Genomic DNA, 1,142,264 nt, shown 5'->3' with positions numbered 1-1,142,264 from the left:
AGAAAAATTGTATTAAAAAGTCTCATATTAACCACTTCAGCCCCGGAAGGATTTACCCCCTTCCTGACCAGAGCACATTTTACAATTTGGCACTGCGTCGCTTTAACCGCTAATTGCGCGGTCATGCAATGCTGTACCCAAACGAAATTTGCGTCTTTTTCTTCCCACAAATAGAGCTTTCTTTTGATGGTATTTGATCACCTCTGCCATTTTTATTTTTTGCGCTATAAACGGAAAAAGACCGAAAATTTTGAAAAAAAATGATATTTTCTACTTTTTGTTATAAAAATAATCCAATAAACTCAATTTTAGTCATACATTTAGGCCAAACTGTATTCGGCCACATGTCTTTGGTAAAAAAAATGTCAATAAGTGTATATTTATTGGTTTGCGCAAAAATTATAGCGTCTACAAGCTAGGGTACATTTTCTGGAATTTACACAGCTTTTAGTTTATGACTGCCTATGTCATTTCTTGAGGTGCTAAAATGGCAGGGCAGTACAAAACCCCCCCAAATGACCCCATTTTGGAAAGTAGACACCCCAAGGAAATTGCTGAGAGGCATGTTGAGCTCATTGAATATTATTTTTTTTGTCCCAAGTGATTGAATAATGACAAAAAAAAAAATTACAAAAAGTTGTCACTAAATGATATATTGCTCACACAGGCCATGGGCATATGTGGAATTGCACCCCAAAACACATTCAGCTGCTTCTCCTGAGTACGGGGATACCACATGTGTGGGACCTTTTGGGAGTCTAGCCGCGTACAGGGCCCCGAAAACCAATCACCGCCTTCAGGATTTCTAAGGGCGTAAATTTTTGATTTCACTCCTCACTACCTATCACAGTTTTGAAGGCCATAAAATGCCCAGATGGCACAACCCCCCCCCCCCCAAATGACCCCATTTTGGAAAGTAGACACCCCAAGCTATTTGCTGAGAGGCATGTTGAGTCCATGGAATATTTTATATTTTGACACAAGTTGCGGGAAAGTGACAAATTTTTTTTTTTTTTGCACAAAGTTGTCACTAAATGATATATTGCTCACACAGGCCATGGGAATATGTGGAATTGCACCCCAAAATACATTTAGCTGCTTCTCCTGAGTACGGGGATACCACATGTGTGGGACTTTTTGGGAGCCTAGCCGCGTACGGGGCCCCGAAAATCAATCTCTGCCTTCAGGATTTCTAAGGGTGTAAATTTTTGATTTCACTCTTCACTGCCTATCACAGTTTCGGAGGCCACGGAATGCCCAGGTGGCACAAACCCCCCCCCCAAAATGACCCCATTTTGGAAAGTAGACACCCCAAGCTATTTGCTGAGAGGCAGAGTATTTTGCAGCTCTCATTTGTTTTTGAAAATGAAGAAAGACGAGAAAAAACTTTTTTTTTTTTCTTTTTTCAATTTTCAAAACTTTGTGACAAAAAGTGAGGTTTGCAAAATACTCACTATACCTCTCAGCAAATAGCTTGGGCTGTCTACTTTCCAAAATAGGGTCATTTGGGGGGGGGTTGTGCCACCTGGGCATTCCATTGCCTCCGAAACTGTGATAGGCAGTGAAGAGTGAAATCAAAAATTTACGCCCTTAGAAAGCCTGAAGGCGGTGCTTGGTTTTCGGGGTCCCGTACGCGGCTAGGCTCCCAAAAAGTCTCACACATGTGGTATCCCCGTACTCAGGAGAAGCAACAGAATGTATTTTGGGGTGTAATTTCACATATTCCCATGGCATGTTTGAGCAATAAATCATTTAGTGACAACTTTGTGCAAAAAAAAAAAAAATTGTCTCTTTCCTGCAACTTGTGTCACAATATAAAATATTCCATGGACTCGACATGCCTCTCAGCAAATAGCTTGGGGTGTCTACTTTCCAAAATGGGGTCATTTGGGGGGGGGTTTGAACTGTCCTGGCATTTTCTGCACAACATTTAGAAGTTTATGTCACACATCACCCACTCTTCTAACCACTTGAAGACAAAGCCCTTTCTGACACTTTTTGTTTACATGAAAAAATTATTTTTTTTTGCAAGAAAATTACTTTGAACCCCCAAACATTATATATTTTTTTAAAGCAAATGCCCTACAGATTAAAATGGTGGGTGTTTCATTTTTTTTTTCACACAGTATTTGCACAGCGATTTTTCAAACGCATTTTTTGGGGAAAAAACACACTTTTTAAAATTTTAATGCACTAAAACACACTAGATTGCCCAAATGTTTGATGAAATAAAAAAGATGATCTTAGGCCGAGTACATGGATACCAAACATGACACGCTTTAAAATTGCGCACAAACGTGCAGTGGCAACAAAATAAATACATTTTTAAAAGCCTTTAAAAGCCTTTACAGGTTACCACTTTAGATTTACAGAGGAGGTCTACTGCTAAAATTACTGCCCTCGATCTGACTTTCGTGGTGATACCTCACATGCATGGTGCAATTGCTGTTTACATTTGACGCCAAACCAACGCTTGCGTTCGCCTTAGCGCAAAAGCAGGGGGGGACAGGGGTGCTTTTTTTTTTTTTTTTTTTTCTTTATTATTTTTTTGCTTTTTTATCTTATTTTTAAACTGTTCCTTTCATTTTTTTTTTTTAATCATTTTTATTGTTATCTCAGGGAATGTAAATATCCCCTATGGTAGCAATAGGTAGTGACAGGTACTCTTTTTTGAAAAAATTGGGGTCTATTAGACCTTAGATCTCTCCTCTGCCCTCAAAGCATCTGACCACACCAAGATCAGTGTGATAAAATGCTTTCCCAATTTCCCAATGGCGCTGTTTACATCCGGCGAAATCTAAGTCATGAAATGCTCGTAGCTTCCGGTTTCTTAGGCCATAGAGATGTTTGGAGCCACTCTGGTCTCTGATCAGCTCTATGGTCAGCTGGCTGAATCACCGGCTGCATTCTCATGTTCCCTGTTGAGACAGGAGAGCCAGAGAAAAACACGGAAGACGGTGGGGGGGGGCATTCCCTCCCATTGCTTGTAAAAGCAGTCTAGAGGCTAATTAGCCGCTAGGATTGCTTTTACATGAAAGCCGACCGCTGGCTGAAAAGAATTATACCAAGATGATACCTAAACCTGCAGGCATCATTCTGGTATAACCACTCAAAGTCGCGAATGGCGTACCTGAAGACATAAAAATGGTTAACAATAAAACACAGTAAACGGTAAAGTATAAAAAATTGCATACCTTAAAGGCAAACTTGATAAAACATAATAACAATAAAACATTGCAGAATAGAATACAGTAAAAAAGAGCAGAAAAATAGAGAGAGAATAGAGAGAGAGAGAACAATAAAACGAGGTGAAGGGTTAGTGTGTGGGTGTGGCGCTGTCCTAATTCATAGAATACTTGGTAGATCGTGTGTAGCCAAATCCCATATGTAAAGTCGCATATAAAGTATAGACCAAAATTGCAAATAAAAAATTAAACGAAAATAAAACCAAACATAAAACAGCAAAGTGACCCCCTTTGGAGTGTATAGGTGTGACGTTGTCCTAGTGGAGAAAAAAGTGGAGAAAATGGAAAAAAATGGAAACAATGGAAGAAATCGCATAAAGGATTGCTGCCTCCACAGATGTGATTTCCACCAAGGTGGAAAAAATAGAAGGTAAGTGAAGGGTTAGTGTGTGGGTGTGGCGCTGTCCTAATTCATAGAAATACTTGGTAAATCGTGTGTAGCCAAATCCCATATGTAAAGTCGCATATAAAGTATAGACCAAAATTGTAAATAAAAAATTCAACGAAAATAAAACCAAACATAAAACAGCAAAGTGACCCCCTTTGGAGTGTGTAGGTGTAACGTTGTCCTAGTTTAAAAAATACTTTATAAGTCGTGTGTAGCCAAATCCCACATGTAAAGTCGCATGTAAATTATAAACAAAATATAAACAAAATCGCATATAGCAAATTTAACGGCTAGGTTGGCCCCCTTTGAATTGGGGGAGGGGGAAGGGGAACAGGGGATGAAATAAAAAAATGACTTTAGCCAAAACTATTCCATCTGCATAAAAACCCCATATAGTGATTGATTTAAAAGTCTTTGACAAACATAACATTGCTGAATAATTACATAGGTTAAATCGTGACTAGTGCTCAGTGCAACTTAAGTGAAAAACTTGACATCTTTGTAAAACAAGGCAGGTATTTGTATTAATCTTGGTGACCAGGTGCTCGTGTCTTGTGATCATGCGGACACTCACCAGCTTCTTTAACCCCTGCGGGGGTAATGCGCAGTCACAGTGTATGCCACTGTGCGGCAATCCACAGGCTGTTTCTGGGTCACGGTGACGTTTTAGGCATAAGAGAAGAGAGAGGAGATTCCATAGCGTAAAACCATAAAACACTCTTTATTGAATGCAGATGACAGAATGGTACTCACATTTAAGCAGTTTATAATAGGCAACCAAATGTCATCAAAACAGGAGAGCGTCAGATTTAAGTTGGTGATCCTCTGGGAGATGATGCAAAAGCGTCAAAATAGGCCACGCCCTACGCGTTTCGTCATAGGGACGTCAACTGGAGCGTGCCCCCTTTGCGTCACCTCCCCTCCTTTTATACTGTGCGATGTGCTGCATGCCTGCACACCGGAAACCTCCGGTGGCCATTTTCCCTTAGGTTTTTGCGTGGCCATCTTGCATGTGGCTATTGCAGACCGGAGCCATGTGTATAAACCTTTAGTGGAATATCCCTAGTGTTGTAAAAACAGGAAACAAAGGGAAATCCGTGGCCATTTTGTGAGAGATTTTGCAGAGCGAAGCCCAATAGAGCAATTGATAGATATATGCTATTTTGCAGGCCGAAGTCCGCGGCCATTTTCTTGTAGGTTCTGCAAGATCTATGTAGGCTATAGGTTATTTAACATGCCTGAGTCCGCGGCCATTTTCTTGTAGAATGTGCGGGGTATGTTTGGATTATACGGTGACCCCGTACGAAAAAACTTCTCCGTTCGAGTATGTGTCACTCTGAGCCACAGATTTACTCTATCAAGATGGAAAATAAACCCGTAAAGAATCATCATAGGCAGGGGCAGTATTAATTATTCGCACAGTGTAATTAAGTATACCTGACGAATTATACATAGAAATATAAAATATAAAATTTAAAATACATATACATAGAAATGTTTAATATTTATTGCTCCAAAGTACTAAAAATAAATTGCATGTCGCTATGTACATGCAATATTGTAAAATAAAAAGTTAACTAAATATGAAAAAAATGTATAAAAATTTTTTTAATAAAATTAAAATAAAAATGATAAAAAGGGGGATAAAATAAGAGGGGTAGGAAGGAGACCGAGGGAAGATGGTGTTTGTGTCATCATGGAGCCTAAAATTAATGTCATACGTCAGGAACCTTTTTTATTTTTCACGTCAAAAAAGATTAAGCTTACTAATAGTGGTAGTTTACTGGTAGTACTAATAGTTAGTGAGAAAGCAATTTAGGTCGACATCTATATTCATTCCTGATGGTTGTAGTGTGTCTAGCTGGAAAATCCATCTAGTTTCGTTTTGCGACACTTTAATTTTCTTGTTGTCGCCCCTCCAGTGCCCTTTGATTTTATCAATAGCATAAAAAACAAGGCCTGAGGGGTCCCTGTTGTGGTGGTCTCTAAAGTGTCTTTCCCTTTGTTCTATTTCCTGTTTTTACAACACTAGGGATATTCCACTAAAGGTTTATACACATGGCTCCGGTCTGCAATAGCCACATGCAAGATGGCCGTGCAAAAACCTAAGGGAAAACGGCCGCAGGAGGTTTCCAGTGTGCAGGCATGCAGCACATCGCACAGTATAAAAGGAGGGGAGGTGACGCAAAGGGGGCACGCTCCAGTTGAAGTCCCTATGACGAAACGCGTAGGGGGTGGCCTAATTTGACGCTTTTGCATCATCTCCCAGAGGATCACCAACTTAAATCTGACGCTCTCCTGTTTTGATGACATTTGGTTGCCTATTATAAACTGCTTAAATGTGAGTACCATTCTGTCATCTGCATTCAATAAAGAGTGTTTTATGGTTTTACGCTATGGAATTTCCTCTCTCTTCTCTTATGCCTAAAACGTCACCGTGACCCAGAAACAGCCTGTGGATTGCCGCACAGTGGCATACACTGTGACTGCGCATTACCCATGCAGGGGTTAAAGAAGCTGCCTAAAACGTCACCGTGACCCAGAAACAGCCTGTGGATTGCCGCACAGTGGCATACATTGTGACTGCGCATTACCCCCGCAGGGGTTAAAGAAGCTGGTGAGTGTCCGCATGATCACAAGACACGAGCACCTGGTCACCAAGATTAATACAAATACCTGCCTTGTTTTACAAAGATGTCAAGTTTTTCACTTAAGTTGCACTGAGCACTAGTCACGATTTAACCTATGTAATTATTCAGCAATGTTATGTTTGTCAAAGACTTTTAACCACTTGACCACTGGGCACTTAAACCCCCTTAATAACCAGACCAATTTTCAGCTTTTGGTGCTCTCACATTTTGAATGACAATTACTCAGTCATGCAACACTGTATCTATATGAATTTTTTGTCCTTTTTTTCACACAAATAGAGCTTTCTTTTGGTGGTATTTAATCACCGCTGGGTTCTTTATTTTTTGCGCTATAAAAGAAAAAAGACCGAAAAATCTGTAAAAAAATAAATTTTTCTTCGTTTCTGTTATAAAATTTTGAAAATTAGTTGTTTTTCTTCATATATTTTGGCCAAAATTTATACCGCTACATATCTTTGGTAAAAATAACCCAAATTAGTGTATATTATTTGGTCTTTGTGAAAGTTATAGCGTCCACAAGCTATGGTACCAATATCTGAAAATTGATCACACCTGAAGTACTGACGGCCTATCTCATTTCTTGAGACCCTAACATGCCAGAAAAGTACAAATACCCCCCAAATGACCCCTTTTTGAAAAGAAGACATTCCAAGGTATTTAGAAAGATGCATGATGAGTTTTTTGAAGTTGTCATTTTTTCCCACAATTCTTTGCAAAATCAAGTTTTTTTTTTTTCTTTTTTTTTTTTTCACAAAATTGTCATATTAGCAGGTTATTTCTCACACACAGCATATGCATACCACAAATTACACCCCAAAACACATTCTGCTATTACTCCCGAGTATGGTGATACCACATGTGTGAGACTTTTACACAGCGTGGCCACATACAGAGGCCCAACATGCAGGGGAGCACCTTCAGGCGTTCTGGAGCACCCAGGCCAATTCTGACATTTCTCTCCTACATGTAAAAATCATCGTTTATTTGCTAGAAAATTACATAGAACCCCAAAACATTATATATGTTTTTTTAGCAAAGACCCTAGAGAATACAATAGCGGTCATTGCAACTTTTTATCTCGCACGATATTTGCGCAGCAATTTTTGGAACGCGTTTTTTTTTGGAAAAAAAACTGTTTTTTGCTTTAAAAAAAACAAAACAGTAAGGTTAGCCCAATGTTTTTGCATAATATGAAAGATGAAGTTACGCCGAGTTAATAGATACCTAACATGTCACCTTTCAAAATTGCACACGCTTGTGGAATGGCGCCAAACTTCACCACTTAAAAATCCCCATAGGCGACGCTTTAAAATTTTTTACTGGTTACAAATTTTGAGTTACAGAGGAGGTCTAGGGCCAAAATTATTGCTCTCGCTCTACCGATCGCAGCGATACCTCACATGTGTGGTTTGAACACCGTTTTCATATGTGGGTGGGACTTACGTATGCGTTCGCTTCTGCATGCGAGCACACGGACAGGGGCGCTTTAAAAAATTTTTATTTTTTTTTATTGTTCATTTTACTTTATTTATTTTAGTTTGACACTTTTTTCCAAAAAAAAAAAATTTTTGATCACTTTTATTCCTATTACAAGGAATGTAAACATCCCTTGTAATAGGAATATGGCATGACAGGTCCTCTTTACAGTGAGATATGGGGTCAATAAGACCCCACATCTCACCTCTAGGCTGTTCCTGAAAATAAAAAAAAAAAAAAAAAAAAAGATCCTGGCTTCGATCATAGCGGTGAGTCGGTAGAAGCACCGGAGGGCGGCGGGAGGGGGGGACGTCTCCTCTCGCCTCCCGTAAGAACGATCAAGCAGTGTAACAGCCGCTACGATCATTCTTATGGTGTAGGGAATCGCCGGCTGAAAAAGATGATATCTGAATGATGCCTGTAGCTGCACCCATCATTCAGATATCCCCGCACAAAGTCAAGGACGTCGTATGACGGAAGGCGGGAAGTGGTTAAAACGCTTTTTTTTTTTTTAACACAAAGTTGTCCATTTATACAATATTTCTAACACATAGCATGTATATACCAAAAATGACCCCCCAAAATAGATTCTCCTACTATTCCTGAGTACGGCGATACCACATGTGTGAGACTTCCACAGCCTGGCCACATACAGAGGCTGGGTACGGCTGAGCATGGCTGGGTATTGCAGAGTATCGCCGAGTATGACTGGGTATGGCAGAGTATGGCTGGGTATCACCGAGTATTGCAGAGTATGGCTGGGTATTGCAGAGTATGGCTGGGTATCACCGAGTATTGCAGAGTATGGCTGGGTATTGCAGAGTATGGCTGGGTATTGCAGAGTATGGCTGGGTATTGCAGAGTATGGCTGGGTATGGCAGAGTATGGCTGGGTATGGCAGAGTATTGCAGATTTTTGTGGGGTATTGCAGAGCATGGCTGGGTATGGCAGAGTATGGCTGGGTATCACTGAGTATTGCAGAGTATGGCTGGGTATCACTGAGTATTGCAGAGTATGGCTGGGTATTGCGGGATATTTCAGGGTATTTCAGGGTATTGCAGGGTATGGCAGAGCATTGCGGGGTATTGCAGGGTATGGCAGAGTATTGCGGGGTATTCCAGGGTATGGCAGAGTATTGCAGGGTATTGGCAGAGTATTGCGGGGTATTGGCAGAGTATTGCGGGGTATGGCAGAGTATTGCGGGGTATGGCAGAGTATTGCGGGGTATGGCAGAGTATTGCGGGGTATGGCAGAGTATTGCGGGGTATTTCAGGGTATTGCAGGGTATGGCAGAGTATTTCGGGGTATTGCAGGGTATGGCAGAGTATTTCGGGGTATTGCAGGGTATGGCAGAGTATTGTGGGGTATTCCAGGGTATGGCAGAGTATTCCAGGGTATGGCAGAGTATTGCGGGGTATTCCAGGGTATGGCAGAGTATTGCGGGGTATTGCAGGGTATGGCAGAGTATTGCGGGGTATTGCAGGGTATGGCAGAGTATTGCGGGGTATGGCAGAGTATTGCGGGGTATTGCAGGGTATGGCAGAGTATTGCGGGGTATTGCAGGGTATGGCAGAGTATTGCGGGGTATTGCAGGGTATGGCAGAGTATTGCGGGGTATTGCAGAGGGAATTGCAGAGTATTGCACAGCATTGCAGGGCATACAGAGTAGTAGGGATGGCTGAGCATGGATGGATGGATGGCTGGATGTCTCTGTGCAGCGCTGTGGGCACTACAGATGCAGCCCACAACGCTGCAGCCATCCATCCATCCGCCTCTTCGGTCACTGTGTACCGATCGGTACACAGGAGGGGAGGAGAGGAACCGGCGTCATCAGATGACGCCGGTTTGTTTACATGTGATCGCTCCGTCATTTGATGGAGCGATCACATGGTAAACGGCCGCGATCAGCGGCCATTTACCGGGATCTGTGATGCGCCGGGTCCTCTGGACCCGGCGATCACGGATGCTCTCGAGTGCGCGCCCTAGGGGGCGCGCGAGAGCAGAATTCTGGGAGGACGTCCCTGGACGTCCTCCCAGAGTTAAACAACCGCCCTGTAGCCGTCATTTGGCTATGGGCCGGTTGTTAAGTGGTTAAATCAATCACTATATGGGGTTTTTATGCGGATGGAATAGTTTTGGCTAAAGGCATTTTTTGATTTCATTCCCTGTTCCCCTTCCCCCTCCCCCAATTCAAAGGGGGCCAACCTAGCCGTTAAATTTGCTATATGCGATTTTGTTTATATTTTGTTTATAATTTACATGCGACTTTACATGTGGGATTTGGCTACACACGACTTATAAAGTATTTTTTAAACTAGGGCAACGTTACACCTACACACTCCAAAGGGGGTCACTTTGCTGTTTTATGTTTGGTTTTATTTTCGTTGAATTTTTTATTTACAATTTTGGTCTATACTTTATATGCGACTTTACATATGGGATTTGGCTACACACGATTTACCAAGTATTTCTATGAATTAGGACAGCGCCACACCCACACACTAACCCTTCACTAACAATAAAACGACAACTATTTTTTTTTTATTTTATATATATATATATATATATATATATATATATATATATATATATATATATATATTTTTTTTTTTTTTTACACTTTTTTTTGTAACTAACTTTTATAACTGTAACCGGTTCCAGGTTCGGGTCTCTCAAAATGCGATGGCATCTTGGGAGACCCTGTGAAAGTATGCCTAGTTTGTGCAATGCTGTACCCTACGCTAATACTCAACTAGTGCATGGTAGCGTTCAAAACATTCACCGATGCAAAAACCAGGATTGTCAGGACAGGAGGGAAAATAATAGCGGGTGTCGCGCCTATATCCGCGTTTGCTGCAGACACAACATCTTTTTTGGGGGGGTTCGTTGGGTAGGGGTACTCGGGAGGACATAAAGAAAATGCCTCTCATGCAGCCGACTGCATTTGGTTGGGGATGTGAATAGGGGAGGTACGGGCGCTGCAGAAGTGGTGGGTTCCCAATTAGGATTGGCGAATGCAGCAGGAAGGGCACTATGGGCACGACGGGCCTGTGTTTGTCTTCTTGGTGGCAGCGGGACACTACTTGTGCTTGCCACCTCACCAGCTTGAACTGCACTTATGGGACTCGCCATGTCACCAAGTGTTACTGCAGTGCTGGTTTGACTACGACCGGGGTGTACTAGGCCGCTGGTGCTTGCCAGTTCACCAAAATGCTACCAAAAAAACTGTTAGCGATTGCAGGGATCAGGCCTAACTCTGCGAACGCTGCAGTTATGTGTTTAGTGTTTTGTAAGTGACAGTGATCGATCGATACTGCACTTGGGTGGGCTGGGCTGGGCCGGGTGGAGGGGAAAAACGCAGGTGCTAGCAGGTATCTGGGCTGATCCCGCTAACACTGTGTTTTTGGGAACCCTAAACTGCTGGGGACACTAGTATAGATCTGATCGGATCAGATATTGATCCGATCAGATACTGCACCACTAAGGGAGGTGTACGGTGCGTGCGTGGGTGTTAGCGGCACTGGCACTAACCTGACGCTGCCTGGGGCTGGTGCTTGCCAGTTCACCAAAACGCTACCAAAAAAACTGTTAGCGATCGCAGGGATCAGGCCTGACTCTGCGAACGCTGCAGTTATGCGTTTAGTGTATTGTAAGTGACAGTGATCGATCGATACTGCACTTGGGTGGGCTGGGCTGGGCGGAGGGGCAAAACGCAGGTGCTAGCAGGTATCTGGGCTGATCCCGCTAACACTGCGTTTTTGGGAACCCTAAACTGCTGGGGACGCTAGTATAGATCTGATCAGATATTGATCCGTTCAGATACTATACCACTAAGGGAGGTGTACGGTGCGTGCGTGGGTGTTAGCGGTACTGGCGCTAACCTGATGCTGCCTGGGGCTGGTGCTTGCCAGTTCACCAAAACGCTACCAAAAAAACTGTTAGCGATCGCAGGGATCAGGCCTGACTCTGCGAACGCTGCAGTTATGCATTTAGTGTTTTGTAAGTGACAATGATCGATCGATACCGCACTTGGGTGGGCTGGGTCGGGCAGAGGGGCAAAACGCAGGTGCTAGCAGGTATCTGGGCTGATCCCGCTAACACTGCATTTTTGGGAACCCTAAACTGCTGGGGACGCTAGTATAGATCTGATCGGATCAGATATTGATCTGATCAGATACTACACCACTAAGGGAGGTGTATGCTGCGTGCATGGGTGTTAGCGGTACTGGCACTAATCTGATGCTGCCTGGGGCGACGCATATCACCGCCGGGCGATCAGGGGGCTAAACCTTTATTAGGTAATAAACGGCGGGTTCCCTGACACTATAAAAAATAAACGAACTAACCAGCGTCACCCGTAACAGTTATACGGTGATCAGTGATGAAAGGGTTAATTAGGGGGCAATCAAGGGGTTAAAACATTTATTAGGTAGTATATGGGGGTCCCTGGCGCTATAAAACGCTGACGGCGAACCTAAATATTTACCTCCCTAACTAGCGTCACCAGCGACACTAATACAGCGATCAGAAAAATGATCGCTTAGCGACACTGGCGACGGGGGGTGATCAAGGGGTTAAAACTTTATTGGGGGAGTTAGGGGGGTATCCTAGACCTAAAGGGGGCTAACCCTAACTGCCCTAACACACTAACTGTCACAAACTGACACCATGCAGTAATCAGAAAAAAAAAACTGCTTGGTGTCAGTGTGACGGGGGGAGGGGTGATCGGGGGGGGTTCGGGGGGTAATCAGGGGGGATCGGGGGTGTAATGTGTGCCTGGCATGTTCTGTGTGTGTGTGTGTTGTGCACTCACATTCCAGTCTTCTCTCCTCGGCGCCGGAACGGAAAATGCCGAGCCGAGGAGAGATGACATCATTTCCTCTGCCTCTGTGTACAATACAGAGGCAGGGAAATGATCCCATTGGCTGGGAGCGATCGCGAGGGGGGGGCCATGAATGGATGGCCTCCCCCTCACCTCCGATCGCCGGGGAAGATTTGCCAACCGCCGCAGGCACCGGGGGGGGGTCCGATCGGACCCCCCACCCGCAGGCAGGCAACGACGTACCTGTAAGTCCTTTTGCCTGCCCGTGCCATTCTGCCGACGTACATCATCGTGCGGCGGTCGGCAACTGGTTAATAATACAAAACATTGTAAGAATAGTACTATCAACATTGCACATTGTATAAATGATGTTTGTAAACATTGCATATTTGGCTGTTTGGCCATGAAGTGGTAATCCCCATCTACTTGCTGTTCCCTTGGGTCATGGATTTTGACAAGGAATACTGCAGAAGGGGATATCCTACGCGTTTAAAAAAATATTGTTATGAATCTTCTTCAGGGAATAATACCACTTCTGAAAAAACTGTTTAATTTAGTAAAACATTGATACAAAATCATATATGAGTATGCATCTACATTATCATTGACATGCACTTACAAAAAAATGTGTATGTTTAGCAGAAGCACTCCTCCAAAAGACATGGATGCCATATATCAGCCATTGAAGGCCTACCCCAAGTGGATACCAGGTGTCCACATCCAAAAACTGCCAGATATAACTGCCCTGGATGGCATGAAGGGGCACTGTGGGCTAGGGGAAAAAAAGCAAAAAAATTGATGATAAATCCCCAGGAAGAAAATAAGTGTTTTTTGTAATCCACTTGGGCTTTCTGTATGGACTCCCTGAGGACCTGATAATTGTTTTGTATGAAAACCAGTCTGTCCTGCAAGGCGGGTACAGTAGTTTCAGGCATAGTTTCAGGCAGGGCAGCAGGGTGGAATCCATAATTGGCCCAGAATGGGGACTGGTTCGTAGCTGAATGGACAGAGTTATTATAGGCAAATTCTGCCAGTGGGAGCAGGGATGCCCAGTCATCTTGGGAAAAAGCTGAAAAAGCAGCGGAGGTATTGCTCCAGGGTTTGATTTGTACGTTCCATTTGCCCATTACTTTGGGGATGATAGGCGGATGATAGGCAGTGTTCTACTTCCAAGGCTTTACAAAGGGCTTCTCCAAAACCTGGAGGTAAATTGCACCCCCTAGTCCGAAGCTATGTTCTTTGGGAGTCCGTGAAGTCTGATGGTCTCCTTGATAAAAGTATGAGGCGTTTCGGCCGCAGAGGGAGTACCAATCATTGGTATGAAGTGGGCCATCTTGGATAGTCGGTCAACCACAACCAGGATGGTCGTGAAGTTTTCATAGGGAGGAAGGTCAACAATAAAATCCATAGAGATCATCTCCCAGGGGCGATTAGGGATAGGCAAGGGTCTCAATAACCCCCAGGCTTTGGCTTTGTCGCCTTTGCTATGTAGACATGTCGTGCATGACTTGACGTAGGATCTGCAGTCCCGACGAGGTTAGGCCACCAAAAGGACCGCTGAATGAGCTCATTAGTCTTACGGGCCCCAAAGTGCCCTGCAAGTTGATGGCCGTGGAATGTCCTGAGAACCTGAGACCTTGCTTCCTGAGGTACGAAGATTTTGTCCTGGTGCCAAAGTAATATATCCAACCTCCTTAATAAGTCAATAAGCTTGTTCAATGGATGCTTTTTGGCTGGGTTGAATTAGCTAGAAATTTTGTGCAGATAAGATGGTGCTTGGAGGAGCACATTCAGTAGATTCAGGGAACATCCTGGGCAGGGCATCGGCTTTCCCGTTTTTGGAACCCGGGCGGTATGTTAGGTGGAAGTTAAATCTAGAAAAGAATAAGGCCCATCTGGCTTGTCGAGGTCTTAGGCTTTTTGCAGATTTTAGATATTCCAGATTTTTGTGATCGATCTGTGAAAATCATAATTGGGTGGTTAGCACCCTCCAGCAGGTGCCTCCATTCTTCGAGGGCAAATTTAATTGTCAGGAGTTCTCTGTCACCCACATCATAGTTTCTCTCAGCCTGACTTAGCTTCCTGGAGCAAAAGGCTACTAGATGAAGCAGGGCCTTTGGTCCCTGACGCTGAGAGAGCACGGCTCCCGTAGCTACTCCGGATGCCTCCACCTCGAGGAGAAAGGGAAGAACTGGGTCTGGGTGTTGCAACACGGGAGCAGAGGTGAAGAGGGCCTTCGGCTGTTCAAAGGCCATTTGAGAATCCTGGTTCCGGGAGAAGTATGAGTGTAGGCGAGTGAGCTGGGTGATCAGGGCAATGATAGTCGAGAAATTTCGAATGAATTTCCTATAAAAGTTAGCAAAGCCCACAAACCTCTGGACAGCTTTCCTATCAGGGGGTGCAGGCCATTCCAAGATTGCCAAGACCTACTGAGGATCCATGGAGATCCCCTCCGTGGAGATTATGAGTCCCAAGAACTGGATAGATTGTTTCTCGAACTCGAACTTCTCTGCTTTGCATATAAGCCATGGGTTCTTAAGGTCTTTAACACTTTTCTGACGTGCTCTCGATGAAGTTCAAGTGAAGCTGAGAAAATTAGTATGTTATCCAGATAGACGATTAAGAACAGGTCAAGGTATTCCCTGAAGATGTCATTCACAAAATGTTGGAATGTCGCGAAGGCGTTACATAGCCCGAATGGCATCACAAGGTACTCAAAGTGCCAAAAGCATGTTCGGAAGGCGGTCTTCCACTCATCACCTTCCCTAATACGAACCAGGTTGTAAGCCCCCCGTAAGTCCAACTTTGTGAAAACCTGGGCTGTTCTGAACCTTTGGAATAACTCAGCAACGAGAGGGAGTGGGTATCTGTTCTTGATGGTGATTTTATTAAGGTCCCAATAATCAATGCATGGTCTGAGAGAATGATCCTTCTTCTCAACGAAGAATATGCCAGCTCCAGCAGGCGAAGAGGAGGGCCTCCAGCTCCAGCTCGGATAAAGGAAAGATATACCCAAAGGGTACTTCTGCTCTGGGTAGCAACTCAATCGGGCAGTCGTAGGACCGATGTGGGGGCAGGACATCAGCCCCTTTCTTGTCAAAGACATCAAGCAAATCAAGGTAGGCCGAATGGACGGCATGACAGGGATCTGGGTGCAGGTTGAACTGGGAGACACACTGAAGTGTTGACAGGCGTGGGGATGCCACAGTGGTACAGACAGTAGGGAGATGAGAAGCTGATTTCTCTCTTGGGCCAGTCGATTTGCAGGTTGTAGGCCCACAGCCAGGGTATCCCTAGGGTGGCTGAGAACATTGGAGACCTGATGATGTCAAAGTGGAGTAATTCCTGATGGCCTGCATCTGTGGTGCAAGGACAGGGATAGTCTCCTGAGTGACAGGTCCAGAGCTGGGAGCAGTACCATCTGCTAAATGTACATCAAGATCCTTTGATCCTTTAGTTTAAGGGGTATGCGCAAGTTCTTGGCAAGGTTGATGTCCAAGACACAACTACAGGCTCCAGAGTCAACGATCGCCTGCAGCTTGACTTCCTTTCCAGCTACCTGCAGAGATATGGGGAGAATTGCATGAGTGGATATAGTCCCGGATAACTGGAGGTACGAGGGGCATGGAAGGCTGGATTTACTTGAGCGAACAGGACAAGTGCGAAGGTAGTGGCCCGAAGCTCCACAGTGGAGACACAAGTTAGCTTGTCATCTGCGTGCTCTCTCTTCAGAGGTTAAAGCAGTGTGGAGTAGGCCAATTTGCATGGGTTCCCCATCAGAAGTATTGATAGGCTGGGGAACAGAGACTGGGATTGTTGGTCCTGGAGACTTTGGCATTACCCATGTGGGTCGGAAGGTCTGGGTGCGTTCGGACCGTCGCTCCCGAGATTTTCTAATGATGTGGGAGCCTTGATCCTAGCTAACTTGTCCTTGTGAGTCTCGGATAAGTCCTGGCGGAACTGGAATTTCAGGGTGGCATCATTCCACCCAGTATCAGCTGACCACTTGTGAAACTTCATAATATAATCCGGCACCGGTTGTCTGCCTTGTACTAGGGCATGAAGGGCAGACTCGGCGGTAGCAGTCTGCTGTGGATCGTCATATAGAGTAGCCATTGCTTCGAAGAAGGTGGCAACTGCATCCGGTATTAAGTTCTTTTGCTCAAGGAGGTTATGAGCCCAGGACTGTGGCTCATCTCATAAGAGTGAGATGATGAAACTCACCTTGACGGTCTCAAGACAAAAAGTCCTTGGTTGCATGGCAAAGTAAAGTTCACAGGCGTTTTTGAAGGTCCTGAATTTCCGGCAGTCACCTGAAAAACGCTTAGGAGTGGGGACTCTGGGCTCCGGAGGAGGTAATCCCACAGCAGGTGTGGCTATGGCAGGAGAACTAGCCGTTGAAGCTGAGACAGTGGAGCTAGTAGCGTGGTTAGAATCCGCATGAGTCATGGAGGTAATGAGGGGGGAAGGCGTCCTTCCAGCTAAAAGTAGCCATCTTGTAAGCTCTGGACTGCTTGCGTAAGAGCCGTCATCTGCTGACATAGGGCCTCCAATGCGGAAGCACCTCCCTGGGCCTCAGACATCGTGGCTGGTTGATACTATCACATACCTGGTACTGGAGGCCAATGGAGAGAGAGGGCTTCCCTTGCGGCTAAGTTCCAGACCCCCCTGAGGGTGAAAACAGGAAAGGTCAGGCCCAAAGAAGCACGGGTCGCCTGCAGGACTGTATGCAGGAGGTTCCAGAGTACAGCTGGTATGCTGGCAAAGAATAAGCAGACAGGTGGCACCCGTGAGGTGTTGCAGGATTCGGATAATTCTGCGACTAGAGCGTGGTCAGAATGGGGATATAGGCCCATGTGACCTGCTGGTAGAGATAATGGGTCCTAAATTCCTTCTCCTGCCAGAGATGCTGGGTCCTAAAGTCCTTCTCCTGTCATAAGTGCTGATAGAGATGCTGGGTCCTAGACCCCTTCTCCTGCTGTTGGTTCCCTGACATCCACATGGAAAGGTTCCACAGGTCTTACAAGGGTCTCCCCTCGATTCCCCTTTGTATTCACTTTGAACAAGTTTTTCACCAATCAAGCCTGCCTTTTTTAATGTAATTTGTGGATTTCTGGTTACTAGACTCCCCAATGTGGGATCCTCAGTTAGAATTGACCAGTATTTTGTGAGAATGTTCCTAATTTTCTCATGTTCATTTGAATAACGTAGGATGATCCTTGTTGTATTAGTCTCCTCAATACTACTCTTTTTACCCTTTTTGTTCTTTTTATTGAAAATAAGATCATGTCTTTCAATGTTTTTGATGTGATTAAATGCTTTTTTAGGCTAGTTTTGGCATAGCCTCTAGCTAGGAGTCTAGTGGTAAGAGCATCGGCCTCCAATTGGAAGTCAATGTCTGTAGTACAGTTGCGTTTAATACATAAGTATTGACTGAAGGGTATAGATTTTTTCAAAGACGTGGGATGGAAACTGTCGGTGTACAACAGTGTGTTGCCAGCAGTGTCCTTCCTAAATAATTGATGTCTAAAAAATCAACCTTTTGCAAATCATACGTCATTGTAAAAAATAAATTTAAGTTATTTTGATTCATATGATTGAGACAGCTCACCAATTTGCTTTCAGGACCATCCCATATCAACAGCAAGTTGTCAATGTATCTTTGCCACATGACGATATGCTGTGTATATGTGGAATTCTCCTCACTGGCCAAAAATTCCCTCTCCCACTCCCCCAGGTACAGGTTGGCATAAGAGGGGGCACAACATGTCCCCATAGCCACACCCTATACCTGGAGGTAGTGGGAGATTTTGTATAGAAAAACAGTTTTGGACTCCTTAGACAGTGGGTTATGTATTTTGAATGAGGTGATTTATCGTTTTGGGTTTTTCTTAAATGACATTTTTTTATAGTGTTTGGTAGTTTATGACTACTGTTATATATTGTATATAAATGGCAGAGGCACTTTTATCCATTAAAGTATGGATGTTTTTCCCTTTCCAATGGGGGTTCCACTGGAATTTTGTTTATCTAGGTTCTGTTCTGATCCCCGGATGTTGTTTCCGTGGGACCGGATGCAGCGCGGTGTTGGTATAGGTGGAGGTTGCGTGGCCACGTCATTTCACGTATATTGCGTCCTTCCCCTCTTTCCTTTCTTTCTCTTTTTTCCCCCCTTTTTTCCTCCTTTACCCCCTCCTCCTTTTCTCCCCTCCCTTTTCTCCTTCTTCCCATCCCCCCCCCCTTTTCCTTTCCCTTTCCTTCTCCTTCTCTCTCTATTTCCTTTTTTGGTCTTCGTCATTTGGATTGTAATCCCCCCTCCCTATGATTCTCCTCCCCTGGTCCATAGACCTTCTAGACTTTTCTAATTTTTATGTTTAGATATTTTAAATATAGAAAAGTAGTTCTTCTATGTGTATAATTTTATAATTTGCTAAATTAAGAATGGGCTATCGATTGTCACAATTATTAGATTGTTGTTTCTTATTTTTTTTTATATAATCACTATATATATACATATATTGTTTTTCCTGTAATCACATTTATTTTTCTGATTATTATATATTATTATTAAAATTAAAAATATGTTTTGTAAATGCAACTGCGTTTCTGTGTCTTTGGCCACTCACCGCACCCTTAAGTGTTTTACCCAGCTGACCATCCTGCTTCTATGCTGTATTGTCTGCTTGAGCTACCTAGCGCATTTGGGTGACTGTATGGATGTCCAGGGTGTCCTTAATTTCAACTGGACACCCGATCCACTGCGCTCTATGTGCGTGTATCCTGGTCTGCTTGAATTCTCTCCTTTCACCTTGACTGGAGGAATTCCCCTCCCTCTACCACCAGAGGGAGCGCTACTCCCACCTATCCATCTGGACCTTAGGACCCGGTGGTAGTGGTTGAGTGAGCCTCTGCGACGAGGCCCGCACATGCGCGGCGCAGTCCTTACGTCCGCATCTGGTGTTCACACCGAATGGATGGTATTTAAAGCCGCTTCCAGCAGCATGGAGACGTTGCGGGAACCAGGGATACATGCATGTTTTTTCTTCCTATTCAGGTACTTGCAAACATTTTCAAATGGTGTTTTCTTTGTCTCTATATCAGTGATTATGATTCTTTGCTTATTGAAGGTAATTATCTTTGCTTGCTGACAGTTCACAGCAGGCTATATTTAAAATGGCTTTACTATGTTCACCAGATATATTCTATCTGACGGCATGAAGGTGTGTGGCCCCTGGCATTAGCCAGTTGCTGAATCTATTTTTGTAAGTGAACTTTACTTACCGCAGCAGATACAGCAGTGTAAAATTAACCAGCGGCAGGACAATTTTACTCTGAGATAATAAGTCTAACCGGTGTATGCCTAACATTTAGCTTAATTATGGGAAAAGGAGTGTGCAGTGTATTCAGCATGAAAACATGTTCACCTCATTTACTAAGATCAGTGAATATTCACTTTGCAAAGTAATCATTCACTTGGCTTTGTGACTACCATTACTTCATTAATTTAACACTACTCTCTCTTCCCATATTCCTTTTTTTATTAATTATATTGTTATTAAACCTCTTTCCATTTAAATGGAAGAAAGAAATGATCAGGATAAGAACTCTAATCCACAGTCAGGAGCTTCATACCGTTAATACGTAAACTGTAAACTGAAAATAAGACTGAGACTAATGAGATAGTCCACATAATGTTAATTAACAAACATTACATAGTTAAAATAAAATATCAGGCTGTAGAGTTTTTCATAACATCCTTTATAACTTGAACAGTATAATGTTTAATTAAAAAAGAATGAACCTTTTACAATATGTCCATGATCTGCATTTAAGCTTCAAACATTGTATTGTCACAGGAGACTGATCTAGACAAAGATAAGGTTTCAACGTGATTAGGAAAAGGGGATAGAAAGACATGAGTGAAAGACAAGAAGTAAGGTATTTTTGTGGCCTGTAAATAAAAAGGCTCTCCTATCTGAATACAGAAAAGAATCCCTCCACAAAAGATATAAATCAAAAAACCTAATTCTAAAGGTTCCTAAGGTCTACGGTGTAAGGCTCCATTCACACTAGCGCGTTTTTTGATGCATTTTGCATTTTGCAGAAATGCACGGGAATTTTTTAACATGGGTTCCTATGGAACATGTTCACATCAATGCCTTTTTGTTTCTCTGCATTTTTGGAAAGGGTCAGGGACTTTTTTTCATGCAAAATGCAGCGTTTTGCATGTAATAGAATTCAATGGACAAGCATCAAAAACGCAAGTGCAGCGTTTTTGCAGCGTTTTTGCAGCGTTTTTGATGCGTTTTTGATGCGTTTTTTGCCGTTGTTTTTTTTTTTTTTTTTTTTTTTTTTTTTAGACTGTAAAAAAAACTGTAAAAAAAAAAAAACGCAAAACGCAAATCGCGGCAAAAACACGGCAAAAACGCCACAAAAACGCTGCTCAAAAACGTGGCAAGCATGAAAAAAAAACCTCCAAAAACGCTCAAAAGCAACATGCATAGGTGTGAATCGAGCCTTAAAAGCATTCAACTGATTTTACGTTTGTTGTTTCCCAAATAATCTAAGGTACCCAAATCTTGTTAACCATTTCACGACTGCCCTTTAGTAGTTTTATTGCTACAGGGCGGGCCCTGTGCACAGGATCACGTATGTATATATATATGTGAGCCCGCACTTCTAGGCAGCAGGCGCGAATGCGAGCTTCCCGCTGTGATTATGCACAGTGAGAGCCGATCAGTGGGTACTGCTGACTCAATGTCTGCTGGCACCCACGATCATTCCTGAGCTGCTGATCGCTGCCATCACTAGTACATAAATAAATAAAAATTCCATAAATATATCCCGTTCCCTTAAAAAATATATAGGTTGCGCTAATCAATCATATTAAACCAATAAAAGTGATTCAAATTGGTTTGAAAACAGTCCACAAGTGATGTGATATATAATACTGATGTCATTCTGCACCATCCACCACCATAGTGATCGTTAAAACATCGGTGCCTCCACCAACAGCTGAATGGCTCGCTGTCAGAAACCATGAATCAGACGGAGACAGAAGTACAGTTAAATCACACTTGTTTAATAATAAAAGTAAATAGAACAAATGTAGCCAAAACATAGCCAAAGTTCGATAACTGAAACGGATAGTCAGACAAGCCAGAAAGTCAGAAAGCCAGAGATTAGCGTAGTGGAACAGCAAGCAGGATCTGGAGCCAAAAGGAATGTCATCCAAGCTAGTCTTTAACAGGAATACAGGAGATGTGATGTTGTCCAAGACGAAGGCAGAGATCATCTGGGCTGGACGGCTTAAGTAGACAGGACTGACGAGCAGGATATCATCAACACGTGAGTCACTGTGGAGAGATAGGAGCTGGCAATTAGCCGACAGCTGAGTGGCCAGCTCAGAGGAAGGAAAAGCTGAGCCCAGCCCTGACAGTGCCCCCTCCTCATCGACCCCTCTCCCTCGGAGGACCATCAGGCTTGAGGCGAAAACGTCTATGGAAATCACGGAGGAGGACAGGGGCATGTATGTCCAAGGATGACACCCAAGAGCGTTCCTTCAGCCCGTAACCTCTCCAATGCACCAGGTACTATATGAGCCCACGAAACCTATGAGAGTCAACACTGGACTGTACTTCACACTCCTCGTGGTTCTCAACCTGTACAGGGTGAGGACGTGGCACCGAGGTGGTAAAGCGGTTGCAGACCAAAGGTTTTAATAAGGAGACATGAAATACATTTGAGATATGCATATTAGAAGGAAGGTCTAATGTGCAAGCCACTGGGTTAATCCTGCGAAGAATACAGAAAGGCCCAATAAACCGAGGTGTGAACTTCAAAGAGGGAACACGAAGTTAGAGGTTACAAAATTACAGCCAGACCCTGTCCCCAACCTGTTTAGAAGGTGCAGGCAGGCGTCTGCGGTCAGCATGGAGTCTGTACCTATCATTAGCATGTCGCAAAACCTCCTGGACTTGTGCCCAAGTGGAACGAAGACCACAGAGATGCTCCTCTAACGCAGGAATACTCTGTGGAACAAATTAGTCAGGCAACATGGAGGGTTGGAAACCATAGTTCGCCATAAATGGGGACAATTGGGATGCAGAATTCAAGGAACTATTGTGAGCAAACTCCGCCCATGGTAAGAGGTCTGACCAGTTGTTATGATGGTCAGAAATATAGCAACGTAGGAATTGCTCCAAGGACTGATTGTCTCGTTCTGCGGCCCCATTAGACTGCGGGTGATATGCAGAGGAGAAAGCAAGCTGAATTCCCAACTGTGCACAAAAGGCTCGCCAGAACCGGCACACAAACTGACTACCCCTGTCAGAGACAATCACCTTGGGTAGCCCATGTAAGCGAAAAATCTCCAGAGCAAAAATGGAAGCCAGTTCCTTAGAAGTTGACAACTTCTTAAGTGGAATACAATGAGACATTTTCAAGAACCGGTCAACCACCATAAGGATAACTATGTTGCCCTAGGAGTTGGGTAACTCCACAATGAAATCCATAGACAGGAGGGTCCAGGGCCTCTCTCCATTGGGTATGGTAGGAGGCCCACTGGAAGGTGTTGTGAAGTCTTACTCTGAGCACACACGGAACAGGAAGCTACGAAGGCGGTTACATCAGCACGTAGACTAGGCCACCAGAATTGTTTGGAAATGGCCCAAAAGAGTTGATTCTTCCCAGGATGGCCAGCAGCCTTGGGAGAATGGTAAGTCTGGAGCACGGCAGTACGGAGATTTTCTGGGACAAAGCAGCGGTCACAAGGTTTCTCAGGAAGAGCATGGACCTGAGCAGCAAAAATGTTGTCACCCAAAGGAGAAGTGAGACTGGTGCGAACCGTAGCAAGAATACGATCAGGAGGAATCACAGGAACCAGAACCGACTCCATCTTGGAAGTGGAGGAAAATTGTTGTGACAAAGCGTCAGCCCTTACATTCTTAGTACCGGGTAAGAATGAGACAATGTAATTGAAACTTGACAAGAAAAGAGCCCATCATGCCCTTCTGGGAGAGAGCCATTTAGTCTTTTTAGACAAGAATGTGAGATTCTTATGGTCAGAATGAGAACCGGCACATTGGTACCTTCGAGGAGATGTCTTCATTCTTTCAGGACTAAAATGATCGCACTCCACAGGTGACAATTTCTTGGAAAAGTAGCCACAAGGATGCATAGCGCTCTCAGAGATAGGACGTTGAGACAGAAGAGCGCCAACTCCAGTCTCAGAAGCATCAACCTCAAGGATAAAAGGTAACGTAGGATCAGGATGTGCCAACACAGGACCAGAAACAAAGGCAGCCTTGAGACTCTCAAAGGCCTTAATGGACTCCGGAGACCAACTCTGTGGGTTACCGTCCTTTCTGGTCATATCAGTCAGGGGCTTGACCAGAGACGAGAAGTTACGAATAAACTTCTGATAATAGTTGGCAAAGCAGAGGAGGTAAACCCACGGGTTGGGGCCACTGTAGGATTGCTAAAAGTTTCTCTGGGTCCATCGAAAAACCAGCAGTGGAAATGATATAACCCAGTAATTTATAATTAAAATTAAAAATAAGAAAATATATAATGTTCATTATTGAGCACGACCTGCCAAAATGATAATCTGGAGGTCAGATAATGCACAATAAAGTGTTTACTGAAACAGAACTTCTACCAATTGTATGTGAAATTTAATAAAGTAGGACATAATCTAAGTGTCTACCAAGTGATCACTAGTATTACTTGTTGAATAATACGTGAAAATAACCAAATAAAACAAAAAAAGTTTTATCAAATATCAAATATAAGAAGTGTTCATGCAATTAGTGTTGCAAACCAAATGTGAAAACAAATATATACTCAAAAAGTGAAAAATAAAAGTCCGTGAGAAGTTCATGTGACATATATCTGCAACACTAGCCCATTGACTTGCATTGAAACTGAACATATGGGACTCCCGTGTCCGGGGCAAGCTTCAGTGTGGTATGGTGACCAGACTTCTGATGTAAATAAGGTCAGGAGAAAATACCCTTACCGGAATTGGTGGACTCAAACAGGCTTACAGAGGAACTAGAGATGATGGATGCAGCACTGTGTCTAAAGCCGGTGGAAAAACGGTGGGGACATTCGTCGGTCGACCTCATCTGATCCTACTGGCTTCCAATCTCCATGGTGCAGGACTAAATGGCCATCCAATACTCAATCCTCATAGAGAGAATGCGATCCTCAGGTTGAAAAAGAAAACTTCCACATAGTGTGAATCAGTTTTCAAAAAACTTTAATAAAAAAGTATTTGTAATAAAAAACACTCTGGCTCGTAGAGACAAACTAGAGACCAGGTACAAAGTGAATAAAATAAGCGCTTAAGTCGATCGTGGCAAGACAGGCATATCAAAACCGACGCGTTTCGTCCGCATGGACTTCAACTGGGGTATATGTCTGTCTGCCACAAATATGCCTATATATATATGAAATATAATGAGAGACCTAAAACAGCTGTTTGCACCATGTGAAGCGCTACTTCCGGGTACTCGGAAGATGGCGTCAGTGGGGTGATCAGCCAATCGTGATGGACGAGTATAGTGTAGGTAACCAAGCCTCAATTTGGTGTAGCCAATAGGGTGCCAGCGCAGCATGTCATGTCACGTCCGCCCCACGTCAGCGCCAGATGCCGGACATTACGCCAACCCAAAACACGGGTGAGGGTCGTCACAGCCCCACGTGATTCCCCCAACCACAAAGCCAATCACCAGCCGGACATCGCTGGAAACCTCCAGCCTATCTGAACCTACGTCCACCGCGTATGACGTCGATAACCATCCGTCAGCGCGGCTGCCGGAAATAGGAAGTATATCCAAAGACAGTGGAGCGCAAATGCGCTCCACGTCTCGGGATATGAAACGGGAAGTGGGCCCGAAATCATTGGAACGCAAATGCGTTCCACGCATCAGGATCAGTAATAACTACAACCGCTTTAAAACAATCCCAATGAGAATAATATGTATTTAAAATTCACATGACGCCAACAGTGTTAAAGGTACCTAACATCCTGAAAACATCAATCTTGGAATTTAAAAATTCGTATTTTTAAAAAAAATTAACAATAGAAATAATGAAGCTCACCATTTCTGTATAAAGAATAAAATAAAAATTGCACTATAAAGTATAATATAAATTATACATAGGGATACCTTTATCTACGGAACAGTCCAACTAAAGTTCGTTAATACCGAAGGGGTCTTTACCCTGTTGAAAGCAGACACTGAAATAGGTGGTCTGTTTTTAAGATTAAAGAATCTTATGGTGTCTGAACTTCATCTGGACTGGGACATAGCTTTTTTGGAACAGTATTCCAAGGAACATATGGTGCCCAGGGGACTGAGGTGGAATGTGCATCCACAACAAGGAGATTTGGAGTTAGAGCCGTGGTTTAGATACTTTAATGAAGCAGGAATTTCTCTCCTAAGCTTCCTGAAAAGAAACGAGCAAGAATGGCCATAGATAAAGAGATCAAGGAAGCTAGTCTCCCATAAATCCACCTCGGAATATGCCTCACATTCCACAGCTCTGAAAAATCATTTAGAGAAAGAAGAAAAAGATCAAAAAATAAAAAAAACAATAAAAGTATACTAGAGATGTCACTGACTACAGAAATGGATGTGTTTTTTCTTGGCAAAATAAGGATGAGGGGCCTGTTGTTTCAGATAGGGGTGCATGTGAAATGGACACATTGGAACAACAGAACCATCAATCCCAACAACCTCCATATTCTGTGAGTCGAGGAGGAGTAACAGATTATAGATCTGGGACCAATTACCAGCCCGCCCCGCCTAACACTCCCAAGCCCCACCGAAAAGGACCCCTCACTAATCCCAGAGATAGAGGAAAGGGTGTGAGGGGTAGGGGTAGAGGACAGAGAGACCAGTCATTTCATTATGACCATCATAGGTCTACACCGAGGAGAGAAAATTATCAGGATAGACATAATGAACAATATGAACATCACTATTTACAAAGAACGCCTATTAATACCTATAATAGATATTCACCTTTAAGGGAAGAAAGATCGCAAGATAATTACAACTCTCACCATACATACAGAGAGACAGATTCCAATTATTATAATAGATCACCTTTTAACTACAACCAACAACAACCGGGACCCTCCAATTTGGGGGGTTTTCCCAAAGAACCAGAGAGATACAAACGAGCTATAGAATCAAACGTGGGACCAGAGGGGGGAGGCGTGCCCGAAAAAAGAAAACGAACTTAAAAGACAGTGGGATTTTTAATCTCAGTAAAGTTAATCTTTCTGAGACGGAATTCTTGGTTTTTGAAAAGGGCCTTAAGTTCGCTCCTCCAAAAAAACTGAACAAATTCAGCACTTTTATAGACATACAAAAATATGTGCGGAAACTTAATGTGCAGAGATACATTATTTCGAATCCGAGTAGACCTAAGGTTGAAATGAGTTCACATATAGTACATTCGGGACTTTCAAACCCCTCACTTTTTAATCCACCTGGCCCCACCGCCCCTTCAATTAAGGTTTTCCGTGATCTTGTATTACAAGATTTGGATAAATTGCCAATTAAAAAAACTTTTAGTAATCCCAACATAAAAATCGGACTTAAACAATTATGTGAGCGGAAGGATTTAATTATCCGACCCGCTGATTAAGGGGAGGGATAGTCATTCTGGATAAAAATGATTATCATCTAGAAATGACTAGAATCTTGAGTGACACGGAAACATATTTAAGGATTTATAATAATCCTACAATTCCTTACAAGAAATCACTCACTGACCTGGTAGACACGGGATTCCAATTAGGGATTCTGGACAAAAAAGAAAAAACTATTTACTTCCTGTTGCCCCCAGGATCCCGGTAATGTACTATTTACCAAAAGTGCATAAAAGCGTCACCCATCCACCAGGCCGCCCCATCATCAGCGGCATTAATTCTATTACCTCTATATAGGGAAATATATAGATTTTTTCCTCCAACCCATTGTACAATCTGCACCTTCATATTTGAGAGACACTAAAGATACCATTTCTAAGTTAAATAGCATAACCTACAGTAAAGACTTGCTCTTAGTTACGGCTGACGTCACGTCGCTATATACTTGCATACCCCATAATCTAGGATTGGCGGCAGTTGAACTCTTTCTATCTAGAGAAGAGTCCATCCCAAGAACCCAACAAAGATTTATTATGGATCTGTTGAGGTTCGCCACCAAGCATAACTATTTTTGGTATAATGGGGACTTCTTCATCCAACGGAAGGGAGTGGCTATGGGCGCTAAGTTCTCCCCGAGCCTGGCGAACATTTTCATGGCCCGATGGGAGGAGGATGTCGTCTATGCCCTGGACCCCCCCGAGTTAGTCCTTTGGGCCAGGTACATAGGCGATGTCCTCCTCCTGTGGAGAGGCAGTGTAGAATCTTTACACTCTTTCCTTTCCACACTAAATGATAATGATATTGGGATCGAGTTGAAGTATGAAGTCAGTTCTTCTGTTATCCATTTTTTAGATTTAGAGATAACTGTGGTTGACGATCATTTAGAAACTAAAACGTTCTTCAAACCGACCGACCGGAATGGTTACATTCCGATCGACAGTTGCCATCATGCTACCTGGCTGAAATCTGTACCCCGTAGTCAGCTTACCAGGATTAGGCGCAACTGTAGCAACCTTTCTGATTATTTCCATCAGGCACAAATTTTGAGGTCTAGATGTGGCTAAAGGTTACAACTCTACGGATGTTGAAGAAGAAATTAGAAAAGTTTCTTTGATTGACAGAGAGGTGTTGTTAGCGGGACAACCCAAACGCACACAAGATAACAAACATAAGTGGTCCCTTCTAACAAATTTCTCTGTACAACATAAGCAAATCAAGGAAATTATATCAAGACACTGGAAGGTTTTAAAAAATGACCAAATATTAGGTCCTTTGCTTCCAGAACGGGGAGGGGTGATTTACAGAGGGGCCCCATCCATAAAGAGTCAGATTGCTCCTAACATCATTGACCCTCCCGTCACTCGACCTTTTTTCCACAATATGAAATTGAGATTCTTTCCTTGCCACCGATGCAATGTTTGTTTACATAATATCTGCGGACGAAAGAAAACTGAAACGTTTATCTCTACGTCTACAGGAAAAGAATATCAAATAAAACATTTCTTGACGTGTGAAACGAGATACGTGGTCTATTTGATCACATGCCCATGCGGGAAGCAGTACGTGGGCCGCACGATACGTACATTTTCCGTAAGAGCAAACGAGCATATAGCTAACATAAAAAAGGGACTTACAAACCATAGTGTCCCCAAACATTTTTTGCGGTGCCATAATCAGAATCCGACAGGGACTAGGTTCCAGGCCATTGATAAATTTATTCCACATTGGAGGGGCGAGTCTCTCAAGAGGGGGGTGTCAAAATTAGAGATGTTCTTGATACACCAATTAAAAAGCTACTCGCCATTTAGCCTCAATATTGATTGGGACATAAATGCATTTATTAACCAATCTTAATGTGTACGCGTGTTCTGTCCCTCTTTGCTTTTGGTTCTTTGATCTTTTTTTGATATTTGTTCTGATATTATACATCATTTTTATTTTTTGTTGGTTTGATAATTTAAAATTCATATCAGAGATTAGTTCATATCTTTATATGAATGTTTAGCTTCATAGGGTATCCTCTATAATTATTTACATCATTACTCATTTAATATATTTGAGTGAAGCTAATATTTTACTTTAGTTGGACTGTTCCGTAGATAAAGGTATCCCTATGTATAATTTATATTATACTTTATAGTGCAATTTTTATTTTATATTCTTTATACAGAAATGGTGAGCTTCATTATTTCTATTGTTAATTTTTTTTAAAAATACGAATTTTTAAATTCCAAGATTGATGTTTTCAGGATGTTAGGTACCTTTAACACTGTTGGCGTCATGTGAATTTTAAATACATATTATTCTCATTGGGATTGTTTTAAAGCGGTTGTAGTTATTACTGATCCTGATGCGTGGAACACATTTGCGTTCCAATGATTTCGGGCCCACTTCCCATCTCATATCCCGAGACGTGGATCGCATTTGCGCTCCACTGTCTTCGGATATACTTCCTATTTCCGGTAGCCACGCTGACGGATGGTTATCGACGTCATACACGGTGGACGTAGGTTCAGATAGGCTGGTGGTTTCCAGCGACGTCCTGCTGGTGATTGGCTTTGTGGTTGGGGGAATCATGTGGGGCTGTGACGACCCTCACCCGTGTTTTGGGTTGGCGTAATGTCCGGTGTCTGGCGCTGACGTGGGGTGGACGCGACATGACATGCTGCGCTGGCACCCTATTGGCTACACCAAATTGAGGCTTGGTTACCTACACTATACTCGTCCATCACCATTGGTTGATCACCCCACTGACGCCATCTTCCGAGTACCCGGAAGTAGCGCTTCACATGGTGCAAACAGCTGTTGTAGGTCTCTCATTATATTTCATATATATATATATATATATATATATATAGGCATATTTGTGGCGGACAGACATATACCCCAGTTGAAGTCCATGCGGACAAACGCGTCGGTTTTGATATGCCTGTCTTGCCACGATCGACTTAAGCGCTTATTTTATTCACTTTGTTCCTGGTCTCTAGTTTGTCTCTACGAGCCAGAGTGTTTTTTATTACAAATACTTTTTTATTAAAGTTTTTTGAAAACTGATTCACACTATGTGGAAGTTTTCTTTTTCAACCTGAGGATCGCATTCTCTCTATGAGGATTGAGTATTGGATGGCCATTTAGTCCTGCACCATGGAGATTGGAAGCCAGTAGGATCGGATGAGGTCGACCGACGAATGTCCCCACCGTTTTTCCACCGGCTTTAGACACAGTGCTGCATCCATCATCTCTAGTTCCTCTGTAAGCCTGTTTGACTCCCAAGCCGCTGGCTGGTGAGTCCACCAATTCCGGTAAGGGTATTTTCTCCTGACCTTATTTACATCAGAAGTCTGGTCACCATACCACACTGAAGCTTACCCCGGACACGGGAGTCCCATATGTTCAGTTTCAATGCAAGTCAATGGGCTAGTGTTGCAGATATATGTCACATGAACTTCTCACGGACTTTTATTTTTCACTTTTTGAGTATATATTTGTTTTCACATTTGGTTTGCAACACTAATTGCATGAACGATTCTTATATTTGATATTTGATAAAACTTTTTTTGTTTTATTTGGTTATTTTCACGTATTATTCAACACGTAATACTAGTGATCACTTGGTAGACACTTAGATTATGTTCTACTTTATTAAATTTCACATACAATTGGTAGAAGTTCTGTTTCAGTAAACACTTTATTGTGCAGTATCTGACCTCCAGATTATCATTTTGGCAGGTCGTGCTCAATAATGAACATTATATATTTTCTTAGCGCCGCATTTTAATTTTAATTATGGATTCACAATTGGTCTGATTGTTGTGTCCGCTGCTTCACATATTTAGGTTGGCGCAGTATTATTTTTAGATAAACCCAGTAATTTAACCTGTTCACAATGGAATTCGCACTTCTCCAAATTACAATAGAGATTGTTCTCTCTTAGTTTCTGAAGCACACGACAGACATCTGTGTGGTGGCTCCCCAGGGACTTGGAAAATATGAGGATATCGTAGAGATTATCCACCACACATAACTGCAACAAATCTAGGAGGACATTGTTAATAAATTCCTGGAAAACTGCTGGGCGTTACAAAGGCCAAAAGGCATTATAAGGTACTCATAATGGCCTCTTCTGATATTAAACGCAGTTTTCCACTTGTCGCCCTCCTTAATCCACACAAGATTGTATGCCCCCCTCAAATAAAGCTTTGTGAAAACCATCGTTCCCTTGAGGCAGTCAAATAGCTCCATAATCAATGGAATCGCATAGGCATTCTTAATCGTGAAATGATTGAGACCCCTATAATCAATACAAGGTCTCAGTTCACCACTCTTCCTCTTCACAAAGAAGAAACCAGCACCAGCAGGAGATGAGGATTTGTGGATGAAACCTCGAGAAAGTGTGTCTGCAACATACTCCTCCATGGTCTTATCCTCCAAGACCGACAAAGGGTAAACCCGGCCACGAGGGGGTATGGCACCAGGTTGAAAGTCAATTGTGCAATCATATGACAAGTGTGGAGGCAAACTACCAGCTTGACCTTTGTCAAAAACATCACTAAAATTGCGGTGCTCCTCTGGCAGGGAGGAGAGTGAAGAGGTTCACAGGACCTTGGCTACCTTCTGGAAGCATGTCTTACTGCATTGTGATGACCAGGAGAGAACCTCAGCATGGAGCCAATCAAAAGAGGGGTTGTGCCTCTGTAACCAAGGATAACCAATAACCAGCGGAAAGTTAGGTGAGGAAATAACTTGGAATTGGATTATCTAATGGTGAAGAGCCCCTACAGCCATGGACAACGGAACAGTCTCATGAGTCACATGGGCAGGCTGTAGAGGTCTCCTGTCAAGAGCCTCAATGGCAAGTGGAGTGTCACGCAGCTGCAGCAGAATCAAGTGCTTTGATACAAAGGCAGCATCAATAAACAGGCCTGCAGCCCCAGAGTCGATTAGAGCCTGTATCTCGACGGACGACTCAGCCCAAGAAAGGGTAACCGAAACCAGGGGCTTATCCTTCTGGATAACTGTGGACCAAATAACGCCACCTAAGGTCTGTCCGTTACAGGACCTCAAGGTTCAGGTGGACGGTTAGGACAAGGGTTCAAAAAGTGACCTGCCTGGCCATAATGAAGACACAATCTCTCCCTCCTCCTAAGGGTTCTCTCATCCACAGAGAGATGCGTGAAGCCCAAGTGCATGGGTTCACCTTCACTGACCAATTCAGTACCAGGAGGCATGGGAGGTGAGGGAGGCAAGGGTGGGACAGCAAAGCTCGGAGACAAATGTACAGGAGGCTTCCGCAAGTGCTCCTTAAAAGAGAGTCTTTCTCTGAGTCTGGAGTCAATGAGGATGGTAAACGTGATCAACTTCTCCAGCTCAGTGGGTATATCTCGGGCTGCTATCTCATCCTTGAGGGTATCCGAGAGACCATGAGAAAAGGCAGCCACAAGGGCCTCATTGTTCCAAGCAACCTCTGCTGCCAGAGTACGGAATTCAATGACGTAATCAGCAACAGTTCTCATACTCTGTTTGATGGACATGGGACACTTGGCAGCAGAAGCGGAGCATGCAGGAACGTCAAATACCCTTTTAAAAAAAAGCCACAAACTCAGGGTAACTCAAAACAACAGGGTTTGCCCAGGCCAAGGCTCTCTCAGAAATCAAAGATATCACGAAACCTACTTTGCTTCTGTCCATGGGAAACGCCTGGGGAAGCATCTCAAAGTACAACTCAACTTGGTTGAGAAACCCTCTGCATTGGACTGGATAGCACCCAAATCACTGGGGAAGCGGAGCGGAACCAGACATACCTCTTATAGAGGTAATACTCGAGGCGGGTGCCTGCACAGAGACCGGAGCAGCAGCAGGGACGGCTTGCAACACAGGTTGTACTGGAGCAGCCACAGTGGGAGATTCCAGGTGAGCCGTGCGACTCAGGATCATTTGTAACGCCATGGCAAATTGATCCATGTGGTGATCCTGCTCATCTAATCTGGAAAAAATATTACGAACAAGTGGATTAACTGCATCTTTTGAATTCATGGCCTTCGCCTACTGGCAGAAACCATGAATCAGACAGAGACAGAAGTACAGTTAAATCACACTTGTTTAATAATAAAAGTAAATAGAACAAACAATAGTCAGACAAGCCAGAATGTCAGGAAGCCAGAGATCAGTGTAGTGGAACAGCAAGCAGGATCTGGAGCCAAAAGGAATGTCAGCCAAGCAAGTCTTTAACAGGAACGCAGGAGATAGTCTCTGTGATCTTGACCAATGTGAAGGCAGAGATCATCTGGGCTGGACGGCTTAAGTAGGCAGGACTGACGAGCAAGATATCATCAACAGGTGAGTCACTGTGGAGAAATAGGAGCTGGCAATTAGCCGACAGCTGAGCGGCCAGCTCAGAGAAAGGAAGAGCTGAGCCCAGCCCTGACACTCGCTTACCAGCTCCAATTGATCCCTCACAAGGGATCGTATGTGCTTGTAGCTTTAGCCCAGCCAAGGCCTTTATCTGGATCCAGATGGTCTCCTGTACAGCATCACCTCTTGGCACCGTATTAAATGGAAGGATTTCTCCAAGAAACAGAATGCTCCACACAGTGTAAAATCCTTAAAGCGTTTATTTAAATGTAAAAAATGCACTTATAGCTGCCACTGATAACATGCACCTTTTGTTTCTAGTGTATCGGCCGGTACACAAAACAAACCCGTCCTTCTAGAGCATGTGTGGGATTGGTGACGTCAGCGCGTCACTCCTCCCTATGCATTTTGTCATAAGATGACATCGTCCAGGGGCACGGGTGGCACGCTGAGTCACCACACTTTATACACTGCACATGCAACCAAGCCTCGGTCTGAATCTATGCATATTGTACAGCACACAGATGGCCAAGCCTCAATCTGAGCCTCGGTCGGCCGTATTACAAATCATACCAAGCCCCATTATGGAATCCTATATCTGGAAAAGGCGAATTCAAGATACACATTAAATGTAATCAACAAACTCATAAGACAAATGGCAATTTGTCATATATATATAGTGTCTTTATTACACTTGGTTGAAACTAAATCCATTAACAAAAATTCCTCCACCAGGGGATCCTATTTCTGAGAGCTTATGTTAATTAACCACTTCCGGGCCGGCTCATGCCGATATACGTCGGCACTTTGAAGAGGGATATCGTTGTTATGGCAGCAGTTTCCTGCCATAACCCCAGTATCCTCTTCTTCAGTGAGCGGTCCGGTTTCCGATAAAAGTGGTCTCTGTGGCGGATTCGCCACAAGATCACTTTTATTGGCAGCAGGAGAGGGCCCCTCCTCCCGCCACTCTCTGGTGCCCTCCACCGCTTACCGGAGCCGTCGGTAGTGGCGGAGGCGATTGGGTCTGCTCCCCTGGCTTAGTATGGAGACATGTGAGGGGAAGATGGCCCCCACCTGTCTCCATGCTAATATGCTGGCAAGCAACATGCTAAAAAGAGGAGAGAGCAGAGAGATAACCTCATTGATCTGTTGCTGCTCCTTCACTGTCAATAATAGGCTGGAGGTAAGGAGGGGACAAAGCTGTGTTGCTTAAAGCGGTGGTAAGGCCACCTGAGTGATTTATACATACAGGTAAGCCTATAAGGCTTACCTGTAGGTGAAATGATTATCTCCTAAACATGCACCGTTTAGGATCTATTCAACCTGGGTGCAGCTGGTGTCACCGGCGCATGCTCTCTGAAGGTTCGGCATACCATGCCGTAACCAAGGGCTCCCGCTCGCTCCTGGGAGTGATGGCCACTCACACAGCCGCAGTCCGCGAACCCGGAGGGAAGAATGTGGGAATATGGAAACCCTCTTAGCAGTGACAGCACAGCAATGGAGGGCTTCGTTTTAAGATAATCATTTCATAGTATGAGATGCATACTAGCACATTATACTATTATTTTTCAGGGAAACGTTTTTGTTTTTTTATTGCAGCAGTTTACTACCACTTTAATAATGTTTTAATCATAGCGTACCAGCAAACTTCCAAAATCATTTCAGGGGCTGAAAGTTTCAAGGACATTAGGATCTCTTGATCACGTTCCTATGTCCAGCCATCCTCCAAATCAATTATAATGAAGTTCCTTTGACTCTGTTAGGATGTTGTTATTAAGTTTACATTATGGAAAATGCAGTAGGAAGAGTGCTGCTCCATGCATCCTTAAAATAACTAGGTATACTGATTCATCCAAGCTACTGTTTTGGGTGGTTTGACTCTTCTAATAAATATTTTACACTAAATATGAGAATTTAAAATGGTATGTTACTTTTCATGTTGTATCTTGTACGACAAAAAAATATGTTCCAGACACAATCTGCCTGCCTTATGCTCCAAGCTGCTCAGGCACTAAGACTATAATCCCTAATACTTGCCAGTCTCCTTATTTTTGATCACAATTTGGCAGAACGGTTGCCCAGACTGAGAAGTTAATGCTCAGAATAAGCACCAAAAAAGGACAATTTACAGTGAAAAAATGATTATGTTCAGAACTGGATGACCAAATGTTGACATGAATGTGCCTTTTTTAACAAAAGGGATTATTCTTACTTTTTTGGCAGAAGAATTGTTTATTACATATGTATTTAAAGCGATAATTCTTTGAAGACAAACAATTTATCTTTATGTATTTCAACTAATTGGATTTAAAGGAGAGCTACAGCTGGGATAAAAATCACTAGTAACTACAAATCCCAGCCAATGTTTTTTTTTAGATCGAGAGGGTAAGAATCTGTCTTTTCAGAAAAAAGTCAAGTTTTTCTTGCTTAAAAAGCATTATAAAAAATAGACCAGTCAGTGTTACATCTAGAATTGTTTTGGGATATAGTAATCCATAGTTTCATGCACAGTACTGCATACAGAACATGCATTTATGTAAGTTTTTTATGTTCTGAGATTGCCAATGGGGTAGATTTATTAAAACTGGAAAGTGCAGAATCTGGTGCAGCTCTGCATGGAAGCCAATCAGCGTACATTTTTTTTGTCAAAGCTTAAAGTGTTTGTTACCCTAAAAAAAAAAAAAAAAAAACAGATCTTGTTCCCCTAAAGCATGAATAACACCTGTGAAATTTGACCCCTTCTATCACCTAAAAAACCTGGCTGATCTTGCCTGGCTATGCCCTCCCCCTGTAAACTGACCATGGTTTATCATGGCTGCTGAGCCCTGACACTGTGGTCAGTTTACGTGCCTCCGTCATCCGCAGCTCTCCTCTTTGCTCTCCCCCATCCCCTCCCCCATCCTCTCCCCCCTCCCCTCCCTGCCTGTCAGCTCCATCCAGTCCCCAGCACTCCCCTCCTGCTGCTATCATAACTAAAATAACAATACACAATCACCTCTGTAAAATAACATTCTGTGCCCCTGTGTCTATGTTATATAAAAAAGCTGCCAAACTGTACCTTATATCAGAGCGTCTTCCAGTGCTCACGTGACTCCTCAGCTCTCTCTCCTCTCTCCTCCCCAGCTGATGTCAGCGGGAGTTCTAGGCCCTTCCCACTGTAGATGTCAGCCGGGGAGAGGAGAGAGCCGAGGAGTCACGTGAGTGCCTGAAGACGCTCTGATATAAGGTACAGATTGGCAGCTTTTTTATATAACACAGACACTGGGGCACATAATGTTATTTTACAGAGGGGATTGTATGTTTTTATTGTAGTTGCTTAACAACCACTTTAAATGAACAGGGTAAAGTTAGAAGCTGATTGGCTAGAATGCACAGCTACACCAGATTTTGCAACCTCCAGTTTTAGCAAATCAACCTCACTGTGTTGTTAATAAGCATGGTTTCCAATCATGTGATTTCCATAACTTTGAATCCTGATGATTTACATATCCAATACATGATCCAGCGCAGTGAGGGTGCTTTGCCACTGTACTTCTAAGCAGGGGCATAGCATGAAGGGGTGCAAGAGTCGCTATAGCAACCCCTCATTCAGCTCCAGGGGGTCCAAAGTTCCCTGCTATGAGCTGTCATCTTACATGCTGCATTTTACAATCACAAAATCCTGGAAACAGAATCCAGGTCCGGTCCGCTTTGTGTCTCCCAGGGCCCCAGCTGAGCTCTGCAATCCCCAGCTGAGCTTCTAGTTTGCCTTCTCCCCAGACCCCCAGACTACATCGCTCACCCGCCCTCATTGGCTAGAGGACAGAAGTCTGAGTTCCCGGCATCCTGGATTGTGAATTAGCAACCAAGATGCTTGCTGCTGGAAGTGTGCTCACACTGCTAACAATGGCAAGGGCCAGGGGACAGTGAGCTGCCACGGCCCACACAGACAAACAGTGAGGACAGGAGCGAGCCACCTGAGAGCTGGGAAAGGAGTTCAGTAACTCAGGTAAGAGACATGCTGCCGTTTGTGTGTTTCCTTAATGAGGGAACAGGCATAGCATACACACACTGCCCCCCCCCCCCCCCCCCCCACAGCACCTGTCCTGACTGCCAAAACTCAGACAATTAGAAAAGTTGAGGGAGGGTAACATGTCATTACTAGGATGATAGGAGGAGGGGGGGCATGTCATGTGTAATTATCAGGACAAGGGCACTTATCATTACCTGGAGGGGGGACATTTGTCATTCCTCGGAGGGGGACCACACAGGTCTGACAGCATTGTATTACATAGAAACACCTCTCACAGCATCTCCTCTTGATATCCAGTAATTCCTTCCAATAGATCTTTAGATATCTACCTCTCATCCACTCATCAATGGTCATACAATCCTCATGGTGTATAGTAGTCTAAAATAATTTTTTTTTTTTTTTTTCAGAATCAATAACTTACATATAAGTAGATGTAAAACAGCATAGGAAGATCACAATAGGGCACCACAAGCCTGAAGCTTCCAGTCTTTACCATACCATACCATACTACCAGAGGCTGCTCTTTAATTAGGCAAATTAGGCGGTCGCCTTAGGCCTCGCCCTCACAAGGGCCTCGCTGCCACCTTATTTCCTGACAGGACAGTGTGGTACTCGGGAGTGGAAGGAAATATTCCCCGGTCACGGTCAGTGTGCCCAAGCAAGCCGGCGGGGTGAGCGGGCAGGCGCCGCCTGTCTGAGCTGAGTCACCGCGGTCCGTGGACGAGGTAGAAGAACAACAACATTACATCATCTCAGCGAGTCGGCTACATCCAATAGCAGGCTCCACTGCCGCGGCGCCATCCTCCTAGCCTTCCCCCAAAGTCGACTCGGTGGCCCCAGTGCATGGCGGGAGTTGTAGTTCTCCACAGCACAGACACACAGACAGACTGGCCCTCTGGTGGCGCCGGTGCTCTGCAGAGACTACAACTCCCAGATTGCACTGCAGGGAACTCAAAGAGAACATCACATGCTGTGTCCCCACTGAGCGAGCCAGATGGATGAGCAAGGGTCTCTCCTATTGTGCAGCTGCAGTCCTGCTATATGATCAGCGTTGCACCGACCTGAAGCTTCTTCCATCTGCCACTCTCTGCTCTCTCCAGCACCCCCTCTGTGTCCTTCAGGCAGTGCTGCCTGCAGACAGATTATAGAGGTGGAGGCGGAGCTGCTGGCCACTGCTGAACCCAGGAGGGATGCAATGCACGCACACGCAGGAGAGAAGTTCGTTCTGCCATGTGGAGGGAGGTGAGCTGGCAGCTTTGTGCAGGGACCTGTGTGTAGTGACTTAAGATGGGGGAGGGGGTGGTGAGAGCAGTGTCTGCAACAGGCTGGGAGGCCAATTCTGGTGCTGTGCTGCTAACTTCAGTTGCTCTATGCATGCCACTGCAAAGTGGCCTCTGCAGTGATGTAGCAATAAATCAGGGCTCATTTACACCACATACACTTTTCTACCATGTGCACCTCTCTCATGTACATACTACCCCCACATACACTCCGCACCCCTCTCATGTACATACTACCCCCCACATACACTCCACACCCCTCTCATGTACATACTACCCCCCACATACACTCCACAACCCTCTCATGTCATACTACCCACCACACCCTCCTATTGCACCCTAATTTTTTCACAATTTGATAGGTTACTATCCATGTCGAAAGTGTAATGTTTGCATGCACAAAACTTGCGGCCGAAGAAAAACAGAAGCGTTTATGTCGACTACAATGTCTCTTGAATATCAAATGAAACATTTCACTACATGTGCTACTCGCTATATCGTTTATCTAATCACCTGCCCTTGTAAGAAGCAGTACGTAGGATGAACTATACGTACCTTCTAAACCAACATATAGCGAGTATTAAAAAAAGGCCGCATTAACCACAGTGTGCCCAGACACTACCTTCACCACCATAATAAAAACCCCACAGGCACCAACTTGCAAATCATCAGAAAAATTCATCCCCCACTGGAGGGGTGAATAGTGTCTGAGAGGAGTTTCTAATCTTGAGACTTTCTGGATACATCAATTAAAATCTTATTCACCTTATGGGTTGAACATAGATTGGGACATTAAAGTGGTTGTAAACCCACTATTTCATCTGCATAGAACAGGCAGCTGAACAGTTTCCTCACAATCCATCCTGCAATCTGTAATGATGTCACAAGCATGTCCAGTCCGTAGCATCTTTAACGGCATGCTACGTGTGCCGCTTCACTATCCACAGCATGCCAGCTTATTTCCTTTCACTCTGAACGGCACAGGAAAGGAAGCCTCGCGATTCTGTGCCCTCCTCCTCACCTTCCTGGATAGAGGCTTGGTTTACACGGGATCGCGATCGTGCATGCGCGATATTACCACAGGGAAGGAAAGGAAGGGAGGAAATGACGTCCACATAAGAGCCAGCAATCAATAGTAAAGATGGCGCTCCCTATTCCCGGAAGAAGAGAACATTTATAAAAGCAAAAAAGGTATTTCCAAACCTCGTTTTAGTGACATTTTCGCATGTAATGCCCCGTACACACGGTCGGACTTTGTTCGGACATTCCGACAACAAAATCCTCGGATTTTTTCCGACGGATTTTGGCTCAAACTTGTTTTGCCTACACACGGTCGCACAAAGTTGTCGGAATTTCCGATCGACAACCACGCGGTCACGTACACCACGTACGACGAGACTAGAAAAGGCCGGTTCAGAACCAAGCGCGGCACCCTTTGGGCTCCTTTTGCTAATCTTGTGTTAGTAAAAGTTTGGTGAGAGACGATTCATGCTTTTTCAGACTCGTGGCTTTCAGATCGTTTTCTGCCGTTCAGTTTGTGCTTGTGGGTTTGTATCTGCTCTTCAGTGCGTGCAAGCAAGTTCCGCGTGACTTTAGTCACTGTATTCTTGTTCGTTAGTTACTGGTTTTCAGGTCGCTCTTCACAGGCCTTGCTGTTCTTCAGTGCGTTCTGTTACTTCGTTCTGAGCAGCCGACCGTTTTCTAGCCATGTTTCGTATGCGTACTCCTCGTAGAGTTCGTGCTGTGCGGGGGCTTGGTGTTGGGGTCCTGACCTTGACACAAGTCCAGTCCATGAACAGGGTGGGGAGGAGTTCATGGACCAAGAATTGGTTGCTTCAGCGTGACCAGTTCTGTCATATGCCTTTGCTCCGTGAGATCCGTGAGAATAATCCTGATGATTTCAGGAACTTTCTCCGGATGACGGACCCCGTGTTTCACCGTCTGTTGGCTTCGCTGACCCCCTATATCAGCAGGCAGGATACCTGCATGAGGCAAGCCATCACTCCGGAGCAGAGGTTGGTCGCTACCTTGCGGTATTTGGCCACAGGGAGAAGCCTGCAGGACCTCAAGTTCTCGACAGGCATCTCCCCCCAGGCTCTGGGGATCATTATCCCAGAGACCTGTTCTGCCATCATCCAGGTCCTGCAGAAGGAGTATATGAAGGTAAGATTTTTATCCTTTTATATCACATTTTATGGTATTGAATGTTTGCTAATATATTGTATTTCTTTCCTCATTCCCTAATTACCATGATTGTAATATGCTGTGAATGTCCCCTTTGTTCTCATGCATGCTGGATTTTTATATAATTATTATTTTAGGTCCTTCATACATATTTGCCCTTCAATAACCTCCCCAGCATGGTGTCTCCTGGCCCTATATTCACCTCATGTAGTCACTTAACAATGTATTTTTTTCAGCTCCATAGTAGTGCTTTACCCCAAACACCCCCTAAAATGTTTGGAAATGTTATTTTTGATTTAAATTCAGGCAGAGGGCCAGAGGCTTTTTTTTGTGGTGTCCCCAAATTTTTTGTAACCCTCCCTCCCCCAACTGCTAAGTCAGCTGATCCCAATTCTCTATCTATCCTCAATCATCTATCTGCTGACTTTGCCAAACCCATACACACTATACCCATCTCTTTAGTGCTCAGATTTATGGATGAATTGCCCAAAGCATGTAGTGCAAGGGCCTGCCTGTATACTTTCCAATGGTACTGTTTAAAGTTCTTGTATCCTATTATGATCTTGATAGGTAATAGCAGAATGTCCAAATGTGCTCAAATGTGTACAATGTGTATTTATATCTTTGTATTATGACACTTCTTACCTGTCCAGTGGGCTGCCAATAGTGTAACTAAGGAGGGGTTGTTCCAAGTAATACCCATTATTTAGGCATTCATCTCTAAATGAAGTGAAGAGGGTTACCTGTCCAAGAGTTCCCCCCCTATAATGTTAGAAATGGCCCATGAGAGGGGGGGGAGGGGGAATATGATAGGTGTACCTTATACTTTGTTGTTGTTAAATTCCCCTTAATAAATGCTATCTGGAGGTTGCCCCATAATGTTTGCGTCTAATCTGCTTGCCATGTTTCTGTGAAAAAATAGTAATGTTTATTGTTTTTTCCTCAACAGTTTCCTTCCACGCCACAGGAATGGCAGACTGTGGCCTCCCACTTTGCCCAGCGGTGGGACTTTCCTAACTGCGGAGGGGCAATTGATGGGAAACACGTCCACATCGTCCCACCACCCAACTCGGGGTCGTACTATTATAATTACAAGGGGTTTAATAGTATAGTGATGTTGGCGGTGGTGTCGGCTAATTACGAGTTCTTGTATGTGGACGTGGGGAAGAATGGCCGGATGTCCGATGGTGGAGTGATCGCCCAGACGGAGTTCTACAGGCGTCTCCAGAATGGCAGCTTGGACTTGCCACCTCCAGAGGACAATGTTGAAGGTCTCCCATTTGTGTTCGTTGCTGATAAAGCGTTTGCGCTGGGGGACCACCTGATGCGGCCATTCCCGATGAGGACCCTCACCCCAGAACAGAGGGTTTTTAATTACCGGCTGGCCAGAGCCCGAAGAGTGGTGGAGAACACATTTGGAATCATGGCCAGCCGGTTCCGATTATTTCTGACACCCATCCATATGGCGGAGTATAAACTGAACCATATAATACTTGCCTGCTGTGTTCTCCATAATTTTCTACGAAAACATTCAGCCAACTATGCTGGCTCAGTTGGGCCTGAGGCCGGAATCCCAAATCCATCAACACTGACGGCGCTTGAAAGCGGCCGTCCTGGCTTGCCCTCCCTGAATGCCCGTGATGTCCGGTTACGATACCTGGAGTTCTTTGCGGGTAGGGGGGCTATCAATATGCCAGACAATCTGTGACACCTTTTTCAAATAAAAAACAACCAAAAGAAATTCTTTGTGGCCATTTACTGCTTGTGTTTGTTTTAGCTGACCCTGACAGAAATGTGTGGAGTGCAGAAAATGGCGTGATTGGGTAACCTTATAAAAAACACTGTTGGCTGGTACTTCCTAAATGCAAAAACACATTTCACTACAAGTGCACTTGCAACTGCACTGAACCTGCACTTGTAGTGCAAAGTGTATTTTCCCTTACGAAATAACCCCCATTTTTGCATAAAACAGCAATTACATCACCCCAAAAGTGTTGTAGTGTTGAGACAATAATCCACACATTCTTGAGTAAGGCACTTTTTTATACCTGCACAATCACATGTGCATTTACGAAAGGTTTTTAAAACAAACCAACATGTTTGTTGTATAACAATTTTTGCAGTAGCATTATCAAAACTCGAAATAACCATTTCAGGTAAAACAGGCCTGTGTAAAACCAACAAGAAAGCCAAAAAACTTGAACTTACAAAGTTCACAAGGTAAAACCTGAAGGCTATATCAGACATCAGTATTTAGGAACTGTGTTTGATATAGCGTTCAGATGGGGGGAAATCACCCCTGGAAAAGCCAAATTTGGAAGATGCACACCAATTTACGAATGTCAACATGTGCTATCTGCCATCACGGGGATCAAGGGACGTGTTTTGGGGGAGAAAGCCCTTCCTCACCGCTACTTTATAATTGAGGAAGGTGTTGCACCCACAAAACGCGTCCATTGATCTCCTGTGATGGCAGATAGCACATGTTGGCACACTGTGTGCATCCTCCAAATTTGGCTTTTCTAAACATTTTAAAAATTTTTTGGAAGGTTGGACCACAATAAAACAGGTGATTTTGTGGGGTTTAAATTCGCCCCAAAACATCAATGATGTTATTATTTTTTTTAATAACATCACTGATTTGTTTCTGGATGTTTTGCAATTGGAGATTACACCCCATGATCTCCCCGATCAGGATCTGGGCACTTTCTGAAGTAAAGCGTTCAGGATCCCTCACATCACGATCACCTAAAAAGAGATAAAGAACAAAAAAAGGTCTCAAAAATCTGCCACCATCCATCTCGTTTACCTGAGTCTGTGGTCGCAGACACTCACCTGTTGTGGTGCCAATCTCCACCACGTCTTCTTCTTCCTCCTGCTCTTCTTCTTCGTTTGGGGGTATTTCACCTTCTTCCATAGGTGGGGGGTCTGTGGTCTCCTCAGATGAGGGCTGTCCTCCGAGTCTTTTCTCCCCTATGTAAAACAAAAATGGTATAATTAGCACACAGATATTTGATGGCAGAACTAGAAATAGGAAACATTGCTTGGAAGTGGGGTACAATTGTCTATTTTAGCCGAGTTCCAAGATGTATATTTTTTTTATTGCCCTTTGTCAAGCTGCAATACTTTACCTGTTTGGTACAAGCTTCACAGATGGAGACCCCCCTATAGTATACACTGGAGCACCTGTGTGCCCCCCTAATAAAAATGGTGTTCTGGGGTCCCACACTAGTGCTCCAGTGTCCAGATGTGAAAACAGCTGCTCTGTGTCCTCTCCTTACACAGAATCTAGTTGTCATTTCATTCTAGTAACAAACCCATCTACACAAACAAATATTTGGCATCCAAGTAGGCCCCAAAAAATGTGTGAAAATGCATATGGCCTAAACAATGGTGTTCTAGAGGCCGAAATAAAAATGTTTGATACGAAAGAATAATGGGCCCATGAACATTAAAGTTGCCCTTTTAAACGTTACAATTAATAAAAGCATATGGAGCAGAAGGAACGTAATAAAGACAGAAAGAATAGGAACACAGCACAACTACTTACTTTTTTGCAGCACTCTCCGGATCTTTCGGTACTGCTCTGGCTCTCTCAACTTCAGGTCCGACCACCGCTTCCTGAGCTGATCTTTCGATCGTCGTACCCCGAAATTCCTCTCCAGACTCCGGACCACTTTACCAATGATTTTGGCCTTTCGGATGTTGGGGTGGGGGTAAGGCCCATATTTTCCGTCATAGTCGGACTTCCTCATGATGTCTACCATCTCCAACATCTCCCCAAACGACATATTTGTGGCCTTAAAACGTCTCCTTCTGGATCGGGACGTGCCTGGATCCGGGCTTTCCTCCTCCTCCTCCTCGTTGCTAGAATTAGCATGCACCTGCTGTAACTCTGCCATCATGCTCTTCACCCACTGCGCCGAATGAAAAGGGGCGGGGAATACACTAGAAAGAACGTCAGGGGCGGGCGGAGTTACACGCATGCGCAGTGTGTATAAAGCGTAACACGCGTGCGTATTACGTACGATCTGTGAGCGGAGGAAAGAGCATTGGACGCGCCGATCGTAAGAACGAAGGTAAGAGACAAACTTGTGCCTATACTGCTTCTAGATTGAGGCCTATATTGTAACAAGATTAGGAGAGTTTTGTGTGACATTAGGCTTTGTCTTGTGTTGTGTCTTGCAGTGAACATGGATATCTTAATGAAAGACAATGACTTCATGTCAGTATTCATAGATATGCTAAGTGAGCTGCCCTGTCTGTGGGAGATTAACCACCCCCATTACAAGAACCAAGCAAAGAGGAAGGCAGCACTGGAGCAATTGTGTGAAATTGTGAAGCAGGTGATCCCCACGGCAGACATCACCTATTTAAAGATTTTCATTGGTGGCCTGAGGAGCACATATCTGAGGGAGCGCAAGAAAGTCCTGGATTCACAGAGATCCGGAGCAGAAGATGACATCTATGTCCCCAGGATGTTGTACTATGACAGGCTGCACTTTCTGGCAGGCCAGACTGAACCCAGGCCATCCCTCTCCAGTCTTCCTTCCACGCTTCCTCCCCCCCCGGCTGAGGCTTCTGACGCCCAACCTGGGCCTTCCAGGCCGCATGTGGAGGAGCCCAGATTGAGCCAGGTATAGCATTCCTCTAAATATTTCTGCTTGTCCAATCAATGATGTTAACTAGATGTTAGTTGGGAGTACTAATTTAGGATTGTGATTGATGATGCAAAACATTACAACTATGTCCCTTTTTCATACACAGGGAAGTCTCAGCCAGGAGGTGGCCGGGCCGAGCCGGCTGGCTGATCTGCAGGTCCCTCCACCCCCCCTGAAAAGAGAAAGTGGCAGTAGGACGAGTGCCCTAGAGGAGGCGGCTATCAGATTCTTTTGGAGGGCTACAGAGGTCCTGGGAGCACCACACACCATGCAGGAGAACATTGCTGCATTCATAGCATATAAAATGCAGAGGATGGAGGAGGGCCAAAAAGCCATGTGTCAGGCCCTCATATCAGAGGCTCTGGAGAAAGGTATGAGGGGCCAAATTACACCTCACACACAGCTTTGGGATGGTCCTCCTCCTCCTCCTCTCTCTCCTCCAGGTCCTCCCAGTCCTCCTCCAGGTCCTCCCAGTCCTCCTCCAGGTCCCCCCAGTCCTCCTCCTCCTCCAGGTCCTACTCCTCCTCCTGCCACATCTCCAACTGCACAGCCACAGCCCGGAAGGAAGCGTGGAAGGAAGACCAGACAGTGATTGCCCTGGGTCCAGTCTGGTCGGCCAAAAAATGCAGCCTCTTGTGGTACCACAGCCTGGGGACACAGATGTCATCTGCTGCTATCCGAGTCTCTGTGAATCCCGGACCAGACTGCCCTCCCTTAGATATGGACTCCTCAGGCCACCAATTTTGATGTTGAAGAATTGATGTCTGCCGTGGGGGTCCCAGGCTTCACTAATTTCTGCTGTTGATCCAGTGTTGCCTTCCTCTTTGTTTGGTTCTGAATGAATGAATGAATGAATGATTTGTAAAGCGCTGCAATTGCGAACTGAATCGCCTCAAGGCGCTAGATGTATTCTCTGTAGCCAGCTTCTAGAAAAGGAAGGTCTTTAGTTTTTTCCTGAAGGCCTGGTGGTTTCCTTCCATGCGGAGGTTGGTTGGGAGAGCATTCCATAGTTGAGGTCCTTGGACTGCAAATCTACATTCTCCCTTTGCTTTGTAGTGGTATTTGGGAATGATGAGGAGGTTTTGGTTAGCTGATCGAAGACTGCGATTCGGTGTGTAGTGTTTTATTTTTTCCCGGAGATATTGCGGAGCGTTTCCTTGTATGCATTTATGGGTGAGGCAGAGGGTCTTGAATATGATCCGATTCTTCACAGTTAGCCAATGTAGGCTTTTTAGGGATGGGGAGATGGATTCCCAGGGCTTTTTTCCTGTTAACAGTCTTGCCGCCGTATTTTGGATGAGTTGCAAGCGCGCAAGCTGATATTGGGGTAGACCTACGTAGAGGGAATTTGCGTAGTCGAGTCGGGAATTGATGATTGTTCCCACAACTGCCGCTTTGTCCTCTTCTGGGATGAAGGGGATGAGTCTGCGAAGCAGGCGGAGGAGGTGGTGGGATCCGCTCACCACCGATCCTATTTGTGCATCCATTGTCATTCCTGAGTCAAAGATGACTCCGAGACTCTTGACTTTGGTGCTGGGGGAGATGGTCTGTCCGAGGATGGAGGGTGGTGTCCACGGAGTCTTAATTTTGGAATTTTTGTTGGCTTGCAGGAGAAGAAGTTCTGTTTTTGATCCGTTGAGTTTGAGGGAGCTAGTGGTCATCCAGTCATTGATTAAAGTGAGGCATTTCTGTAGTTGCTGATGATGATCTTTTTGTCCGTTAATGCGAAGGTAGAGTTGGGTGTCGTCTGCGTATGAGTGGAAGCAGAGGTCCGTTTTCCTGATGATATTGAGAAGCGGGCGGATGTAGATGTTAAATAGCACTGGTGACAGGGGTGAGCCCTGAGGGACTCCACAGGAGACTGCCCGAGATTCCGAGGTGAATGTTCCTAGTTTCACTGTCTGAGAGCGATTCTCTAAGAAGGATGTAAACCATTTTAGGGCAGAATCTGTGGCTCCTGCAACTTCTGAGAGGCGGACAAGTAAAGTATTGTGGTCCACTGTATCGAATGCTGCGCTGAGGTCTAACAGTACCAGGAGACTCGGTTCTCCGTCATCTGCTGCTTCGAGGGCGTCGTCCCATATTTTGAGAAGTGCTGTTTCTGTGCCATGGCCTGGGCGGAAGCCTGATTGCAGAGGGTCCAGGAGGTGGTGTGTCTCCAGGTGGTGTTGTAGCTGTTGTACTACTGCTTTCTCTATAATCTTGGAGATGGTGTTGAGGCTTGTTATTGGTCTGCGGCAGTTAGGGTCTTTAGGGTCGAGATTAGGTTTCTTTAGCAGGGGTTTGACGATGCCTTGCTTGATCCCTTAATAAAGGATTTTTGTTTTGAATTATACTCTCCTATGTGTTTTCCTTCAAAAATGACAGTTTGTTTGTGAGGATTCAGGTACATTTCAAATATACAATGTGAAATGAACAAGGGACACCAACAACAAAAAATCTCCTGGAGATTAAATAATAAAAGATAATAATGGTGTTGGGGTAACTTGACACACAAAACACACACAAAAATATTCTGGAGTAAAAATAAAAATAACATTGAACAAAGATCAGCCTTGGAAAAATCCAAACATTAAAGAAAAAAAAAGACTTAAAATCCAAAAAAAAAACATAAAAAATATAAAACTGTCAGATGTGACAACTAATAACAATATATTGAGGGAATCCCACTAAAAAAACACAAAGAAAAGTTTGTGAGAAGTGTGTGTGAATATGAGCATCAAAACTACTTAATTCTTGTCACATTATAAAGAAGAAGAGAGTGCGCTGTATTAAACCATTTTGAACATTGCAGCGTGACGAAAGTGCTGTATCCATTGCGAACGCTAAGTTTAGTATCTGAAAAATATTTTTAAATCTTGTGACGTGATAATGATGTATTGCAACCCACGTGAAGAATAAAAATGTGGCGCTATTCTAATCACTCTTTCCGTAATATTACCATTACAAGTGAATATCCTAAATTAATAACCCTTTTGTTCAAAGGGTGTGAATCAAACAAATAATTAGTGAAAAATAGTGATAATAAAAATCAGAAAATAAAAACAAAAAAACAAAAAATAAAAAACACCAAAACGCAATGAAGTGACTTCAGTGACTCAGTGATATTGCTGAAAATCGCAGATGTGTCAATTCTATAATCAAGTGTGCAGTTGATCAATAACACACTCAGCATGAACTTCGTGACTAAATAACATAAAAGGTCCAATAATAAGTGCACATATGTGAAATAAAGAAAGTCCGTGTTGAAGATGCACAATAAATAGTGTCACAGCAAATCTTGGAAGATCCTGCAGTAAACTTGAACTCTCCACCACACCTCTGTGTTCAGTGTTCCCTCTCCCAATAGACAGTCTCTTACCAACTCTGTATGCCTCCACTTTCGTATGAGGCTAGCAAGCATAAGAATATCCAGGCAATCAGAAGGGGTTAAATGTATTCCATTCAGGGACTCGTTCCATATGTAAATGAGAAAGAACTCCCAATAGTGTGATAACGTAGAAACTTTTAATATCCACACTACAAAATACACTACAAAGGGTACACTCACATTGTGTCAACTTTATAACAGCACATCAAAACACTCCACGGCACTCTGTGCACAGCAATCTCAACAAGGTAATCTGGATGGTCTATCCTAAGGTTTTCACATAGGGTGTGTGGTCACGGAGGACCTCAATGCCAACAGCGTGTGTAGGGGTCTATCTCACCCACTCCTCGCTCGCTCTTCCAATGACTCCTCCGTCTCCCTGACAAGTGAACCGCAGCCCCTTGTTCTCTTAAGCCACACAGTCTCTGGTGTTTATCCTTCTCTCGGCCTTGCCCCCGACATGTTTCGCTACAACTGTAGCTTATTCATGGGATAGGCCGCTCAGATTGTCAATCTACTTATATAACCTCCCTCCCCTCTGTCTAACTAAGGGGATCTCAGTGCGCATGCGCGTCCCGCGTGTCCCGCGCATGCGCAGTTAGAGTGTCCCCATAACGCGCAAACCACAGCTATATGCAGCTGTCTGTTTATCCTGTCATGTTATTCTCTGCAGCGGTTTCAAGTTATTGACATCCCACTGCTCAATATCTATGGATCTGGGCATCCTAAAGCCCAATGACAGTTTAAAAGTTATATTGAATGTCCTGGAATGTATTTCAGAGCGCTTTATGCGCTTAATACTTACACAAACTAAATAATATAGGAGTGCTTTAATTCCCTCTCCATTAACCCGAGGGATCCAGAGCTTCTCAAATTGTCAGCTAATACTCTCATTGGTCTGTAGCATTGAGTGTCCTCACTACCATACATCAAAAAGAGGTGTAAAACCATATATTAATAATCTGTAGCTCTAGAAATTAAAAAATATAAAAAATATATACATAATGCATAAAATTATATCAAATGGAAGAATAGGCTTGGCTAAATTCAAAATAAAATGAGATCAGACATATTGCATCTGATGTTACTACAACTGCCTCTATTAATATCAGTCATATGTAACCAATTTCAGGAATACTATTACAGTATTCAAAAAATTCTGCCTGAAACCATTGTATATCTATAGCTATATCACATATCATTATATTAGGATATCTATACTCCATATTCTCACATAGGTAATATATCCATTACTTCTAATTGGCATGGTCATAACTCGAAGTTATCATCTGATTATCTTCAAAGAATAATAAATCAGAGACATACATACAGTACGTGCAAAAATATATATAAAAAATATAAAAAATATATATATATATAAGGATAAAAAAAATTTATTATGTAAAAAACTGGACAATCTACTAACAGGCACCGCATTATCTTACTGTTAGGAAAGTTCTGTATTCATCTTATCACAAAATAACACTATTTATCCTGCAGGAAGTATGAATACAACTCTGGGGTGTATGGGGAAACAGTACCATTTTACCTGGAGGTAGGGATTAATGTACCAATCTTAAACCCGAGAGAATATGCCTACTCAGCTAAAAATCGTTGATGAAGCAATTGAGGTCTAGCTCAATGTTGAGCCCCCTCGGAGTGAGGCTTTTAAACAGGAATATCCATTCCGTTTCTCGGCGTGACAAATCCCTCACTCTGTTCGAGCCTCTCCAGGAGGGGTATACCACCTCTAAGCCACAGAATTGTAGCAAGGATGGGTCCCGTTGATGTTTCTCCCTAAAGTGCATAGACACGCTATGATACTTGTACCCATTTCTTATGTTGGTCAGATGCTCACTAATCCTAATCTTTAGTTGCCTTTTCGTTCTACCAACATAATACAAGCCACAGGGGCACCACATGAGATATACAACATGTGTGGTGGTGCACGTGCTAAATTCCTTGATCTCGAACCTATCCCCCTCTCTGTTGGTGACAGTGGTGACACCTCTATTCCTAACCTTTACTGTCTTACAACAGACACACTTCCCACAGCAGTAAAAGCCCTTAAAACCAAAGGACAAAGATCTTGAATTAGGTGGATCAAGGATCTTTTTCACTATTTGGTCTCCTATACTCGGGGCTCTTCTATATATAAACCTCGGCTGAGTTGACAAGATATCCCCCAGATATTTGTCTCTACATAGTATGTGCCAGTATTTTCTAAAGATATGCTCAATGTCCTTATACTGACAATGGAACCCGGATATAAAGCTTAATTGATGCCTGGTTTCCTCATTTTGTACTCCTTTTTCTTTCAGGCATTCCTCTCTAGGGATTTCAGCAACTTCCTCTATTATTTCAGCTAATACGTCTTCCTTATAGCCCTTCTGCATAAATTTTTCCTTCAGGATATCTGATTGAGTTAGGAAGTCTTCCTTCAACGTGCAATTCCGACGGATCCGCAGCAGTTGGCCCTTCGGTATGTTTTTTATCCATGATGGATGATGTCCACTAGCCACGGACAAATAACTGTTGCGGTCCGTCGGTTTGAAGTACACCTTGGTTTTCAGTGATCCATTCATTTTTTCTATAGTGACATCAAGAAAATTGATCGACTCCTCACTAACTTGGTATTCCAATTTAATGTTGTTTGTATTGTTGTTAAGGTGTTTCAAGAATACCTCCAACGATTCCTTCGTGCCCTGCCATATTAGCAAAATGTCATCAATGAACCTTCTGTAGAAGACCATTTCAGGTCTATTGATGTTAAAAATACGTCTGTCCTCCCATTCAGACATGAACAGGTTGGCGAGGCTGGGGGCGTATTTTGCCCCCATTGCCACGCCAACCTGCTGGGAATAGAAGTGTCCATCGAACCAGAAGTAGTTGTGGGACATGCAGAAATCTAGTGCATGTCCCACAAATTTCTTCTGTGCGAAAGGAATATCGTCCCGTTTGCTGAGCGCCCAATTGAGGGCCAGCGCTGCATCTTCATGCTGTATATTGGTATACAGCGACGCTACGTCGGCTGTCACCAAATAAGATGTCACTGTGGGGTCAAGCTTCACTGGTTCCAACAATCGTAGCAAGTCCGAGGTATCCTTCAGATATGCTTTCGTTGTCTTCACACTGGGTTGCAGGAACTTGTCTAAATATTCTCCCAGTCTCGCAGTAACAGAACCAATCCCGTTTACTATGGGTCGCGGAGGTGGATGTAGGGTGTTTTTATGCACTTTAGGTAGTGTATATATCACTGGTATGCGACTTGCGCTTGGAACTAAATACCTTTTTTCCTTAGGGTTCAGGGCCCTCATCCCAAATCCCCATTCTACAAGCGCAGCCAATTGTGTACTATATGAATCTGTGGGATCTGACTTCAATTTCATATAAGTATTTTGGTCACTCAGTAGTTCCACCAGTTGATCATGGTAAAATTTCTTATCCATGATTACCACACCACCACCCTTATCCGCTGGACGGATAATGATGTTTTTCCTATTTTCCAAGGATTCGATCCCCTCCTTAATGTAATAGGGATTCACCCCTTTTCTAACAGGTAATTCCTCGATATCTTTTAAGACGAGATTTTTAAATACCTCCACAAAGTGGTTGTTTTGAATCAAGGGGTTGAAGATGGACCTGTTCTTTAGGCCACTGTCTATATTAACCGGGGTCCGTGAAGCCCTCATACTTGCTTCCACTGGGTGACTCAGAAAATGCTTTTTTATGTTCAATGTCCGAATGAACTTGTGTGTGTCAATGTATACCTGGAATTTATTCATTTGTTTTTTAGGTGCACACTTTAGGCCTAAATTTAAGATGTTAATCTCCTTGTGGTCTAACGTCACCCCACTTATATTATAAATACCGGTATTCACATGTCCCTCGGCCGTTTTTTTGGGTTGCCTTGATCGGCCAGCCCTACATCCCCTCCTTCTCTTGGTGGGGGCCCTGCGTATGTGCCTTGCGTGTGGGGGGGTCCAAACTTTCCCCCCTTCTGGTATTGTGTTCGGGGGTGTCCCCTCGGTGTTCCCCGTTTCCCTCCCCTCCCCCGTTGTCCTAAAAAAGAATGGTTATATGGTGGTGGGTCATAGTAGCCCTCATCTTCCAACTCTGCATATCTATTATACAACGGGATTCCATTATTCCTATCCGAATAATGGTTCGGTGGGGGGTGTTGTCTCCACTGTTGATGTTCCTGTGGAGGATGATATCCTCTTGGTTCATCTCCTCTATATGGTGACTGATAATAGTAATCATCTCTTCTTTGTGGGGTGTTATTTCTGTGGGGTTTCGGTGTTTGATAATTGTACTCTCCCCTTCCCTGTCGTCCTGGTCTGGGTGAGTATCCATATCCTTCATTGTGATTGTTATTCCTCACCTGGTGGTCCCCTTTGTGGGTGGCACCACTAGGTCCTTGTTTGTTCTTTTTTAACAAAGCTTTTTGTCCGCCTTCCTTCTGTATAGGTTTAGATTGGGCCTTTCCCACAATGGGTTCTGTTTCCTGACTTGGATCCTCTGCAACGCCTTCCTGGTTGTCACTATTATTACTTTGCCAGGAGTAAATCTTGTTCGTCCTAAAATCATTCGAGTCCCTCGTGAATTTCTTCACCTTCTTTTTTTGTGTTTCACGATCCACCTTCTCTAATTTTATTTTCATTTTAGTGTTAAAATCTTTAATTTGGTTGGATTCCTTGATGGGTTCCAATTTCTCTTGCAACAACCTAATATTCTCATTAATCCTACCAAGTTTGATATGCTTTCTTTTTAAAACCAAGCTTTGTAGTTCCCTACCCGCTCTGTTAAAAAATGCCAGCCATTCTTCCATAAAATGCGAGTCATTAAGACCATCCTGTGGGGGTACTTCCCACCTAAGGCTCCTAAAAATTAAGTTTTCCTTCTGGTAGTGTTCAAAAGTGAACACATCCCACCACGCTTTTAATTGTTTCTCAAGGAGATTTTCCAATGATCTCAATGTTCCTGCAAAATCCTCCTCATCCACAGTCATAACTTGATTACTTGAGAAAACATGTTCAGGATTCATTTGTCTATTAGACAAATAATTAAAAGGGTCCATGGCAGCTAATGGATATCAAAATCAATAAATGAATAAACGGTCCTTCTATGTGTAACGTCCTACATACACACAATTAACCACCACTGCGCCTCGGAGCAAATCAATTAAATGGTGATAAACATCAATTGGTAAAGCCTATCTAAAGCTGCCACTTAGTGTATAATAGTGACCAAAATACTTATATGAAATTGAAGTCAGATCCCACAGATTCATATAGTACACAATTGGCTGCGCTTGTAGAATGGGGATTTGGGATGAGGGCCCTGAACCCTAAGGAAAAAAGGTATTTAGTTCCAAGCGCAAGTCGCATACCAGTGATATATACACTACCTAAAGTGCATAAAAACACCCTACATCCACCTCCGCGACCCATAGTAAACGGGATTGGTTCTGTTACTGCGAGACTGGGAGAATATTTAGACAAGTTCCTGCAACCCAGTGTGAAGACAACGAAAGCATATCTGAAGGATACCTCGGACTTGCTACGATTGTTGGAACCAGTGAAGCTTGACCCCACAGTGACATCTTATTTGGTGACAGCCGACGTAGCGTCGCTGTATACCAATATACAGCATGAAGATGCAGCGCTGGCCCTCAATTGGGCGCTCAGCAAACGGGACGATATTCCTTTCGCACAGAAGAAATTTGTGGGACATGCACTAGATTTCTGCATGTCCCACAACTACTTCTGGTTCGATGGACACTTCTATTCCCAGCAGGTTGGCGTGGCAATGGGGGCAAAATACGCCCCCAGCCTCGCCAACCTGTTCATGTCTGAATGGGAGGACAGACGTATTTTTAACATCAATAGACCTGAAATGGTCTTCTACAGAAGGTTCATTGATGACATTTTGCTAATATGGCAGGGCACGAAGGAATCGTTGGAGGTATTCTTGAAACACCTTAACAACAATACAAACAACATTAAATTGGAATACCAAGTTAGTGAGGAGTCGATCAATTTTCTTGATGTCACTATAGAAAAAATGAATGGATCACTGAAAACCAAGGTGTACTTCAAACCGACGGACCGCAACAGTTATTTGTCCGTGGCTAGTGGACATCATCCATCATGGATAAAAAACATACCGAAGGGCCAACTGCTGCGGATCCGTCGGAATTGCACGTTGAAGGAAGACTTCCTAACTCAATCAGATATCCTGAAGGAAAAATTTATGCAGAAGGGCTATAAGGAAGACGTATTAGCTGAAATAATAGAGGAAGTTGCTGAAATCCCTAGAGAGGAATGCCTGAAAGAAAAAGGAGTACAAAATGAGGAAACCAGGCATCAATTAAGCTTTATATCCGGGTTCCATTGTCAGTATAAGGACATTGAGCATATCTTTAGAAAATACTGGCACATACTATGTAGAGACAAATATCTGGGGGATATCTTGTCAACTCAGCCGAGGTTTATATATAGAAGAGCCCCGAGTATAGGAGACCAAATAGTGAAAAAGATCCTTGATCCACCTAATTCAAGATCTTTGTCCTTTGGTTTTAAGGGCTTTTACTGCTGTGGGAAGTGTGTCTGTTGTAAGACAGTAAAGGTTAGGAATAGAGGTGTCACCACTGTCACCAACAGAGAGGGGGATAGGTTCGAGATCAAGGAATTTAGCACGTGCACCACCACACATGTTGTATATCTCATGTGGTGCCCCTGTGGCTTGTATTATGTTGGTAGAACGAAAAGGCAACTAAAGATTAGGATTAGTGAGCATCTGACCAACATAAGAAATGGGTACAAGTATCATAGCGTGTCTATGCACTTTAGGGAGAAACATCAACGGGACCCATCCTTGCTACAATTCTGTGGCTTAGAGGTGGTATACCCCTCCTGGAGAGGCTCGAACAGAGTGAGGGATTTGTCACGCCGAGAAACGGAATGGATATTCCTGTTTAAAAGCCTCACTCCGAGGGGGCTCAACATTGAGCTAGACCTCAATTGCTTCATCAACGATTTTTAGCTGAGTAGGCATATTCTCTCGGGTTTAAGATTGGTACATTAATCCCTACCTCCAGGTAAAATGGTACTGTTTCCCCATACACCCCAGAGTTGTATTCATACTTCCTGCAGGATAAATAGTGTTATTTTGTGATAAGATGAATACAGAACTTTCCTAACAGTAAGATAATGCGGTGCCTGTTAGTAGATTGTCCAGTTTTTTACATAATAAATTTTTTTTATCCTTATATATATATATATTTTTTATATTTTTTTATTTCCAGAATCATGTTTATTGTCAGAAAAAATCAAGTTACACAGAATTTTAACAGAGTGAAAATACTTAAGATTATTTTGGTGTATAATAAGTGATACAATGAACATCTTATTCAGTATTACATAGCATGTTCAACTATGCTATTGATAAACAGAATTATGACATAACCGTGAATTCCTGTATATAGGTAGTAAACCTAGAAACATTAGGTCTGTGTCTGGAGTACGTCCCGTGACTATGTTTTATTTTGGGGACCCTGATAGGGTTTTTTTTTTTTTTTTTTTTTTTTTTTTTGATTTGTGTGGATATCCCGAGCCTTGTGCGATTAAATCAATCGGGGGACTTATAGGTTGTCGTTCAACTCAGGTCGGCCCCTCATGAATGGCGTGGGGAAAGACGCATGACCGTCCGGAGTGCGTGAAGATCTTTGTGGGGTCGTTCCATCGCGCGTTCAGATGTTAACAAGTAGTGTGGGGTCTTGGGGATGTTTTTGTGAATAATACTATTCTTTAGTGTAATGTGCCTTTGGGCGTGTTAACGTGTGTTAGGATTGCGGTCACCGGACCACTAGCAATCCCAACCTTAGTTGGGTAAGGAGGAAGGAGAATCCTATCAGGAGGGGCTGGGGTAAATATGAGGTTAGCAATCGTAGGTGGGAGAGGGAGGATTAGAGTGGATATGGGGTACCTATTGAGACTTTGTATTCTTCAAAAAGAGTCCCCAGTGGGTAGAGGGGAGTCGAGGTGTAGGGTGGAGTATAGTAGGGGGGGGGAGTATAGGCGAAAGAAGGGTAAGAAAAGAAACAGAGTATAGTGAGTACGGTAAAGTAAATCAAGTTAAGTAAAGTAGAGTAAAGTAAGTCCTCCTCCGACAGAGTCACAGAAGATAGTATAAGATCTTAGGACAAGAGTTCCTTGTATTCGGCTGTTGTTTGGAAATGTTGCCAGCTTGACCATATGGTTATGAATTTGGAGGAAGTATCTTTGGCTTGATGGATCAGTTCCTCCATTTCAGCTATTTTAGATATACGTTTGAGCCAATCTGCTGTGGTTGGGGGTTTAGAAGACTTCCATAGAATCGGGATGCACATTTTTGCCGCATTGATCATATGTAGTGCAAGAGAGCGGTGATAGTGTTTTTTTGGGATAGAGGAGTGGTGTAACAACATTTGGGCAGGGGTGAGTTCTATCTGATATGTGGTAATATCAGTGGTAATACGTTGTACTTCTTTCCAGAAGGGTTGAATGAGAGGGCATGACCACCATAAATGTACCATGGAACCCTCAGCCTCTGAACACCTCCAACAGGTGGAGGGGATAGAGGGGGATATTTTGTGGAGCTTAAGGGGGGTTTTGTACCATTTGGAAAAGATCTTGAATCCGTTTTCTTGCGCCGACACGTTAATCGAACCCTTGTGTATGTAAGTGTATATGTTTTCCCAATCTCGGTCGGATAGATCTAGTGTTAATTCCCTTTCCCAGCCGCGAGTTGCTATGTTGGATTTGGGAGTGTGGTCCGAGAAGAGGAGAGTATAGATTTCCGAGATCACATGTCTCTGTGGTTCAGTCTTGGAGCACAGAACTTCAAAAGGTGTAAGTTGCCTGGAGTACTCTGTATTTTTGGGGGGGTGATTAAGAAAGTGCCTTATTTGATTATATATCCAAGGCGGAAAGGGTTTACCAGACACGTGTGTGGGCAAGTTCGAAATAGCTAGGAAGTTTTTTCCGGAAAAAAAGTGAATTGCGCGTATATCGTCTTGGGGCCAGTATCCCGTAAGGAATGTAGTGGACATGCCTGGAGGGAAATCTGCATTGTTTCGGATTGGTGTCAGGGGGCTGGAGGCGGAGGAGATGTGATGTTTTTTGCACATTAGCTTAAATGAGTGAAGTGTGGATGAGATCAGTGGATGTTGTGAGCATGTCAAAGGAATCTGTTGTGGGGGAATCCAGGGTAGTATTTTAACAGGAATCGTTGAGAATTCATTTTCAATTTGTGTCCAGGCTTTAATGCTGGAGTGGACATTCCAGTCGACTATTCTGGACAGTTGGCATGCCTTGTGGTATTTGGCAATATCTGGGAGAGCTATTCCTCCTTTTGATTTGGGTAGAGAAAGTCTTTCAAAACTAAGCCTAGGACGGTTTTTTCCCCAAATAAAATCGTTGCACGCCCTCCGGTATGATGCAAAGAAGGCTTGCGGTAATCTTATTGGGACTGTTTGCAGTACATATAGTATTCTTGGAAGAATGTTCATTTTAATTATTGAAGTCCTCCCAAACCAGGAAAAGAGTCCCGTTGACCAGGACTTAAGGTCTTTTTGAATTTGTTGGAGGATCGGTATGTAGTTTTTGAGATATAGGTCAGAAAGGTGGATCGGTATGTGAATCCCTAGATAGGTAATCGCATCTCGGGTCCACTTGAAGGGGAAGTTAGATTTACAGGATTCTAAGGTCTCTTTCTGTAAGGAAACGTTCAAGGCTTCGGATTTTGTAAAATTGATTTGAAGGTTGGTCAGGAGGTTGAATGAATTAAGGTCCTTAAGTAAATTGGGTAGAGTAATATGGGGTTCCGTCAGAAACAAGAGAATGTCGTCTGCGAAAGCAGATAGCTTATATGTAGTGTCTGATATGGAGACTCCTTTGATGTCTGGATTAGAGCGAAGACGTTGAAGGAGTGGTTCTAAGGTAAGGATGAAAATTAATGGTGAAAGCGGGCATCCCTGACGTGTCCCATTTGACATGGAGAAGGCACTCGACAGGTGTCCGTTAACACGGACCTGTGCAGAGGGGGATGCATAGAGGGCCATTATGAATTGCAACATACGGTCTTGTATGCCTATCATCTTAAGTACTTCTGCCATATAGTCCCACGCCACCCTATCGAATGCCTTCTCCGCGTCAAGGGACAGGAAGAAGCCTTGCTGGTGGTTTGAAGTTAACCAATTGTGTATATTGATCGCCTTGGTTGTGTTGTCTCTAGCCTCCCTGCCAGGTATGAAACCCACCTGGTCAAGTGAGATGAGGTTAGGCAGGAGAGGTAGGAGACGATTAGCTAATATCTTGGCGAATATTTTGAGATCTACATTCAGTAGGGATATAGGGCGATAGTTCGACACCTTAGAAGTATCTTTATTGGGCTTAGGTATTACGGTTATATGAGCTGTTAGTAGGTCCCTAGGTGGAGGATTATCTGTGGACAGGGAATTGAAAGCAAGCAAGAAATGTGGTTTGAGGGTGTCAGTAAAGGTTTTGTAATATCCGGTCGTTAGACCGTCCGGACCGGGGCTCTTGCCAGTCTTCAATTGTTTTAGAACCACGTCCAATTCCACTGGGGAAATGGGTTGTTCCAGATCGATTGCTTCCGCAGTAGATATGTGCTTAGGACAATATTTCGTAAGAAAGTCTTGGATGGCCTTTGTTCTGTGGCTGTCTACCCTCTGTGTGTTGGGGGTATGCAGGTTGTACAGTTGGGAGTAATAGTGTACGAATTGCTCAGCTATCTGATCATTGGAAACTATTTTTTTCCCCGTATTGTCCATTATGGAGTGGATCGTTGTTTTAGCTTTTTTGGTCCGAAGAGCTCTTGCCAGGATTTTGCCCGATTTATTGCCATACTCATAGAATATTTTTTGGGAGAGTATATAATTGCGTTTTGTTTGTTTGTTGAGGGCCTCTAATAGGTCAGATCTAGCTTGGAGCAAAGCCGAGAGGGACAACGATGCTTGGGAGGATTTGTGTGCTTTTTCCAAAGATTGTATCCGGGAAGTCAGTGCATTTATGTGTCCTTGTCTTTCCTTCCTACGTTTAGCAGAAAGTGCGATTAGTTCTCCTCTAATGGTGCATTTATGTGCTTCCCATCGCATCATAGGTGAGATGTTGGGGGAGTCATTTTCCTTAAAGTAAAGCAAGAGGCGTTCTTGTATGGCTGTCAGTGTTACGGTATCTGTAAGGAGCGAGGGGTCCAGGCGCCAGATATGGGGTCGGGGAATAGTGTTTGAGAATGCTAGCGTCATGGATATTGGATGGTGGTCCGAGAGATACATGGGGTCTATGGATGTCGTCATTAGCATCGGCAGGTCTCTTTGCGAAAGGAATAGGTAGTCCAATCTAGAGTATCTGTTGTGGGGGGTTGAATAAAACGTGAAATCTTTCTCATTTGGGTGAAGTGTACGCCCAGAATCGTGTAGTGATAGTTCTGTCAGTTGTGTTTTAATAGCACGTAGCGCGCTATATGGAAGGCTGGAGGAGCCGGTCGAAGTATCATGTAAGGGGTTCAGGGGGACGTTGAAATCTCCTCCTAGTATAAGAAGGCCTTCTTGGAACCCACTGAGTTTTTGCAAGGTGGACTTGAAAAAGGGTACTTGTTTCGTGTTGGGAGCATATATGTTGGCCAGGGTTATTCGTTTTCCGTGGAGAGTGCCCTTGACAAAAAGGTATCGTGCTTCCGCGTCTATGCAGGTTTCAGTAATGTGAAACTGGCAATTTTTAGCGAAGAGGATGGAGACTCCTTTCGTTTTTGTGGAGTCATTAGTGGCGTGTATGCATGTTGGGAAGCGATAGTTGGAGAATTTGGGGGTGGAGGCTGTTTTAAAATGTGTCTCCTGGAGGAAGACAATGTCCGCTTTGTTTTTATGTAAGGAAAGTAGTAAATGGGAGCGTTTTTCGGGGATGTTAAGTCCCTGTATATTTAGGGATACTACTTTGATTGTTTTAATGTTGGCTGAAGGTGTTTGCGGCATTTTGATGGCGTGATCAAAATTTAGTGGCGCTGTTTAGGGAGGATAGGAGGGTTACGTATAGCTATGAGGCTCTGTCGGAGGAGGAGGAGGTAAGAAAGAGAAAGGGGAATAGAGTGGAATAACAAAGAGTTTACGGCTTACGAGGGGGGTTTAGATGACTTTTAGGGGTTGGAGAACGAGGCGGGGGGTCTACAACTACGAGACTTTTGTGTTTCAGTCCGAAGCGTATACGGGTGGGGATAGACTGGTAACTCGCGGGTAAGTGTGGTTGTTTCCGGCGATTAGCGAGAACCAGCTCGCTGATCCGTATAGAATGTGTACCTGCAGTTAGGTACAGCCGGAGTAAGTCAGTGGCTAGTAATGAAATCAGTTATGTAGATCTGCAGATGTGCTAGAGGGCGCCACTGAGTCGAGGATCGGCTGAGATCGGAAGGAAGAGGTGTGATTCGAAGAGGAGAGGCTACCCGCATGACAGAGAGGGTATGGGAGCTTATGGGGAAGGTTGAAGATTGTGAAGAATCAGCGTAAAGAAGAAACCTGGGGATTGTATGGATAGGTGGGAGGGTCCTGTAATATAGGGTTCGAAGTTGATAGTGTTATGAGGGAGGAACGCAAATTGTATGTAGGGAGAAAACTGTATGTCGGAGCAAGAGTACAGTCTGAGTTTTTCAATCCGAGCGTCCCTGGTTCGTGACAGTCTCCCTTCAGGAAGTTTTCTGGGTGAAAGTTAGACTAATAAGTGTCTTATAGGTAATGCATGGAGTTTAATTACCATGAGTGTGAGAGACTCCTAGACAATCCCTATGAATAACAAACGAATACTAGACACATGCTATACAAAATTCACAGCCGTTGAATCCCAAACACTTCTGTTGTCAGTCCTGGACTGACCTACATGGACTGAAGTGGCTACTATCCTATGTGCAGGGTGGTTATGTCTGGGTCCTATGCCTTATCTTAGCAAGGATGAGTATAGTATGGACCTTATCAGTGGTATGTTGCATTGATTTGCCGAGCAAACAACTGGAAGGTGTGAAACTTAAATTTGAAGCCCGTGGGAACAAGAGCTACACACCAAATGTGCCTTGGGACACACATGGGTGCTTAGTATCGACCAAAAGGATTGTGAGGCTGGGTGGAATCTAAACTACTACGTTAGTATGTGCATAAGAGGAGCTGGCAGAAACATCGTCTCCCGACCGCCCAGGTCAGCAGTGTGCGCAGCAAGGGAGTTACCCCAAACTGGAGGAGGTGAAATGTAACCATGTGACCAGCGAGCTCCCTAGCTATCTATGGAGAGAGTTGATTTGGGGTTGTGTTTCCCATTATATCGAGGTCATGTTTATAATGTTTTACTAAAACTAAAACTGGGGGTGATCGTGATGTCGGATTCGGGGATCGTAACCCTAATCATGCAGTATGTTATCATAATGTATGTGTTTTATGATGTATCTGAGGCAACTCCCATCGCCTGTGAGCGATGGATAAGTCAAGGCTATGCCATTCAATACACTTATGAGTCCATCTAATATGCAGTTCGGCACTAAGATTACACCCCTTACTTATATATATTGAGTTTTTCATTATTACAATATAGGTGGTGATGATCCGTAGGAATCGCGTCCCCCTTACTTATAGAGAGCAAGTGGGGCAGCCGGGTTAGTGTTTAACTTACGTGTGTCAGTGCGAAAGGCAATCCCGTTAACCACGAATTGTGTGTGGGGTATTTGCCTTGTGACATCTGAACATGCCCACACTGCATTGCTCTTAGACGTGTGCTCGGTACATCGGCATGTGTTAGAGCTATATGTGAAATCTTTTAATGTCTTCCCACAGGATCATCACTCCCATCAACAATGTCTAATTATGACAAGAGCAGGGTTATTAATAGACTGAGGGAAACAGAGGAAGATGAAAGTCTGATAACAGCGAGCAAGCTATAACTGATCGAATGAACTATAACTGATCGAATGAATAGGAGAGCTTAATGTCCTCCCCCTCCCTCAGTTTAAAGTGGGAGAGAGTGGGGTTTCAATACAAGAAAGGATACGTTGGCAGAGTGGTCTGGAGTGACAAAAATGACCCGGGCCGTGCGCAGTGAAATGTCATTTCTTGCTAGCTGTTGGTGTCCTTCTGCTGTGAAGAGATCGTTGATCCGCAGCTCTTGTTCCTGCACCCCATCTTCGTCTAGAGCGGAATCCTACTCATCAGTTGTATTGTGATGACCAGAGTAGAGTGGATAAGGTCGGTTGAAGGGTCTAGGGCTGAATGGTGACTAGAATCTAGTAGCCGGTGTTGATGAAGCTTGACGCAAACCAGGGAGAAACTGTAACAGAACTTCTTAAAACTTGAGAGACGTAGGGCAGTGAGAAAACCGATTCTCCACGCGTTGCACGTTCCGACGCTGCTGATCAGCGGTCTCGGCGTGCTCTCCTGGTCTGCGGGGTGTCCAGCGGGCTTGATCCTCTATCCATGCCTGGCGCTTGGTGACGCAGCCTGGTTTCGGAAGGGGATCGCTGCCTCCTATAACGGTGTGGCTGGGTGTCCATTGGTTCGTTGTCAGGCAGGTGCTTCCTGGCAGCCTGAGGGCGGAATTCCGCGTACCACTCGGGAACAGCCGTGAAAGGTAAATCTAGGGTGTCGCAGAAATAGTGCAGATCTTCTGGCACTCTGAGCAGTGCTGTGCGACCCTGATAGGAGGCCGATAAGCCGAAGGGGAACTTCCACCTGTATGGAATTTCCCTGGAACGTAGCACTTCCAGCAGGGGGCGCAGTTCTCTCCGACGTTGCAGTGTAATTGTGGAGAGGTCTTGAAAAAGGCGTATGTCTGCGCCATTGTGTGTTAGCTTTGTAGCTATGCGGGCCTTACGCAAAAGTTCTTCTTTTAGTTGATAGTCTATTACATGACATATTACATCCCTGGGTGGGTCTGCATCTCTCCCCCGTGGACGCAGGGCGCGGTGGATGCGTTCCATACCTATGGGGGTGGAGGGGGGTTTCTCCAGTAGGCCGTTGAAGAAGCAAGTGACCTCTGCTAACAGCCTATCTGCCTCGATTGATTCCGGCAGGCCTCTCACACGTAGGTTATGTCGTCTGCCACGGTTGTCCAAATCCTCCATGTGCCGATTTAGGTCCCGTAGCTGTAGGGTATGCGTATCTAGGACCTGACACGTACGGCGGAGCACAGTTGTATGGGTTGTAGTCGTCTTCTCCACTTCTTGGACTCTGCCCGCTATTGCTTGTATGTCAATCCTGAGATCCGAGATTGCTGCCGACAGGGCTGCCGTGAGGGTGTTTTTTATATCCAGCGCCACGGAGTGCAAGTCCTGGAGGCTAGGTTGTGAGTTCGGGGTGAGAATCACCGCTCCATTGTCTGGGGGCGGTATGGTCCCAGCCGTTGGGCCTGCTATCTGAGGAGAGCCTCGTGCGGGCGCCATGTTGCCAGAGTGGGAGCGGAACATTTCTGGTATAATTTGGTTGCTTCTGCCCGTCATGTCACGGGGGGACCTGGATCTGGAGGTGGAGGAGCTGCGGGATGAAGTCCCCATGTTTTCTTCGAGGTAGGGCGTATGAATAACCTCCGTTTTAGTCAGATTGTCCTCTCTGTCAGCGGGAGCAAAGGATTTAAGCTGCCATCTTCTCCCGAGGTCAGGCCACGCCCCCATTTTTTATATTTTTTATATATATTTTTGCACGTACTGTATGTATGTCTCTGATTTATTATTCTTTGAAGATAATCAGATGATAACTTCGAGTTATGACCATGCCAATTAGAAGTAATGGATATATTACCTATGTGAGAATATGGAGTATAGATATCCTAATATAATGATATGTGATATAGCTATAGATATACAATGGTTTCAGGCAGAATTTTTTGAATACTGTAATAGTATTCCTGAAATTGGTTACATATGACTGATATTAATAGAGGCAGTTGTAGTAACATCAGATGCAATATGTCTGATCTCATTTTATTTTGAATTTAGCCAAGCCTATTCTTCCATTTGATATAATTTTATGCATTATATATATATTTTTTATATTTTTTAATTTCTAGAGCTACAGATTATTAATATATGGTTTTACACCTCTTTTTGATGTATGGTAGTGAGGACACTCAATGCTACAGACCAATGAGAGTATTAGCTGACAATTTGAGAAGCTCTGGATCCCTCGGGTTAATGGAGAGGGAATTAAAGCACTCCTATATTATTTAGTTTGTGTCAGTATTAAGCGCATAAAGCGCTCTGAAATACATTCCAGGACATTCAATATAACTTTTAAACTGTCATTGGGCTTTAGGATGCCCAGATCCATAGATATTGAGCAGTGGGATGTCAATAACTTGAAACCGCTGCAGAGAATAACATGACAGGATAAACAGACAGCTGCATATAGCTGTGGTTTGCGCGTTATGGGGACACTCTAACTGCGCATGCGCGGGACACGCGGGACGCGCATGCGCACTGAGATCCCCTTAGTTAGACAGAGGGGAGGGAGGTTATATAAGTAGATTGACAATCTGAGCGGCCTATCCCATGAATAAGCTACAGTTGTAGCGAAACATGTCGGGGGCAAGGCCGAGAGAAGGATAAACACCAGAGACTGTGTGGCTTAAGAGAACAAGGGGCTGCGGTTCACTTGTCAGGGAGACGGAGGAGTCATTGGAAGAGCGAGCGAGGAGTGGGTGAGATAGACCCCTACACACGCTGTTGGCATTGAGGTCCTCCGTGACCACACACCCTATGTGAAAACCTTAGGATAGACCATCCAGATTACCTTGTTGAGATTGCTGTGCACAGAGTGCCGTGGAGTGTTTTGATGTGCTGTTATAAAGTTGACACAATGTGAGTGTACCCTTTGTAGTGTATTTTGTAGTGTGGATATTAAAAGTTTCTACGTTATCACACTATTGGGAGTTCTTTCTCATTTACATATGGAACGAGTCCCTGAATGGAATACATTTAACCCCTTCTGATTGCCTGGATATTCTTATGCTTGCTAGCCTCATACGAAAGTGGAGGCATACAGAGTTGGTAAGAGACTGTCTATTGGGAGAGGGAACACTGAACACAGAGGTGTGGTGGAGAGTTCAAGTTTACTGCAGGATCTTCCAAGATTTGCTGTGACACTATTTATTGTGCATCTTCAACACGGACTTTCTTTATTTCACATATGTGCACTTATTATTGGACCTTTTATGTTATTTAGTCACGAAGTTCATGCTGAGTGTGTTATTGATCAACTGCACACTTGATTATAGAATTGACACATCTGCGATTTTCAGCAATATCACTGAGTCACTGAAGTCACTTCATTGCGTTTTGGTGTTTTTTATTTTTTGTTTTTTTGTTTTTATTTTCTGATTTTTATTATCACTATTTTTCACTAATTATTTGTTTGATTCACACCCTTTGAACAAAAGGGTTATTAATTTAGGATATTCACTTGTAATGGTAATATTACGGAAAGAGTGATTAGAATAGCGCCACATTTTTATTCTTCACGTGGGTTGCAATACATCATTATCACGTCACAAGATTTAAAAATATTTTTCAGATACTATTATACACTAAGTGGCAGCTTTAGATAGGCTTTACCAATTGATGTTTATCACCATTTAATTGATTTGCTCCGAGGCGCAGTGGTGGTTAATTGTGTGTATGTAGGACGTTACACATAGAAGAACGCTAAGTTTACCAGAATGAGCTGACCCGTGTCGGAATTTCTTCTGAGCATGCGTGGCACTTTGTGCGTCGGAACAGGCCACACACGGTCGGAATTGACGCGATCGGATTTTGTTGTCGGAAAATTTTATCTCCTGCTGTCCAACTTTGTGTGTCGGAAAATCCGATGGAAAATGTCCGATGGCGCCCACACACGGTCGGAATTTCCGACAACACGCTCCAATCGGACATTGTCCATCGGAAAATCCGACCGTGTGTACGGGGCATTAGACTTCTATATACATTGCTGCATTATAATTTTTTTTTAAAAAAGAAAAAAATCTGGGGTTTACTTCCTCTTTAATGCCTTCATTAATCAAGCTTAAAAGGTTCTGCCAACTGTTCTTTCTATTCTAAGCTTTCTGGGTTATCAGTAGGGTTAGTAATTTATAATAGTACTTTGGTTCCTAGGTATGGACCTAATGGTACATTAAGAGACATGATGCCTACTCAACATCACTGTAAACACCTACATTTCCTCATTTTTTATTGTTTTTATTTGAGAAATTTGATTTCAGATTTTACATTTCTGTGGTATTTATTATATTTTATTTTCACTGCAAATCGAGCCTATGAAGTCTGAGGGGTGACTAAGACTGAGCACAGTGATATCTGGTGTATATGAGCCCTTTCGGACCTACACACAATGTGATGGGATATGACCCTTTTGGGTCTAGTTCCATTTGACCAGTTCGTCACATTACGATGAAGGCGTTTGTCATGCTCCCAGTCAGGTTAGCCACAGGTCACCTGACATACACCAGACTGATCATTGGTCCCCATTTGTGTACTCTGTATTGGTTCACGCATACCCGGGCTCCACCCCTGTGATTGGCTATCCACAGTGAGACATGGAAGACAAGCTGCCATTCCTTTCAGCCAGCACATACGGCGTGACTCGCGCATGACGTTCGGGTCACGTGTTGAGCACACCCATCTGGGATTGGCTGTCAAGAACGAGGCTTGGGACACTTGTCGTCCTTTTGTGCTCGCACACTTTTACACACATCCTGCCTCTGATTGGCTGGTGCCCACGAGTAGTGGGATCTCGCGCTGCCGATCCCGGATGTAGAAGCCACGCTGATCCCACATGCTGATGGTCTATCAAATTTATCAACTATGGTTTTACTATATATATCGCAGTGGTAGCTGGCATCCGTATGCCCCAGTTGAAGTCCGTGCAGACAAAACACATCGGCTTACCGCGCTTGTTAAGCTTTACCTACTGCACATTTTTATCTGTTTACATGACTACATTTTTATAGTACTCATCTGTCTGTATGTTGTATTTTTTATCTAAAAAAACTCTATCATTTTTGATCTATGCCACGTGGAGGCCCTTTTTTCTCTTTTTTATCCTAAACAACCTCTGCTCCTATTACTGCCCAGAGAAGTGTGGCTGGTGACTACTTGCATTCCTGATCTTTATATCCACTGGTCATCAGAGAAGGAATCGGAGTGTATCCCCCCTGGAGTCTGATCCATGCAAACCGTGCTTGCATCCATGCTTGTAAGATTCACCGCCGCTGGCGTGTGGATCCAGTACTCAGGGTAAGAGTTCCTGAATCCCCCTATCCCCAGACGGTGGAGGCACAATTGCTCTGGTTGTTATACATCTGAATGAAGCATTGCCATTCCGTTTGAGATTACATTGAGATTCCATCATGGTGTCCTATCTACATGGACTCATTGTTTTTTCTGTCTTCATTTGGTGGACTGATTTCTCTTTCCACACTGTATCACTTATTCACAAACATCTTTGTTTCTAATGAGAAACAGTATTTTTTGATGTACGTTTATGTATATGATAGTGACATTTTCATATGGGCTATATAATATTTCCCTGTACAATATTATTTTATGTCACCGTATTCAATAATTTTTATCTGTGTGCGTTTCCTGTTTTTGTGCACATATTTGCCACTAGTGACACGTCTTTGTATCATTTAGATCGCCTATCTTTTCACTTATACCTAGAACTCATATGATTTTTTTTTTGCATATTTTCATATGTACTTGGTACTAGTCACACATAACTGTGTTTCTAGATTGTTCACTTTTTATTTACACACTGAACTATATTTTTGTATATCTACTAATGGTTCTTTGATTGTTTAATTGCCTGCCTGGTATTACTTCCAGGTTGTCACGACAATTACTGCGCTACACATTTATGCACATACTGTACTCCTTTACAATTAGTCTTATTGTTGTGTTGGCAGCTCATTCTTTAGGTTGGCACAGTCATTTTTGTTTATATACATGTACATGCTACCCCCCACATACACTCCACACCCCTCTCATATACATACTACCCCCCACCATACACTCCACACCCCTCTCATATACAGTGGGGATGGAAAGTATTCAGACCCCCTTAAATTTTTCACTCTATGTTATATTGCAGCCATTTGCTAAAATCATTTAAGTTAATTTTTTTTCTCATTAATGTACACACAGCACCCCATATTGACAGAAAAACACAGAATTGTTGACATTTTTGCAGATTTATTAAAAAAGAAAAACTGAAATATCACATGGTCCTAAGTATTCGGACCCTTTCCTCAGTATTTAGTAGAAGCACCCTTTTGATCTAATACAGCCATGAGTCTTTTTGGGAAAGATGCAACAAGCTTTTCATACCTGGATTTGGGGATCCTCTGCCATTCCTACTTGCAGATCCTCTCCAGTTCTGTCAGGTTGGATGGTAAACATTGGTGGACAGCCATTTTTAGGTCTCTCCAGAGATGCTCAATTGGGTTTAAGTCGGGGCTCCAGCTGGGCCATTCAAGAACAGTCACGGAGTTGTTGTGAAGCCACTCCTTCGTTATTTTAGCTGTTTGCTTAGGGTCATTGTCTTGTTGGAAGGTAAACCCTCGGCCCAGTCTGAGGTCCTGAGCACTCTGGAGAAGGTTTTTGTCCAGGATATCCCTGTACTTGGCCGCATTCATCTTTCCCTTGATTGCAACCAGTCGTCCTGTCCCTGCAGCTGAAAAACACCCCCACAGCATGATGCTGCCACCACCATGCTTCACTGTTGGGACTGTATTGGACAGGTGATAAGCATTGCCTGGTTTTCTCCACACATAACGCTTAGAATTAAGGCCAAAAAGTTCTATCTTGGTCTCATCAGACCAGAGAATCTTATTTCTCACCATCTTGGAGTCCTTCAGGTGTTTTTTAGCAAACTCCATGTGGGCTTTCATGTGTCTTGCACTGAGGAGAGGCTTCCTTCGGGCCACTCTGCCATAAAGGCCCGACTGGTGGAGGGTTGCAGTGATGGTTGACTTTCTACAAATTTCTCCCATCTCCCGACTGCATCTCTGGAGCTCAGCCACAGTGATCTTTGGGTTCTTCTTCACCTCTCTCATCAAGGCTCTTCTCCCCCGATAGCTCAGTTTGGCCGGACAGCCAGCTCTAGGAAGGGTTCTGGTCATCCCAAACATCTTCCATTTAAGGATTATGGAGGCCACTGAGCTCTTAGGAACCTTAAGTGCAGCAGAAATTTTTTGTAACCTTGGCCAAATCTGTGAAAATTCTGTCTCTGAGCTCTTCAGGCAGTTCCTTTGACCTCATGATTCTCATTTGCTCTGACATGCACTGTGAGCTGTAAGGTCTTATATAGACAGGTGTGTGGCTTTCCTAATCAAGTCTAATCAGTGTAATCAAACACAGCTGGACGCAAATGAAGGTGTAGAACCATCTCAAGGATGATCAGAAGAAATGGACAGCATCTGAGTTAAATATATGTGTGTCACAGCAAAGGGTCTGAATACTTAGGACCATGTGATATTTCAGTTTTTCTTTTTTAATAAATCTGCAAAAATGTCAACAATTCTGTGTTTTTCTGTCAATATGGGGTGCTCTGTGTACATTAATGAGGAAAAAAAATGAACTTAAATGATTTTAGCAAATGGCTGCAATATAACAAAGAGTGAAAAATTTAAGGGGGTCTGAATACTTTTCATCTCCACTGTACATACTACCCCCCCACCATACACTCCACACCTCTTTCATATACATACTACCCCCCACATACACTCCACATCCCTCTCATGTACAAACTACCCACCACATACACTCCGCACCCCTCTCATGTCATACTACCCCCCCGCCATACATTCCGCACCCCTCTAATGTACATACTACCCATCACCATACACTTTGAACCCCTCTAATGTACATACTACCCACTGTCATACCTTCCACTTTCCTCTCCTACACGCCATTGTACAGTGCCATCATAATAGCATTATGGGCAAAGTAATGTACTGGGGCCCCTACTAGGGAGATGGTGACCTGTGGCATATAGTGACCGTGGCTCAATTATGCTACATATTGGGCATGGCTTTTTAGTCTGATTAGAAATTTTAGTCTGATTTTTTTATTCGTACAATGGTTTTATTGTTATTTAACTTTTTTTAATATAAAATTACATTTTTTATTGAGAGTTATTTGGCTTCTTTGGTGAGATATCAGGGCTCTAAACAGACCCCTGAAGTCTCACTTTTTAGACCGAGAAAGGGACTGAGTAAACACATTCCCAAACCCCTTTCTCTGCCGCCTCAGCTGCATTGCAGGTGAATGAACAGGAGATAGAGGCTCCTCTCCATTCATAAACCGAAGCCGAGTAAACACAGTCACACAGTCACTATGTTCATTTAGAAAAGGAAGGGGCTGGTAAATGACATATTTATCAGCCCCTTTTCCTGAAGATCTCCCACAGAAGTCAGCGGGAGAGAAGAGGAGGGAAGCCGGCAGCGCTGTGGGGGGGGACATAGTTATTTTTTATTGCTTGAATTATTTTTCTCATTATGAACATGAGTTCATAATGAGGGGCCTCATGTCTAAGTTTTGCCTAAAGCCTCACAAAGTCTAAAGCCGCCTCTGCATACTACACCATGAGGATTGTTCTTATTGCATATGACCATTGATGAGCGGATGAGAGGAGGATATCTAAAGATCTATTGGAAGTTATTACTGGATATCAAGTGCTGTGAGATCTCCCCTATCCTGTGCATGAGATCCAAGGAGTTGCTGTGAGGAGTGTTTTTTAATACAGGCACTGTCAGACCTTTTTGGTCTTCCATTAAAGCGGAATTCCTCCCAAAAGTGGAAGCTCCGCTTATCCCCCCCCCCCCATCTACTGCCACATTTGCCACCTTTTGGGAGCACATGCGCAGTAGGGAACTGGCTGTGAAGCCACAGGGTTTAACTGCCGGTTTCCCTTAGAAGCAGTAGCAACAGCAGCACCCGGGAGCCAATGGAAAAAATCTGCTGCCATTGCGGGACCCCAGATAAGTCTCCATATAATAAAAGTCAGCAACTACAGTATTTGTAGCTACTGACTTTTAATTTTTTCTGAAGGAGCCTGGAGCTTCACTTTAAGGTGAGCTGCTAGAAGACAGAGTGGATCTTGGATGGTGCTAGGGAGTTTGATCACAGTGCACCAAGGTTTTCTTTGCCAGAGCACCTGGAACATCACTGGACATTGTTTCTACACTTTTCTACCTGTATTATTGGACACTTCTTGCTAGTAAATTTGAACACTTTTAAGGAATATGTATCCTTAGATTTATTGACTTTCACCTCTATATGCAATTGTAAAAAAAATTTTTACAGTTTGCACATATTACACCCTTTATACATTTGGGATCTGGACAGGGCCGGATTAACATAGGTGTTCTGTCCACCAGATGTTTTATAGAGGTTATTTGCACCTGTGTTGTTAAATTTACATGCAAAATGTGTAATTTACTTAAGACAATCATATGTGGTGTGCAGGCTCCATCTAGCGTTCCTTTTTGGTATTGCTGCAGTTCTATTTAATTGTTTATTGTATGTGTAAATAAGAAAGTTGTCAGCAAGTAGGGAATTCTGGGTAGAATCTTAGCAGGAAGTGAACCATCCACCATTCTTTTAAACACATTGCAGGATACAAGTCATGTGTTTCGCAATCTATCGCCATCACTCCATAGAGAACTTAAAAAGTACGTTTTTACTATCACATCTTGTATTGTACATCGTTGTTTCTGCAATGTATGCTGTATTGTATGCGATATTGTACTTATTGATGTCTATTTCTGTTATTTTGTAGTTTCACCTGGCTTGTTCTAATAAAACTGAGATCAAAGAAATATGGTATCTACAGTTATTGGGATAAGAAGGTTTAGCTAGCTGTCCCAGAGACAGAACAGTGACATTTTTAAGCTGACCTCTGAAGGGAAGATAAGCCGACTTCGGAAGTCTGTACAGCCCGGGGTTATGCAGTATCCATACAGTCAGAAGCCTTAAAGATACAGGCCTGCAGCAGGCGAAGCAAGCAGCCACGCTACACAGAGACGTGCTCTGTCAAGCAGCAACGGCACTAGAATGGTCTCTATACAGCAAGACAGCTTCTTTCCCGCAGCCATGTCTCACAGTGGGATATCTTCTTACAAAACACGTTCACGAGCAAGCTCATCTAAGTCATCTGTCACAAATGCAGCAGCTATCGCCCGTTCAAAAGCCGAAGCAGCAAAAGCCAGGCCCGCATTTGCAGACCAAGAGTTGCAGGTGAAAAAAGAAAAGGCCCGCCTTGATACAGAAAAGGTGAGATGGGAACAATAGAGAGAGAAAGAAAGAGTATGCTTGGAGCAAGAAAGAGTACGCATGGAACAAGAGAGAGAGATGGAAAGAATAGGAAGAAGAGCTAGCCCAGCAGGAAGCATCTCTGAAATTGCAGCAAGCTATCTTAGAAGCTAACATGGAGAAGCTGGCAGTAGAAAGAGACGCTGCCGCCACCATTGCAGAAGCTTTAGAAGCAGCCATCTATGATGAACCAAGACTAGGCAGCAGCATACCAGGTCTAGAAGATGACCAACAAGATTTTTCGCAACGCACGTCAGATTATGTCTTTTTTAAACAAAACTTTTTTTTTATTTATTTCCGATGCAGAAAATGATCATACAAAGATCATACAGATTGTAGTAAGGATTAAAGAAATCAAAGTCCATCCAAATAGAATTATACAGTGCAAGTTTTCATACATCTGAATAAAAGTTTTTATACTGCATCTTTGTCCGCTATTGAATAATACATAACAGGTGTTTAACGTACCTAACATAAAACTGTAGGGTGTTATCCCCTCCCCTCTCCCCTTTCCCCCTCCCCCTCCATCTGCTGCACATTCTTCATACTAAATTCATAACAGTCTATCCATCACAAGCTGTGGGGAGGCAAGGGCTGGATCAGACAACCAGGGCTCCCAAACCTTTTCAAATTTCCAGCATTTCTATGATGGTATGCTAATTGTTCCCTAATCAGGAGTGAATTTACGTATGCAATCCATTGCTTCCCCGTTGGTACGGTGTGCGCCATCCAGTGTTGAGCAATAAGTTTCCTAGCCAGATACAATAGCCTGGTAAGCATAATGTACATTCCCCTCCGGTACATCTCCTCATCAATTGCGCCTAGTAAACATACCAGAGGAGTGGAGGGCACTGGCACCTGCGCCAACCGGGATACAATCTGTGTGACCTCATTCCAGTATCTATTAAGCTTTGGGCACCGCCAATGCATATGTATGAGGTCGCCCTGATGTATTTTACATTTTGGGCACAGGGGTGAATCTCTCAGGCCCCAAGCAAACAGTTTAGTTGGCGTCCAATGCAGAATAAACAGCTGCGACAACCTATGAGAAGCTGAAATGGATATATCAGGGATTGATTCCAGTGCCATATCCCATTGATCATCATCGATCTCTCCAATATCTATGACCCATTTAGCTCTGCATTTTAAGGAGGTATGGTCCTGATTGGAGGAGAGCAACACTGAGTATATTGTAGATATCAGTCCTTTTCTAACATTTGCATGCAACAGTTCCCTCAGAAGTGGGGATGACGTTACTGACATGGGGGTTACCTGACCCTGGGCCTGTAGGGCATGTCGGAGTTGTAGATACTGAAAAAAGCATCTATTGGGGAGTGCAAATTCTGAACATAATTGCGCAAAAGATTTTAATACATTTCCCACAGCTGTGAGAAAAACCAAATTCACTTATGCTTCCACAGGGTGAATCCCTCTAATTTATTAAGTTCTGGGTATCTTGGGTTATCCCATAAGGGGGTGCATTCCAAGGGGCCCACAACCTTCAGTGCCTCTCGAACACGTCAGATTATGTCTACCAGCACTGTGACCCAAGCAGCATCCCACAACAAGAAATTAAACATGATGTCAGTGAGTCACATCAAATAAAGCAGCAACAATACGACCTGAGACCCCAGTGCTACAAGCAAGAAAAATTTGACAGAGTTCCAGACTTTCCAGTTCCAACCAAACCTTCTACTCCACAAGGTACCCAGCCTTCATACAAGCATCAAACACCAGTCTTCACTCCAAAGGTGTATGCAACGAGCCGGTACGAACTGCCAACCTTAAGCAAGTTTGAACCCAGCGCGCCTAAAGAAGAGACTTTTACCGGGTATGCCTTTACACCGCACCACAATACACCAGCAGCCTACCCCAATGCCATTCAAGCTACTGTAGACTTTGCCAAGTTCCTGGCCAAGAGAGAGTTAGTTACCCAAGGACTTGTCAAATTTAGTGATTGCCCTCAACACTAAAGGGTGTGGCGATCCGCTTTCCAGAGTGTCATTCAAGGTCTAGATCTATCCTGCAGGGAACAGATAGAACTCCTCGTAAAGTGGCTTGGTAATGATTCTGCTGAACATGCTAAAAGGATCAGAGACATTAATATAAACCACCCTGAGATAGGCCTTACAAACATCTGGAACAGACTGGATAGATGTTATGGCTCACCGGAGGCTATAGAGAGTACACTGTTTAAAAGGATAGAAGACTTCCCAAAAATACCCAGCAGAGGTTACCAAAGACTCAGAGAATTCAGTGACCTGTGTATGGAGTTACAAGTGGCTAAAGCAGAAGGGGACTTACCTGGCCTTTCTTATCTTGACTCTGCTAGAGGTATTAAATCCTTAGCACAAAAACTTCCTTATGAGTTACACGAAAGATGGATTACTCATGGCTGTAACTACAAATGAAAACACAAATGAAAGATGACCCCAGCTTCATTTTTCCAATGTCTTATACCACTTCTTCTGGCCCTAAACAACTCAGAGCTCCAGTAGCAGTGCACAAAACTAACATTTCTTCCCACAGATTTGCAGAGTCTCAGCCAGAGGATCAAGACAGTGACCCTACTAAGTTCTGCCCTCTACATAAGATGCCACATCCTCTTCTGGAATGCAGAGCCCTCAGGACAAAGACCATCCAGGATCGCAAAGCTTTCCTCAAAGAGAACAACATCTGTTACAAGTGTTGCTCTTCGTCTACACATTTCGCCAAGGACTGTAAGGTCAGTGTCAAATGTACAGAATGTGACAGCACAGAGCACAACACAGCTCTACACCCAAGGCCTACTCCAAGGACTTTCCCACCTGTTCATAGGGACAATGAGCAAGGCAGAGAGACCAAAGACTCTAGCACAGATGCCATAGCAATCACTTCACAGTGTACTGATGTTTGCAAAGGAAGTACAGGTGGCAGATACTGCTCTAAAATCTGTCTCGTGAGAGTTTATCCGAAAGGACGCAGAGACAAAGCAGTCAAGCTCTATGTCATCTTGGATGATCAGAGTAATAAGTCACTAGCTAGATCTGTGTTTTTTGACATTCTAAACCTTAAAGGCCCCAGCAGTCCTTACTCCCTTAGGACTAGTACAGGTAAAGTGGAAACGGCGGGGAGAAGAGCTGACAGCCTACAAATTGAAAGTGTAGACAAGATATGGTGAGAAATACTCCTGCGCTTGTGAGGCCGTTTGCTGTAAGGAAAGGGTAGTATTGTAAAAAGTGGAAGGACTGGAGGAGATGATAGAGCGTGTCCCGCTGCCTTAACTGACCAGGGGTGGTCTGGAAAGGACTGTTTGGTAGGAGGTGGATGGAAGGCGCGTGATCAGACGCTTACATCAAGACATGTATGGTTTAATCATGTATAAGGAATACAAACATATAAATATTAAATCATACAAATACTACATTGCATAAAAACAGGTAACAAAATAGGCACTAAAAAGTTAAAATTGGGGTATGCCCATGTTGAGGCAGGTATTTAAAAAAGGCTGACTCGTTTCAAGGGTAACCTCTTCATCAGAGCCAGGAGAACAGGAGCACAGTCTGTATGGGCCGGTAGGCCGACATGTGTACATGGGAAGGAGTGGCTAGTAGGAGGGGATGTCCTGTGATAGATAATTGATTATTTCAAGTTCCAAGGGGACATAAGTGAATAATGTAAAAATGCACTGAGAAACATTGAGAGATATTGTCTCACCACATGGTGTAACCAGTTGTGCTTCTGTACAAAGGACATGCGCATGCATGTGAAGACAACTCTGCCAGCACGTGAATCGCTGTGTAGGAACACAAGTGTGGATGTATGCCGATGCTCACAGAAAGCACAACTGGGGGCACAGAGATGACCGTGCGGATGTGCAAAAAACATAGATATATTCATATACATAGAAATATATAAATACACATATAAATATACATATAAAAATAGAGCCCACCTATAAACACATATCATGTGCCTATGTTGAAGATGTGTCATAACAGTAGGTTGGGAATATACAGTTTGTGCAGCATGATGGCAGAGAGTGATGGAAGTGAATGCGTTGCAGGAATATAGTGGTACTGGTGGCCAAAAAGTAGAAGTGGCAGACAGGTAGACTAATGATGGATTGCACCTACCTACGAATGTAATAAGAATGTATATTAATTGTATTTTCCTTTGCGGTGGCATTTGGCTGTCAGATATGCCTGTAGTGAAAACAGAAGATGAGCAGGGGGAAACGGCGGAGTGTGACCTGAAAGGGGGCACTGGTGGATTAACAGGATAAGGGAGGTACAAAGTTGGTGGAGAGACCTTGTGGCTGACCTGTCTCCAGTGGGTATGTAGGAGCGGCTGCAGTCTGTAAAGGTCCTTCGGGGTGGAGAGCCGTGTAATCCTGGAAGTTGGAGGGGGGAGGAGGTGTCCTTGAGGTAGCTGTAGCAGTGGATGCCTGAACAAGATGCGTCTTGCTGCCTGGGATAGGCAAGTGTTATGATAAGGACGTGTTGGAGGGTTTAAAAGTCTCTGGGGGGCGGATCTAAGGGGGGGCTAGGAGTGAGTGTAGCCAGCGAGAGGGGGTGGGTGTGGCCCGCCATTGGAACGCACACCAGCGTGTGAGTGGGCGTGGTCATGCGTTCCAAGAGGCACTAACGTGACCCCTGGCAGCTCGTGGGGGACAGGGGAGGGTGGGCTGACAGGGAACTTCCCGTGCATGAGCCGAGTCGTCGTGATAGACGGCAGGCTCATGTGGCTCCCATCAGAGGTGTCACGTTAGTGCCTCTTGGAACGCACGACCACGCCCACTCACACGCTGGCGTGCGTTCCAAGGAAAATACAATTAATATACATTCTTATTACATTCGTAGGTAGGTGCGATCCCTCATTAGTCTACTTGTCTGCCACTTCAACTTTTTGGCCACCAGTACCACTATATTCCTGCAATGCATTCACTTCTGTCACTCTCTGCCATCATGCTGCACAAACTGTATATTCCCACCCTACTGTTATGACACATCTTCATATGTTTTTTGCACAACTGCACGGTCATCTCTGTGCCCCCAGTTGTGCTTTCTGTGAGCATCGGCATACATCCACACTTGTGTTACTACACAGCGATTCACGTGCTGGCAGAGTTGTCTTCACACACATGCTCATGTCCTTTGTACAGAAGCACAACTGGTTACACCATGTGGTGAGACAATATCTCTCAACGTTTCTTAGTGCATTTTTACATCATTCACTTATGTCCCCTTTTTTATATATATATATATATATATATATTTTTTTTTTTTTTATATATATTTATTTATATATCTTTATATATTTGAATTAGAATCTCATGTTCTGTGTTTCAATGTCTACTACCTATCATTAATTCCCTGTATTGATATGGTACCTTTTTTATTATTATTTTTTCTATTATTATTTTTCTATTAATTTAAGTCTATACATATGACCTTTTTTAATGCAATTTCCAATGTAAATTTATTTTACGTCTCCGGTCTGTAGTGTATGGTATATACTGTTCTGATCTATATCCCACCTAGAACACCTGGACGTGGACTGGTATGGAACTTGGAATAATCAATTATCCATCACAGGACATCCCCTCCTACTATCCACTCCTTCCCATGTACACATGTAGGCCTACCGGCCCATACAGGCTGTGCTCCTGTTCTCCTGGCTCTGATGAAGAGGTTCCCCTCGAAACGCGTCAGCCTTTTTTAAATACCTGCCTCAACATGGGCATACCCCAATTTTAACTTTTTAGTGCCAATTTTGTTACCTGTTTTTATGCAATGTAGTATTTGTATGATTCAATATTTATATGTTTGTATTCCTTATACATGATTAAACCATACATGTCTTGATGTAAGCGTCTGATCACGCGCCTTCCATCCACCTCCTACCAAACAGGCCTACAAATTGAATCTATGGATGGTAAGACATGCCTACCCTTACCGACCATAATAGAGTGCAACCAGATGCCAGACAACAGAACAGAGATTCCCACACCAGACACAGCAGCTCACCAGACTCACTTGAATCACATAGCACATCTCATACCAGAACTACATGATCAGGCTCAAATAATCTTACTCCTAGATAGAGATATCTTGCAAGTCCACAAAGTAAGAAAACTGATCAACGGTCCTCAAAACGCCCCATAGGCCCAAAAACTGGATCTCGGGTGGGTCATTATAGGTGATGTTTGCCTGGGAGGTGCACACAAACCGGCATCTGTTAATAACCTGCTCACTAGTACCCTCGAGAATGGTCGTCCTTCTCTTTTCCAACCCTGTCAAAATCACATCCTCATAAAGGAGCTACCACACAACAACCCTGTACCTCTTCCCTTCCTAAGTCCCCTCTGTGACAGCAATACATACGACCAAAATCAAAACGACCAAAGCGATTTAGGAAGCACAGTGTTCAGGAGAACAAAGGAAGACAACCAGGTAGCAATGTCCATTGAGGATAGGCTCTTCTTAGACGTTATGGAAAGGAGTATGGAGAAAGACGGGACTAATAGCTGGGTTGCACCTCTTCCCTTTAGACCACAAAGACGACATTTGCCTAATGCCGCGTACACACGAGCAGACTTTACGGCATACTTGGTCCGGCGGACCGGAGTCCGGCGGACAATTCGATCGTGTGTGGGCTCCAGCTGACTTTTTTTTTCCCAAAAGTTCGACGGACCTAGAAATGAAACATGTTTCAAATCTTTCCGACGGACTCGGCTTTCTAGCGTACAAACCGTTCGTCTGTGTGCTAGTCCGATGGACCAAAACTGACGCATGCTCTGAAGCAAGTACAACATGGAAGCGCTCGGTCTGGTAAAACTAGCCTTCGTATTGAAGCTAGCACATTCCTCTTCTGTGATCTTTTAATACAGCGCATTCTTTTTTGCTTTATAATGCGAGAAGAATGAAGTTGTTTTGCTGCTTATATTCACACAGAGTTCTCACAAACTACTTTCTTTATTATTTATCCTCATGTCATGACTAATATTATAGTTTTTAAAAGCCAGATCTCCAGAAATAATCTTGAAAATTATTTATTTGACTCATCTTTTGTACTTTTATATTTCATCAATATCTATTTTCCAATTAATAAATTCTCAAAAATCTATTGATTTATTTTTATGGAGTTTCAAGTTACCACAATAACCTTATTATTTTGTATTGTTAATGAACTTTAATGAGGTTGGTGTCCCTTGTTCATTTGACATAGGGGGGTTATTTTCAAAAGGCAAATTCATTTAGCACTACAAGTGCAAAGTGTACTTGAAATTGCACTGAAAGAGCACTTGGAAGTGCAGTCGCTGTGGATCCGAGGGGCATATGCAAGGAAACAAAAAATAAATCATTTTATCTTGCACATGATTGGATGATAAAATCAGCAGAGCTTCCCCTCATTTAAGATCTTCCCCTCAGATTTACAGTGACTGCACTTCCAACTAGTGCACTTGCAGTGCAATTTAGAAAGTTCCCTTTTGCACTTGTACTTTGCACTTGAATTGCAAAATGATTTTGCCTTTTGTAAATAACCCCCATAGTCCTTTTGACAGGTCCCTGCCTACTCACAAACAAAATGTCCTTTTTGAATAAGAACACGTAGTAAATAATTTAAGGTAGATAAAATATCCATTTATTCTGGGAAAAACATAAATGAGGAAGGCAACACTGGAGACACTTTTGGAATTTGTGAAGCCTTTTGTCCCCGAGGACACACATCAAGTCAGTGGAAAACAAAATTGGGATCTTGCGAATAGGGAGCACAATCTGCGTCTTCTGTCAGACCAGACTGAAGCCAGGCAATCATTTTCGACTCTTCCGTGGAGCCTTCCCTGCACGCTGCCCTGCAGCCTTCCCTCCACGCTTCTCTGCAGCCTTCCTTGGAGGCTGTGCCTCTGGTAGTGTACTTGTGGCAGGGGGAGGGGCTTCATCTGAAATATGGCTTGTTGGAGTAAGCTCCCCTCTCAACCCCTTCTGAAAGGCCTGAAAAATAATCCCCTCACAAAGGAGGCGTTGCCCCTTCTCAAGTTCCACCAACCTGGTGGCCATATAAGTTCCATAGGCCTCTTCAGCATGGGGGGGGGATTACTGAACATTTGGCTGGCTTCCCGAATGAGGGCTAGTGATTCCTCCCCTGTTCAGCTCATCTTCCTGGGCCTATTGGAGGTAATGCGGGGGGAGGCACCTGACATTCGGTGAGGCTTCTACTGGGTCCAGCCACCTCCTGCCTGCCACTGGGCACGGACTCCTCCTCTCTCCCACTGGGCAAGGCCTCCTCCTCTATACCACTGGGCACGGCTTCCTCCTAGCTGAGCTCATCCTGTGTATAAAAAAGGGACATAGTTGTAATTTTTGCTTCCTCCATCACACACAATTTTCTGCTCATGACTTGCAAATATAATTCTAAACAAATATAAAAGGCTATAATTTTTACCCCACCATTAATCTAGCTGTTCAACAATCTTTGAAGTACATTTTTGGCCACTACTGTCTAGTGATATGTATACATAATAATAGTGATTAAATCATTGCTTTTTAAGCAATTAAAACATTTTATAGTTTACATCATTAATATTTACACAATCCAAAATTCACAAAAAAAAATATACCTGGCTGAAGCTGGGCGCATCCACTTCATCAAGGATGAAAGGGCACAGTTCTTCCTGGGACGCCTCAGCTGGGGTGGAAGGAAGGGTGGAGGTGGAGGGAAGAGTCGAAAGTGATTGCCTTGCTTTTGTCTGGTCATCCTGAAATCTCAGTTTTGGGTAGTACCATAGCTTGGGGACATAAACCTTGTCTGCTGCTGCTCCAGATTTGAGGGAATCTTGGATCTTTCTGTGTTCCCACCTGTACATATTACGGAGGATCCCAATTTTATTTTCCACAAACTTAATGTCTGCCTGGGGGACTCAAGTCTTGACAAATTCCAGAAATCTCCTCAGTGTTGCCTTCCTTGCATGTCTAATGAAATACAATGGGTGCTTGACCTCCCACAGGTTTCTGTTCTCTTGATACAGATCAATAAAATGAGACAAAAATTCCTCCTCCTTAAAGGGATTCCTTTTTTGCTGAAATACAAGACACAAGATAACAACTGTAATGTCAGTCCAAACTCCCAGTATTATTTTTATCAGAAAATATGGTATATACAAACACACACACACACCAAACACATACACTAAACACACACCCACGTTTAAATCTTACCTTCGTTTATGACGCTCGCTACTTCCGTTCGGACATACGTAGGCCAGCGTAATAGCTTTATATACACTGCGCATATGACATGCTACGCCAGCGTTGTCCGCCCCTGACGTTCTTTTGGACGATTTTCCCCCGCCCCTTCACTCTTCGTTGCGCAGTGGGAGTATATAGAGAAAGATGGAGGAGAGATTATCTGGAACTAGCACGGAGGAAAGCCTGTAGCCACAACCATCCAGATCCAGGAGGAGATATAAGGCCACCAACATGGCCTTTGAAGAGATGGTGTCCATATTGAGAAGGGAGGACTATGATGCCAAAAAAAGGATCGTTCACCCGACCCAGTATGCGGAAGGACAAAATAATGTCCTCAGTTGTCACCACTATTGAAGAAAAATTTGGCATTAAACGGGCTAAAGAACAATTGAGGAAGCGGTGGTCTGACCTAAAAACTAGGGAGCCTGAACAATATTGGTGAATCAAGAAGGTGCTTAAAAAAAGTAAGTAAGTTGTGTGTTTCTATTGAGATACTTAACTTGCATGCTGATCCGTATGCTTTTCCTTTATACAGCATCGTTCGTAAAGACCGTTCTTTTCAAAATACATATGATAATAATAAAATGGCATTTGTTTTGCAAGAAATACGATGGTACAGGGTTGTACATACATTTAGGTCTGGATAATTTGTCGTATTAAAATAATTTTTGGATGTTGTGTAGATGTGTTTGAAACTAGAATGCTTATTAAAAAATGATTCAGTGTAATGTAAGGACAGGACACAGCAGCTGTTTCCACATCTGGACTCACGAGCACTAGTGTACTGTGTGACACCACAGAACATTTTGGAGGGTAATCCACACAGGGGCTCCAGGGGATACTTGAGGTGTCTCCATCTGTGAAACTTGCATCAAAATGTGAAGTTTTTGTCAGTTTTGTTCAAAGTGAATTTAAATCCTGTCTTCAAAAATATTTTTATAACAAACAGACAATTGTCCACCACTTCAAAGCAAGGTTTCATATTCCTATTTCTGGACTGAAATATCACTGTGTTTTAAGTATACCTTTTGTTTCATTCTCATAGGGGAGAAAAGACTCAAACAGCCCAAGGATCCCAGGACCCCCCCAAGTCACCAGCCTGAAGCAGGAATTACCCCAAGCCCCAGCCCAAGACCATGTCCACACGATGATCTTGAGGAAGGAAAGGTGGAGGAAGTGTACGAGATTTGCACCCCACCAAGTGAGTGACTGACACCCCGGGTTAAGGTAATCTATTTAGGCATGCATATTTCTTAACACATTTTTCTCCACAAATTTTAGGTCATGTTCTGGTTGTTGAAGGCCAAGCGGCAGAGCCAGTTAGCACAGACAGTGCACAAAGACTGATTGGGCAGATAATGGTGTGGAATGGCCAAATTGATCAAATGCTAGAACAAATTGACAGCATGAGAAATGGGCTGGACAGCATGCAACAGGAAATGAAGAACATGATTGATGTTTTGGGCAGAATCTAATCACTTTTTGCCTAAAAACAACAATCATGTTCTTCATTTCATTGTAAAATTTTAGAATTTTTAAATTTTTAAAGTTGTGAAATAGTAATATCAAAATTTAGCAGATGCACACGGTGTGTCATCATGTGCTATCTGCCATCAGGGTATCTCAATGTACTTGTTTTACGTTTGCAACCCCTTCCTCATAATAATGTTAGTTTGTGAGAGGAGAAAAGGGATTGCACACACAAAACACATCCATTGCTCCCCCATGATGGGAGATAGCACATGTTGACCTTAACCATTTGGACTCAATTTCTGTGCATCTGCTAGATTTTGCTTTTACATCGGTGACATCACCAGCACAGTTTTTGACATGTTGAACTTTGTAAGTTCCTGTTTTGTTTTTTTATTACGTGTGAAAAAACCCTGTTGGCAATCAAAAATTTGTCAAAAAAAATATTTTTGGATAAATATGCCTAAAATAACCCAAAAAAAATTATATTATTAAAAAACAAAAAAAAAATAAAGATTAAAAAAAATAAAAAAAAATAAAGAAACACGTTTTAAAAAAAATGCACCTTTCAATGTGTGCACAGTAAAATGTTTTTAATACTACAATGTGTGTGGCTTATTATTTATCAATAACAGTTTCTTAATTTTTTGGGTGTTTACAGTGACAAAGGGCCTTATTGACTAAAGGGAAATGCACTTGCCACTACAAGTGCACTAGGAGACAGCCAAAAATACATGCAAACAAGAAAAAAAACAAGAGATTTGATCCAAAATAATTTTTTTTTATTTTGTAAAAGTTTAAAGATGTTCTGGCATTGAAATGGCCCCCCAACCATTAAAATAATTGACATATCTCTCCCGCACTTGATGGGCGGTTTGGGGGGCCAAGCCAGTACGGCCAGTATCCAGGCCTGTGAGTGGAGATTCGCCACTAAGTCTGGCCTCAGGCCCAACAGAGGTTATATATGTTGAAGAATGTCTTCTCAAAAAATTATGGAGAATGCAGCAAGCCATTATGACATGATTGATTTCACATTCCGCCAGATTTATGGCCGAGAGGACCAAACGGAATCGGCTGGCCAGAATCCCGAAGGCATTCTCCACAACTCTTCTTGCTCTGGCCAGCCGGTAATTAAATACCCTCCTCTCAGGGGTGAGGAACCTTTGGGGGAACGGCCTCATCAAGTGCTCGCCAAGAGCAAACGCTTCATCTGCGATTAAAACTGAGGGGAGTCCATCAATGTTCTGGTCATCAGGTGAAATTCCAGGCCACCAGTCTGGAGACGCTGGCAAAACTCGGTCTGTGCAAAGACTCCTCCGTCCGACATCCGGCCGTTCTTCCCCTTGTCCATGAACATAAAATCCAATTGTGCCAAGACCACCGCCATCAATACTACACTATTAAACCCCTTATAGTTAAAGTAGTAAGACCCCGAATGGGGTGGTGGCACAATGCGGACATGCTTCCCATCAATCGCCCCGACACAGTTGGGAAAGTCCCAACGGTCAGTGAACTGGGAGGAAACAGTCTACCATTCCTGTGGGTTGGAAGGAAACTAAGTCAAACAAGAAAAAAAAATATATAAGTACTTTGAAACATAACTTTTCTAGCAGATTAAACAAAAATATTCTTGAACAACAGCAGTCTAACATTTTTTTAATGTATTATTTCTAAAAATCTAAAACATAAGGCCCACTTATAAGATTACTCACCCCCTCTGATGGACCATTGATCAATTTGTATGTGGGGGGGGTTCTAATTTAGTAGAAGACCACACATGACATTTGGAGACATTTGGGGGGGTGGGGGAGGGGTTCTTATTTAGTAGAAGACCACACATGACATTTGGAGACATTTGAGGGGGTGGGGGAGGGTAAAGCAGTACAAAGGAGCTGACAATATACATTGTTAAAGAAACTATAGGCTATAGGTATAAATGGGCCCAGGATTGCATGGTGGGGAGGTTAGTGAAGGTAAACATGCATGTAGGGCAAAAAATTAATTAGGAACAAAAAACATGCATGCATGAAGATAAAGGGGACATTCACAGCATATTCCAAGCATGGTAATTAGGTAACGAGGAAATTTAGACAATACATTAGCAAACATTAAATACATATTATGTAATGTTAAAGGATAAAAAACTTACCTTCATATAGTTGTAGCAATAACTCTCGGTGGAGCTGCTGGTTTAAGCGGGCTTGTTACCTTCACTCTCCTTCCCTCTGTTTCACCGACACCGGGTCTAGGGTTTCGTTGAGTTTACCTCTGGACGATACACGCACCAACACTTGAGTACGTTTTCAATGCTTTATTAAACAATTTACCAAGGAAGTAGCAGGAAAGAGGCAGAAAGGAAACTCCAGAAGAAACTCAAATATCTTCTTGTAAGATTCTTGACAAATGTCCTGGTAGAATTTGGATATTACAATAGAATGCACTCCCCTCATGGGACACACTCCTTGCACGCCTGGATAGGCCTCTCTCACTTGCCTAGCAGCCAGTACGTAGCAAAAACAAAAGTCTCTGCCACAGACTTGTTTGGGATAAACCTGCACGATCCTCTGCCACAGGATGTATTGGTTTTTCTGCAATGAACGTCAGTCACAGTGCCTGAACCTTTAAGCCAACCCGGCAACACTATGCTGTATAGTTACTTTAGGATACGTCCTCCAACCGAGTCACCAGGCCCCTCTCCAGACCAGCACGCTGCGTGATCCTTCCATGATGGGTCCTCCCCTGGGATCTCCTTGGTTATCCAGCTTCTTCACTCTGGATAGACAGCTCAGGACCATTCCTCGGCTGCTGTGGCAGGCCCCAGACAAGCTTCTGGGGACACCCCTGCGCCGCAGCGACGTGGGCCTCCGGAATGGAGGACCATGAGTTTGCTCTCTAACGCATACCTGTCGGCCAGGAGGGCCAGCAGGTGGCTGTAAAACGAACCCCATAATATGGCGTCCTTTCCATAAATACCCTCGCCCAGAATGCAACTCGGAGGACCACCTCCACCGAGTTGTCTCCGGGACAGAAGAGCATCCATATGCTTCGACACGTTGCCTTTCCAACACTGACCAGTGATAACAGCGGTCAGTATGGAAACACACACAACGTCAGCCAAGCTAGAACAGAGGCAAACCTAACCTTCCTAACGAACAAGTTACTAAATTTACCTAACATATGGTAGATCGCAAATCTACCAGCGCTACATAGTCCTTCTGCAGGACCTGAATTATGGCAGAACAAGTCTCTGGGATTATGATCCCCAGAGCCTGGGGGGAGATGCCTGTCGAGAACTTTAGGTCCTGAAGACTTTTCTCAGTTGCCAAGTAACGTAACGTGGCAACTAGCCTCTGCTCCACAGTGATGGCTTGCCTCATGCAGGTATCCTGCCTGCAGATATAAGGGGTCAGCATAGCCAGCAGACGTTGAAAAATGGGGTCCGTCATCCTGAGATAATTTCTGAAATCCTCAGGATTATTCTCACGGATCTCATGGAGCAAAGACATGTGCAAGAATTGGTCACGCTGGTGCAACCAATTCTTTGTCCATGAACTCCTCCTTGCCCTGTTCATGGACTGGACCCGGGTCAAAGTATTAACTCCAACGCCAAGTCCCCAAGCAGCACGAACTCGAGAACGAGTATGTCCATGCACCACGGCTTCAAAACGGTCGGCTGGTCAAACAAACAAACTTAGAACAAACGCACTGAAGAACAGCAAGGCCTATGAAGAGCAACCTGAAGATCAGGAACGAGCGGACCAGAACGGCATGCTAGGCAGGTTATGAACTGACCAACACGCACTGAAAACCAGATACAAACCTCACAAGCACAAACTGAACCGCAGAAAACTATCAAAATAAGCTGAAGTGTGAAAAGCGCGAATCGTTTCTAACCAAACTTCTACTAACACGAGATAAACACGAGATTAGCAGAAGGAGCCCAAAGGGTGGCATAATGGGGCTTGAACATCCTTTTTCTAGTCCCGTCGTACGTGCTGTTTGTCACCGCATTCAAAACCATGGGACTTTTGGAGTGATCATGTGTGTCCAAGTCCGTCCGTTTATAAGTCTGACGCACCTTCGTTACAAAGTCCATTGGAAAGATCGTCGGACCAAGTCTGCCGTAACATCCACTCATGTGTACGCGGCATAACAATAGAGAACTAGCATATAAACGTCTCACTTCCCTAAGACACAATCTTCAAAGGAAACCAGAGATGAAAGAACATTTCTTTTCCTTCATGGAGAAGATATTGCAGAATGGTCATGCTGGGATAGCCCCAAACCTCAAAGACTCAGAGGAATGTTGGTATTTACCCATATTTGGGGTCTATCACCCTAAGAAGCCAGGGCAGATTAGAGTGGTGTTCGATTCCAGCGTCAAAGATGAGGGTGTTTCTCTAAATGATGTCCTTCTCTCTGGCCCTGACCTTAACAACAGACTATTAGGAGTACTTCTTCGCTTTCGCAAAGATTCAGTCGCATTCATGGCAGACATACAGCAAATGTTCTATTGCTTTCTTGTTAAAGAAGAACACCGAAACTTTCTGAGGTTTATCTGGTTCAGGGACAACAACCCCTCAGGAGACATCACAGAATACCGCATGAGGGTGCACATATTTGGCAATAGTCCTTCCCCTGCAGTTGCTATATATGGCCTCCGACACTCTGCTAGAGTGGGAGAGTTAGAGTATGGGTCAGATGTCAGACAGTTTGTGGACAAGGATTTCTATGTAGATGATTGCTTGAAATCACTACCCACAAATGAAGCTGCAATCAGTCTCCTTAAAAGAACTCAGGTAATGCTTGTGTGTTCCAACTTAAGACTCGACAAGATTGTTTCCAACAGTAGAGATGTTTTAGAAACCTTTCCTGTCCAAGATCATTCTAACGAGTTAAAGGACTTAGATCTAGGCACAGACTCACTTCCCATGCAAAGCAGTCTTGGTTTGCTTGGGACTTAAGAGCTGACTCGTTTACTTTCCAATTAAACATAGAAGAAAAACCCTTTACCCGTAGAGGTGTCCTGTCTACCATAAACAGCCTGTATGATCCCTTAGGCTTTGAAGCACCTGTCACCATCCAGGGTAAGGCATTACTTAGAGACTTCACCTGTGAGTCACTAGATTGGGATCACCCTCTCACCACTGACAAGAAGAACCTATGGCTAGAGTGGAAGGACTCACTAACAGCTCTATCCAACCTTAAAATTCCATGACCATATGCTCCTCTGTCATCTGCTGACGTTCAGATGCAAAGACTTTGTGTGTTTTCGGATGCTTCTGTTAAAGCAATTGCTGCTGTAGCTTACCTGAAAACCATAGACACTAAAGGACAATTCCACATAGGGTTTGTAATGGGGAAAGCAAAACTTGCACCACTTCCAGAACACACCATACCCAGGCTGCAACTTTGTGTTGCAGTATTAGCCACAGAACTATCTGAATTCATTGCAATCAGAGGCCCAGTGAAACTCATTCGCTCTGACAGGGGGTCTAACTTTGTAGGAGCAGTAAAAGAACTTCAAATTCACTCTAACTTGGATGTTCTTAGAGTAGAAAGATACTCGAGTGAACAAGACTGCACATGGATCTTCAACCCACCTCACTCTTTTCACATGGGAGGTGTTTGGGAGAGGATGATAGGCATAGCCCGCAGAATTCTTGACTCTATCTTCCTGCAAGTAGGAATTGCAAGGCTTACTCACGAATGTTTAGTGACATTCATGGCAGAGAATACAGCTATCATTAACTCCAGACCTTTGACATCCATTTCAAGTGACTCTGAAGATCCAGTGGTCCTCACACCTGCCATGTTACTCACGCAAAAGACTAGTCTTGCCGGTGCTCCAGCTGGAGAGTTTTGTGAGAAGGACCTTTACAAACGTAAAGTAAGTAGAAAGTGACACACTGAAAAGCCTAATCTTAAACCTGGTGATGTTGTGCTCATGAAAGATTGCCAGGCACTAAGGAATATGTGGCCTTTAGGTTTGATCACCAAAGTACTGCCAAGCAAGGATAATTGTGTCCGTAAGGTCAAGGTCGAGGTCAAGATATTTTAACAGAATGAGGTTAATGTATTCTTGAGACCAGTGACCAAACGTATTCTGTTGCTTTCTATGGAGAATAGGGATGAGCCGAACACCCCCCTGTTCGGTTCGCACCAGAACATGCGAACAGGAAAAAAGTTCGTTCGAACATGCGAACACCGTTAAAGTCTATGGGACACGAACATGAATAATCAAAAGTGCTAATTTTCAAGGCTTATATGCAAGTTATTGTCATAAAAAGTGTTTGGGGACCTGGGTCCTGCCCCAGGGGACATGGATCAATGCAAAAAAAAGTTTTAAAAACGGCCGTTTTTTCAGGAGCAGTGATTTTAATAATGCTTAAAGTCAAACAATAAAAGTGTAATATCCCTTTAAATTTCGTACCTGGGGGGTGTCTATAGTGTGCCTGTAAAGGGGCGCATGTTTCCTGTGTTTAGAACAGTCTGACAGCAAAATGACATTTTGAAGGAAAAAACTCATTTAAAACTACCCGCGGCTATTGCATTGCCGACAATACACATAGAAGTTCATTGATAAAAACGGCATGGGAATTCCCCAAAGGGGAACCCCGAACCAAAATTAAAAAAAAAAAAATGACGTGGGGGTCCCCCTAAATTCCATACCAGGCCCTTCAGGTCTGGTATGGATATTAAGGGGAACCCCGGCCAAAATTAAAAAAAAAAATGACGTGGGGTTCCCCCTAAATTCCATACCAGACCCTTCAGGTCTGGTATGGATTTTAAGGGGAACCCCGCGCCAAAAAAAAAAAAAAAAACGGCGTGGGGTCCCCCCAAAAATCCATACCAGACCCTTATCCGAGCACGCAACCTGGCAGGCCGCAGGAAAAGAGGGGGGGACGAGAGTGCGGCCCCCCCTCCCTCCTGAACCGTACCAGGCCACATGCCCTCAACATTGGGAGGGTGCTTTGGGGTAGCCCCCCAAAACACCTTGTCCCCATGTTGATGAGGACAAGGGCCTCATCCCCACAACCCTGGCCGGTGGTTGTGGGGGTCTGCGGGCGGGGGGCTTATCGGAATCTGGAAGCCCCCTTTAACAAGGTGACCCCCAGATCCCGGCCCCCCCCCTGTGTGAAATGGTAAGGGGGTACATAAGTACCCCTACCATTTCACGAAAAAAGTGTCAAAAATGTTAAAAATGACAAGAGACAGTTTTTGACAATTCCTTTATTTAAATGCTTCTTCTTTCTTCTATCTTGCTTCATCTTCTGGTTCTTCTGGCTCTTCTGGTTCTTCCTCCGGCGTTCTCGTCCAGCATCTCCTCCGCGGCGTCTTCTGTCTTCTTCTCCTCGGGCCGCTCCGCACCCATGGCATGGGGGGGAGGCTCCCGCTCTTCTCTTCTTCTCTTCTTCTTTTCTTCTCTTCTTCTCTTCTTCTCTTCTTCTCTTCTTCTTCATTTTCTTCTCCGGGCCGCTCCGCAATCCATGCTGGCATGGAGGGAGGCTCCCGCTGTGTGACGGCGCTCCTCGTCTGACAGTTCTTAAATAACGGAGGGGGGCGGGGCCACCCGGTGACCCCGCCCCCCTCTGACGCACGGTGACTTGACGGGACTTCCCTGTGACGTCACGGGGAATGCCACAGGGAAGTCCCGTCAAGTCACCGTGCGTCAGAGGGGGGCGGGGTCACCGGGTGGCCCCGCCCCCCTCCGTTATTTAAGAACTGTCAGACGAGGAGCGCCGTCACACAGCGGGAGCCTCCCTCCATGCCAGCATGGATTGCGGAGCGGCCCGGAGAAGAAAATGAAGAAGAAGAGAAGAAGAGAAGAAAAGAAGAAAAGAAGAAAAGAAGAAGAGAAGAGCGGGAGCCTCCCCCCCATGCCATGGGTGCGGAGCGGCCCGAGGAGAAGAAGACAGAAGACGCCGCGGAGGAGATGCTGGACGAGAACGCCGGAGGAAGAACCAGAAGAACCAGAAGAGCCAGAAGAACCAGAAGATGAAGCAAGATAGAAGAAAGAAGAAGCATTTAAATAAAGGAATTGTCAAAAACTGTCTCTTGTCATTTTTAACATTTTTGACACTTTTTTCGTGAAATGGTAGGGGTACTTATGTACCCCCTTACCATTTCACACAGGGGGGGGGCCGGGATCTGGGGGTCACCTTGTTAAAGGGGGCTTCCAGATTCCGATAAGCCCCCCGCCCGCAAACCCTCACAACCACCGGCCAGGGTTGTGAGGATGAGGCCCTTGTCCTCATCAACATGGGGACAAGGTGTTTTGGGGGGCTACCCCAAAGCACCCTCCCAATGTTGAGGGCATGTGGCCTGGTACGGTTCAGGAGGGAGGGGGGGCCGCACTCTTGTCCCCCCCTCTTTTCCTGCGGCCTGCCAGGTTGCGTGCTCGGATAAGGGTCTGGTATGGATTTTTGGGGGGACCCCACGCCGTTTTTTTTTTTTTTTTTGGCGCGGGGTTCCCCTTAAAATCCATACCAGACCTGAAGGGTCTGGTATGGAATTTAGGGGGAACCCCACGTCATTTTTTTTTTTAAATTTTGGCCGGGGTTCCCCTTAATATCCATCCCAGACCTGAAGGGCCTGGTATGGAATTTAGGGGGACCCCCACGTCATTTTTTTTTTTTAATTTTGGTTCGGGGTTCCCCTTTGGGGAATTCCCATGCCGTTTTTATCAATGAACTTCTATGTGTATTGTCGGCAATGCAATAGCCGCGGGTAGTTTTAAATGAGTTTTTTCCTTCAAAATGTCATTTTGCTGTCAGACTGTTCTAAACACAGGAAACATGCGCCCCTTTACAGGCACACTATAGACACCCCCCAGGTACGAAATTTAAAGGGATATTACACTTTTATTGATTGACTTTAAGTATTATTAAAATCACTGCTCCTGAAAAAACGGCCGTTTTTAAAACTTTTTTTTGCATTGATCCATGTCCCCTGGGGCAGGACCCAGGTCCCCAAACACTTTTTATGACAATAACTTGCATATTAGCCTTTAAAATTAGCACTTTTGATTTCTCCCATAGACTTTTAAAGGGTGTTCCGCGGCATTCGAATTTGCCGCGAACACCCCAAATTGTTCGCTGTTCGGTGAACTTGCGAACAGCCAATGTTCGAGTCGAACATGAGTTCGACTCGAACTCGAAGCTCATCCCTAATGGAGAACTCTGTTAGTGACATCACTTGATGTCAGGCGGGGAGTGTTGTGTCCACCAGATGTTTTATACTGGTTATTTGGACCTGTGTTGTTATATTTACATGCAAAATGTGTAATTTACTTAAGACAATCATATGTGGTGTGCAGGCTCCATCTAGTGTTCCTTTTTGGTATTGCTGCAGTTCTATTTAATTGTTTATTGTATGTGTAAATAAGGAAGTTGTCAACAAGCAGGGAATTCTGGGTAGAATCTTAGCAGGAAGTGAACCATCCACCATTCTTTTCAACACATTGCAGGAAGCAAGTCATGTCTTTCGCAATCTATCGCCATCACTCCTTAGAGAACTTAAAAAGTACATTTTTACTATCACATCTTGTATGGTACATCATTGTTTCTGCAATATATGCTGTATTGTATGCGATATTGTACTTATTGAAGTCTATTTCTGTTATTTTGTAGTTTCACCTGGCTTGTTCTAATAAAACTGAGATCAAAGAAATTTGGTATCTACAGTTATTGGGATAAGAAGGTTTAGCTTGCTGTCCCAGAGACAGAACAATAGGGGCTATAGGAGCTGCAGCACCAGGCGCCTACCTTAAAATCGGCCCCTCCAGCCAGCAGTATAAGCCCGATTTTCTCCTGTCCATAAACGTCTATGGGACAGGAGAAGCTGTGTGTAAATGTAGGGGTGTCTGGCTGCATCTGTGTTGGCTCACTGTGGTTATTACAGTGTCACAGTCCACAGTCCCCCCCCTACACAAATGGCTCTGCCTTCCCCCTCCCCTCTCTCTGTGTGAAGTCCATGTAGTGAAGGGGCCGTGTGGGCGGGGAAATTGTGAACAGAGCAGCCGGCAGATACAAGGTGAACTGATAACATATCTGAGTGATGAGCTTCTGACCATCCAAGCGTGAGCTCAGTGACTGGACTCTTATCTCCCTTCTCTCCCCCTCTTTTTTTTTACTTTTTCCTTCAGCAAGAGTTGTTATAACTGCAGCCAATATGTTTAGACTTGGCTCCTTGTGCTTTTAGGTGGGTTCACACTGGTTTGCTGTGTTTTGGCCCATTGCTGGTATATCCGCAGTTTTCCTCCGTTTTACCCACAGTCCTATTGATTTCTATTAAGTTGCGTGTTTTTTCTGAAAGCCCACCAAAATTCCTGCATGCTGCATCTTTGGTGCACTGTCAGAAAATGTGGCAAAAACCTGCAACCTGATATAGATCAATGGGACTTCAGCTAAAACTGCAGATACACAAGCAGTGCAGCCAAAACTGCAGATACACAAGCAGTGCAGCCAAAACTGCAGCACACCAGTGTGAGCCCAAAGGCTTGTACACACCCCCCCCCATAGAACTTGGTCTGATCAATACTGCTGGCATTCATTTTACACACAGCCATACCATCCCAGCTCAAGAGGGGTGGGGGCTTCAGGGATTTGTTTGACTATGCAGGCCCTGTCCCTTCTACCTATCTGGGCAGAGTCTTGGAGGGAGTGGCAGGCTTCTGGTGGCAAGTGGCACACTGTATCTGGTGGCAGGCTGCTGGTGGCAAGTGGCACACTGTATCTGGTGGCAGGCTGCTGGTGGCAAGTGGCACACTGTATCTGGGGGCAGGCTGCTGGTTGCAAGTGGCACACTGTATCTGGTGGCAGGCTGCTGGTGGCAAGTGGCACACTGTATCTGGTGGCAGGCTGCTGGTGGCAAGTGGCACCCTATATGGTGGCAAGTGGCACACTGTATCTGGTGGCAGGCTGCTGGTGGCAAGCGGCACACTATATCTGGTGGCAGGCTGCTGGTGGCAAGTGGCACACTATCTGGTGACAGGCTGCTGTTGGCAAGTGGCATACTGTATCTGGTGGCAGGCTGCTAGTGGCAAGTGGCACACTGTATCTGGTGACAAGCCGCTGGTGGCAATTAGCACACTATCTGGTGGCAGGCTGCTGGTGGCAAGTGGCACATTGTATCTGGCAGGCTGCTGGTGGCACACTGTATCTGGTGGCAGGCTGCTGGTGGCAAGTGGCACACTGTATCTGGTGGCAGGCTGATGGTGGCAAGTGGTACATTGTATCTGGCAGGCTGCTGGTGGCAAGTGGCACACTATATCTGGTGGCAGGCTGCTGGTGGCAAGTGGCACATTGTATCTGGCAGGCTGCTGGTGGCAAGTGGCACACTGTTTCTGGTGGCAGGCTGCTGTTGGCACGTGGCACACTGTATCTGGTGGCAGGCTGCTAGTGGCAAGTGGCACACTGTATATGGTGGCAGGCTGCTGGTGGCAAGTGACACGCTGCATCTGGCAGCAGGCGGTGATGGTAAGTGACACGCTGCATCTGGCGGCAGGCAAACTGTGGAAAGCGATACGCTGCATCTGGCGGCAGGCTATGGATGGCAAGTGACACGCTGCATCTGGTGGCAAGTGACAAGCTCAGGTTCCCACTGATTATGAAATATGGTGAGTTGATCTATTTCACTATATATTACAAAGTAGTAATAGAAATAATAGAATTTGATCATCCTGACACCATATCAAGCATGGTGTCAGGATGATTTTAAGTGCTAACACCAGCCATTTGCCCGACAAATCACCCCTGCTGCCAATTTCCCCATCAACCCCGATACTACATCCCCCACTCTCATCTTTTTTTGGGAAGGGGGGGTGGTCCCTCCCTGAATGGCAGTTTGGAAATGTTGTCTCCCTATGTTGCTGCAGGTGAGAGACTGCATAGCAGGTGGTATTGGTGGTGTTGCTGCTGCTCAGAGACTGCACGGCTGGTATTGCTGTGGTTTTCCATTAACTATTTATTGATTAATTATTGAAACATTACATCACTTTTTTCCCTTGTTACAGCACTGTTGATCTGGGCCCCCAACCCAGGAGGGTTATTCATCCTTTTTATATGTTCAATCTTTGTGCTGTATGTATGTGTTTTTTTATTAATTCATCTTTTCTGCTGCTTTGCACTTATTTGATTTGATGCTATCACTAGCCACTTGGAGTATCCTGGCAGGAGGTAGTGGGGGGAGGGGTCCAGGTCAACTTTTACATTGGGGCCCACAAGCTACACCTATGGAAGTGAGATGGTTGGCAAGTGATTAAAAAGCTAAAAAGCCCTATGTAAACAAACCCTTTGCCCCCCTTCCCCCTCAAAAAAAATGTCACCCCTGGCTTTCAACATTTATGAGGTTCATTGGGAGCTCAAAACCCTGTGAGAATGCAATGGACTGGAGTGCATTCCCATAGGTCACCCATCGGAAGCCAGAACCAAGTTTTTGGGGTTTTTTTGGGGAGTTGAAGGGGTACATGGTTTGTTTATATATAGCCTTTTAAAGCCATTTGTGTTAGGAGGCAGGGGGCTGCCAAAAAAGACTTTGGGTTTGATTTACTAAAACTGGAGAGTACAAAATCTGGTGCAGCTCTGCATAGAAACCAATCAACTTCCAGGTTTTATTGTCAAAGCATAATTGAACAAGCTGAAGTTAGAGACTGATTGGCTACCATGCTCAGCTGCTTCAAATTTTGCACTCTCCAGTTTTAGTAAGTTAACTCCCTTGCGTTTGTCATTGAGGGTCTGCTTTAAAACAAAATAATTTTTGCTAACTGGTGATTGAGTATTGAAAGTGAGCACAGCTTCACTTTATGAATAAACATTGACGTTGCCAAGTGAACAGTCTCTAATGCTTTAATAAACTTCCCCAATGTGTTATTGTTAGGTCAACCAACACCTACTAATTCTGCAAAATTTGGTCTGGCTTCAATGAACTCTTGGAAGGGGTTAATAACTTATTCATAAATATATCAAAAAATAAATAAATAAATAAAATAAAAATAAAATTGATCAAAAACTTGTTTTAAATTCCATTTCAATACAAGCACTAACATAGGGAACAGCAAGCATGTTAAGTTGCGTCAAATTGTGTACAAATTAAGGTAAATACCACAATAATAACTCACACATCTATTTACTAAAAATACTATGTGGGTTTACTTTAACATAACCATACTTAATAAACTGTAAAATATAGAGGAATAAAGCTGTCTAAAACAAAACTTGTGCAGCTTTTTATGTACAGTACTAGATAATGCAGGAGCTATCAGTCATGCCTAATTTGTATCATTTTTCATTGTTCACGCCTTAATAGTGCTTTTATATTCAATTCCAAACCATCGCTCTCTATCAGCATCTAATAAAATCACAAATATTGTAGACACTTCTTCCTTATTAAATCACTGACTGCACAATACATTGCTCAGCTATCACTTATGCAGTTGTGTGTAATAACTGACAAATGAAAAATAATAGCTGTGATTTTGGTACTGCAAGGAACAGATGAATGGAGATGATAACTACGTAAGCCTAGAAATGAAAATACACACAATAAGTTGGGATTTATACAGCCAAGCAACCTATTGATCTTGGGCGGTTTTAGTTCCTAAGAGCTCTTTAATCATTGGTACAGTGGTCCCCAAACGGGATCTGCCACATTGAAAAGTCAAATGTTTATCACACATTATACATTATGAATAAAAGACAACATTATCACAAAATTAAGCTTAGCATTTGCTTATCTCTTTGCATGAGGGAAAAGAGCAGAGAAATGATGCTGAGTAACTCTTTCATGACCAGATGACATTAAACTCTTGATACCCAAGTCAAATTTAAAATGTATGTATAGCCAAAACCTTTTTCATGTTGCTTTGGATAGAGTAGGGCGAAACCCCTATTGGGTTTTTTTTTTTTTTGCTGTCTCAATGGTGTGAATTCCAACAACAGGAAATGGGAGGAAATCTCCCCAAAGCGGGGTTTATTCCTGTCATATTTGAGCCAATGGAGGAAGACTTGCACTATTTGTTTCTTCTGATGCACTTTGCCATAGATGTCATTAGTCATAGTCGTAGGTAGTTGAAAACTTTAGTGATGATCTGGTGTGCTTTCAAATCCTGTGTGGGTACCATCCTGATGAAGGTCTGGATATGAAAGTCCAGTGTTATTGATGACTGGCAGAACAGGAGATCTTAAAACAAATGACTCTTTCCTATTTTATCTAAAACAAAAAAAAATAAAATAAATTAAGAATTCTCAAAACACCTAGACAGGAAAACACATATTATACCTGTAGCACTGCCCCCTTGGGAACTGCTTGGATTTACCTGCTCATCTGCACCATCATGATCCTGGGAACATTCCAATCCACCTGACTCTCTGGGTTCAGACATCTTTGCACCACCTTCAAGTAATAAGTCAAACCACTCAATGAGTTTATATTCTTTTAACGTTTACTGAATAACTCAAGGAAGATTTTGTTGCACAATGGAGGTAATAGATCAATTAAACTTCGGATAAAAGTCCTAGTTCAGAAAAATTCCTCCACAATAATACAAGTTAAGAAAATCTGGAGATAACAGTATGTTAGATACATGTATGTATAATGGAGTACCACTTGAGCATGACCTGAAAGGATAAGCAAGAGTTGAGCATTAGTTCTGGCAAGACTTCCAAAGGGGAAACCCAGGCTGGCCTCTTCAACTTTTAATCCTAACGAGAGACCAATTAAACAAGAACGGTATTAGGGCTCTTTAAGTAGTAATGACAGTAATGTCCCAGATGCAGGCCTGATGGTCTTGGTCGGCAGTTGAATGGTTAATTGCATGACAAACCATAAGTTGTAACAGCCAGCAACTGACCCAAAGAAGGATCTTCTAACAGTAAATATATACATTGTCAGGTGAAGTCATATTGACAGGCCAGTAATAAGTGACAGGCCAGTAATAAGTCAGTGGCCCACCCAGTGTCAGGGGGTGGATCAAGGTCATCCTTTACTAAAGGTTCAAAAAAGGAGGCGAGTGCTTGACTAGAACTTTGATTGTCAGGGAGAAGTTTATCAGAATTCTCCCCAAAGGTATCATACATCAGTCTTTTTGGAGGGCATATTTTCTGTGTCAACCTGGAGTAGATATTTTCCAATTGTTCCGGTCCTCGATCTGTTCCCCAGAAACTACATCCAGATTCAGGTTCAGGCTCTGAGTCAGGCTCTGACTCAGGCCCTGGTTAAGACTCTGGTTCAGGCTCTGGTTAAGGAATGATCTCTCTCTCTGTTTCATTAGTAGGGGAAGTGTGAGTTACAATCACATCAGATACCTCATCGGATTCCAACTTGACTTCTTCATCTCCCCTTAGTGGGTGAAGATCTGGTACTTCAACTTCCTGCAGTAGGGGACGTGCCCTCCTTATAAAGGGTGTCCCCTGACTGTCTTCCTCACTGGTCCCAGGAATGATGGGATAGTATTGTCTTCAAAGGGGAAACCCACAACCAATCAAGAGTTAATTCTTCCCCATCTCTCTCCTCTTCAGGTGGTAGGGGTAGGCAGGTTTTGCCGGCCCTAGGCCTTAACGTGTGGGACTGATAAGTCTCTGAGCAAGAGAATGGGGGTCCTCGGCAGCCTCAGATATAGCCAGAAAATGGTTTAGATGCCAAGTCTTCAAAAGGCCAGTCTTTCCTTCAGGCCGAAACTGATACACAGGGAGCCCAGGTAATTGCTTACAGACAATGTAGGGTTGAGAGCGCCATCGATCAGCCAGCTTATGTTTCCCAGGCACCCCTAGATTGCACAACAACACTCGGTCTCCAGGTTGTAGATCCTGAATCCTTACTCTGAGATTAAAGTTTTTCTTGTTTCTCTGTTGTCTGATGGTAGAGGCCACTTTTGGATTCTTCTGAAGTCTGTCAACATACCCCCAATAGGAGGCCTGAGAGGTGTGATCTAATGTTCCAAAGGCCAGATACACTGGTAATTGAGCCTCTCTTCCGAACATTAATCTATAGGGGGAGTATCCAGTAGAATCATTTGAGGTGCTATTATAAGCATGAACCGCTGCAGCTATATGATCTCCTCAGTGCTGTTCCTTCTCAAGGGAAGGATTCCCAACATGTTCAGCAGGGTCCACTTGAAACGCTCAGGTTGTGGGTCCCCTTGAGGGTGGTAAGGAGTAGTCCTGGATTTCTTTATATTTAAGAGCTCACACAGTCCTCTGATTAGCTTGCTCTCAAAATCCTGACCTTGATCCAAATGTAGGCGCTGAGACAGTAGTGAACAAAAAACATTTCTACTAGAGTTTTTACTACTGTACTGGCTTGCTGGTCTCTAGTGGGGAAAGCTTGAGCATAATGGGTAAAATGGTCTGTCACAAACAGGACATTATTCTGTCCACTTAAGTCAGGTTCCAAGCACAAGAAATCAATGCACACGAACTCCAATGGTCCCTGGCTTTGAAGATGGCCCATTGGGGCTGCCCTTCCTGGCAAAGTCTTTCTCTGAATGCATCTGCTGCAAGAGTGACAGTAGCTTTCCACCTTAGTTCTCATGGATGGCCAATAAAATCAGTCTCTGACTAACTTGAAGGTTCTATTTGGGCCTACGTGGCCATGATCATTATGGAGAGCGGTCAACACTATTAGTCGGTGTTTCTCAGGGAGGAACAGTTGACGGATACCCTCTAGTTCCTCAGATGGACCTCTCTGGTATATGACTCCATCTTCCAACCACATTCGTTCCCATTCTCTATGGATGACTTTGGCTCCCTCAATGGGACTACTCAACAGTATCTGAGGGTTCTGGGTGGCTAACGATTTCATCACAAGATTCCCCAAGGGATCTTCACATTGGTCCTGTCTCATGTCCTCTCTTGTCAACTGAGGCAGTTCTTGGCTGTTGACCTGGGTCAAATCACAGTAATATCTTGGTACTCCTGCAGGGGTGATTCCCACAGCTTTGGCCCCTATATCCTCTCAGTGTTTATGCTCTACTCACTGACATACAGCCCATACTCCTTCCAAGGGTAAATTAACCCAACTCTTCTGGCCAGCATTGGTGAAGTGGGGCCTTCGGGAAAGAGCTTCAGTGTCTCAATTTCCCACTCCTGGTCAGTATTTCAAGCTAAACTGGAATTCAGACAGTGCAGCCAACCACCGATGCCTAGTGACATCCAACTTGGCAGTGAACAGTAGGTAAGTCAAGGGGTTTTTATCAGTCTTCACCACAAAGGTAGCCCCGTACAGATAATCAGGTAGTTTATTTACCACAGCTCACTTGAGGGGCAAGAACTCCAATTTGTGTACAGGATAGTTCTTCTCAGGGGGGCTGAGACTGCAACTCACATAGGCCACCGGGCGAAGTCTCCCCTCCGACTCTTGATACAACACTCCCCCAAGGCCATCTCTGCTGGCATTCATGTGCAATTCATAAGGTTTAGACGGATCAGCATAAGCCAGCACCGGTGCTTCAACAAGGCTCCCCTTGAGTCATTCAAAAGCCCTTTCACACTTCATCATCCATTGCTCTTGGATAGATTCCCAAGGCTTCCTGGGACCTCCCTTCTGGATTTTCTGCTAATCCCCTTCTGTTTGTTTCTGTAAAACAAAAAATAAAATAGGATAAGTGGTGCAGGTGGCTATATTGGACGTGAACAGGTAAATTATGGAGGGAAGAGATGTGGGGAGCCGACGTGCTAACCCAGCAATGTGGATGCCCCACCTAAATACAAATTTATATATATATATATATATATATATATATATATATAATTTTAAAGACACTAAAATCTAAAGAGACCCTGTCACCAGACAATTCATCACACAACAATCTCCCGTAAGATTTTACACCAATCAGCCATAACTATATGACCACTGACAGGACTCACTAAGAGCAGGCCCTAATTTTTCCTGAGGACTGAGAACCATCCCTGGATTTCTATCGATCACGCTGGTGAAGAGATCGCAGCAGTCACACCTACATGCGTATTGCCCCTTTGGGGTGATTGGATCTGTTTTTAAGAACACTTAACGCACTACTTATGGACTGCTACATGAACACACATATGTGATTCTTGTTTGTATATAATGTTTATGGACTTTCTAACTTGGCCGCAGAGTGCAGTTCTTTAAGCGGCTCAATCAAGCCGGCTACATATGGTGATTTATTTTTTTGGGTACTACTACTTATCGATTGTAGCTTTATTGGTATGTCTCTAGCATATGGGGTTATACCATTAGTTCACCACTAGGAGCATCACCATACAGCTATTACGTATTGCACTTTATCCAACTTTGTTTATCTGACACTAATTACATGTGCACATTACTTTGAGAGGCTGAACATTTTGGAAAGCTTAGTATCCACTTTATAACACATTTTACGTTTATATTACCAATGATTATCTAACACAAACGGAGTTTAATGGTAGCTGGGACTCTATATATATTCTTACTACACATTTATTAGATTAGTGTACACAGGTATTTGCAACATTGGTAACCAACTGTGGAGGGGGGATTTTATATATATATATATATATATATATATATATATATATATATATATATATATATATATATATATATATATATATATGCTAGTGGGTACTACTACTTATCGGTTGTAGCTTTATTGGTATGTCTCTAGCATATGGGTTTATACCATTAGTTCACCACTAGGAGCATCACCATACAGCTATTACGTATTGCACTTTATCCAACATTGTTTATCTGACACTGATTACATGTGCACATTACTTTGAGAGGCTGAACATTTTGGAAAGCTTAGTAGCCACTTTATGACACATTTTACGTTTATATTACCAATGGTTATCTAACACAATTATGTTACAGTTAACACAATTATGTTACAGTTACAAACACATTTATTAGATTAGTGTACACAGGTATTTGCAACATTGGTAACCAACTGTGGAGGGGGGATTTTATATATATATATATATATATATATATATATATATATATATATATATATATATATATATATATAAAATTTGTATTTAGGTGGGGCATCCACATTGCTGGGTTAGCACGTCGGCTCCCCACATCTCTTCCTTCCATAATTTACCTGTTCACGTCCAATATAACCACCTGCAGGGAGTGCCACTTATCCTATTTTATTTTCTGTATTCCGTCTGGAGAACCCCTAGGGGAGCTCCATTTAGGAAGGCAGCAGACCTACTCACTGCCCTAAGCGCAGTCATCACACATATTTTAGTTGTTTCTGTAAAAGTTTGTTCAATGGCCGGGCAATCTGTGTGAAGTTCTGCACCAATCTTCTATAGTAAGAGCAGAAACCCAAAAATTACCTCAGCTCAGTGATGGTGCTTGGGTGAGGCCAACAGCCTCCAACTTCTGAGGGTCAGTAGCTATTCCCTCGGCTGATACCACATGCCCCAGATATGTGACTGAAGTCTGGTAGAACTGACACTTCTCTAACGACAGCTTCAGCCCCTCTGTGTGTAATCGTTGAAAGACTTTCTCCAGCCGAGCCTCATGCTACTCCAACGTTCTGCCCAACACGATGATATCATGAAGGTACACTAGCACTTCTACAAAGTTCATATCACCCACAGTGTTCTCCATCACTCTCTGGAAAGAGGCCGGGGGCCCTGTTAATCCTTGTGGCATTTGGTAGAGTTGAAAAAACCCTAGAGGGCTGATGAAGGTCATCCACATACATGGGTACTTGGTAGTATCCACTCTTCAGATCCAGCACACTGAACCATTTGGCCCCTGATAAGCATTGCAGGGCCTCTTCTATGCGGGGGTTGTGTACTGTTCTGGAATGGTCAAGGTTCGGTAGTCAATACTGCCTCTATTCCAACTTCCTCCTCTGTTGAATCAGCTTCCTTCACCACATAGGGACCCGGCTGATCCCAGGACAGCTTAACCGTGGCTTTTAGGCAGGCTCTCTCCCCTGGCTGCAACACCCTTTCACAGGCATCCAATCGCCACAGTCTTCCCACTCCTTCCTCAGGAGATCCTTCTTCTTTTGCAACACTCTTTGGAAAGCCTGCCACAGCTGAGGATGGGTCTTTCCTACTGGGGCACCCTCCAAGGCCAGTGGAGTGAGTAGTCTCTGCACCAGATTGGTGTTGGTGCCTATCAACAAGGAATTTTGGCCTGCTCCAGGAGATCAGGGGCAGACAACTGCCAACGTATCAAAAGTCTCTGATTTTGCAGCCAAGGCAGGGTCAAATGTTATCTTGATGGGTATCCGTCATATGGACACTTCTGGGTCCCTATGCCCCAAATCTCTAACTCCGTGAGTTTGCATAAAGGGATGTGCCTTAAGTACTTGTGGTAAAAGTCTCAATACAGCAACGTCACCTGGGCTCCAGTATCCAGTAGAGCTTGAGTGTAAATACCATCTACTTGTATTGAGACTATAGGAGAGGGCCCTACTAAGTTATTTGGCAGGTTCCAAGCTGGTGACTCTATAGTTTGTGCTCTAATCAATCTCTTTGAAGGTAGTGGAGTTGGTCTAACTATTCACTCAGTAAGGTGTGCATTGATTTCTTGCCCCCTCTTTCCTTCCCTGAGGGTTTTGTTTCTTTTGGTTTTCTCTGTAACTGAGGGGAAAAGGCAACAGGTGGCTTGCGCCCTCTTTTCTTCTTAGATCTTCTCTTTGACTTTGGAGCGCATTTTTCTCTCGGGACTCTCAACTAGCTCCTTCACTGAGGTCCCCTGAAGTTTCCCACTGGCTTAGGGAAGCGTAACTTCTGTAAGTTATGCTTCCGTGGGTATTTGAGGGCTGATGCTGGTATTGGGACACTCAACCCGAAAGTGTCCACCTTCTCCACACCGGTAAGATCTCTTTTCTCACCCTTGGTAAAGTTTTAAATCCCCTTGACGAGTCCCTTGTTCTTGAACCTTTGCTTGGGTCTCCATCACTCGCATTAACCACTTGACGACCGCCTCACGCAGATTTACGTCGGCAAGGTGGCACGGACAGGCAAAATCACGTATATATACGTGATTTGCCTTCCGCGGGTGGGGGGTCCGATCGGACCCCCCCCGGTGCCCGAGGCGGTCGTCTTTGGTCCCACGGCGATCGGAGATGAGGGGGAGGCCATCCATTCGTGGCCCCCCCCCTCGCGATCGCCGCCGGCCAATCAGATAACTTCCTTTGCTGCTGTATGCTAAACAGCAGCAAAGGAAATTATGTCATCTCTCCTCGGCTCGGTATTCCGTTGCAGCGCCGAGGAGAGAAGACATCACTGTGAGTGCACTAACACTACACACACAGTAGAACATGCCAGGCACACAAAACACCCCGATCCCCCCCCCGATCGCCCCCCGATCCCCCCCCAATCACCCCTCCCTGTCACAAACTGACACCAGCAGTTTTTTGTTTTTTTTGTTTTTTTTTTCTGATCACTGCATTGGTGTCAGTTTGTGACAGTTACAGTGTTGGGACAGTGAATATTACCCCCCCTTTAGGTCTAGGATACCCCCCTAACCCCCCCTAATAAAGTTTTAACCCCTTGATCACCCCTGTCACCAGTGTCGCTAAGCGATCATTTTTCTGATCGCTGTATTAGTGTCGCTGGTGACGCTAGTTAGGGACGTAAATATTTAGGTTCGCCGTCAGCGTTTTATAGCGACAGGGACCCCCATATACTATCTAATAAATGTTTTAACCCCTTGATTGCCCCCTAGTTAACCCTTTCACCACTGATCACCGTATAAGTGTTACGGGTGACGCTGGTTAGTTTGTTTATTTTTTTTAGTGTGAGGGCACCCGCCGTTTATTACCGAATAAAGGTTTAGCCCCCTGATCGCCCGGCGGTGATATGCGTCGCCCCAGGCAGCGTCAGATTAGCGCCAGTACCGCTAACACCCACGCACGCAGCATACGCCTCCCTTAGTGGTATAGTATCTGATCGGATCAATATCTGATCCAATCAGATCTATACTAGCGTCCCCAGCAGTTTAGGGTTCCCAAAAACACAGTGTTAGCGGGATCAGCCCAGATACCTGCTAGCACCTGCGTTTTGCCCCTCCGCCCGGCCCAGCTCAGCCCACCCAAGTGCAGTATCGATCGATCACTGTCACTTACAAAACACTAAACGCATAACTGCAGCGTTCGCAGAGTCAGGCCTGATCCCTGCGATCGCTAACAGTTTTTTTGGTAGTATTTTGGTGAACTGGCAAGCACCAGCCCCAAGCAGCGTCAGATTAGCGCCAGTACCGCTAACACCCACGCATGCAGCATACGCCTCCCTTAGTGGTATAGTATCTGAACGGATCAATATCTGATCCGATCAGATCTATACTAGCGTCCCCAGCAGTTTAGGGTTCCCAAAAACGCAGTGTTAGCGGGATCAGCCCAGATACCTGCTAGCACCTGCGTTTTGCCCCTCCGCCCGGCCCAGCCCAGCCCACCCAAGTGCAGTATCGATCGATCACTGACACTTACAAAACACTAAATGCATAACTGCAGCGTTCGCAGAGTCAGGCCTGATCCCTGCGATCGCTAACAGTTTTTTTGGTAGTATTTTGGTGAACTGGCAAGCACCAGCCCCAAGCAGCGTCAGATTAGCGCCAGTACCGCTAACACCCACGCATGCAGCATACGCCTCCCTTAGTGGTATAGTATCTGAACGGATCAATATCTGATCCGATCAGATCTATACTAGCGTCCCCAGCAGTTTAAGGTTCCCAAAAACGCAGTGTTAGCGGGATCAGCCCAGATACCTGCTAGCACCTGCATTTTGCCCCTCCGCCCGGCCCAGCCCAGCCCACCCAAGTGCAGTATCGATCGATCACTGTCACTTACAAAACACTAAACTAAACTGCAGCGTTCGCAGAGTCAGGCCTGATCCCTGCGATCGCTAACAGTTTTTTTGGTAGCTTTTTATTGAACTGGCAAGCGCCAGCGGCCTAGTACACCCCGGTCGTAGTCAAACCAGCACTGCAGTAACACTTGGTGACGTGGCGAGTCCCATAAGTGCAGTTCAAGCTGGTGAGGTGGCAAGCACAAGTAGTGTCCCGCTGCCACCAAGAAGACAAACACAGGCCCGTCGTGCCCATAATGCCCTTCCTGCTGCATTCGCCAATCCTAATTGGGAACCCACCACTTCTGCAGCACCCGTACTTCCCCCATTCACATCCTCAACCAAATGCAGTCTGCTGCATGAGAGGCATTTTCTTTATGTCCTCCCGAGTACCCCTACCCAACGCCCCCCAAAAAAGATGTTGTGTCTGCAGCAAGCGCGGATATAGGCGTGACACCCGCTATTATTGTCCCTCCTGTCCTGACAATCCTGGTCTTTGCATTGGTGAATGTTTTGAACGCTACCATTCACTAGTTGAGTATTAGCGTAGGGTACAGCATTGCACAGACTAGGCACACTTTCACAGGGTCTCCCAAGATGCCATCGCATTTTGAGAGACCCGAACCTGGAACCGGTTACCGTTATAAAAGTTAGTTACAAAAAAAGTGTAAAAAAAAAAAAATATATATAAAATAAAAAAAAATAGTTGTCGTTTTATTGTTCTCTCTCTCTCTATTCTCTCTCTCTTGTTCTGCTCTTTTTTACTGTATTCTATTCTGCAATGTTTTATTGTTATTATGTTTTATCATGTTTGTTTTTCAGGTATGTAATTATTTATACTTTACCGTTTACTGTGCTATATTGTTAACCATTTTTTTGTCTTCAGGTACGCCATTCACGACTTTGAATGGTTATACCAGAATGATGCCTGCAGGTTTAGGTATCATCTTGGTATCATTCTTTTCAGCCAGCGGTCGGCTTTCATGTAAAAGCAATCCTAGCGGCTAATTAGTCTCTAGACTGCTTTTACAAGCCGTGGGAGGGAATGCCCCCCCCCCACCGTCTTCCGTGTTTTTCTCTGGCTCTCCTGTCTCAACAGGGAACCTGAGAATGCAGCCGGTGATTCAGCCAGCTGACCATAGAGCTGATCAGAGACCAGAGTGGCTCCAAACATCTCTATGGCCTAAGAAACCGGAAGCTACGAGCATTTTATGACTTAGATTTCGCCAGATGTAAATAGCGCCATTGGGAAATTGGGGAAGCATTTTATCACACCGATCTTGGTGTCATCAGATGCTTTGAGGGCAGAGGAGAGATCTAGGGTCTAATAGACCCCAATTTTTTCAAAAAAGAGTACCTGTCACTACCTATTGCTATCATAGGGGATATTTACATTCCCCGAGATAACAATAAAAATTATTTAAAAAAAAAAAAATGAAAGGAACAGTTTAAAAATAAGATAAAAAAGCAAAAAAATAATAAAGAAAAAAAAAAAAAAAAAAAAAAAGCACCCCTGTCGCCCCCTGCTCTCGCGCTAAGGCGAACGCAAGCGGCGGTCTGTCGTCAAATGTAAACAGCAATTGCACCATGCATGTGAGGTATCGCCGCGAAGGTCAGATCGAGGGCAGTAATTTTTGCAGTAGACCTCCTCTGTAAATCTAAAGTGGTAACCTGTAAAGGCTTTTAAAGGCTTTTAAAAATGTATTTATTTTGTTGCCACTGCACGTTTGTGCGCAATTTTAAAGCATGTCATGTTTGGTATCCATGTACTCGGCCTAAGATCATCTTTTTTATTTCATCAAACATTTGGGCAATATAGTGTGTTTTCGTGCATTAAAATTTTTGCGTTTGAAAAATCGCTGCGCAAATACTGTGTGAAAAAAAAAAATGAAACACCCACCATTTAAATCTGTAGGGCATTTGCTTTAAAAAAATATATAATATTTGGGGGTTCAAAGTAATTTTTTTGGAAAAAAAAATATCTTTTTCATGTAAACAAAAAGTGTCAGAAAGGGCTTTGTCTTCAAGTGGTTAGAAGAGTGAGTGATGTGTGACATAAGCTTCTAAATGTTGTGCATAAAATGCCAGGACAGTTCAAAACCCCCCCAAATGACCCCATTTTGGAAAGTAGACACCCCAAGCTATTTGCTGAGAGGCATGTCGAGTCCATGGAATATTTTATATTGCGACACAAGTTGCGGGAAAGAGACAAATTTTTTTTTTTTTTTTTTTTTTGCACAAAGTTGTCACTAAATGATATATTGCTCAAACATGCCATGGGAATATGTGAAATTACACCCCAAAATACATTCTGCTGCTTCTCCTGAGTACGGGGATACCACATGTGTGAGACTTTTTGGGAGCCTAGCCGCGTACGGGACCCTGAAAACCAAGCACCGCCTTCAGGCTTTCTAAGGGCGTGAATTTTTGATTTCACTCTTCACTGCCTATCACAGTTTCGGAGGCCATGGAAAGCCCAGGTGGCACAAAACCCCCCCAAATGACCCCATTTTGGAAAGTAGACACCCCAAGCTATTTGCTGAGAGGTATAGTGAGTATTTTGCAGACCTCACTTTTTGTCACAAAGTTTTGAAAATTGAAAAAAGAAAAAAAAAAGTTTTTTCTTGTCTTTCTTCATTTTTAAAAACAAATGAGAGCTGCAAAATACTCACCATGCCTCTCAGCAAATAGCTTGGGGTGTCTACTTTCCAAAATGGGGTCATTTGGGGGGGTTTTGTGCCACCTGGGCATTCCATGGCCTCCGAAACTGTGATAGGCAGTGAAGAGTGAAATCAAAAATTTTCACCCTTAGAAATCCTGAAGGCGGTGCTTGGTTTTCGGGGCCCCGTACGCGGCTAGGCTCCCAAAAAGTCCCACACATGTGGTATCCCCATACTCAGGAGAAGCAGCTAAATGTATTTTGGGGTGCAATTCCACATATGCCCATGGCCTGTGTGAGCAATATATCATTTAGTGACAACTTTGTGCAAAAAAAAAAAAAAAAAAAAGTGTCACTTTCCCGCAACTTGTGTCAAAATATAAAATATTCCATGGACTCAATATGCCTCTCAGCAAATAGCTTGGGGTGTCTACTTTCCAAAATGGGGTCATTTGGGGGGGTTTTGTGCCACCTGGGCATTCCATGGCCTCCGAAACTGTGATAGGCAGTGAAGAGTGAAATCAAAAATTTACACCCTTAGAAATCCTGAAGGCGGTGCTTGGTTTTCGGGGCCCCGTACGCGGCTAAGCTCCCAAAAAGTCCCACACATGTGGTATCCCCATACTCAGGAGAAGCAGCTAAATGTATTTTGGGGTGCAATTCCACATAGGCCCATGGCCTGTGTGAGCAATATATCATTTAGTGACAACTTTTTGTAAATATATATTTTTTTTTTTTGTCATTATTCAATCACTTGGGACAAAAAAAATAAATATTCAATGGGTTCAACATGCCTCTCAGAAATTTCCTTGGGGTGTCTACTTTCCAAAATGGGGTCATTTGGGGGGGGTTTGTACTGTCCTGCCATTTTAGCACCTCAAGAAATGACATAGGCAGTCATAAACTAAAAGCTGTGTAAATTACAGAAAATGTACCCTAGTTTGTAGACGCTATAACTTTTGCGCAAACCAATAAATATATGCTTATTGACATTTTTTTTACCAAAGACATGTGGCCGAATACATTTTGGCCTAAATGTATGACTAAAATTTAGTTTATTGGATTTTTTTTATAACAAAAAGTAGAAAATATCATTTTTTTTCAAAATTTTCGGTCTTTTTCTGTTTATAGCGCAAAAATTAAAACTGCAGAGGTGATCAAATACCATCAAAAGAAAGCTCTATTTGTGGGAAGAAAAGGACGCAAATTTCGTTTGGGTACAGCATTGCATGACCGCGCAATTAGCAGTTAAAGCGACGCAGTGCCAAATTGGAAAAAGACCTCTGGTCCTTAGGCAGCATAATGGTCCGGGGCTCAAGTGGTTAAAGCATGATACATCTGGGTTTTGGCCTGAGCTACCTGGGCCATCAGTTTGGTTGGCCTAAATTCGCTTTCTGGCTTATTAGTGTCAGGAATGGCCAGTCCCACCGGTTCAGACTCAGTTCGACTATCCTCATCCGAGAAACCCATCTCCGCATGAACAGCTCGAATTCCTCAATTGCCATTCTGAGGAACTACTAATCTCACAACTCCCTTTGGATCGGCTCACAGATATGATGTCAGTTAGTGATACTGGGCACTAGAGGGACAATACAGTACATATAAATGACAGGGAATTGCTATGCGTTGCAATTGTAGTCCACATTGCTACATACCCCTGCTTAATGTAGCTAAAAACTGCATTCCATAATTATGGGAACAGGAAACCCCACCTTCTTTGTCACTATGGTTGACAAAATTTGAGCAGACATCACCTTCTTCTGTCAATACAGAGAGGATCAGTTTAGGAAAAAATGTTACAACTTTTTTTCTAGCCCAGAATACTGATCACTTGTGTTCGTCCCAAAATGAGTCCACTTCAATGGCTTATACAACCCATGTCCTATTGAGGTGTGCAATTGGGTGACATTGGAAGTGCACCTTTCCCCTATTATCTAAAACCCCTTTGTCCCTATGTCCCCTCTCTGCCCTATAGCCCCCTTCTTCCCCCCTTCGTTTTTTTTCCTCACTTTCTCTTTTTTTCTTCTTTTCTTATATCCTTAGACAACCTACACTAATATAGTGCAGTCTCCCTACCTTCCCTAGTTTAGAGGTGGGCCCATTTATGCAAATACAGTGCATTAAAAAAAATCTACATTTTGTAATGTTACAACCAAAAACGTAAATGTGGTTGTGTATCCAAGATGGCAATGGGAGAGGATGCTCTGTCTGTAGTCCAGACCTCTTATCCTGCTCCAGATCCGATGCGGTGACACTCTTTCAGCCTGGACCTGGTCCCTCTACCTCAGAGCCGCACCTGGGACATGACCAGGGGTAAGTCACAGCCTTAGACCTGCCGCACAGCCTCGCTGGCGGAACCTTCGGATCCAGCGGGAGACGAGGAGGCTGGCACCATTACTACACACTTGGCCACTCAGATGGAGAGTCTGACTTCTCCCCCGGCTACAGCAGCTGACCTGGCCACGGTCATGCAGACTATTACAGCTTGCCAGACAACACTCACTGACAAAATAGACCACCTCCAGAAGAGCATAAAGTTCATCCTCAGGGACTTGGACTCCTTCCTTGGAGCAGCAGGTCTCTGCTGCAGAAGACACCTCTTAGCTATTATGGTAGGGACTTGCATACATATGGTGCAGACATGATACAAGAGATGGTCAAAGACTGCAGACATGATACAAGAGATGGTCAGAGACTGCAGACATGATACAAGAGATGGTCAGAGACTGAACACATGATACAAGAGATGGTCAGAGACTGAACACATGATACAAGAGATGGTCAGAGACTGCAGACATGATACAAGAGATGGTCAGAGACTGCAGACATAATACAAGAGATGGTCAGAGAATGAAGACATGATACAAGAGATGGTCAGAGACTGCAGACATGATACAAGAGATGGTCAGAGACTGTGCAGACATGATACAAGAGATGGTCAGAGACTGTGCAGACATGATACAAGAGATGGTCGGAGACTGCAGATATGATACAGGAGATAGTCAGAGACTGCGAACAAGATACAGGAGATGGCCAGAGACTGTAGACATGATACAGGAGAGGGCCAGAGACTGAAGACATAAAAACAGGAGACGGCCAGAGATTGCAGAGATAAAAACAGGAGACGGACATAGACTGGTAATGACAAGCTAACTCTCACATTGCTGCAGCAGCCACCAAACACTACAGCCACAGACAGCATCTCTTTGAGGGGGGGAGGTATGTGCTAGGGGATGCTTTGGGAGGGAAAAAGACTTGTGCTGGGGGGGTGAAGGGGGTGGATTTCAGCAGGAGGGGGTGGGGTCAGTGCGCAGAGCTCTGTATGTGTATGTCAGCCAGGGAGAGATGCCAGTTTGCAGCTGCCATATGAAGCGTTGCTCGCGGGAACCAAGATACCATACGAGCTTTCTGGGACTCTGGTTCGCCAGGACTTCAGATTGGGACATGGTACAAATTGGGTGACAACGGGCAACGAGCTACGGGCAAATTAGGCTTTTGCGAGGCCCCTGGGAGTGCGAACCCTTAGGCGACCGCCTAATTAGAGAGCCGCCTCTGGAGTTAGTGATGCCCACTCTCCCCAGGGCTCTTTGCATTAGCAGTTGAACCCTTGGCTATGCAGATATGGGCTGGATCTGACGTCAGGGGTATCCAGGTAGGGGTGATGGAGGAGAAAATATCCCTATATGCAGATGACAGAATCCTTTTTCTCAGTGACATCTCCTCCTCCCTGCCAGTAGCTTTGCAAATCATAGAGAAGTTTGGCACCCACTCAGGAATTAAGATAAACTGGAATAAGTTTTTTTTGTTTCCATTGCACCCTTCCCACCCTTGCCACCTCCACAAACACTCCTCTCTCCTGGGTTGATAAGTTTAAATATCTAGGGTTACATATAGGTGGCCCGATATCCAATGATTTGAATTTGCTCCCCCCGCTGAATTAGTTTTCACACAGGTGTATGGCCTGGAGATCATGTCCTCTAACTCCAGTAGGGAGAGTGAATCTAGTTAAGATGATCTTTCTCCCTAAGTTTCTTTATATTTTTAGGAATTGCCCAACTCTTCTCCCAGCATCTTTTTTTAATAAACTTAAGGCCATCATTACATCTTTTGTATGGTCAGGGAGAGTGCCTCTTAACCATTGACTACTTTGCAACTACTTATCACACAGGGTGGCCTATCACTCCCAAATTTCTTATGCCACCTTAATCAATTTTTTTTTTTGGGGGTGCGAGTCCCCACCCTGGTATTACGAGGTTGATGCGTACAACTATAGCTGTTTGGCACTGAGCTAGAGCAGTGTGTTGTTCCCCAACAACCTTTTCCCCCCACACTCCTCTGTGGGAGGAATCCGATCCTCTCACATATGCGTAGTGTCCCTGATCCTCCGTTATGGGCAAACAGGGGAATTGTAGATTTGAAGGAGGATGATGGGTTGGGTACCTTTTCGGTTCTCAAGGTCTCTCTTCATTTCCCCAATTGGATGTTTTTTAGATACTTGCAGGTACAATATGCTTGCCGCCAGCAGTTTCCTAACCCTCTTACCTTAGACCAAGTAGAGCGCTTATTGACCGCAAAAGTTCTAACTGCACCCCTGTCCTTGTTATATTTCCGCCTTTCACTGGCCTTCTCATCTAAATTGACCCAGGCATTCCTCATATGGCAGCAGGATATTCCTACCCTAACCGAGGAGGACTGGGAAGACTGTGTGTCTTCTTATAACACAACTATGATTTCTGCCAGAGATCGCTTTGTACAGCTGAAATTCTTACACAGGGCCTATTACACACCACAGAGATTAGTGGCCATCTATGCTGATGGGCCCTCGTCTTGTCCATGTTGCAGAGTGTTGAAGGCATCCTTTATACACATGGTTTGGTCCTGTTCCTCATTACAACGGTTTTGGGAGCAGGTGCTGAGTGATCTTATTCAAGTTACGGGCTCAACCCTCGAGTTAGACCCCAAGGGTTTACTGTTAAATATATATGATGATCCCGCTCTGGGAAGGTACACAAAGTTGTTTCTATCCTATGCCACATATTATGCACACACAGAGAAATTCTGCTCAGATAGAAGGCTACGACACTGCCCACGGCCTCGGCATGGCGGACTAAACTTAACTCTGTTTACCTCTGTACAATCTTACTTATGTTAATAGGAATTGCCTGAACAAATTCAACAAGATCTGGTCTGACTGGATAGGCTGGTCTGACTGCATAGAACCCCAGGGGGCTCTATGGCACTTGATGTCTCTCCACCCAGCCCCGGAGCGGACTAACGCTCCAATCCTTTTTCACACGTGTTACATCCAGTAGATCCCTACTTTTCTATGTCCTTTCCCATTCCCCCCCCATCCCCTCTTCCCCCCCTCCTCCCACTTTCTCTTCTTTCCCTCCCCTCCTCCCCTCTTATTTTTGCTTCTACCTTCCTTTCCTTTTTTTAGGGAGCCTTGGCCCTTCCGTTATACCATTCCTACCCTACTTTTTCCTCTCTTTTCCTCTGCCCCCCCCATCTCCCTTTCCACTTCCTGTGTGGGATTGAACTGATTGAATATGTACGGATTTACTGTATTAGCTATGACCTCCCTTCTGAATCTTTTATGCATTTGACTGTAGCTATATATTTTGTCTTTTATATGACGGCTGTCCTCCTTTATTGCTAATTCCGCAGTTGTTCTATATATATGTGTGTGTACAATTTCTTTGACATATTGGCTGTCTCTGTATATTGCTGATAACACAGTTGTTTAATAAAGTTCTCTCATTTGTAAAACATTTTGAAAACCATTTATCATTTTCTTTCCACTTCACAATTATGTGCAACTATGTGTTGGTCTATCACATAAAATCCCAATAAAATACATTTACGTTTTTGGTTGTAACATGATAAAATGTGGAAAATTTCAAGGGGTGTGAATACTTTTTCAAGGGGTGTGAATACTTTTTCAAGGCACTGTAGAGGAACATTGTTTACTGATTTTTAACCAAGTAATATTGTTTATCATATATGCAAAGAGTGACAGCTGTATAATGTTGCTTTTCAGATCTTTCAGTGCTTTTACTTCCTAAAATGTTCTAATACCTTTTGTTAAATTGGAAATTTTAAATACATTTTAATAAAACTTTGACTTTACATACACTTTAATAGTTTCAACATGCACTGATTACCTTAACAAATACATGATATATGAGGCCTTTATTTGATGCTCTATTTCAATACATTTCCCATTATTATAAAAACATTTTTGGTTATTTCCCTCTTAAAGCGTTTGTAAAGGTGTTTTTTTTTTTTTTTTAAAATAACAAACATGTTATACTTACCTTCACTGTGCAGCTCGTTCTGCACAGAGTGGCCCCGAACCTCGTCTTCTGGGGTCCCTCGGCGGCTGTTTCAGCTCCTCCCCGCAAGCATTCACCACCTTAATGCGAGCTCCCTCGCACGGTGGTGAGTGCTTGCGGGCGCGCTCCCGTGATACAGCAGGCGGCTATAGCCGCTCGCTGTATCACTCGGCCCCGCCCCCCGGCGCGCCGCGTCATCGGATGTGATTGACAGCAGCGCGAGCCAATGGCTGCGCTGCTTTCAATCCATCCACTGCAGCCAATCAGCGGCCAGGGTGAGCGGAGGAACAGATGTCGGGAACGCGAAGCTGACTTTCGAGGCGTCAGGTAAGTAAAACGGGGGGGCTGGGGGCGGCGGTTCTGTCAGAAGTTTTTTCACCTTAATGCATAGAATGCATTAAGGTGAAAAAATTTTTACCTTTACAACCCCTTTAACAAGTTTATTTTAAACCACTTTATTAAAATAATTCTTTGTTAATTTGTTTTTTCTACAAAATAATGCACAGTGGAAGATGGCAGGCTTGTTTTTACAGAATGCTCATGTGATGACTATGATTGGCTGTCAAGGCAATCATGGGGTCACTTTTAAGGTCTCCGTTGCATGTTGTATCCCCTACAACATTAGTAGACTAATAAGGATATAGCTATATACGCAGGATTCCTGTTTGGAAGAACCACTGCTACTCGGCAAGCCAAAACAGAAAAGGTAATAGGTCAGCTGACCACTTTTCAGTTCACTGGAGTTTTGACTTGTACAAATCAATTTGTTCATCTGTACTATAATCTCCCAAGCACAGTTGGCTACATGCTCATCATACTCTATGGCTTATTTGACAGAAAGCTGATTTAAATTTGAACTCAAGACAGATTTAAAAGACACAAATGAATGCAGTTCTGCATTTATTAAAACAATATTGAATGTGTTAGAAATTCTGTATTTAGCCCTACAGAACAGACAGACGGTGCACAGTCCACATGGGCAGCCAGAAAACTTTATTATAAAGAGGAAAGACATAGCGGGTTATTTACGAAAGGCAAATCCACTTTGAAGTGCACTGAATGTGCACTTGGAAGTGCAGTTGCTCTCAATCTAAGGGGTAGATCTGAAATTAGTGGAAGCTCTGCTGATTTTATCATCCAATCATGTGCAACCTAAAATGCTGTTTTTTATTTTCCTTGCATGTCCCCCTCGGATCTACAGCGACTTTACTTCCATGTGCACTTTTAGTGCACTTTCAAGTGCACTTGTAGTGCAAAGTGGATTTTCCTTTAGTAAATAACCCCCATAGAGTTTAACCATAGATGCATTCAAAAACATATAAACACTGCCATCTACTGGATGAAGAATATATCTGTAGTTGTACAAAAATACATTAACAATGTATTCCAACACCCCCACTCAACAACTACTCCTTATATTAGTCCCATTTCGGATCTCAGTTCTATAAATCTGTTTCTTGTAAGTGGATAATTATAACCAAACCCTTACACACACCTATGTGACAATGTGTATTAATCGTAATCCCAATTAGTGTTGCTGCTGAGATCTCTTAGCAATCCACCCACTCCAATGCACTACAATGATGCCACTTCAATGTGTGTAAAGTAAAATGTAGTTTTTACAGTGATGATCTATAACAATATAAATTAAGTTTCCTGTGATTTTACCATCATATAAATAAATGTGCAAAATAGTTTATGTGAGGACGAAGTTAAAAAAACAACGCAAAATTAAAAAATCAAGAGACAAAGAAACAAAGTGATAAGTCCACATGATATCTTTCACCAACTGTTCAATTTTCTATTGGTTGGCATATTTGAATCAAACACCATGGTTCTTCCAATCTCACATAGAATACGGTTCATTCTTTCTGCAACCCCTGGGTTGTATGGTACAGTAGTCCAGATAGCAAGCAATTTTGCTTCAAGTTTGAAAAGGATTTGCCAAGCTATTGCTAGACTTGCCAGGCTTCACAAGTTTGTTTCACAATTGCAGCAATTCCGCATTGCATGACTCCAGATCAACTTTCTACTGCAAGTTCTGGTTGTTATGTTGTGCAATAGTCATCCCACCACAGAGGCCTTGCCATAGACTTAAAACTGCAATTATCTGGACTTGGAAAAGTGTCAACTAGAACTTGTGCTTAAAGTGTTCTGCAAGTGTACAACTTGCCAGTGAAAATGTGCAGCAAGTTAACAGTCTTACAATTCAACACACTTATCCTTGCTATCTGGGAGTTTGAAATATTATGCAATGCTTTCTGAGAATCGCCTGTGTGTTACCACCTGTATATTCAGTTCCATTGTCTGTGTTATGTAACAGAAATAGGAGTTCATTTACTAAATGTAAGTCCAATTTGCACTTGGAATTGCAGCCGCTGTAGATTTGAGGGGGACATGCAAGGAAAATAAAAAACAGAATTTTTGCTTGCATATGATTGGATGATTAAATCAAAAAAGCTTCCCCTCATTTCAGATCTTTTCCTTAGATCTACAGCGACTGCACCATCCAAGTGCAAATCCACTGTGCACTTGTAGTGCACAGTGGATTTGCCTTTAGTAAATCAACCCCATAGTGTAGTATACCTGGAGTAATCATCTATAAAAGTGAGAAAATACTTCTTCTTTCCTGGAGTTGGACCGCAAAGATCCGAATTAATTAAGTCCAGAGGTTTCTTAGCTCTGCTGTAACTCTGCTTTGGAAAGGGTTTTCTTGTCAATTTTCCTTTTATACAGCTGGTGCATTTCATCGTTTGATCACATGGACTTATTTTAATTTATGTCAAGACTTCTGTGCCCAAGGCGTCTGTGCCATGTGTGGTTGCAGTTTGAATGTTATTCCCCTTGGCAGTATTAACTACCTCATTGCAATTCAGCTGATACAGTTCATCTGTAATTTCAGCCTTTGCAAGTAAGATATCCCTTTTGTGATGACACAACTGTCATCTTGAAAGGTCACTACATTGCCTTGTTTTATGAGCTTCTTCACTGAGAACATATTAGTTTCAAGAGTAGGGACAGAGAGAACATTTAATAGTTTTTTTTTTTTAATTTTTTATATATATCATCTTTTTATTTAATTTGAAGGTGCATAAACAAATATTGTCAATACCTTTTCGTTACAGATGAGCAAAGAACATAGATTTCAAATAGTAATATTCCAAGAATCGGTTTCCAATCTTAGACATATGGTAATTTTTAACATTTTGACATGGAAAAAAAAGAGAACGAATATAGATAATGACCCAAACATTCTGTGGGGTGTAGTTCATTATGTCAAGTTCTGTTAGTCTGTTTGGGTGTATAAAGGGTTATATAGTAACAGGTGTGCAAGAGAACATATATATGAATGCAGTAACTGGTTTTAACAACTCCAGGGAGGAGAAAAAAAAAGGATGGCTTCCCAGTGAGTGAGTGTTATCGTGCAAACGGGTATCTTTTTGGTGACATGCTGGGAAATAGGACAGTAAAGAAAACTGTCTTCTATTCCTTTTGATATCATCATTTGCCCATTAGCTGTGGTGATTATTTCTGTTGTACTCTGGTCAAGGTGAACAAAGAAATTTATGTCATGTGACTCGTAGCTGCTGAATCAACACAGCATGCCTGCAAAAACGAGGTGCAACATTTGGATTGAAAAACATATCATTATCTCAAGCAAAATCAACTTCTTCTTTCACACTTTTGGCATTATGGAGTTTTGTTTGTTTTTGCATTCTAGCTTTTCAGATTCTGCAATCTAGTTTTAAATGACTTTGTTTCTTGCACACAAAACATTCATGTGTTTCTTGTTGCATGTTACTGTATTTATTCCTATTTTACGTCTTTAACCACTTCAACCCCAGAAGATTTGGCTGCTGAATGACCGGGCCATTTTTTGCGATTTGACACTGCGTTGCTTTAACTGACATTTGCGTGGTCGCGCAACGCTGCACCCAAACAAAATTGACGTCCTTTTTTTCCCACAAATAGAGCTTTCTTTTGGTGGTATTTGATCACCTCTGCGATTTTTATTTTTTGCGCTATAAACAAAAAAAGAGCCACAATTTTGAAAAAAACACAATGGGGGTTATTTACGAAAGGCAAATCCACTTTGCACTGCAAGTGCACTTGCAGTGCACTTGGAAGTGCAGTCGCTCTAAATCTAAGGGGTAGATTTGAAATGAGTGGAAGCTCTGCTGATTTTATCATCCAATCATGTGCAAGCTAAAATGCTGTTTTTTATTTTCCTTGCATGTCCCCCTCGGATCTACAGTGACTTTACTTCCAAGTGCACTTTCAGTGCAAAGTAGATTTACCTTTAGTAAATAATCCCCAATACTGTGTACTTTTTGCTATAATAAATATCCCCATTTTTAAAAAAAAAAGCGAATTTTTTTATCAGTTTAGGTCGATATGTATTCTTCTACATAATTTTGGTAAAAAAAAATCGCAATGAGCTTATATTGATTGGTTTGCGCAAAAGTTATAGGGTCTACAAAATAAGGGATAGATTTATAGCATTTTTATTATTATTACTTTTTTACTAGTAATGGCAGCGATCTGCGATTTTTATGGGGACTGCAACATTATGGCGGACACATCAGACACTTTTGGGTCTATTGGCATTTATACAGCGATCAGTACTATAAAAATGCACTGGTTACTGTAAAAATGTCACTGGCAGGAAAGGGGTTAACACTAGGGGGCGATCAAGGGGTTAACTGTGTTCCCTTGTGTGTGTTTCTAACTGTAGGGGACTGACCTAGAGGAAATGACAGATCGTGGTTCCTAGCTATTAGGAACTCACGATCTGTCACTCCTCACAGAACAGAACAGGAATCTGGGTGTTTACACACACACGTCCCTGTTCTGCCTCTTGTGCCTATGATCGCTCATGGCCGGCGGTCATCGCAACCGTCGGCCACAAGCATCGGCACCCCCGCAGTGCAGCAGGTGCATGTGCGTGCGTGCCAGCGGGTGCGTGTGCGTGCGCGCCTGCTATCCCTATCCCGTGAGCCTTTGTATTGCTATAACAGTTTGTGGGATCGTGCCGACCTGCCTCAGTATAATGACGGCAGCTGGCTGGCAAGCGGTTAAAGCAGTCTCTGCGACAGAAGCACCATCACTATTAATGCTCTCTGTTTTATGCTTATGCCCTTAACATATTCCAATGTCAGTTCATTATCTGGACGTGCATCAAGTGCTGTGACAAGCGTTTCATAACATTCTGGTAAGCCACTGAGTAATAGTGCTCCGACATGAAAATATTTTATTTGTTCTTCTATACCTCTGAGGAAATCAACCATTTCCAAGTTGTGCCTTATGTAATCCCACATATCCTGGCCTTTCATCAGCTTGGTTTGGTAGAGCTTTCTTATCACATACCGTTTATTGCTGAGGTTAGCTCTTTTATGCACTTTTTGTAATTCTTCATGCATTTCTTTAGCAGTTTCACACTTACATATACGTACAATTTGATCATCTTCTATGCTAAGAGAGTTTGTGCTCTGAGCTTTCTAAACTTTCTCTATCCACTCATCTGAAAGGTGTTCTGGCCTGACTTCATTTATACATTTCCACATACCTTCTCTTATTTGCAGCTTTTTTATATTCAATTTCCAAGACTGGTAGTTCTGGTTTTTCAGATTTGCAAATGAAAACTTTGTTACAGCTTTGTTACTAGACAAAAAAAAACAATAATAATCTCCTGCGCTTGGGTGCTTAGTCTATAATTAAGTGGTGCGACCAACTCTTTAAAATAGAAGTAAACCCCCTATCGTTTTCAGCCAAGGAAGCTGCCATCTTTGCCTCTGTTTAATCTTCAACTGCCATGGTGCTGCACATGTGATCCGTTATGACACCAGCCATTGGATGGTTTGATAGTTTGGTTGAGAGCACAGCCAATGTGCAGTTAGCATTCCCGGCATGCCAGGAATGTAACTGTTTTTTGAAACTGTTAAATCGATGGGTTTACTTCCGCTTTAAATCTAGACCGTGCCTGCAGTCTTGCAGCCCTCCTCAGAACAATGGGTATTCTTGAAACTAAAAAAAAAAAAACAAAGAAGAAGGGTGCACCGACCTTGTGCATTACCAATTGTAGAATTTTATTAACAGCATAAAAACAATGTTTATACTCACAAACGAGCATGTAAAGGAGGCTTATCAATTGGTGAGACTGCGTCTCAAGACAGCTGCAACCCGGACCTGAGGTTCAGGGGATCAGATGATATCACAAATGGCTGACACGTTTCAGGGGCACACCCTTTTCCTCAGAGCCTAAGCGGTCAATAGCTCGTCTCTCCTAATCACCTCTATATGTGTCCACATGCCCACATGCACAAGGTCAGTGCGCCCTCCTTCTTTGTTTTTTGTTACAGCTTTGTTACTGCCATTTTCTTTTATATTCTGTTGCAGTCTTCTTTCTGTTGCTGTATCTTGCACTTACTGCAGCTGGATATGAGAGGGCACCTGGGTGGGTGTCTGGGCTATGCCTGAGCCCTTAGCCTGTTAGAAATTCTGTGTATAGCCCTACAGAACAGACAAATAGTGTAAGTCCACATGGGCTTTGCTGCTTAACTGCAGACAGGAAACTTTATTATACAGATAAAAGACATTTGAGTTTAACCATAGATGCAGCCACAAACGTATAAACACTGCCATCTACTGATTGAAGAATATATCTGTAGTTGTGCAAAAATACATGAACAATGTATTCCAAAAGAATGTATTTTTTGCAATGAGTGAAAGTACCTAAACCTAATTTTCAGTGCCTACAATACAGCAACTCCCAAATGGGGGGAACTGGGGGGCTGTGCAGCACGGGTTGCCAATCAGGAATGTCACTTGCAAATGCAATGAAAAGGAATGTTTGGAACTGAACTTTAACTGATTGATATGAATTTTAAATTGTGGAAGGAATTAGTAGCGCCCAAAAGCCAAATGTGGTAATGTAATCTTAATGTAAAGAGTGTCCATTGAGAACATGGAATCAAGGAACCAAGCAGTGCAAGTCAAAAGTTCTAATAAAGAATTGTAGAACTCCCTGGCAATATTAAATTAGCTTTTTATTTTCTTTGGAATAGTATTTCAGAATATCACAAAATGTTGAAATAAAACTAAAAGTATTTACTCAATGTCAAGTTATCATCAGGAGAACTGAATTACATGAAAAAGGTTTACAGTTAATATCTCTTTTAGATGAGTGTCCAATCACAAGAGTTTTAAGAAGGCAATTTGTCATTTTCTAAAGCAGCTATTTGTTAGAGTATCATATATCAAAGCCAACAGCTACTGAAAGTACAGGATAAGGAGTAAATTATATTTTATCACTAAAACTCCAGCCCCTATGGTAGTAGGGACAGTCAGTCTATATAACCTTTCTTAAGAAAACTCCTTTTCTTTAATAGCATATACTGTGTATATTTATGTATATATATATATTTTTCCCTTTTTTGGTGAATAAAGGCACAGAAGTAATACATGTTTTTACTTTGACACTTAACATTTACATAATGTAAATTCATTTACAACAATGCACAGATTTGAAGACATTAACTGTCAACGTTCATTGTATTTATGATCATAACAGCATGGATGGCTGTAATCAATCACCTAAACTAGAGCCTTCCAAAAACCATAAACCCAGGGTGCTGTTCTACAGAAACAGACTGTGGCTTAGAAGTAAACACTTTGGTTGTGGCCTCTGCAGCACCACTAATGGCTCTTCAATGTGATAGTCTCTCTAGCCAATAGTGAAGCCACTTCAAAATTGAATATAGTATTTTTTAAATTAATTTCTCAAGGTTTAGTTCATGTTGGCTTCAGTGTTTCTTTGCACCTATTACTGTTTTCTTGATACAAATGTATCATTCTACATCAAGGTCACTGACTTCTGTTTTCAGAGCTATTAAATATGTGATATAGCATTGCAATAAAACTGGTCGCTCTAGCACTCTGTAGGTTAGGCACTAGATAAACATCACTGTGTATGAAACCCAAACATCTTAGAATGCTGATGTATTCATACTTTAGACATTTTTTGACATGGTTGCAAAGACAATAAATCACTGCTCTAGACACTGTTTTCCTTTACAGGGAGAGAAGTATAATCAAGTTCATAAGCTCAGTTCTGGGAACAGGGGATACTGCAGTTCTTACTACAGCTAATTACTGTAGCTATGGAAGTGCTAAATTGTCCATTTGGTTTCAGGGTGATTAGTGCAGTCTATGGAGAGAAAGTCACAGAAACCCCTTCAATTAGGATTGCAACCCACTGAACTAATACTGCACAAAGCTACCTTATATGTCTGACACTGGAAGCTGCAGGTTGTCATAACCAAGGTCATTTTAAAGATTATCCTATAGCACTGCTTGTTACTGTATCCAGCACTTCCGTACTGTCTGAGCGGTTAAGTGTGTCAGCACACTCAACTGCTCAGATGACCAACTCATAACTCTATGGCGCCAACTCAAACACTTACCACATCCATACTACACAGCAGGTTGTACCTCTTCTAAAGAACCCCCCCTAGTCATTTGCAGCTTAAGCTGGATATCTGAACATGGGGAAAACCACCCCACACTCTACTATTCATGTCAAGGAGGTCAAGGAGAACCTTTCACTCTTTTAAACAAGACCCCATTATCACATTCAATGTACCTCACACATTACCCAGTTATGGCAGGTACAAGTCCCCTTAATATCAGAGAAGCCACAAAAACACAATAATTTTACTGTAATTTAGTAGGAATGTTACCACTGTTTCAATTAGCTTTTCTTATTTAGATAACTGACAGAAGAAACTACAGCACTGAGAGTTTCTAAGTGAATTATTGCTTTCCATGTTTACCAGCCCTTCAGGAAAGAACAGAATTAAACTGTTGTAAAACAATAATGACTTGCAAAGCAATACACATTTGTTTTCAGTAAGCATAAATTAAACCAGCATATTCAGTAAGCACCTATTGTTCAACTGATCTTTAATATGTAAAACAATTAGGGTTACCTATTTTGAGTTGCAAATTTACGGTAAATCCAAAGCAATCAACTAGCAATAAATTTGGATCTTCTGTCTGCTAGCTAGTCAGTATAAATGGTGGCAGCTATACAGACATTTTGCAGCTTTGAGTGTGGTAAAAACCATAATGACTGCATAGGAATCAGCTGCAATTTGGCCCTAAAGTATTAAATAGAAATGTAAAGAAAAAAATGAATAGCCCAGTTAAAAGGGTTGTAAACCATTGTGTTTTTTCACCTTAATGAAACCTATGCATTAAGGTGAAAAAACACCTGGCAGTGACCGGCCCCCCAGCCCCCCTGTTTTACTTACCTGTGCCCTGGAATTTCCCAGGGCGGAGACGCGCTCTTCCTCTGCCCAGGGTTTTCGGCTCTTGATTGGATAGATTAATAGCAGCGCAGCCACTGGCTCCCACTGCTGTCAATCAAATCCAATGATGCGGCGCCGGGGGAAAAGGGCCAAATCTGGCATTCTGCATCTATAAAAAGAAAAACTGCGCTGCAGAGCAAAAAAGGTCAAAGGTAAAAGCTGCACACAAAATACACCAATATCTGTGTATACCATGAAAAATAAAAAATAAATAAAGTGCGCTAATTATATGAAAATACACACATAGATGTGAATACATGTGGGTAGTGGTAAAAACCACAATCTACTGAGAGCAAGTAAATGACTCCATGAGTGGTAAAAATATATAAGTGCAAAACATAAAAACTCAAATAAAAAGAAGAAACAAAAAATGTGTACATGTGAAATACAATGATATTAATAGCGTGAAAATCTGAAAATCAAACAAACTCAGTCCATGGGTTCAAATATAAAAAGTTCATCAGTGAAAAAAAGCTTCCATCCACTATACAGCTCAGCAGCAACTAATCCCCCTATGAGTGGATTGACAAAGGAGAGAGATGTGCAGGATGAGGCAAATCCACTGGCGGTGACTCCAATAAGTGAGAAAGTGATAAAGGTGGACTCTTACCCTCCGTGTTGGACCCCCTCCTTGGCAGGGTCTATCAGGCATGCAGATTTTTGCCCTCTGCAGGGACCATGTAATGAGAAGATCTCCCCAGCAGCTGTTAGGAATGTTGTCTCCGATCCGGGCTGGTCCAAGTGAAATACCTTGGCTACAATAATGTAGCCAAGGTATTTGGCCTCCTACAATCCTATGGTACACTTTCTGGGGTTGGCAGTAAGTCCTGCTTTCCTAAGGGAATCTACTACTGTTTGCACCCAGGGCAAATGAGATTCTGAATCTAAGCTGTGGATGACTACATCTGTCCAAATAGGCGGCTGCGTATTGGAATGTGGTCTTAATGTCTTGTTCATCATTTTCTGGAATGAAGCAGGAGCACCATGCAAATCCAAAAGGCATTCGCTTATACAGAAATTACCCCACAGGGGTAGAAAGTGCCATCTTCTCTTTTGCAGATTCCATTAGGTGTATCTGCCAATACCCTTTAGTCAGATCTAAAGTAGTTATGTACTGGGCACTTCCCAATCTGTCAACAAGCTCATTGAACCGAGGCATTGGGTACGCATCGAATATGGACACGCTGTTCAACTTCCTGAAATCGTTACAAAACCTTATAGTTCCATCTGACTTTGGGACCAACACTTTGGGACTTGACCAGTCACTGTGGGCCTCCTCTATCACGTCCAACTCTAACATGTTCTTTATTTCATTTGCAACCTGCTTTCTGCCTAGCCTTGGATATTCTATAGGGCTTTAGATTTACGTGGACACCTGGTTCCATAATTATGTCATGCTGTATAACTGTGGTCAGTCCAGGTAGGTGAGAGAAAATGCATTTATTCTTACTCACAAACTCTTTAACCTCCTTTTGTTGGACCACTTACAAGCATTCAGTTATGGGTACCTCAAGTGTCACCGGGGCCATGTCCTTTTGGGGGGTTGGCACTGCCAGCAAAGTCTCTCTGTCCTTCCAAGGTTCCAAAAAATAAGGTGATATATTTGCTCTGGTTCCTTTTCCCTGGCTGGTAAACTTTGAAGTTTACTTCCCCTACTCTTTCCATGACTTCAAAGGGACATTGCCACTTTGCTAGGAATTGACTCTCAAATGTGGGGACTAGTACCAGCACTCTATCCCCAGGGTTGAAGGTCAGGATCTTGGGCCGCCTGTGCTTGCTCCATAGGTTCCTGTACAAGCGGCATGACAGACGCTGTTGTATCTTGCATCAGTGAGATATGCTGGATGACGCTCCTATAAGGCGTAGTCACTCCCTTCCATGTTTATTTTGCGACATATAGCAATCCTCTAGGATGTCTACCATACAGTAGCTCAAAAAGGGAGTAACCTATAGATACCTGAGATACCTCACGTATAGCAAACATGAGGTACGGCAGCAGAAAATCTCTCCCATCTTTGTCCACCACCTTTTTTAACATGTTTTTGAGCATCTTGTTAAATCTCTCCACAAGACCATCAGTTTGGGGATGGTAGACAGAGGTATGGAGATGGGAGATTTGGAACAACTTACACAGTTCTTTAGTGACTCTGGACATAAATGGTATGCTTTGATCCATTAATATGTCTTTTGGAATAACCGCATGACTAAATACCTGGACAAGCTTTTTGGCAATAGCCTTTGCTGAGGTATTACGCAAGGGAATGGCTTCAGGATACTGCGTGGCAGAAATCATACACACTTGTTTTTCCATGCATCCCTGATATGATGTAAACAATCATACCCAAATAATGCACGCCCTCCTTGAGTTCCTACCACTGCGCTTTAGGAAAATGTATGTCTCAACACTGTGTATAGTACAGTGTGTGCAAAGATTAAATGTGATGTGAAAGTCTGTAAAACTTCCAAAGCTGCCACTTTAAATGTATAAATAATTGGGTAAATTATATTAATTTGCACAAACAGAAAATTAATATAACCGGCGCTGGTATTAGTAATGTGACATTATGCAGTGACCAGGTGTATAACCAGTGTACTGAGTGATATCAACAAAACCAATAATTTATATCGCACAAAAGTAATCAGTTGTACATCAAATATGATCCCCCTAGATCACAAAATTAGATAGTAAAGTCCATCCATAAAAATGCATCCATAGAAATATCCCATGGGGCGTGGCTGTACGGCATCCATCAGTAGCAGCGTGTGACGGAGGACGCGCTGGATCGAATCTGAGAGTGTGAGCGGGGGAGCCAAGTTCGATTAGACGAGGTTCAGTGAGTGATGGTGAGAGCCTTATCTGCACACCTCGGGTCCGCCGTGACTATCATTACATCTGGTGTTGGGCGTTCATTTGGCTGTGTTGTTCTTGCTTGGCTTAAAGAGATTTTATGTGAGTGCAATGTATGAAGTTTACACAGTTTATTAAATTTGGTTTGACGTTACTACACTATCAGTGCATTTTTTTTATTCACATATGGAGTGAAATGGCACTTAGACGGATGGAATTTGGATTTCTCGCTTAAACCTGATTGCAAGGTTTACCATGCTTATGTGCCAAAACACGAGAGTGTGAGGCATATTTATCCAGTGAGTGTTGAATCTGAAGGGAGAGGAATCACTGGCACGTTTGATTTGGTGGACATTTAAGAAATCTGCACACTATTCACGGTGTCTTTTTATGGATATTTCTATGGATGCGTTTTTATGGATGGACTTTACTATCTAATTTTGTGACCTAGGGGGATCATATATGATGTACAACTGATTGCTTTTGTTTGATATAAATTATTGGTTTTGTTGATATCACTCAGTACACTGGTTATACACCTGGTCACTGCATAATGTCACATTACTAATACCAGCGCCGCTTATATTAATTTTCTGTTTGTGCAAATTAATATAATTTACCCAATCCCTGATATGATGCAGTACACGCCACATGTGCAAAAAGAGATATGCTTTTTTTTTAAATAAGCATTATCACATTGCGTTGTTTCAGCAATTAGGGAACAGTTAGCAGCAATATGACCTAACGCATTGCAATGATAACATTTTATGGGTTCTGTACCCAGTCCTCTAAATGGCCTCAGAGACCTTCACGACCTATTTTGGCAAGTCACCGGATCCTGAGTCCACAGTCTCATTATCTGTAGCAACAGACTTGTTTTTTTCACCCTTAGAGACATTGGGGTGGTACACAAATGGGCTCAAAAAGTCCTCAGCAGCAGTATATCTCTCCACCAGGTCCACCAGCTGGTTTGCAGTCTTAAGGCCCCATGGCTGACCAACTTCCTCAAAGTCTCAGGGTGCATGCGTAAATAGCGGTCCGTGAACACATGTTCCACAATCTTAGGGGCTGACAAAGTCTCTGGCTGCAGCCACTTCCTGGTGAGGTGTATCAAGTCAAACATCTGAGAGCAGGGTGGCTTGTCCATACAACAACCCATGCACCCGAACCACAATGGTGAAGCCCAGACGTTCAAGCATCTCAGCCTTCATCATCTCATAATCCTGGGCAGCATCTGGTTCCAGGTCATAATAGGCCTTTTGGGGTTCACCTGTCAGAAAAGGCACTAGCAGTCCTGCCTATTGCTCTTTTTGCTATCCTTCCCTAACAGCGACTCTTTCAAATGCTGTGAGGTAAGCTTCCACATCATCTGCAAATGTCATATTATGCAGGCAGTAGCTGGCAAGCACCATTTTGTGTTCCACAGGCAAAGGACCTGCAGACCTCTTCTTTAATTCCATCAGAGCCTTCGCAAACTGGTGATACATTTCCTGCTGCTGGCGATTGGTTTCCTGCTGGGCTGCAGTGGCCTGGCGATTTGCCTCCTGCTGTACTGCAGTGGCCTCTGCAAACTGGCAGATGATTTCCTGCTGGGCATCTGCAAACTGGCGATTGATTTCCTGCTGGGTTGCAGTTGTCTGGCCATTTGCCTCCTGCTGCTGGCGATTGGTTTCTTGCTGAGTTGCAGTAGCCTGCAGGAGGACTCACATCCTCCATCTTTCCACTTGCTCAGGAAGTTGCCTGCCCAAATCCACCATATGTGGAGGGGTTAACTCAAATGGGGATCACCTTCACCTGGGAAAAAGGTAGTCCAAAGAGCAGGTTTTCTTAATATCTGAATTGTAGCCAGTTTTATTTATAAAAGGTTGCATGTAAATCAAACAAAACAAACAGAAAACAAATCCTTGCCATCCAGGCACTAAGTAAACATTTTCAGGTTCCTAACTCACAGATGAAGGGCTTCTCCCAATCACTCACAAAACAAGTATAATGCAAACCTTTTCTTTCTCTTACAAAGCAAACTTCACATCAGTAGCTCTCTCAGGTTTTGGCTTGCTTAGTCCCAGGCCAAGAGCAATTCCTTGCTCGAGTCCTGCTTTATTTATACCACCTGCTGGTGGTCACAAGTGGACCGCAAAATTTGGTCCAGAACCAACCCTGCCAAGGTGGCTTGTAAACCCTGGACCGGATTCCACCTTAGTTCACTGCATATGAACGCATGAGAGGTGAAACCTAACGTACATCAATCACCTAGTGTTAGCGAAATTTGGCTGTATGCAAAGCACACAGCCAAATCTCCTGTTTCTAATCATAATAACAATTTCGTCTAATGATATAATACCATCTCACCTTTTGATCATATGTCTCTCCTCTGGTGTAGCTCATCCTCTGGTGTGTGTGGGTGTCTCACGCTCACAAAAAGAATCACATCCTCCTGCTTCCGGTTCCAAAAACACACTGCAGCCAGCCCCTCAGCTGTCTGAGTGAACTACTTTATTAGCATATCAATAGGAGGTCCCACAGCTCGAGGGTTCAGCCTCCAACAGCCAAACACACCTCTTACAAAGCTTGTGACCTCACAGGATGTAAGTGACCATATAAGAATTTAACAACAGAACACAAAACAACCAATTACTACAGGACATGATACAATATACTAAATGACGATGACTAAAGTTCCTTGTGCATGGGAGATTATCTGCAGGTGTACGTCATGGCACCCCAAACATGTTGATCAGGCATACCAGGGGTGACAAGAGCAAAACACCTCTAAACCGATAATGTCTTTGCAGAGTGAACGCATCCCCACCAGACGATCGTTCTGTGCATTGCACAGGGGCCCTTTTGCTGGCGGACATGTCCTCTCTCCGCAAGCACCTCTCTCCAAACACCAGGAAGTTTTCCACAACCTAACAGGTCTCAGCCAGCGTCGATCTGCCCCAGTCAGCTCTTTAGAGCGGGCTGTGGTTGAACACACACTGGGAGACTTATGACAACACATTAATATAAAATTTTCCACAACAGTCCCTCCTCTTGTCATATGATCCCATGTGTCCCTCGATGAATCCTGATCTTCTTCTTAGTCCATAAAAAGTAAAACACGGCTTGACATGTAGACTCTGTTGGAGATGACGTGGTGAGCTGTAGTAGTCGCCGGTCGGTCTGGGATCCTCTGTGTCTTGTATGTGGGTCGGACTTCGGGGCATCTCATCAGGGAAGATGTGGTCATCTGCTCAGGCTCTGGTCACGCGTCCAATCAGGCAACAGGAGCACCTCATCATGGCATATAGAAGGAATAGAGACAAAAACAACATGAGTATATATACCCCTACTTCCTTCACTATGATCCGCTGCAAGATAAAAATTAAATCTCCAACGATTCCCAAACCCTTAAAAAGGATTCCAACCTTCACTAGCTATAGCTCTGGCTTTGCCTTGTAGGGATCTAAACCTTATCCATATGGGCCTGAACTTTGTCACTACTATCCCCGATCCAGATATAACAATCTTTACTTATGAATTCCCAGAAACCCCCCTTGGACTGTGGGAACTTCCTTGTAGCTTCAACAGTTACATGAAACATCCCATCCTCTATGGATGGAAAATTGTTCAAGCGTTTCATAAGCTCAAGCCCCCACCGTGTACAAGCAATTCCCGTCCAGCTGTCCCTGCCATTCTTACCTTCTCTCGCGCCATCAGATCCTCACGATCGGCCGCAACATAAGATGCTGGGATGAGTTTCACCAGCACACATAAACCTCTTGCCTTACAGGAAATTACCTTATAAGCTGTAGATCCACATTAATACCAAACTACAGTTGTAGCACACTTGTGGGCTACCTAGTTATCCTGATACCAAAGCTGGCAAGAACCAGAGCTATTGTTAAAATTATAATTAATTTTACCCTCTAGAAATGTTTTGTTGTTAAGTTCTATTGACAGGTGTCTGTTTGGATTTTACTAGTCTGTCAAAACTCCTCACACCAATATGAACGTCACATATAGCATGTACCGCCGTCATCGCTGGGGCACTAATACCCGACCATGTGTCCTGTTCTCTTTCTTAGCTAGTTGGGATGCTTTTCATCGTTACCCTTGCCAAAATTTATTAAACAAAAAAAATAAATGAACAAAGATACTCCTCTACTCTTTTGTGGTTGATCCGCTTCTTGCAGTGTCTGGTGTGGTCTCATCCCTCAAGCTTCTTTACAATGACCCAGTCACCTGGTTGGAAAAAATGTAAACTGGTTATTGTGTCAGGGTCCAGGATGGACTTGTGAACCCTGTGGTGGACCTTTCGAAGTTCATGTTACAGTGATTGCGCCCACCCCATCAGCTGAGAATGTAGGTGACAGCTAATGAGGAAAGTACAATTCTGTTTTTGGTTGACCTTCAAACAAACCTCATATGACAATAACCCAGACATCGGGACTGTGGTCACTGCATAACCTGTGCGTGGCTTACCATCCGGGGTGTAATACCTGGAACTAGTGACAAAAAGGTTCTTAGCATCTGGGATGGGAGCCTCTTTCACCAGACTGCTGCTTGCTGCTTCAAATTCTATCAAAGAAAGACAGTCTTGGCACAAACTTGGTTAGAATTAGAGCGGTTAGTATTGTTGGTTTGAAAATGTGTTATTCTCACCACTCTCATCCCCCCTTTTCTTCCCTCCTCATTACAAACTGGAGGAAGACATGTAGGGTTTAGAATGGTGCAGAATAAAATAGTGAAATAGCCTATGATACTTTTACCTTCTTATACACCTGTACACACACTTCCAGAAACTCTTTGGACCTGAAAAGATACTTATAAACAAAAGTTATTACTCTATCCTTCAAAGAATTGTAAACAATACAACATTCATGTACATTGGTAAATTGTCACTGACATTCCACAAAACCGACAATAACCAAACCCTCTGTAAATCTTACTTTCACGTTTTTGTTTTTTTTTTTTCCTAAAATACAACAGCCGCGACACGCAAGAGGGCTGTCACGGGAGGTTCAAACATCTTGTTACCACATACAAACAATGAGACAAAGAAAAACATTTAGATACAAATGTGGGGGAGATATTTCATAGTTCCCAAAAACGTAAAAATAGAAACGACCAGATGGAATGCTGCCTTCACTCTTTTAGCGATAGAAAAAGAATACAATTTGAAAAGCACAAGAGCATTTCGAAATCTTTGCATGGACCAGCCACACAAAGTTCAAAAACAGGCCTGTGTATTTTTAATCACACAAATGTGTACTACACATCCATCAACTCACTCAACATTACAGATTTCTGAAGCCGCAGCTGAACTACTTCCAAGGTATTTTTATTCTGGGGTCTCATACCTCCAGACATCAAAAGTACCTTCCAAAGGAATACACCTTACTGTACCCTCTGACCATATCTGCCAATCTTTAAGGGGTCTCATGTCCGGAGCCCCAAACCAGATCTCGTGAGGTGCAGCTGTCTGACTGGTGTGGAGCCTCATTTTTTTCCTCCAACGCATGGACCAACATTACCCATGACGATTCAAATCGCTTATGACGGTCCCTGCGTCCAGGGCACCCTTGCACTAGTTTTCGGATCAGTACTGCATTATGTGCACATGCATGGGTAAATGTTGAGGCAAAAGAGCTGGAGGAAGTTGTTAATGGACTGCAAGTGACATCACCACACTTGCTTTCCATTGAGATCTACAAGCCCTCCAGATGCAGTGGCCGATGGGACTTAAGGATTTTTAATTTACAGATTGTTGTGAATAAATAACACAGCTTTAAAATGTAGTGTTGCTGGGTTGTAGCCAGCTTGAGCTTTGAATTGATCTGCTTTCCTTTGATCTCCCTAAGATCAAAGATATTGTATGCTTCTGCCTGCTTTGGCAAGTGTACCTGCCAATAGTGTGAGAAGATATAATAATTCTAAGTTATGAACTGTTATCGCTCCCAGGCCAACCACTAGGACGTTTATTGCCAGTGGTGAAAGGGGGGGATATAAGCAGTGGCATAGCATGGGTTGTCAGCATCCAGGGTAAGGCAAGTAATTTGCACCCCCTAACCTGTGGACTTTTAGCACCCAAGAATGGGGGCCCAGGTTCCTCCACTCACAGCCTCTGATTGGCTGCCTGCAGACTTTTATCATTGCTTAGATCTGAGATATCTCTTTGATTACAGTAGTCAAAGAGATATCTTTTCAGTATCAACCAATAATAAAAGGCTGCAGGCAGCCAATCAGAGGCTTAGGTTGCAAATAACAAGGAACACCTATATACAGCAGAGCAGGCAGCCAAAAATAAAGCAGACATAAGGGTTGTGCATATTATTTAGTGATAGATATACTACAGGAGACAGTCGAAAACTGCAGGCATACTATAGAAGATGGTCAGAGACTGCAGAGATTCTACAGTAGACACTAAGAGACTGCAAACATAGTACAGGAGATGGACAGAGACTGCAGACATACTACAGGAGATGGACAGAGATTGCAGAAATACTACAGGAGATGTTCAGAGACTGCAGACATACTACAGGAGATGTTCAGAGACTGCAGACATACTGCAGGAGATGGTCAGAGACTGCAGACATACTACAGGAGATGGTCAGAGACTGCAGACATACTACAGAAGATGCTCAGAGACTGCAGATATAATACATGAGATGTTCAGAGACTGCAGACATACTACAGGAGACGTTCAGAGACTGCAGACACACTACAGGAAATGGTCAGAGACTGCAGACATACTATAGGCAGGGAGTTTTTTCTCAGAGAATAAGTCCAGGACCTTAACCACACCACCATGGCCTAACAGTGGGAGAGCCTTAATGGGGCATTGTTAAATACTAGTGGTGCATTCTGCACAGAGTGCAGCGTTCAGGAGTGTAGTACATACAGAGTTCATGAGTGTACTGCATACAGAGTGCAAAGATCAGGAGTACCCTAAGTACAGAGTGTAAAGTTTAGGAGAGTGCTAGGTACAGAGTTCAGAGTGCACTTCATACAGAGTGAAGAGCTCAAGAGTGCACTGCAAACAGAGTTCAGGAGTGCACTGCGTACACCGCGCAGACTTTAGAGGTGCACTACGTACAGAGTAAAAAGATTAGGGGTGTGCTATATACAATGAGAAAAGATTAAGATTTTACTACGTACAGAGTGCAAAGTTCAGGAGAGGGCTAGGTACAGAGTGCAGGGTTCAGGAGTGCACTCTATACAGAGTGAGGAGCTCAAGGGTGCACAGAGTTCAGGAGTGTGCTATACAGATTGAGGAGAGTTTAGAAGTGCGCTACACAGAGCGAGCAGAGTTCAGAAGTGCACTCCGCAGAGTGAGCAGAGTTCAGAAGTGCACTATGCAGAGTGAACAGAGTTCAGAAGTGCGGTACGCAGAGTTCAGAAGTGCGCTCCGCAGAGTGAGCAGAGTTCAGAAGTGCACTGCGTAGAGAGTGCACTGCAGAGTTCATGAGTGTGCTGCGTACAGATTGCAGGGCTCAGGAATGCATGTCTCACAGGACAGTTTACAACCCCCTTCCACTAAGAGCTCTTCTCTCACCCCCACCTACAAAGTATCAGAGAGAGGGGCTGCTACAGAAGAGCAGCTACAACTTATAGTAGGAGTGCAATGTTAGGTGGGGATAGGTGGCATTAGTGCAAAAAGGGGGTATAGGCGATGATATTGGTGCCAAGTTAATGGGGCATTGGTGCTAAATGGGGAGGTGGCAATGTGCTAATTTCTAACTTGGGAGAGAGTTGGAACATTTGTACTAAGTGGGGGAAGGGGGGAATTGGTGCTAAGTGGGGGGAGTGGGGGGTGTTTGGGATAAGTGAGGGGAGAAGGGGACACCTTGGGATAAGTGGGGGATATTAGGGATACATGGGAGGATAGGAGAAACATTTGGGATAAGTGGTGGGACAGGAGGGACATTGGGGATAAGTGGGGGGGAACATTTGGGATAAGTGAGAGTAGAGAAAGGGCATTGGGGATAAGTGGGAGGTGAGGGGGGACATTTGGGATAAGTGGGGGGGAGAGGGGGGATATTTAGGATAAGTGGGATAATGGGGATAAGTGGGGGGACAGAAGGAACAATGGGGGACAGGAGGAACATTGGGGGGACAGGAGGGACATTGAGGATAAGTGGGAGGACAGAAGGAATATTGGGGGGACAGGAGGAACATTGGGAGGACAGGAAGAACATTGGGGATAAGTGGGGGGGGTAGGAGGGACATTGGGGATAAGCGGAGGGCAGGAGGAACATTGGGGGCCCAGGCGGGATAAGTGGGGCAACCGGAGGAACATTGAGAGGACAGGAGGAACATTGAGGATAATTGGGTGGGGAAGGAACATTGAGGGACAGGAGGAACATTGGGGATAAGTGGGTGGACAGGAGGAACATTGAGAGGACAGGAGGAACATTGGGAATAAGTGGGGGACAAAAGGAACATTAGGGGGCAAGGAGAAACATTGGGGGTTATTGGGGGGACAGGAGGGACATTGGAGGGACAGGAGGAACATTGGGGATAATTAGGGGGACAGGAGGGACATTGGGTATAAGTGGGGGGACAGGAGGAACATTGGGGGGACAGGAGGGACATTTCTGATAAGTGGGGGGGCAGGAGGAACATTGGGAGACAGGAGGAACATTGGGGGGACAGGAGGGACATTGGGGATAAGTGGGGGGACAGGAGGAACATTAGGGATAATTGGGGGGACAGGATGGACATTGGGTATAAGTGGGGGGAAAGGAGGGACATTGAGAATAAGTGGGTGACAGGAGCAACATTGGGTGACAGGAGGAACATTGAGGGGACAGGAGGAACATTGGGGGGACAGGAGGGACATTGGGGGGACAGAAGGAACATTGGGGGGACAGGAGGAACATTGAGGGGACAGGAGGGACATTGGGGGACAGGAGGGACATTGAGGAAAAGTAGAAGGACAGGAGGAACATTGCTTTCCCAGTCTGCTCCCTGGGAAGGCCTATTGACAGAAGAGAGACCTGGGTCTAAGACCTGCCTCAAAGCTTTTTTCTGCACTGACTGTAAGACGAATTTGTAGTGTAGTAGGCAGTGGCAGTGTAGACTTTGGCATTTTCAGTTACTTTCTGGTATCCTGTGCCCTAACCCCAACCCCCTCTTTGAGTTTAAAAAACCAAAAAGAAAGCGCCTCTTAGGTATAAAGGATTTATTCACATGCTAAAAACATAGTAAACACTTACATTGAGGTGGGTAATGTGCTGCTTCCATAAAGAACTTGTCCCGGTGTCTCTCAATAATTCCCAGTGATCAGGGAGAGCCTAGGTGGACGCCGTGCGGGTGGCCGCGGACCTCCGCTCTCCCTGATCACTGGGAATTATTGAGAGACACCGGGACAAGTTCTTTATGGAAGCAGCACATTACCCACCTCAATGTAAGTGTTTACTATGTTTTTAGCATGTGAATAAATCCTTTATACCTAAGAGGCGCTTTCTTTTTGGTTTTTTATGCATATATGGAGGATCGACTTCACTCAACAGGAAGCAGCCCTTGGTATCCTGGAGAAATAGATTTCCCTGATTTTTATTGATTCACGGATTACAGACTTTACTGTGGAATTATTTATTGACTATTTCTGTTATTTTATATTCACGGACTTTAGCGCGATTACATCATATGTTTTACCCTCTTTGAGTTTAGGATCCTATAATAAATTATAATAATAATATAATAAACTGTTATACAGTATCTCACAAAAGTGAGTACACCCCTGCCATTTTTGTAAATATTTTATAATATCTTTTCATGTGACAACACTGAAGAAATGACACTTTACTACAATGTAAAGTAGTGAGTGTACAGCTTGTATACCAGCGTAAATTTGCTGTCCCCTCAAAATAACTCAACACACAGCCATTAATGTCAAAACCGCTAGCAACCAAAGTGAGTACACCCCTAAGTGAAAATGTCCAAATTGGGTCCAATTAGCCATTTTCCCTCCCCAGCGTCATGTGACTCATTAGTGTTACAAGGTCTCAGGTGTGAATGGGGAGCAGGTTTGTTAAATTTGGTGTTATCGCTCTCACTCTTTCATACTGGTCACTGGAAGTTCAACATGGCACCTCAGGGCAAAAAACTCACTGAGGATATGAAAAAAAGAAATGTTGCCAAGACCATACAGCAGTTTAACAGTACAGGTTTCACTCAGAACAGGCCTCTCCATGGTTGACCAAAGTAGTTGAGTGCACGTGCTCAGCGACATATCCAGAGGTTGTCTTTGGAAAATAGATGTATGAGTGCTGCCAGCATTGCTGCAGAGGTTGAAGGGGTGGGGGGTCAGCTTGTCAGTGCTCAGACCACACGCCACACACTGCATCAAATTGGTCTGCATGGCTGTCGTCCCAGAAGGAAGCCTCTTCTAAAGATGATGCACAAGAAAGCCCCCAAACAGTTTACTGAAGACAAGCAGACTAAGGACATGGATTACTGGAACCATGTCCTGCGGTCTGATGAGACCAAGATAAACTTATTTGGTTCAGATGGTGTCAAGCGTGTGTGGCGGCAACCAGGTGAGGAGTACAAAGACAAATGTGTCTTGCCTATAGGCATGGTGGTGGGAGTGTCATGGTCTGGGGCTGCATGAGTGCTGCCGGCACTGTGGAGCTACAGTTTATTGAGGGAACCATGAATGCCAACATGTACTGTGACATACTGAAACAGAGCATGATCCCCTCCCTTCGGAGACAGGGCAGTATTCCAACATGATAACGACCCCAAACACATCTCCAAGATGACCACTGCCTTGCTAAAGAAGCTGAGGGTAAAGGTGATGGACTGACCAAGCATGTCTCCATACCTAAATCCTATTGCGCATCTGTGGGGCATCCTCAAATGGAAGGTGGAGGAGCGCAAGGTCTCTAACATCCACCATCTTTGTGATGTCGTCATGGAGGAGTGGAAGAGGAGTCCAGTGGTAACCTGTGAAGCTCTGGTGAACTCCATGCCCAAGAGGGTTAAGGCAGTGCTGGAAAATAATGGTGGCCATACAAAATATTTAAAAAAGTGTAAATAAACTAATGTGCAAACCAGTGTAGTGTATGTTCAATGAGTAGCTGCCAACATGAAATAGGTGTTCCCACACAGTAACAATATATAAAGCAAATAATGTGGCGTTTCCTCAATACAATAAATACATTAAAGTGCATAAACTAAAATAAATAAATATACGTGTATACAATATATTGCAAATGATCAAATGAAATGTCTGTGTACACAATTCCTATGAAATACGAAAGGTGCTCTGTGCAAAAAAAGCTTCTGCATAAACAATTCTAGTACAATATTAAAGTGCTCCGTGCAAAAGACTTCAGTGCAAAAATAGATGTGCCTATAGTGATGTCACCAACCAAAGTGCACACATAAGTAATATTCAAAAATTCTTTCAAAGTGAGGAACTTCCACCATCCATGATCATAGTGTGCCCCAGCCTCTCACTTCAGGGAAAGACCCCTACAGGTCTAGTCGCACTTCTAGTGTCACTCTTTAGGTGTCAGCAGCCGCAGACTCCTTCTCCTTAAAACACTCAGCAACCATCAGATTTAAAATGCCACTATTGAGCTTCACAAGTATCAGATAAGCGACCGGAAGTGACGTTACCTGGCTCCTCCCTCCCACACAAAATATTGACACTTTGGCCAAATTTGGACATTTTCCCTTAGGGATATACTCAGGTATATACCTGAGTATATACCCGGTGATTGGACAAATTGGGGTGTCATGTACGGTGGCAGGGGCTGGGTTGCTCTGAGAGTCCTGCCTCTGCCTCGCTGTGTGAGCCCTTGCCGTCGAATTCTTCTCCTCGGCGCCGGACTGGATTTTCCCTTTTCCCCATTGTGGCAGCCAGTCTGCCCTGCTCTACCTCACAAGGCAGCATATGTGATGAAATGACATCTTCGGGGATCTTCCTGACCAAGTGAAATGTGGTATGTGACACAGATGTACAGTACAGTCACACAGTGTACACTACTACACACATACACAGAGCATCACCATCTCCCCCACTAATCTCCAATGTCCCTCCTGTCTCCCCACTGTTCCTCCTGTCCCCCCCAATTATCCCCAATGTCCCTCCTGTCCCCCAAGTGTTCCCCCTGTCCCCCCAATGTCCCTCCTGTCCCCCCAATTAACCCCAATGTCCCTCCTGTCCTCCCAAATGTTCCTCCTGTCCCCCAAATGTTCCTCCTGTCCTCTCATTTATCCTCAATGTCCCTCCTGCCCCCCAATGTCCCTCCTGTCCCCCCAATGTTCCTCCTGTCTCCCCACTGTTCCTCCTGTCCCCCCAATTATCCCCAATGTCCCTCCTGTCCTCCCAAATGTTCCTCCTGTCCCCCAAATGTTCCTCCTGTCCCCCCCAATGTTCCTCCTGTCCCCCAAATGTTCTTCCTGTCCCCCCAATGTCCCGCCTGCCCCCCCAATTATCCCCAATGTCCCTCCTGTCCTCCCAAATGTTCCTCCTGTCCCCCCAATGTTCCTCCTGTCCTCCCACTAATCCTCAATGTCCTTCCTGTCCCCCAATGTCCCTCCTGTCCCCCCAATGTTCCTTCTGTCCCCCCAATGTCCCTCCGGTCCCCTCAATGTTCCTCCTGTCACCCAATGTTCCTCCTGTCACCCATTTATTCTCAATGTCACTCCTGTCCCCCCACTTATACCCAATGTCCATCCTGTCTCCCCAATTATCCCCAATGTTCCTCCGGTCCCCCCAATTATCCCCAATGTCCCTCCTGCCCCCCTAATGTTCCTCCTGTCCCCCCCACTTATCCACTTACCCCACTTATACCCAATGTCCCTCCTGTCCCCCCAATGTTCCTCCTGTCCCTCAATGTTCCTCCTGCCCCCCAATTATCAGCAATGTCCCTCCTGTCCCCCCAATGCTCCTCTTGTCCCCCCACTTATACCCAATGTCCCTCCTGTCCCACCAATTATCCCAAATGTTCCTCCTGTCCCGCCAATCCCCCCAATAACCCTCATTGCCCCTCCTGGCCCCCTAATGTTCCTCTTGTCCCCCCACTTATCCCCAATGTTCCTCCTGTCCTCTCAATGTTCCTCCTGTCCACCCACTTATCCCCAATGTCCCTCCTGTCCCTCAATGTTCCTCCTGTTCCTCAACGTTCCCCCCCCCCACTTAACCCCCATTGCCCCTCCTGGCCCCCTAATGTTCCTCTTGTCCCCCCACTTATCCCCAATGTTCCTCCTGTCCTCTCAATGTTCCTCCTGTCCACCCACTTATCCCCAATGTCCCTCCTGTCCTCTCAATGTTCCTCCTGTTGCCCCACTTATCCCGCCTGGGCCCCCAATGTTCCTCCTGCTCTCCGCTTATCCCCAATGTTTTTCCTGGCCCCCCACTTATCCCCAATGTTCCTCCTGTCCTCCCAATGTTCCTCCTGTCCTCCCACACTTATCCTCAATGTTCCTCCTGTCCCCCCAATGTTCCTACTGTCCCCAATGTTCCTTCTGTCCCCCCACTTATCCCCAATGTCCCTCCCATGCTCCCAATGTTCCTCATGCCCCCCCATTTATCCCCATTATCCCACTTATCCTAAATGTCCACCCTCTTCCCACACTTATCCTAAATGCCCCCCCCTCTCCTCCCACTTATCCCCAATGCCCCTCCTCTACTCTCACTTATCTCAAATGTTCCTCTCCCCCCCACTTATCCCCAATGTCCTTCCTGTCCCACCACTTATCCCAAATGTTTCTCCTATCATCCCATGTATCCCTATTATCCCCCACTTATCCCAAGGTGTCCCCCTCTTCCCCCCACTTATCCCAAACACCCCCCCACTCCCCCCACTTAGCACCAATTCCCCCCCACCCCCACTTAGCACCAATGTTCCAACTATCCCCCAAGTTAGAAATTAGCACATTGCCACCCCCCCATTTAGCACCAATGCCCCATTAACTTGGCACCAATATCATTGCCTATACCCCTTCTTTGCACTAATGCCCCCTATCCCCACCTAACATTGCACTCCCCACCTAAAATTGCACTCCTACTGTAAGTTGTAGCTGCTCTTCTGTAGCAGCCCCTCTCTCTGATACTTTGTAGGTGGGGAAGAGAGGATTTGGGGGTAAGAGAAGAGCTCTTACTGGAAGGGGGTTGTAAACTGTCCTGTGAGACATGCATTCCTGAGCCCTGCAATCTGTATGTAGCACACTCATGAACTCTGCAGTGCACTCTCTACGCAGTGCATTTCTGAACTCTACTCATTCTGCATAGCGCACTTCTGAACTCTGCGTAGCTCACTTCTGAACTCTGCTCACTCTGTGTAGCGCACTTATGAACTCTGCTCACTCTGTGTAGCACACTTATGAACTCTGCTCACTCTGCATAGCACACTCCCGAACTCTGTGCACTCTTGAACTCCTCACTCTGTATATAGTGCACTCCTGAACCCTGCACTTTTTGCTGTGGTACTGTTCTAAACACGAAAAAAATGTGCCACTTTGCAGGCATACTATATACACACCCCAGGCACAATATTTAAAGGAATATTTCATTTTTATTGTTTCACTTTAAGCATTAAAAAAATCACTGCTCCCGAAAAAACGGCCGTTTAAAAAAAAAAAAAATGTAATTGATACATGTCCCCTGGGGCAGGACCCAGGTCCCCAAACACTTTTTATGACAATAACTTGCATATAAGCCTTTAAAATTAACACTTTTGATTTTTCTTGTTAATGTCCCATAGACTTTAATGGTGTTCTGGCGGCTTTCGAATTTGCCCCGAACACTGCATATTGTTCTGTGTTCTAAGAACATCCGAACAACCAAAGTTCGGCCCGAACTTATGCTCGGGTCAAACCGTTCACTCATCCCTACTAGGGATGAGCTTGATGTTCGAGTCGAACGTAGGTTCGACTCAAACATCGGGTGTTCGCCGAACAGCGAATATTAGGGGGCGTTTGCATCAAACTCAAGCATCGTGGAATGCCCCATAATGCACTGCATGTCTGATTATTGGCCAAAGCATGCATCTGACCTGCATGCTTTGGCCAATCACAGCGTGCTCTGCTGTGAGAGCCATATTTGGCAAAAGGCAGGGTACCTTTGGCCAATCATGGCTCAGGGGGACTAAGTCCACGCCCCACGCTATATAAGGCTGCTTACATAGCAGCCATGGGTAGTGTGTAACTGTGGACAGAGATAGATTAAGCTAGATTAGGCAGGCAGGTTAGTGTGCAGGCAGTGTATTTAATATATATATATATATACAGTCTAGTATGTATATATATATATATATATATATATATATATATATATATATATATATATATATATACTCTGCATTTAGTGTAGACTAGATATTCAGTGTAGACTCTATATTCAGTCAGTGCAGGCAGTGTAGTATATATAACACAGTGTATTGAAGTGGTTAAGGGGAACCCCACGACAATTTTTTGGCTCTTCAGGTCTAGTATGGATTTTAAGGGGAACCCCATGCCAAAATGTAAAAAAAATGGTGTGGGGGTCCCCCCAAAATCCATACCAGAACCTTATGGCCTGGGGGTCCCCAAAAATCCATACCAGGCCCTTCAGGCTTTTTTTCTATTTTTCGGATCCCAGCCCCGTAATTGAGGATGGATGGACATCGTGGGACACTTTTTTTTTATATTAAAGGAATTGTCAAAAACTGTCTCCTGTCATTTTGACCTTTTTTGACATTTTATTTGGTGAATGGGTATGGAGACGCACCAATGCTTCAGAACGTGCCCATACGTACTTTTCAGCCCCTCATAACTCCTACTCAAGGATTGATATGATCTTGTCCGATCTCACTACTCTACAAAGGACTCTGGTAGTAAAAATCCACACTATAACTTGGTCGGACCATGTACCAGAGACAATCACAATAAATGAACAACACTCCTGCAACCCTACATATCTATAAGGGGAATAACGTGTCTTTACTTTCTAACCCTCACCACAAAGGGCAAATAGCTAAACTGCTTGATGAATACTTTTAACTTAATGACAATGCTGAAACCAATGTAATGTATTTATGGTGCGCTCATAAAGCCTATGGCAGAGGCTTGTTGATAAAGGCAGCAGCTAGGGAAAAGAGGCAGAAGGCAAAAAAAATTGCCACTCTCTTGTCCACCCTACAATCCCTAGAATTACAGAATAAACAAAACCCCTCCCCTACCATCACAAAGTCACTCTTAGATTACAGACAACAGCTTAGGCAGACCCTATTGGAAGAGCATACAAACTCTCTTAAACATTTTCAGGCTAATTATTATGCACACAGAAACAAAGCAGGCAAACTTTTGGCTAATTACTTTTGAAAAAAACAACAGTACTCTAGACTAACCTCTATGACTGACCCCCACACGGGAAAGACAGTTTTTCACCCAAACTAAATAGCCAATGCTTTTCAAAAGTATTATAGTGATTTATATAATTTAGCTTCGAACCCTAACACCCCACAACCTAAAGGCTTCACCATAAATTCCTTTTTGAACTCAGTAACGTTACCCAAGCTTACCACTGTAGCCATTGAATTTCTGAACTCACCGATTCTAGCCAAAGAAGTTCTAGACATAATTAAATCACTCCCCAAATCTAAATCCCCAGGGAGTGATGGCCTTTCAGCAGAATATTACCAGGCTTTTGCATCAACTCTTGCACCATATTTACAAAGACTTTTCACTTATGCTGCCTCAAATGCCTCTTTTCCCGAAGAGATGCTCCAAGCCACTGTCATAGCCTTGCCTAAACCAGGGAAGAGGCCGGATTGCCCTCAAAACTTTAGGCCAATTTCACTGCTCAATACTGACTTAAAAATCTATGCAAAGCTTATCGCCAATCGTTTAGCAATAATCAAACAACAACTGGTTAAAGCAGACCAGGTGAGCTTTGTTAAAGGCCGACAGGCGCCCGATGGCACTCGTAGACTATATAACCTCCTGCAGGTGGCAGAGGCTGGAGGGGCCCCCACTGTGGTACTGATGCTTGACGCTGAAAAAGCGTTTGACAGGGTACATTGGGGTTTCCTGAATGCGACTCTGTAGAAATTTGGTCTGAGCGGCACGATACTCACAGCAATTATGGCCCATTATACAAAGCCCACAGCAAGAGTATTTACCTCTAATGTCCTTTCTGACATGTTTCGCATAACTAATGGCACACGTCAGGGCTGTCCTCTCTCGCCACTGATTTTTACCTTAATAATGGAACCCCTGGCAGAGGCCACTCCCATAAAATTGGGTTGTTTGCCGATGATGTTGTTTTGACGTTAACTAGTCCGGCCTCTTCTCTGACGAAGGTACAATCGATTTTAAATGAATTTGGGGGGGCATCTTACTACAAACTGAACTCCAATAAGTCATCTATTCTGGCGATAGGGTTGACAAAGAAAATGAAAGAGCATCTTAAAGGAACCTTCCCGTTTCAATGGGTACCTCACAATTTAGCATACTTAGGAGTTACTCTATCATACCCAACAGCTTCCACATATGAAGCAAATTTCCCTAAACTGTTAGAGACAATTAAACAGGACCTGCAACATATATTGAAATTTAAAATGTCCTGGGTTGGGAGGATTGCAGGTCTCAAAATGACACTGCTACCTAAAATCATATATTACTTTAAAACCATACCAATCATTAAACCAGATCATTTCTTTAGAGAGGTAGAAAAACTTTTCAGGCGCTTCATTTGGGGAAAGAAGATGAACAAGATTTAATTTCCTTTAGTAATGAAGCATAAATTAAATGGTGGAGTAAACTTCCCTAATATTAAAAACTACTACTTGGCTGCTCGACTGGATCAAACTAAAGATTGGTTTGATAACAACTCTGATAAACTATGGGTCCAGATTGAGAAGTGTATAGTCGGTAATAGAAGCCTGATGGCCCTACTATTGTCAAGTCTGACCCATCTGAAGTCAATTCATAAGCCTTTCCCATCCATAGACGCCACACTACTAGCGTGGAACAACCTGCATGCTGTGGTACCTCAAGATACTAAAGATAAATGCACAAACTTTCCACTGCAGATATACGAACATGTTATACCGAATTTTAATGTTCAGCCATGGATAAGAGAAGAGATACAGACCTATAGAGAACTAGTTACCAAATACCCCAAACCCACTTCATTCCCCTATATCCAACCTACTTTCATAAAAACAACCCCAATATACACTATAATATCCACAGGCAAACATGGACACGCTTGAACTCTGACCGAGACAGCACAAAAGGACTGTCGTGGTTTTATGACAAGCTACAATATAGTGATGCTTTTCATAAATCCTCAAACATGCAAACCTGGGAAAGGCAGCTGGGTAATCTCTATACACAGAAGGATTGGCAAATGGCCATCCAATCCCACTTTCGATACTCCCACTGTGTAAACCACTGGGAATTGCTGCTGAAAATACTATATAGAATCTACTTAACTCCAGTAAGACTGGCACAGATTTACCCAGACTCCTCTCCCAATTGCTGGAGGGACTGCAGAGGAAGGGGATGCATCCTACATATACTATGGAGCTGCAAGGAAGTCAGAACTTTTTGGAAGGAGGTGTTTTCCCTAATCAATAAAGTTACGGGAGAAGCTATTATACCCTCGCCACAGTTGGCACTTCTAGGAATGCACTTAATCCCAAACAAATATAGATCTCTAATTACTCACATACTAATTGCAGCAAAACTAACCATAACTTCTAAATGGAAATCTAAAGAGACTCCTCTGTTGTCAGAAGTTATAAATAGAGTTAAAACACAATACACATATGAAAATGTTTTCGTCATAAAAAGCCATAATATCCCAAAATTTTATATATCCTGGGAATCATGGGTAGCGCAATATCCTACCAATTATGGATAGGTAAATTACTTGCATTATTAGATACACACATTTTTTTAGATGGTACATGTAACTTGTTAACGTTCTTTCTGTTAAACTGTTAAAGTGTTCTTTTTCTTAATTTTTGTATGAGCTTTGGGAGATATACCCAAATACATAATAGATCGATTAGGGAAATTATAACAATTAATTGAAATAGTAAGCAACAGTCATATGGAAGTGTGCATGACATTATTTGTCTGTGCGGGCCAGTGGTCTGTGGCACAGTTAGAACCCATTGGGGGTACCTGGATCACAGGTGCGACGCCATTACTTAAGATGGTCACAAGGTAAACGCGATCATTTGACTCAATTAAAGGAACAACTCCTTATTTTTCTTACTAACTTGATTTGGTACTGGATTCCCTGCTGATGAAGAGGTGCAACCTCTGCAGTATTGTATAACTCTCAGATGTACTATGTATTATTTTACTGTTGAATTTTCAATAAAAACTAATTGAAAAGAACTTAATTATATCATTATATCTCTCAAAGTAAAAAAACTGACACTTCCCCCTTTCTCCTAATACATTTTCTTTTGTGTATACACTGTCTGCAGCTCATGGGCAGTGCAGTGTACACTCTCAGGCCACTCTTGACATCTTCAAAGAAGAAAAGAACAAAACAACTCTTGTGGGCATGCACAGGAGTTAGATCATCCGTGGCCATTTTTACCCTTCCCCAAACTATCCAAAACAAAAAAACAGAAAAGAGAAAAAATATTCAGAACCAGAAGAAAGGGCTGGGAATACAGCAATAGTGATGACTGATCTGGGAGCATGGAGCTATAATTGTTAAAGGAGGGCAAACCCACTGATAAGTCTGCCAAAATGGGCAAAAATACTATGTACCCTTTATTTTATGGCAAGAACTGACACCACTCTACAGGCTACAGTTCCACTTTCATGTAGAAAATCAATGTAATATTTTAATCAGCTAAACAGGTAACTGCTCATGAGCCATCTTTACGCCCCACTGAACTAGAAGTAATAAGAATTTCTGATGATTTCAAGCATCGGATGAGTTTTTTGAAACAGCTGAAATATTGGAAACCTACTTACAAAAATAGATTTTCTTTCCCCAGCAGCTAAAGCGATGCAAGCCTAATGAGAAAGGCAGCCAACTTTCTTTTTTCATTCCTTAAAAAAATACAGTAAAATTTGCAGATTATTTGATACATAATCCATCAAAAAAAAAGAATGCTAATAGCAAATGATGAAAAGGCAGCATTGCCTCGCCAGCTTCTTCTTCCTGTCTGCCGCAGCTCGAGGAAAGGACATGAACTTTCTCATCAATCGTTAATAGTATAGAAATATCTCTGTCAGCAGCATTCTGAGCTATGTCTGCTCTAATTTATTGCTTGTGAGCTGTAAAAAAAACTGTGTTTTATGACCTACAATAATTGGAGCTGACACCGGTATAACATTAGCAGACAATGGGCTCTCTGACCTCTGTGTGATCAGGAATGACCTGATTTAATAACTCAAAAGGTTTGGAGAGACACCAATAATGACAAACTAACTGAATATTAACTACATACATTTTACTTGTTAAATTCACTTAGTCATGGTCTCAAACAAGATTCTGTAAGCAGCATGCTTAGCAACTTTGCTGGGCAAACAGCAACAATGAAGACAAGATAATAAAGAACAACGTCCTGAGGAAACTACAGATCCATGCCCCGTTATACTTTACAGTCGCATTTTTTTTTACTTTTTTGAAAAAAAGTTGCTTTGCTAGTTAAATATTTCTTAACTCATTTGCATGTGAGCGGGCCTACCAAAATCTGTTTATCTATGTGGCCAGAACTGTTATGCCCTGTACACACGGTCGGACATTGATCGGACATTCCGACAATAAAATCCATGGATTTTTTCAGACGGATGTTGGCTCGAACTTGTCTTGCATACACACGGTCACACAAAGTTGTCAGAAAATCCGATCGTTCTGAACGTGGTGACGTAAAACACGTACATCGGGACTATAAACGGGGCAGTAGCCAATAGCTTTCGTTTCTTAATTTATTCTGAGCATGCGTGGCACTTTGTGTGTCGGAATTTCCGACAACGGATTTTGTTGTCGGAAAATTTTATAGCAAGCTCTCAAACTTTGTGTGTCGGAAATTCCTATGGAAAATGTGTGATGGAGCCCACACACGGTCAGAATTTCCAACAACGAGGTCCTATCACACATTTTCCATCAGAAAATCCTATTGTGTGTACAAGGCATTACTCTGATTTGCATGTCAAAACAAAACAGCAATAAGGAAGAATTGTGAAAAAAAGATGATTACTTATATTTCCCAATGTATAATGTATTTCAAGCTGAGCTCCATTAATGTGCTCTCTTTCCCCGACCTTTAGGCCTCATGCACACTGATCGTTAAAAAAAACGTTATAAAAACGTCAGTATCTTTGCAGTGAGTTTTTCAATGATTTTTAACGTTTTTCAACATTTTTGCAATAGCGTTTTTTTTTTAAGCTTTTATCAGCGTTTATCAGCGTTTGAGCGTTTTTACAGCTGAAAAATGTCCTTCAGAACTAACTAGTTTTGGGTTTATTTTTACTGCTCAAAAATGTTACTGCCCAAAACTGCTGATAACAGCCTATGTGTCCATGGACACATAGGATAACATGATGGAGAGTTTAATCACTTAAAAAAAAAACGTCTACTGCCAAAAACAGCCGCTGTAAAAACGCCCAGTGTGCAAGAGGCCCAAGTCTAATTACCAGGTTAATAAAAGCTAAAGCTTTTTAAACACCCACTTTAGTCATCAGTGTCACCCATCAGTGCAGCCTCATCAGCGCACATCCATGAAGGAGAAAAATTACCTGTTTGCAAAATGTTATAACAAACTATGACATCTTTTTTCAAATTTACGGTCTTTTTTTCATTTATTTAGCAAGGAATTAAAAAAAACTGTGGCGATTAAATACCACCTAAAGAAAGATCTATTTGTGTGAAAAAATTATAAAAATGTAATTTGGGTACAGTGTTGCATGAATCAAAGTGTGACAGCACTGAAAGCTGAAAATTGGCCTGGGCAGGAAGGGGGTAAACGTGCCCAATAGGCAAGTGGTTGATACATACAGGTCATACACAGAAGGAGAAGGAAGTGAAGGGGTAATGTACAAGTCACATACAGTGGGAGGATGGAGATGATGGGGTAATGTTCCGAAGTGCAGCATAAGGAAGGTGAAAGGATTATTTTATAGACAGAATGGAGATGAGAAATGCAGGGGAGGAGGGAAGGTGAAAAGATTAAATACTTTCCACTACAGCCGCTGCTGCCGCAGCCACTATTCTGAGACTAATGAATGAATTAATTCATGAGTCATTCAATCATTAGTTTCTCCTTCCTACCCTTCCTCTATTGTAAGAGGAAGGGAAAGGCTTACAGAAATAAACACTACAGTGGTTACATTTGTAATCACTATGATTCGTCATCACAGCAATCTGATGGTACAGAGCCACTTGGCTGAGCTCTGTATACACTGGAGTAACCTTAAACAGCCAATCAGCCTTATAACTTTAATTTTCCGAACTGTATGGAAAAAAATAAAAGCTAGAAGCTACCTGGTCACTGTGGGCAGAGGAAGAAATTGTCTCAGACATTTTTTTATTAATTTCCCCTAGTGTCTGTGAACCAAATCACCCTTGGACAGCTTGGTCCACAGTCATTAATGGGCACACTTGCCATATGAGGGCTATTTTAAACCACTTAAGGACCAGGCCTATTTTTCAAACTTGTTTAAGTTAAAATCATTTTTTTTTTCTAGAAAATTACTTAGAACTCCAAAACATTATATTTCTTTTTTCAGACACCCTAGAGAATAAAATGGCAGTTGTTGCAATACTTTGTCATACTTTATTTGCGCAGCGGTCTTACAAACGCAATTTTTGGGGAAAAAAATACACTTTTTGAATTAAAAAATAAGAAAATAAGAAAACAGTAAAGTTAGCCCATTTTTTTTTTAGATTGTGAAAGATAATGTTACGCCGATTAAATTGATACCCAACATGTCATGCTTCAGAACTGTGCCCGCTCGGCAAACTTTGACACTTAAAAATCTCCATAGGCAACGTTTAAAAATTTCTACAGTTACCAGTTTTGAGTTACGAGGAGATCTTTTGCTAGAATTATTGCTCTCACTCTAATGATTGCGGTGATACCTCACATGTGTGGTTTGAACATGGCTTACATATGCGGGCGCGACTTACCTATGCGTTCGCTTCTGCGCGCGAGGACGGTGGGACGGGGCACTTTATTTTTTTTTTTTTACTTTTTATTTTTTTATTTTTACACTATCCCTTTAAAAAAAATTGAATCACTTTTATTCCTATTAAAGGAATGTAAACATCCATTGTAATAGGAAAAAAGCACAACAGGACCTTTTTAATGTGAAATCTGGGGTCAAAAAGACCTCAGATCTCACATTTACACTTAAATGCAATAAAAAAAGTCTTTCTTTTTCAATAAAAAAAAAAAATGTCCCTTTAAGGCCGTTGGGTGGAAGTGACGTTTGCCTGTCACTTCCGTCATCCAACGTCATTGAGTTGAGTGGGGGCCATCATTCCCTCAATCGGCTTAGTGCCTCTGAGGGGAAAGGATCGGATTGTCTCTGCCGCTATCGACAGCTCCGGTAAGCGGCAGAGTCGGAAAGTGGCGGGAGGGGGGCACCTCTCCCGCTGCTGATAAAAGTGATCTTGCGGTGTATCCGCCATGGAGACCACTTTTATCTGAAAGCAGACCGCCCACTGTTTAAGAAAATACCGGGGTTATGGCAGCTATCTGCTGTCATAACAACGGTATTCAGCACCAAAGTACCGACGTATAAAGACGGCGGGCGGTCCGGAAGTGGTTAAACTTTTTTTTATTATACCGTATACTAGAAATATTTTTTACTTAATTGCAAATTGAAGCCAGGGTGTTCTTTGCCCACCCACTGAATTAAGTAATTATCATCACAGAGACACTGTCACAAAAGTTTAGTGCAAGGTCTTTCAACATTTGCATCTTTTACTGGACAGACCTCTTTTCAGACTGTAATTAAATGCATTCAACTTTAATGGCCACAAACCAACCTTAATTTATGCAAGTAATTGCTATCTGTTTAACACAAATTAAATTATCTCCATATAACTAGATTCAATCTTTTATGAAAATATTCATTTAGAATAAGTAGTTAGGCAGCTACTCTCTTCTACAATGTAATAAGGAGATTCTTCCCGGGAAAAAATAAATAACATGACATAGTACCACTGGGAGTTTTCTTTAGTCTAGAGATGTATTCGGATTTGAAACACTTTAATTCTGAAAAGATGAAAGTTCTTCAGGATTCAGATTTTCGTATATCCACTCGCCCTAAGTGAACCCTACCCACTGCTCGTCTCTCTCTTGCATGCTGGTGGGTCAGTAACATGTCATAGATCATGGCCACTCACCTCCTTTAACTACCCAAAGATCTTAGACAGCTTCAGAGGATATAACACGCCTTGAGGCTGCATTAATAAAAGTGTTTCTCATGCTGAGGGTCAAGAGGAACAGGTTACACAAGAAGTAGCAGTAAACAGGGTCACTTATCCAGCGCTCAAGATAAAAAATATAAGCAGCTGCTATAATCAGATATAACATTTAAAAGAAGGCAAACAAGTTCCAAGAAAATAAGTCCTTTCCAGCTTAAGCAGCGCTCAAAAAAACCCACATATATAAATAAAATAAAAATCAATAGAAATGCATGTGAGAAGATAGCACTTTTAAAAATATAAAAATTGTGAGAGAAATTACCCAACATAGGGACTGTCACAATTGTTATATTTTTAAAAGTGATCTTTTCTCATATGCATTTCTTTTGATTTTTATTTTATTTAAATATTTTTTTTGAGCGCTGCTTAAGCTGGAAAGGACCTATTTTCTTGGAACTTTTTTGCCTTCTTTTAAAAGGAACAGGTTACAGTTTCCAGGAAGGCGTTAAGATTACATGTTTTCTCACATGCATGGATTCTGTGTATGATGTTCATGTATGGAGGAAGAGTAATACACAACAGAGTACACATTTTGGGTGTTTTTTTTCCCCTAGGTGGTATTATTTTAACATTGTTAAAGGATAGCTGTAATTTTGTACAGTTACTCTATTGCTCGCCCTAACATGTCACTCTTAAAGCATAACTCCATGCTTACCTTCACTTTAAATGGTTTGTTTGGAGCAAGCTTGCCCAAATTAACTTTCCTTCCTTATATATTTCCTTTATAAATATATGCACCCGCTGTCAGCGTTGTGTAAACTGTATGTAGCTTCAGCTATGTACAATATAAAGCACTGTGTTTCAGCAGCGGTTCAGGGACTTCCCATTTGCTGCTAGAACAAAATTGAGTCAGGCTAAGCGCTGCTCAGCCATTCACAGTTAGCCTTGTATTTTTATAAATTTTCTGATTGGCTGACGTTGAGGGGCAGGCATGTGACACCAGGATCCCCACCTTTTTACAGCACTGACATGCTTGGCCCAAATTAACTATTTAAAGTAAAATAAACTCGGAGTTCGGTTTTAATACTAAACTCACAGACAAAAAACTTTAATTTCAGTATATTCCTAAATAGCCACAAAGGATATAAATCCACATTGTGTGCATCAAATGCCTTTGCATTTGGTGTTACCATGTACAAGTAGCAGTGACACTATTATTGGGCTGCCATAGCATTTGTAGTGAGCAAATATATTGCAGCTTACCAATCCTTAGATGTGGTGGCTACATTCGTTTTTTTTGTTTTTTTCCCTGTATTTTCACTTGGTGAAGTAACAGAATAGAGTGGCTACACTTAGTCCTACACTGGATCTATGGAGAAGTAATGCGGCAACCCTTTGACAGCAGCTCTGTAAACCTGATCAGGGTAGTGTTAGTTGAACTAGTAGATTTAGATGGACTTTGCATAGGTGACTAACAAATTAAAGCATAGCTTCAGGTAACACTTTTCCTTTTTCATTCTTATTATTTTTACCATATAAAATTACAGAATTATATTTATCTTTTTTTTTTTACCTTTGATACCTCCCTATACTCTCAATTACAGATACATTATACAACAGACAAACAGGATAAGTTTACATATGGTCTTCTCACAGGACATGCTTTAAGCATCCTATTCTCTGACTCCTCCTAATTACCCTACTTTTCTCTTCTTTCCCATTATCTTCCTTTCCTGACTCCACTTCTCTTACACTTTTTCTTACATTCCCCACTGTTAGCTTACACTCTTATGCCCAGTACACATGGTTGGATTTTCCGACGGAAAATGTGCGATCGGAGCGTGTTGTCGGAAATTCCAACCGTGTGTGGGCTCCATCGGACTTTTTCCATTGGATTTTCCGACACACAAAGTTTGAGAGTAGGCTATAAAATTTTCCGACAACAAAATCCGATCGCGTCAATTCCAACCGTGTGTGGGCAATTCCGACGCACAAAGTGCCACGCATGCTCAGAAGAAATTCCGAGACGGAGCAGCTCGGTCTGGTAAAATTAGCGTTCGGAATGGATAGAGCACTTTCGTCACGCTGCAATGTTTAAAATTGTTTAAAACAGCGCACTCTCTTCTTCTTTATAATGCTAGAAGAATGAAGTAGTTTTGCTGCTCATATTCACACAGACTTCTCACAAACTTATTTCTTTATTATTTATCGTGATTCCCTCAATATATTTTGATTTGTCACATCTGACCAAAAATCTATTTTTTTTTTTGTTTTGTATTTTTTTCAAGGCTGATGTTTTTTTGTTTTGTTTTTTTTGTTGGGTTTGTATTTGTTTCAAGGCTGATGGGTTTTTTTTTGGGTTTGTATTTGTTTCAGGGCTGATGTTTTATTTTTATTATTTTTTTTTTTTTTTACTCCAGAATATTTTTGTGTGTGTTTTGTGTGTCAAGTTACCACAACACCATTATTATCTTGTATTATTTAATCTCAAGGAGATTGTTTGGTGTTGGTGTCCCTTGTTAATTTAACATTGGATTTTTGAAATGTACCTGCCTCCTCACAAAAAAATTGTCCTTTTTGAAGGGAAACACACATAGGCAAGTATAATTGAACCAAAAAAAAGAGGGAGGCAACGCTGGATAAACATCATAAATTGGCGAAGCCTTTGACCCCCAGGGCACACATCAATTTTTTACAGCAAAATTGGTGGCCTGAGGAGTCCATATCTAAGGGAGTACAGTCTGGTCCAGAAGTCCCAGAGATCCTGAAAGCAGCAGATGACATCTGCTGTGGTACTACAAGAGGCTGCATATTTTGCCAGACCAGACTGAACCCAGGGTCATCACTCTCTGGTCTTCCTTCCACGCTTCCTTCCCGGCTGTGGCTCTGGTGTTGGAGATGTGGCAGGAGGAGGAGTAGGACCTGGAGGAGGAGGAGTAGGACCTGGAGGAGGAGGAGGAGGACCATGGGTGAGGTGACAAATGTGGGTTGCACATGTTATTTGGCCCCTCAACCCCTTATTTAGAGCTTCCAAAATTAAGAACTCACATAGGAGTCATTGGCCCTCCTCCATCTGCATCATTTTGCAGGCAGTTATGGCAGTAAAGTCCTCCTCCACACTGTGGGGTGTTCTGAGGGCCTCAGTGGCCTTCCAAAAGAGGCCTATGGCAGCCTCCTCCAGGTTACTCCTCTTCCTGCCACTTTGTCTTTGAAGGCGGAGGGGAGGGACCTGGATATCAGGCAGCCTGCTTGGCCTGGCCACCTCCTGGCTGAGACTTCCCTGTGTATAAAAAAGGGACATCGTTTTAGTTTTTGCTTCATCAATCACAATCATAAATTAGTACTCCAAACTAACAATTAATTTAACATCATTGATTGTACAACCAGAAATATTTTGAAGAATGCTATACCTGGCTCAAGCTGGGCTCCTCCACATGTTGCTGCCTGGAAGGCCCAGGTTGGGCGTCAGAAGCCTCAGCTGGGGGGGAAGGAAGCGTGGAAGGAAGAGTGGAGAGCCTGGGTTCAGTCTGACCTGCCAGAAAATGCAGCCTGTCATAGTACCACAGCCTGGGGACATAAATGTCATCTGCTGCTGCTGATCTCTGGGAATCCTGGACCTTCTTGTGCTCCCTTAGATATGTGCTCCTCAGGCCACCAATTAGAACCTTCAAATAGGTGATGTCTGCCGTGGGGATCACCGGTTTCACAAATTGAAGCAAATTATCCAGCGCTGCCTTCCTCTTTGTTTGGTTCTTATATTCAGGGTGGTTTATCTGCCATAGACAAGGCAGCTCCCTGAACATATCTATGAAATTTGGCATAAAGTCATGATCCTTCAAGATATCCATTTTCACTGCAAGACACAACACAAGACAAACCCTAATGTCAGCTTAAAGTCTTCTAAACTTGTGCAAATACAGGCCTCAATCTAGAAGCAGTATAGGCCCAATGTTAAATCTTACCTTCGCTATCACGATCGGCGCCCCTGTCACTCCTTCCTCCGCTCACAGATCATAGTACTACACACACGTGTTACGCTTTATAGACACTGCATATGCGTGAAACTCCGCCCGCCCCTGACGTTTTTTATAGTCTATTCCCTGCCCCTTTTCGTTCGTCGCAGTGGGGGAAGAGCACGTGGCGGAGACAGAGCAGGTGTCTGATAATTACACCAACGAGGAGGAGGAGGAGGAAAGCCCAGAGGCAGAAACGTCCTGATCCAGAAGGAGACGATTTAAGGCCTTAAATAGGTCCTTTGGGGAGATGTTGGAGATGGTGGACATCCTGAAGAAGACTATGACGGGAAGTATGGACCTTACCCCAACCCCAATGTCAGAAAGGCCAAGATCATGGCGAAAGTGGTCAAGAGTCTGCACCGGAATTTCGGGGTACGGCAATCCAGGGATCAGCTCAGGAAGCGGTGGTCGGACCTCAAATTATGGGAGCACGATCAGTACAGAAGGATCAGGAGAGTGCTGCAAAAAAGTAAGTAGTTGCCCTGTGTTCCTATTCTTTATGTTTATTACATTCGTGCTGCTCCATGTGCTTTTCTTTACTGTTGTACAGTTTAAAATGGCAACTTTCATGTTCATGGGCACAATATTCGTTCGTATGAAACATTGTTCGTTCGGCCTAGAAAACACCATTGGTTTGGCCATATGCATTTGAATACATTTTTTATGGCCTACTTGTCTGAAAATAATTTGGTTGTGTAGATGGGTTTGCAACTAGAATGAAATGCAAACTAGATTCTGTGTAAGGAGAGGACACTCAGCAGCTGTTTACACATCTGGACACTGGAGCACTAGTGTGGGACACAAGAACACCCTTTTTATTAGGGGGCCCACACAGGTGCTCCAGTGTATACTATAGGGGTGTCTCCATCTGTGAAGCTTGTACAAAATAGGTAAGTATTCAAGCTTGACAAAGGACAAAAAAAATTCAACATCTTGGAACTCTGACCCCACTTCCAAGCAATGTTTCATATTCCCATTTCTGCCAACAAATATCTGTGTGCTAAGTATACCTATTTGTTTTTACATAGGGGATAAAAGACTCGGAGGACACCCCTCATCCGAGGAGACCACAGACCCCCCACCTCTGGAAGAAGGTGAAATCCCCCAAAGTCAACAGGAGGAGGAGGAGGAAGGAGACGTGGTGGAAATAGTCACCACAACAGGTGAGTGTCTGCGACCACAGGCTCAGGTAAGAGATGGATGCCGGCATATTTATAATACATGGTGTGTTTTTGTTTCTATCTTTTTAGGTGATCGTGATGTTGTGGATCCAGATCATTTCACCTCTGAAAGTGCACAGATCCTGATCGGGGAGATCATGGGGTGTAATAGGGACTTGGAAAACATCCAGAAAAACATCAGTGATGTTCAACAAAAAATGAAGAACATCATTGATGTTTTAGGGAGAGTTTAAAACCCATCCAAATCCCTTCGGTCTTTTGTGTTTTTTGTGATCTAAAAATTTCTACCATTTTTTGACATATTATAGAAAAGCCAAATTTTGAAGATGCACACAGTGTCAACATGTGCTATCTGCCATCACAGGAGATCAATGTACGTGTTTTGGGGGAGCAACCCCTTCCTCAATAATAAAGTAGCTGGGAGGAAGGGGTTGCACCCACAAAACACGTCCCTTGATCCCCCGTAAAGACAGCTAACACATGTTGACATTCGGCAATTTGTGTGCAATTTTCAAAATTTGGCTTTTCCAGGGGTGACTTCACCCCATCTGAACGCAACATCAAAAACAGTTTGTAAATACTCATGTCTGATATTGCCTTCAAGTTCTAACAAATGTGAACTTTGTAAGTTCAAGATTTGTGTCTTTCTTGTTGGTTTTAAACATGCCTGTTTTATCTTAAATGGACATTTCTACTTTTTCTAATGTGACCCAAAAAATTGTTATACAACAAACATGTTGGTTTGTTTTAAAAACCTTTTACAAATGTACATGTGATTGTGCTGGGATTAAAAAGATTGATAATCAAGAATGTGTGGATTATTGTTTCAATGCTCCATAACTTTTGTTGTGCTCTAATTGGTGTTTTCAGTGACAATGGGTGTTATTTCCTAAGGTAAAATCCACTTTGCACTACAAGTGCAGTTTCAACTGCACTTGTAGTGCAAAGTGTCTTTGCCTTTAGTAAATAACACCCAACAGTGCTTTGTAATGTTACCCAATCATGCCATTTTCAGGACTCACCACATTTCTGTCAGGGTCAGCTAAAAGAAACACAAGCAGTAAATGTCACCAAAGATTTTAGTAGTTAAAATTATTTTTTATTTGAAAAAGGTTTCAGACATTGTCTGGCATATTGATGGCCCCCCTACCCGCAAAGTATTCAAGGTATCTTAGACAGACCTCACGGGCACTCAGGGGGGGCAAGCCAGGACGGCCACTTTCAATCGCCGTCAGGGTTGGTTCATTTGGAATTCCGGCCTCAGGCCCAACTGAGCCAGCATAGTTGGCAGAATGTTGCCATAAAAAGTTGTGTAGAACACAGCACGCCAGGATGATATGATTCAGTTTGTACTCTGCCATGTGTGTGGGTGTAAGAAATAGGCAGAACCGGATGGCCATGATTCCAAACGTGTTCTCCACCACTCTTCTGGCTCTGGCCAGCCGGTAATTAAAAAACCTCTGGTCCGGGGTGAGGGTCCTCAAAGGGAATGGCCGCATAAGATGGTCCCCCAGCGCAAATGCTTCATCCGCAATGAAGACGAATGGGAGTCCTTCCACATTGTCTTCTGGAGGTGGCAAGTCCAAGCTGCCATTCTGGAGATGCCTGTAGAACTCCGTCTGGATGATGACTCCACCATCGGACATCCGGCCATTCTTCCCCACGTCCGCATACAGGAACTCATAAGTAGCCGACACCACTGCCAACATCACAATACTATTGAACCCCTTATAGTTGAAATAGTACGACCCCAAGTTGGGTGGTGGGACGATATGGACGTGTTTCCCATCAATTGCCCCTCCGCAGTTAGGAAAGTCCCACCGCTGGGCAAAGTGGGAGGCCACAGTCTGCCATTCCTGTGGGTTGGAAGGAAACTGTGGAGTCAAACAAGAAAAAAAATTTTTCTTTTTGCACATAAACAGGGAAAGCAGATTAGACACAAACATTCTTGGCCAACATCAAGATAACATTTATTTGAGGGAGTTTTTAAAGACCAAGGTCTAAGGTCCACCTATCAGATCCCCCCCTCTCATGGGCCATTTCTAACATTATAGGGGGGAGCTCTTGGTCAGGTAACCCTCTCCACTTCATTGACAGATGAATGCCTAAATAATGTGTATTACTTTGGCCAGCCCCTCCTTACTTACACTATTGACAGCCCACTGGACAGGTAAGAAGTGTCATAATACAAAGATATAAATACACACTGTACACATTTTAGCACATTTGGACATTCTGCTATTACCTATCAAGATAATAATAGTATACAAAAACTTTAAACATTACCATTTGAAAGTATTCAGGCAGGCCCTTGCACTACATGCTTTGGGGAATTCATCCATACATCTGACCACAAAAGAGATGGGTATAGTGGGTATGGGTTTGGCAAAGTCAGCAGATAGATGATTGAGGATAGATAGAGAATTGGTATCAGCTGACTTAGCAGTTGGGGGGAGGGAGGGTTCCAACTGATTTGGGGACCCCCCCAAAAACAACCTCTGGCACTCTGCCTGAATTTTAAGCACAAATGACATTTTAAAACATTTTAGGGGGTGTTTGGGGTAAAGCACTACTATGGAGCTGATAAAATGCATTGTTAAGTGACTATAGGGCCAGGAGAGCATGCTGGGGAGGTAAGTGAAGGCAAATATGTATGAAGGACAAAAAAAGTACATAAAATCCAGCATGAATGAGGACAAAGGGGACATTCACAGCATATTACAATCATATTAATTAGGGAATGAGGAAAGAAATACAATATATTATCAAACATTAAATACAATAAAATGTGATATTAAAGGATAAAAATCTTACTTTAATATACTCCTTCTGCAGGACCTGGATGATGGCAGAACAGGTCTCTGGGATAATGATCCCCAGAGCCTGGGGGGAGATGCCTGTCGAGAACTTGAGATCCTGCAGGCTTCTCCCCGTCACCAAGTACCGCAGGGTGGCGACTAGCATCTGCTACGGAGTGATGGCTTGCCTCATGCAGGTATCCTGCCTGTTAATATAAGGGGTCAGCAAAGCCAACAAATGGTGAAAAACGGGGTCCGTCATCCGGAGAAGGTTCCTGAAATCGTCAGGATTATTCTCACGGATCTCACGGAGCAAAGGCATATGACAGAACTGGTCACGCTGAAGCAACCAATTCTTGGTCCATGAACTCCTCCCCACCCTGTTCATGGACTGGACTTGTGTCAAGGAAAGGACCCCAACACCAAGCCCCCGCACAGCACGAACTCTACGAGGAGTACGTATACGCAACATGGCTAGAAAACGGTTGGCTGCTCACAACGAAGTAACAGAACGCACTGAAGAACAGCAAGGCCTGTGAAGAGGGACCTGAAAAACAGCAACGAGTGGACAAGATGGCACAGAAAACTCCAATATGAACTCACTGCACGCACTGAAGAGCAGATACAAACCCACAAGCACAAACTGAACAGCAGAAAACGATCTGAAAACCACGAGTCTGAAAAAGCACGAATCGTCTCTCACCAAACTTTTACTAACACGAGATTAGCAAAAGGAGCCCAAAGGGTGCCGCGCTTGTTTCAGACCTGCCCTTTTCTAGTCTCGTTGTACGTGGTGTACGTCACCGCGTTCTTGGCGATCGGAAATTCCGACAACTTTGTGCGACTGTGTGTATGCAAAACAAGTTTGAGCCAACATCCGTCGGAAAAAATCAATGGATTTTTTTGGTCAGAATGTCCAATCAATGTCCGATCGTGTGTACGGGGCATTAGGCTGAGTCATACTCATAGGCTCACAGTAGGGGTCCGGTACATCCCAGTTCACTGCTTCAGGTCCGATTTCGGTACAAATTGTTTGCTGAATTCAGACCTGAAATGGAACAGAAGATGCACAGGACTCCTGTGCAATTAGCTCCACAGTTGTCCTGGAGCTGTGTGAACTGGCTCCATTGAGAGCCGTTCACAGTCTCCAGACATGCGAATTGGGTGTGGGGAAAACCCACGTCCAATTCGCAATAGTGTAAACCCAGCCTTAAAGCAGCTACAGAAACAGTTTTTTGGGGATGAAGGTTTTAACTATAACAATAAAAGAGGACAAGGTAATCATCCCTGTCAATGTTAACTGGTTCCCAACCGGCTCACGTCTATTTAAGGGGGCAGAATGGCTCCCCTGCGTGAAACCCTGTACCCATACTGGGTTTCCTTTAAGACCTGACAGAGGGCACACGCACTGCACAGTGGTGGGACCCGATGCGCGTGGCCGGAGGTTGCAATTGCCAAGGGCCACGCACGATCGCGTGCATGAGCGCTAATCCCTGTGCTGTCAGAGAAGAGGAGACATGTCGTTTTTTCCTAAGTAGGAACGGCGATATGTCTCCTCTCCTACTCAGTCCTATACCCATACAGTTAGAACACACTGGGGGAACACACATTTAACCCCTTTATCGCCCCCTAGTGTTAACCCCTTCCCTGCCAGGGACATTTACACAGTAATCAGTGCATTTTTATAGCACTGATCGCTGTATAAATGTCAGTGGTCCCAAAAATGTGTCAAAAGTGTCCGATCTGTCTATCGAAATGTTGCAATACTTCTTAAAATTGCAGATCATCGCCATTACCAATAAAAAAAATAAAAATGCCATAAAAATGCTATAAATCTTTCCCATAGTTTGTAGACGCTATAACTTTTTCGCAAACCAATCAATATATGCTTATTGTGATTTTTTTTACCAAAAATATGTAGAAGACTATATATTGGCCTAAACTGATGAAGAAATTTGTTTTTTAAAAACATTTTTGGGGATATTTATTATAGCAAAAAGTAAAAAATATTGTTTTTTTTTCAAAATTGTCACTCTTTTTTGTTTATAGCGCAAAAAATAAAAACCACAGAGATGATCAAATAGCACCAAAAGAAAGCACTATTTGTGGGAAAAAAGGACACAAATTTCATTTGAATACAACATTGCATAACCGCGCAATTACCAGTTAAAGCAACGCAGTGCCAAATTGTAAAAAAGTGCTCTGGTCAGGAATGGGGTAAAACCTTCAGGGACTGAAGTGGTTGAAGTGATACTAATACTTCATGTTGTTGTTTTTTTTTTTTTGCAGAAGTGAATGTCATCAGGATTACTGGGCAGCAATTTAAGAATAAAATTACAGTGGATTATGTCAGAGAAATAAGGAACATTGCAGAGACAGTGAACATTATGAAAGCCTTTTTAGTAGGCTTAAATTGAAGAGCGAGAGACGAGGCTTTTTGGATCCAGAAAATAAAAATGTCAGAGCGTTATGTCAGAGACAAGAAACAGAAATATTGCAGAGACATGCTGCACATCATGTAAGCCTTTTTAGTTGGCAGCATTCGAATATGAATATACGGAGCATTTTTGATCCAGAATAAAATGACAGCAGATTATGTCAGCAGAAGCTTTACAGATACTTGCTGCATATCATATAAGCCTTTTCAGTAGGCTGTATTGAAAAGGGAGAAATGAGGCAGAAGTATTACATAGAAATGTTTCACATAAAGTAAGCCTTTTTCAGTAGGCCATATATGAAGGGGAAGGGATTGGGCATTTTGTGCCCAGAATTCAAACATTGTATTCTGTCAGAGACACATAACAGAAACATGACAAAGACAAGCTGCTTATTATGTAAACCATTTTAGTAGGCTGCATGTGAGGGATGATATTATGGGGCATTTTTTATCCAGAAAATAAAAAATGACAGTGTATTATGTCAGAGACATAAAGCAAAAATATTACAGAGACTCTACACTTCATGTAGGCCTTATTCAGTAGGCTGCATTTAAAGAAGGATTAACAAAGCATTTTTGATTTTGGCACAAAAATTGAAATGACAGTGTATTATGTCAGAGACAGAAAGCAGAAACGTTACAGAGCACATCATGTAAGCCTTTTATAGGCAGCATTTGAAGAACCAAGACATTTTAGAACCAGAGTATAAAATTACAGTGAGTATGTTAGAGATACAAAGCAGAAATATCACGGAGACATGTTGCATGTAATTTAAGCATGTAATTAAAAAAATGGGCTGTATTTGAAGAGGGAGAGATTAGATATTTTTGACCCAGAAATACAAATTATAATGATTGTATGTAAGAGGCACAAGTCAGAAATATTACAGACACACTGTACATTATGTATTTTTTTTAATAGGCTGCAAGTGTATCTAGAACAATAAGGGAGAACATGGAGTAATATGGGCAAGGGCAGCTTAAGTAATTGTCGGAATAAACAAAAAGAGTGCCAAGGGGAGGTTCAACAGAAAGCACAGTGTGCCAAGGAATACTGACTGTTCAAGAAGGAAGAAAATGGTGGCACAAGAACATCTGAACAGATTTGAATGTGGGGTGGCCTTGTACACATAAGCTATACCTGAAGAGAAAATTATAGCCTTAGGAGCTAGCCTTTATCTACCGTAAGCATGAAATTTCTTTGTTTTCAGCTAGCTTCATCTCAGTTTAAAAACTTGTACTGTACATGAAAAGTTCTTGCCTGTACCTTAAAACTTACTAATGTGATTAAATAATTAAATAATTACACAATTAAATAACACAAGCTAAAAAAGGTCAGATTGCTGTTGCGCCATATGGCCACAGATATTTGTGATTCAATGTTCCTAACACTTTACTGAGAACATTGCATCAGTCAATTCAATATTTACTCTTCAAAGAAGTTAATATATAATGACTCTATCACAGGCACACACAACAAGGTCAGTTCTGGAGAAGACAACTAGACTTACAAACATGTTTTTGAATCACTTTATTGTATTTTATTATTAACTTTTTTTTCAGGATTCAGCAAGCTTTTCCTGATATCTATACTGATTGAATTATTAATAAGAAGATTCAGCAGGGACCTACCAACTTATATCGTGTTAGTTTTTTTTTTATTTTGAAAAGGGCAACGTCTCTAAGCGCAGCCTGCCTGGTTTTTGTTTTTTATTCCCATTATATATCCTAAAATGTATAACTTGCATCATTCTTTACAGACAAGACACTTGCACAGTGCCTTAATTATAAGAAATGTATTTTTACGTTGTAGCTCACAGTCATGATCACAATTACATTTATTAATAGATATCCTAAATTTATAGAGTTTTATTACTAAAAAAAAATATCCAGTTTTACAAACAGCATAAAACTGAAAGGCATCATTAGTCTTTTTATTTCAGATAGGAAGCATAAATATGTCTGGTCTGCCAGTAAGGAGAATGGGGCATATTGTTCATGTTCCAAACCATGCTTTAGGAGCCAAAGGAAATGAAGAAGCAGTGAATGGAAAGTAATTTCAAGGCATTGTACTAAGGCATTGTTTAGAAGTCTGTGTAAATGACAGGGTTATTTTACTATTCAAGTCGTATCCCTTAGCCAGAGATATAGTTTAAGAATCTGTCTAAGGTTGTGATTTTTTTTGTGATATGTTTAAATTGTAATGTTTGTAGCAAAGAGCAACAATATTTTGGAGCCTATGTAGTCAATGCAAGCCTTGCCATTTGAACATTTAGAAATAATATTATATGTTTTTTATATAGTTAATGTTCATGTGTATGTAAACCTAAAAATTACATTTAATAGCTAACACCATCTTTTGCAGCAAGGTGTAAGGTGTAACATGTGTTGCTAAGCAAACCAGCCCCATTATGCCCTTGCTGTGTGCAGGGGTCCTTCTCCCCTGCAGATGCTGTCACTTTTGAAATCAGAGTGGCTGCGTGGTGAGGCTCTGCCCACACAGCTGCATCATTCATTCGTAGAGATCTGTGAACCAATGAACTACAAGTCCTATGTGCCACCACAGCAGATGAACTTAGTGTGTAGTGTGAGTGTGTAGATCAATGTTCTCGTAGTCCATTGACACTTCATTCAGCTCTGCAACTGAAAGTCCAACCTTGGTATGATTAGAGAGCTGAAGGAAGAATCTACTGGAGTCTGGCATTGCACCCACTGTTCACTAATTGTGGGTGCAAAACTTGAGTTTATATCTACTTTAATGAAAACAAAAAGACATAAAAAAACATTTACACTGGAATCGCACAGGAGCACGCTGTGTGATTCATGTGCGATTCAGTGCAATGTAATTTTCAGCCCATTCATTTGAATGTGCTGAGATTACACTGGATTGCACCAAAAGTAGTACATGTACTACTTTTAAAAACACACTGCAACCAGATTACAACGTACTGCGGTACCATGCAATCCAGTGCAGGCAAGCGCACTGTGTTTGCAATCTACATTTGGATTGTCGTTAGGAATCTATAGACACCGCAGCAGATCGCACACCCAGTGCATTTGGAAGACGTTGCAGGAATCGCGCATGCAGTGTGGGCTTCCCTGCATTCCCATTTTAAACTTAGGCTAGAGTAATTTATGAAGAACTGTTGTGGGGCTATTTTGCATATGTTAGTCTTAACACAACACCTCCTCACTGTGACTGCCCAACAGAGCACACACAGAAAAGCATGAAAAGGAAAGCACTATCCCTGCTCACACTGAGCAGATGAATAACTAAAGTAACATGGTAATGGGATACTCAAACTTTTTGATTTTGAATCAGATGTAATATCATAACATGCAGTATTCTGCCAGAATGTGAAGAAGATGTTGGCAAACAAATATTTTCCTGGCTATAATCCCTTGAGGTGCTGCAATGAAAACAGTGTACTGTAATATAATTAACATTAAGTGTTCCTTTTTTTTATAATAAAAGATCTGAAATCCCGTACAGTACACTATAAGAGAAATCTGGGGATAGCTAACAAGCCATTGCCTCAGCATAAAAGGACAGTTCAGTAATGGTGCCTACATATTTCTTTAATTGGCAGGCTTCCTCTTTATACTGCAACTGAAGAGGGCAAACACAAATAAAAGACTGCTCTCTAGTCTCCTGTGGATATGTAATCTGATAGCGCTCTCACATCCTAAAACTTCCCAAGAACAGATTGTCATATCCAAGAGTCTTCTTTGGAGTGTCAATCCCAGCCCAGGTATCTTCTTTGGAGTGTCAGTCCCAGCCCAGGTATCTTCTTTGGAGTGTCATTCCCAGCCCAGGTATCTTCTTTGGAGTGTCAGTCCCAGCCCAGGAATCTAGTTGAAAGCTATATTTGTGTGAAAAAAATCATATAAATGTAATTTGTGTACAGTGTTTCTTGACCACTCAATTGCCAATTAAGGCAGGGTTCACACTGAAGGTTCACAGCAGGGGTCCGGTGCATCCCTGTTCACCTTTTTAGGTCCAATTTCAGTTCAAATTTTTGGCTGAATTCAGACCTGAAATTGACCAGAAGACACACAGGACTCCTGTGCAATTCACACCAGAGCCACTCCGGATATGTGTGACCCAGCTCCATAGAGAGCTGGTCACAATCTCCTGACATACGAATTGGATGCAGTGAAACCTGCATCCAATTCACAATAGTGTGAACTCAGCCTAAAGTAAAGCAATGCTGAATATCAAAAATGCTCTGGTCATGAAAGGGGTAAGACCTTCCAGGGGTCAAGATGAAATCTAAGTGTCCCCTTATTCTTAGCATCTTAGCTAAGAGAACATACTGCTCAACAAATCAGTTCTGTTTTACTTGCTTTTGGCTCTGGAAATTTGCACTCTAATTTAGTGAAATATAACATCTGACATATAACACCACGTCCCTCTGTCTTACATTATGGGCTAGTAAAACATTTATATGGTGTACAGCATGTCCATTAATTTTTTTTCTGGCTCTTGACTGTGACATAATAAGCTGAGTTTATTTTTTTTTTTTTGCTTATGCTTTGCTTTTCTTATGCGTTGTCTTTTCCTCTAATGTAATTGCCAAGTACAAATGTTTGTATAATGTGCAGCAGGTCTATACAATATGAATGGCTGTTGTCTTTGCAATATCATACTCTGTATTTATTGAAAAAATATACTTTTTACTAAAGACCCTTGGATCGCTCTGCTCAACGAACCTGTGGAAAAGATCCACACAGACTTTAATAATGTTTTTGGAAGCTAAAATAGCTATCACTACTGCTTGGAAAAGACTTACTGTAGCTTTAATGAAGCAAAAGCTTGCTTGGATCATGCTACACAAAAAAAATGTTTGTATCCTACAGGATAAACAATCCCTAGTGCAATTTTGGTTCCCTAGTCGGGCCTTTATTCCCAATTTAATGTTTCTGTCTAGGTTCTATATGTGACAAGTTATCTTAAAGGATTTGATGTGGATACATGTATTCTTTTTTTCCATGTTCTCATGATAGATGTATAACCCTATTATTTGGTGCCATTGTGGCTCCTATACTTGTTATAGTTTATTTTTCATTATTATAGTTATCACCTGCCTGGGTTGTAGGATGGGCAGATGTAGTCATTCTTGACCCCTCCGCTGGGCCTACCATGTTGGCCTAATACAAGGCCCATCTGTTGTTTGGCCTCCTCTTAGAATATGGTCGAACATGTAGTACTACATGTGACTCTTCACAGTCAGTTTCTCATACCTACTTACGGACTTCTCATGGGATCTTGGCTGAGCCCCCTTCCTTCATTTATGTTATTGTCGCCATTTTCTTACATATTGACTATGATGACAGTTCCTTTTTTAACTTAATTTAGCTACTTTATAATGTTTTTTTATTGTTACTTGAGATCTTAATAAAAAGATTAATACAGAAAAAATGTATTTTATTTCTCCCTCTTACATTGTTGCCCAGAGCCTAATCAAACTGCCTACATATTCTCCAGTTAATGTGCCATATGTTTGGCTGCTGTCACTGAAACATGATACTGTAAGTTTTTAAGTTCACCTTAAAGCGGGGGTCCACCTATCTATCGTTTTTTTTTTTTTTTAATTTCATTCACAAACTTTTCTTCTCAGCATTACATACTCACATATTGTGTGTAATATGTCCGCCTGTGTCAGATTTCGTCGGAAAGAATAACTTATATTATTCACTGCAGGGGGTTTCCATCTTCATTGTGGGCATTTGAAGCCCACAAGCATTTATTTCCTGGATGCTGTGAATGCTGTGCTCCCAGCATTCACCGCTCGTTCCCGCACATGCTCAGTGGCATCCTGGGAAGCCTGAGACTAGCTCCCAGGATTCTGTGCGGAGTCTGGGAGAGGCTAGAAACACGCCTACTCCCACGGGAGGAGAACCAGGAAGTGCAAAGAAGAATAGAAAAATAGAAGGTAATTACGGCGATTTAAATTTTTTTAAACGGCATGTCAGCATCTAGGCAAGGAAGAGAATACATATTTCAAAATTTGGGTGGAACCCCGCTTTAACAACTGCTTCATCTCTGGAGTGTGTGTTTGTAGTTTTGAGGTGTTTTCATGAACCTAGTGTTTGACATTTTGTTAAACTTTGTACAGTGTGGTACTGAAAATAATATTACAAGCTACACTATGTGACTTGCTTTGCCACTGTTTGGCAAATTCTATAAAGTAAATAGTGTTAGCTTTATTTTTTTTCAAGTTATGGAATTTGCAACAGATTTTAGCTATTTTGCTTATACTACTGATGGCACTCATGGTCTATCACTGCTACACTAGTTGTCTTTAAAAAACTACCTAGTAAATATTTTTTTGAAGGAATATCAAAAATATTGGGTTGGTGCTGCTGTTTGTAAGCTAAAAAGCAATAAAAGGGTAAAATAAATCATTAGACGTGCATTTTAAGTGATGCCACAATACTGTGTCACTGGTGCTGTCCTTGAGAATTGCAATGTTCTGTGAAATCATGTACAGCTTTTAGACATCCCCTAGGCATGTAAGGATTTTTATATTTTCAATGTTGCCCTTTAAGCCACCTGAAAAGACCCTTTCCCCATTGATAAGTGATACCACTAACAAACATTGGTTTTCTTTGGTGCCCATCCCCCAGGCCACTGACAAGCTCCCCATGCCCTTTTTGGTAATGCTTTTGCATGTTATCCCAGAAACAGGACTGAATTCTTATATTTGGCTTCCATTGATTTCAATGTGGTTTGAATTTGGGATCTAATCTTGTTAACAAACCTGTGCGGGACTGAACGTGAGTTCATTCAGCATAGCATTAGCCCAGTGGAAACTTTAAAATCATTTTAAGGTCTTAAAGTAGAAGTATAGTCAAACCTTTTTTTTTTCATTTTGGAAAGAGTTAGGGAGTAGGAATGAGCCTGATGTTCGAGTGAAATGTAAGTTCGACTTGAGCATCAAGCGTTTGCCGAATTTAGAACATTATGGGGCATTCGCAGCAAAGTCGAGTGCCGCGGAACGGCCATAATGTACTGCGAGATCGCAGTGCATTGGCGTCCTATGATTGGCAAAAGCATGCAGCTGTCCTGCATGCTTTGGCCAATCACAGCGCGCTCTGCTGAGACAGCCATAAATGGCCAAAGGCAGGTGGCTTTTGGTCAATCATGGCTCAGGGGGCTAAATCCATGCCCCACACTATGTATGGCTACTTACATAGCATCCGTACATAGTGTAATGAATGAGAGCAGCAAAATGACATTTCTAAAGGAAAAAATGTAATTTAAAACTGTTTGCGGCTGTAATGTATTGCCAGATCCCAGCAATATAGATAAAAATCATTGAAAAAAATGGCGTGAGTCCCCCCCCCAGTCCATTACCAGGTCCTTTAGGTCTGGTATGGATATTAAGGGGAACTCCTCACCAAAAAAAAAAAAAACATGGTGTTGGGGTCCCTCCAAAATCTATACCAGACTCTTATCTGAGCATGCAACCCGGCAGGCTGCAGGAAAAAGAGGGGGGGATGGGAGAGTGCCCCCCGCCCCCTCCTGAACCGTACCAGGCCACATGCCCTCAACATGGGGAGGGTGCATTAATGGTTGTGGGGGTCTGCAGGCGGGGGGCTTATCGGAATCTGGAAGCCCCATTTAACAAGGGGGCCCCCAGATACCCTTACTCATTCACCAAAAAAGTGTCAAAAAAGTAAAAAGGACAGGAAACAGTTTTGGACAATTCCTTTATTAAAAAAAAGTGTCCTGCCATGTCCATCTATCTTCAATCACGATGCCGATGGTCCAGAGAAAAAAAATAAAATGGAAAACTCTGCCTCAATGGGAGGCGTCCCACCGACTGCAACCTTTTCGCAATAACAGCTCTTATATATCCAGGGGCGGGCCACCCGGTGACGTAAACGGTGACCCCGCTCTGCTCTGATGTCACGTGATGTCACAGAAGGGGGGGTCACCCAGTTATGTCACCAGGTGGCCCCACCCTTGGTTATATAAGAGATGTCATTGCGAAAAGGCTGCAGTCGCCTCCCATCGAGGTGGTCGTAGGAACTTTTTTTTTAATAAAAGAGTTGTCAAAAAATGTCTCCTGACATTTTTACTTTTTTGACACTTTTTTGGTGAATGAGTAGGTGTACAATGTAGTCAATACCCATTCACATAGGGGGGCGGTATCTGGGGGCCCCCTTGTTAAGGGGGGCTTCCAGATTCCGATAAGCCCCCCGCCCGCCTGACCCCCACAACCACTGGGCAAGGGTTGTGGGGATGAGGCCCTTGTCCCCATCAACATGGGGACAAGGTGTTTTGGGGGACCCCAAAGCACCCTCCCCCTGTTGAGGGCATGTGGTCTGGTACGGTTCAGGAGGGGGGGTGCTCTCTCATCCCCCTCTTTTCCTACGGCCTGCCAGGTTGCGTGCTTAGATACGAGTCTGGTATGGATTTTGGGGGGATCCCCCCGCCATTTTTTTTATTTTGGCATGGGGTTCCCCTTAAAATCCATACCAGACCTGAAGGGCCTGGTATGGATTTTAGGGGGAACCCCCACGCCATTTATTTATTTATTTTTTTGGCGCAGGGTTTCCCTTAATATACATACCAGACCTGAAGGGCCTGGTATGGATTTTAGGGGGGCCTCCACGCCATTTTGTTTTAGAATTTTGGCGCGGGGTTCCCTTTAATATGCATACCAGACCTGAAGGGCCTAGTATGGATTTTAGGGGGGACCCCCACGCCATTTTTTTTTTATTTTGGCGCAGGTGTTTTTTTTCAATGATTTTTATCTATATTGCCGGGATCCGACAATACATTACAGCCGCCAACAGTTTTAAATCACATTTTTTCCTTTAGAAATGTAATTTTACCGTGGTACTGTTATGAACATGGGAAAGATGGGCTACTTTACAGACAGACTAAAGAGACCCCCCCCCCCCCGGCACAATATTTAAAGGAATATTCAATTTTTTAAATTTTTTTTTAAGTACAGCCATATTCATTACATATTTACATAACACTTTACATTTAACATTTAACATAATACATTACATTCAACATTTTAAAATTCTTGGGATATAGTAACTAGACAAGAAAGATCTTATGCCTGGCTACATTTTATGCTTTTTCTTTTTCCTTTACTCTAGCTTTTTACCCTCCTGCCTTCCAGCTTTTACCATTCTTGCCAGAATTATACTCTGAGGGGGAGAGAGCGAGCCCCCAAAATAAGAAAAAGGAAGGAGAGAAAAAAACCCCTGTGTTAATATCTTACCCAAGTATTCCATTACTTTAATCAATTAATAACCCAACAGTGTTATTAACGTCACATTCTCTGGAGTATAATGTCTTCCCCTCCCTCCCTCCTCCCCAAGTGCCGCAGTCCCATTAACCCTAGTTTATTACAAAGATAAAAAAAGACCCGTGTTTATGTCTTACCCAAGTATACTTTAATCAATTAGTAACCCCACAGTGTTATTAACCTGACGTTGTATAGTGTATAATGTCTTCTCCATTTATATTGTTTCATTTTAAGCATTATTACAATCACTGCTCCTAAAAAAACTGCCATTTTTAAAACTTTTTTTTGCATTGATACATGTCCCCTGGGGCAGGACCCACATCTCCAAACACTTTTTTGGCAATAAGTTGCATATAAGCCTTTAAAGGTAGCACTTTTGCTTTTTCATGTTCGTGTCCCATAGACTTTAATGGTGTTCGCACAAATCTTTTGCCTATTCGCATGTTTTGCTGCGAACCAAACCGGGGGGGGGGTTGTTCGACTCATCCCTATTAGGGAGGGTTATAACCATTGCCAGATTTTCTTTCACCATCTGTGTCCCATTGCGGAGATTTCTCTTCACTTCCTGCCCCATAACCAATCAGGAAGTGAGAGGAAAGCCCTGAAAATTAAGGAGATTCCTTGGGGACCCCAGGTTACCAGAATTAGTTTCCCCATTGGAAGATTTCCCCTTTGTCAATTTTCTGGGGACAACCCAAAATTGGGGATTTTCTTTTTAATTCACTTTCAATGATAATGGCAAACAGGACAAACAGAGAGGCTGAATCCTTAACAGGGGCACAGACAGCATTAAAACTGGTAGGTGCCCTAACCCCTCTCTACCCTATACAATATTGCCTTTAGTTATACTTTAAAGGAACCTGTTCTAAAACCAACCCATTAGGTGACAGTAGGAAAATTACTGTTACAGTAGTGGTCTCAATGCCACTCTTTCAGACGGCTAAAAAAACATTGGTAGCACGCTTCTGGCTATGCCAAGGGGTGCTGGCCCCAGAAATAGGCAGGCAACATTAGGAAACCCCCTAGCAACCTCCAGAGGAACCCTGGTTGAAACTGGCTGCAATACAATATGCTAGGTCATGTTTCTGCGCAAAGGCCTGTACCAAAGTGCATAAGTGTGAGAGTCTGCCAGATACTGTATAAAATAGAATAAAAAATAAAATTAAAAAAATCTCCAACACAACTTTAAACTCCAGTGACTGATAATACAATATTCAAAGAGAACTGTGTCTTTTCAATACCAGACTCTGCAAACAAATTAAAAACGAACACACCTAATGGCACATCTTAATATTTTAATCCTTTTATTCATACCTAAAATGTGGTAAAAGATAAATTAAAAAAGTTAAAAAAAGATCAGGCCTTAATTAACCTACACGCGGTTCAGTCACCCAACATATATTTTTTATGTCTTTTGTCCCTCTCAAATATGTTTCATCACTAAGGTTATCAAAACATGATAGCCTATATTTTCCACATATTATATTCTCGGTCAAAGAGAAGAGATAACATTTGCTGGCACATATTAACTATGTAATTCTGGTGCATTTTGTGGTTAGAAACACTTGTTCAGAGAACTGAAATAATCCACAATTTGGCAGATGTATAGTCTTTTCACAAAATAATTAATTGTTTCATCCTTTTCCCTGGCAGCCTTTCTGATGGTGGAAGCTCATAAGGCCTTCAAAAAAAAAAACAGCCCATCCTCTGCCCAATGGTGTCCAAAGCCACGGGATGCCAACCAGTTGACCAGATATACAGTATCTCACAAAGGTGAGTACACCCCTCACATTTTTGTGAATATTTTCTTATATCTTTTCATGTGACAACACTGAAGAAATTACACTTTGCTACAATGTAAAGTAGTGAGCATACAGCTTGTACAACAGTGTAAATTTGCTGTCCCCTCAAAATAACTCAACACGCAGCCATTAATGTCTAAATGGCTGGCAACAAAAGTGAATACACCCCTAAATAAATGTCCAAATTGGGCCCAATTAGCCATTTTCCCTCCCTGGTGTCATGTGACTCGTTAGTGTTACAATGCCTCAGGTGTGAATAGGGAGCAGGTGTGTTAAATTTGGTGTTATCGCTCTCACTTTCTCATACTGGTCACTGGAAGTTCAACATGGCAGGCACCTCATGGTAAAGAACTCTCTGAGGATCTGAAAACAAAGAATTGGTGCTCTACATAAAGATGGCCTAGGCTATAAGAAGATTGCCAAGACCCTGAAACTAAGCTGCAGCACGGTGGCCAAGACCATGACGCGGTTTAACAGGACAGTTTCCACTCAGAACAGGCCTCGCCATGGACGACCTAAGAAGTTGAGTGGGTGTGCTCAGCGTCATATCCAGAGGTTGTCTTTGGGAAATAGAAGTATGAGTGCTGCCAGCATTGCTGCAGAGGTTGAAGGGGTGGGGGTCAGCCTGTCAGTGCTCAGAGCACACGCTGCATCAAATTGGTCTGCATGGCTGTCGTCCCAGAAGGAAGCCTCTTCTAAAGATAATGCACAAGAAAAACACGCAGTCTGCTGAAGAAAGCAGACTAAGGACATGGATTACTGCAACCATGACCTGTGGTCTGATGAGACCAAGATAAACTTATTTGGTTCAGATGGTGTCAAGAGTGTGTGGCGGCAACCAGGTGAGGAGTACAAAGACAAGTGTGTCTTGCCTACAGTCAAGAATGGTGGTGGGAGTGTCATGGTTTGCGGCTGCATGAGTGCTGCCGGCACTGGGGAGCTACAGTTCATTGAGGGAACTATGAATGCCAACATGTACTGTGACATACTGAAACAGAGCACGATCCCCTCCCTGCAGAGACTGTACCACAGGGCAGTATTCCAACATGGTAACGACCCCAAACACACCTCCAAAACGTCCACTGCTTTGCTTAAGAAGCTGAGGGTAAAGGTGATGAACTGGCCAAGCATGTCTCCAGACCTAAACTCTATTGAGCACCTGTGGAGCATCCTCAAACGAAAGGTGGAAGAGCGCAAGGTCTCTAACATCCACCAGCAACGTGATGTTGTTATGGAGAGTGGAAGAAGACTCCAGTGGCAACCTGTGAAGCTCTGGTGAACTCCATGCCCCAGAGGGTTAAGGCGGTGCTGGAAAATAATGGTGGCCACACAAAATATTGACACTTTGGGCCCAATTTGGACATTTTCACTTAGGGGTGTACTCACTTTTCTTGCCAGCGGTTTAGACAATAATAGCTGTGTGTTGAGTTGTTTTGAGGGGACTGCAAATTTGCACTGTTATACAAGCTGTGCACTCACTACTTTACATTGTAGCAAAGTGTAATTTCTTCAGTGTTGTCACATGAAAACATAATAAAATATTTACAAAAATGTGAGGGGTGTACTCCCTTTTGTGAGATACTGTATGCACATTGAGTGATTGAGCCATGTGTAGAATGATTTAGGCCTTATCTTTACCTTGTTTAATAATCTTTTAACAATATATATATATATATATAAATAAAAGTATTAAAATATGAAACTGTCATTAAGTCTTTTAGTGATTTTTTTCCCCCAAAATTTGGTTTTGAAATTAGTTTTTTTGAGATAGAGTAGTTCTGTTCAAAAATAATAATACTGAGATGTGGACCATTCCACTGAAAGAATAAGCCCACACATACTTTATTTGTATATACAGTAACTGATACCTTAAGGAAGATTGGGGCATTGTGTTAACGCATCCAAATAATCTTGCTCAACTTACTTTATTTCTTGATGTCATATATTGCTTATGCCCTTTTTTTTGGTGCGCTATTCTGTTGATTTTATGTTAATGTTTTGTGCTTAATGGGTGTTTTATGGGTGAGTGACAGAGCGAGACCCTGTCACTGTGAAAATGGAGGAGAATAAGACACAGGATTGCTATTAAGGTTTAATGTGAGATTCTGGACTATCATTTTTGAGTGGAGAAAGCTATGTTTTTGGCTTTCTTCGGATACTGTAGTTCTGAATTGGAACTTTCAATCCTATGTCTGGATTTTACTAGGTGCCTGCAACCTGTATGGATACACAAGTGTGCAGGTTTGTCATACACTCAAGTCTGAGGATATCTCAGAGCTCCCAGTTTTGAAACAGCTTCCAGTGTGGGAAACAGGCGGTCTTACCCAGGGTTCAGAGGAGCCCCAACATGGAGACAGGAGGTCTCACGCAGGGGTCAGAGGTGGCCGAACCAGCAGCCAGTAGACAGTGGTTCTTACCCAGGGGTCAAGGATGTCCCAGCCAGGAGGTCTCATTCCAGGAGTCGGGTGGGCTCCTATCTGGGTGTCAGGAGAACCCCTATCCAGAGGCACTGCGACTAAAGGCTAAGAGAGCCAAGGGAGAGCCAAGGGAACCAGCAGGGCTGGACAACACAGTCAGAGGGACTGGTAACAAAAGCAGCATTGCTGCCAACAAGGGGACAGGGTGGCTCGATATTACCATTGTGCATATCGATGTGGAAGAACCCCTGCATGGGCAACTGATCTGTATGCAAAATTTCAGTTTTGTTTAATAAAAGTGGGCTTCTATGCACTTAAATACAGTTTGGACTGGTGCAACTGATTGAAAAAGCACCTACCACTTGAGTATAATAGACCCAATACCACAGTGTCAAGATTTTATTATGGGCACAAAGCTATAAAACATTGTTGTTGTATTAGCAGTTTTTGCTCCACCCCTAATTTTGGTACCCATCATTAGGCAGAGCTAGAAGAGTAAGACTAAGGGGTTCATTTATGATAAACATTTGCATAATTGTTTTTTAAGCGAAACTGCATCTGTTCTTTAAATGTTTTAGTGATTTTTCATACAAAGTATAAAAAAGTAAATGATCTTAAGGTAATTTCTCTTCTGATCGCATGTTCTTAAGGTATTTTCTCTAAGGATTTAATGTTCTTCGAATATGTTGCATACAGCACTGCTTATATTTTACAAAGAAATTCATACAATAGCATGTATTATTATAACAAATTCTAATTGCATCCAAGTTGACATTTTTTTAAATGGAATTTGTCAAAGAAATATTACAATTCCCCCTGCTAAAACAACATAAATATCATAAAACAACATTTTGCACATATTAAAAACATTTGAAAGGATATAATTTGTGACTTTTGCATGAATGCTAATAAGGATGTAAGGATGGCCTTTAAGTAAACAGCAATGTAATGTGGGCTGTAGATATAATAATATTCACAGACCATAAAGTTATTTCAAGGGTTCCTATAGGGTAAAAAGTTTGAAAAAGTTTGTTTTCTAGTATTAACATTTGTGAGATCACACATGCTAGTATTTAGAATCTCAAATATGTTGTTGTAATATGTCTGACACAATAACTGAACACTATTTTGCTTTATTGGTTAGCTGAATTAGCACATTATGCTATAGCTCATTCTTCTTTTTGGCATGGAAATTGCTCTCTTTTGTGTATATGTGCACACCCCAGCAAAAAATATGTTGCAATTAGGACATTTTCCTATGCATATGTCATCTCTTCCTCCCACCAACATTGTAACACAGGTTCTTTTTTCTGGATTACATCGCTGGTTGAAGATACAGCTCTGTTCCTTCTCTTTGGGACTAGAGAAGAGAAACATTACAGCATTAATCCTTACGTAACACTGACCCAGTTTTTCAGTGCGTTGAACAGGATGTGCATACTCTAGAGGCAAAACAGAGCCTGCACTCTGAAAAAGCACTATTTTTTATCAGAAAACTTTTTTTTTTTTAACCAAGGCACACACATACGGTTATTAATGCCTTCAAATCAATGTCTGCCCACACTAAAAATAACATTACCAGACAAACTTGCATTAGTCATAAAAGCTGCTAATGATAACCTGGTCCAGTATACTGTACTATGATGAATTCAAATTTACCCCACTTCCTGTCATGGACCCACCCCTGAGGTAACATCATGTCAGCTTGGACTACTGATCCTAATGCCAGCATTACATGCACTCCATTTAATGCAGAATTAAGGACATCTCACTGAAGCTGAGATGGGGAGATCAGGAAATAAGGAAGGGCTTGTGATGTAACCAGATTGGCCAGAAGACCCTTGTAGAGGAGGGGGCTCAAGGAGGACCTCTACTGTTTAAAACCCTTTATGGGGATTTTACACCTGTTCCAAGGGAAAAAAAAGCATTTGTGTAACCCCCAACTGAATGGCAAGTGTATCATCAACAATACTTGTTTTATGTAAATAGTATAGTTTTCACTTTTTTCACCCATAGTTGCATCTAAGAGCTGCTGGTCTCCAGCATGTCATTTCTTGAGTACGAGTTTCCAAATGTTGATAACAGTGGACTATGCATGTACAATGTATGTTAAAACGTCCATTTCTAGTCTCCATGGGAAGCCCATTTGACAGAGTGGCAGTGCAGGAGCATAACTGAGAGGCGGGGACAGAGAGTGACCACCCTATAACAGGAAGTGCCTGAATAAGAACTTGTATGGCAGAGGTATATATTATACTGTGTTTGAAAAAAGCCAATGGCTGATACACTGAGGCACTGTCACAAGATCATACGTCCCCACATACCCTGAATCCCCCAGTGTTGTTGTTGACTGCTATGAAAGAAGGAGAAGGGGGTAGGTACATACCTTATTTTATACCCAGTGATGTGATTACTGTGTGTCTGTGCTTCTCTTTTCAATTCAGGCAGATCATGGCTGGTGGGAGACTCTGGCAGGTTGCTGTATGTTGTTTCCTGAAAACATAGCAGCCTCAGTACTCCACTCTATAGCAGTCAGCCTTGAAGCAAGCAAAAGGACTTGTTCTTACAAGCAGATATGCAAATATCAAAATGCCTTGATTGATCAATGTCAGTCTGGGAAAGAGGGCTTTTCTAAGCAGGTTGCAATTTCCACATGTTATCCTAGGGTCCTAGGGTAGCCTCCAGGATTACATAATTAAATCTATGAATAAAAGGGGATGGGGAGACTGGGGCAGTAAGGCTACATTCACAAAGCCACATGGGTGCAGATAGTTATCTTCATTTAGAGGCGTCTTAACACTGCCTCTGGCCACATATAAATTAGCTGATTAGCTGCAGTCAGTTTGTGTGTAGCCAAAACTCTGCAGAAATGCCCACCCTGGAAGCACACTGGCTGCATCTCAGGTCGTTTGGAATCTCTATGTCCATGTAACTGCTCAACTGAGTCGTTACATGCAAATAGTGACAGTGGTGGCCATTGATTTGCACAGAGTACAAATCTGACAGCCACCACTGACAGCTGCTGCTGTCTACACACAGTAAGGTTGATTTACTAAAACTGGAGAATGGAAAATCTTGTGCAGCTCTGCATAGAAACCAATTGACTTCAAGGTTGAACAAGCTGAAGGTAGGAGCTGATTGGCAACCATACACAGCTGCACCAGGTTTTGCACTCTCTAGTTTTAGTAAATCAACCCCAGTGTGTGCAGGCAGCAATTCGAATCTGGTGATTCTTGACGGTGGTCACACCTGCTTGTCCCTGTGCAGCCGTGTGAATGTAGCCAAGGCTGGGGAGGAAAGAACTAGATAATGATGATATTTTAAGCCTTATTACATACCACCAGTTTTTTTTTTCGTTCAACCCAGCGGGTTGAAAAAACCCTGACAGCTCATGTTGGAGCTGCTGTACTAACAATCCAATGTTAGTACAGCGATCTCCCCTGCTATTCTATTGTATTCTGACAGGGGAACAGCCCCCCCCCCCCCACACCAGAACTCTCCGGTCAATACTTTCAGCCATTAGCTGAGAGCACTAATTGGATGCAGATCGGCAGACCTTTTTTGGTCATGCCCCTTTGACAGAAGCCAGTCGAGTCGTTTCTATTGAACCGGCCAATGCCACCCGACATTCGGCCCGTGTACGCTAGGCTTTAGGGTAAATGCTTAAAAATAGATATGATTAGTGTGACTGGTGCATAAAAAGATGATTAATACCACCAACCAGGATCCATTAAAAGGTAAAATCAGTTTTGGCTTGACCATTCCATCCATACAAATGCTGGATTACTAAATATATTCAAATATAGTCTAGAGTTTTTTTTAATTTTACATATTAATGTATATGCATGCCTTCCTTTTAATACTTAGCATAAAAGCAAATAAAATGTAAATAAAGAGAGGCCCGGAGTAGAACCCCAAGGCAATAAACGGAGGGCCGGCATGACAGTGGTTAAAGGGGCTTGGGGTACAGGGAGTTAATAGCAATTGGGCTTTTCAGGTGTATTATTTAGGGCTGTTCAAAGTAGCATATGGGGGCTGGGTGGAGGTTTGTGGGGGAAGTGATTAGGGGACGAAAAAGGGGGGTCTCCAGTCGGAAGGAAGAAGAGTGTGGAACAACTTCCCACACGTTAGGGCTCCTGCAGTCGCTTTCCCTTTCAACTATGGGGGATTTGGAGACCCTGATACTCCAGCTATACATTCCCAGGTCAGTGGTCTACTTGTGGGAGCCGGGCAGGGGGGTGCTGTCCCTGCACCCCCTGCTTTGCACGTGCTCGGAGGTCTAGGCCTCCAGAGTGCCTCAGTCCGGGGGTGTCTCCCAGGGTCCAGCGCCACCTTAGGAGCCCCACAGAGTCTGCCTCTAGGGACCCTCCGGCCCCTGCCCCAAAGCAGTGGTGGTGGTGTGGCCTGGGAGGAATCCTCTTCCTCGGCGTGACTCCTGGGATGATGCTGCAGTGTCCCGTGCAGCTCATCCCTCTGCTGCTGATCAGGCTCCTGTTGTGGCACTCTGGAGTGGTTTCGTGGCCAGTGGGAGTGAGTATTCCTCAGGAACCAGCCTCTCACCTCAAGCAGCCGGGGTCCCTGTTTCTACAGTGCCGGTGGAGGGGCGGAGATCCAATGACAGCGTGACGGCTGGAAGAATGCATGGTCGGATGGTGACAGGAGCAGGGAGAGCGGCTTTGTCCCACTCGGCCGGGGGGAGAGCCCCGCTTGTCAGTGACAGGAACGGCCTGGGCCCTCACGGAACATGGCGGCTGATGATGCCACAGATGGGATGGCACTCAGCAGGCGCCAGGAGTAACGGGCAGGGGCAGCACAGTGGAGGAGAGTGGCGATGAGCAACGCGGTGATGGCTGGTGGAGATCCAATTCCATGGCAGCCTGGTAAGCGGCCTTTAGGCCTACCCTCTGTGTCTTCTGTGTGTGTGTCTGTTGCTGGGGGACCGGGTTCGGGGGTCTTTGAATGGTGTGGGGTCTGTGTTGTCAGGGGCTAGGGTTGCGGTAGATTCTGGTAGGTCAGTGCCGGGAGCGCAGGATCTGGCGCAGCAAATGTGAGGTGTATGTTTGTTTAAGGGGCCGCTAGGATCACAACTCAAGCAGGAAGTGCAAGAAAAAATTTGGAGGGGTGAGTACGTTGAAATTTTTTCCCTTCTTCCACTGGAAAAATTTCATCTGGATAGAGGTAAGTTGGATGACAGCAAGAAGGAGGAAGAAGAGAAGAGGCAATATAGGCTCATTCACCAATTGGCTTCAGGCCTTTGCAATTTTAGCCAGTGTTATAGGGGAAAGGGCTCCGGAGAACTGCTCTGCTCTATTTTGTTATTTGGATGCGATAGGGGAAGCTTATCGAGTCTACGGGGGGACTGGCGTGGCTCAGGTACGACAAGCATTTCCGTCAGCACAAGGCATTACATCCATCCTTGAGCTGGGACCACAAGGACCTTAGTCTTTGGATGTGGCTCATGACCTCGGCGCGGGCTGGGGACTTCATTTTTTTCAGTCAGGGGCCTGCAGAGCTTCTTCCTCTGGACAGTCAGCCAACAAAAGAAAGGGGTGTTGCTGGGCGTTTGAAAATGATGAGACTTGCAAGTTTGGAACGATGTGCAAATTTAAACATGAGTAGTCTGGCTGTGGGGGCTCCCACTCTTTTAAGGAACCCAACAAGTTTAGGTTGATTCATCATTTGTTGTATCCCAGAGGGGGTTCGGTGAATGAATTCATCGATCCTGGTTTGTGTTCTGTTTCCTACACCTCTTTTGACACGGCAGTGCGTTGGGTTCGTCTCTATGGTCGGGGGCTTTTTGGCAAAACGGAGGTTCCAGCTACGGTACTGAGTTTTGTTGGTATTTTGATTGACACTGTGGCCATGGAATGCCGCCTCCCGAAAGACAAGGTGATGGACTTGCAGGCGATGGTGGTTTCAGCGCGGGGGGCTGGCAGGTTGACCCTGTGTCAACTTCAGGTGCTTCTTGGGAAGCTCAACTTTGCTTGTCGGATCATGCCGATGGGGAAGGGCCAGGACGGAGCTGTCAGCACGGAGGAAAAGACAAGATTACTTACCACACCGCACGCCATATCAGGCTTTCGTTTTACATTGAGAAGCCTGTATTAGGATGGTGCACTCACGCACCTGTACAATGTGAGTACCCCATTGCGGGGAGAGTGTGTTTTTTATAATAAATCCTTTCATTCATGAACTGGAACGATGCCTATTGAATAATTGGAGGTCAGCACCTGCACAGTATCTTAGAGCCCAGGAGTGGCTCAAAAGCATGTTTTGACATAGTTTGATTACTGTGTCACACGCTCTGAGGTGAGCGCATATGCCTTTGGGGTTATCACAGGAGAGCACTGGAGCATGTTTTTGATCGTACTTTTTGGATGAAGCATGTTAGATGGCACCATTGATGGACACTGTTATATATGCACTTTAAATTCATCAACACTTATGAACTTTATTTATCAATTATTTGAAACAGTGAGCACTATCTCAGCCTGAGTTGACACTTGGATTTTAGTATTTTATATGCACGTCGCACTTTGTTTAAAAAAAAAAATTTATTGATTGTTGTTTATGAAATAATATTTCTATTGGTATATTTATATATATTTTTCTACACATTGATTCTTCACTTTTATCACCATAATTTATCTAGCGCAAACGCATTTATTTATTTATATGATTATATGCACGGTTATGAAACGTGGTCAGCGTTTGCAGCTGATTAGTACCATCTACCTATTTTTTGTAGGCATTGATTCATCTGTGGCTCGCAAGATCTCCCTATATTTCAGTTTTCACTTGTGGTTGTAAGTGGCAGGGTGCTATTTCATTGATCAATGTTTGCCTATGGGGTGCTCCATTTCTTGTTCATTGTTCGAAACCTTTAGTTCATTTTTTGAGTGCGTGGTTTGAGAGGTGCCTGGGCTTCCATCTGTCAATTACTATTTGGATAATTTTTTGTGTGTTGGGCCGGCCGCTTCTAATCGTTGTAGGGTTTTGTTGGCTATAATTTAGCACATGGCGGAGCACTTTGGCATTCCGCTGGCGGCGGACAAAACGGAGGGTCCAGCTACGGTACTGAGTTTTCTTGGTATTTTGATTGACACTGTGGCCATGGAATGCCACCTCCCGAAAGACAAGCTGATGGACTTGCAGGCGGTGGTGGTTTCAGCACGGGGGGCTGGCAGGTTGACCCTGTGTCAACTTCAGGTGCTTCTTGGGAAGCTCAACTTTGCTTGTCGGATCATGCGGCATTTGGTGTTAGCTTGTTTATGTTGCAATGCTTTTGTATATGCTGTTCATGTCCCGGGTTGCACTAATTCCTTAGCCGATGCTCTTTCTTGGTTTCAGTGGGACAAGTTTTGCTCGTTGGCTCCGGGAGTGGCGCAACTGGGAGTTCCTTGTCCAGCACAGCTGTGGCAGATTGCCTTGAAGTGACTGCGATGCTGATTCGGCGGTCGGTGGGTGAGGCTACCTGGTCGGTGTATTCGAAGGTTTGGGAGGAGTGGTTCGGCCTGGTCCGTGGTTTGGGTGGGGCGGTAGTTGAGGGTGATGACGGGTTCTTGGTGTTGTATTTCATAGGTCGGAATGTGGAGGAGGGAGTGTCGGTGTTGAATAGTAAGTTGGCGGGGTTCTCATTTTTGTTCAAGTTGTTGAGTCGTAGGGATTGTACAAAGGATTTTTTGGTTCAGCAAGCAGTAAAGGGCTACTGTAGGGGGTGTCGCCGGTGGATGGTCCGGTGTCTTTTGAGTTTGTTGGGTTTGTTGTTTCAAGTACTTCCCGATGTGTGTTTGTTGGCCTATGAGGCCCTGTTGTTTCAGAAGGCTTTTTCTTTGGCATTTTTTGGGACTCTGCACATAGGGGAATTGGTCTGTTCTTCTAGATGAGGGTCTGATGGTTTGCAGTTGGCTGATGTGCAATGTAGTGAAAATTAGGTGTTTTTTTGGATATGAAGATCCAAGACAGATAAGGTTGTTTCACGTTGTTTAGAGTTACGCTTGGTCGCGTTGGCCCCTTTTTATTGCATGTGGATGGTTCAGCTTTGTCTCGGTATCAGTTGATGGCGGTATTCAGGAGGTGTTTGGTTGTCTTGGTTTTTTGTCCGTCTGACTTTGCATCTCATTTCGTATTGGGGCTGCAACGGAAGCAGCGTGATGGGGGTTAAGTGAGGGGGCCTTGCGGCGCATTGGCAGGTGGGAATCTCGGCGTTATCGCCTGTATGTACATCCTCATTTGTTATGATTTATGTTAGTCTATGTGGGGTTTGTGCCTGTATGCTGTCCTGTTTGTCTCCTCTTGTTTTTTTCAGGGGGAGGCTGGCTTTGTGTTCTCGCTTCTATGTGTGTGGTGTTTTGTTGTTTTTTTCTTTACAGGGAAGGACTCCTGCTTGATTTGGATATTTCACGTTGTTTGGAGTTACGCTTGGTCGCGTTGGCCCCTTTTTTTTGCATGCAGATGGTTCGGCCTTGTCTCGGTATCAGTTGATGGCGGTGTTCAGGAGGTGTTTGGTTGTCTTGGGTTTTTGTCCGTCCGACTTTGCATCTCATTTCATATTGGGGATGCAATGGAAGTGACGCAATGGGGGTTACGTGAGGGGGCCTTGCGGCGCATTGGCAGGTGGGAATCTCGGCGTTATCACCTGTATGTACGTCCTCATTTGTTATGATTTATGTTAGTCTATGTGGGGTTTGTGCCTGTATGCTGTCCTGTTTGTCTCCTCTTGTTTTTTTCGGGGGGATGCTGGCTTTGTGTTCTCGCTTCTATGTGTGTGGTGTTTTGTTGTTTTTATTATACAGGGAAGGACTCCTGCTTGATTTGGATATTGGGCCACTTGTACATCCACTGGAGAGCAAGAAGAGCTGATGTACGGCCTGACGGACATCAATTGGGCATTCCTAGGGAGGAGGCGGTGGTTCGTTGGATCGGGATGCTCGGTCTATTGTGGAGTAGAGTGGTTCCTGAGGTTGAGCGTTATACTCAGCTTGATAGAGCCCCCTATGTGTTAGTGGTGCATGCTGGGGGAAAGATTTAGGGATACAGTCCATGAGGGAGCTCATCCGGGATGTTAAATATGACTTTCTTCGGCTTCGATTAGTTTACCCAGACTTGTTGATAGTATGTTGGATATGGTGGCCCGTACACAATGGAGGTGGGCTAGGTCAGTTATGGCTCTTAACAAGGCAAGGGTAAAAGTAAATCGGGAGGTGGCACAATTTCTGATGCGCAATAGGGGTTTGGCGGTACGCCATCACGAGTTGGATTTGAAAACCTTGGTGATATTTATGTGGGGACGCCATTCATTTGAATGCTCTTGGTTTTGATATGTGGTGTCTTGGTTTGGAGGAGGGTATCCAGAGGGCCCTGAGGGTGTGGAGGTCCGTTCAAACCTAAGGTGTCAGGTTTGCATGGTGGTGGCAGGGTGCAAAGTCCTTTTAGGTCATATGGGCACAAAAAAGGTATGGTGTAGGGACCCATCTGAGGTACGGCTCCCAGTTGGTGTATGTGTACCTGTGAGTTGTCCCTGAGTCTGTGTTTTTTGCAGCTGGAGGCCTTAGAAGTGACTAGCAGATACAGTTTTGGTTTTATGCCAACTGGGACCTTGGGCTCCTTTCTTTAGTAAACTGTATGTTAAGTTTTGATATTTTATTGATTTGTTAATTATTATTATTTACTCCAATTCTGCATAGTGTGGTCATTAGATGGAAGGGTAGGGTTATTGGTATAGCAAAAAAAAAAAAAAAATTAAATAAATACTGCGCTAAAAAAAACACATCGTATAAATCAAAGCTGCAACAAAAAACCATCAAATATCCCTATGGTGCAAGTAAACAAAATTAAAATAAGTTGCGCTAAAAATGAGCAATCACACTTAAAGCGGAGGTTCACACAAAAATTGAACCTCCGTTTTTCGGAACCCTCCCCCCCTCCGGTGTCACATTTGGCACCTTTCAGGGGAGAGGGGGGTGCAGACACCTGTCTAAGACAGGCATTTGCACCCACTTCCGGCATAGACTCCCACGGGAGTCTACGCCCCCTCCTGTCCCCACCGCGCTCGCTGTCTGCTGGGACACACACGGGTCCCAGAGACATCGGGGACCAGTTAGGAAGCGCAGCGCGACTCGCGCATGCGCAGTAGGGAGCCGAGAAGTGAAGCCGCAGCTCTTCACTTCCTGATTCCCTTACAGAGAATGGCGGCGGCAGCACCCGAGGACAGAGGGACGATTCGGTCTCAGATGTCGACATCGCTGGACCCTGGGACAGGTGAGTGTCCTTATTTTAAAAGTCAGCAGCTGCAGTATTTGTAGCTGCTGACTTTTACATTTTTTATTTTCGCGGGACTCCCTCTTTAAAGTGACACAAATAAAAATGACAAATATTCAATGGTGACCATTCAAACAAATGTCCATATGCACGATACAATAAAAAATTAAAAAAAAGAAAATGATAATGAAAAAACGAGTGCACAATATTGATGTATGGAGAGATGAATATAAATGAACAGCAAAGTCCACTGAGGGTATAAATTCTCCGATATCCGTCACCGTTCACTGAAGGTAAAATTGAATGGAAAGAGAGAGACGGATCTCAACCTGAAGAAAAAGCTCTATAGGTGGAAACCCTTACCAGAGCAGGTGGACCCCATCAAGAGCGGAGTCATAAATGCAGGCAGATTGGGCCCTCTGCCCTCTTCCAATAATGAACGGAGATTGCTTCAGCGAGGTGCGGAAAAAAGCCCGACAGATGGACGCTCTAATCTGGAAAGGAATGCACTCGGGCTCAGAGCCCCGAGTGTGAAAACAAAGGGACTCCAATCGTGAAGTAACGTTTAAAAGGAGAGCCTTTAATGCTAATAGAAAAAGGGGTAACACCCGCAATATGACATGTACAAAAGATATATTTAAAACAGCCGGCTAGCTAAAGACAAACAATCACCCGTGTGCCGAGGTCACATGTGGCGTGATGGCGTCAGTGGTGCAGTGAATGGTGACGGATATCGGAGAATTTATACCCTCAGTGGACTCATTTATATTCATCTCTCCATACATCTATCAATATTGTGCACTCGTTTTTTCATTATCATTCTATTTTTTTTTATTTTTTATTGTACCGTGCATATGAACATTTGTTTGAATGGTAACCATTGAATATTTGTCATTTTTACTTTGTGTCATTTTAAGTGTGATTGCTCATTTTTTAGCGCAACTTATTTTAATTTTGTTTATGGGTATAGCAGGTAACAAGCCATATTTAAAGAGGCCCGGAGTAGAACCCCAAGGCAATAAACGGAAGGCCGACATGACAGGGGTTAAAGGGGCTTGGGGTACAGGAAGTTAATAGCAATTGGGCGTTTCAGGTGCATAATTTAGGGCTGTTCAAAGTAGGATATGGGGGCTGGGTGGAGCTTTGGGGGGAAGTGATTAGGGAATGGAAAAGGGAGTGGTCTCCAGTCGGAATAAAGAAGAGCCTGGAACAACTTCCCGCCCTCCTGCCCTACATTTGTTGGCTATTTCGTGTTTTGGGACTTGAGTGTCCTAGAGAGCTGGTTGTGCAAGGTCCTTTTAGGTCATATTGGCACTAAAAAGGTATTGTGTGGGGACCCGTCTGAGGTACGGCTCCCAGTTGGTGTATGTGTACCTTCGAGTTGTCTCTGAGTCGGTAGTTTTTGCGGCTGAAGGCCTTAGAAGTGACTAGCAGGTACAGTTTTGGTTTTATGCCTATTGAGACCTTGGTCTCCTTTCTTTAGTAAACTGTATGTTATTTTTTTTATATGTTATTGATATGTTAATTATTTGATATTTATATTTTGGTTAATAAAATGGCTGCTATGGCCAATTTACTCCAATTTTGTGTGGTGTGGTCATTAGATGGAAGGGTGGGATTATTGGTATAGCAGGTAACAAGCCATATTTAATACCATAGTCATGCAGTAAAACATGTTACAAACTGCAAGGAAGCCAGAGCAGTCAGATCTGTCGAATACCTTATTATGACAGATGGAAAGGACCTAAAAAGATTTTAAAATAAAGTACTTAGCTGTCAGACCTGATAACTGTAAAGACGAACAAGAAACAAGTACATCTAGTTCACTGCGTCATTTGGTTACCGACAAGAACATTTCTGCTGGCCCTGAGAGTTCAATTTATACAGCATTTGAAATGCATAAAAATTGCTCCATCCAATAAAGCCAGAAATTTTTATTTATTCAATTTTTCTTTAGCTATAAACTATTTATCATCTTGTAAATGCACATCCAGGGAAATTATTGCTCAATTACAACCAACTGGAACCTTTTTCAATAATGTTCTGACAGTCATTGTGGTATTTTAATGTTTCCAGGCAGAAAATGGATCAGATAAAAAATGTTTCAGGCATTGTGTTTTCTAGCCAAAGAAAATAAAATGCTATTGTGTTATATACTGTTCCTGCAATATTTTATTTTTCAGCTTTCCTCTAAGATCTTTCAGAAGGATAAAAATAATGTTGTGTTCCTGGTTTTAGCAGATGCAAACACAATCAGTAAACTCTCATGAGCTTTACCTTGTAGATGATATCTCAAAAGTTGTTTTAATATCTTAAAATTTGCAGATTTCCTTGAAATAATACCTGGGGACAGTGCCAGCCCTACTATAGGTCCCGCTGGGTCCATTGGACCCTGGCAGAACATTGAGAGGGGCGGCAGAGGCGGCTCTTTAATTAGGCAAATTAAGCGGTCACCTTAGGCCTTGCGTTCACGTGGGCCACCTAATTTGCCTAATTGAAGAGCCCCCTCTCAGCTTCGGAAATTGACCACCTCGCTCATCCACCCAGCAAGGATAGAAATAGCAATAGCAGAGAATTGTGGAGCTTGGAGTATAAAGATACATCAATCTCCAATGCAATGAAACCCCTGAAAAATCAAGAAATGCTGTGCCATCAAATGAAATGTAGGGGATATTTAGGTACTCACCAAACCAGTGTAATGGCATATTCATACCAGTTGCAATAAGACTGTGTTGGGCAGCTATTCCAGCGCAAAACAAGAGAGGGCAAAATGCCTTGTATCCTACCTGCCTGGTTCACACCATTGCATTTTGGAGGAGTGCTGAAAACAGAAAAATACTGCACTACACCCAATAGAACTTAATTAAATGTCATTGTGTGACATTTCAATGAAGTTTGTTTAAAATAAAGTAAACAGTGTGATGTGCTGTGATTGGCGTATCAGCCTTGCTATCCTCCTATCACACACCAGCGGCTTTATGCTATCTCAATCGCTGGTGTGAACCAGCCTTAAATAGTTTTCAGGTCCCAGTCACACCATGTGCTGTTACATGTTTGCATTTTATCAGGAAAATAGGAACACACATGAATACATGTAAATGCACATAAACGTAACACAACGCACCTATCATCCACAACAATTGGCTCAGAGGAAACACACCATTTGGTAAGAAAAGACTATGCATAAAAATACACATAACATGCATGAAAACATAAAACATAAAAACGCACAGAAATGCTTTTGACTGCAAGCCATCAGAAAAGCATTTTTATAGCTCTTTTTTGTGCATTATAGTGTGCATTATACTGTAAAAGATACTCTTAATGTACAAAAGAATCACCAGGTATCCTCAGGACTGAGTTAATTTGAAAAAATATCAGAAAACAAAGCAGATCACCCATCTTAAAGCATATCTATAGTCCATTTATAATGTATATTCATTTCTTCATTGCAGTTTAACCGCATAATTCTGGAAGGATGTATAGGGGCGGGCAATGGCGCAATCTTACATACACAGTTACATAGATAATTTGCTTGAAAAAAGTCCATCCAGTTCAACCAACACCGAAAAAAAACACACACAAACAGAAAACCTCCATATACACAGTTGATCCAGAGGAAGGTAAAAAAAAAAACAATAAAGCATGATCCAATTTACTCCAGCAGGGGAAAAAATTCCTTCCTGATCCCCTGAGAGGCAATCAGATGTTCCCTGGATCAACTTTACCTATAAATATTAGTATCCAGTAAGAAGCTATTCCACATTTCGAGATTCAATCTCTTTTCCTCCAGGTGTAAAGAGTGCCCCCTTGTCCTCTGTGATGACTTTAAAGTAAATAACTCAACACCGAGTTCACTATATGGATCCCTTATGTATTTATACATGCTGATCATATCCCCCCTTAATCTCCCCTTCTCAAGATAAAATAAATTCAGTTCCTCCAATCTTTCCTCTTAGCTGAGCTCCTCTATGCCTCTTATCAGTTTGGTTGCCCTTCTCTGCACTTTCTCCAGTTCCCCAACATCCTCTTTGTGAACTGGTGCCCAAAACTGAACTGCATATTCCAGATGAGGTCTTACTAATGATTTGTACAGGGGCAAAATAATATCTCTCTCTATGGAGTCCATACCCAGTGGCGGCTGGTGCTCAAAAATTTTTTTGGGGGAGTAAACAAACTGAAAAATACTGAAACCCCCCCATCAATTGCAGCCTCACTGTGCCCATCAAACGCAGCCATGTGTGCCCATCAATTGCAGCCACTTGTGCCCATCATATGCAGCCATTGTGCCCATCAAACGCAGCCACTTGTGCCCATTAAATGTAGCCACCTGTGCCCATCAAACACATCCATTGGGCCTATCAAAATCAGCCACTGTGCCCATCAAATGCAACCACTTGTGCCCATCAAATGCAGGCACTTGTGCTCATCATATGCAGCCACCTGTGCCCATTAAATGAAGCCACTTGTGCCCATCAAATGAAGCCACTTGTGCCCATCAAATGCAGCCACTGTGCCCATCAAATGCAGCCACTTGTGCCCATCAGATGCAGCCATTGTGCCCATCAAATGCAGCCACTTGCCCTTCAAATGCAGCCACCTGTGCCCATCATATGCAGCCACCTGTGCCCATCATATGCAGCCACTTGCCCATCATATGCAGCCACTTGCCCATCAAATGCAGCCATGCCCATCAAATGCAGCCACGTGTGCCCATCATATGCAGCCACTTGTGCCCATCACATGCAGCCATTGTGCCCATCAAACGCAGTTACTTGTGTCCATTAAATGTAGCCACCTGTGCCCATCAAACGCAGCCACTTGTGGCCATCAAACGCAGCCATTGTGCCCATTAAACGCATCCATTGTGCCTATCAAAATCAGCCACTGTGCCCATCAAACGCAACCACTTGTGCCCATCAAATGCAGCCACCTGTGCCCATCAAATGAAGCCACTTGTGCCCATCAAATGCAGCCACTGTGCCCATCAAATGCAGCCACTTGTGTCCATCAAATGCAGCCATTGTGCCCATCAAATGCAGCCACTTGCCCATCAAATGCAGCCACCTTTGCCCATCATATGCAACCACCTGTGCCAATCATATGCAGCCACTTGCCCATCAAATATAGCCACTTGTGCCCATCAAATGCAGCCACTTGTGCCCATCAAATGCAGCCACTTGTGCCCATCAAATGCAGCCACTTGCCCATCAAATTCAGCCGCTTATGCCCATCAAACGCAGCCATTGTGCCCATCAAATGCAGCCACTTGGTATGTAAAAAATTAAGTATAGGGGGCATTATATATAAATAGTGCTGGTAAGCTAGTTAATAATTTTTGTACCAAACAATTAAAAAGTGTAAACTTGTAACTGTCTTCTAGAATATATATGAGTAATGAATCCAATCCCAAAAAAATGACAAGTGTAAACACATGAATATGTGAATGAGGAATCCACAATAAAGTCCATAACAAAACATAAATATGAAGAAGCTTCAATATTCTGAATGTAGCAGTGTCTTCCAACAAAGATTTATAATCCTCCACCAAACTTTTAGAGAGATACGAACACCAATATGTGAAGTAGATAAGTGATCTGCTTACCAGACGTGCCCATCAGTGACCAGGTACGCTTCCTGAAGACGTAAACAATGAAACGTACGTTGAGGCGGTACCTGGTCACGTTTTTTACTTACGTAATATCCGGTCTGGCTGGTTGTCGGTGTAAGCCGGTGGAACGCACGCCATCCACGGAGGCGAGACGGAGGTGACTCCACACAGCATTCCCCTGACAAGCCAGCAGCCCCAGTGCCGGGATAGGCACTTTTTTATACTTTGATTTTAATAATAAAAAAAAAACAGAATTATGCTATGGATGTTCTCTTGCTATCTCTGTATATCCTGCCTTTGCCATTGAGGAAGAAGGTACCTATCTTATCCATCCCATTTATGTGAGCAGGCACTATCCTGCACAATCGCAGCTTGACTATCTTTCCTAGGAAAGAAGTCAAATTGGTCTGGTAAGCAGATCACTTATCTACTTCACATATTGGTGTTTGTATCTCTCTAAAAGTTTGGTGGAGGATTATAAATCTTTGTTGGAAGACATTGCTACGTTCGGAATATTGAAGCTTCTTCATATTTATGTTTTGTTGTGGACTTTATTGTGGATTCCTCATTCACATATTTATGTGTTTACACTTGTCATTTTTTTGGGATTGTATTCATTACTCATATATATTCTAGAAGACAGTTACAAATTTACACTTTTTAATTGTTTGGTACAAAAATTATTAACTAGCTTACCAGCACTATTTATATATAGTGTCCCCTATACTTAATTTTTTACATACCATTAGGAGCACATCACTCTTTGAGAGGAGCAGCAATCTATTTATATATTTATACATATTTTTGTTAGTATTTTCTAATAGTATAGCGCTTAGTTTTGCACTTAAACCTCAAATGCAGCCACCTGTGCCCATCAAATGCAGCCACCTGTGCCCATCAAATGCGGCCACTTGTGCCCATCAAACGCAGCCACCTGTGCCCATCAAATGCAGCCACCTGTGCCCATCAAATGCAGTCACTTGTGCCCATCAAACGCAGCTACTTGTGCCCATGAAATGTAGCCACTTACCCATCAAATTCAGCCACTTGTGCCCATCAAATGCAGCCACTTGCCCATCAAATGCAGCCACTTGTGCCCATCAAATGCAGTCACTTGCCCATCAAATGCATGCTCACTGCAGCTGCGGCTGCGGCTCCGGCACCCTCCCGCATATCGCGGCTCCGGCTGAAGCTCCGTCAGATGTCATGCCTCCTGATTGGTGGGGAGGAAGGTTAGTGTGAAAATAGCGAAAATTAATTTGCTATGGTCACACACTTGGGTGGGATCAGGGCGCACTCTCTGGGCTCCGAGCCCACCCTATTTTGAAGCCTATTAGAGCCTTTGGCTCTAATCACATGCTTAAAAAAATACCACCCCCTCCCACCCCCACCATAGGAATCCATGCGTCCGTCTGTGCGCCCATAGAGCACGGGCTGCTACTTCCATACCTCTCTTAATACAAGAAATGACTTGTAACCCCCAAAACCCCCAGATCCTTCACCTCCATTGAGTCCCCCAGTTGTACTTCTCCTAGTATTTATCATGCATTTAGCCCCCCAAGTGCATAACTTTACATTTATAAATATTAAACCTCATTTGCCACATAGTTGCCCAATTAAAGAGTGCATTGAGGTTGGCTTGTAAGTTGGAGACATCCTGTAAGGACTTTATTTCACTGCATTGTTTGGTGTCATCTGCAAAGACTGACATGGTGCTTTTAATCCCAGACCCTATATTATCAATAAAGATATTAAAAAGTAAGGGTCCCAACACTGAACCTTGGGGTACACCACTAATAACCTTAGACCATTCAGAGTGGGAATCATTAACCACTACTCTCTGAATTCTGTCCTTTAGCCAGTTTTCTATCTATTTACAAACTGATTTTTCCAAGCTTGTAGATTTTACCTTACACATTAGCTTTGTGTGGCAGGGACGTGCAGTCAGGGGAGGATGGTGAGGCAGAGCCATGAACATAAAAAAACAAAAAACAATTGAGCTTTGAGGGTCATAGCTCGGAGACCTAGGGTCACAGAGACCCCAAATGGGATGCTAGGTAGCCGAAGTCCCACCCCACCACTGGTCAAAATGTGGGGCTCCTGGCACCTATGGTTCCGGAGATATGGGGCTCCTTGTGCAGCCTGTCAGAAGCTACATACAGCGCAGCCAGTTTAAATAAAAGCTGGCACACTCTGTTTGCAGCAGACTGAGAGGATGAGCTCACAGTCCCTCTCACTTCTTGTCATAGAAGGGGGCATGTGTCTAAAAGACACATGCTCCCTTCCAGCCCAGCCCTCTTAACTACATATATATATATATATATATATATATATATATATATATATATATATACATACATATATATATATATATTAGCAGACACCCTAGGGAATAAAATGGTGGTCATTGCAACTTTTTATATTTTATTTTTATGATATTTGCGCTGCAATTTTTCAAACTTTTTTTTGGGGGGGGGAAATCAGTTTCATGAATAAAAATATATATATATTGTTTCCAGCATCAACTAAAAGGGTGACTGAAAAAAATCTTAAATGGACAGCGTCTGTAAATATTTTTGTTAAATTAGTATAACTAGTAGAACTGCAATCGCCTATATAATGAGAATCTAATACGTAACTTGTGAATATGTAACCTGTGTGTGTCTAGCTCTAATACTAGCCAGTGCCTCATCTGCCACTGACCTCACCGCACGTCCCGGTGTGTGGGGAACTGTGTCAAACGCTTTTGTAAAATCCAAGTATACCACATCCACAGCCACCCCTCTATCAAAGGTTTTACTTACCTCCTCATAAAAAAAAAATCAGATTTGTCTGACAACTTCTGTCTTTTATGAATCCATGCTGACTTTTGCTTAAAATGTTTTTTCTAGCAAAAACTCATCTATGTGGTCTTTTATTAAACTCTCCAGTATCTTCCCAACTATAGAAGTTAAACTAACAGGTCTTTGCCTTTGTGGTTACTTGGTAAACCACAAAGGAACAGCAGATCACAGATTGGAGTACAGGGCCGCTGTGATTAGCCCTGTTACCATGTGATCGCTGTGACCAATCACAGTGATCACATTATTAGTAGTAAATAACAGTGTCAACAGTGTCAAAAATGATTGCTTATACAGCTATTGTGGCTGTATAAGCAATTACAGTGTAAAAATCACTCCCCTATAACTTTACAATGTCACCATGATGACACCGCACTGCTCTGGTGACAGTATGTAAAAAATATGTAAAAGAAATTGTAAAAGAAATCTAAAAATTTCATTTATATAGCAAAAAAAATGTAATTTGTAATTGTCATTAAAAATGGGACAGTGCTGAAATCTGGCAAATGGCCTGAGCAGGAAAGTGGATGAAAGTGTCTGGTCTTGAAGTGGCTAATTATTTCAAGCCTACAACCTGTTAACCTGAATAATCATGAAGTTACATAGTAGTTACATAGTAGGTGAGGTTGAAAAAAGACACAAATCCATCAAGTCCAACCTATGTGTGTGATTATATGTCAGTATTACATTGTATATCCCTGTATGTTGCGGTCGTTCAGGTGCTTATCTAATAGTTTCTTGAAACTATCAATGCCCCCCGCTGAGACCACCGCCTGTGGAAGGGAATTCCACATCCTTGCCGCTCTTACAGTAAAGAATCCTCTACGTAGTTTAAGGTTAAACCTCTTTTCTTCTAATTTTAATGAGTCTTGTTAATTTCCCTTCTGCAAAAAAGTTTTATCCCTATTGTGGGGTCACCAGTACGGTATTTGTATATTGAAATCATATCCCCTCTCAAGCGTCTCTTCTCCAGAGAGAATAAGTTCAGTGCTCGCAACCTTTCCTCATAACTAATATCCTCCAGACCCTTTATTAGCTTTGTTGCCCTTCTTTGTACTCGCTCCATTTCCAGTACATCCTTCCTGAGGACTGGTGCTCAGAACTGGACACCATACTCTAGGTGTAGCCAGACCAGAGTCTTGTAGAGTGGGAAAATTATTGTTTTATCTCTGGAGTTGATCCCCTTTTTAATGCATGCCAATATTCTGTTTGCTTTGTTAGCAGCAGCTTGCATGCCATTGCTGAGCTTATCATCTACTAGGACCCCCATGTCCTTTTCCATCCTAGATTGCCCCAGAGGTTCTCCCCCCAGTGTATAGTTTGTAAACTTACTTTGTGAAGATCCCCACACATTTACTCTTGAATTCTGTGACACATATTCATTATGCCCTATGAGTGGGCACTGCTGTGTCAGAGCCTGCCTTCTAAACTACAGAGGATATGATAGGAGGAGTCTCAGGAGGTGGAGTCAGTACAATGAATCACTGTTTACATGCAGCAAAGTACCATGGGATATGTAGTCCTTAGAAATTGAAAGTAAACAGCAGAGAAGAACCTGCAGAGCATGTAGGGAATCCAGGAAGTTGTGGAAAGAGATGGGCAACAGATAGGCAGAACAACATAAAGGGAGATTTTTCATGTAAGCTTATATTAGATTATCAAATATAACTTGTGTTTGTATTGCTATTACAATGCTGATGCTATAAAATGAAAGTTTATGCTATGCACGTAGAACTTATTTAAACACCACTATCACTTACATCCAGACTGTTGATATATGATACCACACAGTGATGCCAGCTGAAGCTGAGATATTTTACCTGATGGAATATCTAAAGTTGCTTCCTTTCTAGAAAATGGACTCTAATCCAGTATTTATGTTGCTTGGTCCCCTGGGTTCATTTAATTATGAAAGGTAAGAGAAAGTAAAGTTCTGGTGATACCACACACCCATTGGCCAGGGAGGTGTTGTATCTGAAGTAAAATCTGAGCACACACATTTAGGACCTTTCTGTATTGGGCTTCTCAGCTGTCCAACTACGCTTTTTGAGGAGAAGATGCACCTCTTTCTCTCAAACACTGAGCTCAGAACTACTGAATCAGGGGAGAGAAAGAGTATGTGAGGTGGCTTGAATGAGAGAAAAAGTTTGCTCCTGTAATGGAGGAGGTGAGGCGGAATGACTAGGCTTCACTTAGCAACAGGTGAGCAGCTCCGAAAGCAGATAGTGTTGAGGGCATGTGGTACATTTACCTAACATTCCTAACCAGTCAGGCTGCATGCTCAGACTGGTATGAATTTTTAGATGGAACTCACACTTTAATTTGTTTTTGTAAGGGGCCCCCTTAAAGTTCATACCAAGACCTAGACGGGGAAAGTGCAGCGACCGATCGACCGAGTGGGGGGTGGGTTACCCGACCGATCGCTTCCTGACCTGGGATTGACTGGGAGGAGAAGAAGCAAGAGAATAGCGAATATGAATATGAATTCGCTATTGTCACACAACTGGGTGTTGACAATGAGCACTGCGCCCCAAACCTGCCCTTTTTGAAGCCAATTGGAGCCTTGGATTCTAATCATGTGCTTCTAAAAAAAAAAAAAAACATTGGAATCCATGCGTCCGGTGCCCTGCATGTAAATTAGGGACAATGGGCCACCGCTGGTTAAGAACCTCTCTTACTCTATTCAAAATGGAAAAAAGTGTTTACTATAGTTCTACTTCAATGTACACAATACTCGCACAACTCTTTTTCAAACAGTTTTAAGTAGGAACTGAAGTAAAAAATACAAAAAAATTATTAAAGTTTTCCAGAACACAAACGCATTATAATTTTGTTTTGTTTTTTTCATGTAAAAGATGAAACTATATTGAGTAAATAGATTTCAAATAAACTGAGGCTTATAACTGTGCACAAAACAGCTAAAAATGTAGATACTCAAATAGGCAACACTTTCAAAACCATCACAGCTCATCAATTTAGAGTTACCATAAATAATATCCCTAGAGTTATTCTCCTCACTTGGCAAAGCCTATTATGTTTTATGTGATTTGACTATTTCAATACTGGACACTTTCACCACTAGGGATGGGCGAACGGTTCGGCCCGAGCATAAGTTTGGGCCGAACTTTGGTTGTTCGGATGTTCTGCGAACACTGAACAATATGTGGTGTTCGGGGCAAATTCGAAAGCCACCGGAACACCGTTAAAGTCTATGGGACACTAACATGAAAAATCAAATGTGCTCATTTTAAAGGCTTATATGCATGTTATTGTCATAAAAAGTGTTTGGGGACCTGGGTCCTGCCCAATGTATCAATGTATCAATGTATCAATGTAATTTTTTTTTTAAATGTTTTTTTCGGGAGCAGTGATTTTTAAAACTCATTGAAAAAAAGAGCATGGGAACCCCCCCCCCCCCCCCCATCCATTACCAGGCACTTTGGGTCTGGTATGAATATTAAGGGGAATCCCGAAACCAAAATGGAAAAAAAAATTGAGTGGGGGTCCCCCTAAAATCCATACCAGGCCCTTCGGGTCTGGTATGGAAATTAAGGGGAACCCTGCACCAATTTTTTTTTTTAGAAAATGACGTGGTGGTCCCCCCAAAATCCATACCAGACCCTTCAGGTCTGGTATGGATTTTAAGGGGAACCCTGCGCCGAAATTGAATAAAAAATGGCGTAGAGGTCCCCCCCCCAAAATCCACACCAGACCCTTATCCAAGCACACAACCTGGCAGGCCACAGGAAAAGAGGGGGTGGACGAGAGAGTGCCACCCTCCTGAACAGTACCAGGCCACATGCCCTCAACATGGGGAGGGTGCTTTAGGGGCAGCCCCCCAAAGCACCTTGTCCCCATGTTGATGGGGATAAGGGCCTCATCCCCACAACCCTTGCCCGGTGGTTGTGGGGGTCTGCGGGCGGGGGGCTTATCGGAATCTGGAAGCCCCCTTTAACAAGGGGACCCCCAGATCCCAGCCTCCCCCCTGTGTGAAATGCTAACGGGGTACAAATGTACCCCTACCATTTCACAAAAAAGTGTCAAAATGTTAAAAACGACAAAACACAGCTTGGGACAAGGCCTTTATTAAAAAATAAACAAAAAAAATGTTCCACAATGTCCATTCATCTTCTTCTATCATGCCACCTGAAACGAAAAAGAAAAAAAAAATCCGCGACCGACCCGCCTCCATGGGAGGCTCCCGCCGTCTGACGCTTCTTCGCTGTGACAGTTCTTATATGACTGAGGGCGGGGCCACCCTGTGACGTAAACGGGTTACCTCAACCCCCTCTGACGCACGGGGACTTCCCCGTGGCGTCAGAGGGGGTAAGGCAAGCCTCTTTCATCAGAAACATAATTATTTCTCTTTGTTTCAATCTATCGTCTATGATTCACTTAGTGTAATCTGAAAATCAGAAGCACATAATGATTTAGTTAGACCATATGTATGATATATATTAGGCATTTTATAGGTTCACATGAACAGCAGATATGAAACAACAGCAACAACAAGCATTATTCTTTTTTATACATATATTGATCAGATAGATAGATAGATAGAGTATATACAGTGGGGACGGAAAGTATTCAGACCCCCTTAAATGTTTCACTCTTTGTTATATTGCAGCCATTTGCTAAAATCATTTAAGTTCATTTTTTTCCTCATTAATGTACACACAGCACCCCATATTGACAGAAAAACACAGAATTGTTGACATTTTTGCAGATTTATTAAAAAGGAAAAACTGAAATATCACATGATCCTAAGTATTCAGACCCTTTGCTGTGACACTCATATATTTAACTCAGGTGCTGTCCATTTCTTCTGATCATCCTTGAGATGGTTCTACACCTTCATTTGAGTCCAGCTGTGTTTGATTATACTGATTGGACTTGCTTAGGAAAGCCACACACCTGTCTATATAAGACCTTACAGCTCACAGTGCATGTCAGAGCAAATGAGAATCATGAGGTCAAAGGACTGTGGCAAGACACAGATCTGGCCAAGGTTACAAAAAAATTTCTGCTGCACTTAAGGTTCTTAAGAGCACAATGGCCTCCATAATCCTTAAATGGAAGACGTTTAGGGCGACCAGAACCCTTCCTTCCGTCCGGCCAAACTGAGCTATCGGGGGAGTAGAACCTTGGTAAGAGAGGTAAAGAAGAACCCAAAGATCACTGTGGCTGAGCTCCAGAGATGCAGTCGGGAGATGGGAGAAATTTGTAGAAAGTCAACCATCACTGCATTCCTCCACCAGTCGGGGCTTTATGGCAGAGTGGCCCGACGGAAGCCTCTCCTCAGTGCAAGACACATGAAAGCCCGCATGGAGTTTGCTAAAAAACACCTGAAGGACTCCAAGATGGTGAAAAATAAGATTCTCTGGTCTGATGAGACCAAGATAGAACTTTTTGGCCTTAATTCTAAGCGATATGTGTGGAGAAAACCAGGCACTGCTCATCACCTGTCCAATACAGTCCCAACAGTGAAGCATGGTGGTGGCAGCATCATGTTGTGGGGGTGTTTTTCAGCTGCAGGGACAGGACGACTGGTTGCAACCGAGGGAAAGATGAATGCGGCCAAGTACAGGGACGAAAACCTTCTCCAGAGTGCTCAGGACCTCAGACTGGGCCGAAGGTTTACCTTCCAACAATACAATGACCCTAAGCACACAGCTAAAATAACAAAGGATTGGCTTCACAACAACTCCGTGACTGTTCTTGAATGGCCCAGACAAAGCCCTGACTTAAACCCAATTGAGCATCTCTGAAGAGACCTAAAAATGGCTGTCCACCAACTTTTACCATCCAACCTGACAGAACTGGAGAGGATCTGCAAGGAGGAATGGCAGAGGATCCCCAAATCCAGGTGTGAAAAACTTGTTGCATCTTTCCCAAAAAGACTCATGGCTGTATTAGATCAAAAGAGTGCTTCTACTAAATACTGAGCAAAGGGTCTGAATACTTAGGACCATGTGATATTTCAGTTTTTCTTTTTTAATAAATCTGCAAAAATGTCAACAATTCTGTGTTTTTCTGTTAATATGGGGTGCTGTGTGTACATTAATGAGGAAAAAAAATTAACTTAAATGATTTTAGCAAATGGCTGCAATATAACAAAGAGTGAAAAATTTAAGGGGGTCTGAATACTTCCCATCCCCACTGTATACATATATATGTGTTTCAGTCCAGCTTCCCTGGGAAGAGAAAGGTAGAAGTTTTGTAAATGAAAGTATCCCCAGCATCTCTGTTTTAAGGTCTTCTTCTACTGGTGCTGCAGACCATATACTGTACTTCCTATACATACACTTCCATCTAGTGGTTGAAGGGAACAGATACAACCATGTACGTAAGATGACTTGCAGGCATGACTTAGATCTGCCAAGAATTATGCACCCGTAATGTTTGTAACGTGTGTAGTGTCATTTTCTATCTGTAGCCTTTCGTTAGGCAAATGTACCATTCACTACATTTGATCATCAGAGAAAATAGCCATTAGAAAATTTGACCTAAAGAGTCAACCACTTGCCGACCGCCTCACGACGATATACGTCGGCAGAATGGCACAGGCAGGCAGAATCACGTACCTGTACGTGATCTGCCTCCCGCGGGCGGGGGGTCCGATCGCTGAAAGGCGCCCGAGGTGGTCGGCTTTGGTCTGGGAGCGATGAGAGGTGAGGGGGAGACCATCCGTTCGTGGCCCCCCCCCCTCGCGATTGCTCCCAGCCAATGAGAATCTTCCTTTGCTGCTGTATGCTAAACAGCAGCAAAGGAAATGATGTCATCTCTCCTCGGCTCGGTATTTTCCATTTCGGCGCCGAGGAGGGAAGACATCACTGTGAGTGTAAAACACACACACACTCAGTAGAACATGAGAGGCACACTTTACACCCCCGACCCCCCCCCCCCCGATCACCCCCCAATAACCCCTCCCCCAGTTTTTTTTTTTTCTGATTACTGCATGGTGTCAGTTTGTGACAGTTAGTGTGGTAGGGCAGTTAGGATTACCCCCCTTTAGGTCTAGGATACCCCCTAACCCCCCCTAATAAAGTTTTAACCCCTTGATCACCCGCCGTCGCCAGTGTCACTAAGCAATCATTTTTCTGATCGTTGTATTAGTGTCACTGGTGACGTTAGTAAGGGAGGTAAATACTTAGGTTCGCCGTCAGCGTTTTATAGAGTCAGGGACCCCCATATACTATCTAATAAATGTTTTAACCCCTTGATTGCCCCCTAGTTAACCCTTTCACCACTGATCACCGTATAAGTGTTACGGGTGATGCTGGTTAGTTCGTTTATTTTTTATAGTGTCAGGGCACCCGCCGTTTATTACCGAATAAAGGTTTAGCCCCCTGATCGCCCGGCGGTGATATGCGTCACCCCAGGCAGCGTCAGATTAGCGCCAGTACCGCTCCCTTAGTGGTATAGTATCTGAACGGATCAATATCTGATCCGAACAGATCTATACTAGTGTCCCCAGCAGTTTAGGGTTCCCAAAAACGCAGTGTTAGCGGGATCAGCCCAGATACCTGCTAGCACCTGTGTTTTGCCTCTCCGCCCGGCCCAGCCCAACCAAGTGCAGTATCGATCGATCACTGTCACTTACAAAACACTAAACGCATAACTGCAGCGTTCGCAGAGTCAGGCCTGATCCCTGCGATCGCTAACAGTTTTTTTGGTAGCATTTTGGTGAACTGGCAAGCACCAGCGGTCTAGTACACCCCGGTCGTAGTCAAACCAGCACTGCAGTAACACTTGGTGATGTGGCGAGTCCTATAAGTGCAGTTCAAGCTGGTGAGGTGGCAAGCACAAGTAGTGTCCCGCTGCCACCAAGAAGACGACCACAGGCCTGTCGTGCCCATAGTGCCCTTCCTGCTGCATTCACCAATCCTAATTGGGAACCCACCACTTCTGCAGCGCCCGTACTTCCCCCATTCACATCCCCAACCAAATGCAGTCGGCTGCATGAGAGGCATTTTTATGTCCTCCCGAGTACCCCTACCCAGCGATCCCCCCCAAAAAAGATGTTGTGTCTGCAGCAAGCTCATGTGCTATACAGAGCTTTAGGACGGACTGGATCCTTCCTTAAATTCCAGGAAGAGATCGTCAGAGCCCTTCTGTTTCCAGATAGTGCTCCTCCTCACCTTCCCGAACCAAATGCAGTAAGCCGGCTGCATGAGAGGCATTTTCTTTATGTCCTCCCGAGTACCCCTACCCAACGAACCCCCCCAAAAAAGATGTTGTGTCTGCAGCAAGCGTGGATATAGACGTGACAGCCGCTATTATTGTCCCTCCTGTCCTGACAATCCTGGTCTTTGCATTGGTGAATGTTTTGAACGCTACCATACACTAGTTGAGTATTAGCGCAGGGTACAGCATTGCACAGACTAGGCACACTTTCACAGGGTCTCCCAAGATGCCATCGCATTTTGAGAGACCCGAACCTGGAACCGGTTACAGTTATCAAAGTTAGTTACAAAAAAAAGTGTAAAAAAAAAATATATATATATAAAATAAAAAATAATAGTTGTCGTTTCATTGTTCTCTCTCTCTCTATTCTCTCTCTATTGTTCTGCTCTTTTTTACTGTATTCTATTCTGCAATGTTTTATTGTTATTATGTTTTATCATGTTTGCTTTTCAGGTATGCAATTTTTTATACTTTACCGTTTACTGTGCTTTATTGTTAACCATTTTTTTGTCTTCAGGTACGCCATTCACGACTTTGAGTGGACTTTGAGCACCCCTGTCCCCCCCTGCTCTCGCGCTAAGGCGAACGCAAGCGTCGGTCTGGCGTCAAATGTAAACAGCAATTGCACCATGCATGTGAGGTATCACTGAGAAGGTCAGATCGAGGGCAGTAATTTTAGCAGTAGATCTCCTCTGTAAATCTAAAGTGGTAACCTGTAAAGGATTTTAAAGGCTTTTAAAAATCTATTTATTTTGTTGCCACTGCACGTTGCGCAATTTTAAAGCATGTCATGTTTGGTATCCATGTACAATGGCAATATAGTGTGTTTTAGTGCATTAAAATTTAAAAAAGTGTGTTTTTTCCCCAAAGAATGCATTTGAAAAATCGCTGCGCAAATACTGTGTGAAAAAAAAAAAAAATGAAACACCCACCATTTTAATCTGTAGGGCATTTGCTTTAAAAAAATATATAATGTTTGGGGGTTCAAAGTAATTTTCTTGCAAAAAAAAAATTTTTTTCATGTAAACAAAAAGTGTCAGAAAGGGCTTTGTCTTCAAGTGGTTAGAAGAGTGGGTGATGTGTGACATAAGCTTCTAAATGTTGTGCATAAAATGCCAGGACAGTTCAAAACTCCCCAAAATGACCCCATTTTGGAAAGTAGACACCCCAAGCTATTTGCTGAGAGGCATGTCGAGTCCATGGAATGTTTTATATTGTGACACAAGTTGCGGGAAAAAGACAAATTATTTTTTTTTATTTTTTTTGCACAAAGTTGTCACTAAATGATATATTGCTCAAACATGCCATGGGAATATGTGAAATTACACCCCCAAATACATTCTGTTGCTTCTCTTGAGTACGGGGATACCACATGTGTGAGACTTTTTGGGAGCCTAGCCGCGTACGGGACCCCGAAAACCAAGCACCGCCTTCAGGCTTTCTAAGGGCTTAAATTTTTGATTTCACTCTTCACTGCCTATCACAGTTTTGGAGGCCACGGAATGCCCAGGTGGCACAAAACCCCCCCAAATGACCCTATTTTGGAAAGTAGACACCCCAAGCTATTTGCTGAGAGATATAGTGAGCATTTTGCAGACCTCAAATTTTGTCACAAAGTTTTGAAAATTGAAAAAAGAAAAAAAAAAAGTTTTTTTCTTGTCTTTCTTTAATTTCAAAAACAAATGAGAGCTGCAAAATACTCACCATGCCTCTCAGCAAATAGCTGCAAAATACTCACCATGCATCTCAGCAAATAGCTTGGGGTGTCTACTTTCTAAAATGGGGTCATTTGGGGGGGGGGGGGTTTGTGCCATTTGGGCATTCCATGGCCTCCGAAACTGTGATAGGTAGTGAGGAGTGAAATCAAAAATTTACACCCTTAGAAATTCTGAAGGCGGTGATTGGTTTTCGGGGCCCCGTACGCGGTTAGGCTCCCAAAAAGTCCCACACATGTGGTATCCCCATACTCAGGAGAAGCAGCTAAATGTATTTTGGGGTGCAATTCCACATATGCCCATGGCCTGTGTGAGCAATATATCATTTAGTGACAACTTTGTGCAAAAAAAAAAAATTGTCACTTTCCCGCAACTTGTGTCAAAATATTCCATGAACTCAACAGGCCTCTCAGCAAGTAGCTTGGGGTGTCTACTTTCCAAAATGGGGTCATTTGGGGGGGTTTGTGCCATCTGGGCATTTTATGGCCTTCAAAACTGTGATAGGTAGTGAGGAGTGAAATCAAAAATTTACGCCCTTAGAAATCCTGAAGGCGATGATTGGTTTTCGGGCCCCGTACGCGGCTAGGCTCCCAAAAAGTCCCACACATGTGGTATCCCCGTACTCAGGAGAAGCAGCTGAATGTATTTTGGGGTGCAATTCCACATATGCCCATGGCCTGTGTTAGCAATATATCATTTAGTGACAACTTTTTGTAATTTTTTTTTTTTTTTGTCATTATTCAATCACTTGGGACAAAAAAAATTAATATTCAATGGGCTCAACATGCCTCTCAGCAATTTCCTTGGGGTGTCTACTTTCCAAAATGGGGTCATTTGGGGGGGGGGTTGTACTGCCCTGCCATTTTAGCACCTCAAGAAATGACATAGGCAGTCATAAACTAAAAGCTGTGTAAATTCCAGAAAATGTACCCTAGCTTGTAGACGCTATAACTTTTGCGCAAACCAGGAAATATACGCTTATTGACAATTTTTTTTACCAAAGACATGTGGCCAAATACATTTTGGCTTAAATGTATGACTAAAATTGAGTTTATTGGATTTTTTTAAAAACAAAAAGTAGAAAATATAATTTTTTTTCAAAATTTTCGGTCTTTTTCCGTTTATAGCCCAAAAAATAAAAACGGCAGAGGTGATCAAATACCATCAAAAGAAAGCTCTATTTGTGGGAAGAAAGGACGCAAATTTCGTTTACAGCATTGCATGACCGCACAATTAGCAGTTAAAGCGACGCAGTGCCAAATTGTAAAAAGTGCTCTGGTCAGGAAGGGGGTAAATCCTTCCGTGGCTGAAGTGGTTAAAGAACATATGACCAATAGAGAAAATAGATTAACACAACAGGCTGAGAACATTCAACCAGAAGAGGTTTTCGGCCATACAAACCTCAAGCTGTAGTGTGAAGTGAAACATTTAGCAATGGTAGAATTACCACTGCTAAACGTGGCAGCTTCCTGCTTAGGGCCCCTGGTTGTTATGGAGCTGGGAGCCTCAGCTGACAACTGAATATGAGTCATAGGGGTGCTGAAATTAATCGTTGCATCGATGCATCGCGATTCGGGTGTCCCCGATGTGGCATCGATGCATAAAACCCCGAAAATCGATGTTTGGTGACGTCATTAGTAGCCCCGCCCCTCCCGGGAAAGCGCTCGAGAAAATTTTTAAACCGTCTTTATTTTAATAAATATATTACAAAGGATGGTGTGCCCCCGCTGTATGTGCTTTTTTAAAAAACAATGTCACTTCATACCGAACTTCGCCGGTATACGATCATGTGACTCCCGGCCCGCCCCGCCCCTCTCCGCTCTTTTCTTCGCTCTCCGCTTCCGCCTCCTGAGTCCTGACGTCAGCGGGGATTTCTCAGTCCCGCCCGCCTCTCTTCTGATACGATAACTATAGTCAGCGGGCGGGACTGAGAATTCCCCGCTGACGTCAGGACTCAGGAGACACGTGAGCGGAGAGCGGAGAGGGAAGAGGAGAGCGGAGAGGGGCGGGATGGCCGGGAGTCACATGATCGTATACCGGCAAAATTTGGTATGAAGTGACATCGTTTTTTAAAAGCACATACAGCGGGGGCACACCATCCTTTGTAATATATTTATTAAAAGAAAGTAATTGGGGGGGGGGTCAGTGATGGCTGCGTTTGGCGGGCACAGGTGGCTGCGTTTGGGCACAGGTGGCTGCATTTGGGCACAGGTGGCTGCGTTTGGCGGGCACAGGTGGCTGCGTTTTGGCACAGGTAGCTGCGTTTTGGCACAGGTGGCTGAGTTTGGCGGGCACAAGTGGCTGCGTTTGGGCACAAGTGGCTGAGTTTGGGCACAGGTGGCTGAGTTTGGCGGGCACAAGTGGCTGCGTTTTGGCACAGGTGGCTAAGTTTGGTGGGCACAAGTGGCTGCGTTTGGGCACAAGTGGCTGAGTTTTGGCACAGGTGGCTGCGTTTGGCACAGGTGGCTGAGTTTGGCGGGCACAAGTAGCTGCGTTTGGGCACAAGTGGCTGAGTTTGGGCACAGGTGGCTGAGTTTGGCGGGCACAAGTGGCTGCGTTTTGGCACAGGTGGCTAAGTTTGGTGGGCACAAGTGGCTGCGTTTGGGCACAAGTGGCTGAGTTTGGGCACAAGTGGCTGAGTTTGGGCACAGGTGGCTGAGTTTGGCTGGCACAAGTGGCTGAGTTTGGGCACAAGTGGCTGCGTTTTGGCACAGGTGGCTGAGTTTGGCGGGCACAAGTGGCTGCGTTTGGGCACAGTGGCTGCGTTTGGGCACAGGTGGCTGCATTTGATGGGCACAGGTGGCTGCGTTTGACGGGCACAAGTGGCTGCGTTTGACGGGCACAGATGGCTGCGTTTGACGGGGGAGGTTCAGTATTTTTCAGTTTGTTTGCGCCCCCCAAAAAAATTTTGAGCACCAGCCGCCACTGGTCAGCACAGAGACAGTACAGGGAACTTCACAGGGCTGTTTGTCATCTGTGGATTCTATCCCTTTTGACCTCCCAGCAGCAGTGTGTGTGAATGTCTGTACCCTGTAGTGCACCGGATTACTGCACTTTTTTAGGGAGTGAGGTTATTTTTAATTCAAAGCGGAGTTCCAGTCAATTTTTTGTTTATTAGAAGTCAGCAGCTACAAAAAAAGTGCATGTTCTGACTTTTAATAAAAAGACACTCACCTGTCCCACAATCCAGCGACGTGGCCACCCAAACCCTCCCTTCTCTCCCCCACCTGTCCACAGTGCTGGCAATACTACTGTGGGCATCCGGCTGTGACAGCTTGCAGCTTCACAGCCGGGTGCGCATGTCTCACTGCGCTGTCCTGCATAGCCGGGCAATCTTTTGGGAACTGTGATGTGTCCTAGAAGATTGCAGGGTGGAAGGGCCACCTAGGCGGCCCAAGCGGAAGTGGGAGCTCGTCGGTAATCGTGATGCATTGTGATGCATCGCGGAATCGAATCGAATCGTTGACCAGATAATCATAATCGAATCGAATCGTGAGACCAGTGAAGATGCGCAGCCCTAATGAGTCACTGGTTGTTGGGTAGCTGGTGGGTTCTGGCTCCCTAAAAACCAGGAGCCTATCGCAGGATGCTGTCACATTTAGCTAGAATATTAACACAACTGTCAAATGTTTCACTTAACACTGCAGCTGGAGGTCTGCTCAGCCAACTAGACAACTATTCTATCGGCCATTCACAAGGATATCTCCTAAGACTGTCTACATAGTGCAGAGCAGTGCCATCTTAATGGCATCACGGGCCCCTGGGCAAAGTAACGCACTGGGGCCCCTACCAGCCTGCATCAGGTGTCCCCATCACAGTCTCCATATGCAGTACATCAGGTGTCCCCATAACAGCGTCCCTTTGCATCAGGTTCCCCATCACAGTGCTCCCTTACATCAGGTTCCCCCATCCCAATGCCCATTTACATCAAGTGTGCCCATAACAGTGTCCCCATACATCAGGTGTCCCCATCAAAGTGTCCCCATACATCAGGTTCCTGCCTCACAGTACCCCCATAACAGCAGGATCTCCCATAACAGTGTCCCCATACATCAGGTTCTCCCATTATAGTACCCATATACATCAGGTTCCCCTTTCATAGTACCCCCATACATCAGAGTTGTGCCCCACCCCTTCACCCTTTTACTCACAGGTCACAGATGCTGTCCCTACCTATAATAAAAGCAGCTTCTTTTAACTCTCCCATGCTAATACTGAGGTGAGTGCACAGTCTCAGCGCTGGCTCTCTCGCTCTCTGCAAAAGGGAGTAGAAAGCTGAATCCTCTCTCCGGCAAAAGCCAGAGCTGCTCCTTCTGACAGGAGTGACATTGCAGTTACTTCTGTCAAAGAGAAGCAGCAGGAGTGGCCAAATCGCCAGTGCATCCACCCCAACACAGCAACCACCTCCCTAGTCCTGGCTCTGATCATGGGCCCCCTATGCACCTAGGGCACCTGGGCATTACTCAGGTGTACCCATTCATTAAGGCAGCCCTGGTGCAGAGGTCTCCTTCCTAATATTGCCCCTTGTAGTTGAATATTCTTAACCTAAAGTGTAAGGCTTTTTTCTCTATTGGTGGAATGTTCTTTAAAGTGGATGTAAACCCGAAATTTTTATTTTTTTATTTTTTTTATATCATGCTGTAGAGTGTAAGATTTCCTATCATTTGAGCCCAGTCTTGCCACACAGAGTTAATCCGTCTCTGAGCAATCCTCTTTTATTGTTCAGTGAGAAAAATCTTGACAAACTGAGAAAAACTTTGTTAAATCCTCCCCCTTGCTGTGAGTGACAGTCTAAGACACAGGCATTATTTTTTAATTCCCTCCCCCACTCCTTTCTTCAGCAGCTCTGCAAGTATTGGCTGTTCCACACCTCAGCGTGATTTGGCATGCTGAAGTCATGTGGTTACTTTCCTGTCTTTTCACTGGATGTTAGAGATCATAGCAGAAGTTCAGCAGAAGTTCAGTGTTAGAAATAAACAGGAGAAAATGCATATTGACAAGGAGTGTAGAGGTGGGCGGGGAGTCTACTGACATCACGACTCCACCCACCGAACTCCAGACAACAGACCCACCCACAGAATATGCAGTTTTTCGGGTCTAATAACAGACAGAGGAGAGACATTTGACAGGTAAAGATACATGCAGGAGGCATGTATATCCTTATAGATAACCCCTATGGCAGTAATTTAGAAAGGATGACATTGGGTTTACATCCACTTTAACTCTTATGGTCGAATGTTATAATGGCTATTTTCTCATAGGATCGAGTAATAAGGGAATGTTAAATTTGCTCGGAAAAGCAACAATTAGAGACTGACATTACAGACATATTGCTAACATTAAAGGTATTAATCATTACTTTTTGGCAAATGACAAATTTGCAAACCAATTTGTTTTATACATTGACCACTAAGAGTCCTTAGGATTGTTGTTCTTCTAAAATTGCATTTAGTTTTTTTGTTAAGTGAATAGTATACATACATGTACTTCTTTGTGAAGTTTTTATTTACTGTCATTGTAAAAATAGGCATTGCCTTCAAAACAGGAGTTCCCTGCTGATTGTCTGTGATCAGTCAAGTGACAATCCTATCATGGATTTACAATGCCTGTAAAGGGGTTGGTCAGGATGGTGGCAATATGGTAATGTTTCCATAACCAACGCATACGAATTGCATTACAATTGCTGATTTTCTAGAAGGCATATCAAGGATCACAATGCATGAAACGGTGATATGAAAGAGATAATCCAAATGATAGAGGACAGTGATTGGTAATACTGAATGGCAGAAAACTCAAAATGAACAGAACCATGGCTTTTGTGATTTGTTTTCAAGCATGAAGAAGCAGGAAAGCTGGGTTTTGATTACTGCTAAGAAGTGGATTAATTGGAAAACACAAATCCCAACGCTAAGCTCTTTAAACTGTGTGGCCAATGCATTAGAAATGACTTTAGTTCTGACACACCGGATCAAGGAGAATTTTTGTACAGAGTATTTACATAGTTTAGAGGACACCATTCAGAAAATGAATTTGCCATTTCATAGTCTTATGGTCAAGCCACAGTGGACACAAATTTTTTACCCTGTCACAATAAACCAGGTCAATAAATATCTACAGCAAAGTGGAATACATGAACTCAGAAGTGCTATTCAGCTTGTGTCAGTTTAATACTGTATGTGTAACAGATAGTTACATAGTTAGTCAGGTTGAAAAAAGAAACATCTACAGTCTTCCTTTTAAAGCAGTATTAAACCCAAAACTTTATTATATTGTAGCTTACCAATTCTTAGATGTGATGGTTGCATTAGTTTTCTTTTTTAAGACAATAGTCCATCCAGTTCAACCTGTGAAGATGTATATGTTTTAGTGTCTATGTGATTTCCCATATTTCTGTATGTTGTGTCCTTTAAGATGTACATCTAATGCCCTGTACACACGGTCGGATGTTCCGACGGAAAATGTGCGATCGGAGCTTGTTGTCGGAAATTCCGACTGTGTGGGCTCCATCGGACTTTTTCCATCTGATTTTCTGACACACAAAGTTTGAGAGCAGGCTATAAAATTTTTCAACAACAAAATCCGATCGCGTCAATTCCGATCGTGTGTACACAATTCCGACACACAAAGTGCCACGCATGCTCAGAATAAATTCTGAGACGGAACTGCTCGGTCTGGTAAAATTAGCGTTCGGAATGGATATAGCACTTTCGTCAGGCTGAAATGTTTTAACATGTTTAATGCAATGCACTCTCTTCTTCTTTATAATGCTAGAAGAATGAAGTTGTCTTGGCTGCTGATATTCACACAGACTTCTCACAAACGTCTTTCTTTATTATTTATCATGATTTCATCAATATATTTTGATTTGTTACATCTGACTAAAAAATTGTCATTTTTTGAATTTTTTTTTGTTTGTATTTTTTTAAAGCCTGATCTTGTTCTTTTTTTTTTTTTTTTTTTTTTTTTTAGACAGATTACAGATTAGTTTTGGGTGTGTTTTGTGTGTCAAGTTACCACAACACCATTTTTATCTTGTATTATTTATTTAATCTCAAGGAGATTGCTTGCTGTTGGTGTCTCTTGTTAATTTCACATTGTATTTTTGAAATGTACCTGCCTCCTCACAAACAAACTGACCTTTTATAAGAAAAACACACATAGACGAGTATAATTGAAACAAAAATTCCTTTATTAAGGGGTCATAACTAAACAAAGAGGGAGGCAACGCTGGATAAACTGCAGAAATTGGCGAAGGGCACACATCAATTATATTATTGCAAAATTGACAGCCTGAGGAGTCCTTATCTAAGGGAGTACAGTCTGGTCCAGAAGTCCAAGAGATCATGAACAGCAGCAGATGACATGTATTGTCCCCAGGCTGTGGTCATACCAGAGCCTGCATCTTTTGTCAGACCAGACTGAACCCAGGGCCATCACTCTCTGGTCTTCCTTACACGCTTCCTTCCACGCTGTGACTCTCGTGTTGGAGGTGTGGCAGGAGGAGGAGTAGGACCTGGAGGAGGAGGACCATGGGTGAGTTCACAAATGTGGCTTTCGCATGTGAGTTGGCCCCCCCGCCCCTTATGTAGAGCTTCTAAAATGACAAACTCACATAAGAGACGTTGGCCCTCCTCCATTTGCAGCATTTTGTATGCTGTTAGGTCAGCAAAATCCTCTTCAACACTGTGGGGTGTTCTGAAGGCCTCAGTAGCCTTCCAAAATAGGCCAATTGCAGCCTCCTCCAGGTTACTCCTCTTCCTGCCACTTTTTCTTTGAAGGCGGAGGGGAGGGACCTGGGTATCGGGCAGCCTACTTGGCCCGGCCACTTGCTGGCTGAGACTTCCCTGTGTATGAAAAAGGGACATCGTTTTAGTTTTTGGTTCGTCAATCACAATCATAAATTAGTACTCCAAACTATCACCCTCTGATTGGGCTTCCTCTACTGAGGAAGCCCAATCAGAGGGTGATACGCGTATAGAGGGAAGGAGCCGAGCCCGTGACATCACGCAGCCACCGTGGTGAGCAAGCGGACTTAACAGACTTTTTGTATATGCAAAGTTTTATTGGTTATCTTGTAAGTGTGTTTTTTTTGTGTTTTTTTTTGTTTTTGTTTTTTTTTATTGGGGTAATTTTAATAAATATGGAAATAGAGAGCACTATGTAGCCTTTGTTTGTGATTACATGATACTGGAGCCATGTATAGAGAGGGGTCACTGAGCGGTATCCCTGGAGTGGAGGAAGCAGAAAGTAGCGGACATCTATGCAGGAGAGATCGTTATCTTAATCCATTGGAATCACCCGGGAGGTTGCTGAGTTGAGAGAGCTGACACTGAGCAGCTGGTCTGATGTAGAAGAGAGAGTCTGTAGCAGAGTGAAGAGCCACTTGCTGTCTGAGACTTCCCTGTGTATGAAAAAGGGACATCATTTTAGTTTTTGGTTCATCAATCACAATCATAAATTAGTACTTCAAACTATCACCCTCTGATTGGGCTTCCTCTACTGAGGAAGCCCAATCAGAGGGTGATACGCGTATAGAGGGAAGGAGCCGAGCCCGTGACATCACGCAGCCACCGTGGTGAGCAAGCGGACTTAACAGACTTTTTGTATATGCAAAGTTTTATTGGTTATCTTGTAAGTGTGTTTTTTTTTTTTTTTTTTTATTGGGGTAATTTTAATAAATATGGAAATAGAGAGCACTATGTAGCCTTTGTTTGTGATTACATGATACTGGAGCCGTGTATAGAGAGGGGTCACTGAGCGGTATCCCTGGAGTGGAGGAAGCAGAAAGTAGCGGACATCTATGCAGGAGAGATCGTTATCTTAATCCATTGGAATCACCCGGGAGGTTGCTGAGTTGAGAGAGCTGACACTGAGCAGCTGGTCTGATGTGGAAGAGAGAGTCTGTAGCAGAGTGAACGTAAAGATTACCATCTGTGTTTATCTTGCTTTTTTTTTTTTTTGAGTGCTTCATAGATTTGGTTGTCTCTATATCACTGGAGTGCCCTGCTGGAGGGTCATCCAATCAGCAGTCAATCAGACAACGCTACAGTGATGGTGTTCAAGAACCATCAGGGAGTAACAAGAAATCTCGCTGCAGCAAGAGAGGCTGTATTCTGGGATGTATGACTACCCGTGTGGAGAGGATATGTCCATGAAGTCTTCTGGGACTCCTTTACCTCCAGGTTGCCAAGATCTCCCCTTTATTGCCGGTGGGCAATACAAGCTGGTTTGACCCTTACAGTGTATGCTGTTTTGGGTTCAAACCCTCCGATAAGCCTCCAATCGTACTGGCTGTGGGAACCTCACATGTTTATATATAGGACACTGTGGTGAATTGTATTCAGCTCTGCCAGCCATCAGAATTTTCTGTATATGATCGGCGGACAACCAGAAATCAGCTCTATATATCTCAGCTTATGTCATTTCGGGCGTGAACAGCTCAATTTGTTTTTACTTCGGTGACGGCACTTTCACTATTCTTACAGTTAGTGACCAGCATGGTCCTATTCACACATGGACTGTAATTATAATGATGGACGTTTTATGTTAATTTAAGACACGTTAAGCTTATTTGTTCATTTTCACATTTGTATATTTACTGTACATTCAGTAATTTTTTCACTTTTCAGCGCTACACTTTGTTTCACTGCGTGCTAATTACAACAATGAGGAGTCAGAAACGTCACGATCCCGGAAGAGACGATTTAAGGCATCGAAAATGTCCTTTGGGGAGATGTTGGAGATGGTGGACATACTGAAAAGGGCCGACTATGGACCGTACCCCAACCCCAATGTCAGAAAGGCCAATATCATGGCGAAAGTTGTGAAGAGCCTGCACAGAAATTTTGGGGTACGTCGATCCAAGGATCAACTGAGGAAGCGGTGGTCAGACCTTAAATTAAGGGAGCACGATCAGTATAGAAGGATCAGGAGAGTGCTGCAAAAAAGTAAGTAGTTGTCCTGTGTTCCTATTCTTGATTTTTCTAACGTTCGTGCTGCTCCATGTGCTTTTCCTAACTGTTGTACAGTTTAAAATGGCAACTTTCATGTTCATGGGCACATTATTCGTTCGTATGAAACATTGTTCGTTCGGCCTAGAAAACACCATGTTTTGGCCATATGCATTTCAATACATTTTTGCTAGCCTACTTCTCTTAAAATAATTTTGGTGTCTAGATGGGTTGGTAATTAGAATGAAATGCAAACTAGATTCTGTGTAAGGAGAGGACACTCAGCAGCTGTTTACACATCTGGACACTGGAGCACTATTGTGGGACACAAGAACACCCTTTTTATTAGGGGGCCCACACAGGTGCTCCAGTGTATACTATAGTGTCTCCATCTGTGAAGCTTGTACAAAACAGGTAAGTATTCAAGCTTGACAACGGAAAAAAATATTTCGTCATCTTGGAACTCTGACAAAACAGACAATTGTACCCCACTTCCAAGCAATGTTTCATATTTCTATTTCTGCCATCAAATATCTGTGTGCTAAGTATACCTATTTTTAACATAGGGGAGAAAAGACTCGGAGGACACCACTCAGCAGAGGAGACAACAGACCCCCCCGCCTCAGGAAGAAGGTGAAATCCCCCAAAGCCAAGCAGAGGAGGAGGAGGGAGACGTGGTGGAAAGTGTCACCACAACAGGTGAGTGTCTGCGACCACAGGCTCAGGTAAGAGATGGATGACGGCAGATTTATAATACATGGTGTGTGTTTTTTTTTTTTTTTTATATATTTTTAGGTGATCGTGATGTTGTGGATGAAGGTCATTTCACCAGTGAAAGTGTCCAGATCCTGATCGGGGAGATCATGGGGTGTAATAGGGACATGGAAAACATCAAGCAAAACATCAATGATGTTCAAAACAAAATGAAGAACATCATTGATGTTTTAGGGAGAGTTTAAAACACCTCGAAATCCCTAATGTAGTTTGCTTTGTTTCCCAAAAATTGGTTGCACCTTTTTTTTACATATTCTCGAAAAGCCAAATTTTGAAGATGCACTCAGTGTGTCAACATGTGCTATCTGCGATCACGGGAGATCAATGTAGGCGTTTTGTGGGTGCAACCCCTTCCTCAATAATAAAGTAGCTGTGAGGAAGGGTTTGCACCCCCAAAACACGTCCCTTGATCCCCCATGATGGCAGCTAGCACATGTTGACATTCGGCAATTTGTGTGCATCTTCAAAATTTGGCTTTTCCAGGGGTGACATCACCCCATCTGAACGCAATATCAAACACAGTTTGAAAATACTCCTGTCTGATATTGTCTTCAATTTCTTCCAAAGTTGAACTTTGTAAGTTCCAGATTTGTGTATTTATTGTTGGTTTGAAACATGCCTGTTTTACCTTAAAAGGACATTTCTACTCTTATTATTGTCACCTATAAATATTGTATACAACAAACATGTTGGTTGGTTTTAAAAAGATTTTATAAATGCACATGTGATTGTGCTTGGATTAAAAATATTGAGAATCAACAATGTGTGGCTTCTTCTTTCAAAGCTCCTAAACTTTTTTGGTGTGAAAATTGTTTTTTTCTGTGACAATGGGGGTTATTTCCTAAGGGCAAATCCACTTTGCACTACAAGTGCAGTTTCAGTGCAGTCTCAAGTGCACTTGTAGTGCAAAGTGTCTTTGCCTTTAGTAAATAACCCCCAACAGTGCTTGATAATTTTACACAATCATGCCATTTTCAGGACTGCTGAAATTTCAGTCATGGTCAGCTAAAAGAAACACAAGCAGTAAATGTAAGCAAATATTTTGGAAGTTAAAAAATTGTGTTTATTTTCAAAAAGGCTCAGACATTGTCTGGCATATTGATGGCCCCCCTACCCGCAAAGTATTTCATGTTTCTTAGACGGATCTCGCGGGCACTCAGGGGGGGCAACCCAAGACGGCCAGCTTCAAGCGCCGTCAGGGTTGGTTCATTTACATGAATTCCGGATTCAGGCCCAATTGAGCCAGCATAGTTCACAGAATTTCTCCTTAAAAAGTTGTGGAGAACACAGCAAGCCAGGATGATATGATTGAGTTTATACTCCTGCCATGTGTATGGGTGTAAGAAATAGGCGGAACCGACTGGCCATGATTCCAAACGTGTTCTCCTCCACTCTTCTGGCTCTGGCCAGCCGGTAATTAAAAACCCTCTGGTCCGGGGTGAGGGTCCTCATAGGGAATGGCCGCATAAGATGGTCCCCCAGCGCAAACGCTTGATCCGCAACGAAGACGAATGGGAATCCTTCCGCATTGTCTTCTGGAGGTGGCAAGTCAAAGCTGCCATTCTGGAGACGCCTATAGAACTCCGTCTGTGCGATAACTCCACCATCTGACATCTGGCCATTCTTCCCCATGTCCACATACAGGAACTCGTAAGTAGCCGACACCACTGCCAACATCACAATACTATTGAACCCCTTGTAGTTGTAATAGTATGACCCCAAGTTGGGTGGTGGGACAATGTGGATGTGTTTCCCATCAATTGTCCCTCCACAGTTAGGAAAGTCCCACCACTGGGCAAAGTGGGAGGCCACAGTTTGCCATTCCTGTGGGTTGAAAGGAAACTGTGGAGTCAAACAAGAATAAAAAATTATTCATTTTGCACATAAACATGGAAAGCAGATTAGACACAAACATTCTTGGCCAACATCAGTATAACTTTTTTTTTAGGGACTATTTAAAGACCAAGTTATAAGGTTCACCTATCAGATCCCCCCCCCCCCCCCCATGGGCCATTTTTGAAATTTTATGGGGGGAGATGTTTTGGACAGGTAACCCTCTCCATTTCATTGAGTGATGAATGCCTAAATAATGTGTATTACTTACACTATTGGCAGCCCACTGGACAGGTAAGAAGTGTCATAATACAAAAAGAGATAAATACACACTATGCACATTTTAGCACATTTTTACATTCTGCTATTACCTATCAAGATAATAATAGGATACAAAAACTTAAAACAGTACCATTTGAAAGTATTCAGGCAGGCACTTGCACTACATGCTTTGGGGAATTCATCCATAAATCTGACCACAAAAGAGGTGGGTATAGTGTGTATGGGTTTGGCAAAGTCAGCAGATAGAGGATTGGTATCAGCCGAGTTAGCAGTTGGGGGAGGGTTCCAAAAGATTTTGTGACCCCCAAAAAAAAGCCTCTGGCACTCTGCCTGAATTTACAGCACACATCACAATTTTCCACATTTTTGGGGGTATTTAGGGTAAAGCACTACTATGGAGCTGACAAAATACATTGTTAAGTGACTATACAAGGTGAATATAGGCCCAGGAGAGCATGCTGGGGAGGTAAGTGAAGGCAAATATGTATGAAGGGCGAAAATAAAATTACATAAAAATCCAGCATGCATGAGGACAAAGGGGACATTCACAGCATATTACAATCATGGTAATTTGGGAATGAGGAAAGAAATACAATATATTATCAAACATTAAATACAATAAGATGTTAAAGGATAAAAATTCTTAATATAGTCCTTCTGCAGGATGATGGCAGAACAGGTCTCCGGGATAATGATCCCCAGAGCCTGGGGGGAGATGCCTGTCGAGAACTTGAGGTCCTGCAGGCTTCTCCCCGTCGCCAAGTACAGCAGGGGGGCGACTAACCTCTGCTCCGGAGTGATGGCTTGCCTCATGCAGGTATCCTGCCTGCTGATATAGGGGGTTAGCAAAGCCAACAAACAGTGAAATACGGGGTCCGTCAAGTTCCTGAAATCGTCAGGATTATTCTCATGGATCTCACGGAGCAGAGGCATGTAACAGAACTGGAGCAACCAATTCTTGGTTCATGAACTCCTCCCCACCCTGTTCATGGACTGGGAATGTGTCAAAGTAAGGACCCCAACACCAAGCCCCCACACAGCACGAACTCTACGAGGAGTACGTACATGCAACATGGCTAGAAAACGGTCGGCTACTCAGAACGAAGTAACAAAACACACTGAAGAACAGCAAGGCCTGTGAAGAGCGACCTGAAAATCAGTAACGAACGAACAAGAACACAATGACAAAGTCAAGGGTAACTAGTTGCATGCACTGAAAACCAGATACAAACCCACAAGCACAAACTGAACAGCAGAAAACGATCTGAAAGCCATGAGTCTGAAAAAGCGCAAATCGTCTCTCACCAAACTTTTACTAACACGAGATTAGCAAAAGGAGCCCAAAGGGTGCCGCACTTGGTTCTGAACTGCCCTTTTATAGTCTCGTCGTATGTGGTGTACGTGACCGCGTTCTTGGTGATCGGAAATTCTGACAACTTTGTGCAACCGTGTGTAGACAAAACAAGTTTGAGCCAACATCCATCGGAAAAAATCCATGGATTTTATTGTCGGAATGTCCGATCAATGTTCGATTGTGTACAGGGCATAAGAGTCTTTTAAAAATATCCATACTCCCCGCAGCCTCCACCAATTGTGGGAGAGAGTTCCACATCCTTATTGCCCTAACAGTGAAGAACCTACTACGCAATTTAAGGTTAAACCGCTGCTAGTACTTTAAACCCCCCCCCCCTTTAGAATGACAATATTTCTCCTTGGTGCAGCTTAGGGGCACTTTAATACAAGAGGTTTATTACTGACCAGATCAACAGGTCAAAGGACTACATCTTTGAAATATTTTTTTTTTTCAAAGAATAAAACACAGTTGTAATGCTTGCACTTGTTTATTATTGGATGACACATTAATGGTCACAAGGTTGAACCTAAAGTGTTACTAAACCCACAACAGTAAAATCAGTCTGTATATGCAGTAAATCATGCTTGTTATACTCACTGTGGAATCTAAGGGGTTAATCCTCTGCATTCTGGAAAAAGTCTGCTTGATCCTGTCTTCTCTGTTCCTCCCCTTCTTCCACAGTCCCCAGTCCATCTCTAAAACATAGGCTAGGGGACAAGCTGCTTAGTTTGGAGTGTATTGCTAGAGAGTCTTTTTTTTTCTAGGGAGAGTGCATGTGATCAGCACAGGGCCAATCAGCACTGTCCAGATAGAGGGTCAGGGGTCCTGCAACCTTATAGGACAGTCAGAGGAGAATGAAAAGTCCCCCTACATATTTTAACCAGACACTGATAGAAGTCACAATATATATTATATTTACTAAAACTATTGCATTTCTATGTTCTGTTGGAGAGCAGATATAGTAAATGCAGGGTCCTGGGTTTAGTAACGCTTTAAAGTGGTTCTTCAGTTAGTTCTGAAAAAAGAAGGGGGACTTCCCCTTTTTTGTGGAGTTCTACTTCAAACTGTTAAGTTGTCCTAATGTGACTCTTTCATGAGACAAGCTTGTAGTCTACCATTGCTGGTCTCCTTTTGAAAATGGTAGTTGTCTGGCTGTGTCTGACTTAAAGTGTATCTAAACCCAAAAAATGTTAAATATTTTAGCCTACCAATTCTTAAATGTGGTGACTGCATTTTCTGTTTAGGTTTTTTTTCTTCTTTATTTTCACCTGGTGATCCACTCAGTAGCATGCTTTCTGTCCACAGGTGGCTCCTTTATCTAATGAGGAGCAATGGAGACACTCCTGGATAGCAGCATTCTCTGAAGAGGGCAGTGTTAGATGGAGTAGTAGATTCAGATGGACTTTACATAAGGCACTAAAAAAGGCAGAAGGGTACGTACAGGCAGATTAACGTACCAGTACATTGCCCTTTAAGAGGCGGCTTACGGGCGCGCTCGCGGGGGGGCTCCTTGACCCGTGATCGTCTCATAGTGAGGAAGAACGGGGAGATGCTAATGTTAACAAGCATCTCCCCATTCTGCCCAATGACACTCTCACTGATCACCGCTCCCTGTAATCGGGAGCGGTGATCAGTGTAGTGTCACACACAGCCCCTCCCCCCAAAGTTAGAATCACTCCCTAGGACACACTTAACCCCTACAGTGCCACCTAGTGGTTAACCCCTTCACTGCCAGTCACATTTACACAGTAATCAATGCATTTTTAATCGCTGTATAATGCGTTTTTTTCAAAATTGTCGCTATTTTTTTGTTTATAGCACAAAAAATAAAAGCCGCAGTGGTGATCAAATACCACCAAAAGAAAGCTATTTGTGGGAAAAAAATGACACCAATTTTGTCTGGGAGCCACGTCGCACGACCGCACAATTGTCAGTTAAAGCGACGCAATGCCGAATCGCAAAAAGTGCTCTGGTCTTTGGCCAGCCAAATGGTCCGGGGCCTAAGTGGTTAAGCACTTGCAGAAACATTTTCTTTTTCCTTTTGGTATAAAGGTTTTAACTATATGAATAAGCACTGACTATTGTAAGTGTAGCTCTACTCCTGCAGAAGCCGCTGAAAATTTGCCCAGGCTCTTTTGCATTGAATCCCCCCCAGCAGTGGCGGAAGGTGGAAATTGTTTGGGGGGGGGGGGGGGCGGTCAGTCAGACGGTCGGTGGGACAGTCAGTCGCACTTACCCCATCGCGGCCTCCTGTGCTCGGTGGCGGCCTCCAGTTCCCTTGCTCTCCTTGGGTCTCCACAGCAGCGGCTTCAGTTTCCTTCCTCCTTCTTGGCGGCCAATCGGGAGTCTTCTCTTTTTGGCCAATCAGAAAACAGCTCTCACACCCCCACTTCTCATTGGCCGAATTGAGGATCAGTGTTACAACAGCGAATTTTCATTCGCTGTTCTAACACATGGGTGAGTTCATGTGCCACGAGCCACCCTATTTTGAAGCCTTTTAGAGCCCATGGCTCTAATCGGGTGCTTCAAAAAAAACACCCCTGCCTCAGTCAGCTCTCTGTAGCTTTAGCATCCAGGCCCTCGGGTCCCTCACCTGAAGTGTTGCCCTGGAGGGCATCAGCCCTCCAGGCTTGACTGATCCTCTGCAGGAAAAGACCCAGAAGCTCAGGTTCTTGGTAGCCTTCAGGACCCTGCTCTCTGGGATTGGCCAGGGTTGCATAAATATTCATACTACATCTGCATAGCTCCTCACCTATGTTCCAGAGATTTCTACAGCTCTCTGGAAGGCAGAGGGAGCAGTCAGACTAGCAGCAACTGAAAACACTGAAGTGACCTAATTAATCAGCTGCACTGGTTACAGTGAGCACAACTAAATTTACCTAACGCAACAATTGAAGACACGGTGGGTACAGTGAGGTAAGCTATATTTACCTAACAAAAACACACTGAACACAGTGAGCCAGCACTAAATTTAACTAACCCTAGCACCTATCTAGGAGGGTGCTACATTAGCATACTTGTTATGCCGCGTACACACGATCGGAATTTCGGCCTGCAAAAGACAGATAAGAGTTTTTTTGTCGGAAAATGCGATCATGTGTATGCTCCATCAGACTTTTGCTGGCCGAATTCCAGCCAACAAAAGATTGAGAGCAGGTTCTCAATGTTCCTATCCGAAAATGCGATCATCTGTGGCAATTCCGACGCGCAAAATTCCTATGCATGCTCGGAAACAATTCGATGCATGCTCGGAAGCATTGAACTTCATTTTCTCAACTCGTCGTAGTGTTGTACGTCACCGCGTTCTTGACGGTCGTAAGTTCAGTGAACTTTTGTGTGACCGTGTGTATGCAAGGCAAACTTGAGCGGAATCCCGTCGGAAAAGCCAGCATATCTTTTTCCGACAAGAAGTCCGATCACGTGTAACCGGAATAAGTGTTAAATGATTTGTCTCAACCTTCTAATCTCCACTTTTGCTGCACAGCTTGGTCTGCTAAAAGGAGTTGAAAAATAACAGCAGGATCAACAGTTCCCACTATGCCTAGGAAACGAAAAAATAACAACAGGATCAACAGGTCCTGCTATGCCTAGGAAACGAAAAAATAACAGCAGGATCAACAGGTCCCGCTATGCTTAGTAGACTAAAAAATAACAGCAGGATCAACAGGTCCCGATATGCCTAGGAAACGAAAAAATAACAGCAGGATCAACAGGTCCCACTATGCCTAAGAAACGAAAAAGTAACAGCAGAATCAACAGGTCCCGCTATGTCTTGGAAACTAAAAAATAACAGCAGGATCAACAGGTCCCGCTATGCCTAGGAAACGAAAAATTAACAGCAGGATCAACAGGTCCCACCAGCTGTCAAATAACCCAAACAGTGGCTGCATCTGATTGGATACAGCTGCTTTTAAATGACAATTTGGCACCCAGCTTCTTCTGAGCTTCATACTGACAGGAAGTGCAGTAATGTCACTTGGGACATCCCTACACTACACTGGGAAGGCTTTTCACAAGATTGTGCCCGATAAACCAAAGAGAATTTGTGAGGTCATAAACTGAGGACCTGGCTTGCTATTGGCATTCCAATTCATCCCCAAGGTATTCAGTAGGGGTCAGGGTTGGGTTGATGTCCAAAGAATATTAACCCATAGTAACTAATAAAAGGTAAGATTACTTAAAGCAACTAATAAGGTTTTAAACGTAACTAAAAGTGTAATGTAAACTCAGATGGGTCACTATAGGTCACAGCACTTTGAAAACTGCTGTGTGCCTTATTATAGGTAGTAAGTAGGGATGAGCTTCGAGTTCGAGTCGAACTCATGTTCGACTCGAACATTGGCTGTTCGCAAGTTCGCCGAACAGCGAACAATTTGGGGTGTTCGCGGCAAATTCGAATGCCGCGGAACACCCTTTAAAAGTCTATGGGAGAAATCAAAAGTGCTAATTTTAAAGGCTAATATGCAAGTTATTGTCATAAAAAGTGTTTGGGGACCTGGGTCCTGCCCCAGGGGACATGGATCAATGCAAAAAAAAGTTTTAAAAACGGCCATTTTTTCAGGAGCAGTGATTTTAATAATGCTTAAAGTCAAACAATAAAAGTGTAATATCCCTTTAAATTTCGTACCTGGGGGGTGTCTATAGTATGCCTGTAAAGGGGCGCATGTTTCCTGTGTTTAGAACAGTCTGACAGCAAAATGACATTTTGAAGGAAAAAACTCATTTAAAACTACCCGCGGCTATTGCATTGCCGACAATACACATGGAAGTTCATTGATAAAAACGGCATGGGAATTCCCCAAAGGGGAACCCCGAACCAAAATTAAAAAAAAAAAATGACGTGGGAGTCCCCCTAAATTCCATACCAGGCCCTTCAGGTCTGGTATGGATATTAAGGGGAACCCCGGCCAAAATTTAAAAAAAAAAAATGACATGGGGTTCCCCCTAAATTCCATACCAGACCCTTCAGGTCTGGTATGGATTTTAAGGGGAACCCCGCGCCAAAAAAAAAAAAAAAAACGGCGTGGGGTCCCCCCAAAAATCCATACCAGACCCTTATCCGAGCACGCAACCTGGCAGGCCGCAGGAAAAGAGGGGGGGACGAGAGTGCGGCCCCCCCCTCCTGAACCGTACCAGGCCACATGCCCTCAACATTGGGAGGGTGCTTTGGGGTAGCCCCCCAAAACAGCTTGTCCCCATGTTGATGAGGACAAGGGCCTCATCCCCACAACCCTGGCCGGTGGTTGTGGGGGTCTGCGGGCGGGGGGCTTATCGGAATCTGGAAGCCCCCTTTAACAAGGTGACCCCCAGATCCCGGCCCCCCCCCGTGTGAAATGGTAAGGGGGTACTTGTACCCCTACCATTTCACTAAAAAACTGTCAAAAATGTTAAAAATGACAAGAGACAGTTTTTGACAATTCCTTTATTTAAATACTTCTTCTTTCTTCTATCTTCCTTCATCTTCTGGTTCTTCTGGTTCTTCTGGCTCTTCTGGTTCTTCCTCCGGCGTTCTCGTCCAGCATCTCCTCCGCGGCGTCTTCTATCTTCTTCTCCTCGGGCCGCTCCGCACCCATGGCATGGGGGGAGGCTCCCGCTCTTCTCTTCTTCTTCATCTTCTTCTCTTCTTCTTTTCTTCTCTTCTTCATTTTCTTCTCCGGGCCGCTCCTCACACGTGCTAGCATGGCGGGAGGCTCCCGCTGTGTGACGGCGCTCCTCGTCTGACAGTTCTTAAATAACGGGGGGCGGGGCCACCCGGTGACCCCGCCCCCCTCTGACGCACGGTGACTTGACGGGACTTCCCTGTGACGTCACCGTTATTTAAGAACTGTCAGACGAGGAGCGCCGTCACACAGCGGGAGCCTCCCTTCATGCCAGCATGGATGCGGAGCGGCCCGGAGAAGAAAATGAAGAAGAGAAGAAGAGAAGAAGAGAAGAAGAAGAAGAGAAGAGCGGGAGCCTCCCCCCCATGCCATGGGTGCGGAGCGGCCCGAGGAGAAGAAGATAGAAGACACCGCGGAGGAGATGCTGGACGCGAACGCCGGAGGAAGAACCAGAAGAGCCAGAAGAACCAGAAGATGAAGGAAGATAGAAGAAAGAAGAAGTATTTAAATAAAGGAATTGTCAAAAACTGTCTCTTGTCATTTTTAACATTTTTGACAGTTTTTTAGTGAAATGGTAGGGGTACTTTTGTACCCCCTTACCATTTCACACAGGGGGGGGGCCGGGATCTGGTGGTCCCCTTGTTAAAGGGGGCTTCCAGATTCCGATAAGCCCCCTGCCCGCAGACCCCCACAACCACCGGCCAGGGTTGTGGGGATGAGGCCCTTGTCCTCATCAACATGGGGACAAGGTGTTTTGGGGGGCTACCCCAAAGCACCCTCCCAATGTTGAGGGCATGTGGCCTGGTACGGTTCAGGAGGGGGGGGGCCGCACTCTCGTCCCCCCCTCTTTTCCTGCGGCCTGCCAGGTTGCGTGCTCGGATAAGGGTCTGGTATGGATTTTTGGGGGGACCCCACGTCATTTTTTTTTTTTAATTTTGGCCGGGGTTCCCCTTAATATCCATACCAGACCTGAAGGGCCTGGTATGGAATTTAGGGGGACTCCCACGTCATTTTTTTTTTTTAATTTTGGTTCGGGGTTCCCCTTTGGGGAATTCCCATGCCGTTTTTATCAATGAACTTCTATGTGTATTGTCGGCAATGCAATAGCCGCGGGTAGTTTTAAATGAGTTTTTTCCTTCAAAATGTCATTTTGCTGTCAGACTGTTCTAAACACAGGAAACATGCGCCCCTTTACAGACATACTATAGACACCCCCCAGGTACGAAATTTAAAGGGATATTACACTTTTATTGTTTGACTTTAAGCATTATTAAAATCACTGCTCCTGAAAAAACGGCCGTTTTTAAAACTTTTTTTTGCATTGATCCATGTCCCCTGGGGCAGGACCCAGGTCCCCAAACACTTTTTATGACAATAACTTGCATATTAGCCTTTAAAATTAGTAGTAAGTTGTTGGTATTAATGTATATCTGTTTTGTGGGCTTAACTTCAGAAGCAATGCAGTAAGCCATTTCTACCTTGCTTCCATGTTTCTATTGACAGTCAGATTATACTGAAAGGGAATCATTCACAGCATGAAGCAAAAGATTGATGTTCAGTGCACTGTGTTTTTCTCTATGTGAGGCTGCTGGTCTCTCTGTCCAACACCTTGTAGTAGTTAAAGGCAGTTATAGCAACATGGAAAAGTGAAAACTCCATCATTGGCAAGTATGATATCCAATATAAATCAGCAAGCATAGAATGTAATATCTATGTAAGAATGTTAGGTAAACAAAGCCTAAGGTTACTCATGTGGAGTCGTGACTAATCATAATAGTTCCATTTTTGAAATGGGATTTTTTCCTATTTCTGAGTGGGCGAACGATTCGGCCCGAGCCAGTTCAGGCCGAACTTTCATTGTTTGAGACGTTCGGCGAACATCCGAACCACTGGGTCTTTCGACCGTTTGTTCCCCCCGGACCCACCACAATGCATGGCGGCGCTGAACAGTGCATTGCAAGCCCTGATTGGCTGAAGCAGTGAAAGCTTCAGCCAATCAAGGCACAGAGCACTGTCAGAATTATGATTGGACACTGTCATCATGACTTTATCCAATCATGGCTCATTTCCGCCCCACAGTATATAAGTATTCTTTCAACGGCAGCCATTTTCAGTGTGATTTCGGCATGGAGAGAGATAGAACAGGGCTTTGTTCAGTGCTATTAGTTAGTTAGTGTGCTATACTCTGCTATTTTGCTTCAGTTGTCAGTGTAGAGTATTAGTTTAGTGTTAGTCTAGGGATAATGTGAGTGTAATGAGGAGGACCATCATTCAGCTTTGCATAGTGTGCAGCTAGAGTAGGGACAGCTCAGATAGTTTCACTGTAGTGTAGTGAGACCATGTCATTCATACATACATTAGTGTAGAGTAGGCACAGCTCATATAGTTTCAGTGTAGTGTAGTGAGACCGTGTCAGTAATCTTTGCATTAGTACACACACTTAGAGGTGCCTCTTTTCTCTTTTATACCCTGTAAAAAAAATGCTTTGATATACAAGTGCTTTGGATTACAAGCATGTTTCTGGAACGAATTATGCTTGCAAACCAAGGTTTTACTGTATATAGCTAGAGCAGGGACAGTTCAGATAGCGTCAGTGTAGTGATGGTTGACCATGGTCTATTTGATTGCGTTACTGCCAGTTTAGCACCATTTACTTCTGTGTGCGTTACTGCCAGTTTAATGCCACTTACTTCTGTGTGGGTTACCGCCAGTGGGTTACGCCATATAGTTTTGTGTGTGTTACTGCCAGTTTAACGCCATATAGTTCTGTGTGCATTACTGCCAGTTTAACGCTATGCAGTTTTGTGCGTTACTGCAAGTTTAACGCCATATAGTTTTGTGTGCATTACTGCAAGTTTAAATTAATTTACAGTGCCTTGCAAAAGTATTCACACCCCCCCCCCCTGGCTTTTTACCTATTTTGTTACATTACAGCCTTTAGTTCAATGTTTTTTTTTTTAATTAGAAAAATATTTACATAAAACTATTCTTCAGAAATAAAAAAATGATAATTGGCATGTGCGTGTATGTATTCACCCCCTTTGTTATGAAGCCCATTAAAAGCTCTGGTGCAACCAATTATCTTCAGAAGTCACATAATTAGTAAAATGATGTCCACCTGTGTGCAATCTAAGTGTCACATGATCTGTCATTACATATACACACCTTTTTGAAAGGCCCCAGAGGCTGCAACACTTAAGCAAGAGGCACCACTAACCAAACACTGCCATGGAGACCAAGGAACTCTCCAAACAAGTAAGGGACAATGTTGTTGAGAAGTACAAGTCAGGGTTAGGTTATAAAAAATATCCAAATCTTTGATGATCCCTAAGAGCACCATCAAATCTATCATAACCAAATGGAAAGAACATGGGACCACAGCAAGCCTGCTAAGAGATGGCCGCACACCAAAACTCCCGGACTGGGCAAGGAGAGCATTATTCAGAGTGGCAGCACAGAGACCTAAGGTAACCCTGGAGGAGCTGCAGAGTTCCACAGCAGAGACTTGAGTATCTTTACATAGGACGACAATAAGCCGTACACTCCACGGAGTTGGGATTTATGGCAGAGTGGCCAGAAGAAAGCCATTACTTTCAGCAAAAAACAAAATGGCACGTTTTGAGTTTGCGAAAAGGCATGTGGGAGACTCCCAAAATGTATGGAGGAAGGTGCTCTGGTCTGATGAGATTAACATTGAACTTTTTGGTCATCAAAGAAAATGCTTTGTCTGGCGCAAACCCAACACATCACCAAAGAACACCATCCCCACAGTGAAACATGGTGGTGGCAGCATCATGCTGTGGGGATGTTTTTCAGCAGTCGGGACTGGGAAACAGAGTTGAGGGAAAGATGTATGGTGCTAAATACTGGGATATTCTTGAGCAAAACCTGTACCACTCTGTGTGTAATTTGAGGCTAGGACGGAGGTTCACCTTCCAGCAGGGCTATGACCCCAAACATACTGCTAAAGCAACACTTGAGTGGTTTAAGGGGAAACATGTAAATGTGTTGGAATGGCCTAGTCAAAGCCCAGACCTCAATCCAATAGAAAATCTGTGGACAGACTTAAAGATTGCTGTTCACAAGCACAAACCATCCAACTTAAAGGAGCTGGAGCAGTTTTGCAAGGAGGAATGGGCAAAAATCCCAGTGGTAAGATGTGGCAAGCTCATAGACGTATCCAAAGCGACTTGGAGCTGTGATAGCCACAAAAGGTGGCTCTACAAAGTATTGACTTTAGGGGGTGAATAGATATGTACATTGACTTTTTCTGTTATTTTGTGCTATTTGTTGTTTGCTTCACAATAGAAAAAAAACTTTAAAGTTGTGGGCATGTTCTGTAAATTAAATGATGCAAATCTCCAAATAATCCATGTTAATTCCAGGTTGCGAGGCAAAAAAAACACCAAAAATGCCGGGGGGGTGAATACTTTTGCAAGGGCTAATAGCAAATAAATCTATGCTCTATAATGGAAAGGTCATGCAATCCCCATATAGTTTCATAGACAGAAGTGAACAAAAACATTAACTTGCAATAGTGAAAAAACAATAATGTGAAACAAAACATTTAATATGTATACATATGTGAATAGCTATCAGAGTCCATAAACAAATGTATATGACAACATGGTGACATGAAGTAAATGCTTGGTGCAGACACTTGTCAGTAGATAATCCACCACTAATATAAATAAGGCTTACCAGAAAAGTTGAACCCAAAGCGGCATGCGCCCAATGGGTCAGTAAAGCTTGTGGTGTAATACACCCAGGGGAATCTTTCATTGGCACATACAGGATCCAGTTGGGGGTAAAACTTGTATGGTCCTTGACAGCACTATTTCCAAGTGAATGCCCACCGGAGGGATGATGGCCAAAGGATAGATCTGAAAAATTCTCCCAAATGGTGTGTTTTATAGAAAGAAGAAGGAATAGGCCACATAGTGTGATTCCATTGCAATATGAAAACATTTATTGTATATAAAAAGGGAACACTCACATTTGGTGAAGATAAAAAGCGCTTTGTAATAAAAAGTATGGAATGTGACACAGTGGCATCAGCAGAGCCCGTACTGACGCGTTTAGTCTAATAAGACATCATCTGGACCCACAAATGGGCACTGACTGGCACCTCTATGGCACAATAAAAATTAGTGATGCTCAGCAATGCCACCCATCAGTGCCATCAGTGCCACCCATCAGTGTCCATCAGCGCCCACCTATCAGTGCCCATCCGTGCCACCTATCAGTGCCACCCATAAGTACCCATCAGTGCCGCCTATGAGTGCCTATCAGTGCCACCTATGAGTGCCCAGACCCCCCCTGTCAGGAGAGCCACCGATCAGCTCTCCTCTACTCGCGTCTGTCAGACGCGAGTGAGGAAAAGCCGATACCGGCTCTTCCTGTTTACATCGCGATCAGCCGTGATTGGACATGGCTGATCATGTGGTAAAGAGCCTCCCCCGGAGGCTCTTTATCAAGATCGGTGTAGCGGTGTGTCAGACTGACACACCACACCACCGATCTTCGCAATGCCCCCACAGGCGCACGGCGGCTGTTATCCTGCAGGGCGTCATATGATGCCCAGTCAGGATAACTGAACCACCGCCCGGCCGTCATTCTGCTATAGGCTGGGTGGGAAGTGGTTAAGTTAGATGCTGATTGGCTACCATGCACAGGTGCATCAGAATTTGCACTCTCCAGTTTTAGTAAAGCAACCCCTATGAGTAGTTAATAAAGTTTTCATCTTTTAACCACTTCAGTTCTCGTACCTGTATACCCCTTATGGACCAGAGCAATTTTTACATTTCTACTCTTGGTCCATAGGATACAAATATACTCCAATGCGGGACCATGGGCCCCAGCATTAATTATTACACTGGTCAGTGGGAGGGATTTTGGAGAGACTCAATGATACTGTAGCATCTAGTACCATCTTTAGTTAGGACACCCTTTCCCTAGATCTAGGGTTCAGAAATAATTGATTCTCTCATTGCTTGTTTTACTGTACAGTTTTGTATTTTATTATTGTTTATTGCTGTTGACATTTCGTTATAATTGCCTTGTTGGGCATGTAGCCAAATAAATCCAAAAGACCCATACATCAGTGGCTCCTCTGAGGGTAAGCACTGCATTTCTTTTTGCTTCCTGTCACGTTTCTAAGATTGGAAACAAATGAAAACTCTTCCAAGGGGGATATGGAAAGCAGTAAAATCCAACACAGGATCAAACCCTTTTCTATTCTATCCAAAACTAAAAAACAATGTAATTATATCTATTACCAAATACCTATAAGGCCTAAATGTGCATGTATCTGAAAAAAAAAATCTGACCCACTAGGAAAAATCCTAGTTGTGAAGTGGGTTAAAACACATCTTTGTGAGGGGGCGTGGCTTCGGCATGGCGGCGAGTGGACGCTAACACTAAGAGCTCCCGGCCAGCGGCACCCCTGCAGTATACCTCAGCCACATTACCCCGCATTGTCAGCACCTACCAGTACCTCTGACAGCCAGGGAATCGTACCGCCGCAACCAGACCTCCACCCGCGGCATGGATCGGTACCTAAAACCGATTAAACAGTCCGCCTCCACCCCGGCAGTATCAAAGATGGCGCCGGCCGGACACGCGGCAGGGGATTCACAGGGAGAGATGGCCACCCCTGAAGGCTTGCAGCAGCAGGGAGATGACTTCACGATGCCGCCCTACTCCCCGATCAGTGACTTATCCCCCTGCATACCACGATCACTGGCAGTATCGCCCGACCTGGAAGAGGATCTATTTAGCTCCAGACAGACATCTCCATGTCCCACCACATCCCACAATGCTCCTGGCCTCAGATCTGCACATACTCCAAGGCTACAAGACACAGTGAGTACCTCTGTCACACCTTCCCTGCAGGCAGAGCCTGCATTTCATGCTGATACTTCACACAAGTTATGGATACTCCTACAGCAGCTTCCCACAAGGGATGACTTTGAAACACTAGCCTCTAGAATGGAGATGGCCATGAGGGGAGAGATGCAAGCCATTAAACAGGAAGTCGCAGCCCTAGACACACGCGTAGCAGCAGTGGAGCAGGGAACAGGGTGCAATGTCCCAGAGTGTACAAGATGTGCAGTCCTCACATACGGAAATGAATGACCAATTTCTTCAGCTACAACTGCTAATTGATGATTTAGAAAACCGGAGTCGCAGACAGAACATACGCCTGAGGGGAGTCCCGGAGTCCATCCCACAATCTGAGCTCCGTGCGATGGTAATCTCTGTCTTTAACCGTTACTTAGACCGCCCGAGAGACACGGCTATTACCATAGACCGCATTCATAGGACCCTCGGCCCTAACCCTTACCCATCTGACAGACCAAGGGACGTCCTCTGCTGCCTGCACTCCTTTAACCTCAAGGAAGAAATCTTGAGACAGGCATGGCGGGTAGGCGTATTGGAGTTTGATGGGGCTGCCATCCACCTGCTTCCGGATATTTCTAGGAGAACCCTGTTGATGAGACGAACGCTCAAACCACTCTTGGACGGCATCAGTGAGAAAGGTCTGACATACAAATGGGGTCACCCGTTTCATCTGATTGTTCTTAAGGGTGCCAGCACTTTCACTCTACGTCACCCCTCAGAGCTCCCACATCTATTTACTTTTACCGAGATGAACCCAGTCAATGTACCAAACTGGCTCCTAGTGAACATTCAGTCTAACCCACAACGTCGGCCCTTGGATGGAAGACAACAAAGGGTCCGGACCGGACGACGTTCACAGAGAGGCCCTCCACAGGTTCCACAAGAACCAGTCTCTTGATTGCGAGGAACTTGGTATTCGGGTGTCCCCTCAGTTCTAATATGCGATCACTCCCCACCTTTTTGCACTTACTGGTGGGTATAGGGGGGAGTGTGGCGTTTTGTTCTTCTTTTGTTTTTTTTTTGTTTGTTTTTTTTGCCTTCCTTACCTTGTTTTTACACCACCAACGGATGGCCTAACCACCCCACAGTCAGTATTCCCGGAGCTCACTAGTTCCCCACAATGGCTTGGACCACTCCAGACATACCCGTTTACTCCAAACGAGCACCCCACAGGCTTCCCCAGATAAGCGGTGAACCCTATGTTGTCCCAAGATCAGGGGAAAAGCCCCATGGGGGGGAGCTGTTTTCCCCTTCCCCTCATCCCCCCCCCTTTTTTTTTTTTTTCCCCTCCCCCCTCTCGGTTTTTGTAGTTTTAACCTGAGTGCAACTGTCGGACCCATCATATGGAAGAAAGAGGGGACTCGAGGACTCTTCCAATTCTACGGGCAGTGGGGATTGTACTTAATTGAACAGTTATCTCACAGGAACCCACTCACCACTGATTGGTACTGTATTGTATTGATGTGTATCTGTTCTTACCCGATAGTGGGGGCTGGTTGGGGGACGGCGTCGGATCTTTGTTCCCACGCCGCCCCCGCTCACCTGCTTTACGGCCAGGTCAGAAAAGGGTACTTTATAACATTCAGGGGGAGCAGGGAAGAAGAAGAGGGGGGGGGGGAAGAAGGAGGGGGAAAGGAAGAAAAATTTTTTTTTTTTTTTGCTAAACTGGTCTCCCTAGCGGACCCAATGCCTGCACGCGAGTTCGCTGTTCCTGGAGACACTCCCCGAACTGTAGCAGGAGATTGCTCGGGTTTCAACCCGGGACGGCCTTGGAGGGTGGGCTTAGGGGTTAGATCCCCACTGGGACACCAAAGCTGAGGTCCTGGAACTAAATGCAGGGTAGAGCGGGAAGTAATTCAGGAGATGTAGCAATGTTAACCCGAATATCTCCCCATAAGCTATTTGATGTTCCCGGCCCAAATCTAGGGCAATAGGTATCCATGGATTGCATTTTTTTTCAGTAATCAATTAACGGTTGTTACATGTTGTATGTTTGGTTCTCGAATATTAATCTTAAGATGATAATTTCTTTTTGGGTTTTTTTTTACCTCTCATAATGGTGCTGATGTATCATTGATATACAAATGTTGCTGCAGGGGATCCAAAGGTTTGGGCTCTGCGCTTGACTGTGCCCTACCTCCCCCCACAGTAGGAATACTCTGCCCTGGTGGCAGTAGCCCTCCTTTAAGGAGAAACATCTTGGGTTAGTCCCCAAACTCTTTCTCCCCTTAATTTCTCTTCTCACCCCCCCCCCCTTTTTTTTTTTTGTTTTTTTCCTTTTTTTTTCTTTTTCTCTCTTTTTTCCTTCCTTCTCTTATCCTCCTCACTTCTATCTCCCTCTTCTCCATACCCTTCTTTCTCCCCCCTTTTTTTTTTTTTTTTCCTCTCGCCACCTAGAGAGCGGGCACTCTGCCAATATGGCTCTTAAGTTCCTTTCATGGAACATCAAAGGTTTGAACGCCCCTGAGAAGCGAACCAGCTGTCTGGCAGAGCTCTGGAGACTTAGAGCACACATAGTCTTCCTTCAAGAGACTCATTTCCGGACAGACAAGGTCCCGAGGCTTTCTAACAAGCACTTTCCGGTGGCCTATCATAGTCCATCTACCTCCTCTAAATTCAGAGGGACAAGTATTCTGCTATCTAAATCTCTACACTGGCAGTTCCTGGATGAAATCCGGGATGGGGAGGGCAGGTTCCTTCTCCTGAAGGGCAAAATTGATTCTCACACATTTACCCTTGCAAACTACTACTTACCTAACACGAACCAAGCTCAAGTTCTGGGGGCTTTCCTAGCAGCGTTGGAGCCTTTCCGCGAGGGTACGCTCGTACTGGGGGGAGACTTTAACCTCACCTTGGATCCCTCTAAGGATTCATCTGTCCAATCGTCCTCCCTACCACAGGGTGCAAGACGGGCACTGAAGGACCTGTTGCATGAACATCAATTGGTAGACATATGGAGAATTTTCCATCCCCAGGAACGAGATTTCTCCTTCTATTCTTCGACTCACAGATCCTACTCTAGGATCGATTTTTTTCTAAAACAACATTCTGCGATTTCCTTAGCCTCCAAAGCAGAGATAGGTCAGATAACACCATCCGATCATGCACCAGTCCTCCTAGAGCTAACTCTCCCACACTCACGCCCTAAAACACTATCTTGGCGTCTAAATGAAACACTTCTCAAGGACCCCGAAACAGCTGCAGAGATCAACAAAGAACTTTGCTCCTATTTTAAAAACAATACTGGCTCCGTGTCTAACCGTCTCTCAGTGTGGTCAGCACACAAATGTTACATTAGAGGGATCTTCATAAAACTTGGTCATGCGGCCAAGCAACGCCGTGCCAAAACTCTGACGGACCTCTTGACGAAACTTCACATTTTGGAGAGGCAACACAAGGTTCGAACTGATCGCACACTGGAAGCAGAACTGCTTCAGACTAGAGAGGTTATCAGAGAGCACTCGCTGTATAAGGCCAAACACGTCCTGCTTAAGGCGCACCGCTCCTTTTATGAGTGTGGAGATAAATGCGGGCGTTTGTTGGCAAATGCATTGAGGGCAAAACGCATGCAATCATACATACCAGCCCTCCTGACACCATCAGGGTCTAAGATTCACACTTCACCAGACCTAGTAGCGGCCTTTCGAGAATTTTATTCAAAGCTTTATAATTTGGAGGCGGCACAGGCCACTGGATCTTCGGCCCCTTCCCTATCAAATATACGAGAGTACCTTCAAGAGGCCAAACTTCCCTCTCTCATGGAAGCCGAACGGGAATTACTCTCCCAACCACTTAACGTAGAGGAGCTCGCAGACGCCATAGCAGACACACAGCCGGGGAAGGCCCCTGGGCCTGATGGCTTTACCCTACTATATTACAAGACATTTCAGACACAGCTAGCACCCCAATTCATCACAGCCTTCAATGCCATACTAGAAGGGCATAACGTCCCCCCTGACATGCTACAAGCCTCTCTCTCTGTACTCCCTAAGCCCGGAAAGGACCCATTGCTATGCTCCAGCTACAGGCCCATTTCTCTTCTAAATTGTGACATCAAGCTCCTCACAAAAATCATAGCCTCCAGATTCAATAGACTAATGCAACGCTTGGTAGCACCTGATCAGGTGGGTTTCATACAGACTTGTGAAGCAAGAGATAACACTATCCGGACAATAAATGTTATAGAGAAGGCGAAAAGATCAAACACACCTCTTTTACTCCTATCCACTGATGCAGAGAAGGCTTTCGATAGGGTGGACTGGAGGTTTCTCCGGGAAGCACTCTGCTCTTTTGGGATGTCGAAGCCCATCCTAGACTGGATCTCTGCCCTCTATTCTAATCCCACAGCCACGGTACGGGTGAATGGGTTAGAATCTGACATCTTTGCGATCTCCAACGGGACTAGGCTGGGATGCCCACTTCCCCCTTTACTATTTGTCCTTTCCCTAGAACCATTTCTTCGCCATGTGAAAGATAATCCTAATATCAGCGGGGTCTATTCTGACCACTATCAACACAAAGTAGCGGCATACGCTGACGATCTTTTATTTTATATCACCAAACCCATAACGTCCCTGCCTTCGTTGCTACAAGAGTTGAAACGATATGGCAATCTTTCTAACTTCAAAGTTAACCTTCAAAAGTCAGAAGCCCTGAATATTTCCATACCAGACAACACATTGTGGGGTTTGCGACCCTTTTTCCCGTTTAAGTGGGACACCCGTTCTATACAATACTTGGGTACCAGAATCCCTGCAAATCCAAAAGACATCTTTGCCCTGAATTTTCGTCCCTTCCTAGCGACGCTTAGTACAGACCTTACGAAATGGGATCCCCTTGCTCTATCTTGGTTTGGCCGGTGTAATGTACTGAAGATGAACGCAATGCCTCGGCTTCTATATTTGCTACAAGCCTTACCTGTCAAATTACCGCAAACTTTCTTTCACGAAGTTCGCTCAAGGTTTATTAAGTTCCTGTGGCGGGGCAGACACCCATGAATGGGTAGGGCGTTGCTGCTTAGGCCGAAGCTGAAGGGAGGCATTAGATTCCCAGACCCTGCTCTCTATTATACTGCAAAACACATGACCCGAGTAATTGACTGGTGCCGTCATGGGGGGGGAAACTCTGGGTAACGTTAGAACAGGAGATGGCCCGGGCCCCGTTGGCTGGTCTACCTTGGGCGGGTAAACATCTTGACCCCCACATAACCACTCACCCGCTGATTGGCCCTTCTTTGGTGGAAATGGATAGATTTTTTCGTCTTTCTTCCTTGCCCAGTTTCCCTTCTCCCATGACCCAAATCATAGGACATCCCAAATTACTCCCAGGCATGTCAGACCCAGCCTTTACTGGACAAGCCCCGAAAGGGCTCCTGCGTGCGTCTCAATTCCTGGGACCCACGGGTTGGATCCCTACAGGGTCCGTGACAACAGGACAGGCACCCATCACATTGGATAGTTGGAGAGCGGGGCAACTCTCCCACTTTCTCGGCTCGCTACCCAGATATAGGTTTTTTTCTAGACAACTTCATTCCTTTGAGGAAATATGTCTGGGTGATGGCCCAATTCGGGGTTCCCTTTCTAGATCTTACAAATCTTTGTTGGACATGCATGCTACCATAGACCCCCCCTTCCTAGCTAAGTGGGAAAGGGACCTTCAAATCACATTTACTACTCCGCAGAAGGAACGCATACTCTTCTTCGCTCATAAATCGTCACTCTGCAGCAAATATCAAGAAATCTCCTATAAGTTGACCACACGCTGGTACCGCACGCCGGCCGTATTGGCCAAAATATTTCCCAACCAATCTGATCGCTGCTGGCGATGTGAGCAACAAACTGGCACTATCCTACACATCTTCTGGGAGTGCCCCAAACTACAAACTTTCTGGCAACCGGTCCTCCGCTACATTCACAAATTCACAGATATTTCCTTAAACAATGACCCTGCTGCTGTGCTCCTCAACCTCACTCCCATGTCAGGAAAGCGATATCGTAAATCTCTTCTTAAACACCTACTCAGCGCTGCTAGAGCTTGCATCCCAAGTCAATGGAAGCAACAGTCTGCTCCGACTGTGGCCCAATGGTTCGCAAGGGTCAATGATATCGAACGAATGGAGGACCTCACTGCTACGATCCGGGACAAATCCGAGGAACATAAGACCAGGTGGTTTTATTGGACCCAGTTCCGCTTCTCAGAGGAATACCTCCGCGAGACATAGCCAGGTCGCGTTGAATACCAGAGGCTCTTGCTCCTATTCATGGCCGCTAGTTGGCCTAGGGAGTAGAGGGCGGTCCTTGCTCTCTAGGTGGACTTCTGACTCCCCCCCCACTCTTCTACTATACCACCCTCCTTCTTTCCCTCTTCTTCATTCCCCTTTCTCACTCTCTCTTCTTCCCTTTATTCTCCTTTACTCTTTTCCTCTATTTTAATCCCCAAAAAAAACTTGGTATGATTCGACCTCAGTCGGTCACCTAGCAGCACTCTTCCCCTATGTACAGATACTTAACTTCTCCTTGGATACTAGGGAGAATCCATAGAGCATTATAATTGTTCAGTTCTACTGTCAAGGCGAAGCCCTAGTCCTATACCCCCAGGGTATTCAAGTATTTTGTAGGCTTACTGAACTGTTTCTGTTATGTAATCTTGAGTTTACTTATCTTTTGTTCAGATAATACTACGGGATGTCCATGTGTAGGCTACTTTGTTTACACTACATATTCTGTGAAGTTATCGTTTCATTGTATGTCGCATACCATTAAATAAAAAATAAAAAAATAAAAAACACACATCTTTGTATTTTTTTTTTTTTAAATTTAAATTTTACCATAAAAGGGTAACTCCACTTTCGTGGGGAAAAAAATAGCAAATAAAAGAAAAAATAATATAGATTATACAATTGTGATACAAGTCATACTGTAACTGAATGTTATTAAAGATTATCTTTCCTTTTCAATCTACAGCCAATGTAATTTTCTATAAATGCAAAGCAATATGGCTACATGGAGTTGTTCTGTACACAGAATGTGTACTGACCACTCCCCAAAAACATCATTTCCTGCTTGTGTGATTGGCTCACTGATTTTCCCAGAAGTCTGCCTGAGATTCAAGTCAGGTTTCAGGCATCCCCTGTAAAAAAATGTCATTTTTGAGGAGATATTTTCAATAGGAACATGTCTGAAGGGATGCAGGCCCAGCAGCTTTCCTCATTAGTGCCCCACAGCTGCCACAGCTGACTGATAATAAAACCACTCCCATTAGACTCACTAAGCCAAGAGACACAGACAAACACACATGGATTTCTGCAGAATAACAAAAGGTAGGAATCTGGAACAAAGGTTGTTATAATCCTTGCAATGTATATCGATCATCCAGAGGGGAATATTTTTTTCTCAACAAAAGTGGAGTTACGCTTTAAAATTATAGACTGATCATTTCTTTGTCAGTGGTCAAACGTACAAAATCAGCAGGGGATCAAATACTTTTTCCCTCACTGTTTGTGCAGCTCTAACAGACAAAACAAAAAGAAAATATGTTAAATAAACGTGTGATATATATACAATCTAAATATTATTGATTAATACATACTGTATAGACTGAATAAAAATCCACTATTTAGCTACCAAATTACGGTTGTACTGATACCGGTATTAGTATCAGTGCCGATACTCATACGCGTGCAAATGCTTTCACACCCAAACCAATACCTTTGCAATGCGATTTGAGCCCATACAAAATGAATGTGCTCAAATCACACTGCAAAGTATCGCAGGTGACTTGAACAGGAATGAGGTCTGATTCCTGTCTGAATCACATGCGGTTTCCTGCACCGCTCCTGTGTGAACCCTGGCTTGTCATAGTAACTTGGGGTCACACAGACGCATGCGCATGTGATTCGAACAGGGAACATACCGCATTCCTGTTCAAGTTGCATGCAATTCTTTGCAGTGTGATTTGAGCCCATTGTTTTTGTATGGGGTCAAATCACACCTCTAAGGTATCGGTACTCGGTATCAGCAGGTACCTGACCAAAAGTAACAGTACTCGTACTCACCTGTGTGAACCCAGGCTTATAATAGTGACTTCAGCCTGGGTTCACTGGGCAGAATCAACTGGCAGCAACAAAGTTCAGCAACAAATAAGGTTGGTTAAAAGGCCTCTCACTGCTGATGTTACATAGGTGCCTTCCGATCAACAGTCCATCCACCAATGGACCCTGCTATATGGAGGTGGATGAGGCAGGTTGCACTACCTCTGTCAAAACTCAGCAGATGAGATCTAGACCTCATAGTCTCTTTGTCCCAGTGGAAAGGGTCTGTTGAAGGGACTGTTCCTGGTAAAACATCCCACTCCCTACCAAGCCCTGGGCTCCTCGCTGCTGGGTATCTAAAGGTGGGTAGAAAGCCCCAGACTATGTACCCTTAACTGGGAACATAGTACACAAGAGGGTTAGGCTATGTAGCATGTAGTGCCAGGCTAGCAGGTGAAGGCAGTGCTCAGCTTTCCCTGCTGCTTTTCTCTTACTATTTCTATCTGTCTGCAGACTCTCCTCAATCCTTGCTGCTTGATCCCCGCACTGCACACAACACTCCTACTTGCTTCAATTCCCACCAGCTCCTGCAGGTGCTGCCTTCTGTTCTTCTTGGGCTTCCCCCTCACAACCCTCTTCTGAATTCAGTGGACAAGGTCTAATTTTTCCTAGTAGACAGTCAGGGTCCTCCTACTACCTGCCACACTGTCCCATAACTCCCAACTGTCCCTGATTTTGAAGGACTGTCCCTTATTTGGAGCAATATCCCTCTGTCCCTCTTCCCCCCTCATTTGTCCCTCATTTTGGTCTGATCTCTATAGCTGTATATAAAATGCACTTTTATCTTTCAAAAAGTGTTTCCCAGTGCTAAGCCTTTCTTCCAAATTCTAAATTGCTGCATTTGTATATTTTAAAAGCCAATATAATGGAATAGTAGTAGTAAAAAAAGCCCTTGTGGATTTAATTAAGCTTTTTTTAATTCTCCTTTAAGGGGGTGTGGCAGGGGGCGTGTCCCATGCCTACATACATTTGCTGGTAGGTGTCCCTCATTCCCATCTCAAAATATTGGGAGGTATGCTGTCCTATTGTGGTGGGCAGGAGATGCAGGCTGCCAGCCAGGGCTATGCCTTTAAGAACACAGATATATGTCCTCAAGCTTACTTGCGGTTTTCTTTTTCCAAAGTGTAATTTAATTTCTGTCTTGAGAATATTAAATGACATGTCCAGGAATAGACAATAGGTGCATATTATCTGTGAAAACGTTGGCGCTGAATTGTGTCCCTCATTATTAAGTGAGAAAGATGGCAGATATGCATTATCTGGCCCTAGAGCCTTGAACCTACATTTGGCAGGGCTTCACTGGATCCACATTACTGCATTTTTAAAGTATCTTTTGGGCTTGTCACTGCATGTTAATCAACTATGTTTGTGTTGGCAGAGCATCTGACACAGAAGCCTCTATCAGTACCACTGAAATGGAAGTGTCTCTAACAGAGTATACAGTATATGTCTGTAATAGTATATTCTCTTTTTGTGTTTGTTACTTCAAGCTGGGCAGTGTATACATTTACTATAATATGGGTCAAATACAATGTTGGAATTATTGCTGTAGCTGTTTTTTTTTTTATATTACCTCTTAACATTTTAGGGGTGGATTTAAAGGCAAATAGACTATACACTTTGCAAGTGCAGTTGCTCCAGAGCTTAGTAAATTAGGTAAAGCTTTACTCTGCAAAGAATACCCAAAGCAGAGCTTTCCCTCATTTACTCAGAGGTGCAACTGTACTTGTAAAGTGCATAGTCTATTTGCCTTTAATAAATCTACTCCTGTATGTACTAGATGACAATTTATTGTTATATAGACCCTTTAAAACCATGGATTTATACAAGCATGTATTAGCTTAAAAAAAAGTTCAGCTTGAGTTATTCAGCTATATGAACAGAAATCACTCCCCCTCCCCTTTCCTCCTACCTGATGCCTTGATCTGCCATCGCTGTAATAGGTATCTGTTAGTGTAATAGGTCAAAGAGAGCGCCAGATGAAACCTTTTCAGGAGTCCAAAGTCTTTATTGGTCAACTGGTTACAACAAGCAGGGCAAAAGACAGCCAATGTCTTTTGGGGGGGCCACACAATCCCCCTTCAGCAGGACTGGAGGAACCGTTTAGCCTGTTCCCACCAGCCATATGCATATATGCGGCCTCTCGGCTGGTGGGCTTTAACACAACACGCAAATATGCACCCCAAATGTAAACAATTATGTGCCGAGAGAGCGTGGCTGTGCGTGCTTTCAACACAGGAAAAAATACGGGGTTGCGCTAATACCTGTGTACCTTAATATAAAATCTACAGTGAGAAGATATTTATGTAATGGTTATATATAAACCAAAGATAATGTGCAAACATTAAATAGTGATATGAAAAAGTCCCATCAAGTGAAACATCAAATATAATAACTAAGTGAGTCCAAATCACCAACAGAAACCAAAAAAGTCCAAGTGATGATTGGTATTAATCCGTGACAGCAAGGGAGGGTCCACCACCAGAAAATGGAAGGGGTTGCTCCTTACCAGATGGCCATGACCCCCCACCACAGAGGATCACAGCAAGCAGAAATCTTTAAAAACCAGAATTTAGGAACTGCCAACGATGTCCACCAGAGGTCCTCTCATCATCAGCCATACCAACGAACCCACGGCAAAGATACCATAAAACATAGAGGAAGCTCACATAGTGTAAAACTGAAGCAAAGAGAGGTTTAACTTCCAGCCTTTCAACACGGTTACTGGCGGGAACCAGAAAGGTCCCGATGCCAGTTTATGTTCAGGAGCTTTCCGATTATGTGATCGCTGTGACAGAATGCCTGGCATTTTGAACACTTAAAGGTGATTACATGGCCCCCAAAACACATTGGATGTCTTTTGCCCTTCTTGTCGTAACCAGTTGAATCGTAAGAACTTGACTCCTAAGGATTTCTCATTTAGCACTCTTTGACCTATCTCACCTATATTTATCAACTCAAACAATGCAAGCCAATTTGGCTCAAGTAATAAATTTTGATAACCTGTGAAAATTGCCCCCCTGCCACTGCCTCTTCAACTAAACCTCATTAAAACCTCCTCTAAATGAAGTAGTTTGACTACATTCCCTACTGCCATATTTAATGCAGTACTTACCAGTTTTCAGTTCCGAACATTGTCATATGTTGGGCAGTGGGCATGTCAAACACAAGTAAATACTAGGGTTGCACCAATACCACTTTCCCAAGATTGGGGACAGGTACCGATACTTTTTTTAAGTACTCGCCGATACAAATTACTGATACTTTTTTTAATGTCATGTGACAGTGGCACTAATATGCAGCAGTGATGGGCACAGATGAGGCGTGGACTGTGTCAGAAGTTTTTTATTTTATTTTTTGTACAATTTCATTTTTTACAATTAATTGTTTTATTATTTTTTTACTATATATATATATATATATATATATATATATATATATATATATATATATATATATTTTTTTTTTTTTTTACTATCTTTTGGTGGGGGGTGGGGGTGGACAGTCAGTGTCAGTGTTGTTTTTATTTTATTTTTTATTATTATTACAATTTTTTATTATTTTTACAATTTTACATTAAAATATTTATTACAATGTCTCCTTTTTTTATTTTTATATTTATTCAACCATGCTGGGGGGGGGGCTTTGGTGAGATGTCTAGGGTCTAAACAAACCCCTGCCATATCCCCTTTGAGACATGGAAAGGGACTGAGGATAGAGATTCCCCAGTCCCTTTCTTAGCAGCCTCAGCTGCACTGGAGATGAATGGACAGGAGACAGCGTCTCCTCTCTCCATTCATAAACTGAAGCATCGTAAACATATTTTATGATGCTCTATTATGAATGGACAGAGTCAGTGATCACTGACTCTGTCCATTCAGAAAAGGAAGGAGCCGGTAAATGACATATTTAACGTCTCCTTCCTCCACTCTCCATCCTGAAAGATCTGGGACAGGGAGTGCTGAGGAGGAGGATGGGGGGAGGGACATGAGGAGCACATGGAGGGGGACCGGAGGAGGATGAGGGGGGACCAGGGGAGCACACGGAGGGGGACCGGAGGAGGACCACACAGAGAGATTGGTGATTATAACTTCCCCTTCTGCCGCATCGATCATCCCTGAGTGTCCAGGTATCGGACTAAGCATCGGGAGCATTTGCACGAGTACAAGTACTCCTGCAAATACTCGGTATCAGCACTGATACTGATACTACTAGTATCAATATCGGTGCAACCCTAGTAAATACCAACTTTCAGAATTTATTTGCGTACAAGTTTCAAGAAATCTGCCGCAGCAGCAAGGAAGGGCTTCAGGACAGCACAAATAGACCACCTTTACAGGTTGTGCAAAGTGTTATAACTATAGTTCACATTGCCCTTAGTATTTTGCTTTATGCAATTTAGTTTACCTGCACTAACTAACCACATTTATAGGTATATAACACGTGCAGCACTCACAAACCCAAAAATAAAATGATAAAAATAAATACTGTATTTATTGGCGTATAACACTCACTTTTTCACCATGAAAATCGGGTGCAAATAGCGTGTGCGTGTTATACGCCAATACTTCAATGTCGGCTGCAATGGGCGGCGGGGGGGGGGGGGAAGTGCCGTCAGATTAAATACAGTGAGAATCTCCGGTTTACTTGGCAGCCTCTGTAATAGGAAATCAATAGATGGCAATGGCGAGGCTGCTGCATTGATGGCAATGGCAAGGCTGCTGCATTGATGGCGATGGCGAGGCTGCTGCATTGATGGCAATGGTGAGGCTGCTGCATTGATGGCAATGGTGAGGCTGCATTGATGTGGACTAATAAGGCTGCATTGATGGCACTTATGAGGCTGCAGATGGGCATTGATCAGGCTGCATTGATGGCAATGGTGAGGCTGCAGATGGGCACTGACCCTTATTTTGCTTCAAAGTTCCTTATTTAAAATTTAAGTTTTTTTCCTGAAACTTCCCTCTTAAAATGAATGTGCGTGTTATATGCCGATAAATACAGTAATAATGAAAAATATTCCTATGAATCACCAAGATCTTACCACAAATGTCTACCATCCAAGCCCACCCCTGCTTAGCTTTTTAAGATTGGGCACATTCAGGGTGGTGTGGTTGTAGGTCTTACATTCAATGTCTTTTGTTAAGAGCAATATGTGTAAAAAATGCTATGCATAAACTGTGATATTGTGGTAATATACAAAAACATACACTACCGTTCAAAAGTTTGGGGTCACATTGAAATGTCCTTATTTTTGAAGGAAAAGCACTGTACTTTTAAATGAAGCTAACTTTAAACTAGTCCTAACTTTAAACAAATATACTCTATACATTGCTAATGTGGTAAATGACTATTCTAACTGCAAATGTCTAGTTTTTGGTGCAATATCTACATAGGTGTATAGAGGCCCATTTCCAGCAACTATCACTCCAGTGTTCTAATGGTACAATGTGTTTGCTCATTGGCTCAGAAGGCTAATTGATGATTAGCAAACCCTTGTGCAATCATGTTCACACATCTAAAAACAGTCTAGCTCCTTCCAGAAGCTACAAAACTGACCTTCCTGTGAGCAGATTGAGTTTCTGGAGCATCACATTTGTGGGGTCAATTAAACGCTCAAAATGGCCAGAAAAAGAGAACTTTCATCTGAAACTCGACAGTCTATTCTTGTTCTTAGAAATGAAGGCTATTCCATGCGAGAAATTGCAAAGAAATTGAAGATTTCCTACAACGGTGTGTACTACTCCCTTCAGAGGACAGCACAAACAGGCTCTAATCAGAGTAGAAAAAGAAGTGGGAGGCCGCGTTGCACAACTAAGCAAGAAGATAAGCACATTAGAGTCTCTAGTTTGAGAAACAGACGCCTCACAGGTCCCCAACTGGCATCTTCATTAAATAGTACCCGCAAAACACCAGTGTCAACATCTACAGTGAAGAGGCGGCTGCGGGATTTTGGGCTTCAGGGCAGAGTGGCAAAGAAAAAGCCATATCTGAGACTGGCCAATAAAAGAAAAAGATTAAGATGGGCAAAAGAACACAGACATTGGACAGAGGAAGATTGGAAAAAAGTGTTGTGGACGGATGAATCCAAGTTTGAGGTGTTTGGATCACAAAGAAGAACGTTTGTGAGACGCAGAACAAATGAAAAGATGCTGGAAGAATGCCTGACGCCATCTGTTAAGCATGGTGGAGGTAATGTGATGGTCTGGGGTTGCTTTGGTGCTGGTAAGGTGGGAGCTTTGTACAGGGTAAAAGGGATTCTGAATAAGGAAGGCTATCACTCCATTTTGCAACGCCATGCCATACCCAGTGGACAGCGCTTGATTGGAGCCAATTTCATCCTACAACAGGACAATGACCCTAAACACACCTCCAAATTGTGCAAGAACTATTTACAGCAGAAGCAGGCAGCTGGTATTCTATCGGTAATGGAGTGGCCAGCACAGTCACCAGATCTGAACCCCATTGAGCTGTTGTGGGAGCAGCTTGACCGTATGGTACGCCAGAAGTGCCCATCCAACCAATCCAACTTGTGGGAGCTGCTTCTAGAAGCGTGGGGTGCAATTTCTCCAGCTTACCTCAATAAATTAACAGCTAGAATGCCAAAGGTGTGCAATGCTGTAATTGCTGCAAAAGGAGGATTCTTTGATGAAAGCAAAGTTTGATGTAAAAACAATGTTATTTCAAATACAAATCATTATTTCTAACCTTGTCAATGTCTTGACTCTATTTTCTATTCATTTCACAACGTATGGTGGTGAATAAGTGTGACTTTTCATGGAAAACACAAAATTGTTTGGGTGACCCCAAACTTTTGAACGGTAGTGTAAATCAACAAAGTGCTTAAATACAGGAATTTATATAGAGGCATAGACAACAAAAAATACACTAGGAGAGATTAAAAAAATCTTATCCTGTCCTACTTTTTGAGATGGGAATGAAGGACACCTATCAGCAAAAGTATGCAGGCATAGGACACACCCCTTGCCACACCCCTTAAAGGAGAATTGTACAAAAAACAAGATTGGTTGTGCTTTTTTTTTACCACTACTATTCCTTTGTATTGGCTTCTGGAATTTACAAATGCAGCAATTTAGAAATCAGATAAAAGGTTTAGCACTGGGAAACACTTTTTGCTAGATAAAAAGTGCATTTTATATACATCTATATGGATCAGACTAAAATGAGGAACAAATGAGGAGGAATGAGGGACAGAGGGACATTGCTCCAAATCAGGGACAGTCCCTCGAAATCAGAGACAGTTGGGAGCTATGTGAATGTGCCCAATCTTATCTGAACTTGAAAGCTAAGCAGGGTTGGGCCTGGTTACTACTTCATTGGGAGACATTTGGGTTAAGATCTTGGTGATTTAGGATTACAATTTACTCTTATCATTTTAGTTTTGGGTTTGTGAGTGGTGTACTTGGTGTATACCTATATCTGTTGTCCTATGTATCTGGGCATAGTGTCAGTATCTAATATATGCATAGATTCAGATAAGTGCAGATATTTCACTTCTATTTTTAACCACATTTATAGTATTATGGTAGGAAGTCAAAGTGATTTACAAATACCCACTGAAGTGAGCAGCCTCAGGTGATACACAGAGAATAAACAAATCCTCCTGAATAAGTTGTACCTGTTTATCTGTAGTCTTCTCTTCTCTACATTTGTTTAAAGTCCAAAATTGACACAACTTTCTGAGCTTCCAGAGACAGGGGGGAGGGATCATATTTCACACACACTGCACTGCTCACAAAGGAGAGCCAAGTGTAATCTAAGACCCGAATGGAGAGAAAGGACACCCCCCTCTACACAAGCACATAGGGAAAAATGCACAAATGAAGCTGTCAATCACAGCTTGTGTGCTGGAGCTCCCCTCCCCAGCCCCCCTCCAACACCTGTTCTGACTCCAAGAGATGGAAAGTCAGATGATGACTCATGCAGATAGCAGAAATAACATGCACTACTTTGAACTGAGGCAAACACACTATAAAAGAATATGCTTTGTTTATATTTCATGTAAGAGGTTTACAACCACTTTAAGTAGCTATAGTTCATATTATAGCATTTGTTATAGTATAAAGAAAGACATTAGGATAGAACTACTCTGGAGATTTTTTAGTAGGTCAATCATGCTACTGATAGCGCTTTTGTTTCACAGCTGCTTAAAGTGGTTGTAAACTCTCCCCCACAACTTTATCCCATGTAAATCAGCATAAAAAACCCTAATGAACACTGCTTGTAGATATCTCCTTACTTGCTTAGTATTGTTGTAATCCTTTTTGTTCTTTAGAATGACATCACTGGAGCATGCCCATATCTCCCCTGATTTACGGCACACTCTGTGTGCTTGTCCGTCTATTATCAGGACAACACTGAAATCCCAGGAGATCGCATAATCACTCAGAGCTTCCTACTACACCCCATGTGACCATGTGACATCACATGGAGTGTTATTAGCAAATAGATGTATCATTACACAGAGTGGTACTGTGGATACATAAACAGTAAAAAAGCGCTGTGCCCTAGAAATAGTTAATCGAAAAAGAAGGGAGGGACTTTGGACTTTTTAGGCACAGTGGCACAAAATTAGTTACAAAAAATATTTATTGAAAAAACATATAAAAAACACTGATTATAAAAGCCACAAAGGATCTATGTACATAAATGCTCAGTAAAGTTGCTGCTGTACAAAACCATACATATAGATAAAGATTCGGAAGTGTGGATATCCATCCAAGGTATACGAGGATCCGAGAGTATGGCTGGACAGTAGACCAACGATATAATAATTCAAATTGGGAATGTCCTCAACATGTTGCGCGTGCCTTCACGCTTCTTCAGGAGCATAAAAATGCATAAAAAATAAAATGGTTACTAGGTGGGAATTTTAGGTAGTTAGCTCAATAAAATTATAGCCAATGTTAATGATAATATATATAAGATTAAAGCACCCATGGTGAATCTTGATTGACGACTATCGCCTCCTAGTCTGCACTGTTTTAGTCTGACCATTACGGGTTTTAGAGCTGTACTGACTGATGCTATATTTTCTCTGTTGCTAGATTACTGCATATTAATTGTATGATTCTGTTTATTTCTGATAGCCACAATACTCTATGCTCCTGAAGAAGCGTGAAGGCATGCGCAGCATGTTGAGGACATTCCCAATTTGAATTATTATATCGTTGGTCTACTGTCCAGCCATACTCTCGGATTCTCGTATACCTTGGATGGATATCCACACTTCCGAGTCTTTTTCTATATGTATGGTTTTGTACAGCAGCAACTTTACTGAGCATTTATGTACATAGATCCTTTGTGGCTTTTATAATCAGTGTTTTTTATATGTTTTTTCAATAAATATTTTTTGTAACTAATTTTGTGTGACTGTGGCTAAAAAGTCCAAAGTTCCCTGCTGAAGCTGATAAGACTGACATAGGCAAACGCTAGATAATCGGCACAAGTAAATACTATGCAATAAAACAAGTCAGCTATGAGCAGGGAAGCAGGGTTGCCATAGAAATGTTGGATTGAGAAGGAGGCTTGGTTAACAGTACAGGAAGTGCTCAATGTAAGGGCAGAAATACACTCTACTGTGGACTCAGAAAACAATACTTAAGATGGCGCTGCCATACCCCTGGAAACAAGTTTTTTAAAGTTTCTTTAAACAGTAAGTAATATGCGATTTGTGCTGGATTACAGTGGCTATAGTTTGATAATTAGTTATTATAATGGACTAAATGAAAAGAAGCATGAGAGTGGGAGAGTTTACTTCCTTTTTAAAAATGTTAACATTTCTAGAAAAGCAAGCAAGGGAACAGCTTATTTTAATTTTGTCTTAAGACCTGACAAAGACTGTGCTGTACACCCATGTATTAGTCATCACACTGGCTATGCATTTAGGAAGTACCTGTCACATCACTACACAGATTATTTAATGCAACAACAAAAATAACATCGGAGCTCATTAAGTAAAACAACAGATTTTACTTATACTGAAATGGTAAATGTGCTTGTTGTTTTGATTAATTTTTACCCTAGATGCCAGTAATCCCATAAATAGACGACCTGACAGTAGCATTTAGCACTGACATAAGACAAATGATAACTCATAGCAAAAGAAAAATTAGTACTTTATTGCAGGAGTATTTAATTACCAGGAAAACAGAGGAGGGCAGCTGCTGCTATAGATTATGGGGAAGGAATTCTCCTTGGATCTGCTGGAAAGCAGAAACATTAAGGAGTTCAAAGAAGATATATGAATTTTCATTCCTACCAACAACACTGACTGTGCTCTTCCCATATAGCTATGCTGTTTTATGGCAGGGTTTAGTAAGAGCGTTAGGCTATTGCCATTATACGGTTAATGCACAGTGATTTTGTGTAAATGACAGCAGAGAGTTGCTGTGTAAATACAGTAGCTGTAATAGCTGCTGCTGTCAAAAACAGACTGACACTATGTTTATAAACACTGCTCAGACTTGCAATAGTTACAAAGTAACATTACTATTGTTGTGTCTAATCTGTTGTTTCATTCATCTGTAGATGGAGAGATGAGCTTCCATCTGCATACGACAGTCACGCACGACTTGGCAAATTGTCAGTTAAAGCAACGCAGTGCTGTATCGCAAAAAGGGCTTGGTCAAGAAGGGGGTAAATCCTTCCGGGGCTGAAGTGGTTAAAAGAAAGAAATGCTTGAACTATATCACTCTGTGTGTAACGCATCTATATAAAATATATGATTTTCACTTTTTGAATTTAATTACTGAAATAAATAAACTTTTTGATGATATTGAAATTTTATTAGATGCACCTGTATATAACATAAACAAAACAAGCAATGCATCAGTCCATAAAGTGTCCTTTGGTATGAATTTGCTTGCATATGCTCAATCTTTCATTAAAAACAGGCTTGTGTTCACACATCCAAACGACTGCTTCCTTAGTTAGTGTTCACTGTTCTGTCTCAAGGAGCAGAAAGCAAAACTTCCTTATCCCAATAACTGTAGATACCATATTTCTTTGATCTCAGTTTTATTAGAACAAGCCAGGTGAAACTACAAAATAACAGAAATAGACTTCAATAAGTGCAATATTGCATACAATAGAGCATACATTGCATAAACAACCATATACAGTAAAAGATGAGATAATAAAACTTACTTTTTAAGTTCTCTAAGGGGTGATGGCGATAGATAGAGAAATACATGACTTGCTTACTGCAATGTGTTGAAAAGAATGGTGGATGGTTGATTTCCTGTCTACCCAGAATGCCCTGCTTGCTGACAACTTCCTCAACTACACATACAAATAAACAGATAAACAGAGCTGCAGCAATACCAAAAAGGAACGCTAGATGGAGCCTGCACACCACATATGATTGTCTAAGTAAATTACACATTTTGCATGTAAATTTAACAACACAGGTACAAATAACCAGTATAAAACATCAGCAAGACATCTGGTGGACAGAACATCCACCACTATGTGTTCCAATCAACCCCATACATTAGTGATGATCCCCTCATCCAGTGTGTCCTCACCTGGGGGAAAAGACCAACCAATGGTCTAAATGTGCTTTTGTCCCTCTCTGGGGATCCGTTTTATGCTGTTTCACTCCTTTGCCGGTAATCTTGAGATTTTTGTCTATTAAAACATAAAATAAAATAAATACATTTTTTTTTCGAGACTATGTCACCAAAAGAAATGATTGTTTGTCCTAAATAAATATGTGTAACTTTGTTATTTTAAAGGAAAATAAATAAACGCACAAACTCACCTATATGGCTGAAGCATCAATATGATGCTGCAGCTGTCCCCCATCAGCTCTAACCCAGAGAACTGAGCAATCACATGACATCTGATTGCTCAGTTCTCAGTCTTCACTCAGCAGAATGCAGTGACTGTCAGACATAAGCTCTCTGCTTTGCCACTGAAGCACTCACTGGAACGCCGAGCTGTGGAGGGGGTGGGAGTAGTTGGCTCAGGGGTGCTCTGAGAGTCTAAGTCAGCTGGCGGTCAGGCATCTGGGTGGATCCCAACATTATTTTCAGGATGCCTGCAGAGTCTGCTTTGTGATATCAGCCGACAGTGGATTTTAGCCAGCTGTCGGCTGGATCTGGGTCACAGGAGTGCAGAAAAAAGGGCACTTTTAAAGTGTTGCTCAACTCCCTCCCATGTTTTTTCTTCTTTTTACCCGTATTCCTGAGTTTTCTTCAAAACACATGCTTACCCGCACAGCAAATCAAATGTTGTCCATCTGCAATCTGCTGTTTGGGTAACATACACTGAGTCCCACACATCTTAAACCTCTTCAGCTGGCTTTCTTATCCAGGTGCAGGCAGCCAGCTAATGATAGTGCACTAGGCCCACCCTCCAGCCTGTACCTGACCCCTCTGTGGTCCCTATACTGCAGCCTCCTGGAAGAGGTGAATAGAAGCGGGAGTGGGGCCCAAAAAAAATAACATACCCACAATTCTGCTTGGGTAGAAGGGGGTAAAAAAAGCAGAGCTAACCCCCTTTTTGTGAGTTAAAGTGGTTTTAATGCTGACATTGGATAAGACAAGGGCATAGCAAGGATAGATTATGAATGAATGGGGTAAATTAAAACTAAAAGATAGGGAGTGGCACTGTACTATAAAGAAGGAGTATCGGTATATATCGGTATGTGGTTATTCTCCTTTATAAAGTGGCAGGTGCATACATGCAATGATTAATCCACTAAAAAGTATAAGTTGGCAGGTGTTGTAGTAGAAAATATATTGAAGGTATATCAATGCAATAGTACTTAGTTATAAATATAAAGTGATAAGTGCTGCTAATTGGTGCAAAAGAGATTTGTAAACTGTATGCAAATATATTGGAAATATATTGAAAATATATCAATGCAATAATGTTCAATTATAAATATAAAGTGGTTAGTGCTAATTAGTGCAAAAGAGAATTGTAAACTATATGCAAATATGTTGGCACAATCACTATATTATATAAGTGAGAAAACAAAACCCCATAAAAAACTGAGTGACATGTGCTTGTAAATCTTCTATAGATTAGTACTTTAGTTTAAAGATCAAAGTGACAAGTGCATAATTATGCTAAATAGATGTCTTGATATTTAAACCACTGTGCAATACAATCAATGTGCAAAAAATCAGAAAAAGGGCTACCGGGAACTGGAAGGATATCGGCACCAGGGGAATAACATCTTACGCTCGTACCCCTGCAGGGGGAGAGCGCTCCGGTGAGTGCAATCACACAAGGGGGATATTGCCACTAATTGCTGCACATCTCCATACATATTCTACTATAAAGGAGATATATTTAATATATTGGAAGAAACACCATGTCACTTCTATGAAGATTTTGTTTTTGCACAATATATGCGTTTTGATCTGATACGCAGTCAATTGTTGAATTGTATTTTATTATATATATATATATTTTTTTTCTTTTTCTGATTTTTTGCACATTGATTGTATTGCACAGTGGTTTAAATACCAAGACATCTATTTAGCATAATTATGCACTTGTCACTTTGATCTTTAAACTAAAGTACAAATCTATAGAAGATTTACAAGCACATGTCACTCAGTTTTTTATGAGGTTTTGTTTTCTCACTTATATAGTATAGTGATTGTGCCAACATATTTGCATATAGTTTACAATTCTCTTTTGCACTAATTATCACTAACCACTTTATATTTGTAATTGAACATTATTGCATTGATATGTTTTCAATATATTTCCAATATATTTGCATACAGTTTACAAATCTCTTTTGCACCAATTAGCACTTATGTACGGATGAGCCGAACACCCCCCTGTTCGGTTCGCACCAGAACATGCGAACAGGAAAAAAGTTTGTTCGAACACGCGAACACCCTTAAAGTCTACGGGACACGAACATGAATAATCAAAAGTCCTAATTTTAAAGGCTTATATGCAAGTTATTGTCATAAAAAGTGCTTGGGGACCTGGGTCCTGCCCCAGGGGACATGGATCAATGCAAAAAAAAGTTTTAAAAACGGCCGTTTTTTCAGGAGCAGTGATTTTAATAATGCTTAAAGTCAAACAATAAAAGTGTAATATCCCTTTAAATTTCGTAGCTGGGGGGTGTCTATAGTATGCCTGTAAAGGGGCGCATGTTTCCCGTGTTTAGAACAGTCTGGCAGCAAAATGACATTTCGAAGGAAAAAAGTCACTCAAAACTACTCGCGGCTATTGCATTGCCGGTCCGACAATACACATAAAAGTTCATTGATAAAAACGGCATGGGAATTCCACACAGGGGAACCCCGAACCAAAATTTAAAAAAAAAATGATGTGGGGGTCCCCCTAAATTCCATACCAGGTCCTTCAGGTCTGGTATGGATATTAAGGGGAACCCCGTCCAAAATTTTTTAAAAAATGACGTGGGGGTCCCCTAAATTCCATACCAGACCCTTCAGGTCTGGTATGGATTTTAAGGGGAACCCCGCGCCAAAATAAAAAAAAAACGGCGTGGGGTCCCCCCAAAAATCCAGGAGGGGGGGTGCTCTCTCGTCCCCCCCTCTTTTCCTGTGGCCTGCCAGGTTGCGTGCTCGGATAAGGGTCTGGTATGGATTTTTGGGGGGAACCCACGCCATTTTTTAAAAAAATTTTGGCGCGGGGTTCCCCTTAAAATTCATACCAGACCTGAAGGGTCTGGTATGGAATTTAGGGGGTCCCCCACGTCATTTTTTTTTTTTAATTTTGGTTCGGGGTTCCCCTGTGAGGAATTCCCATGCCATTTTTATCAATGAACTTTTATGTGTATTGTCGGACCGGCAATGCAATAGCCGCGTTTTGAATGACTTTTTTCCTTTGAAATGTCATTTTGCTGTCAGACTGTTCTAAACACGGGAAACATGCGCCCCTTTACAGACATACTATAGACACCCCCCAGGTACAAAATTTAAAGGGATATTACACTTTTATTGTTTGACTTTAAGCATTATTAAAATCACTGCTCCTGAAAAAACGGCCGTTTTTAAAACTGTTTTTTGCATTGATCCATGTCCCCTAGGGCAGGACCCAGGTCCCCAAACACTTTTTATGACAATAACTTGCATATAAGCCTTTAAAATTAGCACTTTTGATTTCTCCCATAGACTTTTAAAGGGTGTTCCGCGGCATTCGAATTTGCCGCGAACACCCCAAATTGTTCGCTGTTCGGCAAACATGCGAACAGCCAATGTTCGAGTCGAACATGAGGTCGACTCGAACTCAAAGCTCATCCCTACACTTATCACTTTATATTTATAACTATAAGTACTATTGCATTGATATACCTTCAATATATTTTCTACTACAACACCTGCCAACTTATACTTTTTAGTGGATTAATCATTGCATGTATGCACCTGCCACTTTATAAAGGAGAATAACCATATACCGATATACATCGATACTCCTTCTTTATAGTACAGCGCCACTCCCTATCTTTTTAGTTTTAATTTGCCTTTTGGGGTTTCACTTAGGTGGTCCCTGTTAACATAGGGGGGCAGCAGTCGTTTAAATATCCTGAAGCGCAGATCCATTGATAAATAATTATGAATGAATGGGGTGTCTAGACCAATGGGCAGGGACTTTCTTGGGCCCTTGGCCTGCTGGGAGAGCCTATGTATTTGGGTGGAGTCGGGTGATCAGGGTTCTGTGCCACCTGGACGGCTGCTGGGTGGACATGTGTTATGTTGCCTCGGACTGCTAGGCCGTAAGCCTTAGGCCTATCCCAGGGATGTCTGGCTGACAGGCTGTCTGAGGGCCTATCCAGAAGTAGGAGGGCAGTGTAGGGTTGAGACTGCAGGCTTGTAGTCCAAGCAGAAGTAACGGTTCCGCCAGCCGGGGAACCCGTTGTGGTCGAAGGTAAAAGGGAAACTGTCGCCACTAAGGGACCATCCATCTTATTACCGGAGACCACTGCGAGTAAGCTGAGGCTAATACAAGAGCAGACATCTCGCCAGACAGGGACAGTGAAGAAGTGGGAAAACTTCAGCAAGTGCCAAGCCAGGGACCCAGCGGCACAGCAGAGGAGACGCTTGTGGAGCATCAGAGAGTTCCAAGCCAGGAAGTGTCCGCTGGGGTGACTCTTGAGGAGTATCTGTGAGTGTCAAGCTGGGGACCCAGCAGGGAAGCGGGGGTGATGCTTGAGAAAGATACTGAGTGCTAACATTGGAAGAGCTCAGGGGATCCAGTGTCTAGTGGATCTGAACTGTAGTGAGAGAGACTGGGAGCTCATTGAGTGAAGATCCACAGTGAGTGATTGTGGGGTAAGCTGAGAACTGTTCGCGTTGCAAATAGTTGGATACAATTACAGTTAGTAACTTCTACAAGATTGTTGCCATAGGAGACAGCGTCCTACCTATACAGAAGTGGTGTCCAGCTGGAGGCCTTCACCTGTATAGCTGTCTGCCTATAGAAGTCTCGGAGTCTGCCAATTAACATTGTATCTACCTAAGGGTGTCCTGGCCCTAACCCTTTCTCCCACAGTTCTGTTTGAGAGACAATAAATCTCTTTGCATCCAAAAAGTGTCTGGCACCCACGGTTTCATCTTGCATTACACCCACCATGCCTTGTAACCCACTCTACACAGAAGGGTATCAGCTGTCCCTGACTCTGGAGGTCACCATTAGGCCTAAAGGGGCCCATGATTTTGCTACACTCATATCAGAAATGTAAATAGCTCTGTAGGGGTGTACAGGTTAATAGATAAAAAGTGCATCTCTAAATATGATACCAATTGTAAACAAATATATACAAAGGTAAATGGTGATACTACCATATGCAAATAATAAAGTGCAATGTGTAAATAAGTAAATAAGTGCAATAAGTCCAAAGATGGAACCTTCTACGGGGAAAGAGACTATAAATGTAGAGTGGCCACCATGTGGTGGGACAGTCCAGGTATAATAAATAGAAAACAAAGTCTGTTCCAATAGTGGTTATAAAAGCCAATCCATGTCCACTAAAGGAGTCACCATGACATGTGCATCCACCACCCAGGAGAGAGAATAAACACTCTTACCAGAATGTATAGACTCAAATGAGTCAAACGAGCATAAAGATGGAAATGTCAGGATGATGGTCAAAGGAGTGATCTCTTTGTGTTTGAATGCATCACCAAATATGTTCAAGTGGACAAATTCTTTATCTTTTCCACCACTTCACCTATTAGAATGAGTTTCCCCATTAACTGCAGTGTGAGATAATGAAAATCATTTGACAACAGGAAGGTTAAAGTGATTTCAAAATGCAGCTGATTCTCCTATCTTGCCCGTAGAAAAGAATATTACAGCAATAGCAGCATGGGAACAGCTTTAATAGAGGTCTTGCACTTTTACTATAAGAAATTCTTCAATCACTCCTGTAATCAGTCATATTTCGGTTCCCGGGTGAATCGTCAGGAATGGGTTTGCAAATGTATTTTCAGCAAGCGGTCTGGTCAGTGGGGGATCTTTCTGCATTGCTAGTCTATATAATGTCAAAGAGTTGACTTCTCATTTTACAGTTTTTTTTTCTGATAACCCAACTAACAATAAACATTAAGCCTAAGCATTTCCAACTGAGCAAATAATGCATAGTCAAAGGGATAGGCTGAAATAATATGCAAAACTTGACTTTTTCTGTAAATGCAATCACTTAAAGTGTAGCTCCACTTTTGTTGAGAAAAAAACATTCCCCTCTGGGTGATCTACAGTATGTACATGCAGGGATTTTAACAAACTGTGTTGCAGATTCCTACCTTTTGTTTTCCTGAAGAAATCACTGTTTGTTCCTCTGTGCCCCTTTGCTGAGTGAGTCTAATGGGAGTGGTTTCATAATTACAGCTGTGCACCTGCAGGGCTCTAATGAGAAAACTGCTGGGCCTGTGTCCCTTTAGACATGATTTCCTGTTGGGAGTATCTCACCCAAATTTTTTTTTTTTTTGCAGAGGATGCCAAAAATCTGACTTGTATCTTATGCCACGTACACACGACCGGTTTTGCCATCGGAATAAACTCCGAAGGTTTCTCCAACGGAACTCCGACGGCATTGCATTCAAGCGGTCTTGCCTATACATGGTCAAACCAAAGTCCCACCAAAGTCCAGCCATCCAGAACGAGGTGACGTACAGCACGTATGACGGGACTACAAAAACGATGTTCAATGGCCAGTAGCCAATAGCTTCCGTCTCGTACTTGCTTCAAAGCATGCGTCGTTTTTAATCCGTCGGAACAGCATACAGATGAGCGGTTTTCCCAATAGGAATTGGTTCCGAAGGAATTATTTAGAACATGTTCTATTTCCAGGTCCGTCAGAATTTTCGAAAAAAAAAAGTCAGATGAGGCACACACACGATCGGAATATACGATGAAAAGCTTCCATGAGACTTTTTCTGACGGACATTCCGCTTGTGTGTACGCGGCTTTAGTGTAGACTTCTGGGAAAATCAGTGAGCCAATCACACAAGCAGGAAATTATGTTTCTGGGGGGTATTCTGTACACATTCTGTGTACAGAACACCTCCAGGTAGCCATATTGCATTTACAGAAAATTACAACGGCTGCAGATTGAAAAGGAAAGGCAATTTTTAATATCATTAAATTACAATATGACTTGTGTCGCAATTGTATATGCTATATTATTGTTTTTTTTATATGCTATTTTTTCCCCCATGAAAGTGGAGTTACCCTTTATATCTCATATAATCTTTAACATCTTAGTATTGATTTTTTTAATCTAGAATTTTTAATACAATAACACCTGGTAATCCTGCTAAAAAGGTCCTTATTCAAGCACTTCCTGTTATAGTATGACAACCCTCTGTCCCTGTCTCCCAGTTGCTTTTCTGCACATTAAATTATGCTGCTTCTGAAGTGAGTAATTATGGATAGGAAGTGGCTGAAAAGAGCAATAGAAAAAAAAAAGATGAAAAAAAGTGAAAAGAACATTTTCAAAAAGATAACAAAATTGCACATGTTTATAATACACAGTGCTTTAGCGAACTACTTTATATTGTTATAGTTTACATCTTTTTCAAACCAAGCCTCATATCACAATTGCAGTATATCAAAATGTTGGCATGTGAAGAATTTATAGTCCACATAAAAAGCCTTTTTATTAATCCACTGTGCTTCTTGTGCTTCTTTTTTATATTAAGAACCAACCTTTTAGATTTACACTTTAATGTCAAGCAATGTTTGTTATAGGGGGTTCTTGAACGCACTACAGAAAATAGAAGAATGGACTTATTAGGTGTCACAAGATGCACAATGTAAAAGTTTGGGATAATAAACACCTCATTGTAAAATTTTTACACTGCACAATCAATACCCCTCAACCATATGACAGTAACAAATATATTAAAAACTGTTCTAACATATTGGGAAGCTAATCCCCTATGACTATATACGTAAACACTGAAGGGTAAAGATTTCTCAATGCGTTTTGTGGGAATTTTAGACTTTCCTCAGGAGGAAAATCCAGGGGAAGAAGACTGTTTAGCTTCACCTAAAATAAGAAAACAACAAATCCAAGATAATAACATGTGTACATATTGGGGGAGATTTACTAAAGCTGGAGAGTGCAAAATCAGGCTCACTTCTGCATAGTAACCAGTCATCTTCTAACCCCAGCTTGTTCAAGCATCCCCCATGAGCAGGGCTATTCTGACTCCAACTGGTGTAATAGTGACGTATCCCTTGCTGAGACCTCTATGCCTGGCCTGTATAAGCAGATGTAATCACAGCGGACAGTCTTTATCAGATAGCTTGAACACCGTTTCTTCCATAAGTGTGGGTTTTATTGCAAGCAGCAGGTATAGCAGACAACAAAATCTGGCACATGATTGAAAGACGGTATCTGCAGGTCAAAACATGGTAATGTGTTCCGGAATGCGTGCAGATTGCATGAGACCTATACAGAAGTGGCCATCTCTGTTCTCCCAAGACAGTGAAGGAACAGGAAAAGGAAGTACATCATAATGTGGGAGGGGACACAGATAATAAACAGAAAAGGATAGTGCTACAACCAAAATAACAACGAGATGGCAGTATAATAACCAATTATATAAACATTAACATAACTATGCATAGCATTACATTTTACAGAACTAGTGTAACAGCACAGGGGCATTGGGGTGATTGGGACTTTCTTGAATAAACAGGATCAAAGCATATGGCTTTTGATTAGGTGCAGTTTTGTGATGATGTTCTTTTAAAATTTATGTATCAATAATATGTAAGAGGTGTGTTTATTCCCCCAAACTTTTACATTGTGTACCTTGGAAACTCCCCAAAGCATCTCAAAAGTAAATTTTTCTATACACTTTAATGTTATCCTCGTTTTTGGCAATGTTAAACACCATGAATTAAACTTTTGTGAGCTTTTTTATACTGCAGCATATTCATAAAATTATAGTCTAGGAAAACATACATTTTCACTTTATACTTTGTAAGGGAATTTGCCTCAGAGATTAGTGAATGACTTTTATCATCCAATAATGTAAAAGAAAAGATGCTGTTTTTTTATTTTCCTTTTAATTTCCATGTGATCGAGTATTATTTGCAAAGTGAAACTTCACCACTTTCACTAAGCTCTGGGACAACTTCCCTTGCAAAGTGCAATTTCCCTTGCAAAGTGAACGGTATATTTGCCTTAGTAAACTAACCCCAGTGTATGTTGCTGATTCCATAGATGCGTAAGACAGACCATTCAGGTACTATATGTCTGTGTCTTATTACTGCAATGATAACCTATGTGAGAATAGCACTGTAAAATCCATTGCCATGGCAATGCAATCTGTGCATTTCATAATACAGCTCAAGCAGATGAGGTTGTATTTACTCATCTCACAATACAATGTACAGTTCACACTGAGGGGGATGTTTTCTTTCCACAGCTTACAGTTCTCTCAATGGAAACTTGTATTGAATGAATTCATATTGTAATCATGAAATCCATTGTATGAGCTATGAGAGATGGTTATTTTTTTCTGTCTATTGTTTTTTTCTCCTCTTTTAGATTTCTTCTAGGCTCTTGAAAAGTTACTTGTATAAAGAAATAGTATGACATGTATTTTTACTAGTTTCTGTACAGTTTAGCTAGTTATTTTTTATTGCACAGTTGGATTTAGCATTCTGTGCAGAGTATCCCCCTCGCCCCCCCCCCCCCCCTTTCCCTTTTTTAAGAATAAAGTTTTATTCAATTTCAGGTATTAAGGTATTAAGGTACAGACATAGAAAAAAAGGAAACTTCATCTTGATAGTCCTAAGTTACATCCCAATACAGAGATTCAGCATGCTGAGTAATTCCACCATGAAATTAAACAATAGAAGTAGGAGGGCAAAACAATATACAGTAAAGAATAATCTAAATTTGTGTAAGTGCTAAAGTACAATTAGCATGTAATCCAGATCTGACCTTCATGATGAGTGGTATGAGGAGACTCGTGGTCCAGAATTTCTTGTTTAGGTTTGTCACAGAGGTCTCTTCATGGGTCATGGGTTATAGCCCACAATTAATGGAAAAGTGGTTGGGTATGATCCATCCCCATGAGTAGGGTTTCATAGCCTAGCGGGAATGCCCTTAGATAATCATTTGGGATAAAATGGAGAGTTGCATGAATGGGGGGGATAAACCTGATAATGAAGTAGACAACCCCCCCTCACCTTTTTTTAAACCTTTTTTAAAATTATTTTCTATTTTCCAGTGCCATGGATTATCCTTCAAGGTGAAAACCAGTTCAAAGAGGCTGAGTGTAAAACAAATATTTATTATAATTTATCTATATAAATGATAACACATACATTTATGTAATGCATTATTGTTAGTTCAGGGACCATTTTATAAATGAGAGTGGATATCACCATCTGCTCTATGCTATGCATCCAGCAGCCTGCACTTTATATCCCATGCATAAAATGTACTTTGAAACGTGAAGCGTGTGATACACCTTGAAGTTCTCTCTACTTAGTACAGTGGAGAGGGCTCTGTGATTGGAAGAGAGCCAGTCACGTGAAGTTGACAGGTCACATGACCCAGTTTTTTTTGTCTTTTTTTCCCACATAGCTGTTCATTCTTATCTTATTGCGCTCCACTGACTTTAACCCAGCAAATCGCAATGCACATTTTAAAGCACACCACTGTGCTTTTGATACTCATAGGTTTTCTGTTTTGTTAATAGACATATAAGCCACATGAACTTTGAAAGCAAAATTTAAGAAAATAAATATTTGATATAACAGGTCTGTGCAAGCACTGTTTCTACTTTGAAATAACACTCCCTGGACTCTAAACCTCTAAACTCATCAATCCAGTGTCGATTGAAGAATCCCCCCCCCCGAGTTAGCAGTACAGCTAGCATTCCTCAATGCCCAGCTCTGAAGATGACTCTGGAAATACTATTTTCCTATCCCTGGTTCAATATTATTCATTCGTCCATGACTTTGTAGCACACTACGCTTGGAAACGCTTTTCTGGTTAATGCAACGCATTTCTCTAGGAATAGTCCAGTTGCCTGGAAATCTCCCCCACCTCTGGTTCAACAGAATAGTGTCCTTGGAAATATCAGTTTCCCACTCATGGCTTATAACATTGTCCAACAAATGATATATGACCCTTTCCTGGCTAATCTCTTCCAGGGCTGCTTAATAACATAATCCTTCCCGGGCTTCCACTTTCTGCTTAAGAAAATAAAAAAATTAGGAAGTTATAAAGTGGTGAGCTTACAGTATTTAAAGCAGACATTAAGCTACAGTAACCAGAAGTAATTTCTTAGTTAATTTAATTAAGCTAAAACCTGATTGGTTATGTGAGTTACCACCCTCTGTTCAGTTTTGTTGCCTGTGCATTGGTAAAGCCCTCAGTTACATTAGCAATGTACATTTGATCTGCAGGAGATAATGGAACATTCAATAACTGCTATTTTGATTGATATGCCAATTTTACTCAATCAAGGGAAAGCCTTAAGAGGTTACCATAAATACTTTTTCCAAATATAACAGAAAATGTTTATATTCTTTACTTTAACATTACCAATACCCAATGCCTAATAAGATCTGATTGGAATCCCAAAATGGTGGCACTGAATTAGAGTGTATAAACCATTAACTTTACATAGACCTTCACAGAAGAGTCAGTTGTTTATAGGTGTACACAGGATTTAATGTATTAATAAAAAGTGGTTGAGAATGTTTGAAAGTGTTTTTTAAAAATGTATCTGTAGCCCAAAACTTCTTTTGTTTGTTTTTAGAATCAGGGAAGGTTAATTTTATTTTTTAAATAACAAGCGTGTTATACTTGCCTGCTCTGTGCAATAGTTTTGCAGCCCAGATCCTCCTTTCCTGGGGTTCCTCAATGGCAAACTTTGCTCCACCCCCCTGCCAAGTGCCACCATAGCAAGCCTCTTGCTATGGGAGCACTCGTGCGGGCTTGTTTCGGAGATGGCTCTGTGTCCCTTGCTCCCTCTTCACTGGCTGTGATTGTCGCTCATCCATGTCTTTATGGACCTTGCTTTGTGCACTGGTGCGCAGTTATTTTGGAACAGGAAGGTGCCATCCCCAAACTGTTCCCACAAAGTTGGGCGCATGAAATTGTCCAAAATGTCTTGGTATTCGGATGTCTTAAGAGTTCCCTTCGCTGGAACTAAGGGGCCAAGCTCAACCCCTGAAAAACAACCCCACACCATAATTCCCTCTCAGCCAAATGATTTGGACCAGCGCACAAAGCAAGGTCCATAAAGACATGGATAAGCAAGTTTGGGGTGGAAGAACTTGACTGGCTTGCACTGAGTCCTGACCTCAACCCGATAGAACACCTTTGGGATGAATTAGAGCAGAGACAGCAAGCCAGGCTTTCTTTCCAACATCAGTGCCTGACCTCACAAATACGCTTCTGCAACAATGGTCAAACATTCCCAAAGACACACTCCTAAACCTTGTAGACAGCCTTCCCAGAAGAGTTGAAGCTCTTATAGCTGCAAAGGGTGGGCCAACTCAATATTGAACCCTATGGACTAAGACTGGGATGCCATTAAAGTTCATGTTTGTGTAAAGGCAGGCATCACAATACTTTTGGTAATATAGTGTATATGGCCCAATGTAATCAGGTTAGAAATAGACTTCTGCTCAAAGAGAGAATATAAGCAGAAACCATAGCGCTTTCAATAAAATTAACAGTTTCTTTAAGTGAATTAATTTTATTAAGCCTTTATTAATAAGTGAATTTACTGCTCATAACGCTGAGTTTGAGCGGCGCTGATGTCAGATTTCTAAACATGTACCGTGACTCATCTCACTTCAGTGATGTCACTCAAGCTTTACAGTGCACATTATGTCTGTTGACATTGTCAAGACCTTTCATACTGACACCCAACATGAAAGTCCTGGGTGCTCATAAAGGACAGATGAGCCCTGGACACATGGCTGGGGGGAGTCATGTAGAAGTGATCCAGCAGCTGTTCAAGAACTGGCAGCCAACTTTTCAAAATTTGAAAAGCAGTGGCTGCTAGTGCAGTCATAAGTTTATTTACACCATGATACTGCCGCTCCATCATATGTATGAATGCAATAGTAAAAGGGTTAAAGTTTAAATAACTGCATTTGGTAATATCTCTTAAGTCTGTGTATTGTAACAGGGACTTAACTGAAAGTTATCCTATAGGAGGATGAGATTGAAAAAAGCCCCTGGACTCATAAAGAGTCATCCCTCGGGAGAGGAAAGCACCCTGTATTGGAAACCTTTGGGGAGTCATGGTGTTAAATACTGCCCTTCTCTGTGGGTCTTAAGAAGCTGTGCAGAGTTTGATTAGACTTAACTGCTTCCATATGTATTTTCTGTTCAGATTTCCAGCCCTGTTGAAGTTGTTATATTGGCTAGGTGGGATGGCCATCCCCTTTGTAAAGCACCAATCTACTAAAACCTCTAACAATAATCAGGATCAAGGTCACTATATTACAGTCATGCTCCAAGTCTGCAGGCAAATCCGAATGTAGCATTGTGAACCTCTTAAATGATGAAATCTTAACTTCTAACAAGATCAAGTTTACTTTTTTAAGGCAGTTGAGCTCCAAGTCTACAGATACATTAAGGCCTCTTTCACACGGACGATCCGTTCAGGTCCGCCTGTCAGTTTTTTAGGCGGACCTGAACGGACACTCCATGGAGGTCTATGGAGCGTCGGATGTCAGCGGTGACATGTCCGCTGACATCCGACCTGCTCCGATCTGAAAAAGTGTGACGGAGGAAAAACCTACTTTTCCATCCGTCTGCGGATCGGGTGATGACGGATTCTACGGTCTGTCGTCATTCGATCCCCCATAGGGGAGAGCTGCACTCTGACAGGTCACTGTGCAGCGACGGACCTGTCATCTGCCTGCTCAGCGGGGATCGACGGAGCGATCCCCCGCTGAGCAGAGCGGGCTCTGTACATAGACACGTCCATGTGAAGGAGCCCTAAAAGTGAACTGATGCTAAAACATGATCAAATAAAGCAGATAGCAAGGCTTCAAGAATATATACTGTTATGCATTGCAGGCTCTGCAATAGCTGAAAGTGAATGTAATTTAATTTTAAAAGGTGCAAAATACCACATGACTACTTCTCTCTCTATCTTAATCTCCTTTGCTGAATCTGTGGGCAGACAGCAGCAACAATGTCATGTATCGTATGACATTTCTCTCATATTAATGTAAATTAGTGAATTGCTCTTTAATAATAAAAATGAACCATTATATGTATGCATATTTATACTGTATTTAATCGTTCCTATTTTCTTGGCATACTTTTTTGGAAATTATTTTTATTGCTTTTGAATAAGAAAACAGAAACAAGTACAAAACAGTCCATACACTTGCCATACAAAACAACTTACAGTGTATAGAAAAGGTACAGAGCCAGTATAAAACTATTAATGCTCTAACACAATAGTGACTACCACAACCCGCTGAACCCACACATCCCATACTCCTACAAAAAATAGATAATAAAGGATACAGTCCCCAAGGTACAGGCGATTCCCAATACAAGATTTCGACCTATGCTGATGACTTCCTTTTCTCCCTAACTAACCCAGTGGTGTCCCTCCCAAACCTTCTTAAGTTTAATATGTATGGCATACTCTCTAATCTAAAAATCAATTTTGTTAAATCAGCAGCAATGGGTGTTAATGTGGCCCAGACTACCCTAAGCGCCTTACAAACACAGTTTAAATTCAAATGGTCGGATCGCACTCTCCAATATTTAGGGACCTTCATACCCGGGGACCTGACCCGCACCTTTGAACTTAATTTCCCACCCCTTCTAACCAGGACCCGAATACTGCTGGAAGGCTGGAATACAGGATTCCATTCATTGTTTGGAAGGTGTAATCTTCTTAAAATGTGTCCCACCTTTTTCTTCTTTTCTTCTTCCTTGGTTCTCAAATTTTAAAAGTTTCAGGGACTGGGCAGTTCAAAGATATTTCTTATTATGGAATAAAGGTGGGATATATTACCCAATGACAAATGAGACTGATGTTCTGCATCGGAACACGCATTTTATGATAATGACATAAGCATCATAGATACAACAGATATCTGCACCAATTGTTGGAAGCATTGTATGATGTTGTTGCGATAAGCTCACATGATGGTCTTATGTCACTGCTGTATTTGAACTGTACCTTCCCTGGAATTTCAAAATCAAAATTTGTATATTTAGAAAAAAAAAAGCAACACAGCTATGAAACCTTACATAGAGTACATAGAAATATGGTACCAGTAACCAGACAGCAGATACTTAAGGATAGAAGATCGGAGCATCATAAAAAATTGCATAGCCAATATTGCAAAAAAAGTGAGAGCAAGAGTCACTATGTGCTAACCGGGTGTCAGCAGGGAATCCCTAATTAAGTGTGGATTAAGTGTGAAGTACAGTGGAGCTGCCTACATGCATAGAACAATGAAACAGTAAGGAATGTCCTTTGTTCCCTGAGAGGAGCCAGGTCTTCCACCAGTCCTAGTAGACAGACTGAAATGGTCAATGGAATTCGAGGAGCCATTATATAATGAGGAGCCTGAGTAACCCCCCTGCCAAAATTCCTGAATAGCCAAGCATCACCAAAAAATATGCTTGAAATCAGCAGGGGAAGATTTGTAGTGCCAGCACTCCGCAGAGCCAGGATTATACATACTAGCCAACCTAACTGGTGTGCAATTAACTTTGTGTAATAGTTTAAATAAATAAGGCAATCCCTTGCTGGCACCAGATTTTTGAAGGGGTAATCCCACATGCCATCACAGTCATCACCTTATAAATTGGATATGACAGATAGCCACTGTTCTTTACATTTGTTCAGTGGTTTCAGTCTGACAGTGAATAACTCCTTGTATACCTCAGACAGTGTTTTCATGTCTGATTCCGAACACAGTAGCTGCTCAAAACAGAAGGGCCAAACCTTTAGGGTAACATTGCCAAACTGTGACACAAAAGTGTGCCGCAACTGCAGTTGATGGAAAAAGTACCAGTTCGGGAGTAGGCATTTGGATTTTAATTCATCAAAGTTAAGGAACCTACCTGCCTTGACTATGTCCTTATTGTTGTGCACCTTGTCCCATGCCTTAAGTGGCTAGGCCGCCTTGGCCTAAAGACTCTTGGAGTGCACATATTCCTGTTCTAGGATGGAACGAGGGCCAAAAAAAGGAGCTAAAAAAGATCATCGATTTTCTTAAAGTAGGACCAAGGGACCCATGCCTGAGAATTACGCAAAAAGTAAAGAAAAATAAAGTAAAGTAAAGATAAAAGGTTAAGTTCTAGGTAGTCTCCAACCTTAGCCGAAACTACCACTCCCAAATATGTAGTTCTGAAAACTCAGGGAATAGGAATATCAGGATCTGCCTGAGCACGGGCATCCAGATCATTGGGAAGGACACTGGACTTCACTCAATTCACCTTTTGACTCGAGTATGTGGCAGAATCTGGAAAACTGCTCGCAGGGAGGGTCCTGGACCTTTCAAAAAAAGGAGCAGAGTGTCTGCATAAAGGGCCATGCATTCATGGATGCCCCCCACCTCCAGGCTCCATTGCGAGCGCAAACAGGGAGAGAGAGTGAGGGCACCCCTGCCTGGTCCCCCTACCAAAGGAGAAAAAGGGGGAAACCACATTGCTCATCTTAAGGGCATCCTTTGAATGACAGTATAATAAAGAAATCAAGTACATGAACCTAGATCTGAACCCCATGCAACAAAGTACTGAGGCCATGTAGTTCCAATCTACAGAATCAAATTACTTTTTTTTTTTTTTCCATAATATTTTATTGGTAAATAAAATAAGGTTTTCATTGCATTTAAACAAGGTATCTGAGGCAATACAAAAGGTTTAACAGCAGTGATGATCAGAACTAGCAGGCAATAATGATTGCAAAGACTTTTCAGTTTAAGTCGATAGAGTGAACACATGTGAAGACATGAGGTATGGTTATGATTAATCTGCTAAATAACCATGCTTATCACAGTAACATTACTTCTGTCTGATACCAAAGTATGTTTGGGTGTGTTTCATGGATAGGGTTGGAGATTTGCTAGTTCATGAGGTAACAACCAACTTTGATTAATGAATTCCCTCTAAGACCCAAGCAGCTGAAGTTGGTTAAATATCGGTGTTTGATGAAATGGAGCTCTGTTGGATAGAGGGATTGGATTATGGTGTAAACCCAAGAAGAGAGGAGGGGAAAGGGACGAAGGGGAGAGGAGAGAGAAAAAAAGGGAGGGGGGAGTGGGTCGGGTTTGGGATACTTCCCAGTCTCTGCCACCATTCCCAAAGGATTGGAGTAATGTGGGTAAAGTAGCCTGGTCTGGAGATATTTGAGTGTTTGTTTAGATAAATTGAGAAGGGCCCTCCCTCAATCTTCCCTTGAAGATTTATGGAGGCCAGTTGTCTCATGTTTTGATGAGGTTAGCTTATGAAATGTAGTAGTAGAGTCATTAAGGGTTGCAATCATCTTGGGGTATGTGGTTCGTAGTAGTTTGGTTTGTCAATAGTTTGTACTTAGCTGTGGTGCGGAAGTGGGTCCAACAGTCCCATGTGTGTGAAAATTTGGTTGGACTATCTTTGGCTATGGAGATTAGTTCCTCCATTTCCGCAATTTTTTTCCACTCGTTTGAGCCATTCATGGACAGTCGAAACATGGTTTGTTCCCCAAGGAAGATTGATACACAGTTTGGCCGCATTTATTAGGGGTGGTATTAGTGTTTTGCGGTATTGTTGTGTTGGCATATCCGAGTGGTGAAGGAGGAACTGTGTTGGGGTGTGTTCTAGAGTGTATGTAGAGATCTGTGATGACAGTTCCCGGATTTGGGTCCAGAACGGCTGCATTAGGGGACAGGACCACCATATGTGCTCTAAAGTACCTGTTTCCCTGGAACATCTCCAGCATTTATCAGAAAGGGCAGGAATATATTTGTTGAGAATTACTGGGGTTCTGTACCAGCGCATTAGAATTTTATAATTATTTTCCTGGATCGAGACATTGAGAGAGCCTCTGTGTGTTATATTAGAAATGCGTTCCCATTCTGCCTCTGTCATTTCTATTTGTTGGTCTCTTTCCCAGCTTAAACATGCTTTGTTAGTTTTCATTGAGCTATCAGAGGAGAGTATGTTGTAAATGTTGAAGTTCATATGCTGCTGGGGTGCAGAGTGAGAGCATAGCTGTTCAAATGGTGTGAGCAAATGAGAGACGGAGAATACACGGTCAGCTTATTTTAGGAAATGTCTGATCTGGAAATATGTCCAGAGAGGAAAGGCATTATTGTCTGTGTTGTCTGGTAGGGAAGAACGCGCCAGAAGTATACCCAATCGGAAGAAGTGGTGGGCTAGAACCTCTGTGTGTTGCCAGGTGTCTGCCAAAAAGTTGGTGGACATACCAGGCGGGAATGCTGGATTAAGTTTTACAGATGTAAGGGGTCCAGGGTTAGAGGAGATGTGTAGCTTTCAGCAGGTTTCCTTGAAACAGCGGAGTGTCAGGGCAATGAGAGGGTGATTATTCAGATTCCTCGGGGTGTGCTTGGGTGAGGTCCAAGGCAAAGATCCCAGTGGTAGGGGGGAAATGTGTGTTCAAGAGTGACCCAGTCTTTGCATTGGCCATGTACTGACCAATCTACAATTCTAGAGAGGTGGCAAGCCCAATAGTATTTCTTGAAGTCTGGGAGACCAATGCCCCCCTTTGTTTTAGATTTCGTCAGTTGTTCATATGCTACCCTAGGTCTTTTCCGTCTCCATAGGAACCTAGTACACAGTCATTTGTATAATTGAAAGAAGGTAGGGGGGAGCTTAATGGGTATAGTTTGCAAGATATATAGAATGCGGGGAAGTATGTTCATCTTTAGAATTGCTGCCCTTCCAAACCAGGAAAAATGGGGTTTGTTCCACTTACTTAGGTCGTTGTGATGGTTTTTAGAATGGGTTGATACTTTTTGGAGAATATGTCTGAAAGGTTTGCTGTTAGGTGTATCCCAAGATATTTAATCTGATCATGTTTCTATTGAAAGGGGAAGTTGTTTTTACATTGTGTTACCATTTCCTGTGGGAGGGAAATATTCAGGGCCTGGGATTTTGCAAATTAATCTTGAAATTGGAAATACTATGAAAGAAATTTAATTACTTTAGAAGATTTGGGATCGATATGTGTGGTTCCTTCAGGAATAGTAATATGTCATCAGTGAAGGCAGCTATCTTATAGGTGCGAGCGGCAATGAGAAAGCCTTTGAAATTGTCATTGGATCTGAGACATTGGAGGAAGGGTTCAAGGGTTAGGATTAGGGATGAGCCGAACACCCCCCGGTTCGGTTCGCACCAGAACCCGCGAACGGACCGAAAGTTCGCACGAACGTTAGAACCCCATTGACGTCTATGGGACTCGAACGTTCGAAATCAAAAGTGCTCATTTTAAAGGCTAATTTGCATGGTATTGTCCTAAAAAGGGTTTGGGGACCCGGGTCCTACCCCAGGGGACATGTATCAATGCAAAAAAAACTTTTAAAAACGGCCGTTTTTTCGGGAGCAGTGATTTTAATGATGCTTAAAGTAAAAAAAAAAAAAAGTGAAATATTCCTTTAAATATCGTACCTGGGGGGTGTCTATAGTATGCCTGTAAAGTGACGCGTGTTTCCCATGTTTAGAACAGTCCCTGCACCAAATGTCATTTTTAAAGGAAAAAATCTCATTTAAAACTGCTTGCGGGTTTAATGTCATGTCGGGTCATGGCAATATGGATGAAAATCAGTGAGACAAACGGCATGGGTACCCCCCAGTCCATTACCAGGCCCTTTGGGTCTTGTATGGATATTAAGGGGAACCCCGCACCCAAATTAAAATAAGGAAAGGTGTGGGGCCACCAGGCCCTATATACTCTGAACAGCAGTATACAGGCGGTGCAAACAAGACAGGGACTGTAGGTTTGTTGTTAAGTAGAATCTGTTTGTAATTTTGAACATTTTTAACGTGTTTAGCTCCAGCCAAAAAATCTTTTCTAAGCTTTTTGGAAAACATAGGGAAGGGTTATCACCCCTGTGACATTTGTTTTGCTGTCTTTCCTCCTCTTCAGAAGATTTCACCTCACTTTTTTGTCCCAATGAAAAATGTTTTTTGAAAATTTGGGTTTTTTTGTGGAACAAGGATTGGAAAGCATCAGTGGAAAGGAGAAATTGTTTTCCCATATTAACTCTTACAGGAGAGAATTTCCCTTCCTAGGGGTAGATTTCATCTCACTTCCTGTTGTCTCCTTCCGTTTGCAAGTAGGAGTCGTTTGTAAGTTAGATGTTTGAAAGTAGGGTCCTGCCCTATATACTCAGCAGAAATTTGGGCCTTAGGTGTTGCTGTGGCCACAACACTGTAAGCCCTCACAGGGCCCTGCTGTGAAATATTAGATCAAGAATTGTAATTACATGCCCCTGTTGAACAGGAGCTGAAAAATTAGGCCTTAGGCACTGGTGCTGGTGCCACAACACTGCAACCCCTCACAGACACTCTAGTTGGAACGCAGGAACGAGCCCTGCTGCAAAGTATTGCTTCAAAAATTGTAATTACACGCCCCTGTTAGACAGGGGCAGAAAAATTGGGCCTTAGGCACTGGTGCTGGTGCCACAACACTGCAACCCCTCACAGACACTCTAGTTGGAACGCAGGAACGAGCCCTGCTGCAAAGTATTGCATCAATAATTGTAATTACATGCCCCTGTTAGACAGGGGCAGAAAAATTGGGCCTTAGGCACTGGTGCTGGTGCCACAACACTGCAACCCCTCACAGACACTCTAGTTGGAACGCAGGAACGAGCCCTGCTGCAAAGTATTGCATCAAAAATTGTAATTACACGCCCCTGTTAGACAGGGGCAGAAAAATTGGGCCTTAGGCACTGGTGCTGGTGCCACAACACTGCAACCCCTCACAGACACTCTAGTTGGAATGCAGGAACGAGCCCTGCTGCAAAGTATTACATCAAAAATTGTAATTACACGCCCCTGTTAAACAGGGGCTGAAAAATTGTGCCTTAGGCACTGGTGGTGGCGCCCAGAACCAAAAATGTTCTTACAAGCTATCAGCGTGATGATTGAGGAGGAAGAGGATAATTACTCAGGGATAGTCACTCAGCATCAGCATAGGCAGTCTTTGAAGGGATCTGAGATTTCAAAAAAAATTATTCGGTTACATCAGCATCAGGTGCTTGGTAGCTGGTGGTGATCCAAGACTCATTCATTTTTATGAAGGTCAGCCGATCGACCGAGTCGGTGGACAGACGCACCCTGTGATCGGTTACCACGCCTCCAGCAGCACTGAATGTGCGTTCCGAAAGAACGCTGGATGCAGGACAGGCCAGTAGCTCAATTGCATACTGTGCAAGCTCTGGCCAGTGATCCATCCTCAAGACCCAGTAACCCAGAGGATTTTCGGTGGGAAAGGTGTCCAAGTCAGATCTTGCCCCTAGGTATTCCTGCACCATGTAAAACAGACGCTGGCGATGGTTGCTGGAACTGATCATACCTTGGGGCTGCGGACCAAAAAATTGTCTGAACGCATCGGTCAGACGGCCACCTTCTCCACCGCTCCTTCTTTGACTGACCGAAGCCTCAGCAACACGTTGTCCAGAAACAGGAGTTTGTAACCTCCCAGTCTCTGGGAACGCGTTGCACAGACCTTTCTGCAAGGCCTCCCGAAGATGTTTCATCCTCTGCTCCCTCTGCGATGGCAAGATAAGGTCCGCAACCTTACCCTTGTAACGTGGATCAAGGAGGGTTGCCAGCCAGTATTGGTCCTTCTCCTTGATACCACGAATACGAGGATCCTTACGCAGGCTTTGCAGGATCAGGGAGGCCATGCAGCATAGGTTTGCTGAGGCATTCGGTCCGGAGTCCTCTGGGTCACTAAGAACGACATGGTCCGCAGCCACCTCCTCCCAGCCACGTACAAGTCCATGTGTTTCTTGGGACTGATCCCTTAAAGACTGCTGCTGATGCTGAGTGCCAGGCTCCACCTCCATACTGACACAATCTTCCTCCTCCTCCTCTTCCTCCTCGTCCTCTTCCTGTGTGATCGGCGGGCACGCAGGAACACTGTCTGGATAAAGGGGGCCTTGAGAGCTAAGGAAGTCCTCCTCTTCCTGCCTCTGTTCTGCCTCAAGTGCCCTGTCCATTATTCCACGCAGCGTGTGCTACAACAGGTGGACAAGGGGGACAGTGTCACTGATGCATGCACTGTCACTGCTCACCATCCTCGTGGCCTCCTCGAATGGTGACAGGACAGTGCATGCATCCCTGATCATGGCCCACTGGCGTGGGGAAAAAAAAACAAGCTCCCCTGACCCTGTCCTGGTGCCATAGTCGCACAGGTACTCATTGATGGCCCTCTGCTGCGTGTGCAGCCGCTGCAGCATGGCCAACGTTGAGTTCCACCTGGTGGGCATGTCACAGATTAGGCGGTTCTTGGGCAGGTTAAACTCCTTTTGGAGGTCCGTCAGCCGAGCACTGGCATTATATGACCGGCGGAAATGCACACAGACTTTCCTGGCCTGCCTCAGGACATCCTGTAAGCCCGGGTACCTGCCCAAGAACCGCTGCACCACCAAGTTAAGGACGTGAGCCAAACAGGGCACATGGGTCATTTGTCCCTGTCGGAGGGCAGAGAGGAGGTTGGTGCCATTGTCGCAAACCACCATTCCTGCCTTAAGTTGGCGTGGCGTCAACCACCTCTGAACCTGCCCCTGCAGAGCTGACAGAACCTCTGCCCCAGTGTGGCTCCTGTCCCCCAAGCACACCAGCTCAAGCACCGCATGGCATCTTTTGGCCTGCGTACTTGCGTAGCCCCTTGAACGCCTACAGAGCACCGCTGGTTCCGAGGAAGAGGCCATGGAGGAAGAAGAAGAGGAGGGGGTGGAGGAGAGAGGTGTGTCACAATCAGCATTTTGGAGGCGTGGTGGCGGAACAACCTCCAACACTACTGCACCTTGTCCTGCATCCTTCCCAGCTGCCAGCAGAGTCACCCAATGCGCCGTGAAACTTAGGTAACGTCCCTGTCCATGCCTGCTGGACCACGAGTCAGCGGTAATATGCACCTTACCGCTGACCGCCCTGTCCAGCGAGGCATGGACATTGCCTTCCACATGCCGGTAGAGAGCCGGAATCGCCTTCCGTGAGAAAAAGTGGCGTTTGGGTACCTGCCACTGAGGAACCGCACATTCCACAAACTCACGGAAGGGGGCAGAGTCTACTAACTGAAAAGGCAGCAGTTGAAGTGCTAGCAATTTTGCCAAGCTAGCATTCAACCGCTGGGCATGTGGATGGCTGGGAGCAAACTTCTTTCGGCGGTGCAGCAGCTGGGGCAGGGAAATTTGCCTGGTACAATCTGACGTCGGTGTACCAAAAGCAGATTGCCCACAAGTACTTGGCTGTGACACACCTAATTCTACACCTTCATTCCTCTCACTGCAGGTCTCAGAGAGGACTGAAGGTCTAGTGGGGTTGGAAATCTCAGCTGATGAGGAGCAAGGAGAGATCCTCTTTGTTCTTTGGTGTGGGTCTTTTAGATACGCTTGCCAACGAACTGCATGGCAGGTCAACATATGTCTGGTCAAGCATGTGGTACCCAAGCGGGAGATGTTTTGGCCACGCGAGATACGCTTGAGACATATGTTGCAAATAGCAGCGGTGCGATCTGATGCACTCGTCTCAAAAAAGGCCCACACCAAAGAACTTTTTGAATAACGCGCAGAGACTGCAGCGCCCTGCAAATGTGGAGCTTTGGGGTGTGATGCAGTCAATGTGCTGCCCTTAGGCTGGCCCCTGGAGGGCATCCTGCCTCGTTGGTGATGTGCCGCCGCCTCCTCCTCCTCCTCCTCCTCCTCTCTCCTATCAGGCACCCACGTTGAGTCAGTGACCTCATCATCCCCTCCCTCCTCATCACTGGAGCAAACCTGGCAGTATGCTGCAGCAGGGGGAGCATGACTGCCAGATTGCTGTCCTTCTTGGGCACCCCCTCTGTCCGTGCTCATGTTACTGCCTTCATCGAGCTCAGTATCGTCATCAGAGCCTTCCAAACGCTGGGCATCCTCCTGGAGCATGTACCCAACACTGTGGTCAAACAGTTCGAGGGAATCCTCATGAGGACAAGGACTAGGGAAGGAGTCACTGATGACATTGAGCTGAGGGAAGAGGCCGCTGCTTTGCCAGACAAAGCACCCTGGGCATGGGTGAGAGAGGATGAGGAGGATGAGGACGGCTTGGTCATCCACTCGACCAAGTCTTCCGCATGTTGCGGCTCAACACGGCCAGCTGCCGAAAAAAAGGCCAAGCGTGTCCCATGGCCACGTGCTGATGAGGATGCACCGTCTCCACGACCAGCACTAGACACAGAGCCTGCTTGCCCTCTCTTATTGGCTTGTGACTGTCTGCCTCTCCTTCTTGGCCTTCCAGACATACTAATGGCCTGTAGCTGCACTAAGCTGGGATAGAACACCTGTAATTTTCTTCAGGTAGCTTTATATACTGTAACCAGACAAGCCTGCCTGTCAGTAGGAAGATAACAGGAACGGATCTAGCTGAACACTGTGAGCAGGACGCACTGTACTAAATGTAAATAGTCTAGCTGCCTGACCGTGGTACTAATAGGATCAAATAGAACACCTGTAATTTTCTTCAGGTAGCTTTATATACTGTAACCAGACAAGCCTGCCTGTCAGTAGGAAGATAACAGGAACGGATCTAGCTGAACACTGTGAGCAGGACGCACTGTACTAAATGTAAATAGTCTAGCTGCCTGACCGTGGTACTAATAGGATCAAATAGAACACCTGTAATTTTCTTCAGGTAGCTTTATATACTGTAACCAGACAAGCCTGCCTGTCAGTAGGAATTTAACAGGAACGGATCTAGCTGAACACTGTGAGCAGGACGCACTGCACTAAATGTAAATAGTCTAGAAGATAACAGGAACGGATCTAGCTGAACACTGTGAGCAGGACGCACTGCACTAAATGTAAATAGTCTAGAAGATAACAGGAACGGATCTAGCTGAACACTGTGAGCAGGACGCACTGCACTAAATGTAAATAGTCTAGAAGATAACAGGAACGGATCTAGCTGAACACTGTGAGCAGGACGCACTGCACTAAATGTAAATAGTCTAGAAGATAACAGGAACGGATCTAGCTGAACACTGTGAGCAGGACGCACTGCACTAAATGTAAATAGCAGGAACGGATCTAGCTGAACACTGTGAGCAGGACGCACTGCACTAAATGTAAATAGTCTAGAAGATAACAGGAACGGATCTAGCTGAACACTGTGAGCAGGACGCACTGCACTAAATGTAAATAGCAGGAACGGCTCTAGCTGAACACTGTGAGCAGGACGCACTGCACTAAATGTAAATAGCAGGAACGGATCTAGCTGAACACTGTGAGCAGGACGCACTGCACTAAATGTAAATAGTCTAGAAGATAACAGGAACGGATCTAGCTGAACACTGTGAGCAGGACGCACTGCACTAAATGTAAATAGCAGGAACGGATCTAGCTGAACACTGTGAGCAGGACGCACTGCACTAAATGTAAATAGCAGGAACGGATCTAGCTGAACACTGTGAGCAGGACGCACTGCACTAAATGTAAATAGCAGGAACGGATCTAGCTGAACACTGTGAGCAGGACGCACTGCACTAAATGTAAATAACAGGAACGGATCTAGCTGAACACTGTGAGCAGGACGCACTGCACTAAATGTAAATAGCAGGAACGGATCTAGCTGAACACTGTGAGCAGGACGCACTGCACTAAATGTAAATAGTCTAGAAGATAACAGGAACGGATCTAGCTGAACACTGTGAGCAGGACGCACTGCACTAAATGTAAATAGCAGGAACGGATCTAGCTGAACACTGTGAGCAGAACGCACTGCATTAAATGTAAATAGTCTAGATAGAAGATAACAGGAACGGATCTAGCTAAACTGAATACAGTGTATATATATATATATGCAACACCTGGGATGCATATATATACACAATACACTGTAAGTGCAGCTAACTGACTGACTGTTCTGCCTAATCTATCTAACTCAAATCAAATGACACTGTCTCTCTCTCTCTCTATCTCTCAGCACACCGGAACACACACTACACAGGGCCGCCGTGCAGGCGGCCTTATATAGTGTGGGGTGTGTACTAAATCCCCTGAGCCATAATTGGCCAAAGCCACCCTGGCTTTGGCCAATTACAGCTCTCTCTACTGACGGCGCTGTGATTGGCCAAGCATGCGGGTCATAGTGCATGCTTGGCCAATCATCAGCCAGCAATGCACTGCGATGCCGCAGTGAATTATGGGCCGTGACGCGCCACACGAATTTAGCGCGAACGGCCCATAACGTTCGCAATTCGGCGAACGATCGAACAGCCGATGTTCGAGTCGAACATGGGTTCGACTCGAACACGAAGCTCATCCCTAGTTAGGATGAATAGAATTGGGGAAAGTGGGCATCCCTGTCTTTTCCCATAACTAATGGAGAAGGCGTTCGACAGGTGACGGTTTACACGAACTCTGGCGGTAGGAGCTTTATAAAGGGACATGATAGCATTTAACATCCGATCTTGGAGACCAATATGCCTCAGAAGTGCTCCCAGGTAGTCCCATGCAAGCCTGTTGAATGCCTTCTCTGCATCAAGTGATAGAAAGAATCCCTCCTGTTTGTGGGTTGTAATCCAATGGTGTATATTCAGGACTTTGATTGTATAATCCCTGGCTTCTCTTCCAGGTATGAAGCCAGCTTGGTCTCTCCCTATCAGTGAAGGCAGGAAAGGTAAAATATGGGAAGCTAAAATCTTGGCATACAGCTTTATATCGACATTTAATAAGGATATCGGCCTGTAATTACTTACTGATGTATGGTCTTTCTCTTCTTTTGGGATCACTGTAATGTGAGCTTCCAGTAATCTATGGAAGGGGAGAGAGGATGCTGTTAAGGAGTTAAAAGTCTTAATTATATGTGGGGCTAAGGTGTCTGTAAAGGCCTTGAAGTAGGCAGCTGTAAGCCCATTGGGCCCGGGTCTTTTACCATTTTTAAGCTGTTTGATTGCCGATTTGAGTTCTTCTTCCGAAATAGCGTTTTCTAACTGAATGGCATCCTCTTTATCTATGGGTTTGGGGCAGAATTTGTTGAGGAAAGACTCGATTGAGGTGTGTCAAGTTTCAGATCCACTATGGTTTGTTTAGTATAAACAAACTATGGTATGGTTAGTGAGATTAGGGGGCTTCCTTTGAGGATCTTTGATGGTGTGAATGTTTGCGTGTGCTTTCTTCGTCTGGAGGGCTTTAGCTAGATATTTTCCGCATTTGTTGCCAAATTCATAGAAGAGCTTTTGGTGTAGGACAAATTTGCGTTGTGTTTTACGGTTTAATTCTTCACGTAAAAGTTTCCTGTTTTGGGTAAGCATGTGATCAATTTGCTGTGCTTGTGATTGTTTGTGGGCAAGTTCAAGGTTTTTAATCTTGTCGAGTAGGTCTGTAAATGTTTGTTGCTGGGCCTTTGGAAGGGATGACTTAAGGGTGATGAGTTTCCCTCGAACGACACATTTATGGGCCTCCCATTGGGTAAGTGGGGCTGTGTCAGGTGTGTCGTTCTCTAGAAAAAAATGTGTGTATGCATCTACGGATGTCTTTGACGACTTCTTCTGAAGTAAGCAGTGCCAAGTCCAGTCGCCAAATGTTTTTGGAAATGTGTTTATCAGGGAACGTCAGGGTCATTGTAATTGGGTGGTGGTCTGATAGCAGCATTGGTTCAATGGTGGCGGTGGATAGAAAGGGTATATCTTTCTGGGATAGGAATAGATAATTGATTCTAGAGTATTTATTATGTGGGGCAGAAAAAAAAGTAAAGTCTTTTTCATCGGGGTGAAGGGTACGCCATGTGTCATGTAAAAGAAGATCTTGGATCTGTAGCTTGATTTGTCAGATGGCTTTGTATGGTAAATAAGCTGTACCAGTGGAGGTATCCAAGATTGGGAATAGGGCTACGTTGAAATCTCCTTCTAGGATGGTCAGTAAAGAGTGAAAGTCTGAGAGCAGTCGTGAGATGGATCTAAAGAAACTTACTTGTACAGTATTGGGGCTGTATATGTTGGCCAAGGTCACAGGTCGTCCCTGGAGTTGGCCCTTTAGGAACATGTATCTGCCTTCTGTGTCTATGAGTGAATCCATGGGTTGCCAGTCAAGGTTTTTTGAAATTAGAATTGAGACCCCTTTGGATTTCGCGATTGAGTTGGTGGCATGGTACACTATTGGGAACATTTGGTTCATAAGCTTGGGAATTTTGTTTGTGCGAAAATGCATTTCTTGTAGAAATACTACGTTTGCCTTCAGTTCATACATCATATCAAGGACTTGGCTACATTTTTCCGGGATGTTGAGACCCTTTGTTTTCAGTGAGACTACTTTAAGCGTGGAGGTTTTTTTGTGGTGCTTGTGTGTGCCATAGTGTGTTATTGTTAGGTCCTGGGGTTTTCAGAAGGATGCGAGGTGTTAGGCAGTTATCTTCTCATGTGTGAGCTGGAGAGATCTGAAGAAAAGCAGGTTCTGATTAGGGATGAGCCGAACACCCCCCTGTTCGGTTCGCACCAGAACATGCGAACAGGAAAAAAGTTCGTTCGAACACGCGAACACCGTTAAAGTCTATGGGACACGAACATGAATAATCAAAAGTGCTAATTTTAAAGGCTAATATGCAAGTTATTGTCATAAAAAGTGTTTAGGGACCTGGGTCCTGCCCCAGGGGACATGGATCAATGCAAAAAAAAGTTTTAAAAATGGCCATTTTTTCAGGAGCAGTGATTTTAATAATGCTTAAAGTCAAACAATAAAAGTGTAATATCCCTTTAAATTTCGTACCTGGGGGGTGTCTATAGTATGCCTGTAAAGGGGCGCATGTTTCCTGTGTTTAGAACAGTCTGACAGCAAAATGACATTTTGAAGGAAAAAACCCATTTAAAACTACCCGCGGCTATTGCATTGCCGACAATACACATAGAAGTTCATTGATAAAAACGGCATGGGAATTCCCCAAAGGGGAACCCCGAACCAAAATTAAAAAAAAAAAAATGACGTGGGAGTCCCCCTAAATTCCATACCAGGCCCTTCAGGTCTGGTATGGATATTAAGGGGAACCCCGGCCAAAATTAAAAAAAAAAAAATGACATGGGGTTCCCCCTAAATTCCATACCAGACCCTTCAGGTCTGGTATGGATTTTAAGGGGAACCCCGCACCAAAAAAAAAAAAAAAAAAAAAAAAACGGCGTGGTCCCCCCAAAAATCCATACCAGACCCTTATCCGAGCACGCAACCTGGCAGGCCGCAGGAAAAGAGGGGGGGACGAGAGTGCGGCCCCCCCTCCCTCCTGAACCGTACCAGGCCACATGCCCTCAACATTGGGAGGGTGCTTTGGGGTAGCCCCCCAAAACTCCTTGTCCCCATGTTGATGAGGACAAGGGCCTCATCCCCACAACCCTGGCCGGTGGTTGTGGGGGTCTGCGGGTGGGGGGCTTATCGGAATCTGGAAGCCCCCTTTAACAAGGGGACCCCCAGATCCCGCCCCCCCATGTGAAATGGTAAGGGGGTACAAAAGTACCCCTACCATTTCACTAAAAAACTGTCAAAAATGTTAAAAATGACAAGAGACAGTTTTTGACAATTCCTTTATTTAAATACTTCTTCTTTCTTCTATCTTCCTTCTTCTTCTGGTTCTTCTGGTTCTTCTGGCTCTTCTGGTTCTTCCTCCGGCGTTCTCGTCCAGCATCTCCTCCGCGGCGTCTTCTATCTTCTTCTCCTCGGGTCGCTCCGCACCCATGGCATGGGGGGAGGCTCCCGCTCTTCTCTTCTTCTTCATCTTCTTCTCTTCTTCCTTCTTTTCTTCTTCTCTTCTTCATTTTCTTCTCCGGGCCGCTCCGCATCCATGCTGGCATGGAGGGAGACTCCCGGTGTGTGACGGCGCTCCTCGTCTGACAGTTCTTAAATAACGGGGGGCGGGGCCACCTGGTGACCCCGCCCCCCCTCTGACGCACGGGACATGACGGGACTTCCCTGTGGCATTCCCCGTGACGTCACAGGGAAGTCCCGTCAAGTCACCGTGCGTCAGAGGGGGGCGGGGTCACCGGGTGGCCCCGCCCCCCGTTATTTAAGAACTGTCAGACGAGGAGCGCCATCACACAGCGGGAGCCTCCCTCCATGCTAGCATGTGTGAGGAGCGGCCCGGAGAAGAAAATGAAGAAGAGAAGAAAAGAAGAAGAGAAGAAGAGCGGGAGCCTCCCCCCCATGCCATGGGTGCGGAGCGGCCCGAGGAGAAGAAGATAGAAGACGCCGCGGAGGAGATGCTGGACGAGAACGCCGGAAGAAGAGCCAGAAGAACCAGAAGAACCAGAAGATGAAGGAAGATAGAAGAAAGAAGAAGTATTTAAATAAAGGAATTGTCAAAAACTGTCTCTTGTCATTTTTAACATTTTTGACAGTTTTTTAGTGAAATGGTAGGGGTACTTTTGTACCCCCTTACCATTTCACACAGGGGGGGGTGGGATCTGGGGGTCCCCTTGTTAAAGGGGGCTTCCAGATTCCGATAAGCCCCCCGCCCGCAGACCCCCACAACCACCGGCCAGGGTTGTGGGGATGAGGCCCTTGTCCTCATCAACATGGGGACAAGGTGTTTTGGGGGGCTACCCCAAAGCACCCTCCCAATGTTGAGGGCATGTGGCCTGGTACGGTTCAGGAGGGGGGGCCGCACTCTCGTCCCCCCCTCTTTTCCTGCGGCCTGCCAGGTTGCGTGCTCGGATAAGGGTCTGATATGGATTTTTGGGGGGACCCCACGCCGTTTTTTTTTTTTTTTTTTTGGCTGGGGTTCCCCTTAATATCCATATCAGACCTGAAGGGCCTGGTATGGAATTTAGGGGGACTCCCACGTCTTTTTTTTTTTTAAATTTTGGTTCGGGGTTCCCCTTTGGGGAATTCCCATGCCGTTTTTATCAATGAACTTCTATGTGTATTGTCGGCAATGCAATAGCCGCGGGTAGTTTTAAATGAGTTTTTTCCTTCAAAATGTCATTTTGCTGTCAGACTGTTCTAAACACAGGAAACATGCGCCCCTTTACAGGCATACTATAGACACCCCCCAGGTACGAAATTTAAAGGGATATTACACGTTTATTGTTTGACTTTAAGCATTATTAAAATCACTGCTCCTAAAAAAACGGCCGTTTTTAAAACTTTTTTTTGCATTGATCCATGTCCCCTGGGGCAGGACCTGGGTCCCCAAACACTTTTTATGACAATAACTTGCATATTAGCCTTAAAAATGAGCACTTTTGATTTCTCCCATAGACTTTTAAAGGGTGTTCCGCGGCATTCGAATTTGCCGCGAACACCCCAAATTGTTCGCTGTTCGGCGAACTTGCGAACAGCCAATGTTCGCGTTGAACATGAGTTCGACTCGAACTCGAAGCTCATCCCTAGTTCTGATGTAGTTTTGCTCTGGTAGAAATGTAGTGGTGGCGGAGACTGTGAGGTAGAGGAGGAAGGGAAAGGGGAGGAAGGAGAGAGAAAGGGCAGAAAGGGAGAGAGGGGACAAAAAAGAAAAGATAAAAGGGGGGGGAGGGATCAGGTGGGGAGAGGGGGATAAGGAGGACAGGGTAGGTGAACTGGGAGTTAGGAAAAAATGGGATAGGTGGCAGTCTGGAGTTAGGGAGGTATTAGACAGAATAGCTGTAGGTCTAAACTCAGGGGAGTCAAACATGAGGCACTTTCTTAAGGTCATTTAGCAAAATGTATTGAACAAACATTAACAGTTTTAGATTGTAAAACATAACATATTATATTATTATATAAACCACAACAGTAACACAGAGTCCTCTTTACCCGTAAGTATCTTTCGCTGTACCTCCAATTGAACTGAATGGAGATGGGAGAGACCTCCAACAGTGAAGCAATTCAACATTGTTTATAACATTCTACGTGAATGTTTATAATATAACTTTATTTGAGCCTGTATCAGAAAGCACCTTTTCTTGTGTATGTGTGGTTGGGCAGCAACTAGTTTATGGTCGATACTTTAGCAAATTCCAGTCCAGCTTGGGTTGGAATGGGGTCGTCACAGACCGTAATGTGGTTATCATCACAGAAGTTGCAAGGTGGGATACCCCTGTAACTCCTTGTGATGGAGTTGGTTAGGTACATGTAGCTAACCCATTATTGGAGTGCGATTGATTTGGGAGATTTCCAATCGATTGATTAACTAAATTTCTAAGATACAACAGGATAAGTGAGAAGGAGCCTTCTAATACACTTTAAACACTCTTATAACATCCTTTCTAAGTGAGGCCCGGTTCAGGGTAATTCTGTGAACAGAAAATCAAGGAGGTCTATGTGTGGAATACCATTGGGGATAAATCGGATTGGAGGGAGGGTAGGATAGGGTGGAGAAGGTTCGGGGGATTGAGGGGGGTAGGGGGGTGGGGTATGGGGAAGGGTAGAGAAGGGTGGAGGAAGGGATTAGGGAAGGGTGCAGAAAGGTATTTCGAGCGAGAGCACCACCCTTGAGGAGTTATATATATCTATATGAGTCACTTAGTCTCTTGGTTCAGTCTTAGGTGGTTTAATGGAGGGCATGTGGTTACCCCTATGAGAATGTCTTTTACCTTTGAGACCTCTGGCTCTTCTAGGATTCAGTCAAAACACAGGGGTCTCTCAAGGGGAACAACAGACTTAGGCCTCTTTCATACGTGCGGACTGTATGTCCATATTTCATCCATCCGTTTTCGGATGAAATACGGACATACATGCATCCCTATGGGATAGCGGGTGTCAGCGGATGAACATCCGCTGACACCCGATATCATCCGTCCCCGCTATCGTCCCATTCTGCAGACGGAGGAAAATCCTATTTTTCTATCTGTCTGCAGGGCGGATCGGATGAACACGGACAGACGGTCCGTGTTCATCCGATCCCCCATAGGGGAGATCTGATAGGGCAGTCCCTGCATGATGTGAAGGGACCGCCCTGTCATCCGCCGGCTCAGCGGGGATCAACGGAGAGATCTCCGCTGAGCAGCAGATGTTACAGGGCGGATCATCATGGATCCGTCCCGTATGAAAGGGGCCTTACAGTTCAGCTGGGGTTGTATCCACTCGTTATGGATCAGACTTCTAAGGAGTGCTAGGGTTAACATCAGTCAGGAACATCTAGGGCTGACAGTCACTGGGAAAAGAAAAGAAAAGTCATCTTTGATGTAGCCGTTTTATAAGCTTGTTGTCCCGAGTGCCACAAATGGGTGTCGTAGAAAGGTTCCTGTCTTGATGAGGTGCAGTCGGCGTTGAGATGCGTAGGAGGGTAGGGGTGGGATTGTTCAGTCGAATCTTTCATGTCGGGCTCTTCTGTGAGCCGGGGAGGCCATTGGGCTGTTGAGCACGGCATTCCGGGAGTCTGACATGTTGGATTCCCTTGGTGGGGTGGGTCTGTAGCGACTTATGTGGAAGTCATCGCAGATTGGAATAGCGTCAGTGGAAGCTGATCTTCTCATGCGTGGCGGGCGAAGGGTGTTGTACCATTCTGGGACGTCAATGCGTGGAAGATTCAGTGTTTCACAGAAAGCAGGTAGATCTTCCTGCAGGCGTAGGTTTGCTGTGCGGCCTTGAAAGGAAGCAGAGAGGCAGAAGGGAAATTTCCACTGGTCCCTTTGGTGTGCAGGAGGTCAAGGAGAGGGTGTAGATCTCTTCTATTTTGAAGGGTAATGGGTGAGAGTTCCTGGAACAACTTTATGTCAGCTCCTCGATAGAGTAGGGAGCGACAATCTCTAGCCCTATGGAGAATTTCCCCCTTTAGTTTAAAGTTGACGAGACAGCAAACAACATCTCTGGGGGGATCAGTATCCCTGCCTTTGGGTCTCAAGGCTTTGTGTAAGCGCTCAAAGTCAGTGGGCGTTTCAGGTTGTCTGTCTAGAAGATCGTCAAAGATGACAATAGTGGCCTTTGTAATTTGCGGGTTTTCAATGGATTCAGGGATGCCTCTTACCCGGATATTGTGGCGACGGCCACGGTTGTCCAGATCTTCCATGTGTCTCTGGATATCTCTGAGCTGTGTATTTTGGGAATGGGAGGAGGCCTGTAATTGCTGGATGGCAGTGTCATGGAGGTTTGTTACTTCCTCCAGATTGTCTATCCGCACTGCTATTGCCTGGACGTCTCTCCTAAGATCCGTGATGGCTGATGGTTGTGTGGCTTTAATGACTTCTGCCACAGAACGTAGGTCCTGCATGCATAGGGGCTGTGGGGCACAAGCTTCAGCTGCTGTGGGCTAGGGTTGTGTGTGGCTCCTGCCTAAGGGGCTGAGGCTGGAGGATCGTGTGGCGCTGGAGTAGGCCCGATTAGAAGCCGGGGCCTCACGTACCTGGGTCCGGAAGATGTCCGGTATATTGCGGCCGATTTGTGTCCCGGATCCTCTGGGAAAGCGGGACCTAGCTGGGGAGGGATCCCTGGAGTGTTTTCCCCATGTTCGGCAGCGGATGGCTCGGCTGGGCCTATTGTGAAATCTCCTGTGGACGGGAGCTCAGAAGTTAAGCGGCCATTCAGGTCCGGCACCAAACCACACCCCTTATTTTTTATTATTTAATGATTGCACTATCCGTGCATTCCGGTGGTGTGGTCAATCTGCAAGTGTGTAAATAATCTATGAATAATCTATGAAGATTTGTGAGGAATGAACCCGGTTTGGTCTATGTCAACTAGAGTGGAGATATCCTAGGATAGTCTAGTAGCCATTACCTCAGTCAAAGTTTTAAGATCCTGGTTAAGAAGGGCAATTGGCCTATAGGACAAACATTCCAAGGGATCCTTGCCAGGTTTAGGAAGGAGAATGACATGGGCCTCAAGCAGAGATTCTATTATCTAGGAAGTAGGGGAACAGAGATCGAAGCCTAGGCGCCAGAGTCCCAAGGTGGGTCTTGTACCATTCGGCTGGGAAGCCATCAGGACCAGGGGACTTATGGGGAGAAAATGCCTGTCTCAAGGTTTTTCTCTTTTGCAGCAGCCAAATTTATGGACTTACTTAACACTGGAAATTTTATTTTACACTTACTTAGCCTTCCTTTATTCTGTTTGTCTCTCAATTTTGACAATGCCAGCAGATTAGCCTGTGGAGATGTAAAAGGTTTAGATTTAACGTGGTTGTAAAGGCAGAAGGTTTTTTACCTTTATGCACTTTATGTGCAGCTTCCCCCCAACCCCCCATTATACTCACCTGAGCATGATCTCAATCCAGCAATATGCACAAAGAGCAGAACCCCTCTTGGTTCTCTCATTTCTTATTGGCTTAGAGACCATTGACCATTGGCTCCCACTGCTTTCAATCATAGCCAGTGAAAAGGGGGTCAGGGGGGCAGGGTAGAGCCATGCTCTGTGTGTCTTATGGACACACAGAGGCAGCTCAGGGGCGAGCCACACGAGTGTCCCCATAGCAAGCAGAGGGGGGAGAGGCCAGGGGACCTGCGAAGAGGAGGATCAGAGCTGCTCTGTGCAAAACCATTGCAAAAAGACGGTAAGTATCAAATGTTTGTCATTTTAAAAAAAAAAGAATGTTTAGAATCACTTTAAGGTGGCCAAAATAATATAATTCATTATTACCACTGTGATTATTTTTTACAGTAGCCATATACAGAATGGATGAGTAAAGCCTCACTGGTATAGAAATAATGTTAAGAAGGGTGTTAGCATGACTCTTTCAAAATACCCTGCAACCATAGGCGTAGCATAAGGGGTTGCAGGGGTCACAATCGCAACCCCGCCCCTAGCTCCAGGGGGCCCCTGCAGCCTCCCTGTCATATTATCATATCCTCCACAATGTCCAGCTTAGATCTGCCCTAGGGCCCCACAGCCATGCTCCAGTACTGGGCTTCCACTTTGCCTTCCACAGTCCACACCCCTCTGTTCTCATTGGCTTGGGAGAAGCTGTGAGCCATTTCCTGAATGGAGAGGAGCATGGGGTGAGAACAGCCCAGGATGGGGAAGTGTCTGTGTTGTGTGCTGGCAACATGGAATGGTAACCGAGCTCAGCAAGTTAAGAGGAGGAGAGTGCCATCCTGTAGCCACGATGGGATCAATGTCACTGGTGAGGTAAGACACTGCTTATTGTCTTCTAGTCACTAGCTGGGATTTTCTGTACCCCCCCCCATCTGGGGATGTCTGCTTACCCCACTTCCCTGACAACAGGGCAAAAGACACGCACCTCCGGGAGGTGACCTTCACCCAACACCTGCCAACACTGACATAGAAATCTTCAGAAATTGCTAAAACAAATCCCTTAATACCTACTGAGGGGTTGCAGGCTCCAGATTTCATGTCACATGGCTTTGCCCTCCCAGACCTAAGTTTTGCCCCCCCCCAAAGCCCCCTGACCCCCCCTTCTGCCCTGGATGTTATGCCCGCTGCTGAGCTTCTTTCCCATTACAGCACTCTATAATGTTCCTCCTCCACAGGGCTGAAATCACATTCCTTAACAACACAGCCAGTCAGCCATGATCTGCACAGGGTGTATTTGCCTACTGCAACTGCACTGCCGTTCCGACCAGGGGATTTTACAGGTCAGAATGTCAACATAAAAGCCAGATACACCCTGTGGCAGATAGACTGTGTGTAAGGGAATGTGATTTCAGCCCTGTGTATTGTGGGCGAGGGGGAGTTGTATGCAGTGCTGGAATGGGAAAGGAGCTCTGCCAAATGAGCTGCCAGGGGTCCCTGTCCTCTGATTCTCCAGGGGTGATCACTGTCCTCTAATGTAAGGAGGAACTCTGGGAACTCTAAACTCTTAAGCCACTTTGAGTATCTTGGCGTGCGGTGGGTGTATCTGCACACACGGTGGAAGTGGTGGGTGGTAGTGGGGGGGGGGGCAGGTCAACCTTTGCATCAGGGCTCACAAGCTTCAAGCTACGCTTCTGCCTGCAACTATAATACTTGAGGTGGAAAGCCTATCATCCCTAACCTCTTCCTTTGCATCATATAATTTTCTCTAAAGCTATAAGTAAACTTTAATGTCATTCATATACCAGATGGCTTATTCAGCAAGTCCCTTTTCTTTGGGTATGAACAGGCTGTACATATATTTGATGACAATAATATTAATAGAAATAATTGTAAACTAGTAAATTAGATTTAGTTGTTGCCAAATGTGTCCCTTTCCAAATTTAAATTGATTTAAAAACATGTCCATATTCACTGTGGAAGATGGTTATGCCCACTTGAAAAGAACTGATGTGTTAATTCCTTAAGGCTTGGTTAAACACTTACTGGTTTCCTCGCATACAATTCGCATTATAGGAGAGTATGACCGGCACTCAATGGAGCCAGTTCACACATCTCTGGGGTGGCCGTGGAGCACACAGCAAAAGCTGTGCATCTTTGGCTCAGTTTCAGGTCTGACTTCAGGCTAATTTCGGACCTAATTCTGACCTGAAAAGGTGAGCAGGGACGCATCGGACCCCCTGCTGTGCCCCGCAGCCCCACATAGTGTGAACCGAGCCTGAATGATAGTTCTAATCAAGACCAAGGTAACTTTCTTGGGGTGTGAAGATTGAAAGTGAGGAGATCTGTGCATGAATACAAATTCTTGGAAATGGTTGGAGAACAACAGCCTTTCTCAAGCATGGTGCTTTGGCATCCTGGGGTGTCATCTGGGTTCTTTAGGCATGCCATGACAAAATGTTTACAAATTGCATTGCCCAAACATTGTCAACAAGCCAATGGATGGATCAAGCCTTCCTTTTTAGTTAACCAAAGCCATGGGTTTTTATTGTGGAGCATTACAACCTTGGGCGCCATGCGGGCTAGCCCCCAATGTCCTAACAACCAATGATGTTAGCCCATCTCAATCAACACTGGGATCATGTTAGCTATGTGAGGAAGAGAAAGTGAAGGAGAAGATAAACGCTGGAATTTTAGCCAGTACCACTGTGTAAAGATATATTTGATTTGTGAAAATAAATTGTCTCTAATATTGGGTGTCCAATGTGTGTGGATGCTTCTGTGTAAAACTATTAGTTTCGTCTTTTACATTTTAGAATGGGGTGCATTGAGACTGTGCATAATTTTAAAGAGTGCCTTAACTGAAAAATGGCTGAGAAATACTGGCATATGACATAAAACAAAGCCAACATGTTTCAACAAATTGGAGCTTCCCCTCCTTCCGGGTTAACATTGGGGAAAGAACAAATAAAACTATTTAGGTGTATGCATCTTGCCCTTAGTGACCTTGCCAAACTATCTGTGAAACACATCCGTCATTCTCCATTATCGAAAGATGGATTGGAATCTCTATATGCAAGCAAAAATGTGGTGGCCCGTCCTGCAGACAAAGGGGGGGGGGGATAGTTGTTCTTGACAAGAGTCAATATGAGGAGGAGATGCATAGAATCTTAAGCGAACCAGGCACATATCAGACACTCCCTAATAACCCCACCAATGTATATAAAAAACAACTCCAGAAACTTATTTCTAAAGGTTATGATCTAAAAATTCTGAGCAAAAAAGAAAAAGCTTTCCTGATTCCCACGGCACCTAGAATTACAACAATATATTATCTGCCTAAAATCCACAAGAATCCTGTGTGTCCCCCCGGTAGACCTATTGTAAGTGGTATTAATTCCATTACGTCAAGAATAGGTAAATACATAGATTTTTACCTACAACCTTTGGTGAAAAAAACACCTTCCTATCTGAAAGACACCAGTTCCACCATTAGACTTCTTGAAAATATCAGTATACAAGAGGTTATATTATGGCCACCGCCGATGTGGCATCATTATACACCTGCATACCACACGAAAAAGGTATAGAAGCGGTTAAGCACTTTCTGAATCGTGAACAGTCCTTAGCATCATTTCAATTTGACTATGTGATTGAATTACTCGAGTTCGCAACCAAACACAATTATTTTTGGTTCAACCATGGCTACTACCTCCAACAACGGGGAGTAGCCATGGGGGCCAAGTTCGCACCTAGCCTTGCGAACTTGTTTATGGCCAAGTGGGAGGAGGATGTCGTCTATGCCCATGGCACCACATCGTTGGTTCTGTGGGCCAGGTATATAGACGACATCCTCCTCCTATGGAGTGGAACGTTGGATACACTTAAACGATTTTTTGAATATCTAAATTCTAATGATAGAGGTATTTCTCTATCATATGAAGCCAGTGAAACCAAAATTCACTTTCTAGATTTACAAATAGAAATAGTGGAGAAATAGTTCAGATTTAATACATATTTTAAGCCCACGGATCGTAATGGCTTCATCCCTGTAGACAGTTGTCACCACAGGTCCTGGCTTGGTGCAGTTCCGCAAAGCCAATTTCTTAGGCTTCGTAGGAACTGCACTGATACAGATGTTTTCATCATACAGGCAGGTGTCCTTAAAAACTTATCGTTAAAGGATATGCTAATGCCAGTTTAGATTTTGAGATCCAAAGGGCTATTAAAACTGACAGGAAGTCTTTGCTTGAGATAAAGCCAAAAAAAGAACCTGACGAAAAACTCAAATGGGCCATGCTGACATCTTTTTCAATACAGCATAAACAAATTAAAACATTATGAGGAAACATTGGGATGTTCTGAGACAAGACAACATTCTGGATACATTATTACCGGAAGAGGCTAAAGTTGTCTTCAGAGGAGCACCATCCTTACAAGGTCGGATAGCTCCTAATGTGATTAATCCACCTGCTCGCCCCTCCTTTTTGCATGATATGACAGGCTTTTATCCGTGCAGAAAGTGCGTTGTGTGCCAACATAACGCACTGGATAGACGTCAAGTGACAGAGTTTTCATCTACGATCACTGGGAAGAGGTACACTGTGAAACCATTCTGCACATGCAGCACAAGATACATAGTGTATCTCATTACTTGCCCATGTCATAAACAATACATAGGCCGCACTACTAGGACATTCTCTACGAGAGTAGGGGAACACATCGCTTTAATCAAAGGCAGGGATTCTAAACATACAGTGCCTAGGCATTACAATGAATTTCACAACAGTAATCCTGCAGGGTCTCAATTTATCATCATAGATAAATATGTTCCACCTTGGAGGGGGGGAGCCAGATTTAGAGGGGTTTCCTGTCTAGAAATGTTCTGGATACATGAATTGCAGACCTTTTTTTCCGCAAGGTATGAACATAGAGGTAGATATTAATGCCTTCATCAATGAGTCATAATTGGAAATTGCGGGGCATTATTTACATCTTGATTCTGTATTCCTATTTTCCATTACATTTTTTTCTATTTTTTAATTTTTTCAATTTCTTTTGAATTTTGTCAGTCTTATGTTTATATGGTATGTGATTTTATATATATATATATATATATATATATATATATATATATATATATATATATATGTTTTATAATGTTTGGCTGTCAGTCACGGTGACCTATGGAGAATCCATCTCCTAACTTTTTCTCACATTTATATTTTTTAATTTATTCTTATTCTTTTGTGTTTTGTCTATAATATGTAGACTGACCGAAGAAGTTACACATTAAATAGGAAATGATTTAGGTATGTCATAGTATATCCACTACGCCTTTAATTTTAACTTTTTATGGGCGTAATAGTGGTATATTATTCAACAGTTCCAAACACCCATACACTGCGTGCACTTTTCTTGTCATTTCCGGTTTATGGTATGGTATTCCTTTAGAAGTCCGCCCCTCCGTCCTCCCACGTATATTCTAAACATCACGTGATTCCTTCAGGGTGCTGGGTTACTAGCGTGGTGAAGACGTCATGACGTACGCATGCACAACACGTAGAGACGTGGAACGCACGCCGTCATTCAGTAGGAAGTTTACAACACATCCCAGATGCCATGACGTAAGGTCGCAAGGTTTGGTGGTGGAAGTACACCACCTTGCTAACAGGAATAAGTCCGACATAGGATACAACCATGAATATATGCTTTTCTTGCGTGAGAAATCTACATCCCGGATATCAACCATAAGGGGGATGCCAATTATATTTCTCATATACGTGGACTAGTACGATTTACCCCGGGGGGCTGGAACGCAAGATAGAGAGGCTTGGAATGCACGCGGGTCCGCCATTTTGGCTGACCCGGAAGTGCCGGATCAGAAATTCAAGGATCTGGATTCTTATCACAAGGGTCACAGTGCCTTTATTAAGGAGCTTGGCTGCAGTGGATAAGCACCCCAGACGAAGTCCTGTGTGACGAAACGCGTTGGGAGGACTCCACTGCCGCCATTATTTTACACACAAGCGCTTTTTTACTACTCAAATGTAAGTGTTTCTCTTTTAATAAAACGTATGTTGTTTACGGAATCACACTATATGGCCCCTTCTTTATCCTATATGGACTATGTTCGGGGACGTTTAAACATCTATATGGAGAAGACACTCCTGTGAAGACCCCTAGGACCTCATCCCCTGTTGGCTATCAGGGCTTCCCCTCTATTGCCGGTGGGCAGTATAAGCTTGTCTGACCTATACAGCATACGCTGTTTTGGGTCCCAACCTTCCGGTAAGCCACCATTCACTTGGATGGTGGTATCTGCACAATCCTTGATTCATATATATGACACTCTTGTGAAGGCCTCCAGGACTATATTTTCGGCCTACCATCACAGCCTTCCCACTATTGCCGGTGGGCAATATAGGCTTGTTTGACCCATATAGCATATGCTATTTTGGGTTCAAACTTTCTGGTACGCCTCCATTCATTTTTGGTGATGGTATTCTCACTGTTAAGTTGTTTATACACATGGTGACCACAACGGTTTCACAGAATAATGGACTATGATTCACTAATGTATATGATTGACATTTATACATATAAGAAAATTATTTTGTTATTCACTTTGTGTATAATTTTTAGCGCTACACTTTTTTATATTTATTGTCTACAGCAAAATTTCTATTTGCAGTGTCAGCTTTTTGCACAATTGAGTAAGCGCGAAGTTATTTTGTTTTTTCTATACAGGGTTAACATTGGGGAAAGAATAAATAAAACTATTTAGGTGTATGCATATACAATAAAGGTACATTTGAACGGAATTACCTGATCAAATTGGACTTCAAGGTGGAGCTGACTAGTTAGGTGAAACAACACAGTGGAACCTTGGATTATGAGCATAATTTGTTCCAGGAGAATGTTTGTAATCCAAAGCACTCGCATATCAAAGCGAGTTTCCCCATAGAAGTCAATGGAAACAAAGATCATTCCACATTGACTTCTATTGCATGCAATACCGCATGTGGCCAGAGGTGCAGAAACACTCAGGAACTGAGCATTTCCGAGTGTTTCTGAGTATTTCCAAGTGTTTCCGAGTATGTCCAAGCGGCTCCGAATGACTCAGAACGGCTCCAAGTGTCACCAGCGACCTCGCACCTCTGGCCAAATACAGTACTGCACACGACAGAGGCTTGAATCCTGCTCGTTTTGCGAGACAACCCTTGCAAACCGAGTCAAAATTAAAAAACAATAATAGCTGGTGTTGCAAATCTCTTATATTATTTAGAAAAAACAAAACAAACAAAAAAAAACAATAGCTATACATAGGAATTTACAATATGCACCTCATAAAAGTATTTACAGTGTGAATGTAGGTATTAAAAATTTGTAAAATGATCTGTACTTTTTATTCCAGTTTTTCTGTTTGCCATTGTCACTGCAGTCTGTGTTCTAATATAATAACGACTGTGGAGAAAGAGCATCTGGGTTAAAATGCAATGTGGGGGTGTAAAGGGTGGTAAGTGGGGTGGGCAAAAAATGGAGGTAGAGCAAATGGGGATAATAGTGGAAATAAACATGACAATGTCTAAGGCTTTCTTACAAGTTCACTACAAAGCTCACTTTCCTAGGGTGGTTAGTCACCAATTCTGCAAGCACAGCCAGGTGGGGTAAGGAGATACTTACCTACTACTTACCTCATACACAGTGTTTTCTAAACAATGGCCCTTTGTGTGTAATATCACTCAGATATTTGTGGTGGAATAGTGTACTGAGGGTATAAGGGTTTATCCAGGACCAGGTGGACATTTCTTACACAATTTAGATGGTTAGCGATAGGCATTTAAAGAGCAAGAAATTAGACATTTAGGCCTCATGCACACTGTGTGTCAAAATTGCCACTTTTGAGGAAGTTTGACTTTTTTTTCTGCCTCTAAACACCCTCCATGTTAGCCCCCAGTGTCCTTGCACACATAGGTATTTACAGGCATTTACATGCATTTAGAGGCAAAGAAAAAACATGAGTGTTCAGGAGAAGAGCATTCTGGTGGAAAAAAAAAACTGAACATGTGTAAGTAGTAGGGTTGCCACTTTTTCTTCAAGCCAAACCCGAACACTTTTGCGGTGCACAGCAATTTTTTTTTTTTTTTTTTTTAGTATATACACATATAGGATAAACAGACCTTGGACACCTTTGGGCGCTCCAAAGACAATAGTAATGCAACGCCTATAGTGCCCCCTCACCTCCTGTCAGGCCCTGTTCCGAGCTACATTCTTGTCTGAATAATGTGTCTGGGTTTCAGGGGGACTGAAACCTGAACACATGATTCAAAACCCAAACTGTCCGGGTGAATCCTGGACAACTGGCAACCCTAGTCTAAGGCCTAGGCGCATTTCAAAGGCCAGAATAAATTAATATTCTGGCCAATAAAATTAATAAATGCCCAAACACGTGACACACCTGAACGTGCCAAAGCGCATTTGCAAAACACGGCTTTAGGTGCATTTTTAGCACGGCTTTTCTCCTGCCAGAAGAAAAGGCATACAGAAGAGCTGGGCAAACGCTCAGTTTTTGAATGAAGCCTTATTGGAGTCACCAGCAGCTGTCCGTATTTGCAAACATGTACAGTAATGTACAGTTTCTATGAACACGGTGCAGTTCTATTGAGTGTACATTTTATGAGGGAGTATGTTATAAATGGATATGCTAATTTATTTGTTATATTTTATTAACCTTGACAATTCTCTGTTATTATCTGTTCCCAGGGAGATTTAGTAAATAATACACACTTTGTGCAGGATATCTGGAAACAAAGACACATCTCAGCAAAAGGGTTTAAAGATCAGCATATGCATAGAAAGCAGCAAAAACTGACAGCGCTCTAAGGATTACCTCCATGGCACTGTCAAGCTACCTTTTCTCTCTGTGTAGATATTGCTATGGTTACTATCAGTCAAACACTGCTGCCAGAACAAAATTTAAGACAAAAAGCGGTATGAAAAAAAAAATGGGAACAGCCTCCAAACTGGTATCCTGACACATTTTATTATGTTTGAATTAGCTGAATATAAATAGAGTCTTGTAGGTAAGACATGAACTCACAGCTCATGGACCAGTCTGCTAAAAATGAATTTTCACTGACGAGCCCATTTTTCAGTTACTGTAATACTTCATTTTACAGGAATGTTATACATCCTGGATTAACAAATATCTACAGTATATCCACTTTTTTTATCGCATACACTCTTTTGAAGTTTTCCATGAATTAAGGAGACATTATCCAGAGTGCAGATAAAAATGTGAAATAACATACGATTTCAAAGAGATAAAGGGAGCAAGCACCCTTCATGGATTTGCAGGCTATAATCAGGTTCCATACAGTAAATGCACCAGAATGTATCTATAAAGCAAGCAGTTATTAATGTCCAAGGAAAACCTAACATGAACATTATTAGGAATCATCGTTTCCAGCTTCTTCTCCATGGGACAGTGCAAGCCACCCCACAGCCTAAAGAAAGACAGCAGAGGTGCCCACAAAGTAAGAACAAGAAAGGTGGAAAGTGACAGACACCATGGAGAAATAGAACATAGATAAGTTTGAAAGTACAAGGGGAGGGGAGAGGAGGTTGAATATTTTTGGGGTATATCTGCATTTTACTTGTCCTTTCTTATATTGTCTTAAAATGAAACTAAAACTTCATTTTGGATGGAGTAAAAGGAGGGTTATAACTCCTGTTGGTTTCTTTTTTGCCATCTGTGTCCCATTAGGGAGATTTCCCTTCACTTCGTGTCCCAAAACAGGAAGTGAGAGGAAATCTAACCAAAGTGAGGGGATCTCCGAGTGTCACCGAAATCACTAGAACAAGTGCCCCCAATGGGAGATTTCCCCTCTATAATGTTATGGTGACAACCGAAAATTTGGAAACTGTAAACTGGACAAATAGAGAGGGTGAATCTCCCTAATGAGGGCACAGACAGCAATAAAAACCTGACCAATGTTCTACTCCCTCTCCATTCTATCTAAAAGTAAGAAAAAAGTTTTGCCTTTACTTATACTTTAATCCTCATCACTATTATGCCCCGTACACACAATCGGACTTTGTTCGGACATTCCGACAACAAAATCCTAGGATTTTTTCCGACGGATGTTAGCTCAAACTTGTCTTGCATACACACGGTCACACAAAGTTGTCGAAAAATCCAATCGTTCTGAACGCGGTGACATAAAACACGTACGTCGGGACTATAAACAGGGCAGTGGCCAATAGCTTTCATCTCTTTATTTATTCTGAGCATGCGTGGCACTTTGTCCGTCGGATTTGTGTACACACGATCGGAATTTCCGACAACGGATTTTGTTGTCGGAAAATTTTATATCCTGCTCTCAAACTTTGTGTGTCAGAAAATCCAATGGAAAATGTGTGATGGAGCCTACACACGGTCGGAATTTCCGACAACAAGGTCCTATCACACATTTTCCATCGGAAAATCCGACCGTGTGTACGGGGCATTAGTGTCAAGAAAACAGTTCAAGCCAAACAAAAGTTTGGCGAACACCAAAATTGTCAGGGCATTTGATTGTTTGTTCGATCCGCCGAATGCCCCACAATGCACTGCGTGCCACACAGTGCATTCTAGGCCCTGATTGGATGAAGCCATGAAGGGTTTGCTCTATCAGGACACAGAATAGTGTCAGAGCTATGATTGGGGAAAATAATGATGAGTGTACCTCACACTATAAAAAGTTCCTTCCCAGAGGAGCCATTTGCAGTGTAATGTTGAGAGTGTAGAGTGTTAGTGTAGTGTGAATATAGTGATAGTGCAGTGTCAGTGTATATAGTTACATAGTAGGTGTGGTTGAAAAAAGACACAAGTTCATCAAGTCCAACCTATGTGTGTGATTATATGTCAGTAGGGATGCACCAATGCCACTTTTTTGACACCGAGTATGAGTACCGATACTTGACATCATGTACTCGCCGATACCAATTACCGATACCTGATTTTGGTCACGTGACCATTTTTTTAAAAAAATAATGAAAAATTACACATTTTCACCATAATATGAGGAATTGAAATGCAGTCAAAAGACATTATGAAAGAAAACATGTTTATTTGCTGGTCACAAAGCTGTTAAAGCACAAATTGCACAGAACATGTTATATAAAAAATAATGTCAATGTCATCAATGACATGTACATTGCAAGTTCACAATGTTTAGGCATGAGGAGAAGCAAGAACAGTACAGTACCTCAGTCAACTCACAACATAAGACATTATTTATAAAATTTCAAAAACCAAAAAAAACACAACATGTGTTTGTTTCCAGTTCAACTTACACATGTGTAAGAGAAACACATTTCACAGACAGAACATTCCAGATGGCAAGGATGTGTTAGGTTGGCATGTAGGCTGCAGTAAGGCCTCTTGCACAGCTCAAAGCAGCTGCTTCTCCAGGTCCTCTTCCCCTCCATGTTAGCCTATTGCCCCGTACACACGGTCGGATTTTCTGATGGAAAATGTCCGATCGGAGCGTGTTGTCGGAAATTCCGACCGTGTGTGGGCTCCATCGGACATTTTCCATCGGATTTTCCGACACACAAAGTTGGAGAGCAGGAGATAAAATTTTCCGACAACAAAATCCGTTGTCGGAAATTCCGATCGTGTGTACACAAATCCGACGGACAAAGTGCCACGCATGCTCAGAATAAATAAAGAGATGAAAGCTATTGGCCACTGCCCCGTACATGTTTTACGTCACCGCGTTTAAAACGATCGGATTTTCCGACAACTTTGTGTGACTGTGTGTATGCAAGACAAGTTTGAGCCAACATCCGTCAGAAAAAATCCTAGGATTTTGTTGTCGGAATGTCCGAACAAAGTCCGACCGTGTGTATGGGGCATAAGTGTTCATTCATAGCCATTGGCCAAGGAACACTATGCGGTTTCAGAAGTTTAGTGGCAGGGCAGCTTACAGGCAGCACACAGAAAAAAAAATCCAAAGAAATTGGAAATGGAAATCTTTGGATTTTTTTTCTGCCTGTAAACTTTCCTGCCACTAAACTCCTGAAACTATTGTGCAATGGGCTGACATGGAGGGGAGGTGTTAACAGGCAGGAAAAAAGCTCAAACTCCTTGAGGAGCAAATACTTTTAGCTGCATTGTACAGGCATTATGCCTTGAAAATGAAAAGCTCAAATGTCACACAGAACATGAAATATCATCATTGTTGATGATGTCACGTATAAAACAAACATCACAAGTTCACGTCATCACATCAACCAACCCAAGTGCAATACAGTTAAATAATGTTAGGCCCGAGGAGGAGCAACTGAACAGTGCCTTAAAACTAACATTATTTGTAAACATTTTTTGAATAATAAAAAAAGTGCTAGCTTCTAGTTCAACTTCTTTTGAAACTCATGAAAAAACATTTTTCACAGAACAAAATTAGGGTCATTCCAGGATGGCAAGGCCAAGGAGCCAAGGACTTAGCAGCAGTAAGGCCACATGCACAATAAAGTTCAAAGTAGCTGTTCCTACAGGCGTTTGAGCTCCCTGTTTTTGAGCCTTTCGTTTGCCTGTAGTGTTAACTCTATGACGTTCCATATTAGGCTATGTGTGCCCCATGCATTGCACTTTGAATCACCTATAGTGTGCAATGTGCACACCATAGGTGATTCACTTTTTCACTTAAGGAAAAAGGTTGTGGCATGGAGTTAAAAAAGGTTTTTTTTTTTTTTAAAGGCCAACATGGAGGGGAGTTAACAGGCAGAGGAAACGCTAAAAAAAACACTCAAATGCCAGGCGGAGAAGTTGCTTTGAGCTGCAGCATGCAACTGTGCATGATGCTTTACAGTTGGACAGTAACAGGCAGTAGATTATTTTTCCAATTCAAACGCAAGTGGCAAATTTTTTTTAAGAAACAGAAGAATCTCTGCATGTTCAGTTGGAAGTCGGTTTCTGGTGTCAGTCAGAAGGTTTGACGCTGCACTGAACAATCTCTCACTTTCCACACTACTGCAAGGAGCTGAAAGATATTTTTGTGCCAATTGGGCTAGAGAGGGAAATCACAGTTTATTAACTGCCCAATACTCAAGAGGTTTGTCCGAACGAGGCACAGTGACCTCTCCAAGATATGACACATAATCACACACATAGGTTGGACTTGATGGACTTGTGTCTTTTTTCAACCTCACCTACTATGTAACTATGTAACTAATATGCTTCTAGTTGTATGGTAGCAGCTGTGGGAGCACTGTTCTCAAATGTAGATGAATAAGCAATTTCTTGAAAAACACTGTCCACAGTCACACCGGTACCTGGCTGTTGCTCAGTGCAAGGCCTTTTGGTAGCTGGTTTCTCAAACACCTCAGGTGTAGCTGCCTGTGCCTGTAGTACCTGTACAGAAGATATTTGTTGCCATGCAAGCAAAGCAAGAACTGTGGAAGCTTGCTGTGGGGGCACTGCTAGAAGAAAAGGTGACGGCGGGGCACACGGCAAAAACAGTTGTCTGGCCTGCTCTGTGCAAAACCATTACACAGAGGCAGAGCAGGTAAGTGTGTTTGTCATTATTGATTTTGTTTTGTGTTTTTTATGAAGGTGAGATTTACAGTGTTATCACTTGCATTACAAATTTTTTTTTTAATGCAAGCAAGTGATAATAACACTGTAAAATATCACCTTCACCCAAAAAACAAAATCATGTCATCAATATTAAAATAAAAGCAATGCAAAATAGCAGCCAGCAATAAATAATTGATTACCTTGGATCGAGTAAGGTAGCAATGCAGTAAAGTGGATTTTGCTCCATGTCAAAGAACCATTTCTGCAAAGCACCAAGCAATGTGTTCTTCATCGTTTTAACACCGTTGCCCTCATCCACTTCTTAGGTAATAATCGCTGTAGCACAGTCACTGCAGGAATTACATCCGAGGCAAAAGAATCTGAACAACTCACATGCCGAGTCAACTCTTCAAAGGGAGCCAGGATGTTGATCATCTTCTCCATGAGATTCCACTGATTTGCAGTGATCGTTGCAGGCAGCTCATGTTCTGACACATATACTCCAATGGCCCGTTTTTGCTCTATCAGAGACTGAAGCATGTAAAAAGTTCTGTTCCAGCGAGTCTGAACATCTTGTTGAAGTCTTTTAATGGGTTGACCAAGCTGGATCTGAATATCTTGCAGCCGAGAATATGCCAGGTTTGAATGTTTAAAGTGCCCCACTATTTTGCGCCCAACTCCCACAGCCTCCGTAATGCTGTGCTGTGATAAAAGCCCCTCTGAGACAGCCAGATGCAGTGTATGTGCCACACATGAAAGACTCTGAAGACCAGCATCTTGTACACCTTTTATCATATTTCTGCCATTATCACGGACTACCACATGGACAGAACTTTTGGGAATCACCCAAGTGTCAAGCATTTCTTCTAGTATGCTTCTTATAGCTTGGCCTGTGTGAGAGCCTTGAAATTTCTTTGCGCGCAGTATGACTTGGTGCAGAGTGAAATTGGCATCAATCCACTGTGCAGTTAAGCTAATTACAGACACGGAACTCACACTACTGCTCCAAATGTCCATGGTGAAACTGATAGCCTTTATGTCCTCCTGTAGCATGTTGGTAATGTGTTTTTTCACTGTCTTGTGTAATTGTGGCAACGTGACATCTGTGACATGACGGCGGCTGGAAATTTCGTACTTTGGCTCCAAAAAATTCATAAGTCGCCGAAAAACCACATTGTCAACTATGGATAATGGCTGATCATCAAGAACGATGAATTGGGTAACTACTTCTGAAATTTTTTTAGCCTTTGGGTTATCCATTGAAAATTTTTCACGTTTGCAAAGGGTTTGCTGCAGTGTCAGCTGCTGAGTGCAAGAGCTAGTGACAGCTGTAAATTCGCCATGCTCAGTCTTGTGTTTTTTTATATTATAAGAACTAACTTTTGAACCTCCTCTGGATATTTTGGCAGAACAGAGTTTGCAGTCTGCAATGCGTTTGTTGGTTTCATCAATTTAAAAAAACTTCCAGACAGCTGACATTTTGCTGGCAGTGGCATCCGTTTGCATTGCACTTAAAGCCAGAAATAAGTAAGTCTCTCCACCTTAAGGGAGAAAAAAATGAGCAAAATGGGGAAAACATTTTGAGGCCAAATGTTTTGTTTTCTGATTTTTTCACACATGATGATACCTACTATTTTTTAGAATAATGAAGCTGCTCTCAGCTGTTTGTTCCTGCTGCATCCAGCATCTTGGTATGGCCAAGTAAACCAGCGGGGATAATGACATCACTCTGTCGGGTATAATGGTCGGTATCTCTACAATACAAAAAGCAGAGATGGTCTCAGAAAGCCACATGCAGGAAAATGTTAGGCAACAGACAATGATGATTTATGTAACAGCAGCAGTCATTTGCCGCCATGTTGGACATGTTAGGCAACAGAGACAATGTGGGACAAAACTAACTTAACCACTTCCCGCCCGGCCTATAGCGGATTGACGTCCGGGAAGTGGTCCTAGTGGCGATCCCCGGTGGTCCAGTGTGGTGATCTGAGGGGGGGCTGCGCTGATAAACAATCAGCGCAGACCCCCCCGTCAGGAGAGTACCCGATCGGCTCTCCTCTACTCGCGTCTGACGTCCAGCAGGATAACATGCCGCCACGCGCCCACGGGGGCGTGCATCGTGGCGATCGGTGGAGTGGTGTGTCAGCCTGACACACCGCTCCACCGATCTTGGTAAAGAGCCTCCGGTGGAGGATGTTTACCAAGTGCTCATCTGTGCCCACCAATCAGTGCCCATCAGTGCCACCTATCAGTGCCACCCATAAGTACCCATGAGTGCCACCCATATGTACCAATCAATACCACCTACGAGTGCCCATCAGTGCCGCCTATGAGTGCCCATGGGTGCCACCTATGAGTGCCCATCAGTGCCGCATACCAGTGCCACCTATCAGTGCCCATCAGTGCCGCCTATCAGTGCCCATCATCCATGCCCATCAGTGCCACCTCATCGGTGCCCATCAGTGCCGCCATATCAGTGCCCATCATTGAAGAAGAAAACGTACTTATTTACAAAAAATTTTAACAGAAACAAAGAAAAACTTGTTTTTTTTCAAAATTTTCAGTCTTTTTTTATTTGTTGCGCAAAAAATAAAAACCACAGAGGTGATCAAATACCACCAAAAGAAAGCTCTATTTGTAGGAACAAAATGATAAAAAATTTGTTTGGGTACAGTGTAGCATGACCGCGCAATTGTCATTCAAATTGCGACAGCGCTAAAAGCTGAAAATTGGCCTGGGCGGGAAGGTGTCTAAGTGCCTGGTATTGAAGTGGAAGTATAACACAGGCCGGCCACCATGTTAGGCAAGAGAGAGACAATGTGGGACAAAACTAACTAATAAGTAAAACACAGGCCAGCCGCCATGTTAGGCAAGAGAGAGAGAGACAATGTGGGACAAAACTAACTAATAAGTAAAACACAGGCCAGCCGCCATGTTAGGCAAGAGAGAGAGAGACAATGTGGGACAAAACTAACTTAAGTATAACACAGGCCGGCCGCCATGTTAGACAAATGATTAAGTAAGCTAGTAGTACTGTACAGCAATCAGCGGCAGCGGGACACATAAGAAGAAAGCAAGCAACAGTTAGAAATAGAGAAGAGCACTCAAGGAGGACGCTCGCCATGTGGGGCAGCCATGTAGCAGGCGCTGCAGCAAAACACATGTCATGAGGGAAACAGCACTCACCGCCGCGTGGAGAGGCTGCAACCTCATCCGGTTCCTGAGCTCCGCCCAAGCTGACATCACTTCCGGTATCGGTTTCTGGTATCGGTGCATTTTCACGAGTATCGATACCCCCGAAAACACCAATTATCGGCACCGATATCGGTATCGGTGCATCCTTATATGTCAGTATTACATTGTATATATCCCTGTGTTTTGTAGTTGTTCAGGTGCTTATCTAATAGTTTTTTGAAATTATCTATGCTCCCCGCTGAAACCACCGCCTGTGGAAGGGAATTCCTCATCCTAACCGCTCTTATGCCACGTACACACAAGCGGATTTTTGGACCGGATTGGTCCGACGGAATGAATCCGGCGGACAATCTGACTGTGTGTGGGCTTCATCGGACCTTCAGCTGACTTTTTCTGTCGAAAATCTGACAAACTTTAGATTTGGAGCATGTTTCAAATCTTTCCGCCAGAACTCCGCCGGACCAGTTCCTATCGATAAATCCGCTCATCTGTATGCTGGTCCGATGGACAAAAAATGACGCATGCTCAGAAGTAAGTACGAGACGGAAGCACTCGTTTTTGTAAAACTAGTGTTTGTATTATAGCTAGCACATTGCTCACACTGCAAATTCTGTGATCGTTGAATGCAGCGCAGTATTGTCTTCTTTATAATGCTAGAAGGACGAAGTTGTTTTGCTGCTCATATTCACACAGAGTTCTCACAAACAGATTTATCTATTATTTCTCTTGATCTCATGAATGATATTGTATTTTTTAAAAGCCCGATCTCCATACTAATGTTTACACATTTTTTATTTTGAGACATCTTATTTTTTATTTCATCAAGATCTTTTTTTAGGATTTTATTTTCTAGTGATCCCCATATATATATATATATATATATATATATATATATATATATATATATATATATTTTTTTTTTTTTTTTTTTTGTGTGTCAAGTTACCACAATAAAGTTTTTTTTTTTGTTTGTTTTTTGTTTTTTTGGTGTAAAGTTACCACAATAACATTAGATATTATTCATTTTACACATTTTTTATTTTGAGACATCTTATTTTTTATTTCATCAAGATCTTTTTTAGGATTTTATTTTCTAGTGATCTCCATATATATATATATATATATATATATATATATATATATATATATATATATATATATATATATATATTTTTTTTTTTTTTTGTGTGTCAAGTTACCACAATAAAGTTTTTTTTTTTTGTTTGTTTTTTGTTTTTTTTGGTGTAAAGTTACCACAATAACATTAGATATTATTCATTTTACACATTTTTTATTTTGAGACATCTTATTTTTTATTTCATCAAGATCTTTTTTAGGATTTTATTTTCTAGTGATCTCCATATATATATATATATATATATATATATATATATATATATATATATATATATATTTTTTTTTTTTTTTTTTTTTTGTGTGTCAAGTTACCACAATAAAGTTTTTTTTTTTGTTTGTTTTTTGTTTTTTTTGGTGTAAAGTTACCACAATAACATTAGATATTATTCATTTTATTCATTTTTTGATTTTTTGGATCCTCAAGGAGGTTGGCGTCCCTTGTTAATTTGACATTGTCTTTTAAAAATGTATTTTAATAAAACACATAGGCAAGTATTTTCAGAAAATAAAATATCCATTTATTCTGGTTAACAAAATAAAGATGAAGGCAACGCTGGATAAACTTTTTTAATTTGTGAAGCCTTTTGGCCCCAGGGCACACATCAAGTTTGTGGAAAAGAAAATTGGGATCTTGAACAGTCAATATAATAGGGAGCACAATCTGGTCCAGGAAACCCAGAGATCAAGACCAGCAGCAGATGACATGTATGTCCCCAGGCTGTGGTACTACACCAGCCTGCGTCTTCTGTCAGACCATACTGAACCCAGGTCATCATGTTCTTCTCTTCGCTGCAGCCTTCCCTCCACGCTGCCCTGCACCCTTCCCTGCAGCCTTCCCTCCACGCTACCCTGCAGCCTTCCTTGGAGGCTGTGGCTCTGGTGGTGGACTTGTGGCAGTAGGACGAGGAGGAGGAGGGGTTGCTAATTTATTTGGCCTTGTGAAGGACATCAGAACAAAGTTTTTCACAGAGGAGGCGTTGGCCCTTCTTCACTTCGAGCAACCTGCTGGCTGGCTATATAGGAGCCATAGGCCTCTTCTGGTTCGGGGGGGCTCTTGAGGAAATTTGTAGCTTCTCTCATGAGGTGCAGTGATGCATCCTCTGTCACCGCAACCTTCCTGGGCCTTTTTGTCTGAAGGCAGAGGGGAGGCACCTGCGATTGGTTGAGGCTCCTATTGGGCCCAGCCACCTCCTGTCAGACACTGGGGCCGGCCTCCTCCTGGCTGACACTGGTCCCAGCCTCCTCCTGGCTGACACTTTCCAGACCCTCGTCCTGGCTGAGCTCATCCTGTGTCAAAAAAAAGGGACATAGTTTTATTTTTTCATCAATCACACAATTTTCAGCTCATGACTTGCAAATTCTATGTTAATACATATAAAAGAGTATCATTCTGACCCCAACATTTTTTCAAGCTGGTGACAAAACATTTTTGGCCACTACTGTCAATTGATATGTATACATCATTTTTTGTATAAAATCCTTAATAGGTAATCAATTAGAACATCTAGTTAAAATCATTAATATTAGGACACTAAATATGTCTAAAAATAATATACCTGGCTCCAGTTGTTTGCATCCGGTTCTTCCAGGATGATAGGCCCAGGTTGGTCCTCATCAGCCTCTGCTGGGGTGGAGGAAAGGGTGGAGGGAAGGGTCGAAAGAGATTCCCTGGCTTCAGTCTGGTTGTCAAGAAAACACAGGTTTTGTAAGTACCACAGCCTGGGTACATACACATCATCTGCTGATGCTCCTGATCTCAGGGAAGCCTGGATCTTGTTATGCACCCTCCTATACATATTCCTCAAGATCCCAATTTTCCTTTCCAAAATCTCCATGGTTGCTTCTGGGATGAAAGTCTGCACAAATGCCAGAAGTTTCTCCAGTGTTGCCTCCCTTATTGGTTTAATGTAATATTGAGGGTGTTTGACCTCCCACAGATTCCTTATCTCCCTGTACTTCTCAATAAATGATGTCAGAAATTCAGGGTCCATAAACTTATTATTCATTTGTGCTGTAAAAGACAATACACAAGACAAAAACACTAATGTTAGACTAAACTCTCATAATCTTATCCCAACATAGGCCTCAATCTTTAAGCAGTATAGGCCACTACAAAGTAAATAAAATTTACCTTAGTTTCGGATGCTATTAACTTCAGTTTCTCTTTCCTCCGCACACAGAATGTACGTACGGCACATGCGTGTTAGCTTTATATACACTGTGCTTGCGTGAAACTCTGCCCGCCCCTGACGTTCTTTTTCACGATTATTCCCCGCCCCTTCTCTCTATGGTGCGCAGTAGGAGCAACATAGCGGAGACACAGGTGGTTCATAATTTTACCACAAGCGAGGAGGAAAGCCCGGAGCCCGAAATGTCCCAATTCGGGAAGAAAAGATTTAAGGCCTCCAATATGGCCTTTGAAGAGATGGTGGAGATTAAAATTTTGCAGAGGAAAGATTATGATGGCAAGCATGGTGCTGGGTACACCCAGCCTAATTTACACAAGGCCAAAATCATGTCCAAAGTTGTGAAGACTCTGCAGCATAATTTTGGAGTACACCGCTCAAAAGACCAATTGAGGAAACGCTGGTCAGACCTAAAACTCAGGGAGCCGGATCAGTACAGAAGAATAAAAAAAGTGCTTAAAAAAAGTAAGTACTTGTTGTGTGTTCCCATTCTGATTAATAACTTGCATGCTGCTCCATGTGCTTTTCTTTACGGTTGTACAGTTTTAAATGGCTACTTTTATGATCTTGGACACACACATCGTTCGTAGGAAACATTGTTTGTAAAGATATACAATGTTTTTGCTAGATACAGGGTTAACTACATTTGGTCTTGCTAATTTGTCTTATTAAAGGAGGTTTAGGACATTGTTGTCTAGATTTTTTTTGAAACTAGAATGAATAGCAAACTTTATTCAGTGGAATGTAAGGAGAGGACACTTGGCAGCTGTTTACACATCTGGACTCAGGAGCACTGGTGTGGGACACCAGAATACATTTACGGTAACCCACACAGGTGCTATTCAAGCTTATTTAAAAGGGCATTTTAATTATGTCTTCAACTTGGATATCTGCCCAAACAGACAATTGTACACCACTTCAATACAATGTTTCATATTCCTATTTATGGACTCTAATATCTGTGTGCTAAGTATACCTTTTGTTTCAATCTCATAGGGGAGAAAAGACTCAGACAACTGGATCCCAGGGACCCCCCACCTCGCCTGCTGGATTGGGAAATAAGCCCGAGCCCCCCCCACGAGGATGTGGAGGAAGGAAAGGTGGAGGAAGTGGGCGACATGGGCACCCCACCAGGTGAGTGTCTGACACCCCAGCTTCAGATAATCTATGTATGTCTACATATTTCTAAATACATCTTTTTTCATCAATTTTAGGTGATGTGCTGGTTGTAGAAAGGGAAGCCGCGGAACCCTTTTCAACAGACAGCGCACAAAGGCTGATTGGCCAGCTCATGGCCTGGAATGGGCATCTTGATGTCACGCGCAATCAGTTGGACATCATGTGCAATCGGCTTGACATTATGCAACAGGAAATGAAGAACATGATCAATGTTTTGGGGAGAATTTAATCCCTTTCTCGATCATGTTCTTCATTTCCTTTTTATATGACCAGATTCTGGCCTTACATTTTTTTAACCATTGTGTACAATTTCCTAATCCAAATTTTGAAGATGCACACGGTGTGTCAACATGTGCTATCTGCCATCAGGGGATCTCAATGTACGCGTTTTGTGGGTGCAACCCCTTCCTCATAACGCTAGTAGGTGAGAGGAAGGGATTGCACACACAAAACACGTCCATCGATCCCCCATGATGGGAGATAGCACATGCTGACATTACCCATTTGTAAGACAAATTTGTGTGCATCTTCAAAATTTGGCTTTTACAGGGGTGACATCACCCCATCTGTTTTATATGTTTTAAAACATGCCTATTTGTTAATATTAAAAAAAAAAAATTCTAATAAAAAATAACAAAACAAAAATAATTTTAAAGAAAAAGAATATTATATATTTGTTAAAAAACTCAAAATTTATATTGTAAAAAAAAAATTGTTGTTTTTAAAAAAATCTAAACGCACATGTCAATGTGCACAGATTAAAAAAGTTAGCTAATCAACAATGTGTGGCTTCTTCTTTCAATGCTCAATACCAGTTTTGTAAGTATAATTTTGTGTTTACTGTGACAATGGGGCTTATTTACTAAAGGAAAATACACTTGACACTACAAGTGCACTAGGAGAACCTAGGAGACAGCCAAAAAAGAAAAATTTATCAGAGAATTTTTTTTTATTAATAAAAATGATAGATTGTCTGGCATTGCAATGGCCCCCCCTACCCGTAAAAAAATCAACATATCTATCCCGAACTTGACGGGCGCTTTGGGGGGCCAAGCCAGTACGGCCAGTATCCAGGCCCGTCAGAGGATTCTCTGTAAGTCTGGCCTCAGGCCCAAGTGATGCAAGATAATTGCTTGAATTTTTGCGTAAAAAATTGTGCAGGATGCAGCATGCTAGGACAATGTGATTAAGTTTGTAGTCCGCCATGTGGATTGCTGTCTGAAACAGGCAGACCCGGTTGCCCATTATCCCAAAAGCATTCTCTACAACTCTTCTCGCTCTGGTCAGCCAGTAATTAAAAACCCTCATCTCCGGGGTGAGGGTCCTTTGGGGAATGGCCTCATCAGCTGCTCGCCCAGACCGAAGGCTTCATCTGCAATGAAGACAAAGGGGAGTCCTTCCATGTTATCTGCATCAGGTGGCAATCCCAGGCCACCACTCTGGAGACGCTGGTAGAACTTTGTCTGGGCGAAGACTCCTCCATCCGGCATTCGGCCATTCTTCCCCACGTCCACATACAGAAATTCATATTGTGACAACACCACTGCCATTAACACGATACTATGAAACCCCTTATTGTTGAAATAGTATGACCCCGGATGGGGTGGTGGCACGATGTGGATGTGTTTCCCATCTATAGCCCCTCCACAATTGGGAAAGTCCCAAAGGGTGGCAAAATGGGATGCAACAGTCTGCTATTCCTGTGGCGTTGAAGGAAACTGGGGAGTCAAACAAGAAAAAAAATATATAAGTACTTTTGCACATAACATTGCAAGCACATTACACAAAAAACATTCTTGCCCAACATCAGTATAACATTAATTTTACGTATTATTTAAAGACTAAAAATATAAGGCCCACTTATTGATTCCTCACCCCCTCTGATGGCCCATTGATACAATTTAAGGGGGGGGGGGGGGTGGGGAGGGGAATATAAATCAATTTAAGGACACACAGACCATTTGGATACATTTTAGAGGGGGGGGATTATAAATCAATTTGAGGACACACAGACCATTTGGATACATTTGAGGGGGGGTTATAAATCAATTTAAAGACACACAGACCATTTGGATACATTTTAGAGGGGGAGGGAGGATTATAAATCAATTTAAGGACACACAGACCATTTGGATACATTTTAGAGGGGAGGGGTTATAAATCAATTTAAGGGCATACAGACCATTTGGACACATTTTAGATTAAAGCACTACAATGGAGCTGACAAAATACATTAAGTGACTAGACTAGTTGGATATAGCATAGCATATAACATAGCATGCTGGGGAGGTGAGTGAAGGCAAATATGCATACAGGACAAAAAAGGAGCAATAAAAGATTACAGCATGCATGAGGACAAAGGGGACATTCACAGCATATAGCAATCATGGTAATTAGGGATTGAGTAAAGAAATACATTAGCAAACATTAAATACAATAAAATGTGATGTTAAAGGATAAATCTTACCTTAATATAGTCCTTCTGCAGGACCTGTATGATGGCAGAACAGGTCTCTGGGATAATGATCCCCAGAGCCTGGGGGGAGATGCCTGTCGAGAACTTAAGGTCCTGCAGGCTTCTTCCAGTTGCCAAGTACCGCAACATGGCGACTAGCCTCTGCTCCGGAGTGATGACTTGCCTCATGCAGGTATCCTGCCTGCTGATATAAGGGTTCAGCAAAGACAACAAATGGTGAAAAACGGAGTCTGTCATCCTGAGAAAGTTCCTGAAATTCTCAGGGTTATTCTCACGGATCTCACAAAGCAAAGGCATGTGAGAGAATTGGTCACGCTGGAACAACCAATTCTTCGTCCATGCCCTGTTCATGGACTGGGCTTGGGCTGAAGAATGAACTACAGCACCAAGCACATACAAAGCACGAATTCTACAATGAGTACGTACACGCAACATGGTTTCAAAACGGTCGGCTGGTCAGAACGAACTTAACAGAATGTACTGAAGAACAGCAAGGCCTGTGAAGAGCGAGCTGAAAATCAGCAACGAGTGGACAATAACACACTGAATAAATCAATGCGAACTGACTACATGCACTGAAAAGCAGATACAAACCTTGCAAGCACAAACTGAACAACAGTTAAACGATCTGAAAAACACGAGTCTGAAAAGCGCGAATCGTCTCTCACCAATTTTCTACTAACACAAGATAAACACGAAATTAGCAGAAGGGGCCCAAAGGGTGGCACACTTCCTTTTTATAGGCTCGTCAGACCTGGTGTACGTCACCGCGTACTAGGCGGTCGGACTTTGGTGTGATCATGTGTAGGCAAGTCCGTTCATTCGAAAGTCCGTCGGAAGTCCATCAAAAGTCCATCAAAAGTTTGTCGAAAGTCCATTGGAAAGACCGTCGGACCTTTGATGCCGAAAAGTCCGCTCGTGTGTACGCGGCATTACAGTAAAGAACCCTCTACGCAGTTTAAGGTTAAACCGCATTTCTTAGAATTTTAGTGAATGGCAGCATGTCTCATTAAATTCCCTTACGCGGAAAAGTTTTATCTCTATTGTGGGGTCACCAGTAGGGATGAGCATGATGTTCGAATCGAACGTAAGTTTGACTCAAACATTGGGTGTCCACCGAACAGCGAACATTATACGGTGTTTGCGGCAAATTTGAAAGCCGCAGAACACCGTTAAAGTCTATGGGACATTAACATGAAAAAACAAAAGTGCTCATTCTAAAGGCTCATATGCAATTTATTGCAATAAAAAGTGTTAAGTCACGTACACACAAGCGGAATGTCCGACGGAAGCTTTTCATCGTCTATTCTGATCGTGTGTATGACTTTTTTTTTTTTCGAAAATTCTGACGGACCTAGAAATGGAACATGTTCTAAATATTTCCGACGGAACCAATTCCTATCGGGAAAACCGCTCATCTGTATGCTGTTCCGGCGGACCAAAAACGATGTTCTGAAGCATGTACGAGACGGAAGTTATTGGCTACTGGCTGTTGAACTTCCTTTTTCTAGTCTTGTCGTAAGTGTTGTACGTCACCGCGTTCTTGACGGTCGGACTTTGGTTTAGCCGTGTGTAGGCAAGACCGCTTGAATGGAATTCCATCGGAGTTCCGGCGGAGAAACCTTCAGAGTTTATTCCAACGGCAAAATCGGTCGCGTGTACGTGGCATAAGGGGACCTGGGTCCTACCCCAGGGGACATGTATCAATGCAAAAAAAGTTTTAAAAACGGAAGTTTTTTTCGGGAGCAGTGATTTTAATACTGCTTAAAGTGAAACAGCAAAAGTGTAATATTCCTTTAAATATCGTGCCTGGGGGGTGTCTATAGTATGCATGTAAAGTGGCGCAGTTTTCCCGTGTTTAGAATAGTACCACAGCAAAATGATATTTCTAAAGGAAAAAAAGTCATTTAAAACTGATTGCGGCTGCAATGAATTGTCGGATCTCGGCAATATAGATAAAACTCATTGAAAAAAACGGCATGAGTTTCCCCCCAGTCCATTACCAGGCCCTTTGGGTCTGGTATGAATATTAGGGGAACCCCGAACCAAAAATGTAAAAAAAAATTGTGTGGGGGTCCCCCCAAAATCCATACCAGCCCCTTCAGGTCTGGTATGGATTTTAAGGGGAACCCTGCGCCAAAATTTTAAAAATGTGTAAAAACCAATGAGGGGGGGTAGGATTGGGACTTTAATTGAGACCTGTGGATGTGAATGATAATATAAGTATATTGCATGAAAGAAATCTCAGTGTCACATTGCCCCTAGGGGCGGTACATGGTAGTGATATTGAGAGAGCATAATGAGGCAAAGTAATAAAGTAATAAAGCATTTATGATGTAAAAATACAATCATAAAAATTCAACATAAGTTTATATAATAATAATACATTTAATAATAAAAGAATAATAACTAGGACATGATTTGTGACAAACAGTAACATTCATGACAGCAATAGAATACAATTCAGACAGAAATGATGTTTACAAAATTTGCATAATTAGTACAAACAAAGAACATGATTGGTTGGGATTGGTTGGAACAAGCATAACTTGGCATCACTAGATGAACACTGTACGTGTTTCATGGCCTTGCGCCAATTATCAGGAGTTGGATGCATGCGTTGTACTATAAAGTAATGAAATATGGGATGATTTTAATGGTTAACTAGGTATTAGGCCCTGAAGACGAAAGATGGAAATAATTTCTTTGTTACTTACAGAGTGGCCCATAGATAAAAAACAGTTCCAGGGGTGGAGTTGTGCGGGTGTCTGGCAGAGGTGCTCTCAACCAGGGCTGAGGCGGGGAATACCCAGGTGGAGTCCAGAGAGGACACAGCCACAGGGGCAGGTCGACGGTCACTAGGTATGTGTAAAGGATGCATACTGGATGCAGGGTTAAAATTTTATATGATCTGTGTGACATTGGGGGGAAAAAAAGGGGATATTTAAGAAAAGGATGGAGGTGCAGGAGAGAAAAAAGGGTAGATGAGAGGATGGAAGAGTAAGAATGAGTGTGTGAAAGTAAGTATATGTTAAATAAATAAGTAAATTGAGTAAATGAATAAATAAAAAGTTTGGATAAGTATGTGATGTAAAAGGTGAGTGTACAAGTGTAATTGAATACAATTTTATATATGCCTATGAATAGGTGTAATTCTTAGGAATAGCCTAGTAATGGTGTGGGTAATGATAGTGGAAATAAATAAAAATGGATAAAAATAGTGATTGTAGGAATGAATGGAAAATATATATGTGTAGTTAAAAATAGAATAATTATGAATAAACAAGATGTGGATGTATTTACCTGTGAATGTGTACATGAATGTATGTTGAGTATGAGTGTATGTATGTGTGTGCGTTGTATTAAGATCTGTTTGTTTAAAGATGTATGTGATTAAATGTGAATGTGTGTGCGTGTGTGTAAGTCAGTGTAGGAGAAAGGATGAAGGAGAGGACGAGTGGAGAAATTACCTGTATTGATAGCTGTAAATAAAATAGTTTGCTCCTCGGATGAAATCAGGGCAAAATGAACCGTCGGTCTGCTCCCGGCTGGAGATCCCCTGGCTCTGGGTATGTGTTCCCGCCAGTCGTGAGTTTGTCATGTGGGAGGGATGGCAGGGCTCCACAGGTGTTGTTAGACACACTAACGGATGCCCGCCTCTCACCGCCAAGACGGATGGTGTTTACAACGTGTTCCCGTCCAACAGGTGTCCCTGACACCAGGGGCGGGGCACGTGCATATGACGCCGATGTGCCGAGATCAGCCTCTGCCCCCCCATTGGGTGTGGGGCGGGGGGAGAGAGAGCTGGGCACATCGCAGCCTCGGGAGAGAGAACAATGCCAAATTGGCCCCATCCCTCCACCCATGGGCTGGATGGGTGACAGGATGGAATAAAAATTGGGCATAAAAGAAAAAATCATTTAATATAAAGAAGGATCTCTAGAGTAGCCATTAAACTGAGGTTAAATGCTGATTAAAGTGGTAGTAGTTCAGAATGATGGTACATAACCGATCGGGTGGTGTATTGATAAGAGAATATGAATACATGTTCTAGGCGTAAATTGGATTTGATTAATGGGTTGGTAAAACCACTTAAAAAACCAATAATGGAGTACAAGGTGGGGCAGGTCGCTGGGGGAAGCGGGTGTCTACTACTCATAACTAAATTTACATAAGGGGTGTGACCTGTCTCAACCTGGAACTATACACCAACAAGCCTCCATCCCTGCGTATACATGTGTAACATTTTTTAAAAATGGCATAGGGGTCCCCCATACCAGCTTACCATACCACATGCCCTCAACATGGTAAGGGTGCTTTGGAGTAGCCCCCCAAAGCATCTTGTCCCCATGTTGATGGGGACAAGGGCCTCACCCCCCACAACCCTTGCCCAGTTGTGGGGGTCTGCAGGCGGGGGGTTTATCAGAATCTGGAAGCCCCCTTTAACAAGGGGACCCCCAGATCCCAGCCTCCCCGCTATGTGAATTGGTAACGGGTACATTGTACCCCTACCATTCCACAAAAAAAAGTGTCAAAAATAGTAAAAAGACAGGAGACACTTTAGGACAAGTCCTTTATTAAAAAATAAACAAATATAAATGTCCATGGGAGGCTCCCGCTGAGTGACGCTTCTTCTCTGTGACAGCTGTTATATAGCTGAGGGCGGGGCCACTCGGTGAAGTAAACCGGCTACCCAGCATTCCTCTGATGTCACGTGGCATCAGGGGGGGTGGGGATAAAAAAGTTTGGGGACCCGGGTACACCTCAGGAGACATTCATTGCATAAAAAAGTTTTTAAAACTGCCGTTTTTTCAGGAGCAGTGATTTTAAGAATGCTTAAAGTGAAATGATAAAAATGAAATTTTCCTTTAAATATCAGGCCTGGGGGGTCCCCTTAGTCTGCCTGTAAAGTAGCACATTTTCTCCATGTTTATAACAGTACCACAGCAAAATGACATTTCTAAAATAAAAAATTTCAATTAAAATTGCTCGCGGCTGTAATGTATTGCCGAATCCCGCAATATACATAAAAAATCAGTGAAAAAACGGCATGGGTTACCCCCCAGTCCATTACCAGGCCCTTCGGGTCTGGTATGGATATTAAGGGGAACCCTGCGCCAAAATTTTTAAAAAATGGGGTGGGGGTCCCTCCCAAAATCCATACCAGACCCTTATCCGAGCATGCAACCTGGCAGGCCGCAGGAAAAGGGGGGGCGAGAGAGTGCCCCCCTCCTGAACCATACCAGGCCACATGTCCTCAACATGGGGAGGGTGCTTTTGGGTAACCCAAAAAGCACCTTGTCCCCATCTTGATGGGGACAAGGGCCTCATCACCACAAGGCCCCCCAGATCCCGGCGCCCCTATGTGAATGGACAGACAGACAATTCCTTTATTAAAAAAAAGTGTCCCGCGATGTAAATCCATCATCAATGACGGCGCCGATGGTCCAGAGAAAAAAGAAAAATAAATGGAAAAACTCTCCTTCATGGGAGGCTTCCCCACCGACTGCTGTCTTTTTGCTTTGACAGCTGTTATATAGCCAAGGGCGGGGCCACCCGGTGATGTAAACGGGTGACCCCGCCCCCTCTGACGTCACATAATGGGGGGTCCTCTTGTTAAAGGGAGCTTCCAGATTCCGATAAGGCCCTGCAGGCCCGATAAGGCTCCGCAGGTCCCCACAACCAGGGTTTTTAGGGATGAGGCCCTTGTCCCCATCAACATGGGGGACAAGGTGCTTTGGGGGGGACCCCAAAGCAACCTCCCCATGTTGCGGGCATGTGGCCTGGTATGGTCCAGGAGGGGGGGTGCGCTTTTGTCCCCCCTTTTTTCTGCGACCTACCAGGTTGTAAGCTTGGATAAGGGCCTGGTACAGATTTTGGGGGGGACTCCCACACCATTTTTTTTTACATTTTGGTGTGGGGTTCCCCTTAAAATCCATACCAGACCTGAAGGGTCTGGTATGGATTTTGGAGGGACCCTCACGCCATTTTTTTTTTTTTTTTTGGCGCAGGGTTCCTCTTAACCACTTAACTTACTGCACGTGCAAACAGAGAAAACTACAGTTTTGTCTTTATGTGGAGACACAGAATGTCACCATCAAGAAAAGACTTGAATGCATCCTAAAAGCCCTCATTGTTTACATGAATGAAGAACCCTCTAAAATCGTAAAGGAGTACATGACACCACGAAATCTGGTTATACAAGAAAGAAATTTGTTGGGAGCCTTGGATACAGCATCCGGATTCTGTATTGGTCCATCGTGATACCTCACTTCACTGCCCGGTGGCAATACAAGCATTTCTGACTCAGGGGATATATGTCTCTGTGAGCCCAACGGTTCCGGTAAGCCTCCATCATTGTATACCATCTCCTCTCAACCTATGTGGCGTACAGATATCATCTACTTTGGACTTTTTATTAAATTTTCAGCTTTTATATAAATAGATACTTACCGATACTTTTTCCAGTACTATTTAGAACATATGGTGTTATGAACCAAATAGTTATATGCATATTTTCTTTGATCCTTTTTTGTTCATTGCCTCTTTTCAATTTAGCTATGGGGTGTACAGACACTACCATCGGATTCTGATTCTTTATTGGTCTTTAGATTTCTTTGAGGCGAATAGATATTCATTCAAATTCTTCGTGGCACCATTTTTTAAATCTATGGTGGTCTAAGTTGGATATTATGCTTCTTGTGATTCTTAACCTTTTTGCGATTTAATATTAGCGCTACACTATTTATACCCTTCCTCTTAACCACTTCAATACAGAGTGTTATATAAACTACACTGCCTGCATTGACTGAATATAGAGTCTACAGTGAATATCTAATCTACACTAAATGCAGAGTATATATATATATATATATATATATATATATATATATATATATACATATTGTGACAGTATGGATCCCTGTCCTAGTGATTGTCGGCCAGGATTCTCAAATAGGCAGGTTGAGAAGCTCCAGGAGGAAATTTGAATTTGGAGAAAACTGTTTTATCAGTTTCCTCTGTGGTTGGTAAAATCCAATTGGGGACCTGGAGCCTGGAGATTTCATAGCGATCTGGGTGGGATGGAATCTCCAATCCTGAGACCGGGTTTTGGGAACAGCCAGGAGTCTGGCTTGTTGATTGTGCAGGTGGGTCCTGGGCTTATGGAAAAAAAGGGGGAAAAGGGAGGGACAAAGATGTGTTCCCAGAAGGCAATAAACGGGAGATTCAACCACAGTATTAATGACAAATATATAAAGCTTTATTGGTGAAATACAAATCCCTAATTGTAATGCGTCAGTGCACTTTTACAGCATTATATTGTAGTGTGTCAGTGCACTTTTACTGCAGTATATTGAAGTGCGTCAGTGCACTTTTACAGCATTATATTATAATGTGTCAGTGCACTTTTACTGCAGTATATTGTAGTGTGCCAATGGAGTGTGTCTATATAGTGCAGTGTTTTACACCACATTACATAACATTTAGTGTTGTATACAGTGCTGTACACCCCCCCTTTTCTTTTTTTTTGGCTGCTGCATGTTACTTGTCAGCGGCAGTCCTCAAGTTAAGGAGCACCAAACACCACTTTCAATTGAATAAAGGGCATCCAATTACACATTTCCCCATCTCTATTACATTTTGGTAATAAGCCCCCCCATCATGTTTGAGAGGCAAACAAGGAGAGGCAGACATTCTAGTACCACTGTGAGGGGGCCAGCAGCGTCTGTGTCCACAGGTAAAGGTGGACGTGGTTTGTTCTCAGGCAAGGCACCATTTTCTCTGTTTAGTGATGTTGCCCGGGCTATCCAGCCACAGCATGCAAAGGAGGTCGTGGCCTGGCTTACTAAACCATCCTCATCCTCCCCATCCTCTATCACCCAAGCAGAGACTAGCGCGCAGTCCACCGCAGCAGCCAGAGTGGCTTATTCTGCCTCCCTGTCCACAGCTACTCCTGCCATAGCCCCAGCATTATGCATGAAGGAGTCAGCTGAATTATTTGAACACAGCATCAGCCACTTCCTTCTTGGGGATGCTTCTTGAGAATGCACAGCCATTACTTGATTCTGATGTTTGTTCTGAGGTAGAGGAAGGTGAGAACATGAGCCTGCAGATAGGTGAGAACACTTATAAACAACAAATTGGCAGTCATGTTTCCCCATGAACTTTGGCCTGAGTGTACTTTAATTTGACCTCTTCACATAAGGCTTGTTCACTGTGGTGCAACAGTTAGTTATTTCCATCCAAAGTTTGCCAAAGAGACACCAGAATTTATCCAAGAAATCTCTAATCTTTTTCCGAGTGCACTAAATTGTGGCCTCAACATACAGACCGGCTCCCTAAGCCATTGTTTACAAAGTAAAGAAAGCTTGCCAATTTCATTTTTTTTCTTGATAAATGTCATTTTTGCTGCAGCAGGTGCTATACACGGTACAGATGCGCCACTTTACAGGCAGACTAAGGGGAACCCCCCAGGCAGTATATTTAAAGGAATTTTTCATTTGTATTGTTTCACTTTAAGCATCATTAAATCACTGCTCATTTAAAAATGATCTTATTTACAAACTTTTTTTGCATTGATACATGTCCCCCAGGCAGGACCCAGCCCACCATACCCTTTGTATGCCCAATAACTTGCATATAAACCTTCAAAATGGGCACTTTTTTCCAGTTCGGGTCCTATAGACTTTAACAAGGTTCGTTGTTCGGCTCTGCACTTTTGCGATTTTTGAAAGTTCTGGTGCGAACCGAACAGGGGGGGTTCAGCCCATCTCTAATCACTATGTTTTACCTAGACCTGAATTAGAATTTACAAACTAATTGGATAGGTTCCCTCTATAGCTCTGATTGAAAAGAAGCGCTGTTGTGATCATTTATAAGAATAATAAGTGTTTAGTATATGGTTTCTATTTATCTAAGGTTCCCTGGTAAATTCCACAGGGGAAACTTTCATGTTTTTTTCCTTTTGAGATTTAACATCATTGTCTGGGCACATCATAGACCACAGTCACAATCACCCTATTTATAAGTGTGAAGAGTGTATATCAGGTGAATGTGGTAGTAAGCTCCCACACAGATACTCTTTAAAAACTTAAAAAGAGGCAAATACAGTATCTGCTGCTTAGTCTCTAACCAGCACATAGTTACCTTTCTGCTCTATTCAGTCACTAATAGCAAAATGATACTCATTACTTCCAGGTACAGATGAGCATATCTCACTCCATGTCACCCAAAAGGACAAAATTTAGGTGCCCCTTAGGTAGATTGGTAAAGTCTAACTAGACCGCTGTGAGTGAGGCAGGGACAAGGAGTTTGTTCTAGCTCCAAGCTGAAGCAATGTCAAAGGAAAATATCCTTAAACCGCAATTTATTGAGCAAACCCATGTGCATGGAGTGAGATGAATGGCAGCCTCTGCCTGGAATCCAGCTAGGCCACGCCCCAATCTCACTCCATATGACAGCTCTGGTTTTTGGTGAAAGGCTTAGCATTTCCACATGTTGATTTGCAGTCATCCCTGTGTAAGCTGTGACTGGAAATCTGAATTCAGCTGGAGAAGGTCTGTTTTTCCATGCTCCCAAAGAGTGATTGGATTAGTGAAGAAGTGAAAGAAAGTAAAGTATTTCTGAAGACATTCCAAAATGTTCACTATAATACTGTAATATTGCATAATAATAACATCCATTAAAAAAAAAGTTTTATACCTTTTAATATACATTTACATGACTACACAACCTCCGTTCCCATCCCTCTTCTCCATTGCAGGAGACTTGTCTTTATTCTCAGCAGCTGGAGTTTTGACAGCGCTCTTCTTGTTCAGAGCAGCTGCCAGTCAAAAGAGCAGGCCTGGTTGGGGACGTGGTGGCAAAGCTGTCTATGGAAGTACAGGTGTGCCAATTCTTTACCACTTTGTCCTATACCTCCAAACAGCAAATCCAGTGATGCAAACTGACTGTCAGATTAAAGAAGAAAAAGTGGGAAACTGGCAAGACCACTAACTGTTTTATAGCAAATGAGTAAGAATTAAAATACAATGTGAGCTACACAAGAATCTATGTTAAAGTGGTTGTTAAGCCACTTAATAAATTACATGCTATGACCTCTGTTAGAAAACATCCTATGAAAAACACAAGGGGAAAGGCGCCTCTGGGTGTCAATATAAAAACAGTTTATTAAAATCTAATGTTCAAAGAACAAAATGCATGTAGCAGGGTAAAGAAGTACATCCATCATGGGAACAGTCATCAGATCAGTCAAGATGCCTCTTCTAGCTTGCCGGCTGTGCTGTACACCGCTAGATAGTGGAGCCGGCCGCGGTGGAGATGAGACTCAAAGCGAGGCATGGAATGCAGATGGAGGGCAGGTGAGGAGAGGTGAGGTCACTGGTAAGTGACACGTTTCTTTAGCGTAAGGGCTGCGATGACACGGCAGCCGCTTTCCTTCATCAAGCTACGGATGGATAGTGGTGCTAACATAAAAAGGCCAGGGAAGGGGAGTGGCCAAGAGGAAGGCACTGTGATAGGTCAGACTCTGTGTGAACGCATGTGGAAGGTATTAGTAAAATGGTCATATACTAAGGAACTCTAAAAACCAGTGGTGTCACACCAGGGATCATGATAAAAATTGAGTGCTATAAAGAAGGAAATACACAACAGAATTGGACTCTATCAAGTATTTTCATAAGGTAAAGATTTGCAAATCTTGTTAAATCACAGATAAATTGTGATATTCTTGTAAACAGACCTAATTAATGATGTGAATTAAAATGAATGTTAATTAACATGCTTTGTAAGAGGAAAATGTCCCATGGGTGTATACATTACCAAAATAAATGCTAACATTGATTTAGCGTTTAACCTGTTTATTTTTTCAGCAAAATACTTACAGTCCATATTATGTGCTGAGATGTTCATTATCTTGATAGTGCTGGCATAAAATTATCATTTTTTAAAATCTGGAACCTGATAGAATATATTACATCACATATATATACATATGCACATATAATAAGAATCTCCCAACCACACATCAACATGGGGATGTTTTCATTTTATTGTAGCGCACCCCCTAAGGAGCGGCAAGTAATCTTGGATCCCCCACCCTGCACAGCCAGGCACACCGAATCTTCACAGGCATACTTGAGTCAGAAAACAGTCCGTGACTTTGTTTTGTTTGTTTTATTAAGGGTAATAACTTTGATAGGGATGGGAGGTTATGGAATGCCCATTTGACTTCAACAACAAACCTTAGGGACAACTCTTCCTATGTAAAATTTCTATATACAGCTCTATGTACAGCTTCACTTCTTCCTCCAGCACATGCTTGCAAAACCCAGCTGGAATACTGTGAATATCTGACAGTGTAGCAGAGTTTCAGTGTCCAGCTTGCATCACTCCTGTGGCTACCGATCCCAGCACCACCTCTTCAGGCATTGCCAACCCACCTGGCTGCAGCTGCCCCTTTCACTAGCCCTACAGGCTAACTTCTCCCCACAGTCCTCCAGACTGACACTCACCAGCCCACTCGACCGACTCTCAAGAGATCTCTTTAGATGTGCTGTGCTGACCTGCTCCTGCTGTCATCTCTCCTTGCTCCAGGAAGGGTTTCCTCTTTGTGTTTTGGCCAGATCCTTTCAGCATCCGAGCCTCAGCCCGAGGTCACCCCCCTACCAGACTAGAGGACACCCTCAAGGGCCACCAACAGCCTCCTCAGCACTCCATCTCCATCTTCCAATTTATTAAGTGGCTTAACAACTGCCCCTGCGGCATGGCCTACATCTATTTATGAGATAAGCTCCGTCCCCTGCTGGCCCATTGCTGGGGAATGGCCGAGGCCTCATAAATATGCATGGCAGCCCCTCCTTACTCCCACCCTCAAGCTCAGGAAGTTTCTACAAACCTTCAGACCAGGGGGAAGTGCCAGAGAGCTGCCAGATGCGTCATCCAGCCCTGAGTCACTAAACCCTGACCCAAATTCACCGCCCAGGCTCAGCCCTGAGCCAAAATAAATTTACCTACACTAACAATCTACACTAACAAACCTATCTGCTGTACATATAGCACACATGCTAGATGTTGCTACATTATTACCAGAAAGAGAGGGGAGTTTACCAAGACTGGAGTGGACAGAATCAGAGACCACTGTGCATGGCAACCGGACTTCTGGCTTTCACTTTCAAAGCTTAATTGAACCAGCTGACGTTGGAAGCTGTTTGGTTACTATGCATAGCTGCTCCAGATTCTGGCTGTTTCAGGTTTTAAAAAATCCCCCTACAATCTCTGACTCCAATGTCAACTGTCAGAGAAGGCATTCTGTACCAAGGAGAGAGCTTCCCTATCTCTATGGTATATTGAAGCCCGACTGAACTGAACTGAACAGAGAGAGTGAACCGACAACAGCTAGTAAGTCCTGGAGAAGTGACATCACACATAGGCTTCAATGGCCCATTCATTGACATTATCAGAGCTCTCTTCTCTCCCTTGCAACCAAGCTGGCTGATACATGGAACATGACTGTGTAAGCAGGTGGATGGTAAATGTTTTATGTTGGTTAAAAATGTTCCACTATTTTGTAGTTGATATATGTGGTTAGAATTACAGCAACCATGTAGCTCTGTTAAGTTGTGTTTTCCTTGCTGAGGTGGTGCTCCCTGGGAGGTAAGGTTATCTCTGCTGGCCAGGTTTTCCTGGACTTTTTGGGGAGTTGCCACTCTCTGCTGGGGAAAACATAAAAAAGGGTGGGAACCTCCTCTCATGAGCGCCACAGTTATTAAGACAGTTCCAGGTCTCCCCATCCAAGGAACAAGTATGCTGCTAAGAATGTGAACCACTGCTTTGTACTTAACCACCCCTTGTGGGAACCCAGTTGGGGTTCCAGGGATATGGATGCTTGACCAATGGACTTTATGGACTTTTTCACGATTTTGTGGTATAACTACAAGGGGCAATCAGGGACACCAGTGGCCTAACTAAGGGGCACTTAGAGGATTGTGTGGAAGAATGTGTATTGAAGACATCTTTGTTGAACTGTTCATTTATTACTCTTAACTACTTCAGTAAAGAATGGCTATTGTTATTTAACTTGGCCTGGACTGAAGTTACCTGAGAGGTGCATGCACACATGGCGTATACCAAGAACAGGGCTCATTAGGGGACAAGACAAGTTAGAAAAGATGCAATACAGTTTTCTTTTTTTTATTGAAAAGTATAAAGTGTACAAAGGTCCACAATAGACACATTCATGACTACATTGTTTGACATACTGTATGGAACAGTTGTAAGGCATATTACAAAAACCGTTGAATACAAAATACATACCAGTTAAAATTACGAGAGATGTTTCTACACTGCGATAGAATAGTCCTAGCTAACAAAGGAATCAGAAAAAAGCTGGAATAAATGACTAATAATCAGGAATAAGTATTGATCATCAATGAACACTCAAAAACTGAAAAAGCAGTCATGCATGAATTGTTAAATCAAAATACACACGGGGTAAGGGAAAGGGAGGAGCCTAGGAAAAGAAGAGGGCAAAAGAGAAAAAATAAGATGAAAAAAAAGAGAAAGATAAAGAAATAGAGAAAAAAAAAAAAGAGAGCCCGCAGCGGCTTCTCTTTGTGGAAGAAAATGGGAAATGTGATCAAAAAATGAAAAATAGCAATAAAACAGCAAATCCGTTATAATGACTCAGAACAGTGGGATGCTCAGATAAGAATAAATCCCGAACCTTCAAGGTGTACCAACCATCAATTGCTTAAATTCTAGACATGTGCAATTCATTTAGTTTCAAATTTGCTTTGTAACGAATTTAGACAAATTTGTTAATTTGGAAATATAGGAATTTCCGAATTTTCAAATTTTTCGGAATATTCGGAAAGTCTAAAATTTGGAAATTCTGAAATTCAAAATATTGGAAATTCGGAAATTCGGAAATTCAGATATTCGAAATTTAAAAATTCAGAAATTCGAAAATTCAGAAACTTGAAATTTAAAAATTCAGTAATTCGAAAATCCGAAAATCTGAAAATTTGGAAATCCAAAAATTAGAATGAAAATCCTAAAATTCAAAAGAACTAAAATCCGAAGATAAGAAAGAAGATCCTAAAATTCAAAAACCCAAAAATTCGAAAATCTGAAACAATAACTAACTAATAATACTTTAAGGCTCCATGCACACTAGGAGCAGAAAAAACATCAGCGTTTTAGCTTTAAAAACGTGGCATAAAAGACGCAAATTGAGAGCATATTGTACAAAGTTTAGGCAAGTCTATGAGAGTTTAAGAGCATTTTAGTTTATAGGTGTTTTTTGCACCACACTCCCCTCTGCCAAAGTTTTACTCCCAAATAAGTATTTCACAGCCTTTTTTTGCTGGGTGCCATTTTGGACAAAAAAGAGCAAAGGATATTGTGAGCAGAGATTCCTGAGCTATCAAGAGCCGCGCCACTCTACTCTTCAATTCTACTCTTCCAAATACTCAGGGTTCTCCAGTCACGCTATCTCCTCCCAGGATGAATGTTTTATAATTCTGTCTTTATAATCTGGGTGAGATTTATCCCTGAGGTTGGCATGTGCTTGCACAGCTGCAATCAACTGATGTTGTGTGACCTCCCTCCTGGTCATGTCTGAACGTGTGGCTCTCTCATGGGATGGAGACAATGGACAGGGTCAAAAGATACGAGTGGGAGATATAAGACTGTTCTATTGGCCACAGGAGAGCATGTGACTTCCTTTGTTGCCACATGACTCTCAGGCTTCTAGTGATTGAGACGTGATTCGTCTCTCGAGATCATGTGACTAGGTCAGCAGACATGTCACGTGATCATTTCCCTGTGGTTCTTCCTGTTTACTGCACAGATCCAATAAGAAGGATCCTGCAGTATGCAATACGATTGGCCATGCTAGGAATGATGCGGTCATGTGACCCACAGGGGGCTTTCATTAATAACCTGCATAATGTTTCCCGGGATACCCACATTTACAATCTGGATTTAGGCATTATGCATATGCTTTTATGACAAATGTACTGATGCATTGTAGAATTCTCTGAGTGGGCACAGATGATTACAGCACTGCGGAAATCATGATCATTTGGGTTCTCTCCCTATCATCTTGATTGTTATTATCTTTATTCTTATTAATTCCCCATTGGTCAAGGGATACGTTCCTTCCCTATTAGTGGGTGGCCTCATTGGACAGTCCCAGGCAGTCAGCTGATTCCACTTTGGCCTATCAGGAGTCGATTTGTCACATGACTCCATTGCTGGCGTTTGATTGGCCATATGATTGGCATAGTTTTTATATAATTTTTTTTATATAAATTTGTACAGTGTAGGAGAGGAGTTTGATGCCCCTGTTGAAGTCCATGTGGACGAAACGCGTCGGGTGAGCCTTACTCTTTCCTACACTTGATTTTATTGATTTTATTGTTTTACACGTGATCACGTTTTTATATCGTTTGTTGATTATTGGTTATATCCAATAAAATACGTAATTTGATCTGCACTATTGGCGTCCTATCTATCTTTTTGGGAACCATCCATACTCTGGAGACTTGTTTGTGGCGGAGAATTCCCCCTCGGCTTCTGAACGGACAGTCGTGACGTGGACCATAGAGGATAGATCCCCCTCGAGATCCGGGGTTTCCAGGACCAACCATCGTCCAACCATCATCCATTAAGGATCTCAGAGCCTGTTTGATTCGGTGTCACCGGCATCCAAATCCACTCCTGCTGGTAAGCGTATTCCATCTATTCATTTCCCATGATCGTACAACTCATGATATACAAGAGAAGATTTCTACATCAGACCAACATTCATATTTAGCCTATGTTTGGGACTCTCTTGTATCAGATTCATAGCCATACATTGGGACTTTACTATATCCCGTCTAATATTCAATTTTTTGGTATTATGCTTCATGTGTTTCAGCTATGTATATATTGGTAATGGTCACCATGTCTGATGTGCCTTTTACCATTCGTTATCATTTTTAGCGCTGCATTTCACTTTTACTAATGATGTACAGTGACAACACACCTTTTTTTTTTACTAAAAAAAGGTTGAAACTTAACGTTTAGAAGAGATAAGAGGAGTTTAGGAGAGACTGACATTTTTACAGCTCCTAAACTTCTCCAGAAAACGCGATAGAGAAGGAGTTTTTTCCTGCCTCTGAACGTCCCTGACAGAAAACACCTGTAGTAGTCATAATGTGCAAAGACACATAGAACACAATAGAAGAAACAGGTGAAAAAAACGTCAAAAGCCTGTAGAATCAACGTTTTTTAAGTCCAGTGTGCATGGAACCTAACTAATACTAACTATTAAATTATAGTTATTCAAATTTGAACGTAACGCATACGAATTTATCCAAAGTTACGAATTATCCGTATACGAATGCCGTATCTAATCGAACGGAATGTAACAAATTAATAATAATAAATAACAATAATAATAAAAACGTATTATTATTTATTATTATTTTGTTCCGTTCCATTTGCGCCATTCATTATTTTGGATAATTAGTAACTTCAGATAAATTTGTATTCGTTATGTTCACTAACAACCAAATTTGAAAGGAAATTCCAATACCTATAATTTAATAGTTAGTTATTATTAGTTAGTTAGCTAGTTTTTTGGATTTTTGTATCTTCGTTCTTTCTAGTTTTCGGGGTTTACCTTTCTTATTTTGGATTTTCAAATTTTGTGATTTTCGAATTTCTGAATTTTCGAATTTTTGAATTTTCGAATTCCGAATTTTCGAATGTACAAATTTCCGAATGTTCGAATTTCCGAAAAAAACAAAAAACGAATGAAATGAAAATGAACACGTTTTTTGGCAGTGCACATGCCTATTAAATTCCAGAGAGAATCACAATACAATTTTCTAATGTGCAGTGATGCACTTCGGAGGAGACTATATAGCCATTGCTAATGAGTACTAGTGCTGAGTGCATAAACAGCCAGCTGGTTGGAAAACGGTGGTGACTTGACAAAGGTGACATAAGGCCCTGGTAGTGAAGAAGCTTGTGTTCTTAGGCTCCTCAGGGGAACCCCCAGGAAGTAATGTGGGAGAGTAACGTAACACGTAGGACAGAAGCTGGGTGACATCATTTCCTGTGCGAGGCTGGGACCTCAAGTTGTGTTTTATGTGCTACAGAGTGCGATTTAGAGTCTTTTGACTCATTTGTCACACGTGAGCGCAATTTTATTTTATGTTCTTCTTATTTTACAATAAACATATTACACTAGGAGTGATTTATCTCTTTTTGAGAATATACCCAGTCTCGCGGTATTGGCGTATTAGAGCGTATTAGAGCCCCTTGTACCCATGAGAGATGGAGGAGACATGGTTGGAGGAGTAAAACAAGCATGATACGATGTATATGTTGTGTATAGGTCCATTTCCTAAGGTGAGCAAGCAATTCATGTGGTGGTGGCAGCACCGGTGTGTTCAAAAAGAAAATCACTGACAAATATTATTACTGCAAACTATGATTTTGAAGATTGTGGTGGCATTTGTGACTTTTTTCTGTTAAGAGTTTTAACACTTAAAAAGATTTTGGCACAATTAATTATGGGCTAAATGTGTTTTATATAAATATATATACATACAGTGCCTTGCAAACATATTCACCCCCCTTGGCATTTTTCATGTTTTGTTGCCTCACAACCTGGAATTAACATGGATTGTTTGAGGATTTGCATCATTTAATTTACAGAACATGTCCACAACTTTGAAGATGTTTTTTTTTTATTGTGAAGCGAACAACAAATAGGACAAAATAACAGAAAAAGTCAATGTGCATAATTATTCACCCCCCTAAAGTCAATACTTTGTAGAGCCACCTTTTGCGGCTATAACAGCTCCAAGTCGCTTTGGATAAGTCTTTATGAGCTTGCCACATCTTACCACTTGGATTTTTGCCCATTCCTCCTTGCAAAACTGCTCCAGCTCCTTCAAGTTGGATGGTTTGCGCTTGTGAACAGCAAGTCTGACCACAAATTTTCTATTGGATTGAGGTCTGGGCTTTGACTAGGCCATTCCAACACATTTACATGTTTCCTCTTAAACCACTCAAGTGTTGCTTTAGCAGTGTGTTTGGGGTCATTGTCCTGTTGGAAGGTGAACCTCCATTCTAGCCTCAAATCACTCACAGAGTGGTAAAGGTTTTGCTCAAGAATATCCCTGTATTTAGCACCATCCATCTCTCCCTCAACTCTGACCAGTATCCCAGTCTCGACTGTTGAATAACATGCCCACAGCATGATGCTGCCATCACCATGTTTCGCTGTGGGGATGGTGTTCTTTGGGTGATGTGATGTGTTGGGTTTGCGCCAGACATAGCGTTTTCTTTGATGGCCAAAAAGTTAAATTTTAGTCTCAGACCAGAGCACCTTCCTCCATACATTTTGGGAGTCTCCCACATGCCTTTTCGCAAACTCAAAACGCGCCATTTTGTTTTTTGCTTTAGAAAATGGCTTTCTGCTGGCCACTATTCCATAAAGCCCAACTCTATGGAGTGTACGACTTATTGACATCCTATGTGCAGATACTCCAGTTTCTGCTGTGGAACTCTGCAGCTCATCCAGTGTTACCTTAGGTCTCTGTGTTGACTCTCTGATGCCTCTAATGCCCACCTTACCCAATCCGTGAGTTTTGGTATGCGGCCGTCTCTTGGCAGGTTTGCTGTTGTGCCATGTTCCTTCCATTTGGTTATGATAGATTTAATGGTGCTGCTAGGGATCATCAAAGATTTTGATATTTTTTTATAACCCAACCCTGACTTGTGCTTCTCAACAACATTGTCCCTTACTTGTTTGGAGAGTTCCTTGGTTTTCATGGCAGTGTTTGGTTAGTGGTGCCTCTTGCTTAGGTCTTGCAGCCTCTGGGGCCTTTCAAAAAGGTGTGTGGATGTAATGACAGATCATGTGACACTTAAATTGCACACAGGTGGACATCATTTCACTAATTATGTGACTTCTGAAGGTAATTGGTTGCACCAGAGCTTTTTATGGGCTTCATAACAAAGGGGTGAATACATAACATATGCACATGCCAATTATCATTTTTTTATTTCTGAAAAATAGTTCTATGTATATATTTTTCTAATTTTACTTCACCAACTTAGACTATTGTGTTCTGATTCATCACATATAATTCAGATTTAAAAAAAAACACTGAACTAAAGGCTGTAATGTAACAAAATAGGTAAAAAGTCAAGGGGGTGAATACTTTGCAAGGCACTGTATATATATATATATATATATATATATTTTTTTTTTTTTTTACTGTATGTTAGCAGTGCAACACTATTTTTTGTGTATAAAAAAAGTACAATTTGCCCGCTCTGCATCAGTTACACCTATAACGTTTGCCCTGCTCTGCTAGCAGTTCTGTTCTATGTGTACAGACACAGAGTGGGTGAACTTTACACACAGTGTGCACTATTCCACCAACAAAAATACCCAAACTGTGCAGGGATAAAAAATATATAGAAGAATGTGACACATAGAGTGAGAAGCATGATGTGGAGGCAGCTGTTTGCCGTCACTGGCAACTCTGTCACCCTAGACTATGCAGAAATCACGCCCTGGCTCTATGTTAGCAATCTATCGCACAGAATATAAAAACGAAGGTGTAGCGCTTAAAATAATGAACAAACAATAAATTCCATCTAGGATAAAAGAAATGGGAAGACGATCGAATCAAAGATTTTCATCCAGAATCAAATAGAGCGGATAGAGTAGCCGCCACCAGCACCCAAATCAACTGACCCTTACCCTCAGTGTGTAGGGTACACACAATGTAAGTATTGATTAGTGGCCCCAACGGTCCCTCTGCATCGATCGATCCACTCCACTGACACTCTAGCCTATTCCTCTCCACACAGATCAAAGGAACCCAAATGCTGCTTCAATCCTTTAAAGCTTCACTGGATAACTCCAGCATCCACATGAATGTATGAAAAATAAGAAAGGCTCATTGTGCAGACATCCAGATAAAAGTATTATTATGTAAAAAAAATGTCTGGTGCACTCACGTTTTTGAAAGAACCACCAAGCATGTAGAAACACACAGTGTTTCAAACCGACAAGTTGGCCGCTGTGTCTATGGTCAACGTCCCAAGAAGATGGTGCCTTCAGGGTTACAACTGTGTTTCAGGGCATAGTGCTTGGAGAGGCTATGCTTGAGAAACCCTAACTCAATATTCGCAACATGTTCGTTCAACCTTGTCTGCAACATGCGTTTTGTGTGTCTAATGTATCGAAGGCCACAAGGGCACTGAACAATGTACACGACATATTTAGTAGAACACGCGATGAACGGTTTTATGGAAAAAATGTCCTGAGTCGACGCGGACTGAAACTACTCAGTTCTCCTATTCTTACTCGCGTTCAGTTTGCAGATGGGACACTTTCTACAAGGAAAATACCCCCCCCATGTTCTGAAAGAAAGCGAGTGGTTTTGGAGGGGCCAGCTGCAATTTCAAAGGGGGAACCCCTCTATATACCACCCAGGGTATATCAGGTAGATTAGACCCTAGGACCCTATCCCCTTTCAAAACATTTCAATGCTTTTTTATTATTTTCTTAATATCATAATGCTGATTGGAATATGTGGTAACGAGTGAGTATCTAAAATTTTCATCCACCTTTCTAGGCTTAGGTATCAAAAGATCTTCCCTATTTTTGTCCAGATCTAAATGTTCCTTCAAGCTCGTTGGGGTCATACCTTTTTTCCAGAAACCTTTTTCTGAGTATTGAGGATTCCCACACAAAATCCACCTGACTTGTGCAGTTTCTCCTTAACCTCAGAAATTGGCTCTTAGGGACCCCCATGGCGATGATAGATATATCACCCAGCACCCTAATGATTGGGCCCCCCAATACCAATCACAGGGTGGGTATTCTCCGAGGACCCCCTCTGGTAGAAATTGGTGGCAGCACCAGAATCATCCATCTGATTTTCAACTGGGGGGACTAGGTGAACAAGTTGGTGCTAATTATAAGAATCATTTTTTTTTCGAGGTTCAGGGCAACTAAAGGGATATAGAACCAAAAGGGGCACCAGAGGGGGGAGGAGGATCCGTGCCAAAGGACTCTGGCCTCCTTAATTTAAGTAAGGTTGATTTGTCAACAGAAGAGAAACATGTTTTGAATCATGGCCTGAAGTTTGCTCCTTCTAGAGCTTTAAATAAATTTGAAATATTTATTGACATTCAAAAATTTATTTGTAAGGTCAATATTCAGCGCTACATGATTGCGAATCCCTTTCACTCTAATATTCTGCTGATATGAGGAATTCTAATCTATCCTATGCGTCATTATTTAACACTCCTGGCCATTTGGCTCCCTCAATCTCTGTCTTTAGAGATTTGGTTAATAATGATTTACAGTTGTTGCAGGTTAAGAAAAATAGGAGGGAGTATACTTTTTAAAAAGATCTGGAGATTCTTAAAGAACGCAAAGATATCATTGTGCGCCCCGCCGATAAGGGGGGAGGGATTGTTATTTTAGATAAGGATGCTAACAAAAATGAAATGCTGAGGCTACTCTCTGATTGAGAGACCTACATATATCCGAAAATTTGGAAAATTCGAAAATGCGAAATTCGAAAAATTCGGAAATAAGAAATTCAAAAATTCTGAAATTTGGAAATTTGAAATTCCGCATTTTCGGATTTCCGAATTTCCGAACTTTTGAATTTCCGAATTTCCAAAAAAATCAAAAAAATGAATGAAACGAAAACAAACAAATTTTTTGTCAGTACACATCTACAATATATGTCAGACATCAGGTCAGGTTGAGGATAGCGTCACTTGGCACCACCTCCACTCATTACGCCACTCACCCACGTGGCTTCGTCAGGAAGTAACGGCAAATATTTACTTATTGAATTTAAGCAGCGCTAACACATTTTTATTTTTATAAATCAATATGATGTTTCACATGTTCCTGTAATGACAAAAGGGTGTCCACAGTTATTTTTTTACAGTGATAATGCATGCTCAGTTCAGCTGCAACATTGTCACCCTTTCCTGCACACCCTTATGTTAGTGTGACCAGATTTTCCTTGTTTCTGAGGAAAGTCCCTGATTTTAGGAGGTTGTTCCTGGAAAAAAGTATCACCAATTTTGCCCACATTTCTAAAATGATGTCCCTGGCTGGTGGGCTACAAAGTATTTTACCTAGCAACATTTATTTTATTGTCTGCTTTTTTTATTGTCTGTCTCCCAACCAAGAGCTGTCACCAGCTCTCACCCTGTTCTTATATGTGTGCACAACCTTGGACAAATTGTATCTGATCTCCACCACCACACCAGGCTTCAGGAGGCTTTTGGTGAATCTCTGGGCAGGTTCCGTCACATAGATCACTGGGGCAGGAAACAGGTACAACTGACAGCATGCTAGGTGAAGAGCTGAAGAGAGAGGAGGGGTCAGGAGAGAAAAAAGTGAGCTGAGGGAATTGGTGTTAAAATGCATGCTCTCATCTTATCCCTATATGTCAACCCGAGAGCTAGAGTCAGAGTCAATGGTCACTTGTCGAGCGCCTTCTCTATCTATGATGGAACGAGACAGGGCTGTCTCCTCTCCCCTCTACATCCTCGCACTGGAACCCCTCCTTCGTTGTATCACTGCACATGCAGATATTAAGGGGATACAGGTACATGGCTGAGAATATAAAATCACAGCCTTTGCAGACGTCAGTTCTTGAACAGTTCAAACTTATTTCAACCTTGAAAATCAAATATTCAAAGTCGTTTGTATTAAATGTCTCACTATCTCCAGACCTAATGTGACAATGCCAGTCAAATTTTCCCTTCCAATGGAAAGCAGATGCCATCACATATCTATGGGCATACAACTCCCTGTCAATCTAGGAATTTCTTGGCGAAACTGGAAAGCATACATCGTGATCTCCAGAGATGGGATGTGCCCTCCATATCTTGGTTTGGGCGAGCTTCCATACTAAAGATGACGATCCTCCCACACATACTATTCCAATCCGGCTGCCATCTTCATTTTTTGCGGGATATAGGACCATGTGTAGGTCCTTTTTATGGGGCAACAAACCTGCACAAATCAAGTGGGCTAAGTTAGTGTTGCCAAAGCCTAGTGGGGGATTGGTCTTCCGGACCTACAATGCTACTACTGGGCAGTTCACCTTGCTAGGGTGGTGGACTGGAGATTCCATGTGTGTTGTAAAGGTTGGGTTAGGCTTGAACATCTAGTCTCTGGTGCTGACCTACGCATAGTACCATGGTTCCAAAGAGAACACATGTCACCTTCTCTTTATGCTCACCCCCTAATTGGGGCTACTCTTCGTGCCTTCGACAGGGCATTTGCAACACAGGCACTTTCTTCCAAGGAATGCTCGATCACCCCAATTATGGGCAACCCTGCTTTTGCTCCAGGCCTATCCAGGAATTTCCTGGCAGCAGAATGGCCACATATGGAGATGCAGGCAAGACACTTCTTCTGGAGAGATCAGTTAAAAAACACAAGGAACTGGCTGATTTATCCAATACCAAGACGTTCCCTTTCTGGTCCTACCTTCAACATAAAAAAATCTAGAAGAACCAGCTCGTAGAAGGAGGTTTACTAGGGATCCTTTAGTCTTTGAGTCTCTTTGCTCTAGATCCTCTCCCCAAAGCCATGTGATCTCAGCTATCTATGCTTTGATGTTTGGGGAGCGGTACACCGCTTTTCATACTGACCATACTTTTTGGGAATTTGCACTGGAAACAGAAATAGACGATACCTGTTGGGATCGAATACATCTTTACCTTCATAAGGGCTCCCTAAATGTGGCCACGCAGGAAAGTGGCTACAAACTCAAAACTAGGTGATACAAAATGCCAGATATCCTGCATAAATTTGTATCGTAGGTATCTGACCGTTGTTGGAGATGTGGATTGGAGAAGGGCACATTTCTCCATATCTGGTGGAAGTGCTCCCTGATTCAGCCATATTGGCGAAAGATCCATGACACGACAACTTTGATCACTTTGCTCCCGCTGGAGTTCACACCGGCACAATATTTACTCCATCACTCATAAATTCCCAGAAAACGCTATTACAAGTCGGTAGCTATGCACATGATTAACGCTGCTAGGCTTTGTGTACCGGTTCATTGGAGGTCTACCTCTCCTCCTTCAATGAAGGAGTGGATCTCTCGTATCAACCACATAGCAGTGATGGAGGAGCTGATCTATACCACCCTCAACAAAATATCTGAATACTCAGCCATATGGGCAGCATGGAATACATACAGAGAATCTCAGACATACCAAGAGCTAATACAACATAGCAAGTGAAATGTCCCACGAGACGGGGATTCAGTTGCAACTGAACTTCGTTATCATCGTTCACTTGCCACAAGATAAGTACTTACATGATATAGACGGAGAGGGTAGTTGGTGGTGGTCCCACCCCCTCTTCTTTCAATATATTTTGGGTTCTTCCCCCCCCTTTTTTTTTTCTCCCCTTCTCCTCCTACCCTTGATAGCATAGCAGTTGTGAAAGGGAATAGTGGGATTTGAGACAAAATGCGTTGACTGTTTTTTTCTCCCACACCCTATATCAAGTGACCTAATCAATGGTGCTCCTATTTTCCTTGTTCTTATAAGCTAGGCATTTTATGGTTATTCTCTACAATAAATTCACATTTGTAGAATATTATTGAGAATAGCTAATCACATGTTTCAGGTGCAGGATGACTCCCTCTGGTCTTAATAACTAACTAGGCTTAAGGTGGAGTTGTTACTGTGTACTTTGTTTAGTTCTGTATTTGTATGTTTTGGCTTACATGCAGTGAGGTTTGTGGAATCATTTACTGTAATTTTGCATGAAAACCTTAAATAAAATCTTTATGAATCAAAAAAAAAGTGAGCTGGGCCTGAACATCGGATGGATGCTTTGGGTGCTTGTCTGGAGGATGGGGTACAGGCCAGTGAGATGTGGTATAGGATAGGGAGATGGGTTACAAAAGGGAGTGCTGGGACAGATCAGTTACAGGCTGTCAGTGAGACCTGCATGTTGATTGCTGGAGAGGGAAATATCCCTGGGGTTTCCTCACACTATGAGCTATGTGAAAAACAACATCTAGAGCCATATAGATGTTACATCCAGCACCACAGTGTCAAGGTACCTGAAATGCAGATGAGTCTGTGAGAATACTGCTGGTACCCCCTTATCAACAGCTCTAGCTGCCTGTGCTTGGAGGAAAGTCCAATTATTTGAGGGCATAGGGCAAGCCACTCTCAACTGGAGACAATTCAGAAAATGTGCCATTAATCATTACTCTCTGGGTGCAACCCTGTATCCCATTTTCTATCTAGGTACATACAACATAATTAATGCAAAAATACCTCAATTTGTAAATTAAGCATTTGTGGGGTATTGTTCAAATGTCTTACAAACTTCAAGCAGCAGAAGATCATTGTACTAAAAGTTAGAGTCCAAAAACTTTCATGCTTGAGATTGTACTAACTTCTTTGTGTACAGTGTGTTTGTTAAAAGCTACTAGAATAGCATTAGTTCTGAGTTTATTTCAATAGGATTGTAGCCGGGAGCGGACTATGGTTATCGGACTTTTGCAGACAAGTATATTACTATTCTAGATTGCTCCTATGTCCCCCTAGTGCTGGATCTGAACCACTGACATCATCTCCTGAGCAAAGAGAAAACTATTGAGGGAGAAGTAGTCCTCTGGATAGGCATCGCTGATTTTTCAGAACTGACTGTGAACTGCATCTCCCAGCAGACCATCTGCTCTGTTAGAGAATTGTGGGAGAGACTATATAGGGATCTGCCGACTAGGCCTACGCTCTCTTGCTTCCTGGATCTCATCGCATGAGCACCACTCTGCCCAGTGGTGTATTTAGGTTTTGTGCTGCCCTAGGCCTGACTAAACGCATGCACCCCCTAATTTAAATACGACCCACCCCATCCTGCCGAGGCCACACCCCTTCCTGTTTAAGACCCACCCTATCATCTGTAAACCACGCCCCTTCCTCTTTAGGCTTATTTGGCACCTTTCAGGGGGGAACGGGTACCTGTTTCTGACAGGTACCCTTCCCCACTTCCTGGAGACTGCGCTGTCCCCTCTGAAGATTGCCCCCCCTCCTCCTTCCTCCACTGGGCCATTCAGAAAGTGCAACGCGCTTCGCACATGTGCAGTAGAGAACCGGTCGGTTTCCCTTACCATGAATGATAGTGGTAAAACCCGAGAGCCAATCCGAAAATCAGCTGAGGTGTCGACATCGCTGGATCCCTGGACAGGTAAGTGTCCTAATATTAAACGTAAGCAGCTACAGTATTTGTAGCTGCTGAGTTTTAATGCTATCATGGGGGGGGTCTCACTGTGCCCCATCAAATGCAGCCACTGTGCCATCAAATGCAGCCACTGTGCCCCATCAAACGCAGCCACTGTGCCCATCAAACACAGCCACGGTGCCCATCAAACACAGCCACTGTGCCCATCAATTGCAGCCACTGTGCCCTCAAATGCAGCCACTGTACCCATCAAATGCTGCCACTGTGCTATCAAACGCAGCCACTGTGCCAAACGCAGCCACTGTGCCCATCAATTGCAGCCACTGTGCCCCATCAAACGCAGCCACTGTGCCCATCAAACGCAGCCACTGTGCCCATCAAACGCATCCACTGTGCCCATCAAACACATCCACTGTGCCATCAAATGTAGCCATTGTGCCATCAAACGCAGCCATTGTGCCATCAAACGCAGCCACTGTGCCCATCAAACGTAGCCACTGTGCCCATCAAATGCTAACACTGTGCCCATCAAATGCTAACACTGTGCCCATCAAATGCTGCCACTGTGCCCTCAAACGCAGCCACTGTGCCCATCAATTGCAGCCACTGTGCCCATCAATTGCTAATGCACTGTGCCATCAAATGTAGCCATTGTGCCATCAAACGCAGCCACTGTGCCCATCAAATGCTAACACTGTGCCCATCAAATGCTAACACTGTGCCCATCAAATGCTGCCACTGTGTCCATCAAACGTAGCCACTGTGCCCATTAAATGCTAACACTGTGCCCATCAAATGCTAACACTGTGCCCATCAAATGCTGCCACTGCCAGTGCCCATAACACTGATATAATTTATTTAATCATTATACCTTCTGTCCTGGGGGTTTCCCTCGTGCTCCTCTCTCTCCTCCATCTGACGTCACAGCCAGATCCCGCCCCAGGGCCGAGGAGAAGATTCACTGCAGGGGAGGGTAGGCGGAGCTTAAGGCTCCACCTGTCACCTGCTGCTTATGGGGGCACGAGTGACACACGCCGCCCCCCCCGCATGAGAAAACCCCCCACCCGTCTTGCCGATTCCCGGCTGCCGCCTCTCGCACACATGCAGCCCACGGCGGCCGGCTTTCTGTAGCGGTGCCGCGGTGTATGGGCGTGCTTGTCAGAGAGTAGGGGGGCGTGAAGTACACGCCCCCACCCTCTGCCAAGCACGCCCAAACACCGCGGCGCCGCTACAGAAAGCCGGCCGCCGTGGGCTGCATGTGTGCGGGAGGCGGCAGAGGGAGCCGGGAATCGGCAAGACGGGTGGGGGGCTTCCTCTCATGCGGGGGGCGGCCCTTTTTGCCGCCCCCCGCAAAGTGCCGCCCTAGGCCTAGGCCTTGTTGGCCTAGGCCAAAACACAGCCCTGACTCTGCCGCTGCGGCATATCACGCGACACATAGCCCGCGCTCCAGCTCCAGCGGGTCCAGCCGTTGTCCTCTGGCAGAAGGACGCCCTGCACCAGCGCTGAACACAGTGGAACCAGCCGGTTTGCTGAGTTAGCAGACTGACCACTGTCTCTGCTACACTTTTAACACTGTGCACATGTGACATTCACTTGGATTACAAACAGTATTGCTATTAACCAGGATTTGCTATCTTACATTGTTCATCATTATTTTGCTGCAGTCAGGAATCTTTGTTCTATGAGCTCCAACTTTGCCGGTGAAGACAATGCTTTTAGAACAGTATTGTTATTACTCTAAAAGGGGACACTTTACTGGTAACTATAGTATACTATCTCTCATTAAGATAAAAGGTATTATAGGCCGGCCCAGGGTTCTTCTTTAAAGTGGACACATATCCTTATATCCATTGATAGCTTTCTTACAATATATGTTGACTGTGTATATGGTTTTCATTCATATGTCATTACTAATTGTTATTACTGCAAGCATTATTTCAACCTAGTCTTGGCTGTAACCAGGATTTGGCTGAATAATCCTTGTTTTAAACCTCTCATCTTGAATAAGTAAAGTCAGAGAGAGTTGACACTATTCGCTTTGTGTTTGTGTGTCATTTAAAGGTATACACAACATGTCTGAACCCGGAGTGTTAGAGGGGCTGCAGAGTTCACAGGGTCATGGCAGCACAAGAGAACATGCATTACCAAGCAACCCCTGAGGGGGCAGTGCTACAGGATAATAGCAATTATTATGAAGGTTGAGGACAATTTTCATTATGTTAACCATTATGGCTTGTTCATCAGGTGTGTTGAGCTGTGTTGATTGAAAACAATTGTTTTCTATGTGTCCTGTTCACATTATACAAACAGATTGATGTGCATTGCATAAAAATGTAGTACGTTTGCTAGCACGTTGCAAGATGCTGCTGTACATAGAGTTAAATGAGAATGTGAAAATGTAAAAATGAAATAAAGTAAAAAAAAAAAAACAAGCACAATGATGTGTGGTGACTCATTGCAATGCTAATGCACGAAGCCTACTAGCGTGCGCATGTTATGCGCACCATAACATGAACCTACTGGTGTGAAAGGACCCTTGATATAAAAGTTCTAGTGTTTATTTATTATTATTATTATACAAGATTTATATAGTGCCAATAGTTTACGCAGCGCTTTACAATGTATAAGGGGGACAACACAATTACAGTACAGTTCAATACAAAAGGTACAGGGCCCTGCTCGTAGAGTTTACATTCTAAAGGGAGGAGGTGGTGGTACAAAAGGTAATAGCTGCAAAGAATGATTTGATGGGGGTGGCTCAGGGACAGTTATGTGGGTGTGGGATAGGCTTCCCTGAATAAATGAGTTTTCAGGGATCTCCTAAAGGTGGACAGGGTAGGGGCTGATCGGACATACTGGGGCAGGGAATTCCAGAGGATGGGAGAGGCTCTGGAGAAGTCTTGAAGGCGAGCATGGGAGGAGGTAACAAGGGAGCTAGAGAGCAGGAGGTCCTGGGAGGAGCGGAGGGGGCGATTTGGGCGATATCTGCAGATGAGGTTGGTGATGTAGATGGGGGCGATGTTGTGAATTTAGATCTATGTGCATGCATAGAGGTGCATTTTTGGAGTATTATGCAGGTGCGTTGCCATGTGTTAATGTTTGCTTCCCTTTGAGCATATACGTGCATTACTGATGTGGTGACGGGCGTTTCCAATGCGGTTTCAACTTTAGAATTTGAAGTCCATAGAGTTAAAGTGGTTGTAAACCCTTTACAACTAATTTTTATTACAGACAAGCCTATAATTAGGCTTACCTGTAGCTACACTGAATATCTCCTAAACCTGCACAGTTTAGGAGATATCCCTGTATTTGCATGTGCCAACGTCATCGGCACATGCGCACTTAAGCAAACTGAATCAATAGCATGTACGTGCCATTGCTTCAGTTAGACTGTGCCATTACCGGCGGCTCCCGCACGTCATCACAGCTCCGGCCAATCACAGTGCCGGAGCCGCGATACCCGGAAGTAACCCCCAGGAGTGATGTCAGCCGCCGGAGCAGTGAATGAGGTCTGCTGCGGGAGTTTTGATCTCAGGTAAGTAATTCATAATGAGCTAGTATGCTATGCATACTAGCTCATTATGCCTTTGTCTTGCAGGGTTTTTTTTTATTTTTTCTTAGGGCTTAAAACCACTTTAACAACCATTGACCAAGGCTGTTAAAATCTATTGCCAACACATTAAAATGCATGTTATATGCATTTTATTGCATTGCTATTGACTTCTATGGCCTCCCAAAACATTTAAACAAAGAAAAAAGAGACATGTCATATTTTTCAAATCACACTGCACTGCAACACAGAGATTAGAACATCACTATTCTTTTAATAGGAAAGTTGGGTGCATGCGTGTTGCATGTAAATTGCAAGAGTGTAAATGGGCCCTAAAGGCTTAGGTTTGACTTCACAGTCCTTTTAAGAATGAAGACCCCCTCTATAAAATACTTTAGTTTTGAAAAATGTGTGGGATGCCTGCTTTAGTCACTTCCTTTGGTTATTAAAACAGTGTAGTTAATTAAATATCTCCACATGGCACTCCAGAATCTGACAGAGGGAATATAATACTGTGCTGTGTCTTGACTATTACATTTAAATATTTTTGTACATAGTACATTTACCTAAAAATCATTTGTACAGCTTGGAGAAATAATTAACATATGGCTGGTATGTAGATACCCACATGAAAACACATACTCAGTAGTTAGTCAATGTATTTCGTTACACCTACTACATATTATACTGTACATTGTTTCATTAGGTAAACATACATGGTCAATAGGTTCTAGTGCTCTCTGGTCAAATATTTGGACAATGGAAAAATGTGTGATCTAACTGACTGTGAAATAATTGTTGCAGCCATATACTGTACAGTGATTGTAGCATCTCAAAAACTGATGACCTCCTGAGATTTTTATGCACTGGCATCATTGGAGTGCAAAAAAAAAAAAGATTCAGTAAATGATCAAAAAAGAATGGCCCAACACGATTAAGCTAATAGAATGTTAAAGGGCTCATGTCGATGGGCAATGTTTTCCTTCATTTGATGTGCTTTTGAAGCACACATCAGCAAATTCCTACCGTCTTATTCAAACTGTACATGACAGTTTGGAAGCTACGTTTGATCTGCCTTGGGTTTATTTCACCCTGAAAGGGTTAAAGTGTAAAGTGCTGGTGTTCTTACCCGATTGGCAGTTGACAGTCAGGTGGTAAGAAGATGCCGCGGAAACAGGAACTGTGGGACTACTGTGAATGCCATTGCTGTTTGACTGAGAGAGGAGATGTCTCAGTTAGGGGGTAATACAATCACCACAGCAGCTTGGTGCGTCAGGGGTTCCTTAGGTGTCTGTGGAAGAGTTGGGAGATTTATCAGACGGTACTCATCATGTGCTATGTAGCTTCATTTGAGTGATGTTTCTACAAGAGGTTCGGTTTCTTGGAGAAAGTAGAAAACACTCAGATAAATGTCCTAGAGTTGGTGAGGAATACATGGGGATAGAGATCGATTATAGTCAAATGCAGACACCCAAGGACCACCTCCTTATAGCATTTGCCAACAGTCTGTATGTTTATATTGTTATCTGTTTATGAATGGTTAGTTGATAAAACTGTGTCACACATTCATTAAACAGCGTAGATGCAGTTATTGTATTCTGCACCAGCAGCTGTCAGAATACCCGAACATTGGATGCATCTAACAATAGAGCACAGATGAGCAAAAAAATAACCTCCACTCGTTATAAACCAATACTCTATTGCTGACTCCCATGCCCAATAAAACATGGCAGCCAGTTGAAGACCAGACAATAGAGATCAAGGAGAACATCTGAACAAATAAAGTCAATGCCCCCTAAAGTTATATGGAGGAAACATATAAACATACAAAATAAATAAAAGTGTACATCTTGTGTTAAAACAAAAATACATTTTTTTTTAATTCTTTATTATTCAAATATTATTATAAGTTAAACACATTTTAATAAGTTATGCGTTAGCACATGAATTGGGAGAGCCTTTACAGAAGAAGCAAAAGGTTGTACAATAACAATATTGTTAAAAAATATGGACTAACCTAGCACAAGTCAACCTCCACTACCATTATGAAAGGCTTATCGCCATAAGAATCTATTGCTTAGCTTTTGACAAAAATTGGAATCGTTGGAAAGAGTAGTACAGGCGGTAAATCACAAATGGTGGTTAAGTGCTTTCCCCTCCTTTCCTTCTTTCTTCTTGTCCCCTCTCTCTCTCTCTCTCCCTCGCCTCTTCTCCCCCACCTCTTCTTACCCTTTCTTAAATCTATCTATGCCCCCAGTTACAAACAGTCGTTCTCTGTGTGCCCTGTGAGGCAAATAAATCTTCTGTTGTTTAACCTGTTTATCCACAATGCTGTACTAGATGTTATGTATACACCTTGTACCGAGGGTTTCTACTGTCCAAAGATTGTACTGCCCGACATCCCCCAGCACAGTGTTTTCCCAGTTGGAGTGCGGGGAGTGACTGGGCAGAGACATGTAACCTACTTAATATGTTACCTGGTATAATTCAAATAGTTCACTTTGTCTGTCTTCCATTAATGTGTTCATAACGTGCCAACAATTGTTCAATGTACTTTGTTTGCAAAATCTTCAATAAAAAGCATTGAAATTAAAAAAAAAAAAAATATGGACTAAAAATAAAAAATTAAAACTAATGAACAATAACTACTAGAGAGCAAAATTTAACTATTACTATTAAAGCTGTTTAAGTCCCACTCTATAGTGGGATTCGTAGTGGGGTTGTGGGTCATTCAATCACATTAATAAATAAAGGTCCCAAAATCCTATAATTTTTTTACATTTTCCAGTGTTTTTGAAAGTTTATTAACCAGAACATGGTGATTTGAAAAGGTGGTAATATATTGATCTGGGACATGTGTTGTGTGAAGGATTTTTTTTCAATAGAGTGTCAATTCTAGATATTTCATTAATAACCTCAATAACTATTCATGATAACCTTTTTTCCATAAACTGCTGCTTAAAGTGTACCTGAGTACCTGTCACAGTGTATCTGAGTACCCAAGTACTTGTCACAGTATATCTGAGTACCCGAGTACCTGAGTACCTGTCACAGCCCATCTGAGTACCCGAGTACCTGAGTACCTGTCACAGCCCATCTGAGTACCCGAGTACCTGTCACAGTATATTTGAGTACCTGAGTACCTGTCACAGCCCATCTGAGTACCCAAGTACTTGAGTACCTGTCAAGCCCATCTGAGTACCTGAGTCCCTAAGTACCTGTCACAGTATATCTGAGTACCCGAGTACCTGAGTACCTGTCACAGCCCATCTGAGTACCCGAGTACCTGAGTACCTGGCACAGTATTTCTGAGTACCCGAGTACCTGAGTACCTGTCACAGCCCATCTGAGTACCCGAGTACCTGAGTACCTGTCACAGTATATCTGAGTACCTGAGTACCTGTCACAGCCCATCTGAGTACCTGAGTACCTGTCACAGTATATCTGAGTACCCGAGTACCTGTCACATTTCATCTGAGTACCTAAGTACCTGAGTACCTGTTACAGTCCATCTGAGTACCCGAGAACCTGTTACAGCCCATCTGAGTACCCGAGTACCTGAGTACCTGTCACAGTTCATCTGAGTACCTGAGTACCTGTCACAGTCCATCTGAGTACCAGATTAACTGTCAGAGTTCATCTGAGTACCCAAGTACCTGAGTACCTGTCACAGTCTATCTGAGTTTCCGAGTACCTTTCACAGCCCATCTGAGTACATGAGTACCTGTCACAGCCCATCTGAGTACCTGTCACGGCCCATCTGAGTACCTGAGTACCTGTCACAGCCCATCAGAGTACCTGTCACTGCCCATCTAAGTACCTGTCAGCACCCATCAGAGTACCTGAGTACCAGTCACCAGCCCATCAGAGTACACGAGTACCTATCTGTAGCCCATCAGAGTACCCGAGTACCTGTCACCAGGCCATCAGAGTACCCAAGTACCTGTCACCAGGTCATCAGAGTACCCAAGTACCTGTCACCAGGCCATCAGAGTACCCGAGTACCTGTCACCAGGCCATCAGAGTACCCGAGCATCTATCTCCAGCCCATCAGAGTACCCGATTACCTGTCACCAGCCCATCAAAGTACCCAAGGACCTGTCACCAGCCCATCAGAGTACCCGAGTACCTATCTGCAGCCCATCAAAGTACCCGAGTACCTATGTCAAGCCTATGCCTCATAAAATATACGTTGGGGTGTTTTCTTTCCAAAATTGGGTTATTTTGTGGGTAATTCCACTGTCCTAGTGCTCAAGGACCTTCAAAAGTGTGATGGGTAGGAATGAAATGAGATGTGTAATTTATGCTCCTAGAATGCCTGAAGGTGCTACTTCAATGTTGGGCCTCTTTATGTGGCCAGGCTGTGTCAGGGCTGGCTCAGCCCTTCCTTCTCTGAGCTGGCCGCTCAGCTGTCAGCTAATTGCCAGCTCTCATCTCTCTCCACAGTTACCCAGATGTTCCTGATCCTGCTCATCTGACCTGCCTACTTAAAGCTGTTCAGCTCACTTCATCTCTGCCTTCGCCTTGGTCACATCACAAGAAACCATCTCCTGCATTCCTGTTTAAAGACTGGCTTTGCTGACATCCCTTCTGGCTCCTTATCCTGCTTGCTGTTGCTCTACTTGGATCCCTGACTTCTGGCCTGGCTGATTACCCGATCTGGTTACTGAACTCTGGCTTGGCCGATTACCCTATCTGGTTACTGAACTCTGGCTTGGCTGACTACCCGATCTGGTTACTGGACTCTGGCTATGCTTTGACTATGCTTACTCTATTTACCTTTTTATTTTTATTAATAAACAAGTGTGATTTTACTGTACTTCTGTCTTGGTCTGGTTCATGGTTTCTGACAAAAGTCTCATACATGCGGTAGCGCCATACTGGGGAAGAGTAGCAGAATGTGTTTTGAAGTGTAATTTTTGCTATGTACATGCTATGTGTTAGAAATATCTTATAAATTGACAACTTTGTGTAAAAAAAAAAAAAAAAAAAAAAAGATTTTCATTTTCTTTCCACGTTTTCTGAAGACTTGTGTAAAAAAATTAACCTTTCAAAACAATCATAATGCCTCATAGAATATACGTTGGGGTGTTTGTGTTCCAAAATTGGGTCATTTTGTGGGTAATTCCATTTTCCTGGTGCTCCAGGGCCTTCAAAAGTGTAATAGGTCGTTAGGAAATTAGAGGTGTAATTTATGCTCCTAGAACACCTGATGGTGCTCCCTGCATGTTGGGCCTCTGTATGTAGCCAGGCTGTGTAAAATTCTCATACATGTGGTATTGTCATACTCAGGATGAGTAGCAGAATGTGTTTTGGGGTGTCATTTTTGAGTTAGAAATATCATATAAACTGACCACTTTGTGTAAAAAAAATATGTTTTAATTTTATTTCCACATTTTCTGAAGACTTGTGGAAAAAAATGAACCATTCAAAAGACTCATTATGCCTCATAGACATTGGGGTGTTTGCTTTCCAAAATGGGGTCATTTTGTGGGTAATTCCACTGTCCTGGTGCTCCAGGGCCTTCACAAATGTAATAGATCGTTAGCAAATTAGAGGTGTAATGCATGTTGGACCTCTCTGTGTGGCCAGGCTGTGTAAAAGTCACACACATGTGGTATCACCATACTCAGGAGGAGTAGCAGAATGTATTTTGGGGTGTAATTGGAAGTATGCATATGCTGTGTGTGAGAAATAACTTGTTATTATGACAATTTTGTGAGAAAAAAAATTCTTAATTTTCCCAAGAATTGTGGGAAAAAAAATTACAACTTCAAAAAACTCACCATGCCTTATACTAATTACCTTTGACTGTCTACTTTTCAAAAAGGGGTCATTTGTACTTTCCTGACATTTCAGGGCCTCAAGAAATGAGATAGGCCGTCAGTGCATCAGGTGTGATCAGGTGTGATCAATTTTCAATGATTTGCACCATAGTTTGTAGACTCTATTTCTTTCACAGAGACCAATTAATATCCACTAATTTGGGTTATTTTTACCAAAGAGATGTAGCAGCATAAATTTTGAACAAAAATGACTTATTGGCAAAATTTTATCATAGAAACTAAAAAAAAAATGTGTTTTTTTTCAAAATTTTCGCTCTTTCTTCACTTGTGCATGTCGCAAAAAATAAAAAAACCCAGTGGTGATTAAATACCACCAAAAGAAAGATCTATTTGTTTGAAAAAAAGATAAAAAATTTTGTTTGAATACAGTGTTGCATGACTGAGTAATTGGCATTCAAAGTGTGAGAGCGCTGAAAGAAACTGAAAAATTGGTCTGGGAAGGAAGGGTGCATAAATGTCCTGTATTGAAGTGGTTAAAGCGGACCTTCAGCCTATTTTTAAAGTTCTTCTTGGTGCAATCCTGTGCCACTCCTGTAATACTATTGGATAGTAAAAAAAAAAAAAATTGGGTTTTCTACATACTTTTTTTTTTATATTCTCTTGCTGTACTTCCTGCTCCTAACGCCTAGGCGTATGACGATATTTGCTCCCAATGACTCCTGGGATATCATCGTCAGAGTCTTCAAAAAGTGTTTTTTTTTCCTCTCTTTAGAGCTCCGTGCTCCAGTGGGCAGAAGAGGAGGATGGAGAGGTGTGCCCATAGGCTGGGAATCTATGCTTTTAAAGAAGAAAAAGAAGAAATGGTGCAGAGGTCTGGTGGCATCATATCTGAAAAGTGTTAAGAGTCCTATGCTGGCTACTGCTGCTGAGATCGCTGTGGAAAGATTGATGACAGTTTAACTGTCGTTTTGCATTCTAGGAGTATATTCTTATGCACAAATGCTTTTGACCTTACTCTCTAAAAGTCATACCATCCGGTAGGGAGGTGGTGTGTTATTAGGTGGTGGAGCACTGAAGTTTATATGGTTCACTTTGAGGAATTTCTCCATACAGTTTTCATGTTTTTTGGACTATATTTCTTGTTTTTGATTATTGAATATTCATGAAAAGTAACATTATTTTATATACACTGTCACTTACTGTATGTGTTTACACAATTTTTGTAATTGTCTAAAAGATAGTGCAACCTATTTGCATTACAGTGAAAATTCTATTGCCTGTACTTGAATCATCATAGGACTTTACTTCTATGCTTGACTGCCTTTAAGTAATTGCACCCACACCAAATGCAGTTATTTACACCCAGGGCTATACAGAGGTAAAGTGGCTTTTTCAATTCATTCACAAGGTAGGAACAAGGTATACTGGTGCAATACAGTCCTGTCCCAAAATTATGGCAGTCCTAGTCCCAAACAAATGGATAGAGTCAACTGCTACAAAAAAGAAACTCACAGTTCGTAACTGGTTCTATCCAAGGTTAGTGACAGAGGAGGCTGCTGTGTTCCATTATTCCCCCAAATCATGGTTTTGGTTCTTCCCAGGCCATAGGTCTCACATCATGCGCTGTTCCTTGGAGGACTGCACTCTCTTCCATCTTGACTTCTTCTCCTGCTTCTCAACAGCAGTCTTTTGGCTTATAGATATCTACACAAGGAAGACTTTACAGGTTAATACTATGAATACTAGGCTTGCTATTGGTCCCGATACTGACCATTTGAATGAGTACTTGTACTTGTGCAAATGCTCCAACACCTAAAACGGATACCTTTGCAGTGCAATTTGAGCCCAAAGTTCTATGATTCCTGTCCAAATCATGTGGTTTTCTGCACCGCTCCTGTGTGAACCCAGGCTTGTCAAAGTGACTTCTGCCTGGGTTCACAGAGGAGCAGAGCGGGAAACCACATGTGATTCAGACCGGAATTGCACTGCATTCCTGTTTAAATCACATGCGATTCTTTGCAGTGTGATTTGAGCCCTTTCATTTTGTATGGGCTTAAATCGCACAGCACGGTATCAGTAATTGGTATCGGCCAGTACTTGAGCACAAGTATCAGTACTCATAGTCGTTCTTAAAAAACAGGTATCGGTGCATCCCTAATGAATACAATGGGGTTGATTTACTAAAATTGTTCAATGCAAAATCTGGTGCAGCTCTGCATAGAAACCAATCAGCTTTCTGTTTTTTTTTTTTTTTTAGAGCTTAATTGAACAAGCTGAACTTAAAAGCTGATTGGCTGCCATGCACAGCTACACCATAATTTGCACTCTCCAGTTTTAATAAATAAACTTGAGTATGTCAAATGCACATACTAAGCTTTTGGGAAGATAATTATTGAAATACATGGTCAGAAAACAGGGTCTATAAAGGGCATAAGCCCAGTTATGACTGCTACTTGGACTCTTAACATCGCATATAGTTTTGGTCTTCTACCTATAGAAGCGGTCACCAACCTTTTTGGCACCAGGGACCTGCTTTGTGGAAGAAAATTGTGCCAAGGCTCAAGGGGTTATGCTGCTTTTCGCGGGCAATTTATCGGGGCAATGGCTGGTGTTAGCGCTTCAATCATCACGACATCATGGTTGATATGGTGTCAAGATAATTGAAGCGCATTATTTCTATTATTACATTGTAATATAGCAAATCATAATAAGAATACTCACCATAATGCAGAATGTGCCACCAGATGCAGAGCATCACTTGCCACGTCGCCTGCCACCAGATGCAGAGTGTCACTTGCCACGTCGCCTGCCACCAGATGTGGATTATCACTTGCCATGTTGCCTGCCACCAGATGCAGATTGTCACTTGCCACGTTGCCTGCCACGAGATGCGTTTTGTCTCTTGCCATGTCGCCTGCCACCAGATGCATTTTGTCCCTTGCCACATCGCCTGCCATCAGATGTGTTTTGTCCCTTGCCACGTCGCATGCCACAAGATGCAAAGTGTCACTTGCCTCGTCGCCTGCTACAAGATGCAGATTGTCACTTGCCACATCGCCTGCCACCAGATGCAGTTTGTCACTTGCCACATCATCTGCCATCAGATGCAGCTTGTCATTTGCCACGTTGCCTGCCACCAGATGTGGATTGTCACCTGACACCACATGAAGATTGTCACTGCAGTGGTGGCAGCACAGGCATGTGCATTAGTTCAGAGGCAAGCCTGGACTAGTAAGTAGTGAGGGAGAACAGCGGTGAGAGATGATCTCATCTCTCTGTTTACCTGCCTCACCTCCAGCAGTGTAGCGGTGTTCTGCTGCGCTGTGTGGGCGGAAGAGCAGTGATGCGGGCGGGCGGCAAGAGATGATCACATCTTTCTGCTCCCCCGCCTCACCTCCAGCAATATAGCAGCTCCGTTGTGAGCACGGAAGAGCGGTGATGCAGGCAAGCAGTGAGAGATGATCTAATTTCTCTGCTCGCTTGCCTCATCTCTAACAGTGTAGCGGCCCCGCTGTGAGGGCGGAACAGTGGTGATGCGGGCGGGTGGTAAGAGATGTCATTTCTCTGCTCGCTCCGCTGCCACACGCCAGACAATGCAGCCTTGGCAGCCAGGCTGCAACAGGCCACGGCCCGGGGTTGATGACCACTGACCCAAAGGATCACCATTTCTTGCACTGGAAGTCTCTAGCTGCTATCACTTAAAGCATACACTTTTTCTTAATCAAGAATTTTCTAAAAAATGTAACATTATAAACATTATTATTTAAGGCTGGGTTCACTGTCACACTATTGTGAATTGGATGTGGGTTTTCCCCGCATCCAATTTGCATGTCAGGAGATTGTGGCCGGCTCTCTATGGAGCCAGTTCACACATCTCTGGAGCTGCTCTGGAACAAATTGCACAGGAGTCCTGTGCATCTTCGGGTTCATTTCAGGTCCGAATTCAGCCAAAAATTCGGGCTGAAATCAGACCAGAAACGGTGAACAGGGACGCACCGGACCCCCTGCTGTGAGCTGCTCCATGCGGCAGTGTGAATCCAGCCTAAGTGTGAAAAAAAATCCTACGTATTTGAAATGTGGGCCAAGCCAATTAGATGTTTGTTTTAATTAGCTTGGCAGGCCACAAATATCAATCTATTCCAGCAGATATTGAAGAGTTTTTGCAAGTTTCTATCCATTTATCGATTTATCTATCTCTCTGCTCGATGAGAAGCTTGTTTTGTTATGTAAAACATTGTATATAAGCCGCATCCTTAAGTTTCTACAAAGCCATTCTCGGTTTATACCCAACCAAGTGTTACCTAGCAACTAATCACTAAAATGTAAGCTTTGACTTACTAGAGGAAGCAAAGGGAACCTGAGCGCTTTAAACTACCCTTTCCTAAAATCGCCTTCCATTGCAGACTTCCCCTAAGGAGGCTGGTCGGAGCTGGATTACAGAATTTAGCATGCTTCTGAACAAAAAATATCTGCTTCTTATAAACAGCAATTACTTATTATGAATGTGCCAATAGCATCTCATTATCATAAACCGTCAATACGCACAGCCGTTATATAATTAGAATTTTATTCACAAGTGGCTTCTAAAAATAATGTGCAGCTTTTGACAAATGCTCATGCTGCATTTCTAGAATTTCTGTAAGACTGTCCTGCTGTGGATTATTTTCTGAGTCAACAAAATGCTCAGTAGCACAGAACATTAACTGCTGCAGTGATAAGAGATGATGAAAAATTCCTTTATCCAGTTTTTCTCAAGCTTCTCTTAGATGCTGCAACCAGAACACTTTCAGTCTCAGGTAGCAATGTTGTTACTCACAGCTATAATTTCTAAAATGTTACAGTTTAAAGGTAAATGCAAAAAAAAAAAAAAAAAAAAAACATATTAGCAGATACAGCACTCTTGAATGATTTGTAAAGCGAAAACAGCAATGATTTTATGTAAAGAGGTAATTAAAGGTTTTCAAATAGTTTTTAAAGGTACTCTTTCAGGTACAGAAAATAAGAAAATTTGAGATAGTCCATTTGCCTCCTAGTTTTTTGGTGAGCACCTGGCTGGGGACCAGGCTCCCAACCTCCTTATTTCTACAGAAAATAAGACATTTGACATATATAAAACTTTCCTGTACAGTTCATGGTTGTATGTTTCAATCTTAGACTAAAAAGGGCTAAAGTAACAATTGGCAGTATTGCTTGATGGGATAAGTGCCCCCCTGCCCCAAAGCACCCACCCCCCATGTTGAGTGCATGTGGCCTGGTACAGTTCAGGAGGGGGGGACACTCGCTTGTCCCCACCCCCTTTCCTGACCTGTCAATCTGTGTGCTCAGATAAGGGTCTGGTATTGATTTTGAGGGGATCTCCATGCCGTTTTTTAGGCGTGTTGGGTTCCCCTTAAAATCCATACCAGACCGAAGGGCCTGGTATGCTCTTGGAGGCGGAACCCATGCTATTTTGTAAAAAAATTTGGCGTGGAGTTCCCCTTCAAGATCATCAGAGCACAAGTCGTATGCCAAAGTCGAATCGGTTAAGACAGACGATCCGACTTCAGTGATATTCAATGGGCTGAAGTAGGATCAAAGTCGGATCAAAGTTGGACCAATTTGTGTCAGACCAGTTAAGACGGCTTCCATAGGGAAACGTTGATTTTCACATGTCATACGACATGAGCTCTCAATGTCGGAGCATTTGTCGTACCAGGCAGGCATCCCAATACTTTTAGGAAAAAAGCAGAAGAGAAGCACCTCCGGGTCAGAACCAGTTTAAAAGCTTTATTATACAAAACGAATTTATCCACTTACATGAAAGAAAGGCGAGTTGAGCACAGATTCCTCAGTTAGTGTTATCACTGCGTGTGTGCCTGTAAGTAAGCTCAAATCCAGGGGAGACTGGAAAGGCAGTCCCGTCCAGCAGGATGTGTGTATGCGGCGTCCCTGGGTTGAGACCGAAGCTTTGCTCGTGTGAGTGATGGAGCGCAGGTCTACAACGTAGCCTACTTCACTGGTGTTGCAACGACGTTTCGGCGCATGCGCACTGTATACCACAGGCACGCTCCTTTCTCAAGCATTAAGGGAGGAAGGCCTTATATGTGCCCAGTGTGCGGAGCCATCTAGTGGAGATTGTGTATAATTACAACAGAAACACTCCTCTAATGATGTCATGAACTGAAGAGACTATAGGGACAGTGAAGATGCCGAGGGCTATGGCAGTGTTGCCAACCCTACGAAGCAAAATTTACTGGCAGGATACCAAAATTTACAAACAGCACCAATTTTTTACTGGCGAATAATCATGAAATTTACTGGCAGCCGCATTTTTTTACTGGCATTGCAAAAAAGTACCTAAAATTGCAGTTTTCAGTGCTAAACAGTGCAAATATCAATATTTAAACTATGAATACATATCTAGTGCTATTAGCAATGTGTTTAAGTTAGGGTACTAGAACCCAGTCAGCACAGAGTTCCCCCTTACATCAGAGTCTGCAGGATTCCCCCTTACAGTGAAACAAAACTCTCATGTAAAGGGGAACGCTGCAAATCATGATCTAAGGTGGAACTCTGATGTAGAGGGGGGGCTCTGGTGACCAGAGACCACCTTATATCAGAGTCCACTGTGTTCCCTTTACATCAGAGTTCCCAATTACATCAGGGTCCGCAGATTGAGTTCCCCCTTGCACTGTAAGGGGGAATCCTGCTGACTGATGTAAAAGGGAATGCCAGGAACGCTGATGTGGGTGCACTCTGGTGACCAGAGACCACCTTCCGTAGAGTGAATAGAGTGAAGGTAAGGGGAGTTACTAATATAGGTGGAAACCTTTATATCAGTGCCCCCTTACATTATTGTATTCACTCCCCCCTTACATCAGTGATCCCCCCTCAGACTGGCCTGACAGCACTGTCACTGACCTCCTCTCAGTTGCACCGTGTAGGAATCAGTCAAAAGGCTCCAGCTTGGTGGCTCTGGGTGGGTTTTATCCTACAGGAGACGGTCAGATGCTGCGGATATACTACAGGAGACGGTCAGAGACTGCGGATATACTACAGGAGACGGTCAGAGACTGCGGATACACTACAGGAGACGGTCAGATGCTGCGGATATACTACAGGAGACGGTCAGATGCTGCGGATATACTACAGGAGACGGTCAGAGACTGCGGATATACTACAGGAGACGGTCAGAGGCTGCGGATATAATACAGGAGACGGTCAGAGGCTGCGGATATAATACAGGAGACGGTCAGAGGCTGCGGGTATAATACAGGAGACGGTCAGAGGCTGCGAATATAATACAGGAGACGGTCAGAGACTGCGGATATAATACAGGAGACGGTCAGAGACTGCGGATATAATACAGGAGACGGTCAGAGACTGCGGATATAATACAGGAGACGGTCAGAGACTGCGGATATAATACAGGAGACGGTCAGAGACTGCGGATATAATACAGGAGACGGTCAGAGACTGCGGATATAATACAGGAGACGGTCAGAGGCTGCGGATATAATACAGGAGACGGTCAGATGCTGCGGATATAATACAGGAGACGGTCAGAGACTGCGGATATAATACAGGAGACGGTCAGAGGCTGCGGATATAATACAGGAGACGGTCAGAGACTGCGGATATAATACAGGAGACGGTCAGAGACTGCGGATATAATACAGGAGACGGTCAGAGACTGCGGATATAATACATGAGAGGGTCAGATGCTGCGGATATAATACAGAAGACCAAATGTGCTCACTACTACTTATACAGATAAAAAATATAGGAATAAACACCTCAAGACCATCAAGCACAATACATAATCAATTGTATTATGAGCAAACAGTACACACACTATTACAGACACAATATACAGCAGCACTTTTCATCAGAAAATTAGCTAAATCATATTGCTGCTGCTGCCTCCCCTCCTGGCATGCTGGGATTTGTAGTGCCGGGGACACATGAGGTGGTAACTCTGGAGATGACTGCAGAGGCTGTGCCTGGGCTGGACTGGTGAGCAGTGCAGGTAATACTTAGAGATTGGGGGAGATCTCAGAAAAAATCCTCCCTAATCAGTTTTAGAAACAAAGCTCTAAAATATCTGACACAAAAAACGATCTACTGTACACAGCCCATTCTCTGCCCCCCTCCTCCTGCCCACTAAGACCACAAGGCAATAGGGAGACATTGATTTAGCTAATCAGTAGCTTACCCTCCTCTGCTAAGCCGAAGACACTACAGTCTGTCCTATTCAACTGCAGGCTGACTTCACCCCTCCCCCTCCCAGCATCTCCTGTGCAGAATCGAATAAGGCGCGCTGTGGAAGGAAGGGGGAGGGTACAGGACACACAAGTAAGCAGGCGCAGCAGTGAGCAGTGTCAGAGAGATCATCGGGAATGATCGGAGACTCTCGGCATGCTTCGGAACTGCGCATGCGCAGTTCCGAGCCGGCCCGGGACCGTCATATTTTACGGGCATGTTTTTTTTTTCACGGATTTCCACGGGCATGAAAAAATAGCCCCGTTTTTACGGGCTGCCCGTAAAAACACGGGCGGTTGGCAACACTGGGCTATGGACAGATGGAGGAATTTTTATGGAGTTAAAAAAAATTATTTGTAAAAAATATATATAAAATATATATATATATATATATATATATATATATATATATGGAAAAATATGGGAAAGGAATGTAATGATAATAATAATAAGGGGGGGGGGAGAAAAAAGGAGGAGGGAAAATGTTTATTACGGAAAAAAGGGGGGCGGAAAAATGGAGGCTCGGGAAAAGATAGTAAATAATTCTTATAAATTATTGTGCTTGTTTTTTCAAAAAACCAATAAGGAAATATGTTGTATAGGAATATGTATGTACACACTACCCTCTGCAAAGGAATTATATGTAGTCTACAATATATAAATATTGTTAAGCACAATGATAAAAACAATGAACAACATGATAAAATCAAAGCATATAAACCACTTTTGCAATGAAACAATGTAAAACATGATGAACATATATCCTGGCTCTGGCCAGGTGACAGAAATGTCTGGATGCGTATATTTCATCTCTAATCTCAATAGGAAATGAGACTGACTACACAGGAAAAAAAAGGGGGGGGGTGGAATAATCGAACTACAAAGAAAAGAAATCCAAAAGGATTAATTTGATGAGTGCTCATGACACAATCGTGGTCTCATTGATTCCCCTGGGGACATAGTGTCGAGGGAATATATCCAGTATGTTTCTCGCTCGCACAGCCTAAAAAACCTTTCTGCTACAGATAGGTTTTTGGGCATTTGTTCCAAAACCCACACTTTGGGGCCATGGGTGGAACCTTGCTGACATTTGGAGAAATGGCGGGGGACACTATGTTTATCTTTGCCTTCCTCGATCTTAATGCGATGTTCCCCAAACCTTTGTCTTAAAGGGCGAATGGTGCGGCTTACATATAGTAGCTGACAGGGACAATATAAGCAATAGACCACGAAATCAGATGAGCAATTATAAAACTCACTGATATCGTACGTCTTGCCTTTGGTGGAAAAATGTTTCTTACCATGCTCCACAAATTTGCAGGTTTTGCACAGAGCTTTTCTGCACTGAAACATACCATGCAATGGAAGTAGGCATAGACGTGGGCTAGGTGATATGAGTAGAGATTTAAGTTTGCTAGGGGCAAATTTGTTTTTGACATTCAGTGTTATAGGTGACGGTTGGAAATTTGGGCAATGAGGCCTTAAGATGGGGATCCTCCAGAAGTATTGGCCAATGCCTCCTGAGGATAGTTTCCATTCTCTTGTGATCCCAGTGGAACCTGGTAATGAAACGGACCGACTGATTGGTGGCTACTTGTTTCTTGGCCTGTATAGGGGTATCTGCTAAGTAGTGCCTATATGCATTTTGGATGAGAGATTCAGGATATCCCTTGTCTCTCAATTTGGCACTAAGCACATAGCTTTCTTAAACGTAATCTAGATGATTGGTACAATTACGTTTCAGACGACAGAATTGCCCTCTAGGAATATTATTTTTCCACTGGTGGTGGTGACAACTTATAATGCAGGAGTGAATTGCCAGCCGTGGGTTTGGAGTAATTTCTAGCATGTATGGTGTCACCCTCATGATAAAGCTCCAAATCCAAAAACGCCAACTTTTCTGCATTAGATACATGGGTGAAACTGAGGCCATGGGGATTATTATTACAATGTTGAACAAAATCCAGCGTGTCCTGAGGAGAACCACTCCAGATGATAATTATATCATCTATGTACCTACCATAGAATACAAGGTGCCTGGAGTGAGGGTTGTTGTCCCATATGGACTCATGTTCCCAAAGGCCCATGGCCAGATTTGCGTACGAGGGAGCAAAATTAGCCCCCATCGCAGTACCCTGTACTTGAACATAAAATTGGTCATCAAATGTGAAATAGTTGTGTTCAAGACAGAATTCGGCACAGTCCACAATGAACGTGGCCTGTCTATCATTCATAACCTGATCTTGAAATAAGAAGTGACGGAGGGCTTTAAGACCAAAAATGTGTGGAATAGATGTTTACAAGGAACTAACGTCCAAAGATAACCAAGTATAATCACTATTCCAAGTGTAGGGACTGAGCAACTCTAGAAGGTGAGTATCCCAATACTTTTGGTAATATAGTGTGTATATATATATATATATATATATAAAAATATATATACACATATATATATATATATATATATATATATATATATATATATATATATATATATATATATATATATATATATATATATAGTATAGTACACCCCTCACATTTTTGTAAATATTTTATTATATCTTTTCATGATGTGACAACACCGAAGAAATGACACTTTGCTATAATGTAAAGTAGTGAGTGTACAGCTTGTATAACAGTGTAAATTTGCTGTTCCCTGAAAATAACTCAACACAACCATTAATGTCTAAACCGCTGGCAACAAGAGTGAGTACACCTCTAAGTGAAAATGTCCAAATTGGGCCCAAAGTGTTAATATTTTACAGCACTGCCTTAACCCGCTTGGGCATGGAGTTCACCAGAACTTCACAGGTTGCCAGTGGAGTCCTCTTCCACTCCTCCATGATGACATCACGGAGAATCCATTTGAGGATGCCCCACAGATGCTCAATAGGGTTTAGGTCTGGAGAAAAAGCTTGGCAAGTCCATCACCTTTACCCTCAGCTTCTATAGCAAGGCAGTGGTCGTCTTGGAGGTGTGTTTGGGATCGTTATCATGTTGGAATACTGCCCTGCGGCCCAGTCTCCGAAGGGAGGGGATCATACTCTGCTTCAGTATGTCACAGCACATGTTGGCATTCATGGTTCCCTCAATGAACTGTAGCTCCCCAGTGCCGGCAGCACTCATGCAGCCCCAGACCATGACACTCCCACCAACATGCTTGCCCTGGTTAGCATCATACACACTTAACACCAACTAAACCAAATAAGTTTATCTTGGTCTCATCAGACCATAGGACATGGTTCCAGTAATCCATGTCCTTAGTCTGCTTGTCTTTTGCAAACTGTTTGCAGGCTTTCTTGTGCATCATCTTTAGAAGAATCTGTCCTATGAAACCGGTGTATGGTCTTGGCCACTGTTTTGCAGCTCAGTTTCAGGGTCTTGGCAACCTTCTTATAGCCTAGGCCATCTTTATGTAGAGCAATGACCAGTATGAGACAGTGAGAGTGATAACATCAAATTTAACACACCTGTTCCCCATTCATACCTGAAACCTTGTAACACTAACGAGTCACATGACACCGGGGAGGGAAAATGGCTAACTGGGCCAAATTTGGGCATTTACACTGTTATACAAGCTGTACACTCACTATTTTACATTGTAGCAAAGTGTAATTTCTTCAGTGTTGTCACATAAGATAAGATAATATATAATAAAATATTTACGTGCATATGTAAGTGCATCTTCCACCATGAACTATAAAAGATGTGCAGTTACCGGATAGATAGACTCCACATTTGGGATCTTTGTCATGCTGAAAGACCCAGCCACGTTTCATCTTCAATGCCCTTCCTGATGGGAGGAGGTTTGCACTCAAAATCTCACGATACATGTCCCCATTCATTCTTTCATGTACATGGATCAGTCGTCCTGTTCCCTTTGCAGAGACACAGCCCCAAAGCATGATGTTGCCACCCCCATGCTTCACAGTAGGTATGGTGTTCTTTGGTTGCAACGCAGCATTCTTTCTCCTCCAAACACGACGAGTTGTGTTTCTACCAAACAGTTCTACTTTGGTTTCATCTGACCATATGACATTCTCCCAATCCTCTTCTGGATCATCCAAATGCTCTCTAGCAAATCTCAGACAGGCCCGGACATGTACTGGCTTAAGCAGGGGGACACGTCTGGCACTGCAGGATCTGAGTCCCTGGCGGTGTAGTGTGTTACTGATGGTAGCCTTTGTTACGTTGGTCCCAGCTCTCTGCGGGTCATTCACTAGGTCCCCCCCGTGTGGTTCTGGGATTTTTGCTCACTGTTCTTGTAATCATTTTGATCCCTCGTGGAGAGCCCCAGATCGAGGGAAATTATCAGTGGTTTTGTATGTCTTCCATTGTCTAATTATTGCTCCCACAGTTGATTTCTTCACAGCAAGCTGCTTGCCTATTTCAGATTCAGTCTTCCCAGCCTGATGCAGGTCTACAATTTTGTTTCTGGTGTCCTTCAATAGCTCTTTGGTCTTCATCATAGTGGAGTTTGGAGTGTGACTGTTTGAGGTTGTGGACAGGTGTCTTTTATACTGATAACAAGTTCAAACAGGTGCCATTAATACAGGTAATGAGTGGAGGACAGAGGAGCCTCTTAAAGAAGAAGATGCAGGTCTGTGAGAGCCAGAAATCTTGCTTGTTTGTAGGTGACCAAGTACTTATTTTCCACCATAATTTGCAAATAAATCCTTTTAAAAATTAGACAATGTGATTGTCTGGATTTGTTTCCACATTTTGTCTCTCATAGTTGAGGTATACCTATGATGACAATTACCGGCCTCTCTCATCTTTTTAAGTGCACAATTGGTGGCTGACTAAATACTTTTTTGCCTCACTGTATTTATTACCTCCCATAAGGATCAATGTATTCCTCCAATAAAAGCCTTCATCCTATTTACTTTGCAGAAGGACGGAGTCATCTTTGTTAAGTCATCATCCAGGGTCATCATCTATAGTACTTCCTGGACTGAGGTGTTGGCTTAGAGATGACACAGCCATGTAAGGCTTGATTCACACTACTGCAATGCACTTTTAATGAACTTTGATGCAACTTTTGGTGTGGTTAGCATATTCTATGCAGCCAAATTCTACTGAAATCGCACCAAAGTAGAACAGGAACCTTTTCCAAAACCACACCACACAGAGTTGCATCGGTGCGAACAAGCACCATTAATAATAATGTGATGTTCCTTGTCATGGGATTCTGTGCGGCTCCAGTTGAATCAGAAATGGCACCAGTATGAACCAGCACCACATCCTCATACTTGTGCAGCTCTTGGCTGTGTTTACTAATCTCTGCAATAGATCAGCCCCTGATGCAGCCTATCAGCTTTCTGAATTGCTACAAAGTAAAAAATGTTTATGCCTGATCATTGGAGAAAAAGAAACCAAGGAAATGCTTCCTCCTGTCTGCAGCAGACAAATTAACTCAACTGGAGCTTATGAACAGCTTTTTAATAATAAAAGGTGGAGCTTGTTTTGGAAATTGATACTGTTGCTGTATATTGGGATATGCCGGATTGATTCGTATTGTAAGTGTACTGTCTGCCCTCATGTTGTAAAGCGATGCACAAACTGTTGGCCCTATATAAATCCTGTATAATAATAATAATAATAATATGCCAGGGATGTATTCATGTAGATATCTAAAGTTACTGAAAGGTAAGCAAATAAGTTGGGTAAATATGGTGGGAAAATAAATTAGCTGAAGTAAATGCCTCCCTGTAAAATAAAAAAATGTCCTTGTATGGTGCACAGTAGGGAGTGGGGCAATGATAGAAGCTTGTTTGTTTGTTCTTCCCAGATTCAAGTGGCTGAGTGCACTGGCCTAACATGTTACCCAGGATAATGTACGTGGACTCTTACTATGGGCATTATTTAGGCCCCTCCGCCCTCTACACACTCTGAAAATAGGTTCCTATCTTAAAGGCTTTCACAAAAGCTTTCCTAAAGCTTATATATGTAGAATGATAAAATTAAGGAAAAGAGGGCAGTAGGAAAGTATAAAAGAAAGAAAAGAATAGTGGCTGTGCATTTCAGTATCTTTTCAAATTGAACTGGTAGCAACAGTCTCTATTATTGTAAAGTAGAAAGTTCACAATCAGGGGTATTTAATAAAGCAATACATGTAATTACAGTAATTCTTGCTCCAAAAACAGGCAAGCTAATTGTCAGAAGCTGAAACTAACATATGTCTCTAAACATTGTCATGAAACCCTGTGCTGTCTTAATAAGCTTCTACATGCTCATTATATGGTCGTAAATAGGGGAGACTATGATTGCAAAAAAGATGTCGGGAATCAAAATGAAATAGTAAATGTATACAAATTTAGAAAAGGTCTAGTTGGTGTGAAGCATACTTGCACGCAAAATGAATACTGTCACCCAGCTGAACTTGCAAACCTAAATGCTGAGTAAGATAGGTGTGGGCAAGATAATGAAGTGGGCCTAAATGTTAATGAATTCCTAACTACTCAGTCTATTTACCTGGGGAGCTCCCTGAATCCAAGGACCAGAATATGAACAGGGATGCTCCCAATGTTAAAGCTGAAAGTCAGGTATAAGGAACTAGATTGTGAACAGGGATATTCCCATCATCAAAGCTGAAACTCATATGCACAGTATATTGTTCTATCTCTCTAATATAAAGAATGAAGTGTCTATAGCTTATCCAACTGTGGCAAGACAGCTGTAACTTACAGTCTCAGTAGAATTAGAAGACAGTGACTTGATCCAAATGACATCTTGCAGATCATAGAAAGCTTTAAACCAAAACTTGTGCAGATATTCACGGATGCCTAATTTTCAAAATGTGCACTGCGCTACTCAACAGTTTTAGGAAAAGCTGCAAGCACTGCAATCAGACAAACTGAGTGGATAGTGGGAATATTAAGTGCAGCGCTAATCCATATTGTGTGTATATTTAAAAAAATTGTGCAAGTATGCAAACAGTAGGTATAACACATTGACTGTGCAAAATAACATAAAGTGATACGTGCAAACAGCAATAAATGAGTATAAATACAATTCATAAACTGAAATCACTAAACAGTCCACATATGTGAAATGGCATTTTGAATAAATAATCCATGAGGGAACACACAAAAAAACAGAAAGGGATAAAGGAAGCTGCGCTAATAAATGGAAAGTCTATACAATTGCTTGTGGATAAATCAGTCAACAGATCAATCTAATGAATCAAACACCAGGGTGAACCAAATCAAATCAAACGTGCTGCCACCTTAAGAAAAACCTGCTTACCAGCTGGCAAGCCAAGTCGGGCAGATGGCTTATACCCAGCCAGGGCCTTTGCTTGTACAGAAGATCAGCTGATGGGCTAAAAGCTGGATGGTTAAATGGATGCTCAGAACCCTCCTGACATTGTAAGACCTTGGTTAGAGCCCCAGGGACCCAGCCATAAACAGAGGAAAGAAAACCATCCATAACGTAATATTGTCACTAATAAAAATTTAATGGATTTAAGTATTGCACTTACATAAAAAGGCTTAAAAAATCGCATATGAATAGCAGAGCCATCCGGCTGCAAACGATATCCCGTCCTCCTAACACGAAAGCGCGGTGACGTCAGCAAGTATCCTCCTCCAAAAAAACAATCCAAACAGGTGAAATTAAATCACAAGTGTTTAGGTACAAATCAATGTTGAAATTGAAGTTATATTCAACCTCTGATGGATAGGCCATCACCCAGTAAGGAAATCGCGATAGATTGTGAATCCACCACCGATGAAAAAAATTGGATACTCTTACCGGACTCAGTGGACCCAATGCCAGCGGCACAGAGTCAAACAGGCATAAAACTGGGAACGTGGTCACTCTTAGGAAACATCTGTGATGTCAGCTTCCATTCAACCTTATCACCGGACCCAATCATGGACTCCACCATTCATAAAAGAAAAAGGCCACCACATAGTGTAAAACCATCAACTAAGGCCCTGTACACACGAGCGGACTTTCCGGCAGACTACCTGAACGGATGGAATTGCCTACACACGACCAGACTTTCCGGCAGCCTAGGTCCGCCCGTCTTTCCGACGGACTTTCACCAGAGTTACGGCGGACTTACAGAATGAACGGACTTGCCCACACACCGACAAGTCCGTTCATTTTGAACGTGACTCGGGTACGACGGGACCAGAAAAGGAAGTCAATCTCGCCGCTTTTATTGGTGAGATTGACACCTTGCGACCCCCTTCATGGGGCATACCAGGCCCTTAGGTCTGGTATGGATTTTTAAGGGGAACCCCCTACGCCAAAAAATGGCGCGTGGTCCCCCCTAAAATCCATACCAGACCCCGATCCGAGCACGCAGCCCGGCCGGTCAGGAAAGGGGGTGGGGACGAGCGAGCAGCCCCCCTCTTGAACCGTACCAGGCCGCATGCCCTCAACATGGGTGGTGGGGTGTTTTGGGGGTGGGGGCGCCCTGTGGGGCCCCCCCTTACCACAAAGCACCTTGTCCAAATGTTGATGAGGACAAGGGACTCTTCCCAACAAACCTGGCCGTTGATTTTGGGGTTTGCGGGCGGGGGGCTTATCGGAATCCGGGAGCCCCCTATAATAAGAGGGCCCCCAGATCCCGGCCCCCACCCTGTGTGAATTAGTATGGTACCCCTACCCATTTACCTAGGGAAAAAGTGTCAATAATAAAACACACTACACAGATTTTTAAAGTAATTTATTAGACAGCTCCGGGGGGGTCTTCTTCCGGCTTCGGGGGTCTTCATCCGACTTCGGGGGTCCCTCCGGTTCCTCTTCTCTCTGCATCCGGTTGGTTCTTCTCCGCTCTCTTTGGCCTCTTCTCCCGGTGTTCGACCTCTGCTCCCTGTGTTCCAGTTCTTCTGCTGGCTCCTCCACTATCTTGTCCTCATCAACATGGGGACAAGGTGCTTTGTGGTGGGGGGGCCCCGCAGGGCGCCCCCTCCCCCAAAGCACCCACCCCCCCCATGTTGAGGGCATGCGGCCTTGTACGGTTCAGGAGAAGGGGGCCGCTCGGTATGGATTTTAGGGGGGACCCCACACCGTTTTTTTTTTTAGCGTAGGGGGTTCCCTTTAAAATCCATACCAGACCTAAGGGCCTGGTATGCCCCGCGCTCGCCGCAATAGGAAAATTTGGAAAGCCCGCTCGTGTGTACGCGGCATAAGGGTTTTATTGTAAAAGGTAGAACACTTACATCAATGATGATATAAACAGGTGAGATAAGGTATCTGATCATAAATACATCCAAAAAGCGCAGTAACATGGAGCTAGTTCAGTCTACCCGACCGGTTTCATTCAAGAGAACATCATCTGGGGCATGATGAACACTTGATAGCTCAAAAAAAATCATAGTACGTCTAGCTCCAGCAATTACATGTGCTCAGAACAGAAATTGAAATGAGGGCGGGACTAGCTACACAGAGAAGGGACAAAATTATTTAACCACTTCCTTCTCAAATGATATCCGCAGATGGGATCTCCCATCCTTGGCAGGCGTCATATGACATCCTCCGCTTCCCGTCAGTATCGGGATCACTGAGGAGCCGATGCACATGCCCGCGGGCCGCATCGTCCGCCAGGCACCCAAGATCTCTCCTGACAGAGCAGAAACATGGATGTGTGTGTGTAAACACACACATCCACGTTCTGTCAGGGGAGAGGAGACAGATCGTGTGTTCTACTTCCTAGTATATAGGAACACCGATTGGTCCCCCCCCCTCAGTCCCATCCCCCCACAGTTAGAGCACACAGCGAGGGAACACATTTAACCCCTTGATCGCCCCCTAGTGTTAACCCCTTCCTTGCCAGTGACATTAATACAGTAATCAGTGGCTATTTATAGCACTGATCGTTGTATAAATGTCAATGGTTTAAAAAAAGTGTCAAAAGTGTCTGATCTACTCGATCTGTCCGCTGCAATGTCGCAGTCCTGATAAAAATCGCAGATCGTCGCCATTACTAGTAAAAAAATAATAATAACAAAAATGCCATAAATCAATAACTTATTTTGTAGGCACTATAACTTTTGCGCAAACCAATCAATATACGCTTATTGCGATTTTTTTTTTTACCAAAAATATGTAGAAGAATACATATCGGCCTAAACTGAGGAAATAATATTTTTTTTTTGTTAAATTTGGGATATTTATTATAGCAAAAAGTAAAAAATGTGTTTTTTTCAAAATTGTTGCTCTTTTTTTGTTTATAGCGCAAAAAATTTAAATCACAGAGGTGATCAAATACCACAAAAAGAAAGTTCTATTTGTGGGAAAAAAGGATATAAATTTTATTGGGTACAGCATTGCACGAATGTGCAACTGTCAGTTAAAGCGACACAGTGCAGTATTGCAAAAAATGGCCCGGTCAGGAAAGGGGCAAATTCTTCTTCTGCTGAAGTGGATAAAGGCAAACAAAAAACATTGCTTGTGCTCATGAGACACCTCCCCCATTGGAGAGAAACTCATCAGACCATAATGCCATTCAATCTCATAACTGGCAATAAAGGCCTGTACAGTATATAATGGTCAAACAAGACCTTAAGACAAATCCCCTTTGACTCAATCCTGTCATATCAGACGATCACCTACACTTGTCACAAAGCAAACAGGAAGAATATTTGGGATGCCTTTTCAGAACAGATGCTGTTACTCCTGCCCACCAGAAGCCCATGACTGTGGTGTGAATGTATGAGCCTTATTGCCAATAGGCACATATGAAACCGATTTCAGTAGAAGTGCCAGACATTCATGCCAGAAGCAGACAAGGACACCTGAGAGACTCCAGGTAAAAGAGGTGGCCGAGGAGCAGGTCATACATTCATTAGGCAGCTGTGGAATGAGGAGCCTCAGGATCCGCTATTCCGCACATGCGCTGCAGCCTGCCTCTGTCTACTCTGCCTCCCAGCCTAGCGCTGTGTGCATGGGAAGGCGGACAAGTGGTTCACACTTGAGTCAGAGTTGATTTTTCCCAAGGTCCTGTTTGACCATTATATATAAGTCATGAGAGTAAATGGCAATATGTTTGGGTGAGTTTCTCTCTGGAGGGGGAGGTGTCTCATAAGCACAAGCAGTGGTTTTTGAAAATTCTTGGAGGATAATTCACAACACTATTGCACAGTGTAGGGACTTTATACGAACAGTTTTGTGATTAAGGTTTATGTGTCACAGTGCTACTTTGGAGCTGGAATTGTATATTTATTTGCCCTCTTATCTCTAGTGGATAGATACATCTATCAATTAATGACGTTTTGTATTTAAATGCAACTAGGGAAATATCCAAGCATAATCTGGTTTCAGCCTCTTGTGATTCCTTGTACAGCAGAAAACCAGATTAAGAGAGGGAGGGACAGCCCTAGGGACCAATCAGGTATCCTGTATACATATGTGGGGTGCCGATAATTTAACATTGTCACCGGCTGCAGATCACAACTGCAGTGCATTTTGGACACAGTGCGGGAAACGTGCACAGAACGTGGGTTTCCCGCACTGTGTTGTGGTGTGAACAGGCCCTTACTTCTGTATCTGTCATTTTCCAGTTGCTCAAGGTCCAGTAAATGCTCTGGCACTTGACTGTTAAATGACAGTGGTGGAACTTATTAAGAGGAAACATTTCATCCAGATAATCCTAGTATTATAAGGACATTCTAGGGTGCTGTTATAAATTTAGGGATTTTCAGTTATGCAGAAAAAGCCCAAGATTGTGGATTATGCCAGCCAAACTGTCCTTATTGTCTCTAGCAGTGATTTGTAGACAATACTGTTTTTTTTCCTGTTATCTTTCACAAGGGAGCATACAGAATTTTGGCTTGTAAATAAAAAAAAAAAACAGTGCAGCAGGGAGAGAAGAGATAGATATCCTGATTGGCCACAGCCATGGCTGGACAAGAGCAACGAACATGAACAGAGTAAGAGGGATGCACAGTCTGGTAAAAAGAAAGAGAACCCTGAGACCTGAGCTCAAGAGCATGCTACAGTCAGGGGTCTGCCATTTCAGGAGAGGTTGCACTGCAGAGAAAGGAGTAGAGAAAGTGCTTGGCAGGCTTTTTGACAGGCTGCAGTGAGTGTGCATGGCGGGCCCAGCCAACTCCATCCAACCTATGGGAGCAACATCAGGGAAAAGTCTACTGGCTGAAGGATAGCTACACAGCATCAGTGGTGAGAGGTCATCTTTACTTGTGCTAAGCTTGCTTTCTTTTGCTGTACTTTGCTCCTGCCAGGAGAATTTGCCCAGGACCCTTGGGAGGATTCCCTCAAAGCTTACAAATATTCTCATTTTGGGAGTGAGCACTGCAATGAGAGTTTAACAGCCTAATCACCAGCATTTGGCCTGATTGGGGACACTGTGAACAGTGCATGCTTATGATTGTATTGAGCAGGCGGAAACTGCGGCCACGAGAAATCTGCATTAAGGCAAACCATCTTTGCATTAAGGCAAAATGTAGAAGAGAACATAACTCTTGGTATAATTAATTCTTTGTGCACAACTCACTTCACAGGGACTTCACACCTGCTTAACTGTGCTAAACTTCCTCCACACAGTGCAGCAGCCTGTATCCTGTTCCTCCAGCCCAGCTTCCATGTGAGCTCACTCCCAGTGACACACATCAGACTTCTCACTGTATTAAGCATAAACTCTCTATATGTTTTTTAGCTTCTGTATCTCCAAGGATCCCCACTCTTCCTGTTCCCTGTGACATACGGGCTAGATAAATAGAGGCTCCATGCTGCGATATCAGTCCCGTGTATGGGGTACCAATCGCTAGGGAGGGGGTTAAGCTAAGAAACCCCCTCACTACCAGAGAACTCTGTCGTCCTTGCCAAGTCACACTAATTACCCGCCGGCTGGCAGCTATAGGACCCAACGCTCCTCTGGTTATTCATGACAACAGCAAAACAGTCTTACAAATCTCAGCTTCACCACTTGCTAACCCTTGATAGCTTATTTTCCTGAATTCCTCTTCATTCCCTGTTACAAGCCCTGCTTTTTTATACGCCTTACAAGCATCACTTTTTTTAAAGAACTCCAGACCAAGCACTTTTGGAACATTTACGTGAAACTTCTTGCAGATACAAAATTAATGAATACATTAATGTCTCTCGCAGATTCCTCCATACACAGCTCTAGTTCATCCTATCTCAGGGTGTGCAGTCCATGCCTCCAGATAAAGTAGTCAGCAAAGTCCGGCAGCCAACTTTCCAACACCCTGACTGGATGCCCCAAAAAGGGAGACCACATGCTCAGCACAGCTTTACACAATGCACCTCTCCTTCCTGTAATATCCCATGGGGAAGGCCCAGAGACCCAGATACGCTGCCTTCCCTTGTATTTATGGCCCACCACAAGGGAGCAGAACCATGAACACCAGGCAGTTGGAAGCCTTAAGCCCTTCCTAACTTGTGGGCAGCCTGTAACACCAGAATGTACTAACACATACTTTAATAAAAAAAAATAGTGCAAGTTTGAAGCATAAGGTAGTGTGCACCCCAAAAGTAGGCACCTGTCAATCAGCGACTCCACTGGGGATAGATATATATTTATTTATATAGCAAGGTTTATAAAGACACGAATGAGTGAGTTTGGGGTGGAGGAACTTGACTGACCTGCACAAAGTCCTGACCTCAACCCAATAGAACACCTTTGGGATGAATTAGAGTGCAGACCAGGCTTCCCTTTAACATCATTGCTTGACATTACAAATGCACTTCTGGAAGAATGGTCAAACATTCCCATAAACACGCTCCTAAACCTTGTGGACAGCCTTCCCAGAAGAGTTGAAGCTGCTATAGCTGCAAAGGGTGGGACAACTCAATATTGGACCCTAGACTGGGATGCCAATAAAGTTCATGTGCGTGTAAAGGCAGGTGCCCCCATACTTTTGGTAATAATATAGTGTGTGTGTATATATATATATATATATATATACAGTTTATATATATATAAACTGTATATATATATATATATATATATATATATATATATATATATATACAGTTTTTATATACATATATATATATATATATACAGTTTATATATATATATATATATATATATATATATATATATATATATACACAGTTGTGCTCAAAAGCTTGCATACCCTGGCAGAAATTGTGAAATTATGACTAATCATGCCTAAAAACTGTCTTTTATTCAAGGATAGTGATCACATGAAGCCATTTATTATCACATGGTTTTTTGTATCCTTTTAAAATCATAATGATAACAGAAATTACCCAAATGACCCTGATCAAAAGTTTACATACCCTGGAAGGTTTGGTCTTGGTACAGACACACAAGGTGGCACATACAGGTTAAAATGGCTATTAAAGGTTAATTTCCCACATTTGTGGCTTTTTAAATCGCAATTAGTGTCTGTGTATAAATAGTCAATGAGTTTGTTAGCTCTCACGTGGATGCACTAAACAGGCTAGATACTAAGCCATGAGGAGCAGAAAAGAACAGTCAAAAGACCTGCGTAACAAGGTAATGAAACTTTACAAAGATGGAAAGGGAAATAAAAAGATATCCAAAGCCTTGAATATGCCAGTCAGTACTGCTTAATTAAGAAGTGGAAAATTCGGGGGGTTTTTTGATTTGATTATAATATTCTACCTAAAGGCCCCAATTTAGCTTTTTGGTGGAGGCATACTGTGTAAGCCTTTCTGCTTTTGGTACCATAATTATGATTTTTATTTCTGTCTGCATTGCTGTTGAAGATTTTTTTGTATCCTGTCTAGTAAAGCTATTGTTAGCAGGATAGCCATAAAAACTTGATGTTAAAGTTCTAATGTATCCCCGCTCTATCCAAAACTAGAAAAGGAAATTTTGGATGAACATGCACCATCCCCAAACACCCCCCTGTCCCCTCAGTACTTATTTGCATGGATGTTGAGCTGTCAGTGCCCAGCTGGTGCAGCTGGTGCAGTGGTCCAATTATTTGAAATCCCCACTCTTTTGTGCCAGTTCTGATCAATCGGAATCACTGATCCTTCCCAGAAGCACTGTACAGAGAAGAGGGAGAACAGCAAGGATTTCAAATCCCTGGGCCACTGCACCAGCTGCATGATCACTGACAGTTCAGCAATCACAGAGGTAAGTACAGTAGAGACCAGAGGGTGGCGGGAGTGTACGGCATGGGTGCTCAACCTGCAGCCCTGGCCCTTGAGAATCATGCTTGTAGCTGTCAGTCTTGCAATGCGTCATGGGACTTGTAGTTCTGCAACAGCTGGAGGGCAACAGGTTGAGCACCCATGGTGTAGGTGTTAGTTCACCTTTGAATTTTTTCTCAAAAGGCAAACTAACACTTTAAGAGTATATTATATACAATATACGTCTTGACCAGACACTTTGGCAGTACATTTGGTGCAAGTCGCTATAGGTGCTTTGTGCACACTACTGAAATCGAGGTTTAGGCTTTTACTTCTGACCATTCTTTGTGATCATGCTCTCTGGTAGAGGTATTTGAATGTGTATTCTCCATTTGAGCACTGTCCTTTTATTCATCCCTTTTGTTTTTATGCTTTGCTTTAGCGTTACATTTGTCTCAGCTGATATTATTTCTTTTTCTTGTCTTGCAGCTCTCCTCCAGTTGACTACATCGCTCCCTCCCTGTCTCCCTTGCTCATGCACATTCTCCCCCTGCAGTAAGATAAGGAATGAGACACTCGACTCAACACAGGCTGCTGAAGCTGATTGAAAGGAACCAGTGCTAAGCAGAGTAACGGATCAGCATCTTAGCATCTCACTAGCATTTTCACCAGCCTTTGTGCTCCGAGAGCGAGAGAGCTGCAAGCCCAGACCTGCTAAAGGTAGGGAAATGATAGCAGACACCTGTATAAGATGATCATGTATTTTCACTGGCTGGGTAGTACTAGCAAGCATTACAGCCAATATCCTCACAGTACAGCATCCACTGTAACAGTTCATTAAGCTTTACACAGCAGGACCACCTGCAGAACCATCCATGGTGACCTTGCTCAGGAATTGTGGATGATGGGATACCTGTTGCCACTGGTTCTTAGGTTCTGATAGTTGTCCAGCTTGTTATAGTAACCGCAAACTGTCTCTGTGAATTGAATCTCGCCAACCTTTTAATCATAAAATTTGATTCAATAAAGCAGTACAAAATGATGAGTAAAAAAAAAAAACATAAAAATGAGTTTAGATAACCATAGCGACCAGTTATAAATCATCTCCTACATGATCTGCATGCACTAAACTAAAATCATTTATACTGTTTTACTGTATACGTCTTATAGTTAAAAGAAGCTACTTAACACTGCGGAATTCACAGTTATCACTTGTGTTTTATTATTGGATGAAATGATTGCATGTATTTAATATGAAGTCAGTCCTATAGGGTGCTTTTTTCTGTGCTATTTATTTTATCTGTACTGATGGTGCCAGTCGTACTTTATTATCCCTATACAGCAATCTGACAGCTGAAATTATCCTCGTTTTTCCCTATTTCCCATCTGTAACAATGTCCACCCTCTCACACTTGTAATGAGCATGTAACTGTCAATCAAGTGTCGTTACTAGGCAGCAAACTGTGTTGCAGAAGGGGAACAAATACGCTTTCGCTCTTAGGTTACAATAAATATTATCCTTTGATTTGGAATAAATATAATGTGTAAGATGTAAATATTTCTTATATATGGTAAATGTACAAAAAGTGATGAAAGAAAAAAAAAACATAATTTTAGGTGCTACAGCTGATTTTGTTTTTTTGGGCATTGTCTGTACTGATGGTAAATTATATGGGTCAAATGTGGATTGGTCTTTGAATAAAAGTATATATTCATAAGTTATACCTTTTACTGTTAGTTTTATTATATTATTAAAGGGTAACTCCAAATCCGTGAGGGAAAAAAATTGCAAATAAAGAAAATATAATATAACATATACAATTGTGATACAAGTCATATTGTAATCGAATGTTAATAAAGATTAGCTTTCCTTTTCAATCTACAGCCAATGTAATTTTCTTTAAATGCAAAGCAATATGGCTACATGGAGTTGTTCTGTACACAGAATGTGCACTGACGACTCCCCAGAAACATAATTTCTTGCTTGTGTGATTGGCTCACCACTTTTCCCAGAAGTCTGCCTAATGCCGCGTACACACGGTCGGAATTTCGGCCCGCAAAAGACCGATGAGAGCTTTTCCTTGGAAAATGCGACCATGTGTATGCTCCATCAGTCTTTTGCTGGCGGAATTCCAGCCAGCAAAAGATTGAGCACAATTTTTCGGTCAGGAAAAGTTCCTATCCAAAAATGCGATTGTCTGTGGCAATTCCGACGCGCAAAATCCCTACGCATGCTCGGAAACAATTCGACGCATGCTCGGAAGCATTGAACGTCATTTTCTCGGCTTGTCATAGTGTTGTATGTCACCGCGTTCTTGAAGGTCGTAAGCGAACTTTTGCGTGACCGTGTGCATGCAAGGCAAACTTAAGCGGAATCCCATCGGAAAAGCCGTCATATCTTTTTCTAACGAGAAAAACGATCGTGTGTACGCGGCATAAGACACAAGTCAGATTTCAGGCATTCCCTGCAACAAAAATATCATTTTTGGTGAGATATTTCCAATAGGAACACATCTAAAGGGATGCAGGCCCAGCAGCTTTCCTCATTAGTGCCCTGCAGTTGCCACAGCTGACTGATAATTATGAAACCACTCCCATTAGACCTACTCAGCCCAGAGGCACAGACAAACACACATGGATTTCTTCAGAATAACAAAAGGTAGGAATCTGCCTCAAAAGTTGTTATATTCCTTGCAATGTACATAGATATCCCAGGGGGGGAATGTTTTTTTCTCAACAAAAGTGGAGTTACGCTTTAACTATTTCATAAACATTTAATATGATGCAACCAATTCATTCCACTGATATCTTTAGCAGTACCATGTTGAGGACTCCGCCTGACTCAGTTCCCAATAACAACCATCAGAAACTTGCACTAGAAAAGTGTAGATTGAAAGTTGGTTGGTGCTGCTGTTGCCAAATGATTCACTTTAATAGTGTACCAAATTACCATCATATGATAAAAGGATGCTTCACAAACTACGTAAGAGGGTTTAGTTAGTCTTCCTCTTGATTCTTTCATGAGGTCACATTGAAGGATCCCCCAGTCTTAACCCCAATTTTTAAGTGTATTCAAAGCCAAAACTTTTTCTTATTTTTTGAAAGTCCGAGGAAGTGTTGAAAATGCGTGGGCACAGACAAAAAAAAAAGACAAGGGTTTTAACTATTAGTTACTAGGGATGAGCTGAACACAAGTTATTGCCATAAAAATTGTATGGGGACCTGGGTCCTGCCCCAGGGGACATGTATCAATGCAAAAAAAGTTTTAAAAATGGACATTTTTCAGGAGCAGTGATTTTAATAATGCTTAAAGTGAAACAATAAAAATGAAATATTCCTTTAAATATCATGCCTGGGGGGTCCCCTTTGTCTGCCTGTAAAGTAGCGCATTTTTCCCATGTTCATAACAGTCCCGCAGCAAAATTACATTTCTAAAGTAAAAAATTTCATTTAAAATTGCTTGCGGCTGTAATGTATTGTCGAATCCATGCAATATACATAAAAAATCATTGAAAACAATGGTGTGGGTCCCCCCCCCGTCCATTACCAGGCCCTTCTGGTCTGGTATATATATTAAGGGAAAGGCAGCGCCAAAATTTTAAAAAAAGTGGCATGGGGGTCCCCCCCAAAATCCATACCAGACCCTTATCCCAGCACGCAACCTGGCAGGCCGCAGGAAAAGGAGGGATGAGAGAGTGCCCCCCCCTTAACCATACCAGGCCACATGCCCTCAAGGTTCTTTGGGTCCCCCCCAAAGCACCTTGTCCCCATGTTGATGGGGACAAGGGCCTCATCCCCACAACCCTTGCCCAGTGGTTGTCCAACAAGAAAAACTCGCTGCTCCAGGTGAGATTAGATGCCTGATGATCTAGACATGTGCCCGCCTTGGCTCGCCTCCGCATGCAGTCATTAATAGAAGAAATGGCCGCACTCCGTACTGGATCAAAATTCTTTTTTGTTCAGAACATCCCAAGTTTTGACAAAAGACAGAAAGCTGGTAAATGCATTTCACACACTCCAAGTGCACTTAATCATTACTTGCCCAGTGGTTGTGAGGGTCTGCGGGTGGGAGGCTTATCAGGAATCTGGAAGCCCCCTTTAACAAGGGGGCCCCCAGATCCCAGCCTCCCCCCCCTCTGTGAATGGGTATGAGGTACCCATTCACCAAAAAAAGTGTTAAAAAAATGACAAAAAAGAAAGGAGACAGTTTTGGACAATTTCTTTATTAAAAATAATAATAATAAATAATAATAATAAATAATAATAATAGAAATTATTATTATAAAAAATAATATATTTTTTTTAATAAAGGAATTGTCAAAAAGTGTCTCCTGTCATTTTTACTTTTTTGACACTTCTTTTTGGTAAAAGGGTATGGGGTACAATGTACCCCATACCCATTCACATAGGGGGGGCTGGGATCTGGGGGCCCCCCTGTTAAAGGGGACTTCCAGATTCCAATAAGCCCTCACCCTTGTCCCATCAACATGGTGACAAGGTGCTTTGGGGTCAGACCCCAAAGCACCCTCCCCATGTTGAGGGCATGTGGCCTGGTACGGTTCAGGAGGAGGAAGTGTTCTTTCGCCTCCCCTTTTCCTGTGGCCTGCAAGGTTGCGTGCTTGGATAAGGGTCTGGTATGGATTTTGGGGGGGACCCATGCCATTTTTTTTATTTTAGCACGGGGTTCCCCCTAAAATCATACCAGACCTGAAGGGCCTGGTATGGATTTTTGGGGGGACCCCCACGCCATTTTTTTTAACATTTTGGTGCGGGGTTCCCTTTAAAAGCCATACCAGACCTGAAGGGCCTGGTATGGATTTTGGGGGTACCCTTACACCATTTTTAAAAAAATTTCGGTGCAGGGTTCCCCTTAACCACTTCAATACACTATATTATATATACTACACTGCCTGAATATAGATGATTCTACACTGAATATCTAATCTACACTAAATGCAGAGTATATACTAGGCTGTGTATATATATATATATATATATATATATATATATATAGATAGATATATATATATATATATATATATATATATATATATATCTATCTATATATATATAGATATATATCTATCTATATATATATAGATAGATATATATATATCAAATACACTGCCTGTACTGACCGAATATAGATTCTACACCGAATGTCTAAACTACGCTAAATGCAAAGTATATATATATATATATATATATATATATATATTAGACTGTATATACATATATATCAAAAACACTGCCTGCACACCACTAACTAAGCTGCCTAATCTCTCTTCATTGATTACACTATACGGCCGCCGTGTAAGCAGCAGCCTTATATAGTGTGGGGCGTGGACTTAGCCCCCTGAGCCATGATTGCCTTTGGCCAATTATGGCTCTCTCAGCAGAGCGCGCTGTGATTGGCCAAAGCATGCAGGTTGAATTTGCCACAAACGCCCCATGATGTTCTAAATTTGGCGAACACCCGATGTTTGAGTCGAACTTATGTTTGACTCTAACATCAGGCTCATCCCTATTAGTAACTTTGTTTAAAACAAAACAAATTGTCTTTAAATGTAATTTAAAGCTGAACCCTCCGGGAAAAGTAAAACAAAATTACCCTTGCAGTGGGGCTTCTACTACTTGAGTTAAATTCCTATCAAGGGAACGTAAAAAGCAACTATAACGACCTATTTCATCCTGCAGGACCAGCCCGTTTTTCTAATCTTTCATTCCCATAGACACAATCCTAAACCTTGTGGACAGCCTTCCCAGAAGAGTTGAAGCTGTTACAACTGCAAAGCGTGGACCAACTCAATATTAAACTCTACAAACTAAGACTGGGATGCCATTAAAGTTCATGTGCATGTAAAGGCAGATGCCTCAATACTTTTGGCAATATAGTGTATTTATGGAATTTTTTAAATTTATTTTTTTACCAGTAATGGCGGGAATCAGCGACTTATAGCAGGACTGCGATATTGCGGTAGACAAACCAGACACTATCTGACACTTTTGACACTTTTTTGGGAACCAGTGACACTAATACAGTGATCAGTGCTAAAAATATGCACTGTTACTGTACTAATGACACTGGCAGGGAAGGTTTTAACATCAGTGGAGATCAAAGGGTTAACTGTGTACCTAGGCAGTGTTTTAGTGTAGTGTGGGACAGTGGGAGGTGCTTTTCCTAGGGAAAGGCATGGATCCATGTCCCTGCTTTGCAGGAACACAGGATCCATGCCTTCCCTACTGACAGAATGGCAATATGCCTTGTTTACATATACACAGGCTACCGTTCTGCCTGTGTACCAAACGATCACAGAGTGCCGACGGACATTGAGTCCACGGGAACCGCTGACCAGCTTCTGCTGTGTAGGATAACAGCAGAGAGAGCCGGTGGCGGCACGGTCTTGCGCCCACTACCCGGAAGTGCCATATCACGTACAGTGCCTTCCTCAGGGGGATGCTGTGTCTTCCCCCTGAGGAAGACACATGATTCCCTGTGTCGGCATGTGTTGGGGAGGGGATAGGATAGTGTTGTTGGCAGCAGTGGCTTCCACGCTGCCTGCGGAGACCAGGAAGCGGAGCGGCAACCCATGGGCATACACAGACCTGTTTTTTGGAGATTGGTGCACTTAAGCAACTGATACATGTGAGTACCCCACTGTGGGGCTGTTTTTTTTTTTTAAAAAAGGATTTTGAGCGATATCACACTATCCAGTTTATTTTTTATGTTTCCATTACCATGAGGACATCTATTTAAAGGACCCGGGATTTCAGCTGATGTTCCCATAAGAGCCCAGGTGTGTCTCATAAGCGTGTGCAGACCAAACTTAACTGTGCGGTCACACGCTCTAAGGTAAGCGCAACCACATAAGGGGAGCACAAGAGTGTCATCACCCTATTTAAATTTTGGAGCACTTTTTTCACAAGGATTTTTACCTGCACGGACCCCATAGGGGAACTTATCACATTCAATCTTCATGGACTTTCACTATTGTGCATGATATATTTACATGACACAGTTATGTTTGAGCACTAGGGCACTTTATTGATATCATGTTATGTCATTCTTGATTGATTTATGATTGCACCATTACATACACATTTTTTTTAGCAAAATTATCCATATTGTATATAAGCATTTGCACTTTATTGTTGCATTCTGATTGAACATTTGTTTCATACAGTATTTAGTACTTTGTTAATATTGAGCGTGACAGTTTGTTGGTTATTTTTAGGTTTGCAGTTGTGCCATACTCTTTCCATTTTCAGATTATGGATTGAACAGTGCTCCGTGAGATGTTCAAAGCTTGGGATATTTTTTTTATAACCTAACCCAGCTTTACATAGTTACATAGTAGGTGAGGTTGAAAAAAAACACAAGTCTATCAAGTCCAACCTATGTGTTTAAACTTCTCCGCAACTTTATCCTTTACCTGTCTGGTGTGTTCCTTGGACTTCATGGTGCTGTTTGTTCACTATGGTTCTCTAATAAAGCTCTGAGGGCTTCACGGAACAGCTGTATTTATACTAAGTTGAAATTACACACAGGTGGACTCTGTTTACTAACTAGGTAACTTCTGAAGGCAATTGGTTCCACTAGATTTTAGTTAGGGGTATCAGAGTAAAAGGGGCTAAATACAAATGCACGTTACATTTTTCAAGTATTTATTTGTAAAAAAAAAAATTGAAAACCATTTATCATTGTCCTTCCACTTCACAATTATGTGCCACTTTGTGTTGGTCTATCACATAAAATCCCAATAAAATACATTTACGCTTTTGCTTGTAACATGACAAAATGTGGAAAATTTTGGGGGTATGAATACTTTTTCAAGGCACTGTATATATACGTGATCCTGCGGGGCCGCCCTGTAGCAGTAAAACTGTTATAGGGCGGTTGGCAAGTCCCCTACCCACATCGTTCCAGCGCTTTCACACAACTGATAAAACTATGCTGCACTTTTGGTCACTTCCCTAAGAAATGCAAGTGAGCCGAACCATGAACTGTACCATATGATTATTTTAATAAAGTCTTGTTAAGTTTTATACCCACAACTCAATCTGTTTCAGTCTGCCAGACCTATTCCTATTTATTTTGGAGTAAGAAGTGTCTCTCGAGGTGCCATCATTGTGTGCTCCCTGCACGTATCAATGTATGGCTGTGTGGAGGCTTCCAGGAAGTGATCTCCATATGTCTTCCCTGTGTTGCCAGATCTAAGACAACACAGATGGCACAATGTAATCTTATTTCATTTTTTGTTTATCTACCCAGGGTTATGTTAGTGTACATCCCCATTGTTCTTCCATACCATATTGGTGAGTCTACCACTGGGCAGTAGGTAGGGGGTCCACACTTCATCAGAGGTCTGTGTGGGGGTATAAGGATGGAAACGAGGGAAGCCAAACAGGGATTTTATAGAAAATGCAAACATTTACTTTAATTTGGAATAGAAAGGAATGGGGGGAATAAGGAGTTTGGGACTTTATATGAGGCAAAGGATTATAGGTCCAATGCCTCCATCCCTGTTTAGCAGTTAGACTGAAAGTTGGGACTTTATATGAAACATGCAACTGGAAAAGTGATACTGGGCAATGGGCGACTGACCAATTATTGTATATTGTAACTGTACACACTGAATCTCAGTATCCAGCACACAGGACAATATATACAGTATCTCACAAAAGTGATTACACCCCTCACATTTTTGTAGATATTTTATTATATCTTTTCATGTGACAACACTAAAGAAATTACACTTTGCTACCATGTAAAGTAGAGAGTGTACAGCTTGTATAACAGTGTAAATTTGCTGTCCCCTCAAAATAACTCAAAACACAGCTATTAATGTCTAAACCGCTGGCAACAATAGTAAGTACACCCCTAAGTGAAAATGTCCCAATTGGGACCAAAGTGTCAATATTTTGTGTGGCCACCATTATTTTCCAGCACTGCCTTAACCCTTTTGGGCATGGAGTTCACTAGAGCTTCACAGCTTGCCACTGGAGTCTTCTTCCACTCCTCCATGATGACATCATGGAGCTGGTGGATGTTTCAAACCTTGCGCTCCTCCACCTTCCGTTTGAGGATGCCCCACAGATGCTCAATAGGTTTAGGTCTGGAGACATGCTTGGCAAGTCCATCACCTTTACCCTCAGCTTCTTTAGCAAGGCAGTGGTCGTCTTGGAGGTGTGTTTGGGGTTGTTATCATGTTGGAATACTGCCCTGCGGCCCAGTCTCTGAAGGGAGGGGATCATGCTCTGCTTCAGTATGTCACAGTACATGTTGGCATTCATGGTTCCCTCAATGAACTGTAGCTCCCCAGTGCTGGCAGCACTCATGCAGCCCCAGACCATGACAGTCCCACCACCATACTTGACTGTAGGCAAGACACACTTGTCTTTGTACTCATCTGGTTGCCGCCACACACGCTTGACACCATCTGAACCAAATAAGTTTATCTTGGTCTCATGAGACCACAGGACATGGTTCCAGTAGTCCATGTCTTTATTCTGCTTGTCTTCAGCAAACTGTTTGTGGGCTTTCTTGTGCATCATCTTTAGAAGAGGCTTCTTTCTGGGTAGACAGCCATGCAGCCCAATTTGATGCAATGTGCGTCGTATGGTCTGAGCACTGACAGATTGACCCCCCACCCCTTCAACCTTTGTAGCAATGCTGGCAGCACTCATATGTCTATTTCCCAAAGACAAACTCTCGATATGACGCTGAGCACGTGCACTCAACTTCTTTGGTGGACCATGGCGAGGCCTGTTCTGAGTGGAACCTGTCCTGTTAAACCGCTGTATGGTCTTGGCCACTGTGCTGCAGCTCAGTTTCAGGGTTTTGGCAAACTTCTTATAGCCTAGACCATCTTTATGTAGAGCAACATTTATTTTTTTCAGATCCTCAGAGAGTTCTTTGCCATGAGGTGCCATACTGAACTTCCAGTAACCAGCGAGAGCGATAACACCAAATTTAACACACCTGTTCCCTATTCACACCTGAGACCTTGTAACACTAACGAGTCACATGACACCAGGGAGGGAAAATGACTAATTGGGCCCAATTTGGACATTTTCACTTAGCGGTGTACTTACTTTTGTTGCCAGCGGTTTAGACATTACTGGCTGTGTTTTGAGTTATTTTGAGGGGACAGCAAAATTACACTGTTATACAAGCTGTACATTCACTACTTTACATTGTAGCAAAGTTTCATTTCTTCAGTGTTGTCCATTGAAAAGATAGAATAAAATATTTACAAAAATGTAAGGGGTGTACCCACATTTGTGAGATACTGTACATAGGAATAACATTTATTTCATAAATAATACATAATACATTATAGCATAATAGCATAGTAATAAATGGTAGTAACATTGTAAAACGTCAGGCACATTAATCTATATATCACATGGTAGGTATATAAAAAAAATCATGATTGTTACAGCATAAAACAGTAAAACATAGTAGAACTTATAGAATGATCCCAGATAGTAAACATGATAACAGCATCGGAATGGTTCAATGCGTTTCATGGAAATCTCCGCTTATCAGGAGAAGATGCTGGTATAAATCTTTTCCAGTTGCATGTTTCATATAAAGTGCCAACTGCTTCTTTCAGTCTAACATTTACTTTAAATCCCAATTCTGGTCAACTAAAAAACTATCCCTTGCAGGTTATTCATTTTTTTAGGTTTCAAGGAACAAACTAAGATTTACTGCTCCTTGCAGCTTCTCATCTTCCATGCTTCAGCAGTCTAGGGTCCTGACACCATCAAGACCAAAGCAGGGTTCATCGCCGGAGTGCAGGGAGCTCCATGTGCCAGGGGAGCAGAGGATCAGGTAAGTATAACTGTTTTCTTCTCCCCTAGAAAAAACAAGCTATTAACCCTTGCAATGCGGATGCAACCCCATTCTAGTTTGGCTTTAATGAATGACCTTGTCTATATTCCTGTTATAAAGCTATGCCGAGCTATATTGAGTGACTTTACAGTACATGTGTTTGCTAACTGTTGCAAGATGATGCTTTTCTCACTGAAAATGCGTACTTTACTGTGTTATGGATGAGACCAGTATGAAAAAATAACCATTTTGTTTTAATTGTAATTAGCAAACGTATGGTAATAGTAAAAATATGCACGATTATTCCTGGAAACATCTGAAAACTGGAAGTGTATAATTTAATCCATATTTTTATCAAGTTTATTTGTGCTTCCTTATGTTCTTTTTGGCTTTACTGTAACATTACTGGATACACAGGGTGACACTAAATTATATGGCAATGATACTAAAAAACAGTAATATTGACCCTATTTGAGGCCACTTAGGCTCTTGCTTCCTACATAACACATACACTATATTACCAAAAGTATTGGGTGCCTGCCTTTACACGCACATGAACTTTAACGGCATCCCAGTCTTAAGGCCCATACACACGATAGGACTTTGTACAAACTTTCCCGTGGATTTTTGTACAAAAGGGCGTCGGCCGTAAACGAATTAAGCATACACACGGCAGGACTTTTTCAGCCAACTTTCACCAAATCACGTGGTTTTTCAGCTCTTTACCGCCACCCTTTGGTCAACTTCTGTATTGTTGTCTGATCTTTTGCATTGGTTCTGAGCATGCGTGTTTGTACAGTAGGTGAACGCGATATTGTGTAAATCTGGCCACTGTTATCGGCGAGATTTGACACCTGTGAGTGTGAGCCCCGTCGCGGGAGCCAGCTCGCTCGGGAAAGGAAAAATTTGTTTTTTCCTTTCGCGATGAGCGACAAGCATTGCTGACAGGTGTTTGGTATGAATCATGAGGGGGGAATCCACGCTAAATTTTAAATTAAAAACCGGCATGGGTTCCCCTCCAGGAGCATGCCAGGTCCTTAGGTCTGGTATGGATTTTAAGGGGAACCCCCTACGCTGAAAAAACGGCGTGGGGGTCCCCCCAAGATCCGTACCTGACCCTTATCTGAGCATGCAGCTTGGCCAGTCAGGAAAGGGGGTGGGGACGACAAGCGCCACCCCTCCCGAACCGTACCAGGCTGCATGCCCTCAACATGGGGGGTGGGCGCTTTGAGGCAGGGGGGCACCCTGTGGCCCCCCCACCCCAAAGCACCTTATCCCCATGTTGATGAGGACAAGGGCCTCTTCCCGACAACCCTGACCGTTGGTTGTCGGGGTCTGCGGGCAGAGGGCTTATCAGAATCTTTAATAACCACTTTAATAAGGGGGCCCCCAGATCCCGCCCCCCCACCCTATGTGAGTGAGTATGGGGGGGGGGCTGGGATCTGGGGGCCCCCTTATTAAAGGGGGCTCCCGGATTTCGATAAGCCCTCCGCCCCGCAGACCCCGACAACCAACTGCCAGAGTTGTCGGGAACAGGCCCTTGTCCTCATCAACATGGGGACAAGGTGCTTTGGGGTGGGGGGGCTGCAGGGCACCCCCCTGCCTCAAAGCGCCCACCCCCCATGTTGAGGGCATGCGGCCTGGTATGGTTCAGGAGGGGGAGTGCGCTTGCTCGTCCCACCCCATTAATTGACCGGCCGGGATGCGTGCTCGGATAAGGGTCTGGTATGAATTTTGGGGGGTCCCCAACGGCGTAGGGGGTTCCCCTTAAAATCCATACCAGACCTAAGGGCCTGGTATTCCCTAGGAGGGGAATTCCCTCTTGCACTCGCTGCAATAGGAAAATGTGTTTTTCCTATTGCAGCCAGCGCGAGATGTATAGTACCCTGTCGCCGAGAACCAGCGCGACCCATCACACTGGAAACTTTTTTGCTGGCAGGTACTGTAGTTTACAAAAGTCAGATGGTTTTGTGTACACACGATCGGACTTTGCTCCATCGGACTTTTGTTGCCGGAAAGTTTGTCCGTTCGCACGGCCAACAAAAGTCCGATGAAAACTGAAAAAGTTTGTCCGATGGAGCGTACACACGGTCGGATGTTGCCTTAAAACAGCAAATTTGCATGTTTGTTGTCAAAAAGTCTGATCGTGTGTATGGGCCTTTAGTCCGTAGGGTATATTATTGAGTTGGCCCACCCAAAGGTGTTCTATCGAGTTGAGGTCAGAACTCTGTGCAGGCCAGTCAAGTTCCCCCACCCCAAACTTGCTCATCCATGTCTTTATGGACCTTGCTTTGTGCACTGATCCAAATCATTCGGTGGAGGGGGAATAATGGTGTGGGGTTTTTTTTGCAGGGGTTGGGCTTGGCCCCTTAGTTCCAGTGAAGGGAGCTTTTAAGGTTTCAGCATACCAAGACATTTTGCACAATTACATCATGCTCCCAACTTTGTGGGAACAGTTTTGTGATTGCCCCTTCCTGTTCCAACATGACTGAGCACCAGTGATTACATTTGTTTCCAGGTGACAATGCTCACTTACTCTACTGTATCTATGGAGGAGTAGCATTGTCACTCTAATGCCCTGTACACACGGTCGGATTTTCTGACGGAAAATGTGTGATAGGACCTTGTTGTCGGAAATTCCGACCGTGTGTGAGCTCCATCACACATTTTCCATCTGAACTTCTGACACAAATTTTCCGACAACAAAATCCGTTGTCGGAAATTCCGATCGTGTGTACACAAATCCGATGCACAAAGTGCCACGCATGCTCAGAATAAATTAAGAGACGAAAGCTATTGGCTACTGCCCCATTTATAGTCCCTACGTACGTGTTTTACATCACCACATTCAGAACGATCAGATTTTCTGACAACTTTGTGTGACCGTGTGTATGCAAGACAAGTTTGAGCCAACATCGGTCGGAAAAAATCCATGGATTTTGTTGTCGGAATGTCCGATCAATGTCCGACCGTGTGTACAGGGCATTAGACATGGGGTGTGTTAGGACTACAGAACACCCCCCCACCTTATCTTCAAAGCATATGGGGAGGTTTTCTGCAGTCTGCAAAGGTAACTTGAAACAGTACTAATCAATGAGTCAGCAGGGGCAAAGAGCACACAACATTTCAAGGCAGCACCAACTGCTAATTTTCTTGCATCAATCAAACAGATGTAACAAAATGCTTTAGTGGTGCTGTATATAACAGATCAAAAGTAACCCTTAAAGTGTATGTAAACCCTCACAGTGACCTTCTCTTATTTGCTCCATTTGGTCTGCTAAATATACCATTAAAAGTGTGTCGTTATATCTGTTCAATATATGCAAAAAATATCTGTTGAATTTGCAAAAACTCAGCAAGCTGATAACCTCCTGTGTTCTCTGCCTTCTGCACAAGGGGTTTATTAAGAGGGGAGATGAGGAAAGGCTTATGTTCTTTGTAATTAATCAGAAATTAAGTAGGCAGGGCTGACACCACATGCTTAGGAATTCAGGGGCAAAAATATATTGTGTTTACCAATATTGAGTTTTTTATACTAATCGTGGTGGTGATCGATGACTTATATTGGGACTGTGATAGTGCGGTGGAAATCTGACACTATCTGACACTGTCACTGTAATAATAACACTGGCTGGGAAGGGGTTAACATCTAGGGGCAAGCAAAAGATTAACTGTATGCCTAACCAGTGTAATGTTTGTATTTTACTAAGAGATGTGATTGTTTTATCTTCCTGCTTTGCAGGGAGAAAAAAGCAGCCACATCACAGCTCAAGGTACAGAGCCCTGTGTTGTTAGTAAACACAGGGCTCTGTACTGTCATTAGCTAAGTCAATCAACAGGTCCCAGCCATAAATCATTGGCCAGAACCTGCTGACCGACTTGTGCTGTATACCGAATGACAGCACAGATGGGGCAGCGGGCGTGCGTGCCCCCTACCCGCAAATGCTGGATCATTTACAGTATATATATGTGATCCAGTACAGAGCAGCTGCACTGCTGCAGTAAATCTACCTTGAGCGGTCCCAAAGTGGTTCATCTGATCAATCTTAACGTTTGTAAACTTACCTTGTGAAGACCCCCCACACATTTACTTAAACTTCCTTGAATTCGGTGACACGTAGTCACTATGCCCTGTGAGTAGGTACTGCTGTGTCACACATTTCACAGAGCCTGCCTTCTAAACTACAGAGTAGCTGAGAGGAGGAGTCTCAGGAGGAGGATTCTCAGGAGGCGGAGTTAGTACAGGAATCACGCAGTGGCGGCTGGTGCTCAAAATTTTTGGGGGGGCGCAAACAAACTGAAAAATTCTGGAAAAAAAACATCAATGGCAGCCACTGTCATCAAAACGCAGCCACTGTGTTATCAATCACAGCCACTGTCATCAAAACGCAGCCACTGTCATCAAAATACAGCCACTGTGTCATCAAAAACGCAGCCACTGTGTCATCAAAAACGCAGCCACTGTGTCATCAAAAACGCATCCACTGTGTCATCAAAAACGCATCCACTGTGTCATCAAAACGCATTCACTGTGTCATCAAAAACGCATCTACTGTGTCATCAAAACGCATTTACTGTGTCATCAAAAACGCATCCACTGTGTCATCAAAACACATCCACTGTGTCATCAAAACACATTCACTGTGTCATTAAAAACGCATCTACTGTGTCATCAAAACGCATTTACTGTGTCATCAAAAACGCATCCACTGTGTCATCAAAACACATCCACTGTGTCATCAAAAACGCATCCACTGTGTCATCAAAAAGCATTCACTGTGTCATCAAAAACGCATCCACTGTGTCATCAAAACGCATTCACTGTGTCATCAAAAATGCATTCACTGTGTCATCAAAAATGCATCCACTGTGTCATCAAAACGCATTCACTGTGTCATCAAAAATGCATCCACTGTGTCATCAAAACGCAGCCACTGTGTCATCAAAACGCATTCACTGTCATCAAAAACGCATTCACTGTGTCATCAAAAACGCATTCACTGTGTCATCAAAAACGCAGCCACTGTGTCATCAAAAATGCAGCCACTGTGTCATCAAAAACGCATCCACTGTGTCATCAAAACACATCCACTGTGTCCACTGATCCCATAAACTATGATTGTCTCCTTAATAGCAGCCAGCATCTCTTTGAACAAGGGGGAAGGGGAGCAAGTTATCAAAGAAGGATACTCACAGTGATTTGGGGGGCTGGGAGAGGATGCTTTATGTGCTAGGGGCCACTTTGGGAGCAGAGAGGATTTGTGCTGGGGGAGGGGTCTAATTTTTTATTCAACCCCCCTTCTAGCACAAATCCTCTCTGCTCCCAAAGTGGCCCCTAGCACATAAAGCATCCTCTCCCAGCCCCCCAAATCACTGTGATTATCTTTCTTTGATAACTTGCCCTCCTTCCCCTGCAAGTGTCATATTCGGACCAGCACGTCCTGTGTATGTGTCCATTCTCCTCCCCCTCCCCCTCTGTCTGTGTATAGGAGGTGTCTTCAGTCCGTGTGTAGTGAGACAGGAGGGGGGGGGGAATGGGGAAGAGAGGGACAGATACAGATGCAGCTGTGCTGTGCTGGAGCTCACCCTCCTTGGCAGACAGCAACCCATCCCTCATACTGCTCTTACCTTCCTCCTGCAGCTCCGCTCGGCCGAAGAACGGAGCTGCCGACGTCACTTCCGGCTTTCGTCTGTTTCACGAAAGCCGGAAGTGACCTCAAGATTTGAAAAGCAATGCTCCCGCCCATAGAATCACTCTGATTCTACGGGCGGAAGCTAATCGGAGTTTTCATTTGCGTCACAAGGCGGGTTAAATGCCCGCAAATGAAGCGCCACGTCTGCAATCTCGTGATTGCATTGACGTGGCGCTTCCCATAGTGCACTGCATCCGGCGCCACAGTGCACTTTGTTAAAGGACTTTTTTTTGTTGTTTTTTTTTGGTTTTTTGTTTTGTTCTTAAAGGGGCCGTTTTAAAAATTTTTTTTTTTTTTTTTTTTGAATTTTTTTTTTTTTTGACTACAGGAGGGGGGGGGGGGGGGCGGCGCTGGAATCACGGCTTGCTGCCAGCAAGGCACCATGGGATATGTAGTCTTTAGAAATTGAAAGTAAATAGCAGAAGCATGCAGGGAATCCAGGAAGGTATGGAAAGAGATGGCCAGCAGACAGGCAGCACTATGAAAGGAGTTTTTTCAAGTAAATTTATATTGGATCATCAAATATAACAATTGTTTGCATTGCTGTTACAATGATGATGTTATAAATTGAAAGTGTATAATGTCACCATGTATTTCCTTTACCAACTCTACAAAGTATAACTACCTAAACCTCCCACTTCATATGCTTTCTGCAATGTTATTATAATCTACTTATTTCAAGTACTTATATAGCACTGACTTGCTATGCAAACACTTTACAGCATAAATCCATTTATGCCAGCATGTCCTGTAGGAGCTTACAATCAAATGTCTTAATTTGGAGAAAGCCAATTAATCAATCAGTACATTTTTGGAGTGTGGGAGGAAACCTGTGAAGAACATAAATATTGTAAAAAAGTTAGTATCCCAGGTGAGAGTCAAACTTAAGGCCTCGTTCACATGGGATGTATTAAAGCATATGTCCTTGGAGGGCTGTGTTTACCCACACAGGGATGCACAGGTTTTCCATGCATTACCATGCAGGCAGTCCCACTGATGTCAATTGGGATGCAGAGGCTGCACGGACACAGCCGCTGCTTCCAATTCTAATCTGTGCAGTTACGGGTACAAGTCTCTGAACACACACTGTGTGAGTTCAGGGACACAAGCCTCCCCTTTTTTTCTTTTTGGGGAGAATTTTCAGCTGGTTTGGATCGTTTCCAGGTACAGGTTGTATGAGGGGTGGGGTGGGAGGGCTAGGGGAAGTGTGGGGGTATTGGGGGGTTGTGGGTGGTGGGGGTGTTTTTGTGTTTTTGGGGTTGTGTCTTTTTTTTATCTTCTCTCTCTCGCCCCCTTTTTTCCTCTCGAGAAGTGCTACATTATGGAAAGTAATAGACATCAAAGTAACCAAGGATCTCATGGGTTTATTCTGTGTTTATTTGATAGAAGATATTTTGCTTTGCCCTTATCTTATCTAATGTCGCCAGGTACCCGGCCACCTAGCGGCAGAAAAGAGAAGTGCAGCAATTCCAGACTTATGCCCTGTACACACGATCGGACATTGATCGGACATTCCGACAACAAAATCCATGGATTTTTACCGATGGATGTTGGCTCAAACTTGTCTTGCATACACACGGTCACACAAAGTTGTCGGAAAATCTGATCGTTCTGAACGCGGTGACGTAAAACATGTACATCGGAACTATAAACGGCGCAGTAGCCAATAGCTTTGGTTTCTTAATTTATTCTGAGCATGCGTGGCACCTTGTGCGTCGGATTTGTGTACAAACGATCGGAATTTCTGACAATGGATTTTATTGTCGGAAAATTTTATAGCAAGCTCTCAAACTTTGTGTGTCGGAAATTCCTATGGAAAATGTGTGATGGAGCCTACACACGGTCGGAATTTCCGACAACAAGGTCCTATCACACATTTTCCATCGGAAAATCCTATTGTGTGTGCAGGGCATTAGGGTGAACGCAAATGATCCCTAACAATGAGCCAAGGTAACTATACCTGGCAGGTAAATTTAGGATCAACCCTGCCTAAACATCAGGGTGCTACATCGGCTTCATTAGTTCAGCTAGGATTTTTTTTTTTTTTTAATGATTCAGGTTACATTGGTCTTAATCAGTTTGTATGTACTGTATGTCTTCACTTTAGTTCAGCTTACATCAGTTTGCAACATCTGCAATTCAGTTCAGTTTACTTCAGTTCACATCACTTTACATCTGTTTATGTCCACAAAAACAGAAAAGGAAGCAGACCTTTTCTGTTCTTTTTTCTGCAGACATAAACTGACTCAGATATAAGCGGATATGAACAGGGCCGTCTTTAAGGCAGGGCAAAAGGGGCAGCTGCCCTGGGCCCTGTCATTGTTGTGGGGCCCAAAGCAGCTGCACCATACTTGCCAACTATCCAAGTTTAAAATCCCTTGCCCCTTGAAGTTTTAGTCCTGTGCTGTGTCCTGATATCTCAGTGAGAAGTGCTGGTACTAATGCTGCCCAGCTCTGCCCTATTGTTGTGTAAAGATGACTCACGTGCAGACCCTGTGTTTACATGTAAATAACCGGCATTCATATGTAAATAGTGTCGGCATTACTAAGTAAATAGCTGCGGCCGGCGGCATTGATATGTAAATAAAGACGACATTCATATGTATATCAGGCTCCCCTGCAGTGAGGTGATGATGTGCTGTAACCTCTAGCAACCAATCAGTGAGCAGTATTACTGTACAGTAATCTCTAGCAACCAATTAACAAGCAGTAATAATTTGCTGTAACCTCTAGCAACTAATCAATGAGCCGTAATGTGTGCTGTAACCTCTATCAACTAGTCAGTAAGCAGTAATGATATGCTGTAACCACTGGCAACCAATCGCAATTGCTGCCTGATCTGATACAGTAAACCGATTTTAAGTCTAATGCCGCGTACACACGAGCGGACTATACGGCAGACTTTGCCCGGCGGACAGGATTTCGTCGGAAAATTCGATCGTGTGTGGGCTCCAGCGGACTTTGTTTTCTCAAAAGTTGGATGGACTTAGATTTGAAACATGTTTTAAATCTACCTGTCGAACTCGAGTCCGGTCGACAAGTCAGCTCGTCTGTATGCTAGTTCGACGGACAAAAAGCCACGCTAGGGCAGCTATTGGCTACTGGCTATGAACTTCCTTGTTTTAGTCCGGTCGTACGTCATCACGTACGAATTCGACAAGCTTTGGTGGATTGTGTGTAGGCAAGTCCGTTCATTCGGAAAGTCCGTCATAAAGTCCGTCAAAAAGTCCACCGGGCAAAGTCTGCCGTAAAGTCCGCTCGTGTGTACGCGGCATTACTGCCATTTATTGTATGTCTCAGAGCAGGTGGAGAGTGAAATTGAATGGGGGGGGCCCCAAGAAAATTTTTGCCCAGGGTCCAATCAATATTAAAGACGGCCCTGGATATGAACAGACGTATGTCCATATGACCGTTTAGATCCGCCTGCCTATAGACATACATTGTGGTTCAGTCTGGACCCATTTGAAAAACTGACAGATGGGTCTAGAAATCCAGACTGAATGCTCATATGAAAGGTCCCTAAAGCTGCAGTTTTGCATGATGTGGCAATCTTGCAGTATCTCGGTTTATGCTGAATTTAGAACACATAAATATACCATAAAACTAGTATGACAAATCCTGTATAATAATAATAATGACAAATTAACTGAATAAATCAAATAAATTACAGTACCAACTAAAGTGTGCATGTGTAAAGAGAAAGTTCTATCTGAAGAAGATTATATCATTTTCTATACCCTATGGATCAGGAATCTATAAATCCCACCTCTACACTTAAAAAGAGAAAGTCTCTTTAACACTGACTGCTTAATATTTACATGTATCGCCATAAAACTTCAGTTCTAGCATCTAACATTTTTTTTTGTTGTTGATAAGCTCACCTGTTGATTGTGCCAGCATTCCTCCCGAGGGCTGACAATGCTTCATAAATTCGTACAGCATTGTCACCTTCTCCTCCGGCGAGTCCTCCATAGATTACAAAGCTGTGTAAGCATGCTAGCACTTATTCGAATGCCACTGCACTTGGCACCCTGAAAGCACTGGCGCTGCCTACAGCATTCACTACTGCTAGCTCTGCCCCTCTTATGTGTCAAATGACATCTGCCATAAGGTGAAGGCGAAAGAAAGCAGTTATATGACCACTTGAAAGAAAGAAACTTAATAAAAAAGGTATTTCTTGTCAGAAATGTTATATATATATATATATATATATATATATATATATATATATATATATATATATATATATATATATATATATATATACATACACAGTATCTCACAAAAGTGAGTACACCCCTCACATTTTTGTAAATATTTTATTCTATCTTTTAATGTGACAACACTGAAGAAATGACACTTTGCTACAATGTAAAGTAGTGAGTGTACAGCTTGTATAACAGTGTACATTTTCTGTCCCCTCAAAATAACTCAACACACAGCCATTAATGTCTAAACCACTGGCAACAAAAGTGAGTATATCCTGAGTGAAAATGTCCAAATTGGGCCCAAAGTGTCAATATTTTGTGTGTCCACCATTATTTTCCAGCACTGCCTTAACCCTCTTGGGCATGGCATTCACCAGAGCTTCACATATATATATATATATATATATATACAGTGGGGATGGAAAGTATTCAGACCCCCTTACATTTTTCACTCTTTGTTATATTGCAGCCATTTGCTAAAATCATTTAAGGTCATTTTTTTTTTCCTCATTAATGTACACACAGCACCCCCATATTGACAGAAAAACACAGAATTGTTGACATTTTTGCAGATTTATTAAAAAAGAAAAACTGAAATATCACATGGTCCTAAGTATTCAGACCCTTTGCTCAGTATTTAGTAGAAGCACCCTTTTGATCTAATACAGCCATGAGTCTCTTTGGGAAAGATGCAACAAGTTTTTTCACACCTGGATTTGGGGATCCTCTGCCATTCATCCTTGCAGATCCTCTCCAGTTCTGTCAGGTTGGATGGTAAACGTTGGTGGACAGCCATTTTTAGGTCTCTCCAGAGATGCTCAATTGAGTTTAAGTCAGGGCTCTGGCTGGGCCATTCAAGAACAGTCACAGAATTGTTGTGAAGCCACTCCTTTGTTATTTTAGCTGTGTGCTTAGGGTCATTGTCTTGTTGGAAGGTAAACCTTCCGCCCAGTCTGAAGTCCTGAGCACTCTGGAGAAGGTTTTTGTCCAGGATATCCCTGTACTTGGCCGCATTCATCTTTCCCTCGATTGCAACTAGTCTTCCTGTCCCTGCAGCTGAAAAACACCCCCACAGAATGATGCTGCCACCACCATGCTTCACTGTTGGCACTGTATTGGACAAGTGATGAGCAGTGCCTGATTTTCTCCACACATACCGCTTAGAATTAAGGCCAAAAAGTTCTACCTTGGCCTCATCAGACCAAAGAATCTTATTTCTCACCATCTTGGAGTCCTTCAGGTGTTTTTTAACAAAATCCACGCGAGCTTTCATGTGTCTTGCACTGAGGAGAGGCTTCCGTCGGGCCACTCTGCCATAAAGCCCCGACTGGTGGAGGGCTGCAGTGATAGTTGACTTTCTAGAACTTTCTCCCATCTCCCAACTGCATCTCTGGAGCTCAGCCACAGTGATCTTTGGGTTCTTCTTTACCTCTCTCACCAAGGCTCTTCTCCCTCGATAGCTCAGTTTGGACGGACGGCCAGCTCTAGGAAGGGTTCTGGTCGTCCCAAACGTCTTCCATTTAAGGATTATGGAGGCCACTGTGCTCTTAGGACCCTTAAGTGCAGCAGAATTTTTTTGTAACCTTGGCCCGATCTGTGCCTTGCCACAATTCTGTCTCTAAGCTCTTCAGGCAGTTCCTTTGACCTCATGATTCTCATTTGCTCTGACATGCACTGTGAGCTGTAAGGTCTTATATAGACAGGTGTGTGGCTTTCCTAATCAAGTCCAATCAGTATAATCAAACACAGCTGAACTCAAATGAAGATGTAGAACCATCTCAAGGATGATCAGAAGAAATGGACAGTACATGAGTTAAATATATGAGTGTCACAGCAAAGGGTCTGAATACTTAGGATCATGTGATATTTCAGTTTTTCTTTTTTAATAAATCTGCAAAAATGTCAACAATTCTGTGTTTTTCTGTCAATATGGGGTGCTGTGTGTACATTAATCAGGAAAATGAACTTAACCACTTCAGCCCCGGAAGGATTTACCCCCTTCCTGACCAGAGCACTTTTTACAATTCGGCACTGCGTCGCTTTAACTGCTAATTGCGCGGTCATGCAATGCTGTACCCAAACGAAATTTGCGTCCTTTTCTTCCCACAAATAGAGCTTTCTTTTGATGGTATTTGATCACCTCTGCCATTTTTATTTTTTGCGCTATAAACGGAAAAAGACTGAAAATTTTGAAAAAAAATGATATTTTCTACTTTTTGTTATAAAAAAAATCCAATAAACTAAATTTTAGTCATACATTTAGGCCAAAATGTATTCGGCCACATGTCTTTGGTAAAAAAAATGTCAATAAGCGTATATTTAATGGTTTGCGCAAAAGTTATAGCGTCTACAAACTAGGGTACATTTTCTGGAATTTACACAGCTTTTAGTTTATGACTGCCTATGTCATTTCTTGAGGTGCTAAAATGGCAGGGCAGTACAAACCCCCCCCAAATGACCCCATTTTGGAAAGTAGACACCCCAAGGAAATTGTTGAGAGGCATGTTGAGCCCATTGAATATTTATTTTTTTTGTCCCAAGTGATTGAATAATGACAAAAAAAAAAAAAAAAATTTACAAAAAGTTGTCACTAAATGATATATTGCTCACATAGGCCATGGGCATATGTGGAATTGCACCCCAAAATACATTCAGCTGCTTCTCCTGAGTACGGGGATACCACATGTGTGGCACTTTTTGGGAGCCTAGCCGCGTACGGGGCCCCGAAAACCCAGCACCACCTTCAGGATTTCTAAGGACATACATTTTTGATTTCACTCCTCACTACCTATCACAGTTTTGAAGGCCATAAAATGCCAAGATGGCACAACCCCCCCCCCCAAATGACCCCATTTTGGAAAGTAGACACCCCAAGCTATTTGCTGAGAGGCATGGTGAGTATTTTGCAGCTCTCATTTGTTTTTGAAAATGAAGAAAGACCGGAAAAAAATTTTTTTTTTTCTTTTTTCAATTTTCAAAACCTTGTGACAAAAAGTGAGGTCTGCAAAATACTCACTATACCTCTCAGCAAATAGCTTGGGGTGTCTACTTTCCAAAATGGGGTCATTTGGGGGGGTTTTGTGCCACCTGGGCATTCCATGGCCTCCGAAACTGTGATAGGCAGTGAAGAGTGAAATCAAAAATTTACGGCCTTAGAAAGCCTGAAGGCGGTTCTTGGTTTTCGGGGTCCCGTACGCGGCTAGGCTCCCAAAAAGTCCCACACATGTGGTATCCCCGTACTCAGGAGAAGCAACAGAATTTATTTTGGGGTGTCATTTCACAAATCCCCATGGCATGTTTGAGCAATATAACATTTAGTGACAACTTTGTGCAAAAAAAAAAAAAAAAAAAAAAATTTGTCTATTTCCCGCAACTTGTGTCACAATATAAAATATTCCATGGACTCGACATGCCTCTCAGCAAATAGCTTGGGGTGTCTACTTTCCAAAATGGGGTCATTTGGGGGGGTTTGAACTGTCCTGGCATTTTATGCACAACATTTAGAAGCTTATGTCACACATCACCCACTCTTCTAACCACTTGAAGACAAAGCCCTTTCTGACACTTTTTGATTACATGAAAAAATTATTTTTTTTTGCAAGAAAATTACTTTGAACCCCCAAACATTATATATTATTTTAAAGCAAATGCCCTACAGATTAAAATGGTGGGTGTTTCATTTTTTTTTTTCACACAGTAATTGCGCAGCGATTTTTCAAACGCATTTTTTGTGGAAAAAACACACTTTTTTAAATTTTAATGCACTAAAACACACTATATTGCCCAAATGTTTGATGAAATAAAAAAGATGATCTTAGGCCGAGTACATGGATACCAAACATGACATGCTTTACAATTGCGCACAAACGTGCAGTGGCAACAAAATTAATACATTTTTAAAAGCCTTTAAAAGCCTTTACAGGTTACCACTTTAGATTTACAGAGGAGGTCTACTGCTAAAATTACTGCCCTCGATCTGACCTTCGCGGTGATACCTCACATGCATGGTGCAATTGCTGTTTACATTTGACGCCAGACCGACGCTTGCGTTCGCCTTAGCGCGAGAGCAGGGGGGACAGGGGTGCTTTTTTTTTTTTTTTTTTTTTTTCTTTATTATTTTTTTGCTTTTTTATCTTATTTTTAAACTGTTCCTTTCATATTTTTTTTTAAATCATTTTTATTGTTGTCTCAGGGAATGTAAATATCCCCTATGATAGCAATAGGTAGTGACAGGTACTCTTTTTTGAAAAAATTGGGGTCTATTAGACCCTAGATTTCTCCTCTGCCCTCAAAGCATCTGACCACACCAAGATCGGTGTGATAAAATGCTTTCCCAATTTCCCAATGGCGCTGTTTACATCCGGCGAAATCTAAGTCCTAAAATGCTCGTAGCTTCCGGTTTCTTAGGCCATAGAGATGTTTGGAGCCACTCTGGTCTCTGATCAGCTCTATGGTCAGCTGGCTGAATCACCGGCTGCATTCTCAGGTTCCCTGTTGAGACAGGAGAGCCAGAGAAAAACACAGAAGACGGTGGGGGGGGGGGGGCATTCCCTCCCACTGCTTGTAAAAGCAGTCTAGAGGCTAATTAGCCGCTAGGATTGCTTTTACATGAAAGCCGACCGCTGGCTGAAAAGAATGATACCAAGATGATACCTAAACCTGCAGGCATCATTCTGGTATAACCACTCAAAGTCGTGAATGGCGTACCTGAAGACAAAAAAATGGTTAACAATAAAGCACAGTAAACGGTAAAGTATAAAAAATTGCATACCTGAAAAGCAAACATGATAAAACATAATAACAATAAAACATTGCAGAATAGAATAAAGTAAAAAAGAGCAGAACACCAGAGAGAGAATAGAGAGAGAGAGAACAATAAAACGACAACTATTTTTTTTTATTTTTGTTTGTGTTTTTTTTTTTTTTTTTACACTTTTTTTTTGTAACTGTAACTTTTATAACTGTAACCGGTTCCAGGTTCGGGTCTCTCAAAATGTGATGGCATCTTGGGAGACCCTGTGAAAGTGTGCCTAGTCTGTGCAATGCTGTACCCTACGCTAATACTCAACTAGTGAATGGTAGCGTTCAAAACATTCACCAATGCAAAGACCAGGATTATCAGGACAGGAGGGACAATAATAGTGGGTGTCACGCCTATATCCGCGTTTGCTGCAGACACATCTTTTTTGGGGGGGTTCGTTGGGTAGGGGTACTCGGGAGGACATATAAATGCCTCTCATGCAGCCGACTGCATTTGGTTGGGGATGTGAATGGGGGAAATACGGGCGCTGCAGAAGTGGTGGGTTCCCAATTAGGATTGGCGAATGCAGCAGGAAGGGCATTATGGGCACGACGGGCCTGTGTTTGTCTTCTTGGTGGCAGCGGGACACTACTTGTGCTTGCCACCTCACCAGCTTGAACTGCACTTATGGGACTCGCCACGTCACCAAGTGTTACTGCAGTGCTGGTATGACTACGACCGGGGTGTACTAGGCCGCTGGCGCTTGCCAGTTCACCAAAACGCTACAAAAAAAAGTGACAGTGATCGATCGATACTGCACTTGGGTGGGCTGGGCTGGGCCGGGCGGAGGGGCAAAACGCAGGTGCTAGCAGGTATCTGGGCTGATCCCACTAACACTGCGTTTTTGGGAACCCTAAACTGCTGGGGACGCTAGTATAGATCTGATCGGATCAGATATTGATCCGATCAGATACTATACCACTAAGGGAGCTGTACGGTGCGTGCGTGGGTGTTAGTGGTACTGGCGCTAATCTGACGCTGCTTGGGGCTGGTGCTTGCCAGTTCACCAAAATGCTACCAAAAAAACTGTTAGCGATCGCAGGGATCAGGCCTGACTCTGCGAACGCTGCAGTTATGCGTTTAGTGTTTTGTAAGTGACAGTGATCGATCGATACTGCACTTGGGTGGGCTGGGCGGAGGGGCAAAACGCAGGTGCTAGCAGGTATCTGGGCTGATCCCGCTAACACTGCGTTTTTGGGAACCCTAAACTGCTGGGGACGCTAGTATAGATCTGATCGGATCAGATATTGATGCGTTCAGATACTATACCACTAAGGGAGGTGTACGGTGCATGTACGGTGCGTGCGTGGGTGTTCGCGGTACTGGCGCTAATCTGACGCTGCCTGGGGCGACGCATATCACCGCCGGGCGATCAGGGGGCTAAACCTTTATTCGGTAATAAACGGCGGGTGCCCTGACACTATAAAAAATAAACAAACTAACCAGCGTCACCCGTAACAGTTATACGGTGATCAGTGGTGAAAGGGTTAACTAGGGGGCAATCAAGGGGTTAAAACATTTATTAGGTAGTATATGGGGGTCCCTGTCGCTATAAAACGCTGACAGCGAACCTAAATATTTACCTCACTAACTAGCGTCACCAGCGACACTAATACAGCGATCAGAAAAATGATCGCTTAGCGACACTGGTGACAGGGGGTGATCAAGGGGTTAAAACTTTATTAGGGGGGGTTAGGGGGGTACCCTAGACCTACAGGGGGCTAACACTAACTGTCCTACCACTGCTAACTGTCACAAACTGACACTATGCAGTAATCAGGAAAAAAACAAAACAAAACAAAAAAACCTGCTTGGTGTCAGTTTGTGACAGGGGGGGGGGGTGATTGGGGGGGGATCGGGGGGCGATCGGGGGGGGATCGGGGGTGTTTAGTGTGCCTGGCATGTTCTACTGTGTTGTGTGTGTGTGTTGGTGCACTTACATGTCTTCTCTCCTCGGTGCTGGAACGGAAACTGGCCAGCCGAGGTGAGATGACATCACATCCTCTGCCTCTGTGTACTATACAGAGGCAGGGGATGTTTCTCATTGGCTGGGAGCGATCGCGAGGGGGGGGCCACGATCGGATGGCCTCCCCCTCATCTCTGATCGCTCCTAGACAAATGCCGACCGCCGCTGGCACCGGGGGGGGTCCGATCGGACCCCCCGCCCGCGGGAAGGCAATCACGTACCAGGTACGTGATTTTGCCTGCCCGTGCCGCTCTGCTCACGTATATATGCGTGAGGCGGTCGGCAAGTGGTTAAATGATTTTAGCAAATGGCTGCAATATAACAATGAGTGAAAAATTTAAGGGGGTCTGAATACTTTCCTTCCCCACTATATATATATATATATATATATATATATATATATATATATATATATATTATATATATAGCCTGCCTTTATAAGCAGACAAACTTTAATGACATCCCAGTCTTAGTCCATAACGTTCAATATTGAGTTGGTCCACCCTTTGCAGCTATAACAGCTTCATTTCTTCTGGGAAGGCTGTCCACAAGGTTTAGGAGTATGTCTACGAGAATGCTTGACAAAAGAACGCAGCTGCCACTACACACGCAGCGTGCATGCTCAGAAATACGTTGCACGATTGTGATGTCATTGCCTTGTGCCACGCTGCCCCATGCACTCCAAGCTTTGCTTTGGACATTTCACCACTCGGCCATTTTCCATCCATACGGGTCCCAGCGAGGACTCGAGGACCTGCAGTGCTAACAGCCAAGGCTTTGACAGCTCACCGCCCCCCACCTTCCTGGGATATCTGATGTGCCTGCCATATCTCCCACTACACAAGTGATAAGTGAAACAACCATGACTTGGTCATCCATCTTGCTCCTGGACTTCTCAGCCTACAGATGTGCTCTTCTTTACCTTCTCCCATGTGAGTTGCTATTGTTTTACTATTAAAGTGTTTTAATTGCTACACTCCGAGTCACCCCTCTCCTTGTTTCTCTCTCAGCTTGCTGAAATTTTGGCTTCTGGTCTCCTATGGTGGCAGCCCTGAGTATTTGGATCCACTACCTACTCCATATTATTTCGGACCTATTTTGACTTTATAGGGTACGCCAGAGGTACTAGTGCATTGCACCTTTTACTTGTCCATATCTATGGGAATGTTTGACCATTCTCCCAGAAGTGCATTTGTGAGGTCAGGCGCTGATGTTGGATGAGTAGGCCTGGCTCACAGTCTCCACTTTAATTCTCCCCAAAGGTGTTCAATCGGGTTGAGGTCAGGACTCTGTGCAGGCCAGTCGTGGTCCTCCACCCCAGACTTGCTCATCCATGTCTTTATAGACCTTAAAGCAGAGGGCCAGCTGAAAAAAAAAATTGAAAGTCAGCAGCTACAAACACTGTAGCTTCTGACTTTTAATAAGCACACTTACCTGTCCAGGGTGCCCGTGATGTCGGCCGCCCGAGGCCGATCTGTCTTTTCGGATCGGGTCCTGGCGCCGCCATTCGAACTAAGGGAAACAGGCAGTGGAGCCTTGCAGCTTCACTGCCAGTTTCCTACTGCGCATGCCTGAGTCGCGCAGCGCTTTGTGAATGGCCGGCTGTGTTCTGGGACACACACAGTTCCCAGAACACAGCACGTCCCATTTCCCAGAAGACAATACGAGGAGGAAACAAATGAAGATCACCACGGTGTAGGATGTAGCAGATTAGAACGATCTGCCTAGCAGCAGCCATTTCTGGTAAGTAAAAAAAATTTTTTTTTTTTCAGTTTTTTTTTTTCATATTTTTAGGAGCATTTTTGTGTAATTTCTTTTTTAGGGTGGACCTCCGCTTTAATTTGTTCACTGGTCCAAATCATTTGGTGGACGGGGGTTAATGTATGGGGTTGTTATTCAGGGGTTAGACTTGGCCCCTTAGTTCCAGTGAAGAGAACTCTTGAGGCGTCAGCATACCAAGACATTTTGGACAATTTCATACTCCCAACTTTGTGGGAACAGTTTGGAGATGGCCCCTTCCTGCTCCAACATGACTGCGCACCAGTGCACAAAGCAAGGTCCATAAAGACATGGATGAGCGATTCTGGGGTGGAGGAACTTGACTGGCCTGCACAGAGTCCTGACCTCAACTCGATAGAACACCTTTGGGAAAAGTACTCAAACATTCCAATGAACACACTCCTACATCTTGTGGATAGCCTTCCCAGAAGAGTTGAAGCTGTTATAGCTGCAAAGGGTGGGCCAACTCAATATTGAACCTTATGGACTAAGACTGGGATGCCATTAAAGTTTGTGTGCATGTAAAGGCAGACTATATCTAGTCTGCAGGATGCTAGGGATAGGTTTTGGGAAGTATGTGTCCCCTTTGTTTAGGTTGTGGTCCCTTTACGGGGATGACAAAAAATAGAATGGCATACACAAGGTTTCTCACCTATGCAGGGTGAGGGATCCAGGGTGATTCAGAAAAAGAGAAAAACTCACTTTGGGATCAAGACATTTGGTGCATTGGTGAGATTTTGGGTGGTAAGGAGACTCCATCCCTGACTACAGGTACTGTGGTCTTGAAGAGGTTAACCCGCAAGTGAGAGAGGACTGAAGAGGGCGGAAAGCAGTCAGTAGGTGTTTGTAAAGAGTGAAGAGGTGGAAGGCTGTTCATTGCTGAGACGCTGCTGGTTGTAGTAACCTTTTTCTATGTACCCCCAGAAACAGGCGGGGACGTAATAGCCCAGTTAAGGGACAAGTTTCACTGGCAGTAAGCCAAAGTTTTATTTTGATCCGGAGTTATGAAGTGTTTGGGTTTTATATGCTAAAGGAAAGCTATTTTTGTTTGGTTATTTTGAAAAATAAAGAACACTTGGCTTTTACAAAGTCCGCTGGTTGGTGATCAAAATTCAGAGTATCACAAAATATATATAAAAATGTGCAAAATTGTGAAGTGCAGTTGATACACTACACTCTTTCTCACTACGTCCTCTTGCTTTGCCATGTTTTCTGAGAAGGTTTATTGCATTTATGAGAAATCCTTCACATGATCCTCTTCAAAAGGCTGTATTTTGTCTCAGACTTCCAGAATAGATACTCAAAGGAAAAGAAGAAAATTGCAACTGTGTAACTCTGTTTATTTGAAAACAGCCAGAATGCTCACAAATCATGAGTGTACCCAGCACTACGTGCACTGTGCGCTATTTCTGATTCTGCTTTTTTCCTTTTTGAAGCTGAACTGCAGAGCACAAAAAAATTTAGCTTTCTATTCAATAATAAACCATTAAAGCTGAACTCGGGGGAACTAAAAAACTAGCCCTCAATTAAATGCTTGTTTTTGTATAGGGTACATAGAAAAAGGACCTTTACTTATCATACTCCTGGCTGCAATGAGCCAGCGGTAGGGGGCGGCATGGTGCGTGTTTTAGTGCTTCACACAGTTCCCTTTTTTTTGTGTCAACTTTATATGAAGTACCCAAAGTGACACTCCATTCATCTCAGCATGGTGCGTTGCATTGCTGTACAGTGACATGCAACACCTTCCTGTAGCTCCATGTCTTCATTTTATCACAGCTCACTCTACCACACCTCCAGGCTGTAGTGCAACGAGAACAAGACACATAGAAAACAATTGTTTTCTTTGTGTCCTGCAGCGACCTGCATTCATCCATTGTGGTAAAACACAGGTCACCGCACAATGTGTAAACAGGGCCTTAAAAATGCAGAGGCTACAATTGGTCCACTAACTGAAATAAAGGAGATTTCCCTCACTTCGGAGATATTTCCTTTCACATCCTGTTATGTCTTCTGTATGAAAAGTGAATGGAAATCTCATTAATGGGGCACAGATGGAACAACTTTGATGGGATAGAGTACTAATGACAACCTCACCTTTTCATTTCTTGACCTTGATAGTAAGTGGGGGTCTGTCTCCCAAATGAGGGCACAGACAGCAATAAAAACTAGACAGAGGATCTGACTCTTATACATTCTATTGAAAATGATTACAAGTATTGCCTAGAGTTGAGACTGAAATAACAAGAGCTCTTTTTCTTTTCTAGTTTTTAAATAGAATGGTGGAGGGTTGGAACCCCCATCAAGTTTTATTTTATGTGCTAATTCATTGTATTCATTATATGTTTTTATGTGGTATGATTTTTGAATTTAAACCATTCTATCATCACACTTTTAAAAATTATGTATTTTTTAATTTCTTTTTCTTATATTCAAGTGTGTATGTATACAATATAGTATGTATATGAATTTATAACCTTTTAATTTTATTTTGTAGCCCTGATGTCCATTGGTCTTTTAAAATAGGTTGGCTGTTCCACGTGATCATATCATGAATCATTAAAGCTTTTTGGTCTTTTACCATTTGGTTTGATGCTTTTTCGTGTTTTATTTCACATTCCACATTCCAGGGAGTTCAGGAATTGAGTCCTTATGGTCCAAATAGAGAAAGTCCATTCATTATGGCCAGCAGCAAAGCCAGATGTATGAGCGGGTTAAAGCTGTCAGATGACAGGGTTGGATCAAAGCACTGGTGGGAAGTAGTGCAGAGTGGTGATCCTCTGCGTGAACATTGTGCTGGATACAGAGAGGTTTTTTCTGGTAGATGGGTGGAGTGGGGGGTTGCTAGACAATGCATTTTATGCATTTTAGAGACCAGCTCCTTTCTCAAGCCTAGTAGCTGGGCTGCTTCCTTTAAGATAACAACAAAACCTGGGGAATTTCTGATGGTTAAGTGAGGGCAGGTGGACTGAAGGGAGCCCACCCCTTCTTAAAGATACAGGACACACCAGACACCCAGCAAATAGCACAATGGCTGCAAAGGTGCTGGTGTGTTGCTGGACCAATACACACCCCAACATGATTACAAAAACATTGCCACCACCCTCACTTATAGCTGGCTATCGCAGCTATCTGCTTCCTATCAGGCTTGAGAAAGAAGCTAGTCTCTGAAATGCATTGCCTAACAAAAAGAACCTCTCTATATCCAGCACAGCATACACACTGAATATTGCTGCTCTGCGCTATTGCCATTCAGTGCTTTGATCCCCCCCCTTGCTGTCATCTGACAGCTTTTACCTGCTCACACATCTGGCTTTGCTGCCGGCTACGATGAACCAACTTTCTATATATACAGTACCATAAGGACGTGATTCCAGAACTCCCTGCTAACTGTGAATGATCCACTTAGAGACCTTTAGCATTTGTTTGATATACCTAATGGAGTGATCCTCTGCACCGGGTTCTTCATGTTCATGCTATAGAGATTTCTTCTCACTTCCCGTTGCATCAAGTGAAAATAAATCAATCTAATGTGTCACACATAGCATAAAATAAAATTATTCCTTCCATACTAAAGCTGAACAAAAAGGTTTTGGTTGCACATACACTTGACTAAGGAAAAACAAATGTCACCAATCACTAACTCTAAGATCGTTATGCCACCATACACTTCTTTACCAAATAAACCCAAAATAATCAGACCAACACCATTTTTGAGTCAAAATTGGTCTTAGCGGCCATTTATTAACAAATAACCAATATAAAACATTCCTTTAAACAGAAACGTATTAACAACAATAATAATCAAGGTTGCTGGTCTTTAAAGGCACTACAGAACCAATCTTGGTTTTGTATCTGTGGAACCACTTAAAGGTCCCCAGCCACAACACACCGGCTCAGGGAAAATCCCAACTCTCCGCAGATATGTCCATGTCCCATCTACCCAATTAACCCACCATCCTAATTCTGTGATATCCCTGATCCTTTTGAACACCTCCAAAGATCTCAACTGCCCAGCCACTAAGGTCACCGTAAAACACCAATCCATACTATTGGGGGGGGGGGGAATTCTTCTTCGTCTGCTGCCTTCACACTGTTTGAATTTGCACAATCCCCTCCTTGACACACTTGAAGTTCCTCCTAAAGATTTAATTCCACTAATCCCGGTTTACCTAGTCCAGTCTGCTCTTCGCCACTTTTGTTTTTTTTTTTGCTTAGGCCCATCTTTAACAAGTTCTGGACTGCCCACTGCATATAAATTTCGGCAGGGCGGCCTGGCTGAGTAAAATCAAGTAAAGGTACATGATTTTCTGCATGCGATCTAGGGGGCGTGTGTGCGCTGCCGGAGCACAGTGATTGGACACAGCGGGAGCCAAACGGTGGGGCCGCAATGGCCGCTGGAACCTGCCTAGGAAAGAGAGAACAGCGCTCTGCCTATGTAAACAAGGCAGACCGCTGTTTTGTCAGAGAGTAAAAGAGAGATCGGTGTTTCAGCTAAGCTATCTCTCTTTTCCTGGAGTGCATCCACCTCCCCACAGCACACTCCCTAAGAGCACACTTAACCCCTTGATCGCCCCTGGTGTTAACCCCTTCCATGCCAGTGTCATTTATGCAGTGACAATGCATTCTTTTTAGCACTGATCACTGTATTGGTGTCAACGGTCCCCAAAAAGTGTCACTTAGTGTCAGATTGTCCCGCTAAAAATCGCTTATCGCCCCCATTACTAGTAAAAACAATAAAAAATAAATAAAAATTCCATAAATCTATCACATAGTTTGTAGACCCTATAACTTTTGCGCAAACCAATCAATATACACCTATTGGGATTTTTTTTATACCAAACATATGTAGAAGAATACATATTGACCTAAACTGATAACGAAATTACATTTAAAAAAAAAATTTATTGGGAATGTTTTATAGCAGAAAGTAAAAAATATTGTTCTTTTTTCGGTCTTTGTTTATAGCGCAAAAAAAATTAAAACCACAGAGGTGATCAAATACCACCAAAAGAAAGCTGTATTTGTGGGAAAAAAGGACATAAATTTTATTGGGTACAACATCACATGACTGTGCAATTGTCAGTAACACTGTGCCGTATCGCAAAAAATGGCCTGGTCAGGAAGGGGGTAAAACCTTCCGGAGCTGAAGTGGTTAATTCACATAGTGCAAAGCAAAACATGTCTGCCAGCAGCTGTACTGCTACTGTTGCCTACAGATTATTGTATGTAGTAAAATTTAGGAAAGATGGTCCAAGTGACATCACCAGCTTCTTCTTTTCAAGTAATACAGAGGAGAGAGCAGGGTATTGAATCTACGGACAGCACAGCTGATTTCTCTCAGTGGGTTATCTATTTAAGGACTCCACAGAGTTGGGTGTAAATTACACAGTTCACTAACATTCTAAGGGGGATTAGATTCAAGTACTTTAATAGTAGTACTTCATCATTCCACTGCCAGTTTGTCTGAGCAACATAGTCTTGTCAAATGAAAGTTTTTCATATTGTCCTGTGCTACAACCAGACATTGTTTCTTTTGTTATGAAGCCAATATCTAATTTCAGATTAAAAAGTCCTTTTTCATTGCTTACATGCCCTGTGATTGATCTGTTTTTTTGTAAAATGTCTTTCATGATATAGATCGATTGAGAAATGATTATTTGCTGTGGTGTTTGAAATTGTCTATGATGACTGTGTAAAGAACTGAATATGAAGCACCAAGCTGTTGAAGTGTAGGATTCTGGTGATTAAAAGAGGCTGAGAAATGATCTTTTTCAATGATTGTCTTGCAAAAAACACACGCAGGAGGGAGCAAACGCCTAACGCATTACCACCATAACAATTTATTAAATATCACAAAAAAAAATTACGCTCACAAACAAGAATATAAAACAGGAATATAAAACAACAACTCCAGCCACAGGCTGCTCCAATGCCACTCGGTTTGGAAGCTTACACGTTTCACGGGACAGATCCCCTTCCTTACAGTTAAGTCAACCACATGCTGGACTACAGCTTAAATGTTCCTGCATCAGGGGACACCCTTCCCATCAAACAAGCAAATGGGCAGGGCTAAAAATGGCCAATAACCAGTGTGCTCCAAATCAAGTTGTTGTTCGATATGCTTGTTTTATATTCATGTTTGTGGGTATTATATTGTTGGTGACATCTAATAAATGGTTATGGTAAAACATTATTTGCCAAGATTTATGTAAAGTTCCTTTGACTGAGCACTGGAGAGTTTGGACGAAGAGTCTTGACCTGAGACCAGGATCTGGCTTGTTTGTACATTCACACACAAAAGTTGATCTACTAGTCTGTTTTTTTTTTGTTTGTTTGTTTTATTATTATTTTTGTGCATTTTACATGTCACTTTTTGCCTTTTATTAGATGATCCTGATAATGTGACATTTCTTACACTGTTTTACATTGTTTTGAAGTGCTTGTATGAACACGATTTAATGCCTTAAAAACCGATCCAATAACCCACGGCAAGTGGTTTTTGGTCTTCTGTTTGGAAAAGAATAACTGTAGAATAGGGAAGACCAAATGATTTCCATTGTAGTTAACCTGGATTTTCACTTAGTGGGCATCTTAGATGAAATTTGCTTGAAGAACAAAATCCACATGGCTTTGTTTTCTAGGTGATGTCAATAAGATTTAGAAAAGGGGGGGGGGGCATGGCTACCGGACTGCTGAATGGAAGCTTAAAAGCACAGCTCTGCTCCAGCAATGGGAACCGAGCGATTCTAGGGTGACACCGTGAGCCACATCATCCACCACCAACTGCCTAAAGGTGCTGCCACATCCACAGAATAACCTGCAAGCGCAAAGAAGCAGTCAAGCCAAAGAAACAAAAAGATTTCTTCAAGCCGACGGGCCGTGATCCTCGCCAAAATGGCGCTGGCACCGGAGCTCTCTCTCCTTCTCCCTCCCGCAGCTCTTGTTCAGCAGCATCGAGCCCAGGATCACAGGAGGATGCTGCCCACCGCTCTCCTGATGCCTCCACACCTCTCTCCCGCAGCCCTGCTAAATCTAAGCCACACATGGCTGAAGACAACAGACAGGTGAGCACATGTCAGGACTCCCTGGAGGACACTAGGGAACTGATAGATCCCTTCACTGCATTCCCCACCACTGATAAGCCAGTATCAGACACCATGCCGAAGGACATGCTTGCCTCCCTCCGCAGCTCTATGCATGCTGACATGATAAAGTGTATAAATAACTTTAAAGCAGAAGTGGGAGATCTGGGCGAGAGAGTGGATCATATTCAAAAGAAAATAGGGGATTTTGCAGCTTCTCACAACACTCTGATTGATGCCCATAATGATCAATCAGATGAAATCACTTGGCTCAAAGCCAAGGTGGCGGACCTCGAGGACAGGTCCAGGAGGAACAATATAAAGATTAGGGGGGTCCCTGAAGTTATCCTCCCTGCACAAGTTCAACAATATGCCCAGGACCTCATGAAAGTGTTCCTACCCTCCATACCTGAATCTGAGATGCAAGTCGATCGCATTCACAGGTTGCCAAATCCGTCCCACCTCCCAGATAATATACCCCGCGATGTCCTGATGCAAGTACATTTCTACCAAACTAAAGAGCAACTTATGTCTGCCTTCCACAAACACCAGCAATCCCCAGAAAAATATGCACATATCCAAATCTTTGTGGATCTCTCACAATTCACAATGCAGAAGCGCAAATCCCTCCTACCCGTGACCAAAGCTCTACGCAATCACAACATCCCATATCGCTGGGGATACCCCGTGAAGCTGGCAGCCACACACAAGGCAAATACCACTGTAATTAATTGTGTGGAGAACGGACTTGCATTCTTAGGTTCCCTAGACATCCTTCCTGCACAAACAACTGAAGGACCCTCTCCCTCAGCAAACGTACACTTCTAGCATGACCGGCAAACGGTGTAGAGAAAGAAAAACAGCAAGAAACGCAACTCATAACCACCATTTCTAGAATTCAGAAATATCTACTCCCAGCAAGGTTCCTGATGCACTGTGAAGCTCCCAGTGCACACTTTTCCCCTCCGAAGTTATGGGCAGATGTTCTGCCCTCAGGTTCAAGTTTGTATCCACTTTTTTACCGAACTATTTGTTATTTTGTGATTTGACTTGGTTTTCTCTTCCTTCTCTCTTTTTCCTCCATCACCCTTGGTCTGATCTACACAACCAATGCCTCATTTCCGCCATGATCAGAATGGAAGATCTACTGTACCCAGCCTACGACCAGAGACCTGCTACAAAAGACTCTGTTACACTATGTCTAAAGTACTGTCAATATTTTCACCTACCTCGCACACATGGCTCTTAATATAGTCTCTTCTAATGTTAACGGCCGCAATCACCCGACTAAAAGTGCCTCGGTCTGGAGAGAAGCACTCAAACTCCAGGCTGATGTCCTCTGTATTCAAGAGACTCACTTCTCAGCCAACAATACTCCCCACTTTCAGCACAAAAAATTCCCACATATTTTCCTGTCTCCGCCCCATGAAACAGATGGGAGTACTTATTGCCATCAGGGAATCTGTGGCCTTTACCCTGAAAGAAGCCCACATCGACCCTGCAGGCGAACTCAACAATAAACCTTTCACCATTGTGAACTTATACGCGCCTAACTCCCACCAAATCCGCTTCTTGAAAAGACTATACCGCAAAATCACCACCATCTGGAGGGGTTCTCTGATGATCTGTGGTGACCACAATCTAACACCAGACTACACAATTGATACTACCGCCAAGGCTAAACGCCCTCCACTTACTCTACAACCCTTTCTGAACTCAGAAGATGTATATGATGTGTGGAGGTGCCAACACGCAAACGAACGTGATTATACCTTCCACTCCTCCAGGCATAATTCGTATTCCAGAATTGACTTGATACTTGTTGATAAACTTCTTCTAAAGGCAGTGTCCTCCTCCACCATACAAGACATCATGTGGTCTGACCACGCACTTGTCTCTATAACCGTGGTGGAGTGGCACAAACCAAGCCCTGCCTATGTTTGGAGGACCAAGTCTCGGATCTTTCAAATGCCTGTACACACCACCAGCATAGCAAACAACTTATCAGAGTTCTTCTCTTTAAACAACCACTCCATATCTGATCCTGCAGTGCTGTGGTATGTGCACAATGCATACATTAGAGGGTTAATGTTACAAATATGTGCACAGGAAAAAAGGCAGAGGACACAAAAACTTAACCAACTCCTCATTAATATTAAAACGCTTGAGGCCCTTAACAAAAACAACGCCAACGTGCATCTAGCTCAAAAACTCTCCCAATGCCGCTCTGATCTCAGGCTCCTACTCATCGAACGATATGATAAACACATTTGATCACTTAAAGGGGGGGTCCACCTATCTATCGTTTTTTTTTTTTTTGAGTTCATTCACAAACTTTTCTTCTCAGCATTACATACTCACATATTGTGTGTAATATGTCCGCCTGTGTCAGATTTCGTCGGAAAGAATAACTTATATTATTCACTGCAGGCGGTTTCCATCTTCATTGTGGGCATTTGAAGCCCACAAGCATTTATTTCCTGGATGTGGTGAATGCTGTGCTCCCAGCATTCACCGCTCATTCCCGCACATGCTCAGTGGCATCCTGGGAAGCCTGAGACTAGCTCTCAGGAGTCTGGGAGAGGTTAGAAACACGCCTACTCCCACGGAAGGAGAACCAGGAAGTGCAAAGAAGAATAGAAAAATAAAAGGTAATTACGGCGATTTAAATTTTTTTAAATGGCATGTCAGTATCTAGGCAAGTAAGAGAATACATACAGATATTGTTCAAAATTTGGGTGGAACCCCGCTTTAAATTGTCCCACTATTTCTCTGGAAACTGGGCTGGCAAATTCCTTGCCCAGAGACTCAGAGTAGCTAGGACTAAATTCAAAATTCCATACCTGATCCACCCACCAGAAAACAAAAAAAATATACAACTCCAGGGAAATAGCTGACTCTTTTGCTAAATACTATTCCTCACTATATAATCTATAGAAAGACCCTGACACCCCCCAACCAACTGAGGAAAGCATACAAACATTTCTGGCAAAGATTCAACACCTTTCCCTGACACCAGAACAACTCACCTCTCTAAATTCTCTCATCGCGGGAAAATCCCCAGGCCCTGATGGACTACCAAATGGCTACTACAAAATCTTTCAAGACAACCTAACTCCAACCTTAGAATTGGTTTATACAGCTGTGATGTCCTCTGCCTCGTTTCCCTCCGAGATGCTAAAGGCTTATGTCGTCACTATTCCAAAGCCAGTTAAAGAACCCACATGCCCGGCCAACTTCAGACCAATTTCACTACTTAATACTGACGTTAAACAATACGCCAAGATCCTAGCACACAGGCTGCTCCCAATACTTCCCTCCCTTATCAAACCTGACCAGTCGCGCTTTACCCCCGGTAGACAAGCCTCTGATGCTACAAGAAGAGTTTTCAATGTTATGCAATATGCTGGGTCCTGTCGGGTGCCTTCTCTCCTCCTGTCTTTGGATGCGGGGAAGGCATTCGACAGGATCCATTGGGGCTATATGAGACACACTACAAAAATTTGGATTTACTGGTCCTATTTTTTCTGCCATATTGGCCCTTTATTCATCCCCTTGTGCACAAGTCTACACGTCCAACATGCTATCAACTACTTTCACCATATCCAATGGCACAAGGCAGGGATGCCCCCTGTCCCCCTCAATTTTTAACCGACTTATTGAACCGCTGGCTGAGAGAATTAGAACCCACCCCAACATCACTGGCTTCTCCCTGCAGGGCAGACCCCATGACATAAACCTATTCGCAGATGACATTATCTTGTTCCTGACATCACCAGAAATATCCCTACCACACGCACCTAATACTCTTAATGAATTCAGTAGAATATCCTATTATAAGGTCAACTTTACAAAATCACTTATCCTGGAACTAGGAATCCCACTTCCTCTTAGAAATAAATTACAGAGTGACCTCCCTTACTCCTGGAGCAAGTCCAGTATATCATACCTTAGCAAAAATACAACACCTAGCAGACGCCAACTATACACCTTTGTTAGACAAACTTTCTAAAGAAGCTAAGAGACTAGCTAAAACTGAACTGTCCTGGTCTGGCCATCTAGCCACATTCAAAATGCTACTCCTGCCTCAAATTCTATACATTTTTTGGACACTCCCAATTCCACTGAACAGCACTCATCTTAACTCCTTGCTTACACAGTTCATTTGGGGCTCCAAAAGACCAAGATGCTCTAAAGTCCTCCTGGTCAAGCATAGATTATCAGGCGGTATGGGTTTAGTCGACATTCACGATTACTACAGAGCATCCATCCTCACACAACTTAAGAGCTGGCTCAACCCAACTCCGGACACTCTCTGGTGCAGCATTGAGCAGGCTTTAAGCCCAACTAAAAATCTAAAGACACCCTTACTCCTTGATGCTTGGAGACCAATTTCCATACATACTACCATTTCCAACTACTAGCCTAGAACCTAGAACTAGACGTTCCTATACCCATAGCGACTCTTGCACATGCAATCCTGAACCTTTCCATCACTGACTGACTTCAGCTCATTGCAGACCTATACCATAAGGAAGCCCTCATACCCTTCGCTACACTCCAGAAGCAATTCAATTTATTGCCTACTGACAACTACAAATACAACCAAATTTCCCACCTCCTTAGATCTATTAAATCACATCACATATATTTCTCAAAGGAGGCATGGCAGTTACACCACTCTCCCCTCTCCCCGTAAGGGTATTTTCCTATTCTACAACCTATTCCAACAAAAATTAGATTTCGCTAAATCCCACCCATACAAGAAGTGGAAATCTGATCTAGGCACAACCTTCACAAACTCCCAGTGGAAAGATGCACTTCGATCGCTCTACAAGGCCTCTAGCAGCGTTAACCACTGGGAACTATCCCAAAAAATAGCCCTAAGATGGTACCTCACACCCTACAGAATTTCCAAGTTTGGGCAAAACAATTCCCCGATGTGCTGGAGAAACAGTGGTGCGATTGGCAACCTACTCCGTATGTTTTGGGGCTGCAAACACCTAACCAGCTTTTGGAACTCCATCTTCCGCTCGATCTCCAGCATTACCGGGTTATAACACACCCCAACCCAAATCTAGCAATATTAAATATAGGAATTGAAAATAGTTTAGAGTAGTGATTACACATATTCTCTTGGTTGCTAGATCACTAATAGCAAGACATTGGAAGGTGGACAGAGCACCAAACGCATCTGAAGTATTCATAACCACTCAAACCCACTTTGTGCACGAATCATTACTAGCTAGTAGAAGTGGTAATAAGAAACAGTTTGATAATATATGGATAAATTAGTTTAAAGTGCATAAATGATCCTCCCTTTGACTGGTGAGTCTTGCCTCACCCTCCAACCCCCCCCCCCATTCTGTTCATATGTAGATCAGACCATAATTTCCCAATCACCCACACTCCCCCTTCTACATTACAGTATATATTTCTTTCTTTTATTTTAATTCTTCTGTGTATATATTCATCACCGTATTGTAAGCAATAACTGATGATATAGACAAAATACCTCCCCATAAGGTCTCGCTACGTCAGCGACAATATATGTTATGGTTAAGACAAATAGACAAATTATCTGGGATGGAGAGGTTCAAACCACTCAATGTTGTACGATTGAATCTTTGTGGCTTGAGATTATATCTCCAACACACTTAATTGAATGTACACTCTCTTACTGTTTTATTTGATTTTTACTGTTGATAAAAAATAATTTGAATTTTTTTTCAATAAAAACTAATTGAAAAAAAAAAAAAAAAAAAAAAGATATAGAAAAAAGAATAGGGTGCTAGAACATAGTTTTGTTCCAATTTCAGCTTAAAGTGTTATTTTACCCATGACCCTGAATTCACTATATCCGGGCTCCCACAGTACACAGAACATGGAACTGCAATTATTTTAGTAAATATAAACTGCTAAACACCTTTCTCCTCTGACTGTCCTATGAATCTGCATGACTCCTGACCCTCTGTCTGGACAGTGCTGATTGGCCCTGTGCCGATCACATGCACCCACCAAAAAAAAAATTTTTCATTTTTAGCACTACACACAAACTGAGCATGTGCAGAGTGCCCCCAAGGCTCTGTACTATCAGAAGATGGATTGGGGACTGTGGAAGAAGGGGAGGATCAGAGGTGACAGTATCAAACAGCCCTTTTACACAATGTGGAGGATTAACCCATTAGGTTCCACAGTGAGTATAACAAGCCTGCATTACTGCATATACAGACTGATTTTACTGTTGTGGGTTTAGTACCACTTTAAGTCTGATATGGCAAAAAAGTTTTCTTTTAGGCAGCTCTCTAGGAAGTAACAGCTGTAAGTCGGTATGTGTCACGGATCAATTGGTGTGCAAAAAAGGAATGGACCAAATGACTTATGTAAAGCCCAGAAGTTGTTTTTATTTAAAATCACATTTAATTACAGCCACTTGAAGCTGAAGCTATGCAGTGTAATGCTAACAAATTTTAAAAAATTGCTTTACACTCACTCAGTTGGAAGCGCTCATCCTACATATACTAAAACATCTGCTGCAACCATTACAACTGAATTTTCCATTTAAGGGGAATACTTACTTTATAAAATATTTATGATTCATTTAGCAGCAACTTATCTCCCTTTGCTTTAAGCCAGTTTTGTTTTCCACAAAAAATGTTTAAAAACCTGTAAAGATTAGCATGGGATCACATGGAGTCAATGGCAGGTGACAAAGTACTCTTACCGAGATACAATTCTAGCATTTCTGCACTTCCCCAAAGCCACTGAAGGTGTAGATGTTGAGCTACAAACAACAGTAGAGTGTGACCCTTGGAATTGCCTTGACAGCTGACTTGCTAGACAGTGCACAGGACCACAGGACAAAATTTGAGATAAGACAAGGTAAGGATAGGCAGGAGTTCAGGGAAGAGTACAATCAGCAGCAACTGTTGTCCAAAGACAAGCAAAGATGTTACGCACATGATAAGGAACTGCTGTAAAATCAAAATTTCTGAGACTGGGAGCAGAGTAGAGGGTGAAGTGGTAGGTGGGACGAATAGTGGCATGCTGTAGTGAATGATGGGTGTCAAAATTGTGCAGTTGGAGAGGCTTAAACGTGAACCCACGTACAAAGTGCAGGAGTCAGAAGTAATATAATGTACATAGTGCAGGGTTCTGGAATGGGAACATGCATAGTACAGGGATCAGGTGTAAAATGTACAGAGTGTGGGGGTCAGGAGTGGGTAATACTGTGATACTTTTCATCACTGCCCTCTTATAAATAGCAAAGCAGCACTGCCAGTACACATACACACACACTGCATAGACATGTATACAACATACATACATATTTATACAACATGCATACACATCCATGCAACAAACATACACATTGTATACACTTGCATGCAACATACATACACACTGCATACAAATGCATGCATATAGCATACATATACACTGAATACACATACATTCAACATACATACAGTATATGTAACATGCAGCATACACATGCATACAACATGCATTCACATTGCATATACATGTGTAGCACTAACTCTCGGTGGAGCTACTGATTTAAAGCGGGCTTGTTACCTTCACTTTCGATACCTCTGTTTCACCGGCACCGGGTCTAGGGTTCCGTTGAGTTTACGTCTGGACGGTATAAGCACCAAACACTTGAGTAGGTTTTCCAATGCTTTAATGAACAAATAAAGGAAGTAGCAGGAAAGAGGCAGGAGGAAAGCTGCAGGGAAGCTCAAATACCTTTCCTTAGTATTCTCCAGAACATTCTTAGTAATTGTACACTTGTAGTTGAATGCGCTCCCCTTGTGGGATTCAATCTTTGCCCACCTGGATAGGCCTCTCTCACTTGTTTAGCAGCCAGTACGTAGCACGAACAAAAGTCTCTGCCACAGACTTGTTTGGAATAAAACCCGTACGATCCTCTGCCACGGGATGTATTGGTTTGTGATGAATGTCAGACACAGTACTTGAACCTTTAAGCCAACCCGGCAGTACTATGCGGTAAAACTACTTTAGGATACGTCCTCCAACCGAGTCACCAGGCCCCTCTCCAGACCAGCACTCTGCATGATCCTTCCATGAGGGATCCTCCCCTGGGATCCTCTCGGTTGTTTGAAGCTAGGTTTGCAGCTGCAGCATTACTATGCTGCAGTGCTGAATAATGACCAACAAATGGGAGACTGAGAGTCTAAACTCAGCAAGTTTTAGAGCTTGCTTACAAAATACTGTGTGCTAGAACACATGTCATCACCAGCATTATTATGCATGTTACTGCAACATATGGACCAAACTGAAGAAGGGGTTTGCATCACCCTGCAGTGCACCTGCATTAAAACACACAGCAAAAGACAGATATATACTCAGTATGGGGATTTCAATAAAGCAATAATCAACACTATTATGGCGGTAATTTCCTTTACAACTACCTGTGTTTAATTCAGGCAAGTATTTGTGTCAGTTTTGGTAACATTACCGACACATGCATCTAATTTAAGTAGGCCTAACTGCTGGCACTTTAAAACCCTGTTGCTTTGGCAGCGTTCGATTCTTTAAGAATTACAACCAGTTTGCAGTTTAGGAAACCAGCGGTAATTAAGACCAATTCTGAGCTTAGTCCTCAGGGTGGGGCTTATTTGCACATGAATTTGACAGCTTCCCTCATAAGGATCTATCCCCAGCCCCATTCAGCTGTTGGCCTGAAGATTACCCAACCAAAAGTAAACAAAGAGACTGGGATAGTGGTGATGTCATTGCCCAAATATGGCAATGCCTATATTTGGGAAATTACTTGAGTCACTTGGTAGATGAAGCCTGATAGGGAACTGAGGGACAAGTTTCTGATCAGGTCTGCTTTATTTTTGATTGATAGTGGATCACAGTAGGCAGAATAAAAAACTTCCTGACTTCCTGAAGATGCCAAGTACAGTAAAATGTACGTCAGAGCAAGGATTTGTAATTTCCGGGCCCTTTTTGTGACTATGCACCCAGGTCTATTATCGAGAGCGAGGAATGGATCAGACGCCATTCGCAACTTGACAGATTGTTTCCGCACATGCTGTAGACATCTAGTGTCAGGTTAGGCACGGATACATGTGAGTGCTACTTTTATCTATCTACTTTTAAACATTAAATAAAAACTTACTCCCCAATAAGTCCTTCTTTGTGTCTCTGGAAAGAGTATCAAAGTGGAGTGGTGCAAGCCCAGGAACCAATCGGGTTTTCCAAAAGTGTATTTTGACTTTCTGTAAAAAGAGGTGAGTTGCCATCTACCTCATGAGCACTCGTGGTGAAGCTTTTTGAAGACACATCTGTCCAGAAGCACTTTTTTATATTTTGGTGTTGGGTATTGTCACATATTTTTGCATTATTATTTAATTAAATTTTCTTATACACCATGTGTAAAATATCTATGATTTGCACTATTGCGCAAAAGATATGCCTTGCGCATGTTTGAATAATATCCCACATTGTGAACCTTTACCTATTGTTGTTTTCAAGATTAAAAGAAACAATAGTGGACTGAACTGAATATCAGCTACAGATCTGCCCACTGTCAGGTGCTCTCGATCAACAGCAAGCTGGACCTGATGGGGAACTAGCCTCGTAGTCCCCATCAAGCCCTACCGGCCACACTACAGAACTCCTCGGTCACATGCCTGGGGAGGGAGCACACTGAGGAAGGATTTTCCAGGAATATAAATCAGACACAAAGTACAACCTTTATGAATTCCCCCAAGTGTGTTGCCTTGTGCAGGATATATTTTTTTATGTGTTGAAATGTGCTGACAGCTCACCTGACCAGTCCCAGTTTAACAGCCAGGGAGCTAGCATTTTCAGTAACAAAGGTCAGCAGTGACGTCTTATAGGTGTCCTTTGGTCCAGGTTTCTATTAAATTGTAGCACTTAACACTCTCAGGAGCAGAAGATGCTCAAGTGCTGTGTTGGAGTCAAGATGGGAGCCTTTTCTGCTCCAACCTCTCCCAGGTACACAGTCCAACAGATTACACCAGGAGAGTGTAAACTAGGGTAAAAGGTCCCCTTTAAAGCCTCCCCAAAAAATGTCCTCCTCCCAGCCTGCACCCCATCACTCCCCCTCCTCCTAGCTTGAAGATGAGGGAAAAGAGGCTGCATTAGGAGCCAAAAGAAATGACTAAGATGCAACCTTGAGAAGGCCAAGGAAAAGAGCACATTAGGATTGCTAAAAAAACATGGCTGATTTGCGCTCTTGAGGAAATGGAGAAGGGAAAGGGATCATTAGTAGCACTTGAGGATTAAAAAGAGAAATGGTTTGTTAGACACTTCACTACCTCCTGCACCATACACTGTTGGCAAGGTAATCAAAAAAGAAAGAAAGCATTCTATGGTAGTAGTATTCAACACTTGACAGTTTGCTGTGTGTGTGCAGAAATATGTCTAGCGCAATCTATGTTTTTGTACATAGGCACCCCCGACGCATGTGTTTACATTCATATGTGGGGGAAAGCTTAATATTTTTTGATGTTAGATGTTTGGGTGTAACTTTATTTTGTTTTTACAGTTTTTTCCACTAGACTTTAATATTTTGTTATTACATATTCTCCTTAATGGGACTGTTAGACCCCTGATGCCTCACCTGCCCTCTATTGAAGCTAATGAAATATAGATTATGCTCCATTAGCTTCTACTCTAGCCACAATGGCCAGGGAATGTGACAGATTAATCTGAAAGTGATGTACTACAATCTGTTTCACAGTTAATACTAGGTACTGGAGATCAGCAAATGAACATTCATTGTATTACCCCCCCCTCCCCCCCAGAACCCACCATGTCAGTCCCAGGTCAGCAGATCAGAACACTGATCCTGTGGGGGCGCTTGCAGGAGAGGAACAAATGCTTTGAGGTGTGTGGTAGTGATTGGATGGCTCTACAACCTCATAATCGCTTCCATCATACAGTATGTCTGACAGACGGCTAGTCAGATTAGGACACATAGCAGCTGGGAGTGTGTGTAAAACCCCCCACTCTGCCAAAATACAGCATACATTTGTGAAAACAAACATGTGAAAGTGAAAGGGTTAAAGATCCCCTTACACAGTTTAAGATTAAACCTCTTTTTATCTAGTCTCAAATTGTGGCTCCACGTCTTTGGGGACTTTAACCACTTGAAGACCACCTAACGCACATTTACATTGCAGATTTCAAGTAGTATACAAGCAGCTACAGGCATCATCAATTGTTTTTTTCAAGAGGAGATCGACTTTTTTAAAAAGCCATCCTAGTGGCTAATTAGCCACTGGATTGCTTTTACAGGTGGCGGGAGAGGTCATTTCTCCCCCGCCATCCACTGGTGCCTCTCCGGGCTCTACCGTCCCACCAGCAAGCCCGAAATGAAGATAGTGATTCTGCTGGCTTACCATAGAGCTGATCGAGGACTGGAAGGTCCCAGATCATCTCTATGTATAGGAAACTGGAAGCGACGAGTAATTTGTCACCTTCAGTTTCACTGGATGTAAACTGCGCTTTTTATATGCTTTTACATAGTTACATAGGTACATAGTCCAACCTATGTGTGTGATTTTATGTCAGTATTACATTGTATATCCCTGTATGTTGTGGTCGTTCAGGTACTTATCTAATAGTTTTTTGAAATTATCGATGCTCCCCGCTGACACCACCACCTGTGGAAGTGAATTCCACATCCTTACCTATCTTACAGTAAAGAACCCTCTACGCAGTTTAAAGTTAAACCACTTTTCTTCTAATTTTAGTGAATGGCTGTGTGTCTTATTAAATTCCCTTTTGCGGAAATGTTTCATCCCTATTGTGGGGTCACCAGTACGGTATTTGTACATTGAAATCATATCCCCTCTCAAGTGTTTCCTCTCCAGAGAGAACAAGTTCAGGGCTCGTAACCTTTCTTCATAACTAAGGTCCTCCAGTCCCTTTATTCGGTTTATTTCCCTTCTCTGCACTCTCTAGTTCCAGCACATCCTTCCTGAGGACTGGTGCCCAGAACTGGACAGCATACTCTGGGTGCAGCCGGACCAGAGTCTTGTAGAGTGGGAGAATTATCGTTTTATCTCTGGAGTTAAGGGCAGAGGAGACATCAGGGGTATAATAGACCCAAGATCTCTCCATAAAGAGTACAGGTCACTGCCTATTGCTGTCACAAGGGATGTTTACATTAAAAAATTAAAGAAAGTAAGAAACAATTTTTTTTTTTTTAAAGTGCCCCTGTCCCACCGTGCTCGCGCACACACACATTGTCTTTGCATGCATATGTAGACGGTGATCGTACCACATGTGAGGTATTGCTGCGAATTTCACTTCAAAGCAATAGTTTTAGCACCAGACCTTCTGTGTAACTCTAAACTGGTAACCTGTAAAGGCTTTTAAAGTGTCAGCTATGTAGATTTAAATACCGTGCCATTTCAGGAGCATGCACAATTTTAAACCATGACATGTTAGGTATCTATTTACTCAGTGTAACACCATTTTTTATATTTTACCAAAAAAGCGGGTATTACAGTGAGGAAAAAAGTATTTGATCCCCTGCTGATTTTGTACGTTTGCCCACTGACAAAGAAACGATCAGTCTATATTTTAATGGTTTATTTTAACAGTGAGAGACAGAATAACAACAAAAATATCTAGAAAAACGCATTTCAAAAAAGCTATAAATTGATTTGCATTTTAATGAGTGAAATAAGTATTTGACCCCTTTGCAAAATATGACTTAGTACTTGGTGGAAAAACCCCTATTGGCATTGGCAATCAGAGGTCAAACGTTTCTTGTAGTTGGCCAACAGGTTTTCACACATCTCAGGAGGGATTTTATCCCATTCCTCTTTGCAGATCATCTCCAAGTCAAAGTTTTGAGGCTGACATTTGGCAACTCGAACTTTCAGCTCCCTCCACATATTTTCTATGGGATTAAGGTCCGGAGACTGCCCAGGCCACTCCAGGACCTTAAAGTGCTTCTTTTTGAGACACTCCTTTGTTGCCTTAGCTGTGTGTTTTGGGTCATTGTCATGCTGGAATACCCATCTACGACCCATTTTCAATGCCCTGGCTGAAGGAAAGAGGTTCTCACCCAATATTTGATGGTACATGGCCCTGTCCATCGTCTCTTTGATGCGCTGAATTTGTCCTGTCCCCTTAGCAGAAAAACACCCCCAAAGCATAATGTTTTCACCTCCATGTTTGACGGTGGGGATGTTGTTCTTGGGGTCATAGGCAGCATTCCTCCTCCTCCAAACACGGAGAGTTGAATTTATGCCAAAGAGCTTGATTTTGATCTCATCTGACCACAATACTTTCACCCAGTTCTCCTCTGAATCATTCAGATGTTCATAAGCAAACTTCAGATGGACCCGTACATGTGCTTTCATGAGCAGGGGGACCTTGCGAGCACTTCAGGATTTCAGTCCTTCACGGCGTAGTGCGTTACCAATTGTTTTCTTGGTGACTATGGTCCCAGCTGCCTTGAGATCATTGACAAGATTCTCCTGTGTAGTTCATATCCACGTCCCAGGTCCTTCTGCCTCTTAGTTACGCCATGAGCGTATTCCTATTATCACTGGTTTCGATCTCTCTGTGTTTACCATACTCTCTTTCCCGCCAGCTCATTTGCCGTGGGCTGCAATGGGAGGGTCCCTCACTGGCTGCGACGTCTCCACCGATGTTCACGACTATGTGAGGACCCCTCCCCTCTGTCACCGCGCGGTGATGTGGGTCTTGTAGTAGGTAGGACAGGCAGGACTCCTGGGCATGCGCCCTCACGTCCGCATCGAGTCGGTGACGTCAGACGCCTGACTCATTGGAGGAGACATAAAAGCCGGCCACTCTGGCTACTACATCGCCAGAGCCGGAGGGTTACTTGTATACTGTGCAAAAATACTGACGGTAAGGTTTATTCTACCTCCCTGCTTTCATATATATATCGCAATGACCCATATTTCCATGTATTGTTCAGTTTGCTTCTCCAACATGTTATATTATTACTAATTATCTTTGCCACTACTTAGGTCCATTTCTTTTAGCAACCCTTATCTTTTACCTTTATAACTGACAATATAACTCCCCTGTGCTTCTAACTTTACTTATTATTTTGAGACATAGTCCCATGCACCTCTATATAGGTGACATGTTTAATATTGTTAGTTACATTTTAACTAAATTATCTACTGTAATACCTATTATTACTTTCTCATTTAAATTCAGCTAGCATAATTTTTTATCCCCTTATTACCTTTTTTGTCTTTATTTTTATTTTTAATTTTATTTTTATTTTTCTTGTCCTTTGTCCATGTGATTTTTTTACCCCTCATCCTTTTTTCCAGAGTGACGTCTTAACAGCTCATCACTCATTTTGTAACCTAAGTTGCCCTCCACCCCATGCTCTGAATACATAGTTAAAAATAGCTAAAAAAGTTTAAAGTAAGTAATCTCCTTATAGCTGTTTTTTACAGCAATCATCCTTCCCATATTCTGATTGCTTTACTCACACATAATTTTTTGTTCATTTAGCCTGGTCACTGTGTGTCCTCTGTGACCACGCAGGACTTCCTCCTCTGTGGGACTTTGTCTGTTCCAAGTTGTGACAGTGGTTAAATTTGGTGGACTATACGGCGTGGTAAGCTTACCTTAAGACCTACCTGATATTAATGTGATTTACACTCATTCTTAATGTTGATTCCCATTATTCCTATTTTTTTATATCTGTATTTTGTTACTTATTTTAATTATTTTTCTGTTTCTGTACAGTTTCATGAATTTTACGATCAATTCGTATATCCCCTAATGAAGCTACCAGGCGAAACATGTCTGGACAATTGTTTGTAGGACCACTTATTTTGTGAAATGCTGTATACTTACGGACAGACTGTCCCTGCTCATGTTTTTTTATTTTATACTCATTAAAATTTATTCAAGATTTATCTTTCTCATCATTATTTGCTAATGCACCGTCAAAATCCTTTCTTCCTTCCCATCTGATCCATTTTATCTTCTGGGATGAGGTGCCAATTTTTTTTGGGTGTTTACCCACTAATCGGACATAACTAATATGGATCAAATACTTATTTTACTCATTAAAAATGCAAATCGATTTATAACTTTTTGAACGTTTTTTCTGGATATTTTTGTTGTTATTTTGTCTCTCACTGTTAAAATAAACCTACCATTGAAATTATAGACTGATCAATTTTTTGTCAGTAGGCAAACCTACAAAATCAGCAGGGAATTAAATACGTTTTTCCCCCACTGTATTTTGTTTGTGTGCATTAAAGTTCATTAAAGTGTAATTTTTGCAAAAGGTTTGCGTTCAAAAAACCTCTATGCTCATGCAATGTGACATAAAAAACCCACCATTTTATTCTTTAAGGCCTCTACTAAAATATATACAGTGGGTCAAAAAAGTAGTTAGTCAGCCACCAATTGTGCAAGTTCTCCCACTTAAAAAGATGAGAGAGGCCTGTAATTGTCATCATAGGTATACCTCAACTATGAGAGACAAAATGTGGAAACAAATCCAGACAATCACATTGTCTGATTTTTGAAAGAATTTATTTGCAACTTATAGTGGAAAATAAGTATTTGGTCAATATCAAAAGTTCATCTCAATACTTTGTTATATATCCTTTGCTAGCAATGACAGAGGTCAAACGTTTTCTGTAAGTCTTCACAAGGTTGTCACACACTGTAGCTGGTATGTTGACCCATTCCTCCATGCAGATCTCCTCTAGAGCAGTGATGTTTTGGGGCTGTCGCTGGGCAACACGGACTTTCAACTCCCTCCAAAGGTTTTCTAGGGGGTTGAGATCTGGAGACTGGCTAGGCCACTCCAGGACCTTGAAATGCTTCTTACGAAGCCACTCCTTCATTGCCCAGGCGGTGTGTTTGGGATCATTGTCATGCTGAAAGACCCAGCCACGTTTCATCTTCAATGCCCTTACTGATGGGAGGAGGTTTGCACTCAAAATCTCACGATACATGGCCCCATTCATTCTTTCATGTACACGTATCAGTCGTCCTGTTCCCTTTACAGAGAAACAGCCCCAAAGCATGACGTTGCCACCCCCATGCTTCACAGTAGGTATGGTGTTCTTTGGTTGCAACTCAGCATTCTCTCTCCTCCAAACACGACGAGTTGTATTTCTACCAAACAGTTCTACTTTGGTTTCATGTGACCATATGACATTTCCCAATCCTCTTCTGAATCATCCAAATGCTCTCTAGCAAACCTCAGATGGGCCCGGACATGTACTGGCTTAAGCAGGGGGACACATCTGGCACTGCAGGATCTGAGTCCCTGGCAGGTAGTGTTTTACTAATGGTAGCCTTTGTTATGTTGGTCCCAGCTCTCTGCAGGTCATTCATTAGGTCCCCCCGTGTGGTTCTGGGATTTTTGCTCACCGTTCTTGTGATCATTTTGACCCCACGGGGTGAGATCTTGCGTGGAGCCCCAGATCGAGGGAGATTATCAATGGTCTTCTATGTCTTCAATTTTCTAATTATTGCTCCCACAGTTGATTTCTTCACACCAAGCTGCTTGCCTATTGCAGATTCAGTCTTCCCAGCCTGGTGCAGGTCTACAATTTTGTTTCTGATGTCCTTCGACAGCTCTTTGGTTTTCACCATAGTGGAGTTTGGAGCGTGACTGTTTGAGGTTGTGGACAGGTGTCTTTTATACTAATAACAAGTTCAAACAGGTGCCATTAATACAGGTAATGAGTGGAGGACAGAGAAGCCTCTTAAAGAAGAAGATACAGGTCTGTGAGAGACAGAAATCTTGCTTGTTTGTAGGTGACCAAATACTTATTTTCCACCGTAATTTGCAAATAAATTCTTTCAAAAATCAGACAATATGATTATCTGGATTTGTTTCCACATTTTGTCTCTCTTAGTTGAGGTATACCTATGATGACAATTACAGGCCTCTCTCATCTTTTTAAGTGGGAGAACTTGCACAATTGGTGGCTGACTAAATACTTTTTTGCCCCACTGTATTACAGGCCTCTCTCATCTTTTTAAGTGGGAGAACTTGCACAATTGGTGGCTGACTAAATACTTTTTTGCCCCACTGTGTATATATATATATATATATATATATATATATATATATATATATATATATATATAATCTTTGGTGGTTCTAAGTAATTTTCTACCCAAATAGACTGATTTTTACATGTAAACAAAAATTGATAGAAAAGGCCTGGTCCTAAAGTGGTTTGGTTATTGCTGATACTACACCATTAATAAATTTGTAAGTTGTGTTCATATCCCTTCTTAAGTGCCTCTTCTCTAGAGTGCATACGTTTAATTTTTTGTAATCAATTCTCATAGCTGAGGTTCTCCAGCCCCTTTATTAAAGCAGAACTAAACCTATTGATTTAACAGTTTTAAAAAAACATTTACATTCCTGGAACATGCCAGGAATGTAACTGTCACATTGGTTGTGCTCTCAACCAAACTGTCAACCCATCAAATGGCTGGTATCATAAGTGATCATATGTGCAGCATCATGGCAGTTGAAGGTCAAACAGAGGCCAAGGTGGCAGCTTCTTTGGCTGAAAACGATAGGAGGGTTTAGTTCCACTTTTTTTTTATTGCCCTTCACTGTACTCTTTCTAGATCAAGGACAACCCTCCTGTGAGTTGGTGACAAAATTGAACTGCATACCCAAGATCAGACCAAACCAGTGTTTTAAAAAAGTGGTAGAATTATAGATTTATCTCTTGAATACATCTACATATAAAAATACACTTATTAATGCATGAAAAAAATCTGCTAACTTTGTTAGTTGCAGCCTGGCATTGCAAGCTATTGCAGTTTCTGGTCTACAAGGACCCATAAATCTTTTTCCATTACCATCTCTCCAGAGGAGATTCTCCTAAAAAGTAGCTTGCATGTATATTTTTGGCATCAAGTGCATCAAATTACATTTTTCAGTGTTGAATCTCATCTGCCATGTAGATGGCCACCTCCCCAATTTATCAAGGCCCGTTGTATCCTGTGCCAAGTTCATTAGCCTACATAGTCTATCATCAGCAAATACTGAAATTGAACTATTAACTATTGAACTATCATTAATGAACAATGTAAACAGCACTGGCCCCACAAAAGTACCCTGGGGCACACCATTCACAACCTTGGATCATTTAGATTTATTACCACTCTCTGAGCCCGTTCCTGTAACCAGTTCTCTATCCATGTACATACCATAGCACCATTAGACCTTATATTGTAAACTAGGCATTTATGGGTTACTGTAATAAATGCTTTAAAAAAATCCAGATAAACTTTACCCAGCTCAGCTTCCTCTATCTAAATTACAACTTTCTTCCTCATAGAATATTAATAGGTTGGTCTGACATGTTGGTTGTTACTTATGATGACACAACCCCAGGCAAATTATTGAATATAGTCCTTTACTATACCATTACATACTATTCATGTTACACTAACTCATGCATCAATAAATGACCGACTGTGGTCCAGATCCAGAGCCACTGTCTCATCCGGACCGCCTCAGTCGAGCCAATTAGGAGCCACTTCTTTCCCCCAGCCTCTGTTACTGTCTTTATCATAGCAGAGTGCAACGTAAGATGCAGGGCAATTCATGACTGAGGGAAGGAGGCACAGCAGCATTAAATGGAAGGCAGGAGTGGGAGCTGCCTGAGTTGACTTTTCAAGGTAGCCAGCAGGTGATTGGTTGCTGCTGTGCCTCCCGCCCTCATTCCTGCCTCTCACTCTCTGCTCTGTGTAAGGTAGGAGGGTGCTAGGGGACAGAGGACATTACTGTTGGTGGTGAGGGGTCTTGTGAAGGGTGGCAGCGGTGCGTGTGTGTGTGGGGGGGTGATATGAAGGGGGCAGGTCTGTGTGTGTGTGAGAGGGGTGATATGAAGGGGAACAGTGCTGTGGGGGTGGGGAAGATGTAAAGTGGTGCAGTGCTGTGGAGGGGGGTTTGATGAGAAGGGAGCAGAGGCACACTACTGTGTGTGGGGTGGTGTGAAAGGGGGGCAGTGCTGTGGGGAGGGGAGATGTGGAAGGGGCAGTGCTTGTGTGTGTGTGTGTGTGTGTGTGTGTGTGTATGTGGTGGGGGGGGTGATGTGAAAAAAGGTGCTGGGGGGGTGAAGGGGGGCAGTGCTATGTGTGTGAGGGGGTGATGTGAATGGGAGGCAGTGCTGTGGGGGGATGTGAAGAGGCAGTGCTGTGGAGGGTGATGTAAAGGGGACGAAGCACACTACTGTGGGTGAGGGGTGATATAAAAGGGGGGCAGTGCTGTGGGGGTGATGTAAAGGGGGGCAGTGCTGTGGAGGGTGATGTGAAGGGGAGCAGTGCTTGGGGGGGGTTGATGTGAAGGAGACCTGAGAACTGACTAAGGACACTGATTTTGGAGCGTGATTGTGATATCGGAGGAGAGGGCTGTGATGTGAAGGATCTGAGTCCTCCCAGAAAAATGTGATTCGGACTTCTGCTGGAAGGAAATGTTACTGATCAGACCTCCATGAATTTAAATTCAGTACTCCTGCACTAACTCATCTCTAGTTTCCTGGTGGCATACAATTGAACCCTCAAATCCTTGTATATCAAGATTCTTCTTCATTGTTGTAGCATTATCGTCTGACAATATATTGCCAAAGTTCTTTCATTAAATGTGGTTGACCAGATTGAGGTCCTGCATACATGCTGGCTAGATACCGACTGGTTACACCAATGAATCATCTTTCTCAAGGACTCCCACATTATTTATTAAGGAAGTACATGAACATCCTACCTGCCTTATGTTCAAACATGCAAACAAGATTGTGTTGTTTTGCCATATTGTTGATTGGAATGAGAGCAGATGTGAATATTTTGTTGTATTCTGTAAAAAAAAAAATATATAGATGCAGGTATAATATATAAAGCATATAGGTATACCATACATCTTTCCAGGCCACTGTGGGAAAGAGCACATGACCTTGCAAAAGTTTTCTAGAGAAATCCTTGCATGTTATATTTTTAAAATATGAAAACAAAAAGCACACATTTATGTCACAACAAGCGGCAAATATATAAATTAATCATCAGACATGTTTTAATAATTAGACCACTCAAGATTATTTGGAACAAAATTGGCCACGGCCTTTATTATTGGTTTTAATATAATTGTATAACAACTCACATAAAATTCACCATAGGAATTTAAAACAACTTAAATATATAATAACCATTTACTCAGCTCAGCTATTACAGCTCAAGCTGTATTACAAAACCACATCAGTATTTATTAAACTGTCCCCACATAGACAGAAGGGCTGCAAGCCCTTCTGGCTACACCCAAACCACGGCCTGCTCAATACATTTCTGGAGATTATTATTCAGTATTAGGGATGAGCTTTGTGTTCGAGTCGAACCCATGTTTGACTCGAACATCGGCTGTTCGATCGTTCGGCGAATTGCGAACGATATGGGCCGTTTGCGCCAAATTCGTGTGGCGCGTCACGGCCCATAATTCACTGCGGCATCGCAGTGCATTGCTTGCTGATGATTGGCCAAGCATGCACTATGACCCGCATGCTTGGCCAATCACAGCGCCGCCTTAACAGAGAGCCGTAATTGGCCAAAGCCAAGGAGGCTTTGGCCAATTATGGCTCAGGGGATTTAGTACACGCCCCACACTATATAAGGCCGCCTGCACGGCGGCCCTGTGCAGTGTGTTCCGGTGTGCTGAGAAATAGAGAGAGAGAGAGACAGTATCATTTCATTTGAGTTAGCTAGATTAGGCAGGACAGTCAGTCAGTTAGCTGCACTTAAAGTGTATTGTCTATATATATATGCATCCCAGGTGTTGCATATATATATATATATATATATATACACTGTATTCAGTTTAGCTAGATCCGTTCCTGTTATCTTCTAGACTATTTACATTTAGTGCAGTGCGTCCTGCTCACAGTGTTCAGCTAGATCCGTTCCTGTTCTCTTCTTACTGACAGGCAGGCTTGTCTTGTTACAGTATTTTGAAGAAAATTACTGGTGTTCTTTTGATCCTATTAGTACCACAGTCAGGCAGCTAGACTATTTACATTTAGTGCAGTGCGTCCTGCTCACAGTGTTCAGCTAGATCCGTTCCTGTTCTCTTCTTACTGACAGGCAGGCTTGTCTTGTTACAGTATATAAAGCTACCTGAAGAAAATTACTGGTGTTCTTTTGATCCTATTAGTACCACAGTCAGGCAGCTAGACTATTTACATTTAGTGCAGAGCGTCCTGCTCACAGTGTTCTGCTAAACCTACAAGTTAGTGGGGTGCGTCCTGCTCACAGTGTTCAGCTAGATCCGTTTCTGTTATCTTCTTACTGACAGGCAGGCTTGTCTTGTTACAGTAAATACAGCTACCTGAAGAAAATTGCTTGTGTTCTTTTGATCCTATTAGTACCACAGTCAGGCAGCTAGACTATTTACAGTTAGTGCAGTGCGTCCTGCTCACAGTGTTCTGCTAAACCTACAAGTTAGTGGGGTGCGTCCTGCTCACAGTGTTCAGCTAAACCTACAAGTTAGTGGGGTGCGTCCACCTCACAGTGTTCAGCTAAACCTACAAGCTAGTGGGGTGCGTCCTGCTCACAGTGTTCAGCTAGATCCGTTTCTGTTATCTTCTTACTGACAGGCAGGCTTGTCTTGTTACAGTAAATACAGCTACCTGAAGAAACAATTCTTGATCTAATATTTCACAGCAGGGCCCTGTGAGGGCTTACAGTGTTGTGGCCACAGCAACACCTAAGGCCCAAATTTCTGCTGAGTATATAGGGCAGGACCCTACTTTCAAACAACTAACTTACAAACGACTCCTACTTGCAAACGGAAGGAGACAACAGGAAGTGAGATGAAATCTACCCCTAGGAAGGGAAATTCTCTCCTGTAAGAGTTAATATGGGAAAAACATTTCTCCTTTCCACTGATGTTTTCCAATCCATTGGGACAAAAAGTGAGGTGAAATCTTCTGAAGAGGAGGAAAGACAGCAAAACAAATGTCACAGGGGTGATAACCCTTCCCTATGTTTTCCAAAAAGCTTAAAAAAGATTTTTTGGCTGGAGCTAAACACGTTAAAAATGTACCCGTTCAAAATTACAAAGAGATTCTACTTAACAACAAACCTACAGTCCCTGTCTTGTTTGCACCGCCTGTATACTGCTGTTCAGAGTATATAGGGCCTGGTGGCCCCACACCTTTCCTTATTTTAATTTGGGTGTGGGGTTCCCCTTAATATCCATACAAGACCCAAAGGGCCTGGTAATGGACTGGGGGGTACCCATGCCGTTTGTCTCACTGATTTTCATCCATATTGCCAGGACCCGACATTACATTAAACCCGCAAGCAGTTTTAAATGAGATTTTTTCCTTTAAAAATGACATTTGGTGCAGGGACTGTTCTAAACACGGGAAACACGCGTCACTTTACAGGCATACTATAGACACCCCTCAGGTACGATATTTAAAGGAATATTTCACTTTTTTTTTTTTACTTTAAACATCATTAAAATCACTGCTCCCGAAAAAACGTCAGTTTTTAAAAGTTTTTTTTGCATTGATACATGTCCCCTGGGGTAGGACCCGGGTCCCCAAACCCTTTTTAGGACAATACCATGCAAATTAGTTTTTAAAATGAGCACTTTTGATTTCGAACGTTCGAGTCCCATAGACGTCAATGGGGTTCTAACGTTCGTGCGAACTTTCGGTCTGTTCGCAGGTTCTGGTGCAAACCGAACCGGGGGGTGTTCGGCTCATCCCTATTCAGTATATCCAAACCTATATCAGACAAGTTAACACCATCTTTCCGATAAAGGCCTGGGATACCCCCTTCTAATTCTAAGTGACGATAAGAAAAACCATCGCCAAGGGCTATAAACTTTTCATTAACCCTATTTATACATTTCTTTATTTTCTCAAATAGGCAAAAAACTGCAGAACTCAACCATTTTAATCTAGGAATGATTTCAGAGAAAATCACAACCAACCCAGGATACATTGCCTTGATAAACCGAATGTAATGTTTGATTTGAAAGATCAAATTCAAGTGTTCTGCTTACCTATGTCATTTCCCCCCCAAATGAATGATCAAAATGTCTGGGAGAGGATGACCAAAAGCCATAGCACCTAACTCAGGACTCAGGAGTTCCCCCCAAACCATTCCTCTTTTACCATGCCAGCATACTGAAAAAAGGCTAGGATTCAAATCCATAGATTCCGTATAAATCCGGGATGAAGCTCTTCTGTGTGCCCAAAAGACAAACAAATGTCCTATTATTCATACTATTCTCTGTCCACCTACAGTGATTCAAAAAATAATGTTAGGTCTGACATACAACTTAAAAGCATCCAATTTCCACCTACCCAATTGCTTAATACTACTAGAATCCAGACCCATCCTAGCCACCTCAGTGGCAGCTCCAATGCGAAATGAATGAGATGATATGTTGGCATCACCTAAATTGAGGCGGCACAAAGACTTGAGGAGAACAGCCTGAAACTGAAAAACAGTCAGAGGAAAACCATTCTGATGCAGAAATAAAAATTCTCTATCAGCCGGTTTAACAGATAGATAGGAGTTCAATAAGAAAAATGGACAGGTGAGCTTATTGGAGCATGCTGCTAGTGTGATCCAAGTGCCCTTACCTAGTTGATCAGTTGTGGATTGACTTATACATAACTGAATAATTTTAGGGTTAGCTATGACATCATGAAGCCTAACGCCTGTTTTACTTCTAAGATTTCTAGGGACCAACTCCGATACCCTCAGAGCAGCAAAGAAACAAATAGAAAATGCAGCTCTGAATAGGCATGCCTCATAGGAAGACAAACAGACCAACTCAGAGATTTTACATAACTCCATCAAAAATCTCTGGAGTAATGGGCATTCTCTTGTCCAAGGAATAATTTGATTTCTTATAACCCTTTAGTGCTTGACGCACAGAGAAGAAACTAAAACAAGATGGTAATGAGTGAATTTTAAGAAAAAATGATACTCCAGATAAGATTTTGTTTGTATGAGACCTGGAATATTTCCTAGACATTAAATTATCCAAAAAAGATAACATTAAACCTTCAGAAAAATCTAGTATACTCTGGTTCCGAGAATTAAGAAAAGACAGCCATAGCCACCATGCAGTCTTGTAACCAGACCACGTAGAAGGCGCCATTTTTCAAAGCTGCTGGGGGCATGCATTTCCACTCCTGTCTGCTTTCAGAAATAGCGGGAAAAAACGATTCATTTGAAATCTAGAGAGAGCATCAGCTACCCCATTTTCCTTGCCAGAAACATATTTTGCTTTAACCCACAGGTTTAAGGACAGGCACTTATACACTAAATAACTCAACAAAATTATAACTGGAAAGGCAATTAATGGCATATAAAACACCTTTATTATCCGTACTACATAAAAGTCTTTTATTATGAAAATGGACTCCCCAGATCTCAGTAGCAACTATTATGGGAAATAATTCCAATAAAACAATGTTTTTTACTAAACCTTTTAACCTCCAATCCGATGGCCATAATTCTGCACACCAATGTGTTTGCCAAATTGCGGCAAAACCCAAAGACCCTGCAGAATCTGTAAATAACTGAAAATCTTGATCTAAAATAAATTCTTCTTGCCAAACAGATCTCCTATTAAAGTCCAATAAAAATTTTTTCCAGACTAGTAAGTCTTCCTTCATGTCCTGCGACACCCTAATATGAGAGTAAGGATTTTTAAAACCTGAAATGGCCATGTAAAGTTTTCTAGAAAAGATATGTCCCATTGGAAGTACCCTACTAGCAAAAGCAAGGAAGCCCAATACATTCTGCAGACTTTTCAAATACAAATTTTTTGCTCGAAGAATCTTAGAAATTAATATGCATATTTTATTAATTTTTTCTAGAGGCAGCCTGAATTCCATAGCTATGGTGTCGATAGTTATACCTAAAAATTCCAGGCATGTGGTAGGATAAACTGTTTTATCATGTGCCAAGGGGACTCCAAAATGGCGACATATTCCAAAAAAAATAATTTTAGCAATGATGAACACTGACCCGACTCAGCTGGACCTAAAAATAAAAAATCGTCAAGATAGTGTAAAAGATTGTCAGTGTGTGCTACTGTAGCTACCACCCATTCAATAAAGGATGAGAAACTCTCAAAATATAAGCAAGAAAGAGAGCACCCCATCGGTAAACACCTATTGAAAAAATATTGACTGTCAAACTGAAAACCTAACGAGCTAAAGCTATCCGGGTGAATGGGAAGGAGCCGGAATGCAGATTTTATATCCGCTTTTGCAATTAAAGCTGCATGCCCAAGCTTTTGCAATTTACTAATTGATTCCTGAAATGATGTATAAGAGAAAGAACATAAATCCTCTCCAATCTGATCATTAAGAGAATAATCACAAGGGTATGATAAATGATGAATAAGCCTATAACTTCCAGAATCCTTCTTTGGGATAATCCCCAAAGGGGATGAATGAAAATCATCAAATGGAGGAGTACGAAAAGGACCAGATATCCTTCCTTCTTGAAGTTCCTTATCAATTTTTTACTTAACAATTAGAGACAATTCATCAACTGATTTTAAATTGTTAACAAAAGTACAACCAGAACCACTAAATTTAGGTAATTGAAAACCCATTCGAAAACCATTAATGAGTAATTGAGCCGTCGCTCGGTCTGGGTATAGAAGTAACCATGGTTCCATGTTTGCCAGAATCACCGGGGTGGTAGCTTTTAAGAAAGGAATCCTTCCCCGGCTGATGCTGATTCATGGAGGATTTCTTAAAACATTTACTGACCGGATGAGGGCCTGAACAAAAGGCACACTCATGCCAAAATCTACAGAAATTCGGCCATTTGCACTGCGAATCATTGAAAGAATAGCAAATGCCTTTTTAATAGGAGCCTGTTGAAGTAGAAGTCAATGTGTTATTTAAACAAGGCACCATAGGTTTCTGAGGGACAAATAAATTTAGCCAAAGGCCTATATCTTTATTACCCCACTGAATAGAGGGATGTACAGCCATTTTTTGTCTAAAAGATTCATCATAGAAAAACCACGTTAAACCCCCAAAATGTATGTAAGCCTCCAAAATAACATCAACATGCTGGAAAAGACCAGGGCTCTGTTCTGGAAATTTCTCGCATGTAATGCTGGCATATATAGAGAATGCTTGAAGCCAATTATTAAATGTCCTAGCAATTGGTCTTTTCTTGTCATCATCACTTTTATCTTTTTCTAGACGAGAATAGTATTCTTTTTTGTGCAGGGAGTAATGATAAGATATCTACAAAATCACCACGCCAAATCTTTTCTTTTGTGCTGGTGGACAGATGAAAACTCAATGGGGACAATGTGTAGAGCATAGCTTCCTTCCCACAAATCCTCAGGCACTTTATGCGACTCAGAATTGTACTGAGACAGTGTCTGAAAAGGAGGGGAAGGTGTCAATTGTAAATTCACCTGCCCTGTCCCAGTGACCCCAGTATTACCCGCCCATACAGAAGCTGCCGCTTCATTTTCAGCAAACACTGGTTTATGAGGTGCAAAAGTAGACAAGCTAAGAACCAACTGTAAAAGAATAGAAGACAAAGATGACAAAAGGTTAAGTTGATCAGACTCACCAGTAATATTGGCAGCTTGTTCATTAGATACTGTAGGACCTTGCACAGAATCATCTTGGACTGCAGCTGGGGGTCTCACTGCTGTGAGTAAACCTGGGTTAGAATCCACAGCTACTCTGGGTGCTTCAGACAGCCGCCCTGGCATTGCAGGCTGTCTTGACGATGGGCGGCCAATCCACATAGCCTGTTTGGATGAGGCTCCTCCCCTTTTCGGCTGACGTCACCTGTTCTCTTCTTTCGGGCGAAGGCAGCCGCATCTTCACTCCCTCCTCTTCACCTGGAGGGAGCCGTAGGACTGTAGCCCTCTTCTGGCCCCTCCTTCTTTGTTCCCACCTCGCGACCTCTACGACTCCGCCTCCGGCAGCTCTGACATGCCGACACGGAACCAGGAACTCTGGCACCTCCACGTTTTCTTCCTGGGGAAACCCCACTGCGCTGCCGACATCCACTTCACCTTCTTCCGCCACAGCTTTATCCATGAAGGGGACCCTGCCGACATCTTCCGGAGCTTCTTCGTCTGGAGGTAAGGAAAGGCATCTTCAGATCCAGCCTTCTCCCCCTTCAGCCTTGGCCCGCTCGAGAAGCTGCCGAAGCAAAGTCTTCATGTCGCCTTAGGAGGTATAAAGCTGCGGGCTCAGAGGGAAGCTCTGTTGCCTGAGCTCCTACAGCTATACCATCCACCGGCGACTGGCATCTGACCCTGTTCACACCCCCTTTATATAGGGGCCTCTAGGGGTTCCGGAACCTTCTATTCCATTTCAAGGCTCCCCCTTACAGGCAGTTACAAGGCTCCCCACAAAGGCCACAAGCCCTTGACCCGATGGGAGACTTGAAACCCGCTGCCGCTGTTATCCCATGAGGAAAAGGGAGGCCTTGAAACTCCTATTCCCCTTTTCCCCATATTCCTAATCTGTGGACCTCAAAGCCATTATATTTAAACCATAGGGTATTGGATAGTATTAGAAATATTTGAGGGAGAGAGGGCTCTTCTTGGTCAGTTTTAATACTTTGGTGGCAGCTTGAAGGAGTACATGTAGCAGACCAGTATATGCCGTTTATATTCTAGGATCTATTTACTATTTATACACTCCATCCAGGATATTATTAAATATATAATATATAATAATAATAATAATATATATTATATATAATATATATAATATATAATTATAATTAATATATATATATATATATTATCTATTTCCTCTGTCTCTTATCAGCCAATATGAAAAGTCAGCATTGTAAAGCCTTGTTTTTACATTTACCATGAACCTCCTTGCTGTAGTTTTCTTGTACAGACGATCCCCGGGTTACAAGCAAGATAGGGTCTGTACATTTGTTCTTAAATCAAATTTGTTTGTAAGTCAGAACAGGTACATTTTTTAAGTGTAGCTCCAGCCAAAAAAATTATTTTTTATGGTTTTTGGATAGCATAGGGAAGGGTTAACACCCCTGTAACATTTGTTTTGCTGTCTTTGCCCCTGTTCAGAAGATTTCACCTTACTTTCTGTCCCTATGACAATTGGATTTTGAAAATTTTGTTGTGGAAACGAAAATTGGTGATAAAGCTTCAGTGGAGACACCTTTTTCCCATAACAACTCTTACAGGAGTGAATTTCCTTCCCTAGGGGTAGATCTCCTCTCACTTCCTGTTGTCTCCCTCTGTTTGTAAGTAGGAGTCATTTGTAGGTCGGATGTATGCTCTGGTACAACCTAGCCTCTACTTTGGTAATTAAAACAACTCTCTCTCCGTTTTGGCTGCACTTCATCTTAGATCTCCTTAACATCAAATTTGTCAGGACCCTGAAGTTAGCTGTCATTGCTGGACCAATGAACTACAGGCACGAGATTCCCTGCCTTGTTTCAATATTAGTATATGTAGTTGCAGGGTGGGAATCTCGGTTCAATGTGCCAGCCATCACTTGCGAAAAAAAAAAAAAAAAACCTTACACAAATAACTTGTGTGCTTTAGGGTTTCCATATAGGGTTTCCCAAGTGTCTAACGATAATCCAAGTCACATATCACCCACAAAATAATTTTATGCAATATCACTGTACAATATTAATGTTTTTCATACAATACCATTGTTTAGTTCACACATATTATATCTTTTAGCACAAAATCTGTAAGGTCACAAATGACTGACTAAACTCAAACAATTAAAGTGCTTTTTTAACCACTATTTTTCCTTTATACTGGCTTTTCAAAATAATAAATGGAATAATTTATAGGTTGAATGAAAGGTATAAAGTAATATAACACTTTTGGTAGGACAGTCTTTGAAAAAGAGGGACAGTTGGGAGCTATGCATAGAATGTAACAGCCCCTATGGCTTGTGTCAAAGGGCTTTGGGCTCATGTCAGTGGCATCAGTTTGACATCAGTTTAAAGTGGTTGTAAACCCTTTATAACCACTTTTTACTACAGGCAAGCCTATTATTATTATTATTATTCAGGATTTATATAGCGCCAACAGTTTACGCAGCGCTTTACAATATAAAAGGGAGACAATACAGTTATAATATAATACAATACAATACAATAGGATTAAGAGGGCCCTGCTCAGAAGAGCTTACAATCTAATAGCCTATGATTAGGCTTACCTGTAGCTACACTGGATATTTCCTAAGGCCCCACACTGGGGCGTGGGTGCGTCGGCGGTAAAGCGCCGATATTTGTATTGGTGCTTTACCGTCAATTTTGCGGCTCCATTCGGCCGCTAGCGGGCGCTTTTACCCCCCGCTAGTGGGCGAGAAAGGTTTAGAACCAGCCGAGAAAGGGTTAAAACCACCCGCAAAGCGCTGCTGCAGCAGCGCTTTGCCAGCGGTGTAGCCGCGCTGCCCATTCATTTCAATGAGCAGGAGCGGAGGTGTGTATACCGCTCCTCCACTGCTCCAAAGATGCTGCTAGAAGGACTTTTTTTAGCGTCCTGCCAGCGCACCGCTCCAGTGGGAAAGCCCTTGGGCTTTCACAAGGGAGAGACAGAAGCGGCTCTTTCAGGGCGCTTTGCAGGCGCTATTTTTAGCACTGTAGTGCCTGCAAAGCGCCCCAGTGTGAAAGGAGTCTAAACCTGCACGGCAAAGCACCCCAGTGTGAAAGGGGTCTAGAATAAGGGGTCTGTTGCTTCAGTTAGACTGTGCCGTTATCGGCGGCTCCCGCGAGCATGCACAGGAGTGACATCATCACTGCTCCAGCCAACCACAGCGCCGGAGCCGCGATACCCGGAAGTAACCCCAGGGATAGATGTCGGCCGCCGGAGCGGTGAACGAGGACCCCTGCGGGGGCTTCGATCTCAGGTAAGTAATTCATAATGAGCTAGTATGCTATGCTATGATTTGTATAGGAATTTAAAGCTTATTTGAAGTTAAAAAAAAGCCTGTCAACACAGGCCCCAGGATGACCTTCAGGCCTAACAAGAGGCTGAACCTAGCAATTGATAGGGAGAGCTGTGTTGCCAGTTAAAAGATTGATAAAATACACTTTTCTGACAATAATGGTACCCCTTAGTAACCTAGCAAGAATGTTTTTATATATTGATAAACTAGCCACTGCGTCCTTTTTAAATCCCACAGACTTCTCAAAAATAATTCTGCTTATTGGATTCTGTTGTTCACCCCTCGTGTAACATCTGGTCTACATGAAGGCTGCCCTAAATTTACTAAAAACTTGTAAGGTGAGGGTTTTGTTGTGCAGAAAACCACAGTTTCTGTGCGCTAGAGTAGCTATAATTATTTTGTGTAGGAAGCAGTCCCAATTACAGCACAAGAGGCTGTAAATATAAAATGTGTGCTTACAGCTATCTCTTCAGAAGCTACATTCACTTATGCATAATTATCTGTAACAGTTTCCAAATGAACTGCATCCAATGGTAAATGTGCCTTCACAAAACAAGGGCCATAAAATAATTCAGATATAAAGTACTGTTGTGATGCACCATTAGGAGTTGTTTTAGGCTAGTTAGCTTTCCTTGCCGATTTCCTCCTGCATTTCAGCTTAACAGCTGCTCTAAGTAAACATTATGCTCTCTGTAATTCTTTACTACACCAGAGCTGCCCACAGCTACATCAGAACTTGCTGTGAGGGCAACCACTCAGGCTCACTGTGGTACAATTCTCAGATAGATTATCGTAGATCATTGCATAACTGGGCATGCCCTGTACATTGCACACATGTTTGCAATCAGCCCTTTCAATACCAAACCTCCTGCAACCAATAGAAATGGAATATATATATCTATAGATATATCTATATATCTATAGATATAGATATAGATATATCTAGATATATCTATAGATATATATACAGTATATCCCTCTTTTGGGGGTTTATAAGAAATGACCTTTCCAAAATTGGATAGTGCACTAAACCTGTAGGTAAATAAACCAGAACCTTCACGAAATGGAAGTGTGGGTTTGATAATGAAGTTGGCTGTTCTTCCACCCCCCAGAACAGGGCCTCTGTGAACAGCTGTGATTCTCTTCCTGAGAAATTAACTACTTGACCTCCAGAAGATTTATCCCCCTTCATGACCAGGCCTTTTTTTTGCAATACAGCACTGCGTTATTTTAACTGACAATTGTGCAGTCATGCAACGCTGTACCCAAATAAAATGTATGTATTTTTTTTCCCCACAAATAGAGATTTCGTTTGATTGTATTTGATCAACATTGCGTTTTTTATTTTTTGCACAAAAAAACAAGAAAATGGCTGACAATTTAAAAAAGAAAAAAAAAAAACAATATTTTTTACTCTTTCCTATAAAAAAGTGTAAAAAAATCTAATTTTTTCATAAATTTAGGCCAATATGTATTCTGCTACATGTTTTTGGTAAAAAAAATCCCAATAAGCGCATATTGATTGGTTTACGCAAAAATAATAGTGTCTACAAACTATGGTATTTATTTATGGAATTTTTATTTTTTTTTTTATAATAGTAATGGTGCAAACCACGACTTATAGCGGGACTGCAATATTGCAGCGGGCAATCGGGCACTAAGTGACACTTTTGACACTTTGTAGGAACCAGTGACACTAATACAGTGATCAGTGCTAAAAATATGCACTGTCACTGTACTAATGACACTGCTCTAATGACACACAGGCTGGGAAGCGGTTAAACATCTAGGGCAATCAAAGGGTTAACTGTGTGTCTAGCCACTGTTTTTGTGTACTGTATGTGCTGCTTTTACTGGGGGAAGAGATGGATTTTATTCCCTGCTTTGTAGGGACACAAAATCCATCCTTTCCCCCATGTCAGAAAGGAGACCTGCCTTGTTTACAAAAGCAGATCTCCATTCTGAGTTTCTGCCCGATGAATGGCAGGTGCTGGCGGACATCCAGTGCCTGGCACCCACAGATCAGCTTCTGCTGTGATTAATCACAGCAGAAGTGGTCCACCGACAGCGAATCATGTATATATACTGTTCATATATATATATATGATTATACGCAGGAGGGCCGCCCTGTAGCAGTAAATCTGCTATATGGCGGTCCTGAAGCATTTAATCGGTAATCTAATCCATGTAATGGGAACTAGAGAATTACTGCAACCAGCATATAACATAAACCATAAGTATATGCAGTACATGCACACCAGTTTGAAAATAATGCAAGCTTTATATAAGAAAAGATTAATAACAGTACATACATCCAATGTGCAAACTGGTATTATCAGCAAAGGGCCCAACAGGAGTCCTGGTGGAATTGTGCACATATAACTTGGTATATATAGTTATTAATAAGGTTACCTCCAGATGAATGTTGCAAGAAAGTTCATTTGCAGGGGCCATTGAGAATGATTACTATGCTATGATCACTCAGTCTTTGTGTCGGAGACCTGAAGACATGACCAGCAGTGATGGAGAGATCCTTCAACTGTTGTCCAACCAGACTGGAATGCAGCCTTTCACACACAGAAAATGTGATGTAGCACTGGAACTCAGAGTCAGCCTATCTACTCGTGCTTTAGTCCCTCTTTAGGAGTTTCTAATCGGACATGCAACTGAACCTCTAACTACCAGAAGTGGCTGTCGTATGCCTAACTTGGCTTTAGCTTATGCTGGTTATTGAGCCCTACGCTAAACTAGCTATAGAATCCCAGACCAGAAGGGACAGGGTTAACTAAACTAACAGGAGCTGTATATAAAGTCTATTACAATAAACAGGTCCATCTACTAAAATACTTGAAGATGACCACTGCATACAGTAGCTCACATCTTTGTAAATATTTTATTATATCTTTTCATGTGATAACACTGACGAAATTACACTTTGCTACAATGTAAAGTAGTGAGTGTACAGCTTGTATAACAGTGTACATTTTCTGTCCCCTCAAAATAACCCAACACACAGCCATTAATGTCTAAACCGCTGGCAAAAAAAGTGAGTACAAGCCCAAAGTGAAAATTTCCAAATTGGGCCCAAAGTGTCAATATTTTGTGTGGCCATCATATTTTCCAGCACTGCCTTAACCCTCTTGGGCATGGAGTTCACTAGAGCTTCACAGGTTGCCACTGGAGTCCTCTTCCACTCCTCCATGATGACATCATGGAGCTGGTGGATATTAGAGACCTTGCGCTCCTCCACCTTCTGTTTGAGGATGCCCCATGCTCAATAGGGTTTAGGTCTGGAGACATGCTTGGCCAGTCCACCACCTTTATCCTCAGGTATTTTATTTTAATTATTTTTATTAATTTTTAGAAAACACAAGCATTTATTACATAACAATCAAAAATCTCGACATGCAAAAATACATAACTAGTTACATAACATTCACAAAACACAATAAACATGATACATGACATTCCTAAGGTATATAAATCATACAGTATTCCCATGTCCCAAAAGCGGACATACAATTCTTAGGTTTCCACTTCTGTCTACTCCATTTTTGAGAGCAAGAGGGGGTATACTACACTCGGGGGAGAAAAAAAGATGTTCTCTGTCGGGTCCACTATTACACCTTAAAAGAGGAGGTCATGCGAAAGGCATGGAGCCTGGGTTCAGTGGATTTCTTTGGAGCCCCTATTCACCTGTACCCCGATTTGTCTCGCAATACGCTGTACATGCGTCGAGTGGTGCACCCTTTACTTGACCTTATACGGCAAGCCGGAGCTTCCTATACGTGGGGACACCCCTTCAGCATCAAAGTGACTCGGGGCAACAGCAGGTTCACGCTCTTAGACCCAGACCAACTGCCTGACTTCTTCCTCTTTATGGAGCAAGAACCGGTAGACATCTTGAACTGGCTGGATCCTCCGGATAATCGATCAAGACAGTTGAGACTTGGCCCACTCCCGTAGCGCCGTAGACGTCCTAGGTCCAGATCAGTTTCTTCCGGCCCCGGGATAAGACGACCTACCTCTCCAGAAGATTGACCCAGAAGTTAGTTGGAGACTGATGTCTTGTTTCGTCTTACTACACCACTTACCTTACCGAGGGATCCCAGCAGCTTTGCCGCATTCCTGGCGGCATGCTATGCTCTTTGATCCTTTGACTGTGATTTTCTTTTCCAAGATCTGAGACCTCCAGCATGTCTGGTAAGGATTCTGTGACTGTAGGGATCGGAACTACTGGCTCTTTCCCTGCTCTTTGCCGATTTAATACCTGTCTGGGGTTCGGGAGAGAACATAGATAATAGTCACTCTGTGACTCTCATTGTGATGGGCGTCAGGTAATGCTAATATACACCAAAGGTTTTATCTATGATGTTATGCTTTATTTCAGATTGTTCCATCTCACACCCTCCCTATGTGACATGTGATGGGGGTTTATGGCAGGAGTGGGGGGTACTACTCTGGGCGGGAGACTTGGCCTCCGGTTTTGATCAATCTCTGCTACAGGAGATGCAGGTTTATAAGGCGCCGCACATGGGGTACTTGATTGCCTCCGTGGGTGGATCCCCCGCTCCTCCTGTCCTCCCTATATTCATATTACTGTTTTGGCTAAATAACTTTTCTACAAGCAGGAGCCAATGTAATTATTTTTGTTATATACTCCAGACATGTGCAGGATGAAAAAATTCGTTTAGTTTAGTTTAGTTTCGATTCGTTATTTAACTAAATTCGTTTAGTTAAATTCGTTGCATTCATTACATTCGTTTTCGGAATTTGTTTCGTTTCGTATTCGAATTCGAAAAAATTCGACCGCATTCGAAAAAATTCGACCGTATTCGAAAAAAAAACTATCAAATTCGAAAAAATTCTAACACATTCGAAAAAAGCTGTCAAATTCGAAAAAATTCTACCACATTCGAAAAAACTATCAAATTCGAAAAAATTCTAACAAATTCGAAAAAAACTATCAAATTCGAAAAAATTCTACCACATTCGAAAAAAACTGTCAAATTCGAAAAAATTCTACCACATTCGAAAAAAACTGTCAAATTCGAAAAAATTCTAACACATTCGAAAAAAATATCAAATTCGAAAATATTTTACCACATTCGAAAAAAAACTGTCAAATTCGAAAAATTTCTACCACATTCGAAAAAAACTATAAAATTCGAAAAAATTCTAACACATTCGAAAAAACTATCAAATTCGAAAAAATTCTACCACATTCGAAAAAAACTGTCAAATTCGAAAAAATTCTACCACATTCGAAAAAAACTGTCAAATTCGAAAAAATTCTACCACATTCGAAAAAAACTGTCAAATTCGAAAAAATTCTACCACATTCAAAAAAAACTATCAAATTCAAAAAAAATTTTACTACATTCGAAAAAAATATCAAATTCGAAAAAATTCTACCACATTAAAAAAAAACTGTCAAATTTGAACAATTTCTACCACATTTGAAAAAAACTATAAAATTTGAAAAAATTCTACCGCATTTGAAAAAAACAATAACTGAATTTGAAAAAGTAAACTATATATATATATAATATACACATACACACACACATATGTATATATATATATATATATATATATATATATATATATATATATGTATATATATATATATATATATATATATATATATATAACCATCTTCCGAAATTTGAATTTCTTATAAAATGAATTTGAATTTGAATAGGAAAGATAGAAAACAGAATAGACGAAAATATAATATATATATTATATTTTCTTCTATTCTGTTTTCTATCTTTTCTATTCAAATTTGAATTCATTCTATACGAAATTCAAACTTCAGAAACCATGTACCGAAATTCGAATTTCGTATAGAATGAATTCGAATTGAAAAGACTATTACAGAATATATAATATATATATATATATATATATATATATATATATATATTATATATTCTGTAATAGTCTTTTCAATTCGAATTCATTCTATACGAAATTCGAATTTCGGTACATGGTTTCTGAAGTTTGAATTTCGTATAGAATGAATTTGAATTGAAAAGACTATTATAAAATATAAAATAATAGAAAAGAAAAGCATAAAAAAACAATAGAAGAGAATAATAAAAAAAAAAAAATTTTTTTTTTTTTTTATTATTCTCTTCTATTGTTTTTTTATGCTTTTCTTTTCTATTATTTTATATTTTATAATAGTCTTTTCAATTCAAATTCATTCTATACGAAATTCAAACTTCAGAAGCCATGTACCGAAATTCGACTTTCGTATAGAATGAATTTGAAATTGAATTGAAAAGACTATTATAAAATATAAAATAATAGAAAAGAAAAGCATAAAAAAACAATAGAAGAGAATAATAAAAAAAAAAAAATTTTTTTTTTTTTTTATTATTCTCTTCTATTGTTTTTTTATGCTTTTCTTTTCTATTATTTTATATTTTATAATAGTCTTTTCAATTCAAATTCATTCTATACGAAATTCAAACTTCAGAAGCCATGTACCGAAATTCGACTTTCGTATAGAATGAATTTGAAATTGAATTGAAAAGACTATTATAAAATATAAAATAATAGAAAAGAAAAGCATAAAAAAACAATAGAAGAGAATAATTAAAAAAAAAAAATAAAAAAATATATATATATATATATATCTATATATATATATATAGATATATATATATATATATATTTATATATATATATTCTATTGCTTTATTATTTTATATTCTATCTTATTGTTTTTTTTTAGAAAAACGTTTTCTATTTTTTTCGAATTCGAGTATGTTTTCGAATTCGATTCCAATATGTTTTCGAATATGTTTTCGAATTCGATTCGAATATGTTTTCGAATTCGATTCGAATATGTTTTCGAATATGTTTTCGAATTCGATTCGAATATGTTTTCGAATTCGTTCGTTTTTTTTTCGGATTCGTTTAAATTCTTTACTTTTGTAATTCGGAAATTCGGATGCATCCGAATTTCCGAATAATGAAAAATTCGTCCGAATTTCGATTCGGAACGAAACGAAATGCACATGCCTAATATACTCCTAGGTTAGATAATTGGACCCAATACACATATTTAGTTGAATGTTATCATCTGCTGTCGTTAACGGTGGTCCACATGACTGAGTTTCTATAGTTAAGGTTAATAGGTAAAGAGGAGCACTTTCACGATTCATGGCTCACTGGTCTTATATACATGCTGAGACTTAGAACCAGATGCTTTACCACAGGGGGAAAAAAAGGATTAGTCTCCAGACCCTCACCCCTCCCATGTTTTTTCTGACATAGTGGGAGCCCTCTCAGTCCCACTCAGAAGGCTGCTATAGGAAACGACTGCCTTATGCCCCACATACGGTTCACATATTAAGTGTGCTACATACACTATATATATGCCTGATTCGCTGTCGGGATCACGACTCAGGTTAATCCATTTCGACCTTTCTCCCACAGTAGGACTGGCACTGTTTGTGCCTAAAGCGTGTTTTGCGTTAGCAAACACATTAGTTTCCCAGACACATCTTTTTAGGTGTCTTTTCATTTACACCTTACTTCCTTCTTTATCTTCACACTTTTTTCTTATTCTTCCCTCCCTCCACCCCCTTTCTCCCACTTCCGCATTTTACCTATCTTTTCCATCTTACCCCAAACTGCTCTCTATACTTTTCTTATATATCTTATTACCTTCTTCTCTATACAGCCTCTAGCACTCCAGCATGGCTCACACGGTGACCTCACGCCCCCAATTGAAATTTTGTTCCTTTAATGTAAATGGGCTCAACATCGCCACGAAACGTGGGCAAATCCTAAACCAGATGCACAAAAGACAGGTTAACGTGCTTCTACTACAGGAGACCCACTTCCACTCTGACTCCACCCCTTCCTGCTCCAGCAGATACTTTAATAGATGGATCCACAGTACCAATCTGACACAAAAATCTAAGGGAGTATCTATTGCGTTTCATAAAACACTCCCTATTGAACTGCTCGATCATATGGCAGGTACGTTTTTGTGAAAATCTCCTTATGGGGAACTACATTTACAATAACCAATATGTATTTGCCTAACACACACCAAGTCCCATCGGCCTTGCAGTATTTAAAGATCTTGGTGGGTTTCGCAGAGGGCAAGCTCATACTTGGAGGGGACGTCAACACTCCCCCGGATCCACTTTTGGATTCTTCGACATCCCGTTCCTCTGTATCCTTTCCTAAAATACGGGCCCTAAAACGTGCCATCTATAATATGCATCTTGTTGACGCATGGCGGATACTGTACCCTGACTCTCGAAACTACACACACTTTTCCAACGTTCATCAATCATACAGTCATCTAGATTATTTTTTAATTGACCACGGCTGCTTAGATTGGTCCCCAAATTGTGAACTAGACCCTATGGTTTGGTCTGACCACTCTCCTATATTCCTGACACTTGAGATCCCCTCTACCCCAATAAAAGAATGGACATGGAGGTTAAATGACTCGCTTCTGACTGAACCAGGGTACGATACACGGATAGCGGAGACTATATCAAATTTCTTTACGGACTACGCTTCTGACGACACTTCACCACCCATTAAATGGGAGGAATTAAAGGCGGTATTGCGGGGTAGCTTTATCCAAATGGGTGCCCGCCTGAAAAAAGAACGCTCAGCTGCGATAGCTACGGTGGTACACAAACTTAGGATGCTGGAGACTACCCATAAGCGCCCCCCCCCACAGTGGAAGTGCTTGTGGAGGTTTCTACCGCCCGCACTCAGCTTAGGGAATTATACAAGGCATCAGCCCGTACATTTGCGAACAAACCAGCCTTTCATCAATACAAATTTCGGGATAAATGTGGTAGATCACTAGCTGGCACCCTGCATACCAAACATACCTCACATACGGGACAAATCTGGGAAAACCATCTCTTCGCCTTCTGAGATGGGACAGGTATTCCGGGACTTCTATCAATCCCTGTATAACATACCTACAGCAAACCCCAATGAGCCTCCCTCCACTACAGCGGAAACACAGGCCTCATATATTTCACAAAATGCATTACCTACTCTAGATAACGAAACGATAGAGGACCTTGAAGCTCCGATTTCGGAAGACGAGGTTGACCGCGCCATTGCATCTACCCCATCTGGTAAAAGTCCGGGCCCTGATGGCTTCACTCCAAAATTTTACAAACAATTTGCTCCCCTCCTTACCCCCTTCTTAACAAAAGTGTTTAACTCCCTTTCTGAGAGATCAGTATTCCTGCCACAAACACTAGAGGCACATATCACCCTTATCCCATAGCCGGACAAAGACCTGATTATATGTGCAAATTACCGACCCATATCGCTGATAGGGGTAGATCTGAAGGTGTACGCGAAGGTGCTAGCTAATAGAGTGCAACCATTGTTACCCCGCTTAATACACCTAGATCAGGTTGGCTTTGTGAGTGGAAGAGAGGTACGGGATAACACCCTGAAAACACTTCTCATTGCGGATTATGCTCGGGCCCACAGTGTCACATTGTGCCTTCTCACAGTCGACGCGGAGAAGGCCTTCGACCGCGTCGACTGGCAATTCCTTCGCCTATCACTGAAACAGATAGGTCTAGGCCAAAACATGATCTCCAGAATAATGTCCCTCTATACATTTCCCTCCGCTAGGATCAGACTAAACGGTTCCCTATCTCCAAAATTCACTATTCACAATGGAACGCGGCAGGGGTGTCCTTTGTCCCCCATTCTCTATGTTCTTGTTATGGAACACCTAGCCATCGCCCTTAGGAACAACCCGGATATTCATGGTATTAATATAGGCCCTATAAATACTAAAATTGCCCTATTTGCAGATGACTTACTCATGTTTGTAACCCAACCGCAAGTTTCCCTGCCCTCCATTATACAGGAGTTTCAGAGATATGGAGATGTTAGTAACTTTAAAGTTAATCATAGTAAGTCAGAAATCCTCAACATTTCACTCCCAAAAGCGGCTCTCCAACACCTCTCGTCCTCCTTCCTTTCAAGACAAGCTCCACATCTATTCGCTATCTAGGAATTCACTTCCCAACAGACGCATCCCAACTATTCTCCAGCAACTTTACCCCTCTACTTCTTAGAACACAAGCGGATCTGGCTACATACGCATCTAAACAGCTCTCTTGGTTGGGTAGGGTGAATGTTTTGAAGATGGATGTTCTCCCTCGATTCCTATATCTTTTTCAAACCATTCCCATCCATATTCCCACCTCGTTGTTCAAAAGGCTTTGTCAGATTTTTTCTAAATTCATATGGAAGGGAGACCGTCCCAGGATAAAATACGACACAATCATCCTTCCGAAGGCCCGGGGTGGAGCTGGGGGTCCCAGATGCCTCTACATATCATAAGGCGGCGGTACTCATACGTATCGTAGATTGGTTTCACCACCCTTCCTCCAAGCTCTGGGTTCAATTGGAGAGACATCTCAATGAGATTGATCTTTGCACCCTGCCATGGACCCCTACAGCTCAGCGTAAGGATAGTACACTCTCTACTGCTCTCACTCGTCAAACACTTTGGGATTTGGGACCGTCTGATCTTAACTGGTAAATTATCTAAACTTCAGGGCCCAATGACCCCTCTCTTTGGGACTCCGGCCTTCCCCCCAGCTGTAAGTAAGTGGAGATTTGGACCCTGGAATAGGGATAGTCATAGACGCTTAGCGCAGGTTTTACGCGCCGACCCATCTTTGAGAACGGACATACCCTCCCAGACGGACCTGAGGCCCCCAACAATGTGGTTACAGAGGGGTCAATTAATGTCATACATATGTACTTTCTCCTCCATTTTAAAGATCCTAGATGCCCCATCAAACTTTGACGAGCTGCTCTTACAACCAGACCTGTCAACACACGTAGTATCACTGTTATATTCCCTATTACTGAACGTATCTGCCCCTGACCTTCCAACATACACGCAGAAATGGGAAACAGACTTACAACACTCCATCTCCCCTGCTGATTAGCAAAAAAGCTTTATCCTGACGCATAGGATTTCCTTGGCAACTAAGACTCAAGAAAAAGGGTTTAAGCTATTAACGAGGTGGTACAGATGCCCAGCGACTATCCAACGGTTTAATCCTTCTTTGTCAGATACTTGTTGGCATTGCATGTCCTCTAGAGGGACAATGCTCCACATTTGGTGGGCTTGCCCTCCAATTAGGAAACTTTGGCAAAAGGTCTTTGATCTATACGGCAGGCTGATGGCGACCTCAATTAAGCCCACACCAGAGATAGCCCTACTATCTATGCTCCCAGGTCCCCTCAAGTTGATTAAAAAAGATACATTGCGCCACTTTCTGGCCGCCGTTAGGACAGTGATTCCCCGACATTGGAGAACAGCAGATGTGCCTTCCTTGGGTGATTGGGCTGTCGAGGTGGATCAGATAAGAGATCTGGAGCGCCTGTTGGCGCAGGAAGTGGGGAAGGAGGAACAGTTCTCCACCACCTGGACCTCGTGGTCAATGTTTCGATACTCCGACGACTTTTCTGTATGGGTATGAGATGCCCCATTCTCATCCACCGGCTAGCCATGCTGGAGTGACCTCCACCTTCTTTACCATCCCTTTTTTCTTTACTCGCTATCATTCTCTTCTCTCTCTTTGACTACTTTTCTATATGCACTGAACCAATCACTCAAACATATGAATAAAGGTCATATACCCAGAATAGTTCAATGAATTAAATATCTATTATAAGTAAATAAATGATCCCTACAGTATATCAGCCTGAATAGGAGGGTCCTCATGACAATACCAACACGCGAAACCCTAAGGGTAGATATATGTTGGATCCCACACGCATGTTATTCTTCTCTTATATCAAAGGCTTTTATATACAATGTGATATTTCATTGTTTCACCAGAGATTATTTGTCAAATTGTCTACACCTGTTCATTTATAGTAATGGTTCACCTCATTATTCTATGTGCAATGTATGTAATATGATATTTTAAAGAGCTTTCTTCCTCTGTTATACTTAAATCTTGAAATAAACTAAGATTGAAAAGAAAAAAAACACTGCCAGGGATATTACCTGATCTCCACACCACTAATCTTCTTAATCATTTTCAATATTTCTCTCCAAAATGGTTGAATCAGGGGACAATGCCACCATATATGGGCATGTGTTCCCTCAAGCCTGCACTCCCTCCAACACAACGATACCTCTGGGTTGATCCTATGAAGTTTTGATGGGACGTAGTACCATTTAGTTAACAATGTTTTAACCACTTCAGCCCCGGAAGGATTTACCCCCTTCCTGACCAGAGCACTTTTTACAATTTGGCACTGCGTCGATTTAACTGCTAATTGCGCGGTCATGCAATGCTGTACCCAAACGAAATTTGCGTCCTTTTTTTTTCCACAAATAGAGCTTTCTTTTGATGGTATTTGATCACCTCTGCGGTTTTTATTTTTTGCGATATAAACGGAAAAAGATCGAAAATTAAAAAAAAAATGATATTTTCTACTTTTTGTTATAAAAAAATCCAATAAACTCAATTTTAGTCATGCATTTAGGCCAAAATGTATTCAGCTACATGTCTTTGGTAAAAAAATGTCAATAAGCGTATATTTATTGGTTTGCGCAAAAGTTATAGTGTCTACAAACTAGGGTACATTTTCTGGAATTTACACAGCTTTTAGTTTATGACTGCCTATGTCATTTCTTGAGGTGCTAAAATGGCAGGGCAGTACAAACCCCCCCAAATGACCCCATTTTGGAAAGTAGACACCCCAAGGAAATTGCTGAGAGGCATGTTGAGCCCATTAAATATTACATGATTGAATAATGATAAAAAAAAATGTACAAAAAGTTGTCACTAAATGATATATTGCCCACACATCCCATGGTTATATGTGAAATTGCGCCCCAAAATACATTTGGCTGCTTCTCCTGAGTATGGGGATACCACATGTGTAGGACTTTTTGGGAGCCTAGCCGCGTACAGGGCCCCGAAAACCAAGCACCGCCTTCAGGATTTCTAAGAGCGTAAATTTTTGATTTCACTCCTCACTACCTATCACAGTTTTGAAGGCCATAAAATGCCCAGATGGCACAACCCCCCCCCCCCCAAATGACCTCATTTTGGAAAGTAGACACCACAAGCTATTTTCTGAGAAGCATGTGTTGAGTCCATGAAATATTTTATATTTTGCCACAAGTTGCGGGAAAATGACAAACTTTTTTTTTTTTTTTTTTTTTTGCGCAAAGGTGTCACTAAATGATATAGTGTTTAAAAATGCCATGGGCATATGTGGAATTACACCCCAAAATACAATCCTCTGCTTCTCCTGAGTACGGGGATACCACATGTGGGACTTTTTGGGAGCCTAGCTGCATAAAAAACCAATCACCACCTTCAGGATTTCTAAGGGCGTAAATTTTTGATTTCACTCCTCACTACCTATCACAGTTTTGAAGGCCATAAAATGCCAAGATAGCACAAAACCCCCCAAACCCCATTTTGAAAAGTAGATACCCCAAGCTATTTGCTAAGAGGCATGGTGAGTTTTTTTCTTTTTTCAATCTTCAAAACTTTGTGACAAAAAGTGAGGTGTGCAAAATACTCACTATATCTCTCAGCAAATAACTTGGGGTGTCTACTTTCCAAAATGGGGTCATTTGGGGGGGTTTTGTGCGACATGGGCATTCCATGGCCTCCGAAACTATGATAGACAGGGAAGAGTGAAATCAGAAATTTACACCCTTAGAAAGTCTGAAGGCGGTGCTTGGTTTTCGGGGTCCTGTACGCGGCTAGGCTCCCAAAAAGTCTCACACATGTGGTGTCCCCGTACTCAGGAGAAGCAACAGAATGTATTTTGGGGTGTAATTTCACATATTCCCATGGCATGTTTGAGCAATTTATCATTCAGTGGCAACTTTGTGCAAAAAAAAAAAAAAATTGTCTTTTTCCCACAACTTGTGTCACAATATAAAATATTCCATGGACTCGACATGCCTCTCAGCAAATAGCTTGGGGCGTCTACTTTCCAAAATTGGGTAATTTGTGGGGGTTTTGAACTGTCCTGGCATTTTATGCACAACATTTAGAAGCTTATGTCACACATCACCCACTCTTCTAACCACTTGAAGACAAAGCCCTTTCTGACACTTTTTGTTTACATGAAAAACATTTTTTTTGCAAGAAAATTACTTTGAACCCCCAAACATTATATATTTTTTTAAAGCAAATGCCCTACAGATTAAAATGGTGGGTGTTTAATTTTTTTTTTCACACAGTATTTGCACAGCGATTTTTCAACGCATTTTCTGGGAAAAAACACACTTTTTAAATTTTAATGCACTAAAACACACTATATTGCCCAAATGTTTGATGAAATAAAAAAGATGATTTTAGGCCGAGTATATGGATACCAAACACGACATGCTTTAAAATTGCACACAAACGTGCAGTGGCGACAAACTAGATACATTTTAAAAGCCTTTAAAAGCCTTTACAGGTTACCACTTTAGATTTACAGAGGAGGTCTACTGCTAAAATTACTGCCCTCGATCTGACCTTCGCGGTGATACCTCACATGCATGGTGCAATTGCTGTTTACATTTGACGCCAGACCGGGGTGCTTTTTTTTTTTTTTTCTTTATTCTTTTTTTGCTTTTTTATCTTACTGTTCCTTTCATTTTTTTAAATAATTTTTATTGTTATCTCAGGGAATGTAATTATCCAATATGATAGCAATAGGTAGTGACAGGTACTCTTTTTTGAAAAAATTGGGGTCTATTAGACCCTAGATCTCTCCTCTGCCCTCAAAGCATCTGACCACACCAAGATTGGTGTGATAAAATGCTTTCCCAATTTCCCAATGGCGCTGTTTACATCTAAGTCATAAAATGCTCGTAGCTTCCGGTTTCTTAGGCCATAGAGATGTTTGGAGCCATTCTGGTCTCTGATCAGCTCTATGGTCAGCTGGCCAAATCACCGGCTGCATTCTCAGGTTCCCTGTTGGGACAGGAGAGCCAGAGAAAAACATGGAGGGAGGGGCATTCCCTCCCACTGCTTGTAAAAGCAGTCTAGAGGCTAATTTGCCGCTAGGATTGCTTTTACATGAAAGCCGACCGCTGGCTGATACCAAGATGTTACCTAAACCTGCAGGCATCATTCTGGTATAACCACTCAAAGTCCATCAATATACCAGTACATTGCTGGCCCTTGTTGGGCATATATTGTAAACTTTTTTTTCATGTAGCCTGTGGGCTGAACGAAAAAAAGAGATTGATCAGTGGGTATGCCCACAATTAGAATACCTCCCTTCATCCACCCACTTCCAATTATGGGCATACATGCACCGTTTATATATGCCGAAGCATGGGGGCATCCACCCCAAAAGGTAGGAGCAAATCGCTCCTCCGCCCCTGTTGCCACCATATGCAGCATATATGCTCTTTTTTTTAACTGTGGTGGTGAAATCACCTCCTACAGCGCTGGAGTCACAGCTTTATGTATCGTGGGAGCAAACGCTGTTGCTGTCAAGATAAATAAATCCGCCCTGCAACTGAATGGCGTACCTGCTAAGCAAATGATGGTTAACAATAAAACAAAGTAACATTACAGCATAACAGTATGACTTACCATACCTGCAAAGCAAATACAAATAAAACATAGTAAAAAATAAAACATTTTTTAATGCAACCCGTGCCTAAAATATATATCCCGAAGCATGGGGGCATCCTCCTGCAAAAGGTAGGAGCAAATCGCTCCTCTGCCCCTGCTGCCCCCATGCTTTGGCATATATGCTCTTTTTTTTAACTGTGGTGGTAAAATCACCTCCGACAGCGCTGGAGTCACGGCTTTATGTATCGTGGGAACAAATGCTGTCAAGATAAATAAATCCGCTCTGCAGCTGAATGGCGTACCTGAAAACAAAAAAATGGTTAACAACAGGGGCGTTGCTAGGTCTACAAAAGATCTGGGGCTAGAGCCCATAGCAACATAGTAAAGAAAGTCATACGCTTGGGCAGGCATACACATGTATATAATATACGTGTGTGTGTGTGTGTATTAGGGATGAGCCGAACACCCCCCGGTTCGGTTCGCACCAGAACCTGCGAACGGACCAAAAGTTCGCACGAACGTTAGAACCCCATTGACGTCTATGGGACTCGAACGTTCGAAATCAAAAGTGCTCATTTTAAAAACTAATTTGCATGGTATTGTCCTAAAAAGGGTTTGGGGACCCGGGTCCTACCCCAGGGGACATGTATCAATGCAAAAAAAACTTTTAAAAACGTCCGTTTTTTCGGGAGCAATGATTTTAATGATGCTTAAAGTAAAAAAAAAAAAAAGTGAAATATTCCTTTAAATATCGTACCTGAGGGGTGTCTATAGTATGCCTGTAAAGTGACGCGTGTTTCCCGTGTTTAGAACAGTCCCTGCACCAAATGTCATTTTTAAAGGAAAAAATCTCATTTAAAACTGCTTGCGGGTTTAATGTAATGTCGGGTCCTGGCAATATGGATGAAAATCAGTGAGACAAACGGCATGGGTACCCCCCCAGTCCATTACCAGGCCCTTTGGGTCTTGTATGGATATTAAGGGGAACCCCACACCCAAATTAAAATAAGGAAAGGTGTGGGGCCACCAGGCCCTATATACTCTGAACAGCAGTATACAGGCGGTGCAAACAAGACAGGGACTGTAGGTTTGTTGTTAAGTAGAATCTCTTTGTAATTTTGAACGGGTACATTTTTAACGTGTTTAGCTCCAGCCAAAAAATCTTTTTTAAGCTTTTTGGAAAACATAGGGAAGGGTTATCACCCCTGTGACATTTGTTTTGCTGTCTTTCCTCCTCTTCAGAAGATTTCACCTCACTTTTTGTCCCAATGGATTGGAAAGCATCAGTGGAAAGGAGAAATGTTTTTCCCATATTAACTCTTACAGGAGAGAATTTCCCTTCCTAGGGGTAGATTTCATCTCACTTCCTGTTGTCTCCTTCCGTTTGCAAGTAGGAGTCGCTTGTAAGTTAGTTGTTTGAAAGTAGGGTCCTGCCCTATATACTCAGCAGAAATTTGGGCCTTAGGTGTTGCTGTGGCCACAACACTGTAAGCCCTCACAGGGCCCTGCTGTGAAATATTAGATCAAGAATTGTAATTACATGCCCCTGTTGAACAGGAGCTGAAAAATTAGGCCTTAGGCACTGGTGCTGGTGCCACAACACTGCAACCCCTCACAGACACTCTAGTTGGAACACAGGAACGAGCCCTGCTGCAAAGTATTGCATCAAAAATTGTAATTACATGCCCCTGTTAAACAAGGGCTGAAAAATTGGGCCTCAGGCACTGGTGCTGGTGCCACAACACTGCAACCCCTCACAGACACTCTAGTTGGAATGCAGGAACGAGCCCTGCTGCAAAGTATTGCATCAAAAATTGTAATTACACGCCCCTGTTAAACAGGGGCAGAAAAAATGGGCCTTAGGCACTGGTGCTGGTGCCACAACACTGCAACCCCTCACAGACACTCTAGTTGGAATGCAGGAACGAGCCCTGCTGCAAAGTATTACATCAAAAATTACACGCCCCTGTTAAACAGCTATCAGCGTGATGATTGAGGAGGAAGAGGATAATTACTCAGGGATAGTCACTCAGCATCAGCATAGGCAGTCTTTGAAGGGATCTGAGATTTCAAAAAAAATTATTCGGTTACATCAGCATCAGGTGCTTGGTAGATGGTGGTGATCCAAGACTGATTCATTTTTATGAAGGTCAGTGGACAGACGCACCCTGTGATCGGTTACCACGCCTCCAGCAGCACTGAATGTGCGTTCCGAAAGAACGCTGGATGCAGGACAGGCCAGTAGCTCAATTGCATACTGTGCAAGCTCTGGCCAGTGATCCATCCTCAAGACCCAGTAACCCAGAGGATTTTCGGTGGGAAAGGTGTCCAAGTCTGATCTTGCCCCTAGGTATTTCTGCACCATGTAAAACAGACGCTGGCGATGGTTGCTGGAACCGATCATACCTTGGGGCTGCGGACCAAAAAATTGTCTGAACGCATCGGTCAGACGGCCACCTTCTCCACCGCTCCTTCTTTGACTGACCGAAGCCTCAGCAACACGTTGTCCAGAAACAGGAGTTTGTAACCTCCCAGTCTCTGGGAACGCGTTGCACAGACCTTTCTGCAAGGCCTCCCGAAGATGTTTCATCCTCTGCTCCCTCTGCGATGGCAAGATAAGGTCCGCAACCTTACCCTTGTAACGTGGATCAAGGAGGGTTGCCAGCCAGTATTGGTCCTTCTCCTTGATACCACGAATACGAGGATCCTTACGCAGGCTTTGCAGGATCAGGGAGGCCATGCAGCGTAGGTTTGCTGAGGCATTCGGTCCGGAGTCCTCTGGGTCACTAAGGACGACATGGTCCGCAGCCACCTCCTCCCAGCCACGTACAAGTCCATGTGTTTCTTGGGACTGATCCCTTAAAGACTGCTGCTGATGCTGAGTGCCAGGCTCCACCTCCATACTGACACAATCTTCCTCCTCCTCCTCCTCCTCCTCCTCGTCCTCTTCCTGTGTGATCGGCGGGCACGCAGGAACACTGTCTGGATAAAGGGGGCCTTGAGAGCTAAGGAAGTCCTCCTCTTCCTGCCTCTGTTCTGCCTCAAGTGCCCTGTCCATTATTCCACGCAGCGTGTGCTCCAACAGGTGGACAAGGGGGACCTTGTCACTGATGCATGCACTGTCACTGCTCACCATCCTCGTGGCCTCCTCAAATGGTGACAGGACAGTGCATGCATCCCTGATCATGGCCCACTGGCGTGGGGAAAAAAAAACAAGCTCCCCTGACCCTGTCCTGGTGCCATAGTCGCACAGGTACTTATTGATGGCCCTCTGCTGCGTGTGCAGCCGCTGCAGCATGGCCAACGTTGAGTTCCACCTGGTGGGCATGTCACAGATTAGGCGGTTCTTGGGCAGGTTAAACTCCTTTTGGAGGTCCGTCAGCCGAGCACTGGCATTATATGACCGGCGGAAATGCACACAGACTTTCCTGGCCTGCCTCAGGACATCCTGTAAGCCCGGGTACCTGCCCAAGAACCGCTGCACCACCAAGTTAAGGACGTGAGCCAAACAGGGCACATGGGTCATTTGTCCCTGTCGGAGGGCAGAGAGGAGGTTGGTGCCATTGTCGCAAACCACCATTCCTGCCTTAAGTTGGCGTGGCGTCAACCACCTCTGAACCTGCCCCTGCAGAGCTGACAGAACCTCTGCCCCAGTGTGGCTCCTGTCCCCCAAGCACACCAGCTCAAGCACCGCATGGCATCTTTTGGCCTGCGTACTTGCGTAGCCCCTTGAACGACTACGGAGCACCGCTGGTTCCGAGGAAGAGGCCATGGAGGAAGAAGAAGAGGAGGGGGTGGAGGAGAGAGGTGTGTCACAATCATTAGCATTTTGGAGGCGTGGTGGCGGAACAACCTCCAACACTACTGCACCTTGTCCTGCATCCTTCCCAGCTGCCAGCAGAGTCACCCAATGCGCCGTGAAACTTAGGTAACGTCCCTGTCCATGCCTGCTGGACCATGAGTCAGCGGTAATATGCACCTTACCGCTGACCGCCCTGTCCAGCGAGGCATGGACATTGCCTTCCACATGCTGGTAGAGAGCCGGAATCGCCTTCCGTGAGAAAAAGTGGCGTTTGGGTACCTGCCACTGAGGAACCGCACATTCCACAAACTCACGGAAGGGGGCAGAGTCTACCAACTGAAAAGGCAGCAGTTGAAGTGCTAGCAATTTTGCCAAGCTAGCATTCAACCGCTGGGCATGTGGATGGCTGGGAGCAAACTTCTTTCGGCGGTGCAGCAGCTGGGGCAGGGAAATTTGCCTGGTACAATCTGACGTCGGTGTACCAAAATCAGATTGCCCACAAGTACTTGGCTGTGACACACCTAATTCTACACCTTCATTCCTCTCAGTGCAGGTCTCAGAGAGGACTGAAGGTCTAGTGGGGTTGGAAATCTCAGCTGATGAGGAGCAAGGAGAGGTCCTCTTTGTTCTTTGGTGTGGGTCTTTTAGATACGCTTGCCAACGAACTGCATGGCAGGTCAACATATGTCTGGTCAAGCATGTGGTACCCAAGCGGGAGATGTTTTGGCCACGCGAGATACGCTTGAGACATATGTTGCAAATAGCAGCGATGCGATCTGATGCACTCGTCTCAAAAAAGGCCCACACCAAAGAACTTTTTGAATAACGCGCAGAGACTGCAGCGCCCTGCACATGTGGAGCTTTGGGGTGTGATGCAGTCAATGTGCTGCCCTTAGGCTGGCCCCTGGAGGGCATCCTGCCTCGTTGGTGATGTGCTGCCTCCTCCTCCTCCTCCTCTCTCCTATCAGGCACCCACGTTGAGTCAGTGACCTCATCATCCCCTCCCTCCTCATCACTGGAGCAAACCTGGCAGTATGCTGCAGCAGGGGGAGCATGACTGCCAGATTGCTGTCCTTCTTGGGCACCCCCTCTGTCCGTGCTCATGTTACTGCCTTCATCGAGCTCAGTATCATCATCAGAGCCTTCCAAACCCTGGGCATCCTCCTGGAGCATGTACCCAACACTGTGGTCAAACAGTTCGAGGGACTCCTCAGGAGGACATGGTGGGGCTAGGGAAGGAGTCACTGATGACATTGAGCCGAGGGAAGAGGCCGCTGCTTTGCCAGACAAAGTACCCTGGGCATGGGTGAGAGAGGATGAGGAGGATGAGGACGGCTTGGTCATCCACTCGACCAAGTCTTACGCATGTTGCGGCTCAACACGGCCAGCTGCCGAAAAAAATGCCAAGCGTGTCCCATGGCCACGTGCTGATGAGGATGCACCGTCTCCACGACCAGCACTAGACACAGAGCCTGCTTGCCCTCTCTTATTGGCTTGTGACTGTCTGCCTCTCCTTCTTGGCCTTCCAGACATACTAATGGCCTGTAGCTGCACTAAGCTGGGATATATATATATATATATATATATATATATATATGTACTGATACTGCAGCTAGCAAAATCAACTGCCTGCCTGTAGTATGAGAACACCACCAACCTTCTACAGGTAGCTTTAGCTGAACACTGTGAGGTGGACGCACCCAACTAACTTGTAGGTTTAGCTGAACACTGTGAGCAGGACGCACTGCACTAACTGTAAATAGTCTAGCTGCCTGACTGTGGTACTAATAGGATCAAAAGAACACCAGCAATTTTCTTCAGGTAGCTGTATTTACTGTAACAAGACAAGCCTGCCTGTCAGTAAGAAGATAACAGAAACGGATCTAGCTGAACACTGTGAGCAGGACGCACCCCACTAGCTTGTAGGTTTAGCTGAACACTGTGAGGTGGACGCACCCCACTAACTTGTAGGTTTAGCTGAACACTGTGAGCAGGACGCACCCCACTAACTTGTAGGTTTAGCAGAACACTGTGAGCAGGACGCACTGCACTAACTGTAAATAGTCTAGCTGCCTGACTGTGGTACTAATAGGATCAAAAGAACACCAGCAATTTTCTTCAGGTAGCTGTATTTACTGTAACAAGACAAGCCTGCCTGTCAGTAAGAAGATAACAGAAACGGATCTAGCTGAACACTGTGAGCAGGACGCACCCCACTAGCTTGTAGGTTTAGCTGGACACTGTGAGGTGGACGCACCCCACTAACTTGTAGGTTTAGCTGAACACTGTGAGCAGGACGCACCCCACTAACTTGTAGGTTTAGCAGAACACTGTGAGCAGAACGCACTACACTAACTGTAAATAGTCTAGCTGCCTGACTGTGGTACTAATAGGATCAAAAGAACACAAGCAATTTTCTTCAGGTAGCTGTATTTACTGTAACAAGACAAGCCTGCCTGTCAGTAAGAAGATAACAGAAACGGATCTAGCTGAACACTGTGAGCAGGACGCACCCCACTAGCTTGTAGGTTTAGCTGAACACTGTGAGGTGGACGCACCCCACTAACTTGTAGGTTTAGCTGAACACTGTGAGCAGGACGCACCCCACTAACTTGTAGGTTTAGCAGAACACTGTGAGCAGGACGCACTGCACTAACTGTAAATAGTCTAGCTGCCTGACTGTGGTACTAATAGGATCAAAAGAACACAAGCAATTTTCTTCAGGTAGCTGTATTTACTGTAACAAGACAAGCCTGCCTGTCAGTAAGAAGATAACAGAAACGGATCTAGCTGAACACTGTGAGCAAGACGCACCCCACTAGCTTGTAGGTTTAGCTGAACACTGTGAGGTGGACGCACCCCACTAACTTGTAGGTTTAGCTGAACACTGTGAGCAGGACGCACCCCACTAACTTGTAGGTTTAGCAGAACACTGTGAGCAGGACGCACTGCACTAACTGTAAATAGTCTAGCTGCCTGACTGTGGTACTAATAGGATCAAAAGAACACAAGCAATTTTCTTCAGGTAGCTGTATTTACTGTAACAAGACAAGCCTGCCTGTCAGTAAGAAGATAACAGAAATGGATCTAGCTGAACACTGTGAGCAGGACGCACCCCACTAACTTGTAGGTTTAGCAGAACACTGTGAGCAGGACGCTCTGCACTAAATGTAAATAGTCTAGCTGCCTGACTGTGGTACTAATAGGATCAAAAGAACACCAGTAATTTTCTTCAGGTAGCTTTATATACTGTAACAAGACAAGCCTGCCTGTCAGTAAGAAGAGAACAGGAACGGATCTAGCTGAACACTGTGAGCAGGAAGCACTGCACTAAATGTAAATAGTCTAGCTGCCTGACTGTGGTACTAATAGGATCAAAAGAACACCAGTAATTTTCTTCAAAATACTGTAACAAGACAAGCCTGCCTGTCAGTAAGAAGATAACAGGAACAGATCTAGCTGAACACTGTGAGCAGGACGCACTGCACTAAATGTAAATAGTCTAGCTGCCTGACTGTGGTACTAATAGGATCAAAAGAACACCAGTAATTTTCTTCAAAATACTGTAACAAGACAAGCCTGCCTGTCAGTAAGAAGATAACAGGAACGGATCTAGCTGAACACTGTGAGCAGGACGCACTGCACTAAATGTAAATAGTCTAGCTGCCTGACTGTGGTACTAATAGGATCAAAAGAACACCAGTAATTTTCTTCAAAATACTGTAACAAGACAAGCCTGCCTGTCAGTAAGAAGATAACAGGAACGGATCTAGCTGAACACTGTGAGCAGGACGCACTGCACTAAATGTAAATAGTCTAGAAGATAACAGGAACGGATCTAGCTAAACTGAATACAGTGTATATATATATATATATATGCAACACCTGGGATGCATATATATAGACAATACACTTTAAGTGCAGCTAACTGACTGACTGTCCTGCCTAATCTAGCTAACTCAAATGAAATGACACTGTCTCTCTCTCTCTCTATTTCTCAGCACACCGGAACACACTGCACAGGGCCGCCGTGCAGGCGGCCTTATATAGTGTGGGGCGTGTACTAAATCCCCTGAGCCATAATTGGCCAAAGCCTCCTTGGCTTTGGCCAATTACGGCTCTCTGTTAAGGCGGCCCTGTGATTGGCCAAGCATGCGGGTCATAGTGCATGCTTGGCCACTCATCAGCAAGCAATGCACTGCGATGCCGCAGTGAATTATGGGCCGTGACGCGCCACACGAATTTGGCGCGAACGGCCCATATCGTTCGCAATTCGACGAACGATCGAACAGCCGATGTTCGAGTCGAACATGGGTTCGACTCGAACACGAAGCTCATCCCTAGTGTGTATATATCCCCAGAGAGCCCCCCCTTACATCAGGGTCCCCAGAGAGCCTCCCCCTTGCATCAGGTTCCCCAGAGAGCTTCCCCCTTGCATCAGGGTCCCCAGAAAGCCCCTCTTACATTAGGGTCCCCAGAACACCTCCCCCTTAAATCAGGGTCCCCAGAAAGCCCCCCTTACATTAGGGTCCCCAGAGAGCCTCCCCCTTAAATAAGGGTCCCCAGAGAGCCTCCCCTTAAATCAGGGTCCCAAGAGAGCCCCCCACTTACATCAAGGTCCCCAGAGAGTCTCCCCTCCCCTTTGGGGCCCCTGCAGAGACTCGGGGTTATGGGCCCCAGATTTGGGGCTATAGCGCCAAAAGCCACCCCCTGGTGACACCACTGGTTAACAATAAAACACAGTAAACAGTAAAGTATAAAAAAATTGCATACCTATAAAGCAAACATGATAAAACATAATAACAATAAAACATTGCAGAATAGAATACAGTAAAAAATAGCAGAACAATAGAGAGAGAATAGAGAGAGAACAATTCAACGACAACTATTTTTGGTTTTTTATTTCATATTTTTTTTGTGTTTTTTTTTTTTACACTTTTTTTTGTAACTGTAACAGGTTCCAGGTTCGGGTCTCTCAAAATGCGATGGCATCTTGGGAGACTCTGTGAAAGTGTGCCTAGTCTGTGCAGTGCTGTACCCTACGCTAATACTCAACTAGTGTATGGTAGCGTTCAAAACATTCACCAATGCAAAGACCAGGATTGTCAGGACAGGAGGGACAATAAAAGCGGGTGTCACACCTATATCCGCGCTTGCTGCAGACACAACTTTTTTTTGGGGGGGGGCTCATTGGGTAGGGGTACTCGGGAGGACATAAAGAAAATGCCTCTCATGCAGCCGGCTTACTGCATTTGGTTCGGGAAGGTGAGGAGGAGCACTATCTGGAAACAGAAGGGCTCTGACGATCTCTTCCTGGAATTTAAGGAAGGATCCAGTCCATCCTAAAGCTCTGTATAGCACATGAGCGTTCAGTAAAGTCAATTGAAATAAATAAATAGACACTTTCTTGTACCAGCATATGGTCTTACAGGCAATTGGGTAGGGCACCAACAACTGGTCGTTGAGTTCCACTCCTCCCATATTTAGGTTATATTCTTGGACACAGAGGGGTTTCTTCACAACACCTGTCACCGTAGTAATTTGGACCGTCGTGTCTGCATGAAGGGAGGTAAGAATGAAAAAATGAAAACATTCTTATTATCCCTCCACTTCATAGCGAGCAAGTTATTACACTTGAAGCAGGCTCTCTCCCCCAGCCTAAGACGGAAATCTACAAGCCGCTGGGGAAAGCCCCGGCGATTAGGTTGCACAGTGCCACATGCTCCAATCTGCTAATCAAACAAGTGACTAAAAAGTGGCACGCTCGTGTAATAATTGTCCACATATAAGTGGTACCCCTTTCTGAATAAGGGTGACACCAAGTCCCACACAATCTTGCCAGTGCTTCCTATGTAGTCAGGGCAGTTTGTCGGCTCTACGTGGCTATCTTTTCCCTCGTAAACCATAAAACTACATGTATAGCCTGTGGCCCTGTCACAGAGCTTATACATCTTGACCCTGTATCTGGCACGCTTGCTGGGAAGGTACTGTTTGAAAGACAAGCGGCCAGAAAACTTAATTAGGGACTCATCAACGCAGACAACTTGATGGGGAGTAAACAAGTCTGCAAAACGTTGGTTGAAGTGGTTAACGAGGGGCCGAATTTTGTGGAGCCGATCGTATCCAGGGTCTCCACGAGGACGACAGAGTTCATTGTCATTGAAGTGCATGAACCGCAAGATCTGCTCGTATCGTGCCCTGGTCATGGAGGCAGAGAACAAGGGCATATAAGAACATATAAGTGGTACCCCTTTCCGAATAAGGGTGACACCAAGTCCCACACAATCTTGCCAGCGCTTCCTATGTAGTCAGGGCAGTTTGTCGGCTCTACATGGCTATCTTTTCCCTCGTAAACCATAAAACTACATGTATAGCCTGTGGCCCTGTCACAGAGCTTATACATCTTGACCCCGTATCTGGCACGCTTGCTGGGAAGGTACTGTTTGAATGACAAGCAGCCAGAAAACTTATTCAGGGACTCATCAACACAGACAACTTGATAGGGAGTAAACAAGCCTGCAAAACATTGGCTGAAGTGGTTTATGAGGGGCTGAGCCGATCGTATCCAGGGTCTCCACGAGAACAACAGAGTTCATTGTCATTAAAGTGCATGAACTGCAAGATCTGCTCGTATCGTGCCCTGGTCATGGAGGCAGAGAACAAGGGCATATGGTGAATTGGGTCAGTGGACCAATATGACCGCAACTCACTCTTTTTAGTTATGCCCATGTTGAGGGAAAGGCCCAGAAAGAGCTTAAATTCGGAAACCGTAATTGGTCTCCAATCTCTGGCAAGGGAGGACTGGAAAATAGTGACGATGTGTTGACCAGCGTACAAATTGCTTTGGTTCACAATAGATCTATAGAGATCTTCGCTGAAAAACAGCGAATAAAAATCAAGTGACGTAAAATCAACTGTTTCCACCTGAATGCCGGGTTGGCCAGTGAATGGGGGAAGTACGGGTGCTGCAGAAGTGGTGGGTTCCCAATTAGGATTGGCGAATGCAGCAGGAAGGGCACTATGGGCATGACGGGCCTGTGCTCGTCTTCTTGGTGGCAGCGGGACACTACTTGTGCTTGCCACCTCACCAGCTTGAACTGCACTTATGGGACTCACCACATCACCACGTGATACTGCAGTGCTGGATTGACTACGACCAGGGTGTACTAGGCCACTGGTGCTTGCCAGTTCACCAGAAGGAATAGCGGCGCTAGTACTGCTCTGCTCCATACGAGGGACCTGCTGTTCTCGCACATCAACGACAGAAGAAGAAGTTCGGGGTCTGGTACGTCTGACCTTGGCAGGGACCACAACCCCGTCGTCAGAGCTATCTGTCATGGAGCCGCTGTTCTCTACAGGATCCTATTCTGAGCCTGAATCTGACAGATGAGTGACTCCCTCTTCACTATATGTCATGCTCAGAAACGTGTAGGCCTCTTCACTATTGTACCTTCGATTTGCCATTTTGGGCTCTAAATTTAGTGGTACACTAGTGAGACTCACAGGTAAAAAAGCTCCTGACTGTTAGCGACTGTATCAAGACGCTACCAAAAAAACTGTTAGCGATCGCAGGGATCAGGTCTGACTCTGCGAATGCTGCAGTTATGTGTGTTTAGTGTTTTGTAAGTGACAGTGATCGATCGATACTGCACTTGGGTGGGCTGGGCTGGGCAGGGGGACTAAACGCAGGTGCTAGCAGGTATCTGGGCTGATCCCGCTAACACTGTGTTTTGGGGAACCCTAAACTTCTGGGGATGCTAGTATAGATCTGATCGCATCAGATATTGTTCCATTCAGATACTATACAACTAAGGGAGGTGTATGCTGCGTGAGTGGGTGTTAGCAGTACTGGCACTAACTTGACGCTGCCTGGGGCGACGCAGACCCTATCTGACCCTAAAACTTAACTTATATCACCGCCGGGCGATCAGGGGGTTAAACCTTTATTAGGTAATAAATGGCAGGTGCCCTGAAACTAATAAAAACAAACTAACCAGCGTCACCCGTAACAGTTATACGGTGATCACTGGTGAAAGGGTTAACTAGGGGGCAATCAGGGGGTTAAAACCTTTACTAGGTAGTATATGGGGGTCCCTGACGCTAGAAAATGCTGACGGCGAACCTAAATACTTACTTCCCTAACTAGCGTCACCTGTGACACTAATACAGCGATCAGAAAAACGATCGCTTAGTGACACTGGCGACGGGGGTTGATCAAGGGGTTAAAACTTTATAAGGGGGGTACCCTAGATCTAAAGGGGCCTAACACTAACTGCCCTACTACTTATAACTGTCACAAAATGACACCAATGCAATAATCAGAGAAAAAAAAAACTGCTATTGGTGTCACTGTGACAGGGGGTACAGGGGGGTGATCGGGGGGTGATTGGGGGGTGAAAAGTGTGCCTAGAGTGTTCTATGCTAGTGTAGTGTTGTGCAGACTTACTTGAATGTCTTCTCTCCTCGGCGCCGGAACGAAAAGACCGACACGAGGAGAGATGACATCACTTCCTCTGCCGCTGTTTACATTACAGCAGCAGAGGAAGATTGTCATTCGTTGGGAGCGATCGCGAGGGGGTGGCACGAATGAATGGCCTCCCCCTCAGCACGGATCGCTCCCCTAACGGCGAGAGGCAAATCACGTACCAGGTACGTGATTTTGCCTGCCCTTGCCATTCTGCCGCAGTATATCTGCATTAGGCGGTCGGCAAGTGGTTAATTAATTTGTTTTATCCTCGCATCTATTGACATGGACTGTATATAATCTATAACCTTACATTTCATTTGCTCTGATATGGTTTGATTTAATTCAAGTTCCCAACTCTCCAGAAGACATGGTGACCCAGGGCCCGGGGGGGAAATCAACATCCCATATATACTGGATATCCCATGTCCATTTATCTCCCCCGGTCTATGAGTCTTTGCCATGATAGAACAAAGGGGTTTTGGGAGGGCATCCACAAATGTTGGAGTTGACTATGTCTCCAAACATCCCAGGGTGGAACACCATATCTCTCTCGTAATTCAGATATTGAAGAGTGTATTCCCATTCAGAACATCTTTTAATCTTAAACTGAATCTGAAAATGTCCACCTCAGGTACAACTTATTCTCCTTCCCTGGTGGGAAGAAGCTCGTACCCAAGGGGCATCAACGGACTGTTATATTGCCATAACCTGTTTTTGAACAGGCTGTCCCATGCTCTAAAAGTTTTCTTTGTTATTGGAACTGCGTCCCCAGGAAGGCCCCTATAGTGCCTTGGTACCCAGATTATTTGACAAAGGCATATTCCACTTAAGTTTTCTTCCAATGATACCCATTTTTTCTGAGGGGTACCATGAATCCAATCAATTGTCCTCCGTAGCACTGCTGCCTCATGATACCTCTCAAAATCTGGGAGACATAGTCCCCCCCCAGATGTAAGGATTCCTGTTTTTCCATATAAATCTTCGAATCAATAATCTAATGCCGCGTACACACGGTCGGACTTTTCGTCTACAAAAGTCCGACAGCCTGTCCGACAGACTTCCGACGTACCTTCGGCGGACTTGCGGCAGACTTTGTTACGAACGGACTTGCCTACACACGACCACACAAAAGTCCGACGGATTCGTACGTGATGACGTACACCGGACTAAAATAAGGAAGTTCATAGCCAGTAGCCAATAGCTGCCCTAGCATGGGTTTTTGTCCGTCGGACTAGCACACAGACGAGCGGATTTCGGGGTCCGTCGTACTTACGACGTAAAGATTTGAAGCATGTTTCAAATCTAAAGTCCGTCGGATTTGAGGCTAAAAAAGTCCGTTGAAAGTCCGGAGAAGCCCACACACGATCGGATTACCAGCCACCTTTAGTCCGTCAGCGTCCGTTGGACTTTTGTAGACGAAAAGTCCGACCGTGTGTACGCGGCATAAGAGTTTAAAGTAGGCCTTTGGGATGTTTATCGGGAGGGTTTGAAAAACATACAGTATCTCACAAAAGTGATTACACCCCTCACATTTTTGTAGCTATCTTATTATATCTTTTCATGTGACAACACTGAAGAAATGACACTTTGCTACAATATAAAGTAGTGAGTGTACAGGTTGTATAACAGTGTAAATTTTCTGTCCCCTCAAAATAAGGCAAAACACAGCCATTAATGTCTAAATCGCTGGCAACAAAAGTGAGTACACCCCTAAGTGAATTGGGACCAAAGTGTCAATATTAAATAATGATATTTGAAGCGCTTCACAATGTGCATGAAAATGAATATATAAGAATAAATATAAATAGTAAAATAAATCCAGCGGTGAGTAAAAATTCCTAAAAAATCCAGCAATCAAAATAGTGTAAAATTATAAAAAATTAGTGACACCAAATGTGTAAAAAAATTCACATAAAAAATCCACATAAAAATAAATATATAGGGATGTATTCAGAAGGTTCAATTATACAGGTGTAGAATCCTGATTGGTATAGAGCTTTTGATCACTAGCAAAGCTGTTTAAAAACACTTGCTTAATCAAGGTGCTCATTGACCTTCATAGTAACAATGTGCTTTTTGCTTCTATTCACAACCAATGTGAGAATCATAAACAGGCAGATAAGAGAAAAAACCAATCATTGTGCAATAGTTAGGAAACCAAGGTACACAGGCAAACTTCAATCCACTCACGTGTGCCTTATAATGATAAGGCATATGCAGGTTTTACTATAGCAGTCAGCCACCTTAGACAGGAGCAGATTCAGTGCAGTACACTGTGTGATACTGCTGATCTGCACAGAGCGTCCTTGGCTCCTCCCATGCGTTACATCACAGTCACGTGACTTTTTCAAGGATAATACAAGCTCTGACGGACTCAGCTTTATAGTACAACAGCAGAGTGGTTGCCATGGCTACAGCATGAGTTTAACATCATCCTGCTTCCTGCATAAACTTCAATCCTGTTAAAACCTACTTTTATTAGACATATAATTCATATGAATATCGTTGGTTTATCAAAACCACGATTCCATGTGTAAAAAACGCAGTGTGTAAAAAGTAAAAAATATATATATTGATATCTCTAATCACGTTTACTTTTTCAACTCCCTCCAGTGGTCACAATTGGTATAACATCTCACAGAGGGACTATATGGCAAAGCGTTGTCTCCAATGGTTTTGATAATTGACCAGTGCCCCATGATATCACAAAAATGGGGTATCCACATGCTCTGCTCATAAATGTATGGAAAACGGAGTAAACAAGATGACATGATATATATATATATAAAATATACATATATAAAATTAAAATAAGATATGATATAAGAAATAGGGAAATAATATTAAAATGTAAAATTAAAATCTAAAAATTCCATGATAGAATATTGCAAAAATGGATGATGACCATTATTTATATGCTAGAACTGAACCAAATATTGCCACTCAGAAAAAACTGGTATTGGACAAATAATGAGAATATTGGACCAAAAAATAAATAAAAATAAAAAATAAAATATAAAAAATTAAATTAAAATATATACCATAAAAATATATATATATAAATCTGACAAACCTCTAAAAATCAGAAATAAAACAATTCAGGTCGAATTCAATGTTTAAACCATGGGGTTCTAATGTACCCATCTGGAATATCCATTTGGATTCATTCTTGCTGAGTTCCCTCACTTTATGGGAACCCCTCCAATGAGCCTTATACTTTTGAATAGCCCAGAATTGGAGACCCCTAGGGTCTCTGTTATGATACCTATCAAAATGTTTTGAAACACTGTGTTTTGGATAGCCTTTTCTAATGTTCTGGATATGCTCTCTTATTCTCTTCCACATTGGTCGCTTCGTTCTGCCAATGTATTGGAGGGAGCAGGAGCACTGTAAAGCATATACCACCCCCTCAGTCCTGCAAGATATAAAATCCTTTATTTCAAATTCTTGTCCAGTATTTGTTGAAGAAAATTTCTGACATTTGTATCCATTTTGATTAGTATTTATGCAGGCATAACACCTTTTACAGGGATAGAATCCTTTACCCTGAAAAAAGGTTAAATCAGTTATTCTCTTGGGTGGGTTGGGTACATTTTTAGCTATGATGTCTCTTAGAGCTGGAGCTCGTCTATAAATGAATCTCGGTTTTTCTGGGAGTATATTTGCCAAAGTAGTGTCAGTTTTTTAAATAGACCAATGTCTTTTTATAAACCTCTCCATCCTCCTGTGTTGTATACTGAAGTCCATTATCAGAGGTATGTCATCTGTTTTGTCATTTACCTTGATTTTATCTTGGATCAGCGCTTCTCTTGAGGTTTGATTGACTTCTGTTATTTTTTCTTCTATAAAACATTTATTGTACCCTTTTTCTTCAAACCTCTTACCTATCCACTGAGCTTGTTTAAGATAGTCATTATTTTCTGAACAATTTCTCCGTAAGCGAATAAACTGGCCCTTCGGAATGTTGATTAACCATGGCTCATAGTGGCAACTCGTTACTGGTATATAGCTGTTCCTTTCCACCGGTTTGAAGAAAGTTTTTGTGCTGATGATATTGGCTGTTAGTTCTATTTCAAGATCAAGGAACTGGATTTTAGTCTCACTAATTTGATGTTCAAATTTAATATTTTTTTGGTTCATATTCAAACGTTGGAAAAAGGATCTTAAACTCAGTTCATCACCCTTCCAAATAATAATACAATCGTCTATGAATCTTTTATATAGAACCAGTTCCTTCGGAGTATTTAAAAAGATGGCATCCTCCTCCCATTTTGCCATGAATATGTTGGCTACACTTGGGGCATATTTAGCTCCCATCCCAATACCCGTTAGTTGTTGAAAATAATTGTCATTATACCAGAAGTAGTTATGTTGAATACCAAAGGCCAGGCTTCTAAGAAGAAATCTTTTCTGTTTAGAAATGAGATGGCTGAATGAATCCATAGCCCATTTAGATGCTTCTATTGCATCGCTATGTTCAATTATTGTGTACAGTGAAGCAACATCAGCAGTTGCTAACAGATATCTTCCATTAGGGTCCAGGGTCAGAGATTTTAATATTTGTAATAAATGTTTGGTATCACGTAGATAAGCTTTAGTGTTAGGTACTAGGAGTTGCAAGAATTTGTCCACATATTCCCCTAGTCTTGCATTGATCGATTGAATCCCATTAATGATGGGTCTTCCTGGTGGTGCCTCAGCATTCTTATGGATCTTCGGGATGGTGTAAATGATTGGAACTCTACATGTATCCGGTACTAAATATCTAGATTCTTTTTTGGATAGAATATTTTTGTTGATTCCTTTTTGAATCAAAGAGGACAGATCTCTATCTATCATGGAATTTTTAGATTTTAATTTTACATTTTAATATTATTTCCCTATTTCTTATATCATATCTTATTTTAATTTTATATATGTATATTTTATATATATATATATCATGTCATCTTGTTTACTCCGTTTTCCATACATTTATGAGCAGAGCATGTGGATACCCCATTTTTGTGATATCATAGGGGAACTGGTCAATTATCAAAACCATTAGAGACAACGCTTTGCCATATAGTCCCTCTGTGAGATGTTATACCAATTGTGACCACTGGAGGGAATTGAAAAAGTAAACGTGATTAGAGATATCAATATATATATTTTTTACTTTTTACACACTGCGTTTTTTACACATGGAATCGTGGTTTTGATAAACCAACGATATTCATATGAATTATATGTCTAATAAAAGTAGGTTTTAACAGGATTGAAGTTTATGCAGGAAGCAGGATGATGTTACATATAGTTACATAGTTACATAGTAGGTGAGGTTGAAAAAAGACACAAGTCCATCAAGTCCAACCTATGTGTGTGATTATGTGTCAGTATTACATTACATATCCCTGTATATTGCGGTCATTCAGGTGATTATCTAATAGTTTCTTGAAGCTATCAATGCTCCCCGCTGAGACCACCGCCTGTGGAAGGGAATTCCACATCCTTGCCGCTCTTACAGTAAAGAACCTTCTACGTAGTTTAAGGTTAAACCTCTTTTCTTCTAATTGTAATGAGTGGCCACGAGTCTTATTAAACTCTCTTCTGCGAAAAAGTTTTATCCCTATTGTGGGGTCACCAGTACAGTATTTGTAAATTGAAATCATATCCCCTCTCAAGCGTCTCTTCTCCAGAGAGAATAAGTTCAGTGCTCGCAACCTTTCCTCATAACTAAGATCCTCCAGACCCTTTATTAGCTTTGTTGCCCTTCTTTGTACTCGCTCCATTTCCAGTACGTCCCTCCTGAGGACTGGTGCCCAGAACTGGACAGCATACTCCAGGTGCGGCCAGACCAGAGTCTTGGAGAATTATCGTTTTATCTCTGCAGTTGATCCCCCTTTTAATGCATGCCAATATTCTGTTTGCTTTATTAGCAGCAGCTTGGCATTGCATGCCATTGCTGAGCCTATCATCCACTAGGACCCCCAAGTCCTTTTCCATCCTAGATTCCCCCAGAGGTTCTCCCCCCAGTGTATAGATTGCATTCATATTTTTGCCACCCAAATGCATTATTTTACATTTTTCTACATTGAACCTCATTTGCCATGTAGTCGCCCACCCCATTAATTTGTTCAGGTCTTTTTGCAAGATTTCCACATCCTGCGGAGAAGTTATTGCCCTGCTTAGCTTAGTATCGTCTGCAAATACAGAGATGGAACTGTTTATCCCATCCTCCAGGTCGTTTATGAACAAATTAAATAGGATTGGTCCCAGCACAGACCCCTGGGGGACCCCACTACCCACCCCTGACCATTCTGAGTACTCCCCATTTATCACCACCCTCTGAACACGCCCTTGTAGCCAGTTTTCAATCCATGTACTCACCCTATGGTCCATGCCAACGCACCTTATTTTGTACAGTAAACGTTTATGGGGAACTGTGTCAAATGCTTTTGCAAAATCCAGATACACCACGTCTACGGGCCTTCCTTTATCTAGATGGCAACTCACCTCCTCATAGAAGGTTAATAGATTGGTTTGGCAAGAACGATTCTTCATGAATCCATGCTGATTACTGCTAATGATATCATTCTTATTACTAAAATCTTGTATATAGTACCAGTAACGAGTTGCCACTATGAGCCATGGTTAATCAACATTCCGAAGGGCCAGTTTATTCGCTTACGGAGAAATTGTTCAGAAAATAATGACTATCTTAAACAAGCTCAGTGGATAGGTAAGAGGTTTGAAGAAAAAGGGTACAATAAATGTTTTATAGAAGAAAAAATAACAGAAGTCAATCAAACCTCAAGAGAAGCGCTGATCCAAGATAAAATCAAGGTAAATGACAAAACAGATGACATACCTCTGATAATGGACTTCAGTATACAACACAGGAGGATGGAGAGGATTATAAAAAGACATTGGTCTATTTAAAAAACTGACACTACTTTGGCAAATATACTCCCAGAAAAACCGAGATTCATTTATAGACGAGCTCCAGCTCTAAGGGACATCATAGCTAAAAATGTACCCAACCCACCCAAGAGAATAACTGATTTAACCTTTTTTCAGGGTAAAGGATTCTATCCCTGTAAAAGGTGTTATGCCTGCATAAATACTAATCAAAATGGATACAAATGTCAGAAATTTTCTTCAACAAATACTGGACAAGAATTTGAAATAAAGGATTTTATATCTTGCAGGACTGAGGGGGTGGTATATGCTTTACAGTGCTCCTGCTCCCTCCAATACATTGGCAGAACGAAGCGACCAATGTGGAAGAGAATAAGAGAGCATATCCAGAACATTAGAAAAGGCTATCCAAAACACAGTGTTTCAAAACATTTTGATAGGTATCATAACAGAGACCCTAGGGGTCTCCAATTCTGGGCTATTCAAAAGTATAAGGCTCATTGGAGGGGTTCCCATAAAGTGAGGGAACTCAGCAAGAATGAATCCAAATGGATATTCCAGATGGGTACATTAGAACCCCATGGTTTGAACATTGAATTCGACCTGAATTGTTTTATTTCTGATTTTTAGAGGTTTGTCAGATTTATATATATATATTTTTATGGTATATATTTTAATTAAATTTTTTATATTTTATTTTTTATTTTTTATTTTTATTTATTTTTTGGTCCAATATTCTCATTATTTGTCCAATACCAGTTTTTTCTGAGTGGCAATATTTGGTTCAGTTCTAGCATATAAATAATGGTCATCATCCATTTTTGCAATATTCTATCATGGAATTTTTAGATTTTAATTTTACATTTTAATATTATTTCCCTATTTCTTATATCATATCTTATTTTAATTTTATATATGTATATTTTATATATATATATATCATGTCATCTTGTTTACTCCGTTTTCCATACATTTATGAGCAGAGCATGTGGATACCCCATTTTTGTGATATCATGGGGCACTGGTCAATTATCAAAACCATTGGAGACAACGCTTTGCCATATAGTCCCTCTGTGAGATGTTATACCAATTGTGACCACTGGAGGGAGTTGAAAAAGTAAACGTGATTAGAGATATCAATATATATATTTTTTACTTTTCACACACTGCGTTTTTTACACATGGAATCGTGGTTTTGATAAACCAACGATATTCATATGAATTATATGTCTAATAAAAGTAGGTTTTAACAGGATTGAAGTTTATGCAGGAAGCAGGATGATGTTAAACTCATGCTGTAGCCATGGCAACCACTCTGCTGTTGTACTATAAAGCTGAGTCCGTCAGAGCTTGTATTATCCTTGAAAAAGTCACGTGACTGTGATGTAACGCGTGGGAGGAGCCAAGGACGCTCTGTGCAGATCAGCAGTATCACACAGTGTACTGCACTGAATCTGCTCCTGTCTAAGGTGGCTGACTGCTATAGTAAAACCTGCATATGCCTTATCATTATAAGGCACACGTGAGTGGATTGAAGTTTGCCAGTGTACCTTGGTATCCTAACTATTGCACAATGATTGTTTTTTTCTCTTATCTGCCTGTTTATGATTCTCACATTGGTTGTGAATAGAAGCAAAAAGCACATTGTTACTACGAAGGTCAATGAGCACCTTGATTAAGCAAGTGTTTTTAAACAGCTTTGCTAGTGATCAAAAGCTCTATACCAATCAGGATTCTACACCTGTATAATTGAACCTTCTGAATACATCCCTATATATTTATTTTTATGTGGATTTTTTATGTGAATTTTTTTACACATTTGGTGTCACTAATTTTTAATAATTTTACACTATTTTGATTGCTGGATTTTTTAGGAATTTTTACTCACCGCTGGATTTATTTTACTATTTATATTTATTCTTATATATTCATTTTCATGCACATTGTGAAGCGCTTCAGATATCGTTATTTATTCTTTTTAAGTGACTCTGAAAACACTCTCTTTTGATAGCAGCCTCACTTGGTTTTATATGTAATTATCAGCTATTTAGCATCACAGCGCTTTGTGTTTTATATATATTTTTTCCACTTAAAGTGTCAATATTATTTACCATTATTTTCCAGCACTGCCTTGGGCACAGAGTTCACCAGAGCTTCACAGCTTGCCACTGGAGACCTCTTCCACTTCTCCATGACGACATCACAGAGCTGGTGGATGTTAGAGACCTAGCGCTCCTCCACCTTCCGTTTGAGGATTCCCCACAGATGCTCAATAGGGTTTAGGTCTGGAAACATGCTTGGCAAGTCCATCACCTTTACCCTCCGCTTCTTTAGCAAGGTAGTAGTCGTCTTGGAAGTGTGTTTGGGGTCGTTATCATTTTGGAATGTTGCTCTGCTGGCCCAGTCTCTGAAGGAAGGGGATCATGCTCTGCTTCAGTATATCACAGTACATGTTGGCATTCATGGTTCCCTCAATGAACTGTAGCTCCCCAGTGCTGGCAGTACTCATGCAACCCCAGACCATGACAGTCCCACCACCATATTTGACTATAGGCAAGACATACTTGTCTTTGTACTCCTCATCTGTTGCCACCACACACACTTGACATAATCTGAACCAAATAAGTTTATCTTGGTCTCATCAGACCACAGGACATGGTTCCGGTAGTCCATGTCCTTAGTCTGCTTGTCTTCATCAAACTGTTTGTGGGCTTTCTTGTGCATCATCTTTAGAAGAGGCTTCTTTCTGGGACGACAGCCATGCAGACCAATTTGATGCGGCGTATGGTCTGAGCGCTGACAGGTTGACCCCCCACCCCTTCAACCTCTGCAGCAATGCTGGCAGCACTCATATGTCTATTTCCCAAAGACAACCTCTGGATATGACGCTGAGCACGTGCACTCAGCTTCTTTGGTCGACCATGGCGAGGCCTGTTCTGAGTGAATCCTGTCCTGTTAAACCGTGTATGGTCTTGACCACTGTGCTGCAGCTCAGTTTCAGGGTCTTGGCAATCTTCTTATAGCCTAGGCCATCTTTATGTAGAGCAACAATTCTTTTTTTCAGGTTCATAGAGAGTTCTTTGCCATGAGGTGCCATGTTGAACTTCCAGTAACCAGTATGAGAGAGCGAGAGCGATAACACCAAATTTAACACACCTGCTCCCCACTCACACCAGAGACCTTGTAACACTAATGAGTCACATGACACCGAGGAGGGAAAATGACTAATTGGGCCCAATTTGGACATTTTCACTTAGGGAATGTACTCACTATAGTTGCCAGCGGTTTAGACATTATTGGCTGTGTTTTGAGTTATTTTGAGGGGACAGCAAATTTACACTGTTATACAAGCTGTACACTCACTACTTTACATTGTAGCAAAGTTTCATTTCTTCAGTGTTGCCACATGAAAAGATAGAATAAAATATTTACTAAAATGTGAGGGGTGTATTCACTTTTGTGAGATGCTGTATAGGCCTTTCGGTAGAGTCACTATTTTAATCACATTTATCCTGCCAAACCAAGACAGCTTATTCGCCAGATATCCCTTTAGGTCTTGCTTAATTTTAGGCAAGTAACAGATCCACTTCTGAAGCAGATAGAAATATACCAAGATATTTCAAGCCCTTCTGCTTCACAGCAAAGGGATATAGAGATCTAACATCTCTACATTCTGCTAGGGGGACAGAATTGTTCAATATCTCCATTTTCTCTTGGTTAATCGTTAGGTTTGAAATTTCCCCATACTTTTCAAATTCCGCTAAAGTGTTTGTATAGGGTTGGAGACATATAACATCAAATCATCTGCAAATGCAGAAACCTTTTGTTCTTGTCCGGCAACCTCCACACCACTAATTTCTTGATTTGCCCATTTAGTTGCTAGCAAGGGTTCTAAAGAAAGAACAAAAAGTAAAGGCAAAAGTGGGCATTGTAGAGTGCAAACGTATCTGAGAGGGTCCCATTAACTCGTACCTGAGCCGTTGGTCTGGAGTATAATACTTCTATCCATTTATACATACGTGGACCTATGCCAGCATGTCTCAATGTCAAAAGCATATATTCCCAGTCCAATCTGTCGAAGGCCTTTTCAGCATCTACTAACAGAAATAATAATGGTTTCTTTCCCTTTTTGGCTATATGGATTAAAAGTAATGCTCTTATTACATTATCCTTTGCTTCCCTCCCAGGGACAAAACTCACTTGATCTTTTTCTATCCATTTTGACATAAAGGGCTTCAGCCTCTCGGCCAATATCCTAGCGTAGATCTTTATATCTTCGTTAATTAAGGATATTGGCCTATAGCCGGCACACAGTGTTGGATCTTTTCCTTCTTTAGCTAAGAGAGTTATATGGGCCCCTAGGGCTTCTTCACGTATTTCCAAACCTCCCACTATGGAGTTCATATATATCTGAAAGTAGGGAGATAAAGGTCCTGAAATTTTTTTATAATATAGTAAAGTATACCCATCCAGACCTGGGTTTACCTGCTTTGGTGCTTTTAATTGTCTGTTCTATTTCCTCTTTTGAAGTCTCTATGTCCAGCTTCATAGATCGCTCTTCTAATATAGCCGGTAACTTTGCCTTTTCTATATATTCTAAATATTGCTCTATTTTATTTCTTCTAAGTTGTATATGATCAGGATTTTGTATATTATTTACTTTATACAGCAATTGATTATATTCTTGAAAATTGTTTGTAACATACTTTGTAGAATATTTCAGTTCCCCCTTCTTATCTTTAATTTTTGCTATATAATTCACATTGCTTCTAGGTTTAATTACCCCTGCCAAGAATTTCCCAGGCTTGTTTCCCATTTCATTACACTTTTTACTTGTACTTTTGAATACCCATTTAGTGTCTTGCTCCATCAAGTCCCTCAATGCCGCTCACTTTTCTGTTAATGTAGCCATTATTTAATCTTCGTGTAGTCCTTTATGTAACTGTTCCAGAGCCTGGATTTTTTGTAGAAGAGATTGTTTCTGGGTTTGCCATATTTGTTTCCTCTTAGCCCTCTCTGCTATCAGCCTCCCTCTCATATAAACTTTATGAGTTTCCCAGAGTAGTCGGGGCAGTATTTTCTCTATTATTTTCTTTAAAAAATATGTTCATTTCCTTCTCTAGATCCCCAATGATCCTAGAATCATGTAAAAGAGATCAATCTATTATCGGAGACCTCTGTCCAGCCGGGATGTCCTTTAACTCCAAGACAGCCTCCACTGGAGCATGGTCTGAGAGGGTTATTGATTTTATTTCTGTCCTAATAACCCTCCTAAGAGCTGATGATCTAACAAAATATAGTTGATTCTAGAATATGAAGAATGTACTAAAGAATAGTATGTACAATCTTTATCTCTGGGATGTAAAATTCTCCATGCCTCTACTAACTGCTGTTGATGAAGTTTATGTTTAATTGCCTTTAAATAATTTCCCTCTGACCTCAGAGAGAGAGATTTAACAAAATCTCCCGCCACTATCAATCTTCCCTCTCTAAAACCTCTGGTGTATTTAAGACCTTTTTCAGAAAAGCAGAGGGACGTTTAATGGGACAAAGGTATAAGTAGGATTAAATAAGCAGGATTAAATAAGGATCCCTAAGGATCCCTTGATAAATAAATAAATAAATAAATAACGTCCTTCGGGGTCCGGCTCCATTGCTTTCAATGTGAATAGTGTGTTCTTATCAAACCCTATTGCTGTGCCCCTAGATTTTTTATTGGGAGAGTAGCTGTGCATCCATGTTGGGAATTTTTTAGATCCTAAACTAATTTTTGATGACCATTTTAGATGGGTTTCTTGTAGAAAAAATATATTAGCTAAAAATACTTTCAACTACTGAGATATCTGATGCCTCTTATTGGGGTTATTTAAACCGCTCACATTATAATTATTTTCAAGGGAGCCATACTTCAACAAAGAAACACCATGAACTTTGCAGTAGGAATGATAGAAAAAAAAAGAAACAACATATACCCCTCCACACCTATCCCTCCCGCCTCCCTCCCCCTACATTGAAGTACAATGTTGTGTCTTACCTGGCCTCCGCCCAATAGGGCGCTCAGCCAAGCGGACCATCTCTCGGGGGCTTTTATATGCCCACCTTGTCCCCCAGACCTCATCTCCAATAATTAATAGTGGTTCCGGAGGTCCAAGTGGGCATAGCCACTCCATGTTGTCCCCCTCCAAGTGATTCCATTACATGCCCTCATCCCACTCCACTCCATCTCATCTACTCAGAATTCTTCTACCTCCTTCTTTTCAACTTTAATACTTTTCAAAGATCTATACTTTATTCCACTTTTGGTCTTTTAATTTCTTTCAACCTGGCAGCCTCTTTTCCCAGTTTTCCAAGTTTATATATGGTAAACCAAGTTTACTGCAGAATTCTTTTAAATCTTCTGGGAATCGTAGGGCCACTGAGACCTCCTGATTCTTTACGATCAGAACAGCCGGGAATCCCCACCTATAAGTGATGTTGTTCATTTGTAAATGACTTGTTAAAGGTTTCAGTGCCCTTCTACGGGCTTCGGTCTCTGGTGATAGATCTGTGAAAATAAGTAGCTTAGTTCCAGCAAAATCCATGGGTGTGGAATTTCTTGTACTCTGAGACACCTGCTCTTTTACTTCATAGTGATGAAATCTTGCTATTACATCCCTTGCAAAATCTCTGGGGGATTTGTTAGTTCTCTGTGTTCTGTGGATTCTTTCAAAACGGATAGGCATTGATACTTCTCTTTTCAGGGCTTTATTGAACATTCCCTGTAGTACATCTTCTAATTCTGTATCCTTAACAGTCTCTGGAAGGCCCCTTATCCTTAGATTTTTTCGTCTACTACGATTTTCCTGATCCTCAAGATTATATCGAATGTTCCTTATCTATTATTATTAGCCATTCCATCTCGACTCTTTCTCGCAGTTCCATTATTGCCCCTTTATGTTCATCCAGATGTTCTTCCGTTTCTTTCCCATTGTAGGACATTCTGTATGTCCCTTCTTGTTGCATTAATTTCACCTTTAATCATAAGCTCTAATTGAGACATCATATCTGCCATATCTTGTTTTGTGGGGAGCACTTGTGAATCTTCGGAGTCCATTTTCTGTTGTTGTTGTCCTCCTGAGGGTACCTGATCTATTTTATTGCTCTTGGCTTGTGGAGACTTAAATTTACTACCCTTTTGTGTATCGCCTGCTCCTGTTTTTTCTCTTTCCCCTTCCTTTCCCACACATCCCCTCTTTTTTACTTACTCTACTGGTGGTGGTGATGTATTCTCACTTATACCTTCTACTACTTGGTCTGCCCTATCTTGGACCAAGTATGATTTTATAGTATTACAGTTCCCACCTTCCACTTGATTTGTCTTAGCTCCTTTCCTCCTCATTACTTTACTCCAATGGTGGTTGCTGCAAACAGCAACCCCATACACTTTGTAGTTTTATTTTTATAGGCTGTGTAACCTGGGGGACAGGTGGGCAGTACAAAGCTCCCTGGGATAAGCAGTCTTTCAGGCACAGATACCAAATCCAGTGAGGTAGTGACAAACAGTGCGGTTTTTATTGGTGATATATACAAGTCTATATACAGGTGCTGTACAGTGTTTTAGACAAACAGAACAAAAATAGTCAAACAAAAACCTAGCCGTGTTTCGGCACTAACTACACAATATATACAGGCTCTAACTACCAGGCTGAGCAAGCCTACAGCTTGTCAGCTTCCACAGATACAGCTTAACAGCCAGAGCCGTCTTTACCACAGGGAAAAAGGGGCAGCTGCCCAGGGCCCAGAGCCTATTCATTGTTGGGGGGCCCAAAGCAGCTGCCCCTAGAGCCCGCACTGGCTATACTCGCCAACTGTTAAAAATCAGAGCCGCGATCGGCACGGCACATCGCTGATCACTGTATCACAGTGTAAGGGATTGCTGCCCACTGTCTCCACACGGACTGAATCTCCGCCCCTGTACCTCCCCCTACCTCGCTCGAGTCTCTCCCCTGGCTTTTTTGCATGCGCTCTCCTGAAGGGACATCCGTGAGGTGGAGCCTCTTGGCTATTGATGTTGCGTGGGAGGGATCGGGATGTGCCCAACCACCTATGAGATCATGCCCGCCGGGATGAGGGTGATGTGATAGCGAGCTGAGCAGAGGAAGCTGAGTCCTGAGCTAGTGTGTCCTGACTCTGGAGGTAAACTCATCTACAGTAAAAGTACATCATGGATTAGCTTGCAGGCACCTCTATGCTAAGTCTGATTAGTTACTAGACATGTGCATTCGTTTTCGTCCGAATGCATTTTCCTCCGAATTTCGGGTAACGAACGCGCAGAATCTGAAAACCGAAAGATCCGACATAAACAAATGCTTTATTTTCATTTTCGTTGCATCAACAGTTCGATATAGGTAGAAGATTCAACATGATGCTGACAATAGTGATCTGTGTCCATCAAACCTGTGGTTGAATGTGCCTAACCTTAGCTCTATTAGTCTAAGAGTATTCAACATAGAGAGAAAAGATTCGACATGAAGATTCGACGAAGCAGTCGCCGCGAGCTGACATTTATGGTCAAATGCTCCGCCCATAGGCTATAGAAGAATTCTGATGTTGGTTGACTAGTAATAATAATTAAAAAATATAATTATTACTAGTGTCATACAACATTAGAATTCTACTATAGCTTGTAGGCGGAACATTTGACCGGAAATGTACGGTTGTGGTGTCGTACAGTTTAGCTGCTCCGTCGAATCTTCTTAGAACATTCGACAGACACCATAAGCCTTCAATGACAAATTCGACCTTAATTATTTTGGATTTTCGGACGAATGCATTTTTTAACGAAACAAAATTAATAAAAACGAATTTCGGGAGTGAATAAATTTATTTATTTTTCGGACGAAAACGAAATTCCGAAACGAAATATTTCAGTGTGCACATGTCTATATAGTTACTGCAGCTTAGCATAGAAGTGTTGCATATTAGCTGACAATGGGAATAATGATTTTCACTGCCTCCAGGTTTATACCGCCCCCTGGTGTGTGCCCTCCCGACCCCCTGCTGTGTGTCCTCCCAGCCCCTATACTGTGCCCTCCCACCCCCCGCATTGTGCTCTCCTGACCCCTGTACTGTGTTCTCCCACTCCCGTACTCTTCCCTTCTGACCCCCCTGGTGTGTGCCCTCCCACCCCTGTACTAAGCCCTCCTGACCCCCATACTGTGCCATTCTGACCGCTGTACTGTGGCCTCCTGACCCCCGTACTGTGCCCTCCTGAGCCCCCATACTGTGCCCTCCTGACCCCCGTGCTGTGCCCTCCTTATCCCCATACTGTATCCTACTTACCCCCATACTGTGCCCTCCTGACCCCCATACTGTTCCCTCCTTACCCCCATACTGTGCCCTCTTGACCCCCATACTGTGCCTTTCTGACCCCTGTACTGTGCCCACCCACCCCCTGTACTGTGCACTTCTGACCCCCCTGGTGTGTGCCCTCCCAGCCCCTGTACTGTTCTCTCCAATCCCCCGTATTTTTTTTTCCTGACCTCCCTGGTGTGTGCCCTCCCAGCCCCTGAACTGTGCCCTCCTGACCCCTATACTGTGCCTTCCTGACCCCTGTATTGTGCCCTCCCACCCCCTATACTCTTCCCTCTCCGTGGTGTGCACACTCCCGACCCCCCTGTACATTGCCCTCACTCCCTGCACTGCACCCTGCACTCTCCTGACCCCCTTGACTTTGCCATGCTTCCCCCCCCCCACTGTTCCATCTTGGCCCCCTGTCCTCTGCCTTTGTGACACTTAGTCTTCTGCCCTGCTGATCCCTGTATACTGTTCTATGTTCTAATGATATCCATACACTGCGCTACATCCCACTGACACCTGTACACCTGTTTCCCCCTCTTCTCTACCCTACTGTTTTTTGTACACTGCCCTACATCCCACTGACCTCTGTAGACTGCCCTACAAACTAATGACCTCTGAACACTACCCTACAAACTACTGACCTCTATACACTGCCCTACATACTACTGACCTCTGTACACTTTACACTTTCCTGCATACTACTGACCTCCTGGGGGGTGGAGAGCGAAATTGCATGGGGGGGCCCAAGAAAATGTTTGCCAAGGGTCCAATCAATAATAAAGACGCCCTGTTAACAGCTTTTTACCAACCTTTTGCTCTCACAGACCAGTGTTGTCTGTGTTTCCCAGGCAGAGAGGGAAGGCTGTCTGTCACAGGTGAGTTTAAATTGGCCTGGGGGAGAGGACCAAGATCTGAACTGGATCGTGGATCAGAGATCCCTGAACGTGTATGAGAGGAGCCTGGGAGACGTAAAAACCCCAAACAGGACTTTTACTGGCTCTCTCTGGGACGCCCTGCTACATATCCCCCCCCCCTTGTTTCAACCCCAGGGTTATAACACCTGTGGCCCAACAGGAGTGAACACGGGATAGGGCATCTACATTCCCCATCTCAACACCTGGCTTGTGTTTTATAGTGAAGGAGTAATCCTGTAGAGCCAAAAACCACCGGTTCACCCGTCTATTCGTCTCCTTCTTTTGAGCCATCCATTTCAGGGGAGCATGGCCAATTATTAACTCAAACTGGCGCCCTAACAAATAGTACCTTAGTGTATCGACAGCCCACTTTATGGCTAAACATTCCTTTTCAAAGACTGCATACTTTTTCTCATGGTCGTTGAGCTTTCTGCTTAGGTACACCACAGGGTGTTCTTCCCCATTGTGTACCTGTGACAATACTGCCCTGATACCTACATCAGACGCATCCATCTGAACCAAAAAATCTTTGGAGAAATTGGGGGGAGTACAGCACTGGCTGTACATCAAAGAGCCTTCTTCAAGACTTGAAATGATTCCTCTGCTACTGGGGACTATTTCACCATTACGGAGTCTTTTCCTTTCATAAGGTCCGTCAGTGGGGCAGCTATAATTGCAAAATTCGGGATAAAAATTCTATAAAACCCCGCAATCCCAAGAAAGGCCCTGACCTGCTTCTTGTTTGCAGGATGTGGCCACTCCTGGATGGTTTCTATTTTATTCACTTCAGGTTTTATGAGACCGTGGCCAATAGTGTAGCCCAAATATCTGGCTTCCTCTATATCAATGGCACATTTTTTTGGATTTGCTGTAAAACCTTCTTTGAAGAGGGAATCAAGGACAGCTTGGACACGGGGCAAGTGAGACACTCGTCAGTGCTATGTACCACTATGTCGTCTAGATAGGCTGCTGCATACCATCGGTGGGGTCTTAGGGTCCTGTCTATGGCCCTCTGAAATATTGCAGAGGCATTTTGCAACCCAAAAGACATTTTTTTATATTGAAAGGAACCCTCCGGAGTCACAAATGCAGTCTTCTCTTTGGAGCTACCAGTCAGGGGCATTTCCCAATTACCTTTTGTCAAGTCCAAAGTGGTCAGATAGCGGGCCTTGCCAAGTCGGTCTATAAGTTTGTCTACCCTGGGCATTAGGTGTGTGTCAGACTTTGTCAGTGCATTAAGCTTCCAGAAGTCGTTACAGAACCTCTACGTGCCATCCGGTTTTGGGACTAACACAATGGAGCTAGACCAGTCACTATCAATGACATCTAGCTCCAACGTCCTTTTAACTTCATCACTGATGTCCTTTCTTCTAGCTTCAGGAATTCGATAGGGTTTGCGCTTGACATGGACCCCAGGTTCAGTAATTATATCATGCTGAACTGCAGAAGTCGTGCCAGGTAACTGAAAATTTCTCTCTATTCCTTATCAGGAACTCTCTAGCTTCTCAGTACCCTTAGGCGTTACCGGGAGGGACCTCGCAGTTAATGCCAGTCTATCCTTCCAGGGCTTTAACAGGTTTATGTGGTAAATCTGGTCGGGCTACCTTTTACCGGCTTGATATACTTTGTAATTGACCTCCCCAGCTCTTTCAATTACTTCAAAGGGACCCTGCCACATAGCCAGGAACTTGCTTTCAACAGTGGGAACCAACACCAGGACCCTGTCACCAGGTGAGAAAACAAGGAGTTGGGCCCCCCGTTATATATTCTCTGTTGTACTGCTTGGGCCTGCAGTAAGTGTTCTTTTACCATAGGCATAATTATTGCAATCCTGTCCTGCATTTGAGCAATATGCTCAATGACACTTTTGTGGGCTGTCTGCTCCCCCTCCCAGGTTTCCTTGGCTATGTCTAAGAGTCCCCGAGGGCGTCTCCCATAAAGCAACTCAAATGGGGAGTACCCCGTAGAGGACTGGGGAGCCTCCCTGATGGCAAACATCGTATGGTCTGAGCACTGACAGGCTGAACCCCCTACCCCTTCAACCTCTGCAGCAATGCTAGAAGCATTCATACATCTATTTTCCAAAGACAATCTCTGTATATGACGCTAAGCATGTGCACTCAACTTCTTTGGTCGACCATGGCAAGGGCTGTTTTGAGTGGAACCTGTCCTGTTAAACCGCTGTATGGTCTTGGCCACCATGCTGCAGATCAGGGCCCAGCTTACCTTTGCATCCCCACACACAGCTCACCTTTGCATCCCCGCCCGTAGATCACCTTTGTGTCCCCGCCCACAGATCACCTTTGCGTCCCTGCCAACAGCTCACATTTACGTCCCCACCCACAGCTCACCTCTGCATTTCCATCCACAGGAGACCTTTGTGTCCTTGTCCACAGCTCATCTTTGCATCCCTGCCCACAGCTCCCCTTTGCGTCCCCAATCCACAGTTTTCACCTTTGCACCACAGCTCCACCCACAGCTCTCACATTGGCTTAATATACTATATTACAAGTATTACAGTTAATATATTGCTTCATAGAAAACACTTGTAGAGTTTTTGGTGAACTTTTGGTGAAACACATTTTATATCCACACTTATAGAAATCCTTTATTGATACCAAAGTCTGTTTCAATTTGTTCTCACTTTTATACTGACTTGGTGCTCTTCTACTTGAAAAATGACAACCTTGTCACCATAAAGGATGGGTATATTCTTTTTCATAATATCTTTATTTTGTGTATATTCCACACTGCAAGTGGTTGCAAAGTTAATCTCATTTTCCCTTTTATACATTTGACTCACCCAGTTACATTCTGCAACAATGTTTCCATGTCTCTTTCTCTAACTTTATTCCTGGCTTGTTGAATCTAACCTTCTGAATAACATCTTCCCTCAATTTTTCTTCTATTATTCCGGTTTCTTTCAAACACAGTTCCTTGCTGGAATAATTCCGGAGAGTTCTCATGAATTCTCCCATCAGGATAATCTTAGTGTGTGCGAGGGGTGACATCTAGTTGCCCGTAGGATAGTATTTTTCACATGCTGTTTCCGAAAAGTGCAGGTGGAAATTTTTCCTGTCATTTTATCACCTCTCCAGTTTAGGTCCAGGAAGTCAATCTTCTCTGGATCCCATGTACATGTGATTTGTAAATTTCATTCATTTAAATTCAGGTAGGTAACAAACTAATTTCAGGTGCCCTCCTCCCACACCATCAACACATCATCAATTACCTCCCAAACTACCGTAAATTGGTCAGACAGAGATTATGGCATTAAAATATACAAAATTCATGCCACCAACCCATATATAAATTCACTAGGGAGGGGGAGAACTTTGTGCCTATAGAGGCTCCTCTGTTCGCGACTTTCCTAGATTTATGCTGAATATTGCAAAAGAACTGTCTTGTTATCTTTAATAAAATCTGGAAGCCTATGCACCAGTTCAAGTGTGAGTCCACTCATCAGTGCCCATCAGTGCCCCCTCATCAGTGCCCATCAGTGCAGCCTATCAGTGACCGTCAGTGCAGCCTCAGCAGCGCACATGAGTGAAGGAAAAGAATTACTAAGACAAACTTTTTTATCCAAAATTTTTTCATTTGTTTGGCAAAAATAAAAAAACTAAGTGGTGATAAAATACCACCAAAAGAAATCTCTATCTGTCTAAAAAAAAAATTTAACATAAAAATCTGTTTGGGTAGAGCATTGCATGACTGCGCAATTGACATTCAAAGTGCGACAGTGCTGAAAGCTGAAAATTGGACTGGGCAGGAAGGCGGTGAAAGTGACCTGTATTGAAGTGGTTAAATGAATATACAGTATTTACAGAATGTAATTTTATTAATGAACTACAATGCCAGATTCCATCAGGAGGAGGCAGTGCTAATTAAATAGATAATACAACACCGGTCCCAGTAAAATTTACAGACATATCAATACCACAAATGGGTATCCTGATAATGTCTAACAGTACATAGCATTAGTAGATCACTTTTAGATTATGTTGACTTGAAACATATATAAAGACATAAATCTGGTAAAAGGCCTGAATTGACTGCTGGAAGTAGCAGACCCAACAGATCTAAAAGCTACTGTATGGTTTTAAGTTTAGTCTTAAAAAATAAAGCTAAAGCTCTCAACTTTGTATAGACTGGCCAGTGACAAAACAATTTGATAGTATTGTTTGTAAGCTTCTTTTTGCAGTGCCATACTGCATTGTTTAACCACTTCACTACCCGCCTATAGTCATATGACGTCCTGGGATGGGATCTCCCATCCTGGGTGGACATCATATGAAGTCCTGGGATTCCCGGCCATCTAGGGGGCGTGCACGCGCCCGCCGTGCTGCTCGGGACCCGCTGCGTGTGCCAGGCGGCCGGGATGTCCGCCAGGCACCCGTGATTGCCCGTTAACCGGGCCGGACTGTGGATCTGTGTGTGTAAACACACAGATCCACAGCCTGTCAGCTCTGAGGAGAGCGATCTGTGTTCCCAGAACGGAGGAACACTGATCGGTCTCCTCCACTTGAGCGTCCCCGCCCCCTTCAGTTAGAATCATTCCCTAGGAAACATATTAACCCCTCCCCGCCCCCTAGTGGTTAACCCCTTCACTGCCTGTCACATTTACACAGTAATTTTATAGCATTGATCGCTGTATAAATGTGAATGGTCCCAAAAATGTGTCAAAAGTGTCCGATGTGTCCGCCATAATGTCACAGTCACGAAAAAAAATTGCGATCGCCGCTAAAAGAATAAATAAATATTTTTTTTTTTAAAAATGCCATAAATCAAAAAGTATTTTGTAGACGCTATAACTTTTGCGCAAACCAATCAATATACGCTTATTGCGATTTTTTTTTTACCAAAAATATGTAGAAGAATACGTATCGGCCGAAACTGAGGAAAAATTTTTTTTTTTTTTTTTTTTTAAATTGGGATATTTATTATAGCAAAAAGTAAAAAATATTGTGTTTTTTTCAAAATTGTCACTCTTCTTTTGTTTTTTAGCGCAAAAAATAAAAATCGCAGAGGTGATCAAATACCACCAAAAGAAAGCTCTATTTGTGCGGAAAAAAGGACGTCAATTTTTTTTGAGTACAACGTCGCACGACCGCGCAATTGACGTTTAAAGTGCGACCGCGCTGAAAACTAAAAATTGGCCTGGGAAGGAAGGGGGTGAAATTGTATTGAACCGGTTAAAAAGTTAAATGAAATGTCAAAAAAGAATGCATAAAAACATTTTAAAACCCCACATTCCCTGTACCCCCTCCCATTCCTGTATCCCCAGTTATTCTTAAAATATAAAAAAAATCAAATACTTAAACTTTGAGTACATTTAAGTATGTATTAATGAATACAGATTTGCATTAAAGTGATTGTAAAGGATATTTTTTAATTTAAAATAAAAAAGATGTTATACACACCTGCACTACTGTATGCAATAGTATTGCACAGAGCAGTCCCTTACCTCCTCTTATGGAATCACCCGCCACACTGTCGGGTCCTCCTTGCTCCGGGTGCCCCCTCATACAGTGGCAGTAAGCCAGAGCCCCGCTTCCTACTAACAGGAGTGTGACTGACAGCAGTAGGAGCCTATAGCCGCCTGTATCTCCTGTCAGATCAGAAAGAGAGGAGAGCAGTGCTGCAGCTGGGATAGCGCTGGATCGGTGAGAGGAGCCAGGAAAGTATTTAGGGATGGGGGAAACAGGTTGTTGGCTTTTTTTACCCTAATGCATAAAAATGCATTAAGGCAAAAAATGTTTAGACTTTAGAACCACTTTAAGGTGTGTAATTATTATCTGCCTGGAATTCAGCTTTAAAATTGACATTTCACTAACTTTTCAAGTCTGCATGAACACATTTTTGACATGCCACAATATACAGCAATGGTGTATTAAAAAAGAAAATACTCTAAAGTTGGCCACACATGGAACAAATTTAGGTCAGGTGACTTGGCTGAAAATCCCTCTGTAGGTGGCTCTGGCCTCTCTGAATATTGAAGAAATAAATTGAAAATTCTGTTGTTAAGGAAAAAGTGAGAAGCCCACATCCCTAATTTATGAACCAAACAAAAAGAACCCTCTACATCAGGGATATGCAATTAGCGGACCTCCAGCTGTTGCAAAACTACAAGTTCCATCATGCCTCTGCCTCTGGGTGTCATGCTTGTGGCTGTCAGAGTCTTACTATGCCTCATGGGACTTATAGTACAGCTGGAGGTCCGCTAATTGCATATCCCTGCTCTACATGGTACTTTTTAGGACATCAATCACTTCAATGGTATATAAAAAATATATATTTTATTGAAAAAGGTTAAAAATATACTCCATAACAGAATACAATATAAGAAGAGATGCAGTTAACATAACAGATAACCATTAGATCAGTCAACACAATAGGATTGATGAAGACAATGTTATCCCAACTCGTTTTGAATTTTAACAAATTTAAGTCTTTTCTTCTTGAGGGACAATTAAATGTCAAGTGATAGTTATTGGGTAAGGTGAGAGAAATTGCATATGAAACCACATCAATTCTTTAAAATGAAAGGTTTATCCTTTGCTGCTGTAGATCACAAGAGGAGTCAATCCCCAGCAAGTGGGCTGGCAAGGGGTGGGCACCTCATAAATACTCTACGGTCATGCCAGCAGGGGCAGTCGGGTGGAAGATGGAGATGGAGTGCTGAGGAGGCTATCAGTGGCCCTTGAGCGTACTGCCTAGTCTGGGCGGTAACCTCGAACCTGGGGCTCTGGTGCTAGAAGGAACCTCTACAACACACAGAGGGATCCTTTCCTGGATGCACGGGAGCAAGTGTGAGAACAGCAGGATAGAGAGTCACCATGTCTGGGAGATCTCCTGAGAGTCAGTCTGGAGGACTAGGGGAATGTCAGTCTGGAGGACTGTGGTGAAGTAGCCAGGAGGGCTAGTTAAAGAGGCTGCTGCAGCCAGAAGGGCCTGAAGAGGTGGTGCTGGGACCAGTGACCACAGGAAGAAGTACAGTGAATGTGTTAGTGGTGTCACTCTACATCCTACACGTATAGGGGCTGAGAGTCCCTGCCTGTAATTGGCCAGTGCTACAGATTTTTTACATAGTGACACCACTGGTGATTCCGAAAGCAAGCAAAGTGCTGGAGGAAGGAAAGGAGCTGTATATAGGACTGTAGGACTGCAAGGTGGGGTATCCCTATTCACCATCAGCTCCTACATTGTGTGCACTACATTAATAAGGCTCATTTCACACTAGCGATCCTGTCACTGGTGAGCTGCCACTAGGATCACTAATTAGCTGGCTAAACCAGTCGGGTGTCACTCCGCTGCTGCTCCATTGCTGACAGGTGAGATTTTGCAGCATTTTGATTGGTAAGGGAAAAACACAGTAGGAACAGGTGAGAGCTCTCCTTAGTGATTCTGTTTCCAGCAGTTTGCCACCAATGACAGGATTGCTACAGTATAGTATGACAAGGCCCTAAATCACAGTAATTTAACTACACTTATAAAGCCAAATCCACATTTTGCTTTTTGCAATTCTGCCCCTTGTCCATTTGATTTCCCTGTAAACCAAAGGGTGGCAACCCTAGGACAAAAACCCAGCATAGAAGAGCAAATTCATTCAGGCTCGGACAGGTGATATTTGAAAAGAATGATAAGTTATAACCAGGTCTTTTTTTCACAGTTCATAGCTTTTTTACATACCTAACACTCTAACACATAACACGGTGATGATAGCTAAAATATCACTCTTCATCATGCCTTTTCCTAAAGGGCAGTATTAAGCTTTAGACCTCTTTCACACTGAGGCAGTTTTCAGGCATTTTAGCGCTAGAAATAGCCTCTAAAAAGTGCCTGAAAACAGCCTCCCATTCATTGCAATGAGTGCTTTCACACTCAGGCGGTGCGCTTGCAGGACATTTGAAAAAGATCTTTGGGGCGGTTTGGGAGCACTATAAATAGTGCTCCCAAAATGCCCCTGCCCATTGAAATGAATGGGCAGCGCTTCCAAAGCGCCTTGAAAGAGCTTTGAGAGAGCCGCAAAACTAGACTTTTTTCCTTTTTTCTAAACCTTAAAAAATCCGCCCCGCTGGTGCCCAAAAAAGCGCAGCTAAAACGACCGCTGTTTTAGTGGAGCTGCAGTGTGAAAGGGGTCTTATGAATTGAACTATATCATGCCCTATTGCACTTAACCACTTTCATACCGTGCATTCCAGCACTCCTCTCCTATATGTAAAAATCATCATTTTTTTTGCTAGAAAATTACTCAGAATCCCAAACATTATATACCGTATATATATATATATATATATATATATATATATATATATATATATATGTATATATATATATATATATATATATATTTTTTTTTTAACGTAGAGACCCTAGAGAATAAAATGTCTGTCATTGCAACTTTTTATGTCACACAGTATTTGCGCAGCAATTTTTCAAACGTGAAAAAAAAACACTTTCATGTAAAACACTTTCAATAAAAAATAAAAAAAACAGTAAAGTTAGCCTAAACGCTTTAAACATTTTTACAGGTTACCTATTTACAGTTACAGAGGAGCTAGAATTATTGCTCTTGCTCTAACGTTCGTGGCGATTCTTCACATGTGTGGTTTGAACGTTGTTTACACATGTGGACGCATATTTATTGTTTGTTTTATTTTTAAAAAAATATTTTTACACTTTCCCTTTAAAAAATTTTTTTTTGTTCTCTTTTATTCCTAAAACAAGGAATGTAAACATTCCTTGTAATAGGAATAGGGCATGACAGGTCCTCTTTACAGAGAGATCTGGGGTGTATAAGACCCCACATCTCTACTCCAGGCTGGAAAGCCTGAGATAAAAAATAATAAACGATCTCGGCCTTTCCAGCCAAGTCCCCGGCAATGTTTACTTCCGCTGGCCTGGACGTGATGTCATAACATCTGGCCCTTGGTATTCTCTATGGCTAACTTCTGGCGCCGGCGAATTCCTTCTCCGGCTCGCTCATCACACGGGCGAGCCGGGAGAAGAACCAGAGGGCGGCGGGAGGGAGGAGACGTCCCCTTCTGCCGCCTGTAAGAACAATCAAGCGACTGAACAGCGAATATGATTGTTTTTATGTTGTAGGGAATCGCCGGCTGAAACAAATGATATCTGAATGATGCCTGTAACTGCACCCATCATTCAGACATCCCCACTGAAAGCCCAGGCTGTCATATTGTTTTGTTATGTTATCTTTTCATTGACTATTTGTTTTTAGTCAGATAGATAGATAGATAGATAGATAGATAGATAGATAGATAGATAGATAGATAGATAATTTGCGTTATGTCGTAATAAGTCGTTCTATTGTAGCACACTTTAGTTATGTAACCATTTCACATTGTAACCAGCTACATGCCTACCTCTGCACCTTGCATACTCCTTGATTATCCAGATGATATGCTCAGTAGGCAAACCTTGAGCAACTAGGCATAATAAATGTCTTTATACCACAAGATGCCCAAGGGTGAAATCTAATCACTGCTAAGAAGTGCCCTGAAAAGCCCCATTAACATTATAAATCATGCATCACTACTTTTTATCTTTTAAACATTTCACTCTTGGTTTGTACAGTAACAGCACTTTGTTAAATCAAGCGGAACTGTAGAACTGGTACATTTTGAAGGAAGACTATAGCAGCTGGAGGAAATCGTTTTTTTTTTTTTATAGAGAATACACTTCAGTTATATGCACTGTACAAATGCATTGCTGGGAAATTGGGAGATGGGTATACCCCTCAATGTTATACTTATTTCAATATCTTTTGGAAAGGGTCTAGTGAGAAAAATATATTGCATCTGATTTATAAATCACAGAGCAAGAAACATACAGCTTTTAATGTATGTTTCATTTGCTTTCTTTTAAAGGAATGTGTAATCCTATTAATGCTTTTGTGGTATATACTGTATGCCTGTCAGAGTTTTAGGAAAACCTTGTTATTTGCATATTTATCTACAGTTTGTAATTATAAATGTACTTGTGGGTAGCCACATTTGTTCATTACATACACAGGCACTGCTTCCTGCTTTTAAGTGTTAATCACCTCTTCTACTGCACTGCGCCTTTCATAATGCAAGTCTATGATTCAGTTGACTTTGAAAGGAATTCAGTTCCTTTCAAAGTCAATTGCTTATCTCAACAATTGCTAAGCAGAAATGAAGATTGGTTGTAATGGCTAATCCATTCTGTCTTTATTGACAAATTTTCAAATCCCTAAATTTATTACAAAACAGATAACATAAATAAGGCAGATATGGGTATAATAAAAAAAAAATTCCAAAAACGGGTAAAGATCATACCCTTCCCCAGAACTTTCGCCCCAATTTGGTCATTAATAACGGCTAAAAGATTTTTGGCCGTATATTGGTGGATCGTTTAGCATCGGTTATCACATTGATCTCCCCTGATCAGACAGGCTTTATACCATCTAGACCAGTGGTTCTCAACTCCTGTCCTCAGGATCCACTAACATTCCAGGTTTGCAAGATAAGTGAAATACATCACATGTGATATCATTTGCTGCTCAGTGATTGCAATATTCTAGTCTGCATCTCCCCAAGGTAATACTTAAAATCTGGCCTTGTCATGAGAGGGTTTACCCGTTGGTGGTGCTATCGGTCTCTTGGATCGCAGTACCAGTGTCCACCAGCGGGTGTCTTCCAACACCTAGGACCTGTAGTAAGAGGACTCTCCTGCTGGTGGCACTGTTGCAGCCTTGGGCCGTAGTACCGGTGTCCACCAGCGGGTGCACTCCGGCAGTGTGGAGCAAACAGCACCCTCTGCGCTCAGCTGTAACACGAGGCCAATTACTGCAGCCTTATAAATACCCGGCAAGCCCTCACATGCTTGCCTTGGTATCTTTCTTCCTTGTGCCCTGACCTGTATCTGTAAACCTGTATCTGAACCTGAACCTGAATCTGAGCCTGCTCCTGAGCCTGTATCTGATCCCATCCTGATCCTGTCCCTCCTGTGTTCCTATTCCCTTGTATCCATATCCCATCCATTATCTCCCTCTCCTATCCTGCCCTTGTTCAGTTGCTGATCCCCTGTGTATGACCCTGGCCTGGCTTACGTGTTTGATTTCGGTACTTCCCTTTGGCTGTATATATTATCTCTTGTCTGTGGGTTTCTGTTGGTTGGTTGAGCACTATTTGTATTTGGGGTGTTTGTTTATTTATATCACTTATTTTAAATAAACATTATTCTTATTTCACTTTACATGCGTTTTGGTTTCCTCTTTGCAGTCCACACAATCTGGTCACACCTGTTCATGACAGTATACCAAGGCCATCTCTGACCAGAAGTGGCTGCACGGGGGAACCATCTCAGTTCTGTTTCACATTGCTGGGATGAATTCAGATATAATTGTTTATTATGCTCTGCTGGCAACAGAGAGTTCTGAATATCTCCGCCAGACATTGAAAGGGTGGTCCAGTGATCAGCTGCTGGAGATTATCCGTTTAGCTTACTCTGTGGTCAATCAGGGCAGTATACTGTTTGAGGATGTTCAGCCTTTGATTGGAATGTGTACAGAGCTGGCCCTGCCCTGTATCCCAAAGGGCCATGATGACTTTTCTCCCCCCCTTCAGCATTAACCAGGTTGCGTCCTTAGTAAGGCTGTTGGAGGATGACTCTGCATCCTTTTTTGAGCATTATTCGGTTTGTCCCAAACAGTTGTTGAAAGATTGTATAGATGAAGTGCAGTCGCTGGTCAGACAGAGGGAATGTGAGCCCACTTTTGTGCTACCTGTACTTCAGGCATGGTCAGACCTGTTATGCCCAGCTTCTGTCAGCTCTCCACAAACCAGACCTGCTACTAAACACCTGCCTGCTCAGATGTCCTTTCTCCCATCACCCCTGGCAACCTCAGCTGCAGTCCAATATACCCTGCTCCCCACCAGGTATCAATGCCCTGTTTCTACTTCCTGCACCTATCCTGCCTTTAACTCACCTGCCTCTTCTCTAATACCTGCAACTTCCCCACATAAACTTCCTCTGGCCGCTGTTCCCCCTTCCTTGTCATATCCCAGCCCTTCCTTTCAGTATGCCTCACCTCCTGTCTACAGTCTTACAGCCACCTACAGATCTCCAGCAGTTAAGCCAAAGAAGAAACGGAAGTTCTTTCCCACTCACACGATCCTGCCAGTAATCCAACTTGCTTCCACACCAACCAATCTGTTCCAGCCTGATCTGCCTGCCTTCCAGCCTGATCTGCCTGCCTTCCAGCCTGATGTGCCTACCTTCCAGTCTGATGTGCCTGCTTCCCAGTCTGATGTCTTGATGCCTGCCTTCCAGCCCAAAGTCTTGGTGCCTGCCTTCCAGTCTGATGTGCCTGCCTTCCAGTCTGATGTGCCTACCTTCCAGTCTGATGTGTCCACTTTCCAGTCTGATGTACCCGCTTTCCAGTCTGATGTCCCAATGCCTGCCTTCCAGCCCAAAGTCTCGGTGCCTGCCTTCCAGCCTGATGTGCCTACCTTCCAGTCTGATGTGCCTGCTTCCCATTCTGATGTCTTGATGCCTGCCTTCCAGCCCAAAGTCTCGGTGCCTGCCTTCCAGTCTGATGTGCCTGCCTTCCAGTCTGATGTGCCTACCTTCCAGTCTGATGTGTCAACTTTCCAGTCTGATGTACCCACTTTCCAGTCTGATGTCCTGATGCCTGCCTTCTAGCCCAAAGTCTCGGTGCCTGCCTTCCAGCCTGATGTGCCTACCTTCCAGCCTGATGTGCCTACCTTCCAGTCTGATGAGCCCGCTTCCCAGTCTGATGTTTTGATGCCTGCCTTCCAGCCCAAAGTTTTGGTGCCTGCCTTCCAGTCTGATGTGCCTACCTTCCAGTCTGATGTGTCCACTTTCCAGTCTGATTTACCCACTTTCCAGTCTGAAGTCTTGGTGCCTGCCTTCCAGCCTGATGTGCCTACCTTCCAGTCAGATGTGTCCGCTTTCCAGTCTGATGTCTTGATGCCTGCCTTCCAGCCTGAAGTCTCGGTGCCTGCCTTCCAGCCTGATATATCTACCTTCCAGTCTGATGTGCCCGCTTTCCAGCCTGATGTCTCGATGCCTGCCTTTCAGTCTGATGTGCCCACTTGCTAGTTGGTGCCCGCTTTCCAGTCTGATGTGCCTGCCTTCCAGCCTGGTGTTTCGGTGCCTGCCTTCCAGCCTGATGTCTCGGTACCTGCCCTCCAGCTGGATGTCTCGGTGCCTGGCTTCCAGTCTGATGTGCCCGCTTCCCAGTCTGATGTGCCCGCTTCCCAGTCTGATGTGCCAGCTTCCCAGTCTGATGTTTCAGTGCCTGCCTTCCAGTCTGATGTCTCAGTGCCTGCCTTCCAGCCTGATGTCTCGAAGCTTGCCTTCCAGCCTGATGTCTCGAAGCTTGCCTTCCAGCCTGATGTCTCGAAGCTTGCCTTCCAGCCTGATGTCTCGATGCCTGCCTTCCAGCCTGATGTGCCTGCCTTCCAGCCTGATGTGCCAGCTTCCCAGTTTGATGTGCCAGCTTCCCAGTTTGATGTGCCAGCTTCCCAGTTTGATGTGCCAGCTTCCCAGTCTGTCTCAGTGCCTGCCTTCCAGCCTGATGTCTTGAAGCTTGCCTTCCAGCCTGATGTCTCGATGCCTGCCTTTCAGCCTGATGTGCCAGCTTCCTAGCCTGATGTGCCAGCTTCCCAGTCTGATGTGCCAGCTTCCCAGTCTGATGTGCTCGCTTTCCAGCCTATTGTCCCAGTGCCAGCTTCCCAGTCTGATGTGCCAGCTTCCCAGTCTGATGTGCCAGCTTCCCAGTCTGATGTGCCCGATTTCCAGCCTATTGTCCCAGTGCCTGCCTTCCAGCCTGATGTCTCAGTGCCAGCTTCCCAGACTGATGTGCCAGCTTCCCAGACTGATGTGCCGGCTGCCCAGCCTGATGTGCCTGCTGCCCAGCTCGAAGTGCCCGTGCCTGCTGCCCAGCTCGAAGTACCCATGCCTGCTGCCCAGCTTGGTGTGTTCCTGCCCGCTGTCTTCTCGGATGTGCCCGATGTCATCTCGGATGTGCTTGCTGTCTTCTCGGATGTGCACGCTGTCTTCTCGGATGTGCCCGCTGTCTTCTCGGATGTGCCCGCTGGGGGGGGGTACTGTCATGAGAGGGTTTACCTGTTGGTGGTGCTATCGGTCTCTTGGATCGCAGTACCAGTGTCCACCAGCGGGTGTCTTCCAACACCTAGGACCTGTAGTAAGAGGACTCTCCTGCTGGTGGCACTGTTGCAGCCTTGGGCCGTAGTACTGGTGTCCACCAGCGGGTGCACTCCGGCAGTGTGGAGCAAACAGCACCCTCTGCGCTCAGCTGTAACATGAGGCCAATTACTACAGCCTTATAAATACCCGGCAAGCCCTCACAGGCTTGCCTTGGTATCTTTCTTCCTTGTGCCCTGACCTGTATCTGTAAACCTGTATCTGAACCTGAACCTGAGCCTGCTCCTGAGCCTGTATCCAATCCTATCCTGATCCTGTCCCTCCTGTGTTCCTATTCCCTTGTATCCATATCCTATCCATTATCTCCCTCTCCTAACCTGCCCTTGTTCAGTTGCTGATCCCCTGTGTATGACCCTGGCCTGGCTTACGTGTTTGATTTTGGTACTTCCCTTTAACTGTATATATTATCTGTTGTCTGTGGGTTTCTGTTGGTTGGTTGAGCACTATTTGTATTTGGGGTGTTTGTTTATAGATATCACTTATCTTAAATAAACATTATTCTTATTTCACTTTACATGCGTTTTGGTTTCCTCTTTGCAGTCCACACAATCTGGTCACACTTGTTCATGACAGGCCTGTTAGTGGGTCCTGAGGACAGGAGTTGAGGACCACTGATCTAGACAGATCACCGATAATATACGATTAGCAGCTAATGTCATTCAGGATACTGAACTTTACTTCTGTAAGGTACTACTCTTAAGCCTAGACAATAATAAGGCCTTTGACAGTGTCCTCTGGCCATATTTGGAGACCATTTTGTCCAAGTTTGGCTTCAATGGTGAATTTATTAACGGATTTAAGGCTCTTTATCATCGTCCCCCAGACCCGCATTAAACTCCCAGGGTGCAACTATAAGTACTTTGCTCTGGGCCGTGGAACTTTCCCGCCTTTTGTTTGCTTTGGCAATTGAACCACTAGCCCACTCCATTTCCTCCAAACTTTAATATTAAAGGATATGTTAAAAGTAACCAATAATTCAACTAAGCTTATACGCGGATGATGTACTTTGGTTTATAACTGACCCCCTAATCTCCCTCCCCAACCTTCTTACTTCCTTAGACACTTTTTACCACCTTACTGGCCTAGGAGTGAATCCATCTAAATGCATAGCCATACCCATCATTATCCCTCTACCTTTACTAACTACCCTTAAAGATAAGTTTGCACTTTCCTGGAGCTCTGGGACGTTACAATACTTAGGGATACGACTTGCCCCCTTTGCTTAAATGTATGTGCACACATAACTATCCACAAGCCTTTTCCACTATTAGACACCTACTTACCCAATGGTCCTCATATCATATATCATTTTTAGGCCAAATGCAAGCGGTAAAAACGTCAATCCTTCCTAAGCTATTATTTTATTTCAGATGATTACCTCTTTATGTCCCCCGTTACACGATAATGACAATACAGGCAGAGCTGCTCAAATTTATCTGGTAGAACAAGAAGCCTTGAATGGGCCGCTTGTTGATGTATAGGGCCAAATCTAAAGGTGGCCTGGGATGCCCGGATCTATGGAAATACTTCTTGGCATCCCGCCTAATACAACTGGCTAAATGGCACACCTCCCCAACATCTACACCGTGGTTACAATTCGAGAGGGTTTCGGTTTTGTTCCATACTACCTCCCGGGTCTCCTCTGGTCACGCTCTATTTCCCCTAAAGGCATTGCTCCTCGGTATTCTGAGTCAGTCCCTTTATCTTTGGTCTCTCTACAAGGTGAAGTTTAAATTACTCTCTAGTCCTCCACACTTAGCTTTTTTTCTAGGTGAACCTCAGTTCCCCCCAGCCTTTAATACAGGCCTAGAGTTTTCTAGCTGGACCTGACAGGGTCTAGTAACTCTAGACTCTCTATTGCAGGACTCTTCTTTTTGCTCACCTACAACAGAATTTTGCCTTCTACAGATCTGAATTCTACAAATACTTGCAAACACAACACTTTTTTTCTAACCGCTTAAGGACCGAGCCTCTTTCTGAGATTTCTGATCTCTTTCTGAGGTTTACAAGTTAAAAACTTTTTTTTTTGCTAGAAAATTACTTAGAACCCCCAAACATTATACTTTTTTTTCTAACACCTTAGAGAATAAAATGGCGGTCGTTGCAATACTTTTTGTCACACCGTATTTGCGCAGCGGTCTTACAAGCGCATTTGTTTTGGAAAAAATACACTTTTTGAATTAAAAAATAAGAAAACAGTAAAGTTAGCCCAATTTTTTTCATATCGTGAAAGATAATGTTACGCCAAGTAAATTGATACCCAACATGTCACGATTCAAAATTGTGCCCACTCGTGGAATGGCAGCAAACTTTTACCCTTAAAAATCTCCATAGGCGATGTTTAAAAAATTCTACAGGTTGCATGTTTTGAGTTACAGAGGATGTCTAGGGCTAGAATTATTGAAGTACCGATTGCGGCAATACCTCACATGTCTGGTTTAAACATTGTTTTCATATGTGGGCGCTGCTCACGTATGCATTTGCTTCTACCTTTTATTTTTTATTTTTACACTGTTCTTTAAAAAAAAAAAAAATTGTGTCACTTTTATTCCTAATACAAGGAATGTAAACATCCCTTGTAATAGAAAAATAGCATGACAGGACCTCTTAAATATGAGATCTGGGGTCAAAAAGACCTCAGATCTCATATTTACACTAAAATGCAATAAAAATAAATAAATGGTTAAATGTCATTTAAAAAAATAAAAATAAATAAATGTGGTTTTAAGAGCTATGGGCGGAAGTGACGTTTTGACCACTATTATTGGAAAAAGGACCACTCACTGAAGAAGAGGATACCGAGGTTATGGCAGCTAGCTGGTGCCATAACAGAGATATACCTCTTCAAAGTGCCAATGTATATAGACGTGAGTCGGTCCGGAAGTGGTTAGCCCAAGTTGTCGGATTGGCTAAATAACCATTTGAAAACTTATGCGGGGAGGCCTCTAGAGATAGGGGGACTATCTCAATCTTATACCAGTACCTTAACGACCACAATACTATGACCAAATCAACAGCTATGATAGGATGGGAGAGGGAGACGGCCCAGGAGATCTCTGCAGAAGACTGGTGGGACATGGTCTCCAATATGCATAAATGCACACGCTCTGTCTCCATCAAAGAGACTGTAGTCTATTATATACTCGCTGGAACTATACCCCTGACAGGCTACACAGAATTTACCCACTGGTTCCTGACACAGAGGATGTCGTGACAGGGGTACTCTCCGTCACACGTTCTGGAGCTGCACTGTTTTGAGATCCTTGTGGCAAAAAACCTCATCGCTGGTACTCCAAATAACAGGTGTACCTGTGACCCTGACTTATCAGATGCGCATTTTATTTGCAGAAATCCCAGAGGTCTTCCCCCCCCAACAAAAGTTAGCACATACGCTTTTTAGTGCTATCCAATGGGCTATCGCCCTAAACTGGCGATGTCCCTCGGTACCATGGTCACAGGTGCTCCTCCGCATGGAGTCTATTAGATTGATGGAAAGGGTGCATCACACTCTCATGGACTCCATGCACATCTTTGACCATAAATCGGAAAATTGGTCAGCTTACCAAACAAATTATGTTTGGGGAATTCCTTGTCCCCATTTCTAGTAACCATATAGGTTTGTGGTCTTACCGATGGTAATGTTGCATGGATATTCTTGACCTAATCATACCTCACAAGTACTCGCTTATCTTACCTCACAGATGCAATCTTGTGTATTCCAATTATATTTCTTACTTTTTTTCAGTTTTTTTTTCTTATTATTCCGTTATTGTTTATTCTTTTATTTTGTTAAAGTCATTATGAGAGATGTATATTTGCAATATTTTATCTGGTTTCTCGAATGTACTTACCGATCTCTCTGTGCCTATACATTTTGTACCTAAAATACCTCAATAAAACGTTTGTAAACAAAAAAAATATTATAGTGAAACTGTGGCTATTGACATTTAAATATTCACATATTTGTAGCAATTGGATTATGAGCTTTAAAACAAGCCCTCACTGACCTTTGTAGCTGCAGACACTGTGGAGCAATTCATTTGCAAATATCACAGCAGTAGCCATGATGTAATTCTCTCAGCAGTGTCAGCTAATCTCAGATACAGTGATATTCATGTTGTGTCAAAGTTAAAGTGGTAACCTTAAGGGTCCAAACACAGACACAAAGGTGGGAATTTACTAAAACTGGTGCACACAGAATCTGGTGTTCAGCTTGTTCGGTTAAGTTTTGACAATAAAACCTGGAAGCTGATTGGTTACTATGCACAGCTGCACTAGATTCTGTGTGCACCAGTTTTAGTAAATCTGCCACTATATTTTCTTTGTTTGTATGCAACATCCAGTGGCCCTTTTGGGAAATCCTGCATCAGAGAGAAGTGCATTTATTGGTTAATACCAAAGTTAACTCTTTAAAAGTTCATATCTTTCTTTTCTCCTATGTGGCCCCTAACCATTTTGGGTCATAGGAAAGACAACTACCTAGTGGGAAATCCAGCTATACTCTTTAGTGGTTTTTAATAACTTTGTGACAATTTGCTTAGGCACCCCTTCAAATTATGAAGTTCAGGCATTTCCAGTGAAGGGTACTATTAATGTTACAGAGTACAAAGACATTTTTGACAATTGTTCACTTCCAAGCTTGTGTCACGCTTAACCTTAACACAGGTGGACACTATAGCTAGCTTTTGTGTTCTTCACCTATAACAGCCCCCTTTCCCATAAGGCAAGCAGGCCTACAGGTGCTCGGTTGCCCCCAGGACTTATAAACAATGCTACAGTGCCTTGCTACCACTCCAGGGCATGCACGAACTGAGCAAAGCAAACAGGAACTTGCGGTTGGCAGACAGGCAAGGTTTAGAATAGTCAGGGTCAATGTCTGAAGTCAAAAGGCAGGTAGAGTTCAGAGAATAGTCAATATCCAATCTGAGGTCGTCAATAAGGGAATTCAATCTAGCAGAGCAGGGCAGACAAACAGGGAGCTTGATCGGGTATTACATACATAAACCTTCAGGCTTGGCTAGCTTAAATCAGGTTTGGTCTCCACCCAGAGACTGGTCACATTAATCACCTTGCAGGTGGACAGACAAGCAAGGAGAATGCCACAGCCAAAACCAGGATGCTGGAATGAGGAGTGGGACCGCTAGACACTCCTGACATCTTGTGGCAGCACTTTGGACTTCTTCCAGCATGATTGTATCACTGTTTAAGAAACCAGGTCCATTACTTTTTTTTTATTATCAAATTTTTTATTTATTTTCCATTATATACATTACCTCATACTTTGAATCTACAATATTCAAGTTTATCCAAATAGACACATTTATCTTTACAATTAACAATTCTTAACAATTCTTCCCCCTTTCAAGCACGAAAAAAAAAAAAAAAACAATAAAATTTAAACACCTTCCCCCTTCCTTATTTCTCCCACCCCTACACCAGTAGTGCTCCCTCCCACAGTCGTCTCATCTCTTCCTCTAAATATAGTGTTTCCATTGTGCTCCACACTTCCCTTCCAAATCCACAAAATTGAAAAGTCATTCCGTCCTTGTGATAGAGAAAAAAAAAACCCTCAGCCTGTACAAAAAAATTCTGTTTAGGAGGCTACTAAGCCAATTCAAATCACTCTTAAGCGTCAACCTTATCCCAAAAAAAAAAAAAAAAAAAAATAGAGAGAACTATATGAGGCTTCTATGAGCCATACATCCTTCATAATCAGTGAGTAAATGTGCCCTCTTCCCTTTACTATATCTGTTCAAACTATCCCTTCTCTTCTGTGCTCCCCTTTCTCCCTAAGTGTTCTATCCCTTCCCATTTCCCCACCTCTTATCCCTTCCCCGTATTCAACCCCAGGTCAAAGGTGAAAAAAACTAATAAGGGAGAAGTGGAAAAAAAAAAAAAATTTACTAAACCCCCCCCCCCGGGACACCCCCGATTGAACCCAGAGACCACACTGCTCTTTACAACGTTATTCTATCTAGTCTCTTTCAAGCAGCGCACCCATCCTGCCCATGTTTCAATGTTTTTATCTTTCTTGTCTTTTGCTGCATGCACCCATCTTTCGGCCTCCATTATTAAGTTAACCTCTTTCTTCCAGTCTGCCAAGGTTGGACTTCTAGTTTGTTTCCATAGCCTAGGTATTAATGATTTGGCAGCATTTAGTAAGTGTGGAATAACACTATTCTTATAAGCTCTAACAGACATTGAAGTTCCATGAAACAAAAAGTTCCAGGGCGTCACCTTTATTGGTCCGGGGGATAACGTTTCAACCCAAGAAGCGATTGCTTCCCAGAACACCTTAATCTTAGGGCAAGACCACCATAGGTGGAGAAAGGTGCCTTCCTGTCCGCACCCTCACCAACATCTGGCGTCTGCCGTCGGGAACCTCTTTGCTATCTTAACTGGGGTCCAATACAATCTAGTCAAAAATTTATATGACATTTCTTGAATCTGAGAGCTTATAGACGTAGAGTGCGTCAAATTAAATAGTTTCTTAATTTGTACTGTGGTAAGATTATGACCTAGTTCTCCTTCCCATTCTCTAATAAAGTATGGAACTGTTCGATTTTGTGTCGCGAGAATCAGTCTATACATCTGTGACATCAAGTGACTTTCAGTGGGTATATTTACACACATGGATTCAAAAGCAGTAAGAGAACTCACTGGTCTCATCCCGGGTTTCAGACCCTTGAAAAAGCACCCCAGTTGATGGTATCTCCACTCCTCCATAGGTATCCTCCCTATTTTCGATGTCAAATCTCGCAGGGAGGTTAATGTTCCATGAGGGGCAAATTTGCCACATGTCGTATCCCCATCCCTCCCCCAGGCTCCAAAAAATCCCACCTCCTCCCCTGGAGGAAACCATGGGTACCCCTCCAATGAGGTCAGAGGGGATATCCGAGGAGCAAAGTCTGCTGATTGATTTAATTTATCCCAAATTAAGAGTGTTCTCTTTGTTAATGGTGACATCCATTTTGAGAGACCCCTGTCTGTACTCGGAATCCACAGGATTCCGGCCAGCTTCCTGCCTGCCATTATCTGCTCTATGGAGACCCATATTTTCTTTGCGGAGTCGTGGTACCAGTTCAGGATCCGCACTAAAGACATTGCTCTATAATATAAAGCTACATCTGGTAGTCCCATTCCTCCTTCCAATTTGCCTCTACGCAAAACATCATACGCCAATCTGGGATGTTTATCACTCCATACAAATGCTATGAAGGCCTTACGTAAGATTTTAAATAAACTTTGTGGGAGTGTAATTGGCACTGTGTGGAAAAGATAAATTATTTTGGGTAGTACACTCATCTTTATGGCGCTGACCCTTCCAAGCCATGTTAATAACCGGCCCCTCCATTTCTGCAGGTCCCTCATTACCCCCTTCATTAAGGAACCATAGTTTAAATCATACAGTAGTTTAGAATCTGCTGTGATATGTATTCCCAAATATGTCAAAGAGTTTTTGTTCCAAATAAAGGGATAAGAATTTTGCAAAATCGTTTTCATCCCTAAGGGGACATGACTAGGTAACAGTACAGATTTTTCAAAATTTATTTTGAAGTTAGATAAGTTTTCAAACTTAGAGACCTCTGCCATCAAAGCCGGTAGTGATGTCTGTGGTGATGAAAGATAGAATAATAACTCGTCGGCATATGCCGAGACTTTATATTCAACTGATCTGACCCATACCCCCTGAATTTCAATGTTTCCCCTCACTTTGCAAAGAAATGGTTCTAATATCATAGCGAACAACAGCGGGGATAATGGACACCCTTGTCTTGTGCCATTACGTACTTGGAAATAATCCGACAGTGTGCCATTTACTTTGACTCTCCCTCTCGGTGTCGCATATAATGCTGCAACCCAGCCCATCATGCGTTCCCCCAGACCCATCCCCCTTAGCACCTCCGTCATAAATCCCCAGTTCACCCTGTCAAATGCCTTTTCGGCATCCACTGACAATATCACTCTTGGGGCCTTTTCAGGGCCGTGTTGCATCCAATGAAGGGTGTGTAATGCCCGAATGGTATTATCTCTGGCCTCACGGCCCTTCATAAATCCCGTCTGATCAGAGTGAACTAGTTTCACTATATGATCCTGTAACCGAAGAGCCAAAATTTTTGCTAAAACCTTAGTGTCTGAGTTTAACAAGGAGATGGGTCTGTAGTTCGCGCACTGCTGAGTATCTTTCCCTGGTTTAGGAAGTATCGTTATGTATGCCAACAAGGCCTCTGGAGGTAATGGATTGGAGGCATTAATTCAATTAAAGTAGCTACATAACGGGCCTCCTAATCTGGTAATAAATTTCTTATAATATGAATTGGTGAGCCCATCTGGTCCTGGGCTTTTACCTTTTGGCAGACTCGATATTACTTAGTTTAATTCATTAATAGAAATTGGTCTATCTAATTCCTCAATTACCGTGAGCAGCAGCGAGGGCAGCGCAGAATTTTCTAAATACTCTCGAATTTCTAATTTACGCTGTTCTCCCGTCACATTCGGCGAAACAGTATGAATATTATATAAAGCCTTATAAAATTTGTGAAATTCTGCCGCAATGGCTTGAGATTCCACTATCTTTTTATTTTGGACTATTAGGCTATGCACATGCCTGGATTCTTGCTGTTTTTTAAGCTGTCTAGCAAGTAGCCGACCACATTTATTGCCCTGCTCATAAAACAGATGCGCATAGTATCTATGCTTGTTTTTAGCTTTGCGGTCTTGTGCTAAGTTATGTCTCAGGTCCTCCAATTGTTGGGAATCTGCTGGGTCCAAGTGTCTTTTATGTTTGATTTCTAATTCATTAATCTCTTTCAATAAATCTACTATTTCTTTTTGTTTCTCTTTTTTAATCCGTGACCCGTGTGCTATCAGTTCCCCCCTAATCACTGATTTGTGGGCTTCCCAAACAGCCTGCTCTGAAACTTCTCCAGGCATATTTGTTTCAAAATATGTTTTAATGTTAGAAGATAAAGCCTCCACCACTTTATTATCGTCCAGTAAGGATTCATTCAACCTCCAAGTTCGTTCTAGGTGGCCTGCAGAAATTGGAAGGAAAATCACGGTAATCGGAGCATGGTCTGAAATTGTTATTGGTTCTATAGTGAAAGAACGGGTCCTTTCAAGATAGAACTGGTCCACCAAAAAAATATCTAGGCGAGAATAAGTATCGTGTATTTTGGAATAATAACTATAATCCCTTTTCCCATATTGTGTTACACGCCATCCATCCACCAAGTGAAAGGAACGTAAGAGCTGTTTTAGATGCTTTAACGCTTTAAAAGATATGTGAGTTTTGCCCGTTGATGTATCTATCTTTGAATCTAGGGTAAGGTTAAAATCTCCCCCCCAGCATCAAAAGGCCCTCCCTGAATTCCTCCAACAGCTTCAGAGTCTTTACAAGGAAGTTGACCGTTCCGGTGTTTGGCGCATATATTGAGGCAAATGTATAGCAGAAGCCGTGTAGTCTTCCCTTTACAAACAGGAATCGACCCTCTGAGTCTATTTGTGAAGCTATTACAACCAATGGACATGTCTTTCTAAAGGTTATGGTTACCCCCCCTTGCTCTCGCAATCGGGGATGGTGCATGAAACCACTGGTTAAACACATGCACGGGCATGTTTGGAATGGAATCCTTCACAAAGTGCGTCTCCTGCAAGAAAACCACGTCACCCCTAAGGTGGCGTATTTCCTGCCAAAGACGACCCCTTTTTTGTGGTGAACATAAACCTCTCACGTTATATGATATCACCTTTATTGGGGCTGCCATATCCGATAATACTATTGCCCAGGTCCATTAAGACATGGTTCAATCATTTTGGCATAGAGGGACTAGAGTGACTTGCAAAGAGTCCTGACCCAACTGTTTTGAACACCTTTGGCATAAATTGTAATGCCAAGCCAGGTCTTCTCTTTCAGCATCGATACCTGACCTCACAAATGGCTGAATGGGCACATAATTCCACAAATACACTTCCAAATGTTGTGGAAAGACTCCTCATAAGGGTGGAGGCTGTTATAAATGTGAAGAAAGACTAACTCCACATCAATGCCCAAGGTTTTAGAATAGGATGCCTAAACAAATTAATTTGTTGATGTGTAGGTACCAACAAAGTTTTGGTCATATAGTGTAAAATAGTAAAATATTGGCCAGTGTGTTTGACACTTATGCTGTCTTTTCTCTGAATCTAGTGCAGCTTCACCTCTGCAAATGCTGGAGCATGAGAGGGAGGTTGCACATCACTGGATCTTACGATCAGAAGATATATTTGCAGTCAGGTGCACTGTGAAAAGCTGCTAATCAGGATAGAAAAAAATATATATACTTGTATAATAAAGGAAATATTTAACATAGTTGCAAAGTTTTGTGGATAACCTTCACCTGGCTTTCTTTTCCTGCTGTTTTTAAAGCTAACAGAACATAGAGAAAATAAATTAATAAGGTTGCCAAACTTCTTTTAGGTAAGGAATTTCAGCCACTTCCTACGCAGCCTGACAATCATCACATGCTCCAAGATGAAGATTAGAAAGCTTTTCCTACAAGGGATCATCCCTTACACTTGTGTGTGTATGTGTGGGTGGGGGCGTTGGGTTGGATTGTTCTGCCCGAGTCATAATTCTGACTAATCTACATGTAGTTCCCAAGGCTTCAGTTTCCATGGTGATCCCCCTTAACAAATGAAAGCGTGGGCTTGACGCAGCTGATGTGACAGCAGGGAGATCAGAATGATAGAATGTGTTTTTCAGTTTTATTTTATATGATTACATTCATTTGCTGGTCTGAAGTTGACCACCTGGGTCAATCACAGTTTGTTACAATGTATACATGTAATCATGTATGTACATGGATGAACTCTTCGCCTATGCTGAAATACTCAGCAGGGAGCAGATGCAAATATTTAGAAAATAAAAGTGTTTTGAAGACACCTAACTAAGGAATGCTGCTCATTAATTTATGCCTACTGTCCTAAAATGGACCCATCTTGAGGAGTGAAGATTTGCTATGTCATAAGGAAAATTTAGAAAATGTTAATTGTAACCAAGGTAGTATCCTGAAAAATCTACCCTTTGTTCAGATTTCCTTCAGAAGCAATGTGCATCCTGGTTGAGTGCCTAGGACTGAGTATGAGGTTCATGTTCGCCGCCCTGCAGGGTTTGCGCCTAACTGCATGTTCATAATTTGCGGTACAGGTGAATTGATTGGACAGATTTGGCCTGTTCGCCCATGCATACCTCTGGCTGCTAATATAGCAGGAAGTCATTCATTAGGTAGCGGTATTACTATCGCCACTAAATGGTAACCTCCAGCTGTGCTGCTTGCGTCCTAGCAACCAAGGACACTACGCACGCCAGCTACTTATGTTCCAGCAAAAGATGACACCATTGGATGCTAGGTTGCTGGCAGCCACCCAGATATTGGTTGTTATTGTGCACTGTAACCAATGACTCTGTGCAAAAAAAAAAAAAAGATGCAAGGATCCCTCAAAAATCCATACCAGACTCTTATCTTACATCCTAGATCCCAAGCGGAAAAAAAAAACACCCTTCTTGTCTGGTATCGATTTTAAGTAGATACCCTGTGCTAAAAACAAGAAAAATAATCTAGCCTCCCGTCCCCTCAAATTCCACACCAGACCCTTATCCAAGCATGCGAAGTACCAGGCCAAGAGTACGTGTGTGTTGGGGGGCGGGGTGGGGGGGCAAGCATGCTTCACCCCTGAATCATACCAGGGCACATGCTCTCAACATGAGGAGGGGGCTCCTGGCAAAGGAACTTGTCTTCATGTTGTGAGAACAAGAATTTCTTCTCCATATCCCATCCCTGGCCTTGTGGATGTGGGGGTCTGTGGGGAAGGGGGTAACTTACTGGAATTTGGAAGCACCATTTAAAATAATCCCTTATTTTTACATTCAACTGCTGGCTGGGGAAATGTCATTAGCAGCATGGAGTCTGTCTAGAGTGAACTGTGCCCGTAGGTTGGCATGTTTTGTTTTCAGTGGATCAGTGGACATCGTTCATTGTGATTAACATGGATCTGTATCATTGAACTATGTGATTGATGTTGGATTTACGCCATAAGACATGTTTCTTTTTTCTTTCATGAATAAAGGACTTGGTCAAACATGTTGTGTCTTTATTAACATTTTTTTAATAAATAAGTAACCAGGGGCACCATGAGGGAGGCTATGAAGTGCTATGACAGGGGGGACCCCTGGCAAGGTACATTCCCTATATTGAGGATGTTTGGCCTGGTATGGTTCAGAAAAGGGGGGCACATGCTTGCTGCCCTTCTCATCAGTATGAATTTGATGGGGAAACCAAACCATTTTTGAGGGGGTTATTTTGTAGGGTTTTTTTTGCATGGTGCCCATATAGATTCTATACCAGACCCTGATTAAGGATAAGTGACTGATATGTACTTTGATAGGAAACCCCACTTCTATTTTTTGTTTTCATTTGTGTTGCTTTTTTTTTTGCAGGGTCCCTGTTACATTCCACACCAGACCCTCAGCTAGGACAAGGGTCTGATATACATGAAGGAAATCCCCAGCCACTTTTTTTACAAATACAACAAAGTAGCCAGGAAATGTAATTTAACAGCTGGCAATTTAAATGCTGTTTTTTCTTTGACATGTCACCTTTGTTTGTGTACGTCTTAGAGGTGTGCTACTTCATAGCCAGGTTTAAGGAAGCATGTTATTTTGGAGAATGTTATATCTTTAATGTCGTCCTTTAAGCCTTATGCCGCGTACACACGGTCGGACTTTTCGTCTACAAAAGTCCGACAGCCTGTCCGACAGGCTTTCGACTGACTTTTGGCGGACTTTTGGCGGACTTGCGGCGGACTTGCGGCAGACTTTCTTACGAACGGACTTGCCTACATACGATCACACAAAAGTCCGACGGATTCGTACGTGATGACGTACACCGGACTAAAATAAGGAAGTTGATAGCCAGTAGCCAATAGCTGCCCTAGCGTGGGTTTTTGTCGGTCGGACTAGCACACAGACGAGCGGAATTCTGGGTCCGGCGTAGTTACGACGTAAAGATTTGAAGCATGTTTCAAATCTAAAGTCCGTCAGATTTGAGGCCGGAAAAGTCCGCTGAAAGTCCGCTGAAAGTCCGGGGAAGCCCACACACGATCGGATTGTCAGCCAGCTTTAGTCCGTCGGCGTCCGTCAGACTTTTGTAGACAAAAAGTCCGACAGTGTGTACGAGGCATTATACTCTCTGTTAAATCCTTTTTTTTTTTTTCTTGCATTGGTTTGACAATCCTTTGCTGGGATATTTTTTAAGATTTTCCTCCCTTTGACTTTAGTTGGGTTCTCATTTAAGTTCACAATTTGCGTATTCTTGGATGTGTTTACCAAAGCTGCCCCTGGATCGAACCCAAGCAGGTTTGTCCATCTATGCATTCTTGTTTCTACATCATCATAACTATAAGCTGCAAAAACAGAGCAGCAGCTCCGAGAGAGGAACATGTTTTTGAGGGAATGACTTGGGTGACTTCAGTGCTTCCGCAGTAAATTTTTAATGACCAATTGATCCACAGTGCCTGTGGCTGCAGATCTCAGTTAGGGCTTGTTTTAAGCTTGGTCCACACTTACAGGTGCAACTAAGTGTTGGAACGTTTTCGGATGTTTTTGGAACATTTCCCGCAGTCATGTGACACCATACGGTTCAGCCTGCACAAAAACATGTGGATTTATAGATGCGTGGGGTGTCATTAACAATTAATGGCACTGCAATGCTTCTGTTAAAGGGCAGTGCATTTTTGTGCATGTTGAGAAAACACTAGATTTTGCTCTTGTTCCCGACATGCAGTAGAGTCAACCTAGCCTTAAAGCTAATTTACTTGTTAAGAGTATGTAAATACTTGAATGCTCAAGTGTTTCTAGCATGTTAAGAAATTTCTGTGACCAGCACTCTTACATTTTGCCACTTACAGCATTTAAAGTGGAACTGAACTCAAAAAGTGAGGATTTATAGGGAACGTCTAGAAATGTTAACTGTCCCTACCTAGTACTCTGAAAACCCAGCCTTTTTGTCTGCAATGCTCCTAAAAATAGTCGTGAATTTTCTGGTATGTAAAGATGCCTAGGCACTCCTGTGTCTATAGCTCCATCGCTATATACCTACAATGTGAATCTAATACGCTACTGACCCTATCTGCTAGTCTTAGGAGAGTTAGTGATAACACTATTGTGCTGCTTACTTTGTCTTTGCTAAAGGCTCTGACATGAGGATCCAAAATCCTGTGACTGTCTCTATACTGAGACACAGTGCAGAACCCGGCATGGTAGGTCAGTAATAGGGGTAAGATCAGTTGCAGGGAAACCACAGGAAATATAACCGTGACAAGCCTTTTGCCCTCTGCCTGTCTGTTTTGGATATACCTGCCAATTTTTGTGCTTGCTTGCTATAGTCAACTACACCACTTTTGTGCTGTACTGTTTTCCATTTTTGATAAATTTGCCCTTGTGCTGTATACTAATTTATGATTACATCAAAATGTTCAAACACATATTGTAATTTAGGTCATGTTTTTCCAAAATCTCAGCAAGACTCACAGTCATAAATATATTATCAGAGTCATTTATCAGATTTATGTATCAGCTCTCAATCTTGCTCTTTTATTTTTGTCTGGTGTGTCAGCTTTCTTGAAGTAGACTTTTTTTTTTAGTTTTGGATAAAGTAGGGAAAGGCTGAATCCTTAATCTTAGGTGTCCCCACTGTGGAGATAACAACCAGTCACCAGCACAGGAAGGAAGTGTAATGCCGCGTACACACGGTCGGACTTTTCGTCTACAAAAGTCCGACAGCCTGTCCGACATACTTCCGACGTACCTTCGGCGGACTTGCGGCAGACTTTCTTACGAACGGACTTGCCTACACACGACCACACAAAAGTACGACAGCCTAGTACGCGGTGACGTACACCAAGTCCGACGAGACTATAAAACGGAAGTTCAATAGCCCGTACGACACCCTTTGGGCTCCTTCTGCTAATCTCATGTTTATCTCGTGTTAGTAGAAGTTTGGTGAGAGACGATTCGCGCTTGTGAGACTCGTATTTTTCAGTTCGTTTTAACTGTTGTTCAGTCTGTGCTTGTGAGGTTTGTATCTGCTTTTCAGTGCGTTTGGTCAGTTGGCATTGAGAAATCTTTGTTTTATTGGCCGCTCGTTCCTGATTTTCAGGTCGTTCTTCACAGGCCTTGCTGTTCTTCAGTGCGTTCTGTTTAGTGCGTTCTGACCAGCCGACCGTTTTGAAGCCATGTTACCTGTACGTACTCGTCGTAGAGCTCGTGCATTGTATGTGCTTGGTGCTGTAGTTTATTCTTCAGCCCAAGACCAGTCCATGAACAGGGCGAGGAGGAGTTCATGGACCAAGAATTGGTTGCTTCAGCGTGACCAGTTCTGTCACATGCCTTTGCTCCGTGAGATCCGTGAGAATAATCCTGAGGATTTCAGGAACTTTCTCCGGATGACGGACCCCGTTTTTGACCGTTTGTTGGCTTTGCTGACCCCCTATATCAGCAGGCAGGATACCTGCATGAGGCAAGCCATCACTCCGGAGCAGAGGCTGGTCGCTACCTTGCGGTATTTGGCCACAGGGAGAAGCCTGCAGGACCTTAAGTTCTCGACAGGCATCTTCCCCCAGGCTCTGGGGATCATTATCCCAGAGACCTGTTCTGCCATCATACAGGTCCTGCAGAAGGACTATATTAAGGTAAGATATTTTTCTTTTATTAGCATCACATGTTCTTTTATGTAATCTTTGATAATGTAATGTATTTCTTGCTTCAAACACTACTTACCATCATTGCAATATAGTGTGAATGTCCCCTTTTTATCCTCACACATGCTGGAATTTTTTCCTGTTATTTTTTGTCATGCATGTATATTTTCCTTCAATAACCTTCCCAGCATGAAGTGATGGGAACATATCCACCTAGTCTACTCATTTTGAATGTATTTTGTTTGAGTGTATTTAGTGTGCTTATAATTAGCAATTATCTAGATTTCACAACCCCCCCACCCCCCCACCTAAACTCACTCCAAATAGTGTGCTGCTAATGAGCAATTATCTAGATTTCACAACCCCCTAAAATGTAATCAATGTTCCATCAGAGGGGGTGAGCAATCTGATAAGTGTGCCTTTCCATATTAGTTATTCCAGAAGAATTAAATTATTTAATGTTATACTGATGCTGGGGAATAATGTTTTTAATTGTCTAATTTTCTTGCAATGTTAGCTTCCAAATTAATTGATTTTGGTTTTCTTGTTTGATTCCCCAGTTTCCTTCAACGCCACAGGAATGGCAGACTGTGGCATCCCATTTTGCCAGCCGTTGGGACTTTCCCAATTGTGGAGGGGCTATAGATGGGAAACATGTCCACATTGTGCCACCACCCCATTCGGGGTCATATTATTTTAATTATAAGGGGTTCCACAGTATTGTTTTAATGGCGGTGGTGTCGGCACACTATGATTTTTTATATGTGGACGTGGGGAAGAATGGCCGGATGTCGGATGGAGGAGTATTTGCCCAGACGGAGTTCTGCCAGCGTCTCCAGAGTGGTGGCCTGGGATTGCCACCTGATGAGGATAACGTGGAAGGACTCCCCTTTGTCTTCATTGCCGATGAAGCCTTCGCTCTCAGCAAGCACCTCATGAGGCCATTCCCCCAAAGAACCCTCACCCCGGAGAGGAGGGTTTTTAATTACCGGCTGGCCAGAGCTAGAAGAGTGGTTGAGAATGCGTTTGGAATTCTGGCCAGCCGGTTCCGCCTGTTTCAAACAGCCATTAATTTGGCGGAATACAAACTTAATTTTATCATTTTATCGTGCTGCATTCTGCACAACTTTTTAAACAAGCATTCTCCCAATTATATAGGCACAGTTGGGCCTGAGGCCGGACAAATAGAAGCCAACCTTACAGGCCTGGATACTGTCCGTACTGTCTTGGCCTCCCAAAGTGCCCGTCAAGTTAGACAGCAATATGTTAATTATTTTATGGGTAGGGGGGCCATTGCAATGGGCCAGGATATATAATTTTTTACAATAAAAAAATATTGAGGAAATCTTGCATTATATTTATTGCTTGCCTTTCTTTTGGGCTGTCTCCTAGGTTATGGTCGAGCAGTTGTAGTGCCAACTGTATTTTAATTTTAAATGTCTAAATAAGCTCCATTGCCACTGTAAACAACTTTTTTACAATTATAACCAAACTGATACTGAGCCTTGAAATAACAAACCACACATTTATTTAATTCCTATAAGGAGATGTTTTTATTAATGGTTGTTATGCATTCAGTTCTGCATTTAGTATAAAATGTTCATAGACAAAAATATAATGATATCTTAATAATGTAGAAAAATATAATTATATTTAAATATTTCTACCTAATCCACAAAAAATATTTTTGGCTTTTTGATTTTCGCAAACAGGCTTTTTTATTTTTTTTTGGGAAAATCAAGTTTTGTTGTTTTTTTTGTTTTTTTGAAAATCAAGTTTTGTTGTTTTTTTGTTTTTTTTTTAAATCAAGTTTTTTTTAGTTTTTTTTGGTTTTTTAAAATCAAGTTTTTTTTGTTTTTTTTTGGTTTTTTAAAATCTATTTTTTTATTTTTTTTTGGTTTTTTAAAATCAAGTTTTTTAGTTTTTTTTGGTTTTTTTAAAATCAAGTTTTTTTAGTTTTTTTTGGTTTTTTAAAATCAATTATTTTTTTTTTTTTGGGTTTTTGAGAAAATCAAGTTTTATTTTTTTGTGGATTTTTGAGGTATTTACGAGAAACAGCCCTCCTTTTTTACATTAGGTTAAACAGCCATTTATGTTCTGCCAAAAAAAGAAAGAGAAGGCCCAGAATGGGGTCAGCAAAACAGGAAATGAAGGACATGATTGATGTTTTGGGGTTTAAAAAAGGGCATTTAGATTCGACCCAAAACATCAATCATGTCCTTCATTTCCTGCTGCATACGATCCAGCCGATTACGCATTTCATCGATGTCTTTATTCCAGGCCATTATTTGACCAATTAGCCGTTGGGCACTTTCAGAGGTGAAATAGTCACTTCTTGTTGTACCTAAAGTGGAATGAAACCAAAAAATGTCTTTAGAAATATGCACACATACATAGTTTACCTTACCATAAATAAAGCTGTTGTCTCAGACACTGACCTGGTGGGGTGCCCATGTAGCCTAATTCCTCCACATCCTCGGGGGTGGCACTGTTGCTTGAATGAAGCACAACCAGATCCCCTAAAATAGAGTAGACAAATTACATTAAACAAAAGGCAGCCATGCATAGATTAACGTAAGCTGGTGTGTCAGACACTCACCTGGTGGGGTGCCCATGTCGCCCACCTCTCCTTCCTCCACATCCTCAGTGGGACTTGGGCTGATTTCCCAATCATGTTTTGCTTGGGGTGGACTGTCTTCTTGTTGGCTGAGTGATTTTTCCCCTATGTGAAACAAAAAATTATTAATCTACTTAGCACACAGATATTTTAGTACATAGTAATTTTGCAACATTTGTAGTGAAGTGGTTTGTGTAGAGTTCCTATTTTACCTCAATATTTAAAATTATAAAGACATATCGGATAGATAGATATCAATATCTCAAAATATAGTTAATAATCTTTTGATCTCTCTCTATATCTGGAACAAAATCTCTAAATATCTAACTAAATGTAAAGAAAAAAAATTAAGATAACTTAAAATATTCCAAAAGAATGTTTTACATTTCTATATCTATCTATCTACCTATCTCTATATTTCTCTCTCTCTATATATTTCTCTCTCTCTCTCTCTCTCTATATCTATATCTATATCTATATCGATATCGATATCGATATCGATATAGATATAGATATCTATATATATAGATCTATCTATAGATATGTAACGAGGTTTATTAAAAGATCGTTTAAAACGATGAACAAAAAATCGTATAGGAAGGAAAAGCACATGGAGCAGTATACAAGGTAATAAACACAAGAGAAAAACACGACAAGTACTTACTTTTTTTAAGAACTTTCCGGATACGTCGGTATTGACCCGGCTCCCTGAGTTTCAGGTCAGACCATCTTTTTCTCAATTGATCTTTGGAGCGCTGGACCCCAAAAGATGCCTGCAAAGTCTCCACGACCTTCGCCATTATTTTGGCCTTGCGCAAATTTGGCCGTGCGTACGGCCCATAATTCCCATCATAGTCGTCTTTGTGAAGAATGGCCACCATCTCCACCATCTCTTTAAAACTCATATTAGAGGCCTTAAATCTAGGCCTCATAGATTTAGTTGACGTTCCAGCCTCCGGGCTGTCTCCACTACCTGAGGTCGTCAACATTTCAGGTGTCTCCGCCATTCTTTAACTCCACTACGCGCCGTAACAAAAAATGGGCGGAGAACATGAGTTAAAATCGAACGTCAGGGGCGGGCGACGCAGGCGGAGTTTCACACATGCGTAGTGTATAAAGAGGGGCCTTGCGCACGTGTCGTACGTACGTTCTGTGCGTCGAATTAGGGGGCGGAGAACATGAGTTAATTTCGAACGTCAGGGGCGGGCGACGCAGGCGGAGTTTCACACATGCGTAGTGTATAAAGAGCCTTGCGCACGTGTCGTACGTACGTTCTGTGCGTCGAATTAGGGGGCGGAGAACATGAGTTAATTTCGAACGTCAGGGGCGGGCGACGCAGGCGGAGTTTCACACATGCGTAGTGTATAAAGAGGGGCCTTGCGCACGTGTCGTACGTACGTTCTGTGGTAGGTGATAGTGGACCAGGACGTTACAAAACGAAGGTAATTTTAGATATATATTTTTTTGGGTTTTATGGTCATGACTTTGTAGCAAGCGGCCTATATGGCTTGATAGATTGATGAGGCCTACATAGGGAGAAGATGATGAGGGGTTAGCAGAAACCTATAATAAAAGTGTTTTTTGTCTTGTGACTTCATCTTTTCCAGATATAATGAATCCCCTATTTAAGGATCCAGAGTTCCTTACAGCTTTTATTTCGAAATATCGAGAGATGAGGAATTTGTGGGAGGTGAAACACCCTCAGTATTATGCAAAGCATGTGAGGAAGTCAACGCTGGAGAGACTTCTGTCCTTTGTCCAGGCGACCATCCCGGAAGCAACAATGGAGACATTGCTCAAGAAAATTGGGGTCTTGAGGAACATGTATAAGAGGGAGCATAAGAAGATCCAGGAATCAAGGAGATCAGGAGCATCAGCAGATGATGTTTATGTACCCAGGCTGTGGTACTACAATCAACTCCGTTTTCTGGATGACCAGAATGAAGCCAGGCCATCACTTTCAACCCTTCCCTCCACCCTTCCCTCCACCCCAGCAGAGGCTGATGAGGAGCAAGCTGGGTCTTCCATCCTGGATGAACCAGATATGACCATCTGGAGTCAGGTAAATTATTTTAACAAATATTTACTGTACTAATATTAATGATGTTAACTGGATGTTATAATTGTCTAAAATAATTTTGCACTCAAAATTGTGTATACATATCAATTGACAGTAGTGGCTAAATATGTTTGGCACCTGCTTGAAATAATTAGGGTGTCTGATTAGACTCTTTTATTAAAGAGATGTATTCACATTGAATTTGCTATTCATGAGAAGCAAACTGTGTGTCATTGATGAACCCAAAAAAATATACTCAAACTATTGTCCTTTTTTTATACACAGGATGAGTCCATCCAGGAGGAATGTGGGGAAAGTGGCAGGCAGGAGGAGACCGGGCCCATGGACAGCCTGGAGGAGGCCGGATTCACCATCATCCTGGAGGAGGCTGGGCCCAGTGTCAGGCAGGAGGTGGCTGCTCCCAGTGAGGTGGCTGCTCCCAGTGAGGTGGCTGGGCCAAGTGAGGTGGCTGGGCCAAGTGAGGTGGCTGGGCCCAGTAGGAGCCTGACCGAATCCCAAGTGCCTCCCCTCCACCTTCCCAAAAAAAGGGCCAGGAAGGGGATGGTCACACAGGACGCATCCCTGCGCCTCATGCAAGAGGCCACCCGTTTTTTAAGGAGCCCCCCCGAAGCGGAAGAATCCTATGGCTGCTACTTAGCCAGCAGGCTTCTTCAGATGGATTGGGAGCAGCGCCTCATTTGTGAGCGCCTATTTGGGGAAACAATCCATAAGGGGCTGCAGGGCACGCTAACACAAAACACCCAACTACATGAGGCAGCCCCCCCTCCTCCTCCTCCTCCTCCTCCTCCTCCTGCCACAACTGAAACACCAGAGCCACAGCCTCAAAAGAAGGCTACAGGGAAGGCTGCAGGGCAGCGTGGAGGAAAGGCTGCAGGGAAGAGAAGAAAGTGATGACCTGGGTTCAGTCTGGTCTGACAGAAGACGCAGGCTGTTGTAGGACCACAGTCTGGGGACATCTAGATCATCTGCTGGTGCTGTTGATCTCTGGGATTCTTGGACCAGATTGTGCTCCCTCTTATATGGACTCCGCAAGATCCCAATTTTCTGGTACACCGACTTTTTCCAGCGTTGACTTCCTCTTTATTTTATTTTGACCATGAATAAATGGATCTTTTTTGAGTTTAGCAAAAGACTTTATGTGTTTTCTTTGAAATCATTGATTTTACACACAATGTTAAATTAACAAGGGACAACAATCTCATTGAGTTTGAAAAAAACACACCAAAAATACATTACTAATGTTAATAATGTTCAAGTGGTAAGTCTGGAAAATAAAAAAATTTACATAACCAAAAACGGTGCTTTGGGTTAACTTTATCTAAAAACTAAAAAATAATCACTATAAAAAAAAAAAAGAATAATGGGTTCTTTGTGGTAACTTTACAAACCTAAAAAAAAAAAAAAAAAAGGGGAAAAAGTATTATTAGTATGGAAACATTGTTTTTAAAATGCATACTATATCATTCATGAGATCAAAGAGAAAAAGAATCCAGAAATCAGTTTGGGAGAACTCTGATTATGAACAGCAAAACACCTTCGTTCTTTAGAGCACTCGTAAAGAAGAAATAAAATGCGCTGCATTCAACGATCACAGATTTTGCAGCGTGATGAATGTGCTACCTACAATACGAACACTAGTTTTACTAGACCGAGTGCTTCCGTTTAGTTTTTGCTTATGAGCATGCGTCGTTTTTTTGTCCGTCGGACTAGCATACAGACGAGCGGACTTCGGGGTCCGTCGTAGTTACGACGTAAAGATTTGAAGCATGCTTCAAATCTAAAGTCCGTCGGATTTGAGGCTAAAAAAGTACGTTGAAAGTCCGGAGAAGCCCACACACGATCGGATTACCAGCCAGCTTTAGTCCGTCAGCGTCCGTTGGACTTTTGTAGACGAAAAGTCCGACCGTGTGTACGCGGCATAAATGTTTCAGCAGAGACACAGACGACAATACAAACTTGACACATAATCTCTGCCTGAAATAACAATAACTGCTAATCATAACTGCAGGTCCCTATGCGTGTTACTTGGTGAAAACAAAGAATGCTGCCAGCAGGAATAAAGTGCAGGTGACTAGAACAGTGGTTCTCAACCTTGCTAGTGCCGTGACCCCTTGATAAAATTTCCCAAGTTGTGGGGACCCCTAACAGTAAAATTATTTTCGTAGCGTGGGTTGTCAGCACCCAGACAAGACAAGTAATTTGCGCCCCTAATGGACATTTAGCGCTCCCTGAGTCCCTTCCACTCGTACAGTATTGAAACCCCTTATGGTACATTTTAGGATGTACCACTCTCTCTCTTTGTTCTCTTTCTTTATCTATCCTTATTTCTTTTTTTTTTCCCAATCCCTCTCACTAGCCGTCTTTATGTTCTTTCTCTTATTCTTTCTCTCCCTTTTTCTTTGTTCCTCCCCCTCTTTTGCTCTCCCTTCCATGTATTCTCTATTTTTATTCCTTCTCTTACTCCTTGGTGGGGGGAATGGGTTGAGTGGCAGTGCAGGCGGGTAGTTGAGATGAGTGGCAGTGCTGGGGGGAGTTCTGATCAGCAACTTAGGTCCTCTTGATCAAGGTCATCTGCTGATCTGAGAACTGTAGTGGGGTCTTTTAATGGCAACTATAATCACAGGTAGTGTTACTTACTGTGTCTCCGACTTTGTGGTGTCTCGTAACAGTGACACCTATGCCGACATCAGGAGATAGGGTCTCCTCCAGCCCCTCCCACTTCATATTCCTCACCAGTCGGCTGACCTCTAGTCTCTGTCCCTCAGCTATGCCGTGAACTGAATGGGCTCCAGGAACAGCCCTTCTGGGCGGCCGCAAAAAGGCTGGGAGAGCGGAGCGGGCTTCAGGAACAGACCAGGATTCGGTGACCCCTGACAAATCATCATTCGACCCCCGAGGGGGTCCCGACCCCCAGGTTGAGAACCACTGGACTAGAAGTACCTGCACATTCCTGCAGCAGCTCTCATTGTCCTCTGCTACAAGTGAATGCCAACCATCCTGATTAGGCAAAGATCAGGCACTTTATGATAATGATCCATCTTCATACTCTTCTGCCTCCATAGCTTTCTTCTAGCCAAAAAGGCACCCCATCATAGTGATGGCCCATTAGGAATGTAGGATGGTTGGTAGGAATCAGAGGAAGCACCAAGCTCTGACACTATCCAGAACTGATGAAGCATTGCTTTCAGACACAGTAGAGGGAATGAGAGCTACTACAGGTACAGTATGTGCAAGCTCCACTAGGTGCCTACATGTAATTCTTACTGGAAGCTCTTTTTTTAATTGAGAGAGTCTCCCTAAAAGGAATCATTGTCCCTGCTCTTTAATTGAAACCTCTTATTTACACCATAACCAATCCATTTCTAATGTAAAAAAATGTTTCCTGCATTATGTTTGTCTAGCACAACTAAAATCCTAGCAAATGCCCTAATCTGGCTTGACTACTGTATTACCCCCCCAACTTTCCTTTCCCTTTCCGCTTCCCTTTCCCCTCCTTTCTTTTGCTTCCCATTTCCTTTCCTCTCCCTTCCCTTTCCCTTCCCTTTCTTTCATTTCCTTTCCCTTTACCTTCCCTTTGCATTCCTTCCCTTCCCTTTCCCTTTCCTTTCCTTCAACTTCCCTTTGCGTTCCTTCCCTTCCATTTCCCTTCCCTTTCCTTTCATTTGCTTTCCTTTCCCTTCCCTTCGCTTTCCTTTACCTTCCCTTTGTGGCAAGCAAATGTTAGCCTGACACTAGTCAAACCCATTCTAAATGTTGGAGCTCAACTCCTCTACCTCTCTTCTTGCTCTTCATAAATTACCCTTACACACTATGGCTTTTCATGAATCGATACAATTCATTATAATTTCATTCTGTGCTATTCAGCATGCTCCATCCTAAATTTTTAAAATGCATACTTGAAAATTATCTTTTAAATATACATTTCCTCCACAATTTGAATAGACATATGCTGTCACTTTGTACATAGCCTAAGGCAATGGCCAGTCATGGCTCAGGGGCTAAGTCCATGCCCCACACTATATAAGGCTGATTACACATTGGCCGTGCATAGTGTGAATTAGGAGAGAGGTTAGGCAGGTTACTTAATGGATTGAGTGTGCAGTCAGTGTACTATATATTATACAGTGCAGAGTATATAGTGCAGTCAGTGTAGTATAATACAGTGCAGAGTATATAGTGCAATCAGTGTAGTACATATATAATACAGTACAGAATATATAGTGCAGTCAGTGTAGTATATATAATACAGTGCGGAGTATATAGTGCAGTCAGTGTAGTGTATATAACGCAGTGCAGCGTATATAATACAGTGTATTGAAGTGTTTAAAGGGAACCCTATGACAGAATTAAGAAAAAAAACGGAATGGGGTCCCCCCAAAATCCATACCAGGCCCTTTGGGTCATGCATAGATTTTAAGGGGAACTCCATGCCAAAGTTTTTTTCAAAAAATGGCGTGGGGTCCCCCCATGTAAATGGGTATCGGGTACAGTGTACCCCTACACATTCACTAAAAAAGTGTCAAAAAGTATAAACCACAAGAGACAGTTTTTGACAAGTCCTTTATTAAAAAAAAAGTGTCCTGCAATATAAATCCACTGTCAATCACGCCGCCCAATGGGCCTGAAAAATAGAAAAACTGGAAAACCCATTTGGGAGACTTCCCGCCGACTGCTGTCTCTTTACTTTTGACAGCTCTTATATAGGCAAGGGCGGGGCCACCCTGTTAAAGGGGACCTCCAGATTCTGATAAACCTCCCACCCGCAGACCCTGACAACCACCGGCCAGGGTTGTCTGGAAGAGGCCCTTGCCCCCATCAACATGGAGACAAGTTGCTTTAGGGGACACCCCTAAGCAGACTCCCCATGTTGAGGGCAAGTGGCCAGGAATGGTTTTGGAGGGGGGAGGGGGCTCGCTCGTCCTCCCCCCTTTCCTGTCTTACCAGACTGCATGCTCGGATAAGGGTCTGGTATGGATTGTGGGGAGGGACCACGCCATTTTTATTTTAATTGTGGCGTGGTGTTCCTTTTTTTAAATTTTTGCGTCGATGGGCTGGTATGGACTAGGGGGAGACCCCACGCCGTTTTCTTTTTCATCTATTTTGTCAGGGGCCGGCAATACATTACAGTCGCAAGCTAGTTTAAATAACATTTTTTCCTTTAGAAATGTCCTTATTGCTGCAGCATGTTCTACACATCGCACAGATGTGTCATTTTACAGGCAGACTAAGGGGACCCCCAGGCATGATATTTAAATATTTCATTTTTATCATTTCACTTTAAGCATCATTAAAATCACTGCTCCTTTAAAAACGATAATTTAAAAAAAAAATGTCTGCATTGATACATGTCCCCCAGGGCAGTACCCAGGTCCCTATACACTTTTTATGGCAATAACTTGCATATAAGCCATTAAAATGAGGACTTTTGATTTTTTATGTTTGTGTCCCATAGACTTTAATAGGGTTTGCCTGTTCGCTAGAACTTTTTGCCTGTTCAAGGAGTTCTGGTGCGAACCGAACCGGGCGGTGTTCGGCCCACCCCTATTGGTGATAATAGGGGATTCTAAAATTAGAAGGACTAATAGAATAATTTGTTGCCAGTACTGCCTCAACCAAATGGTTTGCTGTCTCCCTGGTGCCAGGGTATGTGGTGGATCGGGTTGATAACTTACTGGGAGGGACTGGGCATGCCCCAGCTACTTTGTACCATGTTGGAACCAATGACAGAATACATGGAAGGTGGGGGCTCCTTAAGAATCAATTTAAAGAACTAGGCTACAAGTTTAAGGTAAGGACCTCAAGGGGTGATATTCTATGAAATATTGCCTGTGCCATTCGCAACACAGGAAAGACAGGGGAAGATTATAAAGCTGAATGCATGGCTAAAGATCTGGTGTAAAAGGGAAGGATTTGGGTTTTTAGAACACTGGGTTAACTTTTCATTCGGGTACAATCTATATGCTAAATATGGTTTGCACATAAATGGAAGAGGGTCTGCTGTGCTCGGGGAGAGGTTTATGGGAAGGCTGGAAGAGTATTTAAACTAGGATTGAGGGGGAGGGTGAATTAGATTATAATGGGTCAGACAGGTCAGACAGGGGTCAGTCCCCATTGGTGGGTGATATGGCAAAAGATGGGGGAGGGTTATGGCAGGTGATAAGAAGGTTCACATGTTACAAACAATCATTGGAATTGGTACTGTTTGTACTACAAAAAATATGCAGAGAGAGAGATATCATTCTTGGAAAAGAGATTAAACCTCCAAATACACCCAAGTTAATACAAAGTACCAAAACAATTACACACCATTAACCACTTCAATACTGGGCACTTAGACACCTTCCTGCCCAGACCAATTTTCAGCTTTCAGTGCTGTTGCAGTTTGAATGACAATTACGCGGTCATGCTACACTGTACCCAAACTAAATTTTTATCATTTTGTTCCCACAAATAGAGCTTTCTTTTGGTGGTATTTGATCACCTCTGCGGTTTTTATTTTTTGCGAAACAAGTAAAAAAAAATAAAAGTTTTGCTTTTGTTTCTGTTAAAAATTTTTGTAAATAAGTACGTTTTCTTTTTCACTGATAAGGCGGCACTGGCAGGCACTGATAAGGCGGCACCATTAAGGTGGCACCAATGAGCGGGCACTGACGAGCACTGACGATGGGCACCGATATGCGGCACTGATGGGCACTGGTAGGCGGCACTGATGGGTGGCACTGATATGCAGCACTGATGGGCATTGATAGGCGACACTGATGGGCACTCATGGGTGGCACTGGTGGGCACTGATGGGCACTGATAGGCGACACTGATGGGCACTGAAAGGCTGCAAAGATAGGTTCTTTTGGGTGGAACTGATGGGCACTGATAGGCGGCACTGATGGGCACTGATAGGCGGCACTGATACGTGGCACTGATGGGCACTGATACGCGCCACTGATAGGCATCCCTGGTATCACTGACAGTGGTAGGCATTGGAGTGGGCACTGAGTGGCAGCTGCCTGGGCATTGATTGACAGCTGCCTGGGCACTGATTAGTATTTCCCTGGGGGTCTAGGGGGCATACCTGGTGGTCCCGTGTGGATGGTTTCCCTGGTGGTCCTGGGTGGTAGGATCCGAGGGGGGGCTGTGCTGATAAACAATCAGCACAGACCCCCCCCTGTCAGAAGAGCAGCCGATCGTCTCTCCTCTACTCGCGTCTGTCAGACGCGAGTGCAGAAAAGCCGATCACCGGCTCTTCCTATTTACATCCTGATCAGCCGTGATTGGACACGGCTAAACACGTGGTAATGAGTCTCCGTCAGAGATTTTTTACCTAGATCGGTGTTGCGGGGTGTCAGACTGACACCCCGCAACAACGATCGCCGCGATGCGCGCCCCCAGGGGCACGCAGCGGCTCAATATCCTGCGGACGTCATATGACGCCCAGTCAGGATATTAAAACCACTTTGCCACCATCATTCTGCTATATGGCGGGCGGCAAGTGGTTAAACACAAATTACAAATGCTAATGAAGAAGACCCTAGTCAAAAAGAAAATTTAAGAGGTGCATACCAAAAGTAAAGAGTGATAAAAAAAATTGATTGATATATATATATATATATATAGACACAGTATCTCACAAAAGTGAGTACACCCCTCACATTTTTGTAAATATTTTATTCTATCTTTTCATGTGACAACACTGAAGAAATGACACTTTGCTACAATGTAAAGTAGTGAGTGTACAACATGTATAACAGTGTGAGTTTGCTGTCTAAACCGCTGGCAACAAAAGTGAGTACACCCCTAAGTGAAAATATCCAAATTGGGCCCAAAGTATCAATATTTTGTGTGGCCACCATTATTTTCCAGCACTGCCTTAACCCTTTTGGACATGGAGTTCACCAGAGCTTCACAGGTTGCCACTGGAGTCCTCTTCCACTCCTCCATGATGACATCATGGAGCTGGTGGATGTTTGAAACCTTGCACTCCTCCACCTTCCGTTTGAGGTTGCCCCACAGATGCACAATAGGGTTTAGGTCTGGAGACATGCTTGGCCAGTCCATCACATTTACCCTCAGCTTCTTTATCAAGGAAGTGGTTGTCTTGGAGGTGTGTTTGGGGTCATTATCATGTTGGAATACTGCCCTGCAGCCCAGTCTCCGAAGGGAGGGGATCATGCTCTGTTTCAGTATGTCACAGTACATGTTGGCATTCATGGTTCCCTCAATGAACTGTAGCTCCCCAGTGCCGGCAGCTCTCATGTAGCCCCAGACCATGACACTCCCACCACCATGCTTGACTGTAGGCAAGACACACTTGTCTTTGTACTCCTCACCTGGTTGCCGCCACACATGCTTGACACCATCTGAACCAAATAAGTTTATCTTGGTCTCATCAGACCACAGGACATGGTTCCAGTAATCCATGTCCTTAATCTGCTTGTTTTCAGGAAACTGCAGGCTTTCTTGTGAATCATCTTTAGAAGAGGCTTCCTTCTGCGACAACAGCCATGCAGACCAATTTGATGCAGTGTGCGGCGTATGGTCTGAGCACTGACAGGCTGACCCCCCACCCCTCAACCTCTGCAGCAATGCTGGCAGCACTCATATGTCTATTTCCCAAAGACAACCTCTGGATATGATGCTGAGCATGTGCACTCAACCATTACGAGGCCTGTTTTGTGTGGAACCTGTCCTGTTAAATCGTTGTATGGTCTTGGCCACCGTGCTGCAGTTCAGTTTCAGGGTCTTGGCAATCTTCTTATAGCCTAGGCCATCTTTATGTAGAGCAACAATTCTTTTTTTTAGATCCTTTAGAGAGTTCTTTGCCATGAGGTGCCATGTTGAACTTCCAGTGACCAGTATGAAAGAGTGAGAGCGATAACACCAAATTTAACACACCTGCTCCCCATTCACACCTGAGACCTTGTAACACTAACGAGTCAAATGACACCGGGGAGGGAAAATGGCTAATTGGGCCCAATTTGGACATTTTCAATTAGGGGTGTACTCACTTTTGTTGCCAGCAGTTTAGACATTAATGGCTGTGTGTTGAGTTATTTTGAGGGGACAGCAAATTGACACTGTTATACAAGCTGTACACTCACTACTTTACATTGTAGCAAAGTGTCATTTCTTCAGTGTTGTGACATGAAAAGATATAATAAAATATTTACAAAAATGTGAGGGGTATACTCACTTTTGGGAGATGCTGTATATATATATATATATATATATATATATATATATATATATATATATATATATATATTTATTTATTTATTTATATATCATGCTTTTTGGCTCACTGTCCTGTGGTCATCTGTACCTCATCGTTACCTCATTGTCAGTCATTGCTTTCTCCTGACCAGTTTAATCTCTATCTGTCCATTCTATCCACCACACCTTCTGTCCCATTTATCCCACATAACCATCTTCCCATACCATATTTTCCCACACCTGCTCTAATTTATCCTGACCACTTCCTACCTTCCATCATTTGTTTGTTTTGGCCAACTACCACTCAAACCTTTCCACCCTCTACCCACTCTGCATATATCAACTTCTGTCAACCTGGTATCAGGATAAGGATTAGGATAAAGGTGGAATTTTTTCATACAATGACAAAGTAGGGTTGTTTGAATTATCTACACCAATCAGCCATAAAATTATGACCACTGACAGGTAAAGCAAATAAGAATGCTTATTTTGTTACAATGGCACCTGAAGGTGGGTGAGGTATATTAGGCAGCAAGTGAACATGTTGTCCCTAGAGTTGATGTGTTGAAAGCAGAAAAAACAAGCAAGCGTAAGGATTTGGGCAACTTTTACAAGGGCCAAATTGTAATGACTAGTTGACGGGGTTCACAACCTCGGTCCACAAGTACTCCCAACGGGTCATGTTTTCAGGTTTTTCCTTTACTTTGTACAGCTGCTTTAAATCAATATCAATGACATGGTATTGATAAGAGCCTATTTATCTAAGAGAAGTTCCCAAAACATGCCCTGTTGGGGGTACTCGAGGACTGAGGTTGAGAACCACTGGACTAGACGACTGGGTCAGGGCAACTCCAAAACTGCAGCTCCTGTGGTATGTTCCTAGTCTGCAAGTGAACAGGACCCACCAAAAGTTATCCAAGGAAGGAAATCTGGTGAATCGGCGACAGGGTCTTGGGCAGCCAAGGCTCATTGATGCATGTGGTCAGTGAATGCCTGATCGAATAGATGAGCTACTGTAGCTCAAATTGCTAAAAAAAAAAAAAAAAGAAAAAAAGGTCATGCTGGTTCTGATAGAAAGGTGTCAGAACACATAGTGCATTGTTTTGTATGAAGCTACATAGCAGCAGACCAGTTAGGGTGCTCATGTTGACCCATGTCCATAGCCAAAAGCAATGAAAAAAGAAAAAGCAATACCTACAATGGGCATGTTAGCATCAGTACTGGACCACGGAACAATTAAAGAGGATATCCTGATCTGATGAATTTTGCTTTCACATCATGTGGATGGCCAATTACCATGTGTGCATCACTTACCTAGGGAAGAGAGGGCACCGGGATGCAGTAGGGGAAGAAGGCAAGCCATATGCGGCATTGTAATGCTTTGGGCAATTTTCTGCTGGGAAACCTTGTGTCCCGACATTCATGTGGATGTTACTTAGGAGTCCATGCCTCGACGGGTCAGGTCTGTTTTGGCGGCAAAAGGGGGGGCCTACACAATATTAGGTGGGTGGTCATAGTGTTATTGTGGGTAGTCACAATGTTATGGTTGATCGGTGTATATAGGGTAAAATCAAGCAGTGCTTACTCTGGAGTGCCTTATTTTACAGTGTACTGACATAACCAAGGACCAGATCTTCAGATTTGCAGAGAAAATATTACCTTGATATATCATAAAGTAGAAGGAACCGCAGCATTCTTTTTGGTTATCATCACATCAAATGTGTTACATGTCTTTGGCTGCAATATATTATGTGCCCGAGCTTGTAGAAAGGATAAAAGAGAGAGAGAGCAAGAGAGAATTAAATCTCCACCCTCTTTACATTAATATGCACTGTTATGGGAGACAGTCACACTCCACACAATATGATGACTTTGCTAATTAATCTAGCTAAGAATAAATTAGAAAGCTAAAATGTGTGAAGAAAAAAGAAGTTTGTAAAGCATTGCAGAAGAATCTTATGTCAGCTGAGACAATTCCAGAGCCAAGGGAACAACAAGCAGATTGCTTAGCAATGTCTGCAATACATGAGATATAAGGGTACCGGAATACCAATAGGCCTCATTTATCAAAATCTCCTAGAAAGAAAGAAAGAAACCTGGGGCACAGAAAAGATTGTCAAATTTATTTAAGTGTGCAGTGCCTGCTGCTTTCATTGGAGTTTTCCCCTCATGAATTTTCTTTTGGTAGCTGTTGTGAATGTTTTGATGTATTACTCTTGGTGTTGGAGCCCAGTAATGCACATTGAAGACCAATAGGCATTAGTCATCAAAGGGGGCTATATTATAGTGGGGGTCATTTACTATAGCGCTGCAGCGCTATTTAGCGTGAATTACGGCGAATTAGCACTAAAACGGTATTCACTATAGCGCTGTTAAAAAAATACTCCCTAAATCGAATTTGCTATAGTTCCCTGAAACCAAATAGTGCCCAAACCCTTACTCTGCTGAAACCTGGAGTAGTGGACATGGAAATAATGTTTAGGGCATGATATAATTGCCTAAATGGTACTGTATATTATTTAAAGATAATCTGCTTTTAAACTGTGTGAAAAAGTGATTTCTACACTGAAATATCTTTAAAAGTCTGAGAAGAGATACATTTCCTGTTTTTGTACAACAAGGTGCCAACACAACAGAGCTCAGACCTGCAAATAGCTCTCATTTTAGCTCCAGTGTCTTTTTTACAGGGCGCTATAGTAAATACCAGAATGAGCGCTGCATTTTTTCTCTGTCACTTTCACTTGTTACTCTCCATCTCACAACAATCTTTAACCAAACTGACACAGGTGTCTTTATAATCCACAAACAATACCATTGCTGATGCAAATTTAAAATGAGTCACAATTTTTTGTGCTTTTTATTATTTCCAAATGATCATAATTTGAGCCCAAAAAATGTGATATGTGTACCAACATCAGAAATCAAAATGTAATTTCCAAAAATGTGAGGGTAATATCACTATTCTACACTCACCCACAAAGAACCAGCACATTTCACAGAATAAATCAAGAAGAAGAACTCTTGAGTAATGTAATTCCATCACCTGTACAGTATGTCCAAAGAAATGCAGTATTTATGTGTATTTTTGTGTAGGAGGTTCTCACATGTGGCAGCTCTGTGCTTAGAGGTTAGAACTTCTGCATCTCTAAATGTCTGGGTTCTAATCCCAAAGGTGCCGATTCATGTAGAGAAGTTGTCTCATCTCCCATGTCATAAAACTATGTCTAAATGTAGTATTTATGTGTAGGAGGGTTCCACCACCATTGTAAATCTTGACAGATATGCTATCTAGCCAAAAGTATTGGGACACCTGCCTTTACACACACGTGAACTTTATTGGCAGCCCAGTCTTAGTCCGTAGGATTAAAATTTGATTTGGCCCACCCCTTGCAGCTAGAACAGCTGCTAGAAAGGCTGTCCACAAGGTTTAGTGTGTCTATGGGAATGTTTGACCATTCTTCCAGAAGTGCGTTTGTGAGGCCAGACACTGATGTTGGATGAGAAGGCCTGGCTCGCAGTCTCTGCTCTAATTCAGCCAAAAGGTGTTCTATTGGGTTGAGGTCAGGACTCTGTGCAGGCCAGTCAAGTTCCTCCACCCCAAACTCACTCATCCATGTCTTTATGGACCTTGCTTTGTATACTGGTGTGCAGTCAAGTTGGAACAGGAAGGGGCCATGCCCAAACTGTTCCCCCAAAGTTGGGAGCATAAAATTGTCCAAAATGTCTTGGTATGCTGACACCTTAAGAGTTCCCTTCACTGGAACTAAGAGGCCAAGCCCAACCCCTAAAAAACAACCCCACATCATAATCCCCCTCCATCAAATGATCTGGACCAGTGCACAAAGTAAGGTCCACAAAGACATGGATGAGTGAGTTTGGGGTGGAGGAACTTGACTGGCCTGCACAGAATCCTGACCTCAACACAACAGAACACCTTGGGGATGAATTAGAGCGAAGACTGTAAGCCAGGCCTTCTCTTCCATCATCAGTGCCTGACCTCACAAATGCACTTGAAAGAATGGCCAAACATTCCCATAGACACACTCCTAAAGCTAGTGGACAGCCTTCCCAGAAGAGTTGAAGCTGTTATAGCTGCAAAGGGTGGGCCAAATGAATTTTAAACCCTACAGACTAAGACTGGGATACCATTACAGTTCATGTGTGTTTAAAGGCAGGTGTCCCAATACTTAGGCCAATATATTGTATATTGCTTGTGACACTGAGCATGGCTATGGACTTAGGGCTGGTTCACAGCACAGAGATGCAGACAACATGTGTGAGGCTGCCTGCTGGCTAAGTGGGTAGCAATTCTGTCTAACAGCACTGGGGTTGCTGGTTCAATTCCCCAACATGCTAATGCTTATGTTGAAGTTCATATGTTCTTCCTGTGTGGCTTTATCACCACAATCCAAAGACATGCAGGCATTCTATTTGTCTCCTGTCAAAATAGTCACTAATGTAAGAAAGTTAGTTTTCGACTTTAGATTGGAAGCTCATTGCAGCCAGGGACTGATGTTAATGTTTGTTAGCACTAATCATACTCAGGGACTTGGACATTTTAAATTGTAGGGTTTACATTGCACAGGTACATATGCTTAGAAAAATGTTGCATTGTTTATGTGGATGCAAATGGACTTCGATCTTTGGCCAATAGTTGGAGATTTGATGCACATAGCCAAGGGTTAACACAGTTGCAAATAGTATTCTGTGTTCCTGCTCATCAGGTGCAATCACTTTAGACATACATGAAGAGATAGATTGAAAGATACTGGTGGGTGTGTACTTCTATTGGGCGTGTGTCAGTGTGCTAACAATACAACCTATCTTATATAAAGGGCTGCAGTAGGGGAGTTCGTTTGGCCTGAGAAGGTCAGGTTTTTTGCTGTGGTTTGTGGGGGAGAAGGAATGATATTGTACATATTGCCAAACGCCCAACTAGGGCTGTTTGTTTGGTGAAATTCTTGTGGATTTTTTCAATCAAAAGTGGGTTTATGTGGCCATGCGGTCAATGTTGTGTGTGTATTGTTCTTGTCTGACCATGCAAACATGGTTTGGGAGCATGTGCTGACCTTCTATTCTTTGATCTCATTGCTTAATCATGCACACAGAAATGCAGCTTCCAACAGAACATACTCACCAATGTATGTACGTGTGTGGAATGTGGGCTGGTGGTGGGTGTTATATTTTGAATATGTGCCACTCTAAGGTTTAGACAAATTTTATATTGTAAGCTCCTATGAACAGGGCCCTTAAAACCCAATTGCTAACTGTTTTGCTAAATGTAGCACCATATATCCTGTAGAAATTTTTTGAAGCTAGTAAATGAATGTACATAATTAAAAATAAAGTACATTATTGAGCTTGTTTGGTTTTTTTTCTCTCTTTTCTTTCTTCTTTTTAATTAGTTTTGGGGGTAGTGGTTCTGTAGAAGTGCAATATCTTTCTTTTATATCTTATAATTTCTATATGTATTTGTGCACCAAAAAAAATCTCTTCAGCACACCTGCAAGTAAATGATGATAAAGGTGGAATCTTTATAGATAACAGCTGTGGAGAATTGCAGGTAATTAATTCAGCTGGTGGATAGGTGTTGTATGTGTTAGGTCGGGTTCACACTAGTGCGACAAATGCTCCGACATTGGAGCTCACCTGGCATGACGTGTGAAAATCAATGTTTCCCTATGGGAGCCGTCCTAACTGGTCCGACACAAGTCGGTCCAACTTTGAAAATGCTCCCTGTACTACTTTGGTCCGACTTTGATCCTAGACTATCATTGAAGTCAGATCAAAGTCGGATCGCTGTCTCGCATGATCCGACTTTGGCATGCGACTTGTGCTCAGATGATCTTGAGGGGGAACTCTGCGCCCAATTTTAAATAAAAAACCGGCATGGGTTCCCCCTCCAGGAGCATACCAGGCCCTTGGGTCTGGTATGGATTTTAAAGGGAACCCCCTACGCCGAAAAAATGGCGTGGGGGTCCCCCCAAGGTCTATACCAGACCCTTATCTGAGCACGCAGCCCGGCCAGTCAGGAAAAGGGGTGGGGACGAGCGAGCACCCCCCCTTCTGATCCGTACCAGACCGCATGCTCTCAACATGGGGGGGTGCTTTGGGGCAGGGGGGCCATCCCACCCCAAAGCACCTTGTCCCATGTTGATGAGGACAAGGGCCTTTTCCGGACAACCCTGGACGTTGGTTGACAGGGTCTGCGGGCGGGGGGCTTATCGGAATCCGGGAGCCCTCTTTAATAAGGGGCCCCCCAGATCCCACCCCCCCACCCTATGTGAATGAGTATGGGGTACATCGTTTGGGGTACATCATTTTGCTAGTGGTGACCCTGTCTTCTCTGCCATCTTCTTCCCTCTTCTCTTGTTCCGATGTTGACACGACGCTCTCTCCCGCTGTAATGCCATGTGCGCGGTCCGCAACGACTTATATAGGGATGGGGCGTGGTCACCGGGTGATGTCACCCGGTGACCCCGCCCCTTATGACGTCACAGTCACATTATGCCCCGGAACTGTGACGTCATAAGGGGCGGGGTCACCAGGTGACATCACCCGGTGACCACGCCCCATCCCTATATAAGTCGTTGCAGACTGCGCAAGCGGCATTACAGCAGGAGAGAGCGTTGTGTCAATATCAGAAGAAGAGAAGAGGGAAGAAGACGGCGGAGAAGACCGGGCCACCGCTAGCAAAAGAGCGGGCAAAAGAGCAGAATATAGCAGAGGAGCCCGGCAGAAGATACCGGAGAGCGGGAGAAGAACCGGAGGGCGCGGAGAAGAAGGAAGAGACCCCTGAAGTCGGAAGAAGACCCCTGGAGCTGCCTAATAAATTACTTTAAAAACCTGTCTAGTGTGTTTTTTTTATTGACACTTTTTTTTCCTAGGTGAATGGGTAGGGGTATGATGTACCCCATACTCATCCACATAGGGTGGGGGGCCGGGATCTGGGGGCCCCCTTATTAAAGGGGGCTCCCGGATTCCGAAAAGCCCCCCACCCGCAGACCCCGACAACCAACAGCCAGGGTTGTCGGGAAGAGGTCCTTGTCCTCATCAACATGGGGACAAGGTGCTTTGGGGTGGGGTGGCCGCATGCGGCCTGGTATGGTTCAGGAGGGGGGGCGCTCGCTCGTCCCCACCCCTTTTCCTGATGGCCGGGCTGCGTGCTCAGATAAGGGTCTGATATGGATTTTGGGGGTTGCCCCTTAAAATCCATACCAGACCGAAGGGCCTGGTATGCTCTTGGAGGGGGAACTCATGCCAATTTTTTATTTTAAATTTGGCGTGGAGTTCCTCCTCAAGATTCATACCAAACACAGTGCCTGGTATTGGCGGGGCTCCAAGTCGGATCCCCGTTCATTGAAAGTCGGACGTATGTCGCCTTCAAGTCTCAGGGCAAAGTCGGATCCAAAGTAGGACCGCTGTCGTGTTGCACCAGTGTGAACCCGGCCTCAGTCCTGGTTCACATTGGTGCGATTTGACATGTCAAATCGGTGGCACCGTTCTAATTGGTGCGGCGCTGCAATTTCCAAAAGTAGTTTCTGTACTGCTTTTTGGCGGTGTGATTTTTTTTTTATTGACATCAGTGCAGAATCGCATGAGTTCAGCTGAACTCGCACGATTTCCTTCTGCTGTCGGTGTGAACCAGGACTCAATTTCTTATTGAACTCCCTTAAGTTTACCTTCAAATATCATATGTAGAAATACAGATTCCCATATCTGCAAATAAACAAAAATAAAAAAATTCTAATCATAGTTGTGATCAAAGAAGTGTGGTTTCACCTTCTGACCCAGAAATGTGTTATTATAATCACCTGGAAGTTCCTGTGCTGGTCAGGATCTCCATCTAGGTGAACATGGCGAGGTCCCTCTTTAGCAAAGAGGAGGTGCTGTTCATTTGCCGGGTAAGTGTAGGATATGTACTTGTGCTTACTCAATGTAGGGATGGATGTGGTAGTTAGATTTGGTGTGGGTGGGGTTCATTGATTTGTTTGGCATCACCGTACATTTGCTTCTGGCCCATGTGCACACATCACTTCCTGCATTTTTTCTGCTGATGTTAATCAGTAAGGACTAAACAAATATAAATGAGAGCTCCTTTCTATTAAACACTTACGGACCACCCGCCGCAGTTTTGTGTCGGCTGTTTCAAGGAGGATATCGTTGTTATGGCATGAGCTAGCTGCCATAACCTCGGTATCCTCCTTTTCAGCGGGCGGTCTGCTACAAGATAAAAGTGGTCTCTGCGACGGATTCACCGCAAGATCACTTTTATCAGTGGCGGGAGAGGGCCACCCTCCCGCCGCGATCCGGTGCCCTCCGCTGCTTACCGGAGCCGTCGGCAGCGGCAGAGGCGATCGCGTCCTCCTGCTGGCTCAGTATGGAGACGAGTGAGGGGAAGATGGCCCCCACCCGTCTCTATAAAACTGCTGGGCGGAAGCAACATCAAAACGTCATTTCTGCCCACAGCTCTTAAAGGGCCATTTTTAAAAAAAAAAAAATTTTAAATGACAAATTGTTTTTTGTTTTTTTTTTATTGCATTTTAGTCTACATATGAGATCTGAGGTCTTTTTGACCCCATATCTCATTTAAGAGGTCCTGTCATGCTTTTTTCTATTACAAGGGCTGTTTACATTCCTTCTAATAGGAATAAAAGTGACATTTAAAAGAAACAAAACAAAAAAAAAACAAGGTAAAATAAAAAATTTTTTTAATGTGCCCTGTCCCGATGAGCTCGCATGCAGAAGCGAACGCATACGTGAGTAGCGCCTGCATATGAAAACGGTGTTCAACTGTGTTCAAACCACACATGTGAGGTATCGCGGTTGTTAGACCGAGAGCAATAATTCTAGCCCCAGACATCCTCTGTAACTCAAAACATGCAACCTGTAGAATTTTTTAACCACTTGAGGTCCGGGCCATAGCCGAATGACGGCCACAGCGCGGACCTCAATTTCCGGGAGGCCGTCATGGGACGTCCTCCCCTGTGCACGCGCACCGCGCGCACCCTGCAGGGCACGCGGTGCGCGCGCTGTGATCATCGAGTCACGGAGACTCGGATGATCACAGATCCGAGTAAGGGGCCGATCCCGATTTTGGGGCCGATTTTGTAAACAAAAGCTCGGTAATCGGTTTCTTTTTCTCCTCACGCTGGCAGCGTGAGGAGGAAAAAAAGCCGATCACCGGCCTATGTTAAAGGGACATCGGTCCTGAAGAGGAAGGAGGCACATATGCCTCATCTGAGCCTGCCAGTGCCATCTGTCATTGCCACCTGCCAGTGCCCAGCAGTGCCACCTATGAATGCCCACAAGTGCCACCTATGAATGCCCAAAAGTGCCACCTATCAATGCCCACAAGTGCCACCTATCAATGCCCACCAGTGGTGCCAATCAGTGCCACCCAGCAGTGTTGCCATCAGTGTAAGCAATCTGTGCCCATTATTGCCACCCATCAGTGCCCATCACTGCCACCCATCAGTGCCCATCACTGCCACCTATCGGTGCCCATCAGTGCCCCCTCATCAGCGTACATCAATGAAGGAGAAAAATTACCTGTTTGCAAAATTTTATAACAAAATATAAAAAATATATAAAAATTTTTTTTTTTAAATTCAGACTTTTTCAATTTTTTTAACAAAAAATAAAAACCGCAGAGGTGATCAAATACCACCAAAAGAAAGCTCTATTTGTGGGGAAAAAATGATAAACATTTCATTTGAGTACAGTGTTGTATGACCGCGCAATTGTCATTCAAAGTGAGACAGTGCTAAAAGCTGAAAATTGGTCTGGACAGGAGGGGGGTTTGAGTACCCAGTAAGCAAGTGGTTAAATGTCGCCTATGGAGATTTTTAAGGGTAAAAGTTTGTCGTCATTCCACAAGCGGGCACAATTTTGAAGCGTGACATGTTAGGTATCAATTTACTCGGCATAACATTATTTTTTACTTATTATTATTATATAACTTATAATTATTTACTTTCACAGTATAAAAAAAATTGGGCTAACTTTACTGTTAGCCCAATTTTTGTCTTATTTTTTAATTCAAAAAAGTGTATTTTTCAAAAAAGTGTATATTGTAAGACAGCTGCTCAAATACGGTGTGACAGAAAGTATTGCAACAACCGCCATTTTATTCTCTAGGGTGTTCGAAAAAAAAAATGTATAAAGTTTGATGGTTCTAAATAATTCTCTAGCAAAAAAAAAACTGTTTTTAACTTGTAAACAACAAATCTCAGAAAGAGGCTCAGTCCTTACGTGGTTAAAATATGTATGACTTGTTTCACAGTTGGGCGACTTTTCCAGCTAATTTGGACTTCCAAGTTGCATGACAAGTTGTACCCCATTATTCTCAATGATAACCATTCATATCTGTGCTACTTCAAGTTGAAACAAGTTCAAAGTAGTCCCTTTACTACTTTGGTGTGACTTTCATGTGACTTGAGGTACAAAGGGCGCAATATTACACAGGCATTCCCATAAGTCGGAGTCAAGTTGCAGCAGCAAAGTGGCAGCAAAATAGTGTGACTTTCAGGTGGCAGCAGTGTGAATGAGATTTATGGATAATACCTTTGAATTAGGCCCTATTCTCACTTGTGCATCCTGCAAGTGGGTCAAATTTGTCCCTGGACTACTTTGGTTTGACTTTAATGTGACTTGAGGTCCATATACCGCAAGATTACACAGGCATTGGTCGCACAAGTGCAAATGGGGCCTAATTCAAAGGTGTTATCAATGAATCTCATTAGGTTCCTTTCACACTTGGCCGACTTTTCATTCAACTTGAGGTCCATAAGGCCCCTTTCACACTTTCGCGACTTGAAAGTCCCGTGATTTTGCAGCACTTTTTGCCACAAATTTGATGTGATTTGAAGCATTGCCAGTGTAATCTTGAGTTCTATGGACGCAGGAGTAGCAGGACAAGTCGCACAAGTCTGAAAAGGGCCTTAGGGCCTGTTTACACTGCTGTGCTGTCCAACATCGGATGTGATTTGCCCCGCACTGCAAATCACATGTGATGTCTGTGTGATGCAAACTTAGCCATACAGATTATATGGTTGAATTTGCATTGCATTCAGACCAAACTCGCACAGGACCCTTTTTTTGGTCCACAGCAGAATCAGATCACATGGGAGTTGTCTGAATTTGCAGTTCGCTCTGTGATATGCGAACTGATATGGGGGTGTCATTAGCTTTTTACTGACACTCCCAGCAGTTCGCATATGGCAGTGTGAACTGCTTGCGAGTTGTATGCAATGCGGGAACCCGCACTGGATTTGCAGTTTTCCTGCATCGCCAGTGTGAACTGGCCCTGACCCTAGGTTCACACCTAATGCATTTTTGAATGCATTTTGCAGTTTGCAGAAACACTCTACAATCCATTTAACATGGTTTCCTATGGTACTAGATCACAACCATGCGTTTTGCAGCCAGTGTATTTTTTAAAATGGTTGGGGACTTTTTTCACGCAATTTACGGGTAATAAATTTCAATGAAACCGCCCCAGAAATGCAACTGTTCCGTTTGTGATGTGACTTTTGGTGTATTTTGCGGTTATTATTTTCACACTTTATATAGCTGGGGAGGCCAGCCACCGCGTCCTTAACAACCAATGACTCATCAGCTGTCAGTGGCTTCCCAACTGAAAGTAAAAAAAAAAAAATGACAACCGAAAAAAACGCAAAAAAACTGCATTGGGTCCCCCCTCCCCCGTCTATACCAGGCCCTTCGGGTCTAGTATGGATTCGGAGGGGACCCCCCACACAACAAAATTTTACAAAAGGAGGAAGAAGCAGGGGAAGAAGAAGCTGGAGGAAGATGGAGGAAGAAGCGGGGAAAGAAGAAGACATTTTTAATAAAGGAATTGTCAAAAAACGGCTATTGTCTTTTGTCACATTTCACTGCTATTTTAGGTGAATGGGTAGGGATACAATGTACTCGATACCCATTCACATAGGGGTGGCTGGGATCTGGGGCCCCCCTTGTTAAAGGGGGCTTCCAGATTCCGATAAGCCCCCTGCCTGCAGACCCCCACAACCACCGTGCATGGGTTGTGGGAATGAGGCCCTAGTCCCCATCAACACCCCAAAGCACCCCCCCATGTTGAGGGCATGTGGCCTGGTATGGTTCAGGAAGGGGGGGGGGCCTCGCTCCTCCCCTCCCTTTCCTGACCTGCCAGGCTGCTTGCTCGGACAAGGGTCTGGTATGGATTTTGGAGGGGACCCCTACGCATGGAGGCATGGCATGGAGTTCCCCTTAATATCTATACCAGACTCAAAGGACCTGGTATGGACTGGTGGGGGGAACCTACGCCGTTTTTTTTTTTATGTTTACTCTATATTGCTGGGAGACGGCAATTCATTACAGCTGTGAGCAATTTTAAATGAAATTTTTTCCTTTAGAAATGTCATTTCGCTGCGGTACTGTAATAAACACGGGAAAGGGGCGCTACTTTACAGGTATATTATAGACACCCCTCAGGCACAATATGTAAAGGAATTTTAAATTTTTATTGTTTCACTTTAAGCATTATTAAAATCACTGCTCCTGAAAAAACGTCCGTTTTAAAAACAATTTTTCCAATTGATACATGTCCCCTGGGGCAGGACCCAGGTCCCCATACACTTTTTATGGCAAACAACTTGCATATAAGCCTTACATAGTTACATAGTAGGTGAGGCTGAAAAAAGACACAAGTCCATCAAGTCCAACCTATGTGTGATTATCTGTCAGTATTACATTGTACATCCCTGTATGTTGCAGTCGTTCAGGTGCTTATATAATAGTTTCTTGAAACTATCAATGCTGTGGAAGGGAATTTCACATCCTTGCCACTCTTACAGTAAAGAACCCTCTACGTAGTTTAAGGTTAAACCTCTTTTCTTCTAATTTTAATGAGTGGCCACGTGTCTTGTTAAACTCCCTTCTGCGAAAAAGTTCTATCCCTATTGTGGGGTCACCAGTATGGTACTTGTATATTGAAATCATATCCCCTCTCAAGCGTTTCTTCTCCAGAGACAGTAAGTTCAGTGCTCGCAACCTTTCCTCATAACTAATATCCTCCAGACCCTTTATTAGCTTTGTTGCCCTTCTTTGTACTCCATTTCCAGTACATCCTTCCTGAGGACTGGTGCCCGGAACTGGACAGCATACTCTAGGTGCAGCCGGACCAGAGTCTTGTAGAGTGGGAGAATTATCGTTTTATCTCTGGAGTTGTTCCCCTTTTTAATGCATGCCAATATTCTGTTTGCTTTGTTAGCAGCAGCTTGGCATTGCATGCCATTGCTGAGCCTATCATATACTAGGACCCCCAGGTCTTTTTCGCACCTAGATTCCCCCAGAGGTTCTCCCCCCAATGTATAGATTGCATTCAAATTTTTGCCACCCAAATGCATTATTTTATAGTTTTCTACATTGAAACTCATTTGCCATGTAGTTGCCCACCCCATTAATTTGTTCAGATCTTTTTGCAAGGTTTCCACATCCTGCGGAGAAATTATTGCCCTGCTTAGCTTAGTATCGTCCGCAAATACAGAGATTGAACTGTTTACCCCATCCTCCAAGTCGCTTATGAACAAATTAAATAGGATTGGTCCCAGCACAGAACCCTGGGGGACCCCACTACCCACCCCTGACCATTCCGAGTACTCCCCATTTATCACCATCCTCTGAACTCGCCCTTGTAGCCAGTTTTCAATCCATGTACTCACCCTATGGTCCATGCTAACGGACCTTATTTTGTACAGTAAACGTTTATGGGAAACTGTGTCAAATGCTTTTGCAAAATCCAGATAAACCACGTCTACGGCCCTTCCTTTATCTAGCTGGCAACTCACCTCCTCATAGAAGGTTAAGAGATTGGTTTGGCAAGAACGATTCTTCATGAATCCATGCTGATTACTGCTAATGATACCGTTCTCATTACTAAAATCTTGTATATAGTCCCTTATCATCCCCTCTAAGAGTTTACATACTATTGATGTTAGGCTAACTGGTCTGTAATTCCCAGGGATGTATTGTGGGCCCTTTTTAAATATTGGTGCTACATTGGCTTTTCTCCAATCAGCTGGTACCATTCCAGTCAGTAGACTGTCAGTAAAAATTAGGAACAATGGTCTGGCATTTACTTGACTGAGTTTCCTAAATACCCTCGGGTGCAAGCCGATAAAAAATGTTTTATTATTATTTATTATTAATTTGTTCCATTCCATTTGTTTAAGATGCAGCATTTGTTATTCAAGTACACTAAAGCCTTTTACATTCTGGAACACGGAATACTGTTGTATTCTTTGCATTATTTAGGCTAAATCCTAGCAAGACTAAAATAATGCTACCCTCCACATTAAAAAAAGGTACAGAAAACAATACACTTACATAGCCCTTCAACTTTTCAGGCCAGCAGTAAATATGCATACCACATGACTCCATTAGGGAGATTTTACCACACTTCCTGTTCGAATGTCAGCAGAGCAACAATTGAGGGAGGTGGTTGTCTCTGCAGCAGAAAAAACACCAACAGAAATAATAACCCGACAAAGCTTCTCAATGCTCCACATGTAAGGGCTAGATGGAGTGTGGTGGTCGTCACGTCCTCCATGTTTCCATCCTCGTTGGGCATCAAGCAAGGGTCACACAAGAGGCCTACCCCAGGGTGGGTTCTTCTGGGCTACGTTAGGCACTTAGGGTAGGGTCACTGCCTTACACAGGGGGGTTTCTTTACTGGACCAACCAACTGATGTCTAATAAATTCTCTGTACATCACCACCGTCACTTGTGCAATTATGAGGGACACGCAGAGTCCTTGCCCTCTCCACCTGTCCAGCGTATCATCGCTACCTCACTCCCAGTAACGGGTCCCGCCGTACACCTAGCATGGACTCCATATGTGCACTTCACCTAACTCTTTCTCTTCTGTACCTGTGTACAGGATAAGGGCCTTGGTGGTGCAGATCTGCTCCCGTTGCAATGGGAGATGGATCGCAATTAAAGGAGTGTCGATAACATCCCCCTCGCTGCAAGAGGCTTGCTGCCACATGTACACACTTATGACAGGCTGCCAGAGAGACCTTCTTTACCTTTGGTAACCACTGTATCTTCATACTGTATGAACTCTTGTATCGTTATCGTCATACCCTGATGTGTTTAGTGACCCCAGCTGTAACTATTTGTGACAGTTACTTGTATTACACGCCTTGAGTAACTTTAGACCAGTCAAAGGCACAGTTTCAAATGCTTTACTTGAATAAATTAACTTGATGAGGTAGACAGACAACAGTCCAAAATAAAGTGTAGTATTTTCCCTAACATCCCTAGTCCCTAACTCAGCATAGGAAAATGTCCATTCTTGGCAGAGTCCTTGGAAGGTATGTTCAGGAAGGACCGCAGGTTCCAGAAGTACTCCTAGGCAGTGGGAACACTGACCTCAGCATCCCACTGGGAATCCAGACTCCGGCAACAGCAGAAAACGGGGCCAACCAAAACGAACTGGCCAGACCCAAACTGACAGAACAGCAACAAGAACCCCCAGGGTCCGGACATCCCTTTTATAGCACACTGGACTGGGGGGGGTCGGACTCAGGAAAAACCCACCAAGAAAAATCTGGGAAACACAATTAACTCCCAACTTCCTGACTGGGGCAGCATTAAACACTACCTGCCTACACACATTTTACTGGAAAAGATTATTTTGCTGTGGTCCCCCTGGAGAGACTTGCCATCACTTTCTGTCCTAACAGGAAGCTAGGGGATTTTTCCTTAATGTAGGCACTGAGTGCAGATAACAAATTTTCAAATTTCACCTGATTTTCATACATAGTTTGGAGATTACCAGTCATTTGCATGATGCTCCATGCTGACACTGTATACAGCTGCTAGCTGTTAGTTAGGCTTTCTCTAATGCCCCGTACACACGATCGGACATTGATCGGACATTCCGACAACAAAATCCATGGATTTTTTCCGACGGATGTTGGCTCAAACTTGTTTTGCATACACACGGTCACACAAAGTTGTCGGAAAATCCGATCGTTCTGAACACGGTGGTGTAAAACATGTACGTCGGGACTATAAACAGGGCACTAGCCAATAGCTTTCGTCTCTTAATTTATTCTGAGCATGCGTGGCACTTTGTGCATCGGATTTGTGTACACACGATCGGAATTTCCGACAACGGAAATTGTTGTCGGAAAATTTTATAGCAAGCTCTCAAACTTTGTGTGTCAGAAATTCCGATGGAAAATGTGTGATGGAGCCCACACACAGTCAGATTTTCCGACAACACGCTCCGATCGCACATTTTCTGTCGGAGAGTCCGACCGTGTGTACGGTGCATAACAGTTCCAGTCCCCACTAATGATCAGGAACCAATCAGTCAGCGTGCTTCCCACTCATATGATTAACAAGCCAACTATGACATAGTGATCACATGCAGTCATGCATTCACAAAAAATAAGCCTTCAGTCTGCCGATGCCACTGCAGCCTGAAGATGGCAGTGTGCTTCTCTTTCATAATGTAACTGCTAGGTACAATTATAGCAATAAAATTATAGTAATAAAAAAAAACTTGGATTGAGAGTGTTTTGCAAGACAAGCAACATTTTTTTTATAAATTTTGACTTGATAAACGAGCAATGTCTGGATATACAAGTAGCGTCACGTCACAACTGAATATAAAAGAGAAGAGAGGTGCTTCTAAGTGTAGCAATATGGTTACATTTCATGAAGGTACAACATTTAGCAACTCACATGGTTAATGATTAAAACAGGCACATCTAGGTATGCAGGCATCCGGGGTAAAGCTGCCCACATAGACCATCCTCCACACCACCATGGACATCATCCTTTCCACGCTGCGCTCCACGAGCGCTTCAAGCCTCGCTTTCAGATCGCTCTACTGCTTCCTGGTCACGATTGCAGACTGACAGCGGTGAGAGTTGGCGGTGCGGAGGACGGTCTATGTGGACAGCTTAACCCCGGATGCCTGCATACTTAAATGTGCCTCTTTTAATCATCAACCATGTAAGTTGCTAAATGTTGTACTTTCAATAAAAGTACCCATATTGCTACACTTGGAGGCACCTCTCTTCTCTTTTATACTCTGTAGCTTTTGCTAGATTTTGCTTTTAATCCCCTTGTGGAGGCTTTTTTGCTTTTATTTATGGTTACACAACCTATCCCATTGCTATAATCTTTTTAGATGGACTATAAACTAAAGGACTTATGAATAAATGGATATGGAACGAATCATCTGAGTTTCCATCATTATGGGGAAATTCGCTTTGATATACAAGCGCTTTGGATTACAAGCATGTTTCCGCGACGAATTATGCTCACAATCCAAGGTTTTACTGTACTTTAATTTAAACATTAAGAAATGATATCATATTTATATTATCTTTTTGTCCACATTTTAGCCAAAAATAAACAAAATAAGCAGAGTTTTTATTAAAGCAATGTAGCAAATAAAAGTCTCATGTATCATTAAGAAAATGTAAAACTATTCAGGTGGGTAAATTAGTTATATATATAAATTAGTTTTATATATATATATATATATATATATATATATATATATATATATATATATTTAAGTTTACCGACACATACTGATTCTACTAATGTGACCAATGTGACCTGGCCATTCAGACTTTAATGACTTCTGAGCACAAAAGGGTTAAGCTCCCAACTCAACCTGATTAGCATAGCACATATCCAGATATGTATGCTCATTTTGTGGTAACATGCACTAAGTTCTTTCTATTTTGATAGTACATGCCCCTGAACATTTTTGAAAATAATATTCACACCACTTATCTGCCTCCACTACCTCCTAAAGCATCATTTGGGGGTTTACAGCCCCAGGGGAGGGAGGTTGTATAGCCAGAGGGAGCATTGGTTGATGCAGCCCTTTTCGGGAAAATCCTGAAAGTGCATCTAGTTCCAGCTGGACTTTCTGACTTTGATATTGTCTATCTGTTACCTGCATAACACTGTCTGACTAATGAATGGTTTTACTTTTTGCCTGAAATTGCTGTTAGCATTTTCTTATACCCAGGAGGTGTACATACACATCACATTTGTAAGCAATATAATATGTCAGAATAAAAAGCACATCACCTACAACAGCACATTACAGTGATGTGTAAATGGGCACATATTCATCAAAATTCCTTGACTTGGCACCACATCCATCACTATTTCCACAAAGATTTATTTAATTCTATATAACCTGTGATGTCATTTTTTAAGTTTTCTGTTTAACAAAAATATATGACTACACGATGGCAATTCATTGTTATTTTATAAAAGTATTTGTACATGTTGCCCCAGAATTGTGGGGCAGCAAGCCATAGAAGTCTGCATTGGAACATTAAGAATGTGCATATCCAAAATCTTATTTTTATGCATTCTAGCAGATTCATCCCTATGTTTGCCTTCTTCCAGACCTGACTCCAGTGCTGCCACTGTCATCTTGTCCGCCACTTCTCCCGAGTTTGGGGCTCTCTCACTTCAGCCATTGGGCAGTCACCTTGCAAACATTGCCCAGCACCTGAGACCTTTCTCTGCATTTTACACATGCCAGGATGGGGCCAAGAGTCTACACTGCACTATACATGTGCCACCAGCAGTTTACATACAGAGAAAAATTGCTAAGAATGGGGGAAAGATTTTTTGGAGACTAACAGAATAATTTCTACCAAGGAAAAAGTTTAATGATATGTCTGATAGTAATTCTACACTGCAATCTGTCATTTACTTAGGGTGTAAGAGTTATGATCACTTTTAAAAATGACTAGGCAAACGCTAGCTAAAGCATGAAAACAACCAACGATCAACTTTGCAAAAGTGAAAAAGCAGGATATTGGCATTATTGTGCAAGAGAAGCTTATTGCAACACTTAACTATATTAATTAAATATTTCTTAAGGTATGGTCTCCGTGGTTAGATTATATTACATAAGCCATATGAATCTTGACTGTTCTCTCCTCTCGTTTTAATATTTTCCCTATGGTACAGGAGGAGCTGTACGCCTGAGCTCCACCTCCCTGTTAGAGTATGCTTGGCCCAAGCTTACTTCAACTCCTCCTTCCTTTAACCACTACCAAATGACCTTATGAAAAGAAGTATACTTTCATGCACACGAACATTATTGCAAATTCTTCTAACATAACTTACCCTTCTCTTGTGAAAAACAAGTATGCAGTGTACAGTATGCAGTGTCCTGCAACCTATCTTTCGATAACCACTTATGGTGCCTTATTTTTTACTTAACATACTTATTGTCCCTTTTTTACATGTATAACTCTATAAACACTATTTCTGATTGTCTTTACCTCTTTAAAAAAAAATTTTAATAACTCAATAAAAACTAAAATATACCCTGGATGTGACATGCCTTATAGACAGATGATATATGTAATGATACTCATGCATAAACCAGATCCCCAGACCTCAGACTAGCCCTTCAATTTAGAAATGACATAAGACATTGCCACCCAGGGTATACTGACACTTGTAGTTCTTACACATCAGCACCAGCACCCCCCATAATCTTTTCTATGTGTCACCCCACATTTCATGTCCCTCTTTTCCCGACTGGCAGGCTCCCTTGTGCACTTGCACTATTGGGGGTGTCCTTGCTGCAGTGCTCTCCAACCTGCTAGTTTCAGTTGGCACATGTTGTCTTAAGTCTACCCATCATTGGCACACACCTGATAGCCATGCTTGCACTGCCACGTCTTTTTGGTGCCCCTTTTTCTGGTCAGTGGCTTGCAGTGTAGAGTGTCCACAAAGGGCAGGTCCCCTTCCTGGCCACAGGGTGCTCTTTCCCCTGCGGCACAGATCAGGCAACCGTTGCAGAGATCCCAGGACAGCACTCACTTGCCTCCAGCTCACAGGGAATCATGTGAGTGTGCGGATTCTGAAGTCCAGAGGCTGGGTCCAGGCTCTCAGTGATCTGGCAGTGTATTGGTTGATTCCCCGACTCCTGGGCCAGCCCGGCTGCCCCTGCTGTGGCCTGTAGTTCACAAAAAGGTGCCGCCACACTGTCACTAACCATACACCCAGCAGCCCGCCCCCTGTCTGAGCCTGGGCTGGCTTTGGAACCCCGCAGTTCCAAAGCCAGCCCACGGCCATATTTTTACGGGCAGCATTTATGGACAGTGTAAAAATGTACTGATTTTTACTTGCCCTCGGCTTATTTCCACTAGCCTAATGCGAGCCATATTTCCCCTATTTCTTGTAAGCCAGGCTTTTTAATAAGACGGTAACTCTTACTCCTAATCTATGTAACTGTTCCTGGTAGAGCAGTAAAATGCTAGTGATTTTGCCACTTCCACTGCCATCACAGCTTAGAGTGTGCACTGGAAGGGGAGATTTTCATGTGATCTCCTTCCAGTGTAATTAAATTACATCACATATTGCCAGCTAGAGCCTATGTAATTATCCTCCCTCCTAGTCTGAATCCTTAAAAAAAAAAAGCAGACTAGTGGAATCCTGTGACCTGATAATAGAAGACAATTTTAGAGTAATGTCACAAGGTTTTTAATGTATGTACAAGGTGCCATTATTCTGGCATCCTGACTTCCAGCCGGTTAATCGAGGAAGTAATGATATACAGATACCCCTAGCAAACAATTAGATTTTGTTTTTCAGAGATTTAGATAAGCAAATGCAATATAAACTCTGATCAAATACTTTGAATTCTGCATATTGTACTTTCTCTTGATGCTTTGCTTTTTAGACCTGTCCTTGGGGTTATTTGGGGCGCTGATTAAGAAAATTGCATTGGCTAGACTTGCATCAGCTCTAGTTTGTTAGATATGGTGGTACATACATTTTTAGTCCGTTTTTGAAAAGATCTTGCTGGTCAACGTGTTCCTCTGTCACCTAGTTTGTGTTTTTGTGTACAAGTTAGCAGATATAGGGGTTGATTTACTAAAGGCAAATATACTGTACACTTTGCAAAGTGCAGTTGCACTCCGCAAGAGCAGTTGCTCCAGAGCTTGGTAAATGAGCAGAAGCTCGTCTGACTTCCATCATCCAATCATGTGCAAGCAAAATGCTGTTTTTTTATTTTCCTTGCATGTGATTGAGTATTCTTTGCAAATTAAGCTTCACCCCATTTACTAAGCTCTGGAGCAACTGCACTTACAGAATGCAACTGCACTTTGCAAAGTGCACAGTCTATTTGCCTTTAGTAAATCAATCCCATAGTGAGAGTGTTTACGTACTCCCAACTGCAATTTTCCACCGGAAACATTGGATTCTAAAGTGTAAGTTATTAACTGTATTATAGTTATGATCATATATGAGGTGTGTCTGTATTGCCACTCATATTGTTTCATTTTTGCAGATCAAGTAAAGGTTATGGCTACTTTTCGAAATTAAAATAAAACACTACATTAAAATATCCTGATTTTTCACGGACAACCAGAGTGAAGAATGGTATATGGTATTTATCCGGTATCTCAAAAACTAGAGCTGATGGGGGAAAAATGTATGCCATTTTTGGTATCAGCGGGTTAAATTTACCCAAGAACAGGTCTAACATTCGAGGAACCAAAATGTGTGTTGGCGTGTGTAATCTATTCGTTCTAAACCGTGGAAATGAATTATACACACAAGATAGACAAGTTAGGTTTCCTATTTTAGCCTGTGGTGTTCATATCTAGAGAATTTCGGTGTTGTAAACTGCTATTAAAAATACTGATTTTGGATTTCTTTTAGCACAACAGTTTTACCTTTGGGATCACATGCCCTGTCCATGCTACTGAAGGAAAATGCTGAGCTGCAAGCTGGCGTTATATTGTCCTGGCAATCACATATTCATAATATATCAGTTTTATGTTCTACAGTTTTATATGCAAATTCAAGAACCTTGAGCTGTTTATCAGCTAGAAATCTCAAAAGTGAACCTTCTAAATAGATTTCTATGGATCAGATGCCTAGTAAAGCCAGACAACATCTCAGGCGGATGAGTCGCAGAAGTATACGGATTACAATTTTAAAAGCAGAACAAAATCATAAAGGCCAGTTTTATTTACTATACTACCCTGACCTTTGTTTCTGGTCATCAGATTCTAGTTGATCTCTCTGTTAAATTGAATCCTTTGAGGACTTCAATGATATAAATACAGCTAATGGGTATCTGCATGTACCTTCAACAACCTTTCAGAAAGGCCCAAAAGTTCCAAAAGCTAGGATACTCTTTTATCCCAACATCAGTCTAAAGCTTAGTACACACAGTGGGCAACATGTTGGGCAACATCGGATGGTTCAGCCAGTTCAATAGAAACCAGCTGCCATTCAGCTCATGTATTCTGCAGCCGGTCCGACAGAAGCTGGCTGTTGGGCCATGTAGTGTCATGTAGTGAAATACAGAAGGAGGAGGGCCAAGCTGAAGCTAATGTTTGCCTAGCAGAACACAGTATTTTAAACCACAGTACAGGTACATTTTAGTATGTAATAATTGTAGGAATCACATGCTAAAGTAGGAATAATGGGCCACAGCTGCACTATACTGGAATACAAGCTGAGCGAGCCATCAGAAATTCAGGGGCCCCTTGCACAGCTTTAGGTCTGTCCCGATGCCCCCCCCCCCCACCCCCCGGGCCTGACCACAAACATTCCTCAAGGCCCATCCACTGGCTGTCCCACTAAATCCACCCAAGGCCATCCCACCAAGTCCTTCAGTTCACCCACTTTTATTTTAATACTCTTACAACCTAATATATCCTCCATCCCATGTCCTCTTCTTCCTCCACTCCCATATCCTCCATCCCATGTCCTCTTTCCTTCTCCATTCCCATCTCTTCCATCCCATGTCCTCCTGCTCCTTTAGTTCAGTCTCCTCCATCCCACATACTCCTCCTTCTGCAGTCCCATCTTTGTCATCCCATGTCCTCTTCCTCCTCCATTCTATGTCCTCCTCCATTCTATGTCCCCCTCCTCCATCCCATGTCCTCCTCCTTCTCCTCCATTCTATGTCCTCCTCCTCCATCCCATGTCATCCTTCTCCAGTCTCATCTCCCCTCTATGTCGGTCCTCTCTCGCAGTGTCCTCCTTCTGTATTCCTTCTATCCCTTCTGTGCCCTCAGTACAGACCAGATCCAGTTCAGTGTAATCCCTCCAGTATGAAGAGGAGAGGAGTGTGGAGGGTATGACAGTGGCAGAATGGGGAAGGATTTATTTGGCAGTCTGTGGGGTGACCAGGGAGTGATGTTTGGCAGATAAGGGTCTGAGTGATGTCCCTCAGCTGGATGTATGCAGTGGTCTGGTGGTACAAGCTGGGGGGGAGTAGGGGGCTGAGATGTGGTCAGATAGTGATGTTTATAATAAAAAAAAAAAAACAATTGTGCTCATCTACTAATATATACAACAATACATATTAGGTACTCAAAGAAAACATTTTCCTGTTATAAGATGTAAATATATAGCTATATAATCCAGCCCCTAGCAGTCTGTATGTCCAGATGGTGTAAAATTAATTTATGACAATTCATTTAACCCTGTGTTGATCCAAGCTCTGAGTCTGCACAATCAGAAGTGTAAACTCAGCACATAAACACAGGGTAAATGAATGGTCATAAATGACATTCACATTATGTGGACAGAGAGATTGGGGGATGTTTTATATAGATGGGGCTGTGTGCCAGCTTGGGACATATCTGTCACACTCGCTGTCTCTTCATTCTCCTCATTACTGCAATATTTACAAGACGAAGCCTAACAGAAACTTTGGCATCCAAGGAGACTTTACTCAGAAAAAACTCAGCTCACCTTCTCCCTGTGGTGTGAGCAGCTGTCCTGGCCAGCAGTAGCTACAGTGTGCTCCACGCCCCCGCCCCCGCCTCAGCACACCGCACTGGTGATCGGTGGTAGGGGAGGGGGTTGAGTCAGAGATCTCACAGTGCAGGAGTTGGGGAGGGAAGGAGCTTTGGACATTCTAAATACATACACCCCAGCGCAGTGTATGTATATAGAAGCAATTACATTGCTGCTGTCCCCACAGTGGCATATATTCCCCCCCTCCACTTACCCTGGGCCCTCAGTCCGCCCCTGGTCAGAATGGAGGAGGAGCCTAGGCTCCATCGGATAGGTGTGCCGACACCTGTCACAGAGTGCTGCATTGCGGCGCCAGTCCTCAGAGGATATGCGGGGAAGGTACCCAGAGAAGCAATCCCTGCTCGGGCCCCGAGGGACGCCTGGGCCCCATACAGGTGTATGGGCTGTACCCCCCTGATGGCAGCCCTGCCTGTGACTTTTGGGGTACAGTGACAGCTAACCAGGGATTCTGCAGGTTCCCATCGACCTGTGTCCAATAGATTTGTGTCTGTGCTGTCCAGCTTGCTATAAGGATCTAGTTTTTATTAAGTGCTCATCCACTTAAGTACAGTCACTAATGAGGAATTCCATGTTCATGGCTAGGAACAAAGGGACACGATGAAAGGTAATTAGATATTGACCAAGTTGTGCTAGATTAGCTTGGCAGCTTCATTTCAATTACTCTGGACAATAGAGAGAACTCAGCAGCTTCTCCTTAACCCCTTCACCATCAGAAGCAGTTTCCTTTCTCATCAATTTTTTTGAATAGCTATAACAAATTCAGATTTCATAAAATGTCAAGAGTAGTCACAAAGGTCACGTTATAATAATCAGTTCAGGTGGAGTAGCATAATGACCCTAGAATGCAGACAGACCTTCTGGGCGGATTATCTGTCATGTTTTTGGTACTTGGTTTAATGTGCAGCCAAGCACTTGTGCCCTGATTGGAATTCAGCAGAGGAAGAGATGGCAAAATTTATGTATTTTTCTCTTGCTCCATTTGTAAGTGCAGCGGGTGTGTGATTCATACATAATTCCTCTAATTACACAGCCAGTGAAACAGGGCGATGTACCTCATTAGGCTTGGTTTCCTATCCAGGCTTTTACATCCTAATGGGCGTCATTCCCATACAGCACACATGTTTCTAGGGATTTAATAAATATGTCTCTATTTGAATACTGTGACTGCTGAAATTCTACTGTGACTTTATATAGAGTGTGTATGCCCTTTGAAATTATTGATCAATATGTGTGGAAAGCAGGCATCTTGGGTCTGAGACAATAATTTAGAGAGGGAAAATTATGCAAAAGTGGTGAAGCTTGACCGCATAATCATATGTAACTCTAGTCGAGCACAAAAAATGTAAGTGGTTATAAACTTCTCGAAAGAAAAATGAACAAAGCATATCCTTCTCTAATGTCCACTTGTCTTATTCAAAAGCACCTAGTGTGAGTATATCTGATCTGTCATCTCTCTTGTATCTGCATGAACCAGATCATTTATGCTGTCACCAAACATGTACCCCCCCCCAACACCCAGCCTGTGATTGACACTCTCATCTGTGCATAGTAAGAAATCTTTGAGCCCCAAAAGATAGAATAATGGTGTCAGCTGTGCATGTTGCCCTATGAGACTGTGTAGGGGGGTGTGATCATTTCCTCCACTCAGGTCTTAGATTACACTCAGCTCCCTATCTATACTGTGCAGTGTGTGACATCAGATCCCCACCCTCTGCCTTTTGAAGCTCAGAAATCCTGTGTAATATGTGCTCTTTGAATGGCTGTAGAGGAGAGAAGACTGCAAATAAACAGGTGCAACTTATGTAGGAGGATTTTTTAATATCTGTGTATCACCTGAGATAGTCACTTCCCTGGGTATGTGTAATGCCGCGTACACACGATCGGAATTTCGGCCCGCAAAAGACCGATGAGAGTTTTTCGTCGGAAAATGCGACCGTGTGTATGCTCCATCGGTCTTTTGCTGGCGGAATTCCAGCCAGCAAAAGATTGAGAGCATGCTCTCAATTTTTCGGTCGGGAAAAGTTCCTATCCGAAAATGCAATTGGCAATTCCGACATGCAAAATTCCTACGCATGCTCGGAAACAATTCGACGCATGCTTGGAAGCATTGAACTTCATTTTCTTGGCTCGTCGTAGTGTTGTACGTCACCGCGTTCTTGACGGTCGTAATTTCAGCGAACTTTTGCGTGACCGTGTGTACGCAAGGCAAACTTGAGCGGAATCCCGTCAGAAAAGCTGTCATATCTTTTTCCGACGAGAAGTCCGATCGTGTGTACGAGGCATAAGGGTTTACAACAACTTTAAAGTTATTAGTCAACCATATCCCAAACCATGTCCCAGAGCTAATGTTGCACCCTTTATCAAGAAATATGCTGTTTGATATTCCAATAAAAACTACTCAGGCTACACTTCTTGTGCGTGGTTGACAACAGGGAAACATGAACTCCAAATTTGTAGTACCTGTTGTCACCCTGCAGCCACTAAAACTAAACAGAACTACAGAGCAACCTACTGATGTTCCCTTGTGATGTGTGTCTCCCAACCTTGTTTTGCCCAAGGAATTGCCCATTTTCTTCTTTTATAGAAGACTGAAGCAAGCCTGGGAATTAGCGATGTGTGTGAGATAATGGGGTGGATTTACTGAAACTGGAGAGTGCAAATTCTGTTGCAGCTCTGTATAAAAGCTTCCAGGTAGTTTTGTCAAAACTTAATTGAACAAGCTGAAGTTAAAAGCTGATTGACTACCATGCACAGCTACACCAGATTTTGCACTCTCCAGTTTTAGTAAATCAACCCCAATTAATTTCTATCTCTGGGAGACATAGGCTTTAGCAAAGCATCTTGGGAGATCATGTCATTTATTGGGGTGGTCACACACCATAGGAAATAACCTGTAGTGGAGTGTTGACCCCCCTCCTGAAATATACCTTTGAATGGGGCCTCAAGACATACTGAGAGGAGGTATAAAACATTGACATCAAACTAAGATTAATGCTTTGTCTAAGTAATTGGGGAAAAGTTGGCCGTCAATGCTAAGAGCCAATGCAAAAATATATTTTGTGTACTATGCATGTCCCTCTACTCAAATAGAAGTATGCTCAATGGATAAGTGCACTTATATCTGCAGGAAAGGAAGGTGGAAACTGCTCCCAGGAGTCTGTAGGCTGAATCGGAGCAAGAATAATAAGTAGTAGTATTTTTTTTTACCAGCAGCAGGGACGCAGCTGCTTAAAGCATATGTATCATATCTTTAAGTATCCATTAAAGTAATGAGGATATTTAAAAATGACAACAATAATACACTAAGGTGCCCATATGTAAGTGACCGCATTGACATACAGAATTAGCATACAGGCCTTTCAGTTCCTTATGTAATTGATATTTTATGTGAAATCACTTTAGTATGACTAAGTGCACAGTAAAATGAATGCACTGAATTTTGAGCATATGTGTATATGAAACTACAATCACATTTGACTAAATGTACAATATACCCACCATGATGTATCATATTGGAAAGCTTATCAAGGGTAATCTGTATGACTAATAAGAATCTGGATGCTGAAGGTCTTCATATAACCCTATATTATTGTCTAGAACAGTTGCATTTAATGATGTGATAGCTGTAAATAATCAGAAAAAAGCAAGAAAATACTGGTATAAATAACAATATCACAGAAAAACAAATTTGTGGGAAGTGATTTGAATATTGTTATAATTAAAGCTCTGGGCTTAAGTAAACTATAAATCCAGTTCTGAAAGTCTATTGCAGGGTCAAAAATAATGCATTACCAATGAGAAATAATGTACATTATGTATACAGTTACTCCAGGATATTAGAGGGCAATAAAGTCGCTGTTAGCATTTATCATTCTGATCATGGTTACAGCCCCTCTGGGTTTTTAGGAAGGTCAATGGTCAGTTCAACCCTGCAATCTAATACATTATTCATAAAATTGTAATCCCATTAATTAAATTAGGAGAACTATTATAGATTACATATGTCACTTTCATTGTGTAAATGACATATTGTATGTGTTTACTTTGCTACATACAGTACATTGTGTACTAAAATCAATCATACAGTAGAAAGCAATTAACAGTTATTTACCATGTCACCACTAGGTGGCCTAAACACATTAAATTAGTAGTAGGAGAAATCTCACCCGAAGGGAGCCGAGCCCTATTTATTATAACTACTTTGCTATCTTTATGGCTCATGCACACTGCAGCTCAAAAACCCTGATTTACAGGCATTAGAGCTTTTTACTATTTTGCCTCTAAACACCCCTCCATGTTAGCCTATGTGTCTATGCAAACACACAGGCGTTTACAGAAGTTTACAGACAGGAGCGTTTAGAGGCAGAAAATAAAAACCACCAAAAGTAGCAATCGGGAGAGGAGCTTTTGAGTATAAAAAAATTAACGGTTACCAGGTTAGAGTTACAGAGGAGGTGTGGTGCTAGAATTATTGCTCTCACTCTGACAATCGCGACAATACCTCACGTGTGTGATTTGTACACCGTTTACATATGCGGACGCTACTCACACATGCGTTTTCCTTGCTGCGCAAACTCGAGGGGACGGGGGCGCTTACAATTTTTATTATTAATATTATTTCTTTTTTTTTTTTTTTTTTATTTTAATTTGATCACTTTTATTGCTGTCACAAGGAATGTGAACATCCCTTGTGACGGTAATAGGTGTAAAAAAATGGTGACAGGTTCTCTTCAGGGAGGGATCGGGGGTCTTAAAGACCCCAAATCCCTCCTTTGCACTTCAAAGTATTCAGATCGCCAAAAACAGAGATTCTGAATACTGTAGGTTTTTTTTTTTTTTAAACGGCGCCATCGGCAGCCAAATAAACTGGAAGTGACGTTGTGACATCACTTCCGTGTTTACACATAGGAGACTCGATCAAAGCCATTTGCGGCTTTGTTCCAGTCTCTCTCTAGCCAGCAGAAGTGCCAGCGGAAGTGCCAGATCGTTGTCTCCTGGTGGCACGGGAGTCCCGGGAAGAGCGGCGGAAGGTGGTGGGAGGGGGGGGCGTCCCTTCCTGTCCCTTTGGGATAACAGCTGAGCGGCTTTTAGCCGTCCGCCCGTTCTAAAATGTAAAACAATACATTCAGTTTAAAATAGATATGAAAGACAAAACATTTGTGTATAGATATTTAAAGAATTATAAATACCTTTTTCCCCCACATTCCCTCTTTTCCCTCTATTTTCAGCTGCATAAGAGCTGGGGGAGAACGGACAACAGCACACTGAGCTTCCCAGTGAATGGCTGTGTGGGGGGTGGCATGTCAGGACAAGTCTGATCATTGGAGGAGAGCAGGCTGATTTCCCATCACAGCTAGAGAATTGACCACGGTGTGTTCTCCTGCTTAGTGTGGTCAGTTTTAATAGGAAAGCAGAGGGACTGGCAGGAACATCATGGATTTCACACAAAGAAAGCAATACAAAGAGAACAGGATACTTTTTTTATACATGGTACAGCAGCCACATATCAGAAATATGACGTGTTGAGGTAACAGACGCTTTAATACAGCATAAGGGAATGAAAATGATTGCTGATCAGTTGCTGTTGCATTGTATATTGCTGTAGGTGATCTTGCCAAACCCAATTTCATTACAAAAACATTTCACTTTTGTTGAAAATCTGTTGAAATTAGTCACGCAATTTGTCATAGAGCACTAATAGGTATATGTGGCTTTTTTTAAAAAAAATCCCCATTACTTTGTCAACCATCCGATTATCATGTCAACGTTTTTCACTTTTTGAATGCATTTATTCCTATATAAGCCCACACACATTTGAGATTTCTGTACAATTCCCAAATACAGATTTCAATTTTAAACTATGTAACTGTTACCTAGCCATATAAAGCATTGGATGTTGGAAACGTACACATGTTCTACTTTTTCTGTATGCGTTTGCACTATTTGTCAATCATAATATCAATCCTGTGACCTTATGTTTGCTGAAGTAAGGCCCCTTTCACGCTTGTGCGACTTGTCCTGCGACTTGGGACTGCAAAGTTGCAAAGGACTTGGAACAAGCAAAATACAAGTCGTACCCCATGATTTCCAATGGGTACCGTTCATATCTGTGTGGTGGTAAGTGGGGTACCCCGAGGCTCTGTCCTGGGACCAACTCTGTTTAATTGAGTTAAAAATGATATAGAGGATGGGATAAATAGCTCAATCTTAGTGTTTGCTGACAACACAAAATTAGTAGGGCAATAAAATCACAGCGGGATATAGAAACCTTACAAGAGGACCTGAATAAAATAATGAAGTGGGCAACTAGATGGCAAATGAGGTTTAACATCGAAAAATGTAAAGTAATGTACTTGGGGGTTAAAAATATAAACACAAGTTACTCACTAGGGGGAGAACCTCTGGGGAATTCCAGGGTGGAGAAGGATCTGGGAGTCCTTGTAGAAGGCAGACTGAGCAATAGGATGCAATGTCAATCTGCAGCAAGCAAAGCTAGCTGAATATTAGCATGTTTTAAAAAGGGAATATACTCCAGAGATAAAACGATAATCCTGCCACTTTATAAAACTCTGGCTTCCATCCAGTTCTGGCCACCAATCCTCAGGAAGGATGCGTTGGAACTGGAGAGAGTCCAGAGACGGGCAACAAAATTAATAAGGGGGCTGGCGGACCTCGATTACGAGGAACAACTACAAGCACTAAATTTATTCTTCATGGAGAAGAGAAGCTTGAGAGGAGATATGATAGCGATATACAAATACCTCAATGGCGATCCCAGTGTAGGTAGGAAACTGGGTAGGAAACTATTCAGTTTCAGGGAGTGTAATGCCCCGTACATATGATAGGATTTTCCAACAGAAAATGTTTGATAGGAGTTTGTTGTCGGAAATTCCGACCGTGTGTAGGCTCCATCGGACATTTTCCATCGGAATTTCCGTCACACAAAATTTGAGAGCTGGTTCTCAAATTTTCCAACAACAAAATCCGTTGTCGGAAATTCCGATCGTGTGTACTTTGCAGGGAAAAGGAAAAAAATAGCGACCATTCCCTCTGTAAAGAGTCCTGTATTGATAGTCAACCCCAGGGCTCTGGGCTGTTATTTGAGCCTAGGTTCACACTGTAGCGATGCAGGAACCACCGCGATTAAAGTGCCATTTCCCGCATCACATCTCTTCCGCAGGCAGTTCACACTGCCCTCTGTGAACCGCTGCAGGTGTCAATACAATGTGAATGACACCCCCAGATCAGTTCACAGTTCGCAACGCGAGCTGTGAACTCGCACAGGAATTAGATCGCATGAGTGAGAACACCTATGCGATCCGATTCCAGTGCGGGAAAAAAAAAGTCCCTGCACTATTTTCCTATTTAACTGTATGGCTGAATTCACATTGCACAGGCATCGCATAGGCTCGGCACTGGCAATGTCTGCACCATACCAATGGTAATTACCGCATTTATCTGTGTATACTACGCACCTTCACTTTAGGGGCGAAGTTTCAGGAAAGAACTTAAATTTTAAATAAAGAACTGTGAAGCAAAATAAGGGTCAGTGCCTGTCAATGCAGCCTTATTAGTGCCCATCTGCAACCTCACCATTGCCCATCCGCTGCCTCACCATTGCCAAATAAATGCAGCTTGATCAATGACAATCTGCAGCTGCAGACTCACAAGTGCCATCAATGCAGACTCACAAGTGCCATCAATGCAGACTCAAAAGTGCCACCAATGCAGCTTGATCAATGCCCACCTGCAGCTGCAGCCTCACAAGTGCCATCAATGCAGACTCACCTTATTGCTATGATAGACAGAACACTGGTCCAATGCCAGCACAGGAGACGGGACTTCCTATTACAGAGGCTGCTGAGTACACAGATGAGTCTCAGTGTATGTAATCTGATGGCACTCATCCTGCCCCCCTCTCTTACCCTCCGAGGCAGCTAAAACTGAAGTATCGGTGTATAACACGCACACGCTATTTGTACCCGATTTTCAGGGTGAAAAAGTGTGTGTTATACGACAATAAATACAGTAATCTCCCCTCTCTCCCCTGACTGGCTGACTGACTTTGATTGACAGCCGCGGGAGCCAATGTCGCCTCTGCGGGTGGGGTGCTGGGGTGGCTGCTACACACAAAAGGTTTTTTTTATCTTAATGCATAGAATTTTTTCCAAAAAATGTGGCAACAGTCTAAAGTCTTTATCTGCTTGTTTCAGTTCAGTGGATATAATGGGTATAATAATATAAATGGATCAGCACTGAAGCCAAAAAACTAGCATTAGCAGAAGAAAGTCAGCAATGGCATCAGTCATGTTTTTCTCATGACAGGTTTACTTTAAGCACCCTTGTTACCTAGGCCACTTTATCCAGATAGAGAACGAGGCCAGCTACCCATGGCCCTTGGGGCCATTTCTAGCCCTGGATGAGTTAACATTAGCAAGAAAATGCAAGATTCAGGTGACATGGAAAAGCATCCATGTACAAAATAAATCAAGGCTCTTGTTAACCTCTTACCCAGAAACCTGTTCCACTTCCACAGCACCTGTACCTGGGATTGGTGACCACCAGTGACATGTTTGACCTGGACCCATCAGTGAGATACTTGACCTGGGACCACCATTTTGTTAAGATGGCCCTGGATTTATGTAACACAATATAGAGGTAACGTTTAAAACAATTTTGTTTGATATGATAGCCTGTTTTCCGGAAATTGGATTTCCTAGAGTGCACGTTCCATCCTTAGCCTGTCTGGTAATGAACCTCTTGGAGTGTGGATTATGGTGTCCCAGCATCTGGCACCCAGTCTTAATCACAGGCATTAAGTGAGTCAGACACACACCTAACAGTGGGATGCTAGACCACCAGTGGGGATGAAGAGAAAATCCACTAATCTTCCTACCAAACAGATACGGATCATAAACCCCAGAACAGGTATTACACAGACTGATTCCATATTACACACACACAACCATCTCAAGGTTTTTTTTTAATTCTTGTTTGCAAATTACCTTGCAACTCATTTATAAGGTTTTGTATTTTTGTTTCATGCTTATCTTTATGTGTGTACTTATTTCTACACAGAATTATCAAAAAAATAGCTGCAAACAAATGTGAGTGTGTGCTGTCACAGTAATGCCCCGTACACACGGTCGGATTTTCCGCTGGAAAATGTCCGATCGGAGCGTGTTGTCGGAAATTCCGACCGTGTGTGGGCTCCATCGGACATTTTCCATCGGATTTTCCGACACACAAAGTTGGAGAGCAGGAGATAAAATTTTCCGACAACAAAATCCGTTGTCGGAAATTCCGATCGTGTGTACACAAATCCGACGGACAAAGTGCCACGCATGCTCAGAATAAATAAAGAGATGAAAGCTATTGGCCACTACCCCGTTTATAGTCCCGACGTACGTGTTTTACGTCACCGCGTTTATAACGATCGGATTTTCCGACAACTTTGTGTGACCGTGTGTATGCAAGACAAGTTTGAGCCAACATCCGTCGGAAAAAATCCTAGGATTTTGTTGTCGGAATGTCCGAACAAAGTCCGACCGTGTGTACGGGGCATAAGGATGGGAATTTTAAAATATCAGCTCTGGACAAACATAAAAATTAGCAGTTCATATATATACAGCCTTATGCCTCGTACACACGATCGGACATTCCGACAACAAAATCCATGTTTTTTTTCCGACGGATGTTGGCTCAAACTTGTCTTGCATATACACGGTCACACAAAGTTGGTCGGAAATTCCGAACGTCAAAAACACAGTGACATACAACACGTACGAGGAGCCGAAAAAAATGAAGTTCAATAGCCAGTGCTGCTCTTCTGCTTGATTCCAAGCATGCGGGGCACTTTGTGCGTCGGAATTGTGTACACACGATCGTAATGTACGCAAACGGATTTTGTTGTCAGAAAATTTGAGAACCAGATCTCAAATTTTTTTGCGACGGAAATTCCGATGGAAACTGTGCGATGGAGCCTACACACGGTCGAAATTTCCGACAAAAGGCTCCCATCGAACATTTTACGTCAGAAAATCCAAACGTATGTACGGGGCATAAGGCTTTTTATTTGTCTGTGTATCCTTTTGTTGCATCAGACCCCAGATCCAGGAAACCTTAGTGCGTTAAATGTCTCTGGTGACAACTTGTATCCTAAACCTGCAACTACACAGGCTTGGTACCTCGATGTCACTTATTATGAATGAGCCAAGAATGCAGGTCATGTTGTGTGGTATCATTGCAGAGTACAGCTGAGAGCAGATAACAATATAAATGGGGCCCTAAATGTTTGGACCCTTGCATGGCTTATTCTCTTTAGTGTGCACATTCACTTAAAAATATCCCATTCTAGCTATGCACACTCTTTAATCATTCATGGCGATCGCTTGATCCACCGCACTGTGTGCTTCTCAGAAAGCAGTGCCTTTTTAGCCTTTTAGAGAAGGAAATAAAATCCCAGCCACAAGCTCTTTTTTTAAGGCTGCTGTATCAGGATTCCTTTGCAGCACAGAACTCTCAGAAAAAGGTTGACTATACTACTCGGGTTGCAGTGTTGACCAGAAAGCATTAGCTCACTGACTGGTTCAGATTGTTGCCTGAAGCTGCTTTTTAATTAATTTGATTTAATCCCAACAATCACAGCAAGGCAAACCTACAGACATAGAGAAAATTAGAGGAAAATAATGTAAATGACCTAATGCAACTAACAAGAACCATAATGTATTAAAACCAAAGCACCTGTGATGTTTACTCTGGCTGTTTATTACCAAAGTCTTTTGATCCCACCATTGTTACACCTCATCTGGAATATGCAGTTCAATTTTGGGCACCAGTTCCAGTAGCGGCTGGTGAAGTTTTAGGATTGTGTGGTGCCAGACCCCGCCCTTCCTTTTTGACCCCTCCCACTTCTCATAAGCCCCACACCTTATAGAATCCACCCACTGTATCCCCTATATTCCACTTGCTTCCACCCATAGTGTCAGGAGTATACAGCTCAGCATCACAGGACAGAGTATGTAGCCCCAGAATCACAGGACAGAGTATACAGCTCAGCATCACAGGACAGAGTATATAGCTCAGCATCACATAATAAAGGGGAATGTGGGACTTTAAATGAGGCAATTGACTTGTGGAGGTAGAGTATATAGTAATCATTTTTTATTTGTAACAATAGTAAAAAAGTATTTTCATATGTATACATGCACAATGGCATAAACATAATGGATACATATACATTAGATTGGCAGCACATAAAAGATAATAAATGTTGATAAATATAATACAAGGTGTTTCATATTAGCAGGCATTAGTACATCATATGCAAAAGAGCTGCTATAAGATAGGTTTTAATTAGTATTTTTTCCTTTAGAAATGTCATTTTGCTGTGCTTTTGTTCTAAACACAAGTAAGATGCACTACCTTACAGGCATACTAAAGACACCCCCCTGGCACGATATTTAAAGTAATATTTCATTTTTATTGTTTCACTTTAAGCATTATTAAAATCACTGCTTCTGAAAAAACTGCAGTTTTTAAAACTTTTTTGTTTGCATTGGTAAATGTCCCCTGGGGCAAGACCCAGGTCCCCATACACTTTTTATGGCAATAACTTGCATATGAGCCTTTAAAATGAGCACTTTTGATTTTTCATGTTCGTTTCCCATAGACTTTAACAGTGTTCACTTGTTCGTACAAATTTTTTGACTGTTCGCATAGGGGGCATTCGAGGGGTGTTCGGCTCATCCCTAGTCAGCATGTTACTTAACAACAAATGAGCCTGCAGCACCCAGTCTGGATACTGCTGTACAGGAGATTACAAAACTGATACCATTTAAAATTCAAATTGGAGGAGAATATTTCCAGAATCCGCTGCTGTTCCACTGGGGGAAGCTGCCACTGGAGAATTTGTCAGCAAGGAAAATGAGTTGGTGATCCACAGTTCACCTACTCACTTCCTGGTTAGCTGCCAGTAAACACATCAATCATGTGATCAGTTTTGCCCTAGGGACACACTACAGAGGATGAACTTATCCTCTGAATTGGGCTCCCAAGGCCATGTTATATATATATAGCCCCTGCTGTGTTATTTTTGGCATCCGCTGTACTGTGCATAATTGATATAGGAGCAGAAACCTGATGGTGACAGAAAGCTAAGCTCAGCATAGTGAGAGGTTTCTATGGAGGAGGGACCACTTAGGGTTGGTCCCTTAACCCCTGGATACCACCTAGGATAGGACCTTTCTGCCAGCCCGCATCCTTGTATCTTGTGTGGCCAGCTCAACTCCCTTTCATGATGTACACCTGAGGGGACTTGTTTAAGGAGGCAATCCTCGAACATACTGCCACATGTGAGTTGCATTGAATTGCCTTGTTATGGAACTGTAAAAGTGCCTTGATGTTAATACAGATACTTTGTTAATAACCTTTGCAACGCTGCATTATTTACTATTCAATAAAAAATACAACAGACATTTTTATTATAAGATGTTTTCTTATAATAATTCCTGATCATAGCAAATAACTGCCACAAATTGCTTACATTAATAAGCACATTACTGTATTAGTTGTGTAGCATCCTCCTAGTGTAAAGCAGATTGCTAGGTAAATTTATCTTGGTTCACCTGTAATCAGTGGAGCAGAGTTTGATTGTTTAGGGCTGCTAAGTGTTTCACAGGCTGATGCTCTGTTACTCCCCCCTGTCTTCTAGAGAATTTTTAGAAGTATATTGGGAGGAAAAACAGAGCTGGCAGCCTGAATATTTTTGTGACTCTAGTCAATCTCTTGAGATGTGTGCCCAGAAGATGGTGAGAGGGCCCATAAATATTCTGAGGCCTGAGCAGCAAGTGCAGTGTTCCTGGGTCCAGTCCTTCTGGAGGAGACCCCTGTGCATGGGGCTCTGCCCCTGGTGCAGGATCCTAGAGGAAGCCCTGAGAAAGACACCAAGGTCCCAGCTTGGCTTAGCTGGGTGCCTATATGCAAACCCAAGCCTGGGGATCAATTTGTTTCTGGAGGAGTTTACAGGAGAGAGCCAGGAGGAAGTTGGTGGTAAAGAGCCCAGCTGTTCTATGGTGGTGTGAGTTTACCTCTCCCTCACTAGGAAGAGCCCTGGTGGATTTTGGCGAAAGGCAACTGATGATCCTGTGTGCTGAGGAAAAGTATTTGTGTGTAGCTTTTTAAACTCTGGAAGGAGCACAGGTTACCAGCAGCATAGAAAGTCTGTGAAAATAAGTATAGTCTGACACTTTGTATGCACTGCATCACCCTTTCTCAGGTATGCATAATTTTACAACGTACATCCACATATCAGCGATTACCCAGTGGCTAGTAAAAATAATGAAGTATTTGAAATTGATTTTGTTTGCCTTGCTTTGTGGTCCCTGTCATTCTGATTTCTTCTATTCTGTTGTGCCGTATCAAGGAGCTGCATGAAAATTTCAATTATGTAACGCAAAGGTATACAAGAACATAAGACAGGAAGAGCTTTATCAAATGCCGCATCATGCCAACACCACTTCTGCATAGTAACTCATTTCTAGGTTAGTGTAGGTAGGTGGTGTAACAGTTTATAAATGGCCTTTTAAATTTCATTACATTATTTAAATTATAGATATAAACATCTCAAAAGTACTGTGATAATACATACAACATTTTATAGTATTATTATTAGTTTTTTCTTATAATTTCATCATCATTACTCTTTACTAATGCATATTTTTTGACATATTTGTTTGTAAATGCGAGTATAGCATAGTTGATAGTGCACACAAATATACAGGGCTTTTTTTTGGGCTGGAACGCAGTGGCACTCCATACAGCCCCCTTTAGCACTGGCCCAGAGTGGTATATCATCAATGTGTGCAGTATGTGCCAGGTACACTGTGCACTCAGTGACAGCACACATTTAGGACTAGGGTTAGCAGGGGGTGCTTTCTGCCCCCTTGCAGTTTCCAGCACAGCCTATATTTCCCCCTCACATTGGTGGTTGTTAGTAGCTGGCTGCCAGTAGTCCACCAATGCCCAAGCAACCAATTATGTGCTTTTCCTGGCATTTATAGGAGGATGTATCTTCCCTGTAAACAGGAGATTTTGATGTATAGAAGGCTTTGATGTATGGAGGGCTCAGATGTAAACAGCGGACTCAGATGGATAGAAGGCTCTGATATATAAGGGACTCTGATGTGAACAGGGGGACTCTGGTGTATAGGGTTTTTTTATGTGGACAGAGACCTTTGAGTTAGAGGATTCTGATGCATAGAATGTTCTAATGTATAGAGGGACTCTGATGTGAATGGGGGTACTCTGATGTTAAGGGTGAGGACTCCTGATGAATAGGGGGCTGTGATGTGTACATGGAACACTAATGTATAGGGAGCTCCGATGTGAACATTGGGAATCCTGATGTGAATGGGAGAACCGCTGATGTAAAAAGGGAGACTGTTCAGATTCGAACAGGAGGACTCTAATGTGAATTTGGGAGTCTGGTGTGAATGGGGGCTCCTGATGTAAAGGTTAAATTGTCACTGCCTTGCTGCCTGGTCACAAAGAAGTCACTGAATATTTTATAAAGTGTAACAAATAGTGGCCATAATGTTTGTAATATGTGTAGTTTATGTGTTGCCTTTCGCCAAAGAATGTAACATTCCCTAACATTTGATCCTAAGAGAAAAGTAGCTATATCGACCATGAGATTTGGGAATCCCCGGTCGACAGCTAAATGTGCTGGGATGAGTCACTGGTTGTTAGGACCCCGGTGAGTGTCAGCTTCCTAACAACCAGGAGGAAGCTATCACATTTCGTTGTGGTAATAATACCACTGCTAAATGTTTCTCTTCACACTGCAGCTGAAGGTTTGTTTGGCCAAACACCCACTCGTCTAGCCATTCACACAGGAATCTCCATAGACTGTATGGTCAAATGTTCTTCAGGTTGAAGAGAGACTCAAGTCCATTTAGTTCACCCAACAGAAAAATAAACAAATATACACAATCCTATAACCACAGATGATTGAGAGGAAGGCAAAAAAAAAAAAAAAAAAAAAAAACTCCTATAAGTCAAGGTCCAATTTGCACCAGAAAAAATAAATCCTTCCTGATCCCCCAGGAGGCAATCGAATATTCCCTGGATCAACAGTCCCTGGCGGTATTTACTTGTAAATATTCATACATAGTTATATTTTTTATAACAATCTACTGGGCTGGCCAGAGCAAATTTTGTGTTTTCCACATTTTTACAGCTCTTACGATGAAGAAGCCTTTCCATGTGTGGAGGTTAAATCTCTTTTCTTCCGGGAATGAAGAAATGTCCCCTTGTCTCCTGTAATGACCTGAATAAGTGAATAACTCTACACCAAGTTCACTATATGGACCACCAATGTATTTATACCTGGTGATCATATCCCACCCTTTAATCGCCTCTTCAGAAGACAGGATAAATTCAGTCCAGCTAATCCTTCCTCATAACTGAGCTCCTCCATTCCTTTTACCAGTTTGGTTGCCCTTCACTACACTTTCTCCAGTTCTACGATATCCTTTTTGAACTCACTGTTGGGATTCCCGATAATAGTGCTGAGGCAGCTGGACAGTCTAAGGAAGCCTTTCTCAACGTTTTCAACACAGAGGAACCCTTAAAATAAGTTTTAGGTCTCAGGGAGCCCCTGCTAAAAATTACTATTTCTACAACTCATGATACATTAGTGTGATGGTCAGTGGGAAGAATGCTCCTTACACTTGTGATCATTGGGAAGAATTACCCCCTTATAGATAGCTAAAAAGGTCATTGGTGTCAGTGGGAACTTATCTGAGAGGCAGAAATTGCTCAAGGAACCTCTAGCAAACCCTGGAGTAAACTTAGGGTTCCATGAAACCCTGGTTGAGAAACACTGGTCTAAGGGTTTGAAGGTAGCCAGTTCTAGTTAAGCTCTCTAGTACTTGTGTATTCCCTGATACTGTACTAGGCCTCTTTAACATCGATCAGATCCGAGTGTCAATTTTCCGGCAGATCTGCATGGAAGTGATATCCATCCCAATTTTCACGGTCAAAAAATCTCATTTTATTAATAAAATAATCAGCATGGTACAAAACAGAAAGAAAGAAATGTTAGATACTTCGTACATGTCATATATGTATGGTAGAACCACAAGAATACAAGCAATAGTATCACTCATATCGCAGATCCTGTAATCAAGCAGTTTAAACCTTCTATATAATACACTCTAGTTAAAACAACAAAGGATTCTCCAGCTAAACACATCATAAACCAGGATGGGGTATGACCAGGGAGGAAGGGGAGGGTAGAGAAGGGGAAAGGGGGAGGGAGGGGGGGGGCGGGGGAAGGCCAGAGCATTTCAGACAACAGATGTGTACACAATCTATCATGTTATCTAGACAGGTCCCTCATAAAATCCTAAGCTGTCCAGGGTGCCCAAATACCCTCAAATTTCTTGGGGCACTTTTTGTTTAAATACGTCATTTTATACAGTGGGAGAGCCTTATTAATAGTCTCTTCCCAAAGCACCATGGTGGGTGGGGATGCAGATGTCCACCTAAGGAGAATCGTTTTCTTGGCATAATATAGCAAAAAAGCAATAAGGAGTTTAGTATAACGTGGTTTTTGATCGTCTTCCTGTACCCCGAGCAATGCCAACTCCGGCGATGGCGTCAGCGATAGCCCAAGACGTTCATTAATGGCTTCAAATACTGCAGCCCAAAATTTAGCCACTTCAGGACAAGTCCAGAACATATGAAAAAATGTCCCCACAACCTTCTTACACCTACCACACAGGGGATCTCTCAGGGGGTACAGTCTGTGCAGTCGCTGCGGGGTGTAATACACCCTATGAAGAAACTTAGCCTGAATTAATTTATACCGAGATGAGATAACCAACCCAAAGCCCTCCTCAAAACATTCATTCCACTCCTCTCTCTCCAAGGTGGGAATGTCAGCCTTCCACGACTGCCACAGTCTCTCCAATCTAGGAGAGTCCAAGCAGAGCAGTGACAGGTAAAGGGAAGAGAGGGGTTTGGAAAGTGACTCTTGGGCCAAGAGTTCCTCCACAGGATCCATGGAAAGGACAATAGGTTCCGGAAACTGCGCTCGCACTGCATGGCGCAGCTGCAGATATCGGAAATACATCCACCTGGGTAGCTTAAACTTGGCTGATAGGTCTTTATATGTCAATAATTTCCCTGCAGGCATAATATCTCGAATAGTCTTCACCCCATACTTTGCCCAGATTTGTGGGTCCGGGATGGTACGGAAGTGTGGGAAACTAGCATTACCCCACAGAGGCTGAAAAGGTGACCACTGGTTTGACCCAAGAAACCTCTTTCTAGCTACCACCCATACTTTAAGCATCGTCCTCGTCGGAAGCGGTAGATTAGCATAAGCTCCAGGTCCCCTATAGACGAGGTTTCCAAGGTCTCCGAGGGAGCCCAGAAAAGCCGCCTCCAGGCATACTGCCGCATTGGCTCTAGATCGGAGAAACCACCATCTAACTGACACCAACATGGCCGCCCAGTAATAGACCCGAAAGTTAGGCAATGCCAGTCCCCCGCACCGCACCGGAAGACACAGGGTGAATCGCGCCAGTCTAGGGGTAGACCCTCCCCAAATGAAAGACCCAATACATCCATCCAGTTCTTTAAAGAATGTGTTTGGGATCCACACTGGAGAATTTCTAAATAGATAGTTGAATTTGGAAAGAAAGACCATCTTTATTAGGTTAATGCGTCCTAACAGGTTAAGCGGGAGGTTTCCCCAGGAGGCACATTTAGCTCTAAGTTGTGTTAGAACAGGGCAAAGATTTAGCTCATAGAACTCCGAAGGGTTCCGACTTATTTGAATACCCAGGTATTTAAAACTCGAGACCCACTGCAACTGAGTGGGGGCCGCCGTGACTCGCGACAAGGGGTCGAGGGGGAACAACACAGATTTTGTCCAATTTATTCGTATTCCCGAGAATCTGCCAAACCTGTCGAAGAGCTCCAGAGCAGCCCGCAGGGAGGAGTCCGCATCGTGTAAGTATAGCAAAGCATCATCGGCGTATAATGACACCTTCTCCACCAAGGAGCCGATCCGCAGCCCCTCCACCCCCGGGGACGCCCTGAGCAGGATAGCCAGGGGTTCAAGCGCCAGGGCGAACAGGGAGGGGGAAAGAGGGCATCCCTGATGCGTGCCACGTTGTAGTCGAAACCCCTCAGAAAGTCCGCCGTTAGCTCTAACACAAGCAGTGGGCCTGTCATAGAGCAGCCGCAGCCAGCGCAAAAAATGAGGGCCAAACCCATATCTACCCAGGACCTCCCAAAGGTAGCCCCACTCAACCGAGTCAAACGCCTTCTCGGCGTTGAGTGAGGCAATGACTCTAGATCCAGCGTTGTCATGGGGGATAGTTAGGTTGAGCTGTAGTCTCCGCAAATTAATGTCAGTGCCCTTGCCGGGCATGAACCCCGTCTGGTCCACATGAACAAGCTCATCCAGGACCCCCGCCAGGCGGTTCGCCAGTATCTTGACCAGCAGCTTTGCATCGACGTTGATTAAGGAAATCGGTCGATAGGACGCACATTCTTCGGGATCCTTACCCGGCTTGGGCACCAACACAATTACCGCCTCAGACATAGACTCAAGTTCAGCAAACTGAGCGAACAACCCCGTGAGCTTAGGAGCCAGAAATTCTTGATAAGTGGTATAAAATTCGATCGGGATGCCATCTGCACCAGGAGTTTTCCCAGGTTGCATCTGAGTCATAGCGATCTGGACCTCTTCCAATGTAATATCCCTTTCTAAATTCTCACTGGCCCATTGGGACAGGGATGGAAAGTCCACCCTATCCAAGTGGGCCCCAAGTTCCGCTGGATCATAATCCACTCTAGTAGAATAAAGTGAACTATAATATCGCATAAATCTAGCAAGGATTTCATCAGTGTTCGTAAGGGGAACACCTCTTTCGTCCCTGATGCATCCAACATGGGTACTAGGACTCTGGCCCCGGGACAACCATGACAGTAATTTGCCATTCTTGTCTCCATATTCGAAAATCCGCTGGGCAGTGCTAAGCATTGATTTCTTTGTCATCTCTATTCTGAAGAGCTCAACTGATCGGAGCGCAAATTGCCAATCTCCATAATTAAGAGGGCCAGGGTTGGCAACATAACCAGCCTCTTTTTCTCTAAGCTCATCCTCCAGTACCCTCAGCGAGCGCACAGACTGCTTCTGACTATAGGTAATGCGGGAAATATACTCTCCCCTCAGCCATCCCTTAAAAGCATCCCAGCCCATCAAGGCCCCCACTGAGTTAACATTCTCAAGCCAGTAATGACACAATGCCTCAGAAATTTCTTCCTGGATCCTAGGGTCTGCGATCCAGTGCCCCGACAGTCTCCACAGTCTCCTCCCAGCAGTGGGCCCCGATCTTACCATCATCAGAATAGGGGCATGATCGGAAATTCCTCTTGGTAGGATTTGTACCTTCGAAACCCTCTGCAGCACCGCCCGCGTAACAAACCCCAGGTCAATGGGTCCGAAAGGTGGACGAATGACATGTAAACATTCTAACAGAAGGATTATAATGTCGCCATGCATCAATAAGCTCAAATGTATCGACCCACTGCAGAAGATCAGGGTTGCTACGAGTCGACTGGTGGAGCCTGTCGACCCCCGGACACGGAACCAAATTATAGTCCCCCAGCAACATAACATTTGGAGTACCATAATTTATAACTATACGCATAATGTCATACAGGAGGGACATATCTGCAGGGGGCGGGAGATAAAGTCCCACAATCACATATGAGGCATTGGCAATTATCACATGCATGATGACATATCTTCCGCCTGGGTCAGTTTTAACATCTTGAAGCTGAAATGAAAGGGATCGGTGGACCAAAATGCTTACTCCCCGAGAGTAACTGGAGTATGTAGCGTGATAATGTGAGCCCACCCAGGCTCTTCTGAGGCCAAGAACACGGGATCCCACCAGATGGGTCTCCTGCAAGATACAGATGTGCGGGGCATACTTTTTTAGATAATTGAAAACCAGAGATCGCTTAACAGCCGAATTCAGTCCCCGGACATTCCAGGAAAGTATTGAAAAACTAGCCATAGTTCGTGTATATAAGAGCAAGGAAGGAGCAGTAGCTACCACCCTGCCCCAATTTCGGGGGCAGAGTCAACCACCCAGGCGGAAGACCAGACACCATTGCCCACAACCACAGGAGCTGCAGGACTATCTTGTCACAGAACTCTGTACCACAGCTAAAGGTGAGGACTACTATTACAGAGATACCGTGAGAAAAATGTACCGTGAAAAACAAAAAAACTAAACCAAAACCAGAACCAACAAGGGCCAGCAACGGCTGCCCACCCCACCCCCCACCCCGCAGACCCTTGAAACTGGGATCATGCATATTTCCCCAAACCCAGTCTTCCAGAGTATCTCACTCAGGGAGGCGCGTCCCAGTCGGGCTACTAGAAAGTCAGTCACCCCCCTACCTCAATTACACAGGGGGGAACCGCAATCCAAGTCAGCCAGGGGGCACCCTACCTCCCGGCAGGAAATGCCAGAGAACCATATATATCCAAACATATATAGGTGTATATAGTTCACCTGGATTAACCAGGGGCACAAAACTTAAGATGATTAGATAAGTGATGTCCTGGAATTAGTAATGTTGTCAGACCTGTGGAGACCTGTCTTCAAACCTGACATGAGGACTGTCATCATCCCTCGCAACGAATCCAGGGACCCCAAAGCAGTCAGATCTGTATGGGCCGACTTCTTGGTGCATCCTCCTAATACTAAAGGCGGCCCCTAGAACTCAGGGGGGTGACTGGTAACACATTAACTGTAGGATCAAAACCAGTATGATTACCACACCCCAACTCAAACCAACAAGGTATAACGGTGTCGCCAATCTTCAGCTGCTTGAGTGTAGTGATTCTCTCACTTCAGGGAAGGCAGTGACTCCAACCATGAGGAAGCTTCCCTAGGATTAGTGAAGAAACGCACTGTCTCGCCATCTACCACTCTCAACTTCGCTGGGAAGAGGATGCTGTATTTGATCCCCTTCGCCCTCATGGCAACTTTAACCGCATCAAAGGATCTGCGTTGCTTCTGGGTTTCAATAGTGTAGTCAGGAAACAATAGCAGCCGGTTATTCTGATACTTGATTTCCTTCATCGCTCGTGCAGCCCGTAGAAGTTCATCCCTGTCCCTGAAGTTTAACAGGCGCAGGATCAGTGTGCGGGGTGGGGAACCAGCCGGTCCCCGCTGTGGCGGGACTCTGTGCGCTCTCTCCACAGTAAAGTAAAGGGATAGTTGGGCGCCAGGGAACAAGGTTCTCAGGAGGTCTTCCACAAAGACAGTTGGATTCTGCCCCTCTGCTCCTTCTGCAAGTCCCACTATCCGCAAATTGTTTCTCCTGCTTCGGTCCTCGGCGTCCTCGGCGCGATATTCCAGGACCTTAACTTTGTTTTGTAAGGTCCGAATCGCTACCGAGTGCTCCTCTGTAACGTCTTCCACCTGCCCCACTCTCTGCTCAGCCGCCCCCAGCCTGCCACGGAACTTCTCCAAGTCCTGTCGAATCAGGCCAACATCAGTCTGCACTGCCTCCATTTTCCCTGACAGGGTGGCCTGGCAAGCTGATATTGCTGCCATAACTTCAGGTATACCAGGAAGAGACAGAGAAGGAGTCTCTTCGTCCGCCGTCTGAGTGGCCATATTGGAATGGCTGCGCTGGCTTTTCACTGCAGACACTGCGGGCACGGCAGACTCAGCTGTAGAATGGGGAAAACGGAGCTTCTTACCGCTCTTCGGTCCGGCAGAGGATCGGGACGGCATAGGGGGATTCGAGCGCCCAAGTCAGGGGCAGATTAACCAGGCAGGATAAGTTAGCAGGATCAGTCTCTAGCAGAGCTCCGGGAAGCACGTCTGCTCAAGCCGACATCTTGGACACGCCCTATGCATCCCAATTTTAGCTATAGCATCTTCCACTCTTTTAGGAAGGCTTTCCACAGAATATTTCATAGCATTACTCTTTGTACTGTTCTTGGATAAATCACTATGTTTTACATTTTATTAAATTACAACTTTAACACACTGTGCTTTGTCCTAAATCCTAATTTCAGGCACAGTAAAAAAACTAATCATGCAGTACCCTTCCCCCTTCTCCATAGCAAGAGTTAAATGCCATTTTTTTCCTAGGGATAGGGGAATAAGGTGTAATACTTATCTTATTTTCACTCCAGCAGTGTCCTACCAGTAGTGCAACCAGCCCTACTATGCATCCTTTCTAAGGTGCCCCCGGTTTCAGTCACACTCCTGCCTCCTATACATACAATGCAGGGGTTATAGCCTTGCAATGTATGTGAATATCCTGAGGAACCACACACAGCTTGGAGCGTCAGAAAGTAAAGAAGAGAGCCAACCAGAGCAGGGGTAAGATAAGTAATACAGGGGTTGATTTACTAAAACTGGAGAGTGCAAAATCTGGTAAAGCTTTGCTTAGAAACCAATCAGCCAGAGGCGGCTCTCTAATTAGGCAAATTAGGCGGTCGCCTAAGGCCTCGCACTCACAGGGGCTTCGCGGCCTCCTAATTTGCCTGTTCTCAATCACTGAAGTTGACGCCGGCGGCTCCACCTACCCCCACTGGGACTCTGTGGCTTAGGAGCTGATGGACAAATCAGATACTGCCCGCAGCCTGAGGAATAGCGGCCTCATCACGGAGCGTCCCAGTCCGTGGGGCCTTATGTGTAAGTTTTGCCTAAGGCCTCACAAAGCCTAGAGCCGCCTCTGCAATCAGCTTCCAGGTTTTTTGTTAGTTAGAAGCTGATTGGCTACCATGCACAACTGCACCAAATTTTGCACTCTACAGTTTTAATAAGGCCAGCCATAGACAACTCGAATCAAGGCCGGTTCAGCAGGAACTGTTCCAGATTCAAACCATATATGGGCGGGCTGAATGTACCAAGTTGATCGATCGAACCTACAACCAGCCTGCTGGATTTTACATGTGATTATTGTTAGTGGCTTGTATAACTTCTAGAATTAATCACTGCCTTCTCCTGGTGGAGACGCCTTCCCCTGCCGTGAGGATGCAATGGCTTGGCGGGAGGGATTTCCCTTTCAACACTGACTTCCCCTGGTTGCAGGAAAGAAAGCCGCTAGCTGTATGGCCTGCTTTAACCTGTTATGGACCGCCCCACACTGCGGCAGGGCGGCCCTCCTGCGCAAAATCACGTACCTGTACGTGATTTCGAGCACCTTGTCTGGGCCATGCGCCGCTAGCAACCCACTCTCGCTTAATTGGACACAGCGAGAGCCAATCAGCATGTCCGGCGGCCTCACTATCCGCTGGGACACGCCGATTGTTCTCAGGAGAGGCAGAACGATGCTCTGCCTATGTAAACAAGGCAGACCACCGTTCTGTTAGAGGGGAAACTGGAGATCTTGTATTCCTGCTAAGCAGGAACATGGATCTCTGTCTTCCCCAGTCAAAGCATCCCCCACACAGTTAGAAAGCACTACCTAGGAGAACATTAAACCCTTTGATTGCCCCTGATGTTAACCCCTTCCCTGCCAGTGTCATTAATACAATGACAGTGCATATTTTTTTTAGCACTGATCACTGTATTAGTGTCACTGGTCCCCAAAAAGTGTCACTTAGTGTAAGATTTGCTCGCCGCAATGTCACAGCCCTGCTAAAAATCGCTGATCGCTGCCATTACTAGTAAAAATAAATAAATTAATAAAAATTCAATAAAAATATCCCACAGTTTGTAGACGCTATAACTTTTGCGCAAACCAATTATTATACACTTATTGGGATTTTTTTTTACCAAAATATATGTAGCAGAATACATATTGGCCTAACTTGATAAAGAAATTAGATTTTTTAACATTTTTTTTTTTATTGATTTGTTTTATAGCTTAAAGTAAAAAATATTGTGTCTTTTTTCAAAATTGTCAGTTTTTTATTTGTTTATAGCGCAAACAATAAAAACCGCAGAGGTGATCAAATACCACCAAAAGAAAGCTCTATTTGTGGGGGGAAAAAAAACAACATCAAATTTTTTTTTTTTTTTTTGGGTACAGCGTCGCACGACCGTGCACTTGTCAGTTAAAGTAACGCAGTGCCGTTTTGCAAAAAAATGGCCTGGTCATGAAGAGGGGTAAACCTTCCGGGGCTGAATTGGTTAATCAACCCCACAGTCTCTTCATCTTCCCCTAGATGTAATGAACAATTTAATCCTTGCAGCGCAAAGCTGGGGAGGCTGGAGGGTTTTTTTTTTCTCTTCCAGCCTAGAGCTGTGCTTTAAAAAATAAGATAGATAAACAACCGCTGCAAAGACAGGAGCCAGCCTGAAAATGGTCATTAACACAAGTGCAGTTTAATAGAAAAAGATATAAAAAAAGGTAATACTTTAGGGATTAGGCTTTGTTGAAACATGCTCAAGTTTTAGATAACAGAATTTTACTGTGAATTCCTCATGTGAAACAGAACTTTACTTTGTTATGGTTTCATGTAACCTCAACTTAGTGACCAGCTGCCAGATGTGGATTTATAGACTAGAAATAACTATACGCCAAGGTAAGAAAAGTTTCCTCTCAGTTATTACCTATGTAATGATAAAATATGGCAGATGCATTTCTAAGCCAAGAGAAAATTCACAGCTTATTCTAGCGAAAAATATACCATTAAAAAAAACGATACAGCTCATTTTTGTGCTAGCAATGCAATTTGTCTAAGTAGCACTATGGATAATTGGGAAATATAGTCATGTACAGTATGCATTGTGAAAATGGTAGACGGGGGAAATATAGAAGGTGTTATGATACTAACAGACTAACCACAAGAAAAATGAGAAGAATTGTCAAGGTAGAAAGATACTATAAAGATTGTGTAATTGTGCTGCCGTACTCTGAACCAGAGAGCAGTAAAGCAGGAACTGAACTCTGGAAACTATTCCCAAAGTTAAAGCGGTATTAAACCCAAAAGCAAATATTTATTATATTGCAGCTTAGATGTAATGGCTGCATTCGTTTTCTTTTTTCTTTCTTCAGTTTTCATCTGGTGATCTGGCCATTAAGTCTGCTGTTTTTCAAAAGAACAAGCTATCTTGCAGATGTATCTGTTACAGAGATGTGACAAACCATTCAACACTAGCAGGGGTGCTTACAATAATCTGCTTTTATTTATTTATGTAAAGCCTTTATCCCAAAAGGAACTAAACAGTTGCCGTAACTGCTTATGAAGTGTTAGCTGGAGTTTGGCTTCAATTTGTTAGTGTATTTAAATCTGCTAGTTCATCTAACACTCCCCTCACCCAAGACCGACAATGCCTCTTTAAACCGATTGTAAAGGGTTTTTTTTTTCTAAATAACAAACATGCCTATACTTACCTGCTCTGTGCAATCATTTTGCACAGAGCAGTCCTGATCCTCTTCATCGGGTGCCCCCACAGTCCTGCTCCCATGTCACTGGATTTGACTGACAGCAGTGGGAGCCAACAGCTTCTGCTGCTATCAGTCTGTCCAATGAGGAGAGAGACAACGGCTGGAGCCGCTGTGCTCGTGCACATTGATGGATCGGATCGGGCTCAGGTATGAAAAAGGGGCTGGTCTTGGGGGGGGCTGCAGCACAGAAGGTTTTTCACCTTAATGCATAGAATGCATTAAGGCGAAAAACCTTGAGGCTTTACAACCACTTTAAGGCAGGCGGATGGCAAAGCAGAACTCATTAGAATTGCCTGTATATTTTCGTGCAGTTGATCTTTCCCACTATTGACTTACCATGCCTTTCTCTGCACTGTGTCTCTATCTGGATGCAGCAATATACTGGTAGGTACAGTGGTTTGCTTCCTCGTTCCAGAGTCTCCAGCAAGGAGATCAGAGCACAATAGTTACAACATTAATTCAGACTCCAGGTCTCATAAAACTAGCACACAGAGGCAGCAGTGGCCTTGATGAACTCAAACTGAAGATATATAGTTATACAGTATCAGCACTGCTATCTTTAGGGGGCATTCCAGACAAATACTGCCAAGGCACAATTAACATTTCTAAATGACAAGTAGCGGTACCCCCGCAGGAGCCACTTGGATGTAGTTTTGTTGGCGCTTCCCACTGATTAACCCACAGCCAGTTACAGGGTATTTTCACCCAGTCAGGTGCATACTCTTCCGCTCATTATCTTCAATAACCAGTCTAGGAGATTTGTTTTTTGTATTTTATTTGGAGAACTTTGATAGGAGAAGAGATTTAGTAGGATACTCCAAATTAACTGTTCACAGGTGAGGACAACTCTCACAATAGAACTGTATAGCAGATTATCTGTAGGACCATACAGCACCTTTATGGAACGAACAAGTCAGTTTGCAGCAGAAGGAACCCAGTGAACTTTGCCTCTACAAGACACTAGCCAGTGTCCCCTTTAGCTTGCACCCAGTAGCTGACTTCTAGCACCAAGACTGGGATCTAACAGCACAAGTCCCAGGGATCCCCTGTGGGCGTCTGTATTCACAAGGCTCCTGAAGCACACACGACAGCTTTCTTCAGCAGTACCAGATAGGATCCGTGGACATCCTCCCCCAGTCAGCTCTCACAGGAACCATGGGCTGCAACTTCAATGTTTCAGGCCCTCAGGTCGACCACCTGAGGCTGCAAGGAAGCCTGCACTGAGTAGGGGCGGCAGGCCCCCTCCCCACCTGGACCTCTCTCTGTAGAGGAAGACCCAGAGCCCATGTGCTCTTCAAATATAAATACAGTTACCCAGCATGTCTTGGGGCACATACACTTCTAATTGCAGTCACAGGAGGCAGGTAAGGCAGGTCATGAACATTAAAAAAAGAATAATAAAAAAAAAACACTAAAGTTAGATTTTTTGTATACTATGAAAGATGATGTTACGCCGAGTAAATAGATACCTAACATGTCATGCCAAACTTCAGTACTTAAAAATCTCCATAGGCGACGCTTTAAAATTTTTTACAGGTTACATTTTTAGAGTTACAGAGGAGGTCTGGTGCTAGAATTATTGTTCTCGCTCCAATGATCGGGGCGTATGTAACCTGTGTGTACCTGGCTCTGATATTAGCCAGTGCCTCACCAGGCACTGACCTCACCGCACGTCCCTGCTGTACAGACATCCATGCTCTCATCTGTTAGGTTTCCACCCACTGTCCAGTATACTCCATACTTACTGGTTCAGTGTGAAACATCAAGACAGCATGAGCAGCACCAGAGCACACCGAGCAGACCTCACTAAACAATCACAGCTCTCTCTTAGGCAGACAGCACTTACATTTGCCTAGCTGTCTCCCTGTTAAACAGAGAAACCAAAAACAATATACACTCACTCTAGCACCTACCTAGGAGGGCGCTACAGACATATACAGTGTATATATAACATATATATAACATAGCAAATCTTTAAACAGCAAAACAAATTCACTACAGACCAGGGATAAGCAATTAGCGGACCTCCAGCTGTTGCAAAACTACAAGTCCCATCATGCCTCTGCCTCTGGGTGTCATTGCTTGTGGCTGTCAGAGTCTTGCTATGCCTCATGGGACTTGTAGTTCTGCAACAGCTGGAGGTCCGCTAATTGCATATCCCTGACATAAACCATTGATGTGGATACCAAGGACTGAAGGTGTTGCTGTAGTCATTTCTTTCACCAGAAGAGCTAGCATTGTTGAGAGAAGGTTTTGTGAAGTAGATGAAGTAGTAGCAATCCATTTTAGCATTGGTGTGAGTTTCTGAGGGGGATTAATTTCCAAAACGCAAGCTCAATACAAACTCAGGAATGTGGGAATGACATTCTGTCACTGTAAAGTCTGACAATTCATTTAATGTATAGACAGAAAACAAAAAGATAAAACTGGGATTTTCACAGATTTTAGTGTGTACAAAACATTAGAATGTATTAGAATAAGATCAAAGACTAAAATATATGTTTGCTATTCTACTATATTGGGACATACCGAGTGTAATGCTGTGTACACATGGGTGGACTTTTCTGCATCAAAGGTCCGACGGTCCGACGGTCTTTCTGACAGACTTTCGACGGACTTTTGACGGACTTCCGACAGACTTTCGAACGAATGGACTTACCTACACTCGATCACACCAAACTCTGACGGATTCGTACGTGATGACGTACGACCGGACTAAAATAAGGAAGTTTATAGCCAGTGGCCAATAGCTGCCCTAGCGTCGGTTTTCGTCCGTTGGACTAGCATACAGACGAGTGGATTTTTCGACCGGACTTGAGTCCATCAGAAAGATTTGAAACATGTTCCAAATCTAAAGTCCGTCAGATTTTCACCCGAAGAAGTCCACTGCAGGTCCGATGAAGCCCACACACGGTCGGATTGTCCGACGGATTCATCCCGTCGAACCAGTCCAGTCGAAAAGTCTGCCCGTGTGTACATGGCATTAGATGGACCATCTTGTCTATATTCCTATCGCACACATTCCTGGATCACTAGGCTCATCTGTAGTGGGTGCTGTAGCAACTACCAGCTGGACACACTGGAAATCATAGATCAATACACATATTCGCCAGCTTACCATGGATCTTCAAATGCAGCTTTTATTGTAGAGAGATCACATCACAAAAGAACAAGTGCAACATTTTGGAACCGTGCAAGACCCCTTCATCAGGCATGTGTTAAAAGTGCATAGAGTGACACAGCGGAATATAAATGAGCTACCACCAATCAAACGTTGCACTTTTTCTTTTGTGATCTCTCTGCAGTAAAAGCTTTGGACGGCATTTGAATATCCATTGTGTGCTGGTGAATATGTGCATTGGTGTTAGATGGACCAGACTCCCATACGTATCAATACAACATATCCATCTCATATAACTATGCAATAACACAATTAAGGTTCTTAGTAACTGGAGGTACTGTGTCTCTGAAAGGTAGAAGGAGAGATCCCAATGATCCCAACGCATTTTGCGATATGCTGCTTCTTCAGGAGTCCTTAAAGAATATTCAAACACAAAAAAACATGTCTGTGAGTACTGCACACTAGTCAGGGCCAGAGGTAAGTACCCCAAAGGTCATGGGCCAGAAAACAGATAGAGTAGAGTGGGTAGCAAGGCGTCCAGTGGTGAAGGGAATCTCGATCTGTTGGAGACAGTAATTATAATTACAAGTGGCCAGGATAATAATGGAAATGCCCCCGGGTTTAGACCCTGTCAAAGCTGAACTTATAAAAGTGACCCCAGGATAGCACCCCAGACACAGCAGGCCCAAAAATAGCCACAGTCATGTTATGATATGTACTGGGGTCTGGTCCATTTAACATGTTATGTTATGTTGGAGGCCCAAGATAGTGGAATAGCAAACACATATTTTATTATTTGATCTTATTCTATTACATTCTATTGTTTGTACACAATAAAATGCTATATATTCTTTTATTTGTGGTTTTGGTTCAACTTCAGAGAGCATCATAAAAATCCTACTTTTATCTTTTGGTTTTCTGTCTATTTTCATTATTGGGGATGTGGTGCATTTTATGCCAAATTACATCTTTATGAAATTCATCTAATATATAATTACTTTAAGTTTTATTGACATCTGTCTTTATCTTGAAATTAGGTCAGCTGAAAGTTGAAATTTGGCTTGTCGCAGTAGAGGCTGCTTAGTAGGAGGACAACCAATGAGAGAGCTCAGAACGTCCATAACAAGGAAGGTAGTATTTTTCAGCATTAGCCCACAGACTAGGCAGGAGAAGGGACAATGGCATAGACCCTGCAATCAAGAGGCACGCACGTTATACTTTTCAGCTATACCACACAGCAAGGTTGAGAGATGACAAGAATATATTTTATCAGTTAAAACCATTTCCTATATGTTATTCAATTGTATTTGCTCCCTTTTGGCTTGTTAAATATACTGCTGAAAGTGTTTAGTTATATCTGTTTAATACATGCAAAAAAAAAGAAAAAAAAACTGTTGATTAAGCCAGAAATTTAGCGCCGTCCACTGTTCACCCTGCGGTGTTTTCCCAAACTTGGTTATCAACCAGGGTCGGCCCGTCCACACGGGCGCATGGGCGCCCCCCCTCATCCATCGTCACCTCCCCTATCCATGTGTCCAGCCCTTTTCAGGACACATGGATAGGGGAGGTTTCCAATGCGGAGGGGGGTTAAGCACCAATTAGAGCCAGAGGCTCTAATAGGCTTCAATATAGGGTGGGCTCGGGTCGTAGAGAGCGTGCTTCGAGCCCACCCAGGTGTGTTACAACAGCAAAACAATATTCGCTGTTGAAACACTGATACTCCTCCCAGCCAATCAGGAAGCGGGTTTTGACACCGCCTCACCAGATGAGGAGGGAGGGATTTATTCTGTATTCTGTATAGCACAGTGAACTCTAGGAAAAACAGGAAGGAAGTGCATTTATGGCAAGATCGCTAGGTGAAAAATCCTAAAATAAGAAAACTTAGGTACCACATCCCCACGGACTGGTACGCTGCAGAATATTTCCATTTATTGTTATTGTCATTAAATACACATTAAAGTTGCCCTTTAATGTAAGTAAAAGAATATTTGTCTGCTCATTGGCTAAATTCTGTAATAAAACAGGAGACCGTGTGAATGGGGATTCATGTAGTGTGTAATACTGCAAACAGACTGACATTTTTATTATCTAGGCTGGCCTCATTAGCTGTATAGCAATAGCATGAACACTGCCATCATCTCCGTGCTGGATACACTTCTACTTTACACCTACGAGCTGGCAGGATGACGATAGAAAGGATCCAGAAAACAGCTTAGACATATTTCCCTTTTATCCTTCCAAAGCCAAACTCAGCTTTTTCCAGGGCTTACAGAAAACAGCTTTCTGTGACAATTGGTATATTACACCATTTTGTCACTCTAAGAGCCAGCATTAAAGGCAAGCTGTAGTCGTTTTTGCTCATATTTTTTTTTTTTGGAAAGTTTAATAATATATAAAGTTTTGTTTTATATTATTTTGAATTATGCCTATAAAAAATATTTTTTTTTCAAAGAATACTGGGCCTTCTTAAAAGAAAGCCCAGCACTTCCTTTGTGTTTTCAGTCCGACTGTGTTAATCTGTTAATTAGAACTTACTATAGAAGGATGGGGTTCTTTTTCTAATCATTTTGAATCATTCAATCATAGACTCTGCATTTATCCAGTGTGGTGCCACGTCTCCTTAACCCAAATGTCACACACAACATGTGCGCACCACTTTCCTATAGGTGTTGGCTATAATGTCTGTAGGGTAGTTTTTTCATGCTTTTATTTCTGCCCACAGGTACACTTTAGGCTACTTTCAGACTGGGGTGTTGTGGACGTCGGCGGTAAAGCGGCGCTATATTTAGCGCCACTTTGCTGTCATTTTAGCGGCGCTTAGCGGCCGAAAAAAGGTTAAAACCGCCCGCAAAGTGCCGCTGCAGCGGCGCTTTGCCGGCGCTTTGCCGGCGGGTTTGCGGCACTGCTCCGTTGTTTTCAATGGGAAGGGGCGCTTTAGTAGCGATGTATACACCGCTCCTATAGCACTGCAAAGATGCGGCTTGCAGGACTTTTTTGCAAGCGCACCGCTCAAGTGTGAAAGCCATCGGGCTTTCACACTGGAGACACAGGAGAGGCGCTTTACAGGCACTATACAGGTGCTATTTTTAGTGCTGTAGCGCCTGTAAAGCGCCTTAGTGTGAAAGTAGCCTTAATAAATTTTATTCAGGGACATATAGTGACCTTTGGTCCTTGAGACAGCTTTGAGCATGTATATATATTAGCTCTGCAGCAGTGGTCTTAGATATCGTTTTTGAATGTTGGCAACTGTTTATGTTGAAATAACCATCTGAAGAGAAATACAGCATGACAAAAAAAATGGAGGCTGTCCATGCTAATTAATTATCTGAAAATGTTAGGTGTTTGGGTGTCACTTTATTTTTTCTGATCAACATGCTTGTTCTTGGTCAGTAACCCTGAATATGTTAAATTTGGCATGTCAGCATAATAACCAGGAAACTAGCATTTTAGAGGGAGATCCACAATAGCAGCCTCCATTTTCTCTCATGACAGGTTTACCCACATGAATAGCAGATGAAATAACATATATGTGTTGGAGCACAATACCTGTGTAATACAAATATTTGGTGAACAATGGATTTTTAGAATGTTGTCATATTAAAAAGACAATTAATGTAGGATGTACACTTGTGGGAAATGTTAAAGTGACCCTATCATTCTCAAGAAAACCACATCTGTGTGTGTCTTTTGACAGAGCTCTTCTCTTATAGAAAATGAGTTTAGATTATATCAGCTACAAAACATACTGATGAATATGTGCAGCTTTCTGGGTTCTCCTATTGTTTTAATTATTTGTTGTCATAAAGGTTTTTGTTAGCCTCTGCATGTCTTCACTTTGTAAATCAAATTATATTGGTGCTATATAAAAATGATAATATTAATTTAAGAGCTTCCATTAGCTTGCTATCTACAATACTGTGATGTGTTTTAGCTGTTATGGAAAATACATTGAGGACATGCTGTGTGGTTAATGTGTCTGAGGCAAAAAATTCTACTTTATCTACCAGGACGTGTCCATTTTTTCACATCAGTAAATATATATATATATTTTTTTTAGTCAAAGAACAAAAGATTACATCAATGTAACTTTGGTGCTAGTTTATGAATGCTGGGGAGGCCAAACTCCCGTTTGCGGAGCACGCGCTCCTTCTTCAGGCCTGAAGAAGGAGTGCATGCTCCGCAAGCGCGACGCCTATTGGTCCACCCTTAACCGGAAGTATCGTCATCCTCTGGCTCCCTGCGTGGTAGAGGTCCCAGAATCGTAGGTGACCACCGGCACAACCCGCTCCGCTTCACCAGACAACAGCCACGGATGGATTTCCTTCCCGGATGTTTTTATCCACCCACATTTGACATGCCTGTTTTAAATCTACTCTTGTGAGTATGTATGCACATTTGCTCATTAAAACTCTATGGTATACTGCACTTAGAGTGGTGCTTTTGTGCCTTCTCCCCCAGCTGTTTCAAGAGTTGCTTCTCATCTTCACTGGGCTGCTTTCAAGGTGCTACATTATGGACTATATGGACTTATCATAATCACTTATTTTAAATTATTCTTTTTAAGTTCCCCCTATGTTTCAGGTATTTATCAGTTCGGTGGTTCCACATTGAGGCTGGTGTAAGCGCCAATTTTTTTATCTGTGTATTAGTGTAGATTTAAAAACTGCATCAGTCCACGATTCTCCGCCAAAGCCACGCTCCCTGACATGTTTTGCTTCCCCCACCGGAGCTTCATCAAAGGCGAGAGGAGCTAAAAATGTCAGGGAGCATGGCTTTTGTGGAGACTGTTGGACTGAGGCCATTTTCAAGTCTGCACTAGGTTGGCTGGGTGGGAGTGCGGCTCTTTTTCGATTCTATATGCGCATTGCTTTGAAAGATTACAGTCATGTGACTTACATATTAGTCATGTACAGTGATCAATATAAATGACATAATTCCAGTTAGCAGACATTGTTTATAGTATTTGCAGTATACCAAAAAAACTCGTTGATGACGACCCAGGCTCCAAAACCCTATAAAGAGCGGTTAGAGAAACCTCAGCACGTGCAGCATAATTGAGATTACAAAAAAACGATAGGTAGTTGAAAGAGAAAGGGGTTCCCCATACAGCATATATATATCATCGTAATGTGGGTGTATAAGCACGTGTCTGGGTGTTGTAACCATAGTTTTTCAGATAATTGGTTGGGCACCCCCCCTGTGATCACAAATGAGCCCTAGGATGTGTCCATTTTTTTTCTACCGCATTAGCTAAACAGGGCAAAGGCCTGCCTGGATTGGAAGTATCTGCTCCTAATTAACACATTCAAACATACATGGTATTAAAAGTATGTGGACACCCTTCTACATTATTTACCTCAAGTAAGGATACTGTTAAGATAACAGCATACAAAGATAATTTAGGCAATTGTACACGATTGTGGCAACAGTTTAGAAAAGTCAATTTTCTGTCCAAGCATGGCTATGGCACTCTGCACAAAGCCAGGTCTGTAAAGATATGAAGCTTGGTTATCAATTTGTTGTGGAGGAACTCAAGTGGCCTGTGCAGAGCCTTGATCTCAGGCCTACTGAACACATTTGGGATGAATTGAAATGCAGATTGTGAGCCAGGCCTTCTAACATCAATGCCTTACCTAAATGCTCTTTTGGGTGAATGGGCACACATTCCCACACCCTCTAAAATTTAGTGGAAAGCCTTTCCCAAAGAGAAAAGGCTGTTATAGCTACAGTTATAGGAGGCATCAACTCAATATTAATGGTTATGGTCTTGTAATGGGATGTCCAACAAGCTCATTTAGTTGTAATAGCTGTTCACATTTGTTTAGCAATCTAGTGTAGCTTTCAAACAAGCACAAGATTGTCATCCAGACAGGGGCGGACTGACCATCGGGCAGTTCGGACGCTGACCGAGGGCCCGTGGCCAGTAGGGGGCCCCATGGCAGCTTCCACTTCGGGACCCGATCTACCCGTCAGCTAGCTGTGATTGACGGGCTGATCGGGTCTCTGCTCACTGCTAAGAGACTGCAGTGTATACACACACCTCGTGATGCGCTCCTCCTCCTCCCCGCCGGCCCCTCCTTCCCTCCCGTCCACCCCAGGTGCTTGTATCTGTCATCACCTCGGACGGACAGAAAAGAGGAGGGGCCGGCGAGGAGGAGGAGGAGCGCATCACGAGAGGTCTGTATACAGCCGCTTCCCGCGCTACTCTGCATGTAGGAAGGAAAGTGCAGCAGCTTGTACCACGTGCTGCTATTAGAAACTTGCTGCACAGCTTCCCACCCACAGTGTCCCCCTGTGCCCCCCACCTCCCCACAGTGTCCCCCACCTCCCCACAGTGTCCCCCTGTGCCCCCCACCTCCCCACAGTGTCCCCCTGTGCCCCCCACCTCCCCACAGTGTCCCCCTGTGCCCCCCACCTCCCCACAGTGTCCCCCTGTGCCCCCCCCACCTCCCCACAGTGTCCTCCTGTGCCCCCCACCTCCCCACAGTGTCCTCCTGTGCCCCCCACCTCCCCACAGTGCCCCCCTGTGTGCCCTCCACCCCCACAGTGACCCCCTGTGCCCCCCACCTCCCCACAGTGACCCCCACCTCCCCACAGTGTCCCCCTGTGCCCCCCACCTCCCCACAGTGACCCCCACCTCCCCACAGTGTCCCCCTGTGCCCCCACAGTGTCCCCCTGTGCCCCCCACCTCCCCACAGTGTCCTCCTGTGCCCCCCACCTCCCCACAGTGCCCCCTGTGCCCTCCACCCCCCACAGTGACCCCCTGTGCCCCCCACCTCCCCACAGTGACCCCCACCTCCCCACAGTGTCCCCCTGTGCCCCACAGTGACCCCCACCTCCACACAGTGTCCCCCTGTGCCCCCCACCTCCCCACAGTGACCCCCTGTGCCCCCACCTCCCCACAGTGCCCCCTGTGCTCCCCACAGTGCCCTCCACCTCCCCACAGTGTCCCCCTGTACCCCCCACCTCCCCACAGTGTCCTCCTGTGCCCCCCACCTCCCCACAGTGCCCCCCTGTGTGCCCTCCACCCCCACAGTGACCCCCTGTGCCCCCCACCTCCCCACAGTGACCCCCACCTCCCCACAGTGTCCCCCTGTGCCCCCCACCTCCCCACTGTGCCCCCCACCTCCCCACAGTGCCCCCCACCTCCCCACAGTGACCCCCTGTGCCCCCCACCTCCCCACAGTGATCCCCTGTGCCCCCCCACCTCCCCACAGTGTCCCCATGTGCCCCCCACCTCCCCACAGTGCCCCCTTGTTCCCCCACCTCCCCCCTCCCCACAGTGCCCCCCTGTGCCCCCCCACCTCCCCACAGTGCCCCCCTGTGCCCTCACCTCCCCACAGTGCCCCCCTGTGCCCCCCCACCTCCCCACAGTGTCCCCATGTGCCCCCCACAGTGCCCCCTTGTGCCCCCCACCTCCCCCCCTCCCCACAGTGCCCCCCTGTGCCCTCCACCTCCCCACAGTGTCCCCCTGTGCCCCCCCCACCTTCCCACAGTGTCCCCCTGTGCCCTCCACCTCCCCACAGTGTCCCCCTGTGCACTCCACCTCCCCACAGTGCCCCCCTGTGCCCTCCACCCCCCCACAGTGTCCCCCTGTGCCCTCCACCTCCCCACAGTGTCCCCCTGTGCCCCCACCTCCCCACAGTGTCCCCCTGTGCCCCCCACAGTGCCCCCCTGTGCCCTCCACCTCCCCCCTCCCCACAGTGCCCCCCTGTGCCCTCCACCCCCCCCCCACAGTGCCCCCCTGTGCCCTCACCTCCCCACAGTGCCCCCCTGTGCCCTCCACCCCCCCAGTGTCCCCCTGTGCCCTCCACCTCCCCACAGTGTCCCCCTGTGCCCCCACCTCCCCACAGTGTCCCCCTGTGCCCCCCACTTCCCCACAGTGCCCCCCTGTGCCCTCCACCTCCCCCCCACAGTGCCCTCCACCCCTCCACAGTGTCCCCCTGTGCCCCCCACCTCCCCACAGTGTCCCCCTGTGCCCTCCACCTCCCCACAGTATCTCCCTGTGCCCTTCACCCCCCACAGTGTCCCCCTGTGTTTTCCATCCCCCCCCCATGGTGTCTCCCTGTGCCACTCACACACAGTGTCCCCCTGTGCCCTCCACCCACCTACAGTGTCCCCCTGTGCCCTCCAACCCCCCCCCATGGTGTCTCCCTGTGTCCTCCACCCCCACTGTGTCGCCTTCCACCCTGATGGCTACCCTGAAAGACACTGTGTTAAGTCTGGAGGATCCCAGTGCTCTACTGTGTGCCCTGTGTTTTGGTTTGTGCCCTGCTATTTGCCCTACTGCGTGCCCCATGGCCTGTGATGTGCCCTGCTAGTGTACCCCCTTATGTGCCCTACTCTGTGCCCCTTGCCCTGTGATGTGCCTTGTGATGTGCCCTGCTGTGTACCGCCTGTTGTGCTCTACTGTGTGCCCTGTAATGTGCTCTGTGTGCCCCATGCCCTGGGATGTGTGCCCTGATGTGTACCGCCTGTGTCCTGTTCCCAAGGATGTGCCCTACTGTGTGCCCTGCTGTGTGCCCTACTATTTGCCACATGCCCTGTGATGTGCAGCACGTTCCCTGCTGTGTATCTCCTGATGTGCTCTGTGATGTGCCCCGCTGTGTACCCACTGATGTGCCCTGTACCCTCTGTGATGCACCATGCTGTGCTCAATAATGTGCCCTGATGTGTACAGCATAATAAACCCTGCTGGGTGCCCCATTATGTGTCCTGTGATGTGCCAGTCCGCCCCTGCATCCAGATCACTGGGAAAGTGCTGTTTGAGGTCAGACACAGAGGAAAGTGGCTCTATTGAGAGGTGGTGGATCACACTGGTGGTACAGACGATTTTTTAATGGTATATGCACGACAAGCATACATGTAAATGGATGCAAGTGATATCACAATAAGAACACGTCCTGTATAAAGAAGATTGTTAACTGTTGTTTTCGAGGATTTAAGTTTCATATTGATTTTTTATACTGATTTTTTATACTGTCCTGTATAAAGAAGATTGTTAACTGTTGTTTTCGAGGATTTAAGTTTCATATTGATTTTTTAATCTAGTGATTATTCACATTTTATGTATTGTTGATGTTGTTTGTTGCACACACAGGACATTTTGAGGAATATTGTATTTTAGTGATTTAGCACAGTAGAATCAATTTTTTTTTTAGTTTCTGTTAGATACAGCTTTCATTATAAATTTAGGTCAAATTGTATACTGCTACATTTCTTTGGCAAAAATAACCCAAATCAGTGTATATTATTAAGTCTATAGGAAAGTTATATAGTCCACAAACTATGGTATAAATATTTCTGATGTACTGACTGCCTATTTCATTTCTTGAGGCCTGAAAATGCCAGGACAGTACAAGTACCCCGCCAAATGACCCCTTTTCTGTAAAGTAGACCATTCAAAGGTATTTAGAAAGAAGCAAGGCAAGTTTTTTTAAGCAAAATTTTTTGGCACAATTTTTTGGAAAATTGTTTTTTTCACTGTGTTTTTATACTGTCACCAGTGCAGTGCAGCATCATCATTTAATTGGTGTGTAATCAGGGACACTGACTGGTCACAGTATATAAAAAAAGAAAGCAAATGCTTTTTCTCTTTTTACTTACATTTTTTTTAATTTTTTTTTTTTTTGTACAATTTTTTTTTTACATACTGTGACCAGGGCAGTACAGTGTTACCATAGTAACAATGTACTAGCCTGGGAGGGTGATCAGGTTTTTTTTTTCTTTTACACACTATTGTCACTTGAAACAGTGATAATCACTGTTATAAGCAACCATTTGTTGTAAATGAATCAATTCATTCAGTGTGTATTGTTGTGATTAGCTGTGATTTGCCACAGCTAATCACATGGTACAGATAGGTTGTGATTGGCCCTGTCTGTACCATGTGATCACTGTGACCAATCACAGAGATCAGCACAGTAGTACATAATTAATGGCAAGAATGGAAGTGATCTGTTGTGATCGGTCACAGCCATCACATGGTACCGGCAGCGGCCTGGTATACTGATCTGTCATCTAGACAGTGGGTGACAGATCACACCGTGCCGGTGAGGCGTGTTCTGGGGAGAACGTCATATGATGTCCACCCATAACGGGAGAGCTAAAGTAGGTAAAGCGGAACTAAAACATCCTATCTTTTTCAGCCATGGATGCTGCCATCTTAGCTTCTGTTTGATCTGCAACTGCCATGGTGCTGCACATATGATCAGTTATGACGCCAGCTATTTGATGGTTTTACAGTTTGGTAGAGAGTATAAGCAAATGTGCCTGTTAGTATTCCTGGCATGTCAGGAATGTAACAGTTTTTTTTTTTAAACAGTTGAATTGATGGGTTCAGTTCCGCTATAAGATCTACATACTGTAGCATCATTCTGAATAAGATAGCTATACTGATGACCAGACACCTAGAAGTCCTTGCATGAGCTGAAGTGTCATTTAAAGTGAAACTTTAGTCTGAAAATTAAGTCTTTCTAGATCTCTTCAGGCTGGCCCCTTTTGCAGGTATAGCTATGTAAAACATTAAAAAAAAAAAGTGTCTATACTGTTTAAAATCCAGTAATACACTGTCTCGTCCTACTCTGCACATGCTCAGTTGCTCTCTAATTTTAGGCACTGCTGAATTTGTAGAGTCCGATCTTTTGACAGCCCTAAAGCAGATTTAAACCCCCAATCCTTTACAGCCAAGGAAGCTGCCTCTGTTTTGATCTGCATTGACTGTCATGGTGCTGCACTTGTGATCATTTATGACACCAGCCATTTGATGGTTTGACAGCTTGGTTGAGGATATACGCAAATGTCACAGTTAGCAATCCCAGCATTCCAGGAATTTAACTTTTTTTTTATAAACCATTAAAGTGTTACTAAACCCAGGACCCTGCATTTACTATAGCTGGTCTCCCACAGTACACCGAACATGGAATAGCAATTATGTTAGTAAATATAAACTGATAAATACCTTTTCTCAGAAGCAGTATATAACAGTCATGTGACTTCTATCAGTATCTGGTTAAAGCTTGTAGGAGGAGTTTTTATTCTAATCTGACTGCCCTATGAGGCCGCAGGATCCCTGACCCGTTGTCTGGACACTGCTGATTGGCCCTGTGCTGATCACATGCACCCTCCCAAGAAAAAAAAAACCTCTAGAAATACACATCAAACAGAGCATGTGCAGAGTGACTCTAAAGGCTCTGTCTTATCAGAAGATGGTTTGGGGACAGTGGAAAAAGGGGAGGATCAGAGAAGACAGGACAAAACATCCATTTTACACAATGTGGAGGATTAACCCCTTGGTTTGCACAGTGATTATAACAAGCATGCTTTACAGCATACAGTGCCTTGAAAAAGTATTCGTACCCCTTGACATTTTCCACGTTTTGTAATGTTGCAACCAAAAACGTAAATGTATTTTATTGGGATTTTATGTGATAGACCAACACAAAGTGGTGCATAATTGTGAAGTGGAAGGAAAATGATTAATGGTTTTTAAAACTGTTTACAAATAAATGTGTGAAAAGTGTGGCGTGCATATGTGTTCAGTCCCCTTTACTCTGATACCCCTAACTAAAATCTAGTGGAAGTCACCTAATTAGTAAATAGAGTCCACCTGTGTGTAATCTAATCTCAGTATAAATACAACTGTTCTGTGAAGCTCTCAGAGGTTTGTTAGAGAACCTTAGTGAACAAACAGCATCATGAAGGCCAAGGAACACACCACACAGGTCAGAGATAAAGTCGTGGAGAAGTTTAAAGCAGGGTTAGGTTATAAAAAAAGATCCCAAGCTTTGAACATCTCACAGAGCACTGTTTAATCCATCATCTGAAAATGGAAAGAGTATGGCACCACTGCAAACCTAATAAGACATGGCCGTCCACCTAAACTGACAGGCCGGGCAAGGAGAGCATTCATCAGAGAAGCAGCCAAGAGGCCCATGGTAACTTTGGAGGAGCTGCAGAGATCCACAGCTCAGGTGGGAGAATCTGTCCACAGGACAACTATTAGTGGTGCACTCCACAAATCTGGCCTTTATGGAAAAGTGGCAAGAAGAAAGCCATTGTTAAAGAAAGCCATAAGAAGTCCCATTTTCAGTTTGTGAGAAGCCATGTGGAGGACACAGCATACATGTAGAAGCTGGTCAGATGAGACCAAAAGTTAACTTTTTGGCCTAAAAGCAAAACGCTATGTGTGGCGGAAAACTAACACTGCACATCTTTCTGAACACACCATCCCCACAGTGAAACATGGTGGTGGCAGCATCATGTTGTGGGGATGCTTTTCTTTAGCAGGAACAGGGAAGCTGGTCAGAGTTGATAGGAAGATGGATGGAGACAAATACATGGTAATCTTAGAAGAAAACCTGTTAGAGTCTGCAAAAGACTTGAGACTGGGGTGGAGGTTTACCTTTCAGCAGGACAACAACCCTAAACATACAGCCAGAGCTACAATGGTATGGAATGGTTTCAAACAAAGCACATTCATGTGTTAGAATGGCCCAGTCAAAGTCCAGACCTAAATCCAATTGAGAAGCTGTGGCAAGACTGAAATTGCTGTTCACAGACGCTCTCCATCCATCCTGACAGATCTTGAGTTATTTTGTAAAGAAGAATGGGCAAAAATGTCACTCTCTAGATGTGCAAAGCTGGTAGAGACATCCCCAAAAAGACTTGCAGTTATAATTGCAGTGAAAGGTGGTTCTACAAAGTATTGACTCAGGGGGGCTGAATACAAATGCATGACACACTTTTCACATATTTATTTAAAAAAAAAATTGAAAATAATTTATCATTTTCCTTCCACTTCACAATTATGTGTTTTTGGTTGTAAGATGACAAAATTTGGGAAATTTCAAGGGGTATGGGGGTATGAATACTTTTCGAAGACACCGTATACAGACTGATTTTACTGTTGTGGGTTTAGTAACACTTTAAATTGATAGGTTTAGTTCTGCTTTATGATTTACTGCTGCTCAGGGGCTCTGAGCTTTAGCAATGGCAGCCTCCAGCAAGAAGAAACAGGAACAATGCTGGAGGCAATTTACAGCTCATACTAATTTTGGTAGCATAATTATTAATGAGGAATGTACTGTATGTTCCTTACTAAACAACATTATTTTTTATCAAGTTTGGTATGGGTAAAGTTCTGCTTTAAGTGGCTCGGATCTGACTTATAGGTGCATTTTATCTACTTTTTAAGAAAAAAGCACTAAAACAAATCATTTGTCATGCTACCCAAAACTTTTCTTATCACTGTACCTACAATGCTTAAAGTATAACTAAAGGCAAAACTTTTATTTTTAGTTTTGGCTGGAGTTGAGAGGGATTGGAACATCTGTACATTTTTAATGCTGTCTGTGCCCCCATTAGGGAGAACCACCCTCTCTATTTGTCCTGTTTACCATTATCATTGAAAATAAAAGCAAATGAAAATCTAATTTTGAGTTGACCAAGAAAAGTAATAGAGGGGAAATCTTCCAATGGGGACACTAGTTCTGGGGACCTGGGGGCCCCCAAGAGATCACCTTAATTTGCAGCAATTTCCTCTCATATCCTGTTTTAGCTATGGGGCAGGAAGTAAAGGTAAATCTTTCCGGTGGGATAAAGAGAGCAAAAATAAACCTTACAGGGGTTATAACCCTCCCTTACTCTATCCAAAATGAAAAAAAAAGTTTTGCCTATAGTTCTGCTTTAATCAATACCTATTTGCATTTTTTTTAAATATATAGTCTCAAAAAGCGCCATATTCAAGGGCAAACCTCCAAAGCCAGGACCATCCTTGGCAATCATGAACTCTTGGCAAATATACTCTCTACTGTCTACAATAATGCTTTTATTTTTGTTGTACTCAGTCATGTTTACATGGATTTATAGACAGTTCAAGGCAAAGGATTGTGAGAAGATCATTACAGGATGTCTGTGAGTATATATAGTTGAAAGGGAAATTAGAGAAATTTTGGTCCTGTTACAGGAATATTAATGACTGCACTGCAACAGCATATTTAAATTACATCTGCAATACCGTCAATGTGTTGGACAGTACTTGGCTGAATTAAACTTGGCATCTGTCACTGTTTCATTAGTATGTCTAGTAATAGGAAAAAAAACGATGATCTTATAATAGCAGTTCTAGCTGATCATTCAGGGAAAAAAAGCTGTACCCAGGCAGATATGACTCACCTAGCGACCAAATTTCTATACCTTGCCAGCATCAACCTTCATTAAGACACTTAAAAATTATCTATCGCTGTCTACAAACAAAGGCGCTGTACAGGAGCCAAATGTCCCTGCGTAAACAAATAGTACGAGATGAGATCTAAATGTAAGGAGTTTTCCAAAATCCACATTGCCTTTTCCTAATGCTTCTGTTGCTTAGCAACCTATTCAACTTTCACCATGAAATGTGCTCAAAGAGGGGGAAAAAAACAAACCAGGGTAATACAATTTGTCTACGGGAAACAGTTTTCCCTTGGATTTGCTAAGTAAAGACCACTCAACCTTACAGCCCAACTGAACCTTCAGTTTAAATCAACTAAATATATTCCAGGGACCAGGTGCATCAAAACAAAAAGTGTTTAAAGTTTTAGAGTATGTTTTCTTTCTAAACCAGCCACAGCCTGAGTAGAAAAAACTTGGCAGCGGCTGCAGAGTGGGACCCTTGTGTAGCACCCTCTAATTAGGTAGGTGCTAGAGTGAGGATTTTTCTGGAGAGTAGGAAAATGTAGGCAGGCCTCGCTGGTGACTAGGCCTGTTTGTTTGCATTCTAGGCTGAGAGTGGCCTAGGACAGGCTGGGTGACTCACAGGTAGCATCACTGTCACCTCCCTCTTCCTTCTAGAAAGTGCTGGAAGGAGAGGAGGGGAGGAGAGGTGGAGCTGCCTGGGGTACCTTGAGGAGTCTTGACCAATTCCCAATTTGGATTGGCAGGAAGCAGGCCTCCTTAAATACCTGGGGTCAGCCCAGCTGGGGAGGAGTTGTTGGGTAGATGAGCTGGAGTGAGAGAGTGTGGAGGCTGTCGGGGAGCTCCCCAGTCTGGGGGGGGGGGGTGACCCTGGGCCGAAGCTCGGGTGCATCCAGGAGGAGTGAAGAAATCCTGGAAGTAGAGGCACATAAGAGAGCAAAGAGAGGACAGCGGGAGAGAACACTGCTAAGAGCCTCCAGGGAGGACAACTGGTCGCAGCAACTGAAGTGCTGGTGAGCGAAGCACAGTCGGAAGGACTGGGGGGGCATGCCTGAGAGAACTGGAAGATTGCAGTTTGTGTTGGGTGCAGAACCAGAAGAGAGGACTGTGGGAAGGGCATTGGAAAAAAGTAATTGCAGCCAGGCTGGCTGGCAGGGCCTGAAGAGAGCTATCTGGCATTGGTAGCTGTGCAGAGGACAGTTAGCACCTGAACTTTTTGTACAAAACAGGGGCCCAAGGTCTCTGCCCGCAAGAGGCAATTCACTGAGGCCTAGCTGAGCTATTGTTAGGCCTAACCATGTGGTGCTAGCTAGTCTGGATAAGTAACAGTCTGCAGCAAGTGAAGTGCTGGAGGAGTAACGGTGTGCAGAAAGTGAAGTGCTGGAGGAGTGAAGGATAAGAGGTCCAAAGCAAGAGGTACTGCTGGAGTGAAGACTGGAGTGTATATACTGGAGAGTATATAGAAGTCCCGAGCAAGTTTGCACTGAATACTTCTGGGAATCCCATAATTCCCAATTTCCCATCCAAGTTTAATCCCCTCGATTAAAAAAAACAAAAACAAAGCTATGGACTGTTCTATGTCTCAGTGACTGACAGATGGATGTCTGGCTGGACAGGGTGACAGGTGGACCACTATATTCAGCAACCACTAAGGGGGCATGGCTACACTATCTGGACGCAGCGGTCTCATTGTAGAGGTCTGGCACACCCTCCACAGAGTTAAACCTATAGGTCTGTAATTGGCAGAGCTCATGCTCCCCGCTGATTGGAGAGGTCCAAGTCTGACTCAGCAGGGTGTGTGTTGGACCTCCGCCAAGGGATCACTGCTTCCCCACAGAGTGCATACCTTTTTTTGTTTTGATGCACCTGGAATGCATTTAGCTAATGTAAACTAAAAGCTCAGTTGGGCTTCAAAGTAGCTGTAAACCCTAAAGGCACTTTCACATGGTGCCGTTTTTCTGTACCTCACATACAGCACAGTGTACCTGTGGGTTTCGCCCGTGTTACTTGTGCTTTGCCATAGACTTCTACTGCATCAGGCAGTTTGGGCATATTTTCTGAAAGTGCTCCAAAAGTAGCATGGAGGTCCTGTGCAGGAAGGAACACTCCTATCCAGCATCCAGGCTGGCTTGCAGCATCCCTTAGCTATTGCTTAGCGCACTATAACCCCCCTTACCACAATGTCAGCCAGCTCCCCCTGCACTATTACCAAACACTATTTCCTGCAATGTCTCCTCACTGTTGCCCAACCCCACCTCCTACAATATCAGCCAGCCCCTCCACACTTTCAGGCAACCCCCAACTACACTCTTATCCAACCCTCCCTTACACCTTGCACTGCACCTGCAGCCCCCCTTCTCTGTGCATCCACAACATAACATTCACCTCTCAACGCCCACCTTGCCTGCACCCCCCTTCTCTCAGCACACACCATGTCTATACCCTCACTTTCTCTCACCATCTGCTGTACCTACATTTCTACCTTTGCTCAGGACCCACTAAACCTAAAACTTCTTCTTTCTTTCAATACCCACAGTCAGGGTTTTTTTTCATCAGAGAATAGGTCCAGGAACTCAACCATGCCCAACACACTCACATACCTGCCAAATGGCATCAAATAGTAACTCTTCCCTCTGCATACAACCCCCTCCCTCCACTGCCCTCATCTTCTCCCCCCTCCTTAAAAGCTCCACCATCTATCATAAGTCTTACCTTTGTTGCATTATTAAGCTGAAGCACCTATCCGGCTGTAGTGCCTCCCAGCATACTATACTATACTACAGTGACTTGCAAGGGAGATCATGCAGTAGGAGCATCAACAACTGGTCACCAGGGAAAAAATGGAGACCACAGAGGGTGCAGCCTACCACGCACCCTCTCATGCCCATGACTGCGGTGAACCCTGGGCACCTGTTCTGTATCTCCCTTGTCCCTGTCCGGCACTCAGTGGGATCTGCGCAGGAGATCTGACTTGTGAAGCTGGACTTCAGTGTTACAAAGTGATTGTGGTGAGCAGGGAGCGTAAGACCCGATCCAGAGGTGGTGGAACTGAGTTCCCTCTAGTTCCTGCTGAAAAAAAGCCCTGCCCACAGCACCTGTACTTCCCCCTATCTTACTACCCATCATGCCTACACTCCCACCCTCTTTCGACTACCACCTTGCCTCACCCCCTTCTTTCACTATCACTCCTGTACTGAACTTGAACCCTCCCCCCCTTTACACCATGCCTGCAGCTTTCCTTCTTTCAGATTCCACAACCCTTGCACCCCCTTTCTTTTACCACCCACCACCCCTGCAACCCCCTTCCCTTATCACTCACTGCGTGCCTGCAACCCCCTTCTTTTACCTCCCATCATACCTAAAGCCCCTTCTCTTCCTGCCCAGCGCCTCTGCAGCCTTTCCTTTCTCTAAACAAGCATAGTACCTGCACTTCTCTCACCACCAACTAAGCCTGCTTACGCTGCTGCACCCTCTTCTCTTAGCAACCACCAATCCTGAAGTTATTCTTCTCTCAGAACCCAGAAATCCTGCTGCATTCCCCAGCATCCACCATGTCTGCAACCACCCTTCTCTCAGCACCATTGTGCCTGTACCCCCTTCTCTCAATGCCCACCTTGCTGGCACCCTCCTTTTCTTACCACCCAATATGCCTGCATCCTTTCACCACCCACCACACCTGCAACCCCTTGTCTGTCATGGCCCAATGTGCCTTACACACCCTTCTTTCATCACCTACCATGCAATTCATTATGCCTGCATGTGCTTTTCTCAGTACTCTTGTGGCTACAGACCCCATTATCTTTAACATCCACTGTGTCAGCACACCTTCTTCTCTCAGCACACATTAATTCAAGCAGCCCCCCTGCACTTCTACCCCCCCCCCCCTGCACCTGCAGCCCCCTTCTCTGTGCATTCAGAGCACAACACTTACATTTCTCAACAACCACCTTGCCTGCCCCCCCTTCTCTTACCACACACATGCCTGTACCCTCACCTTCTCCCACCACCACCTGTGCCTTTGCTCAGAATCCAATAAACCTACAGCCCCCTTTTCTCTTGCCACACATAACACCTGCACCTCCCCTTCTCTCAGCACCCACCATGCTTGCATTATTAGCCATCCCTTTTACAATCTCGATCAGCCCCCCTTCACTCTCAGGCAACCCCCAGAACTGCAGCATCAACAAACCCCCTTTCCTACACTGCACCTGAGGCTCCGTTCCTGCACTATGCCTGAAAATCCCCTTCTCTCAGAACCCAAACCCCTGCTCCCCCCTTTCTCTCACCGTCACCACCCATTGCCCATGTAACCCTCTTCTCTAATGCCGCGTACACACGGTCGGACTTTACGGCAGACTTTGCCCGGCGGACTTTTCAACGTACTTTACGACGGACTTTCTGAATGAACGGACTTGCCTACACACAATCCACCAAAGTCTGTCGAATTCGTACGTGATGCCGTACGACCGGACTAAAACAAGGAAGTTCATAGCCAGTAGCCAATAGCTGCCCTAGCGTGGCTTTTTGTCTGTGGAACTAGCATACAGACGAGCGGACTTTTCGACCGGACTCGATTTCGACGGATTCATTTAAAACATGTTTCAAAGCTAAGTCCGTCCAACTTTTGAGAAAACAAAGTCTGCTGGAGCGCACACATGATCGAATTGTCTGACGAAATCCAGTCCGCCGGGCAAAGTCTGCCGTAAAGTCCGCTCGTGTGTGCTATTACTATTGTAGCATTACTATTTACCATGTGTCTGCAACCCCTTTCCCTCACCTCCCATCATACATAAAGCCCCCCTTTACTTTCTGACCAATGCATCTGCAGCTCCCTTTTCGCTTAACAAACATAGCATCTGCACTTCCCTTCTCCCAACACCAACTAAGCCTACTCCCCCTGCTCTCCCCACCTGCTGCATCTACACCCTCTTCTCTCAAGCACCCCCCTTTTTCCAGTACCCATCGCATCATAATCCCACTTCTTTTGGAATCCACCATACCTACAGTCCTCCTTCCCTCAGCATTTAATGCTTCTGCAGACTCCTTCTTTGAGCACTCACTGTACTTACTCTCACTGCTCATTGCACACCTCATTGTACACCTGAAGCACCTCTTTTCTCCCAATTTTCCATGTTGCACCTGCCTTCTCTCAGCACCCTTGCCTGCAGCTATATTTCTCCCAGTAGCTGATGTGTTTGCACAGCCCCCCTTCTCTTTGTATCCATTTCATCTTCAGTCCACCCCTCTCTCAACATTCACTGTGCCTGCACCCCCCCACCCCCAGTTACCCGCCACACCTGCAGCCCCCTTTTCTCACCACATCCCTCCCCCCATACCTGTAAACTCTTCTCTCACCAATTGCTGCGCATACACCCCCTTCTCCCTACACCCACTGCGCCTGCAGTTCTCTTTTTCTCTGTATCCATTATATCTGCGCCCCCGCTTCTCTTAGCATTCATTGCACTTGCAGCCTTACTTCCCTCAGCATCCACTGTGTCTGCAGTCTCTCTTCTCTCAGCATCCCCTCTGTCTACACCCTCCTTCTCTTAACACCCTCCATGACTGCACACCCTTTTTCCCACCAACTTCTGCACCTGCACCCCATTTTCTCACCACCCTCCACACCTGCATCCCGCTGTTTCTCACCACCCACTACACCCGCACTTCCCCTTCAACCACTGCCTCTTACCACTGCAGCTCTTCCTGCTTCTCTCTCCAACATGACTGCATCCAGCTTCACTTTTACCACTGTGCAAGTAAACATCCCCACCCCATGTCTGTATGCACTCTCACTATCTTTTTCTAGTGCAAACATCCCCAAATGCTCACCCAAAGCCTGCATGCAGCACCCCACCAACTAACCGCCCACCTGCTCCCACCACTTGCACATTGCTCCCCTGTTCCCACCACCACTCCAGTACTCCCTCCACCACTTATCTTTCAACACCATCTGATCTATATAATTCCCCTCCCCCCCTGCTCTCCGCACCACACCTGCACACCACCCATTTTACCACCATGCCTGCCACCCCCTGGTTTTACCACTGTGCCTAATTCCCCCACCACCACTGACAACTGCATCTGTGCATGCTTCTCACTGCACTCAACCCATGCCTGCACAATCCACCCCTTACTATACTGCATCTTTACAGTTTCATCCATATATTCTCTCAACCCCCAGTCTCATCACTGTGCCTTTACCTGTCCTCTTACCCAGTGCTCTTTTACTACCACCACCTCACCTGTAGGCTCATCTCTTACCTTATGTGTGCACCTGCTAGTTCCCCTCAGAAATGCATCTGCACAGACTCCTCTTCTCACTACCACAGCTGCTCACCCCTGCACCTGTATCCTTCTATCACCAAGCCTATGCATATTTCTCACCACTCTCTGCTCTCTACCCCCTGATGTCACTTTATACCTGCTGGAAGCCCATTCCCTTTTACACCAAAAGCCCATGAACCTAATACCACCATGCCTGCAACACCCCCACGATTGCTCTCACCACCCTAACCTTGCCCATTCTGGTACAGACATACTAGGTTTCCTGTCGAAGCACCAATCTGCCTCCCAAGCCTCCCTATGGGCTTTCAATATGGGGAACAGCATTAGTTACCAATGGGGAACCAAGGTTGACTTTTACAGAAATGGTTAATGTTTTCGTATGATTTTAAGCTGCTTATATCTTTGCATCTACTGATTGTTACACCATTGGTTTTTACTGGCAGTAACCTACTCTTATGCATTTTGTCATCATGTATTCTAATCGATCAGGTTCAGGGTAAGTTTATTTTAATCATGAAAGAAGATTGCCAGCTGAGAATTGATATGAAATAGTAGAATCTATCAGTTTATTCATCATTTCTTTTACAACATCTTTCTGTGGACATGATTTGTGACATCTGGCAAGAAGAAAATACCTCTGCTGTCATTTCCAATTTCTTTCTGAAATTTCTATCTGACCTTAAGACAAAATCCATTATAGTTTAATCACTGACCTAGAACACAGATGCATATAAGAAAGGGGTTATTACATTCATGGCAACTTAAATGTTCCAGGTAAGTGATTTACTAACAACTAAAGCCCAAAAATTTGCATATCTCCCAACCAACATCTTTGGAAGGGAGTCAAATATGGCTGCACCCTTACTTCTGTAATTTTACATCCCCTTTAACCTGCAAAGATACATGTTGCACCATGGCTCTGCTATATTTTAAAGCCGACCTCTTGGCAGCTGAAAGAACAAATTAATTCATAACCAAATAATGCTGCTGAAAAAACAATATTACACTTGTATGCATTGAAAATACCTCAATTAGACCTGCTAACAACCTCTTGCAGTACCTGTAAACAACAACATAAGGAGCCAGTAAGTTCCCTGCTGCCAAGAAGCATGCTGATAGGAATGGAAAGTGGAAATGGAGTAACAGAGGTGAGCTCATCACTAAGCTGCATCTCCTTTCACTGTCCAGTAATAGGCTGGGGCAGATCCAGAATGGCATGGGCTTAGAGGAAGTGGCTTAAATGATGCTGGCCATCAGATTGAGGATACCCAGTGGCAGTTAAAAAAAACTACTGTGGTGGAATTCTCTAGACTGAAGTTTAATATTGCAGCAAAAGTTGGTTTTGTTATTATATCTTTTTAATGTGCTATTCATTTTTATTTTGTTATTTTTGGCTGGAGTTTTGCTTTAAGCATCTGCATTATATAAGAGTTTTCAAACTGGGCTAAACTTTCGTAAGTATGTTCCGTAATCAGTGTGTGTTAGGGCGAGCCTTGTGGATTAATTGCTTGTGTTATCAGAAGCCTGGTATACTTTAGGAAATTACTTAGCTGGAAAGAGAACAGTTATTTTCAGGAGCATAAGCTTTGAATATAAAGTACATTATTTATTCTAGTCCTAGAGCCAAGGAAGACACGGTACTCATAAATGAAGCATCGGCAAGGCAAATCTGTGCTACCAAAATATTAAATCGGCATCTTAGTGCAGTACTTCAGAGGCAACAACCAACATTTACAGGCATAGAGTGGGATGGTCACAGGCATTTACTATAGGGTTTGGGTAGAACTCTATGACATACACACGTTTTTTTTGTTTTGTTTTTTAAACACCATTAAATTTTATTTAAAACCAAAAGGTATTGTATTGTTTTGGACAGAACAGAGAATGATTAACCTCCCTTTCCTTTTTTTTGTCCAATTGGGGAGATTTTCATCTACTGCAACAGAAAGTAAAGCTGACCATACTTGTTTAGATTTTGGTTCAAATGTTCATAAAGCAATTCTGATAAATTATTCATTAGAACATTCCGTCTTTCCATCAAAAAATCTTGTTAAAAATTACTTAAAATGTCATCCAGATCTGCTATTTGAATTGAATCTTAGATGTATTAAACAACTTTCATTACAATATTAACAACTTTTCCTAAACAAAAACCACATTCACAGTTAGAACTTCATTAGTTCAAGAAAAATTTTCTAGCCTGTACCTTCGATCTTTTTCATCATTATGGTTGGAAATGAACTTCAATCTGAGCCTTCTAACCAGTAGAAAATTGGTTCTGACCCTTCCATACACTACCCAAAAGTAAATGGCTTTACATACATTTTAAGATGAAAAATAATGTTCTTCAAAGCCTTGAACCTCTCAAAAACAATATGTAGCTTCTCTTGGACAACTTCCTGCTTTGGTCCATGTTGTCTTGATAAGAAACTTGTCCTAGGTTGTTGGGAAACTACTGGTAAGTGCATTAAAAAATAGATAGAATCTGATACAGTGTAAGTATATTATTATTTTATCACGGCTTGCCTTTATGTCTTCTACTCAGAAAAATACTCTAGACTTTCCGCTTTGCTAAGTCTCTTTTCTTGGCGAAGGACTTGATTTAAAGAATTGTAAACGTAGAGTGCGCTTGGTAAACTTAGCCGCAGTGAAAAATAGAAAAAATAAATCAGTGGCTGTGAAAGTGTGTCATTATTAAACATGTAAAAGATCCTGTTTTTGTTTTAATAGACAACTGTCAAATACAGAGATAAATCTGGTACAGATGTTTGCTAATCAGTTGTTGTTAACAGAGCGGCATTGCAAGAACAGGGGTCATTAGGAAACACACAAAGCCGTTGGAGTTCCTTAATATGATACAACCTGATTTGCATTAGATAGACACTTGGTTATGCCAATAGCTTGTTTGGTTATTCGACTTCATAGTGTCAATATTAGGTTTTGTCACAATTTTTTAATTTTTTAAATTAGACTACTTAGAGATAACTTTAAAAAGTCCAATCTAAGGAGCTAATTTACAATGAAAATAGAGTAAACAACTTCCCAAAGTATAAAATAAGACTTAAAAATCAGAACTGTCAGGAGTTAAATAGAAGTAAGATACCAGGTCTACAAATATATTTTTAATTGGGAAACCGCAAACGATCCATTTTAAAGTCCACAAATTGTTATAGTTCACAGTTCACATGCAACACAGCTCTAGAAATGTATCCTGGCATGTACTCTGATTAAAGGATCTGATTAATGCTAGTCCTTTGCACTCCACAGGGGAACCCCCAGAGTTGATGAAAGTGGCCTTTTTTAGATGCTGGGTCACACACCTTTTACACAAATAGTAAACTCTTAAGCTGCCCATACACTCATTGAAATTCAGCGAGCTCAGCAGGAACTTGCTGAATATTGATCAGTGTGCAGATGACCCCGCTTGACAAAAGTCAATCGATTTCTGTTGAAGGAACCTGTTGGAAAATTTTTATTGATCAGTGTCTGCAGCCAGTCAGCTGCAGCTGCTGATCAGTGTATTCTGAAAGCAGCAGGTGCTGTTGGCAGAATACAATGTTTCGGTAGGGATACAACAGGCAGTTGGAGCAATCTGTGGTATTTTTTTGTTTTGTTTTGTTTGTTTTTGTTTTTTTCGTTTAGCCTGCTTTAGAACATTTCAAAATTTGTAAGAACTTTTAAAAACAAAAAAATTAAATAATGTATAAACACACAATCAGTGACACAGGCTTATTATGATGGCAGTTTCGGGACATCAGAAGCTTCATCATAAAGGTATTCTTGAAGGGGTCAGGTAGTTATGATCTGAGGATAGAAGAAAGGAAGTTTAACCTTAGATTGTGGAAAGAGTTCTTTACTGTTTGAGCAGTAAAAATGTGGAACTCCTTCGCCAGGAAGCTATGCTGGCTGAGAGTGTCGACAACTTCAAAAAACGTTTAGATGTCTTTCTCAGGAAGCAAAATATATTGGTCTAAGGGAATTGCTAGAGGATAAAAATCACACATACATACACATAGAATGAAAAATCAGGTGTTTCACCAGGCCTGCAAAAACACCACTCAGCACCAGGTCACGATGCTGATCCCAAATGCAGATGAGTATAGAAAATGCAAATAAAAATTCATAAGTGCATATATATGAGTGAAATTCACTCTGCAGCTATGCAGAGAGAAAAAAGCATCAAAGCAGGAAAAAGCAGCCGTCTAAAAAAGAATACATAAATATAAACACAGTGTTTCAAATGATCTACAATTAGACTAAATTGTCACACTAGACAGCGCTAATGTTGAGCAGTTATAAACTAAACATGCGGCCAACAACACATGCATAGGAAAATCCTGTAAAAGAAAGTCCCTTAGGAGAAAGTCCCTTGAAAGAAGTGATGTAAAGTTCAGGGTGTAGTTCCAAAAAATAAATTTATCAGGTGATCATGAAAAAATTCCTCAGCGTGCACCTTCCACCGATCACTACCGATTCCACCCAGTGCGACCACTCTCCCCCTAGGGGGTTAAACTCACCAGAATTGGGAAGTAAAAGAGCATTCAGAATACTACTCCATGCCAGCAACTGTTGTTAACATCACTCATGAAGGATCATGGATGTTCAGGGCTCATAATAAGTCAAAAAACAAAAAAAGAAGCGCACATAGCGTAATCCTGTTTATTGACTGTATTCCCTTCCGCATGTAAAAAACACCCCCCCTTCAATAAATAAACGTACATCAATTTTCTTAAAAAACAGGCAATCAATCAAGCAGGTAGTGAGAGCGTATCTACTTCACCATGAGACGCCAGCGCCGCTACACAGGAAACGTTGATTACTTCCTGGTTATGCAGTTGGCTCAGGTGGAGCGCACGCGTCACTTCCTACGTCGCGTAAGCCACACCCTGACGCGTTTCATCATATCCTGACTTCGACAGAGGGCGTGGCTACACGACGCACTAATCGGCTTAAATATCCCTTTACAACCCGCCCAGCCAATCACAGTGCGACAAGGGTGCCGGCGGGTGCACGTCGCCAGCCCCAGTCCACACTGACGGCTCGTTACAGGAGGGGAAGAGGGACAATAAGGCTCTGCACATATTACACAAGCATAAAATTAAAAAAACGGATCGGATATAAATAAAGAAACTTGGAATAAGTGAATTTACATCCCCGTTAACCACATGGGCCAGTCCCTAGATATACAAATCACTATACAACGTCGCTACACAGCAATAAATGCTATCCATAAAACGCACTGTGAGTCACATTCTAGCCTGGCGCACTTTACCATTATGCTAGCAGATCTAAATCAAAAAGACTTAATTAAGATTAATGTGTATAGGTTAAGGACACCATTGCTCACCATGTTCCTATTGGTATAGACAATAAATCATATAAAAACATTTGTACTCACAAAATGCAAATAAACATAGTTATGAAACAGTGGGATATCTCAATATATAAAAATAAAACAAAAAAAGAAAGACACTAATGGTCACTACATTTTCACTGCTGAACAGTGTCCTCTCACAACTTCAACTTCAAACAGGAGACATAATTAGAGGAGAACTAGAGAAAACTCCAAAATTAGATATAAATATACGGGCAAAGTTTATCCATATCCAATTAATATAATAAAATATGATAAAATAAATTAAAATAAAAAAGTATCAATATTAGGAGCATTACTGCAAGGAAAGTGACAAGGATATGGGAAATGGTCCCAAACAATAAATAAGATATTAATAACAGTACTAGAGGCATTAATGCAAGGCAAGTAATAAAATCAGAGGAGTGGCACCAGACTAAAGATAGAGTAACAGGGAGTGAACAAATAAGGTAAGACCATAACCGCAGATATTAATAGTCGCTTATGAAGCAGTTAATATCGAGATCAACGTTTAATCCCCTTGGCGATAATGTATCCGCCAAGAAGATCCACTGGGTCTCTCTTCTAGAAAGATCTCGAACTAGATTAGAACCCCTGCATTTTGGTTTCAAATGATCCACACCCCAAAATTTGAGGCCCGATGGATCTTGGTTATGTTTTAACTTGAAATGAAGTGATACATTGTGGTCTTTGAAACCAATTTTTATGTTTGCTATATGTTCTGCGATTCTGACCCTCAACAGCCTTTTAGTGCGTCCTATATAAATAAGACCACAGGGACATTGCATAGCGTAAACAACGAAGGCCGTGTTACACGTAATGAATTCGTTTATGGTGAATTCTTTACCATTTGAAGTAGACGTAAAGCTTTCTAAAGCCCTCATTGGTCTGTCCACTTCCCTGCATGCACGGCATCTCCTACAACTGAAGAACCCTTTTTTATCCCCGAAGGTTAAGGGCCTAGAAGGGGGGTCCAACACTTTCTGCACTATCCTGTCCGCAAAGCTGTGGGATCTTCTGTAAATCAATTTGGGCCTACAGGGTAAGACCGTTCACAGCGTTTTATCCATACGTAACACATGCCAATGGGCATTAAAAATGTCTTCCACCTCCCTATACTGGGAGTGAAAACCCGAAATAAAGCTCCACTCATGGTTATCAGTATTTTGGACTCTTGGTAGATCTTCTAAAAAAGTCTCTGGGTCGCACAGCCAATTCTTGAATAGTGGAGTCCAATACTTCCTCCACATATCCCTTTTCCATAAACTTTTTCTTAACAATCTGGGCCTGCATCAAAAAATCAGCATCCTCTGAACAATTCCTTTTCACTCCAGTGAACTGTCCCTTGGGTATGTTTTTTAACCACTTAGGGTGATGCCCACTGGTAATAGGTAAGTAGCTGTTAGAGTCTGTGGGCTTGAAGTGAACTTTAGTCCCCAGTCTATTCCCTTGTCTGAAGATGTTCACATCCAAAAAATGAATGTCGATCTGACTAAAATCGCTGGTCAATCTGATGTTATTACTGTTAGAATTGAGCTCGTTCAAAAATTCCTGTAAACTCTCACTAGACCCTTCCCAAATAAAAAACAGGTCATCAATATACCGCTTGTATAGCAAAAGTTGGGTACGGGCGGCAGAAAATATTGTTTTATCCTCCCATTCCCCCATAAACAAATTTGCTATGCTTGGGGCAAATTTTGCCCCCATAGCAACGCCTCTACGTTGGGAGAAAAAATGACCATCAAACCAAAAAAAATTATGGCTTAAACAGAAGTCTAGCGCATTCCTGATAAAAACTTTTTGGTTATGTGGCAAATCATCCCGCTGGCAGAGAGCCCAATTAAGGGCTAGGAGGGCATCATCATGTTGTATGATTGAATAAAGAGACGCCACATCCGCCGTTACCAGGTACAGTTCTTGCTTCCCTGTTAAGTCCACCTGTTGTAGGATCTGTAGGAGACTCTTAGTATCCCTCAGATACGCCTTAGTGCGTACAACACTTTCCTGAAGAAAGTGATCAAGGTATTGGCCCAGCCGAGACGTGATGGAGCCAATCCTATTGACTATCGGTCTCCCTGGAGGCTTATTAAGATCCTTGTGTATCTTAGGCAAGGTGTAAATCGTGGGGATTCTGCTATCACTCGGCACAGGATACCTTCTTTCTCTGTTAGACAGAACCCCCGTTGAATAACCCATTTCAACTAGATTCCTAAGATCCTTTTCATATTGTGCAGTAGGGTCCTTTGTTAATTTCACATATGTTTCGTCATCATTTAACATCTCAGTAAGCTGGTTCAAATAAAAGTCCTTATTCAAAATAACTACCCCCCCCCCTCCCTTATCAGCCGGCCTGATGACTATCTCTTTCCTTTTTTCCAGCAAGGAGATCCCATCCATAATATGCTGGGGATTAACATTCTTTTTCGGCGCAAGCTGTTCTAAATCGCGCATCACCAACCCTTTAAACACCTCAATGTGTTGGTTAGCGCTATTAAGGGGGTTAAAAAGGGACTTATTCCTAAGTCCACTATCCACAGGCCCTGAGATGTTCATAGCGGCCGCTCGAGGATCCTTGTTTAGAAAATACTTTTTGATGTTTACTTTCCTCATGTACCTATGTACATCAATAAAAACATCAAACTTGTTAATGGGCCTTTTCAGGCCACATTTCAAACCTAGATGTAAGATGTTAGTTTCTTTGTGGGATAGAATCGCATCACTTAAATTAAAAATGCCTCCTAGTCCTGCCCTCTCCTTCTTTTTTTGGGCCCTTCTTCCTGCTCTACACCCGCTTGCTCTTCTCTCCACTGGTTGGGGTAATAGGGATGCTCCCCCTCTCGTCGCGGCTGTTCCCTCCACTGTGATTTGTGGTAGTCCTGTCTCGGCCATCCCTGTCCAGGAGGCCTCCCCCTTCGGTGAGAGTTCCCCCGACCCCGTTTCTGCCAGCCTCTCCCCCTCCCTAAAAAAGGACGGGGAGATTGGTATCCAGTTCTCTCTCCATTCCCTTTCAAAGGGTCAAATCTATTGTAAACAGGGACCTGATAGTGGTTATTGGAAGGTGTATAGCAATACGGTTGATTGTACCCATTCCTCCCATCATTGCTCCTTCCATAACCTGCATCTCCCCTACTAGGGGTAGTACATATATCAGCAGGGCGGTTAGGCCCTTCATCTTTCCTATTACCGCCAGCGTAAATACCCATATTAGGAGGTTTATTCACGCGATTGCATGGGCCATCTGTAAGTGTCCCAGCAGAGTTGCCTACAACGTTGGCGGGTATTTTAGATTGTTGCCAGAGATACACAGAACGGGACCTAAAATCCTTAAGGTTCCTGTGGAACTTCTTGGCCTTCTTCTTCTGTGTATTTCTGTCAATCTTTTCAAGCTTTTTCTTAATACGAGTGTTAAAGTCTATTACTTGCTGGGAGTCCTTTACAGGATCCAGTTGCAAGCGGAATTCATTAATTTTACCCTCCAAGATGGTCATTTTCTTACGCTTCCGAGCCAGAACTAGGTCCTGTAACTTAAAACCCATAGTTAGAAGCTTGAGATGGGAGGTAGCCCCCCAAGATGGTCTTGACGACCCTGAATTCATGCAAGAATGGTACGAATTTTTTACCGATATGGGTTTTAAGTTACAGGACCTAGTTCTGGCTCGGAAGCGTAAGAAAATGACCATCTTGGAGGGTAAAATTAATGAATTCCGCTTGCAACTGGATCCTGTAAAGGACTCCCAGCAAGTAATAGACTTTAACACTCGTATTAAGAAAAAGCTTGAAAAGATTGACAGAGATACACAGAAGAAGAAGGCCAAGACGTTCCACAGGGACCTTAAGGATTTTAGGTCCAGTTCTGTGTATCTCTGGCAACAATCTAAAATACCCGCCAACGTTGTAGGCAACTCTGCTGGGACACTTACAGATGGCCCATGCAATCGCGTGAATAAACCTCCTAATATGGGTATTTACGCTGGCGGTAATAGGAGAGATGAGGGGCCTAACCGCCCTGCTGATATATGTACTACCCCTAGTAGGGGAGATGCAGGTTATGGAAGGAGCAATGATGGGAGGAATGGGTACAATCAACCGTATTGTTATACACCTTCCAATAACCACTATCAGGTCCCTGTTTACAATAGATTTGACCCTTTGAGAGGGAATGGAGAGAGAACTGGATACCAATCTCCCCGTCCTTTTTTAGGGAGGGGGAGAGGCTGGCAGAAACGGGGTCGGGGGAATTCTCACCGAAGGGGGAGGCCTCCTGGACAGGGACGGCCGAGACAGGACTACCACGAATCACAGTGGAGGGAACAGCCGCAACGAGAGGGGGAGCACCCATATTACCCCAACCAGTGGAGAGAAGAGCAAGGGGGTGTAGAGCAGGAAGAAGGGCCCAAAAAAAGAAGGAGAGGGCAGGACTAGGAGGCATTTTTAATTTAAGTGATGCGATTCTATCCCACAAAGAAACTAACATCTTACATCTAGGTTTGAAATGTGGCCTGAAAAGGCCCATTAACAAGTTTGATGTTTTTATTGATGTACATAGGTACATGAGGAAAGTAAACATCAAAAAGTATTTTCTAAACAAGGATCCTCGAGCGGCCGCTATGAACATCTCAGGGCCTGTGGATAGTGGACTTAGGAATAAGTCCCTTTTTAACCCCCTTAATAGCGCTAACCAACACATTGAGGTGTTTAAAGGGTTGGTGATGCGCGATTTAGAACAGCTTGCGCCGAAAAAGAATGTTAATCCCCAGCATATTATGGATGGGATCTCCTTGCTGGAAAAAAGGAAAGAGATAGTCATCAGGCCGGCTGATAAAGGGGGGGGGGTAGTTATTTTGAATAAGGATTTTTATTTGAACCAGCTTACTGAGATGTTAAATGATGACGAAACATATGTGAAATTAACAAAGGACCCTACTGCACAATATGAAAAGGATCTTAGGAATCTAGTTGAAATGGGTTATTCAACGGGGGTTCTGTCTGACAGAGAAAGAAGGTATCTTGTGCCGAGTGATAGCAGAATCCCCACGATTTACACCTTGCCTTAGATACACAAGGATCTTAATAAGCCTCCAGGGAGACCGATAGTCAATGGGATTGGCTCCATCACGTCTCGGATGGGCCAATACCTTGATCACTTTCTTCAGGACAGTGTTGTACACACTAAGGCGTATCTGAGGGATACTAAGAGTCTCCTACAGATCCTACAACAGGTGGACTTAACAGGGAAGCAAGAACTGTACCTGGTAACGGCGGATGTGGCGTCTCTTTATTCAATCATACAACATGATGATGCCCTCCTAGCCCTTAATTGGGCTCTCTGCCAGCGGGATGATTTGCCACATAACCAAAAAATTTTTATCAGGAATGCGCTAGACTTCTGTTTAAGCCATAATTTTTTTTGGTTTGATGGTCATTTTTTCTCCCAACGTAGAGGCGTTGCTATGGGGGCAAAATTTGCCCCAAGCATAGCAAATTTGTTTATGGAGGAATGGGAGGATAAAACGATATTTTCTGCCGCCCGTACCCAACTTTTGCTATACAAGAGGTATATTGATGACCTGTTTTTTATTTGGGAAGGGTCTAGTGAGAGTTTACAGGAATTTTTGAACGAGCTCAATTCTAACAGTAATAACATCAGATTGACCAGCGATTTTAGTCAGATCGACATTCATTTTTTGGTTCAAAGGGATATGTGGAGGAAGTATTGGACTCCACTATTCAAGAATTGGCTGTGCGACCCAGAGACTTTTTTAGAATATCTACCAAGAGTCCAAAATACTGATAACCATGAGTGGAGCTTTATTTCGGGTTTTCACTCCCAGTATAGGGAGGTGGAAGACATTTTTAATGCCCATTGGCATGTGTTACGTATGGCAGTGTTTCTCAACTCCAGTCCTCAAGGCGCCCCAACAGGTCATGTTTTCAGGATTTCCCTCAGATGAACTGGCTGTGGTAATTGCTAAGGCAGTAAAACTGAAAAAATCACCTGTGCAAATAATAAAAAGCCTGAAAACATGACCTGTTGGGGCGCCTTGAGGACTGGAGTTGAGAAACACTGACGTATGGATAAAACGCTGTGTCCGGTCTTACCCTGTAGGCCCAAATTGATTTACAGAAGATCCCACAGCTTTGCGGACAGGATAGTGCAGAAAGTGTTGGACCCCCCTTCTAGGCCCTTAACCTTCGGGGATAAAAAAGGGTTCTTCAGTTGTAGGAGATGCCGTGCATGCAGGGAAGTGGACAGACCAATGAGGGCTTTAGAAAGCTTTACGTCTACTTCAAATGGTAAAGAATTCACCATAAACGAATTCATTACGTGTAACACGGCCTTCGTTGTTTACGCTATGCAATGTCCCTGTGGTCTTATTTATATAGGACGCACTAAAAGGCTGTTGAGGGTCAGAATCGCAGAACATATAGCAAACATAAAAATTGGTTTCACAGACCACAATGTATCACTTCATTTCAAGTTAAAACATAACCAAGATCCATCGGGCCTCAAATTTTGGGGTGTGGATCATTTGAAACCAAAATGGAGGGGTTCTAATCTAGTTCAAGATCTTTCTAGAAGAGAGACCCAGTGGATCTTCTTGGCGGATACATTATCGCCAAGGGGATTAAACATTGATCTCGATATTAACTGCTTCATAAGCGACTATTAATATCTGCGGTTATGGTCTTACCTTATTTGTTCACTCCCTGTTACTCTATCTTTAGTCTGGTGCCACTCCTCTGATTTTATTACTTGCCTTGCATTAATGCCTCTAGTACTGTTATTAATATCTTATTTATTGTTTGGGACCATTTCCCATATCCTTGTCACTTTCCTTGCAGTAATGCTCCTAATATTGATACTTTTTTATTTTAATTTATTTTATCATATTTTATTATATTAATTGGATATGGATAAACTTTGCCCATATATTTATATCTAATTTTGGAATTTTCTCTAGTTCTCCTCTAATTATGTCTCCTGTTTGAAGTTGAAGTTGTGAGAGGACACTGTTCAGCAGTGAAAATGTAGTGACCATTAGTGTCTTTCTTTTTTTGTTTTATTTTTATATATTGAGATATCCCACTGTTTCATAACTATGTTTATTTGCATTTTGTGAGTACAAATGTTTTTATATGATTTATTGTCTATACCAATAGGAACATGGTGAGCAATGGTGTCCTTAACCTATACACATTAATTTTAATTAAGTCTTTTTGATTTAGATCTGCTAGCATAATGGTAAAGCGCGCCAGGCTAGAATGTGACTCACAGTGCGTTTTATGGATAGCATTTATTACTGTGTAGTGACGTTGTATAGTGATTTGTATATCTAGGGACTGGCCCATGTGGTTAACGGGGATGTAAATTCACTTATTCCAAGTTTCTTTATTTATATCCGATCCGTTTTTTTAATTTTATGCTTGTGTAATATGTGCAGAGCCTTATTGTCCCTCTTCCCCTCCTGTAACGAGCCGTCAGTGTGGCACCCACCGGCACCCTTGTCGCGCTGTGATTGGCTGGGCGGGTTGTAAAGGGATATTTAAGCCGATTAGTGCGTCGTGTAGCCACGCCCTCTGTCGAAGTCAGGATATGACGAAACGCGTCAGGGCGTGGCTTACGCGACGTAGGAAGTGACGCGTGCGCTCCACCTGAGCCAACTGCATAACCAGGAAGTAATCAACGTTTCCTGTGTAGCGGCGCTGGCGTCTCATGGTGAAGTAGATACGCTCTCACTACCTGCTTGATTGCCTGTTTTTTAAGAAAATTGATGTACGTTTATTTATTGAAGGGGGGGGGGGGGTGTTTTTTACATGTGGAAGGGAATACAGTAAATAAACAGGATTACGCTATGTGCGCTTCTTTTTTTGCTTTTTGACTTATTATGAGCCCTGAACATCCATGATCCTTCATGAGTGATGTTAACAACAGTTGCTGGCATGGAGTAGTATTCTGAATGCTCTTTTACTTCCCAATTCTGGTGAGTTTAACCCCCTAGGGGGAGAGTGGTCGCACTGGGTGGAATCGGTAGTGATCGGTGGAAGGTGCACGCTGAGGAATTTTTTCATGATCACCTGATAAATTTATTTTTTGGAACTACACCCTGAACTTTACATCACTTCTTTCAAGGGACTTTCTCTTAAGGGACTTTCTTTTACAGGATTTTCCTATGCATGTGTTGTTGGCCGCATGTTTAGTTTATAACTGCTCAACATTAGCGCTGTCTCGTGTGACAATTTAGACTAATTGTAGATCATTTGAAACACTGTGTTTATACATACACATAGGTTTAACTGAATGAACCTGTGTTTTTTTTTTCAACCCTATAAACTATGTAACATTTAAGGTAAATCAGAGTAAAAAAAATTTCTTGCTGAATATTATGGATAAGATAAAACAAGTTATGACATTTCTAGAGTGGTAAAGACTGATTAGTAATATGCCCCTAATCAATGGTTGCCATACATGTTTATAGCAGAACTCGGGGCCAAATTTTTTTTTCCATGTCCTTGTTGTTGATCTCCTACCTTAACCAACTTTGTCATCCATATTCTTCTGAGCTCTGTGGTTCCTCTGTAATTTGCTGCTGAACTTGCTGAAAAACCGTTATTACCTGTAGACTTCCTGTTTGTAAGACCACTGGCTTCTGTCCCTCTCCTAAACTCAGCCAGTGGTCTGACACGCCACCATGTAGTCCTCTGAAAGCCGAGCAGGGAGTTCTACTTCCTGTAGTGGGCGGAGAGAGTCTCACAGCCCCGTCTGTGCTGCCCATAGAGGAGGTGTCTTCCTTCTCTGCTCCCTGACAGTTACCGCCCCACTGCACCACACCATAATAATCCCCACTCTGCACTGGGGGGACTGACAAGCTGCACTGGTGGGACTAACAAGCTGCACTGGTGGGACTGACATGCGGCACTGGTGGGACGGACATGCGGCACTGGTGGGACTGACATTTGGCTCTGGTGGTCCCTGATATTTGGCACTGGTGGTCCCTGACATTCGGCACTGGTGGTTGCTGGCATTCGGCACTGGTGGTCCCTGACATTCTGCACTGGTGGTCCCTGACATTCGGCTCTGGTGGTCCCTGACATTCGGCTCTGGTGGCCCCTGACATTTGGTGGTCCCTGACATTTGGCTCTGTGGTCCCTGACATTTGGCTCTGGCTGTCCCTGACATTCAGCACTGGTGGACGCTGACACCTTGCACTGTTTTGTATTTATAAGGCTGTAACCTATCATACAATATCATCATGTATGATATTGCTGGCTGCAGAATGAGGGGTGTGATATATGTTGAAGTGGGCGAGTTCACATTTACAAGTACAAGCCTAGTGTACCTCCCACATTCACTCCCATCCCAAGGATTCATGGGAAATGTAGTCTGATTACAGTTAGAGAGAGAGAGAAGAGGATATGATGCAATCACTCTTCTAAGATATCCTCCCTGCCAGAAAAGATTGTGTATTTTTTGAATCACAAAACTGACTTCCTGAAATTTAAATCAGTCATATCTCTTAAACGTTAATAAATTTCACAAATGTAATAACTGATTAGTGTTTTGTATGGGTTGGGGGGTGTACTACTGGGGGATTTTTTGAAAATCGCGGAGTTCTGTTTTAAACAACTGATTTGTTTTGTAAGAATAAGCAGTTTTGTTAGTTAGTAGTCCTCCCCCGGATCTTTCAATTGCTCGGATTCTTCCAGCAGGACAGCCAGCACAGGATCACCTCTGAACCAGTAGACCCCAGATAGCTTCTGAGCCTACTTGCAGTCACATTGCCTCGGGCCAGCAGGGCCCAGGGACAGAAAAGGAGTTGTCACATACCTTAGGCCAGGAGGTGAGAGAGCGAAAAAATGGCATCTGCCCCTTAAGTATCCTTTCCCAGAATGCTCAGCGATGAACCACTCCCACTGGGCTGTCTCTGGGAAAAGGGACACTCAATACACCTTAGCCTGTTGCCATTTCATCACTGGCCTGTGGTGACCACGACACCTACAGACGACAGTGTGGAACTGCACGCAACACAGCTAATGCTGGAACAGAGGCTAATTTAGCCATAACGTTGAATCTGAACTATATACAGAACCGATAACCCGCTTTATTTACATGTGAGCGCCTGGTCAACAGGAGCAGGGCGCTACATGTTTACTACCACTAGTTATTTTCTGCTTCATTAGCTTAATATCATAGGCTAGTATTAGATCTATATAAACCGAATTCACCAAAGAAAAATTATAGATGAAATAGTGGCGCTTATCCCCAGGTGGGGAGATGCCGGACACTCTTATCCAGCCAGTGAGCTGAATGCAGACGTGACTAGAGAAAAAGTGAAAAAACATATATTGCTAAATATCCCAAAAAGTAAAAATTGATATTAAATAAAATAAATTATTCAATAAATTCAATATGAGCTAATATAAATTATAACACTCAGTGAAAGTGATATACAAATATATAAATCCAAGAAAAAATATATATATAATGAAAATTGAACACAGTAAATATCTAGTCCAGAAACCAATCAATCGTGAAAAATAATCGTGAAAATATTTGAAGAAAGTCCAAAAAAAGAGTGAGGGTGACTCCAAAACTGCTCAGCTGTATTTTCAAACATCCACCACACCTCTATGAAGTGAATCCACTCCCTGCTGAAATTCCAGCTCACCAGCTGTTAAGGCCTCTCACTCTCGTGTTTGGCCTGACAGAGCCTCTAACCCACTTACATGGGGGTTAACATGCAAGCATACACCTCCACTGCTCCATAGGAACACCGCTTTTCTCAGGTTGGTAGTATGACATAAAAATAAAAGAAGCTCCAATAGTGTAATCTCGTTTAAAAGATTTAATCACATATAAAACAACTTGTAATGAACTCACATTTAAAATAAAATAACAGGCAAGTCACTTCACGGCAAATGGAGAACTCCCACAGCACAGCAAGCAATAGCAACTGAAATAACAAAAGGCAGGCCATGGTGGACCCAGGAGGTGTGTGTGCTCACGTTCGTCTCACCCGTCCGCAGCACTCGTCCCTTCACTGGAGCTCCGCTCTGTCCCCCTTCTCTCCCTCCTCTAGTACTCGTGTGAGATCGCCGTGTAGCTACGCCCCGACATGTTTCATCGAGACGAACGTGAGCACACACACCTCCTGGGTCTGCCGTGGCCTGCCTGTTGTTATTTCAGTTGCTATTGCTTGCTGTGCTGTGGGAGTTCTCCATTTGTCGTGAAGTGACTTGCCTGTTATTTTATTTTAAATGTGAGTTCATTACAAGTTGTTTTATATGTGATTGAATCTTTTAAACGAGATTACACTATTGGAGCTTCTTTTATTTTTATGTCATACTACCAACCTGAGAAAAGCGGTGTTCCTATGAAGCAGTGGAGGTGTATGCTCGCATGTTAACCCCCATGTAAGTGGGCTAGAGGCTCTGTCAGGCCAAACACGAGAGTGAGAGGCCTTAACAGCTGGTGAGTTTGAATCTCAGCAGGGAGTGGATTCACGTCACAGAGGTGTGGTGGATGTTTGAAAACACAGCTGAGCAGTTTTGGAGTCACCCTCACTCTTTTTTTGGACTTTCTTCAAATATTTTCACAATTATTTTTCACGATTGATTGGTTTCTGGACTTTATAGATATTTACTGTGTTCAATTTTCATTATATATATTTTTTTTCTTGGATTTATATATTTGTATATCACTTTCACTGAGTGTTATAATTTATATTAGCTCATATTGAATTTATTGAATAATTTATTTTATTTAATATCAATTTTTACTTTTTGGGATATTTAGGAATATATGTTTTTTCACTTTTTCTCTAGTCACATCTGTATTCAGCTCACTGGCTGGATAAGAGTGTCTGGCATCTCCCCACCTGGGGATAAGCGCCACTATTTCATCTATAATTTTTCTTTGGTGAATTCGGTTTATATACATTTTATTGTTAAGTGGCAGCTTTGGTAGGGTTTTGACATTTATTAACATAGCGCGGAGGTGGTAATACAGGTCAGGGGTGGCATAATTTGCACCTGGTTATCTCCAGTTTTCAACTAGTATTAGATCTACAGTGTCCTTACTGGGTGATACTGTCCCAGAAATATCAAAAGTGCAACACACTATTTTATTTTGAGGCAAAATAGCCATAGGTAGATCCTGGAAATCACTTAATATAAACTGTGGAACAAAGTTTTCCTAGATTGTTGTCAATTAAAAATTGACAAATATCATTAATATCAAACATGGTTTCTCAGTCTAGAGGTGGACCATGGTATCGTAATTATTCCAATCTGGTGAAACAGCTCTTCTTTGAGGGCTCTCTGACTATTTACAGGTTACAGGTTTGTAGAATAAGAAGGCACCAAGATATTGTTGACAGTCTAGATATAGTTTATTTGTTACAGTAATCCATTTAAAAAGAACAAACACATTTGGAGGTTTCAATGGACTTTCTTCACCCAAGCTACAAAGTAATACAATATCTAATTTACCATTAACACCCTAATATACATAATATTTCTTAGTAATTTTAGGGTGATGGAGTAATCTGTTAGGGGTATAAACATGTTAAACTGTATTTGTAAAATCAAATGTACCGTAATTGTAAAAAATGAAAAATCTTCATAACTATTAACTAGAAAGTCTCCAAGATGGGGTTCAAACCTAAAGCCTCAGATGTGTAGCCAAACCCTTTACCACCAACCTATTTCAACCTCATATTTGGTTTTAAGATAATATGTATTTACTTGATAATGCCATTCAAATCATTATTTATTTTAAAACTCTTTATATCCACCAAGACGTTTTGTAAAATTTGTTTTGTGTACCTGTGCATTAACTGAAATTGGAGGTTGGAATGGGTTCCAGGTTCAAGGGTCTGCCTGCAGACAGAAAATTCCCACTGGGGAGACTTTCAAAATGGGTTGCAAGAGGATGAGCAAGATTCTCGCTCTATATATTTTAACATATAGATGTGTAGCACCCTGATGTTTAGGCAGGGTTGCTATCAAATTTATTTGCCAAGCGATAGTTGCCTTGACCAATTGTTAGGAGGTCAATTGATTTCGCCCTAATTCTGGAATTGCTGCACTTCTCTCTTCTGTTGCTAGATGGCCGATTATCTGTTGACATTAGATAAGACAAGGGCATTGCAAGGACAGATTAGGAATGAATGAGGTGTCTCAGCCAATGGGCAGGGATTTTCTTGGGTCTCTTGGCCTGCTGGAAGAGCCTATTTATTTGGCTGGAGTCTGGTTCTGTGCCACCTGGACAGCTGTCTGGGTGGACGTGTGATATATTGCCCCGGGCTGCTAGGCCAGAAACCCAAGGCCTATCTCAGGGACATCTGGCTGCTAGGCTGTCTGAGGGCCTATGCAGAAGCAGGAAAGCAGCATAGGGTTGGGACTATAGTAGTCCAACCAGAAGTAACGGTTCCTCCAGCCGGGGACCCAGTCGAGGTAGAAGGAAAGCTGTTGCCACTAAGGGACCATCCACCTTGCTACCGGAGACCATTGTGAGTAAGCTGAGACCAGTACCCTAGCAGACTTCTCGCCAGTAGGGGACAGTGAAGAAGTGGGAAAACTTCAGCAAGTGCCAAGTTAGGGACCCAGCGGGACGGCAAAGTTGATGCTTGTGGAGTACCAAGCCAGGGACCTAACGTGTCAGCGGGGGTGAAGCTTAAGAAGTATCTGTGAGTGCTAAGCCAGGGACCCAGCAGTGAAGCAGGGGTGACACTTGAGGAAGATACTGAGTGCTACAGTGAAAGAGCTCAGGGGATCCAGTGGCTAATGGATCTGAAGTCTAGTGAGAGAGACTGGGAGCTCGTTGAGTGAAGACCCACAGTGAGTGAGTGTGGGGTGAAGAGAGAGAGAGAGAGTATCACTGCTCCAGGTGGGTCAGATCAAGGTAAAAGGCATCTCCTTCAGCCTAGAAGTCCAGGTGCTGGCAATGCTATGGCAGTTAGACATCAAAGAAATTCTGGACAGCCGCACTCCAAAGATATTTGCGTTTATTCAATAAGGTGTCATCCAAAATACAGGTCACAGCAAAGTGGAACAAAGCTTATGCGTTTCGCACTACAAGGAGTGCTTAGTCAACTAACTCAGACTAAGCACTCCTTGTAGTGCGAAAAGCTTTGTTCCCCTTTGCTGTGACCTGTATTTTGGATGACACCTTATTGAATAAAGGCAAATATCTTTGGAGTGTGGCTGTCCAGAATTTCTTTGATGTCTAACTGTGGGGTAAAGAGAATTGTTTGTGTTGCAGATAGTTGAATACCTTTAACGTTAGTAACAACTACAAGATTGTTGCCATAAGAGACAGCGGCCCTACCTATACAGAAGTGGTGTCCGGCTGGAGGCCTTCACCTGTATAGCTGTCTACCTATAGAAGTCTCGGAGTCTGCTAAATATCTTTGCATCTACCTAAGGGTGTCCTGGCCCTAACCCTCTCTCCCACAGTTCTGTTTAAGAGACAAATAATCTCTTTGCATTCAAAAAAGTGTCTGGCGCCCACCTATTCATCTTGCATTACACTCACCATGCCTTGTAACCCACTCTACATGAAGGATGTCAGCTCTCGCTAACTCTGGAGGTAACTATTAGGCCAATAGAGGCCCAGGACTTTGCTACAGATGTAAAATATTGTATGAAGATTTCTACCTTTTGGAATCGCAATGTTATTTTACAAATACAAGTTTTCATCTTCATACCCTGACTTATTACTGTCTCATACCTTGAAATTAAGAAGAATGTAGTGTCAGGACCTTATTGTAAATGTACAAATTGTACTGCTTTGTAGCCATGAAGTAGGACATCCTTTAGAATCCCCCAAACATGTTTGCCCTTTTAACATGATTTATGTGACAAATAAATTATACCAAGTCCAAGACTGTCAACAAACCCTGATGCTTTATTAAAGAATTTTTTTTAAGTGAGTTTGTGTAGAATTATGGGATTTGCTTGAAGTGTATGTAAACCTCTAACAATTAACTTGTTATTTGCTTACTTTTAGTGTGTTAAAGCCTAAGCTTTCAGTATTTTATTTTTTTATCAAAAATCTGCACAGGGGACTTTACATACATTTAAAGGGGTTGTAAAGGAATTTTTTTTTTTTTTAAAAACAAACATGTTATACTTACCTCCACTGTGCAGCTCATTTTGCACAGAGTGGCCCCGAACCTAGTCTTCTGGTGTCCCTCGGCGGCTGTCTCAGCTCCTCCCCGCAAGAACTAATCACCTTCATGCGAGCTCTCTCGCATGGTGGTGAGTTCTTGCGGGTGCTCTCCCGTGATATAGCCGCTCACTGTATCACTCGGCCCCGCTCCCGATGCGCCGTGTCATTGGATGTGATTGGCAGCAGTGCGAGCCAATGGCTACGCTGCTTTCAATCCATCCACTCTAGCCAATCAACAGCCAGGCTGAGCGGTGAAGAGTACATTAGGGGCGAGCGCAGCAGGTTTAGGGGCTCAGGTAAGTAAAACGGGGGGCTGGGGGGGGGCGGTATTGTTGGATGTTTTTTCAACTTAATGCATAGGATACATTAAGGTGAAAAAACGTGAACCTGTACAACCCCTTTAATGCAAAGAGTCCCTTGTGCTGATGCTGATTGTCATAGTGGAAGCCTTCTGCCTCATTCTTATACCCTGCAGCTGTAATATTCAATTTCTGCAGGGGTTTATATCAGACCTTTTATTCATCCACCTGTCCTCCATTTATAGAGCGCTTTTCATTAATGGAAACTATAGTACAGCTTTTAAAAATGGAGGAGGGTGAAGAAATGGAAGGCATAGTTCAGTCTTGATAAATGCCTGTCACAGGTCCAATGTTGGTATTAATCGTTGGTATTAATTGTTGGTATTAATTCTTGCAGGAATATTACAACTGTGGGGTATGGGAGGGAGGCAGAGACCACTATGACAACTTGCAGCAGCACAAGGGACGCTTTGCAATAAATGTAAGTAACGTCCCATATGCTGATTTTTTTTTTTTTTCAATGACCTACATTTTGGGCTTTAAATAAAGCACTGAAAGCATTTTGCTATAGCTGTTTAATATGGTCCAAAATATCTGTTGATTCTACCAGAAATCTTGTGAAGAGATAACTTTCTTTGCACTCTGGCTCTGGTGACTCTTCTCAGTTACCAATGTTCTCCGGCAATCATTGTGTACTACAGAGCATCTCCCCCTTATCTTATGGAGGTGCCCTGTAGTCCTATCCTATGTAATGCTTCTCTATGCAATATGGTGAGTGTTGTTTCCCTAGGACAGGAAGCGTGTTACTTGGATGCTCTCCTGGAAAAAAAAAGGAAACAAGTTTTATAATGAAAAAAAAAAATCATGCAGCCACCACATCTAAGGACTGGAACGCTGTAATATATTACACTTTTGTTCTTGGTTTTAGATACAAGTTATTTATTATTAAAATTATTATCCTTTAGTAATTGAACCCCATTGTTACTGCATATTCTCTGTATCATTCTTATAGAGATCAATGTGTCCCAATTTTCCTACTCCAAACTAATATTACCGCCACTAGAGGAAGGTCTTATCAGACAGAAGATGGGCTGTGTGATGGCACAGAGAGTGACGCACCATTCCGGTAGTCACCTGAGACCCAAGGCACCTCCATGTCTGCCACTGTTGCAAGACCTAAGATCATGTACCTTGCATGTCCTGGTCCAGATGGTACAGAGAGTATGCAGTAACAATGGGGTTCAATTACTAAAGGAATTTAGGCTGTTCCATTAGCCAAGTGAATGCTTACTAATTTTCACTTTGCAAATGGAATGTACATTCAGTCATTCAGTAGTAAGTAAATAATATTAAGCTGCATTCATGTAAAGCCCTGTACACACGGGCCAAAGGTCAGACGTCATTTAGCCCATTTGTATGCCAGCTTGCCCGATAGAAGCCGGCCTTTAGCCTGATTTCTGATGAAGGGGCCATTGGCTGAAAGCGCTGACCAGAGTGTTCTGGCATGGGCCGTCCCCCTGTCAGAATACATTAGAACAGCAGGGGAGATCGCTGTACTTACATTGGATTCAAGCTGCTGGGTTGAACAGAAAAAAATTAGCAGTGTGTACTAGGCTTAAGGTTAGAGCCCATTCACACAGGGGCAACGCGACTTTTAAATTTACCTGCACTTACCAAAAATCTCACTTCTAACACCTACCTAAGTAGAGGGTGCTACACTAAGCTCAGTGATCATTTACTTTCCAAAATACTATAAAAATGATTTTTAGTAAGTGAATAACCTGAATTAATTTAGTTAATCAAACCCACTGCCAGCAAAAGAATCTTCACTGAAGGGGCAATAATGTTTTAATAACAAGTCAACAGTGACGTAGTTAGTGAAGGGAAGATATTTCTATCTTCTCCCATTCCCATTCCTATTTCCAGCAGGTAATTACTGAGTGACTTTGTTGGTGCTAAGCTTCTAATAACACTTTTAGGAAGCATATGAAGTACACATATGTACCTATGAATTTGAAAGTGGTCAGCACATGAAACCTAATAAAATACCACCAGCAATCATATGCATGCGGCACAAGAATAGCTGCAAAATCAACTGCGGGATATCAACATAATTACCTGAAGTAGCATGGCACTGAAGGATAATTTGCACTCTCTTGTGGCTCATCCTATCCATGGTATATACTTTGATGTAGAGCACTCATCATAAACACAGCTGCAAGGCAGGTTATTCAAATAATAGCAAATATGAATCTCTTTTTCTTCCATGTTAGGCCTCTTTTCCTGAATAGCTGCAGTATGCAGATACAAGGGAAACAGAGCAAATTAGCCCAACCATTCAAAGGAAGCGGTTTCCTTGGGAAAGCTGTAGTCTGTCATTTCATAGTGTATGGTAAATGAAAAGTCTGGTGGTTTTTAAGGTACCAATGTAAGCATGTAATTTATAAATGTTTATGCAGGGAAATGTGACCACATTTTCTGAAGTTTCTCATTAAATGCCTTGGCTTTCGAGCCAAGAAGCTTTTCATATTAGTTGACCTCATAAACTTCAATAAAGAAAATGCTTAAAAGCCAAGAAACCATTACAAAGAAGACATGTCAGATGGCATAAAATTGTTTTCAAACATTTTCACATTCACTAATGGAGGATTTACAGGATGAAGCTAAAGCTTAGGTATGTTTTATTTATTTTATGCATAGTTACATGGGTCCAGTTTGAACCAATGTGAGTACGCATGTACCATGCATGTCAGGGATGGGGAGATAGGCTGCATCTGGATTGAAAAGACCTCTTGAATATCCTGATTCCCTAGGCCACCAATCACTGGAGGAAGCCTAGTAAGCACTTCAGCAGTACTTCTTGTAGAGAGAAGCAGAACTCTGGAAGAACATGAAAAAACAAAGAAGGCACTTCTAAAAGCAGTCAAACCAGTATTTAATAGAGATGATGGTTAAAAACACTCACATAAAAGGTGTATAAAGCAAGCTCATCAGTGGCGTAACTAGAATCTTCAGGGCCCCGATGCAAGAAACCATGAAGGGCCCCCCTGACCCCCGGACAGGGCTCTTTCCTCCGAGCCCGGTGGCGAAACAAAAGGACTTGGTTGCAAGTGGGTGGCTGCATATAAAGCAACCAATGTCTCTATTTCCCCCCGCTTCTCCTCCTCTCCCTCCCGCAGGCATCCAGCGGCTGCAGGAGGAAAATGGAGAGATGGGTTCCTCTATGTCGGTGTTCCTCAATCTTTTTCCAGTCAGGGCACCCTTGAAGTATACCCCTAGGTGAATGGGGCTGCACTGCAACCACTCTGCAACTGTGTGCATTGCATGCAGTTGCAGCATAGTGATGATGCATTTAAGGGGTTAAAACAGACAGTCAGGAGGCAACATATTGCCTCTTTACCGGCTGTCAAATGCCTCTGAAAAGTGATCCGAGCATGGATTGCTTTTCAGTGGAACAGCATTTTTTTTTTTTATGGTACTTTGAACAAGCAAGAAAAAAAAATCAGTTATGATTTTACACATATAGGGGGTCAGGATTAAACGCGCATACATAAAATGTGCATACATACATCTAAAAACACACACACACATACACATATATATAAACACACACACATACATATACAAATACACACACACATACACATATATAAACACACACATATATATAAATGCACACACATATAAACACATGCAAACACACACAGACACACATACATGCACACACATACACACACACACATACATGCACACATTCACACACATATACATACAGAAAGCCTTTTAAAAATCGGCAGTGCTTTACCTTACCTCTTCAGGCTGGGTACTGCACTGTAGAGGGAGACAAAGAGCAAAGCACCCATTGTGCTTTAACTTTAGGTCGATCAGTGTGACCAGCTCCCCGCAGTGCCGATTACAGTTCAGCTGAGGACCAGGGAGCTTGGTCTCAAGCGCCCCTGCCTCTCCTCCTATCGAGATATACAAGGGGCCCTGCAGCATGGGGCCCGGTCGCCATGGTGACCTCTATACTTCCGCCACTGAAGCTCATCAATCCCATCTGACCTGTAGGCATGTCTCCTGTTTTTTCCTTTCATGGCCAACCAGCAGCAATGGGAAGGACAAGATGGCCACCACAATGGGTGCTTTGCTCTTTGTCTCCCTCTACAGTGCAGTACCCAGCCTGAAGAGGTAAGGTAAAGCACTGCCGATTTTTAAAAGGCTTTCTGTATGTATATGTGTGTGAATGTGTGCATGTATGTGTGTGTGTGTATGTGTGTGCATGTATGTGTGTCTGTGTGTGTTTGCATGTGTTTATATGTGTGTGCATTTATATATATGTGTGTGTTTATATATGTGTGTGTGTATTTGTATATGTATGTGTGTGTGTTTATATATATGTGTATATATTATATATATGTGTAATGCAAGGGGGCGGTAGCCTGTTTCTAAGTAGGCGTACACGCTCCTTTTTGATGGGTGGGGTTAAACATGTCGGGGTGTGGCCTGGATGGAGTTAGGCTGAGGCTGCTACTGTATCACTTATTACACGATGGGCTTGTATGGTGTGCAGTGGTTGAGATTTCTCTCTATTTGTTCTGCGGATTACATGGAGTCAGGACCAACTCTTAGCCTGACCTGCACCCTCAGTTGAACACACTGAATGGGGGAAATAGATGCCAGAGTGGGGACCCTAAAGTTGGTTTAGGTTCACATCTATAATGACATGTTGATGATTGAGCCAACTATATTTAGTATATAGATGTCTATAAGAGTATAAGAGTCTTTGACACATGTTCAGCCCATGCTTCTTTTTATTGATTTTTTTTTAGTGTGACCTTAATATAGATGTATTCATTTTATTACATGGCTATCTGCTGAGTGGGTGCCTTTAAAGTCCCAAAAATTATAAACTTTTTTTATCTGTGAAACTTAAGAGATCTGTTATGGTGAGTGATCATATAAAAATCTGTACCCAGGAAAATGTGTTCTGTCACCCTTCACTTTGCAAAAAGAAGCAAGCATGCAATTCTTATCAGGTTAAAAAGTTTGAAGATACAATTTCACTATTCTCCATTGGATTCCTGCATCTCATCATGGTGACCACTGTAATGTCTACCAAAAAGGGATTGGTTCTATTTCCAAGACCAAGCATTAATTACTTTCTACTCATATTACCTATCAAAATCAATTAAAGAACAACTCTCTTTACTCTTCATTTCTACTGCATACACTTTATACAGGTTTTCAACAGCAACACCCAACAGTAAATCAGACTCTGCCCTGGCCTTGTTGCTTTAACATCATCTATTTCTCCAGTGCAAAGATGAGTTGAACGACAATATTCTACTGTGTAGCTTCTGAAGGACAACTCTCAGACTGATCTGCATAACTCTTATCAGCCTACTTTTGTATGAAGTACAATAACAAAAACCTGGGGTCTTCTTTCTACAATCATAGCTAAGGTGCTACTGACACCTAAAGTAAATGACATGGTGATGAATAATAATTCTACAGTTGATTTCATTTATGTTCCTGCATTAGAGAAATACTGACATTTGGCACCAACTCATAGCATAACCTGACTATGAATGATGATGGCACTAAGCGGAACGGAAAGGAAGTGTCCACAACACTGAAAATGGTGGCACTGTGCTTCTTCAATGTGGTTATATGTAGTTGCATTTGTTAATAAAACAAGGCCTCATTGGCTGTAGAAATGGGTGGGCTAGCACATGCATGCTAAAAAGACAAAAGGAAAATAAAATGGACCTCTCCCTGCAAAAGAAGAGAGTAAACACTTACCTCTCCCTCTGCCTGGGCCACAAACTGCTGCTCTGTTGAATAGAAATCTTCCTCTAAAGAATGTTCAGAAGTTGACCCTTCTAGGAGTGTTGATCTCTTGTGTCCCCCATTAAGCTCAGAAGTTCCTTCCACTGACATCCATACAACTACAGGACACAGTAATGACACGTAAGCAGGAGGAATCACTGAGCACAGCCAGTACAATAAGAGGAATATGAGACACTTCCGGAAGTGTCAGTTTTTGAACAGACTTCAGAGGAGGTATTCTCTTCAATGGTGCAGGCTTCAGCAGCATAGACAGTGCAAGAGGTAAGTATTTGCTCTCTTCCTTTTGAGAGAGCTGTGTGTGTGTGCAGGATTATTTTCCTGATAGGATCACTTTAAAAATCACTGTAAAGCTACCAGCTGATCATAGTTTCTTGATCTCTAATCCTATAACCAGCCCTACATAAATTGTTTCTTTGATTTGCATGTTTACAAATAACTGTATTGGGAGGGCCTGTGAAATTTGATATAAATTTATTGGATTTATCAGGTAGTCTTTGGTAAATTTCACTAATCAAATGGAAAGTCTGGTGTGTGGACAGTTTAACACAGGAGTAAGCCAGGGAAGAACAATTACAGTGGAACCTCGGTTTGTGAGTAACGCGGTTAACAAGCGTTTGTATTTCTAAAAATCCTAACTCAGTTTGCGAGTGTTGCCTTGCAAAACGAGCAGGATTCAGGCCAAAAGTGGTGTGCAGTACCGCTTTTGGCCTGAGGGGGGGGAACGGAGCTGAGCAGAGCCGAAAGTCGGCGATCGTCGGCGTTTGGAAATGCATGGAAAGGCCCGAGCACAGTTCGGCTGATCTCAGCAAACCTCAGAAAGGCTTGTGAACGTAGGTCAGCTCTCCGGCACCCCCCCCTCTGGCCGCATGCGGTATTGCATCCCATTGAAGTCAATGCGGAACAAATTATTTTTGTTTCATTTTCGTTGACTTCAATGGCAAACTCGCTTTGATATGCGAGTACATTGGATTACGAGCATACTCCTGGAATGGATTATGCTTGTAATCCGAGGTTCCACTGTATACCTCTTATTTTATTAAATATTCATGAATCCTGATACAGGATTGATGACCTGAGTTAGAAACTATGATGGGCTTGGACTGGTATTTAGAGTGGTAAGATTTACTCTTCTCAAGTTCTGTGTCATGAGTTCCCCAGTTGTTTTGTTCCTCAGCAAGGTACAGTTAAAGTGTCACTAAACCCACATCATAAAAAACTATCAATACATGGTGTATTACGCACTAGACAGTATGCTATTAATTTTCTGTATTCTGCAAAAAACCTGGTTTGTCCTGCTGCTCTCTATCTCCACTTTCTGTTCATGTCCCAAATTCAGCTAGAGATTTTGCAGCTGTGGTGGCAACTCTGCACATGCTCAGTTTTCAGTGAGTTTCTATGCTGAGCATTTCCTCCCTATCACATCTGAGCAGCCCATGTAACTATAGAGTCACACATGTGGGAGTATACACAGTGGTAAATGACAGCCCACTTCTTCCCTCCCCCTTCATGCCCACTAACCAGCTAAACACAATGTGGGTGGGATATTACATGTAGGTAATGGTGGCTTTACCTCCGTTTAATTCTAATGTCGCGTACACACGGTCGGACTTTTCAGCTACAAAAGTCCGACAGCCTGTCCGACAGACTTGCGACAGACTTTCGACTGACTTTTGGCGGGCTTTCAACTGACTTTCTAACGACCGGACTTGCCTACACACAATCACACCAAAGTCCGATAGATTCATACGTGATGATGTTCACCGGACTAAAATAAGGAAGTTGATAGCCAGTAACCAATAGCTGCCCTAGCGTCGTTTTTTGTCTGTCGGACTAGCATACAGACGAGCGGATTTCTGGGTCCAGCGGAGTTACGACGTAAAGATTTGAAGCAAGTTCCAAAATATAAAGTCTGTCAGATTTGCGACTGGAAAAGTCCGCTAAAGGTCCGGTGGAGCGGATTGTCCGCCTGATTTGGTCCGTTGGCGTCCGTCGGACCAGTCCGGTCGAAAAGTCCGACCATGTGTACGCGGCATAAGACATAGCCTGTGACTGGCAGAAATCTGCGCACGCCATGTTATTTCTACCAAATAATAACGATTTCATTTCAAATACACTGTATATTTGTATGCCAATTTAAAACAGTTTATTGATATTATTTATTTATTTTACTCTGTATTCCAAAGGCTGTTTTTAACATGTGACCAGCAGCAGAGGACTAGAAGCTCCTCCTGTGTATTATTCCCTGTAGACAGGCTGGGAATAATCTGGGTCATGTAACAGCTATATACATCGATTACGAAAAAGGTACTTAGATGGGGTTTTTTAAATAAAGTAATTACAGTGCCATCATCCATATACTGAAATGGGACAATGTAAAGGGGACAATGTAAATTAAACAGTGTGTGTTTAGTATCACTTTAAGGGAATGTTGGTTCTTTGTCACCTATTGACAAAATGCAGGATTTTTTTTATAAATAGGGCCACACTTAGTGCTTTAGATCCTGATGTGTGTATAGTGCTGGACAAGTCAATTTGAAATTGGGTTTGACAGATAGTCCTAAGCTGCTACCCCTCTGATAGCAGTAAAGGTAAGGCTTGCCAGACCATAAATTCTTGAATGTGTAGGGAGGAGGTACAAAAGTATATCTCACTTAAAGTACTTTTTGAAACATTAATTGGTTAAGAGCATAACATACAGCCAATGAGTTTTGGGGGGAAAGCTTCCCCCTTCTTCAGGGCATTGTAGGCAATGTGTAATAGAATCACAACAGAATGCACTAAGGGACTTGTGTTAAGAACTGATTAAGACGGTCTTTAGTTTTCATTAAGATTTAACATAGGTCCCTTACTGCATTCTGTTGTGATGCTATTAACATTGACTGCTCAAGCCCTGAAGAAGGGGGATACTTTTTTCCCTGAAATGTGTTGGCTGTATTTGATGCTCTCAACCAATAAATGGATCTATATACTGTGAACTTGCATCTCAATCCACAATGTGGCAAATCTTAAAGAGTAATTTTCATACTCATAAAGCAACTTTTAATGGCATTGGATGGTTTTGACTTAACACAGCAGTGTAGTGTTTTTCTATTCTGTTATGGTCTAAGTTATCATCACATGGTTGTTCAGTATAATTCCATCAGCATTTAGTCATTATTTTTGATCGCTGTGTTTTACTCACAAGTACACACTCACTTACAAGCTTATTAGTTTGCCTTTTAAATATTTTATATTTCATTGTATACCTGAACTTCCAGCTCCTTTGCACAGTCTCTCATTAATATTAATATACACCTGATTCTGGATATCTGATGACCTGAATTCAACTACTATTACATATGTGCAATCTGCATACAATTGTTGAATACCGCCATGGCTAACTATAACAAAAACATGTGAATTATACATGAAGAAAGGAGGCATTCTACTAACTAGATACACATAATATGTTACAGGTGAGATGTTTTTTTGATCAATCAAAAGTACAGGTCATCATTACAGATCATATTTGCACAGTGGACATGTGCACTACAGCACAGTCTAACTGTTTTTTTAGTACTGGCTCCCCTCTCCCAGTCTAAAGCTGGTCATGAAATTCTGCCAGATCAAGGGGGACCAGCCAAATTTTGATCCATCTAAGGTGGTTCCCGTTCCAGAGAAGTCAATCTAAGGCTTCATTCCTATTGCTGTAACACAGACATAAAAATTTTACTGATCATTAGGCAAAGAAAAAAAGTTCTTACGTAAATGATCGGTAAATAGATCAGATCATTAATGTATAAAAACTGTCCTGTTTTTTATTTAGTGGTATAGATGTAGATTTTTAATTCTGTGTTACAGATCTGAATGCAGTGCATGTTTACGCACCTATGTGAATGTCTCAATTGAAATCAATGCAGCTGCGTTTAGACCTGTAAATAAAAAACGGCTGTAAATGTGTTTTTTATGGTTGTGTGAATGAGGGGTTATGATCGACTTCTTTCAAACCGATTTGATGGAAATTTCTCCTTCAGTAAGCACTGCAGTCAATCAGCTGTAGCACTGATCAGTGTATTCTGACAGCGGAGGAGTCCTTGATGTCAGAATACAACAACACAGCGAGGAGGATTCCTCCATCCACCTTGCAGGGGGCTGGTCGAAAACATCTGATCGATGTATTCCCAACTTAAATTGGTTCTACAGCCTAAACATTTTTACCTTAATGCATTCCCTGCATTAAGGTAAAAAATGTTTAGGTAACAGTGTCACCCCCTCACCCTCCTCATACTTAAGAGTCCACACTTGCTCCATCACTGTGCCAGTCTGTAGTGGCTCTCCCTGCTCTCTCAGGCTTTGCTAAGGCAGCAGGAGTAACTGGCTCCCACTGCTGTCAATCAAATCCTGTGCCGATGGCACGGGGGGTGGGGCCGACCTGTGCTATCTGTTTCTATGGATGCAGGCAGCGTGGCTCGGGAGCAAGGCTACAGGCGGTACCCCATAGAAAGCAGATTCCTACAGGGTACCACCTAGAGAAGGTGCCAGATGCACAAGTAGGGGGATAAGAAGAGGAGGCTCAGTCCACTCAGTGCAAAACCATTGCACAGAGCAGGTAAGTATGACATGTATTTTATTTTTTAAAAATGAGTTTACAGTCACTTTAAAGTGTCACTTAACCCACATCGTAAAAAACTATAAATAAATGGTGTATTACATGCTGTTCATACTCGCTCAATCACTATGAGATTAATTTTCTGTATTCTGCAAAAAACCTGGTTGATCCTGCTGCTCTCTATCTCCACTTACTGTTCATGTCCCAAATTCAGCTAGGGATTTTGCAGCTGTGGTGGCAAGTTTTTATTGAGTTTCTATGCTGAGCATTTCCTCCCTATCACATCTGAGCAGCCCATGTAACTATAGAGTCACACATGTGAGCGTATACACAGTGGTAAATGACAGTCCACTCCCTCCCTCCATGCCCACTAACCAGCTAAACACAATGGGGGCAGGATATTACATGTAGATAAATTGAGGCTTCACCTCGCTCGTATTCTAAGACACAGACTGGTGGGGTGTGACACAGCCTGTGACTGTCAGAAATCCACCCACACCATGTTATTTCCACAAAAAAATAAATATTTTATTTCAAATATATATCTGTATGCCAATTTAAAACTGTTTATTGATATTATTTATATTTACACTTTATTCCAAAGGCTTTCTTTTCTTTTCATTTTTCTTTTTTGAACATGTGACCAGCAGTAGAGTACTACATGCTCCTCTTGCTTATGTTTCCCTGCAGACAGGCTGGGGAAAAGCTGGGTCATGTGACAGCTGTATATTGATTAGGAAAGATGGCAGTTATGTGTTTTTTTTTATTAAAATAATTACAGTGCCATCATCCACATACAGAAATAGAATGGACAATGTAAATTAAACAGTGTGTATTTAGTATCACTTTAAGTGCTGTTGTATAAGGGATTACAAGAGACTGACTGGGACATGAATTCAGGTACTGTATGTAGCAAGGTCCCAGGCCTCCTTCAGTCTAATTAGAACCTCCAGGGCCAAAGATAGCTAACATCCTTCTGTATATGGTGGGTTGTGAGGCATGGTGGGTGTAATCCAAGCTAGATTCATTGGGCACAGGACACCCTTAGGTAGTAGCAATGTTAATTGGCAGACTCCGAGACTTCGACAGGACAGCCATGCAGGGAAAGGCATCCAGCAAGATGCCGCATCTGCATGTGTAGGAATGCTGTCTCCTATGACAACAGTCTTTAACAGTTTCTAACACAAAGTGTAACAGTTCCTTCACTTCCACTACAATCACTTCTTGTAGTTCTTCAGCCCACTGAGCTCCCAGTCTCTCTCTCACTAAACTAGATGATTCACTGCCACTGAATCCCTTGAGCTCCTCCAATCTTCACTGTAGTATCTTCCTCAAATGTCACCCCCCCCCCCCCCCCGCTTTGCTTCTCTGCTGGGACCCAGCAGAGAAGCGGACACTTCTCAAGCTTCACCCTACTGGCCTGCTCAGTCTCTGGCTTGACGCACAAGGCTGCTCTGCAAGCTTCACCTCCACTGGCTGGGTCCCTGGCTTGATACCCACTGAAGTTTCAAGATTCTTCACCATCCCTGGTTGATGAGAATACTGCTCCGGTACTTGCTTCAGCTACTCAATGTGGTCCCTGGTAATAAGGTGGTTGGTCCCTTAGTGGGGACAGCTTCCCCTCTACCTCCAACCACTACAGGTTCTCCAGCCGGTAAAACCGTCACTTCTGGTTGGACTGCAAGCCACAATCCCAACCCTGTGCTGCTCTCTTGCTTCTGGATAGGCCCTCAGACAGCCTAGCAGCCAAATGTGCCCGGGATAGGCCCAATCTCTGGCCTAGCAGCCCAGGCAATACAACGCACATCCACCCAGACAGCCGTCCAGGTGGCACAGAACTTCACCTGACTCTACTAAAATATATGGGCTCTCCCAGCAGGCCAAGGGATTTAAGAAAACCCCTGCCTATTGGCTGAGACACCCCATATACCCATAATCTGACCTTGCAATGCCCTTGTTTTATCCAATGCCACCAAGTGCCCGGCCACCTAGTGACAAAAGAGAAAAGTGCAGCAATTACAGACTTGGGGTGAAATCAATTGATCTTCAACAATTTGCCAAGGTAGCTATACCTGGCAGGTAAATTTAGGCGCAACCCTGCCTAAACACCAGGGTGCTACATCTATATATAAAAGCTGTGTTTAAAATACATTTAAAGTGAATGTGAAGTAGATGGAAGGTGAATCTAGCTCCAGTGCTTCCATATAACAGACACCACATGTCAGCTTGAAAATTAGATCAATTTCTTATTTGATTCTAAATCAAGGTGATCCCCCATCCCCAGAATTACTAGCATGCCAATCGCAACTAGATTTCCTAGTGGACAGTGTGGCCAAGTCCAATCACCCTTGCCTTCTAAGACTCTCTATTGGTCCATGGGTGGCTTTAGCTGCAAGTAATGGGGATTAGGAGGTCAGAGGTGGAAAGAACAGGCTCTTGACCAGAGAATCTGATTTGGCATTTGTATAACAGTGCCAGGAGGTGCTTTCTATGTGGTGCCACTGATGCTAAAGATGCTTTTATTCTAATTCACTTTCATGAAAACACAACTAAATTAATGGGAGTTTTTTATATTTTTGTCAGGAATATAAACGTTAGTGTCAGTAAAACAGATATAGCCAGGAAGGAGCATTATTTATAACCTGCTTTGCATATAGCATGTCACATATTCACACTGCTAGGCTAAAAATAGAATAAGGAAAAGGTGTAAGTATTGTGCCAAAGGCAGAGTAGATGTGGACAGAAATTCTCACTGTCTGCTTTATTTTTAGCAATATGCAAAGGTTCTGCAGCATTTTTATAATGTATTAAATAAAGTCCACATTTCCTCAGCATTTCCCATTTTTTACATTTTATTTTTCCAAAGAACAATTATCAAGTACTAACAAGCTGAATTATTTAGCATTACGTGACCTAGCCATGTATGATGTGTAGATAAGTGCTAACATAACTTGTTAACACATTTTAGCCAGTACAAATTTCAGAAATTTCGTTTGAAATGGTTTGACACGTTCATTATTTCAGTACATTTCTGAACCTATTTACAGTATAATAAAATAAAACAATTTTACATTGTACATAGCACAGAATACAACAATATGCTTTCAGTCCATATTAGTGTATACGTTTTTCCGGGCTGGTTGTAGGTGGTTAGATCAAGCATGGTGACATCTTTTCTCCTTGTCATTCCAGAGATATTAATAAGAGGAACATCTCAAAGACCTTACTATTATCTCTCTCAAACCAGCAATAAATCAGTGTTACTGCTTTTTGATTGATTTTTATAGATTCTAGGAATAGATTAGAGACCACTGAACAATACAAATGGCCATTGGTATGTAATTTACCTTATTTCTCCTAACAACCTAATTTGCATAAAGTGGAAGTACACTCCAGAATCACTCTATAAACAGCCATATAACACATGTAAATCAAAAGCCCACTGTGCTCAACCCTTCCACCCAATGCACAGATGAGGGATGTCAGTGCTCAGACTAGTGCCCCGGTCAGCCATTCAAAACCGAGTCCTTTTAAAAGTCGGCAACACAGCCGGATCTCAAATATATGAAACAATTTGAATCTGATGTGTCAATAAATTGTTTCATATATTTTAAATCCCGTCATGTTGATGACTTTTCGATGGACTCAATATAACACATGTACTATACCTTGATAAATGCAAAGCACCATGTTTGACATCTGTCCACTCTTCAGTTTTCCAACAATCAGCACTGGAAACTGCTGTCCATTTACCAGTGGCACAATGCAACTCAATGGTGTCACTCAGCTCCCCATGCTATGTACTGTACATCTTCTAATTGCAAATCTTCACTGGAAAATGCTTGCTCTGTGCTCTACTGCTGTCAGAGACTTCACCTTCACATAAGGATAGGCTACTTTACCTTAAGAGCTGTGAAAATGTAAAATAGACTTTTAATGGAGCTAGTTTTACCCAACTCCGAAGAGAGTTTCTAAATGCTGAATGTGGTTCTAAATGCAAAATTATAACTGGCTATTAATATTTATAAATGATAATGCTTTAGATTGCTGATACAGAAAATATCCAATTGTCTTAGGAGATCAGAAAGGATTTTTTTCCATGCTAAAGCTAATTGGACCATGAGGTTGTTTTGTCTTCTTCTGGATAAACTCTACATACAGGGTTCTGTGTTCAAGCATTTTGTCATTCGGTCAAACCTGAACAGGTGTCCTTTTTCAAGCCATATAACTATTGTAGCCACCGGATTTGAAACTTTGTCTTATTTTGCAATGTTTATAAGCCCATAATAAATGCAAGATGATTTTGCTGACGTTGCAAGAATAATTCCCTAAATTAGCATTCAGGCATCATATGTACCATTTCCCAACAGAATACTCTAAAGGAAATATTTTTTTCTCAGAAACTGCAATACCTCATGGTAAATTCATTATTTCAGTAAATGATAATAAGACTGCTATATAGTACCCGAGTTTACCATTCTGCATTAAAACAAGAGCTCAGATAGCTATATTTGGCATTACCTTTCTTAATGCAGTATCATATGTGTATATCCATTTAAACAGAAGCATTGATCATACCCTGATGTTCTATTAAGAGGATTTATGATAATAGCCCACTTAAGCAGAAAAGTCTGTGAGCTCATTAAGGATCATATTTTCTGTATTTATTAGAAGAAGGATTTTATGCTAAAATAAGCCTAGATTGCATTATCAGGAGAAGCTTTATGTTTTTGTATTATATTTTGTGATATATAGTATACTGTATATATCCAAAGAAGTGGATACTTCAAAATGTGCCATTGTTTTCAGTGGTAGTTACATTTACATTTAAAATTACATTTGTAAAAGACTATCTTCTGGAACTGGGACTACCTTTATATACTGACTTCCTTGCCAATATGCAATAACTAAATTGTAGGGGTAGGTGAAACTAAGTGAGAGTAAGGGTAAGTGGGACATGATCACCATGTATAAATACATAAGTGACCCATATAGTGAACTTGGTGTTGAGTTATTCACTTTAAGGTCATCACAGAGGACAAGGGGGCACTCTTTACGTCTAGAAGAAAAGAGATTTCATCTCCAAATACTGAAAGGCATCTTCACAGTTTTAAGAGCTGTGAAAATGTGGAATAGACTCCCTCAAGAGCTGGTTCTGTCCAGCTCAGTAGATTGTTTTAAAAAGAGCTGGATACTAATATTTATAGGCAATAAAAACAGGGGTAGGTGATCCAGAGAATATCTGATTACCTCCTGGTGGGTCAGGAAGGATTTTTTTTCTGCACTGGAGCAAATTGGATCATGCTTTTTTGAGTTGTTTTAGCCTTCCTCTGGATCAACTGAGGGTATGAGATTGTGTATATGGAGGTTTTCTATCAGTTTATTTTTTCTTTTGGTTGAACTAGATGGACTTGTGTCTTTTTTCAACCTGACTAACTATGTACCTATGTAAATAGATTGCAGAGTAACAGCAGATATAAAGCATTACAGCATTAGAGTGCGGCAAATATGGCCCCATAATCACAAAAGATATTTGAGGAAAGGGCCATACAATGTTTGGCAGAAGAATGATGATAATCCCTTGCAGGGCTTAGATCATACACTGGAAATATTTGTAATTGATCACCACAGAAAAAATGTTCTTTATTATGTCCATGCTGCATACTGGAAAAATCAAAAGTGTGTATACATGCAAGTGTAAGTAGAATGGCAATTCCTTTCCTAAGCACTGTCTATTATCAATCCTTAAGGAGAAGTCCAGCCTGGGCTCGTTTGGCTGGGCTCCTCCTATGGGTCACAGCAGTGCAATTCGTTTTGCACTCCTGTGACCCATTTTCAGCAGAGAGCAGTCTGAAGTCTGCTCTCTGCTGACGTCACCAAGATCAGTCCAGGGACAGCGTCATCCTGATTCTGGAAGTCTGGATCCGCCAGGTGTCTGGACTGATAAGCGTCTCAACTAGCCGCTGAGACGGCTGCTCCCCGCCCCTCCACAGCTGAGTGCTCCAATGAGCGAGGAGGAGCAAAGCAGGAGAGCTGCTGATTGACAGGCAGCAGCTCTCTGCTCGGGGGGGTGAGAGAACCAAGACATCATCCCTAATAAGCACCCTGCATTAAATGATTACTTGTAAAATGAGTGTTATATACAAATAAAATAGCTAAATATGACATTAGGGCATACATGTATTATGTTTCAAAAAACAAATAAATCAAAGTTGCCCAAAAAACACTATAGTTTCCCTTTGAGGACTCAGGATATGCTTAGTAATGGTAAAAGGCCATTCCTCCACAAAAAAAAAAAAAACATTTTCTTTCATATTGATCTTGTAAACAGCTGACATCTGGGTGCTTATCTGTGCTGGTTTTTCATAGCTCTTTAGTGACATATAATGGATTTTACATAAATCATTTTACATTTTAGCACTTAAGATGCAGTGTATATTATACTATAAACGGAATATACACTGTGTATTATTGAATTATAACCTGTAGTGAAGAGTATTGGAGTATTTACCTAATCCGGGATACTGTGCCAAGTTCTTGTGAGCCCAGCTGTTGATGCAGGTTGGAGTGGTTCCTGGAATTATAATAAAAGAGGTATATTGGGATCATGGGAAGAAGAGCAGAAATAGTATTTTTATAATTATGCTTCTGTGTCTGGTCCATCATGAGGGATGTGTGGATTTCATCTATTTAAAACTAAGCAGCTCAGTGAAAGGGTTGAGCAAAGGTTTGAGGTCCATAAAGACACAGATGAGCGAGTTTGGGGGTGGAGGAACTTGACTGGCATGCACAGAGTCCTGACCTCAACCAGATAGAACACCTTTGGGATGAATTAGAATTAGGGATGAACATCAGTGCCTGACCTCACAAATGCGCTTCTGGGCAATATTTCCCATTTAGGTATTCCCTGTGAGATTAATTTCCTAACAATCAGTAGCTATTTTTGCAGTAGCTATTTTTGCATTAGGAGATTTTTTTTTCAGCCTTTGAGTGCAAAAATCACTCTTGTAGCCCTAGGTTTTTTTTTATAAAAGAAAAGCTGGCCATAGATGCATCAACATTTTCTGCTGAACCTGTTGAATTTTGAAACTATCTATGGCTGTTCCCACCCGACAAGTCAATCGTTAGATGGGAATGTTGGACATTTTTCATTCAATCAGCAACTGCAGCGCTGATCAGTGTATTCTAACAGTGAAGGAGTCCTGCTGTCAGAATACAGTGGCACAGCCGGGAGGATTCCTCCATCCACCTTAAATGTGTGGATGGGGGAATCTGTTCTATGAGAAACATAAGCTTCAACTGTGCTGTTTATGTAAACCCTAAGTTTCAGCTTCAGAGTCAGATATCATCTGAAGGTCAAAAGTTCCAGAATTGTCAACTGCTTGACCTGTCAAACGGAACCTGAAGCGTGTAGTGCAGTTAAATGAGGTGATCCTTTTATACTTTAGTGAATCAGGCAGTGTCCCAACAATAATAAAAAAAATAATAGATCCATTGGTGGTTTCCATTCTACCTATTTACAGAGATTTTTTCATCAACACCTTTTTGCATTTTGTTGTTATCTGACACTGCTATACAGTCTCAGGAATTGTAGACAGTATGTGTAAGATCAGGCAAATATACATATTTCAGAAGACAGCCTACACATTTATACATTGAGACTGAATATTTAGAATCTAGTATATATGAAATTGTGGCTGGTTCACTTTAACCACTTCAGCCCCGGACCATTTGGCTGCCTAAAGACCAGAGGACTTTTTACAATTTAGCACTGCGCTGCTTTAACTGGTAATTGTGCAGTCATGCAGTGTTGTACCCAAACAAAATTTGTATCCTTTTTTTTCCCACAAATAGAGCTTTTTTTTATGGTATTTGATTGCCTCTGCGATTTTTATTTTTTGCAAAAAATTATATTTTCTAATTTTTGTTATAAGAAAAAGCCAATAAACTCAATTTTAGTCATACATTTAGGTCAAAATGTATTCAGCCACATGTCTTTGGTAAAAAAAAATGTCAATAAGCGTATATTTATTGGTTTGCGCAAAAGTTATAGCGTCTAAAAACTAGGGTACATTTTCTGGAATTTACGCAGCTTTTAGTTTAGTTTTACTGCCTCTCATTTCTCACTTTTTAAGGTGCTAAAATGGCAGGGCAGTACAAACCGCCCCCAAATGACCCCATTTTGGAAAGTAGACACCCCAAGGAAATTGCTGAGAGGCATGTTGAGCCCATTGAATTTTTAATTTTTTTGTCCCAAGTGATTGAATAATGACAAAAAAAAAAAATTATAAAAAGTTGGTTATAGGTTATATGTGGAATTACACCTCAAAATACATTTTTCTGCTTCTCCTGAGTACTGGGATACTGCATGTGTGAGACTTTTTGGGAGCCTAGCCGCGTACGGGACCCTGAAAACCAAGCACCGCCTTCAAGATTTCTAAGGGCGTACATTTTTTATTTCACTCCTCTCTACCTATCACTACTACCTATCACAGTTTTGAAGGCCATAAAATACACAGATAGCACAACCCCCCCCCCCCCCCAAATTACCCCATTTTGGAAAGTAGATACCCTAAGCTATTTGCTGAGAGGCATGTTGAGTCCATGGAATATTTTATATTTTGCCACAAGTTGCTGGAAAATAACAAACTTTTTTTTTTTTTTTTTTTTTTTTTTGCACAAAGTTGTCACTAAATGATATATTGCTCAAACATGCCATGGGCATATGTGGAATTACACCCCAAAATAGATTCTGCTGCTTCTCTTGAGTACGGGGATACCACATGTGTGAGACTTTTTGGGAGCCTAGCTGCGTATGGAACCCCGAAAACCAAGCACCGGCTTCAGGCTTTCTAAGGGCGTAGATTTTTGATTTCACTCCTCACTACCTATCACAGTTTTGAAGGCCATAAAATGCCAAGATAGCACAACCCCCCCCAAATGACCACATTTTGGAAAGTAGATAACCCAGGCTATTTGCTGAGAGGCATATTTTGCCACAAGTTGCGGGAAAATGACAAACTTTTTTTTATTTTTTTGCACAAAGTTGTCACTAAATGATATATTGCTCACACAGGCCATGGGCATATGTGGAGAATCTAGTCGCGTACGGGGCCCCCGAAAACCAATCACTGCCTTCAGGATTTCTAAGGGCGTAAATTTTTGATTTCACTCCTCACTACCTATCATGGTTTCGGAGGCCATAAAATGCCAAGATAGCACAACCCCCCCCCCCCCCAAAATGACCCCATTTTGGAAAGTAGACACTCCAAGCTATTTGCTGAGAGGTATGGTGAGTATTTTGCAGATCTCATTTGTTTCTGAAAATGAAGAAAGAAAAGAAAAACATTTTTTTTTTCTTTTTTCAATTTTCAAAACTTTGTGACAAAAAGCGAGATCTACAAAATACTCACCATACCTCTCAGCAAATAGCTTGGGGTGTCTACTTTCCAAAACAGGGTCATTTGGGGGGTTTGTGCCATCTGGGCATTCCATGGCCTCCGAAACTGTGATAGGCAGTGAGGAGTGAAATCAAAAATTTACACCCTTAGAAAGCCTGAAGGCGGTGCTTGGTTTTTGGGGTCTTGTACGCGGCTAGGCTCCCAAAAAGTCTCACACATGTGGTATCCCCGTGCTCAGGAGAAGCAACAGAATGTATTTTGGGGTGTAATTTCACATATGCCCATGGCATGTTTGAGCAATATATCATTTAGTGACAACTTTCTGTAAAAAAAAAGAAAAAAGAAAAAAATTTCCAGAAATTTGTGGCAAAATATAAAATACTCCATGGACTCAACATGCCTCTCAGCAAATAGCTTGAAGTGTCTTCTTTCCAAAACGGGGTCATTTGGGGGGGTTTTGTGCTATCTTGACACTTCATGGCCTCCGTAACTGTGATAGGTAGTGAGAAAGTGAAATCACCATTTTACACCCTTAGAAAGCCTGAAGGCGGTGATTGGTTTTTGGGGTTCTGTACGTGGCTAGGCTCCCAAAAAGTCTCACACATGTGGTATCCCCGTACTCTGGAGAAGCAGCAGAATATATTTTGGGATGTAATTCCACATATGCCCATGGCATGTTTGAGCAATATGTCATTTAGTGACAACTTTGTGCAAAAAAAAAAAAAAAAAATTTGTCTTTTCCAAAATGGGATCATTTGGGGGGGGGGGGGGGGGGGGTTGAACTGTCCTGGCATTTAATGCACAACATTTAGAAGCTTATGTCACACAGTGAAGACAAAGCCCTTTCTGACTCTATTTGTTTACATGAAAAAATATTTTTTTTTGCAAGAAAATTACTTTGAACCCCAAACATTATATATTTTTTTAAAGCAAAGGCCCTACAGATTAAAATGGTGGGTGTCGCATTTTTTTTCACACAGTATTCGCGCAGCGATTTTTCAAACACATTTTTTGGAAAAAACACACTTTTTTTATTTTAATGCACTAAAACACTATATTGCCCACATGTTTGATAAAATAAAAAAGATGATCTTAGGCCAAGTACATGGATACCAAACACGACATGCTTTAATTGCGCACAAACATGCAGCGGCGACAAACTATATACATTTTTAAAAGCCTTTACAGGTTACTACTTTAGATATACAGAGGAGGTCTACTGCTAAAATTACTGCCCTCGATCTGACCTTCGCGGTAATTCCTCACATGTATGGTGCAATTGATGTTTACATATGATGCCAGACCAACGCTTGCATTTGCCTTTGCGCAAGAGCAGGGGGGACAGGGGTGCTTTTTTTTTTAATTATTTATTTTGCTTTTTTTTTTAATTTTTTAACTGTTCCTTTCATTTTTTATTTTTTTTTATCATTTTTATTGTTATCTCAGGGAATGTAAATATCCCCTATGATAGCAATAGGTAGTGACAGGTACTCTTTTTTGAAAAAATTGGGGTTTATTAGACCCTAGATCTCTCCTCTGCCCTCAAAGCATCTGACCACACCGAGATCAGTGTGATAAAATGCTTTGCCAATTTCCCAATGGTGCTGTTTATATACGGCGAAATCTAAGTCATGAAATGCTCGTAGCTTCCGGTTTCTTAGGCCATAGAGATGATTGGAGCCATTCTGGTCTCTGATCAGTTCTATGGTTAGCTGGCGGAACCACCGGCTGCATTCTCAGGTTCCCTGTTGGGACAGGAGAGCCAGAGAAAATCATGGAAGACAGTGGGGGGGGAACATTCTCTCCTACTGCTTGTAAAAGCAGTCTAGAGGTTAATTAGCCACTAGGATTGCTTTTACATGAAAGCCGACTGCTGGCTGAAAAGAATGATGCCAAGATGATACCTAAACCCGAAAGCATCATTCTGGTATAACCACTCAAAGTCCAGCAACATACCAGTACGTTGCTGGTCCTTGTTGGGCATATATTGTAATCTTTTTTTTTTTCATGCAGCCTGTGGGCTGAACAAAAAAAAGAGATTGATCGGTGGGTATGCCCACCATTAGAATACCTCCCTTTATCCACCCACTTCTAATGATGGGCATAGATGCACCATTTTGTTTTTAACTGTGGTGGTGAAATCACCTCCTACAGCGCTGCAGCTGAATGGTGTACCTAAAAACAAAAAAAGGTTAACAATAAAACACAGTAAACAGTAAAGTATAAAAAAATTACCTGAAAAGCAAACATGATAAAACATAATAACAATAAAAAATTGCAGAATAGAATACAGTAAAAAAAAGCAGAACAATAGAGAGAATAGAGAGAGAGAGAGAACAATAAAACGACAGCTATTTTTGTTTTTTTTATTTTATATATTTTTTTTGTTTTTTTTTTACTTTTTTTTTTACTTACACTTTCACTTTACACTTACACTTTTATTTGTAACTGTAACTGTAACGGTTCAGTTCCAGGTTCGGGTCTCTTAAATTGCGATGGCATCTTGGGAGACCCTGTGAATGTGTGTCCTATTCTGTGCAGTGCTGTAACCTACGCTAAAACTCCACTAGTGTATGGTAGCGTTCAAAACATTCACTAATGCAAAAACCAGGATTGTCAGGACAGGAGGGACAATAATAGCGGATTTCACGCCTATATCCGCGCTTGCTACAGACACGACATCTTTGGGGGGCTTGTTGGGTAGGGGTACTAGGGAGAACATACAGAAAATGCCTCTCATGCAGCCGGCTTACTGCATTTGGATTGGGAAGGTGAGGTGGAGCACCGTCTGGAAACAGAAGAGCTCTGATGATCTCTTCCTGGAATTTAAGGAAGGATCCAGTCCGTCCTGAAGCTCGGTATAGCACATGAGCGTTCAGCAGAGCCAATTGAAATAAATAAACAGACACTTTTTTGTACCAGCATCTGGCCTTATGGGCAATTAGGTACGGCACCAACAACTGGTCGCTGAGGTCCACCCCTATCATATTTTGGTTATATTCGTGGACACTGAGGGGTTTTCCCGCAGCACCATTCGCCGTAGCAATTTGGACCATTGTGTCTGCCTGAAGGGAGGACAGAACGAAAACATTCTTATTATCCCTCCACTTCACAGCGAGCAAATTATTACACTTCAAGGAGGCTCTCTCCCCCAGCCTAAGACGGGAATCTACAAGCCTCTGGGGTAAGCCCCGGTGATTAGATAGCACGGTGCCACATGCGCCAATCTGATGATCAAACAAGTGACTAAAAAGTGGCACACTCGTGTAATTGTCCACATACAAATGGTACCCCTTTCAGAATAAGGGTGACACCAAGTCCCACACAATCTTGCCAGCGCTCCCTATGTAATCTGGGCAGTTCGGCGGCTCTACGTGACTATCTCTTCCCTCGTAAACCTTAAAACTATATGTATAGCCTGTGGCCCTGTCACAGAACTTATACATCTTGACCTCTTATCTGACACGCCTGCTGGGAAGATACTGTTTGAAAGACAAGTGGCCAGAAAATGTAATCAGGGACTCATCAACGATCTGCTCATATCGTGCCCTGGTCATGGAAGTAGAGAACATTGGCGTATGGTGAATTGGGTCAATGGACCAATATGACCGCAACTCACTCTTTTTAGTTACGCCCATGAGGAGGGATAGGCCCAGATAGGTCTTAAATTCGGAAACCGTAATTGGTTTCCAATCTCTGGCAAGGGAGGACAACTGGGGATTAGCGGCAAATCAAGTGACGTGGGCTCCCAATTAGGATTGGCACATTCTGCTGGAAGGACACTATGGGCACGACGGGCCTGTCTTTGTCTTCTTGGTGGCAGCGGGACACTACATGTGCTTGCCACCTCGCCAGCTTGAACTGAACTTATGGGACTTGCCACGTAACCATGTGATACTGCAGTACCGGATGTACGACCAGGGTGTACTAGGCCTCTGGTGCTTGCCAGTTCACCAGAAGGATGAGCGGCACTAGTACTTCCCTGCTCCATACAAGGGTTCTTGCACCTCAACAACAGCAGAAGAAGATCGGGGTCTGGTACGCCTGACCTTGGCAGGGACCACAACTCCGTCATCAGAGCTATCTGTCATGGAGCTGCTGTCATCTACAGGATTGTATTCTGAGCCTGAATCTGGCAAATGAGTGACTTCCTCTTCACTATCTGTCATGCTCAGAAACGTGTACGCCTCTTCACTAGTGTACCTTCGATTTGCACTTTGAGCTCTAAATTTACTGGTACAGTAGTAAGATTCAAAGGAAAAAAAGCTCCTAGGCTGTCAGTAACTGTATCAAACGCTACCAAAAAAAAACTGTTAGCGATCGCAGGGATCAGGCCTGACTCTGCAAACGCTGCAGTTATGTGTTTTGTAAGTGACAGTGATCGATAGATACTGCACTTGGGTGGGCTGGGCTGGGCCGGACGGAGGGGCAAAATGCAGGTGTTAGCAGGTATCTGGGCTGATCCCGCTAACACTGCGTTTTTGGGAACCCTAAACTGCTGGGGACGCTATTATAGATCTGATCAGATCAGATATTGATCCGTTCAGACACTATACCACTAAGGGAGGTGTATGCTGTGTGTGAGGGTGTTAGCGATACTGGCACTAATCTGGGGCGATGCAGACCCTAACTGACCCTAAAACCCAACTGATATCACCCACCGGGCGATCAGCGGGTTAAACCTTTATTGGGTAATAAACGGCGGGTGCCCTGATGCTATAAAAAACAAACTGGTGAAAACGGTGAACCTTAATAGCTAACTGGCTAACTAGCGTCACCTGTGACACTTATACGGTAATCACTGGTGATAGCGGGTGAAAGGGTTAACTAGGGGGCAAACAGGGGGTTAAAACCTTTATTAGGTAGTATATGGGGGTTCCTGACGCTATAAAAACCTGACGGTGAATCTAAATAACTAACAGGCTAACTAGCGTCACCCGTGACACTAATACGGCGATCAGAAAAAAGATCGATTAGGGACACTGGCGACAGGGGGGTGAAAGGGTTAACTGGGGGTGATCAAGGGGTTAAACCTTTATTAGGGGGTTAGGGTATCCTAGACTTAAAGGGGCCTACCACTAACAGCCCTAAGACCCCTTTCACACTGGAGCGTTTTGCAGGTGCTATAGTGTTAAAAATAGCGCCTGCAAACAACCCTAAAACACCTGCTCCATGCACTCCAGTGTGAATGTCCGTGGGCTTTCACACTGGAGGGGTGCGCTGGCAGGGCGTCATAACAGGGGATGATCGAGGGGTGATTGGGGGGTGATTTGTGTGCCTATGTGTACTGGTGTTAGTGTGCTGTTTGTGTAACTCACAGGGATGTCTTCTCTCCTCGGGCGCCGGAATGAAAAGGCTTCACGAGGAGAGATGACATCACTTCCTCTGCTTCTGTTTTCAGTTTCAGAAGCAGAGGAAGCTTCTCATTCATCAGGAGTGATTGTGAGGGAGAGGCCATGAATCAGTGGCCTCCCCCTCAGGATGGATTGCTCCTGGAACAATGCGACTGCCTTGGGCACTGGGGGGGGGGTGCGACCGCGGCCCCCCGCCCGCGGGAGGGGAGTAATGTATGGGTACATTACTCTGCCTGCCCATGCCATTCTGCCGACGTATATCATTGTGAGGCGGTTGGCAAGTGGTTAAACTTTGAATCTAGAGCTGACGCGTTTCGGGAGAAGCCTTAGTGGTCAGCTATGACTAAGGCTTCTGCGAATCACGTCAGCACTATCATTTTATTGTCTCTTTGATGTAACCAATTAAATACACCCTAAAGGATTAAAGTGTTGTCGGCTCTTTCCTTGTTTCTATGTTGTTTTAGTGTGCAAGGACACACTGAGCCACGGTACCTATGAGAGGATCTTGTGCTTGGACTGGGTTATCCGCCTGGAGAGCGCTGCTACCATTCAACTCTTCATGTAGTCAATTTTTTAGCCAGATGGCCCTCTTTTATACCAAAAAATGAAAGAAGAGAGGCATTTCCCCCCACATCTGTTCTGGTGGGGCACTTTTAATACATATGATCCTATCTGTGGGTGTGCTCATTTTATAAAATACAGAACACTGTGATAGAATGTAATATATAAAGATTTAGGGAGGGTTGGTGAAATGCACAGGCTCTCATTTATGAATCTTTTTGCCAATTATGACAAATCTCATGTTTTTTCTTGAGATCTCTGTTCTTTACTTTTCCTATACCTTTATTTGTATACCCTTTCCACGTGATTCTATGATATAAAATAATCAATTCTCATTTTTAAATGGCCTTGATCATGGGTTTCAAATGGATGGTTCCATTTTTTCAGTATTTGTTAGGTGGGAAGTAGTGAAGAGGCTGCGCCACACAGTAGTCATTATCTAATCTAAACGTCATTGTGATAAGTGATATTAAAATTAATTAAAATTAGTAGTTATACAAGGGCACTTTCTTTGTGCCTATGTGCTGTTGAGATGAACAATTCAGAAACATACAATGATATTAGTAACAGATGTAGAATAACTACTATAATTATATGATTAGTTACAATACATTTGCCACCGACATGTAAATGCAGTCAATGTGGCTATCACTATACAGGGATGCATACTATACTGTAAAAAAAACATAAGAAAAATGGAAAAATGGGTTGTTCTCCCGATGCTGATAGAACAACTTAACCCATATATATATATATATATATATATATATATATATATATATATATATATACACATACAGTAAATATATATATAGAGAGAGAGAGAGCGAGAGAGAGAGAGAGAGAGAGAGAGAGAGAGAGAGAGTGTATTTCCATTATCCATTTATCTAGGAAGTACCTGTAAATAATGTATTTTTCTTCTTGACGTGGTATTTATTGACTGTCACATCATGTTTCAGAAGCAGGTGATGTAATAATCCCTGCTATCTGGGGAGATGACTTCAGCAGTATGACAACAGATGTCAGATTATGAAGCCCTACATATCTCTGTAAAATAACTAATCTACTGCACCTGACATCCCATATGGCTATTTAGCCTGTTTTATTAACCTAATAATGAATGACTCTTCTTTGCCGTCAGTTGCTGATCTAGGAATGTGAAGAGTAAGTGCAATGTAAGTGGATTTATATAGGCAGACAGCCACAGTTATGTTTGTTATAGGTTCTCTAGCATAACATGACACATATATGGAGTCTGAAAGGCTGCACACCCCAAATAACAAGATATTGTAAAAAAGGAGAAGTTCCCCGTGGGGTTTTTTAGCAGCAATTATGAGTGAACAAAAATTTATAAAATATATACATTTTATTATCAAAAGACAATTGGACAATACTGACACAGAAGTTAAAACATGAGCTCTGGATATATACAGTGCGAGACTCGAGGATTGAAAAGGGGAAACAAAATGTTAACAATACCATTTGGGTTAGAGAAAAATTGGTCTATTATAATAACCTACAATAATTGGATTGTGGTTGCACTGTCCGATGTTCGGAAAAAAGCCCCACTGCATTTCGACCTATATATTTATGGTCTTCCTCAGGGGGTTATGTTTCTAAAAAGACATCAAAAGACAGTTTTCAGTGATATAAAATATGGTGTACAATCATGATCATTGATACATCTATCATGTATAAAAACAAAAACAAACAGTAGTCATATCATATTTACCCTCTCCATCAAAGAGGCCCGCATTATCCAGAGACTTCTTATTAAAACAAGCACACACAGAATGAACAGTTGATTTCCCCAATGATGGTCTCAAGAACTGCTGGGGGGCCGCTCCCACCTCAGCCCCAAAAGGGGCCACCCACGGCCGCGGGGCCTACAAGTGGTCACAGGCTAATTGGGCCCTCCAAAAGGAGACGAGGATGAGGACCATGGGCACCTGGAAGTTATCATAATGGTAGTAATTAATATATTGTATACATATTTATTATATATATGTACAAACATGATAAATAGGCTAATAGAGGAGAATATGGCAAGGAAAGGGTCTTGGGGAAATCGGGAAATCAACTGTTCATTCTGTGTTTGCTTGTTTTAATAAGAAGTCTCTGGATAATGCGGGCACCTTTGATGGAGAGGGTAAATATGATGTGACTACTGTTTTGTTTTTGTTTTTACACATGATATATGTACCAATGATCATGATTGTACACCATGTTTTATATCACTGAAAACCGTCTTTTGCTATATTTTTAGAAACATAATCCCCTGAAAAACTACTACTACGAAAGTGGTTAAAACTTACTCCCAGCTGATGGCTGGTGATAAAGGACAAACTCTCAGTGGTAGCTACTTGTCCAAAGTTCTTTCACATGCTCCAATAGGACTGTAATTAGACAAGAGTGTTCCCGGCCTTGCAGCTCTCTACAGACAGGGAAAAACTTCAAGCAACACTATAAAACAAAAGAGATGACACTGGCCTTGTGCAGAATCTTCAATGAATTCTATTATTAAAATACTTCAAATGCTCACAAGGGTGTTTGAAAAACAGTATGTAAAACACAGCATCTGTCAAGGTATGAATTCTTTCTAATCGCCACACCACAATCTAATCAAATGACCAATTATAGGACCTGCAAAGCAAACCTCAGTCTCTGACTCAATTGTCCATAATACAGATGCTTTGAGGACCAAGCCATCTTCCCTAGAGTAGCTCTCAATGTGACTTTGCCATTGAGAGAAGTACAACAGAAGTACAAGGAATGCCATTGCTGGTCTCCTTTAGGAAATGATAATATACCTGTTATTCTACCTCTCCACCTATTGAGATATGATGTGTCACACAGGGCGTGCATTGTTTTTAATGAGTCAGTCAACCTGTGGGTAGGTGCAGCGGGGTAAGGCGGTAGTAAACGCTCCGAGTCCAGTTGCAGAAAACAGAACTTGTATTAAAGTTAGAGTTCTGCTATTTACAAGTCCGTCAAGATGGCTCCCGAATAACTTACAAAATGCAACAATGATGTGTAGGAGAGCAGGTCTCGGATGTACTGACAGCATCTGTCTTGAGGAGCGGAATGTGACCTGGCCAGTCCATGCCTAAATGTGGAGGTCTCCAGAAAGGATGACATGTCCCTATCCTTACCCTACTCATCTGGAACCTCTCCCTGCCACTAATCACTGTCCCTATCAGACGGGAGGCCTGTCCCTGTACTACCCACATGCAAAATACGCACCAAGCCTGGTAGCCAGGGCCTTAATTAGGCTCTGCCTGACCCAAGATGGCTGCTGGAATCACATGGGAAGCCAGAATCAAATTGGATAGCCTCCCCAGTGACCCAGGAAACCATAGAGGAATCCTGTTCCTATTGACTTCCCCTCTAACTGCAATGCCGCTTTGTTCGAGCGCCACCTAAAGTGAAGAAAATAGACTCCACCTGCCTACAGACCTATAGGCCTATATTGTGTAAAAGAGTAGTAAAACCTACCCAAAGCAGTAAACAGAGGCTGAGTATATAATGAGCAAATATGTCAGTCTGTAATTATAAACTCTACAGAAAGAAGGATTTTTAAAAAAATTATCATGTGTTAAAAGGATGAATTACATCCAGCTGACCTTTTTTCAATGTATATAAAAAAAAGAAAAAGACTATACTTTTCGTTTACAAAAATTGCATCGTTGGGATATATCTGATATACTGTGACACATTTATTCAGTAGGGATCTTCTCAGATCTCCAGAACAAAAGCACTGTTATCGTAGAGTGATTTGTTCAGAATGTTTGGTAAAGCCAGCGTTTGATATTTAAGCCAGAGAGCTGCTTTCCACTGGGATGTACTCTGGAAATTTTATAGTTTCAGAAAAACAAGAAACTTGGCACCTTTAACAGGGAAAATGAAGGGCAGTGGAATATGGACAGATAATAATTACTTCTGCAAAACAGGTTTTATCTGTTCTTTAGAGATAATAACACAGCACAGTGCTAGAAGTGATGTGAAGAAAAAAAATAAAGTTTATTATACTTTGTAGAACCAAAAGATCTGATTAAAGCTGCAGGCATTACTTCAGCATTCAACTGACATGCAACAGCTTAAAGTGGAACTGAAATAAAACAGTGAATATTTGCTGTATTATACGGAAAATTAGGAATTGTTCCTAGGCCGTATCCTGAAACATGTACAGTATACCTGCCAAGGTTTCCTTCTGAAAAATAGCAGTGCCGTTACTAGTATGTGAAGGTACTTAGGCACTTCTATGCACAGAGACTCATAACTGCCTATCTGTAGCGTGAGAACTAAGGCACTGCTGCCTTTGATTGCTAGTCTTATGAGATTTGAAAGTGAAATTTGGTGATGTCACTACTATACTGCTCACTGTTCTTCTTGCTGTGTATCATCTGAGGCTGTTCACTTCACTGGGTATATGTGAAGGTTTACATCCACTTTAATCTCCTCTTCTCAAAAGAGAATAAATTCAGTTCCTCTAATCTTTCCTCATAGCTGAGCTCCCCCATGTCTCTTATAAGTTTGGTTGCCCTTCTCTGCACTTTCTACAGTTCCCTGATATCCTTTTTGTGAACTGGTGCCAAAAACTGAACTGCATATTCCAGATGAGGTCTTACTAATGATTTGTTCAGGGGCAAAATAATATCTCTCTCTCTCTGGAGTCCATACCTATCCTAATACAAGAAAGGACTTTGCTCACTTAGGAAACTGCAGCTTGGCATTGCATGCTATTATTAAGCTTATGATCTACCAAAATCACCAGATCCTTCTCCACCATTGATTCCCCCAGTTGTACTCCCCCTAGTATGTATGATGCATGCATATTCTTAGACCCTAAGTGCATAACTTTACATTTATCAACATTAAACCTTATTTGCCACATAGTTGCCCAATTAAACAGTGCTTAGAGGTTGGCCTGTAAGTTGGAGACATCATGTAAGGATGATATTCCACTGCATAGCTACAGTAGGTGTCACCTGCAAAGACTAAAATGGTACTTTTATCTACTAGTGGAAGGTTTTTTTTACCTTATTGCAGGAAGTGCATTAACCCCCCTGGCGGTATTACCGAGTCTGGCTCGGGGTGGATTTTCAATACCAAAAGCGGTATCCCCGAGCCAGACTCGGGATTGCATCGCAGGATCCTTGTAGAGGTTACTTACCTTGTCCCCTGGATCCTGCGATGTCTCCCCGCTGTGATCCGTGAGCCGCCAAGTCTCCCTTGATTCACAGTGCCGAGCTCTGTTCCCTGCGAGCGTTGCGACGCACGGGGACGAAGTTCAGCGCCAAATTCAAAAAGTAAAGCACACAGTATAGATACAGTATACTGTAATCTTACAGATTACAGTACTGTATCAAATAATTACACATTATCTTTGTTCCTGGTGGTCTGTCCAGTGCCCTGCATGCAGTTTTATATTATAAATACTGTTCTTTCTGCCTGGAAACTGGAGATTGTCCATAGCAACCAAAACCGTCCCTTTACATTAAAAGCAGGTTTAGACCAGCTAGAAAACAGCGATAATAAATTAGAATCAGTGCAGAATTGAGCGATAGTGATTTGTGGGGAAATCCGTCATCAAACACTAAAAATAACAAAAGCAACAATTCTGCAACTGAGCAAATTTCAGTGTTTTTGATTTGATTACATTATTGAATAATTTTTATTATTATTATATTATTATTTGGTATAATTATTTATAGTTATTTATTATATTATAATTTTTTATTTCGTTTTTCAAACTTTATCATACCCGGGATGTCTACTAGACTCTTGTTTGGACAGATTTAAGTGAGTTATTCCTAAGAATTACAGGGCTATAATATAAAACGCCAAATTTCTGTGCAAAATAATTGTACCGCTTTCAACATCAAAAATCTGATATAATCATACCGCCAGGGAGGTTAAAAACCTTTGGCTTTAGAACCACTTTAAGTAAATTTGCACTGAAAGGTTTTCTTTTCGTTTTAGGTTTCAGTGTTATTTGGACCTCCACTAGAGAGTTTTCTCCTCTCTTAATAACCAGGTGAAGACAGTTTTACCAGACAGGTAGTCAAGGAAAATTCCCAACAGCAACGCAGACAAGCACACTCTTTTTAAATTCAGTAGCGTAGACAAGTCGCCCCAGTGTGAACCGAGCCGAAGGGTAAAACCTCTGCCAGCTTTTTTGCTGTCTTTATCCTTGTTGCATATTTTCCCTCATTTCCTGTATGATGAAACCACTGTCATTGGCATAGTAAGTGAGTGAAGGGATCACCAGATAGCGGTATAAAAACAACAGGGGTTCTCATGCTTTCCCATTCCAAAGCTCAAAGACAAAATAACTTTTGACTGGATGTACCTCTTAATTGAAATACATTTTTCTGATAATTTAACTAGCTGACTTGAAAAAATATAATATGACATGAATTGTAAAAAAAAAAAAAAAAAAAGATATATAATGCTGTATACTGTATGTATGTAGAGTTGCATTACTTTTACTATTACAGTTTACACCAAGACTGTTTTCTAGAAACACATGTATTTCACATTCAATTTTTTTTTTACCATTGAAAATAACGGAGACTATTGGGCGTCACGCAAGTATTTGTGACCCTTCTTGTGTCCTGTATAAGTGACATATGGGATTTACCATACACAAAGGAGATATCGGCCAGCTCAGTTTAAATCCCAGCTCATATTTCAGCAAGACCAGCATTAATACATCTATAGGTACAGGTTTAATCCATAGTACATATATCAATGATAGAGGATTAATCCCTGCCACTCTATGTATAGAGCACAATATTGTATGTCCATAGGTGGCACCAAATTAATGCTTCATGCATCACAACGTCTCCCCAAACTTAAGCATCCTCAATCCACCTCTGTGACTAGTGTTATTGTAAGCTCAGCTATGTGAATAAAACATTATAGTTCACCTAGCGGATAGTGATGCAAATTAAAGAAAAAGCCAGCACACCAAAAAAGCGAGTCTCAAAAATGAAAAGGTTTATTGCGGTTCACATGCATAAAGTGTTCCAAGATAAAGTGCAAAAATAAAGCATATCCACTGATCTTTTACTACTGGATTCTACTGGATCCCTTTCTCAACGTGACAGACATGAAAAGAGGGGTCCAGTGTGCTTTTATTTATATATTTAGAGCACTTTATGCATGTGAACCTGAATAAAAATTTTTTTTAGGTGCATTTGTGGTGTATGGACCATTTCTTGAGCTATAGTATAGTATCACTGTTGGCTGTGGACCCCTTCTGAGGGCAGAGGAAGGACTGGTGCTGAATGGATTAGACTCCAATGGTACAAATTAAAAACATAAGCACTTGAGCTGTATACCTGTATATCAAAATCTGACCTAATCCATCAGACCAAATGTTAAATTTTGGGGCCCCAGAGTATGTGCATAATTATTTGCATATTGTGGAAGACTTACCTAGCAAAGCAATCTCTGCAGTGCAGAGCTCCCCTCCATCGCCACCCATTCTCCTGGTCTTCTTTGGAGTTTGAAACCTTCAGTCTCGTGCAGAGACTGTACATTGAGCTGTGAATGTGCAGCTAAGTGTACAAAGAAAAAGTGCTGACAGGTAAGTAGAAACATCTATGACAGACAAGATGTACACAGTCTCTTCTTTCATAGAAAAAGTCTGCCTGTCAGCATAACACTTTAAACAATAAAGACACATAGAGGTCAATTGGTTGTAGTGCACATGCAGCCATCCTGTACTAAACACTGGAACATGATTACCAGTGCCCAGGGCGAAGATGCCAGATTGCGTCTTTTCCCCTGGACGTAAGAATAACCCACAGCATTGGAGTAATTGCATGTAATAATAACCTCCTGCTTTGGTGTCAGTGGATGCCATAATAAACCCCAGCATTGGTGTCAGTGGATGCCATAATAACCCCCAGCATTGGTGTCAGTGGATGCCATAACAAACCCCAGCATCGGTGTCAGTGGATGCCACAATAAACCCCAGCATTGGTGTCAGTGCATGCCATAATAACCCCCAGCACAGGTGTCAGTGGATACCTTAACCAGTTCCCGGTCGACTCACGAAGATATACTGCGGCAAAATGGCTCTCCTGGGCAAAATCCTGTATGGGTACATCCTACCCTTTTTCAGCCACCAGAGGGCGCGTGCACCCACTGCACGACGGGGGACCCGATGCACGTGGCCAGTGGGCACGATCGCCACCGGCCACACGCAAGTGCCAGGACAGGGATTTGTGTGGTTAAACACACAAATCCCTGTGCTGTCAGAGGAGAGGAGCCACATCATTTGTTCCTACTAAGTAGGAAAAACGATATGGCTCTTCTCCTAGTCACTCCCATCCCCCAACAGTTAGAATTACTCCCTAGTACACATAGTTAACCCCTTGATCGCCCCCTAGTGTTAACCTCTTCCCTGCCATTGACATTTACACAGTAATCAGTGCATTTTTATAGCACTGATCACTGTATAATTGTCAATGGTCACAAAAAAGCATCAAAAGTGTCCAATCTGTCTGCCATAATGTCGCAGTCTCGATAAAAATCGCAGATCGCCACCATTAGTAGTAAAAAAAAATAATAAAAATGCCATAAAACTGCCATAAATCTTTCCCATAGTTTGTAGATGTTATAACGTTTGTGCAAACCAATCAATATACGCTTATTGCGATTTTGTTTACCTAAAATAAGTAGAAGAATATATATTGGCCTAAACTGATGAAGAAATGTGTTTTTTTTTTAATTTGGGGGATATTTATTATAGTAAAAAATATAGGTTTTTTTTCAAAATCAACGCTCTTTTTTTGTTTATAGAGCAAAAAATAAAAACCGCAGAGGTGATCAAATATCACCAAAAGAAAGCTCTATTTGTGGGAAAAAAAGGACACAAATTTTGTTTGGGTACGACCTCCCAATTGTCAGTTAAAACGCAGTGCCAAATTGTAAAAATTGCTCTGGTCAGGAAGGGGGTAAAATTTTCCGGGGCTGAAGTGGTTAATAACCCCCTGCAATGGTGTCAGTAGACGCCATAACAATTCCCAGCACAGGTGTCACTGCATGCAATAGCTCCCACGATCAAAACCCCCAGCATAGGTGTCAGTGGACGCATTAACCTCTTGGCACCTCCTGGCCCTTTAAAAGGTTTAGGTTACCAGGAGGCAGGGTGAGGTTTATGATCATGTGATTGGCTGTCACGGCAGTCACGTGATCGGAAAGCTCCTTATCACAAGCACTTTCCGTTAGCCACTGGTAACTGTGCTGGGAGTATGCTGGGAGTATGTAGGACACGCACTCTCGGCACGGCTCTATTATCAGCAATTCACACAAATATGCACCTGCTCGGCGCCAAGGCCCATCCACGGAGAGGCTGCATATTTGCGTGCGGCCAGCACCAGGGGGTTAAGCACCCCCAACATCGGTGTCAGTGGACATATTAATACCCAGCACAGGTGTCAGTGGACGTAATAACTCCCAGAATTGGTGCTAGTATTATTACCCTAATCCCCCCATATTGGTGGTCAGTGGCATTAAAATATACTGAAAGATTGGAGGGTTATTAGATCTCATCACAGGATGGTCTGTGGAGGTCTCATATGTAGAGCAGTGCCAACGTCCTATTTTAAGTCTTAGAAAAAAGGGGGGGAGGGGGGGGGGGGTTTCATTACCCAGGAGAACGAAACAAATGGACTTTGTAGGCACCAATCATAAAAATCAATGTAAACTTTTATTTATACACAAATTTAAAAAGAATCACAAAAACGTAAACATCTTTTTAAAAAACGCAGTACATTGCGGAAATTGGTATTAAATGTCACTACATAAATGTATGGGAACGGATCGGGGAATAGCCCCTATACCAGAGGGAGGGATAAACCCCTTCCGTTCCCATTGAATAACCTCAAACTGATATAGCTCGGTATGGCTCTACATGTTTCGCAAATTTGAATGCTTCTTCAGGAGCTTGTTTGGGTTACCTGTAATGGGAAATAGAAAAGGACATACACCAAAAAACAAAAACAAACATACAGTAGCATATTAATATTATTTTTGCATAAAGACTTTTCAAAATTGCGTCTCAATCAGAACCACTAAGTACCGTGAGGAAGCGATCCCAAAGGGCCCAAGATTCAACACGCATATGGTGACCTGTGATAACATGCGGGGACGTGTCTGGTAAAGAGGTTTATGTCACCAGTAGAAAAATAGCCAATGTACATCTGTGGTAAAACCAGAACATTCATATGTAGAGGAGAGTATAAGGCACAGCTAGATGGGGGGTGGGGGTCAGGGAGGGAGAGAAAGAGAGAGGGGCAAGGGGGGGGGGGGGGGGGGGGGGGGAAGAAAAAAAGGGGGGGGGGAGAGAGAAAGGAGAAACCAAACAGGGGGGAATAGACAGAGGAACTGGGATATAGAAAGTAATGTACCAGCCAGAGTAATTGAATCCGTCTTCAGATCAGGTAGAGGTTATGGATAATTGAGAAGCCATGCATTCAGAGACACAGCCTCCAATAACCAAGGTGCATAGGGAAATCCAAAGACTGTAATCTAAAGATGTAGATAATATCTAATTAGCCAATATTGAGACCAGCTCCTTATAGTGTGCCGTTCTACCAATAAATCAAATGGCATAAACAGATCCTCATATACATGCTGAGTACAGGTATGCCTATAGGGTTAAATAATTGCACATGAAGGGCTGCTCCTACCTTGTAGGGTAAGACAGGTAAGCAGGTCTTGTAAACAGCATCAATCAGCTACTTGCTTGTAAACCTGTTTCGTTCTCCTGGGTAATTAAAACCCCCCCCCTCCCCCCCTTTTTTCTAAGGCATTAAAATATAACCCCTCCCATGACCACCAGAGGGGGTCAAAATATCACTGCCATCGGGACCAATGCAAGGTGGGGGGATGGGGAATTAACATTCACTGCCACTGACCACCATTGCAGGGAAGGAGGTCAGTGGCAGTGAAAGTTAAGCCCCCATACACCACCCACATTGGTGATCATGGCAGTGTTAGCCCCCTCCTCAATTCCCACTTGCTCCAGTCCCATTCCCCTACTTCCTGTGCTCTGCCGCTAGACAAGGAGCAGCGATACTAATCCAAGATATCAAATACCGCCAGCTGAGATTACCTCAACACACACTGACCCCTTCTGCTCAACTAACATCTCTTTCTTCTCCTGAGGCCGGTCACATCCCCACCCTGCCACACAACAAGCAGCAATAGCCAGCAAAGAGGAGGCTCTGCCTAGGGTTGTTCCAGCAGACCTGCACCAGAGCAACTAAAACTGCTGAAGGAGGTAGGAGGAGGAGATTCCAGCCCTGCAGCTGGAGGGAGGAGAGAGTAGAATCCTCCCTCCAGCAACTATCGCAGCCCTGCACTGCATTCTGTTCTGAATGATAGGAGTGATAGCAGCATCATTCCGGTCATTTAGTTAGCTAGACAGCGGAGCTGTCATCCCTAGCCGCTCTCAGCGCCCCCTCTCCGCATAGCGCCTCTGCACCCAGGGTACATGCTCCTTCTGCCCACCCCTTGTCCTCATCCTGATGTTAACCCTGCCTTGGCAGCATAGGAAAAACCTGAAATCTAAGTATATACTGTATATATATATATATATATATATATATATATATATATATATATATATATTACTGTGCAAAAGTTTTAGGCAGGTTTGACGAAATGCTGGAAAGTAAGAATGCTTTTAACCGCTTGCAGACCGCCTCACGCTGATATACGTCGGCAGAAGGGCATGTACAGGCAGATTAACTTACCTGTACATTGCCCTTTAAGAAGCGGTTTGCGGACTCTCACGCACCCGCCGCGACCTCGGTGAGCCTCACGCTGATATACGTCGGCAGAAGGGCATGTACAGGCAGATTAACGTACCTGTACGTTGCCATTTAAGAAGCGGTTTGCGGCGGCTCTCATGCGCCCGGCGCGACCTCGGTGAGCGTGATCACGGGTGCCACGGACCCGATGTCTGCGGGGATACCCGCGATCGAGAGGAAGAACGGGGAAATGCTTGTGTAAACCCCCGTTCTGCCTAGTGGCAGGACAGTGATCACAGCTCCCTGTAATCGGGTGCGGTGATCAGTGTCTAGTCACACATAGCTACGCCCCCCACAGTTAGAATCACTCCCTAGGAAACGCTTAACCCCTTCACTGCCCCCTAGTGGTTAACCCCTTCACTGCCAGTCACATTTACACAGTAATCAATGCATTTTTAATTGCACTGATCGCTGTATAAATGTGAATGGTCCCAAAATCACGCCAAAAGTGTCCGATGTGTCCGCCATAATGTTGCAGTCATGATAAAAATTGCGAATCACTGCCATTACTAGTAAAAAAATAAAAATAATAAAAATACCATAAAACTATCCCCTATTTTATAGACACTATAACTTTTGCGCAAACCAATCAATAAACGTTTATTGCAATTTTTTTTTACCACAACTATGTAGAAGAATACGTATCGGTTTGAAATGAGGAAAAAAAATGTTTTTTTATATATTTTTTGGGGATATTTATTATAGCAAAAAGTAAAAAATAATGCATTTTTTTCAAAATTGTCGGTATTTTTTTGTTTATAGCGCAAAAATAAAAACAACAGAGGTGATCAAATACCACCAAAAGAAAGCTCTATTTGTGGGGAAAAAAGGACGTTAATGTTGTTTGGGAGCAACGTCGCACGACCACGCAATTGTCAGTTAAAGCGACGCAGTGCCGAATCGCAAAAAGTGCTCTGGTCTTTGGGCAGCCAAATGGTCCGGGGCTTAAGTGGTTAAAAATATATTTTAATTGTGTATTTTTATAATTTCACAAAATGCAAACTGAGCAAACAGAATAAAAATCTAAATCAAATTAATATTTGCTATCACTACCATTTGGCTGCAAACCAGCATCAATGAGTGATACGTTCAACATAGAGTGCACCAAGCAGAGAGGTACTGTCCGATGATCATGATCCTTTACTATAAAGCAGCGCAGGGAAGCTATTAAGGGTCATATTAAAGAGCAGTGGCACTTTCCCCAAGCACCACCTGTTTTGATCGTGTAACATTACAGATCATATATGAAAAACCCAGGGGATGATTTGGAAAACGTTATTGTCATTAGCAGGAGCTTTCCTTTGAAGCTCTGCAGTTCAGGAAAATGAAGGTTCATCTGACACCACTGCTCTATCCGTCCATGTTCAGCATTGAAGGTGCTAATGTAGAAAACGTTAAGCAAAGGGACATTCTTGTCAAAAATTAGCATTGGGGCCCATAGGTCTGTAGTTGTCCCATTATATATCAATATTAGGGAACTACAAATTCTGATGGCAATGTGTCTATTTCATTTTTGTGAAGCATATTCAAATTCAGAATGATCCATACCACTTTTTAATTTAGAATACAAACACAATAGGCATCTGTTAGACTATTCCAGTTCTCTGTAATTCAGTGGATGTGATTTGATGGCTTGCTCCTCTGGGTACTGTTTCATTTACTGATAGCATTTCGGGAAGGCTAAAGTCTGGCAGTTATCTCCTACGTATCATTGTGATTAGACAAGAGAGAAGACTGTACTGAGTCTTCTGATCATTTAACGTAAATTGACTGAACAAATGTGCTAGATGCCAAGCCAAGAGCTCAGGGGAAATTTCCCTCCATAGTGAAATTTTACTTGGTGCGCAGCAGCTGATAAGCTTATTCTTGCGATTACAGCCCCGAGCAGCTGTGACTGCAACGGAGACACATATGGGAGCCTTGTCTGTTCAGGCGTATTGTCACTTAGCAAATTTATATTGGAGTTATAATAACTTGAGCACCAGCAGCCGTGTTACACCCTGTCTGTCTCTATTATTAGATTTCAGGTCTCCTGGTTTCTAATATGACTTTAAAATCTTCCAGGACTTCTATTTGTCTTATACTGGGAGATATTAAGCTTGAATCCTTACACAGCAAACAGTATTTAAAGACAGATAAGTTAGGAGCAATAAAAGTATAACCAATACAGGGGACATAACTAATATGTCCAGAGATGATCACTTACTGGCAGGCATGTACTGGCCATCGGGACTACAGGGAGTTTCCCGGTGGGCCGATGGCTCAGTGGGCCAATTTCAGTGACAGTGGACCGCTGCCTCCCTCCGGTCCTCTGTCCCCCCCCCCCCGCAGTGCTCACCTCCTCTCCCTGGCTAGTTATGCAGCGCACCTGAATACAGACATTATGCTCAGGAGTCAACACTGAGAAGCTCATCATACGATCCGGAAGGAGGGCGGCCTCACTTTCCTGCCTAATCTTGTCCCATTGGGGGGGGGGGGGGGGGCAAACTGATTCTTTGCCCCAGGTGAAATAATGTCTAGCTTCCCCACTGGTACTGCCCATAAGAGAAATAATGTAGAATGGCTAATGGCTAGTGGGGGGGGGCTTGGGTGGCAGGCCGGGGGAGGCGGGTTTGTCCAGCCGGCATGGGAGAGACCTGTCAAAGTGGGCCAGTCTGGATGAAGTCCAGGGCCAAATTTTTGTCCCAGTCCAGCCCTGCTTACTGGGATCATGCATTGGGAATAATTTGTACAAACTGGAGAAAAAGAAAAACTGAAGAGACGTACATGTCATTTTTTGAGGTTATTTTTAATAAAAGTGTAGAGCATGTTTATTTTGCAAAGTCAATTTTCACTTAGTTTAATTAATGTGGTGAAAATTCATTTTGCAAAGAATACCCAATTACTTTTTATTTTTAATAAACTTGATTTTTTTGCTTGCACTTGATTGGATGATTGTCAGCATGATGTGAGGATAATTGTTTAGCTTCCATCATTCACTAAGCTACAAAAAAAAAAAAAATCCGGCCAAACTTATTGTCTCTTCTGACCCCCTGGTGGCGGAATAAGGGACTGTACCACATAGGCAAATATTTTGACCATAGAGGCATACTGAGAGCTTCCACTGGCAACAAATTAACCATTTTCTCAATCTCTGCAGAAGGACAGCCCTGACTTGGCAGTCAGGACTGTGTTTTAAAACAGGTGCATGCAGGACGCTGCTCTGCGGGGGGTGTCTCTATATTATACAAATTGTTTATCAATTCTGCTGCTAGACTAGCCTATCAGTTGGCATGGAAAAGGGATCTGTCCATAGCCCCTGAGGTGGAGGAGTGGCGTAAATGGAGCACATGGATTCACAAAGGTATTCTTAATGTTGCCTTGATTGAAGCAGGCTATAAAGTAAAATGGTGATTTCAAGAACAGCCGTCTAGACAGCTATCTCCCAATGTTAACAAAGTTTGTGCTGTATGGAGTTCATGTATGCACCTGTGGCCTTATGAAGGACTCAACCTAACTACCAAGATCTACTCTGGTTTCCTTTTTGGTATATTTGTTCCTCTCCCCTCCACTTATGTACCATTCTTGTTTTGTGTACAGAGCACGCAAGGAATGTTTGCTGCTCTGGATAGTGATCACTTACTTCTTGTTCAAAATAATAATAACGATTGAAACAGAAAAAAAATCCATTTGCAAAGTGAAAATTCAGTTTGCTATGCAAACGTCCTATACTACTTTAATAATTAGACCTCAATCCCATCTCCCCTGATACATTATTGTGTTGTGATTTTCACAACAGATCTGGTAATAGGTAGTGTCAGAAGCATACCATCAGTGGTTACAGGGGTTGCAATTGTGACCCGGCCCAATGCTCCTGGGGGCAGTGTGGCCTCCATGGCTTACACCTGGACAGGAGGGGCAGTATATACACGAACCAATCCCCTCCATCTTTCTCCTGCAGCTGCTAAGGGCCTAGTTCTCCTCCTCTCCCTCCCACCTGCATTCAGGGGCTGCAGGATGAAGATAGAGGGGAAAAGGGGATGGTTTTGTATATATCCTGCCCCTCCTGTCTGAGTTACTCATCTCTACTGCACCCGGCCCCCTGTGTGCTCCCCTGGTCCCCCTGGAGGATGTGTCGAAAGGGGTCTGTAAATATGTCATTTACGGGCCCCTTCCTTTTCTGAAAGTACACAGTGCATAAACGGTACACAAAAAATTACTGACACTGTCCACTGCCCTATGACTGACACCGTCCACTGCTCTACTGACTGACACCGTCCACTGCCCTATGACTGGCACAGTCCACTGCTCTACTGACTGACACCGTCCACTGCCCTATGACTGGCACAGTCCACTGCTCTACTGACTGACACCGTCCACTGCCCTATGATTGGCACAGTCCACTGCTCTACGGACTGACACCGTCCACTGCCCTATGACTGGCACAGTCCACTGCTCTACTGACTGACACCGTCCACTGCCCTATGACTGGCACAGTCCACTGCTCTACTGACTGACACCGTTCACTGCCCTATGACTGGCACAGTCCACTGCTCTACTGACTGACACCGTCCACTGCCCTATGACTGGCACGGTCCACTGCTCTACTGACTGACACCGTCCACTGCCCTATGACTGACACCGTCCACTGCTCTACTGACTGACACCGTCCACTGCCCTTTGACTGACACCGTCCACTGCCCTATGACTGGCACAGTCCACTGCTCTACTAACTGACACCTTCCACTGCCCTATGACTGGCACAGTCCACTGCTCTACTGACTGACACCGTCCACTGCCCTATGACTGGCAGGCACAGTCCACTGCTCTACTGACTGACACTGTCCACTGCCCTATGACTGGCACAGTCCACTGCTCTACTGACTGACACCGTCCACTGCCCTATGACTGGCACAGTCCACTGCTCTACTGACTGACACCGTCCACTGCCCTATGACTGGCACAGTCCACTGCTCTACTGACTGACACCGTCCACTGCCCTATGACTGGCACAGTCCACTGCTCTACTGACTGACACCGTCCACTGCCCTATGACTGACACCGTCCACTGCTGTACTGACTGACACCGTCCACTGCCCTATGACTGGCACAGTCCACTGCTCTACTAACTGACACCTTCCACTGCCCTATGACTGACACAGTCCACTGCTCTACTGACTGACACCATCCACTGCCCTATGACTGGCACAGTCCACTGCTCTACTAACTGACACCTTCCACTGCCCTATGACTGGCACAGTCTACTGCACTATGACTGACACCGTCCACTGCTCTACCGACTGACACCATCCACTGCACTATGACTGACACCATCCACTGCTTTACTGACTGACACCGTCCACTGCCCTATGACTGACACCATCCACTGCACTATGACTGACACCATCCACTGCTTTAACGACTGACACCATCCACTGCACTATGACTGACACCATCCACTGCTTTACTGACTGACACTGTCCACTGCTCTACTGACTGACACCATCCACTGCACTATGACTGACACCATCCACTGCTCTACTGACTGACACCGTCCACTGCTCTACTGACTGACACCGTCCACTGCTCTACTGACTGACACCGTCCACTGCTCTACTGACTGACACCGTCCACTGCTCTACTGACTGACACCGTCCACTGCTCTACTGACTGACACTGTCCACTGCCCTATGACTGACACCGTCCACTGCCGTATGACTGACACCGTCCACTGCCATATGACTGACACCGTCCACTGCTCTACTGACTGACACCGTCCACTGCACTGCTGACATGTCCGCTGCTTTACTGACACCATCCACTGCCCTACTGGCATCATCCACTGCCTTACTGACACCCTCCCCTGCTCTACTGGCACTATTCTCTGCCCTAGTGACACTGTCCACATACCATGCACCGCCCTTCTGACACCATCCAATTTTAAGGTAGGCTAAGTTTATATTTTACGAGAATATTTGTTCTCTTATATTTTTGTAAGTTTTCCTTACTATTTAGTTAGGCTTTGCTAGTTAATCATTAAACAAAAAAAAAACAAAACAAAAAAAGGGTGCCAAACCCTGGTGATCTTTGATCTCTTTCATGTTGTTCAGGTAAATATCCACCTTTCAAAGGGTGCCTACCTCTGCTTCGGGGTATTAAAAAGAATTAGAGAGGTATGTAAGAATGTGGACATTTTCTCCAAAATCTTTTGAATGATCCTGTCAATATGTAAAAAAGATCTACAAAAACACTTTAGCCCACTTGGAGTATCATGGTGGGCAGTGGAAGCAGCGGGTGGTAGTTGGGTGGCCCCAGATCAACTTTTGCATCGGGGCCCACAAGCTTCATGTTATTGGGTAGTGTATGATAAGAGAAATGTTAGGAAACATCTTTTCTTTTGTTTTTGGAAAAACAGATAATTTGTGAATTTTTCTTTACAATTATCAAAACACATGGCTGTACAATGCACACTTTAGTGGCGTTGCCTTTCACATTTTGCTGATCACAGTGCATTTAAGTGGTAAAGGCTAATGGTATATAAAACAGTTTTGTGTGAAACAATAGCTCAGGGAGTCTCATTCCCATTTACTGAAGCTGCTGGATGATTAATTTATTGATGCACTGTTGTTATTTTGTCATGCAGATAGATTACCTGGCTCTGGAGTTCATTTGTTTTTCTAGATCGAGTAACACAGGCATGCTTCATTAATAATGATGCCAGTCTAGAATGAATTGTTTTGTACATGCAAGTTGGATCTCATGACTAAATGTAAGTTGATGTTGGTAAAGACTGGACACTCCAAGTTCAACGTTTTACTACATTTTCTAGATGCAGTTTTGAAGAGAAAAATTTCCACTTTCATCATGTACTTTTATGATTATTTTTTTTAAGTGGTATTAAACCCAAGGGCAAACATTTACTATTTCTAAGATGTGATGGCTGAATTCATTATCTACTTTAAGCTTTTTTTTTTTTTTCTATTGTCACCTGGTGATCCAGCCAGGGAGCCTGTTGTTTTTTTTTTTTCAAAAGAACAAGCTCTCCAGCAGAATGTATCAGTTATAGACATGAGACAAACCATTTACCACTGTAAATACAAAAGAGTGGGAAAAAGGAAAATTTATTATCAAATACTTACTGTAATTTTCCTTTCCTGATGGACTCCATGGCAGCCTACGTGTGGGTTAACCCCGCCTCCTCTCCAATGCTATAGGACCCCATTCCCATAAATGAGTACTCACCACTAGCTACTGCGTTCCATAACTAGCCTACTCCTTGATCAATGGGTGGGAACTCTGTCTGCCATGGAGTCCATCAGGAAAGGAAAATTACAGTAAGTATTTGATAATAAATTTTCCTTTTTCCTGACAGACTCCATGGCAGCCTACGTGTGGGAAATAACTAGCCAACCACACGGGTGGGTATGCTGAACAAAACATAAATTTTAATTTGTCCTATCGGTCGATAGGATTTGTAACCCAAAGTTTACAGAGGATAGTGAGGCAGGCTCTATACAATAATGTGACATGAAGGTATTAATAGAAGCCCATGAGGCTGCCTTGCAGATGGTATCTGGAGCCACATGTCGAGCCGCTGCCCATGAAGCTGCCATTCCCCTGGTGGAATGGGCTGTCACTGCCTTTGGAGGAGCCAAGCCCTTAGCCCTGTATGCTTGTTGTATGGTCTGTACAATCCAGGTCACGATAGTCCTGGTTGAGGCTTTCTTCCCTATACTGCTGCCTGAGTGAAGCACGAAGAGATGACTAGAACGTCTAAAGGGAGAAGTAACTTTGAGATATTCTTTAATAGCTTCGCCTACATCTAGAGGGTGATTTTCAGTGGACCCTGGGGTCCTAAATGTAGGTAAAACGATCTCTTGATTGACGTGGAATACCGAAGACACTTTCGGGTTTTAACCCAGCATAGGGATGAGGACTACGCGGTCCGTAAAAAACGCTAGGAAGGGTTCTTCATGATCAAGTGATGCAATCTCAGAGACCCTTTTGGCTGAGGTAATGGCCACTAAGAAGGCCACCTTTGCTGAAAAGACCTTGATAGAGAGCGGGGAAGGCCCCGTAGTACTGAGTCCAGAGATCGAGTCAAGGACTAATGGAAGGTCCCATTTGGGGAACCTAAGCTTTCTTTGGGGCTTGAGACTTGATGCACCTCGAAAAAATTGTCTAACCAAAGGATGAACTGCCCACGAAGTGCCGGAGAAGGCTGATAGTGCCGAAACTTGGATCCTCAGAGAGCTGACAGATAAATGTAAATCTAGGCCCTTTTGGAGGAAACTGAGAACGTCCTGGACTTTTGGATGTCTAAAAGACCTGCCCTGGGGAGAGCAGAACTCCACGAATTTGGACCAGATTCTTCCATAGACTTTATTTGTACTAGATCTTCTCGAGCTCATGAGAGTGGATATTACTTCTGAGGCACAACCTAGGGATTCCAGCCTCTCCCTCTCAAGAACCAGACCATCAGTCTCAGCACTGCAGGACAAGGGTGCAGAACTGACCCTTGAGAAAGAAGGTCCGGTCTGAGAGGGAGAGGCACTGGGTCCTGACAACTGAGCTGGACCAGAAGAGGGAACCAAGGCCTGTTCGGCCAGTAGGGAGCTATTGTCACCACCTCCACTTGCTCTGCTCGGAGCCTCTGCAGGAATCTCAGTATGACTGGCAGTGGCGGAAAGGCGTATGCACGCTTGAACCTCCATTGATCCGTCAGGGCTTCTGTCCCGATGGCCTGACTGCAGAGACCCCTGGTGTAGAACTTCTTCAGCTTGCAATTGCAGGGGGAAGCAAACAGATCCACTTCTGGGTCGGTCTTGAGCGACAAGATCCACCTGAACGTCTCTATGTGAAGTGACCACTCATTGTTGTTCAACTCGGTCCGTGATAGGAAGTCCGCTTGAGTGTTCTGGACCCCTGGGACAAAGACTGCCGAGATGTTGGTAAGGTTTTTCTGCGCCCACGATAGGATGGGCTCGACTTCCCGCAGGAGAGTGGGACTCCGAGTGCCCCCTTGCCTCTTCACATACGACACCGCTGTGGTGTTGTCCATCCTTAACAGTACTGACTCCCCTATCAGGAGATGAGAGAAGGACTGAAGGGCACACCAGGCCGCTCGAAGTTCCAAGACGTTCGACCCTGGGTTGGGAAGACATGCATCCCACTTGCCCTGAGCCAGGTTCGACCCGCAGAGGGCTCCCCAACCGGTACCGCTGGCATCGGTCGTGACCGTTACCCAAGAGATGGGAGCGATGGAATGGCAGGTCAGGAGGTTCTTGCGCTGAAGCCACCAGAAGAGGCTGTTCCTCATTGTAGAAGTTATGCAGATGACCTGATTCTTGTCCCCAGACTTCCATTGTCGAAGGAGACCTGACTGGAAGGGACGCAGTCTCCATAAGGCCCATTTTACCATGGGGGTCATGGAAACCATCGTGCCGACGACTTTCAGGCACTGAGAGGCTTTCATTTGCCGGGCATGTAGGGCCCGAGAGACTCTGTCTCGAACCGTAGGAATTTTCTGTAACGGAAGGGAGATAGTGTTTGCTACTGTATCGAATTGAGCTCCCAGATATATTAGACGCTGAGTTGGGGTCAGTTGACTCTTTTCTAAGTTTAGGAGCCACCCGAAGTTGGACAGCGTGGAAATCACTTGTTCTCGATGGACCAGCAACTGCTCCCTGTTCTGAGATAACACCAACAGGTCATCGAGGTAGTGGTAAAGACGTACCCCTCTTGATCTTATGAGTGCCATCATAGCTAGAAGGACCTTCGAAAAAACCCGGGGGGATGTCGTCAGGCCGAAGGGGAGGCAGATAAATTGTAGATGGTCCGACCCTACTTGGAAACGGAGGTATTTGTGGAATTCTTTTTCCACTGGGACGTGAAAATACGCGTCCTTCAGGTCGATCGATATCATCCAGTCGCCTGGCTGTATAGCTTTCTGAATGGTCATCAAGGTTTCCATCTTGAACCTTCCGTTCTCTATGAATTTGTTGAGGTATGTGAGGTCTATGACTGGGCGCCCCCCTTTTTTTGCACTAGGAAGAGAGGGGAGTATATCCCCTGGAACCATTTGTCCTGTGGGACATGTACCACTGCTCCTTGAGTTTTCAGGAGGTCCACATAGGACAGCAAAACTTGTTTCTGATCCTCTGCCCGAGGGAGAAGAGTGGAGACGAACCTGGGGTGAGGAGTACTGGAAAAGGCCCATCTGTGGCCTGACGAGACCGTCCTTATGACCCAGAAGTCTGAGATCGAGGCCACCCAGACGTGCCGGAAGAGGAACAGACGAGCCCCCACCTGGCCCGCCTGGGCGGGCGTAATCTCAAAAAGACTTAGCCTGATCGCGAGCACTGGACGTTTGATTTTTAATAGGTTTACGGAAGGATGTCTGCCCTCTGCTCCAATTCTTCCTAAAGTCCCGGCCAGGCTTGTAGGAGCGTGCTTCCCTGGAGCGCTCCGGGCTTCGTCTTCTGAACTGGGGCTTCTTTCGACCCAGCATGCGCCTGTCCTGGGGAAGAAAACCCGATTTACCACCTGTGGCTCGCGTAATGGCATCGTCAAGCTTATTGCCAAACAGTGAGGACCCCTCAAATGGAATTTTACACCATGCTTGCTTAGAACCTGGGTCAGCAAGCCAGGGACGCAACCAGAGGGCTCTCTTGGCCGTGACTGAGGACAGCATAATACGAGCCAGTAGGCGGATCAAATCAATGGATGCCTCCCCCAGGAAGACCGCTGCCAGCTTCAGCTCTGCGGCTGCTGAACTTCCGGCCAGCTCTTCTGATACGCCCTTAAGGAAGGACTCCACGTTCTCCATCCAGGCCTCCATGGCCTTGGACATGGCCGCTAGTGCCAGGGCTGGTTTACAGGCCATACCAGCGAGCCCATAGATTCTTTTTAGATCTAGATCTATCTTCCTCTGGAGCCCATCTTTGAAAGATACTGCGTCTTCTAGAGGAAGAGTCACATGTTTGGCCAGACTCATAAGAGCTGCGTCCACAAGGGGAGTATTCTCCAAACTCCTTACTTCTTCCGACTTGAAGGGGTACAATCTGGAGGTTTTATTAGACATGGAAGACTTTTTCTCTGTTTTACTCCATTCTTCCTCAATGATTTCCTTTAGCTCCGGAAGGAGCGGAAAGTTTGCGCGTTCTTTCCCCAGGTGCTTGAAGAATTTTTTCTGCTTGGCTGGGGGAGTGGACGGGTCTTCCCACTTCAAGGCTTCCTTGATCGCTTTGATTAAAGGGGAAACCATCGCAAAGTCAAACCCTCCAATGTCCTCTTCATTAACAGACTCGTCCTCTGAGGAGTCAAGAGAGGCAACATAGGGCTGGGAAGTACCCAGATCATCACGGGCCTCTTCAAGCGGCCGGACAGACAAGGTGGTAGACTGGCTCAATGTGCGAGGTGCCTCCCTCTCCATTAGGGATTGCTGCACCACCCGTTTCACAAGAGACCCTAAGCGCTGGTTTTCCGTCTCCTTTTCCCCAACCACACGGGCAAAGCAACGGTCACATAAGGACTTGCCCTCCGGGACTCGTGTCCTACATCCCCAGCAGGCTCTGTGATCTGAGCGGCTGTCATGGCGGTGGGAGCGGTGTCTTGAGGAGGAACGAGAGCGTCTCCTCTGGTGGGATCCGGACTGGGAGTCTCGTCTGGATGAAGATGAGTGATATTGTGGCTTGGCAAGGTCACTGGCATTCTGGACCGCGTTTAGCGGGTCCGACCTAGAAGGGCTGGAGAAAAAGAAGAGGGGAAGGGGAGAGAAGAAAAAACAGAACATAGTATCAGCACCACAACATTTGTGCATAAATCTCATCCCCTCCCCTCACGAGCACATACTTTGTGCGTGAGGGCTGGCCACTTAAAGGCGGTGAATTGTCCATAACCTAGGACGCGAATGTCACTTTAAATAGTCTGCAGGGACAATGGCCTAAGAAAACCAAGGCACCAAAAATGAGAAGGTTTTTAGGAAAGAAAAAACTGCTTTAAAGATGCACAAAAAGCATGGATCAACACATATTCAAGGCAAAAAGAAAACAACTTCTTGCCGCATATACGTATATATATATATATATATATATATATATAATTATATTTTTCAAAGAATACTTTTTTCTCTCTCTCTTTTTTTTTTTTTTTAAGAATATTGTTTCTGAAAAATAAATCATTAGTCCACTTATATATATATATCCTTATTATTTTTTTTTTTGCTTTAAAAAAATATAAGCAGAGGTTCCAAACCACTCACCTGGAGACCAGCAGGGATCCGCTCCTCCTTTCCCTACCAAGGGAGATCCGAACACAGCAGGACAGGAGGGCGGAATTTAAATTCCCCGCACGCGCAATAGGAGATCACCGTACGGTGCCTGCGCGAGCCAAGCCTCGCTCTCAAGGTGGCTACAGCGCAGGTGCCAGCGGCGGAGACTGCTGCAACCCGGAAGTGCCGTGGCGGGCTGGAACGCACGCGAACCAGCCGCCATGAGGAGAACGGGACATACTGAACCACCAGGGAAAACACAGACTACAAATAAAACACTGCCATGGAGCATGAAATGCAGAAGCCACAGACCTTGCCAGCCGTTGATAAAACTGTCCGCCGGGCATACAGAGGCGACCACCCATCCACCAAGGGGAAATATTCAAGCCTCTTTAAGCTACTCGCCCACCCATGGCTGGGCTTTTGAGCTGCACCGCACAGGTATGCCAATCCTGGATCCATTCAATCCTGATGCGAACAGTATGTGTAGGTCCATAGAGGAGGACAAAAAAGGAACGCAGTAGCTAGTGGTGAGTACTCATTTATGGGAATGGGGTCCTATAGCATTGGAGAGGAGGCGGGGTTAACCCACACGTAAGCTGCCATGGAGTCTGTCAGGAAAATAATACTTTCCCATAGAAGCAGGAGGACTTTAAAGGAAATGACTTTGCCACTGAGGTAAGCACAAGAAAACAAATTAACCACTTCCGGACAGCCGCACGACGATGTACGTCCTTACTTTGAAGGGGGATATCGTTGTTATGGCAGCAGCTAGCTGCCATAACCCCGGTATCCTTTTCTTCAGCCGGAGGTCTAGTTTCCGATAAGAGTGGTCTCACTGCGAGATCACTTTTATCGGCGGTGGGAGAGGGCCCCCCCCCTCCCGCCGCGCTCTGGTGCCCTCCGCCACTTACCAGAGCAGTTGGCAGCGGCGGAGGCGATCAGATCTAAACCCTTGCTGGGCATGGAGACGAGTGAGGGGAAGATGCCCCCACCCGTCTCCATAACAATGCAGGGCGGAAGCAACGTCAAAACGTCACTTCCGCCCATAGCTCTTAAAGGAACTTTTTCTTAATTTTTTTTTTTTAAATGGAGATTTTTTTTTTATTGCATTTTAGTGTAAATATGAGATCTGAGGTCTTTTTGACCCCAGATCTCATATGTAAGAGGTCCTGTCATTCTTTTTTTCTATTATATAATGGATGTTTACATTCCTTGTAATAGGAATAAAAGTGACACATTTTTTTTTTATTTAAAAACAGTGTTAAAATAGAAAATAAAAGGTAAAATAAATAAGAAAAAACATTTTTAAACACGCCGCATCCCGCTGAGCTTGTGTGCAGAAGCGAACGCATATGTGAGTAGCGCCCACGTATGAAAACGTTGTGTTCAAACCACACATGTGAGGTATCGCCGTGATTGGTAGAGTGAAAGCGATAATTCTAGCACTAGACCTCCTCTGTAACTTAAAACATGCAACCTGTAGAATGTTTTAAACGTCGCCTATGGAGATTTTTAAAGTAAAAGTAAAAGTTTGTCGCCATTCCACGAGTGGGCGCGTGACATGTTGGGTATCAATTTACTCGGCGTAACATTATCTTTCATAATATAAAAAAAATTGGGCTAACTTTACTGTTGTCTTATTTTGTAATTCAATTTTTTTTAAATTCAATTTGTGTATTTTTTCCAAAAAAAAGTGCGATTGTAAGACCGCTGCGCAAATATAGTGTGACAGAAAGTATTGCAACGGCCGCCATTTTATTCTCTAGGGTGTTAGAAAAAAATGTATAATGTTTGGGGGTTCTAAGTAATTTTCTAGCAAAAAAAAAAAAAAAACAGTTTTTAACTTGTAAACAACACATCTAAAAAAGAGGCTCGGTCCTTAAGTGGTTAATTTAAAATATTTTATTTGTACAAAAATCCACAAAAACACATCATAGGATATAATAAATAATACTGTGAACAATATGGCAAACTTCCAGCGATGATACTTAGATCCAATAAAACTTGAAGAGTTCTGGTGCGTGGAGTAAACCAACGTGTTTCACACGGCTACAACTCTGCTTCTTCAGGGCGACTCTACATGCATCTAGATTTATCCATCAAACAGCATTATAGTCTCAGTTACTTATTTTTAACATTTCTCAAAAGCAAGTATAACAACATTAGTGCTCACCAATTATAGAACATCAACTGTATATAGCTTCCAGCATCATAAAGGGAATAAACCATCACCCGACTAAACGGTCAGCAGTGTCAGAACTGCTGGCCTAATTTGGTAGACATTGGATCGAATCCAAGGCGGAATAGGGTAGGCATCAAAAGGTAAAAATCTAAAATACCAAAATGCAGGAGGTCCATCACCATAAGTTCATACAGTTCATACTAGCTTTCAAAAAGCATATCTATATTTATAGTAAGTAGATGGAGTAGAGGGCAGCCATTCCCCTAGCATGCACAAAGGCCCATATGTACAAACATATCAGAAACATCCACAGCCAAGATGCCTGAAGATAGAAGACCAAATATACATCAGACACATCAACAATCAAGTCCACAACATACACAACCATGAAGAACTCCCCTCCACCCGACCAAGATCCACCTCCACTCAGCAGCCAAAGCCACATGGGATAACAATGAGACAAAAAACAAGCGCCAACATCACCTACACAATGCCCTAACAATCTCCATCAGCCAAACCCCATAGAAGACAGCGGTCCCATCGTTGTGCACTGTTGCCAAGGTCCTCAAGTGTCCATGACAGCCACCACCCTCCTCCTCATTTACCACTGCCGGGGGTGCTTACAATGATCAGCTTTTATTAGTTATGTACATCTGCATCCCAAAAGAAGAAAAACTGTTTGCTGTAACTGCTTATAAAGTATTAGCTGGAGTTTCGTAGTATATTTAAAGAGGAGCTCCAGTCTGGGTAAAAAAAAAATGAAAAGTCAGCAGCTACAAATACTGTATATTATAAGGACACTTACCTGTCCAGGGATCCAGCGATGTTGGCAACCCAAGACAATTCTTCAATAGGCTTTGAGGTGCAGGTGCCGACATCTTCACTAAGGGAAACTGGGAGTGAAATCTTCAGGCTTTCCTACCACGCATGCGCAAGCTGCGTTGCTCTTTCTGAATGGTCCCGCTGTCATCTGGGACTTGTGTGTGTCCCCCAGAAGGCAGCAGGGGAAGGAGGAGGGGCAGAACATCCTCGGAGATTGACACAACGATCTTACCCGGAAGTGGGAGCAGGTACCTGTCAAAACCTCCCCCCCAAAAAGTGCCAAATGTAGCAGTGAAGGGGGGGAGGGTACGAACAAGCAGAGCTTCCCCTTTTGGATGGAGCTCTACTTTAAATCTGCTAGTACATCTAACACTCCCTTCAACCCAGACTGACAATGCTGCTGTCCAATGGTGCCCCTGTACTACTTCATCCAGAGTGGGGGCACTCTAATACAGGAGTTGTGTTACTGGCCAGATCACCAGGTGAAAACAGAGGGGAAAAAGCCTAAGAAAATAAAACTAGTGCAGCCACCACATCTAATGATTGACAAGCTGAAATATATAACCGTTTTGGTTTGGGGTTTAATAATACATTTTAGCAGTTAATTGAAACTCCTGGATAATGTAAATATTCAGACTACATAGAAAATATATGTCTCTCAAAATGTTGCCAAGTTTTATTTACAGTATGTTTCCAAGTTGCTTTGCTGTTTTTATTAAATGGATATTTAGAGTGTTACTAAACCCACAACAGTAAAATCAGTCTGTATATGCAGTAAAGCATGCTTGTTATTATACTCACTGTGGGACCTAAGGAGTTAATCCTCCATATTGTGTAAAAATGGCTGTTTGATCCTGTCTTCACTGATCATACCTTTCTTTTACTGTCCCCGATCCCCCAATTCATCTGCTGATAGAGCAGAACCCTAGGAGTCACTCTGGACATGCCCAGTTTGGTGTGTATTGCTAGAGAGTTTTTTTGGGGGGTAGGGTGCATGTGATCAGCACAGTGCCAATCAGCTGTCCAGACAGAGGGTCAGGGGTCATGCAGCCTCATAAGACAATCATAGGAGAGTGAAAACTCCTCCTACATGCTTTAACCAGACACTGATAGAAGTCACAAGACTGCTATATATTGCTGATGGGAAAAGATATTTAACAGTTTATATTTACTAAAATAATTGCATTACCATGTTCTGTGTATTGTGGGAGACCAGATATAGTGAATGTGGGGTCCTGGGTGTACATAGTTGCCAACATTGAAAAAAAAAATATGTGGGACACTTTTTTGGCTGTAGGCGGAGCTGTACAATAATTAGGGGGCGGTGCATTCGTTTGTAGGCGTGGCTTAGCAAAAATCCATAAGTGCGGCGCACGAAGCGTGTCCTGGGGAAAAATGGGTGTTGCTTACGTGAAAAGTGGGCGTGGCTTACGCGAAGGTTAGCGTGGCTTAAATGGGCGTGGCTGAAGAGGGTGTGGTTAGAGTCTGAGATGAATGAGGGATGGAGAGGGAAAGGGGGAGAAGGAAAGGGGGAGAAGGAAATGACGGGACAGCAGCCCCAGATCCTACACAATAGAAAAAATATGTGTATTCTAGAAAGTTTAACAATCAGCAGATAAAGATACTCCAAACGCCTGGTGTTAACGCTTCAATCATCCCGGCACCATGGTTGTTATGGTGTCAGGATGATTGAAGCGCATTATTTCTATTATTACATTGTAATATAAAATTAAATCATTCAACTCACCATAATGCCGAATCAGTGGGATCCCTGAGCGTGTCACTAGCCACGTCGCCTGCCACCAGCAGAGTCTGTTCTTGCATCAGGTGCCCCCGGCAGAGTCTGTCCTTGCATCAGGTGCCACCAGCAGAGTCTGTCCTTGCATCAGGTGCCCCCGGCAGAGCCTGTCCTTGCATCAGGTGCCCCCGGCAGTGTCTGTCCTTGCATCAGGTGCCACCAGCAGAGTCTGTCCTTGCATCAGGTGCCCCCGGCAGAGTCTGTCCTTGCATCAGGTGCCCCCGGCAGAGTCTGTCCTTGCATCAGGTGCCACCAGCAGAGTCTGTCCTTGCATCAGGTGCCCCCGCCAGAGTCTGTCCTTGCATCAGGTGCCCCCGCCAGAGTCTGTCCTTGCATCAGGTGCCCCCGGCAGTGTCTGTCCTTGCATCAGGTGCCACCAGCAGAGTCTGTCCTTGCATCAGGTGCCCCCGGCAGAGTCTGTCCTTGCATCAGGTGCCCCCGGCAGAGTCTGTCCTTGCATCAGGTGCCACCAGCAGAGTCTGTCCTTGCATCAGGTGCCCCCGCCAGAGTCTGTCCTTGCATCAGGTGCCCCCGCCAGAGTCTGTCCTTGCATCAGGTGCCCCCGCCAGAGTCTGTATAGACCCCCTCAGTGCAGACCCCCTCCATCAGTGCAGATCCCCTCCATCAGTGCAGACCCCCCTCTATTAGTGCAGACCCCCCTCTATTAGCGCAGCCCCCCTCTATTAGTGCAGACCCCCCTCAGTGCAGACTCCCCTCTATTAGTGCAGCCCCCTCAGTGCAGCCCCCCTCTATTAGTGCAGACCCCCCTCAGTGCAGCCCCCCTCTATTAGTGCAGACCCCCCTCAGTGCAGCCCCCCTCTATTAGTGCAGCCCCCCCTCAGTGCAGCCCCCCCTCTATTAGTGCAGCCCCCCTTAGTGCAGCCCCCCTCTATTAGTGCAGACCCCCCTCAGTGCAGCCCCCCCTCAGTTAGTGCAGCCCCCCTCAGTGCAGCCCCCCTCAGTTAGTGCAGCCCCTCCCTCAGTGCAGCCCCCCTCAGTTAGTGCAGCCCCCACCTCAGTGCAGCCCCCCCTCAGTGCAGCCCCCCCTCAGTTAGCGCAGCCCCCCCCTCAGTGCAGCCACCCTCAGTTAGTGCAGCCCCCCCTCAGTGCAGCCCCCCTCAGTTAGTGCAGCCCCCCCTCAGTGCAGCCCCCCTCAGCTAGTACAGCCCCCCCTCAATGCAGCCCGGCCCCCGCTCAGTGCAGGAGCGGCCGGTGTTCTGCCGAGAAAGTTCCCCTCGGCAATGGAGGACCCCCTGTACTGCGCAGGCGCAGCGCTTGCGCAGTACGGGGCTGGGAACTTTCAGCAAGACACGGCGCCGGCGCCGTGTCTATTGCTCGCTTCAGTGGAGAGGGGAGGGACCATGCAGCTAAAGAAGCCGCTTCATTGGCTGCACGGATCGAGCCCCCTTCCCCTCTCCACTCAACACTAGAGGAAGATAGAGCGGCGGCGCCGGCCGCCATTTTGCTGGAGCCCGCTGCTCCAAAAAACAAAAAAAAACAACATTCCCAATTTTCCTTATGGAAAATCCCGATTCGGGACAGCCTTCAATCGGGACGAGGGTCCCAAAATCGGGATTGTCCTGGGAAAATCGGGACTGTTGGCAACTATGGGTGTAGTAACACTATCACTTTAAAGCTATACTGTTCCTACCTGAAAGTGGTTGTAAAGGCCCTCTCTGTCCAGCGATGTCCATGAGTGTCTCAGCCGTCCGAGATTCTCCCTCCCTGATTGGCTGGGACACAGCAGCGGCGCCATTGGCTGCCGCTGCTGTCAATCAAAGTCAGCTAGCCAATCATGTGAGAGAGGGGGTGGGGCCGGGTCAGAGCTCCGTGTCTGAATGGACACAGGGCTGTGACTCGGCTGGGGTGCCCCCAAAGCAAGCATCTTGCTGAACAGGAGGGAGAGGCCAGGAGAGCCGAAGAGAGAACTGAGAAGGGGAGGATCAGATTGGAGCTGCTCTGTGCAAATCCACTGCAACAGAGCAGGTAAGTATGACATGTTTGTTATTTTTATAGGAGAAAAAAAAAACGAGACTTTACAATCATTTTAAGGAGAGTAAATGGTCATATGGGTGAGGAAAAAGAAACCCACTTTTGCCTGCATGTAGCATCCCCTCCTGTAATTAATAGTCATCAAGGGTGATTGGTAGCCCCTATGACCAATGGGTAAAGGGGACGGGTCAGCCAGAGCATGTCCTTCTGATCTCTTTTAATGTCATATTTAGGTGCTACAGGTCTTGAAATTTCTGGGCAAAGCCAAAGCCACATGGAGGCACAAGTAGCTGCCAGCTCATGCATACAGGTTGCACTTTACCAACCCTAAAGTAACTCTAGGTTTACTTTTTCATCAAATGAAAACATCTTACCTTGTTGCATTGTTGAAAATAACAGGAGAAATAGCAAATATATATGATATACTCTAAATGAAAGTCTTAGGCTTTTGGAAGATTGATTGCTGGAGCGGAAAATAATCCAAAGGTGTTGTTGGGGTGTCGTAGGCAGGGCTGCTGATAAGCCAGTACAACTGGCCCTGTACAGTGCCCAGCCAGCAATCTGACAGCAGAATGCATGCAGAATAAAAAAAATTAAAAATTCTCCAACCAGTGACTTATTTGTGGACTTTTTTATAACTTTCTGGGTCCCTCTGTAGATGTTCTTGTGGGGGTGTGGGAGGGACTAATTCTTGTGTTTCAGGTGGAAGGTCATCTCTGCGGCCGACTGCATGTCAGTGCTGGCTCAAGTCCTGGCCAGCCTTCCCTGGCGGAGTAATTTATCTCTCTCCACTCATTCATGGGGAATCTCCCACTGTGTAATGGAGCTGGGGTCTGAACTGTTCGGCGGCCGTCCACTCACTGTGACAAAGCCCCGTCTCCTAAATCGTGATAGACAGAACACTGATCCAATGCCGGGAAATTGGATCAGTGTTCCGTCTATCACGGTCTAGGAGGACCCCAGTTTAGACCCCAGCTCCATAACACAGCGGGAGCTACCCGCTCTGTGTAATCAGGGTGCTGACGAGGCTGCAGATGGGCACAGTGAGGCTGAGACCTGTTTCCCGATTGGCCAAAGCGTCAGGTGATCCTCTTGGATACCTAGGAGAAGGAGGAGGCAAGAGGACATGCACAGCACAAGCCGTGGAGGAAAGGACACCAGAGCCACTGCTCCCAGCCCCCTGCCAGCCACCCGCAACCCTGAGGACACCTGAGCCGCTGCTGCCAGCCACCCGCCATGTTGAGAACACCAGAGCTGCTGTTCCCAGCCCCCTTCCAGCCACCCGCAACCCTGAGGACACCTGAGCTGCTGCTGCCAGCCACCCGCCATGCTGAGAACACCAGAACTGGTGTTCCCAGCCCCCTTCCAGCCACCCGCAACCCTGAGGACACCTGAGCTGCTGCTGTCAGCCACCCGCCATTCTGAGAACACCAGAGCCGCTGCTCCCAGCCCCCTGCCAGCCACCCGCAACCCTGAGGACACCTGAGCTGCTGCTGCCAGCCACCCGCCATGCTGAGAACACCAGAGCCGCTGCTCCCAGCCCCCTGCCAGCCACCCGCAACCCTGAGGACACCTGAGCTGCTGCTGCCAGCCACCCGCCATGCTGAGAACACCAGAGCCGCTGCTCCCAGCCCCCTGCCAGCCACCTGCAACCCTGAGGACACCTGAGCTGCTGCTGCCAGCCACCCGCCATGCTGAGAACACCAGAGCCGCTGCTCCCAGAATGCTGTCAGCCACCCGCTGTGCTGAGGATACCAGAGCTGCTGCCTGCAATCCACCTTCCACCACCTAGATGGGGAAAGTGCCATGCAGATGGGGTGGGGTAGTGCCATGCCACTGGCCCTGCGGGGGGTGTGGTTAGTTGTTTGCTGCCCCCCCTCCCCCAAGGAAAAACCCACCAGCCGCCACTGCTCTGTAGGATAGCAAATCTTCACTTTTTGAGTTCAGGTCATGTTCATAACATCTACATTCCTCTTTGAGTCTTTCCACATATCATAGCTCACCTAGGGCACATACAAAGCCAGGAATCAAATAAGCACTTGCTATAGATAATAAGTACTCCCAATGACATGCACCAACAACTTTGAAAAATATAACGGCCTAGGGCTGTGCATAGTGACATCTGAGAAGTATAAGTGTAGTATTCCAGTGTTCAGGAAGAACAGCAATACAGAGCAGCAGTATAAGCATTTTCATAGTTCTCAGGCTTATTGTTGACCTAAATCAGCCATGATCAGTAAAAAGGATGTATAGAGTAAAATGTATAATCGGATATAAATTTAACCTGCCAGCCTTTTCAAATTTTCCAAAGTAAAAGTGTTCATCAATAACAGATACTTGGATGTCCATGCTATTGCTTCTATTAGCCAGGAAATGCTCCTCTGTACCTCTCTTAAAGCAGTATAACTTTGTCACTGTAGTGTGGTTTACTTGGGGTAAGGGCAATGCCCCACCAACTGGCATCCCTAGCATTGAGGGTGCTGTTATTGGCCACTAAGAAACTTTCACTAGACAGTGGAACAGCATAGGTAAGGCATGGACAAGAATCCAGGCAAGTCAGAATACAGTAACAAAATAAAACTAGTTCAAGAAAGACACCCAAAGGATGATTTTCTGGCTAATAAAGGTAATAGAGGGCATTTCAAAGTGTCTGCCCTTGGGTAAAACTTTTACAAGTTTAAATTAGATGGTATGTTCTCTTTAAAGATGAAGTAGTCATTTGATGATAGGGAAAGGGATGTTTTCTTAATAAAAATCATCTGCACATTAATTAAAATAAAAAAGAACATTTAAAATGTAACATTTCACACCGAGAACAGCTGCATTAGATGACTGTTTCAGTATATGGTGCATGCAGAGGAAACTGCTATTTAACTACCTGTAATGTTGATTGAGCAGATCATGGCTTGTTGCTTGACAATGATAAAGTATAAGACACACAGTTGGTTAATCTCACAGCTTTAAATGGAAAGCAAACAGCTCGAAGAAAGTGCCTTATAGGAATCATTACAGCATCCCAATGAGGATCAATTGATAATGAATTGTCTAGCTTCAAGCAATCCACTCTCAGGGTGTACTTTGCTGTTGCCGTCGGCTTATTATTTAAGCATATCTCTTACAAAAATGTAGAAAACTATACTATTTTTATCATGCAGAAGTATAAATCAGTTTTATGAACTTATGTAGAAAGGCCTTTGGGGCAGTCATGACTGCATTGAAAATATAGTGGGAATAAATATGAATGGGGGTCAGTTCATTGGTCTATTTTAGTCCTGAAGACATCAATCTCTTTTCAAAAATATGATATATGATGAAAGTAAGTATTTATATAGTAGAGACTAAAGATTTTTGGTTACAACCATTATTTTAATGTGGTGTATTATTCGTACATACCTGTTGTCCCTACATTGTATGGGAGAGTCATCATTTTCAGATCCTATAGGGTCAGGGTGCGTTGGGTAGGCTTTTGGGCTGTTTGAAATTCAAGGGTTTTATAAAAAAAAAAGTTAATGTGTAACTTTTAAAAATTACATATATGATAGAGTCTGCCATTAACAGTTTTTGTTTTCCAAAGTCCCCTCTGTATCATCATTTTATTACCTTTTGATTCTGTCAGTAGATGTGCAATTTTATTATTTCCATTTAACTGGCCAAGCTGTCCAGTTGGGACAAACTGTATAACAGTTTCAGGGGTGCTTACAGTGCTTTTATTTTTTCCAACAAAGGAAGAAACATTGCTGTAACTACTTGAAAAGTAGAACTAAAGGCTAAAAAATATAATTGCACACAGGCAGGTTCTTTATTGCAGATGAGACATGTCTCTTCTGCAATAAGATACATTTACTTGCCCATTCGCAATCCTCTGCAAAATCTACACCCACATCTCTCACTGGCCAATCAAAATGGCTGAAGACCAGCACTGGAAAAGATGCCAGCGAGGGACCTTGCGGAAAATGGACTGTTGAAGAGAAGGTGAGAAGTGAACTGTAGCTGAACTTTAATTCGCCTTGCGGAACTATACTCCTTCAGTGATGAAATGTCCCTGAATTCCCTTGCCGGCATTGACCTTTTCTTCGTGACTTCTTCCAATCTCAGGATCTCCAGCCATTAGGATTGTCTGGGCTGGGAAAAAGTATGTCATACTATGAGACATGGTATGTCTCTTCTGCAATAAAATTCCTGCTTGCTTTTAAACTAAAATTTAAAGTCCATTTAAAACTACACGTCCATCTAAAGCAGGGGTGCCAAACTCAATTTCATCGTGGGCCGCATCAGCATTATGATTGTCCTCAAAAGGGCCAGTTGTATCTGTAAGATTAGATGTCCAGCGCATCCCCTCCCCTTACATTAGATGTCAAGAGCCACCCCACCATCAGAAGTTGAGTCCTCTACTCTCCCTAACATCACAGAGTACCCCCCTTTCCTTATGCTGCTGCTGGGAAGAAGCTGGATGCATTGCTTGAAAGCAGAAAGTAAGGGTCTGGAGGAGGACCAGAGGAGGGCTGGAGCTCACCTGCAGCTGCAGGAGAGGTGTGAGGGCCACATGAAATGGCCTGGAGGGCTGGATTTGGCCCTTGGGCCTTGTGTTTGACACCTGTGATCTAAAGCTATCCACACACTGGTTAAAATTGCTGGAAACTGTTGGACCAGCAAAGTTTTGTTCAGTGTGTGGGCTCCCCCACTCAGTAGAAGTCTATTGTTTAATTGATTGCTGCCGAAGGGACATGTTGGAAAATTTTTCATCAATCAGCGGCTGCGACCAATCAGCTGCAGTCACTGATCAGTGTATTCTGACAGCAACAGGTGCTACTGGCATAATACAATTTCCCGGCAGTGGGGACGCCTCTAGCCACCTTGTTTGTATGGATAAAGGAATCTGTTAATTTTTTTCAGTTTAGCCCAGAGGCTGAAGAAAAAAAAAATGAACCATGTACGATCAACTTTAAAGTACCCTTTCCACAGGGTGTCAACAGTGCTGTGAGATTTCACTGCAGAACAAATAGCACTTTCACGCTGTTAGAGATCCAAAAAGTTAATGCTCTCCCTGCTAAGGTCTCAATATAGAACAATTTAACGGGTAAATATATGGAGCTCTGTGATTAAAGCGGAGTTCCACCCACTTTTGAGAGTCTTAAACGAAAGACCACCTCTCCACCCCTCGTTTTTGGATATTGACATTTTTTTTTCTAATAGTACTTTTTTGGAAGTACAAGTGTATTCGGCCGGGCCGCAGCCCAGGAAATCACTCCACTTCGCCGGCGAGCACCCCTGTTGTCTTCTGGGACCTGTGTGTGTCCCAGAAGACTAGCTGGTCACAAAGCGCCGCAAATGCGCAGTCAAAAACCCTCAGTGAAGCCGCAAGGCTCCACTGCTGGTTTCCCTTAGTTGGAATGGCGGCGCCTGCACCCGATCCGATGGACGGCTCCCTGGACAGGTAAGTGTCCTTTATAAAAGTCAGCAGCTACAGTGTTTGTAAAAAAAAAACATTTCCGGCTGGAACACCGATTTAATGCACTGCTTAGGCAGAGGACAAATTGCAAGAGCAGGCTGTATTGACCTAATGTTCTTACTCAGACAGAATGTGTCAATACAAAGATGAAAAGAAACAAGTGTACAAAAAGATACAATTACTGAAAACTAACAACAGAGATCCCAGAGGTATGGGGTTGGACTTATTAATTAATGTACTGGTGGCTGGGATCGGCTTTGCGAGGCTGCCTTCTTATACGGGCTGAGAACCCTAGAGCTGCAAGAGATAAAGGGGGTGGGGAAAGAGGCAACAAGCAGCCTTTTGGTTTGCTTGGCAACTCTCTCCCATCCCCTTTGTCTTTTACTGTATGTAGTGGCAGGGTAGTCATTGAGCAGTATGTAGTGGCAGGGTAGTCAGTGAGCAGTATGTAGTGGCAGGGTAGTCAGTGAGCAGTATGTAGTGGCAGGGTAGTCATTGAGCAGTATGTAGTGGCAGGGTAGTCAGTGAGCAGTATGTAGTGGCAGGGTAGTCAGTGAGCAGTATGTAGTGGCAGGGTAGTCAGTGAGCAGTATGTAGTGGCAGGGTAGTCATTGAGCAGTATGTAGTGGCAGGGTAGTCAGTGAGCAGTATGTAGTGGCAGGGTAGTCAGTGAGCAGTATGTAGTGGCAGGGTAGTCAGTGAGCAGTATGGAGTGGCAGGGTAGTCATTGAGCAGTATGTAGTGGCGGGGTAGTCAGTGAGCAGTATGTAATGGCAGGGTGATCATAGAGCAGAATGTAGTGATAGGGTGGTCAATGAGCAGTGTATGGTTACAGTGAAGTCAATGAGCAATGTGTACTGGCAGGGCAGCCATTGAGCAGTATATAGTGGCAGGGTAGTCAGTGAGCAGTATGTAGCAGCAGGGTAATCAGTGAGCAGTATGTAGTGATAGTCGGTCAATGAGCAGTACAAGTTTGCAGGGCAGTCAATGAGCAATGTATAGTAGCAGGGTATGAGGTAGCGATGCCGCTCCAAGCGTGTTAGTGTCTCTAATAGCCGCCCTCCCCACTCACAGCTTCAGGTGCAGGCTCTGCAATCATGTAGAAAATTGAAGAAAACAGCTGAATGGCCGCACTCCGAATAATACCTTTTATTGGTGACAAAAGAGAAGATCCAAAATCTCTTACATTATGGTGATGAAAGGTACAGACAGGCTAACGCGTTTCACATCAATATAGATGCTTAATCATAGCTCATATATAGTGGCAGGGTAGTCAGTGAGCAGTATGTAGAGATATGTTGGTCAATAAGCAGTACGTAGTGTCAGGGCAAAGAGCAGTTGCACAGTCATTTGTTTCCAGTGTAGCATCAAGGGTAGGGACTAGGGGTGGGTGAACGGTGTGGCCCGAGCATGAGTTGAGACCCCTGCCATTTTTTCTTTATTTTTTCAATAGCAGGTGCCAGCAATGGTAACCCCAAGTCATTTTAAATGGGATTTGACTTTTGACTTTTGATTTGACATTGCTTTAGAAATGTAATGTTTTATGCATGCCACAGATGTGCCACTTTACAGGCACATGAAGGGGACCCCCCAGGCACTATATTTAATGGAATTTTTCATTTTTATTGTTGCACTTTAAGCATAATTAAAATCACTGCATCTGCAAAAACGATTGTTTTAAAAAAAATGTTTTATTGGTACATGTCCCCCAGGGCAGTACCCAGACCCCCATACCCCTTTTATGACCAATTACTTAAGGCAAATAAGCCTTCAAAATGGGCAGTTTTGATTTTTCCTGTTCGGCCCCCATAGACTTTAATTGGGTTCACCGTTCGGGTTAGAACATTTCCCCTGTTCGGGAGTTCTGGTGCGATCTGAACAAGGGGGTGTTCAGCCCATCCCTAGTATTAACCCAGAACAGCACAGATGGACAGATTTCCCCTAAATGCCTGGAAGTATACATGTAAAATTTACAATAGGGGGGATTTTATCAAAACTGGAGCAGATCTGGAGCATCTGTGTATGACAACCAATCAGTTTCTATCTTCAGCTTGTTACTTGTACTTTCCATCTCAATAGTCTATTAGTATGCTTAAACAGGTGGTTATAAAACAAAATAACATGACTAAAGTCAAAGCTGTTGATTTTTTCAAAACATGACTTCTCAGCAAGGTCTGAAAAAGGGCAAAGTTTCTGAATTGGAAACACCAAGGCTAAATTAATTATCGATTGAGTCAATGTATCCCCTTTATTGTCCCTTAATAATTTTTAGCTAAGGAATTCCCTCTAGTATTTAATGAATTATTGATTGTGGTAATTTATGTGTTTAAAGTGACACATGGTCATTCACAGATTCTTTTTAGCTTGGTTAAAATGTCTCTTAGCATTAGTAGTTATAGACACATAGGGGCTTTAAGGCAAAGTCTTTTTCGGGTCACATTAATCATATCTGTGACCAGACAAGAAGCTCTGTTTTATCAGTTTTCAAATGTAGCCTGGCAAACTGCTATATGTACAACCTAAAATCAAGTCAGGGAAAAACAATATATTTAACTTTTAAAGACCAGTGTATATCCGCCACACAATAGTTATTCCGTGTTTTGGGTGGAATAGTACTTATCTCTAAGGCTTTAGTCACTAGATTCTCAAGCTTTATTTTCCATACCTGATGGGGACTAGTTCCCCATCAGTTTTGAATTCCTTGTGATTGACAGCAGGCGGCAGTGGGTGAATTCCATATCTGCCATTGGCTCACTGTATCACATACACTCGGGTGACGTCACTGGCTCCTCCTCCCAACGTGTTGTGTCACAGGTCACCTGACTTTTTCAAGGGAATAAATTACTCCCTTGTTGATTCCCTTGAAAAAGTCACGTGACCTGTGAAGCAACGCGTCGGGAGGAGGAGCCAGTGACCTCAACGGAAGGGTTGTGAGGAGGAGTAAGCCTGAGAGCCTGACTGTTACCAACACACCCGATTCATCTGGGTACATGTGAGTGCATTATATGTAGCATACATAGTCCAGTTGTGTCCAGCAATATTGCACTATTGGTTATTTCTTTTCTGGGAACCGGCATCCATGGTGACAGGACCATTTTGTGTGGAGGAGTAAGGATATGCAAAAGGGTTTCAAAAGTCCGATTGACTCCATCAGAGATTGAAGCCAGCTTGATCGGCAGGTGTATGCCAGAAATCCTAAGACTGTTTTGTGTCTAGTGTGTCGGAAGGTGAATAGGTATTGCGCAGGAGAGTAGCACATTTGGATTTTGTCACAAAAGATTCACATTGTAACTTTTAATTGACATTTTATTTGATTGTTAGTTTGATTCATTTTTATCCTTTTTTATTTGAGATATTGTCACATATTTCACGTGCACTAGGTGGTACTGTGTTTCATCATCAGTTGTTATTAGCGCACCAATTATTTTTAGTTTTTATTGCATTAGTGTGAGATCACTTTACATTGGTTGCAGCTTTTAACCCCCCTTTTATAATAGTTATTTTCACATTCCAGTTTTAAAATCATACCAGCGCTTGAGTATCTATTATCAAATGCTTTATTGAATTTAACAGAATGTGCTTGTTGAATCGAATGTTCAGCGTTGTGCTGAATTATCTATTAAAATTATATCAGATGCATAGGGATACATTCAACTCTTAAGCCTCATACACACACTCGGATTGTTGGCCAACAGAGCGTCAGACTTTTGTCTGAAGGGCGTGTGCCAGGAACTTGTTTTGCATACTAACGGCACACAATTGTCGGCCAACAAACACGAACGTAGTGACGTATTACGTGGAATTTCAGCTCTTGAATGCCACCCTTTGGGCACCTTCTGCTAATGTCGTGTTTGGTAAGCATTGATTCCAAGCATGTGTGTTTTTACTTTGGACTTTTGTGGTCTAACACATTAGGGATGGGACCACCGTACTCTCCATTTGACATGATGGAAGTCTCTTTTTTCCTCACTTTGGACTTTTGTGTGACGGACTTGTGTACAGATGAAACGAAAATCTGACAACAGACCGCTGTCTGCCAAAAATTTACTAGCCTGACATCCAACATTTGTTGGCGTAAAGTTGGACAACAATTGTCTGAAGAAGCGTACTAATGGTCGGATTTTAAGCAAACAGTCTGTCATCACATACCGTATATACTTGAGTATAAGTCGAGTTTTTCAGCACTTTTTTTGTGCTGAAAGTGCCCCCCTTGGCTTATACTCGAGTCAAGCACTTTTCTGGTGCAAAGAATGACATTTTCCGAACCGAATTTGGGGCCCCGTATCTTGGGGCCACTTGGTGCTAGGAACCCCAGTGGAACTAGCACTACAACATATCCCCAGCTTTGGATACGTTGTAGTAATAGTTCCACTGGGTTTGCACCCCAAATTTGGGGGTTCCTAGCACCAAGTGGCCCGAGATACAGGGCCGCAAATTCGGTCAACTGTGTCCACCTGCAGCAATGTCATTTCGGGACACCAAATTTTGGCTGCAGCTAGGGGGCATCTAGGAACCCTTAACTACCGAGTTTGAAGTTCGGGGGACCTGTGGCTGCAAATGGGCACAGTGAGGCTGCAAATGGGCATTGTTGACCCTTTTTTCCACTTACAGTAGCCGCGCATTTCTCACCCTAGGATTATACTCGAGTCAATAAGTTTTCCCAGTTTTTTGTGGTAAAATTAGGTGCCTCGGCTTATATTCGGGTTGACTTATTCTCGAGTATATACGGTAATTCCCTGCAGAAAATCCGATCGTGTGTACGAGGCTTTAATTTCTCATGTATTTTCCCATAAGGCCTTTTTATTGGAATAAAATATTTTTTTCATGGAAATTTGGATAAATGCTCCTTGTTGGGTTTTAAATCATTTTAAACAGAAACATAGAGATAGAAACTTTGGAGCTACCACTGCTGGCCATAGAGCTGTCAAGGACTCCATAGGAGTGGATAATGGTATCAGGCTGGTTCAAACCTATGATTTTAAGCAGTCATGGAGCTGTCATTCTGAACCTGGTTCACTTTCCCCTGAGTTACTATTATGGAAAAAGTGTTCAGTGAGATCTTATAAATCAGAATATCTATCCTGCATATTTGACATACCAGTTAGTAAAAAAAAAAAAAGAAAGAAAAGAAAACCTCCAGGCTTGCACTAGAAGTCAACGATAGCAGGCCAAGCTTGTGTTTTTAGCACTAAGTCAGCAATGGCAGGTCCACATTTCTAACCTTGCAGATTTCTTGTAGAGAGAATACTGTATATACAGAGGATTGATAGGTTTGCTAATCTTGAAGGTGTTACAGGGCTACAGGATCCACCACAAAAAAAATAAAAATAAAAGTAAAACCCTAGATATTTACAATTGTCACAGGTCCTAGCAATATCTAGAGCAAGTTGTAACCACTTGACCTCCAGAAGATTTACCCCCCTTCATGACCTATCCGTCTTTTTGTGATACGGCACTGTGTTTTTTTAACTGATAATTGCGCAGTCATGCAACGCTGTACCCAAATAAAATTTATATTTTTTTTTCCCTCAAATAGAGCTTTCTTTTGGTGGTATTTGATCACCACTGCGCTTTTTTTTTTTTTTTTTTTTTTGTGCTATAGACAAAAAAAGCTGACAATTTTGAGAACAAAAACAAATATTTTTTACTTTCTGCTATAAAACATATAGCAGAAAGTAAATAACAATAGTAATAACAAACGAATTTAAAAAATCTAATTTCTTCATAAATTTGGGCCAATATTTTTGGTATAGCAGGACTGCAATATTGTGGCGGACGATCGGACACTAACTGACACTTTTGAAACTTTGTGGGAACCAGTGACATTGATACAGTGATCAGTGATAAAAATATGCACTGTCACTGTACTAATGACACTGGCTGGGAAGAGGTTAAACATCTAGGGTGATCAAAGGGTTCACTGTGTGCCTAGCCATTGTTTTTGTGTACCGTGTTAGGTGCTTTTACTAAGGGAAGTGCTGGATTTTCACAAAAGCCATCACTTCCCCCCTGCCAGAATGAAGTTTTGCCTTGTTTATATAGGCAGAACTTCATTCTGTGTCTCTGCCCGATGATTGTCAGGTGCCGGCAGACATCCAGTGCCCGGGACCCACAGATTGGCTTCTGCTGTAAATAATCACAGAAGTGGCCCACCAGCAGCGTGCGCACATGCCCCCTAGTTGGAAGTGCAGAATCACGTATATATACATGATTCTGCCCAGGAGAGCCGCCCTGTAGCAGTATATCTGCCATGGGGCTGTCTGGAACTGATTAACATTTGCTGCAAAGCAGTGGCGGCCCATCTACAAGGGGCGCAGGGGCTGCCCCGCTAATCCAGGCATCTGGCCCCTAATCTACATGCAGGGTGCCGGACGTATAGATTCCAATGTTTTTTTGTTTTTTTTTAGAAGCATGTGATTAGAGTCAGACGCTCTAATTGGCTTCAAAAAAGGGTGGGCTTGGGGGTCAGAGCACTGCACCCTGGGCCCACCCAGTTGTGTGACAATTGCGAATTAATATCGTCCTGAGACCCGATTGGCCAAGAGGTGAAGCGATCGTATTGGCCGCCGAGGAGGAGCAGGAGAAGATGCTGGGGAAGCCATTGTGAAGCAGAGGAGGAGGAGACACAGGGTGAAGCCGATGAGGAGGAAGCGCTGCCCGCAACCTAGATGGGGTAAATGCGGGGCTGGTAGGCTGACGATCAAGCGACCAGGAGGGGGGGTGGCTCTCAGTTTTGCATGGAAAATGGAGCGCCAGCCGCCACTGCTACAAAGTCTATGAACAGCTGCCAGACAATAGCAATTTTCACTGGCACAGCAGGTGATGAAGAAACTCACCAGTATAACAGGGATTTGTAAAGTATATGTAATTCCAATCAGTAAAATCTCATATAAGCCACATGGTTACATAGTCAGGTTAAAAAAAAGACACAAGTCCATCTAATTCAACCAATAAGGTGCAACTACAAATGTCTGTTTTAACACAGATTTCACGGGCATGGACCACTGTTGCTACCATAAAGAAGCCTGCCCTGAGAAATGCCATGCAGCCATCATTGAAGTGTATATAGACAGGATGTGACTATAAAGAGTCTGCAGGGGATTGGTAGCACAGATACAAGAAAATAAAGAAAAAACTTGAAAGTATTTCATTAAAAAAGACAAAGGCAAAATGAATGTAATTCAGTCAGTGTTTACTTCTTTAATGCTATAGATTCTGCTAAGGAAAACGATTGCTCTAGCAGCAGCTTGCAGTAACGCGGTTGCCTGACCAAGAATAGTTAGCACAGTATGGCCATTTAATATATCAAGTGCTGTTCTGGGATCAGTTCCCACCTGAATCGTCCATTTTTTTTATTATTTGCCATGTAGTACGACCTAAACTGTTCATGTTCCAAGTACTCCTATTTTGTTAAGAAGCAGAGTCAATGTAAAATCTAGAGGTCAAGCCGTGTTTCCTCCCGTCACACGTGTTCCATGCCATTTCTCTTTCATGCCTGTTGGGACGTATCATTTTTATATTCAGACAAAGTATTCTCTTTTCACCTTCTGGTAATGTGAAGCCATAACCTCTTAAATGTTAACAACTTAACTTCTGAGTATTCCTTGGGTATTCTACTTAAATCTGCTATGCCATAAAGAGCTAGGTTTAAAGGTCAGGTTCGCTCTTCTAGGATCTTCATTTTTAGCCCCAGCATCATAACTATAAGAAAATAAAATGTCAGAAAGAACACTCTTATGTGAGAAGTATGGTATCTACTGAGAAAATGGCTTCATTTACCCACTGAGAGGCTATGGTACCAAATCAGTCTATTTTATACTACTAAAAACTTTACAAAGAACTTCTTCCTTGTATAAATAATGACTACAAGCCAAAAAAAGAGTAGAGATGGAAAATGGACAAATCACGCTTTTGAGTCTGATAACCATTTTCAAAGGAAGTACAGCTGCCAAATCGCTTAATGTATTTATAGACAAGACTTGTCGGAAATCACTGGGACCCTGCTCAGAGAAGTCTGGTCAAAAGTAGTCATCATGGAATACTCTTGGCAAAAAATAAGACATATATGCAGGGCCACTGACAAGGCAGTCCTCCTGTACTGGGCCCTGGCACCATCAATTCAAAAGGGGGGGTCCAGGCACCCGCTAAGCAGGAGGGCTGGCTCTTATTCCAGACACGAGCCTCTTCTGTCTCCCCCGCAGCACTACCAGTTTCTCCTTTTTCTGCCTCTGCTGCACTGCAGGGGGATTGGTCCTAGCACATGTGCCCCTTCCATCTGCTGTCCAGGCCCCCCTGTGTGCCCCTTTCCCCTGCAGCGCTTCCGACTTCCCCCTTTCTCTTCCGGCAGCTTTTGTGGGCATACAAGGGAGGTGTTTCCTGACAAAAAACGGGTGAAGGGGGCGGCAAATACGTAATTTACTGGCCCCTTCCTTTTGTGAATAAACATGGTGAGCGATCGGTACCAATCACACCTGTGTCCATTTATCACTGAAGCACAGTAACTGTGGCTACTATGCTTCAGTTTGCGAATGAGCAGGAAGCCTCAGAGCGTTTTCTATTCATTCATCTTGGCTGCTGAGGCTGCAGAGAAAGGGACTGATAAATCGAGGTCCTGGCCGGAAAGGGGGGGCCTTGTCAAGTAGGCTGTATAGGGCCCCTTGATTTCTAACAGCAGCCCTGCATATACAGTATGCTACAGTCTGTCAAAAGCATTGAAACATTAGATTTTTAATACTCTTTAACCACTTTCTGACCAGCCGCCGCAGTTTTACTGCGGCAGAAGGGCGCGGCTGGGCGAAACGACGTTATGTTACGTCGCTTCGCCCTGTGGCCATCCAAGTCCCATCCCCCCTACAGTTAGAACACAGAGAGGAAATACAGTTAACCCCTTGATCGCCTCCTAGTGTTAACCCCTTCCCTGCCAGTGACATTTATACAGTAATCAGTGCATTTTTATAGCACTGATCGCTGTAGAATTGTCAATGGTTCCTAAAATGTGTCAAAAGTGTCCAATTTGTCCGCCACAATATCGCAGTCCTGATAAAAATTGCAGATCGCCACCATTACTAGTAGAAAAATAAATAATAATAAAAATGCCATAAATCTATCCCCTATTTTGCAGATGCTATGACTTTTGCGCAAACCAATCAATATACGCTTATTGCGTTTTTTGTTTTTTTTACCAAAAATATGTAGAAGAATACATAACTGAGGAAAAAATAGTTTGTTTTTTTTTTTAAATGTGGGATATTTATTATAGCAAAAAGTAAAAGATACTGGGGGTTATTTACTAAAGGCAAATCCACTTTGCACTGCAAGTGAACTTGGAAGTGCAGTCGCTGTAGATCCGAGGGCGACATGCAAGGAAAATAAAAAACACCATTTTAGCTTGCACATGATTGGATGATAAAATCAGCTGAGCTTCCCCTCGTTTCAGCTCTTCCCCCTCAGAGCTACAGCGACTGCACTTCCAAGTGCACTTGTAGTGCTACGTGGATTTGCCTTTAGTAAATCAACCCCATTGTGTTTTTTTCAAAATTGTCGCTGTTCTTTTGTTTATAGCGCAATAAATAAAAAACGCAGGGGTGATCAATACCACCAAAAGAAAACTCTACTTGTGGGGAAAAAAAGGATGCAAATTTCGTTTGGGGACCGCACAATTGTCAGTTAAAGCGACGCAGTGCCAAATTGTAAAAAGTGCTGTGGTCAGGAAGGGGGTAAAATGTTCCGGGGCTGAAGCGGTTAATGGTGTGATTTTGTTGTTAATTCTACAGTGAAATCAGGTAGCAAAGTTGTAATTTTGTTTACAATGTAATCTTAAATGGACGTTTTCAATGATCTTTGGTTTTTGTTTGGTGCAGTTTTTTTTTCTTCTGAGTGTCCCTTTACATTTTTATTACCTATTACACCTGCCAGGAGATCCATTATTTTCCTTTAACAGGCTATGCTGTCCAGCAAAAGTGGCAGTTACAAGGTTGGGGGGGGGGGGGCATAATACACTGACAAGGAAGCTTAATATTCATTAAACCCTTTTATCCTGAAGACAAAAATTACTTGTTACCATAACTGATTAAACTGTTAGCAGGAATTGGGTTTTAATTTGTATCTATTTCAGTTAAAGTCCATTTAAAACTGCAGGTCCATCAAAACTGTTTAACAGGGTGCACGGTGTGAGAACACTACTGTGTCATTTTATTTCAAGGTGAACAGCGTTGTTACCCAATTACAGAAAGTAGAAAGATAATGATTCTACTGGCAGGAACAACAACAGGTAATCAAACTGGATTCATTTCATATAAATATTGGCACTCCTTGCCATCTGTTGTAGGTGCTGTCATATTTCTTATGGTCCATGAATGCACTGTTAGACTGAAATTAGAACATAGGGGGCTTCATGACCCTTGCCTATATGCCGCTCTAGCCTTCCTTGATTCCAGGCCACAGCCAGTGCACTTGTCCTGCTTCTCAGTGACAAAATAGATATTTGCCAGCACACCAAGGATCGGCACAAAGTGGCGTCCAAACGGGTAGTTTATTGCATGATCACAACACAAGAAAGGTGTAACGTTTCGGAGTCATGTAAAGATGCCTGAGGAAGGGTCCTGTGTGACTCCGAATCGTTGCACCTTTCTTGTGTTGTGATCATGCAATAAACTAGTTGTTTGGACGCCACTTTGTGCCGATTCTTGGTGTGCTGGCAAATATCTACTTTGTGACTTGAACCAGTATCCAGTTGGTTGTTGCTGCAGCACCCAAATCTTGAGAGCTTATACCAGGAACGTGTGCGATGGGAATATGAAGTACTGCTCCTGAGTGAGTCACGGTACATTAAGCCTGTAATCACACCTGAGCAGAGCATATTCCTGGTGGGCTTTTTTTTTTTTTTTTTGGTGGGGGGGGGGGGCGGGGTGTTTTGAAAGCATTTTACAAGCTTTGTGCAAGCATTTTTGTATATACATATGTCAAGCTTCAGCCATTTGTTTCCTGGGTTGAATAGTGAAATGAAAGCAGTTCTAGGCCTCTTGCACACAATACTCCTGTTTGAGTATCAATTTTTATTTTTTTTTATTTTGCATGTATTTGCGCATATTTTCGTGCATATGCGTTTGCACAAATGCACGCATTTTCACACGCAAACTTATTCTCGCATTCACACTATGTTAATGGACATTTGCGCACAAAGGCATGAGGCGTAAATTACTGACCAAAAATGCAGATTTTTCTATTTTATTTTTTTTTACTGAAGATTACACGGCGCTTGTTTACGCGCCTGTGTGCATAGGCACATTACAATTAATGGGCTGTATTTTAGCCCTAGAAGAGGAGTTCTTCAGGTGAAAAAACGTGCATCAAAAAGCACAAGGCTCTGCATGTGACATGTTGATTGGCACTAACATCGAAGAGTATACTAGAATAGATTGAACACTGAAATGTGGCTAGGCCCAATTACAAACAGTGGGATTCTGCATGTTTAGTATAATACATACTAGAACCCATTTATTCAGTCATATACCTTCCAATTTCCTTATACCTTCCTCACCTACTATGTAACTATAGAGGGTTCTTTACTGTACGAGCGGCAAGGATGTAGAATTCCCTTCCACAGGCGGTGGTCTCAGCGGGGAGCATCGATAGCTTCAAGAAACTATTAGATAAGCACCTGAATGACCACAACATACAGGGATATACAATGTAATACTGACATATAATCACACACATAGGTTGGACTTGATGGACTTGTGTCTTTTTTCAACCTCACCTACTATGTAACTATGTAATTTTCTGAGCTGACTTAAGGCCCATACACACGATAGGACTTTTTGACAACAAACATGTAAATTAGCTGTTTTAAGGCAACATCCTACCGTGTGCACGCTCCATCGGACAAACTTTTTCGGTTTTCATCGGACAAATGTTGGCTGTGCAAACAGACAAACTTTCCGGCAACAAAAGTCCTATGGTGCAAAATCCTATCGTGTGTACACAAGTCCATAGGACCTTAGTCCAAAGTACAAACACGCATGCTCAGAACCAATGCAAAAGATCAGACAACAATACAGAAGTTGACCAAAGGGTCGCGGTAAAGAGCTGAAAAATCATGTGATTTGGTGAAAGTTGGCTAAAAAAGTCCTGCCGTGTGTATGCTTAATTAGTTTACGGCCAACGCCCTTTGTACAAAAATCCACGGGAAAGTTTGTACAAAGTCTGATCGTGTATATGAGGCTAAAGAGATACTACTTTCAGCACAAAACACTTAGGCAAAGAACACACCCTTGCCCCACTTTTAGTTACCTAGAATCGATATCTAAAAAAACTAAATTGCTTAAAAGAGAATTACTGCAATGCCAAGCTGCTGCTAACAAAGCAAACAGAATATTGGCATGCATTAAAAAGGGGATTAACTCCAGAGGTAAAACAATAATTCTCCCACTCTACAAGACTCTGGTCCGGCTGCACCTAGAGTATGCTGTCCAGTTCTGGGCACCAGTCCTCAGGAAGGATGTACTGGAAATGGAGCGAATACAAAGAAGGGCAACAAAGCTAATAAAGTGACTGGAGGATATTAGTTATGAGGAAAGGTTGCGAGCACTGAACTTATTCTCTCTGGAGAAGAGACGCTTGAGAGGGGATATGATTTCAATTTACAAACACTGTACTGGTGACCCCACAATAGGGATAAAATGTTTTCGCATAAGGGAGTTTAATAAGACACATGGCCACTCATTAAAATTAGAAGAAAAGAGGTCTAACCTTAATTTACGTAGAGGGTTCTTTACTGTAAGAGCAGAAAGGATGTGGAATTCCCTTCCACTGGCGGTGGTATCAGCTGAATCAGTAGTGAGTATCAGTAGGATTTCTCGGCTGTGGATGTAAAACAAAATACACAGAAAAAACAAACAAGCAATGGAAAAAAATTACTTACTCCATGCAGAGAGAATCGCAACTGAAAATCAAGCTTAGCTGAGCTAGACAGTTTTGTAACAAATTATATGGTGCTACAAATTGCTAATTCCAGTGTAGTACGTACATTTAATCGCTAGAGTAGCTGAGGCTAGTGCTACGGCATTGGGTTGTGCTCTTCTACAAATTGTTATCCTTCAGCAATTTGAGAAGCATTCCAAAGAGATGCATTAGGGGCGATTGTCACTAGCGATTTTGCTGCCAGCATTAATCTCAATCGCTGGGAAAAATCGCATTAAGAATTTATGAGGTTGCCATCACACAGAAAATGAATATGCATTTCTTAGCAATGAATCACTATAACAAAACCGGGGTGATCAGGGTGAAGAAATCACCCATCTAACATTAGCTTTAATCATATTTACTATTCTATTAATTGACTGTAACTGTTTAAATGTTATGTGAAAGAATGCAGAAGGACTAGAAATCTTGTTTACGCTCCCAGACAGGCTAGCATCAGTCCCTTATTATCCTTTTGCTCCCCGCAGACACAGTAGCCACACATTAACATCATTTAATTGTTCTCCACATTCCATGAACTAAAGTCAAGTGGAATGGATAGAGAGTTTGTTCTTCAATGTTCTGAGCATTCCACGCATTTCACTTGTTCAAATACCATCAGGGTCACTTATAAATACAGACTTGTAATATAGCGTAGCTTTCTGGCACGTAACTAGCTCCCTGTCGTGTGAGCCAACACGCACTAAGAACAGAGAAAACCACATTGGTTTATTCTGTACAGAATGATTTCAACAACAATACTCAGATGCTGAATAGAGGGTTTACTGCTGTCTTTTAGCTAATGATTGTTTGTATTTCATCTTCATATTATGGAAGGGATGTGGTTGCATGTAACATTTTAGGAGATTCCTTTGAATTTGCCACCATGTACTGAAAGCAAACATATTGGCTTCTCCAAACCTACTGTTATATAGTTTTATAGTAAGTTCTTTTAAAAAAAGTCCATCTAGTTCAACCAATAGAAAAATAAAAGAAATGAATCAAATAAAAAAAATAGAAAACTTCATATTCCAGATGAGGTCTTGCTAATGATTATGTCTCTCCCTACAGTCTATACCTCTCTTAACATATGATTTTGCTTGCTTAAAAAAACTGCAGCTTGGCATTGCATGCAGTTATTAAAGCGGAGCCCCCCCCCCCCAGCAAAAAATTTTCACAGCCAGTCCCCTATTGCGCATGTGTGAAGCGCGCTGTGAAGCGCGCTGCGCTTTTATGAATGGCCCAGCAGTGGAGGAAAGAGGAGGGGGTCCGAATTTCCGAGTGATCTTGCCTTTCAGAAGTGGGGAGGGGTACCTGTCAAAAACAGGTACCCGCTCCCCCACCTCCGTAAGATTACAAATGTGGCTACAGAGGGGGTGAGGAGACAGATAAGCGGAGCGTCCACTTTTGAGTGGAACTCCGCTTTAAGTCTATGATCTCTCAGAACCCCCAGATCCTTCCACCATTGACTTCCCGAGCTGTTCTCCTCTTAGGATGCATGCATGTTTTTAGTGTATAACTTTATATTTATCAACATTAAACCTCGTTTATATATACAAAAATCCGCGCTTAGGACAGTCAGTGGGCTGCTGCCTATCTCAAATTAGTACCACTAATGGTCTAATTGCAGAAGTAAATAGATATTAGAAGAGATAGAAGTGGCGCTGCCCTCTATATTGCTTATTGAATTGTATAATCTTTAACCTAAATACAAGTGTCTGTGGCATATAGGACCTTCATCGCTAAATGCCGTGAACAGGTCCCAAAATAGAAAATCTTTACAATATAAACAGAACAGAAAATTTATATTCAAGTGAGATAAATATGAAAATGCTGTGATGCAAGTGAAAAGTGTATAAATATTACATGTGTCGTTGTGGTATCATAAGTGAACCAGTATTCTTTGCACCAAAAATTGAAAATTTGATAGAAAATGCACCCCAAAGTCCAAAAATATTGGGACAAAATGGCGCTAAAAAGTGGAGAAAAAATTTTTTTTGTAAAATCAAAAAATGTGTCAGTGCAATAACTAATAAAACAATGACAATTTAGGTGGGTTACTGCAATTATGTGGTAAATACCCCCGGAATAAACAATTACAGTAATATTTAACTCAAATGTTCAAAATTATTGAGACAATGTGCCAATTGTGAACTGTGACATATTCCAATGTAAAACAGACTGGGTTTAGCATTAAGTGAAAACACTAACTGTGCCTAAATAAAAAGATAAATATACAATAGTTCCAATATAGTAGATTTCAAGTAAAGTTTAGTCCATTCAGAGAGAAAAAATTATAATAAACCATGTAGGAAAAACAGAGTTCAAGTACAAATTGCTGTTTATTACACCCTAGAGGGTGCACCACGGTGACTTCAGTGCGATTTTTCACAAGGTGACTTGTAGTGCTCGCCTCCCAGTGTTACCCCACTCACCAGAGATAGCCACCCCTGCAGGGGTACCAAGCGTCTGAGTGGGTGCCTTAGGGCGGGTGTTTTTCACTCCACAGACTGCTTCCAATCCTCTGCTTAATGCGGTCCTCACGGTTGTTGCAGGGAAAAAGAGTGTTCTGATATCAACATACTCCTCCAGCTGTATACCACCTTTAAAATGCTAAACTCTCCAGATGACCGAAGAAAAGAGAAACACAAGGAGCTGCCTTCGTGAAGTATGTATAGGTAGTTTATTCCAATTTAAGCAAAGAAAAGTTCAAAAAGAGTATCCAAATCAAACTAGCCAGAAATTGTATTTGAAATAGAATCAAGCTGCGCTGTATGCAAGGAACGAACCAGCATCGGAATTGCGAGCGTGCGTTGCAACTTGCGTTCCAGCGTCTACTTCCGGGTATGACGTGTGAGCGTGACTCCGCCTAGGCTGTTTTTCCTACATGGTTTATTATAATTTTTTCTCTCTGAATGGACTAAACTTTACTTGAAATCTACTATATTGGAACTATTGTATATTTATCTTTTTATTTAGGCACAGTTAGTGTTTTCACTTAATGCTAAACCCAGTCTGTTTTACATTGGAATATGTCACAGTTCACAATTGGCACATTGTCTCAATAATTTTGAACATTTGAGTTAAATATTACTGTAATTGTTTAGTCCGGGGGTATTTACCACATAATTGCAGTAACCCACCTAAATTGTCATTGTTTTATTAGTTATTGCACTGACACATTTTTTGATTTTACAAAAAAATGTTTTTCTCCACTTTTTAGCGCCATTTTGTCCCAATATTTTTGGACTTTGGGGTGCATTTTCTATCAAATTTTCAATTTTTGGTGCAAAGAATACTGGTTCACTTATGATACCACAACGACACATGTAATATTTATACACTTTTCACTTGCACCACAGCATTTTCATATTTATCTCACTTGAATATAAATTTTCTGTTCTGTTTATATTGTAAAGATTTTCTATTTTGGGACCTGTTCACGGCATTTAGCGATGAAGGTCCTATATGCCACAGACACTTGTATTTAGGTTAAAGATTATACAATTCAATAAGCAATATAGAGGGCAGCGCCACTTCTATCTCTTCTAATATCTATTAAACCTCGTTTGCCACATCGTTGGCTAATTAAAATGTTTTTTTTTTTGTAAAATCTTTATTTAAGAACATTTCAGTTAGAAGCTACACACAGAGTAAACATGTATAGCAAAACCCAGCGAAGTTTTACAATGACACAGGTTATTGCAACTGACCAATCCATATTAAATGTTATTTCACATTTAGTGGTCATTAGTCATCATATTGAGTCAAAGCGCGCCTGGGGAGCAAGTCCCGTCCGGCGACGGTCCCGCCCCATCCAAGGTGCCGACTGCTCAGGTGGGTAAGGAGGGCATCAACCCCGGCAACAGCCCGAGTAGAGGGGGGGCTCTCAGCCTCCATCAAGCTCACCCAGACCGCCAATCCGGCGGAAACACCCCCCTTAATTTCCCGTCTTCCGGAGTAGGAGACACCGCCCCCCTGCCCCAATAGGGGATGGGGGGGTGGGTCTCCCCTCCTGCGTCTTGCCACTGCCACCTTACTTCTGGTTGTTGCAGCGAGTGAAAAAATTATTGTCCAACCTGTGGGCAGAGAGATATTGTGTAATTTACAAACCATAGATAGTAGTGGGAGTAAAGTGGAGAAAAAGATAAAAGACTAGAAAAAGATTGAGGTAGGAGGGAGAAGGAATTGGATGGGGAAAAATGAGGGGTAAATGTGGAGCATACCTTATGATCTGTAGGAGTCTCATATATCTGCGCCGAGCGGGCTCCGACCAGGACAGTTCCCCTTTGTGTTTGGGGTGGAGCATTTTTCAGTGTATATTATTACTATTGGTTAAGCGAGATCTTAGGGAAGGTTCTGCCAATTCCAGCAGAGCCAGATCTAAACTAGAGTTTTCATGATCAAGTTCAGAAATATAATCTTTCCAAGGGTTCCATATGGTGTCAAAGCGTTCTACTTTCCCCTTACACGTCGCTATCCAGTGTTCGGCCTCTCTGATATCATTTACTTTTTTAATCCATTCTGCTTTTGAAGGGATCCTGGATTGTTTCCAGTAGATTGGGAGAAGGCGTTTAGCTGCGTTTAAGAGATGCGGCAATATGCATTTTTTGTATCTACTGATTGGTATCCGTGGGACATGCAAGAGGAAGTAGGCCGGAGACAAGGGGATATCAAGGTCTAAGATCGCCTTTATTAGGTCTTTAATTTCAGTCCAGTATGGTTGGATCAATGGACACTCCCACCAAATGTGGAGGAGTGTACCCCTTTGGCCACATTTCCTCCAGCATTGATCTGATACCAGGGGGTAGATGCGAGCCAGGTCAGCCGGGACACGGTACCAGCGTGACAAAATTTTGTAATTAGTTTCTTGGGATTTGGATTCTATGGAGCTCGAGTGAGTGAGATGATATAAGTGTGCCAATTGGGTTGGGGAAAGGTCCATCTTTAAGTCTCTTTCCCATGCCCGTATGTAAATTGGCTTAAGGTTATCGGCAACATTACTTAGTAGACGGTGTGAGGAATTGGTTCTTCTTCTATGAAAAACTTTTCGAAAGGTGTGAGAGAGGAAGGGTCTATAATTGATTTCCCATGTATCTTGAAGAAGTGATGGAGTTGTCTATACCTCCAGAAGTTTATTCTGGAGCCCTCGTGTCTCGTTTGTAGGGATTCAAAGTCCATCAGTTTACCCTTATACATTAATTTCCCACAGCTGGCATTACCATCGTCCAACCAAGGACCAAAGAAGGCCATTTGTTCACCGGGTGGAAACCAAAGGAACCCTCCCAATGGAGCTAGCGGGGACATGGGAGGAGACAGATTTAGAGCCGAATTTAATTTGTCCCAAGTGGAGAGTGCATGAAGTGTCAGAGGAGAAGTAGCATCCGACAATCCTCTGTACTCTCTGGGTAGCCAAGGTGCATAGGCTAGGTTCCTGCCCGCTAACCATTTTTCCAAGGAGACCCAAAGCTTGGACTGGGTGTGGAAACGCCAGCTGAGGATTCTTTGAAGGACTATGGCTCTATGATATTTCAAAATGTCAGGAACTCCTAGGCCTCCCATCAATTTGGAGCGTTTCAGTATTCGCATGGCTATTCTAGATTTCCATTCATTCCACACAAAACCCGATAGTATACTGTTAATCTGGGAGAAAAAGTTGTTCGGTAAGGGGATGGGGATCATTTGTAAGTAAAAAAGGATGCGGGGTAAAATATTCATTTTTATTATATTGACACGGCCCAGCCATGTAAAAAGTCTTAGTCCACTGTGAAAGGGGAGGAAAATTTGTGGCATATAGGGTGTCAAAACGGTCTGTTAGTTGTATTCCTAGGTATCTAATTGAGGATTTGGCCCAGGTAAAGGGAAAGGCGGCTTGTAAGTTACTCATCAGGGAGGGAGGCAAATGAACAGGTAAAATTTCTGATTTAGAGAAATTAATCTTAAAATTTGACAGTGACCCGAATTTGTTCAGTTCCTTCATCAGGACTGGCAGCGAGATCAGGGGTTCTGATAGATGAAACAGAACGTTGTCCGCATTTGCCGACAGTTTGTGTTCAGTTGTTCCAACCTTTAGGCCCCTTATATCCGTGTTTGCTCTAATAGTACATAGTAACTGTTCAAGAACTAGAGCAAAGAGGAGAGGAGAAAGCGGGCACCCCTGTCTCGTGCCATTCCGAATCGGGAACTGGGGGGAAAGTACTCCATTCACTTTTACCTGTGCGCAGGGAGTGGAGTATAGAGCCAAAATAGAGGTCAGCATGCGTGTTTTCAGACCCAGAACCTCTAATACCATTTTTAAAAATGACCAGTCAACCCGGTCAAAAGCCTTCTCGGCATCGGTAGAGAGAATTATATAAGGCTTTGGATCTGGGCCAGTACGTGCCCAGTGTATAAGTTGGATGGCTCTGATTGAGTTATCTCTTGCCTCCCTCCCTTTAATGAACCCCGTTTGATCTGGGTGTACTATATGAGGTATAAGGTTTCCAAGCCTATTTGCCAATACCTTCGCCATGATCTTAACGTCAACGTTAAGTAAAGATATGGGCCGGTAGCTTTGGGGTAACGTCAGGTCTTTACCCTCCTTGGGCAGCACCGTTATGTGTGCTAGAAGTGCCCCAGTGGGAATAGGAGTTCCTTCTGCAATGGAGTTGAAGTAGTTGCACATGTGGGGACTTAGAAGGGGTAGGAATGTTTTATAATATGTCCCTGTGAAACCATCCGGTCCCGGGCTCTTTCCCTTGGGCAGGGATTTCACTGTCGACTCTATTTCCCCTGGTGAGATCGGTAGTTCCAGTTCTGTGCATTGGTCGTCATTTAAAGGCGGGACACCAGCCGAGGCTAAGTAGTCCCATATGGCAGCAGTCCTATTTGTCTGAGCGTCTAGAGGGTGGTCAGGAGTCAAGTTGTAGAGTTGTGTATAGTAGTCTTGAAACCCTGAGGCAATTTCAGAGGACCGAACCAAAATGTCCCCAGATGAGTAGCGTAACTTTTGAACATAAGTCTGTGCCTGCTTCTTGCGAAGGGCTCTAGCAAGCATGCGCCCACACTTATTTCCATGTTCATAATATTTGTGTGAAAGGTGTCTGGCCTGCTTGCGCGTCTGTCTATCTAGCAACAACAGGTTTCTTAGGTCAGTTGACCTCTGCAATGCCTCAGGGCCTCCATTTTGCTTGTGTTTCAGTTCTGCCTCTTGTAAGGCAGTCAATACACTTGTGAAGTCTGCCTGAAGCATCTTTTTGAGTTTGGCCCCCAGGGATATTAACTCTCCTCTGACTACAGCCTTATGGCCTTCCCACACCATGCCTTCTTTAACCTCATTAGTGACATTCTCTTTGAAATAGTTTGTGATGACCTCCGACACTTTAGCCGCCACCGCCACATCGTCCAGCAGGTTTTCGTTCAATCTCCACGTCCAGGCCCCACGAGAGCCGGACGGGAGCCTGAGAGTCACACCTACCGGGGCATGGTCAGATAGTGTGATGTTCCCAATGGAACTGACTGTAGGAGCTCCAGCATGGGGCGGTCAACGTATATATGATCTATGCGGGTATAAACATCATGTACTGCTGAATAATAGCTGAAGTCCCTCTCCACAGGATGGAGGGTCCTCCAGCTATCAAGAAGCAAATGAGATTGAAGGGATTTACGGAAATGCTTAAGAAAAGCATAAGAATGCGAGTGGCTGGTGTTGGAGGTGTCAATTGAGGGGTCTGGGCTGACATTGAAGTCTCCTCCAAGGATAACAAATCCTTCCTTAAACTGAGTCAGAAGTTCAAGAGCACTATCTATGAAGGAGATTTGGTTTGAGTTGGGTGCATAGATCGAGGCGAATGTGTATCTGCGCCCTGCTATGATACCCTTCTGGAAAACGTAACGGCCTTGTGGGTCTAAAAGCTGGAAAGGGCATGTTTTATGAATCGCTATTGTGATCCCTTTAGATTTAGAGGTAGGGGAAGTACTGTGGAACCATTGATTATATAAATGGGTAGGAAGTCTAGGTAGGGAGAGGTGGGTAAAATGGGTTTCCTGTAAGAAAACTATTTGCGCCTTTAGCTTCTTAAGTTCCCACCATAATTTGTTCCTCTTCCAAGGGGAACAGAGGCCTCTTATGTTATAGGATATTACCTTAAGTGTAGACATAGTGTATCACACATACACATAGTGTATCAGGTGTTTGGACGTTTGTCGAATGATCCAACCAGCTCGGCGCAGAGTCCCCAGCGATAAGTTGCTCCTGGGAAGGGGGAGGTGGGGGAGGAAGAGGGAGGAGGAGGAAAGAAAAGTAGAGGAAGAAATAACACAGATAGGTTAAAACATATAAAACATTACAACGTATGAGTAACAGTGTTAATGAAAAAAACTCCTGCATGTGAGGTGTGAGGATCGCCCTAACAACAGAAGGGGCCTCAGACCTTAAACTAATGTCCCAACAACGGACAATACCCAACAAGGGGTGGCCTACGTGGTGGAACGTGACCCTGCACATGGGGGGAGACATGGGGTACCGTCTCCGTCCACCGCATCTTATGATGTTGTGGGTTTGGATAGGGGAAACAATCTGGGGGAGGGGGTGAAGCCATTTCCTATAGGGGGCACAAATGAGAAAAGTAAAACACTGTCCAAGTCCCGGGCATTGTCAGCCAAGATCCCTTATTTGAGGATTGCGAATATTGATCAACTTATCTCATGGGTGCCTAGGCGCTAAATAAATTAGTCTAAGAGCTTGGACTTACACAACCCATCCCTTACGTCAGATTAGTAAAGAGAGGGGAATGTCTCAAAATGCGGGTATGGTTTCCTCAGTGCTAAATGTATAGGTAATCAAAAGTCACCGGGTTAGCACATGGAGACTGCAGCCTTAGTCCCGTGTGGTGGAAGGTCCCACCAAAGGGTCTTGATTCTGGTGATGTCTGTCTCTTCTGCGATTCTTGCGTGAGACAGTTGACCATTGAGAGGGTAGTTGAATCCCAGAGACATCAAATGGGCTCCTCCAATCCGGAAAGTCCACTGGGTCTAGTTCAAGAGTGGAAAGAAAATTTGGGAGGTCATCTTTATTACGCAATGTAACTTGTCGTCCATTTTTAGTCACTTGTAGAAAGAAAGGAAAGCCCCAGTGGTATGGTAGACCAGCTTCCTGGATAGCAGTCAGGAGGGGGCGGAGAGCTCTGCGCTGCATGAGGGTGCGCCTGGAGATATCTTGGTAAAAAAATAAATGTGCGCCATCAAAGTCATAGAATGGTTTACTGCGCATTTTTTGCATAATGCGGTCCTTGATGGTGTATTTATGAAGTTTGCAAATTATGTCCCTGGGGTTGTCCACATCTTGAGACGGAGGCCTTAAGGCTCTGTGTGCCCGATCGATTTCTATTGGTGTGGTAGCTGATAAGCCCAATATGTCTCTGAAGATGTCTGTCAGTGTGGGGATCATATCCCTCGATGCTGTAGCTTCTGGCAGACCTCGGATCCTAATATTAGCTCTTCTGCTGCGATTTTCAGCATCATCCAGCTGGCAAAGTAGAGCTTCAGTCTGTTGGCTTTGCACTTGACATTGAGATTGCAGCAGCGCAATAGTGAGGAGAACCTCCTCTAATTTTTCTTCTATGGATTCCACCCTATTACACAAATGTGAAGTGTCAGTTTTTAGTTGGGCAATATCTTCAGTAAAAGCTTTTTCCACCCTGCATGTAAAGCGCTCTAAGTCCTCTTTGGTGGGCAGGGACATGATATGGCGCCGAATATCTTCATCACTCAGATAGTCAGAAATCTCAGAGCGGCCACCCAGAGAAGCAGGGGAGGCACAGGGGGCCGAATCACTCACCGACCCTGGGGATGGAACCGGAGATGCTGGGGAGGTTGTTCCCTTCAGTGTCCAGGCCGTGGCTGCAGCTGGCTGGGAGGATTTGCCTGTTTCCTGGGCCTTCCCGGTCGGTGCCATCTTGGAGGTCTCACGGCCTTGTCCCCGGGTCCCGGAGAAGTATGAGTCCAGCTGTCCCTGCCTTGTTTTGTCGGTCCTTGCCGGTTGGGAGGGCTGTCGTAGTCTCTGTGACATGTGGGGAGTGTGAGGAAGCAATTTACCCCCTGTTTTTTGCTGACTTGTGCGGCGGTGGAGCGGAGCTGAGGCAAAGCACGACCTCACTCCTCCATAGTCAGGACACGCCCCCCAATTAAAGTGGTTTTAAAGCCACTTGTAAAGTCTCTCTAATCCCCTCTGTTAGATAATGCTATGTTCCCCAGTGTGTGTGATTTTTTTTTAAAAAGCCGCTTTGTACCTTATTCCAAAGCACCGATCACCGCTCACGTGACCGCCCAGCTCTCTCCTCTCCCAGACGGAGAGCTACAGTGGGATGGGCCGAGAACTCCTGCTGATGTCAGCCGGGAGCAGGAGAGGAGGAAAGAGCCAGGCAGTCATGTGAGCGGCGATGGGCGCTATAGAAAAAGGTACACAGCAGCTTTTTTTTTAAAAATCACACACACTGGGGAACATAGCATTATCTACCTGACGGGATGGGGGAGACTTTACACTGTTATTCTATCATCAGAAGGGGAGGATCGGGGAGCTGACAGGCAGAGAGGGAGAGGGGAGAGGACAGAGGTGAGCTGTGGATGACGGAGGCATGTAAACTGACCACGGTGTCGGGGTTCATCAGCCATGATAAACCTTGGTCAGTTTACAAAGGGGAGGGCAGCACCAGACAGGATCAGACAGGTATTTCAGGTGATACAGGGGGCCAAATTACACAGCACAAGCACTGTGCTGTATAACATGCTTTAAAGGAACAGGATTTTTTTTTTATTTTTTTTTTTTAGGGTTACAAACACTTTAAACAGTACATTGAAGTTGACATGTAAGTTGGCTACTTCTTGTAAGGATGCTATTCCACTGCATAGCTTGGTGTCATCTGCAGAGACTGAAATTATACTTTTAATCCCAGACCCTATATCATTTATAAAGGTATTAAAAAAAATGGTCCCAACACTGAACCTTGGGGTACACCACTGATAACCTTAGACCAGTGATGGCGAACCTTGGCACCCCAGATGTTTTGGAACTACATTTCCCATGATGCTCATGCACTCTGCAGTGTAGTTGAGCATCATGGGAAATGTAGTTCCAAAACATCTGGGGTGCCAAGGTTCTCCATCACTGCCTTAGACCATTCAGAGTATGAATCATTAACCACTACTCTATGAATTCTATCTTTTAGCCAGTTTACAAACTGATCTTTCCAAGCCTGTAGACTTTACCTTACACGTTAGCCGTGTGTGGGGAACTGTGTCAAACGCATTTGCAAAATCCAAGTATTCTCTATCGACAGCTACTCCTTTGTCCACTTTTTTGCTTACTTTCCTCATAAAAAGAAATCAGATTTGTTGGACAACTTTGGTCTTCAATCTCTCATGAATTCGAGTTGACTATTGCTTCAAATATTGTTTCCTAGCAAAAACGCCACATTTGTGGGGAAAACAATATCAAATAAAGAAAAAATATTATAGCGTATACACGTCCCAGAAACATAATTTCCTGCTTGTGTGATTGGCTTACCAATTTTTCCAGAAGTCTGCCTAAGATACAAGTCAGATTTGAGACATCCCTTTCAGCAAAAATTTCATTTTTGGTGAGGTACTTCTAATAGGAACACGTCTAAAGAGGCCCAAAGCAGATTTCCTCACTAGTGATCTGCAGCTGCACAGCTGATTGATAATTGTGAAACCACTCCCATTAGACCCACTCGCATAGAGGCACAGAGGAACAAACAGGTATTTCTTCAGAATAACAAAAGGTAGGGATCTGCAACAAAGTTTGTTATAATCCCTGCAATGTACATAGATCACCCAGAGGGGAATGTTTTTTTCTCAGCAAAAGTGGAGTTACACTTTAACAACAGTACGTGATCTTTCCTTCTGCCTCCCTTTGTGGCCCTAGCTCCACTTCTTCGAGCAATGCCTGGCTCACCTGGCTGCAGCTATCTCTCTACACCAGTCTGTCTGACTCTTCACCAGCCCACCCAGCTGACTCTCTCTCTCCGGAGATCTCTAGGGAAAAAGGTAGAAGACTTAAGCCCACCGCTGTCTTCAAGGGAGACTGGCTACATGTGGCAGTCTCCCCCCTTTGTTAGTTCCCAGCAGTGTTGCACTACTCACTCTGGCCTCTCTTTGCTCCCGTGCCTCCAGGAAAGCTTCCTCCCTTGTGTGTTTGGCAGGATGTTTCCAGCACCCGAACCCCAGCCCAAGGCATAACCCCCCCCCACAGACTAGGGGGTACCCCTCAGGGTCACTGACAGCCTCCTCAACACTGCATCTTTACCTTATACCGACTGCCCTGCTGGCATGGCCGATGTCTATTTATGAGGTAGTCTCAGCCCCTACCAGCCCACCTCTGGGGATTGGCTGAGGCCCCAAAATATTCATGGCAGCCCCTCCTAGCCCCTGCCCTCTAGTCCTAGAAGGTTCTCCAACCTTCCAGACACCAGGGGGGGCACCAGAACGCTGCCGAGATGAGTCATCCTGCCCTGGCTTCTAATAACGCTGACCCAATTTAAAGACTCAGGTTATTCCTAGCCAGAATATCATTTACCTACTCTACCAATACTAGTAGCACACATTAGGGTGCTACACCTAGGCACCACGTTGGCCTTGCGCCAATGTAGTGATACTGAGTCAGGCATTACAGAGTCTCTAAAAACTAAGAACAAAGGCTTCAAAGTAACAAAGCTGAACTTTTTGAGGACACATGGGTGTAAGCCATCTAGTCCAGGTGCTTTACTAACCTTTATTTTATATAAATGTTTCAGGACCATATCCGTTTTAAGCCACTGGAATTCTTTAGTTCTCATGGCACTATAATAATACTCCATTATGGACTTGAACGTCCCCATTTTCCTTTGTGTATACAGAGCTGAAGAAGGTATTTAATACATTTGCTTTCTCTTTGTATCTAGTCACTAACTATAAATTATCTTGTAAAGGGCCTGCATATTTAGTCCTGCCCTTTTTACTTTAATAAATATGAAGGATTTTTGGGGGATTGTCCTACTCTCTTTTGTAAGCTTGAAAAAAAGGGGGGGGGTTTGGGGAATTGGGACTTTAATTGAGGCTAATATGGCTGGGTAGAACCATGTGCCTCCATCCCTGTCAACTAGAACAAGATATACACTGAAGCGGCCAAGGCAGCAAAGTGTAGCAAAAGAAGTGGGACTTTAAATGAAGCTCATGGTGACAAAATGAACTCAATGGTGGACGATAAAAGATTGTTTTAATATTGCATAGAAACATATTCAACCAAAATAAAATTGTACATACATGAGGCTGCACCCATAACTAGGCGCCAGACTCTATAGTAACAACAACTGGTAACAACATGTTTACAATCCTGTATAATAATGATAAAATTTGGGGAGTCCACTAGTGTTCATAGAGTGTAAAAACATTTCAAAAGATAACAACTGCACAGTCAAAAGTTTTCAGATCCTTCATCGGTAGAAATGAAAAAATTGCATAATATGATGGGTATATATATGGTTCACAACATCAAATAGCTCGACGCGTTTCGCGGCTTAAAGCCGCTCTTCAGGAGCAGAAATGCGATTTGTCTGTAATAAAAAATGCATAGAAAATCAATAACCCAGTTGGGGGAGTATGGGTAACCTACCACCCAAAGCCCGGGTAGGGCATATAAACTTACTGGGTATGTGCACCAGGACACAGGACGTCCAGGTCAGTGGGCCAGCCCATGGTCAGTAACGGGAGCCGAGAGGGCGCGTCCTATGGCGGCAGGCAACACAGACAACGAGCACAGCAGACCACCGCTCCCAGGCTCACCTGATGTGAAGAAATAATTGAAAAACCCTATACGTGTGGGACAATGTGAACAAAACAAACACATGTGAATGTAACAGTGAGAAAGTAGGATTGGGAGGGGAAGGGGGCAGAAAGGGTGGTTGGTGGTCAACCAGGGGTGAGGGTGAAAGACCATGGTGGAAGGTCAGCACCAAAACGCCCAGTGTAAGGGAAGGAAAAGAAAGGGGAGAAGCTAGGAAATGTACCTGATGGGGGGGAAAAAGGACAAACCATCCAACCAAAGTGTAGAGCCTATCTGGCAGGGAGCTAAGAAAGTACTGGAACACGCCAGGGCCGCTGACCGCATATACTGCCGCCAAGGACCCGCCCCCAACGTCACCACACGCGAGCGTAAAGGGAGGGGCATCCAGACGCCGACGCATAGGCAAAAGGTTGCCCGCTGGCCAGCGCCGGATTATAGCCCCCCACTGCTCGCGCAGATGGATAGCAAACATCGGAAGGGCCGCGTCAACAGACGCCGCACACCCGATGTGCGTGTGTGACGTCGATGCGCAGTGGTAGCGTGGCCACCCCCCGAACGTCATATGACGGGCGGGGGAAGGAGGGGCACCAGTGCGCATCGCGGCTCCCGCACTGAGACGTGGGCAGCCGTCGGGCCAGGGCCATCCAGTGGCCGGTGCAGAATACAACAAGAATAAATTGTATAACATATCATCGCAACCTCCAAATTATAGGCAAGGAGTAGGATAGATAACATGGTGGTCAAGGAAAGAAAACTAATGAGCCAATAAGGCTGGTTGCAGAAAACAGGTCATAACAATATATGAGTAGATGTCACCAGGAGCTTCCATCCCTATTATATAATTGAAAAAAAGGGGGGGGGATTTGGGGAATTGGGACTTTAATTGAGGCTAATATGGCTGGGTAGAACCATGTGCCTCCATCCCTGTCAACTAGAACAAGATATACACTGAAGCGGCCAAGGCAGCAAAGTGTAGCAAAAGAAGTGGGACTTTAAATGAAGCTCATGGTGACAAAATGAACTCAATGGTGGACGATAAAAGATTGTTTTAATATTGCATAGAAACATATTCAACCAAAATAAAATTGTACATACATGAGGCTGCACCCATAACTAGGCGCCAGACTCTATAGTAACAACAACTGGTAACAACATGTTTACAATCCTGTATAATAATGATAAAATTTGGGGAGTCCACTAGTGTTCATAGAGTGTAAAAACATTTCAAAAGATAACAACTGCACAGTCAAAAGTTTTCAGATCCTTCATCGGTAGAAATGAAAAAATTGCATAATATGATGGGTATATATATGGTTCACAACATCAAATAGCTCGACGCGTTTCGCGGCTTAAAGCCGCTCTTCAGGAGCAGAAATGCGATTTGTCTGTAATAAAAAATGCATAGAAAATCAATAACCCAGTTGGGGGAGTATGGGTAACCTACCACCCAAAGCCCGGGTAGGGCATATAAACTTACTGGGTATGTGCACCAGGACACAGGACGTCCAGGTCAGTGGGCCAGCCCATGGTCAGTAACGGGAGCCGAGAGGGCGCGTCCTATGGCGGCAGGCAACACAGACAACGAGCACAGCAGACCACCGCTCACTGCTCGTTGTCTGTGTTGCCTGCCGCCAATGGCACTCTCACCCTACTCAAGCAAGAACGCAGAAGAGCTGAGAGAACTTGGAGAAGAAATCCCACCAAGGAAAACCATGCTAACTACAAAGCACTCACGGTGAAATACCACAAGGCAATCTTCAAAGCCAAAAAAGAACATTTTGCAGACACCATCTCATCCGCCTTAAACCGCCCACGGGAACTTTTCAAAATAGTTGCTCAATCAATGAACCCGACCTGCCTAGAACCCCCTGAAAACGATACTCAAGAATTCTGCAATGAGTTATCAGATTTCTTCATCGACAAAATCGACAACATTCGGAAAGCAATTCATCAGAAAATAACAACCAACCTCACCCAACCAATGCAAAAAGAGGATATCGACACGAACATCACTCAACCACCGAAGTTCTTTTTGTCCCCAATCACCACGGACACGACTAAAAACATCATCGGAAGCCTTCGCGACAGCACATCACCGAACGACATCATCCCCACCAAATTGTTCAAAGAATGTTCCGACATCCTGGCCCCCACCCTAACACATCTCATAAATCAATCATTCAAAGAAGGGACTGTGCCAACCTCCCTCAAGCAAGGCATCGTCAAACCCCTGCTAAAGAAACCTAATCTCGACCCTAAAGACCCTAACTGCCGCAGACCAATAACAAGCCTCAACACCATCTCCAAGATTATAGAGAAAGCAGTAGTACAGCAGCTACAACACCACCTGGAGACACACCACCTCCTGGACCCTCTGCAATCAGGCTTCCGCCCAGGCCATGGCACAGAAACAGCACTTCTCAAAATATGGGACGACGCCCTCGAAGCAGCAGATAACGGGGAACCGAGTCTCCTGGTACTGTTAGACCTCAGCGCAGCATTCGATACAGTGGACCACAATACTTTACTTGTCCGCCTCTCAGAAGTTGCAGGAGCCACAGATTCTGCCCTAAAATGGTTTACATCCTTCTTAGAGAATCGCTCTCAGACAGTGAAACTGGGAACATTCACCTCGGAATCTCGGGCAGTCTCCTGTGGAGTCCCTCAGGGCTCACCCTTGTCACCAGTGCTATTTAACATCTACATCCGCCCGCTTCTCAATATCATCAGGAAAACGGACCTCTGCTTCCACTCATACGCAGACGACACCCAACTCTACCTTCGCATTAATGGACAAAAAGATCATCATCAGCAACTACAGAAATGCCTCACTTTAATCAATGACTGGATGACCGCTAGCTCCCTCAAACTTAACGAATCAAAAACAGAACTTCTTCTCCTGCAAGCCAACAAAAATTCCAAAATTAAGACTCCGTGGACACCACCCTCCATCCTCGGACAGACCATCTCCCCCAGCACCAAAGTCAAGAGTCTCGGAGTCATCTTTGACTCAGGAATGACAATGGATGCACAAATAGGATCGGTGGTGAGCGGATCCCACCACCTCCTCCGCCTGCTTCGCAGACTCATCCCCTTCATCCCAGAAGAGGACAAAGCGGCAGTTGTGGGAACGATCATCAATTCCCGACTCGACTACGCAAATTCCCTCTACGTAGGTCTACCCCAATATCAGCTTGCGCGCTTGCAACTCATGCAAAATACGGCGGCAAGACTGTTAACAGGAAAAAAGCCCTGGGAATCAATCTCCCCATCCCTAAAAAGCCTACATTGGCTAACTGTGAAGAATCGGATCATATTCAAGACCCTCTGCCTCACCCATAAATGCATACAAGGAAACGCTCCGCAATATCTCCGGGAAAAAATAAAACACTACACACCGAATCGCAGTCTTCGATCAGCTAACCAAAACCTCCTCCTCATTCCCAAATACCGCTACAAAGCAAAGGGAGAACGTAGATTTGCAGTCCAAGGACCTCGACTATGGAATGCTCTCCCAACCAACCTCCGCATGGAAGAAAACCACCAGGCTTTCAGGAAAAAACTAAAGACCTTCCTTTTCTAGAAGCTGGCTACAGAGAACACATCTAGCGCCTTGAGGCGATTCAGTTCGCAATTGCAGCGCTTTACAAATCATTCATTCATTCACTCTATGAACACTAGTGGACTCCCCAAATTTTATCATTATTATACAGGATTGTAAACATGTTGTTACCAGTTGTTGTTACTATAGAGTCTGGCGCCTAGTTATGGGTGCAGCCTCATGTATGTACAATTTTATTTTGGTTGAATATGTTTCTATGCAATATTAAAACAATCTTTTATCGTCCACCATTGAGTTCATTTTGTCACCATGAGCTTCATTTAAAGTCCCACTTCTTTTGCTACACTTTGCTGCCTTGGCCGCTTCAGTGTATATCTTGTTCTAGTTGACAGGGATGGAGGCACATGGTTCTACCCAGCCATATTAGCCTCAATTAAAGTCCCAATTCCCCAAATCCCCCCCCTTTTTTTCAATTATATAATAGGGATGGAAGCTCCTGGTGACATCTACTCATATATTGTTATGACCTGTTTTCTGCAACCAGCCTTATTGGCTCATTAGTTTTCTTTCCTTGACCACCATGTTATCTATCCTACTCCTTGCCTATAATTTGGAGGTTGCGATGATATGTTATGTTATACAATTTATTCTTGTTGTATTCTGCACCGGCCACTGGATGGCCCTGGCCCGACGGCTGCCCACGTCTCAGTGCGGGAGCCGCGATGCGCACTGGTGCCCCTCCTTCCCCCGCCCGTCATATGACGTTCGGGGGGTGGCCACGCTACCACTGCGCATCGACGTCACACACGCACATCGGGTGTGCGGCGTCTGTTGACGCGGCCCTTCCGATGTTTGCTATCCATCTGCGCGAGCAGTGGGGGGCTATAATCCGGCGCCGGCCAGCGGGCAACCTTTTGCCTATGCGTCGGCGTCTGGATGCCCCTCCCTTTACGCTCGCGTGTGGTGACATTGGGGGCGGGTCCTTGGCGGCAGTATATGCGGTCAGCGGCCCTGGCGTGTTCCAGTACTTTCTGAGCTCCCTGCCAGATAGGCTCTACACTTTGGTTGGATGGTTTGTCCTTTCCCCCCCCCATCAGGTACATTTCCTAGCTTCTCCCCTTTCTTTTCCTTCCCTTACACTGGGCGTTTTGGTGCTGACCTTCCACCATGGTCTTTCACCCTCACCCCTGGTTGACCACCAACCACCCTTTCTGCCCCCTTCCCCTCCCAATCCTACTTTCTCACTGTTACATTCACATGTGTTTGTTTTGTTCACATTGTCCCACACGTATAGGGTTTTTCAATTATTTCTTCACATCAGGTGAGCCTGGGAGCGGTGGTCTGCTGTGCTCGTTGTCTGTGTTGCCTGCCGCCATAGGACGCGCCCTCTCGGCTCCCGTTACTGACCATGGGCTGGCCCACTGACCTGGACGTCCTGTGTCCTGGTGCACATACCCAGTAAGTTTATATGCCCTACCCGGGCTTTGGGTGGTAGGTTACCCATACTCCCCCAACTGGGTTATTGATTTTCTATGCATTTTTTATTACAGACAAATCGCATTTCTGCTCCTGAAGAGCGGCTTTAAGCCGCGAAACGCGTCGAGCTATTTGATGTTGTGAACCATATATATACCCATCATATTATGCAATTTTTTCATTTCTACCGATGAAGGATCTGAAAACTTTTGACTGTGCAGTTGTTATCTTTTGAAATGTTTTTACACTCTATGAACACTAGTGGACTCCCCAAATTTTATCATTATTATACAGGATTGTAAACATGTTGTTACCAGTTGTTGTTACTATAGAGTCTGGCGCCTAGTTATGGGTGCAGCCTCATGTATGTACAATTTTATTTTGGTTGAATATGTTTCTATGCAATATTAAAACAATCTTTTATCGTCCACCATTGAGTTCATTTTGTCACTATGAGCTTCATTTAAAGTCCCACTTCTTTTGCTACACTTTGCTGCCTTGGCCGCTTCAGTGTATATCTTGTTCTCTTTTGTAAGCTGTTGTTTGTTTTGAATTTTTGTATTCTTGATTTCCTTTTTACATATTGTATTATATTCTTTGTAACTTTTAAATGAAAATAGTGTTCCTTCATTTTTATGCAGTATTTTTTAAAAATGCTCTTTTCTTATTATTTATATCTTTTTTACCTTTAGCCGTGAGCCACATAGGTTTTATTTTTTGACTTTTAAACTTATTGCCCATGGGAATAAGTTTTGCAGTTTGTTTGCATACAGTTCATACGAAGTATTCCCTATGCAGGCAGTGTAAACCAGTTCTTGCAATGATGAATGCTGAAAACAAGCACTGCATTGCCAGCTGCTGTGTGCAAAGTACTCAAGAGTACTTAATGTTTTACCATTTCAGTCTTTGCATATGACACCAAGCTATGCAGTGGAATAACTTCCTTACAGGATGTCTCCAACTTACAAGCCAACCTCAATGCGCTGTTTCATTGGGCAACTATGTGACAAATGAGGTTTAATGTTGATAAATTTTAAGTTATGCACTTGGGGGCTAAGAATATGCATGCATCATACATACTAGGGGGGGTACAACTGCGGGAATCCGTAGTGGAGAAGGATCTGGGGGTTTTGGTAGATCATTAAAAATAGCATGCAATGCCAAGCTGCAGTTTCCAAAGTGAGCAAAGTCATTTTTTGTTTTAAGAGAAGTATAGACTCCAGAGCGGGATATAATTTTGCCCCTGTAAAAATCATTAGTAAGACCTCATCTGGAATATGCAGTTCAGTTTTGGGCACCAGTTCTCAAAAATGATATCAGGGAACTGGAGAAAGTTCAGAGAAGGGCAACCAAACTGACAAGAGTCATGGAGGAGCTCAGCTATGAGGAAAGATTGGAGGAACTGAATTTATTCTCTCTTGAGAAGAGGAGATTCAGGGGGGATATGATCAAAGTACAAATACATAAGGGGTTCATATAATGAACTTGGTGTTGAGTTATTCACTTTAAGGTCATCACAGAGGACAAGGGGGCACTCTTTACGTCTAGAGGAAAAGAGATTTCAGCTCCATATACGGAAAGGTTTCTTCACAGTAAGAGCTGTGAAAATGTGGAATAGACTCTTTCCAGAGGTGGTTCTGGCCAGCTCAGTGGATTGTTTTAAAAAAGGCCTGGATTCTTTCCTAAATGTACATAATATAACTAGGTACTCATATTTATAGGTAAAGTTGATCCAGGGAAAATACAATTGCCTCTCGCGAGATCAGAAAGGATTTTTTTCCCCTGCTGTAGCAAATTGGATCATGCTTTACTGGGGTTTTTCGCCTTCCTCTGGATCAACTGTGGGTATAGGATTGTGTATATGGGATTGTATGGTTGTTTGTTTTTGTTGGTTGAACTAGATGGATTTGTGTCTTTTTTTAACCTGACTAACTATGTAACTATGTAACTTGTGACATTTTATAAAAGTTGTAACAAAAAAAAGGGAAATAAAGTCAACTATTCTCTACCAGCACAGACAGTGACAGTCTTGAACACTCTTCAATCTATAAAATTTATTCAGTCCAATGTAGAGTTCAAACTCCTGGCAGTAGAGTACAAACTTTCCATAGGATTGAATGGAAAGTGTACTACATACGTGGCCTTGCTCCGAAGATTTTGACAAGTAGCTCCGTGGCTAATGGATAGGTGATATCTCGATGGATAGGGGACAGATAAGTATTAAGCCCCACCCTCCATAGTGTTCAAGGTTTGCTTTAAAATAAAGATAATAAAAATTAAAGATAGTTGGTTACTGGAAATGCCATAAAGTGGCTTTTTATTTTTCTAATCATCGCTGAGTTATGATTCAAAACAACTCAGATATTGTTAGAAAACAGACAGACAAATAGTCCAATCTTAATCAGTATTGTTATCAGGCTTTGATCATGGTCTTACATAACAAAGTTCTCTGTTAATTGATTGCTAGACATAATATAATAATATAATATATTGTTTTACACCTTCTATACTGCATATGCTGAAATCTACAAATGGCATCTATTATTGTAATTTGTGCCTATACAAATTTCTGCAGTGCCTCTGAGGTTGGTAAAATGGATTACCCAAAAAAGAAAAAGATCCACTGTGTAATAACCCTATTCAGGGCCAGATTAAGAGCAACATGGGCCTGGTGCTAAGGATTTTGGTGGGCCTTTTTATGAAAATAAATAAAATGAAAACGCAAACAATTTTTTGTTGAATTAAATTAAAGAGAAAGAGGGGTGTGAGAGAGTGGTTGAGAGAAAAGGAGAGAGAGGAGGGGGGTTGATAGCGAGATAGGGGGCTGAAAGAGAGGGGATGAGAGGGAGGGGAAAAGACAGAGAAAGGCGTTGAATGAGAGAGATGGGGACGAGAGAGAGGGGGTGAGAAAAAGGGGAATAGAGAGAGGGTGAAAGAGAGAGAGGGTGGTAGGAAAGAGGGGGTTGAAGGGGGAGAGAGAGAGAATGGGGGATGAAGGGGGTGAGAGAGAGAACAGGGTGAAAGAGAGGGGATGAGAGAGAGAGAGAGAGGGGGGTGAAAGAGAGAGAGAGGGGGGTGGGGGTGGGAGTGAGGGGGTGAGTCTGTGGGGGGCACAGCATAGTACATTACACGGGGGGGGGGGAAGCACAGTACATTACATGGTTGGCACTACACATTACATGGTGGATAGATGGATACAGCACATTTAATGGTGGGCGAAGTACAGCACATTACATGGTGGGCACGGCACATTACACTGTTGGCACTGCCCAATACAGCACATAACAAGGTAGGCACAGTACATTATATGGTGGGCACAGCACATGACATGGTTGGTACTGCACAACACAGCACATTGCATGGTGGGCACAGCACATGCACACGGTGGGCACAGGACCTTATATGGTGGGCACAGCACATGACATGGCGGGCACAGCTGAGCACATTACATGGTGGGCACTGCACAGCACATTATATGGTGGGCACAGCATATTATATGGTGGGTACTGCACATGGCATGGTGGGCACTGCACAGCACATGACAAGGTGGGCACTGCATGACACCACATGATATGGTGGACACTGCATGACACAGCACAGCACATTACATTGTGAGCACAGCACATTAATTGGTGGACACCGCACATGACATGGTGAGCCCTGCATAGCACATTCCATTGTGGGTACTGCACGGCACATGCCATGGTGGACAATGTACAGCACATTACATGCTGGGTACAGCACATTACATGGTAAGCACTGCATGGCGCAGCACATGACATGGTGGGCACAATACAGCAGGACAGGGTGGGCACTGCACAATAATTTACATGTGGGCACTGCACATGACACGGTTGGCACTGCATGGCACAGCACATTACATGGTGGGTACAGCGCATTACATGGTGGGCACTGCATGGCACAGCACATGATGTGGTGGGCACAGCGCATTACATGGTGGGCACTGCATGGCACAACACATTACATGGTGGGCACTGCATGGCATAGCATATTTCATGGTGGGCAATGCAACTGAACATTACATGTTAGGAACTGCACATGACATGGGGGGCACTGCTGAACAGCCCAGCACATTGCACAGTGGGCACAACACACTACATGCTGGGCACAACACATGGCAGGGTGGGCACAGCACATGACATGGTGGGAACTGCACATGGCATGGTGGGCACTGCATGGCACATCACATTACATGGTGGGCACTGTACATTACTTGGTGGGATCACTGCATGGCACAGCACATTACATGGTGGGCACTGCACATTACATGGTGGGCACTGCAATGTACAGCACATGACATGGTGGGCACTGCAATGTACAGCACATTACATGGTGGGCACTGCAATGTACAGCACATGACATGGTGGGCACTGCACATTACATAGTGAGCACTGCAATGCACAGCAAATTACATACTGGGCACAGCACATTACATGGGGGGCACTGCAATGCACAGCACATGACATAGTGGGCACAGCACATTACATGGGGGGCACTGCAATGCACAGCACATGACATAGTGGGCACAGCACATTACATGGGGGGCACTGTAATGCACAGCATATGACATGGTGGGCACAGCACATTACATGGGGGGCACTGCAATGCACAGCACATGACATAGTGGGCACAGCACATTACATGGGGGGCACTGTAATGCACAGCATATGACATGGTGGGCACAGCACATTACATGGGGGGCACTGCAATGCACAGCATATGACATGGTGGGCACAGCACATTACATGGGGGGCACTGCAATGCACAGCACATGACATGGTGGGCACAGCACATTACATGGGGCCACTGCAATGCACATGACATGACATGGTGGGCACAGCACATTACATGGGGGGCACTGCAATGCACATGACATGACATGGTGGGCACAGCACATTACATGGGGGGCACTGCAATGCACATGACATGACATGGTGGGCACAGCACATTACATGGGGGGCACTTCAATGCACATGACATGACATGGTGGGCACAGCACATTACATGGGGGGCACTGCAATGCACATTACATGACATGGTGGGCACAGCACATTACATGGGGGGCACTGCAATGCACATGACATGACATGGTGGGCACAGCACATTACATGGGGGCACTGCAATGCACAGCACATGACATGGTGGGCACAGCACATTACATGGGGGGCACTGCAATGCACATGACATGACATGGTGGGCACAGCACATTACATGGGGGGCACTGCAATGCACAGCACATGACATGGTGGGCACAGCACATTACATGGGGGGCACTGCAATGCACAGCACATGACATGGTGGGCACAGCACATTACACGGGGGGCACTGCAATGCACATTACATGACATGGTGGGCACAGCACATTACATGGGGGGCACTGCAATGCACAGCACATGACATAGTGGGCACAGCACATTACATGGGGGCACTGCAATGCACATGACATGACATGGTGGGCACAGCACATTACATGGGGGGCACTGCAATGCACAGCACATGACATAGTGGGCACAGCACATTACATGGGGGCCCTGCAATGCACAGCACATGACATGGTGGGCACAGCACATTACATGGGGGCCCTGCAATGCACATGACATGGTGGGCACTGGGCACAAGAGAGCACATTACATGGGGGGAAGCAGCAGTCTTTCCCCTAGCACAATAAAACCCCTACCTAACAAATGTACTAACCTTATCTCAACAACAGCATGGGAGATGTCCTTCCTCCCGGGCTCCTGCTGGTTAGGACAGCAGCGCCCCTCCCCCAGACAGCTCCCAGACACTGAGGATCTGTGTGAGTGTAACAGATCCTGTGATAGGAGTCAGTCAGGCATCGGCAGAGACAGGACTCACTTGGCTGCACTGACTAACTCTTGTCTCCTCCATGTGTGCACAGAGGGCTCCTCTTCCTTCAGGAAGGCACACAGATATTCATAAGCCACTGCCATGGGCCTATATTGAGGGAGGGGCCTGGAGCTGCAGCTCCACCAGCCCCTATGTTAATCCGGCCCTGACCCTATTTGAGGCTTTTTATTGACTATGATGTAAATGTACAACTGGGTGATTCATTCACGTTCTTTAGATTTTGGAATAATATGGTGTTGTGAAATATCTCTGGGTTTAGTTATTTTGTATTGTAGTACAGTAATACATCAGGTAATCCTAAAATCTGGATGCACAACAGCTGTGAGACACTGAGCTACTTGTAATCATGCTAAAAAGTATCTATAACACTGGGAAATTAGTGTCATGTCTAATTATGGTGATTAGAAAGGCTTGAATATTGTAAGAAACTAGCAGTCGGCAATAATGAGATTATCCTAGCATGTTTCAAATAATAATCACTACCACTGATCAGGGCCCTTATTATAAGTGTAATGAATTCACCCCCTTTAGAAACCAAAGGCTTCTGATGAATTTAAATGTTGGCACATTATACTGTAAACAGAACCCTTATGTTTAGGGGTAGTCCACTTGTAACTCAAGTTTCATAAGTAGCCATACCTTCATAAGCTCCAAAACCATTTTACCACTGAATTTTTGCCTGTGTGCTTGCCAAGAATTTTCAAAAGCAGCTTAATTTTCCATGATGTCCTTCCCAAGTAATGGTATGGAGTATGCAAAATCAAGTTCAGTTAAAGACAAGCCATGCAATAACGGAGAAGAGAATTGGTTATGGTGGTCAACAAAACAATAAAGAAAAACTTAATGTAAAAAACCCTGTTTATGTAAAAGCAAACTCCCAGCTGAAAATTATATTGGTGAATGGTGTATGGTTTGTATTTCTGTTCCTGAAGTATAACTTATTATTTAATATTGTTCACATTTGTTAAATCTGGATGTAAATTTATTTAACCATTTATGTGCCAACCTATTCCAGAGCACACATTAAAGTGTTAATAAACCCAGGACCCTGCATTCACCATATCTCCCACAGTACACAGAACATGGAAATGCAATTATTTTAGTAAATATAAACTGATAAATACCTTTTCCTTTTTAGCAGTTAAAAGTAGTCTTGTGACTTATATCAGTGTCTGGTTAAAGCTTATAGGAGGAATTTTCATTCTCCCCTGATTGTCCTATGAGGCTGGAGGACCCCTAACCCTTTGTCTGGATAGTGCTGATTGGCCCTGTGCTGATCACATGCACTCTCCCAAGAAAAGAAAAAACTCTCTAGCAATACACACCAAACTGAGCACGTGCAGCTTGTCCCCAAGGTTCTGTTCTATTAAGAGCTATCAGTAGATGGTTTGAGGTCCATGGAAGTAGGGGAGGATCAGGGAAGACAGGATCAAACAGGCCTTTTACACAATGCAGAGGATTAACCCCTTAGGTTCCACAGTGAGTGTAACATGGACGCTTTACTGAATTTACTGACTGCTGTTACTGTTGTGGGTTTAGTAACACTTTAATCCTGAACTCATGGCGCTTAACATTCTAGTATGTCTGTTAGATGGGTGGTGGTGCCTAGTTTAACAGAAAGCTTTAAGGGTATGGAAGCAATCCCATGGGGAAGCAATCCCATGCAAATATGGGAAAGACATGCATATACCTTGTAGCTGTTTTCCTGTAGGAACCTAAGGTGCTAACCACATAACCATGCTGCCTAATTTACATTGCTTTAACTTGGAGAATGATTTATATTTCCTTTCTAGAAGATCTTGAAGTTTTCATTACAGCAAGCAATTTGTGTTCTCTCTAGTACAGACATTTGGAAAAAAAAAATGATGGGCTACTATTAGCAATGCCATCATTGCTGTTTTTCTATGATTTTTAAGCCCATTGATAGAAGACGAATAGTGCCAAAGCCAGGGATCTCCTGTTGGAGGTGATTGCTTTAAGTGAATCTGGGCTTTGCTTACCCTGTGAAGTGACCCCACGTACATTAGGCAGGAGCCTGGGTCAATGCTCACATTATCTTCAAAAAACAGGATTCCCAAAACTTGGCATGTGCAATTATGATTATATCAAACACAGTTTGCGCGGTTGATCTCTGGCCCACACTTCTCGATGAGTAAGTGAAACTGCCCATCATACATAGTGGCCATTGAGAAGGTGCCTTCTCTATAGCTATAGGACTGCTTAACGGGGTAATGTGAGCCTACAAGTTTGATTCAAAGTAAAACTTAAAGTTCCTGTATGATAGCGTAAAGTCCAAAATCCAGGTACTATAAGATGCACAAGCCTCATAAAGTTAAAAAAAAAAATTGAAAAAGCCTCCACCTTCTCTGACTGAGCCATATCCTCCATCCCCTCCAAACAATGCAGATCGCAATGGGAGGGTTTCAGCCACAGAGACAGTGCTGAAAATCCAGAAAGCAGAGGGCAGGACTAGGTGTGGATTAACTTGCTATAGACTTTTAAATCAGCAGTGAAAACGCTGATGACCACACCCCCCACAACATGTTTTTTTTTTTTTACCCTACTGTTGTGTAAGATAAAGGCACAGCCTATAAAAGAGTGGCAACTCTGCTCTGCATTCAGGAGCAGTGTAGCATCATTGCCACGCCATTACAAGAAGCTGCATTAGATGGATATCATTGGATATCATTGGCAGACTCAACAGATATTTGTGGGACTTAACAGGGAGACTAAGGGGAAAAAAGTGCAGATGCAGTTATAATCTGGTCCTCTAGCATTAATTGGTTAATGGAAAGCTATTGTTTTACTTTAAGTTAGGTATTGTTCTAAGCAACCCCCATGTCTAATACTTAATCTAAATGAAATCTGTTTCAGTAACTACATTTCAGCTGGCCATAGATTGATCACATTTCAGCTGGTTCAGCAGGGGCTGGCTGAAATTCAATCCATATATGGGCAGGCTGCTTGTACTCAAGTCGGTCCATTGATCGACTTGAGTACAACCAGCCTGTCAGATTCTAGCAGTAATCATTGTGTTCTGTTGGCCGGTAAAGGCTTTCCCCCAATGGCAGAACAGAATAGCGCTGTGATAGGGATTCCCCCATCAACACTGACTGTGTTGATAAGGGAATCAAGCGATATTCTTTCCAGCAACCTGTGGTTGCAGGAAAGAAAATCAAATCATCTATGGATTGCCTTAGACCTATCTTGGGCTGAATTAATACCTCTGCATTTTTCTGTACACTGGGTATAGTGCTTTGAGAAAACAAATCCTCGTTGCTGCGACTTTGGTGTTGTTTCTAGCAGTAGGGATGAATGGAAAGGTATATATGTATGCACAATGTTCTGTAAATCTAACTACACCTGAAATGCATCATTTGATGATTTTAGCTCAAGAATGGACCAATCAGGCCTGAAGTGGCAGCCTGGTAATTCTGGCTTTTGCAATTGGTTTCTTAAAGATGTGCTGTGGCAACAGTAATGGCAGGGTATATATATATATATATATATTGTCAGGTATTTTTTGCTCCCAGTCCTGCCATGTGATCCAAATCAAGTTCTATTAGAATTGAACCCCCCTGTATTTACTTGCTAATATAAAGCTATTTTTAAGAGTGAAATAATTTTTATTGTGGAAAAAAAAAAGAGTGAAAGTATAGTTTTAACAGCAGTAAGTTTTGTTCTTGTCTTTTTGCAGGTTGCATTCTCTGCACTGGTCACATCTGCATATTACTACGGCTTCAGAAAATCCTGACGCTGGTGTGTGTGAGTGCCCGTGGAAGCAGCTATGGGTGAGTACCTTGATACAGTAACTGTATTTCCTGTGTACATTCACAATAGCATAAGAATATTCAAATGGTCACATGAATGTCTTTACAGATGTATAGGTTTGGATGTACAGTATATTTAATAAGAACAGCATGTGATGTAAAGCAATGTTTCTCAACTCCAGTCCTCAAGTACCCCCAACAGGTCACGTTCTCAGGCTTTCCATTATTTTGCACAGGTGATTTGGTCAGTTTCACTGCCTCAGGGTCGGTTCACACTGGGGCAACACCACTTACAGCACAACTTTGCAAGGTGACATGGAGGCGACTTCAGCACGACTTCGAGCAACTTTCAACGCAACTTAAAGTTGCCTCCAGGACAGGCGACTTTGGCTGTTGGCAATCACAGAATAATAAGCTCTCTGGGAGGGAGGGGTTTGCCTGGGTAAACTATTTTCTTTTCCTGTAAAGTCGCTTCAATATAGATGGGAGATCCGACTTGGAGGCGACTTCCATTGAAATCTATGGGTACAAGTCACCTAGAAGTCGCTTTGAAGTAGTACAGGAACCTTTTCTGAAGTCGGAGCGACTTTAGTAGTGTACATTAAGACGGCTCTCATTAACTATAATGGAATTCCTAATGTCAAGCGACTTGGGGCGACTTGAGGTCTGACAAGTCGGATCCCAAGTCGCTGTAGTGTGTAGCCTTAGTAATTACTACAGCCGTTTCATCTGAGGGAAATCCTGAAAACATGCCATGTTGAGGGTGGCCGAGGACTGGAGTTGAGAAATATTGATGTAAAGTACATTTCTAATTTTAAATAGCTAAAACGGTATATATATATATATATATATATATATATATATATATATATATATATAATGTATACTTTCCAAAAGGGGTTATGTAAAGCAGGACTGGCCATAAAGCACACCTGCAGAAGATGGTGGGATTTCTTCATTTTGGCCAGGTCAGTGCTGCAGCCAAGTGATACATTGCATACGCGGATACGGGTTTAGGAATAACATAAAGTGTGAGCAGATCTACAAATCTACCAGAAAGAGGCATAACCAGGAATAGTGAAAATGGTGACACTACATCTTAAAGGGGTTGCAAAAGGTCTGATTTAGTTTAACATTACAAGAAGAATATTAGAGTTAATCTACACAATAAGTCTACTTGCACAGATATATTGAGGCATAACAATATCCCTAGCATAAAATCCCACTGTTTTTCTATGTCCAGGGGTCTCAAGTGACATACACAAATGGCCAAAAAAGTAAATGGCTCTACACATTTGTAGTAAGATATACCATAATCCCCTCCTGCAAAATTTTGGGATATGTCATATGCGCATGCATGTGTTTAGTTTATGCTAAGACACTTAACTCAAGCATTGGTGTATATCCAAGTACACATTTTTTAGCACTTGGGGAGCTGCAGGTGGCGCTTAAAGCTGGCCCAAGAAGTAACTAGCTGTACACAACTACTGCAGCTCACTTGGTGTTGAAAAACACTTGGATTTTAGGCTACGTATATTTTTATAGTTAATAAGAAACAATACCCACGCTCTACCATATATTGCCGAGAACCGGTGCTCCTGGATGGGTTGTTCATTCCCAAAGCATGAATCTATGATGAATATACAGTATTGTTATATTCATTATGTATATTTTTATGCCTCAATACCTTTATGTGTTGCCTAACAGCAAGTCCTTTAAATTTTTTTCCTAGGTTTTCTTGGAGGGGCGGGAGGGTGTCACAGGTTCACTTTTAAAGACTGTCTCCATTCTCCCACCTGTATTTATCATTGTTTGCCAGTGTAACTGGTTGCCAGATATTAGAGGGCAAATCCAACTGAAGTAGAGGGTAAATGTGCAGGAGAAAAATCATAGGTAAAAGTTTGCAATTCCTGCATGCAACAGTCCAGAGTGGCATACGTTAGACCCAAATTCTATTTTTTTTTAATGAAAAAACAAACAAATAAAGAGGTAGCCTAGCTGTTGTATAACAAATGCTGCTCTTTGTGCAATACTCACTTTCTTTCTAATGATGTGCCCTGAAGACTGACCACTATGAGGTCTTATGCAGGTCCTCTTCCAGAATGAATGACATCCGGCATCATTCAAACCACTTCCTGTGAGTCCAGGACACAACGGATCCAATGAGACTGGAACTGGGCTTTAAAGGGACTGTAAAGTTTCCAATATATATTTTCTTTTCTGAAATATGAAATGTTGCATATTGCAGAAAGAATATTAGTGTAATCACGTCAGTTCTTCACCAACTTCACCACTTTGTTGTAAATGGACTGCAGTTCAGAACCTACAAAGGAGGACACACCGCTCCTCCTCCAGTTCATAGGGCTCAGTTAGACAGAGGCAGACAGAAAGTGGGCAGCATACAGTACAAAGAAAGACCTGCATATAGAGAGAAGCTAAGGGATGGCAGTAATAACCAGGTTGGAACTGACATCTTTAAAATGTGATTGGCTGGCATCGAAAACACATTAATTTTATCCTTGCTTTCCCTTTTATAAAATGCACCTGTTAGCCCCAGTTTATTGTCGGATTGGCAGGTTCGTTGTACGATGATGCCCTGTTGCTGTGAACAGGTTAAATGCATTGCTGCCTGCTGGCATTTGGAAAGACTCGCTGCTCTGGTGTCTTTTCTCTCATTCTCTCGTTCTCCATGGCAACGGCAATGTTGAAGTACTTCAAAGCAGCTCAACTCTTTTCTGATGACAAAAAAAAGTGTATTTATAGCCCAATTTATTTATTTATTTCCAATCTTGTTGTAAACAGGGGTTTCCAGTGGCTGCCTGGCAGTACCAAAATGAGGAGCAGCTTAGCACATCGTCTGTGTATGCAAGCTCTTGGGACAAGCATTTGTAGTTATTCATTAAATAGAAAAAACATGGACATAAAAGTGATCCAGTGAGAGCACAGCACATCACAATTTTATGATATGTGCGTGCTGATTTCACCCCGGAGCTTGTTCTGAGCAGATATAACTTATGGTGCAATCGATATGGGGAAGTAGTTTATCACTGTTTGATGCATCCTCTTCTTTTTATACCATTTAATAATACTTAGATTGACTTATACGGCTGCCAAGGTGTTCAGATACCACCATCACTGTTCTGAATGATAAAACAATGACTTCAGATGCTCTTCAATTATTATAGTGGCTGTAGAATTTTTTTAATCAAAGTGTTCTCTGCGCCATGTATTCTATAGAAATGATATGTGTAAAGTGCTTCTTACTGTGTGTAATCCTATAACATCAATTATTATCTATTATCTATTATGTTGTTGCTCAAACTGCAATTTAGTTCCCACAGCCAATCATATCATACCAAAAAAAAAACATTTATCAAACTTTTACACATTATCACATGGGGTATTGGTGTTGATGAAATATAACCCATAAGAGAATATATTGGATCACATTTTTATTTTATATGGGCATAGAGTATACTGTATAAAGTCTCCAGAGTGTCTCTTTTCTACAGGTATCTCCATTAAAACATACCATTATCATATATATAAATATAGAAAACAACAAAAAAGTGTAGCGCTAAACCATATAAGGAATGACCATAGATGGGTAGGTATGCTTAAATAAAAAGCCCATCCATGGGCCGGTAGTCCTGATATGGATGTTATGACTAAAAGGTAACCATAGTTAGTCCTCAGGTAGACATATTATACACAGGTGAATCAAATGTCCCAAAAGGCAGATCAGCTCACTCCCACCGGAAGGAAAAAAGGCTTATCAGATGTGGTGGACCCGACAGGGTATACGCCGAATTGGGTCAGATAAGGCTTGGGTGGTAAGTGGCTGTAGATGTCTATGATGTCTCGACTTGCTGGGTTCCTCCGACTAGTCCCCGAGTCCTGGAAGATGCGGGGTGTCCCAAGAATATAGATGGTTCTGTGGGTCTTAGGGGAGGGATGAGGTGTTCCGTAGGTAAATCCCTCAAACCAGCGTTCATAGGTTAGGTGATGATATGGATATGAAGATAAGAAGAAAAGGGCCACATAGTGTGAATCCGAATATAAAAAATTTTTTATTAAAAAATTGTAAAGAAATACACTCACGTATAGTTCTAAATATACAGCGCTGTGACAAAGTGGCGACAATGGGGTCCTACCCAACGCGTTTCGTCCTAAAAAGACGTCATCTGGGGGGTTACCCCCACTGTAGCCACACTCATATATATAGGGGGTGCTTCAATAATCATGGAAAACAGCTCCGCATTGAAAAAAACGGCACTTCCGGTATTGGCCCAAAATGGCCGACCGGCGTGCGTTCCAAGCATGTGTTCCACGTCTCACTTCCGGGATCAGAGGTGAACCGGAAGTGGAGGAGCGATTTAAAAAGAAAAGCAAAACTACTTGCCAAATTAAAAATATTCAACTGGTGCAGAATAAGAAGGTGTAGCAAAGTGATAGTGAATCGGGAGAAATCCCAATAATATGCGTGATGCAGTGTATGTGGACAGAGAGGAGAGATCTCTCCAGTATGTAAGAAAGACGTGACGTAAGTAGAACGGTGAGCGCCGCAAAGGCGCTGTGATTGGCTGTGGGAGAAGGATGTTTGAGATGAAAGGTCGTGGGTGGAACGGTGTACGCCGCATAGTGGTTGGCCATGCGCAGTAAGGGTGCAAGCAGTACTGGGAGTGAGATGCCGCTATCGGCGGACTTATGTCTTATCTACCTTGTTGGTTGTGTTAGCTGCTTCCTTTATTGTTGTTTGTTTTTTGTGAGCAGCGCAGAATTATTTTGTATATACTGATCACGTTTGTTTTGATAACACATTCTGCTGCAGCTTAGTCCATTTGATAATATAATGGATGTTTTTGACTACAGGGCCTCTCGTACCGTTAATACGGACGGAGTCTTTGTCGTCACTAGTAATGACACCGAAATAGGCGGTTTATTTTTGAGGCTTAAAAACATCATGACCTCCGAGCTACATCTACAATGGGACATGGTGTTTTTGGAACAGTATGTCTCAGAACATATGGTCCCTAGAAGCCTCAGGTGGGATGTACACCCCCCACAAGGAGAACCTGATATAGAATCGTGGTACAAATACTTCAACGAGGCAGGGATTAATCTCCTTGGTGTCCTCATCTCCAAAAAACGCCACAAGCTATCCCTATTGGATGGCGAGATCAAGGAGATTAAAGATAAACTTCTATCCCATAAAAATTCCTCAGAGTACTCCGTTCTTTCCTCCAACCTTCAGAAATATCTTGAAAAGGAGGATAAGGAACAGAGGAATAAAAAACAAAAAAAGTATTCCAGAGATGTAGGGGATTACAGAACAGGTAATGTGTTTGGGTGGCAAAAACTGTATTCTACAAATTCCAACGATGCCGCCCCTGCACCCTCCGGTTCTTGCCCCCCCAGTACCTCCACAGCCAGAATAGCAGACACAGGGGTACAACCCTCAGGTACCCCGGCTTATATGGTGAGGTATGACAACCCGAGATATGAATCTCCATCCCGTACTAACAGATATTTCCATGACCCCGACACTCCTTATACCAACCAGAGAGGTAGGGGTCACACTAGAGGGAAACAGGGTGGTGGAGGTCAACGCGGCCGGGGGAGGCATCCCCCTGAATTCCACTCAGGACAACGCGAGGCCCCCCATTCTCAACAGAGGCCACACTTAGATGCTTACCACCACAATCCCCATTATCATGAACAACCACCCCTGACTACCCAAAATAGGTTCTTGCCTCTTAGAAACACCTGGGATGATGACTATAGGGATGAGTATGGATATAATCCTGAGTTCAGACATGAACAGCCGTTTCAGGATTATCCCCCATCCAATACCAACTTACGTCATGCGCAGGTTTTTCACGAGGTTCAAAGACCCAGAAAAAGGGGTCCCGACCCAAGAGAGGCACAAGGGGAGGTTGGAGAATCCAAAAGAGGAAAACGAAGGAGAACTTAAAGGGCCAAGGTGTTTTTAATCTAAGTGCCAAGCCATTGACCAAGGAGGAGCTGTCCGTATTGGATAAGGGACTTAAATTTGCCCCCCCTAAGAAGCTTGATAGGTTTGACACTTTCATAGCTATCCACAAATACATACGGAAGTTACATATCCAACGCTATCTCATTTCTAATCCTGTCAGAAATGAGAGGTGCGCCATAGCGGGTACAGTTCATTCTGACCTGTCGAACCCCTCATTATTTATTCCTCCAGTCCCTATGGCGCCTGCCATCAGTTTATTTAGGGACTTAGTCCTTAAAGATCTATCCGAACTTCCGGATAAACGCACATTTCACCACTCCTTGTCTAATACTGGTTTGAAGTCCCCATGTTCACAGAAAGACCTTGTGATCCGTCCAGCAGATAAGGGGGGTGGCATTGTGGTCCTAGACAAGAAGGACTACATAACGGAAATGTACAGGATTCTTAACGAACCTGATACATATAAAATTATTCCCAACAACCCCACCAACCGTTTCAAAAGAGAGCTGTCCACCATCATCAAGAAGGGTTATGACCAAGGAATCCTAAATAGAAAGGAGAGAGAGTTTTTGGTGCCTTTGGCACCCAGGGTTCCAACTATATATTACCTACCAAAGGTACACAAAAACCCCGTTCAACCCCCAGGCCGGCCTATCGTGAGTGGCATAGACTCTGTCACTTCACGCATAGGCCGGTACATTGATTTTTATTTACAGCCACTTGTTAGGCGTATGCCCTCCTACCTGAAGGATACAGGGGCCACTATACGCATGCTTGAAAATTTGGAACTACAGGAAGATCACATCATTGCTACAGCTGATGTGGCCTCCCTGTATACTTGCATACCTCAAGACAAGGGCTTGGAAGCTGTTCGATACTTCCTTGAGAAAGAGCCTAGCATCGCATCTTTCCAGTGCTCTTTCATCATGGAACTTTTGGAGTTCGCTATGAAGCGAAGTTACTTCTGGTTTGACCAGCAATATTACCATCAGCTGCGTGGCGTGGCTATGGGCGCTAAATTTGCCCCTAGCCTCGCCAATTTGTTTATGGCTAAGTGGGAGGAGGATGTCGTCTATGCCAACAGGGATCCTTCCCTAACTATGTGGGCGCGATACATTGACGACATCCTCCTCCTATGGAAGGGTAGTGCCGAATCGTTGGACCAATTTTTTGAACACCTAAATACCAACGATCGGGGCATCTCCCTGACACACACAGCCAGCAAACAAAAAATTAATTTTTTGGATTTAGACATCGAGATCCGTAACGGCCGTTTTCATTTACAGACCCATTTTAAAACCACGGACCGGAACAGTTTCATTCCCCCAGACAGCTGCCACCACCGGTGCTGGTTAGATTCAGTTCCGAAGAGTCAATTTCTTAGACTACGAAGAAATTGTTACAGTATTGAGGCTTTCACAACACAATCTGCCCTTTTGAAGGCGAAATTACTCGACAAGAACTATGACCCTCAACTTGTTGATCGGGAATTTAAATGTGCCCTAGAGACCAATAGGGAGTTGCTCCTCGTTGAGAAGCCCAAGAAAGACCGAGGTGAGATTTTTAGGTGGTCCCTCCTCACCGCTTTTTCTAATCAATTTAAACATATCAAAGCTATCATGTCCAAACATTGGGACATCCTCAGGAATGACCGAATTTTGAACACTGTCTTACCCGACAGGGCCAAAGTCATTTTCAGGGGTGCCCCCACCTTGCAAAGTAAAATTGCCCCTAATATTATTAATCCTCCTATACATCAACCTCTTTTCGATGAAATGGAGGGTTTCTACTCCTGCAGAAGATGTATAGTATGTCGCCACAATTCTGGCATAGGTAGGAAAACTACATCGTTTATTTCAACAGTCACACAGAGACGATATTCCATCAAACGATTTTGTACCTGCACCACCAGCCACATCGTCTACCTAATAACATGCCATTGTGGTAAGCAATATGTAGGCCGCACTATTCGCTCTTTTGCCATAAGAGTAGCGGAACACATTGCTTTGATTAAGAGTGGCGACACTAAACATACAGTTCCCCGACATTATAAGCTACACCATAATCGGGTGTTTGCGGGCACACAATTTATAGTGATAGACCGATATGTTCCCCCATGGAGGGGCGGAGCCATGACCAGAGGTGTATCACGATTGGAGACTTTTTGGATTCATGAGCTCCGCACCCTTTTTCCGTTAGGTATTAATGTAGAGTTGGATGTCAACGCTTTCATCAATGGAGCCTGACATCCACCTCCAAATAAGAAACTCTCTCATTCTACCTTCACCCTAATTTGGGGTGATGTGATTTGTTTTCCTTTCTTTTTTGGGGTTCCATGTTTTTTTCTTTTTTGGGGTCCCATGTTTATTTTTTATTTTTTATTTTTTGCTTTCATGCCCATTCATATATTTTAACTTGTTTTTATGTTTGAATATACCTATGTGGCACCTAAGTGTGCTTTTCGTTTTATTTTATCTTATTTCTTTTATTTTATCCCATGGACATAGGAAGAGCCTTACATACATTCTCATATTATTTTGTTCAGTTATGTATTGGTCTCTTGTATCTATACATATGGGTATGTTACCTTATACACTGTTCTATGGAAGCCCGCTCCACCATTCCCCCCTTTCTTCACACGGGCTTTTCTATTTATTCCCATTTTGTTTCCATAGATCCATCAGTGTGTTCATTTGGTGTTAGATTCACATTTTTATGACCATATGCCCATCTGTGTAGCTCACTGATGTATCTGTGTTCAGGCTCCACACCTTCAACATATATTCCCATCACTGAGCAGTCTCTGTTCTGCTTCCCCTAACACCTCTTCAGTTCTCACTGCGCATGTCATAAGTCCGCCGATAGCGGCATCTCACTCCCAGTACTGCTTGCACCCTTACTGCGCATGGCCAACCACTATGCGGCGTACACCGTTCCACCCACGGCCTTTCATCTCAAACATTCTTCTCCCACAGCCAATCACAGCGCCTTTGCGGCGCTCACCGTTCTACTTACGTCACGTCTTTCTTACATACTGGAGAGATCTCTCCTCTCTGTCCACATACACTGCATCACGCATATTATTGGGATTTCTCCCGATTCACTATCACTTTGCTACACCTTCTTATTCTGCACCAGTTGAATATTTTTAATTTGGCAAGTAGTTTTGCTTTTCTTTTTAAATCGCTCCTCCACTTCCGGTTCACCTCTGATCCCGGAAGTGAGACGTGGAACACATGCTTGGAACGCACGCCGGTCGGCCATTTTGGGCCAATACCGGAAGTGCCGTTTTTTTCAATGCGGAGCTGTTTTCCATGATTATTGAAGCACCCCCTATATATATGAGTGTGGCTACAGTGGGGGTAACCCCCCAGATGACATCTTTTTAGGACGAAACGCGTCGGGTAGGACCCCATTGTCGCCACTTTGTCACAGCGCTGTATATTTAGAACTATACGTGAGTGTATTTCTTTACAATTTTTTAATAAAAATTTTTTTATATTCGGATTCACACTATGTGGCCCTTTTCTTCTTATCTTCATATCCATATCATCACCTAACCTATGAACGCTGGTTTGAGGGATTTACCCACGGAACACCTCATCCCTCCCCTAAGACCCACAGAACCATCTATATTCTTGGGACACCCCGCATCTTCCAGGACTCGGGGACTAGTCGGAGGAACCCAGCAAGTCGAGACATCATAGACATCTACAGCCACTTACCACCCAAGCCTTATCTGACCCAATTCGGCGTATGCCCTGTCGGGTCCACCACATCTGGTAAGCCTTTTTTCCTTCCGGTGGGAGTGAGCTGATCTGCCTTTTGGGACATTGGATTCACCTGTGTATAATATGTCTACCTGAGGACTAACTATGGTTACCTTTTAGTCATAACATCCATATCAGGACTACCGGCCCATGGATGGGCTTTTTATTTAAGCATACCTACCCATCTATGGTCATTCCTTATATGGTTTAGCGCTACACTTTTTTGTTGTTTTCTGCTTATCTACCTTGTTGTTTGTGTTAGCTGCTTCCTTTATTGTTGTTTAATTTTTGTGAGCAGCGCAGAATTATTTTGTATATACTGATATATATAAATATAGATAGATAGATAGATAGATAGATAGATAGATAGATAGATAGATCCGATTTAGGGGTCTTCAAACTAGACATTCAGATGAGATAGTAGATCCGGATCTTAAGATAATATAAGTAGGTGCTTTTAATTCACTGCAGTGGAGAAATACAACATAGTTCTCGGCTACTATAATCGAGTAAACGTGAAAGTGTTTCTGCCGTACAAACATCAAGTTTAACAATATATACATATGAATATGCATAAGTTCTAGGTATGTTATAGGTGTGATCATATAGTTTAGTCCAATCAGCATTCATATCTTCTTTGTAGCAAGGGAACAGTTAAATGGGTGTATACATCATGTGACTCGCAAAAAAAGAAATTTCAGCAGTATTTGGTTGGTTCAGACTGGCTCTGATAAAGAAGTCATTTTGAGCAGCTTTCTGGGTTCTTATCAGTAGTTTGTGTCGTCACATATCCAGTACAGGCATACCCCACTTTTAAGTACGCAATGGGGTTTATTTACTAAAGCTAGAAAGTGCAAAATCAGTCTCACTTCTCTATAGAAACCAATGAGCTTCCAGGTTATATTACCAAAGTTTAATTGAACAAGCTGGGGTTAGAAGCTCATTGGTTTCTGTGTAGAAGTGAGCCTGATTTTGCACTTTCCAGCATTAGTGAATAAACTCCATTGTGTACTTAAAAGTGGGGTATGCCTGTAGTTGTGATTTCCCAGGAATTGAAACACAAGTGAAGGAAACAGTCAGGAGAACGTCTAGAAAAAAAAAGGAAAATGTATCACCAATTCTCAACATTATCAGACCCCTATAATGCTACTCAATATATACATAAGATAATGGTATGTTTTAATAGAGATAGCTGTAGAAAAGAGACACTGGCAATTTTACAAGAAGTTCTTTAAAATATACAGATTATATTTGCTGTGTCTTCTTTTGCTCCTTCTCATGCAGTATTCGCCAGTGAGTTTGACCACCATTCACACTGTGCACTCACCTCTATATATTGACCTATTATACGCAAATAGGACCCCATGCGTATTCCCCTTTGGGAAGTCTTATACACCTCCTCAGGTTGCCTCCAATTATTGCCACCTGGTCACCTCTTTAGCTCATAACAATAGAGACAGCAGTAATTGTAAAGTGATGGTAAACCACGTTAAAAGAAAAAAACGGGTCCACCCGCATGCTCATGTCATAATGTGCAAGTATGCACATCATACTAGCACATTACGAAAAACATCCCTAAAATACAGTTCCCTCCAGCAGTGCACCATCAATGCTGACAGGGAATCCATCTTCATCCGGTCTTCCTTCCTGGTTTGCGGGCTCTGGCTGTTTGAAGGGCAAAGCCACAATGACATCACTGCCATGCATGTGTGCTGGAGTCACACCCGTGGCACAGCCACGGCATAGAAACATAGAAAAGTTCTGGCAGAAAAAGACTGAATGGTTGAGTCTGCCCTTTTTTTTTCCTGTTAACTTTATTGTCTGAATATAGATCTATGTTTGTCCCAAACATGTTTGAAGCCATTTACTGTTGGCTGGCTCACTACCTCTGCTAGAAATCTATTCCAATCATCAACTACCCTTTCAGTAAAATAATACTTTCTAAGGTTAGTTTTGAATGTTCCTCCAGATAGTTTGAGGTCATGTACCCGTGTTCTTGATTTTGGTTTTATATTGAAAAAACTGCCCTCCTGAACCATATTCACCCCCTGGATGTATTTAAAGGTTTCAATCATGTCTCCCCTTTCCCTTCTTTCCACCAGACTGTACATATTAAGTTCCTGAAGTCACTCTCAATATCAGGGCCGGACTGGGGATAAAAACCAGCCCTGGAAATAATTTCATGGCAGCCCTATAGCATTAATATACCAGCCCAACAGCATAACGTCATTATTTTCTTGTTCATAAAAAGGGAAAACCATACATTTTAAAGCACATTTGAAGAGTGTATTATATATAGATACGACAGATATGAAAGCACATAGGGCTAGGGATATACATACATATATATATATATATATATATATATATATATATATCAGCAAATTTCAGTTAAAAGTAGTAAAAGTGGTGACCAGAGACCACCTTCCACAGAAAGAATACACTAAGGTAAGGGGGGGTTACTGAGGTAAGGGGGGGCGCCTGGCGGCGCTGTCACTGACCTCCTCTCAGGTGCACCTTGCAGGGATCAGTGAGTTGGCTCCAGCTTGGTGGTTCTGGTTTTCCTATAGTCTCCTCTCCACAGTCCACACACGTCTGACTTTTCCCATGACCCCCATCCCGGCAGTGCTCCCATTCTTAACTCCTCTCCAGACTCCCTCAGAGACTGCAGGCATGATATAAGGCAAGAGATGGTCAGAGGTTGCGGACATGATACAAGAGATGGTTAGAGGCTGCGGGCATATTACAGGAGATGGTCAGAGGCTGTGGGCATAGTACAGGAGATGTCAAGATGTCAGAGGCTGCGGGCATGGTACAGGAGATGTCAAGATGTCAGAGGCTGCAGGCATGGTACAGGAGATGTCAAGATGTCAGAGGCTGCAGGCATGGTACAGGAGATGGTCAGAGACCGAGGTCATGATATTAAAGATGTTAAGAGAATGTAGACATGATACAGGAGATGGTCAGAGACTGCAGACATGATACAAGAGATGGTCAGAGACTGCGGACATGATACAAGAGATCAATGTAGCCTCACCAGTGCCCATCAAATGCAGCCTCACTGTGCCCATCCATGCAGCCTCACTGTGCCCATCCATGCAGCCTCACTGTGCCCATCCATGCAGCCTCACTGTGCCCATCATTGCCGCCTCACCATGCCCATCATTGCAGCCTCACATGCCCATCATTGCAGCCTCACCATGCCCATCATTGCAGCCTCACTGTGCCCATCATTGTCGCCTTACTGTGCCCATCATTGCTGCTTTACATGCCCTCATTGCAGCCTCACCATGCCCTCGTTGCAGCCTCACCATCATTGCAGCCTTACTGTGCCCATCATTGCCACCTTACTGTGCCCATCATTGCCGCCTCACTGTGCCCATCATTGCAGCCTCACCATGCCCATCATTGCAGTCTCACCATGCCCATCATTGCAGCCTCACATGCTCATCATTGCAGCCTCACCGTGCCCATCACTGTCACCTCACCATGCCCATCATTGCCACCTCACCGTGCCCATCATTGCCACCTCACCGTCCCCACTTGCCGCCTTACTGTGCCCTCATTGCAGCCTCCCTCACCATCATTGCCACCTTACTGTGCCCTCATTGCAGCCTCCCTCACATCATTGCTGCCTTACTGTGCCCTCATTGCAGCCTCCCTCACCATCATTGCAGCCTCCCTCACCGTCATCGCAGCCTTACTGTGCCAAACAATGTAGCCTCACCAGTCAGTGTGTGCATTACGCACAGCGGGCATCTCCTGCTCCTGCTGTGTCACAAAGCTCAGTGTTAAATGTTCGACCGAGCTATGACAAAACTCCCAGTCTAGGAGGAAGGCGGGACTTTTATCATAGCGCGGCTCGAACATTTAACACTGAGCTCCGTGACACAGCGGTCTCCCGCTGTGTGTTACAAGTAGGCAGGAGAAGCGCTGCAGCCACAGCATAGATTAAAGCGGCCCCAGGCCAGGCAGCCTACCGGGAAATGTCCCGATATCCCGGTAGGCCAGTCCAGCCCTGCTCAATATGTTTTATCCCCCAGACCTTTCACCATTTTTGTTACCGTCTCTGGACTCGTTCTATCTTATCAATATCTTTCTGTAAGTGAGGTCTCTAGAACTGGACACAGTATTCTAAATGAGGTTTCACTAGATCTTTATAGGGGAATCAGAACCTCCTTCCTCCAGCTGGTGATCCCTCTAGTGATGCATCCTAGAATTCTATTCACTTTTCCCACTGCCTGGTCACACTGCTTATTTTGGAATCATCTGAAATAAGTACCCTCAAATCTTTTTCTTCTGTAGTGCTTGCTAACACTGTACTCCCAATGTTGTACTCTCTCAGGGGATTCTTTTTCCTTAGGCGCATTATTTTACATTTAAAAACATTGAACCGCAGTCTCCACTGCTTTGACCAATCTTACAGCAATGTCATATGTCGTCCATTGAGAGCACAGTGCGCATGCGCTGATGACGTCACTGGCTGCTACACATGTAAATGTCTTCTAAACTGTGCACATTTAGGAGATATTTACTGTAGCTACAGGTGTTTTGGATCAGAACAAAAGTCTAATATTTTTATATCTACCCCTGATCAGATCGAGTATAAAGCATGCGTGCTTCAAGTAAACTCACACTGAGACTGCTTAGTTCAGAGTCAAATTACTTTCTGTTTTAATTTCCTATTTTCCAGACTTTTATACAATTTTCGTTAAAGTTTAAGATACATCAATAAGACTAGCGCATGCAAACCACAAAGCAACCACGAATATAAAAATACATATAGTGACAGAATATTGGCTTTAGCTGGGTGCCCATTTCAGGAAGTAGCTTTTGGTCTTGCAGCGGCGTTCTTCTTCTGAAATGTTGGTGTTAAACTTTAAGTGTATCCTTAGAAGAGGTGAGATTCTTCTGTTAACTGTCCTGTTAACTCTTCAGTTCCACAGCAGCAAGGGAGGGATAAGCTAAGCTTTGCAAAATATCAGAATATGTTTTAAGGTTGATATATGTTAGATATTTAAAGCATGTACTCATATGTACATTGGAATAGACATTTCATGATTCCCTTAATCACATCCATTACACAGGTAATCATTACTATAGGCTTAACTGTAGGTACAAGATAAAAAGTAGGTTTACTACTGCTTTATTTATTAATCCACTGGCTCCTCCACTGAAAGGGAATAAAAACGTACATAGTGTTTTACCTTATCAACCATTGTACTTTATTAAGATAAATAAAAAAATTGCACTCACAAAATTTGTGCACTAAATAAAGCCGTGCACCACCATAAAGTCGCTAAAACCATTAAGGTACATACCCCCTTTAAGACCTCAGTTATTAAGATTACTGCTGTCCCCATTGTTAGTGACCAAAAGGCAATAATTGGAGGCATCCCAAGGAGGTATACTAGACCCCTTAAAGGGAAATGCACATAGTGACCTATTTGCAAAAAATAGGTCAATATATTGAGGTGAGCACACAGTGTGAATGGTGGTTGAACTCACTGGGGATGAGAAGGAGCAAAAGAAGACACTGCATATATAATCTTTATATTTGAAAGGATTATCTGTAACCTCCCTGGTGGTATGATTATGTCAGATTTTTGCATCTCAAAGCGGTAAAATTATTTTGCATAGAAATTTGGCGTTTTATATTGTAGGCCTGTGTATCTTAGCAATAACACACTTAAATCTCTCCAAACAAGAGTCTAGTAGATAGCCCAGGTATGATAAAGTTTGAAACACAAAACCATAAATTATAATATACTAAATAAATATAAATAATAAATATAAATAAATATAAATAATTATAAAAAAATAATAATATAATAATAATAAAATTAATGTCCCCACGATTCACTATCGCTCAATTCTGCAAGTGTTCTAATTTACTATCGATGTTTTCTAGCTGGTCTAAAACCACTTTTGATGTAAAGGGACACTTTTTGGTTGCTATGGACGATCTCCAGTTTCTCCAGGCAGAAAGAACAGTATATATCATATAAAACTGCATGCAGGGCATTGGACAAAGCACTGGGGACAAAAGGGATGTAAAATGATTTCATACAGTACTGTATTCTATAAGATTAAAGTGTACTGTATGTGTTATGATTTTTAAATTTTTTGAATTTGCCGCCGGGCTCCACCCCCGTGCGTTGCGACGCTCACAGGGAACGGAGCCCGGCACACAGAGGCATCGGGCAGAGGACAGAGCCCACGCACAGAACAGGGGGAAATCGCAGGATCCTGGGGACAAGGTAAGTATACTGCATCAGGATTCTGCAATGCAATCCCGAGTGTGGGTACTGGTACTGAAATTTAACCCCGAGCCACACTCGGGAAAACCGCCAGGGAGGTTAAGGACTTTTTGGTGTGTATTATCACATGGGTTATTGGTGTTGATGATATATAACAGAGTGGCTAAGTGGTTAGCACTTCCCCCTAGCAGCACTATGATCGTTGGATCGAATCCCAACCATGGCATTACCTGTCTGGAGTTTGCATGTTCTCCTTGTGCCTGTGTGGGTTTCCTCCTGAGCTCCAAAGACATGCTGGTAGGTTAATTGGTTCCTGATTAAATTAACCCCAATTATGTGTATGTGAGTTAGGGACCTTAAATTATAAGCTCCTTGAGGGAAGCCTCCAAATATCCAGCTGTTCTGCTAGGCCAAACTTTGATACTGACAAAGCCTGCTCAAATCATACTGTCTCCTGCACACTCCTATTGGCGGGTTAGGCTGCCCGTCATTGTGATGGGTCAACAGAATGTGGGAGGAGGAAGACGGTAGGAGGTCATGATAAGCTTCAACATTACCAAAAGTTCCTAAGCTTTGCCTTTCGGAATAGCAGGGGATTCACCTGCAGGTGTTCCTGCAACTTATAACCTATTTCTTTTCTTTTGGATGACAGATTCTCTTTAAATCTAGCTAACACAGGATTTTACCAGAATGACACAGTTGTACTTGAACATACCTTTAGTAGTCTCCTAAAGCACCACAAAAACAATTTTTTATAGAACAATATATATATTTATTATCCCAAAAGTCTGTGCCTCAGACCATCCCTTTTGTATCTTACTATTGCCATTATGGACAATTATATGAATAACAGACCGATAGCAAGGCACAAAGGACCAGGCCAAAGCACTGATAAAGTCTGAATTTTGGGTACTTGCTGATATGATGATGAGGAAAAAAAAGATCTTGCTGTAGAGGAATTATGTCAGTGGTAGCGAGTTCTAACCTTCCAGTCCACACCGTTTATAAGCCCTGATAAAGGGGTTGTGCTTTAGCACCCAAAACACTTTTTTTTTTCGTTTTTTTTTTTTTATGTTAAGAAGTAGAAATACCTGTAATTGTGGTACGGATGGCATAAGGTTCAGCCACCTGCTGCTCTGGGATGTCTACCTCACACATCCCAGGAGGCAGTGTTTTAGGTAGGGCAAAATATTGGGGTGTTTAGGACCTAGCAGAGAACCCAGCAGTATGTCTGTGTGGGCAGGATACGGGGCCTTTTTACTCTTCTTCTTCCTCTGGACTACCTGATGTATGAACTCGTAGGCAGGGCCGCATTCATGTGGCATCAATATTATGGTGGTGCTCCAACCCAGAAGCAAGCCATACACCGCGGTGTATTATAACCTGAAGCTGTGGCTCCCAGTCCCATGATACATACACCTGCTCAGGATGCAACATTTTGAAGGAGACACCACAGAACTGTGTCCCATTCCACCAGTCCAGCTTGACACTGCTACATATCTCCCAGTGACAGAACAGGGTCCCACCGGGCACCAGCACGGACCCCATGTGCACACATAATTAACTCTTTTCTGTTCGATACCATATGGCTAGGTCCCTAGGTTCCCCAGTTGCCATTCAGGAGGTAGGCTATAAAGCGCTCCCCTCACTATACATGAGACCCGTCACCCCTGCTGCTACAGCTCTCCCACTGTCTGGCTGTTTCAAAAGCTTTACCGGAAATTCTCAGCATAACCGTTCCAAAACAAAGTGCACAGTCTTTTTCCTGAACTAAACCCTAACTCGGGTTTGTGTCTGCCCCAGCGTACCTGCACAGGCAAAAGTCCATATACAGCAGAGTCCACAGTGGCAGATCTCCAAAGCTGGTGTTCTTCAGAGAAGACTGCAGGTCCCAGCAATTCCCCTACATGTTGAAGGTTCCTAGTGGCAAGTGAGGCTCTCTTTTAGCTGCAAGTGCAGCAGCTCTGTCATCTGGCTGGAGATTATCATGCTGTGTCTTGTTTGTGTCTTCTCCCCCATGCAGACTGTCTGTCTGGGCAGAGCCCTCCCCTCTTTTATTATCAGCACAGGGAGAGAGGCAGAGCTCAGTAGAAAGTGCAGGAAACAGATTAAATGTTTCCCTCCAAGTTGGGGCAGCAGTCTTACTAACCAACATTTCAACCTGCTTACAAGTTTGTTGCATTGGCACATTGTATTGTAGTCCTATGTGAGAATGTACCAAAGAGCATGATTGTGACAGTCTTACAGGGAGACTACAGAGGGCAAGCATAGCTAGTGTGTTTTCATTTCATGAAATCCTTTCATAGCCACATTATGATTAATACTGCCTGTACCCTATGCAGATTTTAATAGCTTGCCTTATTCTTCCCAGTGCCAAACAATCGGTTGAATAGGTACCACGTGAGTGCCTGGATATACTCATCCATAGGCATTGCGGTGCTAAGAGACCATGGCCCAATATAACATTCACTCCCTCATTAGATCCATTAGGAACATAATGATGCAATAATCCTGTTTAGAAATAACATGTCTTCAGCCTGTCCAATCCGCTGGCTTTGATTTCTGAATCCCTTTTGATCTTGCTTGCTGTGATAAGGAAGCTCTCAGGGGATTTATTCTACATGTCTACCCAGCAGTCTTCCCTTAATAAGATAAAATGTGTGGTAATTGAGAACTGCATGTAATTAGCATACAGTAAATAGTCTGCTTTAGGTCATCTTCGTCTGTCTCAGTCATTTCTGTGTTTCTGCTGTGCCTGGGTCCTAGGAATTATAAATCGGCATCTTTATTTGACCAGAATTTAAAAAAAAATCATATTTGCTGGCTTGCAACCATCAAAACCACTAAACATCACTGTTTATTAAAAAAATAAATAAAATCAAGCACTAAATAAAAAAATGAGATCAGCAGCTGTAGGTGTGGGAAAGAGCTCTCTCAGTTTGGAAAAATTTGATAAAATGCCTGCATGCTATGTTTAACAACCTCCAATACTCTTTAACACCCAGCCAGATGCAATTTTTCTTAATAAATTACACACATCCTGGAGAAGTACACAAAGAGGAACATTTTTAAAGGAGCTGTATGACCTTACCATGGTTATATTGCCGTGTTTTTTTTATTAGTAGTAGTTTTGCATGTGCTTTACAAATGTGCTTAGCTGGATTCAGGATTCTAAAGCCAGCAGACCACTGCTCTTTTGCACAGAAGGACAGAAGTAACAAAAAAATAGAAAACATTTTGGCCACATGATCTTTTTAAAGTCATATACCCTGTATTACCTAAAGTATTGGGACGCCTGCCTTTACACGCACATGAACTTTAATGACATCCCAGTCTTAGTCCGTAGGGTTCAATATTGGGTTGAGGCCCACCCTTTGCAGCTATAACAGCTTCAACTCTTCTGGGAAGGCTGTCCACAAGGTTTAGGAGTGTGTCTATGAGAATGTTTGACCATTCTTCCAGAAGCGCATTTGTGAGGTCAGGCACTGATGTTGGGTGAGAAAGCCTGGCTCGCAGTCTCCACTCTAATTCATCCTAAAAGGCTCTTATCTGGTTGATGTCAGGACTCTGTGCAGGCCAGTCAAGTTCTTCCGCCCCAAACTCGCTCATCCATGTCTTTATGGGCCTTGCTTTGTGCATTGGTCCAAACCATTTGGTGGAGGGGGGATTTTGGTGTGGGGTTGTTTTTCAGGGGTTGGGCTTGGCCCCTTAGTTCCAGTGAAGGGAACTCTTAAGGCGTCAGCAAACCAGGACATTTTGGACAATTTTATGCTCCCAACTTTGTGCGAACAGTTTGGGGATTACCCTTTCCGGTTCCAACATGACTGTGCACCAGTGCACAAACAAGGTCCAAAAAGACATGGAGTTTGGAGTGAAGGAACTTGATCGGCTTGTACAGAGTCCTGACCTCAACCCGATAGAACACCTGTGGATGAATTAGAGTGGAGACTGCAAGCCAGGCCTTCTCATCCACATCAGTGCGTGACCTCACACATGTGCTTCTGGAAGAATGGTCAAACATTCCCATAGCACACTCCTAAACCTTGTGGACAGCCTTCCCAGAAGAGTTGAAGCTGTTATAGCTGCAAAAGGTGGGCCAGCTCAATACTGAACCCTACGGACTAAGACTGGGATGCCATTAAAGTTAATGTGCGTGTAAAGGCAGGCGTCCCAATACTTTTGGAAATATAGTGTATCTGGACTCTCCCTTGATCACAGAGTTCTCCCTACTGACATTCTCTGATTAGACAAAGTGTTGATTATGACTTTGCTACACCACCTTTCAACTACATCCAATCAGAGATCGCTTTGCATTCATTAAGGAAAATGCAGGGTATTCTCTGAATCGCACCCACAACCTGTAAGATAGCAAGGATCACTGTGGTAGCGGTGGCTACTACAATGATTCCCCACAGAGATCAGTCAGGTATGAAAAATGCATACTTTCAATGGACCAAGCTTGACCAATGAAACCATGCAAAAAATAAACCTTTCTGGAATTCAGATTTACATATTCAAATAGTAATTTTATTTAAGCAAATGTATACATCAGGTTTAAATGTGAACAACTGTGGGTGAATAAGAGACTCTCATAGGGTAGAGAACATAAAGATCATGGTTCCAAAGAAGGACTAAATTCCAAAAGATTGACAGTTGGGAACTATGATGATGTTACAGAAATCCTTGGTAGTCTCTCATCAGAGTCTCTTGTGAGCTAAACATCTGTCACATACCTTGAGAGATGAAACAGGTGGACTTTCTTACTTTTCCAGCTCAAGCTCTCCTGATAAAGTAACTGTGAGCAGCGAGGCATTGGATGGGCAGAAAGGGGCCTGAGATGTGGAAATGACAGTACCAAGTTTAGATCCCTTGTCTGGGACAACAGTGCATTTGGGAAATAGTTTGGCAGCATAAACTAAAGTACAGCCAGGCACCATGACACAGCTGTAGAAAAAGGTAAGTTCATGACACAGGTAGACAGACTGATACCAAAAAGAAGCAGAACCGGAGAGAGAGTTAAGAGGCAGGCCAGGATCGATAATGGACAGACAACACGTTTAATACGTGTGCAGTGGTCTCCAAACTGCGGCCCGGCGGCCGGATGCGGCCCCTTGCTTGCTTTTATCTGGCCCTTGGGGTACTATTTCCATCCACTGATACCAACAATGGGACATAATTCCCCCCACTGACACCAATGAATGGGCAGAATTCCTCCCTATGACACCCACAATGGGGCAGAATTCCTTCCTATGACACCCAGGATGGGGCACAATTCCACCCAATGACACCAAAAATGGGACCCAATGACACCAATGATAGAGCACAATTCCTCCCACTGACACCAACGATGGGATGCTATTCCTCCCACTGACACCAGAGAGAGATGTAGCATTGTTTATTCCAGCTGATGTCAGGACTTTTTCAACTCCCAATGGCCACAGTCCCGCCCCCTTAAGTCTAAAGGACAGTAAACTGGCCCTTTGTTTAGAAAGTTTGGAGACCCCTGCCATCGTGCATTGATTTGCGGTGGTCATAATGTTGTTTTTTCACAGTGATCAACAGTGGGGATGAGTGAATGTGTCTGGGTTCAGTTTGTAGAGTGTCCATTAAATTCATTTGGAAGTCTGAAAATTGCAAACCTAAAACCAAACCCCATTAAAATTTATGGGAGCAATCTAAAAGATCAATTCTGGTCATTGCCATGTCTAACATGCAAGAGATTGTCAAAAGGGGCATGGGGAGCTGGGTACTGCCAAGGAGAACATGTACTAATACAAAAAAAATGCTGTACAGCAGGGAGAGCGTCCATCTTTTAATGCAACTTAAAGGTGACATGAGAAAAACATTAACTTTTTCATATACCTGTTTGGGAGATATCTTTAAGTTGTATGCAGTGTTATGGAACAGTACATTTTCCACAGACAGTATGGAATCTGGAATCACACATTTTGGATGTGTAATTGATGTTTTTAACTTTTACATTATTGTTTGGATTAAATACAGCCAAGGCACCCCAATCTGTTTCACCTCAACTTGGAAAAAAAAAGTTTTTTTTTTAATATTTTTGGACAGTGGAAGTAGGAGTTACAACAGATCTAAAAGCTAAAGCAATGTTGAGACTTACAAAAAATAAAGTTAAAGCCCTCAAATTTGTATAAATTGGCCAGTGGCACAACAGTGTAATAATATACCTTTTGAACTTCTTTTTTCACAGTAACATACAGTATTGTCTTGAACGTATAATAAAATGTCAAAACAAAGTACACAAAATACTTCAAAACCACAGCGCCACATTCCCCGAATCCACTCCTATCCCTATATCACATTAATCTGAACGCCACTGAAGTCTGTGGGAGCAGGATTAAAAAAAGGATGAAAAATTATTTCAATTAATTACAATAAATAAAAACACACAAAAAAAACTGATTGCATAATATCGTATATATCACATACCTAAATCATCAGTCCTGCATCATTGTTTTGATAGAGTTCACCTGTGTGTAGTGAAAATATTTCAAGTAAAGCTGGCCAGACATGGATCCAAATTTGGCTGGTTCAGCAGAGAAGGCAGAGCAGGCTGACTGTATCCAAGTCGATCCATCGATCAATTGAATACAACCAGCCTGCCACATTTTTTAAATGCAATTACTGCTGGCGACTATAGCCGCTAACAATAATCAATGTGTTCTGCCAGCCGGGAAGGCTCCCTATGCCCCCCCCCACAACACAATAGCACTGCGGGAGGGATTCCCCTTATCAACACTGACTGTGTTGACGGAGGAATCAAGTGATTTTCTTTTCTTCCACCCGTGGTCGAATGAAAGAAAATAGAATCATCTATGGGATGCTTAACTGTATAAATAGTGTAGCTGTGATAAATACATGTGTCTCTGGAAGGTCCAACTTCAGTATAATGGCATAACATATACAGTGCATTATAAAGACAAACAGTCTAAGCACCTCTATAAAAAGGTGATTGAAAAGCTTAGTTCAGGGGCAATTGTCTCTTTGCCAACCCCACTAGATCTTATCTGGATGCTTTGCTAACAATTTACCAGACCAGTTATTTTGTTTTGAGTGCACTGCAATGTTGTGTCAAAAGACAAAGATCTAAAGTGAAATGTAATCCTTCACTTTGAACTTTACCTTTTCATTTTATTACATGAAAATCAAACGTATGTGACTTTTTTTTAATCAGCAGACTTTGACAGTTGTATTTTGCATATGTCTGAATCTGTGCTAATTATGTAAAAGTTGCATTGGAAAGAATTACAGGAAAATACCTTTGTACAAAAGTGTAACCAGGCTGTCCACCAAAAGTGAGTTTCCATTCAAGCAGACTAATGAGAGAAAGTATCAAGAGACATACGAGAACTCTACAGGGCGCAGTGGCTGAGATCTGAGAGACTAGGCATATAGCAACTATTGCTTCACCGATCACAGCTTTATGGGAGAGTGGCAAAAGAAAGTCACTGTGATATATTTATTATTTTGCTTACAGCTTGCAACAAGCAAGACTATGTAGTCAGCTAGAAGACGATCTCCATAGTCTAACCCAGACCAAAATAGAGTTTTTCGGACATCAGACCAAATACTGCATGTTATAAGAAGCACACCATCCCCACTTTGAAGCATGGTGATGGCAGCATCATGCTGTGGGTATGATTCTCAGCAGCAAGCCCTGGAAGGCTTGTGAGGGTAAAATGCAGAAGCAAAATACAGGAACATTTTAGAGGACAACATGGTCTATTCTGCAATAAACGTGAGGCTAGGGAGAGGATTTGTTTTTTTTTTTGCGTAAGAAAAGACAAAAGAAACGACAAAAGAATGGCTTGAAAACAATGTCAGAGTCAATGGAATGAGTCAGAGGCCAGATTTCCATCCAATAGAGAATTTGTGGGTGGACTCATGATCCCAGTGAAACCTGACAGAGCTGAAGAATTATTGTAAAATAGAATAGGGAAAAGTGCATGCAAACCTAATGACCTATTCACCCAGACTCAGTGATGTAATTGCTGCCAAAGGTGCTTCCAGTAAATACTGGCTTGAAGACTTAAGCTGGCCATAAATGGGTCAGAATTTGGCTGGTTCACCCAGATGAGTTTTGATCCATGTATGGTCAAGCCGGTTGTACAAAAATCAATCTACAGTATCTATTGATCGTTTTGTGTACAAGCAGTCTGTCGGGTTTTACCAGCATGATCAGTGGCGCCAGCTATAGCCAATAACACTGATCATTGTATTATGATGGCGGGGAAGAGTCCCTGCTATCAGAGTACAATACCACAGCAGGAAGAAATTGGCTAATTTTTTTTTTTGTTTGTTTTGTTCAACCTGCTGGTTGAATGTAAAAAAATTGAATCATGTATGGCCTGTATAAAGAACCCAGTTATTATGTGGTATAAATTTAAATTTATAATTGTGCAGTGCTCTGGAAAAAAAACTTTATCTACAAGATAAATCTTTATATGCAAAAAAAAAAAATTTAAAAAATCACAAAATGAAATAAAAGAATACATCATTTTATAATCCATCAAAATATCCCATGAAAAAAAAAATATGTGCAAGCTTAATATCAATACATTTTTTGAGATTGCATAAGGAGCGCAGGGATGTTTTTTGTGTTTTTTTATTATTATGTGTTGTAAATAATTAAAAATCACTTTGAGAGATTGATTTTTCTTTTTGCATGAAAGAGCTTGTTTCTCTTGAACAGTAAAAAAAAAAAAACTAAATTATATCCAATGTGACTTATTGTTCTATAGCAATAAAACACAACAAGAAAGTGAATACTCTTTATAGTCAGTGTGAGTGTATATAAATACAGTATATAAAAAGAACATAAGGAAAGTCATTTGTTACTATAGATTTCTTTTGTCTAAATTTCACTCATTTGATTTGCTTGATAATATTGTTCTGATAAGGAGCAGCAGATTTGTCACAAATCCTTAGAATCTACCTCATTCCATTCTGGGAAATCCTGCCTCGCTAATGAATATCCTGCATATCACAAACGCATTGTTGAAATATTTCTTTTCTTGGGGGTATTAAAAGGTGGAAGCTATATTTTGCATTGCAGCTCTTTCCTGTCAATACACACCCCACCTGCATCACTGCAGGGAGCCACAAATATGTTAGGATATAGACGTCTGTATGAGAACCACAGCATGGAAGATTTTCATTACACGTTCAAGAAATATTTTGTGTTTTATAGAAACCATTTGTCCTGGTTTGTAAAACTCATCTGGCATCGTATTCCTTGCAAGCTTGGACTGAAAGCTTTACAAAGAAATGTTTCCTACAAATTCTAATACAAGAACATACTGTATATGGACCATACATATGTATATGGGTCATTAAAACTTAAGAAAAGAAAATTCCGATCACCAGCCTGGAATTGTTGTCCATGGTGACTAATGAAAATTTGGGTTATTCTTCTTTAAAATAAAATGTTGTGCTCATATTCTTTCCTGCAGATGTAATAAGGCAGATCATTCACAACCTGTGACTTCCCCTTCATAGCATTAAACAGATAACAAAAGGTTTACATCATTGACTGGGTACAGGTATTGGGAATTCTTTAAGTGGGGACACCAGTTCTGGTGACAGCTGTCAAAGAGGAGAATTACCATGCTCATTTTGGCTAGGGGGAAAAGAATAAGTACACATACTTAAATACTTACCTTATTTTTCTGTCTGTGCTAGCCAGCACTCTGCTTCTTGATCCTTCCTCTCAGATTGTAAGCTCTAATGAGGAGGACTCTCTGATTGCTACTGTAATAACCACTTCCCCTTCCTGACCAGAGCACTTTTTGCGATACGGTGCTATAAACAAAAAAAGAGAAAAAAAAAATTTTTTTTTACTTTTTGCTGTAATAAATATCCCTCCCAAAAAAAATAAAAAAAGAAACAAATTTTTTCCTCAGTTTAGGCCGATATGTATTCTTCTACATATTTTTGGTAAAAAAATAAAATCGCAATAATCGTATATTGATTGGTTCGGGCAAAAGTTATAGCGTCTTCAAAATAGGGGATAGATTTATGGCATTTTTATTATTATATTTTTTTTATTAGTAATGGCGGCGATCTGCAATTTTTATCATGACTGCAGCATTATGGCAGACACATCGGACACTTTTGACACCATTTTGGGACCATTGTCATTTATACAGCGATCAGTGCTATAAAAATGCACTGATTACTGTATAAATGACACTGGCAGGGAGGGGGTTAAACACTAGGGGGCGATCAAGGGGTTAAGTGTGTCCTAGGGAGTGATTCTAACTGTGGGGGGGATGGGCTACCTAGGTCATGACAGCAGCGATCACTGCTCCCGATGACAGGGAGCAGTAGATCTGTTATGTCACAAGGCAGAACGGGGAAATGCCTTGTTTACATAGTCATCTCCCCATTCTGCCACTCTGTGACACGATCGCGGGACACCGAGTCCGCGGGACCCACAGGTATGGTCACGGAGCACGCGGCGGGCGCGCACCCACAATGTCGTGTCTAAGGCTCCATTCACACTAGCGCGTTTTTTGATGCATTTTGCATTTTGCAGAAATGCATGGGAATTTTTTAACATGGGTTCCTATGGAACATGTTCACATCAATGCCTTTTTGTACCTCTGCATTTTTGGAAAGGGTCAGGGACTTTTTTCATGCAAAATGCAGCGTTTTGCATGTAATAGAATTCAATGGACCAGCATCAAAAACGCAAGTGCACCGTTTTTGCAGCGTTTTTGCAGCGTTTTTACAGCGTTTTTGCAGCGTTTTTGATGCATTTTTGGCGTTTTTTTTTTTAAACTGTAAAAAAAAACGCAAAATGCAAAACGCGGCAAAAACGCCATAAAAACGTTGTAAAAACGCTACAAAAACGCTGCTCAAAAACGTGGCAAGCATGACAAAAAAAACTCCAAAAACTCCAAAGCGACATGCATAGGTGTGAATCGAGCCTTTAAGGGGACATACCTGTACGCCCATTTGCGCAGCCATGCCATTGTGCTGATGTATATCTTCATGCGCTGGTCAGCAAGCAGTTAAAGTGTATTGTAGTTGTACTGTCTGCCCTTATTTTGTAAGGCTGGGTTCACACCTATGCGAATTAGATGTGGCTTTCCCCACATCCAATTCGCATAGCAGGAGAATGTGGGCACGGTGGCTGCATATTATGGGCACAGAGGCCGCATATAATGGGCACAGTTGGCTGCATTTGCTGGGCACCGTTGGCTGCATATGATGGGTAACGTGGCTACATATGATGAGCACAGTTGGCTGCATATGATGGGCAGATTGACTGCATATGATGGGCACAGTTGGCTGCATATGATGGGCAGAGTGACTGCATATGATGGGCACAGTTGGCTGCATATGATGGGCACAGTTGGCTGCATATGATGGGCACAGTTGGCTGCATATGATGGGCACAGTTGGCTGCATTTGCTGGGCACAGTGGCTGCATATGATGTTTTTGTTTCAGTATTTTTTTGAATTTTTCAGTTCGTTTGCTCCCCCCAAAAATTTTGAGCACCAACCACCACTGATTCTCCTATTGAAACCATTGATGGGACACTGATGCTGGGCCATTTTTTACTCCCATTGTCCACAGTCCAGAAAGCCTGAACTACAGTAAACTGGCCCTATGCTTAGAAAGTTTGGAGACCCCTGTTCTAAGGTTCGGCAAATATGTCTTATATAAAGCAAGATCAAAGCTATAGAACAGGGGACCACAGTAAAAAAAAAATGTTACTTTTTAAATTTATGGAACAAAATTTGTGGTTTTTAAACTTTTTTTTTGTAATCTGTAATTCTGTATCAGAAAGAGGAGGGAGGAGTGCTGCAACCTACAGATAATTAGGGCCTGATCACACTTTGCAGTAAAATGCATATTCTTTACTGCATTAAAATACAATTCAAGCAAAATTCACATTTATTAATATTAGGCTGGTTAAGTCTATGCATATTTAGCCATACCTCCCAACTGTCCCTGATTTCGAGGGATTGGCCCTCGCTTGGAACAAAGTCTCTCTTTGCTCCTCATTTGTCCCTCATTTTGATCTGATCTATATAGTTGTATATAAAATGCACTTTTTATATTTCAAAAAGTGTTTTACAGTGCTAAAACTTTCACCCAATTTCTAAAATGCTGCATTTGTAAATTTGTAAAAGCAAATCTAAAGGAATAGTAGTGGTAAAAAGAAACACTTGTGGGTTGGACCCATCATTTTTTTTTTGTACAATTTTCCTTTAAGGGGGAGTGGCAGGGGGTTTGTCCTATGCCTACATACGTTTGCTAATAGGTGTTCCTCCTTCCCATTTCAGAAGGTTGGGATATATGATTTAGCATTGAATGAAAAAGCACAAAAACACCTGTTTGTTTTGTCCCTTTATCAGTCTGTGCATATATACATTTGTAAAGCATCTAACCATGAAAATTCTCCACACTGAATGTTTTTCTTTTACTTTGCCTAATGAAAGAACAAAAATGCATGAAATTGAATTGCACAAAAATACATTTAAACATGTATAAGCACATGCAGGAATGCATGACAAAAAATGTTACTAATATATCAAAAAGAGGCACGCTATAAAACAGTGATAATCAAAATGTATAAATCAAAAAATCAAACCAAATAAAATTTGGTATTACAGTGACAACATGAATACCATATAATTATAATCTATTGGGTAACACCTGTGTACAACACAATCCAAGTGCAAATACACCAAAATAGTGAAAAAGTTTGAATATAAAGGTCATGAAAATGTAAAGCAATCCACTTCGGAAGTGTTCAGATGAAAGCAGTGAACATCTATTCACCATTTAGGTCTCCAAAATCATGACACCACCACCTTGGTAAAGATGTAGGCTTAGAAAATGTAATGGACCCTCTAATCTAAGAGAGGTCAGATGAACATGTGGCCAAACACCCTGGCCAGGGTATTCCCAAAACTCTCCTACAAGATCCACTCAGGAGTAAGGATATGGACTGTACTTCTCATCTCAATGGCATCCGTTCCACAAAATGTAAAACCTTTCTAAGACCCCTTTCACACCAAGGCGTTTTTGCAGCGTTTTAGCACTAAAAATAACGCTATTAAAACGCTTATAAAACGCTCCCTATGCATCTCAATGGACCCTTTCACACTGAGGCGTTGCGCTGGCGGGGCGTTGAGAAAAGTCCTGCAAGCAGCATCTTTGGAGCAGCTTTTGGGCATTGAAAAAAGCTCTTCAAAAACGCCCTTCTCCATGGAAATGAATTGCAAACGCTGTAAAAACGCCTGAATAGCGCCTATAATCTGCCCTGAACTGTAGAAAAGTCACATGATCTCACAAAAAGGTAATCATGCAAGCAGAAAAGAGAGCATCTACAACAACAGGACTGAAATTGTGGGAGGGTCAGAATGATTAAACAGACCATCAAAGTGGCAAAAAAAAATTAAAGTGCCAAAAAAAGAATTAATCCCAGAAAAATGAAGATTTGAAGTAAAACAAGACACTGCTTGTTTTACATGATCTCACAAAGGATAAACATGCAAGCAGAAAGATAGCATCAATAACACATGCTTCAATAACGCTTGAAAAACGCTGTTAAAACGCCTGCAGCGTTGCTTTAATTTTACCGCTAGCGCCCCTAAAATGCGGTAATAATGCTAAGGCGTTTTAGGGCGTTTTTGAAGCGCCTTGGTGTGAAAGGGGTCTTAATGTTTTAATAAAAATAAAGGTTGCACTTACATTTCAAAAGTAGCATGAATCACATAGTAAAAATTGCCGGCCGGTTTATAGCAAAGAAGCATCCCGCACTTCCTGGAACATGCGATGACATCAGCACGCTGCTCCGCCCTACATGTTTTGTCACACGCAAGTTTTTTTGTTTAATCTGTAATTCTATATCAGGAAGTACACAGAGGAGACAGGAGCTCTGTAACCTACAGATAATTAGGGCCTGATCACATTTGTCCATATTCTTGCAGTAAAATACATATTCTTTACTGCAGTAAAATACAATCCAAGCAGAGTTCCCACTTATTAATATTAGGCTGGTTAAGTCTATGCAGTGCAGCAGCTTATTGCACTTTTAAAAAATAGGATATTTATGGTTTTCTTTGCATATTTAACATTGAATGAAAAAGCAAAAAAAGCCTGTTTGTTTTGTTCCTTTATTAATCTGTGCATATATACATTTGTAAAGCATCTAACCATGAAAATTCTCCACACTGAATGTTTTTCTTTTACTTTGCCTAATGAAAGGACAAAAATACATACAATTGAATTGCACAAAAGCACATTTAAACATGTATAAGCACATGCAGGGATGCATGACAAAAATGTTACTGCATACACATACTGTAATTTGCTACACACAGATGCATTTAGCTGTATGCAAGCCCTTTTGCTCCCTTTGGTAACTTTAAAGGGTCATATGATCAGCCTGGAGTCAATTTTTTTTTTTAAATCGCATCTGCTTTTATTATGTTATATATTTTACTGTTACTAGTGTGGTTGTGTGTGTATATATAATATATAACAAGGCTTTAATGACAAGGCTGTCATGCCTTGTTTATATATAAAATTTGTACAGTAAACAGAACCAAAGGCAAAGGCATTTTGGATGGAGTAAGGGACAGTTTTATCCCCTGTCAGTTTTTTTTTTGTCCTATAGTGGAGACTTCCCTACACTTCCTGTTTCATAGCTATAACAGGAAGTGAGAGGTAATCCCTCTAAAATGAGGGAATTCCAGGTTGTCCCCAGGGTCACTGGAATTAGTATCCCCGTTGGTTGATTTCTCCACTATTACTGTTTGGAGAACAACACAAAAATTGGGATTTTCTTTTCCTTTCTCTTTCAGTGAATAAAAAGTGAACAGAACAAATATAGAGGGTGAATCTCCCTAACAGGTGGCACAGACAGCAATAAAAATCCGACAGCTGTTATAATCCCTCTCCACCTTATCCAAAACTGAAAAAAAAAGTTTTCTCTTTAGTTATGCTTTAATGCAGGGGTCTCAAACTGGCAGCCCTCCAGCTGTTGCTAAACTACAAGTCCCATAAGGCATTGCAAGGCTCACAGTTACAAGCATGACTCCCACAGGCAGAGGCATGATGGGACTTGACATGATAGTTTTGCAACAGCTGGAGGGCCACCAGTTTGAGACCCCTGCTTTAATGCATGACAAAGAATTTCCAAAGCAATATGGGTTAGCTAAAGTGTCAGCACATCAATAGCTAACTTTCTGTTGCCTTGTTTTGGCTGATTAAATCACGTGCAAAGTAGACTGAGGATATTGTGAAAATGAGTTCCAGCTGTGGGAAGTGTTACATATTTTGCCTATTTTTACCCAATGTTCTTTTTCAGTCCTAACTATAGTAAATAATGAAAAGAAAATATGTACAAACTGCTGTACATCCCCTTTAAAGATTATCTTCATATCATTATTTTCACCATTTTGTTCTTTTACATTTAAAATTCTCTTTGTATTTAATTTGCACCGGTAATGAAACACCATTTATACATGTTCTGCAGACCTTTGCTACTTGGGCCATAGGGACTGTGAACATTTTTACCAATGTATGCGTGCATGTGAATAAGGCAAATTTATTGCAAAAGGCCTTTAATAGGTTGTAGAAATAGGAAGAGATAGCCTTGCTGCTGCACACCTCGCCCGGCCCGAGTTGTTAGCAGGTAAAAGCAGCCTCAGCTCGATTATCCAAGCCACACCCTGGCTTGGCATGGCTTAGATTAATTGAGCTGCTTTTACCTGCTAACCGCTGGGGTTGAGCGATGTGTGCAGCAGCAAGGCTATCTCTTCCTATTTCTACAGCATGCTTTGGGTCTGGATCAGTGTCGGCTGGTGCTCCATTATTTGGGGGGGCTGCAAACAAACCCTCCCCCACCCGCTCACCAGCATTGCAATGTGTGCGAGTGCGCAGGCGGCTTCACCGGCTTCCCCCCCCCAGGCCAATCCGGTCGCTTCTCCTCTCAGCCAATCTGGTCTTAGGACCCGCTTCCTGTCCTGATTGGGCAGGAGGAGAAGCAGGAAGACAATAGCGAATGTTGATTCGCTAAAGTCACAAGAGCCTCAGGCTCTAATCATGTGCTACAAAAAAAAAAAACCTTGTCGAAATCTATGCGCCTGGCGCCCCGCATAGAAATTGGGGGCCGGCACATAGAGATTGGGGGGGGGGCAGCTCCCTTGCCGCTGGTCTGGATGAACCTTTTCCCAGCCTGCACCCTCGCTGGTCAGTGACATCCAATTTATCAGACCTTGTTACCCTGAGGGGGGATAAAAACAGAAGCTGATAAATCACCAGTATAAATATAAATGATTTTGACATAATGATTTTACTAGCAATTGTAAATTCATAGTCTTTGCTTCCAGTGATTATTAAATATAATTTCTTATGATTCATTTAATTCATCAATTTCTTATGATTCAGGATAACTGATTGAAATATCATGGAATGACATTAAGTACAGCATGTACTTGCATTAAGCCAAAGGCAGAGTAAATATGTTCTTTATTGCAAAGTTAATGTTTATTGGAGCAGTCTGCTATGCAGTGTCAGGTCACGTATGTGTCAGCTCTAATTTACTTATTTGGTATGAATTGAAATACATTGTTGTTTGACAGCGGCTGTCTGTACAATCACAGGATGCCACTGCTCAGTATGAAGCCGTATCATGGAATGTAAACAAATGGCGTGCATCCCTCTTATACTGGCACTTAAACCGTGTGAATGTTATGCTAAAAATAGGAAGTCTATCTAATTTTAGAGGATAACTCATTTTTACGAAGGTCAAAGGCTCTATACCTGCAGTTAAAGTAATTATAATAACTTCTTAATGATACCTTGTATGCGGAGGATTCCATTTTACATCTCACCAGTCTGAGCGTTTCCCTATGCTTAGGGCGTGACACACCTTCTAAAGCCATTACTTGCCCTTGCCCAAGCATTCGTGTCTATGCCAAGTGGTAAATTAAATATACTTTCATCCGAAGGCGTTCCTAATTTATGGGCCCTCCTCCCATTACTTGGCACCTGAGATTTTTCTTACTGAGTAAGGCAGGCCATACATGGGTCGAATTTTGAAAGAATTTTCTTTCGAAAATCTTATCTAAGAATTTTCGTTCGTATTTCACACCATTAGTGGGCTTCAGCAACAGCCGATTTTCATGCGGCTATCGAATTTGAGACATGTTGGAAATTTTTTTTTAAAATGAAAGATTTTCTAATCTATGATTGGAGAATCGTGCGAGAAATGTAATCGAAAAAGAAATGCGTATGTGCAAGAGAAGAAAATTCCCAGCCACGAAAATTCTTTTCTGTAGCAACATGAAGTGAAATTGAAGGCTTGGTTGGCCGAATTTCAAAATCAATGGTGGCGCCATCAGATCACAAAACGTAGGAATTTTCTGATTTTCAAAAGAAAATTCTTTGGAAATTCTACCATGTATGGCCAGCCTAACAGGTTCCATTACCACTGGTGGCCAATAACTATTACTGTCACCTGTTCGTAGCTGTTCCTTATGTACTCCTTTTATTTTCACCCCTTTTAAACCGATAGTCAATAGACTCTCCCCATTAAAAGTCCTGTACATTTTGTGGCCATTAGAAATGACAATACCCACCTTTATCAATGTAAATTGTCCAAAAATTATTTACTTTAAGGTCATCACAGAGGACAAGGGGGTACTCTTTACGTCTAGAGGTAAAGAGATTTCATCGCCAAATACAGAAAAGTTGTGAAAATATGGAAAATATGGAATAGACTCAAGAGCTGGTTCTGGCCATCTCAGTAGTGCTTTTAAAAAGGCCTGAAATCTTTCTTAAAGTGGAGGTCCGCCGAAAAAAAAATATTAAAAGCCAGCAGCTACAAATACTGCAGCTGCTGACTTTTAATATATGGACACTTACCTGTCCAGGGAGCCCGCGATGCCGCCGCCATCCTCAGTAAGGAAATAAGGAAGTGAAGCCATGCGGAATTGGGGAGGAATCCAAAAAGTGGAAGTTCCATTTTTGGGTGGAACTCCACTTTAAATGTACATAATATAACTGGGTGCTGACATGTATAGGTAAAGTTGATATAGGGAATATCCGATTGCCTCTCGGGGGATCTGGAAATAATTTTTTCCCCTGCTCGAGCAAATTGGATCATGCTTTGCTGGGTTTTTGCCTTCCTCTGGATCAACTGTGGGTATAGGATTGTGTATATGGGATTGTGTGATTTTTTATTTTTTTGGCGGCGATTTTTTTTGTTTTCCTTTTTTCAACCATACTAACTGTGTAACTATATGTAATTATGTTTGCTTTACATTAGCCAAAGCTGCAAAAGCTTTGTCAAAGCTTGCTGTTTACACTGCTCTTATACAAGCTGAAGCCCATGTGAAGCCCATGTGAAGCTTGGTCAGAAAAGTGCACTTATTACATAGGTGGTCAGTGGAGAAGTGCCCGCTTACTTGGTCAGCGAGGTGCCCTTGTTAAATTGGTTGTCAGCGAAGAAGTTTCTAGTTACTAGGTAAGTTAACTGCCCTGGTTTCATTGGCATTTATTGGAGAAGTGCCCCTATTATATTGGTAGTTAGTGGTGACATACGGTAACTTGCTCAGTAAAGTGCCCACTTAGGAGATGGAGCTAAAGAAAAACTGATGCCTTCAGGTAGTTTTACACATAATTTACTTACATTTAATTTACTAAATGCAAACAGGCTGTTCATTTTGCAAAGGAATTTTCATGTTGCAACAGAATTTTTCCTTAGCTTAGTGAATGTGGCACAAATCACATGCAAGGAAAAGAAAAAACAATATTTTTTCATGCTCTTGATTAGGTGATGAAAGCTAACAGTGCTTCATATTATTCACTAAATTAAGAGAACATTGAGTGAACTATCTTTTTACATTTAGTAAATCAACCAAATTTTATCATACAGGGATACATTTTATGGCTTTTTTATTTTCTTTTGTATAGCAAAAGCTATTTTAATTTTTTTGCGTATAGGGAAACCTAGGGAAATTCATTGTTTAGACAGTTGTCCCCAGAACAGGGGTTATCATTGGAAGACATCAAAGACTAAAATAAAGGTTTGCCTAGACATACACTATAAATGATGCATGCCTAATGGTAAATGTTACTAGCTGGTAAGGTCTCCCTTACAATTCTTCTGGTACGGTATCTGTTATTTTAAGCTTTCTGCAGTGGCCAAGGGTGGTTTATTTGTAAATCACTAACTGGCTGCTCAAAGAGAGCTAATGGGTGCACCTTCCTCCCATACATCTGCTACAGAGATAAGGAAATAGCAGGGACAAGTTTGTCAGCCAACCAGCAGGGAGCACCTTCTGACTGGTAGTTAGTACGAGTGTCTTAACTTCCTTTTTTTAACTAGCAAGGCCATCAGACTTTTCATAAAATTGTACTAAATGTCAATTTTAAGATAGGGTGGCCAAACAAAACCCAAGATTTGCAAGCAAAGTAAGCAAGCAGGGATTGCAAGCAATGATTAGTACACTGCTTGCTTGAAATGATTGAGTCATTCATGTGTTAATGATAAACATTTCTGGTCTTCAAAGGTTTTCATTACCTGCACAGATTTCCATCATTTATAGTAGGAACCCTTAGCAACGTAATGAATTTTCTGCATGAATGTGACCTCTCTTCACGTATTATAGTGTAAAGAGAGAGCATTATTTTTTGCATGCATATATTACTAAATTATTTATTGCATACATATTTTATAGCACAGGTTAGGTTAACCTCACACCTTAAATGATAACGCCACCAAACTCAATTATTGTTTTTCAAGATGTCATTCTGAGGTTTAATCATTCTAACTGTCCAAGACAGATAAGACTTGTGATTGGTTTCCATAGGTTATGGTAAAATGTTAAGAATTCCTTTTGTACTGATGCATATTTCTCAGTAAGAAATATACATTAATAATGCATAGAAATTATAGCATAGTACATACATATTATAGGACATTTTCTTGCTTTACTGAAAAAACTGACGGCCTTTTATGTAGCCAGTGGCTGAGTGCATCAGAGCACCACTGAAACTTTACAGCTTTAATAAAAGCCTAGCCTATCAATGAAGGGGCTCTTATTCCATACATATAAGCAGTAAATCAAATACATTTCCCCATACTGGCACTCATACATATGTGCACATTATTTTGAAAAAAAGGCTATGGCCAGAAATTACATTTTGAATGAGCTTTATTAGAACTTGGCTCTAGATGTTGGAGGAAATTCATGAATGGTATATTAGCACCAACATTGGTTAGTCATAGTAAAATTTGATAGATGGCAAGAAGAAAATGTTTTGCAAATGAAATGACATTAATTACTGTACGTAAGCTCTAGTAATGGAATCTATAGGCCTGCTTGAGGACATGAATAGTTTCAGACCAAAAAAATAAATTTTACTCAGGCAAGCACTTAGTAGAAATTCACTGTCGTGTATCAATAGATAATCAACAGATAAGAGCTGTAAATTCTTAGGTGCCCATAGATTTAAAGGTGTTGGGGTCGGGTTAGGGTAAGACATGCATTTGCGTATGTCATCTGACGTCCTCAAATTGTGTTCTCGGCCTCTTGGCAAGGAAGGAGGAGTTGGTGAGCGGTGCTGGCAGACCTTGATTATCAAAGGGAAGAACTATAGTGATCAGGATGGGTGTTATGACCATTTCTAAGCTCCTGAGAGCTGTCACAGAGATGTAGTTGGAACTCATAGACTTCAGGTCATTATGTAATCCAGCTGGCTTGGGAAACTATCACCTCATATTTTTGAGTCATTTTAAGGAATTCCTGGTCATAAAATGACCTTTTCCCAATTTTTCTGATTTCAGCTAAATTATCCCATAATCTGGTTGATGTGGTCATTTTTGGACACCAGAAGCCTAAATTCCTGGGAAGGTAAAAGCTATCAGGCAGGTTAGTAAAACTTGGCATGATAGCTGATTTTATTCCAGACAGTGGCGTAGCTAGCACATCTGGCACTCGGGGCTGGTCATTTTTTTGCATCCCCCCTACCCCCCCCCCCCAAGAAAAATGGTATGTGACAATATTGCGGCACCACGCCAAAACTGTGCGTGTGGTCAACAGTGGGGGGGGCTTAAATGGCCATATGTTTTACTGACTGTGCCACGAGTGAGTATGTAACAGACAGTACAAACCTCAGTACACTCTTTTTAATAAAATAAAACTGTTCTATTGCATATTCTTTACTACACACAGCTAATATCAACCACTTGCTTACTGGGCACTTAAACCCCCCTCCTGTCCAGACCAATTTTCAGCTTTCAGCGCTGTCGCACTTTAAATGACAATTGCGCGGTCATGCTACACTGTACCCAAATGAAATTTTTATAATTTTTTTCCCAGAAATGGAGCTTTCTCTGGGTGGTATTTGATCACCTCTGCGTTTTTTATTTTTTGTTAAAATATTGTAAAAAGACCGAATTTAAAAAGAATATATATATATATATATATATATTTTTATATTTTGTTATAAAATTTTGCAAACAGGTGATTTTTCTTCATTGATGTACACTAATGAGGCTGCACTGATGGGCACCGATAGGCTGCACTGATGGGAACGGATGGGCTGCCCAAATGGGCACCGATAGGGCGGCACTGGTGGGCACTGATAGGCGGCACTGGTGGGCATTGATAGGCAGCACTGGTGTGCACTGAGAGGTGGCACTAATGGGTGGCACTGAAGGGCATTGATAGGTGGCATTGGTGGGCACTGAGAAGTGGCACTAATAGGTGGTGCTGATAGGTGGCACTGATAGCTGGCAGTGATGGGCACTGATAGGTGGCAGTGAAGGGCACTGATGGGTGGCAGTGATGGGCACTGATAGGTTACACTGAAAGGAAGCACTGCTAGGTGGCACTGATGAGGCACTGATTGGCACTTGTGGGCATTGATAGGTGGCACTTGTGGGCATTGATAGGTGGCACTCATGGGCATTGATAGGTTGCACTGGTGGGCACTGGCAGGTGGCAATGGCAGGTGGAACTGGCAGGCACAGAGGAGGAGGCAGATGTGCCTCCTTCCTCTTTGGGACCGATGTCCCTTGAGCATAAGCCAGTGATCGGCTTTTTTTTCTCCTCACGCTGTCAACGTGAGAGGAAAAAAGAAACGATTACCGTGCTTTTGTTTACACACGTGATCAGCTGTCATTGGCTGACAGCTGATCACATGGTAAGGGGCTGGGATCGGCCCCTTACTCAGATCGGTGATCACCCAAGTCTCGGTGACTAGGTGATCACAGCGCGCGCCGCGCGTGCCCTGCAGGGGGCACGCGGGGAGTGCGCAAAGGGGAGGACATCCTATGACGGCCTCCCAGAAGTTCAGGTCCATGCTGTGACCGTCATTCGGCTATAGAGCGGACCTCAAGTGGTTAAAGTCTTTTTTTTTTTTAAATAACAAACATGTTATACTTACCTGTGTAATGGTTTTGCACAGAGCAGCCCGGATCCTCCTCTTCTCGGGTCCCTCTCTGGCACCCCCTAGCCCCTCCCTCCTTCTGAGTTCCCCACAGCAAGCAGCGTGCTCTGTGGGCATCTACACAGGTGCACTCCCACCCATTCCTAATTGCCTTACTGGCTGTTATTGACAGCATTTGGAGCAAATGGCTCCCACTGCTACCAAAAGCCCATCAGGAGTGCGGGTACTTGGAGAGCCAAGGCTCTTGTGGACATTGCTGGATCGGGAGGGGGCTCAGGTAAGTATTAGCAAGGGGCTGGGGGGACTGCTTCACACTGAAGGCTTTTTACCCGCATGCATAGAATGCATGAAGGTAAAAAACCTTGTGCCTTTACAACCACTTTAACAAAGCATGTGCAGTAGTCAGGATTTGCAGTAGTCAAGAGTAAGACATGTAAAATACAGTGAGGGGAATTTATCAAAACTGGTGCAGTCAGAATCTGGAACAGTTGCACATGACAACCAATCAGCTTCTATCTTCAGCTTGTTCAGCTTTGAAAATGAACTGATGAGCTGATTGGTTGCCATGCACAGCTGCTCCAGATTCTGTCTGCTCTAGTTTTGATAAATTCCCCTAAGGGCTCATTCAGACAGGCGCTGGGACAGGTCCTGTATGCTGAGCCAATTTTTGCTGCATCTGCATCCATCTAATGAAGTGGGTGCACAGATCCAAATGCAGACACTGTGCGTTCGGATACAGGCATCCCTTCCTGTCTGCGTGTCAAATTTTGACATTCGACTATGTCCATGCAGCTGCTGTGTCCCAATTGACTTTGACTGGACTGCCAGCACAGGGATGCACAGAACACTGTGCATCCCCACGCGGTACACGGCCATCACACTGGGCATGGGCACAAATGCTCCATGTGAATAAGGCCTAATTGTCATGCGTGATAGCAGGAAAGAGGAGATGTTGGGTATGTGAATTTTTTTTTTTAATCATACTTATGTAGGTGGATGCTGCATTTGTCCCCCCGCCGGCTATCAGGCTGAGAACCGAGTAATCAAACTGATCACTCAGTTCTCAGTACTCCCTGAGCAGAGAGATGATGTCTGTCAAACTCTGGCTCTCTGCTCTACTCCCCCCCCCCTTTCTTACGCTCAATGAAACACTGGGCTGTGGAGGGGAAGGGAACCGCTAGCTCAGAGGGCTGTCGGCTGATCTCACAGAGTGGGTCCAGGCTGGGTAAAGATCGCAACCATATGGTCAGGAATCGCTCACATGCCTGAACCGGGAACCGGCCTGCTGTCAGCTGAAAACAGGTCACATGGGGTCACAGGACTGCAAAACAATCTGCACTGATGTGATCCACAGGAGAATTACAGCCAAACAAGCAATAAATCTATCACAGGACCTGTCTCTCTGCATCCAGGGGCCTTTGCCACACCAACCACCATTTCCTAGTCAAGTGCCTCTTCTAGACCCCCCCCCCTCCATCTAGGGCTTCCTCTGCACTCCCCCTCCTAGTTCAAGGCCTCCTCTACAGCCCCCCCAAGTTCAGAGCCTCCTTTGCACCCTGCCCTCCGAATCCGGGTCCTTTGCTTCACCAACACCACTTTTAAAGTCCAGGGCCTCCGGTGTACTCCCTTCCTAGTCCAGGGCCCAGTGGCGGCTAGTGCTCAAAATTTTTTTTTTTTTGGGGGGGGGGGGCAAACAAACTGAAAAAAAAAAAACATTAATTGCAGCCACTGTGCCATCAAATACAGCTACTGTGCCCATCAAATGCAGCCACTGTGCCCATCAAGCGCAGCCACTGTGCCCATCAAATGCTGCCACTGTGCCATCAAACGCAGCCACTGTGCCATCAAACGCAGCCACTGTGCCATCAAACGCAGCCACTGTGCCATCAAACGCAGCCACTGTGCCCAGCAAACGCAGCGACTGTTCCATCAAACGCAGCCACTGTGCCATCAAACGCAGCCACTGTGCCATCAAACGCAGCCACTGTGCCCATCAAACGCAGCCACTGTGCATTCAAATGCTACTACTGTGCCATCAAACGCAGCCACTGTGCCACAAAACGCAGCCACTGTGCCCAGCAATTGCTGCCAGTGTGCCCATCAATTGCCGCTACTGTGCCCCATCAAATGCTGTCAGTGTGCCCATCAATTGCCGCTACTGTGCCCCATCAAATGCTGTCAGTGTGCATCGCCCGGCACTTACCTGTCTCGCCGCGGGTCAGCGGCGGTGTCCCGCATGCTCCTTGATGCCTTCTTCCGTCCTCTCTATCAGGTGTCCAATCACAGTGCCTGATGTTTCAGCCAATCAGGTGACAGGTAACAGACCCGAGCACCTGATTGGCTGAGAGGCGGTTCAGTGTTAGCAAACTGAATTCCTTCGCTTTGCTAACACACAGCTGAGTGAATAGCGAACGCACAGCATTGCACCCGCTGTTCACCTTTTTGGGTGCCTATTAGAGCCTATGGCTCTAATCAGATGCTTCCGAAAAACACCCCCGCCGCTGTAATTCAGGTGCCCGGCACCCGAAAAGCGGCCGGATACCTGAATAGGGGGTGTCAGCGGCGACCATAGATAGATTCATGCAATGCATGAATCTTTCTATGGTGATAGAGTGGTGCCAGGAAAGAGTAGGAGGCACTCCTGCACCCTTTATGGGCGCACTGCCACTGCCTCCACTGCACCCCCCCCCCCCCCAGGGCTGCCACCTCATCCCTTTAAAACCGAACATATTACACAGGTTCTGTGGCTGATTAAGGTGGTAATTAAACTCATGTAGTGCCTTATCTGCATTAACTGCTTGCCGACCGCCCGCCGTCGTTATACGTCGGCTGTTTGAAGAGGAATATCGTTGTTATGGCAGCAGCTAGCTGCCATAACCCCTGTACCCTCTTCTTCAGCGGGAGGTCAGCTTTCAGATAAAAGTGGTCTCTGCAGCGGATTCACCACAAGATCACTTTTATCGGTGGCAGGAGAGGGCCCCCCCCTCCCGCCGCACTCCGGTCTGTGGTATGGAGCTGACTGAGGGGAATATGGCCCCTGCTAGGCTCCATACCATTGCAGGGTGGAAGCGATGTCAAAATGTCACTTCCGCCCATAGCTCTTAAAGGGGCTTTATTGCATTTTAGTGTAAATATGAGATCTGAAGTCTTTTTGACCCCAGATCTTTATATTTAAAGAGGTCCTGTCATGCTTTTTTCTATTACAATGGATGTTTACATTCCTTGTAATAGGAATAAAAGTGACACTTTTTTTTTAAAGAACAGTGTAAAAATAAAAAATAAAATGGAAAAAAATGTAAAAAATGTTAACTTGCCCCGTCCCGCCGAGCTCGCATGCAGAAGCGAACGCATACGTGAGCAGCGCCCGCATATGAAAACGGTGTTTAAACCACACATGTGAGGTATCACCACGATCGTTAGAGTGAGAGCAATAATTCTTGCACTAGACCTCCTCTGTAACTCAAAACATGCAACCTGTAAAATTTGTTAAACATCCCCTATGGAGATTTTTAAGGGTAAAAGTTTGTCGCCATTCCACGAGCGTCGCAATTTTAAAGCGTGACATGTTGGTTATTAATTTACTCAGGCATAACATTATCTTTCAAAGTATAAAAAAAAAAAAAAAATGGGCTAACTTTACTGTCTTATTTTTTAATTAAAAAAAGTGTATTTTTTCCAAAAAAAGTGCGCTTGTAAGACAGCTGCGCAAATACAGTGTGACAGAAAGTACTGCAACAACCGCCATTTTATTCTCTAGTGTTAGAAAAAAATATATATAATGTTTGTTCTAGCAATAAAAAAATGTTTTTAACTGGAAAAAACACCAAATCACACAATGAGGCTCTGTCCTTAAGTGGTTAAATTAGTCTCAGAACCTGTGTAACTCATATGTGTTTGGGTCTAAAGGGATGACGTGGCAACCCTAACCCCCCCCCCCCCAGTCCAGGGCCTCCTGTGTACTTTTAGTTCCCGTCGGGGGCTCAGTCCAGGGCCTCTGCATCCCCTAGTTCATAGCCTCCTCTGCACTCTCTTGCTAGTCCAGGGCCTCCTCTCCTCTACACCTCCCAGTCCAGGGCCTCCTGTGTACTCCCCTCCTATTCCAGGGCCTTCTCAATCCAGGGTCTTTGATACACCAACCCTTTTCTAGTCCAGGGCCTCCTCTGAGCCCCCCCCCCCCCACCCTACTCCAGCACATCCTCTGCACCTCCCCAGTCCAGAGCCTCTGCTGTACCCCTTCAGTCCAGGGCCACCTCTGCAGCTCCCCTCAGTAAAGGCCTCCTCTGCACCCCCCCAGCCTAGTGTCTCCTGCACACCCCCCATCAGCCCAAGGCCCCTACTGCACCCCCCAGTCCAGGGCCTCCTCTGCACCTTCCCTCAGCTCAGGGCCTCCACACTGCACCCCCCCAGGCCTCCTCTTAAAACCCCCCCAGCCCAAGGCCTCCTCCGCACCCCACCTCAGTTTGGGGTCTCCTCTGCAATCCCCTCTAGTCCAGGGCCTACTCTGCATCCCCCAAGGTCCCCCAATCCTTTGCCATAACAACCCCAACTTCCTAGTCCAGGTCATTCTGCACACAAACCCCTCTCCTTGTCCTAATAAATGCCTTCTATTTCCACAAAGGCTCCCATGCTGAAGCGTCACTCTAGAATGCCTTTCTAGAGTGCTGGTGGGCAGGAGGAGTAGAGTGATTTAGTGGTAGGGCACCTTTGGAGTTTTAGCCCTGATTCCAGAAATAGAAATGTCTGCCTGTGCCTCCAACCCCCTTCATAGCATTAATAGGGCTTCTTGAATATTTATGTTTAGGCCTCAAGCTAAACCTAAATTATCATTACATTGCGTTTCTTTCTAATGTTTGTGGCCAGTGCTATATAGAAAATACAAAGGTAAGTGGATAACCCATTTCTCTTACTTTTGTAGGAAACTGTTGCACAGTCATTTCTACAAGGTACATAGAGAGAATGTATATGTCAAGAACAGGGAAGAAGGCAAACCCCCTTTTTTATGGGCAAAATGACCACATCTGACCTGTTATAACTATGCTGCATTTGTTATATTGATGTGATATTGATGTTATATTGATAATGATGATGATGATGATGATGATGATTTGTATATATATATAAATATATATATATACCTTTTACCATGCTAGAAGTATTCCCTTGGCAAATGTCCCACTCGTTGTCAAGCTGTTGTTGGACTCATTCATCATTTAGATAATGCATTATGAGTTGAAGACATAACTGTGCAAAGTGTGAATTCATACACATTTCAGACATGCTGCACTATATTATTTGGCATATCGGCCATCAAGCCAAAATAAAGCACATAGGACTTTTTTTTAGCCCATTGCAGCAATGTTAGTTGGAAAAGACCCTAACAAAAATCAAGGATTTTCTCAGACTCTTGTATTTTTTCATGTGTGCATTAATAATCATAATATTGCTTCTATAGTAAATGAACCCATAGAGGATTCAACTCCAAAGGAAGATGACTACAAATTAAAATGTGGTGCATAATGAATATACTACTTCTCTTGAGAACCTGATTGATTATAGATTTTTATAGAATTACATATAAAACATTTACTTGTCTGCAATACATCACCAGCAGTTACCGGAAAGCCGTATGCAATTTGAGGGGTCATCACCAGACAGTGACTTCATTCTGGTTGATGGAGGCATTTGTTAGCAGGAGGGACCTTTCTAATACCTTTGACTTCTGCTGAAGGTATTTCTGTGTTCTTGGTGTTAACCAAAGGATGTGTGTTGTAGAATGAAAGGCAGGTACAGAATAGATTTAGCCCCTGGAAGATCTCATGCTTTATGCTCATCTTTATGCTCAATGTACAATGCATAGACACAAGCTGGGAAACAGATCTGTGTACTGCAGGTTGCCTGATTACTGGTGTATAGACAAGGACTATGCAACTCACAGCCAGGTCCTTTCACAAATGTTAGGTTACAAAGCTCCACCAGTTTAAAGCAGAACTTCAGCCAATTTTTTTTTTCTATGTCCTTGTTGCTGATCTCCTACATTCACCCACTTTGCCATCCATGTTCTTCTGAGCTCTGTAGTTCCTCTGTAATTTGCTGTTGAAGTTGCTGAAAAACCGTTATTTCCTGCTGACTTCCTTTTTGTAAGACCGCTGGCTTCTCTCCCTCTTCTAAGCTCAGCCAGTGGTCTGACACGCCCCCTTGTAGTCCTCTAAAAGCCGAGCAGGGGGAAGCAGACATGTAATGGGCGGAAGGGGTCTCACAGCCCCCGGTCTGTGCTGCCCATGGAGGAGGTGTCCTCCTTCTCCTCTCTCCTCCCTCCTCCTCCTCTGCTCCTGCCAGTCACTGCGCCCCCCACTCCACCTCCACTCCGTCCTCTCCACTCTATCACCGCCCCCCCTCGCCCGCCTGCTAGAGCGGGGATGATCATACCTCCTGACATTTTGAGATAGGAATGATGGACACCTACTAACAAATGTATGTAGGCATAGGACATGCCCCCTGACACACACCCTTAAAGGAGAATTAACCAAAAAAAAGGTTAATTGAATCCACAAGGACTTTTTTTACCACTACTATTCTTTTATATTGGCTTTTAAAATGTACAAATGCAGCAATTTCGAAATTGGATGAAAGGTTTAGTAATGGGAAACACATTTTGAAACATAAAAAGTGCATTTTATATACAGCTATATAGATCAGACCAAAATGAGGGACAAACGAGAAGGAATGGGGGACAGAGGGACATTGCTCCAAATCAGGGACAGTCTCTCGAAATGAGGGACAGTTGGGAGCTATGGGGATGATTATCATCAGTAATTACTTCTATGACACAGCGGGGATCTCCCCTGTGTCAGGTATTGTATATGAGAACACTGATCGCTGATGTCCCGCCTGCCGTTATAGGAATAATGCGCTGTCAATCATAACTAGAAAAGCTACAATTTCTGGGGAAATTGTGAAAGTGTTCTTGCCTCTACAACTGGAGTGGGCGGAGTAACTGGGTGGGGTGGAGTGGCTTGAGTAACTGTGAAAAGTGTTAAAAAGCTTAATATTTTAAAAAGTATAAATAGTAGTAAAACACTTGAAGTCTCATCATTAGCTGAACATTTTTTTTCAAAAATGATTTTGTTTTTGTTTTCAAAATTTTTTTTTTTTTTCAAAAAGGAATTTTTTTTTTCAAAAATGATTTTTTTTTTTTTTTTTTAAATGAATTTTTTTTTCAAAAATGATTTTTTTTTTTTCAAAATGATTTTTTTTTTTTCAAAAATTATTTTTTTTTTTTTTCAAAAATTTTTTTTTTTTTTTCATGGGGCGGTCATAATGTTTTGGCTGATCATGGGGTGGTCATAATGTTTTGGCTGATCATGGGGTTGTCAGCTTTTGTCACCTCCCACTCTAGTTTTGAACATTTCGCCATTCATTCCTATGGGACCAATTTCGCCGCAAAAACGACCATATTTCGTGAACCATTCGGTGAAACGTTCCACGAAGTAATAGCACACCAATTAAATTACATTGATTCCGGGTTCACACTGGTATTTTTCAGCTTTTCACAAAGTTCCACAAGGTAATAGCACACCAATTAAATGACATTGAACATTTCGCCATTCATTCCTATGGGACTAATTTTGCCGCAAAAACAACGATATTTCGTGAACCATTCGGCGAAACGTTCCACAAAGTGATAGCACACCAATCGGGAACAATCCGCATGTTTCGGTATATTACTGTCTATGTAGTGTAAAAACTGTGGGAGGAGTTAGGGTGGTAAATTTGGCTATAATAAGAATAATATATATGTGAGATAACAGTAAGTGGTCTTGCTATGCAAGAACACTTAATAGCGGTGGGGGGGCGGGGCATCAGCGCTCGGCGTTCTCGTATACAATACCAGACACCGCGGGAGATCCGCGCAGTGTCATACAAGGGATTACTGATGATAATCATCCCTGCTCTGCACATGCTGGTCCTATGGTGGTTCCTGACAAACGGAACTGGTGGTCCCTGACATGGTGGTCCCTGAAATGCTGGTCCTATGGTGGTTCCTGACAAACGGAACTGGTGGTCCCTGACATGGTGGTCCCTGAAATGCTGATCCTATGGTGGTCCCTGACATGCTGGTCCCATGGTGGTTCCTGACATGCTGGTCCCATGGTGGTCCCTGAGATGCTGGTCCCATGGTGGTTCCTGACATGCTGGTCCTATGATGTTCCCTGACATGCTGGTCCCATGCTGGTCCTATGACAAGCGGCACTGGTGATCCCTGACATTCGGCACTGGTGATCCCTGACATGGTGGTCCCTGACGAGCAGCAAGCGGCACTGGTGGTCCCTGACAAGTGGCACTGGTGATCCCTGACATGGTGGTCCCTGACGAGCAGCAAGCGGCACTGGTGGTCCCTGACAAGCGGCACTGGTGGTCCTTGACATGATAGTCCCTGACATTCGACACTGGTGGTCCCTGACTGGTGATCCCTGACATTTGGCACTGGTGGTCCCTGACATGGTGGTCCCTGACAAGCGGCAATGGTGGTCCCTGACATTCGGTACCGGTGGTCCCTGATATGGTGGTCCCTGACATTCGGCACTGGTGGTCCCTGACATTCGGCACTGGTGGTCCCTGATATGGTGGTCCCTGACATTCTGCACTGGTGGTCCCTGCATTCGGCACGGGTGGTCCCTGATATGGTGGTCCCTGATATTCGGCACTGGTGGTCTCTGACTGGTGGTCCCTGACATTCAACACTGGTGGACACTGATAAGCTGCACTGGTTTGCATTTATATTAAATGCATTAAATTTATTAATTTAATTTAAATGTATTTAATAAATGCATTAAATTAATAAGATATTAATATGCATTTATATTCAAATGCTTTGCATTTATAAGGCTGTAACCTATCATACCGTGTGTTATGTATGGCTTGTTGGCTGTAGAATGAGAAGTGTTATATTGAAGTGGGCGAGTTCACATTTTCATGTACAAGCCTAGTGTACCTCCCACATTCACTCCCATCCCAAGGATTCATGGGAAATGTAGTCTGATTACAGTTAGAGAGAGAGAAGAGGATATGATACAATCATTGTTCTAACACCTCCTATGATGCATTTTTTAAATCAGAAAACTGACTTCCTGAAAATTAAATCATTCATATCTCTTAAACGGTAAGAAATTTCACAATTGTAATAACTGTTTATTTTTTTGTTATGGGGGGGGAGGGGGGGTGTACTAATACTTTTTTGAAAATCCCGGAGTTCTGCTTTAAGCATGCTGCCATTACAAAGCTAGCTGAAAAAGAGGGTTTTCACCGTATGAACTTACAATCTAAGAGGTGAGGCTTCACTGGCCATGGATAGTAAGGTGGAGAAAAGTGACTGCATGTGACAAAAGGGAGTAATAAATGGTTAAATGTTTAGCACAAAGAAGACTGACATACTTTATTGAAGAGGTGGGTTTTGAAGGACAGTTTGAAGTGTATCTACAGTCTAGCCCCCCTTTTTTCTTTTTGCACTCTCCAGTTTTAGCCGCAAAGACTGCTGTAGGTATGCAGTGCAGACAGCCAGAGGTATATTGTATATACAGTACATACTGAACATAGAAAAGATATATAACATCATTGTAATATTTTATAATTAATAAAGAATGTTAACAAAAACCTTATAAACATTTTACACCAATAAGGGTGCTTAGTTAACCTGGGATTTAAATGGTTCTGTAAAACACAGCTTAGAATTCCAGATTCGTTTAAAGCGGAGTTCCTCGCAGAAATGGAACTTCCGCTGTTTGGATTCCTCCCCCCCTCCGGTGTCACATGTGGCACCATTCAGGGGGGAGGGGGGAGCAGATACCTGTCAAATCCAGGTATTTGCTCCCACTTCTGGGGAAAATGGCCGCACATTGTGCGGCGATCTACGCAATGTCCAGCAAATCCTTCCCCCATCCTCCACTGTCTTCTTGGAGACACACAAGTCCCAGAAGACAGCAGGGACCAATCAAAACAGGCAGCGTGACTCGCACATGCGCAGTAGGGAACCAGGAGTGAAGCCGAAAGTCTTCACTTCCTGGTTCCCTTACCAGGAATGGCGGCGGCAGCACCCGGGAGCCGATCCGAAGATCGGCTTCAGGTACCGACGTCGCGGGCTCCCTGGACAGGTAAGTGTCCCGTCCTGTATGTGTCCAGTAGTTGTAGCTGCTGACTTTTAATTTTTTTTCCGCCAGCGTAACTCCACTTTAACCCCTTCCTGACCAGCTGCCACAGTTGTACTTTAGCAGGTTGGCTCCCCTGGGCAAACTGACGTAACTGTACGTCTGTTCGCCTTTTGACTACTAGGGGGGCGCGCGCTTCCGCTGCGCCATGCTGGAGCTGATGTGAGTGCTCGGTGGGCGCGTTGGCCGTCGGGCACCCACGATCGCTCGTGACAGAGCGAGAACCGGGATCTGTGTGTGTAAACATCTCAGGGGAGAGGAGACAGATTGCGTGCTCATACCAAGTATGAACACCGATCTCTCTCCTACCCTAGTCAGTGCCCCCCCCCCCCCCCCAGTTAGAACACACACATAGGAAACACAGTTAACCTCTTGATCGCCCCTTAGCGTTAACCCCTTCCCTACCAGTGACATTTATACAGTAATCAGTGCATTTTTATAGCACTGATCGCTGTATAATTGTCAATGGTCCCAAAAATGTGTCAAAAGTGTCCAATTTGTCCGTCACAATATCGCAGTCCCCAAAAAAAAACGCAGATCGCCGCCATTACCAGTAAAAAAAAAATTATAATAAAATGCCAAAAATTTTCCCCTATTTTGTAGATACTATAATTTTTGCACAAAACAATCAATATACGCTTATTATGATTTTTTTTAACCAAAAATATGTAGAAAAATACATATCGGCCTAAACTGAGGAATTTTCTTTTTTTTAAACTTGGGATATTTATTATAGCAAAACGTAAAAGATATTGTGTTTTTTTTCAAAATTGTCGCTCTTTTGTTTATAGCGCAAAAAATAAAAACAGCAGAGGCGATCAAATACCACCAAAAGAAAGCTCTATTTGTGGGAAAAAAAAGGATGTCAATTTTGTTTGGGTACAGCATCGCACGACTGCGCAATTGTCAGTTAAAACGACGCAGTGCCGTATCGCAAAAAATGGCCTGGTCATTAAGCAGCCAAATCTTCTGGGGCTGAAGTGGTTAAGTAAGGGGAGTCATTATTTGCCCAGCCCAGTCCCCCAGTCACTCACTATGCTATTCAGGCAAAGGTCATAGTGTTACCTTAGGGGACCAATAATGGGCACTGACTTTCAAAAGTTTTAATATTGGCTAACAGAGATCTGTTGTTTGTTTTAAAGACGTCTTTTCAACCTAACTGATATTTTGTTCTTCTCCCTAAAAGTTTACATGCTGTACTGCTTCTGCACACCAGGTAAGAGTAACAGCAGTGAATACAGGTGCTTCAGAGGATCAAATGTCTCCCCATTCTCATATAGATATCTGTCCATCTATGGTCAGTCTAATGCAGGCCATACCCGCAACAAATTTATTTCCTGCAACCATGGGTTCTTTTCTGCAACCACATACAGTGTAGACAGGGGAATCCCTCCCGCTGCCCGGGGGAAGCCGTCCTCACCAGGAGAACACAGTGATTATTGATAGCGGTTATATCAGTCACTAGCAATAATGGCATGTCAATATCCGGCCGGCTGGTTGTATCCACGTTGATCAGTCAGTCAACTTGGTACATTCAGCCTGCCCATATATGGTTTAATTCGAACCATCTATGGCTGGCCTAAGCTGCCCATAGATGTTAGACAGCAGCTAATCAGGCTTTTCAGCCAAGCAGGCATAGTCAGGGAATGTTAGCTGGGGGTGGTCTACAAACATGAATTTTGCCTGATCTGCAGACTATATTGCAAAAAAAAAGTTCTCTAATGTCTAGATTTTTCCTTGTCTGCTTCACATAATGATTAAACATGAGATGAGTTGAAATGAAATCACATAAGTAGAACAAAGTCACATATCACAGCTGTGCCAGCAACTTCAAGATGCAAGGACAGGTGGCAAGGAGGAAAAACAGATGTTTACATTGTAAGATGTTAAAGAAACAATCTGATAATAATTACACACTGAACTATACAGTTGTGCTCAAAAGTTTGCATACCCTGGCATAAATCTTGAAATGTTGGCATTGCTATTGAAAATAATTCCAAAAAAACATTCGGATCATTCCAAAAAAACGGTCTTTTATTTAAAGTGGTTGGGCAGAAGTTTTTTTTTATCTGAATACATTCTATGCATTAGGATAAAAAGCCTTCTGTGTGCAGCAGCCCCCCTCAGCCTTCCTAATACTTACCTGAGCTCCATCTTGATCCAGCCATGTGCACGAGTGCCTCGGCCATCCCGGACTCCCCTTCCTAATTGGCTGAGCCCCCACTGCTGTCAATCAAAGTCAGTTAGCCAATCGGGAGAGAGAGGGGGCGGGGCCGAACCGCGGCTACGTGTCTGAATGGACTTACAGAACTGCGGCTCGGCTTGGGTGCCCCCATAGCAAGCTGCTTGCTGTGGGGGCACTTGACAAGAGGGAGGGGCCGAGGAGAGGAGGATCTGGGCTGCTCTGTGCAAAATCACTTTGTTATTTTTAAAGAAAAAAAAAAAACGAGACTTTAGTATCACTTTAACCTCCTTAGCGGTATTCCCGAATGCGGCTCGGGGTGAATTTTCATTACCAAAATCGGTAACCCCGAGCCAGACTCGGGATTGCATCGCAGGATCTAGGCAAAGTTACTTACCCTGTCCCCAGGATCCTGTGATGTCCCCCTGCTGTGTGTGTGGGCTGTGCCCTCCGCTCCATCTATCACTGTCTTGGGCTCCATTCTCTGCGAGCGTTGCGAGGCATGGGGGTGAAGCCCAGCGCCAAATTCAAAAAGTGAAAAACACATTACACATACAGTACACTACAGATTACAGTACCGTATGAAATCATTTCACATCCCTTTTGTCCCCAATGCTTTGTCCAATGCCCTGCCTGCAGTTTTATATGATATATACTGTTCTTTCTGCCTGGAAACTTGAAAATGTCCATAGCAACCAAAAAGCGTCCCTTTACATCAAAAGCGCTTTTAGACCAGCTAGAAAACAGCGATAATAAATTAGAATCACTTGCAGAATTGAGCGATAGTGATTTGTGGGGAAATTCATCATCAGACACTGAAAGTAATGACAGCTACAATTCTACAACTGAGCAAATGTCAGTGTTTTTGATGTGATCACATTATTGAATACATTTTATTATTATTATATTATAATTTGTTATAATTATTTTTAGTTATTTATTATATTATAATTTATGATTTCGTGTTTCAAACTTTGTCATACCAGGGATGTCTCTAGACTCTTGTTTGGACAGATTTAAGTGAGTTATTCCTAAGAATTACAGGCCTACAATATAAAACGCCAAATTTCCATGTGAAACAATGTACCGCTTTCAGCTTCAAAAATCTGACATAATTATACCGCCAGGGGAGGTTAAAGATAGTGATCATATGAAACCATTTATTATCACATAGTTGTTTGGCTCCTTTTTAAATCATAATGATAACAGAAATCACCCAACTGGTCCTGATCAAAAGTTAACATACCCTGGAATGTTTGGCCTTGTTACAGACACACAAGGTGACACGCACAGGTTAAAATGGCAATTCAAGGTTAATTTCCCTTGTCTGTGGCTTTTTAAATTGCAATTAGTATCTGTGTATAAATAGTCAATGTGTTTGTTAGCTGTCTCATGGATGCACTGTGCAGACTAGATACTGAGCCATGGGAAGCAAAAAAGAACTGTCAAAATACCTGTGTAACAAGGGAATGGAACTTTATAAAGATGGAAAAGGATATAAAAAGATATCCAAAGCCTTGGATATGCCAGTCAATACTGTTCAGTTACTTATTAGGAAGTGGAAAATTCAGGGATCTCTTGATACCAAGCCAAGGTCAGGTAGACCAAGAAAGATTGCAGGCACAGCTGCCAGAGGAATTCTGAAGAATCAAAGAAAAACCCACAGGTAACCTCAGAAGAAATACATTCTGTTCTGGAAAAAGACTGTGTGGTTGTTTTTAAGGAGCACAATAAAACTGACTGGCATATTCAAGGCTTTGGATATCTTTTTATATCCTTTTACATCTTTTTAAAGTTTACTTACCTTGTTACTCACGTCTTTTGATCGTTCTTTTCTGCTCCCCATGCATGGCTCAGTATCTAGCCTGCTCAATTCATCCATGTAAAAGCTAACAAACTCATTGACTATTTATACGCAGACACTAATTGCAATTTAAAAAGCCACAGATGTTGGAAATTAACCTTTAATTGCCATTTTAACCTGTGTGTGTCACCTTGTGTGTCTGTACCAAGGCCAAACATTCCAGGGTATGTAAACTTTTGATCAGGGCCATTTGGGTGATTTCTGTTATCATTATGATTTAAAAGGAACCAAACAACAGAAATGGCTTCATTTGATCACTTTCCTTAAATAAAAGACAGTTTTTGGCATGATCAGTCATACTTTCAGTATCAATACCAACATTTCACAATTTCTGCCAGGGTGTGGAAACTTTTGAGCAAAACTGTAACTTCCCATGATAAAATGACTCAGTTTTATGACAAAGGTCATAAAATTAGCTTTCCAAAATTGGCCATAGTTACAAACGCTTTTTATTCATTTCGTCATAGGATATCTTGGTAACTGTAGATCTTTTTGATAAATTGTCAATGCCACATGACATTAGCTGAACTTTCTCTAACTATAAATAGAGACTTGAATACAATTCTCCTTTTCTTAGCAAGCTAGATAAAAATATAATGAGGAACTGTGGGAGTGACTTTCAATGTTTCATTGACGCAGTATATAGTAGATACAAGATACTGAAAAGAAAACACCGTTGCTACTGATAATCTTTGTGTAAAAACAATATCCATTGCAGGCAGGACAGAGAAAATAACTAAAGTTCCCAAATTGTAAAAAAAAAAAAAAAGGTTGAAAAGGTTACTATTTGGAAAAAAATAACTGTTTTAGTTTTTTCAGGCATTGACTAATACCCTGTACTTTTCAAAGGTCAAATTGGGATACTTTTTATTTATAAATATACTGTATATATACAGTAAATACAGTTAAAAGCATAGAATATAACATTTTAAAAACTATTTATATAGTATAAAAATATACTCTATCATTTAAAGGCAGAAATAATGATCCTGGATATCAGTACCCCCTCTGAAAATTATTTGAAATAAATGTAAAAATATTTGTTTCAATTAGGATAAAACACGCTAACTAAAAGATATGACAGGATAAAACAGAAGAAAATGTAAAAAATATTTGCTTACACCCATGGCTGTATTTTTAGTAGGAAATATTGATACTATTTTTCTTGAATAAAGTACATAGTATGAAAAAAAATAACATAGGTAAAGTTTTACAGTTTAAAAGTATAAAATGAAAGGGAAATAATGTTCATGATGGATATCAGTACCCCCTCCAAAATCAATCTTGCATTCACACTTTTGTACATGGATCCCCTTAAATCAGACCTTGTTTTGTTTTACTTATATCTCCTTACTCCACAAACAAAAAAGTTAACTAGAACAAAAAAAGGGTTAATACATTAGACGAAAAAAGTAAAAATAAAAAAGAAATTAAAAAAAAACTCCCTTAAATGTGACTTCTGGCGGGAGAGTGTAATCTCTGAGCTTCACCACTGGATCCTAGGGAAGCCATGGATCCTAAATCTCATGAGAAGATAATCCAGCATTGTGCAGGATCCAAGTTTTTAATAATATTTGGAATCATCCTCTGTCCAGGATTGCCAGTGAGGTCTGATAACATCATCGACACTTATGCCCTGTACACAAGATCGCACATTCCAACAACAAAATCCATTGGATTTTTTCAGACGGATGTTGGCTCAAACTTGTCTTGCATACACACGGTCACACAAAGTTGGTCGGAAATTCTGAACGTCAAGAACGCGGTGATGTACAACATGTACGACAAGCCGAGAAAAATGTTCTATAGCCAGTGCTGCTCTTCTGCTTGATTCTGAGCATGCATGGCACTTTGTGTGTCGGAATTGTCTACACACAATCGGAATTTACGCGAAAGTTTTAGAGCCAGCTCTCAAACTTTGTGTGTCGGAAATTCCAAAGGAAAAAGTCCGATGGAGCCCACATAAGGTCAGAATTTCCGACAACAAGCTTCGATCGCAGATTTTCCGTCGGAAAGTCCTACTGTGTGTACAGGGCATAAGGCAAATGTTCCAGAGGCCTGGGTGTAAGGGATTATTTTTAATGCTTTTATTCAATTTTACACTTTTAAAGAGTTTAACCTAAGTAAGCATACACGTATAGCCTAGGTTTTGTTTTTTGGTCATACCTCTCTTGTGGGTCACATGAGTGCACTTACTTATGCTCTCCTGTGACCCAGACTAAAGTCCACTGACAGCTGATGTTTCAGAGCCACTCCAAGCTCTGGAAGGATCCTGACAGCAATGTCAGGATCCACTCATATGTCTGATTGGCAGTTGTTCCCACCCTCTCCCCATCCTGGCACTCCAGCGAGTGCTGGAGGGCAGAGCAGAGATCGTTAATTGGCAGTCATGCTCTCAGCTCCGTTCGAACCGAGAACTGAGTGGTCAGTGGTCATGTGATTGCCCAGTTCTTGGTCATAGAGCTGGTGGGGAACAGATGCATCATGAGACCAATTCTGTTGCAGGGATGTGAGTATAGATGCTTGTTTTTTGTATTTCCATATACACCTTTAATTGCTTTCAATTAAATTGAAAGCATTATTTATTTTATGTCTACTTAAGTCCAAAGGCCTTTTTTCCCCTAAATCCCTAAAGGTCTAATTCACACCTATGCAGGTTGCAGTTTGCATATTCCAGGTGCATTTTGCATTTTTCAATACACATTTTTGATCCATTAAAGTCTATGGAACCAAAAAACAGAAAAAAGTCCCTGGCCCTTTCCATAAAATGCACAGATGTAAACTACATCCATAGGAAACCATGTTAAATAGACCATTTTGGTGATGTCTTGGTTCCGCACATTATACAATTTTGAATTTTTAGTCTTTCCTAAAAATGTATACATTGTTTTTGTTTCAGGACAAATAGGACTTTGGTTTGGTTGCAAATTTATATACATATATTTAGATTTGTATACATATACAGTATGTTATGTAGCGTACTGGTAAAGCTCAAAGGGAACATATGAGTTACTTTAGGAAAGCTTTATGTCCCTTTGAATGCCACAGTACATTGTGGCACATGCAGGGGAAAAACAACTTGTGTAAATTGTTAGCGTAACCCTATGATAAGATTGGGGCTTGGCTCACACTGCCACGACTTGGGATCTGACTTGTGAGACCCCAAGTCGCATGCATGTGAAATTCTATGTTAATCAATGAGAGCTGTCTTAATTAGCACTACTGAAGTCGCTCGGGCTTTAGAAAAGGTTCCTGTTCTACTTTAAGACAACTTCTATCCGACTTGTGCCCATAGACTTTAATGGAAGTTACCTCCAAGTTAGATCCCCATCTACAGTATATTGCTGTGATTTGGACCTGACATTATGGGAAGACTACCCAGGCGTTCCCTGAAAGTCGCTTCAAAGTAGTACTCAAGTCGCATCAAGTCATGAGGAAGTCGCATGGCAAAGTCACACCGTAAGACGTGCAACTTTCAGGTCGCAGTAATGTGAACCAAGCCTAAGCCTAATACTCATATAAAAGAACATCTGGGTAGCAGTGACCATAACATTATTTCATTAAATGTTAGCTGTAAGCAACAAACACATACGGGAAAGATAAAAACACTTAACTTTAAGAGAGCAAATTTTCCAAGTATGAGGGCTGCTCTTCGGGACTTAGACTGGGAGAGAATATTGGCATCAACGGACACAGAACAGAAATGGGAATTCTTCAAAAAGACTGTATGCAAACTCACTGCAAAGTATATTCCCATGGGCAGTGCGTTTAAAAGGCTAAAAATAAAACCTATGTGGCTCATGGCCAAAGTTAAAATGGCTATAAATAATAAGAACTTTTAAAAAATATAAAAATGAAGGAACACTACCATTGTTTAAATGCTACAAAGAATATATCAGAATATGTAAAAAGAAAACCAAGGACGCAAAAATTCAAAATGGACGACAGATTGCAAAAGATAGTAGGACAAACCCCAAAAAATTCTTCAAATATAATAATAGTAAAAAGGTCAGGTCTGAGCATGTAGGCCCTTTACAAAATAATATAGATTGGGTGACTGGGGACAAAGAGAAAGCTAATTTATTAAATACTTTCTTCAGCTATGTGTATACAAAGGAGCATGTCCATAATGAGGGTGGTATTGACACAGCCCCAAATGATCCACAATGGCTCAAAAGTGATATGGCTTAGAAATATTTAGACAGAATCAAGGTGTATAAAGCTCCTGGACCAGTTGGCATCCACCCACGGATCCTAAAAGAATTGAGCTCTGTCATTTCAAAGCCATTGTTTCTCATTTTTAGGAACACGTTAATGACTGGAATGGTACCACTGGATTGGCGTAGGGCCAATGTGGTGCCCATATTTAAAAATGGATCAAAGTCTTTACCAACTAACTATAGACCTGTTAGTTTAACTTCTATAGTCCGGAAGATACTGGAGAGTTTAATAAAAAGACCACATAGATGAGTTCTTGCTGGAAAAAAATATTTTAAGCAACAGACACCATGGATTCATGAAAGACAGAAGTTGTCAGACAAACCTGATTTCTTTTTATGAGGAGGTAAGTAAAATCTTGGGCAGAAGGTTGCCTGTGGACGTGGTATACTTGGATTTTGCAAAACTGTTTGACACAGTTCCCCACACACGGCTAATGTGTAAGGTAAAGATCAGTTTGTAAATGGATAGAAAACTGGCTAAAAGACAGAATGATTCTTACTCTGATTGGTCTAAGGTTATCAGTGGTGTACCCCAAGATTCAGTGTTGGGACCCTTACTTTTTATATCTTTATAAATAATATTGGGTCTGGGATTAAAAGTAACATTTCTGTCTTTGCAGATGACACTAAACTATGCAGTGGAATAACGTCCTTACAGGATGTCTCTAATTTACAAGCTGACCTCAATGCACTGTCTAATTGGGCAATTAAGTGGCAAATGAGGTTCAGGCTCTGTTCACACCTAGGCATTTTTGGATGTTTTTTTGCTGTAAGCCTCAGCTCTAAAAACACCCAACCAGACAAATCCCATTCATTTCAATAGCCCCTGTTCACATCTGAGCATTTTGTCATCTGAAGCAAAACACCTAAAGCTCAAAAAAGTACAGGAGCTTCTTTTTTGGCAGATTACAGGCGTTTTCTGCTTTTTACATTGGTGACCTTTTGACCTGTACAAAATTGCAGCAAAAATCGTGCGACTTTCAGCCTGAAAACAAAATGCCTAGGTGTGAACAGAGCCTTAATGTTGATAAATGTAAAGTTATGCACTTGGGGGCTAAGAATATGCATGCATCATACATACTAGGGGGAGTACAACTGGGGGAATTCATAGTGGAGAAGGATCTGGGGGTTTTGGTTGATCATAAGCTCAATAATAGCATGCAATGTCAAGCTAAGTTTTCCAAAGCGAGCAAAGTCCTATCTTGTATTAAGAGAGGTATGGACTCCAGAGAGAGAGATATCATTTTGCCCCTGTTCAAATCGTTAGTAAGACCTCATCTGGAACGTGCAGTTCAGTTTCGGGCACCAGTTCTCTAGAGAGATATTGGGGAAATGGAGAAAGTGCAGAGAAGGGCAACCAAACTGATAAGAGGCATGGGGGAGCTCAGCTATGAGGAAAAATTAGAGGAACTGGATTTACTATCTCTTGAGAAGAGGAGATTAAGGGGGGATGTGATCAACATGTACAAATACATAAGTGGTCCATATAGATAACTTGGTGTTGAGTTATTCACTTTAAGGTCATCACAGAGGACAAGTGGACACTCTACGTCTAGAGGAAAAAATATTTAATCCCCAAATACGGAAAGGTTTTTTCACAGTAATGCCCCGTACACACGGTCGGATTTTCGGATGGAAAATGTCCGATCGGAGCGTGTTGTCGGAAATTCCGACCGTGTGTGGGCTCCATCGGACATTTTCCATCGGATTTTCCGACACACAAAGTTGGAGAGCAGGAGATAAAATTTTCCGACAACAAAATCCGTTGTCGGAAATTCCGATCGTGTGTACACAAATCCGGACAAAGTGCCACGCATGCTCAGAATAAATAAAGAGATGAAAGCTATTGGCCACTGCCCCGTTTATAGTCCCGACGTACATGTTTTACGTCACCGCGTTTAAAACGATCGGATTTTCCGACAACTTTGTGTGACCGTGTGTATGCAAGACAAGTTTGAGCCAACATCCGTCGGAAAAAATCCTAGGATTTTGTTGTCGGAATGTCCGAACAAAGTCCGACCGTGTGTACGGGGCATAAGAGCTGTGAAAATGTGGAATAGACTCCCTCCAGAGATGGTTCTGGCCAGTTCAGTGGATTGCTTTAAAAAAGGCCTGGATACTTTCCCAAATTTACATAATATAACTGGGTACTAATATTTATAGATAAAGTTGATCCAGAGAAAATCCGATTGCCTCTCGGGGGATGAGGAAGGATTTTTTTCCCCTGCTGTAGAAAATTGGAGCATGCTTTCCTGGGGTTTTTCGCCTTCCTTTGGATCAGCTGTGGGTAAAGGATTGTGTATATGGGATTGTATGATTTTTTTTTAACTAGATGGACTTGTGTCTTTTTTTCACCCTGACTAACTATGTAAGCTGGGTTGGCACAAGCTAGCATGACAGCGACTTTTTCACAGGTTTGCAATTGCTCAAATTTGAATGACATTGCATTCACTTACTTAAACTTTGATGCTTGCATGGTGAAGACAGTGTCATCCAGGCGATCCTACATCATTATTGCACCCTGGGGATTAATTTTTATTTATTTTTAAGTATGTTTTTAACTTATACACAATATGCAGTATACAGTGGAACCTTGGATTACGAGCATAATCCCTTCCAGGAGAATGCTTGTAATCCAAAGTACTTGCATATCAAAGCGAATTTCCCCATAGAAGTCAATGGAAACTAAGATAATTTGTTCCGCATTGACTTCTATTACATGCAATACCGCATGTGGCCAGAGGTGGGGGGCGCCGGCTAAACTCGGAAAGGCTCGGAAAAACTTGGGAACGGAGTATTTCCGAGTGTTTCCAAGTATTTCTTAACGACCTACAAACGGCCCTGAACCGTTCCAAGTGTCCCCGGCGCCCCCACACCTCTGGCCAAATGTGGTACTGCACCGCCCATTAGCTTGAATTCTGCTCGTTTTGCAAGACAACACTCGCAAACGGTGTCAGAATTAAAAAAAAAAAAAGTTGCTTGTTTTTCAAAACGCTCGTTAACTGCGTTACTCGTAAACCAAGGTTCCATTGTATACAGTATTTTTAAATGCACACACTGATTATATATTTAGTTATTTTTCTATTTGTTACCCCTTTTTTTTTTACATTTCTCTTTTTATTGGGGGGAGGGAGTGTCTGGCTATGGGAAGTGAAGAACTGATCCTGACCCCCTATATACAGCTGCTACCCCCTATACAGCTGCTACCCCATCTGTAGCAGCAGATCACTTCGAATAGTAATCTACTGTTGGCTGCAATCAGGCTTGGCAGAGCTTTTTACACAAGGTGGGGTGCATGGGAGTGCCCAGGGTACAGAGCCGGGACAGGGGGTGGGCAGGAGGGGTGGCTGCCCTGGGTGCAATGGTTTATTGAAGAGATGGGGCATCCTGTGCCAGTTGCTTCTGTCACAAGGCTGACAGGAGAAGTGACAGCGACAACCCTGATAAAAGGAAAGGGGGGGGGCGCAGTTTGGCATTTTTGCTCTGGGCGCTGGATGACCTTGTCCTGGCACTGCCTGGGTATATTAGAGCCCTAGCAACATGCCTGTTTCTCAATAATCAGCAATGTACAGTACATCTGCTTGCTGCACTATCCAGTTTTAATCCAAGGTTGGACCAACCAACCTACTCATTAATATTATATGATACTTCAAATCACATTTTAACAAGTCTCTTAGCTATTTGTTAGTTAAGTGCATTCCATCTTAATGGCATCACTAGATACCACCTGTAATTCCCAGTCATGAATCGTGTCTTTTTATACTTTATGTAACAAAACGAATTACCTTGGAGCAAATATTTGTGTGGTGGGAAGTCCATGAATGTTCTGCCTATGTCCATGTCATGTGACACACTACATTGTCTACATTCTTATAATCCTTCTTGTGACCTTTTTTTTTGTCTTTGCTGTCACTTTATCTGCCAGAAGCAGAGCCGCCTCAGTATCCCCTTACACTTGATTCCGGGTAATTTCAGTCTGGTAGTTTAATCACGTTTCTTGTAACTCGCTTAGACCGGCTCATTTTTCACCATTTTTTGGAGCTTTTCTTGCATATTCTCAGGAGGCCCAAGTTACTCAGCCCTCAGGCACTGCAGACATTGTACACGTGAAGTGAACCATTCATGTGTCACACTCTCTGTTTGCTGTGATTGAGACTCATAAACAGCTGGATTCATTTATAAAGACACACTAATTAGGGCTATTTTTTATTTATTTTTTTTGCTGTTTCAGTTTAGCGTGCGGTTGTTATGATTCAAACTGATAATATACGCAGGGAGCATAGAAGTAGAGAAGCTACTTGCCGACTGGGCCATAAACAAATGGCATCCTGGTTGGCAAATGCAATACTGGGATTATGGGTGCAGCAATATGCCATAATTGCTATTGCCGAATTAGCCACTGAATCATATTTAGAAGCGGCAGGAGGGGTGCTGGTTCCCAGGCTTACCTGACTGATTGGTGAAGCCCCGGATCCATCCGACCTTGGAGGACCTGAGCGACATCATGACACAAAAGATCAAAAATGTTTTTTTGTAGACCCCAGATTGCTCCATAAAGAGGATCTGTCATGCTGTATTTCTATCGTAAAGGAAGTTTACATTTTTTGCAATAGCAATAAAAGTGATCAAAATTTTTTTTTTAAGGGACAGTGTAAACATTTTAAAAAATGGAACAAAATAAATAATAATAAATAATAAAAAAAAAAGTAAAGTGCCCCCGTCCCCCCCGTGCTGGCAAGCAGTGGGGAACGCATGCGGTCATGCCCACATATGTAAACTTCAGAGCGAGAGCAATAATTCTAGCACTAGACCTCCCCTGTAACTTTAAACTGGTAACTTGTAGAAATTTTTAGGGGCAGTTCACACCAAAGAAATGCAGTCCGGATGTGTTCCAGATGCTTTTCTGCATGCGCGTTTTTGACCCCTTTTTTATTCGTTCCAGTGCATTTTTGATGCATTTTTGGTGCGCTTTTGAAGCAGTCCAGTGCATTTTTCTCCCCTTTTTTTCTTAACCTTAATTAAGGACATGTATGTTCCAGTGCATTCTTGGTGTGTTTAGGTGCATTACAGTGCGTTTTCAATGTGTTTTACCACGTTCCAGTACAGTCCAGTGCAGAAAAAATGCAGTATGTTCTACTTTTTTTTCTGGAACTGGAATGCACTGGAACTGACCACACTGGTGTAAACAATGTCATTGAAAACCATATAACCTACTATCCATGCGTTTTTGATGCAGAAAAAAAACGCACTGGACTGCATGTGGTCTGAACGTCGCCTATAGAGATTTCTAAGTGCCATAGTTTGGCGCCATTGCACGAGCATGCTCAACTCTGCCCCCTGGACCCTGTTCCCTCTCAAATACTATGGTCACCCTCTGGCTCTATCCTACACTCTTTAACGCATATCTTCAACCTCTCCCTCTCTACTGACATCTTCCCCAACCATCTAAAACATGCGCTAGTCATTCCCATTCCAAAAAAGGCCTCACTGGGCCCCACCAATCTTAACAACCTAAGACCCTACTCCTTACTCCCTTTTGCCTCCAAACTCCTTGAACATTTGGTCTACAACCAACTGAGCGGCCACCGCATTGAGAATAACCTTCTTGGTCCCCTTCAGTCTGGATTTTGTCCACAGCACTCCACAGAAATGGCTCTTCTAAAACTCACAAATGACTTACTAACAGCCAAAACCAACAGTCATTATTCTGTACTCTTACTCTTGGACCTCTCCGCTGCCTTTGATACAGTTGACCACCCCCTCCTCCTCAAAAAACTAAATTTGCTTGGTCTCCATGGCTGCATTCTCTGTTGGTTTGAATCTTACCTATCTCACCGCACCTTCAGTGTCACTTACAGCTCCACTTCCTCCTCTCCAACTCCTCTTACTGTTGGGGTCCCCCAAGGTTCTGTCCGTGGAACTCTACTATTCTCAATCTACACGCCCTCCCTGGGTCAGCTGATAACCTCCCATGGCTTCCGCTACCATTTATATGCCGATGACACCCAAATCTATCGCTCTACCCCTCAGCTCACCCCATAAGTCTCCTCACACATCACTGATTTACTAACAGACATATCAGTCTGGATGTCAAACCACTTCCTCAAACTTAATCTATCTAAAACCGAGCTCTTAATATTTCCTCCCCCATGTGCCACTTCCACTGACTTCTCTGTCAAGATCAATGGCACAACTATCAGTCCATCCCCACATGCCAGGATGCTAGAGGTAACCCTAGACTCTGAACTTTTCTTTCAGGCCCACATCCAATCCCTGTCCAAATCATGCCGCCTTAACATTTCTAGAATACATCCATTTTTAACCAATGACACCATCAAGCTTCTAATTCACTCCCTGGTTAGCTCTCGCCTCGACTACTGCAACTTCCTCCTCATTGGATTACTTTTACATAGACTATCCCCCCTTCAGTCCATAATGAATGCTGCTGCAAGACTCATGCACCTTACCAACCGTTCAGTTTCCTCCACTCCTCTCTGTCAATCCCTCCACTGGCTTCCACTCACCCAATAAATACAACTTCAAGTACTAACAATAATTTACAAAGCCATCCATAACTCTACCTCCAGCTACATAACTAACCTAGTCTCAAAATACCAACCAAGCCGCTCTCTTCGGTCCTCCCAAGACCTCCTGCTCTCTTGCTCCCTTGTCACCTCCTCCCATTCTCGCCTCCAGGATTTCTCCAGAGATTCTCCCATCAATTGGAACTCCCTACCCCAATATGTCTGACTGTCTCCTAATCTTTCCATCTTTAGACAATCCCTGAAAACCCTCCTCTTTAAAGAAGCCTACCCTGCTTCTAACTAATACACTGTTTTACTTTCTTCATCAGCTCATCCCCCACAGCTATTACCTTTTGTATCAATTGACCCTCCCTCCTAGATTGTAAGCGCTAACGAGCAGGGCCCTCTGATTCCTCTTGTACCAAATTGTAATGTAACTGTAATGTCTACCTTAATTTTGTTAAGCTCGCAAACTGTTGGCGCTATATAAATCCTGTATAATAATAATAATTATAATATTTATATATATATATATATATATATATATATATATATATTATAATAATTTTAAAGAATTACATGTTGGGTATCTATTTACTCAGCGTAACATGAAAAAATTGGGTTATATAATGTGTTTTTTTTTTTAACGATATAAATTGGATTTTTTTTCAAAAAAAAAATCGCATTTGAAAAATCGCTGCGCAAAAAACGTGTGACATAAAAAAATTGCAACGACCACTATTTTATTCTTTAAGGCCTCTGCAAAAAAAAAATGTTTGGGGGTTCTAAGTAAAAAGTAAAAAAAAAAACACAAATTTTTCATATATGAGAGAAGTATCAGAATTGGCCTGGTAGGCAAGTGGTTAAGATATTTAAAGCAACACTAGCACTAGAACTAAATGCGGTAAAAAAAAAATGTGTTCCAAGCAAACAAGACATTGAGGCTGGGTGCAGTCCATTACACTGCGACAAAACGTATATTAGCGCAGTGTGTGAAAATGCACAACGTGCACGTTGTTTGTACTGCAGTGCCATTTTCTCCTAATGGCACCCCAACACACCTGCATTGCAGCACAACACATGGTAACACATTGGCCATGTGTTGGGGAACGTTGCATTACAAAATATAGTGCTTGGTGGTGCTCTTTGGCATGTTGGTAGCCTCCCATTCAAATGAATGTGCCGCTTTAAATCAACTCTTTTCCAGTTGCATCTACAGAAAGGGAGGTGAAAGGAAATCACCCCAATAGGACACAGAAAATAATTTAACAGGGGTTTATACTTCCTATCCAAAACGTAAAAAAACTGTCTCCCTACCCCCATGTGACAATGTGAGCACAGTTACTTGAGAAGAAGGGAAGTCAGTCATTGCTCTCCCATTCTTCGTTCACAGTGGTTAAATGAAAGACAGATTGCTATTTATGTCTGCCTGCATTAAAGCAGGGCTCCACCCAAAAGGGTAAGCTCCGTTTGTTCGCCAATTTGGCACTTTTTGGGGGGGTACTTGGTTTTGACTGGTACCCGCTCCCACTTCTGGGTAAGATTGCCGCGGCAATCTACAAGGATTTCCGGCCCCTCCTTCTTCCTCCTGCTGCCTTCTGGGACACACACAGGTCCCAAGAGATGGCTGGACCATCCTTAAAGCGGAGGTCCGCTGAAAAAAAATATTAAAAGCCAGCAGCTACCAATACTGCAGCTGCTGACTTTTAACATATGGACACTTACCTGTCCAGGGAGCCCACGATGTCGGCAGCCGAAGCCGATCCATCCTTCGGCTCTCGGCTGCTTTCGCCACCATCCTCGGTAAGGGAATAAGGAAGTGAAGCTGTGCGGCTTCACTTCCTGGTTCCCTACTGTGCATGCGCGAGTCACGCTGCGCGTCCTCTCAGGTCCCTGCTGTGTTCTGTGTCTCACAGAATACAGCGGGGGAGGACGGGGTAGGCGCCGGAAGTGGCATAGGTCACCGCAAGCGCCGCGGTGAGCTATGCCAGGAAGTGGGAGCAAATACCTGTATTAGACAGGTATCTGCTCCCTCCTCCCCCCTGAAAGGTGCCAAATGTGACACCGGAGGGGGGGTGGAATCCAAAAAGTGGAAGTTCCATTTTTGGGTGGAACTCCACTTTAAAGCACAGTGCGACTCGTGCATGCACAGTAGGAAACTGGCTGTGAAGCTGGAAAGCTTCACTACTGGTTACCCTTACTTACAATGCTGGAGCCTGCACCTGAAGCCAACTGACGAATCAGTTTGGGGTGCCAACATCGTGGGATCCCTGGACAGGTAAGTGTCCTTATATTAAAAGTCAGCAGCTATAGTATTTGTAGCTGCTGACTTTTATTTATTTATTTCCAGACTGGGGCTCCCAGATAAAGATAATGTGGTCTGATAGACCAATTTATTATTTCCAACCTAATGCTGAAGTAGAACTGTGATAGAGACATCATCTTCTCTGCGTGTCATGGACACAAGTACCTTCACAATGACACAATGTAATCCAGCAATAAACATATATCTTTCTTCTTCTCTTTCCAATCCCATTTCTACCTGCTGGGAACAATAAAATCTTCAGTATAGGTACATCTGTTATATGCAATAAAAATTATTAATAGGACAGGAGCCACTTTTATATCCATATGTAATGGTAATTTTTATCTTGCTTTGACTCTTCCCTAAATATTAATAGCCGCTTGGAAGCAAAAACTGAAAAAGGTCTCCATCCTGAAGTACAAAAATGTCATCCAACTCTTAAAAACTGTCCTACCCAACACATTTTACAGGCTGCTCCGCTTAGAGGGAAGACAGCAAGTGAATTATTTTATTTTTCTGGTTGGTATTCAATAGTATTTTTGTAATGCTCCCCCATTATCAATACTCACATTCACCTAGCTGATTAAACTTCAGCCCTTTTCTTTGACTGTTTCCCAAATCATGAATGTAGCAAAGCATCGGAAAATGTTCCAAGGTGACACAGGCCTTTTCATGTGTTGTTGTCCTGGAGTGATTACATGGAAGCTACCATCACTCTCACACTGATTAGCGACCCTCACTGGGGAATTGTGTCAGAGCTAGAACTCAGCTTCAGCTAATCCTGATGGAGTATCTCAGCTGGGACTACTTTTGAAGGAACAATCCATCTTGGTGCTAGAGGACCTTTAATTGAATTTTGGATGCAGCAGTTGTTTTCATTGGCTTAAGGGAATTCGCACTAACAGCATAGCATTGACCCGTCACAGATTAGCGCTGGTCTTCCCCCAGAAATGTCATTCTGTTTAGAACTCTTCAGTTTATCTGTCAGTGATACTTGCTAAAAGATGGTTGATGTCTATAAAAAATATATATGCGATCTAAAACTACCAATAAAAATCCATATCTTTGTAAGCAAAGCGATCAATACTATACTTTACCTGCTTGCCGACTACCTTACGTAGGAGTACGGCGGAAGAGAAGCTCTCCTGTGCCGGATCGCATATCTAGTTTGTGATCCAGCACTTCCGGGTAGAGGGCGCGCGCGTGCTACTGCCGCGCCGCCTGTGCTGTGATTAGTCACAGCACAAGCTGATCAGCGGGTGCTGGTGTCAGAGTATCTAATTGACCAGACTGTGTGGACTGCACAGAGGAGACCAGAAACACATGTAAGTGAAATTGTGTTTATTAACAAGTGATAAGTAAAAGGAAAACAGTGCAAAACCCACACAACAACCCACTACAAACAACAATATATATATATAAGTAAATGGAGATACCGTAATCGTAAACAAGCCAAGCCAAGGTCATACAAAGGGAAGTCAGCAGATGGGGTACAGGGCAGGGATCCAAGGGAGCCAGGAACAGAAGGGACAGGACTAGGAAGGCCTCAGGATAGGGATTGGATCAGATCAGGACAAGGCAGATAGCAGGCTCAAGGTCAAACAGGCAGCAAGGTCAGAACGCAGGGAGAGAGAGAGATACCAAGGCAAGCCTATGAGGGCTTGCCGGGTATTTGTAAGGCTGTGGTAATTGACCTCATGTCACAGCTGAGCGCAGTGTGAGCTGTTTGCTCCACACTGCCAGAGTGCACCCGCTGGTTGACGCCGGTACTACGGCCCGAGGATGCAACAGTGCCAACAGCAGGAAAGACCTCTTACTGCAGGTCCTAGGTGTTGGAAGACACCTGCTGATGGACACTGGTACTGCGATCCAAGAGACCGATAGCGCCACCAACGGGTAGACCTTCTCATGACAGCTGGCCAATATTTGACCCCCAGCACCCAATGATCGTCGAGGAGGAAGACAGGACAGAGCTCTGTCTTGTCAGTGGGGATGTACCGGTTTTTGTTTCCCTGCAAAGCAGGGAATAAAAACCTGCACTTCCCTTAGTAAAAGCAGCACACAGTACACGCATAAACACTAGCTAGGCACACATTTACCCCTTTGAACGCCCTAGCTGTTTAACCCCTTCCCAGCCAGTGTCATTGGTACAGTGACAGTGTATATTTTTAGCACTGATCACTGTATTAGTGTCACTGGTCAGTAAGTGTCAGATTTCCCTCCATAGTATCGCAGTCTCACTATAAGTCGCTAATCGCTGCCATAACTAGTATTAGGAGAAATAAATAAATAAAAATGATAGTATAAATCCCATAGTTTGTAGACACTATAACTTTTGCACAAACCAATCAATATACTCTCAAAGGGATTTTTTTACCAAAAATATGTAGCAGAATATATATTGGCAAATTTATGAACAAATTAGATTTTTAAAAAATGTGTATTGGATATCTTTTATAGCAGAAATTTAAAAAAATATATATTTTTTTTTTTCAAAATTATCAGAATTTTTTGTTAATAGAGCAAAAAATAAAAAACCCAGTGGTGATCAAATACCACCAAAAGAAAGCTTTATTTGTGTGAAAAAATGATATAAATTTAATTTTTGTACATCACTGCTTAATTGTCAGTAAAATTAACGCAGTGCCAAAAAAGCAAAAAATCACCTGGTCATGAAGGTAAATCTTCCGGAGCTAAAGTGGTTAAGTAATGTACATGCTACATAGTAACAATATTTGTTTTATAAATTGTATCATGTGTGTTAACATTTACATTTTAAAGTGATATCCCTATTTTTTTGGGTATATATGCATGTGTTAGTGCACTATGAACCCAACCTTAATTTCAACTAGTCATACACTGAGGTTAATTTACTAAAGAAGCAGAAACTGTTCACTCTTCAAAGTGAATGATAGTAAATACAGTGAAGTTATGTTCACTTTGAATATCCAATAATGTGCTAACAAAAATCCTTTTGTTTAATGTCCCATGGACATGATTGAGTATTCAAAGATAATATAGGTTCACCTTATTCTCTAACATCTACTGAGCACAGCAAACAAATCCAAAGTGAACTGCACTAAAGTCTAGAGGTTGGTCACCTAGAAAAGAGAATATTTACTTTGGTGTGTTTTGCTATGTATTCTTCCACATATTTTTGGTAAAAAAAATCACAGTAAGTGTGTATTGATTGGTTTGTGCAAAAGCTATAGTGTCTACAAAATAGGGGATAGATTTATGGCATTTTTATTGTTTTTTTTTTTTTTTTATTAGTAATGCCAGTGATCAGGGATTTTTATCAGGACTGCGACATTGTGGCGGACAGATCGGACACTTTTGACACTATTTTGGGACCACTGACATTTATACAGCAATCAGAGCTAAAAATAGCCACTGATTACTGTATAAATGTCACTGGCAGGGAAGGGGTTAAACACTAGAGAGCAATCAAGGGGTTAAGTGTGTTCCCTTAGCGTGTTTCAACTGTAGGGGGGATGGGCTACCACTGACATGACAGAGATCACTGTTACCGATGACAGGGAACAGAAGATCTCTGTCCTGTCACTAGGCAGAACAGGGAAATGCCTTGTTTACATAGGCATTTCCCCGTTCTGCCTCTCCTCCCCCGCTATCCCGCGATGACAAAGGGACTACAGTTACGCCCTTTTGCGCACCCGTGCCATTCTGCTGACGTATATCGGCGTGCGGCTGTCAGGAAGTGGTTAAATACTGAATGTCCTCAGGGTTTGGTCCCTGAAGATGTCAAGTAGACTAAACGCATTGGGTGGGGCTACACCCATGACATCACTTCTGCTGGTTGGAGCACATGGCCATCTTGGAAGAGGCTAGCGGTGCTGTGATATATGACCGTATTGTGTTAACCCAATATAAGTGCGCAATTTTGATGTTTGTTCTATTACCCATCCCCACATGTCAGGGTGCTAGGTGTTATCCTGGATTCTGAACTCTCCTTTTGGCCCCACATCCAATTCCTTTCCAAAGCTTGCTGCCTCAACGTCCGCAACATCTCCAAATTACGTCCCTTCCTACCAATGAAACTACAAAGCTCCTGATTCACTCCCTGGTTATCTCTTGCCTCAACTACTGCAACTCCCTCCTCATTGGCTTACCTTTAAATAGGCTATCTCTCCTTCAGTCCCTCATGAATGCTGCTGCCAGACTCATCCACCTTACAAACCGCTCAGTGTTTGCTACCCCCCTCTGCCAATCCCTCCACTGGCTGCCACTCACCCAACAAATTAAATTCAAAATACTAACAATAACTTACAAAGCCATCCACAACTCTGCCCCCAGCTACATCACTAGCCTAGTCTCAAAATATTCCTCCCAAGACCTCCTGATCTCTAGCTCCCTCATCACCTCCTCCCATACTCACCTCCAGGACTTCTCCCGAACCTCTACCATCCTCTGGAATTTCCTACCCCAATCTGTAAATCTATCCACTTTTAGGTGATCCCTGAAAACTTTTCTTTTCAGAGAAGCCTATCCTGCCTCCACATAACAACTGTACTTTCATTTTCTTCATTAGATCACCCCCACAGTTTTTTACCCTTTTGTATCACTTGACCCTCCCTCCTAGATTGTAAGCTCTAACGAGCAGGGCCCTCTGATTCCTCCTGTATTGAACTGTATTGTAACTATACTGTCTGCCCTAACATTGTAAAGTGCTGTGCAAACTGTTGACACTATATAAATCCTGTATAATAATAATAATAATAATAAAAATAGAGGTATTACACTATGCACGGATCTGCCTTATATCTATTCTATGGTGGCATGGGAGTTGCTGGAGGCTGGTAGCAAATGGCAAACCCGGAGGAAAGAGGCAGGGCCAGATTAAGAGCAACATGGGCCTGGTGCTAAGGATTTTGGTGGGCCTTTTTATGAAAATAAATAAAATGAAAACGCAAACAATTTTTTGTTGAATTAAATTAAAGAGAAAGAGGGGTGTGAGAGAGTGGTTGAGAGAAAAGGAGAGAGAGGAGGGGGGTTGATAGCGAGATAGGGGGCTGAAAGAGAGGGGATGAGAGGGAGGGGAAAAGAGAGAGAAAGGCGTTGAATGAGAGAGATGGGGACGAGAGAGAGGGGGTGAGAAAAAGGGGAATAGAGAGAGGGTGAAAGAGAGAGAGGGTGGTAGGAAAGAGGGGGTTGAAGGGGGAGAGAGAGAGAATGGGGGATGAAGGGGGTGAGAGAGAGAACAGGGTGAAAGAGAGGGGATGAGAGAGAGAGAGAGAGGGGGGTGAAAGAGAGAGAGAGGGGGGTGGGGGTGGGAGTGAGGGGGTGAGTCTGTGGGGGGCACAGCATAGTACATTACACGGGGGGGAAGCACAGTACATTACATGGTTGGCACTACACATTACATGGTGGATAGATGGATACAGCACATTTAATGGTGGGCGAAGTACAGCACATTACATGGTGGGCACGGCACATTACACTGTTGGCACTGCCCAATACAGCACATAACAAGGTAGGCACAGTACATTATATGGTGGGCACAGCACATGACATGGTTGGTACTGCACAACACAGCACATTGCATGGTGGGCACAGCACATGCACACGGTGGGCACAGGACCTTATATGGTGGGCACAGCACATGACATGGCGGGCACAGCTGAGCACATTACATGGTGGGCACTGCACAGCACATTATATGGTGGGCACAGCATATTATATGGTGGGTACTGCACATGGCATGGTGGGCACTGCACAGCACATGACAAGGTGGGCACTGCATGACACCACATGATATGGTGGACACTGCATGACACAGCACAGCACATTACATTGTGAGCACAGCACATTAATTGGTGGACACCGCACATGACATGGTGAGCCCTGCATAGCACATTCCATTGTGGGTACTGCACGGCACATGCCATGGTGGACAATGTACAGCACATTACATGCTGGGTACAGCACATTACATGGTAAGCACTGCATGGCGCAGCACATGACATGGTGGGCACAATACAGCAGGACAGGGTGGGCACTGCACAATAATTTACATGTGGGCACTGCACATGACACGGTTGGCACTGCATGGCACAGCACATTACATGGTGGGTACAGCGCATTACATGGTGGGCACTGCATGGCACAGCACATGATGTGGTGGGCACAGCGCATTACATGGTGGGCACTGCATGGCACAACACATTACATGGTGGGCACTGCATGGCATAGCATATTTCATGGTGGGCAATGCAACTGAACATTACATGTTAGGAACTGCACATGACATGGGGGGCACTGCTGAACAGCCCAGCACATTGCACAGTGGGCACAACACACTACATGCTGGGCACAACACATGGCAGGGTGGGCACAGCACATGACATGGTGGGAACTGCACATGGCATGGTGGGCACTGCATGGCACATCACATTACATGGTGGGCACTGTACATTACTTGGTGGGATCACTGCATGGCACAGCACATTACATGGTGGGCACTGCACATTACATGGTGGGCACTGCAATGTACAGCACATGACATGGTGGGCACTGCAATGTACAGCACATTACATGGTGGGCACTGCAATGTACAGCACATGACATGGTGGGCACTGCACATTACATAGTGAGCACTGCAATGCACAGCAAATTACATACTGGGCACAGCACATTACATGGGGGGCACTGCAATGCACAGCACATGACATAGTGGGCACAGCACATTACATGGGGGGCACTGCAATGCACAGCACATGACATAGTGGGCACAGCACATTACATGGGGGGCACTGTAATGCACAGCATATGACATGGTGGGCACAGCACATTACATGGGGGGCACTGCAATGCACAGCACATGACATAGTGGGCACAGCACATTACATGGGGGGCACTGTAATGCACAGCATATGACATGGTGGGCACAGCACATTACATGGGGGGCACTGCAATGCACAGCATATGACATGGTGGGCACAGCACATTACATGGGGGGCACTGCAATGCACAGCACATGACATGGTGGGCACAGCACATTACATGGGGCCACTGCAATGCACATGACATGACATGGTGGGCACAGCACATTACATGGGGGGCACTGCAATGCACATGACATGACATGGTGGGCACAGCACATTACATGGGGGGCACTGCAATGCACATGACATGACATGGTGGGCACAGCACATTACATGGGGGGCACTTCAATGCACATGACATGACATGGTGGGCACAGCACATTACATGGGGGGCACTGCAATGCACATTACATGACATGGTGGGCACAGCACATTACATGGGGGGCACTGCAATGCACATGACATGACATGGTGGGCACAGCACATTACATGGGGGCACTGCAATGCACAGCACATGACATGGTGGGCACAGCACATTACATGGGGGGCACTGCAATGCACATGACATGACATGGTGGGCACAGCACATTACATGGGGGGCACTGCAATGCACAGCACATGACATGGTGGGCACAGCACATTACATGGGGGGCACTGCAATGCACAGCACATGACATGGTGGGCACAGCACATTACACGGGGGGCACTGCAATGCACATTACATGACATGGTGGGCACAGCACATTACATGGGGGGCACTGCAATGCACAGCACATGACATAGTGGGCACAGCACATTACATGGGGGCACTGCAATGCACATGACATGACATGGTGGGCACAGCACATTACATGGGGGGCACTGCAATGCACAGCACATGACATAGTGGGCACAGCACATTACATGGGGGCCCTGCAATGCACAGCACATGACATGGTGGGCACAGCACATTACATGGGGGCCCTGCAATGCACATGACATGGTGGGCACTGGGCACAAGAGAGCACATTACATGGGGGGAAGCAGCAGTCTTTCCCCTAGCACAATAAAACCCCTACCTAACAAATGTACTAACCTTATCTCAACAACAGCATGGGAGATGTCCTTCCTCCCGGGCTCCTGCTGGTTAGGACAGCAGCGCCCCTCCCCCAGACAGCTCCCAGACACTGAGGATCTGTGTGAGTGTAACAGATCCTGTGATAGGAGTCAGTCAGGCATCGGCAGAGACAGGACTCACTTGGCTGCACTGACTAACTCTTGTCTCCTCCATGTGTGCACAGAGGGCTCCTCTTCCTTCAGGAAGGCACACAGATATTCATAAGCCACTGCCATGGGCCTATATTGAGGGAGGGGCCTGGAGCTGCAGCTCCACCAGCCCCTATGTTAATCCGGCCCTGGAAAGAGGTTACCCTATGGAGCTGTAGTTAATATACAAAAGCACATTAAGACCTTCTTATTGAGTTAAGGGCTCACATTATGTGGTGAGTATGATTTCACAAGGGGAAGTGTGGCACTTAGTGTTTATAAACACAGAAGTTTTTTTTTATGGCACATTGAATGTGGATATCCCGGACACATATCATTAGATAAGCTTTTATTTAGATTTTTGCCTGAATCACAGTTCATTGCACATGCAAAGAGCTGCATGATTCTGGCCAAAATGATAATATATATTATATTTTATATATATATATATATATATATATATATATATATATATATATTTGGGGGTTCCAAGTAATTTTCTAGCAAAAAATAAAAAAATAATGATTCTAACTTGAAACCAACAAGTGTCGGGGGGCAGGAGGCGGAGCCTAGCGGAGCAGACATGCATTGTTAGAGCTCCACACCGCTGAGGAGAGAAGAGAAGGACAAACGGAGCCTGCAGGCTCAAAAGGTATCCATTTGAACCTTTTTGCCCCAGGGAACAAACTGTGAAAGTTTGGGCAGGAAATATGGTACTGGGAGGAAACCGTGGCAGAAATAAAAATCACCTCACAAAGAGCTCACAGGCACTCACTGCAGCTGAAGCAGCTCCAGTCACCTCACAAGATACAGCATCAGGGCGCTCTCACAGACAGAAAATGTCACAGCAAGACTCTCCATTTGAGTCAGATACAGAACAAATCCTCTCACAAACTTCTTCACAAGCCTCCTCAGTATCCCCAGTAATATTATTACAATTTGAAAAGATGCTTCATAAGGCTTTAAAACAAACCTCAGACCAAATAACAAAAAGCCTAACCAAAGAAATAAGAGAGCTGGGAAACCGAACCGCAGCCTTAGAAATAAAAATGGATGAAATTGAAATTACAACCCAAGAAAATATAACAGAATTGGAACAATTAAAAAAAGAGAATTTAATACTTCAAACTAAGCTCGAAGATTACGAAAATAGAGCCAGACGTTCAAACTTGCGCATAAGGGGAATACCTGAAACTGTAACAGACCTGCAATCTACTATTACTGCTCTATTACAAGAACTAAAGCCAGATATCCCTATTGAACGTTTAGAACTGGACAGAGTACACAGAGCCCTCACAGCCAAAAAGAAAGATGGACCCCCACGTGATATAATCACAAAATTTCATTATTACAGAACAAAAGAACAAATACTAATTGCTGCAAGAGAAAAAAAGGAACTTAATTTTCAAGGACACAATTATCAAATTTTTGCTGACCTATCCCAACTTACTATTACTAAAAGACGATCCATGAAACCCCAACTAATGGAACTGCAACGCCACAACATTATGTATCAATGGGGCTTCCCCTTTTCAGTCAGATTTAACTACCAAGGTACAATTTACAGAAGCAGATCAGCAGATGAACTACAACAAACCCTTTTAAAATTAAATCTGACAGAACCCACAAGCAGCAACACTCCCACACGCAGAAGAATGGCATCATCTTCACCTTCAGGCAGCACCCAGAAAATTTCAGAACAAAATGGGAATCATCATTCTCACAAAAGAGGCCGTTATGCCACATCATCCATGGACCAAGAAGATTCAATGGACTGACATCCTAATTCCTGATATCTCTTCATTTATTATACTAAGAGATGGTTCTCTATAAAAAACCTATATTTATAACTGAATGTAACTGCATTCTGATAGTCACACACTGTGTGGGATCATGTTACATTCCAGTTATATTTCTTATTACTTCTGATTCATATAGCCTTAGAATATATAAGTGAAATAAGGAAATTCTTGTTCAGTTATATATTATCAGGTAATAACAATAGATTTATTACTTTTTAGGACAAATATGTTCAATAACCCAGAAGTAATGGAAGCTTTTTCTTTCTTTTCTTAAAACAAATATATTATTACCTAACTAGTTCCTAGAATTATGTTTTTGTTTATTCTAATCTGAAGCAATACAACCTCAATTTTATGAGTTAACATATCTAAACAGTTACATATGAATAAAATATGTAATTGTTTACTCTAAAAGGGTTAAAATCCCAAAATAATTCAAACTATCTTCATCAATACCAAAGTTATTAACAGTACCTTTCTAACTGAATTATTTAGCCTAGGGCAAGACTAACCATATACAACCACCCTGGAATAAATAATTTCAACAAAAACTATATTCTGCACTCCAATTAATGAAACATCATTTTGATGTCTTTTGACATAGCACTTCTCTCCTGTAAGCGGAAGATCCGTGTACCCCATTAGCCCTCCTCATTCTCCCAACCATATTATGTGGGAGTGTGACGAAGGCACTTATTCCCCTGAGAGAGATATTTATTCTCTTTCACGGGTAAATTGTGATTACTTGCAAAAAATAATTTATACAATGTATCATCTAATCTCATATGTTTTTTGTTTACTCTTTACTCCAGAATTCACTGGTTTCTTTTCTATCTATTCATCTCTTCAGTCCACACAGGTTGATCTGCGCAGTCAGCTCTGCATAACAAAAAGTAAGTCAAAACTATTTGATCTATTGCCATGGCACCACTGAATATACTTTCCCTGAATGTTCAGGGAATAAATGTCCCTCAAAAAAGGACCAAAGCCTTCCGTACTTTCCATAACAAGAAGGCTCACATAGTATGCCTCCAAGAAACACACTTCACCAAAGATTCTACTCCAAAATATATTTCTCCTTTTTATCAACAAATTTACACGGCTTCTGCCTGTACCAAGCAAAGGGGAACTCTAATTGCATTTCACCGATCCACACCATTCACCTTATCATCAGAAATTAAAGACCCAGAAGGTAGATACCTGATACTCATGGGTTATATAATGGATACTGCAATCACGGTGATTTCCTACTACGCTCCTAACAAACAACCTACACCATTCCTCTCACATATATTACAAGTGATTAATACACACAAAATAGGAACAGTGATAATGTGTGGGGATTCGAACCAGGTCCTCCTCCCATTTCTAGATAAATCACCTTTTACACCATCCAAAATAACCTCTAGATTACCTTTTTCTCAACTTCTTTCCAAATACAATCTGGTAGATTCATGGAGAGAAAGTAACCAAATGAAAAAGAAATTCACTTATTTCTCGCACCCTCATCAAACTTTCACCAGAATAGATCATATTTTTCTAACAATAGGAATGATACCAGAAATTATTGCATCAGATATAATTCCGATTCCGTGGTCTGACCATAATGCAGTATACACTACTATAGCCTCAGCCATACCAAAAGCGCATGACCCAACGTGGTACTTACCGGACATAATGCTCAAACACCCACTACATCAGATGGCCATTGAACAAGCTTTAAAGGAATACATATCAATTAATAATACAACAGACATCTCCCCAATAACACTGTGGGAAGCTCATAAGCCTGTCTTGCGTGGTACAATACAAAGACAAATGGCACTATTTAATCGGGAACGCAAAAATCTAGCAAAAAAACTAGAACTCAATTTTAATGCAGCCTACATATCATTTCAAGATAATCCATCTCAGAGTACAAAATCTCATCTGGAAAAATCTAGATTGGAATACGATCTATTTCTCACTGAGTCAGTTGATAAATCCCTCAAACGCTCCAAACACAATTTCTACATGAATACAAACAAACCAGGTACATATTTGGCTCGGGCATTAAATTCAACTAACAAATCTTTCAAACCAATACGTTTGAAATTATCAAAAAATGTTTACACTTGTAATCCAGTTAAAATAGTCCATAAATTTCACTCACATCTCGCAACTTTATACAAGACAAACAATGAATTTAATCCTACAGAGGCTGAATCCTTCTTCTCAAAAATAACCTTACCTGAGTTATCTCAGAATCAAAAAAACAGTTTGGATGAGCCTATAACTATAGATGAAGTTGCTAACGCCATAAAAGACCTAAAACTTAACAAAAGACCAGGCCCAGACGGCTACTCGGCTTTATACTATAAAACATTCTCAGAAATACTCTCTCCCATTCTCACTGAAACTTTTAACAAACTTCTAGATGGACATTCTTTTCGGCAAGAAACACTAATGGCAATTGTTTGTATGATCCCAAAACCCCTTTCTGATGATACTTCCTGTGTGAATTATCGGCCTATCTCTCTGTTAAACCTCAATATTAAATTATTAGCAAAAATAATAGCAAAACGCCTCAATAGCATTATAGGAAAATTAATACATAGAGATCAAGTAGGCTTCATGCCAAATAGACAGGCAGGCGATAATATACGCAGGGCAGTGTTATTGGCACATATTGCTAAAAAACGGAAAATCCCTTTATGTTTTCTATCTCTCGATATTAAGAGGGCATTTGACACAGTATCCTGGCAATATATGCAATATTCATTACAAAAATGGGGTTTTGGACCCCACTTTTTAACATGGATCAAAGCATTATATAATAAACCCAAAGCCTATATAAAATATGCTGGATACAAATCTGAAGCCTTTAATATCGAAAGAGGTACCCGACAGGGTTGCCCATTATCTCCCTTATTATTGGCCCTTATACTCGAACCCATTGCCCAATACATCAGAACAAACCAAACTATAACTGGCATTGAAGTAGGAGGTATTACACACAAATTATGTATATTTGCAGACGATATATTACTTTTTCTATCATCACCACAGGTCTCTGGTCCTAACTTAATACCAGCTCTTGATGGATTTGCAGCCCTATCCGGCCTTATGATTAATCCTAAGAAATGCCTAGTGCTTAATATTTCACTCACAAACATGGAATTGATCCCGGCTAGGGCTGCACTCCCATTCACATGGGCAGAAAAATCAATCCCATATCTTGGAATTCATTTAACAGCATCTCATTCTGACTTATTCTCAACCAATTATCCTCCTGTATTAAGACAGATCACAAATCTAATAAAACAATGGTCGCAACTTCCTTTATCCTGGATAGGGAAGATTAATGCAATCAAAATGTCCTCCCTATTCCAATTCCTTCCTATTTTTTGAGAATAGTACAAAAAAGAGCAACTTCGTTTATATGGGGCTCTTCTAAACCACGTATACCTATACACACACTACATCTTCCCAAAAATAAAGGAGGCCTGGGATACCCTAATTTTACTAACTACTACAGAGCAGCACATTTGGCCAGTCTGTCCAAATACCATGCAAAACAGGAAATCCCATTATGGGTATTTATAGAGGCTTCAGAAAATGACCCTCTATTAATATCAAATTTATTATGGCTTGATCCTAAAGGCCGCTTTAAAATTCATAATCCCATAACTAAACACTTCTTATCTCTCTGGGATAAACTAAAAACCAAATATCAGTTACAATCTCCACACAATCCTCTCCTTTCTTTTATTAGAAATCCGGCCTTTTATCCGGCATGGATCTACCCAAATTCTTTTAAAGCTTGGACAACATCAGGCATTCAGACACTAAATGACTTCATAGCATCTAAATCATTCCTTTCATTCCCATCGCTTAAAGAAAAATATGATCTACCAAACTCTGAGATATTTAGATATCTCCAAATCAAAAATTTCTATACACCATTCCTAAAGGGGGATACACCATTATCCCAATTATCCATTTTTGAATCAATCTGTACAAAAGATCCATTTGCTAAAGGTACAATTTCATCACTTTATAATCAATTATATGGAGTAGCAAATCTTAATAGACCCTCTTACGTTCAGAGGTGGGAGGAGGACCTGGGACGAACTTTAGAAGACACGGACTGGTCTAACATATGGCTCACATCTAAGTCATCTTCACCCAACATCTTAGCACTAGAGACAAATTATAAAGTCCTAACTCGCTGGTACCTTGTACCCGCTAGAGTGGCACAATATTCACCTAATACCTCAGCTCTTTGTTTTCGAGGATGCCCAGAAATAGGCACATATTTACACATATGGTGGACGTGCCCAGTAATCCAAACCTTCTGGAAGGAAGTCTTCGTGATTGCATCTAAAATATTTAAAAAAATAATACAACCAGATCCATATTTAACTTTACTTAATCTAAAACCGGAATGGTTAACACTCTCTCAATTCAAACTTATGATCCAACTAATAACGGCTGCAAAACAAACAGTGGCTAAGGCATGGAAATCTCCTACATTGGTACTAGCAGAAACAATTCACAGAATGAATAATACAATGTCCCATGCTAAGATGGTAGCCATCGATCAAAATGAAATTCCAAAATTTGAAAAACTTTGGCATCCTTGGATAAAACAACAGTTCCTGTCAAACTTCAATGACTCTGTCCTGTTGCCATGGTAACAGATTAAATGACTTACAGAGACACCCATTCTAAGGCTTCAAAGAGAACTAAAAAGAATAATAAACTGACGAGCGGGACAACCTTGTGGGCCATACCTCTACCTTTCAACCCTTTTTCTTCTTTCTCTTTCCTTTTCTCCACCTTACGATTAAAGCTCATTATCAGAATTTATTTGACCTATATACACTCTACTTGTAAACAATATGTATAGTAGGTATAAATCATTTAAATACCTACAAAAGTAACTAAGGAAATGATATATATCTTTAATTTAGGTTTACGTGAACCCAATGTTTAATATTTGAAATTTCTTGATATTTACCTATATAAACCCTACTGTAAAACAATGAGCTTACTTTATAGATCCTTGTAAACTTACTTTATGTATCTTTATAACATTGTATACTCAATAAACTTCTTTTGACAAGGAAACCAACAAGTGTCAGAAAAAGGTTTAGTCTTTAAGTGGTTAAAATGACCGAAGTTCATCCCTTTGATCTAAAGAACAAAACGTTCCAATGTTTATAGTTAGCTCAGCAGCTGAGGAATGTTGTGAGACTTGGCAGACTGCCTTTTTTTTTTTTTTTTTTTTTCAAGCTGTCGGCTTGAGCAGAGAACTCTGCATAGAATCAGGAAAATGCTTTGTTAAGATCGCGAGGGGAAAGAAAATCACGATCTCGATTCTTAGCGATTAATCCTGAAGCACTACTATCTAACGACAGTTTAGATACATTTATTGAACACTCAGGGTCTACTGTATATAGACTCAAGATTAAAAATGTATTAAAATTTCTCCAATGCGAATATTGTCCTGATGGGGACTCAGATCGAGGGCCCCCAGTGCTGTAAGTCTGAAATACTAACCACTATGCTGTGCCACTATACGCTAAACACTCCTCTGTCCCTGGATAATGCACATAATTGTTTCAAATGGCTTCTTCCAACATGAATGTCATGCTACACTAAAGCTTTAATGTAATAGAATGACAGATCCAATATAAACATGTTAATGTATGTTAGAGCATTCTATGTCTAAGAACATTTTTGTAGCAGATTACCTTCAAGCTTTTATTCTTCTTCAGTGTCTAATTATTTTTTTCACCTTATGTAATTAAGTAAGGGATGGGTAATTGCCATGTTCCACCTAATCTAAGAATGTTAGTGTTAAGATATTTTAGTGTGGGTGTATTTTTGTTTTCTTGAGGTCTTACCTGAGGATTATTTGACCTGAAAAATATGTTAATCTCACGTATATACAAATGCTGTAAACATGCTTACTAATTGTACGCCAAAGTTGAATGACAATAAAAATAAATGACTAGCAAAACAACACTCAGGAATCTTAATAGGGTATGAACAAGGTATACACCTACATCGATGATGACATGGACAAGTGACATGCTACACTACGCTCACACCCACCTGAGTACAATAACAGCACGGCTCCCTCCATCAAGGAATCTGATACAGCAGCTGCCTTTTGCCTAAAACATAGCAATAAAATGTCTGACATTTTAGGACTGTAACCTGCGGTCAGCAACATGTGTGACAGCTGTAAATTCTACAAATAGCTCTCTGTAATATCTTTTATATACATAGCAAACAAGGTCAGGTTATCTGTCTTAAAGCAAAACTCGGTTTTGTGGAGAAAAAAAAATCCCCTCCAGGTGAATTGTACGAGGTGTGACAATTTAATTCCTGGAATGAACTGTAAAAAAAAAACAGTTTGTCCAGGAGCATTGTCGTGGTGGAGAACCCACTTGTCAGGCCATAGTTCCAGGCTTTTCCTCTGAACAGATCCCATAACCTTTTCAGAATTTCCAAGTAACAATGTTGGTTGACTGTTGTGCCATGTTCTAAGAACTATCCCCTTGTGATCAAAAAACACACCAGCATGAGCATACAGGGGTTCCCACCCTGTCCACATCTGCATCCGTCCTTTGCGTTTTTGGCTGCCCACTTATTGCGTCATGGTGGAAATCTTCCTGCCCCTTCTTAAACCATCTATGCCATTCAGAAACATTTCTTCATGGAATGCTCACCATAAGCCTGTTGTAACAGAGCTAAAGCTGCACTTGCACTTTTGCCAATTTTCATGCAAAATTTGATGTTAATCCGCTGCTCCAGATTCCTGTCACTCCTTTTCTGCAAAGAGTGCAACGCACACACGTGTTATTTCTTCTATTGCTCCGTGAAGAATGAGACAACAGGTCTGCAACCCAGGCGTCAGTCGAGTGCAAGTCAGAACATATCAAAACATGCTCGAGTGCGAATGGCTGTGTGACTCAAAAACATAGTGCTATGCCGCGGGCATTCTGGGATCTAAATTGTCACACCTCATATACTGAAATATGGTATATAGTCCTATTGCCCCTGTCCCTTTGGGAGGCTTGGCTGGGGACCAAGCATCCAATCAATTTATCTCACACCTCATATACTGTCCGAATGTGGAGCAGGATTGGTAGCCCTGCCCATTCTAGATGTGGAGAAATAACTGTTAAATTGGATAGACAGTTGTATTATTGCAGGTTCTTTTATATGTTGTGCTTAAGAACTTGACATCTGGAAGATCTTATGTGGAATAGAAGGCCCAGATAGGTCATCCTTTTTCCACTGCACATAAAATAATGGATATTTACTTGGCTGACCAGTTGCCAATTGATCTTGGTTCCTCTGTGTGGGGAGCAACGTTGGTGAGCTACAGAGTTGTGTCTATGGGGTTTATTTACTAAAGGCAAATCCACTGTGCACTACAAGTGCAAGGAAAATAAAAACATTTTTGCTTGCACATGATTGGATCAGACATAAATCAGCAGAACTTCCCCTCATTCCAGATCTTCCCCTCAGATCTAAAGTGACAGCACTTCCAAGTACACTTGTAGTGCACAGTGGATTTGCCTTTAGTAAATCAACCCCTTTGTCTTTTTCTGTTAAGAATGTCTTGTTTCAGAAATCTAGGCAGTATAGTCTAGAAAGTCTTACGCCACCCTACATTGAAATACTGTGAAAGGAGTAAAAGACTAAAACTTTCTTTGACTGTATGTTGTTGTATGGAGCCAGTATAAAGCCAGTTCAGAAAAAAACAGTAAAGACAAATAGGGTAATTTGAAAGGGGTTGATGAGAAACAGTAGGTAGCACCAATCAAGCTTTTTTGTCAGTAGAAATACCAGTAGTGACCTTAACTCTTTCCTTATACCCAAGCAGGGGTCAAAAATGAGCAGCTTTGAGTGTTCTTCATTGCCGAGTGATAAGTGTACCATCATTATTAGAGGGATGACTTCTGAATCGCCCTGCTTTTTGGTCATTTACTTTGCGCAAAACTGGAGGATTTAGTAAGGCCTAAAAATGGCATGCTACAACAGCCTTCAGCTACCTGATGGCTTGTTGGCTTGTCCTAATTCTGAGGATGCAATGTCACCCCAACACGCTACCACTATCAGAGCTTGAAAAATGAGTGCCGAATGACCATGTACAATATAAAAGTGACAAGAAGCATTTAGAAAACATGTTTAGAAGTTACCATGAGACCTCATGGTTGCAAAAGTACGAAGCCATAAGGAGCTCACTATTGTGTTCTGAAGTGGAAAGGTAGAAGTATCTTCGCCTACAAATGTACAATATGTTCCACCCCAAGGGTGACAATTGTATCACAAGATCTCAATCCTGGATAAGTGAATTTTCAGTAAACTCTCCCTAGTCCTAATTATTTGCCTATCCACCAGTAACTTCTTTGACTGCTTGCCACAGACTTCCTATGTATGTTTCTTTCTTGACTTAAGTGACAAAAGGAGGGGGGCAAAGGTTGTGACTTTAAATGAAGCTTGTGGCGGCAAAAGATTACAATGATTGTAAAAATATATAAAAATATATTGATATTTATTAGTTGATAAACTTAGTAACATGGATAAAACAGTAATGCATCATGATAGTAACTGACACGGTGCAATTGGATAACTACAGTTGATACTAAGAGATACAGAATCATATAAAACCAAAAATAGTAAACAATAATACACAACTAAATTAATTGACATTGTAAAGTTCATATATATACATTCATGCACATGTAGGGATGATACAATTATATAAAAAATAGTTAATGACAGATAGTCTCCAAGTTAACTCCACCACAGAACCTGCAGGGGGGCAAAACCCCATATTGAGTTGTATATAGAACCTAAAGCCATAGGATGTCTGATCAATATGGCTGATTGAATATAGGTGTATTGGTAAAAATAGAGCGCAGCTACTAGTGTCTCGACGCGTTTCATGGCTGGATGGAGGCCTTTCATATAAAGTCCCAATATAATAAAAATATATATTTTCTTCTTGACTTAAGTGTCACACAACATCCCTTCCCACGTTACCTCGCTGTGCTTCTTTGGTTAAGTAGTACTAGATCCTGAAAAAGAAAAAAATGTTTAACATCAGTTTATGTACCCAAAAGATTTTGGCACTTCTCCTGTTCTCCTATGGCTTAGGATTACATGTGTTCCTTGTTTTTTCACTGGTGCTACTTTTCAAGTTGTCAACCAGTGGCTGAAAAAAATTAAAAGCTGTAAGTGCTAAAATATTATAGTGCTGCTCACAGAAATCTCAGAGAAAATGTTCCTTTAAACTGAGCCGTGGCTATGCCATGGACATTCATGCATTTACATATTATTAGCAGGCATCAAATGTGCTTCAAAACATGTCTTAAATTACATCAGTTGCTGCAGGCTTGGTGGAGAAATTAAGCTGCAAAATATACAACAAGAGCACTGAAGTCATCAAAATAATTCTATCAGTTACCCATTCCCCCCTCGGAGCTCTTAGGGGAGATTAGAAGGCTTCGGGGCTACTAAGTCACTGCTAGGAGGGGGAGAGGGCAAGGAGAGCTGATTTGTTGAGTCACTGCTGGGAGGGGGAGCCAGGTGAACTCAGTTGCTAGAGGAATACTGTAACTTGAAGCGGAACTTCACTTAAAATGAAAGTTAGGCTCATATACTCTATACTCCTGCCCCCCCCACACACACACACACACACACCCCCTTCTGTGCAAGATAATGGTGTTGGCATATGACCTTCTAGGCTAAATTACAGTAGCTATGTACCTGCTACTTTGGTGTAGCACAGGCCATAGGATGCTGCTGTATTTAAGCCAAGTTGAAAATTGAAGGTAAAAAAATCTATTACACATGCAAAATATATAATGCCAGCGTACAGAGTCAATCACCATGTTAAAACTGTGCTGTTCTGCAGCACCACATACAGATTAAAGAGGAACTGCAGTCTGCTCACATAATTTGTAATAAAAACATCTTTGCCATTCTGAAGTTTCCCTCCAACCACTTTACATATTATTTTATATATACTGTGAGTCTGTACTTGCCAAATATGCTGCAGAAATCTCCTTCCACTGAGTCTGGCTGCAACTATTTTAACTGTGGGCAAATGAAGCTGCTGCCTGTTCACTTCCTAGATTTACACAGACACACGGAGGCACACCTCCAGCTCTGCAGCTCTCATTGGCCCTCTTATGACTCACCTCCCCTCTCTTCCTGGCAAACTCTGAGGAGAGTGAGAGAGAGCTGTGCCTAGGCATTTTTCCAGACAAGAAACAGCAAGTGGGCTGTATAAGGTATTTACCGGCAGAAAAAAATGTTTTACTATCCAAAGTTAAAACAACAAGGGCAGAAGATTTAATAGATGTAAAGATGAAAAAAATGACTGAAGTTCAGCTTTAAAGACAAATCCAAAGAATGACACTAAAATGATTGGTGTGTTTTTCATGTCACCTTGGAGGTCACATTAAATGGAGGACTCTCTCCGTGCTGTATAGTATGTCTATCTTGTCTGTTATGCCGTGTACACACGAGCGGACTTTTCGACCGGACTGGTCCGACGGACCGAGTCTGGCGGACAATTCGACCATGTGTGGGCTTCATCGGACCTGCAGCAGACGTTTTCAGTCGAAAATCTGACAGACTTTAGATTTGGAACATGCTTCAAATCTTTCCGACGGACTCGAGTCCGGTCGAAAAATCCTTCCTTATTTTAGTCCAGTCGTACGTCATCACGTACGAATCACTTTGGACTTCGGACTTTGGTGTGATCGTGTGTAGGCAAGTCCGGTCGTTAGAAAGTCTGTTGAAACTCCGTCGAAAGTCAGTCGGAAAGACCATGGGACTTTTGTTGTCGAAAAGTCCGCCTGTGTGTATGCGGCATTAGCCTTGAAAATGACCATAACTGAATATCAAGATTCACCTACCATAGACTTCAGTGGGGTACAGTTTTAAGTAAAAATTTCCAGATTTAAAGCATACATAGGGTATTTCCATATATTCACATTAGTAAAGCTTTTATTTAAAAATATGTTTCTTCTCTATTCAGGGGAACAATTACATTCCTATTAACAATAGCTTGCTTTGGGTTTTCTAATGTCTATCTATTGTGTTTTTGAACCTTGTCTTTTTAAATGAACAGCTTGGCAATTTCAAAGTATTTTTTGCAAACTATATTGTATTGTTTTGCCAATAGTTATTATAAACTTCTTTGTATTATTTTGTAAAAATGTAATAAACGTTTTTGTGAGGCCCCTTTTACACGGGTACCTCCGTCCTGAAGATGGATCGCTCTACTGATCCCTGCTGAGCAGGCGGATGACAGATCCTGTCCGCTCCGCTGTGCAGACCTGACATGAACACAGTCCCGCTCTCCATTATGTGGATATCGGGTGGAAACAGACCGCCTGTCCCGTTTCTTTTTCTCAAATATTTTATTTTAACCGGAAAAAAAGCCGTTCCCATGTTACCAAGTCCTTAGTACATATAGAACGACACAACAATCCACATAATATAATCAAATAAACAGTGAATGAAAAATGAGCATGCATAAATCTCAGTAAATCAGCAAAGAAAACTCTTCCATTATAAAGTCACAAATCCCTAATTGAGCCTAAGCAGTCTTCTGGGATTGGCCATTTGAAGAAATACATAGGACTACCCTATCCATTTTTTTTTTATACTTCGCCTGTCCATTTTCATCCTATCTGTTCCGATTCGCCAGACAGATGGAAAAAACTACCACCAACCATCTGGATATTGCGGGCAGGATCGAATGGGATGGCGGCGGTTGTCAGCGGACATGTGTCCACTGAAATCCGTCACTCCATACCGACAGGCGGACCTGATTGGAAAGGACCCTTAGGCCTAGTACACACGATCGGATTTTCCACGGACAAAACCTCTGACTTTTGTCCGAAGGCGTGTGCCTGGATTTTGTCTTGCATACAAACGGCAAGGAATTGTCGGCCAACAAACACAAACGTACTGACATACTACGTGGTTTTTCAGCTATTTAGCACCACCCTTTGGGCTCCTTCTGCTAATTTCGTATTAGTAGAAGTTTGGTGAGTGTTGATTCCCGCTTTTCATTTCGCGCTTTTCATTTAGCACTTTTGAATTTGCGCTTTTCAGTTTGTGCTTTTCAGTTTGTTTCTGAACGGCCGTTCGTCAACCAGACATGTTGTGGAATTGAAAGAGAAAACTTGTTATTTATCATTGGCCTTGGAGTTATTGCATTTGACCCAAGTCCAGTCCAGGAACAGGAGGAGGAGGAGTTCTTGGACCAAAAATTGGTTGTTTTATTAATAGTGACCAATTATGTCAAATGCCTTTGCTGTGGGAGCTCCAGGAGACTAATCCGGATGATTTTCGGAATTATCTCCGGATGACAGACCCCTGCTTTCACCAACTCTTGGCATTGTTGACCCCCTATATTAAGAAGTAGGACACATGCATGAGACTTTTATTTTATTTTTTGGTTGAATAATAATGATTTGATTTGTTATATTTTATATATTTTTGGATGCATAGAATGTACTTTTTGGTTAAGTTCTATTGGCAGATAGCATGACTAATTGTATTTGTTTTCTTTTTTTTTTTGCACAATAAAAAATTGTGGAGAATAATACTTGGCTATTTGTTTTACTTCAAATGACAGTTTGGGAGTAGGCAGTTACATTTAAAAAAATACAATGTAAAATTGACAAGGGACACCAACATAGTTGTATCTTTGATCTTAAAAACTACGGGATAATGGTGTTGTGGTAACTTGCCGGAAAAATAAAGCATAATAATATTATTCTTGATATCACTAGAAAAAAAAAGCCTTTGAAAATTCGTTTGCGATAACTCCATCAGTATCACCAGCAAAGCAGCTTCATTATTATCCCATTAAAGAAGAAGAGAATTGTGCGCTGCATTTCGAGATTTCATAATTTGCCACGCCACGAATGTTAATTCTCCATTACGAGCGCTAGTTTACAAGACCGACCACTTCCGGTTCGTCCTTGCTTCCGAGCATGCGTGTTTGTACTTTGGACTTTTGTCCGACGGACTTGTGTACACACGCTCGGAAAATCTGACAACAGACATTTGTCTGCAGATAATTTAAAAACCTTTTATCCAACATTTGTCCGCAGAAAATCTGACAACAATTGTCCGATGGAGCGTACAAATGGTCGGATTTTCCGCCAACAGCCTGTCATCACACATTTACCGTCGGAAAGTCCGATCGTGTGTACGCGGCTTAAGAGATAATACAATTGTATGCTGGTTTAAAGGCAACAAAATAGCCCCTTAGTAACCCTGTTTACTTGTACTTCTGCCTTGTGTACAGTACATAACTTTCTTGTGATCACTTATGTCTTCAGTGTTCTTGCTTCATTGTGCAGGAGTCACAATCCGAGAATGGATGTCATTTTTATGTGCTTTTGTTTTTCTCTTATTCAATGTGGGAGCAAAACAAAGACATTTTGTGAGTCATGCAGCTAAAGAACAATGTTCTAGAGGCTTAAGCTGTTTTTAAGAAGCATTGTGTAAAATACAACGGCTGGTATTTCGATTTAACAAAGGTCTGCAATGTAATGAATTTGTCTGTGGCTCAGCAAGACCCGCGCTGACCTCTTTATGATCTTCAGGTTTTTGGAATGCAATGCTTATTAAATATTTAAAATGAATAACTCTTTAATGTACAATTAACCAAAAAGGCAGTAAACCTATAAGACAATTAGAAAGAATAAATGGAGAATATATCCGTAACTATTATTATTATTTCAGGTACTTGTATAGCGCCGTCAGTTTACGCAGCACTTTTACATATATATATATACATATACATATACTTTATACATTCACATTAGTCCCTACTCTCAAGGAGCTTACAATCTAAGGTACCTAACTCACTATATACTAGGGCCAATTTAGACAGGATCCAATTAACCTACCAGCATGTCTTTGGAGTGTGGGAGGAAACCAGAGTACCCGGAGGAAACCCACCCAGGCACAGGGAGTACATGCAAACTTCAAGCAGGCGGTGTCGTGGTTGAGATTCAAACCAGCGAACCTCATTAAATTGCTATTTTAGCTGTGTGAAAAGCATTGATATGGCCCAACACATAAGGAGGTCCACCAAAAGATCGTTATAATGGTATTTGGTTAGGAGAGTGTAACACAAAAAAAAACAATCACCTCTGATTATATTTTAGCTTATAATCAACTAAAGCACTTTTTGCGTTCTGATGAGGAAAGCTGCAGTGTCAGCATCCCTTTTGAAGTGATTATCGCTTAGGCGTATCTCACTAAATCTTACATTTCTATTACAAGGAGACTAAAATTTGAACTGTATTTTAATGCACACTGCAGAAAATCACTGAGCTAATCACACAAGCAGTACATTACATTTTTGGAGAACTTCTGTTTACAGAGCAGCTGCAGGTTGCCATATTGCATTTAACTTTACAGAAAATTACAGCAGCTGAAGATTGAAAAGATAAGATAATTCTATTTTATTTTTTTTAGTTTTTATTTAGTCTTTATTATATAAAGAAAAATACAAAAACAATAGCAACACACATACTACAAGAGAGAAAAAATCTGGATATTCTGTCGGGGCAATATAACATAAAAGTGATACAGAGATAAATGTGTAAATTTGCTGTTCCCTCAAAATAACTAAACACACAGCCATTAGTGTCTAAACCGCTGGCAACAAAAGTGAGTATACCCCTAAGTGAAAATGTCCAAATTGGACCCAAAGTGTCAATATTTTGTGTGGCCACCATTATTTTCCAGCACTGCCTTGACCCTCTTGGGCAGGGAGTTCACCAGAGCTTCACAGGTTGCCACTGGAGTCCTCTTCCACTCCTCCATGATGACATAATGATGCTGGTGGATGTTAGAGACCTTGCACTCCTCCACCTTCTGTTTGAGGATGCCCACAGATGCTCAATAGGGTTCAGGTTTGGAGACATGCTTGGCCAGTCCATCACTTTTACCCTCAGCTTCTTTAGCAAGGCAGTGGTCTTCTTGGGGGTGTGTTTGGGATTGTTATCATGTTAGAATACTTCCCTGCGGCCCAGTCTCTGAAGGGAGGTGATCATGCTCTGCTTCAGTATGTCACAGTACATGTTGGCATTTATGGTTCCCTCAATGAACTGTAGCTCTCCAGTGTTGGCAGCACTCATGCTGCCCCAGACCATGACACTCCCACCACCATGCTTGACTGTAGGCAAGACACACTTGTCTTTCTACTCATCTGGTTGCCACCACACACGCTTGACACCATCTGAACAAAATAACTTTATCTTGGTTTCATCAGATCACAGGACATGGTTCCACTAATCAATGTCCTGAGTCTGTTTGTCTTCAGCAAACTGCAGGCTTTCTTGTGCATCATTTTTAGAAGAGGCTTCCTTCTAGGACGACAGCCACGCAGACCAATTTGATGCAGTGTGCGGCGTATGGTCTGAGCACTGACAATCTGACTCCCCACCCCTTCAACCTCTGCAGCAATGCTGGCAGCACTCATACGTCTATTTTCTAAAGACAACCTCTGGATATGATGCTGAGCACCTGCACTCAACCATGGCAAGGCCTGTTCTGAGTGGAACCTGTCCTGTTAAACCGCTGTATGGTCTTGGCCACCATGCTGCAGCTCAGTTTCATGGTCTTGACAATCTTCTTATAACCTAGGCCATGTTCAACTTCCAGTGACCAGAATGAGAGAGTGAGAGAGTGATAACACCAAATTTAACACACCTGCTCCCCATTCACACTTGAGACCTTGTAACACTAACGAGTCACATAACATCGGGGAGAGAAAATGGCTAATTGGGCCCAATTTGGACACTTTCACTTAGGGGTGTACTCACTTTTGTTGCCAGCGGTTTAGACATTAATGGCTGTGTGTTGAGTTATTTTGAGGGGACAGCAAATTTACACCGTTATACAAGCTGCACTCTCACTACTTTACATTGTAGCAAAGTGTAATTTCTTCAGTGTTGTCACATGAAAAGATATAATAAAATATTTACAAAAATGTAAGGGGTGTACTCACTTTTGTGAGATACTGTATAAGCATGAGTAAGCAAACATATAAAGAAGAAATTAAGTCCTCAAATAACCCTATGGAGTCATAGAAATACTCATTGAAAAAAAAAAAAAAAAAAATATATATATATATATATATATATATATGGGGTGCTGTGTGTACATTAATGAGGAAAAAAATGAACTTAAATGATTTTAGCAAATGGCTGCAATTTAAGGGGGTCTGAATACTTTCCGTCCCCACTGTATATATACATATATATATATATATATATATATATATATAATATATTTATATAGAAAATATATAAATATATAAATATATATATATATATATATATATATATATATATATATATATATATATATATATATATATATATATATATATATATATATATATATATATATATATATATATATATATATATATATATATATATATATATATATATATATAGTCGGGCAAAAAAAGTATTTAGTCACCCACCAATTGTGCAAGTTCTCCCACTTAAAAAGATGAGAGGCCTGTAATTGTCATCATAGGTATACCTCAACTATGAGAGAAAAAATGTGGAAACAAATCCAGACAATCACCTTGTCTGATTTTTGAAAGAATTTATTTGCAAATTATGGTGGAAAATAAGTATTTGGTCACCTACAAACAAGCAAGATTTCTGGCTCTCACAGACCTGTATCTTCTTCTTTAAGAGGCTCCTCTGTCCTCCACTCATTACCTGTTATTTATGCCACCTATTTGAACTTATCAGTATAAAAGACACCTGTCCACAACCTCAAACAGTCACACTCCAAACTCCACTATGGTGAAGACCAAAGAGCTGTCTAAGGACACCAGAAACAAAATTTCTTGGGGGTGTGTTTGGGATTGTTATCATGTTAGAATAACAAATCTCCCTCGATCTGGGGCTCCTCGCAAGATCTCACCCCGTGGGGTCAAAATGATCACAAGAACGGTGAGAAAAAATCCCAGAACTACACGGGGGGACCTAGTGAATGACCTGCATAGAGCTGGAACTAACGTAACAAAGGCTACCATCAGTAACACACTACGCCGCCAGGGACTCAGATCCTGCAGTGCCAGACGTGTCCCCCTGCTTAAGCCAATACATGTCTGGGCCCGTCTGAGGTTTGCTAGAGAGCATTTGGATGATCCAGAAGAGGATTGGGAGAATGTCATATGGTCAGATGAAACCAAAGTAGAACTGTTTGGTAGAAACACAACTTGTCGTGTTTGGAGGAGAGAGAGTGCTGAGTTGCAACTAAAGAACACCATACCTACTGTGAAACATGGGGATGGCAACATCATGCTTTGGGGCTGTGTCTCTGCAAAAGGAACAGGACGACTGATCCGTGTACATGAAAGAATAAATGGGGCCATGTATGGTAAGATTTTGAGTGCAAACCTCCTCCCATCAGCAAGGGCATTGAAGATGAAACATGGCTGAGTCTTTCAGCATGACAATGATCCCAAACACACCGCCTGGGGAACGAATGGCTTCGTAAGAAGCATTTCAAGGTCCTGGAGTGGCTTAGCCAGTCTCCAGATCTCAACCCCATAGAAAACCTTTGGAGGGAGTTGAAAGTCCATGTTGCCCAGCGACAGCCCCAAAACATCACTGCTCTAGAGGAGATCTGCATGGAGGAATGGGCCAACATACCAGCAACAGTGTGTGACATCCTTGTGAAGACTTACAGAAAACGTTTGACCTCTGTCATTGCCAACAACGGATCTATAACAAAGTACTGGGAAGAACTTTTGATATTGACAAAATACTTATTTTCCACCATAATTTGCAAATAAATTCTTTCAAAAATCAAACAATGTGATTGTCTGGCTTTGTTTCCACATTTTGTCTCTCATAGTTGAGGTATACCCATGATGACAATTACAGGCCTCTCTCATCTTTTTAAGTGGGAGAACTTGCACAATTGGTGGCTGACTAAATACTTTTTTGCCCGAATATATATATATATATATATATATATATATATATAAAATATGTCACAATACAGTAGGGAAAGGTACATTTTAATAACATTTAAAGTACAACATGGCTTGTGTAGCAATTGTAATTTAAATGCTATATTATTACTTTTTTATTTGATATTTTTTTGAGCGTTAAACTTTAAGTCCATTTCTAGTTCTGGGAATTAACCTTTAAGTTAATTTCTAGTCAGACCAAATATAGCCAGCCTGTAGAGAGCCTATTCATTTTATATAGGCATAAACACTATACTGCAAATAGCTCCTTTTGTTTCCAATCTAAAGATCTGAGAACATCAGTCCTAGTGTTTCCTGAGAGACAACATAAAGGTACACAGCCTAGAATCACACTGGCTGCAGGCCACTGCAAAGGATTACATAACTCTAAAAACAGTAAAGTGAAAACATTAAAGTATTTATAAAGCTTTTTTTTTCTTAAAAAAAAATAAGAAACATGTTATACTTACCTGCTCTGTGTAAGGGTTTTGCACAGAGCAGCCTGGAACCTCCTCTTCTGGGGTCCCCCATGGGCACTCCAGACCCCTCCTCTTCATCCGGAGCAACTAGGAAAAGCTGAATTTGGCCCCGCCCCTCGCTCCTGTGTCACTGGATTTGATTGACAGCAGCAAGAGCCAATCGCTCCCACTGCTATCAATCTGTCCAATGAGGAGAGAGACAGTGGCGGAAAAGGGGGGGAGGTCTAGGGGCAGCTGCAGCACAGAAGGTACTTTGAAAAGTTAATGTTAAAGTGATATTAAAGCTTCATTTTTTTTTAAATTAAAATAACAAATATGATATACTTACCCGCTCTGTGCAATGGTTTTGCACAGAGCAACCCCTATCCTCTTCTTCTGGGATCCCCTGTCAGCGCTCCAGGCTCCTCCTCTTCGGCAAATGCCCCTATAGAAAGCCACTTTCCATGGGGGCACCTGTGCGTGCTCGCTCCCAAGCCGCCATATCTGTGTCTATTGGGAGGAAGGAGACAGCGGCGTGCACATCGTTGGATCGGGCTCAGCTAAGAATAAGGAGGGCTGGGGGGGGGGGGGGTTCTGCAGCACAGAAGGCTTTTCACCTTAATGCATAGAATGAGGTGAAAAACCTTAAAGGGTAAACACAGCAAATAAAGAAAAAATATAGTGCATACAATTGCGACATAAGTCATATTGTAATTAAATGTTATTAAAAATCACCTTTCGTTTTCAATCTGCAGGCGTGGTAATTATCTGAAAATGCAATGCAATATGACTACCTGGAGGTGTTCTGTACACAGAGGGGGTTATTTACGAAAGGCAAATCCACTTTGCGCTGCAAGTGCACTTGGAAGTGCAGTCGCTCTAAATCTGAGGGGTAGATCTGAAATGAGGGGAAGCTCTGCTTATTTTATCATCCAATCATGTCTGTGCAAGCTAAAATGCTGTTTTTTATTTTCCTTACATGTCCCCCTCGGATCTACAGCGACTTTACTTCCAAGTGCACTTGCAGTGCAAAGTGGATTTTCCTTTCGTAAATAACCCCCAGAGTGTGTACTGACCACCCCCCAGAAACATCATGTCCTGCTTGTGTGACTGGCTCACCAATTTTCCCAAAAGTCTGCCTAAAGTGGGGTACATACTATAAAAAAATTGGGCGAATGTTCACCCGAGTTTTCTCAATGTCTCACAGCAAATAGGAACTGATAAACAAAAATTTGCACGAAAACTCTCATATGACAAAGCCTTTTTTTTGTTGTTTATTGTTTCTGATCATGCGCAGTTTCTCTTTTCTGATTTTTCTTGTAGGAAAAAAATATGAAAACGGTACACATTAAACAAAAATTGCTGTCCTTTCCCCTATGACAAAAATTTGGATTCGGCTGTCGAAAGTTGTGTACACACTATATGAAAATCGTACGAAGATTCTTAGGATGAAAATATTCGCCTGGTTTTCTTACAGTGTGTATACAAGTCAGATCTCAGGCAGATCTCAGGCAGATCTCATCCCCTGCAACAAAAATGTCATGTTTGGTGAGATACTTCCAATAGGAACACGTCTAAAGGGATGCAGGCCCAGCAGATTTCCTCATTAGAGCCCTGCAGGTGCACAGCTGTTGGTAATTATGAAACCACTACCATTAGACCCACTCAGAACAGAGGCACAGAGGAACAAACAGGGATTCCTTCAGAATAACAAAAGGTAGGAATCTGCAACAAAGGTTGTTATAATTTGTGCAATGTACATAGATCACAGAGGGGAATGTTTTTTCAACAAAAGTGGAGTTACGCTTTATTAAAAACCACTTTAACAGTTAACATTAAGGAGGAAGTGCTGGAATCTCTCTCTTTTGATAATGAATACTTGTTCCATTTACTCTAAACGCCAACATTTGAAATGAACTCATATAATAAACCAGGGATGCTCAACCCATGGCCCGTGACCTCAAACCTACGGCAACCTGCACATCTTTTTTCGGGTGCACGCTGCTCTATGCTGTATGGTCCTCCATAATCTCTGCGTTTGTCGTACACAAGCCGCTATTGCGGACGGCTCTCCATTCTTCTCTTGCTTTCCTAACCCACAAGCACTGGGAAAGGAGCCTTTAGCCAAGTTCATTGCATCTAGTGACATCTATACAGGGTTTATGAAGGTGGATTCTCACAGTTGTGTGATGAGCTTGGTGTCATTCCAGGAGCATATGAGTGCATTATGTGTCATTTTATCTTTGCTTAATAAAGAAGTGTATTGCACTACTAGGGTATGCGCTCCCCAGGTCTATTATTCTTTGTTTAGATTGTCCACAGTTCTTGATTTGGCAATTCAAGGGATGACTGCAAAGACCCTGATATAGTGAGGGCTGCAACACTGGTTCTGAGCTTTTTTTGGCTGGTCACCTTAGCACAAGAGTGGGATTAATGGTGATCCGGTTAATAAATTTAGCACCCTCTACCTAGGTAGGTGCTAAAGGTAGATTTTTGGTGAGTGCAGGTAAATTTAGGCAGGCCTAGCTAGAAGCTAGGCCTATTTGTTTTGATCTGTGTGGGATGGGAGTGGCTCAGAGTAGGCTGGTGACTCACAGATAGCATAACTTCTCTGTTACCTCCCTCTGGCTTCTAAAGGATTCTAGAACAGAGGTGGGGAAGAGAGGTGGAGCTGTTTGGGGTGGCTCAGGGAGCTCTGACCAATCCCCAACTAGGATTGGCAGGAGGCAGGCCTCCTTGATATACCCAGGGTCAGCCCAGCTGGGAAGGAATTGTCTGGTGGAAGAACTAAGGTTGGAGTACTAGGCTGTCGGGGCCTTTAAGGAGCTCCCCATTCTGGGGGGGGTGACCTTGGGCCTGGTGACTCGGATGCAGGATGTATTCCTTCAAGAACACATGAAGGATCTGAACAGGAGACACAGAGAGGAGTCAGAGAGGACAGTGGAAACTGGTACTGCCGGGCAAGTCTTCAAGAGGGAACCACCGGTTTGCAGCCAGGAGGGCTGGTAAGTGACATGGGCAGTCGGGAGGACTGAGAGGAAACGGAGCTGGGTGTGGAGCCAGTAGGGAGGATTCCAATGTCACAGGCAGTGAAGTCGGGTAACTGTGGCCAGGAGGGCTGGCAGGGCCTGAACAGGAATTGCTGGGAGCAGTAGTCCACCATAGGACAGCTAGCACTAAAGACTTCCTATTGTATTTCTGCTACATTAAAAATGGACCTGTGATCCCTACCTGCAAATGGCAATTTCTAGGGCCTGACTGAGTCAGAGTTGGGCCTAATCATGTGCTAGTTGTGCCTGTTAAGTGTTGTGCAGGAGACAGAGAGAGAGAGAGAGAGACAGAGTAACAGTCTGCAAGCAAGAGATGTGCTGGAGGAAACCGGAGTAGCCAAGTGTATATAGTTGTCCAAACTGATATACAATCAACCAATTGCTTGTTGTACTGGGCATCCCATATATTCCCATCCCTATCCAAGATCAAAACCCTCAACAAAATTACAAAAAAAAAAAAAAAGCACATGGACTGTTCATTGTCTCCAAGGTTAGTGAAGTGAATCCTGGGCTGGGGCAGGGTGACAGGTGGGCCACAACTTTCAGTAGCCCCTACAGGGGTACCGCTACATAAAAAAAATGTTGTGATTGTTTTTAAACAGTGGGTGAACATTCAAAGGAGATTGGTCCAGTGGCAGTGCATCCATTAGGAGCGCACGGGCCCTGCCCCCTCTCTCCAGCCACCCCCTCTATGTAAAATGGATAGATTCATGCATTGCATGAATCTATCCATGGCCCATATAGCCACCCCCTATTCAGGTGTCGGCTCCCTTTTCGGACACCGGGCGCCTGAATTACAGCGGCGGGGGTGTTTTTTTGAAGCACCTGATTAGAGCCATAGGCTCTAATAGGCTTCAAAAAAGGTGAACTGCGAGCGCTGAGCATTGTGCTTGGAGTCCACCCAAGTGTGTTAGCAAAGCAAATGAATACTTGCTTTTCTAACACTGAACTGCCTCTCTGCCAATCAGGAGGCGCAGATCAAATACTGATCACCTGATTGGCTGAAGGCAGAGGGGATCCCATTGACGCCCTAGCAGAACAGGAAGAAGCGTCGCAGGGAGGACACAATAGCCATTGCCTGACCCGTGCTACCCGTCCCACAGCTCGCCACCGCCACCCGCTGCCTGACCCGCCAACAAGATGGGGTATGTGCAGGGCAGACAGTGGGCGGGCGGGCAGTGCACAGTGACTGCATATTATGGGCACAGAGGCTGCATATGATAGGCACAGTTGGCTGCATTTGCTGGGCACAGAGGCTGCATATGATGGGCACAGTTGGCTGCATATGATGGTATAAGAAAGATGGCATATGAAAAAGTATAAGCCTCTATCCGTATGAATGGTTTGAAGATGTGGGGGTACCATCATCCTAATATTGATACTTGAGGAAAAACCAGGGGCGACCCCTGCAAGCCCTTAGTGGGGGAGATAATAGATTATTTCAGTACCCAAATATTAGACAGTTATGTTGTCCTTGTCTCGACTACCGTTCTAGTGCTGGTTCCTCTTGGGTAAGCAAATAAGTGACTATTCCCCTGGTCATAACAATTTATTTCCACACTGTTCTAATGTAATTTTTTGTTCTGTTTTAGCTGATACTTTCTATAACACCTCCTGAAGAAGTGGCTATAGCCATAAAACATGTAGAAGATGTACAGTGCATCGAGAATTTATATGTTCTACGTCCTTAGCGTATGTCTGAGGATATCATGCTACCAGCTAGAACTGTCTGTATTCTGTATGATTGATGATGTTATCACCTATTGCTGTTTTATCCAAAATTGGGGATTTATGTCCCTTAATACATATGTGTTTAAATCAAAAGTTTTTTTTATACCTCAACTGTCTAAAATTTGGGTCCTGAGATAGTCCATTATCTCCCCCACTGAGGGCTTGCAGGGGTCACTTCTGAGTTTTCCTCAAGTACTGGAGAAAAGGGAGGAAAAAGTATAAAGTGGAACCTTGGTTTACGAGTAACGCGGTTAACAAGCGTTTTGAAAGACTAGCAACTTTTTTTTTTTAAATCCTGACTCGGTTTGCGAGTGTTGTCTTGCAAAACGAGCAGTAATCAAGCCAATGGGGTGTGCAGTACCGCATTTGGCCAGATATGCGGGGGCACCGGTGACATTCAGAGCCGTTCGTAAATACTCGGAACCACTTGGGAACGGAGTATTTCGGAGCCTTTCCGAGGGTTCCTGAGTTCAGCCGAGCTGTCCCCGAGTGTTTCCAAGGCTCTCCGCCACCCCCCTTCTCTGGCCACATGCGGTATTGCATGCAATAGATGTCAATCCGGAACAAATTATCTTCATTTCCATTAATTTCTATGGGGAAACTCACTTTGACATGCGAGTGCTTTGGATTACAAGCATTCTCCTGGAATGGATTATGGTCGTAATCCAAGGTTCCACTGTACCTCCTAACATTTTGTCATGTGTAGGGTGTGAATGGTTTCATTAAAGAAAGTTGTTTTTTTTTTTTTTTTTTTTTTTTTTTTTTTTTAAGAGAGCTTTATTAAAAGTTGTTATAGTATCTAGTTGGTACGATGCTGAGTGCATCTAGTTTTTACAAACCCCTTCAGTGATTCATTTTCTACAGTGATGCAATCATGTGTTTAAAAACTAAGCTAACAATGTTAACTACTTAAGCTGGATATATATGGATAATTTTTTATCTTTTTATTTTGATCAGCTATCAGCTGTAGGAATCCTCCCCGCTATGTTATTTATTCTGACATCGGGACTGCTATGCTGCCAAAATATAAAATACACTGATCATCGCTGCAGCTGATTGGTTGCATACACTGATCGAACAAAAATTTACCAGCAGTCCCATTCATGAGGAGGTGATCTACCCTTGAACGGGAATGGACATTGATGGATTGAAATTCGGCTGGTCCTTGCGGAACGACCCGAACTTCGTTCCATCGATCGCCAGCTTAAGCTCAGCTTGTAGTTCAGCTATAACCACATAGCAGCCATGTTTATTTTGCTGCTTTTTCCATTCCATATGAGAAAAGGGGCATCCAGAATGCCTACGTATTTTACCTTCTCTCACACATGCTGCTTAATATAGTATTTTCTTTCTAATCCAGTTTTATAGGGCATACAGCGGAGCAAAGAGAGGAATATATATGTGCCTGTAGTGATCTTTCCCACTGAAATGAGAGCTCTGTACCTTTCTCCAGCTGAGTTTTGTCTACAGTGAGTTATGGTCCCTACATGTGATCTGTAGAGAGAAATGTGTTCTCCCCCTTTACCATGTCAACTTTTATTCACCGGCACCACTAAAGCCAGGGATATTCATTGACTGGCTTTACAATGCATGACGACGAAGCATTAGACACATAGGCCTCTTGTCCCAGCACCATGTGAGGCTGATAGTAACAAAGGCCATAAATCAACACGACCACAATACAAAACTTAATGAGCGTGAAATGCATGTAATACATTCATAAAAGAGTCTCTGCCTTTCATACAGCTCTGGGTTCCTTAGTCATTTCATTTCATTAGAATTCATGGTCCTTTCTGTTCTCTATTATACAGTACTTCGAAATATTGAATTTTACAGTTTTTATTAATATTGCTTCATGCTGCTTTTCCGGTATTTATATACATTTTTGTTATTTGTTCTTATATTGAAGTAAGGAAAGATAAATGTAGAAACAAATATATGAGTTGAGTATGCTTCTTACTTTTTTTTACAAAGAAAATCTGTGGATTGTGGGGTTGATTTATTAAAACCGGAGAGAGTGCAAAATCTGGTACAGCTCTGCATGGTAGCCAATCAGCTTCTAACTTCACCTTGTTCAATTAAGCTTTGACCAAAAAAAAAACCCGGAAGGTTCATTTGCAGAGCTGCACCAGATTTTGCATCCAAAATATGCAAATCTTAAAAGTCCTTGTAAAGTTGAATATGGGCTCATCAAAAGCTTGGAATGTTGAGGGGGATGAGGTCAAGCTTGTGTTTAACAGGATCTGTATGTAACATCAGCTGCCTATATAACTGGACGGGTTGCTACCCGTCCGGGAATCGCCCGGACAGTCTGGGTTTTGAATCATGTGTCCGGGTTTCTGACCACCTGAAACCCAGACACAATGTTCAGAATGGACTGTGGCTCCCCAAGTAACCAAGTACCACAATCGCCAAGTGCATAGGTGTGCACATGGACCTCATACACTGACAGGAGAGGAGATAGGGCTTGATCTGCTGCTCCTCCTCCTGCCCCTACCCCTCTGTCTGCCCACCCACACTCAAATCCCCGGCGTCCCTGGGAGGTTTGGTGAGCAGAACCCCCCTTACATCAGAGTTCCCCTTTACATCCGAGTTTGGTGAGCAGAAACCCCCTTACATCAGAGTTCCCCTTTACATCAGCATTTCCACTTAAAAATAAAATGTTGCAGTGCGCGGCTAGAGTGTTCAGGTTTGGCTTGAAGAAAAGGTGGCAACCCTAGACCTACTGGCTTTCAAGGCTCATCTTTGTGACAGGTTTGCTTTGAGCGGTGAATGATCAGTTTGCTTATCATTCCACACTCATTACACATCAAATTTATTGGATTGCTATCAAGTGTCCTTTCTTTAGCTCTAGGGGTTCCAGGGTTATATTGATTTAACCCCTTCTGGACCGCCCCACGCATATTTAATGCGGCAGGGCGGCCCTCCTGCATGAAATCACATACCTGTATGTGATTTCGTGCACTGGGTCTGGGGCGCGTGCGCTGTTCTGTGAGAGGGGAAGATGGAGATCTTGAGTTTCTGCTAAGCGGGAACACAGATCTCTGTCTTCAACTAGTTAAAGCACCTCCCTCACACAGTTAGCAAGCACTCCCTAGGAGCACATTTAACCCTTTAAACACTCCTGATGTTAACCCCTTCCCAGCCAGTGTCATTAGTACAGTGCCAGTGCATTTTTTTTAAGCACTGATCACTGTATTGGTGTTACTGGTTCCCAAAAAGTGTCACTTAGTGTCAGATTTGTCCGCCGCAATGTTGCAGTCCCTCTAAAAATCTACTAGTAAAGACAATAAAAAAAAAAAATAATTCATAAATATATCCCATAGTTTTTGTAGACGCTATAGCTTTTGAGCAAACCAATCATTATACACTTATTGTGATTTTTTTAACAAAAAAAATATATCAGAATACATATTGGCCTAAATGAATGAAGAAATTAGATTTTTTACATTTTTTTAATTGGGTATGTTTTATAGCAGAATGTAAAAAATATAGTTTTTTTTTTTTTCAAAATTGTCGGTCTTTTTTTGTTTATAGCGCAAAAAATAAAAAACACAGAGGTGATCAAATACCACCAAAAGAAAGCTCTATTTGTAGGAAAAAGAGGACATTAAGTTTGTTTGGGTACAGCGTCACACAACCACGCAATTGTCAGTTAAAGTAACGCAGTGTCGCATCGCCAAAAATTGCCTGCTCATAAAGGGTGGTAAACCTTCCAGGGCTGAAGAGCTAATTGATTTGAAGGAAGTTACACTTTGCGAGGGGATTTTCCCAAAGCGTAATGAATGTGCTCAGATTTCGCTTTGCAAAGAATTAACCAATCATGAGCAAGGAAAAAAAAAAAAACATTTTTCTTGCACATGATTGGATAATGAAAGTCAGCAGAGCTTCATCTCATTCTCTAAGCTCTGGGAAAAATTCCCTTGCAAAATGAACAATGTGTTTACCTTTAGTACTCAATCCCAAAAAGTGTATTCACTGTCTGCACTTTCACCAGATTGCGTCTTGTTCACCACTCACAATAAGGTGACTGCTACAGCCACCAATGACAGCCTTTCTTTTATTGCTTGCCAATTGGAGATCGCAAATCATTTCATATATCACAGATTGCCATTTACTCCTAAGGTGGACTTGCTATGCTTTCTCCCACACACTCCTAGCTGTGTCAATCTATTGCACATCCAATTCCTTGAAAATATGCATTTTAGTCTTTAACCCCTAGGCGCTGGCAGTACACTAATATGCGCCTTGGTGATGAGCGGGCGCATATTTGTATACCAATTAGCTGACACAGCCATCCCGAGAGTGCCTGCCCTGCCCGCTCCCAGGACAGTTACCGGTGGCTAGCGAAAAGCTCCTGATCACTTCTTGCGATCATGTGATCACCATGACAGCCAATCACAGTGGTCACATGATCATAAAGCCCGCCTCCTGGCATCTGAAACCTCTTAAAGGGTCGGAAGGCACCAGCACAAAGGGGTTAAAACTTGCCTTAATTATTTAAATATGTCTCAGAGAAACCAGTTGAATTACCCTTTTACGCGCTGGATACTCTTTCATTTAAAATAACATGTTTGCATCAACAGGACTAACATAACAATACTAACAAAATATTAACAATACTTCTGGGTGTGAAGGAGCATGTGACTAACCAACTATCAGGAGATATGAAGCGACTTTTCAAGCGGCCCATATATGATAACCAGCTACCTGTTGGCCAACCTTTCTTGATTGCTTGGGGAGAATGTCTAATGAACATGTTAGTAGGAAAAGCTGCTACTGTTGTTATTCTTCCCTCCTCAGATAAAATTGTGCCCTTCACCTCACCCCTTCCATGGACACAAAACAAACACTTGGCTAAGAAAAGCATTATATGTTGGATGAGAAGACCTGGCTTGCAGTTTCCGCGCTAATTCATCCCAAATGGGGTTATTGGGTTGATGTCAGGACTGTGTGCAAGCCAGTCAAGTTCATCCACCCCAAACTCGTTCATCCATGTCTTTATGGACCTTGCTATATGCACTGGTCCAAATCATTTGGTGGAGGGGGGATTATGGTGTGGAGTTTTTTCAGGGGTTGGGCTTGGCCTCTTAGTTCCAGTGAAGGGAACTCTTAAGGCGTCAGCATACCAAGACATTTTGGACAATATCTTGCTCCCAACTTTGTGGGGACAGTTTGGGGATGGCCCCTTCCGGTTCCAACATGACCAGTGCACAAAGCAAGGTCCATAAAGACATGGATGAGCGAGCCAGGCCTTCTCGTCCACATGAGTGCCTGACCTCACAAATGCGCTTCTGGAAGAATGGTCAAACATTCCCATAGACACACTCCTAAACCTTGTGGACAGCCTTCCCAGAAGAGTTGAAGCTCTTATAGCTGAAAGGGTGGTCCAACTCAATATTGAACCTTATGGACTAAGACCGGGATGACATTAAAGTTCATGTCCGTGTAAAGGCAGGAGTCCCAATACTTTTGGTAATATAGTGTAGCATCTATTATTAGAGAGTCTTTTTAAATTAGACTTTGTCACCATATTAAAAAACATATAAGGCACAGACAAATCAAGTTTTTGAATAGCTTTCCTGCAGTGTTTTTCCTTTTGATGAATGACTTTTATTCACTTGCAATGTGCCTTTGAACTAGCCATGGAATTTGATCACATTAAATTATAGGCATCAAATATGTTATATGGGAAAATAATTCTTGTTGAAAGAAATGGTCAGGTGACAGGGTCTCTTTAAGATGTTTAGGTGTTAAAATATGAATTTACTTAGTGTCATGCCTAGCTAGCATGCCTAGTGTAACACAAAGCAAACATAAAACCAGTAACACAATAAGCATGCACAAGAAGTTTCATACAAAGATTCTGCTGTGTCACATTAAGGTCTTGCAGGAAAGGGAAAACAGGTTACACCTATTTTTATTATTCATTATTATTCCAGAGACACTTGGCATTTACAGTGGTCTGTCATACAGTGATAATAGGTGGGGTCATGCTATGAACGGGTTCATTTTCATTCTCAGCATAATAGTTGCAATTTTAATATTAGGATTGTCCTTGCCCTTTTTTTTATTCCAAGGCTATAAGAGACATAAAGGATATCCACAAAAGCTGTGACGCTTTACAGACATTCCTGCAGCCTAATTAAGTAAGAAAAGTAAAGCAAACCTATGTGATACATTTAAACCACTTTGATGCAATTAAAGTTGATGCAATTAAAGTAGAATATAAGGACTCAAGGGCGGCCCGCCCATAGAGGGTGCACAGGCGCAGCCTCCCCTGTCCATGCGTCCGGCCCCCTAATCTACATATCAGTGGCGCCGGACCATGGATTTCAATGCGGGGGGGGGGGGGTTGAAGCACCTGATTACACCCAGAGGCTCTAATAGGCTTCAAAAATAAGTTGGTTCGGAGTGCAAAGCATTGCGTTCCAAGCACACCCAGTTGTGTGGCGATAAGTGAATGAATTTTCGCTATTATCACACCAAAGTCTCGCCCCGCCAATCAGGAAGCAGGTCTGTGAGACCTGTTTCTGGATTAGCCAAAGCATCAGGCGATTCTATTAGATGCCTGGCACTTTGGCGGAAGAGGAGACACGGCGTTAGAAGTTGGAGGAACGGACACCGGAGCCACCGCGGCCGCTGCCCGCACTCCAGGAGAGGACACCACAGTCCCGCCACATGAGCGGGTAAGTGCCAGACTGTTTTATTGCCACGCCGCCGGGGGGGTTGTTGTTTGCTTGCCGCCCCCCCCAAAAGCAGAACCCACTAGCCACCACTGTAAGGAATGTTATATTAGTTATTTGTACAGGCAAAGACTACAATGTTAAAGTAAGTGATTGTAAAGGCATATTAAATAAATAAATAAATAAATAAATAAACATGTTATACTTACCTGCTCTGTATAATGGTTTTGTAAAGAGCAGCCCTGATCCTCCTCTTCTCGGTCCCCTGCCGGCACTCCTGGCTCCTCCCGCCCCTCACGCTGAGTGCCTCCATAGCAAGCCATTAGCTATGGGGGCTTTCGTGTGTGCTTGCTCCCGAGCCAGCTCTGAGTGTCCATAAAACACACCAAGCATGGCTCGGGCCTGCCCCCACTCCCTCCTCACTGGCTGTGATTGACAGCAATGGGAGCCAATGGACCCCGCTGCTGTGTCTAAGCCAGTGAGGAGGGAGAGAGCTGAGAGAGCCCCTGCTCTCATGCACAGCACTGTTTTGAGATTGGGCTCATGTAAGCATAGGGGGGTGGGGGCTGCGGGGTAGCTGCACAGATAAGGCTTTTCCCTTAATGCATAGAATGCATTAAGGTGAAAAACCCTTCAACCTTTATGCCGCGTACGCACCACCGGACTTTCCATCAGAATAGACTCCGACGGTCTTTCCGATGGAGTTCTGACGGAGTTCCGCTGAAACGGACTTGCCTACACACGATCACACCAAAGACAGATCGTTTAGAACACGATGGCGTACGACGGGACTAGAAAAAGGAAGTTCAATAGCCAGTAGACAATAGCTGCCCTTGCGTCATTTTTGGTCCATCAGAATAGCATACAGACGAGCGTTTTTCTCGATAGGAACTGATTTCGTCGGAAAGATTTGAAACATGTTCTATTTCTAGGTCCGTCAGAATTTTAGAAAGAAAAAGTCCGATGAAGCCCACACACGATCGGAATGTCCGACGGAATGATTCCGTCTGACCTTTTCTGCCGCAAAGTCCGGTCGTGTGTACGCGCATTAGAACCACTTTAAGTGTACATTGTATTAGCAATGCAAAATAAGTACTTACCATACAAAGGATTGGGTCAGGTATCACTTACATGTTATGCAGGCCATACACAGAGCAAATTTCTTTTCTGCAACCAGACAGTGATCGATCAACTTGGTACATTCAGCCTGACCATACATGGTTCAAATTTCGTCCGGTTCATGCTGAACCGGCTGAGATTCGAACCGTCTATGGCCGGCCTTATGCATTTCTAAAATGAAGATAATGGCTGATTCCATAGTAAAGTAATCCCCCAAATAAACACCAGGAACATAATAAACTGATAATTTTGTTGATGAGCTGTGTACACATAAAAGTAGTTGGGGTTCTCTTTTATGTTGTGTTGATGAGGACAGTCTCTCTCTGATGATGGAGAAGCCTTATCTCCTCGTCTATCTTCCAGCAGGTATAACATGGAGGTTATGTCAAATGGATGGTGGTTTAGAAGAGTATGTGTATGGAATGGACACAGAGGGGTGCAAGCTTAGACTCCTTGGAAGATGCAGCCTGTACAATGACTCCAGCATTTCTATGTGATCACCTGGTTTCCCAGAGTCTGGAACTAGACCTCTCCCATACTGAAGAGCATTGAAGAGTATTGAACTTTCACAGTTAATTGCTCAGGGCAGCCTTGGACTGTCATGTAAGATGTATGTAGTACAGCAGCAGCTGTCATTACTTTTAGAGCAGGCGATATATGTCATGGCAAAGTATGTGTTCCCTATACTTCTTTTTCTTTATAGTCCTGTGCTGTACTGCCAAATGTTGTTATTTTTAATCGATTTTCACTTCACTGAAAAGCCATAACATACCGCACAATGGAAATGCGTTTCCTGCCCCATCACCCCTGTGTTCTATCAGGGCATAGAAGAATAATGGCCACAGCCCTCATCACAAGTTGTCATCACACAGACTTCTAGAACTCTGTAGAGCAGAGGGACACTTTTATATAAATATTTTAAATATATTATACATATATTCACAGGGCAAAAAAAAACACTTTTATAGATGAATGGATGCAATTTAAATGAATGAATAAGTTTTACTTTTTTGTGATCAGCATTATATGATGCAAGACAAAGTACTTAAAGTGTTACTAAACCCAGTAATATAAAAAATAATTCACCCCCCCCCCCCCCCCCCCCCACAGTGCCCACAGCTTATAAATCTTCTTTTTACATTAAAATATTGCCACTATATATCTTTTTTGTTTGATCTGTATACCACGGTCACGTGATAAACTACAGATTCTGCCCAAGTGCTGAGTGTTCAGGTAGGAGGAGATTTCCACTATAGCCTGTGTCCTCATGCTGTTATGGGAGGCGGATCCATCCATCAATCAAGATGTGACATCCCACCCACTGTGTTCTTTTTTAGTTACTGGGCATGGAGCAGGAGGGAGGGACTGGGCTGTCATTTAGGATCTGTATACACACCCAAATGTTTGATGTCAATATCATGTGACCTGAAAAGCTCAGTTCAACAAGGAAATGTTCTCTCCAGCAATAGAGACCAAACTGAGCATGTGCAGCTTTACTACTCTGACTGTGTCCTATCTGGCCTTGCCAAGAGAGACCCTGCAGGAGGGGGAGGATCTGTGCATACAGGATCAAATAACCTTTTCACACAATATAGAGGATTAACCACTTAGGTTCTACAGTGAGTATAACAAGCATGCTATTCTGCATATACAGACAGATTTACTTTTGTGGGTTTAGTAACACTTTAAACTGATATTGATAAAAGGTCTGGGGGATTAAAACATATCGAGAGCGACTTAATATGTACAGTCTGTAGGAAAGAAGGGAAAGGGGAGACATGATTGAAACCTTTAAATACATCAAGGGGATGAATAAGGTTCAGTTTTTTCAATATGAACTCAAAACAAGAACACAAGGACATAAAACTAACCTTAGAAAGTATTATTTTACTGAAAGGGTAGATGATGATTGGAATAAACTACCAGCAGAGGTAGTGAGACAGTCAACAGTAAATGGCTTCAAACATGCTTGGGACAAACATAAATGTATAGTAGTCACACAATAAAGATAACGAAAAAAAAAGGGGGGGGGGGGCAGACTCGATGGACTACTCGGTCTTTTTCTGCTTTTCTATGTTTCTATATTAAAGGTTTTTTTTTTTTAAATAATAAACATGTTATACTTCCTGCAGGTGCTCCTTCCTGCCTAGTGCCCCCATAGCATGCAGCTTGCTATTGGGGCACCCTAGCAGGCTTGGCCCTGCCCCGCTGTCTCTTTATTTGGCTCACTTGCTGTGACTGACAGTACTGGTAGCCAATGGCTTCCGCTTCTGTCTCAGCCAATGCGGAGGGAGAGATCTGGGAGAGCCAAAGTTTTCATGCACATCGCTGGATTAAGATGGGGCTCAGGAAAGTTTAGGGCTGCTGGGCTTCACTCTTACCTTCATGCATAATATGCATGAAGGTAGAAAAAACCTTCAGCCTTTACAACCACTTAAAGTAAAAAAAAATAAAGAAGTTTAAATAAAGTTGAGCCCACTGAGTCCCCATCTTACATCATAATCCTCAATAGAGTTTGCACCAAGGTTCCCCTTTACATCAAGGTCCCCATCAGAGACTCCGTTAGTACAGGGTCTCCATTAGAGTCCCCCTTTATGTCCCCCTTTACATCAGGGTCCCTATCACAATTCCCCCTTCCATCAGAGTGCCTCTTTCATCATGGTCTTTATCAGAGTCCTCCTTACATAAGAGCTCCCTCTTACTTCAGAGTTGTCATCAGGGCCTCCCTAAATCAGGGTCCCACTTACATCAGAGTCCTCATTGGCCTTCCCTTCTTACATGAGAGTGCCCACAAGAGTCCTCACTTACATGAGAATCCCCATCAGGGTCCCCATCAGAGCCCCTTTCCTACATGAGAGTCCTGATCATAGTCCCCCTTTAGATCAAGATTCTCATCAGAGTCCCCCTTAAATCAGTGTCCACCTTTACCTTACTCACTTACAGTTTGGCTGGGTGCCAAGAAAACCTGCTCCTTGCAACCAACAATGGTACAGAGACTGCACAGTCAGGGGGAACCTGTTCTGGTGACCCGAGAGAGGCTGTGGATGATAGGAGGAAACAGTGACCCTACTAGCCTGACCTGAAGACCTGTGTGAGAAGCCACTAATTGTAGTGGTGGGCTGGATAAAACCTTGCAGCAGTTCAGATTTGCCCTATGGGCCATAGGTTGGAGATAGTAAATACAAAAGAGACCTATGGATATTGTTTTTATTCGCAAACATGTGCAATATGAGTGCAATATTTATTGGTTTCTATTCCACTGAATCTTTCAGGCTGGATTCAGACTGGAGCAAGGAGCTCACAGCAGTAGTCCGGTGCGTCTCCATTCACTGTTTCAGGTCCGATTTCAGACAATTTTTGGCTGAATTCGGACCTGAAACGGACCAAAAAAAAGCACAGGACTCCTGTGCAATTCGCACCGAAGCCGCTCTGGAGATGTGTGAACCGGCTTCATAGAGAGCTGGTCAAAATTTTGTGCTTTATGAATTGGATGCGGAGAAACCCGCATCCAATTCACAATAGTGTGAACCCAGCCTTAATAAATGCTACACTTAGGTAGTGGCACTCTTCTCTCTTTTTTTTCTTTTCTCTTATACATAGTCTGGAGACTCCTACTGTAAAGAAAGGGAGGGGGGTGTGCCTGACCAGGTCTGTTATGCCCCGTACACACGGTCGGATTTTCCGATGAAAAATGTCCGATCGGAGCGTGTTGTCGGAAATTCCGACCGTGTGTAGGCTCCATCGGACATTTTCCATCGGATTTTCCGACACACAAAGTTGGAGAGCAGGAGATAAAATTTTCCGACAACAAAATCCGTTGTCGGAAATTCCGATTGTGTGTACACAAATCCAACGGACAAAGTGCCACGCATGCTCAGAATAAATAAAGAGATGAAAGCTATTGGCCACTGCCCCGTTTATAGTCCCGACGTACGTGTTTTACGTCACCGCGTATAGAACGATCGGATTTTCCGACAACTTGGTGTGACCGTGTGTATGCAAGACAAGTTTGAGCCAACATCCGTCGGAAAAAATCCTAGGATTTTGTTGTCGGAATGTCCGAACAAAGTCCGACCGTGTGTACGGGGCATTAGACTACACAGTAAAATGAGCAGCATGGTTAACGTTGCTGCCTATTGGATTACACAGTCAGTTTTAGCTAAACTAACTGTTTAGTCCTATTTAGTTAAGTTACGAATATGAAATTTGATGTTGTCTAAATGACTGAATAATTATATTTATGTGACTTCTGTTGGGCTTTAAACTGTTGGCCAGAAAACCAAATGTAACTGAACCCCACCTATGAGGATCACAACGTATATGTGTTATTCTGATAAGTAATTAGAAGTAATATAATATAACTCCATAGACTTGATTCACAAAGCTGTACTCAGTGAAAACGATCTTGATTTTCAGCCACGTAACTTTAATTTCTAAATCTCATTCCCTCTCAGCCAAAAAAAATGTAATAAATATGATTCTCTTGGTGTATTAGTTTTGTGAGCTGAGTCACGCATCTGTATGTGGTTCCAGGTGAGACGGGACATAGAAAGTTCCAGTTCAGATGGCTGAGTTTATTACCTGCTTCCTAATATAATTTGTGACTACTGCCAGTTAGCAAAACATGCACATCATCAACCATAATGTTAGCCCCTAGTAATGAGAGTGTTTTTATATTTCACATATGCAATACCATAAGAAGGTCACAGATTTCAGTCTCCAATGTAACTTTTCAGAAAACATTTTCTTTCTAAATGTATTCATGTGACTGAGTGTTGTGCAAAATAAGGAAGACAGCAAAAAAATACTGTATGTTGCAAAACTCACATGAATAAACACACATAGTTCCTGAATTCTAGTATATTCACAGCACCCAGAGTCAGAACAGTCCGTGACTATGTATTTTATTATTTATTAGGGGTTAGTAAATTGGATAGGGATGGGAAGTTATGGGATGCCCATTTGACTTCAGCAAAACATTCAGCAAAAACGGCAGGGACATCTTCCTATATACAGTCTATATACAGTCTCCTTCACTTGCCTCTTGCACACACTTGCTTGCTGGCTCCAGCTGAATCAATGCAAAATAATCTGACAAGCTCCCAGTCAGATTTTAGCAATAGCCCTTTACAGGCAGGAATTCATAGTCTCCCCCCTCTCCTTTGTAGGTCTCCACAGTGTTGATCTACTCACTCTGTCCCCTCTTGCTCCCGTGCCTCCGGGAAAGCCTCCTCCTGTGTGTTGTAGAAAGATCTCCCCCCCCCCAGACTAGGGGGTACCCCTAAAGGGCCACGACAGCCTCCTCAGCACTGTATCTACATCTTCCACCTGACTGCCCTTGCTGGCATGCCCCATGTCTATTTATGAAGTGGTCTCAGCCCTCTGCCAGCCTACCTCTGAGGATTGGCTGAGGCTCCATAAATATTCAAGGCAGCTCTTCCTAACCTCCACCCACTAATTCTAGAAGATTCTCCAACCTTCTAGAGGAGGGGGGGCACCAGAGAGCTGCCAGGATGAGTCACCAAGCCCTGAACCTTAGTGAACCCTGACCCAGATTTCATAGTTTAGGTTTAGCCCTGAGCTAAACTATATTTTACCTACTCTAACGTCTAGCAAACACTATACAGTGCTACACAACCAACAAAATTCTTTATATTTTTGCATAAAATAAAAGGCAAAATCTGTCTGGTATTGACAGCAACTCAAATTTTCCAGTTTAATAATTCAGTACTTCCTGCTAAAGGCTGACAACGCTAAGCCACTGCCTTTTTAATTAGCAGCAGCATTGTCAGCTTGACAAACAAGCTCATTTATTTGTTCTTGCACTAACTATCTAATAGCCCTGATAGCCAGTCCAGTGGTCATCTGAACGAGTGCTTGTGGCAGGCTGGGAATGGCTGCTGTTAATTGTGAGGCAGTGGCTTGGCGTTGTCAGTCTGCAACAGGAAGTGCCATTACTGGCAGAATCTCCAGGTAAAAACTTTGCAATAAATTCACAAAACATTATTCGCTTATAAAAACTCTATACAGTTTGATTCAGAGTTTACACAAACTGAAATATTTTATATAAGGCCTCGATCAGGAATATAGGCCCCAGGGGGTTGCTTGTTGTCCTTTCCCTAAAGTCTTCTGCTGTGAATGTATGTGTTTCCTGGTTCTGAGTAGAGATGGGCTTTATGTTCGGGTCGAACATGAGTTCGACTCGAACATTGGCTGTTCGCCTGTTCACCGAATAGCAAACAATATGGGGTGTTAGCGGCAGATTCGAAAGCCGCGGAACACCCTCTAAAAGTCTATGGGAGAAATCAAAAGTGCTAATTTTAAAGGTTAATATGCACGTTATTGTCATAAAAAGTATTTGGGAACCTGGGTCCTGCCCCAGGGGACATGTATAAATGCAAAAAAAAATTTTAAAAACGGACGTTTTTTTCGGGAGCAGTGATTTTAATAATGCTTTAAGTGAAACAATAAAAGTGTATTATTCCTTTAAATTTCATACCTGGGGGTGTCTATAGTATGCCTGTAAAGTGGCACATGTTTCCCGTGTTTAGAACAGTCTGACAGCAAAATTACATTTCTAAAGGAAAAAAGTCATTTAAAACTACTCGCGGCTATAATGAATTGTCGGTCCGGCAATACACATAAAAGTTCATTGATAAAATGAAGAAGGGGAACCCCAAACCAAAATTTAAAAAAAAAATGCCTGGGGGTCACCAAATTTTTTTTTTAAATGGCGTGGGGGTCCCCCTCAAAATCCATACCAGACTGGTATGGATTTTAAGAGGAACCCCACACCAAAATTTTTTTTAAAATGGCGTGGGGTCCCCCCAAAAATCCATACCAGACCCTTATCCGAGCACGCAACCTGGCAGGCCACAGGAAAAGAGGGGGGATAAGAGAGGGGCCCCTCCCCTTCTGAACCGTACCAGGCCACATGCCCTCAACATTGGGAGGGTGCTTTGGGGTAGCCCCCCAAAGCACCTTGTCCCCATGTTGATGGGGAGAAGGGCCTCATCCCCACAACCCTTGCCCGGTGGTTGTCGGGTTCTGCAGGCAGGGGGCTTATCGGAATCTGGAAGCCCTCTTTAACAAGGGGACCCCCAGATCCCGGCCCCCCCCCCGTTTGAAACCCGTTACCATTTCACAAAAAAAGTGTGAAAATGGTAAAAAAAACAACACACACCGTGGGAGAAGTCCTTTATTAAAAAATAAAAAATTAAAACTGTCCCACGTAGTCCATTCACCTCCCCCGACGGACCGAAAAGAAAATAAAGAAGTTCTGCCTCCATTGGAGGCACACGCCATATGACGCTCTTTTAAAACTGTGGGCGGGGCCACACGGTGTCGTCGCCAGATGACCCCGCCCCCTCTGACGCACGGGGACATTCCTATGGCTTCCCCGTAGCGTCAGAGGGGGGCGGGGCCTCCCGGTCCGCCCCCCTCTGATGCACAGGGACATCCCTATGGCTTTCCCATAGCGTCAGAGGGGGCGGACCAGGTGGCCCCTTTTAGACTTTAATTTTTTGCCTATTCGCATGTTCTGGTGCGAACCGAACTGGGAGTGTTTGGCCCATCCCTAGTTCTGAGAAGTGCTCCTTGTTTCTCTTACAGAGGAGGTTATACATCACAGAATCATGTGATATGATGCTGCACCCACACCAAGAAAAATGTACTCATTTTGATTGCTGTAAAAAGCATTATTTAATTATATACCTGTGCTTTATACAACTACACTAAGAGCTACTGTATTAGGCAACCTCCGGTGTAAATATACACAGTGCCTTAAAGTATTCATACCCCTTGAAATTTTCCACACTTTGTCATATTACAACCAAAAACGTAAATGTATTTTATTGGGATTTTATGTGATAGACCAACACAAAGTCGCACATAATTGTGAAGTGGAAGGAAAAAGATAAATGGTTTTAAATTTTTTTTACAAATATGTGAAAAGTGTGGCATGCATTTTTATTCAGCCTTCTTTACGCTGATAGTCCTAACTAAAATATAGTGGAACCAATTGCCTTCAGAAGGCATCTAATTAGTAAACAGAGTCCACCTGTGTGTAATTTAATCTCAGTATACATACAGCTGTTCTGTGAAGCCCTCAGAGGTTTGTTAGAGAACCTTAGTAAACAAACAGCATCAAGAAGGCCAAGGAACATGACAGACAGGTCAGGGAAGTTGTGGAGAAGTTTAAAGCAGGGTTAGGTTATAAAAAAATATCCCAAGCTTTGAACATCTCACGGAGCACTGTTCAATCCATCATACAAAAATAGAAAGAGTGTGGCACAATTGCAAACGCACCAAGTCACGTACTTCGGGACTATAAACGGGGCAGTAGCTTTCGTCTCTTAATTTATTCTGAGCATGCATGGCATTTTGTGCGTCGGATTTGTGTACACACGATCGGAATTTTGTTGTCGGAAAATTTTATAGCAAGCTCTCAAACTTTGTGTGTCGGAAATTCCGATGGAAAATGTGTGATGGAGCCTACACACGGTCGGAATTTCCGACAACAAGGTCCTATCACACATTTTCCGTGTACAGGGCATTAGAGTCTGAAAAAGACTTGAGACTGGGGTGGAGGTTTACCTTCCAGCAGGACAACGACCCTAAACATACAGCCAGAGCTACAATGAAATGGTTTAGATCAAAGCATATTCATGTGTTAGAATGGGCCAGTCAAAGTTAAGACCTAAATCCAATTGAGAATCTAAGCCAAGACTTGAAAATTGCTGTTCACAGACGCTCTCCATCCAATCTGACAGAGCTTGAGCTATTTTGGAAAGAAGAATGGGCAAAAATGTCACTCTCTAGATGTGCAAAGCTGGTAGAGACATCCCCAAAAAGACTTGCAGCTGTAATTGCAGCGAAAGGCGGTTCTACAAAGTATTGACTCAGGGGCGCTTAATACAAATGCACGCCACACTTTTCACATATTTATTTGTAAAAAAAAAATCAAACCATTTATCATTTTCCTTCCACTTCACAATTATGGGCCACTTTGTGTTGGTCTATCACATAAAATCCCAGTAAAATACATTTACATTTTTGGTTGTAGCATGACAAAATGTGGAAAATTTCAAGGGGTATGAATACTCTTTCAAGGCACTGTATGTATACAGTGCTAATTAAAACTATTTTTATATGAACATGTCATATACATATACCATTATAACAGTACCATGATTACATCAAAGTGACCAATGCTTTGTATACCACAGTTCATATCAAGAGCTGCACATATACTTATTAAAAGTTTGTGCTGCAATCTATCCATTATTAAGTGATCAGTGTTAAGGCAAGCCACATAATACAGTTACCCTGCCAATGTCTATAGTGTACACTGTGTGCCACTACACTCAGTGCTTCTAGCAGAATAGGCTGTTAGAGAGGCTCAGATGAATCTATTTTTGGGGGTTTTTTGGGCTCCCCTGTAAACATTGGAACAGTGTGTGATTATTTTTGGTTACTCTGGGTCTCCATGGCTGCAGACTCAACTATTTCCCCCTGTTTGTAGTGGATTCTAGAATGTAGTGGGCTGGAAGAGGCAGACCCTTGGCCTATGTATGTGGTCTTAGCCAATCCCTAGGGGAGAATGCTCAGTAGGTGACTGAGGATGGCATAAATAGTTTGGGGTCTGGAGCAGGATGGTTCTTGTTCAGAAGGGGGAGATTCCAGCCCATCTGGGCAGTTCTAGGCAGCTGAACTTTGCAAGAGTTCATTGAGGTCCCAGCTCAGTGGGAGCTGAGGGGCCTATTTTCTGGAAGCAGCTGGAGCCAAATCAAGGGAGTTCACAGAGAATCCGGCCTATAGAGGTGTATGGCCGATATTGGATGGAGGCATCCAATTATCCGAGGACATTGTGAGTAGAGACCTGGATGTAAGGTCCAAGTGATTGTCTGCTGCTTTAACCCCTTGAGAGACTGCTCTAGTCTTGCTGAATAGGGATTTACTCTTGCTTGAAGTTCCAGCATTGCTTGTGTTCCTAGAATCTTCCAAAAGATGGATTACCCTGAGGAGAGTACACAGGGCAAAGAGTGACCTCTGGTTACTTTGTCCACTAAATTCGAGTATCCCAAAGCCCACCCTGTACCCCAACTAAGATCAACGAGCATTAAGGCACAAAAAGACATTCCTTGCTTGGTCAGTTGTGAGAATGTCCGAGTTATCGTGTGCCTGGCTGCCTGCACACCCAAACTGGAAGAGAAGCTGGGGCAAATTAGCGAGACCAAACATGCTACACATGGTTATGTATTTCTAACACACTTTCTGTCCCAGGGTGACAACGCTGCTCAGTACGGTTGTCACCCTAGCACAGGAAGGATGCTAATGGCAGGATTGCCAGATGAAAGGAAAAAAGTGGAAAAAAAGAAAACTAATGTAGCCTCCACATCTAAAGACTGGTAACCTGCAATACTATCATTTTTTGTTCTTGGGTTTGGATACACTTTAAGTGGGGCAACACTAGATCCTGTGCCAGCTTTTATACGTGCCTGCTGTCCCTGTTGCAGATTTTTCCTCACTTTCTGTCTAGTAAAAGGTTGTCTCCAGAGCAGAAAGTGTGGGAAAATCTCTCTAATGGAGCCGCGAATAGCTGTAAAACCTGACAGTGGTTCTAACCCTTCCCCACTCTATGCAAAACCATGAAAAGAAATGTGGCTATAATTACACTTTAATAATCCTTTAGTACAAAAAACACATGGTCAAAAAATGATGTTATAAATATTTGTAGCAAATTAAAATTAGATCCTTTGATATGATCATCTTCATCTGCAATTGTAACGTCATTGCAGATTTAACCAACAAGGCTTTCTTCCAAAAACAGGACTATTCATGGTTCTCTAAATATTTCTGATAACCATACTAGTGAATTGAGAGGTTATTTTTGCTTACTAACATACTAGGATAAAGAGAAACCATAAATGTTTTTGGTAAATTTTATTTCCCACTTTTACTAAACCCAATGTTGCTCGCATGTCTATAGACAACTAATATGGTCTTGTTTCTGCTAACAGAGAGGGAAGATGTGTGTGTCCCTTCTCCAACTTCACCTTATTCAGCCCTGGTTCTTACATAGCTACATATAATAACATAGTTTATAAAGTTGAAAAAGATATGGGTCCCTCCAGTTTAACCTATGTGTTGTGTATGTGTGTCACTTAACAATGCCCATAGCTTCATGAGGAAGCCATCTAAAAGTATTTTGAAACTGTCAACACTTTTAGCTTACTAGCTACCCACTTCCCACCACTTTTTAGGTAAGGGAGTTCCACATTTTACTGCTCTAATGCCGTGTACACATGAGCGGACTTTTCGACGGGACTGGTCCGACAATCTATCCGACGGACTTTCGGCGGACTTCTGACTGACTTTCTGAACAAACGGACTTGCCTACACACAATCACACCAAAGTCCGACAGATTCGTACATGATGACGTACGACCGAACTAAAATAAGGAAGTTGATAACCAGTAGCCAATAGCTGCCCTAGCGTCGGTTTTAGTCCGTCGGACTAGCATACAGATGAGCGGACTTTTCGACCGGACTCAAGTCGAAGTCCGAAAGATTTGAAACATGTTCCAAATCTAAAGTCCGTCAGATTTTCGACCGAAAAAGTCCAATGAAGCCCACACACGGTTGAATTGTCCACCGGACTCGGTCCGTCGGACCAGTCCGGTCGAAAAGTCAGCTTGTGTGTACGTGGCATTAGTGTAAAAAACCCTTTCCTCAACCTAAAGTTAACCCTTCTTTCTTCTAACCTCAAATCATGACCACATGACCTCCTTGAGGGACCTTAGGATAAACAGTTTATCACAGTCACTGAAGTCACCTTTGATATATTTGTACACTGTAATAATATCCCCACTTAAACTCCTCTTCCAATAACTGCAATCTATGTAATCAATCCTCGTAGCTGAGGTCCTCCATTCCCCATATTAAATGTTGTTCTACTTTGCTGAAATCTTTCTAATTAAAGAACATTTTTCTGCGGATTGGCGACCAAAACTGAACTGCATATTCAAGATAAGGCAGAACCAGTGTTTTGTAGTATTATTGAGTTATTATGCCTTTTTAATGCATGACATTATTTTGCTAACTTTGTTAGCAGTAGCTTGACATTGCACACTATTGCTAAGTCTATGATCTACAAGCACCCCCAGATCCTTTTCCATCACTGATCCTTCAAGGGTAGTCCCTCCTATTGCATAATTTGCATGTTTATTTCTGGCACCCAAGTACATTTCTCAATATTGAACCTAATCTGCCATGTAGCTGTCCAACCCTCTATTTTATTAAGGTCTTCCTATAATGATGATGTAACAGTACAGTTAAAAAAATATATATGTACAGTATTTACTCCATTAGGGATTCTGAAAATTCCAAACATGGCCTCCTATAATTCATTAAGAGATCTGTTACCATCTCTGTTCTATTTTAAATTTCATTAAGCCTATTAAGCATGTTAGGATCTGAAACAGCAAGTAATATAATGATAGAAGAGATGTGAAGGAATCAGAAATTTAGCATATTCTGTACAGTGTACAGCATGTAAGTTAGAGGGGGCAGCAGTTATAATTTGCCCCCAGACCTGAAGGGACCCCCTGCTCCCATACAACTACATTTCTTCTCCGAATATTTGCTAATTAGTAAAAAAACCTTGTTCCTCTGCTACAGTTTTCATGATATGTACCGTATATGTATGTAGGATAGTTATACTTGCTTGATATAGTGCTTCCTTAGTACAGTAACTGTGATTTTTTTTGTATCTGTCTTGTCTTGTCTATGGACAGAGCATTGTGAAGAAATATCATCATGCAATTAGGGGATGACAAGCAAATAAAAAATGCACTCAAAGCCTAAGCACAGACAAAAAAAAAAAAGAAAAATCAGGACAAGAGACAAATTACGGTCAATAGGATGTGTTCCTTGTACTGATGCCTCTTCTTTTGGTGAAATCCTGGAAGATGATGCGGGGGGGGGGGGGGGGTTGGGGACATGGATGGAGGAAGATTTCACCTAAAAGAAGAGGCATCAGTATAAGGGACACATCCTACCATCCTACTGTCTGTGAGTTATGTCTCTTATGCTGATTTTACATTTTTTTTAGTTTAGCTGCACTTAGGCTTTTAACTATGAACTCTTATAATGGCCATACATGACTGCGGGCTGATGGAAAAAAAATCAGTTGATTCCCCTATCCACACTAAATAGCAGACATGGGGGTAAGTCACACATGTGCAAGTCACAAGCAAGTCTCAAGTCTTAACCTTCAAGTCATAAGCAAGTCCCAAGTTACTGTGGCGAAAAGCAAGCAAGTCAAGTCGAGTCCCTGCTAGAAGTCAAGCAAGTCAAGTCAAGTCATTTATTTTGGTCAAGTCACAAATTAAGTCAAAATACTGATCTACCCCATTTCCATCCTTAAAATTAGTTAAAAGTCAGTTTTCAGGAAAGGTTTTGTTTCATTTTCAACATTAACAAAACTGCTTAGTGCTTTTTTCTTGGCATATTTTGCCTAGGCCAAGACACAGCACTGGTGGTGCCAAGTCATTGCAAGTCCTTGCAAGTCAAATAGCCCAAGTCAAAGTCAAGTCGCAAGTCATTAGTGGCAAGTCAAAGTCAAGTCGAGTCATTTATTTAAAAAAATCAGATGCATTGGTTCTCACGCAGGAGCTGATTGGTGGTGGTCGGTCACATGGTCTAAAGCCAGCTGTGCTGTAGTATTGTCCATGGGAAGCACATGGAGGCGAGGTGTGCGTCTGCCCGGATAGGAGAGAGCTCTTGGGCATTACACTTTGGAGAAGTAAAGGTGTACAGGTTTACCATTGAAGACCAATCTTATCCCTTGTGAGTGTGGGATAAAAGCTTGTTGGCCCTGACACGAGAGTGTGGGCAAAAGGAGCTGGTGAGTGCATTCACCTAAGGGGAGTGGATTCACAGTCACAGAGGTGCGGTGGAAGATTCATTTAAGTAGAAGATTTGCACTACAAACACGTCACGGATTTTGTTTTGGACTATTTTACTTTTGGATTGTTTGTGGACACACTTTATAGATATAATAATTTTTTTGCGAGTTAATTCACATTGGCTCTCAGTTATAATTTTCACATTATATTTGTATGTGCACAGATACGTTATTCACTTAATTGGTTTATATGCACCATTCGTTTGTGATTTTTTTGAGTATGTCATTGTATGCACATTAATGATGAAGGATGAGGACGTGATGTAATCATTGCACAGGTTGATACATCAGCTTATCACTCTTCACTACACCTCATTATTTGATTAGGGATCACCTTTAGCGCTGCTATTTTGAGTTCACTAGGAGCGAGTTTGTGGTGAATCAATTTTTTACTGAGTCATTTATTTAATTTTGTCAAGCAAGTCGCAAGTCCTCAAACAGGTGACTCGAGTCCGACTCGAGTCAAGTCATGTGACTCGAGTCCCCCACCTCTGCTAAATAGCATGAATAGAGGAATCACCACTGTGGGCTATCATGTTCAGGTAGCTACATCTCCTGTGGCTGTCGGAATCCCTGAACAGTGACTGCATTTGATAGGATGCAGTCATTGTCCTGACCCAGCTCAGTAAATTTTTTAAATGACTTTGGTCGAGCTGGATAGTTCTGACAGGGTCACCAACATCTCAAATTAGCTTGATTTTTGGAAGATTACTGATGAAACAGATACAGCAATTTAGGATTCCCTGAAGTGAATCTGTTCAGATTGCTATTTTTCACACCTTATAAGCCAAAGCCATCCTTTCCTCCTCTGCTTTCTTCCCTGTGCCAACCTCCATGTATAACTTGCCCGAGGATGGTCAGATTGTGCATGTAGAAACACCCTTTCAAGCTTTTGGGTAGCCTAAAGTGGTTGTAAACCCTTACATATACACAGTAAAATGACTAGCCTCTGGTGATACACAGAATTTAAACAAATCCTCCTGCATAATTTGTACCTGTTTATCTGCAGTCTTCTTTTCTCTACATCTGTTCAAAGTGCAGAATTTAAAATGCTTGACTGAGCTGTCAGAAAACAGGGAGCGGAGAGCTGAAGTTACACTCTGCAGAGCTCAGTGAGGAGAGCCCTGAGAGCTGATTGGAGGGAAGGGACATACCCCCCTCCACACAGCTCACAGGAACAGAGCTGAGGCTGCCAATCAACTGACGCCCCCTCCCCTGTCACCATTTTTTTCTTGGTGTCAGAAAAAACTTGTCAGAAATGATTCATGCTGATAGCAGAGGAACAGAGCAGCAGACAGATATGACACTCAGTGCTCTTAATTGAGACACGTGTACACTATAGAAGGATATGCTTTGTTCATATTTACTGTCTGAGGTTTACAAGCACTATAACATCCTGTACACATTAATGTGTTGCACTGGCACACTGAAAAAAACACGTTTTGCTGCACATTACTGCAATGCTTGAAACAGTGTGTTGCAGTGCCATTTATTTTAGGCGTCTCCCTAATGTACCTTGGCATTGTTGCACTATAGACAGATGTAAACTGAAAAACTGTTGCATATTTGGTCTAATGTGTGTTGCAAAGCATTGGCATCCCCTCCAAATTTAAAGCGGGGTTCCACCCAAATTTTGAACAATATCTGTATGTATTCTCTTCCTTGCTTAGATGCTGACATGCCGTTTAAAAAAATTTAAATCGCCGTAATTACCTTTTATTTTTCTATTCTTCTTTGCACTTCCTGGTTCTCCTCCCATGGGAGTAGGCGTGTTTCTAGCCTCTCCCAGACTCCTGGGAGCTAGTCTCAGGCTTCCCAGGATGCCACTGAGCATGTGCGGGAATGAGCGGTAAATGCTGGGAGCACAGCATTCACCACATCCAGGAAATAAATGCTTGTGGGCTTCAAATGCCCACAATGAAGATGGAAACCGCCTGCAGTGAATAATATAAGTTATTCTTTCCGACGAAATCTGACACAGGCGGACATATTACACACAATATGTGAGTATGTAATGCTGAGACGAAAAGTTTGTGAATGAACTTAAAAAAAAAAAAAAAACGATAGATAGGTGGACCCCCGCTTTAAACACTACATGTTAAACACACGTATTACCACAGTGCACTAGTGTTAATGGGTGTTACGCACCCTCTTCTTTTGCCATTTTGTCTGGACCTGAAATGCATGTTTTTACCTTTGGCCAAGAAATGCAAATGTTTGAAGATCTCAAGTCATTAATACTGGTTGAAAGACTGGGATCTCATATATATGTATATAAATACTGTATATAGACCTAACTTCTGGTAATCATTATACAGAAACATAGGCATGCACATAGGGTGTGCCCCTAATCTGGGGCTTATAACCCAGTAATCACATTCTATCGGTCAATCGTGGGCAGGTGAAGAGGAAGACCGCAAATCTTCCTTGTCTACCCTATAAAAAAATAATATTGTAATAATAAAAAAATTTTAAAATAAAAAAATAAAAAACTACTGACACCATCCACTGCCCTACTGACACCAATCTTTGCTCTACTGACACCATCCTCTGCCCTACTGACACATCACTGTTCTACTGACTGACACCATCCAATGTCATACTGACACCAACTTTTCCCCTACTGAAACATCCACTGCTGTACTGAAAGCATCCAATGCCCTACTGACACCGTATTCATACACACAGGCATGTGTTTTTGAGCTTTGGGGTGCACACCATAATGCAATGGGCTGCACACACCTATGTACAGAAAACATTTACAAATAATGAATTAAAGTGGTTGTAAACCCCAAAAAAAACAACAACAACAAAAAACCCTGTAAGACAAAGGCATAATAAGCGAGTATGCATCGCATACTCGCTCATTATGAAATACTTACCTTAGAACGAAGCTGCTGCAGCGACCCTGCACAACGATGTGACCAGTGACATGTCTCCTGGAGTTATTTCCAGGTTCGCAGGCTCCATGATTGGCCAGAGCCGCGATGATGTCACTCCCGTGCGGTCACGGCACAGCTGCTGAAGAAATGGCATGAGTGGCCCGTTTCTTCAGTGTGCATGCCCCGATGATGTTGGCGCAGGCATGTATGGTAAATATTTCCTAAACCATGCAGGTTTAGGAGATATTTACAGTACCTACAGGTAAGTCTTATTATAGGTCTAAGTAGGTTTACAAACACTTTAAACTGCTGTGTATTTAGGTTGGATGTCCAAAAAGTAATTTTTTCTGCTAATTACATTTCTTCTCATGGTCACCTTGTGGTGGGATCAGTATTGGTAGCAATGGGGACAGATATCCTGCAAAAGGCTGATGGATATAAAGGTATGTTTCTTTACATTGGTATAGCAGAAGTTTGGTGCTTGTACAGAAAGGATTGCAATAGATTCTTTTTCCATACCACTGAATAATCGGCTCTCATTTTACAGAAATGAGCTGCTCTCCTTCACACAGGGGAAATTTGAGCTTTTGTTAATGTCGTGTGGTGTGAATAAGTATTGAGAAGGAGGAGGTCTACAGAGAAGCAGAGGTAGATCAAAATTTCAGTCTCCCAAACATATGGTATAGGAAAGGGTATACAAGCCAGACCACAGACATATGGTGGGAGAAAAGACACCAATTTTGGGTTTATCTAAAAATCATCATCAGCTGTACGCTGCTTTTTTGCTTGACAATATCAGAAAGTTCATCAGCACTGACCGAGGTGGATTTATAGGAGATGAAGAGCAAAGAGGCATTGGGGGCATGAGGCTGAGGATTCCCTGCCATACAAGGTAAAATGTCACATCAAATGCCTAATCTGACCGATCACCTGGAACAAAATCTATTTCTATTGGATGATTTCTCAAGATAGATTAGCCAAGATATTTGTTTTATATACAACCACTTGTAATGAGCGAGGTCTGAAAAATATGCACTTGTCATGTTATGCATGTTTCAACACCATGGTACCTGAGATCACATTGAATCAAATGTGTTATGACAGCTCTAATACAGAATTAGTCAAAGACCTAAATCTTACGTGGGAATTCTAATAATTTTAAATGCAATGTAATAGTGTGCTGAGGATTATGTACAAAGTGCTAAGTAATTGTATTCCATTCATTTGTCCTGTCTATAATCCATGCAGCTGTGCTCGAGCCATAAGATTGTTTTTTCCTTCCTTCTTCAGCGTATAGGCTTTACTGCAATAGAATGATATGCTTTGAATTGTCCTGTTGTTAAATCACATGTGAAAACCCGAAATGCTCCAGTGATCCCTAAGCAGTTTGCATTTAAAGGGATAGACAGCTGAGAGCAGGCCACATGGCATTTTGCTTCCTGTAGCCTCAGAATTTGATGTAGCATGTTTGTTACCCAGGGGGATCAAGCATATGTCTTTTTATTGATTTCAATTGAATAATGTACAGTACTGTTAAATATGAGTCATTAGGAGTGGTTCACTAAAGGGGTAGAGAATGTTCACCTAGCAAAGTGAAGCTGTGTTAACTGAATTATCATTCGGGTTCAGGGAATAAAAAAAAATAAATAAAAGATTTGTGCCCTGTGCATTGGATTGGTTGATTGAAATATTCACAGCTTCACTTTACTGTAAAATGTATCTTAGTTCTAAGGAACTGACTGTGAGTAATTTGTAGCTTTTGATGGAATATACACACATTTTGTGGGCTATGGAAAATTGTGTATAGGAAGTGCTGGATCCAGAATTGGTTTCCTTTTATCTTTGTGAAGATAAGTCCATATTGTAAAGTCCAGTGACATTGGTTAGGCATCTCACTGACCTGAAATGGCCTCAAAGGTGTCTCGAGTACGGATGGAAAAGCAACAGTGCCACACGAAATGTTTAGGAGTCCAGGAGTATTTATTTCATCATAGAAATCCAATGGTTATAAGCCAATGTGTTTCAGGGGCTATGACATTCTTCCCTCATTATTCAGGCCTGATAAGAAAGAAATAGCAAACTTGTACACAATAAAGTGGTTCTAAAAGCTGAAGGTTTTTACCTTCTGCATTCTGGTAAAAAAAAAACCTTCAGTGTTGGCTGAGATGCAGCAGCAGGAACCATGGACTTTAGCTGCTGTCAATCACAGCCAGTGAGGAGGGAGCGGAAGGGGGGGGGGGGAGGCTGAGACACCCTTTCTGTGTCTTATGGGTGGAGATAGCAAGCCACTAGCTATGGGGGAACTCGAGAAAGAGGTGGGGGACCCGAGAAGAGAAGGATCAGGGCTGCTCTGTGCAAAACCAGTGCACAGAGCAGGTAAGTATAACAGCTTTTTTTTTCCTTCAATTTTTCCTTTACAAACATTTTAATGGTGGAGCAATCAACTTGGTAGTTGGGCGCTTGAAACCATTCCTCTAAAAATGTGCTTCAGCAGTTGTTTTCTCATAATAGCCAATTGCTGAAGCACATAGTTACATAGTAGGCGAGGTTAAAAAAAGACACAAGTCCACATATTTGGAGGAAAGTTTTAAAGCAGAAGTAAAGCGTGGTGGGTATGGTAGGCATTTGCCATAATGTTTGTATAGCATGCTTGCACACTATTTCACATTTGCTTCTTGGTGTGCCCTCCTCCAGTGCTACCTGCATCCACCCCTTCTCCGCTGGTGCCATGTCCTTCTCCTCTTCTTCCAGGTCCACTGTCTTCTTGCTTCACCCATTGGACATGCACTGATGACGTAAGTCCCACGCATGCAAGCTGGAGTTATATTATCCTGGCACCCAGCTCCATTCCTAGCATCTGTAATAATTTAATTGCAAGTGAGCAAAGGAGTTTTTGGCAGATGAGACTTATAAATTCTCTTCTATTAAAAAGATGCTGCCTGCTGGCACATTTTTGTTTTTGGCTTTACTAAAGCAACCATGATCCTTCATTAACCTATGCGAGTCCACCTTTCTGTTACCAGCTTTGAAAGCCTTTATGAAGCAGGAATTTTTGTAGTTCCCAAAAGGCATTGGTTTGTACCTTTGGATTTCAGTTTTGAAAGCCTTCATGAAGCAGGAATCTTGTAGTTCCCAAAGGCATTGGCTTATACCTTTGGATTGCTAACTAAAATACTCTTCTTAAATCTTTGTTGTTACCCCTTTTGTTTTTCCTGATATCTTTCTTAAAACGTTGTTAAACCCAAAACTATAATATATTACCAATCTTTAGATATGGTGGCTGCATCAGTTTTCTTTTCTTAGGATATTCGCTCTCTTTTGACCTGGTGATCTGGCCAGTAATACATCTCCTGTATAAAGCCGCGTACACACGGTCAGACTTTCTGACGGGAAATGTTCGATGACAGGCTGTTGGCGGTAAATCCGACCATGCGCATGCTCCATCGGACAATTGTTGTCGGACTTTCCGCCAACAAATGTAGCAGGTTTTCAAATTTTCCATGGACAAATGTCTGTTGTCGGATTTTTCGAGCGTGTGTACACAAGTCCGTCGGACAAAAGTCCAAAGTACAAACACACATGCTCGGAAGCAAGGATGAACCAGAAGCGGTCGGTCTTGTAAACGTAGTATTCGCAATGGAGAATTAACATTCATGACGTGGTAAATTATGAAGTCTCCAAATGCAGCGCACAATTCTCTTCTTCTTTAATGGGATAATAATGAAGCTGCTTTGCTGGTGATACTGATGGAATTATTGCAAACGAATTTTCAAATGCATTTTTTTTCTAGTGACATCAAGAATAATATTATTATGCTTTTTTTTTTTTTATTTGGGCAAGTTACCACAACATCATTATCCTGTAGTTTTTAAGATCAAAGATACAACTATCTTGGTGTCCCTTGTCAATTTTACATTGTATTTTTTTAAATGTGACTGCCTACTCCCAAACTGTCATTTGAAGTAAAACACATAGCCAAGTATTATTCTACACAATTTTTTTATTGTGCATTAAAAAAGAAAACAAATAAAATTAGACATGCTATCTGCCAATAGAACTTAACCAAAAAGTGCATTCTATGCATCCAAAAATGTAAAAAATATAACAAATCAAATCATTATTCAACAAAAGAATAATGTTAAAGCAATAACTCCAAGGCCAATAATAAATAACACATTATCGCCTCCGATTCAGCAACATGTCTGGTTGACGAACGGCCGTTCAGAAACGAACTGTAAAGCGCGAAATGAAAAGCGCAAACTGAAAAGAGCTAAATGAAAAACGCGAAAAGAAAAGCGTGAATCAACACTCACCAAACTTCTACTAACACGAAATTTGCAAAAGGAGCCCAAAGGGTGGCGCTAAAGAGCTGAAAAACCACGTAGTACGTCACTACATGGCCGTGTGTATGCAAGACAAGTTTGGGCTAACGCCCTTACGACAAAAGTCCACGGTTTTGTTGGCCAACAATCCAATCGTGTGTACGAGGCTTTAGAGTGCCTCCCATCTGGATGAAAGAGCACAGGGGCACCTTTGGACAGCAACATTGTCAGTCTGGGGAGAGGGGAGTGTTAGATGTACCAGCTGAAACGTAATAAGCTGTTACAGCAACAGTTTTACTCCTGGTAGGATTAAAGTTTTACATACAGTAAATTTAAGTTGATCATTGTAAGCACACCTGTCATTGTTAAATGTTATATCTTATCTCCGTAACTGAAACATTCTGCACGAGAGCTTTGTCCTGCAATATAATAAATGTGGGTTTTTTGGGTTTAATACAACTTTAATGTAGACTATGCACTTGATTGGCAGAGGAATAGGGAGTACATCTGTACTTGCGTTTGTGACTGGAGCCTATCTATTGTGGACAAACTTTTTTTTTTTTCGTCTGGGTTCCATGAAGATTTCCCTATCTCCAAGACAAAACAGTGTGTGAGTGGAAGTATCTTCAAAGTAAGTGGAAATCCCATGGTAGGCCCTATTCACACTGGAATTAGAAACAGGCACTTGGGGCACATTTTGGCCTCTTCCCAAATGCCTAGCAAAGCAGCCTACAATGGATTACATGGACGGTGGACAGAGCTGTCAACATTTGAAAAACATGTAGCGTTTACGTCACTATGCAGCTAAAATGAAGCTACATGTCAAGTCTGGGAGGTGTTGAAGTGTGTCAACTCCCTCCATTCAAATCTGTGATAACAGTAACATTTACAGCAAGTTGACAAGCTTTTAGCAAATATCAGTAAGGTCGAAAAAAACACTTCCCCCTAAAAAAAAAAAAATTACCTGGAGTGCATCTGGAGTGCATTTTTAATGCACCTCAAACATGCATTGGACGCATCAGAAATGTGCATTAATGCTATAGGAACACTGGAACAATTATTTGGATTTAGCCCAGAGCAGGCAGATGACAGGTCTGTGTCCACTCCGCTTATGCATAGAAGACACAGACACAGCCTGCTCTCCTTTATGGGCTGTCAGATGGAAAAGGGACCACCTGTCCCTTTCCACCCAACCATCATCCTATCCGATCCGCCAGACGGAAGGAGAACAGATCCCCATCCTTCTGTTTTTAGCAAACAGGATCGCATCAAATGTCGGCAGGTGTCAACATACACGTGTCCATTGACTTCTGCCACTCCATAGAGGGCAATGGGTGGTCTGATCGGGTCTGCCTAAAAAACTGACAGGCAGACCCAGTCGGTCCGCCCATGTGAAAGGGGCCTAATTCGAGTGGATTTTCAATCCAAGTTTTTCCGACGGAATTCCTCTCAAGCATGGCTTGCATACACACGTAAAATGCCCTTACCGGACGCGGTGGACTCACAGGCCGTTCAGCGGTGAGTCATACGAGCTTGAACCGTGAAACACGGTAGGGTTATGGCTGTTCCTGGTCCGCAATCGAAGGATCCTAAGAAGAACTCCAGTCACGAACAGTCTCCCAATTCGTCCTCCAGCACTCACAGCTCCCTGTTATAACTTCCTGTTATAAGGGGACAACGCTCTGTCCCCATTTCCCAACTGTGATCCTGCTCTTTGATCCAGTTATTGATCGCAGCCGCCGGACAAAGAGGCAGCTCCAGGTTAGGAATTGCTGCAGCCTTTCAATGGCTTTCTTGTTCTGCACCGCGGTGAACCTTTTAAACTCCTTGGGGAGAGAGCAGCGCATAACAAATCTTTTGCAGCAGTTTGGCTGTATGTGTGCTGAGGACCCCCCAGGTGTGATATGACAAGGTCAGCTGTCCTCACCTCAGAGATTCATCACTTACCCTTACCCCTACATGCTGGTGTTTTGTTCTGAGGGTTTGGGCTTAAGCTGTGTGATGCACATTTAATTCACATTGTTTTACCACAGAGGACGTGATAATAGTGGTTTCCTTTGAATAGTGGATTTTCCATTGGTTCATTGTCCTCCATATGAGGTCTATTATGACCTAACTTTTGATATACACTTTGTTATTCAACACATTCTAGTGTTGCCGACTGACACATTATAGCGCTACACTTTTTGTTTATATATTTATTGTCACAATTAGTCTAATTGGTGGTGTTGGCTGCTTATTGTTTTATTACTTTTATTTTATTTGTTTAATTGGCGCAGCATTTTTTCCTTTATTTTTACTTTTTTGCATACACACGGTCACACAAAAGTTCTCTGAACTTTCGACCGTCAAGAACGCGGTGACGTACAACACTACGACGAGCCGAGAAAATGAAGTTCAGTGCTTCCGAGCATGCTTTGAATTGTTTCCGAGCATGCGTAGGAATTTTGCGCGTCAGGATTTGTACAGACAATCGCATTTTCGGATAGGAACTTTTCCCGACTGAAAAATAGAGAACCTGCTCTCAATCTTTTGGTGGCTGGAATTCCGCCAGCAAAAAGCCGATGGAGCATACACACGGTCGCATTTTCCGACAAAAAGCTCTCATCTGAGTTTTGCTGACGGAATTTCCAATCGTGTGTACGTGGCATAAGAGAAATCTAGCAAACAGAAAACATAAATAAAGCTTGGGCTAAATACAGCCTAGCTACAAAAGCACAATTTATCTAGGGACACCCCAGCTTAAGGCAAGCCTAAGCACACAATTTCTCAAAGTCTGAATGTATGCGTCAATGTAGCATTTACATTAATGGCGCCCATCAGTAAAAACACCTGAACCCAATAATTTGGCAGGGTTTACACATACTTCTGGCCATATATTGGGTGTGATGATTAGGTTAGGTGTCCAAAAAGGTTTGGTCATATCGTGTATATTTAGCATATATGTTTAAACGTATGATATTTAGCTATATATTTTATATATTCTGAATTTATATATATTATAATTATATATTATATAGAGTATCTTTTTTATATTTTATATACATTTTTCTGAATCAGACAGCAACCCTTCCACATGTAAGCACCATTTGCCAGGGTTATGCAACAAGGTTTTAATTAAGACAATTTTGCTTTGCTTTCTTACAATGTGATTAGGCAATAACAGAGAACAGCTCTAATTTGCTTCTAAAGAACTGGCAGAACCGTTTGCATACAAATGCTTCATTTTGCTAAGGGAAACCTTCTATAACTGTACAGAAGAGTCTTAATGTTGGAAAAACACATTGATCCTGTGTCTTTGAGAATTGCTGTTGCCTTTGATCATAAATAAAAGCTAATGGAAACCTATTACTTGTGTTTGTGTTGCCTTAAATTGAAGCCTATAGTGAGTATCTGCTTCAGGGACAAAAACAAGTGTTATTTTTAAGGCAAATCTTTAGAATAGTTGTATTCTTGCTGCCAATCTATGCGGACAAGCCGCTGAGAGATCTAGGTGCATACTAACAGCAATTATTTCCCCAGAAATGTGGTATACAGTACCATTAAATTGCAGGCTAGGGTGCTTTTAATGGAAGCTTTCTACTATTATTTTTTCTTGCAATTTTTTGGCTAGAGCAACACAATACAAAGTTTTCCCATGAAAGATTTTTAGTTTTTGCAAAGGCAAATCAGTTTCTCAACCAAACGTTCAATTTCTCTTGTGTGAAGAGATGATTCTTCACTAGAAATACTGGGCAGCCAGTAAAAGTATTCTGTGAATTGCTATCCTATCCAAGAAAAGTACTGACTTATCAGTTTTGTACAGTTTTCTATTACTTGACTGGGAAAGGCTTTTTTACAGGATTGTAGGTTTGGCTGTAGCCAGCCATTGTGTGTTGTGCAACCTCCTTCTCTCTCTCTCAGATCTACTTGCATTCAGTGCTTGATGTACCGTATACTGAAGCTACAGCCTAGAACACACTATCCATTGTTTTTAAATTCAACCCAGCGGGCTGAATGAAAAAAAACTGAAACTGGAGAACCTGCCAAACTGTGCACCCCCCAAGATGTATAAGCATTATAATCCCCCCCACCCCCCCAAAAAAAAAGATTGAACGCTAATATGCATGCTTACACCTTAAGCATAAACTCCCCCTCCTCCCAGTACAGCTCTTAGCACAAATCCTCTAACCCTCAGATTTCCCCTCCTAGCACAAATAATCCCCAATCACACCTACTAACACAAATTACCCCCCACCAAAGAAAATTTCCCTCCTTACACAAATCTCCTCCCCCCTCTACCATATGACCTTTTCTAGCACAAATCTTCCAAATCCCTCCTTCTAGCACAAATCCCCTTCCCACATCCCCCCCCCCCCAATATGAATTCCCCTTTTTCCAACCCCCCCCCAAATTTCCCCCTCCTAGAACAATTTCTACCCCCTGCCGTCCCCAAATTTCCCCTCCTAACACAAATCCCCACTCCTAATCTCCTTGTGGTACCACCCACTTCATAAGATACCACAGTGCCAAGGGCAGCAGCCCTTCTGCCCACCCTTTGTCCCGGCCCTGGCTCAGGAGGAGTCACTGTACTAACTATCCAATGTTAGTACAGAGATCTCCCCTGCTGAGCTATTGTGTTCTGACAGGGGGACGGCCCCCCCGTCAGAACACACCAGTCAGCACTCTCAGACATCGGCTGAGGGCGCTGATAGGGAGCCGATGGGCAGACCTTTTTCGGTCATGCCCCTTCGACAGCAGCTGGCTTCTGTCAGACCAACTGGCGTACAAACTGGCCAAATGCTGGCCGGTTTTTATTGAACTGACTGATACCGCCTGATTTTCGGCCCATAGGTACGGCCCTTAAAGGCTGTATTTCTTTTATAAATAAAACAAAAATTATGCTGTTCTACTCAAAAGAAGAATTTTTTGTACCATACACACAGTGCTATTTCTATTTGTATCTTAGCACATACATATACAGATATGCTATATATTTGCGCACACCCAAAAGCCAATGCACTCACCAGAAGAGATTGACCCCTTAAATTAATATGAGGTCTATACCAGCTTTTTGTAAAGATTCCACTCTTCCGCAGCAATTCACGGTCATTTATCTCATCTCCTCCATAGATCCCATTTAGCCCCCAAAATACTCTTCCACCAGCAGCCAGTTATTTCATACATGAAATCCAGAACAAACCAATCCCATAAAAATTGTGCACTCACATTTCATAAAACATGTATATCTGTTACCTTAAAATGATCAAATATGGCTGCCGCTAAACCTAGCTTCCAGGACTTTCTTTAGCTTCCTAATATGACAAATATTTTTAGTGCCCAGAAGGAAGGGAAAGATTACAGCATATTTCTAAAGTCATTTTTTTATTTTTTTGTTTAGATAGATTAGTAATGATTGAAATCGCTCAGGTTTTTTGTCCCATTAAAAAATGTCTTATCAATTCCTGTCCCATAGAAACAACAACAACAAGTAAGAGATGATCTCTCCAAAGTGAAGTAAATCCACTCACTGCAACAGGTGTCCCAGGGCAATGCTGTGAACAAGGGTCATTTTTGCCCCCCACATCACACACAGCTGGACCACACACACCTATTGGTTGTTACAGTGCAGGCAGCTATCTGCACTCTGGAAACCAATGAAGCAGTGCACCCCAGGGGCTGAATAAATACGGGGCTGCACTATAGTGCCCTATAAATTTGCTTTAGCAATAAAAATATATGTTAACGTGTTTTTTTTGCCTACTGTATATGGTAAGACCTCATTACAGACTCAACACTATATTTACCTCTACAGATTTTGTGCATCAGAAATGGCAGCTGATTGTAGCCCCTAATTACAGACACTTTGGCAACTCCAAAGTGTTCATCCTAGCAGAGCCCACAAAATTAACCAATATGGCACTCAATCTGGTCTTGGGAACACACCTGGTCTCACTGGGTCACTCCTTTCTCCAAATAGCCAAAGGAGCAAGCAACCATGTATCTGTCTACATTGTAGCTTTGTAGAGAATATATTGGAGACCAAGTGATGGCCACTGCAACATATCATACGGAAGGAATATGGGTGGTAGAAAGTGCTGTATAGTGAGCCACGGTAGGGAGCATTTAGAGGGGATACCAGTGGGGTGCCATGTATAGAGCCCACGAGAAGCAACATCTGACTGTGATATGGCTGTGGCAGAAATGTGAATCTTTTCTTTAGGAATGATCAGAAGTGTATGTAATTAGACTGCAGAGAGATTTTGTTTGACGGTGTGGGGAATCCCTAGCTTATAGAATCACGCGGTGAGGAATAGGTTTTCCCTGAACACCACATTGCTGGCAGTCAGGAGATTTTCTATTGCGGGTGGCCTTCTGTACTTAAGGATTGCCTGGATCAAAATCAAAAGCCCCAGGCATGTACGCTATTGTGATTGTATATTTAGATGCTAAATATTAGATTTTATCTGAAGTGTAGCTTTAAAGGCTAACTGAACCTTTAAAAAACATTTGATCAATTATACCAGCATAGCATTAATGACCATCTCTTAAAGTGTGTTAATATTTTTTTTCCATTTTCATTTTGTATTAGAGTCCTGCACAGAGGATGCAAAATCACTGTCTCTCCATGTCGCTTCCCTTATCAGAAGTCAGGACATGTGAGCACCTTTCCCCCTCATTTACCCTTTCTTGGGGAGGCCATAACTACATCCCCACACCTGTATGTTTACACACCAGTGCAATCGTATCCCTCCATAATAAAATACATCCTTTCCCTATCTGGTGCACATCGATGGAGAATAAACAGACAGGCTAAGCTGTGTGGCTTTAGAAAGAATGTCATTACATTGAGGGCACCAGCTTATTATATCAGTAGGGTCCCAGTAATAATATATTAAGCCAGTGTCTGAGCTATAAGGGGGGCATATTTAAAGCTCAAGCAAAGTCACAGAACTAGATATGCAGCCAGACAGACATTGTACTAACAACTTCCATTTTTCTAATCTTATTTCTTGTCTGTTGCAGCATATTTCAGGGGAGTTAAAAAAAATTACTGTGTGGTTCAATGGACACCATAATTAACCTAGTGCTCTCTGTGATGTATGAAACCTGGTCAGACATGACCCTGTTCTTCTCTGCAATATACATCTGTTGGAGGAAGCTTGTTCTGAGGGGTGTGGCTGTTACTCAGCTCTGCCAGCACAGAACATTGGAGTGAGAGTACAGGAAGCATCATTTCCACTGGGAGGAAAGTCTTAAGGCATTTTGAGTCAGTAACAGATCCTAAAATGTTGGGACACAAGACTATTAGGAGATAAAATGGGTTGAGAGTTTAACTCTGCTTTAAATGCTATAGTGGTAAGGCTGAGCTCCTGGCAGATTAAAAACAAAACACAATTTAACCTAGTTACAATATGTGCTCATTAAAAAAATGAATCGTACAGTAGATATATAGTAAATGTATTTTTACATGGAATTACCAAATAGCTGAATCTATGTTGATATCAGACTCTCGTAATCCCCTGCACCACCACACTCACACTGGAAGAGGGAGGGTCAGCCAATCACAGCTCCTTTGCTTTGCACAGTACTGCTAGTCAATAGCTTTAAACTGAACCTACTCTTTGCTTATGAGGGATGCTAACACCAATAAAGGCTTGAGTAGAGCAGAGTAGGAATCAAAGGCAAATCAGAACAAGTGACCATGTCTCAGTTTTGTTCATCAAACTCACTGTAAAAACCTGGAGTAAGAGGGAAGGAACTTTTCTTAACACTGGGCTGATTTTTCATTGGGATACAACCTATATGGTTTGTACATAAATGGAAGGGGGGTCTGCTGTGCTATGGGAGAGGATTTATGGGAAGGGTGGAGAAGTGTCTAACCTAGGATTGAGAATTAGAATATAATGGGGTAGACAAGATAGCCATTGGTCTGATGCTAATGGAGGGTGGAATGAGGGGAAGATGGAAGAGGGCTTTGACAGGTTATATGGACATTTTTCGATGTTACAAACAAACATTGGCGATTACAGTACTAGTTGTGCTACCAAAAAAAAAAAAGATATGGAAAATACAAGTGCAAAATGCAACAATGGATTAAAGTATTTGTCCACCAATGCCAGAAATCTGCCACGCAAAATAGAAGGCCTGGAAGCTTTGATGCATAATGAAAACTGTGATTTAATTGATATTGCTGAATCTTGGTTTTATTTCCCAGATGATTGGGCTATTAATATCCCTGGCTATGCTCTCTTTTGGAGAGAGGGTAAAACAAAAAGGCGGTGATGTCTGTCTCTATGTGAGAAGTGATCTCAACGTGATTGTGAAATAGGAACTTGATGATGGAGAGTGTAATAGTGCTGAGGCTGGATTAATGGCACAGCTGGAACAGTGAAAGGGCCAAAATGTATAAACCTATTACAAGAGAATTTTATGGTACAGCTTATAGAAGCCCTGTCTAGAAATGATGCTCTGCTGGACCTGGTAATCTTAAACAATGTGGTGCTCATTACCAATGTCAAATAAAAGACTATCTGATTAGCAGTGACCATAACATGATTTTATTTAAAGGATCAGTACAGACAAAGTTTGTTTATCTGTACTTCTGTGGATCACAGGAGCGCAGTTTGTTCTGCACTTCTGTGACCTGTTTTCAGCAGACAGTGGGCTGAACCCTGCTGTCAACTGATGTCACAGAGCCGGTCCAGGCTTAGATAAGATCACGACAATGAAGTCGGGACCCACCCACATATCTGGCCTGGCACCCGGCTCAGCCTCCCACTGAGCTGTATTCCCTTTAACGTCTTTACAGAGGACAGGGGGCTCTTTATACCTGGAGGAAAAGAGGTTTAACCTCCACATATGGAAAGGGCTTTTTCACGATGGGAGCTGTAAAAATGTAGAACTACTTCTGGTCAGCTCAGTTAATTGTTGAGCCAGGGAATATATGATTGCCTTGGGTAATCCGAAAGGATATTTTTCCCCCACTGAAGCAAAGTGGACCATGTGGGTATAGAGTTCTGTATATGGAGGTGTTCTATTTATGTATTCATTTTTTTCTACTGGTTTAACTAGATGGATCTAAGGAACTTTGAAGTAAACAAATTGCAATCTTAAACCAAATCCCAATAAAGTGTACAGTGGCCATTCTAGGACATCAACACTGGCCATTGTTGAGGCTAATAGACAGGGGATTGTCAAAAAAGGGGCTTGGGGAGCTGGGCATGGCCATGGGGGGACATATAGAAAAGCTAAATTAAAATACTGTACATCGGGGAGAGAGTTCACCTTTTAATACACCTTTGACAACATGGGAAAACCACAAATCCTTTCAATGACATGCTTGGGGGATGTATCTCAGTTGTATGAGGTGTTATGGAACAACTCATGGAGAGCATCAGGGACACTATATTTTGGCATCACATATTTGGATGTGTAATTTATTTTTTAATTTTTATATTATTGCTTGTTTTAAATACAGCAGCAGCACTCCAATATGATTCATTACAACTTAAAAAAAATGGCTTTTTACATAGTTTTGGGTTATTTTTTTTCTTTTCTAACAGTATCATAAATGTATTGAGCAGTGACAGTAAGAACCACAACAGATCTAAACGGTATAGGAAAGTTTGCTCATACAAAGAATAAAGCTAAAGCCCTCCCCTTTGTACTAATTTGTCAGTGGCACAACAGTTTCATTTTTAGGCAGGTGTTGGTCTGAGCACAACAAAATAGTGCACTTGATTGACAGGCTGGGTGGGAACTCAATGTGTAGGTGCTATGGGGGCAAACGGCTGCATTAGCTCACCTCGTTGGCGAACTGCGAATGGGTTATGTTCACTGTGAATCCATGCTCGACTCAAACCCGAACTCCTTTGTATTAAACCATTTTCAACATTTTCATCCCATTTATGGATTCATACTTTTAAGTTGAATGCAAAGTTTGTTGTTGTTGCTTGTTGTTTATAGGGTAAACGTTAGGTGGAATCAAGTTGGCTGAAATAAAATATATTAAATGCAAGCATTTGCTGTAATGATGGGCCAGCATTGAGATATCAGAGACCGTATGCACTGGACTCCTCTGGATCTGCAGTTTGAGGTTTAATTAAATTTTGCTTAGAACACAAGAAAAACATAAAATGAATTAGTGTCAGCATGTCAAACCAATCATTAAATGCCATGTAAAATATTTTGAGTTCTAGTGTCATCCATGAATAGAAAATGAGCAACTGGAAGTGATAAGATGTTAGCAGCAATGGTTCTTAGTGCTGAATTAAAGCCTCTCACATTTCATCGCATTTATCAATATCAAAGAGTTAATTGGTAACAAGGAGCTAGCAAAGAGAGCACTTTTTTTTTTTTTTTTTTTTTCATCGACCATACAATTATATATATATATATATATATATATATATATATATACCACTATAAAACAACATGTGTGCTTAGCCTGTGTTCAGTAAGGGATTCATAGCTTTACATATGCAGATTCAATTATAACATTTGCATGTGTCAATCAAATGTGTGTGTCTAAGGAGAGCTGGATATCCTGGTCTATCCCTCCTCCCGGCTACATAGTCAGATGGTCTCGCTTGATGGAGTACCCACTGGTGCCTGGCTTGGTCCCCCCCCCCCCATCTTCCCCTTTGTCTTTTCCCCCCTCCCCCCCCCCCTTGCTCTTCCCCCTTTCCTTCTTTCCCCTCTCTGGTACCCCTCTTTTTCCCTCCTCTCTTTTTTCCCCTGTAGATGTTTCACAGGTACTCTGGGACAATTTGATATACATAATAGTTTTTAATGTGATAATAAACATAAAGTAATATGGAAGACAGCTAAGCAATGTAAGATGTATTATAGCGGATGTATTGTACTATGTCTGATTTGTAACTACTCATGTACTTTACTTGTTTCTGTATTCTTCTCCTTCAATAAAGCACTCCTGATTGTTAAAAAAAAAATGTGTGTGTCTCTTTGCACACCTTCTGTACAAACCGAAGAGTTTACAAAAAAACAGTATCAACATATCCAAATGCTACATACTCTACAAGCCTATTCTATAAAATTATAAAAATGATATGATATAAGGGCTTCATGCACACTAGCGTTTTTTTTTTAAGCTCCTAGAAGCTGTTATTAGCATTTCTTTCTGCTCCTAGAAGCTAAATAGTGTTATCCTATGTGTCCATGAGCACTACTTTAGGCTTTTAGCGTTTTTTTGAGCTTCAGCGTCTAGGAGCATTTTCACATTTTTTTTGAGCTTATGAAAAATGCTAGTGTGCATAAAGCCTAACTGTTAATTATTATTATTATTATTATTATACACGATTTATATAGCACCAACAGTTTACACAGCGCTTTTCAATGTGGAGGGGGGACAGCACAATTACAGTACAGTTCAATACAGGAGGGCTCTGCTCGTAGAGCTTACTTTCTAAAGGGAGGGGTTGATGGTACAAAAGGTAATAGATGTGGGGAATGATTTGATGGGGGTGGCTCGGGGACAGTTGTTAGGTGGGTGTGGGATAGGCTTCCCTGAATAAGTGAGCTTATGTAGGCTTCCACCCACTCACTAGTAGTAAAAGCCAGGGCTGGACTGGGATAAAAATTTGGCCCTGGACGTCATCCAGACCGGCCCACTTTATTTGTGCAAACAAGCACAAAAACAGTATATAAACTATACGCAATTGTGCAAAAAAACATAAGTAGCATAACATAAGGAGTCCTCACTAACCTCTTTTACTATTTCATTTATTCTCCTCTGTATTTTTCTCATCTTTCTCACATCACTGTGTGAAGTTGAGGGTGAACCAAGAAAGCCATTACTTTGACAGGCTGTCACTGAAACCAGCCCACTGAGCCATCGGCCCACCGGGAAACTCCCTGTAGTCCCAATGGCCAGTACAGGCCTGGTAAAAGCTATACAGAAATGATGGTGCTACACAATATACATAACTTTCTAAAGTATATGTATAGCCCATTTTTTTATATGACATCCTTGGACACTTGCTTCTGTTATGTGAAGCTGTAAGCCTTGTCCAAAGGTATAAGTGCATAGCAATATAAATGATTAAAGGACATCTTGGTCTTTTACCCACCTTACCCCCTTCCCTCACCCAGCCCACACCTACTTTTTAAAAACTAAAAATATGCATATCCTAAATTCTTCTGGTCATTCACATGAGGTCATGGGTGTTGCTTCGATCTGTTTGACAATGGTGCTGAATGGCCCTGACATAATGTTGTGTGAGTGCTACTCAATGCAACAGTAATTTGAGCTCAGATTGGCGTGATGACGTACCCCCAAGGGGTGTGTCCATGACAGCCTGGGCTCACAGGAAGTGTGTTAAATGACACTGGGCATTACTAAACTCAGAAGAGGTGTGCCATCTAGTGGATGAGTGGACCTTTTGCTAGGGACAGCACCAAAATGAATGTGAGTATTACAGTGAAACCTGCTTCTTTTTTTTTGGTCAACTACTGCTAGGCAATTCATTCATTTAACTTTTTGAGCCTGCATTAAAGGAAATATATATATTTTTTACTTAAATTTTTGTTTACTGTGTATGTTTGTAATTTAATACTTCTATCATGTTTTAATTAGACAAATATACAAAATGGTTCCCAGTGAGATTAACAGCTTTCTCAAGCTCATTTCACAGCTCTACTGTTAAACAGCACTGATGTACAAGAGAGATAAGATTACATAGACAAATCTGAATGAGGATGACTACACACCTTTGTGTTTTTCAAACAAAGAATGGAATGCTTGTGCTAGTCAGTTAAACACAGGCTTCCAGCAAGAATGCAGGCAGTTGTGAGCTTTCTTGTTATGCCACGTATACACTAGCAGACTTTCCGGCGGACTAGGTCCGACGGATTAGTCAGGCGAACAAAACGATAGTGTGTGTGCTAGTCCGATAGCTTTTCGGGATAAAAATCCAACGGACCTAGAAATAGAACATGTTTCAAATCTGTCCAACGGACTCAAAGTCCAACGAACTAAAACTGGGAAAACTGTTCGTCTGTGTGCTGGTCCAACGGACCAAATACGACGCAAGGGAAGGTATTGGCTACTGGCTATTGAACTTCCTTTTTTAGTCCCATTTAGGTCATCACGTTCAAACCGAACGGACTTATGAACGTACTTAGTCTTATCATATGTGGCCAAGTTCGTTGGTTCAGAAAGACCGTCGGATCTAGTCAGAAAGTCCGTCGGGAAGACCGTCGGACCTAGTCCGCTGGAAAGTCCACTCGTGTGTACGCGGCATTAGAAACCCCAGCATACTTTATGCCATGGATGTACCCTGTATTAAATGATATTTAAAAATAAGGTTTTGGAAAAATTAAAATGGTAGTAAAAAATAAGCTGTAAAACACAAACATTTTTATTAATTTCCTTTTAAGGGGTATCAAACGCATGGATGTAGCCAATGATTATGTTCACAATAATAGTAGTAGTGGTTTGAAGCTTTCACACTCATGGCATAACATAAAAGTATAGTGAATGTCTGGTTACTATACATCTATATCTATATATCTATGTTTATATTTTTTATTGTAGTGCCCTGCCAAAAGTTAGGCTAAATTTAGTTTTTGGCTCCACTGTAATGTGGAATAGTGATTTGTTTTTCTGTCTGGTCAGGTTTCCATAAGGTCAGTGGTTGATTGCTCCTGTCTGCCTCTGGAGGAAGCTTCTAGTATATGGAATAGGAGGATCAGCCACTGAATTATGAATATTTATTAGACCCCAGCCAATCCCTGGAAAAGGGGTGCCCAGTAGCTGGTTGGGGAGGGGATAAATGTTTCAGAAACATAGGCAGAGAGGCTCTTTCCTCTCCAAGGAGGGTTCCAGTTCTCCTGGGGCTGCTGCCATTGGGAGGCAGCTTCTGTGTGCAAAGAGTTGCAGCTGGGGGCTCATCAAGTGCTGGGCTATGAATCTGTAGAAGGTAAACAGAGTTTTGCTGAAGGGCATCATCTTGGAGTCTGGTCTGGGGGAAGGATCTTTGTCTCCCTCACTGTAGAGTATCACATGGAAGCTGGGTGGCAGACATCTTTCCTAGGACAGTGTGAGTAAGAGCTGGCCTTGGACTCTCAGGTGTGCATGTGCTAGAGGGCACTGAGTGCCAGAGGTTACTGGATGGAGTAGGTTTGCTCTTACAAAGACCTAGAACTACTGGCCATACCTTATTAACTCCAGTCAAGGATGTTTCATGAGGATTTTGTAAGAAGTTTGTCCTCCTTTTGATTTCTGTTATCATTTTGGAGTATCCTGGACCCTTAAATCCCCATCTGGCCAAGTGCAAAATTGGAACTACAAAAAGACATCCCTTAGACTGAGCCTGCGTTGTCGTTGTGCTTGGAACTGTATCTGTGACAGGCAGCCTCTGTACTATTGTGGGGGAACCTGTCTTTTTCAGCGGCTCCTTCAGGGGCGAGCGTTACATTATATTAACAATAGAGATTTGTAGATTAACCATTTGAGGGGGCTTTGTACTTAACCCAGTCTTACACAGTGAGATCATTGTCTTAAAGCAGGCCATACACAGTTATATTCTTTTCATTCAGCTCGTATGCCCCTTCCACAATATTCAGAGACAAATCTCCTACTATAGTATTCTAACAGCTGGCACCAGTAGCTGTCAGTTTATCCGAACAACAGCTACACCTGATTGGATGCAGCCAATGTTTACCTGACAATTTTTAACCCAACTCCTTTGATTTTGCAATTGAAGAAGTTAGGTGGGAGGATGGCAACAGGATCAACCACAGAGCGCATTTCAGCCAGCTGAAGTTCTCATAGTGTATATGGCCAGTTTTCATCATGCCAAAGTACTAAAGAAGTGTGTTCCTCATAGTCAAGGGAGACTATGTTTAATTTGAGTAACCAATCCTGTGCAGAGGAATTTAAAAAAAACAGGAATTTATCTTGCACATGAAAAGATAATTGAAGTAAATACAGCTGCACTGAACTAAGTGAGAAATGTAATTCTTTAGTAATTCACCCCCCCCCACCCCCCATTATTAATCCAACTTATAGACTTGCATTGTAAAAAGATACAGTAACCCTTGTGTAGCACTGTAAATCAAGAGCCTGTGTATATAATGAGCAAAAATGTCTGTCTGTGTGTGAATGTGTGTGTGTGTATATATAAACAAACACACTATATCGTCAAAAGTATTGGGACGCCTGCCTTTACACACACACATGAACTTTAATGGCATTCTAGTTTTAGTCTGTATTGAGTTGGCCCACCCTTAGCAGCTATAACAGTTTCAACTCTTCTGGGAAGGCTGTCCACAAGGTTTAGGAGTGTGTCTATGGGAATGTTTGACCGTTCATCCAGAAGCACATTTGTGAGGTCAGGCACTGATGTGGACGAGAAGGCCTGGCTCACAGTCTCCACTCTAATTCATCCCAAAGGTATTTCTATCGGGTTGAAGTCAGGACTCGGTCAGGCCAGTGCTCCACCCCAAACTCGCTCATTCATATCTTTACCTTGGACCATCTTGCTTTGTGCACTGGTGCTCAGTCATGTTGGAACAGGAAGGGGCCATCCCCAAACTGTTCCCACAAAGTTGGGAGCATGAAATTGTCCAAAATGTCTTGGTATGCTGACGCCCTAAGAGTTCCCTTCACTGGAACTAAGGGGCCAAGCCCAACCCCTGAAAAAAACCCCACACCATAATCCCCCCTCCACCAAATGATTTGGACCAGTGCACAAAGCAAGGTCCATAAAGACATGGATGATTAAGTTTGGGGCGGAGGAACTTGACTGGCCTGCACAGAGTCCTGATCTTAACCCGATAGAACACCTTTGGGATGAATTAAAGTGAAGACTGCGAGCCAGGCTTTCTCGTCCAACATCAGTGCCTGACCTCATAAATGCGCTTCTATAAGAACGGTCAAACAGTCCCATAGACACACTTCTAAACCTTGTGGACAGGCTTCCCAGAAGAGTTGAAGCTGTTATAGCTGCAAAGGGTGGGCAAACTCAATATTGAACCCTACGGACTAAGACTGGGATGCCATTAAAGTTCATGTGTGTGTAAAGCCAGGTGTCCCAATACTTTTGACAATATATTGTGTATATCCACTTGCCGACTGCGCTATAGCCAAATGACGCCTACAGTGCAGTCATCCAGTTCAATAGACGCACTCCCAGTAACAACGCCCCTCGCGAGCCCACTGTGATGCACTCTGTGATCGGGATAAAGGGCCAATCACAGTGGCCCTTTACCATGTAATCAGCTGTGTCCAATCACAGCTGATCACAATGTAAACACACTTGCCGATTAATGGCATTCCTCTCCTTGCACTGTCACAGCATGAGGAGAGGGGCGCTGGTAACCAGTGTGAAATCAGTGTGAAAGGGGATATCTACACTGATAATCAGGGTACTAATCATCAGTGTCCTGATTATCAGTGCAGCCCCAACAGTGCTGCCAATCAGTTCCCATCAGTGCCGCCTATCAGTGCTAAATGAGTGTGTTTCACATAGTCAAGGGAGACTATGTTTAATTTGAGTAACCAGTGCAGCCCCAACAGTGCACATCAGTGCTGCCAATCAGTGCTGTCTGTCAGTGCCTGGTCATCACTGCCTTCTATCAGTGCCGCTTAACAGTGCCCACCAGTGCCTCCTCATCAGTGCCCATCAGTGCTGAAAAGACCAAAAGAAAGCTTTATTTGTGTGAAAAAAAATGATAAAAATTTCATATGAGTACAGTGTTGCATGAACGCATAATTGTCATTCAATGGGTGACAGGCCTGAAAGCTGAAAAAGCTGGGAAAGAAAAGAAGCCGCAAAAAATGGGCATGGTTTAAACTAAATATTGGGCGTGGCTTAAAGGGGGTGTGACTCAAAGGGGTATGGTTAGAGTCTGAGATGACCGAGGGATGGAGGGAGAAAGAGAGAGGGAGAGAGAGAGAGAGAAGGAAGGAAAGAAGAAGGGATGGAGGGACAACAGGCCCAGATCCTACACCACAATAGCATTTCAGAAAGTTTAACAATCAGCTGATAAAGATACTCCAAACACCTGGTGTTAGCGCTTCAATCACCCCGGCACCATGTTTGTTATGGTGTCAGAATGATTGAATGATTGAAGCGCATTTTTTCTATTATTACATTGTAATATAAAATAAAATAGTTCGACTCACCATAATGCAGAATCAGTGGGAGCCCTGAGCGTGTCACTTGCCGCCGTCGAATGTCACCAGATGCCATCAGGTGTCCCCAGAGGAGTCCCTCCATACATCAGGCATTCCAGTAGAGTCCCTCTTTACACCAGGCACTCCCAAAAGAGTCTCTGCTTACATCAGGTGTCCCCCAGCGGAGTCCCCCTTACATCAGGTTCCCCCAGAGGAGTCCCCCTTGCATCAGGTGCCCCCAGAGGAGCCCCCCTTGCATCAGGTGCCCCCAGAGGAGCCCCCCTTGCATCAGGTGTCCCCAGTGGAGCCCTCCCTTACATCAGGTGTACCCCAGCGGAGTCCCTCCTTACATCAGCAGAGTCCCTCCATACACCAGGCATTCCCAGCAGAGTCTCTCCTTACATCAGGTGTCCCCTTTACATCAGGTGTCCCCCAGCGGAGTCCCCTTACATCAGGTGTCCCCCAGTGGAGCCCCCCTTGCATCAGGTGTCCCCAGTGGAGCCCCCCTTATATCAGGTATCCCCCAGTGGAGCGCCCCTTTACATCAGGTGTCCCCCAGTGGAGACCCCCTTAGATCAGGTGTCCCCCAGTGGAGCGCCCCCTTACATCCCAGCAGCGGAGTCTCTGCTGCCATAACAGTAGGCCAGCTCTCGTCTAATGAGGGGAACAAGCAAGAGGCGGAGCCGGCCAGGTGGCTGCCAATAGAAATTGAGCTGGTGCCAACCCCTGCCCCGTGGCCTTTCCCACAACAGGTGGGAAGGCCGAGAGGCTAGTGACCAGGCTATACGAGAGCTGGTCTTCTGTAAAATGGACCTCTAGCAGCGGTGGCGAAAAAACAGGAAAACATAGATTTCCCAGGACATTTCCCGGGAAAGGCTAAAAGCGGGACAAAGGTCTAAATCCTGGGAATGTCCCGGGAACTTCAGGACAGTTGGCAACTATGCATTACTTGCATAAATATTACACATATTTAAAAGAAATAAAAGTGTTTTTCAATTACTACCATGTAAAGCAAACCGTGTCATTATTAAAAAAATTGTAATCTGATTCCTATTGTATTGTAACTGTACTGTCTGCCCTCAAGTTGTAAAGGGCTGCACAAACTGTTGGGGCTATATAAATCCTGTATAATAATAATAATCATAAAAATAATAATAAATAGGACTACCTGCAAACCACTGAGAGTGGGAGAGGGGTAAACAAAGGAGATCGACACTCCCAGAAGTGTCGGTTTCCCACCATACTTCAGTGAAGGATTCCACTTTACTAGAGCACAATTCTGGCAGCGCACGTAGCGGGCAAAGTACATCCTTAACTTCTTCTTTTGTAGGTAACCCTGTTTCTTATGTTTTTTTTGTTGTTCTTTTATGACAGTGTCATTTTAAACAAGAAATACAGTCTATTCAACTTGTTTCTAATTCACACATATAAACTTCCCCACAACACTTGTATTTGAGACATTCATTAATAAAAGTTAATGAATGGAATCCAGTTGTTGGAGCTCTGCTGCTTTATCTATTCAGATCAGAACACAAGGCAAGTTTCAGCCCTGGAAATAGGATGCATCTGGAGGGCTGCAACTTCCTTCCAGTTAGAGTCAGTTGGGAAATGAGTGATGTGAAGCGACGAGCACTCCATGGTGATGCCAGATAATTGTTATTGAACAGGTTGAGAGTCTTACTGCTTGTAGAAATCACAGTAACATATCATAGAATCCTAGTGCACTACTTGTCCAACATGACAGCTTATTCTTTGATTACTCCAAACAATGTAGTATGTATTATTGTATAACTATGGGTATTCTGAATAATAAACCGCCCTTTATTCAAAAATACCTCCACTGCGCCCCTGAATGGAGTGTAACTAGGTAAACAGTGTGATTAAGTGAATAACCACCTAAATAATAAGAAAATCTAAAAAAGAGCTGCCCCTTTAAAATAACTATACAGTAAATATTATTTAATCTCATATATCTGTTTACCCATACGATCCTTCTACCAGATATAAAAGAAAAAATAAGAGGCGCTCACACCCCCCCCCCCCCCCCCCCGTGATGTAAATCAGTGAACTGCAATTACACAAAATAATAACAAAATTCTAGTGCATGTATTAACATGTGAACCTACTCATATGCACAGTGCTTACACACTCAATTTATAACCATGCATGTATTAATTCACCATGTGGAAAAAGTGAAAAAATCTGTGCAAATAGTGTGCTATATTATTCATACAGTTTAAATCACCATATCAAGTGATATAAATAATAAATAAAGTCCATAACTGTAAAATTATAAATATAAGAATCAGTCCAAAAATCATGTGACAAAAAAATCGTGATATAATTGTGACAAAAAAATCTTTAGCAAAAGAATCTTCAATGAATGCTGTAATCTTGATAAGTGTATGATTCCACGTGTCCTTCACCTCACCACCGTGAAACGTGAATCCACTCCCAAAGGAAACTCACTCACCGATTTTTATTGCCTGCACTCTCATGCACGGCAAAAAACGCTTTTTTACCACACTCCAGGGTAATCAGATATGCAAATATCCCACAGTGCTGGCAAATGAACAGCACCTCCTCTTTGCTAAAGAGGGACCTCACCATGTCCACCTAGATGGAGATCCTTCTGCACAGATTTTTTTCACTTTTTACACATGGTGAATTAATACATGCATGGTTATAAATTGAGTGTGTAAGCACTGTGTATATGAGTAGGTTCACATGTTAATACATGCACTAGAATTCAGTTATTATTTTGTGTAATTGCAGTTCACTGATTTACACAACGGGGGGGTGTGAGCGCCTCTTATTTTTTCTTTTATATCTGGTAGAAGGATCGTATGGGTAAACAGATATATGAGATTAAATAATATTTATAGTATGTATTATTAACATAAATAAAAACCTGCCATTGTTTTTGACCTTTATATACAGAAAAACCTTGGATTGTTAGTAATGCGATTTACGGGTGTTTCACAATATGAGCTGTTTTTTTTTTTTTTTTAATTTTGACTGGATTTGTGAGCGTTGTCTCGCAAGACGAGCAAGATTCAAGCCTCTGGGGTGTGCAGTACCGCATGTGGCCAGAGGTGGGGGGCGTCTGAGACGCTGGGAGACACTCGGTTCCCGATTGTTTCCAAGGGTCTCCGAGCATCTCCGAATGTCTCTATGGTGCCCCCACCTCTGGCCACATGCAGTACTGCATACACTAGCAGTGACACTGGAACAAATTATCTGAGTTTCTATTGATTCCTATGGGGAAACCCGCTTTGATATACGAGTGCTTTGGATTACAAGCATGGTTCTGGAATGAATTAGGCTCGTAATCCAAGGTACTACTGTACCCTTTATTATACCTTTATATAGCCATTTTTAAAATGGATGGAAACTCAAATCTCATATTCCATTGGAACAGGTGGCCCCTTGTAGGCAGGCCTACAGTATAGTCTGTGTGAGTTTTGTATGGGTTAATTCCCAGTTACTGAGGGGGTAACTGTGGATGATGGTGCATCAGCCAGAGTGACTGAAACTCATGTTACAGGGTATATAGGGGACACAAAGTTGTTCTCCGGGGCTCTTTGCACGGGAGGCAGGAGAAAGGTCACACATACAACACACATGTAGTCACCTCTGAGCAAAGAGAGTCTGCCTGAACCTTGGGAGTCGAGCATGGGAATAGGAGAAATGAAATAGCCAATTGCATGAGAAGAGATACAGTCAATAGTATGTGCACCACTGCCACAGCTGAAGCCCTGGTTTATGTTCCCATTAAAAGGGTATGTAATCATTTGGTAAAGAAGAAGTCAGCAACAGCCATAATATTAACCACTTGCTGACCGCTGCACGCTGATATATGTCGGCACAATAGCAGTGGTGGGCAAATGGGCGTACTTGTACATCCCCTTTAATTGGCGGGGCTAGTGGGCACATTCGCCGCGTACAGCGTGACCGTGGGTCCCGTGGACTCGATGTCTGCCGGTGTCCCGTGATCATGTCACAGAGAGGCAGAACGGGGAGATGTAAACAAGGCATTTCCCTGTTATGCCTAGTGACATGACAGAGATCTACTGCTCCCTGTCATCGGGAGCAGTGATCGCTGTCATGTCAGTGGTACCCCCCCCCCCACAGTTAGAATCACTCCCAAGGACACACTTAACCCCTTGATCCGCCCCTAGTGTTTAACCCCTTCCCTGCTAGTGTCATTTACACAGTAATCAGTGCATTTTTATAGCACTGATCGCTGTATAAATGCCAATGGTCCCAAAATAGTGTCAAAAGTGTCCGATGTGTCCGCCATAATGTCGCAGTCACAATAAAACTTAATAATAAAAATGCCATAAATCTATCCCCTAGTTTGTAGGCGCTATAACTTTATCAATATACGCTTATTGCGATTTTTTTTTTTTTACCAAAAATATGTAGAGGAATACATATCGGCCTAAACTGAGGAAAAAATGTGTTTTTTTATATATTTGTTTGGGGATATTTATTATAGCAAAAAGTAAAAAATATTGCTTTTTTCAAAATTGTTGCTCTTTTTTTGCTTATAGCGCAAAAAATAAAAACCGCAGAGGTGATCAAATACCACCAAATGAAAGCTCTATTTGTGGGAAAAAAAGGACGTCAATTTTGTTTTGGTGTAATGTCGCACGACCGCGCAATTGTCAGTTAAAGCGACGCAGTGTTGAATTGCAAAAAGTGCTCTGGCCAGGAAGGGGGTAAAATGAGGTGAGGCTGCAGTGATGGGCACACTGAGGCTGCATTGATGGGCACAATGAGAGTGCATTGTTGTGCACAGTGAGCCTGCATTCATGGGCAGTGAGGCTGCATTCATGGGCACAGTGAGGCTGCAATGATGGGCACATTGAGGCTGCAATGATGGGCACATTGAAGCTGCTATGATGGGCACAGTGAGGCTGCATTGATGGGCACAGTCAGAGTGCATTGATCGGCACAGTGAGGCTGTATTCATGGGCACGTAAAGCTGCATTTGATGGGCACTGTGAGGCTGCAATGATGGGCACAGTGAGACTGCATTGATGAGCAGTGAGGCTGCATTTGATGGGCACTGGTGAGGCTGCATTGATCTCTTGTATCGTGTCTGCAGTCTCTGACCATCTCCTGTATCATGTCCGCAGTCTCTGACCATCTCTTGTATCATGCCTGTAGCCTCTGACACCTCCTGCATCATGTCTTCAGTCTCTGACCATATCTTGTATTGTGTCTGCAGCCTCTGACATCTACTGTTTAATGACCACAGCCGCTAACTATCTCTGCTGGGGTCCCCCTTGATGATTGATCACTTTTACCACTTCTAACTGGAATTTGCTTTTATATATATATATATATATATATATATATAAACCCCTATGTGTTTTCATGTCTGTCTTCTCTATATATAATATACTCTTCAAATGTGCTTTAAAATGCATGGTTTTTCCTTTCATGGACAAGAAAATAATAATGTTATGCTGTCGGGCTGATATAATAATGCTATGGGGCTGGTATGACATTTTTCCAGGGCTGGTTTTTATTCCTAGTCCGGCCCTGACTAAAGCTGGAGAGTGCAAAATCTTGTGCAGCTATGCACAGAAACCAATCAGCTTCCAGGTTTTATTACCAAAACTAAATTGAACAAACTGAAGTTGGAAGCCGATTGGCTACCATGCAAAGCTGCACCAGATTGTCAGTGCACCAGTTTTAGTAAATCTCTCCCAGTGAACTGTGTGTGAAAGGAATCATGGAAGATAATCAATGTTTAGCACTATTTCCCTCAAAATGTCTCTCTCTGAGATCAATGCCAGGACAGGTGTCACTGGCAGATGGGTACATGAGGTCCTTCTAGTGTTAGGGTTTGAACCCTCATCTGTCTAATCTGTCAGTGGCTACATAGGGGTGTTAACTCACATGTCATACAACTGAACAGAAAAACTTTTTTAGACGGCATGCATTTCCCCTGTGCCGTCAATGACTCTTTAGAAGATTTATTCCATCTATTGCTTTGGTAAAAACTCTCAAATTTGGTATTTCCGCTCACTATCTGTCTCAGTGATAATGGTCACCAGGTGACTCTCCTTAACAGGGATGAATAAGAATTGTATAAAGGTTCCAACCCTTCCAGACTCTATCCAAAACTTAAACGGGCAACTCTAGTTTAGTGGGAAAAAAATATCACAAATAAAAAAAAATAATATAGCATATACAATTGTTTCACAAGCTATATCGTGAATTGAATGTTATTAAAAATTATATTTACTTTTCAATCTGAAGTGCTATAATATTCTGTAAAATTCAATGCAATATGGTAACCTGGTGCCATTTCAAACACAGTTGGTGTACAGAATGTCCCCAAAAAAGTCATTTCTGTCTTGTGTGACTGGCTTGCCGATTTACCCAGAAGTCTGTACTAAGATACAAACCAGATTTTAGGCATCCTCAGCAACAAAAATTTCAGCTTTGCTGAGATACCCCCCAAGGGTTAAATACTTCTAAAGGGATGCAGACCCTGCCACTCTCCTCATTAATGAAAGTAACTCCCATTCACATTCAATTCCCAAAAAGACAACAAACTGCTTTTTCCTCAGAATAATAAAAGGTAGGAATCTGCAATACAGTTTGGTAAAATCTCTGCAATGTCCAATGATCACCCAGAGGGTATTGATTTTTTTTTTCCCAACAAAAGTGGAGTTACTCTTTAAAAAATAATAATTTGCCTTTTCATACATTTTAAGCCCATAACATGCTACAATAGTATTCTAAAATGCATCAAGTATAACTTAAAGTTGTATTGTGATAGAAAACAGAAAGATTTAGTTGTGAGCTTTATGAAATATTAGCAAAACATCTTAAAGCGGAGTTCGAACTGTATTGTACTACATTTATTTATTTATTTATTTATTTATTGAATGAATATTGTTAGTTTAAAACTTCTATTTATAGCACTTACCTTTCTGGGATGTATTGCTGCTCGATTGCCGATTTCATAGAGGAAGATATCTTATATTCCTCTTTCCTGGCAATTTCCATATTGGTTGTGGGCATGTGAAGTCCACAAGCACTATCTTCCGGGATCAGGTGCAGCTGAGCGACCAGCATGCACCGCCCGTTCTCGCGCATGCGCAGGAGGTACGGCTCATAGCGCCCTACACTTCCGACATTGCCATCACAACGGGCGTCGGCATCAGAAGTGCCCGCCCCTTTGTGATGACAACAAAGCCCTCGGCGCTGCCCACTGACTCCTGGGAAATGATGACACACACATGAGGTCAGGGAGAGGAAGAGGCAGATTACAAGGCACCACTTAGCAACAGCCAGGAAAGAGTGAGTAAAAAATAAATAAATAAATAAATAAATAAAAAATTCCAAATGTTGTTGCTTAGGTTTATTGCTGTTGAATACTGCAAAGTACATTTTATGGGTGGAACTCCGCTTTAAATCAACAAGGTGGGGGTACAAAAGACAGCTGCCCAGGATGCTGAAAAGATGAGGCTTTGTATTTGATAGCTATATCAGACAAAAAAAGGGGTCTATTGATAAAGTTGTTACCCAAAATTGACACAACTTTTACCTAAGATTGACTAGATGATGTATGGAACAGGAAGACATGGATGAAAAGGGGTGCAATTAAAAACTAAATTCAACTTAGCAATAAAATTCACTATGTAGTCAAGGGCCTCGTATGTTAAAAAGCAGAGTGTAGCTTCAAAAATTTGTAACTTATTAGAAGTGCCATGCCTGTAATGCCCATTGCAGTTTACCCACAGCCTGGTAGAAAACTACTAATGGCAGAGATCCTCGCCATCCTGGCTGTAATCTATGACATCCTGCACATTGAGCATGCTCCCAGCATCACTTTGAATGAACGCTCTCCATCTTCCAAGATCCACGCATGTGCAGTGCCCCCCTGACAGGGAAGGGAAGAGTGCACTGCGCATGCACAAGACTCAGCTTTTAAGTGGAACTTACAAGTGGCCCCATATGCTGTGTGTAAGTGCTATCCAATCACTTAAAGTGGAGGGGTATTAAAGGTAAAGTGCCACTACATTGAGTCATAATAAAATCAGTTCCATACCTAAAGAGACTCTATTGCTGTGCATATTTAAAGCAAAGTGACAGAGTCTTGTTAAATCTCATCCCCCAATCCATTTATATCACAAGTATCGGTACTCGTGCAAATGCACCAATACCTGAAACCAATACTTTCAAGCTCGGTTCTTTGAGCTGTCAGTGGGTTTCCTCTGTTGACAGCTGAAGTGTTAAAGAAGTCCGGTAATTGGAGCTGTCAAAAAAAAAAAAAGCACCTGGCAATGTTTATTAACCTCCCTGACGGTAATCCAGAGTGTGGCTCGGGGTTAAATTTCAGTCCCATTAGTGGTAACCCCGAGCCACACTCGGGATTACATTGCAGGATCCTGGTGCGGCGTTACTTACCTTGTCCCCAGGATCCTGCGATGTCCCCCGCTGTGTCTGCGGGCTGTGTCTCCTCCGAAGCCTCTCCGTGCCAGGCTCCATTTCCTGCGAGCGTCGCAACGCACGGGGGCAGAGCCTGGCTGCAAATTCAAAAAAATTTACAAACCATAACACATACAGTACTGTAATCTTACAGATTACAGTACTGTATGAAATTATTTCACATCCCTTTTGTCCCCAGTGATTTGGCTCATGCCCTGCATGCAGTTGTATGTTATATATACTGTTCTTTCTGCCTGGAAACTGGAGATTGTCCATAGCAACCAAAAAGTGTCCCTTTATGTCAGAAGTGGCTTTAGACAAGCTAGAAAACAGCGATAGTAAATTAGAACACTTGCAGAATTGAGCGATAGTGAATCGTGGGGAAATGTATTTTATTATTATTATATTATTATTTTTTTTTATTATTAATTTTTATTTATTATATTATAAAGTATGTTTTTGTGTTTTAAACTTCATCATACCCGGGATGTCTACTAGACTCTTGTTTGGACAGATTTAAGTGTGTTATTGTTAAGAATTACAAGCCTACAATATAAATCGCCAAATTTCCATGCAAAATAATTGTACCGCTTTCAGCACCTAAAATCCGAAATAATCATACCGCCAGGGAGGTTAACAACATTGCTCAGTCACTGAAACACTAAAATAAAAAGAAACTGTCACGGGCATGGCCAGAGCGGAGGCTGTTGGAGAGGACTGTGTGCAAGCCTGTTGCCCACCGATTATGGGCCCTAGCATTTGAGGTGAATGAGAAATCCAGTCTGAACTGTATTAATCGGACTCAGTCATGTATATATTGTATGGGGACTCCTTACTGTATATTTGTGTCCCTGAAGAGGGAGGGGGGATTCCTCCAGCAGCCCCCTGCTGATAAGACTGATTCATTCTGCTGGGACACATCCTGTGAGGAGATGCTGGTGTTATCAACATGTGTTTATGTTAATTGAGAGAGCTGATCATATTAGCCACCAGCCCTGGCTAGGAGACGAATGGTCTAGGCTGAGGAGGGGGGAGATTGTTGTTTGTATTGTTAATTGTATTAATGTGTAAAGCTCGGTGCCCACAAGACTGTCATCTGGTCTGGGTACATTTTGTAGTAAATTAGGTCATGTTAATTATGTTAGCTTTGAGTCATCCCTGCTGTATAAAGGTCTGTGAGATCTCAAAATAAAGGTAGTTCTGATGTACTCCAAGACTGGTGTTGTCTAGTTCTTGGGGTTCCTATGGCCAGATCCATTGGACTCGTGTTCCAGAACTTAGGAAGCGGTATATGACAGAAGCACTCAAGCGGAGTGTGGGGCGTTCCGTGACATTGGTGGCAAGCAGCGGGAAAGCTTCCTGAAGTCTGAAGTCTGGGACATCCAAACCTCCAACTGGACCCAAGATCAGCATAGCAGACTTCAGTCACCCCAGCGGAGATATGGACCTGGCATCAGAATTCCCGGGGCTGCTGCGGATCATCCTTTCAACGTACACCAGGACTGTGTCTGAGGATGAATACCTGGAGCTCAGGCAGCTGATTTGGGTGGAGCTCTGGATTGCAGCCCTCCGTCTCGCTGGTATAAAACAGGGCAAGTGCTTTCCAACCCAAGAGCAACGGGTCAGTGACCAACGGGCATTGCGGATGGCATTCCTGGGAGAGCAGCCCCAGGAGCAATGGGTGACTGAGTTGGACAGGTTGGTCCAGCAGGAGATAGAGCTGGACAATCGTTATCGGGCTCTGCAATGGCACGCAGAGGAGGGATATTTAGGGGAGACAACAGAATGCTCTCCGGAGGGATATGACTTTGGCGGCCCTGGATTGCTGTGGGAGAACCTTACAGATCTTTTTATGTTTGGCGATGAGGGGGAACCTGACCTTGAGGACATGCGAGACTATAGAGAGTCTATGCTCAGTCTTGCAGGGGTCTCAGAGCTCAAACCTGATCTGGACCATTTGCTAAGGAAGGAACAGCATCTGGAAAGGGCATACAGGAAACTGCTAGAACAAGTTCAGCAGCATGCCAGAGAATCGGCAGTGGAAAATCCGGAGATTGCCGTCCCCAAACCTGAAGTGCTGACAACAGGGCAGAGCTCTGCTAACCTCTGTCCAGAAATGATAACATTTTCTGGGTTCCATGGACAGGAGATGGTGAACCTCTATTCCCAGACATCAGTTGCAGAGACATGGGATTTGATAGACTTTTCTGCTGAGGAAGAACAACCTGATGAGCCTCCAGCAGAAGAGCTGCTATCAGGGCCAAAGTTCACTGTGTTCTGCCCAGCACCAACAGTGGCTTCGGCCTTCCTGAGAGAAGAGGTAGTCGGCCTTTCTCCCACAACACTGACAGGGACATGTGATTTTCTGCCAGCAGCATCTATGGATTTAAAACAAACTTCTCCAGCTGAAGATCTGGTAACTGAACAGAGGGTCCAAGACCTCTGTCCCACACTTTTACCACTTCCAGAGACTGGGGATTTAATAGACATTTCTGTAGAGGAGGAACCACCTGGCAAACCCCCAGCAGAAGTGCTGGCAACAGGGCAGAGTGCTACCAACCTCTGCCCAGCACCAGCAACAACTACAGAGTTCCAGGGAGGCGGGGCAGTCGGCCTCCCTCTCCAACAGTTAGCCGGAACAGATGGTGTGAGGTTTCCAGCAGAAGGGCTGGCAACAGGGCCGAGGACTGCTGGACTCTGCCCTCAACTAACAGAGGATGGATTTCCTGTGAAGGTGGATGGGACTTCAGTCTCCACCTGTATACCCCCGGGATGCTGGGCAGTGGGCCCAGATCCCCAACAGCATGACAGAGTGAGCCCAGTCACCCTGTCTCCTCTCCAACAGCCTCCACTCTGGCCATGCCCGTGACAGAAACATTGTTTCTTTTTGCATCTTTCTGTTTCTTCATCTGCAGATCAAAGGGATGAGCAAATGTTCCTCTGCTTAACCCCTTATTAACCCTTAATTTACTCGAATCAGCCTTAATTAACTCCCTATTCTCCTCCAATTAATTATTATTTTCCTGCTTTTTTTATAAACGATAAACAATTAAAACGTTTTTTTTGTTTGCTTTGTTAGTGAATATGTTTACACATATATATTAACATATTTACACATTTACATTGAAAATGCGCAAAATCAATTTATTTAATTTATAAATAACTTTTCAATGCTTTGTACCATTGCTGACAGCTGAAGTAAAAACAAAATAGTTGCGGTAGGTTTCGGTAATTGGTATGGCCGAGTACTAAAAAAAAAAAAGTATCGGTAATCGTTGTAAAAAAAATGGTACTGTTGCATCCCTAGTGATAATAGTAGAAAATAGAGACCTCACCAGCCGATACTAGCTTATTGTGGAGCGATTTAAGACTAACATAATGTATGTTTTCCCATCTATGGTATTCAAACTCATTAAGTCTCAATGAGCCGATAATAACTTACAAATATTGTCACTGCAGTGATATTGGGTTACAATGGACATACACAGCAGTAATGTGGCCACATGTCTGTCCATGAGTGATGGTAATAAGACATCCGCTTGTCCTTCAATCTGCTGAGTCTCAACAAAATCGTCTATAGATCTTGACCAACACTGTGTAGACATTCACATGCAGTTAACATCTTCCTTCCCTTACCTCCATAGAAGAGATAACAGCTGGCACTAGTTACTCAGAATTCCCCAAAACTATTGGCAGCGTTCTTTGTATCCAATGTTCTTCTCTATAACTGACATTTGTATCATGTTTCCTTGAAAGACATTTTTTGACACAAACATAGTTATGATTCATTATTTACATATGGGGTATCACATATGCAGTATAATTACTCTTGAACACTTCCTACTTCCTTATGATCAGTATTGCAATAATTGGACGAGAGCCCTTGATATCAGACGGTGCCTCAAAATCAGCCCCCGCCTTCTTTTATGGGCTCTGAAAAATATTCTAACTTTCCTTATCTATGCAAAGAAAATAAAGAGGATTGTTGCAGAAATATAGTTTAATCTGCACATTATCTTTTTTTTAATTTGAAGTTCATTGATGGAAATCTTTAGTGCTGGGGATCTTTACTTAGATGTATGTGTACCATCTAAACCAGCTTTAACCACCTAAGGAACACCCCATGTACATTTACACAGCAGGGCGGCACTTAAGTGCGAAATCATGTACCTGTACGTGATCGCTGCTGTCAGCTCTGGGGTGCACTCAAGGTGCCACCAGTGCAGCACTCCCGCTGTGATTGGACACAGCGGAAGCCAATCAGCAGGTCTGGCAGATGCGATGGCCACCGGGACCAGCCAATCAATCAGAGGGAATGGCAGTCTGCCTATGCAAACAAGAAAGAGCGCCGTTCTGTAGGGAAAAAAATGGAGATCTTGTGTTTCTGCTGAGCAGAAACACGATTCTCTGTTTTCCTCCAGTCCCAGCATTCACCCCATAGTTAAAAAGCACTCCCTAGGTACACACTTAACCCTTTAAATGCTTCTGATGTTAACCCCTTCCATGCCAGCGTCATTTATACATTATTAGCACTGATCACTGTATTGATGTCACTGATCCCCAAAAAGTGTCACTTGGTGTCAGATTTGTCGCAGCGCAGCTAAAAATCGCTGATCGCCGCCATTACTAGTAAAAACAATAAAAAAAATAAAAAGTCCATAAATCTATCACATAGTTTGTAGATGCAATAACTTTTGTGCAAACCAATCACTATACGCTTATTGGGATTTGTTTACCAAAAATATGTAGCAGAATACTTATTGGCCTAAATTGATGAGGAAATTTGATTTTTTACATTTTTTTTATTGGATATGTTTTATAGCAGAAAGTAAAAAAATGTTTTGTTTTCTAAATTTTTTGTCTTTTTTGTTTATAGCGCAAAAAAAATAAAAAATGCAGAGGTGATCAAATACCACCAAAAGAAAGCTCTATTTGTGGGGAAAAGGGACATCAATTTTATTTGGGTACAGCTTTGCATGACCGCGCATTTGTCAGTTAAAGCAACGCAGTGCCTTATCGCAAAAAATGGAATTGGTCAGGAAGGGGATAAAACCTTACAGAGCTGAAGTGGTTAAAGCAGAACCAAACCCATTGATTTAACAGTTTCAAAAAACAGTTACATTCCAAAACATGCCGGGAATGTAACTGTCCCATTATCCTGTGCTCTCAACCAAAAAGGCAAACCATCAAATGACTGGAGTCATAACTGATCATGTGTGCAACATCATGGCAGTTAGAGATCAAACCAGAGGCTAAGATGGCAGATTCCTTGGCTGAAAACAATTAGGAGGGTTTAGTTCTGTTTTAAGATTTGTGCTTTAAAGCGGAACTAAACCAATCAATTTAACATTTTCCAGAACCAGTTACATTTCAGGAATGCTAACTGTCACATTGGTTGTGCTTTCAACCAAACTTTTAAGCCATCAAATGGCTGGAGTCATAACTGATCACATGTGCAGCACCATGGCAGTTGCAGATCAGAGGCTAAGATGGCAGCTTCCTTGGCTGAAAAAGGATAGGACAATTTAGTTCCGATTTAAGAATTGTGCCAGTAGTTATACCCTGTAATATGAACACTATAATACTCTTTTAAGTTCAGTCGCAATCTGCTGTAAATCTCTAAAGAAAACTTTGTTTAGAGAATTGCATCTTATTTTTCCAATGAAGGTAGCACTGCAGGGCAATAGGCAGCCCTCAAGCCTTATTTTAAGCCTCTGCATGACACGGCATTTGAAGCAATACCAATCTACAAACTCTTTTGACAATTTTACCAATTAACTACAAAATTTTCCTTTCTAAGTCTAATCCTTTCTGTACGAAGAGGGATTAAAATCATGTTTGATTTGTGGCTGGTAACACATTACAACATAAGTTATCTATCATGCAAGCTTCAAAGATGAATGTCCAGATCTCATTATTTAATGTATTAAATTACCAGCAAAGCTTTTGGAGAATTAGAACATTATTTGTTAGGATACAACACACAGCTCTGCATGGCTTTCACATGATGGGACAAATAAGGAAAGAGTGGGTAATGATTGTGAGCTTTGTGTGACAACCCAGTGCAAATAGCAATGATTGACAATACTGTATGATGAATTTATATACGGTACTGTATAACTGAGGCTAATATGAACGAATAAAATGTAAATGGTCTAACAATGTCTCCAGCTAGTATGGATACACTTATGATTGATAACCTTGCAATATGGCGGCATATGGTATTATTTCTTTGTCACAGGTATAGATCTGTGGCATATGGCTAATATATTATTTATGGGCACAAACTATAATGTGTATGGACACACAGCTAATATGCTATGTGGATTCATGACAGATTTATTAATCTTTGGTCAGAAGGCTAGTATCTAAATGGGGCAATGGTTTAGTAGAAGGTGATCTTACAGGATGTTACAAATATACTGTATGTGAATGCATATTTAGTGTAGCTTTCATATTATAGAATGATAAAATAAACTTTGGGTTTCTAGATGTGTTATAATACACTAAGCTCTATGGTTTTATATTACATATGGGCCCAGTCCTGTATGTTATTCATATGTTAAAGTGGTTCTAAAGCCAGATCTTCAGTCTTAACAAAAAAATAAATATGGTAAATAGAAGTCAGCAGCTACAAACACTGTAGCTGCTGATTTTTTTTAAAAAAGAACACTTACCAGTCCAAGGATACAGGATCGCCCTCACCTGTGCCGGTTTTTCACCTGTCTTCAGGTTACATGTGCTGGCATATTTACTAAGGGAAGCCAGCTATGACTTATTGTGGCTTCACAGCCAGTTTCCCATGTAAGCGGCGCTGCTCTGTATGAATGCCAGAGTGAACAGGGTCTGGCAGGTTAAAATATAAGGCAGATAAAAGACCCTTTTAAAGAACTGCTTCTAACTCTTAACCTTACTTGAACACTTAATTGTTAACCTCACTCTAATTGTAGCCCCTAACCGAACCCTTAAAATGAATGCTTTCATACCCTAAAATTAAAAGCTGAACTTCAGTCAGATATAAAAATTAATTAATGCAGTGATATATATAAAAAAAAATAGTAAATGCCTAAATATACAAAAAAAAATGGTCAGCGGATTTAGGACAACAGTTGGCTGTTCAAGATTGGTCCCCAACCGGGGAAAAACAACATTTTGTTCTGTAGGGTCGGGACCAACTATATAACTCTAATGCATTGGTGGTGGTAACCTTTTTCACATATGGTTGACTTGTCCCATATCACCACAGTTTGGGAGGAAATGTTTCAGTTGATCTCTGATGATTTCTGAACTAATAGACTCCTCAATCCCCTTCTTAGCTTAGCATTTCCTCTCACATCCCCAGGCTTATTGAAAAATAAATTTAGATTACTACTACATGTGTTAATAGCAGCCGAGCAGACAATTGCCAGAGCCTGAAAATCACCCACTCCATGACTAAAACAAAGTGCTACATGAAAAGATAGCAGCTAAACTTACTTACAAAATGGATAAATACCTGTTCATCTGGCATCCTGGACCTCCTGATATCTCACCATGGAATTTGACCAAGACCTCTTGGTTCCTTGAGAGGGAGTGTTTCCACTAAACACATTCATTCTGCTTCCGATCCCTAGCTCCGCAGGAGCCTTGCCCCCTTGCTTTCGTCTGTTTATGTTTATGCAATTACAACTATTCCCCTTGTCCCCCTGATTATACCTACCAAGTACCTTTGGACTTCCTCATGAACCATCCTCAGATACTCCTTCATGTATGTGTGTTCCTTCTCTTACTGCATTGTATACAACTTAGATTATCCACTCTTACCAAAGTTATTGTATGGTATTCTTCATTATTGACATGATAAACTGTATTACCTCATTGAACTTATTTTCCACTGTTTCCTCAAAAAGTTGTAATATACTATTTTGTCTTGTAATTAGAAACTGCTAAACAAAAAAAATGCATTTTAAATGCAAATACTATATATACCTAAATTTAGCTTTATATCAGTCTCTTGTACAGCAACACTAATGCCGCGTACACACGGTCAGACTTTCCGACGGGAAATGTTTGATGTGAGCTCATTGACGGAAAGTCTGACCGTGTGTATGCTCCATCGAACATTTGCTGTTGGAATTTCCGGCCACAAATGTTTGAGAGCAGGTTCTCAAATTTTCCGCCAACTTCACTTTGTTGTTGGAAATTCCGATCGTGTGTACACAAGTCCGTCGCACAAAAGTTTACGAATGCTCAGAATCAAGCAGAAGGAGCCGCACTGGCTATTAAACTTCCTTTTTCTTGGCTCGTCGTACGTCTTGTACGTCACCGCGTTCTCACGTTCGGAATTTTGGCCCAACATTTGTGTGACCGTGTGTCACGGACAAATACTCACCGAGGCCGAGATCCCGAGAGCGGCTCGCCCTTACGACCACGCGCACCCAGACCCCCGAAATGGGTACAGGAGGCTGAGGGCACGCGGAGGCACGGGCTTCCAGATGGATAGTAGGTTCAGAAGCTGGAAGCGGGTGTCCTGGGATCCGCAGGGAGCAGAGCTGAGAACACAAGCAGAGGTTAGGGAACAAGCAGATAATAATCAGGGTATCACAAGATCCAGCAGCGCGGTGGTTAAACAGGCCAGGGGTTTGGTACACAGATCAGGCAGATTAGTAACAGGAGAGTCCAGCAGAGTAGTAGTTAAACAGGCCAGGGGTTTGGTACACAGATCAGGCAGGTTATTAACAGGAGAGTCCAGCAGAGTAGTGGTTAAACAGGCCAGGGGTTTGGTACACAGATCAGGCAGATTAGTAACAGGAGAGTCCAGCAGAGTAGTGGTTAAACAGGCCAGGGGTTTGGTACACAGATCAGGCAGGTTATTAACAGGAGAGTCCAGCAGAGTAGTGGTTAAACAGTCCAGGGTTCAGTATACAGAGCAGGCAGAAAGATACAGGGGCAATCCGGAAGAGTGGTGTTTCAGGCAGGCTGAGGGTTCGGTACACAAGTCAGGCAGGTCACAGGGTAAACACAGGCACAAGGAACAGGGAGAGCTGACGACAAACCAGCAACCCGACTGGGCGCTGGAGCCGTCAGATATAGTCTCCCTGCCCGGCGAGCGCGTCAGTGTGACGCGCTACCGGGCACCCGCACGGGCGACGGCGCGCACACGAGGACCGCCGTGCACCCGCGCGCGCCGCACCATCAGGCCGCGGACGGGTGTGCGGTGAAGCGCCCGTCCCGTGCGCATGCGCACCGGAGCCCGGCGAGCGGAGACGCTCCCTGGCTCCTGACAGTGCCCCCCTCCTAAGGGCGGACACTGGACGCCAAGGCTGGCCATCAATTCCGGATGATCTTGATGAAACGTTTGAATTAACTGTGGAGCGTGCAGATTCCTGGCGGGCTCCCAAGAATTATCTTCGGGTGGATACCCCTTCCATTGAATCAGGTACTGTAGCTGCCTGCCCCTCTTTCTACAACCTAAAATGGATTCCACTTCGAATTCATTCTCGCCATCGATTCTGACTGGCGGAGGAGGAGGTTCTCTTCTTCCCGGAAAAGGGCTGGGCACCACAGGCTTCAATAGTGACACATGGAAAACGGGGTGAATCCGATATGTCTTGGGAAGTGTCAACTCCACAGCCACAGGGTTGATAATCCTCCTGACTTGGAAATTCCCAATGAATTTAGGCCCGAGCTTTCGAGATGGCAGCGGTAATCTCAGATTAACGGTGGACAGCCAGACCTCGTCCCCTACGTCAAATTTTGGGTTTGCCTTTCTGCCCCGGTCGTACTGTTTCTTGTAGTCCTCCTGGGTTTTGCGTAGTGTGTCTTGAATTTTATGAAAGTTGGATTGTAACGAAATTATCCTGTCCTGGACTGCAGGAACTGCCGTTTCGGGGATGTTGTTAGCGAAGGATGTGGGATGGAACCCGCAATTGGTCCAGAAAGGAGTCTGGTTGGTGGAGGCATGGATAGAGTTATTGTACGCAAATTCAGCGTAGGAGAGGAGGCTCGCCCAATCATCCTGAGAACCCGAACAGAAGCAGCGGAGGTATTGCTCTAGCGTCTGGTTGGTCCTCTCCGTCTGGCCATTGCTTTGGGGATGATAAGCTGAGGAAAGACAAATGTTGATACCCAAAGCCTTGCATAGTTCCCTCCAGAATTTGGACGTGAACTGGACGCCTCTGTCTGACACGATGCTCCTTGGTATCCCATGGAGCCTAACAACCTCCTTTAGAAAGATGTTGGCTGTGTCTACGGCAGAGGGAGTACCCCTCATGGGCAGAAAGTGGGCCATTTTGGAAAGGCTGTCGACAACAACAAGGATGGTGGAGAAGCTCTCTGAGCTGGGTAGGTCAACGATGAAGTCCATGGACACATCAGCCCATGGTCGTTCCGGAACGGGCAAAGGTCTGAGCAGACCCCAGGATTTGGTGTTTTGGCCCTTGTTTCTCTGGCACAGGGAACAGGACGCCACATATTCCTTACAATCCCTTCTCCATCCTGGCCACCAAAAAGAACGAGAAAGGAGTTCAGCCGTCTTCTTATTCCCAAAATGTCCTGCCATCTTGTGATCATGGCACATCTGAAGGGCTAAGGGCCGAGTCACTTGTGGTACAAATATTTTTCCTTTAATCCAGAAAAGATCTTCGTATCTTTTCAGGGAATGCACAGCTGGTTCCGTACATGCGCCTGATGAAGATTTGATGGAGGATATTAAGTCTGCTTGAGTTAGTCCGAGGAAATTTTGAGGAGAGAGGATCGTGCTGGGTGTTGGTATTTGGGAATCTGCGGAAAACATCCGTGAAAGAGCATCAGCCTTCCCGTTCTTTGCCCCAGGTCTGTATGCTATATGGAAATTAAAGCGAGAGAAGAAAAGGGCCCAACGGGCTTGGTGGGGTTTTAACCGTCTTGCTGTTCTGAGGTACTCGAGATTTTTGTGATCCGTAAAGATCATCACCGGATGAACTGCCCTCTCCAGCAGATACCTCCATTCCTCCAAAGCAAACTTTATAGCCAACAGCTCTCTGTCACCCACGTCGTAATTGAGTTCCGGTGGGCTGAGTTTCCGAGAAGCGAAAGCTACTGGATGTAGAATGGCCTTTGGTCCCTGTCTCTGGGAAAGAATTGCTCCGGTTGCGATTTCCGATGCGTCTACCTCCAGTACGAAGGGTTGAGTCGGGTCAGGATGGCAAAGGATTGGAGCGGAACTGAATAGTTCTTTTAACTTAAGGAAAGCCTCTTGAGCAGCTGCGGACCACTGGAAAGAATGATGCTGCCGAGTTAATTGGGTAATAGGTGCCACAATGGCCGAGAATCCCACAATAAATTTCCGATAGAAATTGGCGAATCCGATAAACCTCTGTACTCCTTTTTTATTAGATGGAGCTGGCCACTCCTGGATTGCCTGAATCTTCTGGGGGTCCATTGCAACCCCATTGGTAGAGAGTATGAATCCCAAGAATTGTATGGTAGATTTCTCAAACTCACACTTTTCGGCTTTCAGGTATAGCTTGTGTTGTAGAAGAATAGCAAGAACCGTTTTAACGTGCCTCCTGTGCATCTCTAGCGTAGGGGAGAAAATAAGGATATCGTCCAGATATACCACAAGGAAGTCGTCTAGATATTGTCGAAATATGTCATTCACTAGATGTTGGAAGGTGGCTGGAGCGTTGCAGAGACCGAATGGCATCACTAAATACTCGAAGTGACCGAATCTGGATCTAAAGGCCGTCTTCCATTCGTCTCCAGCCCTGATCCTGGCGAGATTGTAGGCCCCTCGGAGGTCGAGTTTAGAGAACACCTTGGCTGATCGAAACCTCTGGAATAATTCAGGAATGAGTGGCAACGGGTACCGGTTCTTAATTGTGATGTTGTTAAGTTGTCGATAGTCTACGCAGGGTCTTAGGGTACCATCTTTCTTCCCAACGAAAAAGATACCCGCTCCGGCGGGTGAGGATGAAGGGCGGATGAAACCTTTCTCAAGATTTTCATCTATATACTGCTTCAGAGCCTCCAGCTCGGTCTCAGAAAGGGGAAATATCCGGCCAAATGGAATCTCGGATCCAGGAAGAAGGTCAATTGGACAGTCGTAGGCCCTGTGAGGTGGTAGGCGGTCAGCCATTTGTTTACTGAAAACCTCTTGAAATTCGAGGTACTCGGAGGGGACGTGTTGGAGATTGCCTGGTGGTACCGCCATCGTGGCGCAAACTTTGGAATCCGGGAGCAGGCAGTGCTGAGAGCAATACTGAGAAGAGAAGGATACTGACTTGGTGCTCCATTTGATTAGTGGATCATGAGCTTGTAACCATGGTAGGCCCAGTATGATGGGAAAGATTGGTGAACGAATTAGGTCAAGCCGTAAGAACTCCCGGTGGCCGGAGTCAGTAACTACTGAAATAGGTTGGGTCTCCTGGGTGATGGGACCAGAGCAAGGAAGGGATCCGTCGGCCAAATGTATTTGTAGATCCTGCTCTTTGGTTTGTAGAGGGATCTTCAATCTGTGTGCCAAGGTGGAATCTATGAAACAACTGCAGGCCCCGGAATCAACGATGGCCTGCAGGCGAGTCTCCCTTTCCGGAAGCTGTAGAGAAACAAACAACATTACATAAGCCTTGGGAATGTTATTGTTTGGAAAGTTCAATACGTTTGACTGAGGGAACTTACTAGGCCTGATCGGACAGCTGCGCAGGAAGTGTCCGGTTCCTCCGCAATAGAGGCAAAGGTTAGACTGCCGCCTGCGCTGCTTCTCTTCGGAGGTTAACGGACCTCGGACCAAGCCGAGCTGCATTGGTTCGACCTCAGGGACCGATGCAGTGGTAACTGAAGATGAAGTTGAGGGTACCGTAGAGTGAGGTCTTGGTGACGCCCAGGCAGGGCGAGGCAGCTGAAACCGTTCTGAACGCCGCTCCCGAAGACGCCGATCGAGCTTTGTAGCTGCTTGAATGAGTTCCTCTAGGGAAGCAGGGGTCTCCATCCTAGCTAACTCATCTTTGAGTAATTCAGACAAGCCTTGACGGTATTGATAACGTAGGGCCGGCTCATTCCAGTTTGTGTCGGCCGCCCACTTATGGAATTCCACTGTATAGTCCTCAATAGGTCTTCTTCCTTGGGACAAGTGGTGCAAGATAGCTTCGGCTGTGGCCATGCGTTGCGGATCATCGTAGAGCTGGGTCATGCTCTCAAAGAAGGCCTCGATAGTGTTCAGGGCAGGACTGCTCTGTTCCATCAGGCTGTGGGCCCAAGCCTGGGGTTCTTCGGATAGCAGGGAAATCACAAACCCCACCTTGACGATTTCTGAGGAGAAGGTTCTCGGCTGTAGAGCGAAGTAGAGGGAACATGCGTTTTTAAAAGCCCTAAACTTCTTGCGGTCTCCCGAGAACCGTTCAGGTGTAGGGACCCTGGGCTCAGGAAGAGCCATGACCACAGTGGGGTTGGCCGGAGCTTGGGGAAGGGAACCCCCACTGCTGGGTGCAGGAGCTGCGGCTGCGGAGGGTAGTAACCCGGTGATCTGCTGCAGACGGTTATCAATTTGTGTATAACCTTCTTGTAACTTCTGTACGGAGTCCGCGAGGGTAGATACTTGTTGGCACAGGATCTCCAGAGGAGAGCGCGCTCTGTCGGCCTCAGACATCTGGCTGGTTTGTACTGTCACGGACAAATACTCACCGAGGCCGAGATGCCGAGAGCGGCTCGCCCTTACGACCACACGCACCCAGACCCCCGAAATGGGTACAGGAGGCTGAGGGCACGCGGAGGCACGGGCTTCCAGATGGATAGTAGGTTCAGAAGCTGGAAGCGGGTGTCCTGGGATCTGCAGGGAGCAGAGCTGAGAACACAAGCAGAGGTTAGGGAACAAGCAGATAATAATCAGGGTATCACAAGATCCAGCAGCGCGGTGGTTAAACAGGCCAGGGGTTTGGTACACAGATCAGGCAGATTAGTAACAGGAGAGTCCAGCAGAGTAGTAGTTAAACAGGCCAGGGGTTTGGTACACAGATCAGGCAGGTTATTAACAGGAGAGTCCAGCAGAGTAGTGGTTAAACAGGCCAGGGGTTTGGTACACAGATCAGGCAGATTAGTAACAGGAGAGTCCAGCAGAGTAGTGGTTAAACAGGCCAGGGGTTTGGTACACAGATCAGGCAGGTTATTAAAAGGAGAGTCGAGCAGAGTAGTGGTTAAACAGTCCAGGGTTCAGTATACAGAGCAGGCAGAAAGATACAGGGGCAATCCGGAAGAGTGGTGTTTCAGGCAGGCTGAGGGTTCGGTACACAAGTCAGGCAGGTCACAGGGTAAACACAGGCACAAGGAACAGGGAGAGCTGACGACAAACCAGCAACCCGACTGGGCGCTGGAGCCGTCAGATATAGTCTCCCTGCCCGGCGAGCGCGTCAGTGTGACGCGCTACCGGGCACCCGCACGGGCGACGGCGCGCACACGAGGACCGCCGTGCACCCGCACGCGCCGCACCATCAGGCCGCGGACGGGTGTGCGGCGAAGCGCCCGTCCCGTGCGCATGCGCACCGGAGCCCGGCGAGCGGAGACGCTCCCTGGCTCCTGACACCGTGTATATGCAAGACAAGTTTGAGCCAACATCCTTCGGAAAAAAATCCACGGTTTTGTGTACGCGACATTTGACTGGTAGAGGAACCATACCAGCGTGCGAAAAAGAAGCATTCTGACAGAAGGAAAGAACAGAGTTGGTGGTGGAGCGGTCTAGCTTAATTACTGTCCAGTAACAGGCTAGGGACAGGGAGGTGACCTGGATTTAATTCTTATCTGCAGGAAAAAATGTCAAGTTACCAGCCCAGTTATACTAGTGAAGCTGTAAAAATCTCAGGATTGTATTGAGATTGGATGGACAGAAATCTAAATCTTTTGTCAGTTGCCCTATACAGTATAGAGTTTAACTGTTTTTTTAGCTGTTTACCTGGAGATCATCTTTAAATTATATGTATAGCCAAATCCCATTTTCTAGTTTTGGATAGAGTAGAGAAGAGTTACATAGATACATAGTTACATAGTTGTCAGGTTGAAAAAATACACAAGTCCATCTAGTTCAACCATAAAAATAAATAAATCAAAAAAGTTGATCCAGAAGAAGGTGAAAAACCCCAGCAAAGCATGATCCAATTTGCCCCAGCAGGGGAAAAAATTCCTTCCTGACCCCCAAGAGGCAATCGGATTTTCCCTGGATCAACTTTACCTATAAATGTCAGTGCCCAGTTATATTGTGTACATTTAGGAAAAGAATCCAGGCCTTGAAGCAATATACTGAACTGGCCAGAACCACCTCTGGAGGGAGTCTATTCCACATTTTCACAGCTCTCACTGTGAAGAAACCTTTCTGTATTTGGAGATTAAATCTTTTTTCCTCTAAACGTAAAGAGTGCCCCTTGTTTTCTGTGTTGACTGTAAAATGAATAACCCAACACCAAGTTCACTATATGGACCCCTTATATATTAGTACATGTTAATCATATCCCCCCTTAATCTCCTCTTCTCAAGAGAGAATAAATGCAGTTCCTCTAATCTTACCTCATAGCTGAGCTCCTCCATGCCTCTTATCAGTTTGATTGCCCTTCTCTGCACTTTCTCCAGTTCCCCAATATCCTTTTGAGAACTGGTGCCCAAAATTGAACTGCATATTCCAGATGAGGTCTTACTAATATTTTGTACAGGGGCAAAATGATATCTCTTTCTCTGGAGTACATACCTCTCTTAATACAAGAAAGGACGTTGCTCGCTTTGGAAACAGCAGCTTGGCATTGCATGCCATTATTGAGCTTAAGATCTACCGAAATCCCCAGATCCTTCTCCACTACGAATACCCCCAGTTGTACTCCCCCTAGTATGTATGATGCATGCATTTTCTACATTTATCAACATTAAACCTCATCTGCCACATAGTCGCCCAACTAGACAGTGCATTGAGGTCGGCTTGTAAATTGTTATTCCACTGCATAGTTTGGTGGCAAAGACTGAAATGGTACTTTTAATCCCAGAGCCTATATCATTTATAAAGATATTAAAAAGTAAGGGTCCCAATACTGAACCTCGGGGTACACCACTGATAATATTAGACCATTCAGAGTAAGAATCATTAACCACTACTCTCTGAATTTGATCTTTAAGCCAGTTTTCTATCCATTTACAAACTGGAAAGCCTGTAAACAAGCCTGTAGACTTTACCTTACACATTAGCCGTGTGGGGGAACTGTGTCAAATGCTTTTGCAAAATCCAAGTATACCAAAGTCCACAGCCACCCCTCTGTCTTTACTTACCTTGTCATATTAGCAGGTTATTTCAAATTACATCCCAAAACACATTCTGCTACTCCTCCTGAGTATGGTGATACCACATGTGTGAGACTTTTACACAGCGTGGCCACATACAGAGGCCCAACATGCAGGGAGCACCATCAGGTGTTCTAGGAGCATAAATTACACATCTAATGTCCTGACTACCTCTTGCACTTTTGAAGGCCTTGGGGTACTAGGACAATGGAAACGCCCTAAAAAATGACCCCATATTGGAAAGAAAACACCCCAATGTATAATCTATAAAGCATAGTGAGTCTTTTGAACATGTAAATTTATTCTGCAAGTTTTTGGAAAATGTGGAAAGAAAATAAAAACACATTTTTTATTTTTTTTTTTTTTTTACACAAAGTTGTCCATGTGCACAATATTTCTAACGCATAGCATTACATACCAAAAATTACACCCCAAAATAGATTCTCCTACTCCTCCTGAGTATGGTGATAACACATGTGGGAGACTTTTCTACAGCCTGGCCACATACAGAGGCCCAACATGCAGGGAGCACCATCAGGTGTTCTAGGGGCATAAATTTCTCAAATCTAATTTCACTACGGGATGGCTGAGTATGGCTGGGGGTGGATGGGATGGCTGAGCATGGCTGGATGAGTATTGCTGAGTATGGATGGCTGAGCATGCATGGATGGATGAGTATTGCTGAGTATGGATGGCTGAGCATGGATGGATGGATGAGTATTGCTGAGTATGGATGGCTGAGCATGGATGGATGGATGAGTATTTGAGTATGGATGGCTGAGCATGGATGGATGGATGAGTATTGCTGAGTATGGATGGCTGAGCATGGATGGATGAATGAGTATGACAGAGGGATGGCTGAGCCTGGATGGATGGATGAGTATGACAGAGGGATGGCTGAGCATGGATGGATGGATGAGTATGACAGAGGGATGGCTGAGCATGGATGGATGGAGGAGTATGACAGAGGGATGGCTGAGTATGGATGGATGGATGAGGCCGCAATGGGCACAGAGCAGCACTGTGGACACTACAGATCCAGCCCACAGCGCTGCTGCACCCGATCTCTCCCCTCTCCGCTCACACTGTACCAATCGGTACAGAGAGGGGAGAGAGGAACCGGACACGACGCGGTTTGTTTACAAGTGATCGCTCCGTCATTTGACCAAGTGATCACGTGGTAAACGGCCACTGTCAGTGGCCATTTATCATGATCCATTACAGGAATAAAGAGAGAGGATTGTGAAAAGTGACAGTGGTGGGTAAACAACCACTTTAAGTCATTTTTTCATCTTTCCTTCAATTGAACCTTCTGCCCTTGCTGTGTAATCATTGGAAATCAAAACTATCATTTGGTGGAAGTAAATAGCTTATTCTCTGTACCTCCTCTTTCATTGCTGAAAAAACACCTAGGCGTTTGATGCTGTTTCCTGCATTGCAATGACTCCCGGGAGAAAAGTGCCACATCTCCCAGCAGTGCGCATTTCTTTTTATCTGTTCATTCACTCTTGTGAGAGGTAGCTGGCAGAGGAGGGGGCAGGGTCAAGGGGGGCAGGGATACAACTGAGCACGGCTACAGGACTGGAGGGGGTTGGATGAGGGCTGGAGGGGGTTGGATGAGAGCTGGAGAGGGTTGGATGAGGGCTGGAGGGGGTTGGATGAGGGCTGGAGGGGGTTGGATGAGGGCTGGAGAGGGTTGGGTGAGGGCTGGGAAGGGTTGGATGAGGGCTGGAGTGGGTTGGATGAGGGCTAGAGAGGGTTGGATGAGGGCTGGAGAGGATTGTATGAGGGCTGGAGGGGGTTGCATGAGGGCTGGAGAGGGTTGGATGAGGGCTGGAGAGGGTTGGATGAGGGCTGGAAAGGGTTGGGTGAGGGCTGGAGAGGGTTGGATGAGGGCTGGGAAGGGTTGGATGAGGGCTGGGAAGGGTTGGATGAGGGCTGGAGGGGGTTGGATGAGTGCTGGAGAGGGTTGGATGAGGGCTGGAGGGGGTTGGATGAGGGCTGGAGAGGGTTGGATGAGGGCTGGGAAGGGTTGGATGAGGGCTGGAGTGGGTTGGATGAGGGCTGGAGAGGATTGGATGAGGGCTGGAGAGGATTGTATGAGGGCTGGAGGGGGTTGCATGAGGGCTGGAGAGGGTTGGATGAGGGCTGGAGAGGGTTGGATGAGGGCTGGGAAGGGTTGGATGAGGGCTGGGAAGGGTTGGATGAGGGCTGGAGTGGGTTAGATGAGGGCTGGAGAGGGTTGGATGAGGGCTGGAGAGGTTTGGATGAGGGCTGGAGAGGATTGGATGAGGGCTGGAGGGGGTTGCATGAGGGCTGGAGAGGGTTGGATGAGGGCTGGAGGGGGTTGGATGAGGGCTGGAGATGGTTGGATGAAGGCTGGAGGGGGGTGGATGAGAGCTGGAGAGGGTTGGATGAGGGCTGGAGGGGGTTGGATGAGGGCTGGAGAGGGTTGGATGAGGGCTGGAGAGGGTTGGGTGAGGGCTGGAGGGGGTTGGATGAGGGCTGGGAAGGGTTGGATGAGGGCTTGAGTGGGTTGGATGAGGGCTGGAGAGGGTTGGATGAGGGCTGGAGGGGGTTGGATGAGGGCTGGAGAGGGTTGGATGAGGGCTGGAGGGGGTTGAATGAGGGCTGGAGTGGGTTGAATGAGGGCTGGAGGGGTTTGGATGAGGGCTGGAGAGGGTTGGATGAGGGCTGGAGAGGGTTGGATGAGGACTGGAGGGGGTTGCATGAGGGCTGGAGAGGGTTGGATGAGGGCTGGAGGGGGTTGCATGAGGGTTGGATGAGGGCTGAAGGGGATTGGATAAGGGCTTCAGAGGGTTGGATGAGGGCTGGAGGGGGTTGGATGAGGGCTGGAGAGGGTTGGATGAGGGCTGGAGAGGGTTGGGTGAGGGCTGGAGAGGGTTGGATGAGGGCTGGGAAGGGTTGGATGAGGGCTGGGAAGGGTTGGATGAGGGCTGGAGTGGGTTGGATGAGTGCTGGAGAGGGTTGGATGAGAGCTGGAGAGGATTGGATGAGGGCTGGAGGGGGTTGCATGAGGGCTGGAGAGGGTTGGATGAGGGCTGGAGGGGGTTGGATGAGGGCTGGAGATGGTTGGATGAAGGCTGGAGGGGGGTGGATGAGAGCTGGAGAGGGTTGGATGAGGGCTGGAGGGGGTTGGATGAGGGCTGGAGAGGGTTGGATGAGGGCTGGAGAGGGTTGGATGAGGGCTGGAGAGGGTTGGGTGAGGGCTGGAGGGGGTTGGATGAGGGTTGGATGAGGGCTGGGAAGGGTTGGATGAGGGCTGGAGTGGGTTGGATGAGGGCTGGAGTGGGTTGGATGAGGGCTGGAGAGGGTTGGATGAGGGCTGGAGGGTGTTGGATGAGGGCTGGAGAGGGTTGGATGAGGGCTGGAGGGGGTTGAATGAGGGCTGGAGTGGGTTGGATGAGGGCTGGAGGGGTTTGGATGAGGGCTGGAGAGGGTTGGATGAGGGCTGGAGAGGGTTGGATGAGGGCTGGAGGGGGTTGCATGAGGGCTGGAGAGGGTTGGATGAGGGCTGGAGGGGGTTACATGACGGTTGGATGAGGGCTGGAGGGGGTTGGATAAGGGCTTCAGAGGGTTGGATGAGGGCTGGAGGGGGTTGGATGAGGGCTGGAGAGGGTTGGATGAGGGCTGGAGGGGATTGGATGAGGGCTGCAGAGGGTTGGATGAGGGCTGGAGGGTGTTGAATGAGGGCTGTAGAATGTTGGATGAGGGCTGGAGGGGGTTGGATGAGGGCTGGAGAGGGTTGGATGAGGGCCGGAGGGGGTTGAATGAGGGCTGGAGAGGGTTGGATGAGGGCTGGAGAGGGTTGGATGAGGGCTGGGAAGGGTTGGATGAGGTCTGGAGGGGGTTGCATGAGGGCTGGAGAGGGTTGGATGAGGGCTGGAGGGGGTTGAATGAGGGCTGGAGAGGGTTGGATGAGGGCTGGAGGGGGTTGAATGAGGGCTGGAGAGGGTTGGATGAGGGCTGGAGGGGGTTGAATGAGGGCTGGAGAGAGTTAGATGAGGGCTGGAGGGGGTTGAATGAGGGCTGGAGAGGGTTAGATGAGGGCTGGAGGGGGTTGAATGAGGGCTGGAGAGGGTTGGATGAGGGCTGGAGGGGGTTGAATGAGGGCTGGAGAGGGTTGGATGAGGGCTGGAGGGGGTTGAATGAGGGATGGAGAGGGTTAGATGAGGGCTGGAGGGGGTTGAATGAGGGCTGGAGAGGGTTAGATGAGGGCTGGAGGGGGTTGAATGAGGGCTGGAGAGGGTTGGATGAGGGCTGGAGGGGGTTGAATGAGGGCTGGAGAGGGTTGGATGAGGGCTGGAGGGGGTTGAATGAGGGCTGGAGAGGGTTGGATGAGGGCTGGAGGGGGTTGAATGAGGGCTGGAGAGGGTTGGATGAGGGCTGGAGGAGGTTGAATGAGGGCTGGAGAGGGTTGGATGAGGGCTGGAGGGGGTTGAACGAGGGCAGGGATAGGAGGAGACAGAAAGTATCCATGTGCTTTCACAGAGAAGTAGAATTTCTTCTAGTGTAGTAAAAGGAAGATTAATCTCTCTTTTTTTTTTGTGTAGATTTCAGCCCTGTACACCTATTACACCTCCAGGCCAGTCTGCACAATCTCCCCTGGAAACGCTCACACTCCTTATCTCATCTGCATAGATTATTTCTCTGGCCTTGGGCCCCACCTCCAGGCAGCTCTCTGCAGTTCCCTGACACACAGGATTTGTGTGTGTAAAAGATCGTGTGTCAGGACTCAGGTGCAGCAGCTGAAGCTTGTCTCCTCAGAATTAGCAGTTTGGATGAGAAATACAGTACATCATGGTAAAATAGAAAATACTTTTGTTTGCTGCTTTCCTGTTTGAACAAGCATAGTATGTACACTTTCCTCGGCTGTTTCTGTGTTCCATGCTGTTGATACTTTGCAATAACAGGGCATGAACTTCCACAGAAGCTGCCATTCCTATGGCAACTTATAAACAACAATGTGCACAACAGTTTTCTTACTGCACAGGCACGAGACTAGGAAGTGCATATTGGGTAGCCAGCAGCACAGAAATCCAGGAAGTGAACAGGCAACAGCTTCAGCTGCCCCCAGTTAAAATGGATGCACCCAGACTTAGTGGAGGGAGATTTCTGCAGCATATTTGGTGAGTACAGAATTGCAGTAGTGGATTTTCCCACTTAAGTCAGCTAAACACATTTAGATTTTTTTTGCTCAGCCTTCCGGGCTTGAACAGAAGACATCTAATGCCGCGTACACACGAGCGGACTTTACGGCAGACTTGGTCCGGAGGACCGGAGTCCGTCGGATAATTCGATCGTGTGTGGGCTCCAGTGGACTTTTTTTTCCCAAAAGTTCGACAGACCTAGAAATGAAACATATTTCAAATCTTTCCGATGGACTCGAGTCCGGTCGAAAAGTCCGCTCGTCTGTATGCTAGTCCGACGGACAAAAACTGTCGCTAAGACAGCTATTGGCTACTGGCTATGAACTTCCTTGTTTTAGTCCGTTCGTACGTCATCACGTACAAATCCATCGGACTTTGGTTGATCGTGTATAGGCAAGTCCGTTCATTCGGAATGTCCATCAGTAAGTCCGTCAAAGTCCGCCGGACCAAGTCTGCCGTAAAGGCCGCTCGTGTGTACGCGGCATCATGGATTCCTCCATCCTGGCTACAGAGAACGGCCTAGCTATCTGTAAAAATACACAAACAGTGGCTGCGTATGATTGGATGCGGGCGTTTTTTGGCAAAAATATTTTCACCTGGCTCCTTTCAAATTTTTATTCTGGGTATGACCAACTTTAGACAGATGTCACTGTCCCCATTAGAAGACTTCCTCTTCAACATCTTTGAACTGTAAAACCCTCACTTTTCTTTTCGGTAAGAATGGTCACCAGTACAAAAGTATTGCATCTCTCCAATGAGGACATACAGTACACAGCAATACAAACCAGCCAGAGGGTGTAACCCTTCTCCACAATATCCTGAAAGAAAAGTTTTGGCCAGAGATACACTTGAACCAAAATCTTTTGTCCTTTTATTTGTTTTACAGCAAATACAGTACACAAATACAAACCAGACATACATATTAGATTCTCCATTTTGTCAATAAATACAGTATAAATTATTTACATCAATGTGTCTCCTTTGCAAAGGATTAACCAGGAAAATGAGAACCTTACATAGCCTTATAGCATATATGAACAATCAACACAAATCACAACAAAAACTATAGTTTGGCCTGTCCTTCATGGATATAAAACAGACAATGTTATCTATCTTATAACACCTTAATATGCATCTGACACCTAGCTCATATTGTAATTCTATTGCAATATTGTAACTCCCAAATATAAAATTGTACTTAACCCCTAAACTAACTCCTAACACTAATTTTAACCCAAGTCTTCACCCCAAACCATCTTGGGTTCCCTTTATTGGGCACTGAAATAATCAGCACCAAATCCAAGCATTCCCTCTAGATGAGATCATTTTTTTCTGGAAATTGTGCATATACTATCATAAACGAATTAATTAAAAATTCAACGTAGTAGATAAAAAAGAAGTGTTGAGTGTTTTACTGAAATGCTTCCAATTTTTCAGCCCTCGGAATTCAGTAATATGATTTATGTGGTCACATCGTCTCTGTGGAAGGGTGATATTCTGGCTGAGCCTCTGATCCTCTCCTTGGCCAGAAACTAGATGACTAGGGGATGAGCAAATCTGCCAGGAGAAAACCCATAAAGACAGGTGTCACAATACTTTTGGTAATTTAGTGTATGTGTCATGTTCAGCAATTCCTGTTTAAAATGTTTAAACCTGAACTTAGCAGTGAATTCTATTCAAGACCTTGGGGGGGGGACTTGCCTAATAGCCATTTATAAGGCTACTAGGCAAGCTATGAGGCTTGGAGGGTGACATGGAAAGTAAACACTTCTTTAAATATCAGGCTTGGACGATACCTCAATATTGTATGTGGTGTTTTTACCAGTGTGGTTTTAAGGGGTATTCTCTATCGCAGTGTACTTTGGCAGCATGTTTTTTTCTGGGAATTACAGACATTAGCAGCAGAACCCCAATCTACTTTCAATTGCTTGATATGATTAAAGAAAAGAAAAAAGACTTTGGTAGCCACAACATACTTACAATTTTTGGGGTTAGAAAATATTTGTGATATGGAACCCTTGAAACTGGCTACAACTGAAGTCAGTAGAATTGTTTGAGCACTGTGTCTTCTTGTATGGGCAGCTGCAAACAGAGGGTGCAGGAAAGATTATGGCAATGCACAATTCTCCAAGGGAAGCTGCAACACCTAGAACAAGTGAATCAGTTCCTGTCCACGCGGGCCATCCCTGTATCTAATTAGGATTGTGTGGGAACTGCGCAAACTGGTTAGTGTTTTAGCAGGGTGCTGAATTTCTTTTAACAGGGGGACATTTTTCTGTCAGGCCTTATGCAGCATGAAAGAAACACCAAAAGCAGAATGTATGAAAGTCAAGATTTCCTTTTTCCCAGAATTTTGTATAATAAAAAAATCAATGCATTTTGATGATTTAAAGGCCCTCATCCATCAGGGCTGGATTGATTAAATTGAAAGGATCCAGATGGATAAATTCATCATTTATCATTTTTTTTCTTATGGTTTGGTTAGGCAGGCAAATCAAAGCCTGCGCTTATTGGTTTGAAAACGTAGTGCCAGTGGCTAATTTGCCCACAGCACAAAGCACAGAGTCTGAAGCCGCGTGGTATTCACCTATGCAGATTTTGCTGCAAAATGGCTCCCACTGGCCTTTTTTCTTGACACATAAAGCTTATGCCAGGGCAAAATGGAGAAAAAACATATTTAGTACATTCCTGCAATACATGCACATCTCCGCATGTTTTATTCTTTTGAACATGAGGCAAGTACAGAAGAACTGTGTGCTAGAAATATAGTATGTTACTACCCTTCCCTTGTAACAGCACAGCTCTGAACTTCTAAGCCTGGGTTGTGAACCATGCCTACTTAATTTCTAATGAATTACAAAGAATATAGGCCTCTTCTCCCACCTCCATGTCTCCATAACTCCTCCTTGTTCATAGGCAGAGAGCACAGGAGGTTATCAGTTCAATCAGTTCACAAGGCTTCTGTCAAAATTAAAGGTATTTTTTGCACTTAAACAATTTTTTACCCTTACGTTATGGAGTCAAATGTACACACCAAAGGCCCACCTCCAGGTCCTTCTTTACCACTGGTTCCCGGGCATCGGTCAACGTAACATAACACCACCCCCATGTAATGATGCTTTCCTCTTCTGAATCCTGAGAGAACCCGGTCAGTGGACATTTAAAAGAAAGCGCATAAGTAATGCAAAAGGAGGTGATGTGCGTCAAGCTCACCCTCTCTCTGCATTCCTCTTGCCAATGCTTGCCTCAGGCAAGTGCTGGGAGCCAGAGTCAGGTGTTACAAAGCAAAGCAGCCATCTCCTTGCTAGCTGCATTGTCAACATCACAGCTACTGTTTTAGGGCACTTAGGAAGATGGAGCAAAGTACCAGATGTACTTTGTCCAATCGGGAAGTAAATAGTGATATCTTTTCTTTAATGGTTTTTAAATGTAGGCAAAACATTAAACTTCTGTTTGTGTTGAGATTGGAGATATTCCTTACAATTCTTCTATTGTCCCTGTGCCTAGTAAAACCATTGGCACAGGGACAATAGAAGAAGAGGGGAAATCTTCCCTTCCAACCAAGCCTACAGAAGTTCTAATCCTTCTCCATCCTACTGCAAATTGAAAAATTTAGGTTTTTGGCTGGGTTTGCACTGTAAAAACTAAATTTACTTGTAAATGTGTTTCACATTTTCCTTCTTGAAAATGTATCCCAGTAATAATGGCAGTGCCTAAAGAAGCACAGATTATGTTGAAGCACAGTATTCAATATAATGTCCAGCATTTAAGACAAGCCATTTTTACAGATCAATAACCTGCCAATACTACTTACAAAAGGCTAATTTATATGTGCACATATCTAATTTACAAGGGCCGCACATATCAGAAATAAACCAATCAAATATATCCCGGCAATTCATTGTGAGAATGGGTTAACACTATTACAGCTGATCTCTGCCAAACAGGATTTTACATTTAAGCGATTGCAGCAATTGCTTAACAAATCTTCAGAGTGCAATTAAGAAGCAGTTCATTGCTCGCTGTGGAATGCTTACTTCACAGATTTCCTTTTTATTTCTTTTTTTTTCTTGAATATTATCCAGCTTTCTTAATTTGGATGATACCCAGACAAGCTCTTAGCAAGGTGCATTAAGATAAATGAACGAGGAACTGTTCACCTAATCAACATTTCCCCACCACCTAATCAAGGCTTGTTTCCTAATTCCAAATACATCCAGCTTTATTTCCTCTTGCATTCATTCTTGACAACTGTACACCGAATGTGACGGTACCAATTATACGTTTATTTGCAAGAGTAAAATTAGATGGTCTCTAAAATTCTTCTGCCTTTTTCTTTAATCCTTTTGAGGTTTTCGAAACATCATGTAATAAAGTTATTCATAGGCATAATGTAAACATTTTTGCGTGGAAAATCTCTGGAAATATTCTCTTCTTTGTCGTTCTAAGTGCATGGCATCACAGGTGTGTCAGTTAGAGGGGTATTAATACAAAATAAATTTTTATTACTGGAATTAGTGATGCTATGAGGTGCTGACATTATCCTATTAGGGGAAGCTGTCAGTCAGTGCTGCCCGTTGGACATTGACTGGTGGATAAGTGCTGTAGATAATCAGTGTATAATTCTTGTGGTCTTTGTCGTCAGTTAAGCTAGCCATGCATGGCCAGAATGAAAGAAAATCTGGCTTTGCTATCCATGCTAAAAAGCAGCCACAACATCCCCAGCTGCCTGAATACAAGAGCAATGACTCCATCTGATAGGATGCAGTCATTGTTCGACCAAAAACTTTCCACCCACTGGCCATACATGAATCAAAATTCAGCCGGTTCACCAGGGACAGACGAAGATTCAATCTATGTATAGGCAGACTGATTGTGCCTAATTCGACCAGCCTGTCGGATTCTTTACATTCGATTACTGAGGGCAGCTATAGCAGTAATCATTGTGTTCTGCCAGCTAGGAAGACTCCCTGCTCCAACCGCCCCCCAATCCCCCGCCACCAGAATACAATAATGCTGTGGGATGCATTCCCCCATCAACACTGACTGTGAGGGATGAGGGAATTGACCGATTTTCTTTCCTTACACCCATGGTGGAAAGAAAAGAAAATCAAATCATCTATGGGCTGCTTTGGTCAATTTTTAAATCAAATCTTGTCAAGTCAGATGGTGCTTACATGGCCACCCATGACTAAAGTTTCTGCCTATCAAACAGAAGCTTTAGAGATACAGATGTAAACCATATCTTCCAACTTTCTGTGGACAGGAAAGAGGGACACCTTTTAGTAGAAAGTAACTAGGCAAATAACATAGCCCTGCCATGCCCCCCAATTATGCAGACCAGAAAGATTTATCATGCTAAATCTAATATGGTTAAACCCACAAATGTTTCCACCACTACATTTCCTTCATAATCAAATTGATCATTTAGGAGTTGGCTGAGAGGACTTTGGTCTATTTATTAATTCTTATGTGCAAAGTGTTTGACTCATGTGTACAAGTTGTGTACATCTTGGGTGAAAATATTAATAAATAGACTGCTTTGTGTAATATAACACTTTGGGTAATAAAATAATACTTTTTTTTAGAAGTCTACACATCAGACCAAAATATGGAACAACTGAGGAGAACCAAAGGACAGAGGAATTTGGTTCCAAAAGAGGGGTAGTCCTTATTGTGAATTGTAAATATATTTTACTGACAATTTAATTCCTCCAATCCCCAGCCCCCAATGATTTTCCAGGTAGCTACATTGCGGGGAAACATAATGCACATGTATTTTCTTTATTGACCACCAAAAGAGGTACAGTCCCTCAAAATAAGGTAGGTCTGGTAAACTGTAATTGTATTTTACTGATTACTTCTTCATAGCTACTCCACTGAAAACAGCAACAATCTACACGTTTTCTTTTTTCTTCTCTCTGTAGACCCACCTAATATACAGTTTAGGAACCCTGATTCTTTATATATATATATATATATATATATATATATATATATATATATATATATATATATTTTTTTTTTTTTTTTTTATATATTTATTTTGTGCTTCTACTAAAATGTTCACAAGAGTTCTGCAGTAAACCTTGTTTAGCTTTTTGGGCCCAAAGTTTTTGTTTTTATTTTATTCAATCTGATAGTCTGCTTACAAGTTTATATCAGGGCAACCAGCCTGCTGGATTTTGCTTGTGTTTATTGCTAGCAGCTGGTATAGCCACTAGCAATGATCACTGGCTTCCCTTTACCGGTAGAATGCAATGTCTTGGGAGGAGGAATTCCCCTGTCAGCACTGTCTATGTTGATGCCGGAATCGTGTAAATTTCTTTCCTAACCCACCCGTGGTTGCAGGAAAGAAATTGGCACCATCTATGGCCGGCTTTAGGGACCTTAGATTGTCCTTAGATTGTCCTTGTCCTTAAGCTCCTTGACGGCAGGGACTGATGTGAATGTATAATATATATGTAAAAAGATGTATAAATACCTGAAATAAATAATTAATCAAATAAAAAATAGACATGTATCATTGAGTGTCCAAACATGCATGTTCCCAAGTATATGCTTTTCCCATCCTTTGGAACTCCCTACCCCAATCTGTCCGACTGTCCACTAATCTATCCATCTTTAGATGATCCCTGAAAACCCTACTCTTCAAAGAAACTTATCCTGCTTCTAACTAATACACTGTTTTACTTTCTCCATCAGCTCATCCCCCACAGCTATTACCTTTTGTATCAATTGACCCTCCCTCCTAGATTGTAAGCGCTAACGAGCAGGGCCCTCTGATTCCTCTTGTACCAAATTGTAATGTAACTGTAATGTCTGCCTTCATTTTGTTAAGAGCTGCGCAAACTGTTAGCGCTATATAAATCCTGTATAATAATAATATGCAAGGTAGTTGTTATTGGCAATAGATTAAAAGAAAGTCTCGCTGCTAGTACTGCTGCACAAAATTGTCAGTCTCACATCTTAGTACTGTGCCTACTCTTTGACAAGCAAAATCCAGCAGATTTTGTATCGCTCTAGATCAGGGATCCTCAAAGTACGGCTGTTGCGGAACTATGTGTCCCATGAGGCATTGTAAAACTCTGACATTCACAGACATGACTAGGCATGATGGGAATTGCAGTTTCTGAACGACTGGAGGGCCATAGTTTGGACACCCCTGCTCTAGATGGCCAATACACTGTGCTAACTTACTGTGGGTGCTCAGGCCATGGGTGCTTTGACAACTTGACTATTCCCCACTCTCTGCCAGGCCTGCTGCCAATGAACCCTTTAAATCCTCTAGTCCTCCTCAACCTCCACTGATTTTCAAGGCAAATGCAATATAGGAAAACATATACAGTAATACCTTGGTTTGCGAGCATAATTCGTTCTAGAAGCATGCTTGTAATCCAAAGCACTTTTATATCAAAGCAAATTTTCCCATAAGAAAAAATAATGGAAGTTCAGATAATTAGTTCCACAGCCATTTATTCATATAAAAATGATCAAAATTTGAGTAAAAGCTCATATTATTACTGTACGGTACTGTAGTAGGAATACTGTACTGTACTGTACCTCTGCATTGAAAAAAAAAGAAGAATCACAGTTTTAATGTAAAAAAAAAAGGGGGGGGGGCAGGAGGCGGAGCCTAGCGGAGCAGACATGCATTGTTAGAGCTCCACACCGCTGAGGAGAGAAGAGAAGGACAAAGCGGAGCCTGCAGGCTCAAAAGGTATCCATTTGAACCTTTTTGCCCCAGGGAACAAACTGTGAATGTTTGGGCAGGAAATATGGTACTGGGAGGAAACCGTGGCAGAAATAAAAATCACCTCACAAAGAGCTCACAGGCACTCACTGCAGCTGAAGCAGCTCCAGTCACCTCACAATATACAGCATCAGGGCGCTCTCACAGACAGAAAATGTCACAGCAAGACTCTCCATTTGAGAGATGCTTCATAAGGCTTTAAAACAAACCTCAGACCAAATAACAAAAAGCCTAACCAAAGTAATAAGATAGCTGGGAAACCGCACCGCAGCCTTAGAAATAAAAATGGATGAAATTGAAATTACAACCCAAGAAAATATAACAGAATTGGAACAATTAAAAAAAGAGAATTTAATACTTCAAACTAAGCTCGAAGATTACGAAAATAGAGCCAGACGTTCAAACTTGCGCATAAGGTGAATACCTGAAACTGTGACAGACCTGCAATCTACTATTACTGCTCTATTACAAGAACTAAAGCCAGATATCCCTATTGAACGTTTAGAACTGGACAGAGTACACAGAGCCCTCACAGCCAAAAAGAAATATGGACCCCCACGTGATATAATCACAAAATTTCATTATTACAGAACGAAAGAACAAATACTAATTGCTGCAAGAGAAAAAAATTAACTTAATTTTCAAGGACACAATTATCAAATTTTTGCTGACCTATCCCAACTTACTATTACTAAAAGACGATCCATGAAACCCCAACTAATGGAACTGCAACGCCACAACATTATGTATCAATGGGGCTTCCCCTTTTCAGTCAGATTTAACTACCAAGGTACAATTTACAGAAGCAGATCAGCAGATGAACTACAACAAACCCTTTTAAAATTAAATCTGACAGAACCCACAAGTAGCAACACTCCCACACGCAGAAGAATGGCATCATCTTCACCTTCAGGCAGCACCCAGAAAATTTCAGAACAAAATGGGAATCATCATTCTCACAAAAGAGGCCGTTATGCCACATCATCCATGGACCAAGAAGATTCAATGGACTGACATCCTAATTCCTGATATCTCTTCATTTATTATACTAAGAGATGGTTCTCTATAAAAAACCTATATTTATAACTGAATGTAACTGCATTCTGATAGTCACACACTGTGTGGGATCATGTTACATTCCAGTTATATTTCTTATTACTTCTGATTCATATAGCCTTAGAATATATAAGTGAAATAAGGAAATTCATGTTCAGTTATATATTATCAGGTAATAACAATAGATTTATTACTTTTTAGGACAAATATGTTCAATAATCCAGAAGTAATGGAAGCTTTTTCTTTCTTTTCTTAAAACAAATATATTATTACCTAACTAGTTCCTAGAATTATGTTTTTGTTTATTCTAATCTGAAGCAATACAACCTCAATTTTATGAGTTAACATATCTAAACAGTTACATATGAATAAAATATGTAATTGTTTACTCTAAAAGGGTTAAAATCCCAAAATAATTCAAACTATCTTCATCAATACCAAAGTTATTAACAGTACCTTTCTAACTGAATTATTTAGCCTAGGGCAAGACTAACCATATACAACCACCCTGGAATAAATAATTTCAACAAAAACTATATTCTGCACTCCAATTAATGAAACATCATTTTGATGTCTTTTGACATAGCACTTCTCTCCTGTAAGCGGAAGATCCGTGTACCCCCATTAGCCCTCCTCATTCTCCCAACCATATTATGTGGGAGTGTGACGAAGGCACTTATTCCCCTGAGAGAGATATTTATTCTCTTTCACGGGTAAATTGTGATTACTTGCAAAAAATAATTTATACAATGTATCATCTAATCTCATATGTTTTTTGTTTACTCTTTACTCCAGAATTCACTGGTTTCTTTTCTATCTATTCATCTCTTCAGTCCACACAGGTTGATCTGCGCAGTCAGCTCTGCATAACAAAAAGTAAGTCAAAACTATTTGATCTATTGCCATGGCACCACTGAATATACTTTCCCTGAATGTTCAGGGAATAAATGTCCCTCAAAAAAGGACCAAAGCCTTCCGTACTTTCCATAACAAGAAGGCTCACATAGTATGCCTCCAAGAAACACACTTCACCAAAGATTCTACTCCAAAATATATTTCTCCTTTTTATCAACAAATTTACACGGCTTCTGCCTGTACCAAGCAAAGGAGAACTCTAATTGCATTTCACCGATCCACACCATTCACCTTATCATCAGAAATTAAAGACCCAGAAGGTAGATACCTGATACTCATGGGTTATATAATGGATACAGCAATCACGGTGATTTCCTACTACGCTCCTAACAAACAACCTACACCATTCCTCTCACATATATTACAAGTGAATAATACACACAAAATAGGAACAGTGATAATGTGTGGGGATTCGAACCAGGTCCTCCTCCCATTTCTAGATAAATTACCTTTTACACCATCCAAAATAACCTCTAGATTACCTTTTTCTCAACTTCTTTCCAAATACAATCTGGTAGATTCATGGAGAGAAAGTAACCCAATGAAAAAGAAATTCACTTATTTCTCGCACCCTCATCAAACCTTCACCAGAATAGATCATATTTTTCTAACAATAGGAATGATACCAGAAATTATTGCATCAGATATAATTCCGATTCCGTGGTCTGACCATAATGCAGTATACACTACTATAGCCTCAGCCATTCCAAAAGCGCATGACCCAACGTGGTACTTACCGGACATAATGCTCAAACACCCACTACATCAGATGGCCATTGAACAAGCTTTAAAGGAATACATATCACTTAATAATACAACAGACATCTCCCCAATAACACTGTGGGAAGCTCATAAGCCTGTCTTGCGTGGTACAATACAAAGACAAATGGCACTATTTAAACGGGAACGCAAAAATCTAGCAAAAAATCTAGAACTCAATTTTAATGCAGCCTACATATCATTTCAAGATAATCCATCTCAGAGTACAAAATCTCATCTGGGAAAATCTAGATTGGAATACGATCTATTTCTCACTGAGTCAGTTGATAAATCCTTCAAACGCTCCAAACACAATTTCTACATGAATACAAACAAACCAGGTACATATTTGGCTCGGGCATTAAATTCAACTAACAAATCTTTCAAACCAATACGTTTGAAATTATCAAAAAATGTTTACACTTGTAATCCAGTTAAAATAGTCCATAAATTTCACTCACATCTCGCAACTTTATACAAGACAAACAATGAATTTAATCCTACAGAGGCTGAATCCTTCTTCTCAAAAATAACCTTACCTGAGTTATCTCAGAATCAAAAAAGCAGTTTGAATGAGCCTATAACTATAGATGAAGTTGCTAACGCCATAAAAGACCTAAAACTTAACAAAAGACCAGACCCAGACAGCTACTCGGCTTTATACTATAAAACATTCTCAGAAATACTCTCTCCCATTCTCACTGAAACTTTTAACAAACTTCTAGATGGACATTCTTTTCGGCAAGAAACACTAATGGCAATTGTTTGTATGATCCCAAAACCCCTTTCTGATGATACTTCCTGTGTGAATTATCGGCCTATCTCTCTGTTAAACCTCGATATTAAATTATTAGCAAAAATAATAGCAAAACGCCTCAATAGCATTATAGGAAAATTAATACATAGAGATCGAGTAGGCTTCATGCCAAATAGACAGGCAGGCGATAATATACGCAGGGCAGTGTTATTGGCACATATTGCTAAAAAACGGAAAATCCCTTTATGTTTTCTATCTCTCGATATTAAGAGGGCATTTGACACAGTATCCTGGCAATATATGCAATATTCATTACAAAAATGGGGTTTTGGACCCCACTTTTTAACATGGATCAAAGCATTATATAATAAACCCAAAGCCTATATAAAATATGCTGGATACAAATCTGAAGCCTTTAACCTCCCTGGCGGTATGATTATTTCAGATTTTAGGTGCTGAAAGCGGTACAATTATTTTGCACAGAAATATGGCGTTTCATATTGTAGGCCTGTAATTCTTAGGAATAGTTCACTTAAATCTGTCCAAACAAGAGTCTAGTAGACATCCCGGGTATGATAAAGTTTGAAAAACGAAATAAAAAATTATAATATAATAAATAACTATAAATAATTAAAACACATAATAATATAATAATAATAAAAATTATATAATAATGTAATCAAATCAAAAACACTGAAATTTGCACAGTTGCAGAATTTTAGCTTTTATTACTTTTAGTGTTTGATGACGGATCTCCCCACAAATCACTATCGCTCAATTCTGCAAGTGATTATAATTTATTATCGCTTTTTTCTAGCTGGTCTAAAACCACTTTTGATGTAAAGAGACAGTTTTGGTTGCTATGGACAATCTCCAGTTTCCTGGCAGAAAGAACAGTTTTATATATATAAAACTGCATGCAGGACACTGGGCAGACCACTAGGGACAAAGGGGATGTGTAGTTATTTGATACAGTACTGTAATCTGTAAGATTACAGTATGCTGTATCTATACTATGTGTTTCACTTTTGAATTTACCGCCGAACTCCGTCCCCGTGCGTCGCAACGCTCGCAGGGAACGGAGCTCGGCACTGTGAATCGAGCGAGACACAGCGGCTCGCCGATCACAGCGGGGAGACATCGCAGGAACCAGGGGACAAGGTAAGTAATCTCTTCCTGGATCCTGCGATGCAAGCCTGAGTCTGGCTCGGGGATACCGCTTTTGGTATGTAAAATCCACCCCGAGCCAGACTCGGGAATACCGCCAGGGGGGTTAATATCGAAAGAGGTACCCGACAGGGTTGCCCATTATCTCCCTTATTATTTGCCCTTATACTCGAACCCATTGCCCAATACATCAGAACAAACCAAACTATAACTGGCACAAATTATTATTATTATTATTATGTATATTTGCAGACGATATATTACTTTTTCTATCATCACCACAGGTCTCTGGTCCTAACTTAATACCAGCTCTTGATGGATTTGCAGCCCTATCCGGCCTTATGATTAATCCTAAGAAATGCCTAGTGCTTAATATTTCACTCACAAACATGGAATTGATCCCGGCTAGGGCTGCACTCCCATTCACATGGGCAGAAAAATCAATCCCATATCTTGGAATTCATTTAACAGCATCTCATTCTGACTTATTCTCAACCAATTATCCTCCTGTATTAAGACAGATCACAAATCTAATAAAACAATGGTCGCAACTTCCTTTATCCTGGATAGGGAAGATTAATGCAATGAAAATGACTATTCTACCCAAATTGCTTTATCTATTCAGAGTCCTCCCTATTCCAATTCCTTCCTATTTTTTGAAAATAGTACAAAAAAGAGCAACTTTGTTTATATGGGGCTCTTCTAAACCACGTATACCTATACACACACTACATCTTCCCAAAAATAAAGGAGGCCTGGGATACCCTAATTTTACTAACTACTACAGAGCAGCACATTTGGCCAGTCTGTCCAAATACCATGCAAAACAGGAAATCCCATTATGGGTATTTATAGAGGCTTCAGAAAATGACCCTCTATTAATATCAAATTTATTATGGCTTGATCCTAAAGACCGCTTTAAAATTCATAATCCCATAACTAAACACTTCTTATCTCTCTGGGATAAACTAAAAACCAAATATCAGTTACAATCCCCACACAATCCTCTCCTTTCTTTTATCAGAAATCCGGCCTTTTATCCGGCATGGATCTACCCAAATTCTTTTAAAGCTTGGACAACATCAGGCATTCAGACACTAAATGACTTCATAGCATCTAAATCATTCCTTTCATTCCCATCGCTTAGAGAAAAATATGATCTACCAAACTCTGAGATATTTAGATATCTCCAAATCAAAAATTTCTATACACCATTCCTAAAGGGGGATACACCATTATCCCAATTATCCATTTTTTAATCAATCTGTACAAAAGATCCATTTGCTAAAGGTACAATTTCATCACTTTATAATCAATTATATGGAGTAGCAAATCTTAATAGACCCTCTTACGTTCAGAGGTGGGAGGAGGACCTGGGACGAACTTTAGAAGACACGGACTGGTCTAACATATGGCTCACATCTAAGTCATCTTCACCCAACATCTTAGCACTGGAGACAAATTATAAAGTCCTAACTCGCTGGTACCTTGTACCCGCTAGAGTGGCAAAATATTCACCTAATACCTCAGCTCTTTGTTTTCGAGGATGCCCAGAAATAGGCACATATTTACACATATGGTGGACGTGCCCAGTAATCCAAACCTTGTGGAAGGAAGTCTTCGTGATTACATCTAAAATATTTTAAAAAAATAATACAACCAGATCCATATTTAACTTTACTTAATCTAAAACCGGAATGGTTAACACTCTCTCAATTCAAACTTATGATCCAACTAATAACGGCTGCAAAACAAACAGTGGCCAAGGCATGGAAATCTCCTACATTGGTACTAGCAGAAACAATTCACAGAATGAATAATACAATGTCCCATGCTAAGGTGGTAGCCATCGATCAAAATCAAATTCCAAAATTTGAAAAACTTTGGCATCCTTGGATAAAACAACAGTTCCTGTCAAACTTCAATGACTCTGTCCTGTTGCCATGGTAACAGATTAAATGACTTACAGAGACACCCATTCTAAGGCTTCAAAGAGAACTAAAAAGAATAATAAACTGACGAGCGGGACAACCTTGTGGACCATACCTCTACCTTTCAACCCTTTTTCTTCTTTCTCTTTCCTTTTCTCCACCTTACGATTAAAGCTCATTATCAGAATTTATTTGACCTATATACACTCTACTTGTAAACAATATGTATAGTAGGTATAAATCATTTAAATACCTACAAAAGTAACTAAGGAAATGATATATATCTTTAATTTAGGTTTACGTGAACCCAATGTTTAATATTTGAAATTTCATGATATTTACCTATATAAACCCTACTGTAAAACAATGAGCTTACTTTATAGATCCTTGTAAACTTACTTTATGTATCTTTATAACATTGTATACTCAATAAACTTCTTTTGACAAGGAAAAAAAAAAGAATTACACTCATAATGTTAAGAAGTCTGGAGCTCCTGGGTGGCGACTTCAATGTCCCACTAAACCCGAATATAGATTCCTCCACGGGAACTTCCGCACTCCCCTATCGGGCACTGCGACAAATTAAACTCCAACTACAAAACCTGACACTCCACGACTCATGGCGCACCATTCATCCGACAGTTAAAGACTATACTTTTTTTTCCGCCCCTCACCAAAAATATTCTAGAATCGACTACATATTCTTATCCCAAACGGACTTAACACTCCTCTCCCACGCCACAATAGAACCTATGTTCTTATCAGACCATCACCCCATCACGATCACCTTAACGTTCCCAGACTACAACAACAGAACCAAGACATGGAGACTTAACCCATCTCTTCTCAAAGACCCTGAAATAATGAGACAAATAAATACCCGACTCCATCAGTATTTCCAAGAAAACCTCTCTCCAGACATAACCCCGGTCACACTCTGGGAAGCACACAAATGTGTCATAAGAGGGAAACTTATAGCCCTAGCCACAAAAGAAAAAAAAATCAGACAGGCCCATATTGCATCCCTCCTCGAAACTATCAATAGACTCGAAAAAACACACAAACAATCCACATCCCACTCTACACTACAGGACCTCCTCTATGCTAGATCTGCCCTATTGGAAGAATTAGGGAAACGCACAAGGCGTCAATATGTGCTTAGACAAAAAGTGTTCTACGAACACGGCAACAAAAGTGGAAGACTGCTTGCACGCACCATACAAGCGGCCAAGACCTCTTCCATAATCCATCACCTACGTACCGACAGGGACGTGATGATCTCAAAAAATGAAGACATCGCAGCACATTTTGAAAACTTTTATTTTAAACTATATAACTTGCCATCTCAACACACAGACTCGCCCAACACCCCACCTCGCCAATCTCAAATACTAGATTTCCTAGCCCAATACTGCCCTAAACCGATATCTCCACAACAGGCCGCCACTTTGGAAGGCCACATGACCACAGAAGAATTGGACCTGGCAATAAAACAAATGAAAGTAGGCAAGAGCCCGGGCCCAGATGGCCTACCACTAATCTATTACAAAAGCTTTTTAAAAACCCTCTCTCCGCAAATGCTCAATGCCTTCAACTCCCTATCGGACCCTTCCACCTCACCAAGCAACATGCTCGAAGCCCATATAGCAGTCATACCAAAAGCAGATAGGGACCCAGCCCTGGCGTCCAATTACAGACCCATTTCTCTACTCAACGTAGACATCAAACTATACGCAAAAATAATAGCAAATAGATTATTACCCCTGATCCCCAGCCTGATCTCAGCAGACCAGGTGGGTTTTGTCCCGGGAAAAGAGGCCAGAGAGAATACCATTCGCACCTTAAATATACACCACTGGCTCGCCTCCTCAGAAGCGAAGGGATTCCTGCTATCTCTCGACGCCGAGAAGGCGTTTGACAGGGTGGCCTGGGACTATATGCGGGCAGTACTGAAAAGCATTGGTCTGCCGCCACACATGTGTAATTACATCAACGCTCTATATGACAATCCTTCTGCGAGAGTCAAAGCAAACGGCCTCCTGTCAAACGCCTTCCCAATAACCAATGGTACTCGCCAGGGATGCCCTTTATCCCCCCTTATTTTTATTTTAACCCTAGAACCCCTATTAAATAGATTGCGAGCGAATACAGACATTCAGGGAATAACTATAAACAAGAGAGAATTTAAGGTAGCAGCCTTCGCAGACGATATCCTGCTTACACTCCAGTCACCTCACACTTCCCTCCCAAACTTACTGAAAGATATTAACCATTTCGGGGTCCTATCCAATTTTAAGATAAACTACACTAAATCACACGCTCTAAACATATCCCTTCCCCCACAGACGGTCACACACTGCCAACATTCCTTTCCCTTTCAGTGGAAAAACGACAACATTACTTACCTAGGCATCCAAATCACCAAACGACTCACAGACCTATACGAACAGAATTTTCTTCATACCCTCTCAAAAATCCAGACAGACCTAAAGGAATGGGCCACACTTAACGTATCATGGTTCGGACGTTCGGCCCTGATCAAAATGATTATTCTCCCTCGCCTCTTGTACTTAATGCAGACCATTCCAATTCATCTACCCCCTGCATTCTTTTTTTCATATAAGAAGGCATGTACAACCTTCATTTGGAAGAACGGTCCTCCGAGAATCAAATACTCCCGACTGACTTGCAGTAAGACCAAAGGTGGAATTGCACTTCCAGATCTCTACAAGTATTACATTGCCTGTCACTTAACTAGGGTAGTAGACTGGTGCACCAATAAAACAGAGAAACCCTGGGTGACTCTAGAAGACTCTTTTATGCCTGGCATTTTACACAGTCTTCCTTGGCTCCCACCCAAACATTGGACACAACCAATCAAAAAACATCCACTCGTACACCCGTCCCTACTCGCCTTTACCTCCGCTATGACGACCTTTCAACTATCCTCACGACCAGGGCCTCTGACTCCCCTGAGGGGAAACCCAGATTTCCCCCCGGGGTCATCAAGTACATTTTTAAAACAAGAATGGCCACACGAAAAAGTCCAAGCGCACCATTTTTTCCATGCAACCCGGATACGATCTTATGACAATCTCAAATCGATATCTCTCACCAAAAACTTTCCTTTTTGGACTTACAGACAGCTGACACATTTTCTCTCCTCTACAACCTCCAGTGATGCATGGTCGAGAAGACTAACTCCATTTGAATCCCTATGTACCCAAAACACACCCCCAAGACATTTAATATCCATCATATATTCTCTCCTTCAAGAATCACCACACCACTCACACACTGAATCCCTCCATATATCATGGAACAAAGATCTACACATAGACCTCACTAAGGAAGATTGGGAAACCATTCATGTCCACACCCACAAAGGCTCACTAAATGTCGCCATCCAAGAGAATGGATATAAAATACTTACCAAATGGTATAGAACACCATCTCGCCTACATAAATTCTCGCCCTCGATCCCAAACACTTGTTGGAGGTGCAATAAAGAAGTGGGCTCTATGATCCACATATGGTGGGAATGCCCGATCATTCAGGTTTTCTGGAGGGAGGTTCACAACATAATTCAACGTGTAACCACATACACCCTGAATTTTGACCCAGCACAATATCTCCTCCATCATACAACCTTACCTAAAAGATCCTACCACAGATCACTGGCCATGCACATGGTAAATGCAGCCAGATTATGCATCCCTGTAAAATGGCGCTCAACCAACCCCCCAACTGTCAGGGAATGGCTGACAAAGATTGCTAAGATAGAGGAGATGGAAGAACTGATATATATCTCACAAGATCGCATACAAAAGTTCACCAACCTATGGGCTTGCTGGATTCACTTCAAAAGCACTGATTGTTACAAATCATATTTCCCGATATAGTACTCCCCCTCTCTTAAGAGATGTGGAGACCTCGGCAGCCCTTGGCTCCGGGGTGGGCTGGCTGGGGGGGGGGCGGTTCCCCTATCCCCTCCTTCTTTAACCTAATACCTTACGTTCATCCCTCCTTCCTGTCCCTCCTCTTTCCCCTTTCCCCCTCTACTTCCCCTACCCCTACAATCTCCCCCGCTAAATCTGTCCAATACTCACATCTCACCCTATGTATATCCCACTCTTACTCAGACCTAGACATAACCTCTCCACATTATCAGACTGTACCAATTGGACACAGTCAGGAATCTAATAGAGACAGACCTTTCTGTTTTAGTTTCACACAAGTTTACTTATCTTATTTACTTTGTAACTGACCCAAGTGTAAATGAACCACGTAAGATACTCCTGTTTTCTATATTACTTGTATACAGAAAATGTCTTGTTGTAAATTATCTAAGCGGTTCTTCTTTTATACATTTCTATTACCCTACCATACGCTTGAATCCCCATGACGTCAATAACAGAAATACGTATTGTATCATTATCCTATAAAATGTCATGGAATATCTGTCAAATCTGTTCAACTGATTATATTTGTAATCGTGCTTATTTTTCAATAAAATCCTTTTTGTGGAAAAAAAAAAAAGAAGTCTGGAGCTCATCCATGTAAAGCTGCTGTGTATATTACAGTAAAGCCGCTGGTGTACAGTATACAGTGCTATATGTGGCCAGAGGTTCGGAGGCGATGGTGGCTTCCAGCGCTTCCTGGAGAACTCGGAGGCACCCGGGAACTGTTGACATCACTTCTGGGTGCTCCGAACGCACGTTACCCACCCAGCTGGGAGTGTCTCTGGGTGTCTCCGACAGCTTTACTGTACATATACACAGCGGCTTTACATGGATAAACACCAGACTCCTTAACATTCTTTTCAATTCTTTTGTTTTTACAGTAAAACTACTGCTCGTATATCAAGACAGCGCTTGTATATCAAGATACATTCTTCTTTTAAATGTTGCTCGTCTTTCAAAACGCTCGTATACTGCGTCACTCATAAACCAAGGTATTATGGGGCGTACACACGGTCGGACTTTTCGGCTACAAAAGTCCGACAGCCCGTCCGACAAACTTTCGAAGGACTTTTGGCGGACTTGCGGCGGACTTTCTAACGAACGGACTTGCCTACATACGATCACACAAAAGTCAGACGGATTCGTACGTGATGACGTACACCGGACTAAAATAAGGAGGTTGATAGCCAGTAGCCAATAGCTGCCCTAGCGTGGGTTTTTGTCCGTTGGACTAGCATACAGACGAGCGGATTTCTGGGTCCGGTGGAGTTACGACGTAAAGATTTGAAGCATGTTCCAAATCTAAAGTCCGTCAGATTTGCGACTGGAAAAGTCCGCTGAAAGTCCGGGGAAGCCCACACACGATCAGATTGTCCGCCGGATTTGGTCCGTCAGCGTCCGTCAGACTTTTGTAGCCGAAAAGTCCAACCGTGTGTATGTATATCTTTTCTTTTTTGCCCCCCCCAATGTGCTATAGGAACCTGCAGAAGAGGGGACCCCTTTTATCTCACACAGAGTACCTACCCAACAACATTCTTTCTCTGGTCTTTAGCTCCTACATGGGAGCATTTTGCCACCCAATAACCAGTGCACAGGTTGTTGGTGCAGAGAAGCTCATCTAGACCAAGCCACTGTGTGTCTAGCAGTAAGGATGACCTGTCACCTCTTTATGCAATAATCACGGGCCTGCCTTACAATTCTGTGTGTGATAAGTAGATCATTTATGAAAGAACTGGGATAGGGAGATCAGTGGTTAGAACAGGGATTTGGTAACTGTCTTACCAGGTTAGGATAACTTTGAAGAGCACTCTATACATACAGTATAAGGGGTAAACTAGGGTCCACGTGAATCAAAGTGCCAGACCGATGGTACTGCTCCACAGTGGAGCATTCACACTGTTCCACATCCACACTTTTAAATTCCAGCTATATTTTACAGGATAGGTTTGAATCTTCTAAGTGGTGCCTATGGAGCTGTACCTGCCATTTTTAGCACTTATATTTAAGATATAATACAAGGTCCAAAATTGGGAAACTTTATTTTAATATACAGAGGAAAATCCAGTGTGTATCACATTATTATTGATAGATATGCATGAAGAGTTGTAAATGCAAGGGGAGAAAAGTGTATGTTATAAGCATGGCATACACATCTTTGCTAGACATAATACAATAGTTATACATTTTAAGTATACTGTTAAAAACAAAACAACCTTATTCTTATATTTTTAGGTTTTAACAGTTTGCGCAGAAATGTTACGTCATTAAAAAGTAAACATCGTTTGTTGGTAATGTTGACACACATCATACACGGTTAAGTGTCTCCCATACCATTTTAGTACTATGTTTAGAAGCATGTGTGCGTAAGAGGCTTATTGAAAGTCTTCTGTTGTGGCCTTGTAAAGTTCAGCAGAGCCTTGGAGGCATTCATATCATACAGTAGTTGGGTTTACAGCAATCAGAGAGAATGCCGTGTTTGAGAAAATACCCTGCAAAGCTTGTGTAGTCCAGTCCAACCACCTACATTTTGTTTATTAAAGTACATACTGTACGCTCATTGTTGCTTTATTGACTGATTATTGATACAAGATACGGAAAGTTCCCTTTGACATTGGCGGCTCCAGAAAAGTGACCCCTGCAATTCTCAGAGGTATAAAATAAGATTTCTACAGATATATACTTCAGTCAGCATACTAACCACAGGTGTAGATATTCCCAGATACATGTAGTTTAATAGACTTCTGAAATGGGAATCTCATTAACAACAGATTTCTAAATATATATTTCTTTGAACAAAAGTGGCTCCTATAACCAGCAGCTAAGATCCCCCTATAATTATGTTCTGTGCATTATGGTTGTGCCGTAGATCTATGGAGAAGGAGTTGCTGACCACATCCCTAACTTAGATATAAAATAGAACAATTTCCTCTATGGGACTTTAGAAGGCAGAAACTCCTTGACAATCAAAGTGTGTTGAAAATATATTTGTATTTTTATTAGAAAAGTTAAAATTGAGAATATAACTTTGATAAAAAGTCGAAATTGGATGCATATATATTTTACAGGTGAAATATCAAAAAGAAACATATGCATGTACAAACAACCACTTGACTCTGTCCAGTAAATAGAACTAGAACAGAGGATGCCCAATGCATTTCAAGGTTAGTAGTGGTAAAACCTCTTCTTCAGGGGCTAGTGGTTCAGTAATTGGTTGTCATATATTTATTGAGAGTCACCAATATTGAATCCATTTAAAAAGAACAGGGAGAAAATCTCCCTTCAATCTGGTTGACCTCTGGCAGCGGATTTTCTCCCTGTTCTTTTTAAATGGATTCAATATTGGTGACTCTCAAGAAATATATGACAACCAATTACTGAATCACTAGACCCTGAAGAAGAGGTTTTATCGATACTAACCTTGAAACGCGTTGGGCATCCTCTGTCCTAGTTCTGTTTACTAGACAGAGTCAAGTGGTTGTTTGTTTGTACATACATGTGTTTCTTTTTGATATTTCACCTGTAAAATATATATGCATCCAATTTTGACTTTTTATCAAAGTTATATTCTCAATTTTAACTTTTCTAATAAAAATACAAATATATTTCAACACACTTTGATTGTCAAGGAGTTTCTGACTTCTAAAGTCCCATAGAGGAAATTGTTCTATTTTATAATTATGTTCTCAGCAGGCATTTCAACTGTGGAGTTGATTTAGTGAAAGAGCATTATTTAACTTAGCTCACTGAAGCTATATTCACTTCAATCATGCATAAAGGAAATTCCTGTTTCTTAAACTGTTTAGCTGTTCAAAATGAGCACAGGTTCTCTTGTCTATGTAAAAATTAATCTCCTTGAATACTCCACATCAGAATGATAAAGTCTAAAGCCTCGTACACACGATCGGATTATTCGCCAACAAAACCATGGAATTTTGTCTGAAGGGCGTTGGCCCAAACTTGTCTTGCATACACACGGCCACACAATTGTTGGCCAACAATTACGAACGTAGTGACGTACTATGTTGTTTTTCAGCTCTTTAGCGCCACCCTTTGGGCTCCTTCTGCTAATTTCATGCTAGTAGAAGTTTGGTGAGTGTTGATTTGCACTTTTCATTTCGCACTTTTCATTTCGCACTTCTCATATCGCGATTTTCAGTTCGTTTCTGAATGGCCGTTCGTCAACCAGACATGTAGCAGAATTGGAGGAGATAACGCGTTATTTATTATATGCCTTAGAGTAATTATTGCTTTGACATTATTGTTTTGGTTGAATAATGATTTGATTTGGTATATTTTTCTATATTTTTGGATGCATAGAATGCACTTTTTGGTTAAGTTCTATTAGCAGATAGCATGTCTAATTTTTATTTGTTTTCTTTTTTTAACCACTTCAATACCAGGCACTTATACACCTTCCTGCCCAAGCCAATTTTTAGCTTTCAGTGCTGTCGCAATTTGAATGGAAATTGCGCGGTCATACAACACTGTACCCAAACTATATTTTTTATTATTTTGTTCCCACAAATAGAGCTTTCTTTTGGTGGTATTTGATCACCTCTGCGATTTTTATATTTTGCGCAACAAATATAGCGCGGATTGTCACATTACACAACAAATAAAAAAAGACTGAAAATTTTGAAAAAAAAAAAGTTTTTCTTTGTTTCTGTTAAAATTTTTTGTAAATAAGTACTTCAATGATGGGCACTGATATGGCTGCACTGATGGGCACTGATAAGGTGGCACTGGTGGGCACCGATGAGGTGGCACCAATCAGGTGGCACTGATGAGGTGGCACTGATGGGCACTGATAGGCAGCACTGATGGGCACTGGTATACGGCACTGATGGGCACTCATAGGTGGCACTGATGGGCACTCATAGGCGGCACTGATGGACACTCATACGCGGCACTGATGGGTACTTATGGGTGGCACTGATGGGTACTTATGGGTGGCACTGATAGGAGGCACGGATGGGCACTGATGGGCACTGATAGGTGGCACTGATGGACACTGATGGGTGGCACTGATGACACTGATGGGTGGCATTGCTGGGAATCACTGATTTTATTTGTGCCATAGAGGTGCCAGTCAGTGCCCATTTGTGGGCACTGATTGGCATGTGTTTGGCATTAATTTGTACATGTGGATGGCCACGGGGGATGTACCTGGCCATCCACATGTTAGGTGCTTCCCTGGTGGTCCTGGCGGCTTCACTGGTGGTCCAGTGTGGGCATCCGAGGGGGGGCTGCGCTGATAAACACTCAGCACAGACCCCCCCTGTCAGGAGAGCCGCCGATCGGCTCTCCTCTACTCGCAGACGCGAGTAAGGAAAAGCAGATCAACTGCTCTTACTGTTTACATCGTGATCAGCTGTGATTCGATGCGACTGATCATGTAGTAAAGAGCCTCCGTCGGAGGCTCTTTACGGAGATCGGTGTAGCGGTGTGTCAGACTGACACATCGCACCACCAATCGCCGCGATGCACGCCTTCATGGGTGCGCGGTGGCTGTTATCCTTCTGGACGTCATATGACGCCCAGTCAGGATAACTGAACCACCGCCCGGCCATCATTCTGCTATAGGCCGGGCGGGAAGTGGTTAACGCACAATAAAAAAATTGTGTAGAATAATACTTGACTATGTGTTTTACTTAAAAAAGGGACAGTTTGTTTGTGAGTAGGCAGGTACATTTCAAAAATACAATGTCAGATTAACAAGGGACACCAACATAGTTGTATCTTTGAGCTTAAAAACTATGAGATAATAATGGTGTTGTGGTAACTTGACCCCAAAAAAAAAAAATATTATTCTGGATATCACTAGAAAAAAAAATAATTTGAAATACATTTGGCAGGACTGTCAATATCACCAGCAAAGCAGCTTCATTATTATCCCATTATAAAGAAGAAGAGAATTGTGCGCTGCATTGAGAGATTTCTTAATTTGCCACGTCACGAATGGTAAATCTCCATTACGAACACTAGTTTACAAGACCGCTTCTGGGTCATCCTTGCTTTCGAGCATGCGTGTTTGTACTTTGGACTTTTTTCCGACAGACTTGTGTACACACGCTCAGAAAATCAGATAACAGACATTTGTCCGTGAAAAATTTTAAAAACCTGCTAGCCAACACTTGTCCGTGGGAAATCCGACAACAATTGTCCGATGGAGCATACACACGGTCTGATATCCCGCCAACAGCCTGTCATCACACAATTCCCGTTGGAAAGTCTGATCGTGTGTACGCGGCTTAAGTATGAAAAAAATAATACAGAAAATCTCCATGTGGATATAAAAATTGCAATTCTGTTACGTGTGCCTTAGAACAACAGTGAATATAATTGTATGCAGAACTAGCATTAGTAACTAAATCTGTCTTGATATTAGTTTTTTTAAATTCCCTGCAAAATAGGACTCACACTGAAAGAGGTAGGGGCAGATCTTGGGGCCAAGCTAAGTTTATTATTGCTATCTGTAAACATGCTTGTATTAGGGGAGAGCAGAGGGATAACCTGTTTAAAATCGGCCTCAAAATTCCCACGTGTATGGCTATCAGATAGAGTTGTCACCTTTTCTTAAAGTCAAACCTGAACACTTCAGCGTCGCACAGCAATTATTTGTCATAGTATGCATAGATAAACTATGCCTAGTTGTTGCTATTAAATAAAAGTTCTTATCATATGAAATTAATCACAAGAGTTCCCCTTTACATCAGCGTCCACAGAGTTCCCCTTTACATCAGAGTCCACAGAGTTCCCCCTTTACATCAGAGTCCACAGGGTTCCCCCTTTACATCAGAGTCCACAGAGTTCCCCCTTTACATCAGAGTTCATAGAGTTCCCGCTTTACATCAGAGTCCACAGAGTTCCCCCTTTACATCAGAGTCCACAGAGTTCCCCCTTTACATCATAGTCCACAGAGTTCCCCCTTTACATCATAGTCCACAGAGTTCCCCCTTTACATCATAGTCCACAGAGTTCCCGCTTTACATCAGAGTCCACAGAGTTCCCGCTTTACATCAGAGTCCACAGAGTTCCCGCTTTACATCAGAGTCCACAGAGTTCCCGCTTTACATCAGAGTCCACAGAGTTTCCCATTTAAAACATCATATTCCACAGAGTTCCCCCTTTACATCAGAGTCCACAGAGTTCCCCCTTTACATCAGAGTTCATAGAGTTCCCCTTTACATCAGAGTCCACAGAGATCCCGCTTTACATCAGAGTCCACAGAGTTCCCCTTTACATCAGAGTTCACAGAGATCCCGCTTTACATCAGAGTCCACAGAGATCCTGCTTTACATCAGAGTCCACAGTGTTCCCGCTTTACATCAGAGTCCACAGAGTTCCCACTTTACATCAGAGTCCACAGAGTTCCCCCTTTACATCAGAGTCCACAGAGTTCCCCCTTACATCAGAGTCCACAGAGTTCCCACTTTACATCAGAGTCCACAGAGTTCCCACTTTACATCAGAGTCCACAGAGTTCCCCCTTTACATCAGAGTCCACAGAGTTCCCACTTTACATCAGAGTCCACAGAGTTCCCACTTTACATCAGAGTCCACAGAGTTCCCACTTTACATCAGAGTCCACAGAGTTCCCCCTTTACATCAGAGTCCACAGAGTTCCCCCTTTACATCATAGTCCACAGAGTTTCCTTTTTACATCTGAACTCTCAGAGTTCCCTTTAACTGTAAGGGGGGGACTCTGCAGACTCTGATGTAAGGGAGAACTCTGGGGACTCTAACATAAGGAATTCTCTGGTGTACAAAGAGGACTCTGATGTAAGGGGGAGCTCTGATGTTACGAGTGCTCTGAGAACCCTGATTTACATTAGCGTACTCAGAGGCAGGAGAGAGAAGGGGGGAGACTTAGTCCAGTCTGAATAATGTGTCCAGGTCTCAGACAGTCTGAAACCCGGACGCATGATTCCAAACCCAAACTGTCCGGGTGAATCCTGAACAGGTGGCAACCCTACTATCAGAATACCTTGGTTTATATTATAAGCTTGTATATAGATAGAAATAAAGGTGACTTTTGCAGCAAAATATCACAAATATTAGTTTTTATTGACATCCATGACCACCATATAAGCACTCCGCTCCTGACCTATGACAGCAATACATTTCGCCGTTTGTCAACTAATAATCCTATTTTTCTCAACTTGTTCTGATATCTGCACATGTAAACATATGGTGTCATGTCATGTCCTATGACTTTGGTGTGTTATATCACAGAGCTGCTTTGTATTAAGTAAAATGGCTTTGTTTGTGGTGGTTACAGAAGATGTGCATTTAGAATGGAGTTTAAATGGTTTCGTTACTGTGTTGAACAACAACAGCTCTATTAGGTAAGTCTCCCAAGGCATGAAAACTATATTTAGCTACCTTGTCACCATTATATGGTGCTAAAGCAAGTGACTGCGACGTCAGATCACCATCACCTGAGTCAGTGTGAGGCTGCTGGGCTTGTGGCGTGAAGAAAAAAAAGTGCGAAAAGTTCACACTCCATCACATCAGGAGAAAATCTTTCCTTGTCACAGAGATGCTAAGAAATGTACACTTTTAAGTTTTCAGATGCTTTAAAACCCTTGATGCCTATAATACGTAGATCTCTCTGCGATTGCCAGTGTGGAGGGGATGCTAAACTGTGTTCCATGGTCAGTACAAGAGTTAGCTCTGCTTATTCCATGCCCTGATAGGTTAGCATTCAGGAACCAATCAGCATGGCTCCTGATCATGTGATCACCATATCACTTATGACATGGTGATCACATGGCTTTGTTTATTATTATTTATTGACAGTGACAGCTGCTGGAGTATTTATTTCTGTATGTACACACTGGGCATATAAAAAGAAAAACTTTTCTTAAAGCGTAAGTTTAAAAAAAATTAAAATGTGAGCTAACACCGTATACCCTCCGCACGTCTCCCATTGGTCCCTGCTGTACTTACCTCCGTGGGTACCTCTGCAGCCAGTGTAGCAGTCCTTAGATTTGAAATCCCCGCTCTTCTCCCTATTCTTTCTGCAGGGCTTCTGGGACAGATCAGCACAATTCTGATTAGTCAGCACTACTGCAGAGAATTGCTCTGATCTGTCCTGGAAGGGGGAGAATAACGGGGGATTTCAAATCCAGGGACTGCCACACTGTTTGCATGGAATCTGACCCAGATGTGCTGTACATTGTTAGTGTCTTATTATATTATTAATATGCAGGATTTCTATAGCACACACTGTTTGCGTGGAATCTGACCCACAGAGAAAAGTACAGCAAGGACGAGGACAAGGACAGGGACCAGGGGGGGGGTGTCAGGGAGGATGTGCTGTACCTTGTTAGTGTTTTATTATATTATTAATAAGCAGGATTTCTATAGCACACACAGTTTGCTCAGTGTTTTACAATATAAAGGGAGACGGTACAGCAACAACACAATTTAATACAAAATGGTTAGAAGGGCCTTGCTCCTGAGAGCTTGCAATCCAATTCACCTGTTCATTTTTTTCTGTAAAAGGCCATTTAACCCTTTAGTCCAGACAGGGTAGTATTTGAATAAAAATAGTGTTGAGGATCTTGCTACCTACCTGCAGTTTAGGCCCCTTATCCCGTCTGGTTATGACCCCTGATCCTGGAGTACTGACACCTCATGGAAGCTACAAACTGCGGAATTTGACACTGTGAAAGACAAACCCTGTTCCAGTTGTGTTTGGACCTCTTATGTCACATTCACACCACCGGACTTTCCTTCAGAATAGACTCCGACGTTCTTTCCAACGGAGTTCCATTAAAAAGGACTTGCCTACACATGATCACACCAAAGTCCGTTCGTTTAGAACGTGATAACGTACGACGGGACTAGAAAAAGAAAGTTCAATAGCCAGTAGCCAATAGCTGCCCTTGCTTCGTTTTTGGTCCGTCGGACTAGCATACAGACGAGCGGTTTTCCCGATAGGAATTAAGTCCGTCGCAAAGATTTGAAACATGTTCTATTCCTAGGTCCGTCAGACTTTTAGAAAGAAAAAGTCTGAAGAAGCCCACACACGATCGGAATGTCCGATAGAATGATTCCGTCTGACCTTTTCTGCCGGAAAGTCCGGTCATGTGTACGCGGCATTAGATGAGGTTGACACGACATGGACCTTCTTGTTATATGCTATATCCGTTACACTGTATCTTTACAGTTATTTTTTCCATGTTTTGTTCCTCCTGCGACTCCATATTGTGTGGGGTTTTCCCTGAAGATATGGTGTTTTGTTTTTGGTCATTTTATGGCATTTTGTATTCTGCTAAAAATCTTAAATAAAGAATTTAAATAAAAAAAGTTTTGAAGTGTATTTTTCCTTTTTAATACTATTTTTCAAACTACAGTAATATCTTTGAGCAGAGTATTATCTAAAACATAATCCCAAATAAAATGCCTTTTAAAGCAGCATTAAAACCGTTTAGGTCGTCAAATTAGTTTTAGTGGTATTGTCACTGTAACCAAAGCAAGCGGACGCTGCTATATTGGTTCTGGGCATCAATGCCATCTGGTTAGGAAAGGGTTAAAGGTAGTCTGTCACCAAGGGAAAGAGAGCTTTAAGAGAGGCTCACTAATTATACAGAGAACATCTGGTTTTCCACTACTTCTTATGTGACTATGGTGAAATACATTTAGGCCCCATTCACACTAGCGCGTTTTTTGATGCATTTTGCATTTTGCAGAAATGCACGGGAATTTTTTAACATGGGTTCCTATGGAACATGTTCACATCAATGCTTTTTTGTATCTCCGCGTTTTTGGAAAGGGTCGGGGACTTTTTCTCATGCAAAATGCAGCGTTTTGCATGTAATGGTTTTCAATGGACAAGCATCAAAAACGCAAGTGCACCTTTTTTGCAGCGTTTTTGATGCGTTTTTGGTGCGTTTTTGGTGCGTTTTTGCCTTTTTTTTTTTTTTTTTTTTTTGTAATTTTTTTGTAAGACTGTAAAAAAAAATGAAAAAAAAAAAAAAAAAACGCAAAACGCAAATCGCGGCAAAAACGCGGCAAAAACGCCGCTAAAACGCGGCAAAAACGCGGCTCAAAAACGCGGCAAGCATGAAAAAAAAGCCTCCAAAAACGCTCAAAAGCAACATGCATAGGTGTGAATCGAGCCTTAGGGAAGATCCAGTTTGTTTTCTGGAACTCTATAATCTTGCTTCCCATGTGACAGATTTAATTTAAAGGTATCCCATCATGGCAGACATATGGAAGATGTCATCACTAATGTATCTGTGTTGGTGAATGCTCTGGAGCTATCATCCTTATCTTTCCTTTGCTACTTAGTGAGCTCTTACCCCATAAGAAGTATAAACTTTTCAGGTGTATAAACACTGGTTATTATTATTATTATTATTATTATTATTATACAGGATTTATACAGCTCCAACAGTTTGCGCAGCACTTTAGAACATTGGGGCAGACAGTACATTTACAATACAATTTAATACGAGAGGACTCAGAGGGCCCTGCCTGCTGAAGCTTACAATCTATAAAGGAGGGTTAGGTGATACAAAAGGTGGGGGATGAGCTGATGTAGAAAATAAAAGTGCATTTGTTAGGTGGAGGCAGGATAGGTGTCTCTGAAGAGAAGGGTTTTTAGGGATCACATTAAAGGGGACAGAGTAGTTGGACAGATTGGGGTAGGGAGTTCCATAGGATGGGAGAGGCTCTGGGGAAGTCCTGGAGGTGAGCATGGGAGGAGGTGACAAGGGAGCTAGAGATCAGGAAGTCTTGAGAGGAATGAAGAGAATGATATTTTGAGAGTTATTTTGGCTATATATACTGCATACTGAATGCTTGCTGCAAGACTCACCAAACATTGCACAAGGATCAGGAAGACTCCTTTAAACAAGTCAGTAATAGAAGTAATATATCAAAACATAACAATTAAATAGAAAAAAAAATCAGCTCTAATATTTCCATCCTGAAAGGTTCCCATATTGTTTTCATGTGCTGACAGGATGACAGTTATGCCCTGTACACACGGTCGGATTTTCCGACAGCAAATGTGTGATAGGACCTTGTTGTCAGAAATTCCGACCGTGTGTAGGCTCCATCACACATTTTCCATCAGAATTTCCGACACACAAAGTTTGAGAGCTTGCTACAAAATTTTCAGACAACAAAATCCGTTGTCAGAAATTCTGATCGTGTGTACACAAATCCGACGCACAAAGTGCCACGCATGCTCAGAATAAATTAAGAGATGGAAGCTATTGGCTACTGCCCCGATGTACCTGTTTTACGTCACCGCGTTCAGAACCATCGGATTTTCCAACAACTTTGTGTGACTGTGTGTATGCAAGACAAGTTTGAGCCAACATCCGTCGGAAAAAATCCATGGGTTTTGTTGTCGGAATGTCCGATCAATGTCCGACTGTGTGTACGGGCATTAGTTTGGTAAAGCCCTGTGTACCATAAACAAATACCATGTTTATTGTCTGCTCACATTATTGCTCCGGATTGACTTCTTGATATTGAGGTTCATGGGCCATGCCTTTCCATTGTGTGTCAGCACAGCCACTTACAGTCGCCAGCCATGTTTATGTGATATGGTGACAATGCAGGAACAGAACTGGAAGACATTTGTCACTCTATAGTGCCTGAACAAGCACCCTAAGCTAACCATAGATGGATCCAAATTAGGCTGTTTCAGCAGGTTCAGAGAGGGTAAACAGAGCTGATAAGAATGCTTGGGATAAAAATGCAGAGATCCCATGACTGCACTGGATTCATGGCAGGATCCACATATATTTATTATTTTTTTTTTTAATTATTGAAGAGCTATATCAGAAAACACTTTAAATGACATATTTAACTGATCAAAGTGAAAAAGAGTTTGTTGTTAGGGTTTACATACATTTTAAGACTGTGATTGTAAAAGATACAGCTTAAAAAAAATACTATTGATGTACAGGTTCATCTCAAAAAATGTGAATATCATCAAAAAGTTCATTTATTTCAGTAATTCAATTAAAAAAGTGAAACTCATATATTATATAGATTCATTACACACAGAGTGATATATTTCAAGCATTTCTTTCTTTTAATTTTGTTGATTATGGCTTACATCTATTGAAAACCCAAAATTCACTATCTTAGAAAATTAGAACATTGTGATAAAGGTCAATATTGTAGACTCGTGGTGTCACACTCTAATCAGCTAATCAACTCAAAACATCTTAACCGCTTCCAGACCAGCAGCCGCAGTTAAACTGCGGCAGGTTGGCTCCCCTGCGCTAAACAACGTAGTTGTACGTTGGCTCGCGGGGTCCGGATAGCAGGCACGCACGCCCGCCCGCTGCATAGTGGGGGTGCCGATGCTCACAGCCGAAGTTCGCGATGACCGCCGGCCATGAGCGATCGTGACCAGGAGACACAGAACAGGGAAGAGTGTGTGTATTGGCTAGGAACCACGATCCGTCACTTCATGTAGTTATTCCTTCCCCCTTCAGTTAGAATCACGTAGTAGGTTAACACAGTTAACCCCTGTAAAAATATCACTGGCAGTGAAGGGGTTAACACTAAGGGGCGGTCCCCTAGTGTTAACCCCTTCACTGCCAGTGATATTACATATTTTTACAGTAATCAATGCATTTTTAATCGCACAGATCGCTGTATTAATGCCAATGGTTCCAAAAATGTGTCAAAATTGTCCGATGTGTCCGCCATAATGTCGCAGTCCCGATAAAAATCGCAGATCGCCGCCATCACTAGTAAAAAAAAAATAATAATAAAAATGCTATAAATGTATCCCCTATTTTGTAGACGCTATAACTTTTGTGCAAGCCAATCAATATACGCTTATTGCGATTTTTTTTTACCAAAAATATGTAGAAGAATACATATCAGCCTAAACTGAGAAAAAATGTGCTTTGTTTAAAAAAAAAATGGGGATATTTATTATAGCAAAAAGTACAAAATATTGTGTTTTTTTCAAAATTGTCGCTCTTTTTTTGTTTATAGCGCAAAAAATAAAAACCGCAGAGGCGATCAGATACCACCAAAAGAAAGCTCTATTTGTGGGAAAATAAGGACGTCAGTTTTGTTTGGTTACAACATTGCACGACCGCACAATTGTCAGTTAAAGGGACGCAGTGCCGAATCGCTAAAATGGTTAAAGGTTTCCTGAGCCTTTAAATGGTCTTTTGTTCTGCTTCTGCTGTAGGTTACACAATCATGAGGAAGACTGCTGACTTGACAGTTGACCAGAAGACAGTCATTGACACCCTCCACAAGGAGGGTAAGTCACAAAAGGTCATTGCTAAAGAAGCTGACTGGCTGTTCACAGAGTGCTGTATCCAAGCATATTAATGAAAAGTTGAGTTGAAGGAAAAAGTGTGCTAGAAAAAGGTGCACAAGCATCACAGATAACTGCAGGGATAGCCTTTAAAGCCGGGGTCTCAACTGGCAGCCCTCCAGCTGTTGTGAAACTACATCACGCCTCTGCCTGTGGAAGCCATGCTTGTAACTGTCAGCCTTACAATGTCTCATGGGACTTGTAGTTTTCACAACAGCTGGAGGGCCAGTTTGAGACCCCTGCTTTAGAGGATTGTGAAGCAGAGGCCATTCAAGAATTTGGGGGAGATTCACAAGGAGTGGACTACGGCTGGTGTCAGTGCTTCAAGAGCCACCACACATCAAACGTATCCAGGACATGGGCTACAACTGTTGCATTCCTTGTGTAAAGCCACTCCTGAACCAGAGACAACGTCAGAAGTGTCTTACCTGGGCTAAGAAAAAAAAGTTCTGGATCGTTGCTCAGTGGTCCACTTTCTGATGGAAGTAAATTTTGCATTTCATCTAGAAATTAAGGTCCCAATGTCTGAAGGAAGTGTGGAGAGGCACAGAATCCAAGTTGCATGAGGTCCAGTGTGAAGTTTCCACCGTGAGTGATGATTTGGGGAGCTATGTCATCTGCTGGGGTTGGTCCACTGTGTTTTATCAAGTCCAAAGTCAGCACAGCCCTCTACCAGGAAATTCTAGCGCACTTCATGCTTCTTTCTGCTGACCAGCTTTATGGAGATGCAAATTTCATTTTACAGCAGGACTTGGCACCTGCCCACACTGCCAAAAGTACAAATACCTGGTTTAATGATCATGGTATCACTGTGCTTAACTGGTCAGCAAACTAACCTAAACCCCATAGTGAATCTTTGGGGTATTGTCAAAAGGATGATGAGAGACACCAGATCCAACAATGGAGATGAGCTGAAGGCCACTATCAAAGCAACCTGGGCTTCCATAAAACCTCAGCAGTGCCACAAGCTGATTGCCCCGCATTATACAATAATTGATGCAAAAGGAGCCCCAACCAAGTATAGAGTGCATACTATACTGTACATGGACATACTTTTCATTAGGCAATATTTCTGTATTCAATTTTTTTTTTTTTTTTTTTTGGGTCTCAGTACAGTAATATTCTAATTTTCTGAGATACAGAATTTGGGGTTTTCACTAGCTGTAAGCCATAATCATCAAAATTAAAAGAAATAAACATATCACTCTGTGTGTAATGAATCTATATAATATATGAGTTTCACTTTTTGAATTGAATTACTGAAATCAATGACCTTTTCTATGGTATTCAATTTTTTTGTCAGATGTTTATTATGTCATGGCAGAAATATATCAATGTATGTTTTTAAAGTTACTGGTAGGTCCAATGTTACCCACTACCTGTACCAAACTATAACAAACAATTGTCACAATGTCACCTGTGTCTTGTATCTATGGTGCTGTGATAGTGTGCTGCAAGACAGTTTGGATCCATGTGGTGCTATTCCAGATATAAGACACTATTCACTGAGCAATAACACATGGGTTATTTGCCATAATGATCGTTATTTCAGGAACGAGATTGTTATTTTCGGCTCTTGTTGCTGAAAATAACAATCATTACAGCAAATAATGATTGTAACAGCTTAGTGAATTGAGCCAATAGTTTATAAGGAACTGCCATTCCTCTAATAGAAATTTATTTTAGTTTATATAGGAAAGCACATGTTTTAGTATCATTTATTTTTATATATCATGTATTGTTATATTACTATACTAACCTAAACAACTAATGTATGTCATGTCATGTCAATATATTCAAATTTTTAAGCCCAACTCCAGCCAAAACTTTGAGAGGACTTTGAACCTCTGCCAAGTTGTTATTACTTCCTGTGTCTATATGGAAAGAATTCCCTTCACTTCCTGTTTTGGTGACACAAGGCACTGTGGGAAAATCTCCTCAAAGGGAACACAGATAGTAATAAAATGCTACATCAGAAATACTGATGTCCTCCATAAGATGTACTATCAAAATATCTGACAGTGGAGACTAATGTCTTCATATATCAACTAACAAAAGAAATACATAAAAAGGCTTACACAGTCCACCATATGTAATTTATCTAAAATACATTTTGCATTCATTTATCAAAATTAATACTAGCCGCAAAGCATTATATCAGACCACAAATTGTTACCTATCAAAATAGAAGAACCTACTTAAAATGTAGAAGAAATACACAGACTTGCCCATATAGAACAAATACAGTGATCTTTCTTATAATGTATCAAGAAATATTATAAATACAAACTTAAAGTATCATAGGTATTGCACTTTCAACTTCATATATAGTAAATATATATAAATTGAAATCCACTGGCTTTACTTTACAGTATACAGAATCATTCAACCATGTGACTGTTGGAGGGCAATACCCATGGCTTCTTAATGCTTGGAATTGCAATATTTATTGATAATAACATAAATGTGATAATAACATAAATGTGATAACTATGGGGTTGATTTACTAAAACTGGAGAGTGCAAAATCTGATGCAGCTCTGCATAGAAACCAATCAGCTTCTAACTTCAGTTTGTTCAATTAAGCTTTGACAAAAAATCCTGGAAGCTGATTGGTTTCTATTCAGAGCTCCAGATTTTGCACACTCCAGTATTAGTAAAACAACCCCAGTGTTAGTTCTCTATGGGCAGACCTTTGCAGTACTTTTAGATATCTTTTATGTACATTAGAAAATGTTACACATGGTGGACTGGGTAAGCTGGACTGTATTTCATTTGTTAGTTATAAAACCCTTCCTCACTCTGTGAAAAAGTATTTTTATTACTCTCTTTATTCTCATCAGAATAAACAGTCCTGGAGACCACACAGGCTGTGCCTCGTGCCTCTCTGATGGACATAATGGGGTTGATTTACTAAAGGCAAATAGACTTTGCAAGAGAATTTTCCCCAGAGCTTTGTGAATAAGATGAAGCTATACTGACTTCCATTATTGGAAGTCATCATCTAGTTTGGTTTGCTTATCTTTTTTGCTTTTTTAAAGCGGTAGTAAACCCGTTGACTTTTTTTTTCCCCTACACCTGTAAGGGAAAAGGCATAATGAGCTAGTATGCACCACATACTAGCTCATTATGAGATACTTACCTTAGAACGAGGCGCCGGCATCTCACGCGGTCCACGCCGGGGGAGCTGACACTTCCCCTCGGCGTGTCTTCCGGGTATCGCGGCTCCGGCGCTGTGAGTGGCCGGAGCCACGATGTCGTCACTCCTGCGCATGCGCACGGGAGACTTCTTTCCGGCAAGGTCTGGCATCTGCCGGGCTTTCAGCCGAGAATCCCCTGTGCGCATGCGCCGCTGCAGTCAGCGGCTCATTGCGAGTGGAATATCTCCTAAACCGTACAGGTTTAGGAGATATTTTTTTTACCTACAGGTAAGCCTTATTATAGGTTTACCTGTAGGTAAAAGTTTAAAAATTAAGTATACAACCGCTTTAATACATTTGTATTAGTTCAGTAATATCACATATATTGTAAATTTTGCGACTGTATATTTTTATATACACCATTTGGAGCAGTGCATTGCAAGTTGACATTTACTGTAGTTGTTTGATTATTTGTGATTGCTATTGGCAGACAGCACTGCTGGTATTTCTTTTTTCTTTTAGTGCATCATACCTCTCCTCTGCATATTATAACACATAAGTCAATTCTATAGTCTGAGAGGACTCTCTTGTAATATAAGAAAGGACAGTGACAGGCCTCACTAAGGATGGTCAGTGATACTGAATTAAAGGTGCATTGCTTGCCATGCTGTTTATCACCAAGATACCAATCAAAGTCCATGAATTTGAAAGAATTGCTCTTTTTGGCTATCCATGAATGGCAATAAATCTAGTAGGTAGATCAGAGGAGTAAATGAGGTTTTAGGACATCAGAACCCTTGGAGTGTAAAAAGAAGACTTATGACTTCATATGGATACAGGAGACCTTGTGGTTGATTTAATAAAGAAGTAAAGTATGTTTGTAGGGCCCATTTAGGAATTAGAACTGCCCCATTGTTGATTGCCCTATCAGTCTGGGTAACTACTGACTAGGAATATATAGAGCTGTGGGAAGAGGGCAGAAGCAGTAGGCCGGCTGAGTAATCAGCTCAATGAGGGGCTCCTGGAGAGAATGAGTGTTATTGTTTTATAATATAAGAACGCAATACTGAGTTTCCCCATCTTGCGGGAACAACAGTTGTCTGCTTTTCGTCCTGGAATAGATGTAATGCTCCCCTAATATGAGAGGGCTGTTAACGGGGTGCAGGTTAATTTTGTAAAGAATTTTTTTTTTGTTTCAAAAATCAATACCCACTGGAGACATCTATAATAGGATGGAAGGAGACTAAAAATGGTGTGGTTGTCAGTACTGATGGGCATGTAACTAAAAGAATTATGGCCTCTGTATGGGACTTGAGATTGGTCAGTATGCTGTTACTTTGTGTCCACCACGGCTTGTCTCGGGGGTGCTGCTTCGCACACACTTGTGACAATAGGGGGTGGCTTTAAACAAGGAGTCCCTGTGTTGTAAGATCAGTCAACAAAATATTTATATAACATTGACCATTCACACATCAATCTAATTGTTTGATTAATAGTTTTAAAGTTCTGATGGAATCTAGCTATTATGAATTGTTTATTTCATTACCATTTAAATTGATTTTGATGGGGTTTTTGGTATCAGAGCAAAATTATCCTGTTGGAGGAGGGTTGGAATGTTCAGCCTTTTAGCTAATTGTGCAATTCCTCATTAGTTTTCATACGACACTTCCATGCAACTAATTATTGAGTTAATGTAATAAAACATCAAGGATCTTGTTTAGTAAAGTGGTGAAACATCCCATTATGTGCATGGAAATAAATGTTCTCCTTTCTCTTATTAAAAGTTTGATTGATCACTTAATTTGTCTCAAGGTTATAGCAAATCAGGCCCAAAGTGTACCTATAGCCATAATATCCTTAGAAAACTACTAGGTGCCCGAGTCTTGACTCCATTCTTCTACAGCACCTGAAGACCCAGTGCCTGAACCACTATGCAAGATTTGGCCAGTTGCAGTGACAATGAGCTCTGTACGTCCATCCTGTACCTCCATTAGACTCTGAAATGGGAAGACCACAATGGCAGCCTCCATGTTCCTCTCAAAGAAGAGTGTCTATAATATTAAACATTAATCTGGACTCTCACAGAATTATCAAAATTCTGTGTAATTAGCAAACAAGTGCGGGTTAAAGCCTTCTCTTCTTGAAGAAAGGTCGTCATGAATGATCATCTTCAACATTTTTTATAGATTTGTGTTTTTTAATATTAAGAACTACATTTATGAGTCAAAACAAAACTGATTGCTTCGTATGTGACAAATCACACTTTACTTGAAAATGCCAATGACCTGTGCTTTTCTAGCTCATAAACAGCAGAAATGCATTTCCACTGAGCAAATACAAAGAATCAACTCCCTGCTGGGTCATTTTCAGGATGTAATTGCACAGCGGCTGAGAGAGGTAAAAAATAGCCTGTTTTTGGTTAGGGAGTGCCAGCATTAGATCGGTGATAAAAAAGCACGTGGCCTGTAAAAATCCTGTTTCCATAGAAACTGCCCAAGTGTCATAAGAAGCTAAAAACTTCATGGTACCTTTAGTATAGCATTTCAAACCCATTATTTTGCCTAAATACGTATGACCAGGCAATGGTATATGTGAGTTCCCAGAGCACGCCTGTAATCTATAATGCCATGCATGAAGTAGACATTGTACTTGGTTACATAAAAAAGAATTTTTTTGTTATATTCTAAAAGCGTTACCGGTTACTGTAGTGCTGGGTGCACCATGCTGGTTTCTAGTTGCTATAGCAGCACTAGGAGATTAGGCATAGAGAATTTGGAATAGTTCTTCAACATCCCCCCTGTAAATGTTAGTCTGATGAGTATCGCATTCAAAAAGCAGTTTACCAACATCAAGCAACAAATTTAGAATCCCTTTCAGCTTTATTCTGGTAGTGCTGCACAGCAGAAGCACAGTGGTTAGCACTTTCACCTAGGGTCATTTGTTGGTTCGAATCCCAACCTGTGCCTGTGTGGGTTTCCTCCCACACTCCCAAAGACATGCTGGAAGGTTAATTGGCTCCTGTCTAAATTGTATGAAATTAATGTATGAAATATGTATGAATGTGAGTTAGGGATCTTAAATTGTAGGCTCCTTGTGGGCAGGGACTGATGTGAATGTACAATATACTGTATGTGTAAAGTGCTGCGTAAATTGAAGGCACTATATAAGTACCTAAAATAAATAAAAAATAAATAGCGCTGAATACGGATCTTAAAACGGAGTTTCGCGAAAAAAAAAAAAATTTAGATGTCAGCAGCTGCAAATACTGCAGCTGCTGACTTTTAAAATAAGGACACTTACCTGTCCCGGGGTCCAGCGATGTCTGCACCCGAGACTGAACCGTCCCTCGGTCCTCGGGTGCTGCCGCCGCCATTCTCACTGAGGGAATCAGGAAGTGAAGCGTCGCGGCTTCACTGCCCGGTTCCCTACTGCGCATGCGCGAGTCGCGCTGCGCGTCTATACTGGTCCCCGTTGTGTTGTGGGAACTGTGTATTTCCCACAACACAACGGGGGTGGGCGGGGAGTCTGCGGCTAGCTATACCCGGAAGCGGGTGCAGATACCTGTATTATACTTTAGGGTGGAACTCCGCTTTAAGAAAAACCTGCCATGAGAGAAATATATCAGCTGCTCTTGCTAACTTCCTTCTGAAAAAAAGAGTTTTTGAGGGATTTCTAGACTCCTCAAGCTGTTTATCTAAATCCATCCCCAGAGGTGCCCCTCTACCTCTCCTCATACCAGTGCTCTTTAGGCAGCAGCAGGAAAGATAACTTCCCCTTAACTTTCAGACATTCACTGATTGCCCAAACAATACTGGCCTGCTTGGCAACATCTCAATAGGTAAGCATTTAATTACTATGAGAGCTGTAATCTTTTGTGTGTCGGCATGAAAAGGGAGTCATCTTTGCCGCCATGGAGAACAGGATGGTGCTTGATCCTGGCATGATGGAACCAAGTCTGAGGTCTTTTGTTTATTTATGATACTGTAATTAAGAGGGTCGGGAGTGTCAGAAGGGACTGCAGAAGGCATATTCATTTTACTAGTAAAGTACAGGGACAGATGTCACATGATCAGAAAAGATTTTCTACCATTATTTTTTCAAAAACATTTTGCCAAATTCATAGCGCCTCAAACCTATCATAATCTACAGGGACTGGACGAAAATATGGAAACACTATATGATTTTCAGGTGTGAAAGTCACAACATGTTTTTGGGGTGAAAGCAGAAATGGTGTAATATTCTTTTGCTTCCACTGTGTGATGAGACACCTAGCTAACAGGTGGGAAGCCTCACTTTCGTCATTCATTGCATGCGCTGCTAGTAATATGTGGTCATGTCAGAGCTTACTGAGTTTGAAAGAGGGCAAATTGTTGGTGCTCGCTTAGCTGGTTCCTCTGTGACTGAAGTTGCCAATTTGTTTGTGGTGTCACAAGGTACAGTATCAAAGGTTATGATGGCATATATAGTTTCCAGGAAAACGTCATCTGATAAGCATAAGTGAGATGGACATGGTCAACTGACCAAAAGAGACAAAAGGATATTGCGCAGGATTGTGACCCGGATTTTTTTTTTAAGGGTGATATACCTTATCCATCATCCAAGAGTTATATTTGTCAATTCCCAGGAGAATTCAGGCCGTCTTGCCAAAGGTGATCCAACACCATATTGGGTAAAGATTTTATTCTTTTACCATACTTGTTTCCATAGTTTTGTCCAACCCTGGTATTTTCTTCTGTGTAGGGAAACTGGCTAGGGAATTTTAAGCAAGTTTTTTACATTTGTTTACTAGACAGAGAAGTATAGTGCTGGATTAGTGGTTTGGGTAATGCCGCGTACACACGATCGGACTTTACGGCATACTTGGTCCGGCGTACTGGATTTCGTCGGACTATTCGATCGTGTGTGGGCTCCAGCGGACTTTGTTTTCTCAAAAGTTTGACGGGCTTAGATTTGAAACATGTTTCAAATCTATCCGACGGACTCGAGTCCGGTCGAAAAGTCTGCTCGTCTGTATGCTAGTCCGACGGACAAAAACTGACGCTAGGGCAGCTATTGGCTACTGGCTATGAACTTCCTTGTTTTAGTCCGGTCGTACGTCATCACGTACAAATCCGTCGGACTTTGGTTGATCGTGTGTAGGCAAGTCCGTTCATTTGGAAAGTCCGTCGAAAAGTCAGTCGAAAAGTCCGCCGGGCAAAGTATGCCGTAAAGTCCGGTCGTGTGTACGCGGAATTAGATGTACTAGTTAAGTGTGAAATTTTTTTTGGTGTGCAGCTTTCTAGAATACAGGGGCCATGGTTAGGCCCTTGTGGTACTATATCAAGAGGTCACCAGAATTGGAGCACCACTCTTTTTTTAGTCCAAAAACAATACTGCATATTAATCTGAGGGCTGACAGTATAAAGATACCACATCCTATTCAAGGAAATATTGAAGACAAAACCAACAAAAATTGACCCAGTGGACTTTTAAGGCACCCACTCACAATTATAAAAACAGATACATTTATTAATGTACTGTACATATGATTTACGATTAAAAATACAGCAAGGAAAACATATTACACAGCATCAAATGACTAGAACTCATCCGGGGGATATGTCACACTCCCAGAATTTAACCTCAAATATTTATATAAGTAGCACAGTATTCATTAAAAAAAATGTACTACATGTTTAAGAAATCCAATAAAAAATAAATAGTGCAGCGCTGAAAATACTAATCATTAAACGTCCATAAATGGAGAAACATAGAGAGTGTCAGCGGTGATGCAGGGTGCTTCATGCAAATCCACAGTGCTCTTAAGATCTGTGCTCCCCCTCTTGCCAGTCAAACCGCTCACCTTATTGCAGGGACCCCTGAACTAACAGGAAGGTCTCATAAGCGTTTACCACTAATTAGTGGTCAGGGTGGTATCTTGACTGGAAAGACCGGTAACCTCTTCCTTATTAGGGTTCAACAGTATTCATCCAAATAGGCATGAAATAAAATAAAGAAAAATATATAGTGCTCTCTGCGTAGCTAAAAAAACGAATCCTTTTATTAAAGACAGGTACTCACAAATATAGCACTATAACCAGTGCTGGGAGTTAAGGCACGTATTAGTTACAGATGACATGTAGTCACACCCATTACTGTTCTAGGAGTCTCACACACATATACCTAAACAATCACTTCTTTGCTGTCAGGAGTTTATATATTACCCGGCACTGGCAGATCATCATGGTTGTTGCACCTGTTCCCAAGCTGGTACTCACGGCCCACTGTTCTGTCTCCAAGGCCGTCCAACCTGTCAGCAGTGCTTGGGAACAGGTGCAACAACCATGATGATCTGCCAGTGCCGGGTAATATATAAACTCCTGACAGCAAAGAAGTGATTGTTTAGGTATATGTGTGTGAGACTCCTAGAACAGTAATGGGTGTGACTACATGTCATCTGTAACTAATACGTGCCTTAACTCCCAGCACTGGTTATAGTGCTATATTTGTGAGTACCTGTCTTTAATAAAAGGATTCGTTTTTTTAGCTACGCAGAGAGCACTATGTATTTTTCTTTATTTTATTTCATGCCTATTTGGATGAATACTGTTGAACCCTAATAAGGAAGAGGTTACCGGTCTTTCCAGTCAAGATACCACCCTGACCACTAATTAGTGGTAAACGCTTATGAGACCTTCCTGTTAGTTCAGGGGTCCCTGCAATAAGGTGAGCGGTTTGACTGGCAAGAGGGGGAGCACAGATCTTAAGAGCACTGTGGATTTGCATGAAGCACCCTGCATCACCGCTGACACTCTCTATGTTTCTCCATTTATGGACGTTTAATGTTTAGTATTTTCAGCGCTGCACTATTTATTTTTTATTGCATTACGTGAAAGGACTTATATATTTGCCTTTAGTGTTCAGCAGCTTTGCTTTTTTAATAGTTTTTGCGCTGACTGTTTGTGTTTTGATTATGTTTAAGAAATCACATATATAATATATCCACTGGAGTTGGAATTGGTCCTTAACTCAATAGATTTCCCAGGATCAAGTTCTGCTTCTTCAGATGAGACCAAAAGAGATTATAATCTAAATTGAAACAAAAAATATATAATAAAAACTATACATAAAAAGTATCAATCAATACTATAACAAATTAAGGACCATTCCATTAGTGTTAGACACATGCCAGCATGCAGTAGATCCCTCTCGTATTTTACGTACATGTAGTCAGGTAAATATACTGGGATGTCAGAAATCACCATCACTATATAGTCTACCAGGCGAGTGCTGTGGCTGTCCAGATACATTTTTTAAATTATTTTTTACAATATTCATTTTTTTGAATTTTTTAGGAGCCCTGTTATGGGGCTTTGGTCTAAACAGACCCCTGATGTCTCACTTTTGAGAAAGAGAAAGAAATTGAGGACAGAGATTCCCCAGTCCCTTTCTCTGCAGCCTGCAGTAAACATAGTTTACTATGCTTCAGTTAAGAATGAAGACAGGAGCGATCAGTACAGATCATTTGCTGTGTTCATTCAATGTGCTTCGAGACTTCTAGAGGACACCCTCCTTTAGGGCTTGAAAGCTTTTACTGAACTGGGAAATATCTTAATAAAGGATTATTATTTTGGAACTGGAATATGATTCTTAGCTGAAATTAAGTACTAGGTGCATAGCCTGCTTTGTGTGCCAATGTATCATCTAGATGCTAAACTAGCAACTGAAACAAGCTCTACACCTTGGATTCAATTGCCTTCCTCATTTTTTTAAATTTGAGGACTAATAAACCATTTTTGGTCTGAAGAAATAGCGTGACACTCTTCTTCCTGTAATTTCCTCATATACAGTATAATACCCTTTTTGGCAGTCTATACAGACTTCACTCATTTTTTGCCGCACAATTTAACATTCCGCCTTTCCATGGCAGTCTTTTACAGGTCTGTAAAGGTGGGCACGATTTTGTGTAAAACAAATTAAAACAGGTATTTTGCTGATCTTTATAAACAGGTTTCCAAGGAAATACAGAGACAATTGAGTACTGTCCGTGATAATTTTTTTTATGTTATATTATATTATATTATATTTAGTTCTTAAAGGGAATTTCAGAACTATCCAGGAAAGGAAAATGTTTGAACTAAGAATGATAATTCTTTTTGACACTAAAACTAATGGCCTGAATTTAGATATTGGTTTCCTTACCCATTATACTAAAGTTTTACGACCGCCTCTGTGACTATCACCCCCCCCCCCCCCCCTCCATTCTATAGCTCTCCCTCTGTCTTATCTCACTAACTCTGCTGCTATCTTTATTACCATTGATTTGTATGTGTTTGTTTTTCTCTTTTTTTTTCTCTCTCCTTTCCCTCAGAGATGTGTTTTTTTTGTATTTTGTTTTTAACCCTTTCATGACTAAGCCTATTTTTGACATTTGGTGTTTACAAGTTAAAATCCGTATTTTTTGGTAGAAAATTACTTAGAGCCCCCAAACATTATATATATTTTTTTAGAAGAGAATCTAGAGAATAAAATGGCGATTGTTGCAATATTTTTTATCACACGGTATTTGTGCAGCGGTGTTTTAAACGCTAATTTTTGGGAAAAGGGACACTTTCATGAATTTAAAAAAAAACAAACAGTAAAGTTAGCCAAATTTTTTTGTATAATGTGAAAGATGATGTTACGCCCAGTAAATAGATACCAAACATGTCACGCTTCATAATTGCACGCACTCGTGGAATGGCGACAAACTACGGTACCTAAAAATCTCCATAGGCGACGCTTTAAATTTTTTTTACGGTTACCAGGTTAGAGTTACAGAGGAGGTCTAGTATTAGAATTATTGCTCTCACTCTGACGATCGTGGCGATACCTCACATGTGTGATTTGAACACCGTTTACATATGCAGGCGCAACTTCCATATGAGTTTTCTTTGCTGCGCGAGCTCGCGGGGACAGGGGCGCTTTAAAAAAACATTTTTTTTTCTTATTTTTTTAATTTATTTTTATTTTTAGAAATTGTGTTTCTATAAAAAAAAATAAAAAATTGATCACTTTTATTGCTGTCACAAGGAATGTAAACATCCCTTGTGACAGTAATAGGTGACAGTACATCCCTTGTGACAGTAATAGGTGGTGACAGGTACTCTTTCACAGTATTCAGATCACCGAAAACGGCGATTCTCAACAATGTATATTTTTTTAAAACCTGTGCCATTGGCAGCCGAGTAACCGGGAAGTGACGTCATAATGTCACTTCTGCATTTACAATTAGAAGGCTGGAAGGAAGCCGTACACGGCTTCGTTCCAAACTGTCAGCAGCCGCCGGAGGCGGCGGATCATCGATCAGGGGCCGGGTAAGAGCGGCGGGAGGCGGTGTGAGGGGGGGACGTCCCCTCCCGCTTCTCCAGTATAACAGCCGAGCGGCTGCAGTATAACCCCGGAAAGCTGAGTATGCACATCTGCGTAAGCTCGGCGGGAAGGGGTTAACATTCTGCTTAAAAATTTGTGAATCAGTACTGCTTGGACCTTGAAGAAGGGGACATACCCCAAAAGCTTGTCCTGAAAAATTGTATGTTAGTGCAAATAAAAAAAGTATCAGGGACAGTACTCAATTTTCTCTGTCACAATTGCACTAATACGGCTACAATCACATCAAGCAAGGAAATACAAAGAGCCAATACAGTCATTTGAGATGGCTTTGTGATTGTAGCACAATTGCAATTTCTCCTATAAAATTTTTGTGGTTCATTCATGTCCAAGCTATTTGGAGAAGCTCTACAAGATTGCAATCTAGTTCCTCATTTAGCTATAGTTAGTGTTTTATAGGATAGAAATATGGTAGCAGGCATTTCAGACATTTTTTAATGATGCAAGCTCTGTTTCAGTCATCTTGATCCTGGATTTACTACCTAGTAAGTAGCTGGCATGGAACAGGCATGATCCAAATGAAATCCAGAGGTCTAAATCCCCATCCCGCATACTTATTCCGGGTTGGTAATGTAGTAGGTGTTACAGCCAGGATAAGGATGATGGCCTTGGACATACATCCAGTCAGAAATGGCAACTATAAAATGAAAATACTCACTTTAAAGGGAAATATGGTGTATTTAAATATGGGCCGACACCCAGTGGCCACTTTATTGGATACACATGCTTGTTAACACAAATAGCAGAACAATGAATCACATTGTTGCATTTCAGTCCATAAGACCTGCAATCAGTGCTAAGAGTTTCACTTGTTTTTAGAACAATATTAGAATGGGAATGATCTTATTGCCGCATACACACGAGGGGATTTTCCGTCAGAAATAACCTGGATGGTTTTTCCGACGGAATTCTGCTCAAGCTTGCCTTGCATACACACGGTCACATAAAAGTTCCCTGAACTCTCGACTGTCAAGAACGCGGTGACGTACAACACTACGACGAGCCGAGAAAATAAGGTTCAATGCTTCCGAGCATGCGTCAAATTGTTTACGAGCATGCGTAGGAATTTTGCGCGTCGGAATTCGTACAGGCGATCGCTTTTTCGGATAACTTTTTCCGACCGAAAAATTGAGAACCTGCTCTCAATCTTTTGCTGGCGGGAAGGATTGTTGGTGCCAGGAATGGGGATAGTCAAATCTCAGAGTCGGCCGACCTACCAGGATTTTCATACATTATGGTTTTTAAAGGTTTATAAAGAATGGAAAACAAATCACATTGAATGAGTGACATTTCTGTTGTAGAAAACACCTTGGTTCTGGTAGGAAGTCTGAGAAAAACGGCCAGATTTCTTCAAGCTTACAGGAAGCCAAAATTTTTCCAAAAAAAGCACTGTACAGAACGTTGACAATGATGGGCTATAGTGGCACAAGACTATGCCAGGTTCATCTCTTGTCTATAAACAGGTAATTGAGGTTACAGTAGAAATAAAACCACCAAAATGGGACAATTAAAATTTGGAAAAATACAGAAGGACCTGGTGAATCCTAATTTCTGCTGCACCATACGGATGACAGGGTCAAAATATGATGTGCATTGTGAAAAGCGTTGGTGATTAGGTAGAAAGAAAGAATGCAGTACAAATGTGTGGTCAACAAATCTTCAAAGATGGCAAGATGCTATTGAGTCAGAATGGATCAAAATTCAAGTAGAAATCCCATTCACTCCAATGTAGCTAGTTCATATTTGTGTGCTAACACCAGTGTTGCCAACCGTCAGTATTTTTACCGGCAGCCACTTTTCTCCGGCCAGTAAATGCCAGAGACAGGAAAAGGTTGCCAGTTAAAAATATGTCTGTAACGCTTGGCTCGGAACTGAGCATGCACAGTTCCGGTCCAGAGCCGGCTGAGACCATCCCAGTGCCTGCTACAGTGTGTTCGGGCAATGCAGGCGGGGGACGGGTCTAGCAGAGCATATTGTGTGATGTCATGGTGCAAGGCAAGCCGGGAGCGGGACTGTCTTTGTTATTTGGACTGGAGTGGACTGAAGGGACCACCTGGCGTGGAGAGAGACTCACTGTGACTCAGGAGGGGAGGTGTCGTGTTGGTGAGGTGTCTGCCCACCAGCCCTGCACTTATCCCATCTAGATCCTGGGCAGCTTCGGCTTCCCCCTGAGTCTCCTCCTCCTTGGTGGCCAATACGGTCGCTTCTCCCCCCGGCCAATGGGGTCTTAAGACCCACAAAACCCACTTCCTGATTGGCTGGAAGGAGAAGCAGGAAGATAATAGCGAATATTAATTCACTATTGTCACACAACTGGGTGGGCTTAGGGTGCAGTGCTCTACGCCCCAAGCACACCCTTTTTTTGAAGCCAATTAGAGCCTCAGGCTCTAATCATGTAAAACCCATTGAAATCCATGCGTTTGGTGCCCTACGTCTAGATTAGGGGCCTCTGCGCCTCTAATGGAGCAGCCACTACTGTGCCCTCCAGTACTGCAGCGGTCACCAATTCTTGGGTCCCATGTACTTTCATTTTTGTCCGGACTTCCTTCCGGGTTCCATGTGTTCGGACTCTTCAATGGCTAGGCTGATATGACATCATTCCTGCGCATGTGGAGTGTACATTACCGCTGACAGGCAGGGGAATGCATTTTTGATAGAATAGACCATTAGGGTCTCTTCTGTTATAAGAACACTGCCTTTTTTTAATTTTTGAGTCTAGTACTACTTCACCTGAAAATAAAAGTAATCCTCATATTCTTCCTCCTCCCAGACAAAATCACAGTATTTTTTGGGTAAAGGTGGGTCAAGATGACATTAACTCAGGCCACCCCCTTCTCCCCCTCACACCTTGAGCCTCCAGGGATAATGTCACACCAGTCTCACAGCAGTCCGCTGTCTTGCACATGCGCAGTAGGGGACAGTTTTGAGTAATCATGAGATAGAATCCAACTCCCAAAGCTAAGATAGCAGAGCTGAAGATGAGAATCCTGAGCACAATTGGCTGTGTGGAAGACGGTCCTGGACTTCATTGGCTGGTAAGTACGTGTTTCTTAAACGTCAGCAGTTACACTACTTGTAGCTGCTGACTTTTATTGTTCCCATGCCTGGGTGAAGTTCCTCTTTTAAGGCATTTTGAAATATAGGACATGCTGTATTTTAGGTCTTTTAGGCATAGAAGGCAATGAAACGAAAGTTAAATGCATAAAACTCATGTGTTATGCTATTTTCTGCATTTTCATAGCATCTCCACACAAATCGGATCTCCATACAAAGTTCTTTTTCTGAAAGTTTCTTCCTCACTTTGCAAACTGAATATTCAGTAACAAAAGCAGTGCATGTATACAATGCACAGAAATACATATTATAATTCATAAAAAGGAAAAAAAAAATAAGAATAACAAATATACAAGTATTGAACCCTTTGACTAATTCAGGCTATCCGGAAGCAAAAGGGAAGCCATTTCTAGATAGGTGTACTTATTAAAATTGCCATTGTGTGCTTTTTACTTATTACTCTAAAGTTTCATTTAAAGTAACTTTTGATGCAACTTTGACAAATCATCTGCCTCTTGTATTGTATTTCTGTTACTATATTACATATAATGATTTGTAAATTCCCTGCTAGCGGCTATCCGGAAACAAGTGGAATTATTATCCTTGCTGAATGACCCAGGTGCAAAGATTATCTAATACACGGAAGAAAAGAAAATGTTATCACGTTTTCTATGGAGAACGATCAGATTCTTTGTTTCTTTCCCCCAAAGAATAAAACATGTAAAAATATAAATGTAAAATATGTAACGATTGGCCACCATTGAATCACTTTTTTGAGAAGCAAAACTAGATACATTTCTATCTATCCAATTTTAAGATTTGTACATCCCTGCCATTAAACACAGCCAGGTGAAAGACATCATTTTTTTCTGTCACAGTTTTACAGCACAGTAAAAGGGTAGCGGAAGAATACTAAGATTATCTCTCTGCTCACTCTGCTCTTTTTTCCCATAAGCATGGTCATTATTAGACCAAATCTTTCATTTCTGGCCCTCCATTCTTCCAATCGGTGGGCTGTTGTACAGGGGGGTGCAAAAGGCTGATATGACATTAAATGCAGGTATCTATACCTCTATAGAACAAATATATGTATACAGTATATAACACTGATTAGCCATAACATTAAGATCATTGACAGGTATTTGTGAATAACATTGATCATCTTGTTACAATGGCATCTGAAAGTGGGTGGGATATATTAGCAGCAAGTAAACATGTTGTTCCTGAAGCTGATGTGTTAAAAGAAGAAAAAATGGGCATTGAAGTCTGTTGTCTGTGTATGGGGCTGCACAGCCACAGACTGTTCAGGGTGCTAATGCTGACCCGTGTTCACAGCTAAAAGCACCTACAATGGGCATGTAAGCATCAGAACGGGACCACAGAGCAATGGGAGAAGGTGGCCTGGTCTAATCAATCATGGTTTTTTGTTTTTTTTTATGTCATATGGATGACTGGGTGTATGTGTGTCACTTACTTGGGGAAGAGATGGCACCAGGATCCATTATGGGAAGAAAATAGGTCAGCAGAGGCAGTGTGATGCTTTGGGCAATGCTCTGCTGAGAAACCTTGGGTCCTGCCATTCATTTGGATGTTAGTTTGACACATACCGCCTATAGATAGATAGATATAGAGGAACACAACGAGAAGTTTGTTGACTTGGCCTCCAAATTCATAAGATCTCAGTCCAATGGAACATCTAAAGGAAAGTGCTGGAAAAACAGGTCCGATTCATGGAGACCCCACCTCGCAACTTACAAAACTTAAAGGATCTACTACTGATGGCTTGGTGCCAGATACCACAGTGTACCTTCAGATTTATAGTGGAGTCCACTTCTCGACAAGTGTATACAGTATATAACAACGAGAAGTTTGTTGACTTGGCCTCCAAATTCATAAGATCTCAGTCCAATGGAACATCTAAAGGAAAGTGCTGGAAAAACAGGTCCGATTCATGGAGACCCCACCTCGCAACTTACAAAACTTAAAGGATCTACTACTGATGGCTTGGTGCCAGATACCACAGTGTACCTTCAGATTTATAGTGGAGTCCACTTCTCGACAAGTCAGAGGGCTGTTTAGGCAGCAAAAGGGGGGTAATATCCTGTTATGGGAGTGTTTCTCTGCAGCAGGGACTGGAGCACTTGTCAGGATAGAAGGAAAAGGGATGGGGCAAAATACCATCAAATTCTTGAAGAAAATCTGCTGCCCTCTGCCTGAAAGTTGTCACTGGGAAGGTTTACCTTCAAACATGACAAGGACCCAAAGCACATAGCAACAATGACCACACAGTGGTTGAAGGAGAAAAAGGTGAATGTCCTTGCATGGCCTAGTCAGAGCCCAGACTTTGAAAATCTTTAGCAGTTCTGCAAAGAAGAGTGGGCAAATATTGCAAAGTCTAGATGTGCAAAGATAGTAGAGACATATCCCAACAGACTAAAAGGCTGTAATTAAAGTGGATGTAAACCCGAAAAAAAATGTTGATTAAGGCTTGCACCTTGTACAGCATAGGATTTCATTCCATCTGTGCCCAGTCTTGCCACAAAGAGTTAATCCAGCTCTGAGCATCTCTTCTTATCTTTTTTCAGTAAGATAAAAACTGACACACAGAGAAATAGGAGTCAGTTCTTCCCACCTTGCTGTGACAGGTGATTTACATATCTCATGCACAAGCCTGAGAGAGGCATTCTGTGTACTTCCCATCCCCCCTCCTTTCTTCTCCAGCTCTCCCAGGATTTTCTGCTCCACCCCTCAGCATAATTGGGCATGCTGAAGTCATGTGGTGACTTTTCTGGTTGTTAGTGATCATAGCAGAAGTTCAGTGTAAGAAATACCCAGGAGAAAATGCATGTTGACAAGGGGAGTGTAGAGCTCCAGACAACAGACCCACCCACAGAATCTGTCGTTTTTTGGGTCTCATAACAGACAGAGGGGAGACATATGATAGGTAAGGATACATGCAGGAGGCATGTATATCCTTATAGATAATCCTTATGGCAGTAGTTTAGAAAGGATGAGAGTGGGTTTACATCCACTTAAGGGGGAGGTGACCCTTTTTCCAACTCAATGATTCTGTTTTTGTTATTGTTTTTAATTCTCCTGACATGTTAGTGTTATACCTTTCCCCTGGATGTTATATGTTGCACTAGTAAATACAGCTGGATAAAACAAAAATGGTGTCTGACTTCATTTCGGGCTGCAAAGCAATAAAATGTGATTATTAACTGCTTGCTGACCGCCGGCTGTCAATTGACGGCCAGGCAGCGCAGCTCTCCTTGCGGGCGGGCGTCATATGACGGCCTCGCTTTCCCGGCCCACCAGGGGCCGCGCACCGCATCACTGGGTACCCTGTGCGCGTGCCCAGTGGCTGCAATGTCCGCCGGGCACCCGCGATTGCTGGTAACACAGCAGGACCGTGGATCTGTGTGTATAAACACACAGATCCACGGTCCTGTCAGAGGAGAGGAGACTGATGGTGTGTTCTCAGTACAGAGGAGCACCGATCGGTGTATAAATGTGAATGGTCCCAAAAATGTGTCAAAAGTGTCCGATGTGTCCTCCGCAAAATCGCAGTCATGATAAAAATTGCGGATCGCCGCCATTACTAGTAAAAAAAAATTAAATAATAAAAATGTTATAAATCTATCCCCTATTTTGTAGACGCTATAACTTTTGCGCAAACCAATCAATATACCCTTATTGCGATTTTTTTTACCCAAAATATGTAGAAGAATACATATCGGCCTAAACTAAGGAAAAAATTTGTTTTAAAGAAAAAAAATTGGATATTTATTAAAAGTAAAAAATATTGTGTTTTTTTTCAAACTTGTCACTCTTCTTTTGTTTATAGAGCAAAAAATAAAAACGGCAGAGATGATCAAATACCACCAAAAGAGAGCTCTATTTGTGGGGAAAAAATGATAACAATTTCATCTGGGTACAGTGTTGTATGGCCGTGCAATTGTCATTCAAAGTGTGACAGCGCTGAAAGCTGAAAAATTGGTTGGGCAGGAAGGGGGTGAAAATGCACTGTATTGAAGTGGTTAAAGGGTGATTCTTTTCTATACCCACTGTATATATACAGTATATACTCGAGTATAAGCCGAGTTTTTCAGCACATTTTTCTATGCTGAACCCCCCCTCAGCTTATACTCGAGTGAGGGCAGGGATACCGGGCATTAGGCTGCTTGCCCTGTGCCGCTTTTAACTGAGGCTGCAGCGTTCCCCTCTCTCCCTCCCTTATACAGCGGGAGACCGCTGTGTCTCGGAGCTGACTCTGAAACTGTGACAAAAGTCCCGCCCTTCTCCTAGACCAGCTTGTGTGATAGACAGAACACTGCGTCTATCACACGAGCTGGTCTAGGAGGAGGGCGGGACTTTTGTCACAGCGCAGCCAAACCTTTCACACTGAGCTCCAAGATACAGTGGGAGATGCCCGCTGTGCAAACCAGGTACTGACTGCATGAATGGGCACAGTTACTACCAGGGCTGGACTGGGACAAAAATTTGGCCCTGGACTTCATCATGACCAGCCCACTTTAATTTTGAGTGTCCCCAACAGCATCCCCCTTACACCAGTGTGTCCCCAACAGCGTCCCCCTTACATCAGAGTGTCCCCAACAGTGTCCCCCTTACATCAGAGTGTCCCCACCTGCAGCCCCCTTCACATCAGAGTCCCCACCAGCAGTCTCCTTCACACCAGAGTCCCCACCAGCAGCCCCCTTCACATCAGAGCCCCCCCCAGCAGCCCCCTTCACATCAGAGCCCCCACCAGCAGCCCCCTTCACATCAGAGTCCTCACCAGCAGCCCCCTTCACATCAGAGTCCCCACCAGCAGCCCCCTTCACATCAGAGTCCCCACCAGCAGCCCCCTTCACATCAGAGTGTCCCCCATCACCTCCCCCTCCCACGTGTACTCACACTTTTGACGGCAGCTTCTTGTTCCTCTCTCCAGTCATGTGATAACAAGAGATAAGGGGAGAGAGGAAGGAAAGTGTGCTGGCTGTCTATCTCCCCCTGCAGGCTGGAGGGAGCAGAAAGCCTAATGCTCTCTCCAGCAAGTTACGGAAGCTGCTCCTCCTTACAGGAGTGAAATCGCGATCACTCACTGTCAGAGAGAAGCGGCTGCAGGACTGCACATGACCGGCCCACTGAGCCATCGGCCCACCGGGAAACTCCCAGTAGTCCCGATGGCCAGTACATGCCTGGTCACTACTAGTGAGGCTGCAAATACGGGCACATTGAGGCTGCAATGACGGGCACAATGAGGCAGCAATGATGGGTGTGAGACTACAATGGTGAGGCTGCGGTGATGGGCACAGTGAGGCTACAATGATGGGCACGGTAAGTCTGCAATGATGGGCATGGTGAGGCTGCGGTGATGGGCACAGTGAGGCTACAATGATGGGCACGGTAAGGCTGCAATGATGGGCATGGTGAGGCTGCGGTGATGGGCACAGTGAGGCTATAATGATGGGCATGGTAAGGCTGCAATAATGGGCATGGTGAGGCTGCAGTGATGGGCACAGTGAGGCTACAATGATGGGCATGGTAAGGCTGCAATGATGGGCAGTGAGGCTGCATTAATCACTTGAGGTCCGGGCCATAGCCGAATGACGGCCACAGCGCGGACCTCAATTTCCGGGAGGCTGTCATGGGACTTCCTCCCCTGTGCACGCGCACCACGCGCACCCTGCAGGGCGCGCGGTGCGGGCGCTGTGATCACCGAGTCACGGAGACTCGGATGATCACAGATCTAAATAAGGGGCGGATCCCAGGCCTTACCATGTGATTAGCTGTCAGCCAATGACAGCTGATCACACGATGTAAACAAAAGCTCGGTAATCGGTTTCATTTTCGATCACCAGCTTATGTTAAAGGGACATCAGTCCGAAGAGGAAGGAGGCACATATGCCTCATCTGAGCCTACCAGTGCCATCTGTCATTGCCACCTGCCAGTGCCCAGCAGTGCCACCTATGAATGCCCACAAGTGCCATCTATGAATGCCCACAAGTGCCACCTATCAATGCCCAGCATTGGTGCCAATCAGTGCCACCTAGCAGTGCTGCCATCAGTGTAAGCAATCTGTGCCCATTATTGCCACCCATCAATGCCCATCACTGCCACCCATCAGTGCCCATCACTGCTACCTATCGGTGCCCATCAGTGCCGCCTCATCAGCGTACATCAATAAAGGAGAAAAATTACCTGTTTGCAAAATTTTATAACAAAATATAAAAAAATATACTTTTTTTTTTTAAATTCGGCCTTTTTCAATTTTTTTTAACAAAGAATAAAAACTGCAGAGGTGATCAAATACCACCAAAAGAAAGCTCTATTTGTGGGAAAAAAATGATAAAAATTTCATTTGAGTACAGTGTTGTATGACCGCGCAATTTTCATTCAAAGTGCGACAGCGCTAAAAGCTGAAAATTGGTCTGGACAGGAGGGAGGTTTAAGTGCCCAGTAAGCAAGAGGTTAATGGGCACAGTGATGCCAGCAGCCTCTGTGTTGATGCCAGCAGCCTCTGTGTTGTCCGTGCTGTACCGCATCCTGAAAATTTATTAGTAGATGCTGCATTTCCCACCCCAGGCTTATACTCGAGTCAATACGTTTTCCCAGTTTTTTGTGGTAAAATTAGTATATATATATATATATATATATATATATATATATATATATATATATATTATACAGTAAAACCTTGGTTTGAGAGTAACTTGGTTTGAGAGCGTTTTGCAAGACAAGCAAAATTTTTTAATACATTTTGATTTGATGTACAAGCGATGTCTTGATATACAAATAGCGTCTTGTCACAACTGAGTATAAAAGAGGTGCCTCTAACTGTAGCAATATGGTTACATTTAATGAATGTACAACATTTAGTAACATATTGCTACACTTAGAGGCGCCTCGCTTCTCTTTTATACTCTGTAGCTCCTGCTGGATTTTGCTTCTAATCCCCTTGTGGAGGCTTCCATGTGTGGATGGACATTTTATGGTTACACAACCTATCACATTGCTAGAATCTTTTTATATGGACTATAAACTGAAGGACCTATGAATAAATGGTTGTGGAACGAATAATTTGAGTTTCCATTATTTCTTATGGGGAAATTTGCTTTGATATACAAGTGCTTTGGATTACAAGCATGTTCCTGGAACGAATTATGCTCGCAATCCAAGGTTTTACTGTATATATATATTTATGGTCGAAACCCTTCAGCCGAGACAGATGTGAACCACATAAACAAGAGAAAAAAATTACAACATAACATAGACCTGAGGTGTGCCCTGGTCTGCTGGCCGGTATGCCAAAAAGGGGGCATACCCAAGATAAGTATTGGATGATTATGGAGAGAAATGTGCCGAGAAGTGCCCTGAAAAGGGGGTGGGAGGGAGGGTATTGCGCACCGGAACCGACAAAGACCACATGTGAGTGGTCTGCCTAAATACCAACCAAACTCCTGAGATAAATTCAGGCCACCATACTGGCCTTCTTATATATGTATACAACATATATTGTACAACAAAATGATTTCCTAACGAATACCTAGCTTATAGACTATAAAAAAGTTAAATGTAAAAAAAAAGTAAAAAAATGTATTATAACACTAACAAATGTAGCTGTCATCACTGATTGGTGTGTAGAGTGTATTTGGGCAGGGCAGGGGTTTTTGTTCCCAGATCCTCATTTGTCACATGACATATCACTTTGGTCACCGTTGTACATTATCATGACTTGTGGAAAATTTTGTGATTCCTACAATGAAGCGAAAGGACTGATTGTGCTGAGAATTTCCCTGTGACTGTCATGGGACAATCGCCAGCTCAGTGTAAAGAAAATGAGTTCCTCTTTCCAATAAAACCGCTCGCTGCATTTCCATTTTCAATGAAAAGCTCTGTCTGAGGCTCTTTAATTTCTCGCCCCCACTTCTCCCTCCCACGTATATATTGTGGGCTGAATCTCCCCCTGTGTAAAATCCCCAGCTTTCTCCATACGATGAAGCAAATAGCAGCTCCCTGGGATAAAGCATGTTACAAATGATTACTTTTACACATGTAACACTGATGCTGTGCTATTATGATTTCTGTGACTTACACTGGAATAATTGATGACGTGTGTTGTCATCATCTATAATTGCAGATTAGTGACATCGCCGCTATAGTGAATTAGCAGCTCCCTGCGGTGTAAAATAACACCTGGGCTGTCCGAGAATCGGATTTGGCTCAGGAAGTCCCTGTACTAGGGTCACATCATACTGTACAATGGTAAACTGCAGGGCTGCCAACCATTATTAAGAACATTTTATTTTACCGGTAAACCCACTAGAAAGGGCGTCATCTGTGCTTTCTGATCAGTTCACATGAATAATGTATCCACAATGCAATTTGATTTTTATCTGAACAAAAAAATGGCAATATCTCATTTCCATACGTTATCTTTTTGCACATAAGATTTACGCTTGGCTTGTTTCATTGCCAGTAGCCATCATTAATGTTCAATTTTAAGCTCACATCAGGAGAACAGAAATCTAGAAAAAAATGTGTATATATATATATATATATATATATATACAGTATCTCACAAAAGTGAGTACACCCCTTACTCACATTTTTGTAAATATTTTATTATATCTTTTCATGTGACAACACTGAAGAAATGACACTTTGCTCCAATGTAAAGTAGTGAGTGTACATCTTGTATAACAGTGTAAATTTGATGTCCCCTTAAAATAACTCAACACACAGTCATTAATGTCTAAACCGCTGGCAACAAAAGTGAGTACACCCCTAAGTGAAAATGTCCAAATTGGGCCCAAAGTGTCAATATTTTGTGTGGCCACCATTATTTTCCAGCACTGCCTTAATCCTCTTGGGCATGGAGTTCACCAGAGCTTCACAGGTTGCCACTGGAGTCCTCTTCCTCCATGTTGACATCACAGAGCTGGTGGATGTTAGAGACCTTGTGCTCCCCCGCCTTCCATTTGAAAACAAACCCCCCCCAGCGGTGCGGAACTGACACCTCCCCCCCCCCACGGGCGGTCCAGCACTTACTTACGTGTGGGGGGCTGTGGTGTCCTCTCCTCTTCTCCTGGAGTGCGGTCAGCGGCAGCTCCGGTGTCTGCTCCTCAAGCTTGTGTCTTGTGTCAAGCTTGTGTCTCCTCTTCCGCCAAAGCGATAGGCATCCAATAGGATCGCCTGATGCTTTGGCCAACCGGATAACAGGTTTCAGGACCTGCCTCCTGATTGGCGGGGAGGAACTTTAGTGTGAAAATAGCAAAAGTGAATTTGCTATTGTTACACAACAGGGTTGGATCAGAGCACAATGCCCTGCGCTCTAAGGCCACCCTTTTTTGAAGCCTATTAGAGCCTCTGGTTCTAATCAGGTGCTTAAAAAATAAATCCACCCCACATTGGAATCCATGGTCCTGCACTCTGATATGTAGATTAGGGGGCCGGATGCATGCATAGGGATAGGGGAAGCGGTGCCCATGCGCCCTCTATGGACGGGCCGCCACTGATATATATATTTCAGAACCTTTCAGCTTTGAGTCCCTGGGCACATCCAACAACTGACAGTATCTGCATGCATTTTGCTGTATATGTTCTTCATATGCTTAAAGCGAAACTAAAGGCAACATTTAAAAACTTACAAGCCAGCAGGCTACGTATTGCAAGTCTCTTCTGTAATAAAATAAACCTACCTCACCACCACCACAAAAAAACCACTGTGCCACCACAAAAAAAAAAAATCCTCAGGTGATACACAGAGATAAAACAAACCCTCCTACATAAGTTTATCTGTTTATCCACAGTCTTCTATTCTCTACACCTGTTTGGAGTCCAGAATTTACAAAGCTTGTCTTCGCTTTTAGAGAATTCAGACTGAAATGTGGCTTTGAAATTGTGCGAGTTCAAATGAACTGGCACGATTTCAAAACCGTGTTCAGTGTAAACGAGGGCTTAGGGGGAGAATTACTAAAACTGGTGCACACAGAATCTGGTGCAGCTGTGCATAGTAACCAATCAGCTTCTAACCTCACCTTGTTCAATTAAGCTTTGACAATAAGCCCACGTTCACATTGAGCCGTTTTGACATGCGGTTGGACATGTCAAAACGCACGCCAAATCTGAGCCTATTGCCGGCAATGGCACCATCCAAATTGGTGCGACGCCGACTTTGCGGCGCTGCACCGACTCCCAAAAGTAGTTTCTGCACTACTTTTGGCTACTTCGAGGGTGATTTCAATACACATCTGTGCATGAACCTGCACAGATGTCTGTCATATCACCCCCGAAGTCGGACGGGTCGGACGCCATCCATGTCCTTACCTTAGGAGGTGGTGCTGGTGATCCGGGGTAGGGCTCCTGGAAGTTGCCCCTCCACCTGCTGCAGCTTGCTGTGACATCTGGCTGAATAGGAAGTGGGTCCTGAGACCCGACCCGAATAGGAAGTGAGTCCTAAGACTCCCTGGCCAATCGGGTCTCAGGACCCGCTTCCTGTTTGGCCAGGAGGAGAATCAGGAAGACAATAACAAATATTAATTCGCTATTGTCACACAACTGGGTGGGCTCAGGGCGCAGTGCTCTGCTCCCCGAGCCCACCCTCAACTCTAATCATGTGCTTTAAAAAAAAAAACCATTAAAATCCATGCGTCCAGCGCCCTGCATGTACAGGGCCGGGCGCATGGATTAGGGGGGCGGCACCCCTGCGCCCTGTATGGAGCAGTCGCCACTGGTACACACTATAGAGGGATATGCTTTATTCATATTTCATGTCTGAGGTTTACAACCACTTTAACTGGGCTGCACATGTGCAGCTCAGTTTACATCTCAGACACAGTTTCCATGTTTCGGGATAACCTACTCCTGTGCATGCGGTACAACATCTCACACTCAATCAAAATGTGAAAGACCAGCCCCCAGAAGGAGTTGGGGAGAAAATGCTGGCACCAGGTGAGGGACCCCTAGCAGACTTCAGGGCATTGAAAAGGAGGTGAATATGGTGCCTTTAGAACCCAAAAACATACTGTAGTTAATTGGCTTCTTGTCCATCGGACCCTAGAGTGAGTATGACCAAGGTAGGAACATAAAGCTGGGTACACAGGAGTAGAATTTTGTTCAAACATTCATACGAAAATCTTTATTCGAGGCATTTTTCTGAGCCTGCTCGGGTGCTCCCATAGCAAGCTGCATGCTCTGGGGGCACTCAGCAGGTGGGAGGGGCCAGGAGCGCCTATGGGGGAAGAGGAGGATCGGGGCTACTCTGTGCAAAACCACTGCACAGAGCAGGTAAGTATAACATGTTTGTTTGTTTCTTTGTTTTTTTTAAACAATAAGACTTTACTATCACTTTAATCTTTTGAGTCCTCTTTTCCAAACACCTTGCATAAAATAAATGTATAATATTGTTATTGATAAGATTCTGCATAAAGTACAGAGTGCAATTAGATTTGATAAGATCATGAAACAAGAAGGAGACATTTTCAAGGTTTGCTGCCTTAGGCTCCTCCCCCCACCCCACCCCCAACTGTTCCCCCTTTAGCTGCAGAGTAAGCATCCGGGAGAGTCCACATGCCGCTGCTGTGATGCTTTGCTTTATGGTCACTGCAGGAATTGTCCCCCCTGCTGCTATGCCCATCGATTGCGACTGCTCTGCAAATACCCCACAACTGTGTGCAAAGCAGGTGGTTGTGGTGTGCTGGTGCAGGGTTTAAGGGGTACAGCAACCAGTGAGGAGGCAATACACGCCTCCTCGCTGCCTGTCAAATGTTCCCTGAAGAGAATTTAATGCAGATAAAGCACCACAAGAGTTTAATTACCACCTAATCAGCCACAGAACCCGTGTAATTCACATGTGTTCGGGTTTAAAGGGATGAGGTGGCAACCCTACAGCCAAAGCTCAAGTGAACAAGCCCTAAGACTTTAAGAAGATATTAAAGCAAAATGCTGTTTGAGACCTGCTACTGTCAGATAAAGTCACTTTATTGGTACTCATAGGGTCAATATGTCTATTGTCCGATTTATTCCAGTAGGTTCAGTTTATATTTATACAATGTAAGTTCAGGCCAGTAAATTGTGACACAGAAAAGTGACGGCAGAAAAAGACAGAGTAGTCCATCAAGTCTGCCCATTTTTTTTGTTTGTTTTTGTTTTTTCGTTAACTTTTTTGTCTGAATATAGATCTATGTTTGTCCCAAGCATGTTTGAAGCCATTGTTGTTGACTATCTCACTACCTCTGCTTGTAGTTTATTCCAAGCATCAACTACCCTTTCAGTAAAATAATACTTTCTAAGATTAGTTTTGAACTTTCCTCCAGTTAGTTTGAGGACATGTCCCCGTGTTCTTGATTTTGGTTTCATATTAAAAAAACTGACCCCCTGAACCTTATTCATCCCCTTGATGTATATAAAGGTTTTAATAATGTCTCCCCTTTCCCTTCTTTCCACCAGACTGTACATATTAAAGTGGAGTTCCACCCAAAAATAGAAGTTCTACTTTTTGGAATCCTCCCCCCCTCCGGTGTCACATTTGGCACCTTTCAGGGGGAGGAGGGAGCAGATGCATGAGCAGTAGGGAACCAGAAAGTGAAGCCGCACGGCTTCACTTCCTGATTCCCTTACCGAGGATGGCGCCGGCAGCAGCCGAGAGCCAACGGACAGATCGGCTTTGGCTGCCGACATTGTGGGCTTCCTGGACAGGTAAGTGTCCATTTATTAAAAGTCAGCAGCTGCAGTATTTGTAGCTGCTGGCTTTTAATTTTTTTTTTTTTTCGTTGGACCTCCGCTTTAAGTTTCTGAAGTTGCTTGCAATATGTTTTATTCCCAAGACCTTTCACCATTTTTGTTACCGTCTCTGGACTTGTTCTATCTATCTTTCTGTAAGTGAGGTCTCCAGAACTGGATACAGTATTCTAAATGAGGTCTCACTAGATCTTTATAGGGGAATCAGAACCTCCTTCTTCTCCTGCTGGCAATCCCTTTAGTGATGCATCCTAGAATTCTATTTGCTTTTCCCATTCCCTGGTCACAATGTAAATGTACAAAGTACTGTACATGTTCACTAGATTCCTCCAGCAGATAGGATATTTCAGTGATTATATTGTTGCCTCTCATTAAAACACTATCCATGGTGTGTGGCTAGGGTGGTGATAGCCAGGTTATCCATGCTTGTTATAGAGCAGCTATTCTCATTCAAGGTTCCATAGAATCCTAGGGTTCCTCCCGAAATTGTTAGGGGTTCCTTAAACAATGAGCAATTTCTTCCTCTCAGATAAGTCACCTCTGACAGCACTAATCTGTTCAGCTTTTCAGGGAGGGAATTTTTCCCAATGACCTCAAATGTAAGGAGCATTCTTCCCACTGACCATCTCACTAATGTACCATTAGCTTTGAACATAGCAATTATTAGCAGGTTCTCTGAGAGCGAAAAGAGATTTCGAGGCTTCCCCATTGTAAAATAAAAGGCTCTTACAGAGTGTAGTAGATGGTAATAATCTATATTTCTTTGGCATCAAGAATGTTAAAAGCCTGACACTAACAATAAAATCACACAAGTACTAGTTTTAAACAGGTACTTTTGTCAACCCTAATCACTTAGGCCTTTCTCCAGCATCTGACATATGTGAAATTCTATAAGAAACAGTGCAAATATCAATAGTGTGCAGGACACCAGAGCGTTGTGACAATGGTTGTGGCATTTATTTAATCACTTTTTATCAATAGCTTTCACAATCACATATTTCAAAAACCTCTGGCTGTGAATTCTAACCTTTCTAACTCCATTAGGGCTTTTTTAAGGCTCATTCACACCTGAGCGTTTTGGAGCTCGAAGCTCCAAAACGCTCAGGGAGAAAAAAAATGAGTGCATCTCTATGGCAGTGGTTCACATCCCCATTCCAAAATGCCTGAAGCTAAATGCCTGAGCCTCAAAAAAAGTTTTGGAGCTACTTTGTAGCTCAATTTGAGCAGATTGATGCGTTTTGGGGAATTTTGAGTCCCACGTGCGCAATTTGTGCCTTTTTAAACTATGTCCACACAGCAATAAGTGATGTCACAGATGATACTGTTTTCTATAGCCTAATACAAAAACACCTGGAGCTCAAATGCTGTAGCAAAATGTGCATAAACGTGCAAACACGTGCAAAAAAAACCACATGAAAAATATGTGCAAAAATGCTCAGCTGTGGATGCAGCCTTAAAATGAACCCTGCCTTCCCTAAGCTCTCTCTCAAGGATGTTGTGGTAGGATTTTCAGAGGGGTCTGCTCTGGGGTCCTGCTCTTGAAGCACCAGCCCAATGCTGAAGTATGTATACAGGGCTGTATTTTTTATATTAGGCACAGAAGGCATATGCCTATAGAGGCAGCTTTACCCTGTATAACTATTGGACACACACATGAGTATAAATAGTAATTTCATATGATTATTTACACATTATCATATCACTGTAATCCAGATAAAGACCCGGGAGAGAAGAAAATGTTTTGTGTAAAAGAAATGATCCAAGCAGATGGGTTTTACTAAGGGCACCAAAGTTGTCTGCCCGAATCCTACACCGATAGGAATCTAGTCCTGGGTGTGTATAGCAGGGGCCTGGACACCTACACAGCTTTCCTAATATAGGTAGATGGACCCTAATGTCTTGGATAGATGACCCTAATGTCTTGGGTAGATGAACCCTAATGTCTTGGGTAGATGAACCCTAATGTCTTGGGTAGATGGACCTTAATGTATTGGGTAGATGGACCCTAATGTCTTGGGTAGATGGAATCCAACGTCTTGAGCAGATGGACCCTAATGTCTTGGGTAGATGGACCCTAATGTCTTGGGTAGATGGACCCTAATGTCTTGGCTGGATGGACTCTAATGTCTTGGGTAGATGGACCCTATTGTCTTGGGTAGATGGACCCTAATGTCTTGGGTAGATGGAATCTAATGTCTTGGGTAGATGGACCCTAATGTCTTGGGTAGAAGGACCCTAATGTCTTGGGTAGATGGAATCTAATGTCTTGGGTAGATGGACCCTAATGTCTTGGGTAGATGGACCCTAATGTATTGGGTAGATGGAATCTAATGTCTTGGGTAGATGGAACCTAATGTCTTGGGTAGGTGGACCCTAATGTCTTGGGTAGATGGAATCTAATGTCTTGGGTAGATGGACCCTAATGTCTTGGGTAGATGGAATCTAATGTCTTGGGTAGGTGGACCCTAATGACTTGGGTATATGGAATCTAATGTCTTGGGTAGGTGGACCCTAATGACTTGGGTAGTATTGCATAGGGCAGGAGGAAAATGAAAAAAATGGAGCTACTGTATTGTAAGTAGACTGAGCAGATTTTAAATTTCTAACTAAAATTTATTTTAATTACTGACTTTGTTAAAAGCTTGCTCTATCTCTGAAGGACAAGTGAGATGAAATATTTACACAAATGTGTGAGAGTAAAAATCATTAGTGACTCACCAAGGGGAGGGGGGTGACTTTTTACCAAGAATGAGTCAGTGCCAACCTCTCTTTATCTTCAGCATACAGACCTCTCCGCTTTTATGTACTGGAATTAAAGTAGAACTAAATGCAAAACTTTTTCATGTTGGCTAAGGGAGGGTTATATAACCCCTGTCAGGTTTTTTTTCCATCTGTATCTCATTGGGGAGATTTACCTTCACTTCCTCTCCCATAGCCAAAACAGAAAGTGAGAGGGAATCCCTACTACTTACAGGATTTTTTTAACTTTCACTTTCAATGATTATGGTAAACAGGAGAAATAGAGGGGGTGAATCTCCCTAACAGGAGGACAGACAGCAATAAAAACTGACAGGTGTTCTAATCCCTCTCCACTCTATCCAAAACTATATAAATAAAAAAAAAAGTTTAAATATAATTGTTAGTAAAATGATCTAAAAGTTGTCTTGCTATATATATATACAAAATATTTGGAGCTCTGTGCAGTCAGCTGCTTTGTGAATCACGTTATTCTGCCACGCTATATCATGTCTGTGATAGACGGTTGTCAAGGGCAATGTCAGTAATGACGAAACACGTTGGGTGAAGTCCTGCAATCCTGCAATAAGTCTGGTGTCTGGGGGGTGAATGAGTTTGGTGACTACTGGCTGGCGGTTCATGTGCAGACAGTGCTGCTCAGATTTGAGTCTTGTATTATGTGGAGTGCTATCTGCTGTGTTATAATTGAATGTGAAACTTTATTTTTTTTTATCATTAAACATTTGTCTTCCTTAAGCCTGATTGCCTGCTCCGTGGCTGAGTGTCTGGGTCCATTGATCAGACTGCTGTCTAGTCCTGGAAGTAAAGGGGACACCATTGGGAGGGGTCTTTGCTGGCTCCATGATCCGTCCTGTTCCTGGGAGTAAAGTAACCCGTGTATGTTACCTTTGTGCTGAGGACCAAATAGAAAAGGGCAGAGGGCACCCCACAACGGCTTGGTGACGGGTCTGGCACGCTCTCACTGAATTGTTCAAGTGCGTTGGAGTCTTTGGACTTTTATTTTCACACGTTTTGCACTGAATTGTTGCTTTAATGGACTCATTGTCCCATGATTTATATTGACATACATGTCTGATTATTTTATTGTTGGATTGTTTCACATGCAATACTGAGTTCTCATTAGTGCAGGACTTACACATATACTATATGATTCTATACACATATACTATATGATTCTATACACATATACTATATGATTCTATACACATATACTATATGATTCTGAGGGGATGGGTTCGCTTTATGTCTGTAGCTTGGGTTTTGGGCTTGTGTGTGAATGTATTATTATTTATCATATACTGTATGGGGCTTCCTGTGTGCAATTACTTCATATACACAGGGAAGTTCTCCCTCATTATATAGTGTATGGGGCTTAATGTATACTATTACTTTGTATATACGGGAAGTTGTCCCTCATTATATAGTGTATGGGGCTTCATGTATACTATTACTTTGTATATACGGGGAAGTTCTCCCTCATTATATAGTGTATGGGGCTTCATGTATACTATTACTTTGTATATACGGGGAAGTTCTCCCTCATTATATAGTGTATGGGGCTTCATGTATACTATTACTTTGTATATATGGGGAAGTTCTCTCTCATTGTATAGTATATGGGGCTTCATGTATACTATTACTTCATATACACGGGAAGTTCTCCCTCATGATATCATATATGGGGCTTCATATATACTATTACTTTGTATACACGGGGAAGTTCTCCCTCATGATATCATATATGGGGCTTCATGTATACTATTACTTCATATACACGGGAAGTTCTCCCTCATGATATCATATATGGGGCTTCATATATACTATTACTTTGTATACACGGGGAAGTTCTCATGATATCATATATGGGGCTTCATGTATACTATTACTTCATATACACGGGGAAGTTCTCCCTCATGATATCATATATGGGGCTTCATATATACTATTACTTTGTATACACGGGGAAGTTCTCCCTCATGATATCATATATGGGGCTTCATGTATACTATTACTTCATATACACGGGAAGTTCTCCCTCATGATATCATATATGGGGCTTCATGTATACTATTACTTCATATACACGGGAAGTTCTCCCTCATGATATCATATATGGGGCTTCATATATACTATTACTTTGTATACACGGGGAAGTTCTCCCTCATGATATCATATATGGGGCTTCATATATACTATTACTCTGTATACACGGGAAGTTCCCGCCTATGACATCACACATGGGACTTATAGTTCTCCCTCTGCTCTATAGGTGTGTGGTGTCGGTGTTCTCCCACCTCAGGTGAGGTGACGGTCCCTGTAAGCTCTCAGAGGGGCGGAGCCGGTGTACAGTATACAGTATATAAATGATAAATATATGAATATGAGCTTCCATAAAAGGCGAATGGGCGGGGCCGGAGCGGAGCGCGGAGGAACAGAACTACAAAACAAGATAGCAGCGCCGTCCTATGTGAGTCTATGAGAGGGAGGAGAGGAGAGAAGAGCTCTACATCAGACATCAGTGTGCGGGGAGAGGAGAGCCGTGTACGGGGAGAGGAGAGCTGTGTGCGGGGATTATTATGTACACAGACTAGATACTGAGGAGTGCCCGGGAGAGGAGAGACCTCCATTCTTCACCCTCATAGGATCCGGAGCACCTGTGTGTATGGTGCCCAAAATGAGGGTAAGTCCTGTCTTCTCTTCTAGGACTGAGCTCTGGGCTCATCCCAGCAATCCCAGTGTGTCCAGTCTGGGGGCGGGGCCACCACTACATATCTCACCTGCTGTTATGTATGCTGTCATGTGTGCACCTGTCTGCTGTTATTGAGGCTGTCTGATCGGATCTTTGCTGCTGTCATGGGCACCTGTCTGCTGTCATGTGTGATTCTGTTTGATCTGATCTCTGCTGCTGTCATGTGTGCTCCTGTCTATACTCATCACTTCTGCTGTCATGTGTGCTCCTGTCTATACTCATCACTTCTGCTGTCATGTGTGCTCCTGTCTATACTCATCACTTCTGCTGTCATGTGTGCTCCTGTCTATACTCATCACTTCTGCTGTCATGTGTGCTCCTGTCTATACTCATCACTTCTGCTGTCATGTGTGCTCCTGTCTATACTCATCACTTCTGCTGTCATGTGTGCTCCTGTCTATTCTCATCACTTCTGCTGTCATGTGTGCTCCTGTCTATTCTCATCACTTCTGCTGTCATGTGTGCTCCTGTCTATTCTCATCACTTCTGCTGTCATGTGTGCTCCTGTCTATTCTCATCACTTCTGCTGTCATGTGTGCTCCTGTCTATACTCATCACTTCTGCTGTCATGTGTGCTCCTGTCTATACTCATCACTTCTGCTGTCATGTGTGCTCCTGTCTATACTCATCACTTCTGCTGTCATGTGTGCTCCTGTCTATACTCATCACTTCTGCTGTCATGTGTGCTCCTGTCTATTCTCATCACTTCTGCTGTCATGTGTGCTCCTGTCTATTCTCATCACTTCTGCTGTCATGTGTGCTCCTGTCTGCTGTGATCACTGTCCCTCTCATGTGTTCCTGCGCTAGAAGCTTTTTTGCTTAAACAAGAAGCCTCCTTTTCATCTGGGAGGTGTTCTCCTGTGTGTAGGACTCCTGTGGTCATGTGTAGTAGAGCTCGGAGCTGGCTGTTGTCCTTTATTTCCAGGGACAAGGATTAGGAAGTGTCCCTTGTATTGCAGACTGATCAGTGTGGCAGTTCTGACCTATTACTGTACTCTCCTGTATCTGCTCCTCACTGTCCTGAACCCATACAGTCCATGTCATGTAGAACTAGCAGTCCCTGTATTTGTATATATGTGTCCTGTGTGCTTTCCCTGGAGGTAGGTGGATGATGTCTCCATCCAGAGATCTCTATGATCATCATCCCATGTAATGTGGGTTATGATGTGCCCTGTCCTCCTGGTGACATATGACCTGTCTGCTCTCCTATTACATCATATGTATGTCATCCACACTACTACTACTACTACTGTACTATGACACCGCCTATACACAGAGCCTATGTAACCAGCACATTGCAGAGTGTCTCCTTTACATGGCTGTGTCCTGGGGTGATCATGTAGTAGACTGGACACGGATATAATGTGTGATGATGTACTACATATGTGTGATAATGTATTAGATGTGTGTGATGATGTAGTAGATGTATGATGATTTAGTAGATTGGACACAGATGAGAGGTGTGATGGTAGTAGTGGGAAGTCCCTGATCAGTCATGCAGAGTATTGTAGGTCTCGGGGGTTCTCCCATGTGTCCCTATGGAGGGGATTGTTTTCAGCCTCTGTGCTTCCCCTGAGTTGATGATGCTAGGCGCAGGTGGCGGTTTGTTTTTCAGTTCTTAGACAGGAATTTCCTCATTCCTCCCCTGCATGATTCTCTAGCAGACAATACCAATAGCAGAGAGCTGGAAAACACATGTCCCTCCATACAAACACATTTCCCTCCATACAAACACATGTCCCTCCATACCAACACATGTCCCTCCATACAAACACATGTCCTTCCATACAAACACATGTCCTTCCATACAAACACATGTCCCTCCATACAAACACATGTCCTTCCATACCAGCACATGTCCCTCCATACAAACACATGTCCCTCCATACAAACACATGTCCCTCCATACAAACACATGTCCCTCCATACAAACACATGTCCTTCTATACCAACACATGTCCTTCTATACCAACACATGTCCCTCCATACCAACACATGTCCTTCCATACAAACACATGTCCTTCCATACCAACACATGTCCCTCCATACCAACACATGTCCTTCCATACCAACACATGTCCCTCCATACAAACACATGTCCTTCTATACCAACACATGTCCTTCCATACCAACACATGTCCCTCCATACAAACACATGTCCTTCCATACCAACACATGTCCCTCCATACAAACACATGTCCTTCCATACCAACACATGTCCTTCCATACAAACACATGTCCTTCCATACCAACACATGTCCTTCCATACAAACACATGTCCTTCCATACAAACACATGTCCTTCCATACCAACACATGTCCCTCCATACAAACACATGTCCTTCCATACCAACACATGTCCCTCCATACAAACACATGTTTCTCCATACAAACACATGTCCCTCCATACAAACACATGTCCTTCCATACAAACACATGTCCTTCCATACCAACACATGTCCCTCCATACAAACACATATCCTTCTATACCAACACATGTCCTTCCATACAAACACATGTCCTTCTATACCAACACGTCCCTCCATACAAACACATGTTTCTCCATACAAACACATGTCCCTCCATACAAACACATGTCCCTCCATACAAACACATGTTCCTCCATACAAACACATGTCCCTCCATACAAACACATGTCCTTCCATACCAACACATGTCCTTCCATACCAACACATGTTCCTCCATACAAACACATGTCCTTCCATACAAACACATGTACCCTCCATACAAGCACATGTCCCTCCATACAAATGCATGTCCCTCCATACAAATACATGTCCCACCGTACAAGCACATGTCCCTCCATACAAACACATGTCCCTCCATACAAACACATGTCCCTCCATACCAACACATGTCCCTACATACACCGCCTTCCCTCTGTCTCACAGCTATAGATGTGTCAGCTCTACATGGAAGTTGGGGGCCATCACATAGAGATCTGAGCAGATCTGACCATTGCCTGCTTTCATAGTGTCATAGTTGGTAAGGATGAATAAAGACACCAGTCCATCAGGTTCCACCTGAGCTGGGGTGGTAACGAGATGGAGGAAGAAAAGAAGTCTTCTCTTCAAGCTTGCAGAATACTTCCCACTGTATCATCTCATTCATCTCATAGGTGACAGACATTACTCTGGATGTAATTAGGGGGGACATCATGGCATCTCTGCCTAACTTCTACAGACTGCCAGGAAAAGTTTCAGAGGATCAGCTGACTGAACCTCATTTATAAAGATCTCCAAAATATCAACGATCAGATAGCAGCAGATGGAAAAGGATTGTCACGGTGGTAATGGAGAACACTAGACACACTTAGGGTTGTTGGACATACAGTGGCTACCAATGACGTTTCTTTTCTCAGTTCCCCCCACTTTTATCAGGTTTTTATGGGCAGCAGGTTTGTTCTGCTCCAGTGTTCATATTACCCACCAATGGACACGTTTCCTATGACCACACCATGTCATTGAGCTACACGGATTAGGCTTTCTCCTCTAGAGGCTGTTGGGGGTTCCTTGGGCAATGAGCAATGTCTGCCTCTCAGATAAGTCACCCCTGACACCTGTGATCTTTTGTATATCTGTAAAGGGGGATTCTTCCCAATGACTACAAGTGCAAGGTGCAATCTTCCTATTGACCATCATAAATGGTGTTCCCTGCATTGTAGATATAGTCATTATTAGAAGGGGCTCCCTGAAGCCAGAAAGTTATTTCAAGGGTTCCTCCACATTAAAAAGTCTGCCATAGATTAACACAGGCTCTATGCAAGGGCACGGAGAGAACAATGGTTTCCTGTGACCCTAATCACTCCATACCTGTGTGGTGGTGTGTGCTCTGTAACAATGCATTACATGTCACCACAGCATCTTGTTTGCGATACCTGAAAAAAGTTAAAACAGTGCTATGAGTTGTAAGGACGCATCTCACCGCACCTATACAACACACACCGGCCCCGATGTGCAGTACAGGAGAAAGGAGCGCACATCCTTCAGATTCTTGGAGACCCATTACAGTATTGCTTCACAACCTCAGTCCCCAAGTACCCCCAAAAGGCCATGTTTACAGGTTTTCCTTTATCTTGCACAGGTGCTTTAAATCAGAGTCTATGGCTTGGTATTTTGGACAGCTATTTTTTCTAAGAGAAATTAAACATGGCCTGTTGGGGGTTCTTGAGGACCAAGGTTGAGAACCACTGCATTACAGAACCCAAAATAGGCCCAGCTGGGCAATTTGTACCAACTAGCATTTTTTATTTTGTTACTTTTTTGTTGCATTTTTTTTGCTATAGGAAGAAAAGTTTTCTGTTCTGTTGGGAGATTCCCCTTCTCTTCCTCATTCAGAGAATTATCAGTAGGTGAGAGGGCAACTTTCTAAAGTGAGGGGAAATTCCCCAGAATGGCCATAACAATTAGAAAGTTTTTTCCTGTTTTGGAGATAGCTGTAACATTTTGGATTTCCCACCATTTTGAATCAATCAAATTTTATTAAATTTCAAGTTGCCTATACAAGTATTATTAATACAATTTCGCTACAATTTTGCTATAATGATATTCCAGGAGTTGGTGACATATGGAAACATTTTTAAGGCAGAGAAAAAGAAACTGGTGATAATGGCCCAAACATTCTGTAGGATGTAGTTCAGTATATCAAGTTCTTAAAGGATGAACAGGTGTGTAAAAGGGGTTAAATAATAGCATTATTAGCATTAAGCAAGAGAGCTGCTACCTAAATGTGGTATCTGGTTTTGACAACTGTAGGGAGAAAAACCCAGCCAGATTTTTCAAAAAGAGGGGCGATCACAAAGGATAGGCTTGGGGAGCATAAAGGAAGGCTTCCCAGTGAAAAGAAGGGTGTTATCGTGCCATCATTATGGATGCGCTGTGCAGGATGGGTGTTGAAGCCAAGGTGACCAAAGGGACCAGAAGGATTGACCTTCACCATTCTTGATGGAGAACATAAGTTCAAATTGAGATTGTGTGTTAAGGTAGTCTGTGGAAGAGGAGAGATCTGGAGGTTCTGCTTGCTTCCATTTAGCTGTGATGGATCTCCTGGCTGCGACCATGCAGTGAATGATGAAGGGAAGGTGCCATTTGGGCCACTGTTCATATTTTAGGAGGAATGCTGATGCGGGGTCTGGATCCAGTTTAAAACCAGTTACTGAGGAGATGAAATATTTTGATCCAGAATGGAAATATTATTTTAGGACACTGCCACCATGTGTGCAACAGGGATCCTGGTTCTCCACATTGTCTCCAACAAAGTGGTGTGTAGGAGGGAGAGAACTTGGATAGGCGTGTTGGCATGTAGTACCAGCGGTGGACCAGTTTTAGTTGGGATTCCCAGTGTGTAGTACATCTTGAATGTTTAAATCCATTGTTGGTGGCGTTGTGCCATTGTAGAATGTGGAAGGATTGGGAGAGGTCTTTTTCCCATAACGTCATAGACTGAGATTTTTCCCTTGAAGAGGGGGACAGAAACCCGAGGTACGGATTTCCCACCCTTTTCTGTCCTGATCACAATGGTCATCCAGGCAAATAAAATGATGTATCTCCACCGGGGACCACAAACAGTAATAAAAACCTTACAGCCCAACCCTCCCCATCTACAACTAGAACACAAGGTTTGACCTCAGAGGTTATCAACATAATTAACATTAAGGTTAATAATAATAAAAACAATAATAATACTAAGTATTAAATAATAATAATAACAACAATAATAGTATATTTATATAATAATACTAATTGTTATTTTTTAAGGTTATTAATTAGCAGTTTTAAAAACATTTCGCTGTGCTTTTGCCCAGTTGTTAACCTGGAAAGGGCAGTTTTAGGTGAATATATTTGTGATTTTCAGTTGTAATCAGCACAGTTTTAGACGACAGAAAGGTTAAATAGAGCTTTGACCTGGATGTGCGTATTTCTCATGGGGCTGTTCCATGTGTGTGCAGTGTTTTGTTGGCTGTTCTGTGTTGGTTTTGTGGTGTATTGTTTAGTAGAGCCGTCTAGGTCAGTGACAGTCACAGCTGAGTGTATTGGTGATGACAGCTCTGCCATCTATACATGACGCCCCATTGTCATCAGAGAATCCCACTATGCAGGTTCACATAGAAGAGAACGTACTTTGTCAGGTCTGTGTGAAGACGTCCTTTGTTTTTATTCTTCTACTTTTTGGTGATATTTTCGGCTGGGTTGCCACTTCAGGAGTAAAGCAGATCTCTAATCAGGATGTAATATTTGAAATGTTAACATGACAGATTTTCATTATATTTAAAAATAAAAAGTATGTGGTGTTCAGATGTCTTAAAACTGAACGCCATGCTAAATACACAGATACAATACATAGAAGTTTGCTGTTTTACTTGTCAAAGGATTTGTTTTCAGATCAATCCAGTCCTGGAATTTACACAGCTCCGCCACACAGCACAGCCCTGTCTGGCAGGACAGGAGACCTGAGTTCTCTCTGCTGCAGTTCAGTAACACTAAAGGCTGACCATACATTATACAATTCTTTTGTACATTTACCAAAAGCTTATAATATGAGGTCAAATCTAAACACCTTCAATTTGTATGCAATCAGGCCAGCTCTTGCACTACATAGAAATTGAATAAGAAAATCATATAATGTATCGCCAGCTTTACAGGTTTTGTCCCTCACCCAGCCATCAGCTGAATGGTGAGCTCATTTCACTGTCACTCTGCTCTCTCCTCCTAGCAGTATGCTTCCTGTACTTCAATACAGCAGAGTTTCTCCTTGTGCTGCTTCTCTCCCCCTTTCTGAGCTCTGCTGTATAGGGATACCAAGTGAAATCCAGGTACTTGCACTGCTTGAATTTAAAATAATACATTGAATGTGTGGACAAGGACTGAAGTTGGCGCTTCTCCTGTTTTAGTGATTTTGTAGTTGGTGGGTAGCATAGGCAAGGGGAGGGATTTATATCTATATAGGATTATTATAGCACACCTATATAGGATTATTATACCCTACTTATATTGGATTATTATACCCTACTCATATTGGATTATTATAGCCCACCTATATTGGATTATTATACCCCACCTATATAGGATTATTATAGCCCACCTATATAGGATTATTATACAGCACCTATATTGGATTATTATACCCCACCTTTATTGGATTATTATACCCCACCTATATAGGATTATTATAGCCCACCTATATAGGATTATTATACCCCACCTATATTGGATTATTATACCCCACCTTTATTGGATTATTATACCCCCACCTATATTGGATTATTATACCCCACCTATATTGGATTATTATACCCCACCTATATAGGATCATTATACCCCACCTATATAGGATTATTATACCCCACCTATATAGGATCATTATACCCCACCTATATAGGATTATTATACCCCACCTATATTGGATTATTATAGGCCACCTATGACTTCCCTTGCAGGGACAAATCCCAGGCTTAGTGTTGTGGTGATCGTGTCCCCTATGCTCTATGTCCTGGTCACATGATTTCTGCTCCATTTGTCTGAGCCCTGTTCCCAGGTCTGGATGGATTCCTCCGATCCATTGTCACACTTTGTCATAATGAGCTTCCTTAGGCTGGTCTGTGGATTACCATGGAGAGGATGGGGGCTTTCTCTATTTTAGGTGGTCTTTTCTCCCGCTGTGTTTAAGTGCTGACCTTTGTTCCTTTCACTTGTTTGCTTTAGAAAGGATTACATTCAGCTTCCTTGTTATTAAAAGGAATGGGTTCTCTAAGAAGACCCTTTGAAGTCTGTTTTTAGAAGAGGGGTGTCCCCCCCACCCCCCCACCAAGGTCAGATTTACAAGTAGAGGTGATTAGTTATCTATGGATTAGGCATTAGCCCACCATGACTGTGCATTACAGCAACTTGGAAAAAAAAAACCTTGTATACATATCGCTGTAACTTCTATCAGTGACTAATATAGATGAAGTGGGTCAGGAGACCTTTTATAAAACTGCATTCTTCACTCTAGAGAAGAGCTGCTTAAAGTGTTACTAAACCCACAACAGTAAAATCACTCTTTATGAAGGATTTTCATATTACTGGGTTGTGTAACAATTTATGTCCGGCCATAGATGGATGGAAATTCGGCTGGTTCAGCAGGAATCGGATGAATTTCGGTACGTCGATCGATTTCAGTACAACCACCCTGTTGGGTTTCTCATGTGATCAGTGCTGATGGCTATAGACAACAGCAGTGATCATTGTATTCTGACAGCAGGGAAACCTCTTGCTGTCAGAACACAATAGCGCAGCGGGAGGAATTCCCATCGATGGAGCATAGAGCATTTTTTTTTTTCCCTTCAACCTGTAGTTGAAGAAAAGAAAATTGCATAATCTATGGCTTGCCTAATGAGGGGGGGTCTGATCAAAATGTATAAACTGTAATAACTTGTTTACTCTAAGGACCCTTCACAAGACACGTGACCACAATGTAAGATTGGACAAGCTCAGAAAGAGGTTCCTTACCGGTAAGCTGGCCATACACTGATCAATATTCTGCCAGTTCAGCAGGGACCAGCCACATTTCCATCAGTGTGTGGTCATCCCTGATTGACAAAAGTTGATAGTTTAATTGACTTCTATCAAAGGGACCTGCTGAAAATGTCTCTAGATCAGTGGCTGCAGCTGCAGATTGGTGTATTCTGACAGCAGTGGGTCCTGCCATCCAAATACAAAATACAGTGTCCCAGCAGAGGGGGGGTGCGGGGGACATTTTCAGATGGACTCACCTCTGCATCTACCTGCCCATAGACTTGGCATGGAGTTTCTTATCAGATCCACCTGAAATGCGAACACTGACAGTTGGACCCGATCAGACTGCCTGTGTGAAAGAGGCTTTACTTGTTTTTCCTGATTGTATTTTAACTGGAATATGAATGGATTTCATTGATTCTGCTTTCATGAAAAGTGACGGGAGGGAGTCTGGGGATACAAAGTAGTACAAATGATTGTTTCCTTTGATGCCAAGCAGAGAGGCTGGAGAAATCAGGGGAAGGAAGCCTGAGAACATCCATCTCCCAGGATGCTGTGATCTAACTAGGCACTTGTACCCCGCAAATACGGGTACTTTTTATTGATTATTGCTTTGCCTAGTCTGTTGCATCTTGGAAGCAGAGTGTGACTGCCATTGGGATTACGGATTTTTATTCTGCTTTAGCACACATTTTTGTATTAGGTAGGAGTGCCAGCGGCTGTTACAGTGATATTTTTTAGTGGTGTTGGTGGTCTATCTCTGTAGAGAGAAATAGAGGCTGAGACTAAAGCTGCCATAGATAGATGGAATCTCGGGCAGTCCAGCAGATCCCAGCTAAGATTCAATCCATGGATGGGCAGGCTGATTATACTGAAGTCGACCCATCAATCAACTTCAGCACAACCCGCCTATTGGATTTTTTTGCATGCATTTACTGCTGGCGGCTATTGCCACCAGCAGTAAACATTGTGTTCTGCTGGTAGAGAAGGTACCCTGCCGACAGGACATAATAGTGCTGTGGGAGGGAAGAAAATCTCATCATCTGTGGTTTGCCTAAGGCTGCAGCATAGGGTGGAATGGATTGGTAAGGTGGAGGCAGACTTGTATCTCAGTGTTAGCAAGGCAGCAGAAATCAATGCATTTTATAAAAAAACCCAAACTGGGAGAAATATGGAGCTGCCATTGCTGACCTCTAATATAAATACTGATTGCCTGGCTGTCTTATGCCGCGTACACACGATCGGACTTTACGGCAGACTTTGCCCGGCGGACAGGATTTCGTCGGACAATTCGATCGTGTGTGGGCTCCAGCGGACTTTGTTTTCTCAAAAGTTGGACGGACTTAGATTTGAAACATGTTTCAAATCTATCCGACGGACTCGAGTCTGGTCGAAAAGTCTGCTCGTCTGTATGCTAGTTCGACAGACAAAAAGCCACGCTAGGGCAGCTATTGGCTACTGGCTATGAACTTCCTTGTTTTAGTCCGGGCGTACGTCATCACGTACGAATTCAACGGACTTTGGTTGATTGTGTGTAGGCAAGTCCGTTCATTCAGAAAGTCCGTCGAAAAGTCCGCCGGGCAAAGTCTGCCGTAAAGTCCGCTCGTGTGTACGCGGCATTAGACTTCAATATAAGCAGATCACAAAGTTCAGAGCAAAGTCCTAACTCCTGATCTATGTGGTTTCCATCTCTTCTATCAAAGGGGCAGTTGTCATTTTATTGCTTTAATGGTCAGCTCGAGCTGTCAGACAGTGTGTGATCGGGGAGACGCATCCACACCGCTGTCCAATCGGGAGCAACGGCTTTGTCTGTGCCGCCACTTTGTCAGCAAATCCAGTAATAAGGAGCCGTGGCCTGTTTCAATGTATTGTGTTTTTATTAGTTGCTTTGGGGTTCTGTCTATGCTCCCATGACAGCCAAGCAGGGTGGATAAAAATCAATGATTTTTTTGAAAAAATCAAAAGAAAATCAGATTTTTTAAAATTTAAATCTGATTTTTTTTTTTTTTTTTTTTTTTATTTAAATCAATTTTTTTGATTTTTATTAAATTTATGTTAATAAAAATGCATTTTGAGTAAAAATCTAAAGATAGGTTTCGATTTAAGATATATTAATAATTTAGTTTATTCAGCATGAAATGGAGCTTTGTTATGGAGCATGAGGCTGTATATTCTGCAATATTAAAATTTTTGGTAAACTCATTCAATGAATCCAAGCTCTGCAAGCTGAGATAACATGCACTGCATTGATGCATTTACACAATGTCACAGTAACCATGAGATAAAACAAAGTTCTGGAATATTCCTTTATCCCATTGTTTTGAAAATCTATGTACACTACAAACTGTATGATTGAATCGGTTCTGATATCGCTGTTTTACTAACCTGCTTATTATTCTAAATAGGAAACCTTTATTTTGTTTGCAAATATTAAAGATTGTAACTACCAGCAAGGGTAAGTCTTTACATTTAAAGAGCACCTGTAATTTCAGATCCATCATGACAGTGCCTGTTAGCGGGCGTCCACTCACCTGCTGCCACCACCTCCCTCACCTTGTTGTGTCACTGCCACATCACCAGCTGTCCCATTAAAGTGAATGGGACTGTCGGTGAGTCAACAGCGGGTCAGAGGAGGAGCCACTGCGGGACAGAGATGACAGTTCCTCTTTAAAAATTATGATTTAAATCAAATCCACCTGCAGCCAGGCAACTAGTATTTTGAGAAAGAGATCAGCAATGACAGCTATATCGTTTCTGAGAGTTTCCTAAGTGAGATCTGGCTGTGTTGTATATTAGCTATAGGCAATGAATGCAGAAAACAGCAGAATGTGTTGTTGAGAGTAGATCTAGAATGTAAGGCTTGCTGTTCATGTTGTAGGAGATGCTTCCCCACCATAACTGTGACCGTCAATCAGTCACTGGGTGGAGGAGGTGTATCCGGCAGGCCTGTGTCATTTCGAGTTGTTAAAACCCCCCCAGAATAAGGTGGCGTTCCTCTGCGCCCCAGGAAAGCGCTCGCCCACTTTGTGTTTGGCCAGTGACACGCACAGTAGCACAATGAGAACATTTGCTCACCCAGCTTACTTCCACTAATCCCACCTGGCGCCTGCAAGCTGTCAGGCTGGAAGCAGCCGCTCTGCACACACTTCTTTGATGTGGCGATGTGGGATGGATCGTTCTGATATTAAAACATGGAATTCCACCGTGCCGGCAAGTCTTGGAAGTGATACACTCACAGGCATTACATCTGATCTCTGTAGGCATGACTGACAGCTCACACTTCAGGATTAGTACACGTGTTTGTTCTTGTTTAGTCTTTAAATGTTATACATGGTTTTTTTTTGTTACTCCTAATAATATGCTGGTAATAATATGTTAGCATCGTACACTTTACAAAATAAACACTGCCTGCAGATTCTCACTAAATAACGCAGGCTGTCTGTGTCTCTTACAGGGTGGATTTGATTTAAATCATTATTTAAATCACTAGAAAAAATGCTCAATTTAAATCATCATTTTTAAAGAGGAACTGTCATCTCTGTCCTGGAGCAGCTCCTCCTCTGACCCGCTGTTAACTCACCGACAATCCCATTCACTTTAATGGGACGGCTGGTGATGCGGCAGTGACACAACAAGGTGAGGGACGTGGCGGCAGCAGGTGAGTGGACGCCCGATAACAGGCGCTGCCATGATGGATCTGAAATGACAGGTGCTCTTCAAATGTAAGGATCATTCTTGCTGGTAGTTACAATCTTTAATATTTGCAAACAAAACGAAGGTTTCCTATTTAGAATAATAAGCTGTCAGGTTAGTAAAACAGCGATATCAGAACCGATTCAATCATACAGTTTGTAGTGTACATAGATTTGCAAAATAATGGGATAAAGGAATATTCTTGAAGGTTTATCTCATGGTTAATGTGAAATTGTGTGAATGCATCAATGCAGTCCATGTTATCTCAGCTTGCAGAGCTTGGATTTATTGAATGAGTTTCCCAATATTGCAGACTATACAGCCTCATGCTACATAACTAAGCTCCATTTCATGCTGAATAAACTAAATTATTAAGGTATCTTAAATAGAAAACTATTTGTGATAGACTTTTACACCAAAAGCATTTTATTAAAATAAATTTGATAAAAATCAATAGAATCGATTTAAAATAAAAAAAAAAATCTGGTTTAAATAAAAAAATCATTGGTTTATATCCACCCTGGTCTCTTAACATCCAGGGTATGACTGGTCCTATTCTGACTGACAATCCTTTCCTGGCTGTCAGCACAATTGTATTTATTTATTTATTACAGGTACTTATATACAGTATCTCCAACATAGTATACAGCACTTTACATATATGGTATATATTGTACATTTGCATCAGTCCCTGACCCCAAGGTGCTTACAATCTAAAGTCCCTAACTCACATTCATATACTAGAGCCAGTTTAGACAGGATCCAATTAACCTACCAGCATGTCTTTGGAGTGTGGGAGAAAACTGGAGTGCCCGGAGGAAACCCACCCAGACACATGGAGAACATGCAAACTCCAGGCAGGTAGTGCCATGGTTGGGATTCGAGTTGACAAATACATTCTATTAACAGCTGGATGGGGAGCCACCATGCTTTCAGCGTAACCAGTTCTAATGATATGGATTTATAGGTAGGTATGTCACTACACAACAGGACATCATGGGTTGGCAGGAGGAACCTCTGCACCCAGTGGGGGACATCCCATCTGACACAGCTGAAACTTTGGATAGCAGCGGCACCAATACCTCTGCAAAAAGGGAAGATTTGACGCACCAAACAGAGGAATGAAGGTTCCATCCCACCCAAGACACTTTGGAACCTTCAAGCTCCAGGCCCCAATCCAGGTTTATAGGATCCAGAGAAAGCCAAAAACACAGTTCTCTCTGCTCAGAAACAATAATCTGGAACCTCTTGTGTCATTTTCATCTACATTTTCACAGTGGCAGGGCCTGGCACGGTCATAGAAGCTATATGTACAAGTCTGAAGGCCTACTTCAGAAGAGATGTATGGTTTAGATGTATGGTTAGTATTTATGGTTAGCCTCTCCTTTAGGACACTCCGGCCAGGGGATGCACCCTGATGTCATCAAGTACAATACAGGGCCGATAGTTCTGCATTATATATGTGAATGGCGAAGGACTGGCCACAGCCCGGAGCTTCGAGGAGAAAAGGAGAGCACCAAAGCCTGCCAAAGCAAGGAGTAAGGTAAGTATTACACCTTATTCTCTACCCCTAAGCATTTAATGGGGGTGGGGGGCGCTGAAAGGGTATTGCAATTCCTGGAGTTGAGCTTTAAAAAGAGAACAGCATTTGTGTAGAAAAGTCTTAGTGCTTTCAACTCCCTTTCATTTTGTTTAGTCATAAGTGAGCAGCTGGAGAATATAACTGTCATTTATATTGGTGACTGGGCTACATGTTGGCTCATAGGGCCAGGAAGACTTTGCACTATGATGGAGCTTGCAGTGTGCTCAGCACCGACGGTGTGAGTAATAGAAGCCTGACGATTGCTTGTATTAAACTGTTTTACATAATCCTGCTTCACTTAACAATCCAGATGAGCGTCAGGAATCTGGACGTTCCATTCCAGACGTGTTTTACATTGAGTACTGTCTGTAGTGTCTTCTGTGTAACATATGCAGATGAACATGTTCAAGTTGTATTCTGCTTAGGTATGGGTTCCGTCATGAATGCCGACAGTTACAGTATTTACACCGCTCTCTGCACCTGATCAACACTAGACTTTCATCCTAGGTACATTGTAATACAATCATCAATATGGGGAATATGGTAACCTACATGAAGACATTGCAGTTTATGAAGAAATTGGACATGGGCTGGGCTTCTGAACTGAGCTGTCTTTCAGTGTACTTTAGCAAAATGAATGAATGTACCTTTTAAGTGGAAAAGTCAGCAAAATTATAATTTTATCTAAATATATATATATATATATATATATATATATATATATATATATATATATATATATATATATAATATAATATAATATAATATAATATAAAAAAAAATCTAGAATCCTATATGTTTAGAATCCTATATGTTTAAGACTCCTTGTTCACTCTTATGCCCTGTACACACGATAGGATGTGTGATAGGACCTTGTTGTCGGAAATTCCGACGGTGTGTAGACTCCATCACACATTTTCCATAGGAATTTCTGACACACAAAGTTTGAGAGCAGGCTATAAAATTTTCCGACAACAAAATCCGTTGTCGGAAATTCCGATCGTGTGTACACAAATCCAACGGACAAAGTGCCACGCATGCTCAGAATAAATTAAGAGATGAAAGCTATTGTCTACTGCCCCGTTTATAGTCCCGATGTACGTGTTTTACGTCATCACGTTCAGAACAATCGGTTTTCCGACAACTTTGTGTGACCGTGTGTATGCAAGACAAGTTTGAGCCAACATCCGTCGGAAAAAATCCATGGATTTTGTTGTCGGAATGTCCGATCAATGTCCGATCGTGTGTACAGGGCATTAGTGCTATGTTCCTTCCCATTAAAGCAGATATAAAACCAGTTACTAGAATTTCATAGGAGCTTTACAACGTTCATTTCATCCTTAATCATTTTACACTTACAACTTTCATTAAAATAAATTCTGGTGATCCTGCCTGGAATGTCTGTGTTCAGGCACTTCCTGTTATGAGGTGACAGTGTGCTATTTCTGTCCCCCAATTACAAGAACGTGTTCCACCAATGCTTTGGCAAGTTAAGGGGAAGATTATAAAACCTGGAGAGTGCAGAATCTGGTGCAGCTGTGCATGAGCCAATCAGAGTCTAACTTGATTTTGCTCAATTAAGCTTTGACAATAAAACCTGGAAACTGATTGGTTTCTGTGCAGAGCTGCTCCAGATTTTGCACTCTTCAGTCTTAGTAAATCAGCCCCTAAAACTCATCCAGTTAGGGTTTACAACTACATTAAATTTATATTTGTATCCTAAAATAATTGGTACTGATATGTTTGTAGTTGATGTTAGTAGGTTGGTGGGTGGTCAGGTTGTAAAATATACTGATTTATCTGTGTGTCAGTTCTTGTCATAAACATGTGTGCACACAGATATGATGGAGAAGACATACAACCACAATGTGTCTGTGGGAATAACTGTTGCTTGGATTCTTGTGGTTCAGTTGGGAGTCTTCACATTTTTCTATTGCTGCTGGAATGGTTTCAAAACCAGGTTGAAAACCACATTCACACAGGGCTTTTGTCCTTCTGTGACTGAAAAATGATAATAACCCAAGAAGAAAACTCGCTTCAAAGTGGACCTGTCTGGAGTCAGTCACAGCTTGAGGGACTTTGATTGACTAGACCAGCATTTCTCAACCTTTGTAACATGGAGGAAACCTTGAAATAACTATGGCCTCAGGGAACCCCTCATAATAGTAACTACCGGTATATCTACAACTCACAGTAAATTAGGGTGGTGGTCAGTGGGAAGAACATTCTATACATCTGTGGTCATTGGAAAATCCCTTTTTACATGAGAGGAAGAAACTGCTCATCAAGGAACCCCTGGAAATCTTAGGAGAAACCCTAGTTGAGAAAGGATGGCCTAAACCAAGGGTCTCCAAACTTTCTAAACAAAGGGCCAGTTTACTGTCCTTCAGACTTTAAGGGGGCGGACTGTGGCCAGGCCCTGACCTCAGTGGGAGTAAACCATGCCCCATCATTGGTTTTTGTGAGAGGAAAAGTGCCCCATTGTTGGCATCTGTAGAAGGAATGGTGCTCCATCATTGGTTTTTGTGAGAGGGATAGTGCCCCATTGTTGGCATCCGTAGGAGGAATGGTGCTCCATCATTGTTTTTTTATGAGAGGAATAGTGCCCCATTGTTGGCATCTGTAGGAGGAATGGTGCTCCATCATTGGTTTTTGTGAGAGGGATAATGCCCCATTGTTGGCATCCGTAGGAGGAATGGTGCTCCATCATTGTTTTTTTATGAAAGGAATAGTGCCCCAATGTTGGCACAATGTTGACACATGTAGGACCCCCAATGCTAGAGGTGATTTATTCTTTCAAAGCACACTGGTACTGACTAGTACTCCAATGTTTCTCTTGTAAAGGTGCACAATGAAAAGCTATGGCTTTGTGTAGCTAAAGGGCAGGCGTCATTCACTCGCTGGCTTGTATACAATTTTGGGGCAATTGTTAGGCATTTTGCCAAGGCACCCCTGAAGAAACCTGAAGGCACCCCAGGGTATCTGGGCACCCTGGTTGAAAAAGGCTGGCCTAGACCATACAAAAATTGCTGCCTCTGCTCTGTGGTGGTGACCTATAAGCTGACAATCATGTCTTATACCAGACTGCTATTAAATATGATTTATCTGGCAAATAATACACTGTGATGATCTCTAGGTACATACATTTTCACAGATGACCTTTTTGTAGTTGATATTGAATGCTTTATATACCGTATATATATATATATATATTTGCTCTAATACGCCTACAAGTATGAGCGCTATGAAGTATGTTTTAGAGCCATTTTCCTCCCGCAGAACTCATTTTCTTGTTCTTTATGTGATGTGTATTGTTGAATAGCACAGTCTGCATTGGCCGAACCACTTAATAGAGCAGTCTTTGTATATGACGAGCTGTACGGACATTGGTAATTGAATGGCGTGTACTCAGCCTAACAATCACTGTAGCCAAGTATGGAACAGGCACACAGAGTCCTCCTGTTTTTAAAGCTCACTTTATGCGTTTTATGAAAATGACTTAATAGGTGCACACGCCCAGAGACGGGCTGTTCTGAATGGCCATCATGTCGCTGTCTCTGTCAGTGCTAAGCCTTCAATTAGAGGTTACGAGTTGATGCGAAAAGGTGCTACTTATTGTGTCAAGCCCTGTTGGGATAGTCTGCTTCTGCAGAACATTCTGTAATATCCAAGCTGCATATGTTGTAAACAAGCAGTCAAGAGGGAGGGAGATCCGAGCTTGCCTTAGAGACGCAGGATGTTCTTCAGATCCCTGAGGTGCGTCTACTCAGACGGAACACTTGTCGTACCGCCAGGACTTGGACCAGATACGAAAAACTCTGACACACCTTGTCTGACTGCTAATTAGCTATGATGAATCTGCAGTATTATATAACATTAGCCAACTGCTTTACCAATTCAATTAAAACTAATTTTTCACATTTATTAGCACCATAAATGTTCTTGGAAGAAAATCAGGCTGTGGCCTTCAGTCGGTAACTCCTGGTTCTCTGCAATCACCCAGAGGAACCAACGAATCGCCTTTTAGTGTTCTTCTCTCAAATGATGATGGCTGAAGGTTATATTAAATTATAGCTATACACCAGCGCTAGGATTTACCACACAAATGAGAGCAACTGTATCCCAATACCTTGTAAGTATTAGAGCAAGGGTGTCCAAACTGCGGCCTGGGGCCCCTTGTTTGCCTTTATCCGGCCCTTGGGGCACTGTTTACCCACTGATAGGAGACATTATTTCGCCCACTGACACTAACAATGGGGCACTATTCCTCACCCTACTACCAAAGATAGGGCACGGTTTACTCCCACTGATGGCAGAAAAAATGGATATTCCCGCTGGCCACAGTCCGGCCCCCACCCTAAGATCTGAAGCACAGTAAGCTGGCCCTTTGTTTAGAAAATGTGGGGACCCCTGTATTAGAGCATATGTAAGTGATCAATTATACAGCGCTGATTTGTATCACCTCATCACATTGGATAAAAGAAAAAAAAAACACCAACAAAAAAACATATATATAAAACTTATAAATTTCAATATATCACAGAAGTGTTTCTGCTTGTATATATGGAATGTCCATGCACCAAAATTTTTTCCCATAAAGTGCCATAGACTGTGCAATCTAGATCTCCAATCAATAATCTTCTATCCATGCTACAGTGATCCTCCACCAACACACCAGATTACTCACCAACTTTTTATGACCACCCACTACAGGTAGGTCACACAGCACTTGTTTAACAGGGGTTTCCACCATTCATGTTCAGTCGGGGCCAGTCAACTCTCTTCTGCTCTCATTGGTGTTTAACAATACATTGGTAGGTGTACCATAGGGAAGACAAGGGAAAGCTTCCATTAGAGCTGCACAATTCTGGCTAAAATGAGAATCACAATTTTTTTGCTTAGAATAAAGATCAGGATTCTCGCGGTGTAACATCATCTTTCACATTATACAAAAAAAAATTGGGCTAACTTTACTGTTTAGTTTTTATAAAATACATTAAAGTGTATTTTTTCCCCCCAAAAATGTGTTTGAAAGACCACTGCACAAATATGGTGTGACATAAAATATTGCAATAACCACCATTTTTTTCCCTAGGGTCTCTGCTAAAAAAAAACAAATTGGGGGTTTCAAAGTAATTTTCCAGCAAAAAATACTGATTTTAACTTGAAGGCAACAAGTGTCAAAAAGGTTGTATAACTGCAAAAAAAAAACCAAAAAAAAAAAACCTGTAAGGCAAAGGCATAATAAGCTAGTATGCAACTGCATACTAGCTCATTATGAAATACTTACCTTAGAATGAAGTGTCCGCATCGGATCCCGGTCACCACCGAGGGAGCTGACATTTTCCCCTCGGCGTTTCTTCCAGGTTCGCGGCTCCGGTGCTGTAAGTGGCCAGAGCTGCGATGACGTCATGGGCGAGAGTCTAATTTCCGGCAAGGAACTCTGATTTTCTAGCAGCATCCGCCAGACCTTCAGAGCGCATGCTCTGAAGGTCCGTACAGGTTTATCTATAACACGGCTTACCTGTAGGTAAAAATGTGCTAAAGGGGTATACAACCACTTTAAGTGGTTAAACTGACCTCATTTACAGACCAAAGTTCATCCCTTTGATCTTAAAGAACTATATGTTACAATGTTTCTCTTTAGCGATGTTGTAAGAAACTTTTTTACAGCTGTCGGCTTGAGCAGAGAACTCTTTGCACTAAATCGAGCAAATGCTTTTTTTAAGATTGGGAGGGGGAGTAGAATTACGATCTCGACTCTTTAATGATTAAATGTGCCGCTCTAACTTCCATAATGTAAAACCTTTATCAAAATGACTAAAATCCTCTTATTCGGTGCCAATTACATTATAAAGTGCTATGCCTTGCACAAAGGTAAAATCGCTTGTTCACAACATCAGATATGCCGGGGTACCTGCTCCGCATACATTTATTGTGATCGGTCCCTTCTTCCCAAGTGTACAATGGCATCACTTCTGGGTGTACTGTGCGGAATGACATTGCTTCCTGCTCCGCCCCGACACGTTTTGTCGCCTTGATGTTCTTAAGAGGCGTCAAGTTATATATATTTTTTTTGTTGGTTGTTTATTTTTAATCCAATGTGAGGTGACACAAACCAGTGCTGTATAATTGATCACTCAGATAATGTGTGTTATAGACTCCTTTATATTTTGCCCCAATGGCCCAGGGAGGTTCTTGCAAACTTCAAAAACTATGCACTTAGGTGACTAGATGGAGCTAAAAGTGATCTTATGTCAGTTCAAAAAACATGGCTGCTTTGGGGCCTGAGATTTGTGTGTTGCTCCTAGCAATCAGATTCCAAATTTCCTTCTCTAGAGTGAGAGGAAGAATGTATAGACAGAACAGACTAAGACTTTTTTTTACCTTCAGACATATCAGTAATTCAAGGTGGGTGGAGGAACCTCTTCCTGCTGAGCTACTGTGTTCTGACCACAGGGAGACTTCCCCGCTGTCAGAATACTATGATCAGCGCTGCCAGCTATAGCCTGCTGTGCTGATCGAGCGCTATTTATCCAACAGACTGATCTTTAGTTAAATAATATACAGTATATTATAATAATAAGAATATATATATATATATATATATATATATATATATATATATATATAATACATTTAAAAAATATGGACTTTCTAGGCACCACAACTACAATATATTGGTTATCACAAAAAAAAAAAATGCTTTTATTGTACAAGATTTAAAAGGAAATTAAACAATTTGTGTAAAAGCAATTACAAATTATTGCTCATGCACCAGACTATTGGTAGATCAGTTGATTGGTAGATGGACTTCTGCACATACATGGATCGAAATTCACCCAGTCCCTGCTGAACCACCCGAATTTCCATCCATGTTTGGCCGACTTTAGTCATCACTTGACAGAGACATGAGCAGAAGGTTAAAAATACATAATAAATATTAATAAATCTCAATCTAACAATCATGTCAGTGATATTTTGATCCAGTATGTAATGCAGTTGAGATAAATGTAAATACTTCTTGATTTGATTGGCATACTTCACTTCATAATGGCAATATGTGGTCAGAAACATTTTATTTTTTACTTTTTCACTGAAAACATTTTGCTTTAAGCTATTCTTTCTGATCTTTTTCTTTACTATAGCAGGTGTAAATATCTTTCTGGATACATTTTAAAGCTTATTTGTCAGAGCCAGGCAGAGAGAAATTGATGGAGGAGTTCAGTGGTCAATCACTTGAAATCTGGAAGCCAGCAGGCCTTTGTAGAAATGATGGGCTTTCACTGCCAAAATGAAAGTACCTGTCTGCAAATGAAAAGGCTTCAGGGTTTATTCCAGCCCTGGGCCTAACAATTATCTCTGAAGAGTGAATAGAGCAACTGAAATGCCTTTGTGTTTATTGGTTTGGCCCTCTATTGTTGTTGTTGGGTTGCTGCTAATACATCGCATTTCATTTGTTCTCATCTTTGTATTTTGGTGAAGATGTGTGAAATTGTGTATGCAAAAAAGAGATGGTATTTTTTTGACAGCCACCAATTAGTAATATGGACTCTGCAGCAGGGTGGATTTGATTTAAATCAAGTCAATTTAAATCACTAGTAAAAAGGCTTGATTTAAATAAACTCAATTTAAATCATAATTTTTAAAGCGGAACTGTCATCTCTGACCCAGAGTGGCTCCTCCTCTGACCCGCTGTTGACTCACCGACAGTCCCATTCAATTTAATGGGACAGCTGGTGATGCGGCAGTGACACAACAAGGTGAGGGACGGGGCAGCGGCGGCAGCAGGTGAGTGGACGCCCGCTAACAGGCGCTGCCATGATGGATATGAAAGGACAGGTGCTCTTTAAATGTAAGGGCTTATTCTTGCTGGTAGTTAGAATCTTTAATATTTGCAAACAAAATGAAGGTTTCCTATTTAGAATAAGCTGTAAGGTTGGTAAAACAGCGATATCAGAACTAATTCAATCATACAGTTTGTAGTGCACATAGATTTGCAAAACAATGGGATAAAGGAATATTCCTGAACTTTGTTTTATCTCATAGTTACTGTGACATTGTGTGAATGGATCAATGCAGTGTGCATGTAATCTCAGCTTGCAGAGAGAGCTTGGATTAATTGAATGAGTTTACCAAAAATGTAAATATTACAGAATATACAGCCTCATGCTCCATAACTAAGCTTCATTTCATGCTGAATAAACTAAATTATGAATGTATCTTAATTAGAAAACTATCTGTAGATACATTTTTACTCCAAAAGCATTTTATTAAAATTAATTTGATAAAAATAAAAAAAAAATCTGATTTTATTCGATTTTTTTTTTAAATCGTTGATTTATCCATGCTGCTCTGCAGTTTAGAAATCATCTTTTATTGAGGGTTGTCCCTCCATCCGTTGGTATGGCTGAGATGTATGGCAGGCCGGCTTCTCTTCAGTGGCTCTACATTTGCCATGATCTGGTCTGGGGCTTTGTGTCTTATTTCATGCATCTAATAGAATATACTTGTTGTCTTTCCTCTTCGATCTTGGATCTCACGTGATGTTTACTTAGTTCTAATTCTAAAGACAGGTGCAGGTTGAAGACAAAAACTCCAGGCTGTGTTTTTGGTCTGTAAATAGCAACCCGCCATGGTGCTCACAACACCTCTACACTCCTGACCTTGGACTCGAAAAGCTGTTTATTTACTGTAACCGGACTGCATTCCATTCTCTGAACAAGGCTGAATGCAAGCTTTTGGGTGTAAAGACTGGAATGTTAGTCTATGACATATGTCAGAATCAATCAGGATTTTTGCCTATTATCATAGAGCAAGTAAAAAGGTTGTCTGTAAGAGCCGGGTGATGGTGCTGAGGGTGGAGGAATGTGGGAGGACAAGGTGTTCTCAGACAGCATTTTGTGTAATGCCCAAAGGAATTTATAATATGGGACAAGAAAATCAGCTGTTCGGGACATTCCGTTCCACAAAGCCTGAACTTGGTGGCATATTTTTAAACCAGTTATGGAATTATATCCTGCTGCTAAGCTCTTAGTAGAAAAGACTGACCAGACAGGCCACTACAGATCTTTTATATCAAGGAGGACTGCAAGAGGTAGTATACAAGCACTTACCAAGATGCTTTTACCAGCTTTTGCCTGCTGCTTTAACGGGGATAGGGAGAGTGAATTGGGTTAGGGTTATGGTTAGGGCTAGAGTTAGAGCTCTTGGTCCTGTGATGCTTGGGGCAAGCACTCTACAAATGGTGCATCCTAACTTCTAGACAGGACAGGGCTGATTGCTTGCAGTGGGAGTTTTTTGGCCATGCTTTGGGGTTCCGCATATGGCCTACAGGTATGGCATCTAAGGCTGGCCATGTATGGACAACAAAAAACAAAAATTCCCAGCTCACTTACCAGCCAGCCTGCAACAAACCAAATTAACCCTGTATAACAGTTCATGTTAAAACAAGGGGTTTAGTTTGCACACATAGGCAAATATATGCGTACGCTGTAAAGGCCATGTCATGATACCCCAGTGTACCGCAGTCCTAAATTTTGAGAGTCTCCAAAGTTGAAGCACATATATATAATAATGGAGAGATTAAGGGCAGGTATGCCTGGAGGGAGCCCACCCCTCCTTAAAGGTATAGGGATGCACTGGACTGTTGGATTGGACTGTTGTAATGTTGGCCATACATGTTTGGTTTTTTCGATGATCAAAAAAAAAAAAAAAAGATTCTTTCATCCACAGTGAGGTGGATGGAGAAATCCTCCCAGCTGTGATTGTATTCTGACAGCAGGATTCCTCCACTGTCAGAAGACACTGATCAGCCGCTGCAAGGCACTGATTGACAAGTTTGGACAGTTTTCCAACATTGCCAATTGACAGAAGTCGATTGTTAGATCAAATTCTGTCAAGCAGGGACAGCCAAAGATGGATCGAAATTCATCTGGTCTCTTCTGAACCGGCCAAGTTTTGATCCATATATGACCAGCTTAAACTAACCAAAAGTTTTCTAAGCTGTCCACCATTTTTGAACTTACTGGGGTCCCCTTCCCTTCATAGTCAATGTTATTCAGAAGATGAACTTAGCCTTTTACAAACCCAATTTGTTGAATGTGTAGGATGATATGATGTAGGATGAATGATGGATGATATGATGGTAAAGCCATGTATTTGACAGATGGTTCCATTCATCGCACTTCTCTTTTTCTGTTTTCCAGGAAAGTATGCCACAGACACCAATATTTCCCAGCATGCTTGGCTCTGCCTGTAGTGGACAGGTGCAGCCAGAAATGGGCGAGCAGTCTGGAGATCCTGTTTACCAAGATGGCTGTTTGGTGTCTGGGTCCTTGGAAGCCTTAATTGAACGCTTGGTTCCCACAGTGGATTACTATCCCGATGTAAGTACTAATTTGCTGAATTCTTATGCATTGACGCTATAGTCATTTCTATATTATAATGATATATAAGTTGCAAGACATGCAGGACTGTTACATTTTAAATAAATATTTATTTCCAAATAAACGTTGAAAAAAGTGGCTGTGTGGCCAGAAAGATCAAAATAGATTGTCAGGTTCAGCGTTCAGTAAGAACAAGTTTGAGTATACTTCATTAGCTTCAGGGATATGATCATTGGTTTGACATACTTACCGAAGCCACAGTGAACAAAAACAAAGGACATTGTCAACGTGATTCTATCTAGTGGCTACAAAAATTTTAAACAACAGCCTTTAGCCCCAAGCTCTTTGTTTGTCCTTTTATTAGCTCTGGATGATGCTACAACTTGATTGGTCCTTCTGAGCATTTTTTGTTCCATTGTCTTTTTATTAGTTCATAGTTCAATTATTAGTTGGGCCTGGTGGAATGAGTTACCCTCTGATCTCTTATATCTCTTGGGGCAAGATAATCGTACACAAGATTTATGGTGAGAATTGTTACTTTTGACTTATAATACGTAGTGGAGAAGGACTTCACGCTCCAGTTTTAGTAAATTCTCCCTTATGTGTCTACAATAAAGTCTCACTGTTGCATTACTAGACATCCAAGGGCACCTATTCTCTTTAAAGCGGTTAAAAACACAAAAGGTTTTTTTTTACTTTAATGTATTCTCTGCATTAAGGCAAATGACCTTCCAATACCTGTTCCTCCCACCCCTATCACTAAACACTTACCTGGGTCCTGTCTTGGTCCAGCACAGGTTCTAGCAGCACTTTCCTCTCTTCCTGCTTTCACAGGACACTGAGAGCAGTGGGAACAATTGGTTCCTGCTGCTGTGAATCAGATCCTGGAAAGGAAGGAGCAGGAGCATGGCCTAGCCATGCTGTGTGTGTCTATAGATGCACACAGCCTGGCTCAGGAGCGTGGCTGCACGGGAGCCCCCTCAGGGAAAGAGGAGTGGACAATGCCAGCAGAGGACTTCAGAAGAGGAAGTAAGAGACCTCTCTGCACAGAGCACGTAAGTATAACTTTCTTATTTTAATTAAAAATTAGCCTTACAACCACTTTAACTCTATCTTTTTTTACAAAATTTAAAAAAGGTGCTTGCACTGTAATACTCACCTCCCCCACAAACTCATTGCTAAGTGATCTAGCACCAGGTTGAATGACACCCAGTGTCATCAAACAAGCTCAGGCTGTCATAGACACGCCCCCTTTGGGAGGTGAATCAACTCTCCAGCCAGAGCTCAAAGAACTACAGGACAGAACGGCATTAACATGTTAGTTCTGCACTGTCCAGGAGTAAGGATCCCCTTAGGAGAGGAGGAAAGATACATGAAGTCACCAGATTGGCTGCAAGACTGCAGTATTAAAGTAATATACAGTCGGGGGGAGAGAGGGGGCTTAGAAATGATGGAGTTTGGGTTTAAGCTGCTTTGGCCAGTCAGGGATGTATGTTTTTTCAGGAAATATTTTAGCTAGCTCCCTTGCTGGGTGCCCAGGTTCGCCTTACCTACTACATGCTTGTTCCATATCACTGACTCACTAAGTAATGAAGCAATGCTGGGAATGACAGCCTCAGAGTGCGGACAACAAATGAGAAATGTCACAGCTCATATTTGTATTCTGACAGCTTTCCTGTACACCACATCCTAATGAAGCCTTGTTTATTTCTTGTTTTTCTGCTCTACCAAAAACATTCTCTGTGCCTTTCATTAGTTATCTCAGAGATGCCAAAGGTTAAAGAAGCTTTGCTCCAAAAACAAGTACATTCTGCCCACATTCTGTAATAGGCCTGTTCCAGATTTTTCTTTTTTTCTATGGCGTGTGATTGATTATGTTGCTAGGAAACCGCTGTAAGCAGTTAAGCTTTTTCCCATGTACTGCCGTGAATGAACCTCATATGGTGTTTGTTGTATGTTGTAATAGCTACAAAGTGCAACATGCATTAGCCGTGAAATGTAATTGCTGGTTTAAACTGAGCAACCATTAAATATGTTAGATGGAGGTGAAATTGGAAAGGAGAAAGACCACAGTGATACGGTTATTACTTCTTCATAGTACATCTGCCATGCAATCATCTATTAGATTGTAAGCTCTTCTGAGCAGGGCCCTCTAATCCTCTTGTATTTTATTATATTATAACTGTATTGTCTCCCTTTTATATTGTAAAACGCTGTGTAAACTGTTGGCGCTATATAAATCCTGTATAATAATAATGCAAGCCTTTCACAGACCAAGGACAATTTGCAGGACCATACATTAACCAATCGTTAATGCTCTTTCATTGTTTTCACTGCTGGTGTCTAATGAAAAGGTAAATCAGATTGGCTGCTGTAGGTTAGTTTCACAGCTCTTACTGTGAAGAAGCCTTTCCACGTGTGGAGGTTAAATCTCTTTTCCTGCAAACATAAAAAGTGCCCCCTTGTCTTCTGTAATGAAGTAAGGAGTGATCCACATGCTCCTCCTTACCAAAAGAATCAGGTATTGTATTCCCTCCTAGCAGCTGAAGGAAAGGTGAAGGATAAGGAAGTATATGACAACGCAAATATTTTCTTTAAAGTGGAAGTTTACTCCAATGCACTGTGCACACGATCAGAAATTCCATCAGAAAAAACTTGGATGGTTTTTCTGACGGAATTCCGCTCAAGCTTGCCTTACATACACACGGCCACACCAAAGTTCTCTGAACTTTCGTCCATCAAGAACGCGGTGACGTACAACACTACGACGAGCCGAGAAAATGAAGTTCAGTGCTTCCGAGCATGCGTCGAATTGTTTACGAGCATGCGCGATTTTTTGCGAGTCCGAATTGCATACAGGCGAATGCATTTTCGGATAGGAGCTTTTTCCGACCGAAAAATAGAGAACATGCTCTCAATTTTTTGCTGGCTGGAATTCTGCCAGCAAAGTCCGATGGAGCATACACACGGTCGGAATTTCTGACCAGAAGCTCACATCCGACTTTTGCTGGCGGAATTTCTGATTGTGTGTACGGGGCATTAAGGTACTTGATGAACATAAAACACCAAATAACACTGTACCTTGATAAATTCATAGCACCTTCTATCTGTGTCCGGCTTGTCCAGCAAACAGCACTGGAAACTGCCGGCCATTTACCACAACACCATACAACTCATGGGGGTTGATTTACTAAAGGCAAATAGAATGTGCACTTTGCAAACTGCAATTGCACGCTGCAGGAGCAGTCGCTCCAGAGCTTAGTAAATGAGCAGAAGCTTTGCTGACTTCCATCATCCAATCACATGCAAGCAAAAATGCATTTTTTAAATTTTCCTTGCATGTGATTGGGTATTCATTGCAAAGTGAAGCTTTTCCTCATTAACTAAGCTCTGGAACAACTGCATTTTGCAGAGTGCACAGTCGTTTTGCCATTAGTAAATCAACCCCTGGGAGTCACTCAGCCCCTCCCTCCTGTGTTATCTATGACTTTTACAGAATCAGGGCATAGAGGAAACGTTTCCCAGTACGGCTATGCAATCTCAAGATGTACATAGAATTGGATTGCCGCCTGGTGTTGCTGGTAAATAACTGGCTGTTTCCAATGCCGATTGCTGTATAACTAGAGCACAGACATAAGTCATTTATGGCACTATGCATTTATCAAGGTACACATGTTATATGGCTATTTAATGTTCATAGAGTAATAGGATGAACTTCAACTATTAGGGGGGCCTGGGGCCATATAATGCATTTTGGTGTATTTCCTTGTCTGGGTGTCACAGGTTCTGTGTACATCCACCCATAGCAATCAATGGCTGTATGCAGTTATACGCCAGGATATGCATAAACACATGCATGTGTATTGATGTATGATCCTGGACGCAGGCTGTCTACGTATATGCGTGTTTACACAAGTACCGGCATACAGACGCATTGAGCCATTGATTGCTATGGGCAGCTATATGCAGCACCTGTGGCTCCCGGGTTAGTAAATATGCCCCCATTTTAAATTGTATGACCCCTCGGTGCCTTTGTGTATGAGGCCTAGGATTTGAGAGAAAAACGCACTTACTGATGTACATTCAACTCCCTTTACTGTATTTTGCAAGCATCAAATGCTATTTAGTGACCTTGGAAGTAGCTAAGCAACACTGCTGCATTAATTAGCCATATAAATAACGCAGGAGCAAAGATTCCCTGTATTGTGAGAGAGAAAGCTGTTTTTAAAATGAAAACATCGGGCTGCTCTTAGTCAGAAAGCCCATTCAAGTCACTTGGGAGCGAGTACAGCCAGGGTTTGTCACGCTGACTGTGGGAAAAAGCATTTTTAAGCAAACAAACTGGAAGCAAACATGAAATGCGATGGAGAGCCAAGACAAATTCAGACAGGAGTGTAGCAGAGAGTGTTAGTCCACGGCAGGCGAGCTCCCGTCCCACACATTGATGGTAACTGGTCTCCGAGGGTAACATATAGGTGTGATGGAAACTGCCATTAGGTCTTTATTGTTTGTCTTATCAGAGCTTAGACATCACAGGAGAGACTCTCAGAGCACAGTCTTAAATTATAGGCCATTGAGACTGCCAGCTTGGGAATTCTTATTGTAAATTCCAGAGCCATTCAGCTTAAAGAACTTCAGTCTAATTTAAGGTGCATATTCCAATCCAGGCTGAAAATGAACGTGGTTGTAGACCCTTACCTATACACAGTGAAGGGACTGGTCTCAGGTAATACAAATCCTCCTATACAGGGCTGGTGCTACCACTAGGCAAACTAGGCAATTGCCTAGGGCACACTGCTGCCTAGGGGCGCCTGGCCACTGGTTTCCCTCCAGGTCTGCATGCTTTGCAGGATGCAGCATGTAACTAACTCAGTCCGACCGGTAGTGTAATTAGAGGTGCAACGCAGCATTGGAGCCAGCGCTAGAGGAAGCAGAGCTAATGCTTCCTGTATAGCGGCGCCTTCTGTCACATGGGCAGGGCAAAGGGGGTGGGGTCAGGGGTGGAGCCAATGAGGGAGGCAAAATGAGGTTTCGCCTAGGGTGTAAAAAATCCTTGCACCAGCCCTGCTCCTATATAAGTTGTGTCCTGTACATCCTTGTATAACTCTGAGATAAAAAGGATTTTTACACAGAATCACAAATCAGGGGTGGGAAGTTGCAGTTACACACTGTACAAGTTCTCTGAGAGCTGATTGGAGGGAAGGGACCCCCCCCCTTCACACAGCACTCAGGAGCTAAGAGAGCTGAGACAGTCAATCATAGACTGTGTGCTGGAGCTCACTCCCCTGTCACCTTTTTTCTTTTGGTGTCAGCAAAACGTATCAGAAGTGACTCATGCATATAGAAATAAAAAAGATGTATCTCTGCTCTGTGGTGGGGCAGCAGCTGACACAGATAAGTAATATACAAAACTTATAAATAATCTTAAGAAAATGTGTGTCGCGCCAAAAGTAAATAAACAGCGATGAGATGAGAATAGTGTGTTTTAAATAGACAGCACATTAAAATGAAGTCCAAAAAAAGTGTTAAAAGTGAAAAAATGCTAAAGTGAAAAAAATATTCACCCACCCCTTCTACCGGGAACCTGCTGATCTGAGAACTCCCACATGTGATTCAGGAGAGCTATTCACAAACACGCCTCCTGCAGGCTCCTGTCTGTAACATGTCTCCTCTTAGATTGTGAGCTCTAATGAGCAGAGCTTTCTGATTCCTACTGTTTTAAGTGTATTGTAAGTGTACTGTCTACCCTCAAGTTGTAAAGCTCTCAAGTTGGCACTATATAAATCCTGTATAATAATAATAATAATAACAACATAGGTTGGACTTGATGGACTTGTGTCTTTTTTCAACCTCACCTATTATGTAACTATGTATGTATGAAGGTCTAATGTAAATAAAAATGTCAGTATTAAAACAGCCCATAGATAATTCCATTTTCTTTCCACCAGAGGTGGAAGGAAAGAAAGTCTCTTGATTCCCCCATCAACACAGTCAGTCTTGATGGGGGAATGTCTCCCGCAGCTCTATTGTGTTCTGCCAGCGGGGGGCTAGGGGGCGGGAGCCGCCTTCCTGGCCAGCAGAACATGACTCCTGCTAGCGGCTATAGCCGGCAGTAATCGCATGTACAAAATCCAACAGACTGGTTGTAACCCAGTCGACTGATAGATCAATTTGGGTATAATCAGCCTGCCCTTTGATGAATCAAATCTCAGCTGGTCCCCGCTGAAGCAGCCAATTTAAGATGTTACTCACAACCTGCAGTAAGAGCAAGTAGCAGTCAGAAGTAGCCGTATACAGCCATGTGAAAAAGTAAGTACCCCATATGGAAATTGGAGCCTTTTTCAACACATTTGAACAAGCATACATACTTTCGAAGAGTGCTTTCACCACCTTGTTTCACAGTTGGTATGAGGTTCTCCTCAAATGCTGCTTTTGTTTTTTGCCAAACATGTCTACTCTTACTGTGGTCAAATAATTCTTATACATTTGATTTATCAGTCTGGAGCACATTGTCCCAGAAGGCCTGGTTCTTGTATATATGTTCTTCAGTCTTGCTCAAATGTTTTTTTTGAGCAGTAAAGGCTTATTCCTGGCACTCCTCACATACGGGTTAAATCTGTGCATTGTCTTTCTAATTGTAGATGTATGCGCTTTAACCAAATTTGGAGTTTTTGGAGACTCTTTAAGTGTTACATACCCAAGTCTTGGGCTGAAATTGCTGGGCTGGTCAGTTGTGGACATATTAGCATTCATTTGAAACCTGCACCATTTGAAGGTTAATTACTTAACTCCCAGGCATCTACAACCTTCTTTCTGAGGGCCTTTGAGAGCTCTATTGATCACCACAGAGAACACCAGACCCTAGGTAGCTAAAGTTTGAAAATAGATCGGTTCCACCTGCATACTCCCTGAGGAAGTTCTAACCATTGGCATCTAATCTGGAACATCTGATTCTAATCTCATGGATTTGAGTCTCACCTCCTCTGGTACATATAGGCTTATATATGTACCAGAGGAGGTGAGACTATGACATGCAGACACAAAGTTGTGTTCCTTGTGGTGCTCCTACCAGATAATACAGTTTTTTGTATTTTATACAATATATGGTTATTATAGTTTTTATAGAAAGGCAGTAGATATTGTAACCAAAAAGAAAGGATATTATTTTTTTTAATATTAGAGCCTCGGGTGCTTTTCTTTTTCTTTTATGAATGTACAGGTATTAGGGCCTTTTCACTGAGTATTTTCTGTGCCTCTAAATCTGACATATAAAACATGGTTGTCACATTGTGGTCCAAACTATACATCTTATCTTTTCACATCTGCTTCTTCTCCTCAGAGAACGTACATCTTCACTTTCCTTCTGAGCTCACGTGTCTTCATCCACCCCTATGAGATTCTCGCAAAAGTGGGACAGATCTGCATCAAACAGAAACAACAGCTGGAAGCTGGGACGGAAGCTGACAAGGTGAGAGAGACTGACAGGTCTCACTGCAGGTGTTCCCCAACCCCACAGGGGTCCCATTTTCACAACAATAAACATACAACAAAAGTATACTGTATATGATTATATATAGTATTATATTCCAAAAGCTCATAGCTTTATTCTTTAGGTAAAAATGATTATTGTGGTGAAAAATATGTCTTAAGTATGCTTATTCCCTTTAATTCTGCTAGGAAAAAAACATTGTAAATATAAAGGCATAAAGCTAAATAGTAGGTAAGCTGCTACCTGTCTGTAATATATACATGGCTGTTGTGCTGTCTGGCAGTGCTGAGATTTACACAGCTCTGCCAGACAGCACAACAAGGCCAGTGACCTAATATTTCTCCATTGCAGTTAAGTAATACAGCCCAGTCACCTCCTAGCCCCAAGCCCATACCTGGATAGTGAGTGGAAGGAGCAGCAACAGCCTTGATGATGACGTAAATTTGCTCTCTTCTACTGTCAGCGTGTTCCTTGTTAGCATATTTACGTGAAGCATCCCTGATTGGCTCCCAGTGCTGCTCCCTCCCTTTCCTAGTCGGAATGTACCAAGTATACCAAAAAGCCGATAGTCAATTTCAATTGATTACACTAGTTGCGTTTAAAAATACACGTCATTTGTCAATCAGTGCATATGTGCATGCATTATTTGGTGTTTTCCCACATCTGTCTGGAGTTTAGCATAAATATACAGTGGCTTGCGAAAGTATTCGGCCCCCTTGAACTTTTCAACCTTTTGACACATTTCAGGCTTCAAATATAAAGATATAAAATTTTAATTTTTTGTGAAGAATCACCAACAAGTGGGAGAGAATTGTGAAGTGAAACGAAATCTATTGGATATTTTAAACTTTTTTAGCAATTAAAAAACCGAAAAGTGGTACGTGCAAAATTATTCGGCCCCTTTACTTTCAGTGCAGCAAACTCACTCCAGAAGTTCAGCGAGGATCTCTGAATGATCCAATGTTGTCCTAAATGACTGATGGTGATAAATAGAATCCACCTGTGTGTAATCAAGTCTCTGTATAAATGCACCTGCTCTGTGATAGTCTCAGGGTTCTGTTGAAAGCACAGAGAGCATCATGAAGACCAAGGAACACACCAGGCAGGTCCGTAATACTGTTGTGGAGAAGTTTAAAGCCGGATTTGGATACAAAAAGATTTCCCAAGCTTTAAACATCCCAAGGAGCACTGTGCAAGCGATCATTTTGAAATGGAAGGAGTATCAGACCACTGCAAATCTACCAAGACCTGGCTGTCCCTCTAAACTTTCAGCTCAGACAAGGAGAAGACTGATCAGAGATGCAGCCAAGAGGCCCATGATCACTCTGGATGAACTGCAGAGAACTACAACTGAGGTGGGAGAGTCTGTCCATAGGACAACAATCAGTCATACACTGCACAAATCTGGCCTTTATGGAAGAGTGGCAAGAAGAAAGCCATTTCTCAAAGATATCCATAAAAAGTCTTGTCTAAAGTTTGCCACAAGCCACCTGGGAGACACACCAAACATGTGGAAGAAGGTGCTCTGGTCCGATGAAACCAAAATCGAACTTTTTGGCCACAATGCAAAACGATATGTTTGGCGTAAAAGCAACACGGCTCATCACACTCAACACACCATCCCAACTGTCAAACATGGTGGTGGCAGCATCATGGTTTGGGCTTGCTTTTCTTCAGCAGGGACAGGGAAGATGGTTAAAATTGAGGGGAAGATGGATGCAGCCAAATACAGGACCATTCTGGATGAAGACCCGTTGGAGTCTGCAAAAGACCTGAAACTGGGACGGAGATTTATCTTCCAACAAGACAATGATCCCAAACATACAGCAAAATCTACAAAGGAATGGTTCACAAATAAACGTATCCAGGTGTTAGAATGGCCAAGTCAAAGTCCAGACCTGAATCCAATCGAGAATCTGTGGAAAGAGCTGAAAACTGCTGTTCACAAACGCTCTCCATCCAACCTCACTGAGCTCGAGCTGTTTTGCAAGGAAGAATGGGCAAGAATTTCAGTCTCTCGATGTGCAAAACTGATAGAGACATACCCCAAGTGACTTGCAGCTGTAATTGCAGCAAAAGGTGACTCTACAAAGTATTAACGCAAGGGGGCCGAATAATTTTGCATGCCCCACTTTTCATTTTTTTTATTAGTTAAAAAAGTTTCAAAAATCCAAAAGATTTCGTTCCACTTCACAATTGTGTCCCACTTGTTGGTGATTCTTCACAAAAAATAAAAAATGTTATATCTTTATGTTTGAAGCCTGAAATGTGGCAAAAGGTTGAAAAGTTCAAGGGGGCCGAATACTTTTGCAAGCCACTGTAACTCATGTTACTTCCACAAATGGCAAGATAATAGAATATTATATATAAATAGATCAGCTGGGAGTATACTATGGCTCATATATTCTGGCCTTTTAAACCTTTAATGTACTAAGATCTAAATTGTTGTAATTATTGATTAGGAGAAATTAAAATTTCCTCTTGCCTCTTTTTTTTCCCCCTCCTCCTCGTGCCTCTTTAGATGTTATACTGGTCTCCACACTTATGAGGGTTTAAGGTGGCTCAGGGGATATCTGTATGGAATGGATGGTAGGAATAACATGATAACATAGAGTATACTATGTAATTACTATAGATAGAGAGATCAAAAAATGTGTGTATATAATATTGTGTGTGTGTGTGTGTATATATATAATTGTGTGTGTATATATATATATATATATATATATATATATATATATATATATATATATATAATTGTGTGTGTGTGTATATATATATATATATATATATATATAATATTGTGTGTGTGTGTGTGTGTATATATATAATTGTGTGTGTGTGTATATAATATATATATATATATATATATATATATATATGAACCTGACTTTAATGCTAATCCAGCAATATGACACTTTCCAGGGGCTGTGACATCTCAGTGCCTTCTCTCTGCAGCAGCAGTAAGCAGTTTGCCTTCTTCTCCCCGCAGCATCCTCTACATATACAAACAGCTTGCATTTAATGTGATGAAGACGTTCCCTTGGCCCCGTGCCTCGGGCAGTAAAGTCACATACAATAATGGTTAGGATTGCTACTGTTCTCTCTATAGGACATAAGTGATGCAGTGTATATTGCCAGTAGTGCAGTGGCACTGATTCCGCAGGGTCACACACCAATATCTTTACAATTTATTTCAAACAGCCACATTATACTCTCCACGATGGCTAGCCAATAAAGTGGACCTATCATTAAAATTCACATGAATGAATAGTGCATATGTGAGCATTTCTTAATCATGTTATTAGGTTAAACAAAAAGCTCTGTCTCCCAAGCTCTGTCATTACAAGCCTTGACAAGTAAGGTCATAGGATCTCTGGTAAAAATGGGCATTCAGAGTGTTTCAATTTATTAGGGACTGCAAGGAGTCAATTGATTTTAAGATTGGCCCTGAGTAGGAGACTTCTAAAATAAAAGCATCAGCAAGGCCTAACGACAGTGCAGTGTAGCTATGCATAAAGCAGAGCCGAAATATATGTAGATGGGGGGGGGGGGGGGGGTTATTTACTAAAACTGGAGAGTGCAAAATCTGTTGAAGCTCTGCATAGAAACCAATCAGCTTCCAGATTTTATTACCAAAGCTTAATTGAACAAGCTGAAGTTAGAAGCTGATTGGCTCCTATGCACAGCTGCAGCAGATTCTGAGCGCTCCAGTTTTACTAAATCTCCCCCATGGTGTCCCAATTACAAATAAAAGGATGTGCTATACATACAATGTGGGTTTTCGATACATTGATGATATTTATAGTGAAGTGATTTTTATATTCCTATGTAAAAACAAAAAACGAATTAAAAGTAATAGTTTAGTGTTAAGTGCTTTCCTTGCAGTAGAATTTGCGGGTGGCCTTTCTTGCGGGGTGTTTAGAATGAGTACGTCATTCTTATGTGGCTTTCCTCAGACTTTCCACACCATAGAAGTGAAAGTGTGAGCATCTTTCCAATGTAGCAGTGTGTGTTTTGTGTCCAATGTGTGTGTGACGTATAGCACCGGGGTGGGTCCACGGGGGCTTGTATAGTATGACAAGAGCCTTCCACAGGAAGCAACCGTCTAATTATATGTCTGCCTACACACCGCTTCCGTCTACCTCATCGTGTCTCTGCAGACTCAGTCTGCCTTCTTTTCCTATACATATACAGTGTCATCGCGTTAACAAGCTTCTGTCCTTTTCCATCAACACATTTTCTGCTTTTTACTACATTGTTGGGCTTTTTGAACTCTTCATGGCCCTTTTACACCAGAGAGCAAGTGTTATACTCTATATAATAACAAGCAGGGCCCTCTGATTCCTCCTGTATTGAATTGTACTGTAATTGTACTGTCTGCCCTCATGTTGAAAACTATTGTGTAAACCGTTGGTGCTATATAAATCCTGTATAATAATAATAATAAGAAGAATATAATGCGTGCTGGCTGGTGTACATTATGTACAGGCAGTGTGATGCATTGTTGCAAAGCTTCGCATTGTTTACATTTTTTTCCTTTTTTTGAAATGTCACAAAATGCAACCTGTCCTACATTGGTGTATACGGAATCAATAGGACATCAAGCAAATTGCCTTGTCTATGCATTAGGACTGCACTGGGTAATGCTACTCAATGTACCCCAAACTGTGAATGAGCCCTCAATGACTATAGGAATGTACTGCTGTGAGATGTCTTTACATGTGTTCTCCTGTCTCCCGATTTTGGCCTCTAATTTCAGAGATTCGCTGGGCAGAATCTCTGAAACAGTAAAATCCAGGAGATCTAGGTCCTAGTTGTAGAGCAGTTACCTGACCACCCAACAATCAAGTGATAAATCGCATACTGCACTCCATCACTTTTGTATGTTATCATATGTACCGTTGTAACACATGTGATGTAATTCTGTAAATAGCAGAAGTGTCTTATTGCATTATATGTTGCTTATATACAGTTAAACAACCGCAAGACATAGAGTCGCCCAGACAACAGTTGTTGGGAGGGGTGGGGGCATTTTTTGTTCCTTTTTTAATATACATGTACAATTGCAGTAAACTAAAAAAAAACATGCTTTATATTTCTGGTGATTTGCCATGCAGAACTTTTCCATGAGGACTAAACTGAAAGTTGGGGGCTCATTTTGTGACCATTTAACACATACAAGATGCATATATCACCTTGTTTACTGTCCCTGTGATCAGAAACAACAGAAGACTGCAATTAGAGTTATATCTAGACAGCAAAAATGAGAGCTCCTGAAATGTTGTTGGAGAATTTAAGACCTTTTTTTCTATAATCTTTCTCAGAAAAAAAAAGCAGTAACAACGTCATTAGCAGTTAAAACTCCAACCTGCAAAGGTTACTCTGATAATAGAAGGGTTTAGTGGCAGTTTGCATTAAAGCGGAACTAAACCCTTCTATCCTTTTCAGCCAAGGAAGCTGCTATCTTAGCCCCTGTTTGATCTGCAACTGCCATGGTGCTGCACTTGTGATCAGTTATGACTCCAGCCAGTGTCGGGACAAGATCATGCAGTGCCCAGGGGAAAAATGCTAAATTGCGCCCTCCCATCCTTCATTATGTGTGAGCTTATGAGGAGGAGGAGGGAGAGAGAGAGCACAGCCCGCACCTCCTCCCGGCTCCCTCCTCCTCTCCTCGTCACTTCCAGCACTGGGCTGACAGAAGTAGTGCCACTACTCTTGTCTGTCTTATAGTAAAAGAAACTTGCAGTGCCTCATCCCTGCAATACACACTGTGCCCACCCCTGAGCCACCCCTTGTCCTGGCCCTGACTCCAGCCATTTGATGGCTTGACAGTTTGGTTGAGAACACTAGGAAATGTGACAGTTAGTAATCCCGTCATGCCAAGAATATAATTGTTTTGAAAACGTTATCGATGGGTTTAGTTCCGCTTTAAAACATAATTTTTCATTGTTGTCAGAGCTCTAAAATGTTACAATGGGTATGTGTACTTAACTAGTCATTGCACTTGCAGCATCACATGCTGTCATTTTTTACCAAACTATTGATAGCAGAATATTTGTCAGCTGGAAACATTGATGGTTTTTGGCTGGTCCCTAAATTGCACTGCTCACCCGAACGCCAGGCCTGTGACATCACCCCTGTTAACTGTAAAACACTAAACATGTTCACATTAAGGCTGCACTCACACCTTCAGCTCATAAAATGCTCATAAAATGCCCCCAAAAAATGCCTGAAAAACGCCCAACAAGCAAAATCCCATTCATTTCAATGGCACCAGTTCACATCTTAGCGTTTTGTCACCTGAAGCAAAACGCCTGAAAAACACTCTAAGCTCAAAAATGAAACATGAGCTTCTTTGGGGCAGATTACATGTGTTTTTCTGCCTTTTACATTGGTGACTTGAACAAAATTGCGGCAAAAATGCGGTAAAACTGCGACTTTGAAGTGCTCAGGTGTGAATGCAGCCTAATACAAAGTGACACAAGACACAGACGCAAAGACGTGTGACTCATACCCTGTATTCCTCCTACTGTATCTGTAGGCAGGCAAAGCCTCTGACCTCCATGTAGGCATAACCCAACCACAGATCTGGAAGATGTGACACAGCTGATTGCTCTGTTTATTACCCATAATAATGGGGGTTTTTTTTTAAAGAAAATACAGCAGGCCACATAAGAAAATGCAATCGTTAATACATCTGCTTTGTCACAATATACAGTGGATGGCCTGCTTTTTGTAGTATAAGGGTGTCAACATTTATGAGAACCTTAGAAATTCAGTGCCAGTTACTGGAACGATAGAAAAGAATATTGAGTCCACAGACATAATAATTCAGAAGTTTTATCCACCTGGTAGTCCTAGTTGGATAACTTGTTTACAGGATTAGTTCACTTTTGGGACCATGCTATACCCATATTTAGGGTGTAACATGAAGCATTGTCACATTCCCTAACCTTCATATTACACCTTTGGCAGATTTACCTTAAAGGGGTATTAAATCCCAAACCAAAAATGTAATATATGGCAGCTTACCAATCATTAGATGTGGTGGCCGCATTTGTTTTCTTTTTAATGCTGATTTTCCCTTTGTTTTCACCTGGTGATCTGGCCAGTAACACCCCCCCCCCCGTATTAGCAGGCCCCCACTCTGGAGTAAGAGCCGGTTCACACGGGGGCGACTTGTCAGGCGACCTAGCCGCCTGACAAGTCGCCTCCCGTTCTGTACAATGGAACCGTTCTAATCAGAGCGACGCAAGTCGCTCCGACTTAGAAGAAAGGTTCCTGTACTACTTTGGGGGCGACTTGCATAGACTTCTATACAGAAGTCGTCTTGCAAGTCGCCGCGGCAGTCGTGTGCAGGTCGCCTCGGTGAGGCGACCTGCAAGTCGTGCCGCTTCTAGTGTGAACCGGCTCTTAGGAGTACAGGGGCACAGCATATAGCAGCCTTGTCAGTCTGGAGGATGGGGAGTGTTAGCTGTACTAGCAGATTTAGATTTAGACTAACAAATTGAAGCCAAACCCCAGCTCACACTTTGTAGGCAGCTACAGCAAAAAGTTTTTTTCCTTTTGTGATAAAGGTGTTTCATAAATAAAAGTTGGTCATTGTGAGCACCCCTGTCAGTGTTAAATGGTTTGGCTCCTCTCCTTAATGGCCACATCTGCAGTAGAGCTTGTTCTTTTAAAAAAACGACTGCAGCCATCACATCTAGGGATTGGTGAGCTGCAATATAATAAATGCTTGCTTTTGGGTTGAATACCATTTTAATCAGTGCAGTGTCTTTTCCTGATGATATCTAGCCCAGACAATTTTGGGTGTGTTAAAATTCTGACTGTCATCTGTCACCTCCCTGATTTACCCGGAGATGAAATGTATCAGCATTATTTCAGGTCACACCTGATTGATCAGTACCTATGCCTATCCCTAATGCCTCATTTTCTTGTCTCTTCCAATCCACAGGCCAAGCTGAAATCCTTTGCTGCTAAAATCATCCAACTCCTGAGAGAATGGACTGAGACCTTCCCCTTCGATTTCCAGGATGAGAGAGCCAGGAAAGAGCTGAAAGAGATTGCACAAAGAATCACGCAGTGTGATGAGGTGAGGTGCACCGGGTCCCCCCCCCTCCCTTTTATTCTCCCTTTTATTCTGGCATGTCACTATTCGCTCTGTATTACAGCACTGCAGGATGTATGTAAAGGGAATGTATAGTGTTTTTTTGCATCATTACTTTATTATAGTTTTAGCCAATATACATCATTTAAAAATATTTTTTATTAGGTATTTATTTTTGTGAGTAATATTGCAGATTAAAATTTTTGCGTTCTGATTTTGAGCCAGCAAGTGAAAAGGGGAGGTTGCGCTTGTTTGCATCCTCCCCCCGCGGCTATCTGAGATGGAGGTTTGGCCTGCAGCCTTCTGGGACACATCACAGGTCCCAGAACATTCATAAAGCGCAGAGCAACTCGCACATGCACAGTAGAAAACCGGCTATGAAGCCGCAAGACTATGCTGGTGCCTACACCCAAAGCCAATTGAAGAATGGGCTTGGGTGAGGACATCGCTGGATCCCTGGACAGGTAAGTGTACTTATATTAAAAGTCAGCAGCTACAGTATTTGTAGCTGCTGGCTTTTTTTGGGGGGGGGGAGCCTGGATCTCCTCTTTAAAGCTCCTTTTTATGTTGTAAATGCTCTTAGTTTATTGTTTACACACTTCCATAACTCAGTCGCTCATCTCTGACTCATCGGTTATCAGAGAGCTCACTCCTGAGTTTCAATCAAACACACAAAGCCTCACAGCAAGCAGCTCTTCTGTGTTCTGTCTTTAGCTAACCCATAGTGCTGTGGAAATCCCTTGTCATGTATGAAATATTTATTTGTAAAACAACATTTTAATATAGCAAAAACAGATTTAAATAGTTTAAAAAGACATGATCTGGAAATAACGTCCAAATTAAAATGGACTTACAACCATCATCATTTTATTTTAATATGGCAAAGAGCACCAAACCATTCATTCAGCACTCAGTGTCTCCAGTACGTCTAATGCTATGGATTATTGCAGTGTGCCTGTCATTGCTCCTTGCCTTTATATACAGTATATGACTGTATTATATGTGTCTTCCTCTAAAACAGGCAGGCAATTTACAGCAGACCTGAGAGGGTTAATCCACTGCATTGTTTTTAACAGCTGTAATTGAAACCATAAAGCATGGCGGTAGCAAGTTAGCTGCACCATGGTCAGAGAAATGAAAGCACTGTGCAGCTTCAGATCCAGAAAGGCAGATAATTTCACGCAATTAGTCTCCATTTCATTTATCATCCGCTCTTCCTGCTGCCGGCACGAGCCAAGCACTAAGAAAAGGGCTTTTGTTATCTGTTTGAGAGCTGATGTAGAGTGAATGCTGTTCCTGGACATCATCACTGGACCATCTGCCCTCAACAGTGCTCCAGCCGTGAAACATAATGTGCGCACGCTGCTAATAAACAATAAGTTCATTTGTATTCCAAAGCTCATTGCCTCCATTCAGTAAACAATACGATTCAGGAGGATTTTATACAGCTAGCCGTGACCTTGCTTTTATAAGGTTCCTTACACAGCCAGTAATCGGAACCGGAGCTGCGGTTGGCCAGCTGCTGGGGAGTACCAGTTCCCTCCTTTACAGGGCACAGTGAGGTCTGTGTTTCCTGGTGAGCTACACATGGCCCAGGATTACTATATGATGATAGAGGAAAAATGGTAATATGAAATTATAATTGTGTTCTTTTAGATGTTATATGCATTCTGCGTGCAATGTGGTCAATAGTTTTTATACTTGTTTGTTTAGGAGAATGGTACAATCAAGAAGAGCATCAGTCAGATGATGCAGAATGTGCTCCTCGCCCTGTCCACGCGGGGCCAGTACCAGGAGATCCGAGAGAAGATCCGACAGCCAGTCACTGATAAAGGGACTATTCTCAAAGCTAAGGCCCAGTCCGCCCAAAAGGACATCCTGAGTGTGTGTGGAGATCCACTCATCTTAGCCCAGCAGCTTACGACAATCGAATTGGTGAGTCCTACAATAGATTTGAGGGGTGTCTGTAAGGTCTTGAGCTCACCACACTTTTTTCACTGGGGTCCAACCTGCCAAACCCTGATGGCCCTTAAACTTCTCTTGCTGCTAAAATTAACGTGAACTTTTTTTGCAAAATAATGTGTTGTATCAAAGAGACATGTTGGTGATAAAATTCATTTGTAGAAGAGTAATATGTGTATTAGCTAACTTTTTATGGCATATTCTACAACCATGGTTCCATCTGCTCTTTTCTAAATCAATAGTTTCTCTTCACTTTCTTTACCCTACTATGCACCCCTTTATTTGTTTCTCTCTACCTGCCTTATCCAACTGTTCACCTCTTTATTAGTTTCTGTCTACCTGCCTTATCCAACTTTTCACCCCTTTATTAGCTTCTTTCTACCTGCCTTATCCAACTGTGCACCCCTTTATTAGTTTTTGTCTACCTGCCTTATCCAACTGTTCACCTCTTTATTAGTTTCTGTCTACCTTCCTTATCCAACTGTTCACCCCTTTATTAGCTTCTTTCTACCTGGCTCACTCCACTCTGCACCCCTATATTAGTGCAGGTAATCCCAGTACAGGTTTCCTTTACAAGGACCCACACACTTCTCATCTAGAAAATTAGCACACTTTAGATACAGCTTTTGTGCAGGACCAGAGAATATGATTTCTGTGATAACAGTACAGTATACTTATGTGTTAATTGTCTTGTTTTAGGAACGGTTAGCAAGCATTTATCCCGAGGATCTCATGCAGATTATAACTCACATGGACTCCTTGGATAAGGACAACCACAAGGTAGGTGTGTAGCTTAAGCAGTGCACATTACATTCTGTCCAGAACAAATCTACCTTTCTTTTTCCTTAATTACTTAGTCCAATAAAGTATCAGAGCTTTAAAAAAAAATGGATGTAAACAAGATTGAAATTATACCTAGCCTTTTTTTAAAGTGCAATTGAGGTCTCACATCCTTTTATTTCTTCATTCCCCCCACCCCAAATGTTAAAAAATAAATCTTTTTTTCTCAATACAAAAATGCTGCTACTTGCTCTAATGCTGCAGTTCTCTGTGTTGGCAGTAGCAGCCACACTCCCCATCACAAGTATCCTCATTTAGACTTGTATTGCAGAGAAGGAGGCATGTCTGATCAGGTCTGCTAAATTACAGGCAGCACTGGATCTAACATATGTCTGTTGAACTGAACAGCCATATTTATACTCCCTGCACAGATGCTGTAAAGAAAATGGAAGAAAGACCATAAGGGCTCATGCACATGGTGGTATCTGGCCTGTGTAGCGTAAATTCTGGCACATTTCCCCATCAAGGAGCCTACAAGTCTGCATACATCTGCTTATAAAAGTCAATGGCTGTATGCAGGTATACGCATGGATACACAAGTACCTGCATAACGATGCGTATGCCTGCAGGAGTACAGCTCTGAAAGCAGATTTTCTCCCATACACATACATGCAAATAGACACATACAGACATTGATGTCTATAGGCAGCTGTAGGCTCCTGGTGGGGAAATAGCTTATACAGCCAGATATGCCGGTGCATGAGCTCTAAAAATGAAGGTTGTAATTCCAAAGTCTGAATATTTATGTCTGTGAGTTCAATTAGGCTTTAAAAATGATGGTCACAAAAGCTGAACAGGATGGGTAACCATTTCATTTTTGTATGTTGTGGGTTCCAGTTTAAAGTATTAGTAAAGGCTGTTTTTCTTCTTCAAACATGTTATATTTACCCACTTTAAGCAAAAGTTTTGCACAGAGCAGCCCTGATCCTCCTCTTCTTGGGTCCCCCACTGGCACTTCTGGCTCCACCCCCCTCCCCCCCCACCGAGTGCCCCCACAGTAAGCCACTTGCTATGGGGGCACTTGTGCATGCTTGCTTCTGAGCCCTGTTCTGAGTGTCCATAAGGCACACAGAACAGGACCCGTCCCCCATTCCCTCCCCACTGGCTCTGATTGACAGCAGCGGGAGCCAGTGGGCAGCGAGAGCCAGTGGCTCCCACTGCTGTATCTGAGACAATCAGGAGTGAGAGGAAGTATTGATAGTTTCAGAAAACTCTTAGATGGGCATCTTAGTGAGCACATTGTACAGGGATATGGGATATGATTTTGGACACACACCCACATTGGTTGAACTTGATGGACTGGTGTCTTTATTCAACCTTACCAAGGTAAGTTCACCTTTACAAAAAACTCTGTAAGGTGAACTTACACAGGTCCCCCTCCTCTCCCCCCCGCCCCCCGTCCCGCTGACCTGTACCGCCGCAATCTCCGGTTCTAAGCCTTGGTATATATTCGCGTCAGGAGCCCGGGGCTTAGAAATCCTCTGAGCTGTATTTCCAAAAGGTCTCTCGTCAGGGGGACATTTTGGAGCATTCTAACTGGTCAGCGCCGTCACATGGATGGCACCGACTAATCGGCAGCTGCATAGCCCACTCTGTCAGCTATGCAGAAGACGCTAGGATGGAGAGAGGATTTATAAGCCTGGGCTCCTGATGCAGATATACTGGGGTTTAGAACCGGAGATTGCGGTGGTACAGGTCAGTGGGACCGGGGGGGGGTGGTGAGGAGGGGGACCTGTGTAAGTTCACCTAACAGATTTTTCTGTAAAGGTGAACTTACACTTTAACTATGTAACCCAAGAGAGTCTTGGCTCTTGTGCTCAGGTAAGTATTGGGGAGGCTGTAGGGGAAGCTGCATGCAGAAGGTTTTTTACCTTACTACATAGAATGCAGTAAGATAAAAAAAACAATTTCTGCCTTTACAAACACTTAAAATTTTGCACAGGGGTCAATTATCTCCACCTCTGTACATCACTCCATTCTAGATGATACGTTGGGAACACAGCCTCCTTACTCATGTGCTTCTGTTACTAAATTAGACATTTGTATATTTCACCAGTGCCGAAGTGACGTCACCAAGACTTATAACCTAGAAGCCTACGACAACTGGTTTAACTGCCTCAGCATGCTGGTAGCGACAGAAATCTGCAGGGTGAGTTGTATGTTAGTGTCGCCTTACTACGTGTATTACGTTTATTATCTCAGTAGTCATCTCAATAACAAGGGATCTAGGCTGAATTTTCTTGTTATGTCAGTGCTCAATCAACTAATTCCATTTAACAAAAAAAACCCCAAAACACTCAGTTTTATTGAGAATGGAAATCTGTACATGATGAAGCCAGTTGTTTCTCATATTTGCAGAACAAACATTAAACATACTGCAGTAAATATTCCCAGAGCCTTTTGTAAGGAGTATATATGTGTCTTATGAGAAAATGGTCATCACAATAAATGGAGGTAACACTGGATTATACATTTCCAGAAATGAATTTTCTTTTCTAAAACGTGTCTTTTTTTTCTGTCCTTTCTCTTCTTTCTTGCTGTTTTCTGTGTGTATGGTGTAAGTGCAAGCTGTGAAACGTGACTTCCTTTATCAGCCATATGTGCACAAGCCACAGAGCTGAATTCTTAGAAACTGTCAGCCGCTCAGCACTTCTTTAGTTAGACCTCAATGGTCAGGCAGTGTGTGTGTTTATTATGACTGCAGATAATGTTACTTCAGCTTTGATCTGGTAACAGAAGCACAGTGCAAGGTTTTTTTTCTGTATGTCTAGCATTATGCTTACATATTTGGGCAATACAGGCAATAAAATGCAAGGTCTGTTTTGAATTTTTTAAAATCAATTTTATGCAGTGACAAGGAAATGTGAAAAGGATTAAAACTGAATGATGTTCACTATTATTCAAAGTACAGCTGGCAATGAAAAGTACGGGGGCTGCCATGGATGCCACCTTCTAACAATGCTTGTTGACTAGCTCTGCCCGTCTTAAAGAGACTCTGCCACCAGATCGTTCATTTCAACACAATTCTTCCCCTAGGATTATATGGGCATTTAACGTACCGTATTTATCGGCGAATAACACGCACCGGCGTATAACACGCACATTAACTTTAAGAGGGAAATTTCAGAAAAAAAGCTTTAAGTTTTAAAATAAGGGTCAGTGCTCTGCAGCCTCACCAGTGCCATCGATGCAGCCTGATCTATGCCCATTTGTAGCCTCTAATATGCCCATTATTGCAGCCTGTTTAGTGCCCATCTGTAGCCTCTAATATGCCCATTATTGCAGCCTGTTTAGTGCCCATCTGTAGCCTCTAATATGCCCATTATTGCAGCCTGTTTAGTGCCCATCTGCAGCCTCTAATATGCCCATTATTGCAGCCTGTTTAGTGCCCATCTGCAACCTCTAATGTGCCTATTATTGCAGCCTCTAACATGCCCATCTGCAGCCTCTAATGTGCCTATTATTGCAGCCTCTAACATGCCCATCTGCAGCCTCTAAAGGCCTATTATTGCAGCCTCTAACATGCCCATCTGCAGCCTCTAACATGCCCATCTGCAGCCTCTAGCATGCCCATGATTGCAGACTGTTTAGTATACATCTGCAGACTCGCCTTTGCAGATGATTGCAGCTGCGCCAGTACTGGATGACACAGATCCGCGATCTCCTGTGTATCCGGAGCTCAGTCACTCACAGTCTCACCCGGCTCATATGATGGACAGAGCAGTGGTCCAATGCTGGGCCAGGGGGGGCGGGACTGTGTGTGACAGCGCCGGATACACAGTAGATCTTGGCTCTGTGTCATCCAGCAGCGCTCGTCCCCTCCTTCCACTCCGAGTAGTAGGGATCGGCGTATAACACGCACACACGATTTCCCCCTGATTCTCAGGGGGAAAAAGTGCGTGTTATACGCAGATAAATACGGTATTAAATGCATAGTATTTACCTGTAAAAGCTTCCCTTGTATAGATCTCCAAAAGCCTGGAGACTGCTCCTGGGCACCGCCATCTTGGATGTGATGTCAGCAGACTCAGAGCTGGCAATCAAGTCACACACTATAGTATTTTCACCGGAAGCCATATAAAAGGTTATGTAGAAAGATGATAGGAGCTGTGGAGGAGCTGGGCCAGCACAGTATGAAGTCACGCTCAGAAGAGTAGAGGGCTATGATGTGAAGGAGGGAGGGGGCTGTGCTAGGGAATTTTTATAGTGACTTTAGAGGCACATTCAATAAAACTTTGTCTGTGGAAAAGAAAAACACTGCAAGTGAGCATCTAAAGTACGTGATTTGTTTCTGTGCTTTTTACATGATTTGTTTTTTAAGTTGGTGACAGGGTCTCTTTTAAATCACAGACCTAGAGCGAGCACTGTGTAAATGAGTGTCAGAAAAGTCTCATATCTCTATAGTTTGGAGAATACTTTGGCTGTAGACTGTGCAGACATCTATATACATCAGTGCCGACGTTCTCTCATTCCTCACTTTGATGTCTTGTGTTGTGTAGGTGGTAAAGAAGAAGCAAAGGACAAGGGTGATGGAATTCTTCATAGATGTAGCCCGGGAATGTTTTAACATTGGCAATTTCAACTCTACGATGGCCATCATCTGTAAGTTGCATGACCTTTATAATAATTATATCTACTTTCTACTATCTATTTGTAAATTGGAGGTCCCTGACCTTGTTTGTTAGTGCCTTTCATCCAATACGTCACAATCTTCCGTGAGCCATGCTAAAGCCAGGGAAATTAATGATTGCTGATATGGGCGATACACAAACACTGCTTTGTAAATGTGCTCAGGCTGGGAAAGGATTGCTTAACCTTGCTCAGCAAATATCATTCCTTGGCTGCACTTACTATATACTTTATGTATTGCACACAGGCAGTTAGAAGGATTAGATTAGGACTAAGCAACAGATTTACATTTATCCTGGTATTAGGTGACCCATATAGCAGAGGCGGTGTGCTTGTGGGCCATTTGACTGATTACATTCACCTAGGAGAGGAGCCTACTGAACAATATCATTTCTAATCTGCTGATTCATCACTTTTATGTGTTGGAGGAGCCTTTGAGCCCCGGTTCACACTATGTTGTGCAGGGAACCGCATGTGATTTTGAACAGGAACCGCACCGCATTCCTGTTCAAATCACACGTGGATCTTCAGCAGTGCCATTTGAGCCATTGTTCTGTATGGCTCACATCACACTGAATTTGCATCAAAATCGTGCAGGACCCTTTATTTGGCTGCAACAGAATCAGAGCACATGGGTGTTCACTCAAATCACTTGGTTTTGCAAACTGATTTCGGGTTGTCGTTAACATACACACCCACATCGATACGCATGAATGGGGTGCAATTTGCATGCGATGCATATTTCACGCAGAGCTCGCTGCAAATTCTGCACTGCATCAGTGTGAAACGAGGCTGCGAATCCTGCTATACACCAGTCCCCTCAGAGACAGCTGGAGGGAAACACTAACCAGAATGGAAAGAATAGAAATTAAAACAGAACTATGCTGCATCTGAGTACCACCAACCAAAAACACTATTTAAAACACTATTTATTTCATTTTTAATATTCAAAGCAAACTCACCCAGCCATCCACCCATCCATGTCTCCATGCTTTATTTTGCTGAGAAATCACTTTAAAAAACAAAACACCCCCTAGCATTTCTGGCCATGACCATCTTGAGTAAGGGAAGATTATTCATGTAGCATTTACACCCTGAAATCCATCTGTCCTTAGCTCACGCATGCAGACAGGAGGATGTGCTTAGCGGAGAAAGCCCCTCCTCCCCTCCTGAAGACTCCTGGGATGTATGACATCATTTAAAGAAACCAGGAAGTAACTGAAGAAATGTAAATAATATCTTAAAACAAGTAAATATTATATACACTTTCCTATCTATTTACTAACAGTAGTAGCAAAAGGATTAAAAATGGTCAATGTTGATTGAGAGCATGAAGTTCCCCTTTAAGCCAGCACTCAAACAAGGACAGGAGCAAAAGCTTAGATATCACAAAACAATAGTGCAGCGCTAAGAACATTGAGATAGTATGTGCAATACAATAGTGCAATGCAAATATATCTGAGGACTATCCAGTCCTCGTGCTCCAAGTCATTACACTTGCAGTGAATCCTAATAACTGTCATTCTGAAGAGAATAATGCTGGAGGCCAATACCTTTCTCATTGCCTGAATGCCATTACAGATTGTTGACCACGTTCCTTTTTTGCTTTTAACACTAAAATGACTGCTAACCTGAGCGATCAGAATCAGTTTTCCAATGTCTGTTGTGTTTGGTTCTAGCTGGAATGAACCTCAGTCCTGTTGCACGGCTTAAGAAGACTTGGTCAAAAGTCAAAACAGCCAAGTTTGATGTGCTAGAGGTAAGACAAGACGATATAGTATGGCTATTGGAGTCATTTTTTTGTGTGTGTTCCTTGTGCAGTTTTATGAATGTTAATTGTACATGAGTACTTTCCTACAACTTTCACAGATCTCTAGTGTCTTCAGTGATATGGTGATAAACTGCATACTGTGATATAACCCAGTGACTGTATATACTGCTTATAGTGACATGACCCAGTTACTTCATATACTGCTTCCTGTGATATGACCCAGTAACCACATGCACTGTTTTGTATTCTGTTACACAATATAGAAATGGAGGGAAAAAAACTGCACTAGTCTGAAATACATTAAGAGTGGACAAAACCCCCAAAAAAGCTGAAATCAATGTGAGATAAACACAAGCAAAATAAAAAAGATAAAACCGCGCTAGATAAAGTCCACAGTGAAGAAAATGAATAAATTAAATATATGAAAAAAGTCCCAATATTGCACGAACGATGTAGATAGTAGTTCACCAGTCAATTGAATCAGCATAAAATGAACACCATGTGAAATACAAGCTTACCAGATAGCAAGCCAAAACGTGCAGATGGCCATAACCCCAGCCTGGGTTGTAGATCTTGTAATTTGAACCAAAACGTGTAGAATCCTCTCAAAGCAGATAGTAAAGGATCCGCGGATATCGGTATAAATCAAAAATGAAATATATCATAGTGTGATACTATAAAGAATATAAATTGTGCACAATAGATACAGAGTGCCCTAACATCGTGACCAAGAAAGGACAAAGTGCTACCTTTGTGAAAAAAACAAACTTAAGTGACCCGTCACCACACAGAAGGCCTCCTTACCAAACGCTGGAAGAAACAGGCAGATGTCTCCTTTAGAAAGGCAGGATGTCAGATGTACCCAAACATACATTTAGACGCTAATGGCGCTCACAGCGTGGAACCGAAGGGACCGTCCGACCATAGATACTAATGGTTAGTGACCCAAGGGAAGATATAACACACTTTGTCCTTTCTTGGTCACGATGTTAGGGCACTCTGTATCTATTGTGCACAATTTCTAGTCTTTATAGTATCACACTATGATATATTTCATTTTTGATTTATACCGATATCCGCGGATCCTTTACTATGTGCTTTGAGAGGATTCTACACGTTTTGGTTCAAATTACAAGATCTACAACCCAGGCTGGGGTTACGGCCATCTGCACGTTTTGGCTTGCTATCTGGTAAGCTTGTATTTCACATGGTGTTCATTTTATGCTGATTCAATTGACTGGTGAACTACTATCTACATCGTTCGTGCAATATTGGGACTTTTTTCATATATTTAATTTATTCATTTTCTTCACTGTGGACTTTATCTAGCGCGATTTTATCTTTTTTACACAATATAGAAACCAACAAAAGATTTCCCAGCACACTTACCAGGGAGCCTGCAAAACAACCAAATTGTCCTGTCTAACGGTTTACATTAAAAACAGAGGGTTTTGTTTGCACACATTTGCAAATACATGCGTAAGCCACAGTGCTCACGCCTCCTTATATATACTGTATATACTTGTATATACTGCAGTCCTAACTCTAAAATGTACAGAGCCTCCTTAGTAGGAGCACATTGAATAATGGATAGGTTAAGGGCAGGTGTGCCTGGAGGGAGCCCACCCCTCCTTAAAGTCACAGGGATACACGTGACGCCCAGCAAAAGCACACTGGCAGCGAGGGCCTCCTGTGTGTCCCTACCCCCAATGCGGCCAACTCTTCAAAAAAGTGGCAACCTGGCCAGGTATAGGTTGGGGTGGTTGCCACTTTTTTGTACAGTTACACAATATAGAAAGCCTGGATGCATGGCCAGTTTTCAGTTTGTTTTGGAGCATTGGTACCCTATACAATTGATTGGCCTGCCTTGATGCAACGGATGTGAATGTGCAGCATTATGCATATGCTTTGATGCACTGCAACAGACCAGAAGGACCTGAATAGGTCTTAAAGCTTGCTAGAATACAACTCTCATCTATTTCTCCAAAGGCTATAACATAAAAGTATGCTATAGCACCATCTAGTGTGCCTGAAGAAAATGACAGCAGAGACTTTTTTTATTATCATTACACAGCTCCCTCTTATTAAGAGTACATTAGGTATTCCTACTACTACAATTCCTCTTTAATCTGAATACAAATGATGTATTATTTTTTTATGACTGCAGATTTGTGTAACATAAAACTTTACTGACTTTGACTATATATAGTATAATGCATAATATGCATAGAGGTTGATTTACTAAAGGCAAATATACTGTGCACTTCCAGTGCATTTGCTCTCAATCTGAGGGGAAGCTCAGAAATGAGGGGAAGCTCTGATGATTTCTATCATCCAATCACATACAAGCAAGCATGCTGTTTTTTTTTATTTTCCTTGCGTGTGATTGAGTATTCTTTGCAAAGTGAAGCTTTCCTTATTTACTAAGCTCTGGAGCAGTTGCACTTGCAGTGCACAGTATATTTGCCTTTAGTAAATCTACCCCATAGTAAACCTTTGCTGCTTTAATATGTACTGTAGACTGGGTCTCGTTTAGCCTTCTGTCCCATAAATTATACGTTGGGTAGTGGGTGCACTATTACTAAGTTTGCTGTTGGGTAATTCATACAATTTTGTTGAGACTTGGTGGCGATAATATTTATATATTTATGCATGATGTGGGATTATGGTGCTATTAAGGCGGTTTTGTTTTTCTGTAATTGGCAGCATCATATGGATCCATCCAGCAATTTCTGCAATTACCGCACAGCACTCCAGGGGGCGACACAAAGGTCTCAGAGTGCTAACAGCAGCCGAGAGAAAATTGTTATCCCAGTTTTCAATCTTTTCATCAAAGACATCTTCTTCCTGCACAAAATCCACTCCAATCGTTTACCTAATGGACACATCAATTTTAAGGTAAAATCTATTCATTTATATATATATATATATATATATATATATATATATATATAAATAAATACACAGGATATTTTTTTTAGTGCAGACGTGTATTCCTAATATCAGTTATTTATGAATCTCTTTTTTACAGAAATTTATGGAGATTTCCAGGCAGATTCATGATTTCCTGACTTGGAAGCAGGTGGAATGTCCATTTGAAAAAGACAAGAAAATTCAGACATACCTTCTCACATCACCAATTTATACAGAAGAAGGTGAGCGCAAGTCAATATCACACTGGAATTGGTACAATTATGTTATGCACCTTATAGGATGTGATTGTACTAACCGATCTTATCAAATAATAGCTGAATAACTAGATCCATTTCCACCACCATGTTGCTCTGCTAACACAGTGAGCTGTTTCCAAGTGTGCCAGTGCCGCCCTTGTCACCACCTTGTACCTGCACCCCAGTGTACCCAGTTATTAGGTTTACTGTGAGTGCATTCTTACAAAAGCCGATTGGTGGCTCAGTGGTCCTTAAAGGGGTTGTAAACCCTCAAGGTTTTCCACCCTAATGCATTCTATGCATTAAGGTGAAAAACCTTCTGTAGTGCAGCAGCCCCCCAGAGCCCCCCCTTTTACTTACCTGAACCTGGTCCTTCCAGCAATGGGGACGAGCACAGCAGCTCCAACCGCTGTCTCGGGTCCTCATTGGATAGATTGATAGCAGCAAGAGCCATTGGCTCCTGCTGCTGTCAATCAAATCCAGTGATAAGGGGGGGCGGGGCCGAGTCCTGCTGTCTGTGTCAATGGACGCAGCAGCAAGACTTGGGAGTGCACCCGCATGAATGCCCCCATGGAATGCTGCTCTCTGTGGGGGTGCTCGAGAAGAGGAGGAGCCAGGGCATCACTGAGGGACCAGAAGAGGAGGATCGGGCCGCTCTGTGCAAAACCCTCTACATTTTTGAGTCCTTGGTGCCCACTGTAAAACATTATTGTCCTGAGAATGTAATATAGATCATGGTATGCCCAAAACATTTACTTTAAAGGAGCAGTTCACCTTTTGAAGAAAAATAATACATGCACATTTTATTGCAGGCAAAAAAAATGTGCATTTTTGCTGTTTTTTTTTTTCTTATGGAGCCTGCAGAGTATGATCATGGGTGCAATCTCAGGCTCCTGCAAACTCTCTGCATAGCTGTCTGCCTGTATCACGTACTGGCAGGCAGTTACCTGAGAGCAGGAAAATCGGTGGACTACGAGAGCGCTCACCAGCTCAATAGATGATGGTACTTATCGGCATTAATTCACAGGAAACTGTAAATAAATGATGCAGCTGTGTGAGCGGAGCCCTGCATGGCCCCACTGTATTCAAATTGTGACAGTGGGTACCAGAAGAAGATCTCCATCCGCTGTCACAGGGAGAGTGGATTGGGGGGGTTGGGTCTGCAAATACTGGAACATGTTACATATAAAAAAATAGGTGGAACATGTAACATATTCCAAAAGTGAACTTATCCTTTAAGCCTTTCTGACACATCATAAATATTAGTGTAGACTGTGTACTGCCCCGCTCCTTATGGTCCTATAGAAAATACATATCATTCCCCTCCTAAACAGCATAGATGCATTTATCATTACAGATCTACACCAGTTCCTGGCAATTAAAAGTGTAGAAGAAACATTACCCCAATAAATCGTGACTGTTTTTTAAACATTATAAATGTTCCAGGAACTGTATAAATCAAAATGGTAATAAATAAACAATTACAATGGGAGTCAAAGCTAAATTGCAGTGTATGCTAACGTTCACACATACCTTACATGGGAAATGTAAACATCTTCTGTACTTTCCTTTATGTGACATGCCATGGCATGAAATATGACAGGGAGAAGCATGTGACCATCAGAACCAAACAGGAGTATGAGATTTGCATTGGGAAATTTTACCTGAACAGCGATAGTTGTATCTGTTCAGCCACAAACAAGGTGCTGCTGTGTGGAATATAGGAGTCATTTTATATTAAACATGGGTCATATTTACTATCTAAACTTCTACAAACAGCATTTTGGTGTGCTTGATAGTCATAGTACTGCTTTGTAATGATGACTTAAACTCGCCTGCTTGAAGTTTGATTCCTACTGGTTGGAGCAGTGTATGGCCCCACCAGCACCACTTTGTTAAACAGACAATTGTTCAGTGGACTTTTGCCAAAGGGTCTGATTTTCTTCCGGATTGTCAGCTGACCAGAGAGCATCCAGTCAGGTGCAGGCACTGGTTTGGGTATTCAGCAGCACAGAATACAATAGTCTGGCTGGAGAAATGTGTCTATCCGTGCTGGCTATACGAATGAAACCATGGCCAGCTTTACTCCCTCTCCTACACATTGACATTTTTCAGAGATGGTTTAATGGTGGATACAGAATTTGTAACATTTACCTTTTATATTTGTAGCTCTCTTTGTGGCTTCTTTTGAAAATGAGGGTCCAGATAATCATATGGAGAAGGACAGCTGGAAGACTCTCAGGTACACAATGACCGCTGTTGTAACAGTCCTAGAAGCTGATACAAGATCAATGTAATCATAAACAATGCTCAGGGCTGAATGCAACATATGTACTGACCCTATTGTAGGAAGTAGAGATGTTTTGGGTGAGGACATGCTCAGAAATAAAGAACGTTTTGAATTTGTAGTTAATCCTTAGCTGTCATGAGGTGCATGTAAATATGCTATATTTTCTTTATCAATAGGCTCATTGAGAATTAACCTTAAGCTTTGGTGTGCATTGTTGGAGAGCATTATTGCGTGCATGTGCATTACACAAAGGCAGCACATTCATTTTAATAAGTTGCTTAACACACCAAAAAAAGGTTTGTGCACTATTATTGTGACCAGTATGCTGGTGCATTTCTGTGAATTGTGGTGCACATAATTGCATACCACAACACAACAGTATGCACATGCTCTAAAAACAGTTGTATGAGGATTTAAACTGTTAGAAGGCTAGCTAATGACCCCTTGGCTACTTTTCTGTCGACAAACGTAGTTAACATTGATGGAGTAGAAAGGACTAGGCCAGTGTCATAGATACTTAGACAATATGACCATAGTGAATGGTCAGTGCATATAGCAATTACATCCTCATTAATGTGACTGGTCATATAAGCAAAAGTTTCACAAATGTCATTTTGCAAAATGATTTAGGTGTCACCATGGATTATCATATGGAAGGATAAGGTTGCAGCACTATCAAAACTTAACCTTATTTCCAGAATTTTCTATTGCTCTAAACATAGACTAATGCAGACCATACATGGTTGAATTCCGAGCAAATTTTCTTTTCAAAATCAGAAATTTTGTGAATTTTGTGATCCGATGGTGCCACCATTGATTTTCGAAATTCGACCAACCAAGCCTTCAATTTAACCTCCTGTCGCTACAGAAAAAAATTTTTATGCCTGGGAATTTTCTTTTCTTGCACTCATGTGCACTCCTTTTTCAATTATATTTCTTACACAATTCTCCCATCATTGATTAGAAAATTGTTTGTTTTTTCCAAAAATTTCCAGCATGTCCGATCACTCAAATTCGATAGCCGCATGAAAATCAGCCATTGCTGTGTCCCACTAATGGTGCGAAATTCAAACGAAAATGCTTTGAAAAGATTTTCGAAAGAAAATTTGTTCAGAATTCGAACCGTGTATGGCCTTAGTGTTCTGCTTTAAAGGGCCAGCCCTGAGAAGTAGATGGAAACCCTAACGGAATGACATTATTATTTTTATTATTATTATTATACAGGATTTAGATAGCGTCAACAGTTTGCATGGCCTTTACAACAGAAAGGGGAGGACACAACAATTGCAATACAAAAGGAACATTTAGTTTCATAAAGCAATTATGTGTCATAAACAATTGACATTTATAAACCAAATACTTGTGTTCAATATTTTTTAGTCTTTGTTGCATCTCCATGATGCTTCACTCCTGCAGCCTCCTCCACATGTCTACATGCCTTCAGTGATGGCTGCATGACATTTATCATGGTTTGCAAATGGGGACAACAGTGGTCTAAGCCTGTGCAATTTGTCTTCAAATGGCCATCTGTAGTCTCCATCGGAATCCCATGTGATAAAGTGACAATGCAAGACCACCACTGGAAGACAGGGACTAGGAGGTGTCATCCCATATCAGAAGTAGCTGAACATGGACCTTCATGGGAAGATCACCAGATATTATTTTAATGAACGCTGGAGATTTCAAAATATTGAAATTGACTTTAGAACTTACATTAATATGTTGATACTTAAATGGGTTTTTAAAGAGGTTGTAAACCTTGGGGAAAAAACCCCCAAACAACCACTTTAATGATTGGATTAACATCTACTTTAACAGAGTAAAAATAGGGGATTTCCTGTAGCATGCTCTATCATAAGGTCCCTTTCACATGGGGCAGACTCCATTTTGATCAGCAGGGGATCAGTCCATGTCCCCTCAGTTTTTGCATAGTGGACATGGTTAGAGCCCGCACTGCAGGCAGCCATGTGTAAATGGACTCCACTGTCTGTTTATACCATCATCCTATCTGCCTAGACAGATGAGGACAAATCCCCATCCATTTTTTAGGATCAGATTAGAGAAAGACAGGTGTAAATAGACACGAGTCCATTCTCACCTGCTGGTCCATTGGGGTGAATATACCAGTCGAATATGTCCACCTGAAAAACTGACAGTCAGGCCTAATCAAAACAACCGTGTGAAAGGGGCCTAAGGCAATAGGACAGTTGCAGCAGAATAACAATAAAACACTCACATGGTGAAAATATCACCAAGCATGAACTGCATTGCTTTACTACACTTCATAGGAACCAATCAGAAATTCACTATCAGCAGCCTAGAGACAACAGGCAAATGGAAGGTGATTTCTGCCAAGGATCAATGTACTCCTCTGGTTCTTACGCCAGTAATAAAGAGTTAGGCCGCTAAATATTTTGGGGGATAGTTATATTATTTTATCACACAGACTCCATTGATGAGATCTTTGCTACATATCCTAAGAGTTTTGGGTGGAGAGGGCAGAGCCAGGTGTCATCACAATCATAGACATAAGACAAGCCCCCGGGGTAATTCCATGCTCCAGGATTTCCTGATTTGTCAATTTTGGGTGGATTGACCCATAAAATAAATCAACTGTATGTGAACTTGTTTTGGGGTGTCATTTAAAGTCTGTTTCTGTTCTTTCTCCCCAGGTCCACACTTTTAAACAGAGCCTGAGAAGATCCACGAGACGTCTCAAGCACACACCCGTTTTTTTTTTGTTTTTTTTTCGTTCTTGTATTGTGCAGAATGTTTGAGTCAGAAAGACAGTCCTCGCTGGTTGGGGGGTCTGCTGATTTTTGTATATAAAAACTTTTACAAGTATTAAAAAAATACCAGTCTATAAATTTAATTATATAAATATATATATATTTCATGCTGTAAGCACTTAAAAAGGAGAAATCTAAAAGGGATACATGTTTTATTATTTTGTTTCTTACAAAAAGGAACCCTTTGCTGCTGGAATGGCCAAAAAGTGAATGTCTTTGTAAAGTACAGAGTAATAAATGCACTGTATGAGCCTTTTTCACAAGAGGGTTACCCCCCCCCCCCCCCCCGCCGTATATACTACAATCATACACAAGGGCAGGGCCCTGGTTTAACAAATTGATGGAGATTTATAAATGTAAGGGTTTATAATGGGTCCAGACAGCTCTAATATATACATTTGGTCTGCCCATGCTGCTATATTAAAGTAGTAATAACCCATGCCACACCATCTACAGCGCCGTACAAACCATCAATTACACATCAAAAAATGTTATTTTGCCTTTATGACTCTCTCCTTTAATATTCTGTAAATTGATTTGGAATGACGAGTCAGCAAAAGTCGCAGGAAGACTTGTTACACTGCCTGCTCTTAGATGCAGTCAAGGTGCCTTTTATCTGACACTATTGGGAAAAAAAAAAGAAAAAAAAAAAAAAAACTTTACTTTAACCACTTCAGCCCCGGAAGGATTTACCCCCTTCCTGACCAGAGCACTTTTTACAATTCGGCACTGCGTCGCTTTAACTGCTAATTGCGCGGTCATGCAATGCTGTACCCAAACGAAATTTGCGTCCTTTTCTTCCCACAAATAGAGCTTTCTTTTGATAGTATTTGATCACCTCTGCCGTTTTTATTTTTTGCGCTATACACGGAAAAAGACCGAAAATTTTGAAAAAAAATGATATTTTCTACTTTTTGTTCTAAAAAAAATCCAATAAACTCAATTTTAGTCATACATTTAGGCCAAAATGTATTCGGCCACATGTCTTTGGTAAAAAAAATGTCAATAAGTGTATATTTATTGGTTTGCGCAAAAGTTATAGCGTCTACAAACTAGGGTACATTTTCTGGAATTTACACAGCCTTTAATTTATGACTGCCTATGTCGTTTCTTGAGGTGCTAAAATGGCAGGGCAGTACAAAACCCCCACAAATGACCCCATTTTGGAAAGTAGACACCCCAAGGAATTTGCTGAGAGGCATGTTGAGCCCATTGAATATTCATTTTTTTTGTCCCAAGTGATTGAACAATGACAAAAAAAAAAAAAAAAAAAAAAAATTACAAAAAGTTGTCACTAAATGATATATTGCTCACACAGGCCATGGGCATATGTGGAATTGCACCCCAAAATACATTTAGCTGCTTCTCCTGAGTATGGGGATACCACATGTGTGGGACTTTTTGGGAGCCTAGCCGCGTACGGGGCCCCGAAAACCAATCACTGCCTTCAGGATTTCTAAGGGCGTACATTTTTGATTTTACTCCTCACTACCTATCACAGTTTTGAAGGCCATAAAATGCCCAGATGACATAAAACCCCCCCAAATGACCCCATTTTGGAAAGTAGACACCCCAAGCTATTTGCTTTGAGGCATGTTGAGTCCATGGAATATTTTATATTTTGACACAAGTTGCGGGAAAGTGACAAATTTTTTTTTTTTTTTTTTTTTTTTGCACAAAGTTGTCACTAAATGATATATTGCTCACACAGGCCATGGGCATATGTGGAATTGCACCCCAAAATACATTTAGCTGCTTCTCCTGAGTACGGGGATACCACATGTGTGGGACTTTTTGGGAGCCTAGCCGCGTACGGGGCCCCGAAAACCAATCACTGCCTTCAGGATTTCTAAGGGCGTACATTTTTAATTTTACTCCTCACTGCCTATCACAGTTTCGGAGGCCATGGAATGCCCAGGTGGCACAAACCCCCCCCAAATGACCCCATTTTGGAAAGTAGACACCCCAAGCTATTTGCTGAGAGGCATGGTGAGTATTTTGCAGCTCTCATTTGTTTTTGAAAATAAAGAAAGACGAGAAAAAACATTTTTTTTTTTTCTTTTTTCAATTTTCAAAACTTTGTGACAAAAAGTGAGGTCTGCAAAATACTCACTATACCTCTCATCAAATAGCTTGGGGTGTCTACTTTCCAAAATGGGGTCATTTGGGGGTTTTTTTTGCCACCTGGGCATTCCATGGCCTCCGAAACTGTGATAGGCAGTGAAGAGTGAAATCAAAAATTTACGGCCTTAGAAAGCCTGAAGGCAGTGATTGGTTTTCGGGGTCCCGTACGCGGCTAGGCTCCCAAAAAGTCTCACACATGTGGTATCCCCGTACTCAGGAGAAGCAGCAGAATGTATTTTGGGGTGTAATTTCACATATTCCCATGGCATGTTTGAGCAATATATCATTTAGTGACAACTTTGCGCAAAAAAAAATTAAAAAAATAAAAAATTGTCTCTTTCCCGCAACTTGTGTCACAATATAAATTATTCCATGGACTCAACATGACTCTCAGCAAATAGCTTGGGGTGTCTACTTTCCAAAATGGGGTCATTTGGGGGGGTTTTGAACTGTCCTGGCATTTTATGCACAACATCTAGAAGCTTATGTCACACATCACCCACACTTCTAACCACTTGAAGACAAAGCCCTTTCTGACACTTATTGTTTACATAAAAAAATAATTTTTTTTTGCAAGAAAATTACTTTGAACCCCCAAACATTATATATTTTTTTTAAAGCAAATGCCCTACAGATTAAAATGGTGGGTGTTTCATTTTTTTTTTTCACACAGTATTTGCGCAGCGATTTTTCAAACGCATTTTTTGGGGAAAAAACACACTTTTTTACATTTTAATGCACTAAAACACACTATATTGCCCAAATGTTTGATGGAATAAAAAAGATGATCTTAGGCCGAGTACATGGATACCAAACATGACATGCTTTAAAATTGCGCACAAACGTGCAGTGGCGACAAACTAAATACATTTTTAAAAGCCTTTAAAAGCCTTTACAGGTTACCACTTTAGATTTACAGAGGAGGTCTACTGCTAAAAATACTGCCCTCGATCTGACCTTCGCGGCGATACCTCACATGCATGGTGCAATTGCTGTTTACATTTGACGCCAGACCGACGCTTGCGTTCGCCTTAGCGCGAGAGCAGGGGGGACAGGGGTGCTTTTTTTTTTTTTTTTTTTTTTTCCTTTATTATTATTATTTTTTTATCTTATTTTTAAACTGTTCCTTTCATTTTTTTTTTTTTAATCATTTTTATTGTTATCTCAGGGAATGTAAATATCCCCTATCATAGCAATAGGTAGTGACAGGTACTCTTTTTTGCAAAAATTGGGGTCTATTAGACCCTAGATTTCTCCTCTGCCCTCAAAGCATCTGACCACACCAAGATCGGTGTGATAAAATGCTTTCCCAATTTCCCAATGGCGCTGTTTACATCCGGCGAAATCTAAGTCATAAAATGCTCGTAGCTTCCGGTTTCTTAGGCCATAGAGATGTTTGGAGCCACTCTGGTCTCTGATCAGCTCTATGGTCAGCTGGCTGAATCACCGGCTGCATTTTCAGGTTCCCTGTTGAGACAGGAGAGCCAGAGAAAAACACGGAAGACGTTGGGGGGGGAGGGGCATTCCCTCCCACTGCTTGTAAAAGCAGTCTAGAGGCTAATTAGCCGCTAGGATTGCTTTTACATGAAAGCCGACCGCTGGCTGAAAAGAATGATACCAAGATGATACCTAAACCTGCAGGCATCATTCTGGTATAACCACTCAAAGTCGTGAATGGCGTACCTGAAGACAAAAAAATGGTTAACAATAAAGCACAGTAAACGGTAAGGTATAAAAAATTGCATACCTGAAAAGCAAACATGATAAAACATAACAACAATAAAACATTGCAGAATAGAATACAGTAAAAAAGAACAGAACAATAGAGAGAGAGAAAGAACAATAAAACGACAACTATTTTTTTTTTTATTTTATATTTTTGTATGTGTTTTTTTTTTTTTTTACACTTTTTTTTGTAACTAACTTTTATAACTGTAACCGGTTCCAGGTTCGGGTCTCTCAAAATGCGATGGCATCTTGGGAGACCCTGTGAAAGTGTGCCTAGTCTGTGCAATGCTGTACCCTACGCTAATACTCAACTAGTGAATGGTAGTGTTCAAAACATTCACCAATGCAAAGACCAGGATTGTCAGGACAGGAGGGACAATAATAGCGGGTGTCACGCCTATATCTGCGCTTGCTGCAGACACGACATCTTTTTTGGGGGGGTTCGTTGGGTAGGGGTACTCGGGAGGACATAAAGAAAATGCCTCTCATGCAGCCGACTGCATTTGGTTGGGGATGTGAATGGGGGAAGTACGGGCGCTGCAGAAGTGGTGGGTTCCCAATTAGGATTGGCGAATGCAGCAGGAAGGGCACTATGGACACGACGGGCCTGTGTTTGTCTTCTTGGTGGCAGCGGGACACTACTTGTGCTTGTCACCTCACCAGCTTGAACTGCACTTATGGGACTCGCCACGTCACCAAGTGTTACTGCAGTGCTGGTTTGACTACAACCGGGGTGTACTAGGCCGCTGGTGCTTGCCAGTTCACCAAAACGCTACCAAAAAAACTGTTAGCGATCGCAAGGATCAGGCCTGACTCTGCGAACGCTGCAGTTATGCGTTTAGTGTTTTGTAAGTGTCAGTGATCGATCGATACTGCACTTGGGTGGGCTGGGCTGGGCCGGGTGGAGGGGCAAAACGCAGGTGCTAGCAGGTATCTGGGCTGATCCCGCTAACACTGCGTTTGTGGGAACCCTAAACTGATGGGGACGCTAGTATAGATCTGATCAGATCAGATATTGATCCGATCAGATACTATACCACTAAGGGAGGCGTATGCTGCGTGCGTGGGTGTTAGCGGTACTGGCGCTAATCTGACGCTGCCTGGGGCTGGTGCTTGCCAGTTCACCAAAACGCTACCAAAAAAACTGTTAGCGATCGCAGGGATCAGGCCTGACTATGCGAACGCTGCAGTTATGCGTTTAGTGTTTTGTAAGTGACAGTGATCGATCGATACTGCACTTGGGTGGGCCGGGCAGAGGGGCAAAACGCAGGTGCTAGCGGGTATCTGGGCTGATCCCGCTAACACTGCGTTTTCGGGAACCCTAAACTGCTGGGGACGCTAGTATAGATCTGATTGGATCAGATATTGATCCGTACAGATACTATACCACTAAGGGAGGCGTATGCTGCGTGCGTGGGTGTTAGCGGTACTGGCGCTAATCTGACGCTGCCTGGGGCGACGCATATCACCGCCGGGCGACCGGGGGGCTAAACCTTTATTCGGTAATAAACGGCGGGTGCCCTGACACTATAAAAAATAAACAAACTAACCAGCGTCACCGTAACAGTTATACGGTGATCAGTGGTGAAAGGGTTAACTAGGGGGCAATCAAGGGGTTAAAACATTTATTAGGTAGTATATGGGGGTCCCTGTCGCTATAAAACGCTGACGGCGAACCTAAATATTTACGTTCCTAACTAGCGTCACCAGCGACACTAATACAGCGATCAGAAAAATGATCGCTTAGTGACACTGGTGACAGGGGGTGATCAAGGGGTTAAAACTTTATTAGGGGGGGTTAGGGGGGTATCCTAGACCTAAAGGGGGGTAATACTACCTGCCCTAACACTGTAACTGTCACAAACTGACACTATGCAGTAATCAGAAAAAAAAAAAAAAAAAAAAAAAAAAAATACTGCTAATGTCAGTTTGTGACAGGGGGGGGGGGGTGATTGGGGGGGGATCGGGGGGCGATCGGGGGGGGATCGGGGGTGTAAGGTATGCCTGGCATGTTCTACTGTGTGTGTGTGTGTAGTGTTGTGCACTTACATGTCTTCTCTCCTCGGCGCTGGACGGAAACTGCCGAGCCGAGGAGAGATGACATCACATCCTCTGCCTGTGTGAAACTACACACAGGCAGGGGAGGATTCCTATTGGCTGGGAGCGATCGCGAGGGGGGGGCCACGATCGGATGGTCTCCCCCTCGCCTCCCGACGCTCCCAGTCAGATGCCGACCGCCGATGGCACCGGGGGGGGGTCCGATTGGACCCCCCGCCCGCGGGAGGCAGATCACGTATATATACGTGATTCTGCCTGCCCGTGCCATTCTGCCGACGTATATCTACGTTAGGCGGTCGGCAAGTGGTTAAGTGGATTTCTTTGTCTTATACACTATTTACAAGTGTGCCCTCTACTGGTGAGATCACTGAATTGGTTTTTACATGCAAGTTTGCTCGGTGTTTCCAAAGTTGATTTTTAGAATACCTAAAAAGAAAAACAATATTGTCACGTATGTTCAACAAAGTCTCCTTTTATAGTATCAAGGGTCCCATTAGATGATATGTGGCCAAAGCTTTAGTATTTGCAGTTGAAGAATTGCATGAAAAAAACTGCTTAAGGACCAAAACAACTTAGTATCAGGCACAATGAATATATAATCTTTTGGCTAATGTAGGGGCGCAAATGGCCTTTAAATGGTTATCGTACACACTGAACCTAATTCTGTCCAGCAGTAGCAGTCATCTACAAACATCTTTGTACCACAAAAGGTATGACATTTCCCTTCCCCGCTACCATGACCGAGTTGTGATCTGCGGGACCCTTCTTTAACCTTAGACCCAGAACCTTATTTCTCTGTGGCTCCATACCTGAAATGCGTACCAGAGTCACATTAGCCACTCCAGGGAGTATTACCAGGGTTTGCCATAGAAGGCCGCAGTTGGGATTTTTAGACCCCCACACACACACACACACACTAGTGGCAATCAACCTATTAGCATGTCTTTTGGAGTGTAGAAGGAAACCAATGTACCTGGAGGAAACCCACACAATCACAAGGAGAGCATACAAATTCCTTGCAGATAGTGTCCTAGTTAAAATTAAACAGTTTAAACGGAGAACCCCGTTACTGAAAGACGGAAGTGTTAATTGCTAAGTCACCATAGTGCCCAGTATCACATTTTAGGATGAAAGTAAGGCCATCTAGTATTGGGCAGGATCAGGCAGTAGAATGTACAAAGAACTTACCTTAGGGGGAAAATGGATTAGTCAGTATATAGTGTCAGTTGTATGCATAATATCTGCATATGAAGGTCATCAGTTGTTAAAGCTGAACTCCAGGCAATATATTTTCTTTCTATGTAGTGGGGTTGTGCCCATACACCATAAGTTAACTGCTTGTTTTTGTCTAGGGAATTGGAGAGCTGAGATATACTCTCCTAATCCTCCATTCCTCCCAGCACCCCCCTGCAGTCTTGGGAGGTGGAATGTTTCTGACGTCATCATGCACATAGACTAGCTTTGGACGTGAAGCCGTCAGGAACAATCCACCTCTGGATTTGGGGGAGTTTTGGGGGAGTACCATTTTCCGAAGGATCGGGTGAGTATAGGCTCTGTGTTCACCCCTAGACAAAATGAGCATCTAACCCATGCAGTGCGGGCACAGCCTTATTGCATGGGGGGAAAAAATTTGACTGGAGTTGGCCTCTAGATTTTCTACCAAAGCCCACCTGCCTCTACTATCTATGACCACCTTTACTGGAGCATTAGAAACAATAACATTGAACATGAACAATTTATTGCACTTTAGCCCTTAGAAAACTCTCAGTACAAAGCAAGAATAATGAAATAAAGAAAGCATCTGATTATATAGAATGAACCACTCCAATAGTAATAAGACACAAAATAATCTCTCCATCCCTGGCAAACATGACGTAATCTTGTTCTTTGTGTCCCCTTTAACCCCCTGATTAAAAACCATTCTGATATCATCCGAAAGGCACATTCGGTTTAATGCTCTGCATTGGGGCTCAGGACAATGGTATACAACGTACTTGCAATCTCTGTGAATGATCAGTAACTGGTTTTCTAAAATGAAGATCTACTGATTAATTGCCATCCATACGACAATGGCCGATCCAATCCTCCATTGCACCTAGACAGCCTGGAAACCTCAAACACAACATGGCCCCAATTCTCTACAGAAAGCCTTATAATTGGATAAAGTGGAAAGTGTTTATGATATGAAAGGGGATGGTGTGTAAGTCTTGGTCACAGAGGGATTCTCAGCCTTCTGCTTCTCTTTCACAGTACTGAACTCTTCTCATGTACATCTGTTTCTCTACAACCTACTCTCCCTTTCAGTTTGAACTATTCCATGACTGTATTATTTGGGTATTTATGTTCTATTGCCACCAGCTCGTCCAATCCAAGCTGTACTGTGAAGCAGGGTATTCTGTGTTTGACCTAATGTGCTTGCATAAATAAATACAGACTTGCTTCAAAATGAATCCACGGCCTTGAGTTTCATTCTTCACATTTCCACTCTTTACTGTATGATTTTTTAAATCATCTATTCAAATGCTGCGGCATGTAAAGAATTTCAAATTTGTACCATACAGTTTTCCTGTAATATAAGTGTCAAAAAGACCATTTTTATTTATTACATAAACTGTATCATTGGGAGAAAACTGTTTAATCCTACATCTTCACACAAGGCCACACAATAAAGCTGGATGAGACATTATTAAATTTTAAAGGACCAAGACAACTTATTTAATTAGTATCAGACACAATGAATATATAGTTAGGTCCATATATGTCTGGACACAGGTACAATTTTCATACTTTTGGCTCTGCTTGCCACCAGGATAAAATTAAAAAAAAAACAATCCAAATGAATCAGACTTGCAGACTTTCAGCTTTAATTCAAGAGGGTTGAACATAAATATCAAGTACAAATTTTAGGAACTGCAAGCATTTTTATACACGCCCCCCCCCCCCCATTTTCAGGGGCTCAAATGTAATCAGACAAATCAATAAAATCATAAATAAAATGTTCATTTTTAATATTTTGTTGAGAATCCTTTACTGGCAATGACTGCCTGAAGTCTGGAAACCATGCACATTACCAAAGACTGGGTTTCCTCCTTTCTGATTCTTTGCCAGGCTCTAACTGCAGCTGTCTTCAGTTGTTTTTCATTTGTGGGTCTTTCTGCCTTTAGTTTTACCTTCAGCAAGTGAAATGCATGCTCAATTGGGTTGAGATCAGGTGAATGACTCGGCCATTGCAGAACATTCCACTTCTTTTCCTTCAAAATCTCCTGGGTTGCTTTTGCAGCGTGTTTTGGATCATTGTCAATCTGTACTGTGAAGCGCCATCCAATCAACTTTGGCTGAATCTGGGATGACAGTATATCTCTAAACACTGCAGAATTCATCCAGCTGCTTCTGTCACATCATCAATAAACACCAATGATCCAGTGCCACTGGAAGCCATGCATGCCCCATGCCATCACACTGCCTCCACCACGTTTTACAGATGACATTGTGTGCTTTGGATCATGAGCTGTTACAAGCCTTCTCCACACTTTTTTCTTCCCGTTCTGGTACAGATTAATCTTTGTTTCATCTGTCCAAAGAAAGCTTTTCCAGAACTGGTCTGGCTTTTTTAGATGTTTTTTGGCAAAGTCTAATCTGGCTTTTCTATTCTTCAGGCTTATAAATGGTTTGCACCTTGTGGTGAACCCTCTGTATTTGCTCTTGTGAAGTCTTCTCTTGATTGTGGACATTGACAATGATACACCCACCTCCTGGAGAGTGTCCTTCACTTGTCTGGATGTTGTGAATGGGTTTTATTTACCATAGAGAGGATCCTGCAATCATCCACCACTGTCTTCTGTGGACGTCCAGGCCTTTTTATGTTGCTGAGCTTACCAGCGTGTTCTTCTTTCCTCAGAATGTACCAAACTGTTGATTTTTTTTTACCACTCCTAGTGTTGCTGCGATCTCTCTGATGGATTTGTTAAGTTTTTGAAGCCTTACAATGGCCAGCTTCACTTGCCTGGACAGCTCCTTTGAACGCATGATGTAGGTTCACAGCAATAGATTCCAAATGCAAATACCACACTTAGAATCAACTCCAACCTTTTACCTGCTTAACTAATAAAGAAATAACAAAGGAGTAGCCCACACCTGGCCATGAAACAGCTTTTGATTCAATTGTCCAATTACTTTTGGTCCCTTGAAAAAGGGGGATGGCTATTCTTAAGAACTGTATTTCTGAAACCCTTCCTCTGATTTGGATGTACATACTCTTAAATTAAACCTGAGAGTGCACACTTTCAGCCCATATCCATTATATAACAATATCTTGAATATGTTTTGGTAAATACCTGAAAAAAAACTTAAATTTTGCCTGTGTCCAAATATATATGGACCTTACTGTAAATCTTTTGGCTATGCTAGGGGCATTTATGGTCAGTAAATGGTTATATATCCAATGGTAGCAGTCATCTACAAACATCTTGGTATCACATGTCTCTTCCCCACTACCATGACAGAGTTGTGTTTTTTGGTGCCCTTAACCATGGAACCCGGAGTCCAGAAAAATCTCAGTTGAGGATTTGTATAGTTGTTTATTGAAGATCAATGTAAACAAATGAGGCCAGCGCATTTCGGGGGAATTGCCACTCCCTTCTTCAGGGCTGTATTTCTCAGAGAATGTTTAGACTGTGAGAGGGTTATATATATCAGCTGCTCTGCAGTATGCCAGCATATGTCAGCATTGTGGAGCAAGGCCAGCATACTGCAGAGCCGCTGATAGAATATATTTAACCCTCTCAGAGTCTCTCCAATAAAGCCCTGAGGAAGGGGAGGACAATTCCCCTGAAACACATTGGCTTCACTTGTATACTTTTATCTTCGATAAGCAACTATAACAATCATCAACTGGGATATATTCCTGGACACCAGACGCTTCTCTCCAATCACCCAAGTGTTCCCAGCGGAAACACCCCCATTGTTGTTATCAGAAAGGTAGCAGCCCCTAGACTTTAACAATCTATCACCTACAACTGGAATACAACGCATTGGAAGCAATTCCCTTTATACCCTCCACACAGTAATCTTCTGCTAGGCAACCTCCAGTGACACCACTCCAGCGCTGTCTTCCACCCAAACTTGAACAGTGGAACCAGAACCTTACTTGTCTGTGGCTCCATACCTGAAATGCATACCTTAGTCACTTGAGGGAGTATTAAAGGGGTCTGCCATAGAAGGCTGCAGTTGGGATTTTTAGACCCCGACACACTAGGGTCAACCAGACTATCAGCATGTCTTTTGTAGTGTGGAAAGAAACCAGTGTACCCGGAGGAAACCCACACAATCACAGGGAGAGCATACAAATGCCTTGCAGATGGTGTCCCAGTCAAGATTTGAGCTGAGAACCCCATTACTGCAAGACAGAATTGTTAACCACTCTGCCACTTGAAAGGAAGGACTTCTAGTATGGGCAGGATCAGGCAGTAGAATATACAACACACTTCCCCTAGGGGGATAAAGTTGGACAAGGTGTGGTTCAATCTTAAAACTGTGTAAGGGGTTCTTTACTGTTAGAGTGGTAATGATATGGAACCCCCTTCCACAGCTGGTGATGTCAGCAGGGAGTGTAGGTTAAACTGGATGGACTGGTGTCTTTATTCAACCTTATCAACTATGCAAATACAAAAGTGGTCCATATATTGAGCTTGGTGTAGAGTTTACTTTAAGGTCATTACAAGGGGAAAGGGCAAGGGGGCACTCTTTACGTGTGCAGTAAAAGAGATGTAACCTTCATATATGGAAAGGCTTCTTTCACAGGAAGATCTGTGAAAATGTGGAATAGACTCTCTCAAAAACAAGTTCTGGTGAGTAGAATGTTTAAAAAAAAGAGCTGGATACATTCTAAATGCACACAATATAACTGGATATTAACATCTATAGGGATAGGTAATCCAGGGAATATCCAATTGCCTCCTGGGAATCAGGATTGGATTTTTTTTTTTATTCCCTGCTGGAGCAAATTGGGTCATGCTTTATTGGGGTTATTTTAACTTCCTTTGGATCAACTGTGGATATAGGATTGTGTATATGGAGGTTTTCCATTGGTTGAACTAGATGAACTACATTTATTTTTTTCAACCCAGTGATGCATCTAGTTACTGAATATACACATTCACACTCTCTTCTCCGATCTTAGTACTTAGGCCAGTGATAAGTTTAGGGCCCCCTGAAGCATAGTGGATGGGTTAAACATTTAAAAACGATGCTGTAGATCACACCTGGAGTAAGTGTCCTTTGCTCGCTGGTGTGGTGTTATACCTTAAAAGGGGATATGTAGATGGTACTGGAGGCGCAGGGGTTTCAAAAATCCAATAAACAGACGCCTACTCCAATTAATTTAAAAAAAAATGGAACAAGGGTAAACAGATGCAGGGGGTGCAAGGGTTCACTGAATACAGCCCAATTTGGAATAACTCATATGTTGAGCTGGCTAAGCTACAAGGAGGGCACAGGTGGCGCACCTTCGGTGTGTCTCGTCTCATTTTTCATATTGGCAAGTTTATGTCCTTGTCTGAAATACAAAGAGAGTTCAATTTAGCTCCCACCATGCTTTAGTCCTACCTTCAGCTCAGGCATGCCGTGGGCGCAAAGTGGATGCAGATACCCTGTTTCCCCGAAAATAAGACCTAGCGTGATTGTCGGTGATGGCTGCAATATAAGCCCTACCCTGAAAATAAGACCTACAAGGACCTTATATAGGGCTTATATTGCAGCCATCACCAACAATCACGCTAGGTCTTATTTTCGTGGAAACAGGGTAGCTGGGTTATGTCGTCTACCCCTATTTTTCACCTATTACAGTCTTGCACTGAAACTAAGGGGATTAGATCACACTGTTATCAAATGCTGCTGACACACCACCTGAGGGCACACCCTATTAAGGCTGTATCCCTATGGGAAAGGGACCACTCACAGGAGACCAGTGGGAGGAAGCACTGCAATCCATTTCTACCTACTCTTTGAATGTTGCAAAAAAGGTATCACAATTGTACATTACACCCCACAAAAGCTTCACAAAATGGGCAGGCTGGCAGACTCCTTATGTGGTAGGTTCAGGCAGCACAATAGGGACCTATTCGATCTCCTCTGGTGATGCCCAATGCTCCATCGTTATTGGAGTAAGGTGCTTGGCACACTCAACCGGGTGTTTCAAACCAATGTGCCGCTAAGCCCAATTTACTGTATTATTGGGAGTTCTGGAAGAGGTGATCCCAGAGGAGTTGGTTAGGACTGCATTTACCAGGGCCCTGTTTCAGGCCCGAAAACTTATTTTGATGGGTTGGAAATCGTTCTCACCACCCACAGTCGCCTCGTGCATAACACACATGGAGAATACCCTTGTTATGGAAAGGTATATCTATCAACACAGAAGGAGCCTGGGTAGATTTGAACGTATTTGGTCACCATGGCTGGATACGCCAGGACTGAGCCCCGGGGAGTTGGTAATGTCCAGACTTCTACAATGTCCTGTGGGATAATTATGCCATGCTTATGTCACTCTGTAACGGTTGTAATATGTCTATGAACATGTTTTGACGACACGGGACCTTGATTAATATGTATGTGATGGCACAACAATAAACCTGATATGTAAATGTTGATTTTTGCAAGTGCAATGTATATACATAGGACATTGTTTACATATGTTTATTAAAACTTTTTTTTTTTTTTAATCAAAAAAGGGAAAATGCAGCCCCATCAAAAACCAATCTGTATAAATAAAAGGCAAAAGTAAAGGTAGAAAAAAAAAAAAAAAGACACAAAGCCCATCGTTTAGAACTGGTTTATATAAACTGTAATACTACTGGTTCAGAAGTAGACAAAAACATTGTATGTAAATGGTGGGACTTCAGTCCACCAAATACTGTAAACAGCAGAACATACAAACATAAACAAACATCGTCCTTAGCCAAAAAAACAAAACAAAACAAAACAAAAAAAAATAAAAAACTTTATTTGTTCCATTGCTTGTTACTTGTGACAACAAAGTAATGTCTAGTCTTGTCCGCGGTTTTCCTACAACCTTTTCCTAAAAAAGCAAAGCTCTTTGGTAAAATGTTAAAGTGAGCTGTAACTGGAGGATTCCAGAATTTGAGAGGCAAGGAAGAAGAAAAAAAAAAAAAAAAAAACACGACTAGATCAAAAATCAATCCTTCATTAAAAAAAAAATTTTTTACTTTTACACCCAGAAAAGGGCAGAATAATAGGACAATGACACAATCATTATACTTCCTTACATATAAAAACTGCTTGTGTGAAGCTGAACTGCCAATGGTGCAGTGATTACAAAAGTATTGACACCCTTCCCCCCAATGCTCAACCGTCACCATCTCATCTTTCTGCTTGTTAATACTGAAAAAAAATTTATTTTGCCAACCCTTTGGTTAAAACCAGAGTTGACTAAAATTGAAGTATTTTAGGTTCAATGTGTATGATGTTTTGTTGTGTTTTGTTTGTTTGTTGAGGAAGATAAATAAAAAAGGAAAAAAAAAAGAAAGAAAAAAAAAGAAAGAGTTGAAGCAAACCTGTCACTGAAATAAAGTTATTTTATGAAAGTGCTTAATTGGCGCTCTCCCCACCACCCCATAAACCACCAGCACTAATGAAATGTGCCTATGAAAACAAGTAAACATAGGTAGGCCATACACGGTTCGAATCTTGGCCGGTTCAACAGGACTGAATATACCAAGTTTATCGATCAATCAACTTGGGTACAACCAGCCTGTCTGATTTTACATGCGATTAGTCCTAGCGGCTGTTATAGTTGCTAGCAATAATCACTGTTCTCCTGGCGGGGAAGGTTTCCCCGCCCCCTAGTTAGTGACATACCAATTAGTCTTGTATTTACCCAATCCCACTGCTCCTTCCTTCCACAAAAACCAGGCCACTTTTTTAAAAGAACACGTCATCGAGGGCTGGCATCTTCCTTGTCCCTACACTGGCCCACTAAGAACAACGCATGCGCTGTATTGCATTGGTGACATAGCCTTCCCATGGGACAGCTGAAGGCCTGGCTAGGTCACCAGAAAACTAGGAAGCTAAAATGAATTAAATTGCAGCAACATTTCTTTTACTTTACATAGGCACGGAGTAGGTTTCTATATCAGCATACAGATCTGCATGCACCTGCAGTGTTTAGTTTGGTAGGGAGGGGGGTCAGCTTTAAAGTAGACCTCCATACTACTTTCCTGCAAAGTCCTAAGCAGAGCCACAACCCCAGCAGGTCACAGCTGTGCTCATTCTTGAAATCCCATAATTCTTAGGGAATCCTGTATCAAAGATGTGCCATGTTTTTATTAAAAAGAAAAACAAATCTAATTTATTTATTTGAATATTTATTAAAAAGGTAAGAATAACGTGGAACTTTAACTATTAAAAAAAAATTTAAAAACGGGTGAACAGGCAGGATTAGGATTTTTAATGCAGAAGAGACATCCTTTGTCTCTTCTGCACTAAAGTTTACTTACCTGCCTGTCCGCCCCTTTATGGTGAGATGTGCATGCGCAGCTCACTGTAGAAATTCAGCAACACTGAAGCTGACACTGTGGAAGTGATGTCACCCCCGACCAACCAATGAAAGTGGCTGGCGTCTGAGTCCTGGAAGACAGCTGTCCAAAGATGTCAGAGACCTTTGGGCAACTCCGGGATGCCGCATTGCTGGATCCAACAGGAGTAGAGTTCTGCTTTAAATCAACCCACAATCATTTCCTTTTGTAACTGCTATTGCACAAGTTTATTTCTTTGACAGGTTTGCTTTTAAAAAAAAAAAAAAAAAAAAAAATCTAATTTTCAAACATCTGAAATTGGAAGTGCTGACTAAAAGCAGTCACATGTGACATTACTCGAATTCACCGGAAACGTATGTCCTATTGTTTGATGGCTACCCTTTGTTGTCCTGTTTGAATACGGTCTTATGTCCTCCTGCTTGATGCTTGCTTTACTCCATTAGTAAGGCCTAGGCTTTCCCACCTAAATGATCCAAGCCCCGCCCATCCTGTCCAGTAAGAACCTCTCAGTAGCCAATAAGACTGCTCTCTGAAGAAGGTTCGGTAGGGCCTGGCACTTACATTTGGAAAGTCAAGACCCATCAACATCCATGGTTTTAGGAATACTGAAGGCAATGCCAGGCCCCTTCTATTTGGACTTACTTTTACATTTTGAAAGTGAACTTTAAATAAATAGACCATTCTAACCGTGGAAGTGTATAAATACTGTGCTACATATAACAAATGACATTTACACATAACATTGTCTCCTAAAGCAAAGAAACGCAAATCACCAATTGGTAGAGATGTGTCCATTCTTTCCATTACATCATAGTGACAGATGCAGCAAGGAGAGCTGTGATTATATCAGAAGCATTACATTTTACTTCTTCTGATCTCTGCTCACAAAAACTAAAGTGTCCTCAAATTTATTTTGCAATTAGGCGCAGAACAATGTATACTCTTTTTTTTTTTTTTTTTACAAAATGCTACAAATAAAGTAGGGTTGTGCGCATGGCTGAGTTTTGATTTAAACATTTTGAAGGCTGGGTGTATTATAGAGTGAACCTGAGCCAGGGTCAGTCCTCTGATTCTATGTAGCAAAGTACTACACCTGGGATCAGAGGATTGCAGGTATAATGCTAGGCTCCTGCAGACTCCCTTTCTCCAGCTCTCTGGCCATACAGAAGTACAGACTTTCAGTTACAGAGCTGGAGGAAGTGCCAATAGACTACACGTGCACTGAGCACCGCACCGGGTTCCACTGAGAACTGCAAGTCTCTCTGCTGCGGCGAAAATGGGACTTGTAGTTCATTCATTCACAGATCTCTGTGAATGAATGACATGGCTGTTGTAGAGAAGAACCCCTGCATACTGTCATGGCGGGTGGGGTTTTCTCTATTTTCATAGAACAGCTATATTAACATATGTATTGAAGTAAAAGAAAAGGTTCTTAAAAAGTGATAAGCCTCTTTAAACTCATCTAAAGTGAAGCTTTAGCGAATATGTTACCCCAACATTTCATATTCCCGATATGTGTCTGTTGTACCGTGTACTTATTTAGAAAAATATCCTCTTTGTATTGCTTACTTTGTGTGAAATACCTGGTGATCCTGCCAGTCCCCCCCCCCCCCCGATCTCCTGCTTCAAACTGACCACACTAGGCATAGAAGCACATCCACCCTAGCGTAGTCAGTTATCTGGCAGAACAGAATACCTGTTCTCTAATGATCAGACTTGTGCTGACCCCCCTCCCCGTACAGCCATTCACTGGGAGATCAATGTGCTGCTGTTTATCCTCCCCCAGCTTCCAGCTCTCTAAGCCCCGTATGAAGCCAAGAACAGAAGGTGTGTGATGACTTTTAAAAAAATTATACATGATTTTTTTTTTATATATCTATAGACACAAACATGTTGCCTTTCATTTCTATTTGAAATGGGTTGCTTTGCAAAGCAGGGGTCCACATATACTTTAATCGACATATTAAAGGGTACAGTCCAACCAAAGCAGTTATGTCAGCTACCAAAGCTGACGCTTTAATTCCTAAATAGGATAACCTTTCAAAGAAGGATACAGGTAACATTTCAGAGGCAGTCAGTGAGATATTAATGAACACTGCACTGTGCTAAAACGACTTAATTTCCCTTAATAGCAGTTCTCTCCAATCACCTGCATCCACATTCCAGAGAGCACCTCACAGGGTCAGGAGGAGGACAGTCAGACTGCACTTCCTGAAGCCTGTTCTCGAACTTCTCTCTCTGAATATGATTGGTGGTGCAGAAAGAAAACTTACATACAATGTATGAATTGAATTGGATAGGTGGCTGTAAGAAACTTTGATATATTTCCATTTTTTTACTATATGCGGGAGACAGTATAGAGCTTGCAGTGCAGGAACCAACATCACAAGCAGGTACTATATGTGGGGGACAGTACAGAGCTTGTAGTGTAGGTTCCAGCATCACAAGCAGGTACTATATGTGGGGGACAGTACGGAGCTTGTAGTGCAGGATCCAGCATCACAAGCAGGTACTATATGTGGGGGACAGTACAGAGCTTGTAGTGTAGGTTCCAGCATCACAAGCAGGTACTATATGTGGGGGACAGTACGGAGCTTGTAGTGCAGGATCCAGCATCACAAGCAGGTACTATATGTGGGGGACAGTACAGAGCTTGCAGTGCAGGATCGAGTATCACAAGCAGGTACTATATGCAAGAGACAGTATAGAGCTTGCAGTGTAGGTTCCAGCATCACAAGCAAGTACTATATGTGGGGGACAGTACAGAGCTTACAGTGCAGGATCCAGTATCACATGCAGGTACTATATGCGGGAAACAGTATAGAGCTTGCAGTGCAGGATCCAGTATCACGAGCAGGTACTATATGTGGGAGACAGTATAGAGCTTGTAGTGCAGGAACCAACATCACAAGCAGGTACTATATGTGGGAGACAGTATAGAGCTTGCAGTGCAGGATCCAGCATCACAAGCAGGTACTATATGTAGGAGACAGTATAGAGCTTGTAGTGCAGGAACCAACATCACAAGCAGGTACTATATGTGGGAGACAGTATAGAGCTTGCAGTGCAGGATCCAGCATCACAAGCAGGTACTATATGTGGGAGACAGTATGTAGCTTGCAGAGCAGGATCGAGTATCACATGCAGGTACTATATGTGGGAGACAGTACAGAGCTTGCAGTGCAGGATCCAGCATCACAAGCAGGTACTATATGTGGGAGACAGTATAGAGCTTACAGTGCAGGATCCAGCATCACAAGCAGGTACTATATGCAGGAGACAGTACGGAGCTTGCAGTGTAGGTTCCAGCATCACAAGCAGGTACTATATGTGGGGGACAGTACAGAGCTTGCAGTGCAGGATCCAGCATCACAAGCAGGTACTATATGTGGGAGACAGTATAGAGCTTGTAGTGCAGGAACCAACATCACAAGCAGGTACTATATGTTGGAGACAGTATAGAGCTTGCAGTGCAGGAACCAACATCACAAGCAGGTACTATATGCAGGAGACAGTACAGAGCTTGCAGTGCAGGATCCAGCATCATAAGCAGGTACTATATGAGGGAGACAGTATGTAGCTTGCAGTGCAGGATCGAGTATCACATGCAGGTACTATATGTGGGAGACAGTACAGAGCTTGCAGTGCAGGATCCAGCATCACAAGCAGGTACTATATGTGGGGGACAGTACAGAGCTTACAGTGCAGGATCCAGTATCACAAGCAGGTACTATATGCAGGAGACAGTACAGAGCTTGCAGTGTAGGTTCCAGCATCACAAGCAGGTACTATATGCGGGAGACAGTATAGAGCTTGCAGTGCAGGATCCAGCATCACAAGCAGGTACTATATGTTGGAGACAGTATAGAGCTTGCAGTGCAGGAACCAACATCACAAGCAGGTACTATATGTGGGAGACAGTATAGAGCTTGCAGTGCAGGATCCAGCATTACAAGCAGGTACTATATGCAGGAGACAGTATAGAGCTTGTAGTGCAGGATCCAGCATCACAAGCAGGTACTATATGTAGGAGACAGTATAGAGCTTGTAGTGCAGGAACCAACATCACAAGCAGGTACTATATGTGGGAGACAGTACAGAGCTTGCAGTGCAGGATCCAGCATCATAGGCAGGTACTATATGTGGGAGACAGTATGTAGCTTGCAGTGCAGGATCGAGTATCACATGCAGGTACTATATTTTGGGGGACAGTATAGAGCTTGCAGTGTAGGTTGCAACATCACAAGCAGGTACTATATGTGGGAGACAGTACGGAGCTTGCAGTGTAGGTTCCAGTATCACATGCAGGTACTATATGTGGGAGACAGTATAGAGCTTGCAGTGCAGGATCCAACATCACAAGCAGGTACTATATGTAGGAGACAGTATAGAGCTTGTAGTGCAGGATCCAGCATCACAAGCAGGTACTATATGCAGGAGACAGTACAGAGCTTGCAGTGCAGGATCCAGCATCATAAGCAGGTACTATATGTGGGAGACAGTACAGAGCTTGTAGTGCAGAATTCAGCATCACAAGCAGGTACTATATGTGGGAGACAGTATAGAGCTTGCAGTGCAGGATCCAGCATCACAAGCAGGTACTATATGTGGGAGACAGTATGGAGCTTGTAGTGCAGGATCCAGTATCACAAGCAGGTACTATATGTGGGGGACAGTATGGAGCTTGTAGTGCAGGATCCAGTATCACAAGCAGGTACTATATGTGGGAGACAGTATGGAGCTTGTAGTGCAGGATCCAGTATCACAAGCAGGTACTATATGTGGGGGACAGTACAGAGCTTGCAGTGTAGGTTCCAGTATCACATGCAGGTACTATATGCAGGAGACATTACGGAGCTTGCAGTGCAGGATCCAGTATCACAAGCAGGTACGTTCTGAATTCACCAGATTACCTACAGAAGAAAGATAGCTTGAATGCCTGGATAAAAAAGTATATGGAGCAGATAATTGGTACCCCCGTATGCCAATCAAGTTTTCATTTTCGGCTCTAACTGGACTGTACCTTTAACAAGCCTTTAGCCTAGTGTAAAGCATCCTGGCTGCTTATAGCACCTTGTGGCCTCTTCTAGAAGCAAAGGATATATCATGCGTTTCAGTCATACTATTTACTTCATACTAATTTGTCACCGATTAGCTTATTGCTGTGCTATGTCACCCTCTCCTCTGACAGATGATTTCTGCTATAAGAAATAATTGTGCTTAATCTGACCTGCCAGCGTGCACCAAGAAAACTATTCACATAACTGGCTGACAAAATGGAATAATTCAACCGTAATGTAAAGATGTGCCTGACAGTTCTACAACATTCCTTCTGAATGCTTGTGACAATCAAAGTTAAAAAAAAAAAAAGACAAAAACATCATAACAAATCAAAATTTAGCAAAAATTAAAAAACAAAAAACAAAAAAAAAAAACACAAAAAATTGAATATTTACACATTCTCCTTTTCCTGCAGTGATCATAGGGGACGCTCCCTCTGCAGTAGTAAGGCACAAAAACTGTCCATTACTAGGCCCAAACGTACCTGTGTGTTCCCTTTGCTGTGGTATCTATGCCATGGGAATACATTTCTCAGATATGGATATGCTGATCTAGTAGCGTAAACGTATTATTAAATCTGATTATTTTCTGTGCTGAACAAACACACAAAGCATAGTTAGAGTACATGTTCTCTGTAAGATCTCTGACCCCTGTCCAGAATTACCCAGACACCTTTGCAATGGATAGTATGGCACAAAAAGCATCAATGCTCTCATGATACGCTGGGCTTATTTATTAGTGATGATGTCCTGCATCCATAATATTGTACCCTTTTATTTCTATTCAGGCCCAGCTGACTATTCATTTTCAGCTTTTAGGGCTTTCATGGTTCCACGCAGCACTTGATGGCTCATGCATCTGGTTCATTAATTGTCCTGAAGGCTTGCTTGCGCAAGTGGGCCTCAATTTCATCCCGAAACACCAACATTCCGAGGTGTGGGTGAGAGGCCTCGTTCATGGCCTTAGATTGGATGCACATGCGATACTGCTCAGGAGTGAGTTCATCCACACAATGCTTCTCATGCCACAGATGAAACAGGCCCGGCACTGGTGTTCGCACCACAATCAAATCTCCGTGGAGATATTTTCTGTATAAATGAACATCTTCTCCTCCCCAGCCTCTAACTTCCAAATCAAAGCCACCTGGAAAAGACAAAAGAAGCACACTGAGTACAAAAGGGTTGTCTCTCAAGCTTTCCACTAGAGGGAGACAAAACATTAATAATGATCAGCAAGTGTGCTAAAATGTGGAACTGAATAGACTAGAGAAAGATTTACAATAGTGGGAAGATCATTCATTGCACAATTTATTTACTAGAGAAGTGATTCATACAATTCTTAGTAGGGCTGCAACTAACGATTATTTTCATAATCAATTAGTTTGTTTCGATTAATCGGATAATAACCTTAAAAAAAAAAAGTGTGCTGTATAATTTAATATGTAAAAAGTTTAAAAAAAATGTATTCTTAAAAATCTCTATGCAGTGGTAAATATAAATAACCAACTATATATTTAGGGAGAAAATTCCCTAATCTACTCTGATCATAGCAGACAGAAGAGATATACTGTACATGCATACCCCACTTTTAAGTACACAATGGGGTTTATTTACTAAAGCTGGAAAGTGCAAAATCAGGCTCACTTCTGTATAGAAACCAATGAGCTTCTAACCTCAGCTTGTTCAATTAAGCTTTGGTAATAAAACCTGGAAGCTCATTGGTTTCTATGCAGAAGTGAGTCTGATTTTGCACTTTCCAGCTTTAGTAAATAAACCCCATTGTGTACTTAAAAGTGGGGTATGCCTGTATATACTATTGGAGGTTGAATCTAGTAAATATCAGACTAGGAGATCACATTTTTTATTTGGACCCCTTTCACACCGGGGTGCATGTAATGATCCCTGCCTCCTTGTAATGTGCCCTGTTCCAATGTGCCCCGCCTGCATGTAATGTGCCCTGCTCCCACGTAATGTGGCTTGCCTCCATGTAAAGCTACAAACTATAGTATAGCGTGCCTCTATAACAAGGTAAAAAAACTTCTGCTTTTACACCCACTCACTTCCTGCCCAGGACTACATGTTCCATGAGGCATTGCTCCTCACACATTCACATTCACAAGTTCTCAGGCACTTCCTGACATGTATGGACGGTGTACTGAGCTGTATGTGTGCTGCACTGTATTTCCTGACATGTAAACAAATAATGCATTCTGTATGCAGACCAAATAATCAGATGGCCGATTAATCGATTATGAAAATAGTTGACAACTATTTTCATAATCGATTAGTTGTCGATTAATTGATTAGTTGTTTCAGCCCTAATTCTTAGCTTAAAGTAGATCTTCACCCTGGGAAAAAAATGTAAAGCCATCAGTTACAAATACTGTAGCTGCTGATTTTTACCAAAAAGACACTTACCTGTACACGGATCCAGCGCTGTCCTCACCCGGGCCGCTTCTTCGCTAGTCTTCGGGTCCCCAACGCTGTGGGAAGATGGCTGTGACTCACTGAGACTTCACAGCTGGCTCCCCATTGCATATGAGTAACTCTGTGATTTGGGAATGGAACTTCAGCCTTCTGGGACCTGTGATGTCCCAGGACACTGCGGGCAGGGCAAACTTCCACCTGAATCCTCTAGGCGATTCCAGTGGAAGTAGGAGTGGGTACCTGCCAGAAATAGGTACCTGCTCCCTAGAAAAAGAAAATGCCAACAGTAGAATTGGAAGAGGATCACCAGAACTTCTGTTTTAGGGTGATGTTCTGCTCTAATGGCAAATCCCAACTTTGGTACTCAGTTATAACCTGTTACCCTGTAAAGTCACTAATATACATTAAAGAAAACCTTCGACACAAAATATGAACAAAGCATATCCCTCTATAGTGTGTACTTGTCTCAAGAGCACTGTGTCATTTCTGCCTGCTGCTTCATTCCTCTGCTCTCAGCATGAATCACATCTGACAAGTTTTTCTGACACCAAGAGAAAACAGATGACAGGGCGTGGGGGTCTCCAGCACACAACCTGTGATTGGTTCAGCCTCAACTCTGTTCCTGTGTGAAGGAGGGTGAGTCCTTTCCCTCCAATCAGCTGTCAGGGCTCTCCTCACTGAGCTCTGCAGAGTAACTTCAGCTCTCCGCCCCCTGTTTTCTAGCAGCTTAGACAAGCTTTATAGGTTCTGCACCTTGGAACAGATGTAGAGAAGACTGCAGATAAACAGGTACAACTTATGAAGGAGGATTTATTTAAAGTGGTTACCATAAACATGTAAATAACTGGCAGCCCCTCTATTATATGTAGTCATAACACACTGTATAAGTGTTATATTAAAACAATGCTTGTAAATACCTTTTTAGAGTGGGGGCCTTCGACAGAGACACAGACATGGAGCTGACAGGCAGGGAGGGAGGGGTGAGGGGGAGAGAGTGGAAATCTGTGGATGACAGAGAGATGTAACCTGACCACGGTGATCAGGGCTCAGCAGCTCTCATTATCGTGGTCAGTACAGAGAGGGGAACACAGGAAGTGGCAGGATCAGCCAGGTTTTTTTTACAGTTTAGAAAGGAGCAGGTTAGACAGCACAAGCACTGTGCTGTTTAATCTGTTATAAGGAACAGCCTCTTTTTTTTTTTAGGGAGACAAACACTATAATCTCTGTGTATCATGTGAGGCCAGTCACTCCATTGAGTATTATGTGAGGGTTTACATCCACTTGAAGCATGTCACAAAATACTATAGCCAGGGTACAACAGTAGTGGTAACTATTTGTTTTCATAACCAATTTGTACCAAAATCAAATCGCTTTGCTGAAAAAACAATGTTTGATGACTTACCGATTGATAAGAAATCTGATTTATACTGACATGTCATGCCAAATCCAAAATCTCGCCAGAAGCCGGAGTCTTTCTTATGAACCTAGGGCAATGAAAAGTAATGTTACTAGTGGTACATGTCTGTAACAAGCCTCGTCTGGTTTTGTAGTGTGTGTGTGGTTTACATTTCTGTATGGATTGTACTTCTTCCTTTATAGATGAACTCCAGGCAGATATAATAAATACACAAATGTTGTGTATTCATTTAACAGCCCTCTCAAAATAGTCTTAAAAAGAGAAGCATCATACTTAAAAGAGAAGTTCCTACTTCTCATTTGGGTCACAGGAGTGCACTTACTTGTGTTCTCAGGTGACCCAGAATCAGCCGACAGCGGGCTGAAGCCGGGGGTCAGCTGACCTTACAGAGCAGCTCCAGACTCTAATGGTGTCAGAATCCACCCAGATACATGACCCACAGCTAGCTCCGCCTCTCAGCATGCCACAGAGTCAGCCGCTCCTGCCCTCTCTCCTGATTCGGGGCTCCAGTGAGCACTGGAGGGGCAGAGTACAGAGTGGTGGTGACTGACAACCACCGCTTTTTGCTCAGACTGGATCCAAGAATGGAGCCATCAGTGGTCGTGTGATCGCTCAGTTCTCCAGATTAGAAGCAGCAGAGGACAGCTGCAGCATTAGACCAATACTGCAGCCATAGAGGTGAGCAAAGATACTTTTTTTGTTTTAGGGGTACGCCACATCTTTCCTTTAAATGTGATTATACACTAAAATTCGACTTAAGATCCTTTGTACTTCAGCCCTGCCCTGGAGAAAAGGGGCAGCTCCAGGGGCTATCAGTTGTACAGCAATGCTGACAAGCAACATGCTGAAAAGAGGAGAGAGCAGAGAGATAACCTCATCCATCTGTTGCTGCTCCTTCACTGTCAATAATAGGATGGAAGTAGGGAGGGGACAAAGCTGTGTTGCTTAACCGCTTCAGCCCCGGAAGATTTTACCCCCTTCCTGACCAGAGCACTTTTTGTGATTCGGCACTACGTCACTTTAACTGACAATTGCGTGGTCGTGCGATGTCGCTCCCAAACAAAATTGACGTCCTTTTTTTTTTCACAAATAGAGCTTTCTTTTGGTGGTATTTGATCACCTCTGCGGTTTTTATTTTTTGTGCTATAAACAAAAAAATAGCGACAATTTAGAAAAAAACTCATTATTTTTTACTTTTTGCTGTAATAAATATCCCCCAAAAATATATAAAAAAAAAACAACTTTTTTTTTTCCTCAGTTTAGGCCGATCCGTATTCTTCTACATATTTTTGGTAAAAAAAAAAAAAAAAATCGCAATAAGCGTTTATTGATTGGTTTGCGCAAAAGTTATACATATTATATATATTTACAAAATAGGGGATAGTTTTATGGCATTTTTATTAATAATTTTTTTTCTTACTAGTAATGGCGGCGATCAGCGTTTTTTATTGTGACTGCGACGTTATGGCGGACATGTCAGACATTTTTTACACATTTTTTGGGACCATTGTCATTTATACAGCAATCGGTGCTATAAAAACGCACTGATTCCTGTGTAAATGACACTGGCAGTGAAGGGGTTAACCACTAGGGGGCGGGGAGGGGTTAGGTCAGTACTAGGGAGTGTTTCTAACTGTAGGGGGGGATGGGCTGTGTGTGACACGTCACTGATCTCTGCTCCGATGACAAGGAGCAGAGATCAGTGACAGTGTCACTAGGCAGAATGGGGAGATGCTGTTACATCAGCATCTCCCCATTTGTCCTCTGCATGAGGCGATCGCGTGTATCCCCGCGGCGATCGAGTCCGTGGGACCCGCGACTCGACTCACGGAGGCCGGCGGCGCGAACGCGATGGCACGGCGGCAAATTCAAAGAGACGTACCTGTACGCCCATTTGTGCCATTCTGCTGACGTACATCGCCGTGCGCCGGTCGGGAAGTGTTTAAAGCGGTGGTAAAGCTGCCTGAGTGATTTATACATACAGGTAAGCCTATAATAAGGCACCATTTAGGAGATTTTTACATTAGTGATGTCACTGGCGCACGCACACTGAATGGAAGGCGCCAGCCATTCAGAGCTGCGTGCCACAGACCGTGACTCCCGTGCGCATACGTGGGGGTGAAACCACTGTGGCTTCGCCATTCAAACAGCTGGAGCACACAAACCCGGAAGATAGACCGAGTGAAGATGGAAACCCCGTTAGTGGTGACAGGGTTTTGTTTTAAGGGAAGTCATAATGTGCTAGTATGCATGCACCAATTTTTTTTATTGCCAATTTAACAGCTGCGAATAAATGTAGTTCACCAGGCTGACTCTGTTGTCTGGCAGAGTTGTGTTGATCTTAGGACTGGATGGATAAATACAAATCCAGGCAGATCATTCAGCTCCCTTACATGTCAGTTGATTGTGAATTGAGCCATGTGCCTGGAAATCAGCTTTTAAAAGAAACAGCAATTTTCATGTAATAGAGGAAGAGTGAGAACTTGCATCTACATTTTACAGAAGAAAAAACTCTGTGCAGTGTGCCATGAGTCATGTAAACAGGCAAGCTCAGCTAGATGACTAAACATTTATTACCTTCATAATGTGAAGTGCAAGTCTGCCAGCTTTCGTTCCACCTTCATTAAAGGTCACACAAAAGCTTTTCATACCGGTAACTTACATAACTTGGGGTGGTGGTTTTTGTTTTTTTGTTTTTTTCACTATAGAAAACAGGAATGAAAGTGGAGTTGTTGTTACATAATAACCAACCGGATTTTTATCTGCCCTTAGGCAACAATTCAATTTTTATTTTATAAAGAGGCCCCTGACAGCAAAATGACACACACAGTGCTTTGAAAAAGTATTTACACCCCTTGAAATTTTCCACATTTTGTCATGTTACAACCAAATACATAAATGTATTTTATTGGGATTTTATGTGATAGACCAACACAAAGTGGCGCATAATTGTGAAGTGGAAGGAAAATGATAAATGGTTTTCAAATTTTTTTACAAGTAAATATCTGAAAAGTGTGTTGTGCATTTCTATTCAGCCCCCTTTACTCTGATACTCCTAAAACTAAAATCTAGTGGAACCAATTGCCTTCATAAGTCACCTAATTAGTCCACCTGTGTGTAATTTAATCTCAGTAGACTATAGGGAAAGGCGCCCAAATTGAAAACATTTTTTTAATTAACGGATACAAGTAAAAATTTTTTCAATTTGGGCGCCTTTCCCTATAGTATACACAGGGTGGATAACACACCCATAATCTTTTCCGTGCCCCTGGGTGAACAGCAACACCCATCGACACGCCCCCTTTAAGAGCGCCTCTTTATTCCCTTTTACCTTGTTCGAATTGTTATTTGTATTTTCTAGTTTCTGTATCCTGTCATCACAACATACTTTAGGGGTCGCCATTGGCAGTCAGGTATAGCATGGATGTTCTAGGCACAGATTGGATGGGCTTTATGTCCAACCTCAAAACTGCATGTTTGAACGAACACAAAATCGATGATGACATTTCAACGTTTTTCGCGCGAATGTCTAAACTTCTTAAACGTAAGTCACACTTACATTGGCACATTGAATACTTCAAATTGTATGTTAGTGAAAAAGTCTGCCCTTTGGGTTTAAGGGGTCAGATTTTCCCTACCCTTAAAGATCCCTCAGTGGACTTTAAGAAAACCTGGGAAGATATCCTAACCAAAAATAGCCTTGAATTAATTGGATTACTCATTACCCAATATACCCTTGACATGACCCTCCTTGATAATGATATCGAGCGACTCAATACCGAATACTCTCATTTGACTGACAATACGGTTTTCAAAACCAAGTGGAAAGAACTTAGAGAACGTTTGGAAATTATGAATAAGGACATTATTATTAAGAAACAGATTAAATTTGGGAAGGATAAAGCTGCCTTTACTGAGGGCCTGGCCTACCATTGGCCTGGGAGAAGCCGGGGTAGACGAGGCCCTCCTCGTACTAACAATAGGAATTTCACTACTGATATTGAATCAGATTAATCGTTATCCTCCACTGTATCTTCCTTAAGTACCACTCAACCCAACACCTCATCTGCACTTAACTCCTCACGTAAGAGACTTCGTTTTGGGGGTAACACCCCACCAATGAACTCTAACAAAGACAAGAAAGGCCCTAAAGGCCCTAAAGGCCCTAGATCCACCCAGGCACCCCCTACACAAATTCCACACGATATTAATACCCCCTTAGAAGGAGCAACTGGTCACTCCACACTACACGGTACTATTCCCAAAATCTTAAATTCGGCTTTAATGACAAATAAATATATGAAAATCAATGAAGATGCTATTTTTTTAGATCTGAAAAAACAACAGAGCAATTTAGATGCTTACGTCCTAAAACCTCCACCGTCTCAACAGAACCCTCCCCTTCATACCACACCGACCGTAATGTCATAAATCTTACCCCCTACATACTTAACAGCGAGGAGATCTCGGTGTTACAGTTGGGCTTGGGTTTTTGCCCTCTTGATGCACTGAAGGTTACTGAAACAATTAAGGACTTGTACCTGTTTGCACGCAATTTAACCTTTAGGTTTATCTATGATAAGGATCGTATTAACCTAGGACTGGAGCGTGAGCTCGCGGAGCGTACCAAGGGCTTCTCTATGGAGGAGTTTAGGGCGCTCCGCGACCTGATGCTCCTGTTCGATGAAGGGGACACCGGAGACCCCGCATGTTCACAAGATTGCGGGGATCCTGACGATGTCCCTTTAGTTGAACCTGTAACAGGGACAGCTTCATCCGCTCTCCCTGTACCCAACATGTCTGGTTCTTCGGTTATCCGTAAACAAACATCCTTGCCCAAGTCCTTTCGCCTACGATCCCGTAGGTTTTCCGATCTCAATACCTGCCCTGAGATATGGGCCTTTCTTCATGCCACAATTAGTGACCTCAAGAAACAAAAATGGCCTGACTTCCCCCAAAACCTTGACTCTAGTCAAATCCGAGCTCTTCGGTCCCTGCAGCAACGCTCTGATGTCATGATTAAACAATCGGACAAGGGCGGTAACATTGTCCTTATGACTAATCACCAATACCAATCTATGTGCCTTGCTATACTTAACAACAAACATTGGTATAGACCCATTTCCGCCACACACGTATCTTCCTTTGCACAGGAACTCCGGGCTCTTTGCACTGAGGCCTATCTTATGGGCCTCATTGACAAAGACACCCTGGAGTTCCTGGTCCCCAAATTTCCCCGTACCCCCACTTTTTATTCCCTTCCCAAGACCCACAAAGATGTGCATAACCCTCCGGGAAGACCCATAGTGTCGGGGATAGGCTCCTTAACTGACAATGCGAGTAAATTCGTCGATGCCTTCCTAATGCCCCATGTCCGTAGTCTCCCGTCCTATATCAGAGACACTACCGACCTTTTGCAACACCTTGAGGGAATCCAGATCCCTCCGGACGCCCTGCTCGTGGCTGTTGATATTGAGGCTTTATACTCCAGTATCCCCCACGAGCAGGGCGTACGGACGGCTGGATCCTTCTTAGCTGAACAAGACACAACGACCTGGCCTTTGAACCAGTTTGTATTGACACTACTGTATTTCATATTGACCAAAAATTATTTTACTTTTAACGATCAATTGTTTTTACAAATACAGGGTGTTGCAATGGGGACGTCGTGCGCCCCAGCATATGCCAATTTATATCTAGGTGGCTGGGAGCGATATATCCATGCACATGATCAATATATGGCATTTTTAAACGATATCCTTTTTGGTATCGTTTTATTGATGATCTATTCATGGTATGGACGGGTCCCAGGGACAAACTTTTACAATTCCTACGTCAACTTGACAACAACGATTTAAATCTCAAATTTACCTTCAAAATCGAGACTGAGCAAATCCCCTTCCTAGATCTTCTTATCATCAAACAACCGGATGGAACCTTAGGCACTGACCTCTACAGAAAACCCACTGCTGGGAATACTTTGTTGTTCGTCACCAGTGCCCATCCGAATTCCCTGGTACGGATCATACCCTATGCCCAATACCTACGTTTATGTAGGAATTGTACACATGACAGCGACTTTAAACGTCAGGCCATAGCACTACGCGAACGCCTGCTACAATGAGGCTACTCCTCTACCAATTTGCGTAAAGCATATAATAAGTCCTTGTCACGCTCCCGGACTTCTCTACTTTTCAAAAGGCAGGAAACTTTCCCCCTCCACAGAAACCGTAAGATTTATCACGACCTATTCTGCACACCACAACTTACTTCGTAATATTCTAACCAAACATTGGCATCTTTTGGCTGAACATCACATATTGACCAAATATATTAGATCTACACCGGAAGTGGTTTTCCGTAGAGCACGGTCACTACGTGACTATCTAACTGCCAGCCATTACAATCCCACCAAACCCTTGAGGCGTGGCCCCAATGGCACATTTCAATGCGGGGAGTGTCCCCTGGTGCCCTTGGGTCCACGAAAGTAGAACTGTGGTTCTACCCAATGGGGAGATTTTGGTCCCACGGACCTTTGCCAATTGTGGTACAAAAGGGGTGATCTATCTTATGAACTGTGTATGTAAAAGCCTTTTATGTGGGCAAAACAATTCGGGAGTTTAGACAGAGAATCGGTGACCACCTCTATGACTCAGAAAACGGCAAATTAACTACTATCGGCCGACACATTGGCCTATACCATAGATTCGACAACTCTGTGGCCAAATTTGTGGTACTGGAGGTGGTTCAACCGAGTCCCAGGGGGGGCGATTGGGACCGCTCGATACTCCAAAGGGAATCCCTTTGGATCGAGCGACTCAATGCCACCATCCCCCCGGCCCTAAATGAATCAGTGTCCTATAGGGCCTTCTTATGAGGCCTTGTCCCAGATTTTTCCCTCCTTTCTTCTCCCCCCCCCCTTTCCCTCCTTTCCCCCTTCCCTTTTCCTACCCCCCCTTGTTCCTTGATGCCCCTGTTCCCCTCCTCCCCCCTTTCCCCCCCCCCTCCCCCTCCTCCCTTATATCTCCCTCCCTCTTCCCTCTCCCCCCCGCTCTCTTCCTCTCCCCCTTCCTTTTTCCCCTTTCCCCCCCTCCTTTCTTTCTCTCCCTCTTTTCCCATATCAATTGGTCCTGGTTTATCCTCCCCTCCCTCCCCCCCCCCCCCCCATATATATATATATATATATAATATATATATATATATATATATATATATATATATATATATATATATATATATATATATATATATATATATATATATATATATATATATATATATATATATATATATATATATATATATATATTTTTTTTTTTTTCCCCCTTCCCTCCCCCTGTTCCTTGTCACCATTGGGTTTTACCATTATATATGATGCCCCCCCTGCTCAAAGCTTACTCCTGAATGTTGTTGGTTGCTGACAGTTTGATGCCTATATACAGAATCAATGTATGCTTTTGCTGTCTAATTTATCATGTTGTATTATGTTGTGATCTGCATTGCTGTTCAAGGATAGTCCTCTCCCCCCCCCCCCCCCCCCCCGTTATCAGAATCTGTCGGTTGTTGTTTGGCCCCGTTTCTTTTCCCTGTGGCGGACACATGCTCACCCTGGCAGCCCTGGGGCTGCTTGTGTCTCCATGTCATGGGAATTTGATTCCCTTTGACAGGAGCGCGCGCTTGCGCAGTAGCACCTATTGTGCACCTGCGCAGTGCGGGTGAACAGACCCGGTGACGTCAGGGACCGCCCTCGTTGTGCCGTCCCTGACTTCCGGGTTGGGGTGCTCTTATAGCGGCCGGTCATGGCCGCTATGTGAGCCTACAGCCTCCTGACGCTGCGTTCTGTGGAGGATCACCTCCGGGTAAGACCTGTCTTCCTTCGTTCTCCTTGTCTCCAGTAGATTTCTTTTCTATGTTGTACTCCTTTTCCACACTAAGTTTACTCAATATGGTTTTCTCATGTAACGCCATCTGCAGTATGATTTTATCTCTGTTCATTGCCATATCCAGAGTGTTTCCCCCTCTGGTGAGGATTAGTACCCCCATCCTGGTATTGTTGTGTATTCACCGCCAATTTACATCACCTACAATATTGTAAACTTTATCCCCAGTTTGCTGCTTATATATTGTTTTTTACCTGTGGGCAAATCCCCTATTCATTTGTGGATGGTAATTTTAATATAAACTTCAATTGCAGTTGCTGCGGTGATTTCCCTTCCCCCGTACATACCAATGGTTCCAGCCCTGGGGGCTTTCTTTGCTAAAGTATCAGTGTTTGGTCTTTCCAACTTTGCCATATGATTCCTCTTTAACGTTGTCCTCCATCCCAGCTCATGCGTCTTTCAACCATTTAATGTTTTAGTGGCGAGTGCCAGCTCTTAATACCTGTGTGCAGCCTTTCCTAGCTTGGATCTGTTCCCTATACAGATGGAAGTATTGGGTGTTCTTTTCTTTCACTTATCTTTCACTGTCCCCCTCCTCTTTCAACCTCTCCCCTCCTCCCCCTCCCCCCTTCCTCTCCCATCACTTTTTTTTTTTTTTTTTCCCCCTGTCCCCCCCCCCCCCTACATTTCCCTCTTCTATCACTATCAATTACTCCCCTTTCTTTTGTCCTCTTTTACACACTGGCTTTTTAAATCTTAGAGCTACATCACTGGCACCCCTATATTCCACCCCTTTCTTTCGAATTTTTAATTCAGTGCTTTACATAATCCAATTTTCCAAAATTTATTCACCAGAGGCTGCTTGCTATCCCCTGTGTTCGCCGCAGGGTGAATTACATGGGGCCTTACATACCCACAGAGAATTCCTGAACGGGTGAGCTTATCCTTACTGTACACAATTTGTATGTAATTATTTAATGTATTATCCAATGACTCTGCTGCAATAACTACTTCTTTATACGGTTTTTCTTTGATCTGTTTGTATTTATTATAATTTATTCTATGTTGCACTATAGATATTGCTCTCCTGAGGAAGCGGTCAATACCGCGAAACCGGTCGAGAATTCAAGCTATCTATATATCCACTATCAGTTTTGGGTGTAACATCATATGGTTGTATATACTGCCTTTGCTTTGAACTACAACTGTATGTGATATCGTAATATATCTTTTAAGAATGTTCTCTATTAAAATTGAATTTTTATCAAATTACTATTCCCCCTTTTTACTTCTTTTTACTTGATATTTAGTTATATCGAGTACCGTAACAGTCCCCCCCCCCTGTTTTTTCCTTGCAGGGGGTTGAGATATCGGCCGACAGGAGCAGCCAACTGTGACCGTCCTCTACCCCCTGCCTCTTCTTGTAGTTAATCTCAGTAGAAATACAGCTGTTCTGTGAAGCCCTCAGAGGTTTGTTAGAGAAGCTTCGTGAACAAACAGCATCATGAAGGCCAAGAAACACACCAGACAGGTCAGGGATAAAGTTGGAGAAGTTTAACCACTTGCTTACCGGGCACTTAAACCCCCTCCTATCCAGACCAATTTTCAGCTTTCAGCGCTGACGCACTTTGAATGACAATTGCGCGGTCATACAACACTGTACCCAAATGACATTTTTATCATTTTTTCCCCACAAATAGAGCTTTCTTTTGGTGGGATTTGATCACCTCTGCGGTTTTTATTTTTTGTTAAAAAAATTTTAAAACCCGAATTTAAAAAAATTTTTTTTTTTTTTTTTTTTTTATATTTTGTTATAAATTTTTTTAAAAGGGTAATTTTTCTCCTTCATTGATGTACGCTGATGAGGCGGCACCAATGGGCACTGATAGGTGGCAGTGATGGGCACTGATGGGTGGCAGTGATGGGCACTGATTGGTGGCAATAATGGGCACCGATTGGTGGCAATAATGGGCACTGATCTTGTACACTGCTAGGTGGCACTGATTGGCACCACTGGTGGGCATTGTTAGGTGGCACTGGTGGGCACTGTAGGCACTGTGATGTGGCAATGTCAGGTGGCACTGGCAGGGGGTACTGGTGGCACAATTGAGGCACGTATGAGGCATTATTGCCTCCTCCTCTTCGGGACCGATGTCCCTTGCTGCTGAGCCGGTGATCGGCTTTTTTTTCTCCTCGCACTGTCAGCGCGAGGAGAAAAAAAAAAAATGATTACCGAGCTTTTGTTTTGATCATGTGATCAGCTGTCATTGGCTGACAGCTGATCACATGGTAAGGGGCCGGGACCGGCCCCTTACTTGGATCGGGGATCACCCGAGTCTCAGTGACTCGGTGATCACAGCGTGCTCCATGCGCGCGCAGGGCACGTACACAGGGGAGGCCGTCATATGACGGCCTCCCGGGAATGCAGGTCCGCGCTGTAGCCGTCATTCGGCTATAGCGCGGATATCAAGCGGTTAAAGCAGGGTTAGGTTATGAAAAATATCCCAAGCTTTGATCATCTTACAGAGCACTGTTCAATCCATCATCCGAGAGTCCCAGAGTGGATACCCAGTGGGGACCTTTAATACATCAAGGGACAGGAAGTCCCCACCTCCTTGTGTGTAAGCAGCTGCCTTTGGGATTGGGACGCGTAGAAGGAAACTGGCACCCATACGACCGGAGTGACAGGACCAACATCACACGCTCGTACCCCTGCAGGGGTGGAGTGCTCCGGTGAGTGCAACCACATTGGGGGGGACTACCAGTTATTACAGCACAGCACTTTACCACCAAAGAAGAACTTTCTGCACAATTGTTATGAACATTTTTGCACCAAACAACATATGGGATTTTTTTCTTTGATACTTAGTTGCGATTTGACACACTACTAATGATTTATTATTGCGAATGGTTATTGCACATTAATGCACTATTGTTTGATAATCACTGCTTCTGGCACTTCTCACTTTATATTTATTAATGTGAAGATTTATTTATGTTATATAATGGTGTCGTTTTAATATTTGCGATTTTTTTGCACATATAGTAGCATTTTTTCACGTAATAAGGTGTTTTCACTAAAATAAGGACAGAATTTTTTGTAGAAATCCCTGGATCATACCAAAATATTTTTTCTAATTTTAAATAGTAATTATTTTATGCACTTGAACATTTGTTTAATTTTCACCCACACTTCTAGTTCTAACACAGCGCCATTCCCTATACTTTGATTTTCCTAGCAAGACATGGCCAATCACCTAAACTGACAGGCCAGAGAAGGAGAGCATTAATCAGAGAAGCAGCCAAGAGGCCCGTGGTAACTCTGGAGGAGCTGCAGAGATCCACAGCTCAGGTGGGAGAATCTGTGCACCGGACAATTATTAGACGTGCACTCCACAAATCTGGCCTTTATGGAAGAGTGGCAAGAAGAAATCCATTGTTGAAAGAAAGCCATAAAGAAGTCCAGTTTGCGAAAAGCCATGCCGGGAACACGGCAAACGTGGAAGAAGGTGCTCTGGTCAGATGAGACCAAAATGGAACTTTTTGGTCTAAAAGCAAAACGCTATGTGGGGCAGAAAACTAACACTGCACATCACCCTGAACACACCATCCCCACCGTGAAACATGGTGGTGGCAGCATCATGTTGTGGGGATGCTTTTCTTCAGCAGGGACAGGGAAGCTGGTCAGAGTTGATGGGAAGATGGATGGGAAGATGGATGGAGCCAAATACAGGGCAATTTTAGAAGAAAACCTGTTAAGAGTCTGCAAAAGACTTGGGACTGGGGCGGAGGTTCACCTTCCAGCAGGACAACGACCCTAAACATACAGCCAGAGCTATAATGGAATGGTTTAGGTCAAAGCATATTCATGTGTTAGAATGGCCCAGTCAAAGTCCAGACCTAAATCCAATTGGGAATCTGTGGCAAGACTTGAAAATTGCTGTTCACAGACACTCACCATCCAATCTGACAGAGCTTGAGCTATTTTGCAATGAAGAATGGGCAAAAATTTCACTCTCTAGATGTGCAAAGCTGGTAGAGACTTACCCAAAAAGACTTGCAGCTGTAATTGCAGTGAAAGGTGGTTCTACAAAGTATTGACTCAGGGGGGCTGAATGCACGCCACACTTCACATATTTATTTGTAAAAAAATTTGAAGACCATTTATCATTTTCCTACCACTTTACACTTATGTGCCACTTTGTGTTGGTCTATCACATGAAATCCCAATAAAAAATACATTTACGTTTTTGGTTGTAACATGACAAAATGTGAAAAATTGCAAGGGGTATGAATATTTTTCAAGGCATTGTACGTGTTTTATTTCTTTTTATTAAAGGGGTTGTAAAGGTAAATTTTTTTTTTAAAAAAAAATAACAAACATGTTATACTTACCTTCACTGTGCAGCTCGTTCTGCACAGAGTGGCCCCGAACCTGCTCTTCTGGGTCCCTCGGCGGCTGTCTTAGCTCCTCCACGCAATAACTAACCACCTTAATGCGAGCTCCCTTGCATGGTGGTTAGTTATTGCGGGCGCGCTCCCGTGATACAGCCGGCGGCTATAGCCGCTCGCTGTATCACTCGGCCCCGCCCCCGGCGCACCGCGTCATTGGATGTGATTGACAGCAGCGCGAGCCAATGGCTGCGCTGCTTTCAATCCATCCACTATAGCCAATCAGCGACCAGGCTGAGCGGCGGAATGGAGGTCGGGAGCGAGCGGCCGAGTTTTGAGGTGTCAGGTAAGTAAAACGGGGGGGCTGGGGGCGGCGGTATTATAAAAAGTTTTTCACCTTAATGCATAGAATGCATTAAGGTGAAAAAATTTATACCTTTACAACCCCTTTAAGGCAAATAGGGAATACTAGATTTACCACTGGCAGCCTGCAGGTGGTATGTTAGGGCCTGCTGACGGGTTAATTTACTGCTATGCTGTGAAAAGCTTATGTCATTTTATCACAGTCATAGTTGTGTGAAGCCACAGAGCTATCCAATAGTTTATATATGTTTAAGGTGAAACAGAAGTGCTATACTCACCAGCTGTTGCTCCACAGAGGGTAGTACATCTAGATTGGCATACACAATTGCAGGATTGTAAAGACTAAATACAACTGGATAGAAGACTTTCTTACCTAGAAAATAAAGACATGCTTCAGACCTTGGTATTCTTCTATTGAGTTCGTAAAAACAATTATTGCTGTACTTGAATGGAGTTGTAGGGCAATTTAACGCTGAGGGTGGGGCTCCATTTTATATATTTACTTGAATCAATTCATATGGCCATATCCTTACACTGTTGATGAGTGGGAAAGGTGACCCTTTGGTTAGGTGGGGCCAGTGGGAGGAGTGGCCTTTTGGTTAGGTGGGGCCAGTGGCCTTTTGGTTAGGTGGGGCCAGTGGCCTCTTGGTTAGGTGGGGCCAGTGGGAGGAGTGGCCTTTTGGTTAGGTGGGGCCAGTGGGAGGAGTGGCCATTTGGTTAGGTGGGGCCAGTGGGAGGAGTGGCCATTTGGTTAGGTGGGGCCAGTGGGAGGAGTGGCTTTTTGGTTAGGTGGGGCCAGTGGGAGGAGTGGCTTTTTGGTTAGGTGGGGCCAGTGGGAGGAGTGGCTTTTTGGTTAGGTGGGGCCAGTGGGAGGAGTGGTCTTTTTGGTTAGGTGGGGCCAGTGGGAGGAGTGGTCTTTTCGGTTAGGTGGGGCCAGTGGGAGGAGTGGTCTTTTCGGTTAGGTGGGGCCAGTGGGAGGAGTGGTCTTTTCGGTTAGGTGGGGCCAGTGGGAGGAGTGGTCTTTTCGGTTAGGTGGGGCCAGTGGGAGGAGTGGTCTTTTTGGTTAGGTGGCCAGTGGGAGGAGTGGTCTTTTTGGTTAGGTGGCCAGTGGGAGGAGTGGCCTTTTGGTTAGGTGGCCAGTGGGAGGAGTGGCCTTTTGGTTAGTAGGCCAGCGGGAGGAGTGGCCTTTTGGTTAGGTGGCCAGTGGGAGGATTGACCCTTGGTTAGGTGGCCAGTGGGACAAGTGGCCTTTTGGTTAGTTAGCTGCCCTCTGGTTAGGTGGCCAATGGGAGGAGTGGCCCTTTGGTTGGGTGGCAGCCCTTTGGTTAGGTGGCCAGTGGGAGGAGTGGCCTTTTGGTTAGGTGGTGGCCCTTTGCTTAGGTGGCCAGTGGGAGGGGTGGCCCTTTCATTGGGTGGCCAGTGGGAGGGTGACCCTTTATTTTCACTATCATTGGGAGAGGTGGTTAGCAGAAAAGTGGCACTTAGATTGGTAGTCAATGTAGTGCCCACTTACATTGATGGTCATTGGTTGCCTCCAGCTCTGCTGAGTAATTTTGGTACTAGAACCATTCATGCACCATCAGGTGGGAGATCAATCTGCTCATTGCTCAAAGAACTCCTAGCGATTTCTGGGGAACACTAGAATTCATCAGAAATCTGGTTCAAGAAGCACTGCGCTGGAGACTGGTCACAAAGGGGTTAATGTGCGTACTCTGGTCAAATTGGAAAAATTTTGTGAGCCACAATGATCTTATGCCTTGCTTGTGCTATCTCCAGCTGCATGCGCTAATCACGCTTCATATAACGTGCATAGGATAAATTTACAAGTTATGCGCTGCACTTGGGTGACCCCAAAAACAAAATTAATAATAACCAACTCTGTGCTTACTAGTGCGATAATATTAAATACAAATAATATGAATGTTGAATAAATAAACAAGGTGTGAAAAAACAAGTGCTTGTTACACCATAAATTAGTACTTATTTGTGCTTTTTACACCATACATAGTGTCTTAATCAACATAAAAAGTGTGCTTAGTGCTCAATACACAGTAACCTGCTTTTCTTAAATGAAAAAAAAAAAAAAAAGTTCTCTTTGGCACTCTCAATAGTGTGTGCAAATAATGTCCAGCAGTGATAATAAAACAATGCGTGCAGGTGGTGTTCAGCTGTGACAACAATCCAACATCATGCCGAAGATATCCTGAGTGCTGCAAAACATGCTCCTGTGCTCCTTCATGACCCCCTTAAGCTAATGTGCTCACCTCAGAGCGTGTGACTCAGCTTCTACCCCGAGTCCAAAATTGCTTTGGAGCCACCCCTGGGCTCAGTCTCAGTGTCTGCTGCACTCCTCCAGCTGGAAACAATGTGGCTCCATACATAGAATGAAAAGGAAACTATATAGTGTAATATAGTCAAAATACTTTTATTAAAAGAAAAGGCTCCCCACACGGGGGTACTCACATGGCACTGGTGCGTCAGTGCACCATACTATAACGGCTTTCTATGCAAAATCAGTGGAAGTTTGGTGCGGTATGCTGTGCTGAGACAGCGCTGGTGTAAAGTCTGTGTCAGTCTCTCCGTCCTGGCCCCTCCCCTACGCGTCTTCGACACAGGGATCACGTGTCATCATCAGGGGTGGCTCCAAAGCGTATTTGGACTCAGGGTAGAAGCTGAGTCACACGCTCTGAGGTGAGCACATTAGCTTAAGGGGGTCACGAAGGAGCACAGGAGCATGTTTTACAGTACTCAGGATATCTTCGGCATGATGTTGGATTGTTGTCACAGCTGAACACCACCTGCACGCATTGTTTTATTATCACTGCTGGACATTATTTGCACACACTATTGAGAGTGCCAAAGAGAACTTTTTTTTTTTTTTTTCATTTAAGAAAAGCAGGTTACTGTGTATTGAGCACTAAGCACACTTTTTATGTTGATTAAGACACTATGTATGGTGTAACAAGCACAAATAAGCACTAATTTATGGTGTAACAAGCACTTGTTTTTTCACACCTTGTTTATTTATTCAACATTCACATTATTTGTATTTAATATTATCGCACTAGTAAGCACAGAGTTGGTTATTATTAATTTTGTTTTTGGGGTCACCCAAGCGCAGCGCATAACTTGTAAATTTGTGCATACTCTGGTGACTGGTTACTAAGCAGTTTACACGTACTCTGGAGACTGGTCACTAAGGGGTAAATGAACATTTACTACTGGTGTGAAAAGGGGCTGGTAAATTTGGTGTACCACCATCTAACTGATGGCATCAAAACCGGGAATTAGGGTGTGTGTCACGGGAGGCAATAAACTGCAGAGAGACCAGTGTATGATCTCACTGGTGGAGCATGTTCTGGTCAACTAATTTACTACTGGTGGAAGAATTTTACAGCAGTGAAACAGCAAGTTTCTTATTTAAACATCAACTAAAGTATAAGATAAAGAAAGAAGAACTTCTATGATATATATATGATATATATATAAGGCACACTCTCCTGCACCTCATCCATTCACCTACCTTATATAACAACACATCCTGACAGCCCTATGTCTATTAGAAGTAGTCTTAGTCTGGACTGTTCTGTTACATATGGCACCTCTACAGAAATGCAATGGTATGTCCATCTATGTGCCTAAATAGCTGCTGGTTATGTCTATATCAGTTCATGGAGGTTGGGCAGCAGAGGGTGCACCACTCGGACTCTGCCAACTAGCGGTAGATGTTTGCAGTGCCGTACTCGAAATATGTTGCTGCCTCCATTAAAAGTATAACTAAAATAAAAAAAATTTTTGAACTCCTGGCAGTTTTTATTGCAGTCTGTGCCCTGTTAGGGAGATTCACCCTCTCTGGCCCATTTACTATTATCATTGAAAATTAAAGAAAAAACAAAATCCCACATTTTGGACTGTCCCCAAAACATTAAAAAGGAGGGGAAATATTTCAATGGGGACGCTAATTCTGGTGACCTGGGGGTCCCTAAGGAATTTGTTTGGCACAGGAAGTGAAGAGAAATCTTTGTCATGGGATACAGATGGCAAAAATAAACATTCAGGGGGTTATAACCCTCTCCTGCTCTAACAAAAATGAATAGAAAAGGTTTTTCCTATAGTTCTACATAAGTTGTCCTAGTTCTCTACTGTCACAAATTAGACACCCAGTACTCTGCTCTTGCAGTAGACGTCAATCAGATTTGAATATTATTACCACAATGGAGAAGAAAAATGTAAATATAATGGAGAAAAATAACGAGCATGCTCTATTTGAAAAAAAAAAAAAGAAATCCTGTGCAATGTTATCTACCTGGTCATTCATTTCTTTTTCTACATTTTATTACCAGCCAGGTAGTCCATACATTAGGAAATGTGGCTCCAGTATCCACTGTTTTGGAGTCTTTATTTATGGAAGGCAACAAAAGTAAACCCTGTCCAACTCATAGGTGTGATATAGTCGTATATTGTCTACCTTACTTTGTTAGAGGTCACCTAAACAGCATAGACTTACCAGGTTCTGAGCTTAGTCTGCATGTGTCTAGAAAGCCTGGTGTGAAATAGATGTCAACGTCACAGAAGAAAAGCAGAACATCCTCCTTGGCCCAGGCCCTTGCGCCAACCTCTAGGCCGCGCCCCCGGCTGAACTCCTCCTTCAGTGGAATTAACGTGTAATTATGGAAATTCTGATCACTGTAAAAACAGAACAGGATCTCAAATACAGCGAAAACAACCAATCCTCATTCAAGCAACACTGGCATCTGTATTCAATACAGATTAAAACCAACAACATACGAATTCCAATTTATCCCATTTCTGATCAATGATATCATTAAATCAAATCTGTTACAGCCGAAAAATGATGGAAGCTAGCAATACTGTTGAAGTGCACCTGCTTTTATATTGAAATAGTTTTTTGCACCCACATGGAGCCCCTGCATTAGAGGACAAGGCTGTACATTGAAATTAATGGGCAAAGCAGCTGCAGAAACGCCGCTGCAGCAGTGCTTTTAACCCTTTTTTGGCTGCTAGAGGAGGTTAAAAGCGATCACCTTCAGTACAGCCAGCCTATCAGATATTTGCATATGGTTACTGCCAGTGGCTATAGTGTTCCTGTTAGGGAGATGCGGACTAGAATACTACAATCACTGACCAGCAAATGATATCACCTGTGATGCATTTCAGTTATCTTGCAAACCTGGCCTGTTAGTGGGCCCTGAGGACAGGGCTGATGACCACTGATCTAAGGGTAGGCTGGTTGTACTGAAGTAAATCAATCACCTTCAGTACAGCCAGCCTATCAGATATTTTGCATATGATTACTGCCAGCAGATATAGCGTTCTGCTGGAAAGGAAGGCTCCCAGCTGGCAGAACACAATAGCGAAGCGGGGGAGAGTCCCCCATCAACACTGAGGGCACTTTCACACTGAGGCGCCGGTGGTAAAGTGCAGCTATTTTTAGCAGCGTTTTGCCAGCGCTTTTAACCCTTTTTCGGCTGCTAACAGAGGTTAAAAGTGTCCCGTTAGCGGCTGAAAAGTGCCGCTAAAACGACGGTAAATCGCTGCTAAAAATAGCTGGGCTTTACCGCCGACGCCCCAGCGCCTCAGTGTGAAAGTGCCCTCAGTGTTTATGGGGGAATCTCTCCTGCAAGCTTCCAATCCCAGAAGACACCTTGTATGGGGAAACCCGTCAGGCACGTTTGAGGACATTGCAACCATGCTGAAGTGCTTTACTGTTTGACATTTCTTCCTGTGTCCCGTTCTGTACAATGGAACCGTTCTAATCGGGGCGACGCAACATTATTGATACAGTACAGCACTATGGGATTTCTTCCTTTGCTTTTGATACATATTTATGCAGGAGTTTGATGGTGGAAGACCAAGTGTTATACTTTCACGGTGGGGACACTGTTGTTGGAAGTGGGTGACTGGGGTTGCAGAGCTCCAGTGAGATCCAATGGTGAGAGCGTCGGCTCTCCAGAGAGGAATGTACCAAGTGCTCGTTATTGTGAGATCATATTGATCTGGTAAGCGGCCCGCTGATCTAAGAAGCACTTTTTGGCACCAAGCACCTTTGTACGATACTGAGCACTTTTTTCAAGCACCTAGATGGACTTCACTATTGAATGATGAGCTTTTACTTTAAATTTTTTTTATTCACTTTGAAGATATGAATTGATAATTTATATAAATGTATACATTTTTTATTTTTTTCAAACCTTGCACTTTTATTGCGGTTTTGTACATTATATGAAATATAGTTCACTACTGTTTATTTATATAACATTTATATATGAATTGTTCACTTTCTGATGTGGGAGATATTTAACCAGATGGCGTACTTTTCCTTTAAGTTATAAATACACTCTATTATCTATTACTACATATTGTAGATAAAGGAAACCTATACTAAGAAAATATGGAAGATACAACTGCTGACCTTTCCTTCTAAAACTGCAAGTTGCCTGGCTGTCATGCCAAGTCCATGGTTTCCATACTTTCCGAGTCACTGACTAGGAATATATTTACAGATCAGAAGTTCTGCTTTCATGGGTTTGTATGTTTGTATTGGGGACATCCCAAAGTATTTAAGTCACTGGGTCAAAATGACAGCATTTTCATTTTTCATTATTAGTAGTCGAAGTGCCTATATTTCAGTCAGTACAGATTTCCTTCAATTGTCATATCAGTACGAAGCAGAAAAGAAGGCAGATGGGGAATGTGGACGTTAAAAGGGTGTGGGAAAAAAAAAAAAAAAAAAATCTTGTTGCTGACTCAATTGGACACTGAAGGAATAGTTGTGCATACCAACATGTCATAAAACAATGCAATCTTCCACACCTAGATACCTGGGTCTAGTAATGCAAGGAAAAGGCAGCTTTTGATGAACATAAGTATGTTGTTTTATTAAAAAAAAAAAAAAAGAATCTGCATGTAAAGCTCGTATGTACTAGCAAGAATCATGTACCTGTAAAATGCAATAGCTCCAATCTGGCTAGGACATGGACCTTACTGACCGTTTAATGGTTACTGCTGTTCACTGACAGACACCTTGCTCAGGAAAAACCTCAACACCTTTAACTGCTTTGATAAAAAGCACATTGTACAATGGGTGGAACAGCCATGCTGTGATGAGGTTTGTGCTGTGCTATAATGGCACAGAAGAGTTTCTGCAGAGGTACAACACCAGAAATGGGCTCATTCATACAAGCCACCCTTATGCAGTATATAAAAAGGAGCTCTCAGTGAAGCTTAAAGTGGAACTTCAGTAGTTTTTTCACCTTTCCATCTATTAAATCCTCTGCCCTTGTTGTTTTAACTTTGGATAATAAAAAAATTTTTTCTGCCAGTAAATGCCTTATACAGCCCACTTTCTGTTTTATGTCTGGTAAAAAGCCTAGGCTTATGACATCATGTACAACTCTCTCTCTGCCAGGAAGGGAGGGGGGATGAGTCATAAGATTGCCAGGAAGGGAGGGGGGATGAGTCATAAGAGGGCCAATGAGAGCTGCAGGTGTGCCTCTGTGTGTCTGCGTAAATGCAGGAAGTTAACAGGCAGCAGCTTCAGCTGCCCACCCACAGTTAAAATGGCTGCAGCAAGACTCAGTGGAGGGAGATTTCTGCAGCCTATTTGGCAAGTACAGAATCACAGTATATATAAAATAATATCCAAAGTCGTTGGAGGGAAGCTTCAGAATGGCAAAGAGGTTTTTATTACAAATTATGTGAGCAGACTGCAGCTCCTCTTTAAAGTAGTTCTAAACATTGAAGGTTTTTTTTACCTTCATGCATTTACCTTCAGCTCCCCCCTCATACCTACCTGAGCCCAATACCAATTCGGAGATATGCATGAGAGCAGCAGTTCTCCCGGGTCTCTCTGCAGCAGCCAGTAAGGAGAGAGCAGGGGGCGGGGCTGAGCCACACGCTCTGTGTCTTATTGAGGAGCGAGCGTGCACGAGTGCCCCATAGCAAGCAGCTTGCTGGTGGGGGCACTCAGCAAGGGGGAGGGACCCAAGAAGAGAAAGATTGGGACTGCTCTGTGAAAAACCACTGCACAGAGCAGGTAAGTACAACATATTTGTTAAAAATCTTCCCATCAATCAGCAGCTGCATCCAATCACCTTTAGCTGCTGATCAGTGTATTATAACAATGGCGGTTGCTGTTGTCAAAATACAAGCTACAGGCAGGGAATTCCACCATGCACCTCATTATTCTGTTCAGCCCTCTGGCCGAACGAAAGAAGAAACTGACAGCATATGGCCAGCTTTAATCTGCAGATATTGCTTAGGGATGGGCTGAACACCTCGAACAGGCAACCCCAACCCCAAAGCACCTTGTCCCCATGTTGATGGGGACAAGGGACTTTTCCCGACAACTCTGGCCGGTGGTTTCGGGGGCCTGCGGTCAGGGAGCTTATCGGAATCTGGAAGCCCCCTTTAACAAGGCAAGGGCTGGGCCACCCAGTGACGTAAGCGGGTGACCCCCGCCCCCTTCTGATGTCATGTGACGTCACATGATGTCAGAAGGGGGCGGGGGTCACCCAGTTACGTCACCGTGGGCCCCCGCCCTTGTATATATAAGAGCTGTCAGAGCGAAGAGACAGCAGTCGGTGGGAGGCCTCCCATGGAGGCGGAGTGTTTTTTCTATTTTTGGGTCAGTCAGGCATCGTGATTGACGGTGGATTTACATAGCAGGACCCTTTTTTTTCTATAATAAATGACTTTTCAAAATGGTCTCTTGTGGTTTTTAATTTGTTGACACTTTTTAAGTGAATAGGTAAGGGCAACAATGTGCCCGATACCCATTCACATAGGGTAGCCGGGATCTGGGGGCCCCCTTGTTGCCACTTCCGCCCGGCCTATAGCAGAATGACAGCCAGGAAGTGGTTCAGTTATCCTGATTGGGCGTCATATGACGTCCAGCAGGATAACAAGTCAGCGTGCGCCCGCGGGGGCATGCAGCACAGCGATCGGTGTTGTGGTGTGTCAGTCTGACACACCGCAACTCCGATCTAGGTAAAGAGCCTCTGACAGAGGCTTTTTACCATGTGATCAGCTGTGTCCAAATCACAGCTGATCACAGTGTAAACAGGAAAAGCTGTGTATTGGCTTTTGCACTATCTCGTCTGACAGACGCGAGTAGAGAAGAGCCGATCAGCTGCTCTCCTGATAGCCCCCCCCCGAGGAAGCTCACCCAGGACCACAGGGGATGCCACCCAGGACCACCAGGGATGCCAATAATGCCTGCCAGTGCCTCTCTATCAGTGATGACCATCAGTGCCACCCATAAGTACCCATCATTTTAGCCTTTCAGTGCCCAGTGTCACCTATCAGTGCCCATCAGTACCACCTATGAGTGTCAGTGCGCCTATCAATGCCCATCAGTGCTGCATATTATTGTCCATCAGTGCAGCCTCATCAGTGCCCATTAGTAAAGGAGAAAACAAACATTTTATAACAGAAACAAAGAAAAAGTTTTTTTTCAATTTTTTTTTGTTTGGCAAAAAATGAAAACCCGTAGTGATCAAATAGCACCAAAAGAAAGTTCTTGGTGGGAACAAATTGATAAAAATTTTGTCTGGGTACAGTGTTGCATAACCACGTAATTGTCATTTAAAAAACGACAGCGCTAAGAGCTGAAAATTGGCCTCGGCAGGAAGGAGGGAAAGTGCCCTGTATTGAAGTGGTAAAGTGGGCTTCCAGATTTAGTTAAGCCAGCGAAAGAGGCCCTTGTCCCCATCAACATGGGGGCCCTTTCCTGGCCTGCTAGGCTGCATGCTCGGATAAGGGCCCCACGCCATTTTTTTTTTTTTTTTAACATTTTGGCATGGAGTTCCCCTTAAAATCTATGCCAGACCCAAAGGGCCTGGTATGGTTTTTGGGGGGACCCCACGCCATTTTTTTAACCACTTGCCACCCAGGCCAGTTCTGACATTTCTCTCCTACATGTAAAAATCATAATTTTTTTGCTAGAAAATTACATAGAACCCCCAAACATTATATACGTTTTTTTTTTAGCAGAGACCCTAGAGAATACAATGGCGGTCGTTGCAACTTTTTTTATCTCGCACAGTACATGCTTTAAAAAAAACAAAAAAAAAAACAGTAAAGTTAGCCCAACTTTTTTGCATAATGTGAAAGATGAAGTTATGCCGAGAAAATAGATACCCAACATGTCACGCTTCAAAATTACACATGCTTGTGGAATGGTGCCAAACTTCGGTACTTAAAAATCCCCATAGGCAAGGTTTTAAATTTTTTTACTGGTTACATGTTTTGAGTTACAGAGATGGTCTAGTGCTAGAATTATTGCTCTCGCTCTAACGTTCGCGGCGATATCTCACATGCGTGGTTTGAACACCGTTTTCACATGTGAGCGGGACTTACGTATGCGTTCGCTTCTGCTTGCAAGGGCGCTTTAAAAAAAAAAAAAAAAAATTATTGTTAATTTTACTTTTCTTTTTTTAGTTTGACACTTTAAAAAAAAAAAAAAAAAATTTTTTTGATCACTTTTATTCCTATTACAAGGAATTTAAACATCCCTTGAAATAGGAATATGGCTTGATAGGTCCTCTTTACAGTGAGATATGGATATGGACCCCACATCTCACTTCTAGGCTGGGAAGGCTGAAAAAAAAAAAAAAAAAAGATGATCATGGCTTACCACCCGAGGCGGCGCCATTCGTTTGAATGCAGAGGCTTGGCGCGACGTCATAACATTGCGTCCGATCTCCGAACGATCATAGAAACTCCAGCGACCATCTGGTCTGCCGGAAATCTCTATGGTAAACATCCGGGGCCGGCGGATCCTGTCTTCCTGTGTCTTCACTGATGGCAGCGGTGAATCGGTAGAAGCACCGGAGGGCGGCGGGGGGACGACACACACACCCCCTTTTGCCGCCCGGAAGGATGATCAAGCGGCTGAACAGCTGCTATGATCATTCCTATGGTGTAGGGAATCGCCGGCTGAAAAAACAAGACAGATATCTCCGCTCAAAAGGCAAGGAGGTCATATGACAGGCGGCAGGCGGGAAGTGGAGGCCCGATGGAGGCCTCCGGCGGCTGGGGACGAGCTGGAACCAAGCCGTGAGCGGCTTGGTTCCAGCCTGCTAATCGTAAACACAGAAGCGAAGTCTTTTAGACCCCCGATCCCTCCATAAAAGAGTACCTGTCACCACCTATTACTGTCACAAGGGATGTTTACATTTCTTGTGACAGCAATAAAGTCATCAAAATTTATTTTTTTTTTTAAACACGATTTATAAATATAAATTTAAATAAAATAAATAAGCATATGTAAACGGTGTTCAAATCACACATGTGAGGTATTGTCGCGATCGTCAGAGTGAGAGCAATAATTCTAGCACTAGACCTCCTCTGTAACTCTAACCTGGTAACCGTAAAAAAAAATTTAAAGCGTCACCTATGGAGATTTTTAGGTACCGTAGTTGGTCGCCATTCCACGAGAGCGTGCAATTATAAAGCGTAACATATTTGGTATCTATTTACTCGGCGTAACATCATCTTTCACATTATACAAAAAACTGGGGTAACTTTACAATTTGTTTTTTTTAAAATTCATGAAAGTGTCTCTTTTCCCAAAAAGTTGCTTTAAAACACCGCTGCACAAATACCGTGTGACATAAAATATTGCAACAATTGCTATTTTATTCTCTAGATTCTCTGCTAAAATATATATATATATATATATATATATATATATATATATATATATATATATATATATATATATATATATATATATATATATAATGTTTGGGGGCTCTAAGTAATTTTCTAGCAAAAAATACGGATTTTAACTTGTAAACACCAAATTTCAAAAATAGGCTTAGTCATGAAAGGGTTATATATTACTACACCTACTGCACACTCAATCCACTAACTAACCTGCCTAATCTCTAATTCACACTATACATGGTTGCCGCATAAGCAGCCTTATATAGTGTGGGGCGTAGAATTAGCCCCTGAGCCATGAAAGTCTTATCTTAATCTGAGCTGCAAGGACCAATAATGTACAGATGTTGTGTGTAGGGATGCACCTGATGGGTTTTTTGGCGCCGAAACAGATACCGACAATAAATCTTCCTTGATCCCGAAAACCGATACCGAAACAGCACAGATACCGAAAGTGACTGTTTTTAAAAATATTTTTATCCAGGAGATGGTCAGAGACTGGGGACGTGGTACAGGAGATGGTCAGAGACTGGGGACATGGTACAGGAGATGGTCAGAGACTGGGGACATGGTACAGGAGATGGTCAGAGACTGGGGACATGGTACAGGAGATGGTCAGAGACTGGGGACATGGTACAGGAGATGGTCAGAGACTGGGGACATGGTACAGGAGATGGTCAGAGACTGGGGACATGGTACAGGAGATGGTCAGAGACTGCAGACATAAAACAGGAGATGATCAGAGACTGCAGACATAGTACAGGAGATCAATGCAGCCTCACCAATGCCCGTCACGCAGCCCACGTTTGCCCCTCAGATGCAGCCCACATGTGCCCATGAGATGCAGCCTCGCCAGTGCCCATGAGATGCAGCCTCGCCAGTGCTCGTCATGCAGCTTGCCAGTTGCTGTCATGCAGCTTGCCAGTTGCCGAACCAGAGCGGCGATCTTTGTGTGTCACGGAACTGCATTTGAATTGCCCAGGTCGCAGTAACGATGTCCCGCCTCCTGTAATCACTTCACACTGATTCAATGTCCCACCATTGGACCAGTGTGCCGTCTGTCACAGGAGGCGGGACATTGTTACTGCGGTTAAGCTCCGTGACACAACGGAGATCACGGCGAGGAGGGAGGGAGGGAGGGAGGGGAGGGGAGAGGGAGGGGAGAGGGAGGGGAGAGGGAGGGGAGAGGGAGGGGAGGAGAAGAGAGGAGAGGAATGCGGCACGCTGCGCCAGAAGGACACCCCCGTAATGGGCAGCACCAGGGACGGGGCCCGCCCCCATTTTCGGCAAGATTTCCTTTTCGGCAAAATGCCGAAAATGCGATTTTCGGCCGATATGTTTCGGCGGCCGAAAATTCGGTGCATCACTACTTGTGTGTATAGACAAACCCGGACTATCCAATGAACATCCAGGATACGGAATGGAGCCTCAATGATTTTACTTTCTTAACAAGGTTTAAAGACTCATCTACCTTCATGTCAAACTTTCTACCCCAATTTGTCTGGCTATCTCCTACTCTGGCTGCCTTTAGGCGATCCCTGAAAACTCATTACTTCAGGAAAGTCTATTGCAGTGAAAAGAGCTGGCATCAGTACACCATTCAGAGGTGTAAGAGAATTATCAAAGAAAAGAGAATGCACGGTTCTCCAACCCAGTGCATTAGTATGTAGATGAATGTGGCCTCAGCCAGCACTGCTGCAGCCACACCCCCCCACGTTTGGCACCCTTCACTAGGGCTTGGTGACAGAGGCGCCTCAGATGACGTCTTGATGACGAAATGCGTAAAGCGTGGCCTCGGGATACACACACGTCGGCATCTCTCTGCTTGAGTTAGTTCCGGTTTCGAGCAGGCGGGCGGTGGAACGCACGCCACACCACGCTGCCCACCAGCTGCGAGCCAGCTATTGGAGCGCTGTCAGCTCCTGTGTTTACAAACTGTTTTTAACCGAACCCTTATGGATTTTTATTAAATAAAACCCATTTTTTCGGATTCACGCTATGAAGTTCTTTCTTTCCCTACTATATATGGATGTTTAACATTTGGGGATACAAAAACATCAGAGAAGGATAAACACCCCTGGACGGAGGACCGCTTCCTGGACTCACCATCGCAGGATTTTCCACATATGCCTTTTACCCCTGCAGGGGTTAGGCAGTCCGGTGAGAGTAAGCACGAGTGGGGGTGCAGTGAAGGACGGGGACAACACCAGTCAATGCTGAAATCACGTTTTTTTCACCAAAAGGATACACTTTAGGACCTTGATTTTGGACACTTACTGCTTTTTATATTTTTGTCGTTTTTTCACATATATTCTTTTCTTTACCTTTCACATATTGTTTTGTTGGACTTTTTATGCACACATGCTGGGGATTTTTTACTGTCATAATTGTTTGTTCCTTACTGCCAATACTGTTTTATTGCCATAAGTGTTTATTTCGGAGTTCTTGTTTTTACTTTTGGGCACATTTCTATACATATATAGGCAGTTGGTTCTTATTGAGAAATTGGCACATATATATTTATCTCAGGAGCACGTTGCACTTTATTATACTAACACCTGTTGGGAGTGTTTGCACTTTAATAGCTCCCACAACACATTGGTCACACGCATATTAATTGTTTTAATATTTTTTTACATGTATGCCTCCTTTTTTCTTGCACTTGTAGGAATCATTATTTAATGCACATATAGCCGGACAGCGCCAATTCCCCTGTTTATAGCAATTTCTGTATATTGGATTTCACCTAGGTGATTTTCATTTTTAGGGGGGCAGCAGTCCTTCCTTGTTCCTATTCTCCCAAGCGTGGAAATCATGTATAATAATAATATGCCCAAGGAAGTCCCATAAAGCCCGCTGAATCCTCTATTTAAATTTTACGTACTATTTATGAGATATTGGTCCACTGCACATATGTTTTTGTGCAAGACATCTGTCTTCCTGTCATAAATCCACAGAAGGAAATCATCTGTAATTTTGACACGTTTGCATTCCTAACAAGGCAGCAAACAGAATTTTAAGCTGTGTGGTAAAGTTACATAAATGTCAAACATCTATTATTTGCCGCAGGTCAGTAACATAGGTGTCCTTTTATGAAACTGAGATCAGCGGCGATCCCGAGTCTCACCGCTGATCTCAGCTCATTACCAGTTTATGAAACTGAGATAATCAGCGGAGAACATGTTCTCCGCTGCTTATCTCAGCACAGTGAGAATTTGTAACTGACTTCACAGAAACGGCCAGTTTATGAAGGTGCGATCTCAGCACCTCACTGGCGATCTGTGACAGAATTCTCACTTTCTGATTCACCATTTCAGAAGTGGAGAATCAGAGTGAGAAGCCTGAAACTGGCTGATATTCTGGTATTCTGATATTTCACCAAACAGTCAGAGCACACCTTCCCCACCATTACACACCCCAAAACCAGCAGGACAGGAATTTATAGTGTGTGTGTGTGTGTATATATATATATATATATATATATATATATATACATACATATATATATATATATATATACATACACATACATACATATACATACATACACACACACTATATATATATATATATATATATATATATATATATATATATATATTTTTTAGATGTTCACGTCTCTGGCTGGGTTCACACTTGTGCGATGCGTGAACCAGCATGATTCCTGTGTGGGTTTTCACATCGCACCTACATTGACATCTGCGCACCACTGCAGGTGTCAATGTAAAGTTAATGACACCCCCAGATCATTTCACAGATCGCAGTGCGAACTATGTAATGGTGCAGGAATCGGATCGCATGGGTGTTCACACCCATGCGATCCGATTCCAGTGCGGACCAAAGAAAGGGTCCTGTACCATTTTGGTGCAAATGCAATATGATTTAGGGCCAGTTCCCACTGTGCAATGCGATTTCAGCCATAAAGATAGTATTGCTAAATTTGCATTGCCCTCGGACCAAACTCTTACAGGACCCTTTTTTTGGTCCACAGCAGAATCGGATCGCATGGGTGTTCACACCCATGCGATTAGATTACTGTCCAAGTTTGCAGATCGCAGACTTGGATGTACGAACTGATTTGGGGGTGTTGTTAACTTTTAGGCCCAGTTCACACTTGTGCGATGCCGGACATCGCACAGGCATCGCATGTTATTCGCAGCACACTGCCATTCACATTACATGCGATGTCTGTGCGGTGCGATATCAGCTGTACAGATAGTATGGCTGATATCGCACCGCATTCGGTGCAAACACGCACAGGACCCTTTTTTCTGTTCGGACCAGAATCGGATCGCATGTGTGTTCACACATATGCGATCCGATTCATGTCCGGACGGTCAGTTCGCAGTGCGATATGCAAGCTGAACTGGGGGTGTCGTTAACAATGTATTGACACTCCCCAGCGATTCGCATATGGCAGTGTGAACTGACATGCGAGTCGGTGCGATGCGGGAACCCGCAGTGGATTCGCAGTGTTCTCGCATTGCACCAGTTTATCAATTTTTATGTTTATCAATTATGAAATATATTTTATTTTAATTTATTAATAAATATTTATACTTGTATACTTTATTAAAATTATTTTTTAATGATTATAAATGTATTTTGCATTTATATGAATGGTGTATAGCTGCATTACATATGTGCATTACATTCATTTACTATACACCATTCACATTTAAATAGGGACATGTATGATCTTTAAATATTGATAAAAACAATGTTTTTTTTATAATTAGGTTAATGTATATTGTGTAGGGGGAATTTAACTTTATTATTTTATTAATATGTTGGGGAAAAATGTGTGCTGATTTGTGTTAAACTTTTGTAATTTATGGTTCCTCATACTGTTATCCCGCTATATCACACGAGATTATAGTGAGAGGAGCCATTCTTAGGAGTTCCCGGCGTTTGTAGATCGCTCCTCAACTCAACATGAGAAGCGATCTACACACTTTCATAAACAGGCACTCAGAGGAGAGCGATCTCCTCTGAGAATGCCTGAGAACTGTATTTTACCGCAGTTTCATAAAAGCACACCATAATCAGGTGTGAAAGTCTTTTGTATGATAGAACTTTTGGATGATTTTAGACATAGTGATCCAAAAGAGTAAAGTAAACATTCACCTCCTGATGAGACACACAGAGTATGTTAGCTACTGATGGTTTACATCATCATGAGATCACAAGACTTTGTAGACAGCAGGAACACAAGGGAAGATAGTGGGAGAAAGATTACAACTAGAGGAGAGGGATGGACAAGAGGACACACCTGCTGAAGTCATTTCTTCATTTGGAAACAGATGGCGCCACAGAAATCAGCTCATTTCTACACTGCGCTGCCTACAATCTACATGGATGCAGGAGGAATTCACCAATCAAAAACCAACAACACACACACATGGAATTCAGAATGTGACAAAAAAGTAATATATGGGGGGGGGGGGGGGGGGATGCAATCCTGCAAAGAAATGAACACAAAATGATGGGTAATGGTACTGCATTGTCTGTTTAATGCAATTTTACACTCCCTAATAGGGGAAGAATAAATTATTTGAATACTTAAATAGATTATCTAAACTATGCTTCATTATACTGAACATCTTCCTCCATCAGTTTAATGATATAATGCCAATGCAGGTTCTACTTACTTTTCTACAGTTTTAAGGATTTCCTCAACCTCCGATAGACCATCCTCACCAAAGTAGACCACAGTCAGGTAAGTTCTCTTATCTTGCTGAATACAAACATCCCTTGAATAACACAACAAAAAACTTTGGTCATCCAGGGGGTGCTTACAAAAAAGAATGGTTTGGCTTTTTATCTCAATATTTTCACACTTCACTATAAAATAAGTATTTCAAATTAAAGTAGTACAGGTACAGCTTTTTTTCCCCTTCACTGTCCCATAGTCAGCAAGTGAGACGAAAAACTTCCAAAGTGAGGGAACCTCTGGTTGTCACCAGAACTAGTGTCACCAATGGAAGATTTCCCCTTTACTCCCGTTCTAGTGACAACTGAAAATTTGGAATTTTTTTCTCAACTTTCACTCTAGGTCAGTGGTCTCCAAACTTGAGCTCTTGGGGAAATATTTCATTCTCTGATGCTAACAATGGAGCATAGTTCCCCCCACTGACACCAAAGAAGGGGCACAATTCTTCTGGCCCTTTGTTTAGAATGATTGGAGACCCCTGCTCTAGGTGATAATGGTAAACATGACAAATAGACGGTGAGTTTCCCTAATGGGGGCAAAGAGAGCAATAAAAATCTTACGTGTTCTAATCCCTCTCCACTATATCTGAAAAAAAAAAAAAGTGTGTTACTTTTATTTTTATCTTAAAGTCCAATTTAAAGCGTAACTAAACTCCTTTAAATTTAAGAAGAAAAAAAAAAAAGTTGCATTCCTGACATGCCAGGAATGTAACTGTCACATTTGCTTGTACTCTTAACCAAGCTGTCAAACTATCAAATATCTGGTGTCATAACTGATCACATGTGCAGCACCATGGCAGTTGTAGATCAAACAGAGGCTAAGATGGCAGCTTCCTTGGCTGAAAACGATAGGGGGGGGTTAGTTTCACTTTTAAAGCAAACAATGCTCTAAAATGCAAGGTCCACTTTTTACAGGCTGCCCCCTTTTCCCATCTAAAATTGCTGCATTATTAAAAAAAAAAATAAAACACCTGTGAATAAACTGGTCCTTAGTGTTTTAAGATCTGTCTGGAAAGACCATGACGTCACTCTAACCTAAGCACAAGGCATGGTGGCAATAAGCAAAAACAGGAAGTTATAACCAAGATAAATTAGCTTCTATAAATGTCATATCTTTCGTGTTCTGCAATTTACTTCCATTTTATGGATTTGCAATAAAGGTTGTTCTAAAGTGTTTACACCCACACTATCTCTCTCAATAAAAGCAGCTGCTGGAAGGAGTCCATATTGTCAATCACACTCAAGTCTTACTTGTAGTTCTGTATAAACTGTGCAAAGGCCTCTGTTCGGCCAGACAGTGGGACGATGATATTGAGGACTGTCCTGGAGACATCCTGTGTTTCCACCTTCACCTTCATGAGTGGGCCAAACGGTCGGAATAAAGTGATGTGGTGGTAGCTTCCAGACTCTGGTTTCTTGTAGAATAGCTCATAATGGGAGCCCTTGTCCCTCTCGGTTCGGTAATATCCTGATAACAATGAGGTGAGAGGAAACCGGTTAACTCACAGGGATTCAAGGGAAAGAACACAGATGTGATAAAAATTATTAAATGGTGGAACCCAGAAACTGCACACAAGGCCTAATGAAAATTTTGAGCATTCTTGCATCATTAATCCTATAACATTCCGCAGTGTTTGTTAACAAGCTTCAAGTATAAACCCATTTAGAGAATTCAATCACACATAAGCCGGCCATAAATGGTTCAAATCTAAGCCAGTTCAGCAGGGACTGGCCAAGATTTGGACCATGTATGGGCAGGCCGATTGTACCCAAGTCGATCAGGCGACTTGGGTACAGGCAGCATGTCGGATTTTTACATACAATTATTGCCAGCGGCTGCAGCCGCTAACAAAGATTACTGCCTTCTCCCAGAAGGGATGACTACCAACCAGAACATAATAGCTCAGTGGGAAGTATTCCCCCATCAACACTAGCTGTGTTGATGTAGCCATCGAGCAATTTTCCTTCCTGCAACCCATGGTTGCAGGAAAGAAAATCGCATCATTTATGGCCTGCCTTAAGTGATTTGTTTTGTATAATTGTGCCAATTTTCCAGTATTTCAAAGCACCTACTGTGGAATTATGTTCTTGGAACATACAAACCAGAACATGCCATTCTACAGGTCATAGATTCTGGATTCTCCATATTAAACTCCATTCCCCACACACACTCCCTATAAGAGGTACTGCCTATGGCGAGAGAGGAGCTTTTTGGCACAATGCACAGCATTGAATGAATGGCAATAGGCTACAGTCTCACTCAGAGGTACTGGAACATCACTGCTATTTCTGGCTATGACCATTCTTGGCAAAATTATATTGGGCTACTTTCACACTAGGGTGGCGCCGGCGTTATCGGTAAAGCTCTGCTTGTTTTGGCAGCGCTTTGGCGTCGCTTTTCGGGTGGTAGCGGGGTGCTTTTAACCCCTATGAAGCCGTGATGCGGCGCTTCTGAATCGCTTTTCAGGCGCTTCAGAAGCTGTGCCCATTCATTCCAATGGGCAGGGGTGATGTGGGAGCGGTGTATACACCGCCCCAAAGATGCTGCTTGCAGGACTTTTTTTCCCTCCCTGAAAGCACTCGGGCTTTCAACACTGGGGTGGCTTGAGAGACAGTTTTCAGGCGCTATTTTTAGCGCTAAAACGCCTGAAAACTGCCGCAGTGTGAAAGGGGTCTTAAAGTTTGATGTAGGTAAACTGAGTGGACTTTTCTGACCATCGCTGTATGGTGCACAACAGCATAATGAAGCTCAAAGCTATGGTTTCATTAACAGATTTGTTAAGATTTCTAATTGAGTGGTCACAGCGAGTATAATAGTTGACATAGGTTTTTAATACATAGAAAAATAAACTCCAGACAAATTTTTTTTTTTTTTTTTTGGATACAAAGTTAAAATTTCTGTCTGATTTTAACTTATTCAAGAAGTAATGGAAAGATGTGGGCACTGGATCTCAAAGCAGTAGATGTTCTCAGTCAGGTCCTAATTAGTGTAGAGCAGCCTTTCAAACTTTTCAACACAGAGGAACCCTTAAAATAACTTTCTGGTCTCAGGGAACCCCTGCTAAAAAAAGACTGGATATACAACTAGTGTGATGGTCAGTGGCAACAATGTTCCTTACACTTGTGGTCATTGGGAAGAATTACCCGCTTACAGATAACTAAAAAGTTCAATGGTGTCAGTGGAAACTTCTGAGAGGCAGAAATTGGTCATTGCTCAAGAAACCCCTAACAACCTCTGGAGGAACCCTAGTTGGGAAACCCTGGTATAGAGGGAATGATTATTCTTAGGCAGCTCTTTTAGGAGTAGTGCCCAAAGGTACGCTCTTTTTTTTCTAGCAGGGGTTGGCTGTGCAAGAAATTTTAACTTTTATCACTAAAGTTGCAGCAATAAAATGGTTTACTGTTACTAAGGGCTAAACAAATCCAGTGTGACCTCACTACGATAAAAAGCTTACACCTATGAATATACAAACTATCTAAATATTATGAAGAATGTTGGGAAGTAGGAAAATCATTAATTCAAAGCTTTGAGAAATAAAAGGACATCAATCTTTAGGACAGCTGGTATTCACGATGCACCCATTGTAAGCATGGAGCCCTTCCCCCTACATGTAGTATAAATTAACAGAAATAGAAGGCGGCACACATTTTTCATACCTTCTACAAAATCAGCTTCCGTAAATAAAACTTTATCCCCTCCTCGGTTTTCCTGGTCCTCATCATCCTCATCTGGATTATTAATGACCTCCAGGCCAGCTTCTATAACTTCGACCAGTTCATCTCTCCTGTCCTTCCTAATTGGCTTCTCTTCAGGGTGCCGTGTCAGACCCATCTCCAACTGATAAACCTTCATAGAATCAAAACTCTCAAAGGGAACAACAGCATACTCACTAGGAAGTTTAGCACCAACCACAACCTCAGCTTTGTCAATCTGTGAGTGCAGAAATTCAAGTAGATCATTAGAAGGTTGCTCTTTGGTACCCTGGTGTCCGGCACCATTGGCAAGTTTCTTGTCTTGTGCGGATCGCAGTTTCTCACTCATCTCCTGAAGCTCCTGCTTTAGCTGGGCAATCTGGCGCTTTAGACTAGTTGCACGACTTTTATAATGCTCCTCTTGTTCCTGAAGAAGAGCCTGATAATATTCCTTGCTATACATCTCTCCTGCGATTCCAGGCAGCGATCCATTTCCTTCTGGGGTTGGTGCACATTCCAAGAGATATGTGAGAAGCATTAGGCTAAAAACCAGGGCAAGTCCAACAAGTAACCAACGGGTCTTGCCTTGTAGATAAAACCCTCTTCTGGGCATTCTCCTGAAAGTCGTGTTGTATCCTGTACATGAAGGCAACCTACCTACTCCTTAAATAAGGATGATCTCCTGCCCAAGATATAGTATCTCACGTCATTGAAATGATATGTTAGTAGTTAAAGGCAATAATCAAGTTCAGGCCATCCTGATTTTGTGTAATAAGCTCATTAGGTTGAGACAAATAACCACAATATAAAATTCAAGTCCTCATTTACAAAGAAAAAAAAAAATAAATCACTCCGTCATCAATCTAGGTCTTCACTCGATAAATATGTCCCCCAACAATTATCCCTGATGTCTGGAATTCCATTCATAAACTTTCCAGTCTTGCACGCAGGCTTCCTTTTATAGTCTCATTTTTCTAAAAGATAAAAAAAAAAAAAAAAAAGGAAGGAATTAAATTTTCTGAGGAATGACAATTAAAAAAAAAAAAAAAAAAAAATAAAAAAAAAAAAGGAAATGCAATCCAAATTAAAAGTTCAAAAATCCTTCAGATAAATCATCATCTATCTTCCTACCTGCCAAGAAATACCATAGAGTGTACGATTTTTGCATGTTCTCCAAACATAAGGCCCCATTCACATTCAACGGTTTGGGATTGCTGAGGGAATCACCACAATTCTGCACAGTGATTCCAAATCGCACTGGAGTGCTGGCAAAACACAGCACGCTTGTTCAGGTGCCATTCATTTTCAATGGCACATAAAACATGGTGTGGCTTCACCGCGATTATCGCGCAACAAACTGCATCGCGCCTGTTCCTTTTTTGGGCGACAAGATGAGATTTCTCGCAGGGCAAACCTGCACTGCATTTAGGTGCCACTGAAAATGAATGGCACCCGAACAAGCATGCTGCATTTTGCCAAGCACTCCAGTACAATTTGGAATTGCGGGCAGAAATGATATATAGAAGTAAAATATATTAGTATTGTTTAGACTTTTGAACTACAGATGTGATAGATTGTGCCATTTGCTGTGTAAATACAATATACAGTATATTATTTTCTTATCTGGATAGCAGTGGCATTTTAACATCACATTACAATGCACGCTATAAAACTAATACAGGCTCTTTCCTGTGAATCATTTCTATCTTTAGAGTATAGAACACTTTTTTTTTTTTTTTGGTTTAATAATAAAAAAGGCAATGTATGAAAAAAGTAAAAAGCAAAAGGATATTGTTACAAAGTGTTCTCCAGCCCCATGTCCACGCGTGTTTAGTCATAGTCTCTACAGACAACTCTGCGGATATGGCATCACCCCAAAAAGAACGGGTAGACAAGAACCAAAATTACATGTACGGAAACCAGAGAGTCATATGGAAGACATTTAAATCACTTTACCTGCAACTGCATAGAAAAAAAAAAAAAGTATGAAAGTAATTGACGTTCAGTTTTTAGCTTTTCCTTTTTTTTTTTAGTATAATTTGCAGGTTTGTACCTAAATTGTGGCCCTGAAACATGTGACTTGCAGGATTCACACATGACTGTTACTGGGAAGATCTTTTCTTTATTGTCTTGGGATAATTAGGAAGCTGATTCCTGGGGCACAAGAATGGGTACACCAATCATGGAAGCATGGAATAGAGTTATAAGTGATTGCTGACTGCACCGTGTACAATGTCATAGTATATGATAGTATTATAATATGGGCACACACACACACACAGGGCTGCTAATAGAAATCACGGGGCCCCGTACAGACTACCTGACAGGACCACCCCCTCAAGAAAATATTAAAGCTACATTTCGCTAAAAATACAATAAAATCATTAATAGCAGACACAAATACAACATAACTCTCAGAATTCCTGCTAAATCTAAAAGATAAAACTGAGTTAATAAATAAAAATGAAGATGAGATGAAAAAAATATACAGGCTGGACAGTTGGGAACAGTGAGACAGTGGAAGAGAAACAAAGTTACAGAGATAAACTCAGGAGCAGAGCTAATATTAGAGTCCGCACAGGGAGGGGGATTCATGAGGGACGACTGTCTCTTTCTCAGCAGGGAGAAGGGGAGAGACCAGCTTTCAGCTGCTGGAGGAAGAGTTCTGCAATTGTCACCCATCACTAATCCCCCCCCCACCTTGTGTGGGCCCCCCTGTGTGCTCGGGCCCCCTACAAGAGGACCGGTGTTCCCCACTATCAGTGACCATGGGCACACAAACACTTGGCGATATGTTGTCTTAGGACTGGTGCAGAGATTTGTAATGAGGTAAACAGAGAATACGAACAGGTTATATTCCAGCTCCAGCTGATATTTTGTTTTTATAGTTTTAGATGAAATAGGAAGGGGGTAAGTTTGTCTGTCTGCTTTTAAATGTGATGTCCATATTTAGGGAATTTTTAGGTTTCATTCAGAATGGCATCTGTATCCTTGTAGGTGATTTCTCTTCATGTTCCGATGTCCATCTTCCAGACAGGAAGTCCCCTCATATGGGGACACAAACCACAATAACATGCTGTTGTAGGCTCCAACTCCTCACTCTAGACTTTGTTTTTATTGCTGCCTGTCCCCATTCTGGAGATTTCCTCTCACTACCTGTTCTCTCCAACACCAACATGAAAGCTAAAAAGAATTCTCCCACTGGGAACAAAGACAAGAAGCAATAAAATAAACAAAAGCAAGATTCTTGCTTGTATACTATTCTGGTTTTCACTTATAAAAAAAAAACAAAAAAAAAAACAGCTTCAACAGGTAAATGACAAGCAGTTACAGGTTTCTTATGTACAGAAACCCTAGAACAGCATTTCAAGCAAGTATGTGATGGGTGGCAGAGATTTTCAAAGGGCACAGCACTCAATAATGTATATAAAAAAAATAACAAAAAAACACAGGCCTAAACATTGTGGCTCCATGCACAATTTCTCTACGTAGGACATAAAATATTGCAACAACCACCATTTTATTCTCTAGGGTCTCTGCTAAAAAAAAAAATATATATATGTTTGGGGGCTCCAATTAATTTTCTAGCAAAGAATTATGATTTTAACCACTTCAGCCCTGGAAGATTTGGCTGCTGAATGACTGGGCCATTTTTTGCGATTCGGCAATGCGACGCTTTAACTGACAAATGCGCGGTCGTGCGACGCTGCACCCAAACAGAATTGACTTTTTTTCCCCACAAATGGAGCTTTCTTTTGGTGGTATTTGATCATCGGTGCGGTTTTTATTTTTTGCGCTATAAACAAAAAAATGCGTCAATTTTGAAAAAAAAAAAACACAATTTTGTACTTTTTGCTATAATAAATATCCCCCCCTTTTTTTTTTTTAAAAAAAAGCAAAATTTTTTTCTCAGTTTCGGCCTATATGTATTCTTCTACATATTTTTGGTAAAAAAAATATTAGATATATATATATATATATATATATATATATATATATATATATATATCTATCAATAAGCATATATTGATTGGTTTGCACAAAAGTTATAGCGTCTACAAAATAGGGGATAAATTTATAGCATTATTTTTTTTTTTACTAGTAATGGCGGCAATCTGTGATTTTTAATCGGGACTGCGACATTATGGCGGACGCTTTTGACACATTTTTGGGACCATTGGCATTTATACAGTGATCAGTGCTATAAAAAAGAGCACCGCTTACTGTAAAAATGTCACTGGCAGAGAAGGGGTTAGGGGGCAATCAAACACACACACACGTCCCTGTTCTGCCTCTCGTGCCCTGATCGCCCGTGGCCATCATGACCATCGGCCACGTGCATCGGCACCCCCGCTGTGCAGCAGATGCGTGCGAGCGCCTGCTATCCCGATCCTGCAAGCCGAAGTATAGCTTTGACGGCTCGCGGGATTGTGCCGACCTGCCGCAGTATAATGATGGCGGCTGGTCGGCAAGTGGTTAAAGTGTAGCAGGGAGCTGGCTATCTTACCTGCAGTATCAGAAGACACAAACATTGTTGCAGTGACACCGTTTCCCTCTAGTGTCACCTAAGACTCTGTGTCATCACATCCTGTCAGAAGAGTGATTAACACCAGGAAGCAGGCATAAAGGGAATTGTAGTTCCAGGACTAAAGTTTCATATTCAGATTAACCTGTATGGAACTACAAGAGCCAGCATGCTCTGGAGAAAAAGGAACTAGAGACTCCAACTTGCTGATTTGAGGAGATATCTCAGACTACACGAGGCAGAGGAGGAGGACCTAGGGAGAGGTGCTGCCTCCCAGGTCAGTCCACCGAGCGATTTCAGGCATCCACAGCCAGTCGGAACATCCAGCCTGAGCAAAGGGGATCCCACTGCATATCCAGTCACACCTGCACCAATGGTGTGAAGTGTACCGGTGTGAGGTGACCAGTCGGGTCACTAGAAGAAGAAGGTTTGGGCCTTGACCGCAGGATTGGGTGAGAGGGCTTTTGCCCATTTGCAGGAAACAAGGACACTGCACCACAGATAAAGTTGTATGGACACTGTATACAGACATCATTGCTCTTAGTCACCTTGCTGACACCTGTAGTGCCGCAGGACACAAAGCCATTCAGAGACACTGTATACAGATACCACTGTCCTTTTACCGTGCTGAGGAAGATCCTGCACTCTTTACTTGATAATACGGGCCAGTTGTGTTGTTTGACTGTGCTATTCAGGAGTTCAACTGCACCAACAAGAGTGGTTCACTGAAGATACAAAGCTTCATATGTCTTCAAAGGGTTGTCTCCATAAAAGTAATAGAGGGGAAATCCTCCAATGGGGACACTAGTTCTGGTGACTTGGGGTCCCCAAGGAATTCCCCTAATTTGCAGGGAATTTCCTCTCACTTCCTGTTTGGATATGGGACAGGAAGTGAAGGTAAATCTCCACAGTGGGACACAGATGACGAAAAACAAATCTGACGGGTTATAACCCTCCCTTACACTATTCTAAATGGAAAAAAAAAGTTTTGCCTATAGTTCTATTTAAAGTAGTGTTAACATAGAACCACAAAAAACTCTCTAGCTATACATGTTCGAGAAACCCCTTTACAACAACACATAAGGGAAATAAACCATCTCTGTGTCTGATGAGCGAAGTCCAACACAATTTGAGATTTACACACTTCCTCAGGGACAACCAAGAGGACCTTGATGCTGAAAATAGGAGTAGATAAATATAAAATGACAGTCCACGTATGAACAAAGCAAAAAGCACATAAGGTTGGTTGCTTACAACACCCAGAAAATGTAGCAACAGGAAGCATATAGAGACGTGGCCTGTGGTAGAACATTAAAATGACATTATATAAATTGTAAAGGTGCTAAATTAAGCGGAAAGTGAGTAGGAATCAAGGGGCAGGGCCGGACAGCAAACGTATCTTAACCCTATCACGCCTAAGCCTATTACTGACATTTGTTGCTTACAAGTTAAAATCAGTATTTTTTTGCTAGAAAATTACTTAGAACCCCCAAACATTAATATTAATATATATATATATATATATATATATATATATATATATATATATATATATATATATATATATATATATATATATATATATATATATATATATATATATATATATATATATTTATTTTAGCAGAGACCCTAGAGAATAAAATGGTGATCATTGCAATATTTTATGTCACACGTTATTTGTGCAGCGGTCTTTCGAACGTAACTTGAATTTAACCACTTTCTGCACGGCCTATAGCAAAATGACGACCGGGTGGTGGACATATGACGTCCTTCAGGATAACAGCTGCCGCACTCCCGTGGGGGCGCGTGTCGCGGCAATCAGTCGTGAGGTGTGTCAGTCTGATACACCACTACAATGATCTCGGTAAAGAGTCTGTGTCCAATCACGGCTGATCACGATGTAAACAGGAAAAGCTGTTATTCGGCTTTTCCTCACACACGTCTGACAGACGTGAGTAGAGGAGAGCCCATCGGCGGTTCTCCTGACGGGGGGGGGGTTTGTCTGTGCTGATTGTTTATCAGCGCAGCCCCCCCTCGGATGTCCACACTGGACCACCAGGGAAGCCCCCAACATGTGGATGGCCAGGTACATCCCCCATGGCAAACCACATGTGCCCAATCTGTGCCAATCAGTGCCCACAAATGGGCACTGACTGGCACCATAGAGTAATAGATGAATTGAGTAATGCCCAGCAATGCCACCCATCACTGTTATCAGTGCCACCCATCAGTGCCCAACCATCAGTGCCGCCTACGTGTGCCCAGTGCCGCCTACGAGTGCCCATCAGTGTTGCATACCAGTGCCACCTATCAGTGCCCATCGGTGCCACCTATCAGAGCCCATCAGTGCCACCTCATCGGTGCCCAGTGCCGCCTTATCAGTGCCCGTCAGTGCAGCCAGATCAGTGCCCGTCACTGAAGAAGAAAACTTACTTATTTACAAAAAAATTTAACAGAAACAAAGAAAAACTTTTTTTTTTTTTCAAAATTTTCCATCTTTTTTTATTTGTTGCGCAAAAAATAAAAACCGCAGAGGTGATCAAATACCACCAAAAGAAAGCTCTATTTGTGGGAACAAAATGATAAAAAATTAGTTTGGGTACAGTGTAGCATCACCGCGCAATTGTCATTCAAATTGCGACAGCGCTGAAAGCTGAAAACTGGCTTGGGCGGGAAGGTGTCTAAGTGCCTGGTATTGAAGTGGTTAAAAAAAAACTAAACAGTAAAGTTAGCCCAAATTTTTTGTATAATGTGAAAGATGATGTTACACCGAGTAAATAGATACCCAACATGTCATAGTTTGATATTGCGCACACTCGTGGAATGGCAACAAACTACGGTACCTAAAAATCTCTATAGGGGACGCTTTAAAAAAAAAAAATTTATTGGTTACAGAGCAGGTCTTTTGCTAGAATTATTGCTCTCACTCTGACGATCTGGCGATAACTCACATGTGTGATTTGAACAGCATTTACATTTGCTGGTGTGACTTACGTATGCGTTTTCTTTGTTGCGCAAGCACAAGGGGACTTTGCTTCCGGGATTTTACATCAGAGACCCAATTCCGCGGGTCTGAAATCAGCAATTTCTACAGGTTTTCAGCTTTCAGAGACCACAGATTATTCAGGAACCTGACTGGACACCAGTATGTAGTGGCCTGACTTCACAGTGAGTTCAGGTTGGCGGCTCTGATCTGTGCATGGGGATCAATCTATATAGCCATAGCAGTGCTTTAAAAAAAAAAAAAAAGTAAATACCACACATAGGCATACAATTTGTCCACACAAAACTGGAGGAGAGGTTATTTGGGACATTTATAGCTCCCAGATCAAGGTATCCTGCGTCTAACCACTTCCCGACCGTAGGACGTCGTTAGGTCCAAGTGGTTATACCGGGATGATGCCTGCACCTACAAGATTGCTTTCACAGAGCGGGGGGGCTCTGCTGCCCACCAGTGCCTCTGTGGACTCTTCTGTATGATCAGAGAGCCTGGAATCTGATCCGGCGCTTATGCCAGATTATCACAGGGCAGGCCATGGACCTGTTCGTCCCCAGCCATCTCTATGCTCCTGGGAGGCCAGAAGCAACGTCATGACGTCAATTCCTGCTCTGGCAGATGTAAATACTGTAAAATTGATGTAAAATTTTTCTGGAAAGTCAAGATTAAAAAAAAAAAAAAAAATTGATCTCATGCTTTCCAAAGTAGAGGAGAGATCTGGGGTCTTATAGACTCCAGATGCCTCTATAAAAGGACCTGTCATGCCTTATTTCTATCACAAGGGATGTTTATATTTCTTGTGATAGGAATAAAAGTGATAAAATATTAAATAAATAAAATAAAGGGATAGTGTTAGAAAAAATACAAATAAAAAATTGAAGCACCCTTGTCCTTGTGCTCGCGCACAGAAACAAATGCATACGTAGGTCACGCCTGCATATGTAAACGGTGTTCGCACCACACATGTGCAGTATCACAGCGAACGTTATAGCGAGAGCAATAATTCTAGCACTAGACCTTCTCTGTAACTTCAAACTGCTAACCTGTAAAAATTTTAAAAGAGTCTATGGAAATTTTTAAGTACTGTAGTGGTGCCATTCTACGAGCATGCGCAATTTTAAAGCATAATATGTTAGATATCTATTTACATCTTACCAAAAAATGGGGTTATATATTGTGTTTTTTTGCATTAAAAAAAAAAAATAAAAAAATTAAAAAAAACTGCATTTGAAAATTTGCTATCCACCATTTATTCTCTAGGGCCTTTGCTTAAAAAATTTATATAATGGGGTTCTGAGTGATTTTCTAGCAAAAAATACAGATTTTTACATGTAGAAGAGAAATGCCAGAATTGGCCCGGAAGTGGTTGGGGGGGGTTCACATTTAGCTCTGCATGCTATAATGACCCGTTTGGATATGCGGCCGGTGTCCGCTGTGTAGCAGTGGTGAGGAGTGGTTCCTTGAAGGCGGTGTACGAAGTTCTTCGAAGAGCAATGCAGTGACCTTTGGTGCCATCCAATGAACTCTAGAAAAGTAAAGCATGCTTACACTTTGCTGCGCATCAGGCCAGCATTGTGGTGTGAATGAGACACACAAAAATCAATTGTTTTCTATGTGCTTTCAGGCAGCCAATAGATGATTCGATATTCTTTCCTTCTGGTGGCAGGGAAGAAAATCGCTCAATTCCCCCATCGACACAGTTAGTGTTGATGGGGGAATACCTCCCACAGCAATATTGTGTACTTTTTTTTTGCAAAGCTATAGGGCAAATAATGAAAATATACAGTAACTGTAACAATAATGGAAAAATACTGGGGATGGTGCACTATGTTATATCCCTCATAAACAGGGCCCACACCAGCTTTCGTCTACATCTCAGTAAACAGTTGAGAAGAATGTGACTCAGCATTGACTAGTTATCCTGTCGGCTCGCTCAGGAGAATGGATAGTCATACGTGGCCAGGACAGTGTAAGGGGAAAGTGAGCAGGACCATCTGGTTGTAATTTCTGGCCTCATTTCACTGGAAGAAGGTCTGAGGGACGAGGCCCTGAACCCACAGGAAGTGAGCGATGGATTCCTGAGAGCAGAAGAGGGGAGACATGGCCTGTATGCAGAGTCTATTATCCCTGAAGACGTGCATCCCTCTACCATTACAGCATAAAGGGTGGGATGGGCAGCGGAAACCAGAGGCTGGTTGCTGAGGAATAAGAAAAGACTGGCAGCAATCTGCTTCAAGAGAGTAACTCATTCAGTGCTTGTAGAGTGAAGGCACACCAGAACATGCATTTTACATGAGTACTATATTAGAGTCCTCGGTTCAAATCCCAACCAGGCCACTATCTGCATGGAGTTTGCATGCTCTCCCTGTGCTTGTGTTGGTTTCCTCCCGGTACTCTGGTTATCTCATGTACATCAAAAATATGTTTATAGGTTAATTGGCTCCTGACTAAACTAGCCCCAAGTTAGTATGCATGTGATGTAGGACCTTAGTGTTAGCTCCTTAAAGTGGTTGTAAACCCTTACAGACCACTTTGTGCTACAGGTAAGCCTATAATAAGGCTTACCTGTAGCTACCCAGGACATCTCCTAAACCTGCACGGTTTAGGAGATATCCCCTGTATTTGCCAACGTCATCGGCACATGCGCACTGACACAAACTGAAGCAATGGCGCTTATGTGCCGTTGCTTCAGTGAGTGTGCCATTACCACGTGCATGCGCAGGAGTGATGGCATTACGGCCCTGGTCAATCACAGCGCCGGAGCCGCGATAGCCGGAAGTAACCCCCGGGAGTGTTGTCGCCGGCCGGTGCTGTGCACAGGCACCGCAGCGAGGGCTTCAATCTCAGGTGAGCATTACATAATGAGCGAGTATGCTATTTATACTCGCTCATTATGCCTTTGTCTTGCAGGTGTTAAAAAAAACTAAGTGGGTTCACAACCACTTTAAAGTGGAGTTCCACCCACTTTTACAACTCTTCAGCATCCCTCACTAAATTGTACACTATAAACAAATTGGATATTTTTAAATTTTTTTTCTCAGCACTTACTGTATATCTGCTGTATTAATTTTTCACTTCCTCCTCCCTGGCCGCGGCCCATCGCATCATTTCCTGTTTGCAATGCCTTCTGGGAAGGGGAAGCAACTTCCTCTGACACTGCCGTTGCTATAGAAACTGACCTGAAACCTATTACAGTGCTTGTGCTACACTGAGCATGTGCGAGATCTGCAAGGATGAGATCCAGGAAGAAATACAGTCTGGCTTCAGATGCCCACACTTAAGATGGCCACGGCCTGCTGTAAGTTTATAAAATATTGAACTACTGCTATAAACTAACAAAACAGACCTTAGTTTACAGACTAACTTTACTAGCATACATTAAGCTTGTGCATTATAGGGGTATTTTTATTTAAAAAGTATAATTTCAGCCGGAACACCACTTTAAGGATAGGACTGGTGTGACTGTACAATATGTATATACACACATAGAGGTTATCTATCTATCTATCTATCTATCTATGGAATAGATGGAATACGGCAATATCCACCATAAGGTAAGCTCTTGAAAGAGGAGGAAAATCTGTGGGGCATCTCTTTTGGCATTGTGGGATAAGATTACTGTTGTCCAGTGATGTACTACCAATTTAACAACTTCCCGCCCAAGCCACGTCATATGACATCCTTGACTTTCAGTGGGGATATCTGAATGAAGGCTGCAGCTACAGGTACCATCCAGATATCCTCTTTTAGAGCCGGTGATCGGTGATTCTGTGCACCGTAAGAATGATCATAATGGCAGTTCCACCGCTTGATCGTTCTTACAGGACACAGGAGGGGACACGACACCCCCACACCGCTCTCCCGTGCCATCGGGGACCCAGAGAAAGAGTCCACCGCCGCCGGATGACTAGCACAGAGATTTCCGGTACCAAGATGATCACCAGTCATCTCTATGACCGTCGGAGGCCCGGGCGCGATGTTACAACGTGACGTCCGGGCTGCAGTTGTAAACAAAGCCACAATCGCAGCTGGAAAGCATAGGATCGGTCATTTTTTTTTTCTCATTATTTCCAGTCTGGAGGAGAGATGTGGGGTCTTTTATCTCTCCGACCTGTCACGCACCATCATTCCCATTACAAGGGATGTTTACAATCCTTGTAATAGGAATAAAAGTGATAAAAAAAAAAAATAAAATTAAAGAGAAAGTGTAAAAATAAAAAATAACGTAAAACAAAAAAATAAATACAATTTAAAGCGCCCCATCCCCTCGCACACAGAAGCAAACGCACCCATAAGTGCCAGAATCTGGAAGCCCCCTTTAACAAGGGGACCCCCAGAATGTAAAAGCCGTTCAAACCACACATGTGAGGTATCTCCGCGTGCATTAGAGCGAGAGCAACAATTCTAGCACTAGACCTTCTCTAAACTGATAACCTGTAAAAAAAAGTTAAAGTGTCGGCTATGGAGATTTTTAAGTACCGAAGTTTGGCGCCATTCCATGAGTGTGCGCAATTTTAAAGCGTGGCATGTTGGGTATCTATTTACTCGGCGTAACATCATCTTTCACATTATACAAAAAAAATGTGCTTTACTGTTTTGTTATTTTTTAATTCATGAAACTTTTTTTTCCCCAAAAAAATGGGTTTGAAAAATTGTTGCGCAAATACCGTGCGACATAAAAAGTTGCAATGACCGCCATCTCATTCCCTAGGTTGTCTGCTAAAAAAACATATATAATGTTTGGGGGTTCTGAGTAATTTTCTAGCAAAAAAAATGATGATTTTTACATGTAGGAGAGGCGTGCCAAAATAGGCCCGGATGGGTTGAAGTGGGTAAAGGATATCTAAACCAAGAACAAAAATGATACTGTAGCCTACCAATCCCTACATGTGTTGGCTGCATTTGTTTTCTTTTATCAGCCTCCCCCCCCCTTTATTTTCACCTGGTGATCCTGCCAGTGGCCACATATCTATATGATCATACAATCAACAATTTACTGGGGCTAGGTTGACTGAATTGAACAAGAAAAATGATTTAGGGCCGGTTTACACCACATGCAGTCCAGTGCGTTTTTTTTTCTGCATCAAAAACGCATGGATAGTGGGTTATATGGTTTTCAATGGCATAGTTCACACCAGTTCCAGTCAGTTCCAGGGCTTTCCAGTTTTAGAAAAAAAATAAAATAAAAAGTAGAACAAGCTGCATTTTTCCCTGCACTGGAACGCATCAAAAACACACCGGCCCCCAGTATAGTGAAAAAAAAAAAAATGCATCTGGAATGCTTCCAGAAACGCATCAAAACGCACCAAAACACATTAAAAATGTGCATGCAGAGATGCATCAAGAAAAGATCTGGGGTGCGTTTTTGTGGCGTGAACCAGCCCTTACAGATATTGATTTAGTGAGCTCTAGATTTAGACTCAAGAGGCCATATTGTCAATCAATTCTGATAAACCAAACATCTGCATGCACGTCAGAGAAATAATCATGATTCAGGTTGATAAAGGGATTATTTTTATTACAAATCCTTTACTACAAAATGACATGTGTACAACCAGCCTGCTCATACATGGATCAAAATGTGGCTTGTCCCTGATGAACAGGCCAAATTTCGAGTTCTCTTTAACATTTGATCCTAAATTTTTAACCCTTTGTAAAGGCAGACAATCTCATTAGTTCTACTAGATTTGAGTACTATCTGCCTGCACAGCACAGACATGGTTAATTATGGTAGACACAGATTCCCAGCCCTCTCATAATTGAAGAGAAAGAAAGTAACAATTTTGCTGGAAGTTCGAGAAAGCAGGATTAAAAAAGAAAAAAGAAAAAAAAGGTAAGTTGCAATTTTGAAATATTTTGCAGTTATACTATGTAAATGCGAACATAAAAAAGGTAACAAAAATAATGTAGGTATTGTCCAAATTTGGCTGCAAAAGTGGAAATGCCCTTTAATTACATGGCAACAGCAAACCTTCATCCGATTGGCTGGAAGAGGTTAAATGTGAACACACACACACATGAACTCCAGCCAAACATTTCTTCCAACACAGCAGCGGGAAGGGTTAGAACTTCTGTTACATTTGTATTTATGTCTGTGTCCCAACTGGAAACTATTCCCTCTCTTTGGGAGACAACACAGGAAATTTCCTTTAAAATTAGGGGAAAATCTAATTTTGCCAGCTTCCCCCTGAACAGTTTTCATTGGAGGATTTCTTCATCTCCTGTTCTGACCATAACAGTATACAAGAGAAGAAAGTGAAGAATGAATCTCTTAAAGCGGTACATCGTTTAGGAGATATTCACCCTGCATGCAGCCCCTGACGTCAGAGGTGCATGCGCTCTGAAGGTCCGGCATATCGTGCCGAAACTTCAGAGCTGCTTGCCTACACTGTGACGTCATCAAGGTTCCGGCCACTCACAGCGCCAGAGCCTGCAAACCCAGAAATAACACCCGGGGAACATGTTGACCCCTCAGCGGTGACTGGGCAATGCTGTGGTGACATCGTTCTAAGATAAGTATTTCATAATGAGCTAGTATGCCATGCATACTAACTCATTATTGCCTTTGTCTTACAGGGGGGTTTTTTTGGGCATACAACCGCTTTAAAGTTGAACTCCGTGATAAGCAAATTTTTGTGTGCTTTGTGTATTTCTTCCAGATCTGTGCAGTAATCCAATGTGACACTTTGCCTCTGTGCAGGAGCTTCCTGTAATAAAGACCGGTCACTGCAGCTCTCTCATCTTGTGCAGGGTGAATGGTCCTGTCTCCGCCCCCTCATGTGGTCCCTCCCACAGCTCTGCTCGCTGCACAGGCTATGTACAGCACAGGGATGATGTCACTGTAACTTTACAAGGTAATATCTGGGTTTACAAAGCCATTTGGTGCACACAAAGTGGCTTTATATCCTAGTAGAAGAGTTTGGGAAAAAAGACCTGTCCGAGTACTGCATGCATGCTGAAAACAGCTGAAGCTGGACATTGCTAACCTTGGGTTATTCGGAGGATTTAAACCAAATGCGGACGAACGGCTGCTGAAACATACATCATTCTGTACTGTATCTTCCTTGGAGACCTTACAGCTGGTATATCCCAATTTGCATTTGACCTTCTATAATAGAGGGTCCACCTGTTGTGGTAAGAGCACATTCTGACTTCAATGTTGGTGACGTCACATGGTGGAGGATTTCTTTGGATTTGCTTCCCAAAGCACATTCATTTGATGTCCTTTCAAATTATTTATTCAATCCATATTTGGACTGATTTGATCAAATTTTTAGCCTTTTATGTTATTTAAGGTTTAATTAGCGCAACTCATCTATATATTTTAGCGTCTAATCTGCATCAAAAACAAAATGGACAGTGTTTAACACAGGGCTTGACAAATTTGCTTTGAATTTAGGAGCCAGCTAAAAAAGTTAGGAGGCAGTTTTTTTTTTGACTGGTAGGCATTTGTTATCAACAAGGATGGCCAACCATTGACCTCTAAAGGGGGTCGCTGATAAATGGGGACTCTGATATAATGGGGGGGGGGGTTCTATATCTATAAGGGGGGTGCTAATATGAAGGGACCCTGATCTAATGGTGGAGTCTATAAGGGGGGTGCTAATATGAACAGACTCTGATCTAATGGGGGGGGGGGGGGGGTCTCTATGCTGCCTGTCCTAAAATTGCAGGAGACATCAGGCGGGGAACACCTATTGTTGGGACAATGTGGTCAGAGTCATGCATTCGTGTCACACAGTGTCCCCCCCCCCTCCTCATACACTCCTCTCACACAAAGTCCCCCCTTCTCTGTTCCTGTTGGTGGGGCTCCTGGGATGTCTCTCACCTGGGAATTCAAGTTCAGCCAGCTTCTGGGCCCCAACTCCAGGCTGCATTACCTGCAGGGCTCGGCCAGGTTACTCTCGGCCATCAGACAGAGCTGGGGCACACTGTCGGCTCCTCCGTGCATCATGCTCGCCCTTTTCCCAGCCAGCCAAATCGCAGAAGATGCTGTCCCCAGCTCGCCTCTCAATTTGAGGGGGGGGGGTCAAATGGGGGCAGGAAGCTCCGGCAAATAGAGAGGGGAGAAGCTGACGGGCTGCCCAATCATCATTCCCCCATGCAAGGTAGTGATACGCAGCCATTGGTGGAGAGAAAGTGAGGAGCTCAATGGACGGCTGCCCAGGGAGTTGCTCACGCCTGGTGCCACTGCCAGCGGTGGATAGGCTGGTGGGAGCCCAGGCGCTGGGACCCGGTTTCTGGCCGCCGTGGGTGCCTGGGCTTTGTCAAACCCTGGTTTAACATGGGATTCCAATAGCCCTATTTTGTTCCAGTGCAGCGAACAAAACTAGAACATGTTGCATTTTTTCTGTATGGAACGCATCTGGAAGGCAGCAAAATGCATCAAAAATAAGGAAGTTGATAGCCAGTAGCCAATATCTGCCCTAGCGTGAGTTTTTGTCCGTCGGACTAGCATACAGACGAGCGGACTTTGACCGGTCTCGAGTCCATCGGAAGGATTTGAAACATGTTCCAAATCTAAAGTCCGTCAGATTTTCGACTGAAAAAGTCCGCTGCAAATCTGATGAAGCCCACACACGGTCGAATTGTCCGCCAGACTCGGTCCGTCGGACCAGCCCGGTCGAAAAGTACGCTCGTGTGTACGCGTCATTATAGCCAAGCCTCGTTCTTAATCCGATGTTCCCACGACAACCGCCGCTCGTTGCCGAGTTTGCTGAGTTACTTATAATAGCGAAGCACGATTGCATCTGTATGCTTGTCAGTCCTGCTGCAGCTGATCGCCGCTCTAGAATGCAGCATGATTGACAAGGTTAATCCCCCCCATGTGACATCACACTGTCACATGGAGAGTACCAGGAACTAGAAAACACTGCAGTCTTGCAAGCTTAAAGGGCTGTGCCCCTGGGAGAGGAAATCCCATTCAGGGCACCATGTCAGTGGATGGACTGTACACAGAGCATGGCGTTAATTTAAGGAAAAGGACGTGCATGCGCTGGTGACGTCATTAATCAAAACGGGACAGATTACAGCAAAACAAAATAAGTAAGGAGACAATTATTAGCAGCAATCATGAGTATTTTTTATGAGGATTACAATGCAATAAAGTTGTTAGGGAGGGTTTACAACCACTTTAAGGTTCCAGCCCTTTCCACTCTTCACAAAATATATCTTGGCTGTCAAGGTGTGAATGACAGTGGTGAGACAAATGTGGGGCAGACTGTAGTGACTAACCATAGCTGTAAACTGTGATAAGGATGATGTAGTGTTAATGATGCATGTTACGTTTAATTGGTTCCTGTTCCTATGAGAAAAGGGAAACGCCTTGGAAAACCCAAAGAATAAATCAGATCCACTGCTAACTGCCCCAAGGGAAGTCCTACATGGCCTGATTGTAACCCAATCCTCACAGTGAGCCATCATATCAGGCCTTCTATGCCGCACTTAACAGAACTACACTTCATCTGAGCACCACAAGCCAAAAACACGATTTAATTCCTTTTTTTATTACTTAACACAAACTCCTCCATCCATCTCTCTATGCTTTATTTTGCTGTGAAAAACTTTTAAAAAACACCCCCTAGCATTTCTGGCTGTGTCCATCTTAAGTAAGGGCAGATGAATCATGTAGCATTTTTTTCCTGGAGTCCATCTGCCCTTAGCTCAGGCATGCATGAGGACTTGCTTAGCTGAGAAAACCCTTCCTACCCACCTGAAAACTCCTGGGATGTATGACAAAATTTACCTAGGCCTGGAAACCATGAAGTATCTGTGAAATGAAAAAAAAAAAAAAAAAGTTTAACCACTTCAATACGGGGCACTTTCACCCCCATCCTGCCCAGGTCAATTGTTAACTCTCGCACAATCATGCAACACTGTACCCAAATAAGATTTTCATCATTTTTGGGGACACAGAGCTTTTTACTGGTGGTATTTAATCACCGCTGGGTTTTTTTATTTTTTGCTAAACAAATCAAAAAAAAAAAAAAAAAAAAAAAAGAAGGACAGAAAATTTGGGGGAAAAAAAAAAAAAAAAAAAAAAAGGTTTTCTTAGTTTCTATTATTACATTTTGCAAAAAAGTAATTTTTCTCCTTCATTGATAAACACTGATGGGCACTGATTATCAGGACATGGATGGTCAGCGCCCTGATAATCAGTGTAAACAGTGTGCTGACAGGCTTGGCGGTTATCGGCTCTCCTTTCCTCACACAGACACAGCGTGTGAGAAAAGAACTGCCGATAACTGGAAAGTCTGTTTACATGTGATCAACTGTGATTGGATACATCTGATCACAAGGTAAAGGGCTGCTGTGATTGGCCTTTTACCCCGATTTGTGACCAGCTGTGTTTGAAGGACACAGTGGTCACAGAGCGTGCCTGATGCGTGCCGCAGGGGGGAGGGCATCTATAGTACCATGCTGTAGCTGTCTTTTGTCTATAGCGCGGTACCAAATCGTTAAGTAAATGTGACATACTTACCTATCTGTTTACTAATGCTAGCAGCATAAGGATTAAAAAATATAGTCAATCATATTACCTAATCACTGCTCCACGGAAAAAGCCAATTTCTGCCAATAATCTCTGTGTGACACAACAAAGAGGTACAGCTGATGTAGCCATACGAGGGCGGAAGGTGTGCCCCATATAGCCTTTAGCTGACCTGTAGAATTTAATTCCGAATTCTTCGTTTTTGAAACGTTTGCTAATTTTCTAATGAATAGCGGGGTCACAGCGATGTTCATGATGAGAAAATTTAAAAGGAGCAGGATGGAGAATTTTTTCTTGAATGAAAAAATTTCAAACAATGCATGTGGTTTTGGTTCAGGAAATACCATTCAAACCAAAATCAAATTCTAAAAGCAAACTAAATTTAAAGCACTTCCAGACAAGATGCGGCAAGTCTCTGTTTGCATCATCGAATGTACGGCAGATGTTTCCGGGGAGAATGATCGTTAGAAAATCTACTAGTGTATGGCCAGCTTTTGCACGATTGTCGTTATACCTTTCTATAGCTAGAAGCACAATAGAATGAATGATGCCAAATATGACAACGAAACAACCGACAGACTAAGCAGCCCATACATACTGAATGATAAGATAGTATATACCGAATGTTCCTTTCTATAAAACAGTTTCCACTCTATATCAACAGGAGGAAAAGCACAGAAATAATAGAGAATGGAAAGAAAAGAAGCAATGTGTATTAGTTGCCCACAATCTACACTGCCATCACTTATTTACCTTTTAAAGGACACGTCCACTAGTGTGATCTGCCAGCAAGTCCAAGATCTACAATCGTCAATCCAGTGACCGGCCATCCACAGAATTTCAACATTCAGCTGTTTTTACTGGCTAAAGTCCCTGATCCCTACGCAGACATAGAGCAAGGACAATACACTACACATGGCAAAGTCTAACAAAAGCTGGCATTGTGTTCCAACTAAAAATATTCTCGTGAAGAATAAATATCAATTACTGTCAGTTAACAGAACGAGTTTCAGCTGGTTTAATAAAAAGGATAATGTCTCCAAATACCAAGACGTCTTCCCCAGTGCTCCCAGTTACCTCCATCGTCCCAGGCTGTGTTCGGGTCACTCGGCTCCTGCAGTAGCTGCTGCCGCTCTTGTAATTCAACTCTACAGCATACTAGAGAAGTGCTGTGAGCAGCAATTCTTTCCTCGCACACACCATGACCACAGGGACCCGTGCAGTGGGAAGGGATTAACCCATTTCATGCTCCCGAGACCTAAAATGCACCCATGTGGAGTTTAAGTAGAGCTCCGGTCTGGACAATAGGCTCACCAAAACTTTCCATTTAAAGGACAGAGTCACCAATTCCAGCATAAACACACAACTGGACTGCCAATTACAGTTTTCTGATGCATGCAGCCATTCTCAGCCAGGGTTCTGTAGAACTCTAGGCCTTCTCAAGAGGTTTCTGGGGTTCCTTGAGTTTTTGCTAATTGATCTCCCCCAATTTGGTGGTGCCTTGATAGCTCTAAGTCCAATGTTGCTTGGCAGTGCCAGCAGCATGACACCAAGGATCTTTTTAGCTGGCTGGAAGGGTGGTATTCTGGCCAACTCTCAAAGGGGGCGTTCTTCCTTGACCACCAAGTTCAGGGCATTTTTCCCACTAACCCCCAATGACTTAATTTAACAGGGGTTCCCTGAGACCTAATAATTATTTTAAGGCCACCTCTGGGTAAATGAGAAATGCTGGTTACGGGCATCAGATCTGCTGTGATGGTATTTGCAAATATTAGATCGCCATCAGGTGAATCTTGTAAAATTGGATCTTCTAAGCCATACATAGGTTGAATTCTGAATGAATTTTCTTTCGAAAATCTGAGAAATTGTGCATTTTGTGATCCAATGGTGCCACCATTGATTTTGAAATTCGGCCAACCAAGCCTTTTAATCTCACCTCATGTTGCTACAGAAAATAATTTTTGTGGCTTGGGAATCTTTTCTTTCCAGGTCACAGCTCATGCGCATTTCTTTTTCGAGTAGATTTCTCGCACGATTTTCCCATCATTGATTATAAATGTGTTAGTTTTTCGAAAAATTTCCAAAATGCTTGATCACTCATATTCGATGGCTGCACGAAAATTGACCATTGCTGCAGCCCACTAATGGTGCAAAATTCAAAATGAAAATTCTTAGTTACGATTTTCTAAAGAAAATTCTTTCGGGATTCAACTTATGCATGGCAAGCTTTAGGCTGGTCATATCAATATGCTCTAATGAAAGACTAGAGTTATCTCCTCAGCCACTAGTCAGTAACACGCAGTACATGAACAAACAATCTTGGATCTAAGAGCGAGAGAGAGAGCAGCATAGACTGTAGGAAGTCATTAGATCCATCCGTTAGGCCTCATGTACATGGGCGTCTGGGGCCCTACAATGTACCTTTTGTACCACCACCCCCTCCCTGTAGAATGTAAGCTCTACGAGCAGGGCCCTCCTGTACCTTTTGTATTGAACTGTACTGTAATCGTGTTGTCTCCCCTATACATTGTAAAGCGCTGCGTAAACTGTTGGCGCTATATAAATCATGTATTATAATAATAATATAATAATTTAAAGCACATCTCCCCACCAAGGAGCTACAGGTACAGATCAATGACTGTATGGAGATATATGCCAGGTATTTGCATAAACACAAGAGACAGGCTGCATACGGGGTTGCACATCTGAACGCATGTGCATATTTACACAAGTACCCACATAAAGCCATTGATTTCTATTGTGGGCTGTACGTAACACCTCTGGCACCGGGGCATGGATATACACTTTAATTTTTACATTGTACAGCCCCATACACCTGTGCGCATAAGGTCTTAGAGCAGGGTCTCTCAACTAGGGTTTATGGAGCCCTAAGGTTCCTCCAGGAGGTTTCTAGGGGTTCCCAGAACAATGAGCAATGTCTGCCTCTCAGATAAGTTCCTACTGACACCATTAATCTTTTTAGCTATCCTTAAGGGGGTAATTTTTCCCAATGATCACAAGTGTGAGGAGCATTCTTCCCACTGACCATCACACTAATGTATCACGAGTTGTAGATATAGTCATTTTTAGCAGGGGCTCCCTGATACCAGAAAGTTATTTCAAGGATTTCTCTGTGTTAAAAAGATTCAGAAAGGCTGCCTTCGAGATTTAATTCAAATTCTGTCCCAGTGGAAGTTGTCACCATGACAAATAGTGCATCTACCCACACCTAACAGAGGTTCTTATCCTTCCTTACGCTACAAACACCGCAAAAGAGAAAAGTCTTGACTAGAACTATTCTTTAAGGCTGGGTTCACACTTCTCCAACCCTGTGCATTGTGTCCACTGTTAGGCTAGGTTCACACTGCTGCGAATTCTATTGCGAATTTGAGCCGTTGCGATCGCTCAAATTCGCAAGTCATTTAAATTACATAGATTAACATTAGTGCCGTTCACATCGACGCGTTGCGAATATAACCTGCGTGAAAAAAAGGTCCTGTGCGAGTTTACTGCGTTGCGTTGCGAATTTAGTCTCCATAGACATCAATGTAAATCGTTCTTGAATCGCATTGATTGGTTCACATATGTGCGAATTCCACCACACTACTCTCCACAAAAACCAGGAAGTACACAGGAAGTTAAGACCCTTTTTTTTTTTACATTATGATTCCATTGGCTAGACTATCAATCGCAGCTATATCCAATTCCTGAAATTCGCGGTAAAATCGCGGTAAATTCGCGGTAAAATCGCGGTAAATTCGCGGTAAAATCGGGGTAAATTCGCACTGCAGCAGTGTGAACCTAGCCTTAATGTGCATTGCATCGAGGCAGTCACTTAAATAGGTTGCAAACGAGCCAAAAAATAAACATTCCACATTTCTTTCGACACAACGCATGTTACCTGTGGTGCGCTGTAGGCATGCGTGTCAGAGCTCCATTGCCTTAGTGCATTGGGGCGCCATTAAAAAAAAAAAATCAATGGCACCGCAACAAGCTAGTGTACATATTGTAACGCATATGATTGTGAAAGTGTGTGTTCGGCCTTCCACCTCACAGAAATGGATGTCCATAATTTACATACAGTGGGTATAGAAAAGAATCACCCCCTTTAAAATAATCAAATTTTGTTGCTTTGCAGCCTTAAAGACACAGTTTTTGTTTTATCCAGCTGCATTTACTCCATGCAACTTATAACATCCAAGTGAAAGATAGAACACCAATGAAAAAAACACAATCACCGAGTTGGAAAAAGGATCACTCCCTTATGTCAGTATTTTGTTGAACCACCTTTTGCTTTAATTACAGCTTTTAGTCTGTTGGGATATGTCTCTACTACCTTTGCACATCTAGACTTCGCAATATTTGCCCACTCTTCTTTGCAGAACTGCTCAAGTTCAGTTAAATTTGAAAGGAACTAGGAAAGGAACTGTGTTATTGGCAGGATCATCAGATAAAAATATTGAGCATATATCACCTATGATGTTTCCACCCAAGTTCCAACTTCAACAGGGGTGCCAACTATGCACTTCATTCATCTTACTGCAGGGAAACAAAAAGCTGCTGAAATTCCAGATCTAGAGCATGGGTCTCAAACTGGTTTCCCTCCAGCTGTTCCATCACTACAAGTCCCATCATGCCTCTGCCTGTGGTAATCATGCTTGTAACTGTCACCTTGCAATGCCTCATGGAACCTGTAGTTTCACAACAGCTAGAGGGCCGCCAGTTTGAGAGCCCTGATCTAGAGTAATATGTGTCACCTTTATGGCAACAGAGCAACCGGTAACGAATGCCGCTGCTAGACGTCCACGTGAGGCGCTACACAGGATTATCTTTAACATTTACCTCTATAGCTACAAATGACTAGAGTCAGGAAAATTGTATCGCTGCCAAAATGAGACTCCCAACTGGAAGAATCCAAAGAATTAGTAACCCAGAAATGTTGCAACTCTTGGAACACCGGCAGACTGAAGTACTATCAAAGTTTCACACTTCGTCCCAAATGCAACTCGTAAAAAAGAAAAAAAAAAAAAAAAAAAAAATTACAAGTGTCTACCCTCCTGTTGCATTCTACAAATTGTAACAAAAAACTTAAATCAATCATGAGAAGCACCCCCAATGGAGACCCCAAGTCCCAACGAGCCATTCAATGTGAACTCTTTCCACATAGTGTGGAGGGCCCAAAACTACTAGAATCACAAGTACAAAGATTCTGATCATAAAGACTAAAATAAATAAATAAAGGGCATGGACTACCTTTTAGTACACCAGACCACTAAAAATAAATATCGTAAATGTACATTATGTAAAGTGCTGAATAAAGTGTCAGGACTATGTGACCAAGTTCACACTACAGCATTCTCCAAAGTCATCTATGGTGGATTGCGGCGCAGAGAGTAGCTAAGCTGTGCTTTCCATGTGTTCAGAAGGTAAACCTGGCGCCTCCTGAATGCCTAATTTTTTTCTCTTCTCTTTGTGGACTTGCAACTTTGAACAGGACTAACATGTCGCAGACCCTTGGCTCGCAGTTGTGTCATAGCCGTATTGATTTGAAAGGGCAAGTTTCACAGTCTGTGGTGCCCACCAACGCGACAAGCCAAGTTAAAGTTGTCACAGCTGCAACGCAAAGCATTATGACTGTGGCATGTGTACAGCCCCCCCCCCGGCCGGATGTTAGATTTTTGGTGGGCAGTAAAACCGCAGCTCAACCTGTTTTTATTGCATCCTGACTTCCCTCATGAAAGGGGCCTATAAATGTCTGTAATAAATAAACACATTTTAATGAACACCTACGAGATGTGCACAATCCATTCGGTTTAACGATTACCTCTTTAATCAGAGTCCTGGGAGACCCCCCAGCATACTTCCACCCCCCACTCCAAACCGTTGCTGTATGTGGAAAAGAGATTAACAGCTGGACTCATGTAGTACAATACAATAATCCTGTGTTGTGGTATCAGCCTAATGCAAGGATTTTATCAATCTTTCCCATTGTTATGCATTTATCTGGCCTTCAAGAAAAGAAAATGGTGCACTATATTTCATTTTTGATAAAAATAATCACTTTATTTTGCACAGCTGGCAGCAATATTGGCATGTGTTTGGAGATTCCGTAGTTTGAACTTGCTGGAACAAAATCCACTGCCAATAACTACATGCTGCTAATCACTGAAATCAAAGAATTGCATCTGAAGAAGTATTTATTTTATTGGAAGAGGTAATAAAATTCATCAGGCAAAGTTTTCAAACGTGAATGTCCATGGACCCCTTTAGCCCTAGTTTAAAGTGGTTGTAAACCCTTATATATAGTGAAGGGACTAACCTCAGGTGATAGAGATTAAACAAATCCTCCTACATAAGTTGTACCTGTATATTTACAACTGTCTTTCCCCTACAGCCATTCAAAGTGCAGAATTTACACAGGATCTCTCAGCTCTGAAAAGCAGGGGGTGGAGAGCTGAAGTTCTACCAGTGAGAAGAGCTCAGAGCTGACTGGAGGGAAGGGACACACCCACCTCCACAAAGCATACAGGAACAGAGCTGAGGCTGTCAATCTACTGGAGCTCCCTCCCCTGTCACCATTTTTCTCTTGGTGTCAGGAAATCTTTTCAGAAGTGACTCATGCTGATACAAGAGGAATGAGGCAGCAGACAAAATTGACACTTAGTGCTCTGGATTGAGACAAGTACACACTATACAGGGATATGCATTGTTCATATTTCATGTCTGAGGTTAACAACCACATTAAGAGAAGGCTATAGACCTTAGATAACAGCTGGATGTGTAGTAGACATGCTTGAGTCATCCAAAAGTATGTCTACAAAGAAAGGGGAAGACGACAGACAGCTACTGGTATTCTTTAATTTTAGGTAAGATGTCTGGGCAAGGTGTCCAAATTATCGATCTCACAAAAGACGTCAGTCATAGGGTGTCTTCTGTGCCCAAAGACTTAGAACTGTATCCCAATCTCACCAACATGGCCACCTTTACAACAATGACGGCCCAACACAATGCAAGCTGGGCAATCAACTACCTTACAGAGAAAGACTGTGCAGCGGTATCTGCAGACATAACAATGGCTGCCAATTTGAAAGACAATCATCTATAGATGATTCAATCCACACATAGTTAAGTATCCATCTGGCTTTCTCTGACTTCTTAGGGCAGTGATCTCAAAACTTCGGTCTGCAAGCCAGATGTGCCTTTTTGCTTGACTTTATCTGGCCCTTGGGGCGCCATTGCTTCCACAGGCACCAATGATGGGGCACCATTGCTCCCACAGGCACCAATGGTGGGGCGCCATTCCTCCCTTAAATACCAACAATGGGACATTTTTCCTCCCACTAGAACCAAGGATGCTGCACTATTTACTCCCACTGACGCCAGGGCATTTTCTACTCCCACTGGCCACAGTCCGGCTCCCCTAAAGCCCGAAGGACAGTAGACTGGTCCTTTGTTTAGAAAGTTTGGAGACCCCTGCTTTAAGTTATAAAACTGAAGGTCGGATGGGACAAATATACAGCCTTCCCTATTGGTCCTCCTTTTTCTGATGACTACCTAAGGGGTTCTAACCTACAAACGACTCAATCTTTCAAGTACCTGGGTATTCAGATCCATAATGAGCTCTCCAAATATGAAGACCTTAATATTACACGAATAATCAAACAGATGAAGGACAAACTTTGCACATGGTCAACACTACCTCTGAACCATATAGGCCGCATTAATATTTTTAAAATTATTTATTTGCCAACATTTTTATATTGCTTTAGAGCTGCTTCGTTTTTTATTACTAAAAAACTCTTTTTGATAATTTAATCCACCCTATCCTCTTTCCTATGGAATAATACCCAACCAGGAATTGCAAAGTCATCTCTACAGGCATCTAAATTAAAGGGAGGTCTTGCTGACCCAAATTTACATAACTATTTTATTGCGTCCCAACCTGCCTATGTTTACGATTGGTTGCACTCTGACCCTCAGACCCCATCCACTGCTCTCCTGTTAGCCTTCTTTGGCCCTGCTGCCTCTCTCAAAGATGAGTTGCATGGTTTTCAAGCCTGGAGAGAAGGGGATAAAAGGCTTACGACCACGGTTCAGGGAATGTCACCACAAACTCCCCCCTGGAAAAACCCCAGCCTCCCTGAGCTCTATGGGCACCCATGCTCGCAACGGTGGGTTCACTTTAAAGTCACCCATCTCTCACATATTGTTTGTGGGAATAATTTTTTGTCCTTTGGGGGGGTGGGGGGTCATGGCATTGACCATAAATTCTTTCAAATACTTATTACTCCGACATGCCATCCAGATGCAGCTCGGGTCCCTGACTATAGAGCTTACAGAGTCTCCAATGGAAGACCTACTATCCGATCCTGAACTTACTAAATTAGTAACAACCTTTTATAGTCATCTTTCCTTGGTGGGTGCGGACCCCATTTCAGAACTCATATGATAAATGGTTGGTGTTAATGCCCGAGCTCACTGAGGAGGGTTGGGAAGAAGCCACCGAGGTCTGTTTTCAGGATATAATTAGCACTGCTGATCAATTTATTCAATTTAAATTTATTCATCATCTATACTATACACCATCTAAGCTGGCTCGTATGGGTTTAGGAATCGCTGCAGTCTGCTCCAGATGTAACCTAGCTAATGCTGATTTATTTCATATGTTTTGGAGCTGCCCGGGACTGACTTCTTACTGGAAGGAATTGTTTAGGTTTTTTTGACAACCAGCTTGCCCTTCTGCTACCACAGACCCCAAAAGTGGGACTTTTGGGCATATTGAAAGACTTTGTACATAGGACACATGCCCAGACCTTAATTCACACAGTTCTGTACTATGCACGTAAAGTTATATTGTTGCACTGGAAGGATGCTACCTCCCCAACGACTCAAACTTTGCACCGTATTATTAAATGGGGAGCTCCAAAATATAAAGCCAATATATAAAAGTAGAGCATGCTCGAAAAGATTTACCAAAAAGTGTGGCAACCATGGTTGGATGTCTCTAAATCATTTTGGGGTACAGTTTTGTCCTCGCAGCTGAACTGATCAAGATCTGCCTTTAATACTTTGCGGCCATGTATGGTATTAGGTCTTTGCTTTGCAAAGGTTGGGACCGTGGCACTGTGGTATTAGGGTAGAGTGGGACGAGGGTGTGCATGGGTGTGTGTCTACTTTGGTTTGTTTCTTGATAACTGTACCTTTAGGACCCAGTTCATGATGGTCCCATTCCCCGCCACCATTCTTGTTGGTTGTGTGGGAATTTGAAAATATTGAGAAGGTACAATACTTCCCATCGGCCATATGGGTCTAAAAGACATAATATGTTTATTTGCTGCATTTCAATAATGTCTTTGTAGTGTATTATATTGTTTGTTTTTGTGTTTATGAAAAACCATAAACACCTTTAAAAAAAAAAAAATGGTATAAAACAACAATAAAAGGATGCATCTATTTCCTGTGTTATAACCACATATCAAGGGTAGGTGGACCTTGCCATGGAATATTAATTCACAGCAAGGTGGAAACAGGTTCAGTATACCAAATACTGGTCATCTCTGAACCAAATGCATCCAAATGGTAGATGGAAATGGTGGATTTGAGGAATGGCTCTGCTGAAAGCTTGTGTTTTTTCATCTTTTTGGTCTGTCCAATAAATGTGAATTATATCCCCTTGGATAGGAAGAAGGGGGGGTTCTATTTGTTTTACCATATGCGACTTGATTTCCATTGGAAGGTCTATGAACCATGGCCATAAGTTTCAAGCCTTGCGAACAAGTTGGATACCCCGTCTCTACTTCAACTTCAATTATCTACTGTATCTCACTTAAATTTCTTTAGAATTCAAGTCGCAGGATTCTCCTTTCAAGAACCCTGAGTCTGCATCCCAGTCCAGTAGTCTCACTCCACTTTTTTTTTTTTTTTTTTTTTTTTTAAGGTGGATACAAATGAGAAATTCTAGCTGGGAGAAGAAGTTCATCTCATATTATGAGGCAGGTGCAGATATAGGAGTAAATCTGGGAAAAAAAAAACTATGACGTTTCCACAAATGAAGCCTCATCTTTTAGGCTTAACGCATAAGGTGGAGACAGGCTCATGTCGTCATCACGCTACCCCAGAAGCCATTCTGTGAATTAGTGTTGAGGGTATACACAAACTTGTGCCTGGTTGCTGCATCATCCTATATGCCACCTTAGTACAATATTCCTGAATAGTTTAATAAAGCATTATACAGTGAGCACTAGGAATGTCTATTTTGGTCACCGATGGAGGAGAGGAGGAAAAGTGCATTATTGACCTGAGCAAAACGGGTTACAACTGGCAAGCTCAAGACCTCTTACGTGGAGGTCTTTGGAGAGTAAGCGCATTTGTTTGTCTGTGTGGAGACACATGTGGTGCATCTAACAGAAGCAGTGTTGTTGGGTGTCATGGGTACTTTTATGTGTATTGGTTCAAGATACTGCGAAAAATCAATATTACAGAACTTTTTAATATTCATTCACAGTTTATGGACTTATTATGGCACACTAATGCCCCGTACACACGGTCGGACATTGATCGGACATTCAGACAACAAAATCCATGGATTTTTTCCGACGGATGTTGGCTCACACTTGTCTTGCATACACACGGTCACACAAAGGTGTCGGAAAATCCGATCGTTCTGAACGTCGTGACGTAAAACACGTATGTCGGGACTATAAACTGGGCAGTAGCCAATAGCTTTCATCTCTTAATTTATTCTGAGCCTGCATGGCACTTTGTCCGTCGGATTTGTGTACACACGATCGGAATTTCCGACAACGGATTTTGTTGTCTGAAAATTTTATAGCAAGCTCTCAAACTTTGTGTGTCGGAAATTCCCATGGAAAATGTGTGATGGAGCCTACACATGGTCGGAATTTCCGACAACAAGGTCCTATCACACATTTTTCATCGGAAAATCCTATCGTGTGTACAGGGCATAACTGTTTGCTGAAGTTTGTTAGTAGTCTCACTTATACCGGTGCACTGAATAAATCTTTTTTAGTGGATGAATCTAAGTGTTCATCTGCTTAGTAGATCATTTTGTCAAAAGTGGGTTTGGGGTTTTTTTGTTTTTTTTTTTTTTTGAGTGTGTAGTTCATTTTAATGGCTTATGAGAGTAAGGAAAGCTCTTTTCAGTTAGCCTGGACCTGTTCTTGTTTGCAAAAAAAAAAAAAAAAAAAAAAAAAAAAAACAGATATTGAGGAATCCTAATGGCCTTGTGCAGATATCTTCCCACAGGAGCCTTTTATGACAGGGGTGCCCAAGTGCTGGCCCTCCGATGTGGCCCGCGACCTCTTGCTCTGGTTAGGCGGGTCGGCAAGCCAACATTTCGGGGGTTCCCCACCCACTATCCCGGAGCTTCAGTGTTCTGAATGGAGCCAGTGCTAGAGGTAGCACGGCTGCGGAGGGAGCAGAGCCGCATAAGCCGATGCTTCCCGTATAGTGCCGGCTTCTGTCACAGGCGGAGTCATAACATTTGCACTCCGCCTTGGACAGCAACATCCGGCAATACCTGCAAAAAGGGAGATTTCTGAATGGAAGATTATTATTAAAAGGTCAGTTTATATTCTAAAATCACAGGGTATATATGGGCAGATCTCTTCTGCAGTGGTTACTAGGCTGCTTTCTAATTGATCTGCTGGTGCATCTGTGGGTTACCTGCACTGAGCCATAGACTTCTGTTATTACCTGCATGTTTTGTGCATTTTATGGAAGTGCACCACATCTGCAAGAAATAGAATAGAAGTATATGGCAAAGTGCAGCTAACCCACAGGAAAGCCACAGGTGTACTGTGCTGCACCCGCGGTATGGGTAAACCGCAGCACATCAGTGTGAAAGCAGCCTTAGGCCCCTTTCACACAATCGGTCCGATCGAGTCCGCCTATCCATTTTGCAGGCGGACCCAATCTAACCCTCCATTCACCTCTATGGAGCGGCAGATGTTACACCCACCTACCTCCAATGCAATCCACAAAGAAAAAAAAAAAAAAAAAGAAGGGAATCTGTCCCCTTCCGTCTGGGCAGATCAGATTGGAGGGCTCAGAGTAGGCTGTGTCCGACGGACCTGTCATCCACTCAAGTGGCCCTCGCACTTAAAAAGGCTGGGTACCCCTGCTTTATGAGATAAACACCAAATTTGGGTGTGCTTTCCTGTACAAAGCAACTTAGCCATTTCCGGACCACCGCACGCCGATATACATCCTAACCTTGAAGAGGGATATCTTTGTTATGGCAGCAGCTAGCTGCCATAACCCTGGTATCCTCTTCTTCGGCCGGTGGTCTGGTTTCCGATAATAGTGGTCTCTGTGGCGGATTCGCCGCAAGATTACTTTTATCTGCGGCGAGAGATTGTGTCCTCCGCCGCTTACCGGAGCTGTCGGCAGCGATCGGGTCCTTCTGCTGGCTGGGTATGGAGATGAGTGAGGGGAAGATGGCCCTCACTTGTCTCCATACCATTGCAGGGCGGAAGCGACGTCAAAATGTCACTTATGCCCATAGCGCTTAAAAGGCCATTTAATTATTTATTTTTATTGCATTTTAGTGTAAATATGAGATCTGAGGTCTTTTTGATGCCAGATCTCATATTTTAGAGGTCCTGTCATGCTTTTTTTTCTATTACAAGGAATGTTTACATCCCTTGTAATATGAATAAAAGTGACACAATTTTTTTTAAAAAAAGAACAGTGTAAAAATAAAAAAGGTAAAAAAAAAAAAAAAAACAAAAAAAAAAAAAAACCACATTAACCGCGTCCCGTCGAGCTCGTGTGCAGTAGCGAACACGTACATGAGTAGCACCCGCATATGAAAACTGTGTTCACACCACACATGTGTGGGATCGCCACGATCGGTAGAGCGAGAGCAATAATTCTAGCCCTAGATCTCCTCTGTAACTGAAAACATGCAACCTGTAAAAAATTTTAAACGTTGCCTATTGAGATTTTTAAGGGTAAAAGTTTGTCGCCATTCCATGAGCGGGCGCAATTTTGAAGCGTGACTTGTTGGGTATCAATTTACTCAGCGTAACATTATCTTTCACAATATAAAAAAAAAAAATTGAAGGGGCGTGGCCTGACATCGTACCAAGATGGACGTGTAGCTCTGGAGCTCCTGTTCACGAGGCCCAGCAACTTTAGCATCTGGCTAATACACGAACCCACCGCCACTACAAAATGGAGAGCACATCCAGGAGTGTACCGGCGACAAGACCCAGCCCCGCTCCGGAGCCAGACACACAGCTAAGCCGCCAAATACCCGAGATATTCCGGACAAGGCCTAGAGGCGGGACGCAGCCATCGCAAGACGCCTTCCCCCGTGAGTCACGCTCGCACAGCAGAAGCCCGCGGCGCGGTAGTGAGAGCTCAGAGAACCGAACATCCCCTGCACTAAGCCTCGATGACCTCCGCAGTGTCGCATTAGACATAAAGAACACTCTCTCTGCCGCTATCTCGGACTTAAGAGCCGACATCCAAGCTATAGCCCTAAGGGTGGAAGAAGTGGAAACTACACAAGCCCGCCATGACGCTTCCCTCTGCCAAGTACAACAACTAACCGAGTCACACGCCATACACCTGAGAGAAATCAACCGACACATGGAAGACCTCGATAACAGAGGGAGACGCCGCAACCTCAGGGTAAGAGGGATCCCTGAATCCATAGAGCCCAACCACCTCTCACAGGCAGTCACCAATATCTTCAATGACCTACTAGAAAGACCCCCTGACACACCGATCGCCTTTGAGCGAATACATAGAGCACTTCGCCCGAGAGGGAAAGACACAGACCCTCCCAGGGACGCAATATGCTGCCTGACAGATTTCCCATTAAAGGAGGAAATTCTATATAAAGCAAGAAGCAAAAACCAATTATCCTTTAGGGGCTCTAATATTAAAATCTTCCAGGATCTGTCCAACATAACCCTACAGCGCAGAAGAGAACTGAGGCCCCTTCTTGACACACTACGGGCGAGATCTATCGTATACCGCTGGAAGTTTCCATTCTGCCTGTCAGTAACACACCAGGGACGTACAGCAAACCTCAGAGTCCCTGAAGATCTAGAACACTTCTGCTCTATTCTAGATCTTCCATTTGTAGATCTACCTGATTGGTACAGCGACTTCAGACTCCCTTCAATCAACAGAGCAACATCCATGGACGGAATAGACGAAGCAGGAGGCTTCAGCATAAGACGCCGCCATGCACAGCAACCGGCTCCACTACACCCACCTATGGCAACTGCAGAAGGCCCCAGAAACGGAAGCCCGACAGCCTCTCCGGCTCACCGCAGAGCAAGAATGCTCTGATCAGGTACATTTCTCTTACCTCAACTCCTTCATGACACCTATTAATCTTTAGTTCAGTTCACCCCTTTATGCCTGACTGTGATGAGAAGCACTACTATGATACTCATATTTACCCACATGCTTTGCAACCACTATGCTTAAGCAACGAAGCCCCCATCGCCGGCTCTACATGAAGTAAACTTACCCTTAACTCAATAACTACAAAATCAAGACACACGGTGCCTGCCCCGCTCCCACTCGGAGAGAGAATACTAACTCGGACAGTAACAACTTTACTAGACTCACATACAAATACAATTATAGTGAAATCCAAAGCCCAACTTCAATTTAGATTTGAAGACTCTTCCCGGAAGCGCACTAAAGACTCCTGATACAACCTCCAAATGCTCTGCCATCCACCTGTATCCACAAATGAGGAAGATCACCAGTGAACTCAAACCACAGAGCTGAAACAGGCCGCAGCCTGATAAGCCTCCCTCATCCACCACCTGAGACGCCAACGGAACATCCAGCGGAAACTGAAGCAAACTCTATCTTACCACATGAGCGTCCTTCTCCTCGTATGCTACACCACATGCCATGTCCCAGATGTTCCAAGCAGAAAATGACAACGGCAAGACCGCTCCACACTAGAGAATCCCCCAGCTTTCAACGCCAGGACCCTCATCTGACCAGCCGGGACTCTAACACATTCCTCACCAAACCCCCATACACTTATGTGGACTTAGAACTCAATACTCGCCAACAAAAGTGGACATACGGACCAACCTTTGGGAATGAGCAATACACCCCTCACCATTCTCTTTGTTTGCCAAATCAGGCATTCCACTATCATACAACGGCTTTCTGGGACAACCAGCATCACCTGAGAACATGCAGTCAAGTATACTCTTACTCTTACCTTCCTTTCAACTAAACCACCCTCCCTACACACTTAACTCAACCTACCTCCCCTATTACTCTTGTAATGTCTCTCTTCTACCGCCCTTACTAACCTACCTCCGTTACCCCTCTCCTTCTCTTTCATTCATTTCCCTCTCTGAGTGTGAGTGGTACTAAACTGTTTCATATTACAAGTAGTTCGAGTAACAGAATTATATGTTTATCTTGCAGAGCACGGACTGAGAGGTCCCACTAAAGAACCTCATGCCCACCCTTATCTTATTTCAGATAGTCCGAGATGGGGGTGTCCAGGTGAAATTCTCACAATCCTCGCAAAACATATGATAGGAAAAATCAAGGGTCATATATATTATACCCAAAATGATATCTCACCTATAAGATCCCCCTCTCCTCCTCGTCTTGATCAACCCGTGAGACTTGGCTTGTCGATCTGATGGATGGACGCCTCCATCTCGGACCCCGAAACCCCACTTTTACTCACAGCAGGTATTACAGTTATTGTTTTCCATGTTTGTTGTTCTTATTTGGTTCTCTTCTTATTAAGTGTCATGTAAAGGAAAAGGCTACTAGATGTTCCACACTACGTTTTTAAAAAAAAAAGGTACTAAACAAACCTGACACACCAAGGGTACTCTTTACATTACCCACCTGATTAAACCCTTCACTGGAAATCGTTCTTACTCCAACTACAAACGAGATTCCCTCCAAACATATCTCAGCTGTAGTACTCTACCATCATTATATCCAAGACATGTCTTCTATCCAGACGACAGTATCTCTAGAGTATACCTCACACCACCCCACCACCAAATACTGACAACACACACTCACCCCATCACTAACACTACTTACTAATGTAGTGGATCGGTTTCAGAAGAGGATGAGGACATATCCCTCACCCCATAAACCAGAGACACCACTTACAACATGCCGATAAATCCTTGGCCTCATAGGAACACAGAGCGCACACCTCTTGTACTACCTTATCTACCACCCCCACACAACAGACTCTGGCAGTTATCGTTGACCATCCCGGTCGCCCACCCCCCAACATAGAGAGTTGACAGGTTCAACTATCTAACCGGTATTATCCCCTGATCTTCACCCCCTTTACCCACTCCTCTTTTCCTATCCAAACTTCCCTCAACCCACACTCCCTTCCTTACCCCCTCCTCCTCCTTTCTCTCCCCCTTTTTCCTTTTTTTTTTTTTTTTTTTTTTCTCTCCCCTCTTATACTCTCCCTACCTCGGTCCCCCCCGACCCTTCGATTCCCTCTCTGACTCCTCTTTCCCAAAGTATCTTTATCACATCCCATCGCATATTTACTACTACCATGGACACGCCAAACACGAGAACCCTTAACTCTAAACTGAAACTCATATCTCTGAACGTAAAAGGCTTGAACACCCCTGAAAAACGCACACAAACACTAAACAGCATGCGATCCATGAAAGCAGATGTTGTTTTCTTGCAGGAAACCCACTTTAGTACAAAATCGGTTCCCAAATTGACAAATCATTTCTTCCCCCACGGCTTTCACGCAACCTCCCCCACCACTAAATCCAAAGGGGTTTCCATACTTCTTTCCAAAGACACACCTATCCAAATCTCAGACTCTCTTGTAGACGATCAAGGCAGGTTCCTCTTTCTGAAAGGAACTTTCAACAACAAACGAATAACACTAGCAAACATATATAGCCCCAACACATCCCAGGTCCCCTTCATCCGAGACATAGCACGCCGACTAATGACATTTCAAGAAGGAACACTGATTCTAGGTGGCGATTTGAACGTACCACTGGACCCACTTCTAGACACCTCATCTGGTACCTCACATATCCCTTTTAAGGCCATCAAACAAATTAGGAGAAGCTTACAAGACCTGTCACTTCATGATACCTGGCGAACCCTCAATCCCAAGGAGAAGGACTTCACTTTCTTCTCCATCCCACACAAAAGGTATTCCCGCCTAGACTACCTTTTTATCACGCAACAGGATCTCCAAACCCTAACTAAAGCAACGATAGAGCCCATGACCTTCTCAGACCATCACCCTATCACGGCCACATTTACCTTCCCAGACAAAATAGCACATACCAACATATGGAGACTGGACACGTCCATCCTGACAGACAAAATTAGAGAAGAAGAGATACGTACATGCTTAACGCAATATTTCGCTGAAAATGACACACCAGAGGTATCACAGCTGACACAATGGGAGGCCCACAAGTGTGTAGTACGAGGTAGATTAATATCCCTAGCAGCGGCAATCAGAAAAGAGAAATCAGCCAAGCTCTCAGACCTATTCACAAAACTCAAAACACTAGAAGCGAAACATAAGCGCACACTGGCTCAAAACACACATGCAGAGCTTACTGAACTACGTTCACACATACAAGAAGAACTGGGCCGTAACTTAAAAAGAAAATTCATCCTCTCCCAGAAGCTCTTTTATGAACACGGCAACAAACCAGGTCATTTACTAGCTCAGGCCCTCCGTTTGAAAAGAGCCAAAAATACCATACATCAGATACACTCCCCAACAGGCAATATACACACGAAGAACGTAGATATCGCACAGGAATTTGAACAATACTACGCATCTCTATACAACCTCAACAAGTCGAACAACAAAACCTCTCCCTCCCAACGCAGACAAAAAGAAATACAAAACTTCCTACGTGACTTCAGTACAGGGACAATCCCAACAGACATAGCCAAAACACTCGAATCACCAATCACCCCAGCGGAATGGGCACAAGCAATAAAACAATTAAAACCCGGCAAGAGCCCAGGCCCAGACGGACTATCCGCGGCTTACTACAAACTATTCGCAGAGACACTTCAGACCCCCTATCTAAAAGCATTTAACTCAATCTCCCCCTCAAAGACATTCTCCCACGGGCTCTTAGAAGCACACATAACGGTCATCCCTAAAGAAGGCAAGGACCCTACTAATACAGGCAGTTACAGGCCAATCTCTTTATTGAACGTCGATATCAAGATTTTCTCAAAGATCTTAGCAAACAGACTTCTCCCTCTCCTCCCCTCCTTCATTACAGCAGACCAGGTGGGTTTTGTCCCTGGACGCGAAGCCAGGGACAACACCATAAAGGCCATCAACATACACCATCTGATGACCCACACCGGGAAAAAAGGCTTTTTCCTGTCCCTAGACGCGGAGAAGGCGTTTGACAGAGTGGCTTGGGATTACATGGAAGCAGTACTTAAGGCCATAGGCTTGGGACCGCGCATGCTAAGCTTTATCTTATCCTTGTACTCCAACCCAACGGCCAAAGTCAGGGTTAACGGCACTCTGTCAAACGCCTTCTCCATTCGCAATGGTACCAGACAGGGATGCCCCCTTTCCCCCATCCTTTTCATTCTCACCTTGGAACCCTTCTTACGGAAAATAAGATTAAATCAGGACATTAAAGGAATCCAAACTCCCCACAAGGAATACAAATACGCCGCCTTCGCGGACGATATATTATTGTTCCTTACAGAACCCCTAACTACCATACCTAACCTCCTGTCTGAATTTCAACATTTCCAATCCTTATCCAATCTTAAAATTAACTTTTCCAAATCATATGCCCTTAACATATCACTCCCACAAGAAATCAAAAAACAATGCATGGTCAACTTCCCATTTCATTGGAAAAATGATTCAATTACATACTTAGGCATCCAAATCCCTTCCAATTTATCCAATCTTTACGCAACAAACTATTTACCTCTGCTAAATACACTTAATAAAGACCTTAAAAACTGGAACAAACCTATTTTCTCATGGTTTGGCAGAGCAGCAATCCTAAAAATGAATGCTCTACCAAGAATACTGTATGTATTGCAAACACTACCGATTCATGTCCCACAAACCTTTTTTAAGGCACACAAAAGTATGTGCTCCAGATTCCTATGGGGGAACGGAAACCCAGAATTAGCTTCCAGCAACTCACCCGACCAAAAAGATTAGGGGGAATTGGCCTCCCAGACATCCGAAACTACTTCTCAGCCACACACCTGTCCAGAATAGTTGACTGGAACATTCATTCACCTTACAAAGAGTGGGTCCCCCTTGAGGAATCCCTCTCCTCCTTCCCCCTAGCTTCTCTTCCCTGGATGACCCCTAAACACATTCCGCTGACAATCCGGCAACACCCACTCATAGGACCAACACTTTCGTGCTTCCAAAAACTATGCACCCGCACAAATATATCCTCCATACCAGGACCACTAACTTCAGTCAAATTAAATCCTGACTTCCCTCCTGGAATGTTCCACCATTTCCTCTCAGACAACTGGTCACAAGACCAAACCCGGACACACCATTTCTACAACGCAGGAAAACTCATATCGCCCTCAAACCTAGCCGTCCAAATGACCGGGCCCCCCATCCCACCCTGGACATACCTATTGATCGCCCATTTCCTCAAATCCATAGACAAGGACCGACAGTGCTCAAGACAACTAACATCTTTTGAAAAACTTTGCTCCCAAAAAACACCCCAACGTCACCTCATAGCTCACACACACAACCTTCTTTTTGAAAACAGACACCCCAATACAAGCAAAGCTTGTACACGTTGGGAAGAAGACCTATCCCTTTCACTTACTGACGAACAATGGGAATATATCTTTCTAAACAACCATAAGGGATCCTTGAACGTCAGCACACAAGAAAATGGATACAAGATTCAATCCCGATGGTACCGCACACCTGCACTGCTAAATAGACTCTACCCCTCCACACCAGATAGATGCTGGAGATGCCACAAAGATAAAGGAACACTCCTACACATATGGTGGTCATGCCCTCTAATACAAACCTTTTGGAAAGAAGTATGTAGAATCACCTCTCAAGTAACCACTTATGAACTATCCCTAACTCCAGCCCAGTTCCTGCTTCACCACTCCCCACAACCACACAGGACATACCATAAGTCCCTGACAATGCACATGATCAATGCGGCTCGGCAATGTATCCCCATACATTGGGGCTCTACCCACACACCCACAGTCAAAGAGTGGTTTCACAGAATACGTAAAACCTCAGAGATGGAAGAGTTAATTCACATATCACGAGACACACCCTCGAAATTCAGTACAAAATGGGCATGTTGGATACATTTCCAAACCACACCCGCATACCTCAGAACATCCGAACCCCCTTCATAAAGCAATAGAGAACACCCAAACCAACCTAAATTAACAGCATATCAAGATGTAACAATCACAACACCCACCCAGGATTACTTCCAGACACTCCAAATTAAACTCTCATGGTAAACAGAGATAGGAAACCCCCACTCATTCAAATAAATCGGGAAGAGGAGTCAGAGATGGAAACCCCTTCCCCCCCCCCCCCCCTTTTTTTTTTTTTTTTTTTTTTTTTCTTCTTCCCCTCTTTCTCTCGTTCCTCTCCCATCCCCCAAGTTACCCCCTCCTCCTCCTCCCCCTTACCCCCACAAAGAAAATACCAACCAGACCTATTACAGATTATCTCCTTAAACACTTTCCACCGTACCTACTCTTCTGGCAAACGCATCCAGTTCCATGACCAGGTCGGAGACACAACGTACCGGCCCTCACTTACATCCACAAACTCCATTAACCAAGCTCAAATGCAACTCCCTTAACCACTTAGAATAACCAACCCCTCCAGACAATAACCACGTAACCCAGAAGATAGGTCAACACTACACAGGTAATATTACTAGGCCAGGTATGGCAGAGCAAGTTATATTTCTACACAGACTCTACCAGACCAGGCGACAGCGAGGAAAGGCCACTATTGAATGTTGATATTAATGCATGCACTGTAATATTGCAATGACAACACCTGTATGAGTTTCCGTAATGTTTGAGTTTTCTGTACTTGTTTTCTTTCAAAATAAAAATTTTATTGAAAAAAAAAAAAAAAAAAAAATTGGGCTAACTTTACTGTTGTCTTATTTTTTTAATTCAAAAAAAGCGTACTTTTTCCAAAAAAGTGCGCTTGTAAGACCACTACGCAAATACGGTGTGTCAGAAAGTATTGCACGGACCGCCATTTTATTCTCTAAAGTGTTAGAAAGAAAAAAATAATATTTGGGGGTTCTAAGTAATTTTCTAGCAAAAAAAAAAACTGTTTATAACTTGTAAACAACAAATCTCAGAGAGAGGCTCGGTCCTTAAATGGTTAAAATGTTGTTAACCTAGGGCTGGGGGAAAAAAAATAATCGATTTAAATCTTAAAATCGAGTCGAGAGGTCAAATTAATTCAAAATTTAAGCAAATCGATTTTTTTTAGATTTTTTTTTTCCACCGCGCCGGTCCTAAGGAGCTGCGGTCAGGAGTTTTTAGGCGAGGCCGCGGCTTCGGCCTAGTCCACGGAAGCCGAAGCCGCGGCCTCGCCTAAAAACCTCGATTCGAATCATGAATCGAGTTTTTTTTAAGAAAATCGCAGATTTTTTTTTTTTTTTAGAAAATCGCCCAGCTCTATGTCAACCCAAACTTTAAACTTGCTAGAATTTAACCTCATTACAGAAAAATCCAAAAAACTGCAGTGGAAACCTTCCATCATTCACATTACTAACATAAAACAAAAATACAAAGCCAACCGCTCAATTACTATAATAAACTTAGCTACCACAAAGCTCCAAATTAAAGCAGATATTAGCGGCCTCAGCCATTTTCCAGAAGCATGTACTAGAGATATTTAAGCTTTCAAGTAAAATACCACTTGGAGATGTTAAAGAGATTTTCCCAGCAGGATGGTAAACATCTGTTCAGTAGATTATCACACACCGTGTATTTACAGCTCCCAGGACCATTCGTTCTGCATACATGTATACAATACATACATTTTAAACATACGAGGTTCTATACATGGGAACAAAAGCACATTCCATGCAGTTCTTTAATGGGTTAGTATACACAGCTTCTCATACATAAGCCTACACACCAAGGTGGGGATATGGATTTTAGGGCTGAAACAACTAATCGATTAAATCGACAACTAATCGATTATGAAATTAATCGATTATTCGGCCAGTAACATAATGTGGTTAAAAAAAAAAAAAAAAAAAAAAAAAAAACTAAAATGAGCCCTTTATAGTACAAAAAGAGCAAATAATCACTACTGTAACTATTTCTCACATAGTTCTACAGTAAAAAAAAAATGAACCCTTTACAGTAGTGATTATTTGCTTCTTTTGTACTATAAAGGGCTAATATTTGTTTTTTTAACCCCATTATGTTACTAAACGTATTAGACCGGGTTCACATCTATGTGTTTTTTGGTGCTTTTTGCAGAAACGGACTGCAGTTCATTTACATGGTTTTCTATGGGACACGTTCACATCTATGCTTTTTCAACTGCTGCGTATTTGGAAATTGTCAGTGACTTTTTTTTTTTTTTAAATGCAAAACGGTGCTTTTTTGCTTCAATATACTTCAATGGAGAAGCTGCAGAAAAGCATGTAATGCATTTTTGCAGCCATTTGTGTTTTTTAATTTGCCCAACAACAAATTGGCCAAAAAAAAAAAATGCAAAAATGCAAATCGCAGCAAAATCACGTGAGCAAAAATCAAAACGCACAGCAAAAAGCACTAGAGAAACAGATCAAAAGCAAACTGCATAGGTGTGCACCGAGCCTTATGCTGGCCACACGGATCAATTTTCAGATGAGAATATTCAGACGAAAAATCTTTGTACATTCGATGAATGAAAGAATGTTTGAAATTTTCACTTGTTTTTAACATTCGGTTTTTAATATAATTGTAATTTCTGAACGAAAACCACAAACACCGTCTGATAATTTCTTTCACCAAGAAGTTTTCTATTTCCAAATTTTCCCGTCACTGTGGTTGAAAATGAACGTCGATTTGACCCCACTAACGATTAGAAAATCGAATGAACGTTCTTATCTCTCCTCCAATAGTATATCTCCTCTTATAGTATATACAGTATATCTCTTCTGTCTGTTATTCTCATAGTGGCTTAGATACTTTGCTCCCTAACCATATAGTTGGTTATTTTTATTTACCACTGCATAGAGATATATAAGAATAAATTGCCTTTTTTTAAAAACTTTACATATTAACTAAATTATACACCACACTTTTTTTTTTAAGGTTATTAACCTATTAATCGATTAATTGAAACAATAATCGGCCAACTAGTCGATTATGAAAATAATCGTTAGTTGCAGCCCTAATGGATTTGCAAAAAAGTGACTCATGACCATGATCGATCAAATCAAGGATGGTGAAAAAAAAAAAAAAAAAATCAAGGATGGTGGATCCATCACCGGCAACCAGGTGTCACTGCTATGTGCAGCCCAATGTAGATCTGCTTTGTGTTAAAATCCAGATCAGACCCAGAGCTGCACAGCGCACACTGAAAATAAATGTACATTTTATACTTTAGAGGTGCCTACACAATGACCTCATAGCAAATTGGCTACATAGCGACCACCGTTTCCTTGCTAATACTACAAATTGGGGTCTACTTATAGAAAACATGTAGACAAAGAAGAAAGTGCAAAAATAGGCCATGTCCGTGAAGACAAATGAAGACAAAACCAGGGGGGCGGACTTTTTAGGCTGAGAAACACTGGAGAGGAAGTAACAGTATAAAAATATACATTTATTGAAGGTTAACAAATACATAAAAGTAAGAATGAAGATTATAACATAAATGCATCTATGAATATTGTGCAGTGAGCCCTTGTATGTCTATGTGTTTTGTCGCTAGGCTTCCTCAGGACACAGCCAAGGTTCACAGACGAGACAGATAAGAGAATATGTTTCTCTATCTGAAATGAGATATAATGTCATTAGACACACATAACTAACACATAAACAAACTGTTCAAGATAAAAATCTTCGCTTACTTTTATGTATTTGTAACCTTCAATAAATTTATATTTTTATACTGTTACTTCCTCTCCAGTGTTTTTCAGCCTAAAAAGTCCGCCCCCCCCCCCAGTAATATTTTTTTTGTCTATAGAAAACATGTCTCAAGCATTCACACAGCCATCACAAATAATCCCCATAATTTGCCTTTCTTTCCCATGATCATCAGCTCCATCTATTGGCCATAATATGGTATTTTCCCAATTAAGTTATTTCAGGAAAATATTGTATTACGACGATGGAGCTGACGATCAGAAGAAATAAATGTAATAAACAAATTGCAGCGATTATTCTCGATGGCTGTGTGAATGTTAAAAGACCTCACAGAGTATGCAATGCCGATTGCTGGATAAAAGGATGTCACTGACACAACCAGCACCTTCCTAGTACCATCCAGGGTTAGAAGGATCTGCAATGTTACTCCCGCAATACTGAACAGCCTGTCACAACTCTGAAAACATCTGAAACGCATTTGTCGCTGCGTTGTGGTCATTCTCTCGCTGAAACCACACACAGGACTGGGGCATGTTTTACACTGGTATGGCGCTACTTATGAGGAGCACAGATGGAAAGAGATGACAGAGCTTTCCCATTGTATATAACCACACAGAAAATGATCCAAAACGTGTGCTCATTCAATTCCCAAAAACCTCAATAAAACAATATTTGTTAAATAGTCAAAAGACGCTTGTCGCATCTTTGTCAGAAAAATAGATGGCCGATACCGGAATAAAATACAAATCTCTATATGTAATGTTGTTAAGGAAATAAGACACCAGCATGTAAATGTGAAAATCATAAGACAGCTATATGTACAGTATATGTGGCAGCAGGGCAGGTGGGCCTTATTACTAAACTCAACTGTAAAATCAGTCTGTATATGCAGTAAAGCACGCTTGTTATACTCACTGTGGAACCTAAGGGGTTAATCCTCTGCATTGTTTAAAAAGGCTGTTTGATCCTGTCTTCTCTGATCCTCCCCTTCTTTCCACAGTCCCCAATAGAACAGAACCTTGGAGGCAGTCTGCGCATGCTCAGTTTGGTGTGTATTGCTAGAGAGTTTTTTTTTGAAGTTTTTCTTTTTTTGGGGGGGCAGGGGGGGGTGCATGTGATTCTCACAGGGCCAATCAGCACTGTCCAGACAGAGGGCTCATAGGACATTCAGAGTAGAATGAAAACTCCTCCTACAAACTTTAACCAGACACTAATAGAAGTCACAAGACTGCACTAACTGCTGATGAGAAAAAGTAATTAGCTGTTGATATTTGCTAAAACTATGGCATTTTCATGTTCTGTGTACTGTGGGAGACCAGATATAGCGAATGCAGGGAGAGAAAAGAGAAAAAAAAGGGGCGCACCAGCCTTGTGCATTATCTTTTAAAATATTTATTGAATAAAATGATAAAAAAGAAAACAACTCACAAGCAATTGTAGAGGAAGGCACAACGTGAAAGTGCACCAACTAACAGCATGCAACCTAGGATGAGCGATACCTTCCAAGGGTCGTGGAGGAACGCACAAGATTCACTATCAGCTAACGCGTTTCGAAGGGAACATCCCTTCTTCATCAGAGCTTAGCAGTGAACTCTCCTTCAGCAGTCCCCATTTATGTGCAGCACAGCCCATTTAAAGAGCAGGCTCCTGCCAGCATAAGGGGGTTGGAAAAGGGCATTTTTTAGGGTCCTCTGCTGACCAACTTTAGAGAAATGCTAGTTTCCAGGTATCATACTGATCATCTGTCTTTCTGCCCATACACGGCTTGAACTGTGGCAGAATCCCACTGAATTGCCTGAAATTCCAGCCATGAAGGGCTCTGGCAGCAACACCCAACTCCACAGAAGTCAACCGAAACATCAACTGAGCCGGGTGGGAAGTTCTTAGCTGAACAATGATTGGATCCTATCAGATGAGTATTCTGAGAGTCCTGGGTACCAGCTGTCCGAATACAATAGTCGGTAGTGGCGACTCCTCTGTCCACACGGTTTAGCATGGACTGGGTAATCATCTGATCTTCTCTTGGTTAGCAGGACAAAATGTGTATGGCTACCTTAGGACACTGACCTGGAACAGGTATACACAGTAGCCAAGTTAAAGTACAATTAAAGGTCCTTATCCACATACATGTTTGGGGTTAGACTCTAGAGCAGTGAAGCCAGGAAGTCCATGGACATCCTTAGGTTGAAGTGGTTATTCCGGGATCATGCCCGCACCTAGAGGCCTCACCCCAGTTTCAAAATTTGCAGCTGGCGATTCCCAGTTCAGCAGAAGTGATTTGAGTGGCTAGACAGCCACTCCTTTACTCCTGTGGGTGGTGGAAGGGGTCTTTCCCCCTCCGCTTCCGTCGCTACCCCAGGCTCTGCCGTCCGGACCTGCAGCGACAACGTCACTACTGACATTGTTCCTCCCTCTCTGTGACCCCGGAAGTGAAAAATCCCCATCGTTTCGGCTCTTTGTTTACCTGCCCGTTAGTGGCCAACAAAGCAGGCAACCAGACCGATATGTGTCTGAGCGGCTGCATTGGAGGTCAGAGGAAAGACCCCAGATCTCTCCATAAAGAGGACCTGTCACGGCCCAAGCTGTCACAAGGGATGTTGTTCATTCCTTGTGATAGCAAAAAAAAAAGTTTTTAATCAAAAAAGTTTTGGATAAAATAAATATAAAAAAAAAAAAAAGTAAAGTGTCCCTGGCCCCCCAACCTGTTCTTACGCGCAATTGCGAATGCATACGCAACTCCTACATGTATATGTAATAGTGAGGTATCGTCGCAAACATCAGAGTGAGAGCAATAACTCTAGTGCCTGACCTCATGTGAATCTCTAAACTGGTAACCTGTAAAGGCGTTTAACTGGTTGCCGCCTGCCCACTGTCAAATGATGGCGAGGCAGTGCGGCTCTTGTTCTGGGACTCTGTCATATGACGGCGTCCCAGAACGGGCGCGCGGCCGCACTGTGTTGCTAGGACACAGCGCGACCCCGATCTGTGTAAAGAGCCGCGTCCGCGGCTCTTTAACCATGTGATCGGCCGTGTCCAATCACAGCCGGTCACATGTAAACACGGGGATGCAGGTAATCAGCTCTCCTCGCCTCACACTGACAGTGTGTGGCGATGAGAGTCGATCAGCGGTATCTCCTCACAGGGGGACATCTAGGAATGTAATCAGGGCACTGATCATCAGTGCCTTGATTACAATAAAGAAATATAGTGTCACAATGCAGTGCCCACCAATGCCCGCATACAGTGCCCACCAGTAGCAGGAATCAGTGCCCACCAGTGCCCACAAATGCCAATCAGTGCCCATTAGCCATGCCAGTCAGTGCAGGCAATCAGTGCTGCCCATCAGTTCAGCCTATCAGTGCCCATAAGTGCCACCTCACCAGCGGCATCTCCTCGCAGGAAACACCCGGACATGTAATCGGGGCACTGATCAAAGCCCCCTAGTGCGACCAATTAGTGCCAATCAGTGACACAAATCAGTGCCCACTAGCGATGCCAGTCACTGCTGTCTTTCAGTGCCGCCTTATCAGTGCCACATCAGTGCAGCCTATCAGGGCCCATCAGTGAATGAGAAAAATTACTTATTTACAAAATTTACTGACAGAAACTAAGAACAACTTAGTTTGTTCTTAGTTTGTGGGGTTCAAATTAAATTTGTAGCAAAAAGCTAGCGCGCTCCGGAGAATTTTCGATGCGTTTCCTAAGGCATTCCAGATGCCCCCCCCCCCTTCTCTTTTCCATTGTACTGGGGTCTGGTGCGTGTTTGATGCGTTTTACCGCATTCCAGTATAGGAAAAATGCAGCACGTTCTACTTTTTGGTGTGGAACACCTTGGAACTGACCGCATTGGTGTGAACTATGCCATTGGAAACAATATAACCTACTGTCTATGCGTTTTTGATGCAGAAAAAAAAAAAAAAAAACGCACTGGACTGCTTGTGGTGTGAACTGGCCCTTAAAGTGGTTAAAACAAAAACAATACATTATAAACAACAAAAGCAACGATAACAAAAAGTTAGTGTCTAAAAATGGAAATCTCTGGCTTTTCTGTTTATTGGAGATGAACCTGCAGATGTGTTGGAGATGGATTTCAGTCGTAGTGAGGACTCCTCTGCTTCTCAATACCGGCACTGTTCAGGAATACAAGAATCCTCAGCAGATACATCCCACCTGGGAGCCTCCTTTCACCTCTTCAGTCCCACAAGAGTCTCTGCGACTCCCTGGAAACCAGAATATACTCAGCTAATCAGATTATTTGTTGTGTATTCATTGAATGAAAAGGAATCATTTCTGAGTCAGGACAGAGGAGTTGTGCACAGACTTCTCGTACTGGGAGACTCATAAACAAGCAGTTATTGGATACAAAGGCAATGCAGAATATATCATCAGACTTGGTCTATCATGTTTTGGATCAAAGCCAACAACCTATCTACACCTGAAGATTAATGAATAAGGAAAGCTGGCCATAAACACTATAAATGTGCGAGATTTCCCCATCCACAGTAACCAGTGCGGATGGGCAAATCTGTGGTGTCGGCAATTGTATTTTAATGGGTGGCACTCACACAGTGTCTGTATTTTACTAGATTTTAGTGCTGTTTGGCCAAGAATTTTCCACACAGCTTCTTTTAAACGTCAATTGAAAAAAAAAAAAAAATTGGCTTTTGGTCGAGCCACGTAGTGCCAACAGGACCACCCACAGAACACATTTCAGATGATTCAGCAGGAGTCAGTTGCAATTCAATCTGTGTATGGCCAGCTTGAGACGGTCTCAATGCAACCATAAAACAAACAGAGGGCCCACCAGTCTAGTGCATTAGCCCTTCAATATCCTTTATTAATTATTCAAGTAATAGGTAATATTCTCACAAACCAACATAAGTACAAGCTTGTCAGAATAAATCCAGCTCCAGACTGTTAGCACATCTCATCACACAGAGGAATGACATAGGCCTGAAACACGTTTCGAGGGACTTGACTTCTTCAGGGTCTGACGATACCCCATCAGCACAGTCAGGGTTTATGGGGGGGAATACCTCCTGTCGAGATATTGTGTTCTCACAAGGGGTGGGGGAAGCTGTACCTGCTTGGAGAATACAATGATTATCGTAAGCTAGAAATCCAACTTGGGTACAAACAGCCTGCCCATAGATGGTTCGAATCTCAGCCAGTCCTTGCTGAACCGGCTGACAGTCAAACCATTTAAGACCGTCTTTACAGGATTGAAGCTGCACTCCAGATAACACTTTGTAAGCAGTTACAAGAACAGTTTCTTTCCTTTTGGGATAAAGTTTTGCATTACTTAATAAAAGCAGATTATTGCAACCCCCCCGCCAGTGTTAAATGGTTTCTCTTAACCCTCTAACTTCTACTTTTGCTGAACAGGGTAGTCTGTTAAAGTGAAACTTTACCCATAATAACTTGATAAAAAATATTGTTCTTTAGCAAGAAACATACATTAGTAATTCTGCTACCAAAATGAGTGTGAGCTGTAAATTGCCTCCAGCATTGCTCCTGTTTCTTCTTGCTGGAGGCTGCCATTTGGCTGAAGCCCAGAGCCCCTGAACAGCAGTAAATCTTTAGGCTACCAGCAGACTGTCCTCTACATTTTTGTGCTGAAAAATAGAGGAGCAACTGAGTATGTGCAGAGCAGGGTGAGACATTGTATTAATGGATAATAAACAGTATAGGAACTTTTTTTTTTAATGCATTACCTACAAAAGGGGCCAGCCTGAAGTGATCTAGCAGGACCTAATTTTCAGGATTAAAGTTATCAGATTAAAAGCAGCGTGGTCTTCTGGCTGGGGAACATTCCAAAGGCAATAGGGAGGTTTACAGTAGGACCTTTGTGTAGGTCATTGTCACATGAGGAATGCAGGTGGACAAAGTACAAAATGAATTGAAAGTGGAGGATCAAAGTGAGGAAGTCACACAAAGCACAACCGTTATACAAAAACAGTGTATGACAATGAGCAGAGAGACATCATAGAAGATTCTGCTGAGACAACCTGTAAACCAGAGCTTCTCCCAATATTCGAGGAGGATATATCCTTCTGCACTTGTATATTTTCACACAGACCCTACAAAAAGCCGAGTGTGTCTTTGTGAAGGAGGGACCTCCTGTGTAAATAGACTGTGGCTCTATACAGAGGTCTAGACAGACAACACAAGGAGACCACTGTTATGTCTCAAGAATCTCCTGAGCAAATATTCTAGTCAGGGGCGTCTTCTCCTCATCTTCCATAGTGTCAGAGGAGATGGGATGTATATTCTATCTGCAATCAGCACCCAACATACTATGTGCTCAGTCTTAGGCCCCATTCACACCTCAACCTTTTGGAGCTTGAAGCTCTAAAATGCTCAGGGAGAAAAAAAAATCAATTATTTCCTATGGAGTTGGTTCAGATCTCCACTACACGTCACCTGAAACCAAACACCTGATGCTCCAAAAAGTTCTGGAACTTTTTTTGTAGCTCAAAATCAGGCAGATTGGTGATTTTTTTTTAGGCTTTTTCTGTTCCAAAGAAATGCATGGAAACATTTGATTTAAACGTTTGAGCGTTTTAGTACATTTGTTATGCGTTTTTTAGTGGTTTTCTGTTTTAATGCAATAAAAAATGAAATAAAATGCAAATTTTTTACATGGTAACTCATTGAAATGTGCCGCTTTTACATTTGGACATGGACATTACATAAGACATGGTTGTCCATCTTTTTGGAGTTGACCAGAATATCGGTCATAAAAATGGGGTGCCTGACATAACCTGGTTTTGATTTTATTATAGCACGGAGTCTTTTTGGGTACGAGTCAGCATGGCGCATCTTGACTTGGCAATATTTGCCCACTCTTCTCTGCAAAAACACTCCAAATCTGTCAGATTGCGAGGGCATCTCCTGTGCTCAGCCCTCTTCACCCCACAGATTTTCAATGGGATTCAGGTCTGGGCTCTGTCTGAGCCATTCCAAAACATATGCATATACACACTATATATATATATATATATATATATATATACACTTTCACACTGCTGCACAGTAGAGGTGACATTAGCAGTGCTTAGCTATGACTAAGAATGATACATTAAATTTAAGGAACAATGTCAGCAACTAATTCTTGTCCACTTTAACCGCAAATACATATGAATCAGAGAGAGCTTGTTTTTACACAATGATAAAAATGATGTTCAGCTAAGATAGCTGCTGCAAAAATAAACAGAAATATCGGTCTACTGATCCTATGGTAGATTCATCTCCAGGAAAGCAGCTATATAGACAGCTGAAAACACACACAAACACGTTTTGTTTTTTTATTGCTCAGCCCCGCTTTACTTGAAATTAGGGTTGCACCAGATGCTGGTATTGGTGCCGATACTGAGCATTTGCATAAAGTACTCATGCAAATGCTTCGATACCTGAAAACGATATCTTTGCTGTGCGATATGAGCCCATACAAAATGAATGGGCTCAAACTGCACTGCAAAGAATCGCATGCGATTTGAACAGAAATGCGTTGCGATTTGTACAGGAATGCAGTGTGATTCCTGTACATATTGCATGTGTTTCCCCCGCCGCTCTTGTGTGAAACCCAGGCTTGTCACAGTGACATCAGCCTGGGTTCATACAGAAGCAGTGCTGGAAACCACATGGAATTCAGACAGGAATCGCACTGCATTCCTGTCCAACTCGCATGCGATTCTTTGCAGCGCACTTTGAGCCCATTCATTTTGTATGAGCTCAAATGGCACCATAAAAGGCATTGGAAAGTACTTCAGCACTTTTTTAAATCTTATTTTTATATATTGACTCTTTTTTAAACATCATCTTGTTGGATTTCTGTATATTTTCTAATTCTAGTAGATGTCTGCGTACGACACCCATATTTCAATTCATATTGCTATATTGACATTCATTTATTATGTTTTTCTTATATACCAGTTTTATTATAAGATAAGGGCTTCGCCCCTGCTATTGCTCCCATACATGTCTATTGTCTCTTACGCCATTCCTAATACCCCTGAGATTATTTCATTATTATCCATGAGGCTATAAGTATCCCACTTCAAGCCTACTAGAGTGCATTTTTTCATATAAAATTTGTTCATTTAGTTATTATTTTATATTTTTATTTTCTTCCTGGGGTCTTCCACGAAGGGCTGGGGAAAAAAAATCGATTTAAATCTTGAATCGAGTTGAGAGGTCAAATCGATTAAAAATTTAAGCAAATCGATTTTTTTAGATTTTTTTTTTTTTTTCACCGCGCTGTCCTGAGGAGCTGCAGGCAGGAGTTTTTAGGCGAGGCCGCGGATTCGGCCTCGCAGACTAGAACGAAGCCGCGGACTCGCCTAAACTCCTGCCCGCAGCTCCTCAGGACCGGCGCGGTGTCCAAAAAAAAGAAAAAAAAAAAAAAAAAAAAAAAAAAAAAAAAAAAAAAAAAAAAAAACTCGATTCGAATCGTGAATCAGGTTTTTTTTTTTTTTTAGGAAAATTATATGTCTCTTGACCCATACAAGTCTCCATGAATCCTTTATAATGGCCACTACAGTGCTAGTCTATGTGGAGACCAACGGAAAATGGTCACCATTGGGTTATTCTATGTGGAAACCAATGAAAAATGGCCACCATAATGTTAACCTACGGGAGACGAAAGGAAAAAAAAAATGATGAAGTCACGTGATGTAACGATACGCGTCAGGATTGAAGCTATAGGCGGAATCAGCAGTGACGGAAGTAAACAAGCTCGGCGCTCGTGGATCATTACCGGTCTTTTTTAAACAAAAAGTGAGTGTATCTGTGTTTATGTTCTAATAAATTCATCCATTTAAAGGGGATTATGCTATTGGAACCTTTCTTCTATTTCCCTACCTCCCTAAACTGAGCTTACTAGAGGAGAAGACTATACCACGATCTAAAGAGGAAAACTCAGAGGATTGCTGCATTCGATCCATCTATGCTGTAACCTTACAGAAGTAAGGTGAGGGGCTTGTACACATTTAGGTGTCATCACAGAGGATTGGCCCGACACCAGCCGTCTGTTCATATTCACGGTGGAGGGATATATTATTCATCTTAACATTCGTTAGACTGTCACATTATTGTTTGGATTCCATCTTCACAGTTAAGATTCCTTTAGAGTGTGCATTGGACTTTATCACTTGGATTGTTATATGTTATTATCAGCACTTTATTTTATTTCACATTTTTTAATATTTGATTGGTTTCAAGCTGTCACTATCAGTTATGGATATTTACTGTGTGTGTATCTGCTTCATTTTTGCACCTTGGCAAGCAGACATTTTTTAACCACATCAGCACGTCATTTTATTCCACCATTCTATCATTCATTGATTAATTTTAGGTTATAATCAGTTATGGATGTTTTATGTGTATAAAAGCTTTATTTGTTTTGTTTGCACCTTGGCACGCGGTCATTCCTTTGGATTGCATAGATATACACTTTGTGTGTTTATTGCACTAGCACTTTAATCGTTTGAAGGTTCACAGCGCAACATTATTATTTATTCATTCCATCATTATTTTTTAATTGCCCTTTTTATCACTATACTACAATGAGGTTGTTCGTAAAACATATGGAGATGGTATTTACAAATTAAAAAAAAAAAAAAAAAAAGAAGGAGAAGAAGAATAAGAAGAAGAAGGAAAGGAAAAAGGCATTAAGTAATTAGGAGTTAAACAAATGAATGGGCTGCCCAATCCAAAAAAATATTCACATATTCCTGACACCTGATGTCATGCTACAATATTGTGAATGGCAGCAAAAACTAAATCACCCCTTTGCATTCCATAGGTAATACCATTGCTAAATGCAACCCACTCATGGGGCCGTGCTGCAACTGTCCCACGACTGTCTGCAATGCATGAGGTTGTGCTGTGGTGGTGCAGCATTTACAGGGTTAAAACACACAGTGAGGAGGGGACGTATCCCCTCACCCCCTGTCAAATGCCCCTGAGAAGGGATCCACTGCTCATCTAATCATAGCCTTACTTAGGATGGACATACATTACGCAATTTTCTTTCCTTCAACCATGGGTTAAACAAAAGAAAATCGTTTGATTCTCCCATTAACACAGTCAGTGTTGATGGGGGAATTCCTCCTGTTGAGCTATTGTATTCTGACAGCTGGTGGGGGTTTCCCTGCTGTCAGAATACAATGATCGCTGGCTATAGCTGGTGGTGGTGATCATACAAAAAAAAACATTGACAAGCTGGTTTTACCAAAGTCGATCAATAGATTGACTTTAGTACAACTAGTCTTCCCATACATGGATCAAAATTCAGCTGGTTCCTGCTGTCACAGACAAAATTTCAATCAATCTATGACTGGTCTAGCACAAAGCAAGGTTGCACAACCACAGCTCAGCGCTCCAATGAGTGTGGAGGATCAGAGAGGAGAGACGCTGACTGACAGTCAGCAGCTTTCCTCTCGGGGATCTGTGAGAATCAAGCCATCAGCGAAGTTCGGTGTCTCAGTTCTCAGTGCAGAGACGGCGCGGCACAGCTGCAGCATCTGTCTGATGCTGCATCCACATAGGCAAGTATGAATCAAAAAAAAAAAAAAAAAAAACCCATACTTCTCTTTTAAATAATACATTACAATTTAAATAAACCCATTAAATTTTAGTTGACTAAAACGCGCTGTAAATTTTAGTTTACTAAAATACAACTAAAAACAATTCACATGACTAAAATACAACAAACTAAAATGCCATTTTAGTCAAAATACTATGACTAAAACTAAATCGAAATGTGACATAAAAATTAAAGTGATTGTAGTCTCATTTTTTTTTTAAATTAAAAATAGTAAACATGTTATTACTTACCTGTTCTGTTGCAATGGATTTGCACAAAGCAGCCGGGATTCTCCTCTTCTCAGGTCCCTCTTTGGCTCTCCTGGCCCCTCCCTCCTGTTGGGTGCCCCCACAGAAAACAGCTTGTTATGGGGGCACCCGAAGCCGAGTCACAGCTCCATGTGCTGCGGCCGAGCCCCGGCCATTTTTTATTCTCATTGGCTGGCTGACTGATTGACAGCAGCGGGCATCAATGGTACTGTGCTGCTGTCTCAACCAATGAGGAGGGGGGGTCCCGGACGGCCGAGACATTCCTACAACATCGCTGGAGCTAGAGGGCCCTCAGGTAAGTATTAGGGGGTGCTGGGGAGGCTGTCGCACACAGAAGGCTTTTTATCTTAATGCATAGAATGCATTAAGATAAAAAAAAACCTTCTGCCTTTACAACCACTGCTGTCAACAGCCCTCCGAAAAGAGATTCACTGTGGGTCACTTCTCAGTCTAGGTTCAGTTCTCTGCAGGTCAGGAATATGGACAAGTATACATGCTTTCCTGACATGCAGAGAAATGTGCTACACTTTAGCCAATGTGTAGGGATGCTATTCATTGTTAATGCCCCCCCCCCCCTCGCATCTACAAATATGTGCGTTTTTGCATGTGCCAAACTGAATGATGCTGCAGCACCACACAGTGCGTTTTTGGATGGGAGTCTTTTTCTGCGTTTCTTGTGTATAGGACTACCCTACATGTAATAGGAAAGCATTGATAACGCAGAGGTGCGTGCACAAGGGTGAACCAGTCCACAGAGGGGCGGCGGGGGCTGCAGCCAGAGTGAACACGCCATGATTATAAAGGCCCCTCATTGGACGCCTGTGTCAGATGAGGGGATGACTGTTCTCAGCAGATTTTTGGTTGTGTGACACCTCTGGAGAATTCCACCCGTATCATATTGCCCGTCCTTCCACTCCTGGAACAGACACTTCGGAGGAGACAAGAGAACATGTTTTTCCACTGACTACTGCAGGAAATGTTCTCAACCCGAGCCAGCCGGCATTAATGAGGTGCGCTGCCTACCTGGAACATTCCTGGCCGGGTGTGATCCTTGGTGTACGCACATTACTCTGCACACTCCATGCGTCTATCCACCTATCATGTACATACAAGGGGATAAATCTGCTCATTTTCACTGAGAAGACAGCAAGGGGAGCCGAGACAACACCAGGCTGTAAATCCATCCTCCTCTCACCACTACAGCCTGAGGTGGCCAAAACTGACACATGAAAACCTATAAAATCCAGGGAGGAGCGGCTGGTAACAGCACCAGTTCTGACACCACGTCTGCACTTCCCACCAGGGCATCCTTTATTTAGGTCACTTGGTTTTCCTCACGTTAAACATCATCATTAAAGCTGAACTCCAACCTCAGCTTCAGTCTCATACAGTTATACAGCCTCCTCTCCTGTACTGAAATGACTTGGTTTGCACTGCACACTGTGAGCTTCATACATTGTGCATTAGAAGCTGCAGCAAGCCAGATAGACCCAGCAAGCCAGATAGACCCATCTTCACTTTATGATTGGAGGAGGTCACTCATGGAGGCTCGACATCACATGTGGGCATTTCCCAGGCAGCAGGGGGTCTCCAAACTACAGCCCTCCAGTTGTTCAGGAACTACAATTCCCATCATGCCTAGTCATGTCTGTGAATGTCAGAGTTTTACAATGCATCATGGGACGTGTAGTTACACAACAGCTGGAAGGTCGTAGTTTCCCTGGTAGGGTGTCCTGCAAGTAGATGCAGTCTGCCTAGGAACCCCGAACCGCCAGACTGACATCCACCTATCAAGGTGATATAACATACACATAACTCTCCCCAGCCCGCCTGCTGCTTACAGTTGGGTTGAAGGCCCTGGGAGGACTACTGAAGTAGAGCGCTGCCATGTTTTTTCAGGAAGCTATATACAGCAGGACCTGCCTGAATTACATAGAGAAGCACAGAGGACCCACAAGCGATGAGGATTTTGTCACAGACTGGAAGTGGTTAAAAGGGTTCCAAAGGAACCGTGTTTTATTGTCATTTTTATGTTGGTTGTGTGGGGATAGGACTAGGTCTTCCATATCATTAATATTCTCAACCTTGGACAACCATGGTGAAAGAGCGGGTGGCTGTGTTTGTTTTTTCTTTTTCTGCCTCTAAACGTCCCTTCAGGGTACATTCACACTGAACGCGGGTTTGAAATCAGCAGAACTCGCACGATTTCAAACCCGCATCTCAGTGCGAGTTTAGGGGCCATTTGAAAGACATCTGTGCACGTTCAGCTGCTGCCCGATCTCCCCCTTTGGCAGAAGTACTGGGAGAAGTTCCCCATACTACCTGTCACTTTTTGTAAACAGCGTGGCCGTGCGGGGCTCCACCCACACAGCCACGTCATTTATTCATACGGCTCTGTGTGTGTGAATGAACTACATACCCCAACATACTTTGCAGCTGTCGGCTTGTAGTTCTCAATGAACTACCACGGTGCTGTGGAGCGCTGTGGTAGTTCATTGATACTTCCTGTCAGTGTATCTGCTTGCCTGTATGAGATGTACAGCACAGATACTCTGACAGATCTGCAGGAGACCTGCATTGCATCTGGTGCAATGCTTTACAGGCTACAAAAAAAAAAAAAAAAAAAATGCATATTTTTTTAACTGCAAAAAAAATCTGTATTTATTTTTTTTAAGTGACCTTATCTTTTAATGTTAGACTATGGGGGGAGATTTACAAAAACTGGAGCACAAAGAATCTGGTGCAGCTCTGCATGGTAGCCAATCAGCTTCTAATCTTGACATTAGGCCCTCGTTCACATTGGTGCAATTTGACAGGTCAAAATCGCATGACAAGTCACAGCCTATTTCCGGCAATGGCACCATTCCAGTCGGTGTGACGCCGACTTTGCGGCAACACACCAATTTGCTATAGTAGTTCCTGCGCTACTTTTGCCAATTTTGGGTGTGACTTCAATAGATGTCTGTACATGAATCCGCACAGATGTCTTTCAAGTAGCACCTGAAATCGCGCTGACCTGTTACTTTGAAATTGAGCTACTTCAAGTGAAGGAACACGACTTTAAAGTAGCATCAATGTGAACCATTCGCTTGCTCTCAGAAGCATGACAGGTCCGTGTCCACTCCGCTATGCAGAACAGACACAGTCCCGCTCTCCTCTATCGGGTCGGATCGCCTGCAGAAAAGGGTATGTTTACTGATTTTTTTTTTTTTCAGGGCTAGATAGGTTAGTGTTAGAGTGTTGGTGGCTATAGATGCAGGGATTTTAGTGACTTCCACTTTAAGTGGTTAAACTGTCCTCATTTAGACCCCTTTCACATTGAGGCAGTTTTCAGGCATTTTAGCGCTAGTAAAGCACCTGAAAACTGCCTCCCATTCATTGCAATGGGTGCTTTCACACCCTGGCGGCGTCCTTGCAGGACGTTCAAAAAAGTCCTGCAAGCAGCATCTTTGGGGCAGCGCTTCGAAGCGCCTGAAAAGCTCTTCGGAAGCTCCGCAACCCCTTTTTTGGTGTTAAAAGCTCCCTGCTAGCGTCCGAAAAGCACTGCTCATTTTAGCAGCGCTTTACCACTGTGATTTTATCACCAAAAAAGGAGTTAAGGACTCCCGTGTTGCGGCGCATCCCGAAGCGCTTTTCAGGTGCTTCAGAAGCGCTGCCCCAAAGATGCTGCTTGCAGGACTTTTTTTTTTTTTTTTTTTTTACCATAAACGCACGGGCGGCCCCAGTGTGAAAGGGGTCTTACAGACCGAAGTTAAAGAGGAAGTATGGCATAGTAGCCCATTATGTATCACTTACCTGAAACCGAAGCCTGCGATGTCGCAGCTGTCCCCACTAGCAGCAGGCGTCCATTTTCACCCCTCTTCCTTCTGAGGCTGCGAACTCCGGCTCTGAGACTAGCCGGAGTCGCTGGAGCCGCCAGTCACGGTATGACGCCTATTAGAAGCGGCACGATGTGCCCTTTCTAAAGTGCGCATGCGCCGTAGTCATCAGCCCACGGCTTTTATGTAAATATCTCCTAAACCGTGGAGATATTTCCAGCACCTACTTACCTGTAGGTAAAAGTGGTTGTACAGGGTGTACAACCACTTTAATTCCTTTGATCTAAAAAAGGGAAATGTTACAATGTTTCTCTTTATTTTGCCATAGCGAGGTTGTGATAAACTTGGCAGGCTGCCTGTTTTTTGTTTTTTTTTGACAGCTGTCAGCTTGATAGAGGTGCGCATCTTCACTGGTCTCACGATTCGATTATCTGGTCAAGGATTCGATTCCGCGATGCATCACGATTAGCGGCGAGCTCCCACTTCCGCTTGGGCCGCCCTTCCACCCTGCAATCTTCTGGGACACATTACAGGTCCCAAAAGATTGCCTGGCCATTCAGGACAGCGCAGTGAGATATGCGCACCCGACTATGAAGCTGCAAGCTGTCACTGCCGGATGCCCACATTAGTATTGCCAGCGCCGTGGACAGGCGGGGGAGAGAAGGGAGGGTTTGGGTGACCACATTGCTGGATTGTGGGACAGGCGAGTGTCTTTTAATTAAAAGTCAGAAGATACATTTTTTTGTAGCTGCTGACTTTTAATAAAACAAAAAATTGACTGGAACTCCTCTTTGAATTAAAAATAACCTCACTCCCTTAAAAAGTGCACTACAGGGTACAGACATTCACACACACTGCTGCTATCAGGAGGGATTACAATCCACAGCTGACAAACAGCCCTGTGAAGTTCCCTGTACTGTCTCTGTGCTGACAGTTCCCCATGGCTTCCCCGTTTGCACCTTCCAGCACACTAGGAGTTAACAGAATGGAATGTGCAAATGGGGAAGCCAGGGAACTGTCAGCACTGAGCGTGTATGAGGTGTAAGTAGAGTACAAACACATTTGTGCTCGACTTGTGTTGTTAAAATAACTGTGCTTTAATAAATCCCGTGTTACAATCAATGAAGTGCCCCGCTATATGTGCTTTTTAACCACTTAAAGACCAGCCTCGTTTTGGATTTTAGGTGTTTACATGTTTAAAACAGTTTTTTTTTGCTAGAAAATTACTTAGAACCCCCAAACATTATATATTGTTTTTTTCCTAACACCCTAGAGAATAAAATGGCGGTCAATGCAATACTTTTTTTCGCACCGTATTTGCGCAGCGGTCTTACAAGCGCACGTTTTTTGGGAAAAAAAAAAAAAATCACTTTTTTTAATAAAAAAATAAGACAACAGTAAAGTTAGCCCATTTTTTTTTTTATATTGTGAAATATAATGTTACGCCAAGTAAATTGATACCCAACACGTCACACTTCAAAATTGCGCCCGCTCGTGGAATGGCGTCAAACTTTTACCCTTAAAAATCTCCATAGGCAACGTTTAAAAAACTCTACAGGTTGCATGTTTTTCGTTACAGAGGAGGTCTAGGGCTAGAATTATTGCTCTTGCTCTACCGGTCACGGCGATACCTCACATGTGTGGTTTGACCACTGATTTCATATGCAGGCGCTACTCACGTATGTGTTTGCTTCTGCACGCGAGCTCGACAAGGAGTTTTAAAAAAAAATGGTTTTTTTTCTTATTTATTTTTTCACTGTTTTTTTTTTTTTTTTTTTTTTTTTTTTTTTAATGGATCACTTTTATTCCTATTACAAGGAATGTAAACATCTCTTGTAATAGAAAAAAGCATGACAGGTCCTCTATGAGATCTGGGGTCAAAAAGTCCTCACATCTCATATTTGGACTTAAATGCAATAAAAAAATAAATAAAAAATGTCATTTGAAAAAATGACATTGAAAAAAACGTGCCTTTAAGAGGTATGGGCGGAAGTGACGTTTTGACGTTGCTTCCGCCCTGCAGTGTCATGGAGATGGGTGGAGGCCATCTTACCCTCACTCGTCTCCATGCACTGCAAGTAAGAGGATGCGGACCGACGGCTCCGGTAAGCGGTGGAGGGCACCGGTAAGTGGCGGCCCTCTCCCACCACCGATAAAAGTGATCTCGCGGCGAATCCGCCCCAGGGACCACCTTTATCTTGTAGCCAACCGATGCCCGAAAACGGGGATACCGGGGTTATGGCAGCTAGCTGTTGCCATAACAACGATATCCATCCTCAAAGTTAGGAAGTACATTGGCGTGCGGCGGTCGGCAAGTGGTTAAAAAATATGCAGCTTCATACCTTATTTCTCATTGTGTGTACAATACATGCCGCTCATGTGACTGCCCAGCCCACCTCTCTGCTCTCATGTCTCTCCTGAGGTCAGCGGGGAATTCCCCGTCCCACCTCTCTTCTCATCTGATAACTACAGTCAGCAGGTGGGGCTGAGAATTCTCCGCTGACGTCAGGAGAGAGGCGGGCCGGGCAGTCACATGAGCGGCATGTATTGTACACACTTAAAACACAGTTATTTTAACAATATGCTCGGATTGCTCAAGTCGGGGTGACGTCACCCAGTAATCGATTTTTACGGTTGTATGCATCAATGCCGCATCGGGGACACCCGAATCGCGATGCATCAATTCATTTCAGCACCCCTACAGCTTGAGCAAAGAACTCTCTGCACTGAATTCAAGGAAATGGTGTATTAAGATCGTGACGGGGGTAGAATCGCAATCTTGATTCTTTAACGATGAATCGTGCAGCTCTACATCGGACATGTGTCTGCTGACATCCACCGCTCCATAGATGACACTGGAGGGTCCGATCAGGTCCGCCTGAAAAACTGACAGGCGGACCTGATTGGACAGCCTGTGTTAAAGGGGTCTAACACCTAGACGTTGATTGGTTACTATGCACAGCTGCACCAGCTTTAGTAAATCTCCCCTTATGTGTCCATAGTTTTACACGCCTACAAGCACATTAACAGTAGACGGGTTTAACAGTTGGGTATTAATTTATTTCAATGGCTAGAATTAGGGTTGTCCCGATACCACTTTTTTAAGATCGAGTACAAGTACCGATACTTTGTTTCAAGTACTCGCCGATACCAATTACAGATACTTTTTTTAATGTCATGTGACCGTGGCACTAATATGCAGCACTGATGACGCGTGGACTGTCAGTCGTTTTTTATACAATTTTATTTTTTACAATGTATTTATTTTTAGCTTTTTTACGTTTTCTTTTTTTTCTGTTCATTCAGAAAAGGAAGGAGCCGGTAAATTACAGATTTACCAGCTCCTTCCTCCGCTCTCCATCCTGACACATCCAGAACAGAGGGGGGAGCCGGGTACAGAGGGGGACTGGAGGATGCGGGGACAGTCGGGGGTGATAGGTGGGAGCAGCTGAAAGCTGGGGGGGGGGGGGGGGGGGGGGGCGGTAGGAGAAGCTTCTGTCAGCTGCTTTATTGAAATCTATACAGGGGGGAGATCGGTACTTGTAACGCCACCCCCCCCGCCACCACCACCACCACCACCGCCGCCGCACCGATCACCCCTGACTGCCCAGGTATTAAATCAAGCATCAGTATCGGGACAACCCTAGCTAGAATAAGGTATTATTCCAGTCAATGAAATAAATCAATAAATTAACGCCCAAGCACTTGACACGTTTACAAAAACAGGGCTTTAAGCACATTTATGATGCTACTTTTCTCCTTCCAGGAAAGCTGGGCAAGAGGACTAAACCTGGATGAAAACCTGTAAAACAAGGCAATGCATGGAGATAAGATCAGGTCTATCCAGGTATCGTATGTACCAAATTCTCCCGACCCCCTAGAGGTGAGCCCAGTATGCCAATAGAGACTATCTTCAGGCTGGAGCTCTGGCATGGCCCAGGATATCCCCCAATCACAGCCTGACCTACAGAACGGGTTCTCTGGAGAAGATCAAATCCTAATGAAACATCTCCCCCCAGAAGACGCACCTAGTATATAGTACAGGGATCTTCAAACTACGGCTCTCCAGCTGTTGCAGAACTACACATACCATGAGGCATTGTAAAACTCTGACATTCACAGACATGACTAGGCATGATGGGAATTGTAGTTCCTGAACAACTGGAGGGCCATAGTTTGAAGACCCATGATATAGTAGAAGAAGCTCCATGTATAGTGAGGACCTCCTCCACTGACATCTATCACCCGTTCATCTACAGCTTCTCACCTCCAGTATTAGAGGTAGCAATACAAAGCCCAGCTAAAGAAAACACTGCACAGAAATAGAACAGGCTCACCTTAGACCGGCCCATACACGGTGCAAATTTCTTTCCTGCAATTGCGGGATGCAGGAAAGAAATTTGCTCGTTTTGCCCATCAACACGGACAGTGCTACCAGGGGAGTCCCTCCAGCTGAGCAATTGTCTTCTCCTGGCAGGGGAAGCCGTCCCCGATGGGAGAAGACTGGTGATTAGTGCAGGCTGGTTGTACCCAAGTTAAATAAATGCCCATTACCAGTTCAAATCTCAAACTGTTGGCCTTAAGGCTGGTAATACACTATGCAGTTTGATTGTACAATCTTCTTTAGCTTTACCAAAAAATTGTAATATGAGCACGCACCTAAATAATCCATTCAATCAATATCAAATGGGGCAGGCCCTTATACTACATAGTCAATGGCAGATCTAGAGGAGATTGAACAGATTGTAAAGTTTATGATCAGCCGTAGAGTCACCATACATGTTACAATCTTTGTACATTCAACTTCAGATTTACCTAATCAATTTGTGTCCAATCAGGCAAGCCCATGCACAACATAGTAATTGGTAGATCTACAAGAGATAATCACATTGTATAGTATATGTGAAGTCTTAAACCGGGTACACACTATTCGTTTTTTAATCCATTCAACCCCGCAGGGAAAAAACTGACAGCTCCAGTCGGAGCCGCTGTACTAAGTGAGGTTCGTTTAACAATCTCCCCCACTAAGCTCCTCTGTTCTGACAGGGGGACAGGGACGCCCCCCAAGAACACTCTGATCAGTGTGCTCTGCCATTGGCTGAAAGCGCTGATCAGGAGTCAGTCGGCTGCTGGTCTTCCACCATGCATGATCGGCTTCTGACGGACAGACCGACATACACACGGGCCGAATGTCGGCTGTTTTTTTTTGTTTTTTTAACTGGCTGATGTCTCCTAACATTCAACCCATGTGTACCTGGCTTTAGGCTGGCCAGTAGCCACACACTATACAATCTAATGTCCAATCTACTTTAGCTTTTCCAAAACTATATAAAAAATAAAAAAGGTCAAATCTATGTCATCCATTACACTAGAATGACATCAAAGAGCCCCTTGTACTACATAGTTTATAGGAGATTGTACAGTGTGTGATGAGCCTAGACTATATCTTATCATATCCCACCACCATTATAGCACTACATGATGGGGTGTATGGAGGTGCATTGTTCATGCAGCCAGACATGGTTATCTGAATGTAGTAGTGTGGTTAGGAATGGTTATCGGAGTCGAGCTGATGATAACGATAGTGATAACGATGGTGATAACGATGGTGATAACGATGGTGATAACGATGGTGATAACAATGGTGATAACAATGGTGATAACAATGGTGATAACAATGGTGATCTCTGCAGACAAGACGAGAGAGTGCATCTCTATAGGAACACAAAGGACAACATGTATACACTACAATAATGCTGCTATGGATATATTATGTATACACACACTCCACTAGTCCTGTTAGAGATCTAACCTTGTCTGACACAGACGCCTGTTGCGACACACCTCGCCAGAAGAACGATTTATGATAAAAAGTGACAGATCTTTCCGGTTGAGTCGAATGAGATCTGGAAATAACAGTCACATGACTGCAATAAACATCTGTCTCCTTTAGTGGAAAGCTTTGTGAATTGCACCTGTAGTCACCAAATCTCCCTGATTTCCAGGTGTAACCCTGACCATACACTGTACAATCTGATTGTACAATCTCCCATCAATGTGATACAATGTCTGCCTGGATGATACACATGGAATGCAGGGTTCCCATCACATGACATAGTTCTGATCAGTCCAGAAGAAGACTGACCACCCCCATACATCATTCCCTCATTGGACTCACCAAATCTATGTCCTGAAATAATGCATTCAGATTGTATCATTCTGGTAACCATGACAGCTGTAAAGGAGATCATACAATCAGATTGTATAGTATGTGGCCAGTTGTACAGATCGGTCTTTGGCTTTCCATCCTCCAGCATTAATCATTCACAGAACTCTCTGTTCCATTATAAAGTCCATTGAGCCAGCACATGATCCTTAGTGGTTGGTGTCCCATAGACTTGTGTGATGTTACCTGTGATGAGCAGTGCTGGGTTCTTCTATGATGGCTCCTCAGTGTCCAGTGATCACAGCTCTCCCCTGTAATCTTCCATCCAGGGATCAGCACCCCGTCCGCAGCCACACTCACTCCTTCTCTATTGATAAGCTCCGCATTACTCTGCATACCCGGCCAGGAACCAAGCCTCGTTCTCACCGTCCAAGGTTCAAGCCTCCTTCTCAGATTACAGAAACCAAGCCTCGTTCTCAGTGTTCAATAACCAAGCCTCGTTTTCAGCTCTAGCCGCTGAATAGACAGTCTTTTTAACCCCTTGAAGAGGATCTTAAAGTAGAGCTATAGGCAAAACTTTTTTGGCTAGAGTAAGGGAGGGTTATAACCCCTGTTAGTTTATTTTTTGTCATCTGTGTCCCATTGGGTGGATTTACCCTCACTTCCTGTCCTATAGCCAAAACAGGAAGTGAGAGATGATCCCTGTAAATTAACCACTTCAATACCAGAC

General features: G+C 42.8%; 2 protein-coding genes and 1 long non-coding RNA gene across 5 annotated transcripts; 1 reads left to right on the top strand and 2 right to left on the bottom strand.

Moving 5' to 3' along the window:
• Positions 1-369,830: 369,830 nt before the first annotated feature.
• On the top strand, positions 369,831-1,021,152 carry RASGEF1A (RasGEF domain family member 1A). Of its 2 annotated transcripts, XM_073596848.1 has the most exons (14): positions 369,831-370,019; positions 721,736-721,829; positions 987,224-987,403; positions 994,743-994,871; positions 1,002,853-1,002,990; positions 1,004,719-1,004,940; positions 1,005,667-1,005,747; positions 1,007,864-1,007,956; positions 1,010,307-1,010,409; positions 1,012,116-1,012,195; positions 1,014,914-1,015,105; positions 1,015,239-1,015,362; positions 1,017,547-1,017,619; positions 1,020,340-1,021,152. In XM_073596848.1, exons 3-14 carry the CDS (start codon positions 987,230-987,232, stop codon positions 1,020,362-1,020,364), a joined length of 1,434 nt encoding a protein of 477 aa, XP_073452949.1. In that variant the 5' UTR covers positions 369,831-370,019; positions 721,736-721,829; positions 987,224-987,229; the 3' UTR covers positions 1,020,365-1,021,152. The 2 variants fall into 2 exon arrangements, with proteins under 2 accessions (XP_073452949.1, XP_073452947.1); XM_073596846.1 differs by lacking the exons at positions 369,831-370,019; positions 721,736-721,829 and adding an exon at positions 962,761-963,159.
• LOC141105333 (uncharacterized) lies at positions 736,224-747,594 on the bottom strand. The gene is made up of 2 exons (XR_012235574.1): positions 747,517-747,594; positions 736,224-736,542 (listed from the first exon to the last, which is right to left on the bottom strand). It is a non-coding gene; the product is annotated as an uncharacterized lncRNA (long non-coding RNA).
• A 13,028-nt stretch (positions 1,021,153-1,034,180) lies between the features above and the next one.
• Positions 1,034,181-1,142,002, bottom strand: CSGALNACT2 (chondroitin sulfate N-acetylgalactosaminyltransferase 2). 2 transcript variants are annotated; one of them, XM_073596844.1, is made up of 8 exons: positions 1,141,781-1,142,002; positions 1,078,511-1,079,520; positions 1,076,105-1,076,321; positions 1,074,793-1,074,894; positions 1,061,961-1,062,139; positions 1,057,732-1,057,826; positions 1,044,804-1,044,885; positions 1,034,181-1,042,118 (listed from the first exon to the last, which is right to left on the bottom strand). In XM_073596844.1, exons 2-8 carry the CDS (start codon positions 1,079,157-1,079,159, stop codon positions 1,041,826-1,041,828), a joined length of 1,617 nt encoding a protein of 538 aa, XP_073452945.1. In that variant the 5' UTR covers positions 1,079,160-1,079,520; positions 1,141,781-1,142,002; the 3' UTR covers positions 1,034,181-1,041,825. The 2 variants fall into 2 exon arrangements, with proteins under 2 accessions (XP_073452945.1, XP_073452946.1); XM_073596845.1 differs by lacking the exon at positions 1,141,781-1,142,002 and adding an exon at positions 1,097,639-1,097,986.
• Positions 1,142,003-1,142,264: the final 262 nt, after the last annotated feature.

This window comes from Aquarana catesbeiana, linkage group LG08 (genome assembly GCF_042186555.1).
Source record: "Aquarana catesbeiana isolate 2022-GZ linkage group LG08, ASM4218655v1, whole genome shotgun sequence".
Classification (NCBI taxonomy): domain Eukaryota; kingdom Metazoa; phylum Chordata; class Amphibia; order Anura; family Ranidae; genus Aquarana; species Aquarana catesbeiana.
This window is presented reverse-complemented; position numbering and strand designations above follow the sequence as displayed.

Excerpts from the sequence above, each read along its gene's own strand:
- CSGALNACT2 (XM_073596844.1), bottom strand. The coding sequence starts at position 1,079,159 with ATGCCCAGAAGAGGGTTTTATCTACAAGGCAAGACCCGTTGGTTACTT. Across the intron at positions 1,074,895-1,076,104 it reads CAGTTTATACAGAACTACAA|GGATGTTTGTATTCAGCAAG; the intron begins GTAAGACTTGAG and ends GTGTTATTCAAG. Across the intron at positions 1,062,140-1,074,792 it reads ATCCTTAAAACTGTAGAAAA|TGATCAGAATTTCCATAATT; the intron begins GTAAGTAGAACC and ends CTGTTTTTACAG.
- RASGEF1A (XM_073596846.1), top strand. Across the intron at positions 1,007,957-1,010,306 it reads TAGCGACAGAAATCTGCAGG|GTGGTAAAGAAGAAGCAAAG; the intron begins GTGAGTTGTATG and ends TGTGTTGTGTAG. Across the intron at positions 1,015,106-1,015,238 it reads ATGGACACATCAATTTTAAG|AAATTTATGGAGATTTCCAG; the intron begins GTAAAATCTATT and ends TCTTTTTTACAG.